At 44.6% G+C, this 1,153,433-nt stretch overlaps 1 protein-coding gene and 1 long non-coding RNA gene across 24 annotated transcripts; one reads left to right on the top strand and one right to left on the bottom strand.

Moving 5' to 3' along the window:
* The first annotated feature begins 116,301 nt into the window (after positions 1-116,301).
* Positions 116,302-780,709, top strand: LOC146806014 (uncharacterized). Of its 5 annotated transcripts, none has more exons than XR_014967970.1 (7): positions 116,302-116,398; positions 136,064-136,086; positions 178,413-178,492; positions 646,134-646,145; positions 703,015-703,046; positions 721,166-721,197; positions 779,869-780,709. It is a non-coding gene; the product is annotated as an uncharacterized LOC146806014 (long non-coding RNA). The 5 variants fall into 5 exon arrangements; XR_014967972.1 differs by lacking the exon at positions 646,134-646,145 and adding an exon at positions 633,182-633,252 and having other exon boundaries at positions 178,413-178,453; positions 703,004-703,046; XR_014967971.1 differs by having other exon boundaries at positions 178,413-178,453; positions 646,089-646,145.
* LOC146806015 (uncharacterized) lies at positions 661,266-802,317 on the bottom strand. Of its 19 annotated transcripts, XR_014967955.1 has the most exons (9): positions 802,200-802,243; positions 774,329-774,439; positions 773,734-773,799; positions 762,345-762,414; positions 754,602-754,645; positions 713,493-713,557; positions 690,068-690,132; positions 689,350-689,540; positions 661,266-661,720 (listed from the first exon to the last, which is right to left on the bottom strand). XR_014967955.1 is itself a non-coding variant. In XM_085623349.1 (7 exons), exons 1-6 carry the CDS (start codon positions 802,210-802,212, stop codon positions 690,104-690,106), a joined length of 333 nt encoding a protein of 110 aa, XP_085479475.1. In that variant the 5' UTR covers positions 802,213-802,243; the 3' UTR covers positions 661,266-661,720; positions 690,068-690,103. The 19 variants fall into 19 exon arrangements, 4 of the variants coding, with proteins under 4 accessions (XP_085479475.1, XP_085479476.1, XP_085479473.1 ...); XR_014967956.1 differs by lacking the exon at positions 713,493-713,557; XR_014967957.1 differs by lacking the exon at positions 689,350-689,540.
* Between the last annotated feature and the right edge of the window lie 351,116 nt (positions 802,318-1,153,433).

The raw sequence follows: 1,153,433 nt of genomic DNA on the forward strand, positions 1-1,153,433 counted from the left end.
TACTCCCCCATCGAGTTCCGGGGGACTCGGGTGTTGACCCATCGATCGGCCTCGGCGGCGAGCTTCCGCGGTTCGGTCAGCTTGCTGTCGAGGAGGTGTTGTCTTAGCTCCACGAAGCAGTTGTTGGAGAGGTGTTCCCAAATAATGAGGTCGACCAGCTGCCCGTAGGTGGTGACCTTGCTACCCTTGATCCATCCTTCTAGGGCCCTGCTGAAGAAGTCCACATATTCTACCCACGTGGTACCGGGGATTTTTTTGCAGTCTCTGAAACGCTGGCGGTCATTTCCGCGGTTAGTCCGTAGCGGGTGAGCAGGGCCTCCTTCATATGGTCGTAGGAGGTCACCACATCTTCTGGTAGCTGGAGCAGGGTGTCTCGGCCCTCGCTAAGGAACCGCCCCCACAGGCCAGCACCCCAATCCTTCCGGGGCACCCGATGGGAGGTCATGGCCACCTCGTACGCCTTGAACCACTGCTGGATGTCGTCGTTTTTATAGTATTCTTTGACGACATTTTGGGGATATGCACCTTGGCTTCGGTGGGGGGTGGAGTGTCTCTATTACTGGGGGTGCCGGTCTCCCCCTTCTGGGCCTTGAGTTTGAGTTCTTTGAGGCCCCGCTCGTGTTCAAGGGTCAACCTTTTTTCTTCCAATTCTCGATGCCGCTTTTTCTCCTCTATCTCTTCCTGCAACCGTAGCTGTTCTATGGCCATTTTCTTTTCGGCCAGCCGGAGTTCGCCGTCCAGCCGAAGTCGTGCAAGCTCTAGTTCGTGGGTCCGGACCTTCTCCCGCTCTTGTATTTCCTCCACGGAGAGGCCGGTTCCCAGGCTGTTTCTCCCTCCGTTCGCCGGGGTCGGTGCGGGTGGTGTGGCTGCATTTAGTGGCAGGGGCCCTTCGTTCTGGGAGGGGTCCGCCTCGGACTCTATCCAGGTTCTCAGGGCTTTCTGCATCTCTTCCTTGGTACCTAGGCCGGTGGTTGCAATGCCCTTGTATTGGCAGAACTGTTTTAACTCTTTGTGAGTATACTCTTCCAACCGTTCTGGTTGGAAAACCATGGTCGCGGTGGTTTCCTGGTTGCTCATGGTCTCTGTTCGTCTGGATGGATAGCGAGTGGGTTACTTGCTTGTACGAAGTGCGTTCGGCTCGGATCCCGTCGCTGGCCACCAAATGTTGGAAGGCGGGCCTCGGGGGGTCGGAAAGACCACCCAGAGGGGCCCCCACACTGCACGAAGTAGCCGAGCGCTGCTGAGAAGCCTCCGGGGAGAGGTCCTTCTCCTATAACGTACTAGGACAGTAACACCATCACACAGGACTCGAGGAGATTCAGCAAAACGAGCAGTTCTTTATCGGCACTTATGAAGTTACGGTTATCAATATTTACAAGGGGGAATCGAGGGATCCACAAGAGTCTCAAAGTCTTTGGTAGGGACGGGGTAGCGGGACAGTCTTTAGCAGCAGCTTGGTACGAGGGTACCTGGGGCCCAGTTCTTCTCCCCACGCTGGAGGGCCTCCGGATCTTGGAGGGGTCGAGCCACGACGGCGTCAGCAGGGCTCTGGTGTTCAGTCCTGGGAGTTCGAGCCGCGACCAGGTCAGCAGGGCTCTTACGGTGTGTTGGTTCAGCTCGAGCCGCGACGACGTCAGCAGGGCTCCGAGGGAGGTTTCAGCGAGGTTGGGCCGCGACAGCGTCAGCAGGGCTCCGATGTTCCGTGAGGCTTCGTGACCTCAATAAGGTGGAGCCGCGACGCAGTCGGCAGGGCTCGTGGTAGAGTCTCCAGCAAGAGTTCTTCTCCGTTGGGTCAGCCGCGATTCAATCAGCAGGGCTCTCGACTCCGGGATACAACTGCTGTCCTGTTGCAGGGTCGCGCCAGATATAGGTCTGGAGCCCTTTGATGTCCGGACCCTTGCGCCCAGGGGGGGCGGAGAGGCCGCGCTGGGAGAGACCAGACGCCCAGCGGGAGAGGCGCCAGGCCCAGGAGAGCTGTGGGGCGATCGCACCTAGGTGTGGGAGGACGGTTGGGGGTCCCATCGATACTGCCCTCCGCCGTGAGTGGGGAAGTGTTCACGTGGTACCCCCTGGCCAGTTGTTGGTGCCTTGATGTCGGGGCTTGCTGGGGCCGAGGCCGGGTTGAGCGGGGTCACGTAGGCTGGTGCGCAGAGTTACGTACAATCCAAAATGGAGGGGCCCCGAGGTGCAGGGGACCTCGTGCGGCTTGGCGAGGGGGAACAGGACCACGCCACGAGGCCGGCTCCAACAGTACCCATGCCTGTGGGACGTGGGTAAGGCCCGTACCAAGCGTACCCCTACATCGCCACTGCAATGGTGGTACGGGCCGTACCCATGCCTGTGTGACGTGGGTACGGGCCGTACCACCATTGTGGCGGTGACGTAGGGGTATGCCTGGTATGGGCCGTACCCATGCTCTGGGGGCGTGGGTACGGGCCGTACCACCATTGTTGGGGTGCCGTAGGGGTGCACACCGTACCCATGCCTTTAGGACGTGGGTACGGCTCGTACTAAGCGTACCCCTACATCACCACTGCAATGGTGGTACGGGCCATACCCATGCCTGTGGGACGTGGGTACGAGCTGTGCCACCATTGTGGCGGTGACGTAGGTGTACGCGTGGTATGGGCCGTACCCACGCTCTGGGGACGTGGGTATGGGCCGTACCACCATTGTTGGGGTGCCGTAGGGGTACGCACCGTACCCACGCCTTAAGAGCGTGGGTACGGGTCGTACCACGCCCACCCCTACGTCACCCCAAGAATGGCGGTACGGCTCATACCCATGCCTTTGGGACGTGGGTAGGGGCCGTACCACCATTGTTTGGGTGACGTACGGGTGGGCGTGGTAGGACCCGTACCCACGCTCTTACGGCGTGGGTACGGTGCGTACCACAATTGTTGTGTTGCCGGTTCGCGTCCATGTTGACTTCCGTTGTGGCGGATGCAGGCCTTGGTGGAGACACCCCCACCCCCGAAGTGACCAGGCCCTGGGGGTCAGGTATGTACAGGGCATGTTTGATTTAGGACTTGGGTGGGGGTTATGTTTCCTGCCCCTGCCCCCCTCCCCCTTTGCCCCTGGGTGTTGTTCTGACCTTCTGCGGCGTCTGCGTCGGTTCCTGTACACCAGGTGGACTGCAATGAGGGCCGGGATAACACGTAGGTTTGGGTCCATGGCTGTCCGTCGTGTACAGGTGCTCCTTGTGCGCGTCGTCCTGATTTCCCGACTGTTTTTGGCTCCCGTAAAATATTGTCCGTGCGGAGTGATGTCGGTACGAATCGTACTTGCTGGTTCATGAAACGCTGCCGGACTCCGTCCGGACGTCATGTCTGCGGTGTCCCGGATCGGAATTGTTGGTATTTTTTGTTCGGTCGGTGTTTTTTACGATTCGTACGCAAATGGTGTTTGCGTACGAATCGTACTTGCATGTTTGTAAGGTATTTTGACCGGGTACGAGTCGGACGGAGAAAACGCTCCGTCCGAGGGTTCGTACCCGGTTTATCCAGGATCGGAATCGACCCTTTAATTTTTGCAAATAATATTTAGCACTTCGATATTTTTAAAATCGATATCACTTACCTTAAGTCGATATTTTTGACCACGATATTGATGATGTCGATATTTCTGAACCATAACATTTATGACTCAATATTTGTGCAACTCAATTTTTTTTTACTCTATATTCTGCTCACCCTCCACACTTGGAAATCATTGCTTGTAATAAGAACGTCTATCTAATCAGGCTGCAGCCAAAGTAAGATAGCAGCAACAATCTAGCCATGTATAACTATCTCAAACAACAGATTGCATCTCTAAAAAATGTTCACCAACCTACTCGGATGAGAAAAGTAACAAATAGACCACTTTTGCAAAACAAAGTCAACTCCATGTAAAAAAAACAGACCAAGCTTCACACACAGAAACATACAAAACGTTTACAAAAATATTAATTCCAGTCAAGCTACAATACCTATACTGCAGGTTAAATCTACACTACTAAGTGGGCAACTTGTTGTATTACTTCAATAACTGCAAAAGATCCTAACATTTACTGCTGCGGGTTCGACCTAACATCCACATCAAAACTTTAGCCTAGAGTCAGTACTGTTGCACTATCCAAAAATAACAATGGGATACTATTCACAAATATTTTTTGTAAGTGTAACACACCAATTCTAAATTGCCTAAAAATGTTTTGTAAAAAGTCTTCTCGATGTAGGGTCAGAATTACAGGTGAGTGCGAGTGAGTTTTGGCGTCAACTAGTGCAATCTTCTAACATGGACCGCTGCGAGCAGTCATGGTCAGAGGGTTGCATCTCAAGTAGACTTGCTGCCGCTTGAGTAGATTTTCAAAGCATTCTTTTGAAACGCATGGTGCCATTCATGCTAATTTTACAGTGCTGCTTGCACTACCAGAGCTAAATTGCTGTGCGAACAGAACAAGCTGCGTGATGCATATCTAGGTTCAGGTAAAGATGATGGGCTCAACAGCTGGGATGGCCTCTGTGGTTTCAATGCAGACTCCAGACAGCAACGCAGTTCTTCCAGGTACAGCAGCGGTCTTGCAGAGTGCACAGCAGGTAACAGCTGCAGACAGTGCTCTGAGAGTCCTTCTGCAGGTCCAGTATTGAACTGAAGAGCGGGTTTGAAGGCCCCATTCCTTTGGAAGGTGGGAGAAGGTTCTAGACAGTGCCTTTGAAGTGCATGGAAGTTTTGTGACTCTCCTGCTCTGGCTCCAAGCTGGCTGCATTGAAAATCTGGAGGTTGAAAGTGAGGCTTTGCTCAGCTCACTCATTCATGTGACCCAAGACAGGCTGCAGGTACAGAGGGCTATGGGCAGGAAAATGACGACTTTCTTAAAGTGGCATTTTCAAAATTGTAATGAGAATAAATACCAAACATGAGATAGCTACCTGCTCCCAATTAGAAATTACAGCTTATTAAATATAATGAGGATCTTCAATGTTAGCCTACGGGAGGTGTAGGCCTCAGAGAAGTGGGAAACTAATTGTGAAGTTTTTGTGATTACCGGGACATGCAAAACACAAAGGTACACGTCCAGCTTTTTAATTTAAACAGCAACCTGCCCTAATGCCAACCTAGGGCCTGCCTTAGGGGTAACTTACATCTAATAATAGGGGGCATTTAAGGCTTGGAAATCAGGTTTAAGTGTCAAGTTGACATGACAGTTTAAAACTGCACTCAGGCTGCAGGGGCTGGCCTGGGAAATGTTTTAAAGTGCTGATTAAGTGAGGGGCACAATAAGTGCTGCAGACCCACTAGTAGCATTTAACTTCCAAGCCCTGGGTATATGGTATGCCACTTTACAAGGGACGTATAAGTATATTAAGGTGCCGATTCCAATCATGTAAAACACGGGTATGAATGGTCGTACGGAGCGTATTCTCCATACGACATGTACACGGGTAATCCACCTTACAAACCAGCAAGTACGATTCGTACAGAAATACAATTTCTGTACGAATCGTACAAAACTACGTACGGCTAAAAAATACCAACAATTCTGATCCGGGACATCGCGTACGTGACGTCCGTACGGAGTCAGGCAGCGTTTTACGGACCAGCAAGTACGATCCGTGCCTACGTCACTCCGCACGGCTCATTTTTTACGGCAGCCAAAAAATCCCAGGAAATTGAGTAGGACGCGAATAAGGAGCACCAGTACGCGACGGACAGCCATGGACCCCATCCTACGTGTCATCCCGGCCCTCCTAGCCTATGACCTGGTGCACCGAACCCGATGCACACGCCGCAGAAGGTAAGAATCAATCAATCAATCACTGCATTTGTAAAGCGCGCTACACACCAGAGAGGGTCTCAAGGCGCTGGGGAGGGGGGGTGCTACTGGTCAAAGAGCCAGGTCTTGAGGAGTCTTCTGAAGGCCAGCAGGTCCTGGGTCTGTCGTAGGATTGTGGGGAGAGTGTTCCAGGTCTTGGCGGCGAGGTAGGTGAAGGATCTGCCACCGGCGGTGGTTTTTCGGATGCGGGGGACTGTGGCGAGGGCGAGGTTGGCTGAGCGGAGGCTTCGGGTGGGGGGGTGGAAGCTGAGTCGGTTGTTGAGGTAGGTGGGTCTGGTGTTGTGCAGTGCTTTGTGTGCGTGAATCAGGAGCTTGAAGGTGATCCTTTTGTTGACGGGGAGCCAGTGCAGGCCTCTCAGGTGGAGTGTGATGTGGCTGCGGCGGGGGACGTCGAGGATGAGTCTGGCCGAGGCGTTCTGGATGCGTTGGAGTCGTCTCAGGAGCTTGTTTGTAGTTCCTGAGTAGAGGGCGTTCCCGTAGTCGAGTCTGTTGGTGATGAGGGCCTGGGTAACGGTTTTTCTCGTGTCGAGGGGGATCCATTTGAAGATTCTGCGGAGCATACGGAGGGTGTTGAAGCAAGACGCGGAAACGGCATTGACGTGCCTGGTCATGGAGAGAGTGGAGTCGAGGATGACCCCCAGGTTGCGTGCGTGGTCCGCGGGTTCCGGGTCTGTGCCTAGTGATGTGGGCCACCAAGAGTCATCCCAGGCTGATGGGGTGGGTCCGAGAATGAGGACCTCCGTCTTGTCTGAGTTCAGCTTCTGTCTGCTGTCCTTCATCCAGTCGGCTATGGCCTTCATTCCTCTGTGGAGGTTAGCTTTGGCGGTGTGGGGATCTTTGGTGAGGGATATGATCAGCTGGGTGTCATCGGCGTAGGAGATGATGTTGAGGTTGTGTTGTCGTGCGACGTGGGCGAGGGGGGCCATGTAGATATTGAACAGCGTCGGGCTGAGGGAGGATCCCTGTGGGATGCCGCAGATGATCTCGATGGTTTTAGAGTGGAAGGGTGGGAGGCAGAGGCTCTGGGTTCTGCCGGAGAGGAAGGATGTGGTCCACGCCAAGGCCTTCTCTTGGATACTGGCGTCATGGAGGCGTGCTGATAGGGCGCGGTGGCAGACCGTGTCAAAGGCTGCTGATAGGTCCAGGAGGATCTCCTTTGTCCATCAGGGTCCGGATGTCGTCAGTGGCGGCGATGAGGGCGGTCTCGGTGCTGTGGTTGCTGCGAAAACCGGATTGGGAAGGGTCCAGGATATTGTTAACTTCGAGGTAGCGGGTTAGCTGTTTGTTGACAATCTTCTCGGTCACTTTTGCCGGGAAAGGGAGCAGGGAGATGGGCCGGAAGTTCTTGAGGTCCTTGGGGTCCGCCTTGGGCTTCTTCAGAAGGGCGTTGATCTCGATGTGCTTCCAGTTTTCTGGGAAGGTTGCTGTCTCGAAGGAACAGTTGATTGTTTTCTGGAGGTGGGGTGCGAGGGTTGCGCTGGCTTTGTTGAAGATGTGGTCAGGGCAGGGGTCCGATGGGGAACCGGAGTGGATGGAGTTCATGGTTTTGATGGTGTCTTCGTCGCTGACGCTGGACCAGACAGTCAGGCGACTGGTGCGAGTGGTAGTCGCAGGGGTGGTGCACTCGGTGGTGGGTGCGGGGGGGTCGGAGTTGAAGCTGTCGTGGATGTCGGTGATCTTGCGGTGGAAGAAGGTGGACAGGGAGTCGCAGAGGTCTTGAGATGGCGGGATGTCATTGGTGTTGGAGCTGGGGTTGGAGAGTTCTTTCACGATGCTCTTTGGTGTTGTGTGCGTTGTTGTCTAGGCGGTCCTTGAAGGCGGTCTTCTTGGCGGTCCTGATGAGTTGGTGGTGTCTGCGGGTAGTGCTCTTGAGGGCTGTGTAGTTGTCTGGTGTTCGGTCATGGAGCCATTTCTTCTCCAGCTTCCGACAGGTGTGCTTGGAGATCCGGAGGTCCTCTGTGAACCAGGCGGCTTTCTTGTTGGTGTAGTTGGTTGTAGAGGTCTTGAGAGGGGCGAGGGTGTTGGCGCAGTCGTTGATCCACTGTGTGAGTTTGGTTGTGGCAGTGTCTGGGTCGGTGGGGTCGGTGGGTGGTCTCAGGGTGAGGGCGGTAGTCAGTTGGTCCTCGGTGACCGTGCCCCAGCAGCGGCGTGGTAGCTGTTGGGTGCGGTGGTGTGTGGTGGGTTTTCTGAATGGTAAAGTGGACGCATCTGTGGTCGGTCCAGTGTGGAGTTGGCGTCGTTGTTGTTCTCGAGGTGGAAGTTCAGGTCCACGAGGAGGATGTAGTCCGTGGAAGCGAGGGCGTGGGTGCTGATGAGGTCGGCGATGGTGTCACTAAACTGTGGGCGGGGTCTGGGAGGTCTGTAGATGAGAGTTCCTCTGAGGGTGGTGTTGGGGTCGGTGTGGATCTGGAAGTGCATGTGCTCGGCGGTGGTGAGGGTGTCATCGGTGTTCGTTGAGATTTTGATGGAGTCTTTGTGGATGATGGCGATTCCTCCTCCCACTCTGTTGGTGCGGTCTCTGCGGGAGATCTTGTAGCCCTATGGGATGGCTATGGCGATGTCTGGTGCTGAGGTGGCGTTCAGCCAGGTCTCCGTCAGGAAGGCGCCGTCGGGGGCGGTGGAGTCTAGGAGGTCCCAGAGTTCGATGGCGTGCTTGCGAGCGGAGCGGGTGTTGAGGAGGATGCAGCGGAGGTGGTTGGGTTCTCTGGATGGTGGTGTGGAGGGTTGGATGTTGGTGACTCTGCAGTTCCGGCAGGTGAAAGGCCCCTGGGTGCGTTTCTGGGTGGCCCGGTAGCAGGGGTGGTCTCGTCTGGTGTTGAGTGTGTGGAGGGTGCTTGCGTCATAGTGCAGTCTGGCATTGCGGGGGGTGCGGGGTCCAGGGGTTCTGCCACTGGGTGCGGTCCAGGCGCGGACGGGCGTGGACGTGCTCGCCTTAGGCGCGCCTCCGGCGCGCCAGCGGCGCGCCTGCTTCGCGGCCTCCATATGAGAGCAAAAGGTGGGAGGAGCAGCTGGGAGGTGGGAGCGAGGCGGCCAATGGGAGTAAAGGGGGCGGGGCCACAGGGCTCAGCTGCGGGGGAAAACCCGGGGAAAAAAACGGCGGGAAAAGACGGCAGGAGAGGGACAACAGAGCACAGGGGTACAGAAAGCAAAACACAGGGGCACAGAATGAAAAAAAACAAAGTGGCACAGAAAGCCAAGCGCAGGGGTACTGAATAAAAAAGGGAGTGAGCAGTCAGGCGGCAAAAGCGGCAACGGAGGTTCAACCCACAGGGGGCTGCGTGGCAGATGGGGGAGCGACCTGCCTGGTGACAGGTTCAAAGGTCACTCTCTACCACCGCTTCGCGGCCTCCATATGAGGGCAGAGGGAGGGAGGAGCAGCTGGGTGGTGGGAGCGGGGCAGCCAATGAGAGTGAAGGGGGCGGGGCTGCAGGGGCTCAGTGGCGGGGGAAAACCCTGGGAAAAAAACTGTTAGAAATGGGATTTCTGGTTGGCTAGGGCTTGCGCCAAAGCCAGGCAGAAACCACCACTCTAGTCAGGGCAAGGAAGGTACACGCCTGTTGTAAATTAAGGCAGAATGTGATTAAGCATTTACTGAAGACATTAATGCTTTCCCTTTAGATCATGTTTTCTTCGTTATGTTGACCGAAGTCCGGACTCCATTTTGTATTGTCATGCTGCCATGTGTTCACCACGAGGAGAGTCCGACCTCTGTGTTAGTTGCTCTTGTAATCTGCCTAGTAACAGGTTATAAATAGCTCTCTCCTGTCCATCTGGCGCATGCCCAGACTTGACCACATCTGTTATAATTAGCCTTGTTTGACCATGTGTTTCGCGGGCTGAAGGAGTGTGTTGACTCCGCCCATGTATTGATTCAGTATTGAGAATGACCATAAATGGTAATGTTCTTCGGCCTCATGTTGTACCCACCCACTTATGAGCCCCTCTGTTGTGTATAAAAGGGGACTGTGTACGAATGTTCTTTGTGCTACTCCATGCAATACTGAAGAGTGTTGTGTGGATTGTAGGACCACCCTTGAGGGTTAATAAACCTTGTTTTTGTACTTTGCAGTTTCCGTGCCAACTTCCTTATAGATTCCGTTACAGGAGAGCGAACCCTTGTGCTTTGCGGGCCTAGCTGGGGCCTGTATTCATCAATTGGCGCCCGTCACGTGGGGCTCATCGGCGACTCGGATGCTCGAAGGACTGGTCGCAACGAAGGTGAGGAGTTTGGCCGGGGATGTGATCACTGCCAGCGGCGTCTTAGCCCTGGCATCCCGAGGTTTTTCTTCCTTCCCTTCCGAGCTGACCGTCTGGGTGGCGCCGGTCATCGACTGAGACCTCTTCTGTCGGTCCTGCCGTGAGAGCCGTTTGGGCGATTGTGGAGCTTGGCAGTTGGAATCTGGACTCTTGATTGGTAAGAACCGTTGTACGGTACTTGCTCCGAGTTTTTGAAGCCCGGGTTGGCTATTTGAGTTTGATTGATGATGACTAGTCATATTTTGCATTTGTCTTTGTGAAAATATATGCGTTGCAACACATATAGGCAGGTAATGTGGAGAGATTTCTCCAGAGTTGTGTAACTTTGAACGGCGCGACGATTAAGCGCCATTTTTATAATATTGCATATTTTGCATTATTTCTGAACATGCCTGCTTTCAGCGCACTCCGTAAGTGGTGCTGCTGTTTTGGAAACCGGTTGAACCTCGAGGAATCTGCTCCAGCTCCCCCAGAGGGGACTCCTAATAGGGATATGTATGTGAAGCATGGTCTTTCTTCCATAATGTACAGCACACTATGGAGGAAATACACGAAGAAGGATCCTGAGTTGCGATGGCCTTTGTATGGATCGTTTGATATACGTAAGATTGAGTATGTGGAACAGTGTATGTGTAAGCGACGTGCTCGTCAGGATATGTTTGAATGTGTGCGGTTGTGGGTGAAGGAGGTGCGTGAGCGAGAGAAACGTGAGAAAGCGCTGTTTGATAAAGAGCAACGGAAGAATGATCATGTGCGAGCGCAGGAAGCGAAGCGTCGGGAGGACAAAGAGCAAACGGACAGACAAGAGAAAGAGCGTAGGCTACAGGTCTCGGGTCAATATGTTGTTCGTCAGCCACTTTATCCTGTCCTTAATAATCCTGATGATGATTTTTATTTACTAGATCGCTCTCCGCCCCCTTATGTTGGCGCATTTGCTCCGCGGCCGCAAGATTCTGGCCCGGCTTCGGGTAAGGTAGACACACGGTCCATGTTACCGGCCGAGCATATGGCTGAGCTTCGGAAACTTTCCCTCCGTGCACTTAAGGGCAAGATGTCTAAGGAGGAGTTGTTCCATACTTGGGGGTCGTGGCAAGATAGAGAGAGGGTGTATTTTCTGTCTCATTTCGCGGATGAAGTAATTGCTGCTTTCCGAAAATATTCTAGTGTCCTTGAGCCTGACGAAGTGTCTTCGGATGCCGGAGCATTACGTAATGGTGTTTTTTCTCCCCCTAAGGCTCCTGAGGCGGCTCGGCGGCTGTTCGCTTTACGGGACGAGGTGCTGGCCCTTAGAGAGAAAGCACGCCAACAAACGGAGGAGGAGAAGCAGTCGGATTCGTCTGCAGCAGGGGGCCACCCATCCGCCTCCCAGTCAGATAAGGACGACATAGTGCATGCTAAACCAATGCGAGAGGCGGCGCCTTTGTATGTTCCTCCTAAGGGAGCAGGGACTAGTTCGGATATTAACTCCGCCGATGCAAGGGGATATTTTGTATATAATTGGGTTTACACTCCATGGCATAGGGCCGATGTTATGGCATTAAAGAATGCGCTGCCTGACCCCCGCAAGAATCCAGCGGCCTTCTATGAAGAAGTCGAGGGGGCCTTGAATTCTTGTATTATGACCTTAGCGGATATAGACCTATTCTTTGGCCTTATCCTACCGCCGGATACGTGGCGCTCTGTCCGAAAGGTAGATGATGCGGTTGCCTTCAAGGCCCGGTGGTCTGACCTTGAGGATGAGGAGAGGGAACGGAAGCCCGCACAGAAACCACCCCAGAATATTTTAGATCTCCCTGCGGCTATTGTGGCTAAGTTGAAGACGATTATCCCCCCTAAAAAGATTGACTGGAATATGTTAGCTTCATGTAAACAGAAAGTTGACGAGTCAGTCGCGGACTTCTTTACGCGCTTTGAGGAGACGTTTCATGATTTTAGTGGCCAGTCGCTTACTGATGACACGGGCCGCCACCTTTTCGCGGACAAATATGTGGCTAATCTGCTACCGGCAGTTGCGGCCCGGTTAAAAGCGAGTGAGAGTTCCTGGTCCTCCGCGACGCCGACGGCCCTTCTGACTATCGCTCAGTATTATGAGCGTCAGGAGCATGAGGCGAAGGGCCAGGAGGAAAAGAAATCGAAAGATCTTAAGACTAAGGTAATGTTGGCACAAGTATATGGCCCGCCCCGACGGGGTAATAATAATAGAGGAAGGGGCGGATCTTATGGTCCCCCTTCGGGCCGATCTGATTTGAATAGGAACCAGTGTGCGTACTGCAAGCAATTGGGCCATTGGGCCAGGGATTGCCCAGTGTTGCGTGCTTCGCGTGAGGGGCACACTCCGGGTGGCCCGAGAGGTAGATGGGGTTCCTCGAACTTTAGAGGGAATTCTAATGACAATGCCCGTCTTGATACTTCTGGGCAGCACCGAGATAGCTCAAATGTTTTCGATCGCCAGCATCAGTATCATGTATCGGACATCGATCGATCGGGATATCACGATTCGCAGCATGCATAGGAATGCGTTGGATGGGGGTCTGAATCAGTTGAGGTGCCGGTCGATCAGACGGGTCCTTATGTATCGGCTGAGGTTTTAGGTTCTACTGATCAGTTCCTAGTAGATACAGGAGCGACACGTAGTGCATTGTCTAGGTACTTGGTTCCGGGGGCTCCCCCATCCGGCTCAGTGGTTACATCGGTAGGGTTTGACGGTACACTCTCCCGAAGCCCTCTTTCACAGCCCCTTACATTTAAGGTTGATTCTTTTTCTGCGCCCTGTCCGTTTCTGCTTGCTCCGTATACACCGGATAACATTATGGGCCTTGATATGTTAAAGTATTTTAGGGCTACAATCCGCTGCTCCCCTGAGGGTGTGAGGGTGATATTAAATGACAACTACCCCCGGTCTGAGCGGATGTGTACGATATCAGAGGATGCGTTGTTGGCTACCCTCCCCCGAGCTTTATGGGCGACTTCGGACACAGATGTGGGACAAATGGTGATTCCTCCGGTCCGCATTAGCGTCCAGGAGGGGGCGGTGTTACCACGCCTCCCGCAGTATCGTATTTCCCAGGAGGGCGAGGAAGCTCTCATACAGATTGTGCAAGATTTGATCGCGGTAGGAGTAGTGGAAGAAGTTCCCTATAATATCTGTAACAGTCCGATTCTCCCTATCCTGAAAAAGGACACGGATGCAAAGGTCTATCGGTTCATAATTGATTTGAGGGAGGTAAACAAGATCGTGATACCTCAGTACCCGGTGGTTTCCGATATCACGACGTTGCTTACCTTGGTCCCGCCTACGGCGACCATGTTCTCAGTGATTGATTTGAAGAATGCCTTCTTTTCCATTCCCATTCACCCTGATAGCCGATTTCTTTTTGGGTTCACATTAAATAATAGATCTTATCGTTTTTGTAGAATTCCCCAAGGCTATACAGAAAGCCCTAGTATTTACAGTCAGGCTTTGAAACGACAATTGGATTCCTTTGTTTTACTCGAGGGGGTCGCCCTCATTCAATATGTCGATGACATCTTGTTGGCGGCTGACACCCTGGAGTTGTGTGAAAAGAGCACGTTATCCCTCCTTTCCTTTTTAGCATCCCACAATCATAAAGTGTCTAGGAAGAAATTGCAATTCTGTAGACCAAAGGTGACTTATTTAGGTCACCTTTTGTCTAAGGAGGGGCGTGCACTCACACCAGATCGTATCCAAGTAATTTTGGACACACCGAGACCATCCACGCAGAAGGATGTGCGTGCATTTTTGGGTCTTGTTTCTTTTTGTAGACAGTGGATATTGGGGTTTTCACACATAGCTAAGCCATTACTAGCTCTCTTGACAAAAGACACGCCCATCCCGATCCCCTGGTCAGATGAGTGTGATGCTGCTTTTCAGCAACTGCGACAGGCCCTTTGTTCAGCACCAGTGTTAGGGACCCCTGATTATGCAAAACCCTTTTCGTTGTATGTGCATGAGAAAGATGGATGTGCATTGTCAGTTTTAGTGCAGATGCACGGCGATAAGCAGCGCCCTTGTGCATATTTTTTGGCTGTGCTTGATCCTGTCGCCCGAGCATTACCAGGGTGTTTTCGCTCGGTAGCGGCGACAGCTGTGTCAATACGCCAAAGTGAAGGAATTGTGTTGTCCCATAAATTGTTGGTGTTAGTTCCCCATGCTGTGGATGCCCTGCTTAATCAAACAAAGACGCAGCATTTGACCAGTGCCCGTTTAACGGGATATGAGCTGACGCTTTTGGCTCCTCATATTACGATAAAGAGGTGCGTGACATTAAACCCGGCCACATTGTTGCCATACCCCGAGACCCAGCCTGAGGCGCAGAAAGCGCATGATTGTATTCTTGTGACTGAGGAACAAACAAAGGGTCGTATTGATCTCCAGGATACGCCCTTTTCAGACGTAGATGGAGAGTTGTGGGTAGACGGATCATGCCTGAAGTTACCAGATGGTACAACTTCAGCAGCGTATGCAATTACCACATTACACACGATAGTGGAGACAGCACGCATACCACAGAAATCAGCTCAAGCAGCGGAACTGATAGCCTTAACACGAGCATGTGAGCTCAGTACAGGATTGTGTGTGAATGTTTACACAGATAGCCGCTATGCCTTCGGAGTAGCGCACGATTTCGGCCTACTCTGGAAGGAGAGAGGGTTTTTAACGTCACATGGAGTACAGATAATGCATGGAGAGTTAGTTCATAATCTTTTAACTGCATTGACATACCCAAAGAAAATTGCTATCGTTAAGTGTAGCGCCCATAGGAAAGTGGTTGATAAAGTTGGAGAAGGGAATGCGTTAGCGGATCGAGTAGCACGGGAGACTGCGATGCAGCCCGGCGCTACTGCCATGTATGTAGTAAAATCACAGGTGGAGAGATGGCGTGATGCGAAGGAGGAAGTGCGAGAAATGCAAAGGACCGCTTCTGATAAAGAGCGGGAGAAATGGGCTAGCGAGGGAGAGTTGGATGATGAGGGTTGTTGGAGAAATAAACAGATGGATAGATGGAAGTTACCCACGGCTTTCGTACAACCTATGGTTCAGATGGCACATGGGCTAGCACATGTTGGAGCTTCCGCAATTGTGAAATTGCTTACCCAAGTCTGGGAGCATCCAGAGATTGCTAGCACGGCAAAGAGGGTGGTGCAGACCTGTATGATCTGTCTGAAGTATAACCCAGGGAAAGGCACTCGAGCTCCCGCAGGAGGATTTGCGACACCTACTGCACCCTTTGAGGTTCTGCAGATGGATTACATCCAGCTTGAGCGCTGTAACAATTTGAAGTATGTTCTAGTAGTGGTTTGCGCTTTCAGCAAATGGGTTGAGGCGTACCCTACGAAAGACAATACTGCAATGACCACGGCGAAGCTACTGCTAAAAGAGTTTTTCCCTCGATACGGCGTCTGTAGACTTCTGTGGAGTGATAATGGCCCTCACTTTGTAGCGGATGTTATAAAGTATGTCTTGAAGGGCCTAGGCATCACTCAGAAGTTTCATGCCGTGTTTCACCCCCAGTCTGCCGGACTAGTCGAGAAGTATAATGGTACACTGAAGCTTAAGATAGCCAAAATCCAAGCTTCAACGTCTTTGACTTGGCCAGACGCCCTGCCACTGGCGTTATTGTCAATTAGGTCAGTGCCACACTCTCGAACCGGCCTTACGCCGTACGAAATAGTATTCGGACGCCCAATGAATATTTGGGGTCCACCAAGGCCTAAGGCTGTGTATGATGTACCTTGTGTAATGATGAGCGATTATCTGGCACAGTTAACGGATAACTTGGTTTCTATTCATCAACAGGTCCGAGAGGCGCTCCCTGATCGGTCTACCGGCGAAGGACATGGTCTCCGGCCTGGGGATCATGTCATGGTGAAGGTCTTTGACAGAACGAACAGTTTGGAGCCGAGATGGGTCGGACCTGAGCAAGTCCTCCTTGCAACAAGGACGGCAGTGCGAGTCTCGAACAGGAAGAATTGGATCCATTCCTTACACTGTCGAAAGGTACCGCCCGGATTGGTGGAGTCTGCCGTGCTGACCGATCAACGAGAAATCCTAGCAGCAGAGACAGGCCGTGCTGCTGAGCCACGAGACACTGAGGAGCTCTTTCCGGACCACACGACTTCTGGAGGAAGGCGATATCATCTTCGACCAAGGAAGTAAGGTTTCCAGTGCCGGGACATACTGTCAGAACGGCCCTTGGGTTAGTGAAACGGAGAGCCGATGAGGCAAGGGGGGGGGATCAGCCCTGCATTAGTGTAGCGACACCCGTCTTGGCCCGCTGGTGAAGAAACCAACCGCTGCCCAAGGGGAAGAGTTCTGACAGACCTTTTTAGTTTCAGGAAGATATCAGGGTATTGTTTCTTTTGACATGGAGAAGAAGAAAATCCTTTGTGCGTTGGGGTTCATGCTAACAGTAGCTATTGTTGGGATAACCACATGGTTTGTGGAGGAGGTAACTCCTGCTCGGAAAATACTTGTGTTGACAACTCCGGTGCCTGAGGAGCACTACTTTTATACATTACCGTATCAAGAGTTGAAGCATCGACAATCTTACTTGAACAACACTTTCATCCAGATGCTGCATCATACCCACGTTGCTACGAACGCTACGAACTGTTGGATATGTGGGATGATGCCAGCCCATCAGAAGAAAGGAGGTACGCCATTCATACCACTTCCTTTCTCTCATAATGGCTCTTGTAGAGCATGGTACACTTTGCTGTTTGCCACTCGGAAACCGACAGTGGGACGATTGCTTTTCAGACTCAATAAAGAATGTCATCAGGACAAAAATGGATATCCACAAGCGAATGGGACAATTTGGGAATGGGAAGAGTACCGACCGGACAATGAATCCATTCCCTATATCTTCACGAACACCAGAGACACTGTGGGGAAGGACAAATTCGTAATCCAAGTAGCACAAGCTCAAGCGGACTTGTGTGTCCAGAGTGTGGGTTTTATCCCTGTTGGTGTCAGTGATTGCATAACCGTATTAAACATTGACGGGTTGAATAACAGTACCTTCCTAGCGTCCCATAATACCTACTTTGTGTGTGGAAATAAAGGTTATTACCGTTTGCCGGCTGGGTGGTCTGGGGTATGCTATGTATCATTCCTATTACCTCCTGTATTCTTAGCACCTGCGTCATATCATAAGGATTTGAAATTGTTGAATAATGTGACTGTAAATAGGTATAAACGTACTCTATCAATTGATGATGTGGATCAAACCGATACCAGTTTGCAACAGTATATTGATTTTAACTTAGGACTGTTTTTCTTTGTTGGAGCCGCTTTGAATAGTAGGAAGATCCGAAGATTAACAAGAGTGGTAGAAGCTGTGACAAATCAGACTGCCGCTGCTCTTGGGAATCTTACGGAAGAGTTACAAATAACTAGGATTGTTGCATTACAGAATCGTATGGTATTAGATGTAATGCTAGCTGATCGAGGTGGAGCCTGTAAAATTATTGGAAGTAGCTGCTGTGTGTTCATCCCTGATCATACGCCATCCGTTTATAACGCCATTAACAAGCTGCATAAAATAGCAGCTGAAATCCACACAGAAAACGGCACTTGGTCCTTTTCTGGATGGTTTTGGGCGTTGGTTACTGCCTGGGGATGGAAGGTCTTAACTGGTCTCTGCATTATTATAGCAGTTCTGTTCCTTTCCTGTATGTGTATTCAATGTGGACCATTGTGCTGTTCCGTATGCATTTCATTCTGCATTCCAGATAAGAAAGCTATTGCCGATGTTGCTCGCCAGAAGAGTCTAGCAAAAGAGGTTAAGGGAATGATGATAATTGACATATATGATGATTATTCTTGGAAGCCGGATGTCTTCAGTAAATGCTGAAAGGGTCGTCTGTTGTAAATTAAGGCAGAATGTGATTAAGCATTTACTGAAGACATTAATGCTTTCCCTTTAGATCATGTTTTCTTCGTTATGTTGACCGAAGTCCGGACTCCATTTTGTATTGTCATGCTGCCATGTGTTCACCACGAGGAGAGTCCGACCTCTGTCTTAGTTGCTCTTGTAATCTGCCTAGTAACAGGTTATAAATAGCTCTCTCCTGTCCATCTGGCGCATGCCCAGACTTGACCACATCTGTTATAATTAGCCTTGTTTGACCATGTGTTTCGCGGGCTGAAGGAGTGTGTTGACTCCGCCAATGTATTGATTCAGTATTGAGAATGACCATAAATGGTAATGTTCTTCGGCCTCATGTTGTACCCACCCACTTATGAGCCCCTCTGTTGTGTATAAAAGGGGACTGTGTACGAATGTTCTTTGTGCTACTCCATGCAATACTGAAGAGTGTTGTGTGGATTGTAGGACCACCCTTGAGGGTTAATAAACCTTGTTTTTGTACTTTGCAGTTTCCGTGCCAACTTCCTTATAGATTCCGTTACAGGAGAGCGAACCCTTGTGCTTTGCGGGCCTAGCTGGGGCCTGTATTCATCACGCCAAAGATAACCCCTGCTCACCCCCTTGGTAGCTTGGCACGAGCAGTCAGGCTTATCTCTGAGGCGATGTGTAAAGCGTTTGCGCGCGCACCCAGCAACAACACCCAAGGCCCACCACAAAGGAAACTCCACACAAGGTATTCTATAAAAATAGCCTTTGTATTATACACAACACATTAGATAAAAACACACACTCTACAATGTGCCAACAGGCACGGGCAGAATTTACAAGGGATTATATGTACAGGGGACAGGGCCACATGGACCACTGTCAGGAATTAGCACTTTTGGAACATAGGAATAATACTGTAGTACAAAATAGCAAATGTAGCACACAACCAGTAACTACTGGTATCAGGTAAGTACCACTTACGCAACCCTAACCACCTTAGGAAAATACTGCGCAGGGAATCAGGACCTCACTAGTACCACCTGTACTAGGAGAAAAGCAACCACCTAAGTATCACAATACCTGTAGGGGTAAACGCACATTACACATAATGCATCACATTCAGAGGTGTAGAACAAGGGAAACACATGATGCATAAAATACATTCAGCGGTGTAAAGCAAAGCACATGACGCATAAACACATTCAGAGGTGCAGGAAGGGAGACAATAACGCCAAACTCACATTAGCCACCACTGTGGCAGTCCCTAGGCCAACTGGCCTTGTCGGGGCAAGGACGCCCTGTGTCCAGAAAAGTCAGGGCAAGACTGCGCACGCAGTCAGGGCAAAGCGTAAACCAAAACGCAGAGGCCACAACCTAAACGTTGCAGCTGCCCACTAAGTGCTGGGCAGCTGGCGGACAATGATGGGGCCAACGCTGGAGCCTGGCAGGCTCTGTCCACGGACTGTCCCCTGAGCCCCTCTGGGCTCTGAACGATAAAGAAATGCCCCCGGTAGAGACTCACAGGCTCAATAAACAAATGTGCCCCTAAAACGTGGTGGGAGCCTCGTGGGCTCTAAGCAACCAATGCGCCCTCGTTGGAGTCCCTCTGGACTCGGAAATACTGCCCCCAACCGTTGGAGTCCCACGCGGGGGACTCGTGAGCCTCGCAGGCTCTATAAACAAAGGTGCCCACATGTGGGAGCCTCACAGGCTCTATCGAAATGCCTCCGGTCGTGGGAGCGGTCCGCTGCCTTCCGGGGCCGCTCTGGGTGCAAAAGAAATGCCCCCGACGTTGGAGCCTTCTCGGGGCTCTACGCCACTTATCAGCGCTGCGCGGGGCCGGGGAGAAGCCTGAGTGGACGCCCCCCCTCTTACCGGCTCTCTCCGCGTTGTCTTGGCACTCGTGATCTCCCGGGCTGACGCTGCTCCACTCCTCGGAAGCTCCCCAGGGTCAAGGTGCAGGGTTGCTGGCCAGCCAATGGCAGCACGGCCCTTCGTGGTGAGCCCCCAGGCTCAGGAACGCCTCCTCCAATGGCAGCGCGGCCCCGGCGACGAGCCTCCAGGCTCAGGAGCACATCAACCAATGGCAGCGCGGCCCTTTACAAGGAAGCTCCCGGGCCTGCGGCGGTGATTATTTCGGGACCCAGACTTTCGCCAGCATAACACGGGGTAGGCTCCCGTTATCCCTGCATAAAAGTCCCTGGCGGGGTGGGCACCCGCTGGGGTATAAAAATGTCACAAAGTCCCTGGCGGGGTGGGCACCCGCTAGGTATATGACAACAGCACACAATGCGGGGTAGGCTCCCGGGTCGCTCTCCCTGCTTGGGGTAATCCAATGCGCGGCTCGGGCCGCGGTGGTGATTTTAACTTCACAAGAGGGGTGGGCTCCCTTGCAATAAGCAATCTACGGCGGGGTGGGCACCCGCCGTAGGAAAATAATTAAATAAGCGGGGTAGGCACCCGCAAGCGCCACAATGCGGGTGGGCACCCGCTTTAGAACACGGCCGAAAAGCGGGGAATCCCACGCCGGGGTTCCCTCGCTAAATATTGCAGCTCGGCGCTGCTGGGGCCACAGAGAGAGCGCTCCTAGCGCTATAAGGCAGAGAAAAGTGCTCCCAGGCACTTAGGGGTGAAATAACCACCAAATCCAGCAAAGTCCTTAGTAAGGTGGGCAGGGGGCAAGGCTGGGCCAGGGGCCAGCTCACTGGGCCCTCCAGGCAGGAAGGCAGTCCAAAGTGGCAGTTCCTCCTGGCCTCCAGCAAAGCAGCCCCCCTCAGGATCCTGTAAGAGAACCACCTCTGTGGGGACACAGCCCCATTTTTATACATCTTTTCCCTTTGTTCTGGGTTCAGGGTGAGGGGGAAAACCAGTCGCAGCTGGTTGGGGAGCACCCTTGATGTGCTCAGCCCCTCACTCTATTCACTGGCAGGGCTAGGGTCATCAGTCGCACCACAGGGGGCGGAGCCAGCATTGTGTGGGGAAAACCCTGCCCTATTCAGGACCCAGGTGTACTCCTCCCCCCCATCTAGCTGCTGATCTCCCCATTCACCACTGGGTGACTCATCCTGACTCTGGGGAATCCCTAGCCCGTCACATGACCTCAGCCAGCCAATCACGCGACAAGGCACACTTTTTACACTGCACACCGAAGTGCCCACTTCTAGAAGTGGCACTTCCACACTAGGTACATTCACGCCGCACACATCATCGCGCAGCATTCAATCACACGAGTCCGCACATACCAAACTCGGGCCTGCACACCCCACGCATCAGGAACTACTAGGGACACATACATTCCCCATGCATTCCTATGGGAGGGCAGGCATATCTCACCACATGCACTCAGAATGAGCACGCACTTTCCTCTGGGACACAGGGAAAGTGCGCAGAAACCAAAAATCACCACACCAAGTCACCAATAAAAAGCAAAAAAGTTCAGGGGTGAACCGGCCAGAAGGGCCAAGTCCAACACAACCCCCTTCCAGCCAAAACGCAGGGCAGACCAATCACCACCGTGATGGACTTCCCTGCTTGGGGCGATAGAACACGGACGCGGGCCCGCAACTGCAGGGACACCCTCCGGTTCTACGCCACGGTGAACCCATGGAATTCTTTCTAACACCACTGTCTGGACCAACTGGGCTACCCCACTGGTACTCCCAAGCTGTCCGCGGCCAAGACCAGGCCCTAGGCCACCCAGGTGCCACTGGTCTTTGCCTAACCATAGAGTGGGGGGTAGGAACCCCTGGCACATAGCGTCCATTCTCCACTCTTCCTGTCTGCAAGACAGGACTAGACTGCCACTGGTTCTCCAGCCTAGGGTCTACACCCTCAGGCGGACCAGGAGTCTCAGGGAAGGCTCTCCTCCCCCTACCTCTTCTCCTAGGGTTCCTCCTCCTCCAGCGAGGGGTACACCTAGAACGCCATTCCAACCCAGGGTTTAACCCCTCAGGTTGTACCAGGGCCAGAGGTGGGCTCTCCCACCCTCTGCACCCCCTTCCAGAGCCCTGCTCCCTACCAACTGGGGCGGTACCTCTGGAAGAAGAACCGGTCGGGATGCTGGTTACAGACGTCCCACCCTTCAGGTCAGGCTGATCCTGAACCTGGCCTTCCAACCTCCGGCCTAGGACCTTTGGTGGAATAATCGCCTGGCACTCCAGGACTTTGGGGGATTTACACTCCATCCCCCTGAGGCTATCAAATGACACATATGTCGAGCGAATGTCTGTCTGGCGCTGATCTCCCGTCCCCTGTCCACCTGACAGTGCGCGGAGATCCCCCAGAACAGAAGTGGTGTCACCCTGGTCACTACACAGGATCCTAGCCCAACTGGGTAGTCCCTGACTGTTGGACCCGGCCTCGTAGAATGGCCCTCCGTGCCCCCGCACCACCGAAACCTGGTACCTGCAGCCCAAGCACACGGCCCCGCCGAACCTCCCCACCAAGACACACGCACCGACCCGGACGTCCCCATCCATGGCCTCTCTCCTTTCGGCCACCCCGGGCCCGCGTGCCCACTTCATGCACCAAAATGGCCGCCCGGCCCCGGCGCGACCCGGGCCCAGAGGCGCCACTCCGGCTGGAGGACATCACGCTTCCAGGGGATGAGAGAGAGAGGAGCAGTTTCTATCGCACCTCTGAACCCCCCTGGGACGATGGGTTTCGATCGGCCCTCCGGCCTCCCTGAGGGCTGGCTCCGTGCCTGCTGGGTGTCTGGGACTCCTCCCGACCCGGCCCTGAAAGGATCAAAAGACTATAGCAGGAAATCCCGACAAGCGACCCCCAGGTGACAAGACCCCTGCCTGCACAGACTCCGGACATCAAAGAGGGGTCGACCTATAACAAGGGGTGCTCTGGGTCTGTCCGGCAGATTCGACGCTGGAACAACGAGAGCCTGCTGACGTGGTCGCGGCTCCTGGAACTGAACCGACCGAAGCCTGCTGAGTGACTCGCGGCTCCTTGAAGATCGTAAAACCTCCGAACCTGTGCCTGAGCCTGCTGAGTGACTCGCGGCTCCTTGAAGATCGTAAGACCTCCGAACCTGTGCCTGAGCCTGCTGAGTGACTCGCGGCTCCTTGAAGATCGTAAGACCTCCGAACCTGTGCCTGAGCCTGCTGAGTGACTCGCGGCTCCTTGAAGATCGTAAGACCTCCGAACCTGTGCCGGAGCCTGCTGAGTGACTCGCGGCTCCCCCAGACTCTCACGGTCCCGCCGGACCCCGACTACGACCGCGCATTTCCCCAGCTCGAGGATTGTGAGCTGTGCGCCGGATACCTCCCTGCTTTGAACCTTGCAAAGACTGTCCCGCTACCCCCTACCTTTCCGAGACTCTCGAGCCCGTGCTCACCTTGCACATATTTGCCGTGATAACCTACTCGATAAAGCTTACTTTCTGAGAAAACCCAGTGTGGTCACTCTGTGTTGTGTGGTACTACCAGTACGATCCTAGTTGTGAGATTCCTCCTCCTGGGGAGTCTCCCGCCAGTGCCCGGCTACGATACTACGAGGGTGGGTCTCAGGGTAGTCAGGACTCCCTCCCGGGCTCCTCTGAGGTCGCCGTCTAACATTGGTGGCAAGCGACGGGATTCGGGCCCATCACCTAGAGATCGTACAGTGAACAACGGACGCACGACCGACAAAGATGGCAGAAGGAAGCGCCATGAGCCCCGCAGAAACCAACGCCAACAGAGTGTTCCAGGTGGAGCATCTAGAAGAATATACACACAAAGAGCTAAAGCAATTTTGCAAAGAGCTTAAAATCGCTACCACTGGTCTCAACACTAAGGAAGATTTGCAGAAAGCACTGAAAACTTGGGTGGAAACCGAGGCCTCCCGCTCGGAAGGCACGGGGGAACACCCCGACGAAGCCGAACCCCCCTCAGGTGAAAGCAGCAGCAATCGGGTGCGAGGCATCGTACCAGACGGGGGCCTATCCCCGGAAGAACTCGCGGACAGAGAGAGAAGCCGCAATCATGAACTCGAGTTAGCCAAACTCAAAATCGAGGGCGAATTGAAGTTAGAGGAGAAAAAACTAGCGGTAGAGCAAATGCGCGTACAAGGCGAACTGGAAGAAAAGAAGCTCCAACGGGAGCACGAAGGAAGGAAGCTCCAGCTGGAGCTCGAACGCAGCTTAAAGGAACTCGAGCTCAAGGCCCGAAACGAGGAAGGGAGGCCCACGGGAAACCCAGCGACGGCCTCCCCAGCGGAACAGAAAGTCCACATCCCCAAGGATGTGGTCAAGGAATATTATAAAAACGATGACATTCAGCAATGGTTTCGGGCCTACGAGGTCGCCATGACCTCCCATCGGATACCGCAGAAGGACTGGGGGGCGGGGTTGTGGGGGCGGTTTTTGAGCGAAGGAAGGGACACCCTGCTCGACCTACCCCTCGCCCTGCAGACCTCCTACAGCCACATGAAAGAGGCTCTCCTCACAAGATATGGCCTCACCCCAGAAATGTACCGCCAACGGTTCCGGGACTGCAGGAAGATCCCGGGCACCACCTGGGTGGAGTATGTAAACTTTTTCAGTCGGGCCTTCGATGGGTGGATCAAGGGCAGCCAAGTCACCACCCTTGCCGAACTCACTGATCTCATGTTGTGGGAACATCTGGCTGCGAACTGCTTCATATAGCTACGTCAGCATCTGCTGGATAGCAAGCTCACAGATCCCCGGAAGCTGGCTGTAGAGGCCGACCGCTGGACCAACACCCGGGTCTCCCGGGGCATGGTAGGAGAGTACCCCCGAAACAGTCAGGGACCACCCCGCCAGAGGGGGGGAGGGAACCAGGGAGGGCCGAGAGAGTCCCAGCCTAGCCCCCCGAAGACACAACCTCCACCGTTCCCGGCGCCCCCCCCTCCGGTGACCGGGCCCCCTGGGAGACGGGGACACCGGGTGACCGTCACCTGTTTCCGTTGCCAGAAACCCGGGCACTACGCCAATGACCCCGAGTGCCCCATGACCACAATCCCCCCCGCCAGACAGATAGCCAACGTGGCCCTGGGGGAGGAGGTTGAGGAAGCCGAGGAGTGGGAACCCGCAGCAATGGCCCTAGTATCCCTGGGAGATAGGGAGATGATCCCTGGTAGCCTCCTACCCTCCAACACACAGAAATATGGGCAGCTCGTCAAGATCAATGGCCACCAGGTAGAGGCCCTGCGGGACACCGGGGCCAGTATCACCGGTGTCCTCCGGCACCTAGTCCCCGAGGAGCAGATCCTCCCTAACGTCTTTTGCCCCGTGATATCCGCCGACAATAGGGAAAGTATGTGTCAGGTAGCCCTGGTGCCATTTGAATGGGGAGGGGTGATAGGTAAACTCAGGGTGGCCGTAAGAACCTCCCAGCCGGTCGACTGCCTCCTAGGGAACGACCTGTAGAGTTCTCCCTGGAAGCACGTAGAGCGCAAGGCCCACCTAGGCATGATGGGACTCCCCGAGTGGGTGTGCGCCACCACCCGATCTATGTCAGCCCGACTCACTCCCCGGAGAGAAGCCGAGAGCACCCCGGACGAAGAAACCAGTACAGTCCCCGCCGAGGGTCCTCCCGTCCCCCCAGCCGAAGGGTCCGTCGCCCGCGACGAACCCGCCCTATCCGACCCCGCCCCGGTCCCCGGGTTGGGGGATCTACCTGAGTTAGCCCAGTGGCGCCACAAGGATGGGCCCACCCGGGAAGAATTTTGCCGGGAGCAAGCCACTTGTCCTTCCCTGGTCGGGCTGCGGCGCCAGGCCGAGGGCCAAGCCGCAGGTGACCAGACCGGGACACACCGAATCTATTGGGTGAATAACATCCTGTATAGTGAGCAGAAGACGGTGGAGCTGGGATCCGGACGGGTGCTGGTGGTACCCCTCCGCTTCCGAGATCTCCTCCTGGGCTTAGCCCACGACGTTCCCCTCGCCGGCCACCTGGGTCAGGACAAGACCTACAGCCGTCTCGTAACCCATTTTTATTGGCCCAAGATGAGAGCAGCAGTAGAGGCCCACTGCAAGTCCTGCCCCACGTGCCAGGCCAGTGGGAAGAGTGGGGGGAAGCGCAAGGCTCCCCTCCAGCCCTTCCCGGTCGTCAGTACCCCCTTCGAAAGAGTCGGAATCGACATCGTGGGACCACTGGACCCCCCCACCGCCCAAGGTCACCGTTTCATATTGGTCCTAGTAGACCACGCCACCCGCTATCCGGAGGCTATTCCCCTACGCACCATTACGGCCCCCGTGGTGGGCCGGGCCCTGATGGGGATCTTTTCCAGGGTGGGTTTCCCCCACGAGGTCGTGAGCGATCGCGGCACTAATTTTATATCAAAGTATATGACGTCCCTGTGGCAACAATGTGGAGTGTCCTATAAGTTCACCACCCCGTACCATCCCCAAGGGAACGGCCTAGTAGAAAGGTTTAATAGGACTTTGAAAGGGATGATCGCGGGCCTAGAAGAGCCCCTCCGGCGTAAGTGGGACATCCTACTCCCCTGCCTCTTGTTCGCTTACCGGGAGGTCCCCCAGAAGTCCCTAGGGTTCAGCCCGTTTGAATTGCTCTATGGGCACCCCGTCCGAGGTCCCCTCAGTTTGGTTAAGGAAAAGTGGGAGGCAGCGCCCCACACCACCCCCCGAGATGTGTTCCAATACATCCTGGCCCTCCGGAACCAGACCAGGAAGTTCAGCGAAATGGCCGAGGCCTACCTGGAGGCAAGTCAAGAAGAAATGAAGCGCTGGTACGACCAGAATGCCACTCTGGTCGAGTTCCAGCCGGGCCAGCAGGTGTGGGTCATGGCCCCCGTGAAACCTGGCGCCCTCCAGGACCGATGGACTGGGCCTTACAAAGTGGTTGAGCGAAAGAGTCAAGTCACATACTTGGTGGACGTCCAGTCGCCTCGGGACCCCCTCCGGGTCCTGCACGTGAACCGCCTCAAGCCTCACTTTGTGCGGACAGAACTGAGCCTCCTGCTGGCCACCGATGACGGGGCCGAAGATGAGTCGGATCCCCTCCCGGACCTCCTGTGTGTCAAGGAGCAGGATGGCTCCGTGGAGGGGGTGAACCTCTCCCCAGCCCTCACTGACCAGCAACAAGCGGACTGCCGCCAGCTCCTAAGACAATTTGCCGATCTCTTCTCTCTGACCCCCCGGGTCACCAACTGGTGCGTTCATGACGTGGACACCGGGGACAGCCCACCGGTGAGACACCGGGCCTACCGGGTTCCTGACCGGGTCCGGTCCTGCATTCAAGATGAAGTCTCGAAGATGTTGGCCCTGGGGGTGATCGAGCCCTCTGACAGTCCCTGGGCCAGCCCCGTGGTCCTGGTCCCGAAGGCAGCGGCCCCCGGTGTCGCCCCCGAGCTCCGATTCTGCGTGGATTACCGGGGGCTCAATGACATTACCCGAGCCGATGCCCCCCCATTCCCCGAGCCGACGAACTCATTGACCGACTAGGGGCAGCCCGGTTCCTCAGCACTTTCGACCTCACCTGCGGATACTGGCAGATTGCGCTCACCGAAGGGGCCAAGGAGCGGTCCGCTTTCTCCACCCCCGATGGGCACTACCGCTTCCCGTGATGCCCTTCGGGATGAAAAATGCCCCGGCCACTTTCCAGCGACTGGTGAATAGGGTCCTGGCCGGGCTAGAACAGTTCAGCGCGGCATATCTGGACGACATCGCTGTCTTCAGTTCAGAGTGGAGTGGGCACCTCCAGCACCTCCGGAGAGTGCTAACCGCCCTGCGCCAGGCAGGCCTCACAGTAAAAGCCAGCAAGTGCCAGATAGGGCAAGGATCCGTAGTCTACCTGGGGCACCAGGTCGGGAGTGGCCAGGTCGCCCCTCTACAACCAAAGATCGACGCCATCCTGGCCTGGGAACCCCCCATCACCCAAACGGAGGTCCGAGCCTTTCTGGGACTCACGGGCTACTACCGCAGATTCATTCGGGGGTATGGCAGCCTTGTCGGCCCCCTCACTGAACTCACGTCTAAAAAACAGCCAAAGAAGGTGCAGTGGACGGCCGCCTGCCAGGAAGCTTTCAATGCTCTAAAAAAGGCCATGTGCACTGCCCCCGTCCTCCAGGCCCCCGACTACGCCAAGGAGTTCGTAGTCCAGACCGATGCCTCCGAGCATGGCATTGGGGCCGTCCTGTCCCAAGTGAATGACCAAGGCCTAGACCAGCCCGTCGCCTTCCTCAGTCGGCGGCTGCTGCCCCGAGAACAGAGGTGGAGCACCATAGAGCGCGAAGCCTTTGCCGTGGTCTGGGCACTCAAAAAACTACGACCCTACCTGTTCGGCACCCATTTCAGAGTCCAAACTGACCATCGGCCCTTGCGATGGCTCATGCAGATGCGAGGAGAAAACCCCAAGCTACTGCGGTGGTCAATCTCCCTCCAAGGAATGGATTTCACCGTCGAACACCGCCCAGGTACGGACCACGCCAACGCTGACGGCCTCTCCAGGTTCTTCCGCTTCAGCGAAGAGAACACCCCAAGATGACGGGCAGTTCTCTCCGGCTTTCAGCTGGGGGGGACGCGTGTTGGACCCGGCCTCGTAGAATGGCCCTCCGTGCCCCCGCACCACCGAAACCTGGTACCTGCAGCCCAAGCACACGGCCCCGCCGAACCTCCCCACCAAGACACACGCACCGACCCGGACGTCCCCGTCCATGGCCTCTCTCCTTTCGGCCACCCCGGGCCCGCGTGCCCACTTCATGCACCAAAATGGCCGCCCGGCCCCGGCGCGACCCGGGCCCAGAGGCGCCACTCCGGCTGGAGGACATCACGCTTCCAGGGGATGAGAGAGGGAGGAGCAGTTTCTATCGCACCTCTGAACCCCCCTGGGACGATGGGTTTCGATCGGCCCTCCGGCCTCCCTGAGGGCTGGCTCCGTGCCTGCTGGGTGTCTGGGACTCCTCCCGACCCGGCCCTGAAAGGATCAAAAGACTATAGCAGGAAATCCCGACAAGCGACCCCCAGGTGACAAGACCCCTGCCTGCACAGACTCCGGACATCAAAGAGGGGTCGACCTATAACAAGGGGTGCTCTGGGTCTGTCCGGCAGATTCGACGCTGGAACAACGAGAGCCTGCTGACGTGGTCGCGGCTCCTGGAACTGAACCGACCGAAGCCTGCTGAGTGACTCGCGGCTCCTTGAAGATCGTAAAACCTCCGAACCTGTGCCTGAGCCTGCTGAGTGACTCGCGGCTCCTTGAAGATCGTAAGACCTCCGAACCTGTGCCTGAGCCTGCTGAGTGACTCGCGGCTCCTTGAAGATCGTAAGACCTCCGAACCTGTGCCTGAGCCTGCTGAGTGACTCGCGGCTCCTTGAAGATCGTAAGACCTCCGAACCTGTGCCGGAGCCTGCTGAGTGACTCGCGGCTCCCCCAGACTCTCACGGTCCCGCCGGACCCCGACTACGACCGCGCATTTCCCCAGCTCGAGGATTGTGAGCTGTGCGCCGGATACCTCCCTGCTTTGAACCTTGCAAAGACTGTCCCGCTACCCCCTACCTTTCCGAGACTCTCGAGCCCGTGCTCACCTTGTACATATTTGCCGTGATAACCTACTCGATAAAGCTTACTTTCTGAGAAAACCCAGTGTGGTCACTCTGTGTTGTGTGGTACTACCAGTACGATCCTAGTTGTGAGATTCCTCCTCCTGGGGAGTCTCCCGCCAGTGCCCGGCTACGATACTACGAGGGTGGGTCTCAGGGTAGTCAGGACTCCCTCCCGGGCTCCTCTGAGGTCGCCGTCTAACACTGACCCACCGGCTCTTCCACTGGGGAACTCATCCCCCAATCACTCCTCGCGCTGGACTGCTGTACCCTCCCTACCGGAGCGGTACTGCCAGACTCTAGAGCCACAGGAGCCCTGTGTACAGGCGCTCCAGGTCCTCTACTCACTAAGAGATCTTCCTCAAGTGGACTAACAGGACAGCCTAGGTCCCCAACTTGGTGTTCCCTCATGAAACCATCCAAGTCCTGAGGCAGGGTTTCGTGCGTCTGGGGACCCCCGGTCACCCACTTACTCCAGCTCCACTGAGCCAGGCCGTAAGCCCCTACACCCTCCTCGCTATCCTGGGACCTAGCTGGGCTACACTGAGCCTCTTCCACCACGCTGGGCTGGAAGATACCTGAACCACTACTTTTGGAGTCACTCCCTAATGACTCTAGAGAACCTCTGGCCTTTTCCCAGCGGTCTGCTTCCTCTGCAAGTTCCCATGGACAAACAGAGCCATACCTCAACAGGTGTTGGCGCAACCCTGGCGAACAACTACGGAGCATCTGCTCTTTCATAACCAGAGTATACAGTTTACCAAAATCATCTTCTGCGGTAACTCTTACCCAATCAAACAGTGCATCATCGCATTCCCCCAAAAACTCCTCCCAAGAATGGTGAGACAGTTTCCTACTGCCCCTGAATTTTAACCTTAACTCCTCCTCCTGGGGAACAGGTACCAGACTGGGGGAACTGGGACTGGGATCTCCTACACTGAAATGTACATCGCTACTACCACTGGACTTAACCCTCCCTGGGGAGCCCAGAAAATTAAAACTGCGCGCAGGGGATAGTCTACCCTCCAGAGCTACTTTGCCTCTGGTGGAGGCCCTCTCAGCCTCCTCTACCCTCTCCCGCGCCAAGACCCACTCAGTCTCTCGCTGTTGCTTCCTGGCCTTCAGCTGCGCCATAGCCTGAGCATGCTCTAACCTGAGCTTCTCTAACGCCAGCTGGTGCTCCCTTTCTTTCCTCCTATCTTCCCACTCCTCTGGGGACAGGGAAAGGGATGAGGCGCTGCCTCCTACGCTGGACCCAGCAAGGGACGCCCTACCTATGGGGTCCTCACTCTCTACTGGCGTCCAGGCACTGTCATCTTCTTCCTCCTCTTCTGAATCTTCAGGGCTCCCCACAGACCCACCACCCTCCAGGTGTGAGGCCCGGGCCCTTTCCATACTGTGCTCAAGATCCCATGGACCCTTTTGCCATAGGACCAGGTGGTCCTGAAGTTTGTACAGAGTGTCGGACTCTCTCTCTGTACAGGACCTTTCTAACTCCTGCCTCTGGCGCCAAGCTAGCTCATAGGGATCACAAGCAGGCTCCATTCTGGCGGACGTTCTAGAGAAAAGATCACACAGGGAACCTAGGGGTCTGCGTTTAACACAGGAGTACACAATTCTCAAAGGATTCAGCAAGCTCTCTATCACAGAGAACTCACACTCACTTGCCTAGTGCCACACACCATTCATCCACACACAACCCTCCCCTCGGACTGGTAAGGCAGTTTCTACCACCCCTGATTCCTCAACCACAAGTGACACTGGTACCAACTCTGGGCGCAGGGCGGAGGACAAATGTACTGGACACTTTTACGCTGCCACCACTGGATCCCACCCTCTGGTGAATCCAGAAAACACAATGCACTAAGGGGGATGATCTACCCTCCCGAGATAGGGACACCTAACTCACAGTGCACAAGAAACACATTTCCAAAGAAATGACATTTAAAAACAAACTTAAAACAATAATCCCTATACCATGTGATTTATCTAAATGCAGAGTTTTGTAGTGCGGCCAGTTGCCGCTGCGGTACAGCGCAAACGCAAGTCCAAATCCCAACGCTGATCACCAATGTTAGAAATGGGATTTCTGGTTGGCTAGGGCTTGCGCCAAAGCCAGGCAGAAACCACCACTCTAGTCAGGGCAAGGAAGGTACACGCCAAAGATAACCCCTGCTCACCCCCTTGGTAGCTTGGCACGAGCAGTCAGGCTTATCTCTGAGGCGATGTGTAAAGCGTTTGCGCGCGCACCCAGCAACAACACCCAAGGCACACCACAAAGGAAACTCTACACAAGGTATTCTATAAAAATAGCCTTTGTATTATACACAACACATTAGATAAAAACACACACTCTACAATGTGCCAACAGGCACGGGCAGAATTTACAAGGGATTATATGTACAGGGGACAGGGCCACATGGACCACTGTCAGGAATTAGCACTTTTGGAACATAGGAATAATACTGCAGTACAAAATAGCAAATGTAGCACACAACCAGTAACTACTGGTATCAGGTAAGTACCACTTACGCAACCCTAACCACCTTAGGAAAATACTGCGCAGGGAATCAGGACCTCACTAGTACCACCTGTACTAGGAGAAAAGCAACCACCTAAGTATCACAATACCTGTAGGGGTAAACGCACATTACACATGATGCATCACATTCAGAGGTGTAGAACAAGGGAAACACATGATGCATAAAATACATTCAGCGGTGTAAAGCAAAGCACATGACGCATAAACACATTCAGAGGTGCAGGAAGGGAGACAATAACGCCAAACTCACATTAGCCACCACTGTAGCAGTCCCTAGGCCAACTGGCCTTGTCGGGGCAAGGACGCCCTGTGTCCAGAAAAGTCAGGGCAAGACTGCGCACGCAGTCAGGGCAAAGCGTAAACCAAAACGCAGAGGCCACAACCTAAACGTTGCAGCTGCCCACTAAGTGCTGGGCAGCTGGCGGACAATGATGGGGCCAACGCTGGAGCCTGGCAGGCTCTGTCCACGGACTGTCCCCTGAGCCCCTCTGGGCTCTGAACGATAAAGAAATGCCCCCGGTAGAGACTCAGAGGCTCAATAAACAAATGTGCCCCTAAAACGTGGTGGGAGCCTCGTGGGCTCTAAGCAACCAATGCGCCCTCGTTGGAGTCCCTCTGGACTCGGAAATACTGCCCCCAACCGTTGGAGTCCCACGCGGGGGACTCGTGAGCCTCGCAGGCTCTATAAACAAAGGTGCCCACGTGTGGGAGCCTCACAGGCCTCCGGTCGTGGGAGCGGCCCGCTGCCTTCCGGGGCCGCTCTGGGTGCAAAAGAAATGCCCCCGACATTGGAGCCTTCTCGGGGCTCTGCGCCACTTATCAGCGCTGCGCGGGGCCGGAGAGAAGCCTGCGAGGACGCCCCCCCTCTTACCGGCTCTCTCCGCGTTGTCTTGGCACTCGTGATCTCCCGGGCTGACGCTGCTCCGCTCCTCGGAAGCTCCCCAGGGTCAAGGTGCAGGGTTGCTGGCCAGCCAATGGCAGCACGGCCCTTCGTGGTGAGCCCCCAGGCTCAGGAACGCCTCCTCCAATGGCAGCGCGGCCCCGGCGACGAGCCTCCAGGCTCAGGAGCACATCAACCAATGGCAGCGCGGCCCTTTACACGGAAGCTCCCGGGCCGGCGGCGGTGATTATTTCGGGACCCAGACTTTCGCCAGCATAACACGGGGTAGGCTCCCATTATCCCTGCATAAAAGTCCCTGGCGGGGTGGGCACCCGCTGGGGTATAAAAATGTCACAAAGTCCCTGGCGGGGTGGGCACCCGCTAGGTATATGACAACAGCACACAATGCGGGGTAGGCTCCCGGGTCGCTCTCCCTGCTCGGGGGAATCCAATGCGCGGCTCGGGCCGCGGTGGTGATTTTAACTTCACAAGAGGGGTGGGCTCCCTCGCAATAAGCAATCTACGGCGGGGTGGCCACCCGCCGTAGGAAAATAATTAAATAAGCGGGGTAGGCACCCGCAAGCGCCACAATGCGGGGTGGGCACCCGCTTTAGAACACGGCCGAAAAGCGGGGAATCCCACGCCGGGGTTCCCTCGCTAAATATTGCAGCTCGGCGCTGCTGGGGCCACAGAGAGAGCGCTCCTAGCGCTATAAGGCAGAGAAAAGCGCTCCCAGGCGCTTAGGGGTGAAATAACCACCAAATCCAGCAAAGTCCTTAGTAAGGTGGGCAGGGGGCAAGGCTGGGCCAGGGGCCAGCTCACTGGGCCCTCCAGGCAGGAAGGCAGTCCAAAGTGGCGGTTCCTCCTGGCCTCCAGCAAAGCAGCCCCCCTCAGGATCCTGTAAGAGAACCACCTCTGTGGGGACGCAGCCCCATTTTTATACATCTTTTCCCTTTGTTATGGGTTCAGGGTGAGGGGGAAAACCAGTCGCAGCTGGTTGGGGAGCACCCTTGATGTGCTCAGCCCCTCACTCTATTCACTGGCAGGGCTAGGGTCATCAGTCGCACCACAGGGGGCGGAGCCAGCATTGTGTGGGGAAAACCCTGCCCTATTCAGGACCCAGGTGTACTCCTCCCCCCATCTAGCTGCTGATCTCCCCATTCACCACTGGGTGACTCATCCTGACTCTGGGGAATCCCTAGCCCGTCACATGACCTCAGCCAGCCAATCACGCGACAAGGCACACTTTTTACATTGCACACCGAAGTGCCCACTTCTAGAAGTGGCACTTCCACACTAGGTACATGCACGCCACACACATCATCGTGCAGCATTCAATCACACGAGTCCGCACATACCAAACTCGGGCCTGCACACCCGACGCATCAGGATCTACTAGGGACACATACATTCCCCATGCATTCCTATGGGAGGGCAGGCCTATCTCACCACATGCACTCAGAATGCGCACGCACTTTCCTCTGGGACACAGGGAAAGTGCGCAGAAACCAAAAAATCACCACACCAAGTCACCAATAAAAAGCAAAAAAGTTCAGGGGTGAACCGGCCAGAAGGGCCAAGTCCAACAAAAACGTCGGGAAAAGACGGCGGGAGAGGGACAACAGAGCACAGGGGTACAGAAAGCAAAACACAGGGGCACAGAATGAAAAAAACAAAGTGGCACAGAAAGCCAAGCGCAGGGGTACAGAATAAAAAAGGGAGCGAGCAGTCAGGCGGCAAAAGCGGCAACGGAGGTTCAACCCACAGGGGGCTGCGTGGCGGATGGGGGAGCGACCTGCCTAGTGACAGGAGAAAAACACCCATGGGTCAAGGGGGGGGTGAGGGACATGAAACATACCCCCTACACAAATTAAAACATACAATATGGAGGACATACATTACCTCCAGGGTCTGGGCACTTCGGGGGGCATGTCCACCAATCCCTGCGTACCCCAACAACGGAAGTGGACGTGTACACGTACCTGTCACCACTACAATGGTGGTATGGACCGTACCACGCCCTCAGAGCATGGGTACGGTCCGTACCACCATTGTAGTTGTGGCGTAGGGGTATGCGTGGTTCGGACCATACCCATGCCCTCAGAGCGTGGGTACGGTCCGTACCATCATTGTAGTGGTGATGTAGGGGTACGTGTTGTACAGACCGTATCCACGCTCTGAGGATGTGGGTACGGTCCGTACCACCATTGTAGTGGTGACGTAGGGGTATGCGTGGTACGGACTGTACCCACGCCCTCAGAGCGTGGGTACGGTCCGAACCACCATTGTAGTTGTGACGTAGGGGTACGCGTGGTACGGACCGTACCCACATCCTCAGAGCGTGGGTACAGTCCGTACCACCATTTTAGTGGTGACGTAGGGGTACGCGTGGAAAGGACCATACCCACACTCTGAAGGCATGGGTACGGTCCATACCACCAGTGTAGTGGTGACATAGGGGTACGCGTGGTACAGACCGTAACCACGCCCTCAGAGCATGGGTGTGGTCCGTACCACCATTGTAGTGGTGACATAGGGGTATGCGTGGTACGGACCGTACCCACGCCCTCAGATCGTGGATACGGTCCGTACCACCATTGTAGTGGTGACGTAGGTGTACGCGTGGTACGGTCCGTACCCACGCCCTCAGAGCGCGGGTACGGTCTGTACCACAATTGTAGTGGTGACGTAGGGGTACACGTGGTAAGCACCATACCCACGCTCTGAGGGCGTGGGTATGGTCCGTACCACCATTGTAGTGGTGACGTAGGGATATGCGTGGTACGGACCGTACCCACGCCCTCAGATCATGGGTACAGTCCGTAACACCATTGTAGTGGTGACATAGGGGTACGCGTGGTACAGACCATACCCACGCCCTCAGAGCGTGGGTACAGTCCGTACCACCATTGTAGTGGAGAATTAGGGGTACGCGTGGTACGCATCGTACCCACGCCCTCAGAGCGCAGGTACGGTCCATACCAGCATTGTAGTGGTGACTTAGGGTTACGCGTGGTACGGACCGTACCCAAGCACTGAGGGCGTGGGTACGGTCCGTACCATAATTGTAGTGGTGACGTAGGGGTACGCGTGGTACGGACCGTACCCACCCTATGAATCAGCATCACCCGTACTCCTAGGGCACCAGTACATTTGTGATACAAGGCGTACACATGCCACGAATGTTGGCTTAGGGCCTGGTGCAGCATATAACCAGTATATTGGGGTGTCTGTATGTGCAGGACAGCAGTGTACTGCACCAAGGGTGCGGGTGGGTGGGTGGGTGGCTGCCTAGGATTCCCAGCAGTGGACAAAGACATGTGAGGTGTGGGTGCCTATCACTCCCAGCAGTGGACAGAGACATGTGAGGGGTGGCTGCCTAGGATTCCCAGCAGTGGACAAAGACATGTGAGAGGTGGGTGTCTCCCATCACTCCCATCACTCCCATCAGTGGACAGAGACATGTGAGGGGTGGGTGCAGAGGAATACCAGCAGTGGACAGAGACATGTGAGGTGTGGGTGCCTATCACACCCAGCAGTGGACAGAGACATGGGGTTGGGTGCCCATCACTCCCAGCAGTGGACAGAGACATGTGAGGGGTGGGTGCAGAGGAATACCAGCAGTGGACAGAGACATGTGAGGGGTGGGTGCCTATCACTCCCAGCAGTGGACAGAGACATGTGAGGGGTGGGTGCCTATCACTCCCACCAGTGGACAGAGACATGGGGGTGGGTGCCAATCACTCCCAGCAGTGGACAGAGACATGTGAGGAGTGGGTGCAGAGGAATACCATCAGTGGACAGGGACATGTGAGGGGTGGGTGCCTATCACTCCCAGCAGTGGACAGAGACATGTGAGGGGTGGGTGCCTATCACTCCCATCAGTGGACATAGACATGGGGTGGGTGCCTATCGCTCCCAGCAGTGGACAGAGACGTGTGAGGGGTGGGTGCCTATCACTCCCATCAGTGGACAGAGATATGGGGTGGGTGCCCATCACTCCCAGCAGTGGACAGAGACATGTGAGGGGTGGATGCCTATCACTCCCAGCAGTGGACAGAGAATTGTGAGGGGTGGGTGCCTATCACTCCCAGCAGTGGACAGAGACATGTGAGGGGTGGGTGCCTATCACTCCCAGCAGTGGACAGAGACATGTGAGGGGTGGGTGCCTATCACTCCCAGAAGTGGACAGAGACATGTGAGGGGTGGGTGCCTATCACTCCCAGCAGTGGACAGAGACATTTGAGGGAGGGGTGCAGAGGAATACCAGCAGTGGACAGAGACATGGGGGTGTGTACATCATTATCAGATGACCACAACTCCATGGGTGTATGTACGCATCCCTAATTTTAGACTATGTTGATAGTGCCATAACAACACATCACTGACAGCAGTGTCCCACTCCCATGAGGATGGATGTCTTTCCCCCACTGCATGACACACCACATGTGGGTGTGAGGACAAATGACACATGCATACCCACCCCTGGCGGATGCAGCACAATACACACACAGAGATCACGCCACAAGACTGCATAGTCATGTCAATGCCTACTAAACTGAGAGAGCCAAAGGGAACACACACTGTCACGCACATCCCAGGACTAATAGGAATGTACAGGTGCTGGGACAGCCACCAAGATGTTGTCTCTCATGGAAGGAATAGGGTGCCCACTATTGTGAGTCAGGTGCCCAAATACCCTTCAGAACAAGTACCATATGTGTGCTAGGCTGGGATTACACACATGCATAGTGCGGAAAAGGGAGAATTTCTCCATGAAGGCATGTCAACATACTCAATACACAAGTACAGTGACCAGCAAGGATGGCACAGATGATGCAGCCGGAGACATTGCTGAGCCGGCATGGCCATAGTTGAAGGGATCCGTCACCATTAAAGGGAATGTATTCACAGGTCAGCACAACAATTGTGCAACTCATTGCAGGGAAGATGTCAGGTGCCACAGAGGAAGGGACACTCCTTGGTACAATGTCTCATAAAACAAATAGCACACACGACCAAAGATCCTTTGCAGAGCCCTTGTGATGGCACGCAGATCCCATGATCCACCTCATGACCATCAGACTCGAACCTTTGCCAGAAACATAACTCGTTACCACAACCCCAACTCCTGCATCAGCACCAACATCAATACCTGAAATGCAATAGTGTTCAAAGTAAAAAGAAAATGCTTTAATCAGCATACATTTTTTTTGGGCAAGAACACTATATACAAAGGCCAATCGCCAGTCCAGAATAGAAGTCCTTGGACATGGGCACGCGTCTCCCCTAGCTTGCCTGCACAGTGGAACCCTCAGGTTTGTCGACTGGGGGGGGCATCATGTGGGGAAGGACCAGGCACCGCAGAGACAGGAGGTGTAAGGGTAGGTGTGGAGGGTGCAGGGCCGGACGCCTCCACCACAGGGGGTGGGGTAGGGCCAAAGGTGGAGGTGAGCTCGGTGCTGCACACTTCTGCCAGGGCGTCCAGAGTATCCCCTGCACCAGAAGAAACCACAGGCACAAAGGGGGGGGGGGTCAGAGGGATGGGGTGCAGCGCTTCTGGGGGAGGGGGTAGACATGGGGGGACTCAACTCCCCTACCCGGGGAGTGCCTTGCCCGCTTGCGGGCTGGTGACACAGTGGGGCTGAGGCCCAGCACAGACATGTAGCTCTCCTTGTCTGACTGTGTGGCAGGGGAGCCAAGGGGAGTGCTTTTGGAGGGACTGGGTGGTGAGGCATTGTTGGACCCGGCCTCGTGGCATGGTCTTAACCCTCTTGGATTGTGCTCATCCCCCACACCGGCCTACATGGGCCGCCCTTTCAGGCCGCCAGGGACCCCTCCTCCCTTCGAGGCCCCCTTTGGATTGTACCCGTTTTCCTACACCCGCCTCAGAGGCCCCCTTTTCCAGGCCACACAGGGACCCCTCATCCCTTCGGGGTCCCCCCCATGCTTGCTCCACGCACCAGCCCACGCAGCCCGGCTCCCTCCGGCCTCGGCCCCAGCGAAGCCCCGACATCGATGCACCAAGATCTGGCCAGGGGGCACCGCATGGCCACTTCACCACTCCCGGAGGAGGAGAGTTTCGATGGGAACCCCACCGTCCCTCAACACCTAGGTGCGATCGTCCTCTGGCCTCCCCGGGCCTGGCGCCTCTCCCGCTGGGCGTCTGGCCTCTCCCAGCCCGGCCTCTCCGCCCCCCCAGGCGCAAGGGTCCGGACATCAAAGGGCTCCAGACCTATATCTGGGGCAACCCCGCAATGGGACAGTAGTTGTATCCCGGAGTCTAGAGCCCTGCTGATGGAATCGCGGCTGACCCTACGGAGAAGAACTCTGGCTTGACACTATACCACGAGCCCTGCTGACTGCGTCGCGGCTCCACCTTATTGAGACAAGGAACCTCACGGAACATCGGGGCCCTGCTGACGCTGTCGCGGCCCAACCTCGCTGAAACCTCCCCCAGAGCCCTGCTGACGTCGTCGCGGCTCGAGCTGAACTGAAACATCTTAAGAGCCCTGCTGACCTAGTCGCGGCTCAAGCTCCACGAACTGATCGCCAGAGCCCTGCTGACGCCGTCGCGGCTCGACCCCTCCGAGACCCGGAGTCCCCCCAGCTTGAGGATCAAGAACTGGGCCTAAGGTACCCTCGTACCCAGCGGCTACTAAAGACTGTCCCGCTACCGCGTCCCTACCAAAGACTTTGAGACTCTTGCGGATCCCTCGATCCCCCCTTGTATATATCGATAACCGTAACTTCCTAAATGCTGATAAAGAATTGCTCGTCTTGATAAACATCCTCGAGTCCTGTGTGGTGGTGTTACTGTGCTAGTACGGTATAGGAGAAGGACCTCTCCTAGGAGGCTTCTCAGCAGCGCTCAGCTACTTCGTACAGTGTGGGGGCCACCCTGGGTGGTCTCTCCGACTCCCCCGAGGTCCGCCTTCCAACAGGCATGCAGACTTAGACTGTGGCTGCGTGTATGTCTGTGTGCCCCAGACCCAGTGGGTGTGCCTTTATCCCCCTGAGTGTGCGTGCCAGAAGGTGTGTGCTTGCCCTTACATGGTGGTGTGCTGCCTGTGTCTGGTGGGGTGCGTGCTTGGGAATGTCTGGGTGTGCATGGGACAGGCATTGGAGTGGGAAGTGTGGATGGGGCTGGGGTAGGGGGGGACGAAGCGCTGCAGGAGACTCACTGCTGCCGTCAGTGAAGAGTCCATGGACCTCAGCAACATCCGTTGGTCAGACATCGATGCTGACATACCCTCCATGAACGACACCATCTGTGTCAGCAGTGTGGTGTGGCCATGGAGGACATTCAGCATCGATTTCTGGCCAACCTGCAACTGCAGCTGAATGTCCACAGACTCTGCAGTGAGGGCAGGCAGGTGTGACAGGGGCAGGGGGTGCGGTGCCTGCCACAAAGGAGACACACAAAGGCGCCACGACGGGGGTCCCACCCGAGAGCAGTTCCAGCAGGAACAGAAGACCTGCCCCTCCCTCGAAGGGGTCCGACAGCAGGCGTCCTCGCAGGCCAACGGTGACCAGACCGGAACGCACTGGGTCTATTGGGCAGAGGGCGTACTGTACAGCGAACAGAAGATTGCGGAACTGGGGGCCAGTCGAGTGCTGGTGGTCCCCCTCCGATTCCGGGAGTTCCTCCTTAACCTAGCGCATGATGTGCCCCTCGCCGGGCACCTGGGGCAGGACAAAACCTACAGCCGCCTGGTGACCCACTTCTACTGGCCCCGGATACGGAGAGACGTGGACAACCACTGCCGGTCCTGCCAGACCTGCCAAGCCAGCGGGAAGGCGGGGGGGCGGGTCAAAGCCCCCCTCCAGCCCTTCCCAACAGTCAACACCCCGTTTGAACGGGTCAGGATAGACATTGTAGGGCCCCTGGACCCCCGGACCGCCCTGGGTCACCGCTTCATCCTGGTCCTTGTGGACCACGCAACCAGGTACCCTGAGGCTATCCCGCTTCGGACTGTGACGGCCCCTGTGGTGGGCCGGGCCCTAATGGGGATCTTCTCGAGAGTGGGATTCCCCCGAGAAGTGGTGAGCGACCGGGGTACGAACTTCATCTCTAAATACATGCCGTCCCTGTGGCAGCAGTGCGGGGTCACGTACAAATTCACCACCCCATACCACCCTCAGGGGAACGGACTGGTGGAGCGGTTCAACAGAACCTTAAAGGGAATGATCCAGGGCCGGGAAGAGCCCCTAAGGCAGAAATGGGATGTCCTGCTGCCGTGCCTCCTGTTTGCCTATCGGGAGGTCCTGCAGAAGTCCCTGGGGTTCAGCCCTTTCGAACTGTTGTATGGGCATCCAGTCCACGGACCCCTCAGCCTGGTCAAGGAGGACTGGGAGACGAAGCCCCAAGATGCCCCTCCCGACGTCTACCGATACCTCCTGACCCTACGAAACCAGACCCGCAGGTTTCGAGCCCTGGCCGAAGCCAACCTCGAGGCCAGCCAGGAGGACATGAAGCAATGGTATGATCGGAACGCCTCTTGAGTTTGAGCCAGGCCAGCAAGTCTGGGTCATGGCACCGGTTGACCCTTGCGCCCTCCAGGACAAATGGACTGGGCCCTTCAAGGTGGTGGAGAAGAAGAGCCCCGTCACCTACCTAATCGACCTAGAGTCCCCCCAGAACCCCCTCCGGGTCCTACATGCTAACCGGCTCAAACCCCACTTTGCCCGGACCGAACTGAGCCTGCTACTGGCAACCGACGATGGGGGCGAAGACGAATCCGAGCCCCTACCCGAACTCCTGCGGATCAGCAACCACTGGGCTGAGCACCTGGGGCACCTCAAGGCAGTCCTGGCCGCCCTCCAAAGGGCCGGGCTCACGATCAAGGCCAGCAAGTGACAGATAGGTCAAGGATCGGTGACCTATCTGGGCCATCAGGTGGGGAGCGGTCAGGTGGCTCCCCTCCAACCAAAAGTTGATGCCATCCAGGCCTGGGAACCCCCCACCACCCAGACAGCTGTCCGGGCCTTCCTGGGCCTCACCGGGTACTACAGGCGATTCATCAAAGACTATGGGAGCATTGTTGGCCCCCTCATGGAGCTCACGTCCAAAAAGCAGCCCAAGAAGGTGCACTGGACACCCCGCTGCCAGTCGGCCTTCTAGACTCTCAAGACGGCGATGTGCACTGCCCGGATGTATGTCGTTACAACGCACACTTTTACAACGCATGCACTTACAACGCATTTTTTACAACGCAAAATCCATTACAACGCATTACATTACAACGCATGACACTACAACGCATTTTTAAAAACTACCTTTACAACGCATTCCATTACAACGCATACTACCTTTACAACGCATACCATTACAACGCATAATATTAAATTGCATTTAAGGTAAGTATTAGATAGTATACGGGTAAAAATTACTTTTCTATCTCCAGGGGGTGCAACAGTAGGGTAAGTGTTGGATAGTATAGGGGTAAAAATTACTATTCTAACTCCAGGGGGTGCAACAGTAGGGTAAGTGTTGGATAGTATAGGGGTAAAAATTACTATTCTAACTCCAGGGGGTGCAACAGTAGGGAAAGTGTTGGATAGTATAGGGGTAAAAATTACTATTCTAACTCCAGGGGGTGCAACAGTAGGGTAAGTGTTGGATAGTATAGGGGTAAAAATTACTATTCTAACTCCAGGGGGTGCAACAGTAGGGTAAGTGTTGGATAGTATAGGGGTTAAAATTACTATTCTAACTCCAGGGGGTGCAACAGTAGGGTAAGTGTTGGATAGTATAGGGGTAAAAATTACTATTCTAACTCCAGGGGGTGCAACAGTAGGGAAAGTGTTGGATAGTATAGGGGTAAAAATTACTATTCTAACTCCAGGGGGTGCAACAGTAGGGTAAGTGTTGGATAGTATAGGGGTAACAATTACTATTCTAACTCCAGGGTGTGCAACAGTAGGGTAAGTGTTGGATAGTATAGGGGTAAAAATTACTATTCTAACTCCAGGGGGTGCAACAGTAGGGTAAGTGTTGGATAGTGTAGGGGTAAAAATTACTGTTCTAACTCCAGGGGGTGCAACAGTAGGGTAAGTGTTGGATAGTATAGGGGTAAAAATTACTATTCTAACTCCAGGGGGTGCAACAGTAGGGTAAGTGTTGGATAGTATAGGGGTAAAAATTACTATTCTAACTCCAGGGGGTGCAACAGTAGGGAAAGTGTTGGATAGTATAGGGGTAAAAATTACTATTCTAACTCCAGGGGGTGCAACAGTAGGGTAAGTATTGGATAGTATGGGGGTAAAAATTACTATTCTAACTCCAGGGGGTGCAACAGTAGGGTAAGTGTTGGATAGTGTAGTGTAATATTATGCGTTGTAATGGTATGCGTTGTAAAGGTAGTATGCGTTGTAATGGAATGCGTTGTAAAGGTAGTTTTTAAAAATGCGTTGTAGTGTCATGCGTTGTAATGTAGTGCGTTGTAATGGATTTTGCGTTGTAAAAAATGGGTTGTAAGTGTAGTGCGTTGTAAAAGTTGCGTTGTAAAGGTTGTTCCCCGCACTGCCCCCATGCTACAGGCCCCTGACTACAGCAAGGAGTTCGTTGTGCAGACGGACGCCTCCGAATATGGAATTGGGGCCGTCCTGTCCCAGGCAGATGCAGAGGGACTCGACAGACCCGTGGCCTTCATCAGCCGATGGCTATTGCCCCGGGAACAGCGGTGGAGCACCATCGAGCGAGAGGCCTTCTCTGTCGTGTGGGCCCTCAAGAAGCTTCGGCCCTATCTCTTCGGCACCCACTTCCGGGATCAAACCGTCCACCGGCCCTTGCGGTGGTTAATGCAGATGAGAGGCGAGAACCCCAAGCTGCTGCGGTGGTCCATCTCGCTGCAAGGGATGGACTTTTCCGTCGAACACCGGCCCGGCAATGACCACGCCAACGCCGACGGCCTATCCCGCTTCTTCCGCCTCGACGAGGAGAATCCCCAAGGAGATGGGTGACTCTCCCTGCCTTCAGCTGGGGGGGACGCTTGTTGGAGCCGGCCTCGTGGCGTGGTCCTGTTCCCCCTCGCCAAGCCGCACAAGGTCCCCTGCACCTCGGGGCTCCTCCATTTTGGATTGTACGTAACTCTGCGCGCCAGCCTACGTGACCCCGCTCAACCCGGCCTCGGCCCCAGCAAGCCCCGACATCAAGGCACCAACAACTGGCCAGGGGGGTACCACGTGAACACTTCCCCACTCCCGGCAGAGGGCAGTATCGTTGGGACCCCCAACCGTCCTCCTACACCTAGGTGCGATCGCCCCACAGCTCTCCTGGGCCTGGCGCCTCTCCTGCTGAGTGTCTGGCCGCTCCCGACCCGGCCTCTCCGCCCCCCCCCGGGCGCAAGGGTCCGGACATCAAAGGGCTCCAGACCTATATCTGGGGCAACCCTGCAACAGGACAGCAGTTGTATCCCGGGATCGAGAGCCCTGCTGATTGAATCGCGGCCGACCCAACGGAGAAGAACTCTTGCTTGAGACTCTACCACGAGCCCTGCTGACTGTGTCGCGGCTCCACCCTATTGAGGTCACGAAGCCTCACGGAACATCGGAGCCCTGCTGACGCTGTTGCGGCCCAACCTCGCTGAAACCTCCCTCGGAGACCTGCTGACGTCGTCGCGGCTTGAGCTGAACCAAGACACCGGAAGAGCCCTGCTGACCTGGTCGCGGCTCGAACTCCACGGACTGAACACCAGAGCCCTGCTGACGCCGTCGCGGCTCGACCCCTCCGAGGTCCGGAGGCCCGCCAGCGTGGGGATAAGAACTGGGCCCCAGGTACCCTCGTACCAAGCTGCTGCTAAAGACTGTCCCGCTACCCCGTCCCTACCGAAGACTTTGAGACTCTTGTGGATCCCTCGATCTCCCCTTGTAAATATTGATAACCGTAACTTCATAAGTGCTGATAAAGAACTGCTCGTCTTGCTGAATCTCCTCGTGTCCTGTGTGGTGGTGTTACTGTGCTAGTACGTTATAGGAGAAGGACCTCTCCCCGGAGGCTTCTCAGCAGCGCTCGGCTACTTCGTGCAGTGTGGGGGGCCCTCTGGGTGGTCTCTCCGACCCCCCCGAGGCCCGCCTTCCAACAGCATCGATTTCTGGCCAACCTGCAACTGCCGCTGAATGTCCACAGACTCTGCAGTGAGGGCAGCAGGTGTGACAGGGGCAGGGGGTGCGGTGCCTGGCACGAAGGAGACATGGTGGTGCCCTGCACGGACAGAAGGGACCGGAGCAACTGGGAGGGTGGTGATGGGAATGGAGGAGGCGGGGACAGATGTTGTGCTGCTGCCAGGTGTTGTAGCAGCCTCCACCCCCTCGATGAGTTCAGCTTCGGACCTGTCAGCGTCGTAGTCAGTCTCGCAACCAGACAGGTCCTCCGCCCTGACTCCCCTCGCCCTCCGTACCACTTGCTCCTACAGACTCGGCAGCACTGGTGGCACCGGTGCTGGATCCCTCCTCCAGGTCCGTGCAGGTGTCTCCCTCGGTTTCCTCCGATGATGCTGTGGGCAAGGTGAAGATACAGAAAATAATCAGTCACCTGTATACATCTGACACATGAGTCCAAACAAAATAGGTCACAGCGCATATCAGGCAATGCATCATGAGTAACATCTAGATTACTCCACACATATGTAAGCCCTGTACTCCCCAGTTGGTTGACCCACCATGCCACTTGGAAACACTGAAAAATAGGACACAACAGCCAAAAACGTGAATTAGCAATTGTTGGACAGGCCACACGAAGGGCTTGCTCCCTCCCCGCCTGACAGGGCCCAAGCCCCGGCCCGCCAGGCGTGACCCACGAAAAGCACCCGCACCCCATCTCCCGACGGAACTCCTGCCCTCGGACCTCCATGTATCACGGGCCCCAGCCCCCACCGGCTCCCCCGGCCGGGTCAAGCCGCCATCTTGGGCCCTGCACCACGAGGCCGCGTGGCCTCCACCCGACCCTAACCCTGGGCCTGGCCGGCCCCGACATCCCGGCACCACCATCCACCCAGGAGGTGAGCGGACCACTTGGCAGGTCGATGGGAGAACGAAGCGTCAAGAGCTCTTCCCCCGCCAGGTGCCGATCGCCTCCAGCTCTCCCAGGCGCTGGCTCCACCCCCTGCTGGGTGTCTGGACACCTTCATCCCGGGCCCTCCGACCTCCAAGTGCGAGGGTCCGGACATCAAAGGGCGCCTGCCCTATAACTGGGGCAGCTCCGGAGCAGGAAGGCAGTTGTATCCTGGAGTCGAGAGACACCGAGAGAACTCAGCCTTGACGGACTACCGGCGCTGCCGTAGCCCTATCTTGCGAACTATCGTCCTGCCTGCTGGCGCTGCCGCGGCCTTCTGCAACATCCATCCTCGTCGGGACCTGCTGGCGCTGCCGCGGCCCGTTGTAACGACCATCCTCACCGGGACCTGCTGGCGCTGCCGCGGACCGTACATCGACCATCTTCACCGGGTCCTGCTGGCGCTGCCGCGGACCGTGTACCGACCACCTCTACCGGGACCTGCTGGCGCTGCCGCGGCCCGTACCAGCTAAACCACCAAGCTCGAGGATTGTGAGCTAATCATCATATCATCCGCACTACCAGACTGGTAAACAGACTGTCCCGCTACCCCTTTCCCTATCCTGAGAGACTCAAATCGAGGGGACCCCTGAGTCCAGACCTCCTTGTACCATTTCATCGTACCTTAAGAAGTGCATATAAAGAACGCTAAATCTTATCCTTGTGTGGCATCTGTCTGTGGGGGGGAAGTTATTTGTCTGTACGATCGCTGGAGGCTCTCCCCGGAGACCTCTCCCCCTGACCTCGGCCGACCCTCCCGGTCCGTCTAACATTGGTGGCCAGCGGCGCGATCCGAATCAACGCGTAATCGTACAGAGAGTAGCTCACCCCACGACAAAACCACGATGTCAGCCAAAGATAGCGGTTCCACTGAGAAATTCCAAATGGATAAGTTGGAAGAATATAGCCACCGCAAACTTAAACAATTCTGCATGGAACTAGGCATTGCTACCACCGGCCTGAGTACCAAAGAGGATTTGAAGCACGCCCTTGAGTCGTGGACAGAAACTGGGATCGCCGGACCCTCCGACCGAAACAGTGTCGCACCAGAGGGGAACGCCACGGCTCCCGAGGAGCGGGGAACGGGCCTCTCGCAGGAGGAGATCCAAGAAAGAGAAAGAACCAGATTACACGAGTTGGAAATGGCACGACTCAAAATGGACGGTGAACTCAAGTTAGCCGAGCAGAAACTAAATTTAGAGCATATGCGGCTCCGAGAAGAACGAGAAGAAAAGCAGAGACAGAGAGAGCTTGAGGAAAAAAGAATAACACTCGAACACGAGCGCAAATTGGCGGAAATAGAACTTCGGAGACAGAATAAAGAGCCGGGGGTGCCTGAGCGACCGCACACCCCGGGGCCAACCGAGAAAAAAGTCCACATCCTCAAGGATGTTGTCCGAGAGTATGTCCGAGAAGACGACATACAACAGTGGTTCAAAGCCTACGAGATCGCCATGACCTCCCACCGGATTGACCGGAGTGATTGGGGAGCCGGACTATGGGGGAGGTTCGTCAACGAAGGTCGCGATGCCCTACTACAGCTCCCAGATCACCAAATGTCGTCCTACGACCACATGAAGGCTGCCCTCCTCACCCGCTACGGCCTCACACCCGAGATGTACCGCCAGAGGTTCAGAGATTGCACCCGGATCCCGGGTACAACTTGGGTGGAGTACGTTAACTATTTCAGCCGAGCCTTCGAGGGGTGGATCAAGGGGAGCCATGTCACGACCTACGAACAACTCTTTAACCTTATGGTATGGGAACACCTGTCGAACAACTGTTTCGTCGAGCTCAGGCAGCACCTCCTCGACAGTAAATTGACTGACCCCCGGCAGCTCGCCGCCGAAGCTGACCGATGGGAAAGCACCAGGGTGGGCCGGAGAGGGCCACACGAACAAAACCGAAGCAACCAAGGCCAGCACCGTCCTCGGGGAGGAGGAGGAGGCCAGGGGCGAGGGAGAGATGCCCTCCCGGCAACACCCGTGGCCAGCACCCCGCCTCCGGCCGGCTGGGGCAACCCCCCGATGCGTCCTGGGTTCCGAGCCAACGTCACGTGCCACCGATGCCAGCGAGTCGGCCACTACGCCAATGACCCGAGCTGCCCGCAGAACCAAACACCCAAGCCCCGCCAGGTAGCTGCCGCCGCCCTGGGGGAAGAGCGATTATCAGAGGAACAGGAAGAGTATGAGCCGGCCCAGCAAGAGTGGGAGCCGGCCGCCATGGTCCTGGCGTGCCTAGGGGGAAAAGACATGGTCCCGCGGGCTCCCCTACCCGCTAACACCAGGAAATACGGTCAGTGGGTGACCATTAATGGACAGCGGGCCGAGGCCTTACGTGACACAGGCGCCAGTGTGACGGCCGTCCGCTGTCACCTGGTGAAGCCCGAGCAGATCCTGCCGAACATTTGCTGCCCCGTCCGCTCAGCCGACAATTCTGAAAGTCTGTGTCAAATGGCCTGCGTCCCATTCGAATGGGGAGGGGTCTCCGGCCTGTTGAAGGTGACGGTCCGGGATGATGCCCCCGTGGACTGCCTCCTGGGGAATGACCTCGAGAGTTCCCCGTGGGCCACTGTCGAGAGAAGAGAGCACCTGGGGATGCTGGGCCTCCCGGACTGGGCCTGCATAACCACCCGGTCCATGGCCGCCCGTGCCGTCCCCCGATCAGAAGAACCGGAATGGCCAGCACCCCCACCCCCGGTCGCCCCAGTAGAGGACAACGACGAGGCCAACCCCCCAGAACCAACGGCCGAAGGGATCGTGCAACCCCAGGACCTTCCCGGCCTGGCTCAGTGGCGTCAAGACGGGGGGCCCACCCAAGAACAGTTCCGCCAGGAGCAAAAGACCTGCCCCTCCCTCGAGGGACTCCGACAGCAAGCCAGCGCCCAGAGCGCAGGGGACTCCACCGGAACTCATTGGGTCTATTGGGATAACGACCTGCTATACAGCGAACAGAGAATCGCGGAGCTGGGGGCCGGTCGGGTGCTGGTGGTACCTCTCCGCTTCAGAGACTTCCTACTCAACCTAGCCCACGATGTCCCCCTGGCTGGACACCTGGGCCAGGACAAAACTTACAGTTGCCTGGTGACCCACTTTTTCTGGCCTAAAATGAGGAACGACGTCCTGAACCACTGCCGGTCCTGCCCCACGTGCCAAGCCAGCGGGAAGAGTGGCCGTAAGCTGAAAGCCCCTCTGCAACCCTTCCCTGTGGTCACCACCCCGTTCGAGAGGGTAGGAATAGACATTGTGGGGCCCCTGGACCCCCGCACGGCACAAGGACACAGGTTCATCCTGGTACTGGTGGACCACGCCACCCGCTACCCCGAGGCAGTGCCCCTACGAACCGTGACAGCTCCGGTGGTTGGCTGGGCCCTAATGGGGATCTTCTCCCGGGTGGGCTTCCCCCGAGAAGTCGTCAGCGACCGAGGCACGAACTTCATCTCCAAATACATGAAGTCCCTCTGGCAACAATGCGGGGTCACCTACAGATTCACGACCCCCTATCACCCCCAAGGGAACGGACTAGTGGAGCGTTTCAACCGCACTCTCAAGGGGATGATTGGGGGATTGGAAGAGCCCCTCCGTCGCCAGTGGGATGTACTGCTCCCGTGCCTCCTCTTCGCCTACCGAGAAGTTCCCCAGAAGTCCCTCGGCTTTAGCCCTTTCGAACTCCTGTACGGGCACCCTGTGCGAGGGCCCCTCAGCCTAGTCAAAGAAGGTTGGGAGATGGCCCCCCTAAAGACCCCTCCAGACGTCTTCAAGTACCTCCTGGCACTACGCAATCAGACCCGGCGATTCAGGGAAATGGCAAAAGCGAATCTTGAGGCCAGTCAGGAGGACATGAAAAAATGGTACGATCAGAATGCCTCCTCCGTCGAATTCGAACCTGGGCAACAAGTGTGGGTGATGTCCCCCACCGAACCATGTGCCTTGCAAGATAAGTGGACGGGGCCCTTCAAAGTGGTCGAGCGCAAAAGCCCCGTCACTTACCTCATCGACATGGGGACCTCCCGGAACCCCCTTCGGGTCCTCCACACCAACAGACTCAAACCACACTTTGTGCGCTCAGAACTCAGCCTCCTGATGGCTACGGACAGTGGGGCAGAGGAAGACTCCGAACCCCTCCCGGATCTCCTGAAGACTCAGGAGAATGACGGTTCCGTGGACGGGGTCCGGCTCTCTGATGCCCTCACCCCGGAGCAACGCCAGGGCTGCCGGAACCTCCTGCTGCGGTTCGCTACACTGTTCTCCCTCACCCCCGGGGTCACCCCTTGGTGTTTGCACGACGTGGACACCGGGGACAGTCCCCCTATCCGACACCGGGCCTACCGCGTACCAGATCGGGTACGGGCCTGCATACAAGAGGAAGTGGCCAAAATGCTCACGATCGGGGTCATCGAGCCCTCGGACAGTCCCTGGGCCAGCCCGGTTGTATTAGTCCCCAAGGCCGCTGCCCCCGGCACCACACCTGAACTGAGATTCTGCGTCGACTACCGGGGCTTGAAAGCTGTCACCCGGACCGACGCTCATCCTATCCCCCGAGCGGACGAATTGATTGACCGGCTGGGGGCCGCCCGCTACCTCAGTATCTTCGACCTAACAGCGGGCTACTGGCAGATCGGTCTCACACCCCGGGCTCAGGAACGGTCAGCCTTCTCTACCCCCGATGGCCACTACCAATTCAGGGTCATGCCCTTCGGCATGAAGAACGCCCCCGCCACGTTTCAACGCCTTGTGAACCAGGTCTTGGCGGGGCTCGAAGAGTTCAGCGCTGCCTACCTGGACGATATCGCTGTATACAGCCGCCACTGGTCCGACCACCTCCTCCACCTCCAAGAAGTCCTACAGGCCCTCCAGCGGGCCGGCCTCACAATTAAGGCCGGCAAATGCCAAATTGGCCAAGGGTCCGTGACCTACCTTGGGCACCAAGTGGGAAGCGGGCTGGTGGCCCCGCTGCAACTTAAGATTGCTGCCATCCAGTCCTGGCAGCCCCCCGTCACCCAGACCGAGGTCCGAGCCTTCTTAGGGCTCACCGGCTACTACCGGCGGTTCGTGAAGGACTACGGCAGCATCGTGGGGCCCCTCACGGGTCTCACGTCCAAAAACCAACCAAAGCGGATTAACTGGACCCCCGATTGTCAAGCGGCCTTCGAGAGGCTGAAGGCCGCCCTGTGCACCGCCCCTGTGCTCCAGGCCCCCGATTACGGTCGGGAATTCGTGGTACAGACAGACGCCTCCGACCACGGCATCGGAGCGGTTCTTTCCCAATTGAACCCCGAAGGTCATGACCAGCCGGTGGCCTTCATCAGTCGACGTCTCCTGGCCCGAGAACAGCGCTGGAGCACCATCGAGAGGGAGGCCTTCGCAGTGGTGTGGGCCCTCAAAAAGCTCCGGCCCTATCTCTTCGGTACCCACTTCCGGGTACAAACCGACCATCGACCCCTGCAGTGGCTGATGCAGATGCGGGGGGAGAACCCAAAACTATTGCGCTGGTCCATTTCCCTGCAGGGAATGGACTTCACCGTGGAGCACCGACCGGGCCAAGACCACGCCAACGCAGATGGCCTGTCACGCTTTTTCCGCCTCGACGAGGAAAGTCCCCAAGAAGATGGGTGACTCTCCCCGCCTTCAGCTGGGGGGGACGCATGTTGGACAGGCCACACGAAGGGCTTGCTCCCTCCCCGCCTGACAGGGCCCAAGCCCCGGCCCGCCAGGCGTGACCCACGAAAAGCACCCGCACCCCATCTCCCGACGGAACTCCTGCCCTTGGACCTCCATGTATCACGGGCCCCAGCCCCCACCGGCTCCCCCGGCCGGGTCAAGCCGCCATCTTGGGCCCTGCACCAGGAGGCCGCGTGGCCTCCACCCGACCCTAACCCTGGGCCTGGCCGGCCCCGACATCCCGGCACCACCATCCACCCAGGAGGTGAGCGGACCACTTGGCAGGTCGATGGGAGAACGAAGCGTCAAGAGCTCTTCCCCCGCCAGGTGCCGATCGCCTCCAGCTCCCCCAGGCGCTGGCTCCACCCCCTGCTGGGTGTCTGGACACCTTCATCCCGGGCCCTCCGACCTCCAAGTGCGAGGGTCCGGACATCAAAGGGCGCCTGCCCTATAACTGGGGCAGCTCCGGAGCAGGAAGGCAGTTGTATCCTGGAGTCGAGAGACACCGAGAGAACTCAGCCTTGACGGACTACCGGCGCTGCCGTAGCCCTATCTTGCGAACTATCGTCCTGCCTGCTGGCGCTGCCGCGGCCTTCTGCAACATCCATCCTCGTCGGGACCTGCTGGCGCTGCCGCGGCCCGTTGTAACAACCATCCTCACCGGGACCTGCTGGCGCTGCCGCGGACCGTACATCGACCATCTTCACCGGGTCCTGCTGGCGCTGCCGCGGACCGTGTACCGACCACCTCTACCGGGACCTGCTGGCGCTGCCGCGGCCCGTACCAGCTAAACCACCAAGCTCGAGGATTGTGAGCTAATCCTCATATCATCCGCACTACCAGACTGGTAAACAGACTGTCCCGCTACCCCTTTCCCTATCCTGAGAGACTCAAATCGAGGGGACCCCTGAGTCCAGACCTCCTTGTACCATTTCATCGTACCTTAAGAAGTGCATATAAAGAACGCTAAATCTTATCCTTGTGTGGCATCTGTCTGTGGGGGGGAAGTTATTTGTCTGTACGATCGCTGGAGACGGCTCTCCCCGGAGACCTCTCCCCCTGACCTCGGCCGACCCTCCCGGTCCGTCTAACAGCAATATACTGAGAAGCTAGTGCCTGGGAACAGTTGAGCACAGCAATACTATGAAGGCATGCCACCTCTTGTTTACTGTGAAAGAAACAGTATTTGTGCACCCAAGGCTAAATAACAGACCTCAATGCTGAAGGTGTCCCCACACTCAGAGACCTGTAAGTACTTTGGAAACCCAAACGAAATACATTTTGATCCCTTGGGAATCACACCACTTTACACAATCTACATGTTTAGAATGTGTGAATGTGCCACTTTGTGAACAGAACACACATGTGCCTGTATAAAAGAAGTCACACAAGGAGGTGCACACAAAACTACATTTACACAGTCATTGTATGAGCTGCCAGCCTTATTCAAAGAAGCCACTGTTAGAAAGAAATGGGGCTTCAGAAAGTACATATACATGAGACCACGGCTGTCTGGGTGACTTGACACTCGTAAGTTGGTATCAGCAACAACCAAGGACTAACCCAAATGCTACCACACTGTGGGAACATGGATATGTATAATCTGAAAAACAGTCTTATTCAAACTGTGCCTTTCTTTAAAATGTGCCAGCGTGTTCCCTGAAAGTGTAAAGGGTGTTTCTTGTGCACTTCCTTGGGAGACATATGTTGAAAATTGAAACAGCGATATGATTAAGCATTCACTGAAGACATGAATTCCCCTTAGTTGGACCAAGTTTCTCCTGTTATGTTGACTAATGTCTGGACTCCATTTTGTATTGTCATGTCTCCACATGCTCTGCACGAGAAGAGTCCTATCTTCGTGTTAGTTGCTCTTGTAATCTGCCCAGTAACAGTCTATAAATAGCTCCTTTGTCCGTCTGGCGCATGCCCAGACTTGACCACATCTGTTATCAGTTAGTCCTTGCTTGACCATGTTTTCGCGGGTTCAGGATATTTTTAACTCCGCCCACATATTGGTTCTGTATCGAAAATGTCCATAAAAGGTAATGTTCTTTGCTTCATGATTGTATCCACCCACTTATGAGCCCCTCTGTTGTGTATAAAAGGGGACTGTGTATGCAAGTTCTTTGTGCTACTCTATGCAATACTGAAGAGTGTTGTATGGGTTTTAGGACCACCCTTAAGGGTTAATAAACTTTGTCTTTGTATTTAGCAGCTTCCGTGCCAACTTCCTTCTAGCTTTTGTTACAGGAGAGCGAACCCTTGTATTCTGCGGTCCTAGCTGGGGCCTGTATTCATCAATTGGCGCCCGTCACGTGGGGCTCATCGGCGACTCGGATGCTCGAAGGATTGGTCGTGACGAAGGTGAGGAATTTGGCCGGGGATGTGATCACTGCCAGCGGCGGTTTTAGTCCTGGCATCCCAAGGTTTTCTTCCTTCCCTTCAGAACTGACCTTCTGGGTGGCGCCGGTCCTCGACTGAGACCTCTTCTGTCGGTTTGCCGCGACAGCCGTTTGGGCGAATTTTTGAACTTGGCAGTTGGAATCTGGACACTCTTGATTGGTAAGAACCGTTGTACGGTACTTGCTCCGAGTTTTGAAGCCTGGGTTGGCTATTTGAGTTTGATTTGTGATGACCGGTCATATTTTGTATTGATCACTGTGAGAATACATGCGTTGCAACACATATAGGCAGGTAATGTGGAGATATTTCTCCGGAGTTGTGTAAATTTGAACGGCGCAAAGTTTAAGTGCCATTTTTATAATACTGCATATTTTGCATTATTTTTGAGCATGCCTGCTTTTAGCGCACTCCGTAAGTGGTGCTGCTGTTTTGGAAACCGGTTAAACCTCGAGGAATCTGCTCCAGCCCCGCCAGAGGGGACTCCTAATAGGGATATGTATGTGAAGCATGGTCTTTCTTCTATAATGTACAGCACAGTGTGGAGGAAATACACCAAAAAGGATCCTGAGTTACGATGGCCTTTGTATGGATCGTTTGATATGCAAAAGATTGAGTATGTGGAACAGTGTATGTGTAAACGGCGTGCTCGACAAGACATGTTTGAAAGTGTACGGTTATGGGTGAAGGAAGTGCGTGAGCGAGAGAAACGTGAGAAAGCGCTGTTGGATAAAGAGCAACGGAAAAATGATCATGTGAGAGCGCAGGAAACGAAGCGTCGGGAAGAAAGAGAACTGGCAGAGAGACAAGAGAAAGAGCGTAGGTTGCAAGTCTCGGGTCAATATGCTGTCCGCCAGCCACTTTATCCTGTCCTTACTAATCTTGACGATGATTTTTATTTATTAGATCGCTCTCCGCCCCCTTATGTTGGCGCGTCTGCCCCGAGATCACAGGATTCTGGATTGGGTTCGCATAAGGTAGACACGCGGTCCATGTTATCAGTTGAGCGTATGGGTGAGCTTCGGAAAATTTCTCTTCGTGCACTTAAGGGCAAGTTATCCCTTGCTGAATTGTTGGACTCTTTGGAAAAGTGGCGGGATAGAGAGAAGTTGTAATTTCTTGAAACCTTTTCTGATGAAGTGATTACTGCCTTTCGAAAATATTCAGAAGTTTTTGAGCCTGATGATGTAGTATTAGATGCTAAAGCATTGCGTAACGGTGTTTTTTCTCCCTCTAAGGCACCTGATGCGGTCCGGCGGCTGTTTGCATTGCGGGACGCGGCGAGTGACCTTAAAGAGAGAGCGCGCCTAAAGACAGGGGAGGAGGAGCAATCGGATTCACGTACCGGCGGCGACCAATCATCCACCTCCGACTCAGATAAGACCGAACTAGTGCATGCTAAACCGATGCGAGAGGCGGCACCTTTGTATGTTCCTACTAAAGGGGCGGGAAATAGTTCAGATATTTCTTCCCCCGATGCTAAGGGATATTTTGTGTATAATTGGGTTTATACTCCCTGGCATAGGGCTGATGTTATGGCATTAAAGAATGCATTGCCTGACCCCCGCAAGGATCCAGCGGCCTTTTACGAAGAAGTTGAAGGGGCCTTGAATTCTTGTACTATGACTTTAGCGGATATAGATTTGTTCTTTGGGCTCATTTTACCACCGGATATGTGGCGATCTGTGCGGAAGGTGGATGATCGAGCTGTTTTCAAGGCCAAGTGGTCTGAGATTGAGGATGAGGATAGGGAGAGAAAACCCGCGCAAAAGCCGCCCCAGCTTATTCTAGATCTTCCTGCTGCTATCTTGACTAAGTTGAAAACAATTATTCCCCCTAAAAAGATTGACTGGACTATGTTAGCCTCATGTAAACAGAAGGTCGATGAATCAGTTTCAGATTTCTTTACGTGCTTTGAGGAGACATTCCATGATTTCAGCGGTCAGTCGCTTACGGATGATACGGGTCGACACCTTTTTGTTGATAAATATGTGGCGAATTTATTACCGGGAATAGCAGCTCGATTGAAAGCGAGTGAAAGTTCTTGGTCCACCTCGTCTCTGGCATCCCTCCTGACTATGGCTCAGTATTATGAGCGTCAGGAACAAGAAGCGAAGGGAAATGAGGAGATGAAATCGAAAGAATTGAAAACTAAGGTGATGTTAGCACAAGTATATGGTCCGCCTCGTCGGGGTGTAGACAGAGGTAGAGGAGGATTCTATGGTCCCCCTTCCGGTCGGTGAGATGTTAATAGAAATCAATGCGCGTATTGTAAACAGTCGGGTCATTGGGCTAGAGATTGTCCGGTATTATATGCATCTCGTCAGGGGCGTGGTCAGGGACCACCGAGAGGGAGAGGGTTTTTTTCGAATTTCAGAGGGAATCCTAATGATCGTGCTCGCTTTGAACCTACCGTGCAGCAACGAGATAGACCTAATGCATTTGATCGGCAAAATCAGTACCAGATGTCTGGGAATGACCGTTCTGGGTACCATGACTCGCAGCATGCATAGGATTGCGTTGGATGGGGGTTGGAATCAGTTGAAGTACCGGTTGATCAGAAGGGTCCTTATGTTTCAGCAAATGTTTTGGGTTCTACTTGATACAGGAGCCACTCGCAGTGCATTGTCCAAACAACTGGTTCCGAGGGCTCCCCCATCTGGCTTAATGGTTACATCGGTAGGGTTTGATGGTACACTCTCTCGAAGCCCTCTCTCCCGACCCCTTGCATTCAATGTTGACCACTTTTCTGCACCCTGTCCGTTTTTGCTTGCTCAGAACACGCCCGACAACATTATGGGTCTTGATATGCTCAAGTACTTCAGAGCAACGATCCGCTGCTCCCCTACTGGAGTGCGTGTGATCTTGAACGATAATCACCCTATGACAGAACGCATGTGTGTGGTGGCAGAGGATACTGTCTTGGCTTCCCTCCCTCGTACTTTGTGGGCTACTTCGGATACTGATGTGGTACAGATGGTGATTCCGCCTGTCCACATTAGTGTCCAGGAGGGTGCGGTGTTACCACGCCTCCCTCAGTATCGTATTTCCCAGGAGGGGGGGGGGCATGCATACAGATTGTGCAGGATTTGATTGAGGTGGGAGTAGTGGAAGAAGTTCCCTATAATGTCTGCAATAGTCCTATTTTACCCATTTTGAAGAAAGATACTGATTCCAGAGTTTATCGTTTTATCATTGACTTAAGGGAAGTGAACAAGATTGTGATACCCCAGTATCCAGTGGTTTCTGATATCACGACGTTACTTACTCTGGTCCCGCCTACGGCGACCACGTTTTCAGTTATTGATTTGAAAAATGCCTTCTTTTCGATTCCTATTCACCCTGATAGCCAATACCTTTTCGGTTTCACTTTGAATAATAGGTCTTATAGATTCTGTAGAGTCCCTCAGGGTTATACAGAGAGCCCTAGTATTTACAGTCAAGCCTTGAAGAGACAATTGGATTCCTTTGTTCTGCCCGAGGGTGTCGCCCTTATACAATATGTCGATGACATCTTGTTGGCGGCCGACACTCCTGAGCTGTGTGAGAAGTGTACGTTATCCTTGCTTTCCTTTTTGGCATCTCACAATCACAAAGTGTCGAGGAAGAAATTGCAATTCTGTAGACCAAAGGTGACTTATTTGGGTCACCTTTTGTCTAAGGAGGGGTGTGCACTCACTCCAGATCGTATTCAAGCAATTTTGGACACGCCGGTACCTTCTACACAGAAGGATGTGCGTGCATTTTTGGGTCTTGCTTCTTTCTGTAGGCAATGGATATTGGGGTTTTCACACATAGCTAAGCCATTGTTAGCACTCTTGACAAAAGACACTCCGATTCCTCTTCCCTGGTCCAATGAGTGTGACATTGCCTTTCAGCAATTGTGACAAGCCCTTTGTTCAGCACCAGTGTTAGGGACCCCTGATTATACGAAGCCCTTTTCACTGTATGTGCATGAGAAAGATGGATGTGCATTATCAGTGTTAGTGCAGATGCACGGCGACAAGCAGCGCCCTTGTGCATATTTTTCGGCTGTACTTGATCCTGTTGCCCGAGCATTACCAGGGTGTTTTCGCTCGGTTGCGGCGACAGCTGTGTCAATACGCCAAAGCGAGGGAATTGTGTTATCTCACAAACTGTTGGTATTAGTCCCCCATGCTGTTGATGCCCTGCTTAATCAGACAAAGACGCAACATTTGACCAGTGCCCGTTTAACGGGATATGAGTTGACGCTTTTGGCTCCTCATATTACGTTAAAGAGGTGTGCAACGTTAAATCCAGCCACATTGTTGCCGTTCCCGGAAACTCAGTCTGAAGCACGAAAAGCACATGACTGTATTCTTGTGACTGAGGAACAGACAAAGGGTCGTATTGATCTCCAGGATACGCCCTTTACAGATGTAGATGGAGAACTGTGGGTGGACGGATCATGCCTGAAGCTACCAGATGGTACGACTTCAGCAGCGTATGCAATTACCACATTACAAACAATAGTGGAGACAGCACGCATACCGCAGAAATCAGCTCAAGCAGCGGAACTGATAGCATTAACACGAGCATGTGAGCTCAGTGCAGGATTGTGTGTGAATGTTTATACAGATAGCCGCTATGCCTTCGGAGTAGCGCACGACTTCGGCCTACTCTGGAAGGAGAGAGGGTTTCTAACGTCACATGGAGCACAGATAATGTATGGAGAGTTAGTTCACAACCTTTTGACTGCATTAACATATCCAAAGAAGATTGCTATAGTCAAATGTAGTGCCCATAAGAAGGTGGTTGATAAAATTGGAGAAGGGAATGCTTTGGCAGACCGAGTGGCACGAGAGACTGCGATGCAGCCTGGGGCTACTGCAATGTATCTTGTAAAATCGCAGGCAGAAAGATGGCATGATGTAAGGAGAGAAGTGCTGGAAATACAGAGGACCGCTTCCGATAAGGAACGGGAGCAATGGTCCAATGATTGAGAATTAGATGATGAAGGGTGTTGGAGAAGTAAGCAGATGGATAAATGGAAGTTACCCACAGCCTTCGTACAACCTATGGTTCAGATGGCACATGGACTAGCGCATGTCGGAGCTTCAGCAATTGTTAAATTACTCACACGAGTTTGGGAGCATCCGGAGATCGCTAGTACGGCAAAGAGGGTAGTGCAGACCTGCATGATTTGCCTGAGGTATAACCCGGGAAAGGGTACCCGAACTCCAGCAGGAGGATTTGCGACACCTACTGCTCCCTTTGAGGTTTTGCAGATGGATTACATCCAGCTTGAGCGCTGTAACAATCTGAAGTATGTTTTAGTAGTGGTTTGTGCCTTCAGCAAATGGGTTGAGGCATACCCTACGAAAGACAATACTGCAATGACTACAGCCAAGATGCTATTGAAGGAGTTCTTCCCTCGATATGGTGTTTGCAGATTGTTGTGGAGTGATAACGGACCTCATTTTATAGCAGACGTTATTAAGTATGCCCTGAAAAGCCTAGGCATTACTCAGAAGTTCCATGCAGTATTCCACCCTCAGTCTGCGGGATTGGTTGAGAAATATAACGGCACTCTGAAGCTTAAGATCGCGAAGATCCAAGCTTCGACTTCTTTGACTTGGCCAGACGCTTTACCGCTGGCATTATTGTCAATTAGATCGATACCGCATTCTCGGACCGGTCTCACACCTTACGAGATCGTCTTTGGACGCCCAATGAATATTTGGGGTCCACCAAAACCTAAGTCACTGTATGATGTACCTTGTGTAATGATGAATGATTATCTGGCACAGTTAACGGATAATTTGGTTTCTATTCATCAACAGGTCCGAGAGGCGCTCCCTGATCGGTCCACAGGTGAAGGTCATAATCTCCGACCTGGAGACTATGTTATGCTGAAAATCTTCGAAAGGACGAACAGTCTGGAGCCGAGATGGGTTGGTCCTGAGCAAGTCCTACTCGCAACGAGGACGGCTGTGCAGGTTTCCAATCGAAAGAACTGGATCCATTCCTTGCACTGTCGCAAAGTGCCGCCCGGATTGGTGGAGCCTGCTGTACTGACCGACCATCGAGAAATTCTGACTGCGGAGAAAGGCCGTGCTGTGGAACCAAACGACACTGAGGAGCTCTTCCCGGACCAAGTGATTCCTGGAGGAGGAAGATATCATCTTAGACCGAGGAAGTGATTTTTTCTGTATCCAGAGACGTTGTCAGGACGGCCCTTAGGTTAGTGAAACGGAGAGCCAATGAGGCAAGGGGGGGGATCAGCCCTGCATTAGTGTAGTGACACCCGTCTTGGCCCGCTGGTGAAGAAATCAACGGCTGCCTAAGGGGAAGAGTTCTGACAACCTTTTAGTTTCAGGAAGATATTGACTTTTTACTACAAGATGGAGAAGAAGAAGATTCTTTGTGCGACAAGCTTTATTATCATTGTAGCTATTGTTGGTATAACCACATGGTTTGTTGAGTATGTGACTCCTGCCCGTGAGTTGTTTGTTTTGACCACTCCAGTGCCTGAGGAGCACTACTTTCATACCCTTCCGTATCAAGAATTGAAGCATCGTCAGTCTTATTTGAATAACACTTTCATCCAGATGTTGCATCATACCCATGTTGCTACAAATGCAACTGTTGGATATGTGGTATGATGCCAGCTCACCAGAAGAAAGGAGGAACGCCGTTCATACCTCTTCCGTTCTCTCATAATGGCTCTTGTAGAGCATGGTACACTTTGCTTTTTGCCACACGGAAACCTACAGTGGGACGATTACTCTTCAGACTTAATAGGGAATGTCATCAAGATAAAGATGGCTATCCACAAGCGAATGGGACAATTTGGGAATGGGAAGAATATCGACCAGACAATGAATCGATCCCCTACATTTTCACGAACACTAGAGACACTGCGGGGAAGGAACACTTCGTGATCCAAGTGGCACAAGCTCAAGCGGACCTGTGTGTTCAGAGTGTGGGTTATATTCCTGTTGGTGTTAGTGACTGTATTATTGTTCTAAACATTGATGGGTTAAACAATAGTACTTTCTTAGCCTCCCATAATACATACTTTGTATGTGGGAATAAGGGTTATTATCGCTTACCAGCCGGCTGGTCCGGAGTATGCTATCTGGCATTCCTATTACCTCCTGTATTTTTGGCACCTGCATCTTATCATAAAGATTTGAAATTGTTGAATAATGTAACTGTAAATAGATATAAACGCACTCTATCTATTGATGATGTTGATCAAACTGATACTAGCTTACAGCAGTATGTTGATTTTAACTTAGGATTGTTTTTTCTTTGCTGGAGCTGCCCTAAATAGTAGAAAGGTTCGAAGATTAACAAGAGTTGTAGAGGCTGTGACAAATCAAACCGCTGCTGCTCTTGGGAATCTTACGGAAGAATTACAAATTACTAGAATTGTTGCATTACAGAATCGTATGGTATTAGATGTTATGTTAGCTGACCGAGGTGGAGCATGTAAGATTATCGGAAGTAGTTGTTGTGTGTTTATTCCTGACCATACGCCATCAGTTTATAATGCTATTAATAAATTGCATAAAATCGCAGCTGAGATTCATACAGAAAATGGCACTTGGACCTTTTCTGGATGGTTTTGGGCATTGATCACTGCGTGGGGATGGAAGATTTTAACTGGTCTCTGCATTATTGTGGCAGTTCTGTTTTCCTGTTGCATCTGTGTCCAATGTGGTCCTTTACTCTGTTCCCTATGTGTGTCATTCTGTATTCCTGATAAGAAAGCTATTGCCAATGTCACCTATCAGAAACATTTAACTAAAGAGGTAGAAGAGATGATGAAAATTGACATATATGATGATTATCCTAATCAGCCGAATGTCTTCAGTAAATGCTGAAAGGGTCGTCTGTTGAAAATTGAAACAGCGATATGAGTAAGCATTCACTGAAGACATGAATTCCCCTTAGTTGGACCAAGTTTCTCCTGTTATGTTGACTAATGTCTGGACTCCAATTTGTATTGTCATGTCTCCACGTGCTCTGCACGAGAAGAGTCCTATCTTCGTGTTAGTTGCTCTTGTAATCTGCCCAGTAACAGTCTATAAATAGCTCCTTTGTCCGTCTGGCGCATGCCCAGACTTGACCACATCTGTTATCAGTTAGTCCTTGCTTGACCATGTTTTCGCGGGTTCAGGATATTATTAACTCCGCCCACATATTGGTTCTGTATCGAAAATGTCCATAAAAGGTAATGTTCTTTGCTTCATGATTGTATCCACCCACTTATGAGCCCCTCTGTTGTGTATAAAAGGGGACTGTGTATGCAAGATCTTTGTGCTACTCTATGCAATACTGAAGAGTGTTGTATGGGTTGTAGGACCACCCTTAAGGGTTAATAAACTTTGTCTTTGTATTTTGCAGCTTCCGTGCCAACTTCCTTCTAGCTTTTGTTACAGGAGAGCGAACCCTTGTATTCTGCGGGCCTAGCTGGGGCCTGTATTCATCACATATGTCATGCAGGCACATTATTGTCCTTCACAACAAAACATCAAAGTCAAGCATAGGAAACATGAAGACATGTTGACAAGTGTAGTGAGTTCCAAGGTAAAAAAAAAATTTGACTAACAACTTGAATCATGCCACCTGTCACATGGCCATCCGTACCATGATGACACAGTTGCCAACACATCTGACCCACTGCCAGTCATGTGGAGTGGCACACATGTCCAAACAAAGGACAATGCATAAGCTAATGGGCCTGCAATTGTTTCGGAATGAGGCACACCTGCACTGAGGAGAAACCCTCATGGCAAGCCAGAATGTCCACACAGATGTCAGCACACAAAGACAAAACTACGTAGCATCTGGACCACACACTGGTGCCAACAATGGATGAGCAGGAATCATGTATTTAAACTTTTGACACATGCTGCAAAGCATAAACATTAAACCCTACACAACATCACTGGGTCACTGCATGTTGAGTGTCTGTCCAGACAATTATCACACACAGGTCAGACCTGGCAAGGAGACATAAGGTTTGGACATGTAGGCCTTGCCCGCACAAACCCCCCATACCTGAGACAATGTGACAATGAGACAGATCAAGAAGTGACACCTTTTAATCAGGGTTTACAAAAATGTGCATCAAGAATTCCCAAATGTGCTCTACATCACCTCGTGAGGCTGCCAACACATATTTGTAACAAACAACCATCAACAGATAGTTGTGATTAGACACACAGGCACTGCCAAATGTGAGTATGCACAAGCCAAATGGGGTCACCCTGTCCAGTGGACACATGTAGCACACTTTAGATAAATACAAATGAGGCCAGGGAACAATGCCAGAGAGGCCAACCTATGCTGAACACACAGAGAATGGGCACAGTGTTGGATGACACACAGGATTACGAGGCAAGGGTGTCTCAGGGGACTGTAGTGGGCACACTGCTCCATGGTCCTGGAATGATCTGACTGTAACATGAGCAACCGTCCCGGCACTATGCATATCTCCCAGTCATGCACATCATGTCTGAGGCCACAACATCGGTCATGCATGCTGCAAGTCTGTTCATTTGAAACCTCACACTCCTATGTTGAGACTCAGCATCAGTGCCAACAAATGTGGACCCCCAAATAACTGAACAGGACAGGGCACAGGCAAGGTACCAACACATGTCACAGACCACCCCCACACATGATGCAGAAAGCAATGTGCACTTGGATTAACTAGCAGCCTAGATGACCATGTGCAATAGTGATTACACACATACCAGGGAACACATGTCAAGGAGGGGAAGGGAGGAAGAACAGCACTGGTTGACTTGGGGGAACAGGATATGCACTGCACATATAAACCCTGGCAGTGTATCCAGGCGACTGAGCACTTCCAAAAGCTGGTGACACACAACAAACACACATGTACCTACCCCCTCCTTGCTGCTGTCTCTCCTGCAACTGCCTATCCATGTCAGGGAAGACCACCGCCAGGACACGCCTCATCTGGTTGGTCAGGCATCGTCGCCCGCCGTGGGGGTGTGGAGGTGAGTCCCCCAGCTGGACCAGGGTGATCCTCCGGGTCCAGCACCGGATGTCCTGCCACCGTTTTCGGACTTGGGCTAGGCGCCGACTGCGACCCTCCACCGATCTCACGGCCCTGACGCCCCGCTTCCAGATCTCCCCCTTCTCGTAGGCAGTTAGCTGTGAGGATGACAAAGTGAGACAACATCTCTACACCTGCTCCATGTCAGAGAGACACACATTTGAACATCTTTGATATGTTGAACAGGGCATAGGATGCTGCCAAGGAATAGCATCTTTGTCATATGAACATTGGCCTCTGTGGAAGCTCCAATGCACTACATGGCATTGAAAGTAAACAGGTGGCATGAGGGATGCAACACACTCCATGATCATGGCACACACTGTGCATCACAAGCAAAACCAGGCTGATGGACAGCACCTCCAAGCAGTTACATGCCCCAGGCCACTGACGCAACCTCAGCAGAGTACACAGACACACTCAGGCACAGATCAATCACATGCCATTGGCAACAGCGGATACAAACCTCACTCTGCACATGTGCCACTTGCCTGTGGGGTGTCACAGGTGTGGGGCTAGCTCAGCAAGTCAGACACACAGCACGGCTTACTTCTCACATCAGATGGGTAGAGCTGTTGCCTCCTCCATGCAGCTGTGGCGCAACACTTCACATAGACACTCACCCACATGACAAGGAACATTCACACACATCAATGTCCAGGGGGCATACACATCACTTGGACACTCTCACCACAGCTCCACTCAACTCACACACATCTGTAGGTACAGTCACCTGTCACACCGGGGGGACCACTGAATCACCTCAGGACAAAGGATTAGCCAGGCTGAATGTGTCATGCACTATGCAGTGAATGTCACAGTAAGCACAATGCAAGTGAGGAGTGCACACATGAACTACATCATGCTCTGCATGGGAGACATAAGTCATTTCCCCCCTGTGCCTAATACTTGTCCCTTATGTGTCCCCTATGTAATTTTCAAATCCACACACAGGTACGGTGCGTTTCACACGTACCCCTACGGCACCAGTTGCACAGTGCGTTTGACACGTACGTGTAGGCACTGGTAGTACACATACCCGTACGTGTACTACCAGTGCCTACATGTACGTGTACTACCAGTGCCTACACGTACGTGTACTATCAGTGCCTACCCGTACGAGTAGGCACTGGTAGCACACGTACGGGTACGTGTCCTACCAGTGCGTACACGTACATGTGCTACCAGTGCATACCCGTACGTGTACTACCAGTGCCTACACGTATGGGTAGGCACTGGTAGTACACGTACATGTACACACTGGTAGTACACGTACCCGTATGTGTACTACCAGTGCCTACATGTACGTGTACGCACTGGTACTACACGGACCGGTACTACACGTACCCGTACGTGTACTACCAGTGCCTACACGTACGGGTAGGCACTGGTAGTACACGTATGTGTAGGCACTGGTAGTACACGTACGTGTACGCACTGGTAGTACAGGTACGTGTATTACCAGTGCGTACACATATGTGTACTACCAGTGCCTACACGTGCGTGTAGGCACTGATAGTACACATACAGGTACGTGTACTACCAGTGCGTACCCATATGTGTAGGCACTGGTAGTACACGTACCTGTACGTGTACTACCAGTGCCTACACGTACATGAACTACCAGTGCCTACTCGTACGTGTAGGCACTGGTAGTACACGTACAGGTACATGTACTACCAGTGCGTACACGTACGTGTACTACCAGTGCCTACTCGTACGTGTAGGCACTGGTAGTACACGTACGGGTACGCACTGGTAGTACATGTACGGGTAAGTGTACTACCAGTGCCTACACGTATGTGTAGGCACTGGTAGTACACGTACGGGTACGGGTACTACCACTGCCTACACGTACGTCTACGCACTGGTAGTACATGTACCTGTACGTGTACTACCAGTGCCTACACGTACGTATACTACCATTGCCTACACGTACGGGTAGGCACTGGTAGTACATGTACGTGTAGGCACTGGTAGTACACGTACGTGTATGCACTGGTAGTACACGTACGGGTACGTGTACTACCAGTGCGTACACGTACGTGTACTACCAGTGCCTACACTTACGTGTAGGTACTAGTAGTACACATACGGGTACGTGTACTACCAGTGCGTACCCGTACGTGTAGGCACTGGTAGTACACGTACGAGTATGTGTACTACCAGTGCGTACAGGTATGTGTAGGCACTGGTAGTACACGTATGGGTACGTGTACTACCAGTGCGTACACGTACGTGTACTACCAGTGCCTACCCGTACATGTAGGCACTGGTAGTACACGTACGGGTATGCACTAGTAGTACACATACGGGTACGTGTACTACCAGTGCCTACATGTACCGATACGCACTGGTAGTACACGTATGGGTACATGTACTACCAGTGCCTACACGTACATGTACGCACTGGTAGTACATGTACGTGTAGGCACTGGTAGTACATGTACGTGTGTACGGTCTGTACCATGCGTGCTCCTACGGCACCACTACTATAGCGATACGGACCGTACACACGCCCACAGAGCGTGTGTACGGTGCGTTTCACACGCTTACATTGTTGATAGGATGCGCACACGAAAAGAATGGAGGTCTCAGACTCGCACAAGGATGTACATCAAGTCATTGTCATTGCTGTCCTACATGTGCAGGGCCTAGGTGTGTCAGGCAGTGATATTGCACATGTCTCCTCATGTATTTGCACAATTGATGTGTAATGACCTGTGTACACATGTAATGTGTGATGGGGCACTATGTGGCACACTTCCCCTTCACACTTTGCACATGTGTGCATGTAGTACAAATGTGTCAAGCACAGCATCACTGGTATGGCACAGTCACCACCACCCGCAACTGTCCCCTGATGCCAGGGACAGGGACACTAACAACTGACATTTAACGACCAGCGTGCACGGATGTGACTATGTAATGTGTGTGTCATGTGTTCCCATGAGCTTGCTGTTGGTGTTCCGTCAACTGCATCTGCTGTTGCTGCATCCAACATGTGTCTGTGTGTAGATGGGCATGGCACACATCTACGCACACCATGCCACATGTGGATTTCCACGTAACGTGTGTCTGTATGCATCGAACATGATATTTTCACATGAGGATATATCTGCGTTGTCTCAATGTCTGTGTTTTCTGTTTTCACGTGTACCCCTTCATCACAATGTGTGTGATCTGTACATTTGACATTCCATGTGATCTGTGCATCTAGCTTGCCGTCAGCTGTCTGTATGAGATGACATCCTTCAAATGCTGATATGTGGATGTATGTCACTCTTGTGATGTCTCTGGCTGTTCACTGACACTGGCCCACAGCTCGTTTCAGGGCAGATCATGTGGACTTGACAATCAACGGGTGTAGCTGGCTTTTCGTAGGAGTATCACCTGGCTGGAATACGTGTCCTGGATGAATTGCACAGACCAGACTCTGTATTTAGCAGATGTGTATTAGCAGTTGAGCATGTGCTCAGTTCATTGACATTGATGTTGTTATGTTCTCACTCTTCGTTATTCATTCCAATTTACTGCAGGGCACCGCCTGTCCCCAGACCAATGCCAGACTTGGGTGCCATGAGGGAACGTGACTGCATACGCCATTACAGATTCACCCAACTGTTGATTGAGGACTTGACCGCCAAGCTGGCAACACACCTCCAACCACGACACAGGTATCCTACTGCGCTGACCCCCAAGATGAAGGTGATGGCAGCCCTACATTTTTTTGCCACAGGTACGTTTCAATTCACCATAGCTGATGTTGGTGGCATGTCACAGACGATGTTCAGCTGTATCCTGCATGATGATTTGGCAGCCATGTTGAAGCATCTGGATGAATTCATCCATTTTCCGACTCCTGAGGAGTTGACAGGTGTCAAGGGTGATTTCTATGCCCTGGGAGGGATGCCCCATGTCATTGGGTCCATTGATAGGACACATGTGGCTTTGGTACCACCACAGGTATTAAGTATTATTAGTATTAAGTTCTTATTGAGCGCTACTGCCACCCCAAGGGTATCCTGGCGCTTGACCTTGAGTAAGTCATCAGATCTAATACACAACATTACTTTGGAAAGAGATAGGTTTTCAACTCTTTTTTAAAGGAGAAAATTTCCTGCTTACTCCTTAGCAACAAAGGGAGGGTATTCCACAGCTTAGCTGCTGTAAAACCAAAAGCACGACCACCCATCCTCACTCTAACAAATTTAGGGACTGTGATCAAGAAAGCCGAGGAGGATCTTAAGGGCCTGACAGCCTGGTACCACGAGAAAAGATGTTGGAGTGGCAGCGGTCCCAGCCCATGCAGCGCTCTAAACACAATACAAGCAGCTTTAAAGAGAATGCGCTGCTGAACAGGCAGCCAATGGAGGTCAGATAATGCTTCTGAAGATGACGCGGAGCGAGGTCGGGCTAGAGCCAGTTTGGCCGCCATATTTTGAACTCTCTGCAGCCTCCCTACTAAGGACTTAGGTGCCCCCAGAAGTAGTGCGTTGCAGTAGTCTAACCTACTGAGTATAGTACTGCGCACCACCTCTGCTCGGGCCTCTGGGTGGAGCAACGGCAAGATTTTACGTAGTGCTCGAAGCAGGCCCATGCATGTGGCTATAGTCTTATTCACCGAGGCATCCAGTTGCAGACCAGGCTCAAACAGTATCCCCAAATTACGGGCCGACTCTGCCGCTGTCACCGTACCCAAAATGGATGCTGGCCAAAAACCTTCTGGCAACGTGCGAGAGGGCTGATCCAATGAGCAGTGGAGCACTTCGGTCTTTGCCCCATTAAATTGGAGTGAGTTGAGGTGAAGCCACTCTGCTGTTTCCGACATGCACTGATGGAAAGTTTTCCTCGAAACCGCCTCCTTACCCTCAAAGGAAAAAATCAGTTGTGTATCGTCGGCATAATTGATGACCGAGATGCCGAAAGATTTTATCAAACTGATTAAGGGTCGGAGGTATAGGTTGAAGAGGATCGGACTAATCGCCGACCCCTGTGGCACACCCTGCTTCACCTGACGTGTATCTGACCGGAAAGGTGGTAATGCAACTGCTTGTTGCCTATTTTCCAGGTAAGATTCAAGCCAACCCAGCGCCAGACCACCCACGCCCGCCCTCTGGAGACGATCCAGCAGGACGGTGTGATCCACCGTGTCAAACGCGGCCGACATGTCCAGCAGCACTAAGAATGCTGCCTTACCCGTATCGACACGCGTTCGCAGATCGTCCAACACGGTGATCAGGGCGGTCTCAGTCCCATGCGCTGGCCTGAATCCAAACTGGACAGCATCCAGACAAGCGTTAGATTCCAGAAAGTTGGATAAAGTTCTTGTAACCAACTTCTCTAGAATTTTTATAGGAAATGGAAGCAGCGAGATAGACCTATAGCTGGCAGGTACAGGAGGTCGCCTATCGCAACCGTAAACATTACCACTCTATAAACGCCCTTGTGGTGTCTCTTGCTAACATGCTGATTTCCCATGTCTGTGCACGTTTTCCAGGGTCAGCACATGATGCCTACATCATGAGGCGTAGCAGGGTGCCACAAATGATGCTGCGGCTGCACAACGAACGAGCATGTCTTGTTGGTGGGTATACTCTGTTTGTCCTGTGTTTTGCGGTATCTTTGTATCTTACGGCATCTCCTGACCCACTTCTTTACATGATGTTTCCATGTAGGGGACTCTGGCTATCCCAACATGCCATGGCTGATGACGCCTCTCCGCAACCCAAGATCAGCTGCAGATCACCGTTACAACAATGCACACGGGCAGACCAGGCGAGTGATTGAGAGGACGTTTGGCCTCCTGAAGAGCCGATTCCGGTGCTTCACAAGAAAGGCGCGTCCCTCCTATATGCACCGGCAAAGGTCTGCAAAATCTTCCTCGTGTGCTGCATGCTGCACAACATGGCATTAGAGAAGGCAGTGCCACTCATCCTGGAGCAGCATGAGCAGGAACATCCACCCGTGGAGGATGAAGGGCTTGGTCACGAGGCAAGTGAGGAGGAGGAGGAGGAGGAGGATATCCGGAGTCAGCTCATACACAACTTCTTCTCATAATGATGAGTCACTGGGTCTGAGTGTGCACGCTTGGAGCCTTGTGTGGCATGTGTTGCATTGTATGCTAAGTGACTTAGATGTGTGTTCTGATGTATCACTCTAGTGATGATGTCATTCCACTCATTTTAGCTGAGACACTAAATTTTCAATTCGCATGGTGGTGACAACATTATTCCTGTAGAGAACATGACCATGTATGCGGATAACAATCTTTTAGCTGACTTCTTGTGTGTCTGTCATCCACAGGTTCTTGCGCATGTTGTCTGGTCATGTCATTGTTGGCCTCCTGCTATTCCTCATGAGTATTGCAACGTGTGCTGAATCAGCGTTCCATGCATGGACATGGGGAAAAGTCATTTTGGGTGAGGATTGCAGCAAGGCATTTTGGGGGTGTTACGTGTTTGGAATGTGTGGGGACTGCTCCTGTGTATGTTGGGTTACCATGCATACATGTCGACTCACCATGGGCACATGACATGTAGCATGACTCCCATGAATTGATAGTCAACCTTCGTGACAGTCACCTGTAATGGTTTGTGGATTCTGATGAAGGCATCAATGTGTGTAAATCTTCCCTCAGAAACATACGGGATGCTATGGGTGGACATAGCGGGGGACATCCCCATAAGAAGCTCAATGGGGAATTGCAGCCTCTCCGTGTGCATCAGGGGGTGATTGGCTCATCCCCTTAGCTTGTGTGCCAGGCCATTTGGATTTACTACATCTGTGTTGTAAAGGGGGTGTCCAGTGTAGGTTCCACATGTTCAGCCAAATGACCTGTGAGTCTGTTCATATTGATGCATTTCCCTTAGTGTGAGCCTGAGTAATAAAGAGGTTCCTCACCCTCCAAGGTGCCTCATCTCTGTCAATGCAGGTCTCTTGCCACTTTGCATGCGGCATCTCTGGCATAGTTGTCAAAGATTGTGCATATGAGTCTATGTGTAGTTTGGCTACATGCATGCAGTTCTTCATGGGTTAGAATCTCTATTGTGCATGAAGTCCATGGTTGTGTATGTATTTGGGCATGTTGGTCCCCATGACGGGCTGTCAACGCCTGCTGAGGGTGTGTCTCCTGTGCGCGGCTCAGCCTTCTGTTTCCTGATCCTGGTGATTGTGCATCCATTTTCTTTGGGTGTGCCATGGGTAACCGGACACTCCTTCCTTTACATACGCCTGTTGCAGTTGTCCTTTTTGACATACTTGTCTTTGTGTGCTACTTTTGGCATACTTTCCAGGACATGCCGCCTGCTGCTGCGGCCCTGCAGCAAGGGCCCACAAAGTAGCGGGATTCGGCAACACACACGCCTCAAAGATGCTTCTCCCTGCCTCCCTCCACCCATTCATTTGGCTGTCATCATCTTGTCTGTGCCACTGTGGCAGCCACACGGTGCCAAAGGCAGGACCGTCAGCACATGCAACGTGCACATTGCACGACCCTCATGTCCTTGTATGACCCAGATCACACTACAGTCTGATGTTGCAGCCACCCTCCAAGCAATGTCCATCCGAAAATCAACCGCCTGCTGTCAGGCATACCCTAAGCGCACACACGACACCTTTGCATGCTGAGTGTGCAACTCCAACTGCCTACTCAGTGCTGCCCTGCCTTCCAGGCCCTGTCACACCAACCAGATCATGTCCCTCCTGCTCCACACCGGCTCCGTCCACCAGCAAGGCCATGGGAGTGGGACTCAAGCCTTCAGCATGTAGTATAGTGGCGTGATCTGGCACATGGCCCAGGGATCAGCTCTCAGCGTGTCAATCTTCAATGTGTCCAGGACCCCCCTCTCCACCATCACATGCACACACAACCTCATCATCATGTCATATGCCATTGACACCCAGGTGCTCCTCACCCTCACTAAAGACGCAGCCATTGCCAGTTCCAACATTCAAGAAGGCATGAGGTCCATGGATGAATGGCTGAACATCAGCCACCTGAGGCTGGACTTGTACGGGACTGAGGTAATCATCTGAGGATTGTCCCCTTACAGCTGGCTCAACTCCTTGTGTCCCACCCGCAGGGGCCCTACACAAGCACCCAGTGGCCACGCACACAAGATGGTGTGCATCATGGATTTGTCACTCACATTTGCCATGCAAATCACCAGCATCTGTACCTCATGCTGCAACACCCTCTGCATGATGCACATGATCCACAGATAGATCCACTCCAAGGAAAGACAAACCATCCCCCAGGTCAACGACACCAGCCGTGTCAACTACTGCCCTGCCCTCTACGGAGCAAATACATCCAAACTCAGGGAAACTTGTCCACATCCAGGGTGCATCTGCACAACTCAGCTTCAACATCCCGCACCCCATCCACATCACCGTCCACCTGAGATAGCTGCAAGGGATTAGTGTGTGCTGCAGGATGACCTTCACACTCCTCACACACACTCAGGAGGCAGTCAACAACCCCAGACCCCCAAATCAACCTTGTACGTCTGTCATCCAAGACCCCGTTGGCCCAACTCTATGCATCCAAACTTGGCCTGGCCACCATTCTTCACATCCACAGCACTCCAGCATGAAGGAGATGGTTCTCCCACCTGGACAAAAATACCTGGGACTCCCTCCCCGGGAACCTCCACATGAGCCATGACCTCTAGGCCTTCACCGTCCTCTTCCTGATTGGTGTGTCCGCACAGTATTGCAAGCCCCCCCTCAGCAGCTTGAGGCCATCACGGATGAGTATTGGGCTCCCAGGCTGTATCGGAGGATACATTGTGACCCATGTGTGTCCTGTACCGGACTCAGATCCCAGGGTATGGATGGCTGGAGTTAGTTCAACACTCAGGCATAGTTTGACATTTACCCACATGTATGTTGTGGACTAATGCAAAATGACTGCAACATCTGAAAATAAATAAATAGTTTTATTCTCGGTGGGGTGCGTGTCTTGTTAGAAAAAAATAAGGTGCTCTACCGGGTGCATAGAATCCAAAGTTAACCGGGGAGATGGGCTTCTTGGCATTTGAAGTCATCAGAGTCCAGACCACAGTGTTGGTCATCATTGGTCAGACTGTGACCAGCAAGTCCATGTGGCAGAGAATGTCAGTGAATGAGGTGCTGCTGTTGCACATGAAGGCCTGGTGCCAGGCCAGGTGACCTGGGAGATGTGGATGGTCCGCTACCTCTCACGGTCTTTTCCGTGGATGACCCATCTTCCTCCGGGGACCCTCAGATGCAGGCATTGACGATGTTTGGGACGCTCCATCGGACGAATCCTCCTCCTCCTCCTCCTTCCTCCCTGTGGTTGGTGCTGGTCTGCGCCTGGTGTCACAGGGAGGGTTGTCCATGTTGTCAACGATCCGACGGAGTGAATGGCTTATGTCCCTTTGCACCGCCAGGAGCTCAGCCAGTCTTGCCTCCATCCGTCCTTGGTGTTGTTGTTGACTGGCGTGTTGCTCGGACTGTGGATTCTTAATGTCTGTGAGGGTCGCCACTACCTGACTGATGGTCCTGGTGTCACGCCGGTATGCCTCCATGAGGTTGCGTAAGTGTGACATACCGGTCCCTTCAGCTGTCTGGTCAGGTTCTCGCCTCCGCCTGCCTCCACTCCCACCACCCCTGCTCACACGAGTCTGGCCTGACCCTGAGGGATGGGAGTTGCGTTGTTGTCTGCCTCCTCCTGGGTGCCCGGCGAACCTTGTCCCTCCAGGTCAGACTGGCTCAGTTGTTCAGTGTGGGCAGGGCTACTGGGTGTCTCCTGGGATATGGCAGTAATGGGGTGATGGTTGGCACAGATGTACCTGAAGCAAGTGCTGCAGGGGCTTGGACACCGGAGGGGCCAGGTGGGTTGGGGTCATCCGCGGAGTGTTATGAGGTATCGCTGCCGGTGGGATCATGTTCCTCCCTAGCCTGGGACTGTGGTACTTCCCCCCATTGTTGGGGGGAGATCCATGACGTTGCCCTGCGTGTGAGAGAGGGACAATGTTAATGTTGTTTAATGCGACATCCATGTTTCATACATATTCTAGTTGCCACAGTTCCTCCAGGTAGTTGTATGTGCCTAGCATTTACATCAATGTTCACTTGTGGATGGGTATGTTGCAGGGGACTGATTGAAATGTTCTCCAGGGTGTTTGACATGTCGAATTTGGGCTTGGATGCTTCTTTGGCTGTGGCTTGATCTTGTTGTGTCACATGTCCATTGTGAGAGTGGGTAACTCCATTGGCTGTGCTTGTGTGAGGGGTGAGTGATCATCCCTCAGCCCGACGCTGTTCAGCATCCACATGGCCCCCCTCACACAAGTGGCCCGCCACCACAACCTCAACATCATCTCCTATGCCGACGACACCCAGCTCATCCTCTCCCTCACCAAGGACCCTCACATGGGCAAAACAAACATCCACGAGGGTCTCCTCCCAGGGATGGTAATGTACCGGTCTGCAGGGCAGCCCACCTCCAGTGATGATGCTCTGGGTGTAGTCCTCGTTCATTTTGAGCTTGACTGCCCTCCGCAGATAGTACCACCTGGCTTGGCATTCATTCCTGGTCCTTCTGATGGGCACAACAGCATTCACCCGATCGACGATCCTCTGCCACAGGCGTGATTTTTCGGCTATGCTGGTCTGTCTGACCAATGTTCCAAAGAGCTGTGGCTCGACTCTGATGACTTCGTTGACAAGGATGTTCATCTCCTCCCTTGTGAACTTTGGATTCTTGTCTGTGGACATGGTGTGGGGTGTGGGTGTGGATGGTTGTGGGTGTGAATGTGTAGGTGTGTGTGTGAATATGTAGAGGGGTATGTGTGAAGGAGGTTGTGTGAATGTGTGTTAGTTAAGGTGTATGGGTGCAGTTGTTTGTGTGTGGTGTCTGTCAGCAGTGGGTCTGTTGCAAAGGCTCATGGTTTGTGAGTGTGGGCCCTTTTTATCGGTCCATTTGTGAGTGTGGCTGGGTTTGAAATTTTGGTGGGTGTGTTATAAGAGGTGGTTGTGGGTTTGGGCCTCTGTTTGCCTGTTTGGATGTGCCAGGTCAGTCTTTTAGATGTTTTTTCTACTGTAGACGTGTTTTGTGGTATTGTGTGACTCGAATTGACCCTCCTTTTGCTGTTTTACAGTGTCCTGGTTCTGTACGAGTTGTTTTAGCGTATGTAAGGTGCGTATATACGCGATGTTGTTGTACAGTGCTCACATATGCAATGTTGTTGTACGGTTCGTACATACGCGATGCTGGGGCACGGTGGTGGGGTACGGTGTGTCCAAGTACGGGGCTGGGGTACGGTCTTGGGGTATGGTGCGTACAAGTACGGGGCTGGGGTACGGTGGTGGGGTACGGTGCGTACAAGTACGGGGCTGGGGTACGGTGATGGGGTACGGTGCGTACATGTACGGGGCTGGGGTACGGCATTGGGGTATGGTGCGTACATGTACGGGGCTGGGGTATGGTGTTGGGGGACGGTGCGTACGTGTACGGGGCTGGGGTACGGTGGTGGGGTATGGTGCGTTCAAGTACGGGGCTGGGGTACGGTGGTGGGGTACGGTGCGTACATGTACGGGGCTGGGGTATGGCGTTGGTGTACGGTGCGTACATGTATGGGGCTGGGATACGGTGTTGGGGTACGGTGTGTATGTGTATGGGGCTTGGGTACGGCACTGGGGTATGGGGCTGGGGTACGTCGCTGGGGTACGGTGCGTCCAAGTACGGGGCTGGAGTATGGTGCTGGGGTACGGTGCGTCCAAGTACGGGGCTGGGGTACGGTGGTGGGGTTCGGTGCGTACAAGTACGGGGCTGGGGTACGGTGGTGGGGTACGGTTCATACATGTATGGGGCTGGGGTACGGTGGTGGGGTACGGTGCGTACAAGTAAGGGCCTGGGGTACGGTGGTGGGGTACGGTGCATACATGTACAGGGCTGGGGTACGGTGGTGGGGTACATTGCGTACATGTACGGGGCTGGGCTATGCTGGTGGGGTACGGCGCATACACATACGGGGCTGGGGTAGAGTGCGGACATGGGGGGGTACGGTGGTGACATATGGGTGGGTGGGAGGGCTGTACAACTCATATCCAGGGCACAAGTTTACCCAGATATGAGTGGCACGGCGTTCGCTCGGTACGGGGCCTTTTCCATGCGCTTGTGTTTTCGGAAGGGCGGTACGGATCGTACTTGTGCGCTCGGACTTCAGTTTTACGATTTGTATGTAAAACTGTCCGGGGGCGTCTCGTAGACTTTTCCCGATGCGATTCGTATGTGTTTTTCACATACGAATCGTACTTCCCCAGTTGTACTGGACTTGTACGATTCGTACTTAAAAAAATACAGATACGATTCGTACGGTAATTTTTTTTAACGGATCAGAATCGGCACCTAAATATGCCAATCAGGTGTCCAATCAAACCATGTTTCAGGGAGTAACCACAAGCACTTTAGCAGTGATTAGCAGTGTTAAAGTCCTAAGGACAACAAAAACAAATTCAGAAAAAAGTGGAGTGAAAAATGATAAAATGTTTGGAGGTGACCCTGCAGGGAGGGCCAGGTCCAAAAAAAGGACATTGGTCAGAGTCATGAAGGAAGACTGTGCTTTCTGAGGCCTGGGCATTAGACTGTCTTTGTAAGGGTAGAATTGATTGAGGCCCAGTAAGCTTTCAAAGCAGGGGATTCCTATGGTAGGAAGACAATGTCCCCTGTTAGCGAGCCTCACCTCCAACATATTGCTTCTGAGTGTAACAGGCACCTGCGGAATCTGGTTCACCTTCAATAGTGTGTTTGCCTTCTGCCACGTGTAAAATGAGGCATCCAGCCCCGGATGTGCTTTAATCAAATTATCAGGATAGCTAGAGTAGAGAATTTTGACACCCCCATAGTCTCCAAGGAGGGACGTTTCTATGTGCACCCACCACAAAGCATCTACAGAATTTTGGAGGACTTACCAGCGGTGCACAAGTTGTGATGCAAACCAGGGTATTCAGACAAAACATCAAAACCAAAATATCGTCATACCAAAATAACATGTCTAAAATATCATGATATATAAATATTAACTGTAAGAATATCCCTGTCAGGAATATTGGTTTTAAGGTAAGTAATATTGATTTTGAAAATATCAAAATCATGAATATCGCTTACAAAAATATAGTTGTTTATATCATTATTAAATTATTGGTATGTATTTTAGTTTATATTTTAAAAGTATATGAAATAAATGTTTTGTATAATTATTGTTTATGTTTTTTAATATAGTTGTCAAATTTTTAGAGCCCAATTCCGATCTTGCTAAGAAAGCCCTCCGCACTACTTGCATCAGGAGGGCTTTCCAAGCGAAACGGGCTTCGGGAGTTTGACTGAGCGAGCACAATGCAACCGTATGCAAACTGAATATGGGGCATATCATCAAGCTGGCGATGAAAAATTATCGCCGCTTTAGTGTTCGTTTTCGGACGAAAAGCAGCGATAATTTTATGGCTTAATCATTTTATTTATTTAATTTTTTATTTAAGAAGTTTTATATAGTGCTGGCCTGACCCTCGGGTATCGGAGCGCTTTACAGCAGGAAACATTGCATAGATTCAACAACACAAAACAGTAGAGTGATACAATAACAGTGCAAGACAGACTGAGTCTTTGTAGTCCTTCGGAGCCTTGGCGTTGGAGCAGAGCGCGGTGTCAGCTAGCTGCTCCGATTGATCCTATCCACTCCCTAGGGAACAGTTGAGGAACAAGATTTTGAGTTGGCTTCTGAATTTTACAAAGGAGGGAATGGTTCTGATGTCGCTAAGCGACATTTCTCCAATTATCAAGGAAATCGCTAACAGGCATAGCGATAAGAAAATTAGCACTAACCACAGTTAACGCTACTTTCCTTACGCCCGCTTTCACCCTGACTTATATCCAATGTAAGGTGGATATAATGGCTAAGTATGCCCTTCCTTATCAGGAAGCTAACGCCAAAATCTGTGAGATTATCGCTGGATTTCCAGTGATAATCTCACTTTTGGCTGTTAGCGCGAGGAATTTTATCGCTTTCGAGATAAGCGTTGCTGATAGCACGCTATCTCAGCGATAAAATTCCACGCTAGTCGGCGATAATTATCCTAGCGCTAAGTGCGCTTAGCGATAATTATCGTCGGCCCTTGCTGATATGCCTCTATGTTTGCTCGGACTCCCATTGAACTCTACAGGAGCCTGTGTACCGAAGCGTACACAGGCTCCCATAGCAAAAAGGGGTGGGTGTGGAAAATTGTACACCCTGTGGCCCACACCCCATGGCGCCCGCCACACCGTGTGTGCTTGAATCGGGGGGACTCATGTGCAATCCCCTGTGACAGATTCGGAGAGCCCCGGGTGAAGGCGGGCCTCCTACGGCCCCCTGAAGTATGATTCCGACAGCTGTTCTGTCTCGCTGAGACCGAGTCGATGCGGCTGTCGGAATTGTGCATTGTACTCGCTCGGTGGGAATCCGGCTCCATTGAGAGACATCATTTGGCTATGAATGAGTCGAATGGACAGGATCAGGTTCGGAAAGGATTCGCTCAGTGCGTACGCGATATTTGCATCGTACTTCGTCATTTGGACCTGTGTACGATTCTGTCAGAAACAAGGGCTAAGGTGGGAAGTACATTAATTAAAATTACTTAATACCTTTTAACTAATATTAATCATCTAATTGATAATTGATTATGTTAATTGTACAATACAAGTTTTGGGAGTTAACTATTAGGTGTGGGTTGTGGGTTTTGCTGAGGTGTAAGGTGGAAAGTAAATTACTTATAATTAATTAATGATTAATATTTATTTAATGATAATTATTTAATTGATAATTAACTATGTTAATTGTGTAATTATTTTTTTTAATGTTACATTTTAGGTGCGGGTGTGGGTTTTGTAGAGATGTAGGGTGGGAAGTTAATTAATTGTAAATAATTAATAATACATTTTTCATTATTATTAGTTAATTTAAAAACATTTATTTAAAATGTGTAATATTTTTTTTAAAAGTTTAGTTTCAGTTGCAAGCAGTGTGTTTTGTGGGGGTATAGGGAGGGAAGTAAATTAATTAATTATTATGTATTTATAAATGAATATTAATTTAGTAGTTGATCATTAATTATGCTAATTGTATTCTTATTTTTTTTATGTTAAGTTGTAGGTGCAGGTTGGACATTTTGTAGGGGTATAGGGGTTGCACTGACTGGAGTGGAATAGTAAATGTTACCCCTCACAATCCAACACTTTCCCTACAGTTGAACAGGCTGTAGTGGGAACTGTAAATTGCACCTCTCCCCCCATGGTCCCATAGCAAATTGGGTGCCTTAGGTGGGCTCCAGGGCTTTGAGAGAGACATGGCCAGGGTCCAGAAAATGGGGTCCCGCTGTCCGTAATCTGCCAGGAGAGGGGGCCACATGGCTCTCCCTTTCCTGTTGAATCTTGGCTGAGGTTAGGGTCTGAGGGGCTGAAATTGGCACAGGGCCCACTCCACCATGGAATTTTGGCCAGGCCCCAAGTGGTTTTAAAGGTCACCATCAGGCTCGGCAAAGTCCTCTTTTGGACTTGTTGATAACAGCAGGCCTCCTGTGCAAAATTTCAAATGCTGCAAGCACCCAAACTGAATCTGTAATGGACTAACTACTCACACTTGGGTTTTAAGCTTCCAACATGTACTGAAAAGAGAACCATGAAGCAAGTGCTAGAACTTGAATGGCAGAGCTCATGAGTCTTATTGCCTTATTACAGGAATTCTTTATAGTGCACTATAGGAAGATCGATGAAGCACTGAGATCTACTGGTTTGGAGTATAAAGCGCTGGAACTTGAAGAGATGTTTCTTCTTCCTGTTTATAAGCCTTTATGCATCCTAAAGCCTCTGACCTTTCTACTAAAGCCTGCCCTGACTTATGCATGAAAGTAGGAGAGGTCTTTGCTTGAAAAAACGACAAAAATTCAGATTATTCATCAAACTCTGCCAGTAATTGTGGGGGCACTGGACCCTGTAAAAGGATGGGTTTTGTTGCCAACTTGTGAATTATACCAGTTCAAGCTCATTAATCTTGAAGATTCAAAGAAGAAAGGCCATTTTGTGCTGTAGATCAGGGTCAGCATTAGATCCTTGCCCTCCATATGTTTCAGCTGAGACAGTGGATATCATCAATCCAATATATGTTAAACTCTTCAATACCTCACATCGGACAGGGCAGGTTTCCTCTTTTTGGCCACAGACAAAAGGGATTCCACTTTAAAAAAATCTGTCAACTGATAGCTCTTTGTTTTCAAACTTGAGACCTATTTTACTGCTGCTTGCATCGAGAAAAATACTTGAAAAAATGTGACCAACCATATTTCTGAGTATTTGGAGCAACAGACACTTGTACATCCCTCCCGCTCAGGTTTCCACCCCGGCAGAGTCCTTAAACTGCTCTTTTGGAAATCTTGGATTCTAATAGGTTTACTCTGGACCAGGGTAACAACGCTGCTTTGATGTCATTGGATCTCTCAGAAGTATTCAATAGTATCGCACACCATTCCCCTACAACGTTCATTGGAAATTGGGGAGAGAAGTCTGGTATTGGACTGGATCCACTCTTGCCCTGATCACAGAGCACAAGCAAGTTGGATGGCCGTATTCATCTGATACTAAAATCATCAATCAGGGTGTACCTCAGGGCTCATCGATGATCCCCCAGTTGCTTAATATCTATATGTCCCCATTGGTAGCATTAGTTGAATGTTTTGGCATTAATATCATCTCCTATGCTGGCAACACTCACCTTCTTCTCTCATATGACAACAGCTCCTCAAGGGGTCAAGAAGCTTTTTCAGCATGTGTGGGTATAGTAATGAATTGGATGAGGTCCAATAATTTGCAATGCAGTCTGGATAAAACAGAATTTCTATTGTTTAGCTCAACTCCCACTGGTTGGTGGGATGGCTGGTGGCCTGGTGAGCTGCCTCTGCCTATACCTGCAGTGGCCAGGAATTTGGGTATTTGATTTGCCCATCACCACTCTCATCAATCTTTGGTATCCATGGTGGTTGGATCCTGTTTTAAAATTATCAGGAAGCTAAAAATGTTTTTACAATTGTTAACATCTGTGGGCCCCATGTCAATGTACATCACAACATTTATTTGTCATTATGGTTATAAAGTTAAAAAATTATGTTTATGTACGCCATGATACATGTACGCATTACAAGAATATTGATAATTACAACGTCAATGAACACCATGTTAAATGTACATGTAAAGATGAAAATATTGGTCAAAGCAATATCATTGACCGCAATGTTATTGGCACATGTAAAATTTAAATGTGAACTCATATCACTGCTGTCAAATCCACCCGATCTGACACCACATCAACTTTCAATCAGAGATACATGGTCAGACAGGCCCAAACTCAAGGCTACCAATTGACAGAACACACAAGGGGTCACACTTAACTTGTACACAAACACAAAACCAGGGAAAACCCTGATCAAGTTCACAGATAGTCAGCTGCACCACAAAGGATGCAGGGAGATTGTCACCAATAAAATTTGTTTTGGCCGAAGGGGTGCACGTTTCCAAAATACCACAGAGTGAGATGTCACATGTAGCTAGGAACTCTCAGCCAATCAGAGCACACCATGCACACTTCTCATAGTGATCACGCGCTCACCCTGCCGGACATCTGGGCTCATACAGCCTGGCCCAAACCATGTCCATGCAAAAGTCGAGAACCATCTGTGTTATCTGATAGCAGAATGTATGATTACATGACCAAACCCAGATGAATGTGCTTTACAAGAATGTTTTAAACAATTTATTGTACCTTGAAAACTGTATAAAATGATGGCCAACGCTTCTGTGCATAGAGAAAGTCTTCAAACACGACTCTGTTGCTGCCTCATGGGCACTCCTTTTAATTAAACCAACTTGCTCCTGTTTTGCCAAAAGCTTTTTGTCTTTTCATTTTTTTAAGTTAAATTCACTTACGAGCAGCATGACGATTACCTTTTGAGTCCCAGAGAACAGAGGTTAATGCCTCAGTTATGTTGGATTATGCCAATGCACTTTATCTTGGCCTCCAAGACTAGCTTTGGAAAAGCTTACCTTTGGTTCAGAATACAGCTGCATGCCTATGATTTAAGCCACCTCGCTGTGTCTCTATAGCTCCTGATTTAGAAGAGCTGCATTGGCTGCTGGAAGGGAAGAGTATTTTGTTTAAAGCTGTGCTACTATTCCATCTGTCTTTTTATGAGTCTGGCCCCGGTACCTAGCAGAGAGCTTCCAACCTTACTGCCCGGCAAGATATCTCTGCTCCACCAAGGCTCTTCTTGTGGCAGTTCTATGCTTTAAACACTTAAGGTGAGGTGTTTCCCCTTTTCTTTTCTAGCCTCTAAAGTTTGGACCTGACTTCCTATCAAGGTCCGTGGCATCCAGAATGATGCAAAGTTGTAGAAAGCCTTGAAAATATTTTTGCTTACCCTACATTATTTTGACTGTCGGTACTACCCTTTCTGGTTCGTGCCAGGATACACATTCAGTAGCTGTGCGCTACGTCAGCTCATTTATTTATTTATTCATTCATAAGTCTCAAAAGACATTTGAAAGATTCAGACATGCTGTTAACTCTTTATATCAAATCACGCCTAGTAGATGGAACCATACCCAAGAGCTGAGCCAGAGGAAGTCTCACAAGAATTCTATATTCAGTGCATTTTTCAAACTGACCTACACCTGATGCACACATGGACAACGGTATGACAATCAGTGTTCCTATGATACAGTGTGATGGGAGATTGTATCCATGGTACAGAGAAGAGTTCCCTAGATACAGTGCAATGTAGACTCCAAAGAAAAGAAAACAATTTGATTCAATTTGAACATTTACAATAATTTGATAGTTCATCAATGATGCTTCTCGTGGCCTCTTTCTTCATGTGCTGACATTATAACAAATTAAACAAGGAACAAGAGCAACCCATATGTCCCTGTAAATTGGGTATAGCTAGTCAGCCAAAATACAATGTTCACAAGGAACTAATTTGATCAATAATGTAATGAATAAGGTAAAGTGTGTTCCTTCCTTTTTATTTTATAAATGAATATCATAGTTTGGAATGGAGAGTTATGTTATTCTCACTCTGCTACTATATTAAATCAATAGAAATCAAAACAAGTTTTAAAATTGACGCCCACATACAAATGAATTTATCTTAGATAAATAAATTCATTTTTATACGATATTTATTTATAAAAAAAGGAAGTAACACACATGACCTTAGTAATTACATTTATTGATCAAATGAGTTCCTTGTGAACATTTACTTTTGGCTGACATTGCAATAAGACACCTTCATTTATGTAAATATGTAGAGAAAGCTTACGTGTTTTAGGCAATGTTAGCTTAGCCTAAAAAGATATCAGTGTCTTGAAACCTGTTTTATTTTGAAAATTTTTGATCAAAATAGGTGATAAAAACCTTGGGATGTGACCACTAATTGGGAGATGACTTTGTTCGCCCAGAAGGTTATCTGGGAAAAAAATGCATATCGTTAAATACTTTTGGGAGATTTTGTTGCCAGAGATTATGGCCAGTGACCATTCCAGATTGCCGATCCAGGTTCGCTCTTAAGGAGAGAACTAACTGCAGAAGCCGGAAGCTGTACTGGGACCCCAGTCTTTCTACGAAGCGCAAGTATTTTCTCCCTTGGCAGAACTCTGATAACAAGCAGCCAGTCATTTTGTTTAAAAGGTATGCAGTGTGATCCATCTCAGAAACTCGGCAGGCAGGGATGCTTTTTAATGTTTTAACTAACATAGGGGTATATCAGCAACAACCAGCGATAATTATTGCTAAGCGCACTTAGCGCTAGGATAATTATCGGGGATTTTTATCGCTGAGATAGCGTGCTATTAGCAACGCTTATCTCAAGAGCGATAAAAATCCTCACGCTAACTGCCTAACGTGAGATTATCGCTGGAAACCCAGCGATAATCTCACGCAATGTGGCGTTAGTTTGCTGATAGGGACTCACAAACTTAGCCATGATATCTTCCTTTCATAGGATATCATGGCTAAGTCAGTCCTGAAGCAGGCGTAAAGAAAGTCGTGATAACAGGGGTTATCGCTACTTTTCTTGCCACTATGCTTCATAGCGTGGGGCTTGATGATAGGAGAAATGTCGCTTAGCGACATTTCTCGTGTCATGTCAGGTCACGAACGCCCACTTTGCATCTCCTTAGAGATGCAAAGCTGGGCGTTAGGAATTCTTACGCTAACGCAAGCTTTCACACGTTAGCGTGAGCTTGCTAATTAGGCGATAAAATTATCGCCGCTTTTCAGCTGAAAACCGCCGCAAAAGCGGCGATAATTCTATCGCCTCGCCTTGCTGATATGCCCTTAAATTAGTGTAGCACCTAGAAATAGCAGTAAGTGATGGGTTATAGCCTATTCAATAAATAATCATACTGTTCTCACTGAGAGTTGCAATCTGAACTGCTGTTGTATTTTCTCTGTGTATGGTTTCTGTTCATAATTTATGTACAAGATAAAGAATAATAATTTTTTTTTTTTTTAAACTATGGTGCCTATTTACAAGCACCTAGCATCACCGGAACATCGCATTTTTTGACGCTACAGTGACACTCTATGCTAACCCATTTTTATAAGGACATGCTGAGCCACTTAGCAAGGCTTTTTGACACTGTTTCAATCTGAGGCAGCACCAAAAACAAACATCTTTCAAAAGGAGACATTAGAGTGATGCAACAAGGAGAAATACTTTTATTTCTCCATGTTTTTTGCTCTTTCTATATGTGCTTATTATTATTATTATCGTATTATTAATTAAATATGGGAGCCGTTACCATTTACCATCTGCCCCAGAGTGACAAATTAAGTGAAGACCTCCTAAAACAGTCACTGTTCGACTTTGTTATCAAAGGCTGCAGTTTGTCCTCTACCATGTGCTACTGACCTCTATTCATGAGTATTCCCAAGTATTTCAAATTTGAATTATTCCACATGAAATTTCAAATGTTGGTCATATGTCTGGATCAATATTTCATTATGAGGAGAGCTTCACTCTTGTCCCGATTTATCTTGTATCCAGAAATGTTATGTATGTAGATTTTTATGGTGCAGCTTATCATACGTAAGGTTATTGAAGCCCCGAGGCAGGAGCGGAGGGCTGGGGGTGCTCCTAGTTGAACATCCAGGTCTTCAGCTTCTAGTGGAATTCGAGGAGTAGAGTGGTTGTCCTAATATGTAGAGGGAGTTATTTCCAACTTTGGTCTGCGATGAAGGGGAAAGCGCAACCACCTGTCTTTCTTTTGTGGAAGCGGGGATTCATGCAATGCAGAGAGAAGAGGAGCATATGTGTCTGGATGGTTGGTAGAGTTGTAGTCAGTCTTTGAGGTAGGCTGGTCTGTCATTGTGCAGGGCTTTGTTGATGTGGATGAGAAGCTTGAATTTTCAGAATTTCTGGATGGGTATTCAATACAGTTCAGCAAGATAGGGCATGATGTGTGTGCTTCTGGGGATGTCTAGAATGAGTCCAGCTGCGGTGTTCTGGATTGTTTGGAGTCTGTGAGTGAGTTGGCTGGAGATGCCAACATATTGTGCACTGCCATAGTCAATGCTGCTGGCGATGAGGGCCTGGGTGAATGTGCGTCTAGTGTGCTTGAGGAGCCATTTGAAGATTTTGTGAAGCATTCTGAGGGTGTGGCAGCAGGATGAGTTGAGGATGTTGACTTTTTGATCATTGAGAGCATTTGGTTAAGGATGATGCTAAAGTTTCTCTCATGGTCTGTTGGGGTGGGTGTAGGACACATGTCAGCCACCAGAAGGAGTCCCAGGGGGAGTTCCTACTTTTGACTTTAAGGCAGTTCTCTTGCATTCAGTTTGCTATATCAGACATGCAAGGGGTGAATTTGTTTCTGGTGGTTTTGTTCATGTCGATGAGGGAGAGGAGGAGCTGAGTGTCATTGGCACAGGTGACAATGTTTATGTCATGGGTTATTATGATACAGGCGAGAGATGCCATGTAAACTTTGAACTGGGTCCGGCTGAGAGGGGAGACCTGGGGGACTCCACAGATAAGCTTATTTAGTTTGGAGGTGAGAGTGCAGAGTCTGAGCCGCTGTTTCCTGTTGGTGAGGTGACGGAAATCCAACTTAGGGCAAGTCCTTCGACTCTTGATTCCTGAAGTCTGGAAATGAGGGTGCTGTGGGAGACAGTGGCGAATGCTGCTGAGTGGTTGAGCAGGATGACTGCAATGAGTTCTCTTACGTTCATGATTAAGCAAATACCTGTTGCTGCTAGGAGGGTGGTATCCTTGCTGTGGAATTCTGATTGGGTAAAGTCCAAGAGGTGGTGCTCTTCAAAGTGGGCGTAGAGCTGCTTGTTGATCTCTTGACACAGGAATTTGGATGGTAAGGGTAAGTTTGAGATAGGTCTGTAGTTGCTTATGTCTTTAGGATTTTCCATGGATTTCTTCAACAGAGGGATGATGTCCGCAAGTTTCCATCTGTCTGGGAAGTGTCTGCTGAGCTTGGAGGAGTTGAGGATGGTGGTGAGGTTAGTGCTGAAAATTGTGCTTCCCAGGTTGTACACATAGTGAAGGCAGATGTTTGAGGGGGACTCTGAGTGGATGGTCTGCATGATTCTAGTGATGTCCTCTGAGATGAGTGAGCTCCAGTTTGTCAGAAGGTGGGTGCTTCAGGTGGCGGTGGGAGGTTGAGTGGTGATATCCTCAATAGTGGGTTTGGGTGTGAAGTTGGAGTAGATCTTGAGGAATTTGTTGTGAAAGAAGTCCAAAAGGTTGTCACCGAAGATCTGCGAGGGGTTGATGGTGTTAGTGGCAGGTGTCGGGTTGGTGAATTCCTTGACTATGTTGAAGATTTATTTGTCTGTGTTGGTGCAGAATTTGAGTTTTGTCACAAGAGCCACTGTCCTGGCTTCTTTGATCTGTGCATGGTATCTTGTGAAGGCAGATTTGTAGGAGTCTCTGGAAGTGTTGTCTCAACTTGTCTTCCATCTTCTTTCTAGCTGCTTCCAGTGTCGCTTGGTATCTCTGAGATCCTCGGTGTATCAGCATGCTTGAGCGCAAGTTCTTGTGTGTCTGATTTGTTTAGCGGGGCCAGGTTGTTGCGCAGTCTGAGATCCAGTTGTCAAAGGTGGGTAGGTCTTTCTTTAGGTCGTCTGTGAGGGTTGGTTGGTTGAATCTGAGGGCATGGGTCGAGTGTCATTCTACTATGTTATTTCAGTTGTGGCTGAGTTTGATAGTTGATTTGGGTATGTTGGGATGGGCATGCTTATGTAGAAGTGTTTGATTGAGTGTTATGTCCATGTGCGCGGGGAGATGTAGCCAAAGGTGATATTGTTGCTGGACATGAAGATCGGGTCAAGTGTGTGTCCAGCAGAGTGAGGCAGGACTTGAACAAACTGCCTGAGACCAATGTTGCTTAGGATTTCTAGTAGGTCAGTGGCGTTCTGGTCTTTGAGCTCATTGAGATGAATGTTGAGGTCACCGAGTAGGAGGAAGTTGTTGGATCTGATGGCGATGGGAGTGATGAAGTTTGTGGGAGTTTGCTGAAGAGGTGTGGTATCCTGGCAGTCAGTAGGTGAGGGTGCATGTGATGGTCATGGAGTGTCTGATCTACATTTGGAAGTGGTTCAGGTGATGGTATCCTTGTGGATGATTGTGAGGCATTGCCCCAGTTTGTGGGGTCTGTCACGTTGGATGATCTTTAATCCAGGGTGGATGGATATGGCGATGACAGGGTGGAAGACGGGCTAAGCCAGGTCTCGGTGAGGAAGACAATGTCCGGGGAGTGGGTGTCTATGAGGTCCCATATCTCAGTGGAGTGCTTGCAGAGGGATTTGGGGTTAGCATGGGGGATGCTGCAGGAGAAGCAGCAGTGAGAGAAAGGACCTACCATGTGATGCGGAGCAGGGTCAGTGGTGTTGGTGATGTTCGGTTTTGAATGTTAGCAGCCTGGCGGAGCTTTAGCAGTGGTGGTCAGACAGACCACAATGCATGGAGCTGGGTGTGGCCCATAGGCTGACAGATGCTGATGGGCTTGACTTTGGCACATCAGTGGTGCGGTCATGCAAAGGTCGCCTTTAAGTAGGTCCTACCATTAGTGAAGCACAGTGGATGGGGCTAGGGAGGGGCGGGAGAGCAATGGGAGAAGGCATCAGGAAAAGGCATGTGGGAGAAGCCATGTAGGGAACCAGGTAAGGAGAGGGGGACGAGGGAGGTGAGAAGAGCCCAGAAGGGGAAGGAAGGGGAAACACAAAGACTGGGTAGAGCAAAATTGTCAAAACGAGCAAAAAAGAAAGAGAACAAACGAGAACAAAAGACAAAAGGCAAAACAGGCACAGAGGCAGAACAAGTAAAAAGCCAGATGCAAAATGAGTACAAAAGACAAAACAAGCACAGAGGCATAATGAGGCAAAATCAGATAGTAAAGAGGGCACTCATGACAATGGCCACAGAAGGTCAAGCACAAGGACACAGACAGGTACAATGGAAGAGCACAGAGAGGCGGGGACTCAGGCAAGATTACTGGATCCAGAAGGGCCTTAGCTTGGTAGGAAGACCAGCCCAAGATAAGTGGGAGCTTGGACCTAAGCACCTGCTCAGTGGGTCCTCGGTGGGGAGAATAGCGGGGCAAGCTAGGTAGGGATAGGAAATAATATTTTGTTTAGGGAGATGAGAATAGGTAGTGAGATATTGGGGTCACTGATTGTTAGTAAAAAGTTTTTTTCATAGAGCATAATTTTGGTATGCCACATTGCTGTCTCTATGTCCTGGATTTGGATGTTTTCCCTGAAGGTGGCCATAACAGCTCCAGAGTCAGGAGGAACAGAAATGGGAACAGAGGACAGCCCTGCATCATTCCACTGTAGACGGTAAAGGACTGCAAGGTATGGTCACTGCAGGTTATTAGCAATGTGTGATTTTGGTAGTGCATGTTCCAAGGTGAGTAATATGTATCCCCTTTCAACCCCATCAAATGCCTTTTCAGCACCTAGTGCAATATTTTGTCATCAAGATCTGTTTCCACCTGCCACAACATGCTGGTGAGTGTTCTTGAATGGTTTCTTGATTATCTTCCTGATACAAAACCCACCTGTGGTTAATGGTCAAGACATAAGATGACCCTCTTCAGTCGGGTAGCTATCACCTTGGCCAGTGTCTTCATGTCCATGTTTATAAGTGAAATTGGATGATAACTGTCACATTATGTAGGCCCTTGTTTGCTTTTAAGAGTAGGCTTATTATTGTCTAATCATATTCGGTGCATATCCATCCAATCTGTTCAGCTTACTTGAAGATACTGTAGAGATCATCAGTTGCTTACCAAGACCTGGAACACCCTCCCCACCAACCTACGGCAGACCCAAGACTTACTGGCCTTCAGAAGACTCCTCAAGACCTGGCTCTTCGATCAGTAACAGCGCCCCCCAGCGCCTTGAGACCCTCACGGGTATGTAGTGTGCTTTACAAGTGTATTGATTGATTGATTGATTATTCTATTTGTAGAATGTGGTGATGTAATAGTCACCCTCTGGTACTTTATTATAAGGCATTTTAGAGATGCGTCCAAAGTCTCTTCCTTCATTATCAGTCACTCTAGTAACTGTCTACCTCCTCAGAGAGAGTGGGGAGTCGAACTGCCACTAAAAATGTTAATTAACCCTGGGTATGCTTGGGTGCACAATTTCCACAGAGTGAGTCATCAATTGAAAATTGGTCTCTCTGATCCTTTACATTCAGATTAGGGGAGAGTACATCTCATTGGCTAAATTGTTCAGACGGTATTCTTCCCACCTTCTCCCATTGTTTGTAGTGCCACTGTTTGAGGGAAATGTGAATTTAACTTTTAGAGTTGTCAAAATGTCAGTGAAGTCAGGTGAATATTTCATTGTTTGGACAGTTAAGCAATGTCTGTTTCAAACTGTCTTTGTTGTTAAGGAGTTCTTCTTATTTTTCAGACAGTGGGATGTCCCATTATTTATCCTCTTATGGCCACCTTTCCCAAGGCGCTTAGTAACTGGGGAGATAAGACATTATCCATCAAGTATTGAGATCTGTGAGGATCTGTTTGTCTGCTGATTGTTTGTAATGTGCCATGATCAGTCTCCACCAATTTATGGCCTAACATTTTTTGGCTGTGGGGCTGTGGCCAAGCTCCAGCTCCAGGAGTACTAAGTCATGGTCATATATTTCCTCCTCTGCTATTTTGCAATTACTCATCATCTCCAACATCTGGTGATACAATATAAAGAAGTGGATTCTGTAATATGTCCCATGCACGCATGAAAGGAAAGATGATTTCCTCTCTTTCAGGTGCAACGAGCACCTGGGTCTGGCAGACCATTATCAGTAAGGACATTGTTAATAATTGTGCGGTCTTTGGCATTATGTTTCTCATATGGTCTGGACCAGTTCATGTTTGGGTAAAGGGCCAAGTTCCAGTCCCTTTTCACCAATACCTTTCAATGCCACTATTCCATCTAGAGTCTGAAGAGGGTGGAAAAGCCCTGTCCTCATTGAGTGAGCAGACAGTTCCCACCACTTTTGTGGTGTCCATTATTTTGACCTTGCAAAAAAAGTAGGTCTTTCATGTCAACCAAAGTTTTCTGAACTGTATACTGTAGGGTCTTTATTAATAGAATTGTTACTCAGCATTTTATGATGGAGGGTCATCACAAGATATGTGTAACTGACTGTCCTGATGGCTCTAACAGCTGCTACTGATAACTCTCACTAGTCAATCTTTTTTTAGCTTTTCTGATTCTGTTTTGAAAGATGCATTTCTTGCAGTAGCACAATATCTGGGGGTTTTGTTGATATGTATGTTAGTACCTTTTTCCATTTGATGTAATCATTCATGCTATTTACATTTAGCAATATTTATGGAGGTTCTATAGATGATAGTGTGTCGCCAGGTCTACAAACTGCTGGTCCTTGGGATTAAGTTTCCAGCATGTGTGGAAGATACTTAGTGGAAGGCTGATCTCTCTATTTGAAGTCAACCGTCTTTTTAGCGGCAAGTTCCACCCTCTTCCAGTAGTCTTTTAATAACACACTCAAAAACAATCATTACAAATACACAGAGATGTCCGTTGTTAATATTGGTTATGTATTTCAGCAAAAATAGGGATCCCCAGTTTACTTTAGGTTTCATCAAGCTTCATATTAAATTTTTTTATTTTTTCCATTATTTTTTTAATAAAAAAAGTTGGCTGCTGTTGCTATAGAATTAAACTACAAAGATGCAGTTAGACTTCATCTCAGAAATCATGGAGTCGCTGATAGCGGGGTAGTGTCACATTTGTAAAATACGCACATGTTGGATATGCCTTTGAGACTTTTTATTCATGAGTGGAGTTTGATCCTACTGATGGTGCAACAGAGCACTTTAATACTTATAAAGCTGCAAACGTATCTCCAAAATAAAGCTTATTATCATTACCTTGAAGTTCCTTTGACCTATATTGAACATCAAAATTGATTTGGTGGGTTTTTAGCACACATACCAAAATGTCAGACTGGGTTCCCTCAGTAAACAAGGGGCCAGCTGGCAGGTATTGGCTGGGCATACGTCTTATTCAGATACTGAAAATGAAGTACTTAATGATGTAGAAAGAGTGCCAAATTATACATTAATGTATATGAGTGAATTATACAGTATGTGTTACAGTTAACACAATGCACAGAAGCTCCCATAGGATCTGCAGGCCAGCGGTAGTTGCCATCAAAGACAATCAGTCCACAGAAACAAACACTATCATGGGCAAAGTGCCTGTAAAACATGACAAACTTGGCTGTTGGATTACTTGCAATGCCAACCAGTTGGGGCGGTCTCTTCTCATACCATACCCCAAAACAAGCACAGGATTCCGACCTTGTGTCTTCCCCATGGGATGGGGCCACCCATAGATGAGAGCAACACTTATGGAGGTATATTTGTGAGTATTTACACCACTAAGTAAGTAAGTAGGGGCTTTATATAGCGCTGGATTGCTGTGGTGTCTTGGCGCTGGAGAAAAACACAGAGGAGAGGAGGAACCCAAAGAGGTAAAGTGCACTGCTAAACTGGAAAATCCTCATTTTTGGTAGGCCAAGGAATTTAGACCAAACCGTTTGTGATCTAATCTCCAAAGGCAGCTTATTCCAGAGTGTGGGATTCAGGTAGGAGAGGCATCTAGCCTTCCTCCATTTCGGAACTTTAACCTGAGCATAGTACACCCTCGTTAGCGGTTCTTTGAGATGTATTAAGACAATTACAAAATGAGCACGGAGCTGCACCAGCTCCGGACCTAGGTGTGAAATTAATGGGGAATTTTTAAACAAATTTCCTCTATAGTTTTGAGCAACATCCACTGAAACCTATACGCTTTACTGGTGTCATATAATTCACCTTGCCCTATCGGGGAGGCCAATAGGGCAGGGTCCAGCCATAATTTAATCAAAATGTGGTCAGACACACTAGCCAGGATGAATGAGGTCAAAATAAGCCTCTGATTTGAGGGGTAGAGATTAGGAAATTATCATTATATATATCCCACGGACATAAGAAGTAAAAGTGTAGTCATCTCCGTTGGATTCAACAGTTGTCAGGGATCAATCATTGCATGGTTCGTTAAAACATCACCCATTATATATATTTCTTTCAGGTGTCTTACATTGTTAACTTCCAATCCCCACTCAAACATACCATTGTGTTCTCCAAAGGATGTAAGATACATCTTTTGGGGAAAACACTCAAGAATAAGTCTGTTATATCCCTGACCGGTGATAGTTGAAATTTGTAACTAAAGTTTCACAAAAACAAAACTCTCTGTTGTAATTGAGTTCTTCCATTCGGTATACCAGGATTTTTTGCTTTTTGGATTGTCCAGTTGTGGACTTTTTATTTTATTATTTTTATTTATTTTAGTAGTTTTACATAGTGCTTGCAAGATCCGAGGAGTATAAGAGCACTTTACAGCAGTGTTATGACAAATGTCAGTCAATCACAGTACAATAAGAATACAGTTTTGGGAGTCCTAGACTAGTCATTCTCATTCAGTAGTAATCTATAATGATTGTGGAGTTGAGCGTCAAGTCATTGTGTAGACCTTACCAAAGAGGTACATGTAACTAGGTGGAGATTCCATGGTGTGATTGGTTTGTTACTTCTCGGAGGGATGGAGATGCCGGTTTAGAAGAAATTCTTTTAGTTGTCTCTCGGAGGTTGTGAAGCAGGGGTTAGTTCTGATATGTACTGGGAGAGAGTTCAATATTTTGGGGCGTTACCTGAAAAAGAGTGATAGAGGGTTTTTTGTTTATGCCTTTTGGGGCGGATGAGAGGAAGCGAGTTGCAGCTTCATAGGTTTCTCCATTGGCCTGCTTATGTGATTTTGGCTGCAAGGTTTCTGGCTTACCAGTGTGTAGGGCTTTGTAGGTGAGACAGGTAGTTTTGAAGCAGCAGAGTGCTTCGACTGGTATCTACTTTATATTTTGCAGTGGCAGGGAGATTTGACAATGTTTCTTTGCTCCGGTGACTATTGTTGCTGCAGCATTTAGGGTGCCACTAATGAAGGCTATGTGTGCTTTAGCTGCTCCTGTCAGTGTAAAAAGAACAATTGATGGACAGAATGTACAACAATGTATTACATTCACCCCAGTACAGAGATCTGGGTCCAAATCTATCGTTTTTTTTGCACCCCATGTCATTCCAGTTTGAACCCAGCCATATGCAAACAGTCTTGACCCTGTGCCCAATGGGAACTGCATTCTATCCATCATCTGTGTGTCTTTTGCTTTCGTGCCTTAAGTGCGCCGTGTATGCCAAGATGTCGGTCCCTGGCTCACTGTTTCACTGGATTCAAGCTAGCCTGGTTGATGAGGGATGATACCCTGAAACTGGTTCCAGGATGCTTGTTTCGAGTCCAGTGAGGACCTGGCTTGGCAGTTTAGTCTGGCCTGTTCCCATGAGGCACAGGGTCAAGACTGATTTGCATAAGTCTGAGTCTAAACTGGGGTGGCATTGTGAGCAAAAGAGCAATGGATTTGACTCAGATGTATTGACTGGGTTTGAATGTTTGATTTGCTCTGCGTTCTGTCCATCATCTGTGTGTATTTTGCTCCTGTCAGGGTGGCATTTCCATAGTCTGGTCTGGACAGGACCAGTGCTTGCATTGCAGTTTTTAAGTCATTTGGATGGAGAAAGGGCTTGATTTACTTAAGGAGTAGGAAGCTATAAAACGCATCCTTTGTAAACCAACTGCATGTGTTTACTGCCAGTGTCTGCCTTTTAAGCTACAGCCACTATGATGCAGCAAAGGTAGGGGACACTAGGCTGGTTACAAGTGAATACGTGTGCACATGGATGTGCACACATGTACCCACTGAGGATGGTAGACTACTGTTGTGTGCAGGTGGTAATTGCGCACAGGTAGCCTGGTGCGGTGGGCTCTGCAGGATTAGATTTTGACTTGGGGTAGGCTTATTAATGTGATTTACTGTTTTGTCTGTAGTGCCACTTTATTATACACATAGGGTCAAAACTGCCTTTGAGCAAAGTTTCAATTCAATTCAAAAGCTTTATTTCGACAGTTTGTCATAAAAGCACACAAATACAACACATATCACACAACTTAATAAATAAATACCACATAATACATTACAATTACTAGATAAAAAATAATTAAATTCCATATACTGTCATATATCTAAAAACCTTAAGAACAGTTAAAAGAGAAGGGACAGCACGATGAAACAGATCATATTTTAAAAAATACGTCTTAGGATAAAATTGCAGCAATGTTTTTATTTAAAGTGCGAGTGCGTATAATCCAGGATCAGCCCAGGAATTTAGCAACTGCTATAGCTATACTAGGACTACAGTCAGACCCTAAAATTCTCAACGCAACGGCACATCTCCGGACACCCAATAGACTACAGGTCGGCCTCAGCCATCTCCGCCGTGGGGCCGCATATAGCGGCCAAACAAAGAAAACGTGGGGAATGGTCTCAGCCATTGTCATACAGTAATGGCATTTATCATCAGTTCTAGTAGCCCATTTACGGGTAAAGGTTTTGATGGGTAAACTACCTATCCTGAACTGAAAATAAAGTTTCCGATCGAAGGGCCTCTCGATCAAATCCCAATAGGCCTCACACACTGGCCACGATTTAAGATCCATAAAGCGACCTGTTAGGCTAGTTGAAGTGCTGAGGTGAACTACAGATGCATAGACCATTTCCCAGTATTTCTGTTTCAGTTGCTCCTTTGATGGAAAGACTGCCGTCTCGGGATTGTCCCAAAGTGATTCTAGATCCAGTTTAATAAGTAGGGACCTGATCTCTTTTAGCCAACCTACTCTGTGGAAGCAATCCCGTAAGATCACATCCTTAAACCCCAGAGCATATTGCGCAAGTTCCGGAGTGACCCAGAGACGCCTCCAATAGAGGAGTGGCCGTAGCTTTGCTAGGTCCGCTATATTTTTCCTCCCTAGATCTAGATGAAGCGGGATCGTAGGAGTACTTTGTGGCACACTAGCAAGGTTACGTAAAAATTTGTTTTCTAATCTTGCTAGCTGTTTTATATCGTTAAATCCCCAGAGCTCAGCTCCGTAAAGAGCCGAGCTCACCGCCTTCGCGTTGTAAATTTCTAGTGCCGGAGAGACTGGTTTTGTAAGGGAGGATTTATATTTTTTGATCAAGCACCCTATATGCTGATGTAATTTTAGAGCTGTAAGATCCAGGTGGTAATTCCAACTCAGGTCTTTCTGGAGGGAAATACCAAGGTACGTAAACGCACTCACCTGTTCTAAGGGCACATTATTTAGTAAGATGCTGCCTCTAAAAGATTTATGCTGATTAAAAGTCATAAACTTGGTTTTTGAGGTGTTTACCTCTAGCCCTCTTAATGAACAAAATTCTCCAAATGCATTAATGGCCTTCTGGAGGCCGCTTGGTGTCCTGGAGATGAGCAGAGTATCGTCCGCGAACATGAGGACAGGAACATGATTGCCAGCCAGCAGGGGAGCATCGGTGGGGGTCGCCGAAAGGTACTCAACTACCCCGTTGATGTACAAAGAAAACAGGGTAGGAGCCAACACACACCCCTGTCGGACACCCCGCCCAACAGGGAAGGAGTTGGTAACCTCCCCCTGCGCCCCCCATCTAACTTTTGCAAAATTGTCCTCATGTAGGCGAGCGAGTAATGTTATCAGTTCTGGAGCCATTCCCAGGTCACCAATCACACCCCATAGTTTCCTTCGAGGGACCAGATCAAATGCTGATTTAAGATCAACGAAAACAGCGTAGAGTGATCCCTCATTCAAGACCACATTCCTCCAGTAGATAGTTAAAAACCGAAAAATTTGATCTGTGGTGCTGGTACAGGAACGAAATCCCGCTTGAAATGGGGACAAAATGTTAGCATCCTCTACCCAGGTCTGAACTTTTCCTATCATTAAACGACCCACAACCTTTTGTATTGAGTCAATAAGACTTATGGGCCTATAATTACTGGGGAGGGATTTGTCTCCTTTCTTAAAAACAGGAATAATCTCAGCACCTTTCCAAGATGGGGGGACTGGAGCTCCATTAGCCACTGCATTAGCAGGAAGGGCTATATACTGACACCAGGTCGGCTTATCACTTAAAAATATATCGTCCGGAATTCCATCCATACCTGGAGCTCTTCCCCTTGCTACACAATCAAGTGCTATCTCCACATCCTTACTAAAAAAAAATGTGCCAGAATAAAATTTTTCAAAATGTGGTGGTGGAACCTCTTCACTAGTTGATCTACTAGCATACTGGGGGCTAAAAAATTCAACCCATCGTGCCTGGGGGACATTATTCTGGGGGGGCTCCGGCCGCCTACCCCTATCCCAGGTGACAATGCTCCAAAAAGTTCTCGAGTCCTTTGCTGCACAGGCACTTCTTAGGTCCTGCCAACATGATTGATCCCAGTCTTTTTTTGCTTTTTTTGCACCTCCCTATAATGATCCCTTGCACCCCTAACCCCCGAGTGGTCTCTTGTTCTTAGGGCTTCACTCAGCTTCTGGCGGGCCACTCTACATGTAGTATTAAACCAACTGGCTTCGTTAATTTTCACAACCTGTCTCCCTGGCTTCACATCCTTTAAAAAATAGGTTTTCAATTTATCAAATAGACTAGAATGGGCTTCAATCACAGTTCGTGGGAAATCCTCACTAGTGTCTCTTGACATAAGGTAGTTGGTGCTCTTAACTACTTCGGCTTTAATGGCTTCCAGCTTTTCAGGATGTTCAACTATTTTATTCCATTTTACATGGCGTTTATCATTTGCGATCACTAAATCCGAGGAAGCAGTTCCCTCAACTTGGGTCCCCTCTCCCTCCCTGATCGTGGCCCAGAGGTCAATACATAGGGGATTGTGATCACTTTCGAGCCGCCATGTTACCTTCATGTCATCAAGTCTATGCCATATCCTGAGATCAATCAATATATAATCGATACGGCTGGTAAAGCGCCCATTATCAAAAGTGATTTCTCCTTTCAAATCAGATCTGGTGCGCCCATTTGCAGCCCTGAGGCCTCTTTCAAGACACAACGCCTTAAGTTGGATTGCAACATTTGACCATCTTTTGACAGGGGGTAAATCAAGCCTTGGGATTCCCCATCTAAGGTCCTGGTCAATTGATATCTCCTGTACCTCGTTACCCAATGGTTCAAATGTAGTATTAAAATCCCCTGCTACAATAGGAATAATGTGAACGGGAAGATTTTCTAGTTGTAAGTCCAAAGATGTTATAGTCTCTGAGCTTTGACCTCCCCTCTGACCCCTAGCATACACATTAAAAATAGCAAGGGTACTCTCATTAGCCCTGGTAAATTTCAATACTAAAATATCTTTGTCAGAGGATTTTAATAATACTACGCACCAGCCTAAGTTTTGCTGGACCCAGGCCACAAGGCCACCTACAGGACGCCCTTTAGGGTTTTTTTTTGGCAGGAATATAAAAGTTAAGGTATCCAGCCCTAAAAACAGGATCAACAGCCCAAGACTCCTGAAATAGACAAATATCATATTTGTCGATAAAAATGCCCCAGTCAGGAGACAACATTTTCTGAGCAATACCTGCAATATTCCATGATATCAGGGATATTTTGCTACCATTATTGAAAGTGTTTTGTATGGACCTTCGCCTTTCTCTTGCCAAAGGATTATTTATTATGTTACCAGAAGGGATCACTTGTACAGTTGGGCTATTACAAGCATATTCCACTAATTGATGGTTACTCGTGGAGGTGTACGTAAAAACTCAGGTACTAGTACAGGCAATTGTTTCATCTAGGGTTTTATCACCAGTCTGCATGTTTTCTTGGCGATGTGTTCGAACAAGGTGGTTATCACTCCCCCTATGTCAATCGCATTCCTCCAGGTCAGACAAGGCATTACATCTATTTCCTAGCCTGAAATCACTAGAGAAACTTAAAAGTGCACTCCTACCAGTACCTATATTTAAGCCATTAGATAATGTTTGCATCACATTTCGTCTTAGTGATTTGGGGTTACCACAAAAAAATTCCAATGTAAGTGGGATTATACCAGAATCCCTTTTCTGAGGTGGCAATAGGTTGGCAAGAACATTGGGTAATACATACATATTGGCAAAATTAATGGCAACACAATCTCCCCCAAATTTTTTCTAGTTGTTTCCTAGCCATGGAACACGTCTGGCCATTATAATTTCTCTTGCCAGTTGTTGTTGGCCCCCCACACCTCCAAAATTCATATTCCTACTAATCCAATGTAATGCTTTGTCCATCAGTGCAGTTGTTGTCTCTGCTTGGCCTGGTCTTAGATGGGGGACATTGGCAAGGACAAGAAACAAAGGAATGGCCTCTCTGACAAACGGGAGCCCTTTCCCTGGGTAGGTTTTTTTACATTCGTAGTAGGAGTAGGCTCGATATAGGGAAGATCGTTATTATGAGCATTAACAATTTGAGAATTTTGGGTAGGCATGGTTGATGTTGAAATCACAGTCTGAGTGGAAGAGCCTGCCACCACTGGGAGGGGCAAATGATCAACAGTCAAAGGAGCTTCCTTCATTAACATAGGCACAGAGCACTGAGGTTGGTCGTGAATTCTTGTTTCCGACAACACCAGGGTAGAGGGTTGCACAATTGTTGACATGGCACTAAGCTTCGTTTCCAGTGTGGAGAATCTATCTTCGATAGATGTCAGTCTGTCAGTAATGGGGGCCAATATAACATCCAATTTTTTCTTAATTGCTGCCCAGAGTTTGTTAGGTAAAACCTCCGCCTGAGGCTGTGGGCCCGAGCCTGTTTTGATAATTCGTCCCGAAGTCTGTTTCTTAGAACGTCCAACGGGAGCCGGGCCCCCTGCTCTTGTGCGTCTTGTCTGGATTGAGACCGGTGGGGAGGGAGAGACCTCTACAACCGGAGGTTCTTGAATATGAATTGGGGGGGTGGACACACAGAGCTCAATAGTAATTGGAGGGGACGTCACGGGTTCTAGCGGGTCTATTAGATCTCTCGGAATGCCTGGTGATTGTTGCTGTGTGTATAAGACTGGAGTGTCAAGAGGCTCGTGGATGAGGGCAGTTGTCTTATTCCCTACCCCCATCGACAAGCGCCATTCCGTTCTTTCTATTTCTTCAGTCAGGACACTAGCAGCTCTGACTAAAAAGGAGTCCAGGGTAGCCCCCACCACCCCATTTGGTTTAGCTCCAGTGGTCTTCTTTTTCACCATGGTAATATCTGACACACACCACCAAGCACAATACCTTATCTAAACGTAGATCGCAGAGAGCAGGCCCAGCCCAGCCTCTTCTGGCCCCTGACGGCCACAGACGGCCCGCCCTCTGCCCGGGCTCAGCCCGGCGCCACCCGCGCGTGTCCGCGAGGCAGAGGGGGCTGCTTTCTTTTAAATGCCTCCAGGCGCGGGAACCAGGCAGTGGGCGGTGTCGCTGGGCAGGCTGGAAAGTGTGGTCTGCCCCACTCCGCGGCCGCGCGATGTCAGCAGCACGGCGGCGGGGGCGACCACAGCTACAGGGCTCCTGAACTGCTCCAAGTCGGTGATAGCAGGAAGGCAGGTGGGTAATGGCAGCGTAACCTCCTCCAGTGTTGTCTCCAGCTAGAAAATGCTCCCCGCTCCCCAGTGGGAGCTGCCTTCTTTTAAACGCCTCCAGGCGCGGGAACCAGGCAGTGGGCGGTGTCGCTGGGCAGGCTGGGAAGTGTGGTCCGCCCCACTCCGCGGCCGCGCGATGTCAGCAGCACGGCGGCGGGGGCGACCACAGCTACAGGGCTCCTGAACTGCTCCAAGTCGGTGTTAGCAGGAAGGCAGGTGGGTAATGGCAGCGTAACCTCCTCCAGTGTTGTCTCCAGCTAGAAAATGCTGTTTCACTTTTCTTTACCTACAGAGATGAGTGACATATCAAACTGGGGTATAACCTGTGTGAGAAAATCAATTCTGCACGTTTCTAGAAGATATCTGTACAATTTATGGATAATCTAGACTTGTTATATTTCTCTGGTGCAGCTCAGGATCAGATTCCAGGCCTGTTGCCAACCTGCTGCACCAGGTTAATTAGATTTCTCTCCAGCAGCCTCCTCACACTGAGGGAGCAATTAACCTTAAACTGGGTGAAGCAATTAGCTCTTCTGGAGGGAGGGGGTGTGGCTGAATATTCTTCATCAATCAATTAGCCGTCATACTGTAACAGAGGGAGCCCAGTCCTCTGGAGCCAACACAGAAATAGGCTCCCCTTTGAAGAATTTGTGAGAGAGGCCCTGGCAGTGATGTCAGTGAGGGTACAGCTAAAGCATCCAGAGGATATGTGACTACTGACTCCTGGGTAATGATATTTTGAACCGTCCCAGTATGCTGTGTAGGAGGGTTGGGATGGGGTGTACAGGTAACTTGGCACCTTAGGATTGGTCAGAGGTGCTTGGCATCTAGAACTTTCCTCTCCCTTTAAAAACCCTTGCATAAGTGGTAAACTCTCTCTTGATTTGTGATTTCTCTGCAGTTTGCTGCTGGACGATTGGGCTGCCTGGACAACTGGAATGAACAACCCCCTAATGCCCACAAAGATCTAATTCCCATTTGATCCCAGGACCAGTGGGTCTCATTTCCTTACACTCTTGAGGACCATTTGGGTGAAGCCCTGGACGACTGCACCCAGAAAAAGACCATGAGGCAGGCTGGCACAGTGAGCCAGGAGAACCAGGTCTCTGATGATTACACTGCTCTGGAGGTCAGGAGGTCTGTAGCTTCCCCAGTTGGCTAGAGTTTGCCACCAGGAATAAAATGAGCCTAAGATTGTCAAAATCAGCCCGACAGGGACAACGTTTTGGCATTTTAAAGTTTGTTGACTTTTGACCTTTTCTTTGACCAAGCATGTGGGGCTTTGCCACTGTCCCTTACCTTAACCTGGGGTGGGCCAGGTCACGAGGGTTGACAGAAAATTTAGTTTTTTTTATTACTCAGGGAAGGGGAGTCCACAGGACCCCCTCCCTTCTCTCTCTAATAGCCTGGGAATGCCATTTCCTGGGCCATTTTATATTAAAACCCAGAGCCAGGACCCAATCCCCAGCCCTCAAAACAGAGGAGAATTCACGAGTGCCATCATGCCCCCTCTCCCTGTGCCTGTCTCCAGGGTGAGAGAGGCAGTCAACTCAGAAGGTTGTACCCTAACCACTTACACTGTAGGTTCCTGAGCTGTACTGAGAGGTTCAGGCCATGCAGGAGCCGGTGGGGAACTAAGTGGTGGGGTCTCTTAGCTGACCAAAAGAAGAGGAGGCATGGGGTGCCAGGGTGGGACTGGGCACCCCAAAAAAAAGCCAAAAAAGCCGAAAGGAAGTGTACGCTGCATGGGGAAAGTGAACCACTGGCTCTCCCCAGCATAGTGGGAGAGTGGTCAATTAAGTATTCACTGCTCCCAGAGGAGCGCCCTATGATTCCCTGTGGGGCTCTAGACATTTACATGTGTTTCTCCCCTCGTGGTGGCCCCAGGTTGGCAGGGGCACCACCAACGCCACAAAGGAAGCATGGGAGGATGCAGGAGCACGGCTGTTCCCCCCTTCAGAATTTTTACAAAGTACTGACTACATGTTTATGGGGTCCAGAAATCCATGACTGTTAGGGATTCAAGTGAAGACACCATTGTTGCACCCAGGGAATCATGCTGGCATGTCATTCACAACAAACATGAAACAGAGGGCTGAATACTGGTGAGATCCATCGACAACAAAAGTGAGTCATCCTCAGCTGCCCAGTCATGCACAACAAAAGTGAGTCATCTTGAGCTGCTGAGTCATCCACAACAACAACATTCGCAGAATCGTCCCATTTGCGAACGCAAAAAAGACTTTTCACATGTATTAAACCCTATTTTGCAATTTGATAACCTGTTACCGAATCGCAAAATGGATTTGCAATTTGGTATTTGAAAGGGACCTGTCTGCACTTAAAAAATGAAAAGAAAACTTTTCATCTTTTTTTTAAACGCAAGCTGTTTTCCTTTAAGGAATACGAGCTGCTTTTAAAAAAGATCGCTTTATTCAAAAGCAGTCATGGACATGGTGGTCTGCTGACCCCAGCATGCCACCACTCACATAATTTCAGCCATTCGTAGGGGTTCGCAAATTGCGATCTACGTTATTAATATTAATGAGGTAGGCTGATTTGCGAACTACTAGGAATCGGTTTATGAAACTCATGGAGTTTCATGCAGTGGAAATAGCGATTACCTAATTGTGATTTTTGGAAAATCGCAATTAGGTAATTACAATTTCCTAATTTGATACACATGGCCCTCAGGGACATATTTATGAGATTTGTCACGCAGTGCAGCGCTGCATTGTGTGACGGGGAAAGAGCAGGAATGTGATGTGTTTTAAAAATATGGTACATTCCTGACTTTTCTCCTGCGTTGTTGCCTTTTTAGCTGCCTAGTGCCAACGCCGGCACCTTTGCACCATGGTGCAAGGGTGCCTGTGTTGCATGCAGGATTGTTTTTGTGCAGGAAGGGGCACTTTTCTGCACAAAAAACAATCCTGAGAGGTCAATTCCTCTATCTATGTCTATCACACATAGGAAAAGAAAGAGTAGGTAACAAGGAGAAATAATCTCTCCTGGAAAGGCATATCTCTTTCGCACATTCCTAGGTTTATCAATTTCTGGTAAACAGGGAAATGCATCAAAAACCATGGTGGGGCATGGTAACACCCAGGCAATGCCCATGGGATGCGTCTCTTGCACAGAGTAAGGCAACGCAGTGATTTGAGCTGTGTTGCTTCAGTCAAGATTTAGGATGCAACTCAGGGCCACGCAAGGTGACCTTATAAATCTGATAAATATTCCCCTAAGTCTCTGGTTTTATGTAATGTAGTAAAAACATGATGCTTTCGAGAGACTGTTTTTTGATTGCATTTTCATGGTTGGAAAGTTTATAAAACTATACACAGACACATGTTCTACTCATTTTAAATGCTTTATTGAGATAATAATGTTGACAATGATCATTCACCACAGTGAACAAGTTTTATTAATAGTGATAAGGGAATTTACACATGATTATTGTTATTGATCATTACAAATGATGTCTTAAACATGGTTTGTTGATCTTGACCACGCCGATAGACTTTCCATTTGCTTATGTACATATTTGTAAATTACCTCCAAAGACAGGGTCTAAACTGCGACGGTAGTCAGTCTCCACGCTCAAGACAGTTTGCTGCAATTTTACTTTATTTCATCCTCACTGCACATTTCGGCTTCTCAAAACCCTTGTTCCCATAGCAGTAGCCGCCATTGCTAATCGTTTATATAGAAAGCATGGTAGTTGTGATTACTTGTCATCACTAACCAAGAAAACATACTTTTTGAAATTATTTGCTCATTTCTTAATTTTTGTATTGACTTGTACACACGTTGCTTCTTTGCTTTTGAATAGTGCCATCTTAGTAATGCCAATACAACCATTTATTTATATTTGCTACTTGCAAAACTTTGAAAATATCACTTGTATAACAAGGTTGTATTCGGGATGCCTGTGTCCTTGTGCACTTATACAAATGAACAACATTTTTGCCCAGGTGGGCTGATAAAAGTTTTGCATCAACAATATCTGCAGTGCTTTAAAATATCAATACATTTTTCAATAGCGCAAATAATATTTCTGAAATGAGGACAAATGAATGAAATTATTAATCTAGCGATTCGGCTGTCTCGACAAACTGGCAAACAGCAGAGTAGAGATGAAAAGTAAATGAATATAATCTTTTTTGAAATATTATAATTTATATACTAGGCATTTGTAAATTACTACACAGTATTTTTTAGTGTGTGTGTAATAAATGTACTTTTCCTTTTTCTAATGAAAAAGCACTACTTGGACATTCATTTATTGGGTGTTATTATTGTGTGCCAGCAAACAGTGATTACTAACCCACACTACCTCTCCTGAGTAGGCCATGGACGGCTCTGCTTCTATACCTTGAGAAAGTCCACTGCTACAATGGGGTGCTTGTTTCCCAATAAGAGGAAATTGTGGACCTATTACTTGTGCAGGCCATACAACTGATACCTCAATTCCCTACACTCTCCAATATGTTATAACAGGTATATAGATCTCTCATAGATAGGCATTTACAGTGCAATATCACAACACCTCTTTTCCAATGGTTAAATGAAGCTACTGGTTGTGACTGCTGTAATATGACCTACACACAAAAATCATGTTATCCACCAAATTCCATCTCAATTTTTCCGATACTTCCAGGGATAAATGCATTCATGTATTAAGGCTATTTTTGGAACCTTGGAAAGGGAGGGACGTCTTTCTCATTATATAGTTTGAAAGGCCTTTAAGGAAAGAACGTATAATCTTTTTAGACTGCAGTTGGGTGAAGGCGAATTATCCCACAATCCATACACTGCCCTACCACTAATCTGTATTTTCAGATGTAGTGATGCATTCAACACCGAAATAGCCGCTCTCTGCAGCATTTTGCAGCTCGAATCTTCAATGTTTAAGTTATTCCAAATTAGTCCAGTTAGACATGACCACGGATGTATACAAGTGTTGCTGGTCTCTGTTACATGTTCAGCTGTTCCACTTATATTTGGGGGCTGACACTCATTTTTCTGTATTAGACATTTACTGAAAACAAAAGATAGGAAAACATACAAAGCGGAATGAGGGAAAAATAGAAAGCTGGAAAAACCATCATAGAGACACCGACCAGAAACGTGCATGAGTGAGATAAATGGGAGGGGAATGTCAGACAGTGGATTAAATATGCACAGGTTCGATTTAATACTATACGGCCTTGGAATTTGGCAAACCAACATTTAATTGCACCAGCCAAAGGCTTTTGAGAAGATGTTTGGGCATCTCCACTTATGCTTTCATAAATTTGGCACTGATTGATGATTACGATTTGCAAGGGGTACCCTTTCATGAGGGCATCAAATCAGAATATTTTTTTGATTGGTGCTTATGGGCTTAGTCCCCTACTGCCCATAAAGTAAATACTCAATGAAAAATTTCTATGACTTCAACCACTCATTCATAGGCTGTGTGTACAGGTTTGTTTCTAGGCTCCAATCCTATAATGCAGTGTTTTTCCAATGTGCTTGCAGATTGATTGTGTGATTTACTGTCTGTGAAATAAGGCAGCATCAGAGCATCAGATTCTGAAATGTTAAATATTTGCATCACATAGCTATAGTAGTAAGAAAAACTGGATACATGCTCCTCCACTATAACATATGAAGGATTGATGATAAGACAAAATATTGAGTTGCAAATATCGACTTCCACAAATATCGAGTCAAAAATATTGTGACAAGGAAATATCGTCATCAAGAATAACATTGTCAAGAATATCTATTTTAAGGTAACTAATATCGATTTTAAAAATATCGAGGTTATTAATAACTATTGCAATAATATTGGTTGTGTATAATATTTTTAATTATTGGTATTGATGTTTGTATATATTTAAAATGTATATGATGTCATTTTTTTTGTTTAATTATTGTTTATGTTTTTAATGTATTTGTAAAATTGTTAGTGGTTATTAAAGTAATTTGAAGTATTTATTTTTTATTTTTAGTACCATAGCAGGTTGTGGGTTTATAGAGAGGGATGCAAATTAATTATGATAAATAAATGAGTATTTTTAATTAATATGAATTATTTAATGTATAATTCATTATGTAAATAGTGTGGGTTGTGGAGTTTATAGGGGCATAGCGTGGGAAGTTAATTACATTTTAATTAATGAACAATTATTTGTTAAATAATAATTATTTAATTGATAATTAATTATGTTGATAGTGTTAATCATTTTATTCTATTTAAATTGTTTATGTGGGTTGTGGGGTTTATAGGGGTACAGGTTGGGAAGTAATTTAATTTTAATTAATTGATAAATAATTGATAATAGTTATTTAATTAATAATTATTTATTTTATTATGTAAGTATTTGTATTAATAGTGTAAATAATTAACTTTTTAACCCCTTCTCTGCTAGGCGTTTCCCCCCCTGTGCTAAGCCTTTTTTTGGCTATTTGGTGTAGTGCGCGCTTAGGCCTCTGTAACTTTTTGACCACATAAGGTATCCACACCAAATTAGCGTCCTTTTCTTCCAACATCATGGGGATTCTAAAGGTACCCAAGGTTTGTAGATTTCCCTGGAGGGGTCCCACAAATTAGCCAAAATACAGCAACATTTTGTTTTTTTGGGGAAAAATGGGAAAAACCAGCTGCAAATGAAAGCGTCTGGGTTTTTCCCTGCAAATGTTATCAAAAAAGGGTTTGTGGGGCTGAAATCACCATTTTCTTAGCTTTTAGGGAATGACAGACTTTTGTCAGAAAACCAAAAATGTTCACAGAGTTTTGGCATGGTTCTGGGACATAGCCTATTTTCGTTATTTTTTGTGCATTCAACCTCCTTCCAGTTAATGGTATAAATGGGTGTGAAAGTCTTAATGGATCCTGGAAAGCTATACATTTAAACAAAGTAGACAAAATTCTGAATTCATTTGTGTAGATCCATCAAGGTTTCCTTATAGAAACTCACAGTTAAATAAATCAAAAATTGAAAATTAGTTGGAAAAAAAGCCTTTTGTGCCAACGTTTTCACCTGTAACTTCTTCTAATTATGACAGCTTTTTGAAAGCAATATACCGTTACATCCGCTGAACCTTCCTGATTGTGGGGATATATAGGACTTGTAGGTTCACCAAGAACCCGACGAATCTAGAGTAAAAAACTGAGCAGCAATTTGCAAAGTTTTTTTATTATGTTCCGGGTATATAGCAATTATTGTGGGAAAATGTATACATGGAAAAATCGGTATGAAAGACACCTATGTATTTCTGAAACTATAGAGTTTAGAAACAGTACATATTTGCACATTTTCGAAACTGGGAATACTCATACTAGCATGAGAATTATCGGTCAATTTCAAAATGACTTCTTTTTTACACAATGTCTTCCATTTGGAAGGCAGAAATGCATCAAAAATCAATAGGTAATAACAGTTGCTTTACAAATCTGAATTACCCTAAGTCTCCTGATAAAAATGTTACCTCACTTGTGTGGGTAGGCAAAGTGCCCACAACAGGAAATGGTTTAAAACCCAACGTGAACACACCACATTTTCACAATGAAAATTTACCCTTTTTTTGCAAAGTGTCTAGCTGTAGTTATTTAACACTAGCTCTGCCGGCACCTAGGGAAACCTAGGAAACCTATATATTTTTGAAAACTAGACACGGAGGGGAATCCAGGATGGGGTGACTTGACTGCCTTCCACCAGGTTCTGTTACCCAGAATCCCTTGCAAACCTAAAAAATGTAAAAAAAAAAGCATTTTCCCCACATTTCTTTGGTGGAAAGTTCTGGAATCTACGGGGATCCACAAATTTCCACCCACCCCCCGTTGCCCAACTCTTCAGAGGAAAATGGTACCTCACTTGTGTGGTTCGGCCTGGTGCCCGCAACAGGAAACAGCGCAAAACGCAATGTGGTCACACCTCAATTTCGCAGTGAAAATGTACCCTTTTTTGGCAAAGTGCCTAGCTGTAGTTTTTGAACCCTAGCTCTGCCGGCACCTAGGGAAACCTAGCAAACCTATACATTTTTGAAAACTAGACAGGCAGGGGAATCCCGGATGGGGTGACTTGACTGCCTCCCACCAGGTTCTGTTACCCAGAATCGCTTGCAAACCTAAAAAATTGTCAAAAAAACCACATTTCTCCCACATTTCTGTGGTGGAAAGTTCTGGAATCTGCGTGGATCCACAAATTTCCACCCACCCCGCATTCCACAAAGTCTTACGAGAAAAATGGTACCTCACTTGTGATGGTCACCCTAGTGCCTGCGACAGGAAACGGCGCAAAACGCAACATGGTCACAATTCAATTTTGCAAAGAAAAATGAAAATTTTTTAGCAAAGTGCCTAGCTGTAGTTTTTGAACTCTAGCTCTGGTGGCACCTAGGGGACCTAGCAAACCTATACATTTTATTTGTAGTACCGTAGCAGGTTGTGGGTTTATAGAGAGGGATGCAATTTAATTATGATAAATAAATGAGTATTTTTAATTAATATGAATTATTTCATGTATAATTCATTATGTGAATAGTGTATTTTTTTTTTTTAAATGTCATGTGTGGGTTGTGGTGTTTATAGGGGCATAGCGTGGGAAGTAATTACATTTTAATTAATTAACAATTATTTGTGAAATAATAATTATTTAATTGATAATTAATTATGTTAATAGAGTTAATCATTTTATTCTATTTAAATTGTTTATGTGGGTTGTGGGGTTTATAGGGGTACAGGCTGGGAAGTAATTTAATTGTAATTAATTGATAAATAATTGATCATAGTTATTTAATTGATAATTATTTATTTTATTATGTAAGTATTTGTATTAATAGTGTAATAATTAACTTTTTAACCCCTTCTCTGCTAGGCGTTTCCCCCCCTGTGCTAAGCCTTTTTTTGGCTATTTGGGGAAGTGCGCGCTTTGGCCCCTGTAACTTTTTGACCACATAAGGTATCCACGCCAAATTAGCGTCCTTTTCTTCCAAAATCATGGGGATTCTAAAGGTACCCAGGGTTTGTAGATTTCCCTGGAGGGGTCACAGAAATTAGCCAAAATACAGCAACATGTTGTTTTTTGGGGGTAAAATGGTAAAAATGGGCTGCAAATGAAAGCCTCTGGGATTTTCCCTGCAAATGTTATAAAAAAGGGTTTGTGTTGCTGAAATCACCATTTTCTTAGCTTTTAGGGAATGACAGACTTTTTTCAGAAAACCAAAAATGTTCACAGAGTTTTGGCATGTTTCTGGGACATAGCCTATTTTCATTATTTTTTGTGCATTCAACCTCCTTCCAGTTAATGGTAGAAATGGGTGTGAAAGTCTTAATGGATCCTGGAAAGCTATACATTTTTAAACAGTAGACAAAATTCTGAATTCAGCAAGGGGTCATTCGTGTAGATCCATCAAGGTTTCCTTATAGAAACTAACAGTTAAATAAATCAAAGATAGAAAATTAGTTGGAAAGAAAAGCCTTTTGTGCTAACGTTTTCACCTGTAACTTCTTCTAATTATGACAGCTTTTTTAAAGCAATATACCGTTACATCCGCTGGCCTTCCTGACTGTGGGGATATATAGGACTTGTAGGTTCACCAAGAACCCGACGAATCCAGAGTCAAAAACTGAGCAGCAATTTGCAATGTTTTTTTATTATGTTCCGGAATATTGCAATTATTGTGGGAAATGTATACATGGAAAAATCGGTATGAAAGACACCTATGTAATTCTGAAATTATAGAGTTTAGAAACAGTACATATTTGCACATTTTCGAAACTGGGAATACTCATACTAGCATGAGAATTATCGGTCAATTTCAAAATGACTTCTTTTTGACACAATGTCTTCCATTTGGAAGGCGGAAATTCATCAAACACCAATAGGTAATAACAGTTGCTTTTCAAATCTGAATTACCCTAAGTCTCCTGATAAAAATGATTCCTCACTTGTGTGGGTAGGCAAAGTGCCAACGACAGGAAATGGCTTAAAACTTAACGTGAACACACCACATTTTCAGAATGAAAATTTACCCTTTTTTTGCAAAGTGTCTAGCTGTAGTTTTTTAACACTAGCTCTGCCGGCACCTAGGGAAACCTATACATTTTTGAAAACTAGACACAGAGGGGAATCCAGGATGGGGTGACTTGACTGCCTTCCACCAGGTTCTGTTACCCAGAATCCCTTGCAAACCTAAAAAATGTAAAAAAAAAAAAGCATTTTCCCCACATTTCAGTGGTGGAAAGTTCTGGAATCTGCGGGGATCCACAAATTTCCACCCACCCCTCGTTGCCCAAACTATTTAGAGGAAAATGGTACCTCACTTGTGTTGGACGGCCTAGTGCCTGCGACAGGAAACAGTGCAAAACGCAATGTGGTCACACCTCAATTTCGCAGTGAAAAATTACCCTTTTTTGGCAAAGTGCCTAGCTGCAGTTTTTTAACCCTAGCTCTGCCGGCACCTAGGGAAACCTAGCAAACCTATACATTTTTTTAAACTAGACAACCAGGGGAATTCAGGTTGGGGAGACTTGACTGCCTTCCACCAGGTTCTGTTACCCAGAATCCCTTGCAAACCTAAAAAATTGTCAAAAAAACACATTTCCCCCACATTTCTGTGGTGCAAAGTTCTGGAATCTGTGTGGATCCACAAATTTCCACCACCCCGCGTTCCCGAAAGTCTTACGAGAAAAATGGTACCTCAATTGTGAGGGTCACCCTAGTGCCTGTGACCGGAAACGGCGCAAAACGCAACATGGTCACACCTCAATTTTGCAGTGAAAAATGACCCTTTTTTGGCAAAGTGCCTAGCTGTAGTTTTTGAACCTTAGCTCTGGTGGCACCTAGGCAAACCTAGCAAACCTATACATTTTTTAAAACTAGACACCCAGGGGAATCCAGGATGGGGTGACTTGACTGCCTCCCACCAGGGTCTGTTACCCAGAATCCCTTGCAAACCTAACATTTTGTTAAAAAAACACATTTTCCTCACATTTCTGTTGTGAAAAGTTCTGGAATCTGCATGGACCCATACATTTCTACTCACCCTGCGTTCCCCAAAGTCTTCCGAGAAAAATGGTACCTCACTTGTGTGGGTCAGCCTAGTGCCTGCAACAGGAAACTTGTGAGGGTCAGCCTAGTGCCTGTGACCGGAAACGGCGCAAAACGCAACATGGTAACACCTCAATTTCGCAGTGAAAAATGATCCTTTTTTGGCAAAGTGCCTAGCTGTAGTTTTTTAACCCTAGCTCTGCCAGCACCTAGGGAATCCTACCAAACCTATACATTTTTAAAAACTAGATATCCAGCGGAATCCAGGTTGGGGTGACTTTACTGCCTCCCACCAGCTTTTGTTACCCAGAATCCATTGCAAAACTAAAAAATTGTCACAAAAAAAAACATTTTCCCCACATTTCTGTGGTGGAAAGTTCTGGAATCTGAGTGGCTCAACAAATTTCCACCCACCCCGCGTTCCCCAAAGTCTTACGAGAAAAATGGTACCTCACTTGTGTGGATCGGCCTAGTGCCCGCGACAGGAAACGGTGTAAATCGCAACATGGTCACACCTCAATTTCGCAGTTAAAAATGACCCTTTTTTAGCAAAGTACCAAGCTGTAGTTTTTGAACCCTAGCTCTGGTGACACATAGGGAAACATAACAAACCTATATATTTTTGAAAACTAGATACAAAGGGGAATCCAGCTTGGGGTGACTTGACTGCCTTCCACGAGGTTCTGTACCCAAAATCCCTTGCAAACCTAAAAAGTTGTAAAAAAAAAAACACATTTTCCTCACATTTCTGTGGTGGAAAGTTCTGGAATCAGCATGGACCCACAAGTTTCCACCCACCCCATGTTCCCCAAAGTCTTCCGAGAAAAATGGTACCTCACTTGTGTGGGTCGGCATATTGCCTGCGACAGGAAACGTCGCAAAACGCAACGTGGTAACACCTCAATTTCGCAGTGAAAAATGACCCTTTTTTGGAAAAGTGCCTAGCTGTATTTTGTTAACCCTAGCTCTGCCGGCACCTAGGGAAACCTATAAAACCTATATATTTTTGAAAACTAGATATCCAGCGGAATCCAGGTTAGGGTGACTTGACTGCCTCCCACCAGGTTCTGTTACCCAGAATCCCTTGCAAACCTAATCATTTTGAAAAAAAAAACATTTTCCCACATTTAATTGGTGGAAAGTTCTGGAATCCGCGTGGATCCATAAATTTCCACCCTCCCCACGTTCCCCAAAGTCTTCTGAGAAAAATGGTACCCCACTTGTGTGGGTCGGCCTAGTGCCCGCGACAGGAAGCGGCGCAAAATGCAACGTGGTAACACCTCAATTTCACAGTGAAAAATGACCCTTTTTTGGCAAAGTGCCTTGCTGTAGTTTTTTAACCCTAGCTCTGCCGGCACCTAGGGAAACCTACCAAACCTATACATTTTTGAAAACTAGACACCAAAGGGAATCCAGGATAGGGTGACGTGACTGCCTCCCACCAGGTTCGTTACCCAGAATCCCTTGCAAACCTAAAAAATTGTCAAAAAAACAAATTTTTCCCACATTTCTGTAGTGGAAAGTTCTGGAATCTGCGTGGATCCACAAATTTCCACACACCCCGCGTTCCCCAAAGTCTTCAGAGAAAAATGGTACCTCACTTGTGTGGGTCGGCTTAGTGCCCGTGACAGGAAACGCAAAACGCAACGTGGTCACACCTCAATTTCGCAGTGACAAATGACCCTTTTTTGGCAAAGTGCCTAGCTGTAGTATTTGAACCCTAGCTCTGCCGGGACATAGGGAAACCAAGCAAACCTATACATTTTTGAAAACTAGGCACCCAAGGGCTTCCAGGGAGGTACGGCTTGTGTGAATCCCCAACGTTTCCTTACCCAGAATTCCCTGCAAACCTCAATTTTAGCTGAAAAAACCAATTTTTTCACACATTTTTGTGTGGGAAATTGTGGCATCACCGGGCTCATACAAATTTACTACCACCCTGCATTCCCCCAGGTCTCACAATGAAAATGGTACCTCACTTGTGTTGGAGGCTCAAGTACCCGCGACAGGCAAGGGCCCAAAACGTCGTGAGGCGACATCAAAATTGCCTATCTCAAAACCACCTGGTTTTGCAAGGGGGGTCACCTGGGTTTTTAGCCCCATGCTCAGCGGGCATCTAGGGAAACCTACCAAACCCACACATTTCTGAAAACTAGACACCCGGGGGCTTCCAGGGAGGTATGGCTTGCCTGGATCCCCCAACTTTTCCTTACCTAGAATTCCCTGCAAACCTCAGTTTTAGCTGGAAAAAACCACTTGTTTCACACATTTTTGTGTGGGAAAGTGTTGTATCACCGGGCTCACACAAATTTCCTACCACTCAGCGTTCTCCCAGTTCTCCCAAAAAAAATGATGGGTCAAGTGCCCGAGACAGGCAAGGGCCCAAAACCTATTGAGGCGACATCAAAATTACCTATCACAAAACAACCTGGTTTTGCAAGGGGGGGTCCCATGCGTTTTTGGCCCCGGGCTAGGCGACCATCTAGGGAAACCTACCAAACCCACACATTTCTGAAAACTAGACACTCGGGGGAGTCCATCGAGGTATGGGTTGCGTGGGTCCCCTAAAGTTTCCTACTCAGAATCCCCTGCAAACCTCAAATTTAGCTGAAAAAAACACTTTTTCTCTAATTTCTGCATGGGAAAGTTCTAAAATCTACATGGATCCACAAATTTCCTCCCACCCAGCTTTCCCCCAGGTCTCCCAATAAAAATGATACCTCACTCGTGTGGGTGGGTCAAGTACCCGCGACAGGCAAGGGCCCAAAACCTATTGAGGCAACACCAAAATTACCTATCACAAAACAACCTGGTTTTGCAAGGGAGGTCACCTGGGTTTTTGTCCCCGGACTCGGCGGCCATCTTGGGAAATTACCAAACCCAAAAATTTCTAAAAACTAGACACCCAGGGGAGTCCAGCGAGGCTCCCCCAACGTTTTCCTACCCAGAATCCCCTGCAAGCCTCAAATTTAGCTGAAAAAATCACCTTTTCCAAACATGTTTTCGTGGGATCACAGTGCCGGCACAATTGTCCTACCACCCAGCATTCCCTTTGTTCTCCCGAGTAAAATGATACCTCACTTCTGTGGTTGGGCCAAAGTCCTGTGACTAGGAAGAGCCCAAAACATAGAGATTTAGAGTATAACACTGAGAATTCTAAGAGCTATATTTTATTTAAAATAAGTTTTTAGCCAGTTGTGCTTTGGACACCCACAAAAGTGAAGTATAATTTTACTCGGGAGAACAAGGGTAATGCTGGGTGGTAGGACATTTGTGCCAGCATGGTGATTACACGCAAAAATATGTGGAAAATATGTTTCTTTCAGCTAAATTTGAGGTTTTCAGGGGATTCTGGGTAGGAAAATGTTGGGGGAACCACGCAAGCCACACCTCATTGGACTCCCCTGGGTGCCTACTTTTCAGAAATGTGTAGGTTTGGAAGTTTCCCAAGATGGCCGCCGAGCCCGGGGCCACAAACCAAGGTGACTCCCTGTGCAAAACCAGGTTGTTTTTGTGATAGGTCATTTTGATGTCCCCTCAATAGGTTTTGGGTCCTTGCCTGTCACGGGCAGTACGCGCTACCCACACAAGTGAGGTACAATTTTTCTCGGAAGGCTTTGGGGAACGTGGTTTGGCTGGAATTTTGTAGATCCACACAGATTCCCAAACTTTTCACCACAGAAATGTGGGGAAAATGTGTTTTGTTTTGACAAATGTATAGGTTTGCAAGGGATTTAGGGTAACAGAACCTGGTGAGAGCCAGTCAAGTCACCCCATCCTGGATTCCCCTGGGTGTTTAGTTTCCAAAAATGTATAGGTTTGCTAGGTTTCCCTATGTGCCGGCTGCTCTAGGGCCCAAAATCCACAGGTAGGCATATTGCTAAAAACAAATCCATGCCTAGCAGGCTTTCTGCCACCCTGGGGGGGGAATATCGGGGGGTGGGGTTGCCCTGATAGGCCTCCAAGGGGGGCATAAACACTGTGGCTATTGTTTTGGTGAATGGGGGCATTGGTATGCCCATTCTGGGCAGCCCACACCCCATGCATAAAAGAAGCCAGCGTAATCGTTGGCATCTAGTGGGCTTTTTTCCCTCCCCGGGGGGTAGATTGAGGGCTACTGCACCCATCTTCCCCCCAGGGGGGCAGAAAGTCTGTAATTTTTGCGGGTGGGGGATGGGGGCATTGGCATGCCCTATTGCAATTAAAATTTTCCCCAAAAAATCCCCGGAGTCTACTGGGCTTTTTGGCCCCCAGGGGGCAAAAAGGCTGTCATTTTTGCTGGGGGTGGGTTGAGATAGCCCCCTGAGCACGTAGAAAGATGGGAGAGGTATCATTGGAAAGGAGAGAATCTGCTTGGGGATCGCCCCAGGAGGGCAAATATCAAATATATTTCATTTTTATTAAATTCATATTGGTATTTAATATATTTTATTTTTAATATGTTCATTTGTATATATTGAAAAATCGATATTTAATATAGCTATATTATTGTAAACAATATTTCTTTCAATATTTTTGTACTTACTTTTTTAAGTGTAGGTAGTCAATATTTTTGTAGCCAATATTTTTGTGTCAATATTTTTGTAGGGCAATGTTTTTTTAGTCGATATTTTGTCAGTGGACCATGAAGGATTGTCTCAAAATATCACTGGAAGGACGTCATCCACATTGAAACATGATCCACACTAACAGACATGCTGCACTGTGAATAATCAACAGATTCCTCAGAGAAGATTTAAATCAGAATGATAATGTTTGTAATTTATGAATGGGGGAGTAGGGTTTGTGTGTAGGAGCATGGCCATTTATTAGAATTTGAAGAGAAAATATTACTTTCCATCACTCAGGACTTTGAAGCATGTCTGGCACAGTAATCCATTATCCATATAAAAGTAGTCTGAAGGAGGAGGTGTTGTTAGCATTTCTGGTGTGCTTCCAAACAAACAATACAAAGCACTGTTGATGGAGCACACTGATCTGTCATGTGACTGCTAGGAGTGTGAGAAGCCAATTTCTGTATAATTATATAAGCTCTGCTAGTAAACAATCACTTTGAGATTGAGCTGAGTATTGCAGCAACAAGATCAACCATCTCTCTCATCATGAAACTATTTGTTGTCCTTGTTTTTATGGCGCTTACCTGCAGCCTTGGTGAGTTGTGTTACCTTCTATACATGGGGTTGATCATGAGAGACCTTTTCATAGACTTTGAAAGCAAGTTTATATTCATTTTTAGGTCTGGAAAATGGAGATCTGCAGGCTCAGTGTACATAAATATACAAAAGCAATATCAAATTTGTTCTGGGTTCTGACTGTGTACCTTTACCTAAAAATGCATCTACAGCAAACATCCTTGGTATAGTAAGCTATAAAATTAAGCTGAACAATGACAGCCCTTTACCTCCACATTAAAGCACATTCTTCTGAATTGTGCCAATCCACTAAGCTATATCTTAAGTTAAAAAAAAAAACAATCAATAAAAAATCATATTTTAATCTTTTGGGGAAAGCTACTTAAAAAGGTAAATAGCAGCTGGAAAATGAATTCTTTGAGCAAGTAAATATTTACTAATATCCAGGGTTTTACCTTGTAGGAAGGGTGACATCTATCTATATAAATCTTTGAATTCCACTTTTGCTTACTAGTCCAACAAATTGTCAGGTCTGACCCTTTCTCTAGTGCTATAGATAATGGCAGGTACATGTTCTATCACTTTGACATATGGTGTGGCAGATTTTCATGGGAAATTTGGAGGTTGGATTGAATTTGCACAGTGTGGAGACACAGATTGTTGTTACTACTGCTAGACTGCACACCACAGGCGCAGGTGAGTCTGGATTTTATTTTGTGGAGGCAACTTTACATTTTGCAGGCAGCATGTGTGACATATTGTGCATCCTTAACATTAATGTTGCAGGGAATATTAAGGAAAATGTTGGTGAAGGTAAAGAACTCATGGAGTATATATCTGGATAATGTTGTAAAAACATTACAGTTTGAGGAGATCTGGGAAAATTTTGCCTGTACTCCAAATAAAATATTGAGCAATGAAGCAGGACTAGCTGATATCGCATCATGAAGATCAGGTAAATTGCGAAGAAAAAATCATTCATGGATGGTTTTAAATTTATACAAATATGACAGAAAGCATCCATTTCTCAATCCTCCCTATACCTTAACACAAAAGGGAATAATAACAAATTTAGATTCCCTTCACGTATTTATTATATTGAACATTTGAAGGAAGGCTCTGACCACCTTTTCCCATATGTTTCTAGGCTGCTGAGTTTCTATTGTCGATAATTTATCTATGTGAATTGCTGGGAACAGAAATAAGACTCTTGTCAAGAGCAAGGCTTCTGCAGCTGAATACTCTGAGATGCATAGACACGGGGGTGAATGAGTTACTGGATCCGACCCCCAACTTACTGACAGATTTCTAATATTCTTAACAATTGCTTGTGCCAAATTCAGACAGCCTCTATCAGCATCCCTCTAATAACGAAGAGTAGGACACGCGTGGTTAAACTATGATTTGATTTTAAGAGGCACACAAACAAAATCATTTCTCCCAATTATTATCTTATGGTGTTCATTTGCAATGTTTCTAAGCAATTGTAATGATTTTAATTGATTGTATAATAAACTCTTACTTTAATTGATCCATATATTATTGAGTGTAAGAAAACAGGCCTTTTTTCAGTGTCCCCCCACTTTTTGCCCCCAGTTGGACTACTAGATGCTTGTTTTTTACTTTGACACTGCACTAGAGCCTGTTAACCAGGCCCCGGTGCCAGTGTTCTTTTCCCAGAACTGATATATGTGAATTGGCATTCTGAATTGACAAGGACTTTAACCCCCTCATAAGCCCCTAGTCTATGATAGTAGTGATACCCAGGGCAAGGGTAGTAAAGGGGTCCCCAGTGCTTGCAGTACAGTTTGAGCCAACCCAAGCGACCCAGATAAACTACTGAGAGCAGGCCTGCCATTGCTGACTGCAGTACCAGTGTAAACTGCTCCATTTCGACTTTGTGATCACCATGTGTTGCAAAGTAAATGCACTGCTTTTAATAAATGTCAGTAGCCCCTAAAGAAGTCCTCCTGAGCCCAGGAGGCAGTATACTAAGGGTATTGGCTTGTAAGTGCAAGTTTATATGTCTCTCTAATGGAATTTACCATTTAAGTACACTATAAGTAAAAGGAGGTTCATAGTAAGCCTGGGCAAAGCACTACGCTACGCTCGCATAGTTTGCGAAGTTTGCGCTACTTCGCACTACGCAAACTGCACGTAGTACAGTGCGAACACACGTAGCGTAGTGTTGCGTAGTGCTGTGGTCATTTTTTGCTTGATCGCGGTCCTCAACGTCAAGTTGGCGACCGCGAGCAAGCAAAATGACATCCCGGCGAGACTTTTTCCTTGTTCGCGATCAGCAACATCAAGTTGGCGATCGCGAGCATGGAAAATAAACCTCCCGGCGAGATTCCCAACGCGAGGAGGTCAGGTTTCTCATTGCGAGGGGTCGCGTATGCTCGCGACCGCTCGCGATGAGAAACTACCAGTTCGCGTTGAGAAAGCTGCTGCTCGAGTAAAAATCTACTCGAGCAGCAGAAAACTACAGCTCGCACTGTGCAAGATGCCATTTTCAATGATTGCACAGTGCCGGTTGCTTGTCCGCACTGTGCAATCATTGAAAACAACATCTTGCACAGTGCGAACATGTTACTACGCAGTTCGCGAAGTGCTACGCATAGCTCGCGTAGTGCGAACTTCACTTTGCGTAGCTTCGCGAAGTGCTACTTCGCGAACTACGCCCACCCTTAGTTCATAGGTGAACATGGGCTTACGCGGCATCCCTGGGGCGATTAGCTCCATATGGTACCACCTAAATATGTTGAGTTTGGTATCTAACACTGTGCCTTCTCACTCCTGACACAAATCTCATGCCAGGAGCAATGTGGCATGTAGGCAGGTGGCTACTTTAGATGTGGTCCACCTGTTAGCCTCAGCTTTCCAACACTCTGGCTGCAGCCCGCGCTTACTCCCACCAAGACAGGATTGTGACCTCCTGCCAAGCAGTGTGAACACCTCCAGGAGTCAGGAAGAAAAGCATGGGCAGTAAGGAGGTCACACCTCCCCCCTCCCAGTCAGGCTAGTGAAGTGGGTGGCACATCAAGGCAGTGATCTCCAAATGCTGCACTGCCTCTGATATACATCTAGGCTGTCCCCCAGAGAAGTAAACAGCCCACCATTGCCTCAGGCATACCTTCTCCAGGAGATGTGGGACATCAACTATGCAGGAGGTCTACACTCCCAGAAGGTTAGCTACACCTCCAGGGTGGGTTTCCTAGTCTGTAGAGCACAGAAAGACTGCCATTTTTAAAAGTGGTAGAAATAGTGGCCTGTGGGTAAAAAAAGTGATATAGAACCCCAGATGGCGTCACCTCAAGGGCATATTAGCTGCAGGGACTAGCAGCCCATGGGTTACTTGCTCCCACTCCCATAACTCTCCTAAATCTAAGATTTAAGGGACACAACTGAGACCAGACCCTCAGTTCTTATCCAACTTGAATCAAAGAGGAGACCTGAGAAGACCACAACAGGATTATGCACACACCAACAGAGGGAGACTCTGTACCTATTACAACACTCTTGGAACTTCTCTAACGAGGCTCGTCCTAGCCTAAAGGTTGGCTCCTGAAGATAAAGGGACCCCTGTTAGTGCCAGAAGCAACAAAAGACTCCCTAGGATTAGTGGGACTAGTCCCCTGCACACTGCAGGCAAATCAATGTTCAGAATCCAAAGGATCGTTGGCCATCGGGCCCTCCAAAGGATCACTCCAAACCAGATGGTCTAATGCATTCTGGTAACTGTAGTCTTGCCTTCCATAAAATTTCAGGCTTCTATCGTGTTCCCCCAGACCTCTGGATATCGAAAAAGCTCCTTGCTGAACTTACCACTCCCAAGGCTTATTGGTCGCAAGTCTGACAACTGACACCTTCCCTCGATGTTACAGCTAGAGGACACTCTGTAAGACTTTCATCTGACATCAGCAGCGATGTACTTGTTGACATTTTTCACCCAGTTCTCCCACAGAACCGTGTAAGTGGTAAAAGGAGCTCCCCCGTGGCTCCCATTCATAACCAGGGACAGCTAGGACATCTCTTCACCCGGGCTCCATTGGCCAGGTAAAAGTGTACTGACTGTGTCCTGGTCCTGGGATCTGCATCACCTTTACCCTGCAAGGGTTCCACGCAACCAGACCTGCAAGTGACCGTATGTCACTAGTGGTTTTTACCTGTGAGGGCATTTGAATATTTTTACTGTATTATTTTGCACTGATTGTAAACTGCTTCTAAAAGTCCTAACTACAGTTATATATAGCTGATCAAATTTGCTTTTGTGTCTAAATTAAGAAAAAATATGCTTTATTTTTTTAAATTGGTGTCATATTTCTTTTTAGTCATGTCAATTACTTATCGTCTATGTTGGTATCCTGCAGTGCTTAAACATCCTCCTCTTGTAAAGCCTGCCTGCTCTTTACCACACCAACAGACTGAGCTAAAGATGTATTACTGTGAATACGGGGACCATCTTTGGGGTTTGTGATAGTATTGCAGGGTGAAACCTAACCAGCATCACCCCATAATATTCCAACTTCCTACATTGGTGTTACTGCAGTGGGATCCTGAACTTGCATTTTGCAGTTCCACTTGTTCATAAGTGAGTTTTGCACGAGAAATCCACAAAACTGACTCTAGACTCTAAAATTCATTTTTCAGAATGTTTTCTGATTTTTTAACATTGGAATTCTAAGGCCCTGTGCCGACCCCAATTCCAATAAGTAAATTTAAAAAGCTTAGGTGTGTTAGGCAAAGGTTTCAAAGTGTTTCAAAATGTTTTAAAGGTCCCAACTTCCAAGTAAAAAGTTAGTCACAAAGGGAGCTGGTCAGGATCTTGACTTTTCAGTCATCCCAGCCCTGAGGATCAGTGATCTGAGGGCTCTGTGCAAAACATGGAGCATTAGCCATAGGGTTACAGCAAAAAATGAGCAACTTGAAAACCCCCTAAGCTCCTATCAGCAATAAAGATTAGAGAGGGAGGGCCGTCCTCAGACCCAGAAGAGGATGATAAGGATGCCCTAGACTATATTAAGGATGATAGAGAAGAAGGTGAGGAACAGAGCTCTCCACCCTTTCCCAGACCTCTTTCACCAGTGAAAAGTGACAGGAGTCTCTCTAGGAGGCCCCCCACATTGGTATAGTGGCAGGAACCCTTGAAGACCCAAGTATTGTTTTTAAATGACACGGTGCACCAAACCACTCGTTTTGGCCTGGCTACATCCAAAAATTTAAATATTCCATCCATTCCTTCATTGGCTGAGTATGATAATTGGCATGAACACACCAATCATACGATCGATGTCCTGCAAGCCCTGTTTTGAAATGGCACATTAAATATCTCTGATGTTGACTCCTCAGGATGGTTGTTGTGGCAAACCAGCTCTAATGCTTGTCAACTGCTTTTTCAAAATGCAACAAAAGGTTTCACTCAAACTAGACTTGATCCACGTTTCCCACATTCTCATTTGGTCACCACATATTCAGTGGGGAAATTGTGTCAGCAATGGTAGGAACACTCCACACTGTTGTCAGTGAAATAACCCCTGTCTCTCTTGTCAAGCGATATCAATTTGGCTGGTTTTATCTTGGGTCCTGAATCCCCACGATCAAAAGGGTTTATCAATGCGGCTTATAATGAACTATGGAAACATTCGCAGATAGAGGCAGCGTTCCGTCTGCGCCAAATTGACTAAGCAAATTTTGAAAAATTTCTTGCAGTTGTCGACAATAGCATAAATACATTCTCTTCCCGCATTTACACATTAGATAACATTGTTTCATCTGTTATTGATATTGCTCAAAGTGATGTATCTGTGTGCTATACCATGGTCAGAATCAATTGTGATCTGTTTTGCAATTTGCATGGACTTTGCAAATTTTCAAAATGGAAAAAGTACCATGGGATTATTTGAACGCTTCAGCACTATTTATGCCATTCAACTTAACCCCTTCGACGCGCATGACGGAACGATTCCGTCATGCACGTCGGTTGCGCTGTGCGCATGACGGAACCGTTCCGTCATGGCCCCGCCCGCGCACGGAATCTTCAGCGTGGCGCGGAAATCCGCGCCGCGCTGAAGAGGTTAACTGATAAGCAAAGGTTCATGTCAATGAAAGACGCTACGTACACGCTATTACACATTGAACAAGTAGAACATTTACCATTTTCTGCGGTAGAGACTGATTCTGCTGTATGGTTAATTCAAGGCGTTATTTGTCTGCCATTCTTGCTATTTCAGTTTAAATCTTGCATGAAACATTTCCCTATAGGCCACTTTGAACGCCTAGGGAGTCCAATTGTTCATGAATTGTGGTCCTTGCCTTTTGCCTACAGATGTCAACGGAAGGATAAGGACGTATTCCTCAAAGGAAGTCCGCTTCTAATCTGGCTTGTTTTTTTAAAGGTATACCTGTCCCAGCAATAATTCCCTCACTCACATTGCTTTCGAATGGCATTTACCTTATTTTAAATAACCTCGACTGCTGTGGCTTACGGGCAGGCATCCCGTATGTAGTAACAGTTTCACAGTGTGTTTCTTTCTGTAGCAATGTGCTTTTTCCACCCCAGCATGGAATTGTAGATAGGTCTCTTTGGCCTTCCATTCCGACTTTGAAAACAGATTTCAATAAACTTAGAATACTCAAAGCACTATTGTTTCAACAGGAAGTGGCTCTCACTTCAGCTCGAGAGACCTTCGAAATGCAGGTGGCGAGAATGTCTAGTGAGATTCAGTCACTCCAGAATACGAATCTCCCACTCCATTTTGGCAAACTGATACATCAAATATTTAATGCGTCTGACACAGAAGGCCTTGCTAATTTTTTTTAACTTGTGGGATCCGGCTGTGTAACCCCTTTTCAGACAGTTTTTGGAGTAATACTAGCCTTTATCCATTCTATTTTTTCCAGCGCATTCGGAGGGTTACCCCTAATACTAGCGCTGGCAGCTGATGTGCTGATACTTCTGCTCCTATGACGCAATGGCTGCCCATCTTGTGGTACTGCACATACCCAGCCAATTGCAACTGTACCGTGACCAGGTGCAACAACGTTTTGGATGATTGCCATTAGCGACGCTTGGCATAAGTTGTGGACTAACTTTTTGCTTTGCCTACTTCACTTGCGTGCAACCTGTGTTCTACTGCCAGCAGTGCCCTTTCTATTGTGCCTTGGATTTATGCCTCTCCAATACATTATACGCTGACCTGGATTTTGATCTATTGGTGGGTCCATTATTGGCCCATGACCAGGGACTTTATCGACATCGCTAAGTTAGCATGAGCTCTGCTGCCATGAAGCTGTTTTTGCGCATGTTACTACATGACATTATTTTGCAAGACTCTGTTTATGCCTTTCACATAAGAACCAACTGCTTTATGCATTCACTGCCTTTTCCTGGAGTTTAGTCCGAACACTGTGAGCAAGGTCGATAAACACTGCCCCTTAATATTCTGTTCTGGTTAGTCCCTAGCACCTAGACAAAACATGCTAACACAGCTGTGGCTGCTGGGAACTTGTGCTTTGATATTATGGGCATGCATGTTTGGTTAACACACACTTGGAGATGGACCTTTCCAGGGAGAAGAGCCATGCATTTCCCATGATATAGATATACCATCTAGGCACTAAGGTGTGGGGTCTGCTGACAAAGCTTCAGAGATCTTCTATTATATAACAATACTGCTTCTTTCCACGGTGGGGGTGGTTAGGTCTTATAGTCCCTTATCCACTGTCTTTATAAGATGACATCTCCCTTTATATTGCAACAATGCTAACTGTTTTTGGTTTATGCGTTCTGCTGCTGGTAGTGGCTTGTATACTGCGAGGATTCTGTGGTTGACTGTGTCAAACGCCGCTGACAAGTCTAACAGTATCAAGACTGCTGACTTTACCTCGTCAGTTCACTGCCTTAACTCTTCTGTTGCTATATTTAGCGCAGACTCCATGCCATGGGATGGTCGAAAACCTTCTGTTGTGGTTCAAGTAGGTGATTTGATTCTAAAACAATTGCCAGTATTTTCTTATTGTGCCTTTCTACAATCTTAACCAGGTAAGAGAGCTGCGAGAAAGGTAAAAGGTTACTAGGATCTTGTGTGTTAGCTTGGGGTTTCCTCATTACATTGGGCAATATTAAATCTTCTACTCACATGAATACCTCTTGAGAAATATTTCTGTAAAATGCTTCCTCGACCATGCTAATGAGCAGTTCCTGAGACAAATTAATCTATATTCGCTCAAATATACTGAACATATCCTTCATAGATTTTAAGTACGAAAACTTTTTTACTAATGGTCTGCAGAACCAATCTCAACATTTTGAAATAGGTTCTAAGGCAAACTCAATGCCTGAAATATTTGTGTCCCTTTCTGTACTTTGAGGAGTATATAGAAATATGGTATACTATACATGGTTGTTTTTTAGCAGAAAGCGATAGCAACTCCTCCAAACTAGACTGGAGCGGGAAAGACCACCCGAGACCCAGAACAAAAGGGAGGGTTTATAAGAGAGGAACTCATCAGTATCGGCCAACTATTCACAAATCGGAATTACAAGTTCATGTGGTATTGTGCAAGCTTTAGGCTTGGAATGTTATGAGGTCACTGGAGCTACGTGTTCTATCTGTCAGTTGCTCCAGTACCCCTTTCATTGATGGATGTACTCTCACTTTATTAAACCACCACCGACTCCATTAAACCTGAATGGTGTCATATTTACATAACTTGCGACGATTTGGAATTTGACTGTCCGGGAGATCTTCATTGGATTTTCATCTATCCATCACGCAGACAATTAATCAGAATAAGGGTCTGAAGGGGCCAGAGAGCAGTCCACAACATTCAGAAGTGCCAACTGTCGTTTTCACTTGTAAGTGAACACACAAGGAGAGGTCTCTTTTCTTGCTATTTTCTGTCTGAGTTATTCAACTGAAAACGGTTTTGCACGATCTTTTGTCGCACTGGTTGCCTAGAAACCATTCAAACCTGCTGTTTTTCTTGAATTACAAAACTTTACACAGATTGTCCATCGAGGATTTCTTGAAGAAAATGGAAAAGCTTACAATAACTTTAATTACTACATGATTTGATCGTCGCAACTGTTGCTCGGCTACCACTTCTTTGAAAAATGAATTACTTTGCGCTGTCTGTTCGCTAGCTGTTTTTGGCTCTACAATGCACAGTGGTTCCTAGCTCGAGTGTAGTTAAGCTCTCGCCACAACAAAGGACACAGCTTCCAGCTTGAGCGCAGTGAAGCTTAAGGCTCAAAAAAGGCTGATATATCTTCCGTGAACTCACGATGCATCAAACTTTAAGTTCAAGCGTACCATACATTGCGAGCAATATCTGCATCCTGCTGAGTACCCCGGAGTTTCTGTTCCTCATCCGCTTCCACTCTTTCTTTATTTCATGATAGAGTACCATTTCACTACACTGCTTTATTGTTGAATTATACCTGTGCAAATCTATACGTCAGCGATTTGCACGCTTGCTTTCAAGATACATCCTGGTTACCTGAATACATTGTGCAGGTTTATCAGCAATTTGCTCACTTTGAACAAATCCATATATATCTTGCTATTCTAGATACTTTGTGCAAGTTATCAGCGATTTGCACGCTTTGAGCAGATCCATATTTCAGTGGTTTGCACGCTTTACAACACTCTATGAACAATGGAGATTAACCAAGGATTATCGTTCAGCGACGACCTTGTCTCAGAAATACTGAGAATGCCCTCTCTGCTAAACACAGATGGGGGAGCCTCTTCCAGCAACTAAGGTGGCGACTGGAATACCATAACAACAATGAAGAGACAACTTATGAAAATTATAATGCATGGAGCTATTAGTACCTTCGGGCTACTATACCTCCCAACGGCCTCATTGTCTCCAATACACCGAGAATATTTCTGGAGGATAAACAATGTAAAGAGGAATGGTCCCAGGTTGCTTGAAAGTGCACCAGGGACCTCTGGGTGCTAATCATAAAAACAGCGAAACGCTTAGCAGACAACCTCATAATGAAAATCAAAATAGCAGAAGGAGCATTAAAAGATAGTACCACCATCGCAGCCGTCAAATCCAAACTGGCCAAAATCAACATCGAAATTGCAGACAACAAAGATTTCCCGATGAGACGAAAGTTCGCAAAACTACAAAAGGATATTTCATGATTCAGCAAGAAGAAGATCTACCCCTACCTGAAGGATGACTACACTCCAGGAACGGAAGACAACTCCTCAGATGACGATGATGCCCAACGTAGAAGGAACTTCTCCTCTAGCAGTAACTCCAGTACTGACAGCCGAGGTAGCCAATGATCCCATCCGCATACCCAAACTAATATGGCATATTGATACGGCCCTCCACCCTACCAAGGCCCCCAATGTGGCAATATGCCAACTTCAAACCAGGCCAACAATTTCCATTTGCCCCCTTTCATCCACCTTTTTTATTCACAGGCTAGGGCAGAGGGAGAAGCAGAAAAAGAAGAGGCGCCAACAACCAGCAGAAACAGGTACATTGGCAGGACCATGCACACCACCCACGCATGGAATTGAGGAGCCACCAACAGAAGAAAAACTGATAGTTAATTTATCAAAAAGACAGCTCACTGATTTAGAAAAATCAGTCCTGAAACATGGACTTGGCTTTGTGCCCACCCTTTCCATTGACAATTTTCGCACTAACTGTGAACTCCAGAACTTCTTCAGGAAGGTCCGTCTCAAAGCCTATATCGCCAATAAAACTGAGTCACAGCCTACTGACTCAGGTTTGCAAAAACCCTCTACGTTCACCCCAAACTCAAGCATGGTACCCCCTGAAGTGCTTACATTTGAAAAGGCAGTCTTAAAAGAGGTTGCAGGAACATGCACCGTAAGAGGATTTCACAGCATTTCCAGTTTAGAAAACTGAGGCCATAAAAACCTGGCTGACAACACCACCTTAACCATTAAGGAGGCCTATAAAGGTAGGGCCATTGTCATAATGTCAACCGACGACTACAGGACAGAATACCTACTCCAACTACATGACAACAGACATTACACGCCTCTTTTGGAGGATCCCACTGCACTCTACCTGTTATGAATCAAATTCTTGATGTTATCTGCCCTTAACCAATGATGGATCTCCAAAAATGAGTCTGAATTTCTTATCAACGATAACCCACGACTACCCTACTTTTACACACTGCCTACATTTCACAAGTGGATTATTCCTCGACCTGGAAGACCTATTGTGTCAGGGATAGGGCCTGTCTTGGAGCCACTCTCCAAATGTTGTGACCATTTCACCAACCGTTGGTAAAAACCACACCTGCCTTTCTACAGGATACCAGGGATGTCCTGAGACTGATTGAGACTAACAACTTAGAGGGCCCTCCACCAGACGTACTAATCACCCTCGATGTTGAGGCCCTTTATACCACTATCCCCAAAGTGGCCACCCTTGAGGCTGTGGAGGAAATTCCGAGAAACTCCACCTGGACTTCCAATACTCCCATCAGTTTCATCATGGAATGTGCCCACATTGCCCTGACTGAGAAATTTTTCCAGTATGAGGATTGCATCTACCACCAAATACAGGAGACCTTAATGGGTAGTACCTTTGCCCCTAGTCTGGCATGCCTATACATGTCAGACTTTGAGGAAAAACATGTACTCACCAATACCAATCCCTTTACCAACAATATCACACAATGGTGCAGTTACATCGACGACATATTGGTATTCTGGATGGGTGAGTCCAACCTGATCCCTGATTTCCTTACTTGGGTTAACAGTCTCAATACCTTCCTCAGGTTCATGGCCAATACATCTGACACTGAAATCCCTTTCTAGGACTTAATGATCATACAGAGGGACAGCAAACTAGATACTGTCACCTCCAAAAAACCAACCGACAGCCATTGCCCTCTACTATATAGTATCTTTCACCCGAAAGCTCTAAGGGAGAACCTGCCATATGGACAGTTCTCGCGCATACGATGTAACTGCAGCAATTTGGAGGATTTTAAATTGCAGTCATCTAAACTAACCTCCCATCTGGCCAACTGCCAATATCTATTGAACAAGATAAAACAAGCTCAAAAGCAAGCTTGTAACACTAACAGAGATACACTACTGGAGAGACAACCCAAAGAGACAACTTGCGTCACAACCTTCACCCCTGAATTCAACAGGATTAGACGAGCAGTTATTAAACACTGGAATATCTTCCAAGGAGGTGGTAACACTCTCAGCAAACCAAGATTTGCTTTCAAATGTACTGCTAATTTAAAAGATCTGTTGGTCAATGCCAGACCAAAGAAGAAAAGCACTTCACCACCCCAGAATACCCTGTGGAACCTTCCACCTGTCAAAGGCTATTTCCCTTGCAGTCAGTTTGTAGTATGCAACCTGACTAAGGCACACAAGACCATTACACTCACCAACACCTGGCAATGGCATCAAACCAACACACAAACTACAATACCCGCAATTGCATCTACCTCATCCCCTGCCCCTGTCAACTGCAATACATAGGCATGACCACGCGCCCTGTGAAAACCAGAATGACAGAGCATAGAAGTAACATCAGGTGCAAAAAAAACAATACCAAAATGTGCACCCACGTCTTGGAAAATAACCACACTCAGAATGACTTCCAATTGACTATCCTGGAAGCTTTTCCAACCAACCTCTAAAGATGCCCTCTTCAGAAAAGAACAGAGCTGGGTCTTCAGACTCTCATCCCATGGTGCTTAAATGACAACATCCCCTGGGCAGAACTCAACCACCCTTAAAACATCTTTTTGATTTCGGGCAATCACCTTATCCACTCCAGGAAAGCCCTTAGTTCAGTCAGCTACAGAGGCCCCAGGGCATCTCCACTGTCACTTCATTACATCAGACAGTAACTCCATACCCTCACCACCTGGTTTCGGTCCGGGGCGAGACTCCTGGGGCATGACAACATCCTTTTTCAAGACCCATTTGCACAGAGATTGATCATTACCCAATAGTACACACCACACCGGTAATTTTTTCTGCCAACTGAATCTGAGCGGTGTTACCTATGAGTCACCTTGGTCACCTCCAATGATCCTTTAATTTGTGACAGCTCCAAAACATATTCTCATATCTCCCGCAATGCTTCACATTCCAAAAAACTGTCACTCAACTAATCAATAAATATCATCCCCAAGATGGCCGCCGCAGTCAGTGTTCTAGAGGTTTATGCTGCAACGTGCCGCGAGGACGTTACTTAGTCTCCGGATCTACCAGCATTCAGTATGGGGCCCGGAGTAAGGGTACGATCAAAGCTATTTGATCTGCAGTCCTCCCGTAAGTTTGGATCCATGCCACACTGCTGCATTTCCCAGAGAAACCTCCTTCAAAAAATCCGGTAAGATAAATGCAGCTTAAATAACTATGGGCTAACCTGTATTGCAGATCAGAGCGTCGCTCTGCCACCCCCGTCGGCCATCAACCACAATCGGTTGGGGTGAATTTGCCTCAGTCATGACGGTGTTTCAACATCACTGGCGCACACCCACACTGGTCCCGATACTGCTAATCTTCACACCATTTTAAGCACTTACCTCGATTCCAGATGGCGCATAACCTTTTTAACTCATTCATGTAGCCCTGATGGTTATTGCCACTGCCATTATGTCAGTACGTATGAATGTTGGTCCATGTACATGCTAATTAGCCGCAGCATACCTAGCTTACCAAGTAACCGTGAACATCGCTCTTATGCAGCACCTGAGTCTCGATCATGCACACGAGCCTCAACTCCTTGTCCAGAGGCACCTTTAAGCACGAATAAAGAACCTTATCTTCTGGCAACCTGGTCTTTACTAACTACCGGTAGGCATTGTGAGGAACCACATTAACCTGCTACCTCAAGCCTTTCTTTATGCTTGCACATGAATGATACTAACCTGCCAGCCTTATGTACCTAGGCACCATGTCTTTTAACAATAGAGCCTTCATGTTAATTGACACTGCTCAAGTACACTCAAACTCAGGTTAAATCCCCCCGTACTTGTAGTCAGTATCACTGGTCATACTGCACCTACTGCTGATTATAGCCGTACGCAAGTGCTTTGTTTAATTAGTCTATGTTTCTTTTCTTGTTGTTTTTATCCCCTCCCCTTGTTTCCCCCTTCCTTTAGGTCTTCCACCTCGGGACTCGGTTACCATTGACATTACCCGCATCTGGTTAGCAATAGGCCAAATGACAAACCAGTAATGCTATAGTGTGAAGAGTACGCTTTTCTATTCACTTTGGTCCTGATGAAGTGCCAATTGACCCGTTAGGGGCTGCAAGGCACAAAACATGTTGACCTTAGACACCATACTGGCCCTTTAGGAACATAATTTTCCAGCCAGGGCTGACATTTTTTAGTTAGGCTAGGGCCCTGTGACAATAAACTCATTAAGGGCCCCATTGGGATGGCGGTCGGACTTCAGTCTGCCCGCCACCCTAGTGGTGTTGGGACCGGCTGCCAGGGGTGCGGCGGCCCCACACCAGCAATTAGGATGCCACCCTTCCGGTCGCAATCCACATCTTTAACATTGAGGGGGGTGCTGCTGTAAGCAGCAGCCACCGCAATGCCAAAGAGGCACTTTGTGTATTGCCATACACAGTGTGGCAGGTACTGCGCAGTGCCTGCCACTTTGAGCATGGCAATGTAGGGGGTACTATAGGTACCCCCCAAGTGCAGCCCCCCACCCTCCACTCCCTGTGGGCCCACAATGGGCCCCCAAAGCAATTCCAGCCAGCTGCACAGCCACCATATTAGTGCCCCATTCTGCCCGGCCTTCAATTGTAACGATCGCCAACCGGCGGAAAAGCAGCGGACGCACTTTGCATCCGCTAAAAAAACCCCTGCCATTGTCATATGGCGGGGGTTTCACTCGTTACGATGTTGTGATGGTTGCCACCGCTGGCTCGGCGATGGCGAAAGTCAGGACATCGTAATGAGACGCTCAGTTAGGGTTTACTAGACCTATTTTACCCTTCACTCCCACTGCACTATCCGGGCCACACACCCACACTCATCCACCAGCTTCGTCAACCAAAAGAATCCGCTAAAGAGCCGCTTCGCTGGTGCCTGTCGGCCATTGCAGTGCCAGCCCAAAGAGGAGCTAGCCCGATGATGATTCATGACATCCTTCGTGGTGTGTGAGGGCACCATTGGAAAAGACCTCCCCGTCCTTAGGAACTGCACGCCTCTGTGAATAACCTAATTGGAGGATGCCATCCTCTTTTTGTATCTGATTAGTTTGGAAAACAATAATTTGTTCACTATCCTGTTGTGGACTGTGACATATTTGTCAGAACTAAATGCATTTTTTGAGACTCCTTCATAGGAAAAACACCGGAGGCCTATCTGCCTCAGTATTCCTAATGCCCTGACTCCACATTGATTAACAGTTCTGAAAGGTCTGGTGTTTGTTGTTTATTGTTCATATCATTCTCACTTCATTTAAATCATTTCAACCTAAAATGCAGTATGCACTTTGATGAGTAAATGCTTGAATGTTGCTATTTGACTGTTAATCAAAGATTTATATTCTCTGAACTGTATCTCCAAATACAAGCTACTGCTAAAATTTTACGTGCATTTAATTTGCTTCACAATGAATTTTTTCTAGGTTATTAGGTCTCAACCTATATGCAGCTTTTACACACAGATGTTGCTGTTGGTTGCAAAGACCCCCCATAAAATATACACAGTGTGCTTTGAGTTAGTCCCTTGCTCACGAGCGGATGGCCTTCTTTTCTAAGGATTTTTTTGCTCCTTATTCGCTGGATTTTCTCCCTATTTTTGTACTTGTACTATTCTTGGGCTACTTCTTCCTTACAGTGTGATTGGATGTCTTGTATCCCCCCACTATTGACCTCCAAGGAATTCCTTTCTTTCTTTGCTTGTAGAACTTCACATGAGTTTATCACTTTTCTACCTCTTTTCCAAACTCCCACAGTCTTCATTTACTAACTGATTTTTTTATTTGAGCAAGAACCCATCAGATGCACACTGCTAATGGACTGCTCACTTTTATGCCCCCTCTCTCTGCATCATTATCCACTGAAAGAAAATCACTTCCATGATGGCCACTGTGAATGAGAATGCATATGTGTTAGCCAACTGTGATTATTTTCTTTTATTCATTTCATTTACCATTGCAAGATGGCATCTATCCATCTCATAATGGTAAAAGAACAAGCCTTGAGAAAGCTAATAAGTTTCAGCGGGGAGACCTATTGGCTTTACTGATGCATGTGTCATTTTCCCATTTCTTCACTCCATCTCTAGCCTACCTCCCTACCCTTGTTCCACTAGAGCATACAAATCAGTGCAGGTAGGGGGCTAATGTGTGGACTTCCTTTTGATGGAGGTCTCAACACCACCTGTCCTTTCCCTTTCAACCCATCTTCTAGGGCAATAAGGTAAAGATTGAATTATTAATGTTGTCTTCTTATGGCATCGTCCCTGTTTGGGGCTGTTAGGGCCTGAAAGGGGCGTTGGACCAGACCCTCTGTCTTCCACCCTCATTAAATCCTTCATGATCTCTCCCCATTTGATTCCTGGCAAACACCATCATTGACTACTTTGGTAGTTTGCCAGTGCATATGATAGTTACTGTTCTGTTGCTCCTCTGTCACTTCTGGCTAGAATCCACATAACACTAGTAGGTGGTTTAACAACGCTTTAAATTATTAGGTCTCGCTGAGTCAGTGCGCATGCGCTGCTCGGAGAGACTTTAGTAAGTGCTTTAAAAAATGCTACCGCCGGCTACAGCTTGCAGTGCATGTGCTTGGGCGCACGCTTCAGCAGAGGTGCCATATGGCGTAATTACTGCTGAGCGCGCACCACTCGCGCACATGCACTGCAAGCTGTGGCCAGCGATAGCAATTTTAGCTTGCTAATTGCGGCACCGGTGCTTTACTTTTAACATTAAAAGTAAAGCGCCGGTGCCGCAATTATAGCAAAAGTAAGGAAATAGAAACAAACATCTATTTCTTTACTTTTGCTATAATCGCAGCACCCGTACTTTACTTTTAATGTTAAAAGTAAAGCGCCGGTGCCGCGATTATAGCAAAAGTAAAGAAATAGAAACAAACATCTATTTCTTTACTTTTGCTATAATCGCGGCACCCGCGCTTTACTTTTAATGTTAAAAGTAAAGCACCAGTGCCGCGATTAGAAAGAAAACAATCATTGGCATAGTCAATAGGTCTCGCCTTTGGGACCTTATAAGTGTTTAGCCATGCAACAGTTGGATAACTAAATACTTATAAGGTCCCAAAAGCGAGACCTATTGGCTATGCCAATGCTTGTTTTTTTGTGTGTTGTTGCTCCATTGCTCCAGGGCCGATTTTATATAATGCTCTTTGTAGGATTAACTATACTTCCACTCGGTTGCACTTCTGTTTAATTTCCGCCAGTCCTAGACAGACTTCCATATAATATTATTCCTTGATGGTGTAAAAGTGACTTTAATTAGTTGCTTTTCTGTTGCTCCTGGAGAGACTCCAGATAAAACTCCCTAATGTTTAACAGTACCTCCAATGTGTTGCTCTTCTCTAGCTCCTGAGTAGCTGTGGGTAGTACTCTATATAATGATAATCCATGCTGGTTTAAAAGTGCCTTCAAAGGTTTAACTCTTCTATGCTGCTTGGTGACCCCATAAACCTCGATGTAACCAACCTCTCCCAAAAGAAGTTAAATACCTGCATATATGGCTGCATTTATTATCACTGTTTGTGCTTAAGGGGAGCAAAACATTTTTCACATAAGTCACACCACAAAGAACCAGGGCACCCATGACCCTGATAAATATTAGATAACATTTTAATTTTGTGAGGGGTCTGAAGCGTTATATAAAGAAGACAAAAAAACTGAAAAATCAGAAAAGCACTTTAGACGTTACTATAGGTATGGAAATTACTATACAAATGTCAGTATCATACAATACAATACAACACAGAAAGGTATGTAACACAAAGTTTTACGTGATTGACAAGACAGAAAGTGACATTAGTCAAATGATAAGAGCAAAAAAATTTAAATGAATAAAATATTTCAATCAAGCTAAAATAGATTCTTGTCTTGCAACACCGAATGGATACTACATGGAGGTGCCTAGACTAAACACTAGACTTATATTAGCCCACTGAACTGGAGAAGCAATGAGATATATTCTAAGTAGCTTGTCTCTTTAAAGGGCTGCACTTGTAATGAGTTGCAACATCATCAGCTCCCGGAAGCTGAACAACAGGAAAACTTTAAACGGCTGCTTGCTTGGTGTTGGGTTTTCTTAAACATCTCTTGGTGAGGAAGGGTTTGCCGACACTACACTGGCTCCCAGTGAGGAAGTGGCTGATTTTTAAGCCCTGTGTTAGGTTTTTAAGGCCCTCAATAGCAGGCTCTTGCTATGCGAGAATTGCTTTCAACTGATACCTTTCAAACAGACAGTTGAGATCAGCTGCTCAGAGGAAAGTGACTGTTCCCAGGTTCTGGAAGGCAAGATGGGGTGAGCGTGCCTAATCTGTGGCAGAGGCCAGGCTCTGGAACACTCTCCCTCTGCATATTTTGAGCCTTAATTCTTATTCCGTGATCCACAGGCAAGTAAGTACTTGGCCCTTTTTGCAACCATAATTGCTGCTGCTGGTCTTCCCTGTTTGCCCTTGCTGGTTATATCGCTTTGATGCCTTTTTGGTTTTATGCCCTTTAAAAATTAAAATGCGAAATTCTTTTTCAAACCATTCTCCCAATGAGTTTCACTAGTAATGAGTGGGACGTCACATCTCAAGACATACCTTCATTTTCTGAATACACTTCCAGGAAGACAAATTGGTTATCGACCTACACATTATTTGTTGTATCAGTGGTCAATGATGGAGTATGGCGCAAGTGGTAAGTTTTTTAGTGCAGGATAGTCTTTTATGAAATATTTTCAATTATCTGCTAAAATCCTAGCATAAGAAAAACTACGGAAACAGCGTCTACATGGCATTCGCTACAATGCATGAGATTACAACGAGGTCGTTACAACGACCGCATTGTTACAACGCAAGACATTACATCGCGCAAGTAATTTCTATGACTTGCTGTAGCGGGCACGCTAAACTAAGGAATAGTATAATTTACTATTCCAACACCTTCCCTACTGTTGCACACCCTGGAGTTGGAATAGTAAATTATACTGTTCCTAAGTCCAGCGCACCCCCTACAGCAAGTTGTAGAAACAACTTGCGTTGTAATGGTTTGCGTTGTAACTACATGGTCATTGTAACGACCACGTTGTAATCACATGCGTTGTAGCGCATGCGATGTAACATCGCATATTCAAAAAAACTAAAGCTGAACTTTGCACTCCCCCTTTAAATATTGTCGCTCCTTTTGTAAGTTGTTTGGACATTTGGCAGTCTGTAGAGCCTTTAATACACAAATCCTTTGTTTCGCTAATCATTACCAAACTCTCTTCTGTAAACTCTATTCATGGGTTTTTCAATAAAAGTACAACAGTGGGTAGTTTTACATTAACTTCTGACGTTTTGTATAAAGAAGCTATCAGTTAGACAGGATATGCAAGAGATGTGATTACTATTGCTGATCAATTTATCAATATTGAGCAAATATATTAACTGCAATATTTATTACCTTCTTTGTGTCTATTTCTATTTTATTTTTTTGTAGACTTTGTTGACTCCCGTCCACAGGTAAAAAGAAGTGACAAATGTACTGCTCATATATGCTGTTACTTTATGAAGTGTTCTCTGACTTGTTTTTTGCATGTGGATTCCAATACCAGTGCTTTGGATGAACTATATGTTATTTTAGAAGAGACAGACTCAGAAATGGCTGCACCAAAGCACCTGTCTCTAACATTAGGGCAAATTTATTTAACAGATCTAAAATGTTATATTGATATTTCAGTGAACAGGAAGGAAGGCACATGAAGCAGAGGAACTAAATGGAGAGGGACGTTAAATTACAAAAAATCAACAAATCATTTGTATAATCAAACTCAGGGCCTCATTTACAATAACTGACACAGCACTGCCTCGCAATCCATTTTGCTGCACCGAGCTGCGCATTTTAAATTACAGGGATGCATCGTATTAACAACAATGTCTGTGTGGTTTTCCCTGTGCTAGTGCACAAATGGCTGTCATTCGTCAGAGCAGGCACCCTTGCGTCATGTTGCAAGGGTGCTGCATTGTGGTGATGACTGCTTTTGTGCAGAAAGGGACACCTTACTGCACAAAAACAATACTTGGTTACATTTTCCTCTTTCACAGCATGGAAAGAAAGAAGAAAAAATGAGGAAAGATCAACAATTTAAAATGAATACAAAATTGATACATTATTATAAATATACCAAACTATATACATAAATTATTTTTACAATAGTGAAAAAATATTTTAAAAATATATACAAATTATAACAAACAAATTCATTTGGAGGTGATCTAATTAAGGTGATCATGTTGTTGATAGTAAATAGGTTATATCTAAAACTTATCGATTTTAAAAAATTGATGCCAAGCTTTTACCAGGACTTTGTTGGGGCAGATATATAATACATGGGCTATATCTTGAACTCCGCCTCTACAGAGCTCGCATAATCCTGTCTTGTCAATTGTATCGCTACAATATTTTGTGTAGACATTTATTGGTAAGATCCCTAAATAAAGCATAATGATACAGTCTTGGATGATGTGTTCTAGGGTGTATCTCAAATATTTTAGGTAAGTCTTATACTCTAGAGTAACTGTGAAAGATCTTTAGTGTGATAACTGGGAACATTGTGCAATGGCTAGGCCTAAACTTAGTCGCGGAGTCATGTTTTGAAAAAATAACTGCAAATGTGCAGGTGACAAAAACTGCAAGAGTGTTATAGAGCATTGAAAAAGCTCTAAACCTGTTGTGAGATTTTCTTGTTTTACCTTGAAAGATTTGTGCTTTAAGAGGGCTCTCTAAGAGCTTTCTTCTGCATGCAATAGGTTATATGCCCATCTAAATATGTTGGTCAAGTGTCTTGAGTAGGCGCTAGTTATCGAGAGTTCTAGACATAGTGCTTGAACTGGAGTAGCTTGGCTCATTGCGTTTATTTCCCTTCATTCATGTTCAAGATATGCCATTTGTTTATGGAAACATATTCTAGTGCATATGACATGGTGCGGGGAATTTTAGCATGATTATTTTGGGATGGAAGTTATTTATTTTTAAAAAGCCTGTGTGGTAGATTGCTTTGGAATAAGGAAATCAAGCGAGGCAAGTAAACATCCCTGCTTCAGGCTTTTCAGAGTGGGTATCTTATGGGTCAGTCCCTAGACCCCTCATCTGAACTCTACTCCAAGTTGATGAAAATAGGATGACAATTAGCCATCAGAGAGCTTCCGGAATCCCCATTTTCATTCATTTCTACCACACAACCACATACATACACTCAGTCATGCAGATGCACAAATGGACACAGACATACATAACCTCACACACATGCAATTACACTCCCACACACTATCACACTTGTCATATCCCGAAAATACAAACACTCTTTCAGACACACATACACAGGCATGGACATGGTTGCATGTCTATAAACATTTATTTGCATTCATACACACACACACACACACACAAACAAATATTCACTAACACAAACAACATACTTAATTATTTTCTTTTACCAAAATATTGTGGTTCTAAAAAGAACCTCTGTTTTTTAAACCTTCTTTGATTTTTTGGTATTGTTTAACTGGATGATCAAAAGGAAAGCTTTGTGTGGTGCAAACGTGACACAAGTCTCTGGTAAATTTGCCCACTGGGGATGTGCCTCCTCAGGGGGGGCACAATGAGGATAACTATCACTATGTCTCCTTCTTTTCCCCTCTGTCTTTCCTTTTTCTACCTGTGCTGCATTCTGTACTAGGCCTGGGCGGTAAATTCCATTCCACTTAAGGAATTTACAGAATTTGGATAATTTTGCGTTCCGCGGAGAACGGGGAATTGCCCCAAATTCTGCGATCCGAGGCTTCGTGGAAATTTTTTGCTTGTTTGCACTTTTAAAATGCGTATTCGCGAGATATTTCTCCCTGAGCATGCAAACAGCATTCGCGAACAAGAAAAAAGCATTGCAAATGGGCGGAACAAGCAATTTCGCATGTTCGCGGAACGTTGGCGTGCTCGTGGAGATTTTTTACTGTTTCGCGGAGCTTTGCGTAGCGCGACTACGCAAATTCCGCCCACCCCTATCATGTAGCACACAATAAAACAGAAAAAAGCCTCTTAGGATTCTTTTTGTGCAGGAAGATGCCCCTTCCTGCACAAAAACAATACTGACAACAACACAAGCATCCTTGCCCCATGGCACAAGGTTGTCTGTGATGGTGCAAGGCTGCCTAAATAAAGCTAGTCAATGGAAAGACAGGGATGTGTTGTTTGGCCATAAATATGACACATCCCTGCTGTTTCCCTTTGGCATGGGGCAGCAAGGTGACTTTCTGCACTGCATTAGAATTTTGTAAATATGCCCCTAAGTACTTATTGTAAAATAAATTAAGTTAAAAAAGTTCAAGAATACATTTAAGCAAATTGAATTCTAGAAAGTGAATGCAAAACCTACCACATGCATGACAGAGAGTTTGTAACATACAGGGGACTGCACAGAGAGTTTTTACTGCACACAGGGACTGGCCATCGGGCAGACTCTATGGCCAAACCCAGGTTGCACATAGTGAAGGTTGTGTGCAGCATGGGATTGGCATTACATACAGAAATAAAAGTAATGTAAAAAAAGCCTACAAAATCTTAGAAAATAGCAATGATTTAAGTGACGTTATAGTTAAGTTTGGTAATAATATTTAACTTTGCATTAAAAAAACAGAGAAATTCAGTGAAAAAACCAAAATGTTAAAGGGGCGTTATAGTTAGGAGTACATGTAAATTAACTTTATATTTTAAGCTTATTTTAGAAACCAATGAAAGGTTAAAGGAACGTTATAGTTATGTGCACATGAAAAGTATAGTTAAACATTAAGGGGTCGATTCTGATGTTGTTTGTAAGGGCTACGAATCTGATTCATGTTTGCCAAATCCAATCTGGAGCACTTGTTTCGGACCGATTTATACGCACTTCCCAACGACCGAGTACAATGCCTGGAAAACCATTTGGGCTGTCCAAATCGGTTCTGAGAGGCATTTGTACAGGTCAAGCCTTTCAGATCTGATTCATATAGCTCAATGGGTTTGTTTCCGAGCGAGCGAGTATGGTGACCGAATCGTTTTCTCCAGAACTAATCGTCTCCCCTTTTCTCAGGAGCCTCCAAATCAGGCCCATGGGGGTACCCAAGGGACCCCCCTTTCAAGCCATGCACAGTGTGGCAGGAACCATGGGGTGACTGTCACAGGGTGCAAGGTTTTCCCCAACCACCCCATTCTACAATGGGAGCCTGTGTTCTCGTTCTGAACAGAGGCTCCCATTGAGTTCCAAGGGAATCTGACAGAACCGAGGCTGTCACTATACTGACTTATCGAAATCGGTCGCTCGGACTAATGGATCACGCTTTGTTTGGAAATCTCTCCAGATCTGAGTCATTTGGAGGGCTTTCCTAACAACATCGGAATCGGGCCCTTAATGTTGAAAAACCCAAAAAAAATTGTTGAAAAAACCTAAAGTTAAAGAGACAATTAAGTGTCACATTTTTCCGAAATAATTATGTTGTAAACATGAAAAAAATCTGAAAGTTACCATTTATAGTTCTCTGTGATAACTATAAATTGTTCTCCCACCATGCACTGCCATAAAAAATAGTGTTCAGTAAAAAGACCAAAAAAAAGAAAATCAGGGTGAGAGAAATGAAAAGGGCAGAAAAAGGGCACATTTCCAGTGCTTGAGTGGGGTGTCCATCTAGAGTACAGGAAATGAGGAGCCTCTCACTTTTAGGAGCCCTCAAGGTTCAAGATGAGGAGATCATTGGAGGGATTAGTAGGTACTGGGAGAGGAGAGACAACCCTGTGTTTGTATGGAGCATCCAGAATGCTTATTTGAGAAACCACTGGATAAAGTACACCCCATTGTGTGGAGGGATCTTTTAAACAGAATGTTCATATGGAGTACTCAATCCTGGATGTCGAAGAACACTTCACTCTGGACATGAGTAGACCACAGGATGAAGTGATAAGCCAAAACCCAGTTGATATATATGTATATGTTAGGAGAAGGGCGTTTTTGTGGTTTAGTAGTTGGTGTGCATATTGGGTGACTAGGGTATGTTTAGGGTTAAGGATAGGTGACTTGTTGGGTGACAAGGGTTTACTTTAGGGTTTAGGGTAGGTAAGAGTATTTGGGTGGCAAGGATAGTCTTAGGGTTTAGGGAGGGTAGGTGGATTTAGGTTGCAAGGTATTTTTAAGGGTTAGGGTGAGTAAAGGTATTTGAGTGACAAGGGGATTTCTAGCGTTTAGAGTGGGTAACATGTTTGGGTAGTTAGGGTATTTTTAGGGTTTAGGGTGGGTAAGGATATTTGCATGGCAAAAACATTTAAAGTATTTATGGTGGGTAAGGGTGTTTGAGTGCCAAGGTTATTTTTTGGGTTTAGGGAGGGTGTGGGTATTTGGGTGGCAAGAGTTTGTTTGGGGTTTAGGGTGCGTGAGAGTATTTGGTATTTGGGTAGCAAGGGTTTCTGTAGGGCTCTATGGTGAGGGTTTAGGGTGAGTATGGTTAAGGGTTGGAGACGATAAGGTAAGATATATATATATATATATATATTCACTAAAAAAACATAGGTTTCAGGGGTGTTATAGTTAGCTGGACATTTCCCTCGTACAAAACCTTAAAAATTCCCCTGTTATAGGTAGTTCAGCTAACTATAACTTGCGCCCCCGCAATGCACTGCTGATGACGTCACATATTACATCACTCATGACATGGTCAATGACATCACTGATGACATCACTGATGACATCTCAAATGACATCACTGATGACATCACTGATGACGTCATCCAGTGACTGTGTGTTTCTGTAAATTTTAAATATGTTTTATCTATTTATAGTGAAAGGCCTGTGAAAGAATGAGTGGCTGTACAAGTGTGTGAATGGATGATTTTCTAGGTGCATAACTGACTCTATAAGTGAGTAATTAAATGTATCTTACTGCAGACGAGTGACTAAACTGTGTGAATGTCTGTATGTGTCTGTCTGTTGGTGTATAAGTGGCTGCATGGTTTTGTGAATAGCTATATGAGTGTCTATATGGGTTATTGATTGGTTGTCAGAGTATCTGTATGGGTGCCTGAGTGTTTGTGTGGGTAGGGTGTGTGCATAGATGTGTGAGTGGGTGATTCTATGGGTGCATGGTTTTAAGAGTGCATCTGTGATTAACTGTATGGTTGAGTGAATGTATGTATGGGTGTGTTAGGGATTGAAAGTATATCTCAGTGGTACATGTGTGACTAACTACATATGTGAAAGGCAGTATATATGCATCTAAGAGTATATAAGTAGGTATATGTGAGAGTGTGTGATTGTGAGAGTGGCTGTATGGATGAGTGAGTGCTTGTATCAATGAATGTGGTACTATATTTATAAGTAAGTGAACTTGAGTGTGTATAACTGCATAGGTGAGTAAATGGGAGTGTGATTAATTATTTGCATGACTGACTAGGTGTGAGAGTACCTCTATGGATGATTGGTGGTGTGTGAGTGTCTATGTAGGTGTATAAATGCATATGATAGTCTTGTACGGAGTGACTGTAAGTATGAGTGACTGTACAGGTGAGTGAGTGGAGGTGTATGCAGAGTTAATGAGTGGGTATGTAGTTATTGGTATTGGAGTATCTATGGTTTTGAGAATGGACATCTGAAATTTTGAGTTGGTGTATCAACGGTTAAATTAGGGTGTGAGAAGATACAGTAATTTATCACATGGATGATGTCATCAGTGATGTCATCAGTGATGTAATTTGAGATGTCATCAGTGATGTCATCAGTGATTTCACTGACCATGTCATGAGTGATGTAATATATGACGTCATCAGCAGTGCATTGCGGGGGCGCGAGTTATAGTTAGCTGAACTAACTATAACAGGGGAATTTCTTGGGTTTTGTGCCAGGGAAATGTCCAGCTAACTATAACACCCCTGAAACCTATGGGTTTTTTTGTGAATTTATAAGGTTTTTTAAATGCCAAATCATAACTATAACGCCCCTGAAACCTTTGGTTTTTTCAATGAATTTCAAAGTTTTTTTAAATGCCAATTCCTAACTATAACGTGCATGAAACCTATGGTTTTTTCAGTGAATTTCAAAGGTTTTTTTAATGCTAATTCCTATCTTTAACTTATCTGTGAAGATATCATCTTTTTATCACAATTTTTTAGACTTATTTTTTCAATTAATTCTTTTAAAAATTAAAAAATATTATTTGAATTTAATGGGTTTTTCAAACATATTTTTTTATATTTTTCAAAATATTTTTTAAACTATATGTTCAAAACTTTATCTTATATATTTTTTTACAATGTTTTTGGATCCGCGCACCCTAAGCGCACCGTTCTCGATCCCTACGTGTTAGCATCCGTGCATGGTATGCGCTGGGTACGTGTTTAGTGTGCCATCGCAATGCGACTGGTACGCAACTCCCAGGCTATACGCGACACGTTTGATGTACGTAACACGACGTTTACGCGCTTCCGCGATGCCTCATCTGCGTCTATGACACGGTAGGTGCGCGGATCCCGCAAAATATTTAACATTTAAAAAAACATATATATGTATTTCATGTGAATATTAATTGAAGACAAACTCTAAACTAGTCTTAAAACTAATATATTTTTACAGCTAATCCTATTAATTTTTTTAATTCAATTTCGCGGATGCGCGCTGGGTGCGTGCTGCGTATGCGCAGGGTGCGCGGATCCCATGTGACCTGCAAAAAAAGAGATTTGATTGGTTCATTACACATCCTGTTCTAAGTACTGAAAGACCCCACTCAATTCAATCATTCTTCTTTCACCTTCTTTGGAGGAGCATCTCTTTGCAGAGAAGATTTTTTAGACTATGTTTACACTTAGCTCTAACTTTTTTCAAATAAAAATGGCTTCAGGGCAGCAGGCATCACCTGCATCTCCTCACTCATCAGAGGATGAATTTTTGGTGGAGGCACCATCCAAAGAACGTTTTTCTTCAGTGGTGTGGACATTTTTTACTTTTCCCGAGGGGCAGAATAAGACCAATGCCACCTTGGTCACGTGCAAGATTTGCAAAAGAGTGCTGTCGCGAGGGGATCCTAACAAGAAATACTCGTGCGGCACGGCAAGTATGATGAAGCACCTGAGGACCCTTCATCCAAACAATCTTGCACAACAAGAGTGCAAACGGATGAGAAACACTCCTGCTCCTGCGCCTTCCACCTCATCGCAGCCGAGCACATCAATAGTGCATCCATAAGCCCAAACCTTGGACATCCGTCCTCAATTTAAATATTTAAAAGTGCTCTGCACTAAGTGCAAAGCGACTTTGTGCTACGGTGAGCAGACGATCGATCTGATCTGCCGCCGGCAAGAAAGTCACATTTGCTAGTTTATTTTTTTATTTTTTTCATGTTCAGTGAAGTTCATTGTTTGGTTTCTCCTGTTTTGTTTTTTGTTTGTTTTTTTTGCAGAAAAAACAAAAAAAGTTAAAAATTGTTCAGAAAACCCGAAAAAAATATAAAAGAAGAAAAAAAAAACTTCTTCTAAGAACTAACTTTCCTGGTTTAAAAAAGAGCTAAATTTCTTTGTTAGTGTGTGAAAGTTTAGATGAATGTATGTGTAGTACGTAATTGACTGAATGAATGCATTAGTAGCGTATGGTGAATGTATAAGTGCAGAACTATGAGGAAGCGCTGCAGCATCACACAGTAACCTCTTTAACTGCAGTGTGCTGTAGTACTTCCGAAGCACAGGGATGCAATATATGTACATAAATATGTTGCAAATCTATGCTTCTGTCTGCACGGCTGCTTAAACTGCAGCCATGTGGTGACACAGGCACCCTTGCACCATAGTGCAAGGATATCTGTGTCATGTGCTGTTTGTTTTTCTACAGGAAGACACACCTTCCTGCACAAAAACAATGAGAAAATGCATTTCAGCATGCATTGAAGATATAAAAATGTGGAGAAATTAAAACAATTCTCCTTGTTGTGCTTTCCTACACCAATTTTAGAATGGTGCACCATTCACACACATATCGAGATTTATGATTTCTGATAAATCTAGACATGTGTCTTGTTCTATGAGTATTAAGTACAATCATGCACAACAACACTTATAGAACACCCTTTCAACACAAAGTGGTCTGCATGATGTGGTTGTATTTACATGGAGTATAAAAAGTGCACAGAGTGCCTTTTCCTCTCTTTGTAAATATGAAAGAGTGTCTTGCGCAATAACTATGTTACAAAAAGTGACATATTTCCAGTTTTAAAATTCCTTGCGAATGATAGAAGGTAACCACAGAGTTTTGTCTGCAAAGATGTTCAAAGAAGAATGATTGAAATAATTGCGGTCCTTCAATAGCTAAAATGGGAAATATTATGAACCCCTCAAATCTCTTTTTTTGCAGGGCAAATGATATCTGATTATGGTCAGATTTCAAAACTACATGGGTATAAACAGAGTGTTTTTAGAAACATGTTTCAGCTTTGTAGCTTCTTGCAGACCTCCTCATTCTGCATATTGAGACTTAGTTAACTTACCTTCACAGTAATAGGAATAAAAAATGGTACACATTTTTTTCACATTTTCTTTCCAATCTTAATTCATAAAAATTGCTTATTTTAAAATTTGGATATGTGAAAGAAAAATATATATATATATATGTATATATATATATATATATATAACATGTAATAATACATTTTTTACAACACAGCATCATTTCCACAAAGTTATTTTTTTGCCTTTTTTGCTGTTCTCAGAATATATTAAATTTCACTAAAAATAGTGATTTCAATCGTACTCATCACTTAACAGCGGGCAAAAAAAAAACAATCTCAAAGATTGTTAAAAAAAAACCAACATGCTATTCTCAAAAAAAAAACAAGATACAAATCACAGATATATAAAATGCATACAGCTAACAAAATTTTATAATTTTAACTTACAAAAACTGTAAATGTTGTCGCTTTAAAATATTCACCGGATCTAAGGATGAATTTTTGGAGGATGCACCACGCCCACAACGTTTTCCTTCAGTGGTGTGGAAATGTTCTACTTTTCTCGAGGGGCAAATAAAGACCAATGCCACCTTCATCACGCGCAAGATTTGCAAAAGAGTTCTGTTACGAGGGGATCCTAACAAAAAATACTCGTGCGGCGCGGCAAGTATGATGAAACACCTAATGACCCTTCATCCAAACAATCTTGCACGAGAAGATTGCAAACAGATGAGAAACACTCCTGTTCTGTATCTGTAAAAAAGAATCACAAAAAATGTATATTAATAACTTTCAAATTTATACTATTCCATTACTGTACAAACACATTTTATATAAAAACTGACTAAGAAACTATAGCCCTGAACCACAAGTGTGACGATCGTTAAAACACTACATTCATAGTGCATACTACTTTGAAGCAGTTCATGCCCTAAAGCCTACCTCACTAAAAGACTACATGCTAACTGACTAAATGATTACAGTACTATAAGGAGACACACTGGGTGAGTGACAGGTTGTTTGCTAGAAGTGTATGAATACTAACTAGGGAAATGAAGGTGTGAAAGACAACTGTGTAGGTGATTAGAGGACTGCATCCATACTGGATAGGCATTTAAAGCAGTCCATGTGCTAAGGCCTGGCTCACTGCATGAGTACTTGGGTACTGACTGAATGATTAGAGTACAGCAAGGAGAGTGCCTAGGTGAATTTATAAGTGGTAGGCTTTTCGCACAGGGAATGGATTAGTACTTGGTACTGAATGGGTCACTAGAGGAGTGCAAAGGGAGTGACGATGTTTGCTGGACTGTATGGATACGGACTAGAGAATTAAAAGTGTGAAAGACAAGTGTCTAGGTGGTTAGAAGACTGCATACATAGTGGATAGGGGTTTGAAGCAGTCCATGTGCCAAGGCCTTGCTCAGTGCATGAATACTAGGCCTGGGCGAAAATTTCGTTCCGTTCGCGGAAGTTGCGATAATTTGACATTTTCGCGTTCCGCGGAGAGCACAAAGATGTCAAAATTTCCACTCTCCGCAGCTTGGCGATAATTTGTTTCTTGCTCGCGCTGTAAAATAATACATTCTCGCGCGCGCGCAATTGCCTTACCTGAATCCCTGAGTTCGCCGACAAGTTTTCTTGATCCGGTCGCGTTCTCCATGAGATGTTGGATTGTTTTTAGCCATTTGCGCTGTCTCGCGACAGTTCGCGCCCGCAGTGACGTCATGCGTCGCGCGATCACGTCTTTCTTCTCGCGATCATGCACCATGAGACAACTCAAAACAAGATGGCCGCGCCCGCGAGCAACCACATGGGTAAGTTGGCGACCCGCAACCATGCAGAAAATCTCGCGAACATGCGGGAATAAAAATTCCGCATCTTCGCGATATTTCCGCTTGTTTGCGATAATTTTAAACATTTTCGCAATAATTTGCGAAAGTGGATTTCGCAAATTCCGCCCACCCCTAATGAATACTTAGGCACTGACTAAATGATTAGAGAACTGCAAATATAGTATCTTGGTGAATGTATAAGTGTTTGGGTTTTGGCACAGTGAATGGATTAGTACATGATGCTGAATGGATCACTAGAGGACTACAAAGGGAGTTACAGGGTGTTTCCAGGAAGTGTATGGATACTGACTAGTGAATTGAAAATGTGAAAGACAAGTGTATAGTATGTTAGAAGACTGCATGAATACTACATAGACATTTGAAGCAATCTATGTGGTAATGTATGGTTCACAACATGAGTACTTGGAAACTGACTAAATCATCAGACTACTGCTAGGTTAGTGCCTGGGTAAAACTTTTAAATTTTCAGTTCTGGTACAGTGAAGAGAATAGTACATGGTACTGCACTTTAGTGTCAAACCCTGACTCATTTTATCAATGCATAAGTAAAGAATAGCTTCTAAAGCTACTAAAACTTGACAACATGACCGATTTGAAAACAGTTATCTGTCATCAAATACACTATGTTACCAAATGCTTCTCTCACAATCCTTACCCAAATGTACACAGACTCACGGTGTGATTTTAGACAAGCAACTCTATCCCTAGCAGTTTACCAAAACGTATTCACTAGTCTAGAAGAGGTAATGGTACTGCACACAATCTACATATTTAAGTACAGCACATTAGTGTCAAAGCATGACTCATTTAATCAACGCATGAGCAAAGACTGGCTTCTAATGCTACTAAAACTTGACAATATGACAGGTTTTAAAAGAGTTATCTGCTAAAAAATACACGATGTTACCAAATGCTTCTCTCACAGTGGTTCCCAAATGCACACAGACTCACAGTGTGATTCTAGACAACAACCACTATACCTAGGAGTTTACCAAAAATCATTCACTACTGTGGAACTGATAAGGGAACTGCACACAATCTACATATTTCAGGACTGCACTTTTGTGTCAAAGCCTAACTCATTTAATCAACGCATAAGCAAAAACTGGCTTCTAATTCTACTAAAACTTGACAACATGACAGGTTTTAAAACAATTATCTGTCAGCAAAAACACAACGTTACCAAATGCTTCTCTCACAGTGGTTCCCAAATGCACACAGACTCACAGTGTGATTCTAGACAAGCAACACTATCCCTAGCAGCTTACCAAAACTCATTCGCTACTGTGGAAGGGGTAAGGGGACTGCACACAAACTACATATTTCAGTCCTGCACTTTAGTGTCAAAGCATGAATCATTTTATCAATGCATAACCAAAGACTGGCTTCTAATGCTACTAAAACTTGACAACATGACAGGTTTTAAAAGAGTTATCTGTCAGCAAATACATGATGTTACCAAATACTTCTCTCACAGTGGTTCCCAAAAACACACAGACTCACAGTGTGATTCTAGACAACAACCACTATACCTAGGAGTTTACCAAAAATCATGCACTACTGTGGAAGTGGTAAGGGAACTGCACACAATCTACATATTTCAGGACTGCACTTTTGTGTCAAAGCCTAACTCATTTAATCAACGCATAAGCAAAGACTGGCTTCTAATGCTACTAAAACTTGACAACATGACAGGTTTTAAAAAAGTTATCTGTCAGAAAATACACGATGTTACCAAATGCTTCTCTCACAGTGGTTCCCAAATACACAATAACTCACAGTGTGATTCTAGACAAGCACCACTATCCCTAGGAGTTTACCAAAACTCATTCACTACAGTGCAAGTGGTAAGAGAACTGCACACAATCTACATATTTCAGGACTGCACTTTTGTATCAAAGCCTGACTCATTTAATAAAAGCATAAGCAAAAACTGCCTTCTAATGCTACTAAAACTTGACAACAAGACAGGTTTTAAAACAGTTATTGTCAGCAAATACATGATATTACCACATACTTCTCTCACAGTGGTTCCCAAAAGCACACAGACTCACAGTGTGATTCTAGACAAGCAACACTATCCCTAGCAGCTTACCAAAACTCATTCACTACTGTGCAAGGGGTAAGGAGACTACACACAATCTACATATTAAAGTACAGCACATTAGTGTCAAAGCATGACTTATTTTATCAATGCATAAGCAAAGACTGGCTTCAAATGCTACTAAAACTTGACAACATGACAGGTTTTAAAACAGTTATATGTCAGCAAATACACAATGTTACCAAATGCTTCTCTCACAGTGGTTCCCAAATGCACACATACTCACTGTGTGATTCTAGACAAACAACACTATCCATTGCACTATACCAAAACACATTTCTTCATCTAGAAGAAGTACTACATTTTAGTATAGAAACATAACATAACTAATTTCACAAATTCATAAACAATGACTGGTTTCTAATTCTACCAAAATATAAAAACAGCACAATTATCTGTCTGCAAACAAATGAAAAACACAAATGCTTATCACAGAATGGTTTCTACATGCACACACACTGTCAATAAGATTGTAGAGAAAAAAAGTACTCCCTACACTTTAGCAGGAGAAATACATTAGTCTGATTAAAATCAAAATACTCTACATACATCCCCTCACAATTAAATAACTTACCTTTCAAGTTGTTTTGTAGATTAAGAAGTATATCAGTCACACACCAGATTTTCTTTTACAGAATCTATGCACTGTGCACCTCTCAGCAAAAACAAAGAATGAAAAAGTTTCCCTTTCATTTTCCTCACATATACATGTAAACATCAAATCACAATCCTTCACACATACATTCAAAAGCAAACACACATTTCGATTGGTTAAACATTTCAACCCTTTCCAACTGAAATACATTTCAACCCTCCCCCCAATATGCCTTCTGCCTCTTACCATAGAAACAGGTCATGAAACACTGCACTGAGCACATAGGTCACAAGTTCAGCACACAATGTTGCTAAACAAGACAGGAAGTGTGCTTGACTTTTCAACATATCAGCTTATCATATATAATGTTCCTTACAATCTGTTTTTGTTAACCAATAAGAATCATACCTTTAAAAAACAGAAATATACACCCTACCTTTCAGTGTAGAAAGTAGTCATACAACCAATGATATCTTGTCTTTTTTTAAAAAAAAAATCCGTGGATCCGCGCACCACGCAAGAGAATCCGTACACCCAACGCGATAGGATGCGCGCACAGTGCATGCGTTCACCGTTTTTTTTTTTTAAAAAGGGGGCACCAGGAGGTCCTTCTCGGACCCCCTAAGCACCTCTTGAGGGTCAGAGAATTTCCACTCTGCCCCCTTTATATGTTTTACAAACTTATTACCCTTGCTTCTTCAGCCTCGCTTCTACCGAGGCAGAAAATGGCCACCAACAGTTCCTGGTTTCGAATGTAGACAGACACTCGACAGCCAATTAACATTCAGCATGCGATCGGGAGGGTGTGTGCTCGGTTCGGGGACGGTGCGCATACGGTGCGGGTAGGGTCCGCGGATCCTCCCCGGCCAAAGATATTTATGTACTTTTGACTCTAATTTTCTCAAGAACTACTGAACAGATTCACACCATTTATGCAAAAGGCACGAGTCTGAACTGAGGACTACCTGTTTGCCAAATTTGGAGTCATTCCATTCAGCGGTTCGGGCTGTAGCTGCGACAACAGATCCTAAGGGAAATTGCATGGGGAAAACGCTTTTTGGGGCCCCCCTTTTTTCTCGGCCCTTGCTTGATGAATCATCACGAAACTTTCAGGGTAGGAGCGGAGCTGGCCAAAAGTTTGGAAAATTTTGCAAGGATTCATCAACTGCCGCCAGACTTATTGGGAATAGAATATTGCGGATTTCCTATGGCAAATAGGTCCTAACTATCACAACCTACTGGCGACCACCAGTAGGTAATATATATATATATATATATATATATATATATATATTCACTGAAAAAACCATGGGTTTCACACACGTTATAGTTAGGAATTAGCATTTAAAAAACCTTAGAAATTCACTGAAAAAACCATAGGTTTCACACACGTTATAGTTAGGAATTAGCATTTAAAAAACCTTAGAAATTCAGTGAAAAAACCATAGGTTTCACACATGTTATAGTTAGCTGGACATTTTACTCGTAAAAAACCAATGAAATTGCCCCGTTATAGTTAGTTCAGCTAACTATAACTCGCGCGCCCGCAATGCACTGCTGATGACGTCACATATTACATCACTCATGACATGGTCAGTGACATCACTCATGACATCACTGATGACATCTCAAATGACATCACTGATGACATCACTGATGACATCATCCAGTGAATGTGTGTTTTTCTGAAAATTAAATATGTTTTATATATGTATATCTCAAGGTCGATGGAAGAATAAATGGGTATATAAGTGTCTAAATGGATGATTTGTTTTTGAAAAATTGATTGTGTAACTGACTGATTAAGTGTATCTCTCACTTTGTGTATAAGTGGCTGCATGGGTTGGTGAGTAGCTACATGGGTGTCTATATAGGTTATTAGTTGTTTTTTTGAGTATCAGTCTGAGTGTCTGTATGGTACGGTGGGGGGTATTACGTAGTGCATAGATGCATGAATGAGTGACTCACTGTTTGTATGTGTTGAAGACAGCATGTGTGCAGGACTGTATGGGTGGATGAGTGTGTGTATGGGTGTGTTAGTGAGTGAATGACTGTCTCAATAGTGTCTTCAGGAGTAACTACATATGTTTTAAACTAGTATATGTGACTATTGGTGTATATATGTGAGTATATGTGAGAGGGAGAGATTGAAAGAGTTCCTGTATGAATAAGTATGTGTTTCTATAAGTGATTGTTTAAAAGACTAAGTATGTGTAAGTTTCCGTAGAAGTAAGTATGGTGGTGTGTGTATTACTGTATATGCAAGTAAATGTATGTTTTATTCTTTATTAGCATGAGTGACTATGTGTGTGAGTAACTCTATGGATGAGTGGCATTGTGTAACAGGATGTATAGATGTATGAGTACATATGATGAGTGAGTACATGTATGAGTGACTGTATAGGACTGTTGGTGAATGAGTGGATGTGTATGTGGATCTTAGAATTACTGAAGAGGTTGTTGTAACTGGTATTGGTATGTCCATTGTTTTGAAATTTTTAGTCTCTATTTTTGAATGTGTGTATCAAAGCTTATATTAAGGTGAGAGGAGGTCTGCCACTCTATCACAAGGATGATGTCATCAGTGATGTCATCAGTGATGTCATTTGAGATGTCATCAGTGATGTCATGAGTGATGTCACTGACCATGTCATGAGTGATGTAATATGTGACGTCATCAGCAGTGCATTGCGGGCGCGCGAGTTATAGTTAGCTGAACTAACTATAACGGGGCAATTTCATTGGTTTTTTACGAGTAAAATGTCCAGCTAACTATAACATGTGTGAAACCTATGGTTTTTTCACTGAATTTCTAAGGTTTTTTAAATGCTAATTCCTAACTATAACGTGTGTGAAACCTATGGTTTTTTCAGTGAATTTCTAAGGTTTTTTAAATGCTAATTCCTAACTATAACGTGTGTGAAACCCATGGTTTTTTCAGTGAATTTCCAAGGTTTTTTAAATGCTAATTCCTAACTATAACGTGTGTGAAACCCATGGTTTTTTCATTGAATTTGCAAGGTTTTTTAAATGCTATTTTTTTTTTTTATTCTTCATTTTTTTCAAACATATTTTTAATTTAATTTTCTTATCTTTTATAAAGACTATGCTTTAATTTTTTAAATCCTTAAATATTTTTTTTATATATATTTTTTAAAATAAACATGTAAAATTTATTTCCAGATTTTTTTTTTTTTTTTTTTTTTTTTTTTTTATAGTACGCGTACCGTAAGCTCACGGTAAGCGTACGGTTTACGCAACGTCCGTAATCTATCTACGCTGCTTGCGTATAGTTACGTACTTTGCGTAGCCGCGCGTACTGCGCGTGGGACGCGTGCGCGCTTACGCAACACGCGCACGTTACGCGGAAGTGCCGGGGAGTGACTGTTATGCGCATGCGCGCAAGCGCGTGTCTTTTTTACGCGCATGCGCACTTTTGCCGTAAGCGTACCGTAAGCGTACCGTAAGCGTACGGTAGGTCATGTGATCATGAAACACAACTTTTGATTGGTTGAAACTACTTTCAGTTCTAGAACTCTCCTACACCACACCCATTCCCCTCATTTCTGCTTGTGATCCCTTGGGAGAAGGAGCTGGTTTGTCTTTGGGATACGATGGCAGAACAGCAGAGCTCTTCTGAGAGTGAGGCTAGCACCAGCAGCACTGTCTTGAGGCAGAGAGCGAGGAAAGTAAAGCCTTCTTATGTTTGGGATTATTTTACTTTTCCAGAAGGCCAGCAAAAGGTGAATGCACCCTTAGTTACTTGCAAGCTGTGTAAGCGTGTACTTTCTAGAGGTAATCCTAACAGGAAGTATTCCTTTGGGAATCACACCATGAAGAGACACCTCCAGGATGTACACAGAAGGACACATGGTCATCTTTTTGGAGGTAACTCTTCAGAAAGACGAGCCAGTACATCCACAGCAGCTCAGCCTGGACCATCACCTGCAGGGCAGACTCCTTCTTCTGCAGGTCAGGTGAGCCCTTCATCTGTGGGGGGAGAATCTCCTTTTGCTGGCCCTCTGGAAATTAACCCTCGGTTTGCGAGGGTTGAAGTACGGTGCGCCACTTGTCACGATCTAATTACTTATAGGGAGACCAGTGTTTCCCTGGTGAACAGTAAAATAGATCAGCACACTTGTCGTACCGTCTAATATTCCCAATCTTTCTTTCCTCTGTCCCTGCATGAACACAACGGTTCTTTTAAGAGCCAACCTTATCTTTCATCTTTTTTTTACATATGTTTTTAAAAACTTTTTTTTATTTTTTTTTACCGTACGCGTACGGTAAGCGTACCTTTTTTTTTATTTTTTAAAAAAAACACTAAAAATCATTTATCACATTAGAAGGTCCTTGAGAGACTACAATTATTATTATTGACTTACCATACTCACTCAAAAAAATATTTATTCATTTGTTTTTTTAAAAAATAGTTTTTAAAATGAAAATCTCTTTTTACAATTTGAAATCACTTTTACAGACTGACACATTCTGAAACCTTTTTTTTAAATTTATTTAAATGCACATGTCCAAGCTGTTTTTTTTTCAGACCACCACCGTGTGTATTCTCTGTGACTGCCTACACTCCAGCAGGGGCAACCAGCCTTAGTGATGCTGAATGTATTTGCATTACAGACTTAAACCTGAAAACCCCACTCGCTTCTAATTACTGTGCATGACTATACATGGCAAGCACATGGGTGTGTGCTAAGCCTCTGCTTCTTCCCCCAAAAATTCGCTCCTCTTTTCCATCTACTGCAACTGTGAAATCACCAGAGCAAGACGCAATAAATCTCTGCCTATAATTCTTCTATGCACACAGAGTCATGTTTTCACATTAGTGCCAAAACGAAATTTCTTTGCCAATTTGAAAGCACACTTACTGCTCTTTTTTTTTCGGGCCAAGTGAAAATCTCTTTTTACAATTTGAAATCACTTTTACAGACTGACACATTCTGAAACCTTTTTTTAAAATTTATTTAAATGCACATGTCCAAGCTGTTTTTTTTTCAGACCACCACCGTGTGTATTCTCTGTGACTGCCTACACTCCAGCAGGGGCAACCAGCCTTAGTGATGCTGAATGTATTTGCATTACAGACTTAAACCTGAAAACCCCACTGGCTTGTAAATACTGTGCATGACTATACACGGCAAGGACATGGGTGTGTGCTAAGCCTCTGCTTCTTCCCCCAAAAATTCGCTCCCCCTTTCCATCTACTGCAACTGTGAAATCACCAGAGCAAGACGCAATAAATCTCTGCCTATAATTCTTCTATGCACACAGAGTCATGTTTTCACATTAGTGCCAAAACGAAATTTCTTTGCCAATTTGAAAGCACACTTACTGCTCTTTTTTTTTCGGGCCAAGTGAAAATCTCTTTTTACAATTTGAAATCACTTTTACAGACTGACACATTCTGAAACCTTTTTTTTAAATTTATTTAAATGCACATGTCCAAGCTGTTTTTTTTTCAGACCACCACCGTGTGTATTCTCTGTGACTGCCTACACTCCAGCAGGGGCAACCAGCCTTAGTGATGCTGAATGTATTTGCATTACAGACTTAAACCTGAAAACCCCACTCGCTTCTAATTACTGTGCATGACTATACATGGCAAGCACATGGGTGTGTGCTAAGCCTCTGCTTCTTCCCTCAAAAATTCGCTCCTCTTTTCCATCTACTGCAACTGTGAAATCACCAGAGCAAGACGCAATAAATCTCTGCCTATAATTCTTCTATGCACACAGAGTCATGTTTTCACATTAGTGCCAAAACGAAATTTCTTTGCCAATTTGAAAGCACACTTACTGCTCTTTTTTTTCGGGCCAAGTGAAAATCTCTTTTTACAATTTGAAATCACTTTTACAGACTGACACATTCTGAAACCTTTTTTTTAAATTTATTTAAATGCACATGTCCAAGCTGTTTTTTTTTCAGACCACCACCGTGTGTATTCTCTGTGACTGCCTACACTCCAGCAGGGGCAACCAGCCTTAGTGATGCTGAATGTATTTGCATTACAGACTTAAACCTGAAAACCCCACTCGCTTCTAATTACTGTGCATGACTATACATGGCAAGCACATGGGTGTGTGCTAAGCCTCTGCTTCTTCCCCCAAAAATTCGCTCCCCCTTTCCATCTACTGCAACTGTGAAATCACCAGAGCAAGACGCAATAAATCTCTGCCTATAATTCTTCCATGCACACAGAGTCATGTTTTCACATTAGTGCCAAAACGAAATTTCTTTGCCAATTTGAAAGCACACTTACTGCTCTTTTTTTTTCGGGCCAAGTGAAAATCTCTTTTTACAATTTGAAATCACTTTTACAGACTGACACATTCTGAAACCTTTTTTTTAATTTTATTTAAATGCACATGTCCAAGCTATTTTTTTTTCAGACCACCACCGTGTGTATTCTCTGTGACTGCCTACACTCCAGCAGGGGCAACCAGCCTTAGTGATGCTGAATGTATTTGCATTACAGACTTAAACCTGAAAACCCCACTCGCTTCTAATTACTGTGCATGACTATACATGGCAAGCACATGGGTGTGTGCTAAGCCTCTGCTTCTTCCCCCAAAAATTCGCTCCCCCTTTCCATCTACTGCAACTGTGAAATCACCAGAGCAAGACGCAATAAATCTCTGCCTATAATTCTTCTATGCACACAGAGTCATGTTTTCACATTAGTGCCAAAACGAAATTTCTTTGCCAATTTGAAAGCACACTTACTGCTCTTTTTTTTTCGGGCCAAGTGAAAATCTCTTTTTACAATTTGAAATCACTTTTACAGACTGACACATTCTGAAACCTTTTTTTTAAATTTATTTAAATGCACATGTCCAAGCTGTTTTTTTTTCAGACCACCACCGTGTGTATTCTCTGTGACTGCCTACACTCCAGCAGGGGCAACCAGCCTTAGTGATGCTGAATGTATTTGCATTACAGACTTAAACCTGAAAACCCCACTCGCTTCTAATTACTGTGCATGACTATACATGGCAAGCACATGGGTGTGTGCTAAGCCTCTGCTTCTTCCCCCAAAAATTCGCTCCTCTTTTCCATCTACTGCAACTGTGAAATCACCAGAGCAAGACGCAATAAATCTCTGCCTATAATTCTTCTATGCACACAGAGTCATGTTTTCACATTAGTGCCAAAACGAAATTTCTTTGCCAATTTGAAAGCACACTTACTGCTCTTTTTTTTTCGGGCCAAGTGAAAATCACTTTTACAGACTGACACATTATGAAACCACCATGTGTAACTACAACAAAAACAATTCCCATTTCTATTATTCATTTCTTAAGTTACCACATACATCCCCTCTCAAACTGTAAACTCACCTTTAAAATTAGTTAGTTGTGAAAGAAATGTGACACTCAAACAGCAGATTATCAGAGCCAGGATCTCTGTTGTGTTCACCTCTCTCCTCTCAGCAGAACCAGATAATGGCAAACTTTCCCTCTATTTTTCCACACATATACATGTAAGTTTCAAATCTCAGTGCTTCCCCCTTTTTTTCAAATGTAATGACACATTTCTATTGGTTGAAAACCAACCCTTTTCCAAAAGTACCCTGCCCCCAACTTGACTTCTGCCTAGTACCCTTCCCCCAACTTGACTTCTGCCTGCTACCATAGCAACAGCTCATGGAACACTGCTGTGTGCAGTTAGGTCAGAAGTTCGACACACAATGTTTCAATTCCACAGAGCAAGAGTGCTTGACTTTTCAAACCTAACAGCAAATCCATAGTACTGTTCTTTGGTTACACATTTTTTTGTACCAATACAAAACATGCTTCTATTAATTTTCACATACAGCCTAGTTTTTTTTCTAGAATGGTATGAAACAGCCAATCAGTTCTTTTTGTTTTGTAAAAAATATGTATGCCTCCATTTCCAAACTGTCTTTCTTTTCATATTGCCATTCTACTGAAAGACACCTCCTGAGTGCATCCAGTTCTCCTTTGAAGATGTTCACAGTGTGGATTGTAGGGCACAGCTATGTCTTCTGGAGTGAAAAGTTTGCAGAGAAAACAGATATGGTGAGAGACCTTGCTTTGCCAAATGTAGACATTAAATGGATTGGTCAGAGAGGGTTAAAGTGGCACCAATTGATGCCATTGGTGAAATCCTTCATTCAAATCCAACACCCTGACCTCATAATAGTGCACTGTGGTGGCAATGACCTAGGCACTTTGACTGGGGTAGGTCTGGAAATGCTTATGAAGGACACCTTTGCACAACTGTTTACACTTTTCCCTAAAACTGCCTTTGTGTTTTCCAACATATGCCAAAGGCAAAAATGGAACTGGTCCAATCATTTCTGTCCACAGATTGACAAAGCAAGAAAGCACGTCAACAAATCTGTTTCTGCTTTCCTCCGTGACTATGGTACGGGTGCCATTTACCACAACAACTTGCGTTACGACATGCAAGACATTTATAGAGGAGATGGTGTGCACTTCAATGATGAAGGGAACAGAGTCTTCCTCTTGAACCTTAGACTCTGCATCGGTACTTACTTGTAGGTACCACTAAAAAAATGACTCCATAAACACAACAGCTCTTTTTAGAGCTCCCTAATTTCTAAACTCTTAAATCTGCTTTTCATTTATTTATTTTTATTTTTTTTACCGTACGCTTACCGTAAGCATACCGTACGCGTACCCCGTGATTTTTTTTAAAATCAATAAATGTTTTTTTTGTACTTTTCTGTCCTTCTTTGACCCCCTTACAATTGTTAGGGGGTCTGTAACTCTCCTCATTGCCCCCTTTCCTTGTTTTCACTCTTTTTTTTCAGAGTGAAATACACAAAATGGCGGCCGCCGCTTCCTGGTTTCGGCCGATTCGAATGTTTACTAAGATCTAAGAGCCAATCAGAATCGCGCTCGCGCACGCCACCGTACGCTTACCGTAAGCGTACGGTAAGCGTACCGTAAGCTGGCTCAGATATATATATTGATTTAAAGGCTATTTTCTCAGAATCTACTGAACAGATTTACACCAAACCTACAAAAGGCACTTCCTTGACCTAGGGACTACCTCTCTGCCAAATTTTGAGTAATTCTGTTCAGCCGTTCGGGCTGTAGCTCGTTCTAAAGGTCCTATGAAAAAATGCATGGGAAAAACGCGTTTTGGGACCCCCCTTTTATCTCAGCCCCCGCTTGACGGATCCCCCCGAGACTTTCAGGGTAGGAGCGGAGCGTAGCGCCCCACCTATTTTGAGAAATTCGCGAGGATTCGTCGACCGGCGCCAAAGTTATTCAAAATAGAATGTTGCGGATTTCCTATGGAAACGTGGTCCTAACTATAACTACCTACTGGCGACCGCCAGTAGGTAATATATATATATATATATATATATATATATAATCTACTGACGGTCGCCAGTAGATAGTTATAGTTAGGACCTATTTTCCATAGGAAATCCGCAACATTCTATTGGGAATATCTTTGGCGCCGGTTGACGAATCTTCGCAACATTTTCCAAACTTTTGGCCAGCTCCGCTCCGCTCCTGAAAATTTCACGGTGATTTGTCAAGTGGGGGCCGAGAAAAAAGGGGGGTCCCAAAACTCATTTTCCCCATGCATTTTCCCATAGGACCTGTTGATGCAGCTACAGCCCGAACTGCTGAACGGAATTACACCAAATTTGGCAAAAAGATAGTCCTCAGTTCAGACTTGTGCCTTTTGCTTAAATGGTGTAAATCCGTTCAGTAGTTCCTGAGAAAATTAGGGTAAAAAAGTTAGTGAATACTGGGCGGAGCCTATCCACACATCTCATCGTGAGATCTGATTGGCTGTCAGTACATCATCCAAGAAGTGTTGGCAGCCATCTTGGGACCAATATACATGATAGCACCTCATTAAAAAGCATTGCAGTTAATAGAAGGTTTTAAGTAAGCCTGTGCAAAGCACTACGCTACGCTTGCATAGTTTGCGAAGTTCGTGCTACTTCGCACTACGCGAACTGCACGTAGCACAGTGTGAACACGCGTAGTGTAGTGTTGCTTAGTGCTGCGGTCATTTTTTGCTTGCTCGCGGTCCTCAACGTCAAGTTGGCGACCGCGAGCAAGCAAAATGACATACCGGCGAGACTTTTTCCTTGTTCGCGATCAGCAACTTCAAGTTGGCGATCGCGAGCATGGAAAATAAACCTCCCGGCGAGATTCCCAACGCGAGGAGGTCAGGTTTCTCATTGCGAGTGGTCGCGTATGCTCGCGACCGCTCGCGATGAGAAACTACCAGTGCGCGTTGAGAAAGCTGAAGCTCGAGTAAAAATCTACTCGAGCAGCAGAAAACTACAGCTCGCACTGTGCAAGATGCCATTTTCAATGATTGCACAGTGCCGGTTGCTTGTCCGCACTGTGCAATCATTGAAAACGACATCTGGCACAGTGCGAACAAGGTACTACGCAGTTCGCGAAGTGCTACGCGTAGCTCGCGTAGTGCGAACTTCACTTTGCGTAGCTTCGCGAAGTGCTACTTCGCGAACTACGCCCAGGCCTAGTTTTAAGACTTTAGTTACATTATAAATCATTTGTTGATGGTACCATACTCATTTTAGGAATTGTGGTGTGTTCTAAGGTGATTTTACCATGTGAAAAAGACTTCTGCTGGGATATCATGAATCATGTTTGAGAGAAAACTATTTTCTCATGCTTTTCCCACAGAGGTTTGGAAGGTAATCTATAAGCTAAACTGAGAGCATATTTTCTGTAAATTCACATTATCTTTCTCAATCATGTGAGACTGAAGTCTGACATTCTCAGTAAAACATGTACATCCAACAAGGGCAGAGACTGTCAGTTGATTCCTTTGTGTTCTACTGCAGCTTCCCAGAGTGTTCTAAAAAACAACTAGAGCGCTAACAGTCCTACTTATGACAAACGTATGGCACACCTGAAGCCATCTTGATTGGAATAAAGTGGTAACTCTTAAAACATTTAATTTAAAAAGGAACAAAATGAGGGGGTTCATTTTGCCATAGAAAGTATGATTAGTGCTGCAGAAAGAAAAATTAGGGCACATGTTGAGTGACTTCTCAAATCCTCTTCTATTTCTTTAAAAAATTCTGACATGCAGACTGAAACATGCACTTACAATACCAGCAGCAGACTTCCCTGGTGAGCAGTATCTTTACTACAATTATCTAATAAGCAACTAGAGTGCTAACATTCTGAATTTATGGCAAATATGTGACACATCTGAATGCCTTCTTGATGGAATCACAGTAAAAAACTGAAAGTATTTCCTACTGAGGAGACTGTAGCAAATCAGGAAATTAGGAAACTTCATAACAAATAAGTCTCCCAAAATGTCCACCAGAGACAAAAGAGCCCAAATGTAGCACAAATATCACCCAGATGTAGCCCGAGTATAGCCCAATTACAGAATTTCCCAGAGTGTTCTAACGAACAACTAGAGCGCTAACAGTCTTACTTATGACAAAAGTATGGCACACCTGAAGCCATCTTGATTGGAATAAAGTGGTAACACTTAAAACATTTAATTTACAAAGGATCAAAATGAGGGGGTTCATTTTGCCATAGAAAGTATGATTAGTGCTGCAGAAAGAAAAATTAGGGCACATTTTGACTTCTCAAATCCTCTTCTATTTCATAAAAAAATTCTGACATGCAGACTGAAACATGCACTTTGAATACCAGCAGCAGACTTCCCTGGTGAGCAGTAGCTTTACTACAGTGATCTAATGAGCAGCTAGAGTGCTAACATTCAGAATTTATGGCAAATGTGTGACACTTCTGAATGTCTTCTTGATGGAACCAAAGTAAAAAACTGAAAGTATTTCCTACTGAGGAGACTGCAGTAAATGAGGAAATTAGGAAACTTTATAACAAATAAATCTCCCAAGATGGCCACCAGAGACGAAAGAGCCCAAATGTAGCCCAATTATCACCCAGATGTAGCCCAAGTATAGCCCAATGACAGAATGTCCCAGAGTGTTTTAACAAACAACTAGAGCGCTTACTGTCTTACTTATGACAAAAGTATGGCACACCTGAATCCATCTTGATTGGAATAAACTGGTAACACTTAAAACATTTAATTTAAAAAGGAACAAAATGAGGGGGTTCATTTTGCCATAAAAATATGATTAGTGCTGCAGAAAGAAAAATTAGGGCACATTTTGACTTCTCAAATCCTCTTCTATTTCATTAAAAAATTCTGATATGCAGACTGAAACATGCACTTTTAATACCAGCAGCAGACTTCTGAGGTGAGCAGTAGCTTTACTACAGTGATCTAATGATCAACTAGAGTGCTAACATTCAGAATTTATGGCAAATGTGTGACATATCTGAATACCTTCTTGATGGAATCAAAGTCAAAAATTGAAAGCATTTCCCACTGAGGAGACTGCAGTAAATGAGGAAATTAGGAAACTTCATAACAAATAAATCTCCCAAGATGGCCACCAGAGACAAAAGAGCCTAAATGCAGCACAAATATCACCCAGATGTAGCCCACATGTAGCCCAATGTCAGAAGTGTGCAAAACACTTATTTTTTGTGTATTTGCAGTTATAGTGCAGACTTGTCAGGTATTGGAGTGCTTTACATGAGCATTGGTTACATCACACAAGATCAAATTCATTTTGGTTGTAGACATGGGGAGTTTAAGTGATTTGACCAGAATCACAGAATGTTGAGCTGAAGCAGAAACTCCAACCTAGTTCCCCAGTTGCAAAGTCTGCAGCTCTGGAAGTAACACCACATCCTCTCCCCTAAGTGCAACATTTAATCAAGTGGTCAACTGGATAAAAAAACATAAAGATTACAAATAATTTAAAAGTTCTTTGTCGCTATTTGAAAACTCAGAAAATATGTCCTCATTTTAGTTTTTTAGAACACTAACCATAATTTTGATGCAAATAAGACCCTCTCATATATGTAATTTCTAAAGGAAATGCTCTAGGTATTACAGTTTTGATTACATCAAGATGACGTCAGGTGTTCCACACTTTTGTAATAAATATAGAATGTTATCAATCTAGTTGTTCATTGGGATACTGTTGAGAGGCAGAGGCCAGGGGCATGGACAATGAAAATTAAAGGCAGGTAGGAGAGTGCAGAGGCAACAATTTGACCACACTGGGCCGGCAGGAAGGGCAGTGGCAGCACAACAGACTGTGGAGGGCAGTGGAAAGGGGGGCAGGGGCAAAAAACCAACAATACAGGACTGGCAAGAGAGGCTGTGGCAATATAATTGACCATTGTGGGCAGAAGGAAGAGGCAGTGGTAGTACAACCATACATGCCAACAGACCAGTTTCAGCCAGGAAACAACCAATGTTTTAAAGCTCAAATGGGCTTTATTTGATCTGTCTCCTGTCTACAATCTCGTCTTTTTCAATGTAACTCAAAGGGGAAAATCAATACCCCAGTTTTTTTTTCAAAATCTCCCTCTTACCAAGTTCAAAATGTTCGCATTGGATCATGGTAGGCAGGAGGAATTGGGGTAGGGACATGGACTCGGATAACAGAGGACAGGAGGGACATGGAGAGGTGCACCAAACTGACCCTACAGGGCAGGCATCAGGGTTTGCAGCAGCACAATACACGACACATGGCATGTGGGACGGGAGTGCAGCACAACAATCCATAGAAAGCAATAGGGAGGGGACAGGACCATGCACATGGACAACAGAGAACAGAGGGGAAAGAGGCAATGGTAGCTAGCTGACCATAATGGACAGACAGGAAAGAAAGCTGCAGCATAACAGACCATAAAGGGCAGGAGGGACAGATCAGGGGCATTACAATGGAACAGACAAGTCAGTAGGGAGGGAATAGGGGTCTGCACATGGAAACAGAGGGCTGGGGGCAAGGGGGCATGGCAGGAGCAGCAAGATGACCATGCAGGTCAGGCAGGATGGGCACTGGAAACAAGACACACCATGGAGAGCAACAGTGAGACAATGATGGCATACACACAGACCATGGAGGGAAGGTGGAAGGGGGTCAGTGGCAGCTAGCTGACCACACAGGGAAGGTGGGAGGGGCCTTGGCAGCACAGAAGACCATGCATGGCAAGCAGGCGGGTTAGTGGCAGCACAATGGCTATGATGGGCAAGAAGGAGGGTGCAGGGGCATGCACAAAGGACCATGGAGGATAGAAGGGAGGGTCAGGACCTGGGCACAGACAAGAGAGTTCAGGGGAATGGGCCTCAGAACAGACCGCGCGGGGAAGGCAGGAGGAGCAGTTGCAGCACAACAGACCAGGGAGGGTAGAAGGGTGTGGCAGTAAAATGGACCTTGGAGGACAGGAGGAAGGGGATAGGGGCATGGCATGTGGACAGGCAGGGTAGAGGTGGCAGGGACAGGTTACAGTCATCTGAAAATGCTAGGCAGGTGGGAGGGGAGTGGCAGCTCAACAGAACACTCAGAGTAGATAGGAGTGGCCGGTCCATGGAACATGGTGGGCAAAAAGGCTGGAGCAGGGGCATGCACAAAGACATCGGAGAGCAGGGGGAAGGAGAATAGGGGCAGCAAGCTAAGCACAGAGGCTAAGCAGGAGGTCAATGATGGGCCATATAATTGGGCAATGGAGGGCAGGAGGAGTGGAATGGTACATCATGCTAAATGGAGGGCAGTGGCAGCACATCAGAACATGCATGGCAGGAGGGAGGAGGCTAGTCCATGGATTCAGACAACAGAGTATAGGGAGGAGGTGGATGGGGCAGCAAGCTAACTGTTCAGAGAAGGTGAGTATTAGGAACTTTATTGTTTTTAAAATGTGTGTCTGTGCGAACTACTTAAAATATGAACAAGTATGCAGCATAATCTCACTTTTATTCAGGAAGAAGAGGACGTTTGTGACTATGACTCCGGGCTCACTTGGCAGAAACACCCCCTGACCCTCCACCCCCATCGCAAAATGTAATGCCCGTGAAAAGGGTAGGTGGACGCAGTGTTATATAGAACATAGTCCTGAGAGCACGATTGAAAATGAAAACTAGGTATAGTATATGGTATAAACTATGCACCAAAAAGTGTCATATAAGATGAACCGGGGCGTGAAATATAATATGCAATACATTGTGCGCAATGACAGATTCATTGGAGAGCGTGAGATAGCACAGGCACTAGCGCGTGCTATGCGATATGCGCCTTGGAATGCAATATGCACAGTGCAGTGTTGTGTAACCTAACTAGTCTCTAAAGTTGTAATATAAAATATGTGCTGGGGAGTGTAACGTTGCATATGCACTGTGACAAAGATATGGATCCCAGATTGTAATATCTATGGCATAGCGCTGTGCGTTATAACATAGGCATCTAGGAAGGCACATTAGATGGGGCAATATAACCCGGTTGAAGGCAAGTGTGGCATTACATATTCACGGGGTGGTGTTACAGTGCACATGGGCTAGAGAGTGTCATAGCATACGCACTAGCTGGTGGAATACAACACAGAGGTGTGTGGCACTCGGTGGGCACTGGTGGGTGTAACACAGCATTGGGCTCAGCCAGGAGCACGCTGTGACTCTCAAGTGAGGTTCGTCTCCTTTCCAGAGAGTAAGATAAAAAGAATTACACATCCGGCGGTGGATGTGTGTTTTATTAACTGTGAGGGGGGTTTCTTGCATAGTTTGGTCGAATTTTTGTTGAATCCCCTTTGAATGGCTTAGTGTGCGTGTGTATTAAATGTGCCCGTCAATAGCTACCCATGTTTGTATAAATAAACGACAAGGGTGTCTACTTGGAGAGTACCCACCGGCAGGGGCGCCGGGATTACGTCAGAGCTTCACTAGTGGTGTAAATACATTCCACGTGGATTCATTGTATGCATAGTCACCTTTTAATGAATATCACGCAAATCGTCATGGTGATAGGTGCATACGGTTTTTCCAGCATGTCCTAGGTGTTTCTATAAATATATATTTTTTTAAAATATTAAAAAACAAAGGCCGGCCCAGGGGAATGGGGTCCCTGGGGCAATAAGTGGCCCGAGGAGGGGGGCAACGCAGCCTCCTCCTAACGAATAAAAAAAAAGGCCATGACCCAGGGGTTAGGGTCCCCGGGGCCGATAATTTAATTACCGGGACTTAATTTGATACAGAACATAATAAAAAATAGCTCAATAAATAAGAGGCAGAATCCGTGGTATTAGAGGTTAGGAACGGGCTTTATTCCAATGGACGATTTCGAAATCGTGGACTCCAGGTTCCATCACCACGGAGGCTCAGGAAGTGAAGTACATACATTATTGATAATTAATTACTTTTATACAATAGACATTACAGTGAAGCAAATGCGAGAGGCGTAACAATTGATAAGGAAGATAACATTATTCATGCGTAATGAAAATGGGCGTGATTGGGCGTAACAAAGGAACGTCATCAGGCATGATGTCATACTGGGGTGGTTCCATGAAAGAATTTCGCAATGTCAGCAGAAATACTTGGCAGAGATGCGCGCGCAGCAGCATGACGTGTGATTGACGTGCAGCTAGGGGGTGAAGGGGACTTGACATTTAGCTCTACATGTGGCGACAGATGTCTAGAGGGTCAAGTCAACCTAATCCCAAATCATATCTAACATCCTATGTTTAAAGAACTATGTTATCCAAAAGAGAGGCCGTCTTGGAGTAGAATCTTATTCTATACTGACTATACTGACTGTTAGTGCGTGTACAAGCGTCTAAGTGTCTACACTAGATGCAAGGGCAGAAGTCTTCCATGGTAATAGGGCTATGAATTACTTGTATAAAGGCAGAGAAGCCGGGCCTCTGCTCGGTAGCTGGCAGAATGTTTACTTAAACTACTAGACAGGAATGCATTGGGCAGGGAACGGAGCAGATAATTTCGAAGGTGAAATACAGTTCTTGGCAGGCAGCAAGCAGATGTCAGGCATCGTGAGCCGCGCAGAGGATGAGACAAAGTTCATGGTCACAGATGCAGGCTCGGACTGGAGCTTCAGAGACAGAAAGCAAGAAAAGCTTGATGACAGAATCAGGGCCTACTCGTCTGAACTGTAAAATGGCATAAGTGAACCATATAAAGGCGGTGGCCTTTCGTACTTAGGAATGGAATATCCGGCCCATTCATGGCGGATCTGAAAGAGGACATGTTAACGGTGGAAGCACATGTATTTGCGTCTTCATAACTGGAACTGGAGGGAACATACATGTACTTGTAACATGCACATAGAACCGTTGGGGTCCAAGCTAGGGGACATAACTGACCAGAAAAATCCATATTTCCACATTCCCTCCTTGTCCCCTACTTGCCCGTCAAGAGATATCAATCTTCATCAATCCATAGATCTGTTCATATAGCATCATTTGTTCTTCTTTCTTCTTCCGGGATCTTGAACGAAAATTTTGATGTGGAATACACGATGTGGCACACAGACCACAAATCGCTGGTCCACATTGCAGGCATAAGCAGCAACTGAATAGTATGAGAAGGCCAATACCTAGGAAGGATAGAACTCTCCATCCCCAGGCTGATAACACGCTCCAAAACCAACCGGACCAAGTCCAGGTGCCTGGATTCTGGTGTATCTGGCTCACAATCTTATGAAGGCGGGTTATAGCTTTATATACAGATGGCGAATTTTCTGGTATGAAAATGCAACAGCTTGATCCGATGACCCTACAAGCTCCGCCCCTATCAGCCAGGATGACGTCAAGGACAAGACGATTTTGAAGCACAACAATCCGCATAGCAGACTGCTCTTCTGTTAAATTGCCTAAGGCGGAAATAGTTTCGTTCACTACTGCTTCAAGGGTTCTAGTTAATCTACGTATCAGCTTACTATTAGTAACGGTACCTATATAGGGAAAGAGACCTTTATTGAAGTCTGTGTATTTTTCCCATGCTGTTTCAGTGTAGTCGACTATTGGGAGATCTCTCCTTTCTCTATTGTGTACTAAATGAGTATTTCTGTGATAATCAGGAGGAGCTAGAAAAACAGGTGGCAAAAGGAATCCAATGTAGCAGGTACCATCCCAATCTAGAGGCAAACGTACATATGCCGTCTGACCACATATAAAATAGGAATGGCGGGAAGCTCTAAATGTCGACTTGCCTTGATCACTGAATTCTATTACAGTGGTGTATCTACTATGGCCCATATGTATGGAACCATTCTTTCTCACACATAATTCACCTTTTACTGGAAATACTGACATGGCGGGCAAACTTGGATTAGCTTCGGATTCGACATTCAAGATCAGGAGATTAAGCGTAAAATTACCTAATCCATATACTTCATTTTCTAGATCAGTTCCTGTTCTTTTGGGAAGTCCCTCCTTGTTGGGGTGGCAGACTTTAAGTAAAACTAAGTTCAGATTTCCCCATACCCAGTTGTCTTGATAAACTGCAGAATTTGAATCTAAGGAATTAATTAAGCTAAACCATGCTCCACAGGAGCCGTTGTGTGTGAACGGGTATGGAAAAAGAGGTAGAATTCCTTTATAGTTCTGATAGGGAGGGAGTCGGCCACATATCCAACAATTTGTAGCATTGCTAACCTGATGGGAATGATGTAACATACTAATAAAAGTGTTATTGCGCAGCGCAAATCTGTATGATAATTCATGCGGAGGTAATTCACTAAAAGAATGTTCAGCAGTAACATTATAAACATGTCTAGAAATAGGATAATATATGTGCAACAATATACTTGCAATGATTATTAAAAGACTTAAGAAAAACAAAATTAATAACGTCACTGTGCAATGACTACGCAGTGATCTACAGTATGCATGTCGTTTCAACATTTTTCGGGTTTTTCCTCTATTCAGATCTAAGGGATACATGTCAGAGACAAATTCAACCGCTTCACCTTGGAGAGGACTTAAACAATCAAACTGCCCGACTGGTTAGATCTAAGTTTTAGCTTATATTGTTCGTGACTGTTTGAGTCAACCAAAGGAAGTTTTGAGTCAATGGGTGAAGACACGCGAGGTGTGGTTTTCACATCTGATGGTAGTCCATAAAATTTCTTGATATGACTTGAATGTACCCAGCCTTTTCTGCCTTCGATCTTCAGGGCTGTCCTTGTGGTGAGCAAGACCAATTGCGGCGACCTCCACCTAGGATCCAGCTGAGTCTTTCGATCAAAGTTCCTCACTAAAACGAGATCCCCCGGAATTACGTCATGGGGTTTCACCTCAGTGTTGTCAGGAAAAGCTGCAGCTACCTGTGAACGACAAGATTGTAGTGCAGACATCAAGGAAGCCAAATAATCTGTCAGCATATTACAGTCAATATCAGTTATTTTACGTGGTATAGGCGTCCCCCACATATTTGGTGGTCTGCCAAAGATCACCTCATACGGGGATAGCCCTGTTCGAGAGTGTGCTACCATTCTCATGTAAAAGAGTGCAACTGGTAATGCTACTACCCAGTCGACACCTTTCTCCCTGCATATTTTGGACAATCTAATTTTCAGGGTCTGATTATGTCTTTCCACGAGACCTGCTGCCTCGGGGTGTCGGACACAGTGGAATTTCCACTGATAGCCTAACAAAAGTGAAACGTGTTTCATTAGTTCGGATGAGAACGGCTGGCCGTTATCTGAGTAGACAGCACGTGGTAAACCGTATCGTGGGAAGAATTCTCGAACTAACTGTTTGGCAGTAGTCGGGGCAGTGTAATCTGAAACCGGGTATGCCTCTGTCCAACGGGAAAGAGCACAAACAACTACGAGAACATATTTGAATCCTCGACATCGTTCCATCTGGATATAATCCATCTGGAGAATTTCAAAAGGGTGATCAGGAGGCTGAAATCCACCCTGCTCTACGGGAATGCTTTTTCCTGGGTTGAACTGACAACAGATCATACAGGTACGAACTTTTTGTTTCGCTGCTGCTCGTAAATGCTTGTTGAACCAAATGTGTTGAATGCTGTCTAGCATAGCTTTCTCTCCTAGATGAGCTGGACTATGGACAGTGTTAATAATGACTTGGACCATTGAATCAGGAAGGAACCACACAGATTTTTCCTTCGTCATCCATCCTTGATCCGTTTGGATCCCTCCTAATTCAGTCCATTTCCCTATTTCGTCTGGAGTAGCATGTGTCTGTATGTCAATTACATCAAGAGTGGGATCCTTAACCATCATGCAATGTGTTGGCGTCTGGACTATTGTCTTTGTCATATCGGATGTTTGAGTTTGAGCAGTCTGTTTAGCTGTTCTGTCAGCTAGATCATTGCCTTGAGAAATGATATCAGTAACTTTCGTATGAGCTTTGCATTTCATAATCGATATTGCAGTGGGTAAATGTATTGCATCTAATAAGGCATGAATGAGGGGTCCGTGCTGAATGTGGGCACCGTGAGAAGTTAAATAACCTCTCTCTCGCCACAGCACGCCGAAGTCATGTACAACTCCGAATGCATAACGTGAATCAGTGTATATGTTGACTCTTTTATTTGTGGCTTGAATACAGGCTTGTGTCAGAGCGACGAGCTCTGCTGCTTGAGCGGACAAGGTATTTATACACTTGGTTTCAATAATTTCAGTATCTGTTGTGACTGCATAAGCGGCCACTAACTCTCCTGTACTTGTTCTCATACATGAACCATCTACATACAACGTCAGGTCTGGATCTGACAATGGGACATCTGTCAAGTCTTGTCTGGGTTTCGTCGTTATTGTAATAACTTCAATACAATCATGAGCTAGTGGGTCTGTTCAATTTACAGGTAAAAGTGTGGCAGGATTCAATGTGTTACAACGTCTGATTTCTATATGTGGCTGAAACAATGTTAATTCGTAACCTGTAAGTCGCGCTATAGTCAAGTGTTGTGTTTGCGTTCGATTCACAAGAACCTCTACTGCATGTGGTACTTGTACTGTCAATGGATGTCCTAACACTATGGCATCGCTTTGTCTGATTGCTAAAGCTGTCGCTGCCACTGATTTCAGGCACGCAGGCAGAGCCTGAGCTACGGGATCTAATGTACTAGAAAAATAAGCACACGGTTTGTGTGATCCTGCTTGTTCCTGTGTGAGTACTGACAAGGCAGTACCTTCTCGTTCTGTAACAAAGAGTGTAAAATGTTTTCTGTAACATGGTGTTGCTAAAACAGGTGCTTAGCATAGAGCTTTCTTTAAGCTTTCAAAAGCTAGTGTGTGTTCCTGAGTCCAAGGGAGAACAGTCGATGTGGCTGCCTCCTGTGTTGTTAATTGAATGAGTGGTTTTGCTAGAAATGCATACTGAGGGATCCACTGCCTACAATATGAAGTGAGGCCTATGAAAGCCCGCACCTCCTTTTGTGTCTTGGGTATTGGCATGTTAGCTATTAACTGAATACGATCTGGTGTAAGCTGCCTTCCCTCCTTGGACAGCGAGTGACCAAGGTAAATAACTCGCTGGACACAGAATTGCAGCTTAGAAGGGGACACCTTGTGCCCCTTTTTGGCTAGAAATTGTAAAACCGTCAGTGATGCTTTTTCACATTCAGGTTCGCTTCGGGCGGTGATCAGCAGATCATCGACATATTGAAGCAGAGCAGTGTTGACTGGCATGTGTATACTGTCAAGTTCTCATTTCAGTGCCTGGCTATAGATGCTGGGGCTTTCTGTAAATCCTTGAGGTGCGCGTGTGAATTTAAAGCTACGTCCATTTAAACTAAATCGAACAAGTATTGGCTTTCCGGATCTATTGGGACGCTAAAAAAGGCATTCTTGAGATCAATTACAGTAAAGAACGTTGCTTCGGGATCAATAGCTGGCAGTAATGAAGAGATGTCTGGAACTACGGGGTATTGTGGTACAATACATTTATTTAAATCGCGCAGATCAATAACCAATCGATATACTGGGGGAGCCTTTGGATCAGTTCGTTTAAGAATCGGAATTATCGGTGAATTACATACATTGGAGTCGGTCTCCACAACCACTCCTTGGCCAATAAGCTCGTCAATGATTTGCAGTAAAGCCATTACAGCATCTGGGGGTAACTTGTATTGTCGCATTCGTGGTAGTACCACTCCTGCCTTTAGTGTGACTCGATAGGGTGTAATGTTCATGCAACCAACATCTGTAGGGCCTTGTGCCCATAAATGTGTCGGTAAAGTCTGCAGTCGGGAATCCATATCTCGAGACACATAGTGACCTTTGAAATCACGTAAAAACAATCTTACTCCTTCCGGAGAACAACATATTATAGCTCCTAGAGCTTTCAGTGTTTTTATACCTAACAAGTTTTCTGGACATGATTTAGTAAGCAATAAATCTATAGTTCTAGTCAAGGGTCCTATCGTAAGTGGAAGAGGCTGTGATACTTCATTAACAATAGGTTTTCCTGAAAAACCAAGGGAAATATTCTGTGAGCCTGAGAGGGGTGCCCCTGGAACTTCACTATGTTTTATAGTTGTTCGACTTGCCCCTGTATCAAGTAAAATTTTTCTATCTTGGCCTAATAATTCACTATGTACATAAGGTCCTTCTTGGTCTACTGGGACCTCGATAAGGGGTAAGTCAACTTCCCTCTCTAGGCTGGTTCATGCATATCGTTGATAATCAGGATAGTCATACTGTGCGGTCTGGTACAGCTGTCGTGTCGTGGTTTGTGTGGCAGCAGCAGGCAACGCTGGTGCGGCTGGCACAAACTGTATAGACTGTTGTGGAGCCGGCATGGCCTGTGCATGCTGCGGTGCTCCTTGTTCATTCTGATCCTGTCTAGGTGGCCGTGGTCTTTCTTTTGTAATACCTGTGGCGATATTACGCTTCAGGACTGGGCAGTCATGTATGTAATGTCCTGGCTGTTTACAATAGTTGCATGTCCCTTTTACAGGTCCTGCTGAATCACCAGAATGTGTCGTACCCTTTTTATGTCCTTCAGCTGGAACTGTCTGGGAGACTAGCATTTTCATTTTCGTGTCTTTCATGCGGAAACACCAGGGAAGGCAAGTCTTTTGGTATCCCCGGAGTAGCCTTAGGTAATCCCTCGGCCAGAAGGGGATACATACCCTTCATAAGGGCATTTCTTTGTCTGTCTACTTGTTCTGATTTTACTCGTGTACCTTCTTCAATTAATAGATTTTCTCGAACTTTATTTGAATTCTCTTTACTCTTCTCTTCCTGTCTACGTGCTTTTTCTGTGCGTCTATACGATTCTTTACGCCATAATTCAATGGCGTCTTTCTGTGACTGTCTGGCTTTCCTTTTCCATAATTCTTCCTCTACTTTCACGATGCAATCTGCATCCCAGGTCCCAGCTGCGGGCCACCTCTGACTTTCTGGTAATTCCTTAGTGTAGTCTACCCATAGGTCAAGAAATAATATAGCATCTAAACCGTGTTTATGATACATGAAATACCCTGGAGTGTCCCTAGGAGGGATGGGAACAGCTTCTTCGAGTACCCCTTTTCTAGTTGTGATCTGTCTTAGTTTCGAAAAGAGCAGCATATTGAGAACTGGTCTGATACTTGGTTTTGAACAAACTTAATACAATAAAACACAATAATGAACAGTCATTCATACCACAATATGCAGGACGTATTAACACATTTAACATTTAACGTTTTTAAATGAGCAACAATGATAATGACGATCTAAGAAAACTTAATCATAAGACATATTTTTCGACATTAACGGAAATTATTCTGAACTTATATACTTGATATACTAGATATACTGCTAAACAGTACAGATACACTGCTGAAACAGTGCAGACCGGATTTGTGTACCCAAACCCGTCTGGACCGGCACAACTTATGTGCACGCCAGAACGCCTCCCCAGTAATGGTACTCACCGGGTAGCTCGGAACGGAAGGCCTCGGAACGGAACTGAACTGAACTGGACCGGACTGGACTCGACTCGACAACTTCGGACACTTCAGGACATCGGAAACCTGGTGGGCCTCTGTGTACCTCGGATCTTGCTCACTCAGCTAGGCTCTGGTCGGGATACTTCGCACTTCTCACCGCCTCGTCTGGGTGTTGATCGCAGCCTCAGTCGCCCCCGCTTGACCGGAGGGAGATACAGGAAATCCTGCTGGTACGCGTTGTTGTCCGTCCAGCTGTGGCAGGAGACCGGGCCTGCAACGCACCGCCGGCGCGTGAGATGAGAAAGTGTCCCTGTTCGGGCGCCATTTATGTGGTAAATAATTTAATTACCGGGACTTAATTTGATACAGAACATAATAAAAAATAGCTCAATAAATAAGAGGCAGAATCCGTGGTATTAGAGGTTAGGAACGGGCTTTATTCCAATGGACGATTTCGAAATCGTGGACTCCAGGTTCCATCACCACGGAGGCTCAGGAAGTGAAGTACATACATTATTGATAATTAATTACTTTTATACAATAGACATTACAGTGAAGCAAATGCGAGAGGCGTAACAATTGATAAGGAAGATAACATTATTCATGCGTAATGAAAATGGGCGTGATTGGGCGTAACAAAGGAACGTCATCAGGCATGATGTCATACTGGGGTGGTTCCATGAAAGAATTTCGCAATGTCAGCAGAAATACTTGGCAGAGATGCGCGCGCAGCAGCATGACGTGTGATTGACGTGCAGCTAGGGGGTGAAGGGGACTTGACATTTAGCTCTACATGTGGCGACAGATGTCTAGAGGGTCAAGTCAACCTAATCCCAAATCATATCTAACATCCTATGTTTAAAGAACTATGTTATCCAAAAGAGAGGCCTTCTTGGAGTAGAATCTTATTCTATACTGACTATACTGACTGTTAGTGCGTGTACAAGCGTCTAAGTGTCTACACTAGATGCAAGGGCAGAAGTCTTCCATGGTAATAGGGCTATGAATTACTTGTATAAAGGCAGAGAAGCCGGGCCTCTGCTCGGTAGCTGGCAGAATGTTTACTTAAACTACTAGACAGGAATGCATTGGGCAGGGAACGGAGCAGATAATTTCGAAGGTGAAATACAGTTCTTGGCAGGCAGCAAGCTGATGTCAGGCATCGTGAGCCGCGCAGAGGATGAGACAAAGTTCATGGTCACAGATGCAGGCTCGGACTGGAGCTTCAGAGACAGAAAGCAAGAAAAGCTTGATGACAGAATCAGGGCCTACTCGTCTGAACTGTAAAATGGCATAAGTGAACCATATAAAGGCGGTGGCCTTTCGTACTTAGGAATGGAATATCCGGCCCATTCATGGCGGATCTGAAAGAGGACATGTTAACGGTGGAAGCACATGTATTTGCGTCTTCATAACTGGAACTGGAGGGAACATACATGTACTTGTAACATGCACATAGAACCGTTGGGGTCCAAGCTAGGGGACATAACTGACCAGAAAAATCCATATTTCCACAGGGGGGTCACATGGCCCCCTTCCAAATTTATTTTTTTCATCAAAATAAATGAGGGTGCAGGCCCTGGGGGATGGGGTCCCCAGGGCCAATAAATTGGAAAAAGAAGGGGGGCCACACAGCCCTCCTTCTTAAAAAAATAAAATAAATAAAAGATCTACATCACGCCGGAGGCCATACCCCCTCCTTGCAGCACTCTGCAAACACGCCCCCTGGCCAATTGTAAGTAGGGGAATTAATTCCCCTTCAATACTGAGGGTCCCTGAGGGCCAACTAGCTGAACAGGTATCTCCAGTATGCACCAGGGAGCTGCGTTGCAGACAGGTGTTCTGAGGCCACGCCCCTTTTTACACCTCTATGCCACACAGCTCTGTGGCGCTTACTGGAGGTACCTAGTGGGCTAGTTTGAACTTAGGGACCGTTAGGATTCAAGGGGACTTCATCTCTCAACTCAAAACGGCCACAGGGCGCATTTACACAGTGGTGAAGGGAGGGGACGGGGCCTGAGGTGACGTGTGCAAACATGCCCTGTGGTGAGTTTTAAGTTGGCAAAATAATTCCCTTTCAATCCTGAGGGACCCTGGGGGCCAACTAGCCCACCAGGTGCTTCCAGTAAGTGCCACTGCTCTGCGTTGCAGAGAGGTGGTGCAGGCCGTGCCCCTTTTTACACCTCTCTGCAATGGCGCTTACTGGACGTACCTAGTGGGCTTTTTTGCCCCTAGGGACCCTCAGGATTCAAGGGGACTTAATCTCCCAACTTAAAACGGCCAAAGGGCATGTTTACACAGTGGGGAAGGGAGGGGATGGGGCCTGAGGTGACGTGTGCAAACACGCCCTATGGCGTGTTTTAAGTTGGGGAAATAATTCCCCTTCAATCCTGAGGGCCCCTGGGGGATAACTAGCCCACCAGGTGCTTCCAGTAAGCGCCACTGAGCTGCGTTGCAGAGAGGTGGTCCAGGCTGTGCCACTTTTTACACCTCTCTGCAACGCAGCTCTGTGGAGCTTAATGGAGGTACCTATTATCTAGTTGGACCCTAGGGACCCTCAGGATTCAAATGAACTTAATCTCCCAACTTAAAATGGCCACAGGGCATGTTTAAGCAGTGGCGAAGGGAGGGGACGGGGCCTGAGGTGACGTGTCCAAATACACCCTGTGGCGCGTTTTAAGAGGTAGTTTTAATCCCCTGCCCTATTATATACTAGGGGCTTACAGAGGAGGGCATGCTAATCACAGGGGGACCCAAACGCATAGTGTTCCCTAGTGTATGTAGGTGTTTTCACTGTATTCTGAGTGTCTTTTAACATAGCACTGGCTCTAGGACTGGTTAGTCAGACTCAGTTACCACCAGTATCCGTCTGAAAAAGTTGAGGGTACAGGATGATTTTGCAACAAGGCTTCTTTCTGCTCTTCTGTTTGTTCTTTCTGCACGTTATCCTTCTTCCTGCACTTTTCTTCGTCTTTGAGGACTTCTGTTGCTTCTTTCTGCATTTCTTTTTTTTCTTTCTGTGCGTTTTTTCTTCTTTCTTCACATGTCCTATCTCTGTAGGCATAGTTAGTAATTAGCATTTAAAAAACCTTTTAAATTCACTGAAAAAAACATAGGTTTCAGGCACGTTATAGTTAGGAATTAGCATTTATAAAACCTTAAAAGTTCACTGAAACAACCATAGGTTTCAAGGACGTTATACTTAGCTGGACTTTTCACTCGTACAAAACCATTGAAATTCCCGCGTTATAGTTAGTTCAGCTAACTATAACTTGCGCGCCCTCAATGCACTGCTGATGACGACACATATTACATCACTCATGACATGGTCAGTGACATCACTCATGACATCACTGATGACATCTCAAATGACATCACTGATGACATCACTGATGACATCATCCTTGTGATAGAGTGGCAGATCTCCTCTCCCCCTAATAAAACCTTTAATTCACACATTCAAAAATAGAAACTAACATTTTCAAAACAATGGACATACCAATACCAGTTACAACAACCTATTCAGTAATTCTAAGATCCACATACACATCCACTCATTCACCAACAGTCCTATACAGTCACTCATACATGTATTCACTCATCATATGTACTCATTCATAGAGTTACTCACACACAGAGTCACTCATGCTAATAAAGAATCAAACACCCATTTGCTTGCATATACAGTTATACACACACCACCACACTTACTTCTACAGAAACTTACACATACTTAGTCTTTTAAACAATCACTTATAGAAACACATACTTATTCATACAGAAACTCTTCCAATCTCTCACTCTCACATATACTCACTTATATACACCAATAGTCCCATATACTAGTTTAAAACATATGTTGTTACTCATAAAGACACTATTGAGACAGGCATTCACTCACTAACACACCCATGCACACACTCATCCACCCATACAGTCCTACACACATGCTGTCTTCAACACAGACAAACAGTGAGTCACTCATTCATGCACCTATGCACTACGTAATACCCCCCACCGAACCATACAGACACTCAGACACTCATACTGATACTCAAAAAACCAACTAATAACCTATATAGACACTCATGTAGCTACTCACCAACCCATACAGCCACTTATACACAAAGTGAGAGACTGATACAGATATTTACATATTTAAACATTACTCACTAAGTCATATATTCACTAAGATACACTTAGTCAATTATACAATCAATTTTTCAAAAACAAATCATCCATTTAGACACTTAGATACCCATTTATTCTCCCATCGACCTTGAGATATACATATATAAAAAATATGTAATTTTCAAAAAAACACACATTCACTGGATGATGTCATTAGTGATTTCATCAGTGATGTCATTTGAGATGTCATCAGTGATGTCATGAGTGATGTCACTGACCATGTCATGAGTGATGTAATATGTGATGTCATCAGCAGTGCACTGAGGGCGCGCGAGTTATAGTTAGCTGAACTAACTATAACGCGGGAATTTCAATGGTTTTGTACGAGTAAAAAGTCCAGCTAACTATAACGCCCCTGAAACCTATGTTTTTTTCAGTGAATATATATATATATATATTTACTCAGTGCTGAAAATATGAGACTGTGAAAGAACTATAATGAGTCTCTTTGAAGTTACATGAAAATCAGTAAAGTGTGGTACATCTGTAGAGCACACAAAATTGTCCTGCCATAAGGGCATGCTGGAAAGAACAGATCTGTATTATGTGGATAGCTAAGTGGATTAGTAAAGCCACACAGTAGAAACACTTTGAAACAGATGAAATGTATGTGAGAGAGGAGCTATGGAAAGATGAGTGGCACGTTTGCAAGGATGGTAGTGAGGGAATCAAAGGAGGTCATAGTGTGCAATTGTAAAGCACACGATCACCCGTAGGTATCTTGGCGCCAAAATGATGGTCACACTGGCTTCCACCAGCGCTAAAAGGCTGCGATGATCGGTATGTGGCAAGGTAAAGTGATACTGTGTCTTTTTTCTCTCTTTCATAGTTGTTTAAGAGAGTATTCGGATTTCACTTCAACAAGGTAAGGTGACTTCGTCATTGTTGACTGTTAAATACTTCACTCATGCACACACCCACCTACACTTTAAAACCAACAACATATCTGCCTTCTACATAGGTTAGTGTTTTAAAAGGATTGTTTTAGGCACTTGCAAAGATAGCATATCGTTGAATGAATGCTGCCCAGGCCCTAAGTCTGGTTCTAGAGTTCAGCTCTGAGATAGGATCAGAGACTGAGACAGCAGATACTGAGACAGCATCTGAGGGAGTCGACAATGGAGCTGAATCTATGATAATTTTTCAGTCTGCGCAGTTCCATCTGGCGACTCATCTTTCAGCGATTCTGAAGGAGACGATGTCAGTTGTGCTGTCCCTTTGCCAGCACAGTCTGTGCAGCAGGACACCTGTAACAGGTTAGAGCAACCCAGAGTGCAGGCATGTGCAGCCGCAAGCACAGACAGAGTGCTGTCTTGGCAGCCTCCCAATTTAGTACAGCCCAAAATTCCGCCTTTCACTGGTGACACTGGATGTAAAGTCGATACGACAAATTTTTTGCCAATTGACTATGTCCATCTTTTTTTGGATGTTAACTTCCTTGCCGAAATTGTGCAGCAAACAAATTTACGTGCCAAACTATTTCTGAGGGAGCAAGGAGGCACTCTTGGTCCTCATTCTAGGGCCTCATGCTTAAAATGGGGGTAGTGCATTAACCAACCTTGCTAACCTATCGGTCTACTCGCACGGTTTGGTTATCCCCCATCTTTGCACCATACATGAGCAGAGATCGTTTTTTGCTATTTCAGCGCATGCTGCATTTCAATGACAATTCTGCTGCATTGCCCCGGTACCACCCAGACCATGACATGTTGTTCAAAATTCGGCCTGTCGTGGAACATTTGTCTGCCAGGTTTCCAGAGGTTTATACTCCTGGAGAGAATATAGCCATTGATGAGTCCTTGATTTTGTATAAAGAGTGGCTGCTGTTTAGGCAGTACATTCTGAGTAAGTGTGCTCGCTATGGCATCAAGCTGTACATGCTGTGTGAGAGCTCGACTGGCTATGTGTACAGCTTGAGAGTGTAGACATGGAAGGACACAACTTTTAGCCCTGTAGGTTGCCCTCCCATGCTAGGAGTCATATGAAAGATCGTATGGGAGCTTATCCAGCCACTTCTTCACAAAGATTATAACCTTTATGTGGACAATTTTTATACAGGAGTAGAGCTGTTCGGTGAACTCTACAAAGCTGGCCCCGTGGCTTGTGGTACAATTTGTTGTCACCGCAAAGGATTCCCACAGGAGTTTGTTTGCAAGAAGCTCCAGAAATCCCAGAGCACTACGTTTCATTCCAATGAACTGCTCGAAGTCAAGTTCTCAGATAGGCGTGACGTGTTTGTGCTCACTACAATTCATGCTGAGAGCATTTCCCCTGTCACGGTTTGGGGTCAGCTGGCCGAAGTTCACAAGCCCACCTGTATACTTGATTACAACAAGTACATGGGCGTAGTGGACATGAATGACCAGATTCTTTACCCATACAATGCGAGTCATAAAACTCACACTTGGTATACGAAACTGTTTACGCACCTGATCCAGATGCCACATACAATGCGTATGTTGTTTATCGTGAGACCACCACAGGAAGATTGTTGTCTTTCCTTGACTTTCTGTTGTCTATGATTGAAAGTCTCACTGCTACAGAAGCAGCAGCCTCCACTTCATGTGTTCTGGAGGACGTGACAAGGCTGCAGGAGCAACACTTTGCTGATAAAATTCCTGCAACACCCAAAAAGGAGCGATCATTTTGTCGTTATAAAATGTGCTTGATGCAGGGAAAGAGGCAGGAGAATCGTGTTTATTGTCCCCAGTGCCCAAGTAAGCCTACTTTCTGTTTTCCTACTTGCTTTATGTTGTATCACATTAAAGTAAAATACTGGGAAATTGACTGAGGTGGAGCTGCCAATAGGTAAACCTTTCAATTGGTGTGAATGGATACCTACTGTCTGTGGGCCACTCCTTCACTGCACAAGCAGCTGCAGAATATTTCTTCCTCTACTTCACGAAATCATGGACTTCTGAACAACTTTATCTGCTTTGAGAATGTGGCGGTTGTGCTGTTCTCCAATTGAAAAGTGCATTATAATCCCCACGCTGCACATACTGGTGGAAAGAACATATGCCACGTTGTCACAAAGTACCCGTGTTTCACATTCCACCGTTCTTCATAGTTTATGGTGTTCGCTTTAGAGGGCTTTTGAAAAATTCCAGCATTTTTGCCTTAGTTTCAAAGGTAGATATGCTCGCTCAGTTTGAGATATGGCCTACAAGGATACTCGGACACCCCCCAACTTGCATCCACAAACTGGAAGGAGTTGGATTTAGCATAGTGAGTGTGCTAAAGGCGCATGAAATACATGTCTTCATGAGCCTCATGTGGCTGTCATGGAAGTCATTAGTAAAGGCATGCGTTCGGTAACGTTCAGGAAGAAGGAGGGGGAGACTTGACAGGTAGTAAAATGTAGTCAAACTCAGTATGTCTTGTGGCATATGAATGTGATGAGCCCTTGCATGGCCACGGTATGTTTGTGTGAGTGCACGTTATTTGGTTGTTAGGGCCCGTGGCTGGTGATATGGAAGTCTTGTGTGTGGTGTGTGAATGGCGTGTAAATGGACCATCAAGTGGTTGGTGCCGTGAAGTGGCTTTATGGCTTACCTTCAGAAGGCTTGGCTTCAATACTTATATACTTTGATAAGTATATGTGCTTTGAAGCCAGCGTTTCTGGAGGTGCTAAAACCAACCAGTGTAAGTGGTGGATTAGCTTTATCAAATTAGTGTTAGATTTATATTTGTGGCAGTGTAATGGCCTTTTTAAGATTTTTTTTCTCAATATGAGTAGCATGGAACTTTGTGCCCTAGCTCAGCCATCACCTAGGCAAACCTTCACATTTTTGAGTAGTAGACAAAGGGGCAAGTACAAGGGTGAATGACTTGCATGGCTCTCCCTGTTTTTTTACCCAACATGCCCTGAAAAGCTCAAAATCAGTTGAAAAATCTTTTTTGCCACACATGTTTGCGTGTGAAAGTTGTGGCATCACTAGGCTGACACAAATTTCCTACCATCCAGCATTGCCCTAGGTCTCCCGATAAAAATGGTGCCTCACTCGTGTGGGAGGCCCAAGTACCAATTACAGGCAAGGGCCCAAAACGTATTGAGGGAACCAGGAACCTGGTTTTGCAAGGGGGTCACCTGGGTTTTTGGCCCTGTGCTCGGCGGCCAGCCAAGGAAACCTACCAAACCCACACATTTCTGAAAACTAGACACACTCGGGGGATTCCAGGGAGGTATGGCTTGTGTGGATCCCCCAAAGTTTTCTTACCCAGAATCCCCTGCAAACCTCAAATTTAGCTGAAAAGTTTCCTTTTTCACACATTTTTGTGTGGGAAAGTTGTGGCATCACGGGCCCTTGCCTGTCCCAGGTACTTCAGCCTCCCACATGAGTGAGGCACCCTTTTTATTGGAAGACCTGGGGGAACGCTGGGTGATAGGAAATTTGTGTCAGCTCGGTGATGCCACAACTTTCCCACACAAATGTGTGTGAAAAAGTTATCTTTTTCAGTTAAATTTGAGGTTCACAGGGGATTCTGGGTCAGAAAACGTTGAGGGATCCACTCAATTATTACCTCCCTAGCATCCCCCGGGTGTCTAGTTTTCACAAATGTATAGGTTTGATAGGTTTCCCTATGTGCCTGCAGAGCTAGGGTTAAAAAACTACAGCTAGGCACTTTGCCAAAAAACTGTGATTTTTCCACTGTGAAAATGTGGTGTATTCACCTTGCGTTTTGGGCCGTTTCCTGTTGCGGGCACAAGGCCTACCCACACAAGTGAGGTACCATTTTTCTTGGAAGACTTTGTGAAACGCGGGGTGGTTGGAATTTTGTGGATCCACACAGATTCCAGAACCTTCCACCACAGAAAAGTGAGGAAAATGTGGTTTTTTTGACAATTTTCTAGGTGTGCAAGGGATTCTGGGTAACAGAACCAGGTGAGAGCCAGTCGAGTCACCCAATCCTGGATTACCCTGGGTGTCTAGTTTTAAAAAATGAATAGGTTTGCAAGGTTTCCCTAGGTTTCGTCAGATCTAGGGTTCAAAAACTACATCTAGGCACTTTGCAAAAAAAGGGTCATTTTCAACTGTGAAAATGTGGTTTGTCCACCTTGTGTTTTGGGCCGTGTCCACTCATGGGCACTAGGCCTACCCACACAAGTGACCTAACATGTTTCTCAGAAGACTTTGGGGAACGCGGGGTGGGTGGAATTTTGTGGATCCACACAGATTCCAGAACTTTCCACCACAGAAAAGTGAGGAAAATGTGGGTTTTTGGACAATTTTCTAGGTCTGCAAGGGATTCTGGGTAACAGAACTTGGTGAGAGCCAGTTAAGTTACCCCATCCTGGATTACCCTAGATGTTTAGTGTTAAAAAATGTATAGGTTTGCTAGGTTTCCCTAGGTGCCGGCAAAGCTAGGGTTAAAAAACTACAGCTAGGCACTTTGCAAAAAAAGGGTCATTTCTCACTGTGAAAATGTGGTGTGTCCACGTTGCATTTTGAGCCGTTTTCTGTTGTGGGCACAAGGTCTGCCCACACAAGTGAGGTACCATTTTTATCGGGAGACCTAGGGTAACACAGGATTGTAGAGCAACTGTTATTACCTATTGACTTTCAATGGAATTCTGCCTTCCAAATGAAAGACAATGTGTAAAAAAGAAGTAATTTTGAAAAATGACCTATAGTTCTCAATCTAGTATGGGTACTCCCAATTTTGGAAATGTGCAAATATTTACGGTTTCTAAACTCTAAATTTTGTTCCCATTTCAGAAATAAATAGGTGTCTTTCACACCGATTTTTCCATGTATACATTTTACCAAAAGAATTGCTATATACCCGGTACATAATGAAAAACCATTGCAAGACGCTGCTCAGGTATTGGCTTTGGGTTTGTCGGGTTCTTGGTGAACCTACAAGTCCTATATATCACCACACCCAGAAAGGTCCAGCAAGTGTAACGGTATATTGCTTTCAAACAGCTGTCATAATTAGAAGAAGTTACAGGTGAAAAAGTTGACACAAATGGCTGTTTTTTTCAACTAATTTTCAATTTTTCCTATATTTAACTGTTAGATACTATGAAGAAACCTTGAAGGATCTACACAAATGACCCCTTGCTGAATTCAGAATGTTGTCTACATTTCTAAAATGTATAGCTGTCCAGGATCCATTATTGCTTTCATACCCATTTCTACCATTAACTGGAAGGAGGTTGAAAGCACACAAAATAGCAGAATTAGGCCATGTCCCAGAAAAATGCCAAAACTGTGTAAAACATTTTGGTTTTCTGACAAGAGTCTGCTTGTAAGATGGTGATTTCAGCACCAAAATCCCTTTTTTGATACCATTTTCAGGGAAAAAACCAGACGCTTTCATATGTAGCCCTTTATTCCCATTTCTCCCCCCCAAAAAACAAATGTAGCTGTATTTTGGCTAATTTCTGGGTCCCCTCCAGGGGAAGCCACAAACCCTGGGGACCTTTAGAATTCCCATAATGTTGGAAGAAAAGGGCGCAAATTTGGGATGGATACCTTATGTGGTCAAAAAGTTACAGAGGCCGAATCGCGAACTACCCCAAATAGCCAAAAAAGGGCTCAGCACTGGGGGGGAAAAGGCCCAGCAGTTACGGGGTTAACTATGTAATTCGCAATCCTGTAATTAACCTAACACATTCGGGCAGAATGTGAAAGCAGCTGAATGGGCGTCTTTCTTTAAATTGCAACACATTTGGGCAACAAAATAGTGAGTTGAGAGCAAAACAGACTCGTGCCTGCAAGAGATCTTGCATAGGCAAAACCTATGTGCTTAGAAATGTTTGTTGTCAGTGGTTGGTGCTATTCCCAATGTCAGTTTTCACGATTCTGTTGTTGCATTTTTCCAGGGGATTTACTACTTTATTCACTACTTTACTTCTTTATTGAATTGATCCATTGTGTGCATTTTGGTACCTCACATTATCCCATGCAGACACATCAGCTTTACTAACTTGTATTTACCGTGGTAGTAAAGGATAAAAGTGAAACTGATGACATTTCTAGGACAAATTAGTTGGACACTCTGCTGTCCTTTTTTGATCGACATGCACAGGGAATAGTGTTTTAGTAGATATATACTGTCATTAAATATGTATAAAATATGTATGCATGTAAATGTCCCACAGTAGAACTGGGCAGAATGCCACACCTTGTTTAACACGTTGCACCAATGCTATAGAGTAGGTTAGCGGTATGATGTTTACATTTCACTTGTGGTGTGTGATGCACAATGCAATTACTGAGAATTCTCTGTAAGATTCATTACAAAAGAGAGGTCAAACCACACTTTAACCTCACAAACAAAATGTGTGAAAACACACTGAAGCATCTGTGTCAACACCAGCTGAAGGTTTTGAGGATAAAAAATGAGGTATTGATTCCAATACTGTGCCTTTTGTCATTTCAAGATTGTAATCGTCCCCTAGCTGCTTTAAGTATAGAGTCAATGTTTAAATGGATTTTTGTTAAACATTGATTTTACAGGATACTTCAGTGGGGAGCTACAACTTGTGAGGTTTGTTCATTTCATGTGGGTCTAGTTCATCGAGTCAGTGAACCCGTTTATTACAGAAGTCTCCAGATGAGCAGCCTCTTATTTGACATTAGGACCAGAAGACGGAGGATCGAAGCGAGGTACTCAAAGCAAGATGTTTCCAAACAAAAGGACAGCTTCAATCCGCAGTAGTCCACATGCATTTTCGGGTCCAAGTGATCTGGCAATCTATACACAGAGATGACAGTAAGGGCCACTGATGAAAGATTTTCGGCAGGGAGGAAGACCTACGACCATTAGAAAGATATCAGATGACTGCACCATGACTGTAGCAACAGCTGTGATCTCAGCTCGAATTAAGCTATGGTGGAAAAATATCCCCTGGTTTTTAATAATGTCACCACCACACTTAGTCCTAAATGGCTCCCAGTTGACAAGATGAAGACTTCGGTGGTTATGTGCAGCCAAATCATTTCCATTACACTATCATCAAGGTACCTGAAACATACATCAAAATGTATGAGGCATTAGCACATATATACATAGTAATTTTTTGTTTCTATATGATATGTTTTTTTTTAATACAGCATTAGCTAATGTATGGTATATTACTATAACCCTACTCAATAGTTCTTAATTTATTGACTTTGTAAGCATGAAATGCTGAGTCAGCCCGGCTGGGATTTGAATCTATAACTTGCAGAGTATGCACAGGCCTCAACAGTAGTACTGGTCTTTGAGGAACTCCAAAAGTGGTTTTACTCTTGAGGGTCTATTATGTAGGCCTTTATTGTAGAAATGGCATGGTCTACCTTAGGTCGATTGGTATTGACCAAACTAAGCTGCAAACTTTGTAGAGTAAGAACTTATGTTACGCTATGTCATGTTAAAAAGGTTTATGAAGCGCATATATACCCAGAAATAGGCGTCTTGGAGCTAGTGGCAAGAACTCTCAGCATTGTCCATAATGAAATACAAAAGCAAACCCATCTTTTAAGGGGTACCAACCCCCTGGCTCAAGGAAGAAAAACCAAGTGTGTAGATCCTTCTTAGATTTCAAAAGGTTTGGTTAAGCTCATAGATGTTATGCTTATTAATATATACCATCGCTGTGAGAAGCAACATAACAAAATTTGACATCTGGCCAATGTGTCAGTATGCATTCTGAAGATCCAACAGAAGTAATGTGTGCTTACATATTTCTGCGAACCCAATGTTGATATGTTAGCTAGAAGTAGACCCAGGAAGAGGTACAAGGATATAAGACACACTGGATATCGTCACTGTGCTTTTGATGCACAATAATATGAATACACTACATGGGTTCCAAGTGAGGGAATGTTAAAACAATGATTTTCAAAGTATCACTCAAAGAGCAAAAGCAATTTATCAAATCAAGATCAAGAGATGAACAAAACAAGGTACCCACTAATTAGGTTTTAAAGAAACATATAATATTGACATTACTCAATGCTAAAAAATAAACACATTATAGAATTGTAGTGATAAAGTGCTCAGTGCTCAAGTGACCACATAGTGAGTACAAATAAAATGGTACACAGTGTGTAAAAGAAAAGAACGTCAATGGAATGGATTTTAGACTTTTTTAGCAAATGCAATAATTTGTTTTCCAAAGGTATCAATCCGTTCCTAATGTATGAATCCTCAACTGCGTTTTGACCCAAAAGAATGAAACGGTCATCATCACGACAAGGGAAATTAAATGAGCAAAGGAGAAAAGTCTGCAAACATAAAAGGGGTGGGCACCAGAGTTAGTTAATCAAGGAGAAAGGTTTCAAAAGAAAACCTAAGAAAAAATTACTTGCATCTCTCAATGGAATCAAAATAATCTGTAAAGAAAGGAGAAGATGTATGCAGTTTAGCTAAAACTAAAACTAAAATAATAAGTGTAATAAGTGAGGTCCCAACTGAGAAAACAGGATTGTACACTGACTGACATACTGAGCCAAACCCTGTGTAAATTAGGCCTTTAGAAAACTAGATCTAGTATTAATCTCCTGTAAAATACCATTAGAAATAATTAGGAAACATGTGACTGAGGTAGCGGCCAAGAACCCGACAAAGCGAACAGATAACTGATAACTTTCTGACTCAGCTATTCCGGAGTGTCCGTGTCAGCGGGAGACTGCTAGAGACTGATGAAAACAGAACACACAAGCGGAGCTTACCAAAAAATGGCCGCCGGGGTGTCAGAACCAACATATACTTAACCAAATTGAATGACTTTGATGGAGAATTGAACCATAAAAATATATGGGTGTGTGTAGTCAAAATATTGAATACTGAAAAAATAATTAACCATTTAGAAAATATATTGAAAAAATATATGGAGGGGTAAGGGGTAAAAACTATCTGAAGGGGATGTCCTAAAGAGATAAACAATGAAAATGTGCATTTATAGTTGTCAAACAAGAAAACGTGCAGAGGAACCAAGGTAACCCAGCAAGAAGGGGCAGGTGGAGGATGATGAAATCAAGTAGTTGCAACACTACACCATTACATCAGTTCCAGATGTGATATTTGGAAAATAACACATTTTACCAAATTTACAATTCTACATCAAGACATATAGAATGCACCGACAATCAGCATATCATGAAAAGGGTCTCTGTACAAATGAAAAAGAGGGAATGGGAAGCGGTATTCAAGAAGAGAACATCAGATTATTATCACAGAATTGCATTCCTTTGTTGTATTGAGTCAATGTGTTATACTGTCACTCCCGAGGATCCAACAACACTCAGCTCTGTTGAGGATAGCCTGGGTATCTAGTCCACATGCTGTTTTTTGTGTCAGTTTAATGATTTGCCATCTGATGTCATTGTCAGTATGATTTTCTTTCAACAAAATGTACCACCAATGGGGCTGACATCACCTTGCAACATATCCTACTTTTCTGTTGTGATAGCCGTGCTTTGATTGTCTGCACAGTTTGTCCAACATAAAACTGATTTATTTTAGTTATATTTTAGGTATGGGTTGCTAGGTTTGTAAGGTTATAATGTGGGAAGTTAATTAGGCAATAATTAATTACCAATAATTTTTTATTTAGAAATAATTTTTTAATTAACAACTAATTATGTAAATGATGTAACACATATATTTTAGTTATATTTTAGGTGTGGGTTGCTAGATTTGTTAGAGCTTAGGGTGGGGGAGTAAATTAATAATTAATTGACACATACATATTATTGGTTAATACATTTTTGATAGATTATTAATTACGTAAATTGGGAAATACTTACACATTTTAGTTACATATCCAGTGTGGGCTGCTGGGTCTTTAGGGGTATAGTATGGGAAGTGATTTCAGTAATAAATAGTTGACAATTAATTATGATTTTTTAATTAATTATTTAATTGATTATCAACTAGACAAATTGCGCTGTACTTATTTATTTTAGTTTTATTTTAGGTATGGGCTGCTAGATTTGCTAGAGATTTAGGGTGGGAAGTATAATAATAATTACACAATTATTTTAATAATGCTTTTCAAATAGGAAATAGTTATCAAAATTATTTCTAAATATTAAATATTTATAAAAATAGTAAATAATAATCTTTAGTTGAGAAGTAATTATTTAATTGATCATTAATTAGGTACATTTTAAAATGTTTATATGTTGTTTATACATATATGTGTGTGTATATATATATATATATTCACTGAAAAAAACATAGGTTTCAGAGGCGTTATAGTTAGCTGGACATTTCCCTCGTACAAAACCCTAGAAATTCCCCTGTTATAGTTAGTTCAGCTAACTATAACTCGCGCCCCCGCAATGCACTGCTGATGACGTCACATATTACATCATTCATGACATGGTCAGTGACATCACCGATGACATCACTGATGACATCTGAAATGACATCACTGTTGACATCACTGATGACGTCATCCAGTGAGTGTGTGTTTCTGTAAATTTTAAATATGTTTAACCCCTTCCCCACTCATGACGGAACCGCTCCGTCATGAGCCACGGTCGCCGTGTGCTCATGACGGAGCGGTTCCGTCATGCTGCGGCCGTTGGCGGCCGCGCCGCCTACGCGGCGCTAATTCCCCGCCTGTGCGGGCGATTAGCGCAGTGGGCGGAGTCATGACGGAACCGCTCCGTCATGAGCACAGCTCAACCGCGGCTCATGACGGAGCGGTTCCGTCATGAGTACCGCGCCACCGCGCTGCCCCCAAATCCCCCCCAGCGCTGCGGCGGAAATCCCGCCGCAGCGAAAGGGTTAATATATATATAGGGAAAAACAAGTGCACAGACTCCAGTAACGAAGCTATAAGTGGGTTCTTTATTCAAACATCAAGGTCCAAATGATGCGTTTCAGCTGCCAGACTGCGGCCTTGATCACATGGCACGCTGATAACAAGTGGGTGACAAATATATAGGTGCAGTAGCATTTTCACTATGTTCATACACTGAATGGGTATTTTGCATCATTTTGCCAACATTACATTATGCGCTGCTTTACTGCTTTACTGCTTTACTGCGCGCAGTAAGTCAAATGAAGATGACTCAACTTACTCGACAGACTCAATAACATCCATATCAGCCAATATTGCAAGAAGAAGGATAATAAAATAAACTAGATAGGGACTTATCAACCTCCTAAAAAGTGACAGATACAAATATGCAAATCGGTATAGTAATGGCAATATCCAGTAAAAAGAAAGACCACAGTGGCGAATAAAGAAAAACCATACTAAATACATCGGGCCCCAATAGACCATAGAGGGTAGAAAGACTGCAGTCCAAACCCCGTGGGATGCTGAGATGGAAGACACTAATGGCTATTGTGACTGTGACTCTCTGGTCCATTAAGTGTGCAGAACCATAAAAAGTGAATACCGTATTAAGAACTACCAAACCAGTTTGGCTAAATGGGCTAGAGGAAAGATTGAGAAAACCAACAAGAGTAGCACTTAGTCACACCTCCCGCCGGAAGGTGGAGAGTGCTTACGTGGGATTGAACTGCAGTGGTCACATGAAGTGTATCAGAAGCCAAGTGGTGCCACTGGGCCTATACATACGCATAGAGAACAGCTTAGTTATGAGATAACCCAATGCATAAAGAATCAAAAGTGGTGTGATAGATACCACATGACGTACTCTGACCCTAGTGCGGGCACTAGGCCTACTCAGAGAATATACGGACTTAGTTGCACAAATGCAGTATCTGAACATATTGGGTCAAGGCCGGACAATCTACTGACATAAACTACAATGTGACATAATTAAATGTAGTAGGAACAACGCAATTAGATGTACTGAGGTTACTAATGTTAAAATGAGACAGAAAATTGTGTAAATCGTCACTCGTATTGAGGTCAGCAAGTGCCTTGGTGTTGAATTCTAGGATATATCTGGTTTCAATTTGGCAGTGTAGTTTCTCACGGTTCCCACCCCGTCTTAAGGTGAGTATGCAATCAATAACACAGTATTGGAGGTGGTCAAGGTTGCTATTGTGCACCTCCTTTAAAGGCCTAGCTAGTGGGTAGGCAGGATCATTGTTAACAACAGCCCTTGGATGTTGAAGGATGCAGAAATTGACTTCCAACTTAGTTCTGCCAATGTAACGTAAGCAACATTTGCATTCGAGTACGTAGACTGCATATTCGGTTCTCCTTGTGAGTCTGTGTTTGATAGTCAGTGGTTCTCTTCTGAAGGTGGAATCTAACTGAGTAATGCTTATTCCAAATATGCACGCCCTGTAGCTGTTGCATTTGAAGAAACCCTTTACATCAGACAGCCAATTGGATTTTGTGATAACTTCAGGGCTATTCCTCACCAAGGCGTCATGAGTGGAGAAAGCACACCTATAAGTGATGTCAGGATGTTGAGCAACCAGAGGGCCCAGCGTTGGGTCACATTTAATAATCCTCCAGTGCTTGTTAATCATGGGTTGAATGGCACGTTCCTCTGTGTTGTATGTGATTATGAGCCTAGTACTGACTGTGCCTGGACTGCCTGTCTCATCGCTTGTATCGGTTTTAATATCAAGTGTGTTCCTCCCTGTGAGGAATTCTTCACTGGGTATGGAGTTAGCCCTGTTGGTGGCTGTCATGATGGTATGTTTGGAGTACCCACGTGCCCTGAATCTGTGATAAGCCTCATTCTGACAGACTGCTAAATCCTCAGCAGAGCTGCATATTCTGTGTAGATGAAGCATTTCACCATAGGGAATGCCCGCAATCAGATGTCGAGGATGAAAGCTGGATACATGCAAGGTTGAGTTGCCTGCAGTGGGTTTCCTGTGTAGCTTAGAGTGTAGTGTGCCATTAGAGATTTATTGCATAATGTCAAGGAACAAAACAGAGATGTTACTTATGTTGGCATTGAACTCTAGATTAAGATTGTTGGCATTAATCTCAGTGATGAAGGCCCTGGCACTATCCGCCTCCCTCTCCAGATTATCCATAAATCAGAGTGACCATCCATGAGAGCCCGCTCCTCCAACCAACCCACTTGAAGACATGCGTAGTGGGTGAAAAGCAGGCCCATATATATATATATATGTCGCCAGTAGGTAGATATAGTTAGGACCTATTTTCCATAGGAAATCCGCAACATTCTATTTGGAATACCTTTGGCGCCGATTGACGAATCTTCGCAACATTTTCAAAATTTTATAGCCAGCTCCGGTCCACTCCTATCCTGAAAGTTTCATGGTGATTCGTCAAGCGGGGGCCGAGAAAAAAGGGGGGTCCAAAAACACGTTTTCCCCATGCAATATCCCATAGGACCTTTAGCCGCAGCTACAGCCCGAACTGCTGAACGGAATTACACCAAATTTGGCAAAGAGGTAGTCCTTAGTTCAGACTCATGCCTTTTGCTTAAATGGTGTAAATCCGTTCAGTTGTTCATGAGAAAAAGACATTTAAATGTACATATATATCTATGGCCTCGGAGGATCCGCGCACCATCTGCGCACCCAGCGTGCACCCTGCCGTGCACGAGCTGGATTCTAAATGGCTGTCAACACTCCAAATCAGGAAGTGTTGGCAGCCATCTTGTGCCTCGGTAGAACCGAGGCACAAGAAACCTGAGAAACAAATGCGCATAACGCGAAAAGGGGGCAGGGTAAAAACACCCTGACCCCCTAGGCCTGCTCAGGGGGTCCCACTGGGAACTCCAGGGCCAAAAAAAGCATTTTTAAAAAAAATAAATCGGCGAGATTCGTGCACCCAGTGCGAATTTCGGCCCAAAAAAAAAAATGAAGCGCGGGCTCCCATGCTTCTTTGGTAATTGGCCCCCGGGGGGGCAAATCCCAGGGGCATTTTTTTTTTAAAAAAAGTGTGGGGGGTCCCAATCCCCCCACACTGCCCCGGGGACTGCCTCCCCCGGGGCTTCTTAATATTGGGTGGGGGGGCTCTCAGGCCCCCCCAGCCCCGGGGACTGCCACCCACTGGGGCTACAAAAAATTGGGTGTGGGGGGCTCTGAGGCCCTCCCAGCCCCAGGGACCGCCACCCCTGGGCTGTTAACAGATGTGGGAGGAGGGCCACGTGGCCCCCCTCCTGGAGCCTTGTTGTGGCCCTGGGGACCGCCACCCCCCAGGGTCGGCTCCTGCCCACCCCGGGACACTGCTGTTTGCAATGGCAGGGCGGGAGCCTTGCGGCTTCCACCCTGTCATTGCAAACTGCTTTGCTTCATTGAAGCAAGAGCAGGGAAACCTGCTCTAGCTTCAATCAAGCAAAGCAGATTGCTTTTCCACATGGGGAGCAGCATGTTAGCTGCTCCCCATGTGGAAAAGCAATGCCGGCTCCCGCAGGACAAGGGGAGCCGGCTGGGACCGTGGGGGAATTGGGGACCACCCCACGGCCCGCAACGAAGAGGGCCAGCCCTGGGGGATGGGGTCCCCGGGGCTAGTAGTAGCCCGGGAGGGGGGCCACGAGGCTCCCCTCCTAAAAACAGTAAAAAAAAGGCCAAAAAAAACCACGGCCCCAGGAGTGGGGCAAGGCAGCCCCCCTCCAAAATAAAAAATGTAAAATAAAAAGGCCATGCCCCGGGGGATGGGGTCCCCGGGGCAAAATATGGCCTCGGGAGGGGGGCCACGCGGCCCCCTTCCACATTTAAAAAAAAAAAATAATTTAACAAATTGGGGGCAGGCCCTGGGGACCCCATCCCCCAGGGCCTGCCCCCAATTTTTTAATTAGAAATAGAAGGAGGGCTACACAGCCCCCCTTCTAAAAAAAATGTTTTTTAAAAAGATGCGATCGGTCCGGAGGCCATGCCGCTCCTTACACCACTCTGCAAACGCGCCCCCTGGCACATTTGCAGAGGGGGAACTAATTCCCCTTGAATACTTGGGGTCCCTGGGGGCCGACAAGCCCACCAGGAACCTCCAGTATGCACCAGGGCGCTGTGTTGCAGAGAGGTGTAATGAGGCCATGCCCCTTTTTACACCTCTCTGCAACGCAGCTCCGTGGCGCTTACTGGAGGTACCTGGCGGGCTAGTTGGCCACCAGGGGACCTCAGGATTCAAGGGGACTTAATCCCCCAACTTAAAACGCACCACGGGGCGCTTTTGCACAGTGGTGAAGGTAGGGGGCGGGGCCTGAGGTGATATGTGTGCAAACACGCCCTTTGGCGCATTTTAAGTTGAGGAATTCATTCCTCTTCAATTAGGAATTAGCATTTAAAAAACCTTAGAAATTCACTGAAAAAACCATAGGTTTTAGGGGTGTTATAGTTAGCTGGACATTTCACTTGAACAAAACTATTGAAATTCCTCCAATATAGTTAGTTGCACTAACTACATCTCGCGCGCCCGCAATCCACTGCTGATGATGTCACATATTACATCATTCATGACATGGTTAGTGACATCACTGATGACATCTCAAATGACATCACTAATGACATCATCCAGTGATAATTTGATGCATCTTCTCACACCCTAATGTAACATTTGATACACCCACTTAAATTACAGACTGCCATTCTCAAAACCATAGGCACTCCAACACCAATAACTACATACCTACTCACTGATTCTTAGGTCTACACACACATCCACTCACTCACCCGTTCAGTCACTCATACTTACGGTGACTCAGTACAGGACTATCATATGCACTCGTACACCTATATAGATACTCACACACCGCCACTCATCCATAGAGGTACTCACACACCTAGTCAGTCATGCAAATAATTAATCACACTGCCATTTACTCACCTATACAGTTATACACACACCAGCTCACTTACTCATAAAAATACTAGCACATTCTTATGCTCTTATACAATCACTGATACAGGCACACCGTCATCCATAGAGCCACTCTCACAATCACACACTCTCACTTATAGCCATTTATATACTCCAACACACATATATACTGCCTTTCATATATGAAGTTGCTCACACATGTACCACTGAGATATACATTCACTCACTAACACACCCATACACACACTCACCCACCCATACAGTCCATCACGGATGCAGCCTTGAAACCATGCACCCAGTGAATCACCCACTCACACATCTATGGACAGAGTCACAGACACCCCACCCACACAAACATTCAGACACCCATACAGATACCCAGACAACCAATCAAAAACCCATATAGACACTCATGTAGCTATTCACAAACCCATGTAGCCACTCACACACCAACAGACAGACAGATTCAGACATTCACACAGTTTAGTCACTAACCCATGCATTCAGTAAGATACGTTTAATCACTCACATATAGAGTCAGTCACGCACCTACTAAATCATCCATTCAGACACTTATACACCCACTCGTTCTTCAATACGCCTTTCCCTATATATATTAAACATATTTAAACTTTACAGAAACACACAGTCACTGGATGATGTCATCAGTGATGTCATCAGTGATGTCATTTGAGATGTCATCAGTGATGTCATCAGTGATGTCACTGACCATGTCATGAGTGATGTAATATGTGATGTCATCAGCAGTGCATTGCGGGGGTGCGAGTTATAGTTAGCTGAACTAACTATAACGGGGGAATTTCTATGGTTTTGTATGAGTGAAATGTCCAACTAACTATAACGCCCTTGAAACCTATGGTCTTTTCAGTGAATTTATAAGGTTTTTGAAATGCTAATTCCTAACTATAACGGGCCTGAAACCTATGGTTTTTTCAGTGAATTTCAAAGGTTTTTTTAAATGCTAATTCCTAACTATAACGGGCCTGAAACCTATGTTTTTTCAGTGAATTTCAACGTTTTTTTCATTGCTAATTCCTAACTATAACGGGCCTGAAAACTATATTTATTTCAGTGAATATATATATATTTAAAAAATTGTGATTAATTTTTAATTTGGAAAACTATATTCTTTCTTTTATATTACACAATTGTCGCTCACCCTTCGCGCATCCTGCATGATGGCTACGCGCATTACGGTAGCCATTTTAAAAATTTGCGCTGGGGTTGCGACTTTGCCGGAATTTGTTAATTATAAATAAAACTTTGTGTTTGTGTGTTTGTCTAAAATGAATTATAAATTATTTTTAAAGTATAATTTGTAATATAATTTTGATGAAAGTAAAAATACGAAAATCATGGTGTAGGCGCGTACTGTGCGCAAACTCTTCACGCACGTGTTTCCGGGGTCACGCCGCGATCGTGCCAACATTGCACCGAAGTCACGAATTCGGCGTAATTTTAAAGTTGAAAAAATGACTATAGAATGTTAGAATATGATATTATACTGAACAGTTTTGCAAATATACTTATTAAAGGTTTTTAGAAATTTCTGCACGCACTGTACATGACATCATGTCAGCAAGAGAAGAAAGGAATATGATTGGTTTAAATCAATTCAATTATGACAGAGGGAGAATCTATCCTTCTGATATTTCCCTTTTTCTTTGAATTACATAGAGAGAAGACTTGTTTGTTTATTCTCTGTATAATAATAGTTTTTCTGTGTGTTTCTTTATTCTGAATGCACTATGGCTTCAAATTTTGTAGAAGTGGACGCACTTGCAGTGCTGGAGGAGGAACAGAGAATGCAGCAGAAGAGGAAGAGAAGAGAGAGTATTGTTTGGGCGTTTTTTAGTGGTCCGGAGGTACAGAAGAAAGTAAATGCTACTAAAGTAACATGCATAATTTGCCAAGGAGTGCTGTCCAGAGGGTCTGATAAAAAGTACTCTTGTGGAACAAGTAGCATGAAGAAACACATGGAAACCATCCATCCAGTGCACCTCGCAAGAGAGAAAATGAGGAGAAAGTTGGATGCTAATAGTCAACAGGACCCCAGTACACCCTCAACTTCTACGACTCCACCTGCAGCAAGGCCTCAGGACCCCAGTACACCTTTACCTTCTACAACTCCACCTGCAGCAAGGCCTCATATTATGCCAGAGTTTTTAAATGCATCTGTCAGCTGCGTTAAGTGCGCCACTGCATTCTGCTTTGGTGAACAATGTATAGACGTGATCTCTGCTGCTCTGAAAGCGCACAAATGTTAAAAAAAATGTATAACACTTTTTTTCTTCTAGAAATCATTTTTTGTTGTTCGTTTTTCATAGTTATTTTTAAAATAAAAAACACACAAAAAAAGTTAAAAAGGTTCGAAAAATACAAAACAAAATGTAAATTGTTTGAAAAAAAACAAAAAACGGTTCTTGCGGAACCACATCTACTGGTTAAAAAGAGAAAAATTATCAGAGTGATTGCATGAGAGTATGGACTGCATGGATAGTGCACATGTTAGATTAGAATACTGGCGGAGTGATTGGATAGGGTACTGGCTGGGTGACTGAAGGTGTACATGGGGAGTGAAAGTGTGTTTGCTGGCCTGCATGGGTATTACCTGTGTAAATGAAGGTGTTAATGAGTAGTGTGTAGATGGTTAGAGGACTGCATGGATAGTACACATGTTATTGTATCAGTGCATGTGTTAGGGCGTGAGGTATTGCATGAGTACATGGATAATGACTGGATGATTAGAGTACTGCAAGGAGAGCGTACAGTGAATTTGCAAGTGCTTGGGGTTTGGCAGAGTGAATGGATAAGTATAGGGTACTGGCTGGTGGACTGGAGGTGTGCATGGGGAGTGACAGTGTATTTTCTGGACTGCTTGGGTAGTACCTGGTTAAATGAAGGTGTAAATGAGTAGCGTGTAGATGGTTAGAGGACTGCATGGATAGTGCACATGTTATTGTAGCAGTACATGTGTTAGGGCGTGAGGCATTGCATGAGTACATGGATAATGACTGGCTGATTAGAGTACTGCAAGGAGAGTGTACGGTGAATTTGCAAGTGCTTGGTATTTTGCGGAGTGATTGGATAGGTATAGAGTACTGGCTGGGTGACTGGAGGCTTGCATGGGGAGTGACAGTGTATTTACTGGACTGCATGGGTAGTACCTGGGTAAATGAAGGTGTGAATGAGTAGCATGTAGATGGTTAGAGGTCTGCATGGATAGTGCACATGTTATTGTAGCAGTGCATTGTTAGGGCGTGAGGCATTGCATGAGTACATGGGTAGTGACTGGATTATTAGAGTACTGCAAGGAGTGTGTACGGTGAATTTGCAAGTGCTTGGGTGTTGGCGGAGTGATTGGATAAGTATAGGGTACTGGCTTTGTGACTGGAGTGTGCATGGGGAGTGACAGTGTGTTTGCTGGACTGCATGGGGAGTACCTTTGTAAATGAAGGTGTAAATGAGTAGTGTGTAGATGGTTAGAGGACTGCATGGATAGTGCACCTGTTATTGTAGCAGTGTATGTTTTAGGGCATGAGGCATTGCATGAGTACATGGGTAATGATTGGATGATTAGAGTACTGCAAGGAGAGTATACGGTGAATTTACAAGTGCTTGGGTTTTAGCGGAGTGATTGGATAAGTATAGGGTACTGGCTGGGTGACTGGACGTGTGCATGGGGAGTGACAGTGTGTTTGCTGAACTGTATGGGTAGTACCTGGGTAAATGAAGGTGTGAATGAGTAGCGTGTAGATAGTTAGAGGACTGCATGGATAGTGCACATGTTGTTGTAGTAGTGCTTGTGTTAGGGTGTGAGGCATTGCATGAGTGTATGGGTAGTGACTGGATGAATAGAGTACTGCAAGGAGAGTATATGGTGAATTTACAAGTGCTTGGGATTTAACGGAGTGATTGCATAAGTATAGGGTACTGGCTGGGTGACTAGACGTGTGCATGGGGAGTGACAGTGTGTTTGCTGAACTGTATGGGTAGTACCTGGGTAAATGAAGGTGTGAATGAGTAGCGTGTAGATTGTTGCACATGTTGTTGTAGTAGTGCTTGTGTTAGGGCGTGAGGCATTGCATGAGTGTATGGGTAGTGACTGGATGAATAGAGTACTGCAAGGAGAATGTACAGTGAATTTGCAAGTTCAAGGGTTTCGGCGGAGTGATTGGATAAGTATAGGGTACTGCCTGGGTGACTGGAGGTGTTTCGTGGCGAGTAACAGTGTGTTTGCTGGACTGCATGGGAAGTACCTGTGTAAATGAAGGTGTGAATGAGTAGCGTGTAGATGGTTAGAGGACTGCATGGATAGGGTGCATGTTATTGTAGCAGTGTATGTATTAGGGTGTGAGGCATTACAAGAGTACATGGGTAGTGACTGGATGATTAGAGTACTGCAAGGAGAGTGTAGCATGTCATAATGCCTGAGTAGTTGAGAGCAGGGAGAGTTTATAAGTGCTTATGTTTTGACACAGAGATCAGATAAGGAAATGGTTCTTTCAGGATGATTGCAGGAGTGGACAGAGAGTGACAGTCTGATTGGGGCACTGCATGAATACTACCTGGGTTATTGGTAGAGTGAATCAGTAGTCTGCAGGGGGTTACGGGCCTTCATAGATTGTGCACATTTGACTGTAGCACTGCGTGTCTTAATGACTAAGTTATTGTACAAGTGCATGGATAGTGACTGGATGGTTACAGTGCTGGTAGTTGACAGCAGGTAGAGTTTATAAGTGCTTGTGTTTTGGCACAGAGATTAGATAAGAACATGGATCTTTCAGGATGATTGTAGGAGTGGACAGAGAGTGACAGTCTGATTGGGGCACTGCATGAATGCTACCTGGGTTATTGCTAGAATGAATCAGTAGTCTGCAGGGGGTTAGGGGCCTGCATAGATTTTGCACATTTGACTGGAGCACTCCATGTCTTAATACCTGAGTTATTGTGCAAATGCATGGACAGTGACTGGATAGTTAGAGGTGCTGGTAGTTGACAGCAGGGAGAGTTTATAAGTGCTTGTGTTTTGGTGTAGTGATTAGATAAGGACATAGTTCTGCTGAATGATTACAGTATTGCAAGGAGATCACCTGAGGAAATGCATGACTGCTTGGGTATTAACAGAGGTATTGAATTAGTACATGCCAGTAGAAAATGACTTAAAAACTGCATTACCTATAACATAGTGATTGATGGACTGAATGGTTAATACCTGAAGTATTTTAAACATGAATAAGCAGTGAGTAGGTGTTTAAAGGTGTGTATGAATAGTGCCTGGATGAATGTAGTATTGGATGGATAGTATTTGGATTACTTAACCTTACCTTTACTGTAGTAGGTATCAAAATATTGTAAAAAATTTTTGCAGTTGTTTGTTATTTTGTAAAGTTAAAAAACTTTTGAACTTTAGAATTAGGATCTCTAAAAGAGAAAAAAAAACAGTTATAAAATATCATATTATAATTTTTACAACACAACATAATTGTACAATGATATAAATAATGTAATTTGCCTTTTTTGCTGTTCTCAGAATATATTACATTTCACTATTAATAGTGATTTCAATGTTACTCATCACATAACAGCAGGCAAAAAAAAAAAACAATCAATAAGACTGTTTAAAAAAAAAATCTGTGTCAAAAATATTTTCAGCATAGTCAACTATCTCTGCATATTGCATAATAATAACATCCTCAATAACATAGCAAATAATACAAGTCTCGCATATATAAAATGCTTTTTTCTAACAGAATTTTGTCAGTATAATATCAAAGAAGATCAACAATAATTCAATCAACAATTCTTTATAATTTCCATATACTCTAAATGATGTTCTTTAAAATATTTGCTGTCAGAATATCTCAGAAAAACTGCTCAATTTATATTAAAAAATTGTCCAAAGTATTGGTATTAATACATATTAACATATTTCCAATAGGCCGAATTATGTTCTTAGAACTTTGGCTTTAAAAATATTAAGTATGAATTTGGTAATTACTTAGGCAAATGATATTTAAAAACCAAATAAGCATCATTACAATATGTCCATCCTTGATTACATGTTAAATAGACTGTGCAATGTCCATATGTTGTAGAAGGTCCATCCTGGAAAATAATTGCTACTGCTAAAAAAGTTCTTCCTGATATTGATAGTTGTCTTGCTACAAAAATTGTAATTAAAGTTTCCAATTTTCTTCCATCAGCTGTACAACGTTGTATCATTAAAATGATATATTCTCCAAATCTTTCTATAAATAATGTTGATAACATTTCTGATGTGCATTGGCTACACTCCATGGTTTGATTTGCTGCTTTAACTAATTTGTTGAAAGACAATGTTTTACAGTCTGGTATTGTAAAATATATGAATCACTCAGTGTCTATGTTATTGGTAGAAGTACATCTGCAATTTTCAGATTCATGTTCCTATTTATAACGAATTTCAAATTTCAATACTGCAAGCATATACATTAGAATTTCCTGAGCATCTTGTTGCACATTCTGTGTAAATTGCGTAGAACCACTACATATATCCAGAAGATTCCGAATATCAGAAACACTTTGCATTTTACTTTTATCAGTTTTCAGTTTTACGAAAATAGAATGCAACAAAAAACAAAACCTTTTTTCTCGATGCTCCATAATTTGCTATTGCAGATATTCTAGAAAAAATACAACATTTACCACTACATTAGCATAGCAGTTGATACCTGAAATATTTTCTAACTGATATCCAACAATCTCTTCAATACTCTCCTTGTTCTATTTGCCTACATTTCACTGTAGCACTGCGTGTCTTAATGCATGAGTCATTGTACAAGTGTATGGATACTGAGTGAATAATTAGAGTGGTGGTAGTTGACAACAGGGAGAGATTACACGTGCTTGTGTGTTGGCACAGAGATTAGATAAGGACTTGCTTTTGTCAGGATGATTGCAGGAGTGAAAAGAGAGTGACAGTCTGATTGGGATACTGGGTTAGGGGCCTGCATACATTGTGCACATTTGACTGTAGCACTGTGTGTCTTAGTGCCTCAATTATTGTACAAGTGAATGGATAGTAACTGGATTGCTAGAGTGCTGGTAGTTGACAGGAGAGAGAGTTTATAAGTGGCTATGTTTTTTCACATAGATTACATAAGAACATGGTTCTGTTAGTATGATTGCAGGAGTGGACAGAGAGTGACAATCTGATTGGGACACTGCATGAATATTACCTGGCTTACTATAAGAGTGAATCATAAGTTGGCAGGGGTTTAGGGGCCTGCATAGATTGTGCACATTTGATTGTAGCACTGCATGTCTTAATGCCTGAGTCATTGTACAACTACATGGATAGTGACAGGCTTTTTAGAGTGCTGGTGATTGACAGCGGGGAGAGTTTATAAGTGCTTGTTTGTTGACACAGAGACTAGATAAGGACATGCATCTGTGAGGATGATTGCAGGAGTGAACAGAGAGTCACAGTCTGATTGGGGCACCAAATGAATAATCCTTGACTTATTGCAAGGGTGAATCAGTACTCTGCTGGGGGCTAGGGGCCTCCATACATTGCACACATTTACTGTAGCACTGCATGTCTTAATGCCTGAGTCATTGTACAAGTGCCTGGATACTGAGTGGATAGTTAGAGTGCTGGTAGTTGACAGCAGGGATAGTTTATAAGTGCTTGTGTGCTGCAACAGAGATTAGATAAGGACATGCTTTTGTCAGGATGATTGCAGGAGTGAACAGAGAGACGCAGTCTGATTGGGGCACTACATGAATACTACCTGGCTTATTGCAATGGTGAATCAGTACTCTGCTGGCGGTTAGGGGCCTGCATACATTGTGCAGATTTGACTGTAGCCCTGCGTGTCTTAATACCTGAGTCATTCTACAAGTGCACGGATACTGAGTGGATAGTTAGAGTGGTGGTAGTTGACTGCAGGGAGAGTTTAAAAGTGCTTGTGTGTTGCCACAGAGACTAGATAAGGACATGCTTCTGTGAGGATGATTCCTGGAGTGAACAGAGTCACAGTCTGATTGGATCACCAAATGAATACTACTTGGCTTATTGCAAGGGTGAACCAGTACTCTGCTGGGGGCTAGGGGCCTGCATACATTGCACACATTTCACTGAAGCACTGCGTGTCTTAATGCCTGAGTCATTGTACAAGTGCATGGATGCTGAGTGGATAGTTAGAGTGGTGGTAGTTGACAGCAGGGAGAGTTTATATGTGCTTGTGTGTTGGCACAGAGATTAGATACGGACTTGCTTTTGTCAGGATGATTGCAGGAGTGAACAGACAGTGATAGTCTGATTGGGACACTGCATGATTACTTCCTGCGTTACTACAAGAGTGAATCAGTAGCTTGCAGGGGTTTAGGGGCCTGCATTGATTGTGCACATTTGATTGTAGCACTGCGTGTCTTAATGCCTGAGTCATTCTACAAGTGCATGGATACTGAGTGGATAGTTAGAGTGCTGGTTGTTGACAGCAGGGAGAGTTTATAAGTGCTTGTGTGTTGGCACAGAGATTAGATAAGGACATGCTTTTGTCAGGTTGATTGCAGGAGTGAACAGAGTGACTCAGTCTGAATGCGCACTACATGAATACTACCGGGCTTATTGCATGTGTGATTAAGTACTCTGGTGGGTGTTAGGGGCCTGCATAGATTGTGCACATTTGATTGAAGGACTGCGTGTCTTAATGCCTGAGTCATTCTACAAGTGCATGGATACTGAGTGGATAGTTAGAGTGCTGGTTGTTGACAGCAGGGAGAGTTTATAAGTGCTTGTGTGTTGGCACAGAGATTAGATAAGGACATGGTTCTGTCAGGATAATTGCAGGAGTGGACAGAGACTGATAGTCTGATTGGGGCACTACATGAATACTACCTGGAATATTGCAAGGGTGAATCATTACTGTGCTGGGGGTTATGGGACTGCATACATTGTGCACATTTGACTGTAGCACTGCCTGTCTTAATGCCTGAGTCATTCTATAAGTACATGGATACTGAATGGATATTTAGAGTGGTGGTATTGTAGTAGGGAGAGTTTATAAGTGCTTGTTTTTTGGCACAAAGATTAGGTAAGGACATGCTTCTATCAGTATGATTTCAAGAGTGGACAGAGCGTGACAGTCTGATTGGGACACTACATGAGTACTACCTGGCTTATTGCAAGGGTGAATCAGTAGTCTTCTAGGGATTCGATGCCTGCATAGATTGTGCACATTTGAGTGTAGCTCTGCGTGTCTTAATGCCTAAGGCTTTGTACAGCTGTACAAACAGTGACTGAATAGTGAGAGTTCTGGTAGTTGACAGGAGGGTGAGTTTTTAAGTGCTTGCGTTTTGGCACAGAGTGCAGATACGGACATGGTTCTGTCAGGAAGATAGGAGGAGTGGACAGGGAGTGACGGTGTGAATGCTGATCTGCATGGTTACTGCATGAATTTTTGCTGGAGTGAATCAGTAGTGTGCAGGGGTTTAGGGGACCGCATAGATTGTGCACATTTACTTATATACTAACTACGAAATTAAACATTCTAGAACCACAAAATCACGTCTCGTGCACTTATAAATCACATTTTCACTACCTTTGCAGTCCTCTAATGTATCAGGTACCTCTCATTAATTCAATAAATATACATACAAGTATATACATACAATTTAAACAAATACATGACTCATGACATCTACTTAAGGAGGTAACTACTACATACCAGAAAGAATGAAATGTACTGACTTTCTTTTGAGCAACATATTGTTCATTAAATCTAGAAATATGCAACATCATCAAACTGTACCTCTCAACAGACTTAATGAAGAAGAGTAATAAAGAACACTTTTTTATAAGAATTTTAAAAACTGCACAATCTGTACAAACTAATAACAGAATCATAATTATTAACACCTTATATGATCATCTTGCAAACAGCACAATTGTACCCCCTTTTTCCAAACTATCTATAATAATACAGTATTTTTAAACTATACCTTTTTACAAAGAAGAAATAATCATGCGTAATAAACTACACCTTATATGAATATTTTAGAAAATACACCTTCTTAGTACATATTTCACCAATTAATAGTAAATAAGAGCCTTCATTCAACTATACCTTTCAACACACTTAAAAATATATATATTACTGTACATACTATTTTTTAAACAAACTTCAAAGTACAATAAAAATAATCCAAGGTTGTACCAGTATTGTCAAACTTTCCCTCTATTTTCCATACATATAGACATATACGCAACAAATGGCACTGCTTCCCAGTCTTTTTCAAACTGAAAAAAGAATTTCCATTGGTCATATAGAATAATACTTTTCAACTGACATCTTCACCCCTTGTCCTTAATGTCAGTGTCCATAGCAACAGGTCATGCAACATTCAACTTAGCTGCCAGGTCACAAGTTCACCACACAATGTTGCAAATGACAACAGCAGGTGTGGTTGGCTTTGCAATGCTTGCCCTTATCCTTTCTGCTGTACCTTTCCAACATATGTTAATAACCAATAAGAAACATGCTTTGTAAACAAAGTAAAATGCACCCTATATGTCAATGTAGAGTGTTCTTAAGCAGCCAATCACATCTTTACTTTCTTAAAAACAGCATCTTGTCCACCATTTTAGATTTTATTCTTCCACCTGCCTACCTCAGCTGCAGACATCTTCTGATTGCCAACAGAAATCCTTTCAGGATTCTTTCTGTGTGGATTATTGGACACAACTATATTTTCTGGTGCAACAGGTATGCTGAAAGCAGAGGTATTGACAAAGACCTAGCTTTGCAAAATGTAGACATTAAATGGATTGGATAGAGAGGATTAAAGTGGCACCAATTGATGCCATTGGTTAAATCCTTTTTGCATCTCCAACCACCTGTCCTCATGATTTTGCACAGTGGTGGCAATGACCTAGACACATTGACTGGGGTTGGTTTTGAAATGCTAATGAAGGACACCTTTGCAGAATTGATGTTGCTTTTCCCCAAAACTGCCTTTGTGTACTCTAACATATGCCAAAGACAGAAATGGAAGAGGTCCTATCAATTTTGTCCACAGATTGAGAAAGCTAGAAAAAAAATTAATAAAGCTGTTTCTGCTTATCTCAGAGACCATAGTATTGGGTCCATATACAACAACAATCTACGTTTTAATATGGATGACATCTACAGGACTGATGGTGTACATTTCACAGAAAAGGGAAACTAAGTCCTTCTCAACAACTTAAGACTCTGCATCGGCACTTATATGTAGCTACAAAAATCTCTTAATAAACACAAGGGCTCTTTTTAGAGCCACCCAATATCCTAATATATAACCTAGGTTTATATTCATTTTTTTCAAAATGTTTTTGCTTGGAGTCGCGCACCCAGCGCGAATTGGAGTCACGTGCCCCTTGCGTGCACACTAGGGGGCCACGCTGAGCGCCACACTAGGTACACGCCGACTTCTAATTTTTCCATTAAAAAAAACAGCTCCTACCATTAATTTCTATTCGCCCCGGGGACCCCATCCCCCGGGGCCTATGTGGTACGTTGGGAACTGTGGGTGGAGCCCCAATGCCCCCACTGTCCTGCCGGCTCCCCGCGACCTTTTGGAGCCGGCATAGCTTTTAGCGCTAGAAGTCACGTACCCCTCGTGTGCACACTAGGGGGCTCCGCTGAGCACCACTCTAGGTACATGACTCCTAATTTTCCATTAAAAAACCCAGCTCCTACCATTAATTTCTATTCGTCCTGGGGACCCCATCCCCTGGGGCCTATGTAATACATTGGGGACCGTGGGGGGATCCCCAATGCCACCACAGTCCTGCCGGCTCCCCGCGACCTTCGGGAGCCGGCATTGCTTTTCCACATGGGGAATTGCTGACATGCAGCTCTGCGTGTGGAAAAGCAATGCTGCTTTGGACTTTGAAAGCGAGAGCAGGTTTCCCTGCTCTCGCTTCCAAAATCCAAAGCAGAGTTTGCTATGGTAGGGCTGGAGCCGCATGACTCCCGCCCTACCATAGCAAACAGCAATGTCCCGGGGGTGGGCACCATGGGACACTACAGAGCCGACCTTGGGGGGTGGCGGTCGCAGGGCCATCAACTGCTCCAGGAGGGGGGCTGCACGCCCCCCTCCCAACAATTGCAAAGCCCCGAGGAGGTGGTGTTCCCCGGGGCTCAGGGGTCCATCATGGACTCCCAGATTTAAACACTTAGTGTCCAGGGGAAGTGGCAGTCCCTGGGGTGTGTGGGGGGCTCAATTCCCCCCTCACAGGTATTTTTTTTTCAAAATCAGAGCCCCAGGGGGTGGTGGCTCCCTGGGCAGCAGGGGGGCTGTATGCCCCCTGCAAAATTATTAATCAAAGCCCCGGGAGATGGCGAGCCCCTGGGCTGCGGGCGGGGCTGTATGCCCCCCTGCAAATATTTATAGAAAACCTTGGGGTGTGGTGGTCCCCGGGGCTGTGGGGGTCTCCCTGGGCCCCTGCAAATATTTTTTGACATGCCCCCGGGACTTGGCCCACCCGGGGGCTATTTAATAACGAAGCGTGGGAGCCCGCGCTTCGTTTTTTTCATTTTCACGGCCGGATTTGCGCTAGGCCCGGGCTAAAATTCCATCCCGGTCGCGGAAATTGCGATATTTTGACATTTTCGCATTTCGCGGAAAGCGGAAAAATGTCAATATTTCCGCATTCCGCAGCTTAGCGATAATTTGTTTCTTGCTCGTGCTGTAAAATAATACATTCTCGCGTGCGCGCGATCGCCTTACCTGAATCCCCGCGTTCGCCGACAAGTTTTCCCGATCCGGTCGCGTTCTCCATGAGATGTTGGATTGTTGGTAGCCATTTGCGCTGTCTCGCGACAGTTCGCGCCTGCAGTGACGTCATTTGTCGCGCGATCACGTCTTTCTTCTCGCAATCATGCACCGCGAGACAACTGAAAACAAGATGGCCGCGCCCGCGAGCAACCACATGGGTAAGTTGGCAAGCCGCGACCATGCAGAAAATACCGCGAACGGGCGGGAAAAAAACTTTCGCATCTTCACGATATTTCCGCGTGTTTGCGGAGATTTTTAACATTTTCGCGATAATTTGCGAAAGTGAATTTCACAAATTCCGCCCAACCCTAATTTGCGCACCCAGCGTGAGTTCCACTAAGTTTTTTTTAATGCTTTTTTGGGCCCTGGGCGTTCTTGTGGGACCCCGTGAGCAGCGCTAGGGGGTCAGGGTGTTTCTACCCTGTGCCCTTTAATTGTTTTTTGCCTTTCTTTTTCTGTTTTCTAGGGCCTCGATTCTACCATGTCACAAGATGGCTGCCAACAATTCCTGGTTTGCAGTGTTGACAGCCAATTACAATGTAGCTCGTGATCGGAAAGGTGCGCGGAACCACCGCTGCCATAGATATCCCTATCTTTATTTTTTGAATTTCTCAAAAACTACTGACCGTATTTACACCAAGTTTGCATTCTGAGCCAAGCAGTACCTTTTTGCCAAATTTGGTGTCATTCCGTTCATCAGTTTTGGCTGTAGCCGTGTCTGAACTTTCCTATGGGAAATTGTTTTTTTGACCACTATTTTTTTAATTTCTCAGGAACTACTGAACAGATTTACACCATTTAAAAAAAGGGCGCTTTCTGAACCAAGGGCTACCTTTTTGCCAAATTTGGTGTAATTCCATTCAGCAGTTTGGGCTGTAACCGTGTCTAAAGTTTTCTATGGGAAATAACATGGGGAAAACGTGTTTTGGGACCCTCTTTTATCTTGGCCCCCACTTGTCGAATCACCGCCAAACATTCAGTATAGAAGCTGACCAGAGCGCCCCACTAGTTTTGAAAATTTCACAAAGATTCGTTATCCGGCGCCAATGTTATTGGGAAAACAAAAAACGCTTTTCCTATGGATAATAGGTCCTAACTATAACTAGCTGCTGGCGACCGCCAGTAGGTTATTTATATATATACATATTCATATTCACTGAAAAAGGTTTCAGGGATGTTATAGTTAGAAATTAGCATAAAAACCCTTAGAAATTCAGTGATAAAAACACAGGTTTCAGGTACGTTATAGTTAGGCTGACATTTCACCAATGCAAAACCAGAGGAATTGAGCCATTAAAGTTAGCTGATCAAACTATAGCTTGTGCCCCCGCAATGCACCGCTTATGACCTCACTATTACATCACTTATGAAATGGTCAGTGACGTCACTGATGACATCACTGATGACATCTCAAATGACATCAGTGATGACATCATTCAGTGACTGTGTGTGTTTTTAAAATGTTTATGAGTGTTATATATACCAAAGTGTATTGATGATTCAGTGGGTGTATGCGCACCTGTATCAATGCTTCAGTAGGTGTGTGATTGACTGTATAGGTGAGGATTAGGTAACAGTGAATGTATGGCTCACTGACTAGATTGTCTGTCAGTTGGTGAAGTGTCTGTATGGGTTGGTGAGTGGGTACATGAGTGGGTGTTTGGGTGATTGATCGGTTGTCTGAGTATCTGTATGGTGTATGAGTATCTGAGAGGGTTTGTGATTCCCTGTATGGATGAGTGAGTGCATGAATCAGTTGGTACATGGGTTAGTGAGTGTGAGAGAAGGGTTGCATAAGTGATTGAGTGTGTCTCTGGGTGTGACAGTGAGTGAATGGATGTGTCAGTGGTATATGGGGGAGTAAGTGGATATGTGAATGGTAGTATATGTATAAGTGTTGGAAAATATTAGTGACTGCATTTGTGAGTGATGGATTGTGATAGTGACTGTATGGGTTAGTGAGTGCATGGGTGAGGGTGTGTATAGGTCAGTGATTATATAGTGCATCTGCATGTGTAAGTGACTGGGTGTGTGTACAACTTTGTAGGTGAGTAAATAGCTCTCTGATTGACTATATAGGTGAGTATTTATGTGTGTGAGTAGCTCTATGAGTGACTGACAGTGTGTGAGTAGCTGTATGGTTGTTTGAGAGGATATATCAGTGTCTGTATAAGTGAGTGAGTTGGTGAATGAGTGGCTGTATGAGTCAGTGAGTGGATGTGTGTGTGTAGACCTAAGAATGAGTGAGTGGGTGTTTAAGTACTGGAATAGGCATGTCAATGGTTTCAAGAATGCTAGTGTTAAAGTTGCAGTGGGTGTATGAAAGGTTACATGGTGGGGTGAGTGGGTGCGTCATTAATTCTGTGGATGATGTCATAAGTGATGTCATGAGTGGTGTCATTTGAGATGTCATGAGTGATGTTGTCAGTATGTCACTAACCATGTCATGAGTAATGTAATAAGTGAGGTCATAAGCAGTGCATTGCGGGGGCTCAAGTTATAGTTAACTCAGTTATGTATAACAGCTGAATTTCTCTGGTTTTGCACAGGTTAAATGTCAGGCTAACTCTAACGTCCCTGAAACCTGTAGTTTTTTCACTGAATTTCTAAGGTTTCTTGAAAGCTAATTTCTAACTATAATGTCCCTGAAACCTGTGTTTTTTTCAGTGAATTTTCTAAGGTTTTGTAACTTGTGCTTGAATTTTTAGAGTGGAACAGAAATGGTGCTGCATGTTCAATCATTTCTGAAGAATTGCATTGTGTACAAGTTACAGTATGTGTTAAAATATTTTCACATTCATAAAGGTAAAGTCATTTCTAACCATTTTTTATATAAATGTACTTTTTTTTTAAGAAACTGTGAGAATCGCATACTAATAGCGCACCGGTTGCGGTGGGTGCACGAGTCCAAACATCGTGTCATCCATATTTGTATGTTCACGTAGAGTGTGCATAGGGTGTGCGATGGGTGCGCAGTTCCCAAATTTTTCAATTGTTTAAAATGTAATACATGATAATGCTATATAATTTGGAAATCAATCATATGTGTTTTATAGAAAGAGTTATAAAAGTGGCATTAATATAAATATTTTGAATATTTGACTTCTTCTGAAGAAGTTACGGAAGCCGCAATGCTCTCATGTACCCTCCTGCACGTTTTTCCGAGTGCTTGATAGGTTCGCGACTCCAGCGCAAATTATGTAGATCTAAAAGCATATATATATATATATATATATATATATATATATATATATATATATATATGTACTCCAATGGCCCAAAGCTTTTGAGGAAGCACTCGACAGCAAATGAAAAACCGAAGGGTTTATTTTCACCAAGAAACCAGCATTTGCATTCCAGTTAGCATTCATAGCGCCTGACGCGTTTCAAGGCTCCTGCCTTTTCTTCAGAGGCGACTTACAAGATGTGAATGTTTCCAGAGAGATTTTTATTCACAGCTGCATGTTGTTTGTTAATTGCTTTGCTCAGTGCGTTTTTCTTTTCAGTGCATGCTGGAATGAGTAGTTCAGTACAGTGTCAATCACGTCCTTTGTAGGTTCTGTTTAACCATTCACGCTTTTAAAATTCATTATTTCCTTTAGTGGGACCCAGAGTACAGAGCTGGTTAAAATTAACTCACTTGCTGTGCTGCAACAGGTATGGAAATAGTTTCCACCAACAGCCTCTCTCATTTCGTGATGGTGCATTCCTCCACGACAGGGCTGCCGTGTTGATTTATGTACTCCAATGGCCCAAAGCTTTTGAGGAAGCACTCGACAGCAAATGAAAAACCGAAGGGTTTATTTTCACCAAGAAACCAGCATTTGCATTCCAGTTAGCATTCATAGCGCCTGACGGTTTCTTGGTGAAAATAAACCCTTCGGTTTTTCATTTGCTGTCGAGTGCTTCCTCAAAAGCTTTGGGCCATTGGAGTACATATATATATATATATATATATATATATATATAATTTTATAGTATACATTTTACCAACAGATTTACTTTCAAATTTGTAAATCTACTATATTTGTGACTGGAATAAATATATAATATTGTTTACAATATTTTACAGATTCACGTCCAGTGTGCGGTAAATACACTTCCGTCACCCAAATCCCATCTGACTTCAAAAGAAATGATATCATTGGTTAAGAATCTTTCTGTTCTAGTACTTGGAGAGCCCCACCCAATTTGTTCTTTTTCTTCTGGAGCATCTTTAGAATAAACACCTCTTTTGTTCTCTTTTACTCTGAATTTATTTTTTGGGTGTTTTTACTCAACACTGGAAATAGCTTCTGGGAATCCACCCACAGATGTTGTTGAAAGTGGGAAGGAGCTGGAGGAGTCTGTGAAAAAAAGAAAGGAAAGCATTGTCTGGACCGTTTTCTCTATTCCGCTGAGGGGAGAAAAAAGTAAATGCGCGGAAAGTGACTTGCACAATGCGTGAAAAGGTATTATCTCGGGATGAAGCAACTGCAGACTATGCAACCAAACCAACTCGCAAGAGAATAGCACCACTGCAGCTGCAATCACAGGATGCTGAAGTTCCAGGACCCAGTACATCTGCCGCTTCTACATTAACAGCTGATACAACATTGCTCGTACCTGAGTTTGCTGGTTTAGAGCAACACTGCTTAAAGTGCAAAAAACTACTTTGTGCTGGGAGCAGTCTATTGAAGCAATTATAATAGCTGCAAGAAATCATAAATGATAGTTATTTTGATGTTTCTGCAACAACGATCCAATTGTAAAGTGTTTTCACTACTTTATTGCAGTTTGTTGCCTTGTTTTTTGAATCCGATTTGTTTTTAAAAACACTAAAAAATAAAAAGAAAAGAGTTTGTAAAACACACGATTTCTTTTTTTTAAAAACGTTCTTTTTAGAACCAACTATTTGGTTAGAGATAGACAAACTTGTATGTGTTGTATGAATGAGTGCAAGGGTAATACCTGGGTTATTGGATAAGTGCATATAGATAGTTCCCTGGTGATTGGGTGAGAGCATGGATAGTGTCCGGGTGATTGGTTGAGTGCACGGGTACTGCCTGGATCATTTGATAAGGGCCTGGGCAGTGTCTGAGTGATTGCATGACTGCATGGCTTGTGCCTCATTGAATGCATAAGTAGAAAGGTAGAATCTCGGTGATTGGATGAGTGCATGGGTAGTGTCTGAGTTCATGAATGGCTGCAAGTGTGGTGACTGAGAAACTGGATGAGTGCATGGGTAGTGCGTAACGGAATTCTTGAGTAAGTTCATCAGTGTATGGGTACTGTGTGAGTTAATGGTTGTCTTGACAGATAGTACCTGACTGATTGTAAGAGTACATATGTAGTGCTTGAGTGAATGGATAAGTGCATTGGTAGTGTCTGAGTGAATGGATAACTGCAAGAATAGTGCCTGAGTGAATGCATGAGTGTATAGGTACTGCCTGAGTCAATGGGTTAGTGTAAGGGTAGTACCTGGCTCATTGGGTGAGTGCTTGGGTAGTGTCCGAGTGATTTGTTGAAAGCATGAGTAGTGTCTGGAAGATTGTATGACTGCATGGATAGTGCCTAAGTAAATGGATGAGTGCATGGGTAATGGCTGGATGAATGGGTGGGTGCAAGAGCAGTGCTGTGGTGATTCCATGAGTACATGGATAGTAGCTGGGTTAAGGAATGAGTGCATGGGTACTCCCTGGGTGATTCCATTAGTGCATAGGTAGTGCCTGGGTGATTGCATAAGTGCATGGGTAGTACCTGATTAAATGGATTTGTATAAGGGTAGTGCCTGGTTCATTTGGTGAGTGAATGATTAGTGTCTATGTGATTGCATGGATGCAAGGGGACTGCCTCAATCACTGCATGACTACATGGGCAGTGCCTAAGTGGATCGATGAGTGCATGGGTAGTTGCTGGATGGATGGGTGAGTGCAAGAGCAGTGTCTGGTTGATTCCATGTGTGCATGATTGTAGCTGAGTTAAGGAATGAGTGTATGGGTAGTCCCTGGGTGATTGGATATGTGCTTTCATAGTGCCTGTTTGGTTACATGAGTGCATGGGTAGTCCCTGGGTAATTCCATGAGTGTATAGGTAGTGCCCGGGTGAATACAGGAATGCATGGGTAGTGCCTGTAAGATTGGATGAGTGCATGGATAGTATCTGTGTGATTGGATGAATGCATGGGGACTGCCGTGATCACTGCATGTGCAAAAAGAACAATTGATGGACAGAATGCAGAACAATGTCATACATTCACCCCAGTACAGAGATCTGGGCCTAAATCCATTGTTTTTTTGCTCACCATGCCATACCAGTTTGGACCCAGCCATATGCAAATCAGTCTTGACCCTGTGCCCAATGGGAACAGTCCAGCCCGAACTGCCAGGCCAGGTCCTCCCTGGACTGGAAACAAGCATCCCAGGACCGGTTTTGGACTTTCAGCCCTCATCAGCCATGATAGCTTGACTCTAGTGGCATGGAGAGCACTGGACCCACTTCTGGGCACACCCGTCCCACTCGGGTGACAAATGCAAAAAGAACAATTGATGGACAGAAAGCAGAACAATCTCATACATTCAACCCAGTACAGAGATCTGGGCGTAAATCTATTTTTTTTTGCTCACCTTGCCATACCGGTTTGGATCCAGCCATATGCAAATCAGTCTTGACCCTGTGCCAAATGGGAACAGTCCAACCCGAACTGCCAGGCCAGGTCCTTCCTGGACTGGAAACAAGCATCCTAGGACCAGTTTCAGGCTTTCAGCCCTCATCAGCCAGAATAGCCTGACTCCAGTGGCATGGAGAGCACGGGACCCACGTCTGAGCATACCCGTCCCACTCGGGGTGACAAATGCAAAAAGAACAATTGATGGACAGAATGCAGAACAATGTCATACATTCACCCCAATTCAGAGATCTGGGCCTAAATTCATCTTTTTTTGCTCTCCATGCCATACCAGTTTGGACCAAGCCATATGCAAATCAGTCTTGACCCGGTGCCCAATGGGAACACTCCAGCCCGAACTGCCAGGCCAGGTCCTCCCTGGACAGGAAACAAGCATCCTAGGACCGGTTTTGGACTTTCAGCCCTCATCAGTCAGGATAGCTTGACTCCAGTGGCATGGAGAGTACGCAACCCACGTCTGGGCATACCCGTTCCACTCGGGTTGACAAATGCAAAAAGAACAATTGATGGACAGAATGCAGAACAATGTCATACATTCACCCCAGTGCAGAGATCTGGGCCTAAATCCATTGTTTTTTGCTCACCATGCCATACCAGTTTGGACCCAGCCATATGTAAATCAGTCTTGACCCTGTGCCCTATGGGACTTTGATTTACGCTACCCTAAAACAAATACAAGGTGAGGCAAAAGTAGAACATAAACGTGCTCATCATGCCACCAAAAAATTACAGGGTGCAATACGTAAAGTTAACAAATCCTGTACTGAGATTGCAGAGAGAACAACTGTTTTGGAGGAACGTGTGGTGGCTCTAGAAACTGGCGCGGAGATATCGACTCTGCAAATCCACTTAAGCGAATCACGAATAACTGACGTTATGTGGAAACTTGAAGATTTTGAAAACTGCCAGCGTCGCAACAATTTAAGACTTCTTGGCATTCTGGAATTTGCTGAGGGGAACGATATGAGAAGCTTTGTCCTACGTTTGATGAAAGAGGGCTTCCCTGAACTTGGACAGTGGGATTGGGAGAAGGAAATTCAGCGGGTCCACCGCTACCCTTTTCTGCTTAAAAAGAAATATGACTCTAACAATTCTAATGATAAACCAAGAGCCATTTTAATCTTTTTTGGTAACTTTTTACTGCGCCAGGCAGTGTTTGATAAAGCTAGGCCTGAATCACGACGCTCGGAAGAAAGCTTCTCTTTTTTTGTAAGGCCGGACGTCTGCCATAGCACTGTAGAGAGAAGGTGGAAACTCTGCCAGCTAATCTCTCCCTTCCAAAAAAAAGGTGCAGATGCCTTCCTTCTCAGCCCAGCAAGACTCAAAATTATTTATAAAGGCACCACAAGAATATTCACCTCTGAAATTCAAGCCCAAGATTATTTGAATGACATTTCCAAGATAAAAGCCTCTACAGGCCCTGAGGGGTAGAGGGGTAGAGGAATAAGGAATGATTAGTGGATGTTTTTTTTGGTTTGATAAAAATCTCCTTTTCTTTTCTCCTTCTCTTCTTTTTTCAAGCAAGGGGTCTCTTTATAGGATTATAGGATTATACAGGATTCAAGGGCTTTTGGTACTTGGTGTACTTAGCGCTGATAAGGGGGTTTATGGAAGGGGTAGGGGGAGATTTTTTCTTTTTTGTTTTTGTCCCTCTTGAAGGGACAATCTGGACGGGTGGCGGGGGCGCAATTTCATGCAGGAGGCATCGCGTGGGTCCTTGAACCTTTTTGCCCTGGGGTAGAAGGGTTGGGGGGGGCACCTTTGTGTGTGATGTTTAAGGTGTCAGAACTAGCAGTTTTTGTGATGATTAAGATGGAAAATGGAAAGGAAAGCAGAATGGATAAATTATATATTTGCTTTTTTTTTTTTTAAAGAAATGGTGTTAAATAAATTAAGGATTGCCTCAATTAATATTTGTGGCTTCAATAATCCCTTGAAAAAATGCATGATTAATATAGAAATACAATACTTGAAAGCCGATATAATTTGTCTTCAGAGACCCACATCGAGGCTAGTAGATCTAAGATTAGCGAATTAGAAGGGTATCATTTAGTTTCGGCCACCACTCAAGGTTCTCGTACTAGAGGGGTAGCAATTATGGCAAAAAAGAACTTAGGCCTAAGGTTTTTACGCTCTAAATCCGATCCATATGGCAGATGGGTTATTACTCAATGTTGTATTGAGGGCTATGTTCTAACATTATGTTCTATATATGGGTAGGTATTAGACGATCCAACTTTATTTGATTGGTTAAGTATTGAATTAGTAGGCTGGCCTCTACCCGTTATTATCTTTGGGGATGCCAATATTAATCTAAGTGATCAAATTGGGGTAATTGGGGGAAATTATTACACGGGACGTAAACCTAAAGTTTTTAAAGCAATCTCGAACCTATGTAAGATCCACGGCCTTTCAGATGTATGGTCTAAGCTGAATACTCAGGACGTGGGATATACTTTTTTCTCTGCCCCTCATCAGACTCATGCCAGACTTGATTACTTTTTTGCATAACAAGAGATATTAATAAAATCATATATTCAGAAATACCCATGGGTAATGTCAGACCACAACCCATTAGTCTTAGAGTGTGCGGTTCAGACAAGAAGACCTCCCATTTCCCGTTGGATGTTTAATAGAGCATTGATATACGAAGATGAATAACTACAACATATGAGGGAGTGGATTCCTCGATTTTTAGAAGAGAATAGGGGAAGTGCCATGGTCGAGATAATTTGGGACACATTGAAAGCTGGGATTAGAGGGGAAACAACTAGTTTTGGATGGACTGCTCAATCAAAAGAGAAAAAAAGTTTACGAGATCAATATCAAAGATTGAGTATAGCTGAAACACAATTAGCTCAAGCTATCTCTAGTAACCAAGGAATAGAACAAGCACGCAATAGAGTTGCTACCACTAAATCTGCCATTACAGAAGCATCAGCAATTAAAGCAGCAGGGAAATACACTGCTTGGTGCTCAAGATTATATGAATGCGGTGAAAAAGCGGGCCATGTACTGGCGATGTGTGCGCGACAACGCACTACGCAGGGAAAAATTTTAGTAATAGAAAACCCAGAGAAAGGGAAGGTTGCTGAACCCAGCGAGATCCGTGCTGCCTTTCATGGATACTAGCAGAAACTCTACCATGAAGACAATGATAGCTGCGAAGAAGTTATTGTCAAATATTTGGACGGAATTGTAAGGGAAAAACTTACTCTAGAAGAACGAGCAGCCCTAGAATTTCCTATAACAACTGAAGAAATTATGGATGCCATTAGCTCACTGGCCAGCTGCAAGGCTGCTGGGCCAGATGCTATACCTGGAGAGTTCTATAAAATATTTACCTCATCGGTATTAGAAACGATGAAGCAAGTTTTCTTGAATGCCCAGAATTGTTTGGGGGTTCCAAAATCTTGGGAAACTACCAATATAGTTATATTCCCCAAAAAGGGAAAACCTCCTAGTGAAATGGGGTCTTATCGGCCTATTACTCTGATAAATTGCAATATCAAAATATATGCTAAGATATTGGCAGTTTGCTTGGCGACTATAATTAAGCGATTGGTATCACCAACACAACATGGGTTTGTACCCGGACAAAGTACAATCGAACACATTCAATGGGTCATTACTTTGTTGGACGTTTCAGGTATCACAGGAGACCCTATCGGACTTATTCTGCTGGATGCGGAAAAAGCGTTCTAGGGTCTCCTGGCCTTTTTTATGGGCAACATTAAAAGATAGAGGAATAGGGGAGAAATATATTATAGCTTTAAGATAAATGTATCATAGCCCCGCTGCCCGTATTTCCATCATGGGGGAGATGACAGAACCAATTCTTATTGGCAGAGGGACTCGGCAGGGTTGCCCCTGCTCACCCTTATTGTTCGCGGTTTATAGATTAGAATAATAGAAGCCAATAATCTGATAGACGGAATTCAGAGTATTGGGGGAAATACCAAAATATTGTCTTACGCTGACGATCTTGCCATCATTTCCTCCAATCCTGTGATGGCTGTAAAGGAAATTGAGAAAGAAGCCGACTTCTTTGGGAAACTCTCCGGCTATCGACTAAATCAAAATAAAACACAGATCTTTATTGGTAATGATGTTCAACTAAATGATATACGTGTGGCTCAAAAAGCGGTTTATTTGGGGATAGAAATTACGGCAGGTGTCTCAAAAATTGTAGATAATAAGCTAAACCCCTTAACTGTCAAATTTAAAACCGAATTTTCCCGCCTAGAGAATTTGAAGCTCACTATGGTAGGCAGATGTAATATTATTAAAATGATTTTCTTTCCTAAGATTTTATATTTTTTAAGGGCCATACCTTTGTCTATCAACAATATATGGTTTAACACAATGAATCAACTATTCTCTAGATTTATTTGGGCAAATTGTCGCCCCCGCAGAGCCTTTAGATTAATAACTCTACTTAGGGATAGAGGTGGATGGGTCGTACCTAATCTCCAATTATATCATTGGGCTGCGATATTTCAAAATATGGAGACACTGCTTAATGAAGCTAAGGGGTATCTTTTGCGACACATTTATTTTAACTATTACAAACGGGTGAAGTTTAAAACTCTAATATGTGCATAAAAGGTGTGAACCTCAGTCCGTAAGAAACTGGGACTTGGACGTTTCAATGCATATACCCCTTTATATAAGAATAATCTCCTTCCTTATGTTTTTAATGATGGGTATATGATGCAATGGTATGACAAAGGAATACAAACAATTGGAGATCTTACAAATGGGTTGGATTTATTATTGTTTGATACCATAAGGGATAAATTTGGGCTAGACAATCGGCAATTTTTTTAATATCTCCAATTAAGAGATTTTTTGATTAAAAAACTTGGAGGAACCTCTGATTTCCTTAAAGTACAGGTAATGGAGATACTATTTAAAAATTCAAGTACGCTGGGGGGAATATACAAACTGCTAATTGATTTAATGCCCGATGATATGACTAAACATGTGGACCGATGGCAAAACTCGTTAGAGATTGAATCTGGGGATGCCGAGGATTTACTATGGCTCAGACATCATTTATGGCTACAAACTTACAACTTCAATGCTTCAAAACATGGTTTAATCTGTATATAACACCTTCTAAGATTGCCAAATGGGGTAGAGTAGCTGGGTATGGATGTCCACGCTGTCAATACCCAGCAGCAGATCTTGTTCATATGTTTGCAACATGCCCTGAACTGGATATCTTGAAATGTAGTGTCAGAAGTTTGCTAGCAAGTATACTTGGCGAGGAAATAGATCTTAGTCCTCAATTGATTGTATTAGGGATAGGAGACCCCCTTTCTCGGAATTCAAATCGTACTTTCCTAGCTGTTGCCTTTACAGTCCTTAGGCTATGTTTAGCCACTCACTGGCTTGACCCTATCCCTCCAACCGGCCAACAGTGGCTAGGAAGGCTTTTATCAATATATAGATTTGAAAAAGCTGTATATGACAGAAAAGGGTGTAAATTGAAAACGATGGACTAGCCATCTGGGCTCCCTTGATGAATTGGATTTCTCTGAATGAATAATAATGAAATGTTTCTTTCTGTTCAATATTCTGCTCATACCTTTCTTTTGCTCTTTTTTTTCTTTATCTTTTTTGTACAAATGGATGTAAATATTTGGCATCTATATTATATATATTGTGGGGCGCTAGAGGGCGCCAAACCAAGATGGCCGCACGCGAGTGAGGCTCCCGCCGGACCGGGTGAATCCGCTATCCTCTCCAGCATCCTGACAGCGTAATCCTCTGCCTCACCCCTACTGCTGAGTCCTCGGTGCCCTGGGGGACAATCTGGTGCCTGGCACGTCTGCGGGGGTGGCCGGAGCGCCCCGATATCCTCCATTGTTGTGCCGAGCGGAGTGGAGCTTACATCCGTGGCCTGCGCCTGACGGGGGACTCTGCACGCGAGCCCGGTGCTGCGGGGCCTGTGCAGCGTGGACGGATCCCGGTCCCCGGGGCTGGTGGCTGAACCGGGCGAGCATCGGCTGTTCCTGCCATCACTTGGAGGTCTCGGAGGAGGTAGGCGGGGAACCCCCCTGTGACCTGGACGCCCTGTGGGTCCTTCCCGCTCGCTGCCCCCTGCATCTGCCGGAGCCCGCTCCCGAGCCCCGGATTGGCGGGCTGCTAGTGTCGCTAAGTGGCTGTGCATGCCTGGGACTGCCGCGGCTGACTGGGGGGCAGGGATAGGCATCATAGCTCCCCCGCCGGTGTGAACGCTTGCCCGGGCCTGGCTGCGGGGGACGCACTTGGAGGGGCCGGTGAACGTCGACCAGCACGGAGAATCATACACCGCTTAGCCGGCTGGGTGGTCGAGAGGCCGGAGCGGTTGCTGTTGCCCCCCCCCCGCCGCTTGGGTGAGAGGCGGGGGCTGTGATCCTTCGATTGACTGGCCGCGGACCTGGGACCGGGGCCGCTTGCGGTGGACCACGCTGTGGGGCCGCGTGGAGCGGGAGGATTGCGATCTGGACATCCCCCCTCCCCCCACCGCTGCCATAGGGATGCTTGCTGCTGTCTACTGCGGGCCTGGGAGCGCTGCCTCGTGTGGTCCGGCCGGGGTGAGCCTGCTGGCCAGAGGGCCCCCCCCTCCCTGATTGCTTGACCTGCCGCGGGCGCCCTGAGGGGGCTGGGGGGTCGCGCCCCGAGTGGCCGTGCTCCTCGAGGAGGACCTGGGAGTTGCGTCAGCCCGATTTGCACAGGCGGGTTGGCTGGTCCCGAGCGGGGCCCCCCTGTGTCCCGGTGGTGCGTGCTCTCTCCTCGACTGCGCTGGCTGCGGGGTGGGCGTGGAGGGTCGGATGCCTGGCACCATGGGGCGCAAAGACGCTAAACAGTCCAAATTGCCGTTTGAAACCCAAAAAGCCCCCGCGTCGTCGCCCGAGCCTGGCCCCTCCGCCACCGGCCCTCCGGACGAGGACTGGAAATCCCTCCTGCTGGGATTGAAGCAAAGCCTATCGACCATAGACTCCAAGATTGACAACATTACTACCAGGTTGGATGGTGTGGGTGCCAAACTGGACCAGCATGACGCCCGCATAAAGGAGACTGAGGACAGGATCTCCACGCTGGAAGACGGCGCAGCATCTGCGGACCGACATATGACACAAATGGACCGTCTTCTCAAAATAATCGCCGACAAGAACGAGGACCTAGAAGCGAGGTCCCGTCGCAACAAGGTTCGCATCCTCGGCCTGGCGGAGACCACCAACACTGGGAAACTGGAGGTCTTCGTCGAGAACATGGTGGCCGAACTGTTTGGTAGAGACTCCTTCTCCCCGCACCTCATCGTGGAGAGAGCCCACAGATCCCTTGCGGCCCGTCCCCCTCCTGGCGCCCAGCCACGGCCCATCATCGCACGTTTCCTCAATTATAGGGACCGGGACGTGGTGCTCAGACGCTCGAGAGAGATGGGAACAGTGAATTACTGCAATACTACGCTGTCCTTCTTCCCCGATTTCACCGCATCTGTGCAGGAAGCTCGTCGGAAATTCACTGGGGTTAAGAAAAAATTGCAGTCCCGTGAGATTCCGTACGCGATGCTGTACCCCGCGAGGCTGAAAATCTCGCACCGTGGCAAACAACTGTTCTTCCAGCAGCCGCAGCAGGTGGAGGACTTCCTCAAACAACACAGCAGGGACTCGGCCAAAGAGGGCGCGGAGCCGCGGCGCTCTCGGTCGTCCTCGCCGACGGAGCGGCTGGACTGAGTGAGTTGGGGGGATGCTCCCCTTGGCTTGGTATGTCGCCGTGGCCGGACTTGCCTGAATGGGCCACCGTCACTCCTGGTGAGGTACTTCTATGTTTTTTCAAAAACATGTCACTTGAACTATCGCTGTCATACTATGTGCCCGGTCGCCCACCTCCGTCCCATACTGGGGCCCTGGAGTATGTCTGGGTCCTCGTGGGTGTAAGTAGGGAGGTGGATGGCAGGTCTGGCGCCCCTAGAGTTCGATCCCCCAATGGGCGCTCCCCATTACGCCCCTTTCCTCATCAAGGCAGGGGTGGTTACTGCCATTGTTCTGGTTGTTACGATGGGTTTGGTTGGGGGGGTGGGGGATGGGAGGGCAAAGTGTACCCGGCCAGTTGGGGTTGCCGGCGTGGGTGGTTTGCTGTTCCGACTTTCTCCTAGGTTTATCGATGACTCCGGACAGGGTATGAACAGTCGAGTGGGTGGGTTAAATAATTTGGACCTAGGTTTGAAATGTTATGCTGAGTGCTATGTGCAATACCGTGCTATGAATACATGCCACACACACCTTCACCCGGGTGAATGGGGGACCTAACTGACACGCGCCCTGCGCCTAACTTTCGGCTGCTCTCCTGGAACGTACGCGGATTAAATGACACAAGGAAGATGAGGCAGGTCTTGAGTTACCTGACCAGGCAGGGAGTGTCCGTAGCCATGCTCCAGGAGACACACTTGAAACCGGGAGGGACTCCCCCCTTTGCATCACGATGGGCGGATAGTAGGGTGTTCTCGTCTTACTCGAGTTATGCGAGGGGTGTGACCATCCTGGTGAGACGCGGGGTAGGGTTTACACTTGCGGGGGCCGAAGTGGATCCTGGCGGGAGGTACTGCATGGCGTGGGGGACACTGCACTCACATACAATGCTGTTTGCGTGCTACTACGGCCCTAATACGGATGACCCGTCCGCGCTCCTCACTATGTGGGGCAGGATTCAGACCCTAGGAATATCGCACATCCTACTGGGGGGGGGACTTTAACACTGCACTCAACCCTGCAATGGACAGATCACGCCCGCAGGCATCGCACTACACAAACACACAGCGCGCGTTAGTAAACATAGTGAATGAGCACCACTTAGTAGATGCTTGGAGGCATTGCCACCCCTCGCTCCGGCAGGGCACGCACTACTCCGCAGTGCATTCCACTTGGGCACTTCTTGATTACATATTCCTGTCGCCCGGCCTCTCTCCCTGGTTGGGCGAGGCGCTTCATCTCTCCCGCACATTCTCGGACCATTCCCCTGTCCTGCTGTCCATACGTATTCCCCTTGCGGTATCTCCGTACCTGAGCTGGCGCTTAAATCCCGCGCACCTCACGGACCCCGTGTTTCAGGCGGAACTAGAGCACGACATAAAAGATTTTTTTGAACGTAATATTGATTCCGTATCTAGCCTCACTACTGTTTGGGAGGCGTTCAAAGTCACCGTAAGAGGTTGGTGCATAGCTAAGGGGGGAGGTGTCCTTAAGTCTCTGCGTGGAGATCTGCGCAGGCTGGAGAGCTAACTGCGTGTGCTAGAGCGCGAAATGGAACGGAACAAACGGGGGCCTGACACTGCAGCGCGGCTCCGAGAGAAACTCAATGACTACACGGAAGCTGCTGCCAAAGAAAGCAAATTTCTGGGGCGACCCTTTGTCGCTAGGGTGTACGGAGAGGGTGACAGGCCGGGCAGGGCACTGGCCTCCGCGGTTCACCCCCCCAGGTACCATAACTACGTTACCTCCCTGCTTGATGAACAAGGCACCCCGCAGCGGGATCTTGCTGCCCAACTCAAAGTCCTCACAGACCACTACACTAAACTTTACACATCCCACAGGACTACACCGCTCGTACTGCATGAGTACCTTGACGACACTGCGCTTGCGTGGCTGGGCCCCTCCCAGCAGAAGTTCCTTCATCACGAACTAGAACTAGATGAAATAACAGATGCCATAATGGCCATGAAGTCGGGCAAGGCGCCGGGATCGGACGGGCTGCCGGTTGACTTTTACAAGGCCTTCAAGCATGTGCTGGCCCCCATTCTAAAGCAGGTGTACTACTCTGCGCTGGAGGGGGGCGCCCTGCCGGCCACGATGCGGGAGGCACTCATAACGTCACTGTTGAAACCTGGTAAGTCACCGGAACACTGCGACTCGTACAGGCCCCTTTCGCTATTAAACACGGACGTTAAGATTTTGGCGAAGGTCCTAGCAACGCGTCTTAACCTCCTGATGGAGCGCCTCGTCCTCCCGGACCAGGCCGGGTTCGTTCCCAACCGTGCGACTTCCCACAACCTGCGCACGCTACAGGCTGTGATGCAGTATATTGACCCTACGAGTGAGGCTGCTGCGGTTTTTCTTGACGCCACCAAGGCGTTCGACTCCTTAGAGTGGGATTACCTTCTTGCCTTGTTGGAACGGATGGGCATGCCATTCAATTTCCTAGATTGGATACGGCTGTTGTACTGCCAACCTCGAGCAACGGTCCTGCTCAACAGCGCCCCCTCCCCCCCCCTTCGCGATCCATAGGGGTACCCGACAGGGGTGCCCTCTCTCCCCGGTTCTGTTCGCAATCGCCATAGAGCCCCTAGCGGCCAAGCTTCGGCAACATCACAAACACCGAGCTCTCATTTATCCAGAGCGCCAACTACTCATTGCCCTATATGCAGATGACATGACTCTATATGTGCATAAGCCGCGGGAACACCTGAACCCTCTGCTGCGTGAAGTCACCAAATTCGGAGCCATCTCGGAGATACAAATCAACTGGGCAAAGTCGGCTCTGTTCCCCTTGACTGAGAACACCACGCAGTTTCCTCTAGATTACCCCCTGGTGTGGGAATCGGCCAAGATAAAATACCTGGGCATTCAGGTGGCTAGAAATCGGGAGGCCCTGATTAGAGGCAACTACGGGACTGTCATTGACAAACTCACGGACAACATTACTCGGTGGATGCGCCTCCCGCTGTCAATGGCAGGTCGGATCTCGCTGATAAAGATGGTGGTTCTTCCCAAACTGTTGTACCTCTTCACCAACATACCGTACAGCCCTGGCGCATGTTTCTTTTGTGCTCTCGACTCCCAGTTGTCGAGACTTATCTGGGGTGGGAAGCAGGCCAGACTTAGCCTGCGGACCCTCATGTTGCCTTATCACCAAGGGGGGTTTGATGTACCCAACTTTCGACGATATTATGACTGCGCACAGAGCCACTTCGCGGCCTACTGGTTCCACCCCCCTCCCTTTATGGCGCACCTGGCAGTTGAGGATGGGTATATGAGGCCAGAGCAACCCTCCGGGTATTTATACACGACAGCACGCACAGAGCGTAGAGACCCCACCACGGTCGACTGCACGGTCAATGCCTGGAAACGATTGGCAGGATATATGGACGTGAAATTCCTATACTCACCCCGCATGGCTCTGGCGAACGATCCCAGATTGAGCGTCACCCGTGAGGAGATTGGCCGTAGGCTGCTCACAAAACTCGCGATTCACACTTGGGGGGATTTATACCACCAGGGGAGTTTTCGTACGGCGACGCACTTTTTTGGGGACAATTCTCCCTCGGTTATGGATACCTTCATATACGTTCGGGTTCGGCAAAATATCAGGGCTGTCACGCCTGACTTTCCGGATGAGCCAGACACCGTGGCGCCGTTACATGCTCTGTTGCAGAAGGGAACGCCGTCACACGTGGTCTCCATGTTGTATGGACACGCGCAGGTGGCCCCGTCTCCCCCCCCTCTTCGTGCACGCGCCAGCTGGGACACAGATCTGGGGGAGCCACTGTCGGATGATCAGTGGGAAGAAAGTTGCTCTCATACCAATGCGGTGACAGGCAATGCTCGCCTTAGGCTAGTTCACTTTAAATTTCTACATCGCCTCTACTTTACCCCCGCCAAACTGCACCGTCTCGGACTCCGTGACAATGATCGCTGCCTACGGTGCAGAAGGCCAGGAGCAGGCTTCATGCACTTAGCATGGGCGTGCCAGGCCGTGGCCGCCTATTGGGTAGCGGTGTTTGCTGCCCTATCTGACATGATCGGGGTAAACATTGCGCCCTGCCCTCGGATAGCCCTGCTGGGTCACTCCGACCCCGCTGTTAAAACACACCGGAAATTTTTCGCTTTGGGATTCCTGCTGGCTAAGCGACACGTCACGTGCCGGTGGGGACGGGGGCGAGCGCCTAAATTCAAAACCTGGCTGGACACGATGACAACTTGGCAGGAGCAGCAGCATAGTTATGCAGACCTTTTACCACGCAAGTCGCGCCCTAGGGACCTCTGGGGCCCCCTGACTGCGTACCTCCTTCGTTCACAGGTTCCAGACGCATCCTCTGCTGACGCGACAAGTGACGGGGTGACGTGCGGCCGGCCTTCCACGCTGGCTCCAGCGCCCCCTCCACTGACAACTGACATTGTCTGATCCCCTCCCCTTCCTCACACCTCTTGCTTCCCATGCACAAGGGCTTGCGTTCCTAGTACGAATGTCAGGGCAACATATGTCCCGTGGAGCGTCCGCTGACACAGGTTAGTGGAGTGGCGGACCTTCCGCCCCCCCCTGGGACTGGAACGAAGCGGAGTCCACCCCGGGATGGCATCACATACACGGCACTACAGGCAGTTTATTCATGACGCGTTTCTCACTTGGGTCATTACCACTTCCTCCCAGAGCATTAGATGGGTCTGTGGGGCGCAGAGCGTCGCGATGCTGCTTATCGACTGCATTCCATGATGGACGGCAATGCCCTCACAGCACCACGCTTCACTACCTTTGTATACCTCATACTGCGTATGGAGGGCAGCTTCTGGGAGGGAACAGTTCACATTGCACTTGTTTTGGGTTTGTTATTAAAGTTGAATGAAACCTCAGGTACTTTACGCTTGAATACTGCTTGCGGATACGCCTCCTTACTACTGCATTCTTCAACAGCTCAACTTTCACTACTACGCGGCCGGCCCGACTGGGTTGTAGGCGACATGCTGTGTACTGTAGTTGTTGCTTTTCAACCTGTGCTTCTTGATTCTTGCACTGCATGTTGTCGCTGCCGGCCTGCTAATTCAGGATGTAGGCGTGGAGCTGTGTATTACTCTTTCAGGATCAATAAAGGTTTTGGAAAAAAAAAAAAAAAAAATCTATATTATATATATTTTGGTTGTGGGTGGAGGAGGGGAGTACAAATTAATCAGGAATTCTTTGTTGTTTTATTGGATTTGGATACAATTGTGAAAATACTAATAAAGAACATTTAAAAAAAAAATGCAGCAAAATTACTCGACAGTTTTTACATACATTTAAAGTATTTTCTAATCCTGCAGTTTCAGATACAGACTTTTCCAAAGAATCCAATTTAGCCTTTTGTTTCTCTGTAAGAAGAATTGTCACTCCCTGGTGTTCGATTTTGTCAACAGCTTTAATTTCCACAATTTCTTGTTTTTCCCTTTTGAGAAGTTGTTGATTACATGTAGAACACTCTTGCAGTTTAGGCATTAGACAAACTACAGACTAGTTTTCTGCAAGCATTTTGTACGTTACTTCAGCTGCTGGTTCTCCAGTTGTAAGTTCCTTAGTAGTGGACTTTCTAAAGCTTGTTTTCCATGATCTGTCAAGGCACCAATTCTTACGTCTTTAATAGTATTTCCATAACGTTCATCACTTGCTTGTTGCATATTCTTAAAAAGTTCTTTATATTCGAAGTGTAACCAAATATTTACATTCCCAATACTTCCCAAAGATTTTCTTGTGTCATCATGGAAAAGAGTTTTAGAATGGGTTATCCTTTTATGGGAGTGAGTCTCCAAATACAAATCAATTTTTTCTTCCAAACAGAACATCATAATCTTTTTTAAAATCTGTTGCATTCTCAAGTGTACAAAGGCAAGCATTAAGTTTGAGACCATGCTCACCTCATCAATAATTACAAGTTTAATTTTCTTTAGTACTCTTGAGGCTTCACAACAAGCTTCTCCAGATAGCTTCTGATATTCAAATTTATTATCATGTTCAACACGCAGCATAAACAACTGATGCAAAGTAATACATTTAATGCTATGTGCTGCTAATCCAGTTGAAGCTGTTATGACACAAGATACATGATATTCTGTAGTTTTATGTAGATAACTGGTCAAACTTTAATTAAGAAACTTTTTCCTGTTGCAGCTTGACCACTGATGTACAACAGAATAATTTTAAATGATGAACATTTGCATTCTTTTTTTTCCGTACAGGAAACCATGTTGTAACTGCTATTTGACTTGTACATTTATTTATTTCTGTTCAATATTTAGATGTTCTTCTAACTTTTCCTACTGAATAATATCCTGTTGTGCTTGTTGCATTGCACTTTCTACCTCATTCATTGCTATTGCTGCTTCATTTTCAATAATTGGTTGTCCCAGTGCATCTTGACTCATTAGACCAGAACTTTGACTGCTTTGTGAACTTTCTCTAGCTATTTCAAATGCAATAGTCATTTCTTCTTGAATCTCATCATTTAACATTTATAGATAGGTTGGGAAAAATGTGCACTGAATGCTGTCTTTAGTTGCATTAAAAGAATCTTCATAGCAGTCAAAATCTTCAAGTAATTCTATTTCTATTCTATTTAGTGCTAAATTGAAGAATTATCTCTTATCTGGAATTTCACAACTGGGTTTTCTATGATTAATAAGACTTCCCTTGGCATGTTTGACTAAACATCCATCATATCCAATTACTGCATATTTATCTTCTTTTATATTTTCTCTGACATTCTTTTTAAACCTATAATGTTGAAGTATTTCATACAGACATAGGTTTTCAAGATATGGACTCCTTTTGGGATAGTATGTATCTAACATTTTAATTTGAGCATTATCAGTACTTTCTGGTTCATACTTTGCAAAGTTTTTAATTTCTTGTAAATATTTCTATACTCTATTTTGTGTGGAGGTAAGACCTCAACTTACCCAAATGATTCCTCTTGACTTTGAATATAAACTGGCTGAGCTCAAAAGATCCGAACATTCATAGGATCCAATCTCTCTGTGGGAAACATTTTCAAGCTGAAACTGTACAATTTTTCGCTAAGACTCTTCTCTGCTGAAATTTCTTCCTACATTTCTTTCATCTCTGTCGTTTCAGATTTGGTAATAAATGACGTAACATAGCGAGCAACAGCAATTGAATAATCTGCAACGTACTGAATATCCATGTTTGCATTTCACATTTTCAAAATAACTGGATTGTAGTCATTAATGTACTTTGAAACTTCTGTTCTTTTAAAGTTGTATGTATTTTTGGGAGATTTTCAAGTTATTGTATGTCTTACTGCTGACAAACACTATTTACTCCCAGTGTAGAAATTATAGCACATCAATGACTTTGACCTTGTTGTCTCAGGCTCTTTTCTCCTCCATCTCTTGGAATGGCACATGTAGCATACTGTTCGATGAAAGACAAAACAGTTTCATCACTATCTGTTCCAATTTTGGTGCATTCCTTATCCATAATAGCATGTGTATATGAGGAGCTCCTCTGGCTTGATACTCTTTCAGCCAAAAGAAATCTGTTACCTCTCCAAGAGGTGCAGATAAACAATATCATAGCTTGAAACCTATAGTTAACCCCTTCAGTGCTAATGACGGCCGGGAGCCATCATGAGAAACGGTGGGCATGTGCTCATGATGGCTCCCGGCCACCATGACACATGGACCTGGAAATCCCTCTGGTGCGGGCACCAGAGGGATTCCCTTTACACCCTAAGAGCCTCTGGAGCTGGGGAAGAGCTCCCAAGGCCCCGCCTGGTTTCCCTGAAATGACAATCAGCACGCACGTCTGGCTGACGTCATTTCAGTGAAACCAAGAGGCTCATTTCAGTTTCCCTTTCTAAGTGCTCAGGGGGCTGTCTCAGCCCCCTGAGCCCCTAGAAGGACGGGAGAGGTATCGTTGGAAAGGGGAGAGTGGATCCCTGCTTGGGGATTGCCCCAGGAGGGCTATCCCCAAGCAGGGATCCACCCACTAGACACCAGGGAGCGGGGGAGCGGACCCTTGGGCAAGGGCCTTTGCTCCCCCAATTAAATTTGGCCATTAGACACCAGGGATTTTTTTAGCATATAAAAATAAGGGTGGGGGTTGCCCAAAATGTGTATGGCCATGCCCCCCCACAATCATTACAGCCTTTCTGACCCCCTGGGGGGCAGATGGGGGATAGTAACCCCCACACTGCCTCCTGGGGGGGGCAAAAAGCCCACTAGACACCAGGGATTTTCTTTTGGCATATCTAAATTATGGTGGAGGCTGCCCAAAATGGGCATACCAATGCCCCCACCCCTTCCACAAAAATTACAGTCTTTCTGCCCCCCCGGGGGGCAGATCGCGGCAGTAGCCCCCAATCTGCCCCAGGGGGAAAAAGCTCACTAGATGCCAGGAATTTCTTTTAGCTCATACGAATTAGGGTGGGGGCTGCCCATGCCCCCACCCCCGCAAACATTACAGCCTTTATGCCCCCCATGGGGGCATAAAGCCCACTAAATGCCAGGGATTTTTTATTTGTACAATTTGTTTTAGAGTGGGGGCTGGCCAAAATGCGCGTGACAATACCCCACCCCCAAAGAAATTGCAGACTTTCTGCCCCCCAGGAGGGCAGATGGGGGCAGTGGCCCCTGATCTGCCCCCTGGGGGGGCAGAAAGCCCACTAGGCACCAGTGATTATGTAGGCTTTTTTTATGCATGGGGTGGGGGCTGCACAAAATGGTCATACCAATGCCCTCACCCCCACAAAAAATAGCTATAGTCTTTCTGCCCCACTTAGGGGCATAGTGGGGCGAACCCCCTTCCTCCGATTCCCCCCAGGGAGGCAGAAAGCCCACTAGGCTCTGACTTTTTTTTAGCAATGTGCCTACCTGTGGATTTTGGGCCCTAGGGCAGCTCACAAGTAGGGAAACCTAGCAAACCTGTACATTTTTTAGAACTAGACACCAAGGGGAATCCAGGATGGGGTGACTTCTCTGGCTCTCACCAGGTTCTGCTTCCCAGAATCCCATGCAAACCTCAAACTTGATTTTAAAAAAAGTCATTTTCCTCACAATTCTGTTGTGGGAAAGTTCTGGAATCATCGTGGATCCACAAATTTCCTTCTACACAGCATTCCCCCAGGTCTCCCGATAAAAATGGTACCTCATTCGTGTGGGTGGGGCAAGTTGGATGGGTCAAGTACCCGCGACAGGCAAGGGCCCAAAACCGAGTGAGGCGACAATAAAATTACCTATCACAAACCAACCTGGTTTTCAAGGGGGGTCCCATAAGTTTTTGGACCCGGGCTCGGCGGCCATCTAGGGAAACCTACCAAACTCACACATTTCTGAAAACTAGACACCCGGGGGATTCCAGGGAGTTATGGCTTGCACGGATCCCCCAAAATGTTCTTACCCAGAATCCCCTGCACACCTCAAATTTAGCTGAAAGAATCACTTTTTCCACACATTTTTGTGTGCGAAAGTTGTGGTATCACTGGGCTGGCACAAATTTCCTACCACCCAGCATTTCCCCAGGTCTCCTGATAAAAATGGTGTATCTCTCGTGTGGGAGGCCCAAGTACCCGCGACAGGCAAGGGCTCAAAATGTATTGAGGCAACATCAAAATTGCCTAACACAAAACGACCTGGTTTTGCAATCGGGGTCACTGGGGTTTTTGGCCCCATCCTCATCGGCCAGCTGGGGAAACCTACCAAACCCACACATTTCTGAAAACTAGAAACCCGGGGAATTTAAGGGAGGTATGGCTTGCGCGGATCCCCCAACATTTCCTTACCCAGAATCTCCTGCAAACCTCAAATTTAACTGAAAAAACACTTTTTCCGCACATTTTTGTGTGGGAAAGTTGTGGCATCACCGGGCTGACACAAATTTCCTACCACCCAGCATTCCCTCAGGTTTCCCGATAAAAATTGTGCCTCACTCGTGTGGGTCCCAAGTACCCGCGACAGGCAAGTGCCCAAAACATATTGCGGCGACATCAAAATTGCCCATCTCAAAACGACCTGGTTTCGCAAGGGGGGTCAACTGGGGTTTTGGTCCCGTGCTCGGCGGCCATCTTGGGAAACCTACAAAACCCACACATTTCTGAAAACTAGACACCCAGGGGATTCCAGGGAGGTATGGCTTGAGTGGATCCCCCAAAGTTTCCTTACCCAGAATCCCCTACAAACCTCAAATGTAGCTAACAAAATCACTTTTTCTGCACATTTTTGTGTGGGAAGGTTGTAGCGTCACCGGGCTGACACAAATTTCCTACCACCCAGCATTCCCCGGGTCTTTCGATAAAAATGGTGCCTCACTCGTGTGGGATGCCCAAATACACATGACAGGCAAGGGCCCAAAACATATTGAGGCATAATTAAAATTGCCTATCTCAAACCTACCAAACCCACACTTTTCTGGAAACTAGACACCGGGGAATTCCAGGGAGGTATGGGAGGCATGAATCTCCCAAAGTTTCCTTACCCAGAATCCCCTGGAAACCTCAATTTTAGCTGAAAAAACAACTTTTTTCACACATGTTTTTGTGGGAAAGTGTGGCATCACTGGGCTGAAATTTACTACCACCCAGTGTTCCCCCAGGTCTCCCGATAAAAATGGTGCCTCAGTTGTTTGGGAGGCCCAAGTACCCACGACAGGCAAGGGCCCAAAATGTGTTGAGGCAACATCAAAATTGCCTATCACAAATTGATTTTTTCAGCTAAATTTGAGGTTTGCAGGGGATTCTGGGTAAGGAAACGTTGGGGGATCCATGCAAGCCATACCTCCCTAGAATTCCCTGGGTGTCAAGTTTTCAAAAATGTATAGGTTTGCTTGGTTTCCCTAGATGCCAGCAGAGCTAGGGTTCAAAAACAACAGCTAGTGACTTTGACAAAAAAAGTGTCATTTTTCACTGTGAAATTGTGGTGTGTCCATGTTGCGTTTTGCGCCGTTTCCAGGGACTAGGCCTGCTCACACAAGTGAGGTACCATTTTTCTCGGAAGACTTTGGGGAACGCAAGGTGGGTGGAAATTTGTAGATCCATGCAGTGTGAGGAAAATGTGTTTTTTTGGACAATTTTATAGGTTTGCAAGGGATTCTGGGTAAAAGAACCTTGTGAGAAGCAGTCAGGTCACCCCATCCTGGAGTCCCCTGGGTATCTAGTTTTCAAAAATGTATAGGTTTTCTAGGTTTCCCTAGATGCCGGCAGAGCTAGGGTTAAAAAACTACAGCTAGGCAGTTTGCTAAAAAAGGGTCATTTTTCACTGTGAAATTGTGGTGTGTCCATGTTGCGTTTTGCACCGTTTTCTGTCGCAGGAACTAGGCCTACCCACTCCAGTGAGGTACCATTTTTCTCAGAAGACTTTTGGGAACACGGGGTGGGTGGACATTTTTGGATCCAAGCAGATTCCAGAACTTTCCACCACAGAAATATGAGGAAAATATGTTTTTTTGACAATTTTATTGGTTTGCAAGGGATTCTGGGTAACAGAACCTGGCAGGCAGTCAGGTCATCCTGGATTCCCCTGGGTATCTACTTGTTTTAAATGTACAGGTTTGCTAGGTTTCCCAGGTACCAGCAGAGCTAGGGTTCAAAAACTACAGCTAGGCACTGTGCCAAAAAAGGGTCATTTTTCACTGTGAAATTGTGGTGTGTCCGTTTTGCGCCATTTCATGTCACGAGCACTAGGCCTACCCATGCAAGTGAGCTATCATTTTTCTTGGAAGACTTTTGGAAATGTGGGGTAGGTGGAAATTTGTGGATCCATGCAGATTCCAGAGCTTTCCACCACAAAAATGTGAGGAAAATGTGGTTTTTCGACAATTTTTTAGGTTTGCAAGGGATTCTGGGTAACAGAACCTGATGGGAGTCAGTCAAGTCACCCCATCCTAGATTGCCCTGCGTCTCTAATTTTCAAAAATGCATAGGTTTGCTAGGTTTCTCTAGGTGCCGGCAGAGCTAAGGTTAAAAAACGACAGCTATACACTTTGCCAAAAAAGGGTAAATTTTCACTGTGAAATTGCTGTGTGTCCACGTTGCGTTTTGCGCCGTTTCCTGTCGTGGGCACTAGGTCTACCCATGCAAGTGAGGTACTATTTTTCTCGGAAGACTTTAGGAAACACGTAGTGAGTGGAAATTTGTGGATCCACGTAGATTCCAGAACTTTCCACCACAGAAATGAGAGGAAAATGTTTTTTTTACATTTGTTTAGTTTTGCAAGGTCATTCTAGGTAACAAAACCTGGTGAGAGCCAGTCAAGTCACCCCATCCTGAATTCCCCTGGGTGTCTAGTTTTCAAAAATGTATAGGTTTGCTAGGTTTCCCTAGGTGCCGGCAGAGCTAGGGTTAAAAAACTACAGCTAGGCACTTTGCAAAAAAAGGGTAATTTTTCATTGTGGAAATGTGGTTTGTTCACATTGCATTTTGAGCCGTTTCCTGTTGTGGGCACTATGCCTACCCACAGAAGTGAGGGACCATTTTTATTGGGAGACTTAGGGTAATTCAGAGTTGTAAAGCAACTGTTATTACCTATTGACATTTGATGCAATTCTGCCTTCCAAATGAAAGACAATCTGTAAAAAACAAAGTAATTTTGAAAAATGATCAATAATTCTCATGCTAGTATGAGTATTCCCATTTTCGAAAATGTGCAAATATCTGCTGTTTCTAAACTCTATATTTTGTTCCCATTTCAGAAATACATAGGTGTCTTTCATTCCGATTTTTCCATGTATACATTTTCCCAGAAAAATTTCTATATACCCGGTACATATTAAAAAACCATTGCAAGTCGCTGCTCAGTTTTTGGCTCTGGGTTCTTCGGGTTCTTGGTGAACCTACAAGTCCTATATATCCCCACAACCAGTAACATCCAGTGGATGTAACGGTATATTGCTTTCAAAGAGCTGTCATAATTAGAAGAAGTTACATGTGAAAAAGTTTGACACAAACGGCTGTTTTTTTCAACTAATTTTAAATTTTTCCTATATTTATCTGTTAGTTTCTATAAAGAAACCTTGAAGGATCTACACAAAGGACCCCTTGCTAAATTCAGATTTTTTTCTACTTTTTAAAAATGTATAATTTTCCAAGATCCATTGTTGCTTTCATACCCATGTCTGCCATTAACTGGAAGGAGATTAAAAGCACAAAAAATTGCAAAAAAAGGCTATGTCTCAGGAAAATGCCAAAACTGTGTAAAAATGTTTGGTTTTCTGACAAAAATCTGTAATTCCCTAAAAGATGGGAACATGGTGATTTCAGCCCCACAAACCCTTTTTTGATACCATTTGTAGGAAAAAACCCAGACGCTTTCATTTGAAGCACTTTTTTCCCCCAAAACAAAATGAAGCTGTATTTTGGCTTATTTCTGGGTCCCCTCAAGGGGAATCTACAAACCCTGGGTACCTTTAGAATCCCCAGGATGTTGGAAGAAAAGGATGCAAATTTGGCATGGATACCTTATGTGGTCAAAAAGTTACAGGGGCCTAAGCGCTAACTACCCCAAATAGCAAAAAAAAGGCTTAGCTGGGGGGGGAGGCCAAGCAGCGAAGGGATTAAAATACCTGCACACATTTACACAATCCAAGGAACAGATTTCTCCAGCTGTACTCAATTCAATGTTTTTAACATTTGAGTTTGCTTCATAGAAATTCAAGTAAAACTTCCCACGCAATTCAGCACAGCTAAGTGTTAAAACCATGTAAGTGTATCTAACTGGCACATGCATCAAAGCTTTTTGCGATTGCAAATGGTGCGATTCGCACAAATCAGCCATTTGCGATTGCAAAATTAGCTTTTGCGATGCATCAAGGGTCATGGCCCTCGCAATTTGAGATTCGCAATAAATTACGAGTTCTCAAATTGCGATTGCATTTAAGGAATCACATTTTGCGATTCCTTAAATGCAATGCAAGAACCACTTTGAAGTAGTGATTTTGCTACTAGGGGGCGCAAATTACCATGAAGTTGAACTTCATGTTAATTTGCGAAAACTTTGAATAATGCACTAAAGTGCATTTTTCAAAGTTGTAGGTTACACACACACATGTCCTTGGGGCATGTGTTTGTGCAACATTTGTACACAGATCAATTTCAGGGGTGCAACAGGGTGTCCTTTTGACACCCTTGCACCCTTGAAATTGCATGAGCAATTTGCGAGTACTAATTGGTACTCGCAAATTGCGCTTGCAATTTCCCATTCATTCCTATGGGCCTACAGGCCCATAGCAATAAATAGGAAGCTATTCCTTATTTGCTACTCACTATTTGCGAGTCGCAAATAAGAAATGTGTAGGAATCGCTATTATTATAGCGATTCCTACATGCATAGGATTTTGCAAATCCTTAATTGCGAATCCTTAATATTCGCAATTAAGGACTTGCAAAATCCTAGCATGATGCATGTGCCCGCAAGTTTTTTACCATGCATTAAAGTCAAACCATGATGACGATGCCAATACTCATTGGTACCACAATGGCAAGCCATCAAATTAATTAACTGCGATTCTAAATTTTCATGTTTAACTTTTTCCATAAACTCTTTTGCAGAAACGTGGTGAAGATGAACTCCTGTTTTTAATATGTGGTTTACTGCATTCAAAAGTGCAGACAAATCGCTTTCAAATAGAACATGAAATATATATGAATGCACTGCCGAAATCTTGAATCTTCACAATAAATTCTTGTTGATCAGTATTCTGAAGCTGGAATCCGTACAGCTTGATCATCAAATTGTCCACCATCTCCAGTGGGGAATAGGCGTGGAAAGCAATGAGCTTCTAAACTTTTTTGCCATATGCTCATGGGAGTTCGATTTGCTTCTTTCATGTGAAATAATTCAATACCGTTTCCTAATATTTCTTTTTATTGCAGAGGATTTATTGTATAATGTTCATAATTCTCTTCAGTCATGCACTTATCCACTTTTTTTTTATTTGGCCACTTGAAATTACTGTTTTATCTTGTAAGCATATCACCTCTTCATCAACATTTACATTCATATAATAAACATTATTATGTACCAGGTATAATGTAGCCTTTTAAATTTTATTAACATCTACAATTTCTTGCCAGATTTTTGGACTCTTTGTTGGTACACCATTTAGTAGAGTAACTAATGGCTCATTTTCCTCTCTGTCTACACCACCAGTTGCAATGTTTTTCTTAAAATCAAAAGTTAAGTACACAACTCTTCCTTTGAGACATTTTTGTAAATCTGTTCGGGGCACCTTACCTGTTTTAGGTTCCATACGCACGATGGCCTGAAATGGGTGCACAGATTGAATAAGAATAGACTCGTATGTATTTAAATCTGCCAGTTCCTGAGGAATAGGTACCGATTCTACATTGGTTTGTACTGCTCTAGTTGGCATTTTGTTTTCTTCTAATTTGTTGTAACAGTATTTACAAATAACTTGATCAATACCTAATTCAAACTGACCTTATACCAACAAATAAACACCAAATTGCTGCCACTTATCATTATTTTCTTTTTCACTTTTTAAATATAAATCAACAATCCTAGTTTGAGTTCTATTGAGTTTACATGGATCTATTCCCTGTAACATCTTAATCTTCTGTTTAACACTTTTTTTGGTCTATCCTCGTAAAAACAATCATAATATGTCAATAGATTCCTGTTGAATACCGCAAATACTGCTACAATCCCACTTATACGCATGAGCTTGTGTACACCTCCCTTGGACTTCTTCAGCTATTGCTTCTTCCACATTCCTAGCACCATTTTTTCATTCGGAAAGGGAGAACCATCTTTCACCTCATTGCATCAACCACTAGTATCAGCTACATATAGTAATGTTTTCTGTTGAAAATAGCTTTCTTCATTAAAGAAAGGCTCAGTACTGGAAGTGTGCTTCCATTCATCAGTAAAAGTTTTTAAAAAAGTACTTCTATTAACGAGACTTTTTCTTCTGATTTTGACCTTCATAAAGACTATTGTTTTATCCAATGTTCTCATTCTTTTCTGTATAAATATGAATATTTTTTGCTTCATTTCAAAAGCTTTATCTACTACAATTTCAATCTCTTGCCTTTTCTTTTGAGCTACTGATCTTTCAAAATATTTTTTACAATCTTTTAATTTTGTACTACTCTACTTCTAAACATTCTTTTTCTTATGTCCTTATGTTTCTTTAGCCTTCTTGTTACATGCATTGGTTTCCCATGAAATGATTTTGTTTTAAAATTTTCATTTGCGTTTTGCTTCTCAGTTTTTCTAAAACTTTTGTTTTTCTTTTTAACATTTTTGACTTTTTTCAAAGTCTGCTTAACTGTTTTAAGAAACTGCTTAGTTCGCTTACCAGAAGTCTTTTGTCCTGTGTAACGTTTTTTGCTTCATTGAATTTCCTCTTTTCACTTTTCTTGAAGTTGTACTGTTTTCTTTCTTGTCTTTTCTTGATCTTTTCTTGCCACCCTGAATTTTTTTCCTAATAAAACTAAATATCTAACAAACAAATATATGTTTTAATAGTTTGTTAAATAATTGTATACTTTAGAAATAATTATATATTAATATTCATAAAAATGAATAAGCAGTTGCTTTCCATTACATTGGAAATCTCTCCAAACAGCTAAATATGTAGGATATCGTACTTTAAACATTAGTAAACCTGTCACGAGAGCAGTTAAACCTTTAAAGAGTAAAATGGGAAGGATTGCTGTTTTAAATGTGGCTAGGTCCAGCATTCTGAGCAGTTGGTGAAAAGTGAAGCTGCAAGAGAAAAGTGAGCTTGAAGGTATGTTGGCAGAGGGATTAGTGATTAGGGTACTTTGTATGAGTCTGTGGAAAGGTACGGCCAGATAAATATTCCCTTACAGCTTCTCTTGCTGTTGTAACTCTCACCATATTTCTAAATTATACGAAGCAGAGTTTGCTATGGCATGGTGGGAGCAGTGCTACCGCCATGCCATAGCAAACTGCAATCTTCCAGGGGTGGGCACCATGGGACATTGCTAGAGCCGGCTTTGGGGGTGGTGGTACCCAGGGCCTTGACGGCTCCCTCCCATCTTTCTAATAGCCCTGAGGAGGTAGTGGTCCAACGGACTTCTGCATTTAATTGATGGGATGTGGTGGTCCCCGGGGCAGTGTGGAGGGTCTTGAGCCCCCTACACTTTTTTCTTAATTTTAGCCCGGGTAGGTGGCAGTCCCCGGGGCCACAGTGGGACCGCATGGCCCCTCATTTAATAAAATATGCCCCAGGGAGGTGGTGATCACCGGGGCTGCGGTGGGGCACATGCCCACCAGCATTAAAAAGAGTATCGCCCCAGGGGGTGGCAATCCTCAAGGAAGCAGGGAACCCCGTGGGCCCCCACACAATATTTTCAATTGCTCCTCGGACCTGGCCCACATGGGGTTTAAAAGAAACAAAGCATGGGAGACCAAGCTTCGTTTTTTGTTTTCGTTTTTGTTGGGATTTGTGCACCCAGCGTGAATCCTGCTGAAAATGAAAAAAAATGTTTTTGGGGGCCTCAGGGTCTAGGCCTAGAGGGTCAGTGTATTTTTACTCTGACCCCTTTCTTTGTTGTTTTTTACCTTTTTTCATGTGACTCTGTTCAACATAGTCACAAGATGGCTGCCAACCGTTCCTGGTTTGAAGTGTTGGTAGTAAATCAAATCTAAGGCTCGAGATTCGGGGGATTTGCAGATCCTTCACGTCCCTAGATTTGAAATTTCTTTATATTCATCAAAAAAGAACTGAACATATTCGCACCATTTAACAAAAAGAATGCTTTCTGAACCAAGAGCTACCTTTTTGCCAAATATGATTTAATTCCATTTGGTAGAGTCCAAAGTTTCCTATGGAGAAAATAGGTTGTGGGACACTCTTTTGTCTCAGCCCCCACTTGAAGAATCACCCCAAAACCTTCAGCACAGCACCTGAATGGAATGGGCCATTAGTTTTGAAAATTTTGCGAAGTTTCGTGAAACAGCGCCAGAAATATTGGCAAAAGAAAAAATGCATTTTCTATGGAAACTAGGTCCTAACTATAACTATCTACTGGTGACCACCAGTAGGTAATATATATATATATATATTATCTACTGGCGGTCGCCAGTAGATAGTTATAGTTAGGACCGTGTTTCCATAGGAAATCCGCAACATTCTATTTTGAATAACTTTGGCGCCGATTGACAAATCCTCGCAAAATTTTCAAAATAGGTGGGGCGCTCCGCTCCGCTCCTTCCCTGAAAGTCTCGGGGGGATTCGTCAAGCGGGGGCTGAGAAAAAAGGGGGTCCTAAAACGCGTTTTCCCCATGCATTTTTCCATAGGACCTTTAGTCCAAGCTGCAGCCCGAACGGCTGAACAGAATTACTTGAAATTTGGCAGAGAGGTAGTCCTCAGGTCAGGGATGTGCCTTTTGCAGGTCTGGTGTAAATCTGTTCAGTATTTCCTGAGAAAATAGCATTTAAATCAATATATATATCTATAGGCGCGCTCCGAGCGCGTACCGTAAGCTTACCGTACGCGCATGCTGCCGTGCGCGAGCGCGATTATGATTGGTTGTTAGATCTTAGTAAACATTCGAATCGGTCGAAACCAGGAAGTGTCGGCCGCCATTTTGTCTCTCGCAGTCCGAGGGGGTAAAAAACAAAGGTGGATAACGTGAAAAGGGGGCAGGCTGGACTGTTCCTGACCTCCTAGCCTTGGTCAGGGGGTCCCAGAAGGACCAGAAGTTGCACACACCCCATCCAACCACACACAAACTCAGTGTCCAATACAAATACTCACCCAACTAATAAATGACTAATATACACACTCATGTAGTTAGTGACCAACTAATGCAGCATGTTATACAACAACAGAGACAGTGATGCACACATTCACACAGTTTAGTTACTAATCCATGTATTAAGTGAGACACTTTTAATTATACACTTAAACAGACAGTCAGACAGCTACTGAATTCTCCATCCAGACAGTTATATATCCACTCAATCTTCAACACAGATTGGTATATATATATAATACATATTTAAATTTCAAACTAAACCACATTCACTGTATGATGTCATCAGTGATGTCATCAGTGGTGTCATTTGAGATGTCATCAGTGATGTCATCAGTGATGTCACTGACCATGTCATGAATTATGCAATATGTGACATCATCAGCAGTGCATTGCGGGTGCGCGAGTTATAGTTAGCAGAAATAACTATAAGGAAGGAATTTCTATGGTTTTGTACGAGCGAAATGGCCAGCTAACTATAACAACTCTGAAACCTATGTTTTTTTCTGTGAAATTCTAAGTTTTTTTAAATGCTACTTTCTAATTATAACGTCTCTGAAACCTATGGTTTTTTCAGTGAACTTCAAAGTTTTTTTAAGTGCAAATTTCTAACTATAACGTCTCTGAAACATATGTTTTTTTTTCAGTGAATTTCAAAGCTTTTTTGAAATGGTAATTTTTAAGTGTGATAGTAGTTATACCTATTTTTTTGTACTGATTTTCTAGTTTTTCAACTGTTTATTTATAAATATTTTATTCATTAAATAACATTATATATTTTTGTGAAAATTGCAAACAAAAATTTAAAAAAAACAATCAAATTGAAATATTGATTATTTTTTTATTTTTTTTATTTTAATATATTTATTTTATTTTCTTGAAAAAAATGTTTTTTCAATTTTTTTTCGGAGTCGCACACTCAAAGCGTACACATCACGGTGGGTGCGTGGATTCTAGCCACCATTTTAGAAAAGTCGTGAAGAATCCGCGCACAGTGTGCGACGGCTGTGTGTTTTTCAGTTACATCATATACATTTATTATTACGTGATGTGCGCGATTGGTATGCGACCAGTCCGCGACTCCTGCTCCCGCACATTCGCGACACATGCGCATTACGGTATGAGATGCTTACGTGGTGACGGGTCCTGTGTGACATCATTTAAGTGCTGGGGCGCGCTGGGTTCACGACTCCCGTAAAAAAATTGTATGTTCCAAAATGATATGTATGTGTCTTTATTATACATATCAGGACAAGAGATTATCTAAGATATTCATAAAAATAATATATTTGTACTTATAATAAACTTATATTATTTTTAAATATATATTTGCGAAGTCGGGTGCGTGCATCGTGAGCGCAGAGAACCAGGTCAGCAGAGCTGCTGTAGAGCCAGAGAAAGCCGTTGTAGAGCCAGAGAACCAGGTCAGCAGAGGTGCTCTAGAGCCTAAGAAGCAGGTCAGCAGAGCTGCTCTAGAACCAGAGACCCAGGTCAGCAGAGCTGCTCTAGAGTCAGAGACCCAGATCAGCAGAGCTGCTTTAGAGGGAGAGAACCAGGTCAGCAGAGCTGCTTTATAGCCAGAGAACCAGGTCAGCAGAGCTACTCTAGAGACAGAGAAACCAGGTCAGCAGAGCTGCTTTAGAGGGAGAGAACCAGGTCAGCAGAACTGCTTTAGAGCCAGAGAACCAGGTCAGCAGAGCTGCTCTAGAGCCAGAGAACCAGGTCAGCAGAGCTGCTTTAGAGCCATAGAACCAGGTCAGCAGAGCTGCTTTAGAGGGAGAGAACCAGGTCAGCAGAGCTGACCTAGAGGCAGAGAACAAGGTCAGCAGAGCTGCTTTAGAGCCAGAGAACCAGGTCAGCAGAGCTGCTCTAGAGGCAGAGATCCAGGTCAGCAGAACAGCTTTAGAGCCAGAGAAGCAGGACAGCAGAGCTCTTTAGAGGGAGAGAACCAGGTCAGCAGAGCTGCTTTATAGCCAGAGAACCAGGTCAGCAGAGCTGCTCTAGAGCCAGAGAACCAGGTCATCAGAGCTGCCTTAGAGCCAGAGAACCAGGTCAGCAGAGCTGCTCAAGAGAGACAGAACCAGGTCAGCAGAGCTGCTCTAGAGGCAGAGAACCAGGTCAGCAGAGCTGCTTTAGAGGGAGAGAACCAGGTCAGCAGAGCTGCTTTAGAGCCAGAGAACCTTGTCAGCAGAGCTGCTCTAGAGCCATAGAACCAGGTCAGCAGAGCTGCTCTAGAGGCAGAGAACCAGGTCAGCAGAGCTGATTTAGAGGGAGAGAACCAGGTCAACAGAGCTGCTCTAGAGCCAGAGAACCAGGTCAGCAGAGCTGCTTTAGAGCCATAGAACCAGGTCAGCAGAGCTGCTCTTGAGGCAGCGAACCAGGTCAGCAGAAATGCTTTAGAGGGAGAGAACCAGGTCAGCAGAACTGCTTTAGAGCCAGAGAACCAGGTCAGCAGAGCTGCTCTAGAACCAGAGAACCAGGTCAGCAGATCTTCTTTAGAGCCATAGAACCAGGTCAGCAGAGCTGCTCTAGAGGCAGAGAACCAGGTCAGCAGAACTGATTTAGAGCCAGAGAACCAGGTCAGCAGAGCTCTTTAGAGGGAGAGAACCAGGTCAGCAGAGCAGCTTTAGAGCCAGAGAACCAGGTCAGCAGAGCTGCTCTAGAGCCAGAGAACAAGGTCAGCAGAGCTGCTTTAGAGCCATAGAACCAGGTCAGCAGAGCTGCTTTAGAGGGAGAGAACCAGGTCAGCAGAGCTGACCTAGAGGCAGAGAACAAGGTCAGCAGAGCTGCTTTAGAGGGAGAGAACCAGGTCAGCAGAGTTGCTTTAGATCCAGAGTCCCAGGTCAGCAGAGCTGCTCTAGAGCCAGAGAAAACAGGTCAGCAGAGCTGCTTTAGAGGGAGAAAACCAAGTCAACAGAGCTGCTTTAGAGCCAGAGAACCATGTCAGTAGAGCTGCTCTAGAGCCATAGAGCCAAGTCAGCAGAGCTGCTCTAAAGGCAGAGAACCAGGTCAGCAGAGCTGATTTAGAGGGAGAGAACCATGTCAGCGGAGCTGCTCTAGAGGCAGAGAACCTGGTCAGCAGAACTGCTTTAGAGCCAGAGAACCAGGTGAGCAGAGCTCTTTAGAGGGAGAGAACCAGGTCAGCAGAGCTGCTCTAGAGGCAGAGAACCAGGTCAGCAGAACTGCTTTAGAGCCAGAGAACCAGGTGAGCAGAGCTCTTTAGAGCCGGCGAACCAGGTCAGCAGAGCTGCTTTAGAGCCAGAGAACCAGGTCAGCAGAGCTGCTTTAGAGGGAGAGAACCAGGTCAGCAGAGCTGCTCTAGAGTCAGAGAAACCAGGTCAGCAGAGCTGTTTAGAGGGAGAGAACCAGGTCAGCAGAGCTGCTTTAGAGCCAGAGATCCATGTCAGCAGAGCTGCTCTAGAGCCATAGAACCAGGTCAGCAGAGCTGCTCTAGAGGCAGAGAACCAGGTCAGCAGAGCTGATTTAGAGGGAGAGAACCAGGTCAGCAGAGCTGCTCTAGAGGGAGAAAACCAGGTCAGCAGAGCTGATTTAGAGCCATAGAACCAGGTCAGCAGACCTGCTCTAGAGGCAGAGAACCAGGTGAGCAGAGATGCTTTAGAGGGAGAGAACCAGGTCAGCAGAGCTGCTTTTTAGCCAGAGAACCAGGTCAGCAGAGATGCTCTAGAGCCAGAGAAACCAGGTCAGCAGAGCTGCTCTGGAGCCAGAGAACCAGGTCAGCAGAGCTGTTTTAGAGCCATAGAACCAGGTCAGCATAGCTGATTTAGAGGGAGAGAACCAGGTCAGCAGAGCTGCTCTAGAGCCAGAGAACCAGGTCAGCAGAGCTGCTCTAGAGCCTAAGAAGAAGGTCAGCAGAGCAGATCTAGACCCAGAGACCCAGGTCAGCAGAGCTGCTCTAGAGAGAGAGAACCAGGTCAGCAGAGCTGCTTTAGAGCCAGAGAACCAGGTCAGCAGAGCTGCTCTAGACTAGAGGGAGAGAACCAGGTCAGCAGAGCTGCTCTAGAGGCAGAGAACCAGGTCAGCAGAGCTGCTTTAGAGGGAGAGAACCAGGTGAGCAGAGCTGCTTTAGAGCCAGAGAACCAGGTGAGCAGAGATGCTCTAGTGCCAGAGAAACCAGGTCAGCAGAGCAGCTTTGGAGCCAGAGAACCAGGTCAGCAAAGCTGCTTTAGAGCCATAGAACCAGGTCAGCAGAGCTGATTTAGATGGAGAGAACCAGGTCATCATAGCTGCTCTAGAGCCAGAGAACCAGGTCAGCAGAGCTGCTTTAGAGGGAGAGAACCGGGTCAGCAGAGCTGCTTTAGAGCCAGAGATCCATGTCAGCAGAGCTGCTCTAGAGCCATAGAACCAGGTCAGCAGAGCTGCTCTAGAGGCAGAGAACCATGTCAGCAGAGCTGCTTTAGAGGGAGAGAACCAGGTCAGCAAAGCTGCTTTAGAGGCAGAGAACCAGGTTAGCAGAGATGCTCTAGAGCCAGATAAACGAGGTCAGCAAAGCTGCTTTTGAGCCATTGAACCAGGTCAGCAGAGCTGATTTAGAGGGAGACAACCAGGTCAGCAGAGCTGCTCTAGAGCCAGAGATCCAGGTCAGCAGAGCTGCTTTAGAGCCAGAGAACCAGGTCAGCAGAGCTGCTTTAGAGCCAGAGAACCAGGTCAGCAAAGCTGCTCTAGAGCCAGAGAACCAGGTCAGCAGAACTGCTCTAGAGAGTGAGAACCAGGTCAGCAGAGCTGCTCTAGAGGCAGAGAACCAGGTCAGCAGAGCTGCTTTAGAGGCAGAGAACCAGGTCAGCAGAGCTGCTCTGGAGCCAGAGGCCCAGGTCAGCAGAGCTGCTTTAGAGAGAGAGAACCAGGTCAGCAGAGCTGCTTTAGAGCCAGAGAACCAGTTCAGCAGAGCTGCTCTAGACTAGAGGGAGAGAACCAGGTCAGCAGAGCTGCTCTAGAGGCAGTGAACCAGGTCAGCAGAGCTGCTTTAGAGGGAGAGAACCAGGTCAGCAGAGCTGCTTTAGAGCCAGAGAACCAGGTGAGCAGAGATGCTCTAGAGCCAGAGAAACCAGGTCAGCAGAGCTGCTCTAGAGGCAGAGAACCATGTCAGCAGAGCTGCTTTAGAGGGAGAGAACCAGGTCAGCAGAGCTGCTTTAGAGCCAGAGAACCAGGTGAGCAGAGATGCTCTAGAGCCAGATAAACCAGGTCAGCAAAGCTGCTTTAGAGCCATTGAACCAGGTCAGCAGAGCTGATTTAGAGGGAGAGAACCAGGTCAGCAGAGCTGCTCTAGAGCCAGAGATCCAGGTCAGCAGAGCTGATTTAGAGCCAGAGAACCAGGTCAGCAGAGCTGCTCTAGAGCCAGAGAACCAGGTCAGCAGAGCTGCTTTAGAGACAGAGAACCAGGTCAGCAGAGCGGCTTTAGAGACAGAGAACCAGGTCAGCAGAGCTGCTCTAGAGACAGAGAACCAGGTCAGCAGAGCTGCTCTAGAGTCAGAGAAACCAGGTCAGCAGAGCTGCTTTAGAGGGAGAGAACCAGGTCAGCAGAGCTGCTCTAGAGCCATAGAACCAGGTCAGCAGAGCTGCTCTAGAACCAGAGAACCAGGTCAGCAGAGCTGCTCTAGAGAGAGAGAACCAGGTCAGAAGAGCTGCTCTAGAGGCAGAGAACCAGGTCAGCAGAGCTGCTTTAGAGGGAGAGAACCAGGTCAGCAGAGCTGCTTTAGAGGGAGAGATCCAGGTCAGCAGAGCTGCTTTAGAGCCAGAGATCCATGTCAGCAGAGCTGCTCAAGAGCCATAGAACCAGGTCAGCAGAGCTGCTCTAGAGGCAGAGAACCAGGTCAACAGAGCTGATTTAGAGGGAGAGAACCAGGTCAGCAGAACTGCTTTAGAGCCAGAGAACCAGGTCAGCAGAGCTCTTTAGAGGGAGAGAAACAGGTCAGCAGAGCTGTTTTAGAGCCAGAGAACCAGGTCAGCAGAGCTGCTCTAGAGCCAGAGAACCAGGTCAGCAGACCTACTTTAAAGCCATAGAACCAGGTCAGCAGAGCTGCTTTAGTGCCAGAGAACCAGGTCGGCAGAGCTGCTCTAGACTAGAGGGAGAGAACCAGGTCAGCAGAGCTGCTCTAGAGGCAGAGAACCAGGTCAGCAGAGCTGCTTTAGAGGGAGAGAACCAGGTCAGCAGAGCTGCTTTAGAGCCAGAGAACCAGGTCAGCAGAGCTGCTTTAGAGGGCGAGAACCAGGTCAGCAGAGCTGCTTTAGAGCCAGAGAACCAGGTGAGCAGAGATGCTCTAGAGCCAGAGAATCCAGGTCAGCAGAGCTGCTCTGGAGCCAGAGAACCAGGTCAGCAAAGCTGCTTTAGAGCCAGAGAACCAGGTCAGCAGAGCTTCTCTAGGTCCACAGAACCAGGTCCGCAGAGCTGCTGTAGAGCCAGAGAAACCAGGTCAGTTGAGCTGCTTTAGAGCGAGAGAACCAGGTCAGCAGAGCTGCTTTAGAGCCAAGGGACCAGGTAAGCAGAGCTGCTCTAGAGCCAGAGAACCAGGTCAGCAGAACTGCTTTAGAGCGATAGAACCAGGTCAGCAGAGCTGTTGTAGAGCCAGAGAAAGCTGTTGTAGAGCCAGAGAACCAGGTCAGCAGAGCTGCTCTAGAGCCTAAGAAGCAGGTCAGCAGAGCAGATCTAGACCCAGAGACCCAGGTCAGCAGAGCTGCTCTAGAGCCAGAGAAACCAGGTGAGCAGAGCTGCTTTAGAGGGAGAGAACCAGGTCAGCAGAACTGCTTTAGAAACAGAGAACCAGGTCAGCAGAGCTGCTCTAGAGCCAGAGAAATAGGCCAGCAGAGCTGCTTTAGAGCCATAGAACCAGGTCAGCAGAACTGCTCTAGAGGCAGAGAACCAGGTCAGCAGAACTGCTTTAGAGCCAGAGAACCAGGTCAGGAGAGCTCTTTAGAGGGAGAGTACCAGGTCAGCAGAGCTGCTTTAGAGCCAGAGAACCAGGTCAGCAGAGCTGCTCTAGAGGCAGAGAACCAGGTCAGCAGAGCTGCTTTAGAGGGAAAGAACCAGGTCAGCAGAGCTGCTGTAGAGCCAGAGAACCAGGTCAGCAGAGCTGCTCTAGAGTCAGAGAAACCAGGTCAGCAGAGCTGCTTTAGAGGGAGAGAACCAGGTCATCAGAGCTGCTTTAGAGACAGAGATCCATGTTAGCAGAGCTCCTCTAGAGCCATAGAACCAGGTCAGTAGAGCTGCTCTTGAGGCAGAGAACCAGGTCAGCAGAGCTGATTTAGAGGGGGAGAACCAGGTCAGCAGAGCTGCTCTAGAGGCAGAGAACCAGGTCAGCAGAGCTGCTTTAGAGCCAGAGATCCAGGTCAGCAGAGCTGCTCTAGAGCCAGAGAAACCAGGTGAGCAGAGCTGCTTTAGAGGGAGAGAACCAGGTCAGCAGAACTGCTTTAGAAACAGAGAACCAGGTCAGCAGAGCTGCTCTAGAGCCAGAGAAACAGGTCAGCAGAGCTGCTTTAGAGCCATAGAACCAGGTCAGCAGAGCTGCTCTAGAGGCAGAGAACCAGGTCAGCAGAACTGCTTTAGAGCCAGAGAACCAGGTCAGCAGAGCTCTTTAGAGGGAGATAACCAGGTCAGCAGAGCTGTTTTAGAGCCAGAGAACCAGGTCAGCAGAGCTGCTTTAGAGCCAGAGAACCAGGTCAGCAGAGCTGCTCTAGACTAGAGGGAGAGAACCAGATCAGCAGAGCTGCTCTAGAGGCAGAGAACCATGTCAGCAGAGCTGCTTTAGAGGGAGAGAACCAGGTGAGCAGAGCTGCTTTAGAGCCAGAGAACCAGGTGAGCAGAGATGCTCTAGAGCCAGAGAAACCAGGTCAGCAGAGTTGCTCTGGAGCCAGAGAACCAGGTCAGCAAAGCTGCTTTAGAGCCATAGAACCAGGTCAGCAGACCTGCTCTAGAGGCAGAGAACCAGGTCAGCAGAGCTGATCTAGAGGCAGAGAACAAGGTCAGCAGAGCTGATTTAGAGGGAGAGAACCAGGTCAGCAGAGCTGCTCTAGAGGGAGAGAACCAGGTCAGCAGAGCTGCTTTAGAGCAATAGAACCAGGTCAGCAGACCTGCTCTAGAGGCAGAGAACCAGGTGAGCAGAGATGCTTTAGAGGGAGAGAACCAGGTCAGCAGAGCTGCTTTAGAGCCAGAGAACCTTGTCAGCAGAGCTGCTCTAGAGCCATAAAACCAGGTCAGCAGAGCTGCTCTAGAGGCAGAGAACCAGGTCAGCAGAGGTGATTTAGAGGGAGAGTACCAGGTCAACAGAGCTGCTCTAGAGCCAGAGAACCAGGTCAGCAGAGCTGCTTTAGAGCCATAGAACCAGGTCAGCAGAGCTGCTCTTGAGGCAGCGAACCAGGTCAGCAGAAATGCTTTAGAGGGAGAGAACCAGGTCAGCAGAACTGCTTTAGAGCCAGAGAACCAGGTCAGCAGAGCTGCTCTAGAGCCAGAGAACCAGGTCAGCAGGTCTTCTTTAGAGCCATAGAACCAGGTCAGCAGAGCTGCTCTAGAGGCAGAGAACCAGGTCAGCAGAACTGATTTAGAGCCAGAGAACCAGGTCAGCAGAGCTCTTTAGAGGGAGAGAACCAGGTCAGCAGAGCAGCTTTAGAGCCAGAGAACCAGGTCAGCAGGGCTGCTCTAGAGCCAGAGAACCAGGTCAGCAGAGCTGCTTTAGAGGCATAGAACCAGGTCAGCAGAGCTGCTTTAGAGGGAGAGAACCAGGTCAGCAGAGCTGATCTAGAGGCAGAGAACAAGGTCAGCAGAGCTGCTTTAGAGGGAGAGAACCAGGTCAGCAGAGCTGCTTTAGAGCCAGAGTCCCAGGTCAGCAGAGCTGCTCTAGAGCCAGAGAAAACAGGTCAACAGAGCTGCTTTAGAGGGAGAGAACCAAGTCAACAGAGCTGCTTGAGAGCCAGAATTATGTCAGTAGAGCTGCTCTAGAGCCATAGAGCCAAGTCAGCAGAGCTGCTCTAAAGGCAGAGAACCAGGTCAGCAGAGCTGATTTAGAGGGAGAGAACCATGTCAGCGGAGCTGCTCTAGAGCCAGAGAACCAGGTCAGCAGAGCTGCTCTAGAGGCAGAGAACCTGGTCAGCAGAACTGCTTTAGAGCCAGAGAACCAGGTGAGCAGAGCTATTTAGAGGGAGAGAACCAGGTCAGCAGAGCTGCTCTAGAGGCAGAGAACCAGGTCAGCAGCACTGCTTTAGAGCCAGAGAACCAGGTGAGCAGAGCTCTTTAGAGCCGGAGAACCAGGTCAGCAGAGCTGCTTTAGGGCCAGAGAACCAGGTCAGCAGAGCTGCTTTAGAGGGAGAGAACCAGGTCAGCAGAGCTGCTCTAGAGTCAGAGAAACCAGGTCAGCAGAGCTGTTTAGATGGAGAGAACCAGGTCAGCAGAGCTGCTTTAGAGCCAGAGATCCATGTCAGCAGAGCTGCTCTAGAGCCATAGAACCAGGTCAGCAGAGCTGCTCTAGAGGCAGAGAACCAGGTCAGCAGAGCTGATTTAGAGGGAGAGAACCAGGTCAGCGGAGCTGCTTTATAGCCAGAGAACCATGTCAGTAGAGCTGCTCTGGAGCCATAGAACCAGGTCAGCAGAGCTGCTGTAGAGGCAGAGAACGAGGTCAGCAGAGCTGATTTAGAGGGAGAGAACCAGGTCAGCAGAGCTGCTCTAGAGGCAGACAACCAGGTGAGCAGACATGCTTTAGAGGGAGAGAACCAGGTCAGCAGAGCTGCTTGAGAGCCATAGAACCAGGTCAGCAGACCTGCTCTAGAGGCAGAGAACCAGGTGAGCAGAGATGCTTTAGAGGGAGAGAACCAGGTCAGCAGAGCTGCTTTAGAGCCAGAGAACCAGGTCAGCAGAGATGCTCTAGAGCCAGAGAAACCAGGTCAGCAGAGCTGCTCTGGAGCCAGAGAACCAGGTCAGCAGAGCTGTTTTAGAGCCATAGAACAAGGTCAGCAGAGCTGATTTAGAGGGAGAGAACCAGGTCAGCAGAGCTGCTCTAGAGCCAGAGAACCAGGTCAGCAGAGCTGCTCTAGAGCCTAAGAAGAAGGTCAGCAGAGCAGATCTAGACCCAGAGACCCAGGTCAGCAGAGCTGCTCTAGAGCCAGAGGCCCAGGTCAGCAGAGCTGCTTTAGAGAGAGAGAACCAGGTTAGCAGAGCTGCTTTAGAGCCAGAGAACCAGGTCAGCAGAGCTGCTCTAGACTAGAGGGAGAGAACCAGGTCAGCAGAGCTGCTCTAGAGGCAGAGAACCAGGTCAGCAGAGCTGCTTTAGAGGGAGAGAACCAGGGCAGCAGAGCTGCTTTAGAGTCAGAGTACCAGGTGAGCAGAGATGCTCTAGAGCCAGAGAAACCAGGTCAGTAGAGCTGCTCTGGAGCCAGAGAACCAGGTCAGCAAAGCTGCTTTAGAGCCATAGAACCAGGTCAGCAGAGCTGTTTTAGAGGGAGAGAACCAGGTGAGCAGAGCTGCTCTAGAGCAAGAGAAACCAGGTCAGTAGAGCTGCTCTGGAGCCAGAGAACCAGGTCAGCAAAGCTGCTTTAGAGCCATAGAACCAGGTCAGCAGAGCTGTTTTAGAGGGAGAGAACCAGGTGAGCAGAGCTGCTTTAGAGACAGAGAACCAGGTCAGCAGAGCTGCTCTAGAGTCAGAGAAACCAGGTCAGCAGAGCTGCTTTAGAGGGAGAGAACCAGGTCAGTAGAGCTGATTTAGAGCCAGAGATCCATGTCAGCAGAGCTGCTCTAGAGCCATAGAACCAGGTCAGCAGAGCTGCTCTAGAGGCAGAGAACCAGGTCAGCAGAGCTGCTTTAGAGGGAGAGAACCAGGTCAGCAGAGCTGATTTAGAGCCAGAGATCCATGTCAGCAGAGCTGCTCTAAAGCCATAGAACCAGGTCAGCAGAGCTGCTCTAGAGGCAGAGAACCAGGTCAGCAGAGCTGCTTTAGAGCCAGAGAACCAGGTCAGCAGAGATGCTTTAGAGGGAGAGAACCAGGTCAGCAGAGCTGCTTTAGAGCCAGAGAACCAGGTGAGCAGAGCTGCTCTAGAGGCAGAGAACCAGGTCAGCAGAGCTGCTTTAGAGGGAGAGAACCAGGTCAGCAGAGCTGCTTTAGAGACAGAGAACCAGGTCAGCAGAGCTGCTCTAGAGTCAGAGAAACCAGGTCAGCAGAGCTGCTTTAGAGGGAGAGAACCAGGTCAGCAGAGCTGCTTTCGAGCCAGAGATCCATGTCAGCAGAGCTGCTCTAGAGCCATAGAACAAGGTCAGCAGAGCTGCTCTAGAGGCAGAGAACCAGGTCAACAGAGCTGATTTAGAGGGAGAGAACCAGGTCAGCAGAACTGCTTTAGAGCCAGAGAACCAGGTCAACAGAGCTCTTTAGAGGGAGAGAACCAGGTCAGCAGAGCTGTTATAGAGCCAGAGAACCAGGTCAGCAGAGCTGCTCTAGAGGCAGAGAACCAGGTCAGCAGAGCTGCTTTAGAGGGAGAGAACCAGGTCAGCAGAGCTGCTTTAGAGTCAGAGTACCAGGTGAGCAGAGATGCTCTAGAGCCAGAGAAACCAGGTCAGTAGAGCTGCTCTGGAGCCAGAGAACCAGGTCAGCAAAGCTTCTTTAGAGCCATAGAACCAGGTCAGCAGAGCTGTTTTAGAGGGAGAGAACCAGGTGAGCAGAGCTGCTCTAGAGCCAGAGAAACCAGGTCAGTAGAGCTGCTCTGGAGCCAGAGAACCAGGTCAGCAAAGCTGCTTTAGAGCCATAGAACCAGGTCAGCAGAGCTGTTTTAGAGGGAGAGAACCAGGTGAGCAGAGCTGCTCTAGAGCTCGAGAACCAGGTCAGCAGAGCTGCTTTAGAGCCAGAGAACCAGGTCAGCAGAGCTGCTCTAGAGCCACAGAACCAGGTCCGCAGAGCTGCTGTAGAGCCAGAGAAACCAGGTCAGCAGAATTGCTCTAGAGGCAGAGAACCAGGTCAGCGGAGCTGCTTTAGAGGGAGAGAACCAGGTCAGCAGAGCTGCTTTAGAGCCAGAGAACCAGGTGAGCAGAGATGCTCTAGAGCCAGAGAAACCAGGTCAGCAGAGCTGCTCTGGAGCCAGAGAACCAGGTCAGCAAAGCTGCTTTACAGCCATAGAACCAGGTCAGCAGAGCTGATTTAGAGGGAGAGAACCAGGTCATCAGAGCTGCTCTAGAGCCAGAGAACCAGGTCAGCAGAGCTGCTTAAGAGCCAGAGAACCAGGTCAGCAGAGCTTCTCTAGAACCAGAGAACCAGGTCAGCAGAGCTGCTCTAGAGAGAGAGAACCAGGTCAGCAGAGCTGCTCTAGAGGCAGAGAACCAGGTCGGCAGAGCTGCTTTAGAGGGTGAGAACCAGGTTAGCAGAGCTGCTTTAGAGACAAAGAACCAGGTCAGCAGAGCTGCTCTAGAGTCAGAGAAACCAGGTCAGCAGAGCTGCTTCAGAGGGAGAGAACCAGGTCAGCAGAGCTGCTTTAGAGCCAGAGATCCATGTCAGCAGAGCTGCTCTAGAGCCATAGAACCAGGTCAGCAGAGCTGCTCTAGAGGCAGAGAACCACGTCAGCAGAGATGCTTTAGAGCCAGCGAACCAGGTGAGCAGAGATGCTCTAGAGCCAGAGAAACCAGGTCAGCAGAGCTGTTTTAGAGCCATAGAACCAGGTCAGCAGAGCTGCTCTAGAGGCAGAGAACCAGGTCAGCAGAAATGTTTTAGAGGGAGAGAAACAGGTCAGCAGAGCTGCTTTAGACCCAGAGAACCAGGTCAGCAGAGCTGCTCTAGAGCCAGAGAACCAGGTCAGCAGAGCTGCTTTAGAGCCAGAGAACCAGGTCAGCAGAGCTGTTCTAGAGCCAGAGAACCAGGTCAGCAGAGCTGCTCTAGAGAGATAGAACCAGGTCAGCGGAGCTGCTCTAGAGGCAGAGGACCAGGTCAGCAGAGCTGCTTTAGAGGGAGAGAACCAGGTCAGCAGAGCTTCTTTAGAGTCAGAGAACCAGGTCAGCATAGCTGCTCTAGTCAGAGAAACAGGTCAACAGAGCTCTTTAGAGGGAGAGAACCAGGTCAGCAGAGCTGTTATAGAGCTAGAGAACCAGGTCAGCAGAGCTGCTCTATAGGCAGAGAACCAGGTCAGCAGAGCTGCTCTAGAGGCAGAGAACCAGGTCAGCAGAGCTGCTTTAGAGGGAGAGAACCATGTCAGCAGAGCTGCTTTAGAGTCAGAGTACCAGGTGAGCAGAGATGCTCTAGAGCCAGAGAAACCAGGTCAGTAGAGCTGCTCTGGAGCCAGAGAACCAGGTCAGCAAAGCTGCTTTAGAGCCATAGAACCAGGTCAGCAGAGCTGTTTTAGAGGGAGAGAACCAGGTGAGCAGAGCTGCTCTAGAGCTCGAGAACCAGGACAGCAGAGCTGCTTTAGAGCCAGAGAACCAGGTCAGCAGAGCTGCTCTAGAGCCACAGAACCAGGTCCGCAGAGCTGCTGTAGAGCCAGAGAAACCAGGTCAGTTGAGCTGCTTTAGAGCGAGAGAACCAGGTCAGCAGAGCTGCTCTAGAGCCAGAGAACCAGGTCAGCAGAAATGCTCTAGAGAGAGAGAACCAGGTCAGCAGAGCTGCTCTAGAGGCAGAGAACCAGGTCAGCAGAGTTGCTTTAGAGGGTGAGAACCAGGTCAGCAGAGCTGCTTTAGAGACAGAGAACCAGGTCAGCAGAGCTGCTCTGGAGTCAGAGAAACCAGGTCAGCAGAGCTGCTTTAGAGGGAGAGAACCAGGTCAGTAGAGCTGATTTAGAGCCAGAGATCCATGTCAGCAGAGCTGCTCTAGAGCCATAGAACCAGGTCAGCAGAGCTGCTCTAGAGGCAGAGAACCAGGTCAGCAGAGCTGCTTTAGAGGGAGAGAACCAGGTCAGCAGAGCTGCTTTAGAGCCAGAGAACCAGGTCAGCAGAGATGCTCTAGAGCCAGAGAAACCAGGTCAGCAAAGCTGCTTTAGAGCCATAGAACCAGGTGAGCAGAGCTGCTTTAGAGGGAGAGAACCAGGTCAGCAGAGCTGCTTTAGAGCCAGAGAACCAGGTGAGCAGAGCTGCTCTAGAGGCAGAGAACCAGGTCAGCAGAGCTGCTTTAGAGGGAGAGAACCAGGTCAGCAGAGCTGCTTTAGAGACAGAGAACCAGGTCAACAGAGCTGCTCTAGAGTCAGAGAAACCAGGTCAGCAGAGCTGCTTTAGAGGGAGAGAACCAGGTCAGCAGAGCTGCTTTAGAGCCAGAGATCCATGTCAGCAGAGCTGCTCTAGAGCCATAGAACCAGGTCAGCAGAGCTGCTCTAGAGGCAGAGAACCAGGTCAACAGAGCTGATTTAGAGGGAGAGAACCAGGTCAGCAGAACTGCTTTAGAGCCAGAGAACCAGGTCAACAGAGCTCTTTAGAGGGAGAGAACCAGGTCAGCAGAGCTGCTCTAGAGTCAGAGAAACCAGGTCAGCAGAGCTGCTTTAGAGGGAGAGAACCAGGTCAGCAGAGCTGCTTTAGAGCCAGAGATCCATGTCAGCAGAGCTGCTCTAGAGCCATAGAACCAGGTCAGCAGAGCTGCTCTAGAGGCAGAGAACCAGGTCAACAGAGCTGATTTAGAGGGAGAGAACCAGGTCAGCAGAACTGCTTTAGAGCCAGAGAACCAGGTCAACAGAGCTCTTTAGAGGGAGAGAACCAGGTCAGCAGAGCTGTTATAGAGCCAGAGAAACCAGGTCAGCAGAGCTGCTCTGGAGCCAGAGAACCAGGTCAGCAAAGCGGCTTTAGAGGCATAGAACCAGGTCAGCAGAGCTGATTTAGAGGGAGAGAACCAGGTCAGCAGAGCTGCTCTAGAGCCAGAGAACCAGGTCAGCGGAGCTGCTTTAGAGCCAGAGAACCAGGTCAGCAAAGCTGCTCTAGAGCCAGAGAACCAGGTCAGCAGAAATGCTCTAGAGAGAGAGAACCAGGTCAGCAGAGCTGCTCTAGAGGCAGAGAACCAGGTCAGCAGAGCTGCTTTAGAGGGTGAGAACCAGGTCAGCAGAGCTGCTTTAGAGACAGAGAACCAGGTCAGCATAGCTGCTCTAGTCAGAGAAACAGGTCAACAGAGCTCTTTAGAGGGAGAGAACCAGGTCAGCAGAGCTGTTATAGAGCTAGAGAACCAGGTCAGCAGAGCTGCTCTATAGGCAGAGAACCAGGTCAGCAGAGCTGCTCTAGAGGCAGAGAACCAGGTCAGCAGAGCTGCTTTAGAGGGAGAGAACCATGTCAGCAGAGCTGCTTTAGAGTCAGAGTACCAGGTCAGCATAGCTGCTCTAGTCAGAGAAACAGGTCAACAGAGCTCTTTAGAGGGAGAGAACCAGGTCAGCAGAGCTGTTATAGAGCTAGAGAACCAGGTCAGCAGAGCTGCTCTATAGGCAGAGAACCAGGTCAGCAGAGCTGCTCTAGAGGCAGAGAACCAGGTCAGCAGAGCTGCTTTAGAGGGAGAGAACCATGTCAGCAGAGCTGCTTTAGAGTCAGAGTACCAGGTGAGCAGAGATGCTCTAGAGCCAGAGAAACCAGGTCAGTAGAGCTGCTCTGGAGCCAGAGAACCAGGTCAGCAAAGCTGCTTTAGAGCCATAGAACCAGGTCAGCAGAGCTGTTTTAGAGGGAGAGAACCAGGTGAGCAGAGCTGCTCTAGAGCTCGAGAACCAGGACAGCAGAGCTGCTTTAGAGCCAGAGAACCAGGTCAGCAGAGCTGCTCTAGAGCGAGAGAACCAGGTCCGCAGAGCTGCTGTAGAGCCAGAGAAACCAGGTCAGTTGAGCTGCTTTAGAGCGAGAGAACCAGGTCAGCAGAGCTGCTCTAGAGCCAGAGAACCAGGTCAGCAGAAATGCTCTAGAGAGAGAGAACCAGGTCAGCAGAGCTGCTCTAGAGGCAGAGAACCAGGTCAGCAGAGTTGCTTTAGAGGGTGAGAACCAGGTCAGCAGAGCTGCTTTAGAGACAGAGAACCAGGTCAGCAGAGCTGCTCTGGAGACAGAGAAACCAGGTCAGCAGAGCTGCTTTAGAGGGAGAGAACCAGGTCAGTAGAGCTGATTTAGAGCCAGAGATCCATGTCAGCAGAGCTGCTCTAGAGCCATAGAACCAGGTCAGCAGAGCTGCTCTAGAGGCAGAGAACCAGGTCAGCAGAGCTGCTTTAGAGGGAGAGAACCAGGTCAGCAGAGCTGCTTTAGAGCCAGAGAACCAGGTCAGCAGAGATGCTCTAGAGCCAGAGAAACCAGGTCAGCAAAGCTGCTTTAGAGCCATAGAACCAGGTGAGCAGAGCTGCTTTAGAGGGAGAGAACCAGGTCAGCAGAGCTGCTTTAGAGCCAGAGAACCAGGTGAGCAGAGCTGCTCTAGAGGCAGAGAACCAGGTCAGCAGAGCTGCTTTAGAGGGAGAGAACCAGGTCAGCAGAGCTGCTTTAGAGACAGAGAACCAGGTCAACAGAGCTGCTCTAGAGTCAGAGAAACCAGGTCAGCAGAGCTGCTTTAGAGGGAGAGAACCAGGTCAGCAGAGCTGCTTTAGAGCCAGAGATCCATGTCAGCAGAGCTGCTCTAGAGCCATAGAACCAGGTCAGCAGAGCTGCTCTAGAGGCAGAGAACCAGGTCAACAGAGCTGATTTAGAGGGAGAGAACCAGGTCAGCAGAACTGCTTTAGAGCCAGAGAACCAGGTCAACAGAGCTCTTTAGAGGGAGAGAACCAGGTCAGCAGAGCTGCTCTAGAGTCAGAGAAACCAGGTCAGCAGAGCTGCTTTAGAGGGAGAGAACCAGGTCAGCAGAGCTGCTTTAGAGCCAGAGATCCATGTCAGCAGAGCTGCTCTAGAGCCATAGAACCAGGTCAGCAGAGCTGCTCTAGAGGCAGAGAACCAGGTCAACAGAGCTGATTTAGAGGGAGAGAACCAGGTCAGCAGAACTGCTTTAGAGCCAGAGAACCAGGTCAACAGAGCTCTTTAGAGGGAGAGAACCAGGTCAGCAGAGCTGTTATAGAGCCAGAGAAACCAGGTCAGCAGAGCTGCTCTGGAGCCAGAGAACCAGGTCAGCAAAGCGGCTTTAGAGCCATAGAACCAGGTCAGCAGAGCTGATTTAGAGGGAGAGAACCAGGTCAGCAGAGCTGCTCTAGAGCCAGAGAACCAGGTCAGCGGAGCTGCTTTAGAGCCAGAGAACCAGGTCAGCAAAGCTGCTCTAGAGCCAGAGAACCAGGTCAGCAGAAATGCTCTAGAGAGAGAGAACCAGGTCAGCAGAGCTGCTCTAGAGGCAGAGAACCAGGTCAGCAGAGCTGCTTTAGAGGGTGAGAACCAGGTCAGCAGAGCTGCTCTAGAGCCATAGAACCAGGTCAGCAGAGCTGCTCTAGAGGCAGAGAACCAGGTCAGCAGAGCTGCTTTAGAGGGAGAGAACCAGGTCTGCAGAGCTGCTTTAGAGCCAGAGAACCAGGTCAGCAGAGATGCTCTAGAGCCAGAGAAACCAGGTCAGCAAAGCTGCTTTAGAGCCATAGAACCAGGTGAGCAGAGCTGCTTTAGAGGGAGAGAACCAGGTCAGCAGAGCTGCTTTAGAGCCAGAGAACCAGGTGAGCAGAGCTGCTCTAGAGGCAGAGAACCAGGTCAGCAGAGCTGCTTTAGAGGGAGAGAACCAGGTCAGCAGAGCTGCTTTAGAGACAGAGAACCAGGTCAGCAGAGCTGCTCTAGAGTCAGAGAAACCAGGTCAGCAGAGCTGCTTTAGACGGAGAGAACCAGGTCAGCAGAGCTGCTTTAGAGCCAGAGATCCATGTCAGCAGAGCTGCTCTAGAGCCATAGAACCAGGTCAGCAGAGCTGCTCTAGAGGCAGAGAACCAGGTCAACAGAGCTGATTTAGAGGGAGAGAACCAGGTCAGCAGAACTGCTTTAGAGCCAGAGAACCAGGTCAACAGAGCTCTTTAGAGGGAGAGAAACAGGTCAGCAGAGCTGTTATAGAGCCAGAGAACCAGGTCAGCAGAGCTGCTCTAGAGGCAGAGAACCAGGTCAGCAGAGCTGCTTTAGAGGGAGAGAACCAGGTCAGCAGAGCTGCTTTAGAGTCAGAGTACCAGGTGAGCAGAGATGCTCTAGAGCCAGAGAAACCAGGTCAGTAGAGCTGCTCTGGAGCCAGAGAACCAGGTCAGCAAAGCTACTTTAGAGCCATAGAACCAGGTCAGCAGAGCTGTTTTAGAGGGAGAGAACCAGGTGAGCAGAGCTGCTCTAGAGCCAGAGAAACCAGGTCAGTAGAGCTGCTCTGGAGCCAGAGAACCAGGTCAGCAAAGCTGCTTTAGAGCCATAGAACCAGGTCAGCAGAGCTGTTTTAGAGGGAGAGAACCAGGTGAGCAGAGCTGCTCTAGAGCTCGAGAACCAGGTCAGCAGAGCTGCTTTAGAGCCAGAGAACCAGGTCAGCAGAGCTGCTCTAGAGCCACAGAACCAGGTCCGCAGAGCTGCTGTAGAGCCAGAGAAACCAGGTCAGTTGAGCTGCTTTAGAGCGAGAGAACCAGGTCAGCAGTTCTGCTTTAGAGGGAGAGAACCAGGTCTGCAGAGCTGCTTTAGAGCCAAGGGACCAGGTAAGCAGAGCTGCTCTAGAGCCAGAGAACCAGGTCAGCAGAACTGCTTTAGAGCCATAGAACCGGGTCAGCAGAGCTGTTGTAGAGCCAGAGAAAGCCGTTGTAGAGCCAGAGAACCAGGTCAGCAGAGCTGCTCTAGAGAATAAGAAGCAGGTCAGCAGAGCAGATATAGACCCAGAGACCCAGGTCAGCAGAGCTGCTCTAGAGCCAGAGGCCCAGGTCAGCAGAGCTGCTTTAGAGAGAGAGAACCAGGTCAGCAGAGCTGCTTTAGAGCCAGAGAACCAGGTCAGCAGAGCTGCTCTAGACTAGAGGGAGAGAACCAGGTCAGCAGATTTGCTCTAGAGGAAGAGAACCAGGTCAGCGGACCTGCTTTAGAGGGAGAGAACCAGGTCAGCAGAGCTGCTTTAGAGCCAGAGAACCAGGTGAGCCGAGCTGCTCTAGATCCAGAGAACCAGGTCAGCAGACCTTCTTTAGAGCCATAGAACCAGGTCAGGCAAGCTGCTTTAGAGCCAGAGAACCAGGTCAGCAGAGCTGCTCTAGAGGAGGAGAACCAGGTCAGCAGAGCTGCTTTAGAGGGAGAGAACCAGGTCAGCAGAGCTGATTTAGAGCCAGAGTCCCAGGTCACCAGAGCTGCTCTAGAGCCAGAGAAACCAGGTCAGCAGAGCTGCTTTAGAGGGAGAGAATTAGGTTAGCAGAGCTGCTCTAGAGGCCGAGAACCAGGTCAGCAGAGCTGCTTTAGAGGTAGAGAACCAGGTCAGCAGAGCAGCTTTAGAGCCAGAGAACCAGGTCAGCAGAGCAGCTCTAGAGCCAGATAAACCAGGTCAGCAGAGCTGCTTTAGAGGGAGAGAACCAGATCAGCAGAGCTGCTTTAGAGCCATAGAACCAGGTCAGCAGAGCTGCTTTAGAGCCATAGAACAAGGTCAGTAGAGCTGCTCTAGAGGCAGAGTTCCAGGTCAGCAGAGCTGCTCTTGAGGCAGAGAACCAGGTCAGCAGAACTGCTTTAGAGCCAGAGAACCAGGTCAGCAGAGCTCTTTAGAGGGAGAGAACCAGATCAGCAGAGCTGCTTTAGAGCCAGAGAATCAGGTCAGCAGAGCTGCTCTAGAACCTAAGAACCAGGTCAGCAGAGCTGCTCTAGAGCCCGAGAACCAAGTCAGCAGAGCTGCTGTAGAGCCAAAGAAACCAGGTCAGTAGAGCTCCTTTAGAGGGAGAGAACTAACCCTGGGCGTAGTTTGCGAAGTCGCACTATGCGAAGCAAGGCAAAGTGCACTTCGCACTACGCGAGCTACGCGTAGCACGTCGCGAACTGCGTAGTACCCTGTTTGCACTGTGTAAGATGTTGTTTTCAATGATTGCACAGTGCGGACAAGCAACCGGCACTGTGCAATCATTGAAAACGGCATCTTGCACAGTGCGAGCTGTTGTTTTCTGCCGCTCAAGTAGATTTTTACTCGAGCGGCAGCTTTCTCAACTCGGACTGGTAGTTTCTCATCGCGAGAAATCTGACCTCCTCGCGTTGAGAATCTCGCCGGGAGGTTTATTTACCACGCTCGTGATAGCCAACTTGATGTTGCTGATTGCGAACGAGGAAAAAGTCTCGCCGGGATGTCATTTTGCTTGCTCGCGGTCGCCAACTTGACGTTGAGGACCGCGAGCAAGCAAAAAATGACCGCTGCACTACGCAACACTACTCTATGAATGTTTGCACTGTGCTACGTGCAATTCGCGTAGTGCGAAGTAGCGCAAACTTCGCAAACTACGCGAGCGTTGCGTAGTGCTTTGCCCAGGCTTAGAGAGAACCAGGTCAGCAGAGTTGCTCTTGAGGGAGAGAACCAGGTCAGCAGAGCTGCTCAAGAGACATAGATCCATGTCAGAAGAACTGCTTTAGAGCCATAGAACCGGGTCAACAGAGCTGCTTTAGAGCCAGATAACCAGGTCAGCAGAGCTGTTGTAGAGCCAGAGAACCAAATCAGCAGAGCTGCTATGTAGCCTAAGAACTAGGTCAGCAGAGCTGCTCTAGAGCCAGAGAACCAGGTCAGCAGACCTGCTGTAGAGCCAGAGAAACCTGGTCAGCAGAGCTGCTTTGCAGGGAGAGAACCAGGTCAGCAGATCTGCTTTAGAGCCAGAGAACCAGGTCAGCAGAGCTCCTTTAGAGCCAGAGAACCAGGTCAGCATAGCTGCTCTAGCTGACACTGACTAACTGACACTGACTGACACTGACTGATTGACACTGACTGACACTGATTGACTGACCCTGACACTGATTGACTGACACTGACACTCACTGACACTGACCCTGATTGACTGACACTGACTGACTGACACTAATTGACTGACACTGAGTGACTAACACTGACTGACTGACACTGACTGACACTGATTGACTGACACTGACTGACACTGATTGACTGACACTGACTGACTGACACTGACTGACTGACTGACTGACACTGACACTGACTGACTAACACTGACTGACACTGACAGACTGACACTGACTGACACTGACTGACACTGATTGACTACTCTCTATTACTCTACTACTCACTCTCAACTACTCTCTACTACTCTCTCTCTACTACTCACTCTCTACTACTATCTACTAACTCTCTACTACTCTACTACTCTCTACTACTCACTCTTTACTACTCACTCTCTACTACTCTCTACTACTCACTCTCTACTACTCTCTCTCTACTACTCTCTACTACTCATTATCTACTACTCTCTCTCTCTACTACTCACTCTCTACAACTCACTCTCTACTACTCACTCTCTACTACTCTCTCTACTACTCATTCTCTACTACTCCCTCGCTACTTCTCTCTACTACTCACTCTCTACTACTCACTCTCTACTACTCTCTACTACACTCTACTACTACTCTCTACCACTCACTCTCTACTACTCACTTTCTACTACTCTCTACTACTCACTGTACTACTCTCTAACACTCACTCTCTACTACTCTACTACTCACTCTCTACTACTCTCTACTACTCTCTCTCTACTACTCACTCTCTACTACTGATTCTACTGCTAAGCAGGTAAGCAGAGCTGCTTTAGAGCCAGAGACCCAGTTCAGCAGAGCTGCTCTAGAGCAAGAGAAACCAGGTCAACAGAGCTGTTTTAGAGCCAGAGAACCATGTCAGTAGAGCTGCTCTAGAGTAGGGGTGGGCGGAATTTGCGGAATTAACCTCCGCAAATTATCGCGAGAATGCAGAAAATCTCCGCAAACACGCCGGAAATATCGCGAAGATGCGGAAGTTTTTTTGCCGCCTGTTCGCGGTATTTTTTGCGTGTTCGCGGGTCGCCAACTTACCCATGCGGTCACTCACGGGCGCGGCCATCTTGTTTTCACTTGTCCCGCCCTCTGGTGTTGTTTACTTCCTGTTCCGGGTCGCGCAATGCATGTTCGCGGTCGATATTTCCTGTTCGCGATCGCTTTTACTTGATCGCGTTGCTTTTTGCTTGCTCAGGGAGAAAATATCGCGCGAACTTGCGCACGTGGTCGCAACGGGCGCGGCCATCTTGTTTTCCACTCTATTGCATGGTTCTGGGGCCTGATTTTCAATCCTCCCTAAATCTTTTCAATCCTTTGTTTATAGCCACTTTTTTTGGATCTTTATTACTTATTATTTCTCTAACTATTTTCCTGCCTCTATATTTTTGGTTTTTGTGTACTTTTTTTTTGTTTTTTAGCTACTTTTTCTCTTTGTATTGCCTGCTATTTATTTCCTTTACTCCTTTATTTATTTTACCTTTTCTTTCCCGCCCCGTCCCCAGAACCATGTCCAAGGGCAGGGCTGTTCGCCGGCGCAGCCAGAGCCGCGACCGCCTTCCTTGCGGAAGGCGGCGCCCACAAGGGGTGCATGCACGGGCCTTATTTGGGGAGGCGGAGTTGGCTGCACTAATTTTCTTTGTGCAGCGCCACCTCCCCTCAACCCTGGCAGCAGGTGGCAGGCCTGGGTCCGGGTACGGCCTCCGGGAGCGTCGGCAGCGGTGGGGGAAGGTGCGCCGGGCAGTGTCGCGCATCTCTGGGGTCCGGCGCACCCAGGCACAGCTGACGCACCGGTGGTCCGACATCCTGGACCGTGAGCAGGACCTGCTGGACCTGCTAGGAGTGGAGGTCCCGGGGCTTGGTGAGTACCTATTTAATTATTACAACTTTGTGTCTGTTCTTCTGCTCTATGTTATATATTGCGAATATCTTTTTTTCCTTCCAACCAGATAGAATGTTGCTGCTTGCAATACATTCCAGGTTAATAACGTTTAAAAGTCTTCTGTGATTATGACACAGGTGCTCTTCTGCGCTACTACTAATCTTACTTGTTTGCAGCTTTGCGTTTGCGCTTGCTTAGCGTGATTCTTTACGAGTTTATTTTAGAGAAATTAAGTTACGTAATGCTACAGTGACTCACGTCCACTCCTTACTTTGTCCTGTCACTAATAGATAGGGGCGGATTGATACATAGGTTTAGGTACTTTGTATGAGCTTCTAATTGGTTAGTGGTATGCGTGATGCCCCCCTCACTCAGTTACGTGACGTGCTGCTAGTACGCCAGTCTTTAGAACCTTTCTAGTTTGTTCAATGAGTGGAGGTAGGCTTTGCAGTTACTTAGCAGTAGCAGATCAGCATCAATCAAACCAAAATTGTGTATATACAAAAAATGTAGTCATGTTCATGTGTCCTCCATGATTGGATCATACACATTGTTGAGGAATACAGTCGAAATGCATACTTAATGTACAATTGGCATGCCTGGAATAGGTGGGCTAGGTTGGGTGGTACGTTGTACTAATACTTAGGCTTACTTGTAACTTAGTTTTCTGGAATCAGAATGGAAGAATGGATTACTGTTGATAAATAGTAACTTAAGTAGTCGAACTGCGAATCCCCCGATATTACATGTTGACCAGATGAGATCGGTCAATGTAGTTATTGCAATTGTTTACATAAGTGTTTTTTGACCGTTGTTGAAAAATATTGTATTTGCTTAAGTTGACACCATCCATCAATGTTTGTCTCTTTCTTATATCTTTCCTGTTCATCAGCACCCAGGGGCAGACGGGCAGGGACTGGGCAGTCGGCGGGACAGGAACACCACGAGGAGGACACCGCTGAGGGCTCCTATGCTGGCCCCAGTAAGTCTTCTTGTTTTTAATAATATTTCTTATTCCATAACTTTTACTGCCCCATTTCTCCCGAACTATAGTGTGTTTCCAAATGCTATTTTTTTACCACCAATTATCCTTCGATCTGTACGGTTTCAAAAAGCTTATCCCTGCCTCCGCTATGATGACTGAGTACTACTACATACTATCAGTCTGTCTGTCTGTACTGTAGTAGCTAGTCTTGCCCAGTGCCACTCTTTGTGAAAGGTTGTAATATAAAACTCATATTCACCAGTAGCTCGTAAAATCCGTTGGGTCGTTGTCTTGTACTACTTTTTACTCTTGTTGATGTTTAGGCTTTGAAAATTCACAGCAACAGCCCTACCAGATTTCTTAATATTTTGATATGATACCCTATAGGACATACAACTGTTGTAGGGATCTTGCACATACATTTGCACCAGAAAATAGGATGTTGGTGATGGTAGGTTGGACCTTCCTTGCACACCTCAATCAGAAATTCCGCACCCACCACAATTCCACTGCTTGACTATAGTACTGTCTTGTCATACCTATTAGGTCTCGGAACCCTCCCCCCAAGATAACCAACAAGTAGACAACCCAGAACATTAACACACCCAACCTCTGTCGTGGAAGCAATTCACATGCACACCCTTACTTTAATTTGCTCAATCGTGTAAGTTAGTCCACTCCACAACAAATACCACAAAGTCTATGTAAGTTTAAAATTTTTATTTCAATTTGAGAAGGTCTGTACACTGTTTTCTTAGCAGCACCAACCGGCAAATCAATAACATTAAAACAATATACATTGTTACACTTATACAGTTGGGAATTAAATCATGATAACTGAAGTGGTGGAGGGCAGCACCACCATCCCATAGCAATTTAGTTTATATACATTTATAAATGAAGATGTGAGTGAAGGGACCCCTCACCTCAGAAGAACCTAGTACTGGTAGTTGGTGCATCGTTCAGAAGCTCTGGTTCGTAGAAGCGAATCTTGCATCTGTAATGCGAAAAAAGGAAATGGTGTGCGTTAGTATATTGCAACTTGCAAGCATTTCTCAGCCGTGCCAAAAAGTGTAGCATCTATGGATAAGCAATATGGACTAACAGTAACAGTAGTACACCAGTTCTTCCTAAAAAAGTGGCTTGTTAATATTTGTTGACCGCCTGTACGCAGCGCGTAGACTAGACAGTAGCAGTGTGAGGCAGGTCATGTGGGCTCAAAGGTGTCTTAAGAAGCTGCAAGGTAAAGGTAACGTCACATGTGCATGGCTAGGGCTAATCAAGCAAATGCTACAATGATCATATAACTTAGTGTCTACTCTACTACTACCTGATTTGTACTAGTGATTTATGTTAGTATTAACTCATTTTTCAACCTTGCTACTGATCAATAGGGGGGAGGTGTATATGTTGCCTAATAAATGTGTAATGTTTTCTAGGCGCACTACCGACCACCATTGCTGGGGCCAGCGAAGGCGACGCAGAGGGCGAGGATGCGGCAGTTGCAGATAGCAACGGAGGGGGAGTGGCAGCACCAGTGGCAGGCGGTGGTAAGTTAGATTCATAATCTTTAACTATTGTTGAACTTGACAGCACACTCACTGCAAAGGTGTACTGTATGTATATGTATACTGTAAAGTTGTGAATTAGGGCCCCATTAGGATGGTGGGCGTATTGCCCCCGCCGGGCTGGCTGGAATTCACTGCCGTCACAGCAGGGGCAAACCTCCCGCCATCCCTGTAGAAAATATTCAGACATGTCTAGGCGGAAAAGGGTTCAATATGGCGGTGGTATCTCTCTCACCACACCGGCAGCCATATAATCTGCATTTTGGAATGCCTTTGCGTGGCGGCATTACCGTCCGCCACGGAAAGGCATGCACACATTGCAGAGTATGCTTGGGGGCCCCCATGGAGGGTACCTACCGATGCTATGGTACCCCCCCGACTTTCAAAGCAAAACGTGACAGGCTCCGTGCGAGGCCCGTCATGTTGTGCTTGGAAAAGCAGCACAACATTTTAGCATTGCTTTCAGCAAAGCCAACCAGAATTTAAATTTAAAATAACAGGGTGCGCCCGCCACTGTGCCGGGCGCATCATCCTAATTAATTGTCCCCACGGGACCCCCACCCTTTTTAGCAGTCGGATGGCGGGCGGACAAAGTCCGCCCGCTATCCGATGTCGTAAGTAAGTATGAGTTCTTGGGGACGTTTGAAGAGTGAACTAGAAGACTAGAATTCCCTTTAATTGGTATAGGACTAGGAGCCAGAGTATTGAGTAACCAATGGCCTCATCTATCTGATTTCAACTCCGCTTTGAAAGTTTTATGGAGAAGAGCACCTGGTGCACTGTTCAACTAAAAAGTGTAAGACAGGTGGAAGGAAGAAGGACGGGCGACATTTAAAATGTTATGTACTACTGTGCTTTATTTTATAGTGCTACTCTACCATGCCACTATGTGTATAAATAATTACCTTGTCCTACTGTTTTATTAAGACTATATTTTACAATTGTCTTGTTTTTTTCTTTTTGATACACAGCTACTCCGAAAATCAACCGGAAGGAGTTGGCCGCCAAGGCACGGCGCCGGAAGCTGGAGGCAATCCAGCAGGAATACCGGCGGCTGGTGGTCCTAGCCGAGGAGGAGGAGGAGAGTGCAGCAGCAATTCAAGCCTCCTCCAGTGCCCCGGGCCCCAGCCACCGCCCTCCAGCGGTACGGCGCCACCGTCTGGCGGCTGCCCGCCGCCACCGTGCCATCTCCGGTGCCCCCCCACTGTGGCTGCAACTGCCGCGGCCTTAGACGCCGCGTCGCCCATTTAGAGGACCAGATTCGTGTCCTCCTCCAGTCCCGCCCCACCAGTTAGTCCCTGTCACTGCCCCTTTTTTAATTCCTGTTCGTTCTTCACTCGTTTGGGCGTTCTCTATTTCTATGGACAGTCGTTGGGGTTAGGGAGGTGGGTGGGTTAGCTTTTGTGGGTTTAGTTTATTTGTTAGGGTCAATTAAATATATTTTTCTATGTTACATGCAATGTTGTTAATGTTTTGTAGGTGGGGTAACTGTTTTACATCACACTGTTTCTTTGCTGGTGCATGGCCGCCCATAGCGTGTGTTTGATTTCAATAATTTGCTGACTGTATAAGACACAAACAGATAGAGGCGACACACCTCACTCATTGACTGGTCCTACTATGCATTCTTTGGAGTGGTGTTTGAAACTGACATCATTGACAACATGTCCATTATTGATTCTGCCTCCCCCAAACTTCTCTCTTACCGGTGCTTGATGTTTATGTCCAACTGTGGCACAGCACTGGCTGCATGGTGAAGATGGTTTCCTTTTTCATACATGCCATGATTGGGGTGGTGGTGGTAGTATAGTAGTAGTAGTATACACTGGCAGGGTGGCAGCATTTCCAAAAAAAGAAAAGGAGATAGTCAATCGCCTTTGAGAGACTGTTAGAGGAGTAGTTGAATGAAGTACATCACAGAATTTACCGAGCAACAATTATATGCTCAAATATTTGACAAAAAAACTGAATGCTGGTTATTATGAGGATAGCCTACTAGACAGAGTTACAAACTATAGTTTTGTCGACTTGGCTATGCCTACAGTCTAACAGTTAGTGCTGTATATGAGGAATGACAACAAACAAATCCAATCAATGCCGGCAATTCATGCTGAGGTATATGTTCCTTTGTTAAATAAAATAACCTGTGAAATATCCTACTCATGGGTGGGCAAGCAGAAGAAGATCATCGCTCTGCATTGAAATTGAAGTAGTGTTGCTTTCACCACATCCGCCCCAGCAAGTGTGTGATTAAGTATTGGTGTACATTTAATTTAGTTACACCTCGACAATAAGTCACACAGCCCGGGGGAAGAGGGTTAGGGTCCGTTGATTGGATGGGAAGGGGGATTTTGGGAAAGGTTTGACATAGAAAAACAGTATGCATACATAGACAAACAAACGACAATCATTGAAGACTACCATACCATATCCATTCCATATGTTAAGGTATAAAAAAGGAAATGCATGCATGATGAGACCCGGATTACATACACTTCTATTTCTTGTTCTGTTCCGGCCTTAATACTTTAACAGATAGCAAATAGAAATTTTAAATATTTGTAGTGAAGAATCGTAAACACAGAGCAAACGTAATGATGATTGATAATAACAACTCCAAGAACACACTGTTGTAAAGAATGTATACAAGATATTAATCAAATTATTTAAAAGAAGTGAAAAGTGGATACTGTTACTGTCTTATCCTGGTCAAAAATGTGGACTGGTTTTTTGCATCTCGGCATTCCTCTTGCTCCTCTCGTCCATCAATCTTGGGTGTGTCGCCTCACCACTCGCCACTGCCCGGCTGGAATAAAAAGGTGATTGATTGGTAAGGTAATTAATATGCATTGTAATGTTTTACAAAGTTTTGGACAAGGCCCGGCCTGTAATTTTAGATTGAAAACCAAAGGGGATATTCAGAAAGAAAGTGAAAACAAATGCACAAGTGATGGTGTAGTGCAACAAGAACACTTTCCGAGGTGGCATGTATGCATATGCATCATCTCTACTGTAGTCTGTTTCCAGCATAGACCTTCAACAGTAACAGGAGAGATCAGGCCCACAGTGCTTACCATTAGCACATCCTACGTTAACACTTTAGAGTCCTTTTTTTTTTTCTCTCAAAGAGTTGGACAAACGCAAAGCACATTATCCATTCCAGACATAGCATTTTACAGTTAAAGTTAGTAAAATCAATGCACTGCAGTCATCCCACCGCTACACTCTATTCAACTTCTACACAGACATTTGGGTGTGCTGTGGTTGTGGTTCACGTGTTTACCTTTAGGCTTTTCCGTTTTATGCCACTCATGAAACATCCTCCTGACTTCATCATCAGCTCTGATACTTCTACTGACTGAAGATCGGCCTGCAGTACAAGTGTAATTTTTATAACACAACAAGAGTAGAAATATAAATATTACTGACTTGAGTCATTCTTTATTTTGTACAGAAAGATAGATTAACACTAGTACACTTTGACATCACTTTGTGCACAACAAACAACGCAAACACAAAGACCAATAGCTCAGAGTCAGGTGTCCAATGCATGCCATTAATTATCATCATTTATTACCTGTTACTTCTCATCTTAAGTTAACGGGCCGTCTCTTTCGCCATCATCATGACGGACGGTGCTGTTAAGTCACAGTCATTTGCATTGCGCAGATTGAGTGAGTCCCCTTCCTGTATTGAATTAAAAGCAATGTATCACCAAGATGCAGGAGAAGTACACATTTCTTGTTTGCCAGAAGAGGAAAATTAGTAATTACTAGTGTGTTCTGTAGAAAGTTGATTAGTGGCAGTGCACAATTACATCAATTCATGCGCAACACACCACAAAATCTACATCATTCAGTCTGCTATTCTGCGGCCAATGCATGGCATCAATCATTACCTGTTGCATCTCATCTCGTTAACGCTGCAGGCCGTCTCTTTCGCCATCATCATGATGGACGGTGCTGTTAAGTCACAGTCATTTGCATTGCGCAGATTGAGTGAGTCCCCTTCCTGTATTGAATTAAAAGCAATGTATCACCAAGATGCAGGAGAAGTACACATTTCTTGTTTGCCAGAAGAGGAACATTAGTGTGTTCTGTAGAATGTTGATTAGTGGCAGTGCACAATTACATCAATTCATTCATGCGCAACACACACAACAAAATCTACATCACTCAGTCTGCTTTTCTGCGGACAATGCATGGCATCAATCATTACCTGTTGCATCTTATTTTCAGTTAATGGCCAGTCTCTCTCGGCTCTGAAGGAGGATAGCTATAGAAGTCATCAGATTCATGGTCCACTTGTTTTGGAAGGACGAGGAAAGTTTGAATTTGTTGTTACCATCATCCAATCATCATTCATGAGGGAAATGGAATTGACCAGGAGATGCAGTATGATCGAGCGGAGGAGCTGGATTCTGAGGACTGTAGTGTCAAATGGCAGACACCTGAAACTTGTATCTTAAATTAGAAGATTAGAAGACGGTGATAATGCATTGGTTGCGATTCACAAGTTTATAACCGGAACAACAGACACAAACAAAGGGGGAAAAAAGGGAGGAAGACAGTAAGTGCGAGCCTAATTGTCAGGGAAGTATAGCTCGTCCTCAAACTCTGGGGGATCTTCCAGTAGTAGGTAATCATCTGACACAATACTTCCGTCACCTGAGCCGCTGTCCTCATCTTCCTCTGTTGATTCATGCATTGTGTAATTCGGTGGTATGAAGTGCTGATTCATTTTGATCATTGTTAACCTCTCCACGTTTTTGGGAGATAGACTGGTCCTTCTCAAGGTTACAATGGAACCTGCAGCACTGAAAACACGTTCGGAAGAGACACTTGCGACAGGGTAAGCCAGATAGCTTATCGCCAGCCTGCTGAGCTGTGGCCATTCAGACCTTTTCCTATGCCAATACTGCACTGGGTTTTGATCAACGTACACCTCTGTTGGGTCGTCCAGATAGGCCTGGACCATCCGCTCAATGTTCAGGGTTGCTGCTGGTAAGCTTTTGTGCTGTTTTTTCTGTGCATCAGCACTGTGCTTAAGGCCCATCTTTACATACCAATCTGATAATGATTGTACTCGGCCGAATGATCCAGTTATTGTTTTTGTAGTCGATGGTGATGGTGAGTGTTGCGATTGTGAGCCAACCGCACTGCCCTCAGCCGACGAAGTTGCACTTGATTCTGCATGGCCTGCTTCAGTATCAGTACTTGTTGTGGGTTGATGTGGCGGGCTTTTAATTAGCAGCCCTTCGTTTTCAAACTTGATGGCTGCTTCAGCTATACAACTTTTGTAGCGGGCAACATCAGTGTCGGAAAAAGAACGGAATAGTCCTAATTTTGCACGTGGATCCAGAATTGTGGCACAAATGTAATGTTCTTGTGACAAAATTTTATTTTGTATCCTTACATTTTCTGATAAGCGCCTGGATAAGCTCTCCACCAAGTCATGGGCTTGCCTTCTGTCCTCTACACCTTTGTAGGATTCAGAAACATTATTCAGCTCATGCTCTAGCATTTGCAACAATGGGATAGCTTGGCCCATTGTACAGTCCTCCTTGCCGACTTCACGTGTGAAGACCTCAAAAGGAGACAGCATCTCAGTGAGGCATTGAATTAGGGTCCATTGCTCCCTCTGAAGGGTCATGCCTTTAACACTAGCATCACTGCTTCTGTACCAGACATAATCATTGAGTGACCTGTGCTGTTCGTACAGACGATCAAGCATGTAATACGTTGAGTTCCAACGTGTTGCCACCTCCTGGATGAGTGCCTTGACTGGCATCCTACGGTCACGTTGGATGATCCTCAGCTGCTTCCGAGCTTTAAAAGAATGGCTGAAATGAGTGCATATTCTTCGGCAGATGGACAGTAAATTGCTTACTATGGGTTCTTTTTTCAGAAAGTCTTGCACTATAATGTTTATGCAGTGTGCCAAACACGGAACCCTGAAATAGGAACCAAGTTCCATGGCCTTAAGTACATTACTGCCATTGTCTGTGGCAACAAAACCAATACCAAGCCCTCTGGGCTGCAGCCATTCCAAAACCTTGGTGCGAAACTCTTCTAAAATGTTTTCAGCCGTATGAGATTTCTCCATGGCGAACATGGCTACAGTTGCATGTTTCCGAGTACCTTCAAAAATCGCAGCTGTGTCAACAACACCTCGTGCAGATAGTTGATCTTTAACCCCCACAAAAGAGATCCAGTGTGCAGTGATACACATGTAATCTGTGGCTTGGCAACTGGTCCACATGTCTGTTGTCAGGTGGATATTGTGCACAGCACTCTTCTGCAAAGCTTGTCCAACCAATTCCAGCACATCATGATGTAGTGCCGGAACAGCAATTCTTGCGAAATAGGACCGGCTTGGAACTTTCCATTTCGGGCAGATGGCAGACACAAATTCAAGGAAACCCACCCCTTCCACAAATGAAAAAGGAAGAAGGTCCAGCGCTAACATTTTAGCCAGCTTCGCATTGTACAATCGTGCCGTTGGGTGGTTGCGTTGGAACTGCCCCTCCAACCTAAACATGCTGTCAATGGTAGGCTGGCTTACTTTCCTTAGTGGTGCCATTAACCCACTAAGGCTCAACGACACAGATTGTCTCATTGAGGTACTCGCCGGTCGCCTTGGTGTCTCACCCACACTCTGAGTATGGCTCTTACTGCGGTGCCACTCTGATGTTACTGAGGAGGATGTGGGCGTTACCACTGCAGTGACTGCACTACTGGAGACAAGGCTAGAAATGCCTCCCTGTTCTTCACCTGCCACCACAATAATATCGCTCCCTGATTCCTGACCAACTTCAAAGGGTTTAGTGTTTCTACTTTCTTTTAACTTAAGTAGGTGATCCTCCCACACAATAGTGTGGTGTATTCTGAGATGACTTGCTTGTCCTCCGGTACCATAGTTTGTACCAAGCTTACCACGCCGAACACCTTGCCGACAAATTGCGCATTTAGCAACGTTCTCCTCCTTGGCGCTAACAGAAAAGAAGTCCCAAACTGGGGAGGAGAACTTTCTGGCACTGCTGGATGTGCCACTTTCAACACCAGATGAACTTGAGGGGGTGCTTGAAAATATGTGACCCTGTCCACCTACACTGTGACTTTTACTACCACTTCCTACTGAGGTGGTTGATCTGGATGTAGGTCCCTGGCGGGCCTTGGAAAATATGGCAGCTGGAGGTAGTGGTGGTGTAACCTGTGTTGGTGAGATCCGTGCTACATCCCGCTCAGTAGCAGCCTTTCTGGATAGGGTTAGAATGTCGGTCTCCAATCCCTTTGGGGCGGGAGTAATGTGCGTGATGACTGGCTCGTCTTCATCAACATCATCACCCCCCTCTTCTACATCTACCTCCATAACTCTAAGTATTTCTGGGACCTTCCTTTTCAGAAGCAATGTCTTGTGGCGTACTTCACTCTCAGACCGAGCTGGTGGGACCCAAGTGTCATCACGATCATCAGAAGCGGGGCTTGAAGAAGAAGATGATGGACTAAGCCTCCTTTTCCTTGCTGGTGGTCTGGAAGACAATAGATGTTCTGAAACAGTGGTTTGACTTCGCTCCGCTTTGTCTGCAGGAAGCTCGATTTCCTGAAATGCCCCTACGTCAGGAGCAACAACTACTATGGTGGGCTGTTGTGGCGGCTGCTGCTGTTCTGGTTGCGGCGGCTGCTGCTGCTGTTCTGGTTGCGGCGGCTGCTGCTGCTGTTCTGGTTGCGGCGGCTGCTGCTGCTGTTCTGGTTGCGGCGGCTGCTGCTGCTGTTCTGGTTGCGCCGGCTGCTGCTGCTGTTCTGGTTGCGCCGGCTGCTGCTGCTGTTCTGGTTGCGCCGGCTGCTGCTGCTGTTCTGGTTGCGGCGGCTGCTGCTGCTGTTCTTGTTGCGGCGGCTGCTGCTGCTGTTCTTGTTGCGGCGGCTGCTGCTGCTGTTCTTGTTGCGGCGGCTGCTGCTGCTGTTCTTGTTGCGGCGGCTGCTGCTGCTGTTCTTGTTGCGGCGGCTGCTGCTGCTGTTCTTGTTGCGGCGGCTGCACACTGATCTGCTGAGTTTGCGCCTGCGTTGAACTTGATTGTGTACTACTTTGCGGTAATGACATTTCTTCAACATCGCTGCCCGTTAGTAGACTGGCTACCTCTGCGACAGTAAAGCCCTTGGGCCTAGGTTGGTGGGGTTGCTGGACCGCTGTGCTGCTCCCAGCTTGGTTCCCGGACAACGCTTTGGTGCCAAAAAAAACCTTGGCCGGCACACCACCAGTCGTGGTTAATGGCACTTCCTTTTTCTGTTCCTTCTTCTCACCAGCAACTTTCTTGGTACTGGACCTGGTACCTTTCTTTGGGGCCATCTTATTCCGACGTCAGGCAGGAGGCAGATGCACAACAAGTTCTGGTCACACGTGGGCGTGATGCGCAGCAGGACTTCTGTCTGGCTGGCAGTACAACGGGTAGCCAGGTGATGCCGATGACACCTCCTACTCTGTCTTTTGTGCACCTAAAAGCAAAGAAGACAGGAGAAGAACATCAGTGAAATGTTGCATTTGTTTTTGTGGTTCAGTTACTTAGTACTGTACTAGTGCAAACAAAAGATAGTCTAGCCATTTATGAATTTTTTTTAACTAGAGCTATGTTATACTACTAGTACTGTGTACAGCCACACTACACTCTCAGGAAGGTGATGTCTAAAAATTCAACAGATCACATAGAAAACACTTGATCAATAAAGCTGTGGCTACCTGCTCTGGTAGCAGTGGATGAAAGCAGGCCTGCTGGCAGACAAGGCCAGGCAAGCTTGCAGGCCTAGGCCTCAAAATGGCCACCAGCCACATGGCGAGCCCCAAAAACATCAGCAAGGCCACCCCAAAAAACACACTTCCCCAACTCAATCCAATGCCATCCATGCCCTAAATGATGTCTAAATTCAACAGAGCACACAGAAAACAGTAGATTACTAAAGCTGTGGCTACCTGCTCTGGTAGCAGTGGATGAAAGCAGGCCTGCTGGCAGACAAGGCCAGGCAAGCTTGCAGGCCTAGGCCTCAAAATGGCCACCAGCCACATGGCGAGCCCCAACAACATCAGCAAGGCCACCCCAAAAAACACACTTCCCCAACTCAATCCAATGCCATCCATGCCCTAAATGATGTCTAAATTCAACAGAGCACACAGAAAACAGTAGATTACTAAAGCTGTGGCTACCTGCTCTGGTAGCAGTGGATGAAAGCAGGCCTGCTGGCAGACAAGGCCAGGCAAGCTTGCAGGCCTAGGCCTCAAAATGGCCACCAGCCACATGGCGAGCCCCAACAACATCAGCAAGGCCACCCCAAAAAACACACTTCCCCAACTCAATCCAATGCCATCCATGCCCTAAATGATGTCTAAATTCAACAGAGCACACAGAAAACAGTAGATTACTAAAGCTGTGGCTACCTGCTCTGGTAGCAGTGGATGAAAGCAGGCCTGCTGGCAGACAAGGCCAGGCAAGCTTGCAGGCCTAGGCCTCAAAATGGCCACCAGCCACATGGCGAGCCCCAACAACATCAGCAAGGCCACCCCAAAAAACACACTTCCCCAACTCAATCCAATGCCATCCATGCCCTAAATGATGTCTAAATTCAACAGAGCACACAGAAAACAGTAGATTACTAAAGCTGTGGCTACCTGCTCTGGTAGCAGTGGATGAAAGCAGGCCTGTTGGCAGACAAGGCCAGGCAAGCTTGCAGGCCTAGGCCTCAAAATGGCCACCAGCCACATGGCGAGCCCCAACAACATCAGCAAGGCCACCCCAAAAAACACACTTCCCCAACTCAATCCAATGCCATCCATGCCCTAAATGATGTCTAAATTCAACAGAGCACACAGAAAACAGTAGATTACTAAAGCTGTGGCTACCTGCTCTGGTAGCAGTGGATGAAAGCAGGCCTGCTGGCAGACAAGGCCAGGCAAGCTTGCAGGCCTAGGCCTCAAAATGGCCACCAGCCACATGGCGAGCCCCAACAACATCAGCAAGGCCAGCCCAAAAAACACACTTCCCCAACTCAATCCAATGCCATCCATGCCCTAAATGATGTCTAAATTCAACAGAGCACACAGAAAACAGTAGATTACTAAAGCTGTGGCTACCTGCTCTGGTAGCAGTGGATGAAAGCAGGCCTGTTGGCAGACAAGGCCAGGCAAGCTTGCAGGCCTAGGCCTCAAAATGGCCACCAGCCACATGGCGAGCCCCAACAACATCAGCAAGGCCACCCCAAAAAACACACTTCCCCAACTCAATCCAATGCCATCCATGCCCTAAATGATGTCTAAATTCAACAGAGCACACAGAAAACAGTAGATTACTAAAGCTGTGGCTACCTGCTCTGGTAGCAGTGGATGAAAGCAGGCCTGCTGGCAGACAAGGCCAGGCAAGCTTGCAGGCCTAGGCCTCAAAATGGCCACCAGCCACATGTCCAGGCCCAACAACATCAGCAAGGCCACCCCAAAAAACACACTTCCCCAACTCAATCCAATGCCATCCATGCCCTAAATGTGATTGAAAATGAAATATATTCAAAAAACAAAAGGAACAGTTGCTTCATCATGCACACACACACCCATGAGGCCATGCCCATGGCTAGCTCGGGCCTACTACTACAACCCACAAAATTAAAATAAATTAAAAAAAAAAAAAAAAAATGAATGATGATAATTAATTATCAAAAATAAATTGTAGTTACACAACAACTGCAATGCCCACAATCAAACACAACAACCACTTACTTGTAAAATATCCTATTCCAAAAATCCTGAAATCCAATTGCAATGATGCAGCAGACAAAAAGAGTGATCTTTCCAGCTCCAAATCCAAAGGCAGAATGAGCAGGAGATGGACAAAGCACTGGGAGGAGCCTGCTGGACAGGAACAGGAAGTTGGAGAATCTGTGTCACTTCCTCCCTCTCTCCACCTTGTAAAAAAAAATGACTCCTTGCACAAAAAAGGAAAGCCAAATGTGAATGTAAGGAGTTCTTTTCATCCAAAATCAGTATTTACAGATGGTTTCATGCTGCTAGAGCCGATATTCCTCTCCAAATTGTAAATTTTACGTTGTTGAGTTCTCCAGCTTCACATTACTTCCGCCGGCGTGTCGAAAACGATATGATCGCGTTCTCTTCTTTGTCCCTGTCGCGTTGGATATGACGTGTTCGCGGTCTCTTTCTCCTGTTCGCGTTCGATTTCATGTGCCCGCGTCCTCATTCTCTGGCTCGCGATGTAGAATGACATGTTCGAGATCTCAATCTTCTCATACTCGCGCGGTGCATGATCGCGAGAAGAAAGACGTGATCGCGCGACAAATGACGTGATCGCATGAAAAATGACTTGAATGCGGCCGCGAACTCTCGCGAGACAGCGCAAAATGGCTACCAAAATCCAACATCTCGTGGAGAACGCGACCGGGTCAAGAAAACTTGTGGGAGAACGCAGGGATTCAGGTAAGGCGATCGCGCGCGCGCGAGAATGTATTGTTTTACAGCGCGAGCAAGAAAAAAATTATCGCTAAGCTGCGGAATGCGGAAATTTTGACATTTTCGCGCTTTCCGCGGAACGCGAGAATGCCAAAATATCGCAATTTCCGCGAACGGAACGGAATTTTGGCCCAGGCCTACTCTAGAGCCATAGAGCCAAGTCAGCAGAGCTGATCTACAGGCAGAGAACCAGGTCAGCAGAGCTGCTCTAGAAACAGAGAACCAGGTCAGCAGAGCTGCTCTAGAGGCAGAGAACCAGGTCAGCAGAACTGCTTTAGAGCCAGAGAACCAGGTGAGCAGAGCTCTTTAGAGGGAGTGAACCAGGTCATCAGAGCTGCTTTAGAGCCATAGAACCAGGTCAGCAGAGCTGCTCTAGAGAGAGAGAACCAGGTCAGCAGAGCTGCTCTAGAGACAGAGAACCAGGTCAGCAGAGCTGCTTTAGAGGGAGAGAACCAGGTCAGCAGAGCTGCTTTAGAGCCAGAGAATGAGGTCAGCAGATCTGCACTAGAGTCAGAGAAACCAGGTGAGCAGAGCTGCTTTAGAGAGAGACAACCATGTCAGCAGAGCTGCTTTAGAGCCATAGATCAATGTCAGCAGAGCTGCTCTAGAGCCATAGAACCAGGTCAGCAGAGCTGCTCTAGAGGCAGAGAACCTGGTCAGCAGAGCTGATTTAGAGGGAGAGAACCAGGTCAGCAGAGCTGCTCTAGAGCCAGAGAACCAGGTCAGCAGACATGCTTTGGAGCCATAGAACCAGGTCAGCAGAGCTGCTCTATAGGCAGAGACCCAGGTCAGCAGAGCTGCTTTAGAGGGAGAGAAACAGGTCAGCAGAGCTGCTTTAGACCCAGAGAAACAGGTCAGCAGAGTTTTTCCAAAGCCAGAGAAACCAGGTCAGCAGAGCTGCTTTAGAAGGAGAGAACCTGGTCAGCAGAGCTGCTTTAGAGCCAGAGAACCAGGTCAGCAGAGCTGCTCTAGTGCTATAGAACCAGGTCAGCAGAGCTGCTTTAGAGTCATAGAACCAGGTCAGCAGAGCTGCTCTAGAGGCAGAGAACCAGGTCAGCAGAGATGCTTTAGAGGGAGAGAAACAGGTCAGCAGAGCTGCTTTAGACCCAGAGAACCAGGTCAGCAGAGCTGCTCTAGAGCCAGAGAAACCAGGTCAGCAGATCTGCTTTAGAAGGAGAGAACCGGGTCAGCAGAGCTGCTTTAGAGCCATAGAACAAGTTCAGCAGAGCTGCTCTGGAGCCAGAAAACCAGGTCAGCAGAGGTGCTTTAGAGCCATAGAACCAGGTCAGCAGAGCTGATTTAGAGGGAGAGAACCAGGTCAGCAGAACTGCTCTAGAGCCAGAGAACCAGGTCAGCAGAGCTGCTCTAGAGACAGAAAACCAGGTCAGCAGAACTGCTCTAGAGCCATAGAACCGGGTCATCAGAGCTGCTTTGGAGCCAGAGAACCAGGTCAGCAGAGCTGTTGTAGAGCCAGAGAAAGCCGTAGTAGAGCCAGAGAACAAGGTCAGCAGAGCTGCTCTAGAGCCTAAGAAGCAGGTCAGTAGAGCTGATCTAGACCCAGAGAACCAGGTCAGCAGAGCTGCGCTACAGCCTAAGAACCAGGTCAGCAGAGCTGCTCTGGAGCCACAGAACCAGGTCCGCGGAGCTCCTGTAGAGCCAGAGAAACCAGGTCAGTAGAGCTGCTTTAGAGCGAGAGAACCAGGTCAGCAGAGCTGCTTTAGAGGGAGAGAACCAGGTCTGCAGAGCCAAGGGACCAGGTAAGCAGAGCTGCTCTAGAGACAGAAAACCAGGTCAGCAGAACTGCTCTAGAGCCAGAGAACCAGGTCAGCAGAGCTGTTGTAGAGCCAGAGAAAGCCGTAGTAGAGCCAGAGAACAAGGTCAGCAGAGCTGCTCTAGAGCCTAAGAAGCAGGTCAGTAGAGCTGATCTAGACCCAGAGGCCCAGGTCAGCAGAGCTGCTTTAGAGGGAGAGAATAAGGTCAGCAGAGCTGCTTTAGAGCCAGAGAACCAGGTCAGCAGAGCTGCTCTACAGACAGAGAAACTAGGTCAGCAGAGCTGCTTTATAGGGAGAGAACCAGGTCAGCAGAACTGCTTTAGAGACAGAGAACGAGGTCAGCAGAGCTGCTCTAGAGCCAGAGAAACAGGTCAACAGAGATGCTTTAGAGCCATTGAACCAGGTCAGCAGAGCTGCTCTAGAGGCAGAGAACTAGATCAGCAGAACTGCTTTAGAGCCAGAGAACTAGGTCAGTAGAGCTCTTTAGAGGGAGAGAATCAGGTCAGCAGAGCTGCTTTAGAGCCAGAGAACCAGGTCAGCAGAGCTGCTCTAGATCCAGAGAACCATGCCAGCAGACCTACTTTAGAGTCATAGAACCAGGTCAGGCGAGCTGCTCTGGAGTCACAGAACCAGGTCCGCAGAGCTGCTGTAGAGCCAGAGAAACCAGTTCCGTAGAGCTGCTTTAGAGCGAGAGAACCAGGTCAGCAGAGCTGCTTTAGAGGGAGAGAACCAGGTCTGCAGAGCTGCTTTAGAGCCAAGGGACCAGGTAAGCAGAGCTGCTCTAGAGACAGAGAACCAGGTCAGCAGAACTTCTTTAGAGCCATAGAACTGGGTCAGCAGAGCTCCTTTAGAGCCAGAGAACCAGGTCAGCAGAGCTGTTGTAGAGCCAGAGAAAGCCGTAGTTGAGCCAGAGAACAAGGTCAGCAGAGCTGCTCTAGAGCTAAGAAGCAGGTCAGCAGAGCTGATCTAGACCCAGAGGCCCAGGTCAGCAGAGCTGCTTTAGAGGGAGAGAAGAAGGTCAGCAGAGCTGCTTTAGAGCCAGAGAACCAGGTCAGCAGAGCTGCTCTACAGACCGAGAAACCAGGTCAGCAGAGCTGCTTTAGAGGGAGAGAACCAGGTCAGCAAACCTGCTTTAGAGACAGAGAACGAGGTCAGCAGAGCTGCTCTAGAGCCAAAGAAACAGGTCAATCAGAGATGCTGTAGAGCCATTGAACCAGGTCAGCAGAGCTGCTCTAGAGGCAGAGAACCAGGTCAGCAGAACTGCTTTAGAGCCAGAGAACCAGGTCAGTAGAGCTCTTTAGAGGGAGAGAATCAGGTCAGCAGAACTGCTTTAGAGCCAGAGAACCAGGTCAGCAGAGCTGCTCTAGATCCAGAGAACCAGGTCAGCAGACCTACTTTAGAGCCATAGAACCAGGTCAGGCGAGCTGCTTTAGAGCCAGAGAACCAGGTCAGCAGAGCTGCTCTAGAGGCAGAGAACCAGGTCAGCAGAGCTGCTTTAGAGGGAGAGAACCCGGTCAGCAGAGCTGATTTAGAGCCAGAGTCCCAGGTCACCAGAGCTGCTCTAGAGCCAGAGAAACCAGGTCAGCAGAACTGCTTTAGAGCCAGAGAACCAGGTCAGCAGAGCTGCTTTAGAGCCAGAGAACCAGGTCAGCAGAGCTGCTCTACAACCTAAGAACCAGGTCAGCAGAGCTGCTCTAGAGCCCGAGAACCAAGTCAGCAGAGCTGCTGTAGAGCCAAAGAAACCAGGTCAGTAGACCTCCTTTAGAGGGAGAGAACTAACCCTGGGCGTAGTTTGCGAAGTCGCACTATGCGAAGCAAGGCAAAGTGCACTTCGCACTACGCGAGCTACGCATAGCTCGTCGCGAACTGCGTAGTACCCTGTTCGCACTGTGTAAGATGTTGTTTTCAATGATTGCACAGTGCGGACAAGCAACCAGCACTGTGCAATCATTGAAAACGGCATCTTGCACAGTGCGAGCTGTTGTTTTCTGCCGCTCGAGTAGATTTTTACTCGAACGGCAGCTTTCTCAACTCGGACTGGTAGTTGCTCATCGCGAGAAATCTGACCTCCTCGCTTTGAGAATCTCGCCGGGAGGTTTATGTACCACGCTTGTGATAGCCAACTTGATGTTGCAGATTGCGAACGAGGAAAAAGTCTCGCCGGGATGTCATTTTGCTTGCTCGCGGTCGCCAACTTGACGTTGAGGACCGCGAGCAAGCAAAAAATGACCGCTGCACTACGCAACACTACGCTATGCATGTTTGCACTGTGCTACGTGCAATTCACGTAGTGCGAAGTAGCGCAAACTTCGCAAACTACGCGAGCGTAGCGTAGTGCTTTGCCCAGGCTTAGAGAGAACCAGGTCAGCAGAGTTGCTCTTGAGGGAGAGAACCAGGTCAGCAGAGCTGCTCAAGAGACATAGATCCATGTCAGAAGAACTGCTTTAGAGCCATAGAACCGGGTCAACAGAGCTGCTTTAGAGCCAGATAACCAGGTCAGCAGAGCTGTTGTAGAGCCAGAGAACCAAATCAGCAGAGCTGCTATGTAGCCTAAGAACTAGGTCAGCAGAGCTCCTCTAGAGCCAGAGAACCAGGTCAGCAGACCTGCTGTAGAGCCAGAGAAACCTGGTCAGCAGAGCTGCTTTGCAGGGAGAGAACCAGGTCAGCAGATCTGCTTTAGAGCCAGAGAACCAGGTCAGCAGAGCTCCTTTAGAGCCAGAGAACCAGGTTAGCAGAGCTGCTCTAGCTGACACTGACTAACTGACACTGACTGACACTGACTGATTGACACTGACTGATTGACACTGACTTACACTGATTGACTGACCCTGACACTGATTGACTGACACTGACACTCACTGACACTGACCCTGATTGACTGACACTGACGGACTGACACTAATTGACTGACACTGAGTGACTGACACTGACTGACTGACACTGACTGACACTGATTGACTGACATTGACTGACTGACACTGACTGACTGACTGACTGACACTGACACTGACTGACTGACACTGACTGACACTGACAGACTGACTGTTAGAAATGAGGGGGCTCTGGTTGACGCAGGTGTGTACACACAACAAGCAGGGACCCTTTACTTCTTGTCAGGGCGAAGGATGACTCCCCAGAATAACTGAGGTTCTGGACTTTTTAAGAGTCCAGAGGTGTCAGGGAAACAACACCCAAAGACCCCTGAGTTCCTTCCTGTCTTGGTGCACAAATAAACAGAGACACGGGCTTCTCGATGGTGGCGTCAAAGACCAAGATTTATTTACTGCAGGGACACAGAAGTCATAGGAACCACACAGAGGCAGAATCTACGAGACTGTTCGAATTGCACGAAGTGGGTTGCGCCTTAAATACACGAAATATGTCTTTAGGCAACATTACACGAATATTTCTCATGCCCAACCCGGTATCCCAAACAGACAATAAACATACATCAAACAATAATTAGTCGTAGGTTTTCGGTATTCGATCAAGTCTCCCTGTCAGTTCTCCATTCTTTGCCCGATCCTCCCCATCATAAAAATCGTAACCTCCCCATTGTAAAAGCCCAGAAGGAGAGGAGCAGAGCCAGGTGCAAGGGATAGAAAAGTTGGATAAGAGGTGTTTATGGATCGTAAACGGGCATGGCTACCGTATTCGGCCTCTCAATCAGGACAATGGACACGAGAACCAGTGTAGCAGGATTGGCCTCAGGTCGGGGAGGCAGCCTGATTCTGCCTAGTCACGCGGCGTCAGCTTTCTCGGGGTTTGAGCTTACGTGTCCTTAACAAGGTGATTCTGCCGGGGTCATCGTTCGTCCATTGACTATGTGAGGGCGAGAAACAAAATGGATGCCGTATCTAAAATGGATGCCATGATTTAGCGACAGAATGCCCTATTTCTCAGTGAATTCATGCTCGTTGCGCAGCGAAAACACTGTCATGCATATAATGGATCATTTACGGTTCATTGGTACCAAAATCGTGTCAGTACTACGATACCGAATACACGGGTTCGGATCGCTACAGAACCTCAGACCGTCCTTTTGCCCTTACATAGGCAATAACTCACTCTATATCAGAGTCCATCTCTATGTTCATCAGGTCACTGACATGTTGCTGGAGCATTATTCTATCTCGTGGCGTATCTCCAAAAGCGGGTGGTCTTCTTACGCATGTTGAAACACAAAGGCCACACAAGGCAGGACCACACTGAACAATGAGACAGCATGAGAATAAAAATACCAATGCAACACCAGTGACTATCAGAACCTTCCATCCCCATGCAGATAACAGGCTCCAGAACCATCCCATTAGTGACCAGTTACCTTCCTCTACATGAATAGAGTCAGAGATTTTGTGTAACTTAGAAATAGCCTTATATACCGTTGGCGCATTATCTGGGATAAAAACACAGCAACTCGATTGGATCATCTTACATACCCCACCTCGATCTGCAAGTAATACATCAAGGACCATACGGTTCTGTAACGTCATGAGGCGATCCGCTTGAAGCTCAGCTGTCAGGTTACTAAGGGCACCCGCAGTTTCGGTAATAGTGGATTCAACTACCCGTGTTAGTTGACGTAAGTTTTTACTGTTGGCCATAGGCCCCCAGAACGGAAGGACACCTTTAAAGAAGTCTCCTGCCTCTTGGCCAGCAGTATCTTCCTTATTGAAAACACCTCTCACAACTCTAGTTTTGTGATAATCCGGTGCAGTAGTGTATGTCGGAGGCAACAGTTGAGCGATATAACATGAGCCTGAAAAATCAGCAGGCAGCCATGTATATGCTCTGTCTTCGCAGACAAAATAGGTGCCCTTAGCAGCTAAAAATGCAGGGGAAGACTGTGACGGGAAAACGTATGTTTCGATACAGTCACTCTTCCCTAGTCGAGCTTTCGGATTCCTCCCATTTCCTTGCAAGCAGACCTGACCTTGGTGGGGTACGACCCAGATCGGAGTCGAGCTTTTACGTTTGTTCTCACCCAAAGTAATGCCATATTCCGTAACGTTCCAACCCATGTAAACTTGCAATTCATCCTTGGGAATAAACGGAGTGTTATTGACATCTCTAACCATGTCAGTAATTCCCTTTACCAAGGCTCTATTAGCGGAGTTATACCTAGTGGAACGCGGAGGTCGAGGGGGATAGGTCTCTAGGGCATAGGCGAACATGGTCTGAAATGCCCAGAATGATCCATTATAACTAAAGGGCAGAACCAGATAAGGGATACCCTTGTCCATGGTATGTGGTATCAAGCCACATTCCCAGCAGTTTGTGGTGTTAACCACTAGTTGATGTTGGTGCAAGAGCTGAATGAAAGTGTTATTTATAAACTCGGAGCGTCGGGCTTGCTCATGTGCAGGAAAAGGATGGAAAGAATGAATAGAAACAACAGTCGGAGAAACAGAAACATGGGGAGATACTGTAGACGTAACAGGTGCAAAGATCAATTGAATACCAAAAATAATTCCGCTTGCCAGAGTTATTAAAACAATCAGAAGTGTCAGAGCACATTGCATCAGAAAACATTTGCTATACAATATTTCATATAATTTTGTCTTGCGAGCATTTATGACGTAAGCCCGTCGCAGTTCAGGAAGCTCCATCTTCTACAACCGTTCGCAACGGATGGTTCGTACCTGTTAAAAATTGCCTCTGTCTACCCTGGGAGTTCCCAAAATAAACAGAAGAAACCGACCTTGTGTCTGGTTCCCTGCAAGTTAAAACAAGGCACACGTTACGACCCTACGGTAACCCAGATGGCAAGGTGAGAAAACGACAAAAACAAAAAAATAAAAATTATAGAGCAAACTTCCTGGCTGGATGGAATGCGATAAGATCAAAAAAAATTCAAATAGAAAGGTAATTATGCAATGTCATTGGTTCATAGAATGAGAACGTAGGTTATATCTGTATTTCCCGGGTCTTGTCTGATCTTGAAACAATTGTTCTACAGGTACAGTAATGTTCGAGTCCACAGGTGACAAATGTTCGCCTTGTTTGACACTCTGTTCAGGGTTCGAAAGCACAGTTCCTGGTGGGGTATCAGAGTTCTGTGTTTCAGTTCGTTTGTCCGTTATGTACTCTGCATCACTGAAGGGAATGAGCCTAGGAACAGGTTCTGTATCGGATGCACCAAATCCCTGTCTAACCCAGTTGTCGTAGGGGAGTGGGAGAGGGACACGCTTCGTATGGCTAGCGTGCACCCAATTCTTTCTTCCAGCTAGGCGTACAGCAGTTCTTGTTGCCAGGAGCACCTGGAACGGGCCCACGAATCTTGGCTGGAGGTTCCGGGTTCGTTCAAAATTCCGCACCACAACTTGATCACCGGGTTTCAATGTGTGGCCTGGACTCTCTGGCAGCTTAGGCAAGGATTCGAATACCTGTTGATGAATAAGGCTTAATTTAGCAGTCAGATCAAAAAGGTAAACAATCAACATAGGATATTCGATCTGTTTGAATTCCTTTGGCCTAGGGACTCCCCAAACATTAGCAGGACGACCGAACACAATCTCATATGGGCTAAGCCCTACTCGAGAGTGTACAGTCGCTCTGGTGGACAGTAAAGCTAAAGGCAGTGCGTCTGGCCAAGATAGACCAGTGGAAGCTTGAATTTTAGCAAGTTTCAGCTTCAAGGTACCATTGTAACCTTCAACCAAACCTGCTGACTGTGGGTGATTCGCACTGTGGAATTTCTGGACAATTCCCAGACCCGCACACACACTCTTCATAACTTTCCCTACAAACTCGCTTCCATTGTCCGACCAAACAATCCGTGGCATACCATATCTGGGGAAGTACTCTTTGAGGAGGATTTTGGCAGTGGACATAGCAGTGTTATCCTTTAATGGATATGCCTCAATCCATCTTGAAAAGGCACAGACTACCACTAGGACATATTTAAGATTGTTACACCTGTCCATGTGGATATAATCCAACTGAATCACTTCAAAGGGACAAGAAGGGGGAGCAAAGTGACCAACTGGGGTTGGGGTTCCCTTGCCAGGATTATGCATCAGGCATATCATGCAATTTTTCACCACTCTTTCCGCACATTTAGTAATTCCATCATTCTTCCATACTGGAGCTAACAATTTACAGATCCCTTTCGAACTAATGTGCGCCGCTCCATGCGCCATCGTGACTACCGCAAGCACATACGCATCAGGTAACATCCAACGTTGATGTTCAGACAGATCAACCCAGCATCCACTCGAATCCAATTTACCCGTTTTCTCCCTCCACGCATTCTTCTCATTTTCAGTTGCTTCATTCTGGATTGCCTTCAAACTTTCAATCGTATTCTCACACATTCCTGATTCAGCAATCCATCTTGCAGACGTTGCAACGTACATTCGGCTCATCATGTTCTTGGCCGTCTCTTTGGCGACCTCATCAGCAAACGCATTCCCACGGCCAACATCATCCGTAATCTTTCGATGTGCACTGCACTTCACAATCGCAACTTCATTCGGTAGGGTCAGGGATTCCAATAGATCACTGACTAACTGTCCATGTTGGATCTTAGTCCCATGGGACGTGAGAAAACCTCTTTCTTTCCATAGACGTCCAAAACTATATGCTACGCCGAAGGCATACTGGCTGTCAGTAAACACATTCACTCTCTTTCCCTCAGCTAAAACACACGCTCTTGTTAATGCAATTAATTCTGCAGCTTGGGCAGAATTCTGACTTACTCTTGCGGTCTCAACAATCGTACTCAAAGTCGTAACTGCATACGCAGCCGTCACATCACCATTCTGTAGTTTAAAACATGACCCATCGACGTACAAAGTGCCATCTGGATCTGGTAACGGAGTATCTTTTAAATCAATCCTACCTTTTGTCTCTTCCTCAGTTCTAAAACAGCAATCATGAGGCTCTGAATCACTCGACTCTTGAGTAGTCGGCAACAGCGTTGCTGGATTCAATATGTTGCATCGTTTGATCTGAATGTGACTTGCCAAGAGCGTCAGCTCATAGCCTGATAGTTTAGCACTGGTGAGGTGCTGAGTTTTCGTTCGATTCATGAGTGTATCCACAGCATGTGGAACCATGACTACTAACATGTTGTTCATGACTAGTCCAGCAGACTGTCGAATAGACACTGCAGCTGCTGCTGTAGCTCTCAAACAACTTGGCAATGCTCTGGCTACCGGGTCTAATGTGGATGAGAAATACGCACAAGGTCGCTGTTTGTCACCAAATTGTTGCGTTAATACACTCAACGCACAACCCTCTCTTTCATGGACATATAGTGTAAACGGCTTACTGTAGTCAGGAGTACCCAACACAGGAGCTGAACACAGCGCATCACGTAAGTCGGAGAAGCTCTGTTGACATTCATCAGACCATGGCAAAGGGCTCGGAACACTTTTTCCAGTCAGAGCTACCAATGGTTTTGCCATGAGAGAAAAATTTGGGATCCATTGCCTGCAGTATGACGTAATACCCAATAACGCACGCACTTCTCTCTGTGTGCTTGGTACAGTCATCTGTGAAATTGCTTTGATTCTCTCTGGGGTCAACCTTCTTCCCTCCTTTGACAAAAGATGACCTAAGTAGGTCACTTCTTGGCAACAATATTGCAGTTTAGAAGGGGAGACCTTGTGATTTAAGTCTGACAAATGACGTAATAAAGAAATTGTAGCTGTTTTGCAAGTTTCCTTGTCATCGGCGGCCAGTAAAAGATCATCTACGTATTGGATCAGAGCAACACCAGGAGGAAGTACAAGAGCATCTAATTGACTTTTCAATGCTTGGCTGTAAATTGAAGGGCTCTCACAATAACCTTGTGGAGCGCGCTTGATCCTGAAACTGCAACCTCCTAAGGAGAAACCAAAAATGTCTCTACTTTCCTCGGCTATCGGAATGCTGAAAAAGGCATTCTTCAAGTCGATCACCGTAAACCATGAGGCTGAGGCAGGAATCAACGTCAATAATGCAGTGATATCTGGTACCACAGGAAACTGTGGAATCACTATTTTGTTAACCTCTCTGAGGTCAATCACAAATCTGTAGATTGGAGGTTTGGAAGGGTCCGTGCGTTTCAAAATCGGCAGAACGGGACTATTGCAAACATTTCCTCTAGTTTCCTCTATCACATCTTTCTGTATTAAGTCTTTCACGATCAGTAAAAGTGTACTGTTAGACGGCGACCTCAGAGGAGCCCGGAGGGGGGGCCCTGACTTCCCTGAGTCCCACCCGTGTAGTATTGTAGCCGGGCACTGGCGAGAGATTCCCCAGGGGGAGGAATCTCGCAACTAGGATCGTACTTCTGGCACCACACGACACAGAGAGACCACACTGGGTATTCTCAGAAAACAAGCTTTATCAAATAGGTATCACTGCAAATATGTACACGGTGAGCACGGGCTCATGAGTCTCGGAGGGGTAGGGGGTAGCGGGACTGTCTCTGGTAACGGTTCAAAGCAGGGACGTATCCGGCGCACAGCTCACAATCCTCGAGCTGGGGGATACGTGGTCGGAGTCGGGGTCCGGCGGGACCGTGAGAGTCTGGGGGAGCCGCGAGTCACTCAGCGGGCTCAGGTACAGGTTCGGAGGTCTTACGATCTTCAAGGAGCCGCGAGTCACTCAGCAGGGCTCAGGTACAAGTTCGGAGGTCTTACGATCTTCAGGGAGCCGCGAGTCACTCAGCTGGGCTCAAGTACAGGTTCGGAGGTCTTACGATCTTCAGGGAGCCGCGAGTCACTCAGCAGGGCTCAGGTACGAGTTCGGAGGTCTTACGATCTTCAGGGAGCCGCGAGTCACTCAGCAGGGCTCAGGTGGGTTCAAGTTCCAGGAGCCGCGACCACGTCAGCAGGCTTTCGTTGTTCCAGCGTCGAATCTGCCGGACAGTTTCAGAGCACCCCTTGTTATAGGTCGACCCCGCTTTGATGTCCGGAGTCTGTGCAGGCAGGGGTCTTGTCACCTGGGGGCCGCTTGTCGGGGTTTCCTGTTATTGTCTTTTGATCCTTTCAGGGCCGGGTCGGGAGGAGCCCCAGACACCCAGCAGGCACGGAGCCAGCCCGCAGGGAGGCCGGAGGGCCGATCGAAACCCATCGTCCCAGGGGAGTTAGAGGTGCGATAGAAACTGCTCCTCCCTCTCTCATCCCCTGGAAGCGTGATGTCCTCCAGCCGGAGTGGCGCCTCGAGGCCCGGGTCGCGCTGGAGCCGGGCGGCCATCTTGTTGCATGGAGTGGGCACGCGGGCCCGGGGTGGCCGAAAGGAGAGAGGCCATGGACGGGGATGTCCAGGGTTGGTGCAGGTGTCCTGGTGGGAGGGGTCGGCTGGGCCGCGTGCTTGGGCTGCAGGCACCAGGTTTCGGTGGTGCGGGGGCACGGAGGGCCATTCTACAAGGCCGGGTCTAACACGCGTCCCCCCCAGCTGAAAGCCGGAGAGAACTGCCCATCACCTTGGGTGGTTCTCTTCGCTGAGGCGGAAGAACCGGGAGAGGCCGTCAGCGTTGGCGTGGTCCGTACCAGGGCGGTGTTCTACGGTGAAGTCCATTCCCTGGAGGGAGATTGACCACCGCAGTAGCTTGGGGTTTTCTCCTCGCATCTGCATGAGCCATCGCAAGGGCCGATGGTCAGTTTGGACTCTGAAATGAGTGCCGAACAGGTAGGGTCGTAGTTTTTTGAGTGCCCAGACCACGGCAAAGGCTTCGCGCTCTATGGTGCTCCATCTCTGTTCTCGGGGTAGCAGCCGCCGACTGAGGAAGGCGACGGGCTGGTCTAGGCCTTGATCATTCACTTGGGACAGGACGGCCCCAATGCCATGCTCGGAGGCATCGGTCTGGACTATGAACTCCTTGGTGTAGTCGGGAGCCTGGAGGACGGGGGCAGTGCACATGGCCTTTTTTAGAGCATCGAAAGCTTCCTGGCAGGCAGCCGTCCACTGCACCTTCTTTGGCTGTTTTTTAGACGTGAGTTCAGTGAGAGGGCCGACCAGGCTGCCATACCCCCGAATGAATCGGCGGTAGTAGCCCGTGAGTCCCAGAAAGGCTCGGACTTCCCTTTGGGTGATGGGTGGGTCCCAGGCCAGGATGGCGTCGATCTTTGGCTGTAGAGGGGCGACCTGGCCACTCCCGACTTGGTGCCCCAGGTAGACTACGGATCCTTGCCCGATCTGGCACTTGCTGGCTTTTACGGTGAGGACTGCCTGGCGCAGGGCGGTTAGCACTCTCCGGAGGTGCTGGAGGTGCTCACTCCACTCTGAACTGAAGACAGCGATGTCGTCCAGATAGGCCGCGCTGAACTGTTCTAGCCCGGCCAGGACCCTATTTACCAGTCTCTGGAAAGTGGCCGGGGCATTTTTCATCCCGAAGGGCATCACGCGGAAGCGGTAGTGCCCATCGGGGGTGGAGAAAGCAGACCGCTCCTTGGCCCCTTCGGTGAGCGCAATCTGCCAGTAGCCGCAGGTGAGGTCGAAAGTGCTGAGGAACCGGGCGGCCCCTAGTCGGTCAATGAGCTCGTCGGCTCGTGGAATGGGGTGGGCATCGGCTCGGGTAACGTCATTGAGCCCCCGGTAATCCACGCAGAACCGGAGCTCGGGGGCGACACCGGGGGCTGCTGCCTTCAGAACCAGGACCACGGGGCTGGCCCAGGGACTGTCAGAGGGCTCGATCACCCCCAGGGTCAACATCTTCGAGACTTCAGCCTGAATGCAGGACCGGACCCGGTCAGGAACCCGGTAGGCTCGGTGTCTCACCGGCGGGCTGTCTCCGGTGTCCACATCGTGAACACACCAGTTGGTGACCCGGGGGGTCAGGGAGAAGAGGTCGGAAAATTGTCTGAGGAGCTGGCGGCAGTCCGCTTGTTGCTGGGCAGTGAGGGCTGGGGAGAGGTTCACTCCCTCCACGGAGCCATCCTGCTCCTTGACACACAGGAGGTCCGGGAGGGGGTCCGACTCATCTTCGGCCCCGTCATCGGTGGCCAGCAGGAGGCTCAGTTCTGTCCGCACGAAGTGAGGCTTGAGGCGGTTCACGTGCAGGACCCGGAGGGGATCCCGAGGCGACTGGACGTCCACCAAGTAGGTGACTTGACTCTTCCTCTCAACCACTTTGTAGGGCCCAGTCCATCGGTCCTGGAGGGCGCCAGGCTTCACGGGGGCCGTAATGGTGCGACGGGGAATAGCCTCTGGATAGCGGGTGGCGTGGTCTACTAGGACCAAGATGAAACGGTGACCTTGGGAGGTGGGGGGGTCCAGTGGCCCCACGATGTCGATTCCGACTCGTTCGAAGGGGGTACTGACGACCGGGAAGGGTTGGAGGGGAGCCTTGCGCTTCCCCCCACTCTTCCCACTGGCTTGGCACGTGGGGCAGGACTTGCAGTGGGCCTCTACCGCTGCTTTCATCTTAGGCCAATAAAAATGGGTCACGAGACGGCTGTAGGTCTTGTCCTGACCCAGGTGACCGGCGAGGGGGACATCGTGGGCTAAGCCCAGGAGGAAATCTCGGAAGCGGAGGGGTACCACCAGTACCCGTCCGGATCCCAGCTCCACCGATTTCTGCTCACTATACAGGATGTTATTCTCCCAATAGATTCGGTGCGTTCCGGTCTGGTCACCTGCGGCTTGGCCCTCGGCCTGGCGCCGCAGCCCGATCAGGGAAGGACAGGTGGCTTGCTCCCGGCAAAATTCTTCCCGGGTGGGCCCGCCCTCGTGGCGCCAAGGGGCCAACTCGGGTAGATCCTCCAACTTGGGGACCGGGGCGGGGTCGGATGGTGCGGGTTCGTCGCTGGCGACGGACCCTTCCGATGGGGGAACGGGAGGACCCTCGGCGGGGACGGTACGGGCTTCTTCGACCGGGGTGCCCTCGACTTCTCTCCGGGGAGTGTGTCGGGCTGTCATAGATCGGGTGGTGGCACACACCCACTCGGGGAGTCCCATCATTCCTAGGTGGGCTTTGCGCTCTACGTGCTTCCAGGGAGAACTCTCCAGGTCGTTCCCTAAGAGGCAGTCGACCGGCTGGGAGGTTCTTACGGCCACCTTGAGTTTACCTATCACCCCTCCCCACTCAAATGGTACCAGGGCTACCTGACACATACTTTCCCTATTGTCTGCGGATATTACGGGGCAAAAGACATTGGGGAGGATCTGCTCCTCGGGAACTAGGTGCCTGAGGACACCGGTGATACTGGCCCCGGTGTCCCGCAGGGCCTCTACCTGGTGGCCATTGATCTTGACGAGCTGCCCATATTTCTGTGTGTTGGACGGTAGGAGGCTACCAGGGATCATTTCCCTATCTCCCAGGGATACTAGGGCCATAGCGGCGGGTTCCCACTCCTCGGCTTCCTCAACCTCCTCCCCCAGGGCTACGTTTGCTATCTGTCTCGCAGGGGTGACTTGGGTGGCCATGGGGCACTCTGGGTCATTGGCGTAGTGCCCGGGCTTCTGGCAACGAAAACATGTGACGGTCACCCGGTGTCCTCGTCTCCCAGGGGGCCCTGTTACTGGTGGGGGGGGCGCTGGGAAAGGTGGAGGTGGTGTTTTCGGGGGGCTAGGCTGGGACTCTCTCGGCCCTCCCTGGTTCCCTCCCCCTCTCTGGCGGGGTGGTCCCTGACTGGTTCGGGGGTACTCTCCTACCATGCCCCGGGAGACCCGGGTATTGGTCCAGCGGTCGGCCTCCACAGCCAGCTTCCGGGGATCTGTGAGCTTGCTATCCAGCAGATGTTGACGTAGCTCTATGAAGCAGTTCGCAGCCAGATGTTCCCATAACATGAGATCAGTGAGTTCGGCAAGGGTGGTGACCTTGCTGCCCTTGACCCACCCATCGAAGGCCCGACTAAAAAGTTTACATACTCCACCCAGGTGGTGCCCGGGATCTTCCTGCAGTCCCGGAACCGTTGGCGGTACATTTCTGGGGTGAGGCCATATCTTGTGAGGAGAGCCTCTTTCATGTGGCTGTAGGAGGTCTGCAGGGAGAGGGGTAGGTCGAGCAGGGTGTCCCTTCCTTCGCTCAGAAACCGCCCCCACAACCCCGCCCCCCAGTCCTTCTGTGGAATCCGATGGGAGGTCATGGCGACCTCGTAGGCCCGAAACCATTGCTGAATGTCATCGTTTTTATAATATTCCTTGACCACATCCTTGGGGATGTGGACCTTCTGTTCCGCTGGGGGGGCCGTCTCTCGCTTCCCCGAGGGCCTCCCGTCCTCATTTCGGGCCTTGAGCTCGAGTTCTTTTAAGCTGCGTTCGTGCTCCAGTTGGAGCTTCCTTCCTTCGTGCTCCCGTTGGAGCTTCTTTTCTTCCAGTTCGCCTTGTACGCGCATTTGCTCTACCGCTAGCTTTTTCTCCGCTAACTTCAATTCGCCCTCGATCTTGAGTTTGGCTAACTCGAGTTCATGACTGCGGCTTCTCTCTCTGTCCGCGAGTTCTTCCGGGGATAGGCCCCCGTCTGGTACAATGCCTCGCACCTGATTGTCGCTGCTTTCACTTGGAGGGGGTTTGGCTTCGTCGGGGCGCTCCCCCGGGCCTTCCGGGCGGGAGGCCCCGGTCTCCACCCAAGTTTTCAGTGCTTTCTGCAAGTCTTCCTTAGTGTTGAGGCCAGTGGTAGCGATTTTAAGTTCTTTGCAAAATTGCTTTAGCTCTTTGTGTGTGTATTCTTCTAGATGCTCCACCTGGAACACTCTGTTGGCGTTGGTTTCTGCGGAGCTCATGGCGCTTCCTTCTGCCATCTTTGTTGGTCGTGCGTCCGTTGTTCACTGTACGATCTCTAGGTGATGGGCCCGAATCCCGTCGCTTGCCACCAATGTTAGACGGCGACCTCAGAGGAGCCCGGAGGGGGGGCCCTGACTTCCCTGAGTCCCACCCGTGTAGTATTGTAGCCGGGCACTGGCGAGAGATTCCCCAGGGGGAGGAATCTCGCAACTAGGATCGTACTTCTGGCACCACACGACACAGAGAGACCACACTGGGTATTCTCAGAAAACAAGCTTTATCAAATAGGTATCACTGCAAATATGTACACGGTGAGCACGGGCTCATGAGTCTCGGAGGGGTAGGGGGTAGCGGGACTGTCTCTGGTAACGGTTCAAAGCAGGGACGTATCCGGCGCACAGCTCACAATCCTCGAGCTGGGGGATACGTGGTCGGAGTCGGGGTCCGGCGGGACAGTGAGAGTCTGGGGGAGCTGCGAGTCACTCAGCGGGCTCAGGTACAGGTTCGGAGGTCTTACGATCTTCAAGGAGCCGCGAGTCACTCAGCAGGGCTCAGGTACAAGTTCGGAGGTCTTACGATCTTCAGGGAGCCGCGAGTCACTCAGCTGGGCTCAAGTATAGGTTCGGAGGTCTTACGATCTTCAGGGAGCCGCGAGTCACTCAGCAGGGCTCAGGTACGAGTTCGGAGGTCTTACGATCTTCAGGGAGCCGCGAGTCACTCAGCAGGGCTCAGGTGGGTTCAAGTTCCAGGAGCCGCGACCACGTCAGCAGGCTCTCGTTGTTCCAGCGTCGAATCTGCCGGACAGTTTCAGAGCACCCCTTGTTATAGGTCGACCCCGCTTTGATGTCCGGAGTCTGTGCAGGCAGGGGTCTTGTCACCTGGGGGCCGCTTGTCGGGGTTTCCTGTTATTGTCTTTTGATCCTTTCAGGGCCGGGTCGGGAGGAGCCCCAGACACCCAGCAGGCACGGAGCCAGCCCGCAGGGAGGCCGGAGGGCCGATCGAAACCCATCGTCCCAGGGGAGTTAGCGGTGCGATAGAAACTGCTCCTCCCTCTCTCATCCCCTGGAAGCGTGATGTCCTCCAGCCGGAGTGGCGCCTCGAGGCCCGGGTCGTGCTGGAGCCGGGCGGCCATCTTGTTGCATGGAGTGGGCACGCGGGCCCGGGGTGGCCGAAAGGAGAGAGGCCATGGACGGGGATGTCCGGGGTTGGTGCAGGTGTCCTGGTGGGAGGGGTCGGCTGGGCCGCGTGCTTGGGCTGCAGGCACCAGGTTTCGGTGGTGCGGGGGCACGGAGGGCCATTCTACGAGGCCGGGTCTAACATGTACGTTCACCTTCATTTGAAATCCGATACTGTGGGATTCGTGGGAATTTAACATTCGCTTTCAGACTTACCACATAAGGGGGAATTTCCAAAAGGCCTACATCATTAGGACCAGTCGCCCAAAGAGTATCAGGGAGAGAACGCAGCTCCGGTGGGAGCTTATCCATCGACATGTACATTGGAGAAATGACTCTCTTGCCTAATGTGAGCTGCACTCCCGAAGGAGAACAGTACAGTGTCGCATGCAGGCGTTTCAACAGATCTAAACCAAGCAGATTCTCATTACAACCGGTTGTTAGAATAAGGGGTGCTTCTAGTTCGCATGGCCCAACAGAGATTGACAAAGGACTAGAAACAGGATTGTGAACAGGGGCGCCTGAGAAACCTACTGAAGTGTTCGTTAAGCCAGACAAAGGTGCGCCAGGGAGTTTCGCATACATAATTGAACTTTTTGCCGCACCAGTATCCAACAGAAACAGTTCGACCACGCCTGATGTAACTACTGCGACATAAGGTCCACTCTGATCAACTGGAACTGATACTACTCCCTCTCTTTGCCTGTGGCTGTCCTAGTAATCACTTCTCTGAATCTCTTCATTATTTTCACAGTAATCCTCAACATGATACTGTGAAGATCTACCTAGTTGCGTAGGTTGTACATTTCGCTGATCAAAATAATTTGATGGGCGATCAGCCTGTGGAGTCATTGTACCACGTCCTCTACCTCTAGGAGCTTGCATAAACCCACCATTTCCTCTTTGAGCTGGGACACCACTGGTTTGTGCGTGCAGTACCGGACACTCGTTCTTATAATGGCCTTCCTTATTACAATAGGCACACTGATTCCATGCTAACTGTTGTCGAGGAAATCCAAAATTAAATCTTTGGGACGTCCCTTGTTGCAATTGTGGCTGGTGCTGAAACTGGGGTCGCTGCTGTGAATCTGACTGATTCGAGCGAGGCGGATATGCTTGTTGCAATAGTACTTTAGTCTTTAAACCTTTTGTCTTCTTTTCTGACTTTTCCTTCTCTTCTTTCTCTCTATTCTCGTAATACTGAGCAGTTGCAAGTATCTGTGCTGTCGTCGATACTGCCCATGCACTCTCAGAATCTTTTAACTTGTTACTAAGCTCAGGCAGTAAATTAAACACGAACTTGTCGACAAACAACCTCTGACCTCCCTCAGTACTCATATCTTGCCCACTGTGGTCGACAAAGGTCTCTTCAAATCTTGTGAAGAAGTCAGAGACGCTTTCGTCCTTCTTCTGCTTGCATGCCGATAGTTTATCCCAATTTACCCGTAACGCTGGCATCAGCGTTTTCATTAGGTTAATTATTCTGCCAGGTAAAGCAGCAATCAGAGGCTCAGGTTTAGCACCACCAACTTGTTGCGCGTCTGCCGCTATAATAGCTGGCCAATCCCCTCCTAGGGCGACTGGGTGGTTCTCTTGCCGAATCTTGGCCCATAAAGGCTGTGGCACTACATTGCCAAATAGCATTTCGATGTCTGCCAAATTCATGACACACGCTTGAACTGTCTGCGTTAACTCTTTATAATAACCAGCAGGATTTTTACGCGGATCCGGCAACGCCTGTTTTACTGCTAATACTTCGGCCCGCTTCCAAGGGATGTGTATCCACACTCTATGGAAATGTGCCGGAGCAGCTACAATATTATTAGCTGCATCAGCTTGAACTGCTTCGCGCCATATGGGTGGAACTTCCCTCATCGGATATTGACCTCGTCTTTTCCTAGTAATCGGTGAACCATCAGAGGTCCTTGGTGCTCGAAGAGGAGAATCATCCCTATAAGCTAAAATCAGTTCTATCGCTTCCCTTACTTCTGAACCTATCACCATTCCTGCGGCAAACTTTTGCTGAACATTTATCAAATCAGAGGGGACGGAATCTAAGTCATCATCATCCCATTCCTCACGCACAAGAGAACACATCACGTCAAAGACATAACGTTGAGTTGGTTCATTCCATTGCATAAAGGTATTTAACACTCTTCGTGCATCATACTTCGCCGCTTTCGACATCCACCTAAGAGCTGTCGAATGTAACATCTCTCGTTCCTGGGGACCAGGAAGCTGGCTAAGTCTCTGCGTAGAGTCAGAAAAGGGGGTCCCAATTAAAGACCTCTAGAGAGGAGTTAAGATATTAGTTACAGAGTCGGTTATTTTCCGACGAACAGAAAGCGGAGTCAGAATGTTTACAGGGTTCGGGAACAGGGCAGCTGGAGCAGATGAAATGGTAAGGGTGGGAGTAGCAGGTAAAGCAGTTTGCGAAACGACAGGCAAAGGCGGAATAGGCGACCCAGGAAGAGGGGGTGCCGAGGGAACATTAACCACAGGAAGGACAGGAGCTGGAATCAAAGGAAGTGGAGCAACTATTCCAGGCTGACCAGCAGCTGGCTGTACAACAGGTAATAACTGTGGTGCTGTAATACCCTGTGCATACGGTGGAGGTGATCTTAACAGATAAGACAACATAGGATCCTTTTCAGGGTCCTCTATCGGTTTAGCAGGACAAGATGGCAATACAGGGTAGCATTTATCAATCGCCAAATTATGTTTTCTATTCGCCATCTCCATTGCTTTCTCAGTCTCGTTGACATGCAACTGCCTAGCAGACTCCATTAAAGTCAACCCTTTCTCTTTCTGTTCCTTCTTCGTTTTCCTAATTTCTCTCTGTTTGGCTTCTTTACGCCATACGCGAAAAGAATCAAACATTGCCGGCCGGGCTTTCTTTTTAAACAACTTTATTTCTAGATTGTCTAGAATTTCAATTTCAAAGCTACCATGCGGTGGCCAACTAAGGGCACCGTCTTTCCTGGTGTAGCGGACACATACTTCATTATAAGCGATAGGACCTACACCGTGTTTACAATAGAGCTCATATGTAGGAGTTCCAATCGGAGGAACCGTACACGAATCCTCCAACCGGGAATCCCCGTTGCAACTTAACCAGGACAGGAAACAATTACTACTATTAGTCATTATAAACTAAGGACAAATTCCAACCAAAATGCGCAAAGAACTTAGGCCTACCAAATGAACCAATACCAAAACAAAGATTATCTTACAAGAGCAACCAATGATAATCTACGAATTCAAAAACAAACGTATCCAGAGAGCAAAACAAGAGCAAAAAGGAACAACCAAACTGAGCGCAACCCACTTAATACTTAACTGAAATGTGGAAGACGTCACCAAGGAGAACCCGTCTACGTCTCGCCATACTAAGGTCTGCACCTTGGGTCCAAGACAGGGCGACAGTCAGGGCAGCGGTCCTCTGTAGCCGTCTGGGAACGGGAACCCTCGTGGAAGAGATCGTCGGGCCACTTTTATGACATACAGGGATCGATGAAGCGGGGTACCTCCCTCCGGAATCTTCACACGGAGCTCCTCGAACTTTTCAGGCTTTGGACCGGTACCGGATGACGTCACCCACGTTGGGCGCCAATTTGAGGTTCTGGACTTTTTAAGAGTCCAGAGGTGTCAGGGAAACAACACCCAAAGACCCCTGAGTTCCTTCCTGTCTTGGTGCACAAATAAACAGAGACACGGGCTTCTCGATGGTGGCGTCAAAGACCAAGATTTATTTACTGCAGGGACACAGAAGTCATAGGAACCACACAGAGGCAGAATCTACGAGACTGTTCTAATTGCACGAAGTGGGTTGCGCCTTAAATACACGAAATATGTCTTTAGGCAACATTACACGAATATTTCTCATGCCCAACCCGGTATCCCAAACAGACAATAAACATACATCAAACAATAATTAGTCGTAGGTTTTCGGTATTCGATCAAGTCTCCCTGTCAGTTCTCCATTCTTTGCCCGATCCTCCCCATCATAAAAATCGTAACCTCCCCATTGTAAAAGCCCAGAAGGAGAGGAGCAGAGCCAGGTGCAAGGGATAGAAAAGTTGGATAAGAGGTGTTTATGGATCGTAAACGGGCATGGCTACCGTATTCGGCCTCTCAATCAGGACAATGGACACGAGAACCAGTGTAGCAGGATTGGCCTCAGGTCGGGGAGGCAGCCTGATTCTGCCTAGTCACGCGGCGTCAGCTTTCTCGGGGTTTGAGCTTACGTGTCCTTAACAAGGTGATTCTGCCGGGGTCATCGTTCGTCCATTGACTATGTGAGAGCAAGAAACAAAATGGATGCCGTATCTAAAATGGATGCCATGATTTAGCAACAGAATGCCCTATTTCTCAGTGAATTCATGCTTGTTGCGCAGCGAAAACACTGTCATGCATATAATGGATCATTTACGGTTCATTGGTACCAAAATCGTGTCAGTACTACGATACCGAATACACGGGTTCGGATCGCTACAGAACCTCATAACCCCTGCTCACCCTCTAGGTGCGTGGCGCAAGCAGTCTAGGCTAAGTCTCAGGCGTACACGGTTAAGCAAATGCAATTACACATACAGTAAACCCCTTGCATTCACCACAAACGGACACCAATCAGGAAGTATATAAAAATAAGCTTTTATGTAGGTTCAGCAGATTCAAATACAAGGCCCAGTAACGTTGAACTGATGGGGCCACAACTCTTGGAAATACGGTAAAATCTCTTTGTTACGGAAAGTTCTTTAGGCGGGCACAAGATAACTGAGGGCCTCAGCGCACTTCGTGCTGAGGCGGCGTCCGGGAAGCACACGGCAGATGACAGGGAAATCAGAACGTTGTGGACCCTGAATCCGATTCGAGCTCGCGGTCGAGTTCGTAAGTACAGTACCTTGTTTCTTGACGCGAAGGCGGGTGCGGGATTTCAGCGGCTCTTCAACAGAAGGGCGAGGCGGCGTCCGGGGCTCCCACACTTCACGATGGGGGTCTGATCTTCAGGCTCACGACAAGAGCGGGGTGTTGCAGGTGGCGGGTGAACAAAGCGGGGCAGCCGGGCATGCAGATTACGTCCAGGCCGTCCGAGGCTTGGAGATGCTCACAACGCCGATTCCGGCGGGAGGGTGAAGGTGCACAGCGAGCCTCCAGCGAGCGAGGTGACAGGGGCAGCCCAGCACAGCGTAGGGGGAGTGGCTCCGATCGAGCGAGGCTCTTCCCAAGGCGGGAGCGGCTAAGCAGTCCTGGTCACGGCTCAGGGAGGGACTGGGGCACGAGGGTCACAGCTCCGGTGAGGGAAAGGACACCACAGTCCAGCGGAAGGCGAGTGAAGATCAGGTAGAGCCCAATGGTCCTGGGGCTCAGTTCAGGGGGCAAGCTCAGTTCCAAGCCCTTGGAGATCGTTTTGGAAAGCACAAGTCTTGAAAGTAAAAATAAAGCAAAGTCTTCAGCAACAGTTTCTCTTCTCCCCTTTGGCAGCAAGGTCACCACTGCAGGCCAATCCCCCAGGATAGGGACAGTCTTCCTCCTGCAGCTTTCCCGGTGCCTCCTCCTCAGACAGAGATTCTTCTTGGTCAAAAGCGGATCTAGTTTCTTAGGAGCAGGGCTCCTACATTTAGACAGCAAATCTTTTGTTCTCCCAGGCCAGGGGGGCCCTTGCCTAGTCCAGTCCGGTTTCTGAGCACTTTGTTTACGCGATGCAGGCTTCTTCTTTCAGAGTGCAGGGCAGAGTCATCAGACGCTCCACAGGGGGCGGAGCCGGCATTGAGGTGGCAGAGCACTGTCCTATTCAGAGCCTAGGAGTACTCCTCCTCCCCATCTACCTGTCGATCGTCCTATTCACCACCAGGCTACCTAGCCCTGCCCATCTGGGTTCCCCCAGCCCTGTCACTCACACCAGCCAGACATCAGATACACATCACGCAGAGGCGGGCTGAAATGTTTAGGCAAGCAAAGGCCAGCTTTCTAAAAGCGGCATTTGCAAACGCGGAATAATAAAATAAACCTTGGAAAAAGATGTACCTTATTATTCCGAGTTCAGGCATACTAAACTCGATCTTCTACCATGTTCCCTGGGTCGGTTAGGATCATAGGATGTAACAATCCAAGCCGCCCATACTGGCCTATGAGAACAGGGTAGCTTTGCAGTAGTGAACAACAAGATGGCGGTAATTCACTACTAGGACAGGCCACGCATCTAGGCTTGTCCTACCTTATGCTTACAACGCACCCTGCCCGTGGGCCTACCAGAGGGGTGACTAACATGCAGTTAAGGGAAGGTTTAGGGACCGGCAAGTGTGGGCACTTGCCAGTCAGCATGTCAGTGCCAGACTGCACGCAGGTTCTGCAATGGCAGACCTTAGACATATTTTACCGGCCGCTTCTGTGGGTGGCACAACCAGTGCTGCAAGCCCACCAGCGGTGTTTGCATTTACATGCCCTGGCACTCCTGGCGCACTTTACTGGGGTCTGACAGTAAACCAAACGATCCAATCATGGAATCCAACCAACATATATAATTTACAAGTGAGCACTCGCACCGCGACACTGGTTGGCAGTGGCACAGCGCGCTGAGCGGCCAACACCATAAAAGCACATGAGGCACAGTGACAAAAAGAGGAAGGGAGACTCACGCCAAGGTGCCAGGTCTAACACGTGTCCCCTCCAGCTGAAAAGTGGGGAGAACTACCCTACCCCAGGGAGTTCCTCATCACTAAGGCGGAAAAATCTGGACAGACCGTCAGCATTGGCGTGATCTGTACCAGAGCGATGTTCCACCGTGAAATCCATACCCTGTAGGGAAATGGACCACCTCAACAGCTTCGGATTCTCACCCCTCATATGCATCAACCATCTGAGGGGCTTGTGGTCCGTCTGAACCCGGAAGTGAGACCCAAACAGGTAGGGTCTTAGCTTCTTCAGCGCCCAGAGCACAGCAAATGCCTCACGCTCAATAGCACTCCACCTCTGTTCCCGTGGAAGTAACCTCCTGCTAAGAAAGGCTACGGGTTGATCTAGGCCCTCCTCATTAATCTGTGAAAGAACAGCCCCCACACCATGCTCTGAAGCGTCTGTCTGAACGATAAACTCTTTGGAGAAGTTGGGAGCCAAGAGCATGGGCGCCGTGCACATAGCAGTTTTCAAGGCCTCAAAAGCTTTCTGACAGGTGTCAGTCCAAATCACTTTCCTAGGCTGCTTCCTCGAAGTCAGCGCTGTCATGGGGGCAACCATGTTGCCATACCCCTTGACAAACCTCCTGTAGTACCCGGTGAGACCTAGGAAGGCTCTCACCTCTGTCTGGGTTTTGGGCGACTCCCAATTCAGGATGGTTTCTATCTTGGGCTGAAGGGGTGCCACCTGGCCACTCCCAACTTGGTGTCCCAAGTACACCACGGAACCCTGCCCTATCTGGCACTTACTTGCCTTGATCGTGAGGCCTGCCTTGCGCAGCGCCATCAACACTTCCCAGAGGTGGCGCAGGTGTTCTTCCCAAGTGGAGTTGAACACTGCGATGTCATCCAGGTAGGCTGCACTGAACGAATCCAGCCCAGCCAACACCTGGTTGACCAATCTCTGAAAGGTGGCAGGGGCATTCTTCATCCCCAAGGGCATAACCCGGAACTGGTAGTGCCCATCTGGGGTGGAAAATGCTGACCTCTCTTTGGCACCCTATGTCAAGGCGATCTGCCAATACCCAGACGTTAAATCAAACGTGCTGAGGTAGTGGGCAGCCCCTAGCCGATCTATGAGCTCATCAGCTCTGGGGATGGGGTGTGCGTCAGTCCTAGTGACTGAATTGAGTTCTCTGTAGTCCACACAGAACCGGAGTTCGGGTGTGGCTCCCGGCGCTGCAGCCTTTGGGACCAAGACCACTGGGCTGGCCCAAGGACTGCTGGAAGACTCAATTACCCCGAGTGCAAACATCTTGGAGACCTCCTCCTTGATGCATGTCCTCACCCTGTCAGTCACCCTGTAGGCCTTGTGCCGCACAGGTGTACTATCCCCAGTGTCCACATCATGGACGCACCAATCAGTGACACCGGGAACCAGGGAAAACAGATCAGAAAATTGTCCCAGCAACTGGCGACAATCATTCTGTTGCTCAGGGGTCAGGGTGGAAGAGAGGATGACACCATCCACTGACCCATCTTGCTCCTTGGCTGACAGGAGGTCAGGAAGAGGTTCTGTCTCCTCTTCCATCCCAGCATCTGTTGCCAAGAGCATGCCCACTTGGGACCTCTCCAAGTGGGGCTTGAGGCGGTTGACATGTAGGACCCTTAAGGGGTTCCTAGGAGACTTCAGGTCCACCACATAGGTAACAGGACTCTTGCGCTCCACCACCTCAAAGGGACCGGTCCACTTATCCTGGAGCGCACACGGCTCCACGGGGGCCAAGACCCATACCTTCTGTCCAGGCTGAAGCTCTACCAGATTGGCATTCTGGTCGTACCACCGCTTCATCTCCTCCTGGCTGGCTTCCAAATTTGCCTCAGCAAGTTGCCTGAATCGCCTAGTCTGATTCCTGAAGGCCAGCATGTAACTATATACATTCTGGGGAGGTTTCCTGGGAGATTGCTCCCAGCCTTCCTTGACCAGACTTAGAGGTCCTCTGACTGGGTGACCATACAGAAGCTCAAAGGGACTGAACCCCAGAGACTTCTGTGGCACCTCACAGTAAGCGAAGATAAGGCATGGTAAGAGGACGTCCCACTTACGCCTCATGGGTCCTTCTAGGCCCATTATCATGCCTTTGAGGGTTCGGTTGAATCTCTCAACCAACCCGTTTCCTTGGGGGTGGTAAGGTGTGGTGAACTTGTAGGTTACACCACACTCTTGCCAGAGGGATTTCATGTACTTGGACATGAAATTGGTACCTCGGTCAGACACCACCTCTAGAGGGAAGCCCACTAGGGAGAAAATTCCCATCAGTGCACGTCCCACCACGGGGGCCGTCACTGTCCTCAGAGGAATGGCTTCCAAGTACCGGGTGGCATGGTCCACCAGGACCAGGATGAACCTATTGCCCATCGCTGTCCTGGGGTCCAGTGGCCCTACGATGTCAATCCCCACTCGCTGGAATGGGGTACTGACCACAGGGAATGGCTGGAGTGGAGCCTTCTGCTTCCTTCCACTCCTTCCACTTGCCTGGCAAGTCTGGCTTGTCCTGCAGTGAGTATCTGAACTCCTGCGCATTTGAGGCCAATAAAAGTGGGTGACAAGCCTTTCAAAGGTCTTGTCCTGCCCCAAATGCCCTGCCAATGGCACATCGAGAGCCAGCCCCAGTAGGAAGGCTCTGAAGTCCTGGGGTACCACCAGCGCACGGGCTGACCCAGGCTCAGCAACCTTAGGCTCTGTATATAGGAGGTCGTTCTCCCAGTAAACGAAATGTGATCCTGACTGATCACCTGCGGCCTGGTCTGCAGCCTGCTGCCGCATACCCACGAGAGAAGGGCACTCCTTTTGCGCCTTACAAAAGTCCTCCCTGGTGGGACCCCCTTCCTGCTGCCAATGGGTCAGATCCGGCAGGTCTCCCAGTTCAGCTATCTGCTCCCCTGTAGGCTCCAGGGCATCCCCCTCAAGGTCTGCTTCCTCCTGGACCGTGGGAACTTCAGGGGCCGGCTTCCCGCGCCCCTTGCTCCTTCTCTCTGAGGCTGGTTCCTGGGCCTCCCTCTCAGGCTCCAGGACCTCTTGAGTCCCTCTACTGGCTGCCATGGACCGTGTGGTGACACACGCCCAATCCGGCATACCCAACATCTCCAGGTGAGCACTCCGCTCCACCTTAGCCCAAGGTGAGCTCTCCAAATCGTTCCCTAACAAACAGTCTACAGGCATGGCGGGCCTCACAGCTACCTGAAGAGTACCAGAGACCCCCCCCACTCAAAGGGAACCTGAGCCACCTTGCAGTGCCTCTCTGTGTTGTCAGCGGCAACAACGGGATAGAATGCATTGGGGACCACCTGCTCCTGAGACACCAGGTGACACCTGACAGCTGTCACACTGGCTCCTGTATCTCTAAGAGCTTCCACTCTATGGCCATTTATGGTCACCCACTGTCTGTACTTCTTAGTGTTCTCAGGCAGCTGGGTTGGAGGGACCACTTCACGGTCTCCTAGCGAGACAAGGGACATCTCTGTGGGACCCCACCCACCTTGGATATCCCTCTCCTCCCCCAAAGCTACACTAGTCACCTGCCGGGGTGGAGCACCAGTGGCTGCTTGTTTACCAAACAATGGACACTTTACATCACAGGCAAAATGCCCCAAATTGTTATACCTGTAACATCTGACGGGCCCCTTCTGAACAGGAGGACCTGTCGGGGCCCCGGTCGGTTTCTGGGGTGGGGGAGGCTGAGAACCCTTCCCTTGGTTCCCTGGGGGACTACTTTGGGGCCCTTTTGGGAACTGCTTCTGTTTACCCCTGTCCCTCCCACTCTTCTGCTGGGGACCCTGCCCACCTTTGGCGGAATCTCCCACGGGACCCTTGTGGACCCTGGTACTGACCCAGCGGTCCGCCTCCACAGCAAGCTTCCTAGGGTTAGTTAGCCTACTATCTATCAGGTGCTGGCATAGCTCAGGAAAACAATTACTGGACAAGTGCTCCCATGCCATTAAATCAAGAAGCCCTTGATAATCATTTACCTTACTACCCTTTACCCAACCATCCAGCGCTCTGCAAAAGAAAGTCACATACTCCACATACATACTATTGGGAATCTTAGTGCAACCCCTGAACCTCTGTCTATATAACTCAGGGGTCAACCCATACCTAGTCATCAAGGCTTCCTTCATATGGGCGTAAGAATTATGAACATCAGCAGGTAAATCTAACAGTGTGTCCCGCCCTTCACTCAGGAACCGTCCCCACAACCCCGCTCCCCAATCTCTCTCAGGGACCCGGTGGGAAGACATGGCTACCTCGTAGGCTCTGAACCACTGCCCGATGTTGTCATTCTTCAAGAACTCCTTCACTACATCCTTGGGAATATAAACTCTTGGTTCCGCCGGGACTGACGGTGTGCTGCCACCAGAGGGATTAAGCTCCAAACTTTTTGCTTTCAGCTCCAGCTCCCTCAGCTTCATTTCATGCTCTAATTGTAGTTTATTTTCTTCCATGGCTAATCTTTGTTTTTCCATATCCATCTGCCCATTAAGTCTTGCCATCTCCACTTCGTGTGCCCGGGTTGCTGCCCTGTCTGCCAACTCTTCTGGCGACAGGCCTCTGCCAAACTCATGGACACTTTCTGGTGGAACCATTTCCACCTGATTCTCTGGTGCCTTTGACTCATACCAGGCCCTCAGCGCCTTCACGAGTTGGGCCTTCTTTTTCAATCCAGTTTGGGCAATTCTGAACTTGGAGCAAAAACCTTTCAATTCTTCATTGGTATGATTCTGAAGTGCGCTTTCTTCCCAATCTATGTCCTCAAATCCAGAGATTATAGAAGCTGCCCTTCCGGCGGGAAGTGAACCAGGCATGGCTCTAACAACGGAGATTCTTGGCAAAACAAAAACAATTGCTAGTCTTGTGGCTGTGTTACTGGTCTGCTCTCACTACGTGGTGATCAGTGGTTCACTATACGCAAACCACAAATGCAAATCCGTAAATCCTCACCGCTGCCACCAATGTTAGAAATGAGGGGGCTCTGGTTGACGCAGGTGTGTACCCACAACAAGCAGGGACCCTTTACTTCTTGTCAGGGCGAAGGATGACTCCCCAGAATAACCCCTGCTCACCCTCTAGGTGCGTGGCGCGAGCAGTCTAGGCTAAGTCTCAGGCGTACACGGTTAAGCAAATGCATTTACACATACAGTAAACCCCTTGCATGCACCACAAACGGACACCAATCAGGAAGTATATAAAAATAAGCTTTTATGTAGGTTCAGCAGATTCAAATACAAGGCCCAGTAACATTGAACTGATGGGGCCACAACTCTTGGAAATACGGTAAAGTCTCTTTGTTACGGAAAGTTCTTTAGGCGGGCACAAGCTAACTGTGGGCCTCAGCGCACTTCGTGCTGAGGCGGCGTCCGGGAAGCACACGGCAGATGACAGGGAAATCAGAACGTTGCGGACCCTGGATCCGATGCGAGCTCGCAGTCGAGTTCGTAAGTACAGTACCTTGTTTCTTGACGCGAAGGCGGGTGCGGGATTTCAGCGGCTCTTCAACAGAAGGGCGAGGAGGCGTCCGGGGCTCCCACACTTCACGATGGGGGTCTGATCTTCAGGCTCACGACAAGAGCGGGGTGTTGCAGGTGGCGGGTGAACAAAGCGGGGCAGCCGGCACACAGATTACGTCCGGGCCATCCGAGGCTTGGAGATGCTCACAACGCCGATTCCGGCGGGAGGGTGAAGGTGCACAGCGAGCCTCCAGCGAGCGAGGTGACAGGGGCAGCCCAGCACAGCGTAGGGGGAGCGGCTCCGATCGAGCGAGGCTCTTCCCAAGGCGGGGGCGGCTAAGCAGTCCTGGTCACGGCTCAGGGAGGGACTGGGGCACGAGGGTGACAGCTCCGGCGAGGGAAAGGACACCACAGTCCAGCGGCAGGCGAGTGAAGATCAGGTAGAGCCCAATGGTCCTGGGGCTCAGTTCAGGGGGCAAGCTCAGTTCCAAGCCCTTGGAGATCGTTTTGGAAAGCACAAGTCTTGAAAGTAAAAATAAAGCAAAGTCTTCAGCAACAGTTTCTCTTCTCCCCTTTGGCAGCAAGGTCACCACTGCAGGCCAATCCCCCAGGATAGGGACAGTCTTCCTCCTACAGCTTTCCCGGTGCCTCCTCCTCAGGCAGAGATTCTTCTTGGTCAAAAGCGGATCTAGTTTCTTAGGAGCAGGGCTCCTACATTTATACAGCAAATCTTTTGTTCTCCCAGGCCAGGGGGGCCCTTGCCTAGTCCAGTCCGGTTTCTGAGCACTTTGTTTACGCGATGCAGGCTTCTTCTTTCAGAGTGCAGGGCAGAGTCATCAGACGCTCCACAGGGGGCGGAGCCGGCATTGAGGTGGCAGAGCACTGTCCTATTCAGAGCCTAGGAGTACTCCTCCCCCCATCTACCTGTCGATCGTCCTATTCACCACCAGGCTACCTAGCCCTGCCCATCTGGGTTCCCCCAGCCCTGTCACTCACACCAGCCAGACATCAGATACAAATCACGCAGAGGCGGGCTGAAATGTTTAGGCAAGCAAAGGCCAGCTTTCTAAAAGTGGCATTTGCAAACGCGGAATATTAAAATAAACCTTGGAAAAAGATGTACCTTATTATTCCGAGTTCAGGCATACTAAACTCGATCTTCTACCATGTTCCCTGGGTCGGTTAGGATCATAGGATGTAACAATCCAAGCCGCCCATACTGGCCTATGAGAACAGGGTAGCCTTGCAGTAGTGAACAACAAGATGGCGGTAATTCACTACTAGGACAGGCCACGCATCTAGGCTTGTCCTACCTTATGCTTACAACGCACCCTGCCCGTGGGCCTACCAGAGGGGTGACTAACATGCAGTTAAGGGAAGGTTTAGGGACCGGCAAGTGTGGGCACTTGCCAGTCAGCATGTCAGTGCCAGACTGCACGCAGGTTCTGCAATGGCAGACCATAGACATATTTTACCGGCCGCTTCTGTGGGTGGCACAACCAGTGCTGCAAGCCCACCAGCGGTGTTTGCATTTACATGCCCTGGCGCTCCTGGCGCACTTTACTGGGGTCTGACAGTAAACCAAACGATCCAATCATGGAATCCAACCAACATATATAATTTACAAGGGAGCACTCGCACCGCGACACTGGTTGGCAGTGGCACAGCGCGCTGAGCGGCCAACACCATAAAAGCACATGAGGAACAGCGACAAAAAGAGGAAGGGAGACTCACGCCAAGGTGCCAGGTCTAACACTGACACTGACTGACACTGATTGATTACTCTCTATTACTCTACTACTCACTCTCAACTACTCTCTACTACTCTCTCTCTACTACTCACTCTCTACTACTATCTACTAACTCTCTACTAGTCTACTACTCTCTAGTACTCATTCTTTACTACTCACTCTCCACTACTCTATACTACTCACTCTCTACTACTCACTCTCTACTACTCTCTACTACTCATTATCTACTACTCTCTCTCTCTACTACTCACTCTCTACAACTCACTCTCTACTACTCACTCTCTACTACTCTCTCTACTACTCATTCTCTACTACTCCCTCGCTACTTCTCTCTACTACTCACTCTCTACTACTCACTCTCTACTACTCTCTACTACACTCTACTACTACTCTCTACCTCTCACTCTCTACTACTCACTTTCTACTACTCTCTACTACTCACTGTACTACTCTCTAACACTCACTCTCTACTAGTCTACTACTCACTCTCTACTACTCCCAACTACTCTCTCTCTACTACTCACTCTCTACTACTGATTCTACTGCTCTCTACTACTCACTGTCTACTACTCTCTCTCTACTACTCTCTCTCTACTATTCACTCTCTACTACTCGCTCTCTACTACTTTCTGCTACTCACTCTCCACTACTCACTTTCTACTACTTGCTCTCTACTACTCTCTACTACTCACTCTACTACTCATTCTCTATTGCTCCACTACTTTCTACTACTCTCTCTCTACTACTCACTCTCTACTACTCTCTCTCTACTACTCTCTACTACTCACTCTCTACTACTCTTTACTACTCTCTACTACTCACTCTCTACTACTCAATCTACTACTCACTCTACTACTCACTCTCTACTACTCACTCTCCACTTCTCTCTACTACTCACTCTCTACTACTCTCTACTACTCTCTACTACTCACTCTACTACTCACTCTTTACTACTCTCTACTACTCTCTCTCTGCTACTCACTTTCTACTACTCTCTACTACTCACTCTCTACTACTCGCTCTCTACTACTCACTCTCTACTACTCACTCTACTACTCTCTATTACTCACTCACTGCTACTCTCTCTACTACTCTCTACTTCTCTCTACTACTCTCTACAACTCACTCATTACTCTCTATTACTCACTCTCTACTCTCTACCTCTCCACCTCTCTCTATCTCTCTCTCTACTACTCTCTACCTCTCTACCTCTACCTCTACCTCTACCTCTCTACCTCTACACCTCTACCTCTACACCTTCACCTCTCTACCTCTCTCTACACGCACACATATGCTCATATATATATATGCATATATATGCATATGCATTTATATATATGTATGTATCCCTGCCATGTGGGGTCTTGGATTTGGTGGCTGGACCTGTTTGGGGACTAGAGGAGGCTCCGAGATTCAATCTCAGCAGGATATTGGCATTGTCAACATCGTGGACACTTCTGCACCTCACCAGCCCACACGGGCAGTAACTAACACATCTCCACGCAGCACCTACCTGGTACAGGTGAACTCTGGGATCCGTAGTTCCGATGGACTACGGGTGGTGAGCGGACAATGGTTTGGGGTGGAGTGAGTTCCCGCCAATGGGAAAGTGGCAGGACTGTGTTAATTACCATTGTGACAAGCCGCCTGAATATTAAAGCATCCGACGAAGGACGATTGGGCCGAAATGCATCATGCCGCTTATTCAATAAAGGAGTTTCCTTCAATCCCCGCTGAGGCCTCTGCTCTTTCTTTGGAGGAGTTTGTTGTGTCATATTATACAAGTCAGCCGGAGGCGCGTCTCAGAGGACCCCGTTCCGTAAGTTGGCCCGGATATCACTGGCTTCTGTTTTTGCGGATTTTTTTTCTCGACCAGCGTACTGGAATGGTCCGGGCCCGACCCTTCAACCTAAGGCGAAGAAAGGGCGGCTGCATTGCGGTACGTGACTTCACGGAGGCACAGGGTGCACTGTCACTCCTGTCCCTGCCCTGTGTGGTCTTGGATTTGGTAGCTGGAACGGTTTGGGGACTAGAGGAGGCTCTGAGATTCAATCTCAGAAGGATATTGGCATTATCAACATCGTGGACAATCCTGCACCTCGCAGCCCACACGGGCAGTAACTAACACATCCCCACGCAGCACCTACCTGGTACAGGTGAACTCTGTGATCCGTAGTTCCGATGGACTACGGGTGGTGAGCGGACACTGGTTTGGGGTGGAGCAAGTTACCGCCAATGGGAAAGTGGCAGGACTGTGTTAAATACCATTGTGACAAGCCGCCTGAACATTAAGGCATCCGACGAAGGCCGATTGGGCTGAAATGCATCACGCCGCTTATTCAATAAAGAATTTTCCTTCAATCCCCGCTGATTCCTCTGCTCTTTCTTTGGAGGAGTTTGTTGTCTCATATTATACGTGTCAGCCGGAGACACGTCTCAGTGGGCCCCCGTTCCGTAAGTTGGCCTGGATATCACTGGCTTCTGCTTTTGCAGATTCTTTTTCTCATCCAGGGTACTGGAATGGTCTGGGCCCACCCCCTCAACCTAAGGTTAAACAAGGGCGGCTGCATTGCGGTACGTGACTTCACGTAGGCACAGGGTGCACTGTCACTCCTGTCCCTGCCCTGTGGGGTCTTGGATTTTGTGGCTGGAACGGTTTGGGGACTAGAGGAGGCTCAAAGATTCAATCTCAGCAGGATACTGGCATTGTCAACATCGTGGACAATCCTGCACCTCGCCAGCCCACACGGGCAGTAACTAACACATCCCCACGAAGCACCTATCTGGTACAGGTGAACTCTGGGATGCGTAGTTCCAATGGACTATGGGTGGTGAGAAGACACTGCTTTGGGGTGGAGCGAGTTCCCGCCAATGGGAAAGTGATAGGACTGTGTTAAATACCATTGTGACAAGCCGCCTGTACATTAAGGCATCCGGCGAAGTCCGATTGGGCCGAAATGCATCATGCCGCTTATTCAATAAAGGAGTTTCCTTTACTCTCCGCTGAGGCCTCTGCTCTTTCTTTGGAGGAGTTTGTTGTGTCATATATATATATATAAATATACATACATATATAAACATATATAAAATCTGCATATCTATATAAATACAAATATAAATGCATGCATACATATACATATACATATATGCATACATTGCATGTTATGTACATGAAAGTTTGAAAAACACTAATACAAGCAAAGCTAAAAAGCCACCTAATTGCAAACAGAATTGCTTTAACTTAAATGAGAGCGAGACCTATTGCATTTTCAATGCTTGTTTACTTTGGTTCCATCAAGAAGGCATTCAGATGTGTCACACATTTGCCATAAATTCTGAATGTTAGCACTCTAGTTGCTCATTAGATCACTGTAGTAAAGCTACTGCTCACCAGGGAAGTCTGCTGCTGGTATTCAAAGTGATGTGGAGTCTGCATGTCAGAATTTTTAAATGAAATAGAAGAGGATTTGAGAAGTCAAAATGTGCCCTAATTTTTCTTTCTGCAGCACTAATCATAATTTCTATGGCAAAATGAACCTCCTCATTTTGTTCCTTTGCAAATTAAATGTTTTAAGTATTACCTAAATTAAACTACTCACTCTCTACTACTCACTCGCTACTACTCTCTACTACTTACTCTCTACTACTCACTCTCTACTACTCTTTACTACTCTGTACTACTACTCTCTACTACTCACTCTCTACTACTCTATACTACTCACTCTACTACTCTCTACTACTCTCTACCACTCACTCTCTACTACTCTACTACTCACTCTCTACTACTCTCTCTCTCTACTACTCTCTCTCTACTACTCACTCTACTACTCTCTACTGCTCACTCTCTACTACTCTCTTTCTACTACTCACTCTCTACTACTCACTCTCTACTATTCACTCTCAACTACTCTCTACAACTCACTCTCCACTACTCACTCTCTACTACTCTACTACTCTCTACTACTTTATCTAATACACACTCTCTACCACTTACTCTCTACTACTCACTCTCTACTACTCTACTACTCTTTACTACTCTCTCTACTACTCACTCTCTACTACTCTCTACTACTCACTCTACTACTGTCTATCACTCACTCTCTACTACTCTAGTACTCACTCTCTGCTACTCTCTTTCTACTACTCACTCTCTACTACTCACTCTACTACTCTCAACTACTCACTCTCTTCTACTCTATCTCTACTACTCACTCTCTACTACTCACTCTCTACTACTCACACTCTACTACTCTCTACTACTCACTCTCCACTACTCTCTACTACTTGCTCTCTACTACTCTCTACTACTCACTCTCTACCACTCTACTTCTCTCTACTACTCTCTCTACTACTCACTCTCTACCACTCACTCTCTACTACTCTAGTACTCACTCTCTACTACTCTCTTTCTACTACTCACTCTCTACTACTCACTCTACTACTATCTACTACTCACTCTCTACTACTCTCTCTCTAGTTCCCACTCTCTACTACTCTGGGTCTGGGCCCATGCCCTCAACCTAAGGTGAAGCAAGGGCGGCTGCATTGCGGTACGTGACTTCACGTAGGCACAGGGTGCACTGTCACTCCTATCCCTGCCCTGTGGAGTCTTGGATTTTGTGGCTGGAACGGTTTGGGGACTAGAGGAGGCTCAAAGATTCAATCTCAGCAGGATACTGGCATTGTCAACATCGTGGGCAATCCTGCACCTCGCCAGCCCACACGGGCAGTAACTAATACATCCCCATGTTGAAAATTGAAACAGCGATGTGATTAAGCATTCACTAAAGACATGAAGTCCCCTTAGGACCGAGTTTTTTCCCTTATGTTGAATAATGTTTGGACTCCATTTTGCATTGTCGTGTCTCCACTTGCTTAGCACGAGAAGAGTCCTATCTCCGTATCAGTTGCTCTTTATATCTGCCCAGTAACACTCTATAAATAGCTCCTTTGTCCGTCTGGCGCATGCCCAGACTTGACCACATATGTTATCAGTTAGTCCTTGCTTGACCATGTTTTCGCGGGCTCAAGGAGTGTGTTAACTCCGCCCACATATTGATTCTGTATCAAAAATGTCCATAAAAGGCAACATTCCTTGCTTCATGTTGTATCCACCCACTTATGAGCCCCTCTGTTGTGTATAAAAGGGGACTGTGTACGCAAGTTCTTTGTACTACTCTATGCAATACTAAAGAGTGTTGTTTAGGTTGTAGGACCACCCTTAAGGGTTAATAAACTCTGTTTTTGTACTTTGCAGTTTCCGTGCCAATTTCCTTCTAGTTTCCGTTACAGGAGAGCGAACCCTTGTACTCTGCGGGCCTAGCTGGGGTCTATATTCATCAATTGGCGCCCGTCACGTGGGGCTCATCGGCGACTCGGATGCTCGAAGGACTGGTCGTGACGAAGGCGAGGAATTTGGCCGGGGATGTGATTACTGCCAGAGGCATGTTAGTCCTGGCATCCCGAGGTTTTCTTCCTTCCCTTCCGAACTGACCTTCTGGGTGGCGCCGGTCCTCGACTGAGACCTCTTCTGTCGGTTTTGCCGTGACAGCCGTTTGGGCGAATTTTGGAGCTTGGCAGTTGGAATCTGGACACTCTTGATTGGTAAGAACCGTTGTACGGTACTTGCTCCGAGTTTTGACGCCTGGGTTGGCCATTTGAGTTTGATTTGTGATGACCGGTCATGCCTTGTATTGATTACTGTGAGAATATATGCGTTGCAACACATATAGGCAGGTAATGTGGAGATATTTCTCCGGAGCTGTGTAAATTTGAACGGCGCAAAGTTTAAGTGCCATTTTTTTTTGATAATACTGCATATTTTGCATTATTTTTGAGCATGCCTGCTTTTAGCGCACTCCGTAAGTGGTGTTGCTGCTTTGGAAACCGGTTAAACCTCGAGGAATCTGCTCCAGCTCCCCCAGAGGGGACTCCTAATAGGGATATGTATGTGAAGCATGGTCTTTCTTCTATAATGTACAGCACAGTATGGAGGAAATACACCAAAAAGGATCCTGAGTTGCGCTGGCCTTTGTATGGATCATTTGATATGCGTAAGATTGAGTATGTGGAACAGTGTATGTGTAAACGGCGTGCTCGGCAAGACATGTTTGAATGTGTACGGTTATGGGTGAAAGAAGTGCGTGAGCGAGAGAAACGTGAGAAAGCGCTGTTTGATAAAGAGCAACGGAAGAATGATCATGTGCGAGCGCAGGAAGCGAAGCATCGGGAGGAAAGAGAACTGGCGGAGAGACAAGAGAAAGAGCGTAGGTTGCAAGTCTCGGGTCAATATGCTGTCCGCCAGCCACTTTATCCTGTCCTTACTAATCTTGAAGATGATTTTTATTTATTAGATCGTTCTCCGCCTCCTTATGCTGGCGCGTCTTCCCCGAGATCGCAGGATTCTGGATTGGTTTCGGATAAGGTAGACACGCGGTCCATGTTATCAGTTGACCGAATGGGTGAGCTTCGGAAAGTTTCTTTTCGTGCACTTAAGGGCAAGTTATCCCTCACTGAATTGTTGGACTCTTTGGCAAAGTGGCAGGATAGAGAGAAGTTGTACTTTTTGGAACACTTTTCTGAGGAAGTGATTACTGCCTTTTGGAAATATTCAGAAGTGTTTGAGCCTGATGATGTAGTATTAGATGCTAAAGCATTACGTAATGGTGTTTTTTCTCTCTCTAAGGCGCCTGATGCGGTTCGACGGCTGTTTGCCTTGCGGGACGCGGCGAGTGTCCTTAAGGAGAGGGCACGCCTAAAAGCAGGGGAGGAGGAGCAGTCGGATCAACGTATCGACGATGACCAATCATCTACCTCCCACTCAGATAAGAACGAACTAGTGCATGCTAAACCAATGCGAGAGGCGGCACCTTTGTATGTTCCTCCTAAAGGAGCGGGAACTAGTTCGGATATTACTTCCGCCGATGCTAAGGGATATTTTGTGTATAATTGGGTCTATACTCCCTGGCATAGGGCTGATGTTATGGCATTAAAGAATGCATTGCCTGACCCCCGCAAGAATCCAGTGGCCTTTTATGAAGAGGTCGAAAGGGCCTTGAATTCTTGTACTATGACTTTAGCAGATATAGATTTGTTCTTTGGGCTCATATTACCACCGGATATGTGGAGATCTGTGCGGAAGGTGGATGATGTTCCCGCTTTTAGGGCTAGGTGGTCCGAGATTGAGGATGAGGATAGGGAGAGAAAACCTGAGCAAAAACCACCGCGGATTATTTTAGATCTTCCTGCCGCTATCTTGACTAAGTTGAAAACGATTATTCCCCCTAAAAAGATTGATTGGAATATGTTAGCATTGTGTAAACAGAAGGTTGATGAATCAGTCTCAGATTTCTTTACGCGCTTTGAGGAGACATTTCATGATTTCAGTGGTCAGTCACTTACGGATGATACGGGTCGCCATCTTTTTGTGGATAAATATGTGGCGAACTTATTACCGGGAATAGCAGCTCGTTTAAAAGCGAGTGAAAGTTCTTGGTCCACTTCGTCTCCGGCATCCCTCCTGACTATGGCTCAGTATTATGAGCGTCAGGAACAAGAAGCGAAGGGGCAAGAGGAGAAGAAATCGAAAGATTTGAAAACAAAGGTGATGTTAGCGCAAGTCTATGGTCCGCCTCGTCGGGGTGTCGATAGAGGTAGGGGAGGATTCTATGGTCCCCCTCCGGGTCGGTCGGATGTAAATAGGAATCAATGTGCGTATTGTAAACAGTCGGGTCATTGGGCCAGAGATTGTCCGGCGTTGTATGCATCTCGTCAGGGACGTGGTCAGGGACCACCGAGAGGTAAAGGGGGCTTTTCGAATTTCAGAGGGAATTCTAATGATCGTGCTCGCTTTGAACCTACCGCGCAGCAGCGAGATAGACCCAATGTATTTGATCGGCAGCACCAGTATCAAATGTCAGGGACTGACCGCTCTGGGTACCATGATTCGCAGCATGCATAGGAATGCGTTGGATGGGGGTTAGAATCAGTTGAAGTGCCGGTTGATCAGAAGGGTCCTTATGTTTCAGCAAAGGTTTTGGGTTCTACTGATCGGTTCCTAGTTGATACAGGAGCCACTCGCAGTGCGCTGTCCAAACAATTGGTTCCGAGGGCTCCCCCATCTGGCTTAATGGTTACATCGGTAGGGTTTGATGGTACACTCTCTCGAAGCCCTCTTTCCCGACCCCTTGCATTCCATGTTGATCCCTTTTCTGCACCCTGTCCGTTTCTGCTTGCCCCAAACACGCCTGACAACATTATGGGTCTTGATATGCTCAAGCACTTCCGAGCTACGATCCGCTGCTCCCCCGCTGGAGTACGTGTGATATTAAATGATAATCACCCGATGGCGGACCGGATGTGTGTGGTCGTGGAGGATACTGTGTTAGCTTCCCTCCCTCCTTCTTTGTGGGCTACTTCAGATACCGATGTGGGACAGATGGTGATTCCACCTGTCCATATTAGTGTCCAGGAGGGTGCGGTGTTACCGCGCCTCCCTCAGTATCGCATTTCCCAGGAGGGGGAGGAGGCACTGATTCAGATTGTGCAGGATTTGATTAAGGTGGAGGTAGTGGAAGAAGTTCCCTATAATGTTTGCAACAGTCCTATTTTACCCATCTTGAAGAAAGATACGGATGCCAAAGTTTATCGGTTTATCATTGATTTAAGGGAAGTGAACAAGATTGTGATACCTCAGTATCCAGTGGTTTCTGATATCACGACGTTGCTCACTTTGGTCCCGCCAACGGCGACCATGTTTTCAGTTATTGATTTGAAGAATGCCTTCTTTTCGATCCCTATTCATCCTGATTAGGCCTGGGCAAAAATTTCGTTCCGTTCGCGGAAATTGCGATAATTTGACATTTTTGCGTTCCGCGGAGAGCGCGAAAATGTCAAAAATTCCGGTTTCCGCAGCTTGGCGATAATTTGTTTCTTGCTCGCGCTGTAAAATGATACATTCTCGCGAGCGCGCGATCGCCTTACCTGAATCCCTGCGTTCGCCGACAAGTTTTCTTGATCCGGTCGCGTTCTCCATGAGATGTTGTATTGTTTTTAGCCATTTGCGCTGTCTCGCGACAGTTCGCGCCCGCAGTGACGTCATGCGTCGCGCGATCACGTCTTTCTTCTCGCGATCATGCACCGCGAGAACAACTCAAAACAAGATGGCCGCGCCCGCAAGCAACCACATGGGTAAGTTGGCGACCCGCAACCATGCAGAAAATCTCGCGAACATGCCGGAAAAAAACTTCCGCATCTTCGCGATATTTCTGCTTGTTTGCGATAATTTTAAACATTCTCGCGATAATTTGCGAAGGTTAATTCCGCAAATTCTGCCCACCCCTAATCCTGATAGCCGATACCTCTTTGGTTTTACTTTGAATAATAGGTCTTATCGATTTTGTAGAGTCCCTCAGGGCTACACAGAAAGCCCTAGCATTTACAGTCAAGCATTGAAAAGGCAATTGGATTCCTTTGTTCTGCCCGAGGGTGTCGCCCTTATACAATATGTCGATGACATCTTGTTGGCGGCTGACACTCCTGAGCTGTGTGAGAAGAGTACGTTATCCTTGCTTTCCTTTTTGGCATCTCACAATCACAAAGTGTCGAAGAAGAAATTGCAATTATGTAGACCTAAGGTGACTTATTTGGGTCACCTTTTGTCTAAGGAGGGGCGTGCACTCACACCAGATTGTATTCAAGTAATTTTGGACACGCCAGTGCCTTCCACACAGAAGGACGTGCGTGCATTTTTGGGTCTTGTTTCTTTTTGTAGGCAATGGATATTGGTATTTTCGCACATAGCTAAACCATTGTTAGCCCTTTTGACAAAGGACACACCGATTTCTCTTCCCTGGTCAAATGAGTGTGAAATTGCTTTTCAGCAATTGCGACAGGCCCTTTGTTCAGCACCAGTGTTAGGGACCCCTGATTATACGAAGCCCTTTTCACTGTATGTGCATGAGAAAGATGGATGTGCATTATCAGTTTTAGTGCAGATGCACGGCGACAAGCAGCGCCCTTGTGCATATTTTTTGGCTGTACTTGATCCTGTTGCCCGAGCATTGCCTGGTTGTTTTCGCTCGGTTGCGGCGACAGCTGTGTCAATACGTCAAAGTGAGGGGATTGTGTTGTCTCACAAACTGATGGTATTAGTTCCCCATGCTGTTGATGCCCTGCTTAATCAGACAAAGACGCAGCATTTGACCAGTGCCCGTTTAACGGGATATGAGTTGACGCTTTTGGCTCCTCATATTACGTTAAAGAGGTGTGTAACGTTAAACCCGGCCACATTGTTGCCGTTCCCGGAAACTCAGTCTGAAGCACGGAAGGCACACGACTGTATTCTTGTGACTGAGGAACAGACAAAGGGTCGTATTGATCTCCAGGATACGCCCTTTACAGATGTAAATGGAGAACTGTGGGTGGACGGATCATGCCTGAAGCTACCAGATGGTACGACTTCAGCAGCGCATGCAATTACCACACTGCAAACAATAGTGGAGACAGCACGCATACCACAGAAATCAGCTCAAGCAGCGGAACTGATAGCATTAACACGAGCATGTGAGCTCAGTGCAGGATTGTGTGTGAATGTTTATACAGATAGCCGCTATGCCTTCGGAGTAGCGCACGATTTCGGCCTACTCTGGAAGGAGAGAGGGTTTCTAACGTCACATGGAGCGCAGATAATGTACGGGGAGTTAGTGCACAACCTTTTGACTGCATTAACATATCCAAAGAAGATCGCTATAATTAAATGTAGTGCCCATAAGAAAGTGGTTGATAAAGTTGGAGAAGGGAATGCTTTGGCAGACCGGGTGGCACGAGAGACTGCGATGCAGCCTGGTGCTACTGCAATGTATGTTGTGAAGTCACAGGTAGAAAGATGGCACGATGCTAGGAGAGTGGTGCTGGAAATACAGAGGACCGCTTCCGATAAGGAACGGGAGCAATGGTCCAACGATGGAGAATTAGATGACGAAGGGTGTTGGAGAAATAAGCAGATGGATAAATGGAAGTTACCCACAGCCTTCGTACAACCTATGGTTCAGATGGCACATGGACTAGCGCATGTCGGAGCTTCCGCAATTGTTAAATTGCTCACACGAGTTTGGGAACATCCGGAGATCGCTAGTACGGCAAAGAGGGTAGTGCAGACCTGCATGATTTGCCTGAGGTATAACCCAGGAAAGGGTACACGAACTCCAGCAGGAGGATTTGCGACACCTACTGCACCCTTTGAGGTTTTGCAGATGGATTACATCCAGCTTGAGCGCTGTAACAATCTGAAGTATGTTCTAGTAGTGGTTTGTGCCTTCAGTAAATGGGTTGAGGCCTACCCTACGAAAGACAATAGTACAATGACTACATCCAAGATGCTATTGAAGGAGTTCTTCCCTCGATACGGTGTTTGCAGATTGTTGTGGAGTGATAACGGACCTCATTTTATAGCAGACGTTATCAAGTATGTCCTGAAGGGTCTAGGCATTACCCAGAAGTTCCATGGAGTATTTCACCCTGAGTCTGCGGGATTGGTGGAGAAGTATAACGGTACTCTGAAGCTTAAGATCGCTAAGATCCAAGCTTCGACTTCTTTGACTTGGCCAGACGCTTTGCCGCTGGCATTATTGTCAATTAGATCGATACCGCATTCTCGGACCGGTCTCACACCTTACGAGATCGTCTTTGGACGCCCAATGAATATTTGGGGTCCACCAAAACCTAAGTCACTGTATGATGTACCTTGTGTAATGATGAATGATTATCTGGCACAGTTAACGGATAATTTGGTTTCTATTCATCAACAGGTCCGAGAGGCGCTCCCTGATCGGTCCACAGGTGAAGGTCATAATCTCCGACCTGGAGACTATGTTATGCTGAAAATCTTCGAAAGGACGAACAGTCTGGAGCCGAGATGGGTTGGTCCTGAGCAAGTCCTACTCGCAACGAGGACGGCTCTGTGGGTTTCCAATCGAAAGAACTGGATCCATTCCTTGCACTGTCGCAAAGTGCCGCCCGGATTGGTGGAGCCTGCTGTACTGACCGACCATCGAGAAATTCTGACTGCGGAGAAAGGCCGTGCTGTGGAACCGAACGACACTGAGGAGCTCTTCCCGGACCAAGCGATTCCTGGAGGAAGAAGATATCACCTCAGACCGAGGAAGTGACTGCTGTATCCAAAGTTGTCAGAACGGCCCTTAGGTTAGTGAAACGGAGAGCCAATGTGGCAAGGGGGGGATCAGCCCTGCATTAGTGTAGCGACACCCGTCTTGGCCCGCTGGTGAAGAAATCAACGGCTGCCTAAGGGGAAGAGTTCCGACAACCTTTTAGTTTCAGGAAGATATTGACTTCTTACTACAAGATGGAGAAGAAGAAGATTCTTTGTGCGACAAGCTTTATTATCATTGTGGCTATTGTTGGTATAACCACATGGTTTGTTGAGGATGTGACTCCTGCCCGTGAGTTGCTTGTTTTGACCACTCCAGTGCCTGAGGAGCACTACTTTTATACCCTTCCGTATCAAGAATTGAAGCATCGTCAGTCTTATTTGAATAACACTTTCATCCAGATGTTGCATCATACCCATGTTGCTACAAATGCTACGAACTGTTGGATATGTGGTTTGATGCCAGCTCATCAGAAGAAAGGAGGAACGCCATTCATACCTCTTCCTTTTTCTCATAATGGCTCTTGTAGAGCATGGTACACTTTGCTTTTTGCCACACGGAAACCTACAGTGGGACGATTACTCTTTAGACTTAATAGGGAATGTCACCAAGATAAAGATGGTTATCCACAAGCGAATGGGACAATATGGGAATGGGAAGAGTATCGACCAGACAATGAATCGATCCCCTACATTTTCACGAACACTAGAGACACTGTGGGGAAGGACCGATTCGTGATTCAAGTGGCACAAGCTCAAGCGGACCTGTGCGTCTAGAGTGTGGGTTATATTCCTGTTGGTGTTAGTGATTCTATTATTATCCTGAACATTGACGGGTTGAATAATAGTACTTTCTTGGCTTCCCATAACACATACTTCGTATGTGGGAATAAGGGTTATTATCGTTTGCCAGCTGGTTGGTCCGGAGTATGTTATGTAGCATTCCTATTACCTCCTGTATTCTTGGCACCTGCATCTTATAATAAAGATTTGAAGTTGTTGAATAATGTGACTGTAAATAGGTATAAACGTACTCTATCTATTGATGATGTTGATCAAACTGATACTAGCTTGCAGCAGTATATTGATTTTAATTTAGGATTGTTTTTCTTTGTTGGAGCTGCTCTGAATAGTAGGAAAGTTCGAAGATTAACAAGAGTTGTGGAGGCTGTGACAAATCAAACCGCCGCTGCTCTTGGGAATCTCACGGAAGAATTACAAATTACTAGAATTGTTGCATTACAGAATCGTATGGTGTTAGATGTTATGTTAGCTGACCGAGGTGGAGCATGTAAAATTATCGGAAGTAGTTGTTGTGTGTTTATCCCTGACCACACGCCATCAGTTTATAATGCTATCAATAAATTGCATAAAATTGCAGCTGAAATCCATACAGAAAATGGCACTTGGACCTTTTCTGGATGGTTTTGGGCATTGATCACTACATGGGGGTGGAAGGTTTTGACTGGTCTCTGCATTATTGTAGCAATTCTGTTTTCTTGTTGCATTTGTGTCCAATGTGGTCCTTTACTCTGTTCCCTATGTGTGTCATTCTGTATTCCTGATAAGAAAGCTATTGCCAATGTCACCTATCAGAAACATTTAACTAAAGAAGTAGAAGAAATGATGAAAATTGACATATATCATGATTATTCTAATAAACCGGATGTCTTCAGTAAATGCTGAAAGGGTCGTCTGTTGAAAATTGAAACAGCGATGTGATTAAGCATTCACTAAAGACATGAATTCCCCTTAGGACCGAGTTTTGTCCCTTATGTTGACTAATGTTTGGACTCCATTTTGCATTGTCGTGTCTCCACGTGCTTAGCACGAGAAGAGTCCTATCTCCGTATCAGTTGCTCTTTATATCTGCCCAGTAACAGTCTATAAATAGCTCCTTTGTCCGTCTGGCGCATGCCCAGACTTGACCACATATGTTATCAGTTAGTCCTTGCTTGACCATGTTTTCGCGGGCTCAAGGAGTGTGTTAACTCCGCCCACATATTGATTCTGTATCGAAAATGTCCATAAAAGGCAACATTCCTTGCTTCATGTTGTATCCACCCACTTATGAGCCCCTCTGTTGTGTATAAAAGGGGACTGTGTACGCAAGTTCTTTGTACTACTCTATGCAATACTGAAGAGTGTTGTATAGGTTGTAGGACCACCCTTAAGGGTTAATAAACTCTGTTTTTGTACTTTGCAGTTTCCGTGCCAATTTCCTTCTAGTTTCCGTTACAGGAGAGCGAACCCTTGTACTCTGCGGGCATAGCTGGGGTCTATATTCATCACCCACGCAGCACCTATCTGGTACAGGTGAACTCTGGGATCCATAGTTCCGATGAACTACGGGTGGTGAGAAGACACTGGTTTGGGGTGGAGCGAGTTCCCGCCAATGGGAAAGTGATAGGACTGTGTTAAATACCATTGTGACAAGCCACCTGAACATTAAGGCATCCGGCAAAGTCCGATTGGGCCAAAATGCATCATGCCGCTTATTCAATAAAGGAGTTTCCTTCAATCTCCGCTGAGGCCTCTGCTCTTTCTTTGGAGGAGTTTGTTGTGTCATATATATATATATATATATATATATATATATATATATATATATAAATATACATACATATATAAACATATATAAAATCTGCATATCTATATAAATACAAATATAAATGCATGCATACATATACATATACATATATGCATACATTGCATGTTATGTACATGAAAGTTTGAAAAACACTAATACAAGCAAAGCTAAAAAGCCACCTAATTGCAAACAGAATTGCTTTAACTTAAATGAGAGCGAGACCTATTGCATTTTCAATGCTTGTTTACTTTGGTTCCATCAAGAAGGCATTCAGATGTGTCACACATTTGCCATAAATTCTGAATGTTAGCACTCTAGTTGCTCATTAGATCACTGTAGTAAAGCTACTGCTCACCAGGGAAGTCTGCTGCTGGTATTCAAAGTGCATGTTTCAGTCTGCATGTCAGAATTTTTAAATGAAATAGAAGAGGATTTGAGAAGTCAAAATGTGCCCTAATTTTTCTTTCTGCAGCACTAATCATAATTTCTATGGCAAAATGAACCTCTTCATTTTGTTCCTTTGCAAATTAAATGTTTTAAGTGTTACCATTTTATTCCAATCAAGATGGCTTCAGGTGTGCCATACTTTTGTCATAAGTAAGACTGTGGGCACTCTAGTTGTTATTTAGAACACTCTGGGACATTCTGTCATTGGGTTATACGTGGGTTACATGTGGGTGATATTTGTGCTACATTTGGGCTCTTTTGTCTTTGGTGGCCATCTTGGGAGACTTATTTGTTATGAAATTTCCTAATTTCCTCATTACTACAGTCTCCTCAGTAGGAAATACTTTCAGTTTTTTACTTTGATTCCATCAAGAAGGCATTCAGATGTGTAACACATTTGCCATAAATTCTGAATGTTAGCACTCTAGTTGCTCATTAGATCACTATAGTAAAGCTACTGCTCACCAGGGAAGTCTGCTGCTGGTATTCAAAGTGCATGTTTCAGTCTGCATGTCAGAATTTTTTAATGAAATAGAAGAGCATTTGAGAAGTCAAAATGTGCTCTAATTTTTCTTTCTGCAGCACTAATCATAATTTCAATGGCAAAATGAACCTCCTCATTTTGTTCCTTTGCAAATTAAATGTTTTACGTGTTACCACTTTATTCCAATCAAGATGGCTTCAGGTATGTCATACTTTTGTCATAAGTAAGACTGTTAGCGCTCTAGCTGCTCTTTATTATACTCTGGGACATTCTGTCATTGGGCTATATTTGGGCTACATGTGGGTGCTATTTGTGCTACATTTGGGCTCTTTTGTCTCTGGTGGCCATCTTGGGAGACTTATTTGTTATGAAGTTTCCTAATTTCCTCATTTACTACAGTCTCCTCAGTAGGAAATACTTTCAGTTTTTTACTTTGATTCAATCAAGAAGGCATTCAGATGTGTCACACATTTGCCATAAATTTGGAATGTTAGCACACTAGTTGCTTATTAGATCACTGTAGTAAAGCTACTGCTCACCAGGGAAGTATGATGCTGGTATTGAAAGTGCATGTTTCAGTCTGCATGTCAGAATTTTTTTATGAAATAGAAGAGGATTTGAGAAGTCACTCAAAATGTGCCCTAACTTTTCTTTTTTCAGCACTAATCATAATTTCTACAACAAAATGAACCCCCTCATTGAGTTCCTTTTAAATTAAACTACTCACTCTCTACTACTCACTCGCTACCACTCTCTACAACTTACTCTCTACTACTCACTCTCTACTACTCTCTACCACTCTGTACTACTACTCTCTACTACTCACTCTCTACTACTCACTCTCTACTACTCTATACTACTCACTCTACTACTCTCTACTACTCTCTACCATTCACTCTCTACTACTCTACTACTCTACTACTCACTCTCTACTACTCTCTACTACTCTCTCTCTCTACTACTTTCTCTCTCTACTACTCACTCTACTACTCTCTACTGCTCACTCTCTACTACTCTCTTTCTACTACTCACTCTCTACTACTCACTCTCTACTATTCACTCTCAACTACTCTCTAAAACTCACTCTCCACTACTCACTCTCTACTACTCGCTCTCTTCTACTCTCTTCTTCTCACTCTCTACTACTCACTCTCTACTACTCTACTACTCTCTACTACTTCATCTAATACACACTCTCTACTACTTACTCTCTACTACTCACTCTCTACTACTCTACTACTCTTTACTACTCTCTATACTACTCACTCTCTACTTCTCTCTACTACTCACTGTACTACTCTCTACTACTGTCTATCACTCACTCTCTACTACTCTAGTACTCACTCTCTACTACTCTCTACTACTCTCTTTCTACTACTCACTCTCTACTACTCACTCTACTACTCTCAACTACTCACTCTCTACTACTCTATCTCTACTACTCACTCTCTACTACTCACTCTCTACTACTCACACTCTACTACTCTCTACTACTCACTCTCCACTACTCTCTCCTACTCGCTCTCTACTACTCTCTACTACTCACTCTCTACCACTCTACATCTCTCTACTACTCTCTCTACTACTCACTCTCTACTACTCTATCTCTACTACTCACTCTCTACTACTCACTCTCCACTACTCACACTCTACTACTCTCTACCACTCACTCTCCACTACTCTCTCCTACTCGCTCTCTACTACTCTCTACTACTCACTCTCTACCACTCTACATCTCTCTACTACTCTCTCTACTACTCACTCTCTACTACTCTCTCTACTACTCACTCGCTACCACTCACTCTCTACTACTCTAGTACTCACTCTCTACTACTCTCTTTCTACTACTCAATCTCTACTACTCACTCTACTACTATCTACTACTCACTCTCTACTACTCTCTCTCTAGCTCTCACACTCTACTACTCACACTCTACTACTCACTCTCTACTACTGTCTACTACTCACTCTCCACTGCTCACTCTCTACTACTCGCTCTCTACTACTCTCGACTACTCACACTACTACTCACTCTCTACCACTCTACTTCTCTTTAATACTCTCTCTACTACTCACTCTCTACTACTCTCTCTACTACTCACTCTCTACTACTCACTCTCTAATACACACTCTCTAGTACTTGTTCTCTACTACTCACTCGCTACTACTCTCTACTACTTACTCTCTACTACTCTCTACTACTCTGTACTACTACTCTCTACTACTCACTCTCTACTACTCACTATCTACTACTCTCTACTACTCACTCTACTACTCTCTACTACTCTCTACCACTCACTCTCTACTACTCTACTACTCTACTACTCACTCTCTACTACTCTCTCTCTACTACTCTCTCTCTACTACTCAATCTACTACTCTCTACTGCTCACTCTCTACTACTCTCTTTCTACTACTCGCTCTCTACTACTCACTCTCTACTATTCACTCTCTACTACTCTCTACAACTCACTCTCCACTACTCACTCTCTACTACTCGCTCTTTACTACTCTCTGCTACTCACTCTCTACTACTCACTCTCTACTACTCTACTACTCTCTACTACTCTATCTAATACACACTCTCTACTACTTACTCTCTACTACTCACTCTCTACTACTCTACTACTCTCTACTACTCGTTCTACTACTCACTCTCTATCACTCTACTTCTCTTTACTACTCTCTCTACTACTCATTCTCTACTACTCACTCTCTACTACACACTCTCTAGTACTTGCTCTCTACTACTCACTATCTACTATTCTCTACTACTCACTCTACTACTCACTCTCTTCTACTCCCTACTACTCACTCTACTACTCACTCTCTACTACTCACTCTCTACTACTCCACTACTCACTACTACTCACTCTGTACTACTCGTTCTCTACTACTCTACTACTCCCTACTTCTCTCTCTCTACTACTCACTCTCTACTACTCACTCTCTACTACTCTCTACTACTCACTCTCTACTACTCTCTCTACTACTCTCTACTACTCACTCTCTAATACTCTCTACTACTCTCTCTCTGCTATTCACTCTCTACTACTCTCTACTCTTCACTCTCTACTACTCCACTACTCTTTACTACTCACTCTCTGCTTCCTACTCTCTACTACTCTACTACTCCCTACCACTCTCTCTCTACTACTCACTCTCTACTACTCACTCTCTACTACTCTCTACTACTCACTCTCTACTACTCACTCTCAACTACTCACTCTCTACTACCCTCATTTTGTTCCTTTTTAAATTAAATGTTTTAAGAGTTACCACTTTATTCTAATCAAGATGGCTTCAGGTGTGCCATACATTTGTCATAATTAGGACTGTTAGCGCTCTAGTTGTTCTTTAGAACACTCTGGGAAGCTGCAGTAGAACATAAAGGAATCAACTGACAGTCTCTGCCCTTGTTGGATGTACATGTTTTACTGAGAATGTCAGACTTCATTCTTACATGACTGAGAAAGATAATGTGAATTTACAGAGAATATGCTCTCAGTTTAGCTTATAGATCACTTTCCAAACCTCTGTGGGAAAAGCATGAGAAAATAGTTTTCTCTCAAACATGATTCATGATATCCCAGCAGAAGGTTTTTTCCCATGGTAAATTCACCTTAGAACACACCACAATTCTTAAAATGAGTATGGTACCATCAACACATGATTTATAATGTAACTAAAATCTTAAAACCTTCTCTTAACTGCAATGCTTTTTAATGAGGTGCTATCATGTATATTGGTCCCAAGATGGCTGCCAACACTTCTTGGATGAAAAGCTGACAGCCAATCAGATCTCACGATGAGATGTGTGGTTAGGCCCAGATATATCTATGATTTTAATTTTGATTTTCTCAGCAACTACTGAACGGATTTACACCATTTAACCAAAAGGCATGAGTGTTAACGAAGTGCTACCTCCTTGCCAAATTTTGAGTAATTCCGTTCAGCAGTTCGGGCTGCAGCTGCGATTAACTGTTCCTATGGAAAATTGCATGGGAAAAATTAGACCTGGACGGTAAATTCTGTTTCGCTCGCGGAATCTGTGGAATTTGGGTAATTTTGCGTTCCGCCGAGAACGCGGAATTGGCAAAAATTTGCTTGTTCGCGTTCTCAATATGCGTGTTTGCAAGATATTTCCCCGCAAGCACGCAAACTGTATTCGCAAACAGGAAAAAAGCATCGCGAACAAGCAATTCCGCGTGCTCGCTGAATTTCTGCGTGTTCGCGGAGATTTTTTACCGTTTCGCGGAGCTTTGCTTGACGCAACTACACAAATTACGCCCACCACTAGGGAAAACAAATTTTGGGACCCCCCTTTTTTCTCGTCCCCTGCTTGACGGCACACCCCGAGACTTTCAGGATAGGAGCGGATAGGAGCGGACCGGAGCGCCCCACCAGTTTTGAAAATTTCATGAAGATTCGTCAACCGGCGCCAGAGTTATTCCAAACATATATATATATTCACTGAAAAAACCATAGGTTTCAGGCACATTATAGTTAGAAATTAGCATTTAAAAAACCATTGAAATTCACAGAAAAAAACATAGGTTTCAGGCACGTTATAGTTAGAAATTAACATTTGAAAAACCATTGAAATTCACTGAAAAAACGATTGGTTTTCAGGCACGTTATAGTTAGAAATTAGCATTTAATAAATCTTAGAAATTCACTGAAAAAATCATAGGTCTCAGGGACATTATAGTTAGTTGAACACTTCACTCATACAAAACCATAGAAATTCCACCTTTATAGTTAGTTCAGCTAACTATAACTCGCGCCCCCGCAATGCACTACTGATGGTTTTTTCAGTGAATTTCTAAATGCCTTCTGTGAATACCAAAATTCTTAAAGTTAGGATTTTTCTCAGTTTAGGAGTAGCAAAGTTAGGACTCCTGACTTTAGGACTCCTAAACTGAGAAAAATCCTAACTTCAAGACTTTCGCTATTCACAGAAGGCATTTAGGAATCCTAAAGTTAGGAGTCCTGACTTTACTACTCCTAAACTGAGAAAAATCCTAACTTTAAGACTTTTTGTACTCACAGAAGGCATTTAGGAGTCCTAAAGTTAGGACTCCTAACTTCTGTGAATACCAAAATGGTAGTAAGTTTAGGATTTTGTCTTAAGTTTGTTCTGTGAATCGGGCCCTTGGTGCTGGCTGGGTGATTGGAGGAGTGCATGGGTAGTGACAAGGAGATGGCTGGTCTGCATCAGTAGTGCTTAGGTCATTGTAGCAGTGCATGTGTTAGCGCCTGGGTCATTGCAAGAGTACATGGGTAGTGACGGGATGATTAGAGTGCTGCAAGGACAGTGCATGGTGAATTTATAAGTGCTTGGGTTTTGGCGGAGTGATTGGATAAGTACATGATGCTGGATGGGTGATTTGAGGAGTGCATTGGTAGTGACAGGGATTTCTGGAGTGCATGGGTACAACCTGGATAATTGGAGGAGTGAATCAGTACTGTGTAGGTGGTTAGAGATCTGCATGGGTAGTGGACAGGGGATTATAGCAGTGCATGGGTTAGTGCCTGGGTCATTCCATGAGTACATGTGTACTGACTGGAAGATTAGAGTACTGCAAGTAGAGTGCATGGTGAATTTATAAGTGCCTGGGTTTTGGCGGAGTGATTGGATAAGTACATGGTGCATGCTGGGTGATTGGAGGAGTGCATGGGTAGTGACAGGGCATTGGCTGGACTGCATGGATACTGCTCAGTGTATTGTAGCAGTGCATGAGTTAGTGCATGGGTCATTGCATGAGTGAATGGGTAGTGACTGGATGATTAGAGTGCTGCAAGGAGAGTTCATGGTGAATTTATAAGTGATTGGGTTTTAGTGGAGTGATTGCATAAGTACACACGTGTCACATTAGGCCCCGCCCCCCTCTTCACCACTGTGCAAACGTGCCCCCTTGTGGGTTTTAAGTTTGTGGGATTCATTCCCCTTGAATCCTGAGGGTCCCTGGGGGCCAACTAGCCCACCATGTACCTTTAGTAAGCGCCAGAGCTGCGTTGCAGAGAGGTGGTTCGAGGACACACCCTTTTTACACCTCTCTGCAACGCAACTCTGTGGTGCTTACTGGACGTACCTGGTGGGCTAGTTGGCCCCCAGGGCCGCTCAGGATTTAAGAGGACTTATTTCCCGAACTCAAAATGCGCCACAGGGCGCGTTTGCACACTTGTCACATCAGGCCACGCCCCCTCCCTGCACCAGTGTGCAAACGCACTCCCTGTTGTGTTGTAAATTGGGGTAATAAGTCCCCTTGAGTCCTGAGGGTCCCTGGGGGCCGACTAGCCCACCAGCTACCTCCAGTAAGCACCACAGAGCTGTGTTGCAGAGTGGTGTAAAAATGGGGGCGTGACCTTGGACCAACTTTCTGCAACGCAGCTCCCTGGCACTTACTGGATGTACCTGGTGGGCTAGTTGGCCCCCAGGGACCCTCAGGATTCAAGGGTACTTAATCCTCCAACTTAAAATGCACCACAGGCTGTGTTTGCACACTTGTCACATAAGGCTACGCCCCCTCCATGCACCACTGTGCAAACGCGCCCCCTGGAGCGTTGTAAATTGGGGGATTAAATCCCCTTGAGGCCTAAGGGTCCCTGGGGGCCAACTAGCCCACCAGCTACCTCCACTAAGCGCCACAGAGCTGCATTTCAGAGAGGTGTAAAAAGGGGCGTGGCTTCTGAACACTGCTCTGCAACGCAGCTCCGTGGCGCATACTGGAGGTACCTGGTGGGCTAGTTGCCCCCAGTGACCCTCAGTATTCAAGGGGAATTAATTCCCCAACTTAGAATGTGCCAGGGGGCGCGTTTGCTGAGTGCTGCAGGGAGGGGGCGGGGCCTAACTGCGATGCCAGCTTTCTAAAAAAAATAATTAAGTAGGGGGCTCTGTGGCCCCCCTTCTCTTTCCTTTTTTTTCCCCTGGGGACCCCAGCCCCCAGAGCCTGACCCCTTTTTTTTAATTAAATGTAAACGGGAAGGGGGCACGTGGCCCCATCCTCAGGACAATTATGGACCCGGGGACCCAATTCCCTGGGGCCTGGCCTCTCCTTTTTTTTAATTAATATTCACAGGTGAGGGTGTCTGCGTGGTCCCCTCCCAGGCCACTTCAGGCCCGGGCACCCCATCCCCAGGGCCTGGCCACTTCAGGGGGGACCATGGGGGAGACCCAATAATGCCCCCATGGTCCCGCTGGCTTCCCACTTCCTGCGGGAGCCAGCATTGCTTTTCCACACGGGGAGCTGCTGACATGCAGCTCCCCTTGTGGAAAAGCAATCTGGTTTGGATTTTGTAAGCGGCTTACAAAATTTAAACCAGTGTTTTCTATGACAGGTTGGGAGCCGCACGGCTCCCGCCCTGCCATAGCAAACAGCAGTGTCCCGGGGTGGGCACCCCGGGACACGGCAGGAGTCGGCCCTGGGTGGTAGTGGTCCCCAGGGCCATGGAGGGCTCCAGGAGGGGGGCCGCACGGACCCCCTACCTATGTGATTAAAGCCCCGGGGCTCGGGGGTCCGTAACGGACCCCCAAATACCAATATTAAGTGCCCGGGGAGGTGGTGGTCCCTGGGGCAGTGTGTGGGGCATGAGCCTCCCACACTAATTATGTATTTCAGCCCTGGGGAGGTAGTGGTCCCCGCAGCTCAGTGGTCGATAATGGACCCCACATCTCAATATTAAGTGCCCCGGGGAGGTGGTGGTCCCCGGGGAAGTGTGGGGGGACTTGAGCCCCCCTCACACTAATTATGTATTTTAGCCCCGGGGAGGTGGCGGTCCCCGGGGCTCGGGGGTCCGTAACAGACCTCCAAATCTTAATATTAAGTGCCTCGGGAGGTGGTGGTCCCCGGGGCAGTGTGGGGGGGCTTGTGCCCCCCTCACACTAATTATGTATTTTAGACCCAGGGAGATGGCGGTCCCTGGGGATCGGGGGACCACGAGGCCCACCGCCAATTAGCATAAATGCTCTGGGGAGGTGGGGGTCCCCGGGGCAGTACGGGGGGCTTGAGCCCCCTCACACTAATTATGTATTTTAGCCCTAGAGAGGTGGTTGTACCCGGGGCTTGGGGGGGCCATGAGGCCCCCGCCAATTAGCATAAATGCTCCAGGGAGGTGGTGGTCCCCCGAGCAGTGTGGGGGGTTGGGACCCGCATGCATTTCTTTAGGTAGCCTTGGGGAGGTGGCTGTCCCTGGGGCTATGGGGGCTGTGACCCCCGCATTTATTTTAATAAGCTCCAGGGAGGTGGTGGTCCCCGGGGCTGAGGGGCTCCCGCGGCCCCCGCAACATTATTTATAAGTGCCCCCGGGACCTGGCCCACCCGGGGGCTTTTTGAATACGAAGCACGGGCGCCCGTGCTTCGTTTCTTTTTAAAGATTTTGTCCGGATTCGCGCAACCAGCACAAATTCAGCCGATTTAAAACAAAAATGCTTTTTTTGGCCCTGGGGTTCCTTGTGGGACCCCCTGAGCAGGCCTAGGGGGTCAGGGTGTTTCTACCCTGCCCCCTTTTCTTTTTTTTCCCACCTTTGTTTTTCTGTTTTCTTGGAGTGTTGGCAGCCAATCTCGGTGAAGCTCGTGTTCGGGAGGGTTAGTGAATCCACTGCTGCCCTAGATCAACACCCAGACAGTCCCAACAGATACCGACACACCAGACTCACCGCACACCATCGACCACGATCCCCTGACAGCATGGACCAACGTGAACATCGATGACACCATCAAAACCATGAGCACAATCTACTCCTGCTCCCGGTCAGACCCTTTCCCGCACCACATCTCCAACAAAGCCAGCAGCTCCATTGCACCCCACCTGCGCAATATCATCAATCTCTCCTTCGAGACCGCGACCTTCCCAGAGAGCTGGTAGCACGCCGAGATCAACGCCCTACTCAAAAAACCCAAGGCGGACCCGAGGGACCTCAAGAACTTCCGACCCATCTCCCTGCTCCCGTTCCCAGCCAAGGTCATCGAGAAGATCGTCAACAGACTGCTAACCCGATACCTCGAAGAAAACAACATCCTGGACCCTTCCCAGTAAGGGTTCCGCAGCAACCACAGCACAGAGACCACCCTCATCGCGGCCACCAACGACATCAGGACCCTGCTGGACAACGGCGAGACCGCAGCCCTCATCCTGCTGGACCTCTCCGCCGCCTTCAACACTGTCTGCCACCGCACTCTACGCACACGCCTCCATGATGCAGGGATTTGAGACAAGGCCCTGGAATGGACCACCTTCTTCCTCTCTGGCAAAACACAGGGAGTACTCCTCCCCCTTTCCGATCTAAGCCTCCGAAATCATCTGTGGCGTACCCCAGGGCTCATCCCTCAGCCCGACACTGTTCAACATTTACATGGCCCCGCTTGCACGCACACATCGCCCCACAGCACGACCTCAACATAATCTCCTGCGCCAACGACACTCAACTGATCCTCTCACTCACCAAGGACCTCCTCACCGCCAAACCCAACCTCCATAAAGGCATGAAGGCCGTCGCCGTTTGGATGAAGAGCAGCCGACTAAAGCTGAACACGGACAGAGGTCCTCATCCTCGGCTCCAACCCATCAGCCTGGGACAACTCCTGGTGGCCGATGGCACTGGGTGTGGCCCCAACACCCACTGACCACGCACGCAACCTGGGAGTCATCCTCGACTCAACACTCTCCATGACCAAGCAAGTCAATGCTGTCACTTCCTCCTGCTTCAACATCCTCCGCATGCTCCCCAGGATCTACAGGTGGATCCCGACAGATACAAGAAGAACAGTCACTCAGGCCCTCGTCAGCAGCAGACTCGACTACGGAAACGCCCTCAATGCAGGAGCACCAGGCCAAGCTCATCAAACGACTACAACGCATTCAAAACGCCTCTGCATGCCTCATCCTCGACGTACCACACCACAGTCACATCACCCCCCACCTGAGAAGCCTGCACTGGCTCCCAGTCAACAGGAGAATCTCCTTCAAACTCCTCATCCACGCACACAAGGCACTCCACAAGACCGGCCCAACCTACCTCAACAGACAACTCCTCTTCTACGTCCCCAACCGCCAGCTCCGCTCTGCCGACCTCTCCCTTGCCACCGTCCCGCTCATCTGAAGAACAACCACCGGCAGAAGATCCTTCTCCCACCTTGCCGCCAAGACCTGGAACACACTTCCACTCAGCCTACGACAGACCCAAGACCTGCTGACCTTCAGGAGGCTACTCAAGACCTGGCTGTTTGACCAGTAGCGGCACCCCCCCTTCCCCCCCAGCGCCTTGAGACCCTCGCGGGGAAGTAGTGCGCTCTACAAATTCTGTGATTGATTGATTGATTGATTGATTGATTGATTCGGGCTGTAGCCACTGTAGTCACTAACCCATGCATTCAGTAAGATACGTTTAATCACTTACTTATAGAGTCAGTATTGCACCAACAAAATCATCCATTCACACACTTATACACCCACTCATTCTTCAATATGCCTTTCCCTATATATAATAAACATACTTAAACTTTACAGAATCACACAGACACTGGATGATGTCATTAGTGATGTCATTTGAGATGTCATCAGTGATGTCACTGACCATGTCATGAATGATGTAATATGTGACATCATCAGCAGTGCATTGCGGCGGCACGAGTTATAGTTAGCTGAACTAACTATAAGGGGGGAATTTCTATGGTTTTGTACGAGTGAAATGTCCAGCTAACTATAACACCCCTGAAACCTATTTTTTTTTCAGTGAATTTCTAAGGTTTTTTAAATGCTAATTCCTAACTATAACGTGCCTGAAACCTATTGTTTTTTAAGTGAATTTCAAAGGTTTTTTAAATGCTAATTTCTAACTATGCCTACAGAGACAGGACATGTGAAGCAAGAAGAAAAACACAGAAAGAAGAAAAAGAAATGCAGAAAGAAGCTACAGAAGTCCTCAAAGACAAAGAAAAGTGCTGGAAGAAGGAAGACGTGCAGAAAGAACAAAAAGAGGAGGGGAAAGAGTCTTTTTTGCAAAATCATCCTGTACCCTCAACTCTTTCAGATGGGTACTGGTGGTAACTGACTCTGACTAATCAGTCCTAGAGCCAGCGCTATGCTAAAAGACACTTATAATACAGTTAAAACACCTACATACACTAGGGAACACTATGCGTTGGGGTACACCTGTTATTAGCATGACCTTCTCTGTAAGCCCCTAGTATATAATAGGGCAGGGGTATTAAAACTACCTCTTAAAATGCGCCACCAGGCGCTTTTGCACACTGGTGAAGGGAGGAGGGGGCTGAGCTGACACGTGCAAACACACTCTATGGCCCTTTTAATTATGGGGATAAAGTCCCCTTGAATCCTGAGTGACCCTTGGGTACAGCTAGCCCATCAGGTATCTCTAGGTAGCACCACAGAGCTGCCTTGCAGAGAAAATGGGCACGGCCTGGACCACCTCTCTGCAACGCAGCACAGTGGTGCTTACTGGAAGCACCTGGTGGACTAGTTGGCCCCCATGGGCCCTCAGGATTGAAGGGGAATTATTTCCCCAAATTAAAATGTGCCACAGGGCGTGTTTGCACACGTCACCTCAGGCCCCGTTCCCTCCCTTCACCACTGTGTAAACCTGCCCTGTGGCCGTTCTAAGTTGAGAGATTAAGTCCCCTTGAATCCTAAGGGTCCCTAGGGTCAAACTAACCCACTAGGTACCTCCAGTAAGTGCAACAGAGCTGGGTTCCAGAGAGTTGTAAAAAGGGGCGTGGCCTCTGAACACCTGCCTGCAACGCAGCTCCCTGGCGCATACTGGAGATACCTGTTGGGCTCGTTGGCCCTCAGTATTAAAAAAGAGTTAATCCCCCAACTTAACACGCTCCACGGGGCGCGTTTGCACAGTGGTGAAGGAAGGAGACATGGCCTGAAGTAACATGTCTGCAAACACACCCTGTGGCGCGGTTTAAATTGGTGAATTAATTCCTCCTCAAACCTTGAGGATCCCTAGGGCCAACTAGCTCACCAGGTACCTCCAGTATGTGCCAGAGAGCTGCCTTGCAGAGAGGTGTTCAGAGGCCACACCCCTTTTTACAACACTCTGCAAAGCAGCTCCGTGGCACTTACTGGAGGTACCTGATGGGCTAGTTGGCCCCCAGGGACCGTCCGGATTGAAGAGGAATTAATTCCTGAACTTAAAACTCGCCACAGGGCGTGTTTGCACACATATTACCTCAGGCCCCGCCCACTCCCATCACCACTGTGCAGACACGCCCCGTGGTGCGTTTTAAGTTAGGGGATTAACTCTTTTTTAATACTGCAACTACCCCACCATCTACTTCCATTAAGCGCCACAAAGCTGCGTTGCAGAGAGGTGTAAAAAGGGGCATGGCATCAGAACACCTCTCTGCAACGCAGCCCCCTGGCGCAAACTGGAGGTTCCTAGTGGGCTAGTTGGCTGCCAGGGACCCCCATTATTCAAGGGGAATTCGTTCCCCATCCGCAAACGCGCCAGGGGATGCGTTTGCAGAGTGCTGAAACTAGGGCCCGATGCCGGTATTTCTTTTTTTCTTTTTTTAAAGTGTAGCCCCCCTTCTTTTTCTTCCCCTCTTGAGGCCTTAATCAGCCTCCAGGACCCCATCCCCCAGGGCATGGCATTTTTGTTCTTATTATTTTTTTTTGGAGGGGGGCTGCGTTGGCCACTTATGGCTTGGGGCCCCCTTTGTTTTTTATTATTTTTAAAAAATATATATTTATAGAAACACCTAGGACATGCTGGACAAGCTGTATGTACCTATCACCATGACGATTTGCGTGATATTCATTAAAAGGCGACTATGCATACAATGAATCCTCGTGGAATTTATTTACACCGCTAGTGCAGCTCTGATGTGTCTGATGCCCTACCGTGCCTAATCCCAGCGCCCCCGCCAGTGGGTACTCTCCAAGATGTGTAATACTTTTTATTTTACTCTCTGGAAAGGAGACGAACCTCACTTGAGAGTCACAGCGTGCTCCTGGCTGAGCCCAATGCTGTGTTACAACCACCGCTGCCCACCGAGTGCCACACACCTCTGTGTTGTATTCCAACAGCTAATGCGTATGCTATGACACTCTCTAGCCCTTGTGCAATGTAACACCACCCGTGAATATGTCATGCCACACTTGCCTTCGCACGGGTTATATTGCCCCATCTAACGTGCCTTCCTCGATGCCTATTTTATAACGCACAGCGCTATGCCATACATATTACAATCTGGGATCCGTATCTTTGTCACAGTGCATATGCAACATTACACTCCCCAGCACATATTTAATATTACAACTTTAGAGACTAGTTAGGTTACACAACACTGCCCTGTGCATATTGCACTCCAAGGCGCATATCGCATAGCCCGCGCTAGTGCCTGTGCTATCTCGCGCTCTCCAATGAATCTGTCTTTGCGCACAATGTATTGCATATTATATTTCACGCCCGGTTCATCTTGTATCACACTTTTTGGTGCATAGTTTATGCCATATACTATATCTAGTTTTCATTTTCAATCGTGCTCTCAGGACTTTGTTTTATATAACACTGCATCCACCTACCCTTTTCACGGGCATTACATTTTGCGATGGGGGGTGGAGGGTCGGTGGGTGTTTCTGGCAAGTGAGCCTGGAGTCACAGTCACAAATGTCCTCTTCTTCCTAAATAAAAGTGAGATTGTGCTGCATACTTGTTCATATTTTATTAGTTTGCACAGACACACATTTTAAAAGCAATAACGTTCCTAAAACCCACCTTCTCTGAACAGTTAGCTTGCTGCCCCACCCACCTCCTTCCTATCCTCTGTTGTCGGAATCCATTGATTAGCCTCCTCCCTCCTGCCATGCATGGTCTAATGTGCTGCCACTGCCCTCCATTTAGCATGATGTACAAGTCCACTCCTCCTGCCCTCCATTCCCCAATTCTATGGCCCATCATTGACCTCCTGCTTAGCCTCTGTGCTTAGCTTACTGCCCCTTTTCTCCTTCCCCCTGCCCTACTATGTCTTTGTGCATGCCCCTGCTCCATCCTTTTTGCCCACCATGTTCCATGGACCTGCCACTCCTATCTACTCTGAATGTTCTGTTGAGCTGCCACTCCCCTCCCACCTGCCTAGCATTGTCAGATGACTGTAACCTGTCCCTGCCACCTCCACCCTGCCTGTCCACATGCCATGCCCCTATCCCCTTCCTCCTGTTCTCCATGGTCCATTTTACTGCCAGACCCTTCTGCCCTCCCTGGTCTGTTGTGCTGCAACTGCTCCTCCTGCCTGCCCCATGCGGTCTGTTGTGAGGCCCCTTCCCCTGAACTCTCTTGTCTGTGCCCAGGTCCTGACCCTCCCTTCTATCCTCCATGGTCCTTTGTGCATGCCCCTGCACCCTTCTTCTTGCCCATCATAGCCATTGTGCTGCCACTAACCCTCCAGCTTGCCATGCATGGTCTTCTGTGCTGCCGTGGCCCCTCACACCTTCCCTGTGTGGTCAGCCAGCTGCCCCTGACCCCCTCCCCCTTCCCTCCATGGTCTGTGTGTATGCCATCATAGTCTCATTGTTGCTCTCCATGGTTTGTCTTGTTTCTAGTGCCCATCCTGCCTGACCTCCATGGTCATCTTGCTGCTCCTGCCCTGCCCCCTTGCCTCCAGCCATCTGTTTCCATGGGCAGACACCTATTCCCTCCCTCCTGGCTTGTCTGTTCCATTGTAATGTCCCTGATCCGTCCCTCCTGCCCTTTATAGTCTGTTATGCTGCAGCTTTCTCTCCTGTCTGTCCATTATGGTCAGCTAGCTACCATTGCCTCTTTCCCCTCTGTTCTCTGTTGTCCATGTGCATGGTCCTGTCCCCTCCCTATTGCTTTCTATGGATTGTTGTGCTGAACTCCCGTCCCGCATGCCCTGTGTGGTGTATTGTGCTGCTGTAAACCCTGATGGCTGCCCTGTAGGGTCAGCTTGGTGCACCTCTCCATGTCCCTCCTTTCCTCTGTTATCCAAGTCCATGTCCCTACCCCAATTCCTCCTGCCTACCATGATCCAATGTACCATACTTGCGAACATTTTGAACTTGGTAAGAGGGAGATTTAAAAAAAAAAACTGGGGTATTGATTTTCCCCTTTGAGTTACATTGAAAAAGAGGAGATTGTAGACAGGAGACAGATCAAATAAAGCCCATTTGAGCTTAAAAACATTGGATGTTTCCTGGCTGAAATGGGTCTGTTGGCATGTATGGTTGTACTACCACTGCCTCTTCCTTTTGCCCACAATGGTCTATTATATTGCCACAGCCTCTCTTGCCAGTCCTGTATTGTTGGTTTGTTGCCCCTGCCCCCCTTTCCACTGCCCTCCATAGTCTGTTGTGCTGCCACTGCCCTTCCTGCCTGCCCAGTGTGGTCAAATTGTTGCCTCTGCACTCTCCTACCTGCCTTCAATTTTCAGAGTCCGTGCACCTGGCCTCTGCCTCTCAACAGTATCCCAGTGAACAACTAGATTGCTAACATTCTATATTTATTACAAAAGTGTGGAACGCCTGACGTCATCTTGATGTAATTAAAACTGTAATACCTAGAGCATTTCCTTTAGAAATTACAAATATGAGAGGGTCTTACTTGCATCAAAATTATGGTTAGTGCTCTAAAAAACTAAAATGAGGACATATTTTCTGAATTTTCAAATAGCGACAAAGAACTTTTACATTATTTGTAATCTTTATGTTTTTCATCCAGTTGATCACTTGATTAAATGTTGCACCTAGGGGAGAGGATGTAGTGTTACTTCCAGAGCTGCAGACTTTGCAACTGCGGAACCAGGTTGGAGTTTCTGCTTCAGCTCAACATTCTGTGATTCTGGTCAAATCACTTAATCTCCCCATGTCTACAACCAAAATGAATTTGATCTTGTGTGATGTAACCAATGCTCATGTAAAGCATTCCAATACCTGACAAGTCTGCACTATATAAAACTGCAAATACAAAAAAAATAAGTGTTTTGCACACTTCTGTCATTGGGCTACATGTGGGCTACATGTGGGTGATATTTGTGCTGCATTTGTCTCTGGTGGCCATCTTGGGAGATTTATTTGTTATGAAGTTTCCTAATTTCCATATTTACTGCAGTCTCCTCAGTAGGAAATACTTTCAGTTTTTTATTTTGGTTCCATCAAGAAGGCATTCAGATGTGTCACACATTTGCCATAAATTCTGAATGTTAGCACTCTAGTTGCTCATTAGATTACTGTAGTAAAGCTACTGCTCACCAGGGAAGTCTGCTGTTGGTATTCACAGAGCATGATTCAGTCTGCATGTCAGAATTTTTTTATGAAATAGAAGAGGATTTGAGAAGTCAAAATGTGCCCTAAGTTTTCTTTCTGCAGCACTAATCATAATTTCTATGGCAAAATGAACCCCCTCATTTTGTTCCTTTGTAAATTAAATGTTTTAAGTGTTACCACTTTATTCCAATCAAGATGGCTTCAGGTGTGCCATAATTTTGTCATAAGTAAGACTGTTAGCGCTCTAGTTGTTCGTTAGACCACTCTGGGCCATTCTGTCATTGGGCTATACTTGGGCTACATCTGGGTGATATTTGGGCTACATTTGGGCTCTTTTGTAGGCCTGGGCAAAAATTTCGTTCCGTTCGCGGAAATTGCGATAATTTGACATTTTTGCGTTCCGCGGAGAGCGCGAAAATGTCAAAAATTCCGGTTTCCGTAGCTTGGCGATAATTTGTTTCTTGCTCGCGCTGTAAAATGATACATTCTCGCGCGCGCGCGATCGCCTTACCTGAATCCCTGCGTTCGCCGACAAGTTTTCTTGATCCGGTCGCGTTCTCCATGAGATGTTGTATTGTTTTTAGCCATTTGCGCTGTCTCGCGACAGTTCGCGCCCGCAGTGACGTCATGCGTCGCGCGATCACGTCTTTCTTCTCGCGATCATGCACCGCGAGAACAACTCAAAACAAGATGGCCGCGCCCGCAAGCAACCACATGGGTAAGTTGGCGACCCGCAACCATGCAGAAAATCTCGCGAACATGCCGGAAAAAAACTTCCGCATCTTCGCGATATTTCTGCTTGTTTGCGATAATTTTAAACATTCTCGCGATAATTTGCGAAGGTTAATTCCGCAAATTCCGCCCACCCCTACTCTTTTGTCTCTGGTGGCCATCTTGGGAGATTTATGTGTTATGAAGTTTCCTAATTTCCTCATTTACTACAGTCTCCTCAGTAGGAAATACTTTCAATTTTTTACTTTGGTTTCATCAAGAAGGCATTCAGATGTGTCACACATTTGCCATGAATTCTGAATGTTAGCACTCTAGTTGCTTATTAGATCACTGTAGTAAAGCTACTGCTCACCAGGGAAGTCTGCTGCTGGTATTGAAAGTGCATGTTTCAGTCTGCATGTCAGAATGTTTTAATGAAATAGAAGAGGATTTGAGAAGTCACTCAAAATGTGCCCTAATTTTTCTTTCTGCAGCACTAATCATACTTTCTATGGCAAAATGAACCCCCTCATTTTGTTCCTTTTTAAATTAAATGTTTTAAGAGTTACCACTTTATTCCAATCAAGATGGCTTCAGGTGTGCCATACGTTTATCATAAGTAGGACTGTTAGTGCTCTAGTTGTTCTTTGGAACACTCTGGGAAGCTGCAGTAGAACACAAAGGAATCAACTGACAGTCTCTGCCCTTGAGGGATGTACATGTTTTACTGAGAATGTCAGACTTCATTCTCACATGACTGAGAAAGATAATGTGAATTTACAGAAAATATTCTCTCAGTTTAGCTTACAGATCACCTTCCAAACCTCTGTGGGAAAAGCATGAGAAAATAGTTTTTTCTCAAACATGATTCATGATATCACAGCAGAAGGCTTTTTCACATAGTAAAATCACCACAATTCCTAAAATGAGTATGGTACCATCAACAAATGATTTATAATGTAACTAAAGTCTTAAAACCTTCTATTAACTGCAATACTTTTTAATGAGGTGCTATCATGTATATTGTTCCCAAGATGGCTGCCAACACTTCTTGGATGAAGTACTGACAGCCAATCAGATCTCACGATGAGATGTGTGGTTAGGCTCCGCCCAGATATATCTATCTTTTTAACTCTAATTTTCTCAGGAACTACTGAACGGATTTACACCATTTAAGTAAAAGGCATGAGTCTGAACTGAGGACTACCTCTTTGCCAAATTTGGTGTAATTCCGTTCAGCAGTTCGGACTGTAGCTGCGTCAACAGGTCCTATGGGAAAATGCATGGGGAAAACATGTTTTGGGACTACCCTTTTTTCTCGCCCCCGCTTGACGAATCACCATGAAATTTTCAGAATAGGAGCGGACCGGAGCTGGCCAAAAGTTTGGAAAATTTTGCAAAGATTCGTCAATCGGCGCCAATGTTATTCCAAATAGAATGTTGCGGATTTCCTATGGACAAAAGGTCCTAACTATAACTACCTACTGGCGACTGCCAGTAGGTTATATATATATATATATATTAGACACAAATTCTTCTGAGATCAATGTAAGTCTAACATTCAAAAAAAGAACAGATGATAAGTCTTCTTATTCATTCGTTTTTATTCTTGTTCCGTCAGAAGTCAAAGTTCACAAAAAGTAACACACAATGTGCCAACACGTGTTTCGCGCCAACTGCGCTTCTTCAGGGCTGTCACATAAACAGAAAATTGTATATTTTAGAGCTCATATAGACATACTTTTTTATTTACAAATTAAACTCATTTTGATTAAAATTAAATATTCAAATAAAAGAAGAACTCCATCATTATACTATTTCATATAAGCCTACTTGTTTGTTCACAAAATACACACACATTGAAAAAATTTGTATATTCAAATTGAAGAAGAACTCCATCATTATACTTATCAACAGTACCCCGTGGCTAAATACAGAAAGGAGTTGGAAAAAGGAGTGAAAAGAGAAAAAGAAAGAGAAATAAAAAAAAAGGGCGAAAAAGGGGAATACATGGAGGACTGGCCTATTATTAATCTCTCCTGAGCTCAAAATTTATCAATGTGAATATTTAATAACTATACGATTTAATAGTCAGTTGGACGTGCAACAAAATTGTACCTTTTTAATCCTTGTGTGATCTCTGTTAGAATGGCTCCAATATTGTTCCAAATTAATTCAAGCTCCCTATTTTAGAAACGGTTCCTAAAGTATAAATTTATTATTTTAATAAAATGTTCAATGACTTGTCTAATTAGACCCAAGTTTCTTTGTACCAAACTAAAATAATCTCACCTTATTTATGTTCAAATTCCGCTATTCAGTATTTATCAATTAGAATCCGGTCAATTTGAAGATTTATGTTTTTAGCGTTCCGTGATAAGATCTAAAAAACAATAAATTTGAGCAGACTTTTAGATCCCCCTATGCTTCCAAAATATAGTTCCTGCGTTTCAAAGGTAATAACAAGCTGTAAATTAGGTCCCACTTGACTACCCATATTCACTATGAACCATCTCTGCAAAATTTATACAGCGTTATAATCAACACAGTGTATATATATATATATATTCACTGAAAAAAACATAGGTTTCAGGGACGTTATAGTTAGAAATTAGTATTTAAAAAACCATTGAAATTCACTGAAACATTTTAGTTAATTAAACATTTCACTCGTACAAAACCAGTGAAAATCGGCTGTTATAGTTAGTTCAGCTAACGACAACTCACACTCCCGCAATGCACTGCTGATGACGTCACATATTAAATCATTCATGACATGGTGAGTGACATCACTGATGACATCTCAAATGGCAAATTTCTGTGAATTTCAAAGGTTTTTTAAATGCTAATTTCTAACTATGCCTGCAGAGGTAGCACAAGTGAAGAAAGAGGATCAAAGGCACAGAATGAAGCAAGACAAATGCAGAAAGAGGCCACAGAAAGACTAAGAAAAGTGCAGGAAGAAACAAGAGATGTGTAGAAAGGATCAACAGAGGAACAAAATGTCCTCCTGTGCACCCAACTTTTTGCTGACGGGTACTGGTGCTTACTGACTCTGACTAACCAGGCCTAGAGACAGTGCTATGCTAAAAGAAACCTAGAATACAGTGAAAAACCTACATACACTAGGAAACACTATGCGTTGGGGTACCCCTGTGATTAGCATGGCCTCCTCTGTAAGGCCCTAGTACATAATAGGGCAAGGGGATTACAATTACCTCTAAGTCAGAGGTATAAAAAGATGCTTCTTTAAGTAGTAGTCACGTTTGCAGAGTGGTGGAGAAAGGGTGCTGGTCCTCTGATCAGAGCTCAGGAATTCTGCTGCTTAGGACTGGAGGGAGAAAATAAACGAGAGGGAACTCAAAGCTCCAGCATGCCTTTCCCTTAGCACCAGAGCTACGCACCTGAGCAAGCCCACCAGGGGGCGGGAAAATGCAAGTGAAAACAGCTGACTATTCCTGCTCGAGAATTCTGCCTCACTTCTGTGCCAGCCCGTGAACAAGAAGCAATGTGGCTTCGAAACGCGTCGGGCGTTTGAGAGGGATTAATGAAATGCTGACCTGCTGCTAATAAAGGACGCTGTCACAATACACAGAAGTCCGGCCTGTCATTGAGTGCATTCCAAACAAGTGGCAACTCTTTTTTTCAAGTATTACGGCCAGCCCATGGTCGTGGAATTGCACCGTCATGAAGAGATCGTGAGCTGCCTTGAGATACTGGAACCTCATAAAACGGCAGAATGACAAGCATGAAACAGCTCAACAAGGTCCGATTTCTTCCCTAATTGCAATGGTTTGAAAGTGAGTCAGAACCCACTGGAGGGAGAAAATAAACGAGTGGGAACTCAAAGCTCCAGCATGCCTTTCCCTTAGCACCAGAGCTACGCACTTGAGCAAGCCCACCAGGGGGCTGGAAAATGCAAGTGAAAACAGCTGACTGTTCCTGCTCGAGAATTCTGCCTCACTTCTGTGCCAGCCTGTGAACAAGAAGCAATGTGGCTTCGAAACGCATTGGGCGTTTGAGAGGGATTAATGAAATGCTGACCTGCTGCTAATAAAGGACTCTGTCACAATACACAGAAGTCCGGCCTGTCATTGAGTGCATTCCAAACAAGTGGCAACTCTTTTTTTCATATATATATATATATCTATATAAATATATATATATATATATATATATATATGTATTTATATGGCGAGGGGCCACGTGGCCCCCCTCCTCACACCAATTATGGCCCCTGGGAGCCCATCCCCCAGGGCCGGATTTTTATTTATTAGAAGGGAGGGTGCCGCATGGCCCCCCTCCCAGGCCACTTTTGACCCTGGGAATAGGCCTGGTCTCTGTGATAGGAACCATGGGGGAAACCACACGGCTCCCACCCTGCCATAGTAAATAGCAATGTCCCGGACGTATGCACCCTGGGACATTGCAGAAGCCGGCCCTGGTAGGTAGCGGTCCCCAGGGCCATCAAGGGATCCAGGAGGAGGGCCACGCAGCCCCCCTCCCAATGTTTGCAAAGCACCAGGGAGGTGGTGGTCCCCTGGGCCAGGGGTCCGTAACATACACCCAAATTTGAATATTTGGCGCCCCGGGGAGGTGGTGGTCCCCGGGGCAAGCCCCCCACATTTATTTATTTTTAAAAAGCAGAGCCCCGGGGAGGTGGAGGTCCCTGGGGCTTGGGGTGCCCATGAGACCCCCACCCTAATTATACAAAAAGCCCCGGGGAGGCGGTGGTCCTTGGGGCTTGGGGGGCTGCGAGGCCCCCCTACACTTTTTGCACCCATGCCCCGGGGAAGTGGTGGTCCCCAGAGCTGCGGGAGCCCCAGCAGGCCCCACCACATAATTAAGCATGCCCCTGGGACCTGGCCCACCCATGGGCTTAAATACTTCGAAGAGTGGGAGCCCCCACTTTGTTTTTTTAAAATTTTCTCGGCCGTATTTGCGACGCCAGTGCGAATTCAGCTGATTTTTTTAATGAGTTTTTGTTTGGCCCTGGGGGTCCTTGTGGGACCCCCTGAGCAAGTCTAGGGGGTCAGGGTGTTTGTAACCTATCCCCTTTGTCATGTTTTTCATCTGTAGACTCTCTGCATCTATTTAACTAGGTCCAGCCCATATGGGCGTGTTCTTTGCCCCAGTGCACGTATGCCGATAGGCAACCTGGTACTCGCAATCTCTACACCCTTATTTCTTCACAGTGGATGTTGCCCCGTGCCACCTTAGTAAAAGCAAATACAATCCTCTGTGGTTTAAGTGGAAAATTCAGTCTACTGCATCAATTCACTCACTTTTATGTTTATTTCTGTCCTGTTCAATCGCGCCAGGTTCCTCCTGACATTGCAGGTCCGCACATATGTGGCGGTTAGTCCTCGCGGCGATGCAAAATCCATCAAAAACAGTTGCCCATTGTCAGGACTCTCTCCCGGAGCCTCTTAAGGTGAGTACTGCAGCCCTTTTGAAGATCCCACTCTCAAAATGCTGGCTTAATGCATTTCGAAAAACTTCTTGCTCACAAGCCAGTGCAAATTATGCCCCAAAAAAAGCAGAAAACACTGGGTATTTCTCAAGTTTAGGTGGAAAGCCGCTCCTGTATAGAGCACTTGCAACAACAGCGACACTCTAGATTTGCTCACCTCAAATGTCTGCTTTTCTATCAAAGTCTTTAAGCATAGGATTAGCAGAGTGCCATCCATGCCAAGATAGAAAAGGACAAAATCTTTTGCCATTTCTACAGCAAAGTCTTTAGGCACAGGACTAGCACAGTGCTGTCCTTGCCGAGCTGCAAAATGACAAAAGCCATTTACCACTCCAGGCACAGCATTACAGCTTTGAATTGGTAAAACACCAACCAAGTCAACCTGAAATTAGTAAAAGCAACCCCTGACACAGTGTTTCACTCTAATTAGAGCTCTTCAGAGAGGTATAGCTTTGTCCAGACACAAGAGAGCACCCAGTACAAGTAAAAAAAATACCCTTTCAGGCATAGAGTGATGAATAAATTATGCAAAAAAAAAAAACAGACATCTCTCAAGTTTAGGTGGAAAGCAGCTCCTGTATAGAGCACTCTCAATACCAGCGAGACGCTAGATCTGCTCACCTCAAATGTTTGCTTTTCTATCAATCTTTAAGCATAGGATTAGCACAGTGCCATCCACACCGAGACAGAAAAGGACAAAGTCTTTTGCCATTTCTACAGCAAAGTCTTTAAGCATAGGACTAGCACAGTGCTGTTCTTGCCGAGCTGTAAAATGAATATGTTAGGATATTGGGTGGCTCTAAAAAGAGCCCTTGTGTTTATTGGGAGATTTCTTTAGCTACATGTAAGTGCCAATGCAGAGTCTTAACTTGTTGAGAAGGACTCGGTTTCCCTTATCTGTGAAATGTACACCAACAGTCCTGTAGATGCCATCCATATTAACCCCTTCAGCGTGGCGCGGATTACCGCGCTGTGCTGAGGGTTCGTGCGTGGGTGGGGCCATGACGGAGCGGTTCCGTCATCCACACAGCGCAACCGATGCGCATGACGGAACCGCTCCATCATGCGCATCGAAGGGGTTAAAACGCAGATTGTTATTGTATATGGACCCCATACTATGGTCGCTGAGATAAGCAGAAACAGCTTTATTGACATTTTTTCTAGCTTTCTCAATCTGTGGACAAAATTGATTGGACCTGTTCCATTTCTCTCTTTGGCATCTGTTAGAGTACACAAAGGCAGTTTGGGGAAAATGCAACATCAGTTCTGCAAAGGTGTGCTTCATTAGCATTTCCAGAGCTAACCCAGTCAATGTGCCAAGGTCATTGCCACCACAGTGCACAATCATGAGGATAGGTGGTTGGAGATGGAAAAAGGATTTAACCAATGGCATCAATTGGTGCCACTTTAATCCTCTCTGTCCAATCCATTTAATGTCTACATTTTGCAAAGCTAGGTCTTTGTCAATACCTCAGCTTTCAGCATACCTTTTGCACCAGAAAATATAGCTGTGTCCAATAATCCACACAGAAAGCATCTTGAAGGGATTTCTGTAGGTAACCAGAAAATGGAGTAAACAGACCATTAAAAATGGGGTCCAAGGGATATATATTTTAAAGACCCACACCTGATTTTATCCCCAGCACCAACTAAATGTATAACACACGAAATACAGGGGGTCTAACAGCCAGATTAGAGAGGCTACACTATCGATACTGAGTCAACAAGATCTCAAAATATCTTTAACGCACATACATAACGTATTAATAAAGATGAAGAAAGAAAAGGCTAACACTACATGCATAAAAAAGACCGGTACATCATTGATTATTCACAAAATGGCTGATTAATCCACAACAGATTGTAAAGGGTTTCCATCAAATTAGACTCAATGATCAGTCATATCATTTGGCCAAACCCATGTGCAAATGAAGCTGGTCCCCTGATCAGTGGGACACTCAGCTCCGCACCTTATTGTTGTATCAGGATTTGATCCACCAAATACACAAACTGTCCATAATGACTGATCTTTTAATGGTAAAGATAGAAAAAATAGTGCAACGAACAAAGAAGTGATTTAAAATAGGATGGAATGTCCTCCTTTTAAATACTTTATTCTGCGGACTGGACACACCTCCTAATTAAAAAATAGAACAGTGCAAAAGAAGACAGTGACAATTATCTGTCTACATAAGGGCCAACATGTTTCTGCCTAACGGGTATTGAATCCCTTGGCATTCGTCAGGGCCTCTGTTCGTATAATAGTTGCACTCCTAATAGTGAAATATAGAATTCACCACCATCGCCAAGAACAAATTAAAGTAAAAATGGTTCGGAACGGTACAACCTGTAACAACCATGAACATTAGCCCTCCGATTCACAATGGTTACTGTGAATTCTGTGAAGGAAAACGTTATATCATTAGTACGGTGTATCGGTCTCATATGCATGATGTGTCACCAAACCAACCAATGTATGTCAAAAACATTTTTTTTAATTTTTATGCTTACCCTTTGTGGTAGGGCAATCGACCTCACCTCACCTGGACACTGCTCAGGTACTAGGAGGCCCCGCACTACAAAGATATAGGGGAAACTTGGTGGAACATTGTGGAACCTTCCACCAGCTGTTGGGCATCATCCTTGCGGCATCTGTTCAGTCTGCTCTCAGACAAAACACACGAAGGAGATAGATATAGGCACCACGAGACCTTGGTTGCAGAGTAACTACAGTAATTGCAACAGCTCCAATCTGATTTACATGCTGACATGTCCTTGTTCCACACGATATGTGGGTATGACGACCCGCAAAGTCCGCACCAGGATGTTAGAACACAAGAGTTCTTTTCGTTGTAAGAAAAACAACACTAAACTCACGAGACATTTCCTGGAGTGTGCACATTTAGAAACGGACTTTCAATGGACTGTCCTTGAGAAGCCATATATACCCAGTCACATAAGTGATGTGTCGAGTTACCTTTTCAGAAAAGAGCAAAAATGGATTTACAAACTTAGGACAGATACAGGAGGATTAAATGATGATATTCCTTGGACCTCCCTGTAGCCTTGGCACTAGTGAGCAATAACTGGGATATACTGACTGTAATAGGGTGTTTCTACACAAACATGTTGTACATATTGACTCATTACTTTGCTCACTTTCTTCTCATAATGTCATAAATAGGTTTGATTATGGGAGTTTTCTGATACACACTGGAGGGTGACATATAGCTATGCACAGCCACTAGGACGATTCCCACTTTTTAAGATTTTGGAGCTTCTGCATAGTTATGCCCATTGAATACAACATTGGAATTGTGTTAGGAACTACAAAGATGGCCGATATGACATCATATGGTAGTTCTGAGTACTTCCTCTCGCGAGATCTCGCGAGATTTCGAGCGTAAAATAGTGCCTTTAGTTTTCTTATGAAAATAAAGACCAATAAGGTTTATTTTACAATAAATGTTTGACAATAGTGTCCTTGCTACCAGCACATACCTACTGAAGGGACATATGATAAGATCATCTCTGTTTTACATTGGAATTGTGTTAGGAACTACAAAGATGGCCGATATGACATCATTTGGTAGTTCTGAGTACTTCCTCTCGCGAGATCTCGCGAGATTTCGAGAGTAAAATAGTGCCTTTAGTTTTCTTATGAAAATAAAGACCAATAAGGTTTATTTTACAATAAATGTTTGACAATAGTGTCCTTGCTACCAGCACATACCTACTGAAGGGACATATGATAAGATCGCCTCTATCTAGTATACTTCTTAAAGGTGGAGGGATACTTCACTAACAAACGACTACTTATACTAGCATCTCCTACAGATCAGTGCCTCCCCCAAGTCTCAGATGGGAGCTTGAGGTACCGACGGAAAGGTGAGCAGCTATCACAGAACATTTTTAGAATATTTTTAGCAACACTATGTTGCAAATTTCAGCTAATTACAGGTTTTTGTAGTTTAGTAAGCAGAAAAAACTCCTGAATGAGCATAAAAAGGATTTTTAATCTCCCTTTAAGTTTGGTGTCTTAGTCGAGTTCCTGGGTCATTTTGAGGCTGAGTACACTGAGTTTGGGGTGTTTACCTACCTCACATGCTTTGCCTCTAGATATAGGGTATTTGGTTACAGGAATGATTATAGGCAGGGTATAAAGCGGCAAAAAAATTTGTTTACAGTACTGTGCCACATTCTTTTGTTTTCCCTATATCTTTGTAGTGCGGGGCCTCCTAGTACCTGAGCAGTGTCCAGGTGAGGTGAGGTCGATTGCCCTACCACAAAGGGTAAGCATAAAAATTAAATAAAATGTTTTTGACATACATTGGTTGGTTTGGTGACACATCATGCATATGAGACCGATACACCGTACTAATGATACACTGAATTCACAGTAACCATTGTGAATCGGAGGGCTAATGTTCATGGTTGTTACAGGTTGTACCGTTCCGAACCATTTTTACTTTAATTTGTTCTTGGTGATGGTGGTGAATTCTATATTTCACTATTAGGAGTGCAACTATTATACGAACAGAGGCCCTGACGAATGCCAAGGGATTCAATACCCGTTAGGCAGAAACATGTTGGCCCTTATGTAGACAGATAATTGTCACTGTCTTCTTTTGCACTGTTCTATTTTTTAATTAGGAGGTGTGTCCAGTCCGCAGAATAAAGTATTTAAAAGGAGGACATTCCATCCTATTTTAAATCACTTCTTTGTTCGTTGCACTATTTTTTCTATCTTTACCATTAAAAGATCAGTCATTATGGACAGTTTGTGTATTTGGTGGATCAAATCCTGATACAACAATAAGGTGCGGAGCTGAGTGTCCCACTGATCAGGGGACCAGCTTCATTTGCACATGGGTTTGGCCAAATGATATGACTGATCATTGAGTCTAATTTGATGGAAACCCTTTACAATCTGTTGTGGATTAATCAGCCATTTTGTGAATAATCAATGATGTACCGGTCTTTTTTATGCATGTAGTGTTAGCCTTTTCTTTCTTCATCTTTATTAATACGTTATGTATGTGCGTTAAAGATATTTTGAGATCTTGTTGACTCAGTATCGATAGTGTAGCCTCTCTAATCTGGCTGTTAGACCCCCTGTATTTCGTGTGTTATACATTTAGTTGGTAACCAGAAAATGTCTGCAGCTGAGGTAGGCAGGTGGAAGAATAAAATCTATCTAAAATGTTGGAGAAGATGCTGTTTTTAAGAAAGTAGAGATTTGATTGGCTGTTTAAGAACACTCTACATTCAAAAATAGGGTGCATTTCACTTGGTTTAGAAAGCATGTTTCTTATTGGTTATTAACAAATGTTGGAAAAGTACATCAGAGAGGATAAGGGCAAGCATTGCAAAGCCAACCACACCTGCTGTTGTCATTTGTATCATTGTGTGGTGAACTTATGACCTGGCAGCTAAGCTGAATGGTGCATGACCTGTTGCTATGGAAACTGACCTTAAGGACAAGGGGTGAAGATGTCAGTTGAAAAGTATTATTCTCTGTGACCAATGGAAAATCGTTTTTCAATTTGAAAAACACTGGGAAGCAATGCCATTTGTTGTTTATGTCTATATGTATGGAAAAATAGAGGGAAAATTTGCCAATACTGGTTCACCCTTGCAGAGTCTGTTGATCTAAATTATCTGTGTGAAATAGAATATCCTGAGTAAGTGTGTGAGATTTTTCAGTCAACAGATTTATTTAAAGGTGAGTTACATATTGTTGAGGTTAATTTAAAAAAGATTTGACATTTTTATGAAACTGTGTTGTTTGAAATATATTATAAAATCCACAGATGTATATTGGGATTATTTTTTATTGTATTTGTAGTTTGCTTATAAAGCAGTATATACAGTAATATATTTATTTGTGTTAGAAGATATAGTTAAATGAAGGCTTTAATTTACTATTAATTGGTTAAAAATGTACTAAGAAGGTGTATATTCTAAAAAATTCATATAAGGTGTTTAATAGGCATGATTATTTCTTCTGTGTAAAAAGGTACAGTTTAAAAATATTGCATTATTATAGTAAGTGTGGTAAAATGAGGTACAATTGTGCTGTTTGCAAGATGATCATATAAGGTATTAATAATTATGAATCTGTTATTAGTTGGTTCCGTTTCTGCAGTTTTAAAAATCCTTATTAAAAAAAGTGTTCTTTACTTATGTTCTTCATTAAGTCTGTTGAGAGATATAGTTTGATGAAGTTGCATATTTGTAGATTTAAAGGACGATATGTAGCTGCAAAGAAAGTCAGTACATTTTATTGTTTCGGGTATGTAGTAGTTAGTATGTCATGAGTCAGGTTTTTGTTTCCATTATATTTATATTTGTATGAATTCATGATAGGTATCTAATATATTAGAGGACTGCAAAGGTGGTGAAAATGTGATTTTATGAGTGTATGAGAAGTGATTTTGTGGTTCTATAATGTGTAATCTCGTAGATAGTATATAAGTAAATGTGCACAATCTATGCGGTGCTTTAACCCCCTGCAGACTACTGATTTTCTTCTGCAAAAATCCATACAGTAGCCATGCAGATAAGCAACCACACTGTCATTCTCTGTCGAATCCTCCTATCGTCCTGACAGCACCATGTATGTATCTACTCTAGTTACTGTGCATACACCTATAGAATGCTTCAGGCATTATGACACATAGTGAACAGTGAAATATGCACAATGTATGCAGGCTCCTAACCTGCTTCAGACTACTGGTTCACCCTTGCAATAAGCCAGGTAGTATTCATGCTGTGCCCCAATAAGACTGTCACTGTCTGCCTACTACTGCAATCATATTGACAGAAGCATGTCCTTATCTAATTCCTGTACCAACACACAAGCACTTAAAAACTCACCCTCCTATCAACTACCAGCACTCTCACTATCTAGTCACTGGGCATAACCCTATAGAATGCCTCAGGCATTAAGACACATAGTGCTATTGTGAAATGTGTGCAATGTATGCAGGCCTGTAACCCCCAGCAGACTACTGATTCACTCTTGCAATAAGCCTGGTAGTATTCATGTAGTGCCCCAATCAGCCTATCAGTATCTGTCCACTACTGCAATTATCCTGACAGAAGCATGTCGTTATTTAATCACTGTGCCAACACACAAGCACTTATAAACTCTCCCTGCTGTCAACTACTACCACTTTAACTATCCTCTCCATATTCATGCACTTGTAGAATGACTCAGACATTATGACAAGCAGTGGTACATTGAAATGTGCACAAGCTATGCAGGCCTCTAACCCCCAGCAGACAACTGATTCACCCTTGGAATAAGCCAGGAAGTATTCATGCTGTGCCCCAATCAGACTGTCACTCTCTGCCCACTCCTGCAATCATCTTGACAGAAGCATGTCCTTATCTAATTTCTGTGCCAATACACAAGCACTTAGAAACTCACCCTCCTGTCAACTACCAGCACTCTTACTATCTAGTCACTGTGCATAAACCTATAGAATGCCTCAGGCATTAAAACACACAGTGCTACTGTGAATTATGCGCAATGTATGCAGGCCTGTAACCCCCAGCAGACTACTGTTTCACCCTTGCAATAAGCCAGGTAGTATTCATGTAGTGCCCCAATCAGCCTAATCAGTCTCTGTCCACTCCTGCAATTATCCTGACAGAAGCCTGTCCTTATCTAATCACTGTGCCAACACACAAGCATTTAAAAACTCACCCTCCTGACAACTATCAGCACTCTCACTATCTAGTCACTGTCCATATACCTGTAGAATGCCTCAGGCATTAAGACACATAGTGCTACAGAGAAATGTGTGAAAAGTATGCAGGCTCTTAAACCCCTGCAGTCTACAGATTCACCCTTGCAATAAGCCAGTTAGTATTTATATAGCACCCCAATTAGGCTGTCACTCTGTATCCACTCCTGCAATCATGCTTACAGACTCATATCCTTATCTAATGCCTGTACCAACATACAAACACTTATAAACAACTACCTGCAGTCAATGACAAGTAGTGTACATTTTCAGTCACTATCCATGCACTGGTAGAGCGACTCAGGCATTAAGACAAGCAGTGCTACAGTCAAATGTACACAATCTATGCAGGCCTCTAACCACCAGCAGAGTACTGATTCGCCCTTGGAATAAGCCAGGTAGTATTCATGTAGTGCCCCAATCAGACTGTCACTCTCTGTCCACTCCTGTAATCATCTTGACACAAGCATGTCCTTATCTAATTTCTGTGCCAACACACAAGCACTTAAAAACTCGTCCTTCTGTCAACTACCAGCACTCTCACTATCTAATCACTGTGCATACACCTCTAGAATGCCTCAGGCATTAATATACATAGTGCTACAGTGAAATGTGTGTAATGTATGCAGGCCTGTTACCTCCAGCAGACTACTGATTCACCCTTGTAATAAACCAGGTAGTATTCTCGATGATAACAAGGACCCACTGGTAGTTCCTAGGACAGGGTATTAAATATTTGAAAATAAACAACCTAGGCAATTCAAATGAATACAAACTAATTCTATATCCACTAGTCAGAACAACTCAATACAATGAAACAAGTATGGAGATTATTGTTGTTTTTTAATTATAATTAATTTTATTATGCATAAACAGGTATTAAAATCATTACAGTGATTAAAAATAAATAAGTTGTGATCTACACAGAAGTGAGAAGTAAACAAAGTTGTGGCACAATTGTATACTTTGACAATTCACTATAGAGATATAACCATATATTCTGCATTGTTAGGTATTCGCTTATCCGAAACAACTTTTAACTTCCTGGAACTCCAGCATCTATCATTTTGGAGCACAGGTAGACATATAACTGAAAAATATACCTAAGGCTGATATCGAGCTTTAAAGAAAGACCTAGAACCTATCGCTTCTCTTTCTATTCCTTATCTATTCCCTTCCCACAACTCTAAAAAACTAAAAGAATAAGTAAACGACTCCTTATTAAATGGATATACACACTTATGCATGAGTTACGTACTTTCTCTTCTATATCCTCTGTTCCCACTTTATCTATTTAGCAATATGCTGATTTGAATTATTAGAGTAATATAATGAAGGCATACCTTATATTAACTTAAAAATAAGTCCTAGTCAGACCCTCGATATGTCAATGTTAGAAAATACCAAATATGTGAAACATATACAAAAAAGTAGTCATGAAATGTTGTTTAGAAATTTTTTTCTCTTTTTTAAATTACAGGAATTGTGTTTTTTTTTCCCGACGAAGGCGTTAATTACGCCGAAACGCGCGTCAAAGTATACAATTGTGCCACAACTTTGTTTACTTCTCACTTCTGTGTAGATCACAACTTATTTATTTTTAATCACTGTAATGATTTTAATAACTGTTTATGCATAATAAAATGTTTTTATTGATAAATGTACAAATTAATTATAATTAAAAAACAACAATAATCTCCATACTTGTTTCATTGTATTGAGTTGTTCTGACTAGTGGATATAGAATTAGTTTGTATTCATTTGAATTGCCTAGGTTGTTTATTTTCAAATATAAACCAGGTAGTATTCATGCAGTGCCCCAAACAGCCTATTAGTCTCTGTCCTCACCTGCAATTATCCTGACAGAAGCATGTCCTTATATAATCTCTATCCCAACACACAAGCACTTAGAAAGTCTCTCTGCTGTCAACTACCAGCAGTGTAACTATCCCATCACTATCCATGTACTTGTAGAATGACTCTGTCATTAAGACAAGCAGTGATACAGTCAAATGTGTACAATGTATGCAGGCCTCTCACCCAGCAGACTACTGATTCACCCTTACAATAAGCCAGGTAGTATTTATTTTAGTGCGGCAATCAGACTCTCACTTTGTGTCCGCTCCTGCAATCATCCACACAGATTCATGTCCCTAACTAATCACTGTGCAGAGACACAAAGCTTTAAAAATTCACCATTCTCTTTCATTGCAGAACTCAAATGATCCAGTCAGTACCTATGTACTCATATAATAACCCAGAAACTAATACATGTAGTATTACAATCATCTATACAGTATTGATCCCCTCCTCTAAACACGTAAATACTAGTTATTCAGTTCTGCAATTACCCAGTTAGTACCTGTGTCTTGCAATAAATGGATAGTGATTTTAAAAGAAAACAATTAAATGATTTTTAGACACAATGTCTTTGTTTAGCAATACAATAGTATATTTTATTAATGCTGTTTTAATAAAATGATATGATTTTTTTAAAACAGATATTGCTCATCTTCAATAAAAAAAACATGACTATGACTAGAATAACACAAAAGAAGAAACAACAAAGAAAGGTATATTATTTGAAGGAAACACAACAGAAAAAATTAGAGGAACTACAACATGTGGGGAAAAAGTAAAAGTCTGCTGGTAAGAGAACCAAAGAGTGTATTTAAAAACTTTCAAAGGCTAGAAACAGTGTGCATTGTGTGAAAAGTAGAAACAATGCCTCAAGAAGAAAGTACAATAACAGGAAAAAATGAGAAATTAATGGTAAATTAAGTTTTCAAGAAAAATATATGGGAAAAGGAAAACGAATCAATTTACTGAAATAAGGAAAAGAATGTTTTATAATAGCGTTGTCTTTAATTTGTTGAAAGATGTTAAGAAATATAAAAGAAAATCTGCATTTTATAAAAAGAAAAAACAGATTGAAACTATTGTTGAAAAGGCTTTTGAATTAAAAAGGAAATTATTCATTTTAGTATTAAACAGAATTTGATCATTAGATAAGCCAATACGTTTTATGAAGGCCAAATGTAAAAGGAAGAGAGTAATTAACAGAACAAGCTTTTGTGATTTTGTTGGGGTGAATGGAAACACAGTTCAAGTCTAGAGCCTTTTTTTAATGAAGAGAGCTATTTTCAAACCAATAGTTTATTGCATGCAGTTGATACCATTGGTCGTGCTTATGAGGTTAAAAACGGTTGTCCAATTGAAAACGAATAAATGGTTCCTAGAAATGTAGAAGAAGTAGTAGCTGATAAAGTTCTAGGGAGACATACTAAAGCCCTAGTTTATACTTGGGATTGTAGTAGTATATGCAGTATACGTCAGGAATCTATTGATATTTTTCAGAATTTCTTACGAGAGTATATTAAAAAAAGTCTTAAACAAAAGATTACGATGTTGCAAGGACTAGATCCTTGCAGAGTGAGAAAAAATACTGGTTTGCAAGGTCACTCTCTGGTTTGTCTTTCTAGAAAAGTATGCGAAAGTGTTTTTCATCATTTTAGAATGTTAGCAGTACATCATTCTCAAATGCGGAAGTTAGTCAGAAGATTGTATTACGCACAATGTCCAGCAATATTTTTTAATGAATTAAACAGTTCACTTGTGCATTGGTCAGTATCAGATGTAAAAAAAGTTTGTGATGAAATAGAGTTTCGTTGCTTTGGTCCTGAAGAAGAGAGTAGACAAAGAGAGACATTGATAGAAGTAGGCATTGAAGAACACGTGGAAAAGATTAGTACAGAGAAATTCGAAGAAGAAATTACAAAGTTTAAGGTAAATTCGTGTGAAAGGCCAAAATATACTTATATTTGTTGTCGACGAACTCACTATAAGAATCAGACTAGGACTGTTGATCTGTATTTAAAAAGTGAAAAAGAAAATAATGATAAGTGGAAGGAATTTGCAACTTATTTGTTGGTAGAGGATTGCTATGAAATGGGTACTAATCAACGTATTTGTAAATATTGATATAATAAATTAGAGGATAATAAAATGCCAGGAAGAGCTGTCCATAATGATCTGTAGTTGGTACCTGATCCTCAAGAACTGATGGATTTAAACACGTATGAGTGTATTCTAATTCAATCTGTGCTCCCGTTTCAGGCTATTGTTCGTATGGAGCCTAAAACAGGTAAATTGCCTCCCACAGATTTACAGAGAGGATTAAAAGGAAGAGTTGTATATTTACCTCTAGATTTAAAGAAAAATATTGAAACTATTGGTGTAGATAAAGAAAAAAGTGAACCCTTAATTATTCTTGTGAATGGTGTTCCTAATACCCTTCCGACCGATTTGGATCATGTCAGCCGGATTCCTTTCCGACAGCCATTCCGAGTCGGAAACTGTCTTTGGGGGCCCCCCAGGAGGGCCCCCATGGGTGCGAGGCTGCCAAATGGCAGCCTGGTGGAACCTATGCTGCCCCTCTGTGGATCCCTGCACCCGGTGGCAGGTACCTTGGGATGCCGCCCACAGGGTGCAGGGATGAACTGCACCCCTGCTTTCAAGGATGCAGGCATGCATTCCGCTTGACTTGTATATGAGTGCAACCGAACCCTGTTCGGTCGCATCGTACTAGCAGGGCCGTAACCGACGACAGCAGGTCGGTCGGTTACGTCTCCTGACCGATGTCGGACGGACCTGAGTCTGTCCGACATCGGAATAGGCCCCAAAGAGTAAGACAGTCTGGCAGGAATTAGTGGATGTCAGGAAAGTGCAAAAGGCAACATTGTATCTTATAAAGAATAATGAATACTACAAAAATGTGTATGTGGAAGAAGAAGAAATACTTTTAGGGGATGATAGTGAAATGTCAACTGGTCAAATTGAGAAAGTGGACATATCCAAAAGTGAAGAATTTTATGAACATTAGAGTGTACATCTTTTACATTCTAAAGAAGTGTTGGGGAACACTATTGAATTATTCCAAATGAAGAAAGCAAAAGGGAATCACTTGAGTGTTTTGGAAAAGAGTTTGAAAGCTTGTTGTTTTCCCCAGCTTTTCCCAACTGGATAAGGTGGACGATATGACGAATGATCAGTACACATTCCGGCATCAGAATATCGGACAACAAGATTGTATGCAGAAGATCCTAGATTTTGACAATGTATCCGATATATATTTCATCTTTTGTTTGAGAGTGACTTGTCTGGACTTGCAGTCAACCATTTACTAAAAACAGGAGTACATTTTCGAAATGTTTCTGCAAAGGAATTTATGGAAAAAATACATCAGAGAGATGATCATTTGGAATCTCAACTAATTAATTTGATGCCATGTCAGCGCGGTACTAATGAGTATTGGTATCGTCGTCATGGAGAACTTAAATGCATGCTAAGGAATTTAGGAACTCCAACGTGGTGTGTTACACTAAGCTGGGATGATTTACTTTAATTTCTTCGAGAAGCAAATTCAAACATTAAAACATTGAATTCAAGACTCCTGGAGAATTGTGCTCTTTGGATCCTGTAAATGTATGCAGATATTTGAATCATAGGTTTGAAGCTATGATGTCTTTTATCTGCAACAAAAAGAATCCTCCTCTTGGAGAAGTTATTGATTTCTTTTGGAGAAAGGAGTATCAAGCCAGAGGTGCTCCTCATATACATATGCTTCTATGGATCAATGGTGCACCCAAATTTGGAACTCATTCGGATGACACTGTTTTAGCTTTTATTGAAGATTATGTTACATGTGCTATACCTAAAAGAACAGAAGAAAATACCTTAAGGCAACAAGTGTTACGATTACAAAGTCATCGATGTCGGAAATACTGTCGACAGAAATACAAGCTGAAGGAAAAGTTTTATACCAAATGTCATTTTGGATTTCCACGTCTAGTAATATCCAAAGGAAGAGTGAACAGTTTCATGTCAGCGTGGAAACATACCATCACTAGAAAATCTCCCCAAAATACGTACAATTTGAGAAGAAGTGAAGAATCGAAGTATATAAATGATTGAAATCCAGTTGTTCTGTCAATGTGGAATGCTAATATGGATATCCAGTATGTTGTGGATAATTCCATTGCTGTGGCTCGGTATATAATATCATACATAAGAGAATCAGAAAAGACGGAGTTGAAAGAAATGTGGGAAGAAATTTCCCATGAGAAGACTCTCAGTAAGAAATTGTACAGCTTTAGTTTGAAGATGCTGTCACATCGAGAAATTGGATCGTACGAATGTTCGGATCGGTTACCATCTGCGAGTTTATATTCAAAGTCAAGAGGTATTATTTGGGTTAGTCTAGGTCTTGCTACAACATGAAATCGAGTACTTAAATCTATACAGGAAATTGAATATTTAGCATTAAATGAACCGGAAATCACAGATATAGTCAAAACAAACATGTTGGATACATACTATCCAAATAGAAGTCCTCATCTTGAGAACATATGTCTCTACGAAGTACTTCAATATTACAGTTTTAAGAGAAATACTACCAAGAATATAAATGAAGGAAAATATGCAGTGATTGGTTCAGAAGGATGTTTGGTGAAACATACTAAAGGAAATCTCATTAATCATAGAAAACTGAGCTGTGATACTCCTGATAAAGATAATTTTACTATTTAGCACTTTTGCATCTCTTCAAACCTTGGCATACGAAACTGGAAGTACTTGGAGATTTTGAGTGCTATGAAGATTCTTTCAATGCATGTAAAGATAGCATTAAATGCACAGTTTTTACAAATTTTCTCAAAATGTTGAATGAAGAAATCGATCAAGAAGCTACTAATGCAGCTGAGATTGCAAGAGACAGTTCTCAAGATAGTCAAAGTTCTGCTCCACTGAGTCAGGATCCTCTAGGAGAACCAATTCTTGAAAATGAAGCAGCCATCACCATGAGTGAAGTGGAAACAGCAAAGCATCAAGCTCAAGAATATATGATGGATTTGGGAATCTTGGAAGAACAACTAAATATTGAACAGAAAGAAATATACCAGCAAGTGAAACAACAGATTGACCAATGGTTTTCTTCATGAAAAGAAAGAATGCACATGCACATAATTTCAACCTATCCGAATTTATTTCAGTGGTCAAGCTGGTACAGGAAATAGTTTCTTAATTAAAGTTTTGACTGGTTATCTACAGAAAACAACGGACTCAGATTTTTCTTGTGTTGTAACTGCTCCAGCTGGGTTGGCAGCACACAACATTAAAGGAATTACATTGCATTATTTACTAATGGTACCTGTAGAGCAGGATTATAAATTGGAATATCACAAGCTATATGGAGAAGCTTGTTATGAAGTTTTAAGAGTGCTTAAGAAAATGAAACTTCTAATTATTGATGAGGTGAGCATGGTCTCAAACTTAATGCTTGCCTTTGTGCATTTAAGAATGCAGCAACTTTTAAAAACAGAATACAATGTGTTATTTGGAGGAAAACATGTCATAGTTTTTGGTCATCTACTTCAACTTACTCCTGTAAAAGGACAACCAGTATTTTAGTCATTTCTGCATGAAGACACCAGAACATCTTTGGGAAGCATTGGGAATGTTACCATTTGGTCATATTTTGAATACAAAGAACTTATTAAAAATATGCGAAAGGCAAATGATATAGATTATGGAACTATTCTTCAAGATATAAGAATTGGAGTATTGACAGAACATGGCAAATAAGCTTTGGAAAGTCGGCTACTTACTGCCTTGTTTGCAAATGAAAATATAGTTCTTGAAAAAATATACAAGAAAATTGCGCTGAAAAAAAATCAGTAATCTGCCTAATGCCAACACTGCGAGAGTGTTCTACATTCAATGAAGGACTTTTAAAGCTTGAAAATGTACCAATAAATAAAATTGAAAGCGATTGATAAAATAGAGCATGAAGGAGTTACTATTATTTGAATAGAAAAATTACAAACAAAATTGGATAATTTGGAAAAATCGATATCTAAAACTGCTAGTTTTGAAAAAATTATATGTATGTGTAAACTGTCGGGTAATTTTACAGAATAATTTGAATGTGGTAAATGGAGCAATGGGAAAAGTGGTTGAATTTGTCAATTATGCAAACAATCCTTAGCACACGTCCTCGTATCACGTAGTAGAAATTATGTCGTGTTTTCACATTACAGTTCAAATCAATTTGCAGAAGAAATAATTTAGTCTTCTCCTCTAGATGATTCTTTATTCATTAGTTGTCTTCTCTGTGGTACATAACAGCCAGCCAACACGTGTTTCGTCGCAACAAGGGAATGTAGTCCCGCGACTTTTTCAAGGCTATTCTTGGCTTAGTGGACACACTCCAACCGGGAAACCAGAGACGGGCGTCACTTCGGTTCCACTCTTAGTCATATAAGTACTGAGAAGTAACTGAATCTGGCCAAGGAACATTGATTCATGAGAAAAGTGATGCCATTACTGCAGAAACCATAGGTGGTTTGGAATTATCACCACCTAATAAAAAATTTCTACTAAGCCAAGAATAGCCTTGAAAAAGTCGCGGGACTACATTCCCTTGTTGTGACGAAACACGTGTTGGCTGGCTGTTATGTACCACAGAGAAGACAACTAATGAATAAAGAATCATCTAGAGGAGAAGACTAAATTATTTCTTCTGCAAATTGATTTGAACTGTAATGTGAAAACACGAAATAATTTCTACTATGTGATACGAGGACGTGTGCTAAGGATTGTTTGCATAATTGTATTGAGCAGAGGCTCTTAATTCTGGGAAGTCAGGCGGTACTTCCCACCTTATAGCACCGTTAAACTATTTAGTAAGAAACCTGATAACACATGTGAAGTTTCCTTGTGGCGCCTTTACCTAAACCCAAAATCCCAGTGACAGCATTTCAGAATTTGTCAATTATCAAAAAAGAGATGGGATTGAATCTTTGAAAATCAAATTTGATCAGATTGAAGAAGTAAAGCAAATTAGTTGTTGTTCTGCTCGTTTTTTGCCAGTTAAAGATTTGTATGTTCGTAGGAAACAGTTTTTCTTTCTTTGGCATATGCGGTGACTATCCATAAATCTCAAGGTTTAAGTGTAGGCAGTGCTTTGGTAAACATTTGGAGTACCGTATTTAAAGAGGGTATGGCATATGTTGCTTTGTCCCGAGTCAGAACTTTAATTGGATTGTATTTGATTGATTTTGATGAGAGAAAGATTTAGTGCAGATTCAAATTGTGTAAGAGAGTATAATCGGTTAAGAAGACTATATGCTCCCAATTTAGGTGAATATCCTGTATATGAAAAGCATGTATTTGGTTGAAAATGGAGATATGAGAATATCTATAGTGAAGTTAAAGAGAAGAAAAAAATTCAAGATAATGTTGAGATTCCAAGCAAAAAGCACAGGGAGACTATTGAAGAGATTGTTGGATATCAATTAGAAAATAGTTCAGGTATCAACTGCTATGCCAGTGTTGTAGTACATGTTGTATTTTCTTTAGAATATCTGCAACAGCAAATTATGGAGCATCGAGAAAAATGGTGTTGTTCTTTGCTGTATTCTATATTTGAAAAATTGAAAACTGATAAAAGTAAAATCCAAAGTGTTTCTCATATTCGGAATCTTGTGGATATATGTAGTGGTTCTACACAATTTTCATACGATGTCCAACAAGATGCTCAGGAATTTCTAATGTATATGCTTGCAGTATTGGAAGATGAAGGAATAAAAATTGAAAATCTATTTGGACTTCGTTATCAATGGCAACATGAATGTGAAAATTGTAGATTTACTTCTACCAGTAACATAGACACTGAGAGATTCATATATTTGACAATACCAGACTGTAAAACACTGTCTTTCAACAAATTAGTTAAAGCAGTGTATCAAAACATGGAGTGTAGCCAATGCAAATCAGAAATGTTATCAACATTATTTTTGTAGCAAGTGAACTATCAATAGCAGGAAGAATATTTGTAGCAGTAGCAATTATTTTCCACTATGGACCATCTGCAACATCTGGACATTAGATAATCTATTTAAAATGCAATAAAGGATGGACATATTGTAATGATGCTCATTTGGTTTTTAAATATCGTTTGCCTAACGAATTACCAAATTCATACCTAATATTTTTAAAGCCAAAGTTTTAAGAACATAATTCGGCCTATTGGGAATATGTTAATATGTATTAATACTAATACTTTGGACAATTTCAGTATGAAGGATTTCAGGAATATCATTTGGGCTACAGGAAAGATATTACTATAAATTAAGCAGTTTTTCAGAGATAATCTGTCAGCAAGTATTTTAAATGACATCATTTAGAGTATACGGATTTTATAAATAATTGTTGATTGAATTATTGTTTATCTTCTTTAATATTATATTGACAAAATTATCTTAGAAAGAAGCATTTTATATATACGAGAGTTGCATAATATACTATATTATTGAGGATGGTATTTATATGCAATGTTCAGAGATAGTTGACTATGTTTAAAATATTTTTGAAACTGATTTGTTTTTTTTTAAACAATATTATTGATTGTTGGTTTTTTTGCCTGCTGTTATGTGATGAGTAACATTGAAATCACTATTAATAGTGAAATTCAATATATTCTGACAACAGCAATAAAGGCAAACTAAATAATTTATATTATGGTTAAAATTATATTGTGTTGTAAAAATTATAACATTATTTTATAACTGTATTTTTTCTTCTCTTTTACAGATCCTAATTCTAAAGGTACACAATGACTCAGTTATTATGACACAAAGTGCTTCAGCCAAATGTGTGCAATGTATGCTGATCCCTAACTCCCAGCACAGTAGTGATTCACCCTTGCTATAAGGCAGGTAGTGTTCATGTGGTGCCCTAATCAGACTGTCACTCTCTGTTCACTGCTGCAATCATCCTGACAGAAGCATATCCTTATCGAATCTCTGTGCCAACATAGATGCAGTTATAAACTCTCCCTGCAGTCAACTACCAGCAGTGTAAGTATTCAGTCACTATCCATGCACTTGTACAGCGACTCAGACATTTAGACAAGCAGTGCTACTTTCAAATGTGTGCAATCTATGCAGGCTCGTAACCTCCAACAGACTACTGAATCACTCATTCAATAAGCCAGATAGTCATCATGTAGTGCCCCAATCAACCTGTCATTCTCTGTCCACTCCTCCAATCATCCTGATTGAAGCATGTTCTTATCTAATTTCTGTGGTAACACACAAGCACTTATAAAGTATCTCTGCTGTCAACTACCACCACTCTAACTATTCCCTCAGGATTCATGCACTTGTAGAATGACTCAGGCATTAAGACAAGTGGTGCTACAGTCAACTGTGCACAATCTATGAAGGCCCGTAACTCCCAGCAGAGTACTGATTCACCCTTGCAATAAGCCACGTAGTATTTGTGCAGTGCCCCAATCAGTCTCTTTCAAATCCTGAAATTATCCTGACAGAAGCATGTCCTTATCTAATCGATGTGCCAACACACAAGCACTTACCGTCCTCCTGCCAACTACCAGCACTCTCACTATCTAGTCACTGTCCATATACCTATAGAATACCTCAGGCATTAACACACATAATGTACAGTGAAATGTGCGCAATGCATGCAGGCTCCTAACCCCCTGCAGACTACTGATTGACTGATTCATGCTTACAATAACCAGGTAGTATTTATGTAGTGCCCCAATCAGATGGTCAGTCCCTATCCACTCCTGCAATCATACTGACAGAACCCTGTCCTTATATAATCTCTGTGCCAACACACGAGCACTTATAAACTTTCTCTGCAGTCAACTACCAGCAGTGTAAGTATGCAGTCACTATACATGCACTTGTAAAATGCCTCTAACCCCTAGCAGAGTACTGATTCACCCTTGCTATAAGGCAGGTAGAATTCATTTGGTGCCCCAATCAGACTGTCAGTCTCTGTCCACTCCTGCAATCATACTGTCAGAAGGATGTCCTTATCTATTCTCTGTGCCAACACACAAGCACTTATAAAGTCTCTCTGCAGTGAAGTACCAGCAGTGTAAGTATCCAGTCACTATCAATGCACTTGCACAGTGATTCAAGCATTAAGACAAGCAGTGATACAGTTTAATGTGCACAATGTATAGAGGCCCTTAACCTCTAGCACAGTACTAATTCATCCTTGCAATAAGCCAGGTAGTATTCATGCAGTGCCACATCACTCTCTGTCCACTCCTGCAATCATCCTAACAGAATCTTATCTTTCTCTAATCTCTGTGCCAACACACAAGCACTTATAAACTTACCCTACTGTTAACTAACAGCACTCTAACTATACAGTCTAGGTATCCTCATGTCGATTCCATATACTTCTCCATCACTTATCAACCACTATACATATCCTTTTACTCTGCCAATACCAGCAGTATCTTCTTATCCTATCACTCCGCCAATACCTCAGTACTCATAAATTGACCATGTATTCTACTTGCAGCACTGTAATCATTCCAATTGCTAGTAATGTATTTATAGAGTGGCTTAGCTACTAATACAAGTACGCCTCATTTTTTCGTCTTTCAATGCATGCTGCATTCCACAGCACACATTGAAGGACCTAATGCCTTTAGTGATTATTTTTGTGCAGGAAGGTGTCCCTTCCTGCTCAAAAACAATCTCCCCCACGACACAGACATCCTTGCACCTTATCTAATCTTTGTGCCAAAACACAAGCACTTATACCCTCACCCTCCGGTCAACTACCTGCACTCTCACTATCCAGTCACAGTCCATACACCTGTACAATGCCTAGGGCATTAAGACACTCAGCGCTACAGTTAAATGTACAAAATATATGCAGTCCCCTAACCCCATGCAGACTAGTTATTCACTCTTGCAAAAATCCAGGTAGTACCCATGCAGATCAGCAATCACAGTGTCACTGTCTGTTCACTCCTGCAATCATCCTGACAAAACCATGATCTTATCTAATCTCTGTGCCATAACACAAACACTTATAGCTTTTCCTCCGCTTGTAAATACGGCCCCTTCACACGCAGCACTTTGTGTTGAAGGGGTATTCCATGGGTGTTGCTGTGTATGTTCCCACACAACACCCATGGAACAAGACACATCTCAAGATTTACAAGAAATCGTAAAGCTGGAGATGTGTGTGAATGCTGCACCACCCTAGACATGGCATAGCAAGGTGCAACAAGGAGAAATGTTTTCATTTCTCATCATTATATCCTCCTTCAATGCTTGCTGCATTCCACAGCACGCATTGAAGGAGGAAAATGCCTTTAGTGATTGTTTTTGTACAGGAAGGTGTCCCTTCCTGCACAAAAACAATCTCCCCATGAGGCAGGCATCCATGGTGCAAGCGTGCCTGCACCAGCACATGGCTACAGTTTGTGCGCTAATGCAGAGGGAAGCACAGAGATGCAACATATTCATATAAATATGTTGCATCCTTGTGCTTCGGAAGTGCCACAGCGCGGTACAGCCAAAGGGCTTGCGGTGCCACGCTGCAGCACTTCCTCATAGATCTGCCCCTATAAATTAACCATACACTACTAATGCATTATTTCAGTCAATCATGCTCTACACATATATTCACTCAAACTTTCATACATTACCATGCAATAATAGTTATTTTATTAACCAGATAAGGTAGTTCTGATAAGGTTTTTTCTTCTATTTTTTTGTTTTATATTTTACTGTATTTTTTTCAATGATTTTGTTTTTTTTTGGTGTTCTTCTCAAAACTGAATAAAACAAAAAAAATAAACAAAGACAAAAAAAACCACAAAAAAATTAACATTGGTGGTTGCGTTGAGCGGCACAAATAGCATCCACCGACTGTTCGCCATAGCAAACTATTTTTTTGCACTTGATGCAGCGCTGTTCTAAAAAGGCAAATTCAGACCTTATATCCATTAGAGCTTGAGATGTTGATGCTCCTGAAGTACTTGCTCCAGCTGCTGATGGATTTAATGCAGCACTCCTCATCTCTTCCCGAGCAAGATTCAGAGGATGGATTGTCCAGGGGTGCCGGTACATGCTGGCAGTGCTGTATGAGTACTTTATTTCACTGCCTCTTGACAGCACTCTTTCGCAAATTTTACATGTCACCTTTGTGGCATTTACTTTTTTCTGTCCAGGTGGAAAGGTGAAGAACTTCCACACTACAGATTCTGGTCTCTGTTTTCTGGGTTCCTCCTACAAGAATTCTTCATCCGAATATTCTTCCACTTCCTGGGGTTCTCCAGAAGCCATTTTTCTTCACAGTTGAAAGAAAAACATCAAAAAAACAAAGAGGTTGAAGTTGGTGAAGAGATGCTTCTCTGAAGATGGTCCAAGAAGAATGATGAAAAAGGGTGTGGTCCTTCAATAGTTACAGTGGGAGATTTTATAAACCAATCAAATCTTTTTTTGGGAGGTCACATGGGATCCGCGCACCCTGTGCTTATGAAGCACGCACCCGATGCAACTTCTCGAAAATATATTTAAAATTGATATAACTTTATTATAAGTAGAAGTATATTATTTTTATGAATGCCTTAGATAATCTCTAGCCCTAATATGTATATTAAAGACACATACATATCATTTTATAACATAAAAAATTTGACGGGAGTCGCGCACCCAGTGTGCCCCACATATGACGTCACGCGGGGCTCGCCACCGCGCAAGCTTCGCATACCGTAATGCGCATGTGTCGCGAATTAGCGGGAGCAGGAGTCGCGCATCAGTCGCATACCCATTGCGCACAACATCTAATATTATACGTATATCACGTCACTGGAAAACTCGCACCCATCACACACTATAGGTGGATCCATCACAATTTTTCCAATATGGCGGCTGTAATATGCACACCCGTTGCGTTAGGTGTGCTTAGGGTGCGCGACTCCAAAATTTCTTTTTTTTTTTAAGAAAATATAAATATATTGAAATAAAAAAATAAAAAAACAATAATTACCGTATAAAAATATCTTCAAATTATGTACAAAAACATAGGTAAAACTACTTTTATAATTAAAAATTAGCATTTAAAAAACCTTTGAAATTCACTGAAACAACCATAGGTTTCAGACACGTTATAGTTAGGAATTAAGATTTAAAATACCTCAGAAATTCACTGATAAAAACGATAGGTTTCAGACACGTTATAGTTAGGAATTAGCATATAAAACACCTTAGAAATTCACTGAAAAAACCTTAGGTTTCAGTAACGTTATATTTAGCTGGAGATTTCACTCGTACAAAACCACAGAAATTCCTCCATTATAGTTAGTTCTTCTAACTATTACTTGCACGCCCGCAATGCACTGCTGATGATGTCACATATTACATCATTCATGGCCAACTACCCCTCTTGTTAGCTCCAGTAAGTCCCTCACAGTGGGATTGCTAAGACGTCTTCGGAGGCCATGCCCCGCTTTCTCCACCATTCTGCAAACGTACCTCCTGGCAGACTTCGGGATGGGGGATGAAGTCCAATATACTCCTGAGGGACTTTGGGGGCTAAAAAGCCCTACTAGTTCCTCCAGTAAGCCCTATGCATGGAATTCCTGTGCGCTGGTCGGAGGCCCAGCACTCTTTCTCCACCACTCTGAAAACACGACTACTAGTTAAAGAAGTGTTTGCAATGTAATAGATTTCGCATCTGCAAGCATTAGAGCTATTGGCGTTGTAAATGCAAAAGTTTTTTACTAATGTTTTTTGGAGTGGAGTGGATGTACGTTATGTGTAGTGGAATAATGTGGTATGTTGTGCAGTGAAATTATGTGGATAGAAAGTATGTGGTATTTAGTGTATAGGAATTATGTAGAGTGGTATTATGTGTTACGGAGAGTAATTGTGTGGTATGGTAGTCTGTGTTGTGGAGTGGTAACCTCAGGTTTAGTCTTCCTCTTTTCCATAGAAGCTCAACTATGAACTCAGTGAGACAAAAAAAGATGGAATCACTGAGGAGCACTTGTGGACCTAGTCGGAGGTATGGAATTATGTGACTGTTTGGTTGCACCGGCTTTCGCACAATTATACATTTTCTGCATTAGCCACATAATTCATCATCTGTACCCTAATCTTCAGATTTGAACAAAAAAGCCTTATTTCTAGCTGAAACGGGTCAAACGTTACCAAAAATGTAGCAACAAGTGTTACAGCGTGGTGGAAGGCCCTTTGCAAACCGAGAATTGTCACATGTTACTTATTGCTAAATGTGGGTGTTAAATTGGTACTAATGGTGTGCAAGCTACTCTTGCTTCCCTCTGCACCTCTCTTGCCTCTTTCTGCATTTCTGTTGGTTCTTTCTGCACGTGTCTTTCTTTTTCTCCACTTCTCTTGACCTCATTCTGCAAATCTCATGTACTTTCTGCACCTCTCTTCCCTCTTTCTGCACATCTGTTGCCTCTTTTGGCACCTCATTTGCTTCTGTCTACACCCCTGTTGTATCTTTCTGCATTCTTTTTCCCTCTTTCTGTACCTTATCCTGCCTGTTTTTGCATCTCACTTGCTTCTTTCTGCCCTTTTCTTGCTTCTTTCTACACCTCTATTGCTTCTTTCGGCAATTCTCTTGCCGCTTTGTGCACTTCGCTTGCCTATTTCTGCACTTCGCTGGCCTCTTTCTACACCCCTGTTGCTTCATTCTGCACTTTCCATGCTTTTTTCTGCACCTGTCTTGCTTCTTTCTGCACACCTGTTGTCTCTTTATGAAGCTCTTTTGCATCTTTCTGCACTTTTCTTGCAATTTTCTGCACCTCTCTTCCCTCTGCCTGCACGTCTGTTGCCTCTTTCTGCATCTCATTTGCTTCTTTCTGCACCCCTGTTGCCTCTCTCTATGCACATGTATTCCCTTTCTGTACCCTTCCTGCCTATTTTTGCATCTCACTTAGCTCTTTCTGTACTTTTCTTGCTACTTTCTACACCTCTGTTGCTTCTTTCAGCAATTTGCCTGCCTCGTTGTGCGCTTCCCTTGTCTGTTTCTGCACTCCTCTTGCCTCTTTCTGCACCCCTCTTGTCTCTTTATGAAGCTCTTTTGCATCTTTCTGCACTTTATTTGCCTTTTTCTGCACCTCTCTTCCCTCTTTCTGCACGTCTGTTGCTTCTTTCTGCACCTCATTTGCTTCTTTCTGCACCCCTGTTGTCTCTTTATGCATGTGTTCCCTCTTTCTGTACCTTTCCTGCCTGTTTTTGCATCTCACTTGCCTCTTTCTGCACTTTTCTTGCTTCTTTATACACCTCTGTTGGTTCTTTCAGCAATTCTCTTGTCTCTTTGTGCACTTCTTTTGCCTGTTTTTACACTTATCTTGCCTCTTTCGGCACCCCTGTTGCTTCATTCTCTTTCCATGCTTCTTTCTGCAACCCTGTTGTCTCCTTATGTACCTCTTTTGCCTCTTTCTGTACTTTTCTTGGCATTTTCTGCACCTCTCTTCCCTCTTTCTGCATGTCTGATGCCTCTTTCTGCACCTCATTTGTCTCTTTCTGCCCTTGTCTTCCATCTTTCTTTACCTTTCCTGCCTGTTTTTGCATATCACTTGCCTCTTTCTGCACTTTTCTTGCCTCTTTGTACACCTCTGTTGCTTCTTTCATCAATTCTCTGTTGGCTCTTTCTGCACCTCACTTGCTCCTGTCTGCACCTGTCTTGCATCTTTCTGCACCCCTGTTGTCTCTTTATGTACCTCGTTCCGCACTTTTCTTGGCTTTTTCTGCACTTCTCTTCCTTCTTTCTGCACCCCTGCTGCCTTTTTCTGTCACTCTCTTGCCTCTTTGTGTACCCATCCTACCTTTTTCTGTACCCTCGTGCCTCTCTCTCTGCCCCTCTTCCCTCTTTCTGTACCTCTGTTGCTTCTATCTGCACCTTACCTGCCTCTTTCTGTACTTCTCTTGCTACTGTCTACACCTCTGTTGCTTCTTTCAGCAATTTGCCTGCCTCGTTGTGCGCTTCCCTTGTCTGTTTCTGCACTCCTCTTGCCTCTTTCTGCACCCCTCTTGTCTCTTTATGAAGCTCTTTTGCATCTTTCTGCACTTTATTTGCCTTTTTCTGCACCTCTCTTCCCTCTTTCTGCACGTCTGTTGCTTCTTTCTGCACCTCATTTGCTTCTTTCTGCACCCCTGTTGTCTCTTTATGCATGTGTTCCCTCTTTCTGTACCTTTCCTGCCTGTTTTTGCATCTCACTTGCCTCTTTCTGCACTTTTCTTGCTTCTTTATACACCTCTGTTGGTTCTTTCAGCAATTCTCTTGTCTCTTTGTGCACTTCTTTTGCCTGTTTTTACACTTATCTTGCCTCTTTCGGCACCCCTGTTGCTTCATTCTCTTTCCATGCTTCTTTCTGCAACCCTGTTGTCTCCTTATGTACCTCTTTTGCCTCTTTCTGTACTTTTCTTGGCATTTTCTGCACCTCTCTTCCCTCTTTCTGCATGTCTGATGCCTCTTTCTGCACCTCATTTGTCTCTTTCTGCCCTTGTCTTCCATCTTTCTTTACCTTTCCTGCCTGTTTTTGCATATCACTTGCCTCTTTCTGCACTTTTCTTGCCTCTTTGTACACCTCTGTTGCTTCTTTCATCAATTCTCTGTTGGCTCTTTCTGCACCTCACTTGCTCCTGTCTGCACCTGTCTTGAATCTTTCTGCACCCCTGTTGTCTCTTTATGTACCTCGTTCCGCACTTTTCTTGGCTTTTTCTGCACTTCTCTTCCTTCTTTCTGCACCCCTGCTGCCTTTTTCTGTCACTCTCTTGCCTCTTTGTGTACCCATCCTACCTTTTTCTGTACCCCTCGTGCCTCTCTCTCTGCCCCTCTTCCCTCTTTCTGTACCTCTGTTGCTTCTATCTGCACTTTACCTGCCTCTTTCTGTACTTCTCTTGCTACTGTCTACACCTCTGTTGCTTCTTTCAGCAATTCTCTTGCCACTTTCTGCACTTCTCTGCCTTATTTTTGCACCCTCCTACCTCTTTCTTTACCTCTCTTGCCTCTTTGTGCACCTCTCATACCCCTTTCTGCACCCCTGTTGCCTCTTCTTACACCTCTGTTGGTTCTTTCTGCACTGCTCTTGCTTCTTTCTGCACCTCACTTGCTTCTTTCTGTACTTCACTTGCTTTTTTCTGCACCTCTCTTGCCTCTTTTGGCATCCATGTTGCTTCTTTCTGTACTTCTCTTGCCTCCTTCTGCACTACTTAGTTAGAGGTAGTTGTAACCCCCTGCCCTATTATGTACTAGGGCCATACAGGGGAGGTCATGCTAATCACAGGGGTACCCCAGCCCATAGTGTACCCTAGTGTATGTAGGTGTTTTCACTGTATTCTTAGTGTCTTTCACCATAGTACTGGCTCCGGGCCTGGTTAGTCAGAGTCAGTTACCACCAGTACCCGTCAGTAAAATGTTGGGGCACAGGATGACTTTGCAACCGACTTTTTATGCTCGTCCATTGGTTCTTTGTGCACATCTCTTGCTTCTTTCTGCACCTTTCCTGGGCTTTCTGGACTTCTGTTGCCTCTTTCTGCATTTCTCTTGCTTCTTTTTGCGCCATTATTCCTCTTCCTAAACATGTCCTTCCTTTGTAAGCATAGTTAGAAATTAGCATTTAAAAAACCTTTGAAATTCACTGAAAAATCCACAGGTTTCAGGGACGTTATAGTGAGAAATTAGCATTTAAAAAACCTTTGAAATTCACTGAAAAAACCATAGGTTTCAGGGACGTTATAGTTAGAAATTAGCATTTAAACAACCTTAGAAATTCACTGAAAAAAACGCAGGTTTCAAGGACGTTATACTTAGCTGGACATTTCACTTATACAAAAACAGAGTAATTTGTCCGTTATAGTTACTTCAGCTACCTATAAATCGCGCCCCAGCAATGCACTGCTGATAACGTCACATATTACATAATTCACGACATGGTCAGTGACATCACTGATGACATCTCAAATGACATCACTGATGACATCACTGATGACATCATCCACGTGATAATGCGATTCACCTCCTCATACCCTAATATATCCTTTGATACACCCAATCTAATATACAGACTACCATTTTCGAAACCATAGACACACCAATACCAGTTACTACATACCCACTAACTAATTCCTAAGTCTACACACACATCCACTCATTCACACATACAGTCACTCACACAGGCAGTCAACCATCAATACGGCATTAATATATGCACTCACATATCTATACAGACACTCACACACCGCCACTCATCCATAGAGTTACTCACACACCTAGTCAGTCATGCAAATAATCAATCACACTCCCATTTACTCACCTATACAGTTATACACACACCACCTCACATATTCAAACATATACTAACACATACTTACACTGTTATACAATAACTAATAGAAGCACACACTCATCCATCCAGCAAGTCTCACAATCACTCACTCTCACATATAGTCATTTATATACTCCAGCACTTACATATACTGCCTTTCACATATGCAGTTACTCACACATGTATCACTGAGGCCTCCATTCACGCACCAACACACCCATACACACACTCACCCACCCATACAGCCCTTCACAGATGCAATCTTGAACCCATACACCCAGTGAATCACCCACTCACACATCTATGCACAGTCACACACCCCCATCCACCCACACAGACACTCAGGCATCCATACAGATACTCAGCCAACCAAGCAATAACCCATATAGACCCTAATTTAGCTACTCACCAACCCATGGAACTGCTTATACACCAACTGACAAACTAAACTGTGCGAAAGTCTGTATCAGTCACTAACCCATGCATTCAGTAAGACACATTTAGTCACTCACTTATACAGTCAGTCGCACACCTACTAAATCATCCATTCAGACAATTATACACCCACTCATTCTTCAATAAACCTTGGCCTACATATATATATCAATCAGTCATTTGTAAAGCACACTACATACCCGCGAGGGTCTCAAGGCACTAAGGGGGGGCACTACTGATCGAACAGCCAGGTCTTGAGTGTTCTTCTGAAGGTCAACAGGTCTTGGGTCTGTCGTAGGCTCAGTGGGAGGGTCTTCCATGTTTTGGCAGCGAGGTGGGAGAAGGATCTCCCGCCCGTGGTAGCTCTTCGGATGCACGGGACGGTGGCCAGTGAGAGGTCGGCGGAGCATAGCTGGCGGTTGGGAATGTAGAAGGAGAGACGTCTGTTGAAGTAGGCAGGGCCGGTTTTGTGGAGTGCCTTGTGTGCGTGGATGAGGAGCTTGAAGGATATCCTCTTGTTGATGGTGAGCCAGTGCAGGTTTCCCAGGAGGGGGGTGATGTGGCTGTGGCATGGTACGTCGAGGATCAGTCTCGCCAAGGTGTTTTGGATGCATTGTAGTTGTTTGATGAGCTTGGTCGGTGCTCCCGCATAGAGGGTGTTTCCGTAGTCGAGTCTGCTGCTGACGAGGGCCTGGGTGACTGGCTTTCTTGTATCTGTTGGGATCCATTTGTAGATCTTGCGGAGCATGCTGAGGGTGTTGTAGCAGGAGGAGGAGACGGCATTGACTTGCTTGGTCTGAGTCTAGGATGATTCCCAGGTTGCGTGCGTGGTCTGTGGGTATGAGGGCTGTCCCCAGTGCCGTCGGCCACCAGGAGTCATCCCAGGCTGAAGGGTTGGAGCCGAGGATGAGGACCTCCGTATTGTCTGAGTTCAGCTTCAGGCGTCTGATCTTCATCCAGTCGGCGACGGCCTTCATTCCTTCGTGGAGGTTGGCTTTGGTGGTGATGGGGTCCTTGGTGAGGGAGAGGATCAGTTGAGTGTCGTTGGCGTAGGAGATTATGCTGAGGTCGTGCTGTCAGGCGATGTGTGCAAGTGGGGTCATGTAGATGTAGATGAACAGAGTCAGGCTGAGGGAGGAGCCCCGGGGTACCCCGCAGATGATCTCGGATCAGAAAGGGGGAGGCGGACACTCTGGGTTCTGCCTGAGAGTAAGGATGTGATCCATTCCAGGGCCTTGTCTTGGATCCCTGCGGCATGGAGGTGTGCACGTAGTGTGCGGTGGCAGTCAGTGTCGAAGGCGGTGGAGAGGTCTAGGAGGATGAGTGCCGCGGTCTCACCGTTGTCCAGCAGGGTCCTGATGAAGTCGGTGGCGGCGATGAGGATGGTCTCTGTGCTGTGGTTGCTGCGGAACCCTGACTGGGAAGGGTCCAGGATTCTGTTTTCTTCGAGGTATCGGGTCAGCTGTCTGTTGACGATCTTCTCGATGACCTTGGATGGGAACGGGAGCAGAGAGATGGGCCGGAAGTTCTTGAGGTCTCTTGGGTCTGCCTTGGGTTCTTTGAGTAGAGCGTTAATCTCGGTGTGTTTCCAGCTCTCTGGGAAGGTCGCGGTCTCGAGGGAGAAGTTGATGACTTTGCGCAGGTTGGGTGCGATGGAGCTACTTGCCTAGTTGAAGACGTGGTGCGGGAATGGGTCTGACGGAGAGCCGGAGTGGATTGTGCTCATGGTGTTGATGGTGTCATCGAAGCTCACGTTGGCCCTGGCTAGCAGGGGGTCATAGTCGATGATGCGAGGAGAGTCTGTTGTGTTGCTGTCTGTTGGGGCTGTCTGGGTGTTGAAGCTGTCGTGGATGTCTGCTATCTTGCGGTGGAAGAAAGTGGCAATGAAGTCGCACAGGGCCTGCGACGGCAGGATGTCGTTGGTGTTGGAGCTGGGGTGGGAGAGTTCCTTCAATGTTGAATGATGAAGAGCTCCTTGCTGTCGTGTGCGTTGTTGTCGAGGCGGTCTTTGAAGGAGGTCCTCTTGGCAGCCTTGATGAAGTGGTGGTGGTTGCGGATGGCGTCCTTGTGTGCTGTGAGGCTGTCCAGGGTCTGTTCACTGTGCCATTTCTTCTCTAGCTTTTGGCAAGCTTGCTTGGAGGCTAGGAGTTCTGGGGTGAACCAGCTGGCCCTCTTGCTGGTATCTCTGTAGTGGGGTTTCTTCAGCGGGGCAAAGGTGTTTGCACAATACTCGATCCAGCGTCTGAGGCTGTGGGCAGCATCGTTGCTGTTGGAGGGTACGGTGGGTGGGCTGAGAGCGAGGTTAGCATGGAGTTGGTCTTCGTTGATTTTGCTCTAGCAGTGGCGGGGGGTTTTTGGGTGCGGTGGTGTGTGGTGGGTTTCTGGAAGCTGAAGTGGATGCAGCGGTGGTCGGTCAGAGGAGTTCGGTGGTGTGGTTGAAGGAGACGTGTGGGCTTGAGGAGAAGTATTACCTACTGGCGGTCGCCAGTAGGTAGTTATAGTTAGGACCTATTATCCATAGGAAATCCGTAAACTTCTATTTAAAAAAACTTTGGCACCGGTTGACAAATCTTCACGAAATTGGTGGGGAGCTCCGGTCCACTCCTATCCTGAAAGTCTCGGGGTGATTCGTCAAGCGGGGGCCGAGAAAAAAGGGAAGTCCCAAAACGCGTTTTCCCCATGCAATTTCCAATAGGAACCTTTATTCGCAGCTACAGCCCGAACTGCTTAACGGAATTACACCAAATTTGGCAAAAAGGTAGCTCTTGGCTCACACTCATGCCTCTTGGTTAAATGGTGTAAATCCGTTAAGAAGTTCCTGAGAAATTCAAAAGAAAAAACATAGATATATCTAGGGCTGCGGATCCTCCCGAGCACGAGCTTTATGCTAATTAGCTCTCAACACTTCAAACCAGGAAGTGTTGGCAGCCATCTTGTGCCTTGGTAACCGAGGCACAAGAAAGCAGTGAAGAAAACGCAAAAAACGCAAAAAGGACCCCCAAGACCTAAAAAATAATTTTTATTTTTTTTTAAATCGTGGGATGCGCTTAGGATCCACGTAATCCTCTGCAAAAAAAAAAACGAAGCAAGGACTCCCGCTCTTTGTTTTTAATTAGCCCCCGGTGGGCCAAGTCCCGGGGGCAATATGCATAGTGTAATGGGGGCCCAGAGGGGCCCCCCAGCCCCGGGGACCGCCACCCCCAGGGAAATTCTGATTTATGGGGGCTCTAAACCCCCCCAGCCCCGGGGACCACCACCCCCCGGGGCTTTGATATGTATGGGTGGGGGGGCTCAAAGGCCCCCCCCAAGTCCTGGGGACCGCCACCCCCGGGGCTTTGTGTGAATATATGGGGGGCTCACTGCCCCCCGCAGCCCCGGGGACCACCACCCCAGGGCTTTTTTTTGTAATATAAAGCTGCGTGGGGGGGCTTGAGCCCCCCCATATGCCCCGGGTACTGCCACCTCCTTGAGGCACTAAATATTTAACATAGGGGGTCTGCCATTACGGACCCCCAAGCCCTGGGGACCACAACCCCCTGGGGCTTTAGATTAAGTGGGAGGGGGCCGTGCGGCCTCCCTGAAGCCAATGATGACCCTGGGGACCGCCACCCCCAGGGCCGGCTCCTGCAGTGTCCCAGGGTGCCCACCCCCAGGAAACTGTAGTTTGCAATGGCAGTGTCATTGCAAACTGCTTTGCTTCATTGAAGCGAGAGAAGGGAAACCTGCTCTCGCTTCAATGAAGCAAAACAGATTGCTTTTCCACATGGAGAGCAGCATGTTAGCTGCTCCCCATGTAGAAAAGCAATGCCGGTTCCCGCAGGAGGCAGGGAGCCGGCTGGGACCGTGGTGGATTGGGGACCCCCCACGGTCCTCAATGAGGTGGCCAGGCCCCGGGGGAGGGGGTCCCCGGGGGCAGAAGTGGCCTGGGAGGGGGGCCATGCAGCCCCCCCTCCCCCAAAAAGTAAAAAAAAAATACGAGGCAGAGCCTCGGGGGATGGGGTCCCCGGGGCTAAAAGAAGCCTTGAAGGGGGGCCACGCAGCACCCCTCCTTGGTAAAAATTAAAAACTTAAAGTGGCCATGCCCCGGGGAATGGGGTCCCCGCGGCCGAAAATGGCCTTGGGAGGGGGGCCCCCGCCACCCCCTTCCTGATTTAAAAAAAATAATAATTAGGAGGCAGGCCCCCGTGGATAGGGTCCCCGGGGCCATAAATGGCCAGAGGAGGGGGGCCACGCAGCCCCCTCCAAAAATGTACATAAAAAGAGGCCATGCACTGGGGTATGGGGTCCCCGGGGCAATTATGGCCTAAGGAGGGCACCACAGAGCTGCGTTGCAGAGAGGTGTAAAAAGGGGCACGGTCTGGGCCACCTCTTTGAAACACAGCGCAGTGGCGCTTACTGGAAGCTCCTGGTGGGCTAGTTGGCCCACAGGGAACCTCAGGATTGAAGGGGAATAATTTTCCCAACTTAAAACCCGCCGCAGGGCGTGTTTTCACACGTCACCTCGGGCCCCATCCCTCCCTTCACCACTGTGTAAACGCGCCCTGTGGCCATTTTAAGTTGGGATATAAAGTCCACTTGAATCCTGAGTGTCCCTTGGGTCCAACAAGCAAACTAGCCAAATAGGTACCTCCAGTAAGCGCCACAGAGCTCCGTTGCAGAGAGGTGTAAAAAGGGGCCCTGCCTGGGCCACCTTTCTGAAACACAGCGCAGTGGCACTTACTGAGAGCACCTGGTGGGCTAGTTGGCCCCCTGGGGCTCTCAGGATTGAAGGGGAATTATTTCCCCAACTTAAAACGCGCCACAGGGCGTTTTTTCACACGTCACCTCAGGTCCCATCCCCACCCTTCACCACTGTGTAAACGCGCCCTGTGTCCGTTTTAATTTGGGAGATTAAGTCCCCTTGAATCCTGAGTGTCCCTAGGGTCCAAGTAGCCCACCAGGTACCTCCAGTAAGCACCACAGAGCTGCGTTGCAGAGAGGTGTAAAAAGGGGCGTGGTCTCTGAACACCTGTCTGCAACGCAGCTCCGTGGTGCATACTGGAGGTACCTGTTGGGCTAGTTGGCCCTCGGGGACCCTCAGTATTGAAAGAGAATTAATTCCCCAACTTACAACTCGTCACAGGGCGTGTTTGCACAATGGTGAAGGAAGGGGACGTGGCCTGAGGTAACATGTTTGCAAATATGCCCTGTGGCGCATTTTAAGTTGGAAAATTATTTGCTCCTTAATTCTGAGGGTCCCTGGGGGCCAACTAACCCACCAGGTACCTCCAGCATGCGCCAGAGAACTGAGTTGCAGAGAGGTGTTCAGAGGCCACACCCCTTTGTACAATACTCCGCAACGCAGCTCCGTAGCGCTTACTGAAGGTACCTGGTGGGCTAGTTGGCCCCCAGGGCCCCACAGGATTGAAGAGGTATTAATTCCTCAACTTAAAACGTGCCACAGGGCGTGTTTGCACAAATGTCACCTCAGGTCCCGCCCCTTCTCTTTACCACTGTGGCGAAGTGCCCCGTGGCACGTTTTAAGATGGGAGATTAACTCCCCTTGAATCCTGAGGGTCTCTGGGGCCCAACTAGCCCACCAGCTACCTCCATTAAGCGCCACAGAGCTGCGTTGCAGAGAGGTGTAAAAAGGGGCATGGCTTCAGAACACCTCTCTGCAAAGCAGCCCCCTGGCGCATACTGGAGGTTTCTGGTGGGCTAGTTGGCCCCCAGGGACCCCAGTATTCAAGGGGAATTCGTTCCCCATCTGCAAACGCATCAGGGGGCGCGTTTGCAGGGTGGTGCAAGGAGGGGGCATGGCCTCCGGCGCGATGCCGGTCTTTTTTTTTTAAATTATTTTTTAAGAAGGGGGCTGTGTGGCCCCCTTCCTTTCCTTTTTTACAGGCCCTGGGGACCCCATCCCCCAGGGCCTGACACCCTTTTTTGTATAATATCAAATTTGGGAAGGGGGCTGAGTGTCCCCCCTCCTTAGGCCAAAATTGGCCCGGGGACCCCATACCCCAGGTCATGGCCTCTTTTTATGTACATTTTTGAAGGGGGCTGCGTGGCCCCCCTCCTCTGGCCATTTATGGCCCCAGGGACCCTATCCACGGGGCCTGCCTCCTAATTAATTTTTTTTTTAAATCAGGAAGGGGGTGGCGTGGACCCCCCTCCCAAGGCCATTTTCGGCCCCGGGGACCCCATCCCCGGGGCATGGCCACTTTAAGCTTTTAATTTTTACCAAGGAGGGGTGCTGCATGGCCCCCCTCCTGAGGCTTCTTTTAGCCCCGGGGACCCCATCCCCCGAGGCTCTGCCTCGTATTTTTTTTTTTACTTTTTGGGGGAGGGGGGGCTGCATGGCCCCCCTCCCAGGCCACTTCTGCCCCCGGGGACCCCATCTCCCGGGGCCTGGCCACCTCGTTGAGGACCGTGGGGGGTCCCCAATCCACCACGGTCCCAGCCGGCTCCCTGCCTCCTGCGGGAGCCGGCATTGCTTTTCCACATGGGGAGCAGCTAACATGCTGCTCTCCATGTGGAAAAGCAATCTGTTTTGCTTCATTGAAGCGAGAGCAGGTTTCCCTGCTCTCGCTTCAATGAAGCAAAGCAGTTTGCAATGACACTGCCATTGCAAACTACAGTTTCCCGGGGGTGGGCACCCTGGGACACTGCAGGAGCCGGCCCTGGGGGTAGTGGTCCCCAGGGCCATCATTGGCTCCAGGGAGGCCGCGCGGCCCCTCTCCCACTTAATCTAAAGCCCCAGGCGGTTGTGGTCCCCAGGGCTTGGGGGTCCGTAATGGCGGACCCCCTATGTTAAAAATGTAGTGCCTCAAGGAGGTGGCGTTCCCCGGGGCGTATGCCCCCCCATGCAGGTTTATATTACAAAAAAAAAGCCCTGGGGTGGTGGTCCACGGGGCTGCGGGGGGGGCAGTGAGCACCCCCATATATTCACAAAAAGCCCCGGGGGGTGGCGGTCCCTAGGACTTGGGGGGGCCTTAGAGCCCCCCCACCCATACATATCAAAGCCCCGGGGGTGGTGGTCCCCGGGGCTGGGGGGGTTTAGAGCCCCCCATAAATCAGAATTTCCCTGGGGGTGGCATATATATATCAAACAAAACTAGTCCAGCACCGCCACAAATAAACAAGGGCGGGAAAGACTCTGGCAGAGACCTCTTCGGTGTGCTCAGGATTATAGGAATCAACAGGAGTCTGGAGTAAGTGCAGACATCAGTTTATTAGGCAAGAAGTATAAATCCATTGCATTTCATCGGACATGGTGTCCGCCATGACGCGTTTCGCTCGCGTCTGCTAGCTTGATCACATGACGCGCTCAGGTAAAGCCATAGTTAAATCTAAGCACATGCACAAATTACTATAGAAACAAAACTTAATGTGTGCATAAAGCTAAACAACAGACTTCGAAACGTATGGTATCAAGCCTTGAAACTACCGACAGCATAGAATAGATATTCAAATCACAGATTAGTAATGATTGCTGTTTGAAACCAATTAGAATCAAACACTTTTTTGCTGCTAACACATAAAAAAAAATATATATATATATATTGGATATCGCAATGTGAATACCATTCATATAATAGAGAGTCTCATCATAATACGAGCAGTGATGTTATTGTAATAAATGCAAAAATGTAAGTGTAAAGTGACATATATATATATATTGAAGCAATCAGTCTGTAGCTGGTGCACTCGTATATAGCGGGTCCCGGTGTCGAGGTCAGACAATACCTCGTAAGTAATTCTCCAAGCAAAAGATGCACCGCAATCCAGAAAACGATCATAGAAGCTTAATTTATTTAAAGCACAATTCCCGCCACCATTCACCACCCACCTACGTTTCGAACAAGAGATGTTCTTTTTCATGGTGTAGTGAGTCCGTTTTTAGTTATTGGTGCCAAATATTTTGATATAGGGCTTGGCAACTTGACACTATTGGTCTGCCTGGTTGATTGATAAGTGTTTTGTGGACTTTTGGAAGAAAGTATATCGTGGGCATTACAGGACTTTCATTGAATAAGAATCGAGCTTCATCGTCATTTAGAAGTCCATTCGTTTTCCATATTTGGATTCTTCTTTCTAGATCTAATGTTAGATCATTGATAGGATTTGATGACAGTTGAGTATAGTTTTGTTCTTCTCCCAGTTGTCTCATTGCTTCTTCAATGTAATCTGATGTATTTAAACCTTCCTTCTTTATCCGCTGGTTTAATTGTTATTTTTTCATTTTTCATCAAATCTTCTAATGCCAGGCATTCTTTTTTAGTTAATGATGTGGTGTTTTCCATTTTCTCCAACTCATTTATGGCCAAATCATGGAATTGAACGTGGGTGGTGAATGGTGGCGGGAATTGTGCTTTAAATAAATTAAGCTTCTACGATCGTTTTCTGGAGTGCGGTGCATCTTTTGCATGGAGGATATATATTATCGCAGCACTCAGTCACTCCTTAGCTTGCAGCATGAACGGAAACGGACCACCAAATAGTGCCAAAAAGTGAATTCTATTGCCTGCTCGGTCCTGATGCGTTTCGGTTCAACAAGAACCTTGATCACATGACACAGGTACAGAGAGATTCTTCATTTTTAAAGTGACAGTGCAAAAATTGAATGCGTTCACGTGACCCCAGTCGAAATAGACATAGTAGGCAGACTTTGAAACTATACTAATTGTTGAAATCACCACAAGATAAATAGATATAAACAATCATGTTTGTAACATAATTTTTACGATCTGATAAAGTGCTTACTTATGATGAAAGTAGAATAACTTATAATATACATAGTAGAATATTAATTCATAGTTATTGCATAACAACGTAATTTTGAAATATGAAGCACTAGAGATAGTAACACATTGTTTCCATGATTTCAACAAAAAACAGTTATCATTGTTGTGACGTCATTATGTACTTTTGTCATTGCCTGGCATCCGTTTACACATACAATTATAGTTATAAAAATTAGTGAAGTGTCCCTAAATGAAAGTACAAGTGCTATTCGTGTTAAGTAAGACTGTCTCAGCAAAGCCCTTTAAGCATCAATCTAAAAAGTCCAAGAATGGTATTGGTATAATACAATTAGTGCAATGTGTATTAGGATATGCCCACGCGATTGTTTGTCTGGTAAATTATGTCTAGATCAATATCCATGTCAATTGTACCATTACTATCTAGTTGTATTGACATTCCTAAATTATGGTCAAATACCCATTTAGAGACAACAGTTTATTCCCTATTCAATAGGTATCGCTTGAAATCTTATCCTTTACATACCTATTACTCCCTGATTGTGTAGATATTATTGCTACCATGTGCCCTAAGTAACGCAATAGGACATATATCGCAGACTATTGGTACATAATGTGCAAAATCGCAGCTATTTGTTATAACCTATGCTATACAAAGTGCAAATAATTTTTCCATGCTTTCAATTTAAACAATTGTTAAATAAATATTATAATAAATATAATAAATTAATTCATTAAATATCTAAAATTATGATCATATAAAAGTATATTCAATTGTTACCTTGAATGGGCTTAATTGTACAAACGTTTGCTTATATAGTAGTACATTAATTAGAAGACATGTTACAATAATATACCTTATTATAAAATTAGTTTGTCCAAAAGGGAAAAATTGTGTAAAAGGTGAATAAAAAGATTTTTTTTAAATATATATATTAAACATTTCATATAATTAAAACTCCAGGTGTCATATTATAATTCTGATAGAAAAGGTTGTAAAGCGCGTGTACATTCAATTTATCATTCTTAGGCTATCTGTAATTTAGCTATGAATTTGATAAAAGATTTCTTACTAACATAATATTGTGTACAGATCACTCTGTTACATAATATGTCAGTATCGATTTAGCCAAAAAGAGGATTATCATGCTTGAAAGTTGTTTATAAGCAAGTGTATAGGTCTTCCAATATATTCAAGCCATTGGGCTGCTTGGTGTCAAGGTCGATGATATACCGTGTTTAACGTCTCAGGGCACTCTCCCTATTGCCACCTCGTCTACTCGGTGGCACAGTGTCAATAACAAAATATTTAAATTCTTTGTTGTTGGAGAGGTGACTATCTTTAAAGTGGCGAGCCACTGGATATGTATTGTCCTGGTTGCTGCTTGCCCTGAGATGCTGTAGTATACGTTTGTGGGCTGCAAGCTTTGTGCTGCCCACGTATAACAGGTTACAAGGACAAGTAAGTACATATACTGCCTGGTCAGTTTTACATGTTAGTAACTTGTTGATGGCATGCTTTCTGTCACTGAATGGGGGTTTGTACTCCGTCATATTTATTCCGTGTTGACATGCCTTGCACAGACCTAGCACCTCACCCAGGATGTTCATTGTTGCAGTCTTAGGAGAGCAGGGGGCTCCCACCCAGGGGTCCAGCAACATGTCTGCTGTGTGGCAGCCTAGGCAGCCTCTCAGACAAGATGTGGATTGTAGGTTAGGTTTCAGGGAGCATCTCTAAAATGCCCTCTGTAGTGCATTTTACATTAAATTCCACACTGGCATCAGTGTGGATTTAATGTGCTAAGAAGTTTGATATCAAACTTGTCAGTCTTCAGTGTAGCCATTATGGTGCTGTGGAGTTTGTAATGACAACCTCCCAGCACCATATACTCTTAATGGCATCACTGCACTTACTGTGACCAGGAATGGCCCTGGGTACTGTAGGGGCACAGGGCTCATGCACCTGTGCCCACACCACTGGCATAGGGCACCCAGCTAGAGGGGTGATTGATGTATTCCAGGGCAGTGGGTTTGTGGGCATGGCACCCAGGGATGTGCGCCATGTCGACTCTTTATTTAGTTCTGCACCACGACACTCAGTCTGCAAAGGCAGTGTGTGGGTGTCAGGGTGCAGGGCCCCTAAGGGTGGCATAATAAGTGCTGCAGCCCTTAGGGGTCTTCTCTGGTCACAATGCCCTGGGTACCTAGGGTACCATTTACCAGGGGCTGACATGTGTCCAGAGATGCCAATTGGGTTTCAGCTTCAATACAGTTTTAGGGAAGGAACACAGGCACTGGGCACCTGATTGGTAGGAGCCCAGGGCACACTCAGTCAAAGCACATCAGCAATTCAACAAAAAGTGGTTGCATACCTTGCAAGAAAGATGGCACTTTCTCACAGATGGGGTCTAAGGTGACGTGTGCAAACATGCCCTGTGCCAGTTTTTAAGATGGGGAAATAATTACCCTTCAATCCTGAGGGACCCTGGGGGCCAACTAGTCCACCAGGTGCTTCCAGTAAGTGCCACTGCACTGTATTTCAGAGAGGTGGCCCAGGCCGTGCCCCTTTTTACACCTCTCTGCAACACAGCTCTGTGGTGCTTACTGGAGGTACCTAGTGGACTACTTGGACCCTAGGGACACTCAGGATTCAAGGGGACGTAATCTTCCAAATTAAAATGGACACAGGGCGCGTTTACAGTGGTGAAGGGAGGGGATGAGGCCTGAGGTGACGTGTACAAACACGCCCTGTGGCGGGTTTTAAGAATGGGAAATAATTCCCCTTCAATTCCGAGGGACCCTGGGGGCCAACTAGTCCGCCAGGTCCTTCCAGTAAGCGCCACTGTGCGGCATTGCACAGAGGTGGTCCAGGCCATGCCTGTTTTTACACGTCTCTGCAATGCAGCTCTGTGGCACTTACGGGAGGAACCTAGTTGGCTACTTGGACCCTAGGGAACCTCAAGATTCAAGGGGACTTAATCATCCAAATTAAAATGGCCACAGGGTGCGTTTACACAGTGGTGAAGGGAGGTGATGGGGCCAGAGGTGATGTGTACAAACATGCCCTGGGGCGCATTTTAAGATGCAAAAATAATTTGCCTTTGATCCTGAGGGCCCCTGGCGGCCAACTAGTCCACCAGGTGCTTCCAGGAGTTACAGAGAGGTGGTCCAGGCCGTGCCACTTTTTACACCTCTCTGCAACGCAGCTCTGTGGTGCTAACTGGAGATACCTGGTGAGGTAGTTGGACCCAAGGGACACTCAGGATTCAAGGGGACTTTATCCCCCAAATTAAAACGACCAAAGGGCGTGTTTGCACACGTCAGCTCAGCCCCCCCCTCCCTTCACCAGTGTGCAAACGCGCCCAGTGGCATGTTTTAAAAGGTAGTTTTAATCCCCCTGCCCTATTATGTACAAGGGGCTTACAGAGGAGGTCATTCTAATCACAGGGGTACCCCAACGCATAGTGTCCCCTAGTGTATGTAGGTGTTTTAACTGTATTCTAAGTGTCTTTTAGCATAGGACTGGCCCTAGGACTGGTTAGTCAGAGTCAGTTACCACCAGTACCCATCTGAAACAATTGTAAAAACTGCTCCAAAACCCAAACTAATTCCATTAGTTTTCCATATTTGGATTCTTCTTTCTAGATCTAATGTTAGATCATTGATAGGATTTGATGACAGTTGAGTATAGTTTTGTTCTTCTCCCAGTTGTCTCATTGCTTCTTCAAGGTAATCTGATGTATTTAAACCACTATATTTCCTCCTTTATCCGCTGGTTTAATTGTTATTTTTTCATTTTTCATCAAATTTTCTAATGCCAGGCATTCTTTTTTTGTTAGGTTTTCTTTTTTAGTTAATGATGTGGTGTTTTCCATTTTCTCCAACTCATTTATGACCAAATCATGGAATTGAAGGTGTGTGGTGAATGGTGGCGGGAATTGTGCTTTAAATAAATTAAGCTTCTACGATCGTTTTCTGGAGTGCGGTGCATCTTTTGCTTGGAGAATATATATATATATATATATATATATAAATATATATATATTACCTACTGGCGGTCGCCAGTAGGTAGTTATAGTTAGGACCCCTTTTCCATAGGAAAACCTCAACATTCTATTTTGAATAACTTTGGCGCCGGTCGATGAATCCTCGCGAATTTCTCAAAATAGGTGGGGCGCTACGCTCCGCTCCTACCCTGAAAGTCTCGGGGGGATTCGTCAAGCGGGGGCTGAGATAAAAGGGGGGTCCCAAAACGCGTTTTTCCCATGCATTTTTCCATAGGACCTTTAGAACGAGCTACAGCCCGAACGGCTGAACAGAATTACTAGAAATTTGGCAGAGAGGTAGTCCCTAGGTCAAGGAAGTGCCTTTTGTAGGTTTGGTGTAAATCTGTTCAGTAGATTCTGAGAAAATAGCCTTTAAATCAATATATATATCTGAGCCCGCTTACGGTACGCTTACCGTACGCTTACCGTAAGCGTACGGTGGCGTGCGCGAGCGCGATTCTGATTGGCTCTTAGATCTTAGTAAACATTCGAATCGGCCGAAACCAGGAAGCGGCGTCCGCCATTTTGTCTCTCGCACTGAGTGTTGTTTATCAAACCTGATGGCCAAAAACATGTTACGGGGCTGTTTTGACAACTCCCTCCCACATAGTCATGTTGAGGGAGTCCCCAAACATCCCCCAAGAGCAAAAACGGTTTTATTTTTTTTTCGGCAATTTCGCCGAGTACGCTTACCGTACGCTTACCGTAAGCGTACGGTAAAAAAAAAAAAAAAAAAAAACACTATCCACACTTACCCCACCCCCTGTGCTTTTGGTGGCCGTAGGCCACCAAATGTACAGGGCTTATGAACAGGTAAAAAAAACTAAATTTTGGCAACATGAAATTATAAAATCGAAATAAAAAATACACTATCCACATTGACCCCACCCCCTGTGCTTTTGGTGGCCGAAGGCCACCAAATGTACAGGGCTTATTAAAGTTGATAAAAACCGTGCACGGAACGAACTGCGTTAAGTGGGCGCGCACGCCTCGAATGGCGTAAAGTAACTTAGCATTTAAAAAACCGTACAAATTCACTGAAAAAACCATAGGTTTCACACACGTTATAGTTAGGAATTAGCATTTAAAAAACCTTGCAAATTCACTGAAAAAACCATAGGTTTCACACATGTTATAGTTAGCGGAAATTTTACTGATAAAAAACCAGTGAAATTGCCCCGTTATAGTTAGTGCTGGCAACTATAACTCACGCGACCGCAATCTTCTGCTGATGACATATGTGTCTTCATGAAAAAAAAATATTTGTAATATATGTATAGCTAAAAATGTATGGAAGAAGACATGGGCAAATAAGTGTCTAAATACAGTATTAGCATCAGCAGAGGATTGCGGTCGCGTGAGTTATAGTTGCCAGCACTAACTATAACGGGGCAATTTCACTGGTTTTTTATCAGTAAAATTTCCGCTAACTATAACATGTGTGAAACCTATGGTTTTTTCAGTGAATATATATATATATATATATATACATATATATATATATATTCACTGAAAAAACCATAGGTTTCAGGGGTGTTATAGTTAGCTGGACTTTTCACTTGTACAAAACCATTGAAATTCCCCCGTTATAGTTAGTTCAGCTAACTATAACTCGCGCGCCCGCAATGCACTGCTGATGACGTCACATATTACATCACTCATGACATGGTCAGTGACATCACTCATGACATCACTGATGACATCTCAAATGACATCACTGATGACATCACTGATGACATCATCCAGTGAATGTGTGTTATTCTGAAAATTAAATATGTTTTATATATGTATATCTCAAGGTCGATGGAAGAATAAATGGGTATATAAGTGTCTAAATGGATGATTTGTTTTTGAAAAATTGATTGTGTAACTGACTGATTAAGTGTATCAAAGTGAATACATGGCTTAGTGAGTAATGTTTAAATATGTAAATATCTGTATCAGTCTCTCATTTTGTGTATAAGTGGCTGCATGGGTTGGTGAGTAGCTACATGGGTGTCTATATAGGTTATTAGTTGGTTTTTTGAGTATCAGTCTGAGTGTCTGCATGGTTCGGTGGGGGTATTACGTAGTGCATAGGTGCATGAATGAGTGACTCACTGTTTGTATGTGTTGAACACAGTATGTGTGCAGGACTGTATGGGTGGATGAGTGTGTGTATGGGTGTGTTAGTGAGTGAATGACTGTCTCAATAGTGTCTTTATGAGTAACTACATATGTTTTAAACTAGTATATGTGACTATTGGTGTATATATGTGAGTATATGTGAGAGTGAGAGATTGAAAGAGTTCCTGTATGAATAAGTATGTGTTTCTATAAGTGATTGTTTAAAAGACTAAGTATGTGTAAGTTTCCGTAGAAGTAAGTGTGGTGGTGTGTGTATAACTGTATATGCAAGTAAATGTATGTTTGATTCTTTATTAGCATGAGTGACTATGTGTGTGAGTAACTCTATGGATGAGTGGCATTGTGTAACAGGATGTATAGGTGTATGAGTACATATGATGAGTGAGTACATGTATGAGTGACTGTATTGGACTGTTGGTGAATGAGTGGATGTGTATGTGGATCTTAGAGTTACTGAAGAGGTTGTTGTAACTGGTATTGGTATGTCCATTGTTTTGAACATTTTAGTCTCTATTTTTGAATGTGTGTATCAAAGGTTATATTAGGGTGAGAGGAGGTCTGCCACTCTATCACAAGGATGATGTCATCAGTGATGTCATCAGTGATGTCATTTGAGATGTCATCAGTGATGTCATGAGTGATGTCACTGACCATGTCATGAGTGATGTAATATGTGACGTCATCAGCAGTGCATTGCGGGCGCGCGAGTTATAGTTAGCTGAACTAACTATAACGGGGGAATTTCAATGGTTTTGTACAAGTGAAAAGTCCAGCTAACTATAACACCCCTGAAACCTATGGTTTTTTCAGTGAATTTCTGAGGTTTTTTAAATGCTAATTCCTAACTATAACGTGCCTGAAACCTATGGTTTTTTCTGTTAATTTCAAAGGTTTTTTAAATGCTAATTTCTAACTATGCCTACAGAGATAGGACATGTGAAGAAAGAAGAAAAAATGCACAGAAAGAAACAAAAGAAGTGCAGAAAGAAGCAACAGAAGTCCTCAAATACGAAGATAAGTGCAGGAAGAAGGATAACGTGCAGAAAGAACAAAAAGAAGAGCAGAAAGAAGCCTTGTTGCAAAATCATCCTGTACCCTCAACTTTTTCAGACGGATACTGGTGGTAACTGAGTCTGACTAACCAGTCCTAGAGCCAGTGCTATGTTAAAAGACACTTATAATACAGTGAAAACACCTACATACACTAGGGAACATTATGCGTTGGGGTCCCCCTTTGATTAGCCTTACCTCCTCTATAAGCCCCTAGTATATAATAGGGCATGGGGATTAAAACTACCTCTTAAAACAGGCCACAGGGCGTTTTTGCACACGTTAACTCAGGCCCCGTCCCCTCCTTTCACCATTGTGTAAACACACCCTGTGTCCGTTTTTAGTTGGGAGATTAAGTTCATTTGAGTCCTGAGGGTCCCTAGGGTCCAACTAGCCCACTAGGTACCTCCAGTAAGTGCCACAGAGCTGCGTTGCAGAGAGGTGTAAAAAGTGGCACGGCCTGGACCACCTCTCTGCAATGCAGCTCAGTAGCGCTTACTGGAAGCACTTGGTGGGCTAGTTAGCCCCCAGGGGCCCTCAGTATTGAAGGGAAATTATATCCCCAATTTAAAACGTGCCATGGTGCGTGTTTGCACACGTCACCTCAGGCCCCGTCCCCTCCCTTCACCACTGTGTAAACGCGCCCTGTGGCTGTTCTAAGTTGAGAGATTAAGTCCCCTTGAATCCTAAGGGTCCCTAGGGTCACACTAGACCACTAGGTACCTCCAGTAAGCGCCACAGAGCTGTGTTGCAGAGAGGTGTAAAAAGGGGCTTGGCCTCAGAACACCTGTCTGCAGCGCAGCTCCCTGGCGCATACTGGAGATGCCTGTTGGGGGCGCGTTTGCAGAGTGCTGCATGGAGGGGGCATGGCCTCCGGCACGATGCCAGTCTTTTATTTATTTTATTTTTTTAAGAAGGGGGGCTGTGTGGTTCCCCTTCTTATTCTAATTTATTGGCCCTGATGACCCCATCCCCCAGGGCCTGTCTCCTAATTATATTTTTTTGACCCCAATCCCCAGGGCCGGCCACTGTTTTTTATTATTTTTAAAAAATATATATTTATAGACACACCTAGGACATGCTGGACAAACCGTACGTACCTATCACCATGACGATTTGCGTGATATTCATTAAAAGGCGACTATGCATGCAATTAATCCACGTGGAATGTATTTACACCACTAGTGAAGCTCTGACATGTCTGATGCTCTACCGTGCCTAATGCCGGTAGACACCCTTGTCGTTTATTTATACAAACATGGGTAGCTATTGACGGGCACATTTAATACACATGCACACCAAGCCATTCAAAGGGGATTCGACAAAAATTCGACCAAAACTATGCAAGAAACCCCCCTCACAGTTAATAAAACACACATCCACTGCCGGATGTGTAATACTTTTTATTTTACTCTCTGGAAAGGGGACGAACATCACTTGCGAGTCACAGCGCGCTCCTGACAGAGCCCAATGCTGTGTTACACCCACCATTGCCTGCCGAGTGCCACACACCTCTGTATTGTATTCCACTAGCTAGTGCATATGCTATGACACTCTCTAGCCCATGTGCACTGTAACACCACCCCGTGAAAATGTCATGCCACACTTGTCTTCGCACGGGTTATATTGCCCCATCTAACGTGCCTTCCTCGATGCCTATGTTATAACGCACAGTGCTATGCCATACATATTACAATTTGGGATCCATATCTTTGTCACAGTGCATATGCAACGTTACACTCCCCAGCACATATTTTATATTACAACTTTAGAGACTAGTTAGGTTACACAACACTGCCCTGTGCATATTACACTCCAAGGCGCATATCGCATAGCACGCGCTAGTGCCTGTGCTATCTCGCGCTCTCCAATGAATCTGTCATTGCGCACAATGTATTGCATATTATATTTCACGCCTGGTTCATCTTATATCACACTTTTTGGTGCATAGTTTATACCATACACTATATCTAGTTTTCATTTTCAATCGTGCTCTCAGGACTATGTTCTATATAACACTGTGTTCACCTACCCTTTTCACGGGCATTACATTTTGCGATAGGGGGTGGAGGGTCAGGGGGTGTTTTTGCCAAGTGAGCCCGGAGTCACAGTCACTAACGTCTTCTTCTTCCTGAATAAAAGTGAGATTATGCTGCATACTTGTTCATATTTTAAGTAGTTTGCACAGACAAAATGTTTTAAAAACAATAAAGTTTCTAATACACGCCTTCTCTGAACAGTTAGCTTGCTGCCCCATCCCCCTCCTCCCTATCCTCTGTTGTGTGAATCCATGGACTAGCCTCCTCCCTCCTGCCATGCATGGTCTGATGTGCTGCCACTGCCCTCAATTTAGTATGATGTACCAGTCCACTCCTCCTGCCCTCCATTGCCCAATTCTATGCCCCATCATTGACCTCCTGCTTAAACTCTGTGCTTAGCTTGCTGCCCCTATTCTCCTTCCCCCTGCCCTCCGATGTCTTTGTGCATGCCCCTGCTCCATCCTTTTTGCCCACCATGTCCCATGGACCTGCCACTCCTATCTACTCTGAGTGTTCTGTTGAGCTGCCACTCCCCTTCCACCTGCCTAGCATTGTCAGATGACTGTAACCTGTCCCTGCCACCTCCACCCTGCCTGTCCACATGCCATGCCTCTATCCTCTTCCTCCTGTCCTACATGGTCCATTGTACTGCCACACCCTTCTGCCCTCCCTGGTCTGTTGTGCTGCAACTGCTCCTCCTGCCTGCCCCGTGTGGTCTGTTGTGAGGCCCCTTCCCCTGAACTTTCTTGTCTGTGCACAGGTCCTGACCCTCCCTTCTATCCTCCATCGTCCTTTGTGCATGCCCCTGCACCCTCCTTCTTGCCCATCATAGCCATTGTGCTGCCACTGAACCCTCCCACTTGCCATGCATGGTCTTCTGTGCTGCCATGGCCCCTCCCACCTTCCCTGTGTGGTCAGTTAGCTGCCCCTGACCCCCTCCCACCTTCCCTCCATGGTCTGTGTGTATGCCATCACAGTCTCACTGTTGCTCTTCATGTTGTGTCTTGCTTCTAGTGCCCATCCTGCCTGACCTCCATGGCTATCTTGCTGCTCCTGCCCTGCCCCCTTTCCCCCAGCCCTCTGTTTACATGTGCAGACCCCTACTCCCTCCCTCCTGGCTTGTCTGTTCCATTGTAATGCCCCTGATCCGTCCCTCCTGCCCTTTATGGTCTGTTATGCTGCAGCCTTCTCTCCTGTCTGTCCATTATGGTCAGCTAGCTACCATTGCCTCTTGCCCCTCTGTTCTCTGTTGTCCATGTGCATGGTTCTGTCCCCTCCCTCTTGCTTTCTATGGATTGTTGTGCTGCACTCCCGTCCTGCATGCCCTGTGTGGTGTATTGTGCTGCTGCAAACCCTGATGCCTGCCCTGCAGGGTCAGTTTGGTGCACCTCTCCATGTCTCTCCTGTCCTCTGTTATCCAAGTCCATGTCCCTATCCCATTTCCTTCCATGATCCAAAGTACCATACTTGCGAACATTTTGAACTTGGTAAGAGGGAGATTTTGAAAAAAAACTGGGGTATTGATTTTCCCCTTTGAGTTACATTGAAAAAGAGGATATTGTAGACAGGAGACAGATCAAATAAAGCCCATTTGAGCTTAAAAACATTGGACGTTTCCTGGCTGAATCGGGTCTGTTGGCATGTATGGTTGTACTACCATTGCCTCTTCCTTCTGCCCACAATGGTCTATTACATTGCCACAGCCTTGAAGGAGGGTAGATTTTGTATCACAGGGGGCCCCTGGCCCGTTCTGTCCACACCTGAAGTATGAGACCCTTGTCCTTGCCTTGCCAGCCGCATTTGTAGGCCGTATTAAATTGACCAGCGGGTCCTGTGTTGCTATATAGTTATCCTGAGACATCCTTACCACTCAGCCAGCATAAAACCCCTGTGTAGGCCCTTCTGTTCAATATGTAGGCCTCTTTGTTAAATTGACCATAGCTCTGCAATTTTAGTGTATAGCAGTCTGAAGGCAGGTCTGCGAGGCCTTCTGCTCCAAACTAGTAGCCCCCACCCTACCCGAGTGCTCCGTGCTCGGTATCAAAGTTCAACATCCCCCTGAAGCTGTCGACAGACAGTAGGCTGCATCCTGGACTGGTACTTGCTTCCTGGGCAGGTTTCCCGCTTTTAAGGAAGTGGCAACCGCAGAGCGTCAAGTTAGGAGAACTGAGGAGATTTTATACATGAATATATTGAATTCCTGTACAATACCCATTATTTTCTGCTTGCTCTATGGAACTTACGATAAGCGATTGGCCTGAGAGACTGACCTTTTCACCCAGTCCATTGTCAGCATTAAGTGGGTAAATGACGAAATGTCTGGTAAAATCTGCAGACGAAGCTTTTGGGTAGCATACGTAGGTAGATGTAGCGTGCAAAGGAGCCCACAAAATGATATAAAAAGGGAGCACCCACAGATATCGACGGACAACCTCGCCGTCTGTATGTAGGTTAACAGGCTGTGCAGGTTTTCCCCAAGAACTGGGAGCTCTTGTCTTCCTTTGCTTAAAATGTCTTGCTCTGCTTTGCTTGAAGTATCTTATTCTATTTTACCTATATGAAATGTCATGTTATGTTTAACCATTGTTCTCTTTACTTTTGCATTTAAAAGATGTTGTATTGTAATTGCAGGAATGCTTGCTCTAAGAGTAAATGTGAGTGTCCCTAGGTAACATTTTCCTTGGTGTAACTTGTTTCTCATGATGCATTTATAGATGTGTTTTCTCTCTCTCTCTGTCAGTCCATTAATTGAGATACAGAGAATATCATGACAGCTGTATGATTATCTGGATTCTGTATTTTGTACTTTATGTCTCTATTCTGCGGTTTCTTTGAAGTTGCATCTTCTCATTAAACTGCCATCGTATTCTGCCTCCAATTCCATGTCTCATATGTCTGTTTTCTTCATTTTTGGAGCAAGCGTTCCTAGGCACCCCGGCTCAAATTAAGGTGCCCCTTTTGTCCCTGACTCACTCTCCTGCTCAGTTCTGTGGTGGCTCCCGGGGCTCTGGGGACCGCCCCTAGCTTCCTTGACCCGTAATAGATCTTCCCTCCAACAGCCTCTCTTGCAAGTCCTGTATTGTTGGTTTGTTGCCCCTGCCCCCCTTTCCACTGCCCTCCATAGTCTGTTGTGCTTCCACGGCCCTTCCTGCCTGCTCAGTGTGGTTAAATTGTTGCCTTTGCACCCTCCTACCTGCCTTCAATTTTCAGAGTCCGTGCCCCTGGCCTCTGCCTCTCAACAGTATCCTAATGAACAACTAGATTGCTAACATTCTATATTTATTACAAAAGTGTGGAACGCCTGACATCATCTTGATGTAATCAAAACTGTAATACCTAGAGCATTCCTTTAGAAATTACATATATGAGAGGGTCTTATTGGCATCAAAATTATGGTTAGTGCTCTAAAAGACTAAAATAAGGACATATTTTCCGAGTTTTCAAATAGCGACAAAGCACTTTTAAATTATTTGTTATCTTTATGTTTTTTTATCTAGTTGACAACTTGATTAAATGTTGCACTTAGGGGAGAGGATGTGGTGTTACTTCCAGAACTGCAGACTTTGCAACTGGGGAACCAGGTTGAAGTTTCTGCTTCAGCTCGACATTCTGTGATTCTGGTCAAATCACTTAGTCTCCCCATGTCTACAACCAAAATGAATTTGTTCTTGTGTGATGTAACCAATGCTCATGTAAAGCACTCCAATACCTGACAAGTCTGCACTATATAACACTGCAAAAACACAAAATAATAAGTGTTTTGCACACTTCTGTCATTGGGCTATATTTGGGCTATATCTGGGTGATTTTGGGCTACATTTGGGCTCTTTTGTCTCCGGTGGCCATCTTGGGAGATTTATTTGTTATGAAGTTTCCTAATTTCCTCATGTACTGCAGCCTCCTCAGTCGGAAATGCTTTCAGTTTTTTACTTTGATTCCATCATGAAGGTATTCAGATATGTCACACATTTGCCATGAATTCTGAATGTTAGCACTCTAGTTGCTCATTAGATCACTGTAGTAAAACTACTGTTCACCATGGAAGTCTGCTCCTGGTATTAAAAGTGCATGTTTCAGTCTGCATGTCAGAATTTTTTAATGAAATAGAAGAGGATTTGAGAAGTCACTCAAAATGTGCCCTCATTTTCTTTCTTCAGCATTAATCATAATTTCTATGGCATAATGAACCCCCTCATTGTGTTCCTTTTTAAATTAAATGTTTTAAGTATTACCAGTTTATTCCAATCAAGATGGCTTCAGGTGTGCCATACTTTTGTCATAATGAAGACAGTAAGTGCTCTAGTTGTTTTTAAGAACATTCTTGGACATTCTGTCATTGGGCTATACTTGGGCTACATCTGGGTGATATTTGGGCTACATTTGGGCTCTTTTGTCTCTGGTGGCCATCTTGGGAGACTTATTTGTTATGAAGTTTCCTAATTTCCTCATTTACTGCAGTCTCCTCAGTAGGAAATACTTTCAGTTTTTTACTTTGATTCCATCAAGAAGGCATTCAAATGTGTCACACATTTGCCATAACATCAGAATGTTAGCACTCTTTTTGCTCATTAGATCACTGTAGTAAAGCTACTGCTCACCAGGGAAAACTGCTGCTGGTATTGAAAGTGCATGTTTCAGTCTGCATGTCAGGATTTGAGAAGTCACTCAAAATGTGCCCTAATTTTTCTTTCTGCAGCACTAATCATAATTTTTATGGAAAAATGAACCCCCTCATTTTGTTCCTTTTTAAATTAAATCTTTTAAGAGTTACCACTTTAATCCAAGCAAGATGGCTTCAGGTGTGCCATACATTTATCATAAGTAGGACGGTTAGCGCTCTAGTAGTTCTTTGGAACACTCTGGAAAGCTGCAGTAGAACACAAAGGAATCAACTGACAGTCTCTGCCCTTGTTGGATGTACATGTTTTACTGAGAATGTCAGACTTCATTCTCACATGACTGAGAAAGATAATGTGAATTTACAGAAAATAAGCTCTCAGTTTAGCTTATAGATCACCTTCCAAACCTCTGTGGTAAAAGCATGAGAAAATATTTTTCTCTCAATCATGATATCCCAGCAGAAGGCTTTTTCACATGGTGAAATCACCTTAGAACATACCACAATTCCTAAAATGAGTATGGTACCATCAACAAATGATTTATAATGTAACTAAAGTCTTAAAATCTTCTATTAACTGCAATGCTTTTTAATGAGGTGCTATCATGTATATTGGTCCCAAGATGGCTGCCAACACTTCTTGGATGAAGTGCTGACAGCCAATCAGATCTCAGGATGAGATGTGTGGTTAGGCTCCGCCCACATATATATATTGATTTAAATGCTATTTTCTCAGGAACTACTGAACAGATTTACACCAGACCTACAAAAGGCACTTCCTTGACCTGAGGACTACCTCTCTGCCAAATTTCAAGTAACTCTGTTCAGCCGTTCGGGCTGTAGCTGTGTCTAAAGGTCCTATGGAAAAATGCATGGGAAAAACGCGTTTTGGGACCCCCCTTTTTTCTCAGCCCCCGCTTGACGAATCCCCCCGAGACTTTCAGGGTAGGAGCGGAGCGTAGCGCCCCACCTATTTTGAAAATTTCGCGAGGATTCATCGACCGGCGCCAAAGTTATTCCAAATAGAATGTTGCGGATTTCCTATGGAAACAGGGTCCTAACTATAACTATCTACTGGCGACCGCCAGTAGATAATATATATATATTTATATATCGCAGCACTGCTCGGTCCTGACGCGTTTCGGTTCAACAATAACCTTGATCACATAACACAAGTACAGGGAGTTTCTTCATTTTTAAAGTGACAGTGCAAAAATTAAATGCATTCACGAGACCCCAGTCGAAATAGACATAGTAGGCAGACTTTGAAACTATACTAATTGTTGAAATCACCACAAGATAAATAGATATAAACAATCATGTTTGTAACATAATTTTTACGATCTGATAAAGTGCTTAGTTATGATGAAAGTAGAATATCTTATAATATACATAGTAGAATATTAATTCATAGTTATTGCATAACAACATAATTTCGAAATATGAAGCACTAGAGATAGTAACACATTGTTTCCATGATTTAAACAAAAACATTTGTCATTGTTGTGACGTCATTATGTACTTTTGTCATTGCCTGGCATCCGTTTACACATACAATTATAGCTATAAAAATTAGTGAAGTGCTAAATGAAAGTGCAAGTGCTATTCGTGTTAAGTCAGACTGTCTCAGCAAAGCCCTTTAAGCATCAATCTAAAAAGTCCCAGAACGGTATTGGTATAATACAATTAGTGCAATGTGTATTAGCATATGCCCACGCGATTGTTTGTCTGGTAAATTATGTCTAGATCAATATCCATGTCAATTGTACCATTACTATCTAATTGTATTGGCATTCCTAAATTATGGTGAAATACCCATTTAGAGACAACTTTTGTAGTAATAGTTTATTCCCTATTCAATAGGTATAGCTTGAAATCTTATCCTTTACATACCTATTACTCCCTGATTGTGTAGATATTCTTGCTACCATGTGCCCTAAGTAACGCAATAGGACATATATCGCAGACTATTGGTACATAATGTGCAAAATCGCAGCTATTTGTTATAACCTATGCTATACAAAGTGCAAATAATTTTTCCATTCTTTCAATTTAAACAATTGTTAAATAAATATTATAATAAATATAATAAATTAATTCATTAAATATCTAAAATTATGATCATATAAAAGTATATTCAATTTTTACCTTGAATGGGCTTAATTGTGCAAACGTATGCTTATATAGTAGTACATTAATTTGAAGACATGTTACAATAATATACCTTATTATAAAATTATTTTGTCCAAAAGGGAAAAATTGTGTAAAAGGTGAATAAAAAGAATTTTTTAAAATATATATATTAAACATTTCATATAATTAAAACTCCAGGTGTCATATTATAATTCTGATAGAAAAGGTTGTAAAGCGCGTGTACATTCAATTTATCATTCTTAGGCTATCTGTAAATTAGCTATGAATTTGATAAAAGATTTCTTACTAACATAATATTGTGTACAGATCTCTCTGTTACATAATATGTTAGTATCGATTTAGCCAAAAAGAGGACAATCAATATATTTGTATAGCGCGCTACTCACCCAGAGGGTCTCAAGGCGCTTGGGGAAGGGGGGTCTGCTACTGCTCGAACAGCCAGGTCTTGAGTTGCTTCCTGAAGGAGAGGTGATCCTGGGTCAGACGGGGGTGGACAGGGAGGGAGTTCCAAGTCTTGGCTGCCAGGTAGGAGAAGGATCTACCCCCCATGGTGGCTCTTCAGATGCATGGAACGGCGGCGAGGGCATGGCTGGTCGATTGTAGCTGGCAGGTGGGAGTGTAGAAGGTCAGGCGGTTGTTGAGGTACCTGGGGCCCAGGTTGTGGAGAGCCTTGTGTGCGTGGGTGAGGAGTCGGAACGTGATTCTCTTGCTGACGGGGAGCCAGTGCAGGTCTCTCAGGTGTCCGGAGATGTGGCTGTGTTGGGGGATGTCCAGGATGAGTCGTGCGGAGGCGTTCTGGATGCGTTGGAGTCTTTTCTGCAGTTTGGCTGTGGTTCCGGTGTAGAGGGTGTTACCGTAGTCCAGTCGGCTGGTGACGAGTGCCTGGGTAACCGTCTTCCTGTCTCGGTGGGGATCCATCAGAAGGTCTTTTGGAGCATGCGTAGGATGTTGAAACATGAGGATGAGACGGCGTTGACTTGTCTGGTCATCGAGAGGGAGGAGTCCAGGATGAAGCCCAGGTTGCGTGCGTGGTCCGTTGGTTTGGGTGCGTTGCCCAGGGCAGGGGGCCACCAGGAGTCGTCCCAGGCAGAGGGTGATGATCCAAGGATGAGGACTTCCGTCTTGTCTGAGTTCAGTTTCAGGCGGCTGTTCCTCATCCACTCGGCTACGTCTTTCATCCCTTCGTGTAGGTTGGTTCTGGCGGTGGCTGGGTCGTTGGTGAGGGAGAGGATCAGCTGGGTGTCATCGGCGTAGGAGATGATGTTGAGGTTGTGTTGGCGTGCGATGGCTGCGAGGGGGCTCATGTAGATGTTGAAGAGGGTGGGGCTGAGTGATGATCCTTGTGGTATGCCGCAGATGACTTCAATGGCCTCGGATCTGAACGGGGGAAGGCGGACTCTCTGGGTTCTTCCGGCGAGGAACAAGATGATCCACTCTAGTGCCTTCTCTTGGATTCCGATGTTGCTGAGGTGCTGCACTAGGGTGCGGTGGCAGACAGTATCGAACGCTGCGGAGAGGTCCAGGAGGATGAGGGCTGCTGTTTCACCGTTGTCGAGCAGGGCTCGGATGTCGTCAGTGGCAGCGATGAGGGCGGTCTCGGTGCTGTGGTTGGCTCGGAAGCCGGACTGCGAGTGGTTGAGGGATCCGTTCGTCTGGAGGAAGGCGGCCGGCTGTCTGTTGACGGTCTTCTCGATGACTTTGGCAGGAAAAGGGAGGAGCGAGATGGGGCGGTAGTTCTTGAGGACGGTGGGGTCTGCCGATGGTTTCTTCAGGAGGGCGCTGAGTTCGGCATGCTTCCAGCTCTCTGGGAAGGTGGCGGTGTCGAAGGAGCAGTTGATGATGTCCCAGAGTTGGGGTGCGATGACAGAGTCGGCCTTGTTGAAGACATGGGTCGGTTGGTGAACCGGAGTGAATGGTGTTCATCGTGTGGACGGTGTCTTCGGTGCTGACCTGGGTCCAGGCGCGGAGGGTGGTGGTGGGGGGTGTCGGTTCGGTGGTTGGGTGCGTGGTCTGTGTACCGAAGCTGTTGTGTATGTCGGCGATCTTGCTGTGGAAGAACGAGACGAGAGAGTTGCAGAGGTCTTGCGAGGGAGTGATGTCGTTATTTCCGGCGTTGCGGTTGGAGAGCTCTTTGACGATGCTGAAGAGTTCCTTGCTGTTGTGTGCGTTATTGTCTAGTCGTTCCTTGAATGCTGTCTTCTTGGTGGTGTGGATCAGCTGGTGGTGTTTGCGGGAGGCGTGCTTGAGGGCGGTCATGTTGTCTGTAGTCAGGTCTATGCGCCAGGCTTTCTCGAGGGTACGGCAGTTCTTCTTGGATTTCTTGAGGTCGTTGTTGAACCAGGAGGCTTTCTTGCTGCCGGACCTGCTGGGGTGGTTTTTCAGAGGTGCGAGGTCGTCAGCGCAGTTGGTGATCCACTGTGCGAGGTTGTTGGCTGCTTGGTTGGGGTCCGTTGAGCTGGCGGGAGGGTTCTGGCTTAGTGATGTGGTGAGCTGGTCGGTGGTGATCTTGTTCCAGTTCCTGCGGGGAACCTGTTGCGGGTTGTGGTGAGTCGTGGTTCTTCTGAAGCTGAAGTGGACGCAGCTGTGGTCTGTCCAGTGGAGTCCGGTGGAGTGGCTGAAGGAGATGTACTTGCTGGAGGGGAAGACTGGGTCAAGCGTGTGTCCGGCGTAGTGGGTGGGGGTGTTCACCAGTTGCTTGAGTCCGAGGTTGGCGAGGTTGTTCAGCAGGGTGGTGGTGGTGTTGTTGTCCTTGTTGTTCTCCAGGTGGAAGTTGAGGTCCCCTAGGAGGATGTAGTCGGAGGAGGCGAGGGCGTGTGGGCTGATGAAGTCTGCGATGTCTTCGCTGAATTGTGTGCGAGGTCCTGGGGGTCTGTAGATGAGGGTGCCTCTGAGTGTGGTCTTGGGGTCGGTGTGTATTTGGAAGTGAAGATGTTCGGCACCTCCGGGTGATCTTGTATCCGTCCGGGATGGCGATGGCGATGTCGGGCGCTGAGGAGGCGTTCATCCATGTTTCCGTGCGGAAGGCGACGTCTGGACATGTGGTGTTGAGCAGGTTCCAGAGTTCCACGGCGTGTCTGTGGACGGAGCGGGCGTTGAGCAGGATTCACTTCAGGTGGTTGCTTCTGGTGCTCAGCTTGGCGTGTGCGGTACAGGTCCGGATGCAGGAGAGTTTGCAGGATTGGCAGGTGAAGGGTCTGTGGGTGCGTCTTGGGGTGGCTCGGTAGCAACCAGGGACCCGGCCGGTGTTGAGTGCGTTGAGTGTGGTGGCGTCGTAGGTCCGGCGGGTGGGCTGGCATCGGCTGGGGCCAGGGGTTCAGGTGCTGGGCGCGGTCCAGGCGCGGATGGGCGCAGACGGGCGCAGACGGGCTTGCCTTTGGCGCGCCTTCAGCGCACAATCGGCGCGCCCGCTACGCGTGGGCATCATAAGTAATGAGCCGGGAGGGAGGATCAGCAGTGTGGCGGGAGCGGGGGGAGAATGGGCTGGCGGGGGGGCGGCCCGCAGGGAGGCAGCGGCGGGAAGAGACTGGGGCGGGCGGGCGGCTCAGCGGCGGCTGGGTCGCCCGAGGCAGGAAAAACACAGAAGCGGCAACCAGGAAGCGTGTGGGCTACCTGGAAGGTAGCAGGCAGCAGAGGAGCGTGGGGGCGACCTAGCCTGGTCAAAGGCTCAGTGAAAGATGTTTATAAGCAAGTGTATAGGTCTTCCAATATATTCAAGCCATTGGGCTGCTTGGTGTCAAGGTCGATGATATCCGTGTTAAACGTCTCAGGGCACTCTCCCTATTGCCACCTCGTCTACTCTGTGGCACAGTGTCAATAACGAAATATTTAAATTCTTTGTTGTTGGAGAGGTGACTATCTTTAAAGTGGCGAGCCACTAGATATGTATTGTCCTGGTTGCTAATTGCCCTGAGATGTTGTAGTATACGTTTGTGGGCTGCAAGCTTTGTGCTACCCACATATAACAGGTTACAAGGACAAGTAAGTACATATACTGCGTGGTCAGTTTTACATGTTAGTAACTTGTTGATGGCATGCTTTCTGTCACTGAATGGGGTTTTGTACTCCGTCATATTTATTCCGTGTTGACATGCCTTGCATGTTTTGCAACGGAAAAAACCTTTGCGTTTTTGGAGCCAGTTAGTCGAGTCAATCATTTCTGGATTGGTTGTTACTAATTGGTCTCTCATAGATGGTCCCTGACTATATGTCACAGACACCCTGGTTGGTAAATCAGGCCCAATGATAGGATGGCTCAAAACTAATGGCCAATTTTTATGTAAAATTGATTTGATTTGGTTGTGTTGGTTACTACACTGTAATATAAGCCTCAAATTCATTTGTTTTGTTTCCTCATTGTTAGGGCCTTGTACAATGTTTCTTACTGTCATGTCTTCCTTCTTGTCCTGTAATAGCTCAACTCTAGTTTTGACCATAGATTTGCTAATGGCAGATTCAATAATCTTTGGTGAGTGGCCTCTAGCTAAACATTTTAGTTTACACTCATGTTGGGCAAGTTTGAGATCATTGTCATTGCTGTGTAATCGCCTCATCCGTAGCATTTCGCCATAGGGAATACGTTTGACGAGATGCTGCGGATGTGCACTGCCCGCATGTAAAGTTGAATTGCCTGCTGTTGGTTTTCTAAACAATTTAGTTTAATTCTGTCATCAACAATATATACCTCTGTGTCAAGGAATGTAACAGAGTTATCACTTATGGTTGCAGTGAAATGTAAATTAAATTAAGCCTTCAGGACCTGGCCCACCCAAGTGCTGTGTTTTAAAAAAGCGCGTGAAACTGTGCTTCCTTTTTTTTAATGTTTGCTGTGAATTTACAATTTATTTTTAGTAAATGGCAAAAAAAAAATTGGAAATGCTCTTTTGCTCTGGCAAGATCCTTACAGGACTCCAGCAGGTCCCTACGGGACTTCAGCACCACGGCTAGGCAGTCAGGAGATTTCTACCCTGGCCCCTTTTCCTTTTCCTTTTTTTGGGGGACTGTACATTGCGCAGGGTTTGATACTTATAGGAGGTTGGTTGCAGGGCCTGGCTGCAGGTCAGTTCCTGAGACCAAAGGCATGGTCGAAGGTCATGCATGGCAGCAGTTGTATTAATGTAAAGTAATATAAATTACTTACTGTTAGGAAAAACATAGAAATTCACTGAAAAAAACAAAGGTTACAGGGATGTTATAGTTAGGAAATAGAATTAAAAAACAGAAGTTTACTTAAAAAGACAAAGGTTACAGGGTTGTTAAGGTTTGGTTCTGAATTTACTCACAAAAGCATAGAAATTGAGCAGCTATAGTTATGGTTAGCTGAAGTAACTATAACTTGTGCCCTAAAGTAACTATAATTTGCACCCTCACCATGCACTGCTAATCATACCATGTATTATATCAATGACGACATCTTCTAAGACATCCTGGATAAAATCACATGAACATTTGCTGTAAAACTATTATTGATAAGAACACTGTGCATAGCTGGGGGTGTGTTATAGTCATCAGGGAGGTCACTGATCATGTCATGCATGATGTAATTTGTGAGCACAAGGCTTAAGCTATAGTTAGCTCAGGTAACTATAAATGCAGAATTTCTATTGTTTTGTATGAGTGAAATCTAATCCAAACTATGTTTTTTCTGTGAAATTCTATGTTTTTTTAAATGTATTTCCTAACTATAACGTCCCTGTAACCTTTTGTTTTTTCAGTGAATTTTTAAGGTTTTGCAAATTCCATTTCTAGAGTGTTAGGTCCCGCAAATGTTTAGTTTTTTTAAATTTTGATAGTTAATTGTAATGTATTTAGATTTTTTATTTATTATTTTTTTTAGCTGCATGTTTTTGTTTATAAATGTACTTTATATACATTCAAATACATTAAAATCACATGTGTACTTAATGTGAAAAATGTGAAGTGTTTTTTTAATGTAATTAAACAAATGTTATTTTTTTTTTTTTTGGGTACCGCGGTACCTTTGCAAGTCTGTAAAGCAAGATAGAACTACTATTCCATGCTTCTGAATCACAATCATGTGATCAGAATGAATCCACGAGTCCGAATCCACGGATTCATTGAAAATTGGATAGATTATTTTAAATATTAACACCCTTCCACGTGAGTTTACCCCTTCATTTTCTTATAATGACATCAGTGTGAACTCACTACAGGTATATATAAACCTCCTCATATCTGGTTTTTAACACAGTTTCCCATTTTACACATTTGTTATCTGCATCAACTTCTTGACACAGACCACTCTGCTGTTTGGCGCTATACAAGGCAGATCACTCACTCACTGGACATCAAGATGTTTGAAGTTTGCCAGATTTATTTATTTTTCTTACACACTACATCTGTCACCCTGGTGAGTTTTGGTGCTTTTTGTACTATGTGTGTGTCTGTCACGTTTTGCCACACACTGGTGTTTGCATGGTGTATAAAGGTCTCCCATGGTGGCAGGGCTGTTACCATCCTGGCCATTTTGCTGTAATGCTGGTGTCCCAAAACAGTAGAGCAAGGAGAGCACGTGGATATTGACTAAATCTCAGCTGAGGAATAGGACATCATGAACCTCACTGTGTGATCCTGGACAACTCACATTACCTCCGCCAACTTGATTCCTTCATTCACCAAAACTAGAGTTTACAAACAGGTGTTGCTCAAGTGAGGAGGGCTAAAAAATCCATATAAACATTTTAAAGAGGAGCACGCCCCTCTCCATTCCTTGAATCCAGCAGAACATACATCCAGGTCTGAGAGTTTATTGTGGGGTGAGCTAATGCTGCTACAATTGCCTAATGCAGTGTTTCCCAAACTGGGGTCCGTGGACCCCCAGGGGTCCGTGAAACATTCCCAGGGGTTCCGCAGCCAGCAATTATAAAAGCACTGCAAAGTTCCTTGTAGAATTAGCCGTTTTCGATCAACAATAAAAGTGTCAAGAAAACACCAGTGAGTAATGTACCTGCTGAAGAGAGATGAGAGTTTTGTCCAGTGGCAGGTTTGACTTATCTAATGTAGCACAGAGGGTTAAAATGTCTGCTGCTAAGAACGCGTACCATACATTTTAAAAACTATATTTTATGTGCATAGGTCAGTGGGTTACTGATTTTGTCACAGAGATTTGTTTGTTACTCTGCAGCTCATAAGAGACAATCCTTATCTAGCACAGTGCCCTATAAACTGTCATCAATGAACTGCTTACACACTGCATGGTACAAGTTAGTAACTTATGTTTTTTCCCAGTCTTTCATTACCCTGATGTTGCTAAAGGGGTTTATTTGGGTGGAAATAGAGATTTATTGTTAACGTCAATGCTAACCACTGTGTTATGTTCTGGATCCCGAGTTTGTGCTTTTCCAGACCAAGCACTCTTTAAAAATGCCTACCAGTATGAATTACATGTGAATCCTACACATTGTAGTCCCCTTTGCCTTATGTAACATTTTCTCTGCACTGGTTTACACGTATGATTCATTGTCTCTATATGTGTGTGATCTAAAGTGCTCTGACATCCTACAATGGTATGAGAGATGCTATAAAACAAATGAAATGCATGTGACAGATGTGCTATGGAAAAAATGAGAGGCACTGTTGAAGGGTGATAATAAGAGAATCATTGAAGAACCCCAACAAAGATTGTTGTATCCTGGTGCATAGTAAGGTAATCGTTTACTATTCTTTAAAAGCTAATACAATTCAATATATAATGACAAATGTGTTGTAGAATGCACCATTGTAACCTAAATTTTCTTGGGGGAGAGCCTCCCAAACCCCCTTTGTAGAGGTCAGGCTCACTCACAGCACTTGGTGTGCACTGTATGGGGACTGGTCTGAAATCATTTGCCAGGGCTGCTTTGGGTTTCCACTCTGGCCCTGGCAGGAGAGTTAATCACGGACATGCAGCACCAACCTTCCCATTATATTTTTCAGTTTTTTTCTAACTCTTTCAATATCAAATACTAAAATCCTTACTAATTAGAGTATTTGTTTTGTGTGCCTGTGTGTTTATTTTTTTCGAATTACTCTTTTAATGTATGAAATTTAAATCATACAAATTGCTGGGGGTCCCCGGCTTCCAGTGGTGAGTCAATGGGGGTCCTCAGGAGTCAAGAGGTTGGGCCTAATGAATTGTTCACTGATAGAATCCAGCCTTTCATCCTTCTTGTGATGACAATAGCCTAAAGTATCCACAGTGTGTGATGTGCACTATACAAACTGTTGCTTACATTAATTTGGTCTATCTTTAAAGCACCCCTTCTTCCCACTTCAAAATATTCCTAAAACAGAAAAGAAACATCACGAGGCAACATCTGTATCGCTGTTCGAGTAGTTGGTCAAATAGGCAGAACTCTACGTTCTAATCCCCACTTCCCTATTTCCAATGTGTGATCGTGGGTAAATCACATTCTCTTATTTGCCTCAGGCTCCTTATCCTCATGAAAATGACTAAAAACAAGCCAACATGTGCAGAGGAACAGATGGCTCATGGGTGCAAAGTAGTGTGGTGTTCTGGAACACTGAGATCTCTCAGTGGGTAAATACACAAGCAGCAGAGGTCTGAGTGCAGCATGCATGGCACTGGCCTAAATGATTGCAAATACACTCTTTTAGGTTCATTGATCCTAGTTAATGGGATGAGTTAACCTCTAATTGAATTGATGCACCTGCTGCAGGAGTTTTAAGCTAAACTGCAGTTCAAGGGTTTCCAGTTCTTCCGCAATCTCCCTCCACAACAAACGGGAAAGCCCGTGGTGGAACGGGGAGGGGGCGGACCTGGCATACCCGGGGGATGACATTAAACAAGCGGGGTAGACCACAATTTTTGTGTTTTGCTGCAAATTTGCATATCTACCCATGATTTCACAGTAAAATTGAAAAAAAAACAATGGGGCACTTTTACGAGGCCCTTAGTGGCACATTTGCACTGCCAGAGAGTCACATTTTTGATGCTCCTGTGGCGCAATGTGCCATAGCATATTAAGGCTTTTCATGGCCTAGTAAATATGTGCCCCTTTCAAGCAGAACACTGCGTGAAAGGGGCATTCCATGGGTGTTGCTGTGGGTGTTCACACACAACACCAATAGAATCTGAAGCATTCCCAGATTTCTGAAGGGAATTGTAAACCTGGAAATGGATCATATTTTAACACCACCCCAGTGGTGGCTTTGGGAAGGTGAAACAAGGCAAAATATCCTTATTTCCCCTTGATTCTACCTCTTTCTATGTGTGCTGCGTTATGCAGCACACATAGAAAGAGGAAAACACCTCTCATGATTGTTTTTGTGTAGTAAGGTCTCCCTTGCTGCACAAACCAATCACCCCTAAAATGCAGACACTCTTACACCATGGTGCAAGGGTACCTGCGTTGGCACTTGGCAGCCATTTGTGCGTCCGCACAGGGAAAAAGGCCAGGAATGTGAGCTATCTAATATATATGACACAACCCTACCCTTTTCTTTTGACGCAGGGCAGAATAGCAAATGTAAATGTAAATGTTGTAGACTTGTAAAGCGCACAGCTGCCCCAGCAACGGGGCGTCCCGCTTTGTTTGCGTTAAGTTTTAGATAGTTGTTATTCATCCAAACAGCAATTTGGCCTAGGCCCGACTGGAGAACAGAGACAGAAAAAGAGGGATCAGATTTGGAAAGTGAGAAAATAATTTGGGAATTATCAGCGTAAAATGTAAATTGTAAATTAGATACTTGTATAGCGCACTACTCACCCGCAAGGGTCTCAAGGCACTTGTACAAATACCGCTGTGGAACCCATCCTGGCTTTCCACTCCGGGGCACCCCCAAGGTGGAGGCCAGGCATCCTTAGCGTTGTGGGGGCCGGTGTGGAGATTAAGCAAGCTATTGCCCAGAGTTGCAGAGTGGGACTCCATGATTGGAATAGGCACCGAGGCGAGAATTATCAAGTCCGTGGAATATTTTTGAGCCCAAGACCCACCGAGGCGGGGAATTGAACCCTGGTCCCGGCCTAGACCACTGCATCAGGGACTGCCGCTCTAATCATTGAGCCACACTTCTCCACGTAGGTGAAAAGAGATAGTCCTGCGTTAACAGCAATGTCAGCAAGAGGCCTGACTTACAAATTAAAAAGCAGAGGGCTCAAAATGGAGCCCTGAGGGACTCCAAAAGGTGAAGGAGAAATGTTGGAACTGTCCGACGCAGAAAAAACTTGAAAAGTGCGGTTGGTAAGAAAAGAAGATAACCAGCTCAAGGCTGAACCACAGATGCCAAAGGATTCAAGAGTGTTAATCAGGATGGGGTGAGATATGGTATCAAAGGCCGCGCTCAGATCTAATAGTATGAGCGCAACTGTATCACCGGAATCCAATAGGTGGCGCAGTCTTTCAGTAACGCCTAAAAGTGTGGTTTCAGTCGAAAAGCCGGCACGAAAGCCAGACTGAGAAGAGTGGAGGATGTTATTTGTATCCACAAATTTGGCGAGGTGGGTGTGGATATGTTTTTCTAAAAGCTTAGAAAAGATGGAAATGAGAGAGATGGCTCGGAAATTAGACAGAACTTTAGGATCAGCAGCAGGCTTTTTTAACAAAGGGACGACCATAGAATGTTTCCTGATTGGAGAAACAATAGAAGATTCTAAGGAGGAATTTAGAACTTCCATAATAACCTGGAGGTGGACAGGATCAAGCTGTTTCATAATGGAAACAGGTAAAGGGTCATTGGGAGAACCAGATTTAATGGTACCAAGAGTAGAAATAAAAGATTCCAGTTTCAAAAGGGGCCAGAAAGACAATTTAGGAGGGGCACAAGAATGTACTTGAAAGGTGTCAGCCGAAAATAAGGGGGACCTCATGTAATTTAGGGGGGAGTTTGCTATTTCTGAATGGCTAAGTTCTATTTTGTCTGAAAAAAAATTTGCAAGATCATCGCAGGATTGCTTGTTAAGAGGCAAAGGTTTTGCTATGGTCTGAGCGCCAGCTAGATTTTTCACTAAGCTAAACAGTGTCTTTGGACGATTAGTAGCAGTGTTAATAGTGTCACAGGTATATGCAGCACGTGAGGATTTGCAAAGGGCATGATAAGTTTTTAAAGAATTTTTGTATGCTAATTTCAAATCTGGAGCATAGTTTCGCCGCCATTTTCTTTCTAATGCTTTGCATTTGGATTTCTCGACCCTAAGACTGTCAGTAAACCAAGGCGCAGGGGGGTGGTGATAAGTTGATTTTTTCTTGACAAGGGGAAGGCATACTTCAACAGCATGGGACAGCCAATTTCGGATGCTTTCAGCAGAGACAGGTACCTGCATAGTAATGGAGGGTGTATTTTCCCTTATCAGGTTGTTCTGAACATTAGTATTGACTTTTTTCCAGTCCCTAGTAAAGAACATGGACTGTGGGAAAGCTGGGAGTGAACTAGCCGGGGCCTGAATTTGAAATTTCAGTAAGAAATGATCCGACTAAAAAATAGGTAACGCTGGTTCACACACAATAGAGGTAACATTAGAAAAGATGGGATCTAAGAAATGGCCGGCTTTATGAGTGGGGCCGGAATTGCAGAGAAACAGATTCATGGCTAGGAGATCGGAAATGAGATTGGAGCATGTAACATTGGAGGTGTCTTCCAAATGGAGATTCAGATCTCCAAGTAGGGAGAAATTTGAGGAAGTCATAAGCAAAGAAGAAACCAAACCAGGCAAAGTGGCCGACCACAATGATGAGGAACCTGGAGGTTGATAGAGCAAAAGCCCTGAGAAAGAAAAATTAGGACTGAGTATAAGTTTAAATAGTGCAGCTTCGGAGTTAGGTGTAAGAGTGTCTGCATTTTAGGGGTGATTGGTTTGTGCAGCAAGGGACACCTTACTACACAAAAACAATCATGAGAGGTGTTTTCCTCTTTCTATGTGTGCTGCATAACGCAGCACACATAGAAAGAGGTAGAATCAAGGGGAAATAAGGATATTTTGCCTTGTTTCACCTTCCCAAAGCCACCACTGGGGTGGTGTTAAAATATGATGCATTTCCAGGTTTACAATTCCCTTCAGAAATCTGGGAATGCTTCAGATTCTATTGGTGTTGTGTGTGAACACCCACAGCAACACCCATGGAATGCCCCTTTCACGCAGTGTTCTGCTTGAAAGGGGCACATATTTACTAGGCCATGAAAAGCCTTAATATGCTATGGCACATTGCGCCACAGGAGCATCAAAAATGTGACTCTCTGGCAGTGCAAATGTGCCACTAAGGGCCTCGTAAAAGTGCCCCATTGTTTTTTTTTCAATTTTACTGTGAAATCATGGGTAGATATGCAAATTTGCAGCAAAACACAAAAATTGTGGTCTACCCCGCTTGTTTAATGTCATCCCCCGGGTATGCCAGGTCCGCCCCCTCCCCGTTCCACCACGGGCTTTCCCGTTTGTTGTGGAGGGAGATTGCGGAAGAACTTTGATTGGTCTGTTGGTGGGGAGGTGGGGTATCATTGTCCCTGCGGACACGTGATCCTTCAACCGGCTTTATTAGTCAAAGGCAAGCCCGTATGCGCCCGTTCGCGGCAGACCGGGGCTAGGGGCCAGAACCCCTGCCCCTCTGTCTTCTCTAGGATCCTTACGATTAGTTTACTCCTCGTCTCAACTCCTTGCCTTACGACCAGTCTGCCATACTGATTGTGCTCTCTTAGCTGTTGACAATGTTCGAATTCTCACCTGTTCGGGGGCGCACTGCTCCTTCTTTCTGATCCATCCTTTGGAGTACGATGGCCGTACGACCACGATATCTGAAAACACTGTTCCTAAGTTTCGCTTCCTAAGCTTAAACTGCCGTTCCCTTCCTAAGCACAAAAGTTTCATCTTTGATCTCCTTTTGGAAGATTCACCAGACGCCTTTTTTTTGACCGAGACTTGGCTTCACAACAGTTCTGGGCCAGATATTGCTGCTGCTCTTCCCTCTAATTACGCCATCGCCAGATTGGATAGAACCACTGGATTGGGCGGGGGAATTGCTGTTATTTATAAACATTCCTTCCAATGCAACTTAGAATCTGTCAACCTTCCTAACTCCGAAGCTGCACTATTTAAACTTATACTCAGTCCTAATTTTTCTTTCTCAGGGCTTTTGCTCTATCGACCTCCAGGTTCCTCCTCATTGTGGTCGGCCACTTTGCCTGGTTTGGTTTCTTCTTTGCTTATGACTTCCTCAAATTTCTCCCTACTTGGAGATCTGAATCTCCATTTGGAAGACACCTCCAATGTTACATGCTCCAATCTCATTTCCGATCTCCTAGCCATGAATCTGTTTCTCTGCAATTCCGGCCCCACTCATAAAGCCGGCCATTTCTTAGATCCCATCTTTTCTAATGTTACCTCTATTGTGTGTGAACCAGCGTTACCTATTTTTTGGTCGGATCATTTCTTACTGAAATTTCAAATTCAGGCCCCGGCTAGTTCACTCCCAGCTTTCCCACAGTCCATGTTCTTTACTAGGGACTGGAAAAAAGTCGATACTAATGTTCTGAACAACCTGATAAGGGAAAATACACCCTCCATTACTATGCAGGTACCTGTCTCTGCTGAAAGCATCCGAAATTGGCTGTCCCATGCTGTTGAAGTATGCCTTCCCCTTGTCAAGAAAAAATCAACTTATCACCACCCCCCTGCGCCTTGGTTTACTGACAGTCTTAGGGTCGAGAAATCCAAATGCAAAGCATTAGAAAGAAAATGGCGGCGAAACTATGCTCCAGATTTGAAATTAGCATACAAAAATTCTTTAAAAACTTATCATGCCCTTTGCAAATCCTCACGTGCTGCATATACCTGTGACACTATTAACACTGCTACTAATCGTCCAAAGACACTGTTTAGCTTAGTGAAAAATCTAGCTGGCGCTCAGACCATAGCAAAACCTTTGCCTCTTAACAAGCAATCCTGCGATGATCTTGCAAATTTTTTTTCAGACAAAATAGAAATTATCCATTCAGAAATAGCAAACTCCCCCCTAAATTACATGAGGTCCCCCTTATTTTCGGCTGACACCTTTCAAGTACATTCTTGTGCCCCTCCTAAATTGTCTTTCTGGCCCCTTTTGAAACTGGAATCTTTTATTTCTACTCTTGGTACCATTAAATCTGGTTCTCCCAATGACCCTTTACCTGTTTCCATTATGAAACAGCTTGATCCTGTCCACCTCCAGGTTATTATGGAAGTTCTAAATTCCTCCTTAGAATCTTCTATTGTTCCTCCAATCAGGAAACATTCTATGGTCGTCCCTTTGTTAAAAAAGCCTGCTGCTGATCCTAAAGTTCTGTCTAATTTCCGAGCCATCTCTCTCATTTCCATCTTTTCTAAGCTTTTAGAAAAACATATCCACACCCACCTCGCCAAATTTGTGGATACAAATAACATCCTCCACTCTTCTCAGTCTGGCTTTCGTGCCGGCTTTTCGACTGAAACCACACTTTTAGGCGTTACTGAAAGACTGCGCCACCTATTGGATTCCGGTGATACAGTTGCGCTCATACTATTAGATCTGAGCGCGGCCTTTGATACCATCTCTCACCCCATCCTGATTAACACTCTTGAATCCTTTGGCATCTGTGGTTCAGCCTTGAGCTGTTTATCTTCTTTTCTTACCAACCGCACTTTTCAAGTTTTTTCTGCGTCGGACAGTTCCAACATTTCTCCTTCACCTTTTGGAGTCCCTCAGGGCTCCATTTTGAACCCTCTGCTTTTTAATTTGTAAGTCAGGCCTCTTGCTGACATTGCTGTTAACGCAGGACTATCTCTTTTCACCTACGTGGAGAAGTGTGGCTCAATGATTAGAGCGGCAGTCCCTGATGCAGTGGTCTAGGCCAGGACCAGGGTTCAATTCCCCGCCTCGGCGGGTCTTGGGCTCAAAAATATTCCACGGACTTGATAATTCTCGCCTCGGTGCCTATTCCAATCATGAAGTCCCACTCTGCAACTCTGGGCAATAGCTTGCTTAATCTCCACAACGGCCCCCACAACGCTAAGGATGCCTGGCCTCCACCTTGGGGGTGCCCAGGAGTGGAAAGCCAGGATGGGTATAAGTTTAAATAGTGCAGCTTCGGAGTTAGGAAGGTTGACAGATTCTAAGTTGCATTGGAAGGAATGTTTATAAATAACAGCAATTCCCCCGCCCAATCCAGTGGTTCTATCCAATCTGGCGATGGCGTAATTAGAGGGAAGAGCAGCAGCAATATCTGGCCCAGAACTGTTGTGAAGCCAAGTCTCGGTCAAAAAAAATGCGTCTGGTGAATCTTCCAAAAGGAGATCAAATATGAAACTTTTGTGCTTAGGAAGGGAACGGCAGTTTAAGCTTAGGAAGCGAAACTTAGGAACAGTGTTTTCAGATATCGTGGTCGTACGGCCATCATACTCCAAAGAATGGATCAGGAAGAAGGAGCAGTGCGCCCCCGAACAGGTGAGAATTCGAACATTGTCAACAGCTAAGAGAGCACAATCAGTATGGCAGACTGGTCGTAAGGCAAGGAGTTGAGACGAGGAGTAAACTAATCGTAAGGATCCTAGAGAAGACAGAGGGGCAGGGGTTCTGGCCCCTAGCCCCGGTCTGACGCGAACGGGCGCATACGGGCTTGCCTTTGACTAATAAAGCCGGTTGAAGGATCACGTGTCCGCAGGGACAATGATACCCCACCAACAGACCAATCAAAGTTCTTCCGCAATCTCCCTCCACAACAAACGGGAAAGCCCGTGGTGGAACGGGGAGGGGGCGGACCTGGCATACCCGGGGGATGACATTAAACAAGCGGGGTAGACCACAATTTTTGTGTTTTGCTGCAAATTTGCATATCTACCCATGATTTCACAGTAAAATTGAAAAAAAAACAATGGGGCACTTTTACGAGGCCCTTAGTGGCACATTTGCACTGCCAGAGAGTCACATGTTTGATGATCCTGTGGCACAATGTGTCATAGCATATTAAGGCTTTTCATGGCCTAGTAAATATGTGCCCCTTTCAAGCAGAACACTGCGTGAAAGGGGCATTCCATGGGTGTTGCTGTGGGTGTTCACACACAACACCAATAGAATCTGAAGCATTCCCAGATTTCTGAAGGGAATTGTAAACCTGGAAATGCATCATATTTTAACACCACCCCAGTGGTGGCTTTGGGAAGGTGAAACAAGGCAAAATATCCTTATTTCCCCTTGATTCTACCTCTTTCTATGTGTGCTGCGTTATGCAGCACACATAGAAAGAGGAAAACACCTCTCATGATTGTTTTTGTGTAGTAAGGTGTCACTTGCTGCACAAACCAATGACCCCTAAAATGCAGACACTCTTACACCATGGTGCAAGGGTACCTGCGTTGGCACTTGGCAGCCATTTGTGCGTCCGCACAGGGAAAAAGGCCAGGAATGTGAGCTATCTAATATATATGACACAACCCTACCCTTTTCTTTTGACGCAGGGCAGAATAGCAAATGTAAATGTAAATGTTGTAGACTTGTAAAGCGCACAGCTGCCCCAGCAACGGGGCATCCCGGCGCTGTAGACCGCTGGGGAACCCGTCCTGGCTATCCCTGTGAGATGGTCCCTTTCTGGGTATCTCCAAGGTGAAACCAGGCATCCCTGGCGTCTGTGGGGGGCCGTTGTAGAGATGAGGCAAGCTTAATGCCCAGAGTTGCCGAGTGTGTTCCTGGTTAGAGTAGGTACCGAGGTGAGAATTATCAAGTCCGTTTTGACCCTGGTCAACGACCCTGCCGCGTCGGGAATTGAACCCTGGTCCCTGGCCGATTCTCTGCTTACGGGTCTGCCGCCTCTAACCAGTGAGCCACACCTCTCCAAGATTCCTTGTTGCGCTGTCTTGCATCAAAACCCACATGTTTGTTAAGAAAAAGTATGCAGCATCTTTCCTTTTCTGCTGCAAGGTGTATCATAATATTCACCACTTGCTATCCTAGGCAGAAAAAGATGATTACACAGAAACACCACACACATATTCTGTGGCCATTTGTGTATGCATGTATGTATTTTCATTCTCTAATACTATAAAGCAAGACCTTTCAGTTTTGCTGATGCTTGTTTAATAACGGAAATAGATCATAACGTTGTACAATTGCATCAGTATATGTTCAAGGAATGTCTGAGTGAAGATGTTAGATGTGATTCATCTGCAGCTTGTTCATTCATTTAACATTGTCCTCATCACTTTCTGCATTTGGTGTATTCAAAGTCCACCACAGACTCAGTTGTAAAGCAAGTTTCCCACCCTATATGTGATGCTTTCCATCAGCCCGTGAGAATGCACTAGTATTTTCCGGCATCTTAGATGTCCATAGATACTATGGAGTTATGTTTGTTAAAATAATATTTCCACATTGGTCCATATTAGCAACAGTACCTATTTTTTGTGCTTTGACCTCTAATGCATTTTACAATATAATGTTCATTATTTGCATTCATTTTCCATAATGCTAAAATCATTACCATTGCAACCTTTTCCTGTACTTCACCAAATTTTCAGCCCTGTATTCTGATTGTGCTTTTCTTAATGTACCATGATTTGGATACATATTTTGGTCATTTTTGTCAATATTACTTCAGCTCACCCTGTCAGTGAATTAGTATTGTTTTTTCAAGAATCACACTGATTGCTTACATCTATTTAGGGTGAAGTTGAATCCTTTTTAAGAAAGTGTGCTTTATATGGGAATTGCTTTTGAGAATATTCCAAGGGCCCAGGACTGGATTGGCACCACTTGGCAGGGCAAAAAGTGCAGCAAGCAAAGTCCAGGTGCTGTAGCAGGATGAGTTGAAGTCTTTGAAGTCCACGAGACTTTGAACAAGAGGCAAGCCAGCAAGCCCTTGGAGTCACTCTGGGTTCAAGTGATGCAGGTTCAGTCCTTCTACCCCAGCCAGGAGAACAGCAGGCAGCAAGACAGCTTAGCAAGGCAGACACACAGCAAGGCAAGGGTACAGTAAAGAAGCAGTCCAGCTGATTGGCTGTCCCCTTCCAGTAGCACAACAGTTCTTCTTCTTGGCATAGTGATCACAGGTCCAGAAGTGTATTGATATCATGGTGTCAGAGGTCCAGTACTTATACCTGTTTGTGTTTTTGAAGTGGGGAAGAATTTAAAGAAAACTTTGAAGTTCACAAGGGTCCTACCTTCCTGCTCTAGCTCGGGACTCACTACAGAGGTGTATGCAGCCCTTTGTGGGGGGACAGGACACATACTATTTAGGTGTGTCAGCCCCTCCCTCCCATCCTGCCAGGGAAGGCCCATCAGGATGTTGATGGCCCATTGGTCACACCAAAACTCTTCTTGTGTGTGGCTTTCTGAAGGAACTGTACAAAGCTCAGCTGTCACCCTCTCCAGATGTGCATTTAGAGACAGGCAGCAGGCACCAAATGGCAAGTGTAATTAAATGCAAACTTTTTAACAGTGGCATTTGCTAAACTGTAACATAAAATCAAACTTCACCATAAGTTGTGATTTTAAATTGTTCAGTGTTCAGTTGTACTAATCTTGAAAAGACTATCTGTTCACAATTGGGAATACACTTAAAAGATGTAATAAGAAGTCCCCAATGTTATCCTGTGGGATATGTAGACCTCACAGTAGTCAAAAATTAATTTAGGAGTTTTTTAATACCAAGACATGTAAAACTTAAAAGTATGTCATTGATTTTAAATACATTGCACTATGCCTTGTGGTACATACAGGGCCTAACTTAGGAGTGACTTAAATGTATAAAAAGGGAAGGTTTATGCCTGGCAAGAGGTTTACCCTGTGTGGCTGGTCCAAGTACCCATTACAGAAATGGATCAAACCAGGAAAATGACAGCCATTCACAGAAATAAAGCAAAAACTATTGTTTGAAAGCAAAACAAAATTTCAAATTCACCAGTCATAGTTTACTGTGCTAACTATAACTTGCTCTCCCACTATGTACTGCGTATGACCTCCCATACTACATCACTCATAACATGTCAAATTACATCATTGATTACATCACTGATGAGATCTCAAATGTCACCTTTTATGTGATGTGCATCAAAATTAAAAAAGTGTTTCAGTCTCATCTCTAGTTTCACCTACCTGATGGGAATCAATTGTTCTGTTGTTTTAAAATTATTTGAAAAGGTTATTGCCTTAAATGTAACATTTTGCTGCAAAATGTATGCATGCTTTCTTTTTATTTCTGTGGCACATGAAATAATATTACAAAAAAACATAGCAGCTTGCCTAGGCCAGACCCTATTGGCTTTGACATTGTACCAATTTAAAAACACACAGAACATTCTATGTAAAATTTTCAAAATGTCAGGACAGGAGGTATGTCACTTTAAATCCCACCAAATGAATGAGATAGATATTTTATGCTCTCCTATATATTATTCCTTCAGGCCGGTGAAGGTCACCATCATACATAGCATAACAGATAATGAATTGTAACTGTAGCAGTTTTCCTCCCTCTAACTAACCCCCTCCTCCCTATTCCCAGCTGTGCTAGTATTATGAATTAAAAGGTAGAGATACTCTGTGCAGATGTATGCATATTTGTGGTGTTGAAGTGATGTGTGAAGGCACTCAGGGAGTCGCGAGGTGGTTTCTGATAGCAATTCAGGGCACATGTTTAAGAATAGGAGCTTCGGGAGGAGCCAAGATGGCGACCGGAGCAGTCGCTTGAGCGCCCGGCTCCGTCGGCCCTTGGCCTCGGACTATCATCCTGATTCCTATCCTTGCCGATTTTCGAGGTGCAACGCGTGCGACGACGCGCTGACTGCGCCGCCGCTTTCCCGAAGTCTTAGCCCGCCCGGATGCCGGAGTTTTTGGTGCCTTTGTTCCCCGCCCTGGACCCTTGCTCTACTGTGGCCTCGGCCGGCCCCCTGGAATCGTTGCAGTCACCGGACCCGCTGGTGCAAATCTGAGCCCGAGGTCCCGATCCCGCCTCACGCCACGCACGGTCGCCAGAAGAGCCGGGAGAGAGACGCCCGGACACCTCCTGTACCCTGCATCTGATGGGCTGGAGCCAGAGGGTAAGCCCCGGTGTGGCGGGTCTCCTACCCCGCTCTGTGGACCACGCTGTAGAAGGCTGCAGACCCCCTTCTTCTATGGTCTAGTCGGCTGCAAAGAGAGCCTGAGGGAGGGGAAGAGACTGCTGGCTTTCACCTGTTGCGGCGCAGACCTGTTGGGAATTGCCTCCTTGTCACGATCCCCCCCCTGGCCACGGTACCGTTCAACGGTAAAACATGGCGCTGATTGCCTGCTCGCTGCTGGGGGGTGATGCTCCGGTCTCGCCCGCTGCCCGCTTCGCCCTCCCTCTACCAGACTCCAGCTCCCCAGTGCCGTCCCGGATTGCTGCCGTTGGGGGGACGCAGCTTCCGCTGACATACGGCTCCGTTCTGGCTGCCCTGCGGGACTTTCGTCTGCAATTGTGTGTCGGCTTGCAAACGCTGAGTGAGCGGTTCGACTCTACACTGTCTGCTGCGGGCCGTGAGCGCCCCGTTTGTGATCAGCAAGACGTGAGTCTGCCAGTGCTGTGGTCCTCCTGCGGGGAAGCAACAACTGGGTATAACGGTGCTACACTGGTGTCTGCATTTGGCTTTCCCGGCGCTCAGGATCAATCGCTCTCCTGCTCAATGGCAGATACTTTGTTTCCCCGGTCATTGCTGCCTGCTTTGTTGTTGCCTGCCTCACCGTGCCCGCAGGAGTTTCCAGCTGAACTACACCTGGCGACCTCGAGGAACTGTTCACGGTGGCCTACGACTCCTTTTATGTGGAACTCATGTACTTTACAAGCCAGGTCTGGATTTTATATGGTGTGCAAGGGGACCTCAATAGATGATCGGCGGCCATTTTGTGACTCTACTTCTCCATCTTCTCCCAAGTGGCCATATTGTCTTTGTCTGTTCGGGATGCGGGGCATTCACGAGGGGGCGGGTCTAATCGTACGCCCGCGATCGGGCCAGGGCTAGATTACTTTCTATCATCATGGCTTCACGGCCGGGCTGGACTGGGACTGGAATTGTCTACTTATGTTGTGCGCACTCGTCGCGATCTGTCTGCCTTCATTTCCGTGGTGTTACATGCTATCTTCCCACGACCGCCTTTGGGTGTAGTGGGGTTTCAGTGTGTGGAGGCTTGGTTGGCCGGTGGTGTCGGGCGCTCCTGAGGATACGTGGGCTCCTCCCCGCCTCCTTTCTTCTTTCTTCTCTTAGTTTCTTTACTCTATTCCTACTTTCTCTCTCGTCTATATTTCGGGTTCATTGGGCGACAGGCACTATGCTGGGGGGGGGGTAGGCCATAGCCTCCGCATTGGTGTAGGGTGGGGGGGTAATTTACTGTTTCTTTTTTAGTTCTATGGGCCTCTTTCTTTCATGTCTCTGCGCTATACTTGTTTCGATTCGGGGTCCGGGTGTGGGGTGGATTGAGTGGGGGCGGCTTTTAGGGGGTGCGTATTTACTACTGTGATGATCCTGTTATCTAATTGCATCGCCTTACTGTATGAGATTTTCTATGGCTGTTTTAATGATGCTGCTGCTCTCCAGTGTATGAAGCCGACTTGCGGACTCGAATCTCCTTGTTTCTATCCTTTACTGACTTTTTTCCCGATAAAAATTTTTTTGAAAACCTTAAAATTAACCTTCACTTCTCCTTCCCCCGGTGTCAAGGATCCCTCCAGTGTATGAATCCTGAATCGTTGCTAATCTTGACCTTGACGCACAGGGGATGTATTGTTTGTCTCTGTGCTCAACCGTATTGTGGCCGGCCTGATGGTTGTAGGCCCGTATTTGTTCTTTTACTATGCACAAATAAAGGTTTTTAAAAAAAAAAAAAAAAAAAAAAAAAGAATAGGAGCTTGATAGTTCACCTGAATCCACCAAAGAAAACAATGCTAAACAAGGCCCCATACCCTTCTTTTGAAGATGTGTTGTCATGTATGTCCAATTCAATCTGTCAAATGCCTTCACACTGTCAAGCAATAAAATTTGGGTATTTTTCCTCATTCTTTGTACCTTCTATATGATGTGAATATTGGGACAAAACATCCTTGTTAATGGACCTGCATCCCTGCCCTGAGAGCCCAACTGTATTGCTGTTAGGATCCCTTATTCTAATTTTTGCTATGATAGGCAAACACTGATTATGTATGTGCGAAATGAAATAGACCTTTCTAATGGATTGTGGGCGTGTTAGATCTGGAGGGGCTCCCAAAGCGCAACCCTTATTGTGGTGAAAGGCTACTGCCTTCACCATGAGGAAAGCAGCATGAGCGCTGTGGTGGTAGCCTACAGTGTACTGATAAGTAAGAATGAGCAGGTCCTTTTTAGGTCTCGCCTACACAGCGTGCGTGCGTTGCATAGGAGGAGACCTTTAGGAATCGATTCACTTTTTGGGCCAAAAACGTGCACGCTTTGCATTGCTGTCAATGCGGGAGCGAGCTTTGAAACCATCTGTTTGTAATTAACTTGCAAACAGATGGTGCTCCTTGCTCGCTCCTGCAAGGGAAACAGGCGCAGGCCCCCTCCTCTCTCCCCTCCAACTGCTGCATCCTACTTTCCTTGTCAAACTTGTTTCTCAGGTAGTGTACACAAAATACGACAAAAACCGTGTTCCGGAAAATAAGTAAACTTTTTTTCCTATTTATATACTTCAGGGTATTGTTACACAAACATTATGCAATTTTGGTATGAACATCAGCCGCCGTCATTCATTGCAGGCCTGCGGGCTTCATAATTAGGTAAGAGGCAGGCAAGCCAATGAAATACAAGTACCCATGGAAACACCCTCTCGTTAACCAGGCGCAGGCCCCCTCCTCTCTCCCCTCCCCCTGCTGCCTACTCCTCTCCTCGTCCAACTTGTTTCTAAGGTAGTGTACACAAAACACGACACAAACTGTGTTCCGGAAAAGAAGGAAACTTTTTTTTTTCCTGTTTATATAATGCAGGGTATTGTTACACAAACATTATGCAATTTTGGCACGAACATCAGCCGCCGTCATTCATCAGGCCTGCGGGCTTCCTAATTACTAGGCCTGGGCAAAATTTCTGTTCCGTTCGCGGAATTTGCGATAATTTGGCATTTCCGCGTTCCGCGGAGAGCGCGTAAATGTCAAAATTTCCGCATTCCGCAGCTTTGCGATAATTTGGTTCTTGCTCGCGCTGTAAAATAATACATTCTCGCGCGTGCGCGATCGCCTTACCTGAATCCCCGCGTTCGCCGACAAGTTTTCCCGATCCGGTCGCGTTCTCCATGAGATGTTGTATTGTTTTAGCCATTTGCGCTATCTCGCGACAGTTCGCGTCCGCAGTGACGTCATGCGTCGCGCGATCACGTCTTTTTTCTCACGATCATGCACCGCGAGACAACTGAAAACAAGATGGCCGCGCCCGCAAGCAACCACATGGGTAAGTTGGCGACCCACAACCATGCAGAAAATCTCGCGAACATGCCGGAAAAAAACTTCCGCATCTTCGCGATATTTCCGCTTGTTTGCGGAGATTTTTAACATTTTCGCGATAATTTGCGAAAGTCGCTTTCGCAAATTCCGCCCACCCCTACTAATTACGTAAGAGGCAGGCAAGCCGTCGAAATACAATTGCCCATGGAAACACCCCCTCGTTAACCAGGCGCAGGCCCCTCCTCTCTCCCCTCCCCCTACTGCCTCCTCCTCTCCTCGTCAAACGTGTTTCTAAGGTAGTGTACCCAAAACACGACAAAAAACGTGTTCCGGAAAAGAAGGAAACTTTTTTTTCCTGTTTATGTACTTCAGGGTATTGGTACAGAAACATTATGCAGTTTTGGCACAAACATCATCCTCCGTCATTCATCGCAGGCCTGCGGGCTTCCTAATTACATAAGACACAGGCAAGCCATTGAAATACAAGTATCCATGGAAACATCCTCTCGTTAACATTTACTCACGCAGACATTCTACAAATATTGTTTACTTTCTTTCACCTTTACCTGTCCCACGAGACTGGGCTGGGCGGGTTACAGCTGCCACTCTTATTCCTGCAGAAGTATTAACACGTTGTCAAACCCCTCACTCCTAGGAAGATCAAACAGGAAACATTACTGGTTGAAAAATAGGGGCCTTTTCCATCATCCTCACACCGAGAACCCCCAACAGGACAAAAATCTGTCAGTGATAATTGGACATGTTTGAGAGAAGTCTGACTTTGGCAGGCATTAATTAGCATGAGGTTAGTTGGGAATCGCATATTTGCATACTCGGAGCATCAGCTGGTACCTTGAGAGATTGTGTGTAGAGAAAAAATTATTCTCTTTACCCAGTCCAGCTTTTCTAATACTCCCCAACGATTGGCGTTCTAGAATGTTGCTTTGCTGATGGCTGCCTGGTGTTTGAGACTCATGGTCAACTGATGGCCTATTTGAGGCTGCTGGGAACAGCACGGTGCACGGATTGCCTTGACAAATGTGCCTCTTTTGCTGCACGATACAGTGGGATTTTTCCGTTTGTCAACATTCCGTATTTATTTATTTCAATGTTTTATAGAAGTACCTAAAAGGCCAAATCGGGCACCTGAGCGCTTTACACAGGTCTGTGCCTGAAAAAGCTTACCTGCTTCCTCGCTGAGTCACCTGGTGTCTTCGCACACTCTGTGATTTGCATTAGATGGGCCCTTATTATATACTGTTTCGGGCGCCACCTACCCTTGTCCTGAGGCATTAACACCGGAGTAATGCCATCAAAGCCACGAGAGATGACAATTCCCCTTCCTGTGCATGTAACAGCACCCACAAAGCTGCCAGGGTCAACACTTTCACCACATTCCCTTAAATGGGTCATTCAGTGAATGATGTCACAATAGATCTAAAAACCCTAACAGACCACATCAAACAAAACAAGCATTGGCATAGCCAATAGATCTCGCCTTTGGGACCTTATATGTGTTTAGCCATGCAACAGTTGATGTTGTTGCGCCAAGGATATTGTGCTGCATAACTAAATACCTATAAGGTCCCAAGAGCAAGACCTATTGGCTATGCCAATGCTTGTTAACCTGTGTTATGGGAGTGAGGCATACAGGCTCACTCATTTTAAAATTCTGCTGCTGTGCGGTTGACTCACCCGTTGGCCTTCATCGGTTTGGTGTGTAGTGCTACACAGTGCATGAGTTGTGTTTCTGCACTGGGTGTAAGTATGCTTGGGAATTGCACAATACAAGGACAACTCATTTCCGTTCAGTGTGTGTAGGAAGAGTGCATGTGCTGTATGTATATGTGGCTGCAAGTGGCACAGTACATGAAAGATGTAGTGCTGTGCAGTGTGGGTATGCATATACTGGATGTATGTGTGCCTATGAGTAGTACAGAATGTGAAGGATAATGGAGTACTGTGTAGTACATGCATGTTGAATGCATGTGCTGGGTGTATGTGTACCTGTAAGTGGACCATGAGCAAAGGATACATTGCTAGGCAGGTCTTGTATGGTAATTGTGTACTTATGAGGGGCAAAATACATAAAGGAAACAGTACTGAGCAGTGCATGCACATTAAATGTATGTGTGGTTCAGTACAGGAAGGATAGAGTGCTGTGCAGTGTATATATGATGTATAGTATACCTACACTCAGAATGTGTGTATGTGCATGGTACAACACACCTAAGGCCCTTGAGTTCCATTTTAAAAGAGTTAATCCTGCATGGTGAAACATAAGAGCAATGCCCCCAGACAGATTTGTTTATTGCTGCTTTCTAGTAAGATGGGCATTTCATACAATGAAGAGGGGGTAGCTCCATTTTCCTAACCTGGAGTGGGATCGTTTTGTGTTGTGTTTTCACTGTGTTACTGTTTAAAGTGTTGCACAAATACTTTGCACATTGCTTTTAAGTTAAGCCTGACTGCTCTGTGTCAAGCTACCAGGGAGTTTAGCGCAGGTTAATTTGGGGTTTGCTTAAGCCTTACCCTGGCTAGGATTGTGGCTGCTGCTTGGCCAGGGCTCACACTGCATTCACCCAGTAACCCAATTTGGCACAACCTCATGGTGATGAAAGGATACTGCCTTCATCAGGAGTTAGGCAGCATGAGTGCAGTGGGGACAGCTTACCATGTAGTATTCAATAAGAGTGACAGGTCATTTTAAACCTATGTCACAGGAATGGGGGCTACAGGCTCACTCACTTTAAAGTCCAGCTGCTGTGTGCTTGACTCACCCCCTTGCCTACACTGGTTTGATGTGCAGTGCTGTGCAGCACATGATTGGTGTCTCTGTGCTGGGTGTATGTATGCCTTGGAAGGATACAATACAAGGACAATGATGTGCTGTGTGCAGTGTATGCAGGTTGAGTGCATATGCTGGGTGTATGGGCTCGAGATGAGTGTGTGGTGATTAAAACTGCCAATTCTATTTTTACTTGCTTCTACATTGCTTTGAATCAATTTGACTGCCTGTTTAGCACTGACCTTTTTTAAACTGATCTTTTAAACGCTTTTATCATTGTTACCAATTACTGCTGCTGCTGCACTTTGTCACTTTTTGGGGGCCACAGCTTGGGGCTGTTAGTATCTGGGCGGGTCGCAGCCCTCGTTCCGTCACGGCATACCAGTGCCGATTGTTGCGGAGGGACTGACGCGACTCCGCCCACTTCCCACAGTACTTCCGGTACAGGGGGCATATGATGGGCGAGACTCGGCGGCCGCGCAGCGGACGCACGCAGCGGGCGTGCCGCTGGCGCGCCGAAGGCGCGCCTAAGGCAAGCCCGTCTGCGCCCGTCCGCGTCCAAAGCGCGGCCAGCGCCAGCCACGCTGCCGGGATGGTTGGAATGAGCCACCTACGGTGGTCACGAGAGTTACTTTTAAGCCTCCAGGGCGCTGTTTGCAGGAGGGCACATCAGCTCGATCTGGCTCGCTCCCGATTGCCACACTATTGCATAGAATGCGGTCAGACGCTGTTTCAAAGTAAGGTGGACAGGGTGGGGCAGGCTTCCCAAAGCTCTCTTTCCAATCAGAGGTCCTCACTCAGTTTGGGTTTAGTTAACTGTAGGTCGTTACCTAAGCATGCTGAGGAGATCTGGTCAATTTTAATTGAAGAGAAGTGGGATGCCCTGTTCCTTACAGAAAATTTGAGTGCTGACGCAATAACATCGATCTCACTAGCTACCCCACCAGGGTTCAAAATATGTTTTGCTAATCGTGAAGGGGGAAAAAGAGGTGGGGGGGTGGCGATTATCTTCAGAGACTCCTGGGAACTTGTGTCTTCTGCCTCGCTGCTCTTGCATGGTATTGAAGGCTTACATTTTTGCTTACAGATTACCCCTGCATTTGCCCTAGCTGGCATTCTTATTTATAGACCGCCTGCATGTGCAGCAACTGCCGTGCAGTCTCTATGCAATCTGATTGCCCAAAAATCAGTGGTCTACTCGAATTTTTTGGTTTTGGGTGACTTTAATTTACATGTAGACGACCCTGATTGCGTACAAGCGGTGCAACTTGTGTCATCTCTAGAGGGGGCAAACCTCCTACAAGGGGTGCTTTTGCCGACACACATGGCAGGTCACACTTTAGACCTTATTTTCTCGAATATAAAAAATACCGAAATAGGGTCCCCACTACCACTGACCTGGTCGGACCATTCCCTCATCCCCTTTTCAATTACTCTCCCGACCGTTAAGTTAGTAAAAAATATCCAGATGGTGCAAAAAAGGGACTGGAAGAAACTGTCGGCGGAATCCTTAAGCCCCATACTGAGGGAGAGTTATCCTCAGCTGTCCTACGACCCCAACCTAGATGCAGCTACTCTGCACAAATGGATTGGGGTCGCAATGGAAGCTGTTGCACCAATCAGAATGGGGAAACCCGATAGATGCTCACCCTCGGCGCCCTGGTTTTCCGCGTCCCTGAAAGAACAAAAAAGTCATTGCAAAAAACTGGAATGCCAATGGAGAGTAGCCTACTGTGATTTAGCCAAAGTGGTTTATAAAAAAGCGATAAAAGAACTTCATAAGGCTTTAAAAGTTGCTAGACGAGATTACCTTGTAGCACGCATTCAGAATGCGAACCATTCTGGCACAGAAGTTTTTAAAGTAGTTCAATCCTTTTTTAAACCTAAGGCTAGTGAACTCGAGGTTACAGCCTCTGTAGAACGTTGCGAAAAAATCGCTAACTATTTCGACGACAAAATCTCTAAAGTCTATGACTCTTTTACTCCCTCCGAGGCCACTGTAAAACTGGAAACATCTGTAGATGGTGGCGGGAGGGCAACACTCTTAAACTTTACCCAGCTATCGCACCAGGAGGCATTAGCAGAAATATTGAAATGTAGGTCGGGCGCACCAGATGACCCCTGCCCTCCAAAGTTTTGGAAAATGTTAGCTCCATCTTTGATCGAGGGACTTCGCCATATTTGGAATACCTCCTTAGAGACAGGTATCTTTCCCGACTCTTGGAAACACGCATCTCTCCTCCCTCTGAGGAAGAAAGTTAATGGCGACCCGGGTGACCTTAGCAATCTGAGGCCCATTTCCCTGCTTCCTGCCCCGGGTAAGATGTTAGAGAAAATGGTTCAACGCCAACTGACCCCTTTCTTAGAGCAGAACCGAGCTCTTCATGATACTCAATCGGGTTTTCGGGCAGGTTTCAGCACCGAGACCGCTCTTCTTGAGGTGGCAGTGTCGGTAAAATGGACATTGGATTCAGGAGCATCGGCATTGCTGGTGCTCCTGGACCTGTCCGCGGCCTTTGATACGGTAGACCATGGCATCCTGGTCCAGAGACTACAAGATGCGGGTCTTGGTGGGACGGTGCTAGCTTGGGTACAATCTTACCTAAGGGGGCGCTCCCAGAAAGTTGCTCAACAATCATTTGCTTCTAGACATAAGCCAATTAAACGTGGCATCCCCCAGGGCTCAGCCCTAAGCCCCCTGTTGTTTAATGTCTACCTAGCTCCGCTTTTTACTCTTATTGCCAACTGGGGTGTCAAGGCGATTTCGTACGCTGATGACACCCAGTTGGTGTTTCCATTTAAGGAGCGGTCGGCAGATACTTTCAAGAATTTTAAGGGCTGCCTTCAAGATATAGCATGCTGGATGAATGCTAATAAATTAAAGCTCAATGCCGGAAAAACTGAAGTCCTGTTTTTTGGCAAGGGCTCAGCTCCAGATCCAGCACTGTGGTGGCCATCAGAGATGGGGACACCACCAATACCTGGTTCATGCACTAGGAATTTGGGTGTGAAATGGGAGGCAAATCTTTCCTTCTCTGCTCAAATTAAGCAGGTGTCTGCTAGATGTTTTAGCACCTTGAAAAATTTACGGAAAATTCTGCACTTTGTACCGGAGGATTGCCGAAAAACTATAGTACACGCTACAGTCACGTCCAGGTTAGACTATGCCAATAGTCTTTATCTAGGTCTACCCAAATATGCCATAGGACGTCTCCAGATGATTCAGAATGCGGCTGCGAGACTGGTGTTACGAATACCTTTTAAACATCATGTCTCTCCGTATTTACAGAAGCTCCACTCGTTGAAAGTGGAGAAACGAATCCAATTTAAGGCCATGATTCTGGCCTATCGGGCCCTAAAGGGAAACTGTCCTAAATATCTGAAGCAAAGACTAAGCATATATAAACAAAATCGGGTGTTACGTTCAAACTCTCAGACGCTGTTGCAAGCCCCTCGCTTTGCGAAGGCTCGTTTGGGAGGAAGGACTTTCACAGTGGGTGCTGCATCACTGTGGAACAACCTTGCAGAGCCCCTGCGGAAGGTAAATACTGAATCTAGCTTCAGAAAAAATATTGAAAACATGGCTCTTTTAGGTCCTTTGGGCTTTTTCTGGTCGCCACTCAGCTATCTCTAGCGCCGGGACACCCCTATTTGGGGTAGCCGCGCGCTTTATAAATCGCACTAATAATATGTGTGCTTGCAAGTGGTACACAACATGAAGGATGTAGCATTGTCTAGTGCACGATGTTAGATATATGTACTGGATGAATGTGTGCCTATGAGTGGTACCATACACAAAGGATAAAGCGCTAGGCAGTGTGTGCATGATACATTTAGGCACTGGGTGTAAATGTGCCTATGAAGGGTACAATACATAAAGGAAAACAGTGCAAAGCAGTGCATGCATGTTAAATGGATGTGTGCCTATGAGCGCTACAGTGCAGGGAAGATACTGTGCTGTGCAGTGTATGTATGCTGAATATGTGAACTAGGCATATGTGTGCCTGTGAATGGTACAATACATGAAGGGCCCTGGGTTCCATTCTGGGAGACTCATGTCTGCATGGAAATATGAGAAGAGGCAGTAGAGTAGAGCAGTAGAGCAATTGCCCCAGACAGATTTGTGTATTGCTGCACTCCTGTAAGATTGTTGTGACAAACACTGTACACTTCATAGAGTGCTTTTTGATTCTGTGAGTGATCATAAGGAAGGAGCCAGGACACATCTCAGGAAGTAGATGAGGTTAACAAGAGAGTCATAAAGAGATCTGCTGGGGCCCAGGGCTAACGTTCTGAATCACATATCACTGTGGCCGACATCCAGGTATAAACTCTAATCACTCCTATGGCCTGTGTTGTGGGGTATTAGCTTTGTTGTTGCTCCTCCTGTGACAGACTGTTTTTCAGAGGAAGAAAGAGCGGAGGTGCGGGCACCGCAAAAAGAAGCAGACCCGATCGGGTCAATGCTGGGGATGGGCGGAACTCACAGAGTTTCACTCTGCAGAATTCAGCAGAGTTACCTAAAACTCTGTAGTATTCCGCAGAGATCCGTGAGTGGCGGACTTCGGCATGCCACACTGCTTTCACTGTTTTTTTTCACTGGGAGCTTGTCCTGTACCGTAAAATCATTGTGAGTAGGACCACATAGCGTGTCAGAGGGCGCAGCTTCTTTCTGCCGCTCAAGTAGATTTTCTATTCAAGCTGCAGCTTTCTCGAAGTGAGCATCAGCTTTCTCAACATAAGTGGGTGTGACCTGATGTGATCACCTGCATGGAGAAATCTCACCAGGAGGTGGTCTAGCTCTCAATTTTCATGCTTGCACTTTCCAACTTACCGTAAGTAAGCCATGTTTGAGAAAAAATTCCACCACGCTCCAAGCGGAGCGTGAAGTGGGCGAAAATCCATGGACTCCGCTGGACAATTGGAGATTACCCCTCCACCCCTAGTCATTGCCTGTGTGCAGGATGAATTTTGTGACTCTCGTGTACCAGAGGAGAGCTGCTGTGAATTAAGCCATGCGTAGCACTGTGATGATCGGCCGGGAACCTGTCAACTGTGAGGATACAGTAACCCCATATGCCAGAGGGGGTATGCAGGAACATCAACAAGTATGACCTGATCTGCAACCTTCCACAAGAAAAGTGAGAATGCAGTAGGGTCACCTGTGCACAATTACAAAGGCCAAAGACCTGCAACAGGATCATCAGAGCAAACCCTCACTGGGAGATGAATCAGTTTGTTACCCTACAGTAGGGCTCACAAAGAACGTCTGGTTATTTCGGGACCTCGACTGTGTGTGTGAGGAACTCTGTACCCTGTGAGTGCAGCCCACCTGGTATGCATGCAGCGAACTCACCTGAACTCACCTGCTGCCTTTCAAATCGACCTTGGATTGAATGCGCTCAAGAACTCCAGATGCTTCACACTTGCTGGTGCAGGTAAGCTTGATTTTAGCCTCTCAATCCCAGAGAACTTGCTGCTAGCTATCGGTTCACTGCTGGAACATTGTTGACTTTAAATTAGAGTAAAAGTGGATTCTTGAGACTGGAACTACTAGTTGGGCTTGCCTTAGATGTTGCTTATAGTGAATGGGAAATTTCTATCACAATGGGACCTGGGGAAACCACCTAAAGAGAGTCTAGAGCCCTGACTTCAAGAAACTGTATGTTGGTGTGTGCATGTTGTATGTCTCCTTTGTGTTAGAGGCAGAAATATAATACTCATCTTTTTCTACAAAAGAGATTATTTCGATGGACAATGGTTTATTGCTGCTATTATGCACATTTTGAGTTGTGAGCCTGTGTCTACCCCTCTTGAGGGAGCATTTGACTGCTTGATCATGCTGCCACTGAGCGTCTAGTGCAGACGTGGTACTTGGCCTAGTTGTTGAGAATCTAGGACATCAGGAGTAAAAGGTCTCAACCCCCACAGTTTGGCCCAGTAATACATGCATGCCGAAAGGGGTTCTGAGTCTGACAGGGTCTAAGTTTATGTGTGCTGCCGCCACACTATCTACCTGTTATAAATCATGATTGAGCGGATTCAATGAGATTTGGTAAATAGGGTTCCATCTATGTGCTAGGATTCCTGATAAAAGCATAAAGTCTAGATTGAGTAGAGAAATTCATTTGCAGGACTGCATAGAGTTGAGTCCTTACTCAATTTTAGAGATGACTATTGTTGAACCTGGCCCGATCTGCAGTGTCGCACCCAAACATTTTGCCTTTATCCACCACTTTTTTTTCTCAATTCAATTTTGTTTGTGTCTGGACTCTCAGCACTTTGCCACTACTAAACAGTGCTAAAGTGCTTGTGCTCTTTCCTTGACAGGGCTCGACAAATCAACTCGACCGCTCGCATTTGCGAGGTAAATTTATTGAGGTCGAGCTATTTTTAGGTCCTACTCGCCCTTTCTGGCGAGTAGGAAAACATACTAACTTTTGTCCTCTGTCTTTGAAAACAGAGAAAATGTGACAAGATAACAAGATTGAAATGCCTTTTTATTGCTCACAAAGCAAATGAGGAATAAAGATGCCTTTAAATCTTGTTATCTTGTCACATTTGCTCCACTTTCAGAGACGGAGGTCAAGTAGGTTACTGTTAGGTCGAAGAGATTTTTCAAGGTACTAGACCAGCAGGACTAGTACCATTTTTCAGATTTTTCGAGCCCTGCTTGAAAAATGTCTACATTATCTTGTGCCTGGTTGGCATATTTAATGCACTTGCAAGTCCCTTATAGAGTAGTATAACATGTAGCCAAGGCCTGTAAATTAAATGTTACTGGCAGACCTGCAGCTCCTCTTATACCCACTTAAGTAGCACTTTAAAACATGTCCCAGGCCTGCCAGTATAACCCGAATACATTTTTAAACTGTCATGTCCACTTGGCATTAAAACCCTCTTGCCAAGACTTAAACCCCCCTTTCATTACACCCCTAAGATACACCTTAGGTAACCCATAGGGCATTGTGCTGTTTAATTAAAAGGTGAGATATGTACTTTTAAGTTTTGCTTGTCCCAAATTCAAAAACTCTTAAATTCGTTTTTTACTACTGTGAGACCTACCCATCCCACAGGATAATATTGAGGCTTCTTTATTACATTTAATATTGTAATTTCCAATAGGGAACAGGTACTTATGTCATGTTCAATGTCTTTGGAACTATGGTGAAAAGCACTATTTAACGTTAAACTCGGGTTTTTGACCACAATTTTAAAAATACAACTTATAGAAAGTTGGCATTTTTCTGGTTTTAGCCCTTTTGTGCCTATAGCCTAGTCTGGGTCACATGAATGAGCGTAACTGACAGTTATACCTTGTAAATTCCTCCCAGCCAGTCACACAATAGAGGGATTAGATATGCCTCAATGGGTCATCTGCTGGCAGGACAGGGGTGAAGCTGTGCACAGCCTCACTTGCAAAGGAATAGCCTGTCCTCTACCTTCACGCGAAGGACCTAAAGATCCCACATTGTCACTACATTCGGCTTGAAGTCAAGGAAGGGGAGGCAGGAAATTCCATGCACTTCAAATCAACTCTCAACAATCTTCACCAGCCTTCCAAAACCAGGGCACCAAGGTATCAAAAGGGTACCTCAGATACCAACTCTTGGTACACTTCTGGACCTGTGCATACTCTTCCAGGAAGAAGGACTGCTGTGCTACTAAACGACTGCTACTCTGCTGGACTGCTGCTCTGAAAGACTGCTACACTGCTGGATTGCTGCCATGTTGTCCTGTTGCCTAGCTGCCTGGGTTTAAGGACTGGCTATTCATCTGTCCCAGGACCTCCAAAGTGACTCACAAGGGCTGGGAGCTTGTCCTGTACTGTAAAATCATTGTGAGTAGGATCACATAGCGTGTCAGAGGGCGCTGCTTCTTTCTGCCGCTAAAGTAGATTTTCTATTCAAGCTGCAGCTTTCTCATCGTGAGCATCAGCTTTCTCAACATAAGTGGGTGTGACCTGATGTGATCACCTGCATGGAGAAATCTCACCAGGAGGTGGTCTAGCTCTCAATTTTCACGCTTGCACTTGCCAACTTACCGTAAGTGAGCCATGTTTGAGAAAAAACTCCACCACGCTCCAAGCGGAGCGTGAAGTGGGCGAAATTCCATGGACTCCGCTGGACAATTGGAGATTACCCCTCCACCCCTAGTCATTGCCTGTGTGCAGGATGAATTTGGTGACTCTCGTGTACCAGAGGAAAGCTGCTGTGAATTAAGCCATGCGTAGCAGTGTGATGATCGGCCGGGAACCTGTCAACTGTGATGATACAGTAACCCCATATGCCAGAGGGGGTATGCAGGAACATCAACAAGTATGACCTGATCTGCAACCTTCCACAAGAAAAGTGAGAATGCAGTAGGGACACCTGTGCACAATTACAAAGGCCAAAGACCTGCAACAGGATCATCAGAGCAAACCCTCACTGGGAGATGAATCAGTTTGTTACCCTAGAGTAGGACTCACAAAGAACCTCTGGTTATTTCGGGAGCTCGACTGTGTGTGTGAGGAACTCTGTACCCTGTGAGTGCAGCCCACCTGGTATGCATGCAGCGAACTCACCTGAACTCACCTGCTTCCTTTCAAATCGACCTTGGATTGAATGCGCTCAAGAACTCCAGATGCTTCACACTTGCTGGTGCAGGTAAGCTTGATTTTAGCCTCTCAATCCCAGAGAACTTGCTGCTAGCTATCGGTTCACTGCTGGAACATTGTTGACTTTAAATTAGAGTAAAAGTGGACTCTTGAGACTGGAACTACTAGTTGAGCTTGCCTTAGATGTTGCTTATAGTGAATGGGAAATAACTATCACAATGGGACCTGGGGAAACCACCTAAAGAGAGTCTAGAGCCCTGACTTCAAGAAACTGTATGTTGGTGTGTGCATGTTGTATTTCTCCTTTGTGTTAGAGGCAGAAATATAATACTCATTTTTTTCTACAAAAGAGATTATTTCGATGGACAATGGTTTATTGCTGCTATTATGCACATTTTGAGTTGTGAGCCTGTGTCTACCCCTCTTGAGGGATCATTTGACTGCTTGATCATGCTGCCACTGAGCGTCTAGTGCAGACGTGGTACTTGGCCTAGTTGTTGAGAATCTAGGACATCAGGAGTAAAAGGTCTCAACCCCCACAGTTTGGCCCAGTAATACATGCATGCTCCGAAAGGGGTTCTGACAGGGTCTAAGTTTATGTGTGCTGCCGCCACACTATCTACCTGTTATGACTCATGATTGAGCGGATTCAATGAGATTTGGTAAATAGGGTTCCATCTATGTGCTAGGATTCCTGTTAAAAGCATAAAGTCTAGATTGAGTAGAGAAATTAATTTGCAGGACTGCTTAGAGTTGAGTCCTTACTCAATTTAAGAGATGACTATTGTTGAACCTGGCCCGATCTGCAGTGTCACACCCAAACATTTTGCCTTTATCCACCACTTTTTTTTCTGAATTCAATTTTGTTTGTGTCTACTTTGCCACTACTAAACAGTGCTAAAGTGCTTGTGCTCTTTCCTTGACAGGGCTCGACAAATCAACTCGACCGCTCGCATTTGCGAGGTAAATTTATTGAGGTCGAGCTATTTTTAGGTCCTACTCGCCCTTTCTGGCGAGTAGGAAATCATACTAACTTTTGTCCTCTGTCTTTGAAAACAGAGAAAATGTGACAAGATAACAAGATTTAAATGCCTTTTTATTGCTCACAAAGCAAATGAGGAATAAAGATGCCTTTAAATCTTGTGATCTTGTCACATTTGCTCCACTTTCAGAGACGGAGGTCAAGTAGGTTACTGTTAGGACGAAGAGATTTTTCAAGGTACTAGACCAGCAGGACTAGTACCATTTTTCAGATTTTTCGAGCCCTGCTTGAAAAATGTCTACATTATCTTGTGCCTGGTTGGCATATTTAATGCACTTGCATGTCCCTTATAGAGTAGTATAACATGTAGCCAAGGCCTGTAAATTAAATGCTACTGGCAGACCTGCAGCTCCTCTTATACCCACTTAAGTAGCACTTTAAAACATGTCCCAGGCCTGCCAGTATAACCCGAATACATTTTTAAACTGTCATGTCCACTTGGCATTAAAACCCTCTTGCCAAAACTTAAACCCCCCTTTCATTACACCCCTAAGATACACCTTAGGTAGCCCATAGGGCATTGTGCTGTTTAATTAAAAGGTGAGATATGTACTTTTAAGTTTTGCTTGTCCTAAATTCAAAAACTCTTAAATTCGTTTTTTACTACTGTGAGACCTACCCATCCCACAGGATAATATTGAGGCTTCTTTATTACATTTAATATTGTAATTTCCAATAGGGAACAGGTACTTATGTCATGTTCAATGTCTTTGGAACTATGGTGAAAAGCACTATTTAACGTTAAACTCGGGTTTTTGACCACAATTTTAAAAATACAACTTATAGAAAGTTGGCATTTTTCTGGTCTTAGCCCTTTTGTGCCTATAGCCTAGTCTGGGTCACATGAATGAGCGTAACTGACAGCTATACCTTGTGAATTCCTCCCAGCCAGTCACACAATAGAGGGATTAGGTATGCCTCAATGGGTCATCTGCTGGCAGGACAGGGGTGAAGCTGTGCACAGCCTCACTTGCAAAGGAATAGCCTGTCCTCTGCCTTCACGCGAAGGACCTAAAGATCCCACATTGTCACTACATTCGGCTTGAAGTGAAGGAAGGGGAGGCAGGAAATTCCATGCACTTCAAATCAACTCTCAACAATCTTCACCAGACTTCCAAAACCAGGGCACCAAGGTATCAAAAGGGTACCTCAGATACCAACTCTTGGTACACTTCTGGACCTGTGCATACTCTGCCAGGAAGAAGGACTGCTGTGCTACTAAACGACTGCTACTCTGCTGGACTGCTGCTCTGAAAGACTGCTACACTGCTGGATTGCTGCCCTGTTGTCTTGTTGCCTAGCTGCCTGGGTTTAAGGACTGGCTATTCATCTGTCCCAGGACCTCCAAAGTGACTCACAAGGGCTAGTTTGCTAGCCTCCTCTTCAGAGCCACATGGACACAAAAGGCTTTCTGGACCCAATCCTGACCCTCTAAGTGGTGCCCTCCAGTCCTGAGGTGATAAAGTTGCCCAAATAACAAAAATCTAAAAGTGGCAAAAAAGTGTCCTGAGAACCAGGAGGAGACCAGGACCAACCGGCTTGTCTGTCTGCCTGAGGTGCATCGCTGGATGGATTGACTTGGTGGCTTCTCCCTCTACGATCTTCTCTGCAGCAGCAAATTCTTTTCATTGGTGCGTCACCTAAGGCATATCTGACACCGTGGAACTACAGCCCCTTGCCTTGTCCAGCTGGAGAATTTCAACTTCCATTTCAAAGACTACGGGCCTGATTTAGATATCGACAGAAGGGTTACTCTGTCAAAACGGTGATGGATATTGTGTCCACAGAAATATAAATCACATAGTATGTAATGGGATTTATATTTCAGCAGACGGGATATTCATCACCATTGGGATGGAGTAAGCCATCTGCAGAGATCTAAATCAGGCCCTATGTCTGAACATTGATATCTTCTCCGCGGCTTCAAACCAAGGTCATCCCTCTTCCGACATTTCCTGCAGCCTTGCCCTGCTGAACTTTACCATCTCAAACACTTTTTCCAAGAATTACTTCAAAGTCCGAAGGTAAGAGCTGACTGGGCCCAATCCACTGTGGTATCCAAACCGTGCTCCATCGTGGTCAGCCATATTGTTAGACTTTGACCCGGTCTTGCACGACTAGATGTTTGTGGTTGGCGCATTGATATTTTAGGTGCTAGCAAAAACTTGTAAAGTGGATTACTACAGTTCTACTGATTGGAATTTGGTAATAATATGATGTTAAATAATTAATTGAAATGTACGCTATTTTTTCCAATTGAAAAACACATTACAATATTGCCTCTAACTTAAACTTGGCTGTTTTTTGTGCCAAGCTATCCTGGGTTAGGCGCAGGTTAATTTGGGGTTGCTTGTGACTTAACCCTGAAAAGAATTGTGGTTGCTACCTGAGAAAGGTCTCACCACACTCAACTAGTAGAACAGCTGTTATTTCTTCTTTTCTCCTGGTGTCAGCAAGAAAGCCACTATCCTCAATTTTGTAAAATAGTCTTGTTATTTGAGGACCTGGTACACCACAATATCATTTGTAGAAAGTTGCAGTGTATCCATCTTGGCCCAGAGCCTTGCTCTTCTTAAGTTTGGAGATGGCTGTTAGAACTTCCTCTATTCATATATTATTGTCTAAGGAGTCACGCATGAAGAATGGAGTTGCACCATGTACCAAGAAGGTGGCTGCTGCTTGCTAAGGGGAGGAATTGCACAATGGACCAAAATGGTTCCCACTCACTAAGGTTCCAGATGACCAGGAGAAAGCGTGGTCCATACTTCTGCAACCAGTCGGTCCGGGCTGAGACCCTCGGGTAGCTCCATGCCCGCAGCATCTATGCACAACTTTAGCCATTTGTGGGTCTCTGAGGGCTCTCCAACCACTGCTGGGTCAAAGGCCTTGAAGCGCTGATGTAGACTACAGCTTATTCCCAATACCTGGTCCTGCTTTCTGACATCAGGATGGGGTTGGCTGCCTCCTTATGATATCTGTCCGCAATCAGTCCCCATCAAATTTAAAATAAATGTCCTTTAATCAATACTTCACTGTTGCAGCTATCAGTCTCTTAAATGCCTTACTGATGCTCAACAAAGCCTTGTTTCATCCACAAATATTTTAAACAATACACCCATTCCATAATTGTTCAAGCCTTTTCATGACCATTGAACACCTCCCTTTATCTCTGAACTGAGCATTCTTCCCATCAATCAGACATTAATAGAGTGCAACAAATCACCTTTGAGGGTCTCAGGTCTCAAAGCCAATGGCTTACAAAACTGTCCCTACCCCGCCACTAACTAAATTGTAAGTCTATCTCACAATGATTAGATGTGTTTGTTGATTGTAAAATGCACTACTCCCTACAAGCAGAGCAGCATTATAAAAAATTGTCAATGAACATTCGTACACCAAACTTTTTGTGTAGAAAAAAGTATGCAGCATCTTTCCTTTCATGCTGTGAGATGTATCATAATCTCCCACTCCTGATATGCCAGACAAAAAAGGCTGATTAGTCAGAGACATCACACACATACTCTGTGGGCATCTGTGTGTGCCTTTATTTTCATGGGGGGGGCACTTTAAAGCCAGATGTTTTGGTTTTGTCATTGCTTGTTAAATAGTGTAACCAAAACATAGAATTGTACAATGCCATCGTAATATGATGAAGGTATTCCTGAGTAAAGAAGTTAGATGCCTCAGAGCGGGTCACACCCTAGACCCCATCTTCGCGGGAGGAGCAAACATCCACTTCAGCCACACCACCCAGCCCCTCTGGACGGACCACCACTGTGTCCATCTCATCTTCAACACCACCACCGCACACAAGTGCGCCCTGCCCTGCCACATTGGAACTGGAGAAAGGTCACTGAGGACGTCCTCAACACTACCCTCCTTTATAACCCACCCAGCGCCACGGCCGACACCAACTCCGCAGCCACGTAATTTTACCACTGGGTCTCCTGCTGCGCCGACAAGCTTCCACCCCTCAGCCACCCCGCCAAACAATGACCTCGGAACGCCGCCTGATCACCACAGAACTTCAAGAAGCCAGACGCACCGGCTGACGCCTAGAGAAAACCTGGCGAAACTAGAAAACCACAGAACAAGTACAGGAGCTCCCTGAAGGAATACCACCAGTGCATACGAGACACCAAACGGACCTTCATAAGAGACAAAGTCCAGAACAACGAGACCAATGCCAAAGAACTGTTCAACATCATACAGCAATTTGCGAGACCCTCCTGCAAAGCCGCAGATGTCACACCTTCCCAGGAACTCTGCGACAAGCTTAGCTCCTACTTCCATCAGAAGATCAAGGTCCTCTACGACAACTTCAGCGAACCAGCGTCAGACACCACCAGCCCGCCCGCCGCCGCGCCAAGCCTACCATCACCTCCTTGGGATCCCGCTACCGTCGATCTCATCACCGCAACCATGATTAAAAGACACTCAGGAGCCCCAATGGACCTCTGCCCACCACACAAATTCCACAGGGCCACCGCCGTCATCACCCCCAACCTAGGACATACCATCAACGCCTCCCTCAGATCTGGGATCTGCCCAGATGACTGGAAACGGGCAGAGGTGAAACCCTTCCCCAAGAAACCAGCGGCTGACCCAATGGACCTGAAAACTCCTGGCCCATCTCTCTCCTCCCCTTTGCAGCCAAGGTCACCGAGAGACTCATAAACACCCAGCTGACCGCCTTCATTGAAGAGAACTCCAACCTAGATGCCTCCCAGTCTGGATTCCGCAGCAACCACAGCACTGAGACCGCCCTCCTTGCCACCACGGACGACATCCACATGCTACTAGACCAGGGAATCACGGCGGCCCTCATCCTTTTAGACATCTCCGCAGCCTTCAACACCGTCTCACATCGCACGCTCACAGCCAGACTGCATGACGCAGGGATACAAAGAGTCGCCCTCAACTGGATCCAATCCTTCCTCTCTGGCCGAACCTAGAGGATTCTATTCCCCCCTTCCTCTCCGAACCCACGGAAATCAACTGCAGAGTACCCCAGGGATCATCACTCAGCCCCACGCTCTTCAACATCTACATGGCCCCCCTCACCACCATCGTCAGACAGCACAGGCTCAGCATCATTTCCTACGCTGACGACACCCAGCTCATCCTCTCGCTCAAGAAGAATCCCGAAGACACCAGACTCTGCTTCCAGGAAGGAAAGGAATGAAGAATGTGGCAGCCTGGATGAAAGACAGCTGCCTGAAGCTCAGCTCAGAGAAGACCGAGATCGTCACCCTCGGACCCTGCACCTCTGCATGGAACAACACCTGGTGGCTCTCCGCCCTCGGAAGCCCACCCACCCCTACAGACCACGCTTGGAACCTCAGCATCATCCTTGACTCCTCCCTCTCCATGAACCGCCAGATCAACACCGTCACCTCCACAAGGTTCAACTGCCTACGCATCCTCCGGAAGACATTCAAATGGATCCACCCGACTGCAGAAGAACCTTCACCCACGCACTCATAACCAACAAACTGGACTACGGCAACTCCCTCTACGCCGGAATCAACAGAACTCTTCTGCACAAACTCCAAACCATCCAGAATGCCATAGCCAGACTCGTCCTCGGAACACCGCGTCACAAGCACATGACACAACACCTACGAGGCCTCCACTGTGCCCCGTCAAGAAGAGGGTCACAAACTCCTCACCTACGCCTACAAATCCCTCAACAACTCAGACCCAAATACCTCAACGAGAGAGTATCCTTCCATGTACCCAAGAGGATCCTCCACGCCGCCGACCTCGCCCTGGCAGAGGTCCCCCGCATCCGCAGAAACAGAACCGGCGGGAGAGCTTTCTCCTACATCTCAGCCAAGACCTGAAACAAGCTCCCTGTGAACATCAGACGCTCCCCGACCCTGCACACATTCAGGAAGGACCTCAAGACCTGGCTCTTCGGCTGACCCGGTGCCGTTTCCCCCCCCCCGTGCCTTGAGACCCTCACGGGTGAGTAGCGAGCTATATATACCCCTGATTGATTCATTGATTGAGATGTGATTTACCTGCTGCTCATTCATTCACTTAAATTGTGTCTAGCACTTTCTGCATTTAGTGTATTCACAGTCCACCTCGAAATCAGTAGTAAATCAGGTTTCACACACTATGTACAAAGGAATGACACAGGGCAGCGCTGCATGCAAATTGGCAGCGCAGTGCTGCATTATTTAAAAAATGCAGAGATGCGCTGTATTCAAAATAATACGATGCACCCCTGTATTTTCCATTGTAACGGCACTAAAAACCAATGCATACATTATACCATGGTGCCTGTGTTGCAGGGGTGATTGTTTATGACACCTTCCTGCACATAATGATTCATTAAAGGCGATTTGCTCCTTTTATATGTGCTGTGAAAAGCAGCATACATAGAAAAAGCAAAATAAGTGGAAAAATAAAAGTATTTCTTCTTGTTGTGCCACTCTGACGCCTGCTTTTCAATGGCTTTAGTTTTTGGCACTTTCCCAGATTTACACTTACTTGTAAATCTGGAACAATGTCAAAAAGCAATGGCTTTTGAGGTCGAATGAACAGAGCAACACTTATTGCACGCCCCTTTCACGCAAAGGGAAGTGTGAAAAGGGGCCATATTTACAAGGCCAATAACAGTCGCTCGGGATGGCTTTGCTTGGCCTTGTAAATATGGGCCAGCACACAGCGCCACCAGAGCATCAAAAAAAGTGACAGTCCAGTAGATATAGGGGCTCATATATGTTCCATATGGCACATCCTTGCATTTTGTAAATGATACAGCATGGCATTGCTAAATTGCTTGCAGCACTGAGTCATTTTTACATATAAAAATATACATTTAATTATTTGCATTCAGTTTCCAAATTCTAAAACCATTCACCCTTGAATTACCATTGCAGCCCTTGTTGGTACTTCACCACATCTGTTTTTGTTTTTATATTATCAGGATTAAAGACCAGTATTCCGATGGTGGTTTTTAAAGTGTAGAATTATTTGGAAATATATTTCAATCATGATTGTCTATATCTCTTCAGTATACCCTGTTACTGAATTACCATTTTTTTTAAGGATCACACTGCTTGTTCATATCTATTTAAGTTAATTCTCACAATTGCACATTTTATGATTGTAAGTTGAAGTGGAATCCGTTTCAATAAAATGTGTTTTGTATGGCAATTCCTTATGAAAATATGGTTTACTCAATAACTCCATGTTCTTATATCTGTTTCAGGGCACAAGTGAGGTAAGAGAAACTGTTATTATCTTACCTTGCTGATGTATATGCCAATTTCACATGTGCATTATCTTTCTCCCATTAAGTAGAGTACTGTATTTTGGACTCAATCTAAGAACCTTATAAGTGTTTCTGTGTTCAGCTGACATAAATCTGACTCAATGACTTCCAAAATGAGGTGCTGGTATTTATGTTGTAGAGGCCAAAATGCTAGGATTCTCTCACTCATCGAACATTTCACCCAAAAGCTGGAAAAGGAGTTTCTAGATAGAAAAACAGGACCTCAGATTCAGGAGTAAGGGAAGATTTTCACCCTATGTGTGATGGCTACCACCATCTCAGTGAGAGTTCCCTTGTATTTTACTTCATCACAGGTGTCCACAGAGACCATGGAGTTCTGTTTGTTTAAATAATATTTCCAGATCCAGGTCAATAATAGCAAATCTATCTCCAATGCATGTATTTATAAAATATGAAGTTAATTATTTGCATTCATTTTCCATAATGCTCAATCCATTCACCCTTTACTCACCATTATACCCCTTTTTTGAACTTCACCACATTTTTTAATATATGACCAGAATTCAGCCATGTATTCTGATTGTGCTTTTTTAAATGTGCTATAATTTGGAAATATATTTCGGTCATTATTGTCTATACCTCTGCAGCTCACCCTGTCAGTGAATTAACATTTTTTGTCTGAAGGATCCTACTAATTCTTCACAAATATTTAATTTGAAGCTGAATCCTTTTAAATAAAGTGTGCTTCCTATGGCAATTGTTTTTGAGAATTTTGTTTAATTATTCATTAAGACTCCATTCTTATCTCTCCTTAAGGAGCCCACTGAGGTAAAAGGAGATGCAAATTATCTTAACTTGCTGATTTATATGCCAAATTCACATGCACATTAATTTTTGCCCAACATTTTTTTGAACTGTATCTAAGATTCTATGTAAGATTTGAGTTTGTGTTTGAGGGTTATGCTGACAGAAATCTGACTCAATGCCTTACAAAATGATGTACTGGTAATTATGATCTGGAACAGTAGTTAGCAAGCCCTAATTAGGGGATCTGTGATTTTATTACAAAAGTATATTAAAATGAATCCATTTAAATTCATAAAGTGTATAAAAATAATTAAGCAACATTGAAAATTTGAAATCCATTTCTATATTTGACGGTGAATTAAAAAAAATCTCAATTTGAACGTTTGTTGCATGTATACATGTTTATTTTTATTTTTTTATGCTATGATTTGAGGTTCAAAAACTGTTATTAATTAGGCAGGTGATTTCAGGCTTTCAATAATGACTCAGTTGGGTCCCCGGATTCCAGTAATTATTCAGCTGGTGTCCACACAAGTCAAAAGTTAAGAACAGCTGCCCTAGAGGCCAGATTTATCAAACTTTCACACAGTTCAATGCAGCAAGACACCTTGTGTGAAAGGGAAAGGGCAGGAATGCGCCTTATTTGCCATTATAAGGTGCATTCATGTCATTTTGTTGCACTGACACACCTTTTTATGGCTAGTACCAACGCAGGCACCGTTACATCATATTGTAAGGGTGCCTGTTTTCCAAACAGGATAGGTTTTGTGCAGGAAGGTACACTTTCCTGCCCTATACAGTCCTCAGAGACATTTTAATTTTTCAAAGTTTGATCAGAATGTAGCACACTTAGAAACAGGAAACAACAAGGAGAAATAAAAATATTGCTCCCTTCTTGCGTCTCTGGTAGGGAGGCATACAATTGTGACACATTCCCTATGCTACCAATGTTGAACATCTGAGAATATGTCATAATCCAGGGGTGGATGCATGGAAACATAAACAGTCCACCCATGGAACACCTCCATGCAGTAGAGCAAGGCAGTGATTTTCGCTGTCTTTTATAATTCTAGATTAATTAAGCCACTCAGGGTCAATCAATGTGGCCTTGCGTGGCTTGATAAATTTCATTGAGGTTGAGCATTACCCTTGTGTCCCGTTGCATGGCACAAGGAAGACTCAAAACCTTGATAAATTTGCCCCTAAGATTATCTCATGGTGAGACCATTTCACTCAAAATGTGGAAAAGGAGTTTCAAATGACTCCCCCTACTTTCTAGCAAAACATACAGGGCTAACACTAAGGTTTACCCACCACATTAAATTAGACCATAGTTTGACAACATTGGAGACTCCTACTTTGTCTCTACTGTGGTCAAACCTCTCTGATGGATTTGGCGTACTGTTTCTTCCTATTCCAGGTGAGTGCTGTGCATTTGTTGGACAACAGAAACTTTGGGATGCTGCCAGACTGATTCTGTGCATGCCCTCAGGCTATGTCTTTCCGAGGTTGTTCCTAGCTCACAGTGCCACATCCAGTTCCCCTAGACTATGAAGGGTAACCAGCGATCTGGGCCACCTTAGAACATGACAACCGTGACTTACCAAGGAAATCATGGCAACAGATCTAAAATCTTTTTGCTCAGTCACTTATGCGTTCTCAGACAGATGTACCAAAACTACACAAAAGGGGCGTTTTAAATATTTATTGAACCTTTGCTATTCTTGTATAGAATGTATGTGCTGAAATATTTATTAGAAGGAAGCAAACCTATGAAATTAACAAGATACAAACACTGAACAGTATGAACTGTTCTGGCATTGTGCTGAAACAGTGCAGATGTCCACTTGTCATGATCCCGATGAGAATTATGATTATCAAGAAAGGAAAAACGTCCTTCTTTTGTAATGCTCTAGGCAACGCAAAAAACAGGCCCAAGGCACTCTTCAATCTCATTAGGCAACAAACTTCCAAGCCCCCTTCATCATCAGTTCAGGCCTCCAAAGACCTGTGTGATAACTTTGCCAATTTCTTTAACGATAAAATCACCAAGATCGAACTCTCCCTGCATGATCACCGCAGTCTCCCCTACAGTAACGCGCCCCCAAGGACAGAAGATATCGCACCCTAACACCCCCAAACTACTGGAAATCTTTCAATCCCATCTCTGAAGCAGAGGTCATCAAAATGATTTCCAGCTCTAAAACCTCATCAAACATCTTGCATCCCATACCTACCCAACTGGCCATAATGCTCAAACTCACCCTAGCCCTGGTCTGGACCAAGATTATAAACAGCTCCTTGAGAACCAAAGTCTCAAAATCGGCCAAGTCACGCCTTTACTAAAAATAACGGACTCTGACACAAATGATCTGAATAACTTCAGACCCGTCTCCAACCTCCCTCTCCTAGCTAAAATCCTGGAAAGATGTGTTCTCCTCTAACTTACTCAACATTTGGACAGCACCAACCTTCTAGACCCTCACCAGTCGGGTTTCAGAAAAGGCTGCAGCACAGAGACAGCGATCCTAAATGTCATAGACGATATACACAAGTCACTCGATATGGACAAATGCAACCTACTCATACTCCTGTACTTATTAGCAGCCTTCAACGTGGTTGACTTCAAACTACTCATTAAGGTACTTCAAGAAAGAGTAGGAGCGGAAGAGGTGGTCTTACAAATGTTCACCTCTTTTCTACAGAACGGCACCCAAAGAATAAAAATCAAACACTTCTCGTCTGACATACTCCCCGTTAACAGGGGTGTCCCTCAAGGATCAGTTCTCTCTCCGCAACTTTTCAACATCTATATGGAAGCCCTCACCACCATACTTAAAAAATCCAACATTCCTTTCCACCTCTATGCGGACGATACCCAGATCTATCTCAAAACCTCCTCCATTGATGACATCCAGAGACTGAACGACACTCTAAGAGAAGTTTAACACTGGCTATCACTCAACCACCTGAAACTTAACCAGGACAAGACGGAAATCCTCCTAATTTCCAACAAGGTAGAAAACCCATGAATCACACAATGGCTAAAAGCTATAGATGCTCTCAACTGCAATCTCACCCTGGACGAGTCCATAAAATCGCTGGGAATCATGCTGGACCCAAAATTAGACATGGTCAAACACATCAAGAACACCGCAAAGAGCACCTTCCTCAACCTTGAACTACTCAACAAAATAAAACCCTTCATCCCTACTAACGACCTCAAACAAGCCACTCAATCCTTGGTGTTGTCCAGACTGGACTACGGGAATGCTACCCTCACAGGATCAGCAAAATCTCACCTAGCTCCCCTCAGATTAACTCTGAACGCAGCAGCTAGAATGGTCACCGCAGTAAAGAAATATGAACACATCTGGCCTGCACTCAAAGAGCTAAAATGGCTCCCAATCGAAATGCGTGCCAACTTCAGAACTGCCTACCTCACTCACAAAGCTCTGCACACAGGGAAACCCGCCTACCTGGCCTCCAAACTTAAGAATGCCGATCAGACAAGGAGCCTCAGGCGTACCAATACTCTTCTCCTCATCCCTCCAAAAACTTGCAAACAAAAATCCGCATCTCGATCCTTCTCAGGAAACGCGCCTAAAATCTGCAACTCCATCTCAGTATACATCAGGACTAACCCCTCATTTTTAAAATTCAAAAGGCAGCTCAAAGACCTTTTCCTCAACCATTCTCCCCAAATGGATAGCTACAGCCCAACCGCAGAAATTTGCCCACAGCAGCTCACAGACACGCTGACTTTAAAACTTCTACCTCACCCTCCTCCTGACTCCCTCCACTATTTCCCCTTCCTTGAACTAGTCTCGCCATAAGGCTATGTGCTCATTACTGTGATATTATGTGATGTGCCATGAATCATTGGGTATACCACTGTTATAATGTGTGATTTACTCGATACTTATGCTGTAAAGCGCTCCGATATCTTCGGGTCTGGCCAGCGCTATATAAAACTCTTAAATAAAGGAATAAAAAAGATGAGGGTTGTAGCCCTGCTGCGTGGATGTACTTTGGATGGCAGTAGAGGGTGCCTGGAATGGACTGTGGGAGTGTGTTTCTGTATTTGGTGTACTCAGAGTCCACATCAGAATCAGTGGTAAAGCATGTTTCCAACCCCATGTATGATGCTGGATAGATTGATCCGGTACTTATTTCCGTATTAACTGAGCTGTGTCTCTTTTGAAATCGTATTTTACCTAACTTTGTTTTAACTGCTATTTGCACATGTTTTGCCAATTTGCACCTACCTGGAGCGTTAATAAGCTTGTCCCCTCTCGTTCCCCGTTCCACCACAGTTTTCCTTTTGAGTGGAGGCAGTATAGGCGGGCCGGAGGTGGAGCCCAGAACGAGCTTCCGGGTCTCCCACCTCATAAGCCACATGGCAGAGCGGATGCGCAGCGGACATGCTCAGCGGGTGCACCACTGGCGCGCTGAAGGCACACCTAAGGCAAGCCCGTCTGCGTGCGTCTGCACCCGGCTGGTACCAGGGGCCAGAACCCATGCCCCTTCATGCATTGGTAGAACTGCCTACTCACGCCAACAATTTTTAAGGCTACAGAAACCTAATAAGGAGATCTGTCGCCATACGATGTCCCCACTTAGTGAGGAGCCTGGGTGCACTCAGGTCCAACACCACCACACATCTAAAATGTTCCTCCTCAACTGCAGATCCCTACCAAAACACTCCCTGGAGATTAAAATGCTCCTGGAAGATGAGGATCCTGATGCAGTATTTTGGACGGAAACTTGGTGACATAATGCATCTGAACCAATCTGGTACAAACTCTGCCCAAGGGCTTCACTATTAAGCGGAATGACGACGATAAGAAGAAAGGCGGAGGCATTGACATAATACATAAAGACTTGATGCAGGGTTGAATCTAATATCATTAAGGACTGCGAAAGTCTTGTTTTTAACATCTCACTATCTACCAATCACTCCTTTGCTGGAGTTCTCATCTACCGCAGCCCAGGAGGGTGCGGTTAATTTCTTAAATCCCTTCCTGAAGTGGCAGCTACGTTAGTGGGCAGGTCCCCCAATATCACCCTCATGGGCGACTTCAACCTACATTTTGATGATTTCAACAAGGCGGATGCATCGAAGCTCACGCAGGACATTCTAGCTATTCAATTTACCAAAAAAGTCATAGGTCCCACACACAAGAAAGGCCGTACACTAGACCCTATCTTTAGTAACAACACCGAACTCTTGGTGGGCGATCCTGTTTGCATTCCCTGGTCGAATCATTTCCTTATCCCCTTCTACATAAGCCCTTTATTGCCACCACCGGGGCATCAAAGCCACTAACAGGAAAGTACGCCCTTGGGCTAAACTTCCAGTAGACTCCTTGATTGTAGCTCTTGGCAACCTCAATCCTAAAGCCAACTCAAATCTCACCCCTGCTTCAGAGAATTGTACTCGCTGGATTGAGGCCTCACTTGATACGGTCGCCCCAGTTAAATTAAGGCATAAACTAGAGAGAAAAAGACACCATGGTACTCCCCCAAGCTGCGAGCACGTAAACAGACTTGCAAAAGACTAGAGAGGGAATGGAATAAGACAATCTTGACCTGAGCAAACTAAAATAAAGATTGTTTTGGATTAGAGTGGAGCAGAATGGAGTGGGACAGACTGGAGTAGGGCAGATTGTTCTGAATTTGAGAAGGGGTGGATTGGAGTGGTGCAAATTTGAGTGGGGCAGATTAGATTGGGACAGATTGTTTTGGATTGAAGGGGGGTAGATTAAAGTGAGGCAAATTGTTTTGGATTAGAGAGGGACAGATTGGAGTGGGGCAGCTTGTTTTGGAATGAGTGGGAAAGATTATTTTGGATTGGAGTTGGGAGGTTTAGAGTGGGATAGATTGGAGTGGGGAAGAATGGTGTGGTGCAGATTTTGTTGGTTTGGAGTGGTTCCCATTGGAGTGGGGCAGCTTGTTTTAGGTTGGAGTGGGGAAGATTGTTTTAGACTGGAGTAGGACAGATTTGAGTGGGATGGATTGGATGGATTGGAATGTGGTTGATTTGAGTGGATTGGATTGGGGTTAGTGGTTTGGATTGAAATGGGCTGGATTGGAGTGGTCTGTGGTGGATTGGATTAGTGTGGTGGATTGGTGTGATATGGCTTGGGGTTTACTGCACAATTATGTGTTAAAGCATCATTTCAGAAACCATGCATAAGAAAGAAACAATGTCGCTTTGCACGAACATAATTCTCATCTTTTGATAACAGAGCCCATGAGCAAAAAGAAAAGAAAACATGAAGGTAAAGTGAAAGAAAAAAGACTTTGTAACATAGAAGAAAGGTAACTATAGAAAAAAAAACGTTGCAGTTTTGTTTGTCCTGCAGGGCACATTTATGCCAGTCACATGCCTTCTGTTTGCAGGGCACTAGTAGTAAGAACAAAAAAGTACCTCAATGACATCTGGAGCAGTGGACGGGCACTGATTAAGTTAATTTAAGCAGTGCTTGACTCCTGCTCCATAGAGAAAAGCAGAAATTATGTTAGGCCTGCCTTGCCGAATTACAAGGCTGTAAAGGAGAGTGCCACTTTTTGTTCACAACAGTGTCTCGCAGGTGACATGCACGCGTTAGTCTTTGAGGCCCAACCCTAAAATCAGGTCTAGAATGTTGGTGCAGTCACTGAAAAGGAAAATTGCCGATATTTTTTCTGCAAATGCCTTTTGCCAATTGCCTGCCAACGCATGCTTCAAGGCACATGTTCTTCAATTGTGGGTGGCTGTTTTAGAATGAAAGATTAAAATGTTAATAAAGAGAAAAAGAAATGCCCTCAAAGTGCAAAAATGTGAGAAAACAGTGCAGCAGTATTTTCTAGCTTCAGGGCCTGTAAAAAATAAAATGAAATATCAGGACTTGGGTTTTGGAAAGTGCCCATTAGTAGTGATAAGTAGTGACTTGCCAAGATTAATAATAACAACAGTGGTCCTTAAACGCAACAGTTGAGTAAATAGGATAATTATAGACTTGAATCAGTACTATAATGCTAGTGTCCAGCTGGACAATCAAGTTAATGTCAAAGAACAAAAACACAAACGTAGCAATTACGTGGGACATAATCCTGCATCCTACATGAACACATGACAAATACATTTAGAACAAAAGCATATCTGGCAAGACGGGGTAGCTTGTGGAATATTGAGCACAATTTCTAACAAGCTTAGAGAAACAGTAACTGCACTTTTTTTTATCATGTGCGATTAACGTGCAAACTGTTTACATTAGTCAACAACGTTTCGATCCTTTAAAAACAATAATAGGATCATCATCAGGACAGTTAAGGTGCAAGCCTGAATCAATGAAAAAAGCCTGTGGAAAATGAGGAAAAGGGAAGGAGATTAGTGAACGTCTAATACAAAGCCGTAAAACATTGTGCCAGCCGTGGGGCAGTCAAGGTTTGAAGCAGACGCAACATGCGCGTCTTTGAGTGCACTCCGACCATGAAATGGCGAAAGGTTAGACTCAGGAAGGTGATGCACGGTGACAATTAATGAGGTGCCTATATAAAGGATAAAGGATAGAATCACCGGAATGCTTGCAGCAAAAGATATACAACCAGCATGTGGTACGTCTGCCAAGAAGGTACGAGTAGCTGATGGACAGAGGGCTTGGTTGTGAGCGAGTGAACACTGCCAAGCGGGAAACGGAGGACTACAGGCAGTGTGGGCTGCGCAAGGGTACGACGGGTGATATCATGCATGTGGTACTTCTTCCCAGAAGGTACGAGTGGCTGATTGCCTGAGGGCTTGGTTATGAGTGTGAGAGTTACGCCAAGCACGGCAAGGAGAACTTCGGGCAGTGTCGGATGCGCTAGAGTACAAGAGAGCGATTAATGGAGTGAAGGCTGCGCAAATACTGGTATGCCGGGTGGGCTGAAGATGAGTCCAAGGCAGAAGGTGTAGAACATAGCGCGTTAGTGATAGGGGCGAACAATAGTGGATTAAGGGTAAGGTTCACCTGGATAGTGCTTGTGGGAAAAGGATAGCCGTATGCGGACTCAGGAGGGGCCGGAGCCGCAGTAATTATGGTTTTAAAGGAATGGAGAACCATGCGTTAGGTACCGTGATGGCTGGTCCAATATTGTGTTAAAAGGTGATTAGCTATGCGAAAGTTCACACCTGTGGATAAGGTGGTGAAGATATTCTGGCGTTTTTCAGCAATACGTGATAGTATAATCAATAAATTAGCATGTGGCGATGCACTGCAAGGTAAGGAAGGAAAAAAAGGTTTAGGACCATATCATAAGGAGTAGCAGGGGGTCGGGTGACTGAACGGGACAGCACACTTACCAGAATGATGTGAGATCCGATGCTCAATAGCTGGGAACCAGCAGACCAATAAGGTTGCATGTATTTATAGTGAACAGTGACTCAGCGTATTGGTGGCCATGTTGGGTGAGGGTTTATGCAGAAAATAGAGGACAGACTATCCACGGCAGAGATAAGAATAGAGAGACAATTGGTTGCATGGTTTGATAGAGGGATGGTTAACCCAACTCAATGGTACTAATAAAATACTACTGATAATCATAATAAAGGGAGCAGAATCTGCGTGGAGTGAATCGAGCCCTTGCTGCATTTGGGACGCTCAGGGTTGAGCCAAAATAACGCGTGGGGTGTTAGTTGGAATTGTCTTAGGGCAGATTCAATTGGAAATACAAATTATTGAGCAGAGAACAGGGAAAGCCATAGATTTAAAGTGTTTAAAAAACAATTTAAGCCACTATAAAAACCGCATTTGACAAGTAAATTTGCAGTAATGGCATGCAAGTGACATAGTGAGTGAACAATTAAAATCATAAACATGTTAATGAGATTGTATTAACGTGGCACGCTGGCAGCCAACCATTTTCAGAGTTAGAACCACACTATGGGTCCAAGGAGAGGTCTAGAGCAGGGTGGTCCAATCCTCATTCCGGTTCAGTCCATTCCTGATGCTGTTCATGCGGCTGATCAGTCTAATCTCCTCTTTATTCAGGAGTTGCGCAATGTCTCCACATCTTGGAGGTTGTTTCACAACGTTAATGACTGTCCATTTGATATCATCCTCATTATGGCCGGCCTCAGTGAAGTGATCCACTAAAGTCGCGTTGGGAGTACTGCCTTTAAAATGACAGGAGGGAACACAGTAGTGCACACAACAGTGCAGGAATTTTACTGGCCCGTTAAACATCCTTGCCCCATTATATACTAGGGAATTATAGGTAGTTTCAATCCCCCTTGTCTTATTATATGCTAGGAACTTAGAGGCGTCTGTCAGTACCAATTGTAATTATACCTAATTACCATGTACCTTTTACACAAAGCACAGTACCTGAGTCTGCTTAACAGGGCACAATCAGAGCCAGAAAACCTGCGCCTAGTAGTCAAAATGGGGGCAAAAAGAGGGGGGACACTGCAAACAGGTCCTGATTTCTTACAGAAACCCTTCCCAGCTAACAGCCCAGGCGACTCAGCCCAATCCTGGAGTTTCATTGCCATGCTGTGCTTGTGCCCACCTTCCGAACATGAACTTCTGCTTCCGGTAACTCAATTAAAATACGACACCTTAAATAAGTCAAGAACTGATTAAGAGCTTTCCCTGACATTGGATTTATTTGAACTCCAAAATAGCTCTCAGTTTGAAGCCTACTTTCTAAGTATTTTTTGCCCGCTCTTCCAAACAAATCTCCTTCCTCAGGTAAACAAGACAGCTTCTACCAGACTACGGAATACTATACAGAGCGATTGTCCCAAGTGGAGAGAACACTGTTTAAAATGGACAAGCATCAATAATGAAACTGGATACATTTGATGTCCAAATTTCAGTACTGCAATCTTTGGCCACCGATATTACAGCAATATACTTGAATTTTGAAACATTACATAATATAATTAATAAAGCCCAATCGGCAACTACACTATTTGAATTGATGTGCTATTGCATGCACTTAATGAACAAACTATCTAGTCTGCCAGAAACTATGTCAAGCTTAATCCAAGATTTGCAGAGACATTTGGCATCACAAAAGGTGGTAAATCCTGCAAGTAATAGCTTAGAGGTAGAGACTCCAATGGTAAAAAATGTACTTGAACCAGATTCAGAGCACCAAAGAAGTAACTATAAAACAGGCAGCTCTTAGCTCATTAAATACCGGACCCCAGCAGAAAGAAGAAGGGTTAACAGAGGACTCGAAACCCCCTTGGGTGCTCTCTTGAAAAAAATTAAAATGGCTGGAAAAACTTCATAAATAGGGGAAAGCCCTCCCCCCACCCAGCTTAGAAAGCAGCTTTTTTCCACAGTTTAAACAGCCAAACCCTCGTAGGGCTTCATCTGATGCATTGGAACAGGACTGATTTGCTAAAGAATAAAGAGGGATGTACTATCAGTAGAATTTACAGCGAGTTGATTGTCATGCAGCCAGAGAAACAGGCTGATAAATGGGATCAAAGGCTTGGAATAAAAGGATCTAAGTGCCTCAATTCCCTAGACGAGGGGCATAATTGACTCTGCTCATCAAAACTGCAGGTGCAGCACTTTAAAACAATTGTAGATATGTACTACACACCAGACAAAATAGCAAAGTGGGGGGGGTCAGTGTGTATCAGCTGCCCCCACTGTCAAGCCTCCAGGGCAAATGTGGTACACATGTTTTCGTCTTGATGGCGGCTCAATACCCTTAAGAAAGACATAGAACAGTTTCTAGAGGCAACCCTGAAGGAGAATGTGGCCTTAACCCCAGAATTAATGCTATTGAGGGTAAGTAACTCAGGAGCAGATGGTACCCAATCTTATGTTATGTTGCTGCCGATGGCAGTGGTTAGAATCTGTATTGCTACAGCTGGGTTAGACCCGGCGGCCCAAACATTCTCGCAATGGGTGGCCTGGCTCCTTTCCAATTTTAATCTTGAGAAAGAAATCTATGAAAGAAAAGGACGAAAAGCCTAAAAACTGGAGAATACAATATGGTCCCCAATTTATCGGTGGAAGGCGGAGGTAGGGGCTCCTTGAAGAAATATTAATAGTAATAATGTACTGAAACTTTGCACACAAACAATAATGCTCCTATAAATGTCTAGGTTTTCTTTTATCCCAATGCCTATCTTCAAGAAATCTTTCTGAATAATTGTCTGTAACAACATATCGATTTGAAAGCACTGTGTATGGAAGCAAAGCCACCACTAAATGTATGCATGTTTTTATTTTTCTCACCTCAATGTCTATTTTATCTCTATGAAATCTCTCTGAATATTTGTTTGTATAAGAATCTATTTATGTGCCCCCCTAAAAGAAATGTCTCAATAAAAATGTTTAAATAAAAATAAAGGCTACTATAGAGAATTGAAGTACACCCAAGTGTCCCATGAACAGACCAGGTAAGCTCTGAATGGAGATAACTTTGACAACTCCTGAGCGTCCTACCAAAGTGACCAAGCTTCACATAGAAGAAAATCTGACACAGACAGAGCACTCAAAGGAAAGCACAAAGAAAATATGATGCAGACAGAGCACTCTTAGGAAAGCACAAAGGAAATAGAAGGCATGCAGCATAGCAATTCGGTACTAGCTCAGACTGAAATATTTACATGAATTAACAAAGGAAATACTCTTAACAATAATGAAGAGATTGCGGGTCATCCTCTAATATATAAATCTTCTCTTTGGAAGTCAACAACTTGTGTGACTGGAGAGCAACCTCCCATTGAGAGTCCCACTAGTGAGGAGGCAGAGAATGTAGTAAATCTGTGAATGTCCTAAGAGAAACAGGAAACACTACAGGGAGGAAAATGGGACCTAATAAAACCTCCACAAGCAAAGTGATATCTCAAGGAGGGCCAGGCCAGGTGCAGCAATCTGATTATTAACAAACAGCAAATCAATCAATCAATAATTATTTGTAGAGCGCAGGTTTGTCACCCCAGAGGGGTGAACAACCTTTAAAACGAAACTATTACAACGCACTACACTTACAACGAAATTTTTACAACGCAACATCCACTACAACGCATTCCATTACATAGCATGACACTACAACGCATGTTTAAAAACTACCTTTACAACGCATTCCATTATATCGCATACTACCTTTACAACGCATACCATTACAACGCAATCCAACACTTACCCTACTGTTGCACCCCCTGGAGTTAGAATAGTAATTTTTACCCCTATACTATGCGTTGTAATGGTATGCGTTGTAAAGGTAGTATGCGATGTAATGGAATGCGTTGTAAAGGTAGTTTTTAAACATGCGTTGTAGTGTCATGCTATGTAATGGAATGCGTTGTAGTGGATGTTGCGTTGTAAAAAATGCGTTGTAAGTGCATGCGTTGTAAAAGTGTGCATTGTAACGACATACATCCCCCAGAGGGTATCCAGGCGCTTGCAGTAGGTCTCATTCGAAGGCCTCATTCAAAGAGCCAGGTCTTGAGCCCCTTTGTGAAATTGGTCAGCGGGGGCGAGGTGCGCAGATGGAGAGGGAGGGTGTTCCAGTCTTTGGTAACAAGAAAAGGAGATGGAGCGTCCTCCAGTACTGCAGCAGTGTATACAAAGGATCTGCATGAGGATCGGGTGTGCGGAGCAGAGGTTCCTGGGGAGACGGTGGAAGTGCAGACAAGGCATGAGAAATGCACACATCTCTCCAGTCTTAAAATCCCTAAACTGGCTCCATAAGAAGCAAGAATACAGCTAAAGATTGCCTGCCTATCTCACAAAGCCCTCCACTTCAAAAGCCCCAACTATCTAGCTCAAAAACTAGAACTATCTGGAGGGGTAGACCATCTAGGAGTGCTAACTCCCTCCTCCTGAAACCTCAGATCTTTTGCAAAAAGAGAACATGCCAATGAGCTTTCTCCGGCTTTGCACCGAAAATCGGGAACTCTTTTCCACCAGAAATTTGTATAATCTCCTCCAAGGTTGCTTTCAAATTGGAAGTAAAAAGTAGGGTGTGCAATCATCTGCTCTAATGCATTGGACTTACTCCTTTAAGCCCAGAGCTTAATGCTAATCATGTATTTTTTTTTCTTTACTCTTCTTCTTCTCTTGTTGAATCATTTGCTCCCCTCCTATGTCGCTATGTATCAGTTACTAGCCCACTCTTTGCTGACCCCAAGGATTTGTAACTGGCCTTGTTATGTGAGCCCTATTTGATTCACTGTCTGTTTTATATTCCCATTTGACTCATGTACTGAACTGTTACCTTCCTTTCCCTCAAATTGTAAAGCGCTCTGATATCCCTCGGGATCAAGTTTGCGCAATATAAAACTTTATTAATAATTAAATAAATAAATGAGTCAGGAGCTTGAAATGGCATCGCTTCTGGACTGGGAGCCAGTGGAGTTCTTTCAGGTTCTGGCTGCTGTGGGTTTTCTTGGGTAGATTGAGGATCAGTCTGATGGCTGCGTTCTGCATTGTCTAGAGTCTTTGCATGAGTCTGATGGTGGTACCTGCATGGACTGCGTTGCTGTAGTCCAGTCGGCTGGTGATGAAGGCATCCATATCTGTCTTCCTGGTGGTGATGGGGAGACACTAGAAGATTTTTTCGAGCGTGTGGAAGCATGCTGAGGAGACACCACTGATCTGACGTTTCACGGAGTGTTCGCTGTCTAGGATGATGCCGAGGTTTCAGGCATGGACTTTCGGTGTGGGGGTGTGTCCGAGTTCCAATGGCCACAAGAGTTGTTCCAAAGGGTGATGTGTTTGCCGAAAATGAGAACTTCTGTTTTGTCCGTGTTCAGTTTTAGCCAGCTGTCCTTCATCAATGCTGATATGTTCTTCATGCATTTGTGGAAGTTAGACTTTGTAGAGGCGGGGTCGGCAGAGAGTGATAAGACGAGCTGTGTGTTGTTGATACAGTAAATTATGTTGTTGTTGTGCGGTCTGTGAGTGATGTCATGTAGACATTGCAGAGTGTTGGGCTGAGGGATGAACCTTTGGGAATGCCGTAGAAGCTGAGCTTGGCTTCTGATGTGAAGGGGGGACACTGACTTTCTGGGTGTGACCTGTGAGAAAGGATGCCATCCATCTGAGCTTGTCGTCTGTTATACCAATCTGGTTTAGGCGTTAAATAAGTGTGTGGTAGGAGATCATGTTGAAGGTGAACACAGAGGTCAAGCAGGATCAGGGCGGCTGATTTTCCTCTGTCATGTAAAGTGCACATGTTGTCTGTTGCAGCAATCAGAGCTGACTCAGTACTGTGGTTGATTCTGAATACTGATTGGGAGGGGTCTAGAAGGCTGCTTCTCTCCAGGTGTTTGGGGAGCTGGAGGTTGATGGCCTACTCTAGGACTTTGGTGGGAAATGGGAGCAAGGAGATGGAATAGTAGTTTTCGAGATCATTGGGGCTGCTGAGGTTTTCTTGAGGAGGGGTCTGACCTCAGTGTGTTTCGATGGTTAGAGAGGCATTGATGATGGTGGTGAGTTGACAGCTGATTTAATCTTTTTTGAGGTTGAAGAGTAGGTGGGGGTAGGGGTCGGTGGGTGCTCCAGAGTAAATGGAATTCATAAGGGTGCTTGTGATTGGTGCATTGTGTTTCCTTGCAGTGAGTAGGTGGTCAGCGATGTGTGTTGATTGGAGGCAGAAGGGGTTGGAAGGTTGGGGGTCGAAGTTTTTGAAGATGGTTGCTATTTTGTTGTGGAATTGGTGGGTGACGGAGTTGCAGAGTTCCTGTAATGAGGAGATCAAGTTTTCCATGTGTTGATGATGACGTTTGCCAACTTGTTTTGTACCCCGAGTATCGATCTCAAGGAAAGCATGGTATATTAAATAGACGCAACTTATTACAACTATTTTCTGCATTGCCTGACCAGGAGAAAATCACTACCCCAGATATTCTCACAGAGTTATTTATCAGGGGGGAGACAGAAGATACCAATGAAAGCTAGAGTCTGGTTTTGTCTACTGAGATCAAGGCAAAAATGTTATCTCACAAAGCTGCCCTTGAAGCATGGGGCATCCTGATCAGGACACCTCCGGCTATCCGATACCCAGAAGTGTTCTCTCGTTGGTCAAGAAAGAGAGTACGTCTGGGAAAATGGACTACAGAAACAGCCCAGATCACTAAAAAAATTAGAGCTTTCCTTCAGGATACAAAATGCCCAGAATTACTTGGTAATCCCTTTTGAGGAATAACGATTTTGAGATGTGTGGCTAATCCAAAGTATGCCTCTAACAATAATCCTATGTAATGTCCCTAACACAGAAAGCTGTGCTGGACTGTTCCCATGAACAATTTTCCCTCTAATTTGTTTCCTCTGTGTGCAGCAGTTTAGGGTCTCTGTGCGCTGCAACCGTGGCTATGTGCGCTAGGAACCACACCGCGGGTGTGTGCAGCGCCAAATATCACTACAAAAGTTTGCTTAAAACCCTAGCAGCCCAGCTCTATTAAGAAGAGACATTTTATTCCTCTGTCTGATGTAACATTTCCTATACATTGATTTACACACTATGATTCATTGTCTCTATGTAATGTGTATGCGATGTAAAGTGCTTAACACCTTACACTGGTATGAGTGGCGCTATTAAACAAAATAAATGTGAAATAGAGAGGGGTTTTGGAGACTTGAAGGTCACTGTTAAAGGTTCGTAATGAGAGTATCCGTGGCTGAAGTGGTAATTGGGGCGCCAACAAACATTGTCACAGCAGGCGCCACCAGCACTAAAGCCGGCTCTGTTCAAATGGCACTAATAATTACAGTGAAATTATGAAAACATCCAACATTTCAATTTGAAACCTTGGCAGCTATGTTGCTGCATTTCTTTTCTTAATAGGGTTGGGCTGTGGGGTGATTGTGTGCATTTGTTAAGGTTTTCGTGTTAATTGCAGCTCATGATGGGTACTGCGATTAACATGAAACCTTTAACAAATGCACAGGGACATCTTAAGGATTTTGAGTGCCAGGGCCAAACTTATTTCCGGGGCCCCTGATTAGAACAGCTTTGGATTTATGATCCAATCTCAGCTTTTCGTGTCCTTTTGGGCCAGGTCACCGACACTGCAGAGGCACACTGGTCCAAATTCTAAATGTGCTTCCATGTAATATTCAGGGATAGGGGTATGTGTTTTCAAAATTGTAATATAGCCTGAAGGAAAAGGAGAGGAGACTAGTGAGAAATAGGATTTAGTGGCTGTACGAGAGTAGGATCTGCTTCACATGAGTACCCCCACGTTTTGCTGATGTCTCACTGTTTTTCAACCTTATTCTGGCTGTGGCCCTGCTAATCAGGACCTCAGCCTAGCTGCTTCCTCTCTAAAATGGTTTCCATGTATATTAGGTGCATCTCTAATTGGATTCTGCTGTGCCCTTATAAGTCCCTAGTATATGGTATACTATGTACCCAATGCATAGGTACCCCAGAGGCCTACCAGGGGCTGTAGTATGTATTATGCCACCCCTGGGAAGCCCTCCAAAATAATACCACAGGTCTGCTACTGCAGCCTGGGTAAGGTGGTGCATGCACCCCTTACTGTGGTATAGGCTACCTATATCACTACAAATGCACACACATATAAACCTATAACTCACTCCTATGGCAGGCCTTATCAATCCTGAAGGCAGAGTGCATGGTTCTTATGTGAGAAGGTGCCCCTGCATGAGCAGAGCCCATCTGCAGCATTCTGAGTCAATCCTCTAATGCTGTTTGTGGTGCAGCCTGACCATATCCACTTAAGTGCATTATAACCTTGCGGTAAATGCTAACTTTGGACTGGCTGCATGGAAATATGTTGTGTTTGGTGTCAAACACTTTGGAATACTACACCCCCACCAGTTCTGGCACGGGGGTAGCATTCCACCCTTCTAGAGGGAGAGACATGTACACACTGGTCTAACTAGTAAAAACTTTCTAAAGCCATGGCATCACAAAACGGATGCCGCTGCCACTGACACGGGTCTGGCCTCCTGCTGCTGACAGAAAATTCAGCAGGGGAGGCCTGGACAATAGGTTTCCTGTCAAAGAGAGGTGTAACTACCTCCCCAGACAGGCAAATGTGTATTGGGTCTGGGCGGGAGCACTCTCTGGTGCTTTGAAGTCCTGCACTGGGGGCGCATTTGGTGTCCCTGTGCATAGACCAGTTCAAACCGGTTGCAGGGGCTACCTGCCCCTGCTCTGGCATGAAACTGGGCAAAGGAAATGGGTGTAGCCACCCCTCTTTCCAAACACTCCCATAGGTGGGTCCCTAGAGTATGTCCAACCCCCAAACTTAGTATAAGTATGGGAACCCAGCACTTGAGACTTTAGATTACCCTTCATGAAACTCTGCAACATATATCCTGGACCTTCGATGTTCTATCCTGACTAGAAGACTGAAGAAATCTTCCTTGGGGTCAAGGAGTGACTCCCCTGCTTGGCAGGCACCAAAGAAGCAACTGTCCGGTCTGCATCGCTGAAGCTCCCGCTGGACGCTGCAAACTTTTGCAGGCACATCATCTTCCTGGTCCCAATTGAAGTTGTGCTTTGGGCTCTGAGTAGCCCTCACCACGAGCACCGACAGCACCAAAGATCATTGGCCTCCACTCGACGAGTGACCCATGGGCCAGCTCCAAGTGCGTCTGCTCAAAGCTCCTTCGCGATTTCTAGTCCTTTAGCTAGTGGGTCTCCACGAAGGCAACTTCTTTTCAGCTTGGGCTTTCATGGTTGCTCCAGACGTGCCCTGACTTACTCTCGCTGACTGAGTCCCCCAAACCTTGCTTGTCTGCACTGACATCTTCATTCTATTTCCATTTGACTTGCCGTTGACAAGGCTTGTTGGGCCCAATCTGGTCACCGACACCGCATCACTCGACAGACATTGTGGAACAGCTCGAATCCAGCTCCTGGTCATCATCGACACCTCCTGGACCTTGTGGCTGAAGAGTCAAGACACCCGTCAACTCACCTGAAGCACCCGACATCTGTGGGCATTCAACTATTGTGCCCCTGGTCACTGGCTAGTGACCCAGGCTCTGTCCCCTCTGCTTTCAGGTTCTTTCCATCTCCGATCCAGGCTTGGATATCTCCGGACACTTCTACACTTCACGCAGCAGCACTTCTTTGTCAGCTCCCATTGAAAACGACGCCGCGACCCGACACCATTTACACCTATGCACCCGGCTTCCCTGTGTGAGGTAACACAAGTACTCCGTCTTTTTGTCCCGCCTTTATGTCCTCATGTTCACGCCCTCGGCCTAATGCCTGCGGTTATGCGCAGCAGCAGCATATGTTTCCAATTATCGTGCCCAGACGTGGGCACGATAATTGGAAACATATGCTGCTTCCAGAAACCGTGCGCTCACACCAGCAACTCCCGCATCTCATTTAGTTCCTCTGAAGAATGTCTCTGGGAAAGGCAATGACCCCCTCTTCTTCCGCCATTCAGATTAGCCGGCAAGGTCTCCTCTGTACTTCTGTTCTTTCCACTGTCTCCACACACGGGGTACAGGACAGACTTATCAAACGGGCCACGGGCTACTCTCCACATCTGATGGCATTCAGTGGTCTGGATCATCCTCCGCCATATTGGAATGGCGTTTTTTAATGTAAGGCAGTCGGGTGTTCTAGTTAAAAGAGTATGTGTAGTAAAAATGTGTAAGTAGATGTTTTTATATGTATGCATATGTTTATAAGTTAGTAGTAAAATCTGTTTCGACAAATAATTACTTAAAAGTAAAAAGTAGGCTTTACTATTCACTAGCGCAAGTAAGCAATAACCCCGACTGTCTCATACTTCTGTGTATTAAAATTATAAAGAAAGATGCTGTTTTTCCCACAGAATTTCTGCCAGTCTCGTAAAATGGCTATGGTCGCTGTGCTCTCAAAACGGTGACCGGTCCTCCGTGGGTTCTTTCTATTTCTGCTTTAGGTAATGTTTGACATGTTGCAGATTGTAGAACTCTGCTTTGCGGATTTGAGTCATTGTCTTGGTGCAGGCACCGTTCAAAAAATAAATGGCCCCAGAGTGCGTCAGAATTGATAAACCTGGCTGTGCCATTTTTTTTACACATGTCCCAAAAGGGGAACGTGTGACTTGGCGTCCGAGAGGAAATGGCGCTGCTCATAGTGAACACATCACCTGCAGCAAAAGTCACTGTTTGTAAGAGGGAGGGGTATAATTGAGCATGATATGAATGGCACTTCCTATGATACTTCTCCCTCCCAGCTCGCACGCCATGCTTCTGGTACCCTCTGCCTGCCTGGCACTATGCCATAGCACCCTGCTTGCTCCCTATCTCTACTCTTTTCCCCTCTCTCATCCCATGCTTCCAGTGCCCTCTAACTGTCCGGCTCTATGCCACAGGACCCTGCTTGCTCCCTGTCTCTACTCTCTGTCCTCCACCCCTGCTCTCACCCCGTGCTTATGGTGCCCTCTGCCTGTCGCCTGTATGGCTCTATGCCACAGTACCCTGCTCCCTATCGCTATACTCTGCTCCCCTACCCCCCGCTCTCACCAACTGTTTCCAGTACCCTCTACCACAACCAGGTTAATACCAAGTTAAGTCTTAGCCCACCCTCCTTTACTACCTAAAGGCTTCCTTTTTTAGACCTACCCACAACCTTTTCTATGCAAACACTTCCGGTTTCTAAGCTCTACGTTAGAACCCAGCATTCTGATTGGCCAAAGTCCCAGAATTATGATATATCCCCTTGGTAATGCACGTTCAGTGATCACAGTGTATTTTTGAAATTAGGGGGCTCAGAAGTTAGCTATAAAGCAGGCAGAGACTCTTAAAAAGAGGCCCGAGGGGCGGCCTGCCTTCATCCCCCAGTAACTAACATAAATGCGGCCGTCCTCCCAGCTGAGCGCGTCTTCTGATCTTGTGCAAATCATACTGTCTGCAAGCAGAGCAATGTCTGCACAGGGCTTTGTGAGTTGGGTCTGGGAACCTCTAGGGAATTACTAACAAGAATTGGCATAGCCAATATGTCTCGCCTTTGGGACCTTAAAAGTATTTAGTTATGCCGCATAATATCCTTGGTGCAACCACATCAACTGTTGCATGGCTAAACACTTATACGGTCCCAAAGGCGAGACCTATTGGCTATGCCAATGCTTGTTAGCTTATGTTTCTTAAGCCAGGGCCTTAATTACACTGGCCACACCCCTTTGCGAGACCCCCCAGTTTTTTCACCCCACTTAAAGCCCAGGGTATGATATTACTTGTTGTATCATATGTCTGGATGCAGGAACAGGAAAATACAAGTAGGATGGCACACTATGCCAAGCATAGAAAAGTGTAAATCACCCCACAGCTGCGCGCTATTAAGTAGAGAAATTCAGCAAGTCTACAAACACGACGTGTGCTTTTCACGCCGTGTTTGTAGAATTGATGCATTTCTTTTATTTTTTTCTTTAAAAAATTTGTATAGCGCGAACAAGACCCCGAAGGGTATCAGAGAGCTTCACATAAAGTAAGGGAAGAACAAAGTTGCAGAGTTGTTGTGAAGAGCATCTAATTTTTTTAAATGAGTGTAGACAGGTTAGGGACATTTTTAACTGATTATTCTACGCTTTCACGCAGTGTTAATCTCTCCATCAATGCTGGCTAGTTTCTTGTCTATAAACAGAAGCACGCTGCTATTATAAAACATTTCTTTCATTTTAGCTTCTCCTTAATCCCCGATGCATCCCAGCAGCTCATCTATAATCACATTGTAATGTGTCTCAACACCAGTTTGCTTCTTGATCCTCTCCAGTCTGGCTTCCTTCCCCTTCATCTCATAGGAACAGTTCTAACATAGCCATGTAGCATTGCTGAGAAATCTGAAGGCATTCACACTTTATTAGACCTTTCAAAAATGTTCACAGCCCCCCAGACCTATTCCCCACTACCCCTCATCATCTCCTCCCGATTCTTTAGCCCAACATTTCTGTCCAAGAACAAGAAGTGCATATGAGGTTGCATAAAAAGATGTTCAGTAATTTCTTAACAGAGCTAGGCTGCGGGGTGATTGTGGGGCTTTGTTAAAGATTTCAGGTTAATCACAGTGCCCGTCGGGAGCTGTAATTAGCCTGAAAATGTTTAACAAAGTCACACAATCACCCTGCAGCCCAGCTTTGTTAAGAAGTGAAATTCAGCAAGTCTACAAACACGACATGTGCTTTTCACGCCCTGTTTGTAGACTTGCTGAATTTCTTTTCATAATAGAGTGCAGATGCAGGGTGATGGGCAGATTGTATGCTTTTGTTAAAGTATTCATGTTAATTGCAGCTCCTGACTGTGCTGCAATTAACATGAATACTTTAACAAAAGCACACAGTATGCACTGTAGCTGGGCTCTACATCAAAGAAACACCCGTTTTTTGCGCCGCTCGCTTTTTAAGCGAATGTTCTTGTTTGATGTGCTGTGTGTGTGCGCGCTCCACACACAGCACTGCGCGCTTCATGTAACAGAGGTGTGCGCGCACCCAGGCGTGCACGTTATTGGGAACAGTGCCCATGTGTCACAAGGTCAAGACTGATTTGCATATGTCTTGGTCTAAACTTTGGTGGCATGATGAGCAAAAGAATGATGGATGAAACCCAGATTTTTGTGACTGGGGAGAATGTTTGCATTGTTCAGCAATCCGCCCTTCATTTGTTCCTTTCACTTTTGTCACCCTAAGTGGGAAGGGTATGCCCTGACGTGGGTCATGGCCCACTGCATCACTGGACTCAAGCTAGACTGGCTGATGAGGGGTGATGCCCCAAAACTGTTTTTTTTTTCGGTCCAGGGAGGATCTGACTTAGCAGTTCCGGCCAGACTATTCCCATAAGGCACAGGGTTAAAACTGATTTGCATATGGCTGGGTCAAACTGGCAAGGCATGGTGAGCAAAAGAACGATGGATGAAACCCAGATTTTTGTGACTGGGGAGAATATTTGCATTGTTCAGCATTCTGTTCAACATTTGTTACTTTTGCTTTTGTTGCCCGAAGTGGGAAGGGTATGCCCAGGTGTGGGTCCCCTGCTCACTGCGCAACTGGATTCAAGCTAGCCTGGCTGATGAGGGATGAGGCACCAAAACTGGTCCCATGATGCTTGTTTTCAATCCAGGGAGGACCTGGCTTGGAAGTTTGGGCTGGTCTGCTCCCATGAGGCACAGGGTGAAGACTTATATGCATATGGCTAGGTCCAAACTGGCTTAGCTTGGTGAGTAAAAGAACAATGGATTAAACCCAGATCTTTGTGACTGGGGGAGAATGTTTGCATTGTTCAGCATTCCTTCCATCAGTTATTCCTTTTGCTGGATTATGAGAGGCTTGAATAATTATCTTAAAACATCTGACCTTTTAAAGGAACTGCAACAAAACAAAATTGTATGTTTTCAAAAGACCTGGCAGTGATATTCATGCCCATGGCACAATCATAATGAATATTACACTCCAGAAGTGCCTTCAGAAAAAAGAGGGCCCCCTTACGGAGAAGCGGCGATATATATACACAAGAACTTGGGAGCAGGAGCAACAGTATTACACAGAGGAGAGGATGATCTTGTTATCATCAAACTACATTTGCAGACACTGATCTCCAATTGCCAGTAATAACAATCATTGGAAATATTTATATAAACACCGCTCTAGCAAAGAATAAAGCACATCAAAAATCTCTTGTTAAAGTTTTACTAAGGATGTATCTGCTCTGTTCTGATGTGCAATGGCTCCCAACAGAGGATTTCAACTCAATCATCAATGTGGCAACAAGTTCAGGATTCTGAGAGAGGGATTCCTCCCATAGTCAAGAACAAAACCAGAGAAGTTAGGCCAGCACACTGAACAGCTTAGGCCTCTGAGCTCTGAATGGCAGATTTCCAACTGACCATCCTGCTTCATTCACCTGTATCTCGAGTACAAAAAGATCAACATTGGATTACATTTGGGTTATAGTGGCTTACTTTAAGAGAATAAAAAAATTCCACGTTGGTTATGTTGCTCTGAGTTTAATTAAACAACAGATAGTATTTGAGGAAAGTCTCTAGGTTTACAAAGTTTTGGCAGGTTTTCTACAGCTGTTTATATTGGGGTCTACCAAATCATATGGCAGACACCTTTCTTTTACTTTCCCTTCTGTCAGTGGAGGGGCGGCACCCTTCTGTTTGACTGCAACCTAATGGCTCAGGACTTCTTTGTGGTGAGGTGAAGCCTCACCAGTGCCAACTTTGGGTTTCTCCCTTACTGCGACAGAAGACCCGTGGCTCACTAGACCTCTCTTTAAGAGAGGCTTACATTTCCTCTTCCTTTACCCTTTCTTTTGGGACCGCTGTCTCCTAACTGGAGGGACTGGTTCCCCAGGAACTTTGGGTTGGGGGTGCGCCCTGGGCGTTCCAACCCACTTGGGTTCAAACCAACCTCTGGGAGGTCAGTGCTCAGGAGAAAATCTAAGGGGAGGTCTGCAATGACTACCACCTTATACCAGCTAAGGGTACCTTCCCATTCTAGGGGCACTATGGCTACAGGTTTGGTGGTGACCTCACCTGGGGCTACCCTTAGTCTCTCCTTCCACATACATGTCTTAGGACACCAACCTGTCACTCACTATAGTGTGTCTGGCACATGTGTCTCACAGGCCAATGGCACGGATCCAATTAATCTGAATGGAGTCAAAGTGCCTACTCCCAAGCTCAGGGGTCACACGTTTCTCATCTGTAACTGTTTCCTAGCACAATGCTGCGAGGACTTCCTCACCTGAGAAGTCCTGTTCTATGGCTACAAAGGACAGCTCAGTGCTAACCTACTCTTTTGAACAGGGGGATGACCACTGAAGTTACCTGACTGCTGACAGTCAAAAGACACCCTGCTGTCCAAGTATTTCCTCAGCCCTGGGATTCCCTGCCTCTGTGTCTCAGAGTTGGGGTGGGATGTGCTTACCTCCGTTCTAGGATTCTGGGGAAATTAGGGATTCTCTGTGGTGGGCTTACCACCTCCCTTCTTGTTTATTTGGGCCTAACCCCCCCTCCTTCTTGGAGTCTCCCCCCAGGTACTGCTTGGTTACACTGTTTCTCACACACTCATCATATGTCTACCCTAGTTCCCTGGGACTAGACAGCTTTGAGTCCACTAGATACTGGTGTAACTTTTCTTGTTCACAATGAGTCAGGATGTGCTCCTTATGAATTAAGTTATAGAGCCTCTCATACATACTCACTTTGTTACCTTTCGTCCAGCACTCTAGTGCCTTCATTAAAATGTCCACAAAGTCCACCCATGACTGTGCATTTACCTTCTGGGTGTCCCTGAACTTTACAGTGTACTGTTCTGGGGTCAGACCAAACATATTGGCTAAGCATTCCCTTATGTGGGTATGTTGTTTTCAGGTGTAAAATATTAGTTATTGACTGACACACAAATGGTTTGTTAATATAATGGTTCCTGCAGGGGGTACCTCAACTATCATCCATGTCAAGTCATTGTCTAGCTGTTTAAACTGCAAAAAGTGCTCTATCAAGGGGGCCTTTTGTATTCAACAGATGATTTTTCCCTCATGTTGACTAATTCTCAGCTTCGCCTTCTGTGCAGTTTGCCTAACTATGAGTAATTCAACTCAGTCAATCGATGGCACACATTACATTGAAGCAGATACAATTTGTGAGTGGTTTATAAAGTTTGTGTACTACCAAAACATCTTAGTTTTACTTGTTTGCACACATACCACCTAGTTGCCACATATGAAATCTCTTACAATGTCCAATGCTAAGGTCAAACGTGGTTTTATGGGCTTAGACCACTTGATCTTCAACATTCTGATTTCTTTTAAAGCAATGAAGTTTTTTTCAAATTGTACATTAATTAGTACTAGTTACAAAAAGTATTCTTTAGATGAAATCTTTCAAAGGACTGAAAGCAGTGTCATGAATATTATGGGTTAATAATTTCTCTCTTAGACAAAACCAGACATGTGCATGTGCTCACCTACCAGCCAGGAAGGATAACCTCTCATGTTCAATCTTTGGCAGAGGGTTCTGATTCCAAAAATGGTGACATTTTGTATTCACAATAATCATTTACGAGCAAGAATTGCCTAAAAAGAGGTCATTGCAAAGAAAGATGTTGTTTTTTTGTAGGTTTTTAAAACAGAGTAGAATGAGTGTTATCCACATCATGTTTAATTTCCTGGTCATGTTAGACTTGGTGACTTTCCGAGGCTTGGATCAAGACATTCTATGCAGTAGTCCATGGGTTTTGGCCTCTGCAAAGGTTCAACATAGCAGTAATGTTGTTTGACTGTATTAGAGAGTGTAAGATTAAAGAAGCAAGATTTATGCATTGTTCATTCTTATTGTTTAGCCATTGTGCTAAGGTGTGCAGCACTTCATCAGTGCCTTCCAAACACTAATATGTACCTTTGCTAGAGTTTAATACACACATTACAATGTTTTGAGATTTTAAACAAGTTAATCAAAGTACTCCAAGCACCTTGTATGTGAAACCCAGGCCATACCACTGAGCACATAACATCAGGTCGTCATTATTACATTATTGATTTGTCAGAAGCAACAGCCCTCCAGGTGGTCTTAAGTGATGCTGAGTTAGAGTGAGCATGCATTGTTGTTTGGAATTTGAATAGACTTAAAGTGAAAGAATGCCTCTGCAGCGACCCTTGTTAGGGAGGTCTGGTATTTGCTTGAGGTGTCGGCTGCATGATGGAGTGCAGGGGATACGGGCCATTTCTCAATCTTGAACACCCAGGAACAGGATTGTGTTTGCACAACTTGTTTGTCGTTTGTTGTGAGACTGGTTACTGCTACAAGCATTTGCATATACGATTTAGTTAGACAATCACAAAATATATAGATTTTTCAGCAGTACCCCTCTGCAGATTTTTAAAGTCTGTCTTCCCTACCTGGCAATAGTTTTTACTGACCACGCATTCTACAGCAATGAATAACCCTACTACATATCAATTAATATTCTATTCATAGCTTTAAGAAGCATATCAAAGGAAGACAACATCATATTTGCATCATGCATTTATGGAAGTCAATCAATTTCTTTTAAACTCTATATACTTCCAGGTTGAGGTTTTGTGAATTAAAAGACTTTCAGAACAAAATAAGTTAAGATAACTGTAAGGTGTGTTCAAGCAAAAACAACATGCTTTTCTATTTACTTTTGAGCACATTAAGAGCAGATAAAGATCGAGGAAACAGAGTAGCAAATCAAGCTAGCCATCAGACAGTTATAATCATGGCTATGTGTAAAGTAAAGCACCAGGGTTCTGAGTTACACAGTACTGAGCGAGTGCAAGCATAGTGCCCCTTCATTACCATGCAATTAAGAGGTAAACCCCAGGGAATGGTTCCAAATTTACCAGGTAGACACCTGAATCAAATTCCCAATTGCATAGGTTTTGATGCTCATGTTTAGCAAGTTGCATAAGACAAAACTGTGTTGGGTTTATATGCTGACAATGTATTAGTAAATGTTATTAACTAACCTTAGACCTCACTTTCTTCTCTTTAATTAAGAACTCCATTGAGGTAAGAACAGATTTCATTACTTACTCTCTTTACTACAAATTATATCTTTGGTTGTTGACTTTAGCAGCCCATTGCGGGTTTGCCAGTGCCACAGAAAACCAGTCAGTCCCCTGCTATATAATTATAAGATGATTACTATTGGGATACCAATGGTCCTCTTAAAAATGAAGAATTCTATATTTCCATGTGTGTTTGTAAAGAAGCAGCTGGGTTTGCATTAAATCCATGGACCTTGTCATTTCTATGGCACCAGTAAGAGGAATTTCTAGTTACATCAGCACTAAAGGGAAACTCGCAACGAGGCTCCTAAAATGTCCATTTGAAAATGCAGTTTAGAATGATAGGTTTCAATTGGCATTTGTTTTTCAATTAGTCTCAGCGCTCTGATAAAGTTCCATGCGGTTCTGCTTATGACCCTATAGGACCAGAAGGTCAATACCATTATTTCTGACAGATGTCGGCCCATCATAACCTAGTTGTTGAGGGTAGACAAAAAGCTGATAAACCAGGTCAGAACAGTGTCTCTGAGATCCAAACCATCCAGGTGCTCTAGAAGCACCTGGGGTAGATTTACTAACATTTGACACAGTGTAACACAACAAGACAACTTATAGCGCTGCATCAAATGGAGAGGGCAGGAATGTATCATTATCTAAGATAGGTTGCATTCCACTTCATCTCTGCGCTGTTGCACAAGTGTCTCTCAAGTGACAATGCAGGCACACTTGCTTCAGAAAAACAATCTTCTGAGGCATTTCCTCTTTCTATGTGTGCTGCACAATATATCACACATAGGGCCTTATGTAGGTGGCCTGGCATTTACCACTTCATAAATACCGAATCATACCGATTCGGTATTTATGAAGTGGTAAATGCAATGTAGGTAATGAGTCGGTAAATATTACCGAATCGGAAAAATTCGGTAATTACCGAATCGGTATTTACCGATTCGGTAATGAGGCATACCTTCCCATTGATGGGAAGGTATGCCTCATTACCGAATCGGTAATGGGGGAGCACATGCAAGGATGGCAGGGTGTCACATTGACACCCTGTTGCACCCCTGATTCGGCCATGTGTGCACATGTGGCGCACATACATGTCCTAAGGGCAGGTATGTCTGCCACATAGCACACTTAAACGTGCACAAAAATGCTTTTTTTCACCTATTCGTCATTTACCACCAACCTTTAGTTGGTGGTAAATAACGAATCCCCACACCCACCACACACTCCCCCTACATCTCATTTCATGATTCGGTATTTACCGAATCTGTAAAATTACCGAATCGGTAATATTACCGATTCGGTAAATTTACCGATTCGGTAAATACCGAATCATGAAATTCTCCCCCTACATCTCAAAAGCCAAAATACCGGTCGGTAACGGTATAATTACCGAAAATCGGCCGTTACCGACTGGTATTTGGCTTCCTACATGAGGCCCATAGAGAGGAGAAAAAGTTAAGAGAAGTTAGCATTCCTCCCCATTACACCTTCCCTGTGAAGGCATAGCATTTGGATGCATTCCCAGGTTTACTATTGTTAGTAAATCTGGGAATGCATCAAAAACCATAGTTGGATGTGTTAGAAACACCCACAGCCCACAGTAACTCAAGGCAGCACCCTCCAGATATAATATGCCACACAGAGCCCTGAAAGGTGCCTCTCCACAGCATAGTAAAACACACAATTAACAGCTTTCGTTGCCCTTGGTAAATCTGGGCCCAGGTGTTTCACGAAATTTAAAACAGCTGACAGATCTAACAAGATGAGTGTCCCACGGACATCCTGGTCTCTATAATGGCATAGATCAACTAATGCCACCGATACCACACTTCGGGGCATATTTACAACAAAATGGTGCTGCGGAGTTCGGCAAGCAATTCTGTTGCGCCGAACTGTCTTTTGAAAAAAACAGGGATGCGCCGTATTGACAAGAATATGGTGCATCCCTCTGTTTTCCCTTGCGCTGGTGCTAAAAAAACTTCTAGTGCCATTGCAGGCACCCTTGCACCATGGTGCAAGGGGAGCTGCGTTGCAGGAATGATTGTGTTTGTGCAGGAATTAATGATGTTTTGCTCCTTCTATGTGTGCTGAATAATGCAGCATACATAGAAAGAGAAAAACATGAGGATAAAAAGTATTTTTCCTCATTGCACAACTCTAACGCCTCCTTTTCAAAGCTGTTAGGTTTTGGCACTGCCTCAGATTTACAGATCCTTGTAAATCTGGGTGTTGCCTGGGAATGGCCTCAGCAACACCCATTGCATAAAATTGCAGCGTGGAGGGCAGTGTTAAGGCATGCAAAGTTTATATTATGATCCAGTGCTGCTGCTTGTGCGTAGCAAGATTGGAAGACTTCTTGTTTTCTGGAACCAAATGAAGCTGGTAAAATATGAGACACTGGTCTTGTCTAAGAGCTTACCCCTAGTGGGGCAAGTCATCAAGCCTGGTTTTGCTACTGAGCTCAATTGGTTTTTAGTGGCTGTAACATGGTGCATTATTATCATCCACAAATACTGTTTTCATTAAACTAGCAAACAAAGGAACTATAAAACATGGTGTTAGACTTGTCAGCCTTAGGGTGGGCCTCCCACAAACGTATTGGCTACTAGCCTCCCATTTTGCTGGATTTTTGCTTCTGCTGGCCTTAAGAATCTATGGGGCACATGCATCAAGGGATTTTGCGACAGTGGATGATGTCATCAGTGATGTCATGAGTGATGTCATTTGAGATGTCATCAGTGAAGTCACTGACCATGTCATGAGTGATGTAATATGTGACATCATCAGCAGTGCATTGCGGGTGCGCAAGTTATAGTTAGCTCAACTAACTATAACAGGTGAATTTCTCTGATTTTATATGAGTCAAATGTCCAACTAACTATAATGTCCCTGAAACCTATGTTTTTTTAAGTGAATTTCAAAGGTTTTTTAAATTTTAATTCCTAACTATAATGTCTGTAAAACCTATGTTTTTTTCAGTGAAATGCAAAGGTTTTTAAATGTTAATTTCATATTCTAATGTTTATAAAACCTATACTTTTTCTATTTTTATTGTAATATTTTGGAACTTAAAAATTAAGTAATGTTTTATATCTTCCCCCAAAAATATGTTTTTTTTTTTTTTTTTTTAGAAAACTGCACTCCCATACCGCTAGTGTACCAAGCTCCATCACCACGCAAATCCTATCTGCCATATTGCTAAACTCGTAAAGGATGTGCTTTTCGTATCCGACAGATTTGTGGCACAGCATCCCGCGTAACATCATATACGTATGAGTTGGCACCAGCTGCTACATAGGTATCCGATGGGTACGCAGTACCAAGCCACACGTTACGTCATGTACGTATGGGGTCGCGCCCGCTGTGCGTTGCTTATGCGATGAGTGCACGCTGCCAGGCCCTGTGTTACGTCACAGACGTATGGTGTCGTGCCGGGTACGCCATTCCCTCGGGTTTTTTTAATGTCTCAAAACTATATCTAAATAACTTTAAACTGTATATGAGAGCAAGCAATAATCTAAAATATTTTAAACATTTATATATTTCTAACTGTAATAAACTTATATTATGATAAATATATTTTCTCAAAATCTTGTCGGGTGCGGCCTCCTTGCGCCCTCGATGCGCGATTGCCATGTGACCTTAAAAAAACGGTACAAGGTTTTCCCACTCTCGCTTCAACGAGGCATACAAGAATTTCCTATCATAGGGTGCAAGCAATGCTCCCGCCGTGTAATAGCAAACATAAATGTCCTGCGCTTGCACACCCCGGGACATTGTATGACCTGCGTCTGGGAGGTAGCGCTCCATGGGACCATGATGCTTTGTTTAATGCATAACTACAGAATTAGTATAAACGCATACTAACTCTACTTGCACACGTGTGGTACAGCAGCCAGAGTGTAGTAAAGAGGGAGAGGAAGCCCAAAATCAAAAAAAATAAATCCTACCAGAGGTAGGATCACATAGTTCGATCAGCCGATGACCCTGGGATGAATAGAAACAGATTCACCAAGAAAACGGGTCTTCAGCACAACGCAAGCAAGCGCAAAATCTTGGTGAGTGCTGCTTTCTTTTCACCTTCTCCCGCTCGTCGCCAAATTTATTTAGTGAACAGGAAGACAGCAGTGGATCCAATAAGTAGATTTATTGCAGGAAAAGTAGACAGCTTAAACAGCCACCACCAGCACCAGACACCAAGGCATCCGTCTTCTCCAGCACCGTGTACAAACTCCCCAAGATTCCCCTCATGACAGCCCTACATTCTAACATTACATACTTACATTATATTATCATTACATACTAACATTGTACTATGACTTACATTGAAATAGTACACAAAGCACATCACTTTACAGCAATGAGCTCACAGTTTAATCCCCGAGTCTTCAGACTAGTAAGGGTGAGTAGTTTGCTTCCCACTCCCTGTATAGTATAAATGCATACTAACACAACTTACAGTTATACTACAGTGGCCAGTATGCTACAGTGCCCACAGCCCATCACTTTACAACAATCAGCTCGGTTTGATCCCCGAGTCTTCACACCGGTAGGCGTAGTACTTCTCTTCCCACTTCTGGTATAGTATAAACGCTCAGTAGTTAGCTTCCCACTCCCTGTATGGTATAAACACCTACTAACACTACTTCCACAGGTATCCTACAAACACCACAGCACATCACTTTACAGCAATGACCTCCTGGTTTAGGCTCTGGGTTTCATACCCAAATGTAGCAGCGTCTCATCTCAGCACCATGTCACTCTGAGCAATACCGCACTTTCAGACCGGTTTGAGATTTGTTCGCCAAAAGTTGGCAGGGTATGCTCAGACGTGAGTCCCTTGCTCACTTTGCCTCTGGATTCAAGCAAGCCTGGCTGAAGACGGCTGAAAGGCCAGACACCGGTCCGAGAAAGCTTGTTTCCGGTCCAGGGAAGACATGGCTTGGCAGTTTGGGCTAGACTGTTCCCATGAGGCACAGGGTCAGACTGATTTGCATATTGCCATGTCTGAACTGGGGTGGCAGAGTGGGCTAAAGAACGGTGGTGGATTAAACCCAGATCAGTTGACTGGGGGTGAGTGCTTACAATGTTCAACACTCCGTCCATCATTTCCTTTGGTTTTGCTATATATACATACATACATATATAAACATATATATAATCTGCATATCTATATAAATACAAATATAAATGCATGCATACATATACATATATGCATACATATGCATGTTATGTACATGAAAGTTTGAAAAACACTAATACAAGAAAAGCTAAAAAGCCACCAAATTACAAACATAATTGCTTTAACTTAATTGAGGGTGAGACCTATTGCATTATCAATGCTTGTTTACCTTGGTTCCATCAAGAAGGCATTCAGATGTGTCACACATTTGCCATAAATTCTGAATGGTAGCACTCTAGTTGCTCATTAGATCAATGTAGTAAAGGTACAGCTCACCAGGGAAGTCTGCTGCTGGTATTCAAAGTGCATGTTTCAGTCTGCATGTCAGAATTTTTTAATGAAATAGAAGAGGATTTGAAAAGTCAAAATGTGCCCTAATTTTTCTTTCTGAAGCACTAATCATAATTTCTATGGAAAAAGGAACCGCCTCATTTTGTTCCTTTGCAAATTAAATGTTTTAAGTGTTACCACTTTATTCCAATCAAGATGTCTTCAGGTGTGCCATACTTTTGTCATAAGTAAGACTGTTAGCGCTCTAGTTGTTCTTTAGAACACTCTGCGACATTCTGTCATTGGGCTATACTTGGGCTACATCTGGGTGATATTTGTGCTACATTTGGGCTCTTATGTCTGTGGTGGCCATCTTGGGAGACTTATTTGTTATGAAGTTTCCTAATTTCCTCATTTACCTTAGTAGGAAATACTTTCAATTTTTTACTTTGATTCCATCAAGAAGGCATTCAGATGTGTCACACATTTGCCATAAAATCAGAATGTTAGCACTCTAGTTGATTATTAGATCACTGTAGTAAAGATACTGCTCACCAGGGAAGTCTGCTGCTGGTATTGAAAGTGCATGTTTCAGTCTGCATGTCAGAATGTTTTAATGAAATAGAAGAGGATTTGAGAAGTCACTTCAAATGTGCCCTAATTTTTTTTTTCTATGGCAAAATGAACCCCCTCATTGTGTTCCTTTTAAATTAAACTGCTAACTCTCTACTACTCACTCGCTACAACTCTCTACCACTCACTCTCTACTACTCTCTACTACTCACTCTCTACTACTCACTCTCTACTACTCTCTATTACTCACTCTACTACTCTCTAGCACTCACTCTCTACTACTCTACTACTCACTCTCTACTACTCTCTACTACTCTCTCTCTACTACTCCCTCTCTACTAGTCACTCTCTACCACTCACTCTACCACTCTCTACTACTCACTCTCTACTACTCTCTCACTGTCTACTACTAACTCTCTACTACTCTCTCTCTACTACTCACTCTCCACTACTCTCTACTACTCACTCTCCACTACTCACTCTCTACTTCTCGCTCTCTACTACTCGCTCTCTACTACTCTCTACTACTCACTCTCTACTACTCACTCTCTACTACTCTACCACTCTCTACAAATCTCTATACTACTAACTCTCAACTGCTCACTCTCTACTACTCTCTACTACTCTCTTTACTACTCACTCTTTACTACACTCTACTACTCACTCTACTACTCTCTACTACTCTCTACCACTAACTCTCTACTACTCTACTACTCACTCTCTACTACTCACTCTACTACTCTCTAGTACTCACTCTCTACTACTCTCTCTACTACTCACTCTCTACTACTCACTCTCTACTAATCTCTACTACTCACTCTCCTCTACTCACTCTCTAGTACTCACTCTCTACTACTCTCTACTACTCTCTCTACTACTCACTCTCTACTACCCCCTCTCTACTACTTGCTCTCTACCATTCACTCTCTACTGCTCCCTACTACTCACTCTACTACTCACTCTCTACTACTCCCTACTACTCACTCTACTACTCACTCTCTACTACTCTCTAATACTCACTCTCTACTACTCCACAACTCTCTACTACTCACTCTCTGCTACTCTACTACTGCCTACTATTCTTTCTCTCTACTACTCACTCTCTACTACTCTCTACTACTCACTCTCTACTATTCTCTCTCTACTACTCACTATCTACTACTCTCTACTACTCACTCTACTACTCTCTACTACTCCCTCTCTACTACTTGCTCTCTACCATTCACTCTCTACTACTCTCTACTACTCACTCTACTACTCACTCTCTACTACTCCCTACTACTCACTCTCTACTACTCACTAATACTCACTCTCTACTACTCCACTACTCTCTACTACTCACACTCTGCTACTCTACTACTGCCTACTATTCTCTCTCTCTACTACTCACTCTCCACTACTCTCTACTGCTCGCTCTCTACTATTATCTCTCTACTACTCACTCTACTACTCACTCTCTGCTACTCACTCTCTACTACTCTATACTACTCACTCTCTACTACTCTCTCTCAACTACTCTCTACTACTCACTCTACTACTCACTTGTTACTACTCTCTACTACTCTCTCTCTGCTACTCTATACTACTCACTCTCTACTACTCTCTCTCAACTACTCTCTACTACTCACTCTACTACTCACTTGTTACTACTCTCTACTACTAACTCTACTACTCACTCTCTACTACTCTCTACTACTCGCTCAACTACTCACTCTCTACTACTCTCTACTACTAACTCTCTACTACTCACTCTCTACTACTCCCTACTACTCGCTCAACTACTCACTCTCTACTACTCTCTACTACTCTCTACTACTCACTCTCTACTACCCTCTTTCTACTACTCTCTACTACTCACTCTCTACTACTCACTCTCTACTACTCACTCTAGTACTCTCTGCTACTCACTCTCTGCTACTCTCTCTACTACTCTCTACTACTCACTCTCTACTCTCTTCTCTCTATTACTCATCCTCTACTCTCTACCTCTCTCTACCTCTCTCTCTACTACTCTCTACCTCTCTACGTCTACGTCTCTATCTCTACACCTCTACCTCTCTACCTCTCTCTACGTCTCTCTACATGCACACATATGCACATATATATATGCATATATATGCATATACATTTATATATATATATGTGTATATATATATATACACATACATATACAAACATATATATAATCTGCATATCTATATAAATTCAAATATAAATGCATGCATACATATACATATACATATATGCATATATATGCATGGTTTGTACATGAAAGTTTGAAAAACACTAATAAAAGCAAAGCTAAAAAGCCACCTAATTACAAACAGAATTGCTTTAACTTAAACGAGGGCGAGACCTATTGCATTTTTAATGCTTGTTTACTTTGGTTCCATCCAGATGTGTCACATATTTGCCATAAATTCTGAATGTTAGCACTCTAGTTGCTCATTAGATCACTGTAGTAAAGCTACTGCTCACCATGGAAGTCTGCTCCTGGTATTAAAAGTGCATGTTTCAGTCTGCATGTCAGAACTTTTTAATGAAATAGAAGAGGATTTGAGAAGTCAAAATGTGCCCATATTTTTCTTTCTGCAGCACTAATTATAATTTATATGGCAATATAAACCCCCTCATGTTGTTTCTTTGCAAATTAAATGTTTTAAGTGTTACCACTTTATTCCAATCAAGATGGCTTCTGGTGTGCCATACTTTTGTCATAAGTAAAACTGTTAGCGCTCTAGTTGTTCTTATAACACTCTGGGACATTCTGTCATTGGGCTATACTTGGGCTACATCTGGGTGATATTTGTGCTACATTTGGGCTCTTTTGTCTCTGGTGGCCACCTTGGGAGACTTATTTGTTATTAAGTTTCCTAATTTCCTCATTTACTACAGTCTCCTCAGTAGGAATACTTTCAGTTTTTTACTTTGATTCCATCAAGAAGGCATTCAGATGTCACACATTTGCCATAAATTCAGAATGTTAGCACTCTAGTTGCTCATTAGATCTCCTTAGTAAAGCTACTGCTCACCAGGGAAGTTTGCTGCTGGCATTGAAAGTGCATGACAGAATTTTTTGATGAAATAGAAGAGGATTTGAGAAGTCACTCAAAATGTGCCCTAATTTTTTTCTGTGCAGCACTAATCATACTTTCCATGGCAAAATGAACCCCCTCATTTTTTTCTTGTTTAAATTAAATGTTGTAAGAGTTACTACTTTGTTCCAATCAAGATGGCTTCAGGTGTGCCATACGTTTGTCATAATTAGGACTGTTAGCCATCTAGTTGTTCTTTAGAACACTCTGGGAAGCTACAGTAGAACACAAAGGAATCAACTGACAGTCTCTGCCCTTGTTGGATGTGCATGTTTTACTGAGAATGTCAGACTTCATTCTCACATGACTGAGAAAGATAATATACATTTACAGAAAATATGCTCTCAGTTTAGCTTATAGATCACCATCCAAACCTCTGTGGGAAAAGCATGAGAAAATAGTTTTCTCTCAAACATGATTCATGATATCCCAGCAGAAGGCTTTTTCACATGGTAAAATCACCTTAAAACAGACCAAAATTCCTAAAATGAGTATGGTATCATCAACAAATGATTTATATTGTATCTAAAGTCGTAATACCTTCTATGAACTGCAATGCTTTTTAATGAGGTGCTATCATGTATATTGGTCCCAAGATGGCTGCCAACACTTCTTGGATGAAGTGCTGATAGCCAATCAGATCTCACTATGAGATGTGTGGTTAGACTCCACCAAAATATATATGTGATTTTGATTTTCTCAGGAACTACTGAACGGAGTTACACCATTTAAGCAAAAGGCACGACTCTGAACCAAGGTCTACCTTTCTGCCTAATTTGGTGTAATTCCGTTCAGCAGTTCGGGCTGTAGCTGTGACTAAAGGTCCCTATGGTAAAATGCATGGAGAAAACACGTTTTGGGACCCTCTTTTCTCCCGGCCCCCACTTGGCGAATCACCCCGAAACTTTCAGGATCGGAGCGGACCGGAGCGGGACACGAGTTTTAAAAATTTCGCAAAGATTCGTCAACCGGCGCCAAAGTTATTCCAAATAGAATGTTGTGGATTTCCTATGGATATTAGGTCCTAACTATAACTACCTACTGGCGACCGCTAACTATAACTCTGCGCCCGCAATACACTGCTGATGATATCAAATATTACATCATTCATGACATGGTCAGTGACATCACTGATGACATCACTGATGACATCTCAAATGACATCACTGATGACATCATTCAGTGAATGTGGTTTTGTTTGTAATTTAAATATGTATTATATATATACCAATCTGTATTGAAGATTGGGTGTATATATAACTGTCTGGATGGAGGATTTAGTAGCTGTCTGACTGTCTGTTTAAGTGAGTAATTAAAAGTGTTTCTCTTAATACATGGGTTAGTAACTAAAGTATGTGAATATGTGCATCACTGTCTCTGTTGTTGTATAACCTGCTGTATCAGTTGATCACTAACTACATGAGTGTCCATATTCGTTATTGATTAGTTGGCTGATTATTTGTATGGGAAACTGAGTGTGTATGTGGTTGGGTGGGTGGTGTGTAACTGTATGCCTAGATGTGTGAGTGGTTGAGTAACTAGGCGTATGGGTTTAAGAGTGCATGTGTAAACAGTTGTTTGGGTGACTGAGTGTGTTTATTTGTGTGTTGGTGCCAGAATATATGTCTCAGTGGTACCTCTACAACAAAGTACAACAATAAAGGCATTCTATGTGAGAGTTGGTGTATATAAATACATAAACGTAAGAGTCAGTGATTGTGAGAGTAACTTTATGGATGAGGGTATAACAGCAATAGTGATTTTTTAACATAGTAACTATGAGTTAGTATGTGTATGAATAAATGAGGTGTTGTGTGTATAACTGTGTAGGTGAGTAAATGTAGGCATGATTGATTTTTTTCATGAGTGAGTAGGATGACTGCATAACTGACTAGGATGACTGCTGATGTGTCAATGTCTATATAGGGGTATAAGTGCCTTTGATAGTGTTCTATTGATAAGTGATTGCATATATAAGTGATTTTGTGGTTGAATGGGTAGTTGTGTGTGTAGACTTAGGAATCATTGAGTGGGTATTTAGTAAGTGGTATTGGTGTTTCAATGTTTTCAATAGGGTACTCTGTATTTTACAGTGAGTGATGAAAGGTTATAGTAGTGTGTGATGAGGTGTTTCAGATTGTCATGTAGATGAAGTCATCAGTGATGTCATTTGAGATGTCATCAGTGATGTCATCAGTGATGTAATGAATGATGTAATATGATGTAATATGTGACATCATCAGCAGTGCATTGCAGGCACGCTAGTTCTAGTTAGCAGAACTAACTATAACGGAGGAATTTCTATGGTTTTGTACGAGTGAAATGTCCAGCTAACTATAACGTTCCTGAAACCTATGTTTTTTTTCAGTGAATTTCTAAAGTTTTTTAAATGCTAATTCCTAACTATAACGTGACTGAAACCTATGTTTTTTTTCAGAGAATTTCAAAGGTTTTTTAAATGCTCATTTTTAATTATAAAAGTAGTTTTACCTATGTTTTTTGTACAGAATTTGAAGATTTTTTTAAACTGTTAATTTGGAAATATATTATTTATTAAACAATACTATATACTTTTCTGAAAATTGTTTTAAAAAATAATTTTTTTAAAAATTAAAACTGAAATATACTGTAATTATTATTTTTGTATTTAAATATATATATATTATTTTCTTTTTTTTATAAAAATGATACCTAACGCGATGGGTGTGCATATTACAGCCGCGATATTGGAAAAGTTGTGAAGGATCCGCATATGATGAGTGACGGGTGCGTGTTTTCCAGTGACGTGATGTACATATAATATTACGTGTTGTGCGCGATAGGTATGCGACTGATGCGTGACTCCTGCTCACGCTAATTCGTGACACATGCACATTACGGTACGTGATGCTTGCGTGGTGGCGGACATCATAAGTGGTGCGCGCTGAGTGCGCGGCTCCCGTGAAATTCGTTATGTTCTAAAATGATATGTATGTGTCTTTGATATACATATTAGGGCTAGAGATTATCTAAGATATTCATAAAAATAATATATTTCTACTTATAATAAAGTTATATCACTTTTAAATATATTTTCGCGAACTCTCGACGGGGGATGCTTCGTAAGCACAGGGTGCGCGGATCCCATGTGACCTCCAAAAAAAAGATTTGATTTGTTTATAAAATTTCCCACTGTAACTATTGAAGGACCCCACCCATTTTCATCATTCTTCTTAGACCATCTTCAGAGAAGCATCTCTTCACCAACTTCAACCGCTTTGTTTTTTTGGGGTGTTTTTCTTTCAACTATGAAGTAAAATGGCATCTGGAGAACACCAGGAAGTGGAAGAAACTTCAGATGAAGAATTCTTGCAGGAGGCACCCAGAAAACAGAGACCAGAATCTGTAGTGTGGAAGTTCTTCACCTTTCCACCTGGATAGAAAAAAGTAAATGCCACAAAGGTGACATGTAAAATTTGCGAAAGAGTGCTGTCAAGAGGCAGTGAAAAAATGTACTCATGTGGCACTACCAGCTTCTACAAGCACCTCCGGACAATCCATCCTCTGAATCTTGCTCGGAAGGAGATGAGGAGAGCTGCATTAAATCCACCAGCAGCTGGAGCAAGTACTTCAGGAGCATCAACATTTCAAGCTCCAATGGATATAAGGTCTGAATTTGCCTTTTTAGAACAGCGCTGCATCAAGTGCAAAAAACTAGTTTGCTACGGAGAGCAGTCGGTGGATGCTATTTGTGCCGCTCAACGCAACCACCAATATTGATTTTTTTTGTTTTTTTGCTTTTGGAATAATATTTATTTCCAAAAGTTGCCTGTTTATTTTTTTTTGTTTTATTGTTCAGTTTTGAGAAGAACACCAAAAAAATACAAAATCGTTGAAAAAAACACACAAAAAATATAAAACAAAAAATGAAGAAAAAAAATGTTCTTATCAGAACTACCTTATCTGGTTAAAAAAAATAACTATTATTGCATGGTAATGTATGAAAGTTTGATTGAATATATGTGTAGAGCATGATTGACTGAAAGAATGCAATATTAGTGTATGGTTAATTTATTGGGGCAGATCTATGCGGAAGGGCTACAGCGTGGCACCGTAAACCCATTGGCTGCACCATGCTGCGGCACTTCCAAAGAACATGGATGCAACAAATTTATATGAATATGTTGCATCTCTGTGCTTCCCTCTGCATTAGCACACAACCTGTAGCCATGTGCTGGTGCAGGCACCCTTGCACCATGGTGCAAAGATGCCTGCGTAGTGGGGAGGTTGTTTTTGTGCAGGAAGTGACACCTTCCTGTACAAAAACAATCACTAAAGGCATTTTCCTCCTTCAATGCGTGCTGTGGAATGCAGCAATCATTGAAGAAGGATAAAATGAGGAGAAATGAAAACATTTCTCCTCGTTGCGCCTTGCTACGCCACGTCTAGGGTGGTGCAGCATTCACACGCATCTCCAGATTTACGATTTCTTCTAAATCTTGAGATGTGTCTTGTTCCATGGGTGTTGTGTGGGAACATACACAGCAACACCAATGGAACGCCCCTTCAACACAAAGTGCTGCGTGTGAAGGGGCTGTATTTATAAGTGTTTGTGTTATGGCACAGAGATTAGATAAGATCATGGTTTGGTCAGGTTGATTGCAGGAGTGGACAGACAGTAACACTGTGATTGCTGATCTGCATGGGTACTACCTGGATTTTTGCAAGAGTGAATAAGTAGTCTGCATTGGGGTAGGGGACTGCATATATTTTGTACATTTAACTGTAGCGCTGCGTGTCTTAATGCCTGAGGCATTATACAGGTGTATGGACTGAGACTGGATAATGAGAGTGCTGGTTGTTGACAGGAGTGTGAGTTTATAAGTGCTTGTGTTTTGGCACAAAGATTAGATAAGGTGCAACGATGTCTGTGTCGTGGGGAGATTGTTTTTGTGCAGGAAGGGACACCTTCCTGCACAAAAATAATCACTAAAGGCATTTTTATCCTTCAACGAGTGCTGTGGAATGCAGCATGCATTGAAAGATGAAAAAAACGAGGTGTACATGTATTATTAGCTAAGCCACTCTATAAATACATTACTAGTAATTGGAATGATCACAGTGCTGCAAGTAGAATACATGGTCAATTTATGAGTACTGAGATATTGGTGGAGTGATAGGATAAGAAGATACTGCTGGTATTGGCAGAGTAAAAGGATATGTTTAGTGGTTGATAAGTGATGGAGAAGTATATGGAATAGACATGAGGATACCTTGACTCTAGAGTTAGAGTGCTGTTAGTTAACAGTAGGGTAAGTTTATACGTGTTTGTGTGTTGGCAAAGAGATTAGTGAAATATATGATTCTGTTAGGATGATTGCAGGAGTGGACAGAGAGTGATAGGCTGATTGTGGCACTGCATGAATACTACCTGGCTTATTGCAAGGATGAATTAGTGCTGTGCTGGAGGTTAAGGGCCTCTATACATTGTGCACATTAGACTGTAGCAATGCTTGTCTTAATGCTTAAATCGCTGTACAAGTGCATGGATAGTGACTGGATACTTACACTGTTGGTACTTCACTGCAGAGAGACTTTATAGGTGCTTGTGTGTTGGCACAGAGATTAGATAAGGACATCCTTCTGACAGTATGATTGCAGAAGTGGACAGAGACTGACAGTCTGATTGGGACACCAAATGAATACAACCTGCCTTATAGCAAGGATGAATCAGTACTCTGCAAGGGATTAGAGGCCTGCATAGATTGCGCACATTTGATTGTACACTCCGTGTCTTAATACCTGAGTCATTCTACAAGTGCATGTATACAGACTGCATACTTACACTGCTGGTAGTTGACTGCCGAGAAAGTTTATAAGTGCTCGTGTGTTGGCACAGAGATTAGATAAGAACAGGGTTCTGTCAGTATGATTGCAGGAGTAGATAGAGACTGACAGTCTGAATGGAGTACTACTTGAATACAACCTGGCTTATTCCAAGGGTGAATCAGTACTCTGATGGGGGTTAGGGGCCTGCATACATTGCGCACATTTCACTGTTGCACTATGTATCTTAATGTGTGATGCATTCTACAGGTGTATGGACACTGACTAGATAGTGAGAGTGCTGGTAGTTGGCAGGAGGGTGAGTTTTTAAGTGCTTGTGTGTTGGCACAGCGATTAGATAAGGACATGCTTCTATCAGGATAAATGCAGGAGTGGAGAGAGACTGACAGGCTGATTGGGGCACTACATAAGTACTACCTGGTTATTGTAGGTGTGAATCAGTAGTCTGCAGGGGGTTAGGAGCCTGCATACATTGCGCACATTGCACTGTACACTATGTGTCTTAATGCCTGAGGCTTTCTACAGGTGTATGGACAGTGACTAGATAGTGAGGGTGCTGGTAGTTGGCAGGAGGATGAGTTTTTAAGTGCTTGTGTGTTTGTACAACGATTAGATAAGGACATGCTTCTGTCAGGATAATTTAAGGATTTGAAAGAGACTGAGAGGCTGATTGGGGCACTGCATGGCTTATTGCAAGGGTGAATCAGTACTCTTCTGGGAGTTACGGGCCTACATAGATTGTGCACATTTGACTGAAGCACCATTTGTCTTAATGCCTGAGTCATTCTACAAGTCCATGAATACTGAGGGAATAGTTAGAGTGGTGGTAGTTGACAGCAGGGAGACTTTATAAGTGATTGTGTGTTGCCACAGAAATTAGATAAGAACATGCTTGTATCAGGATGATTGGAGGAGTGGACAGAGAATGACAGGTTGATTGGGGCACTACATGAATACTATCTGGCTCATTGAAAGAGTGATCCAGTAGTCTGCTGGAGGTTACGAGCCTGCATAGATTGCGCACATTTGACTGTAGCACTGCTTGTCTTAATACCTGAGTCACTGTACAAGTGTATGGATAGTGACTGAATACTTACACTGCTGGTAGTTGACTGCAGGGAGAGTTTATAATTGCATCTGTGTTGGCACAGAGATTCAATAAGGATATGCTTCTGTCAGGATGATGGCAGCAGTGAACAGAGAGTGACAGTCTGATTAGGGCACCAAATGAATACTACCTGCCTTATAGCAAGGGTTAATTACTACTGTGCTGGGTGTTAGGGATCTGCATACATTGCGCACATTTGACTGAAGCACTTCGTATCATTGTGTGAATTTAGAATTAGGATCTGCAAAAGAGAAGAAAAAATACAGTTATAAAATATAATGTTATATTTTTTACAGGACAATATAATTTTACCATTATATCAATTATTAAGTGTGCCTTTTTTGCTGTTGTCAGAATATATTGAATTTCACTATTAATAGTGATTTCAATGTTACTCATTACATAACAGCGGCTAAAAAAACAACAATCAATAAGATTGTTTAATAAAAAAAATCTGTGTCAAAAATATTTTAAACATAGTCAACTATCTCTGCACATTGAATATAAATTACATCCTCAATAATATAGTATATAATGCAACTCCTGTATATATAAAATGCTTCTTTCTAAGAGAATGTTATCAATACAATCTCAAAGAAGATAAACAATAATTCATTCAACAATTCTTTATAATTTCCATATACTCTAAATTATGTCATTTAAAATATTTGCTGACAGATTATCTCTGAAAAACTGCTTAATTTATAGTAATATCTTTCCTGTAGCCCAAATGATATTCCTGAAATCCTTCATACTGAAATTGTCCAAAGTATTGGTATTAATACATATTAACATATTCCCAATAGGCCAAATTATGTTCTTAGAACTTTGGCTTTAGAAATAGTAGGTATGAATTTGGTAATTCCTTAGGCAAACGATATTTAAAAACCAAATGAACATAATTACAATATGTCCATCCTTTATTGCATTTTAAATAGACTATGTAATGTCCAGATGTTGTAGAAGGTCCATTGTGGAAAATAATTACTACTGCTACAAAAGTTCTTCCTGATATTGATAGTTGACTTGCTACAAACTTTTTAATTAAAGTTTCCAATTTTCTTCCATCAGCTGTACAACGTTGTATCATTAAAATGATATATATTCTCCAAATCTTTCTATAAATAATGTTGATAACATTTCTGATTTGCATTCGCTACACTCCATGTTTTGATTTGCTGCTTTAACTAATTTGTTGAAAGACACTGTTTTACAGTCTGGCATTGTCAAATATATGAATCTCTCGGGGCCCGATTCACAGAACAAACTTAAGACTAAATCCTAAACTTACTACCATCCTGGTATTCACAGAATGCACCTACTACTTCTGGTATTCACAGAGTGAACTTAGTACTTTTGCTATTCACAGAATGAACTTAGAACTTTTGCTATTCACAGAATGCATTTACGACCACTAAACTTACGTCCGCACTCGGGCCAGAATTTCCGCCCCCGGAGCGGAATTTCCGCACCCGGAGCGGAAAGTCCGCTCACGGGCCGGAGAGTCCGCCTACGTGCCGGAAAGTCCGCCTACGGGCCGGAAAGTCCGCATATGGGCCGGAAATTCCGTTCTCGGGCCGGAATGTCAGATTTGGGGCCAGACTACAATAACTGTGGCCATTGATCATTTGAGCCAAGGGTAAACACCTGTCCAAGTCCCTACCATCCCCCACCATGCATCAGCTGACACACTCCAGCCAATCCTAGCTCTTCAGCACGTATAACTGCAGAGCAGACACACACACAAACCCTTACAACATGTCACTGAATGTGTTTGTTGCACTGCCCCTTGCCATGCGGCAAAACTACTTGAGGAGGAGGAGGAGGAGAGCAGAGAGGATCTTCAGACAGAGGATCAACCCATTTGGAATTTCCAGTCAAGATGTAAGGGCCAGGTACCGTTTCCCTCCAGAAGTCATCTTGGATATGGTATGTGAGTGGGAGCAGGAACTTGACTCTGTGACCTGCTGCTCTCATGCAATCCCAGCATATCTCAAGATCCTCTCTGCACTCCATTTCTTTTCCACTGGCTCTTTCCAAAGGGTCTCCAGTGACCATGTGGGCATATCCCAGGCGAGCCAGTCGCGGTGCCTGCATCAGGTACTGAGATGCATCACTGCAAGATCCCACAACCACATACAAATGCCACGTACACTGGCCCTGAGACAAAGGGCAGCACGAGATTTCTATCTCATTGCACAATTCCCACGTGTGCTGGGTGCAATTGATTGTACCCATGTAGCCCTTCAGCCACCCCGCCACATTGCACACATCTTCTGCAACAGACACCGATGGCATTCCATCAACGTGCAAGCTGTCTGTGATGCCAGGGGGAGGTTCATTAATGTGCATGCGGTGTTCCCAGGCAGTACCCATGACAGCTTCATATTCCGCATGTCACCTCTTGCCCGCCGGATGGCTGCGGTCGAATTTGACAACATGTGGCTACTGGGTAAGTACCAAGCGTTAGAAATGAGGGAAATGTGTTTTGCAAATGTCTGAATGCCCCCCAACATTAACCATTGTACAATAAGAATCATAAAGCTACATACATGGCCCAACAGATACTGCATGTAATACAGTATAGATCATGTCCTGTGCAAGTCAAAGAGGGAAATGTAACCAACTGCCCTTTCCCCTCTCCTCAGGTGATGCTGGGTATGCACTCACCCCACATCTCCTCACCCCTTACAGGCATGCAAACACAGTACCACAGCGTAGGTACAATAGGGCACACATACGGACTCGAGCCATCATAGAGCGCACTTTTGGTCTGTTGAAGTCGCGATTCATATGTCTCGACCGTTCAGGGGGGGTGCTGCAGTACTCCCCAGAAGTCGTGTGCAAGATAAATATTAGCCTGTTGTGTCTTGCACAACATTGCCTTAACGCATGGCTTACACATACCGCTGGAACCTCGGCTAGATCTGAATCTAGAAACCGGGCCATGGCACATAATCGAGGTCAGGGCATGCAAGTCCGTGAGCAGCTCGTTGCCACATTTTTCACATGAGCAACCTGTAGTGGAATGGACTAAATGTGGATTGCTGTCTGTTGCCAATGATGAAACTTGGATATACACGACTGTGTAAAGAAATTCCTTCCTGAGACAACTTTGCAAGCCACACTAACTGCATGTTCATCACAGCTGGTGACAGTAGTCAAAAGGTTGAGCGTGCTTCAGCTCATGTGCCCATGTCAGCGATCAGTGTAGTGGATGTCCCGAAAGAATCTATTGACGCTGATGGAAAATGATACATGTACTGAGAGACCCAGCTGGACCTCATGAGGATGGGTCACTTAATCAGAAAAGGCCATAACCATACCATTGTTGGGCCTGTGCCATCAACAGATGTGACTCACCCACAAAAGATGCGCCTACAATGTGAGTGATGTCATGGGTGAACCAGACACCATGGGGCAGATGAATACGCCCCGTGCACCACTTTTGCGCCCCCGTTGCGTCACTTTAGTGAGGCAGCGGCGGCGCAAATCCAGCGCCATGCTGCGGGCTATTTACAATGTGACGCATCTAGGGAGATGCGTCACGTTGTCAAGCTTGTGACACATGTGGGCGTACCTGCACAGGGGGGGGCCTTCTGGCGCAGGAACGCCTCCGAAAAGTAGCTGAGTGAAATCCACAAGATTTCACTCAGTCACTTTTCCGGCCATGCTGCGTCAAAGCCCTGCGCCTGCTTGAAGCAGGCTTAAGGATTGATGCAGCATGTCAGGGACAGGGGCACCCCGAGCCTTGCTGGAGCTGCGTGGCGGTTGCGACGCAACTCCAGCAATGCGCCAACCTTACGTCGGCAGATGCGTCACGCATCTGCTTGTCCTTGCGCCACGATGCACGGCATTGTGAATGTGGCACATCTGCGGTGTTGCAAGGGCAAACTTGCGTGACGCATCTCCCATGGCGCATCCCTGCTGATTTGCAGGGATGTGCCAGGGAACATAAATCTGCCCCCATGTGTCTGTGATATATCCACACTTCTCCACCCCAATGTTACGTAACCCATCACACAACTCTGCTACTGAGCACCCAATATGGACTACATGTACCATGATGCAAAGCATGAGAAAGTGAAACAGGGCTTTTATGTTGTGTCAGCTCCCCCGCCCATAAGTGCAGAAATGTCTTTAAATGGTCTCTTCCCCCTCTTGTTACATTTTAATAATTCTCACATGCAATGTCTTTTCTTTTTTATCCACAACAGAACAGCAGGATGGCAGTAGATTAGATTCATGATTGTGGATGGATCTGGTTGAATACAAAATGGCTGCCAACTATTTCCTGTGATATATTTCCTGCCTCCCACTCCCTGTCAAACATATCCTGTATAAAATAATCTGTTCCGGGTCATTTTCGGAGTTTACAGCACAAAAGCGGAAGTCCCGATTACGGAGCGTACGGCGCGTGTGCGGACCCTCCGCTCCGGACCTGGAAACTGCGCTCGCGGGCCGTAAACTCCGAAAATGACCCAGAACACATTATTTCATTCAGTAAATGTTCTACAGGAAGTTGGAGGCAGGAAATACATCACAGGAAATAGTTGGCAGCCATTTTGTGTTCATTCTGAGTCATCCTCACTCACAGATCAGATCCTCTGACAGCCTGCTGCTCTCATCATTTTTATTATCCCCATAATGGCTGGGGGTTATGAAGAGAAGGCACCCCCTTTCACTGAAAGTGAGTTAGACATCTTGGCTGAGGGGGTGCTGGCCAAATATTCTCAGCTATATGGGGACCCTGAATACCAGCTGAGCAATGCAGCCCGGGCCAGGCTGTGGGCCAACATCGGGGAGCGCTGCAGTGCAGTGGGAGTCCACACCAGGAGTGCGAGGGCATGCCACAAGCGCTGGGAGGACCTGAAATGGTGGTCCCGGCACAAGGCTGAGGAGCTGGTGGGCCAGTCTTCCCAGCACCATGTGCATCGTCCTCGCCTATCCCCACTGTACAGGAGGGTCCTGCGAGCAGCTTGGCCGACCCTCCATACTCAGCTGGAGGAGCGTGAGCTGCAGGGACATGGTAAGTGCATCATATGCTAAATGTGTCTGGGAGTATGATGTGAGTGAAACAGTGCTGTACCATTGTGTGTCCAATGCCTCCATTCACAGATTCTGTGTCCATGCAGCAGTCACCAAGCATAAAAAGGCACACTGTGGCATATGGACTGTACAGGGCAGAGTGCATTTTGGGAGTTGTAGTTTCGTCATGACAACTGGCTAAATGATTCTGATAGCTAGGGGTATACCCAACTATTACACCATCCATTACCTGGGTAAAGTGAACACAATATATGAAGAAACGTGGTATGGAGGAAAAGATATAACAATATTTGTGAACAAGGACACTTTTAATGATCCTTTCACATGTGATTAAATTCACTTCTCATTTTCTTTGTATTTGTGCTGAGCATATACAAAAACATATATTTACAAAACATAACCTCTGCACATATAACACAAGTACGCTACTGTCCTAAACATTAATTTTCAATTGTGGGTCCACCCTTCAATAGTGTGGACAAACCCAGAGGGCATATACATTGCATGAGAAGTATCAATGTCCCCATAAATTCTAAGGCACTGCAATGCTAAGGCTACGCGAGTTTGTTCAGGAGAGCACTATCTGCAGCATATGCTGCAGATAGTGCTCTCCTGAACAAACTTGCGTAGCGAGAGTTAGCACCGATAGATGCGGAAGAGTTATCAAGGAGAGGCTAGAGAAGCAAGTGTGTAATCACGATGGAAGAAATCTTGACTTTAGAACACGAACAGGGGGCCCAGCTGACTTTTCAATAAAGAGATGGAATAGGGCGTGGATCCCCTGAGTCCCACTCCTGGCTATTGTACAGTACTTACGCTTGGTATGCTGAGTAGAGGGACCAGCCTAAGATTGCTGCGGTTTTCTTTGTCCTGAAGAGGCCAAAAAGAATTGATTGGCTGAAACGCGACCACGTCGACATTTTGGTTTTACAGAGGGACCCAAAAGATTTTGATTGTGTTGGGATTCAACAACCTTGCATTGCCTTAGAATTTATGGGGACATTGATACTTCTCATGCAATGTATATTCCCTCTGGGGTTGTCCACACTATTGAAGGGTGGACCCACAATTGAAAATTTATGTTTAGGACAGTAGCGTAGTTTTGTTATATGTACAGAGGTTTTGTTTTGTAAATATATGTTTTTGTATATGCTCTGCACAAATACAAAGAAAATGAGAAGTGAATTCAATCACATGTGAATGGATAATCAAAAGTGTCCTTGTTGGAAAATTTTTGTATTTCCTTTCCTCCATCACTTATCTTTATAAACTGGCATAATGAGACATAATAGTGCATTTATACTGAAATCTGCTCCTCCCACACCACTACAATTGGCACTAGGAAATCATGTGTGCATTTGATGAGCAATGGTACAGACACTGTCCAGTGTGAGCATGGCAGGCCAAATGGGATTGGATGCTAGGACTTGCATTGCATTTGTAGAGTTTGGGTTCCAATTGTGACAAATCATCATGTGCCATGGAGTCAAGACAGACTTTGACATCCTTGCATCACTCTTAAGCGCTTCTAAATTCGCAAGGGGTGTCCACTGACAGACGTCTCACCCTCAGTGGGCTGTTTGACATTTCACATGTACCGGTAGCTGTCACAGCAATCCCCCACTGTTCAACAGTGTACTGCATTACCATATCAGTCACCAAAGCCAATATGTGCCACTGGATTGTCAGATCATGTGTGGGGACAGCCCAAGGCTAGACTCACAATGTAGCTACACAAATAGCCCAGAGCCTCAGTGGATGTGTGACCCCCATTCGCCACTTGTCTTGTCCCATACAATGACACAAAGCAGATAACACTTGTCCAGACCTTAAATAGCTGCGACTCCCTATGAATGGCCAAAATCTGAAAAATCAGGACTCTTCATGTTCTCCATTGGTGGACGGCTTTTGGAACCTACACATGTAGCAGTGGCAGGACACACAGATCACCAGAATGCCAGGTTAAGGGTTGGCCAATACAGTTGTGTAAGCCACAAACAGCCACGTGAGATGGCCATGTCAGACTCAATCCAGTAAATGACAGTGAACATACACGTAATGTCAGCTCATAGACACTGACAACTATAGAGTGTGATCAGAGGAAAATAAAGTCTGACCTTGGCTCATCTATGTATGTGTCTCGTCCTGCATGACACAACCATAACATTAGGATTTTGCTTACATTTCTGCAGGCACAGCTGGCGAAACGGAAGGGCAGCAGGACCAGGTCCGGAGCGCAAGGCCACCAGTGTGGCGGCGGCTACACCCTCTTTCCACCAGCGAGGAAGAGGAGGATGAGGAGGGACCCTCAACATCAAGAGGCAAGGGGATTGCACCCACCCGGACTGACAAGGGACACACTGATGCTGGTGCTACATCTCGGGTGGAGGCTGCAGACATTGAAGGGGGGTGGTGAACCAGACACCATGATGTGTTGGAGAGCTACTCTCCCCATGACTCTTCACCTGTGTGCCCTGAAGAGGTGTCCTCGGGGCAGGCCAACACACAACCTGGGCCTGCCATCAGCCCCTCCCTACCTCTAGAGTCCCCCATGCCATCGGGGGCTCCAGCTGAATCCCATGGAACAAGTCCCCCTCATCGTCGCTGCCAGCTCCACAACATTATTTGCTCTGGACCTCAGGCACCACATCCCTCATGTCCCCCCCAGGCCCCTCCCGTTGTTGTTCCTCCTGTGGCTGTGCCAGTGGACTTGATGTGGATGTGTGAGGGTCAGCCAGACATGTCCGCTTGCATCATGCTACAAGTGTGTATGGAGGTACGCATGATGCGAGAGGACATGCTCCGATCTATGGCCACCCTCGCCACCAGCATCAATTCACTGACCACAGCCATGTCGTCTGTTGTCTCCCCAATCCCTTCCCATACCACCGTCAATGTCTCCCCCTGTTCGTTGCCCCACACTGTTTCCCCCGTACTCCTCGTGTGTCACGAACACATGTGGTGCCTGTTACTGCAGCTGCCAGACATGTGCCTGCATAGGACTCAGAGGATCTGGACATTGTGGTCCTAGAGGATGATCAGAAGGACACTTGACTTTTGACGGAGACATTGACCTGAACAATTATTTCAGTTTCCCCTTGTAAATAGACTGTTTTCCCTGACGCTCCCTGACGTGTTATATTTTTGTTGGCCCACCCCAATCCAGGTTCCCTTCTCCCTCTGCCTCAAGACCATCATTTGTTTTCCTTCCTCCCTTCCAAATGGACAGTTGTTCTGTTCATACCTAAATATATTTGAGGAATTCTAATTACTTCTACTTGTTTGACTTCATTTAGAATGTCGGGTTCTGAATAAGGACACATATTTGGTGAGTCATCTGCTATGCACATAATGGCTTGTTGCAATGATGGGTTACACTTGTAACTGTGTCACACACACACATACCTTCTCACATCTCGAGGCCACCTACATCGTTACACAGGACATGAGACACAACTGGTTTTTTTTTTTTTTAGGTCTTTATTTGGTGAACACACAATCACGTGGTTACATTGTCCTGGGTTCCTGTCACTGGCGATCGTGCTTGCGACATCGCGATTTGGGGTGGGGGGACCGCTCGGAGTGCTCAGGTCTGGGTCGCCGCCTACGTGGAGGTGGGTACTGTCCAAGGGACTGTCCAGGGTCATCTACATGTGCTGGGGCAGATGGTGTATGCACACTTGATGGTTGTGCCTGGACAAGGGCCGGTTGTGCCCGTGGTGGGAGTGCCTGTATAGGGGTTGGTGGTGGTTGTGCAGGTGGTGGGAGTGCCTGTACAGGGGTTGGTGGTGGTTGTGCAGGTGGTGGGAGTGCCTGTACAGGGGTTGGTGGTGGTTGTGCAGGTGGTGGCAGTGCCTGTACAGGGGTTGGTGGTGGTTGTGCAGGTGGCGGGAGTGCCTGTACAGGTGTTGGTTGTGGTTGTGCAGGTGGCGGGAGTGCCTGTACAGGGGTTGGTGGTGGTTGTGCAGGTGGCGGGAGTGCCTGTACAGGGGTTGGTGGTGGTTGTGCAGGTGGTGGGAGTGCCTGTACAGGGGTTGGTGGTGGTTGTGCAGGTGGCGGGAGTGCCTGTACAGGGGTTGGTGGCGGGAGTGCCAGTTCAGCCCGCTGGTGTGGATGTCTCCCTTTGCTCTGTTGCTGTGCAGTTTGTACAGGTGTGTGGAACTTTGGCTCACTTTCAATATGCCCTCCATCATCTTCATGGCCAAGGCATGGTGTCTTGCACCCTCTTCCCTTTGGATGGATAGCATGTCTCACATATTTCTGGACATGTCCTGCCAGGTCCTATCCATCCTATCCAACACTTGGCTCAGCCTCTCCACCACCTGAGGGAAGTGGACCATGTCCTGCAGGGAGTCCAACATGTTGGACAGGGTAGCCCCTATGGCACAAATGTCCTGCCTCACATCGCTCTGCCGTTGGTAGAAGTCCTGCTCCCACTGGCCATCACAGCCAGGTGCAGGCCCTCTCTGCAGCTATCTGCCATGGATGGGACGAGCAGGTCCTACAGCAGGGGGGGGGTGGCACGTGGGAACCTGTGGGCAGGTGAATGGTGCCCAGGGGATTCCGGCAGCACAACAGGGCTGGTACTACCCCCAGATGGTGGAGAGGATGTCAGGGATACACTGTCTAGGGAAGAGCGGGTAGGGGAACCACCATGTTGGTCCTGGACGTGAGGACTGTGAGGGAGTGATGTCTGTGTTGTGATGCGTGGGTGCTGTGGCTGGTTTGCTCGAGGCTGGGGACAGGCCATGCTATGCTTGGGAGGAGGCTGACAAACATTGCTTGGCAGAGGATGTGATGCCCTGACCGATTTAGCCAATCTGGCACGATAGCGCACATTGGCATCTTCATCGTCATCAGACATGTAGTCCTCATCATCCACCAAGTAGAGGTCCTCAGGAAATTCATCCTCCTCCTCTTGAGCAGTGCTTGCAGCTGACATCACAGCTTGGAGGATCTGGGGATTCTACCCTCTGATTCCCCGTCGGCCCGCACTGGTCATGGGCCTGTCATCCTCGTCCTCAGCATCCCCTGGAACAGAGGTTGCAACCGTATTAGGGATTGACCTGGTATAACATGTGGTGCAACACAAGGGTTTGTATTAACTGTACTTTGCATCAACAGATGAGGATCATGTGACCTGTGTAGGGTACCACCACAAATGACAGCTCACACCATAGCACTGAGGTGTTACACAGATACAGGCAAACTCACCAGCTCCAGGCACAACTCTCTGTCCCTTGGTGTTCCCCCCTGGTGTCACCTGCTGGACCTGTCTCCTCACGGCTTTTGTAGGCCTAGCTGTCCCTGAACCAGCAGCTGTAGAGGGAAGTGAAAACATTCTCAATTATCTGCATCACCAATTGACAGACAGGCACATGACACTCCTGATTTGTATTTCACTTTGTACACAACAACTGCTGATTACATGCAGAGTGGAATCAGGATCTCTGTCACGGCTTTGGAGTCGAAGCCAGTGACACACCTCATGCCAGAATTACCTGAAGGACAGGTGCGCGAGGGTTGAACTGCTGCAGCCAGGATGTCATGCAGTCCCCGGGATGGTGCATGCTGCTGTGGCTTCATCCTGTCAGCAGCTGTGATAAGACATACAGGTCTATATTTTTCAACCACAGATGGTAGCTCCGAGCCAACATGTCATTCTCAATGACCATTAGTGGGTAAACCTGAACAATGTGCAGCATGTTTAGCTCCTGAACTTTACATTTGGGCACCTGCTCACATGCAGCAGTTGCCAGCCGTTTCCTCCACACAGCAGTGACATCAATAAGATGGCACATCAACAGACACACCTCATGCTAGAATTACCTGAAGGACGGGTGCACGAGGGTTGAACTGCTGCAGCCAGGATGTCATGCAGTCCCCGGGACGGTGTCCGCTGCTGTGGTGTCATCCTGTCAGCAGCTGTGATGAGACATACAGGTCTAGATTTTTCAACCACAGATGGTAGCTCTGAGCCAACATGTCATTCTCAATGACCATTTGTGGGTAATCCAGAACAATGTGCAGCATGTTTAGCTCCTGAACTTTACATTTGGGCACCTGCTCACATGCAGCAGTTGCCAGCCGTTTCCTCCACACAGCAGTGACATCAATAAGATGACACATCAATAGACACACCTCATACTAGAATTACCTGAAGGACGGGTGTGCGAGGGTTGAACTGCTGCAGCCAGGATGTCATGCAGTCCCCGGGACGGTGTCCGCTGCTGTGGTGTCATCCTGTCAGCAGCTGTGATGAGACATACAGGTCTAGATTTTTCAACCACAGATGGTAGCTCTGAGCCAACATGTCATTCTCAATGACCATTTGTGGGTAATCCAGAACAATGTGCAGCATGTTTAGCTCCTGAACTTTACATTTGGGCACCTGCTCACATGCAGCAGTTGCCAGCCGTTTCCTCCACACAGCAGTGAGATCAATAAGATGACACATCAACAGCCACACCTCATGCTAGAATTACCTGAAGGACAGGTGCGCGAGGGTTGAACTGCTGCAGCCAGGATGTCATGCAGTCCCCGGGACGGTGTCCGCTGCTGTGGTGTCATCCTGTCAGCAGCTGTGATGAGACATACAGGTCTAGTTTTTTCAACCACAGATGGTAGCTCTGAGCCAACATGTCATTCGCAATGACCATTTGTGGATAATCCAGAACAATGTGCAGCATGTTTAGCTCCTGAACTTTACATTTGGGCACCTGCTCACATGCAGCAGTTGCCAGCTGTTACCTCCACACAGCAGTGACATCAATAAGATGACACATCAACAGACACACCTCATGCTAGAATTACCTGAAGGACGGGTGTGCGAGGGTTGAACTGCTGCAGCCAGGATGTCATGCAGTCCCCGGGACGGTGTCCGCTGCTGTAGTGTCATCCTGTCAGCAGCTGTGATGAGACATACAGGTCTAGATTTTTCTACCACAGATGGTAGCTCTGAGCCAACATGTCATTCTCAATGTCCATTTGTGGGTAATCACGTACAATGTGCATCATTTTTAGCTCCTGAACTTTACATTTGGGCACCTGCTCACATACAGCAGTTGCCAGCCGTTTCCTCCACACAGCACTGACATCAATAAGATGACACATCAACAGACACACATGTATGAGAAGGTTACTGATAAATGACCGGGAATCCTCCCCATTACACTGCTTTCACCTTTGCCATTCGAACTTACATATTTCCAGAGTCTCATGTTGTTTGTTATCAAGTCAGAAAGGGTTTCATGTGTGAGGTTTGCAATAGTCATAGACATGATGTTGCTAATTTGTGCTTCCCCACGCATGAAGTCACACATATTTGTATGAGAGAACACAGATGTCTTATGGCCATCCTGTGACTGTCCTCTCTTTGCATACTCTATTTCAAAGATCATGGTACTACTTAGCTGACGACGATTGGTGTCTTGTACAGCAGACATCCAAACCTCATAAGTCAAACACTCACCTATACATGTGAATACGGTAGGAGAGGAGGCAAGCAGAATGTAACATTTGGTTTATACTCACACATTGCGGATAGGCTGAGAAACTTCGATGCCTTCCGCCTGCACTGGATTAGCATGTTGCTCTTCAGCCTAGTCATTTTGCAGGTGTAACTGCATGAAGATTCACCTTAGCAGCCCCTACATTCATCTCAAAGGTACACTACTGGCATCAGTGTTGGCCTCAGCCATGCTATTTTCATCATGGTGTTTCCGATAATTGAATTGCAAGCCGGTTGTGTTTTGGTCACTTCATATGACTCATGGTACTATTGAATGTCCATTCTGCACTCACTTGGAATACATTTTGTGTCATCCTTTCATTAGCCACCAGGGTCTGATCTTGCATGGGTTCAAATGCCATATGTGAGCATATTGTGATGCAGGACAACAGTGTTGTACAACACATACAACATACGGCGGACGTGAAAGGCACATTTAATGAGCAGTCAGCCTGATATATTATTGGGTTCACTTCCCTTGGCCCAGCACCGGAACAGTGTGTGGGCCCTGAACAGATGTCACAGCCAACCTTGTAGCAGAAGTCAGTGTGTGTCTTTGATTCTGGGAGGACCTTGTTGTAGCTACAATGATAAGTGTGTTTTGCTGGACTACTTCCTTATTCACACTGACAGTGCAACACAGACAATCTTTTCATGCACTTTTTCTTTTCATCCCACTTACCTGGTACCACGTAGCGGACGTCACTGACAGGCAGCCCATGGACCAAGTGGGGGTTTATCGTTGTCAGGATATCCTCCTCCAGTGGGGTGAGGCGGATGCGTGGTCCAGAGTATGCGGCTGGAAGGATCCATTGTAATTCAATCCGGGAGTATTTCTCCTTTACCCTCAGCCGCTCATCCTGCCATTTTTTTTTAGGTCCTGGACTGTGCGCCTCTCCTCCCCCAATGCTGTGACAGCAGTGGATAATTGCTGCCACAGGGCTGCCTTCTGTGTCCCACTGATACAGTAGGGTGGGAGTCCATAGAGGCATTTGTGGTGCCTGACAATGAACTCCACAAGCATGGTGGTCTCCTCTGCTGTGAAATTCCTCTTTCTTTTCAGGAGGTCCATTTTTCTCAGCCGGTGTCAGCTTGCAAAGACAAACTCTGTGTGGCCAAACCTGTTCCTTCACCGTGTGCTGCTTTTAAATGTTTTTTGCTGCTGGTCAATGAGTGTTAATTGGCTTCAGCTGGATCATGGTGGGGGATGGTAGGCACTAGCAACATGATGGCTAACTGGAGCTGTTGGCTGGGATTGGCTGGAGTGTGTCAGCTGATGCATGGTGGGGGATGGTAGGGACTTGGACAGGAGTTTACACTTGGCTCAAATGATCAATGGCCACAGTTAATGTAGTCTGGTCCCAAATCTGACTTTCCGGCCCGAGAGCGGAATTTCCGGCCCGAGAGCGGAATTTCCAGCCTGTATGCTGACTTTCCGGCCCGTAGGAGCATTCTCCGGCCTGTGAACGGACTTTCTGCTCCGGGTGCAGAAATTCCGCTCCGGGGGCGGAAACTCCACTCCGGAGGCGGAAATTCCGGCCCGGGTGCGGGTGTAAGTTTAGTGGTCGTAAATGCATTTTGTGAATAGCAAAAGTTCTAAGTTCATTCTGTGAATAGCAAAAGTAGTAAGTTCCCTCTGTGAATACCAGAAGTAGTAGGTGCATTCTGTGAATACCAGAATGGTAATAAGTTTAGGATTTAGTCTTAAGTTTGTTCTGTGAATCGGGCCCATGGTGTCTATGTTACTGGTAGAAGTAAATCAACAATTTTCACATTCACGTTGCCATTGATAACAAAGTCCAAATAGATTTTCAATTTCTATTCCTTCATCTTCCAATACTGCAAGCATATACATTATAAATTCCTGAGCATCTTATTGGACATTCTGTGAAAATTGTGTAGAACCACTACATATAGCCAGAAGATTCCGAATATCAGAAATACTTTGGATTTTACTTTTATCAGTTTTCAATTTTTCAAATATAGAACGCAACAAAGAACAAAACCGTTTTTCTTGATGCTCCATAATTTGCTGTTGCAGATATTCTAAAGAAAATACAAAATGTACCACTACATTTGCATAGCAGTTGATACCTGAACTATTTTCTAATTGATATCCAACAATCTCTTCAATAGTCTCCTTGTGCTTTTTGCTTGAAATCTCAACATTATCTTGATGTTTTTTCTTCTCTTTAACTTCACTACAGATTCTCATATCTCCGTTTTCGACCAACTACACGCTTTTCATATACAGGATATTCCCCTAAATTGGGAGCATATAGTCTTCTTAACCGATTATACTCTCTTACACAATTGGAATCTGCACTAATCTTTCTCTCATCAAAATCAATCAAATACAATCCAGATAAAGTTCTGACTCGGGACAAAGCAATATATGCCATACCCTCTTTAAATACGGTACTCCCAATGTTTACCAAAGCACTGTCTACACTTAAACCTTGAGATTTATGAATAGTTGCCTAATTTGCCAAAGAAAGAGGAAAGTGTTTCCTACGAACATACAAATCTTTAACTAGCAAAAAACGAGCAGAACAACAACTAATTTGCTTTACTTCTTCAATCTGATCAAAGTTGATTTTCAAAGATTCAATCCCATCTCTTTTTTGATAATTGACAAATTCAACCACTTTTCCCATTGCTTCATTTACTAAACCTTTTTCCACATTCAAATTACGCCGTAAAATGACCCGACAGTTTACACATACATATACATTTTTTTCTAAACCAGCAGTTTTAGATATCGATTTTTCCAAATTATCCAATTTTGTTTGTAATTTTTCTGTTAAAATAATAGTAACTCCTTCATGCTCTATTTTATCAATCGCTTCCATTTTTATTCTTGGTCCATTTTCAAGCTCTAAAAGTTCTCCATTGAATGTAGAACACTCTTTCAGTGTTGGCATTAGGCAGATTACTGATTTTTTTTCTGCAATTTCTGGAACTATGGGGCAGATTTACAAGGACTGGCGCATCCCTGCAAATTAGCAGGGATGTTCCAGGTGAGATGCGTCACGCAAGTTTACCTTTGCGCCACCAGAGATGCACCGCATTTACAATGTGGCGCATCGCGGTGCAAGGATAAACAGATGCGTGACGTATCTGATGGCGTAAGGGCGGCGCATTGCTGGAGTCGTGTCGCAAGAGCGATGCAACTTCAGCAATGCTCAGGGGCTGCCCATATCTAACATGCTGCGTCATGCCTTACGCCTGCTTCAAGCAGGTGCAGGGTTTTGACGCAGCGGCGTCAGAAACGTGACTCAGTGAAATCTTGTAGATTTCACTGCGTCACTTTTCCGAGGCTTTATCCGAAGGAACGCCCACCCTGCATACATTAAACCTGACGCAGGTATAATGTGGCGCAGGGCTTTACAGCGTGACGCATCACCCTTGCTCCAATGGATATAAGGTCTGAATTTGCCTTTTTAGAACAGCGCTGCATCAAGTGCAAAAAACTAGTTTGCTACAGAGAGCAGTCGGTGGATGCTATTTGTGCCGCTCAACGCAACCACCAATATTGATTTTTTTTGTTTTTTGGTTTTTGGAATAATATTTATTTCCAAAAGTTACCTGTTTATTTATTTTTTGTTTTATTGTTCAGTTTTGAGAAGAACACCAAAAAAATACAAAATCGTTGAAAAAAACTCACAAAAAATATAAAACAAAAAATGAAGAAAAAAAAAGTTCTTATCAGAACTACCTTATCTGGTTAAAAAAAATAACTATTATTGCATGGTAATGTATGAAAGTTTGATTGAATATATGTGTAGAGCATGATTGACTGAAAGAATGCAATATTAGTGTATGGTTAATTTATAGGGGCAAATCTATGCGGAAGTGCTGAAGCGTGGCACCGCAAGCCCTTTGGCTGCACCATGCTGCGGCACTTCCAAAGAACATGGATGCAACATATTTATATGAATATGTTGCATCTCTGTGCTTCCCTCTGCATTAGCACACAACCTGTAGCCATATGCTGGCGCAGGCACCCTTGCACCATGGTGCAAAGATGCCTGCGTAGTGGGGAGGTTGTTTTTGTGCAGGAAGGGACAGCTTCCTGTACAAAAACAATCACTACAGGCATTTTCCTCCTTCAATGCGTGCTGTGGAATGCAGCAATCATTGAAGAAGGATAAAATGAGGAGAAATGAAAACATTTCTCCTCGTTGCGCCTTGCTACGCCACGTCTAGGGTGGTGCAGCATTCACACGCATCTCCAAATTTACGATTTCTTCTAAATCTTGAGATGTGTCTTGTTCCATGGGTGTTGTGTGGGAACATACACAGCAACACCAATGGAACGCCCCTTCAACACAAAGTGCTGCGTGTGAAGGGGCTGTATTTATAAGTGTTTGTGTTATGGCACAGAGATTAGATAAGATCATGGTTTGGTCAGGTTGATTGCAGGAGTGGACAGACAGTGACACTGTGATTGCTGATCTGCATGGGTATTACCTGGATTTTTGCAAGAGTGAATAAGTAGTCTTTATTGGGGTAGGGGACTGCATATATTTTGTACATTTAACTGTAGCGCTGCGTGTCTTAATGCCTGAGGCATTGTACAGGTGTATGGACTGAGACTGGATAGTGAGAGTGCTGGTAGTTGACAGGAGGGTGAGTTTATAAATGCTTGTGTTTTGGCACAAAGATTAGATAAGGTGCAACGATGTCTGTGTCGTGGGGAGATTGTTGTTGTGCAGGAAGGGACACCTTCCTGCACAAAAATAATCACTAAAGGCATTTTTATCCTTCAACGTGTGCTGTGGAATGCAGCATGCATTGAAAGATGAAAAAAACGAGGTGTACATGCATTATTAGCTAAGCCACTCTATAAATACATTACTAGTAATTGGAATGATCACAGTGCTGCAAGTAGAATACATGGTCAATTTATGAGTACTGAGGTATTGGTGGAGTGATAGGATAAGAAGATACTGCTGGTATTGGCAGAGTAAAAGGATATGTTTAGTGGTTGATAAGTGATGGAGAAGTATATGGAATAGACATGAGGATACCTAGACTCTAGAGTTAGAGTGCTGTTAGTTAACAGTAGGGTAAGTTTATAAGTGTTTGTGTGTTGGCACAGAGATTAGAGAAATATATGATTCTGTTAGGATGATTGCAGGAGTGGACAGAGAGTGATAGGCTGATTGTGGCACTGCATGAATATAACCTGGCTTATTGCAAGGATGAATTCGTGCTGTGCTGGAGGTTAAGGGCCTCTATACATTGTGCACATTAGACTGTAGCAATGCTTGTCTTAATGCTTAAATCGCTGTACAAGTGCATGGATAGTGACTGGATACTTACACTGTTGGTACTTCACTGCAGAGAGACTTTATAAGCGCTTGTGTGTTGGCATAGAGATTAGATAAGGACATCCTTCTGACAGTATGATTGCAGAAGTGGACAGAGACTGACAGTCTGATTGGGACACCAAATGAATACTACCTGCCTTATAGCAAGGATGAATCAGTACTCTGCAAGGGATTAGAGGCCTGCATAGATTGCGCACATTTGATTGTCCACTGCGTGTCTTAATACCTGAGTCATTCTACAAGTGCATGTATACTGACTGCATACTTACACTGCTGGTAGTTGACTGCAGAGAAAGTTTATAAGTGCTCGTGTGTTGGCACAGAGATTAGATAAGGTCAGGGTTCTGTCAGTATGATTGCAGGAGTAGATAGAGACTGACAGTCTGATTGGAGTACTACTTGAATACAACCTGGCTTATTCCAAGGGTGAATCAGTACTCTGCTGGGGGTTAGGGGCCTGCATACATTGCGCACATTTCACTGTTGCACTATGCATCTTAATGTGTGACGCATTCAACAGGTGTATGGACACTGACTAGATAGTGAGAGTGCTGGTAGTTGGCAGGAGGGTGAGTTTTTAAGTGCTTGTGTGTTGGCACAGCGATTAGATAAGGACATGCTTCTGTCAGGATAAATGCAAGAGTGGAGAGAGACTGACAGGCTGATTGGGGCACTACACAAGTACTACCTGGTTATTGTAGGTGTTAATCAGTAGTCTGCAGGGGGTTAGGAACCTGCATACATTGCGCACATTGCACTGTACACCATATGTCTTAATGCCTGAGGCATTCTGCAGGTGTATGGACAGTGACTAGATAGTGAGGGTGCTGGTAGTTGGCAGGAGGATGAGTTTTTAAGTGCTTGTGTGTTTGTACAACGATTAGATAAGGACATGCTTCTGTCAGGATAATTTAAGGATTTGCAAGAGACTGATAGGCTGATTGGGGCACTGCATGAATACTACATGGCTTATTGCAAGGGTGAATCAGTACTCTTCTGGGAGTTACGGGCCTACATAGATTGTGCACATTTGACTGAAGCACCACTTGTCTTAATGCCTGAGTCATTCTACAAGTCCATGAATACTGAGGGAATAGTTAGAGTGGTGGTAGTTGACAGCAGGGAGACTTTATAAGTGATTGTGTGTTGCCACAGAAATTAGATAAGAACATGCTTGTATCAGGATGATTGGAGGAGTGGACAGAGAATGACAAGTTGATTGGGGCACTACATGAATACTATCTGGCTTATTGAAAGAGTGATCCAGTAGTCTGCTGGAGGTTACGAGCCTGCATAGATTGCGCACATTTGACTGTAGCACTGCTTGTCTTAATACCTGAGTCACTGTACAAGTGTATGGATAGTGACTGAATACTTACACTGCTGGTAGTTGACTGCAGGGAGAGTTTATAATTGCATCTGTGTTGGCACATAGATTCAATATGGATATGCTTCTGTCAGGATGATGGCAGCAGTGAACAGAAGTGACAGTATGATTAGGGCACCAGATGAATAATACCTGCCTTATAGCAAGGGTGAACCACTACTGTGCTGGGTGTTAGGGATCTGCATACATTGCGTACATTTGACTGAAGCACTTTGTGTCACTGTGTGAATTTAGAATTAGGATCTGTAAAAGAGAAGACAAAATACAGTTATAAAATATAATGTTATAATTTTTACAGGACAATATAATTTTACCATTATATAAATTATTAAGTTTGCCTTTTTTGCTGTTGTCAGAATATATTGAATTTCACTATTAATAGTGATTTCAATGTTACTCATCACATAACAGCGGCTAAAAAAACAACAATCAATAAGATTGTTTAAAAAAAAAAATCTGTGTCAAAAATATTTTAAACATAGTCAACTATCTCTGCACATTGAATATAAATTACATCCTCAATAATATACTATATAATGCAACTCCTGTATATATAAAATGCTTCTTTCTAAGAGAATGTTATCAATATAATCTCAAAGAAGATAAATAATAATTCATTCAACAATTCTTTATAATTTCCATATACTCTAAATGATGTCATTTAAAATATTTGCTGACAGATTATCTCTGAAAAACTGCTTAATTTATAGTAATATCTTTCCTGTAGCCCAAATGATATTCCTGAAATCCTTCATACTGAAATTGTCCAAAGTATTGGTATTAATACATATTAACATATTCCCAATAGGCCAAATTATGTTCTTAGAACTTTGGCTTTAGAAATATTAGGTATGAATTTGGTAATTCCTTAGGCAAACGATATTTAAAAACCAAATGAACATAATTACAATATGTCCATCCTTTATTGCATTTTAAATAGACTATGTAATGTCCATATGTTGTAGAAGTTCAATTGTGGAAAATAATTACTACTGCTACAAAAGTTCTTCCTGATATTGATAGTTGACTTGCTACAAACTTTTTAATTAAAGTTTCCAATTTTCTTCCATCAGCTGTACAACGTTGTATCATTAAAATGATATATATTCTCCAAATCTTTCTATAAATAATGTTGATAACATTTCTGATTTGCATTGGCTACACTCCATGTTTTGATTTGCTGCTTTAACTAATTTGTTGAAAGACACTGTTTTACAGTCTGGTATTGTCAAATATATGAATCTCTCAGTGTCTATGTTACTGGTAGAAGTAAATCAACAATTTTCACATTCCTGTTGCCATTGATAACAAAGTCCAAATAGATTTTCAATTTCTATTCCTTCATCTTCCAATACTGCAAGCATATACATTATAAATTCCTGAGCATCTTATGGACATTCTGTGAAAATTGTGTAGAACCACTACATATATCCAGAAGATTCCGAATATCAGAAACACTTTGGATTTTACTTTTATCAGTTTTCAATTTTTCAAATATAGAACGTAACAAAGAACAAAACTGTTTTTCTCGATGCTCAATAATTTACTGTTGCAGATATTCTAAAGAAAATACAAAATGTACCACTACATTTGTATAGCAGTTGATACCTGAACTATTTTCTAATTGATATCCAACAATATCTTCAATAGTCTCCTTGTGCTTTTTGCTTGAAATCTCAACATTATCTTGATTTTTTTTCTTCTCTTTAACTTCACTACAGATTCTCATATCTCCGTTTTCGACCAACTACACGCTTTTCATATACAGGATATTCCCCTAAATTGGGAGCATATAGTCTTCTTAACCGATTATACTCTCTTACACAATTTGAATCTGCACTAATCTTTCTCTCATCAAAATCAATCAAATACAATCCAGATAAAGTTCTGACTCGGGACAAAGCAATATATGCCATACTCTCTTTAAATACGGTACTCCCAATGTTTACCAAAGCACTGTCTACACTTAAACCTTGAGATTTATGAATAGTTGCCGCATATGCCAAAGAAAGAGGAAAGTGTTTCCTACGAACATACAAATCTTTAACTAGCAAAAAACGAGCAGAACACCAACTAATTTGCTTTACTTCTTCAATCTCATCAAATTTGATTTTCAAAGATTCAATCCCATCTCTTTTTTGATAATTGACAAATTCAACCACTTTTCCCATTGCTTCATTTACTAAATCTTTTTCCACATTCAAATTACGCCGTAAAATGACCCAACAGTTTACACATACATATAATTTTTTTTCTAAACCAGCAGTTTTAGATATCGATTTTTCCAAATTATCCAATTTTGTTTGTACTTTTTCTGTTAAAATAATAGTAACTCCTTCATGCTCTATTTTATCAATCGCTTCCATTTTTATTATTGGTTCATATTCAAGCTCTAAAAGTTCTCCATTGAATGTAGAACACTCTTTCAGTGTTGGCATTAGGCAGATTACTGATTTTTTTTCTGCAATTTTCTTGTATATTTTTTCTGGAACTATGGGGCAGATTTACAAGGACTGGCGCATCCCTGCATATCAGCAGGGATGTGCCAGGTTAGATGCGTCATGCAAGTTTACCTTTGCACCACCAGAGATGCACCGCATTTACAATGTGGCGCATCATGGTGCAAGGATAAACAGATGCGTGACGTATCTGATGGCGTAAGGGCGGCGCATTGCTGGAGTCGTGTCACAAGAGTGATGCAACTCCAGCAATGCTCAGGGGCTGCCCATATCTAACATGCTGCGTCATGCCTTACGCCTGCTTCAAGCAGGTGCAGGGTTTTGACGCAGCAGCGTCAGAAACGTGACTCAGTGAAATCTTGCAGATTTCACTGCGTCACTTTTCCAAGGCTTTATCCGAAGGAACGCCCACCCTGCATACATTAAACCTGACGCAGGTATAATGTGGCGCAGGGCTTTACAGCGTGACGCATCTCCCTAGATGCGTCAAGTTGTAAATAAGGTACAACATAGGTCGTGGTTTACGCTGCCGCTGCTTCACAGAAGTGACGCAACGGCGGCGTAAATGAGTCGCAAAGGGCTTGTAAATCTGCCCCTATATCTTCATTTGCAAACAAGGTAGTAAGTAGCCTACCTTCCAAAGCTTGTTTGCCATGTTCTGTCAATACTCCAATTCTTATATCTTGAAGAATAGTTCCATGATCTATATCATTTGCCTGTCGCACATTTTTAATAAGTTCTTTGTATTCAAAATATGACCAAATGGTAATGTTCCCAATGCTTCCCAAAGACTTTCTGGTGTCTTTATGCAGAAGTGGCTAAAATACTGGTTGTCCTTTTACAGGAGTAAGTTGAAGTAGATCACCAAAAACTATGACATGTTTTCCTCCAAATAACACATTGTATTCTGTTTTTAATATTTGCTGAATTCTTAAATGCACAAAGGCAAGAATTAAGTTTGAGACTATGCTCATCTTATCAATAATTAGAAGTTTCATTTTCTTAGGCACTCTTGAAACTTCATAACAAGCTTCTCCAGATAGCTTGTGATATTCCAATTTATTTTCATGCACTACAGGTAGCATTAGTAAACGATGCAATTTAATTCCTTTAATGTTATGTGCTGCCCACCCAGTTGGAGCAGTTACAACACAAGACAAATCTAAGTCCTTTGTTTTCTGTAGATAACCGGTCAAAACTTTAATTAAGAAACTATTTCCTGTACCTGCTTGACCACTGAAATAAATTCGGATAGGTTGAAATTATGTGCATGTGCATTCTTTCTTTTCATGAAGAAAACCTTGGTCAATCTGCTGTTTCACTTGCTGGTATATTTCTTTCTGTTCAATATTTAGTTGTTCTTCTAAGATTCCCACGTCCATCATATCTTCTTGAGCTTGATGCATTGCTGTTTCCACTTCACTCATGGTGATGGCTGCTTCATTTTCAAGAATTGGTTCTCCTAGAGGATCCTTTCTCAGTGGAGCAGAACTTTGACTATCTTGAGAACTGTCTCTTGCAATCTCAGCTGCAATAGTAGTTTCTTGATCGTTTTCTTCATTCAACATTTTGAGATAATTTGTAAAAACTGTGCATTCAATGCTATTTTTAAATGCATTGAAAGAATCTTCATAGCACTCAAAATCTCCAAGTAGTTCTAGTTCCGTACGCCAAGGTTTGAAGAGTTGTAAAAGTGCTAAATAGTAAAATTCTCTTTTATCAGGTGTATCACAGTTCAGTTTTCTATGATTAATGAGATTTCCTTTAGTCTGTTTCACAAACCATTCTTCTGAACCAATCACTGCATATTTTCCTTCACTTATATTCTCTGTAGTATTTCTCTTAAAACTGTAATATTGCAGTACTTCGTAGAGACATATGCTCTCAAGATGAGGACTTCTGTTTGGATAGTATGTATCCAACATGTTTGTTTTGACTATATCTGTGTTTTCCGGTTCATTTAATGCTAATTATTCAATTTCCTGTATAGCTTTAAGTACTCGATTTTGCGTTGCAGCAAGACCTAGACTAACCCAAATACTTCCTTTTGACTTTGAATATAAACTTGCAGTCGATAACCGATCCGAACATTCGTATGATCCAATTTCTCGATGTGACAGCATCTTCAAACTAAAGCTGTACTATTTCTTACTGAGAGTCTTCGCGTGGGAAATTTCTTCCCACATTTCTTTTAACTCCGTCTTTTCTGATTTTGTTATGCATGATGTTACATACCGAGTCACAGCAATGGAATTATCCACAACATACTGGATATCCATATTAGCATTCCACATTGACAGAATAACTGGAGTATAATCATTTATATACTTTGACTCTTCACTTCTTCTCAAATTGTACTTATTTTTTAGAGATTTTCTAGTGATGGTATGTCTCACCACTGACATGAAACTGTTCACTCTTCCTTTGGATATTACTGTACGTGGAAATCCCAAATTACATTTGGTATAAAACTTTTCCTTGTATTTCTGTCGACAGTATTTCCCAAATCGATGACTTTGGAATCGTAACACTTGTTTCCTTTAGGTATTTTCTTCTGTTCTTTTAGGTATAGCACATGTAATATAATCTTCTATAAAAGATAAAACAGTGTCATCCGAATCAGTTCCTAATTTGGGTGCATCCTTGATCCATAGAAGCATATGTATATGAGGAGCACCTCTAGCTTGATACTCCTTTCTCCAAAAGAAATCAATAACTTCTCCAAGAAGAGGATTCTTTTTGTTGTAGATAAAAGACATCATAGCTTCAAACCTATGATTGAAATATCTGCATACATTAACAGGATCCAAAGAACACAATTCTCCAAGAGTCTTGAATTCAATGTTTTTGTTTGAATTTGCTTCTCGAAGAAATTGAAGTAAATCATCCCATGAGTATTCAGCACAGCTTAGTGTAACAAACCACGTTGGAGTTCCTAAATTCCTTAACATGCATTTAAGTTCTCAATGATGACAATACCAATACTCATTAGTATCGTGCTGACATGCCATCAAATTAATCAGTTGAGATTCCAAATGATCATCTCTCTGATGTACTTTTTCCATAAATTCCTTTGCAGAAACATTTCGAAGATGTACTCCTGTTTTTAATATATGGTTGACTGCAAATGAAAGTCCACACAAGTCACTCTCAAACAAAAGATGGCATATATATGGGAAACATTGTCGAAATCTAGGATCTTCTGCATGCAATCTTGTTGTCCGATATTCTGATGAGGAATCTGTATTGATCGTTCGTCATATCGTCCACCTTTTCCAGTGGGAACAGCTGGGGAAAACAATGACCTTCCAATCTCTTTTCCCAAACACTCAAGGGATTCCCCGTCGCTTTCTTCATTTGGAATAATTCAATAGTATTCACCAACGCTTCTTTAGAATGTAAAGGATGTACACTATAATGTTCATAAATTTCTTCAGTTTTGGATATGTCCACTTTCTCAATTTGACCACTTGATATTTCACTATCATCCCCTAAAAGTATTTCTTCTTCTTCCACAGATACATTTTTGTAGTATTCATTTTTCTTTATAAGATACAATGTTGCCTTTTGCACTTTCCTGCCATCCACTAATTCCTGCCAGATTTTCTTACTCTTAGTAGGATCACCATTCACAAGAATAATTAAGGATTCACTTTCTTCTTTATCTACACCAATAGTGTCAATATTTTTCTTTAAATCTAGAGGTAAACATACAACTCTTCCTTTTAATCCTCTCTGTAAATCTGTGGGAGACAATTTACCTGTTTTAGGCTCCATACGAACAATAGCCTGAAACGGGTGCACAGATTGAATTAGAATACACTCATACGTGTTTAAATCCATCAGTTCTTGAGGAATAGGTACCAACTCCAGATCATTATGAAGAGCTCTTCCTGGCATTTTATTATCCTCTAATTTATTTTAACAATATTTACAAATACGTTGATTAGTTCCCAAATCAAAGCAATCCTCTACTAACAAATAAGTTGGAAATTCCTTCCACTTATCATTATTTTCTTTTGCAGATCATCATTCCTAGTCTGTTTCTTATAGTGAGTTCGTAGACAAGAAATACAAGTATAATTTGGCCTTTCACATGAATGTACATTAAACTTTGTCATTTCTTCTTCAGATTTCTCTGTACTAATCTTTTCCACGTTTTCTTCAATGCCTACTTCTATCAATGTCTCACTTTGTCTACTCTCTTCTTCAGGACCAAAGTAACAAAACTCTATTTCATCACAAACATTTTTTCCATCACATCCTGACCCATGCACAAGCGCATTGTTTAATTCATTTAAAAATATTGCTGGACTTTTTGCGTAAAACAATCTTCTGACTAACTTCCGCATTTGAGAATGATGTACTGCTAACATTCTAAAATGATGAAAAACACTTTGACATACTTTTCTAGAAAGACAAGCTAGAGAATGACCTTGCATACCAGTATTTTTTCTCACTCTGCAAGGATCTAGTCCTTGCAACATCTTAATCTTTTGTTTAAGACTTTTTTAAGTATACTCTCGTAAGAAATTCCCAAAAATATAAATAGATTCCTGACATATACTGCATATACTACTACAATTCAAGTATACACTGGGGTTTTAGTACGTCTTCCTAGAACTTCATCAGCTACCACTTCTTCTACATTTCTAGGAATCATTTTTCTTTTTCAATTGGACAACCGTTTTTAACCTCATAAGTACGACCAGTGGTATCAACTGCATGCAAATAAACTATTGGTTTGAAAATTGCTCTCTTCATTAAAAATAGGCTTTGAACTTGAACTGTGTTTCCATTCACCCCAAAAAACATCACAAAAGTTAGTTCTGTTAATTACTCTCTTCCTTTTACTTTTGGCCTTCATAAAACGTATTGGCTTATCTAATGGTCAAATTATGTTTAATACTAAAATGAATAATTTCCTTTTTAATTCAAAAGCCTTTTCAACAATAGTTTCAATCTGTTTTTCCTTATTATAAAATGTGTATTTTCTTTTATATTTCTTCACATCTTTCAACAAATTAAAGACAACTCTATTATAAAACATTCTTTTCCTTATTTCAGTAAATTTATTCTTTCTCCTTTTACCATATATTTTTTCTTGAAAACTTAATTTACCATTAATTTCTCCTTTTCTAATGCTATTGTTCTTTCTTCTTGAGGCATTGTTTCTACACATTATGCACACTATTTCCAGCCTTGAAAGTTTTTTAAATACATTCTTTGGTTCCCTTACCAGAAGACTTTTTCTTTTTTTCCGCATGTTGTAGTTCCTCTAATTTATTCTGTTGTGTTCCCTTCAAATAATATTCCTTTCTTTGTTGTTTCTTCTTTTGTGTTATTCTAGTCATAGTCATTTTTTTTTTATTGAAGATGAGCAATATCTGTTTTAAAAAAATCATATAATTTTATTAAAACAAATTAATAAAATATACTATTGTATTACTAAACAAAGACATTGTATCTAAAAATCATTTAATTGTTTTCTTTTAAAATCACTATCCATTTATTGCAAGACACAGGTACTAACTGGGTAATTGCAGAACTGAATAACTAGTATTTACGTGTTTAGAGGAGGGGATCAATACTGTATAGATGATTGTAATACTACATGTATTAGTTTCTGGGTTATTATATGAGTACATAGGTACTGACTGGATCATTGGAGTTCAGCAATGAAAGAGAATGGTGAATTTTTAAAGCTTTGTGTCTCTGCACAGTTAGTTAGGGACATGAATCTGTGTGGATGATTGCAGGAGTGGACACAAAGTGAGAGTCTGATTGCCGCACTAAAATAAATACTACTTGGCTTATTGTAAGGGTGAATCAGTAGTCTGCTGGTGGTTAGAGGCCTGCATAGGTTGCGCACATTTGACTGTAGCACTAATTGTCTTAATGCCTGAGTCACTCTACAAGTGCATGGATAGTGACTGAAATGTTACACTGCTTGTCATTGACTGCAGGGAGAGTTTATAAGTGCTTGTAAGTTGGTAAGATAAGGATATGGTTCTGTCAGCATGATTGCAGGAGTGGACAAAGAGTGACAGCCTGATTGGGGCACTATATAATACTACCTGGCTTATTGCAAGGTTGAATCTGTAGTCTACAGGGGGTAAAGAGCCTGCATACATTGCACACATTTCACTGTAGCACTATGTGTCTTAATGCCTGAGGCATTCTATATCAGCACAGAGAGTAGATACAGACATGGTGCTGTCAGGATGATAGGAGGATTGGACTGGGAATGACAGTGTGATTGCTTATCTTCATGGCTACTGTATGGATTTTTGCAGGAGTAAATCAGTAGTCTGCAGGGGGTTAAAGCACCGCATAGATTGTGCACATTTACTTATATAATAACTATGAAATTACACATTATAGAACCACAAAATCACTTCTCATACACTTATAAAATTACATTTTCACCACCTTTGCAGTCCTCTAATATATTAAATACCTATCATTAATTCATACAAATATAAATATAATGTAAACAAAAACCTGACTCATGATATACTAACTACTACATACCAGAAAGAATAAAATGTACTGAGTTTCTTTGCAGTTACATTTTGTCATTTAAATCTACAAATATGCAACTTCATCAAACTATACCTCTCAGCAGACTTACTGAAGAACAGTAGTAAAGAACACTTTTTTATAAGGATTTTTAAAACTGATGAAACTGTACCAATTAATAACAGATTCATAATTATTAATACCTTATATGATCATCTTGCAAACAGCACAATTGTACCTCATTTTACCACACTATCTATAATAATGCAATATTTTTAAACTATAACTTTTTACACAGAAGAAATAATCATGCCTAATAAACTACACCTTATATGAATTGTTTAGAAAATACTCCTTGTTAGTACATATTTAAACAATTAATAGTAAATAAAAGCCTTCATTCAGCTATATCTTCTAACACACTTAAATAAATATATTACTGTACATACTGCTTTTCAAGCAAACTTCAAAAACAATAAAAATAAACCCAATATACATCTGTGGATTTTATAATATATTTCAAAGAACACAGTTTCATAAAAATGTCAAATCTTTTTTAAATTAACCTCAAAAATATGTAACTCACCTTTAAATAAATCTGTTGAATGAAAAATCTAACACACTCACTCAGGATGTTCTTTTTCACACAGAGAATGTAGGTGAACACACTCTGCAAGGGTGAATCAGTGTTGGCAAATTGTCCCTCTATTTTCCATACATATAGGCATATACAACAAATGGCAATGCTTCCCAGTGTTTTTCAAATTGAAAAACGATTTTCCATTGGTCACAGAGAATAATACTTTGCAACTGACATCTTCACCCCTTGTCCTTTAGGTCAGTTTCCATAGCAACAGGTCAGGCAACATTCAACTTAGCTGCCAGGTCACAAGTTCACCACACAATGTTACAAATGACAACAGCAGGTGTGGTTGGCTTTGCAATGCTTGCCCTTATCCTCTCTGCTGTACTTTTCCAACATTTGTTAATAACCAATAGGAAACATGCTTTCTAAACCAAGTGAAATGCACCCTATTTTTGAATGTAGAGGGTTTTTAAACAGCCAATCTAATCTCTACTTTCTTAAAAACAGCATCTTCTCCTCCATTTTAGATAGATTTTATTCTTCCACCTTCCTACCTCAGCTGCAGACATTTTCTGATTACCTACAGAAATCCTTTCAAGATGCTTTCTGTGTGGATTATTGGACACAGCTATATATTCTGGTGCAAAAGGTATGCTGAAAGCAGAGGTATTGACAAAGACCTAGCTTTGCAAAATGTAGACAATAAATGGATTGGACAGAGAGGATTAAAGTGGCACAAATTGATGCCATTGGTTAAATCCTATTTGCATCTCCAACCACCTGACCTCATGATTGTGCACTGTGGTGGCAATGACCTAGGCACATTGACTGGTTTAGCTCTGGAAATGCTAATGAATTATACCTTTGCAGAATTGATGTTGCATTTTCCCCACACTGCCTTTGTGTACTCTAACATATGCCAAAAACAGAAATGGAACATGTCCAATCAATTTTGACCACAGATTGAGAAAGCTAGAAAAAATGTCAATAAAGCTGTTTCTGCTTATCTCAGCGACCATAGTATGGGGTCCATATACAACAACAATCTGCGAAGTTAATATGGATAGCATCTACAGGACTGATGGTGTACATTTCACAGATAAGGGAAACAGAGTCCTTCTCAACAACTTAAGACTCTGCATTGGCACTTACATGTAGCTACAAAAAACTCCCAATAAACACAAGGGCTCTTTTTAGTACCACCCAATATCCTAACATATAAACTAGGTTTTAAAAAAAAAGTTACATATTTTTGCTTGGAGTCGTGCACCCAGCGCGGATTGGAGTCGCGTACCCCTTGTGAGCACACTAGGGGGCCGTGCTGAGCACCGCTCTAGATTTTCTGTAAAAAAAAACCCGGCTCCTACTATTTAGTTCTATTCGCCCTGGGGACCCCATCCCTCGGGGCCTATCTCATACTTTGTGGACCATGGGGGGAGCCCCAATGCCCCCACAGTCTCACTAGCTGCCCGCGACCTTCGGGAGCCAGCATAGCTTTTCGCGCTAGGAGTCGCGTACCCCTCACATGCACACTAGGGGCTGCACTGAGCGCCGCGCTAGGTACGCGACTCCTTATTTTTCAATAATAAAAAAAAAACTCCTACCATTAATTACTATTCTCCCCGGGGACCCCATCTCATATGTTGGGGACCGTGGGGGGAGCCCCAATGTCTCCACGGTCCTGCTGGCTCCCTACGACCTTCATGACCCGGCATAGCTTTTCGCGCTAGGAGTCGCGTACCCCTGCCTGCACACTAGGTACGCGACTCCTTATTTTTCCGTAAAATGAAACCTGGCTCCTACCATTAATCACTATTCGCCCCAGGGACCCCATCTCCCGGGGCCTAACACATACGTTGGGGACCGTGGGGGGAGCCCCAATGCACCCACAGTCCCGCCGGCTCTCCGCAACCTTCGGAAGTCGGCATAGCTTTTCGTGGTTGGAGTCACGTGCACACTATGGGCCATGCTGAGAGTTGCACTAGGTACGCGACTCCTTATTTTTCCATAAAAAAAGAAATGGCTCCTACCACTAATTACTATTCGCACCAGAGACCCAATCCCCCAGCACCTATCTCATACGTTGGGGACCGTGGGGGGAGCCTCAATGCCTTCATGGTCCCGCTGGCTCCCCGCGACCTTCGGGAGCCAGCACAGCTTTTCGCGCTAGGAGTCGTGTACCACTCGCGTGCACACTAGGGGCCATGCTGAGCGCTGCACTAGGTATGCGGCTCCTTTTTTTTCCGTAAAAAAAAAACGGCTCCTAACATTAATTACTATTCGCACCGGGGACCCCATCCCCCGGGGCCCATATGATACGTTGGGGACCGTGGAGGGGGAGCCCCAATGCCCCCACGATCCCACCGGCTCCTCGCATCCTGCGGGAGCCGGCATTGCCTTTCCACCTGAGGAGCTGCTAACATGCAGCTCCCCATGAGGAAAAACAATCTGCTTTGCTTCTTTGAAGCCAGAACAGGTTTCCCTGCCCTCGCTTCAATGAAGCAAAGCAGTTTGCAATGACAGGGCGGGAGCACCCCCGTGGCCCCCAGGTTCTCGGGGTGGTTCTCTTCCAACGGCATGGCGGCCGCTAATAGATCAGGCTCACCCTTGTACCAACAGGCAGGAGGAACTCAAGCATGGTCACGGGCCTCAAGGTGTAGCCCAATCTTCGATCTAGAAGCTGGGAGAGAACCACCCCGAGAACCTGGGAATCACGGGGGTGCATCCAGCACGCCACAGCATGTGGGTTTATGGACACTGAATACAGAACCTACCTGTTTTCCAGCGCCCATGGGGGGCCTAATTTGCCAGCAGAATATTTTACACGCATAATGGAAAAGGGGATATCTATAGCCCTTCGGACTGCAGGTACCACAAAGCAATGCGCATATGAGCAGCTCATATACGGCGCGCTATTAATAAAGTGTAAATACCGCAGGTCTGGAGTATGCGTGTTTTTCTCCTTTGCCCAAGCCTCTGATGAAGATGATTTGAAACGCGTTTGGCAGTGGTGACTGGGACTGCTTAAGGATTTGGCAAGCAGGCAGCTTCTAGATCGAAGATTGGGCTGCAGCTTGAGGCCCGTGACCATGCTCGAGTTACTCCTGCCTGTTGGTACAAGCGTGAGCCTGATATATATATATATATTCACTGAAAAAACCATAGGTTTCAGGCACGTTATAGTTAGGAATTAGCATTTAAAAAACCTTAGAAATTCATTAAAAAAACCATAGGTTTCAGGGGCGTGCCTGAAACCTATGGTTTTTTCAGTGAATTTCAAAGGTTTTTTAAATGCTAATTTCTAACTATGCCTACAGAGATAGGACATGTGAAGAAAGAAGAAAAAACGCACAGAAAGAAAAAAAAGATATGCAGAAAGAAGCAACAGAAGTCCTCAAAGACGAAGAAAAGTGCAGGAAGAAGGATAACGTGCAGAAAAAACAAACAGAAGAGCAGAAAGAAGCCTTGTTGCAAAATCATCCTCTACCCTCAACTTTTTCAGGCGGATACTGGTGGTAACTGAGTCTGACTAACCAGTCCTAGAGCCAGTGCTATGTTAAAAGGCACTCAGAATACAGTGAAAACACCTACATACACTAGGGAACACTATGCATTGGGGTCCCCCTGTGATCAGCATGACCTCCTCTGTAAGCCCCTAGTATATATTAGGGAAGGGGATTAAAACTAGGCCTGGGCCAAAATTCCGTTCCGTTCACGGAAATTGCGATAATTTGGCATTTTCGCGTTCCGCAGAAAGCGCGAAAATGTCAAAATTTCCGCATTCCGCAGCTTAGCGATAATTTGTTTCTTGCTCGTGCTGTAAAATAATACATTCTCGCGTGCGCGCGATCGCCTTACCTGAATCCCTGCGTTCGCCGACAAGTTTTCCCGATCCGGTCGCGTTCTCCACGAGATGTTGGATTGTTGGTAGCCATTTGCGCTGTCTTGCGACAGTTCGCTCCCGCAGTAATGTCATGCATCGCGCGATCATGTCTTTCATCTCGCGGTGCATGCACCGAGAGACAAGTGAAAACAAGATGGCCGCACCCGCAAGCAACCGCATGGGTAAGTTGGCGAGCCGCGACCACACAGAAAATAACGCGAACGGGTGGGAAAAAAACTTCTGCATCTTCGCGATATTTCCGCGTGTTTGCAGAGATTTTTAACATTTTCGCGATAATTTGCAAAAGTGATTTTCGCAAATTCCGCCCACCCCTAATTAAAACTACCTCTTAAAATGCGCCACAGGGCGTGTTTGCACATGTCACCTCAGGCCCCGTCCCCTCACTTCCCCACTGTGTAAACACGCCCTGTGGCCGTTTTAAGTTGGGAGATTAAGTCCCCTTGTATCCTCAGGGTCCCTAGGGTCCAACTAGCCCACTAGGTACCTCCAGTAAGCGCCACAGAGCTACGTTGCAGAGAGGTGTAAAAAGTGGCACGGCCTGGATCACCTCTCTGCAACGCAGCTCAGTGGCACTTACTGGAAACACCTGGTGGGCTAGTTAGCCCCCAGGGGCCCTCAGGATTGAAGGGGAATAATTTCCCCAACTTAAAACGTGCCATAGGGGGTGTTTGCACACGTCACCTCAGGCCCCGTCACCTCCCTTCCCCACTGTGTAAACACGCCCTGTGGCCTTTTTTAATTTGGGAGATTAAGGTGTAAAAAGTGGCACGGCCTGGATCACCTCTCTGCAACGCAGAGCAGTGGCGCTTACTGGAAGCACCTGGTGGGCTAGTTGTCCCCCAGGGTCACTCAGGATTGAAAGGGAATAATTTCCCCAACTTAAAACGCGCCACAGGGTGTGTTTGCACACGCCACCTCAGGCCCCGTCCCCTCCCTTCACCACTGTGTAAATGCGCCCTATGGCCGTTCTAAGTTGAGAGATTAAGTCCCCTTGAATCCTAAGGGTCCCTAGGGTCAAACTAGCCCACTAGGTACCTCCAGTAAGCGCCACATAGCTGCGTTGCATAGAGGTGTAAAAAGGGGCGTGGCCTCAGAACACCTGTCTGCAACGCAGCTCCCTGGCACATACTGGAGATACCTGTTGGGCTAGTTGGCCCTCATGGACCCTCAGTATTGAAGGGGAATTAATTCCCCAACTTACAACTGGCCAGGGAGCGCATTTGCAGAGTGCTGCAAGGAGGGGGCGTGGCCTCCGGCGCGATGCCGGTCTTTTATTTATTTTATTTTTTTAAGAAGGAGGGCTGTGTGGCCCCCCTTCTTTTTCAAATTTACTGGCCCTTGGGAACCCATCCCCCAGGGCCTGCACCCTAATTTCTTTTGTTGAAAAAAATACATTTGGCCATCCCAAGGCCTTAATCGGCCCCGGGGACCCCAACCCCCGGGTCATGGCCTTTTTTTTTTTGTAATTCTTTAGGAGGGGGCTGCGTTGCCCCCCTCCTCAGGCCACTTATGGCCCCGGGGGCCCCATCCCCTGGGGCCGGCCTTTGTCTTTTATTATTTTTAAAAAAATATATATTTATAGAAACACCTAGGACATGCTGGACAAACCGTGCGTACCTATCACCATGACGATTTGCGTGATATTCATTAAAAGGCGACTATGCATAGAATGAATCCACATGGAATGTATTTACACCGCTAGTGAAGCTCTGACGTGTCTGACGCCCTACTGTGCCTAATCCCGGCGCCCCTGCTGGTGGGTACTCTCCAAGTAGACACCCTTGTCGTTTGTTTATACAAACATGGGTAGCTATTGACGGGCACATTTAATATACACGCACACCAAGCCATTCAAAGGGGATTAGACAAAAATTCGACCAAACTATGCAAGAAACCCCCCTCCCGGTTAATAAAATACACATCCACCGCCGGATGTGTAATACTTTTTATTTTACTCTCTGGAAAGGAAACAAACCTCACTTGAGAGTCACAGCGTGCTCCTGGCTGAGCCCAATGCTGTGTTACAGCCACCAGTGCCCGCCGAGTGCCTCACACCTCTGTGTTGTATTCCACCAGCTAGTGCGTATGCTATGACACTCTCTAGCCCATGTGCACTGTAACACCACCCCGTGAATATGTCATGCCACATTTGCCTTCACACGGGTTATATTGCTCAATCTAACGTGCCTTCCTCGATGCCTATGTTATAACGCACAGCGCTATGCCATACATATTACAATCTGGGATCCATATCTTTGTCACAGTGCATATGCAACGTTACACTCCCCAGCACATATTTTATATTACAACTTTAGAGACTAGTTAGGTTACACAACACTGCCCTGTGCATATTACACTCCAAGGCGCATATCGCATAGCACGCGCTAGTGCCGGTGCTATCTCGCTCTCTCCAATGAATCTGTCATTGCGCACAATGTATTGCATATCATATTTCACGCCCCGGTTCATCTTATATCACACTTTGTGGTGCATAGTTTATACCGTATACTATATCTAGTTTTCATTTTCAATCGTGCTCTCAGGAATATGTTCTATATAACACTGCATCTACCTACTCTTTTCACGGGCATTACATTTTGTGATGGGGGGTGGAGTATCAGGGGGTGTTTCTGCCAAGTGAGCCCGGAGTCACAGTCACAAACGTCCTCTTCTTCCTGAATAAAAGTGAGATTATGCTGCATACTTGTTCATATTTTAAGTAGTTCGCACAGACACACATTTTAAAAACAATAAAGTTCCTAATACCCACCTTCTCTGAACAGTTAGCTTGCTGCCCCATCCACCTCCTCCCTATCCTCTGTTGTCTGAATCCATGGACTAGCCTCCTCCCTCCTGCCATGCATGGTCTGATGTGCTGCCACTACCCTCCATTTAGCATGATGTACCAGTCCACTCCTCCTGCCCTCCATTGCCCAATTCTATGGCCCATCATTGACCTCCTGCTTAGCCTCTGTGCTTAGCTTGCTGCCCCTATTCTCCTTCCCCCTGCCCTCCGATGTCTTTGTGCATGCCCCTGCTCCATCCATTTTGCCCACCATGTTCCATGGACCTGCCACTCCTATCTACTCTGAGTGTTCTGTTGAGCTGCCACTCCCCTCCCACCTGCCTAGCATTGTCAGATGACTGTAACCTGTCCCTGCCACCTCCACCCTGCTTGTCCACATGCCATGCCCCTATCCCCTTCCTCCTGTCCTCCATGGTCCATTTTACTGCCACACCCTTCTGCCCTCCCTGGTCTGTTGTTCTGCAACTGCTCCTCCTGCCTGCCTCACGCGGTCTGTTGTGAGGCCCCTTCCCCTGAACTCTCTTGTCTGTGCCCAGGTCCTGACCCTCCCTCCTATCCTCCATGGTCCTTTGTGCATGCCCCTGCACCCTCCTTCTTGCCCATCATAGCCATTGTGCTGCCACTAACCCTCCCGCTTGCCATGCATGGTCTTCTGTGCTGCCATGGCCCCTCCCACCTTCCCTGTGTGGTCAGCTAGCTGCCCCTGACCCCCTTCCACCTTCCCTCCATGGTCTGTGTGTATGCCATCATAGTCTCATTGTTGCTCTCCATGGTGTCTTGTTTCTAGTGCCCATACTGCCTGACCTCCATGGTCATCTTGCTGCACCTGCCCTGCCCCCTTGCCCCCAGCCCTCTGTGTCCATGTGCAGACCCCCTATTCCCTCCCTCTGGCTTGTCTGTTCGATTGTAATGCCCCTGATCCTTCCCTCCTGCCCTTTATGGTCTGTTATGCTGCAGCTTTCTCTCCTGTCTGTCCATTATGGTCAGCTAGCTACCATTGCCTCTTTCCCCTCTGTTCTCTGTTGTCCATGTGCATGGTCCTGTCCCCTCCCTATTGCCTTCTATGGATTGTTGGGCTGCACTCCCGTCCCGCATGCGCTGTGTGGTGTATTGTGCTGCTGCAAACCCTGATGCCTGCCCTGTAGGGTCAGTTTGGTGCACCTCTCCATGTCCCTCCTGTCCTCTGTTATCCAAGTCCATGTCCCTACCACAATTCCTCCTACCTACCATGATCCAATGTACCATACTTGCGAACATTTTGAACTTGGTAAGAGGGAGATTTTGAAAAAAACTGGGGTATTGATTTTCCCCTTTGAGTTACATTGAAAAAGAAGAGATTGTAGACAGGAGACAGATCGAATAAAGCCCATTTGAGCTTAAAAACATTGGACGTTTCCTGGCTGAAACGGGTCTGTTGGCATGTATGGTTGTACTACCACTGCCTCTTCCTTCTGCCCACAATGGTCTATTATATTGCCACAGCCTCTCTTGCCAGTCCTGTATTGTTGGTTTGTTGCCCCTGCCCCCTTTTCAACTGCCCTCCATAGTCTGTTGTGCTGCCACTGCCCTTCCTGCCTTCCCAGTGTTGTCAAATTGTTGCCTCTGCACTCTCCTACCTGCCTTCAATATTCAGAGTCCGTGCCCCTGGCCTCTGGCTCTCAACAGTATCCCAATGAACAACTAGGTTGCTAACATTCTATATTTATTACAAAAGTGCGGAACGCCTGACATCATCTTGATGTAATCAAAACTGTAATACCTAGAGTATTTCCTTTAGAAATTACATATAGGACAGGGTCTTATTTGCATCAAAATTATGGTTAGTGCTCTAAAAAACTAAAATGAGGACATATTTTCTGAGTTTTCAAATAGCGACAAAGAACTTTTAAATTATTTGTAATATTTATTTTTTTTATCCAGTTGACCACTTGATTAAATGTTGCACCTAGGGGAGAGGATGTGGTGTTACTTCCAGAGCTGCAGACTTTGCAACTGGGGAACCAGGTTGGAGTTTCTGCTTCAGCTCAACATTCTGTGATTCTGTTCAAATCACTTAATCTCCCCATGTCTACAACCAAAATGAATTTGATCTTGTGTGATGTAACCAATGCTCATGTAAAGCACTCCAATACCTGACAAGTCTGCACTATATAAAATTGCAAATACACAGAAAATAAGTGTTTTGCACACTTCTGTCATTGGGCTACATGTGGGCTACATCTGGGTGATATTTGTGCTGCATTTGAGCTCTTTTGTCTCTGGTGGCCATCTTGGGAGATTTATTTGTTATGAAGATTCCTAATTTTCTCATTTACTGCAGTCTCCTCAGTAGGAAATGCTTTCAGTTTTTTACTTTGATTCCATAAAGAAGGTATTCAGATATGTCACACATTTGCCATAAATTCTGAATGTTAGCACTCTAGTTGCTCATTAGATCACTGTAGTAAAGCTACTGCTCACCACGGAAGTCTGCTGCTGGTATTAAAAGTGCATGTTTCAGTCTGCATATCAGAATTTTTTAATGAAATAGAAGAGGATTTGAGAAGTTACTCAAAATGTGCCCTAATTTTTCTTTCTACAGCACGAATCATAATTTCTATGGCAAAATGAACATCCTCATTGTGTTCCTTTTTAAATTAAATGTTTTAAGTGTTACCAGTTTATTCCAATCAAGATGGCTTCATGTGTGCCATACTTTTGTCATAAGTAAGACAGTAAGCACTCTAGTTGTTCTTAAGAACACTCTGGGATCTTCTGTCATTGGGCTATACTTGGGCTACATCTGGGTGATATGTGGGCTCTTTTGTCTCTGGTGGCCATCTTGGGAGATTTATTTGTTATGAAGTTTCCTAATTTCCTCATTTACTGCAGTCTCCTCAGTGGGAATACTTTCAGTTTTTTTATTTTGGTTCCATCAAGAAGGCATTCAGATGTGTCACACATTTGCCATAAATTCTGAATGTTAGCACTCTAGTTGCTCATTAGGTCACTGTAGTAAAACTACTGCTCACCAGGGAAGTCTGCTGCTGGTATTCAAAGTGCATGTTTCAGTCTGCATGTCAGAATTTGTTTATGAAATAGAGGGTTTGAGAAGTCAAAATGTGCCCTAATTTTTTTTTCTGCAGAACTAATCATAATTTCTATAGCAAAATGAACCCCCTCATTTTGTTCCTTTGTAAATTAAATGTTTTAAGTGTTACCACTTTATTCCAATCAAGATGGCTTAAGGTGTGCCATACTTTTGTCATAAGTAAGACTGTTAGCGCTCTAGTTGTTCGTTAGAACACTCTGGGACATTCTGTTATTGGGCTTTACTTGGGCTACATCTGGGTGATATGTGGGCTACATTTGGGCTCTTTTGTCTCTGGTGGCCATCTTGGGAGATTTAATTGTAATGACGTTTCTAAATTTCCTCATTTACTGCAGTCTCCTCAGTAGGAAATACTTTCAGTTTTTTACTTTGGTTCCATCAAGAAGGCATTCAGATGTTTCACACATTTGCCATAAATTCTGAATGTTAGCACTCTAGTTGCTCATTAGATCACTGTAGTAAAGCTACTGCTCACCAGGGAAGTCTGCTGCCGGTATTCAAAGTGCATGTTTCAGTCTGCATGTCAGAATTTTTTTATGAAATAGAAGAGGATTTGAGAAGTCAAAATGTGCCCTAATTTTTCTTTCTGCAGCTCTAATCATAATTTCTATGGCAAAATGAACCCCCTCATTGTGTTCCTTTTTAAATTAAATGTTTTAAGTGTTACCAGTTTATTCCAATCAAGATGGCTTCATGTGTGCCATACTTTTGTCATAAGTAAGACAGTAAGCACTCTAGTTGTTCTTAAGAACACTCTGGGATCTTCTGTCATTGGGCTATACTTGGGCTACATCTGGGTGATATTTGGGCTCTTTTGTCTCTGGTGGCCATCTTGGGAGATTTATTTGTTATGAAGTTTCCTAATTTCCTCATTTACTGCAGTCTCCTCAGTGGGAATACTTTCAGTTTTTTATGTTGGTTCCATCAAGAAGGCATTCAGATGTGTCACACATTTGCCATAAATTCTGAATGTTAGCACTCTAGTTGCTCATTAGATCACTGTAGTAAAGCTACTGCTCACCAGGGAAGTCTGCTGCCGGTATTCAAAGTGCATGTTTCAGTCTGCATGTCAGAATTTTTTTATGAAATAGAAGAGGATTTGAGAAGTCAAAATGTGCCCTAATTTTTCTTTCTGCAGCACTAATCATAATTTCTATGGCAAAATGAACCCCATCATTTTGTTCCTTTGTAAATTAAATGTTTTAAGTGTTACCACTTTATTCCAATCAAGATGGCTTAAGGTGTGCCATACTTTTGTCATAAGTAAGACTGTTAGCGCTCTAGTTGTTCGTTAGAACACTCTGGGACATTCTGTCATTGGGCTATACTTGGGCTACATCTGGGTGATATTTGGGCTACATTTGGGCTCTTTTGTCTCTGGTGGCCATTTTGGGAGACTTATTTGTTATGATGTTTCCTAATTTCCTCATTTACTACAGTCTCCTCAGTAGGAAATACTTTTAGTTTTTTACTTTGATTCCATCAAGAAAGCATTCAGATGTGTCACACATTTCCCATAAATTCTGAATGTTAGCACTCTAGTTGCTTATTAGATCACTGTAGTAAAGCTATTGCTCACCAGGGAAGTCTGCTGCTGGTATTGAAAGTGCATGTTTCAGTCTGCATGTCAGAATTTTTTAATGAAATGGAAGAGGATTTGAGAAGTCACTGAAAATGTGCCCTAATTTTTATTTCTGCCGCACTAATCCTACTTTCTATGGCAAAATGAACCCCCTCATTTTGTTCCTTTTTAAATGAAATGTTTTAAGATTTACCACTTTATTCCAACCAAGATGGCTTCAGGTGTGCCATACATTTGGCATAAGTAGGACTGTTAGCGCTCTAGTTGTTCTTTAGAACACTCTGGGAAGCTGCTTTAGAACACAAAGGAATCAACTGACAGTCTCTGCCCTTGTTGGATGTACATGTTTTACTGAGAATGTCAGACTTCATTCTTACATGACTGAGAAAGATAATGGGAATTTACAGAAAATATGCTCTCAGTTTAGCTTATAGATCACCTTCCAAACCTCTGTGGGAAAAGCATGAGAAAATAGTCTTCTCTCAAACATGATTCATGATATCACAGCATAAGGCTTTTTCACATGGTAAAATCACCTTAGAACACACCGCAATTCCTAAAATGAGTATGGTACCATCAACAAATGATTTATAATGTAACTAAAGTCTTAAAACCTTCTATTAACTTCAATGCTTTTTAATGAGGTGCTATCATGTATATTGGTCCCAAGATGGCTGCCAACACTTCTTGGATGAAGTGCTGACAGCCAATCAGATCTCACGATGAGATGTGCGGTTAGGCTCCGCCCAGATATATATGTGATTTTACTTTTGATTTTCTCAGGAACAACTGAACAGATTTACACCATTTAAGCAAAAGGCACATGCCTGACCTGAGGACTACCTCTTTGCCAAATTTCAAGTAATTCTGTTCAGCCGTTCGGGCTGTACCTTCGACTAAAGGTCCTGTGGGAAAATGCATGGGGAAAATGCGTTTTGGGACCCCCTTTTTTCTCAGCCCCCTCTTGACGAATCACCCCGAGACTTTCAGGGTAGGAGCTGAGCGGAGCGCCCCATTAGTTTTGAAAATGTCACGAAGATAAGTCAACCGACGCCAAAGTTATTCAAAATAGAATTTTCAGATTTCCTATGGGAACTCGGTCCTAACTATAACTATCTACTGGCGACCGCCAGTAGATAATATATATTTATTATTTTTTTTTTTATTCTGAACTATGAAATGTATATAGGCAAGTGCACTGGAATGTGATAAATAATATTAATTGCCTCTTGGCATCCTTACACCTACCAGCGAAAAAGGAACATGAACTACAAATTGAGTTCAGTAACATTACAATAGATGGAATCCACGTTATTAATACAATTTTATCAAATGAGATTAACAAGATACATAATTAGGATTCATCCTGTATAGCATAATACTGAAAAATGTATTGTTTACATGTCCCTGATCTATGACCAACGTTGTTATTTGAGCCATAATATGTGTGTGTCATATAGTTGGGTATTTAGACCATGCACAAATAATAGTACCTTGCATGAGAGGCAGTAGCATGTATTGAGGACTAAGTATCCGAGATAGTTTGTTATAAACTCATATAATTTTATGTATTTATACAGATATATGATATATGCTATTTTGCACACTATGGAAACCTTGGATTTATAATTCACAGTCTTCAGTGGACACATTAATGAGAGCATTATTGTGTGTTATTTGGTATTTATGTGTAATGATTCCATATCCAAATGTTAAGTCTGTTTTCATTGTTTATGGTCATGTGACACAGAGCCTTGGAGGTGGGTGTGCACTTAGCAAACATTTAAAACTATCACGGCAACGTTGCTCCGCATGTGAACAAGGGCTTCTGGAGCCCAAAACACGTCATCGTTTGTGAGGAAAAGGTTTAAATAAAACATTTTGCCTGACATTACGGGGTCTGTTTCTCCTTCAGCTCCGCCTGGAGGTTGCGGGAGTTCGAGTCCTTTGGATTTTTATATATATACATATATATATATATATATATATATATATATATATATATATATATATATATGTATGTATATCACAGAGAAAAGCACCAGACTTGGGAGGCCACGTGCCTTGTTGAATACTTTATTCCTGCCAGGCAGCATTGCACATCAAATGCAGACGTACGCAGTTCATTTTTCCAGTAAGTATTTCCTTACGCGTTTCGGGCGTCACGGCGCCCTTGTTCACAGGACTCTGGCAAATGTAGGAGGCAGAATACCGTTGCTCTAAATAACAGTTTGTAAGTCTCGCCCACTGGGCGTGGTTGCACATTGCATTCTGGTAATTGGAGTTCGTCATATCAGGAAAGTCCTTCTATCACAACAGCTGCTCTTCCACATACAAATAGTTCAAATACCTTGGTAGGTCTTTGTAGGTTCCGCAGTTGTGGCAAGACAATCATAATCCCTTTTGGCAGAAACCAGCAAGGCTCCATACTGCGCTGTTGGGTAACACGCTGGACACCGCTTTATGCGCAGGCGGGCTTCCCGCGACCCTGGGGGGCCGCAATTAAACATCACAGAGAAAAGCACCAGACTTGGGAGGTCACGCGCCTTGTTGAATACTTTATTCCTGCCAGGCAGCATTGCACATTAAATGCAGACGTATGTATATATACATATATATGTATATATATATATATTCACAGAAAAAGCAATGGGTTTCAGGGGTGTTATAGTTAGTTGAACATTTCACTCGTACAAAACCATAGAAATTCCCCTGTTATAGTTAGTTCAGCTGACTATAGCTCGTGCGCCCGCAATGCACTGCTGATGACGTCACATATTACATCACTCATGACATGGTCAGTGACATCACTCATGACGTCACTGATGACATCTCAAATGATATCACTGACGACATCACTGATGACATCATCCTTGTGATAGAGTGGCAGACCTCCTCTCACCCTAATATAACCTTTGATACACACACTCAAATATACAAACTAACATTTTCAAAACAATGGACATACCAATACCAGTTACAACACACCTATTCAGTGATTCCAAGATCTACACACACATCCACTCATTCACCAACAGTCCCTATACAGTCACTCATACATGTACTCCCTCATCATATGTACTCATACACCTATACATCCTGTTACACACTGCCACTCATCCATAGAGTTACTCACACACATAGTCACACATGCAAACAAAGTATCAAACATCCATTTACTTGCATATACAGTTATATACACACTACCACACTTACTTCTACAGAAACTTACACATACTTACTCTCTTAAACAATCACTTATAGAAACACCTACTTATTTGTAGGGGAACACTTCCAATCTCTCACTCTCACATATACTCACTTATATACAACAATGCTCACATATACTAGTTTAAAACATATGTAGTTACTCATAAAGACACTATTGAGACATCCATTCACTTACTAACACACCCATACATACACTCATCCACCTATACAGTCCTGCACACATGCTGTCTTCAACACATACAACGGTGAGTCACTCATTCATGCATCTATGCACTAAGTAATAACCCCACCGAACCATACAGACACTCAGACACTCATACTGATACTCAAAAAATCAACTAATAACCCATCTAGACACTCATGTAGCTACTCACCAACCCATGCAGCCACTTATACACAAAAAGAGAGACTGATAAAGATATTTACATTTTTAAACATTACTCACTAACCCATGTATTCACTAAGATACACTTAATCAGTCAGTTATACAATCAATTTTACAAAAAAAAATCATCCAGTTAGACACCTATATACCCATTTATTCTTCCATCGACCTTCAGATATACATATATAAAACATATTTAATTTTCAGAAAAACCCACATTGACTGGATGATGTCATCAGTGATGTCATTTGAGATGTCATCAGTGATGTCATGAGTGATGTCACTGACCATGTCATGAGTGATGTAATATGTGACGTCATCAGCAGTGCATTGCGGGTACGTGAGTTATAGTTAGCTGAACTAACTATAAAAGGGGAATTTCTATGGTTTTGTACGAGTGAAATGTCCAACTAACTATAATGCTCCTGAAACCTATGGTTTTTTGAGTGACTATCTAAGGTTTTTTAAATGCTAATTTCTAACTATAACGTGCCTGAAACCTATGGTTTTTTCAGTGGCTATATATATATTTATTATACTATGTATACATGTGAAAATGTCTCGGTCCGCCTGTTTGCCTCGGTGGCACAGAAAAAAATGGGTGAAACTGACGTCAGCATGCCGACGAGGTCCTCTCATGGCTCCGATGACGTCATACGGTGTCGCGAGCGGAGCCGTGCTATTATGACGTCCTCGTCGACGTGGGAGAGCTAGGAAAGTATTTCCGTGGAATGCTGGTGCATGGGAAATTCACCTAAGTGTTCAGGCTAGTCCTTTGGGAGCAACTGTTTATGTTGCCACTCCAAAAACCGAAACCAGTGATCCGAGTGCAGAGACCCTGCATATGGCACACGAGTTGGGGTGCCCAGTCGTGTGCACCGGCGGGGCAGCGAAGTGACAAGCACCACAACCCACAAAGAAAGGTAAAGAGGGCACTGAATAACACAGTATCTTCTCTTTGTATCTGGCAGGAACAACAAAGTTAAAATGCCCTAATACCAAAATGTAGAATTAGTGCTACAATGGTCTTCAAGAGGACCTGAGATGCCGCTTCTGCCTCCCGTACCCTGGAGGCAGCACATGGGTCACGCGGGACGGTCAAACTGCTGGGGGACGCACACTCGTTGACCTCTCATGGCACTGCTCCACACTTCAGGGAGGATGCTTTCCATTAGCTATGTTTTCTGATGACGTGTCGCACCAGCCCCGTTCACAAACAGAACTCCTTTAGATCCAAACAGACTCTTTCACTTTCTCACCGGGAGAGAAACCAGGCCATGCAGACACTTTCACAATACAACAGCTGGGAATGCACTTTTTGGAGAAAAAAAAACACATTCCTTCCTCCTAATTAATCAAATAAACATCTCACTGAAGAACAGGGGCCAGCTTCGATCGGTAAACAGCAGTTACAACAACTTTTTTACTTTGCGATACCACTACAATGCATACATTACCACGCATGCGTTGCACATCACTAACTCATTACTACACATTTTTTAGAACGCATGGTAATTTACCACACATGCCTTTACAACGAATTTTGTTGTAAATGTATGTATGGTAAATGACCATGCATTCTAAAAAACATGTAGACGATCCACATTGTTGTAAGGAAACAGAGTCTGTTTCGTTTCCTCACAACGATGTGCACCGCCCCTCAGAGACGACGTGAAGCAGGAACCACAAGGAGAGAGGAACCACGAGGAGTGAAAGGTAAGGGGGATTGGGCATGGGGAGTTTTTTTCCTAGGGTTTAGGGTAGTGCAGTGGTGTTTGGGTAGTGTAGGGGGTCGTGCTGGGGGTAGTGTTTTAGGGTTTAGGGTAGTGCAGTGGTGCTTGGGTAGTGTAGGGGGTCATGCTGGGGTAGTGTTTTAAGGTTTAGGGTAGTGCAGTAGTGTAGGGGGTAATGCTGGGGGTAATGTTTTAGGGTTTAGGGTAGTGCAGTGGTGTATGGGTAGTGTAGGGGGTCGTGCTGGGGTAGTGTTTTAGGGTTTAGGGTAGTGCAGTGGTGTTTGAGTATTGTAGGGGGTCGTGCTGGGGTAGTGTTTTAGGATTTATGGTAGTGCAGTGGTGTTTGGGTCGTGTAGGGGGTAGTGCTGGAGTAGTGTTTTAGGGTTTAGGGTAGTGCAGTGGTGTTTGTGTAGTGTAGGGGGTAGTGCTGGGGGTAGTGTTTTAGGGCTTAGGGTAGTGCAGTGGTGTTTAAGTAGTGTAGGGTGTTGTGCTGGGAGTAGTGTTTTAGGGTTTATAGTAGTGCAGTGGTGTTTGGGTAGTGTAGGGGGTAGTGCTGGAGTAGTGTTTTAGGGTTTAGTTTAGTGCAGTGGTGTTTGTGTAGTGTAGGGGGTAGTGCTAGGGGTAGTGTTTTAGGGTTTAAGACAGTGCAGTGGTGTTTGTGTAGTGAAGGGGGTCATGCTGGGGGTAGTGTTTTAGGGTTCACGGTAGTGCAGTGGTGTTTGGGTAGTATAGGGAGTCGTACTGGTGGTAGTGTTTTAGGGTTTAGGGTAGTGCAGTTATGTTTGGGTGGTGTAGGGTGTCGTGCTGGGAGTAGTGTTTTAGGGTTTAGGGTAGTGCAGTGGTGTTTGGGTTGTGGAGGGGGTAGAGTTTTAGGATTTAGGGTAGTGCGCCCAACCAGCCACAATATCCGTGGACAAAGGGGATCCTGACTCTTTTGGACACTCCTCCAATTGAATAATTTCGGTCAAGGGCCCTACCACGTCCAAGGCCTATCAATTCCTTTCTTGGTATCGCTCATATACTTGGAGAAAAAGGTACATAGTTTCTCATCAATTTCAGGCGTGTGTGCCACCTTACCCTTCAGTGTGGGCCTGAGGCATTCTCCCCTTATCCTATTCCTGACCTCATTTTCGAGGGGTTGATGGATTTTCCCCACCACATACTCTGCCACTTTAGTGTCAGTGGTCCATTCCGCCGACCCGGGACTGAGAGGAGTGGGACTCTGGATGCCAGGGACGCCCAGAGTCCTTATCCTCGTCAGAGAAGAAATTGTCCTCCAATACACCCTATCCCTTTAAGGGAAACCCACCGTTGGGGTCTACAATAGTGGTGACAGCATCGCAATTTTCTCCAAACTTCTCCTCCTCCCGGCAGGGTGCATGTTTTAGCATCCGCGCATTCTTGAGGAAGGTCTCCGTGAGTTTATCAAATCCTTCCAAGTGCACCGCATTATGCTTAACGGACCTTTTATTCCCCATTTGGGAGATACTGGGACCCGCCACCACCATATCTGGGTCACTGAACACCCCAGGGATGCTTCACGCCAGCTTATCAATCTGATCCCTAAGAGGAGCCAGCGCCCTAGAAATAGCCAGAGAAAGGGATTGGTCCACTGCTGGAGGGAGAAGTTGGGGGGCCATTCCTCCTCCATTTCCTGGTAGGAGGAGTAAAAATGGTCTTCTGGAGAAGACATGATAGCAGAGGGTGTGAGCACAGAACAAATGCCCTTAAATTCCTTAAGGCAGCCCCCTCGCCGGTGCTCCAACAGCTGGGCTTTCCCCGAAGCTGTTATAAGAATAGACTGAGGTGCAATACCAATTACCAACTAACGTGGCTGTGTGGGGAAATCCCTGCGTAGCGGTGTCAAAATTAGGCGAGGGTTGGTCGGGAATAAAGCAGACACTAAAGGAGTGAGCGGATTCCCAAACACGCGTAAAGACTGGCAGGAGTGGTCGACGGACGTGCCTCGCTCGGACCAGAAGCGCCTGACAGGATATCACCGCGTGCAGAGTGCACAGCGGGAGAAACTGCGAGGAGGAGAACACTCTCTGGCAAGAGCCTGCTGCGCAGGCAATATGAAACAATACCAAGGCAATAATGCTAATAAAGTGCGCAAGAAACCACTATACAAACAGCAACAATTTCAGATTAAGCCAAGAATGTAAGGAATGCACTTAACTGATGAGCAGTGAAGAAAAAGGAAGCGGAAGGGACGTCACAAAATTATATACGATGGACTGTGATATGATTGGACTATGTTTGCCTTGGAAACTACCACCCTAATGGTTCATGGGTTGTGTAGTCTTTTGTTTAATGATTGTTGTGTTACGTTTTCTTTGAACTTCTATGCAAATAAAGTGAGCAAAGATATGCACAATCCTCGCCTCCGCCCTGCCATAGAATTCCTTAAACTTTATTTGATCTGATATAGAAACATAGATCATAAAAGTGTACATAAAAACAGTAAATCATCTTTCCTAATACAATATAGTGAGAATAACTTAAAACCAGTAGGTAAAAACGGGTGTTACAAAGCCCGGTTCAGAGCAATGTAAGGTTAACAGAATCATATGGTTCAATGTTTCGCAAGATCAATCTCATGTACTTCGTGCAAAGTACGCAATAAGGGGTCCAAGTAAGATTTAACGCTCCAATACCTGACCAGTCTGCACTATATAAAACTGCAGAAAAACTAAAAATAAAAAGCGTTTTGCACACTTCTGTCATTGGACTATATGTTGGCTACATCTGGGTGATATGTGTGCCACATTTGGGCTCTTTTCTCTCTGGTGGCCATCTTGGAAGACTTATTTTTTATGAAATTTCTAATTTCCTCATTTACTGCAGTCTCCTCAGTAGGAAATGCTTTCAGTTTTTTACTTTGATTCCATCAAGAAAGCATTCAGATGTGTCACACGTTTGCCATAAATTCAGAATGTTAGCACTCTAGCTGTTCATTAGATCACTGTAGTAAAGCTACTGCTCACCAGGGAGTTAACTGGAAGTCTACTGCTGGTATTGAAAGTGATTGTTTCAGTCTGCATGTCAGAATTTTCTAATGAAATAGAAGAGGATTTGAGATCTCACTTAAAACATGCCCTACATTTTCTTTCTGCAGCACTAACCATAATGTCTATGGCAAAATGAACACCCTCATTTTGTTCCTTTTTAAATTAAAGGTTTTAAGTGTTACCAATCTATTCCAATCAAGATGGCTTCAGGTGTGCCATAAGTTTGTCATAAGTAAGACTGTTAACTCTCTAGTTGTTCTTTAGAACACGCTGGGAAGCTGCAGTAGAACACAAAGGCATCAACTGACAGGCTGCTCCTGTTGAAATATAACAGGCAGATATTTGAGATCTCACTTAAAACATGTCCTAATTTTTCTTTCTACAGCACTAACCATAATTTCTATGACAAAATGAACCCCCTCATTGTGTTCCTTTTTAAATTAAATTTTTTAAGTGTTACCAGTTTATTCCAATCAAGATGGCTTCAGTTGTGCCATAATTTTGTCATGAGTAAGACTGTTAGTGCTCTAGTTGTTCTTTAGAACACCCTGGGAAGCTGCAGTAGAACACAAAGGCATCAACTGACAGGCTGCTCCTGTTGAAATATAACAGGCAGATATTTGAGATCTCACTTAAAACATGTCCTAATTTTTCTTTCTACAGCACTAACCATAATTTCTATGACAAAATGAACCCCCTCATTGTGTTCCTTTTTAAATTAAATTTTTTAAGTGTTACCAGTTTATTCCAATCAAGATGGCTTCAGTTGTGCCATAATTTTGTCATGAGTAAGACTGTTAGCGCTCTAGTTGTTCTTTAGAACACCCTGGGAAGCTGCAGTAGAACACAAAGGCATCAACTGACAGGCTGCACCTGTTGAAATATAACAGGAAGATATTTGAGATCACACTTGAAACATGTCCTAATTTTTCTTTCTACAGCACTAACCATAATTTCTATGACAAAACAAACCACCTCATTTTGTTCCTTTTTAAATTAAATGTTTTAAGAGTTACCAGTTTATTCCAATCAAGATGGCTTCAGGTGTGCCATCATTTTGTCATAAGTAAAACTGTTAGCGCTCTAGTTGTTCTTTAGAACACTCTGGGAAACTGCAGTAGAACACAAAGGCATCAACTGACAGGCTGCTCCTGTTGAAATATAACAGGCAGATATTTGAGATCTCACTTAAAAAATGTCCTAATTTTTCTTTCTACAGCACTAACCATAATTTCTATGACAAAATGAACCCCATCATTGTGTTCCTTTTTAAATTAAATGTTTTAAAAGTTACCAGTTTATTCCAATCAAGATTGCTTCAGGTGTACCATACTTTTGTCATAAGTAAGGCTGTTAGTGCTCTAGTTGTTCTTTAGAACAGTCTGGGAAGCTGCAGTAGAACACAAAGAAAGCAACTGACAGTCTCTGCCCTTGTTGGATGTACATGATTTACTGAGAATGACAGACTTCATTCTCACATGACTGAGAAAGATAATGTGAATTTACAGAAAATATGCTCTCATTTTAACTTCAGTTTTCTCTCAAACATGATTCATGATATGCCAGCAGAAGGTTTTTCACAGGGTAAAATCACCTTAGAACACACCACAATTCCTGAAATTAGTATGGTACCATCAACAAATGAATTCTAATGTAACTAAAGTCTGTTATCACCCTTTATAGTTCTCCTTTTGGTAACCCTCAAAATCTTCGATTCACTGCAATGCATTTCAATGGGGTACTATCATGTATATTGGTCTCAAGATCACTGCCAGCAATTCCAGGATGAAGTGCTGACAGCCAATCAGATCTCACTATGAGATGTGTTGTTAAGCTCCGCCCAGATATTGAAACTTTTTCTTTTTCTAATTTCTCATGAAGTTCTGAACAGATTTACACCATTTAACAAAAGGGGATCTTTCTGAACCAATGGCTACTTTTTTGCCAAATTTGGTGTAATTCCGTTCAGCAGTTCGGGCTGTAGCCGTGTCTAAAGTTTCCTATGGGAATTAACATGGAGAAAACACGTTTTGAGAGCGCCCCTTTTTTCTCAGCCCCCGCATGCTGAATCACCCCAAAACTTTTAAGATAGGAGCTGACCGGAGCACCCCATGAGTTTTGAAAATTTTGCGAAGATTTGTCAACCGATGGCAAAGTTATAGGAAAAAGAATGTTACTATTGTCCTATGGATAATAGGTCCTAACTATAACTACCTACTGGCGACCGCCAGCAGGTAATATATATATATATATATATTACCTACTGGCGGTCGCCAGTAGGTAGTTATAGTTAGGACCCCTTTTCCATAGGAAAACCGCAACATTCTATTTGGAATAACTTTGGCGCCGGTCGACGAATCCTCGCGAAATGTTCAAAACTAATGGGGCGCTACGCTCCGCTCCTACCCTGAAAGTCTCGGGGGGATTCGTCAAGCGGGGGCTGAGAAAAAAGGGGGGTCCCAAAACGCGTTTTTCCCATGCATTTTTCCATAGGACCTTTAGACACAGCTACAGCCCGAACGGCTGAACAGAGTTACTTGAAATTTGGCAGACAGGTAGTCTACAGGTCAAGGAAGTCCCTTTTGTTGGTTTGGTGTAAATCTTTTCAGTAGATCCTGAGAAAATTGCATTTAAATCAATATATATATCTGAGCCAGCTTACGGTGCGCTTACGGTAAGCTTACCGTACGCGTACGGTGACGTGCGCGAGCGCGATTCTCATTGGCTGTTAGATCTTAGTAAACATTCGAATCGGTCGAAAACAGGAAGCTGCGTCTGCCATTTTCTCTCTCGCACTTTGAGGGGTAGAGGAATAACAAATGCAAAAAACATGTAAAGGGGCTGTTTAGACAGCTCCTAACCACATAGCCTTGAAGACGGTGTCCCCAAAGAACCCCCAAGGCTAAAAAATCTATTTTAATTTATTTTGAAAAATCGCCAATTACGCTTACCGTACGCGTACGGTAAAAATTATATTTAAAAAAAAAATTAGCCACACTCTCCCCACCCTGTGAGCAAATGGTGCCCGAAAGGCACCATTTGTGCATGGCATATAATTTAAAGTGAAAAATTAAAAGATTTCCTTTCACAACGAAGCGCATAATATGTCCTCCATGTGTGCACGGTGCGTGAAGCGCATCGTGCGTACATGGCCCATCCAGCGTAACTTGGGCACGCGGTGCGCGTAGCGCACCGCGTGCCCACCGTGCATGCACGGCACTAACTGCGTAAAGTGGGCGCGCGGTGCGCGACGCGCACCGCGTGCTCACTGTGCGCGCACGGTGCGCGAAGCGCACCGTGCGTGCACGGAACGAACTGCGTTAAGTGGGCGCGCATGCCACGAATGGCGTAAAGTAACTTAGCATTTAAAAAAACGTAAAAATTCACTGAAAAAAACATAGGTTTCACACACGTTATAGTTAGGAATTAGCATTTAAAAAACCTTGCAAATTCACTGAAAAAAACATAGGTTTCACACATGTTATAGTTAGCTGGACATTTTACTGATAAAAAACCAATGAAATTCCCCCGTTATAGTTAGTGCAGGCAACTATAACTCACGCGACCGCAATCCTCTGCTGATGACATATGTGTCTTTATGAAAAAAAAATATTTGTAATATATGTATAGCTAAAATTTAATGGAAGAAGACATGGGCAAATAAGTGTCTAAATACAGTATTAGCATAAGCAGAGGATTGCGGTCGCGTGAGTTATAGTTGCCTGCACTAACTATAACGGGGGAATTTCATTGGTTTTTTATCAGTAAAATGTCCAGCTAACTATAACATGTGTGAAACCTATGGTTTTTTCAGTGAATATATATATATTTATTTTTAGATATATTCCACACAAACATGCTCCTGCTAGGATCTTTGGCCCGAGGCAGGTGGCGCGGGATGGCAGCGGAGCAAGCCGTCAATCAATCGCACACAAAAGTAAGAATTTCCACGCTCTTAGATAGTGCCACAGTTGGGGTTTAATTACATATGGTAATATGTTTCGACAGCCGAGGATGTGTGATCAAGACATCCTCGGCTGTCGAAACGCATTACCATACGTAATTAAACCCCCACTGCGGCACTATCTGAGAGTGTGGACATTCTTTCTTTTGTGTTATATATTTATATATATTCATATATAGTTTAAATGAAGCGATCACTCAGAGTTGCACTCTCATCAGCAAGCTTGATCACAAATACACAAATATATATATATTTTTTATTTTTTTATTCTGAACTATGAAATGTCCATATGCAAGTGCCCTGGAAGGTGATAAATAATATTAATTGCTTCTTGGCATCCTTCCAACCACCAGCGAAAAAGGAACATGAACTACAAATCCCAGCATGCAAAGAAGGAGAAATAAAACACCCATTGATGGGAACCCACTGAGGGAAAAAGTATTATGAACTATCTATCCCAGCATACATGGATACTAATGAGCATTCCACTAGATGTAATAATGAGCAATTTTGAAAATGAATTGTTGGTTAGTGCTAATTGTGTGGATGCTATGAGAGGAGCCTGTGAACAAGGGCTTCGGCAGCCCAAAAAGCGTAAGGCAGAAAAAATATTGTTGTTGGAACTGCAGGTTGCATAAAAGAATGGAACGACATGATGTCGAGTGCAGCTTTGTCTAAGGAAATGTTTTGTGTTTCATATTAACGAACTTATGTCCAGCTGTGAAGGTCTCACCACTGCGCTGAAAAGAAAAGCGGGTCCGTGGTTTGGACCGTCCATGCCATAGACGGACCAGCAAGTCTCTTTTTTACTGAACTATGCAATGTACATCGGCAAGCCCACTGGAGGGTGGTAAAGAATATTAAATGTCTCTTGGCATCCTTATACCCACCAGGGAAAAAGGAACATGAACTACAAATGCCAGCATGCAAAGAAGGAGAAATAAAACGCCCATTGATGGTAACCCACTGAGGGAAAAAGTATTATGAACTATCTATCCCAGCATGCATGGATACTAATGAGCTTTCCACTAGAGGCAATGAAGAGCAATTTTGAAAAGCAATTGTTGGTTTGTGCTAATTGTGTGGATGCCATGAGAGGAGCCTGTGAACATGGGTTTTGGCAGCCAGAAACGAGTAAAGCAGACAAAATATTATTGTTGGAAATGCAGTTTGCCTGGAAGAATGGAACAACATGCTGTCTAGTGCAGCTGCATCTAAGGACATTTTGGGTTTCATTTATATGTATACATATATATATTCACTGAAAAAAACATAGGCTTCAGGGGCGTTATAGTTAGCTGGACATTTCCCTCATACAAAACCCTAGAAATTACCCTGTTATAGTTAGTTCAGCTAACTATAACTCGCGCCCCCGCAATGCACTGCTGATGACGTCACATATTACATCACTCATGACATGGTCAGTGACATCACTGATGACATCTCAAATGACATCACTGATGACATCACTGAAGACATCATCCAGTGAGTATGTGTTTCTGTACAGTTTTAATATGTTTAATATATATAGGGAAAGGTCTGTTGAAGAATGAGTGGATGTACAAGTGTGTGAATGGATGATTTTCTAGGTGCGTAACTGACTCTATAAGTGAGTCATTAAATGTATCTTACTGCAGACTAGTGACTAAACTGTGTGAATGTCTGTATGTGTCGATGTGTATGTGTATAAGTGACTGCATGGTTTTGTGAATAGCTATATGAGTGTCTATATGGGTTATTGATTGGTTGTCTGAGTATCTGTATGGGTGCCTAAGTGTTTGTGTGGGTAGGGTGTGTCTGACTCTATGCATAGATGTGTGAGTGGGTGATTCTATGGGTGCATGGTTTTAAGAGTGCATCTGTGATGGACTGTATGGTTGGGTGAGTGTATGTATGGGTGTGTTAGTGATTGAATGTATATCTCAGTGGTACATGTGTGACTAACTACATATGTGAAAGGCAGTATATATGTGTATAAGAGTATATAAGTGGGTATATGTGAGAGTGTGTGATTGTGAGAGTGGCTGTATGGATGAGTGTGTGCTTGTATCAATGATTGTATAAGAGCGTAAGAATGTGGTACTATTTTTATGAGTAAGTGAACTTGAGTGTGTTTAACTGTATAGGTGAGTAAATTGGACTGTGTTTAATTACTTGCACGACTGACTAGGTGTGTCTGTACCTCAATGGATGATTCGTGGTGTGTGAGTGTCTATATAGGTATATAAATGCATATGATAGTCTTGTACGGAGTGACTGTAAGTATGAGTGACTGTACAGGTGAGTGAGTGGAGGTGTATGTAGACCTAAGAGTTAATGAGTGGGTATGTAGTTATTGGTATTGGAGTATCTATGGTTTTCAAAATGGCCGCCTGAAATTTTGAGTCGGTGTATCAAAGGTTATATTAGGGTGTGAGAAGATGCACTAATTTATCACATGGATAATGTCATCAGTGATGTCATCAGTGATGTCATTTGAGATGTCATCAGTGATGTCATCAGTGATGTCACTGACCATATCATGAGTGATGTAATATGTGACGTCATCAGCAGTGCATTGCGGGGGCGCGAGTTATAGTTAGCTGAACTAACTATAACAGGGGAATTTCTAGGGTTTTGTACGAAGGAAATGTCCAGCTAACTATAACGCCCCTGAAACCTATGGTTTTTTCAGTGAATTTCTAAGATTTTTTAAATGCCAATTCCTAACTATAACGTGCATGAAACCTATGGTTTTTTCAGTGAATTTCAAAGGTTTTTTAAATGCTAATTCCTATCTATAATTTATCTCTAAAGATATCATGTTTAATGATTTTGATTGGATTTCTATATTTTTCAAATTCAGTGTCAATTTCATTAATTATGTTTTTGTAAAATACTTTTTTATCACCATTTTTATACTTATTTTTTCAATTAATTCTTTAAAAAATTAAAAAATATTATTTGAATTTAATGGGTTTTTCAAACATATTTCTTTCTATTTTTTAAAATATTTTTTTAAATATATGTTCAAAACTTTATTTTATATATTTTTTTTACATGTTTTTGGATCTGCGCACCCTATGCGCACCGTTCTCGATCCCGACGCGATAGCATCCGTGCATGGTACGAGTTGGGTACGTGTTTAGTGCGCGATCGCAATGCGACTGGAACACGACTCCCAGCCAATTCGTGACACGTTCGATGTATGTAACGCAACGTTTACGCGCTTCCGCGATGCATCATGTGCGTCTGTGACGCGGTAGGTGCGCGGATCCCGCGAAATATTTAACATTGAAAAAACATATATGTATGAATTTCATGGGAATAATAATTGAAGACAAACTCTAAACTAGTCTTAAAAGTAATATATTTTTACATCTAATCCTATATTTCTTTTGAATTCAATTTCGCGGATGCGCGCTGGGTGCGTGATGTGTAAGCGCAGGGTGCGCGGATCCCATGTGACCTGCAAAAAATGAGATTTGATTGATTCATTACGCTTCCTGTTCCAACTATTAAAAGACTCCACCCAATTCAATCATTCTTCTTTGACCTTCTTTGGAGGAGCATCTCTTTGCAGAGAAGAAGATTTTTTAGACTAAGTTTACACTTAGCTCTAACTTTTTTCAACTAAAAATGGCTTCAGGGCAGCAGGCATCACCTGCATCTCCTCATACATCTGAGGATGAAGTTTTGGAGGAGCCACCACACAAAGAATGTTTTTCTTCAGTGGTGTGGAAATGTTTTACTTTTCCAGAGGGGCAGAATAAGACCAATGCCACCTTGGTCATGTGCAAGATTTGCAAAAGAGTGCTGTCGCGAGGGGATCCTAACAAGAAATACTCGTGCGGCACGGCAAGTATGATAAAGCACCTGAGGACCCTTCATCCGAACAATCTTGCACGAGAAGAGTGCCGACGGATGAGAAATACTACTGCTCCTGCACCTCATCACAGCCGAGCACTTCAAGAGTGCATCCATCACCCCAAAACTTGGACATCCGTCCTCAATTTCAATATTTAAAAGTGCTCTGCACTAAGTGCAATGCGACTTTGTGCTACGGTGAGCTGTCAATCGATCTGATCTGCCACCGGCAAGAAAGTCACATTTGCTAGTTTTTTGTTTTTTTTTCGTTCCCTGAAGTTCATTGTTTGGTTCCTCCTGTTTTGTTTTGTGTTTTTTTTTTTCCACAAAAACCAAAAAAATCACAAAATTGTTAGAAAAACCAAAAAAAAATATAAAGGAAGAAAGAAGAGAAAAAAAAGTTGTTGTTAGAACTAACTGTCCTGGTTTAAAAAAAGAGATACATTTCTTTGTTAGTGTGTGAAAGTTTAGATGAATGTATGTGTAGTACGTAATTGAGTGAATGAATGCATTAGTAGCGTATGGTGAATGTATAAGTGCAGAACTATGAGGAAGTGCTGCAGCATCACACAGTAACCTCTTTAACTACAGTGTGCTGTAGTACTTCCGAAGCACAGGGATGCAACATATGTACATAAATATGTTGCAAATCTATGCTTCTCTCTGCATGGCTGCTTAAACTGCAGCCATGTGGTGACACAGGCACCCTTGCACCATAGTGCAAGGATATCTGTCTCATGAGCTGTTTGTTTTTCTGCAGGAAGACACAACTTCCTGCACAAAAACAGTGAGAAAATGCATTTTTCTCCTTCAATGTATGCTGAACATTTTAGCATGTATTGAAGATATAAAAATGTGGAGAAATAAAAATAATTTTCCTTATTGTGCTTTCCTACACCAATTTTAGAATAGTGCAACATTCACATACATATCGAGATTTATGATTTCTGATAAATCTAGAGATGTATCTTGTTCTATGAGTATTCAGTGCAATCATGCACAACAACACTTATAGAACACCCTTTCAAGGCAAAGTGGTGTGTATGATGAGGTTGTATTTACATGGAGTAGAAAAAGTACACAGAGTGCCTTTTCCTCTCTTTGTAAACATAAAAGAGTGTCTTGCGCAATAACTATGTTACAAAAAGTGACATATTTCCGCTTTTAAAATTCCTTGCGAATGATAGAAGGTAAGCACAGAGTTTTGTCTGCAAAGATGCTCAAATAAGAATAATTGAAATGATTGCGGTCCTTCAATAGGTACAATGTGAAATATTATGAACCCCTCAAATCTCTTTTTTTGCAGGTCACATGATATCTGATTATGGTCAGATTTCAAAACTACATAGGTATAAACAGAGTGTTTTTAGAAACGTGTTTCAACTTTGTAGCTTCTTGCAGACCTCCTCATTCTGCATATTGAGACTTAGTTAAACTTACCTTCACAATAATAGGAATAAAAAATGGTATTCATTTTTTTCAGATTTTCATTGCATTCTAAATTCATATAAATTGCTTATTTTAAAATTTGGATCTGTGAAAGAAAAGAAAAAAAAATTATAACATGTAATAATACATTTTTTACAACACAGCATAACTTCCACAAAGTAATTTGTTTGCCTTTTTTGCTGTTCTCAGAATATATTGAATTTCACTAGAAATAGTGATTTCAATCGTGCTCATCACTTAACAGCGGGCAAAAAAAAAACAATCAGAAAGATTGTTAAAAAAAATCAACCTACTATTCTCAGTAAAATACCAGAAAATACAAATCACACATATATGAAATGCTTACAGCTTACAAAATTGTATAACTTTAACTTATAAAAACTATAAATATTGCTGCATTAAAATAATCACCGAATCAATGACCACCAAAAAGTCCATAATTCAAAAATATACCTTTCCTTGAGGCCAAATGGTATTTTTGCACTCCTTTATTAAATTATAATAATAAAATCCTCAGAGAGTGAATTATCTTCCTAAAACTGTGGCTTTAAAATATTAGGTAGGAATTTGGTAATTCACTAGGCAAACGTTGTTTGAAAACCAACTGGGCATCATTACAAAGTGTCCAGCCTTTGTCACATTTTAGATAGGCAGTGTAATGTCCAGATATTGTGGAAGGACCATCATGGAACATTATTGCAATTGCTACAAAAGTCCTTCCTGATATTGATAGTTGTGCTGCTACAAATTGCTTTATTAAAGTATCCAATTTTCTTCCGTCAGCTGTACAACGTTGCATCATTAAAATTATGTATTTTCCGTATTTTGTTAAGAATAATGTGGATAACATTTCTGATTTACATTGGCTACACTCCATGTTTTGAATTGCACCTTTAACTAATTTATTGAAAGACACTGATTTACAGTCTGGTAATGTTAAATACAGAAATCTCTTAGTGTCTACATTGGTGCTACATGTATACATGCAATTTTCACAATAATGTTCCCATTTGTAAGAAAGGCCAAAAACATTTTCTATTTCTACACCTTCATTTTCAAAAATGGTAAGCATATACATTAAAATTCCTGAGCATCTTGTTGCATATTTTGTGTAAATTGTGTAGAACCAGAACACACATCCAAAAGACTACGAACATCTGAAACAGATTGTATTTTACTTCTATCTGTTGTCAATTTTTCATAAACAGAATGCAACAGAGAAAAAAATATTTTTTGCCGATTCTGCATAATTTGTTCTTGCAAACCTTCAAGATAAAAAATAACATTGACCACTATATTAGCATAGCAGTTAACACCAGAACTATTTTCAAACTGATAACCAACAATCTCTCCAACAGTGTCCAATTTCTTTTTACCTGCAATCACAACATTATCTTGTTCTTTTCCCTTCTTGACACCTTCAGAACAGATATTCTCTAACCTTCTTTTTCGATCAACCACACGCTTTTTAAATACAGGATATTGACCTAAATTTGGAGCATACACCCTTCTTAACCTATTATACTCTTTTACACAGTTTGCATCTGCAGTAACCTTTGTCTCATCAAAATCAATCAAAAACAAACCAGATAATATTCTGACTCGCGACAAAGCAACATATGCCATACCCTCTTTAAATACGGTAGATCCAATGTTCACCAATGCACTGTCTACACTTAATCCTTGAGATTTATGAATAGTCACTGCATATGCCAGAGAAATTGGAAATTGTTTCCTATGGACATATAAATCTTAAACAAACAAAAAATGAACTGAACATCGACCAATTTCTTTAACTTCATCAATCTGATCAAATTTAATCTTTAAAAATTCAATTCCTTCTTTTTTCTGATAATTCACAAAATCCACCACTTTGTCCATTGCACCATAAACTAAACATTTCGCTACATCCAAATTATGCCTTAAAATTACCCAACAGTTTACACACGCATATAGTGTCTTTTCTAAACCAGCAGTTTTAGATATTTTTTTTTCTAACCAATCCAGTTTTGAAATCAACTTTCCCGTCAAAATAATAGTGATTCCTTCATGCAGTATTTTATCGATGGCTTCCATTTTTACAATTTCTTCATTTTCCAGTTTTAATAATTCTTCGTAGAATATTGAACACTCACACAGTGTTGGCATTAAGCAAATCACTTACTTATTTTTAGCAATTTCCACGTACACTTTTGCAGGAACTGCATTTTCATTTGGAAAGACATTGCAAAGTAATCGACTCTCCAAAGCTTCTTTACCTTGTTTTGAAAGAATTCCAATTCTTATAACGTGAAGAATACTTCCATATTCAGCATCATTTGCCTGTTGCATATTTGTTGTCAGTTCTTTCTATTCAAAATTACTCCAAATGTTCACATTACCAACACTGCCAAGAGACTTTCTGGTATCTTCATGGGCAAGTGTTTTAAATACCAGTTGTCCTTTTACCGGAGTCAGTTGCAGTAGATCTCCAAAAACGATGACGTGTTTTCCTCCAAATAACACGTCATACTCTGTTTTAAGAATTTGCTGCATTCTTAAATGCACAAAGGCAAGCATCAAGTTTGAGACCATGCTCACCTCATTAATAATAAGAAGTTTCATTTTCTTCAGGATTCTTGAAACTTCACAACAAGCTTCTCCAGATAGCTTGTGGTATTCCAATTTGTTCTCATGCTCTACTGGCAGCATTAGCAAACGATGTAAAGTAATTCCTTTAATGTTATGAGCTGCCAACCCAGTTGGAGCAGTGACAACACAAGACAAATGCGAATCAGTTGTTTTCTGCAGATAACTTGTAATTACTTCAATTAAAAAACTTTTTCCTGTTCCAGCTTGACCACTCACATACATTCGGATAGGTTGAAATGATGTACATGAGCACCCTCTCTTTTCATGAAGTAATCCATGGTCAATCTGCTCTTTCACTTGCTGATATATTTGTTTCTGTTCAACATTTAGTTGCTCTTCCAAGTTTCCTAACTGTATTGCATCTTCTTGTGCTTGATACATTGCTGTCTCCACCTCATTCATTGTAATCGCTGCTTCATTTTCAACAATTGGTTGTCCTAGTGGATCTTGACTCAGTGCAGCAGAACTTTGACTGTCTTGAGAACTGTCTCTAGCAATCTCAGCTGCAATTATAGCTTCTTGATCAATTTCATCATTCAACATTTTGACATAATTTGCGAAAGCACTGCATTGTATGCTATCTTCACAAGCATCAAATGAATCTTCATAGCTGGGAAAATCTCCAAGTAATTCCAGTTCTGAACGCCATGGTTTGAACATTTGCAAAAGGGCTAAATAGTAAAATTTCCTTTTGTCAGCAGTGTCGCAACTCAGTTTCCTGTGATTAATTAAATTTCCTTTCCTTTGTTTCACCAGACACCCTTCGGAACAAATCACTCCATATTTTCCATCGTTGATGTTCTCTGTAGTATTCCGTTTAAAAGTGTAGTTTTGCAGCACTTCCTAGAGACACATGTTCTCAAGATGATGACTTCTATTTGGATAGTATGTGTCCAACATATTCGTTTTCAAAATATCTGTACTTTCTGGGTCATTTTCTGCTAAATATTCAATTTCTTGAACAGCTTTCAGTACTCGATTTCGCATTCCTGCAAGACCTAGACTCACCCAAATGATTCTTCTACTTTTGGAATATAGACTTGCAGATGATAACCGATCTGAACATTCATATGCTCCAATTTCACGATGCAATAACATCTTCAAACTGAAACTGTATAATTTCTTACTTAGAGTATTCTCGTGAGAAATCTCTTCCCACATTTCTTTCAATTCAGTCTTTTCTGATTTAGTAATGTAAGACGCTACATATCGAGCAACAGCAATGGAATTGTCCGCAACATACTGAATATCCATGTTAGCGTTCCACATGGATAAAATAACTGGATTGTAGTCATTTATGTATTTTGATTCTTCGCTTCTTCTTAAGTTGTAGGTGTTTTTCTGAGACTTTATTGTGATGGTATGTCGTATAGCTGACATAAAACTGTTCACTCTTCCTTTGGATAATACAGGACTTGGAAATCCAAAACGACATTTGGTATAGAACTTATCCTTTGACTTGTACTTTCGTCGAAGGTATTTTCCACACCTGTGGCTTTGACATCGTAAGACTTGTTGTTTTAAGTTTTTATCTTCTCTGCTATTGGGTACAGCACATGTAGCATAATCTTCAATGAAAGACAAAACAGTTTCATCTGAATCTGTTCCAAATTTGGGGGCGTCCTTGACCCATAACAACATATGTATGTGATGAGCACCTCTTGCTTGATACTCCTTTCTCCAAAAGAAATCCACAACTTCTCCAAGAGGAGGATTCTTTTTATTGCATAGTTTCAAATCTATGATTGAAATATATGCATACATTGACAGGATCCAAAGAGCACAATTCTCCAGGTGTCTTGTATTCAATATTTTTTATATTGGAATTTGCCTCTCGAAGAAATTCAAGTAAATCATCCCAAGCATACTAGGCACAGCTTAGTGTAACGAACCATGTAGGAGTTCCCAAGTTCCGTAGCATACATTTCAGTTCTCCATGTCGACGGTACCAATATTCATTAGTCCCATGCTGACATGCCATCAGATTAATCAACTGAGATTATAAATGATCATCTCTCTGATGCACTTTATCCATAAAATCCTTTGCAGTTGCAGTTACATTTTGAAGATGCATTCCAGTTTTTAAAATGTGATTTACTGCATATGAAAGTCCAGACAAGTCACTTTCAAACAGAAGACGAAACATATAAGGGATACATTGTCGAAATCCTGGATCTTCTGCATATAATCTTGTTGTCCGATATTCAGATGCAGGAATCTGCACAGGACGTTCATCATATCGTCCACCTTTTCCTGTTGGAAACAATTGCGGGAAACAATGAGCTTCCAAGCTCTCTTCCCATACACTCATGGGACTTCCTGTTGCTTTTTCCATTTGAAACAACTCAATTGTATTCCCCATCACCTCTTTGGAATGAAGTGGATGTACACTATAATGTTCATAGATTTCTTCACATCTGGACATGTCCACTTCTTCTATTTGTCCACTTAATGTTTCAGTATCTTCTGCTAAATCTATTTCTTCTTCTCCTACAAACACATTTCTATAGTACTCATTATTTTTTAACAGATACAATGATGCTTTTTCCACTTTTCTAACATCCACTAACTCTTGCCAAATGTTCTTATTCTTAGTACGAACACCATTAACTAGAATGACTAGTGGCTCATTTTCTGCATGGTCTACACCAACAGTTTCAATATTTTTTCTTAAATCTAACGGTAAATACACAACTCTTCCTTTCAATCCTCTTTGCAACTCTGATGGAGGTAATTTACCTGTTTTGGGCTCCATATGAACAATAGCCTGAAACGGGTGAACACATTGTATGAGAATAGACTCATACTTATTTAAATCTATCAGCTCTGGAGGAATAGCAACCAACTCTAGATTATTATGAACAGCTCTAGCAGGCATTTTATTCTCATCTAATTTGTTATAACAATATTTGCAAATACGCTGCTCACATCCCAAATCAAAACAATCCTCTACCAGTAAATAAGTTGCAAATTCCATCCACTTATCATTATCTGCAATTTCACTTTTTAAATACAGATTGACACCCCTAGTCTGATTTTTATAGTGACTTTGCTGACAACAAATACAAGAAACATTTGGTCTTTCACCTGAAATTACCTTAAACTTTGTGATTTCATCCTCAAATTTTTCTGTAATTACGGGTTGTACATTGTCTTCAACATTTTGTTCTACTAATGTGTCAGTTTCTTCACTCTCTTGCTGAGGACCAAAGTAACAAAACTCAATATCATCACAGACCTGCTTCACATCTGATACTGACCCACGCAAAAGAGCACTGTTCAACTCACTTAACTTTAGTGCTGGACATTTTGCATAATACAACCTTCTCACTAACTTCCGCATTTGAGTATGATGTACTGCCAGCATTATGAAATGGTGAAAAACACTTTGACAAACTTTCCTAGAAAGACAAGCCAGAGAATGACCTTGCAAACCAGTATGTTTTCTCACTCTGCAAGGGTCTAGTCCTTGCAACAGCTTAATCTTTTGTTTTATACTTTTTTTAGTATAGACTCATAAAAAACGACATAATTTTTCAATAGATTCCTGTCGTACACTGCAAACACTACTGCAATCCCAAGTGTACACAGGGTTTTTAGCACGTCTCTCTAAAACTTCATCAGCTATCACTTCTTCTGCATTTCTTTCAACCATTTTCTCTTTCTTAATTGGACAACCATCGCTAACCTCATAACCTCTACCACTGGTGTCAACTGCATACAATAATTTTTCGCTCAGTGAATAACTCTCTTCATTAAAAAAAGGCTCTGAACTGGAACTGTATTTCCATTCTCCCAAAAAAACATCACAATTTTTTTTTTATTAATAACTCTTTTCCTCCTACTTTTGGCCTTCATTACATGTATTGGTTTATCTAGTGATCGAATTCTGTTTAACACTAAAATAAACAGTTTCCTTTTTACTTCAAAAGCCTTTTTGCACAATGTTTTCAATATGCTTCTTCTTTTTATAAAATAAAGCTCTCTTTTTTTTATTTCTTCACATCTTTCAGCAAATTATGCACTACTCTCTTGTAAAATATTTTTTTGCGTAATTTCTTATACTGATTTCGCCTTCTTTTACCATACTTTATCTCCTTTGACTGACCATTTGCTTTTTTAATTTTCCTCTTATTTTGAATTTTTTTCTTACTTGAAGAATTCTCAGTAGTTCCAGCATTATCTACAATATGTTTGCTCCTACAAACATTTTTAATACATTGCTTTGTGATCTTACCAGAAGATTTTTTCCTTTTAGCCACATTATCTTGTACATTCAATACTTGTGGTTGATGTTTCTTCAAATAATCCTCCTGTCTCTCTTCTTTTCTTTTTCTTTCTGGCATGATTTCTCAATTTTAACGTTGAAAAACAGTATTTGTAACAAAGAATCACAAATAAATGTATATTAATAACTTTTAAATTTATACTATTCCATTACTGTACAAACACATTTTATATAAAAACTGACTAAGAAACTATAGCCCTGAACCACAAGTGTGACGATGGTTAAAACACTACATGCATAGTGCATACTACTTTGAAGCAGTTCATGCCCTAAAGCCTACCTCACTAAAAGACTACATGCTAACTGACTGAGTGATTACAGTACTATAAGGAGACACACTGGGTGAGTAACAGGGTGTTTGCTAGAAGTGTATGAATACTAAATGGGGAATTGAAGGTGTGAAAGACAACTGTGTAGGTGATTAGAGGACTGCATGCATACTGGATAGGCATTTGAAGCAGTCCATGTGCTAAGGCCTGGCTCACTGCATGAGTACTTGGGTACTGACTGAATGGTTAGAGTACAGCAAGGAGAGTGCCTGGGTGAATTTATAAGTGGTAGGCTTTTGGCACAGGGAATGGATTAGTACTTGGTACTGAATGCGTCACTAAAGGAGTGCAAAGGGAGTGACAGGATGTTTACTGGACTGTATGAATACTAACTGGGGAATTGAAGGTGTGAAAGACAACTTTGTAGGTGATTAGAGGACTGCATGCATACTGGATAGGCATTTGAAGCAGTCCATGTGCTAAGGCCTGACTCAGTGCATGAATACTTAGGCACTGACTGAATGATTAGAGTACTGCAAGGAGAGTGAATTGGTTAATTTATAAGTGTTTGGGTTTTGGCACAGTGAATGGATTAGTACATGGTGCTGAATGGGCACTAGAGGACTGCAAAATGAGTGACAGCGTGTTTCCTGGATGTGTATGGATACTGACTAGGGAATTGAAGGTGTGAAAAACAACTGTGTAGGTGGTTAGAGGACTGCATGCATAGTGAATAGGCGTTTGAAGCAGTCTATGTGATAAGGCCTGGCTCACTGCATGAGTACTTGGGTACTGACTGAATGATTAGAGTACAGCAAGGAGAGTACCTGGGTGAATTTATAAGTGGTTGGCTTTTGGCACAGTGAATGGATTAGTACTTGGTACTGAATGGGTCACTAGAGGAGTGCAAAGAGAGTGACAGGGTGTTTCCTGGAAGTGTTTGGATACTGACTAGGAAATTGAAGGTGTGAAAGACAAGTATATAGTATGTTAGAAGACTGCATGCATACTGTATAGACATTTGAAGCAGTCTATGTGGTAATGTATGGTTCACAACATAAGTACTTAGAAACTGACTAAATCATCAGACTACTGCTAGGACAGTGTCTGGGTAAAACTTTTAAATTTTCAGTTCTGACACAGTGAAGAGAATAGTACATGGTATTGCACCTTAGTGTCAAACCCTGACTCATGTTATCAATGCATAAGCAAAGACTAGCTTCTAATGCTACTAAAACTTGACAACATGACAGGTTTTAAAAGAGTTATCTGTCAGAAAATACATGATGTTACCAAATGCTTCTCTTACAGTGGTTCCCAAAAGCACAAACACTCACAGTGTAATTCTAGACAAGCACCACTATCCCTAGGAGTTTACCAAAACAGATTCACTACAGTGGAAGAGGTAAGGGGAATGCACACAAACTACATATTTCAGAACTGCACTTTAGAGTCAAAGCCTGACTAATTTTATCAAAGCATAATCAAAAACTGCCTTCTAATGCTACTAAAACTTGACAACAAGACAGGTTTTAAAACAGGTATCTGTCAGCAAATGCACAATGTTACCAAATGCTTCTCTCACAGTGGTTCCCAAATGCACACAGACTCACTGTGTGATTCTAGACAAGCAACACTATCCCTTGCACTATACCAAAACACATTTCTTCATCTAGAAGGAGTACTACATTTTAGTGTAGAAACATAACTCATTTCACAAATTCATAAACAATGACTGGTTTCTAATTCTACCAAAATATAAAAACAGCACAGTTATCTGTCTAAAAACACATAAAAAACACAAATGCTTATCACAGAATGGTTTCTACATGCACACACATTGTCAATAGTATTGTAGAGAAAACAAGTACTCCCTACACTTTAACAGGAGAAATACATTAGTCTGATTAAAATCAAAATAGTCTACATACATCCACTCACAATTAAATAACTCACTTTCCAAGTTGTTTTGTAGAATAAGAAGTATATCAGTCATACACCAGATATCAGTCACACGCCAGATTTTCTTATACAGAACCAAAGAATGGCAAAGTTTCCCTCTCATTTTCCACACATATACATGTAAACATCAAATCACATTCCTTCCCACATAAATTCAAAAGCAAACACACATTTCTATTGGTTAAACATTTCAACCCTTTCCAAATGACATAAATTTGAACCCTTCCCCCAATCTGCCTTCTGCCCGTTACCATAGAAACAGGTCAGGGAACACTGTACTGAGCACACAGGTTACAAGTTCAGCACACAATGTTGCTAATCAAGACAGCAAGTGTGCTTGACTTTTCAACATATCAGCTTATCATATATATTGTTCCTTATAATCAGTTTTTGTTAACCAATAAGAATCATGCGTTTAAAAAACAGAAATATACACCCTACCTTTCAGTGTAGAAGGTTGTCAAATAACCAATGATTTCTTGTCTTTTTTTCAAAACTGCATCTTAGCCACCGTTTTAGAAACATCTTACTTTCCAAGCTGCCATTTCATTTACAGAGACCATCTGAGTACATCCAGACCTCCTTTCAAGATGCTTAGAGTGTGGATTGTGGGACACAGCTATATTATCTGGAGCCAAAGGTATGCAGAAAACAAAGGCATTCACAAAGACCTAGGTTTGCCAAATGTAGACATTAAATGGATTGGACAGAGAGGGTTAACGTGGCACCAATTGATGCCATTGATGGAATCCTTCATGCATATCCAACACCCTGACCTCATAATAGTGCACTGTGGTGGCAATGACCTAGGCACTTTGACTGGGGTAGGTCTGGAAATCCTCATGAAGGACACCTTTGCAGAACTGATTTCACTTTTCCCCAAAACTGCCTTTGTGCATTCTAACATATGCCAAAGGCAGAAATGGAACTGGTCCAATCATTTTTGTCCACAAATTGAGAAAGCTAGGAAACATGTGAATAAATCTGTTTCTGCTTTTCTTCGAGACTATAGAATGGGGTCCATTTACAATAACAATCTGCGCTTTCATATGCAAGAGATGTATAGGAGAGATGGAGTACACTTTCTGATGAAGGAAACAGAGACTTCCTCAACAACTTTAGACTCTGTATAGGTACTTACTTATACGTACCAAAAACTCTCAATGAACACAACGGCTCTTTTTAGAGACATCAAAGAACAAAACACTTAAGCTTGATCTTTATCTCCCAACAATTTCAATTTTTTTTCCCTTGGATCCGCGCACCCAACGCGAGAGAATCCGTGCACCCAATTCGATAGGATGAGTGTACCCTGCGCGCATTTCGCCGTTTTTTTTTTCTAAAAAAGGGGGCCCCTGGGGGTCCTTCTGGGACCCCCTAAGCACCTCTGGAGGGTCAGAGTATTTCCACTCTGCCCCCTTTATATTTTTTACACACTTATTCCCCTTGCTTCTTCAGCCTCGCTTCTACCGAGACAGAAAATGGCCGCCAACAGTTCCTGGTTTCGAATGTAGACAGACACTCGACAGTCAATTAGCATTCAGCGCGCGATCGGGAGGGTGCGCGCTCGGTTCAGGGAGGGTGCGCTTACGGTGCGGGTAGGGTCTGCGGATCCTCCCGTCCATAGATATATATGTACTTTTAACTCTAATTTTCTCAGGAACTACTGAACGGATTCACACCATTTATGCTAAAGGCACGAGTCTGAACTGAGGACTACCTCTTTGCCAAATTTGTTGTAATTCCGTTCAGCGGTTCGGGCTGTAGCTGCGACAACAGATCCTAAGGGAAATTGTATGGGGAAAGCGTGTTTTGGGACCCCCCTTTTTTCTCGGCCCCCGCTTTGCGAATCACCACAAAACTTTCAGGGTAAGAGCGAAGCAGAGCTGGCCAAAAGTTTGGAAAATTTTGCGAAGATTCGTCAACCGGCGATAGACTTATTGGAAATAGAATGTTGCGGATTTCCTATGGAAAATAGGTCCTAACTATAACTATCTACTGGCGACCGCCAGTAGATAATATACATATATATATATATATATATATATATATATAAATATATATATATATATAGATATATATATCCAAAAACGCCCAATCCGTGAAGAACAGATAGAGGCCACTCGGGGGAAATAGTTGGAAGATCTTTAATTAAAACAGCTGGTGCATAATGCATTTTGGCCATACGGCCTTCCTCAGATGCCGCTGTATGCAAAGGGTAACTCCACCCCCACCTTTGAAAGTTCAAAGTTTCTCCCATTGGCGGAAATCCGCTGAACTAAGGTCACTTGATTACAACTCCACTGCAGTTCTGCCACAACTACAGCTCCCAGAAAGCTCTATAACCGGGTGAGTGTTGCTTGGGAGGCGCGGAGTGTCAAAATACAGAGTCTTTGCTGGAAAATTATTATCGATCTCCCTCCAGTCCCCTTTAACGTTCCAGCCTCGTTGTGCGTGTGCCTGCCAGACCGTGAGCCAGGATTGCAGTGAACCTGCCTCCTCGTCAATGACAAGCTGCACCACGCAGCAGTCCATGGTTAGGCATGCACTTCGAGGCGGGCGGGAGTCTATTCAATACCTTGAAATGTGGACAAGCTGCAAACAGCGGGTGCCAGCCAAACTCCTGCCTCTTGTCAGAACGGGGCCTCCAACGCACCTCTGGCTGGTGCGACATATCCAAAAACGCCCAATCCGTGAAGAACAGGTAGAGGCCACTCGGGGGAAATAGTTGGAAGATCTTTAATTAAAACAGCTGGTGCATAATGCATTTTGGCTATACGGCCTTCCTCAGATGCCGCTGTATGCAAAGGGTAACTCCACCCCCACCTTTGAAAGTTCAAAGTTTCTCCCATTGGCGGAAATCCGCTGAACAAAGGTCACTTGATTACAACTCTACTGCAGTTCTGCCACAACTGCAGCTCCCAGAATGCTGTATAACCGGGTGAGTGTTGCTTGGGAGGTGCAGAGTGTCAAAATACAGAGTCTTTGCTGGAAAATTATTATCGATCTCCCTCCAGTCCCCTTTAACGTTCCAGCCTCGTTGTGCGTGTGCCTGCCGGACCGTGAGCCAGGATTGCAGTGAACCTGCCTCCTCATCAATGACAAGCTGCACCACGCAGCAGTCCATGGTTAGGCATGCACTTCGAGGCGGGCGGGAGTCTATTCAATACCTTGAAATGTGGAAAAGCTGCAAACAGCGGGTGCCAGCCAAACTCCTGCCTCTTGTCAGAACGGGGCCTCCAATGCACCTCTGGCTGGTGCGACATATCCAAAAACGCCCAATCTGTGAAGAACAGGTAGAGGCCACTCGGGGGAAATAGTTGGAAGATCTTTAATTAAAACAGCTGGTGCATAATGCATTTCGGCCATACGGCCTTCCTCAGATGCCGCTGTATGCAAAGGGTAACTCCACCCCCACCTTTGAAAGTTCAAAGTTTCTCCCATTGGCGGAAATCCGCTGACCTAAGGTCACTTGATTACAACTTCACTGCAGTTCTGCCACAACTACAGCTCCCAGAATTCTGTATAACCGGGTGAGTGTTGCTTGGGAGGTGCGGAGTGTCAAAATACAGAGTCTTTGCTGGAAAATTATTATCGATCTCCCTCCAGTCCCCTTTAACGTTTCAGCCTCGTTGTGCGTGTGCCTGCCGCACCGTGAGCCAGGATTGCAGTGAACCTGCCTCCTCGTCAATGACAAGCTGCACCACGCAGCAGTCCATGGTTAGGCATGCACTTCGAGGCGGGCGGGAGTCTATTCAATACCTTGAAATGTGGACAAGCTGCAAACAGCGGGTGCCAGCCAAACTCCTGCCTCTTGTCAGAACAGGGCCTCCAACGCACGTCTGGCTGGTGCGACATATCCAAAAACGCACAATCCATGAAGAACAGGTAGAGGCCACTCGGGGGAAATAGTTGGAAGATCTTTAATGAAAACAGCTGGTGCATAATGCATTTCGGCCATACGGCCTTCCTCAGATGCCGCTGTATGCAAAGGGTAACTCCACCCCCACCTTTGAAAGTTCAAAGTTTCTCCCATTGGTGGAAATCCGCTGACCTAAGGTCACCTGATTACAACTCCACTGCAGTTCTGCCACAACTACAGCTCCCAGAATGCTGTATAACCGGGTGAGTGTTGCTTGGGAGGTATGGAGTGTCAAAATACAGAGTCTTTGCTGGAAAATTATTATCGATCTCCCTCCAGTCCCCTTTAACGTTTCAGCCTCGTTGTGCGTGTGCCTGCCGGACCGTGAGCCAGGATTGCAGTGAACCTGCCTCCTTGTCAATGACAAGCTGCACCACGCAGCAGTCCATGGTTAGGCATGCACTTCGAGGCGGGCGGGAGTCTATTCAATACCTTGAAATGTGGAAAAGCTGCAAACTGCGGCTGCCAGCCAAACTCCTGCCTCTTGTCAGAACGGGGCCTCCAACGCACCTCTGGCTGGTGCGACATATCCAAAAACGCCCAATTCGTGAAGAACAGGTAGAGGCCTCTCGGGGGAAATAGTTGGAAGATCTTTAATTAAAACAGCTGGTGCATAATGCATTTCGGCCATACGGCCTTCCTCAGATGCCGCTGTATGCAAAGGGTAACTCCACCCCCACCTTTGAAAGTTCAAAGTTTCTCCCATTGGCGGAAATCCGCTGACCTAAGGTCACTTGATTACAACTCCACTGCAGTTCTGCCACAACTACAGCTCCCAGAATGCTGTATAACCAGGTGAGTGTTGCTTGGAAGGTGCGGAGTATCAAAATACAGAGTCTTTGCTGGAAAATTATTATCGATCTCCCTCCAGTCCCCTTTAACGTTCCAGCCTCGTTGTGCGTGTGCCTGCCAGACTGTGAGCCAGGATTGCAGTGAACCTGCCTCCTCGTCAATGACAATCTGCACCAAGCAGCAGTCCATGGTTAGGCATGCACTTCGAGGGGGGCGGGAGTTTATTCAATACCTTGAAATGTGGAAAAGCTGCAAACAGCGGGTGCCAGCCAAACTCCTGCCTCTTGACAGAACGGGGCCTCCATATATATATTTTCATTGAGAAAAACATAGGTTTCATGGACGTTATAGTTAGAAATTAGCATTTAATAAACCTTTGAAATACACTGAAAAAACCATAGGTTTCAGGGATGTTATAGTTAGTTGGTCATTTCACTCATACAAAAATTCAAATGTTATAGTTAGTTGAGCTAACTATAACTCGTGCCCCCGCAATGCACTGCTGATGACGTCACATATTACATCACTCATGACATGGTCAGTAACATGATGACATTTCAAATGACATCATTGATGACTTCACTGATGACATCATCCAGTGAATGTGTGTTTCTGTAAAGTTTAAATATATTTTATATATGTTAATGCCAAGGTGTATTGAAGAATAAGTTGGTGCATAAGTGTGTGGGTGGATCATTTAATAGGTGTGTGACTGACTGTATAAGTTAGTGATCAAATGTGTCTTACTGAATGCATCGGTTAGTTTGTAAACTGTGTGAATGTCTGTATCAGTCTCTCAGTTGTTGTGTAAGCTGCTGCATGGGTTGATGATTAGGTACATGACTGTCTATATGGGTTACTTATTAGTTGCATGAGTATCTATATGGGTGCCTCAGTGTTTGTGTGTGTGGGTGCGTGGGTGGTTTGTGCCTTTCTGCCTACATGTGTGTGTGGATAATTTATTGGGTGTATGGGTTCAATAGTGCATGTGGAAATAGCTGTATAGGTGAGTGAGTGTGTGTATCAGTGTGTTGGTGAGTGAATGTATGTCTCATTGGTATAAGTGTGAGTAACTACATATGTGAAAGGCAGTATATGTGAGTGTTGGAGTATATAAATGACTATTTGTGATAGTGAGTAATTGTGAGAGTGGCTGTATAAATGAGTGTGTGCTTGTGTCAGTCATTGTATAAGAGAGTAAGTATATGTTAGTAACTGTACGAATAGGTTAGATGGTGAATGTATAACTGTATAGGTGAGTAAATGGCAGTGTTATTGATTCTTTACATAACTAGCTAGGTGTGCCAATAACTCTATGTATGAGTGACGGCGTATGAGTGTTTGTATAGGTGTATGAGTACATACAATTGTGCTGTATTGATGAGTGACTGCATATATGAGTAACTGTATGGGTGAATTAATGAATGTGTGAGTATAGCTGGGAATTAGTCAGTGGGTATATAGTAACTGCTATTGATTTGTCTATGGTTTCGAAAATGGTCGTCTGTATTTTAGACTGGGTGTATCAAAGGTTATATTAGGTGTGAGGAGGTGCATCAGATCATCACGTGGATGATGTCATCAGTGATGTCATTTGAGATGTCATCAGTGATGTCACTGACCATGTCATGAGTGATGTAATATATGACATCATCAGCAGTGCATTGCAGGGGCGCGAGTTATAGTTAGGTCTACTAACTCTAACATTCGAATTTCTATGTTTTTGTACGAGTAAAATGACCAACTAAGTATAACGTCCCCGACCTATGGTTTTTTCAGTGAATTTCAAAGCTTTTTTAAATGCTAATTTATAATTATAACATCCCTGAAACCTATGGTTTTTTCAGTGAATTCCAAAGGTTTTGGAAATGCTAATTTCTAACTATAACTTCTGTAAAACCTATGGTTTTTTCAGTGAATTTCAAAGGTTTTTTAAATGTTAATTTCTAATTAAAATGTTCATTAAACCAATAGTTTTTTCAGGTATTTTAAATTATCATTCCGTTCTCAACCTGGTTAAAACAGCCGATATCGCCAGTTTTCCAGCAATAGCTCCCAACAAAATAAATTGCCACAAATGAGAGCAACAACTAACGTAAATAATATGCAGAGTAGGAGTTCCTGTACAAAAATAACATGAAAACACCACTTCCCGATATTTTCAATGAGCAGCCAAATCTGTGGTGCGTTCCAAAAACAGGCAATAAGCTGTGTTAGCAGTAGGAATGTAACATCTGCCTTTTACAGGTGTAAAGTAGGAAGAATACCTACAGTATGAAAGGGAGCCCAGCCCTGAATCACATCTGAAGACCAACACATGTCATAGAGCTACTGTTCATGCACCTCCGACACCCAAGAATGTCACATAACCCACTGCCACCTCCCTCAGGACCTCCCCCGGACCACCCCATACTACCACTGAGGCAGCACACAACAGGACAGTGGACCTTCCAAAAACGTCATGTCCCCTCATCCACACTATAGATGAATGTAGCGAGATGTGGCAACCAAACAAGTGTGAAGAACGCAAGTCACCCACCAATAATAATGCACACAATACCAAGAGTAAAGGGTGACACATTGGTGCTTGCGACCCGGATGGTGGCACAACTACAACAGGGACACCCGCATCAATTGATTCCTCATACACCCCAGGACGGAACCATGCCCACAGCTCCGGAATCATTCTTCACAGCCTCACGCAGGACTGGCATATGCCAGGCCAGCCCAATCCATTTACACATACAGAGAGGGACAACAGCAATATATTGGCCCAGCTTTTCATTGTAGTGATCTACTGCTCTCAGGTCTAGTTCTCAGTAAGCCACAGCCACTCCTTGACGGCTGGTTTACACCCACACCACACCCATCAAGCACACTCGTCACAGGACATGTGACCCTGCCAAAAAAAATGACCGGATGCACGTGCTCCATGCCATTTCCATTTCAGACTTGGTGCACCGTATGCACTACGGCTGGCACAGGCACACCGCCACGGGACGGTGGATTTTGGTCCGATGAGGTAGGGGCATTGTAAGTGCTGAGCAGGTATGCAGCCTGTGAGGATTCCCCGTCCCGGTGGTCTGTTTTGTGTGCCGTGCTGGACCGCAGTGTAGGCATGTGCCATTGAACAGCAAGGGCCTCACTGGTCACTGAGTTATTGGCACCATAGGGGCTGAGCGGGTTTGCAACCTGCAATGATGGTGGGTGCACTGGTATGTCCTCTGCCATGGTAAAATTAAGACGCAGCACCAAATGTGAGACCTGGTGGCCTGCAGAGCGGGGCTGCATGATGTGGAGGGTGCCCTGTCTGCGAAAAGGTGAGCAGTGAGGCCTGGGTGCACAGGGGCAGGCAGACACCTGTGGGCGGCGGAAGTGGACGGGGTGCAGCAGCCTGGGTGCACAGCAGCAGGCAGACACCTCTGGGCAGTGGAAGTGGATGATGTGCAGCAGCCTGGATGCACAAAGGAGGGACAGCGATTTAGGTGTGCGCTGTCGTATATACTCTGCCATTCCTGATTCTGTACTATGTTTCAGATGTGCAAGCTTGAGGGCTCCACTATGTCCCGGCACGTGGTTGGAGACACAGCAGTGGCGTAAAGGTGAGCTGTGAGGGTTTTGTCCACAGTGTGGGCACTCACTGTCCCTCCTCATTTCTTCCTTTTTCTCCCGCACACTCTTTGTCTCTCTCTTCCTCTGTTTCTCTCTTCCTCACACTCTTTCTCTCTCTCGCTCTCTCTCCTTTGATGGACACATGACGCATAATCTTATCTTGCGTTTTGTTTAGCAGGCCTGCGATGATGAGTGGCCATCCTGCAATCAACACTTACCCTGAATTGTGAGCTCGGCTTGACCGCATGTACACAATGGGTGAGAAGGATGCTTCAGCACGTGGTGGACCCTTATGGACACACACTGGTGGCGGAAGGTGAGCAGAGAGGCTTGTTTGCGCAGTGGTGGGCAGTCACCTCTGGGCAGTGGGAGTGGATCGGGTACAGCAGCCTGGGTACGCAGCAGAGGGCAGACACCTCTGGGCAGTGGGTGTGGATGGGGTACAGCAGCCTGGGTGCACAGAGGCAGGCAGACACCTCTGGGCATCAGGAGTCGATGGTGTGCAACAGCCTGAGTGTGCAGGCCGGACAGACACCTCTGGGCGACGGGAGTCGATTGGGTGCAGCAGCCTGAGTGTGCAGGGGCAAAACAGAGAATTACGCAAGTGCAGTAGTATGTACTCTGCCATCACTGTTTCTATACTATGTTTCAGATGACTAAACTTGAGGGCTGCATTATATCGGAGCATGTGGCTGGAGACACACCGGTAGCAGAAAGGTGAGCTGTGAAGATTTTCTCCACAGTGTCAACAGTTACTCTCCCTCTCCATCTCTTCCTTTCTGTCACTCACACTCTTTCTCTCTCTTATTCTCTATCTCTTCTTTTCCCTCTCTCACACTTTCTCTCTTTCTCTATCTCTTCCTGTCTTTGTCATTCTTTCTTTCTCTCGCTTCCTCACTCTCACTCTTTCTCTCTCTCTCTTTCTCTCTCTCACACTGTTTCTCTCTTTCTCTCTTCCTTGTATCTCACTGTTTCTCCTTCTCTCTCTCACTCTTTCTCTCTTTCTCTCTCTCTTCCTCTCTCTCACTCTTTCTCTCTCTCTCTCCTTTGCTAGACGGATGACGCACCATCTTATCTTTCTTTTTGTCTTGCAGGCTGTGATTCACAAATTGTCGAGGGATGACATGCCATACCTGTACCTACTTTTATTTTGTTCTTTTGTTTAAATAAAATGTTTTATATGTAAATACATACATGACTAAGATTCTTATTTGTCCAACCTCACAAACATCTTCTTATTAATATTTGTACGACATTAGCCAATTTTTTACATTCCAGATTCTTTGTGGGGGGTGAGGGGTGATGGGGGACAAGGAGCTGCTGCTGGGGGGTGTCAGAGCAGTGTTGGGTGTCCAACCTGCATGATCATTGGTTCCATTGCATCTGTTCTCAGAGACTTGCGAGCCGGCGGGCTGGCTTGTAGATGAAGAGCTGCAAGCCGACTGGCTGGCTTGTAGTTGGAGAGCCGTGGCCCGTCAGTTCGCAGAGGAAGAGCAACGGGCCAGCTTTCAGAGGAACATCTGCAGGTCCACAGGTATAGGGAAAGGTGTAGGCCGTCGGCTTCCAAAGGGATAGCTGAAGAACAGTGATGTGGGAGAGGGAGCGTGAAAGGGGTATCTCGCAGAGAGAGACCTGCAATATATTTCCAGTCTTGGCTTCACAGATACAACTCCGTGCCTGACAAGTCACACCCGAAGAGCTGCGAGCTGACCGGTGGTTCGCAGAGGGAGACTTGTGGGCCCAAGAAGGTTGTTGGGGGTATGCTGGTGATGTGGGAAGAGGGTGCGTTACCTGCTGATGTGGGGAGAGGCAGCATGAAAGGAGTATCTTGCACAGACAGATGCGAGCTGATGGACTGAATCACAAAATGTCTTTTCAATTCTCATATAGTGTGACTTATCAACAGTTTGCACCCAGGCTCGCAGAGGGACAGCTGCGGCCCATGGGTTCGACTCGCAGATGGAGAACTTCGGGCCGCCCATTCGCAAAGGAACAGCAGCGTACTAGCTCGCAGAGGAAGAGGCACAGCAGCGTCCTAGCTCGCAAAGGTAGAGAGCTGCGAGCCGACGGACTGGCTTCAAAGGCATAGCTGCGAAGTGGTGATGTGGGGAGAGGGAGCGTGAAACGTGAATCTCCCAGAGACAGAGCTCCGTTATATTTTCAGTATTGCCTCGCAGAGGTAGAACTACGGAGAGATACCAGCTGACGGACTGAATCGCAAAATGCCTGCCAACACTTCCTAGTCTCAACAGTTTGCTGCCAATGAGCCACAAGCTCATGCTCGTAACGCCTCAACCAATCAGATGTCAGAATTCTCAAATATCGATATCTGTACAATATGGTATTTCTCAAAAACTACTGAACGGATTTACCCCATTTAAACAAAAGCGTGCTTTCTGCACCACAACCTTTCTCCTATTAAAATGTGGAACGCCCGCTCGCAAAGAGACATAGCAGCATACTAGCTCGCAAAGGTAGAGAGCTGCGAGCTGACGGACTGCCTTCTAAAGGCATAGCTGCAAGCTGGTGATGTGGGCGGAGGGAGCATGAAAGGGGTATGTCGCACAGACAGAGCTCCGGTATATTAAATTGCCCCCGGCACCTTTTTTTATATTTTCACTCGATGCGAGGCACAAGATGGCTGCTAACAGTTCCTGGTTTGAAGTGTTAGCAGCCAATCAGAGGACACTTACTGGTTTGAAGAGTTAGCAGCCAATCAGAGGCAAGCTTGTGCTCGGGAGTTAGGCTCCACCCAGATATATTTTTTCCTTTAATATCTCAAAAACTACTGAACGGATTTACAACATTTCAACAAAAGCGTACCTTCTGGACCAAGACCTTTCTTCCTCCCAAATTTGGCGTAATTCCATTCAGCAGTTTGACCTGTAGCCTTGTCTAAAGTTTCCTATTGAAAATGCATTGAGAAAACACATTTTAGAACCCCCCTTTCTTCTCAGCCCCAAACTTTTAAGATAGTAGCTGATCAAAAAAGAGAAACTTTTTGGAAAATTTGTCAAAATGCTTTTCCTATGGAAACGTGGTCCTAACTATAACTCTACTGATAATATATATATATATATCTGCACTGAAAGTTAATACTACACTTGCTTTGTAAGCAAAAACATATTTGCGCATTGAGGTCTTCAACTCCCTTACGGTCGGGCCTCTTCAACTTCCAAAGGATTCCTCAAGAATGAACTGCTGAGGGAACATACTCCATTCTATTTCTGTCAGAATTGCCAATTGATGTTTCCTCACACCAACTAGCATTCCGATTGCAATTTATGCCTATCACCGGGTTATCAAGAGGAAAACTGTAGGCCTGCAGATCTTTTTGGTCCAAAAGAACACCCAGAGACCGCCGTGCCCAATGCCAAGAAATGCTGCGTAGACAGGCAGACGATTCACTGGACATCTTCAGTTGACAAGAGGAAGAAGAGGAAGCCTCAGCAGCTCAAGAGGATACATTGTCCATCAATGATTCCGATTCCGTTATTGAACAGGACTCAGCCATCCTCGATTCAACTAAAAAACATCAGACCATGAGTACAACTGTCCCTGATCCTGAAACTAAAAGAACTGTTCCATTCGAAAAACCTGCTTCTGGTCCGCCACTGATTTGGATGCCTTGCCTTTGGGTTCAACATTGAAATTTCAGCCTACAGAAGGTCCTCCAATTCCTCCAAGTTGATTTAACAACTCACAGAACATCCACCTCAGTTCTGAGAGACAAGGGTCATGGCTGTTCGGTTCCGACTATGCCAAACCTTCTTTGGCTCAAAAGTGCTCACATTTGGACTGAAAACTCCACCAAAACCAATCCTTGATGTTATGCAGTAAAGACTTGATCCAAAACCAACAACACTTCAGATTGAGCCCAGAACCAAAAAGATACTTCTTCAACCACTAAAGCCTCAATCCTCTAAAAGACTATTTAGTTTTGAAGATGCTATACACATCCCTTCAAAAACTTCTAAGAAGAAGAAAAAGGACATTGCTACTATCCCTTTGAATGTTCCCATTCTTACCTGACCAAACCCACCAACACCACCACCCACCAGCCACTCCACCACCTGATTCACTACAACATTCTGAGGGTGGCCACATGTCACCTCATTCACCTATAATTAATGAGGATGATATCATACGAGAGGACACACATCACGGGATGCTTAGGACATATAAACACAAGGGGATACAATCAGAGACCTTTATCCCACACGTCCATCACGACCTGATGATGCCTCTGCTGATAAGTATTGAAGAGCTAGAGCTGTAGCTCATTTTAATGTGCCTTTACATAAAAACCCCATGGAAGATGACTTCATTTTTTAAGCATTATCCACTGTTCAAAGGGGGTCACAATATTTACCATTCCTTAAAGGAATTTTACATCATATAGACAACATTTTTAAAGACTCTCTCAAGACATGAATGATTACACCAAGAGTGGACAAAAAGTACAAGGCTGCACCATCGTACCCTATATACATCAGGTGACAATTACCACCAGACTCACTAGCAGTGGCTAATGCATGCAAAAGAGCAAACTCTCCCAGAGAAAGAATTAAACCTCATTGATGCCTCTGCGAAAAGAATAGCAGCACAATCTGCTAATCAACGGTGTATCGCCAACAGCCAAGCTCTTTAAGCTAAATATGACAGGGCCCATTGGGATGAGATGGAGAGGCTTCCCCAATATCTCCCAGAACAATATAAAAAGAGGGGTTTGGAAATTGTTTATGAGGTAAAACTCATCACTAACAATTTAAATAAATGAGCATTAGACTCTGTGGATAATGCAGACAGAGGTATAAATACTAGTGTTCTGTTACGTAGACATGCTTGGCTGATTGTCTCAGGTTTCAAACCTGAAGTGCAAGAAACCATTCTCAATATCCCCTTTGAAAAGAGCACCTCTTTGGTCTTTAGTTGGATTCAGTGCCTGAGAAAATGAAAAAGGACACCGAGGATGCCAAATCAGTGGGGGCTTTACAAACTTCCAGATATCGGGGATCCTTTCACATGCTCAATTACAAACCGGGTGAAAAATCTGTCTCCTCTGACACCTCAGGCTGGATGTATGTCGTTACATCGCAAACCATTACAACGCGGTATTTTACATTGCGTTCGTTACAATGCAAATCTTTACAATGACTTCCGCTGGAGGGTGCTGGACTTAGGAAAAGTATGATTTCCTATTCCAACTCCAGTCTACGTACAGTAGAGAAGGTGTTGGAATAGTAAATCATACTATTCCTTAGGTTAGAGCGCCATACAGCGCAAGTCGTTGTAACAACTTGCGTTGCAATGACCGTGATATAAAGGCATTGCGATGCAATGCCTGCATTGTAATTGGATGTTTCCCCCTCAGGCTCTGCCTATAAAACTCAAGCTCAATCCTCCAACAGTAAAACCTTTTATAGAGGATCTTACAGGGGAAATATCTTTAAAGGTTGTGGTCTCAGAAATAATACCCAAACCGCAAATGCAAACACCAAGCACTGACTTTCTGACCATTCCCCCTGACTGTTTCACACCTGTGAGGGTAGGTCTTCAAAACTTTTTACCAACATGGACAAATATTAGCTCAGATCAATGGGTGTTGAAAATGATCAAATATGTATGCACAATCGGGTGATGATTTCCCGGGTCCCTTGCTTTGCACTCTATTCACGAGTGTGTTTGCATTATCTACTATCTATACCAGTAGTGCTCCAAAGGAAGGAAGAATCACCCAACCTCCTTAGTTGAGACCAATTTGATCTTTTAAATTAGTACAATTCGAGTCCCGAGCACACACTTCATTCAAATATATACAAAAGTTCTAAACAACATATGTGGAATTCTTTGTCTTTTGTTCTTTATTTTCTTTCTTTAATGCCCAGGGAACACATATTTCCTTGCATAGGGTGTTCCCCATGACTTCTTCAGGGCTAGAATACTATAAGATTTGCTTTGGGTTGTAGTGTGCGACAAACACATCACATACCATACATTTGTGATAATAGTGGAAACCAGAAAAGGTTATCCCAAGTGTAAGAGTGTATTACCAAGTTAGACCATCATTAATTATTCTATAACACACTAACAGTTCTATTTAAGTGCTAGTCATCACCATTGATATTGCCTATACCCCTATTCAAGACTGTGCAGGAGGAGGTCTTACATTGTCTAGAGGTGTTTACCAAGTATGGCAAGAACTAGGTTTCGGTCAGCTTGGGGATTTTTATAACCAAAAGACATTAATTACTTGAGAAACGATGAGATTGCAATCTTGCACATTGACTACCGCCCTCTCTTTGAGTTTTCTTCAGCTAGTTAATTTTCTCAAAAACAATTATACTATGATGGGTGAGGCTGCACGTCAAATCACTATGCAGATGGCAAATAAAATGGTGGGGATAGGGCTGTGTTATCGGCTATCACACCAAAAGGCCCATACAGAAGAGATTTTGACAAAAGAGCTCCAGAAAATTTGTGTGGAGACGGGTTGCAAGTTTAATGTGAAAAAATGGCAGCAGCTCAGTGAGTTATCGAATAAAGCACTCCGAGGCGCTAATTTTAAGAGAATTAACTTCTTATCTAGATGGTTAGCATATTATACCCCCCCTGAGATTGCATAAGATGTATTCAACAAATCCAAACCAATGTTTTAGATGCAATAAACAGGGTGATGGAGGATGGGTGCACATATTTTACCGATGTAACAACTTACAGCAATTTTGGGAAGATGTTTTTACCAAGATTTCTCTATTTATGTCTTTGACAATTGATCCATCATGTATGTTGGTTTTATTTGGTTCATCTGGGGAGGTGAAATGGTTAACAAAATAGTAGTAGTATTTTAAACTAATTTACATAGCGGTCTCTAGGTCACTTGTCCTGCAAAATTGGAGAACCGATAAGAAACCTATTATTGATCACTGGATTAATAAAATGGTCAGGACTTTCAGATTTGAGGAGGCCTATGCAAAACTTGTAGGGGCTACTGTAAGATTCAGAGCTATCTGGCAGAACTTCTGTACCTATTGTGTAATGGAGGAAAGGAGATTATAAAAGTTGGTGCTTTATAGGAGCCAAACTCTGCATTTTATTTAATAGCTGCTGTTAGCCATATTTGCAATCTCAATAGTTCTTGATATTGATTTGCAAAATTTGATGTAGGTATTGTTCAGATAATTTTAAAATAGCCACTGCTACAGCACAATGCACTTTGAATAGTTTATGATTTTTATGCCAGGTTGTTGTAGCCATCTGATAGCTGTTAGCTTATTATAGTATTCAATTAAAATGTTTTGCTGCTAGTCTTATATGCACTTTAAATAGATTGTACGACAGTTTGATGTATCTATTGTAGAACGTAGTTGTTGATTATACAGTAACAATCAGTAGCAGACATATGTATTCGTGGGGAATTACTGGGAGTAAGTTAGAGCATCAACCATAGTTTAATACAGGTTACTGAGAAATATGTTATATATTCTCCACATTATTTTTTATTGAGTGCTTTTATAGTTGCTAATAATCGAGATCTATTAATGTATCTCCATGTAATCTAGTGCTGCTAACTATTGGATAGCTGCTATTTCCGCCTCTTCTTATTTATTCTGTGATGCCATGTATTATGTCTGCTTGTTTTCGTTTTTTTTCCTGTTCTAATAAAAGAAAACTTGATATTGAGCATATATAAGTTTATGTCAATTCACTTCCAGTGTTGGTAATACACAAACATGGTCAAGCGGGACGTGGTGCAATTCATTGTCTACATTACTGATATTAGTTGTCACATAAAAGACACCTACTAGTGGGCCGTCATGCCATGACCCCAAAATTGTCCTCTGGTCAAAAAGTATGCTTCCCAATTATAACCCAATATGTGGCATGGCACATACCTGTCTTCCTCTTTAATGTCACGTTATAAATTTGTATGGTAATCAATGATTTAAAAACCAGTATCTCATCACCAATAGATTCAAATGTATATATTATATGTATCAATATAGATGTCCTAACTTAATACCGGTTATACTTCCATCCCGGCATTGCTGTATATAAATCTCATTCACACGTTAATTTCGATATTCCGACTTTGTAACTCCCAATATCTTTCCTCAATTAATGTTCACCATCATTATTTCCAAAGTAATTAGTTTCTTCATTCGGCTGTATTGTATGCTCCCATAATCTAGAATCACATATGCTAAAACATCAGAACTTGTTTTCCATTTCGTATTCTAATCTTTACCAATAAAGTGCATTATCTATCCTTTGACCTCCAAACTTATCGTACCTGTTGATCGGAACCCCAGTCCGTGTCCTCCCAGTGTTTGTATCTCCCGCTGCACTTGCGTGGTTATGCCGGAAGTGATACTTAACCACGGGATAAATGGTGGCTACTGCATTGTGATGCACACCAACTGGACCATGCATGGGCGCCATCTTGGGTGTGTTTATACATGTACGGATTCCGCATCTTATCTAATAAGTCTCTACCCCAGCCAGTGTATGCACCATATCTAAGAATGCCCACAGTCGACCCAGTTTGGGCAACAATCACATGTGACTCCATTGAATTCCAAGAGTGCAACACTGGCCACCTGTTGCTCTTAGCATAACGTGTAATACAGACCAATAAACCATCTTGCAGTTTTTGTATTTGTCTATTAATCCACCATTTACATCGATCCTAAGAATAATTTTGTCCCTATATTTTATGTTATGTAAAAAACAGGTAGCTATCGTATATTAAAATTCATATACCGTAGCATTTAAAGTGTAATATGAATCGTATATGAATCACATACTTTACCCCACTAGGATCCTCATGACCATACCATTCCTCTAGAATTGCATTACGTCCCACTCTAAAAAATTGTCCATAATCTATTGCATACCAATATGATATAATTCGTAATTCCAGCATATGGTCACTTAAGACAGAATTTTTTTGATTACAAATTGTATCCCTATTTGGTCAATATACATTTAAATGTTTACAAACGGGGCCAGAGCAAATTCCTCATTGTCAATGTTTTCTTATGTAATCTCCAAGAAAATATTGTAATTCATGGTCCGTATTTAGACCATGTTCAACTGTTCCGAGACGCATTATCCAAGTTTCTTCTTTCCGTCTTAGAGTCAGTTCTCTCTTTCCCCCTCCGGGGTCTAGCTCAGTATGATCCATGCCAAAAAATACAAACTTTTTATGTGGGCCCTGTGCCTGCACTCTATCATATGTGTCACCATTGAGTATCTCAAATCCTGATATTTTACTGCCCTGATGTGTTTCTGTATGCACTCTTTGAGTTTCCTTATGGTGGTGCCCACATAGATTTGTTTGCACATACATTCCAAAATGTAAACTACATAGTTCGTATATGTATATACTTCAATATCACTGCAATATTTCAAATAAAATTATTGATTAGAAAACTCCAACTATAATTGCTGAATTTCTATGGGTTTGTGTGTGTAAAACCTAACTATAATGTCTCTGTAACATTTGTGTTTCTCAGTGAAAAAAAGAAATATATATATATATACGTATATATAATTTAGTGTTGCATATACATTTAATACAAAATATTTGTTCATAGACATGTATAGACAGAAACATATAGGCATATATATGAAAATGCGTTCTCAGCAAATATCGCAGTCGAGTAGCCAACAACTATGACCTAGACAGACAACACCCTCGTCACTTTACGTATACCCATCCTGCACCATCACAGACCTACCACCACTGGAACTGTCCACCAGAGCCAGCTGGTACTCGAAAGAACTGGTGAAAAACAACATCACGGAACTGGAGTCCACATGGAGATCAAGCCAAGACACCACAGATAGATACATCTTCCAATCTGCCCTAAGCCGCTACCACTAGCTGATACAGAACACTATGTTGGATCTGCGTGTTTAGACAACATAAACTAAGGAAATGGTGTCCAGACTGATTCCAGACACCCCTGGAAGACATGTTAGTCTGTAGACCAGCTAGCTCACAGTGCCACTATAAGACCCCAACCTTACCAAGGAGCGAATAGTTTCTGACAACTAAAGAACATGACAACCCTGACCCCTCAGGGATCGTGGAAACAGTACAGAAGGTTTTGCTCAATCATTTGTGTGTACTTTTGTCTCAGAGAGATGCACAGAATAAACGATGGAGACATTTTCAATAAGGATTTATTGAACCTGCGTCATTCTAGTATAGAATACGCGTGCTACAACAACCATTAGACAAAAAAAGATATATACAATTATGACCACCAGCAGAGTAAAGAAAAGCTAAAATTCTACCATGGTGCTAAAACAATGAATATATGCAGGCATATAGATACATGAACGTAATAATGCGTACTCCTATGATGCAAACCCTAGTTATATGTACCAAAGTGTACCTAGCATGTATGCGGGTGTAAAGCCAAGAATCCCCTTAGGATAAAGCCATCCCCATTACCTGATGTGGTAGAGCGAAGGACCCCGTCTTTTTCTCAAGAAGGACACCCCACAGGGATGTCAGGCCACTGAGTGCTGGAGTGTCTGCGTGCAGGAACCTCAGAGTCTCGCATCAGCATAGATGTCTTTTTTGCCTCTGGTTTGCCCAGAGAAGATGTAGTGCTTATATACCCAAAAGGTTCCCTCAGGGGTTCTCCCTAGAAGTGTACCAAGGGCATATTGGGCAAGGATGATGATAAAGGTGACCCTTATACAGAGTTATTATGCAGAAAATGGTAATCCTGCTGTGATACTGAGAATCCTCATGCATAATATATGAGGCTTTTTTTCGAGAAAACCACAACAAAGTCATGTACCACCTAACTAGGTAAAAGGTCAGCGTCAAGCCCGTATGTAGAACAATAGTGGGGCAGATACAGGTAAAAGGTTGTGTAGGGTACATTGGGGTTCATAACAACTAAGCACACAGCTTTTGCAGATTGCATTGCTGACAGAACTTACAGAAGCAGGGACATCTTCACCATCATCAAAGATGTTACCATGCCTCCTGCCACCTCCAGCAACATCACCTCGTCACAAGAGATTGGCATCAAGCTCTTGGAATTCTTCTGTATCAAACTCATCTCCATATACAGCAACTTTGTCCCTCAAAAAGCCCTCCTAACAACCAGTGAAGCACTAACACCAAACCTCAATGCCTCCATTGATTCAACAACATTCCCAGACATTAGAAACATGTCACTATCATGCCCTTGCTCAAGAAAACCACCCATTGACACTGCCTGCTTTGCAACTATAGCTCCTCGATGCCATGCAGTCTGGATTCAGGCCCAACCACAGTACAGAAACAGCACTCATTGCTGCCACAGGCAACATCCACATGATCTTTGACAGAGGAGACATGGCAGCCCTCATTCTTCTGGACCTACCTGCAGCATGTGACACAGTCGCACATCACATACTCATCAGGTGCCTGAACAAGGATGGTATCCTAGGATTGGCTCTCTGTTGGATAAGCTCCTTCTTAATGAATAGAACAAAAGCTGTCACACAAACACCTTACTCATCGGAAGCCTTCAAACTCACAGTACATTGCTCAGCTCCAAACTCTTCAACACAAACATGGTCCATCTGGGCAATGTCATCCACACACAAAACATTAACATCCTTTCCTAAGCAGATGACACACAATTCATACTCTCCCTCTCTCCAAAAACCCCAACACAAGAAACAAGTTCACTACCTACATGAGTAAAGTTGCTAACTGGATGAATACCAACTGTCTTAAGCTTAGCCCTGACTAGACAGAAGTATTGACCTTCAGCAAGAACACCTTACCATGGGACTACAACTGGTGGCTGGCCAAACTGGGACCCCCACCCAAACCCAGAACTCATTCCAGGAACCGCAAAATAATAATTGAAATCAGACTGGACATGACTGCACAAGCCAATGCCATCACTGCATCCTCCTTCCACACCCTGAAGATGCTGATAAAGATCTTCACATGGCTCTCAAGCAACACTAGAAAAACTGTGAATCACACCCTAGTCACCAGCAAGTTGGACTATGAAAACACCTTCTACGATTAGATCACCAAGCAACTGACTAGAAGAGTACAGACATTCCAGAACACGGCAGCCAGACCCTTCCTCAACCTCCCATACAGAACTCACATTGCACCACACCTCGGGGAACTACACTGGCTTTGAAACACAAATACACTCAATTCAAACTCCTCACTCACACATACAAGGCACTCCACAACTCAGGCCCCAACTATCGGAACAGTCATATCTTCCCCCAACCATCAAACCATTGCTGCTCCACAGGAGTCCTACTCACCAATATCCCACTCATACACAGACCCAGATCAGGAGGATGCGTATTCTCCTACATCACTCATAAAGCATAGAATAACCTCCCACACCACATTAGAGCTTCTTCCTCTCTTCTTGTACTCCACAAGAAGCTGAAGCACCACACCTGCTCAGAATCAGTATATCCTCACAGGTGGTAGTGCACGTTTATAAATATAGATAACATAACAATATATTAAAAATAGTGCAATCATAAAACAATGTATAGACAATATATTTCCAAATATGTGCATATCCATTATAATGTTTGAATGCCTAGACATATGTGCGAGTGTGTGTGTGTATAGAGTTGTAAGTATATATATGCATAGAATATTTACATACACAGAAGGTATGAAATTTACAAATAGTGCATTTTCCACACAAACTGAAATCTGCATACTCATGTTGAATAAATGTATATAAACGTTATAAGCTTTTTGAAAGAGTGATTGAGCAATATCGTATACAGTCTTCTCACTAATTCCTAATGTGGATGAGCAACCTTCAGCTTTATACTGGAGTCCTTCCCAGCATACTCTCAGGCTGCATGTATAACCAGCGGAAATCCTGCACAACATGTACAGCTTGATGCCAGAGAGGTCTTTTGCTTGGTATGTACTACTTAAACAGTAGCCAACAAATGTATAGGGTCAGCAATGTGTGAAACACTATGGGGCATATTTACAAAAATTGCTGCTAAGCAGTTTTCACGCTGTTTAGGGGCAATTTTTGTACTGCTGCTGATCGCCAAATGCTAACACTATGTTTGTGACATATTTACAATACGTCACTACATAGCGTTAGGTTCAGCTTGTGGGCCCGAAAAATGACACTAACTCTAGCATCAAGGTGATAAAAATGTTTTATGTTAGCAGGTAAAAATTTTGGGCCAGCCAAATAGCGGTAAAAATGCTAATCAGCCCAGCATCACTTTTCCGCGTCAAGCAGCAAAAAGAGCTTACAAATACGCCACTAAGGAAAAAATAAAACATAATTCCTGAATGCAGAATGGAGCAGCCAGGACCAAGTTCAGCACAGGACAACAACCAACCTCAACCCCCCCAAAAGCAAGGATGACCAGCCAGAGTCCCAGGGAAAGAGAAGCACAGATTCAGTCAAGAGGAGAATGAGATCCTGATTGCGGAGGTGACGGAGCATCAACACCAGCCCTTCCTCACCTCCTAGGTGGCATTGGGAACCAAAAACGCTATATGGCAATCCATTGTCAACAAATTGAACTCCATCGCAGAAGTCAAGAGGAAAGTGATGAACTGCAAGAAGTATTGGCATTATGCCAAGTGCAAAACTAAGCAGAAACTGAGGAGCAATCGACAACCAGCATTGCAGACCGGAGGTGGCAGTCCAGTGCAGTTTGTTTCAATTTGTGTGCCGCAAACGGTTAAGAGTTGAATTTCCATTGACAACCTATGTACTTTGTGAGTTTTTTTATTTCGATTTGTATTCGTGACATTTTTTTTTAGCTGTTGCATGCCTGGCAACAATCTATGGCTATGGCATATGATATATGTTGTGTATATGGCTTTCATTGGTCAGATGTTTTCCATATGTTGTATGTGTGACTACATATGTGGCCCATTCCAGTAAGGTGTCTACCACTGTCATGGGGTGGCGACACACACATATGTGTCACCAAGCATGTTATACTTGTGTCAAGGCACAAATGCCATTGGGACATCACTTTTGTGTATGTTCTTGTGGAGTTACCTTTATTTATGCCACCTTGTTCATAATTTCCTTACTACAGCAGTCCGCTACAGCAAAGGGCTGGGCAATGGGTGTTGGGTTGGACTTTCCACCACAAAATCCATAGCTTTTGATGACATATCACAGATTCACATATCTGGGGCTGTGTCAAATCTTACAGCTCTGAAAAGCCCACATTAGACATGCAACACTAGGAAACGTTCTTAGTTCTTGTGCATGCTGCAGCACACATGGATGAGGCAAATCTCCTTTCTAGATCATTTTTGTGCTGTAAGGTGTCCCTTCATGAGTGCAGTCACTCTTGCTACAAGGCACAAGTGTGCTGACACTGACCAGATGTGTTAGAACCATCCCAAGGCCACGCACAGGCATTCACCATAAATATGATACATATGCCTCATCTCTGTGGGTTGAGACAAGTCAAAATGCCATGCTACTAATGTTTGCACAACACAAGCCTCAGATATTTCATCATAGATTACCCCTAGCATTTCTGATTGGAAATGTGGTGTTTCAATATGTGAGTCATGGATATGAAAGTGGATGTGTGTGACCCTGTGAGATGTTTTACAACACACGGTGGTGCACGGTGTCCACTGTAGGGACACTATACAGAAGTTAGTAAATTTGTGAGGTACACAGAACCACTGAACAAGACTCCTGCATGCACTGCAATGCACAACAACTTGATATCCATTCATTGTGTTTCTGCATTGGCAATAGCAGAGCAGAATTCCTCTATGGCATTCACAATATGCCCTTGGAGACGCCGTTGTTAACTGTCGGGCTTATGTTGCCACCCAGGACACTGGGGATGAACCTGGAAAAGGATGCCTGTGATGCTCCTGCCACTCTGACTGTGGTTGGTTGAAAAATTGCTGATGCCAGCATGTGGAGGACAGCGAGTAGCTTGGTCTGTGGAGGGATGTTGCTGCAGCTCTGGGATGTGGGCTACAGCCCAGGCGCTATCTGGTTCAGGAGGCAGACAATGGATGCCTTCTTAAGCATGTAATGGGCTATGACCTCCTCTTGCCAGAAGTGAAGGAGGGTGATCCTCTAGCAGTAAATCTGCTCCCTTCGACAACACTGCTGTGGCTGTGGTGGTGGTTGTCATGACCCTGCTTTACCCTGTTCTTGCACAGTGTGCACACTCACATTTGTCTAACCTAAAGTGTAAATAGTGCTAGTATTATGGAACTGTTGGTAGTTTAATTGTCCCAATGTATCATGTGGGCTATGATTTGAGTAATCCCTGGTGGCAGTGGTTGTTCCATCATTTACATGTTTGTGCACTCTGGATATGTCCAACAATGATTGTATACACAACGAACATTAGTTATGCAAAAAGACATTAAGCATGTTGCATTCACAACCATGATACGTGTCCACACAATCATAGACATGAACAGATGACCTATTTGATTGTGACACATTGTCAGCACACCTCCACGTTCAGCAGCTCGACAGCTAGGCTATAAAAGATGCTCAAATTATCTGCATGCACTTTCCCTTGTCAACACCACCTTACCTGAGTGCCTCCTTTCTTCAGTGATGAATATCCGGGCTGGGCGTCTCTGCTCCCCCAACGGTTTCTGTTTGTGCAACCCTCCTTCTTCCATGGTTCCCAATGGCTCCGGGGAGTTTATGGCTTTCCACGGTTCCCTGTCTCCAGCTTCCTGTTGCTGATGGTCCAGTGGCGCAATGTGCCATGGCATAATTACAAGGCCACGTAAAGCCAATTTATGTGGCTTTTAATGGCCTTGTAACTATGTGCCTCTTTCACGCAGAACACTGCATGAAAGGGGCATTCCATGGGTGTTCCCATGTAACACCCTTGGAATCTGTAGCATTTCCAGATTTACGAGATCTCGCAAACCTGAGAATGCGTCAGAATCTAATGCCCCCGCCCCAGGGGAGGCGTTAGGGAAGTGCATTCCTGCCCTTTTCTTTTGATGTAGTGTAGAGCAGCAAGATTCCTTGCAGTGCCGCCCGGCACCATTAGCTCATGAATGAGGCTCCTATTATACAAGTGTGTTAGCATCATTTTTAAGATGAGGTAATTCCTAGCAGTAGGAAACTGACACTAATGTGACTTAGTGGCAGTTTTTATGTTTTAACGATGTACAAGGAAATTCTTGTCAATATAGCGTTGTGTGGTTTGTGGAGTCTTCACATGGGAACGCCAAGCCGACATTCTCGTTTTTGATAAGTCATGCAAAACCGAATTGGTGCTGTGACAAGTTGCCGCTAAATCTGTAAAACTGTCGCTAACAGGACTTTGCTGCAACTTGTAAATATGGCGATAACAAAAAAGCCACCGTAGCATAAAAAAATTGAATTAAATCCTTGTAAATATGACCCTATATTCTTTCCTGGGATATAAATCTCAGGGACTTTGGCAGACTATTTTTGCATGGCAGTCTAAATTTAGAACAACCAGTCATAGTCTGTATGGCCCAAGGTAATTTTGAAGAGTTTTTAAACTCTGCTCTTAACAGATGGAAATCTGGGTGTTGTCCAAAGTGTATGAGTAGACCAATTAGACTGTGATGTTGATGTGTGCAATTTAAATATGAGCAGTGTAAAGCCCAAATATGTTTCAACTCCCCAAGTGAAATGTGAGTTCACAGATGATTCCTGGAATGAGGCCCCGAGTACGTCCATTCTCCATCAGAAATGTTTAGGCATGCAAATTTGTTCGGGGCACAATTTCCTCAAAGATCACATCATACACAAAAACCTGGAATCATTCAATGGGGAACACGTGGTGCCAAAAGCACATATTGCCACAGTAGTTCCAGGCACTGAAGGGAACTACTTTATGTGAATATGTGTCCATTGTGAGAAGCCAGAATGCCATCATCCACAGTAAAGTTAGCCTATGGCTGAATGGGCTGGCCCGTTGCTCCATGCTGTGTGCTGTAGTGGGCCACAAACAGTAGACCAATAGATGAAGAGGGCTGGCTGAAAGGCTCTGTAATTCCTACAGAATGGCATCACTTACAGTGAATGAAATGGTTGTGGTAGGCTGATTGAATTACTCCTCAGCGATCAGCAGGAATCCGTGGCAGAGTGGCATCATTAGAAAGTAGAGGCTCCCTCCTTTCAAATGATGCCCTTCATATAACTCCTGCTACCTCGGAGGTAATAGAAAACTCCCGGGCAGGAGCGATCATAGACAAAATGACCACCTCAATTTTCCCTTTGTTGAAGGGCATTGAAGCCTTCAGGGAGACAACAACCCACCTGCTCCAACACCTGTACAGGGAAAAAGTCATTTTTGAATATATGCCCATGTGGGCTTGACCCTTTGCCTGGGGGCTGACCCTGCTATAACAAAAAAACTTCCCTAGTGTTTAATGGGGATTCTTGTTCAGGGACTATAGTTTGGCCACATTTGCTAGCATGAATCCATTTAGGAGAGGCACCACTCAAAGGAGGAGACACTCATCTTTCCAGAAGTGCCTCTCCCATGTATGTGGGTGCTGTAGTGGTTAGAGAAATATGTCTGGATGTTCGCCGCACTGCTAACCTCCTGCTTGATTGCCAGGTTGTCCGGTGGGTGAAGTCAGAACAGTGTATGGCATGCTCTGCGTCAGCCACTCATATTTAATCAGATATGGGAAGCATTCAAGGCAAACATCACACATTCCACCAAACAACCCATGGAGTTCAAGATGTTCACCTCCTCCATATTATAAACTTAATGCTGATGATCTAAACATCTCATCCTCCACTCCAGAGGAGTTAACATTCCTAAGGCGCACTTTATCAACGATGCACAATGGCCTTCATAACATAAAATAAAATGTTGTTTGTTAATGAAGAAAATGTTTTTAGAAAAGGCGAAAGAAGGCTGCAAAAATAGCACATTTGGTTTGTAAAAGGTTACTTTTATAAAAGAAAAGGAATTTGTTTTTAATATTGGCTCCTTCAATATGAGATTCACAGTAATAAGTAAGGAGCATATTGTTTTATTACATTTACATTGTGACATACACTGGTTAACAGTCACTAAACGTGGTACATACTAGAGTCGGGTTGCTAAAGCCATTGCGGAAAACCTAGGTCCAAACAGAAATTGAAAAGAGTAATTGAGTGGACTCAAGGAACACCACTATGAAATTAGGTTAAGAAAATGTTACTTAAAGAAGTTCTTGAGAAAATATTTTCACTACATCTCTAGTATATCAAGAATAAAATCAGTCCCAAAAATACTCTGGAGGTACCAAAAATGCTACAGTACCTCTTGCAGGGGTAAGACATCCCCAGATATCATCCATGGCAAGTTATTGTCTAGCTGTTTAAACTGCAAAAAGTGTTGTGTCAAGGGGGCCTTTTGTATTCCGCAGCCATGTTTGCCCTCATGTTGATTTATTCTCAACTTTGCCTTCTCTGTAGTGTGCCCAACAGAGAGTAACTCAACTCAGTCAATCAATTGCACAAATTACATTGATGCTGTTACAATTAGTGCAGGTTTATAAGGTGCTGTGTAATATTGAAACATCTTAGTGCTACTAGTGTGTGCACATACAACCCATTTGGCACATGTGAAATCACTTGCAACTCCTGGAAGGTCCAATGCTGCTGTCAAATAACTAGTCATGGTTGTATGGGCTTAGACTATTTGATTTTCAATATGCTGATTTCTTTTAAAAGGAATTAGTTTATTTTTTTGAAATTGCATATTAAATTGTTACAATTACATAAAAGTATTCTTTTGATGACATTTTTCAAGGAGTTAAAAGTAATGTCATGAATCTTATGGTTTAATAATTTCTCTCTTAGATAAAACCAAGCATGTTTCTTTGCTCACTTAACCAGCCGGCAAGAATAGCCTCTCTTGGTCAATCTTTGGCAGAGAGCCTCTGATTCCAAAAATGGTGAACTTTAATATTCACAATTATCTTGTAAGAGCAAGATTTGCCTTAAAAGGAGTCTATTGCAAATGATATGAAGATGGTGGGTTCCGTGCTGTAGAAGGAAATTGCTTTTTGCAGATTTTCAAAATACGTAGAATGAGTATTATCCACATCATGTTTAATTTCCTGGTAAAGTTAGACTTGGTAACTTTTTAGGGCTTAGATCAAGACATTCTAAGCAGCAGTCCATTGTTAATATTGACCTCTGCAAAGGTTCAACATAGAAGTAATGTACTTAGACTGTATTAGAGAATGTAAGATTAAAGATGCAAGATTTATGGATTGTACATTTTTATTGTTAAGCTATTGTGCTTAGATGTGCAGCACTTCATCAGTGCCTTCCCAAATACTAATATGTACATTTGCTATAGTTTTATACTCGTATTGCAAGGTTTAGTGGTTTTACACAAGTTACTCAAAATGCTCTGAGCGCCTTGTATGGGAAAACCCAGTAGTGCCATTCAGCACGTGGCATCATGTCATCAATATTTCATTACATATTTCTCTGAAGCAACAGCCGTCTCAGGTGGTTTTAACTGATGCCGAGCTAGAGCGAGCATGCATTGGTATTTGGAATTTGAATAGGCTTAAAGTGAAAAAGAGCTTCTGCAAAGACGCTTTTTAAGGAGACCTGATATTTGCCTGAGGTATGGGCTGCCTGAAGTAGTGCATTAGATATTTAGTTACTTTTTAGCAGTAGAGACATAATGTAATTTTGAAATAAGTAGTGTTTCTGCCGATCAATTGCAGTATGGGATAAGGGCCATTTCTCAATCTTGTACACCCAGAGACAGTGCTCTGTTTGCACAACTTGCTCTCTGTCGCTTGTTGTGACACTAGGTACTGCTACAAGGATTTGCAATATTCTATTTAATTAGACAATCACAAAACATATTAATATTTCAGAAGTGCACCTCCGACACTTAGGTCAAGTTTTTAAAAGTCCACTCTTTTCCGTACCTGGGCATAGTTTCTACTGACCACATGTTGTACAGCAATGAATCACTCTACGACTTATCAATCAATATTATATCCATAGTTTTAAGGAACATATTAAAAGAGGACTGCATAAGGTCTGCATCAGGCATTTGTGGAAGTCAATCCATTTCTTTTAAATTCTATGTACTTCCATGTTTTAGTTTTGTTAACTAAAAGACTTCTAGAACAAAAGAACTATAAGGTAAGGTGTACTTCAAGAAAAAATAACTTGCTTTTTGTTACACCTGTCAGCCTTAGGGTGGTCTTCCCCGACTTTTTTGCCACTCATCGTCACCCTTTTTGCTGCACTTATTTTTGTTTGCTTTAGGACTATGTGCACTTTACCACTGCTCCCCAGTGATAAACAGCTTGTGCTCACTCTCCTAAACCATGCTTACATTGGCTCATACCCAATTCCATATTTAATTTACTTAGACGTTTTTTGTAAAATGGTATACCATATTCCCAGGGCCTGTAAATTAAATTCTACCAGTGGGATTGCAGAATGTCTTGTGTCACCCACTTAAATAGCACCTTACAACATATGCTAGGTCTGCTGCCTGAATGCAGTTTCAACCTGCAATGTCAACTTGGTATTAAGGCCCCTTTATTTATATATCAATCACCCCAACGGGCATGGTGCTGTGTAATTGAAAGGTTTGACATGTACTTTCAAATTTTACGTGTCTTGGTAGTGAAAAAATCCCAAATTCGTTTTTCACTACTGTGAGGCCTACCCCTCCCATAGGTTAACATTGGAGATTCATTATTGCAATTCATAAGCAGTAATTTCCAAATGGGAGCAGGTAGCTATGCCATGTTTGGCGCCTTTGGAATTGTGGTGAAAAGCCAGCTGATGTGACCTGCTGTGCACTCTGCAAAACCTGTGCCTGAAGGGAATGCTTTGCTGCCTGGTGCCTGCCTTGAACCCTCAGAGACCAGCCCTGCTGTTGAGCACTTCACCTTCACCTGAACCCAGGACTACCAGAGTAACTCCAAGGGATAGTTTGCTGGTCTCCTGTTCAGAGCCACAGGAACTCAAAAGGCACCCACCATCTTGACTCCGCACCTGGACCCAGCCTGAGTGAGCTCTGAACCTCCAAGAGGTGTCCCAGTGGACCTGGACCCTTGGTAGTGGTGTTAAAGGTGCCTAGATGACCAAATCCCAAAACTGACGACAGATACATTTTGGTCGGAAACCCTGAGAGCCAGGAGCAGACCATTTCTCCTGCTACATTATTATTAGAAGCAAATCCTTTTTGGCGGTCCTTCGACAAAGGGTATCCAGCCTCGTGGAACTGTCTTTGCTATAGCCCACTGCCTCTTTCAACTGGAGATTTTTGACTTCCATTTTAGAGTTTAGGACCAAAAGCAGAAATCTTCACAGTGGGTTTGACCCAAGGTTATCTGACGATGACGCTCCCTCCTCGGAAATCTCCTGTAGCCTTGCCATGCTCAACGCTCCCTTCTCAGGCACTTTTTCTCAGAATTTCTTCTACGTCCGAAGGTAAGCACTGACTGGGCCCAATCCATTGTGTGTATCTGAACCACGCTCCATCGCAGTCTGTCATATTTTTTTACTTTGACCTGATTTCGCACTACTAGATATTCAAGGTTGGTGCTTTGACATTTTACGTGGTAGTTTTTACAAAAACAAATAAAAATTCATAAAACCATTTAAACCTATTGAATTTTTGTTTGTTTTGGTGTCAAATAATTGATTAACATTTACTTTGTGTTTCTAAATTTGTTTGGGATTTTTCTTGTATTAGGTTTTTGCTTTAAAACTATTTATGTGCTGCATGAATACCTTACACATAGCCTCTAAGTTAAGCTTGACTGTTTTTTGTGCCTAGTTACTTCGGGTTAAGCACTGGTCAATTTAGTGACTCTTTGTGGTCCATCCTGCAAGTGATTGTGGCTGTTGCTTGACCAGAGCTCACACCCCAGTCAACCAACAACCCGATTTCTCATACCTTCTTATTTAAATCTGGGGGCTTTAAAATCTGGGAAAGATCAAGGGAATAAATAATCAAATCAAAGCTAGCCATCAGACAGTTATAAACATGCCTATGTCTTAAGTGAAGCACCAGTGTCATGAGTTACACAATACTGTGGGAATGTAAGTACAGCGCCATGCAGTATCACCACTTCATTAATATGCAATTAAAATTTAAACTCCAGGAAATGGGGATCAACTGGTTGGAGATGGTTTTACCACACTTTAATGCTCATATTTAACACGTATGAGACAAAACTGTGGTGGGTTTATATGCTGACAATGTATTACTAAATGTTATTAAGTAACCTTAGACCTCATTTTCTTCTCTTTATTTAAGATTGCTGGACTGGTAAGAAACGATTTTTTTTATGTACTGTCTTTGCTTTACATTATAGCATTGGTGGCTGACATTGGCGGCCCATTGGCAGTTTGCCAGTGCCATGGAAAATCATCTGGTAGCATTGTCTGCCATAGAGCTGTATTGTGAATACTATTAAGACTCCAAGGGTCCTCTTAGAAATGAGTAATTCCATATTTCCATGTGTTTACACTAATCGAGATTGTGCCTGCTTTGAGCAAATAAAATCTCCATAAAGAAACAAGTGGGTTCTCATTAAATCCATGGACCTTGCCATTTCTATGGCACCAGTAACAGGAATTACTAGCTACATCATGCATTTTAAACCACAATCTTTTCAAATAATTGCTAAAAAGCAAAAGGCTCTGAAAGGGCACGTATTACATTTTTAATCCTCTCCTGATGTGCCAAGATATCTAAACCTAACACTCTGCAGGAGTTGACCGCATTTTTCCAAAGTGCACTATGGATGTCACTACATTTGAAAAACTAGCATCATTGTGCCAGGGCTAGCATTTTCCTATAGAAGCCCCCAATATTCCAGTGCCAGAATGTTTCAATTTATGCCAATCATATACCACAAACGATCATTCCACAGCCTGCCATGGGCTTGGCCTGTCTCATTACATGGCCAAAAAGAACAGCCTCCTTGTATATGGGCCCTCTGTTGTGCAGGAGAGCTGTATAGCAGCAAGCAAGTAGTCACAGGTCTCCTTTTGACGGATTGTTGCCTGACGAGGCTGGCATCATATTGCTTGTGAATCATCAAAGGGGTCATGTCTGTAGCTGGATGACTGTGATTATTTACAAGCAATTTTATAGACATATGTTGTCTGCTACACGTGACACTGGCAAGGCCCATCCTGACCAGAGCAACTATGTAATTCCAAGATCTCCTGTCGTAGTTCCCTGGTCAAGTCTAGACAAGGTAAGCTAAGCTCTCTAAGTGCAGCGCTGTAGTCTCTGTCCTCAATAAGCAGAGGCTGCCACTATTAAACTTGGCCTCATGTAAGATTAAAAAAATAGTGTTCACTTTTGCTGATGCTGATTCAAACACTGCCTACGCCAAAATGAATATATATGCTGAGTATGGAACATTGAGAGTTGATGTTCAATGTGCATACAGAGCATACATTTTAATTTAGATTCAGTCGGATCAGTGTTGACTAGACACAAGTCAAGATTGTCACTTCCAGGAGGAAGAGTGGCTTGGAATGGGTAAACGTGATATGTATCCTGTGACAGTGGCACTTCAGTGACCAAGTGTTAGCAGGAGGGGTCTGATGAAGCAAAGCAAAGTGTGTTTATGGCAAAATGCAGCAATGTGCATGAGACACCCAAAGTGCTGTTTGGTGATGCACTTGGAAGGCTAGCCATATGATATACAGTCTGGCATATTTGACAGCTCCATGCAGCACTTAAGTGTAGTTAATTGACAGCCACTTGAAGCACTGCTTAGTAGAATGTGTTTTGTTGGTTTATCCTTGGTGTATCCTTAAACATTGTACAGTTGATATACAGTTTTAGCTCTTAGATCTCCTTGCAACATGAGCCATAAAGAGTACAATACAATTTGTTGGCAATCATGAAATGTCACATATAAACAAACTGGCAGCCAGGCACGGGCTCTGCACAGCTGCTGATTGAGAAGACCTTTACTTGTGAGGATCATCATCACAATGGACTTCATAAACATAATGCACCTGAGAGGACTGGTGATAATAAGCAACTTCAATCCCACCCCCTATAAGTTTACATTCTGTGTAAATGAGAGGTTGGCATGGTACCTGGCAGGGATTGCAGGGAGTGGGGTAGGGAGGCTCAGAGCAATATATTAGTATCCACCTAGAGTTTAATATGCCTGAAGTGATCCCAGCTCTGTAACTATTTGAGTCTGAGCTCTAAAAACTGAAATTGAAGAAATAGTATGTTTCCAATAAGTGTGTAGGTAAATAGGAGTATGGGCCAGTGGGTGGCAGGGGTTGGAGAAAGTGATGTGGGGAGGTTGTCCGAGGACAGCGCTGAACAATATATTTGTGCCCTACTCTGTACAGGGTAGAGCTGGAACATAAACTATATGTACGCTTTGACTCTCTCAATCATATTTTTGGACAAGTGTTGTTTTTTTAAAACCAAAAAATTATTCAAGTAGGAGTAAAACCACCAGGCCTACCACCCAAGCTTTGGTTAGTTTATTACTAACAAAGCTAGAACTTGAGAAAGTGTATATTCGGTGTCTGAAATGGCAAGGTAATTTCTATTGGATCTAAAACAGAACTAACCTGTTTGATATTCAGCAAATTCCATTATAATAATCTAAGAATTTTTTATTTTAGCAAGTAATTTTGCTGCACCGCCGAACGCCAATTCAAAAGGGCAGGAATGTACTGCATTTACAAGATACAGTGCATTATTGTCCTTTCTACCGGTCCACAATTTGCTGCCAAGCACCAAAACAAGCACCCTTGTACAATGGTGCAGGGTGTCTGTGTTGTTGGCTTTTGCCACTTTTCGTGGCTTCATGAATATGATGGTCTAATTTGTGCCTTCAAGCGTCACAAAAGTGAAGATTCAGAGGTGCAAATTTGGTGCAAGGGAATTGCAAATAATACCCCTATATTTTTTTTCTCTTAGGACTGGAAGGAGTTTTGTTTTGTAGGCAGCCAATCAGAATCAATGTGGGTAGCCCACACATCTCTGGACTGCTGTTTTACAATCCAAGGAAGGGGAGGGGCAGCCCAAATCAGCTGCATTCGTTATATGGATAAGAAATCTCTTCATGTCCCTAGATCATCTGCGCAACACAGATCAAAAGAGCTCTGTCTGCTATCATTTGCTGGCAGATGTGCAATGTGTTTCTCTCTGCTTTTATGACCCATTGTATGACAGCCGATGCATTGGTTTCCCAAAGTACCTCTGCCCGTTTACCTCCCATGCACCCACTCTTTTTGCCTTTTTAGGTTGTGCGTAAGCGTACAACCTCATGTATACTTTATCATACTTCTTTGTGGGCTCAAAGCCAGGCCCCTGCTATTCATTTGTGTGTTTGAGTTTCCTTTAGAAATCCTTGCTTGCTAGTGGTTAGTTTTGCCTCTTTGTCCCTCCTTTTTCTCCTTGTTCCTCCCAGGCAGCAGGGACTGTATCAGTATGCTTGGTTATGTTCATCTTTGAGTGGGGGGACTATTTTATAACTTTTTTTCCTGGCCTGCCCGTGTTAAACTGTGGGTGGTTCAGGCCCGTGACTGCTTGCATTTTAGCGCAGCATTCATCCCTCCCACCTCCTCCCAAGCTGGAAATGACCAGCTGTTATGCTCCAATCCGAGTTGCGACAAGGATGTTCTGCTAATTGTTTAGGCTGTGCTGTCGCTGAGGAATATGGTTAGTGAGAGTCCGAGGCAGGAATCTTCTAAAGGTGTAGGCAGCCTGCAACTGTTTACATTAATATTCTCCAAGCACTCCTGGACATTTTTGGGACATGTTTGCTCCTCTATTAGCACCAGCCCCTAGAGGCAAGCATTTCAGGCTTGCAGTTAAATCCCAGCAGCCTGCGCTTCCACCTCCCCAATTTTGCGTCCCGCCCAGCTCCCATCCTCTTCCTTGGAGAGGCTCTGCTTGGCTCAGAACTGAGCTCCCACTCATCCTAAACATATACATAGTTCTGAGAAGCACTCCCAGCCCTGGTATGGGGAGTCACTAAAACAATTGAGACAGGAATGTCGCAAACAGGAGCGAAAAGGGCAAAAGAATAATGAGGGTAACGTAATGAAGGAGTATAAAATTAAATTAGCAGAAAACAAACAGCTTATTCTGACTACCAAATCAGGTTACTACTGTGAACAAATTAGAGTAGCCTGTGATGCAAACAAAATGCTTTTTGAGGTTATAAAAAACCTCACAGCACCCGTTAGCATCAATGTAGCGACTAAAAATCAGGAATTTTGTGACTCAGTTGCTCACTTCTCTCAGGAGAAGGTCATTATTATTCATAATCAGTTAGCTACCTTTTCTAATGTCCCCATAGATACAATGCAATGCCCCAATCTGGAGCTGGAAAACAATGTTTAATAGCTTTAATCCACCTGCTGCAGTACAGATAAGGAAATTGATTCCCATTATTAAATCAGGTTCCCCTAATGATCCATGCCCACCCAAGATATTTCTTATGACACCAGAACCCCTCGCACATCGACTGGCCGATATTATGACAGCCATGTGCAAGCAGGGAATTTTCCTTAATGGCTGGAAATTAGCGTCAGTGCTTCTGCTTTTAAAGAAACCTAATCTCGACATGAAAGAGTTGGGTAACGATAGAACCATTTCTAGGCTACCCTTCCAGGCTAAACTGGCAGACAAAGTCCCCAATCAACAATTAATGGACTACATTGATAGTAACCGCGTAGTGGATGATACCCAGTTTGGTTTTTCAGAGAAAACATAGTACTGAATCTGCATTGGTAAAGGCAACGGAAGAAATAAGAGCTACTCTTGATCTTGGAGGAAATGCAGCTCTGGTATTATTGGACCACTCAGCATCGTTTGACACAGTAAAACACCGGGTGCTGGTTGGTTGACCATCTGCTGAGCATGGGAATAGGGGGTACAGCACTGAGCTTTTTAAAGTCGGTTTTGACGAACAGGCAGCAAAATATCTAGGTGGGGAATTTTACTTCTCAATTTAACTATCTGCCCTGTGGGGTACCGCAAGGCTAATCCCTAAGCCCCACGTTGTTTAATTTGTATGTCACTCCACTAGATAAGCTTATTAAGTTCTTTTCTTTTTCCATGGAATCCTATGCAGATCACACGCAGATTATAGCATCTCTTGCTAAAAACACAATTGACTCTGGGGACCCTTTTAGGGTCAGTATGCAGGAAGTAAATAAATGGATGAATAATAACTCATTGATGTTGAATTCCTCCAACACTGAGCTTATTCTATTTGGAAATAACCCTTCTTTTTGGTCACAGTCTTGGTGGCCATTAGAACTAGGAGCACATTCTATCCCGGTCCCAAAGGTTAAAAACCTGGGGATCCAAATAGATAAAAATCTGAAGTTTCAGCAGCAAATTTCTAAAGTCATCACGGCCTCCTACTACTCGCTGAGACTTATAAAACAAATTGAGAAATATCTGCCCTTTGAACTCCTAAAAACGGTGGTAATTTAATTAGTTGTGATGAGTATAGACTATTCTAATAGCCTTTACCTTAACATCTCAGTCAGACTCCAAAAGAGGGGGGCAGGGGAGTTTCTTTAGATCAACTGCTTTGCTATGGACTTTAAGCGTAAGTCGAAGCAAAGTGTTTGTGAATCGGGCCATATGTATTGTAGTTTCTTTCTGTAACAACAGAAGTATAAACAGATTACAGCGACCATTAATGCAAACAGCATTTGCCCTTTAATCCTGCTGGGTGGAAGGCTTAGTGTAAGGCATATTTTTTGTGACCTTTGGTCAAATGGTAAAACTACCACCCATGTTATAAATCTATGTCTTATTTCCCTGTACTTTCTCAGCTTCATCAGATTCTTTGTTGCCACAACCAAACTATAACCCTGTACTCTAAATGCAGTCTCTCTAATTGAGTATAAAGTGGATTTTTTTTACCTGCGTATCTCTACTTGCTTCTTCCGAATTTGCATTTCTGATTTTTTTGCTGCTGAATCACATAGGCTGCTCATTTGTATGGGAAAAATGTTGTTTTGTTGTGTGGTGGTGTTATATGGTGACAATGTATAATTAAGTGTTACTAACTAATCCTATACATCACTTTCTGCTCTTTAAGTGGCAACCTCCGGTAAGAACATATTTTTATTACATACTCTCTTCGCTTATACATTGTTGCATTGGTGGTTGACTTTAGTGGCCCATTGCCTTTGTCCTGTGAAATCATCCGGCAACTCTGTCTGCCACAAAGTCATAAGCTGATTACGATGGGGACCCTAAGGGTCCTCTTAGAAAACAGGAATTACATGAGCCAGGGATTCCTACGATCCACTCATTTTCTCTACTCTTGACCTTGTCTGCTTGGAGCACATCAAACGTCCAGAAGAAGCAACTAGGTCCGCAATAAATCTATGGACCTTGTCATTTTTATGGCACATATAGCACGCTTTTCTAATTTCATAGGGCAAATCGTAATGAGTCTCTTAACATGGCCATTTCAAAATGCATTTTTCATATGTTTGCTTTGAATTAAAATTTTATTTTTTCTTGAAATATTGCTTCCAAGCAGGCCTCTTTGGTGGTCATTTTCATTGTCAGTATAATTAGTGAAACATTAACACATATAGCGTTTGTACTTAGTGTGTGTGGTCTTTGCACCCGGGGTTTCACAGGTTTTTAGCCTAATTTTATTTAATTTGCCCCGTCAGTAAACAATGTGCTGTAATGGAAATACCTATGAAACATGTGGCCAGGGATGTTCAGCACTGACTGTGTAAATACCTGATGGAGAACCACTTTACATGTCAATACCATCACCACAGTGAACTCCAAAACCCAATGCACTTGGGAGGACAGGTGATAATGTGCCAGCTGTGCTTCCACCTCTGTAAATGTTGGAGTCTGGGCTCTGAAAACTGAGGGTGAAGAGACAGTATGTTTCCAATATAGAGTGCAGGTAAATGGGAGCAGTGGGCCTGTGCGTGACAGGGTTTGGAGCAAGTGGGTGGGGTAGAAAGGTTGTCTGAGGGCAGATCAGAGAAATATATTTGTATTCAATATGGGTACTGCTCCACGCAACAATTAAATACAGTGCTTAATTTGTAAAACAATAAGTGCCAGGTCCCTAATCAGTGGGCAACTGCAGCTTGCTACACTTATTGCCCCTGCCTGCACTTGAATGGATTGGGCAGCAGGTATTAGTCATTTTTACTGTATATTGAGCGAATAAACAACTGTTGTTGTCCTCATCTCTAAATTTTGCTATAGAGCTCCACCAGATGGCAGACTGCCAAAAGTCCCAGTTTGGACAATTAGGTAGCAGTGCCGAGCACTGGAATCCACCGGCTCAAATTTAGCACAGATTAAACGGGGTGAAGACGGAATACAATCTATACAGTTTTTGACTATAGCAGTCATATTTTTAGATAAGTGTTTGATTTTTTGGGCCATCAAAATATTCAAGCAGCAGTTAAAACACTGAGCATACCAGTCAATCTGTGGATAGTTTATTCCTAATAAAACTAGAACTTAATCAATTTATGAAATGGAAACGTTATTTCCATTGGAGCTAAAACAGTGTTGGCACGTTTGATATCCTGCAATCTGGAATTGCTATTTTTATTTTAGGCCTGGGTGCAGTTTATGATCGTGGGAAGCCAATTAGAGTCAATGTGGGTAGCTGCATCTCTGTGGAATGGTGTTTTGAAGTACAGGGAAGTGATGGGCAGGCCAAACCGGCGGTTTTCTTTATATGGATAAGAAATATCTCCATGCCCCTGGATCACCTGCAAAGCACATTTTTTTGAAGCAATTAAGATCTGCAAGCAAAAAAAAATGAGTAGCTTTTACTAATTAATCTGATGAAATATGGAACCCAGAAGTGCATGTATTTTTAAAGGTTAATGTTAGAATCCTACTTTGATATTCTGGGAACACTTACATTAAATGTCATGTTGTAAATTAACTTTAGTGGGTAGCCATTTTAAACTGAATGTTTTATTGTCTATCCAGCGCATATTTTGTAACTTGTCATTTCATCTTGCAAATGTTTCACACTTTAGTGATGAAAGATGCTGTGAGACAACCTGTATTTAAAGAATTGTGAGGATGTCACTGGTTACAAAATAATAAACACAATACACATTTTTCACGTTGGCAGGTTGCAACTTGTTGCAAGTCTAATTGCTGTTTTGCCTGAATCTCCACTCACAGATTTTTTGTAAAATACATTTTTATTGTATTTATTGGTCATCCAGAATCACAATACAATTATGGCAGTAGTATACTTCACAGGAGAATATGGCAAAAATGCCAATACATTCCGTTTAAAGGTGGAAAACATTCACAGCATAAACTTTGTATTTATGATACATATTACCATGTCCGGACAAAACATCAGCTACTCATGGATATAAATCACAACACAATACTCTTAAAAAGCCCCACTCCTCCCCCCCAGGGTCGTCTAGAGGAAAATCCCCCCCACACCATGTGCCGTATGTTGGGCTACATCTTCCTGTTGTTGCAGGTCTCCTACATTCTTGGACTGTATATTCCCAAGCGATACCAGCACCTCAGACTCAGTATTGTCAGCCTGCGTCCCCTCCACCTCCTGTGAGGTGAGGACCCCTCTAGTGGGGACTTATGTAATCATGGCATACCAGGACCTCGCATCATCTTCCAATTTGTCATCCTTCCTAACTCATTTCATGTGGCTTAGCTCCGCCGTCGCCGATTCCCCATAAGTCTTTGGCCTGACTCTCCACCATGGGGGGCGTCAAGCTCATCCACCTAATTGCTATTCTCCGTTTAACCAGTACCAGCCTCAGCTGGAGAAATTTCCTTGTAAATTTTTTCCCTTTAGGGCTAGGAAGGAGCCCCAGCAGTATCTCCTTGATCAAGTGGGGCAGCGTCCATCCAGTAACCCTGTGTAGGTGTTCTAACAACGAACCCCAGAAGGACACTAATTCTGGACAGTCCCAAGTCATATGCAGGAAGTGGGCATCTGTGTAACCACATTTGGGGCACCGGGCAGGGTATATTTTGTGCAGTACTCGGGGAGTCAGGTAGGTTTGATGAACAATGTTAAATTGAGTGAGCTTAAATCTGATGTTGGAGCTATTTTTCTTAACCCCCTCATGTACCCTCTTCCACTCAGAGTCTGTTATCGCATCCCATTTAGCTTGTACTAGGAGGGGTTCAACAGCGATGTCCTCTCTGAGTGCCCTGTAAACATGGGAAACTAGTCTGCGTCTCAAAACCAAGGTCGAGATAGCCTGTAGGGTAGCTGATATGGGTGGCTCCTGTCACAAGCGACCGCCAACATTTTTGTTTGCTGAAGGTACTGTCCCCTGCCCAACTCAAACGTTGACTCCGCCTCTTCCCTGGTAAGGAACTGCTGGGCAGAGTACAGGTCCCCCATCACGCGGCAGCCCCCCTCCGTCCACTTAGTGATGGACATGTTATAATGTATACGTTTGAATGGGATCACTGCCCATAGCTGGACATCCAAGGCATAAGGTGCCCATTTCACCACAGTTTTAATTGCAGCTTTCCAGGTTGCGGCCACATGCCGAACAATGTACAGGAGATGTTGTGGCACCCTGGACCCCAGCATGAGGAGGTTCTAGAGAGGAGTCCCCCGGTGATTACCTTCCAGTAACTGCTTCTCCCAATTGTTGTGATCATCCAGCCAGTGCACTGCATGCTGGAGTTGTGTCACCATATAGTAAAGGCGCACCCGAGGGACCTTGAACCCCCTTGTTCCCTTGTCCACTGTAATCTATCTCATTTTACCCTTTTCCTTTTGGAACCCCATAACAGTTCCAGCCGGAGACGGTCCAGCTGCCAGAAATACACCTGTGGTATACGGTAGAGGGAGTTCTGCATGACATACAGACAGCGCAGAAGGATCACCATTTTTATCAAGGCGACCCGACCCTTGAAAGATAATGGTAGATCTAGCCAGAATGCAATCGATTTGTGGATGCCCTCCACACACCTCCCCATATTTTGCTCCAAATAGGCTGCCTGTGTATACACCAACCTGATCCCTAGATATCGTGTTTCATCTCTGACCCAACGCATTCCCACTGGGGGTAACATGCCTTCCTCCCTGTCCACCAGGGTTCCCATGGGAAAGAGCTTAGACTTTCCCAGATTAAGGCACAGTCCTGATATTTCCCCAAATTCAGCCAGCTCCCTAAGGAGCTCAGGTATTGCCTCTTCAGTATGCTGAAGATACACCGACGTGTTATCTGCATACATCAATCAATCAATCAGTACATTTGTAGAGCACACAACTCACCCGTGAAGGTCTCAAGGCGCTGGGGGGGGTGCTGCTACTGCTCGAACAGCCAGGTCTTGAGGAGTCTCCTGAAGGCCAGCAGGTCCTGAGTCTGTCGTAGGCGGATGTGGAGGGTGTTCCAGTTCTGTGCGACGAGGTGAGAGAATGATCTGCCACCAGTGATCGCTTGACGGATGCGGGGGACGGTGGCGAGGGTGAGGTCAGCAGAGTGAAGCTGACGTTTCGGGGTGTAGAAGGTGAGTCATTGAGTCGCTGGTCCGGTTTTGTGAAGAGCTTTGTGAGCATGGATGAGGAGCTTCAAGGTGATCCTCTTGTTGACGGGGAGCCAGTGTAGGTCTTTCAAGTGGGCTGTCATGTGGCTATGGTGGGGGATGTCGAGGATGAGGCGTGCTGAGGCGTTCTGTATGCGTTGTAGTCGTTACTGGAGTTTGGCTGATGTTCCTGCGTAGAGAGCATTGCTGTAGTGCAGTCTGCTGCTGACGAGGGCCTGGGTGACCATCCTTCTGGTACCGTGGGGATTCATCTGTAGATCTTGTGGAGCATGCGGAGGGTGTTGAAGGAGGAGGAGGAGATAGCGTTCACTTGCTGGGTCATTGACAGTGCGCAGTCCAGGATGACTCTCAGGTTGCGTGTATGGTTAGTGGGTGTCAGTGCAGTTCCCACTGCGGTCGGTCACCATGAGTCATCCCAGGCAGAGGGAGTGGAACCGATGTTGAGGACCTCCGTCTTGTCCGAGTTCAGTTTCAGGTGGCTGGTTGTCATTCATTCAGTGATGGCCTTCATTCCTTTGTGGAGGTTGGATTTGGTGGTGGTGGGGGCCTTTGTGAGGGAGAGGATCAGCTGGGTGTCGTCGGCATATGAGACGATGTTGAGGTGGTACGATCTAGTGATGTCGGCGAGCGGTGGCATGTAGATGTTGAAGAGAGTCGGGCTGAGGGACGATCCTTGGGGTACGCCGCAGATGATCTTTGTTTCTTTAGAGAAGAAAGGGGGGAGGCAGACACTCTGGGATCTGCCGGTGAGGAAGGAGGTGGTCCAGTCCAATGCTCTGTCAAGGATCCCTGCATTGTGGATGCGTGTGTGGAGGATGTGGTGGCAGACAGTTTTGAAGGCAGCCGAGAGATCCAGGAGGAAGAGGGCCGCGGTTTCTCCGTTGTCCATCATTGCCCTGATGATGTCGGCTGCGGCGATGAGGGCTGTTTCGGTGCTGTGGTTGCTGCAGAATCTGGATTGGGATGGGTGCAGGATGTTGTTGTCTTCGAGGAAGGAGGTCAGTTGCTTGTTGACGATCTTCTCGATGACTTTCGCCAGGAACGGTAGGAGGGAGATGGGCCGGAAGTTCATGAGGTCCTTGGGGTCAGCTTTGGGTTTCTTGAGTAGGGCGTTGATTTCGGCATTCTTCCAGCTCTCTGGGAAGGTGGTGGTCTGGAAAGAAGGAGCTTTTGATGATCTTGCAGAGATGGGGTGTGATGGTGGAGCTTGCTTTGTTGAAGATGTGGTGCGGGCAGGGGTCGGATGGTGAACCGGAGTGGATGGTGTTCATGATTGTTATGGTGTCTTCATCATTGACATGGGTCCAGGACAGCAGGGGGTCGATGTTGATGAGGCTGGGGGGCAGTGAATCTGAGGTGTCTGTGTCTGTTGGGGCCTGGTTGCTGAAGCTGTCGTGGATGTCTGCAATCTTGTGGTGGAAAAAGGTTGCTAGGGAGTCGCAGAGATCTTGTGATGGCGGGATGTCATTGGAGTTGGAGCTGGGGTTGGGGTTGGAGAGCTCCTTCACGATGTTGAAGAGATCTTTGCTGTTGCATGCGTTGTTGTCAAGGTGCTCTTTGAAGGAGGTCCTTTTGGCGGTTCGGATGAGTTGGTGGTGTCTGCAGATGGCACTCTTGTAGGGTGTGTTGCTGTCTGGTGTTAGTTCATGGTGCCACTTCTTCTCGAGCCTACGGCAGGCCTGCTTGGATGCCTGGAGGTCGGCGGTGAACCAGATGCTTTTCTGTCAGTGCGTCTGTTCGAGGGTTTCTTGATAGGGGTGAGAGTGTTGGCGCAGTCCTCGGTCCATTGCCTGAGGTTGAGGGTGGTGGAGTCAGTGTCGGTAGGGTCCGTTGGTGGGTTTCAGGCTAGGGTGGTGACTAGCTGGTCTTCGGTGACTTTGCTCCAGCTGCGGTAGGGGGCTCGTTGTCTGTGGAGGTGCATGGTGGGTTTCTTGAAGGTGAAGTGGATGCAGCGGTGGTCGGTCCAGTGGAGTTCGGTGGTGTGGCTGAAGGTGACGTGGTTGCTGGCTGAGAAGATGGGGCCGAGCGTCTGTCCGGCGGAGTGGGTGGGAGTCATGACTAGCTGTTTGAGCCTGAGGTTGGCAAGGTTGTCAAGCAGGGTGGTGGAGTTGCTGTCATTAGTGTTCTCGACGTGGAAGTTCAGGTCTCCGAGGAGGATGTAGTCCGTGGACGTAAGGGCGAGCGTGCTGACGAGGTCGGAGATGGAGTCGCTGAACTCCAGCCAGGGGCCGGGTGGTCTGTAGATGAGGGTTCCTCTGAGGGTGGTGTTGGGGTCGATGTGGATCTGGAAGTGCAGATGTTTGGCAGTGATAAGCGTGTCGTCAGTGCTAGTCGAGATTCCGAGGGTGTTTCTGTGGACGATGGTGATTCCTCCTCCGGTGCCGTTGGTGCAGTCCCTGCGGGTGATCTTGTAGCCATCACTGATGGCTATGGCGATGTTGGGTGCCGAGGAGGGGTTCATCCAGGTCTCTGTCAGGAAGGCGACGTCAGGGGAGGTGGAGTCGAGTAAGTCCCATAGTTAGATGGCATGTTTGCGGGCAGAGCGGGTGTTGAGAAGAAGGCATTGGAGGCTGTTGCGACCTACCCTGGTGGGCGTGGTGGTGGGTTTGGAGGCAGGTGTAGTGGCTGTTCCGGCAGGAGAAGGGTCCATGGGCCCTCTTCGTGTAGGACCGGACGCAGGTGTGGGATCAGCTGGCGTTGAGTGGGTGGAGTGTGCTAGTGTCGTGGCAGCATCGGGTGTCGTGGCAAATGTGGGTGGCAGGGGGTCTGGCGCTGGGTGTGGTCCAGGCGCAGACAGGCACAGACGGGCTTTCCTTAGGTGCTCCTGGTGCGTGTGGCTGTGCAGCGGCTGCACAGCGGCCACTATAAGAAGTAAAGGTGGGAGGGAGGAGCAGCTGGGAAGGCAGGACCTGGACGAATGGGTGAGCGGGGGAGCAGGGCTGCAGGGGACGCAGCGGCAGAAATCAGGAGATCAGAGAGGGTGGGGGTAAACAAGGCACGACAATCAAGGAAATACAGGGAAAGAAAATAAAAACAGAATACAAGCAAAATCTAACTGAAGAGAAAGGGACAGAGTGCAGAGTTAATGATTGCAAACAGGAAACAGGGGCAGCGTGAATAACCTGATGCCTACAGCCCACCACTGGGCCACCAGGGATGAGGCGCAGGTGGTAGCCTGCAGGTGGAGGAGGGCCTCGAACTCAAGGGCACACAGGTGGTGCTGTGCGGCATGGGGAGCGACCTGCTTGAAAACAGGGTCAAGGGTCGCCACATGGGTAACGGTTCCCAACGGTATTCCCCATCGTGCCATCTTGTTTCTCAGATTGATCGCCAGGGGCTACATTGCAAGGGCAAACAATATTGGAAATAAGGGGCAGACCTATCGGGTACCCCTCTGGAGCTTGAAACTATCTGACACCTGATTACGAAGGCGCACCTGTGCCATCGGCCCAGTGGAGAGCAGTGTTAACCACCTTAAACATTTATCCCCTAACCCCATTCCAATAAGCACCCTCCACATGTAGCCCCATTCAACAGAATCAAAGGTATGCTGGATATTTAGGAGACAGAGAACCCAACTCTCTTCCCATAGGCATGGGGCGTGCCAAATATGTGCGAGTCTGCGCAGATTATGTGTGGTGTTGCATCCGGGAATAAACCCTGCTTGGTCCGAATGGACCAATCGGGTCACGCATGGCAGAAGACGTGCCACCAGCATGCCACTTAGTAATTTCTTGTCAATGTTCAGGACGGAAATGGGCCTATAAGAGCCCGAATAAAGGGGAGTCCTATCCGGTTTTAGGATCATGGACAACAGTGCTTCCATAATGGTATTAGGAAGTGCCCCCGGGCCAAGGCATCATTAAACACCTCCAAGTGGTGATCGACCAGCTGCAGAGCAAATGTTTTATAAAACTCTGCTGGGAGTCCGTCGTTCCCAGGGCACTTCTCTGATTTCAGCGCCTTGATCGATGCCAGTACCTCCTCCCTGGTGAGTGGCGCCCCAAGTGCCCTGGCTTTGTCCTCTCCCAGAGTGGGAAGCTTTATCCCAACAAGGAAGCTCTGCAGTGCGAGCGGCCTAACCTGGGCGGTAATCAAACATGTTTGTCGCAAGTGAGTCACCAATTCTTTCAGAATTGGGTCTTGTGTGGGCACCACATTCCCCCCACTGTTGCGAAGTTGTAGAATAGGTATGTGGTCTATCTCCATCCTGGTTAGTCTAGCTAAGAGCGCTCCTAATCTGTCCCCCTCACTATTCAACCTCTGTCTATAAGTGGTATACCTATGTTTCTCCAATCGGACCAAGCCTCTATCAACTCCCCTCGGACCCCTGTCCTTTTGGCATTGTTGGCCGGTGACCTATGAAGAGTGTCATACAGGTCCTTTTGCCGTTTTTCTAAAGTGTCTATGTCGGCACTGAGCTGGTGTTGGACCCTATACTTGGTTCTGATGCAAACCACCCTAATGACAACCATCATGGTCTCCCACTCTGTGTACCTATTGGCTGTTGACACCAGTTCTCCCCAAAGTAATGACTTAAAGCCTCCCGTACTGTCTGTGCATATGAGGGACCCGTGAGGGCCTCCGCCCGAAGACGCTATAGTGGAATGTCCGGTCATCCCAGCCCACTGGTCAGGGTCAGTAACAGAGGTGCAAGGTCAGATTAATAACGGGGTAAGTAGGAAATGCCCTCTGTTGCGGCAGAGAGGCCTGCTGAAAGGCAGCAGTGGTCAATTCGGGAAAACGTATTGGCAGCAGGAGTGAAACAGGAAAGCTCTCTTTTTGAGGGATTATGTGCCCTCCACTAGTCCCGGAGCTGCATGCCCTGCAGGATGGCAGAAAGGGATCTAGACATATGGGGTTTGGTATGCTCTCAAGGGGGTTCTCTATTTAGTTCTGCATCAAAGATACAGTTAACATTTCCGAAGAGGAGAAGCTCTACGTCCATATACTGTGTCGCTGCCTTCAGGACTGCTGGGAAACATTTGGGGCTGTCAGAGTTAGGAGCATAGACATTCAGAATACATATTTCCTTAGCTTCCCACCTCCCCAATAATATGATGTATCATCCCTCGGGGTCCAGGACGTGGTGGAGGTGTTGAAATGTGACCCCTGGTACTACCAACACCTGCACCCCCACGCAAAACCAGAATACAAGCTGGCATATATCTGTCCCCACCATCTTTTGCTTAAGCTCGATATTGTGTTCCCCATATGTGCGTTTCTTGGAACCCCGCAATAGGTATTCTGTACCTTTTTAGGAAGGCGTGTATTCTGAGACGTTTATCAAGGCCAGCAATACCACGAACATTTCAATTAAGAACCTTCAACATTTGTACTGTCATGGCGGTGTGGTATTAAGTGTCCAGAAACGTATCCCATCTCCCCCAATTAGTTTGATCTGTCGACCTGGTAGACGGCGTTGGTTAGTGTAATCCTATGCAACCCCCAAATTTCCCCAACAAACCGACAAACACTCAAAAGGTAAAAAATGTCAACTCCCTCCCCCCATTGGGCAGCAGTCTGAATTCCAAAGTACATCTTGTGAGCCATATAAAAAACAGTATACTCCGCCGCATACCTCTCCTCCTCTACCTGAGATCTCTTAAACCACTGCACAAGTGTCCCAGGGCCGCGGCCCGGTCGGGTTATACCGAAAGCCCAAATGGCACAGTCTAATGGGCACTGTGCAAGAGAACTGGCTACGCCAGGGCGCAAGATCTCTCCCAAGCTTCCCTGGTGGGCCTGGACTCTGGTGGGGGCGTCACCACTCCAGCAGCTGCCCATGCCCGTAATATGGGTAACAAACTGCATGGCCCTGACCCATACATGCTGAGTGAGTATAAGGACCAAAAAAAGAAACCAAGGGTCATACATATATCCTCAAATTACATGTCTCCTAGGAACCCAGCATTAAATCTATGAAACAGTCTCTCATGAACCCCCTTATGGGACATACACATAACAGACTTATCTGTACAGAGCTTATTCTTGGCCGCTGCCAGGGTCTCCAGCTCCAGCTTCAATGTCGGTGTTGGTTCCATCGAGTCCGGCACGATCTCAGAGTCTGAAGCCTGCAGCATGCCATCCTGTAGGACAGTGATGCGGCTTGAGCTCATCATCCACTTGTGTTGTGCCTGTCACATAGATTCAGGGATGATGTAGCTGAAGCTGTCCCGATGGAGGCCGTAGAAGGCACCAGACGTCTCTCCACCAGGGCCCTGGTGTTTAGCCAGTCCCCTGCCTCCTCCGCTGAGAAAAAGAACAAAGCATGGCCTTCACTCTCCACCCCTGTTTTAGCAGGGAACATAAGGCTGTATTTTAGGTTTAGGTCTCACAGCCTCCGTTTGACTGCAACAATGGTCTGAGTGTAGTCGGGATACACAGATATAGAGTGCCCCTCAAAGAAGAAATGCCATCTGCTTTGAGAGAGCTGAAGGAGATGGTCCCGGTCCCTCAAGTTGAATACGTTTTCAATGGTAGCTCAGGGAGGTGCTTCGGTCTGGGGGGGCCACCAGGGCTCTATGTGCTCGTTCGATACTGAAAAATGTTGACAACTGTTTGGGAGCCATTTCTCACACGATCCAGTCTTCGAGGAACAGATCCACTGAGGGGCCCTCCGCTTTCTCAGGGAAACCAACAACCCTCAGGTTCCCTCTCCTAGACCTCCCTTCAGAGTCCTCTGCCCGGTCATCCAGCTTTATCACTTGTTGCTTCAGTTCCACCACTGTGGCCCTAAGGTTGTTTACCTCCTCCTTTAAGACATCTGTGTCTTTCTCTGTGACAGCGTTACAACAAACAAATGATGGACGGAATGCTGACAATGCAGACATTCTCCCCCAGTCAAGAGATCTGGGTTAAATCCATCGTTCTTTTGCCCACTACGCCACCCCAGTTCAGACATGGCCATATGCAAATCAGTCTTGACCCTGTGCCTCATGGGAAAAGTCCAGCCCGAACTGCCAAGCCATGTCTTCCCTGGACCAGAATCAAGCATCCTAGGACCGGTTTCTGGCTATCAGCCGTCATCAGCCAGGATAGCTTGACTCCAGTGGCGTAGTGAGCATGGGTCCCACGTCTGGGAATACCCATCCCACTTAGGGCGAAAAGCGTTACAACAAACAAATGATGGACGGAATGCTGACAATGCAGACATTCTCCCCCAGTCAAGAGATCTGGGTTAAATCCATCGTTCTTTTGCCCACTACGCCACCCCAGTTCAGACATGGCCATATGCAAATCAGTCTTGACCCTGTGCCTCATGGGAACAGTCCAGCCCGAACTGCCAAGCCATGTCTTCCCTGGACCAGAATCAAGCATCCTGTCCATCAATTGTTATTTTTGCATTTGTCACCCCGAGTGGGAAGGGTATGCTCAGACGTGAGTCCCTTGCTCTCCATGCCACTGGAATCAAGCTATCCTGGCTGATGAGGGCTGAAAGCCCGAAACCGGTCCTAGGATGCTTGTTTCCAGTCCAGGGAGGACCTGGCTTGGCAGTTCGGGCTGGACTGTTCCCATGGGGCACAGGGTCAAGACTGATTTGCATATGGCTGGGTTCAAACTGGAATGGCATGGTGAGCAAAAAAACGATGGATTTAGGCCCAGATCTCTGTACTGGGGTGAATGTATGACATTGTTCTGCATTCTGTCCATCAATTGTTATTTTTGCATTTGTCACCCCGAGTGGGAAGGGTATGGTCAGACGTGAGTCCCTTGCTCTCCATGCCACTGGAATCAAGCTATCCTGGCTGATGAGGGCTGAAAGCCCGAAACCGGTCCTAGGATGCTTGTTTCCAGTCCAGGGAGGACCTGGCTTGGCAGTTCAGGCTGGACTGTTCCCATGGGGCACAGGGTCAAGACTGATTTGCATATGGCTGGGTTCAAACTGGAATGGCATGGTGAGCAAAAAAACGATGGATTTAGGCCCAGATCTCTGTACTGGGGTGAATGTATGACATTGTTCTGCATTCTGTCCAAAAATTGTTATTTTTGCATTTGTCACCCCGAGTGGGAAGTGTATGCTCAGACGTGAGTCCCTTGCTCTCCATGCCACTGGAATCAAGCTATCCTGGCTGATGAGGGCTGAAAGCCCGAAACCGGTCCTAGGATGCTTGTTTCCAGTCCAGGGAGGACCTGGCTTGGCAGTTCGGGCTGGACTGTTCCCATGGGGCACAGGGTCAAGACTGATTTGCATATGGCTGGGTTCAAACTGGAATGGCATGGTGAGCAAAAAAACGATGGATTTAGGCCCAGATCTCTGTACTGGGGTGAATGTATGACATTGTTCTGCATTCTGTCCATCAATTGTTATTTTTGCATTTGTCACCCCGAGTGGGAAGGGTATGCTCAGACGTGAGTCCCTTGCTCTCCATGCCACTGGAATCAAGCTATCCTGGCTGATGAGGGCTGAAAGCCCGAAACCGGTCCTAGGATGCTTGTTTCCAGTCCAGGGAGGACCTGGCTTGGCAGTTCGGGCTGGACTGTTCCCATGGGGCACAGGGTCAAGACTGATTTGCATATGGCTGGGTTCAAACTGGAATGGCATGGTGAGCAAAAAAACGATGGATTTAGGCCCAGATCTCTGTACTGGGGTGAATGTATGACATTGTTCTGCATTCTGTCCATCAATTGTTATTTTTGCATTTGTCACCCCGAGTGGGAAGGGTATGCTCAGACGTGAGTCCCTTGCTCTCCATGCCACTGGAATCAAGCTATCCTGGCTGATGAGGGCTGAAAGCCCGAAACCGGTCCTAGGATGCTTGTTTCCAGTCCAGGGAGGACCTGGCTTGGCAGTTCGGGCTGGACTGTTCCCATGGGGCACAGGGTCAAGACTGATTTGCATATGGCTGGGTTCAAACTGGAATGGCATGGTGAGCAAAAAAACGATGGATTTAGGCCCAGATCTCTGTACTGGGGTGAATGTATGACATTGTTCTGCATTCTGTCCATCAATTGTTATTTTTGCATTTGTCACCCCGAGTGGGAAGGGTATGCTCAGACGTGAGTCCCTTGCTCTCCATGCCACTGGAATCAAGCTATCCTGGCTGATGAGGGCTGAAAGCCCGAAGCCGGTCCTAGGATGCTTGTTTCCAGTCCAGGGAGGACCTGGCTTGGCAGTTCGGGCTGGACTGTTCCCATGGGGCACAGGGTCAAGACTGATTTGCATATGGCTGGGTTCAAACTGGAATGGCATGGTGAGCAAAAAAACGATGGATTTAGGCCCAGATCTCTGTACTGGGGTGAATGTATGACATTGTTCTGCATTCTGTCCATCAATTGTTATTTTTGCATTTGTCACCCCGAGTGGGAAGGGTATGCTCAGACGTGAGTCCCTTGCTCTCCATGCCACTGGAATCAAGCTATCCTGGCTGATGAGGGCTGAAAGCCCGAAACCGGTCCTAGGATGCTTGTTTCCAGTCCAGGGAGGACCTGGCTTGGCAGTTCGGGCTGGACTGTTCCCATGGGGCACAGGGTCAAGACTGATTTGCATATGGCTGGGTTCAAACTGGAATGGCATGGTGAGCAAAAAAACGATGGATTTAGGCCTCTGTACTGGGGTGAATGTATGAAATTGTTCTGCATTCTGTCCATCAATTGTTATTTTTGCATTTCTCTGTGACAGTCACTCTGTTGGAAACTTTGTGGAGATCACACCTCAGTAAATTAACATCTATGGCCTTGGCATCTATCTTCCAGACCATGTCGTCTCTGGTCGTTTGAATGGCTTGGATAACATCCAACAATGTGGGTGGGTCCTCAGCAGCTCCCTCTGTTGTCCCCTTTCCCTGCATGGGGTCCTCTTCTCTAGTATCTGGGCTGTGAAATATAGGCTGTGCATAGTTTGAAATTGTATTGGATTGTGCCTTTGTCACTTTGTCTTTCCCCATGATGACCAATGTGCGGTGTCAGTCGGTGTCCTGTGGGCCCTTCTCCTTCTGAGGAACCCCCCGTGGTCCCTTATCTGGTACCTTCAACCCAGCCGATGCTCACCGCTGCCGTGCGCCAACCATGCCATCTTCCCCTCAGGTTGTCAGGGGCATCCTGCCTACAGGATGTCTGAAAGGGCACCGGTTCCCCAGGACCCCCCAGCAAAGCGCACCCAGGCACCTCCTCTCAGCGGCCCACCACAGCACCAGCTCCACTCCCCTCCACTGGTGTCCCACTTGCTGGCTCCCATGCATGGAAATCCCCTATTGTGGTTCCTATCTTTGGCCACCATCCACTCACCCCTCCCTCAACCCCCTGGATGTAGGTGCTTCTCACACCAGGGTCCTCCCTTTCCTCCGTTCAGGCAGGTCAGGCTGATATTTTTTTATCCTCCCGGGCCAGGCGTCCGGGGGGGGGGGATCTCCTTCCAAATCCCCAGCTCTCCGAACATCCACAGATCTCTGGCCCTAGTTCACCCCCCGGTCCTCAATGACTCACAGTTCCTCTGGCCGGGCGGGGGTTAGTTTCACCTCAGCAGGTCTGCAGCAGGCTGCTCCCGGAGGTCGTCAGTTCCCCTGCTTTTTCGGTCATTTTTTTTTTTAGTAGAGCCCCGGTGTTGCCCTGTGCAAAAGGCACTCCCTGATGGTTGGGGGAGGGGGCCTCCAGTTCCGAACATCCCCACAACACCTAAGGGCACCTCCGGTTCTGGGGTTCACTTCCTCGCGTGGACAGGCCTGTCTGCTCCCACCCTGACAGTTGCTCTCACCTTTGAGGGCCGCTCCGCGCCACAGGACAAACGCTTTGCTGCTTCTCACATGACGGTCCCCACCCACCCTCCAACCACTGTTCAGCTCAGTTCAGATCTCCGCTGGGACCGCAGAGTGTGTGCACCATCCCAGCAGGGTCCAGCGGGTCCAGTGCCCAGTAACGTAGCTCAGCTGTAGCTTCGATCCCAAAATGGCGTCGGCCGCTCATCAAGGTCGGAGTTCCGTGTCCACGCTCTCGGGGGTCCCAGGCCAACAGAGTTGCTCGAGCGGCCTCAGGAAGTCTCACGATGCCCAGTAGACCAGTCTTCACTTCATCATGGGCCAGGAAAATGCAGGATGATTATTTATTCAGGTCGCAGCAAGGAGGTCTTTCAGAGCACATCTACGCAGACATGTTTACAAGCCACACCCCCATCTCCACTCACAGCTTAACGCATACTTAAGATGTTGCATGGGACAAAACCCTTATTAGCTCTGCCTGCTCTCATTTGCTGGCAGATGTGCCATGTGTTTCTCATTGCTTTTAAGACTCATCTTATGATAACTCTTACTACCTTTCCCCAACAAGTGCCTGCTAACTGTCCTCCCAGGCATCTTCTCTTCGAACCTTTTTTACTTAGGAAATCTCCTGCCGGTCCGGTTTGCAAGGTCCATGTGACTGGGATAACACAACTGCTATCTCTGAATATATTTTGGCTGGTGATGCATACACAGCTCACACTTTGTGGTGGGATGTGTTAAATACAGCACTGTACTATTAGCTTTAACAAAGGGTACATTTTAGGTAATGTTGAGTGGCAATGTTTCTTCGATCTGAATGTATAAATCATTTACATGCTTGCCAAATTAATTCATGATATCTCACTTAAAACAGGTCAGTTTTAATGACCCTTATGAAAGCTGATTTAAGTTTCATTCAAAGACTATTCCTGACTTACTACTGACATTTTGGAATACTCCAAACGTACCTCACAACAAAATGTTTGTAAATTGGATCTTATGTGTAATAACTTCCGAAGGAAACATTGCAGAAACAGATTCCAAAGACAATTAATGTACCCAGTCTTGAAACTTTAATACAGCTTTGTTAGAAATGGGGTCTCCAGTTCGCAGAGTTATGCACCATGTCCAAGTAGAGACCACAACTCTAGTCAGGGAAGTCAGGGTAAGTCAGATACACACTCTAAATTAGCCTGTGCTCATCCTCTGGTAGCTTGGCACTTAGCAGGCAGGCTTAACCTAGGAGGCAATGTATAAAGTATTTGTGCAACACTTATTGCAGTAAAACAGTGACAAAACTACAATAAAATATTCCACACCTAGTTAGAAAAACAGAACTTAATTTACTGAACAAAACAAGACCAAGATCTAATAAATAGAACCGGATTCATGAATTTCTCTTGAAAACCAGTGCTGTAAAGTCAATAGAGCTAAGGTGGTTACTTGAGGTCATGGTTGACCAGGTCGAATCTGAATAGTCAAGCCGACTGCATTGGAGCGAGGGTTGGATACAGAAGTCACACAGGCCCCACTGAAACAGTACCTTCTCAGAGAAGAATCTTCGATGTCGAGGAGAGGCTGCGTGGTACGAAGGAGGCGATGCGTCTGCACTGAACCGCGCAATTGGGTCCCTGTGTGGACATCGAGCTTCAGCGATGAAGGTAATGCATTGGCGTCGAGCCGTGCTAGAGGTCCCATGTCATTGTCGAGCCTCAGCGATGTAGGCGCTGTGTCGACATCTATGACAAATATGTTGGTTCCGATCTCTGCAAAGCCGGGATTGTGTGGATTTTCAGCAGAGCAGCACAGAAACCCACTTCTGAGGCACTGGACAAGAGGGGACACCACAGGCAAAAGTAGGGCACACAGATGACAGCGTCCAGGGACTGGATGGAGTGTTGCAGGCAGTCTTTGATATCCCTTAGCCTCCAGAGCAGGATGCAATCAGTTGAGCCCTTGAGTCACTTTGGTTTCAAGTGGTGAAAGTCTAGTCATTGTCATCCCGGCAAATAGAGCAGCGGACAGGGCAGCACAGCAGAAAAGCAGTTCCTTCAGGGCAGCAGTCCCACAAAGTAGCAGTCCTTCAGCAGCAGAGCAGTTCTTTATCCTGGTCCCAAAGTGAACTAAAACGGTGGTGTCTGAGGTGCAGTATTTATAATTTGGTGCCCTGGTTCTAGAAGGTGGGCGAGGCCTCTGGAAGGCTCCTTTAGAGTACACACAGGTTCTCCCTTACCAGCCCAGGCTCCTGACACACTAAAGTGGGGTATGCAGCTCTTTGTGTGGGGAAAGGCACAGCCCTATTCAGGTTGAAGTGTCAGCTCCTCCTACCCATCTATCTCAGGAAGACTCATCAGCCTGGTCTACAAGAGGTGATTGGACCTAAACCGATTATCACCCATGAGAGAGGCAGAACACTCAGACAACACTTGTGTCCCAGCTTCATACCACAAACAGTAAGCACTACATGGTTGCAGTCTCCGCCAAATGTTTTTTTTTAAATGTGGATTATGCAATGTCTGTAGTTTTGCAATGAACAAAACCACAACTTTCAAATACAACACAGAGAAACTGTTTGCGGCGCGCAGCTTTATAAACTGCAACACGAAGTTTGCAATTTATTGTATCAAATGCATCTGTGGTGAAATCTACATAGGCAGCACAGTAAGACCATTAAAAGAGAGAATCTAAGAGCTTATGGGGGCCATCCGCAATAACAATGAACAATATCCCTTGGGCATACATTTCAATACAACACACAAATCAAACGAGCTGTTGAAGTTGGGTTTCCATGGTATTGATGTAATGCACCCTGGGATGAGGGGTGGGAACAGACTAAATAAACTTCGAAAAACAGAAAGCAAACGGATAATTAAACTTAGAGCTGTAGAAAATGGGATCAACATTGACAAAGAGATGTTTGAGTTTCTATGACCAAATGTCCATAACAGCCTTGAAATAACTGTATCATGTAATGTTAAACATTCCCTATACTTTCTGAACACATCAAATTGAAAACTAATGATCACCTATTTGACAATTTCTGTACAAATTAACTCTCATACTAATCAATGCTCATGATATAATCAACTAAACCTTCCCTATACATCATATTTGATGCATTGATAAAGCGTGGCAAATACAAAATCTTTTATATATGTCTGTCCCGTCTTGTATATTAACAGTTCAATGACATCGATAATTTCACCACTGCTCTGTTAACATTGACTTCAAATGAGGGACATAAATGGATGTGAACAGTGAAATATGGCCATCATAGCAATACTGGCTATGCCCTACTTTTTATCTTTGGGTTGGTATCTGTAAACAACTCCAATTTTGGTTGAATTTGTGACCTATTATTTATAACTGAGTAAAAGAGTTGATTCCATGCACAAGTATTATCGCACATTGATTGCGAGAAATACTAGAATTTTTTGTATCTTATATATCTACATTGGTTGTTTGCCTTGTTACTCTTAGGCGCCTAAGAGTATTAACTATTCTGGCACAATAATCAAAGCAATTTAAATATATAAAAGAACCACGAGACTACCACGATTTTGGGAAATCTGCAGTAAATCATTTTATATAAAAGAAAAGTGTATACCTAGAAACCAGAACAACATGGTCGCTACACTAAGCTATATGCAGCAGTGCATTTTTTGAGAGTCCGTTTTTGACCTTGTTGAAAGCTGAAAAACCTGTTCATATTGGAGTGGCGGTGAACGCAAACACACATGAGGTGAATGGAAGCTCCTGGCTAGAATGAGAATGTGTCCATAACTACGGTGAGTTTTACTCTGAATCTATAGTTCACCTATATTTGCCTCTCTTGTCTCGCTGTAAATGAAGTTTTATCGGATTTTAATTTTTAAAACTTTTTTTTTTTTTAAATCTGTTTATTAGTTTAAAGCATGGTACATCTCGCCGTCGTCTGTGAGCGGCGTACAGACAAACAAAAAAACATTGTAACAACATTACAGTTCCGGGCAAATCACAGAACACAAAGTGCACTTCTGAAATACAGCAAATGTCCTGCGGTAGGCACGCAGTACCGACCAACTGGTAGCCACCACCTCGTTAATTTACCTGGGCACAGAGGGAGATCAAACAATATTCACTCAGCCTCGTTCAGCGCCGTCTCAGCAAGAAAGCGTCTGAGCGGCTCCCAGATATCCTTGGGCTTGGAGGAGGCGGGCAGCTCCCCTGCATACAGTTCTAAGTTTTCCCGACAGTATACCATGTCCGACAACCATCCACACACCTTTGGTTTAGCTGCACTGTCCCATGTAAACAGGGTGCGCCGCTTGGCCAGCAGGAGGGCAACCCTCACAAACCTGCCCACCAAACCTCTTAATTGAGGCACGGAGGTCAGCAGACACACCGCGGGCTCGCACGGAAGCTCAGTACCAGTCATTTTGTGAATGTGATGTAGCACCTCTCTCCAGTACTCAGCCACTGGCCCACAGCCCCACGCAAGATGCAGAAAGTCCGCAGACCCCTGCCCGCACCGTCTGCAACGATCCGACTCCCTCAACCCCATTTTGTGCAGTCTGGACGGGGTATGGTATATTTGATGTAAGTACTTGAAGTGGATTATACGCAAGTTACCATTAGGGGTGAGGCGGCCCGTTAGCTGACAAATCCACTCCCAGTCCTCAGTCGATATCTGGGGGACCAGCACAGCATTCCATTTTGCTAAACTACCATCGGGGCCATGAACCGTCTCTTCCTGTACTGCCCTGTATAATTTTGTGATTAGTTTCTTCCTAGACGGGGTCACTAGCATCAGCTGCAGGGCCTTAAGTGTGGGGGGTTCAGCGGGGAAACAGGGGTAGTGATCCCTCATGGCCCGCCTGAGACGGTGGCAAGTGTACACAAACAGGGGTGTGGGGTTCTGTATGTATGCCAAATCCCTCTGCTCTAGATAGCGGCCTTGTGTGTATAGGTCCTGCATATGTGTTATACCAGCTTCTTTAAGCGATGTGAGAGGGCCAGCTTCCTGTGCAACCGATAAGGCCGCGTGATGCACCAATGGCAACGCCGGCGCATATAACGGTAGTCTCTGCGTTCTACGCCCAATCGCCTGCCAGGCCCCAATAGTCATGTCCAGTGTGTTAATCTCAGTGCGCGGCGTGTGTCGGACAGTGTGCGTTAGTATACCTCTAAGTGGGGTGGGATGGGCGTCCCCGTCTTCCACCGCCACATGTGGGACAAAGCTATGCGGTCTGTACCAAAAATACGCATATTGCGCCTGTGCACACAGGTAGTACACATAGAAGTCCGGCGCCGCAAAGCCTCCCCTTTCATACGATAAGGTCAACGTTTTCCAGCTAATCCTAGGGTGTCTTCCACCCCAAATTAACCGCAGTAGTTGGGCACGCAGCGTTTTAAAAAATTGTTGGGTCAGCCTAATCGGAATGTTACAATACAAATATAGGAAGCGCGGGAGAACAACCATTTTTATCACAGCGATACGATCCGCCAGAGACAGGGGGAGGCGCAACCATCCGTCCACCTGTTGCACTAATGCGTCATATGCCCTACCATAATTTTCCCGGATCACCACCGCAGGATCACGGTGGACCCACACCCCGAGATATTTCACTGGTTCCGTCGTCCAAATCAAAGGGTACTCCATGTGGGGCTGCGACGTGATCGTCGTAAGCGGTATGACAGCCGATTTGTCCCAATTGATCGCAAGTCCGGAGTACAAACCGAATTTAATGTATTCCCGGAGTACCGGAGATAGGTGTGTCTGGGGATCTCTAATGAACAACACCATATCGTCGGCATACATCGATATGCCCACCGGCCGGAGATTGAAATTTAGGGCGGCCGCCCTGTGACATTGCCGAATCTTGCAAGCCAGTGGCTCAAGGGCCAAGGCGAACAGGAGAGGGGACAGAGGGCACCCTTGCCTAGTACCTCGACCAATCCTAAATGGCCCTGATGTGTGGTTACCTACTCGCACCACCGCCGATATATCAGTGTATAAGAGCTGAATCCACCGTAATGTGACCTCCGGGAAACCAATCCTACGTAATACGCAAAACATATACTGCCATTCCACTGAATCGAAGGCTTTGGCCGCATCCAGCATCACAGCGGCTGCCGGTAATTCAGGATTGAGGATGTGAAACATGGACAAAATAGTCCGCAAGTTATGGGAGGTGGACCTTTCCGGTATAAACCCGGACTGATCTGGGAGCACCAGACAGTTCATCAGGGGTTGCATCTTTGTGGCTAGGATCTTAGCTAGTATTTTTGCGTCCAGATTGATCAGCGACAGAGGGCGATAGGAGTCGCAACTGGATGATGGTTTATCCTTTTTGAGGAGAGTGATAATCATGGCTTGTCGCAAAGATGGGGGCAGGATGCCAGCCTCATGCGCCTCGGCATACATTTCCAAAGTGTGCGGGGCAAGTAGATCAATGTACGCCTTGTAGAATTCGGCCGATAGGCCATCAGGCCCTGGGGCCTTATTGTTGGGAAGAGACATGATGGCGTCGCGGACATCGTTCACGTCTATAGGCAGGGATAAGTATTCCCTATGGGAATTGGAGAGCCACGCACATGCTATGTCCGATAAGTATTCTGTCAAGTCCGCCCCGTTCACCTCACCCTGTGTGGTATAGAGTGTCTTGTAACAATCCCTAAATTGATCCACTATAGCCTGTGGCCTGAAGTGCTTAGTACCGGCGGCATCCACTATTTTGTCAATCTGCTGATGATTTGCCCGAAAGTGCAGCTTAGCGGCCAAGTTCCTGCCGGGTCGTCCTCCCTCCCCATACGCCCTAGCTGCGTGCCGTTTCCCCCTGTATTTTATTTCTGTGTCGGCCTGTTTTTCATATTCCGTAAGCAGTGTTTGAATGCGCGCAAGCACCGCCGTGGACGGAGCTGCGTAGTAGTCCCGCTCCAACTCTTCAAGAGCTTTCTCAGTTTTAGCGAGCTGCCCCCTAAGATCTTTCAGAATACCGGCGGTGGTGCTAATGCAGACCCCCCGAATCGTTACTTTGAACGCCTCCCACAGTGACGCCTGACTAGACACCGAGCCTGTGTTTTCAGTGAAGTAGTTCACGATGGCCTCCCTAATGGTGTCGGTGTATATAGGATCCCGCAGTGCTTCCGCTCGAAAGCGCCATGTGAAGGGGCGGTGTGGGTTAGTAGGGATTCGCAGATGTAGGAATACCGGGCTATGATCCGATAGTGTGCGCGGCAGATTGTTGACGCCGATCACCCATCTATTTGTCTCCTCACTCAGTAGCCAGTAGTCCAGCCGGGACCAGCTGTTATGGGCCGGTGTGATGTGCGTGCCCATGCAAGCCTGGTCATTCCTCAACCTCCAGACATCCACCAGCCCCATCTCTGCCATCGCTTCACGGACACACTGAGCCACTTTAAGCGTGCGAGCTCCCGCCGGGTTAGACTTGTCAACTTGTGGATTGAGATGTGTGTTGAGTTAATTTTTAAAACTTACCGATAAACTATGTTCCAATATCTCTGTTTCCTTCCTGATACTTAGTGTACTTATCATGGTGCAACCGTTTTTCCCTGACGGGAAGACACGCAAACAGGATATGACGTGATCTATAGGAATTTTATATCGACTACTATTGTTCTGGAAACTAATGGCGTGTGGTCTCCAGAGACCAAAAGAGCCGCTTGCTAACGGTAAGCTATGCTTGTGTAAATATGGGAAGCTGTGGTAATTCACGCTTTCTCTAGCGAAACATGAGAGCAGAGCTGTGGTCTTCACAAATAAAGAGGCACACTTTTCTTTCTTTTCTCCCACTTATGTTGCGGTACCTTGTATAGAAACAACAAAGGCAGACAGGATCACTCCTCGTCAGAATCTTAACTATCAACGAGTCGAAATAAACGTTATGCAAAGAACTGTCCTTTAAAAACTTAAATGAAGGTGAGACACTTTCTTGAGTGTCAGACACCTTCATGACAACACTATTTCTTTTTAATGGATGGGTAAAATGCCATAGTTTGGTTACACAACATTTCCCTTCTCACGATTCATATGTCTTATTGCATGGAGGACATACATGACTCCCATGTTTCATTTTATATATGGGTTGTCACATGCATCGATGTTTTATAGGGCATTATACACAATTAGAGGTGTTCTTTCTACAGCACTTTTCTCTTCTTTTAACTATATAAAAATCTAGTTGATTCTGTGCACCGGTTCCTCTTTTTCATGAGTGAGGCACAGTTTTTAATGATAAAGAAACAAGAAGTATTGGTGTTTTTCTCTGTATTAAAATTGTGTGTTTACTACAAATTGTTTGTGTATATATAATTTTTCAGCCTTGAGAAAGTCCAGGAGGACGAAACGCACGTTGGCTGCTGTCTTCTGTTTTTCTGAATGGAATAAAACGGAGTGACTAGATATATCAACCATTGTTGACTATTGTTTGGAAACCTGTTAATGCTGTCTCCAGATTCAATGCTTTGTCCTGCAAGCACTATTTATTGAGGATAAGAGTAACATTGGCTTGGTGTGCTCTGGTGCATTTGTTAGATATTAAGCTCTGAGGACCTTGTATGTGAAAACCCGTTAGTGTCACTGAGCACATGGCATCAGGTCCTCTTTATTCCCTTACTGATTTGTCAGAAGCAACAGCCCTCTCATATGGTCTTAACTGATGCACAGCTAGAGCGAGCATGCACTGTTATTTGGAATTTGAATAGACTTACAGTGAAAGAGAGCTTCTGCAGGGACCCTTGCCAAGGAGACCTGATATTTGCCTGAGATGTGGGTTGCCTGAAGTAGTGCATTATATATTTAATCAATTTTTAGCCTTTGAGACATGATGTCATTTTGAAATACTTAGTGTTCGAGTCGATCAGTTGCCGCATTTTTCAACAGTGAGGTGCCGATTCCAATCCTGTAAAACCCGCGTACGAATCGTCGTACGGAGCGTATACTCCATACGACTCGTACCCGGGAAATCCACTGTACAATCCAGCAAGTACGATTCGTACAGAAATACCATTTCCGTACGAAACGTACAAAACTCCGTACGGCTAAAAAATACTTGCGAGTCGGATCCTGGACAGCGCGTACGCGACATCCGTACGGAGTCAGGCAGCGTTTTACGGACCAGCAAGTACGAATCGTCCCTACGTCACTCCGCACAGCTTTTTTTTACGGCAGACAAAAACTCCCGGAAAACTGAGTCCGACGCAAAAACGGAGCCCCGGAACGCGACAGACAGCCATGGACCCCATCCTACGTGTCATCCTGGCCCACTTAGCCTACGACCTGGTGCACGGAACCCGACGCACACGCCGCAGAAGGTGAGAACAACACCCAGGGGCCAAGGGGGGGTGAGGGGCAGGAAACATAACCCCTGCCCAAATTAAAACCTACAATATTCAGGAAATACATTACCTCCATGGTCTGGTCACTTCGGGGGGCTTGTCCACCAATCCCTGCAGCCCGCAATAACGGAAGTGGACGTGTACGCATACCCCTACGGCAACACTACAATAGTGATACGCACCGTATCCACACATTCATAGCGTGTGTATGGCCCGTATCACTATAGTAGTGGTGCCGTAGGGGTACGTGTGGTACGGCCCGTACACACGCTCTCAGAGCATGTGTACAGTCCGTATCACTATTGTAGTGGTGCCCTAGGGGTATGCGTGGTACGGACCGTACACACGCTCTCAGAGCGTGTGTACGGGCCGTACCACACGTACTCCTACGACACCACTACTATAGTGATATGGAGCGTACCCACACATTCATAGCGTGGGTACGGGCCGTATCACTATTGGATTAGGGCCATAGGGGTACGCGTGGTACGGACCGTACACACCCTATGAATGCGGGGGTACAGTCCGTATCACACATACCCCTACGGCACCAGTAGATTTGGGATACAAGGCGTACACACGCCACGAATGTTGGCTTACGGCCTGGTGCAGCATATTACCTTTATATTGGTGTGTGTGTAGGCCCAGGACAGCAGTGTACTGCACCAAGGGGGTGGGTGGGTGTGTGTCTGCATAGGATTCCCAGCAGTGGACAGACATATGTGGGTGGGTGCAGAGGACTCCCAGCAGTGGACAGATATATGTGGGTGGGTGCAGAGGACTCCCAGCAGTGGACAGACATGTGAGGGGTGGGTTTAAATGACTACCAGCAGTGGCCTGCAATATGAGGGGTGAGTGCAGAGGACTACCAGCAGTGGACAGACATGTGAGGGGTGGGTGCAGAGGACTCCCAGCAGTGGACAGACATATATGGGTGGGTGCATATCACTACCAGCAGTGGACAGACATGTGAGGGGTGGGTGCAGAGGACTCCCAGCAGTTGACAGACATATATGGGTGGGTGCATATCGCTACCAGCAGTGGACAGAGACATGGGGGTGGGTGCACATCACTCCCAGCAGTGGACAGACATATGCGGGTGGGTGCAGAGGACTCCCAGCAGTGGACAGACATGTGAGGGGTGGGTGTAAATGACTACCAGCAGTGGCCTGCAATATGAGGGGTGGGTGCAGAGGACTCCCAGCAGTGGACAGACATGTGAGGGGTGGGTGCAGAGGACTCCCAGTAGTGGATAGACATATATGGGTGGGTGCATATCACTACCAGCAGTGGACAGACATGTGAGGGGTGGGTGCAGAGGACTCCCAGCAGTTGACAGACATATATGGGTGGGTGCATATCGCTACCAGCAGTGGACAGAGACATGGGGGTGGGTGCATATCACTCCCAGCAGTGGACAGACATATGCGGGTGGGTGCAGAGGACTCCCAGCAGTGGACAGACATGTGAGGGGTGGGTGTAAATGACTACCCGCAGTGGCCTGCAATATGAGGGGTGGGTGCAGAGGACTCCCAGCAGTGGACAGACATGTGAGGGGTGGGTGCAGAGGACTCGCAGCAGTGGACAGACATGTGAGGGGTGGGTGCAGAGGACTCGCAGCAGTGGACAGACATATATGGGTGGGTGCATATCACTACCAGCAGTGGACAGACATGTGAGGGGTGGGTGTAAATGACTACCAGCAGTGGCCTGCAATATGAGGGGTGGGTGCAGAGGACTCCCAGCAGTGGACAGACATATGTGGGTGGGTGCAGAGGACTCCCAGCAGTGGACAGACATGTGAGGGGTGGGTGTATATGACTACCAGCAGTGGCCTGCAATTTGAGGGGTGGGTGCAGAGGACTCCCAGCAGTGGACAGAGACATGGGGGTGGGTGCATATCACTCCTAGCAGTGGCCAGAGACATGGGGGTGGGTGCATATCACTTCCACCAGTGGACAGACATGTGAGGGGTGGGTGCAGAGGACTCCCAGCAGTGGACAGACATATATGGGTGGTGTCATATCACTACCAGCAGTGGACAGACATGTGAGGGGTGGGTGTATATGACTACCAGCAGTGGAGAGAGACCATGGTGGTGGGTGCATATCACTACCAGCAGTGGACAGACATGTGAGGGGTGGGTGTAAATGACTACCAGCAGTGGCCTGCAATATGAGGGGTGGGTGCAGAGGACTCCCAGCAGTGGACAGACATGTGAGGGGTGGGTGCAGAGGACTCCCAGCAGTGGACAGAGACATGGGGGGTGTACATCATTATCAGATGCTCACAACTCCATGGGTGTATGTACGCATCCCTATCTTTGGACTATGATGATAGTGCCATAACAACACATTACTGACAGCAGTGTCCCACTCCCAGGAGGATGGATGTCTTTCCCCCACTGCATGACACACCACATGTGAGGACAAATAACACATGCATACCCACCCCTGGCGGATGCAGCACAATACACACACTGAGATCATGCCACAAGACTGTATAGTCATGTCACTGCCTACTAAACTAAGAGAGCCAAAGGGAACACACACTGCACGAACATCCCAGGACTGATAGGAATGTACAGGTGCTGGGCCAGCCACCAAGATGTTGTCTCTCATGGAAGGAATAGGGTGGAGTTCCCACAGATACAATGCCCACAATTGTGAGTCATGTGCCCAAATACCCTGCAGAACAAGTACCATATGTGTGCTAGGCCGGGATTACACACATGCATAGTGTTGAAAAGGGAGAATTTCTCCATGAAGGCATTTCAACATACTCAAGTACAGTGACTAGCAAGGATGGCACAGACGATGCAGCCGGAGACATTGCTGAGCAGGCATGGCCATAGTTGAAGGGATCCGTCACCAACAAAGGAAATGTAGACATAGGTCAGCACAACAATTGTGCAACTCTTTGCAGGGAAGATGTCAGGTGCCACAGAGGAAGGAATACTCCTTGGGACAATGTCTCAAAATCAAAATAACACACACTACCAATGATTCTTTGCAGAGACCTTGTGATGGCACGCAGATACTGAAGAACCGGGTTTTTAGAACCCAGCGGCGCCAGGGGCACGCCCAAAGTCTTCGGATTCACCTGTCTTAGAATACAGAGACGCAGGATACTTCTTGGTGGCGTCAGAGATCGAATTTATTGGCTGCAGCCAGTAACAGAAGTCCTAGAAGTCATCACGGTATGAGTTCTCAGGAGACTGCTCAAATTTACAAAGCAAGTCATCCCTTTTTATGCCAGAAACATCACATTCCAGACAAACACCCATTATTTTACAAATTGTCCAATCGCATGTAACCACACTAAAAGTATCTCATGACGGTAAAACCCACTTTTCAGTTGTCCGGCCCATGATCAATCATCGAACAGTCCCAACATTCTTCTTTAAACAAGCCGGACAGACCCATAATAAAGAGACCACAACCCATATCGTAAATGGACCATAAAAGAAGAAACAGAAACAGATAGAAGTAGGATGGGGCATGTTTGTGTGCAATAAAACTTTACGAGATCCCGTGCTCTGACCCTTAATCAAGATCAGCTAGCGGGCGGGAACGGGTTTGGCAGGGTCGGCCTCAGGCAACTAGGGGGGTCGCTTCACGCTCTCTTTGGCGTCGGTCTGTGACCTGTGCTGACTCTGCCTCCTAGGTCTTCACCGGGTCCTAGGAGGCAGAGTCAGCACAGGTCACAGACCGACGCCAAAGAGAGCGTGAAGCGACCCCCCTAGAGTACCCGTTGTGGCCTGTAACAAAGGAGACCAGATTGAATGTGCAACCAAGAATGAAATAATTTTCCTGCACATCCACAAGGGTGCCTGTAGTTAAGGCCACTCTGTTTTTCACCAGGTCCTGAAGAAAGCCCACTTGACCCCTAGGGGCTGACGAGGGCTGAAACATGTCGACCTTTTTTGGACACAATTTTTTTAAAAAGTGCACTTGACCATAATAAGTCGGATACGTGCACAACTAGAAAACTCTTTTTAACCTATCCCGAATCCAGTACTAATAAAGAAATCTACTGGCTTTACGAGATTTTTAAACAATTTTTTTCTTCACCACAATCACTTCACCTTTTTTATTCACGATCACTACTGTGATTACCAGTGGTAAAAGCCTCCGGGTGGAGGAAGCATTGGATTAACCCAATGATTATGCGATCACGTTAATACCAAATCCAGCGGAGAATCAAGATATACCGCTAATCTCGAACCTTTACCAAACGTGAATGAGGGTTTCTTAAACAGTACAAAGTACTAACCATGTAATACCCTGGTTTCCCAGGACCAGTGATCCACTCTACTACTGATTTTTTGATATATTGAGACAAGGAAGCTGAGTGGACCTAAGCCCTTCTTTCTCCCTCCTATCTGATTTTTTAATATGTCATGTGTGTGTCATGTGTTCCCATGAGCTTGCTGTCAGTGTTCCGTCAACGACATCTGCTGGTGCTGCATCCAACATGTGTCTGTGTGGAGATGGGCATGGCACACATCTACGCACACCATGCCACATGTGGATTCCCACGTAAGCAGGGTCTGTATGCATCAGACATCATATTTTCACATGAGGACATATCTGCGTCGTCTCAATGTCTGTGTTTTCTGTTTTCACGTGTACCCCTTCATCGCAATGTGTTTGATCTGTACATTTGACATTCCATGTGACCTGTGCGTCTAGCTTGCCGTCAGCTGTCTGTATGAGATGACATCCTTTAAATGCAGCTATGTGGATGTATGTCACTCCTGTGATGTCTCTGGCTGTTCACTCAGACTGGCACCCAGCTTGTTTCAGGGCATGTCATGTAGACTTGCCAATCAACGGGTGTATCTGGCTTTTCGTAGGAGTATCACCAAGCTGGCATACGTGTACTGGATGTATTGCACAGACCAGACTCTGTATTTAGCTGATGTGTAGTAGCAGTTTAGCATGTGCTCTGTTAATTGACATTGATGTTGGTAGGCTCTCAATCTTCGTTATTCAATACAACTTTCTGCAGGGCACCGCCTGTCCAACAACCAATGCCAGACTTGGCTGTCATGAGGGCACGTGCCTGCATCCGACGTTACAGATTCACTCAACAGTTGATTGAGGACTTGACCGACAAGCTGGCACCACACCTCCAACCGCGACACAGGTATCCTACTGCGCTGACCCCCAAGATGAAGGTGATTTCAGCCCTACATTTTTTTGCCACAGGTACGTTTCAATTCATCATAGCTGATGTTGGTGGCATGTCACAGACAATGTTCAGCCGTGTCCTACATGATGTTTTGGCAGCCATGTTGGAGCACCTTGATGAATTCATACATTTTCCTACTCCTGAGGAGTTGACAGGTGTCAAGGGTGATTTCTATGCCCTGGGAGGGATGCCCCATGTCATTGGGCCCAGTGATGGGACACATGTGGCTTTGGTACCACCACAGGCACAGGAGGTAGCCTATCGCAACAATAAACATTACCACTCTATAAATGCCCTTGTGGTGTGTCTTGCTAACATACTGATTTCCCATGTCTGTGCACGTTTTCCGGGGTCAGCACATGATGCCTACATCATGAGGCGTAGCAGGGTGCCACAAATGATGCTGCGGCTGCACAACGAACGAGCATGTCTTGTTGGTGGGTATACTCTGTTTGTCCTGTGTTTGCGGTATCTTTGGCTGTTACGGCATCTCCTGACCCACTTATTTACATGATGTTTCCTTGTAGGGGACTCTGGATATCCCAACATGCCATGGCTGATGACACCTCTCCGCAGCCCAAGATCAGCTGCAGATCACCGGTACAACAATGCACACAAGCAGACCAGGCAAGTGATTGAGAGGACATTTGGCCTCATGAAGAGCCGATTCCGGTGCCTTCAAAAGACAGGTGGGTCCCTCCCATATGCATCGGAGAAGGTCTGCAAAATATTCCTCGTGTGCTGCATGCTGCACAACATGGCAGTGGAGAAGGCAGTGCCACTCATCCTGGAGCAGGATGAGCAGGAACATCCACCCGTGGAGGATGAAGGGCTTGGTCACGAGGCAAGTGAGGAGGAGGAGGAGGAGGAGGATATCCGGAGTCAGCTCATATGCAACTTCTTCTCATAATGGTGAGTCACTGGGTCTGAGTATGCACGCATGTAGCCTTGGGTGGCATGTGTTGCAATGTGTGTGTCCAGCTGACTGTATGCAAAGTGACTTAGATGTGTGTTCTGATATGTCACTCGAGTGATGATGTCATTCCACACATTTTTGCAGAGACACTTTCTTTTAAATTTGCATGGGGACAACATTGTTCATGTTTAGTAAATGACCATGTATGCGGAGAAAAATCTTTTTGCTGACTTCTTGTGTGTCTGTCATTCCCAGGTTCTTGTGTATGTTGTCTGCTCGTGTCATCGTTGCCCTCCTGCTATTCCTCATGAGTATTGCAACATGTGCTGAATCAGCGTTCGATGCACGGACATGGGGAAATGTCATTTTGGGTAAGGATTGCAGAAATGCATTTTGGGGGTGGTACGTGTTTGGAATGTGTGGGGACTGCTTCTGTGCATGTTGTGTTACCATGCATTGATGATAGTCACCCTTCGTGACAGTCATCTGTAATGGATTTTGTATTCTGATGAAGGCATCAATGTGTGTAAAAATTCCCTCTGAAACATATGGGTTGCTACGGGTGGACATAGTGTGGGACATCCCCATAACAGGCTCAATGGGGAATTGCAGCCTCTCCGTGTGCAGCAGGAGGTGTTTGGTTCATCCCCTTAACTTGTGTGCCAGTTCATTTGGATTTACAACATCTGTGTTGTGAAGGGGGTGTCCAGCGTAGGTCCCACATGTTCAGTCAAATGACCTGTGAGTCTGTTCATATTGATGCATTTCACTTAGTGCGAGTTTGAGTAATAAAAGTGTTCCTCACCCTCCAAAGTTCCTCATCTCTGCCAATGCAGGTCTCTTGCCACTTTGCATGCGTCATCTCTGGCATAGTTGTCAAAGATTGTGCATATGAGTGTATGTGTAGTTCGGCAACATGCATGCAGTTCTTCATGGCTAGTAATCTCTATTGTGCATGACGTCCATGGTTGTGTATGTATTTGGGCAGGTTGCTCCCCCCAACGGGCCGTCAACGCCTGCTGAGGGTGTGTCTCCTGTGCACAGCTCGGCCTTCTGTTTCCTCATCCTGTGTCAGTCATCTTTGGTGATTGTTCATCCATTTTCTCTGGATGAGCCATGAGTAACCTGACACTCTTTCCTTTACACACACCTGTTGCAGTTGTCCTTTCTGACCTTCTTGTCTTTGTGTGCTACTTTCGGTCTAGTTTCCAGTACATGCCGCCTGCTGCTGTGGCCCCTGCGGCAAGGGCCCACCAAGTTCCCGTATTCTGCAATGCACACGCCTCCAAGATGCTCCTCCCTTCCTCCCTCCAGCACTTCATTAGGCTGTCATCAGCTTGTCTGTGCCACTGTAGCGGCCACGCCGTGCCAAAGGCAGGACCGTCAACGCATGCAACGTACACATTGCATGACCCTCATGTCCTTGCATGACCCACATCACACAACAGTCTCATGTTGCAGCCACCCTCCAAGCAATGACCAACCGAAAATCAACTGCCTGCTCTCAGGCATACCCTAAGCGCACACACGACACCTTCGCATGCTGAGTGTGCAACTCCAACTGCCTACACAGCGCTGCCCCGCCTTCCAGGGCCTGTCACACCAACCAGGTCATGTCCCACCTACTCCACACCGGCTCCGTCCAACAGCACGCCATTGGACTCTGTTACCTCCTCAACACAACAGGCCCACACATCACCTTCATGACAGTGACCTGGATTAAAGCATCCTCAGCACACAACTTCTTCATTGCCATCTCAGACGGATACAAGAGCACCCGTAGGGACGGCACTAACAATCCCGGAGGATAATTGATATCTATTCACAAGTACGCACTCAGGGTCACAAATCCAGTTTGGCACAAACCCCCTGCAAACCCTCAGAGTAACACTCATCTACAGATCTCCAGACCTACATCCACAATTCCGCAAAGCCATCAACACGTCCATCTTCACGCACGCCCTCACATCCACAGGATACATGTGGCTGTGGGCCAGGAACTTCTGGCTGGATGAGAACCACACCAGCATCCTTCATTGGTCCATCCACATTAGCATCCACGTCTCCGACAAGCAACACACTGCCACACACCCAGCTACCAATCCCCCAAAGATGCTTGATGTAAGACAACATAGACATGCTGTGTGGGACACTGGAACCAACACCACCACCACACCCTGCAACCTCACACACTGGATCAGCAACTGATACAACAATCTAGCAACATTGACGGACTTTCCTGTGATGCACAACAACAATTAAGCCACCTGGGACAAGGCAGACCTACTGGACTCATACACGTCTAGCAGGACTCTTGTGCATAGCTTGCAACACAAATAACCATCAGTGGCCTTACAACCCTGGAAAACGGCACACACAGCCATCACCATATCATCAGCAAGGACAATTGGAGATCCTTCAGATGGGGCCGGGGCAAAAAAACACACAACATCAAGGAGCTCATCAGCAATGTGAGTGCACTGACATCAGCTCTCCATCCAAAAGACACCCCACCCTTACAAGGCTGAGCCAATCCCTTGCATTTTTCTACCACTGCAAGCTCATGGACATACACGCCAGCCTTGGCACACAGAGGCAGACAGCACTATTATACGCGGGACCAACCCCCCTCAGGTTTTGGACTTCCATCATCAGGAAATACAACACCCGGCTCATGTGCAACATCCCCTAGGGATCTCCATCAGGCCCCGAGCAACTGACAAACTTCCTCCACGCAAAGAACTCCAGGCAACCTGCACAAGACCATCTTCCACAGTAATCACCCCACTGCAACCGTCATCTTTGCCACCAACACCGACAACTTTGCCCTGCTCAACAATGGTGAGCCCACCCCCCTTGACCTCTCCACAGCATTATACATGGTGTGCTCACACACTGTCAGCTCACACATCTCCAAAACTGGTATCCAGAGGATGGACCAGGATGAAATCACCAAGTAGCTCACCAGCAAGGCCATGGGAGTGGGACTCAAGCCTTAAGCATGTAGTACAGTGGCTTCATCTGGCACATGGCCCAGGGCTCATCTCTCAGCATGTCAATCTTCAATGTGTCCATGAGCCCCCTCTCCACCATCACATGCGCACACAACCTCATCATCATCTCGTATGCCATTGACAGCCAGCTGCTCCTCACCCTCACCAAAGACCCAGCCATTGCCAGTTCCAACCTTAAAGAAGGCATGAGGTCCGTTGATGAATGGCTGTACATCAGCCACCTGAGGCTGGACTTGGCCAGGACTGAGGTAATCATCTGAGGATTTTCCCCTTACAGCTGGGTCAACTCCTTGCATCCCACCCGCCAGGGAACTGGACCAGCACTCAGTGGCCATACACACAAGATGGTGTGCATCATGGACTCGTCGCTCACAATTGCCGTGCAACTCACCAGCATCTGTACCTCATGCTGCAACACCCTCCGCATGATGCACATGATCCACAGATAGATCCACTCCAAGGCACGACAGACCGTCCCCCAGGTCCATGACACCAGCCGTGTCAACTACAGCCCCGCCGTCTACAGAGCAAGAACAGCCAAAGTCCCGGAGAACATGTCCACATCCAGGGTGCATCTGCACACCTCATCTTCAACATCCCGCGCCCCAGCCACATCACCGTCCACCTGAGATAGCTGCAATGGATCACTGTCTGCTACAGGATGACCTTCAGACTCCTCACCCACACTCAGGAGACAGTCCACAACCCCAGACCCCAAACCAACCTTGGATGTCTGTCATCCAAGACCCCGTTGGGCCAACTACATGCATCCAACCTTGCCCTGGCCACCATTCTTCACATCCACCAAACTCCAGCATGCAGGAGATAGTTCTCCCACCTGGCCAAACATACCTGGGACTCCCTACCCGGGAACCTCCACATGAGCCATGACCTCTACGCCTTAATGATACTCTTCCAAATAGGTCTGTCTGCACAGTATTGCAAGCCCCCCCTCAGCAGCTTGAGGCCATCACGGGTGAGTATTGGGCTCCATGTCTTTATTGGATGATATATTGTGACCCATGTGTGTCCTGTACCGGACTCAGATCCCAGGGTATGGATGGCTGGAGTTAGTTCAACACTCAGGCATAGTTTGACATTTCCCCACACGTATGTTGTGGACTCATGCAAAATGACTGCAACATCTAATTAAAGAAATTTAGTTTTATTCTCGGTGGGAGGCGTGTTTTGTGGGAAAAAAAGATGCTATACAGTGTGCCTAGAATCCAAAGTTCACAGGGGTAGATGGGATCCTTGGCATTTGAAGTCATCAGAGTCCAGAACACAGTGTTTGTCATCATTGGTCAGACTGTGACCAGCAAGTCCATGTGGCAGAGAAAGTCAGTGAATGAGGTGATGCTGTTGCGCATGAAGGCCAGGTGCCAGGCCAGGTGACCTGGGAGATGTGTATGGGCTGCTGCCTCTCACTGTCTTTTCCGTGGATGACCCACCTTCCTCGCGGGACCTCAGATGCAGGCCTTGATGATGCTTGGGACGCTCCGTCGGAAGAATCCTCCTCCTCCTCCCTCCCTGTGGCTGGTGGTGGTCTTCGCCTGGTGGCACAGGGAGGGTTGCCCATGTTGTCGGCGATCCGATGGAGTGAACGGCTTATGTCCGTTTGCACTGCCAGGAGCTCAGTCAGTCTTGCCTCCATCCGTCCTTGGTGTTCTTGTGGACTGGCGTGTTGCTCGGCCTGCTGGTTCTTAATCTCTGTTAGGGTCTCCACTACCTGGCTGATGGCCCTGGTGTCACGCCGGTATGCGTCCATGATGTTGCGTATGTGTGACATACCGGTCCCTTCAGCTGGCTGGTCAGGTTCTCGCTTCCGCCTGCCTCCACTCCCACCACCCCTGCCCACACGAGCCTGGCCTGCCGTTGTGGGCACATTGGGTCTACGGGACCCCTGAGTGATGGCAGTTGCGGTGTTGTCTGCCTCCTCCTGGGTGCCCGGCGAACCTTGTCCCTCCAGGTCAGACTGGCTCAGTTGTTCAGTGTGGGCAGGGCTCCTGGGTGTCTCCTGGGATGTGGTAGGAATGGGGGTGGTGGTTGGCACAGATGTTCCTGAAGCAGGTGCTGCAGGGGCTTGGACACCAGAGGGTCCAGGTGGGTTGGGGTCATCCGCAGAGTGTTGAGAGGCGTCGCTGCCAGGTGGGCTCCGGTTCCTCCCGAGCCTGGGACTGTGATTCTTCACCCCCATTGTTGGGGGGAGATCCATGTAATGTAATGTAATGTAAAAAGGATTTGTAGAGCGCTGCGTACACCGGACGGTTTCTTGGCGCTGATCACTAACCCAGGAGGAGGCAGAGAGGGGAGAAAGAGAAACTTTATGTATAGACACCGCGGAAAAGGTGAGTTTTTAGGAGAGACCTAAAGTGAGGGTAGGAAGAGGAGAGTCTGAGGTCCAAAGGTAGAGAGTTCCAGAGTGAGGGGGCCAGAAAGGAGAATCTAAGGCCTCCGTGCTTTTTACGCCTGAACCTAGGTGTCTGGAGGAGGGCGTGACGGGAGGAACGGAGGTGTCTGGGGGGGGGCGTACGGATGGAGAAGAGAGGAGATGAAAGAGGGGCCGATGCCGGCCAGGGATTTATGGGTTAGGCAGCCAAGTTTGAACTTGCAGCGTTCCGACACAGGAAGCCAATGAAGGGCTTTGAGGAGGGGACGGACGTGGTGATGTTTTGGCTGACGTTAGATTAGACGGGCGGCCTGATTCTGGATTAACTGAAGTCTCTTTATTTGGTATTGCGGAATGCCTGCGTATAGGGCGTTGGCGTAGTCAATCCGGGAGATGACTAGCGCCAACAACGCCAGGGTGAGAGCTTCAGTGGTCAGGAAGTGAGCTATTTTTCGGATTTTTCTGAGCTGATGGAAGCAGGAGGAAACTGTGGCGCTGATCTGATGATTCATGGAAAGATCCTGTGAGATGTAGACCCCTAGGCTTTTTACTTTATCAGCGGGACTAGGGGGGGGCCAAGGGAAAGGGGCCAGAAGGTGGAGTTCCAGGGATTGGCTGGGCCTCCGACAAGAACGAGCTCCGTCGTGTCGGGGTTAAGCTTGAGGTGGTGAGCGCCCATCCAGTCGCTGATATGACAAAGGGTGGACTGGAAGTCCTGGGCCGCTTCCTGCGAGTCAAGGTTGAAGATGAGCTGAATGTCATCTGCATAGTTAAATGCAGTGACATTCCTTCCCCGGAGGGAGCGGATCAGGGGGGTAAGGTATAAATTAAAAAGGAGCGGAGACAGAGACGAGCCCTGCGGGACTCCGCAGGTGAGTTTCATCCTATCCGCCGAGAATTGGGAGATTCAAACAGATTGGTGGCGGTTCGTCAGGAAGGAGCGAACCCAGTCAAGGGCCGTCCCTCCAATACCAGCCTCCTTGACACGGTCGACCAAGATGGAGTGGTCGACCGTGTCAAAGGCTGCCGACAAGTCCAAAAGGATTAAGGCTTGGCTGGTGTTGGAGTCAGCGCCTCTGCGGAGTTCCTCCATTACAGAGAGAATGACCGCCTCGGTTGAATGGGCTGGTCTAAACCCAGCCTGTTGAGGGTCCAGGAAGTTGGAGTCCTCAATAAAGGAACTGAGGATGCTGGTGACATATGACTCAAGTACTTTGCTAAGGTAGGGAAGGAGGGAAATAGGACGGAAGTTGGCCATGATCGTAGGGTCGGCACTGGGTTTCTTCAAGATAGGTACTACTTCCGCGTTCTTAAACTGACTGGGAACCTCACCGAGCAGAAGGGAGTTGTTCAGGAGGGCCAGTGGAGGGATGGGGCAGGCTGAGAAGGCAGCCCGGAGAATCGCGGGGGGCAGCAATCTGTGGGGGAACCAGAGGAGACTTTATTAAGCAGACTGATGAAGACTTCTTCTGATATCGGGGGGAACTGAGTCAGAAGATGAGGGTTGACAGAAGGTGCAGCCTCAGTGAAGGGTGTAGCCGGGGGAGTGGAGGAGATGCTATTTTTGATTTTGATAATTTTTTCTATAAAAAAACAGTTGAGGGAGTCGCAGAGTGCTTGAGACGGAAGAGGTTTGAGAGTTACCCTGTCCGGGTGTGAGAGCTCGTCTACGATTGCAAAGATATCTTTAGATTTCTGCGCAGAGTTGAGGATTTTGATGGAAAAGTAGGCGGTTTTAGCAGCTGATATAGCTAGTTTGTACTCTCCCAATAATTTTAGAAAGAGTGGTTTCTTTGCAGGAACGTAGCTTCTGCGCCAGCGGCGCTCGGCCTGGCGAGACCTAGTTTTAAGGTTTTGAGACTATCGGAAAACCATCGATGTGCGTCGTGGGGGCGCTTGGATCTTATTAATTTAAGGGGGGCAACCTTGTCGCTGGCATGTTCTACCCAGTCGACTAGTGCAGCTTCTTGGGAGTCGATGGGGCCAAGAGTGGCCGAGACCGAAGATGTTAAAGAAGTGATGAATAAATCAAGGTCAGCTTTGTTCCAGTTGCGAGCATGGAGGCTGGGGCCTCGGCTGCGAGGGGGCGGGGGAGGGAGCAGAAGGAGAAAATAAATTAAATGGTGGTCGGACCAGTGGCAGGGTGAGATCGTGAGCGACTTGATTTCGAGGTTGTAGGTCCACACCTGGTCAAGCATATGGCCCTTGGGGTGAGTGGGTAGATGAATGTGTTGGATACCATTAAGCCCAGTTAGAAGATCAGTGAAAGCCAGGGATTGGGGGCTTTCATGGGTATCTGACGGCCAGTAATTGAAGTCTCCCAGGACTAGGAGTTTAGAATTGTTGATGGTAAGCTGAGAGAGTAGGTCACCAAAATTCGAATAGAAATTAGGCATAGATTGTGGGGGACGGTATACCAGAACACAGGTAAGAGGGGAGACAGAAGATTCGAGTCTAATTCCCAAACAGTCCACCTGAGGGATGGTGAGGAGGGAGAGGGAAGTGAACCTGAGGGAGAGATTAATAATAGCGGCTACGCCGCCTCCTAGTTTGCCGGCGGGCCTATTGGCGTGGAGTATATAATACCCCGGAGGGATGGCTGCTAGAATGTCGGGGGAGGAATCCTCATTCAGCCAAGTCTCGGTTAGGAGAAGAACGTCGGGTCGGTCGGAGTCTAGGAGGTGGAAGATGTCAAGTTGGTGTCTGACAAGTGAACGAGTATTAAGGTAGATAACCGCTAATTCCATATTAGCGGGTACCTCAGCGAGTGGGGGTTTAGGAGGAGGAGGAAGAACTGAGGGTTCAGAAGTGAGAAGGGACGGGAGGGACTGTAACTCAGAAAAGGTACTCCGAGGTTGATAAATACCTAGTTGTTGCAGGCATGTGGAGCTGGTGGTGTCCAGTAACCTCAGTGAGTGTAGAGCAATCAGGTCCCTGGGAGTGAAGGTAGTAGTTTGGGCAGAGTGACATGGCCCGGGCCCCGTCCGGCCGCGGACGGGCGCAGACGGGCTTGCCTTAGGTGCGCCTTCGGCGCACAAACGGCACGCCCGCTGCGCACGACCGCTGCGCTTCCGGTATAGACACATCCTATATACAGGTGAAAGGGAGGTTGGAAAGGGGTGTGGCCTAAATAGGTGGGCGTGGCCTGCTCAGGCGAGAGAGGCGGCAATTACAATCAAGGCTGGTCTCGCCCGCCCGCTGCAGCGCTGAATCGGCTGTTTAGGGGGTCTGGGAGTGGCCAAGATGAATCCTTCGTTACACACAGGTAGGTAAACAGTGTATTAAAATCACACAAATAAGCAGTTTAAAATCGAACAGAGTAGCGTGGCTCCCGGCTTTGCCTCAGGAGAGAAAGTGATCCATCACGTTGCCCTGTGTGTGAGAGAGAGACAATGTTAATGCTGTTTCATGCGACATCCATGTTTCATATATATTCAAGTTGGCACAGTTCCTCCAGGTAGTTGTATGTGCCTGGCATTCTCCTCAATGTTTACTTGTGGATGGGTGTGTTGCGGGAGACAGATTGATATGTTCTCCTGAGTGTTTTACATGTAGATTTTTGGCTTGGATGCTTCTTTGGCTATGGATTGATCTTGTTGTGTCACATGTCCATTGTGAGAGTGAGTAAATCCATTGCCTGCCCCGGGGGTGTGTGCTTGTGTTAGGGGTGTGTGTGACAGGGCCTGTTGGTGGGTGTAGTGTGATTTGGCAGTGGGTCTCCCAGGTGATGTATCTGTCCCCCCATGGAGTATGCTGCCATGACAGTGAGTGTGAGTTCCTGTCCTAGATATCTGAGCTTGTTGTCTTGGTGTTTGAGTTTGCAGTGGTCACAGGAGGGCCTTGTGCTGCCTACAGCAGGGCCAAGTGTCAGCTACCTTATCAGTACTTTGCCAGTCCCTGTGCATTGAGCATGGTGCATGGGTATGTACCTGGGCCATATGGGCTGAGGGCAATGGTGTCTGATTCAGAGTTGAACAATGCGTTTTGTGAGCCCCCCCCAGCATCCCGGACATCCAGTCTTGGGTTAGTGCTTCGTGTAGTCTGGGACATGGCATGGCCTTGCTTTGTGAATGGGGCATACACATGTTAGTGGCATGCGTGTTGTTTTTGAGTGTGGTTGTGTCCTGTGAGGGCTTGGGGGTAGTTGCATGCATTTTGTGTAGTTGGGGTGTGGATGCCATTTCCCCATGTTACATGAGTTGTTTGTGTACTCACCAGGCTCTGGAAGTCCTTGAAGTCTGTGTACTCCCACCGGCGAAAGCCGGGCCATCACCTTCTCCTCCCTGGGATGGTAATGTACCGGTCAGCGGGGCAGCCCACCTCCTGTGATGTTGCTCTGGGCGTAGTCCTCGTTCATTTTCCGCATGACTGCCCTCCGCAGATCGTACCACCTGGCTTGGCATTCATTCCTGGTCCTTCTGATGGGTGCAACAGCATTCAACCTATCGACGATCCTCTGCCACAGGCGTGATTTTTCTGTCTGACCAATGTTCCAAAGAGCTGTGGCTCGACTCGGATGACTTCGTTGACAAGGATGTCCAGCTCCTCCCTTGTGAACTCTGGATTCTTGTCTGTGGGCGTGGTGTGGGGTGAGGGTGTGGATGGTTGTGGGTGTGTGGGTGTGAATGTGAAGGTGTGTGTGGGAATGTGAAGAGGGGGTATGTGTGAAGGAGTTTGTGTGAAGGTGTATATGTTAAGGTGTATGGGTGTAGTTGTTAGGGTGTGCTCTGTAGCTGCAGTGAGTCTGTTGCAAAGGCTCATGGTTTGTGTGTGTGGGCCCTTTTAATTGGTCCATTTGTGTGTGTGCCTGAGTTTGAAATTTTGGTGGGTGTGCTATATGAGGTGGTTGTGAGTTTGGGCCTCTGTTTGCCTGTTTGGATGTGTCAGGTCAGTCATTTTGATGTTTTCTCTACTGTAGACGTGTTTTGTGCGAGTCCTGGTTCAGTACGAGTCATTTTCGCGTATGTAAGGTGCGTACATATGCGATGTTGTTGTACCATGCTCGCATACGCAATGTTGTTGTAAGGTCTGTACATACGTGATGCTGGGGGACGGGGCTGGGATACGGTGCGTACAAGTACGGGGCTGGGGTACGGTGCTGGGGTACGGTGCGTACAAGTACGGGGTGGGGGTACGGTGCGTACAAGTACGGGGCTGGGGTATGGTGCTGGGGTATGGTGCGTACAAGTATGGGGCTGGGGTACGGTGCGTACAAGTATGGGGCTGGGGTACGGTGCTGGGGTACGGGGCGTACAAGTACGGGCCTGGGGTATGGTACGTACAAGTACAGGGCTGGGGTACGGTGCTGGGGTACGGTGCGTACAAGTACGGGGCTGGGATACGGTGCATACAAGTATGGGGCTGGGGTACGGTGCTGGGGTACGGTGCGTTCAAGTACGGGGCTGGGGTACAGTGCGTATAAGTATGGGGCTGGGGTACAGTGCGTACAATTATGGGGCTGGGGTACGGTGCGTACAAGTACGGGGCTGGGGTACGGTGTGGACATGGGGGGTATGGTGCTGACATACGGGGGGTACGGTGCTGACATACGGGGGTACATGCGGACATACGCGGGGATGCGAGTGGTACAGAGTTCGCTACGTACGGGAGGGTTTTACATAAGCTTGTATATTCGGAAGGCCGGTACGGATCGTACTTGTGCGCTCGGACTTCAGTTTTACGATTTGTACGTAAAACTGTCCTGGTACATCTTGTAGACCTTTTCCCGATACGATTCGTATGTATTTTTCACGTACAAATCATACTTCACCGGTGGGACGGGACTTGTAAGATTCGTACATAAAAATATACGTATACGAGTCATACAGGAATTTTTTTTACCCGATCGGAATTGGCACCTGAGTGTGGGATAAGAACCATTTCTGAATCTTGTACACCCAGAGACAGTGCTGTTTTTGCACTACTTGCTGTCTGTCATTTGTTGTGACACTAGGTATTGCTACAAGCATTTTCAAAATTCTCTTTAGTTAGACAATCATGAAATATATAGATATTTCAGCAGTACACCTCCGACATATAGGTCATGATTTTTAAAGTCTGCTCTTCCCATACCAGGGCATAGTTTCTACCGACCACAGGTTTTACAGCAATAAATCACTCTACTTCTTCTCAATCAATATTCTATCCATAGCTTCAAGGAACATATTAAAAGAAGACCGCATAAGATTTGCATCATGCATTTGTGGAAGTCAATCCATTTCTTTTAAATTTCACATACTTCCATGTTTTAGTTTTGTTCACTAAAAGACTTCCAGAACAAAAGAAGTAAAAAGTAAATTGATTTTCAGGAAAAGATAACTTGCTTTCTGTTAGACCTGTCAGCCTTAGGTTATTCTTCTCCCATCATTTTTGCCTCACTTTCGCCCTTTAGACTGCTCTTATTTTTGTTGTCCTTAGGACTCTGTGAACTTTACAACTGCTATCAAGTGGTAAAGAGCTTGCGCTCACCCGCCTAAGCCGTAGTTACCTTGGCCTATACCCAATTGCATATTTACTTAAACTCAGACATCCCTTGTTAAGTGGTATACCATATACCCAGGGCCTGCAAATTAAATTCTACCAGTGGGTTTGGAGAACTTATTGTGTCACCTACTTAAGCAGCACCTTACAACATGTCCCAGGTCTGCCATTGCAGCCTGAATGCAGTTCTAAACTGCCATGTCGACTCAGCATTAAATCCCCTAGCCAAGTCTTAAACTCCCCTAAGGTAGGCCCTAGGTAGCCCATATAGCAGGGTGCTGTGTATTTGAAATGTTTGATGTGCACTTTTAACTTTTACATGTGCTAATAGTGAAAAACTCCCAAATTTGTTTTTCAGTAGTGCGAGGCCTACCCCTTCCATATGATACCTTTGGAGATTCCTTTTTTTAATTTAATTTTTTTATTTTTAGTCCTCATTGTGCAATAAACAAGGTTAGGATATATCATGGGTCCCGATTCTAGCTATACCGTCTTGGATTTGCCCTTTGAGGTCGCAGAGGGGGAGGGGGGATCCAAACCATCTATGGGACCCCTATCTTCTTATCCCACTCGTTCCAAGGTGAGAGCTGCCTTCTGGAAATCATCAGCGCAGGTCCCATGCTTACGGATTATTGCTGTATTGCTTAGTTATTGGACATCAGGTTACCTTCTGTGGTTCAGGTCTGTGGATTATAGTTCTGTTACCAAGTATCCCAAAGTTCTGTTCTCTTACTATGCCTCCCACTCTGATCCAGTTTATTCATCCTTTGGATCAATGTTAACCATTTCCACTGTGTTGGCAGGCTATGGAGTATCCATTTGATACAGATTTCTCTTCTAGCCAATAAAATTAATACAAAGAACAGGTTTTTCTGTTTATTACTTAATTTAGAAATCTCTGGATTGTAGGTTCCTTCCCCGAACATGACTAGATCTGTTCTTACCTCTATGTGTTGGCTCATCACCTTCATGAGTATCTTACCCACATCATTCCCAAAATTCTGGATCTGGGGGCACTGCCGAAACATATGTAGGTCATACGCCATCTCTTCTTCGCATTGGGACAGCATTTCACCTTTTGTTTATTCTGCTTTGTCAATTACTTTGGCATCCAATATGCTCTGAGCATTGTGAATAAATGTTTTTTTTTTACTGAGAGGTGCAGATTTAATGGTATACCAAAATATAGAGATTGATACTTGCCATAATTCTTGTGTATCCAGCATCGGCAGATCCTTCCCCCAGATCTCTGCAGGTAAGGTAAAGTCTTCCTCCCCTGCTAAGATGAATGACCAATACCATCTCAACACTTCCTTCTTCTATGCCACGTTTCCTTGTATTTTCCTTTCGAAGTCGCTGTTTCCTGACCCATCCTTTGCTAGGGAATTAGCCCAGCTTGCTAGATGTCAATACATGAATTTAGATAATGTACCATTAGTCATTGTTAACAGTTGATTACATCCTATTAAGACATTCTCTTATAACAGTTGACCCCATTTTGCTGTACCCTAATCCTCCAAGTGAATTGAAAGTTTATCCTTGAAGGACTCTGGAGTTCATGAGGAGGACCAGATTGGGGCAAAGTCACTGTAATATGGTATTTTTAATGTTCTCCTAATTTGGTACCACAGTTTGGAGGCTGACCATAGCACCTTCCATTTCACCTTTTTGAAAAACTTTGGATGCCCAAATGTATATAAAAAAAGTTACCATCTGATTATGTTGTTGCTTGTAAGTAAGTAGGGTAAGTCTGTTGCTCTTTTAATAATGCTCTTAAATTCTTAAATTGGAATGCTCTACAATATTCATATAGATCAGTACTAGCAACCCCTCTGTGCTCCTTTTCCCTTTTAAGCTTTTTCCAAGCTATTCTGATCCCCTCCAAGGCCCTCAAGAAACTACTCTGTTCCCCTTGCAGCTTATTAAACCACTTTCTCCTGAATTCCAGTGGTATATTACTAAACATATACGTGAATTTTGGGAGGATTGCCATTTTTAGAATGGTGGAACACCCTATAAATGATAAAGGGAGCCCCCCCCTCGACTGTTCACTGTGGCAAAATGCTCGCCTGGAACATTAGAATGGAACAAAACCAAAATAAGATCCCAGCTATCCAAGTAGACAATCAGACAGATCCTAGCACAGATGACTCTGAAATCGAAAAGGATTTTACTACGTTCTTTAAAGAGCTATATTCAGATGATGCAGTGGCCTCAAGAGATGAAATAGGCTGCTACCTCAAGAAGATAGTAGTCCCAACCCTGTCATAAGAATAGAGTGATGACCTCAACACCAGGATAACAACTGAAGAGGTGGCAAGTATGATAGCGAAGCTAAAAAAAGGGAAAGCATCTGGCCCAGATGCATTACCTAACAAAATCTATGGTGTATTAAAAGAGGTTCTGGTCCCGCCCCTGACAGAGTTATTAAATGCTGTTTTTCTAAAAGGGCAAGATCTACCGAACTCATGGGAAGAAGCAACCTTATGTATAATATTGAAACCAGGGACAGACCCATAACGATGTGAGTCATACAGGCCTATGTAGCTATTGAACGGTGTTTATAAAATCTACAAACAAATTTTGGCTAGGAGGTTGGGCCAGGTAGCCGATCAGATGATACACCGAGACCAGAAGGGATTTATTAATGGAAGACAAATTCAGAAACTGACACATGAGTTGGTGGGTGCAATTGATGCGGCTATACAGGAGAAGATCCCCTTATCACTAGTTACCGTTCAAGGAGCAAAGGCATTCAATATGGTCAGCTGGCCTTTTCTGTACAAGGTCATCGGAATCTATAGACTAGGGAGTATAATCTCGGGGGCAATAAAATCTTTATACAAAAATCCAACAGCTAGGGTCTTTGTCAATGGTAATCTCACAGAGAAATTAGCTATTGAAAGAGGCACCCAGTAAGGATGCCCATTGTCGCCGTTTCTTTTCCATTTTTACATCAAACCATTAGCTAATGTTCTCAGATCCAATCATAAAATAATTTCCTTTAAGTATCAAGGCTAGGAGAAGAAAGTTGCTCTCTATGCAGGTGATTTTTTACCACTAACTAGCCAGCCTCATTCCAGATAATAGTAGAGATCCTGAATCAATTTGGGAAAGTATCAGGCTAACAAGACAATAAGCAAAAAACAGATCAATGAGTGGTATTCCCAAAGTAATAATCTGCTGGTAAAGGAAAGGATACAATACTTGGGTATACAGATACTGAAGGATATAGATAGAATAGCATATGTGAATTTTAACAAATTGTTGTCAGAAACTAAAGAGATTGTTTTATTGCATTTCATAGGCAGTATTTTCCAATTGGGAGCAGGTTACTATGTTATGTTATGTTATTAAGATTTCTAGAGCGCTCTGCTACCCTGAGGTGTCCTGGCGCTATGCACAACCTGCCAAAGGGGAAACTGAAGCAATTGTCTAGAAGATCGTCTGGGAAAATAACCAAGTTTTTAATCCCTTCCTAAAGAGGCGAAGTTCTGTAGAGTTCCTAAGATGGAAAGGAAGACTGTTCCATGCCTTAGTGGCACAATAGCGAAAACTCCTACCACCTCAGCTAGTTTTATTATGTCATGTTTGTGTCTTTGTGATTGTGGTGAAAAGCCAGCTGCTGTGACCTGCTGTGCACTCTGCAAGACTGCTTTTCTGTTCCTGAAGGGAATGCTTTGCTGCTTGGAGCCAGCCTTGAATCCTCAAAGGCCATCCGTGCTGTTGAGATCTTCACCTGAAAACAGGACTACTACAGTGGCTCCAAGTGCTAGTTTGTTGGCCTCCTGCACAGAGCCAGAGGGACACAAAATGCACTCACCATCTTGAACCCTCACCAGGACTCAGCGTGAGTGAGTTCTGAACCTCCAAGAGCTGTCCCACCAGCCCTGGACCCTTGGTTGTGGTGCTAAAGGTGCCAGATGGAACTTTCTTCGCTACCGCCCACTATCTCTTCCCACTGGAGATTTTTGACTTCCATTTCAGAGACTACGATCAAAGATAGAAATCTTCACCGTGGGTTTGACCCAAGGCTATCCGACGGCGATGCTCCCTCCTCGGAAATCTCCTGCAGCCTTTCCCAACTGAACTTTACCTTCTCAGCCACTTTTCTGAGAATTTCTTTTAAGTCCAAAGGTAGGCGCTGACCGGGCCCAATCCACTTTGTGTATCCAAACCGCCCTCCATCTTGGTCAGTCATATTTTTTGACGTGTACCCGGTCTCATGTTACTAGATGTCCACGGTTGGTGCTTTGAAACTTTCAATGGTAGTTTTCAATGGAAACTTTAAAAATTGGGGCAAGATGGCGACCGAGTAACCAGTCGTAGGTGGCTCCCCAAGGTGACAGCAGTACTCATGCCCACAGCTGTGGATAACTGAACATGGAGGTCACCCCAGCGACAGTGACAATCAGAGACACCAATTGCGCTATTAAAGCTCGAGCCTCACCAACATTCGTACTGGTGTTAGAGAGCGACTCACTTCGAGGCTGGGTTACGGCGTTGGTACCACTGGCAGAGCAGTTGATTCATGGCTGCCGAGGATTTGAGAGGGAGTTGGTCTGTGTCTCGGCGTCCGGATCGGTCGATATGCGTCCCAACATCGGCACAAAAGGCAGAGGTGGTGCCCAGCCCCCCAAGAAATCTCCACAACCGATAGCGCTGGAATCAGAGACAGTCCCTAGCACAATTCAGAGCAGGATACAGAGGAATCGGCCGGAGGCTTCCACGGATGGGAAGGGGAGGGGCGCGGGTGCACAACTCCAGCCCCAGCAACCTCGCATCGCCGTCTCTGTGATTGACATGCTGAGGGGAGCTGGAAGCAGCTCCAGTGAGCAACGAAAGGAATCAACGCAGACTGGGTCAGAGACTGAAAGGGAAGGTGGTCAGCAACAGAACCAGAATCAGTCCAGTAAGATAATAGCGGGGCATGAATAGCTGAGGGGGCATCATACAGGAAAAATGTGCAGTTGGATTAGATGGACTAGCAGCAAACGGGGGAGAAGGTCAAAAGCAGGCTGAGGAACTGGCAGCAACTAATACTGAAATAATGGGAGAGGCAGACAGGGAAGGGAGAAAGACGGTGATACCTGAGGATAATGAGTGGGATGAAGTTAGCCTTTCTGCATGCCACCAAGGGGGGGCAAATGAATCCAAGGAGCAGGGAAAAAGAGATGTAAAAAAAGATACTATAGATAAGAAAGTAGTGAACACAGGGGGAAAGAAAGGCCCACCCAACGGTCATGGTTTGAACCCCCTGTCCCAGAAGTAGCAGGAACATTGAAACCTGGAAACCCCTTGAGACTATTTAGAACCCCACAGGATCCAAGGGAACGGGAAAGGGAAATAGTCTCTGAGGCAAATGACTATTTCTCACTGTCCGATATTACATGGTCAGAGGAGGAGTCAGATATCTGATCTAAAAGTGGCTCCAGCGAGGCGGAAAGTGTAGCTGGAAGTGGTACCGGTAGTGGATTGGTTGGTAAGGGCACTGATAACTTCTCTACAACACAAAAAGCACACCATAAAGCAGCCAGAACCGGTAACCAGAAACAGAAGGATCTGAGGTGGGATTACTCGGCGGGTGATCTACTGGTTGGGGTTAATAATATAACTCCTACAGAGATGACACTGGTTGTGATACCCCCTACACCCCCACACTGGACTCTATTCTGCAGTGTGTAGTGGCCCACCGGGAAGAATCACGTCGTGAGAGCAAGTGGGCACAGAATGCCAATCATAAACTTCAAGGGGCAGTGAGGAAAGTTGCCAAAACTTGCAACATCATATGTGATCGAATGACCAAGCTTGAATTAAGAACAGCCTCATTGGAGATGGATGTTGCTGGTTCAAAGGGACAAGTGGAAGCTCATGAATCACAACTAGTGGATATCCAATGGAAACTGGAAGAGAGTGAAAATCGACAGAGGCGCAACAACCTTTGTTTTCTGGGTATTCCCGAGGGGAAGGAGGGATCGGATGCACGAGAATATATGGTACAACTATTGCAGAACTCTTTCCCGGATCTGGAAGGCTGGAACTGGTCACAGGAAGTCCAGAGGGTGCACTGAGTTCCGTTCACCCTCAGGCAGCCAATCTGCCCAGACGCTAAACCACGAGCGCTCCTGGTCTACTTTGGGAACTATTTGCTGAGACAAAGCGTGTTTGAAGAAGTTAGACCAGAGGCGCAGCGATCGACTGATTTTTTTGCAGGCCAGACTTTTGCCATGTCACCGTGGAGCGCCACTGGTGTCTGCGCCAGTTGATTCACCCCTTTCAGGAAAAAGGGGCGCAGGCATTTCTGCTAAATCCAGCCCATCTGAAAATAATATGGAGAGACCAGATGACATTTTTTACGTCAGAGATCAAGGAAAAGGAGTATCTCAACGCAGGGGGGAAATAAATTTGAAACTTTAAAAGTAACCACAAACTGGCTATATTATCAAAATAGGGTGGGAAGGTCAGAGGACTAAAGGCTTAGTGGATAGGATTAAGGGAAAAAGCTGGGTTTCACCAGGGTGTTTATTTAATTGCTTCAATCTCCCCACGACAATAGTATAGTAGACTCAAGAATCTGAGGTTATCTGAGTCAGGAGATGTTTTTGTCTCCTTGTCTGCTTTTCAGTCTCTTTTTTCTGTCTGGTGTATGTTTTTCTGCTTTTTTCTTCTTAAAAAAAAAGGGGGGGAAATGAAGGAAAAACTAAAATAAAATAGGAGATTTCTATAGCGACACTAATATTTATATTTGTCACCTTGGGAGGAAGTCACCATTCATCAACCACAGACCGACACAGGTCTGTCGCTTCTCAGAGATGGGAGGGGGGAAATGGGGGTGGGGGTAGGGAGTGAAGGGGTGAAGGGGGAGGGGAGGGAGGAATTGGGGGAGAGGAAAAAAGAAAAAACTCAGGGAAGCATATTTGTGTTGGAACATTAAGTGGTTAATGGATGTTAATCTGAACATCGGGTGCAAAGATCATTGTAGGCCTAGGAAAAAAGTACAGAGATGGGCAGGCTGAGTATTTGCTCTGTGAATATTGGAGGCCTCAATGACAGGGGTAAGAGAGGCCTGGTCGGGGAGGTATTATGTTCTCTGGGCACAGACATTTTATGTCAACAGGACACTCACCTCCCGTGGCAAAGTAGAAATCTTAACGCTATTCCAGGATACACTCAAGCTATCTGCTCATTCCAAACTACTAGGACCAGAGGTGTGGCAATCCATACATCTATTAGAATGCCACCACTAAAGCGTTTGTTATCAGACAAATGGGGTAGGTGGGCAATCGCTTTAATATCCAAGGTCACACTGTGTACTATCTATGGATCTGATTTGGATGACCCAGACTTACTGTTAGAGTTAGAACTTGAACTTGTATCCTGGCCGGCTCCTCTTGTCATTTGCAGGGATTTTAATATCCATTTGGAAGTTAATGGTATTGGTTCCTGTAGGGGGAATTATACGGGTAGGAAACCGCAAGTCTTCAAGGCACTAAAGGCTTTGGTGGAGAGCCATGGGCTAGTTGATCTGTGGTCCTATAAAAAATCAGCGGACCCAGGGTATACATATTTTTCATGCCCACGTAGAAAATATGTAAGGCTTGACTATGTTTTTGTCTCTGCAGCATTGGCTAATACAGGAAATATTAGGAAATTACCCAGGGTCCTATCAGATTATAATCCGCTCATACTGGATGTGGAGATTCAAGGCCATGAACGGTCATTTACAAGATGGTCCTTTGAGTTTTTCGACATGAATAGGTTCAGCACATCTAGGGAAATGGTCTGGGATACATTCAAAGCAGAGCTTAGGGGTGAGATTATTAGTTATGTGGGGCGACATAAGAAAAGACAGAAAGAAGAAATAAAGAAATTAATAGAAGAACTATCAAATTACGAGGTAGAACATATGCTTGCAATCGCTCAAAAACAGGAGGAGAAACAAGCACAAGTGGAATTGGCAGTTATAAGAATAAAGGCAAAAATCTATGGTATTTTTAATAAAACGAATGCAGAAATATATCAGACTCGTGTTCGGGACAACTATAAGTATAATGAGACATCAGGAAAACACCTGGCACTCCGCTTAAAACAAAGAGAAACTGCAAACCATATCTCAAGGTTGAAGGGAAAGGATAGTAAGATAGTGACTGAATCCCAGGAAATAATTAAGATATTCGCAGAGTTCTATATAGACTTATATAGCTCTAGGGATAGAGGTGTAAGAGATATGGAGGCAGTGGCAGTACCTCCTATTATACAGGAGCTAGAAGCGGATCTAACAATAAATGAAGTAATAGAGGCACTTCAGGCAATGGCTTTCGGTAAAGCGGCTGGTCCGGACGGAATCCCCATGGAGATTTATAAAGCTTTACAAATAGAAATAGCTCTTTTGTTTCTTGATCTGATTTTCGCAGTGCAACAAAAGGGGGCCCCACCACCATCTTGGCAGGAGACTAATATAGTCGTCTTTCTGAAAAAGGGAAAGGATATTTGCACAATTTATATGGGGGTACAAGAAGATTAGGAGGTCGATGAAATTCATGACTCTACCCCAGGACAGAGGCGGGTTGGCAGTCCCTAATTTGTTACATTATTATTGGGCGATGATGCTGCAGAAGATGTCTCTTTTGTTTAAATCTAGAATAGGGGCAGAATCTACCGTGGGAGATCAGTATAGGACCAACCCTCCTTCCATATATGAACTAGCTTTAGGCAAGGCAGCGCCGGGAAATTACTAAGGCACCTGAAAGGGAGCTATTACAAGAAAACACAATTCAAGTATATAAGAGCAGCTTGGAACGTTTGGCGTAAGGTCAGTAAGTTTTAAAAAAATTCCAAAGATCCAGAGACATCTACTTCTTTGGCAGTCTTCGATATTTCCTGGTCCGCTATATGATACTATAGGGCAAAGCTGGGAGAGGGCCGGAATTAACAACATAGGAGATATTACAAATTTAAATGGTATTATACCATTTGATGAACTCCGGTTTCGATATGGGATAGACTCTAGGTCAATCTTTAAATATATTCAAATCAGTGAAATGATTAAGCCCATGGTATCACAGATTACAGGTACTGCTCGAATGCCGATATTGAATTGTTTAGTATATGAGCAGCCACCCATAAAAGAATTATATTCAATTCTACAGAGGGCTATCAGTGACAACTTAGTTAGATTAGAAAGTGTTTGGGCAGACAAACTTTTAAACCAGGTTGTCGATTTATGCAGATCCCTAGAACTCTCAAAAAAACATATTTCTATCAGACAATCTTAAATGGTATTTAGATTGTATTTTACACCAGCAAAATTGTTTGCTTGGGGGAAAAGAGAAAACCACCTTTGTCCCAGGTGCGGTAAAGGTGACACAGTTCATATGTTTTTTGGCTGTGATAAATTGGATGTAATGAAACAAGGGATTAAAACCTTTATGTATCAAAACAAGGGACAGTTGATCCAATTAACTGCTACATTGATGTTATTTGGCTGTGACGAGACTCTACAGCTGGGACAAACCCAAGTATACTTCTGCTTCATAATAACAGTGGTAACTCGCATAATGATCGCCTCACAATGGAAGGATGTGAATCCTCCCACCTACCAGGCTTGGTACGCTAGATTATTTCATGTATATAACTTAGAGGTGGCATTATACAAATGTAAAGGCCGAAGAGCGAGGACAACGGGAACCCCTTATGGAGCAATAGGGGAAAAGAGGAATTATGTTGTATTGTGCCTGTCTGTTTTTGCTCTTATGTTCAGAGTAGGACCTATTTGTTCTTTGTTTACATCCTTAAGTAAGTGCTATGTAAAATTTTGTTCTTTGTTTTGTACTAAATGAATTAATGCATGCCTGAGAAAATAAATAAACAAAAAAAAGTAAACTTTAAAAATGTATAACTCAGATTAGACTTATGGAATTGTGTTTGTTTTGGTTTCAACTACATTATTAACATTCACTCTGTTTTTCTATATTGGTTTGGGATTGTTCTTGTGTTGTGCTTTTGCTTTAAAACTGTTTATGTGCTACATAGATACCTTACACATTGCCTCTAATTTAAGCCTGACTGCTTTTTGTGCCAGGTTACCCAGAGTTAAGCACTGGGTAATTTAGTGCCTCTTTGTGGATCATTCTGCAAGTGATTGTGACACCAACCAACAATGCAATTTCTCACACCTTCCTGTTTTAATCTGGGCACATTAGGATCAGAGAAGGATCGAGGGAACAGATAAGCAAATCAAAGCTAGCCATCATACAGTTATAAACATGCCTATGTCTGAAGTGAAGCACCAGGGTCTTGAGTTACACAGTACTGTATGAGTGCAAGTCCAATGCCCTGCAGTTTTACCCCTTCATTAATATGCAATTAAAATGGGGATCAACTCGGTGGATCCGGTTTTTTATGGTTTTAATGCTCATATTTAACACGTTGTGTGAGACAAAACTGTCCTGGGTTTATATGCTGACAATGTATTACTAAGTGTTATTAACTGACCTTAGACCTCACTTTCTTCTCTTTAATTAAGGACATCAAACTGGTAAGAACAGTTTTTTTACTTACTCTATTTAATTTACAATATAGCATTGGTGGTTGATGTTAGCAGCCCATTACCAGTTTGCCGGTGCCATAGAAAATCATCTGGTAACCTTGTCTGCCACAGAGGTATAGGATGATTACTATTGGGACACCAAGGGTCCTCTTAGAAAGGAGTAATTCCATATTGCCATTTGTTTTCACTATTAGAGATGTTGCTTGCTTTGAGCAAATAAAATATCCATAAAGAATCCACTGGGTTCACTTGAAATCCATGGACCTTGCCATTTCTGTGACGCCAGTAACAGGAATTTCTAGCTAAATCAGTATTCAAGGGCAACTCACAATGAGGCTCCTAAAATGTCCATTTCAAAATGCATTTTAACATGTTTGGTTTGAGTTGGCATTTGTGTTCGAATAAGTGCCAGTTACATGTGCTGAACACAATGAGAAAAATAGGCGCTAGTGTAAAAGTTACAAATAACCTGTGTGTCATATCTGAAATTGCGCAGGAGTGTAAATAACCCTCATCGTGTTTTGTTCCTTGTGGCTGATGAATTATGGGATCTGCCTCCAGCTTGAGGTGGCCCTTGACATTAGAAACCAAATGCAGCATGTTAAACACCCTCAGACCTTTTGCACTGGTCTCTGGAGATTAATGGGAATGGCCATGAAGCATGACCCCAGTGATGTCCAGCACTGGTTCGGCTAATACTTGATGGAGAACAACATGTGAGTTCCATCACCACAATGAACTGCAAAACCCAATGTACTTGGTTAATAGTTGTTATTGGGAATTTGAGTAAACTTACAGGCAAAGAGCACTTCTGCAGTGACCCTTGTTAAAGAGCCCTGATATATTCCTTATAAGTGGGCTGCCTGACGGAGTGTAGTAGATATTTAACCACGTTTTAGCCTTCATGATATATAATATAATGTCATTTTGAACTTAGTGTCAGTTGATCAGTTGCTTCATTTTTCTACTGTGAGCACGGTAAAAGGGCCATTTCTCAATCTTGCACACCCTAAGGCAGTGATGTGTTTGCACAATGTCATTTGTTGTGACACCAGGTACTACTGCAAGCATAAGCAATATGCAATTTAGTTAGAAAATCATAAAGTATATAAATATTTCAGCAGATCACCTCTGACATTTGGGTCAAGATTTTTAAAGTCCGCTCTTCCCCTACCTGGGCATAGTTTCTACCAATCACACGTTCTACAGCAATCAATCTCGCTTCTACTTGTCAATCAATATTCTATCCATAGTTTCAAGGAACATATTAAAAGAAGACTGCATAAAATTGGGATCATGAATTTGTGGAAATCATACCATTTCTTCTAGATTCTACATACTTCCATGTTTTAGTTTTGTGAACTTAAATACTTCCAGAACAAAGGAAGTAAATGTAAGGTGTGTTTCAGGAAAAATAACTTGCTCTGTTTTAGACCTGTGAGCCTTAGGGTAGTCTTAACCCAACCTTTTTGCCTCACCTTCACCCTTTATGCTGCTCTTATTTTCATTGTCCTTGGGACTCTGTGCACTTTGCCACTACTTCCAAGTGGTAAAGAGCTTATGCTCACTCTCCAAAACCTTAGGTACATTGGCCTATACCCAACTGCATACTTACTTTACTTAGACGTCCCTTGTAAAGTGGTATACCATATACCCATATACCCAGGGCCTTGAAACTAAATTCTACCAGTGAGTTTACAGAACTTATTGTGTCACCCACTTAAGTAGCACCTTAAATGTCCCAGGTCTGCCGTTGCAGCCTGAAGGCAGTTCTAAACTGCCATGTTGACTTAGCATTAAATCCCATTGCCAAGTCTTATTCCCCCTTTTATTATATAAAAGTCAGCACTAAGGTAGGACCTAGGTAGCCCATAGAGCAGGGGGCTGTGGATTTGAAAGGTTTGAAATGTACTTTTAAATTGTACATGTCCTGGTAGTGAAAAACTCCCAAATTTGTTTTTCACTACTGTGAGGCCTATCCCTTCCATAGGATAGGATTGGATATCCCTTATTGCATTTCATAAGTGGTAATTTCCAATTGGGAGCAGGACGCTATGCAATGTTTGGTGTCTTTGGAATTGTGGTGAAAAGCTAGCTGCTGTGACCTGTTGTGACCTATTGTGCAGTCTGCAATTCTGCTTTTCTGTACCTGAAGGGAATGCGTTGCTGCTTGGAGCCTGCCTCAAATCTTCAGAGGCAGAACTGATGTTGAGCTCTACACCTTCACCTGAACCAAGGACTACCAGAGTGACTCTAAGGGCTAGTTTTTTTGCCTCCTGTTCAGAGCCAGAGGGACACAATAGGATCTTGAACTCTCACCTGGATTCACCCTGAGTGAGTTTTGAACCTCCAAGAGCTGTCTCAACAGCCCTGGACCCTTGGTTGGGGTGCTAAAGGTGCCAGATGTCTAAATCCCAAAACTGAGGAAAGACATTTTGGCAAACACTGCTCTGAGAACAAGGTGAAGACCAGCTTCTCCTGCTACATTCTTCTCCGCAGCAGTAAATCCTTTTCAACGGTCCTCCAACAAAGGGTATCTGGCCTCAAGGAACTTTCGTCGCTAAAGTCCACTGCCTCTTCCCACTGGAGATTTTTTGACTTCCATTTCAGACACTAGGACCAAATGTAGAAATCTTCCCCGTGGGTTTGAACCAAGGCTATTCAATGGTAATGCTCCCTCCTTGGAAATCCCCTGCAGCCTTTCCCCACTGAACTTTACCTTCTCAGACACTTTTTCTCAGAATGACTTCTAAGTCCGAATGTAAGCACTGACCGGGCCTAATCCACTTTGTATAGCCAAACAGCGCTCCTTTGCGGTAGCTCATATTTTTCAACTTTGACCCAGTCTCATGCTACTAGATGTCCACAGTTGGCTCTTTGAACTTTTAGGTGGCAGTTTTCACTAAAAACTTTAAAAATGTATAACTCAGATTAGACTTTTTGGATTTTAGTTGTTTTAGTGTCAAATAATTTAATAACATTTGCTTTGTTTTTTTCAAATCGGTTTGGGATTTTTCTTGTGTTATGTTTTCACTTTCAAACTATTTATGTGCTGCATAAATTCTTTACACAATGCCTCGTAAGTTATGCATGGCTGCATTTTGTGCCAAGTTACCAAAGGTTAAGCACTTGTTAATTTAGTGCCTTTGTTCTTCATCCTGCAAGTGATTGTGGCTGTTGCTTGACCAGATCTCACACCACAGTCAGCCAACACCCAATTTCTCACATCTTCTTATTTAAATTGGGGCACATTAAGAGCTGGGAAAGATCAAGGGAATAGATATGCAAATTGAAGCTATCCAGCAGACAGTTGTAACCATACCTATGTCTAAAGTGAAGCACCAGGGTCACGAGTTACACAGTACTGTGGGAGTGCACGCACAATGCCATGTAGTATCACCTTAATTAATATGAAATTATAATATAAATCCCGGGGAATGGATATTAACAGGGTGGATCCGGTTTTACCAGGCTTTAATGCTCATTTTTAACACGTTGTGTGAGACAAAACTGTCCCGGGTTTATATGCTGCTAATGTATTACTGAGTGTTATTAACTGACCTTGGACCTCACTTTCTTCTCTTTAATTAAGGTCTTCAATGTGGTAAGAATAGATATTTTTACAGACTATATTTACTTTACAATAAAGCATTGATGGTTGACTTTTGCGGCCCATTTCCATTTTGCTGCTGCCATGAAAAATCATCTGGTAATGTCGTCTGCCATAGAGGTATAAGATTTGTCCTCTTTGAATGGAGTTATTCCATATTTCCATGTGTTTTCACTATTCGAGATTTTGCTTGCTTTGAGCAAATAAAATATCCATAAAGAAACAACTGGGTTACATGAAATCGATGAACTTTGCCATTTCTGTGGCGCCAGTAACAGAAATTTCTAGCTACATCAGCACTGAAGAGCAACCCACAATGAGGTTCCTAAAATGTCCATTTCAAAATGCATTTTAACATGTTTGGTTTGAGTTGGCATTTATGTTTGAATTAGTGCCAGTCACATGTGCTGAACACAATGAGAAATATAGGCGTTAGTGTAAAAAGTACAAATAAACTGTGTGCCAGAGTGTAAATGACCCTGATAGTGTCTTGTTTCTTGTGGCTGATGAGGTATGGGATCCACCTGCAGCTGGAGGTGAAATGAGGAACTAAATACAGCCTGTTAAGCACAGTCAAACCTAATGCACTGCTCTCTGGGGAAGACTGGGAATGGCCACGAAGCATAAGCCCAGTGATGTCCAGCACTGGTTCTGCTAATACTTGATGGAGAACAACTTTATATGTGAGTACCATCACCACAGTGAACTGCAAAACCCAATGCACTTGGGAGGACAGATAATAATGAATCAGCAGTGATTCCACCCCAGTAAATTGTTTGAGAGGTCCACACTGAAGACATACTTAGCCATTAATGATTTTCTTTTCCCGCTGAAACAGGGCCACCATGGAAGCGAAAGCTGTGTCAGATAATGAAAAGGCTAACCTGGTGACAAAACGTAGATATAGCAAGCCTGTATCTTCAGAGCTGGCTAAAGCAGTGCCCCTTCTGTCTCCGCCAGATAGTAGCCAGCTGACTTTCTCCAAATTACTTTATAAAAATACTAAACTTAATTCAAGATTCATTTTAAAAGAGTGTGTGTGTGTGTGTGTGTTTAAATATATATATATATTCACTTAAAAAACCATAGGTTTCACACATGTTATAGTTAGGTGGATATTTCACTCGTAAAAAAACAATGAAATTCCCCCGTTATAGTTAGTTCAGATAACTATAACTCGCGCGCCCGCAATGCACTGCTGATGACGTCACATATTACATCACTCATGACATGGTCAGTGACATCACTCATGACATCACTGATGACATCATCCTTGTGATAGAGTGGCGGTCGCGCGAGTTATAATTATCTGAACTAACTATAACGGGGGAATTTCATTGTTTTTTTACGAGTGAAATATCCACCTAACTATAACATGTGTGAAACCTATGTTTTTTTAAGTGAATTTGCAAGGTTTTTTAAATGCTAATTCCTAACTATAACGTGTATGAAACCTATGGTTTTTTCAGTGAATTTGTACGTTTTTTTAAATGCTAAGTTATGTATGTATTATTATTTTTTTATATATTTATTTTACAATAAACTACTACGCACCCCCGCGATTTAAATTTTTTTTTTTTTTTTTTTCTGCCTTCAGGGTCCTTCAGGGACCCCCTGACAAAGGCTAGGGGGTCAGGAACTCCCTACCCTGCCCCCTTTTCACGTACGCCACCTTCCTTTTTTAATCTCGCACTGAAAACAAACAAAATGGCGGCCGACACTTCCTGATTTCGACCGATTCAACGTTGACTAACATGTAACCACCAATCAGAATTACGCTCGCGCACGTTAGGGTGCTCGCACGGTGCTCGCACGGTGCGCGCACGGTACGCGCTTATAGATATTTATATGCTTTTAAATGCTATTTTCTCAGGAACTACTGAACAGATTGACACCAGACCTGCAAAAGGCACATCCCTGACCTGAGGACTACCTCTCTGCCAAATTTCAAGTAATTCTGTTCAGCCGTTCGGGCTGTAGCTTGGACTAAAGGTCCTATGGAAAAATGCATGGGGAAAACGTGTTTTGGGACCCCCCCTTTTTCTCAGCCCCCGCTTGACGAATGCCCCCGAGACTTTCAGGGAAGGAGCGTAGCGGAGCGCCCCACCTATTTTAGAAATTTCGCGAGGATTCGTCAATCGGCGCCAAACTTATTCCAAATAGAATGTTGCGGATTTCCTATGGAAACACGGTCCTAACTATAACTAACTACTGGTGACCGCCAGTATATAATATATATATATATATATATATATATATATAAGCTTTATTCTGTACTCCTCCGTGTTCTTTACTTTCCTTTTTGAAGAACTTCATGGTATTTTTTTTTTTACAAAGACAGATTTGTAATTATGGTTAATTATCTTCGATTAATGAAACTTGAAGGCAGAATTGTTCTCAAAAGATAGTATGTGAAGTTAAGAGTATGTCCGCCAGGGAGCCCTTGCCATAACGCAGAATTGCAAACTAGTACCTCAAACACATTATGTAGTGATCAGGAACCTGTGTGTCATAATAAAAAACAAAAAAATACAAAAATACCTCAAGGAGTGTAAGATACAAATCGCGTCAGGGAGATTAAATACTCTTAAAAGCAAAACTCTAGCATCTTCCAGAGTATATTCCAAATCAGTAACTAACAGGGAAGTCTCAAGAGGTAAAAAAACACCAAGGCTCATGCGCTATAGTAAAGTCGAATAATAGGAGAAAAATTATTAGTGATAAACCCTGGAAAAATAATAAAAGGTTAAAAATATGGCGTAAAGGAAGACTGCATGTGCATGCTTAGGGAAGCTTTTAACATGGTAGTGGCTATTTACTCCGCATCCAGGTAAATAGCGTTTTTGTTACCTATGTACTCGGCCGCTAGTTAAATAGTAAAAATCATTTACAATTTAGCCGGCAGCCTTAAAAATAGTGGAGAAACTACAATCTTTACCCGCCCGCTGGCTAAATGGATTCTGCACTGTTTGGCCAACAGGAAAGCAAGTAGCAGAAAAACTTCACTATTTACCCGACCACTGGCTAAGTAGTAGGGATTCTGGATTTTTGGGCTGGTGGCTGTGTAAAAAGCAGAAACACTTCACTATTTACCCAGCTACTGGCTAATTAGTAGAGATTCTACACTGTCCAGTTGGCGGCAGAACAAATAGCAGGAAAACTTAAATATTTACCCAGCCGCTGGTTAAATAGTGAAGATTCTGCACTATTCATCCAGCAGTTATGGAAATAGCAGAAAACCTTAGGGGCCTCATTTGCAAGAAATGACTCATCGCTGGCGCAGCGCAGAGCAGAGATGCGATAAAATCAATTCTGAAACACTGCATCAATTTTTTGCGACATGGATACGCCATATTTACGGTATGGTGCACCTTATTGTAAGTTGCGAGCTACGTCACTAAAGATTATGCTGGCTTTATGGCGCTGCAAAAATGAATGCATTTGCTATAAAAGTGGCGTAAGCAGAATAGTGTCACATAAAGTGAGCCAAACAACCTTAGAACCACTGTTTACTGCGTGAAATCATGACAAAATGGATAACAAAATGACACAAATTCAAAAGATTAAACCAGATTGGACTGAAGGGAGCAATGGAGCAGGGAGAAGAAACTTGCAGTCAATACAACAAGCCCAGAACCAGCCAGGATGTCCAGACAGACTTCCTGTGGAAGAGGGAGTCCAACCTCTTTGAGGAAAATGAGATCTTGCTCAATGAGGTGACAGACCACCAACACCAGCTGTTTGTTACCTCAAAATTGCCATTATCAAAGTAAGAAGCCATTTGGCAGTTCATACTGGGCAAGGTCAATAGTGTGGGACAAGCGAAGAGGACAGTGACCGACTTGAAGAAACGCTTACATGACATAAAGCGCAGGACGAAGGAGAAAATGGCAAAGAACCTGAAGGCAGTAATGCAAACCGGAGGAGGAAGCTCAGCAAACCAGGAGGAGCTGGATGTCCAGAAGGAGATGTGGCAGCTGTCATTCCAGAGGAGTTAGTGGCAGGACATTCCGGGTAAAACAGTCCAAGAGGGCCAAAAAGACCTACAGGGTAAGTCGCAAAAAGGGTGAATGTGGGGAAAAAGGTCATGTCATGAATCCAGCTAGCTCCACTGTGCCGTGTGCAGGGCAAAGGGCAGGTATGTGGATAATGTACTGTTAAGCATCATATATATATATATATATATATAGTCAGTCACACTGGCCAGTTACATGTTGCACAGCTGACTCCAGCTCCATCGTGTTATACACTTCCATGTGTGAAGTGCAGCACCAGTCCTCGGTCACCTCTGTTAACCATCACTTGTAGTCATATGTAAAAGACGAGTCACCAGAACTACAAGTCCCACAATACCAAATAAAAATACATAGGACCTCAGTCACTAGAGGCCTGTGCTGCAGTGAACCTCACTTTTCATGACACTCTGGTGGTGCTGGTCTCTCAATCATATTTGTATTGTGACGCTAAGCCACCCTGCATGGCTTTGAATGGCCCCATAGGTATGGATTAAGGCAAAGCAATGCAATTGGCTGCCTTGCCTTACTCTACGCCCATGTGGCTCAGACTGGCCTCCAGGTGATGGGTCTGCAATGATAGCCTTTTGGGCATCAAGAAAAGTGACGTTATGGGGGCACACTGGATTTGTAATAAGCACCTGGGTTTGGGCGTTAATGCAAGTAATAGATAGCAGAGGACCATGTGTGTTGAAATAAAACCTGGTGGGTCTTATTGTCAAGGCCATTGCGCAACTGGTGCGTCACTATTTTGGGCCTGACCATATTTACAAGGCCGTGTAAAGCCACCCTGCGTAGCTTTTCATGGCATGATAAAAATGGCCCCCTATCACGCATTACCTGCGTGGAAGGGTCTCTCCATGAGTGTTGCTGTGGGTGTTCCCAAGCAATATCCTTGGAATCTGATGCACTCCCATATTTACAAGGTCTCCTTAATCTGGGAATGCGTCAGATTCCTTTTCCTCCCCAAGGGACGTGTGAGGGAGGGGCAGTAAGGAGAAATATATATATTTCGCCTTGTTATACAACACCAAACTCACCAGCAAACACCAAACACCTCCACCACTAAGCACAGATTAAAAGACAGAAAGTAAAAGATCCTTCACACTTCCTAGTTTGTAGAATGGCTGAGCCATTACATCATTTACTGTGTGGGTGCGACACATTTTAGTCGTGTACATCACTTTTCCGACCAAAGGGTGTTTTATTTTTTCACCCTTCGCTAAAGAAATGTCCAAGTGTAGGAAGGTGGATATCTGACTATGGTTACCCCCAATTTTTTTGCCTAGTGTCTAGCTGGTTTTTCGACTTAGTTGGCCTGAGATCCTGCCATTCAGGATCTCAGCCCATCTGCTCTCTCTTTAAAAGGGACTCCATGTACCCTAGGTGCATACCCAATTGGAATTGGATCACCCTGTGAGCCCATGTACCAGTGTACACTAGGTACCCAGGGCATTGGTGTATCTAAGGCCTACCAGGGGCTGAAGCATGTATTGTGCCACCCCTGGCCTGGCCTAACAATTTGACACAACTGGCTGATCACTCAGCTGGGGTAAGTTGGTGTAACCACCTCTTACTTAGGTGTAGTATACCTATACCTAACCTTAAATGGGACACATGTTAACATATAAGTGACTCCTATGGCAGGCCTTAACAATCCTGAAGGCAGAGTGCTTGGTTCCATGTGAGATGGTGCTCTGGCATGAGCTGAGCCTGTCTGCAGTGGTCGGAACAACTTCCTTCTACCGTTTCCAGATATCGTCATACCATATACTCTTAAGTGCATTATGAACCTCGCGGTTAAATGCTATCTTTGGTTTGGCTTTATCAAAACATGTCGAGTAAGGTGTCATACGAATTGGAATACTAACCCCTCGCCAATTCTGGCGACGGGGTTAGCATTCCTCCCTTCTAGAGGGACACGATATGTACAGTACCTGAAACCCGGGTAAAATCAGACATAGCCTCAGCTCCACAAAATGGATGCTGCCACCACAGACACAAGTCTGCCCTCCTGCTGCTGGGAGTCCTTCCAGCTTGGGAGACGTGGACAAAGGGTTTCCTGCCAGGGGAGGTGCGTGCACCACCCCAGACAGGATTTTGTGTATTGGTCAGGTAGGGCTTGAATGGAATCAGACATGCCTGAGGCTCACAAGGAGCCTCGGTGCATATGCCAGTTCAAACCGGTCCTGGGGCACACCAGCCCCGGACCTGGGGCGAGCTGGACAAAGGATTGGGGGTGTAACCACCCCCCTTCCTGGTCCCACCCTTAGGGAGGGACCTAGCAGGTAGTCCGGCCCCTAGAATCCGCTTAAAGGTAGGAGCTGTGTCCTAAGACTTCAGACATCCTGGAATCACCTTAACTACAAGAAGAAGACGGGAACTTCGACGCTCTGCTGCACAGAGGACAGAAGAAAATCTCCCCTATGGTCAGGGAGTGACCATCTTGCTAACGCAAGCACCAACCAGCTACTCGACGTCTGCTTTGCCGCTGCCTCCCGCCGGAGCCCGAGCCCAGAGCCCGACAAGACCTGGACCTCCAGACCTCTCACCGCCCGATCCACAGTCCCTGAAAAGAAGGAACCAGTGGAGGCACCGAGACACGTGGAGCCAGCCATCTTAAAAGACCCACGACAAGCTGCAAGCGCGACAACAGAGGCTCCCTCCAAGTTGTGCTTTGGGTCCTGAGAATCCCAGCATCCGAGCAGCATCTGCACGAAAGGTGAGCCCTCCAGCATCTCCACGATCTGCGTGGGGCCCCTCTGCACTTTGCATCTTGACGCGCCTGCCCGGTCCCTGGCCCGTCGGCTAGTGGCCATTTTGGCGACGAACCTTGAAATCTACGATGCTGGTCTGGTTGCTCCAGACTGGCCCCTGCTGCTCTCCAAAGGAGCAGCCCCTCTGACCTTGCTGGTCAGAACAATCAGCTTTCTTCACTTTCCACGACTCCTGCCTTTTCCAAAACTTGTTTGCTTCCTTCGAGTCGCCGACACCGCCGACAGCGAGAGCCTGCGTGGGACAGCTCGTGAACCGACTCCTGGACGTCGTTGACCTTCAGGGACCACGTGGCTGCGGAGACAAGCTACACCTCATCACCTGTTTGCACCCGACATCGCCTGGTACCTACCTGGTGCCACGCCGGTCACTGGCTAGTGACTGTGAACACTGTCCCCTCTGCTTTCAGGTCTTCTACAACTCCAATCCACTCTTGGATCCACCGCATCTCTTCTGGACCGGCCGCCTGCAGCATCTTTGTCATCAGGCTCCATTGAACAGATAGACGAAACCCGACGCACTTCGAGACCTATGCACCCGCTTCCTGTGGGTGAGGTAAAGCTGGCACTCCGGTGCCCAAGTGTAGAGAAACATCTCTAGTGTCTGTGTTTTAAGTCTTGAGTTCGTAGCCCATCCAGAAGACCCTTCTAGCAGTAACTTTTGAACTTTTAAGCACCCATTGAAAACCTATGGGAGCCCGCGTGTAACTTTCCTCACTGCACACGCGACCCGTGGACCTCCTGGTCACTAACTAACGTTATCTCCTTGTAGGCCCAGCGATTCTAGAGGCCCTAGGCCTTTTCCCTTTCCTAGTCGTGGTACTTATACCACTATTTTAGTATATGGTTTGATCGGCCACCAGGGCCTATCCATATAAAGTGCAACTTCTGTATATTGTAATACTTTCTTGTTTAACGATTTGTGCTCCTGTGCTCATAAAGAGTCTAGGGGATACTTTGAGTAATAAATACATATATATTTTGAATATATATCTGTGTGGTGTCCTTTCATTGGTATAAAGGGGGGTTACATATGGTAAAACAGCTTGCTTAACACGCTTTAACCAGTTTAGCCTCAAAGATTGCTTAGCCTACGCTACCACTAGGACAGCTAGTCCGAAAAGGTTGACTTACAACCACACCATAAGGGTTGCTTGGCATGGTACAAGGTGGTCACTTTAACTAGTGAACATCATATACTAGGCCAACTTCTCACATCGGTGAGCAGCGGTTGGATTTGAGCTTGCTGTGTTTTACCGTTGTAACCTCTTTGTTACCAATTGAAAGATCATACAAGTACCTTTTAGGTACATATAAAACAAGATTAGATATACTTAAGTTCTACTGAACATAGTTGTTGTAGAGCAAAGGGAGTAGCACACCCTGACTACAACTACTAGATAGGTTTAGTAGGAAAACCCAAGTGTAGGTAGTTGCAACACATCCACCCACACTTAAGAGCAATGGCTGGGGCAGAGGGGTCCAATGTACCCATCTCTGTCGAGAGTGACCCCCAGAGGGCACCAACCATCTTTGCTACCCTAAACCAAAATGAGCTCAGTCAGTTGGCAAATATCAGGGGCCTTAAACAGCCCAGGAACCCTACCCCTGCTGAACTCAGAGAACTCTTACAAGCTGATGAAGATCAGAGAGCTCTCAAGAAAGCCTCCCAGTTAGACCCCTTAGGGACAGGAACAGGAGGCCCTCCTTCTGAAGATGCCACTGAAGTACCCCTTCCCACAGTCGCCCCTTAGTTGAGAATCTGACTACAGATGATGAGAATCAGCATAGGGACAGGGATGACAAAGGGGGGGAATCTGACAGTAGTAGTAGTTCAGATGGGAGAGATAGCCCAGTGCCAGGTGCCAGACCTGGCTCAGCTAACTTAAGGCTACTTGGGACTGACAATGGGTTCACCCCATTGGATCTCCCTAGTGGACTTAACCAGGGGCTTGGGAGGCAGAGGAATCACTCAGGTGACTCTAATGCTTCTCATGCCTCTAGAGGCTCTCAAGGTCGCTCCAGAAGGGGGATGACCAGCCCTCAGAGGAGGGAGCATGAGGCCAGAATGAAGGAAGCTCAGCTGAGGATCAGGAGACAGGAGCTAGAAGTAGCCCTGATGGAAGAGAAACTGAACAAGGCTAGGCAACCTAGAGAGAGTGGGTCTATACCCACTGGTGGCAGCATTGTCCCTAAGGACAAAGATAGGGTCTTTGACAATAGGAACCTGTCCAAGGTTGTGCCCCCCTACAAAAGTGGGGATGATATCCACAAGTGGATGACTGCTCTTGAGAGAGCCTGCAAAGTGCAGCAGGTTCCTGAAGACCAGTGGGCAGCAATCTTATGGCTCTCCTTTGAAGGAAGAGGCAGAGATAGACTCCTCACTGTTAGGGAGGAGGATGTCAGAAACTACAGAGCCCTGAAGAGTGTCCTAGTTGATGGGTTAGGCTTAACCACTGAACAGTATAGGTTAATGTTCAGAGATACCCAGAAGGCACAGACTCAGGACTGGTCTGAATATGTGGAATGTGCCACTAAGGCTTTGGAGGGTTGGTTGCTGGGAAGTAAGGTGTCTGATTTTACAGGATTGTATAATTTGATGATGAGAGAGCAGATTTTAAGTAATTGTCAAAACCAGCTTCTCCATCAACACCTGGTAGACTCAGATTTGACCTCTCCCCAAGAATTGGGAAAGAGGGCAGATAAATGGGTCAGGACCAGGATCAGGCCTAAAAACCAGGGTGGTGACCAAAAGAAAGATACCACCAAGCCTCAAGAGAAGGGTGGGGATAAAGCAAAAGAGAAATCTTCCTCAGGGCCCCAAAACTCCACACAGGGTGGTGGGTCCCAAGCTCCCTCCTCTACCACAGCTAAAAGGCCTTACTACCATGAATGTAAAATTCCTGGGCATTGGAAAACTGACAGCAGTTGCCCAAAGGTTAAAAACAAAACTGTTCCTCCAATTACTCCTGTCACACCACCTATTACTGTCAGCAGTAATCCCCCAGGTGGTGGGAGTGCCGCCAGAAATTTGGGTGGGTTTACTTGGGGAACACAGGGGGACCCTGGCTTAGCCAATTCCCCTACAGCAACTACTCTTGTCTGTGATGGTGGCATGGGGTTTGCCAACTTCACTGCCTGTCCCAACACTTTGGGTAGGTACAGACAGGAGCCCTACATCAATGGTACAAAAGCTGAGGCCTACAGAGACACTGGAGCTAGCATCACTATGGTGGCCCATTGGCTAGTTCCCTCTGAGCAGCTTTTGCCTGGTTGCTCCTACCAGGTGACTAACATTGATGGCAAACAGAACAGTCATCCCATGGCAGAGGTGTGCCTCAGCTGGGGAGGTGTCACTGGTCCTAAAAGGGTGGCAGTGTACCCAACCTTGCCTGTAGACTGCTTACTGGGGAATGACTTAGAACTCTCAGCTTGGGCTGGAGTTGAACAAGACACCCATTCTAAAATGGTAGGCCTTTCAAAAAAGGGTAGTGGGGTTGTGCCAGCCACAACCCCTGTCCAAGTAGACTTCCTCCCTGAAAAGGTTGGAAGGGCAGTGGTAGCCACAGCCCAGGCAAAGACAGACTTCCCTGTAGAGACTGGCAGAGCTGTGACAGTCACAGCTCAAACACAAACTGAGTGCCCCCCATAAAAGGTTGGCAGGACTGTAATGGTCTCAGTCCATACTCAGACTGACATAGGTGTAGTGAAGCCTGAAACTATGGATCACTCCACACAAACAGAGAGTAGTGGGGAGGAAGAAAAGTCTCCCTCTCCCCAGACATTAGGAAAAGGTCAGCCTCCCCAGGGATCTGACCCCACCCCTTGTGAAGGAACTGCCCCAGAGGTAGCCAGGCCTAGCCTGACAGAGCCTCTGATGTCAGTGGACCTTTCCAAGGTGGGACCCAGTCTGGTGCAGGTAGCCTGCCTCTCTCTACCCTGCCTCTGTCAGCCCAGGGCTGCAGAGGTCAGGGAGGCCAGTGGACCCCAAGAGGGCCCCTGTCCACAAGAACCCCCCCATCAAAAGAAGGAGGATTGCCTGGCTAGTAGCCCTAGCCAGGTGATGGTTAAACACATTCCTGAGGGATCCCCTTTACAGGTAGTTAGGGACCTCCCCCAGAGGGATTCTGTTGGGCACAGGCAAACATGGGACCTTAGGGCCCCAAACCTGACCTGTCCCTCCAGTAAGCCCACAAAAGGGACCCAGCCTCCAGCTTTAGGTAGCCAGAGGCTGACCCTGAGAGCACACTGCAACTCAGTGAAAGAAAGAAAGGCATCCTTGGTGGAGGATGATTGGAGGAAGCTGAGGCCTCACTTTGAGGACCCTCACTTCAGTACTCCATCTCAACACCAGCCTTTTACTTTGCCAAGACACACCAAAGGTAGAGATTCCCTATGGTGGAGACCCTCTGATACCCTTAGGGTGAGGGATTGCTTGGTGGACCATGAGACAGGGGGTAACCATGCCAGTGCTGGTTCTTCCTTATATGGCCACTTAGGCAATATAGGCTTACCTGGTCAAGGTCAGCCTTATCTCCCTTCGTTTGGGGGGGGGGTTGTGTAGGAAGGTGGATATCTGACTATGGTTACCCCCAATTTTTTTGCCTAGTGTCTAGCTGGTTTTTCGACTTAGTTGGCCTGAGATCCTGCCATTCAGGATCTCAGCCCATCTGCTCTCTCTTTAAAAGGGACTCCATGTACCCTAGGTGCATACCCAATTGGAATTGGATCACCCTGTGAGCCCCTGTACAAGTGTACACTAGGTACCCAGGGCATTGGTGTATCTAAGGCCTACCAGGGGCTGAAGCATGTATTGTGCCACCCCTGGCCTGGCCTAACAATTTGACACAACTGGCTGATCACTCAGCTGGGGTAAGTTGGTGTAACCACCTCTTACTTAGGTGTAGTATACCTATACCTAACCTTAAATGGGACACATGTTAACCTATAAGTCACTCCTATGGCAGGCCTTAACTATCCTGAAGGCAGAGTGCTTGGTTCCATGTGAGATGGTGCTCTGGCATGAGCTGAGCCTGTCTGCAGTGGTCGGAACAACTTCCTTCTACCGTTTCCAGATATCGTCATACCATATACTCTTAAGTGCATTATGAACCTCGCGGTTAAATGCTATCTTTGGTTTGGCTTTATCAAAACATGTCGAGTAAGGTGTCATACGAATTGGAATACTAACCCCTCGCCAATTCTGGCGACGGGGTTAGCATTCCACCCTTCTAGAGGGACACGACATGTACAGTACCTGAAACCCGGGTAAAATCAGACATAGCCTCAGCTCCACAACATGGATGCTGCCACCACAGACATAAGTCTGCCCTCCTGCTGCTGGGAGTCCTTCCAGCTTGGGAGACGTGGACAAAGGGTTTCCTGCCAGGGGAGGTGCGTGCACCACCCCAGACAGGATTTTGTGTATTGGTCAGGTAGGGTTTGAATGGAATCAGACATGCCTGAGGCTCACAAGGAGCCTCGGTGCATATGCCAGTTCAAACCGGTCCTGGGGCACACCAGCCCCGGACCTGGGGCGAGCTGGACAAAGGATTGGGGGTGTAACCACCCCCCTTCCTGGTCCCACCCTTAGGGAGGGACCTAGCAGGTAGTCCGGCCCCTAGAATCCGCTTAAAGGTAGTAGCTGTGTCCTAAGACTTCAGACATCCTGGAATCAACTTAACTACAAGAAGAAGACGGGAACTTCGACGCTCTGCTGCACAGAGGACAGAAGGAAATCTCCCCTATGGTCAGGGAGTGACCATCTTGCTAACGCAAGCACCAACCAGCTACTCGACGTCTGCTTTGCCGCCGCCTCCCACCGGAGCCCGAGCCCAGAGCCCGACAAGACCTGGACCTCCAGACCTCTCACCGCCCGATCCACAGTCCCTGAAAAGAAGGAACCCTTGGAGGCACCGAGACACGTGGAGCCAGCCATCGTGAAAGACCCATGGCAAGCTGCAAGCGCGACAACAGAGGCTCTCTCCAAGTTGTGCTTTGGGTCCTGAGAAGCCCAGCATCCGAGCAGCATCTGCACGAAAGGTGAGCCCTCCAGCATCTCCACGATCTGCGTGCGGCCCCTCTGCACTTTGCATCTCGACGTGCCTGCCCGGTCCCTGGCCCGTTGGCTAGTGGCCATTTTGGCAACGAACCTTGAAATCTACGATGCTGGTCTGGTTGCTCCAGACTGGCCCCTGCTGCTCTCCAAAGGACCAGCCCCTCTGACCTTGCTGGTCAGAACAATCAGCTTTCTTCACTTTCCATGACTTCTGCCTTTGCCAAGGCTTGTTGGCTTCCTTCAAGTCGCCGACACCGCCGACAGCGAGAGCCTGCATGGGTCAGCTCGTGAACCGACTCCTGGACATCGTCAACCTTCATGGACCACGTGGCTGCTGAGACGAGCTACACCTCATCACCTGTTTGCACCCGACATCGCCTGGTACCTACCTGGTGCCACGCCGGTCACTGGCTAGTGACTGTGAACACTGTTCCCTCTGCTTTCAGGTCTTCTACAACTCCGATCCACTCTTGGATCCACCGCATCTCTTCTGGACCGGCCGCCTGCAGCATCTTTGTCATCAGGCTCCATTGAACAGATAGACGAAACCCGACGCACTTCGAGACCTATGCACCCGCTTCCTGTGGGTGAGGTAAAGCTGGCACTCCGGTGCCCAAGTATAGAGAAACATCTCTAGTGTCTGTGTTTTAAGTCTTGAGTTCGTAGCCCATCCAGAAGACCCTTCTAGCAGTAACTTTTGAACTTTTACGCACCCATTGAAAACCTATGGGAGCCCGCGTGTAACTTTCCTCACTGCACACGCGACCCGTGGACCTCCTGGTCACTAACTAACGTTAGCTCCTTGTAGGCCCAGCGATTCTAGAGGCCCTAGGCCTTTTCCCTTTCCTAGTCGTGGTACTTATACCACTATTTTAGTATATGGTTTGATCGGCCATCAGGGCCTATCCATATAAAGTGCAACTTCTGTATATTGTAATACTTTCTTGTTTAACAATTTGTGCTCCTGTGCTCAAAAAGAGTCTAGGGGATACTTTGAGTAATAAATACATATATATTTTGAATATATATCTGTGTGGTGTCCTTTCATTGGTATAATGGGGGGTTACATATGGTAAAACAGCTTGCTTAACACGCTTTAACCAGTTTAGCCTCAAAGATTGCTTAACCTACGCTACCACTAGGGCAGCTAGTCCGAAAAGGTTGACTTACAACCACACCATAAGGGTTGCTTGGCATGGTACAAGGTGGTCACTTTAACTAGTGAACATCATATACCAGGCCAACTTCTCACACCAAGTCAGTAGTTACACAATGGGCAAAGCATTGTTTTTGACACTGTGCCCTTCTTATGTGGCTTTTGGTAGATGCTCTTTCCACTCATGCATCACGTTTAGTAGTAAAGCAGTTGTTCACCTAAAAAAAGCAATATATTCTATACATTAAAGTTACCTTTCATGACATAGTGTCATTCTTCTCATTCCAAGATCACTTTTAATGGTCATGCATGACTTTACATGCCAAAAAGTGATGTTTCCTACAATAAAGTCACCTTTACATCCATTGAGCCATTTTTCTTAGTTCAATGTCCCTTTTAATGGTCAAGCATGACTTTGTATGCCAAAATGTGACTTTTCCTACAGGAAAGTCACCTTTCGCTCCATTGAGTCATTTTTCTTAATCCAACGTCTCTCTTAATTGCCATGTATGACTTTGGATGCCAAGAAGTGACTTTTTCCTACAGTACAATCACCTTTCACTCCATAGAGTGATTTTCCTTAGTCCAATGTCAATGCATTACTTTGTATGCCAAAAAGTTACACTTCTAAAGTAAACCTTGAACTCCATTGAGTCGTTTCTCTTAGTCCAATGTCACTTTTATTGGTACCAAATGAATTTGCATGCCAAAAACTGAAGTTTCCTACAGTAAAGTCACCTTTGATTCCATTGAGTAATTTTTCTTAGTCCAATGTCACTGTTAATGGTCATGCATGACTTTGCATGCCAAATAGTCACATTTACTACAGAAAACTAACCTTTCATACCATAGTCTCACCTTTTGTAGCATAGTGTAACTTTTTCTACTAGAGTGTCACCTTCCCAACTGAAACATGTTTGTTTACTGACACAGTGCTATGGAATTGGTCATGGTGCAAGTGACACACAACACTTGACAGTGCACAGTGTATTGTTTTTGGGAGTTTTACGTTGATGCCTGGCATCCAACCTGATTGTACATTTGCTACTCCTAGTAGTTGCAATGTGTGGACGTTTATATTTCTAGGCAATGTGACATAAATACAAAGACAAGTAAAATTTTCAAACATTTATTATCAGGTTGAAACTTTCATATTGTTTCATGGTCAGTTCACAAACATGTGTTTCATGTAAAAATCATTTGCACATTGTGTGCATGTCTGTGATTGCATGCAGCTGTATTCTCGAGCCTCGGCATCCTCCTCATCATCATTATCGTCCGCGTGTCCAGAAGTTGTAGGTCACCGTCCTAGGAGACATTAGACTGCACACAAATGTTGTGCAGTATTGCACAAAGCAAGAAGATCATGCAGACCATGGGGGGAGGGAGTACAGCAATCTACGCCCCCGAAATGTCAGGGCAGCAAAGCCTGACCTTCAGCAGTCTAAAGCTTCATTCAACGATGTTCCGGGTCCTGCTGAGAGCCTGGTTATAAGCCTTCTCCATCGCAGTCTGGCAGTGTGCATGGGGTCCCAAGACCCATGGCTGGATGTCATATCCCCGGCCAGCTGAAAGTGAAACAAAAGGACAACTGTCAATACTTTAGAGAACTGTTATTGATACACGGCAGACCATGTAAGTTATGTACTTACATTGTCATACATATCTCTAACATTGTTTTCACAATATGTGTTAGTCATTCAGTTGTTGATAGGTTGACAATTTTCTTTTCCATCACTCTGTGTTATAGCAATCAGTGAGCATGGGCCGATAGATCATACAATTCTACATCATGACTGTGATGTAGAACCTGTTATTTTCTGGGATATCAATTTGGAGTTGCTCTTGACCACTCAATGTTATGTGCTCACAGAACTTGAGTGTGATTGCTGATATTCAGGGCCACCTTTAGGGCTGGGGGCGCCTGGTGGGACAAACATTTATGGTGCCCCCCATGGCATCCTCCTCAGATTCCCTCACTATCACCCAGCAAAAGAGCCCCTCATCTTTCCATGGCCCCTCTCTCGCATACATTAAATTTCTTTTAAAGCACTGGTAAAGGCTTGCTTTACTAATCCACGTAGCTATCCACACAAAATACAAATTTGCTCTTTGCAGCAGGCATATCAACCCTCTGCGCTACTTTATGTCAAGTCAAAACTATCACTAGACAAAACTCCAAACTCTCTCTGTAGCATGAACATTGATCACAAGAGCTAACTCAACATTTTTATTGCTGCCTGAAAGCTGGACGCACAAGCAACTCTGCAGTATGTGCTTTCAGCGTGAGTTATTGATAAAGACAGCAAAACCCCTGAGGTCAGTGCCCCCCTCCAGGTCAGCACCCAGTGAAGCCGCAGCATTCGCACCACCATTCTAAAGCAGGCGCTGCCGATAGTGGTACATATTGGGGTACTTGGTCCTGTGTAGGTAGATGTTGACATAGGACACATGCATTCCACTGACACATGCATATGCTCATGGTTAAACACGGATGTGGATGTTGCCTGATGAACCATGGACGGTGCCTGTAGACTCCCTCACATCCCCCACGGAAAACCTCTCTTACCCACATGGATGCTACACTGCATTTGGGCCAGTAATGCATTGCTCTGTACCCTTCCACCATTAAACGGAAGCCATAGTGGCTCTGTGTGTGAAAAGGCCGGGCCCATTAGTTCTAATTCCTTTCTAGATACATACTCTGATAGTTCTTTTTCGCAGCATGAAAGTGTAAAGGGGAGGGACATAGTTAATTCACAACCAATTGGCCATTAACTCTCTAGATACATAATAACTCACATACAACTAAATGAAGATAGTTAATTTGTTACAAAGCTAAGAAGAACTGAATGTAAAGAAACCTCTGCACGAGGGTGTAGAAATGCAAAGGAATTAGTATGAAGTTAAATCTACACATCTAATTCAGACACTGCAGCATGAACAAAACTATCAATTCAAGAAGTAGTATACAGAGTATCAGGAAACATAAGTCAAAGTTGCCCTGAATCAAGAGTTGATGAGTATGAAGCATTAATCTATTCCTACTCTATCGCTAAAATGACATTCCCACTTAGCATTTTTGAGTGGAAAGATAATAAGGTGTCAGTGCGTGGTGTCTTCCTAAGAAGTCGCTGTAACATCAGATGGATCAAGTAGCATAAAGCCACTATCTCAAAAGAAAGGGCTTGTTCTGAGATGCTCTCTCTCTGAAGGCAAAGAAGAAGTGGGCTACTTTCCCGAATTCATAACAACAATTATTTACAGGTAGTTCTCCCATAATGCACAGTGCACATCTTGGTTCACAATAGACACAGTCATAGGAAACCATCCATGATGTTCTTCTCCTTCGATCTTTGCAACATTTTTCCTTGGTTCTCAGGCCTTCGCCCATGTGAAACCGTCTCCGCCTCTATAACCTTCGAGCCATGAAACTGTAACTTCTTCTCTCTTTTCCCAGCTCCTAAACAAAGACATTGCTTTTCCCTAATGAAATAACTTTAAAACCTGTAATGCAAATGTGTGAAAGAACAGATTCCTCCATGCACATAAAATTCAGACTGTTAATTCTAATGCGAGAGTTTTCAGGGACTTGCATACCAAGCCTATGATTTCTTTAGACAACATAAGAACATACTACTTTAAACATTACAGGTTGAAATAGCTCTTTTGCATAGAAATGAATACATCTACCAAATTTAGAATATGAATGGTGTCAGTTGCACAATACAAGTTCCTCATGTTAATAAGATGTGCCAATTACATTCATTCCCCTATGTTGATTTTCCATGTTACTTGGCAATGGCCAAAAATACACTCACGTTTCTACATTAGTACATTTTACAAGTGTAACACTTCACGTTTTCTAACATAGGATTATATGTGGGCACTCTACAAGTGATTATAATGCATCCCTACAATTTAAATGAGATTCCCGCTGCAACATGTGTCTTGACATTGTTAGCTGGTGTGTTTGCCTGACATATGTACCATGATATATTGTGCATGTATGAGCCACACCCCTCTTACCTCAGTTGCTATGTGCGTCAACAGCCACTCTCATGGGTATTACGTTATCCATTTCTACCTGTTACTGGGTGTGTTAGGTATTAGTGTTTAGATTACCTACAAGTAGACCATTCCCAAATTGTCCATTCTGGAATCAGTCATTGATGATACAGTGCCTGAATATGTAAGCATCATGCAACTGTCAGAGTATTTGGCTAGTGTGTTGGTGAAGAGACCCACATGGTCCACAATGGCCTGGACATTAATGAGGTGTATATGCTTTCGGTTCCTGTAGAGATGTGGTGGCAATAGGAAGTAACAGTTGCACATATGTGCAGTCCATGGCACCCAGTGATGGAATGAAATACTGCTTGGTCTCTACCTGAAATTCCTGGGTGTTGGGGGAAGAGAAGGTAGCAGGGTGTCAGCTAGATGATGGCATCCAGGATGGAGGGAAGGAGTAGAAAGATGGCTGGGAGACTCCAGCCCCTCTGACAGCTATTATGGAGAAAACACCCAACGCCAGCATATGTAGTACGGCCATGAACTTCACCTGTGGAGGGGTGTTGGTAGCCCTGTCAACCGTTAGCTGTAGCCTTGGGGCAATCAGGTGTAGGAAATCTATAATGGACTGCTTCCGCAGCCAGTAAAGAGTGATTACCTCACCTCCCTGAGTCCTATCAGAGTGGTCCTCTAGGGGATAAATGCACTCCCTTCTACTTCGGTGCCCTCGTGGTCGTGGGGTGGGGTGGGTTGGGGTGAGGTAGATGGTGGTGGTCCTCTCTGTGTGACTCCCAGCTGCAAAAAAACTGCCTCCATGGAGTAGTTCTGCCTGCAAAACTGTCCTATTAAGCTTCTCTTTAAATAGCAACGTTGACATGTAATATCCATTCGCCACGTTTACGCTGGAACTTACCACAAAATGCCTAGCTTGCATACATTAATACATGTGTGACACAGGCAATTCCGACACAGGCTCATTTTTTTGCACAAGTCCATAAATTGATGCATCCTTATAGATGCGTCACCTTGTAAATACGGAGCAGTGATTCCGCTGCCAATGCTTCTAAAATTTTGAAGCATTGGTGCTGCAAGCTCCTAGTAAATAAGCCCCACAATATTTACTCAGCTGCTGGCTGAATAGTTGAGATTCTGCACTGTTTAGCTGGCAGCCAAGCAAATAGCAGAAAAACATCACTATTTACCTGGCCGGTAGCTAAACATTAGAAATGCTGCGCCGTTTGGGCTGGCAGCAGTACAAATATCAGATAAAAATCACTATTTAAGCAGCCACTGTCTAAATAGCAGAGATCCTGCACTGTTTGGCCAGCAGTTTTTGGAAACCTTCTCCCCACTGAGGCTGCAAACAACCTCTCCCAAGAGGACCCCTTCCCCTACACAAGTTAGTTACTAGCTCAAATCGGGGGTCGTTGGCTCATCAATGGTTTGCGATGGCATTTGCAGTCACAAACTATCAATACATTTCTTTCTGAATTGGAAAGTTTAGGGAGGAGTCCCCTTTCATGAACCCTCCTATTTGCAATTCAGAAACCGTAACAAAAGTGCTTTTACTAGTCTAAATACATTTCCTACTCATAAAAAGGGTTTTGTACTTTTGTGGTCACACACCTTGTGATTTTGTGACATGAGGCTCTTAGTGCTAAAACTGGCTTATATGCAGGCTCCAATTTATAAGTCTAAAGATCCCAAATGATTGCAATATATTTTATCAGACATGGCACAGAATACCACTCCATTACACCACTGCAAGACTTAGCAACATGGTAGGCCGTTTATGTAGCTGTCTTGTGTTCCACAAATGCTCTTACTCTTTTATATTTACATGCAGATGTGAATAACGATAAAGATGATTAGAACTTTTGCAAGACTAGTTAAAGCTCTTTATTCTTCTAAAGCTATATACTCAATCTTACTCACAAATCCATGGGAATGTACAAGGGCCAGATATAAGATTACAAAAAGGCTCCATGTTATGGGTACACCTCTTTTTCTGCATCAAATCAGAGCATTCTGAAATTATTAATTCTGGCTCAGTTCAATTGAACAAATCAAATTAAAACACCTGAAAATAATGATTTGCAATAGCAAAAAACAGAAATGCTAATACTGTACCCCAATAACATAGAGTCACCTGATATTTAGGATGACTGCCAACATGGAAACAAATGCATAGGGGCCCTTATGAAGTGACCAACACAGTATAATTGAGAGTTTTCTTTCCAATTTCATAACAGAAGTAAGAAAAATCATGGCCTGATTTAGAATTTCAAGGAAGGAGTTAACTACACCAGGATGGTAGAGAACAATACATCCAACATCCTGAGGGACATCCGCACACCAAATTTAGAGTTGTCTGCTGGCCCTGCGGTCATTGCACTACATTGTCAAGAACTGCTGTCATCACGGTTCCTATATATGCATGAAAAATTTGAAGGACAGTACAGTCAGAGATGATGGCCAACTAGCATACTTTTAAAGAAATATTTATTTTTCAAAAACAAAGTTCCAAAGCAGGAATTTGTTTTAGAAAACAAAAAACATCCAGGTTTTACTCTAAATAGGGTGGATGGCATAATGTCCTACTTTGACGCCCCATACATTATTAGGCCATCAGAGGATGTATTCTGTGGAGAAGCCATTAGCAAAGGAATGGGACTATAATTTATTGAATGGAATGTCATTGACATATGAAAGAATTGTCCTAGTAAATCAGGGAAAGACATATGCATCAATGACACAGAAGAAAATAAACTCAGAGATTTTTATTCATTGATGTTATTACAAATATTGTAGTAAATAAGACACTGAATAAACAGACATTTTGTTACCTCCATGCTAGTGAACTACTGAACGATGATTTCACAGTTCCAGTTTAATACTTCCAGAAAAGGAATGTGGATCCACTATGGATGCTTCTGTACTGATATGAGGTGATCTCTTTCAAATACAATTTTCTGGCTGTCGCTCAGACACAGCCTTTGTGCTAGTTGATGGCTCTCACAAAAGTAGCATTAGTGTTGGCTCCAAGAAGAAGTATCCAAAACAAGGACACAATGACGCATGAGATTTCAGCACCTGGCTGTCATCATCCTTTCTGATTGGTCAGCAGGCACAGACAAAAAGGCAGCTTTGCTTAGAAATGTTGACAACTTTAACAAGAGAAACCCATGACCTACCCCTTACTTCTACCATCTACCCTATGTCCTCACTCAGAAAGAACAAATAGCAGCCCATTGCTAAAAGGGACCTCACAGAATTTATTTAGGGTAGCCTTTTCTCCATTCGCTCTCATTGAGTTATGGGTCTTCACAGGAATGCAGTCAATACACTCCCACAGTATAGGGAAGCTGTACTCTACATCACTTATTTATTTACTTAAAGCTTTTCTATAGCACCGGCTAGACCCAGGGGCATCAGAGTGCTCTACAGGAATGTGAGGAGGTACAGTATTAAAAAAACATTTGAGCAAAACAGGAGCCAATATAACGAAGAAAGCAGATAAAATACGAAGGTTATTTACAGAACACTATATTAGCTAACGTGGGTAGTGAGAACTTAGGTTAGGGAGGGTGGGTGGGGGGTGAGAGAGAGGAGAAAAAGGGAGGGGAAGAAGAGAAAAAGGAGGGGAAGATGTGAGTAGGAGTTAGGGGAGTAGCAGGAGTAGTAAATCAGTGGGAGGTTGTGTTTAGGGCTAGGAGTCATAAGTAGATAAAGAGAGCAGGAGGGGAGGGTAGGGTAGGGGAAAAAGTAGTGTAAGGGAGGGGGGATTGGTAGGAGAAGGTGGAGGGGAAAGAATTGGAGGGCACTAAAGGGGGACATGATGTGGTCGCAGCGCCTGAGATCAGTGTCAGAGGTAGGAATTAAGGACCCCAGTATTTGTTGAGGACGGAACAATATGAGTTCTTTTTTGAAGTTGAAGTAGGAGGGGCTACAGCGTAGGTCTTTAGGCAGGGAGTTCCAGATGGAGGGAGCGTTACCGGAGAAGGAGCGAACTTGAGTGCCTTTCTTCTTAAACAGGGGGGGATAAGAGTAAGAGCATTTGTGTTCCTCGTCAGTCGTGCGCAGCCTGCTTTGTGGAGTTTATCTGGGAGGTAACTTGGGGTGTTTTGGTGAAGGGCTTTGTGTGTGATACATGCAATCTTATAGGTAGATCTGCCTTCGATGGGTAACCATTTGAGGGTTTTCAGGGTGGGGGAGATGTGATTGAAGCATTTGTAGTCAGAGATAAGTCTAGCTGCTAGGTTGAGCACAGATTTGAGTGGTGCGGGGTGGACTTAAGGTGTTCCAGCGAGGATAGCATTGCCATACTCTATTCTCGACAGGACCAGCAATTGAACAACAGTTTTAAAGTCATCAGCCGGGATGAAGGGCTTAATTTTCTTGAGATGACGGAGAGTGAAGAGTGCTCCTTTGGCTGCATTTTTTTATGTGGGGGTGAGTGTAAGGGTATTGTCAATGGTGATGCCTAGAGACTTAACTGAATTAGAAGTGGTGAGAGAGCAGTTGAGCGCATTCAGGTCAGAGATCCATTCTTGTACGGGAAGTGGGTTGTTTTTAGGCATGAAGAGAATGATTCATGCAAAATGAATCCCACTGGTCCATGCACTAAAATTTTCATCACACAAGGAGTCTTACTACTGTGCAAATAGGGACAGATTTAGTAAGGGCCTGTAATGCCCTTGTATCATCAACTTGACTGAAGCTAATAGAAGCCTTAAATGGGATTTACTAAGACATGCAATACCACCTTATGTAGCTCTGCATGACTTAGTTACTCCAGAGTAACACAAGGCAGCAAAAATCACTGCCTTGTGTTACCCTATGTTGAGAAAGCACATGGGTGCAGCATGGGTGTACCCATACATCCACAGATGGTTTCTGAAGCAGTCAGAGATGTACTAAGGTGAGTAAACTTGGAATTACATTAAAATGGTGAATCTTCCCAAGAGAAATATCAGTATGGCTTCTGGTTAATTCCTCTTTCTATGCATGCTGCATCCTACAATACACATGGAAAGAGCGAAATGCCTCAAAGGATTGTTCTTGAGCAGGAAGGTGCCCTTCCTGACACAACAAAAATCCTGCTCATAATGCAGGCACCCTTGCACCATGACGCACAGGTGTCTAGGCAGTGCACAGTGTGACTGCACAGGGAGAGAGCATAAATGTGTCAATGAATCAATCAATTCAACTTTATTCGGTTAAAAACACAACCATAAAAGCAATCTAACAAATTACATGCCGAGCAAATACAACAGTTTGTGAAGTCATTGGAAAGAGACAATCGAACCCAAATTCAATAAAATACAGGAAATAAATAAATAGAAGGGGATGAGAAATAATAATACTTATAGTAGCAACATGTAGTATTTGTAAGTTAACCCAAGAATAGACAAAAGTGCAGCAAAATGAAAATCATCATGTAAGTATGTACCATATTTTAGCTTTATCTAATAAAAGCATGCGATAATATTTATCTTCCATGTTTTATCATTTGATTATACAGAAGGAAGCACAGCATAATTATGTCTCAATTCCCAGATCTCATAATATTACAAGCAACTTTTAGACGAATATAGTACTCTACCACGGACTAGACAATAAAGTGCATAAAGAATAACAGCTTAATGGTAATATAGTTTCTATACTAGAGTAAACGATAAGGTGCATATGAAATAGCAGTATGTGGTAAAATCGATCCTCAAATGGTAATTCAGTATTACGATCGTCCATTATATGTGTATGACCTATGTAATTTCATATTGTAGGGCCTCAAGGTACAAATTTTCTTTCTTTCTTTGGATTGATAATTGTGCGTTTAAGGCCACAGCACAGCATACACCCTCATTCACTATAAAAGAGGGGACTTAAAACACTTTTTATTATATCCTTATAAAAGTAGCAAAAGAGAATAAAATGTAGAGTTGACTGTTTTGACTTTCCATCACATGGGCAGAGTGGTAGTTTTGGTTTCCATTTGCCCCTGTCAGGGAAAGCTAATAAAAAGTGGAGAGTGCCCAGTCTTAGGGCTTCATGTAGGTAGCCTAATACCGGTCGGTAACGGCCGATTTTCGGTAATTTTACCGTTACCGACCGGTATTTAGGCTTTTGAGATGTAGGGGGATCATTTCTGCATTCGGTAATTTACCGAATCGGTAAAATTACCGAATCGGTAATTTTACCGATTCGGTAAATACCGAATACAGAAATGAGATGTAGGGGGAGTGTGTGGGTGTTGTCTGGAGTCGGTATTTACCACCAACTAATAGTTGGTGGTAAATGAAGAATGGATGTGTAAATGCAGTTTAAAGCGCTTAGAAGTGTGCAATGTGGCAGACATACATGCCCTTAGGGCATGTATGTGTGCCACATGTGCACACATGCAGGAATCAGGGGTGCAACAGGGTGTCAATGTGACACCCTGCCACCCTTGATTGTGCTCCCCCATTACCGAATCGGTAATTACCGATTCGGTAATGGTAACTGGCTCCCCATTGATTCCTATGGGCCTCCTGGCCCATAGGAATCAATGGGGAGCCAGTTACCATTACCGAATCGGTAATTACCGATTCTTAAATACCGACCCATTCCGATTCGGTACATATTACCGACGGATTACCTACATAGCATTTACCACTTCATAAATACCGAATCGGTATGATTCGGTATTTATGAAGTGGTAAATGTTAGCCTACCTACATGAGGCCCTTAGTCTTGTAAGACAGAATCTGTGACGCACGTTTGGTACCCAGTACAGGTATTGTTGTATACCTATCTCTTGTTATCCCTCGCTGTATTCCTTGATTGTCAATTTTAGGTTCTCCCTAGATTTCGTCATAAGTTCCCTAGCCCCGACAAGCCCCATTTTCAGTTCCTTTATGCTATAATATAAGATTTGTACAGGGTCATTGATATCAAGTTCCTTGTCAACCTCTTTTATAAGTTTGTTAATATATGCCAGCCACAGGATTTTGTGACTATATTCAAGACCCAGGAAATCAATTATGATATCCTGGGTAAATCTGGTTCCGGTTTTGCTCCATATCCCATGCCAGGCACTTAATGGGGATATGCTGATGTGATCATCGATCTAGGGAACTGCAAGCTCCTTTTGTGCTATATAGGAGGGAGTGGAATTAGGGACTGCCAGTATTCTCCTTAAAAATATATTTTTCTGGGCTTGGAGTGGGACACAATTATCCATTCCCCATAGGGGAGCACCAGAGCAAGCCCCCGTAATACATTTACTCTTATAAAGGGTCAATATCTCTCTTACTGGTTTGTTCCCTATCGTAGAGGAGAATCTAAAAATGGCCTCTGTTGATCATAACAATTTCAATTGACGTAATTCAATCTGTGGCCCCCAGTGGACATTAGATGTAAATAGCATACCGAGATACAGGAAGGTGTGAGTTTCGACTATTGGTACCCCTTTTACATGATATGTTCTGGATTTAAACTTCTCTTTCCAACATACCATTGTGAACGACTTTTTAAGGTTGAGTTGTAGGTCCTTTTTTCCCATGTATTTGGCATAATTCTCAATCAGACATTGCAGCCCGTTTGCAGTTCTAGATAGCAAGACTGCGTCATCCGCGTACATTAAAGTGGGGGTTATACGTTCGCCTACTTTAGGGGCGTCAACATTCAGTTTTTGTAAGAATTGGTCGATGCCATTAATTTAAAGAGAGAATAATAAATGGGCAAGGACACAGCCTTGTCTAATCCCGCATGTTACCTTAAAGCGAGAAATACACACGGCATTAGATCCACATCGTACTCTGGCGGATAAATAATTATACAATTGAGATAAGTAAATATTAATTTCCTTAGGGGCACCCATTTTAGCCAATGTCTGCCACAATTTCCTATGATTAACAAGGTCAAATGCACTTGTTAAGTCTACAAAATATAAATGCAGATGGCCTTTTTCAGAAAGTGTGTATTTGCTAATATTAAGTGGAGGTTAACACATTGCTCTATTGTCCCTATCTCTCTTCTAAACCCAAATTGTGATTCTGTAACAGCTGAGTTGTCATAAGCCCAGCTTTCAAGTCTTTTAAAAAGTACCCTGCCCATTAATTTTGAGGTTGAATCAAAAAGAGATACAAAGGCTTGCTCATGCCCCATCACCACCACAGGGACACTGATACAACTACAGTGAGGGGCACTGACCTTTTACCGGTATCTTTGGTAGACAACTCTACAGCCATCTCAATGTAAACACCACTCAATCCCCACAATTGGATTCCTTCACTTGCCCATGCATGTATGGGATGAGTTGGGACATATGTAATACTTACAAGGTCGGACTGGCTGTATTGGTCATTTCCCCCTGGGAGGGGTTTTGTAATGGTGGCGGCCGGTTTTGTTAGTTGGGGTAGGTTTTGTAGCAGTGCATCAGTTTTAAAAACACTGTAAAGTTCCTTGTACATTCATCAGTTTCTGGGAAACAATAAAAGTGTCTAGTTAACTCTGGTGATTAATGTACCTGCTGGAGAGATAGGAAAAACTCCTGCAGCACCAGTTTTGACTCATCTAGGGTAGCGCACAGGGTTAAAATGTCTGCTGCAAAGAACGTGTACTATGCATATCAAAGAACAATATTTTATGTGCATAGCTCAGTGGGTTGCTGCTTATGTCACTCTGACTCTTTTGTCATTTTGCAGTTCATAAGTTACAGTCATAATCTAGCACAGTGAGCTATAAACTATCATCAAAGAGCTGCATTCAAGCTGTATAGTACAGGTTAGAAAGTTGTTTTTTAACAGTCATTCATTTTACTGATGTTGTTAAAAAGGGTTTGTTTGGGTAGAAATACATTCTTATTATTAAAGTCAATCCTAACCACTGTGTTATGTTCTGAATCTTGAGTTTGTGCTTCTCCGGACCAAGCACTCTTAAAAAGTGCCCACCTGTATGGATGACATGTGAATCCTACACCTTGCAGTACCCTTTGCGTCATGTGAAAAATTGTATACACTGATTTACACATGAATGATTCATTGTCTCTGTATGTGTGTGTGATGTAAAGTGCTCCAATACCCTACACTGGAATGAGATGTGCTATAAAACAAATAAAATACATGTGAGAGAGGGACTAAGGAACGATGAGAGGCAATGTTGGAGGGTGATGGTAAGGGAATCATTGAAGGGCCCCAACGCAGTTGTTGAATCCTGATGCACTCTATAGTCCTCATATATGATGACAAATGTGTTGTAGAATGCACCATTTCCCCCCACATTTTCTTGGAGGGAGAACACCCTCACAACCTGTTTTGAAGTGGTCACGGCTTGTTGGCTGCACTCGCTATGCACAGTAGAAGGGGCTGGCCCTGCATACTTACAGCACACAAACAGCTTTCATTTGCTCTGTGGATTGTGCCCATCCACAGAAAATGTAGTTCAAGATGAAGGTTCCCTTTCATGTTTCCTGTGGACATAATATTCTCATTGCTGCCTTTTAGCGGGGTTTGTGCTATAGAAATACCACGTACATACATACATTCCCCATGTAGGTCCCCTTGCAAAACTCATTAGCTCATATGAAAAGGCTGTGAGAATCCAATGTCACTCTTACCAGGTTAAATATAGAGAAATAAGGAGAGACCAAAACCAGTTTGACTGCTTTTGGCAGCTCTCCCTGCAGACCTGCCAGGCATCAGTCTGACCCACGATAGCTTTGGGCCCATCTCTTCTCCAATTCACCTCCTCTGGCCTGTCGCAGCCTTTCTCTGTTGACATGGATTATGAGAGGTGTGTAAATCACAGACACCACTCTGAGTATGCCTTCAGTTCTCCCTTGGAATATACATTCAGGTCATCTGTGGAATAACTTATTAAATAAATAAATATGTATTTGTCCTAACAGAATAAACCCCAAATTGAGTGCAATTTTGGCTTTACTCTACATGGTAGAATTTGTTCACCAAACTCCACACCATGTCATGTTTCGCCCATCTTAACCGCGCCCTCAAATCACACACTCGTCCACCCAACCAGACACGGTCATCTGTGCAGCCCCTGGTGATACCCTAGACTGTGAATTTCGGCCCCGGAAGAAATGTTTGTGAGTACCCCTGCTCTAGAGCAACTGTGATGTCTTTCAATGATATTGATGTCAAATCAGTACAGGCTGTTTTTAAGACACTATTTTCAAAATTTGTTGGACTATCATCACTTGAATCAAAAATCTGATCAAAGTGGCTTATCCAATCATAAGGTTTTACCAAGGTCTCAGTCTTTGCTGATATCTTGTCTTTAAAAAAGGGTTGATTAATTGTCTTCCAGAATAATATTATGCCCCGGGTATCTGCTGCCTGTATTAATTTTCCACATGCTTATTCCTGAATTACTGCTTTTCTGTTATTTAAAACCTTTTGATATGACTTCCTTAATTTTTTTTATCAGGTTAGTGTTTTGAGTTCTTTCTTTCAAGGCAGGTTTGAGATCCTGATTAGCTTTTGAGCATGAATGATCAAACCATCCGATACATGGCTTGATATTCTTCTTACGTTTAGTTTTCAGATCTCTTCCTATCGCAGATGTTATATTACAAAAGACCAAGATAATCTGTGGATCAGGGTGTTTTCCTTTTATACAAATTTTCATATCATGATTATTGTCGTGCATACGTTTTTCAAGGAAGGAGGACGATTTAAAACCTGACCATATAATACTTCTACCATTTCCTCCTTGGGATTTGATGTCTGTTACTAAATGAGCCCTTTTCTTCTGTATGGAAGGCACACCCAAGGTGAGAAAAAGCAGATGGTGGCCGCTAAATATACTTTCAGTAACCTCACATTTTTTAAACAGACCCATGCCATTTATAATTGAGAAGTGGTTATGATTTTCGTATGTTGGTACCTCGGTGTTCCCTTCTGTGACCAGTTGTTCTAAAAGCTCCAGATTATACTTGTGCATTACTCTGTTAATTGACTCTCCATAAGAGTTATGAGGAAAATGAGGATAAACTTCACCATGTTCATCCTTGAACCCGCAATTTTTTCCAGCTAAAACATCACATTTTCGTCAATTCAAATCACCTGCCCAGATACAAAAGGTCATTTTAAAAACATTTTGTACAATTATCTAGTTCCTCTTCAAGGGTCAAAACAACTTGATTTCTAGTATTATCAAAGATGTTATTATCAAAGTTGATTAGCACAATGCACTGATCTATGTTAGACTGGAGCATGGAGCCATAATAATAAAAATAAAAAAAATTGTGAGTTGGTAAAGGATTTTTTCAAAGTTAATGAAGACGTAACTGCAATTAAAGCAGCTAGGCCTACTTTGCCCTGCCAGTGCGAGAGGAAGTTACTGGTGTGATTACCGGAGAGCATCCTTCTATATGAAAGGCTGTAGTATCCCATGTTTCCTGCAAAAGATTAATTGGCAGCTTTTGATATTTCTATCCGAGCTTCATCCTCTTGTTTATTTCTAATCCCAGTGATGTTCCAAGTTATGAAGGCCAGGCTTATATGTGATTGTGGCTCTCTTGATACCATCTCAGCAATAGGTTTACTTATTAGGGATTTGTAGGGTTTACCAGTTTTATCCAGTTCTTGCATTGAGTACTTAAGTAGTCAGTCGAGATCGCTACATCTTCTTAGTGGGGCAAATCTATTTGTTACTAGCAACGGCGTAAACCTATCTGTAGGTATAGGGCTGCTAGTAATAAATGGGAATCGTTCTCCTTCTGGTTTGTAGAGAAACCCAAGAGGTACTGCTATGGCACCGCCTGGCTATTTCTCCATCTTTTGACTGTCTCTAAGAGGTTGTCTGGCCAAGTCTGATGAGCAAAGGTTTACAACGACACAATCCCCTTGACCAACTTTCCTTAAGGGACCAACCCAGTTCACTCTTTGTGACATGATAATTCCTTGTGAAAGAAAATTTGCACTGCAATTACTACTTTTGGTGAACCAATGAACAACCTTATTCCTTAACTCCATCATGTTTCCCGGAACAAGATCAGGTCAAACAAATAAAGCACCAAGAAGATTGATTGAAGATATTTGAGTGTACATAATTTTATATATAATCATTTTGTAAAAATTTTCATTTTTAATTTAACAGAGGGGGAGATGTATTGTCTTGTGAATTAGAAATGATAGAAACCTTTTGGCTCCAAATGGAATCTGTAGAACTGTGAAGTAAGTGTTAGAGTGGAATGCATTGAAGGCTGTTTTAGAATGTTGGCTTTGCAGTTACACACAGACAAATAGAGATGTGTAATACTAAGCCCAGTGTGTGGCTTAGTCCTTTGTAGGTACCCAGGCTGGGGAGGATGCTACACATGCCATCTCTACTGTTGTGTGAGGCACATTTTATGACAGCAATTTCTTCTTGGGAATTGTAGCATCTCAAATAGATACTGAATTTGTGGCCCACTTTTAATAGGGGTACCAGTGGATTGCAAGAAACCCCTTTGTGACTACAATTGTTATAAATCATGGACCACTTAAAAACCGTAATGGCTGTATGTATCGATTGTAACACTCAACTATGCAGCATGCACTTGTACTTTTGAATACGTGCGCTAATGTTACATTACAAAAGTATAATGTTTCCACAATATATGCTATTGTAAAAAATGCATGTTAGAACTGTCAGCCTCAGGAAGGTCTTTCCCTAAACCTTTTGCCTACTTACCTCCAATTTAATTTGTTTTCGTTGGCCTTGGACTCCATTTACTTTTCCACGGCTGACCAGTGCTAAAGCGCTGGTGCTCATCCTCTAAACATGGCTTGATTGACAAATATTGGGCTGATGTATTTATTTTACTTTAAGTCCCTTGTACAGTGATATACCATATACCCAGGGCCTGTAAATTAAATGCTACCCGTGGTCCTTCAGCACTTATTGTGCCACCCACTTAAGTAGCACTTAAACATATCCCAGGCCTGCCATTGCTGCCATAATGATGTGTTACACTGCCATGTTTATTTGGCATTTAAACACACTTGCCAAGCCTTCTATTCCCCTTTTATTACATATACATCTCCCTTAAAGTTGGTGCTTGATTGCCCATAGGGCAGGGTGCTGTGTAATTGAAAGTTGGACATGAACTTTTAAGTTTTACATGTCCTGGTTGTGAAAATCTCCTCAATTAGTTTTTCACTACTGTGAAGACTACTGTCTAGTGTCCTTTAGGATAACAATGGGGATATCTTATTGCATTTAAGTGAATGGCTTTACCAGGACTCGCCTCAACAGGTTTTCAGCCCTATGGAACCCCTCTCGGCCACAGCCTGCTGCCTTGCCCCATTGAGGATTTTTCACTTCGACTGGGTTGAACCAGGTCTCTGTATCAGACTCACGCTCTATCACGGTAACATTTGACATTGACCTGGTCTAGCGTGACCAGTTACCCGTGCTTGGCAGGTTGTGATTAATTACACTATTAATATCTATAAAATTTTAAAAATCATGTCTTGAGTTACCATTATTGTATTTTTGTGATTTTCATTTCATTTTGTTCATTAAAATATTCTCTATTCTAATGAATATGAGTTGTATTTTTATTGTATTTTATTTTTGACTCTTTAACTCTTTTACTACTTCTAAATGCTTTCCACATTTTCTTGACTTAAGCCTGTCTGCTCAGTGACATAGCTGCCAGGGGTTGAGCTCAGATTTAAATTACTGAAATCTTTACCATACCTAAGAATAGTGACATTATTACTTGTGGTGGACTACCAACCAGCCTGACTAATAAACCACTTTCTCACACACTTTGTAGAGCCGTTATTGGTTTGGTGCTCAACTCTGTCACATCAATTACATTATGGTCATCTATCTCATTGTCTAACTCTTTCTTGGTAATAGTAGAAGTGTTGCAGGATTCAGAGTTTCCTTGGCAATGGCAGAAGTGTTGCAGGATTGCACCATTTAATTGAAATATTCTCTGCTGCCAAAATAATTTGCTGATGTTTAGTTAAGTGACTGTAAGATACCAAGTACATGTATGTGTCGGGAAACAGCCTTTACCATGAAGGCTGAACAAAGAACAACCTTTACAACAAAGGCTGAACTACACAAGCACTACCGCGCATATGCATTAACCACGCATGTGTGTGGTTAAGGCATATGCACGGTAGTGCTTGCAGACGGATGGAAGCAGGAAGATATCACGGTGAGGTAAGTGGGGCTGGGGTATGGGTCGGGGTACTTTGGTGTGCTGGGGTCAGGGGTTGTTTTGTGGGCTGGGGTGAATCAGGTTATTTTAATTTGGGCTGGGGGTGTTGTGGTTGTTTTGTGGGCTGAGGGTGGGTCAGGGTTATTTTAAGGGGGGCTGGGGGGTGGGTTGGGGTATTTAAAGTGGGGCTGGGCTGAGGTGTTGTGGGCTGGGGGTCGAGCTGTTTTGTGGACTTGGGGTGGGTCGGTAATGTTTTGTGGGCTGGGGTGAGTTGGGCTGAGGGTGGGTCAAGGTTGTTTTCTTTTGGGGTAGTTTTTAGGGCTGGTGGTAGGTCAGTAGTTTTCAGGGCTTTAGGAGAGTTTGGGGTAGTTTACAGGGCTGGGAGTTTGAGGTAGTTTTCAGGGCTGTGGGGGTTCAGGTAGTTTTCAGGGCTGGGGGTTCAGGGTAGTTTTCAGGGCTTGGGTGCCATTTCAAGGCTCAGGCTGGGGGCAGGGATGGTAATACTTCTTAGGACTTAGGGGGCATGGTAGTGTTTAGGGTTTAGGGGTAGATTTTAGGGATATAGCGTGGACAGGACAAAAAGGTTTCTAGGGCTGGGGGAGTGGAGTAGTTTAGGAACTCAGGTCAAAGGGCAGTGGTCGGAAGTTATGAATTACCTGGGAAGTCTTAACCACAGATATGTCTTTACCATATATGCCTTGACAACCCATGATTTATTGTAAAGGCATTTGTGGTAAAGGCATATTTGTGGTTAAGAATTTTGCTGTTCAGCCTGCGTGTAACCGGCATGCATGGTAAACGCATTTGTGTGGTTCCATCATACAGCCATATGTGTCAGCTATGCCTCAAATGAACATAAAACCAGTACAATAAGTGTCTGTCCCATCACAATTATTTCACTTTGATCAACTGGCAAAAAAGTAGCTGCACTGCTCTTCATACACCCCATAAATGCAGTGGCAAGTGCATCTACAGCAGTGAAAAAATATGGAATGGGTCACTTTGACTCTCAGTGCTACTGTGTGAGGTCTCAAAGTGTGCATCCTTTTCTTTCGTAACAAAGCAAATACAAATTGTTCTCATAATTTGACATTTCTAAAATAAGGGTGCTACTCAAGCTGTGTCTGTGCTACAGTAAGGTTTGCATACATTATTTGTCCCAAGGCACTGGCTCCCTCACTTTACTGTGAACCAGCCTCTGTAATCTTTTGGAATCCACTGACAACAGTAGTCAACCATCCCTAAAAACATCCTCACTCCTATCTGTGTATTGGTGCTTCAATTTTCTCCTCTCTGTTTTGGTGCATTCATTTTAAGAATCACTGAAATGTGTTTTGGACACCTTCCTTACTCATTTCTAAATGTGGTGTTCCTCTAACACTACTGCAATTTTTCAAGAAATTATTTATGCCCATTTTTGTCCATGTGGTTCCCATAGGCAAATGTATCAAATTTACAGCTCTTTCTCATTTGTGGCTGCAATTAACAGGTTCTCAGTGTGTTGGACTAACCCTAATTTATAGGGCAAATTTTGACTTTGCAGATCTTTCTTCAGGATGTGGGAAAAGGTTGAAGGAATTTCCGTATAGCCTTGTAGGATCTTGCACCACACTAAAATACTATTTCAGATTCTGAACGCCAAAATATATTGACTATCCTTATGATGAAGGATTGAGAATAATTCTTGACACAAATCTGTCCACCATGAACCACTTGGTATCTGTGTGAATGTGAAACAATATTACTGTGTGATTTAGTACTAAGGGACAACAAGGAATTACTGTATCATTAATTTTGCACAGGTACGTTACTAGCATCCATTTTCCACTATGATTCTTAATTTTCATGATCGGAGACTTACATGGGCTCCCTATCATTACTTTTAGAATGCCCTGCTCTGGTATTTTATCAATACCAGTTTAATTTCCCTCCCTTGCTTCATGGATAAGCTTGTATTGAGAAGTATGGGATACATCACATTTGGTTTTCATGTGATCTGCACTGGCTTTTTTGAATAAATAATGTATTTTCGTGTAAATTCCTGAACCTCCTTTTTCAAAGTATGTAATGACCTGGAGGTAGGATTTTGTCTGTGAAATCTGGGAATATTTTAATTCTTGACTCTTATGATTTTATTTTTAATTCAGAGTCCACATCCTTTGAATGAATACTAACACCATTCTGTTTGCAGTAAATTTTGCAATTGAATTTATACAGGAGATCTTGGCCACAGAAAATCTGGTTCCAATAAATTAGCTGTGCCCTCTTCTTATGAATTCATGATCCTGAACAACTTAGACAATTTTTACTGGCAATATATTAGTCACTTATTTATTTGAAATGCCTACAACTTGGCCTTTTTTTCCTAAGAAGTATAGTTTGGGAGCCTCCATAATTTTAGCCTTGGAGTAGTGGCACTTGTATTGATTGGAAGTGATCCAGGATGGACATTCACTTTTCATTTCCACAAAAGGGCCATTCTGGTCTACCTCTATGAATGCACCAAGAATGCAATCACCTTCTCCCCTCGGGCAACATCAGTGCCAAACCTGTTCCTGTAGGAACTCGAAGTGTACCTTCAAACTGTGGAAACATGTAATTAATCATGGAAGATATTTTTCTGAAATCTGAAGCTCTGTTGGAAACCTTGCATATTATTTGGATAGGCTGTTCAATGGAGCTGAAGTCAAATTTTTATCAAACTTTGTTAGATTTTGTAGTTTATGTACACCAGCATGTAGTACTGGGGCAATTGACTGTAGCATCCCATTCTGTGACACTTGATTCATGTCATGCTGCATTTAGGGAATCATTTGTGATTTAAATATATTTGGAATAAACCTACAATAACATTTCAAGTGACAAATCTTCCCATAGATATGGCATGGGCCATTTCTCATCTGCACATTATTCATATTTTGGTTAGGCATGTTGTTAGCAAAGCCACTACATCCACTAAGGGGCCACCATTTCCACCTTGAACAAATTATGCACCATTGCTTTGTGTATTAACACATTATGCGCCATCACCAGTAGCAAAACCAAAGCCGGATGCCTGAAACTAACTTGGCCTGCCAGTCCATTTTACTTTGCTGAATATTCATACAAATTCTCTGGATGCAGTCCCAATGCAAAAATCAAAGCAAATTCCAAAATGCTTACTTTTGTGAGATCTGCAACTCCTATACTATTTATAAATCTGCATCAATCTGAGAATAAGAATTCCTAGCTTTTATGACTTATGAATTCTCCTTTGTCTTAAACCCACTTTTAATTTTACAGCCAAATCCAAATGCTTGATGAGCACATCTGTATGCTTCTTCAATCAAAAGGGTCAATTCATCAATATTATACATTGACATTGTGTATTTCTAAATTTCAATTTCTGCCATCATTTCTAGATCGCCTTTGAAATTAAAAGCATCAGCCTTTACCACTGTTATGTTAGGTGATGAAGAACTAGACACCATTTGATCTCTCCTGACATCAGCGTGTCTATGCTTGTGCACAAAGAATTAAAAAGCACTACCAAGATTAATTCATACACATATAGATGATTATTAAGGGCATCATATGACTTTCACCTACAGGAACTTAACCTATATCCTATAGCCTTTTCAGGAAACAACCTTCATATATTTAATTGAGATCTTAGATTTCCAGAAATTCATAAACTGTATCCATATATCCAAACCCCATCCACATATTTCATATAAAATCACAATATCTGCTAATCAAGGGAAAGATTTACAGCAACTTCAACAATCTGTGCAAAACTTTACAATGCAATGCAGTTTTTCATGCACAAACAAAAACAAAAAAACACCATTGACGTAACACAGTAACATAACAGCACTGCCATAAACCTCTCTAACATAAGAACATTGATATCACATTGTGTGCAGTTCGCATGTGCTGAAAAAACAATTAACTCACTCTAAATCACATGTCACAAGACAAAGCACTCACAATTGCATAAAACAACTTATTATGCAAGATTTTGTTTTTTTTAAATGTTCTATTTATACATCCATAATGACTTTGAACAGGCTCAACTGATCAGGTGGCACTGGTGCACCTGCAATATTCCATGCAGTTTTAGAATTCCCTAATGCCTAATCATTTTTGGAGTGCAAATTTTAAGTCAAGCCTTGCACCAACATTTGTACTCACTACGTTGCAGAAAAATATGCATCATATGTCTACATCCTCTAACAAAACTATATTGGTGCTTTGTACCAATTAATTAAAATGGCCAATACGCAATGTGAGTCTCAAAGGACAGGTGTCCTAGTACCAATAAAGGAAATCTTTGCAGCACAGTAATCAAAATTAATACTATGAAAGTTTATTTAAAATGAAGAATCATTACAGGAGGCAAAAAAGTAGTTATTTAGTCAGATTCAAATCAACATCAACAATGCACTAAATCTAAGCCAATTGCAAGAGGTCATACAAAGGGAAATAGCCCTAACCCAAGTGTAGTTCAGTAATAAACACTCAAATCTACTCAGTTCACAAATCACACGAAAGGGATAAATCAGCAAATAGTCTAATGTGGAGACCATCTGTTCAAAAGCGAACTTCTAATTATAAAGTCAGATAAGTCCAGCAGACGATCGGCTTGATACGAAAGCATGCAAAGCTTGTCTGAGCATAATTCAAATAACAGATTTTCATAGAAGCTTTCTAAGTAGAAACAAGTCAAGGACATACCACTTTAGCACATCTGTGGGAAATCTAAAGACATTCTGAAGAAAGTCTGGTGCACATTCCAGACAAGACACATTGTATAGTTCTAGAGACGTGAAAAAGAACACTCTTGATATAATGGTTGTGGTATCATGGGGCTGGACTAATTAAGTTACATGACATAAACTCATCAAAATCACAGCAATTGTGTTACATAAAACTGACTAGTTTATGTACTGCCTAAATTGTTAATAAAAAATGAACCCCTTTTGCCGTACAAACAAGGGATAAGTCACTGCAGTATTGAAGCGAACTAAACTATTAGCCACTAGAATGAATAGGAAATGGAGGTGCGGTTACAGGCAGCAATAGCCTTGATTAATGCAACATTATGAGGAAATACTAAACATGGCTTTCCCCAAAGCTCACAGTTAGATACCGCACAAGTAAAACATCACCATTAAATGAATCCCATTTTGACTATTGAATGAAAACGAAAAACACAGAAGTGAAAAACATGCACATAGGAAACGTTTAAAAGCCATATCTTCTTCAGCAACAGAGGCCCAGTAATGTCAACTTGAGGCCCATTAACACCAACTAAACACACATAAATAAACATGATTTTAATGATAAAAATGAACTCCTATGGTTCTTAGTGGTAAATCTGTACTTGATCAGCAGAGAATTAACTGACAGGCTACTCCTGCTGTTGAAAGTAAGTTTCAGTCAGCTTGTCAGAATAGTTTACTGAAATGGATAAGGAATATATTTGAGAACTAAATTGATCTCATGGACCTCATTTTAGCTTTCTAGAGCATGAACCATAAATTCCATTACAAAACAAACCCCCTCATTTTATTTATGTCTAAAAGAAATGTTTTAGATTTTACGACTTTATTTCCATCTTGATGGCTTCAATTGTTTCATAAATACAGAATTTTAGAGCTCTACTTTTTTGTGTGTGAGAACACTGCGGGAAGCTGCAGCAGAACACTGAGGAATCAACTGATATCCTACTGCTGATGCTGTTGGAAGTACCGGTTTTACTCAGATTGTCAGACTATATTCTGACTTGGCTAAGGGAGATTGTGTGAATTTATAAAATATATGCTCTCATTGTAGCTTTTGGAGCACCTTCTATGACCTCCTATGAGGAAATGATGAGTGAATATGTTCTCTCAAACATGGTTAATCAAGCCCCATCAAAGGATCAAAATTTTTCACAGGGTGTTGCAACTTTGAATACACCGATATTCATTATGATAACACCAACAAATGATTAATTTTGTGACTAAAATATGTTATCACCCTTTATATGCGCTCTTTTTTGTGGCCCTCATAAACATACTTTCATTACAATTCATTGAAATAGGGACAATGTCACAGTCTACTAAAATCCTTCCATAACGTTGTTCATATTGTGGCCAGTTAATCAAGAGGGTGATCCCTTTGGGACCCCCCACATACCCTTTGGTATCTGGGTATACTCACCCTGACCCCTGATATATATTTTTTTAATTAATTTACAGGACATAAAGACCACGTCCCTGAATACTGTAATGGCCGCCACAAGATATTGCTCAGGTTTTGACCAGCCAATAAGGAGTTACTAGTCCCCTTTAAAGGGGCCCAATCATAGCATATCTGGAAACCAACAGTCCTTCTATCACTATAATTTGAATGTTAAAATCTCAAAAATAGCTGAATGGATTTACACCAACTCACAAGAAGCACACTTTATGAGTAAAGATCTAGCTTTCTGCTAACTTTTGTGCATTTCTGATCAGCCATTTTCACAAATTCCTATGGAATGTACATGTAAAATATGTTTTGGGACTCCCCCCTCTTTTTCTCTCCCCACTTGATAGATCAAATATTTCCTAGAAGGAGCTGAGGTGGATGAACTTTTTGTTCAGAAAGTTTAGTGATGATTCAGCAAACAGTATCATAGTTATTAGCAAAACAAAATCACTCTTCGCAGGGAAACTCTGACCTAATTGTAATCACACAGTAGTGACATCCACTTGGTATATGCACATTGTTGTCATCAGTGATTTAATTTCAGATGTCATAAAAAAATGTTATCAATGATGTTATTGAACAGGTTATGAGTGATGTAATGTGAGGTCATAAGCAATGCATTGCAAAGGCATGAGTTTTAGTTTCTTCAGTTAACCATAACTGGTGAAGTTCAGTTTTTTTTAGAGTTTAATGTAAAGAGAGATATTAATACCAAACCTAACTTTAAAATCTCTTAACCTTTTTTTTCTATGATAACAACAAATTAATATTTATTCGGGTGCAATCGCAACCATAAAATATACAATAATACAATAAGAAAATCATCATTTCAAATCCAGTTCAAAGTTAAGATAAAACACAACTTCTGGTCATTAGTTTTTTTAACAGAAGATAAAAAAGAGATGGTGCAAAGACACACAAATTCAAAAACAACAATTGATGGACAGAATGTAGAACAATGCCATACATTCACCCCAGTACAGAGATCTGGGCCTAAATCCATCGGTTTTTTTGCTCACCATGCCATTCCAGTTTGAACCCAGCCATATGCAAATCAGTCTTGACCCTGACCCTGACCCTTGACCTTGCCATACATTAATAATGTGGAAAGAGATTCAACAGAATGAAAAATTGTCTTTCTACAAATATCTGCAAAATGCTGTCAATTGTTGAGATCTGGGAAATGTCCTTAACTGCACAAAGTTTTAAGAAAATAATTAAAACATCAGTAAAACACGTATCCCTTTTGAAAAACAAAGAACTGTTTATTTAGCGATCTTGATCCAGTGCAAAACGGGGTAAGGGGAGCAACCTGTATCAATATCCTACCTGCATCACAGACCCGTCGTCATGCACACTCATTCATACACACATTCATTGGTGGGGCCCATAACACCAACTTACATACATCACCATTCTCGAGTCTACTCACACAGGAGGGATGAATAATTCAAGCGCTAGACATGTGGGGGGAACACCTTATAACTGACAGGGAGAAAATCTTTTTACAAAATATACATTGATCTTTGTTGCCTATAGAACCCTATTCTTAAACATCAAGGCACTCCTCCCACTTGGTTGATGGACAAATTAGTAACCCCTGGCGTAGCACTCCGCTTCACCCACGGAGTGTATGTAGCGCTGCCTGCTTCGCAGTTTTCGAAGTAGGCATAGCAGGCAGTGCTACGCACACGCCAGGTCGAAGTAGAGCTGCCTGCCGCCCGCCACCCGCCTCCCGCCCGCCCTCCTATTAAAATAATATAAAGTATGATAAATACATTAAATAGAATGACTTACCTGTAGCGCGGCGTCTCCGGGGCTCCCTCTTTCTCGTTCACAACTTCTTTTCACAAATGCGCATGCGCGGACGCCCGCGCATGCGCATTTCTTGTGAGAAATGCGCATGCGCGGGCGTCCGCGAATGCTCATTTGTGAAAAGAAGTTGTGAACGAGGAAGAGGGAGCCCCAGAGACGCTGCGCTGAAGGTAAGTCATTCTATTTAATGTTTTTATCATACTTTATATCACTTTAAAAGGGTGGCCGGCGGGAGGCGGGCGGCGCCTAGTGGGGCTACGCGGAGCGCGCGAGTGTGCGTAGACTTGGGCACACTACGCGCTGCTCCACGTAGCCCCACTACGCCCACTATGCCCAGGCCTGCAAATTAGTTGGATTGGTTGATGGTGATCTAGAACCAGCTAAAACACATTAGAATCTTTCTCTAAATGAAACACCACAAACTCATGTTTTCTCGTTAATCAATAATTGTTTATCTAAATTTTTTATAATGATTAATATTTGCATTTGTCTCGTCAAAGTTTAGAAGTTTTAAATCAATTTAAGTAAATCACAGAACATTATATTTACCTAATCTGGCTATCTGGGGCTTCTCTATTTCATTGGCTCTGCATAACCGAGTTCTGTCATCAATCGCCCAAATATAGCAGACCAAAGCTCAGAGTCGAAAGTTCTCTGCTCGGCACGTTACAGTCCCAAAGTTCGGCAAAGGACCAGAGACGTGCAAGCATCTATCATTGCCTGTGGAGTTGGTAGTAATCTGCAGTCATCAGATGATCAGGCAGCATCCGGACCCTCAAAGGTTTAGGAGCGATGAATCATCATGAAGAAGAACGACGACCCTCTCTCTCTATTCTCCTCTTTTATAATAGAATGAGGTAAAAGAAGATACATTTTAAGTTTTAAAACCGTCGTGATTGGCTGGTTGAGATCGTCCGACTTATTATACCAAATTCTCAGTACAGTTTGAGGGGTGAGGTCATTGGTTAGCGAAGAGTCGGCTTGTTCCGGTTCACTGTAAGGTTGATTGTTCTTTGTAGTAATCAGGTCCACACTGGTAGGTATGATTCAAGATGATTTATTCAGGTTAGTTACAGGATCAGTAGTACAGCCAGTGTAGAACCAGAGTTAAGCCAGTGAAGAGCCCTTAAAGAGCCCTTAAAGAGCCCCACCAGGAGCAGCCAGCCAGGCGCTCAGCCCATCTCAAACTGTGTGTTTCACAGATCAACATTCCACATGACATCATCACCCAGTGTTCCACTGATGGAGAAGTAAATAGGAAGAAACACACTGTACCAAGATATACCATATTCTCCTTCCTTCCAAACGAATAACCAAACAAAGAAATAAAGAATCAGATAAAGAGCTCAGAAGAACCAAACTAAATAGAAGGATACAAGGGCGAACAGAGCGAAGGTAGAACAAGAGAAAACAAGCAAAGTTCTTAAGGAAACAGAAAACAAGCAAAGGTCTTAAAGAAACAAATAACCTAACTTGTTTCCCATCCTCCTTTCTACAAATGAGAAAAGAAAAAAAACGTCAATGAGTAGTCCCTCTGCACTCCAACTGGCCAGGTGGGTGTGCGAGAGAGCAATCACATCAGTAAGAACAACATGACAGAGAAGACGAGGAATGCGTAAGATTAATCATGCTTCCCTGTGATAGAATTCAAGATAACAAAACATTTTTTTAACAGCACTGGGTAAAACAACAAAGAAAGATCTTAGCACCCAGTGAACATGAAGTTAAAGCGCAAGGCGACTTACATTAACAGTAACGTGATGCGCAGGGCGGCTTACACACAAAAGAGAAAAAAAACATGAAGCGCAGGGCAACTTATACATACATAACATGAAGCGCAGGGCAGCTTATACTAACATGAAGCGCAGGGCGACTTATACACAACTATAACGTGAGGTGCAGGGCGGCTTACACACAAAACGCAAAAAAACATGAAGCGCAGGGCGGCTTATACATAGACATAACGTGATGCGCAGGGCGGCTTATACACAGAAGAACAAATGCAGCGCAGGGCGACTTATACATAACAAAAGACATGAGACGCTGGGCAGATTACACATAGTCCAAACATGAGACGCAGGGCGATTTACACACCGGACAAAAAATAACATGCACAGGATAGTGGGGAAAAAACCCCCACAACACACCTCCGGAGAGGTCAAGAAACTGTGCCTAGAAAGACGGGACACACGTCCGTGCGGCGCACCTCGACTAGAGGTCAACTAATGTGCACACAAAAGTGGGACAAACCCCAAAACACACCTCACGGAGAGGTACATAGATTGTGCACGATTGTGTACTGTGTGGTAATTTAAAAACCTACTGGCACACCAAATTTGCACTGTAAGATATGGGCGAAGAACCCATAAAACACATCCTAGACACCCTATGAAGGGTAAAATGTCAATGTAACATGTAGACCATTGTGCACTGTAGCTAATGAGCGAAAAACTCATAAAACACACCCTAAGTAGTGTAAACAAACAAGAACCAACCACCTTGTGAACAGGCTTGTTGACATGCACATGTAGCGATGTGAAAATACTTTACATTGCTAAACGTCTAACGACTGTGCAACAAAGTACATTAACGGTACGATGTCAAAATGCGTAAGAAATACGCCAAACAACAAAGCCAAAGGTGTGCCTGTCACCGTGATCCAAAAGGCAGGCATTAAAAGAAGGTAAACAGTACATGGTGATAATAAAATCAACATCTCCAGGAGACTTCCCATCTTAAATTACTTTGGAGGAGATACAGTACCCGCTGAAAACAGAAGAACACCAATAGTTGCCAGAGTGTAGAACCAGAGTTAAGCCAGTGAAGAGCCCTTAAAGAGCCCTTAAAGAGCCCTTCAAGAGCCCCACCAGGAGCAGCCAGCCAGGCGCTCAGCCCATCTCCAACTGTGTGTTTCACAGATCAACATTCCACATGACATCATCACCCAGTGTTCCACTGATGGAGAAGTAAATAGGAAGAAACACACTGTACCAAGATATAACATTCTTCTGTATTGGCAAACGTCCTGTTTCATAGCCTTGTTCGGGGACACGCTGTGCAAAGGTCGCTGCGAGGTTTAGGAGATTTATCGCACATGCGTAGCTCATTCCGCACCTCATGAGACAGTGGCCACTTCGACGTGTGGTGACAGTGGCCATATTTGATTTAGACCCAAATGCCAACTTAAGCAAAACAAACACAAAAGAGTAATTAATACATAGAAACAGTGAATCTAATGTTAACCCCTTGCTAATCCCTCTATGTGCTTGTATTTATCTAGCATTTAGCAACATTTAAAGGAATTATATTCACCTTTTTCGATCCTCCTAGATGGTGCAACATCACAAAGCAACATATATCATGCAGTATTCTATGACCACATATACTATTGTTAATATGTATACAGATTTTAGTTATAAAGGTTATTTAGCCATGCAAAATGCAAATACCACGTGTAGTTCCAAATAATAATATTGATTAATACACATGCAACATTCATTTAATAATATTATAGTTAATAGATTATATAATTAGTATTTTCATGCAAGAATAGAGGAGGTATACACAATTTTGTGCTACCTGCTCCATCAATCTCATGCATGGATGTTGGTGCAGGAATATACAATACTTACGGTACAACCGTATTTAGAAATACCATGGTCAGTACAAACCAAGAATATATTTATGAAGGCAAGATTCATCAACTTACCATGCTTAAAACATGCAATGCCTTGGCTGAGACCAGCTATGCCGACTCCCTGCAGACTATGCAAGCTATGGGATGAAAGTATTATTCATTTGGTTTGTATATGTGCAGTCATGATGGCGGGAAGAAAACGATATCTGAAAAACTGCTTCATTGACAGAGGTGTTTGTACATGTAGAAACGCTATGGTAGTTTGTTTTAGACTAACGGATGTTAAAATGAATGCCAATTTTTGAAAATGTATGATACTTGCAAAAAAGAAACTGGATGCTTGTGAGCTGACCCCAGTAAATCTGGAAGTTCAGAATAATTAGGGATACAATTTTGTACCATATTAATGAATTTGCACATAAGCAATGAAATCCATATTAAGCCTTGGAAAAATGATGGACTGATGTAATGTTTCTAATTTATATTCCGGGACCTTGTGAGAAAATTACTTTGAGACTATTAGGAATTTGAGAATTATTTGTTTGTTAAATCGTAACTGGTGTGTTTTTTTAAAGATTGTTCCAATTGTAAGATTTTTATCAATCATGCAATAAAATGTATCATTATCAATAGGCAAGAACTGCAAGTATATAAGCGCCACTCTGGCTTTCCTAAACTTCATGAACTTTAAAAGGGGACGAAGAAACTGCCTTCTTAGGTAGCTAAAATATTTAAATAAAAGGACAAAATGTAATATGTCCTATTGAGACCTAGACTCGAGCCACTGGGCCCTCTAACACTTGGGGGATCAAAACCAGATGGGGATGCCAAGAGGTGGTGAAGCAGAATGAACCTAAAATGGGTGACTAAAAATCGGTTGCGCTTGTAAGGGTGGGGAGATAGCTTTCCCTACCCTGAACTGACTTTAACAAGGCGTGCATCCTCACTGTTGGTTTCAGAAGCTCAGTGTTTTCACGGTGGGCAGAGGTATGTTTAAAGAACAATTCTTTTACCGTATTAAGATCCTGAGGCTTTACTGAATCTCATTAAAGAAAAATATCAGGCTACCTAGAGCAAAAAGAGACTCATTGACGTGCCGTAACCAGAGGCTTTTAAAAGCATGCTCTAGTGACAGACAGTCTGATATGATCAGGCGATTTAAATCCTTATCCTCCCTGGACCATAACTTTACCCACTACAGCAGAGGCTTAACTACCGCCTGTCAGCTAAGAGGTTGACACCAAGCTCTTTGTGTACTGCAAAAGAGGGAGTGCTTTGAGGAACCGTCAGAATCCATCACAAAACTATTTTTGGCCACCTGTAGCTTATGTGTTGACAAATACCCACAAACTTCATTACCATATTTAACCTTTAACTTTTGTTTTTTTTTATACATTTCTGACGTTTTGGCACAGCTACTGGTGAGCTACTGGCTATGGCAAAGGGTCAAAGTCTTAGAAAAGCAAAATATACAGGACAGGTGTATTGGCTTTATCAGTGGGTCAGCACAACAACATACATAAAGCAGACGTATTGCCTTTGTCAAAAAAAACACTTTAGTTCATCAATACCATAATCCAATGTGTTCTTTATAAATATACACATGGTAGTGCTTAATAACAACTGTAACAAAAATATTTTAAATAAAGCATTTTCAACCAAACAAATCATTAACATGTGTTTGGGTGTTTCTTTAACACTTTCAAGTGCATAAAATGAGGCATTAAGGCCAACCATAAAGGGTCCCGCTCTCCAGCTGAAAAGCATACATTTCCAGATCAGAGTGCTTTAATAAAATATGGAAGCTCTCCTGGGATCATGGATTCAATGACCCAAAAGACCTACTGTTAATTTTTTAATGATAGTAGGGGGGCTGCTGCATTCTATGCATATATATGTATATATATATATTCACTGAAAAAAACATAGGTTTCAGGCACGTTATAGTTAGGAATTAGCATTTAAAAAACCTTAAACATTCACTGAAAAAACCATAGGTTTCAGGGGCGTTATAGTTAGCTGGACTTTTCACTCGTACAAAACCATTGAAATTCCCGCGTTATAGTTAGGTCAGCTAACTATAACTCGCGCGCCCTCAATGCACTGCTGATGATGTCACATATTACATCACTCATGACGTGGTCAGTGACATCACTCATGACATCACTGATGACATCTCAAATGACATCACTGATGACATCACTGATGACATCATCCTTGTGATAGAGTGGCAGATCTCCTCTCCCCCTAATAAAACCTTTGATACACACATTCAAAAATAGAAACAAAAATTGACAAAACAATGGACATACCAATACCAGTTACAACAACCTATTCAGTAATTCTAAGATCCACATACACATCCACTCATTCACCAACAGTCCTATACAGTCACTCATACATGTACTCACTCATCATATGTACTCATACACCTAAGCATCCTGTTACACAATGCCACTCATCCATAGAGTTACTCACACACATAGTCACATGAAAATATCTGCCCTTCACATATATATTTTTTGTCCCCACAGCTTTCTGAAATCTTCAGTATGAATATATCACACGTCATCACTTCTTGTGCACCATTTTTTCACTCTCTCCTGAACATACTTCATTTCACTTCCTCTACTTCAACACCTCACACACACACCTCACACACACATCACACACCCACTCACCTGCTGCAAGTGCTGCATTTTGCTTCTCTTTGGTGAGGTCTTAGTTGGAAAGTTGTGTATCTCTTGCACCCATTTTTTTACGGTTAGGAATACCATGTATGTTATCTTAATACATTTCTTAAAGCACACGTATACCCAGGGGTGTCTTGGCACTGACTCAGCATAACAAACACGGAGAAGGATACTCAATACTAGTTGTTAAACAGCCAGGTTTACAGCACTTTTCTGAAGGTTACTAAGGAGGGAGCAACTCTGAAGTTAAAAGGTAATGCATTCCAGCAGTTAGGGGCTTATAGGGCAAAGTAACTACCACCCCAATTAAGTCTTATGAATCTGGTGCTGGTGACCTTCAGAGAGTGTTTGGATCACAGGTCCCCACTGGGTTCATACCACGCTAGGGATTATTTAAGATGATCAGGGCTGTAGTTGTGGAGAGCTTTGCAGGTAAGACAGAATGCTTTAAATGTAATTTGATTGCTTAAATATAACCAGTGGAGTCCTTTAATGGCTTGGGAGACTGACTGGAATTTCAGAAGGCCAATGAGGAGTCTAACATCTGTATTCTGTACAGTTAATTCAGATGTTGCTTTTGGAGATTTAGGCACAGTCCATTGGAGTAATCCAGTTTTGTAAGAATTATCAAGGTGATTACTGTTTTCTGAGTTGGAGGGAATAAGGGGACTGATTTTCCTGGTGATTCTGAGGGTGTTGAAGCTTGAGGAAATGACTGAATTGATGTGTTCACTAAAATGTAACTTATTAAGATTCTAAGGTTTTATGCTTTTTGGGCTGGGGATGGGGGTGTTCCTAGTTCTGTGGGCCAGCAAGTGGGTGTCGCGTCGCGTCGGTCACAGTAATCACAGCGACACCAAGTAGGTTGTTGATTCTTTATTGTATGTGATGTGCAGCCAGCATGCTGCACGTCCTGCCTCGTCCCCTGCTTCCTGTGTGTCCTCTTTCCCCCCTGACCGGAACTGGTGTCCGGTGACCTGTCCGGCACTCTGACCTCCTCCGAGGTCCTAGTGCCCTCGTGCCCCATCTCTCAGGACACTACATCTCCCCCTTTTGTCACAAAAAGTTACAACAGTAGCATTCGTTGGTAATCAGAAATGGGACACTTTCTTTCGCATAGTCTGTTGCAAATGTGAAATGTCGATAGATGTTATTCGCGAGATGCTGCCTCGGGTGGCAGCTCACATTTCTTCTATTAGTCTCTTTGGTCTCACAATGTCTCTCCTCGGCCTCGTCACAAGTCCTTGGCCCTCCTTTGGCCTGGCGGCTTCTTCTGTACCTGCTTCTTGGCTCTCCCTTTTTGTTGTCTCTTCGATGCCTGTCACTTGCTCTTCGTCCTTTTCTTCTTTTAGGCCTTTGAAATGGGAGCTGTTCCTTGTTATTCGTCGGCTGTCTGACTCTGCTGTTACCATTGTTCCTTTTACCTTTGTTATCGTCAGCGGGTCTTGGGCGAATGTACTGTCCGACTTCCGTTGTTGTCTCTGTCGTACCACAACAGTATCTCCTTCATGGAGGTGTGATTTGATGGCATGTCGCCTTCCGTCAGCATATTCCTTCATTTTTTTCTTGGCCGCCTCATCTTTTGCTGCCACGCTGTCGTGCCATGGTGCTGTCAGTCCTTCTACCTGCGGCAGCCTCGTTCTGCTTGTCCTCCCTAGTACTAGCTCCGCCGGGCATTTCCCTGTAGACCCATGAGGCGTGTTTCTGTAGTCTCTCAGTATTTGGCATAGTGCTTGACCCAGGGAAATCTGTGACAACTTCGCCCTCTGAACTGCCTTCTTGATATTTCCCATGAACCTTTCGACCATGCCATTTGCTTGCGGCCATAGTGGTGTTATCTTTCTGTGCTGTATTCCAAGGTAGGCCATGAACCTTCGAAATTCCTCTCCTGAGAACGGAGGACCATTATCCGTTTTCAGTGTCTCTGGCGAGCCCCATGCTGCAAATATGTCGTCCAGAACCGGTAATGTTGCGGCTGCTGACGTTGAGGAGACCGATCTCACAATGGGGAATCTGGAGTATTCGTCTATGATGACCAGTAGGTACGTTCCCGCGTCTAGAGGTCCATAGAAATCGGCCGCCATTGTTGTCCATACAGCCCTTGGCAGTTCCGACATCTGTAGTGGTTCTTGTCTTGCAGGTGGACCTGTCGTTTGACAGAGGTGACAGGCCGCAATAGTATCTTCTACTAGACGATCTAATCCAGGGAACCACACTTTTTCTCTCAGCAACTTCTTTGTCGCTACTATGCCTCTGTGTGACTCGTGTGCAATGTTGACCACTTGTCGTCGTAGTGAGTTTGGAATGACTATCCTGGTGCCCCGCATTACAATTCCACTGTTGGTCTCCGACAGTTCCCCACTTATTTTCTGTAGAGCCAGCATCTCCTCCTTCTTTACTCCTGCCTTCCAAGTGCAGTTGTTATTTACGTGCCTCCACCTTTGCTGTCTCATCGTTTCTCTGGCCGCTCGAAGAGTGTCATCTTTTGCCGTTTCTCTCTCTATTTCAGTTAGAGTTACCGGTGCCGGCGTGCTTTGCTTTAACACGAAGTTCAAGTATTCCTCTGCCATTGAGGCCTTGTTTTCAGCGTGCGGCAGGGGATGTCGCGACATGTAGTCTGCTGGATTATGTTCTTTCCCTGGTTTGTGGACAATTTTGAAATCGTAATCCATTAATCGGATGCCCCAGCGCTCGATGCGGGGCGGCATCTTTGCTGCTGGGTTGCCGTAGATTGTTACTAGTGCTTGGTGGTCTGTGATGATGGTGAACGGCTTCCCGTACACAAACATGTGGTAATGCTCGCATGCCCATACCACCGCCAAGCTTTCTTTTTCCGGCTGAGAGTACGCCTTCTCAATGTCTGTCAGGCTTTTGCTGGCGTATGAGACAATCTTCCTTGGTGACTCCTTTCCCGGCAGGTGTTGTGCTAATATTGCACCTAAACCCACTGGGCTGGCATCGACCGTCAGCTCGGTGCAAAGCAGCGGGTCGAAGTATGCGAGGTGCTCCACAGTCATCACGGCCTTCCTGATCTCTTTGAACGATTCATTGCATTGTTGAGACCAGACAAATTTCTGGCCTTGTTTCGTTAGTTCTCTCAGCGGCGTGCTCACCGTGGCAAAGTCTTGTATGTATCTGGCACAGTAGCTTGCCAGGCCTAGGAATGATCTTATTTCTGCCACATCTGACGGTGGCTTTGTATTCTTCAGCGTCTCCACTTTGCTGGGATCAGGCCTCATCCCTTTTTCCGAGAATATGTGTCCGAAGAAGATCAGTTCTCTCCTCCCTAGCTCGCACTTTTCTCCATTCAGTGTTAATCCAGCCTGCTTTAGTTGTTTGCACACTTGCCTTAGGGCACTATCATGTTCTCCGTCCGATTTCCCAAACACTAAGATGTCGTCGCTGTAGTTGAAACTGTTATGTACTGGTCGTATCACCTGTCTTATTGTCTCCTGAAATATTTCGGCCGCTGACGAGATACCAAAACTGAGCCGTTTGTACCTGAATAGTCCTAGGTGGGTGGAGAATGTCGTTATGTACCTTGATTGTTGGTCCAGCTCTAGTTGGTGATACCCTTTGCACAGATCTAGCTTTGAGAATCGGCACGCCCCTGTCAACCGGCTGATCATGTCGTTCAGATGAAGTCCTGGATGACGTTCCCTCGATATTGCAGTGTTCGGTATTCTCATGTCCACACAGATCCGTATTTTGGACGTATTTTTCTTCGGGACTGCCACAATCGGTGATACCCACGGTGTCGGCCCATCTGCAGGCTCAATTATGTCTTGCTGCAGTAAGTTGTTTATTTCTTCTTCCACTTGCGGTTGTAGGTGAATTGGCACTCTCCTGTGATGCTGTGCCACTGGTCTCACTGCTTCGTTTATGTGTAGGGTAACCTGTTTGTCTTTTAGCTTCCCCAGTCCTTGCAGTATTTCTGGGTATTCTTGCAGTATGTTCTCTTTTTCTGTCATGTGATATGTCATAGCCAACAGCCCCATGACTTGTGCCGTGACGTTGCTCAGCAGGCAGGGTGCAGGGATGTCCCCTTTCAGGACGTGTATTTCTTCTTGATATGTCATGTCCTGATATGTTAATGTTTCAGTGAACTTGCCCATATTTTCTACGGGTGTCTTTGAACCCCACGTGAACACATCTACTTTTGATGGCGATAACTTTGGCTTTGTTCTCATCTTCATGTATTCTGACATGCACATTATGTTGCATGTGGCACCACTGTCTAGCACAAATTTTGTTCTGTGGCGCCCGACGTCGATGTCTACTGTGGCCGTCTTTTTTATTTGCTGTTTCTCCACCAGCTGGATGTGTTCCTGCTGTCTTCCTTCCTTTGGTGTGTCGGACATGAGGTATAGCCGTGCTTCTCTCCCAGCCGTCGTCTGTCCGTCCGACTCATCCGACGATCCTCTCTCTTCTGTCTCCATGTGTCTGGCATGCCTGGTGCCTGTTGTCCTTGGTCTAGCTGTTCGTCCCCTCTCATTCCTAAATTGCCGGCTCATGCAGGTGCTTGCGAAGTGGTTGTTCCCGTTGCATTTTCTGCATTTCTGGCCCATTGCTGGGCAGGTGCCAACGTGTGGGAAGTCAAGGCCGCATCTGTAACATGTGACCGCTTGTTTCCTGGGATGTTGTTGCTCCCTGTTGTCGTTCCTTTTGAAATATTCCGTCATCCGATGCGCCATCGCTGTTCCTTTTTCTTTGCCAATTTGTATCTGTTTGGCATGGTCCGTGGCCCGTGCTTCTGTGCGGGCCATCGTCAGTATTTTTTCAAGTGTCGTTGGTTCTTTTAGGATGCATGCTCTGAACTCTACTGACAAACACCCTACGATGAGGCGCGTTCGTATTGCTTCTTCATTGTCAAACTTATCAAATTCGCAGTACGTCACCAACTTCCGCAACCTTGTCGCGAAGTCGTCCATGCTCTCTTCTGGTTGCTGGCATGCTGTGTGGAACGTGTATCTTTCGAAATCAATGTTGCGTTGGGGGTCGAATTTCTCCGTGAGGCACGCTTTCGCGCCTTTATAATCTGCCGTTTTTTCACTCGGTAGTGTCATCATTAGGTCTTCTATTTCGTCTCCCGCAAGGTTGACCAGCAAATCTAGTTGTTTGCTCTCTACGACGTCCGTTGCGCGCATGTATCGTTCAAATTGTCGTAGCCATCTCTCCCATCTGATGCCTGCTTGCGGTTCCGATATGTTGAATGGCAGTGGCCTGCGGAACACAGCTTGTGTGCTCCTTGTCTCTTCGTCACCCATATCCTTCCTTTCTGTTATTTTGCTAATTTATTTATTAGTTCCTTTTTACTTCCTTCTTGTCCCTCTGGTGCTATTTTCCTTCTTTGGCACCTTTTTCTTGTCGTTTCTCTTTTATTTAGACCTTTTTTTGTCAATTTTCCTTTTTGCCTGACCTTAAAATGGCCTCCCGGCCTTCCTGTGCTGCTATTGGCCCAAATTGCCTGACTTCAAAATGACCGCCGCACTCTCGCGCGATTTCGCGCTGTTCGGGACTTTGCCTGACCTTTCAAAATGGCCGCCGTCTATCTTGGACGCTGATTGGCTCAATTCGGCTGACTTCAAAATGGCTGCCACCCCTCGCGAGAGTTCGTTGAAACTCACGCGCGAGAGGGATTTTAATCTTTCCTTGAGTTGCTTGATCAGTTTCAGTCTCGCGCTGCTCTTACTTCTCTTAGCAGCGCCGGGGTGGGCTCCCGCAACGATGTTCTTTTCTTGCTGGGCACTTCGGACCAGGGTGGGCTCCTGGCTCCGATCTTCTTTCCGCGACCGGGTGGGCTCCGACAGTCGCCGCGACGCGTGGATTTCGATCCCGCCTCGTCGCCAGTTGTCGCGTCGCGTCGGTCACAGTAATCACAGCGACACCAAGTAGGTTGATTCTTTATTGTATGTGATGTGCAGCCAGCATGCTGCACGTCCTGCCTCGTCCCCTGCTTCCTGTGTGTCCTCTTTCCCCCCTGACCGGAACTGGTGTCCGGTGACCTGTCCGGCACTCTGACCTCCTCCGAGGTCCTAGTGCCCTCGTGCCCCATCTCTCAGGACACTACAGTGGGATTCCAGAATTGTGGATTATTACCAAATAGGATGACCTCAGTTTTGTCCGAGTTCAATTTAAGGCAATGTTTGCCCATCCAATTGGTGATAGCTCTCATGCAGTTGTGAAGTTGGAGGTTAGTGTGGTTAAGGTTGTTGGAGGCAGACAATACAATTTGTGTGTCATCAGTGTAAGACATGGGTGAGAAGCAAAAGAAGCTGATAAGGGATGTTAATTCAGTGACGTAGATGTTAAAAAGTAAAGGGCCGAGTGAGGACCTTTGAGAGACCCCACAAGGAAGAGAGAATAGTCTGGATGCGACGTTGTCCAACATCAATGAATATTCTCTGCCCGTCAGGAAGGACCATAGCAAGGCAAGAGCTTTGTTATTGATGCCAAGGTGTTTAAGGCGAAGGATCAAAGTGGAATGATCCACTGTATCGAAGGCCGCCGCTAAGTAAAGAAGAATGAGGGCTGCCTGCCTCCCTCATCCAAGATGGTTCTTAACTCATCTGTAGTTTTGATTAATGCGGTCTCTGTGCTGTACTTTTTGAAGAGGCAGGACACATAAGGAGATTGAAAGATGGTTTAATGAGATGACAGGAATGACCCCTGGAAACACTAGCCACCTTCCTCTGCAACTGCTCTCCCTCTCTGCCCTCTACATTCCAATAGCAGGCTCATAGACAACAGGTTGCTAGGGAGCAGCCAGTGTTCCAATGCATCTTATAAAATGTACAAGTATAAAACTTTAATTAGATTGGAGAATCAAACACATCTCCCCTTCCAAGAACATTTCAACAGAAAAAAAAACATATAATTAAGAACATACATAGTCATCATATTTTTTTGGCATTACGCGTATGCGTCCAGAACCAATTCTAACACTGGACGCAGGTACATCCTTTGTATCAGACATAGGCTTGCGTTTGCCAGCGTCATGCTGGGCATTGGATGATGCAGCAGCTTCAGTGTCAGAGCATGGCGACACTTTTCTCGTGTTCCACCAATTACCGTCTGATAACTTTAAACTGTTTCCCTTAACTAGTACTACCTTCTTGGGAAAGGACCATTTTGAACACCCCTTCCTAGATTTGTCACCCACATATACTCTTACAAACATTCCCTGCGTGAACAAGCGTTTGTGTTTTACAATATTCTTGTTATGTCTATGACAATAAGCTATTTGGTATTTGATTACCCTATGTTGTACTTTTTTTAAATCAGTTTCATGTTTACCAGCTTTATTCATCCAAGCTGGTACAGCTACAGAACATGGTACTCTACCCTTGAGTAAGGAAAAAGGTGTCTCTTTGTTTACAGAATGAGGGGTAGTGTGATACGACCACAACATGTCCTTTATGTGTTGCTTCCAAAAGCCACCACTCATACAGGCTAGATGAATGCACTCCACCAACACCCTGTTGAAGCGTTCCACAAGACCGTTGCCCCTAGGATGATAAACAGGTGTTGTTATATGTTTGATGCCCCACCTGACAAGAAATTTCTCGAAATCCTCTGAGATAAATTGAGGACCATTATCTGTAACTATCTCAGCAGGACAACCTTCCCTTCTGAATATGTCCTCACAAAATGAAATAATGCTATTAGACTTAACTTCTCTTACAAATGCTACCTCTGTCCACTTAGAACAATAATCAACCATCACTATGGCAAATCTTTCAGTCACATTTAAAACATCAAAAGGTCCACAGATGTCAATGGCCAACCTGTCCCAAGGACTTTTGGGTATAGATGACGGGACAATGGTGGTTTCCTGAGATGAATGGGTCTTGTCACCGCATGCACATGCTATGCAGTCACGAACATATCGTTCGATTTGTATATCCATCCCAGGCCACCAAAAATCCTCCCTAACTCTCCTTTTCATGGCGGACATTCCACCATGTCCTTCATGCATGGTGTTTAATAATTTTTCTCTTAATGTCACAGGTACCACCAACCTACTCCCTCTCCTAAGTAACTCATCTACAACATTTAATTCAGGCCAAGTTAACCTGAATGGCTCCAATTCTTTATGCAATCTCCATCCCTGTTCTCGATTTAAAACACTCTTGATTTTGGTCAACACATTATCTTTATCAAGAGCCTCCTTCCAATCCTCTTCACTGATGGCATTGCAAACATATTTTACCTCTGCTACCATCCATTCATCATCTTCTTCGTCTTGTATATTATCTAATGGTAACCAATCCGCATATATGTTTTTAGCACCAGGAATATATTTGATCTCAAATGTATATTCCTAAAGACGATATAACCACTTAGCAATTCTAGATGTAGCTTTGCCCGCCCCCGTGGAAAAAAGGTCCACTAAAGGTTTGTGGTCTGTGTGTAACTGAAATTTGGTTCCCCACACAAAAGTATGAAAGTATTGTATTCCCCACCAGCATGCCAAAGCTTCCTTTTCAATGGTGGAGTATGTATGTTCTGCACCCTTTAAAGTACGGGAAGCGTAGGCCACTACTCTTTCGTTTCCTTTGTGCACTTGAATATGAACAGCACCTAGACCATGATTGCTGGCATCAGTGGAAATTATGGTTTTATCATCTGGATCAAAAGGTTTTAAGGTGACAGCTTTGGAAATATCTGTTTTAATTTCTTCAAAATTTTGTTGACATGCTTCAGACCATTCGAATTTGGCATTTTTTTTCATCAATTTTCTTAATTCATGGACTTTTTCGTAGAAATGGTGTACGAATTTTGAGTAAAATTCAGCAAGACCTAAAAACGACCTGAGTTGGTCTTTGTCACTAGGAGCAGATGCTCTCTCTATAGCTTCAACTAAGCTCCGTTTAGGTTTAACTCCATTGCATGTCAATGTGTGGCCCAAATACTCAACCTCGCTTACACCAAACTTACATTTTTCTAAAGCAATGGTGAGCCCAGCCATCGAGAGTTTCTTGAGCACCTGTTCTAAAATGTTATCATGATTGATCTTATCGCACCGCCATACTAATACGTCATCTTAAAACACTAAAACATTCATTAGGCCTGCTAAAATAGATTGCATCACTCTTTGAAATACGGCCGAAGCCGATGCCAATCCAAATGGCATGCGAATGAATTGAAAAGCACCCTCTGGTGTGATGAACGAAGTGACATGTCTCGAATCTTCATGTAATAACACTTGATGGTATGCATTGGATAAATCTAACGTGCTGAAGTGTGTACCTCCTTTTACTCTTGTTAACATTTCATTAATACGAGGAAGAGGGTGACGATTTATCCAGATATTGTTATTCAAGTCTCTCAAATCAATGCACATTCTGATATTTCCGTTGGGTTTTCTGGCCAAAACTATGGGGCTTAACCATTCAGATGCCTCAATGGGCTCAATTACCCCCTCGTTAATAGATCCAATAGATGATTAGATTGGATAAATTGCATCAGTTGAGTATCTATAATGTGTTTATTAGCTTTGCTGGAAAGGGCAATCTGAAAATAGGACGGTAGTTGACTGGATTTTCTGGGTCCAGATTGGGCTTCTTAAGAAATGGAAAGGTAGAGGCCTTCTTCCACATGGTGGGAAAAATCCCTGTAGCAAACATCCCATTGAAGATGTTGGTCAGGTAGGGAGCTATAGGTACAGGGATCTGTTTGAGGATGGAGGGGGGGCACGGGTCGTAGGGGGATCCGGATTTCATAGATTGGATGATCTTGAAAACTTTTGGAGGCGTAGTGGGGTGAATTCACTAAGATTGACTAGAGTGCTGCTACCCAAGTCATAGTGAGCTGTCGAAGAGTTCAGACATGCTGGGCTATCTTTTAACACTCTGTGATTTGTACGTAGGCCAAAATTGGAGGTGAATGTAGTCTGAAAGGTTTTAGGACTCACTGACAGGTACTGTGAGAATCTGGCACAGCATTCTGCCTTAAGTGCAAAGCTCTCAATCATGTACCATCATAATCACACACCCATTGTTTTTACTTAATAAGACACAGGGCTGCGACTCAGTCCACATTATGTCATATAGTGCATAAGAAACTGCAAATACACATTTGTAAAACCTCATCCTCTCAGGTAATGCACAATGAAATGATGCATGAAGCATTCATGCATCTCAGCATAATTTGGGAAAAAAGGACTGGTAATGGAGTGACTGTTGATGTAGGAATGTGTGTGGTGTACATTTGCGAAACATGTGGATTTATTATTGTCTGTACTGTACAGTGATTATTATTACTTCTACATTTATAAAAGCAAACTCTGTTTGTAAATGAAACTAACGGAAAGCTTTATTTCAGGTTGAAAAGAAGACTGCCTGAACGAAGAAGAGGTAGGGAAATGTTTCACACCTGCTCAGACAGGGGTGCTGCAGTTACACATAATGTTATTGTTATCTGTGCGTGGTCCTGAGGAAATCCACGTTCCTTCCAGAGCTGCAGACTTTGCAACTGGGGAACTAGGTTGGAGTTTCTGCTTCAGCTCAACATTCTGTGATTCTGGTCAAATCACTTAATCTCCCCATGTCTACAACCAAAATGAATTTGATCTTGTGTGATGTAACCAATGCTCATGTAAAGCACTCCAATACCTGACAAGTCTGCACTATATAAAACTGCAAATACACTAAAAATAGGTGTTTTGCACACTTCTGTCATTGGGCTACAAGTGGGCTACATCTGGGTGATATTTGGCTTACATTTGGGCTCTTTTGTCTCTGGTGGCCATGTTGGGAGATTTATTTCTTATGAAGTTTCCTAATTTCCTCATTTACTGCAGTCTCCTCAGTAGGAAATACTTTCAGTTTTTTACTTTGGTTCCATCAAGAAGGCATTCAGATGTGTCACACATTTGCCATAAATATTGAATGTTAGCACTCTAGTTGCTCATTAGATCACTGTAGTAAAGCTACTGCTCACCAGGTAAGTCTGCTGCTGGTATTTAAAGTGTATGTTTCAGTCTGCATGTCAGAATTTTGTTTATGAAATAGAAGAGGATTTGAGAAGTCAAAATGTGCCCTTATTTTTCTTTCTGCAGCACTAATCATAATTTCTATGGCAAAATGAACCCCCTCATTTTGTTCCTTTGTAAATTAAATGTTTTAAGTGGTACCACTTTATTCCAATCAAGATGGCTTCAGGTGTGCCATACTTTTTTCATAAGTAAGACTGTTAGCGCTCTAGTTGTTCGTTAGAACACTCTGGGACATTCTGTCATTGGGCTATACTTGGGCTACATCTGGGTGATATTTGGGCTACATTTGGGCTCCTTTGTTTCTGGTTGCCATTTTAGGAGATTTATTTGTTATGAAGTTTCCTAATTTCCTCATTTACTGCAGTCTCCTCAGTAGGAAATAATCTCAGTTTTTTACTTTGGTTCCATCAAGAATACATTCAGATGTGTCACACATTTGCCATAAATTCTGAATGTTAGCACTCTAGTTGCTCATTAGATCACTGTAGTAAAGCTACTGCTCACCAGGGATGTCTGCTGCTGGTATTCAAAGTGCATGTTTCAGTCTGCATGTCAGAATTTTGTTTATTAAATAGAAGAGGATTTGAGAAGTAAAAATGTGCCCTTATTTTTCTTTCTGCAGCACTAATCATAATTTCTATGGCAAAATGAACCCCCTTATTTTGATCCTTTGTAAATTAAATGTTTTAAGTGTCACCACTGTATTCCAATCAAGATGGCTTCAGGTGTGCCATATTTTTGTCATAAGTAAGACTGTTAGCGCTCTAGTTGTTCGTTAGAACACTTTGGGAAATTCTGGTCATTGGGCTATACTTAGGCTACATCTGGGTGATATTTGTGCTACATTTGGGCTCTTTTGTCTCTGGTGGCCATTTTGGGAGACTTATTTGTTATGAAGTTTCCTAATTTCCTCATTTACTACAGTCTCCTCAGTAGGAAATACTTTCAGTTTTTTACTTTGATTCCATCAAGAAGGCATTCAGATGTGTCACACATTTGCCATGAATTCAGAATGTTAGCACTCTAGTTGCTTATTAGATCACTGTAGTAAAGATACTGCTCACCAGGGAATTCTGCTTCTGGTATTGAAAGTGCATGTTTCAGTCTGCATGTAAGAATGTTTTAATGAAATAGAAGGGGATTTGAGAAGTCACTCAAAATGTGCCCTAATTTTTCTTTCTGCAGCACTAATCTTACTTTCTATGGCAAAATGAACCCCCTCATTTTGTTCCTTTTTAAATTAAATATTTTAAGAGTTACCACTTTATTCCAATCAAGATGGCTTCAGGTGTGCCATACGTGTGTCATATGTAGGACTGTTAGCGCTCTAGTTGTTCTTTAGAACACTCTGGGAAGCTGCAGTAGAACACAAAGGAATCAACTGACAGTCTCTGCCCTTGTTGGATGAACATGTTTTACTGAGAATGTCAGACTTCATTCTCACATGACTGAGAAAGATAATGTGAATTTACAGAAAATATGCTCTCGGTTTAGCTTATAGATCACCTTCTAAACCTCTGTGGGAAAAGCATAAGAAAATAGTTTTCTCTCAAACATGATTCATGATATCCCAGCAGAAGGCTTTTTCACATGGTAAAATCACCTTAGAACACACCACAATTCATAAAATGAGTATGGTACCATCAACAAATGATTTATAATGTAACTAAAGTCTTAAAACCTTCTATTAACTGCAATACTTTTTAATGAGGTGCTATCATGTATATTGGTCCCACGATGGCTGCCAACACTTCTTGGATGAAGTACTGACAGCCAATCAGATCTCACGATGAGATGTGTGGTTAGGCTGCACCCAGATATCACTAACTTTTTTACCCTAATTTTCTCAGGAACTACTGAACGGATTTACACCATTTAAGCAAAAGGCACAAGTCTGAACTGAGGACTATCTCTTTGCCAAATTTGGTGTAATTCCGTTCAGCAGTTCGGGCTGTAGCTGCGTCAACAGGTCCTAGGGAAAATGCAGGGGGAAAATGCATTTTGGGACCCCCCTTTTTTCTCGGCCCCCGCTTGACGAATCACCGTGAAATTTTCAGAATAGGAGCGGAGCGGAGCTGGCCAAAAGTTCGGAAAAGTTCGCGAAGATTCGTCTACCGGCGCCAAAGATATTCCCAATAGAATGTTGTTGATTTCCTATGGATAATAGTTCCTAACTATAACTTTCTACTGGCGACCGCCAGTAGATAATATATATATATATATATATATATATATATATATATATATATATATATATATTCACTGAAAAAAACATAGGTTTCAGGGACATTATAGTTAGCTGGACATTTCACTCTTACAAAACCATAGAAATTCCACTGTTATAGTTAGCTCACCTAACTATAACTCGCGCACCCGCAATGCACTGCTCATGAAGTCGCATATTACATCATTCATGACATGGTCAATGACATCATTGATGACATCTCAAATGACATCACTGATGACATCACTGGTGACATCATCCATGTGATTATCTGAAGCACCTCCTCACACCCTAATATAACCTTTGATACACATACTCTAAAATACAGACTACCATTTCTTGAAACCATAGACACACCAATACCAGTTACTACATACCCACTCACTGATTCCTAGGTCTTCACACACATCCACTCATTCACCCATACAGTCACTCATACACGCAGTTACTCATTAAAACAGCAATATCATATGTACTCATACACCTATACAGACACTCACATACCACCACTCATCCATAGCGTTACTCACACACCTAGTCAGTCATGCAAAAGATAAATCACACATCCATTCACGCACCTATACAGTTATTAAAAAACAAGCTCACTTATTCATACAGACACAAACACATACTTACTCTCTCATACAATCACTGATACAACCACACACTCATCCATACAGCCACTCTCACAATCACTCACTCTCACATATAGTTCATTTATTATACTCCGTCACTCATATATACTGCTTTTCACATATGTAGTTACTCACACATGTACCACTGAGACATCCATTCACTCACTTAAACAACCATACATACACTCACCCATCCATACCGCCCTTCACAGATGCACTCTTCAACCCATACACCGACTGAATCACCCACTTATATATCCATGCATGGAGTCACACACCCCCACCCACCCACATAGACACTGTGACACCCATACAGATACTCAGACAACCAATCAATAACCCATATAGACACTCATTTAGCTACTCACCAACCCATGCAACTGCTTACACACCAACTGACAGACTGATACAGACATTTACATAGTTTAGTGACTAACTCATTAATTCACTAAGACTCTTTTAATTACTCACTTATACAGACAGTCATGCACTTACTAAACCATCCATTCAAACACTTATACACTCACTCATTCTCATTCTTCAATACACCTTGGCATATATACATAAATATAAAACATATTTTAAACTTTACATATTTAAACTTTACAGAAACACACAGTCACTGGATGATGTCATCAGCAATGTTACTTAAGATGTCATCAGTGATGTCACTGGCCATGTCATGAATGATGTAATATGTGACGTCATGAGCAGTGCATTGCGAGTGTGCGAGTTATAGTTAGCTGAACTAACTATAATGGTGGAATTTCTATGGTTTTGTAAGAGTGAAATGGTGAAATGTCCACTTAACTATAACGTCCCTGAAACCTATGGTTTTTTCAGTGAATATGTATATATATATATATATATATATATTACCTACTGGCGGTCGCCAGTAGGTAGTTATAGTTAGGACCACGTTTCCATAGGAAATCCGCAACATTCTATTTTGAATAACTTTGGCGCCGGTTGACGAATCCTCGCGAATTTTTCAAAATAGGTGGGGCGCTACGCTCCGCTCCTACCCTGAAAGTCTCGGGGGGATTCGTCAAGCGGGGGCCGAGATAAAAGGGGGGTCCCAAAACGCGTTTTTCCCATGCATTTTTCCATAGGAACTTTAGACACAGCTACAGCCCGGACGGCTGAACAGAATTACTTGAAATTTGGCAGAGAGGTAGTCCTCAGGTCAAGGAAGTGCCTTTTGTAGGTTTGGTGTAAATCTGTTCAGTAGATTCTGAGAAAATAGCCTTTAAATCAATATATATATCTGAGCCAGCTTACGGTGCGCTTACGGTGCGCTTACCGTACGCGTACGGTGGCGTGCGCGAGCGCGATTATGATTGGCTGTTAGATCTTAGTAAACATTCGAATCGGTCGAAACCAGGAAGCGGCGGCCGCCATTTTCTCTCTCGCACTCTGACAGGGGGTTGAAAAACAAAGCCCCAAAACATGTAAAGGGGCTGTTTAGACAGCTCCCAAGCACATAGCCATTTCCAGGGAGTCCCCAATGATCCCCCAAGGGAAAAAAGGCAATTTTAATTTTTTCGAAAAATTCGCCGATTACGCTTACCGTACGCGTACGGGAAAAAATATAAAAAATAAAAATAAAAATATCCACATTTTTCCCAACCCCGTGTGCAAAAGGTGCCCGAAGGGCACCTTTTGTGCATGGCTTATTAGTGCTAAAACTAACATATATTTTACCTAACACAGCGATGCTCAACATATTTCCTCCATGTGTGCACGGTGCGCGAAGCGCATCGTGCGTTCATGGCCCATGTAGCGTAACGTGGGCACACGGTGCGCGAAGCGCACCGCTTGCTCACTGTGCGCAGACGGTGCGCGAAGCGCACTGTGCGCGCACGGAACGAACTGCGGTAAGTGGGCGCGCACGCCACAAATGGCGTAAAGTAACTTAGCATTTAAAAAACCGTACAAATTCACTGAAAAAACCACAGGTTTCACACACGTTATAGTTAGGAATTAGCATTTAAAAAACCTTGCAAATTCACTGAAAAAACCATAGGTTTCACACATGTTATAGTTAGCTGGACATTTTACTGATAAAAAAACAATGAAATTCCCCCGTTATAGTTACTGTAGGCAACTATAACTCACGCGACCGTAATCCTCTGCTGATGACATATGTGTCTTTATGAAAAAAAAATATTTGTAATATATGTATAGCTAAAATTTAATGGAAGAAGACATGGGCAAATAAGTGTCTAAATGCAGTATTAGCATCAGCAGAGGATTGCGGTCGCGTGAGTTATAGTTGCCTACAGTAACTATAACGGGGGAATTTCATTGGTTTTTTATCAGTAATATCTCCAGCTAACTATAACATGTGTGAAACCTATGGTTTTTTCAGTGAATATATATATATATATACATACATACATACATACATATATACATATATATATTCATTGAAATACGTGCTCCGTGTGCGCATGCGTACGTCGTGCGTGCTCCGTGCGCGCGTGCTCCGTGCGCGCGTGCTCCGTACGCATGCGCGCGTGCTCGATGCGCGCATGCGCGTGTGCTCCGTACGAGCATGCGCGCGTACTCCGTGCGCGCACGGCAAGTCATGTGATTACGAAACAACACTTTTCATTGGTTCATAGTAGTTTCAGTTCCAGAATCTTCCAACACCACACCCACTCCCCTCATTATTTCTTCTGATTTCCTGGGAGAAGGAGCTGAGCAGCTTTTCCAGTACTCCAGTACTTGAAAATGGCAGAGCAGCACTCATCTTCTGGGAGTGAGGAGGAGACCTTTGTGCCACCAAGGCAGAGGAAACAGAAGGACTCATTTATTTGGAAATGTTTTACTTATCCAGAGGGCCAGAAGAAAGTGAATGCTCCTAAAGTCACCTGCACTGTTTGTGGAGTGGTCTTATCAAGAGGAGATCCTAAAAAAAAATACTCTTAGTATTTTCTCTACGATAAGGCACGTTAAAGGAGTACATCCTGTGGCTTTTGCTCAGGAGTCTGCTCGAGCTGCTAGAGACAACCCTCCAGCAGCTCAGCCGAGCACATCCGCAGCAGCTCAGCCGAGCACATCATCGGCAGCTCAGCCGAGCACTTCATCTGTGGGCGCAGCTTCACCTGCTTCTCTTCCTCTGGATATGCACCCTCTGTTCAAGAGGGTTCATATACGGTGCAATCTGCGCAATGCTCTTCTCTCTTATGGTGACACCAGCATTAACCTAATAGAGACGAAGATACAGCAGCACACATGCTCCACCCCTTAATTTTTTTCATTTTTTTGTTTTTTGTTCCTCTGTTCCTCAATAAACACAACAGCTCTTTTTAGAGCCACCTAACATCTAAACACTTAGACTTGATTTTTATTTCTATTTTTTTTATGATATTTTTCTGCCGTGCGCGCACCGTGCGCGCACCCCGTGAGTTTTTGAAAAAAAAAAAAAATGATTTTTTCACCCTTCGGGGTCCTTCAGGGACCCCCTGACAAAGGCTAGGGGGTCAGGAACTCTCTACCCTGCCCCCTTTTCCCGTTCTCCACCTTTCTTTTTCACTGTCACACACAAAACACACAAAATGGCGGCTGACACTTCCTGATTTCGATTGATTCGAATGTTGACTGACATGAATCCGACGATCAGGCAGCATCCAGACCCTCAAAGGTTTAGGAGTGATGAATCATCATGAAGAAGAACAACCGACCCTGTCTCTCTATTCTACTCTTTTATAATACAATGAGGTAAAAGAAGATACATTTTAAGTTTTAAAACAGTTGTGATTGGCTGGTTGAGATCGTCCGACTTATTATACCAAATTTTCAGTACAATTTGAGGGGTGAGGTCATTGGTTAACGAAGAGTCGGCTTGTTCCGGTTTACTTCCGGTTCCAGTTGATTGTTCTTCTGTATTGGCAAACGTCCCGTTTCGTAGCCTTGTTCGGGGACACACTGTGCAAAGGTCGTTACGAGGTTTAGGAGATTTGTGGCACATGCGTAGCTCATTCCGCACCTCATGAGACAGTGGCCACTTCGACGTGTGGTGACAGTGGCCATATTTGATTTAGACCCAAATGCCAACTTAAGCAAAACAAACACAAAAGAGTAATTAATACATAGAAACAGTGAATCTAATGTTAACCCCTTGCTTATCCCTCTATGTGCTTGTATTTATCTAGCATTTAGCGACATTTAAAGGAATTATATTCACCTTTTTCGATCCTCCTAGATGGTGCAACATCACAAAGTGCGGTAAGTGGGCGCGCACGCCACAAATGGCGTAAAGTAACTTAGCATTTAAAAAACCGTACAAATTCACTGAAAAAACCACAGGTTTCACACACGTTATAGTTAGGAATTAGCATTTAAAAAACCTTGCAAATTCACTGAAAAAACCATAGGTTTCACACATGTTATAGTTAGCTGGACATTTTACTGATAAAAAAACAATGAAATTCCCCCGTTATAGTTACTGTAGGCAACTATAACTCACGCGACCGTAATCCTCTGCTGATGACATATGTGTCTTTATGAAAAAAAAATATTTGTAATATATGTATAGCTAAAATTTAATGGAAGAAGACATGGGCAAATAAGTGTCTAAATGCAGTATTAGCATCAGCAGAGGATTGCGGTCGCGTGAGTTATAGTTGCCTACAGTAACTATAACGGGGGAATTTCATTGGTTTTTTATCAGTAATATCTCCAGCTAACTATAACATGTGTGAAACCTATGGTTTTTTCAGTGAATATATATATATATATACATACATACATACATACATATATACATATATATATTCATTGAAATACGTGCTCCGTGTGCGCATGCGTACGTCGTGCGTGCTCCGTGCGCGCGTGCTCCGTGCGCGCGTGCTCCGTACGCATGCGCGCGTGCTCGATGCGCGCATGCGCGTGTGCTCCGTACGAGCATGCGCGCGTACTCCGTGCGCGCACGGCAAGTCATGTGATTACGAAACAACACTTTTCATTGGTTCATAGTAGTTTCAGTTCCAGAATCTTCCAACACCACACCCACTCCCCTCATTATTTCTTCTGATTTCCTGGGAGAAGGAGCTGAGCAGCTTTTCCAGTACTCCAGTACTTGAAAATGGCAGAGCAGCACTCATCTTCTGGGAGTGAGGAGGAGACCTTTGTGCCACCAAGGCAGAGGTAACAGAAGGACTCATTTATTTGGAAATGTTTTACTTATCCAGAGGGCCAGAAGAAAGTGAATGCTCCTAAAGTCACCTGCACTGTTTGTGGAGTGGTCTTATCAAGAGGAGATCCTAAAAAAAAATACTCTTAGTATTTTCTCTACGATAAGGCACGTTAAAGGAGTACATCCTGTGGCTTTTGCTCAGGAGTCTGCTCGAGCTGCTAGAGACAACCCTCCAGCAGCTCAGCCGAGCACATCCGCAGCAGCTCAGCCGAGCACATCATCGGCAGCTCAGCCGAGCACTTCATCTGTGGGCGCAGCTTCACCTGCTTCTCTTCCTCTGGATATGCACCCTCTGTTCAAGAGGGTTCATATACGGTGCAATCTGCGCAATGCTCTTCTCTCTTATGGTGACACCAGCATTAACCTAATAGAGACGAAGATACAGCAGCACACATGCTCCACCCCTTAATTTTTTTCATTTTTTTGTTTTTTGTTCCTCTGTTCCTCAATAAACACAACAGCTCTTTTTAGAGCCACCTAACATCTAAACACTTAGACTTGATTTTTATTTCTATTTTTTTTATGATATTTTTCTGCCGTGCGCGCACCGTGCGCGCACCCCGTGAGTTTTTGAAAAAAAAAAAAAATGATTTTTTCACCCTTCGGGGTCCTTCAGGGACCCCCTGACAAAGGCTAGGGGGTCAGGAACTCTCTACCCTGCCCCCTTTTCCCGTTCTCCACCTTTCTTTTTCACTGTCACACACAAAACACACAAAATGGCGGCTGACACTTCCTGATTTCGATTGATTCGAATGTTGACTGACATGAATCCGACGATCAGGCAGCATCCAGACCCTCAAAGGTTTAGGAGTGATGAATCATCATGAAGAAGAACGACCGACCCTGTCTCTCTATTCTACTCTTTTATAATACAATGAGGTAAAAGAAGATACATTTTAAGTTTTAAAACAGTTGTGATTGGCTGGTTGAGATCGTCCGACTTATTATACCAAATTTTCAGTACAATTTGAGGGGTGAGGTCATTGGTTAACGAAGAGTCGGCTTGTTCCGGTTTACTTCCGGTTCCAGTTGATTGTTCTTCTGTATTGGCAAACGTCCCGTTTCGTAGCCTTGTTCGGGGACACACTGTGCAAAGGTCGTTACGAGGTTTAGGAGATTTGTGGCACATGCGTAGCTCATTCCGCACCTCATGAGACAGTGGCCACTTCGACGTGTGGTGACAGTGGCCATATTTGATTTAGACCCAAATGCCAACTTAAGCAAAACAAACACAAAAGAGTAATTAATACATAGAAACAGTGAATCTAATGTTAACCCCTTGCTTATCCCTCTATGTGCTTGTATTTATCTAGCATTTAGCGACATTTAAAGGAATTATATTCACCTTTTTCGATCCTCCTAGATGGTGCAACATCACAAAGCAACATATATCATGCAGTATTCTATGACCACTTATACTATTGTTAATATGTATACAGATTTTAGTTATAAAGGTTATTGAGCCATGCAAAATGCAAATCCCACGTGTAGTTCCAAATTAATAATATTGATTAATACACATGCAACATTCATTTAATAATATTATAGTTAATAGATTATATAATTAGTATTTTCATGCAAGAATAGAGGAGGTATACACAATTTTGTGCTACCTGCTCCATCAATCTCATGCATGGATGTTGGTGCAGGAATATACAATACTTACGGTACAACCGTATTTAGAAATACCATGGTCAGTACAAACCAAGAATATATTTATGAAGGCAAGATTCATCAACTTACCATGCTTAAAACGTGCAATGCCTTGGCTGAGACCAGCTATGCCGACTCCCTGCAGACTATGCAAGCTATGGGATGAAAGTATTATTCATTTGGTTTGTTTATGTGCAGTCATGATGGCGGGAAGAAAACGATATCTGAAAAACTGCTTCATTGACAGAGGTGTTTGTACATGTAGAAACGCTATGGTAGTTTGTTTTAGACTAACGGATGTTAAAATGAAAGCCAATTTTTGAAAATGTTTGATACTTGCAAAAAAGAAACTGGATGCTTGTGAGCTGACCCCAGTAAATCTGGAAGTTCAGAATAATTAGGGATACAATTTTGTACCATATTAATGAATTTGCACATAAGCAATGAAATCCATATTAAGCCTTGGAAAAATGATGGACTGATGTAATGTTTCTAAATTATATTCCGGGACCTTGTGAGAAAATTACTTTGAGACTATTAGGAATTTGAGAATCATTTGTTTGTTAAATCGTAACTGGTGTGTTTTTTTAAAGATTGTTCCAATTGTAAGATTTTTATCAATCATGCAATAAAATGTATCATTATCAATAGGCAAGAACTGCAAGTATATAAGCGCCACTCTGGCTTTCCTAAACTTCATGAACTTTAAAAGGGGACGAAGAAACTGCCTTCTTAGGTAGCTAAAATATTTAAATAAAAGGACAAAAGGTAATATGTCCTATTGAGACCTAGACTCGAGCCACTGGGTCCTCTAACACTTGGGGGATCAAAACCAGATGGGGATGCCAAGAGGTGGTGAAGCAGAATGAACCTAAAATGGGTGACTAAAAATCGGTTGCGCTTGTAAGGGTGGGGAGATAGCTTTCCCTACCCTGAACTGACTTTAACAAGGCGTGCATCCTCACTGTTGGTTTCAGAAGCTCAGTGTTTTCACGGTGGGCAGAGGTATGTTTAAAGAACAATTCTTTTACCGTATTAAGATCCTGAGGCTTTACTGAATCTCATTAAAGAAAAATATCAGGCTACCTAGAGCAAAAAGAGACTCATTGACGTGCCGTAACCAGAGGCTTTTAAAAGCATGCTCTAGTGACAGACAGTCTGATATGATCAGGCGATTTAAATCCTTATCCTCCCTGGACCATAACTTTACCCACTACAGCAGAGGCTTAACTACCGCCTGTCAGCTAAGAGGTTGACACCAAGCTCTTTGTGTACTGCAAAAGAGGGAGTGCTTTGAGGAACCGTCAGAATCCATCACAAAACTATTTTTGGCCACCTGTAGCTTATGTGTTGACGAATACCCACAAACTTCATTACCATATACAACCTTTAACTTTTGTTTTTTTTTATAAATTTCTGACGTTTTGGCACAGCTACTGGTGAGCTACTGGCTATGGCAAAGGGTCAAAGTCTTAGAAAAGCAAAATATACAGGACAGGTGTATTGGCTTTATCAGTGGGTCAGCACAACAACATACATAAAGCAGACGTATTGCCTTTGTAAAAAAAAACACTTTAGTTCATCAATACCATAATCCAATGTGTTCTTTATAAATATACACATGGTAGTGCTTAATAACAACTGTAACAAAAATATTTTAAATAAAGCATTTTCAACCAAACAAATCATTAACATGTGTTTGGGTGTTTCTTTAATACTTTCAAGTGCATAAAATGAGGCATTAAGGCCAACCATAAAGGGTCCCGCTCTCCAGCTGAAAAGCATACATTTCCAGACCAGAGTGCTTTAATAAAATATGGAAGCTCTCCTGGGATCATGGATTCAATGACCCAAAAGACCTACTGTTAATTTTTTAATGATAGTAGGGGGGCTGCTGCATTCTATGCATATATATGTATATATATATATTCACTGAAAAAACATAGGTTTCAGGCACGTTATAGTTAGGAATTAGCATTTAAAAAACCTTAAACATTCACTGAAAAAACCATAGGTTTCAGGGGCGTTATAGTTAGCTGGACTTTTCACTCGTACAAAACCATTGAAATTCCCGCGTTATAGTTAGGTCAGCTAACTATAACTCGCGCGCCCTCAATGCACTGCTGATGATGTCACATATTACATCACTCATGACGTGGTCAGTGACATCACTCATGACATCACTGATGACATCTCAAATGACATCACTGATGACATCACTGATGACATCATCCTTGTGATAGAGTGGCAGATCTCCTCTCCCCCTAATAAAACCTTTGATACACACATTCAAAAATAGAAACAAAAATTGTCAAAACAATGGACATTCCAATACCAGTTACAACAACCTATTCAGTAATTCTAAGATCCACATACACATCCACTCATTCACCAACAGTCCTATACAGTCACTCATACATGTACTCACTCATCATATGTGCTCATACACCTATGCATCCTGTTACACAATGCCACTCATCCATAGAGTTACTCACACACATAGTCACATGAAAATATCTGCCCTTCACATATATATTTTTTGTCCCCACAGCTTTCTGAAATCTTCAGTATGAATATATCACACGTCATCACTTCTTGTGCACCATTTTTTCACTCTCTCCTGAACATACTTCATTTCACTTCCTCTACTTCAACACCTCACACACACACCTCACACACACATCACACACCCACTCACCTGCTGCAAGTGCTGCATTTTGCTTCTCTTTGGTGAGGTCTTAGTTGGAAAGTTGTGTATCTCTTGCACCCATTTTTTTATGGTTAGGAATACCATGTATGTTATCTTAATACATTTCTTAAAGCACACGTATACCCAGGGGTGTCTTGGCACTGACTCAGCATAACAAACACGGAGAAGGATACTCAATACTAGTTGTTAAACAGCCAGGTTTACAGCACTTTTCTGAAGGTTACTAAGGAGGGAGCAACTCTGAAGTTAAAAGGTAATGCATTCCAGCGGTTAGGGGCTTATAGGGCAAAGTAACTACCACCCCGATTAAGTCTTATGAATCTGGTGCTGGTGACCTTCAGAGAGTGTTTGGATCACAGGTCCCCACTGGGTTCATACCACGCTAGGGATTATTTAAGATGATCAGGGCTGTAGTTGTGGAGAGCTTTGCAGGTAAGACAGAATGCTTTAAATGTAATTTGATTGCTTAAATATAACCAGTGGAGTCCTTTAATGGCTTGGGAGACTGACTGGAATTTCAGAAGGCCAATGAGGAGTCTAACAGCTGTATTCTGTACAGTTAATTCAGATGTTGCTTTTGGAGATTTAGGCACAGTCCATTGGAGTAATCCAGTTTTGTAAGAATTATCAAGGTGATTACTGTTTTCTGAGTTGGAGGGAATAAGGGGACTGATTTTCCTGGTGATTCTGAGGGTGTTGAAGCTTGAGGAAATGACTGAATTGATGTGTTCACTAAAATGTAACTTATTAAGATTCTAAGGTTTTATGCTTTTTGTGCTGGGGATGGGGGTGTTCCTAGTTCTGTGGGCCAGCAAGTGGGATTCCAGAATTGTGGATTATTACCAAAGAGGATGACCTCAGTTTTGTCCGAGTTCAATTTAAGGCAATGTTTGCCCATCCAATTGGTGATAGCTCTCATGCAGTTGTGAAGTTGGAGGTTAGTGTGGTTAAGGTTGTTGGAGGCAGACAATACAATTTGTGTGTCATCAGTGTAAGACATGGGTGAGAAGCAAAAGAAGCTGATAAGGGATGTTAATTCAGTGACGTAGATGTTAAAAAGTAAAGGGCCGAGTGAGGACCTTTGAGAGACCCCACAAGGAAGAGAGAATAGTCTGGATGCGACGTTGTCCAACATCAATGAATATTCTCTGCCCGTCAGGAAGGACCATAGCAAGGCAAGAGCTTTGTTATTGATGCCAAGGTGTTTAAGGCGAAGGATCAAAGTGGAATGATCCACTGTATCGAAGGCCGCCGCTAAGTAAAGAAGAATGAGGGCTGCCTGCCTCCCTCATCCAAGATGGTTCTTAACTCATCTGTAGTTTTGATTAATGCGGTCTCTGTGCTGTACTTTTTGAAGAGGCAGGACACATAAGGAGATTGAAAGATGGTTTAATGAGATGACAGGAATGACCCCTGGAAACACTAGCCACCTTCCTCTGCAACTGCTCTCCCTCTCTGCCCTCTACATTCCAATAGCAGGCTCATAGACAACAGGTTGCTAGGGAGCAGCCAGTGTTCCAATGCATCTTATAAAATGTACAAGTACAAAACTTTAATTAGATTGGAGAATCAAACACATCTCCCCTTCCAAGAACATTTTAACAGAAAAAAAACATATAATTAAGAACATACATAGTCATCATATTTTTTTGGCATTACGCGTATGCGTCCAGAACCAATTCTAACACTGGACGCAGGTACATCCTTTGTATCAGACATAGGCTTGCGTTTGCCAGCGTCATGCTGGGCATTGGATGATGCAGCAGCTTCAGTGTCAGAGCATGGCGACACTTTTCTCGTGTTCCACCAATTACCGTCTGATAACTTTAAACTGTTTCCCTTAACTAGTACTACCTTCTTGGGAAAGGACCATTTTGAACACCCCTTCCTAGATTTGTCACCCACATATACTCTTACAAACATTCCCTGCGTGAACAAGCGTTTGTGTTTTACAATATTCTTGTTATGTCTATGACAATAAGCTATTTGGTATTTGATTACCCTATGTTGTACTTTTTTTAAATCAGTTTCATGTTTACCAGCTTTATTCATCCAAGCTGGTACAGCTACAGAACATGGTACTCTACCCTTGAGTAAGGAAAAAGGTGTCTCTTTGTTTACAGAATGAGGGGTAGTGTGATACGACCACAACATGTCCTTTATGTGTTGCTTCCAACAGCCACCACTCATACAGGCTAGATGAATGCACTCCACCAACACCCTGTTGAAGCGTTCCACAAGACCGTTGCCCCTAGGATGATAAACAGGTGTTGTTATATGTTTGGTGCCCCACCTGACAAGAAATTTCTCGAAATCCTGTGAGGTAAATTGAGGACCATTATCTGTAACTATCTCAGCAGGACAACCTTCCCTTCTGAATATGTCCTCACAAAATGAAATAATGCTATTAGACTTAACTTCTCTTACAAATGCTACCTCTGTCCACTTAGAACAATAATCAACCATCACTATGGCAAATCTTTCAGTCACATTTAAAACATCAAAAGGTCCACAGATGTCAATGGCCAACCTGTCCCAAGGACTTTTGGGTATAGATGACGGGACAATGGTGGTTTCCTGAGATGAATGGGTCTTGTCACTGCATGCACATGCTATGCAGTCACAAACATATCGTTCGATTTGTATGTCCATCCCAGGCCACCAAAAATCCTCCCTAACTCTCCTTTTCATGGCGGACATTCCACCATGTCCTTCATGCATGGTGTTTAATAATTTTTCTCTTAATGTCACAGGTACCACCAACCTACTCCCTCTCCTAAGTAACTCATCTACAACATTTAATTCAGGCCAAGTTAACCTGAATGGCTCCAATTCTTCATGCAATCTCCATCCCTGTTCTCGATTTAAAACACTCTTGATTTTGGTCTACACATTATCTTTATCAAGAGCCTCCTTCCAATCCTCTTCACTGATGGCACTGCAAACATATTTTACCTCTGCTACCATCCATTCATCATCTTCTTCGTCTTGTATATTATCTAATGGTAACCAATCCGCATATATGTTTTTAGCACCAGGAATATATTTGATCTCAAATGTATATTCCTAAAGACGATATAACCACTTAGCAATTCTAGATGTAGCTTTGCCCGCCCCCGTGGAAAAAAGGTCCACTAAAGGTTTGTGGTCTGTGTGTAACTGAAATTTGGTTCCCCACACAAAAGTATGAAAGTATTGTATTCCCCACCAGCACGCCAAAGCTTCCTTTTCAATGGTGGAGTATGTATGTTCTGCACCCTTTAAAGTACGGGAAGCGTAGGCCACTACTCTTTCGTTTCCTTTGTGCACTTGAATATGTACAGCACCTAGACCATGATTGCTGGCATCAGTGGAAATTATGGTTTTATCATCTGGATCAAAAGGTTTTAAGGTGACAGCTTTGGAAATATCTGTTTTAATTTCTTCAAAATTTTGTTGACATGCTTCAGACCATTCGAATTTGGCATTTTTTTTCATCAATTTTCTTAATTCATGGACTTTTTCGTAGAAATGGTGTACGAATTTTGAGTAAAATTCAGCAAGACCTAAAAACGACCTGAGTTGGTCTTTGTCACTAGGAGCAGATGCTCTCTCTATAGCTTCAACTAAGCTCCGTTTAGGTTTAACTCCATTGCATGTCAATGTGTGGCCCAAATACTCAACCTCGCTTACACCAAACTTACATTTTTCTAAAGCAATGGTGAGCCCAGCCATCGAGAGTTTCTTGAGTACCTGTTCTAAAATGTTATCATGATTGATCTTATCGCACCGCCATACTAATACGTCATCTTAAAACACTAAAACATTCTTTAGGCCTGCTAAAATAGATTGCATCACTCTTTGAAATACGGCCGAAGCCGATGCCAATCCAAATGGCATGCGAATCAATTGAAAAGCACCCTCTGGTGTGATGAACGAAGTGACATGTCTCGAATCTTCATGTAATAACACTTGATGGTATGCATTGGATAAATCTAACGTGCTGAAGTGTGTACCTCCTTTTACTCTTGTTAACATTTCATTAATACGAGGAAGAGGGTGACGATCTATCCAGATATTGTTATTCAAGTCTCTCAAATCAATGCACATTCTGATATTTCCGTTGGGTTTTCTGGCCAAAACTATGGGGCTTACCCATTCAGATGCCTCAATGGGCTCAATTACCCCCTCGTTAATAGATCCAATAGATGATTAGATTGGATAAATTGCATCAGTTGAGTATCTATAATGTGTTTATTAGCTTTGCTGGAAAGGGCAATCTGAAAATAGGACGGTAGTTGACTGGATTTTCTGGGTCCAGATTGGGCTTCTTAAGAAGTGGAAAGGTAGAGGCCTTCTTCCACATGGTGGGAAAAATCCCTGTAGCAAACATCCCATTGAAGATGTTGGTCAGGTAGGGAGCTATAGGTACAGGGATCTGTTTGAGGATGGAGGGGGGGCACGGGTCGTAGGGGGATCCGGATTTCATAGATTGGATGATCTTGAAAACTTTTGGAGGCGTAGTGGGGTGAATTCACTAAGATTGACTAGAGTGCTGCTACCCAAGTCATAGTGAGCTGTCGAAGAGTTCAGACATGCTGGGCTATCTTTTAACACTCTGTGATTTGTACGTAGGCCAAAATTGGAGGTGAATGTAGTCTGAAAGGTTTTAGGACTCACTGACAGGTACTGTGAGAATCTGGCACTGCATTCTGCCTTAAGTGCAAAGCTCTCAATCACACACCCATTGTTTTTACTTAATAAGACACAGGGCTGCGACTCAGTCCACATTATGTCATATAGTGCATAAGAAACTGCAAATACATATTTGTAAAACCTCATCCTCTCAGGTAATGCACAATGAAATGATGCATGAAGCATTCATGCATCTCAGCATAATTTGGGAAAAAAGGACTGGTAATGGAGTGACTGTTGATGTAGGAATGTGTGTGGTGTACATTTGCGAAACATGTGGATTTATTATTGTCTGTACTGTACAGTGATTATTATTACTTCTACATTTATAAAAGCAAACTCTGTTTGTAAATGAAACTAACGGAAAGCTGTATTTCAGGTTGAAAAGAAGACTGCCTGAACCAAGAAGAGGTAGGGAAATGTTTCACACCTGCTCAGACAGGGGTGCTGCAGTTACACATAATGTTATTGTTATCTGTGCGTGGTCCTGAGGAAATCCACGTTCCTTCCAGAGCTGCAGACTTTGCAACTGGGGAACTAGGTTGGAGTTTCTGCTTCAGCTCAACATTCTGTGATTCTGGTCAAATCACTTAATCTCCCCATGTCTACAACCAAAATGAATTTGATCTTGTGTGATGTAACCAATGCTCATGTAAAGCACTCCAATACCTGACAAGTCTGCACTATATAAAACTGCAAATACACTAAAAATAAGTGTTTTGCACACTTCTGTCATTGGGCTACAAGTGGGCTACATCTGTGTGATATTTGTGCTGCATTTGGGCTCTTTTGTCTCTGGTGGCCATCTTGGGAGATTTATTTGTTATGAAGTTTCCTAATTTCCTCATTTACTGCAGTCTCCTCGGTAGGAAATGCTTTCAGTTTTTTACTTTGATTCCATCAAGAAGGTATTCAGATGTGTCACACATTTGCCATAAATTCTGAATGTTAGCACTCTAGTTGCTCATTAGATCACTGTAGTAAAGCTACTGCTCACCACAGAAGTCTGCTGCTGTTATTAAAAGTGCATGTTTCAGTCTGCATATCAGATTTTTTTTAATGAAATAGAAGAGGATTTGAGAAGTCACTCAAAATGTGCCCTAATTTTTCATTCTTCAGCACTAATCATAATTTCTATGGAAACATTAACCCCCTGATTGTGTTCCTTTTTAAATTAAATGTTTTAAGTGTTACCAGTTTATTCCAATCAAGATGGATTCAGGTGTGCCATACTTTTGTCATAAGTAAGACAGTAAGCGCTCTAGTTGTTCTTAAGAACACTCTGGGACATTCTGTCATTGGGCTATAATTGGGCTACATCTGGGTGATATTTGGCTTACATTTGGGCTCTTTTGTCTCTGGTGGCCATGTTGGGAGATTTATTTGTCATGAAGTTTCCTAATTTCCTCATTTACTGCAGTCTCCTCAGTAGGAAATACTTTCAGTTTTTTACTTTGGTTCCATCAAGAAGGCATTAAGATGTGTCACACATTTGCCATAAATTCTGAATGTTAGCACTCTAGTTGCTCATTAGATCACTGTAGTAAAGCTACTGCTCACCAGGTAAGTCTGCTGCTGGTATTTAAAGTGTATGTTTCAGTCTGCATGTCCGAATTTTGTTTATGAAATAGAAGAGGATTTGAGAAGTCAAAATGTGCCCTTATTTTTCTTTCTGCAGCACTAATCATAATTTCTATGGCAAAATGAACCCCCTCATTTTGTTCCTTTGTAAATTAAATGTTTTAAGTGGTACCACTTTATTCCAATCAAGATGGCTTCAGGTGTGCCATACTTTTTTCATAAGTAAGACTGTTAGCGCTCTAGTTGTTCGTTAGAACACTCTGGGACATTCTGTCATTGGGCTATACTTGGGCTACATCTGGGTGATATTTGGGCTACATTTGGGCTCCTTTGTCTCTGGTGGCCATCTTGGGAGATTTATTTGTTATGAAGTTTCCTAATTTCCTCATTTACTGCAGTCTCCTCAGTAGGAAATACTCTCAGTTTTTTACTTTGGTTCCATCAAGAAGACATTCAGATGTGTCACACATTTGCCATAAATTCTGAATGTTAGCACTCTAGTTGCTCATTAGATCACTGTAGTAAAGCTACTGCTCACCAGGGATGTCTGCTGCTGGTATTCAAAGTGCATGTTTCAGTCTGCATGTCAGAATTTTGTTTATGAAATAGAAGAGGATTTGAGAAGTAAAAATGTGCCCTTATTTTTCTTTCTGCAGCACTAATCATAATTTCTATGGCAAAATGAACCCCCTTATTTTGATCCTTTGTAAATTAAATGTTTTAAGTGTCACCACTGTATTCCAATCAAGATGGCTTCAGGTGTGCCATATTTTTGTCATAAGTAAGACTGTTAGCGCTCTAGTTGTTCGTTAGAACACTCTGGGAAATTCTGTCATTGGGCTATACTTGGGCTACATCTGGGTGATATTTGTGCTACATTTGGGCTCTTTTGTCTCTGGTGGCCATTTTGGGAGACTTATTTGTTATGAAGTTTCCTAATTTCCTCATTTACTACAGTCTCCTCAGTAGGAAATACTTTCAGTTTTTTACTTTGATTCCATCAAGAAGGCATTCAGATTTGTCACACATTTGCCATAAATTCAGAATGTTAGCACTCTAGTTGCTTATTAGATCACTGTAGTAAAGATACTGCTCACCAGGGAATTCTGCTTCTGGTATTGAAAGTGCATGTTTCAGTCTGCATGTAAGAATGTTTTAATGAAATAGAAGGGGATTTGAGAAGTCACTCAAAATGTGCCCTAATTTTTCTTTCTGCAGCACTAATCCTACTTTCTATGGCAAAATGAACCCCCTCATTTTGTTCCTTTTTAAATTAAATATTTTAAGAGTTACCACTTTATTCCAATCAAGATGGCTTCAGGTGTGCCATACGTGTGTCATATGTAGGACTGTTAGCGCTCTAGTTGTTCTTTAGAACACTCTGGGAAGCTGCAGTAGAACCTAAAGGAATCAACTGACAGTCTCTGCCCTTGTTGGATGAACATGTTTTACTGAGAATGTCAGACTTCATTCTCACATGACTGAGAAAGATAATGTGAATTTACAGAAAATATGCTCTCGGTTTAGCTTATAGATCACCTTCTAAACCTCTGTGGGAAAAGCATGAGAAAATAGTTTTCTCTCAAACATGATTCATGATATCCCAGCAGAAGGCTTTTTCACATGGTAAAATCACCTTAGAACACACCACAATTCATAAAATGAGTATGGTACCATCAACAAATGATTTATAATGTAACTAAAGTCTTAAAACCTTCTATTAACTGCAATACTTTTTAATGAGGTGCTATCATGTATATTGGTCCCACGATGGCTGCCAACACTTCTTGGATGAAGTACTGACAGCCAATCAGATCTCACGATGAGATGTGTGGTTAGGCTCCACCCAGATATCACTAACTTTTTTACCCTAATTTTCTCAGGAACTACTGAACGGATTTACACCATTTAAGCAAAAGGCACAAGTCTGAACTGAGGACTATCTCTTTGCCAAATTTGGTGTAATTCCGTTCAGCAGTTCGGGCTGTAGCTGCGTCAACAGGTCCTAGGGAAAATGCATGGGGAAAATGCATTTTGGGACCCCTCTTTTATCTCGGCCCCCGCTTGACGAATCACCGTGAAATTTTCAGAATAGGAGCGGAGCGGAGCTGGCCAAAAGTTCGGAAAAGTTCGCGAAGATTTGTCTACCGGCGCCAAAGATATTCCCAATAGAATGTTGTTGATTTCCTATGGAAAATAGGTCCCAACTATAACTTTCTACTGGCGACCGCCAGTAGATAATATATATATATATATATATATATTTTCACTGAAAAAAACATAGGTTTCAGGGACATTATAGTTAGCTGGACATTTCACTCTTACAAAACCATAGAAATTCCACCGTTATAGTTAGCTCACCTAACTATAACTCGCGCACCCGCAATGCACTGCTCATGAAGTCGCATATTACATCATTCATGACATGGTCAATGACATCATTGATGACATCTCAAATGACATCACTGTTGACATCACTGGTGACATCATCCATGTGATTATCTGAAGCACCTCCTCACACCCTAATATAACCTTTGATACACATACTCTAAAATACAGACTACCATTTCTTGAAACCATAGACACACCAATACCAGTTACTACATACCCACTCACTGATTCCTAGGTCTTCACACACATCCACTCATTCACCCATACAGTCACTCATACACGCAGTTACTCATTAAAACAGCAATATCATATGTACTCATACACCTATACAGACACTCACATACCACCACTCATCCATAGCGTTACTCACACACCTAGTCAGTCATGCAAAAGATAAATCACACATCCATTCACGCACCTATACAGTTATTAAAAAACAAGCTCACTTATTCATACAGACACAAACACATACTTACTCTCTCATACAATCACTGATACAACCACACACTCATCCATACAGCCACTCTCACAATCACTCACTCTCACATATAGTTCATTTATTATACTCCGTCACTCATATATACTGCTTTTCACATATGTAGTTACTCACACATGTACCACTGAGACATCCATTCACTCACTTAAACAACCATACATACACTCACCCATCCATACCGCCCTTCACAGATGCACTCTTCAACCCATACACCGACTGAATCACCCACTTATATATCCATGCATGGAGTCACACACCCCCACCCACCCACATAGACACTGTGGCACCCATACAGATACTCAGACAACCAATCAATAACCCATATAGACACTCATTTAGCTACTCACCAACCCATGCAACTGCTTACACACCAACTGACAGACTGATACAGACATTTACATAGTTTAGTGACTAACTCATTAATTCACTAAGACTCTTTTAATTACTCACTTATACAGACAGTCATGCACTTACTAAACCATCCATTCAAACACTTATACACTCACTCATTCTCATTCTTCAATACACCTTGGCATATATACATAAATATAAAACATATTTTAAACTTTACATATTTAAACTTTACAGAAACACACAGTCACTGGATGATGTCATCAGCAATGTTACTTGAGATGTCATCAGTGATGTCACTGGCCATGTCATGAATGATGTAATATGTGACGTCATGAGCAGTGCATTGCGAGTGTGCGAGTTATAGTTAGCTGAACTAACTATAATGGTGGAATTTCTATGGTTTTGTAAGAGTGAAATGGTGAAATGTCCACTTAACTATAACGTCCCTGAAACCTATGGTTTTTTCAGTGAATATGTATATATATATATATATATATATATATATATATATATATATATATATATATATATACATACATACATACAAACATATATACATATATATATTCACTGAAATACGTGCTCCGTGTGCGCATGCGTACGTCGTGCGTGCTCCGTGCGCGCGTACTTCGTGCGCGCGTGCTCCGTACGCATGCACGCGTGCTCGATGCGCGCATGCGCGTGTGCTCCGTACGCGCATGCGCGCGTACTCCGTGCACGCACCGTGCGCGCACGGCAAGTCATGTGATTACGAAACAACACTTTTCATTGGTTCATAGTAGTTTCAGTTCCAGAATCTTCCAACACCACACCCACTCCCCTCATTATTTCTTCTGATTTCCTGGGAGAAGGAGCTGAGCAGCTTTTCCAGTACTCCAGTACTTGAAAATGGCAGAGCAGCACTCATCTTCTGGGAGTGAGGAGGAGACCTTTGTGCCACCAAGGCAGAGGAAACAGAAGGACTCATTTATTTGGAAATGTTTTACTTATCCAGAGGGCCAGAAGAAAGTGAATGCTCCTAAAGTCACCTGCACTGTTTGTGGAGTCTTATCAAGAGGAGATCCTAAAAAAAAATACTCTTAGTTAAAGGAGTACATCCTGTGGCTTTTGCTCGGGAGTCTGCTCGAGCTGCTAGAGACAACCCTCCAGCAGCTCAGCCGAGCACATCCGCAGCAGCTCAGCCGAGCACATCATCGGCAGCTCAGCCGAGCACTTCATCTTTGGGCGCAGCTTCACCTGCTTCTCTTCCTCTGGATATGCACCATCTGTTCAAGAGGGTTCATATACGGTGCAATCTGCGCAATGCTCTTCTCTCTTATGGTGACACCAGCATTAACCTAATAGAGACGAAGATACAGCAGCACACATGCTCCACCCCTTAATTTTTTTCATTTTTTTGTTTTTTGTTCCTCTGTTCCTCAATTAACACAACAGCTCTTTTTAGAGCCACCTAAAATCTAAACACTTAGACTTGATTTTTATTTCTATTTTTTTTATGATATTTTTCTGCCGTGCGCGCACCATGCGCGCACCCCGCGAGTTTTTGAAAAAAAAATAAAATGTTTTTTTCACCCTTCGGGGTCCTTCAGGGACCCCCTGACAAAGGCTAGGGTGTCAGGACATCTCTACCCTGCCCCCTTTTCCCGTTCTCCACCTTTCTTTTTCACTGTCACACACAAAACACACAAAATGGTGGCTGACACTTCCTGATTTCGATTGCTTCGAATGTTGACTGACATGAATCCACCAATCAGAATTACGCTTGTGCGCGCACGGTGCGCGCCTATAGATATTTATGTGCCATTAGTTTTTTACGAGTGAAATGTCCACCTAACTATAACATGTGTGAAACCTTTGGTTTTTTAAGTGAATTTGCAAGGTTTTTTAAATGCTAATTCCTAACTATAACGTGTGTGAAACCTATGGTTTTTTAAGTGAATTTGTACGTTTTTTTAAATGCTATTAAACGCATTTTGGGGCCCCCCTTTTTTCTCGGCCCCCGCTTGATGAATCACGCCGAGACTTTCAGGGTAGGAGCTGAGCGGAGCGCCCCATTAGTTTTGAAAATTTCACGAGGATTCGTCTACCGGCGCCAAAGTTATTCAAAATAGAATTTTCAAATTTCCTATGGAAACACGGTCCTAACTATAACTATCTACTGGCGACCGCCAGTAGATAATATATACAGGAACTTTGTCACACCATCAAAACTTTCAGAAAGGACGAAGCGGACCTAGTAAATTCAGTGCAAACGTATTTTAATCCAAGAGTGTGTCGTGCACCGCCATGACGCGTTTCGGCCTCAGAAAGGCCTTGATCACATGATGCTGGTACAGGAAGCCAATGAGTTTAAAGTGCAATAGTGAGGACCAGGTGATCAGCAGGCCAATAGACATAAAAGACATGTTCCAAATAACAACATAAAATACTAAAACTACAATACAGGGGTCTTGTTCAAGACTGGCAAAATACATTTAAAATGAATTTTAACTGTAAGATGGACTGAGCTCATTAATGCCAAACAAAAGCAATAGTGCAAAATCTGAATTAGTGAAAAATTTAGCAAAAACGTGATGTTCGCCGTAAATGGGTCAATCAGCATTAATGGTATGACAGGCATAAGACATATAATGGAAATACATACAGGGTATTACTTGATTGGCTACCCCCGTAATAGCGCAAAATTCATAGATGTGCAAATTGTGCAAGTGCAAAATAAGCAAGGCCATTTTAAAAGTACATCTGTCTGAACTATCAGACATAACGGAACCATATGGTTGAGTTGTCAATCTGATAGCAGTTTATAAAACATAATAGTTAAAAACTGTTTGGACTGAAATGTCTGTCTACTTGATTGGTTAAGTAAGGGTACAATAAGGCATCAATAGCAAATTTCCAAATTGTTTGATCAAACTCATGTGAGCCACATCTACATACAATCTGTCTAACCAATCTGCCAAACAAAATGTTAAATTGCAACCGCCTGCTTTAACTAAATGCCAAGTCTGTCCACTGAGAACCCAATGAATTGAACCGGTACCATGGAACCCCACATGTGGTTGCAGGACACAATAACCACCACATACAAGTATCACTGTTTAGGAAAGCGGAATAAGCACTACCTTAAAATGAATCCGATAATGAATAAATAGAAATACTCATTACATCATAAATATTTTGGACAGAATCCTATTTTTATGTTGTGGGAACTCATAGTATTAACTTCATGTATGTGCATAAATGCACTCCTAAAGAAAAATACTGCCCCTGCTAAAATAACCACATGTAGTTTTTACTGTATAATTGTCTAATCTACCCTAACTGGTCACCGACATAAAGTGCAATAAGGGAGGAGTGTGGTGAAAAATAAAAAAATTTGAACCTACAAAGGTATTAAGACCACAGTGAGAGCTCAAATTCTCATATATGGTCTAATTATTATGTACAGGGATATAATCTTTAAACCTGATACTACATAACCTGCCAATATTGAACACTGTTGTGCTACTACTTAAAGACATGTAAAGAGATCTTCACTCGAGTTCAATCCGTTTGGGGCTTTGGTATCTAGCTCAAGAATATACCTAGTTTCAAGCTGTCTAAGTTGAGCCTCGCGGTCACCCCCACGGTGCAATTGTGGGACCATGTCCACCACCAAATAGCTTAAAAACTCTAGACAACTACCATGTGTCTCTTTAAAGTGCCTAGCGACTAGATAGGCAGCATCGTTGTTATTGATGGCCCGCATGTGCTGGAGTATACGTTTGTGAACCTGCAACTTGGTACTACCAACGTATTGGAGGCCACACGTACACTCCAGCAAAGTCAGATTTGCATGTCAGTTTCTTAGATATGGGCACAGGAACATCACTGAAAGGGATTTTGTAGGATGTTTTATTTCTACCTAATTTACAGGCTTTGCATGAAGCACATTTAGTAAAGCCTTTGGTGGTTTGCAACTAGGTACTGTTGGTACAGATTTCAGGACTGCTTTTAACAAGCATATCATTCATAGACCATGCCCTACGAAACGTTATCTCGGGATTTTTCGTTAAGAGATGACCAATGATAGACTCATTCTGAACAACCGGACAGTTTTTATTAAAGATCATGCGCAGTTGTTTGTGTTGGCGACTATAGGTGGTTATCAATCTGGGCGGTTCTGTGGTTACTGTAGGCATCACCTAAGAGCTAGCTTGATCATTAGCATAACCTAGTGTTACCAAGCGAGGAACCTTTCCTTACTTGACAACTGTGCCTCTGTACATTCCGACTCTATGCTGCAAATGCGTCTGATGCGCAGCATCTCCCCATAGGGGATACTGCGTATCAGATAGTCAGGATGGTAACTGGTATCATGTAGACCCATATTACCCGCTGTTGTTTTGCGATGTAACCGGGACTCCAGACTGTTGTTGCTGATATACACTTGTACGCCTAGAAAATTTACAGATGTTCTGCTCACATGACCTGTAAATTCGAGGTTGAGATTGTTTTCATTGATGTCCTTGATAAACAAATTGGCTGATGACTCTGACCCATGCCAAATGAAAAATAAATCGTCAATGTAGCGATGCCATGCTACAGTGTGGTTTCTGAGGATGTGACCAAACTGGACTTTGAGGACTTGCTCCTCCCATAAACCCATATGCAAGCAAGCATATCTAGGGGAGAAGCAAGCCCCCATAGCCACACCTCGCATCTGCTGAAACACCTGACTCTGAAACAGAAAGTAGTTATGATGTAGCCAGGTTTGAATCATATCTACTAACATTCTGTTATGTTGCAGCATGTTTACAGGTCTAGTTCGTAAGAAGTATTCCACTGCTCTGACAATGTCTAGATGATGTGTGCTGGTGTACAGAGCAGTGACATCCAAGGTAACAAGAAAATAGTCATCCTACCAAGATACTGATTCAATCTTCCTTAAGAAATCACCCGTGTCCTGTAAATAGGATGGTAACTTTTTGACATGCTCCTGGAGAAAAAAATCGATGTAACGCGAAGTATTCTCCATGATACTGTTCTTTGCAGAAATAATTGGTCTTCCTGGAGGTTTTTGGATTTTTATGCACCTTTGGGATCAAGTAGAAAACAGAAATAACTGGATGATTGGTTTTTAAGAACTTAAATTCATCACTGCTTAATAATCCTGCACTCTTCCAGGACAATAGTTTGATGTTAAAATTATTCCAGGCTGATTTAACAGTTTGCCAGTCACTGCGTCTGTAGCATTGTCGATCATTTAGATGTTGCAACACTTCTTCCATATACATGGACCTGGGTGACAGGACGATGTTACCACCTTTGTCCGATTATCGTATTATCACATTATTGTTGCTCTGTAACTTCTTCATCAGGCTCCCATGACAGTTGTTTTGTTTACGACATTTGTATTGGGCCTGCAGGGTTACAGTGTGTTATCTCATAAGTTGAGTGGTATATATATATATATATATATATATATATATATATATATATATATATATATATATATATATATTTTACCTACTGGCGGTTAGGACCTAGTTACTGTCGGAAAATCGTAACATTCTTTTCCCAATAACTTTCGCGCCGGATGACGAATTTTTAAAACTCGTGGGGCGCTCTGGTCAGCTCCTATCCTGAAAGTGTCGGTGTGATTCGTCAAGTGGGGCCGAGAAAAAAGGGGGGGTCCCAAAACTCATTTTCTCCATGTTATTTCCCATAGGAAATTTTGGAACAGGCTACAGCCCGAACTGCTGAACGGAATTACACCAAATTTTGCTAAAAGGTAGCCCTTGGTTCAGAAAGAGACCTTTTCTTTTAAATGGTGTAAATCCATTCAGTAGTTCCTGAGAAATTAAAAAAAGAGAGGTCAAAAATTCAATTTCCCATAGGAAACTTTAGACACGGTTATAGCAAAAACTGCTGAACGGAATTACACCAAATTTGGCAAAAAGGTACAGCTTGGCTCAAAAAGCGACCTTTTAAAACACGGGGTAAATCCGTTCAGTAGTTTTTGGGAAATTAAGAAATAAAGATAGTGATATCTATGGCCGCGGAGGATCCGTGCACCCCCCGATCATGAGCTTCATGCAAATTGGCTGTCAACACTCCAAACCAGGAAGTGTTGGCAGCCATCTTATGCCTCGGTAGAACCGAGTCACAAGAAAACAAAAAAAGAAACGCGAAAAACAAGAAAAGGGGGCTGGGTAGAAACACCCTGAACCCTTGGCCTGCTCAGGGGGTCCCACATGGACCCCCAGGGACCAAAAAGGTATTTTCTTTTTTTTTTTTTTTAATCGGTGCGATTCGCGCAGCGAGCGCGAATTTCAGCCAACATTTTATTTAAATGAAGCGCGGGCTTCCGCGCTTCGTTAAGATTTAGCCCCCGGGTGGGCCAGGTCCCAGGGGCAGAGAAAGAAAAGTGTGGGGGGCCCCAATCCCCTCACACTTCCTCAGGGACCGCCACCTCCCCGGGGCTTGGTTAATGATTTGCGGTGAGGCACGTAGCCCCCCGCAGCCCCGGGGACCACCACCCCCGAGGCAAATCCTGAGGGTGCCTGGCGGCCAACTAACCCACCAGGTACGTCCAGTAAGTGCCACAGAGTTGCATTGCAGAGAGGTGTAAAATGGGGCATGGCTTTGGACCACCTCTCTGCAATGCAGCTCTGTGGTACTTACTGGAGGTACCTGGTGGGCTAGTTGGACCCAGGGACTCTCAGTATTCAAGGGAACTTAATCCCCCAACTTAAAACGTGCCACAGGGCAGGTTTGTAGACTTGTGACATCAGGCCACGCCCCCTCCCTGCACCACTGTGCAAACGCACCCCCTGGTGCGTTGTAAATTGGGAGATTAAGTCCCCTTGAGTCCTGAGGGTCCCTGGTGGCCAACTAGCCCACCACTTACCTTCAGTAAGCGCCATAGAGCTGTGTTGCAGAGTGGTGCAAAAAGGGGCATGGCCTGGGCCACCTCTCTGCAACGCAGCTCTGTGGTGCTTGCTGGAGGTACATGGTGGGCTAGTTGGACCCAGGCACTCTCAGGATTCAATGGGACTTAATCCCCCAACTTAAAATGTGCCACAGGGCGCCTCTGCACATTGGTAAAGGGAGGGGGCGGGGCCAGAGGTGACGTGTGCAAACACGCCCTGTGGCACGTTTAAAGTTGGGGAATTAAGTCCCCTTCAATCCTGAGGGCCCCTGGAGGCCAGCTGGGCCACCAGGTACCTGCAGTAAGCACCACAGGCCTGCGTTGCAGAGAGGTGGTCCAGGCCATGCCCCTTTTTACACCTCTGTGCAATGCAGCTCTGTAGCACTTACGGGAGGTACCTAGTGGGCTAGTTGGACCCCAGGGACCCGCAGGAATCAAGGGGACTTAATTTCTCAACTTTAAACGCGCCACAGGGCGTGTTTGCACACATGTTACCTCAGGATACCCCCTTCACCACTGTGCAAAAGCCCCCCTGGTGTGTTTTAAGAGGTAGTTTTAATCCCCCTGCCCTTTTATGTCCTAGGGACTTACAGAGGAGGTCATGCTAATCACAGGGGTAATCCAACGCTTAGTGTTCCCTAGTGTATGTAAGTGTTTTCACTGTATTCTAAGTGTCTTTTAGCATAGCACTGGCTCTAGGCCTGGTTAGTCAGTCAGTTACCACCAGTATCCGTCTGAAAAAGCTGTGGGTACAGGATGATTTTGCAACAAGGCCTCTTTCTGCTCCTCTGTTGGTTCTTTCTGGACATGTTTAGCTTCTCCTGCAATTTTCTTTGTCTTTGTGGACTTCTGTTGCCTCTATCTGCATTTCTTTTGCTTCTTTCTGTGCTTTTTTTCTTCTTTCTTCAGATGTCCAACCTCTATAGGCATAGTTAAAAAAACTTAGAAAGTTATAGATAAAAATTAGCATTTAAAAAACCTTAGAAAGTCGCTGAAAAAACCATAGGTTTTAGGGAAAGTTATAGTTAGTTGGACATTTCACTCATACAAAACCATAGAAATTCCCCCGTTATAGTTAGTTCAGCTAACTATAACTTGCGCCCCCGCAATGCACTGCTGATGACGTCACATATTACATCACTCATGACGTGGTCAGTAACATCACCTTGGCATCTCAAATGACATCAACGATGACATCACTGATGACATCATCCAGTGACTGTGTGTGTTTCTGTAAAGTTTAAATATGTTTAATATATATAGGGAAAGGCATATTGAAGAAGGGGTGGGTGTATAAGTGTCTGAATGTATGATTTAGTAGGTTTGTGACTGAGTCTATAAATGAGTGATTAAACGTATCTTTCTGAATGCATGGGTTAGTGAGTAAACTGTGTGAATGTCTGTATCCATCTGTCTGTTGGTGTGTAAGCGGCTGCATGGGATTGTGATTAGTGATTAGCTACATTAGTGTCTATATGAGTTATTGATTGGTTGTCTGAGTATCTGTATGGGTGCCTGAGTGTTTGTGTGGGTGGGGTGTGTGTGACTCTGTGCATAGATGTGTAAGTGAGTGATTCACTGGGTGCATGGTTCCAAGAGAGCATCTGGGATGGACTGCATGGGTGGGTGAGTGTGTGTATGGGTGTGTTAGTGAGTGAATGTATATCTCAGTGGTACATGTGCGAGGAACTAAAGGCAGAATATATGTGTGTTAGAGTATTTAAATGGCTATAAGTGAGAGTGTGTGATTGTGAGAGTGGCTGTATGGATGAGTGTGTGCTCGTAGCAGTGATTGTATAAGAGCGTAAGAATGTGCTAGTATTTGTATGTGTAAGTGAGCTGGTGTGCATAACTGTAGGTGAGAAAATGGGTGTGTGATTATTTATTTGCATCACTGACTAGATGTGTGAGTACCTCTATGGATGAGTGGCGATGTGTGAGTGTCTATATAGGTGTATGAGTGCATGTGATAGTCCTGTACTAAATAAATATAAGTATGAGTGACTGTACGGATGAGTGAGTGGATGTGTGTGTAGACGAGTGGGTATGTAGTTATTAGTGTTGGAGTGTCAATGGTTTTGAGAATGGTCGTCTGCAATTTTGAGTGGGTGTAGCAAAGGTTATATTAGGTTGAGAGAAGATGCATCAATTGATCACATTGATGATGTCATCAGTGATGTCACTGACCATTTCATGAGTGATATAATATGTGACATCGTCAGCAGTGCATTGCGGGGGCGAGAGTTTATAATTAGCTGAACTAACTATAAAGGGGGAATTTCTATGGTTTTGTACGAGTGAAATGTCCAACTAACAATAACTTTCCCTAAAACCTATGTTTTTTTCAGTGAATATATATATATATATATATATATCAAAAACTTTGCAACTCCTGCAACTTCCAGCCTCCAGGCGGTGAAGAAGGAGACCAGACCCCGCAGTATTTCAGGCAAGATGTTTCTTTATTTTAAAATCTCCAACCCACGCACGAAGCGTTTCGGGCTACAAGAGCCCTTGTTCACATATATATATATATAACCTACTGGCGGTCGCCAGTAGGTAGTTATAGTTAGGACCTATTTTCCATAGTAAATCCGCAACATTCTATTCCTTTGGCGCTGATTGACGAATCTCTGCGAAATTTTCTAAACTTTTGGCCAGCTCCGGTCCGCTCCTATCCTAAAAGTCTTGGGATGATTTGTGTAGTGGGGGCCGAGAAAAAAGGGGGGTCCCAAAACATGTTTTCCCCATGCAATTTCCCATAGGACCTTTAGTCACAGCTACAGCCCGAACTGTTGAACGGAACTACACCAAATTTGGCAAAGCGGTAGTCTTCAGTTCAGACTCCTGCCTTTTGCTTAAATGGTGTCAATCTGTTCCGTAGTTCCTGAGAAAATAAAAATAAAAATCACATATATATCTGGGCGGAGCCTAACCACACATCTCATCGTGAGATCTGATTGGTATATATATAATACATATTTAAATTACAAACAAAACCACATTCACTGAATGATGTCATCATCATGTCATTTGAGATGTCATCAGTGATGTCATCAGTGATGTCACTGACCATGTCATGAAGGATGTAATATGTGACATCATCAGCAGTGTATTGCGGGCGCAGAGTTATAGTTAGCTGTCGCCAGTAGGTAGTTATAGTAAGGACCTATTATCCATAGGAAATCCGCAACATTCTATTTGGAATATCTTTGGCGCTGGTTGACGAATGTTTGCGAAATTTTCAAAACTCGTGGCCCGCTCCGGTCCGCTCCGATCCTGAACAGTTTTGGGGTGATTCGTCAAGTGGGAGCCGAGAAAAAAGAGGGTCCCAAAACGTGTTTTCCCCATAGGGACCTTTAGTCACAGCTACAGCCCGAACTGCTGAAAGGAATTACACCAAATTAGACAGAAAGGTAGACCTTGGTTCAGAGTCGTGCCTTTTGCTTAAATGGTGTAACTCCATTCAGTAGTTCCTGAGAAAATAAAACTCACATATATATTTGGGCAGAGTCTAACCACACATCTCATCGTGAGATCTGATTGGCTGTCAGCACTTCATCCAAGAAGTGTTGGCAGCCATCTTGGGACCAATATACATGATAGCACCTCATTAAAAAGCATTGCAGTTAATAGAAGGTTTTAAGACTTTAGTTACATTATAAATCATTTGTTGATGGTACCATATTCATTTTAGGAATTGTGGTGTGTTCTAAGGTGATTTTACCATGTGAAAAAGCCTTCTGCTGGGATATCATGAATCATGTTTGAGAGAAAAATATTTTTTCATGCTTTTCCCACAGAGGTTTGGAAGGTGATCTATAAGCTAACCTGAGAGCATTTTTTCTGTAAATTCACATTATCTTTCTCGGTCATGTGAGAATGAAGTCTGACATTCTCAGTCAAACATGCACATCCAACAAGGGCAGAGACTGTCAGTTGATTCCTTTGTGTTCTACTGCAGCTTCCCAGAGTGTTCCAAAGAACAACTAGAGCACTCTCTCCTACTTATGACAAACGTATGGCACAACTGAAGCCATCTTGATTGGAATAAAGTGGTTACTCTTAAAACATTTAATTTAAAAAGGAACAAAATGAGGGGGTTCATTTTGCCATAGAAAGTATGATTAGTGCTGCAGAAAGAAAAATTAGGGCACATTTTGAGTGACTTCTCAAATCCTCTTCTATTTCATTAAAACATTCTCACATGCAGACTGAAACATGCACTTTGAATACCAGCAGGAGACTTCCCTGGTGACCAATAGCTTTACTACAGTGATCTAATGAGCAACTAGAGTGCTATCATTCTGAATTTGTGACACATCTGAATGCCTTCTTGATGGAATCAAAGTAAAAAACTGAAAGTATTTCCTACTGAGGAGACTGTAGTAAATGAGGAAATTAGGAAACTTCATAACAAATAAGTTTCCCAAGATGGCCACCAGAGACAAAAGAGCACAAATGTAGCACAAATATCACCCAGATGTAGCCCAAGTATATCCCAATGACAAAATGTCCCAGAGTGTTCTAAATAACAACTAGAGCGCTAACAGTCTTACTTATGACAAAAGTATGGCACACCTGAAGCTATCTTGATTGGAATAAAGTGGTAACATTTAAAACATTTAATTTGCAAAGGAACAAAATGAGGGGATTCATTTTGCCATAGAATTTGTGATTAATGCTGCAGAAAGAAAACTTAGGGCACCTTTTGACTTCTCAAATCCTCTTCTATTTCATTAAAAAATTCTGACATGTAGACTGGTCCCTTGCCTCTAAAGCAGACCTGCTGACCTGGTTCTCTCCCTCTAAAGCAGCTCTGCTGACCTGGTTCTCTTGCTCTAAAGCAGATCTACTGACCTGGTTCTCTGCCTCTAGAGCAGCTCTGCTGACCTGGTTCTCTGGCTCTAAAGCAGCTCAGCTGACCTGGTTCTATGGCTCTAAAGCAGCTCTGCTTCCTGGTCCTCTCCCTCTAAATAGCTCTGCTGACCTGGTTCTCTGGCTCTAAAGCAGCTCTGCAGGCCTGATTCTAAAGCTCTAAAGCAGCTCTGCTTCCTGGTTCTCTTGCTCTAGAGCTGCTCTGCTGACCTGTTTCTCTGGCTCTAAAGCAGATCTGTTGACCTGGTTCTCTGGCTCTAAAGCAGTTCTGCTGACCTTGTTCTCTGGCTCTACAACGGCTCTGCTGACCTGGTTCTCTGGCTCTAAAGCAGCTCTGCTGACCTGGTTCTCTCCCTCTAAAGAGCTCTGCTGACCTGGTTCTCTGGCTCTAAAGCAGTTCTGCTGACCTAGTTCTCTGCCTCTAGAGCAGCTCTGCTGACCTGGTTCTATGGCACTAAAGCATCACTGCTGACCTGGTTTCTCTGGCTCTACAGCAGCTCTGCTGACCTGGTTCTCGGCCTCTTGAGCAGCTCTGCTGACCTGGGTCTCTAGTTCTAGAGCAGCTCTGCTGACCTGCTTCTTAGAATCTAGAGCAGCTCTGCTGACCTGGTTTCTCTGGCTCTACAGCACCTCTGCTGACCTGGTTCTCTGCACTCACGATGCACGCACCCGACTTATTATATATTTAAAAATATTATACATTTATTATAAGTACAAATATGCTATTTTTATAAACTATCTTAGATAATCTCTTGCCCTAATATATATATTTAAACACATACATATCATTTTGGAAAATAACAGTTTTTTTGCGGGAGTTGCGCACCCAGCGCACCCCAGCAAGTATATGACATAACGCGGGACCCGCCACCACGCAAGCATCTTGTACCATAATGCGCATGTGTCATGAATGCGCGGGAGCAGGAGTCGCGGACTGGTCGCATACCAATCACGCACATCACTTAATATTAAATGTATATGATGTAACTGAAAACGGCCAGAATCGGCGCACCCACCGCTTTGAGTGTGCGACTTTTTTTTTTTTAAGAAAATATTATAAATATATTAAAATCATTTTTTTTCCTTTTTTGCAATTTTCAGAAAAACATATAATGTTATTTAATGAATAAAATATTTATAAATGAACAGTTAAAAAACTGTAGAAAATCAGTACAAAAAAATAGGCATAACTACTATCACACTTAAATATTATCATTTGAAAAACCTTTGAAATTCACTGAAAAAAACCATAGGTTTCAGAGACGGTATACATAGAAATGAGCATTTAAGAAAGCTTTGAAATTCACTAAAAAAACCATAGGTTTTCAGAGACGTTATAGTTAGAAATTATAATTTAAAAAACTTTAGCAATTCACAGAAAAAAACATATGTTTCAGGGGTGTTATAGTTAGCTGGCCATTTCACTCGTACAAAACCATAGAAATTCCTCTGTTATGCTTAGTTCTGCTAACTATAACTCGCGAGCCCGCAATGCACTGCTGATAATGCCACATATTGCATCATTCATGACACGGTCAGTGACATCACTGATGTCATCACTGATGACATCTCAAATGACATCACTGATGACATAATCCATGTGATAAATTAGAACACCTTCTAACACCCTAATATAACCTTTGATACACCAACTCAAAATTTCAGACGGCCATTTTGAAAACCATAGTGTTAGAAAAGGTAGATGGACCGGGAGGGTCGGCCGGGGTCAGGAGGAGAGGTCTCCGGGGAGAGCCGTCTCCAGCGATCGTACAGACAAGTAACTTCCCCCCCACAGACAGATATCACACACGGATAAGGTTCAGTGATCTTTATAGGCACTTATTTAAGGTACGGTAAAATGGTACAAGGAGGTCTGGACTCAGGGGTCCCCTCGATTAGAGTCTCGTAAGGTAGGGAAGGGGGTAGCGGGACAGTCTATTTACCAATCAGGTAATTCGGATGGGATGGTGATGAGCTCACAATCCTCGAGCTTGGTGGTTAAGTGGTATGGGCCGCGGCAGCGCCAGCAGGTCCCGGTGTGGATGGTCGATACAACGGGCCGCGGCAGCGCCAGCAGGTCCCTGGAAGATGAACGGTCCGCGGCAGCGCCAGCAGGTCCCGGTGAGGATGGTCGTTACAACGGGCCGCGGCAGCGCCAGCAGGTCCCAGGAAGATGAAGGTTGCAGAGGGCCGCGGCAGCGCCAGCAGGTCCCGGTGAGGATGGTCGGTACAACGGGCCGCGGCAGCGCCAGCAGGTCCCAGGAAGATGAAGGTTGCAGAAGGCCGCGGCAGCGCCAGCAGGCAGGACGATGGTTCACAAGAGCGGGCTACGGCAGCGCCAGTAGACCGTCAGGGTTGAGTTCACTCGGTGTCTCTCGACTCCAGGATACAACTGCCTTCCTGCTCCGGAGCTGCCTCAGTTATAGGGCTGGTGCCCTTTGATGTCCGGACCCTCGCACTTGGAGGTCGGAGGGTCCGGGATGAAGGTGTCCAGACACCCAGCAGGGGGTGGAGCCAGCGCCCGGGGGAGCTGGGAGCGATCGGCACCTGGCGGGGGAGAGCCCTTGACGCTTCGGTCTCCCATTGACCTGCCAAGTGGTCCGCTCACCTCCTGGGTGGATAGTGGTGCCGGGATGTCGGGGCCGGCCAGGCCCGGGGTTAGGGTCGAGGGGAGGCCAGGCGGCCGCGTGGTACAGGGTCCAAGATGGCGGCTTGACCCGGCCGGGAAAGCTGGTGGGGCTGGACCCCGTGATGAGTAGGGGTCCGAGGGCAGAGGGTCCGTCGGGGGACAGGGTACAGGTGCTGGTCGCGGGGTTATGCCAGGTGGCCCGGAGTCCTGGCCTTGTCGAGCGGGGAGGGCGCGAGCCGTCTGTGAGGCCTGTCCAACATGCGTCCCCCCCAGCTGAAGGCGGGGAGAGTCACCCATCCCCTTGGGGACTCTCTTCGTCGAGGCGGAAAAAGCGGGACAGGCCATCCGCGTTGGCGTGGTCTCGGCCCGGTCGGTGCTCCACAGTGAAGTCCATTCCCTGCAGGGAAATGGACCAGCGCAAGAGTTTTGGGTTCTCCCCCCGCATCTGCATCAGCCATTGCAGGGGTCGATGGTCGGTCTGTACCCGGAAGTGGGTACCGAAGAGATAGGGCCGGAGCTTTTTGAGGGCCCACACCACTGCGAAGGCTTCCCTCTCGATGGTGCTCCAACGCTGTTCTCGGGCCAGGAGACGTCGACTGATGAAGGCCACCGGCTGGTCCTGACCTTCGAGGTTCAACTGAGAGAGGACGGCTCCGATGCCGTGGTCGGAGGCGTCGGTCTGCACCACAAACTCCCGACTGTAATCGGGGGCCTGGAGTACCGGGGCGGTGCACAGGGCGGCCTTCAGCTCCTCGAAGGCCGCTTGACAGTCAGGAGTCCAATTGACCCGCTTTGGCTGGTTCTTGGATGTGAGACCCGTGAGGGGCCCCACGATGCTGCCGTATTCCTTCACGAACCGCCGGTAGTAGCCGGTGAGCCCCAAGAAGGCTCGGACCTCGGTCTGGGTGACGGGGGGCTGCCAGGACTGGATGGCAGCAATCTTAAGTTGTAGGGGGGCCACCAGCCCGCTCCCTACTTGGTGCCCAAGGTAGGTCACAGACCCTTGGCCAATCTGGCACTTGCCGGCCTTAATGGTGAGGCCGGCCCGCTGGAGGGCTTGTAGGACCTCTTGGAGGTGACGGAGGTGGTCGGACCAGTGGCGGCTGTACACAGCGATATCGTCCAGGTAGGCAGCGCTGAATTCTTCAAGCCCCGCCAAGACCTGGTTCACAAGGCGTTGGAACGTGGCGGGGGCATTCTTCATGCCAAAGGGCATGACCTTAAATTGATAGTGGCCATCGGGGGTGGAGAAGGCCGACCGTTCCTGAGCCCTGGGTGTGAGGCCGATTTGCCAGTAGCCCGCCGTTAGGTCGAAGATACTAAGGTAGCGGGCGGCCCCCAGCCGGTCGATCAGCTCGTCGGCTCGGGGGATGGGATGGGCGTCGGTCCGGGTGACAGCGTTCAAGCCCCGGTAGTCGACGCAGAATCTCAGTTCAGGTGCGGTGCCGGGGGCAGCGGCTTTGGGGACTAGTACGACCGGGCTGGCCCAGGGACTGTCCGAGGGCTCGATGACCCCGATCGTGAGCATCTTGGCCACTTCCTCCTGTATGCAGGCCCGTACCCGATCTGGTACGCGGTAGGCCCGGTGCCGGACAGGGGGACTGTCCCCGGTGTCTACGTCGTGCAAACACCAGGGGGTGACCCCGGGGGTGAGGGAGAACAGGGCAGCGTACTGCAGCAGGAGGTCCCGGCAGTCCTGTCGTTGCTCCGTAGTGAGGGCGTCAGAGAGCCGGACCCCATCCACGGACCCGTCCTTCTCTTGAGTCTTCAGGAGATCCGGGAGGGGCTCGGAGTCTTCTTCGGTGCCACTGTCCGTAGCCATCAAGAGGCTTAGTTCGGAGCGCACAAAGTGCGGTTTGAGCCGGTTGGTGTGGAGGACCCGAAGGGGGTTCCGGGAGGTCCCCAGGTCGATGAGATAAGTGACGGGGCTTTTGCGCTCGACTACTTTGAAGGGCCCCGTCCACTTATCTTGCAGGGCACACGGTTCGGTGGGGGACATTACCCATACTTGCTGCCCCGGCTCGAATTCCACGGAGGAGGCATTGTGGTCATACCACCTCTTCATGTCTTCCTGGCTGGCCTCGAGGTTCGCCTTGGCAATCTCCCTGAAGCGCCGGGTCTGGTTTCGTAAGGCCAGGAGGTATTTGAAGACGTCTGGAGGGGTCGTTAGGGGGGCCAACTCCCAGCCCTCCTTCACGAGGCTGAGGGGCCCTCGCACAGGGTGTCCGTATAGGAGTTCAAAGGGGCTAAAGCCGAGGGACTTCTGGGGTACTTCTCGGTAGGCGAAGAGGAGGCACGGGAGCAGTACATCCCACTGGCGACGGAGAGGCTCTTCCAATCCCCCAATCATCCCTTTGAGAGTGCGGTTGAACCGCTCCACTAGTCCGTTTCCTTGGGGGTGATAGGGGGTCGTGAATCTGTAAGTGACCCCGCATTGTTGCCAGAGGGACTTCATGTACTTCGATATGAAGTTCGTCCCTCGGTCGCTGACGACTTCTCGGGGGAAGCCTACCCGGGAGAAGATCCCCATCAGGGCCCGGCCAACCACTGGAGCGGTCACGGTCCGTAGGGGCACCGCCTCGGGATAGCGGGTGGCATGGTCCACTAGTACCAAGATGAACCTGTGTCCTTGTGCCGTGCGAGGGTCCAGCGGCCCCACAATGTCTATCCCCACCCTCTCGAACGGGGTGGTGACCACCGGGAAGGGTTGTAGAGGAGCCTTAAGCTTCCGGCCACTCTTCCCGCTTGCTTGGCATGTGGGGCACGATCGGCAGTGGTTCAGGACGTCATTCCTCATTTTTGGCCAGAAAAAGTGGGTCACCAGTCGACTGTACGTTTTATCTTGGCCCAGGTGCCCAGCCAGGGGGACATCGTGGGCTAGGTTGAGTAGAAAGTCTCGGAAGCGGAGCGGTACCACCAGAACTCGACTGGCCCCCAGCTCGGCGATTCTTTGCTCGCTGTAGAGCAGGTCGTTATCCCAGTAGACCCAGTGGGTTCCGGTGGTGTCCCCGGCGGCTTGGGTGCTGGCTTGTTGGCGAAGTCCCTCGAGGGAGGGACAGGTCTTTTGCTCCTGGCGGAACTGTTCTTGGGTGGGCCCCCCTTCTTGCCGCCACTGAGCCAGATCCGGAAGGTCCTGGGGTTGCGCGTTTTCTTCGGGGGCCGGGTCTGGGAGGTCGGCCTCGCCGTTGTCCTCTACGGGGGCAACCGGGGGCGGAGGTGCCGGCCATTCGGTTTCTTCTGCTCGGGGGGCGGCCCGGCCGGCCATGGATCGGGTGGTTATGCAGGCCCAGTCCGGGAGGCCCAGCATCCCCAAGTGCTCTCTTCTCTCGACGGTGGCCCACGGGGAACTCTCGAGGTCATTCCCCAGGAGGCAGTCCACGGGGGCATCGTCCCGGACCGTCACTTTCAGTAGGCCGGAGACCCCTCCCCATTCAAACGGGACGCAGGCCATCTTGCACATGCTTTCAGAGTTATCTGCCGAGCGGACGGGGCAGAGAATGTTCGGCAAGATCTGCTCGGGCTTCACCAGGTGACAGCGGACGGCCGTCACGCTGGCGCCGGTGTCGCGCAAGGCCTCAGCTCTCTGTCCATTAATGGTCACCCACTGACCGTATTTCCTGGTGTTGGCGGGTAGGGGAGCCCGCGGAACCATGTCTCTTCCCCCTAAGCATGCCAGGACCATGGCGGCCGGTTCCCACCCTTGCTGGTCCGGCTCATACTCCTCGGGACCCTCCAACGACTGCTCCTCCCCCAGGGCAGCGGCAGCTACCTGGCGGGGTTTGGGCGTTTGGTTCAGCGGGCAGTTCGGATCGTTGGCGTAGTGGCCTAGTCGCTGGCATCTGTGGCACGTGACGTTGGCTCGGTACCCAGGCCGCAACGGGGGGTTGCCCCGGCCGGCCGGCGGCGGGGTGCTGGCCACGGTTGTTGCTGGCAAGGCGTCTCTCCCCCGCCCCTGGCCTCCTCCTCCTCCCCGAGGACGGTGCTGGCCTTGGTTGCTTCTGTTCTGGTCGTGTGGCCCTTTCCGGCCCACTCGGGTGCTCTCCCACCGGTCAGCTTCGGCGGCGAGCTGCCGGGGGTCAGTCAGCTTACTGTCGAGTAGATGCTGCCGGAGCTCGACGAAGCAGTTGTTTGACAGGTGTTCCCATACCATGAGGTTGAAGAGCTGTTCGTAGGTGGTGACCTGACTTCCCTTGATCCAACCCTCGAAGGCCCGGCTGAAATAGTTCACGTATTCCACCCAAGTGGTACCTGGGATCCGGGTGCAATCCCTGAACCTCTGGCGGTACATCTCGGGCGTGAGGCCGTAGCGGGTGAGGAGGGCAGCCTTCATGTGGTCGTAGGACGACATTTGGTGATCGGGGAGCTGCAGCAGGGCATCGCGACCCTCGTTGATAAATCTCCCCCAAAGTCCGGCTCCCCAATCACTCCGGTCGATCCGGTGGGAGGTCATTGCGATCTCATAGGCCTTAAACCATTGTTGTATGTCGTCTTCTCGGACATACTCGCGGACCACATCCTTGGGGATGTGAACTTTTTTCTCAGTTGGTCCCGGGGTGTGTGGTCTTTCAGGCACCCCCAAGTCCTTATGCTGTTTGCGCAGTTCTATCTCTGCCAATTGGCGCTCGTGCTCGAGCGTTATCTTTTTCTCTTCCAGCTCTCTCTGTCTCTGTTTTTCTTCTCGCTCCTCTCGAATCCGCATCTGCTCGAGGTTGAGTTTCTGTTCAGCTAACTTGAGCTCCCCATCCATCTTGAGTCGTGCCATCTCTAATTCGTGCAGTCTGACTCTGTCTCTTTCTCGTATCTCCTCCGGTGAGAGGCCCGTTCCCCGTTCCTCGGGAGTCGTGGCGTTCCCCTCTGGTGTAACGCTGTTTTGGTCTGAGGGTCTTGCGACCCCCGTTTCTGTCCACGACTCAAGGGCGTGCTTTAGGTCATCCTTGGTACTCAGGCCAGTGGTAGCAATGCCAAGTTCTATGCAAAATTGTCTCAGTTCGCGGTGGTTGTACTCCTCTAGTTTCTCCATTTGGAACTTCTCGGTGGAGCTGCTATCTTTGGTCGACATCGTGCTTTGTCGTGGGGTGAGCTACTCTCTGTACGATTACGCGTTGATTCGGATCGCGCCGCTGGCCACCAATGTTAGAAAAGGTAGATGGACCGGGAGGGTCGGCCGGGGTCAGGAGGAGAGGTCTCCGGGGAGAGCCGTCTCCAGCGATCGTACAGACAAGTAACTTCCCCCCCACAGACAGATATCACACACGGATAAGGTTCAGTGATCTTTATAGGCACTTATTTAAGGTACGGTAAAATGGTACAAGGAGGTCTGGACTCAGGGGTCCCCTCGATTAGAGTCTCGTAAGGTAGGGAAGGGGGTAGCGGGACAGTCTATTTACCAATCAGGTAATTCGGATGGGATGGTGATGAGCTCACAATCCTCGAGCTTGGTGGTTAAGTGGTATGGGCCGCGGCAGCGCCAGCAGGTCCCGGTGTGGATGGTCGATACAACGGGCCGCGGCAGCGCCAGCAGGTCCCTGGAAGATGAACGGTCCGCGGCAGCGCCAGCAGGTCCCGGTGAGGATGGTCGTTACAACGGGCCGCGGCAGCGCCAGCAGGTCCCAGGAAGATGAAGGTTGCAGAGGGCCGCGGCAGCGCCAGCAGGTCCCGGTGAGGATGGTCGGTACAACGGGCCGCGGCAGCGCCAGCAGGTCCCAGGAAGATGAAGGTTGCAGAAGGCCGCGGCAGCGCCAGCAGGCAGGACGATGGTTCACAAGAGCGGGCTACGGCAGCGCCAGTAGACCGTCAGGGTTGAGTTCACTCGGTGTCTCTCGACTCCAGGATACAACTGCCTTCCTGCTCCGGAGCTGCCTCAGTTATAGGGCTGGTGCCCTTTGATGTCCGGACCCTCGCACTTGGAGGTCGGAGGGTCCGGGATGAAGGTGTCCAGACACCCAGCAGGGGGTGGAGCCAGCGCCCGGGGGAGCTGGGAGCGATCGGCACCTGGCGGGGGAGAGCCCTTGACGCTTCGGTCTCCCATTGACCTGCCAAGTGGTCCGCTCACCTCCTGGGTGGATAGTGGTGCCGGGATGTCGGGGCCGGCCAGGCCCGGGGTTAGGGTCGAGGGGAGGCCAGGCGGCCGCGTGGTACAGGGTCCAAGATGGCGGCTTGACCCGGCCGGGAAAGCTGGTGGGGCTGGACCCCGTGATGAGTAGGGGTCCGAGGGCAGAGGGTCCGTCGGGGGACAGGGTACAGGTGCTGGTCGCGGGGTTATGCCAGGTGGCCCGGAGTCCTGGCCTTGTCGAGCGGGGAGGGCGCGAGCCGTCTGTGAGGCCTGTCCAACACATAGATACTCCAATACCAATAACTAAATACCCACTCATTGACTCATTTGAGATGTCATCAGTGATGTCATCAGTGATGTCACTGACCATGTCATGAGTGATGTAATATGTGACGTCATCAGCAGTGCATTGCAGGGGCGCGAGTTATAGTTAGCTGAACTAACTATAACAGCGGAATTTCTAGGGTATTGTACGAGGGAAATGTCCAGCTAACTATAACGCCCCTGAAACCTATGTTTTTTTCAGTGAATTTCTAAGGTTTTTTAAATGCCAATTCCTAACTATAACATGCATGAAACCTATGGTTTTTTCAGTGAATTTCTAAGGTTTTCTAAATGCCAATTCCTAACTATAACGCCCCTGAAAACTTTGTTTTTTTCTGTGAATTTCAAAGGTTTTTTAAATGCCAATTCCTAACTATAACGTGCATGAAACCTATGGTTTTTTCAGTGAATTTCAAAGGTTTTTTTTAAATGCTAATTCCTATCTATAACTTATCTCTAAAGATATCATGTTTAATGATTTTGATTGGATTTCTATATTTTTCAAATTCATTGTGTCAATTTCATTAATTATGTTTTTTTTAAATATTTTTTATCACCATTGTTTCAAACATATTTTTTTATATTTTTCAAAATATTTTTTGAACTATATGTGCAAAACTTTATTTGAGATATATTTTTTTTCAATGTTTTTTGGATCTGCGCACCGTTCCCGATCTGTACGCGATAGCATCCACGCATGGTATGCGTTGGGTACGTGTTCAGTGCGCGATCGCTATGCGACTGGTACGCGACTCCCAGCTTATACGCGATATGTTCGATGTACGTAACGCGATGTTTACGCGCTTCCACGATGCGTCATATGCGTCCATGACGCGGTAGGTGCGCGAATCCCGTGAAATATTTAACATTTAAAAATACATATATATATGTATTTCATGTGCATATTAATTCAAGACAAACTGTAAACTAGTCTTAAAACTAATACATTTTTACATCTAATGCTATATTTTTTTAAATTAAATTTCGCGGATGCGCGCTGGGTGCGTGATGCGTATGCGCACGGTGCGCGGATCCCATGTGACCTGCAAAAAAAGAGATTTGATTGGTTCATTACACTTCCTGTTCTAACTACTGAAAGACCCCACCCATTTCAATCATTCTTCTTTGAGCTTCTTTGGAGAACCATCTCTTTGGAGAGAAGAAGATATTTTAAGACTAAGTATACACTTAGCATCACCTGCATCACCTCAAACCTCTGAGGATGAATTTTTGCCGGAGGAACCACACAAAAAACGTTTATCTTCAGTGGTGTGGACATTTTTTACTTTTCCTGAAGGACAGAATAAGACCAATGCCACCTTGGTCACATGTAAGATTTGCAAAAGAGTCTTATAGAGAGGGGATCCTAACAAGAAATACTCTTGCGGCACGGCAAGTATGATGAAGCACATGAAGACCCTTCATCCAAACAATCTTGCAAAAGAAAAGTGCCGACGGATGAAAGACACTCCTGCTCCTGCGTCATCCACCTCATCGCAGCCGAGCACGTCAAGAGTGCATCCATCAGACCAAACCTTGGACATCCGTCCTCAATTTAAATTTTTAAAAGTGCTCTGCACTAACTTCAATAAGACTTTGTGCTATGGTGAGCAGTCAATCGATCTGATCTGCTGCCGGCAAGAAAGCCATATTTGCTAGTTATTTTTTTTTGGTTTTTTTTTACTGTTCCCTGAAGTTCATTGTTTGGTTTCTCCTGTTTTTTTTTTTTTTTTGATTTTTTTTTTCAGAAAAACCAAAAAAAATCAGAAAATTGTTCAGAAAATCACAAAAAAATTTGAAAGAACAAAGAAGAAAAAAAAAGTTCTTGTAAGAACTAACTTTCCTGGTTTAAAAAAAGAGCTACATTTCTTTGTTACTGTGTGAAAGTTTAGATGAATGTATATGTAAATGAGAAACACTCTTATTCTGTATCTATAAAAAAGAATCACAAATAAATGTATATTAATAACTTTTAAAATTATACTATTCCATTACTGTACAAACACATTTTATATAAATACTGACTAAGAAACTATGTATCTGAACCACAAGTGTGACAATGTTTAAAACACTACATGCATAGTGCATGCTACTTTGAAGCAGTTTATGCCCTAAAGCCTACCTCACTAAAACACTACATGCTAACTGACTGGATGATTACAGTACTATAAGGAGACACACTGGGTGAGTGGCAGGGTGTTTGCTAGAAGAGTATGAATACTAACTAGGAAATTGAAGGTGTGAAACACAACTGTGTAGGTGATTAGAGGGCTGCCTTCATACTGCATAGGCATTTAAAGCAGTCCATGTGCTAAGACCTGGCTCACTGCATGACTACTTAGGCACTGACTGAATGATTAGAGTACTGCAAAGAGAGTGCCTAGGTGAATTTATAAGTGCTAGGCTTTTCGCACAGGGAATGGATTACTACTTGGTACTAAATGGGTCACTAGAGGAGTGCAAAGGCAGTGACAAGATTCTTGCAGGACTGTATGGATACTGACTAGGAAATTGAAAGTGTGAAAGACAAGTGTCTAGGTGGTTAGAAGACTGCATGCATAGTGGATAGGGGTTTGAAGCAGTCCATGTGCTAAGGCCTAGCTCAGTGCATGAATACTTAAGCACTGACTGAATGATTAGAGTACTGCAAATAGAGTGTCTTGGTGAATTTATGAGTGTTTGGGTTTTGGCACAGTGAATGGATTAGTACATGATGCTGAATAGGTCACTAGAAGACTGCAAAGGGATTGACAGGGTGTTTCCTGGAAGTGTATGGATACTGACTAAGGAATTGAAGGTGTGAAAGACAATTGTGTAGGTGGTTAGAGGACTGCATGCATAGTGGATAGGGGTTTGAAGCAGTCTATATAATAAGGCCTGGGTCACTCGATGAGTACTTGGGTACTGACTGAATGATTAGACTACTGCAAGGAGAGTGCCTAGGTGAATTTATTAGGGTTTGGCGCAGTGAATGGATTAGTACATGATGCTGAATGGATCACTAGAAGAGTGCAACAGGAGTGACACGGTGTTTGCTGGAAGTGAATGGATACTGACTGGGGAATTGAAGGTGTGAAAGACAAATGTGTAGGTGGTTAGAGGACTGCATGCATAGTGGATAGGGGTTTGAAGAAGTCCATGTGCTAAGACCTGCCTCAGTGCATGAATACTTAGGCAGTGACTGAATCATTAGAGTACTGGAAAGAGAGTGTCTTGGTGAATTTATAAGTGTTTGGGTTTTGGCACAGTGAATGGATTAGTACATGCTGTTGAATGGGTCTCTAGAGGACTGCAAAGGAAGTGACAGTGTGTTTCCTGGAAGTGTATGGATACTGACTAGGGAATTGAAGGTGTAAAAGACTACTGTATAGTATGTTAGAACGCTACATGCATACTGCATAGACATTTGAAGCAATCTATTTGGTACTTAAAAACTAACTAAAGAATCAGACTACTTCTAGGACAGTGCTTAGGTAAAACTTTTACATTTTCAGTTCTGCAACAGTGAACAGAATAGTACATGGTACTACACCTTAGTGTCAAACCCTGACTCATTTTATCAATGCATAAGCAAAGACTAGCTTCTAATGTTAATAAAACTTGACAACATGACAGGTTTTAAAAGAGTTATCTGCTAAAAAATACACAATGTTACCAAACGCTTCTCTCACAGTGGTTCCCAAATGCACACAGACTCACAGTGTGATTCTAGACAAGCACCACTATCCCTTGGATTTTACCAAAACTCATTCACTACACTGGAAGTGATACATATTTCACGACTACACTTTACTGTCAATACTTAACTCATTTAATGAAAGCATAAGCCATAACTGTCTTCCAATGCTACTAAAACTTCACAGCATGACATGTTTTAAAACAGTTATCTGTCAGCAAATGCACGATGTTACCAAACGCTTCTCTCACAGTGGTTCCCAAATGTACACAGACTCACAGTGTGATTCTAGACAAGCACCAGTATCCCTAGGAGTTTACCAAAACTCATTCACTACAGTGGAAGAGATAAGGGAACTGCACACAATCTACATATTTCACGACTCCACTTTAGTGTCAATGCCTGACTCATTTAATCAACACATAAGCAAAGACTGGCTTCTAATGCTACTAAAACTTGACAACATGACAGGTTTTAAAACAGTTTTCTCTCAGCAAATGCACGATGTTACCAAACGCTTCTCTCACAGTGGTTCCCAAATGCAAACAGACTCACTGTGTGATTCCAGACAAACAACACTATCCCTTGCACTATACCAAAACACATTTCTTCATCTACATGGAGTACTACATTTTAGTGCAGAAACATAACTCATTTCACAAATTCATAAACAATGACTGGTTTCTAATTCTACCAAAATATAAAATCAGCACAGTTATCTGTCTGCAAACACATGAACACAAATGCTTATCACAGAATGGTTTCTACATGCACACACACTGTCAATGAGATTGTAGAGAAAAAAAGTACTCCCTACACTTTAGCAGGAGAAATACATTACTCTGATTAAAATCAAAATAGTCTACATACATCTCCTCACAATTAAATAACTCATCTTTCAAGTTATTTTGTAGATTAAGAAGTATATCAGTCACTCACCATATTTTCTTTTACAGAATCTCTGCACTGTGCACCTCTCAGCAAAAACAAAGAATGGAAAAGTCTCCCTTTCATTTTCCACCCATATACATGTAAATATCACAATCCTTCACACATAAAAGCAAACACACATTTCTATTGGTTAAACATTTCAACCCTTTCTAACTAAAATACATTTCAACCCTTCCCCCAATCTGCCTTCTGCCTATTACCATAGAAACAGGTCATGGAACACTGCACTGAGCACCCAGGTCCGAAGTTCAGCACACAATGTTGCTAAACAAGACAGGAAGTGTGCTTTTCATATATAATGTTCCTTACAATCTGTTTTTGTCAACCAATAAGAATCATACCTTTAAAAAACAGAAATATACACCCTAGCTTTCAGTGTAGAAAGTAGTCATACAACCAATGATTTCTTGTCGTTTCTCCCCCAAAAATTTCCATGGATCCGCGAACCCACCGCGAGAGAATCCGTGCATCCAACGCGTTAGGATGCGCACACCGTGCGCCCATTTCGCCGCGTTTTAAAAAAAAAAACGGGGGCCCCAGGGGGTCCTTCTGGGACCCCCCTAAGCACCTCTAGAGGGTCAGAGTATTTCCACTCTGCCCCCTTTATATGTTTTACACACTTATTCCCCTTGCTTCTTCAGCCTCGCTTCTACCGAGGCAGAAAATGGCCGCCAACAGTTCTTGGTTTTGAATGTACAGAGACGCTCGACAGCCATTTAGCATTCAGCGCGTGATCGGGATGGGTGCGCGCTCGTTTCGAGGAGGGTGCGCTTACGGTGCGGGTAGGGTCCGCAAATCCTCCCCGGCCATAGATATCACTAACTTTTTTACCCTAATTTTCTCAGAAACTACTGAACAGATTCACACCATATATGCAAAAGGCACGAGTCCAAACTGAGGACTACCTCTTTGCCAAATTTGGTGTCATTCCGTTCAGCGGTTCGGGCTGTAGCTGCGACAACAGATCCTATGGGAAACTGCATGGGGAAAACGTGTTTTAGGACCCCCCTTTTTTCTCAGCCCCCGCTTGACGAATCACCACGAAACTTTCAGTGTAGGAGCGGAGCGAAGCTGGCCAAAAGTTTGGAAAATTTCGATTCATTAACCGGCGCCAAAGATATTCCCAATAGAATGTTGCGGATTTCCTATGGAAAATAGGTCCTAACTATAACTATCTACTGGCGACTGCCAGTAGATAATATATATTTACATTTCAAACTAAACTACCTTCAATGGATGATGTCATCAGCGATGTCATCAGTGATGTCTTTTGAGATGTCATCAGTGATGTCACTGACCATGTCATGAATGATGCAATATGTGACATCATCAGCAGTGCATTGTGGGCGCGCGAGTTATAATTATCAGAACTAACTATAACGGAGGAATTTCTATGGTTTTGTTCGAGTGAAATGGCCAGCTAACTATAACACCCCTGAAACCTATGTTTTTTCTGTGAATATATATATACACACACACACACTTATATATATTCCAACTGTAATGCTCCCAAATAGTGAAGATGCCGCACGTGGCGTGTTTTCACTTATTTATTGACAAGGCAGCACTCCAAAATAAGCAACGGCATCCACTAGAGGATTTATAAATTTATGAAAGACTCGAACAACCATAATGCACTGGAAAGCCACGCCCATTAGGTGGGATTAAAAAGAACATGAAGCTGTGATTACCTTTGGCAGCTGCAACTCCTCATGAGCCATTTCCTGAGATCAAGGGAGAGAGGACACCCAAAACGCTTATGGATATGATGACAGATTGAACTGTGCCGGCGAAGCTATTTTGGAATACTGCCTTGACAATAAATAAGTGAAAACATGCAGCGTGTGGCATCTTCAATATTTAGGAGCTTTACGATTGGAATGAGTAGCGGCCCTCCTTGGTCCCGAAGATGCCCCCTTGCGGAATAGCGGGTCGGGTGCTATCACTAGTATGGAGCACAAGCAACGGCGTGTATATTGGCAAGGTAAAAATACAGCAGGACAATTAACCTTGCCAGTAATGCATTAACCCAATGTTGACATTTGATTTATTAGAAGGAGATTAAGCAACGGCACCCACTAGAGAATTTATAAATTTATGAAAGACTCGAACAACCATAATGCACTGGAAAGCCATGCCCATTAGGCAGGATTAAAAAGAACATAAAGCTGTGATTACCTATGGCTGCTGCAACTCCTCGTGAGCCATTTCCTGAGATCAAGGGCGAGAGGACGCCCGAAACACGTATGGGTATGATGGCAGATTGAACTGTGCCGGCGAAGCTATTTTAGAATGCTGCCTTTCCAAAAAATAAGTGAAAACACGCCGCGTGTGTGTCAGGAATCACAGGAGGTTTCCTCCTTCTACTTCCTCCGTTGCTACTATTCTCTCATTACAAACTCAAAGAGTAGCTAATCCCTTTAGTTGGAGTGCTAGTTGGCACCGTAGAAACTCCAACATGGCCGCCAACATCCTGACATTGCAACAGCATATCGCTGTTTAGCAGTCTAGTCTTTCAGTGAATGACAGTTGGTGAGGTGTGCTCCAACATTCTACTGTGCACTTCACTGAAGATTCTTCTGGAGCAGCACCTGTTTCTCTTGCGTCGTGAAAGATAGTCAGGGTAGTAGCGGAATAAGCGGGTTTAGCTTCGTCGGTTACTACTAATATCAAGGACTAATGTTAGTGGCAAAATCTAAGAAATTACTTCTGTTTTCACCTAGAGCCTAGGGTAAAAATCTGTTTGAAAATACATAAAAATAAATCAGGCTTAGGTTATGCTCAAGCTAGCAATAGCAGTATAATTGGTGAGGAAGATCAAGATAAACATAATTTCAAGAGTAACTCTTAACCTTTTATTTCTGTGAGGAAGACTGTGTGAGGTGAACGCTGGCGAGTCCTCCCAACTCGCAGAGTCTTGGGAAATGTTTCTTTGAAGGTGATTATCTCAATTTTCATTGAAAGGATAAACGCGAGCACTGTCCTTCCGTGCTGCATTCCTGAAGGAGATATCACGCATTTCGATTTAAAGGACAACGCGGGCACCGTTTTTCCAGTGCCGCGTAGTCCTGAAAGATTGAAAGAAAGAAATTTGCGCGCACGTTTCTCTTTGTGCGCGCGATAGTCTTGAGAGCAGAAAAGACTTACCGGCAATATTCTAACGCCACTCTTTCATTGAGTCGCGTTAGTTCTAAAACCGGGCGAGTGCGAACACGAGATCATTACTGTTCGTCTCGCATAACATTATACTGGAAGAGTAAATAAATTAATTGCATACGTCTCTGGTTAGCAGCCTTAAAAATTCTAGCAGTATCTAGTCAGAGGCAAAAACTATTCTGAAGCACCTTCTTCAATTGGCTGGGATACATACATAGCTAATCATCTTTTCCACAAAGATGATTAGCTATTACAAGGCTGGTGCATGCAAGCAATAGACGTCGCAATTTTAGATGCAGTTAAACAACTTCAGACACCATTTATAAAACATATCTATCACTTGCCAGTGAGTATTCAGTTGGGAAAAAAGAGAGAATAAACATTAAGCACATACAGAAAAGAATATTTACTTACCTGGTTTTCTTCTTTTAAGACAGAGCAGCTTAGAGTAGAACGACCTGTGAAGAAAAGAGCAAGTGATTAGAGTGAAGGCTTCTCTGGGTAAACGCACACTACACTCGAGAGAAGTAAGAAGAGCGGCAAGCCCAAAACTACCCACTGGTGAGATCAGTTATTTTATATAAAGGAAAGCAGTCCGTTTAAGGTAAATCAATTATATCTGACTATGTAATGTTTTTAGCTTGAACAACCAGAAGAAGAAGACCAAGCAGGACCAGCTGAGTTTTGGAGCTGTCTCTTCTCTGTCCCAACCCTCAGTACTTACCTGCGATGGATTAATACAAACCTAGCAGGGCGGGTTCTGAGAAGGGCATTGGGATTTAGCATCATTCTGCTCCTGTGTGATTAAACTAGTTCTAGCACGACCCTGACAGAGTGAAGTGCCCACGTTGGTACAAGCACCTGAGCAGAATGACGTAAGCTCTGGATTTAAAAAATGTAGACGAGATTTTAAGTAATATACAAAGGGACTTAGAGGCAGTGAGGGAGGAAAATAAGATATTAAGACAAGAGATTAGAACCTTTAAAACGGGAACACCAGTTCAGGGTGCCAGTCAAACCTTCACATCTTTTACAACACAGAACCCAAACACTAGCACTCCATCTTTTGCCCCCACTCAAGTCATCCACTCATTATCCCCAGTAATTTCTCTTGCTCCACCAGAGAGGTTCAATGGAGATCCGCAAAAGGCACAATTTTTTTTGACCCAGTGTTCATTGCACTTTATGTGCCGTCCAACAATTTTCCCTGATGCCCAATCCCGTGTGGCGTTCATCCTGTCCTACCTTAGTGGGGATGCCGCTTCTTGGTCCATGCCACTAGTGTCCAAAGATGACCCAATTTTATACAGTCTAGAAGATTTCAAGAAAGAATTCCTCCGCATTTTTGATCGCAGAACAGCAGCACAGGCTTCTGACAATGAACTGTTAGAATTGAAACAGGGTAACCGAGAACTCGTGACCTACCTAGCCCAATTTAATAAATTAATAGTAGAGACCAATTGGCCTGAGAATAAAAGAGCGGCAGTATTTTACAGGGGATTGCATGAAGAATTGAAAGATGCCCTTTCCCAAATTCCGAATTGACCTACTGACATCTCTGCCCTAGTGGATTTAACTCTAGAGATTGATTATCGACAAAATGAGCGAAGAGGAGAACGTAGACGGGAGTTTCGACCTAGTGTTCCACGTTTTGACCGAGTTAAAACAGAGCCAACACGAACGGTGGAAAGTTCGACAGGAGCAGAACCCATGCAAATTGGAGTGATCAGAGGTCCGCTCTCTAAGGAGGAAAAAGAAAAACGAAGATTAAACAAGTTGTGTTTGTATTGTGGAGGAAGTGGACATTTCGTCAAGAATTGTTTAAAAAGACCAAAATTACCAGCAAAGGAGAAGTAAAACTAGAGGCACCACGGTTGAGCGGAGTTGGACCCGTGGTTGCAAAAGGAGCAACAACTCCAATAGGTCATCAAGTAGCGAACACACTACAAGTCTCTTCACCCCATTTGGAAATGACAGTAACATTAAGATTTAGAGGTACAAATTTGACCGGAGTCATTGTCATGGTTGATTCTGGAGCAACGGGTAATTTTTGCGACCATAAATTTGCTGCTCAGATTGGATTACAAGCTATTAAAAAGGAGAAAAGCGAGTATGTCCGAGCAGCGGATGGTACAGAATTAACTTCAGGACCAATAACCAGTCACACGGAATTGGTACACATGATCACCATCGAGGGACACCAAGAGACCTTACAGTTTAATTTAATTGACGCCCCCCAATTTCAATTAATCCTAGGTCTACCATGGCTGACTGAACACAATCCATTGATAGATTGGGGAGCCCGGACTATTCAATTAAATTCGGAATATTGTACAAGACATTGTTTTGAAAGGTTGACTAATCCTACCGTAACCAGTGCGGTCACTCAGTTATGCACAAATGGAGGTTCAATATGTGTCATTCAAACACCTGAAATACCAGGACCTTACCAGGAATTTTCAGATGTCTTTGATGAAATCAAAGCCGAAACATTACCTCCACTCAGGTCTTATGACTGCAAGATCGACCTGGAACCTGGAGCCAACCTACCTTGCAGTAGATTTTATGCCCTAACGGAAAAGGAAAATCTCCACTTGAAAGAATATTTAACCAAGAACTTGGCAAATGGTTTTATTTGACCGTTCCAGCCCCCTGTCTCTTCCCCCTTTTTTTTGTGCCGAAGAAGGGAGGGGATCTCAGGACTTGCATAGACTTTAGGGCAATCAATAGAATCACTATCAAGAACCGATACACGTTACCCCTCATCTCAGTATTGATTGATCAGGTGAAGGAAACAAGGATTTACACTCGCTTAGATTTACGAGGAGCATATCATCTAATCAGACTCCGAGAAGGCGACGAATGGAAGACCGTGTTTCGAACCAAATTCGGGCTCTATGAGTACCAAGTAATGCAGTTTGGTCTGTGTAACGCGCCTGCGGCCTTCCAATACTTTATCAATGATGTTTTAAGTGATTTCATTGATCGATGCGTTATAGTTTACATCAATGGCATCCTGATTTATTCAAACACGACTGAAGAACATTATGACCAGGTTAGAGCGGTTCTACAATGCCTACGGGAAAACTCTCTATATGTAAAGTTGGAGAAATGCCTCTTCAACACCGACACAGTGGAGTTCCTAGGCTTTGTACTGTCGCCTAATGGAGTTCAAATGGATGAACAGAAGGTGAAAGTAATAACGGACTGGAAATCTCCTACTAGTATCAAAGAACTTCAAAGCTTTATTGGATTCTCCAATTTTTACAGACGATTCATTCATGGATTCTCTTCTAAGATACTCGCTTTGACTCGTCTTCTGAAGAAAGGCGTCTCGTTCCACTGGTCTGATGAAGCTGAAGAGGCCTTCCGATTGATGAAAACCAGCTTCACTACAGCATCAGTTCTACTTCATGCATTCATACAGATCCCTCTGAACCCTTCTATCTAGAGAGGGATGCTTCAGACCTAGCCATCGGAGGAAGTCTTTCTCAGAGACACAAGGACACCGGGCAGCTGCATCCGGTAGCGTAACGTTCACGCAAACTCAACCCTGCGGAATGTAATTATACTATCACAGAAAAAGAACTTCTGGCCATTAAGGATGCCTTCAAGGACTGGAGGCATTACTTAATGGGGGCTAAACACACTGTAACGGTGTTTACAGACCACCGTAACCTAAAATTTTTGCGCTCTGCTCGTACACTCACACCACGTCAATTGCGGTGGTCTCTGTACTTCGCGGACTTTGATTTTGTTATCACCTTCCATCCCGGATCTAAGAACGGAAAGGCTGATGTCCTTTCAAGATTAGATACAGAAAATCAAACTCCAGTAATTGTAAATCAACCAATCATACCTGATGATAAATTTATTGGAGTAATTTCCTTGCAACCCTTTGAACATCATGTCCGCAATTTGATGTCGGATCTAGATATGCAGACATGGGCCACTGAAGACCCGCTACGTTCCATTCACAACGGCCTTCCCTATCATGATTCTGCTCTGTATCTACCCACCAAGGAACTCCAGTTACAAGCAATGCAGGAAAGTCATGACAATCCACTGGCGGGTCATAAGGGCATCCTGAAAACCGAAGATTTACTTAGATGAAACTTTTGGTGGCCATATATGTGTTGTAATGTTCGTCAATATGTTTTGAGTTGTGAATTATGTGCACGGGGGAAATCGGATAGGCAGGCCCCAAAGGGCCTCTTACAACCCATGCCCACCCCCCATACCTTGGCACACGGTCTCTCTAGACTTGATTGTTGATCTACCTTCTTCCCATGGTTATGACACTATCCTTGTCGTTGTTGACACCTTTAGTAAAATGGCTCACTTTGTACCCTTCAAGGGTGCACCCACTTCCAAACAACTAGCACAACTTTTCAATCAACACATAATTCGCCTTCATGGGATACCTAAGGTACTCATTTCAGACAGGGGCTCCCAGTTCCTATCACGATTTTGGAAGGCTTTCATCAAAGGCCTTAACATTGACCATCGTTATTCTACTAGCTTTCACCCTGAAACTGATGGTCAGACCGAACACATTAATCAAGATCTAGAACAACACCTTAGACTATATTTGTTAGATGAGGAGGGTGACTGGCCTGACCACTTATTGACTGCTTAGTATTCCTATAATAACGCCCTTAATGTCTCCACAGGTTGCTCACCTTTCTTCATAAACTCAGGCAGACATCCTAATTCCCATGCTAATTTTGACACTGCTAATATTCCTGCTGTTCAAGATATTGCTCACCAGTTAACTAGGATCCATCACTCAGTAACCCAGAATTTGTCAACAGCAAAGGCTCGTTACAAACATTTCGCAGATCGAAATCGTAAAAAGGCACCTGAACTTCATGTAGGTGATTTAGTCTGGTTGTGTACAAAAAATCTTAGACTCAAGGGTCCCCGTAAATTCCAGCCTCTTTTTATGTGTCCTTATCCAATTGAGAAGGTCATTAATCCAGTTACTTATCGATAATCTCTCCCTGGTTCCACCAAAATTCATCCGGCCTTTCATGTTTCTCTCCTGAAACCAATTCACCCTGGGTTGCGTAGGTCTTACCCTCCTGATCCTTTAATCTTGCATAGGGAGGCTGAGTATGAAGTTAAATGGATTTTAGATTCAAGACTCATCCGTAATGACCTCTTTTACCTCATTGATTGGAAGGGTTATGGACCTGATGAACGTTCCTGGGAAAAAAGTACTGATGTCCATGCCCCTCGATTAATTAAAGCTTTCCATGCCAATTTCCCTACCAAACCCAGATTGGAGGAAACCCCGTTGGGAGGGGGTACTGTCAGGAATCACGGGAGGTTTCCTCCTTCTACTTCCTCCGTAGCTACTATTCTCTCATTACAAACTCAAAGAGTAGCTAATCCCTTTAGTTGGAGTGCTAGTTGGCACCGTAGAAACTCCAACATGGCCGCCAACATCCTGACATTGCAACAGCATATCGCTGTTTAGCAGTCTAGTCTTTCAGTGAATGACAGTTGGTGAGGTGTGCTCCAATATTCTACTGCGCACTTCACTGAAGGTTCTGCTGGAGCAGCACCTGTTTCTCTTGTGTCGTGAAAGATAGTCAGGGTAGTAGCGGAATAAGCGGGTTTAGCTTCGTCGGTTACTACTAATATCAAGTACACAATGGTGAGTGATCTATTAAAATTTAGATGCATGAACCACAAGAGTCCCAGACATGACAACGTAACTAATGAAGAGAAGCAGGAACTCAATGGTCTACTTCAGGATACTTCCATTATCATTAAGCCTTCAGATAAAGGTGGAAGCTAGGACGCAATACTGCGAAGAAGCTCTGCGGCAATTGTCTCACAGCATGTACTATTTGAAGACCACATGGGAAAACTAACAAGAAAGGTGTATGGTTACAAGACTCTGATCAGGAAATGGTACAGCAAATCAATGCTAGGAACGGAAGAACATTTATTCCAACGGAATACGAGTCCAGTTTTTGCAACATTTTACCATATTCCAAAGCTACACAAAGACAACCTACGTCCACCAGGTAGGCCAATTGTGTCATCACAGGGTAGTTTGACTGAACACTTGTCCATGTTCATTGACCATTTTTTATCTCATTTTGTGATGGAACTGAAATCGTATGAGAAGGACACCAAAGATTTTTTTAACAAAATTGCGAGTATAATCTGGGACCCCTCATATCAACTAGTAGTGTTGGACATTACTAGTTTGTATACTTGCATAAACCATGAGGATGGTTTGAAAGCTGTACAGTTTTATTTAAACAAAAGACAATTACGTTTTGCGGAACACAATTTGATGCTGATTGAATTTATAAGATTTTGCCTTCCCAACAATATCTTTGTTTTTGAAGACAAGTATTTTAAACAAATCTCTGGCACAGCGATGGGCACCTGCTTTGCTCCCAGCTATGTGAACTTGTTTGTTGGCTGGTGGGAGGAGCAGGTGCCCAGAACCCATGTAAGGGGCACTATCAAAGGCAGAGCCGTAGTCTGGCACCGATACATCAATGATCTTTTTATTGTGTGGGAGGGCACGTCTGAGTCCGCAGGAGGTTACATTGAAGATTTGAATGAGAACAATTTATATCTGCACTTTTCGGGCACGGTTAGTCCAGTGGCAGTGGACTACCTTGACTTGACGTATTTTGTATTGGATGGTGAATTACATACAGCTCTCTATCGCAAAACAACCGCGGGAAATTCAACTTTGTTTGCCACTAGTAATCATCCACCTAAAGTAAAACAAAGCATCCCCTATGGAGAGCTTTTAAGACTAAAAAGGAACAGCTCGAGAACATGTGACTTAGAAGCAGCTGCTAAGGAATGTGTAGCTAGATTTGAGGTGAGAGGTTATGAATTGGCCCTCTTAGAGGGTACACTCCATAAAGTGAGAGGGATCCCCAGAAAACACTTATTGAAAGACAGTAAAATACAGAAGAGAGGGTCCAATGACAGGCATGAAGGCAAGTTCAGAATGATTACCACCTATTCAGCGGAAGCTAATTTCCTGAAACTTATGCTTAAAAAGAATTGGCATATTTTAAAAACGGATAATGTTACAAGTAAAGATATTCCAACATATCCGTTAGTGACCTTTAAAAAGTCGAGATCACTAAGAGACAGGCTAGTACGTAAAGGTTTCTTTCTGTGCGGAAAGTGTAAAGCTTGACTGAACAGCAAAAGGGTTCTGACATGCACAGTTCCGGACATAAACTTGAAAAGATCTATAACTACATTTTTGACCTGCAGCACCTCATATGCTTTCTATTGTTTTGTATGTCCTTGTGGCTTATGCTACATCAGCAGCACCATCCACCCTTTGAAAATCAGCATACTAGAACATTTGAACATTTGAGAGCAATTGCAAAAAACGACACAGCATACCCAGTAGCAAGGCATTATCCTGATAAACACTCTGGCAACAGGAATGTGCTACAATATTATGGCCTGGACAATGTGGCAGATAATATAAGGGATGGTGACAGATTGCGTAGGTTAGAGTCACGCTACATAATTGATTTACAGACAAAATGTCCCAGAGGTCTGAACAGTAGTGAAGAATTAGCATCACATCTGGGTGTCTAAATCAATTAAGGACATACAGTTAATAATGGCCCGTTCCCTTCGCGCAGGCATATCGTCATGCTGGGGATTTGCCGATTCACGGCTAGATCCATATCAATAGGCTATCTAGTATAGTATACTATAATATTGGGTTATGCAATATGCATTGGAGAAGTGGAAAGCTTGACATTGTATTATACAAGCTATCAGTATTGTCCCCAGTTGATGGCTACCTGGAACATGTTTTGATAATTTGCGCAATGAGGGTATATTCGTTGCAATGGACATTTGCCGATCCACGGCTAGATTTTAATGAACAGGGTGTCACATCAATATTTGGCAGACACATGACAACAGTGTATGCAGATGGTATGAGGCATCTTTAAGCATTGGTATACATATGTAAATACAGCGATGGACCGACATTTATTATTTATATACAATGAATTGTGGTATTTACCAAGGCAAATTGATTATGAATTATATTGTGACATCGGTTTATTTGCACACATTAGCGTTTGTAAGATTGTAATGAAATGTATATACCATACATTACAAGATGGCGTCCATTCTTACGCTTTCTGTTTCGTCCATTGTTGATGTTTACCCTTGTGCATAGAAGGCAGACCGACAAAACGCGTTTGTTCTGAAAATAAAAGATCCGTGACAACGCCACCCGTGAGTGCTTACTTTTCCTGCAATACAAGGGAATTTTGAGCTCTACACACACACACACATATACATATACATATATGTTCACGGAAAAATCAATGGTTACAGCAACGTTATAGTTAGGTTACCATTTCACTTGCACAAAACCCAAAAAATCAGCTGTTCTAGTTAGCTGAGCTAACTATAGCTCACGCCCCAGCAATGCACTGCTTATGACATCACATATTATATATTCACTGAAAAAAACATAGGTTTCACACATGTTATAGTTAGCTGGACATTTTACTCGTAAAAAAACAATGAAATTCCCCCGTTATAGTTAGTTCAGCTAACTATAACTCGCGCGCCCGCAATACACTGCTGATGACGTCACATATTACATCACTCATGGCATGATCAGTGACATCACTAATGACATAACTGATGACATCTCAAATGACATCACTGATGACATCACTGTTGACATAATTCAGTGACTGATGGCCCGATTCTCAAAGGCAATCTGAGACAAAAGTCTAACTTTACGACTTTTGGTATTCACAAAGATCATTTACCAGTCGTATCTTTACGTCTGGTGTCGGCCGGATTCTCCGCACCCGGGCCATACTCTCCGCACCCGGGCAATACTCTCCAGACCCGGGCCATACTCTCCGCACTCGGGCCGTACTCTCCACACTTGGGCCATACTCTCCGGCTCAGGCCATACTCTGTAGCTTGGGCCGGATGAAGTGTAATCAATGGGCCAGATTGTAATTTTTACAAAAGGGAACATTAGGAACATGTGATAAATGGTAAAGGAGGTCATGAAAATCAGTTTGGGCAGGGAAAAGGGTGTGGTCAAATGTTAGACTTGGCATCTTTTGGTGTGTTTTCCCTGAGTTGCTTTATGACCTCCCAGTTTTTGCTCTGTTTTTGCTGGCGTAGCGTTTCTGCACACTTTCCGCACTGCTGATCAGTGGGAAACTGCAGGTGCTCCCATGGTAAATTATGGTATTGATTTGTGTTTCCATGTTTGGACATTTGGTTTACCTGTTAGCCCCTAGTGAAGTGCACTGCTTGTGCCAGGGCTGGTGAATCAAATGTTACTCAGGGGCCTGCAGCACTGGTTGTGCCTCCCCTGAGAGAAGCCCTAAAAAAACAGTAACTCAGAGCTGCCATTGCAGAGTCTGCGCGCAGTTGGTAACTGCCTTGTCGACCTGGCGAGTGCACACACTTGCCGGTCCCTATCCTTCTCTTTTCATACCCGTCAGTCACCCCTACGGTAGGCCCAAGGCACCCCTGTGGGCAGGGTGAAATGTACGCGAAAGGTGGGACATGCCTGGGTGTGTATGGCATGTCCCGGGAGTGAACAACAACCCAACTCGTCCTTCACTATCGGACAAGATGGGAATTTCGTTTATAACACCTTAAACACTTAACTCGCCCGGCGAATCAAGTTGAGAAATAAAGTTTAGTATGCCTGAACTCAGAATCTAAAGATGCATCTTTTAGTAAAGGTGATGTTTATATTCTGTGTTTGAAAATACCACTTTTTCAAAGTAGTTATTTTCTTGCTCAGTCATCCCGTGTGCCTCTCCTGGAATGTGGATTGCCTGTCTGGGTTTTGGACGACAGATGGCTAGGAAGCCGGGGTGGCTCTCGATAGTCTAGGTAGGTCAGGAAAGGGCTGAATAGACATGGGCTGTGATGGGGGAAGAGGGAGGAGATTTCCTTGCACCTCAAAGGGCCTGGTCGGCCTCTGATAATGTCGTCTCCACCTCCCATCAGGAAATCACACCAGAAGAGGCAGAACTGGTTTGGCTGGGCACAGACACCCTCTGCCTAGAGGATCAAAAGATTTTTGGAGAACAAATACTGGGACCAAAACCCCCGAACTTTAGAACTCATCTGAAACAAGAAGACTGCCAAGAAGAAGAGCCGGAGATGCTGCAAAAAGGAACAACTGCTTTGCTGGGTGCTTTGCTGGGCTGACCTGCAGTGGCTGCTTCTGTCTTGGGCAGTGAAAGGCATAAACTGGACTTTCTGCAACCTAATTTGTGAGTCTCTCCAAGGGCTTGAGGTAGAGCTTGCCCCCTGTTCATGAAGTCTAAGGAACCACAAAGACTCAAAACTCTTCTGCCCGCAGCACGGGGGACTGTATGTTTTGTGCTGTAACAGAGGAAGACCCAACCAATGAAGCCTACGATACAGCTGCCGACTCTGTGTCCTGAAGGCACCACCGAGGGCACCGCACCGCAAACTTGGTCTCACCAACGACACCTGTGGATGCCATCACCGAGCTGCTACTTGCACCGTGACCTGCGGGCATCACACTCCGCACCACCTTGCTTCACGCTGAACCTTTGGCACTGCAGAGAGCACTGCCGCACCGCGACTTGGTCTCACCAACGATGCCTGTTGATGCCGTCACCGAGCCATTGCTTGCCCCCCGTCCTGTGGGCACCGCACTCTGTATCGCCCTGCTTCACCAGGACGCCTTGGCCTCCCTGACGCAGCCGCTCCACACCAAAATCAACACCACTGCTTGCACCGTGGTTCGAGGGCACGGCTCGTAAGTCACACGAAGCACTGCCCCCATCCCGCAGCCTTGTCCTGCTGACGCCGGCACCATCGACTCCCGCTCGTCAACGGACGACAGTGCTTCAGCTACGATGATGCCGCTGCTTGCACCGTGACCTGCTAGCATCGTGACGGGCACCACCTTCATCTTGCACCGCGACCCTGGTCTCATCACGATGCCATCTGACGCCGCCACCGAGCCGCTGCTCGCACTGCGACCTAGGGGCACTGCACACCACACCGCTGCGCTTCGCACTGCAGCTCCCGATGCCTGCCAATGCCAGCGCTCCTGACTCCATCAGAGAAGAGCTCGACCTGCAACTCGAGTGACCTCAAGGGCCCCATCGCCCTACACTTCTCTCCAGTACTGTTTGTGGGTGTTTCCGACACCGTAGCTGGCCCACGACCAGCCAGAACTGTTGGGTTTGTTGTTCACAATGCTGTGATTTCCCCGGACGGAGCTATCGACATTGGGGAAGTTTGTGTGAAACCTATTTTGATAACTGCAGAATTTTAAATATAGTATTGTGGATTTTTGTTGGATTTGATCTTGTCTTAACGTATATAAAAATATTGGCTATTTTTCTAAACTGGTGTGGTGTCTTTTTGTAGTGCTTACACTGTATTACTGTTGGTTAAGTGCAAATGCTTTACACACTGCCTCTAAGATAAGCCTGACTGCTCATACCAAGCTACCAATGGGATGAGAAGGGGTAATTTTAGGAGTGTATCTCCCTTATCCTGACTAGGAAGAATGGTCCCTATCTGGACAAAGGTGCAAGCCCTAGCCAACTATATACCCCCATTTCTAACATTGGACACTACCTTATATCCCAGAAAAGTATGCTCCTTTGCATCATGGTACATGCAGTGCACAATTTGTGCTCCCCTTAGTGCTGACTGTAGTGTCAACACTACAGTCAATACTAAGGGGAGCTCTCTTAGTGTTGACTGTAGTGTGGACACTACAGTCAACACTTAGGGGAGCGCAAATTGTACCATGATGCAAAGGAGAAAACCTTTCTGGGCTATGATGTAGTATCTGGCCACACCCTTTTCCCTGCCCAAACTGTATTTCATCACCTCCTCTACCATTTATCACACATTCCTAATACACCTTTTTGTAAAAATTGCATTCCAGCCCATTGATTATACTTCATCTGGCCCGAGCCAGCGAGTACGGCTCTAGCCGGAGAGTAAGGCCCGAGCCGGAGAGTATGGCCTGGGTGCGGAGATTCCCGCCTGAGTGCGGACGTAAAGATACAACTCTTAAATGACTTCTGTGAATACAAAAAGTCGTTCATGAATTCTGTGAATACAAAATGTCGTAAAGTTAGACATGTGTCTCAGATTACCTTTGTGAATCGACCCCTGAGTGTTTCTAAAAAGTTTATTAGGGTTAAATATATATACGCCAAGGTGTATTGAAGAATGAGTGGGTGTATGCATGCCAGTATGGATAATTTAGTGGGTGCGTGACTGACTGTATATGTGAGTGATTTCATATCTCTCAGTGAATGTATGGTGAGTGACTAATCTGTGTGAATGTCTGTATCAGTTTGTCAGTTGGTGTATACGTGGCTGCATGGGTTGGTGAGTAAGTATACGAGTGTCTATATGGGTTATTGATTGGTTGTCTGAGTTCCTGTATGGGTGCATGACTCTGTGCGGGTGGGTGAGGGGTGTGTGACTCCCTGCATGGATGAGTGAGTGGGTAATTCACTGCCTGTATGGGTTCATGAGTGCATCTGAGAAGGGCTGTATGGTTGAGTGATTTTGTGTATAGCTATGTCAATGAGTGAACGGATGTCTCAGTGGTATATGGGTGACTGAATACATATGTGAAAAGCAGTATATGTGAGTATTCGAGATTATAAAGGACTGAATATGTGAGTGAGGTATTGTGAGAGTGGCTGTATTGGGGAGTGTATGCCTGTTTCAGGGACTGTATAGGTGAGTATGTGTGTGTTAGTCAATAAATCAATCAATCATAACATTTGTAAAGCACGCTACATACCCGTGAGGGTCTCAAGGCGGTGGGGGAAGGGTGGGGCTGCTACTGTTTGAAGAGCCAGGTCTTGAGAAGTCTTCTGAAGGCAATCAGGTCCTGCGTCTGTCGTAGGTCGGTGGGGAGAGTGTTGCAGGTCTTGGCGGCGAGGTGGGAGAAGGATCTGCTGCCAGTGGTGGATTTCTGCATGCGCGGGACTGTGGCGAGGGCGAGGTTGGCAGAGCGGAGGCTGCGGGTGGGAGTGTAGAAGCTGAGTCGGTCGTTGAGGTATTCTGGTCCGGTGTTGTGTAGGGCTTTGTGCGCGTGGATGAGGAGTTTCAAGGTGATCCTCTTATTGATGGGGAGCCAGTGCAGGTCTCTCAGGTGGGGTGTGATGTGGCTGCGTCGGGGGATGTCGAGGATCAGTCGTGCTGAGGCGTTCTGGATGCGTTGCAGCCGTCTCACGAGCTTGGTTGTTGTTCCTGCATAGAGAGCGTTCCCGTAGTCCAGTCTGCTGGTGACGAGGGCCTGGGTGACAGTTCTTCTCGTGTCCGAGGGGATCCATTTGTAGATCCTGCGGAGCATTCGGAGGGTGTTGAAGCAGGATGCGGAGACCGCGTTGACTTGCTTGGCCATGGAGAGGGAGGAGTCAAGGATGACCCCCAGATTGCATGCGTGGTCGCTGGGTTCTGGGGCTGTTCCCAGCGATGCTGGCCACCATGAGTCGTCCCAGGCTGAGGGGGTGTGGCCGAGGATGAAAACTTCCGTCTTGTCAGAGTTCAGCTTCAGTCTGCTGTGCTTCATCCATTCTGCGACGGCCTTCATTCCTTTGTGTAGGTTGGCTTTGGCGGTGTGGGGGTCTTCGGTGAGGGATATGATCAGCTGGGTGTCGTCGGCATACGAGATGATGTTGAGGCAGTGTTGTCGTGCGACGTGGGCGAGTGGTGCCATGTAGATATTTAACGTAGCTACACCAAAACTGGGTTTGGGCTTAAATCAATAAGGACAAGCCGCCAATCAGATAAAAAACAACAAAAATGCCAATACTGATACTTTTCTTTCTATACGCTTCTAATTGCGAGGTAACATATTGAATGAAAACAACATGAACCTTTAGACCACTGTTTCCGTCAATTTAATCAATCCATTTTTTTATTCTTTTTTATATATACACCATAAGTTTTGTGATTTTTCAAAACTTCAAACACATATACAAAAATATATGACTGCAAACATGTATAAATCGCATTCTAATTCTTACCATACTCCATCCATTCTTATCATTCGTTTCATATCTTCACTCATTCACTACTCATACCAAACTGAACAGTCTCAGACAAACATGCTCTCATCAATCAAAAACTGCATTTCACCAATTCTAAAAAATTCTTTTTTCATAACGACCATAGAATAGTATTGAACAAAGTCATCACTATGTATTTCTAATTCTTATGGCCAAAACCAAGGTCTACGCGTTTCGAACCCCTTCCAATACCGGGGCTCTCATGAGGAACCTGTAGACTGAAACACATACAAAAATCTTTTTCAGTATAACTAGATACCTAGATTCTCTTTTTGCAAAAAACAACCAATGGTCTGAATTTCTTTACCTCAGTCTAGTGATAGATAGATTAGCCGATCTTGAACCCAGTAGTTGCCTGAGTCTGAAAAGACACAACCAGACAGACAAAAAGAGAGAATCACCATCAAAAGCTAAATACTAATATGGTCTCACATTCGCTCAAATGCCATCCTTCTTTACTTACATTATGTGTGTCTTCTGAGGGATAGAACGTGTCTTTTTATAATTTTAGTTGTTTCGATCGCAGTTCCGATCGTTATCTTTATATATTCCGTTTTTTAGGTGGAAAGTGCTGTCTTGTTTCCAACTGGTGCCGTGAATATGGGAAAGAATACAAAATAGAATGCAAAAAAAGAGTTTGAACCCGTTTCTTTGTTGTACTAGGTTACACGGTATTTCATGGGACTACTAAAAGGGACGCGTACCTTAGTGCAGTGGATGTCGCTCTTCTCACTTTAGGCTGTAATCCAACTAGCGTCCACTGATTCAACACATTGTTACCAACTAGAAAGATATAAATACGGGCATCGTTTTAAATCAAATGCTCTCTGGTCGGAAGTAGGACTCAACCTAATTTGGAATAAAGATTTCAACGTACCTTGATACTCTCGACATTTCTTGTTATATTCGGAAGTGTCAGACGCCGCTGTGAGCGCGTCTCATTACGTGCGTTTTAAATGGTACGTGATGGCCCCATTTTTGTCCTCATGACATTTGTAGTTCTTTTCATCGCGTAGGAACGAGTAAACAAACAGTGCAATATTATAACTTCTCTGATTCATGTCTACAAGGGACTTCCCTCATTCTTGTAAATGGTCTATTTGATTATAAACGATTCAGTTTACAATCGTCCACGGACACCTCATGTAGCACTTCTTGAATGGATCTGAAAAAACTTTATTGTTCAATTTAGGTTGTTAACAAAACCGATTTTCCTATCGGAAATGACAATCTAATTACGAATAAGCAAATAATAATGAAAAATACAGATTACATTCTCATAGGATACCAGTAATTGCAGTCTGGCAGAAATTATCTCAAATTGTACAGTTCTGAGAGCTCATTTAATCCATTGATAGCTGTGTTAAATTTGACTATTAACATAGCCTCTCTTCTTGATAGCTTGGTCTCAAGATCTCCTCCTCTTACGTCCTGCTCTACTTTTGAAATTACAGTCCACTTTAGATCTTTTATTGAATGATTGTGAGCTCTCCAATGATTTACCAGTGGTGCAGTTTGGACATTTTTATTGATCCGAGATTTATGTTGTGAAATCCTTATTCTTATTTCTTGGCTCGTTTTTCCTATGTACAATTGGTCACAGGGACAACGAATACCATAAATCACATTTTTACTTTTACAGTTGGTGAAGGATTCGTGTTTCCAGAAGATGGAATTATGTGCAAATAATATTCCTTCTTCGGTGGACTTGCAGCAAATGCAAGTTCCACATTTGTGGTGACCCAGTATTGGTGGGAGACCTACATAGTCTCGTACGGTATTTTGTTTTATTGATGGCATCGCTGCTCTTACAACATGATTTGCAATGCTGCGGTCTTTTTTAAAAGCAAAAAGTGGATTCAGTTTTAAGGAGTGGGCCAGATTTTTTATCAAGTGCCAATTTTGGTTGATCACTTTCTTCAAGATGTTTGAATTCGGGCAAAATGTCGAGACACAAACTATCCTTTCCAGGGGAGATTTTTCATTTTTTTCGAGTAGAGCTTCTCGTGGAGTCCACCAAGCTCTTTTCATGGATCTTTTTAGCAAATTTTTGGGGTACCCTCTTTTCTTCAAATTGTCAAGCGGTTTTGTTGCATGCAACAGATATTCATCTTTGTAGAAGCAGTTACGTCTCACTCTTAGAAACTGCCCATAGGGCATTCTTCAAGGTAGCGGGTGAGCTGTTTGTTGACGATCTTCTCGATAACTTTCGCCGGGAAGGGGAGCAGGGAGATGGGTCGGAAGTTCTTGAGGTCCTTGGGGTCTGCCTTGGGTTTCTTCAGTAGGGCGTTGATCTCGGCGTGCTTCGAGCTCTCCGGGAAGGTTGCTGTCTCGAGGGAGATGTTGATGGTCTTCCGGAGGTGGGGTGCGATGGCTGTGCAGGCTTTGCTGACGACGTGGTGGGGGCATGGGTCAGATGGGGATCCGGAATGGATGGAGTTCATGGTCTTGATGGTGTCTTTGTCACTGACGTTGGACCAGGTGGTCAGCCGGCTGGTGCGGGTGGTGTTCTCAGCGGTGGCGGTCTCGACGACGGGTGCGGGGGTGGCGGTGTTGAAGCTGTCATGGATGTCGGTGATCTTGCGGTGAAAGAAGGTGGCCAGGGAGTCGCACAAGTCTTGTGAGGGTGGGATGTCGTTGGTGTTGGAGCTGGGGTTGGAGAGTTCTTTCACGATGTTGAAGAGCTCTTTGCTGTTGTGTGCGTTGCTGTCTAGGCGGTCCTTGAAGGCGGTCTTCTTGGCGGTTCTGATGAGTTGGTGGTGTCTGCGGATGGCATTCTTGTGGGCTGAGTGGCTGTCCGGTGTTTGGTCGTGGAGCCAGTTCTTCTCCAGTTTCCGGCAGTTGCGCTTCGAGGTCCGGAGGTCTTCGGTGAACCAAGCGGCCTTCTTGCTGGAGTGGTTAGTGGTGGAGGTCTTGAGTGGGGCGAGGGTGTTGGCGCAGTCGATGATCCATTGTCTGAGGTTGGTGGCGGCGGTGTCGGGGTCGGTGGGATCTGCGGGAGGTCCCAGGGTGAGGGTGGCGGTCAGTTGGTCCTCGGTGACCTTGCCCCAGCGGCGGCGTGGCATCTGTTGGGTGCGGTGGTGTGTGGTGGGTTTCCTGAAGGTGAAGTGGATGCAGCTGTGATCTGTCCAGTAGGGTTCGGTGGTGTGGTCGAAGGAGACGTGGGGGCTTGCGGTGAAGATGGGGTCCAGTGTGTGACCAGCGGCATGGGTGGGTGTTGTCACGAGCTGTTTGAGTCCAAGGTTGGCGAGGTTGTCGATCAGGGCGGCGGAGTTGACATCATTGTTGTTCTCGAGGTGGAACTTCAGGTCCCCGAGGAGGATGTATTCCGTGGAGGTGATGGCGTGGGTGCTGATGAAGTTGGCGATGGTGTCGCAGAACTGTGGTCAGGGTCCGGGTGGTCTGTAGACGAGTGTTCCTCTGAGGGTGGTGTTAGGGTCGGTGTGGATCTGGAAGTGCATGTGCTCGGCGGTGGTGAGGGTGTCGTCTGTGTTGGTTGATACACAGAGGGTGTCCTTGTGGATGATGGCGATTCCCCCTCCTACTCTGTTGATGCGGTCTCTGCGGGAGATTTTGTAGCCCTCTGGGATGGCAGTGGCGATGTCTGGTGCCGAGGTGGTGTCCAGCCAGGTCTCCGTCAGGAAGGCGACGTCGGGGGTGGTTGAGTCCAGGAGGTCCAAGAGTTCGACGGCGTGCCGGCGGGCGGAGCGGGTGTTGAGGAGGATGCATCGGAGGTGGTTGGGTTCTTTGGTTGGTGGTTTGTCGGGCCGGATGCTGCTGTAGTTGCAGTTCAGGCAGGTGAAGGGTCCTTGGGTGCGCTTCGGGGTGGCATGGTAGCAGGCGTGATGTCATCCAGGGTTGAGTGCGTGGAGGCTGATGGAGTCGTAGTGCAGTCTGGTGTTGTGGTGGCTTCGGGATCCAGGGGTTCTGGTGCTGGGCGCGGACCAGGCGCGGACGGGCACAGACGGGCTTGCCTTAGACGTGCCTTCGGCGCGGCCGCGCAACGACCGCCATAAGAAGGGGAGGTGGGAGGGAGTAGCTGTGTGAATACGTGAGATGGTGCATGTATAACAGTATAGGTGAGTAAGTGGCAGTGTGATTGCCTTTATGCATGAGTGAGCAGGTGTGTGAGTAGTTCTGAGTGTCTAACAGTGTGTGAGTGGCTGTTTGGGTGAATGAGTGGATATGTCAGTGGCTGTATTAGTGAGTGAGTGGGTGCATGAGTGTCTGTATGGTTGAGTGAATAGATGTGTGTGTAGACCTATACATAAGGGAGTGGGTATGTAAGTACTGGTATGGGTGTGTCAATGGTTTTGAGAAGGGTAGTGTGAAAGTTGGAGCGGGTGTATGAAAGATTGTATTGGGGTGTGAGTGGGTGCCTCAGAGATTCTGAGGATGATATCAACAATGATGTCATTTGAGATGTCATGAGTGATGTCACTGACCATGTCATGAGTGATGCAGTATGTGAAGTCTTCAGCAGTCCATTGCGGGTACGCGAGTTAAAGTTAGGTTGTATTTTAGTTACCCCAGAGGAAGGGAGCTAACCCGAAATGCAATGGGTACATGACACTGTGTTATTAGGAATATTGAACCCCCTTTGTGCTGCTTTGAAAAGCCTGGATGGGCATACGTAAAACATGGAGATAAAAACATTTAGTTCTGAAAGAAATAGCTCCTAGGCAACACAACACCTGGCGAAAATCAGGTGATAAACATCGGAACAAGGACTCGGTGTACTACCAGAATATGTTTAAAAAAAATGCATTTTATTCTTTATCATAACTTAAAAAAGATTTATTTTTTTATTTTTTTATAAACACTACATCAAAAAACAAATGACAAAACAATGACATGATTATTAATAAGGTCATGCGTATAATATATTACAAAATCTTTTGTTGTAAGAAATACCTATAAGCATTACATAAACAAACAATACATGGTGGCTAAATCTAAGTAGATGGAGATGTAAGTCTCACAAACAATACATGGTGGATAAATCTAAGTAGATGGAGAAGTACGTCTCTACGCGCGTTTCGGCGTAACAAAAAACGCCTTTTTCAGGAGAAGCCACTTGATTTTCTGCATGAGAAACATAGAAAACCATATAACATAACTGGACTACACACATAACATGACAAAACAGAGCCTGAATTGTATTCAAGTACACCGAGTCCAAAGATATAACAATACGCAAAGTACATCAAAATAATTGAAGATGCTAAACAGTTTCATTTGATCTAGAAAAATAGTCCACGGACCAAAGGGATAAAGAAAAGAAAGAGAAACGAAGAAAGATGATAAAGTGACTAAAACGAAATTGAAAATATATAACCCAAATGTGAAGTGAATAATTAAACCGAAAATATAGGTGACCCAAAGTGTTAAGATTTAGCCAAGACAAAAGTGAAGGGTATAAAAACTAGGAACTAGGCGCTTACCTAGAAACAACAAATAGTGCAGATCTTGATAAATCTGGTCCACAGCGATAGAAGTGAACCAAGACACTGGAGGGGAATATGAGAATAAAGAGAATCTCTAAATTATATGTTCAAGATATTGTCACAACCTAACGACATTTTCTGGTTGAGATATAAAGTAGTGATACCTTTCCTCAATTTTGTATGGCCCAAACAAGGATGTTTGTAAAGGTCCGACAAAGGGTATACAGCAGTGTCCCTTATATATATCTCTAGAAAGAATGATATATGATAAAATGTGATTAAGCTAGTTGGAGCGACAAATAAGAAGGCCAGGGGTAAGGAATTGGTTGGATGTAATTACTCATATACCTGGATAAAATCAATTCTACGAAATGGATATCATAATGCCAAACACGGAGACGCTTGAGCCCAAGACGTCTGCAAAATAAGAATCGTATGTGGAATGCTGAAGCCAACAGTAGATAAAATCAAAACAGTAGGTAGCCAGCAATAAATTCTAAACCTGAAAGAGACATGGACAATATGGCTATTAGAGTTAACTTCTCATGTGTACTAAAGAGATTATCAAAGTCATATGTAGATGTGAAAGTACCTGTTATTTTGGGGTGTATCATGTATAAAGATTGGTACATCAAGGACAATGGATGCTTAAAGATGGAGACATGCCCGTTGGAATTGTGTAAACTGCTGCTCCGCACGATACCTGTTGAATGTAGCCAAAAATTAGAACTAGAGGCTAGATAGACTCCTATGTAAATGACTAACTCTAGTATATATTCAATGAAGAAATGGCTATAGATTACAGCATGTCATTCGTGGAGGCAAATGAAGTGAAAGAAATGGGCCATTGATAAATGCAAAGCAAAAATAATCTAAACTTTAATCACTGCAAATGGGAATTCATGCTCAACGAGCAGCGTGATGCATGTCTAATGCGGGATCAAAAACCGCGTATTTCTTAAATAGCTAATATACACAACAAGCAGAAAAGCGACCAGACTAAGATAACGCGGATGGTACCATAGTGGTGCGCTAACTAGATTAGATCTGTGATGATTTCGGGTAGGTAGTAATCCAATACTCACACGTCGTGAGATGAAAGCGACTCCTGTGCTGCCTCCAAGAATGAGTGGAAAAGAGCAGGTGAATACAGCGTCTATATATTGGTGCTCCAAAGCGCGCCATGGCGGACTGGATGCGGATATCCTGGTCACCTGGTATGGCGTACCAGGAACGTAGACCAGAGCAAACAAAAAAGAAAAAAAAACTAGTCTGCTAACTGGTCATATTTCATGCAGGAAGAGACCCGGGCCCGGGCCATGATACTTCGAATACCGATAGCTACACTAACTGATGGAAAACACAAGGGAACCTGCCAGTTATAATAAGTCTAAACATATCTACGATGGAAGAGCACTGATCTAGAGGCTTAGAGTTCATGAAAACAAGATACCTATGGAGTGGGAAAGGGTATAGTAATCAGGGAAATGGATTAAATAGTACTGCTAGCTAAAATAAGTATGATCAGTAGTGACCACAGGGGGAACATGAGCCATAAATAAAGACAACGAAGCAAAGAGTGAGAAAATAATCGGCAATTCTATAGAAATACCAACGTGCCTCAGGCGCCATAATTATGAGAGATAATCGCAAATGCAACAATATTTAAGATCTAAGAGAACCTCATTTAGTGTTGTATTTTATGGTATTCTCCCAAGGGATATCGTTGTTTAGGCCTTTTTTATGGGATGCTAGTGTAAAATAAAAACATTTAGTAAACATGGAAATTTCTGGATCAAAGATGGAGAAAGTTTAGAACAAAAATATGATAAACAGATTGAATATTCAGAATTCTTTCTTATATATGGATGTGCATCTTGCGAGGGGAACTGATGAGGCTTCAATTTGGGATACACACAGTTAATGTGCACGGACGGAGCATGCACCAAGGTTGCACGCCTTCAACGCCCTTGAGCATTATAAATGTTGGTTCACCAACCTGGAGTGCATTCTGTCATTCTCAGTGTCCAGATCTAATAAGATTCCCAGATCCTTTTGGTGAGGCCGACTCAAGATGCTGTCCCTTTTGACAGGAACATACACATTGCTGCTAATTTTGCTGCTATGAAATTTGACTTCTGCTTAAAAAAAACCTACATTCTATGGTTTGTCTATCATAACCTCCAAGCACGACATCAGGATCTTTATGAGGTATCTATCACACAACTCATTGTCAAACACTTCATTAGATATCAAAGTGAGCGATGTTCCTGAGTCGACTAGAGCTTCTACAAACAAACCCTTAATTGGAATAAAGTATTTCAGGTGCTATATCTTCTCTCCTTCAGTAGACACAGATAAGAAACAATCCTCCATAACTTAATTTAGTTCTGAATATATACCATTAATTTTCCAAGACCCCCTTTGTGAATGTCAACATTTGGCAAAATGCCCTTTTTCAGAATATAGTTTACAGGCAATTTTTTGACCCGGACATTTTTTGAAAGAGGCAATATGTCCAGTATTACAGCATCTGTAACATGCACCCCTAACTTTCTTTATTGCAAGCTGGGTAGTTTTGCTCTTCACTTCCTCTTCTATCAACCCCACTTTGTAGACATCAATCTTCCGGTTTTTTGTATCCAAGCCAAAGAATGTTCCTCACAATATTCAATGGAAATAACCTTGTTCAATGTGGGATCATCCTTTAACCATAACTCTTGTCTTACTTTGTCAAGTCAAGTCGAATTTAGCTTTATTCGATTGGTAATCATAAAAGCATAGAAAGAATACAAAGTTAAATACATCTGCCAGGATTTTATTTTGTAGAGAATAAGAACCACTTTTAAAAAAACACATAAAAGCAAGAATGTTTACAAATATAAAATGTAAAGTGTTGGTGAAAAGAGGATAAAAACACAATATATAGCAGCGTAACTAATCATATTCATACATCAAATTATCATATAGAGTGAGTGTTCCGTACTCTTGTAGCACCACTAATATAAAGGGAGAAAGTATAGCAGGTATATTCAGACTGAAGGCTACATAAAAGCTTATGATCATCCTGGTGCATTGTGAAATTCTTTGACAGGGCAGAGAATACGTTTCCTAATTTCACTGTAAAAACCACAGACAAGTATAAAGTGCATTGAAGATTGTATTGACACTCCATCACTCTGGTATCTAGGGATTCGATTGGACCACATGTCTCTTTTTGGAATGGCTGCAATGCCTAATCGAAGTCTAGTAAGGTAGAATCTTTTCTGAACATCTATGACCATCACAAGGTAGCCCTGCAGTCCAGGTTGCAAGGGTTGTTCCAGGTAATTGATTACCAAGGTTTTCGGCTTTCTTTAAACTCCTGCTCTCCTCTTTGTTTGAGGTAAGCATAGCTTTTAGTTCTTTTTTGCTAAACTGTAGTATATTTGCTGGAATCTAAATTTGGAAATCTAGATCAATTTCAATTATTAACCTATTGACATGTGTCAGCCAGGGAATTATATTACAGTGCTCAAGTCATTGATCACTTCCCTTGAGAATTTCATAGCTGGTTTACTCCAGATGTTGTGCCAGCCGGTAATCCCACTCAAATCAATGATATCTTCCACATAAGTAACACTTTGTTCTCTGTGAGTAATTAAAGTGGATGTAGCACGTGGTACATAAAATAACCTGGCCAAAAATAGATTTTCCTGAGTTTGCATGATATTTTGCCACCTGGCCCCCCAGAGGACTGCACCGTAGGTAGCTGAAGGTAGAAATGTACACCTATAGAGTTGCAACATTTCACAAATAGGTTTGTTGCCAACTTTTCTAGCAAACCTGAACAAAGCCTCAGTTGATCTAGCAAGTTGTAACTTTGCTAGTTCCAGGTGAGGGTTCCAAGAACCGGAGTTTGAGAAAAGTACACCCAAAGTACCCCAAATAGGAAAATTACTTTACTTGTATTACATTTTGTTCCCTGACATGGAATGATTTCTTTTTGGGTCTACCTCTTCCGTATAACATGATAACAGTTTTTGCCAAATTTACTTTTGAGATCTTTGTACTCCATATATCCTACAAAACCAGCGATCAGTTTTTGCAGACTGTTAGCGGTTCTAGACATCAGGACCGGATCATCTGCATAAAGGAGCACCGGAGTGAAACGGGGTCTGATTTTTGGTGCATCAGCTTCTAGCTTCTGAAGCTCTTTATCAACCCTGTTCACATAGAGGGAGAAGAGATTGGGGGCTACAACAGATCCTAGTCTTACCCCTCTTCTGACACGAAATCTAAAAGATTTAGTAAAAAAGAACCAGTTAAATAGTAGCACATCCACTCAATAAATCTGGTGAAAAATACAAAAATATTTACTTCCTGTGTGTCTTGTAACCCAAGTAGTTGTTTCTCAGCAGTTTTAGTTGCAGTACTTGTGATTACCAGAGTTATACAAAGGGTTGTTCATGGTCTAGACTCTATTTTATGGAAGTCATATGTAGACTATTGCATCAAGACACTCTGCAGGTTCCAGAGACTGTATGCAATTAGTTGTTTGCAGACTAGTTTCAATTGGGGTAGTCCCGTGACCAGGAGGAGTTTTAAAACCAATGTGTGTATTTCAGATATTGTGACTGTTTCACACAAAGTCAAAAGTGAGAGGACGTGAGTTCTAATAAAGTTGGGTTAATTATTCTTTAATTCCTCCTTGCAATACTATGTGGAATCACAGTTTGGGCAGTCAAAGAAATTTCCTGTGCCACATGTGACCTGCAATGCAGGTACACTGTGCAAATAGAGCAGTTGACACGTGCACACACCCCAAACAGAATCTTGACTGCGAGGCTGCACCTAAGTGTGTCATGAGCTATTACCGCCCACACTGAAGATAAAAGTCTGTTCCTTAAAAAACACATGGTGCATGGAGCAGCTGGCATGTGCACACAGAATCATGACTATGAGTGAACACCAAGGAGTGTCATGAGCTGTTAACACTTGCTTTGAAGGAGAAAGTCAATTCTTTGAAAATACGCTGCACAGGTGGAAGTCTTTTCCCCGAAAATACACTGCAGAAATCAGCAGCAAATAGAGAAAGAAATCATGTAATAGAAGTACAGGCATGATGCCATGCAGAAATGTTGCCAAGAGTTAAACATGCCGGTTTCAGCTCGGTCCAGAAAACCAGTAATACAAGTCTGAGGTGGAAGTGATGTGGAGGTGCTTCTGCCCAGTTGTCGCCACAGTAAAGATTACGCCTTCCATGAACAGATAGATCAGGTTTTTAATTAGGAGCATCTCACATCCAACAGCCCAGCTACAAGGTCCATGTACAACTGCCTAGAATAGAACCTTCCAGTCTCCTCATCCACCTGCTTACAATGCAATCCAACATTCCACTACAATATTCCTGCATCGGAATACCACACAATGTCCATTAGTATTACAGATGTTATGGCAAATTGGGTCTATGTGTACCTTGCTGAATATCTTCCATTATAAAAAGCTAATATTAAACTGTCATCTGTTTAGTGAGATGTGTGAAACAAAGCAATATACTGTCTTCCAGTCCTAACTGTAGCTTGTATTGATACAATTGGATAATTGTGTTTACTTGCTATGTGTCACTTAATCAAACTTTTCCATATTTTAGAGGCATGACACTTTAAGTCCTAGATATATTACATCTGTGGCAATAAGCTTCTTGTTAGTTCAAACCACCATGTTTGCCTGATGTGTAGGCGGCATCATAATTTGGGTACATGCATGTTTTGTAAGATAACATTTTGCTGCAAATTAGATTTCAAAAACGATTTTGATTGTTATGGCAGAGATAATTGAGACCACTAGTGTGTAGGTCTTTATCATGTCTCTTCTAATCCACCTCTTTTATCGGAATTGAAAATTTATTCATTAAGATTCAATGCTTATTTATATTTGTTAAGTTAGCATAATCAGGCCTCCAGTTAATGTAAGTGTGCCTTAAACTCCTAATACTGGCACTTGTTTTGCAAACACAAAAAAATACTTTTTATTCTTCACATTTAAAAGGCCTGCTTAAATTATTTTTCAATAACAACTAATAGTCAAAAAAGGATTAATTTTGTGCTCTTGTGCTGAACTCAAATGTAATTTCTTTTGTTTCACTTATAGAACTTTGGAGGAAGATGAACCCTAACTATATTCACCCCGGCAACAAATCATGGATTTTCCTGTTCTTGTGAATGACTCTGTTTAATATGTGCAAAGACACAGTTTAGTTCACCTGTTTGAGGTTAAGGTTTAGCATAAGTGATGCATTCTGAAGACATTTCTAACAATGTGGCAATTAATGCATCATGAATTTTTAAAAATGTATTGGTTGTTGTCTTTATTATCTCATTTGACACCATGTTACAAGCGTGTCTTTCACTATTTCCAACCTATAAAGATGCCCTATTTCGGATGCATGACAGACCTTGAGCTTATTTTTTTCAAAAACAGTCTCCTTCACAGTCTAGATATTTAAATTAAACTTATTGAACATTGTGATTATTGTCCTTAAGCAGACTTCATTTCTGTCCTCTCGCATAACGTATACTTAGATAATTTCGCTTGACTTATGATATACATTGATGCTGATTTAAACTGCTTAACTTATCAATATTTTTGCTTTCTATAATGTCTATAAAATGTTGAATAAACCTTTATAGTTTTGACTTTGAATATTGTCTGGTGAAAGTTTTCTTTATTTACCATGGGACCCTGTCCTTTGGGATTCACATGGCCCCCAAACCTATGTATCGTCCCTTATATAATTTATTAGTGTGGTGTGCCAACAACAGAAATGTGTTTAACCCTGGAACAAATGCTATACTACCAGCCTGTGCTAAACTGTTTCTCTGTCTCCTGTACTTTCTCAAATAAAATGTATTTTTGTGATGAATAACTGAAAACTTGTTTTCTACATGCAGTCTTTTATAATACACAATAAAGTGTAATTGTTACACTTTTATCACTACTGACTTCATCATTTGATGCACAGGAAAACTGTATTTTCATTGTGTGCTGCTGAATCACATTGGTCGCGCATATGCAATAAAATATACCTTGCAAAATGGTTCTTTCTGTATATCTGTACCATTCCTGTAGTATGAAGGTGCACATTTTGAAGTAGGGTGTGTTTTACTTGTGGAAAGTTTTGCTAACTAGCCTTTCTTATCACAGCCTAGACGCTAGCATCGGAAATCACTATGGTAAAGACAGATTTATATTAATTACTCTTTTCTCACAACTGTGTATTATTGATTGACTCTGGATATGCCTGTTTTAAATTGAATTTTTAATATGTGAGTCTTGAATGTTGATTGGTTTTTCATGAACAACTGCTTTGTGGGGACAAATCTTAGTTGGTAATTGTCAGAAACATGCAGCCTAACTTATGGTTCCCTACTCTGCACAAAACGCTTGATGATTAGGAATAATAACTCCGATAGAGCAGAGGGGCCGCTTTGTGTTCAAAAAATAATAATGTAGGTATAAAGGGGAAAGGAGTCGTTTATAGGTCTCGCCTAACCGGCGCATATGCGCTGCTTAGGAAAAATACCTTTTGTAATCGATTCGCTTTTTGCCCTAAAAACGTGCATGTGTTGCATTGCTTTCAATGCCAACGCATGCACGTTTGGCGATTCCCTTGCAGGAGCGAGCATTGACACCATATGTTTGTAATTAACTTGCAAACATATGGTGCCCCTGCTCACTCCCGCAAGGGAAACAGGCGCAGGTGCTGGAGCGGGTAGTACAAAATGTTGTATACCCCCCCATTCTGCATGTTCATATGAAATGAAATGAAATACCAGTATTTGTAAAGCGCACAGCTTCCTCCGAAGTGGTGTCCTGGCGCTGGGGGCCCTCGGGAAGATTAAGCAAGCAATTGCCCAGAGTCACATGGTGCTGGGCTAACCTGCCGCCGGCACCGGGGATCGAACCGTGAACCCAGTAGTCCGGAGTCAGGCACCCTGGCCGCTGCGCCAAGAAATATACGTGGGAATTGCACTTTGCATGGCTATATTAATTGTGAATTAACTAGTGTAAGCATATTAATAGTAAACATTTAGAATATTACATGTTATATGTTGCTTAAGGGATGTATTGGTGATTTGTGCTTTACTTAGTAAGTATAAACCGCTCTGAGTGTTGCTTCCGCTAGATAAATACACACACATATGGGTATTAGTAAGGGGATAAAATTTTATTAGTCATTTCCATCTTTTACTTACGTTTTTGTGTTTCTTTTGCTTAAGTTGACCATTTCGGCCTATACAAGATGGCTGAACGAGACGGTAAACATGACAGCCTTGACAATACGAGGTTCTGGGTGAAGTGTGCATGCGTCACTGCCAGCAACAGTGGCCTGGACCTGACCCCGGGTGAACATGTACCCTCCAAGGTCATTCCGGGAACCCGTCCAAGACTAAGAGACAATGCCCAATTTAAAAGCAGGAACAAGAAAGTTTGATTACTTCATCTTCGACACCCTGAGAACTGCTCATCGCCAGTCGAAATTGACCAATTAGAACTCTCTAAACCCAATCTTGCTACAATTTTGTTAGTATTTTCATTAGAAAAGTAGGTAGGGAATTAGGGTAGGATGACACGCTTGATTGCTCGCTCTATCTCGAAGCTAAAACCGGCTCGCTCTTCTTTGAGGAACTTGATTTCCTGACGTTAAGCTGACGGAGAGGACGGTGACACTGCTGGACAGCTGTTATCTTGAATCTATGAGAGACTGAATTGCGGCCTAAAGTTTGCAGAAAATTTCTCTTTGACTGATTGACTTAGAAGACGACGTTAGCCAGAATAGGTAAATATGATGTTCTGAAATGCTGTTGATTATTTTAACATCTCTTTCAATTTTCTTAGATAAAGTATGATTGATTCATTTACAAATGTGTTGTATCGATTATTTGAAGAAGAAGATTAAGAGAAAAGTAATAAAAAAAAGGTAGACCAGTAAATCATCAAGCTCCAACTCAACTAAATGATCTATCTCCGTATGGGAGGGATATCTTAGGTTTTAATGTCAATGTGCTGAAGGTGAGGTAAAGGTATTCCTCTCATGTCAGCGTTGTGAAACATATTTTCCCTCAGAAAACAGGTCAACCGAGTGTAAGTATATTGGTGTTATGATCCCCACCAATGAATGTATGTGAGTAAATTGAATGACGAGGTAGTTGGTCTGTGCCGAAGGGGGAATTTGACGTTCTGCGCTGCATCAGTTTCTGGTAGCAAGACGATGGTTTTTATTGTTTTGGTTTGGTGATTATTGCTTGTAAATAGCTTATTGATTATTGGTTATTGATATTGGTTTATGTACTAACACTCTATGGTGAGTCGTGTTGAGTTTTATGTTGTTTGCACGGCTTCTGGGATGTAGGAAGTCGGAAGTTTGTAACGGTTCCGTAGTAGAGCAGAGGTAAGCGCTGTTCTCGGGAAAGACGGAATTGTTGTTATCCTGTAGGTACACAGGAGAAAATGTGTGATGATTGAAGTTGCACGACGCATTGTCTGGGTTCGATTCGGTGACATCGCCGTGTGTTGCCATTAGAGACATTTTCTATGTGAGAGAAGTGTGTATGTTAGCGAAGGTTACTTGTGAAATTCTGTTCTTAGGTACCAGGGATCCAACTGGCATTCCGATAACGCTTATCACTGGCAAGGTAATAGGTACTCTCTGAGCTTGTTAGAAGGACAAAGGAGAGGTAAGCTCTGCTTTGTTAACGTATGTCATAATTCTGTAGTAGGACAGACTGTTCGCTGTTCTCGGGAAAAACAGGATTCTGTGTGATTGTACTACATTTTCTAGTGTGAAAGTGCGTGAACGAAATAGCATTCAGGTTAATTGTGAAACTCTGTGTTTATTTCTCAGGAGCATTGGGTCTCCAACTATGTGTCTTAAATTCTGGAGAAACAGTTAGCTAATGCTTGTTAGAAGGGTAAGGTAGAGGGATGTGCTACTTTATCAACGGAAGAAACGATTCCGTAGTAGGACAGAGGTAAGCGCTGCTCTTGGAAAAGACTGAATTCTCGTGGGAAAGGTCTATTGCTATTCTTTGGTTAGCGAAGCAGACAATGGAGACGTTTCATGTTGTTACTAACAGAATTGTAGAAATTGAAACAAAAACTTACTGAGCAGATTTGTAAAGGAGAGATAGACAGGAGCAGGAGCTGCCGCAGCGGCTGCTGACGTCAGAACAACCGCGCTGGGATTGGACAGTCGGTCAGAAATGTAAAACGCTCTGGATTGGTGCGTTAGTGTGAGTCGCGCTGGGATTTGAGAATTGTGACAGTGACGTAGACGCTCCGGAATGGTGCGTTAGTGTGAGTCGCGTTGTGATTGGATAGAATAGAGGTACAGTTGTAAGGAGAAACTAGTGAGACACGAAAAGAAAGGAAAATGTATTACGATCCACCAGAAAAAGAGAAAAAGTCATGAAAATTAAGAGGTGGTTTAAGAAAGACAAACCGATCAAAACTAGGGAAGGACAGTTACTTCCTCCGCCGAAAACCCCTGCATCTTTAATGATTGCAAAATATGGATATCACACCTGTATTTGGTTAGACAACTGATTTAAGTATACAAAGGAGGACAGAGTGTTAGCTTTTCCAGAACATGGTTCATTTAATTTGGCTGTTTTGAGAAATTTGAGAGAGAAAATGATGAATTTAGAACCGAGACCTAGACCGACTCAATTTGAAGCTTTGACGGAATGGGAAGACAAAATGCATGACCGAGAAAGACAGATAAATGGTAGAGGATATAGGTACTTATTTGGCAGATCGTACGGGCATGAGACGCATGATGATCGAATGAGAAGGTGGCGGAATGCAAGTATGACTGAGAGTTTGTTTCCCGTAAGAACTGCAGGAGAGCATGAAGGACGAAAGTGTGTAGAAAAGAGGCATAATGTGGAGACAAAAGGGTATGGAGGGAATGAATCCGAGGATGATGTTCTTGATGATATGTTCTATAAGAATCCACCACCATACCGACCTGAAACAGAAATATTAACTCCAAGTGCCCCAATGAAAGAACCACGTGTTTGAATCATAAAATCGGAACTAGAGTTCCAAGATTTAGGAAGAAACAATCCTACTAGAGAGGTTGAAAAGAAGTCTGGAGGAAAATTGGATGGAGAAAATTCAGCAGAATTAGCCAAAACAACCCTAGAACTAACGGAGAAAATAAGAGAATTAACTAAGAATCTGGAAGCAGTAACTGTACCAGTAACAATATTTATTTATTTTTTATTTTATTGAACTTATATTGCGCGCAGCTACCCGCAGTGGGTTTCCCGGCGCCAGGGATAGACTGAAGGAGAAATCGGAAGACAAGTGATTGCAAGAGGGAGACATTAGACCGGAGGAATCTGGAACTAGAACAGAAGGGTCTTCAGTTTTTTGCGGAAAGCCAGAAGACTGGGTTCTGTTTTAAGCGCCAATGGGAGAGCATTCCACATCTTGGGGCCCAGATATGCGAATGAACGGCCTCCCATTTTTGCCAATCGGATTCTAGGAATCACAAGATTGCCACTGTTGGATGACCTCAAGAAGCGGCCAGGCTGATATGGCTGCGCAAGATTGTGCAAGTAGGCTGGAGCGGAGCCTTGGCGAATTTTAAAGAGGATGCACAAAGTTTTGAAGGCCACTCGATCCGAGATTTTTAGCCAATGGAGGTCACGTAGAGCCTGCATTGCGGACATTCTCCTTGGGACGTTACGCAGCAAGCGGGCGGCTGAGTTTTGAACGACCTGGAGTTTATTAATTGTAGCTTTATCTGCTCCTAGATAAAGCACATTGCCATAGTCGATATGGGACATCACAAGGGCCTGTACGACAGTTCTACGAGTGGACTCAGGCAGCATCCATATGATCTTTTGCAACCAGCGAAGGGTGTTAAAGCAGATCGCAGCGACCCTAGTTGCCTGCTGCCTCATCGAGAGTTTGTCGTCGATTAGGACACCGAGGTTACGAGCAACAGGCACGGGGGTAGGCAGAGGACCCATGTCACTGGGCCAATGTCGTGGACCCCAGAGATCTTTTTGTTTGCCTAGTATGACCACCTCGGTCTTATCTCCGTTGAGCTTTAACAGATGCATTTGCATCCAGGCTGCAACGCGAGAGAGGCCGATTTTGAGGGAAGAGGTGTCCTGGGCCCTGCTGCTAGACAAAGAGAACACAATCTGCGTGTCGTCTGCGTATGAGTATATAGACAGACCGGCGTCCTCTACGATGGAAGCAAGTGGTCGGATGTAAATATTGAACAACAAAGGGCTCAATATAGACCCTTGGGGGACGCCGTAGGCAGAGGAATGAATCGCAGATTCCGCTTTGTTTGAGAAAACCTGAAAGGTGCGCTCATTAAGAAATGAGGACACCCAAGCCAGCGCAGATCCAGCAACACCGAGGGAACCGAGAGACTCCAGTAGGATGGAGTGGGACACGGTATCGAAAGCAGCGCTTAAGTCAAGAAGAATCAGCGCAAAGGTCTCACCGCCATCGATACCGTGTCGGAGTCGCTCAGTTACCCCTAGGAGTGCGGATTCGGTGGAATAATTAGCGCGAAAGCCTGATTGGGACGGATGGAGATATCCCATGTTTTCAACAAACTCATTAAGCTGGGTGTTAACATGGCGTTCTAGGATTTTAGAACAGACTGGCAGCAGGGATATAGGCCTGAAGTTGGCAAGATTTGTGATGTCAGCACCAGATTTTTTAGGCAGGGGGACGACCATGGCATGTTTCCAGTCCTGTTCCACACGAGATTCGATGAGCGAGACATTTAAGAGCCTCATTAGGAACCTTCGTGGTTCGAGGTCAAGTTGTTTAAGTATCTTCACGGGGACTGGGTCCCGCGGAGATCCAGACCTGATGCTTTTTAAGCATGATAGGAAGGAAACGTCATCAAATGGTGTCCAGTTGTAGATAAACTCAGTGGGGGAGGTGGGGGTATTACAGTACGGACCGTGTAGAGAGGAATCAGTTGGAGAGGGAGGGGAAGCAAGAGATTGATGGATGCCCTCAACCTTAGATACAAAAAAGTCTGCTATGGCATTACACTGTATGGCATCTAAAGCCGGCAGTGCGGGGACAGTATCAGCTCCTGTGAGTTTTTTAACTGTGGCAAAAAGGGTTCGGGGACAGTTTTGCACTGAAGTGATTGTGGAAATAGTGTAGGAGGCCTTAGCACGTTTGCAGTTTGCATGATAAAGTTTTAGTTCTTCTTTGTAAGTCACTTTAGAGGAAGCTGAATAGGACACCCTCCATTTCCTCTCCAGGGCTTTGCATTTGGAGCGTTGGATTTTCAGCTCCTCTGAATACCAGGGTGCTGGTGGGTGCAAGGATCTATGTTTGCTCCTGGATTGGGGGACAAGAGTCGATACTGCATCTGTCAGCCAATCAGAGATGGAAACATTCAGATTCTGGACAGTGTTGATGAAGGATGGAATAGACTCAATTAGACGCAGGTTAAAATCGGCTATATTGAGCTTGTCCCAGCGATACGATGATTTAATTTCATCCGCATGGACCCTGGCAGAGTATAAAGCAGGAGGTAGTACAAAGTGAACCGCATAGTGATCAGACCAGACAAGCGGGCGGGCAGAGTGAGCACAGTCAAATGAGAGAGTAGAGATGATTGGGTCCAAAAGATGACCAGCATTATGAGTGGCTCCAGAGTTACAGAGTTTGAGGTTAAAAACCTCAAGGTCAGAAAGAAGGACTTTATTGATAGGGTTGTTGGCATCATCGAAGTGAATATTTAAATCACCAAGAATGGTGAAATTATTAGATTTTAATAGTGTTGCTGATAGACAATCAATAAGTGAGGGAATCCAAGGTGCGGCATTTCCGGGCGGCCGATAGATTAGCAGACCGGAGAGCGTCATTCGAGGATTAATCGTAAATTTGAAAAGTGCAGCCTCACTACCTGGGAGATGTAGGGGTTCCAGTTTACATTGATAGATGGATTTATAAATGATTGCAATTCCACCACCTATACCTACGGGTCTGTCCTGGTGCAGCACAACATAGTTAGGAGGGACGGCTGCAGCAATGTCCGGACCCGAGCTGGCCTGAATCCAAGTCTCGGTCAGGAATAGAGCGTCAGGTGATTCCTCAGTGATAAAATCGAAGATGTTTAATTTATTCCTAGGGAGCGATCTACAATTTAGGCTCCAGAAATGAAGAGGGGACGGTGAGGTGATAGGGCCCTTGGTGGGCTTTCTTTTTCCCCTATAGTGCTTGACGCTCTGCTGTGTCTTGGAGAGCTGCATTTTACCAGTAGTGAAGCCACAACTAGCACAGGTAAAATAATGGCAAGGCAGAATGCACAAGGAGCAAGATATGGGGGTACAAGGTCGTAAAGACAGTAATGTCGTGGAAGAGTAGGTGTACTTACGACCACCCTGAGTCTGATTGAAGGGCATAATAAATGAGGGACAGCCCGTCCTGCAGCCCGTCCTCAGCGCGGACGGGCGCAGACGGGCTTCTCTTTGGCTTGTCTTAGGCGTTCTTAGGCACAACCCTGCGCGCAACCGCTGCGCGCTTGGAGTGACGAGCACCCTTTATCGTCTTGCGAGGTCCAGTAATGCCTATTTTTGACAAGCAAAAAGACAGTGAGCATTGTTTGACAGTCCCTTCTAAAGTAATAAATCGGTTGAACAACCAAGAGTGAGAATCCATGGAGACAGACTATGAGTACGATTGAACCGAATTTTTCAAACAACCCGTTTGTAGGTCAGAACTGTGCAGAGAAACATATGACAATGATAGAGACCATGTCAGAAACACAAAAAGATTTTGGACAAGGAAATGTAGAGAAGCCAGTAGGACCATCTACAGAGGAGTTGAGTGAATGGTTGAGAAGCTTGCAAAAGAAAGACTAGGAATCTCAGTCAATAGATGTAGCTAAATTACGAATGGTACTGGAAGAATTAATAGTAGGAACAATCCCGACAGAGAAGTTCAAAATGTACCAAGATGAGGAATTGTTATTTTTGTGCAAAAGCGTAACATGGAGAGCGAAAAATCTTCATGAACGATTAGGAGAAGTGACAAATGAAATGGGTATTGATATTGAAAAGGTAAAAGCCTTACAGAAACCCTTTCGAGTAGATTTCACTGAAAAAGACATTGAAAACATGAATACTACAGGACGAATAGGTCAGATTAAGGATATAATTATTTTGTTGAGAAAATGGGGAGATGTGGACAAATGGAAGAGCAGATGGTATCGTAAGTGAGACGAAGTTTCAAACAAAACATTTTCAGCCTATCCGATGAGAGAAAAAGAGAAGGTTGTGACAGAATGCCCTAAGAGAGAGATTCCAGGAGGAGGATATGTTCATGTCCCGTGGACTAGACAGGATATTTTGTCATTTACGAATGACTTCCCTCGACTGCGTGAATAGCCCGTCGAGTGGTATAGACAGGTAGACAGATTTGTGAAATTATCCAAAGATTTGAATAGCCTGTGTGACATAATTGTACCAGCTGATTTATGGACAGAATGCAAAATAGTAATAGATTGGCCAACCCAGGAATACCCAAGGGACCCTAAGACAGGAGCTCCAGACCCTGAGGTAATGAAGAAATACGAACAGGTTATGGCATTTTTGAAGAACAAAGTACCCCCTAAGGAGACAGATTGGGTGAAAATTGACATAACACATCAAGAAAGCAAAGAATCAGTACATGCCTATTATGAGAGGTTAATCTTAGCCTTTAAACAATTCAGTGGAGATGAGAATTTGAGTGACAAGGATTTGAGTCATTTTGTATACAGGTTTGTATATGGTCTTCGTCCAGAAATTAGTGAAATGATAAAACAGCATACGGTAGATTGGCAAAACAAGAAAATAGACGAAGTATTGAGACATGATAAATGTTTCAATGATGAAATTGAAGCGAAACAGCGAAATCTAAAAGACAAGGCAATGTGGGCACAGGTAAAAGTAGCAGAGAGACAAGAAGCACAATTAGTGGAACAAGCAGGGTCAAAACCGAGATTTAATCCTGGGAAAAATAAAGAGAATATTGAGGAAGCTAAAAAGAAATTTCCGTGTCATAATTGCGGTAGGATAGGGCATTGGAAATCCGAGTGTATAAATCCACCAAGTACTAATGATGAAAATTCATCCTTGAATCCACTGGTGCAGAATGAGGTGAGTGGTCAACAGCAACGACAGCAGCAGGGGGTAACACAACAGAATCAGGTGCCAAAACCACCTTTTCCACAGAACAAAAATTGCCAGAAGTATAGTAAGGAGAATGGATTTTACAACGAAGAGCAGGTAAATAAGCCGCAACGCGCTAGCGCTGCTTCGCAGTATTGGCTGCAACGCGATGAAAGCGATTCAGAAGAGGGTTACTGACGGTGCTGAAGGGAGGAAGAAGAGTGCATACTTGGCGCAACTCTAGAAGTAGACCAGACAGGCCCATTTGTAGATGGAAAAGTTCATAATGAAAATATTACTTTCCTAGTTGATACTGGTGCTACTCGATCAACTGTTAGATCAGCTGATATTAAGAATCTTCCTCTTTTGGATGAAACGATCCAAGTAGTTGGGGTCTCCAACAGACAGATTAAAACTTACCTTACAGAACCAGTTAAAGTTAGTATAGGGACATTTTCTGAAATGCACAGATGTGTAGTGTGTGACACTAGTCCTGTGAACTTGTTAGGTAGGGATTTATTGTGCAAGATGAATTGCACTATATTTTGTACACCAGATGGAATAGCCTTTGAAACACCTGATGATGATGTGCTATATAAGATGACATTGGCAAATAAAGAAAAAGAGATTACAGGAGCCTATGCTGTATTCAACCCTGACGAACTACCAAAAGAATTGAAACAATCAGTAAAAGCAGAAGTTTGGGACTTTACAGGAGAAGATGTAGGATTGATGAGGAATATAGATCCAGTAAAGATAACCGTAAAAGGAGGAGTATGTTATCCAAATGTCCCACAATATAAATTGACCCCTGAAATAATTGAAGGCGTTACTCCTGTGATTGAGAAAATGATAAAACAAGGAATATTGAGAGAAATAATGAGTAGCCCATGTAATTCACCGATAATGGGACTGAAAAAGCCTAGTTGAAAGTTCAGAATAGTGCAAGATCTGAGAAAGATAAACAACATTGTTGTACCATGTTGTCCCATCAAATTCCTCATGACGCAGAATGGTACACAGTGATTGATTTTTGCCATGCATTCTTTTCCATCCCATTACACCATGACAGCCAGCAAATTTTTGCATTTCGTTTCAGCGAGCCTATTTTGGTGTGGTGCCGAATTCCACAGGGGTATACAGAGAGCCCCTCAATATTTAATCAGCTATTGAAGAAGTCTTTGGAGAGTCTGGAAATGCCTGAGAATTCAGTACTAGTCCAGTATATCGATGGCCTACTGGTGACATTGAAAACTCGTGAAGCTTGTGAGGTAGACACGGTAGGTTTGTTAAATCATTTGGCAGATGGAGGGCTAAACGTGTCACCATCTAAACTACAATTTTGTAAAAGAGGAGTCCAATATTTGGGACATAGCATTGAGAAAGGCCAAAGGAAAATAACCATAGACAGAATCAGGATTATAAAAAGAATGAGTACACCAATGACCCAAAGAGAAGTGAGAATGTTCCTGGGAATGGTTGGATATTGTCATCAGTGGATAGGAAATTTTTCCTTGATTGCAAAACCTCTGGTACGACTGACAAGAAGTGATGAGAGAGATCCAATTGATTTGAACAAAGAAGAGTTGGCAGCATTCAAGAAATTGAGAGAAGGATTGTGTGAAGCGCCTGCATTGGGTATGCCTGATTATGATAAGGAGTTTGAGTTGTATTGCAGTGAGAGAAATGGATGTGCACACTCTGTTCTAGTACAGAAGCATGGAAAACTGAGGAAACTAATTGCATATTTTTCATCCATGTTGGACCCAGTAGCTGTAGCCCTTCCTGGGTGTCTGAAAGCAGTAGCTGCTACATGTCGAAGTTAGGAACAGAGTGAAGGAATTGTGATGGGGTATCATGTGAAAGTGTTTGTGCCTCATGATGGGGCGATTCTTTTAACAAGGAGTCATACTCAGTTTATGACGCACAGCCGACTGACTAAGTATGAAAAGGTCATTTTGGGCGCAACAAATGTGAGTCTTGTGAGATGCGTGAATGTGAATCCTTCAACATTGTTGCCCGATGTGGAACATGTGGAGGTAAGAGATGAAGCAGATTATGATTGTTTGGATGTACTTGATTTTTTTACAAAACCAAGGCCTGACATAAAAGATGACCCTTTACCAGAAAGTGATTATGTCATGTTCGTTGATGGATCCTGTTTGCGAACAGATGATGGAGTGCTTAGCGCAGCATATGCAGTATGTACAGTTGCAGCAGTGATGGAAGCATCACATTTGAAGGAGTAAGGTCGGCCCAAGTAGCTGAACTTATCGCCCTGACCAGAGCATGTAAGATTGGGAAAAGTGTGAGAGTGACTGTGATAACTGATAGCCAGTACGGCTACGGGGTGGTCCATGATTTCGGCCGAATTTGGCTGCAAAGAGGTTTCTTGACCTCAATTGGGACTCCCATTAAGAATGCTGAAGTGGTTGGAAGGTTGCTTGAGGCAATACAGCTGCCCAGGCAATTGGCTGTGGTAAAATGTGCTGCTCATAGCCGCAGTGGTGATTACATTGCCACTGGAAACAAGTTTGCCAATGACATGGCACAGAATTGTGCACGAAATCAGAATTCAATCAATGGGGCAAAGGAAAAAGAATTGGTTTTGTGTTTCCCAATGTTTACTAACACTGTGGGAACCTGGGATGAGGTAAGACAATTGCAGGAAGAAGCAGGAGAGGAAGAGGTAAAACAGTGGGTAAAAGCAGGATGTGCACCAAGAGAGAAAGATCATGTGTGGGTCTATCGGGATGGAAGACCAGTAATGCCTGATAGCATGATGTCTGCCATGGCACGGATGTATCATGGACAGGGACATATAGGGAGAGATGCCATGATTCGGTCCTTTAAACAAACTTGGTATAATGCCAAGTTCAGGCTTGTGGCGGAAAGTATCTGTCAAAGATGTCTAATTTGTCAGCAATACAATCCAGGAAGAAAGACAGTGGTGAGTCTAGGAACAATAGGTCGAGAGAGAGGGCCTTTTACCGGAATGCAAGTAGAGTCATTGAGATGCCCCCTTGTAACAGATTGAGGTATGTTTCGGTAATGGTATGCCTATTCGCTAGGTGGGTAGAGGCGTTCCCAACAAGAAGAAATGATGGAATGACAGTGGCAAAATTATTGTTGAGGGAATTTATACCTAGGTTTGGGTTCCCAATAACAATTGAATCAGACAGAGGAGGACATTTTCACAATGAGATCATACAACTGATTTGTGAAGCATTGAATGTATGACAAAAACTGCATTGTGCCTACCGACCAGAGGCTTCTGGTGTAGTAGAACAAATGAATGGTACTATCAAAAACAGAATAGGGAAAATGTGTTTAGCCACAGGTATGAAATGGCCCGATGTCTTGCCTCTAGTACTCATGACAATTAGATAGATACCAGACAAAACTACTGGTTTGAGTCGTCAAGAAATCATCATGGGACGCGTAATGAGACATGTATTTATACCAGTCAACAAGCTGATGACAATAACTGATGACATGGTATTGGAATACTGTAAAAGCCTGGCTGACGCAGTTCATTCTGTGTTTCATCAGGTTGGAGCGGATGCCACCACTCTTGAAAAGAAGCCAGCCTATGATCTAAGCCCAGGGGACTGGGTAAGGATAAAAGTACACAGAAGAAGAAACTGTTTGGTACCCAGGTGGGGAAAACCAAGGCAAGTCATCTTGACTACAACAACAGCTGTGAAGTGCGCAGGATTGAAGAACTGGATCCAGGCAAGTCATACTTTGAGAATTCCAAATCCAGTTGACTGTAAAGAAAAGGAGTATTTCGATGAATCAGAATCCAGTACTGAGTCAGATGACGGAGAGCCAAAGGATAAAGAAGGAGAAAATTCTGAAAGGGGAGAGACAGATCCAAGGTTAACTTTGGTCCCCAGAAGTAACTCCCTAAGGAAAAGATTGCAGATTTCTGAAACCAGTTCAGACTCAGTGATAGAACAAAGAGCCCATTCATCCAAGAAAGAACATTGGAAGAACAAAGACAAAGACAATGGAGAAACAATAAAAGAAATCTGTGAGAAGGAAGTACCAGATGAAAGATTGAGAGAAATTCCACATGAAACAACACCTTTAGATGGACAGGTGGCAGATACCGAGAGAGAGGGAAAGATTATTGCGGAAGACCCCCGAGGAGGTGTAGGGAACTCCAACATCCAGTTAGAAGTAGGGACAAGCAGTCAGCAGGAAGATAGCGTGACGGAGATTCGAGGAGGGACAGAAGTAGGGAAAACAAAAGGGGTGGAGAAAGAACTCGTTGAAGGTAAAAAGCAAGTCGAAACAGAGTCTGAGGAAAGTGAGGATGAAATACCAGAAGGCTGAGTTCTGAGAAAGAGAGCTTGGAGAAGTGAAAAGAATGATAAAGGGAGTAAACTGAAAAGTGCGGCCAAAGATGAAGTGTGGCCAAACAAAATAAAGATATCGGCTGACATGTGTAAATTCGCCAAGTGCTGAACAGGTGAATGAAGTAACGAGTCAGGAAAGATCAAAAGAAGAAGAACAGACAGTAGTCAAAGAAAACAAACGAACAAGAAAGCCTAACCAGAAGTATATATCACCGGAATGGACTTATGTGGCCCTGCCTGAAGTGAAGGAAGAGGCGGATAGCCAAGAAAATCCAGAGGTGGTTGTACCGGAAGTGGTTGAGGAAGACGAAGAATCGGAAATCCTGAGAGTTATCTTGTCCGATATTAGAGAAGAAGCGGATGTTTAGGACAACCTGTATGTTGGAAACGAAGGAAAGGTGAAAGATGATGAGATGCCAAACTGAATAAGATAAGGAAGTTACTGATGGAAAAACAATAAGACACTGAAAAAGAATAAAAACTGGTAGAACCACGTAGGTGCTTAGAAGCGTAGGGGTAGAAACTAGTTGTGAAGTAGAAGAGGCTAAGTCAAAAGACACTGCTCATTTTAGAAAGATGGAAAACATAGAAAGTAGCAAAAGTAGATGTACCTTCCTTAGAAGATTGTGCAAAATGTGTTGTTGTTGTACAGGATTATTAATGCTTCTTTGGAGTATTCTTGCTCTAATAATTTCATGTAAAGTTACTGTTGATACATTAGAAGGACATAGTGATAACATAACTAAAATAGGGAAGGTTCAAAAGGTAGTTCCAACTAGAATAGATAAAAACTATTTACATAAAGACAGATCAATAACAGATTTCTCTAACAATGTGTTTTCAAAATTGTTGTATGAATATAAAAAAACAATGGAAGTAAGGGATTGCTACGTATGTATGCAATTACCTGCATCTGTATCTGAAGGAGTGACTTAACATCACCTTCCTGTAACATATGGAATAACATGTAGTGTAATAGCTAGTTGGCTTTATCAAACAGGTAAATTAGAGTATTATTTCTCAGATGTAGATACTACATTTTCACAAGTACCAGCAATTAACAAGCTAAACAAAGTAAAACCTGCAAAAGTATTAGGTGAATTTTTCTTAGAGACAAATGAAGTAATGTTAGAATATATATTTAGAAATAACTTGACTTGCAGTTTAAAGAAAGAGGAAAATACATTGTTGGATATAGTTGAAGAAAGGAGATTGAAAATGCAAAGGAAGGTTTCAGAAGGGAAAGTGGAGAAAACGGTTTGGGATGTAGAAACAGAGAAACATTTAAGAGGAGAATCGAGTCCAACTATGGCTTTAGATTGGCCTCAGAAAGGGAAACTGTGTATAAAAAGGAATCAAACGGCATATGACAATTATTTTCTAGGGAATAGTGAGTGCCATGATACATACCGGATCATGGGAGGATGGGGATTTAAAGGTGGAAGAGATCCAGTCTTTCCAGGACTGTATTTCATTTGTGGGAAACGGGCATATTATCGTTTGCCAGACCATTGGTATGGCACATGTTATGTTGGCCTGGTTTTTCCAAAGATTTTTCACATGGATAGAGGAGAAGATGGAGTACATAGTTTAGGTAGTTATTTAGCACGTAGTAAGAGAGAATCTTGGGCTGAAATTGTAGGTGACATTTTTGGAGCACTGATACCCGCAGTGGGAATATCTCTGAATGCGAACAAAATTAGAAAACTTTCAACAGTAGTGGATCGCTTGTCAACAAGCACCGCTGGAGGATTCTTATTGGTAAATACTGAAATGGTTGCCATGCGTGCTATGGTAATGCAAAATCGACTTGCCCTTGATATTTTATTGGCAAAAGAGGGTGGAGTCTGTGGAATGCTGAAAGTTCAACATTGTTGTACTTACATTCCTGACGAAAGTAAAGATTTGATAATTTATATTAAGAATATTACAGAATTGCATGACGAAATTGTACCACTGGAGGTTGAAGGTGTTTGGGAGAAGATTGATAAGAAAATAACAGCTATCAAAGACTTTGTAGTACATTTATAGGTAAGTTATTATTTCCATTAACTTGTGTGATTTCCTTAGTATTAATAATCAGACTAGGTTGCATTTGTTGTAGAAAGAATAAAAAACAGAAAAGAATAAAAAGAAATATGAATGAAACAAGAAATCAATTAGAAATTTCCATAAAAGAATACAACATTTTATGTTAGTGTGGTGATATAATCACCAAAGTGGGGATTGCTGGAGCGGGTAGTACAACATTTTGTATACCTCCCCCATTCTAAATGTTTATATTAATCCGAATAATTAATTAATTGTAATATTATTAATCTGTTTGAAGTGTTAACTCACCAACTATATTAACAAGAGAAATATACGTGGGAATTGCACTTTGCATGGCTATATTAATTGTGAATTAACTAGTGTAAGCATATTAACAGTAAAAATTTAGAATATTATGGTGCCAATTCTGATCCTGTAAAACCCGGGTACGAATGGTCGTACGGAGCGTATTCTCCGTCCGACTCGTACCCGGGTAAAGCACCTTACAAACCCGCAAGTACGATTCGTACAGAAATACAATTTCTGTACGAGTCGTACAAAACACCGACCGGCTAAAAAATACCCACAATTCCAATCCGGGACATCGCGTACATGACGTCCGGACGGAGTCAGGCAGCGTTTTACAGACCAGCAAGTACGATCTGTGCCTACGTCACTCCGCACGGCTCATATTTTACGGCAGCCAAAAACTCCCGGGAAATTGAGGACGATGCGAACAAGGAGCACCGGTACGCGACGGACAGCCATGGACCCCATCCTACGTCTCATCCCGGCCCTCATAGCCTATGACCTTGTGTACAGAGACCGACGCAGATGCCGCAGAAGGTCAGAACAACCCCCAGGGGCACAGGGGAGGGGGCGAGGGGCAGGAAACATACCCCCACCCAACAAAAAACATATATATCCTGCACATAAATTACCTCCTTGGTGTGGTCACTTCAGGGGGCGTGTCCACCAATCCCATGTACCGCCACAACGGAAGTGGACGTGGACGTGTACCCGTCACCACTACAATGCTGGTACGTCCCGTACCCATGCCTCCAAGAGCGTGGGTACGGTCCGTACCACCATTGTAGTGGTGATGTAGGCGTACATGTGTACGGACCGTACCCACGCCCCCAGAGCGTGGGTACGGTCCGTACCACCATTGTAGTGGTGATGTAGGGGTACGCGTGTACAGACCGTACCCACGCCCCCCAGAGCGTGGGTACGGTCCGTACCACCATTGTAGTGGTGATGTAGGGGTATGCGTGTATGGACCATACCCACACCCCCAGAGCGTGGGTATGGTCCGTACACGCGCATGTGGGGGTCGTATCCCTAGAGTGGTGTTGGCGTAGGTGTACGCCATAGTGGTACGGCCCATACACGTGCGTGTAGGGGTTGAATCCCTATAGTGGTGTTGGCGTAGGTGTACGCCATAGTGGTACGGCCCGTACACGCGCGTGTAGGGGTCATATCCCTAGAGTGGTGTTGGCGTAGGTGTACGCCATAGTGGTACGGCCCGTACACGCGTGTGTAGGGGTCGTATCCCTATAGTGGTGTTGGCGTAGGTGTACGCCATAGTGGTACGGCCCGTACACGTGCGTGTAGGGGTCGTATCCCTATAGTGGTGTTGGCGTAGGTGTACGCCATAGTGGTACGGCGCGTACAGGTGCGGGCCTGGGGCGGTGGGGGTACGGCGCGTACAGGTGCGGGCCTGGGTTACCCGCATACATGGGGGATACGGCACGTACATGCGGGGGTACGGCGCGTACAGGTGTGGGCCTGGAGTACCCGCGTAAATGGGGGGGTACGGCGCATACATGCGGGGGTACGGCGCGTACAGGTGCAGGCCTGGAGTACCCGCGTACATGGGGGTATGGCACGTACATGCGGGGGTACGGCGCGTACAGGTGCGGGCCTGGGGTACCCACCTACATGGGGGGTACGGTGCATACATGCGGGGGTACGGCACGTACAGGTGCGGGCCAGGAGTACCCGCGTACATGGGGGGTACGGCACGTACATGCGAGGGTACGGCGCGTACTCGGGGGGGGGTACGGCGCGTACAGGTGCGGGCCTGGGGTACAGTGCGGACAGCGGGGTGTACGGTGCTGACATATTGGGGGTGGGGAGGCTGTACGGCTTGTACACGGGCACAAGTTTACCCGTGTACATGTGTGCTACTGCGTTGGCTCCGTACGGGGCCTTTTACATGCGGTTGTGTATTCGGACGGGCGGTACGAATCGTACTTGCGCGCTCAGACTTGTGTTTTACGATTTGCACATAAAAATGTCCGGCTCCCTCTCGTACACTTTTCCCGACGCTATTCGGACGTAAAAATTTCCGACTCACTCTCGTAGACATTTCCCGACGCTATTCGTAGGTATTTTTCACGTAGGAATCGTACTTGGCCGTTTGTACGGTACTTGTACGATTCGTACGTAAAAAAATACGGATACGGGTCGTATGCAAAAATTTTTACAGGATCGAAATTGGCACCTATATGTTATATGTTGCTTAAGTGATGTATTGGTGATTTGTGCTTTATTTAGTAAGTACAAACCGCTCAGAGTGTTGCTTCCGCTAGATAAATACACACACATATGGGTATTAGTAAGGGGATAACATTTTATTAGTCATTTCCATCTTTTAATTACGTTTTTGTGTTTCTTTTGCTTAAGTTGACCATTTCGGCCTATACAAGATGGCTGAATGAGACGGTAAACGTGACTGCCTTGACAACACGAGTTTCTGGGTGAAGTGCGCATGCGTCACCGCCAGCAACAGTGGCCTGGACCTGACCTGTCAGATGAAGCGGCCCCTTTTGCAAAAAACAGCCACCGCAGGAAAGCGAGATTGTAGTGATGTTTACAGGAGGTCTGGAGCAAAACTTCACGTGAAAGCAACAAAATCTGGCCTGGGTTTGTGTGAACCACGTAAAAAGAACAAAGTGTCCCCTGTCGTAATAGAATATTTTCCAAGTCACATTTGTACACCAGTGCAATATATTAAATACCACACGCACTTGGGAGGCAGATCCACTAGAAGGAAGTGAGACGTTAGCCGGATATATATTGTGAGGCACGGAACTTCAAACGTGCAAATTCTGTTTGTGTTTACTTTGTGCCAAACAAGCAACAATGCAACATGGCGCTGTAATGTCTTCAGTATGGCGAGGGCCTGGAGGGGGCTTCTCTGCACATTTTATGCATACCTTCTCAGGCATAGCAAGTTGTAAAAGTGCCACCAAAGGGGACATATGCAAACACTTAAACACACACAGCTCCGGCCAGGATGAAATATATGGCTCTTTGTGGAGTGGGCCCTTGTGAACTTGGTCTTGCTAAAATGCGTCATTAATGTAAAGCACAAACTTCTAGAACATTCCTTGGTTTTTTAGAAAGATTAGAAATGTCTGGCGCTTTTCCCCGTCGCACATAGAAGGGCAATTACTTTGGACGGCGCGGAATGCCAATGCGAGTGTCCTGTGTTTTATCACCATGAAGAGGCCTGCCTGCTAACATTCCAGTCTGACGCCATGTCATTGAAACAGGAAGAAGGTGTTCTTACACACACGGAGCACCATAAGTGGAAACGTGGAAAAACACGGGAACTGTGTCTATCGCTGCCTTTTTCAAAGGTCGGTCCATCTCTCCACAGTGCTCAGTCTCTGCCTCTCTCTGTTTTCCAGGGCGTCTTTCTATCTTTACCTGTTTGTCTTTTCTGCTGTCTGTCTCTATCTTTTCCACTGACTCTGCATCTCTAGCTTTTCCACAATTTGCCTCGGCCTCTCTCTGTGCCCCAGTTTCTCTGACTTTCACACTGTGCCTGTCTCTGCCTCTTTTCTGCTTTTCCTCTCTCTCTCTTCCACTGACCGTCCCTGCCTCTCTCTCAAGCGCCAGTCTCTGCCTCTCCCTTTATCTTTCATACATGGCCATGCCGCAGCACGCCAGAACCAAAAACAAACTGCAGAAATATTTCCGAGCAGTTGAACAGCACTCCCATGCAACAACTTCAAGTCGCACAAACAAAAAGCATTAGCATAGTCAATAGGTCTCGCTTTTGGGACCTTATAAGTATTTAGTTTTGCAGCACAATATCCTTGGTGCAACAACATCAACTGTTGCATGGCTAAACACTTATAAGGTCCCAAAGGCGAGACCTATTGTCTATGCCAATGCTTGTTCATTTTTCTCATGCCCTTTTTTCATTAAATGTGATTTCAAATATAATAGCATCAGCAGTGACAGCTTCTGGTACTCACGAATGCTATGTTCCAATAGAGAAAAGTAACTCTCACAAAAGAACGCATTTCAAGATGAGATGCAAAATAAACAAGCATTGGCATAGCCAATAGGTCTCGCCTTTGGGACCTTATAAGTGTTTAGCCATGCAACAGTTGATGCTGTTGCACCAAGGATATTGTGCTGGATAACCAAACACTTATAGGGTCCCAAAGGCGAGACCTATTGGCTATGCCAATGCTTGTCCTTCATTACCACACATGAGAGGCCCTTGAAATACACGAGTCAGACCTTTTATCAGTTACCACTGCCCCCAGCACAACAACTTGTAGAGTGGCAGTTAACAACTCCCTCTGTGAGAGAAGAGGAGGTCATTCTAGCTATTGTAAGTGGGTGAAGACTGGCTTCTCCCACCCTCATGTGGAGCAGTTCCCTCTCACTTCGGAAGTCATTCTTTGCCAGTTCACACCTTTGAGACGATGCAGTCTGTGCGAGATTCTCTGCGTCACCTGTTGCTGCCTAAAGCCTGTAGTTGGTTACAAGTTAAGCACACAGCTTTGTATGTGGGAAGGTCAGGTGTGAACGTTAAAAGCAGGAGCACTGGACAAGTGCGCGTTCACTCACCATTAGTAGTGTTGTATGGTGGGGGGTGTATGGCCTCTTACCTCCTTCCCGAGACTCCAAAGAAGCCCCTAAACAGGTCATACACACTCCTGGTGAACGCTGGATCCCACGGGAATTGAAAAAGGTATGGTTTAAGGCCACCGAGGCACTGAAACCAACAGTGCGTCAGCTGAGCCTGCTAGGACTGTCACGCTGCCGGAAGATAGGCAGAGTCGGACGAATGTCATAAACTGCCACACTGCCGGAAAATGAGAGGTAAAGACTGTCGTAAAATCTCACCCGTGCACAATTTGAGAGGATTCGAGTGCATCGTAAGCTGAGGCCAGCGGGTCGACCACACCACGTCGCAAAAAACGTGCTGTTTGAGTGGGACCAGTTTATTAATAATTTCTCTTCTGCTGAAAATTTAGCCTCTAAGAAACATGTTTCTTGATGGTTTTTCAGTTACTTCCTTGTTCACTGCTCAAGACAAGGAGAAGTAGCACCTAATCTTAAGAAAATGCTACATTGAGTTACACAAAAGACACACAATTGAGTAACACGTCACAGATCCACAACAATACTAGGATATTGTATTAGTGATGCTGATGTAAGCAGCACCGCCAACCTTCCAAACTATTTTAATACGTAGGTGTCTGAGAGTTGGAAACTATATGCATATTCCATCCAGGTGGTGATGGAAGGAGTTCCTGCTGGGTATCGCAGCGGGGATGACACCGATTTACTAATCATACCAACATCGACAGGCAAGGGGATGTCACCCCAATCCCATGTATGGCGGAAAGACGCCTGTACCCACTGCAAGAATCAGCCACTGGGGCCTAAAAAGCAGATTGGTAGAGCACCGTCTTCTGGGGAAACACGCCTCGATAATAGTACAGAGATTGATACTTTTGGAACGGCTCAAGCCAGCAGGAGCACAATCGAGGGACACTAAATGGTGCATAGGCGCAAGTTAGAAAGCACAAACACGGGCCAAGGGATCCCTTCCAGTACTTACCGGCAGACGCCATATGTTCCTCTCCAAATGCTTGTCCTCCCAACGTCCACTCTGACTGCACACGGTCGCGCAAGCGCACACCTCACAAGACCCGGCGAGTCCACCTCATGCAGGGCAGAGGGGAATGCGGTAGTGGCAAACAAACCAGAGTCGCCAGCCTCGCTGTCCCCTCTACAGAATGCCCCTTCCCAGGGATACGCGCGCGTGGATATGCTCGGTTTGCAGACAGTGGTTTAGTCCAGCAATGTCAGCATAATGTGGAACATAAAGCACAATATTATTTCGCTATCTTTTCAAATCTAACACAATATTTTGTCTGGCAAAATTGTTTACCTCATTACTACAAATTAAATAGCATTCAGCAATTGGACATCATTCAGCAATTAAAAGGCAAAAACGTATCCTTTGCGAGGGCCTGCTACTGTGCAACAGTTGGTGTGGCTGTTTTTTTAGTAACCTTTGATCTCTATGCCCTAGAAGTTATTTTTTTTCTTGAAATTGGAAAATTATGCAGATGGTACATAGAAGGCGAGTGCGCTAACTCTATAGTTATGTGGAAAACACTGCAAAAACGCTTCATCCCAGTGACCTTGAGTACAATGTAAGCTATGCCTGATATCAAGTATCTCAAAGCTAGTGATGAAGAGGGATGCACAGCAGGATTAATACAGTGGGCACAACATAAAAATGTATCACCATAGAGATGTGAGATATTCACACAGTGGGGCAAATTAAACATAGTCAATGTTCTCTTGGCAGACCCCTAAAAGTGTGTAGTAGGAATACAACAAATGCGTACCATTAACACTTCAGTTTTCCGATTTCTATGCAAACTTCACTCACTAATTGTTTGAAAAATATACACAGGCATACATGAGTGCTCGCACACACGCATGCACGCACCCACATTCACACACAGACACACACACGCATTCTTTTAGATGTGCAAGGTTTTAATGAACCCCTCATTCACAGTTTAAAACCATTATTTTGCAGCCGTGGAGTTATTTCCGGTGTGTTCTATTTATCACAAACAATAGGGCCATTTCCTTGTAGTGAAGGTGAACTTTTATCCTTACAATGGCCTGCCATGCCGGGCCCGCAGGCACCATTTATTTCATTCACGTCTACCTTTATTTGGTCAGGCATCAATCAGCGGCGCCCGAGATATCACATATGTTTTGAATGTCTTTCAAAATAGAGACCTTTACACTGCGCGTTTTGTTTTACATTGGAGCTCTTCTATTACAAATTAATAATGCCTCCGTGCCTCATGTACCCGTCTCAACATTCAATTCCTTATACATTCCAAAAAGCAATGCCCCATAATCTGGACACGCCTGAATGTACCCATCTTCTGGCGGGTAAGTGGAGTGAGCCCTCTCAATAAGTCTCGCCAGACCAGCGCATGCGCTGGGTCAGGCGAGACCTAAAGAATAAACTGAATACTGCCAACAATCCAAGAGCAGAAATGGAAAAAAGAAGTGGTTTAAAAAAAGATGTGGTTTAGGAAGGTGAACTGTCTTCTCCTCAAAGAAGCAACTGCTAAACCTCAGGGGATATATATTTACAAAATGATGAAAGTAATGACTTGCTGAGCCTAAAGCAGGCGTGGCAAGCCTTGCTTGTTGTCTAGACTATTTTTGTTCTGCTCTCAAATGGCTTTAGTGAAAAAAACGGGTGTAAATACCACGTGTGCGCGTTTTGACGTAGAGTCTACGTGATCTCAGTGATGTTTGACCCTGGACTCAGTGCAGGGATGATTACAGGATTTAAGTTTGTCATGGTTGCTGGTTGTCTTTGGGCAGTCATCTGAAGAATAGGCTAAGAAAATGTGAGCAACATCTGTAAGCCCTTAAGCCATATGCTGAGTTTCTGAGTGCATAACTTCCTCAGCCAATTTTATACAGCCCTCTGTTTTGTTTGCATGGCATAGAATTTAGGTGATTAGGTGTGCGCAAAATTTGCTTAACATGTTATCGCGTAACTACTTGAAATGTTAGCAAAATTGTTTGAAATTATGCTTAACGATGTAGAATTCAAATCCATCATTCAGCCTTATATGTTAATTGAAAATGAGTCCTCACATCAATATTTGAAGTGAGGATGCACTTTGCTCTAAAGAATACTGCAAAAAAACAAAAACATTGCTAAGAACAACCCCTCCTGTTGGATTGTGTGCTTGCATTTGTAGTAAATATTTTTCGCAAATGGCGCATAATTAGGCTAAGTGGCATATTGGCATCATTTTGTGAACTTCAACTAACAAGTGTAATGTGAAATCCTGAAACTACTTGAATAATATAGCAATTGACATTTTAGCCAGACCTTCATAAAATGTCCCTGTGATTCCCCTTGTCTTGAACATTTTGAAGATGGGTATGTTGATTATGCATGGGCTCTAAATGTTAGGAGAACCCCCCTAGACTTAGAATTGACTCATGCTGACATTTGGACTCTAATGAACTCAGCAGTGACATTTTACTTACACCACCATTACACTTGACATGGAAAAGGGAGGGATCTCGCACCGAATATATTCTGACACTGCAGGGATCAGAGATTATCAGCTGCAATAAATAACACTAAACAACACCTTTTGCCGGTAAAATAAGGCATGACATGTCCCATTATTTACCAAACAATATATATTTTCCCCAGGTTTTTGCTTGGCAAACTTTCAAACAGTAATAAAGGGGTGCAGTGCTTAACACACAATCATGCCTGTGTTGCATAAATGTTGCACTACAACAATAATCTGCCTGTGTAAAATACTATGCTTGGACAACTTTTTCACGCATTCCATGTGTTCTATACAGGGCAGCGCACTTGCACATGCAGCTTGAAATACAATAATGTCTCCTATTTAGCAACTGCTTTAAGAAGGTATTGTTTTTTGGTGCAAAGCCTTAATTGCCAATTTTAGTATATAGGACTTTGAGTCAAAAATCCTGGGTGGTAACATGGGAATGGCCTTGTACCATCCATGGGACACAAAGTAGTGCATGCAAGCGCAAATCATTTTTTTTTGTTACCTTTAGGGGTACTTTTGGAAAGTAAATAGTGTGTCAAGACTTTGAAGCGTTGTGTTATGTTGTGTGGCTTTGCACCAGCAAAAGGTGTTGATAAATCAGCCCTTTGGTGTTTTCTCCACATTTTCTGAAACAATAGTTCTAATCACTGGCACATTTTGAAATAGACACACAGTCCATCTTCAATCTCAAAATGAGCAATTTTGGAGAGTAATAGTATCACAGTCTCTAGAAGTGCCACTAGCCTAGACTGCAAGGAACATTGAATCCAAAGATATTGAAACAAGCATTTGTGCTTGAGAGAATGGGTTAGTGAAGGAATGGTTTGGCTCACCTTTGTTTATCTATGTAAGCATCTGCTTAGGCACTTGCTAACCTATTCATCCATCGGTACATTCAGCTGTACACATACTTATTACTCAATCATAGGTCCATTCTATAACTGATTCATTCTCATAGTTACCCAAAGAAGCTTGAGCATCTCACGGAGAAGCACTTTCACTTAAAACAACAGAGATATTGGCTTTGCCATTGCTTGTTGGCTTGTGATGCCAAAGTGCACAATAATAATGATGATCTGCAGGTAGGTGTTGTTTAAAATATGCATGATTGCAATGAAGCAAAACTCACCCATTGTCTCAAAAAATAACTGTGCAATATTGTGCAGCTAATATACAATCGAATGAATGATGGACATAAGTGCCTTTAGTGGGTCTTTGACATGTAATGATTGAAGGAGTGAACATTTCCATATTTCCAACCATACATCATAGTTCTACTTTGATGTAGTGGAGGACATGTGACAGGTTTCGCCATCACTCATGACTGGTTCCTCTGAATCCTAGCACCCTTGCTTGGTCTGTGTATAATGCAGAGGGAGGGGTTAAAGTCAGCTTTCTGTTGTCCTTTCCTATGAATACAGCAAAGTCTCCTTCTGGGTTTAGGAAATCGACAAGGTTTGCTCCAAAATTCTCTATCTGTATGACATTGTTCCTTCCATGAAAACCCTAGGCCCCATTTCAATGTCCATCGGAGGGCAGAAGACCTTGTGTGCAGACTCAAAACGTTTTAACAGCAGTATTTCCTGCCTATACGTCACCAACTAAGTTCTGATATGTGGGAAGGAGGCTGGATGCACAGCTCGGGTGACATGACCATCCAGTGTGTGACCTCTCAGGTGCCAGCACAGTAGACTCATGTGAATCCTACGAGTGATCTGTGCTCCATCCCTTGGAGGTTCTGGTGATCCCTAAAGTGCATGCTTTGAGCATAAGAAGAGAAGCTGGCTTAGTCATTCAGCCTTAAAGTTAAAAATGTGACCTGCTGATCCTGCAGGTGTGGGTGGACTGAGAACCCAAAGCAGCCCTGGCAAAAAAACTGAAACCAGCCACTGCTCTTTTCCTGTCTATCTTTCCAATCTTGCTCTCTCTCCATTTCTCTCTTTTTTGCCAAATGTCATTAAGTTGGGGAGCTGAAGACACAGGCCGCAGCCCCCTGTTTTCAAAAACTGTCCTCCTCTAGCTCCAGCACCCAATGCCTGATGGAATAAATGGCCACTACTGACCTGACAGTAGAGCTGATTGCAGCAACATGGAAATAAATGGCGCAGAATGGCCGAAGAAGACTAAGCAAAATCTTGCAGTCATAACAAAGTTGGGGCCTTTATGCATCTCATAGTAGCAGGCACCTGAGTGGCAAGTCCTTCCATCTTGTGCAGCTCTTCCAATGTTACCATACCAGTCAAAAGGCTTGGGGAGCTTTTTCAATGGCAAATAGATAAAGCGTTAGTAACGTTTTTTTTTTTCAACTTTATTTGTGATTTTGGGTACATACAAAACTGTGACATACTGCCCCGAGGGGGGGACATCGAAGAAACACTGTAGGGACAAACCCCCCATCAACAACCGGCAATGACAGCAGCGGCAGACTGCAAACCCGGGAATTCAACCAAGGATTAGGAAGTCCATAAAAGTCCTTGTTCCTAGTTGCCTGGGGTGTCGCCCAGAGGGCAGCAGCCATCATTCAGCTAGAAAAGAGAAGGGGAGAAGATGAGAGGGGGAAGAGTGGGCACAGAGGGAGGGATGAAGAGTAGAATGACGAGGGAGATAAGGTGAGCACTCTGGTTGGACGCGGGGGAAAAGGTATTCCAATCTAATGGGCAAGCAGAATCATGAGCAATCACACCACAGGTGTCAGGGTCGGTGCACGAACACTGGGATGGAGCTATAGGAAGTCCTGCAGGGGCTTCCAGATATAGTGAGGGTGTGATTGTGTCGGCGTAAGCTCCCAGAATTTAGACAGTTGGGTATGGCAGAAAGCGGTGTCCCTAAGCCAGTCATCCTTGCGTGGTCTACGCTTACATCCCCAGCAGATAGCCACCCTCCTCTTAACCAGTAGCAGCATCATGGCCGCCAATCTACGTACATCTACCGGGAGATCATTTACATAACCAAGCAGGGCAAGCAGTGGGGATGGTTCCAACCTGTGCTCCAACATTTCACTCAGCGCATCAAACACAGTGATCCAGAAGTTGGCCACCTCCAAAGACTCCCAGGCCAAGTGCATAAAGGAAGCCTCAGGCATTCCCACCTCACACACCATGCATCCGCACCCAAACCCGCCCTGTGCAGCCAAACCGGGGTTCTATATACCTGATGCAGAAATTTAAAGTGAATTAACCGTAGTCGGTAATTGGGTGACAGAACCTTGGATTGTGCGCAGCAATAAGCCCACACCCCCTCCTTGAGCGGAGTGCCCAGGCACACTTCCTACTCGAGCCGAGCGGGGGCACACAGATTGGAGATTCGCGCTGCATCCCAGAATAGTTGCGCGAGGCGTTAGTAAAGTTAACAGAACTTGCACTATCAATACAAAATCATGTGTTTTTCTAGTTATGAACTGCTTTAAAATCACCTAGTGCAGATCACACACCCAGCTCTGTCCCAGCAAAGAAGGAATACTCTGTATGCCAGGACTGGCAATTCCAAAACCCAATAGAAATAATTTGGGTGGATTCAAATTATGAAGGGCATTTGCAGAAAGCAGCGACTTACGTACTGTATTGATTCTCTCTCTCTCTCAATGAAGTAATATGCATTTATTTCATAATATTAGCCACTGAAGTTGTCTCTACCACACCTAAGTAGGCAACCATGCTGCTGGTCAGTGTTTGATAGGGTTAAGATGAACTCACAGGATAATGTATCTCAATGTTTGTGGAAAGTTGGGTAGTTGGTTGACTGTGGTGTGAGCCCTGGACAAGCAACAGCCAGAAAGTCTAGCATGGTAAACCACAAAAAGTCACAAAATTAATCTGTGCTTAACCCTATGGAGCTTTGCACACAAGCAGCCAGGCTTAACTTAGAGGCAATGTCTAAAGTATTTATGCAGCACACAAATAGTTATAAAGTAAAACCACAACACAAGGAAAATCCCAAACCAATTTAGAAAAAAACTATTTTATTTTAATAAATTAGTTGACACCAAAATTACAAGAATCCAATGAGTATAACCGGACATATTGATTTTTAAAGTTTTAAGTGAAAATATTGCCAAAATGCACAAACTGCTAACAAGGGATATCTGGAAAAATTCAGGCAGACTGTGATGGACAGTGGGCCAGCTACATGGATCAGATTTGACCCAAGGGCCAAAAGTACATTAGTCTGGGTTGCATCAACTTTGAGGATTCTGTTGACGTCAAGGATGCGGAGTGCAGATAGGACAATGAGCCTGTGTCAATCCACATGATGATGCACTGCTCTGAGCCATGCAATATCAGCAAAGTGCCGGTACTGATCCACCCAACAGGGCAATGCATTGGTACAGATCCGCCCAGTGGAGGCAATGCATCGGTGCTGTCCCACACTGTGGTGGTGATGCATCGGTTCTGATTTCTGCAGCGGCGCGAAGCGTCAGTGCAGACCCATGCATCAATGATGGTGTGCCAGTTTTGATCTCTGCAGTGGCGGTGATGCGTTGGTTCTGCTGGAGTGAGCACCTTAGGCCCACTTCCAAGGGTCCTGGACTAGGGTGGCACCACTTGGCATGGCAGACTCACTGTTGGCAAAGTCCAGGTGCAGAAGCAAGATGGTTGAAAGACTTTTATGTCCTTGAGAATTCATATCAAGAGGCTAACCATACTGCTTTTGGAGTCACTCTGGGTTCTGGTTTCATGTTTTGTAAGTCCAGTCCTTCAATTCCAGACAAGGAGGGCAGCATGTAGCAGGTCATCACAGCAAGGCAGCAGTTCTTCAACAGTAGCAGTCCAGCAGAGTAGAAGTCCTTCAGTAGTCCTTTTCCCTGGCAGAGAATACACAGGTCTAGATGTGTACTGAGTTGGTGGTGTAACACATCCAGTACTTATATCCAGTGGTGCCTTTGAAGTGGGGGAGACGTTAAAGAAGGGCTTATGAAGTGCACAGAGGTCCTCTCTTCCTGCCCTGGCCACACACTCACTAAAGGGGGGTAAGCAGCCCCTTGTGTGGGTACAGGACACACCTATTCAGGTGTAACTGTTAGGCTGCGCTCAGCTGTTTCTTCCCATCCTGTCAGGATGGCCCATCAGGTCACACCTAAGCTCCCATTGTGTTTGGCTGTCTAGGGGAATACAAAAATCCCAAACTGTCACCCTCCCCAGATGTGTATCAGTTACAGGATGCAGGCATATAGGGCTAAGAGCAGAAAAAAGCCAACTTTCTAAAAGTGGCATTTTTAAAATTGTAATGGAAAATCTTGCTTTGCCATTAAGGATGATTTATCAGTGCAATTCCATAGGTACCAATCATGATAGATCCACCACCTCTCAATTAGTACAGCCTATTGAATTTAATAAGGAACCCCCAATGTTATCCAATAAAAGGGGTAGGCCTCTCATTAGTGAAAAACAAATTTGGCAGTTTTTCACTACCAGGACATGTAAAACGTATAAGTACAAGTCCAGCCTTTTACTTACACAGCATCCTGCCCTATGGGCTACCTAGGGCCTACCTTAGCGATAACTTATATGTAATAAAAGGAGACTATATGGTTTGGCAAGGGGTTTCACATGCCAAGTCAACATGCCCGTGAGACACTGCCTTCAGGCTGCAATGGCAGGCCTGGGACAAGTTTTAGTCTGCTAATTAGGTGGCTGGCACAATAAGAGTTGCAGGTCAAGTACCATTTCATTTCCAGGCCCTTGGTATATGGTATACAACTTTACATTGGACTTATAAGTAAATTAAATATGCCAATTAAGTATATGCCAATCAAACCATGTTTAGGGGAGTGAGCAAAAGCACTTTAGCACTGGTTTGCAGTGGTAAAGTTCACAGAGTCCTATGGCCAACAAAAACGACTTTAGCAAAATTGGAGGCAAGCAGGCAAAAGGTTTGGGGGAATACCACCCTCAGGCTGACAGGTTTAACACGTGTGTCCCTCTAGTTGAAAGTGGGGAATACATCCCCCTAAGGTGGAAAAGCCTGGCGAGACCATATGCATTCGCATAGTCTGATCCAGGTCTGTGTTCCATTACCTGTAGAGAGATGGACCACCTCAACAATTTTGGATTCTCAAGCCTCACTTGCATTAGCTAACTGAGGGGCCTGTGGTCTGCTCGAATCTGGATGTGAGTCCTAAACAAGTAAGGTCTCAGCTTTTTCAGTGCCCAGACCACAGCAAAGGCTTTCCTTTCAATACCACTCCACCTCTGTTCCCTGGGAAGTAACCTCCTAGAGATGAAAGCTACAGGTTGGTCTAGTCCTTCACCATTAAGCTGTGAAAGAACTGCCCCTGTTCCATGTTCTGAGTCATCTGTTTGTCCAATAAAGTTCCTGGAAACGTCACGGATCTTGAGCACAGGGGCTGTGCACATGGCCTGCCTCTGTCCATATCACCTTTCTGGACTTGTTCTTGGAAGTCAGCTCAGTCAAGGGAGCAACAATGGTGCCATGTCCCTTGACAAACCTCCTGTAGTAACCTGTGAGGTTCAGGAAGGCTCTCACCTCAGTTTGAGTTTTTATGGGCTCTCAGGCCTTGATGGTCTTTATCATGGCCTGGGGGGCTGCACCTTACCCCCACCTACCAGGTAAACTATGTACACCACAGAACCCTGCCCTATCTTGCACCTACTGGTCTTGATAGTCGGGCCTGCATTTTGCAGAGCCTGAAGCACTCCCTGCTGGTGAAAAATGTTGTCCTTCCAGCTGCTACTGAAGACAGCTATGGCATCCAGGTAAGAAGCACTGAAGGCCTCCATACCAGCCAAAAGCTGGTTTACCAGGCTATGGAAGGTGGCAGTGGCAGTATTTAATCCAAAGGGCATCACTATTAATTGATAGTGACCCTCTGGAGAGGCAAATGTTGACCTCTCCTTTGCTAATTCAATTAGGCCAATCTGCCAGTACCCTGGAGTCAGATCAAATGTGCTCAGGAACTGCACAACCCCTAACATATCAATGAGCTTATCAGCCAGGGGAAAGATGCGAGCATCAGTCTTGGTGACTGAGTTGAGCCCCCTAAATATGACACAGAATCAACGTTCTGGGTTGGTGCCCTGCACGGCAGCTTTTGGTACCAGAACCATAGGGCTAGACCTGGGGCTACTGGAGGGCTTAATCACCCCCAACTAGAACATCCTGGAGATTTTCTCCTTGATGTTTTCCCTCACTTTGTCAGACAGCTGGCATATTTTGTTTTGACTCCTCTGTCAACATCATAGGTGCACAAATGTATAATCCCAGTAGTGAGGGAAAACAGAAAGGAGAGCTGGACCACCAAGTGGTGACAGTCTTTCAGCTGCTCTGAAGTCAGCATAAGGGAGAGGTTTACACCTTCCACTGACCCATCCTTCTCTTTTAATGCTAGGAGGTCAGGGAGAGGTTCACTCTCTGTTTCCTCCCCACCATCTGCCACCAACAACATGGTGACCTGAGACCTCTCAAAGTTTGGTTTGAGACAGTTGATGTGGAAACCCTTAAGGGGTGTTTGAAGGTCTTGAGGTCCACCAAGTAGGTGACCTCGTGCTTCCTCCTAACAATTTCATAAGGTCTAGTCCAATGGTGTTGGAGGTCCCTGGGCTTCACCACCAACACGTTTTGTCCAGGATGGAATTCGACAGAGGTATCTGTCTGGTCATACGCGTGTTTGCAGAGTGGTATAAAAAGAGGCGTAGCCTCGGTCCACCTCTCTGCAACGCAGCACTGTTGCTCATATTGGAGGTACCTGGTGGGCTAGTTGGCCCCCAGGGACCCTCAGTATTCAAGGGGAATTAATTCTCCAACTAACAACACGGCAAGCGTTGCGTTTGCACAGTGGTGGAGAAAGGGGGTGTGGCATCTGGCGTGATGCCGGCTTTAAAAAAAAAACGTTTACAAGGAGAGCTGTGTAGCCCCCCCTTTTTTAACTTTTTTTGGGCCCTGATGACCCCATCCCCCAGGGCCAGACCCCTTTTTCTAAAACTGTTTTTTAAAACAAAATCTGGAAGGGGGCCACATGGCCCCCCTCCCAAGGCCAATTTTGGCCCCGGGGACCCCATCCCCCGGGGCAAGGCCAGCTTTTTAAAAATTATTTATATAATACTTTGGAGCGTGGCCCCCCTCCTCAAGCCAATTATGGCCCTCGGGACCCTATCCCCGTGGCCGGCCTTTCCTTTTTTTAAAGGTAATGCTATTGCAGGGTGAGGGGGGCCTCTGTCCCTGGGGACCCCATCCACAGGGCCTGGCCTCTGTGATGGGGACTGTGGGGGGAGCTCCCCACCTCCTGCTGGAGCCGGCATTGCTTTTGCACAAGGGGATATGCTGAAATGCAGTTTCCCTCGTGCAAAAGCACTCTGCTTTGTTTTTTGGAAGCGAGATCAGGCTTCCTGCTCTCGCTTCCAAACACCAAAGCAGTGTTTGCTATGGCAGGGCAGAAGGCGTGCTCCCACCCTGTCATAGCAAAGAACAATGAACTGGAGTTGGGCACCCTGGGACATTGCAGGAGCCGGCCCTGGGGGGTGGTGGTCCCTAGGGTCATCAAGGGCTCCAGGAGGGAGGCTGCGTGGCCCCCTTCCCTTCATTTACATAGCCATGGGGAGGTGGTGATCCCCGAGGCCAGGGGTCTGTAACGGACCCCCATATTATTATAAACAATGTCCTGTGGAGGTGGTGGTCCCCGGGGCAGTGTGGGGGGGCTCGTGCCCCCCACACTAATTGCTTTCAAAGGAGGTGGTGATCCCGGGGCTTGGGGGAGCCCGCTAGGCCCCCCTCCCTAATTTGAAGAAAGCCCCGTGGAGATGGCGGTCCCCAGGGCTTGAGGGCCTGTGAGGCCCCCCAACCTTATTGCTTTATACCCTGGGGATGTGGTGGTCCCCGGGGGCTGCAGGGGTGCCACATGCCCCCCTGCATTGCGAGGCTAATTACAGAACTGCTGTTCCCATAATGCTATTCTACCATACTTACGAGGCTCCACCTGTGGGCAATAAAAGGTACCGGTTTTATTTAGCAGCATTCTGTGCCTTTCATTTGAGGTTGCTCTGCCTGTGAAAAAGTACGATTTATGTTTGAAACGGGTAAGGCAATCTATCTATCCAGGGAGCTGCAGATGGTGTTGTTGCCTTATTTTGACCGATGGGGAGTGTGTCCTAAGGCTTTGGCAATGTGGAACTACTTATAATGCACGGCAGACATGCCGTGGGAATTGCACCACCACAGGAAAAGCGGGCCGGTGGCTCTAAATGTTTGGAGCCGGTCCGGTCCATTGTGTTGGCATATTATTGTTTGCAACGCTGTCTTTTGGATAGCCCACTAATAGCTGACTTTATAAAAAAATATATTTAGAGTGAATTTACTGTTTACTATTAACTATGAGGCTAATTACAGAGCTGCTGTTCCCATAATGCTATTTTACCATACTCACAAGGCTCCACCCGTGGGCAATAAAAGGTACCTGTTTTATTTAGCAGCATTCTGTGCCTTTCATTTGAGGTTGCTCTGCCTGTGAAAAAGGACAATTTATGTTTGAAACGTGTAAGGCAATCTATTTATCCAGGGAGCTGCAGATGGTGTTGTTGCCTTATTTTGACTGATGGAGAGTGTGTCCTAAAGCTTTGGCAATGTGGAACTACATATATATATATATATATGTATATATATATATATATATATATATATATATATATATATATTATCTACTGGCAGTCGCCAGTAGATAGTTATAGTTAGGACCGAGTTTCCATAGGAAATCTAAAAATTCTATTTTGAATAACTTTGGCGCCGATTGACGAATCCTCGCGAAATTTTCAAAACTAATGGGGCGCTCCGCTCCGCTCCTACCCTGAAAGTCTCGGGGTGATTCGTCAAGCGGGGGCCGAGAAAAAGGGGGGGTCCCAAAACGCGTTTTCCCCATGGATTTTTCCATAGGGACTTTAGTCGCAGCTACAGCCCGAACGGCTGAACAGAATTACGTGAAATTTGGCAGAGAGGTAGCCATAAGGTCCATGAAGTGCCTTTTGCAGGTTTGGTGTAAATCTGTTCAGTTTTCCAGAGAAAATAGCCTTTAAATCAATACATATATATGAACGCGCGCAGCGTGCGTGCTGGCTGCGCGCACCTTGCTGCGCGCGAGCTCAATTCTGATTGGTTGTTAGATCTTAGTAAACATTCGAATCGGTCGAAACCAGGAAGTGTCGGCCGCCATTTTGTCTCTCGCACTCTGAGGGGGTGAAAAACAAATGTGGAGAACGTGAAAAGGGGGCAGGGTGGACAGTTCCTGGCCCCCTAGCCATGGTCAGGGGGTCCCAGAAGGACCCCCAAGGGCCCCAAAAAAAATTATTTTTTTTTCGAAAAATCGCCGAGTGCGCGCACCCTGCGCAACCACCCAAACGGAAAAAATTCCGCGAAGTTCACGCAGCGTGCGCGCACTCCGCGATTTATCGAAAAAAAAAAAATGTATTTGGCCCTTGGTGCGCGAAGCGCTCCGTGCGTGCACGGCACGAACTGCGTAAAGTGGGCGCGCGGTGCGTGAAGCGCACCGCGTGCCCACCGCGCGCGCACGGTGCGCGAAGCGCACTGTGCGCGCGCCGTGAAAAAATGTATTTTGTTTAAAGAAATATATTAATAAATACATAACTTAGCATTTAAAAAAACGTACAAATTCACTGAAAAAACCATAGGTTTCACACACATTATAGTTAGGAATTAGCATTTAAAAAACCTTGCAAATTCACTGAAAAAACCATAGGTTTCACACATGTTATAGTTAGCTGGGCATTTCCCTCATAAAAAACCAATGAAATTCCCCCGTTATAGTTAGTGCAGGCAACTATAACTCATGCGACCGCAATCCTCTGCTGATGACGTCAGATATTACATCACTGATGACATATGTGTCTTTCTGAAAAAAAAAAAATGTAATATATGTATAGCTAAAGATGAATGGAAGAAGACATGGGTAAATAAGTGTCTAAATACAGTGATGTAATATCTGACGTCATCAGCAGAGGATTGCGGTTGCATGAGTTATAGTTGCCTGCACTAACTATAACGGGGGAATTTCATTGGTTTTTTACGAGGGAAATGCCCAGCTAACTATAACATGTGTGAAACCTATGGTTTTTTCAGTGAATATATATATCTATATATATATATATATATATTCACTGAAAAAACCATAGGTTTCACACACGTTATAGTTAGGAAATAGCATTTAAAAAACCTTACAAATTCACTGAAAAAACCATAGGTTTCACACATGTTATAGTTAGCTGGACATTTTACTCCTAAAAAACCAATGAAATTCCCCCGTTATAGTTAGTTCAGCTGACTATAACTCGCGCGCCCGCAATCCACTGCTGATGACGTCACATATTACATCACTCATGACATGGACAGTGACATCACTCATGACATCACTGATGACATCTCAAATGACATCACTGATGACATTACTGATGATGTCATCCATGTGAAAAATTAGCACATCTTCTCACACCCTAATATAACTTTTGATACACCAACTCAAAATTTAAGAGTTCAAATGTCAAAACTATACATACTGCAATACCAATAACTACATACCCACTTATTAACTCTTAGGTCTACATACACCTCCAATCATTCAGCTGTACAGTCACTCATACTTACAGTCACTCCATACAAAACTATCTTATGCATTTATACACCTATATAAACACTCACACACCACCAATCATCCATAGAGGTACTCTCACACCTAGTCAGTCACGCAAATAATCACACTCCCATTTACTCAGCTATGCGGTTATACATACTCAAGTTCACTTAGTCATAAAAAAGTACCACATTCTTACCCTCTTATAGAATCATTCATACAAGCACACACTCATCCATACAGTCACTTTCACAATCACACACTCTCATATCTACTCACTTATATACTCTTACACGCACATATACTGCCTTTCACATATGTAGTTAGTCACAAATGTACTACTGAGATATACATTCAATCCCTAACACACCCATACATACACTCAATCAACCATACAGTCCATCACAGATGCACTCTTAAAACCATGCACCCATAGAATCACCCACTCACACATTTATACATAGAGTCACACACCCTACCCACACAAACACTCAGGAACCCATACAGATACTGAGACAAGCAATTAATAACTCATATACACACTTATATAGGTATTCACAAAACCATACCGCCACTTATACACCAACAACAGACACATACAGACATTCACACAGTTTAGTCACTAGTCTGCAATAAGATACATTTAATGACTCAGTGATAGAGTCAGTCACACACCTAGAAAATCATCCATTCACACACGTATACACCCACTCATTCTTCAACAGGCCTTTCCCTATATATATTAAACATATTAAAATTGTTCAGAAACACATACTCAATGGATGACGTCATCAGTGATGTCATCAGTGATGTCATTTGAGATGTCATCAGTGATGTCATGAGTGATGTCACTGACCATGTCATGAGTGATGTAATATGTGACGTCATCAGCAGTGTATTGCGGGCGCGCGAATTATAGTTAGCTGAACTAACTATAACGGGGGAATTTCATTGGTTTTTTACGAGCAAAATGTCCAGCTAACTATAACATGTGTGAAACCTATGTTTTTTTCAGTGAATATATATATATATATATATATATATATATATATATATATATATTCACAGAAAAAACCATAGGTTTCAGGCACGTTATAGTTAGGAATAAGCATTTAAAAAACCTCAGAAATTCACTGAAAAAACCATAGGTTTCAGGGGTGTTATAGTTAGCTGGACTTTTCACTTGTACAAAACCATTGAAATTCCCCCGTTATAGTTAGTTCAGCTAACTATAACTCGCGCGCCCGCAATGCACTGCTGATGACGTCACATATTACATCACTCATGACATGGTCAGTGACATCACTCATGACATCACTGATGACATCTCAAATGACATCACTGATGACATCACTGATGACTTCATACAGTGAATGTGTGTTTTTTCTGAAAATTAAATATGTTTTATATATGTATATCTCAAGGTCGATGGAAGAATAAATGGGTATATAAGTGTCTAAATGGATGATTTGTTTTTGAAAAATCGATTGTGTAACTGACTGATTAAGTGTGTAACTGACTGATTAAGTGTATCATAGTGAATACATGGCTTAGTGAGTAATGTTTAAATATGTAAATATCTGTATCAGTCTCTCACTTTGTGTATAAGTGGCTGCATGGGTTGGTGAGTAGCTACATGGGTGTCTATATAGGTTATTAGTTGGTTTTTTGAGTATCAGTCTGAGTGTCTGCATGGTTCGGTGGGGGGTATTACGTAGTGCATAGGTGCATGAATGAGTGACTCATGTGTGCAGGACTGTATGGGTGGATGAGTATGTGTATGGGTGTGTTAGTGAGTGAATGACTGTCTCAATAGTGTCTTTATGAGTAACTACATATGTTTTACGTTAGTATATGTGACTATTGGTGTATATAAGTGAGTATATGTGAGAGTGAGAGATTGAAAGAGTTCCTGTATGAATAAGTATGTGTTTCTATAAGTGATTGTTTAAAAGACTAAGTATGTGTAAGTTTCCGTAGAAGTAAGTGTGGTGGTGTGTGTATAACTGTATATGCAAGTAAATGTATGTTTGATTCTTTATTAGCATGAGTGACTATGTGTGTGAGTAACTCTATGGATGAGTGGCATTGTGTAACAGGATGTATAGGTGTATGAGTACATATGATGAGTGAGTACATGTATGAGTGACTGAATAGGACTGTTGGTGAATGAGTGGATGTGTATGTGGATCTTAGAATTACTGAAGAGGTTGTTGTAACTGGTATTGGTATGTCCATTGTTTTGAAAATGTTAGTCTCTATTTTTGAATGTGTGTATCAAAGGTTATATTAGGGTGAGAGGAGGTCTGCCACTCTATCACAAGGATGATGTCATCAGTGATGTCATCAGTGATGTCATTTGAGATGTCATCAGTGATGTCATGAGTGATGTCACTGACCATGTCATGAGTGATGTAATATGTGACGTCATCAGCAGTGCATTGCGGGCGCGCGAGTTATAGTTAGCTGAACTAACTATAACGGGGGAATTTCAATGGTTTTGTACAAGTGAAAAGTCCAGCTAACTATAACACCCCTGAAACCTATGGTTTTTTCAGTGCATTTCTGAGGTTTTTTAAATGCTAATTCCTAACTATAACGTGCCTGAAACCTATGTTTTTTTCTGTGAATTTCAAAGGTTTTTTAAATGCTAATTTCTAACTATGCCTACAGAGATAGGACATGTGAAGAAAGAAGAAAAAATGCACAGAAAGAAAAAAAAGAAGTGCAGAAAGAAGCAACAGAAGTCCTCAAAGACGAAGAAAAGTGCAGGAAGAAGGATAACGTGCAGAAAGAACAAAAAGAAGAGCATAAAGAAGCCTTGTTGCAAAATCATCCTGTACCCTCAACTTTTTCAGATGGATACTGGTGGTAACTGAGTCTGACTAACCAGTCCTAGAGCCAGTGCTATGTTAAAAGACACTTAGAATACAGTGAAAACACCTACATACACTAGGGAACATTATGCGTTGGGGTCCCCCTGTGATTAGCATGACCTCCTCTGTAAACCCCTAGTATATAATAGGGCAGGGGGATTAAAACTACCTCTTAAAACAGGCCACAGGGCGTTTTTGCACACGTTAACTCAGGCCCCGTCCCCTCCCTTCACCACTGTGTAAACATGCCCTGTGTCCGTTTTTAGTTGGGAGATTAAGTTCATTTGAATCCTGAGGGTCCCACTAGCCCACTAGGTACCTCCAGTAAGTGCCACAGAGCTGCGTTGCAGAGAGGTGTAAAAAGTGGCACGGCCTGGACCACCTCTCTGCAATGCAGCTCAGTGGCGCTTACTGGAAGCACTTGGTGGGCTAGTTCAGTATTGAAGGGAAATGATATCCCCATTTAAAACGTGCCATAGTGCGTGTTTGCACACGTCACCTCAGGCCTGGTCCCCTCCCTTCACCACTGTGTAAACGCGCCCTGTGGCTGTTCTAAGTTGAGAGATTAAGTCCCCTTGAATCCTAAGGGTCCCTAGGGTCAAACTAGACCACTAGGTACCTCCAGTAAGCGCCACAGAGCTGCGTTGCAGAGAGGTGTAAAAAGGGGCTTGGCCTCAGAACACCTGTCTGCAGCGCAGCTCCCTGGCGCATACTGGAGATGCCTGTTGGGCTAGTTGGCCCTCAGGGACCCTCAGTATTGAAGAGGAATTAATTCCCCAACTTACAACTCGCCAGGGGGCGCGTTTGCAGAGTGCTGCAAGGAGGGGGCGTGGCCTCCGGCACGATGACAGTCTTTTATTTATTTTAATTTTTTAGGAAGGGGGGGCTGTGTGGTTCCCCTTCTTATTCTAATTTATTGGCCCTGATGACCCCATTCCCCAGGGCCTGTCTCCTAATTATATTTTTTTGACCCCAATCCCCAGGGCCGGCCACTGTTTTTTATTATTTTTAAAAAATATATATTTATAGACACACCTAGGACATGCTGGACAAACCGTACGTACCTATCACCATGACGATTTGCGTGATATTCATTAAAAGGCGACTATGCATACAATGAATCCACGTGGAATGTATTTACACCACTAGTGAAGCTCTGACATGTCTGATGCCCTACTGTGCCTAATCCCGGTAGACACCCTTGTCATTTATTTATACAAACATGGGTAGCTATTGACGGGCACATTTAATACACATGCACACCAAGCCATTCAAAGGGGATTCGACAAAAATTCGACCAAAACTATGCAAGAAACCTCCCTCACGGTTAATAAAACACACATCCACTGCAGGATGTGTAATACTTTTTATTTTACTCTCTGGAAAGGGGACGAACATCACTTGAGAGTCACAGAGCGCTCCTGGCAGAGCCCAATGCTGTGTCACACCCACCATTGCCTGCTGAGTGCCACACACCTCTGTGTTGTATTACACTAGCTAGTGCATATGCTATGACACTCTCTAGCCCATGTGCACTGTAACACCACCCCGTGAATATGTCATGCCACACTTGTCTTCGCACGGGTTATATTGCCCCATCTAACGTGCCTTCCTCGATGCCTATGTTATAACGCACAGTGCTATGCCATACATATTACAATCTGGGATCCATATCTTTGTCACAGTGCATATGCAACGTCACACTCCCCAGCACATATTTTATATTACAACTTTAGAGACTAGTTAGGTTACACAACACTGCCCTCTGCATATTTTACTCCAAGGCGCATATCGCATAGCATGCGCTAGTGCCTGTGCTATCTCGCGCTCTCCAATGAATCTGTCATTGCGCACAATGTATTGCATATTATATTTCACGCCCGGTTCATCTTATATCACACTTTTTGGTGCATAGTTTATACCATACACTATATCTAGTTTTCATTTTCAATCGTGCTCTCAGGACTATGTTCTATATAACACTGTGTTCACCTACACTTTTCACGGGCATTACATTTTGCGATAGGGGGTGGAGGGTCAGGGGGTGTTTCTGCCAAGTGAGCCCGGAGTCACAGTCACAAACGTCCTCTTCTTCCTGAATAAAAGTGAGATTATGCTGCATACTTGTTCATATTTTAAGTAGTTCGCACAGACACACGTTTTAAAAACAATAAAGTTCCTAATACCCGCCTTGTCTGAACAGTTAGCTTGCTGCCCCATCCCCCTCCTCCCTATCCTTTGTTGTGTGAATCCATGGACTAGCCTCCTCCCTCCTGCCATGCATGGTCTGATGTGCTGCCACTGCCCTCAATTTAGTATGATGTACCAGTCCACTCCTCCTGCCCTCCATTGCCCAATTCTATGCCCCATCATTGACCTCCTGCTTAAACTCTGTGCTTAGCTTGCTGCCCCTATTCTCCTTCCCCCTGCCCTCCGATGTCTTTGTGCATGCCCCTGCTCCATCCTTTTTGCCCACCATGTTCCATGGACCTGCCACTCCTTCCTACTCTGAGTTTTCTGTTGAACTGCTACTCCCCTCCCACCTGCCTAGCATTGTCAGATGACTGTAACCTGTCCCTGCCACCTCCACCCTGCCTGTCCACATGCCATGCCCCTATCCTCTTCCTCCTGTCCTACATGGTCCATTGTACTGCCACACCCTTCTGCCCTCCCTGGTCTGTTGTGCTGCAACTGCTCCTCCTGCCTGCCCCGTGCGGTCTGTTGTGAGGCCCCTTCCCCTGAACTTTCTTGTCTGTGCACAGGTCCTGACCCTCCTTTCTATCCTCCATCGTCCTTTGTGCATGCCCCTGCACCCTCCTTCTTGCCCATCATAGCCATTGTGCTGCCACTAACCCTCCCACTTGCCATGCATGGTCTTCTGTGCTGCCATGGCCCCTCCCACCTTCCCTGTGTGGTCAGTTAGCTGCCCCTGACCCCCTCCCACCTTCCCTCCGTTGTCTGTGTGTATGCCATCACAGTCTCACTGTTGCTCTTCATGGTGTGTCTTGCTTCTAGTGCCCATCCTGCCTGACCTCCATGGCTATCTTGCTGCTCCTGCTGCAGATCGGAGCATATAAATTCTCCCTACTCCCATGGACAGAGTAATTCCACAGTCATACGCACATACATTCATCATACGCTAGGGCCCATCACACTAACATTCATTCTATTACTCTATCCACACTGAATATACGAGAGAAATCCTAAACAATCTGCATCTAAATCGAGGTCAATGCGACCTAATAGATCTGTCTTGAGTCATGATTTTAAACATCGAGTACGCACCTTGTAATTCAATAATGACAAAGAAATAACCACCCGACACTGTGATTCAAACAATGGTTAATTTATCTAAATTAGTTCAAATGAAAGTCAATCAATAGCAAAATCATTATTCTCATAGTTACCTATTCTAGCTAAATGTCGTAAATGGGTCAGGACAGGTCTCTCAGTAAAGTCTCCCGAGTCGCCGTCCTCTCAATCAGCGTCGATCCTCTCGAGCATAGGTTCGGGAAGAAGTGGCCTTAGACCCTCTCTAGTCTAACAATATTTATAGGGAAACTAACATATTGAAAGTTACAAACAAACTCTAAACGTCCGTTAAGCCATTGAGCAGAGCTAGCAGGAAAGGATGTTGACTTGCAACATTTAGAAAACGTCCGCTCTCGAAAATCACAAAAATAAAAACACGGAAGAAGGAAGCACAAACTAAAAAATGTTACATCCATGAATGCTCTTCCTCGGAATCATAGCAAGCCACCGCAAGTTTATCAGAGTTCATTGTGGCTTTATTCTTCTCCAAGGGCAACTGGCAGCAAGCCCAGAGCTGCTGTCCTCACGGAAACTTTTAATTCAGTCAGAGGCCGAGGTCAGGTAGCTTTCAACCATATTCGCGAGGCCTCTCTTCGTATTTCATCTACTCAAATGCAGGCTGTAAATATCAGCCATCTTTGATTAGGCCAAAACGGACCATCTTAATTAAAAGAAACACAAAACAGCGTTACTACATCGTAATGATTATACAGTGTTCCTGGTAGCAGTATGATGGTTTTAGATTATTGTCTTGATCTGATAGATTGCTTGTACATAGGCTTTTGAATTCATTTGATTTATTGATTGATGTTGGTATATGTACTAATACTATATGTTGAAGTCGTCGTATTGAGTTATATGTAGTGTGTACAGCTTCTGGAACGTAGGGAGCTGGTGACGGTTCCGTAGTAGGGCAGAGGGAAGTAAGTGCTGCTCTCGGGAAAGACGGGATTGTTGGCCCTGTACGTATGCGGGGAAAAACGTGTGACAATTGAAGTTGCGCGTCACATTGTCTGGGTTCGGAATAAGTGACATCGTCGTGTGTTACTATTAGAGACATATTTTCAGTATAAACGGAGTGCGTATGATAGCGAAGGTTATCTGTGAAATTCTGGTTTTAAGTCCCAGGGATCCGTAAGGTTTGCCATTAAAGCTTACTGCTGGAGAAGTAATAGGTATTTTCTGAGCTTGTTTGAAGGACTGGGCAGAGGTAAGCGCTGCTTGGTCAACGTGTGTTATAATTCTGTAGTGGGACAGATTGTTCACTGTTCTCAGGAAAGGCAGGATTCTGTGTAAATGTACTACATTTTCTGGTGTGAAAGTGCGTGAATGTATGAGCATTTAGTTGATTGTGAGACTCTTTGGAGCATTCCTGGAGGAAACAGTTCATGGATGCATGTTAGAAGGGCAGAGTAGAGAGATGTGCTACTGTGTCAACGAAAGTAATAATTCCGTAGCGGAGCAGAGGTAAGCGCTGTTCTAGAGAGAAGCGGGATTGTGAGAAAGACTTTTCTTTACTATTCTGTGGTTAGCGAAGCAGACAATGGAGATGTTTATATGTTGTAACTAATAGATTTGTAGAATCAGAAACAAAGTCTTCTAAGAAGGATTTGTAAAGGAGGGGTAGACGAGTGACAGGAGACAAGAGTAGAAGCGACTGCAGCGACTACTGACGTCAGAGAAAGGACCGCGCTGTGATTGGGCAGTGGATTAGAACAGTGCTCGCGCTGTGATTGGTGCGTTGGTGTGAGCCGCGCAGGGATTGGAAGGAATACAGGGTGACGTAGACGCTCCAGGATTGGTGCGTTGGTGTGAGTCGCGCTGTTATTGGACAAAAGATCGTACAGTTGCGGAAGGAACTAGGGAGTTGTGGTAAACACGAAAATGTATTACCAAACGGAGGAAAAGAAAAAGAAATCCTTGTTCGGTAAAATTAAAAGGTGGTTCGACAAGGATAAAGACATAATAACTAGAGAAGGTGAATTGCTACCTCCGACAAGAACCCCTGCATCCTTCATGGTTGCGAAATATGGGTATCATACCTGTATTTGGTTGGACAATTGGGCTAAGTACACTAAGGAAGATGGTGTTTTAGCGTTCCCGGAACATGGTTCATTTAATCTGGCCATGTTAAGAAATTTACGGGAAAAGATGATGTGTCTAGAGCCTAGACCAAGGCTGACACAGTTTGAGGCGTTGGTGGAATGGGAAGATGAGGTGCATGAGCGAGAAAAGCAGAGGAGTGGAGGTAATTATAGGTATATTTTTGGGAGGAAATATGATCGTGAAACTCATCATGATCGAATGAGGAGATGGCGAGATGCTAGTATGTCAGAGGGACTATATCCTATGAGAACTGTTGAAGAGAAGGAAGGGAGGAAGGGTACGGAAAAGGTGTCTGATGCAGAAGTGAGAAGGTATGGGGCTAATGATTATGAGGATGAGGTCTTGGATTATATGATTTACAAGAGACCACCTCCATATAGACCAGAACCAGAAGAAAGAACGCCAGTTGCTACTCCGATAAGAGATTCTTTGCGAATTGTTAAAACAGAGATTGCGACACCTGATCTGAAAAGTGGTAGCTCTTTCACGGAAAGGGAGAGAGAGAGAGAGCGAGAGAGAGAGAATCAAATCGGGAATGACAAAACAAGAGAATTAGCCAGAACCACATCTGAGTTGACTGAGAAAATTAGAGAGCTAACAAAGAATCTAGAAGCAGTTACAGTGCCTGTAACCATAGGTCCGGTTATGCCTATTTTTGATAAACAAAGAATGGCTGAAAATGGTTTGACAGTTCCCTATGTAGGAAATGGTTTGGTTGGTTCTTGTTCTTTGGAGGAATCAGGAATGAGGACGGGAGAAAATAATTTGAGACAATTGAGATATGACACATGTAGTGGAGGATCAGATGTACAGCCTAATTCAGGATTGAATACTGGTTGTTTAGGAGGATCGATTTTGGAACCACAGAGGATGGCAGAACCAGTGGGTGCAGTGAAAAGGTCTACAGAAATAACAGCTGAGGATTTGAATGATTGGTTGAAAGTTCTCCAGAAGAAGGATAAAGATTCTCAGGCAATTGATGTAGCAAGGTTGCGCATAGAATTGGAGGAGCTTATTCAGGAACAATTCCTACAGAAATATTGAAAAATCATCATGATGGAGAGTTGTTATTCATGTGCAAGAGTATCACCTGGAGGGCAAGGAATACACATGACAGGTTAAAAGGAATAGCGAGTGAAATGGGGGTTGACATGGATAAGGTGAAAGCTTTGCAGAAGCCTTACCGAGTGGACTTTTCGGATAAAGATATTGAGAATTTAAATGATGTTGGCAGAACAGGGCAGATTAAGGAAATTATTTCCTTATTGCGAAAATGGGGTGATGTGGAAAAGTGGAAGGATAGATGGTATAAGAAGAGAGAAAATTTAGTGGACAGGACTTACTCAGCATTTCCCATGAGAGAAAAAGAAAGAACAGTGGATGCTTATCCTATGAGAGAGATTCCTGGAGGAGGATATGTACATGTCCCATGGACTAGACAGGATATTTTGTCATTTACGAATGATTTTCCTCGACTGAGAGAAAAGCCCGTCGAGTGGTATTGAGGTTCTGTAGCGATCCGAACCCGAGTATTCGGTATTGTAGTACTGACACGATTTTGGTACCAATGAACCGCAAATGATCCATTATATACATGACAGTATTTTCGCTGCGCAACGAGCTTGAATCCACTGAAGGATAGGACATTCTGTTGTCAAGTCATGGCATCCATTTTAGATGCAGCGTCCATTTTGTTTCTTGCCCTCACATAGTCAATGAACGGACGATGACCCCGGCAGGATCACCTTGTTAAGGACACGTAAGCTCGAGTCCCGAGAAAGGCTGACGCTACATGACTAGGCAGAATCAAGCTGCCTCCCTTGCCTGAGGCCTGTCCTGCTATACTGGTTCTCGTGTCCATTGTCCTGACCGAGAGGCCGAAGACGATAGCCATGCCCGTTTATGAGCCATAAACACCTCTTATCCTGTTTTTCAATCCTTTGCACCTGGCTCTACTCCTCTCCTTCTGGGCTTTTACAATGGGGAGGTTACGATTTTTATGATGGGGAGGATCGGGCAAAGAATGGAGAACTGACAAGGGGATTTTGATCGAATACCGAAAACCTACAACTAATTATTGTTTGATGTATATTTATTGTCTGTTTGGGATACCGGGTTGGGCATGAGAAATATTCGTGTAATGTTGCCTCAAGACATTTTTCGTGTATTTAAGAAACGACCCACTTAATGCAATTCGAACAGTCTCCTAGATTCTGCCTCTGTGTGGTTCCTATGACTTCTGTGTCCCTGCAGTAAATAAACCTTGGTCTTTGACGCCGCCATCGAGAAACCCGCGTCTCTGTTTATTTTGTGCACCGAGACAGGTGGAACTCAGGGGTCTTCGGGTTTTGTTTCCCTGACACCTCTGGACTCTTAAAAGTCCAGAACCTCAAATTGGCGCCCAACGTGGGGCGACGTCATCCGGTACCGGTCCAAAGCCTGAAAAGTTCGAGAAGTTTCGTGTGAAGATTCCGGAGGGAGGTACCCCGCTTCATCGATCCCTGCATGTCGTAAAAGTGGCCCGACGATCTCTTCCACGAGGGTTCCCGTTTCCAGACGGCTACAGACGACCGCTGCCTTGACTGTCGCCCTGTCTTGGACCCGAGGTGCAGACCTTAGTACGGCGAGACGTAGACGGGTTCTCCTTGGTGACGTCTTCCACATTTCAGTTAAGTATTAAGTGGGTCGTGCTCAGTTTGGTTATCTGGATACGTTTGTTTTGGATTCGTAGAATTATCATTGGTTGCTCTTGTTAGGATAATCTTTGTTTTTTGGTTCATTTTGGTAGGCCTAAGTTCTCTGCGCATTTTGGTTGGAATTTGTCTTCGTTTGTCATGACTAAAAGCAGTAATTGTTTCTTGTCCTTGTTACGTTGCAACGGGGATTCCCGGTTGGAGGATTCGTGTTCGGTTCCTCCGATTGGAACTCCCACATATGAGCTCTACTGTAAACATGGTGTGGGTCCTATTACGTATAATGAAGTATGGGTTCGTTATACCAGAAAAGATGGTGTCCTTAGTTGGCCACCGCATGGTAGTTTCGAAAATGAAATCCTAGACAATCTAGAAATGAAGTTGTTTAAGAGAAAAGCCCGGCCGGCAATGTTTGATTATTTTCGCGTATGGCGTAAAGAAGCCAAACAGAGAGAAATTAGGAAAACAAAGAAAGAACAGAAAGAGAAAGGGTTGACCTTAATGGAGTCTGCTAGGCAGCTGCATGTCAACGAGACTGAGAAAGCAATAGAGGTGGCGAATAGAAAATATAATTTAGCAATTGATAAATGTTACCCTGTATTGCCATCTTGTCCTGCTAAGCCGATAGAGGACCTTGAAAAGGATCCTCTGTTGTCTTACCTGTTGAGCTCACCTCCACCGTATGCACAGGGTATTACAGCGCCACAGTTACCACCTGCTGTACAGCCAGCTGCCGGTCAGCCTGGAATAGGTGCTCCACTTCCTTTGATTCCAGCTCCTGTCCTTCCCGTGGTTAATGATCCCACGGCACCCCCTCTTCCTGGATCGCTTATTCCGCCTTTGCCTGTCGTTTCGCAAACTGCTTTACCTACTACTCCCACCCTTACCATTTCATCTGCTCCAGCTGCCTTGTTCCCGAACCCTGTAAACATTCTGACTCCGCTTTCCGTTCGTCGGAAGATAACCGACTCTGTAACTAACATCTTAACTCCTCTCTACAGGTCTTTAATTGGGACCCCCGTTTCTGACTCTATACAGAGATGTAGCCAGATTCCTGGTCCCCAGGAACGAGAAATGTTAGATTCGACAGCTTTTAGGTGGATGTCGAAAGCTGCAAGGTATGATGCACGAAGAGTGTTAGATACCTTTATGCAATGGAATGAACCAACTCAACGTTATGTTTTTGACGTGATGTGTTCTCTTGTGCGTGAGGAATGGGATGATGATGACTTAGATTCTGTCCCCTCTGATCTGATAAATGTTCAGCAGAAATTTGCCGCAGGAATGGTGTTCAGAAGTAGGGAAAGCGATAGAATTGATTTTAGCGTATAGAGATGATTCCCCTCTTCGAATGCCAAGGGACACTGATGGTTCACCGATTACTAGGAAAAGACAAGGTCAATATCCGATGAGGGAAGTTCCGCCCATATGGCGCGAAGCAGTTGCCGCTGATGGGGCTAATGGTATTTTAGCTGCTCCAGCACAATTCCAGAGAGTGTGGATACACATCCCTTGGAAACGAGCTGAAGTATTAGCAGTAAAACAAGCGTTGCCAGACCCGCGTAAAAATCCTGCTGGTTATTATAAAGAGTTGACGCAAACAGTCCAAGCGTGTATCATGAATTTGGCAGATATTGAAATGCTATTTGGCAACGTAGTGCCACAACCTATATGGGCCAAGATTCGGCAAGAGAACCACCCAGTCGCCCTAGGAGGTGATTGGCCAGCTATTGTAGCGGCAGACGCACAACAAGTTGGCGGAGCTAAACCTGAACCTCTGATTGCTGACTTACCTGGTAGAATAATTAATTTGATGAAAACGCTGATGCCAGCGTTACGGGTAAATTGGGATAAACTATCAGCATGCAAACAGAAGAAGGACGAAAGCGTCTCTGATTTCTTCACTAGATTTGAAGAGACCTTCGTAGACCACAGTGGGCAAGATATGAGTACTGAGGGAGGTCAGAGGTTGTTTGTCGATAAGTTTGTGTTTAATTTACTACCTGAGCTTAGTAATAAGTTAAAGGATTCCGAAAGCGCATGGGCAGTATCGACTACAGCACAGATACTTGCAACTGCCCAGTATTACGAGAATAGAGAGAAAGAAGAGAAGGAAAAGTCAGAAAAGAAAACTAAAGATTTAAAGACTAAAGTACTATTGCAGCAGGCTTATCCGCCTCGCTCGAATCAGTCAGATTCACAACAGCGACCCCAGTTTCAGCAACAGCCACAATTCCAGCAAGGGACGTCCCAAAGATTTAATTATGGATTTCCTCGACAACAGTTAGCATGGAATCAGTGTGCCTATTGTAAAAAGGAGGGTCATTATAAGAATGAGTGTCCAGTACTACACGCACAGACCAGTGGTGTCCCAGCTCAGAGAGGTAGTGTTGGGTTTATGCAAGCTCCTAGAGGTAGAGGACGTGGTACAATGACTCCACAGGCCGATCGCCCATCGAATTATTTCGATCAGCGAAATGTACAACCTGCACAGCCAAGCAGATCTTCACAGTATCATGTTGAGGATTACTACGACCATAATGAACAGATTCAGAGAAGCGAGTACTAGGACAGCCACAGGCAAAGAGAGGGAGTAGTATCAGTTCCAGTTGATCAGAGTGGACCTTATGTCGCAGTAGTTACATCAGGCGTGGTAGAACCGTTTCTGTTGGATACTGGTGCGGCAAAAAGTTCAATCATGCATGCAAAACTCCCTGGCGCACCTTTGTCTGGCTTAACGAACACTTCAGTAGGTTTCTCAGGCGCCCCTGTTCACAACCCTGTTTCTAGTCCTTTATCAATCTCTATTGGGCCATGTGAACTAGAAGCACCCCTTATTCTAACAACCGGTTGTAATGAGAATCTGCTTGGTTTAGGCCTGAATGCGACATTGTACTGTTCTCCTTCGGGAGTACAGCTCACATTAGGCAAGAGAGTCATCTCTCCAATGTACATGTCGATGGATAAGCTCCCACCGGAGCTGCGTTCTCTCCCTGATACTCTTTGGGCGACTGGTCCTAACGATGTAGGCCTCTTGGAAATTCCCCCTTATGTGGTAAGTCTGAAAGCGAATGTTAAATTCCCACGAATCCCACAGTATCGGATTTCGAATGAAGGTGAACAAGCACTCTTACTGATCGTGAAAGACTTAATACAGAAAGATGTGATAGAGGAAACGAGAGGAAATGTCTGCAATAGTCCTGTACTGCCGATTTTGAAACGCACTGACCCTTCCAAACCTCCAATCTACAGATTTGTAATCGACCTCAGAGAGGTTAATAAAATTGTGATTCCGCAGTTTCCAGTGGTACCAGATATCACTGCATTATTGACGTTGATTCCTGCATCGGCCTCATGGTTTACGGTGATCGATTTGAAAAATGGATTTTTCAGTATTCCGATAGCAGAGGAAAGTAGAGATATTTTTGGTTTTTCCCTAGGAGGTCGCAGTTTCAGATTCAAGCGCGCTCCACAAGGCTATTGTGAGAGCCCTTCAATTTATAGCCAAGCATTAAAAAGTCAATTAGATGCTCTTGTACTTCCTCCTGGTGTTGCTCTGATCCAATATGTAGATGATCTTTTAGTGGCCGCTGACGACAAGGAAACTTGCAAAACAGCTACAATTTCTTTGCTGCGTCATTTGTCAGACTTACATCACAAGGTGTCACCTTCCAAACTGCAATATTGTTGCCAAGAAGTGACCTACTTAGGTCATCTTTTGTCAAAGGAGGGAAGAAGGTTGACCCCAGAGAGAATCAAAGCAATTTCGCAGATGACTGCACCAAGCACACAGAGAGAAGTGCGTGCGTTTTTGGGTATTACGTCATACTGCAGGCAATGGATCCCAAATTTTTCTCTCATGGCAAAACCATTGGTAGCCCTGACTGGAAAAGGTGTTCCGAGCCCTTTGCCATGGTCTGATGAATGTCAACAGAGCTTCTCCAACTTACGTGATGCGCTGTGTTCAGCTCCTGTGTTGGGTACTCCTGACTACAGTAAGCCGTTTACACTATATGTCCATGAAAGAGAAGGTTGTGCATTAAGTGTATTAACGCAACAATTTGGTGACAAACAGCGGCCTTGTGCGTATTTCTCATCCACATTAGATCCGGTAGCCAGAGCATTGCCAAGTTGTTTGAGAGCCACGGCAGCAGCCGCAGTGTCTATCCGACAGTCTGCTGGACTAGTTATGAATAACATGTTAGTAGTTATGGTTCCACATGCTGTGGATACACTCATGAATCGAACGAAAACTCAGCACCTCACCAGTGCTAGATTATCGGGCTATGAGCTGACACTTTTGGCAAGCCACATTCAGATCAGACGATGCAACACATTGAATCCAGCAACGCTGTTGCCGACTACTCAAGAGTCGAGTGATTCAGAGCCCCATGACTGTTGTTTCAGAACTGAGGAAGAGACAAAAAGTCGGATTGATTTAAAAGACACTCCGTTACTAGATCCAGACGGCACTTTATATGTCGATGGGTCTTGTTTTAAATTACAGAATGGTGATGTGACGGCCGCGTATGCAGTTACGACCTTGAGTACAATTGTGGAGACCGCAAGAGTGAGTCAGAATTCTGCCAAGGCTGCAGAATTAATTGCATTAACAAGAGCGTGTGTTTTAGCTGAGGGAAAGAGAGTGAATGTGTTTACAGATAGCCAATACGCCTTCGGCATTGCACATAGCTTTGGACGCCTGTGGAAAGAAAGAGGTTTTCTCACGTCCCATGGGACTAAGATCCAACATGGACAGTTAGTCAGCGATCTATTGGAATCCCTGACCCTACCGAATGAAGTTGCGATTGTGAAGTGCAGTGCACATCGAAAGATTACGGATGATGTTGGCCGTGGGAATGCGTTTGCTGATGAGGTCGCTAAAGAAACGGCCAAGAACGTGACGAGCCGAATGTACGTTGCAACGTCTGCAAGATGGATTGCTGAATCAGGAATGTGTGAGAATACGATTGAAAGTGTGAAGGCAATCCAGAATGAAGCAACTGAAGATGAGAAGAATGCGTGGAGGGAGAAAACGGGTAAAAAGGATTCGAGTGGATGTTGGGTTGATCTGTCTGAACATCAGCGTTGGATGTTACCTGATGCGTATGTGCTTGCGGTAGTCACGATGGCGCATGGAGCGGCGCACATCAGTTTGAAAGGGATCTGTAAAATGTTAGCTCCAGTATGGAAGAACGATGGAATCACTAAGTGTGCGGAAAGAGTGGTGAAAAATTGCATGGTATGCCTGATGCATAATCCTGGCAAGGGAACCCCAACCCCAACTGGTCATTTTGCTCCCCCTTCTTGTCCCTTTGAAGTGATTCAGTTGGATTTTATCCACATGGACAGGTGTAACAATCTTAAGTATGTCCTGGTGGTAGTCTGTGCCTTTTCAAGATGGGTAGAGGCATACCCATTGAAGGATAACACTGCTATGTCCACTGCCAAAATCCTCCTCAAAGAGTATTTCCCCAGGTATGGTATGCCACGGATTGTTTGGTCGGACAACGGAAGTGAGTTTGTAGGGAAAGTTATGAAGAGTGTGTGTGCGGGCCTGGGGATCGTCCAGAAGTTTCACAGTGCGAATCACCCACAGTCAGCGGGTTTGGTTGAAGGGTACAATGGCACCCTGAAACTTAAACTTGCTAAAATTCAAGCTTCCACTGGTCTATCTTGGCCAGATGCACTGCCTTTAGCTCTATTGTCCACCAGAGCGACTGTACACTCTCGAGTAGGGCTTAGCCCATATGAGATTGTGTTCGGTCGTCCTGCTAATGTTTGGGGAGTCCCTAGGCCAAAGGAATTCAAACAGATTGAATACCCAATGTTGATTGATTATCTTTATGATCTGACTACTAAATTAAGCCTTATTCGTCAACAGGTATTTGAATCCTTACCTAAACTACCAGAGAGTCCAGGTCACATGCTGAAACCAGGAGACCAGGTGGTGGTCCGAAATTTCGAACGAACTCGGAACCTCCAGCCAAGATTCGTGGGCCCGTACCAGGTGCTCCTGGCAACGAGAACTGCTGTACGACTAGCTGGAAAAAAGAACTGGGTACACGCTAGCCATAAGAAACGTGTCCCTCTCCCACTCCCCTACGACAACTGGGTTAGACAGGGATTTGGTGTATCCGAGACAGAACCTGTTCCTAGGCTCATCCCTTTCAGTGATGCAGAATACATAACGGACAAACAAACTGAAGCGCAAAACTCTGACACCTCAGCAGGAACTGCTCTTTCAAACCCTGAACAGAGTGTTATACAAAGTGAGCATTTATCGCCCATGAAGTCAAACATTTCTGCACCTGAAGACCAGCTATTTCAAGATCAGACAAGACCTGGAAAGTACAGATATAATCTACGTTCTCATGCTTTGAACTAATGACATTACATAATTACCTTTCTGCTTGAAAGCTGTGTTGATCTTGTTGCATTCCATTCAGTCAGGAAGTTTGCTTTTTTTTATCTTTTTTGTTTTTACTGTTCTCTCACCATGCCGTCTGGGTTACCGTAGGGTCGTAACGTGTGCCTTGTTTTAATTTGCAGGGAACCAGACACAAGGTCGGTTTCTTCTGTCTACTTTGGGAACTCCCAAGGTAAACAGAGGCAATTTTTAACAGGTACAAACCATCCGTTGCGAACGGTTGTAGAAGATGGAGCTTCCTGAACTGCGACGGGTTAACGTCATAAATGTGCACAAGACCAAACTGTATGATATACTACATAGCAAATGTTTCCTAATGCAATGTGCCCTGACACTTCTGATTGTTTCTATAACTTTGGTAAGCGGAATTATTTTTGGTATTCAATTGATCTTTGCACCTGTCATGTCTACAGTGTCTCCCCATGTCTCTGTTTCTCCGACTATTGTTTCTATTCATTCTTTCCATCCTTTTCCTGCACATGAGCAAGCTCGACGCTCCGAGTTTATAAATAACACTTTCATTCAGCTCTTGCACCAACATCAACTAGTGGTAAATACAACGAACTGTTGGGTATGTGGCTTGATACCACATACCATGGATAAGGGCATTCCCTATCTAGTTTTGCCTTTTAGTTATAATGGATCATTCTGGGCATTTCAGACCATGTTCGCCTATGCCCTAGAGACCTATCCTCCACGTCCTCCGCGTTCCACTAGGTATAACTCCGCTAACAGAGCCTTGGTAAAGGGAATTACTGACATGGTTAAAGACGTCAATAACACTCCGTTTATTCCCAAGGATGAGTTGCGAGTTTACATGGGGTGGAACGTTACAGAATATGGCATTACTTTGGGTGAGAACAAACGTAAAAGCTCAACTCCGATCTGGGTCGTACCTCACCAAGGTCAAGTCTGCTTGCAAGGAAATGGGAGGAATCCGAAAGCTCGACTTGGGAAGAGTGACTATATTGAAACATACGTTTTCCCGTCACAATCTTCCCTTGCATTTTTAGCTGCTAAGGGTACCTATTTCGTTTGTCAAGACAGAGCATACACATGGCTGCCCGCTGACTTCTCAGGCTCATGTTATATCGCTCAACTGTTACCTCCGACATACACTGCTGCACCGGACTATCACAAAACGAGAGTTGTGAGAGGTGTTTTCAGTAAAGAAGATACTGCTGGCCAAGAAGCAGGAGACTTTTTCAAAGGTTACCTCCCGTTCTGGGGGCCAATGGCCAACAGTAGAAACCTACGTCAACTCACACGGGTAGTTGAATCCACCATTACCGAAACTGCGGGTGCCCTTAGTAATCTAACGGCTGAGCTTCAAGCGGATCGCCTCATGACGTTACAGAACCGTATGGTCCTTGACGTGTTACTTGCAGATCGAGGTGGGGTATGTAAGATGATCCAATCAAGTTGCTGTGTCTTTATCCCAGATAATGCGCCAACGGTATACAAGGCCATCTCTAAGTTGCACAAAATCTCTGACTCCATTCATGCAGAGGAAGGTGACTGGTCACTAATGGGATGGTTCTGGAATCTGTTATCTGCGTGGGGATGGAAGGTTCTGATGGTCATTGGTGTTGCGTTGGTATTTTTACTTTCGTGCTGCCTCATCATTCAGTGTGGTCCTGCCTTATGTAGCGTTTGTGTTTCATCATGCGTAAGAAGACCACCTGTTTTTAGAGATGCGCCACGGGATAGAGTAATGCTACAACAACATATCAGTGACCTAATGAACATAGAAATGGACTCTGACATAGAGTAAGCTATTGCCTATGTAAGGGCAAAAGGACGGTCTGAGGTTCTGTAGCGATCCGAACCCGAGTATTCGGTATTGTAGTACTGACACGATTTTGGTACCAATGAACCGCAAATGATCCATTATATACATGACAGTATTTTCGCTGCGCAACGAGCTTGAATCCACTGAAGGATAGGACATTCTGTTGTCAAGTCATGGCATCCATTTTAGATGCAGCGTCCATTTTGTTTCTTGCCCTCACATAGTCAATGAACGGACGATGACCCCGGCAGGATCACCTTGTTAAGGACACGTAAGCTCGAGTCCCGAGAAAGGCTGACGCTACATGACTAGGCAGAATCAAGCTGCCTCCCTTGCCTGAGGCCTGTCCTGCTATACTGGTTCTCGTGTCCATTGTCCTGACCGAGAGGCCGAAGACGATAGCCATGCCCGTTTATGAGCCATAAACACCTCTTATCCTGTTTTTCAATCCTTTGCACCTGGCTCTACTCCTCTCCTTCTGGGCTTTTACAATGGGGAGGTTACGATTTTTATGATGGGGAGGATCGGGCAAAGAATGGAGAACTGACAAGGGGATTTTGATCGAATACCGAAAACCTACAACTAATTATTGTTTGATGTATATTTATTGTCTGTTTGGGATACCGGGTTGGGCATGAGAAATATTCGTGTAATGTTGCCTCAAGACATTTTTCGTGTATTTAAAAAACGACCCACTTAATGCAATTCGAACAGTCTCCTAGATTCTGCCTCTGTGTGGTTCCTATGACTTCTGTGTCCCTGCAGTAAATAAACCTTGGTCTTTGACGCCGCCATCGAGAAACCCGCGTCTCTGTTTATTTTGTGCACCGAGACAGGTGGAACTCAGGGGTCTTCGGGTGTTGTTTCCCTGATACCTCTGGACTCTTAAAAGTCCAGAACCTCAGTATAGGCAGGTAGATAGGTTTGTGAAATTGTCAAAAGTGCTGTGGATTGACCTGAATAGTCTGTTTGATATAAGTGTTCCAGCAGACTTGTGTGCAGAGTGTAAAATAGTTGTAGATTGGCCTGCTAAGGAGTACCCAAGAGATCCGAAAACGGGAGCTCCAGATCCGGAGGTCATGAAGAAGTATGATCAGGTTATTGTGTTCTTGAAAAATAAGGTACCCCCTAAAGAGACAGACTGGGTTAAGATAGATCGAACACATCAGGAAGCAAAAGAATCAGTTCATGCATTTTATGAAAGGCTGATACTGGCTTTTAAACAGTTTAGTGGAGATGAACACCTGGGTGATAAGGATTTGAGTCATTTTGTATAAAGGTTTGTATATGGCTTGAGACCTGAAATCAGTGAAAGGATTCGTGAGCACACAGTTGATTGGCAGAGTAAAAAGATTGATGAAATCTTGAGACATGCAAAGTACTTCAGTGATGAGATTGAGGCAAAACAGAGAAAGCTGAAAGAAAAAGCAATGTGGGCACAGGTGAAAGTTGCAGATAGACAAGAAGCACAGCTGGTGGAACATGCAAATAATCCTGGAAATAGGCCTAGATACGGTACAGGAAAAGGAAAAGAAAAGGGAAATCTAGAAGAAGCCAAGAAGAAGTTCCCATGTCACAACTGTGGACAATTGGGGCATTGGAGATCCGAGTGTACCAATCCGCCATTAGTAAGTAATGAGAATAAATCATTGAATCAACAGGTGCAGAACGAGGGGTGTAATCATCAGCAACAACAGCAGAAGGTTGTCAGACAGCAGAGTCAAGAGCCAAAACCGCCCTTGCCGCAGAATAGAGGGTCCCAGAAGTATAACCAGGACTCAGGATTCTACAATGATGAGCAGGTAAACAAACCGAGACGTACTAACCCGGTACAGCAATACTGGTTAAAGAATGAGGGGAGTGAGTCTGAAGGGGACTATTTACGGTGCCGAAGAGAGGAGGAAGAGTGCATACTTGGTGCAACTCTAGAAATAGACCAGGCAGGACCATTTGTGGATGGGAAAATAAATGGGGAAAGTGTTACTTTTTTGGTAGACACAGGAGCGACGAGATCAACTGTCAGGTCAGCAGATATAAGAAATCTTCCTCTCTCGGACGAAGCAATCCAAGTGGTTGGTGTAGCTAATACACAGATTAAGACTCGTCTTACCGAACCAGTAAGGGTGAGAATAGGGAAATTTTCAGACATGCACAGATTTGTAGTCTGTGACACCAGTCCAGTGAACTTGTTAGGTAGGGACTTATTGTGTAAAATTAATTGCACAATTTTCTGTACTCCGGATGGAATAGCTGTTGAGACACCAGATGAGGATGTCTTGTATAGAATGACTCTAGATAATAGAGAAAGTGAGATTGTTGGAACATATGCTGTGTTTAATCCAGATGATTTGCCTCAGGAGTTGAGACACACGGTAAAAGCAGCGGTTTGGGATTTTACTGGAGAAGATGTGGGATTGATGAATAATGTAGATCCAGTGAAGATTTCAGTGAAAGAAGGAATCGTTTATCCTAATATCCCACAGTACAGATTGACACCAGAGATAATTGAGGGAATAACCCCTATAATTGATAAGATGATTCAACAGGGTGTTTTGAGAGAGTTACTGAGTAGCCCGTGTAATTCACCGATAATGGGGCTAAAGAAACCCAATGGGAAGTTCAGGATTGTACAAGATTTGAGAAAAGTTAACAAAATTGTGGTGGCATGTTGTCCCATTGTGCCAAATCCGTCAGTGATTTTGTATCAGATTCCTCATGATGCTGAATGGTACACAGTAATTGATTTGTGTCATGCTTTCTTTTCAATTCCATTACATCATGACAGCCAGCCGATTTTTGCATTTCGGTTTGGACAGCGTATTTTGGCATGGTGCCGTATCCCACAGGGGTATACAGATATTCCTTTGATATTCAATCAGTTACTGAAGAAATCATTGGAGAGTTTGATCATGCCTGAAAGCTCAGTACTAGTGCAGTATATCGATGACCTACTTGTGGCATCAAAGACACGTGAAGCATGTGAAGTAGATACCATAGCTTTACTGAATCATCTGGCAGATGGAGGGTTAAAGGTATCTCTGGCCAAATTGCAATTTTGCAAGAGAGAAGTGCATTATCTTGGACACAATATTGAAAAAGGTCTGAGGAAGGTGAACGATGACAGGATCAAAATTATCAGAGGAATGAGAGCCCCAATGACCCAGAGAGAAGTGAGGATGTTTCTGGGGATGGTGGGTTATTGTCGTCAGTGGATAAGTAATTTTTCCCTGATAGCAAAGCCACTGATTAAATTGACTAAAAGTGAGGTGAGAGACCCATTGGAACTGAATGCAGAACAAATGGCAGCATTTGAGTAATTGAAGACCAGAATGTGTGAAGCTCCTGCTTTGGGAATGCCAGACTATGAGAAAGAGTTTGAGTTGTACTGTAGTGAGAGAAATGGATGTGCACTTTCAGTGTTAATCCAGAAGCATGGACGACTGAGGAGGCCAGTTGCGTACTTCTCATCAACACTTGACCCAGTAGCTGTGGGTTTGCCAGGTTGTCTAAAAGAAGTAGCTGCTACATGCAGAAGCTTGGAACAGAGTGAGGGTATAATAATGGGATATCCTGTAAGGGTATTCGTACCTCATGATGTGGCAATTCTTTTGACAAGAAGCAGAACTCAATATATGTCACATAGTCGGCTGACTAAATATGAAAAAATCATTCTGGGAGCATCAAATGTGACTCTTGAGAGATGTGTAAATGTGAATCCAGCAACTCTGTTGCCAGATGCTGAAAATGTGAATGTGGGAGATGATGTTGATCATGATTGTTTGGATGTGCTTGACTACTGCACAAAACCCAGACCAGACATAAGAGATCTGCCACTACCTGAGAGTGATCATGTGCTGTTTGTGGATGGATCATGTCTGAGAACTGATGATGGTGTGCTGAGTGCAGCATATGCGGTGTGTAAGGTTTCAGAAGTTATGGAAGCTTCGCCTTTGAAGGGAGTTAGATCTGCTCAAGTAGCTGAATTGGTGGCATTGACGAAAGCTTGCAAGATTGGAAAGAATTTGAGAGTGACTGTGATGACTGATAGTCAGTATGGATTTGGAGTGATTCATGATTTTGGCCAACTTTGGCTACAGAGAGGTTTCTTGACGTCGAGTGGAACTCCCATAAAGAATGCTGAAGTGATTGGAAAGTTGCTTGAGGCGATACAGCTGCCTAAAGAACTAGCGGTTGTAAAATGTGCTGCTCATGGACAAGGAGATGATTTTGTTACTCTTGGTAATCGCTTTGCAAATGATATAGCAAAGTATTGTGCAAAGAACAATCATTTGATTAACCGGGGAAGAGAAAGGGAAATGTCTTTTTGTTCTGTGATGTTTACTAATGTCCTGAAAACATGGGATGAGGTGAAACAGTTGCAGGATGAAGCAGGAGATGAGGAAATGAGAGATTGGATCAAGGCAGGTTGTGCCCCAAGAGAGACAGATCATGTTTGGATCTATAGAGATGGAAGACCAGTCATGCCTAACTCGATGCTATCAACAATGGCAAGAATGTATCATGGCCAGGGACATCTGGGGAGGGACGCTATGATTAGGTCCTTTAAACAAACCTGGTACAATGCAAAGTTTAGGCTGATTGCAGAGAGCATCTGTCAAAGATGTTTGATTTGTCAGCAGTTCAATACTGGAAAGAAGACAGTGGTGAGCCTAGGAACAATAGGCAGAGAAGGAGGTCCTTTTACCAGAATGCAAATTGATTTCATTGAAATGCCCCAAGTGAATAGATTGAGGTATGTTTTAGTGGTAGTCTGTTTGTTTTCAAGGTGGGTGGAAGCCTATCCGACTAGGAGAAATGATGGAATAACAGTGGCAAAGTTACTGTTAAGAGAATTGATTCCTAGGTACGGGTTCCCAGTGACAATTCAGTCAGACAGAGGGGGACACTTCTACAATGAGCTCATGGGTTTAATTTGTGAAGCATTGAGCATACAGCAGAAGCTACATTGTGCATACAGACCAGAGGCTTCTGGTGTTGTTGAACAGATGAATGGCACAATAAAAAACAGAATTGGTAAGATGTGTTTAGCCACTGGAATGAAATGGCCTGATGTCTTGCCTCTAGTGCTAATGACTATTAGGTCTACTCCAGATAGAACCACAGGGTTAAGTCCACATGAAATATTGATGGGACGAGCGATGAGACATGCTTTCGTGCCTGTCAACAAGTTGATGACAATAACTGATGACATGATTTTGGATTACTGTAAAGGCCTGGCTGACGCAGTTCATTCGGTGTTTCACCAGGTCGGAGGAGACGCCACCACACTTGAAAAGAAGCAGGCCCATGATCTGAGTCCAGGGGACTGGGTGAGGATAAAAGTGCACAGAAGAAGAAATTGTTTGGTTCCAAGGTGGGGAAGGCCGAGACAAGTCATTCTGACTACGACGACTGCTGTAAAGTGTGCTGGTGTGAAAAACTGGGTTCATGCAAGTCATACTCTGAGAGTTCCGAATCCAAAGGATGGGACTGGTAAAGAGTATTTTGAAGAGTCAGATTCCAGTGATGATGCAGAAACTGAACCAGTGAGAAGAAAAAAGAATCCTGAAAGGGGGGAAGGAGAAAGAGAGTCAGGTGATTCTTTTTTCTTCCCGAGAGAGACTTCAAGAGAAACATTGAGAGCCTCAGAGGAAAGATCGGATTCTGTAGGAGTGCCTGAAGGTCCAACAAGCAGTGGAGAAGAAAGAGGGGAAAAGAGTAAGGGCAATTCCACAGAGACTACACCTGAGTGAGATGAAGAGATTGAACATCCGCTTGAGATTACTCCTGAAGAAGTAGGGTCAGAAGAAGATAGAGAGGGACAGATTGCGGAAGACCCCCGAGGAGATGTAGGGAACATTCCTGATAAGCTAGGTGAAGGGACAAGTAGACAGCAAGAAGATTGCGTGTCGGAGACCCGAGGAGGGACAGAAATAGGGAAATCTCAATTGGTGGAGAAAAAGTCTGTGGAGCAAAAGAAAATTGTTCATGGACCAGAGGTAAATGAAACAGAATCAGATGAGAGTGAGAATGAGAAATCAGAGGGTCGAGTTCTGAGAAAGAGAACTTGTATCGGAGAAAGAAATAATAAAGAAGTGAGGTCCTTTAAACAAACCTGGTACAATGCAAAGTTTAGGCTGATTGCAGAGAGCATCTGTCAAAGATGTTTGATTTGTCAGCAGTTCAATACTGGAAAGAAGACAGTGGTGAGCCTAGGAACAATAGGCAGAGAAGGAGGTCCTTTTACCAGAATGCAACCTTGCCCCCAGCCCTCTGTTTACATGTGCAGACCTCCACTCCCTCCCTCCTGGCTTGTCTGTTCCATTGTAATGCCCCTGAGCCGTCCCTCCTGCCCTTTATGGTCTGTTATGCTGCAGCTTTCTCTCCTGTCTGTCCATTATGGTCAGCTAGCTACCATTGCCTCTTGCCCCTCTGTTCTCTGTTGTCAATGTGCATGGTCCTGTCCCCTCCCTCTTGCTTTCTATGGATTGTTGTGCTGCACTCTTGTTGCCTTTGCACCCTCCTACCTGCCTTCAATTTTCAGAGTCCGTGCCCCTGGCCTCTGCCTCTCAACAGTATCCTAATGAACAACTAGATTGCTAACATTCTATATTTATTACAAAAGTGTGGAACGCCTGACGTCATCTTGATGTAATCAAAACTGTAATACCTAGAGCATTTCCTTTAGAAATTACATATATGAGAGGGTCTTATTGGCATCAAAATTATGGTTAGTGCTCTAAAAGACTAAAATAAGGACATATTTTCTGAGTTTTCAAATAGCGACAAAGCACTTTTAAATTATTTGTTATCTTCATGTTTTTTTATCCAATTGACCACTTGATTAAATGTTGCATATAGGGGAGAGGATGTGGTGTTACTTCCAGAACTGCAGACTTTGCAACTGGGGAACCAGGTTGGAGTTTCTGCTTCAGCTCGACATTCTGTGATTCTGGTCAAATCACTTAGTCTCCCCATGTCTACAACCAAAATGAATTTGTTCTTGTGTGATGTAACCAATGCTCATTTAAAGCACTCCAATACCTGACAAGTCTGCACTATATAACACTGCAAAAACACAAAATAATAAGTGTTTTGCACACTTCTGTCATTGGGCTATATTTGGGCTACATCTGGGTGATTTTGGGCTACATTTGTTATGTTATGTTATGTTATAAGTTTTGTAAAGCGCATCTGTTACCCGTGGGTGTCCTGGCGCTGTTTGGAAGTCCTCCTTCAGGTGAGTGAGATAGCCTAATTGCCTGTTAGTGCACAAAAAGACAGGTTTTTAATGCCTTCCTAAAGCTGAGGTGATCCAGAATGCCTCTTAAGTGTGGTGGTAAGGTATTCCAAGCCGTAGTGGCTCCAACCAAGAAACTCCGACCACCCCAGTTGGCTTTTTTAGCTGGTGCAATTTTGGCCAGTTTGGCCTCTGAAGAGCGTAATGTTCTCTTGGGTTTATACCAGTGAATGTGCTTGGTGAGGTATGAGGGCCCTTTGCCCTGGAGTGACCTATGCACAATGCACATGGCTTTAAACAAAATGCGTTTTTTTACTGGAAGCCAGTGTAATTTTTTGATTTCGGGTGAAATGGGAGCATACTTGGGAATCCCTGTAATAAGTCGGGCTGCTGCGTTTTGAAGCAGTTGAAGTTTATTCAAAAGCCCTTCCCGCATATTTAAATACAGGCTATTGCAGTAGTCTAGTTTTGAAAGCACAAGTGCTGATATCACAGTTCTTAGACTCTCTTTGGGAAGAAGGGGCAAGATCTTTTTGCAGGATTTTAGAGTGAATGAGGTGGCCGAGGCCACCGCATTTATTTGATCTTTGTGGGATAATTGATTGTCTATCATTATCCCTAGATTTTTAACTTTCCTGCTGGCTGTCGGAAGTGGCCCCATTGAGTCTGGCCACCATTCTGGAGTCCAAAAATGTAGGTCATTCCCAAAGAGGACCACCTCCGTTTTATTAGAGTTCAGCTTGAGGCAGTTTTGAGCCATCCATTTGCCAATCTCTGTCATGCAGTCCCTGAACCCAGAAGTAGTGTTCTGCTGTCCACCCGGTTGCAGGGACACCACAATCTGGGTATCGTCGGCGTATGAGGTGAGAGAGAATCCGAAGGATTCCACCAGAGGGGCTAGCTGTTTTACATATATATTAAAGAGAGTTGGGCTAATGGACGAGCCCTGTGGGACTCCACAGGGGAAGGAGAAAGGTTTGGCTGAGAAATCTCCCAGAGTGACTGTTTGCACTCTGTTTTCCAGAAAGGATTTAATCAACTTCCAAGCCAAACCGCGAACACCGATCTCCTCTAGTCGGTCCATCAGCAGCCCGTGATGAACCGTATCAAAGGCTGCTGATAGATCCAACATGATCAGTGCCGCTTTTCCTCCTTTATCTAGGGTGGCCCTGATCTCTTCCGTCGATTTGAGGAGTGCCGTTTCTGTGCTGTGACCCGCACGAAAGCCATATTGAGTGGGATCCAGCAGCTGGCCTGTCTCCAAAAAGTCACTAAGTTGAATATTCATATTTTTTTTCCACAGTTTTAGCCGGAAACGGAAGCCTGGATATGGGCCTATAGTTGTTGGGGTCATTATTATCCAGTTGAGGTTTTTTCAGGAGCGGTAGGATAGATGCTGTTTTCCAGGCTAAAGGGAAGTAACCTTTTGTAAACATCACATTAATTATGGATGTTAGAAATTTTGTCACTGGCTCGGGGGCGAGTTTGAGTACAGATACCGGACATGGGTCCAGTGGAGATCCTGATTTTATTTTAGTCATTAGTTTCCCTAGTTCTGGTACTGAAATAGGGGCAAACTACCAGTAGCTGGTTTGGTGGGGGATTAGGGTTATTCTGATTAGACGTACTTGGTTGGGGTTTTTGAGGTAGTTGAGAAAAGGTTGAAAATATTGCATTTACCTTATCAAACAAGTGATTAGCTATCCTGTCGCAGAGTTCTTGGGAGGAGATTAGAGGAGGGGGAACAGGGTGAGCCAACATCATAACTGTTTTAAATAGTTCTTTAGATGAGTTTATATTCTCATTAATTTTGAGGGCAAAAAATTCTTGTTTCGTTGTGAGCACCAGGTTTTTGTATTCCTTAATGGACTCTTTGTATGATGATTTTTCTGCTTCATCATAATTCCTCCTCCAGTTTCTTTCAAGTAATTTGCATCTAAGTTTTTTTTCTCTAAGTTCTGGTGTGTACCATGGGGACGTTGGTCGTTTCCTCGTGTTCTTGCAAATTTTTTGTGGGGCTAGCTTATTACTGGCGGCTTCCACCCAACTATGGTAGCATCTAGCGGCGTCTTCTAGATTAGAGGGGAGGTTGGGAGTGGTGGCACCTAATAAGTTGTTTAATTCCTGTCCATTTACCTTCCCCCAGGCGCGATATCGCCGAAGTGAGGTTTTACCTAGAGCTGGGTCAGGAGAGGGGGAGGTGACAGAGAATACTACTGCATTATGATCAGACCAGATCACTGGGAAAGTGTCCAAGAACGTGAGTTGTTCATTGTTAGAAAAGATTCCGTCTAGGGTGTGCCCTGCTTTGTGTGTGGGCCCCTGGACCATCTGTTTCAAATCAATTGAATTCATTAGGTCGATTAACATATTAGTATCTAGGTCTCCTTCTTTCTCTAAATGAAAGTTGAAATCCCCTAGTATCGTATAGGACTTTGAGCCAAGTTCGTTTTCGATCCAACTGGAGGCATGCGAGAGAAATTGAGATTTAGGGCCAGGGGGCCTGTATACCAGAGTCCCTTTGAACGTGTCGCGTTGAGAGAGATGGAAACAGAAGTCCATCGCTTCACAATCTGGTGTTATTGAGCCCTTAAACATGGCCTTCAATGACTCATGAAAAATTACCGCAAGCCCCCCTCCTTTCTTGTTCGCTCTGTTAAGGGAATGACAACTATATCCGGGTGGAGTGGCTTTGACCAGATCTGGCCCTGAGGCCTCATTCATCCAGGTCTCTGTAAAAAAAGCTTTTTTAATTTTTTCATTTTCTATAAACTCCGCACACTCCAGGCTGTGTTTGACTAGTGATCTAGTGTTTAGTAGCAGGCATTTAAATGTTTTGTTTTCGTATGCTCCCTTAATTATTTTATGGCTGATTTGTGTCTTCATTGACACGCCTATGTGGTATAGTAGAATCCTTGGGCTCTTTTGTCTCCGGTGGCCATCTTGGGAGATTTATTTGTTATGAAGTTTCCTAATTTCCTCATGTACTGCAGTCTCCTCAGTAGGAAATGCTTTCAGTTTTTTACTTTGATTCCATCATGAAGGTATTCAGATATGTCACACATTTGCCATAAATTCTGAATGTTAGCACTCTAGTTACTCATTAGATCACTGTAGTAAAACTGCTGTTCACCATGGAAGTCTGCTCCTGGTACTAAAAGTGCATGTTTCAGTCTGCATGTCAGAATTTTTTAATGAAATAGAAGAGGATTTGAGAAGTCACTCAAAATGTGCCCTCATTATCTTTCTTCAGCATTAATCATAATTTCTATGGCAAAATGAACCCCCTCATTCTGTTCCTTTTTAAATTAAAAGTTTTAAGTGTTACCAGTTTATTCCAATCAAGATGGCTTCAGGTGTGCCATACATTTGTCATAATGAAGACATTAAGCGCTCTAGTTTTTTTTAAGAACACTCTGGGACATTCTGTCATTGGGCTATACTTGGGCTACATCTGGGTGACATTTGGGTTACATTTGGGCTCTTTTGTCTCTGGTGGCCATCTTGGGAGACTTATTTGTTATGAAGTTTCCTAATTTCCTCATTTACTGCAGTCTCCTCAGTAGGAAATACTTTTAGTTTTTTACTTTGATTCCATCAAGAAGGCATTCAGATGTGTCACACATTTGCCATAAATTCAGAATGTTAGCACTCTTTTTGCTCATTAGATCACTGTAGTAAAGCTACTGCTCACCAGGGAAAACTGCTGCTGGTATTGAAGTGCATGTTTCAGTCTGCATGTCAGAATTTTTTAATGAAATAGAAGAGGATTTGAGAAGTCAATCAAAATGTGCCCTAATTTTTCTTTCTGCAGCACTAATCATACTTTTTATGGAAAAATGAACCCCCTCATTTTGTTCCTTTTTAAATTAAATGTTTTAAGAGTTACCACTTTAATCCAAGCAAGATGGCTTCAGGTGTGCCATACGTTTATCATAAGTAGGACTGTTAGCGCTCTAGTTGTTCTTTGGAACACTCTGGGAGGCTGCAGTAGAACACAAAGGAATCACTTGACAGTCTCTGCCCTTGTTGGATGTACATGTTTTACTGAGAATGTCAGACTTCATTCTCGCATGACTGAGAAAGATAATGTGAATTTACAGAAAATAAGCTCTCAGTTTAGCTTATAGATCACCTTCCAAACCTCTGTGGGAAAAGCATGAGAAAATATTTTTCTCTCAATCATGATATCCCAGCAGAAGGCTTTTTCACATGGTGAAATCACCTTAGAACATACCACAATTCCTAAAATGAGTATGGTACCATCAACAAATGATTTATAATGTAACTAAAGTCTTAAAACCTTCTATTAACTGAAATGCTTTTTAATGAGGTGCTATTATGTATATTGGTCCCAAGATGGCTGCCAACACTTCTTGGATGAAATGCTGACATCCAATCAGATCTCAGGATGAGATGTGTGATTAGGCTCCGCCCATATATATATATGATTTTACTTTTGATTTTCTCAGGAACTACTGAACAGATTGACTCCATATATGCAAAAGGCACATCCCTGAGCTGAGGACTACCTCTCTGCCAAATTTCAAGTAATTCTGTTCAGCCGTTCGGGCTGTACCTTGGACTAAAGGTCCCGATGGAAAATTGCATGGGGAAAATGCGTTTTGGGACCCCCCTTTTTTCTCAGTCCAGGCTTGACGAATCGCCCCGAGACTTTCAGGGTAGGAGCGGAGCGGAGCGCCCCACCTATTTTGAAAATTTCGCAAGGATTCGTCAACCGGCGCCAAAGTTATTCCAAATAGAATGTTGCGGATTTCCTATGGAAACACGGTTCTAACTATAACTATCTACTGGTGACCGCCAGTAGATAAGATATATATATATATATATATATATATATATATATATATGATCCACAAATGAATGGGAACACCCGTTGCCTCCAGAACGAAGGGCGCGTCGAAGAAGAGACCTCCCAAACGCGGTCACAAAATATTGTCCAAAACTTCTCCAAGTTTAAAGAAAAGCAATCGACGCCGTGTCTGTGCTGAAAGTTATTTATTGCCAGCCGAAAAAGCTAGACGCGTTTCGCCTGTCCTGCAGGCTTGTTCACTAGCGAACAAGCCTGCAGGACAGGCGAAACGCGTCTAGCTTTTTCGGCTGGCAATAAATAACTTTCAGCACAGACACGGCGTCGATTGCTTTTCTTTAAACTTGGAGAAGTTTTGGACAATATATATATATATATATATATATATTACCTACTGGCGGTCGCCAGTAGGTAGTTATAGTTAGGACCGTGTATCCATAGGAAATCTCAAAATTCTATTTTGAATAACTTTGGCGCCGGTTGACGAATCCTCGCGAAATTTTCAAAACTAATGGGGCGCTCCGCTCAGCTCCTACCCTGAAAGTCTCGGGGTGATTTGTCAAGCGGGGGCCAAGAAAAAGGGGGGGTCCCAAAACGCGTTTTCCCCATGGATTTTTCCATAGGGTCTTTAGTCGCAGCTACAGCCCGAACGGCTGAACAGAATTATGTGAAATTTGGCAGAGAGGTAGCCATAAGGTCCATGAAGTGCCTTTTGCAGGTTTGGTGTAAATCTGTTCAGTATTTCCTGAGAAATTAGCATTTAAATCAATATATATATCTGTAAGCGCGCAGCGTGCGCGCACTGAGCAAGTCCTGTGCGCGCACCCTGCCGTGCGCGAGCGCACTTCTGATTGGTTGTTAGATGTCAGTAAACATTCGAATCGGTGGAAATCAGGAAGCGGCGGCCGCCATTTTGTCTCTCGCATAAAGAGGGGGTGATAAACAAAGGGGGAGAATGTGAAAAGGGGGCAGAGTGGGGAGATATTGACCCACTAGGCATTGTAAGGGGGTCACAGCAGGACCTTGTAGGGCAAAAAAAAAGATTTATATTTTGAAAAAAAATATCGCCGAGTGCGCGCACCCGAATTTTTTTTTTATAAAAAAAAAGAATAAAAAATCGCATTTAAGTGATTAGATATAAGGTGGCTCTAAAAAGAGCCCTTGTGTTTATTGTGTGTTTTTTGGTACCTACAAGTAAGTACCGATGCAGAGTCTAAAGTTCAAGAGGAAGATTCTGTTGCCTTCATCAGTGAAGTGTACACCATCTCCTCTATAAATGTCTTGCATGTTGTAACGCAAGTTGTTGTGGTATATAGAACCCATACCATAGTCTCTGAGGAAAGCAGAAATAGATTTGTTGACGTGCTTCCTTGCTTTGTCAATCTGTGGACAAAATTGGTTGGACCAGTTCCACTTTTGCCTTTGGCATATATTAGAATATACAAAGGCAGTTTGTGGGAAAAGCGACATCAATTGCACAAAGGTGTCCTTAATAAGCATTTCCAGACCTACCCCAGTTAAAGTGCCTAGGTCATTACCACCACAGTGCACAATAAAAAGGTTAGGCTGTGGGAGATGTAGAAAGGTTTTCACCAAAGGCATTAATTGGTGCCACTTTAACCCTCTCTGACCAATCCATTTAATGTCTACATTTGGCAAAGCAAGGTCTCTCACCATACCTCTTTTTTCTGCAAACTTTTCACTCCAGAAGACATAGCTGTGACCTACAATCCACACTGTGAACATCTTCAAAGGAGATCTGGATGTACTCAGGAGGTGTCTTTCAGTAGAATGGCAATATGAAATGAAAGACAGTTGAAAAATGGAGGCATACATACTTTTTTTTAATAAAAAGAACTCATTGGCTGTTTCAAACCATTCTACACTAAAAACTAGGCTGTATGTTTACATTTTTAAAAGCATGTTTTGGATTGGTTCAGAAAAATGTGTTCCTACTGAACAGTACTTTGGATTCGCTGTTAGGTTTGAAAAGTCAAGCAGTCTTGCTCTTTGGATTTGAAACAATGTCTGCTGAACTTCTGACCTCTCTGCTCACACCTGTGTTCCATGACCTGTTGCTATGGTAGCAGGCATAGGTCAAGATGGGGGAAGGGATGATTTGCAAAGGGGTTGAAACAAATTCTTAAGAGAGACTATGACGTGTTATTTGGAGGGAAACACGTCATAGTTTTTGGAGATCTTTTACAGCTCACTCCAGTTAAAGGACAACCCGTGTTTAATACTGTCACACATGAAGATACGAAGAAGTCATTAGGAAGCATTGGTAATGCGAATATTTGGTCGTTCTTTGAGTACAAAGAACTCACTACCAATTTGAGACAAGCAAACGATGAAGATTATGCAAGTATTCTGAAAGATATCAGAATTGGACTACTCACAGAAGTTGGCAAAAAAGCATTACAGAGTAGGATGGTACATAATTTATTTCCAAATGAAGAAATAGTTGCAGAGAAAATATACAAGAACATTGCTGAAAAAAATACTGTAATCTGCTTAATGCCAACACTACGTGAGTGCTCAATATTCAATGAGGAACTTTTGAAATTGGAAAAGGAAGAGATTAAGAAAATGGAAGCAGAGGACAAAATTCAGCATGAAAGAATTACTATTACATTAACAGGCAAACTGAAAAATAAATTGGATTCACTAGAGAAGAACATTTCCAAAACAGCTGGATTAGAAAAAAATCTTTATGTTTGCATGAATTGTCGAGTGATTTTAAGGAGAAATTTGGATGTAGAAAAAGGTTTAGTGAATGGAGCTATGGGAAGAGTTGTGGGTTTTATTAATTACCAGAAAAAAGATGGAATTGAATGTTTAAAAATAAAATGTGATCAGATAGAAGAAGTTAAAGACATTTGTCGTTGTTCAGTTCGTTTCATGCTTGTGAAAGACTTATATGTGCGTAGAAAGCAGTTTCCATTTTCTCTAGCATATGCTGTAACTATTCACAAGTCTCAAGGATTGACTGTAGATAGTGCTTTTGTAAACATTGGTTCTACTGTGTTCAAAGAAGGTATGGCATATGTTGCTCTGTCACGAGTAAAAACATTATCTGGTTTATTTATGATAGACTTTGATGACTCAAAAGTTAGTGCTGATACAAACTGTGTAAAGGAGTATAATAGATTAAGAAGAACCTATGCTCCTCATTTAGGTCAGTATCCTGTGATTGAAAAACATGTTGTTTCTCGGAAAAGGAGATTTGAAAATATCTGTAATGTGGATGAACAGAACAAAAAAAAAAAGTACAGTGATGTGATAGCAAGGAAAAAGAAAAAGGACAGTGTTGAAGAGGTTGTTGGTTGCCATTTTGAAAATAGCTCTGGTGTCAACTGCTATGCAAATGTAGTGCTGAATGTTGTATTTTATCTTGAAAAGTTGCAAGAACAGATAATAGTAAATCATGGAAAAAGATTGTGTTCTCTGCTGAGTCTCTTTTATGAGAAGCTGAGTAATGATAAAACTAAAATAGAAAGTGCTTCTGATGTTAGAAATCTTTTAGATGTATGTTCTGGATCTACACAGTTTAAAGAAAATGTCCAGCAAGATGCACAGAAATTCTTAATATATATATACTGAGCGTACTTGAAGATGAAGGAGTAGAAGTAGAAAACTTATTTGGTGTCTCTTACAAATGGGAACATTGCTGTGAAAACTGTATGAACACATGCAGTAGTAATGTTGATTCAGAAAGGTTCATATTTTTACCATTACCGCAAAGTAAATCAGTGACTTTTAGTAAATTAGTTAAAGATGCCAATCACAACATGGAATGTTCTGAATGTAAATCTGACATATTTTCCACGTTATTTTTACAGAAATATGGTCAGTATGTAATTTTAATGATGCAACGTTGTAGAGCTGATGGTTCAAAATTGGATACTTTAATAAAGAAGTTTATAGGACAACAATTATCAATTTCTGGAAAAACTTTTGTTACAGTTGCAATAATTTTTCATGAAGGACCTACTGTAACTTCTGGACATTACACAGTTTATCTTAAATGTGAAAAAGGCTGGACACTGTGTAATGATTCCCAATTGATTTTCAAGCAACGTTTGCCTTATGATTTACCCAATTCTTACTTAATTTTTCTGAAACCTAAATTTTGAAAACTAAAAACTGCATCTGAAGAAAGCATTTTTTGTAATTTTAAAGGATTATAATTGAAGATATCACTTAAAAAGGATTTTGAAATTACTATTTGGCCTAAAGGAAAAGTAATAAAAACAATTGTGGACTCCTTTGACAGAAATTATTTTGGCATGTGTGCTTTTGCGACGAGGTTTAAAGACGGTTTATCTAGAAAATTTTTATTCATCTAGAAAAGTATTTGTAATATATATGTAATATTTCTAACAAGGTATATTTTAGTGAGGATAGTTTTGGGGCTTTTTTTAAACAATCTTTCAGATTGTTTTTTTTTTGCCCGCTGTTAAATGATGAATACAATTGTTTTCACTATTTTAAGTGAAAATTAAAAAATTCTGAAAACAGCAAAAAAAGGGCAAAAAATTGCTTTGTAACATATGTAAAAACATGTAATGCTTTTTGAAATGTATGATTGAATATTAATACTTTTTTTCTTTTTTTGCAGAACTAGAAAGAAAAATTAAAAAACGAAATTCTGTTCCCTTGCAAAATACTAAAAATGTATTTTTTCAAAATAAGTTATTTTTTTTAAAAAATTAGTGAAAAATATTTGTATTTCTCAATCCTCCCTTTTCATGCTTCCATTTCTTCACCTCTCTTTGTACATTAAATTAAAAAAAAAATTTTTTTAAAAACATCCTAGGGTGCGCACAGGGTGCGCCCACCCCCCCAAAAAAAATAAAATAAATAAATCCCCCAAAAATGTTTGGGGGTTTAGTTTATAAGTGGCTCTTATAAGAGCCCTTGAGTTAATGTAGGGAAACAGGAAGAGAAAAACGAAAAAAATGAAAAAACATCTATGGCCTACTGCACTCATGCGCATCAAATTTTCTCTGAATGAGATCAAGACTGGTCTCACCCACAGAAATAAGTCGACCGCAATCAGTGCAGCGTGTGGACAACCTCGCCAAACAAGGTGGTCCAATAAGAGGTGTGGAAGAAGGCAAAGGCACCACTGCAGAAGAAGTGCTCGCCTGAGCTGCCGAAGATGTGCTCGGCTGAGCTGCTGCAGATGTCGTCGGCTGAGCAGGTGGAGGGTTTGCTCCAGAAGCTCGACAAAAAGATACTGGATGCATTGCCCCAACATGCCTCGTCATTGTGTGTATGCTAAAAGAATACTTCTTGTTAGCATTCCCACGTGATAAGACTTTTTGACACAATGTACAAGTAACTTTCGGTGCATTTACCTTTTTTTGTCCCTCTGGGAAAGTAAAAAACTGCCATAGAAAGCTGTCTTTCTGCTTCCTGTTCCTCTGCCTCTCAAGAGTGTCCTGGTCAGTGTCTGAAGATGGTTGCTGTTCAGCCATTGTCTCTCAACAACAGAATAGCTCCTTCTCCAAAGGAATCAGAACTAATAATGAGGGGAGTAGGTGTGGTTTGGGAAGAATCTGGAACTGAAAGTACTTCAAACCAATCAAAAGTGATGATTCTTGATCACATGACTTGCCATGAGGGGATTGGGTGTGGTGTTGAAACAATCAGAAACTGAAAGTAATGTTAACCAATTAGAAGTGTTGTTTTATTAAGCATATAACCCGAGGTGCGCGCACTGCGCAAGCTCCGAGCGCACACCTTGTGATTACGCATGCGCGAACGCGTAGGAGCGCATGTGCATACGTCCTATGCGCGTACGTAACGCGCATACGTTGCACACGCGTATACGCGAACGTAAACGCGCGTAATTTAAGCGTATGCGGAAGTGATCCGCGTGGAGCGCGTACGACGCACGCATGCATGCGTACGTACGCATACGTACCTACGCATGCGTACTGAGTGCGCGCTCCCAGCCCGCACTAAAGCGTATGTATGCGTACGTAAATAACGTACGACGGTATTCATAAAAAACTTACGAAAACGTACTAGGTGCGCGCTCTGAGCGCGCACCCCAAGAATTTATATAAAAAAAAAAAAAGTGGAGAAAAATTAATTGCAAAAATTAAATAAACTGTTCAACTTTATTCTAATTGAAAGTTAAAAAAAAAGAGCAAAAACAAATAAAAGGATACAGATAATATATAAATGAATACATAGGAATTTTTTTTTTATAAAAAAAAATATATATAATTTAATCATTCAAAAATTAGCATTTAAAAAACCATACAAATTCACTGAAAAAACCATAGGTTTCACACACGTTATAGTTAGGAATTAGCATTTAAAAACCTTGCAAATTCACTGAAAAAACCATAGGTTTCACACACGTTTTAGTTAGCTGGACATTTCTCTCGTAAAAAACCAATGAAATTCCCCCGTTATAGTTAGTACAGCTAACTATAACTTGCGCGACCGCAATCCACTGCTGATGACGTCACATATTACATCACTCATGACATGGTCAGTGACATCACTCATGACATCACTGATGACATCTCAAATGACATCACTGATGATGTCACTGTTGAAGACATCAATGTGATAAATTACCACATCTTCTCACACCCTTATAAAACTATTGATATACCAACTGAAAAGTACACAGTTCCATTCTCAAATCCATAAATAATGCAATACTAATAACTGCATACCCAAAAAATAACTTTTAGATTTTCATTCACCTCCACACACTCACCTGTACAGTCACTCATAGTTACATTCAGTCCATAAAAAAGTATCATATGAATTTATACATATATCTATAAAGACACTCACACACTAACAATCATCCATAGAGGTACTCTCACACCTAGTCATTCATACAAATAATCACACTGCCATTTACTCATTAATGCAGTTATACACACTCAAGTTCACTCACTCACAAAAAAAGTATCATATTCTTATGCTCAATTAGAATCATTGACACAAGCACACATTCATCCATACAGTCAATGTCACAATCACACACTCTCACATCTAACCACTTATATACTCTTACACACATATATAATGCCTTTTACATATTTAGTTAGTCACAAATGTACCACTGAGATATACATTCAAACCATAACACAGCCATACATACAGTCACTCAACCATACAGTCCATCAGAGATGCACTTTTAATAACATCCAGTCATAGAATCACACACTCACTCATCTATGCACACTTACACACACTTTACCCACACAAACACGCAGGAACTCATACAGATACTGAGACAAGCAATCAATAACCCATATAGACACTTATATAGCTATTCACAAAACCATGCCATGACTTATACACCAACACACAGACACATACAAAACATTTATACAGTTTATGCACTAGTCTGAAGTAAGATGTAGTTAAAGGACTCACTTGTCGAGTCAGTTACACAACACAGAAAATCATCCCTTTACACACTTGTACACCCACTCATTTTTTAACAGGCCTTTCTCTATATTTATAAAATGTTTTGCAAATTAAACGTTCACTGGATGATATCATCAGTGACATCATCAGTGATGTCATTTGAGATGTCATCAGTGATGTCATGAGTGATGTCACTGACCATGTCATGAGTGATGTAATATGTGACGTCATCAGCAGTGGATTGCGGTCGCGCAAGTTATAGTTAGCTGTACTAACTATAACGGGGGAATTTCATTGTTTTTTTACGAGAGAAATGTCCAGCTAACTATAACGTGTGTGAAACCTATGGTTTTTTCAGTGAATATACATATATGTACATACATACATACATATATATTACACATCGGTATTACCCACTAGTGTTGCATTTCCATAGAAAGAATATTTTTTATTTTTTGGTTTGAATCTTCACAAAACGTTCCAAAACAAAGTTTAGCAACATCAGCTTCTTCCTGGAAAGTTTTGACGTGATCTGGTGGGGGCCAAAAACAAAAAGCGGAGTCTCAAATCCAAATTCCTTGTGCATTTGCCATAGACTTTTTGGGATTGCGATACCAAAAAAACTGCCCAACCAAATTACATAACACTTCGCAGAAAGCTAGATCTTGGTCCAGGAAAGGGGCCTTTTGTGATCTGATGTAAATCCCTTCAGTAGTTTTTGAGAAATTAAGGGTAAACATATATGTATATCTGGACGTTTGGGTTCAAGGAACTCTCCTGAGAGTCCCACAAGCTCAACTTAAAAAATTAGAGTGCTCTGATTGGCCAAGGGAGCGAATTTTTCCTTGTGGCATCTCTCCCCCCCACCCATGGAAGTGAGAGTCCCACTTGAGCGAGCGCACTGACTGGCTGGCCGTTACATGAACAAAATGTTTGTCGCAGCCATTACAGGACTCGGGGACTTACTCCCCTGTCCTGAAAATGTTTAGGAAAAATAATAGAAGGGGTCAGGGTAGTGATAACCTTTCCCCCGGCCCTTGTATAGTCTGGGGGTCCCAGAGGGACCCCTAGGGCTAAAATGTAAATATAAATCAATGTTTTTGCTGTGATTCTGTGGTAATCCCAATTATTATGACACCCAAGGTGGTTCAAAGACTGGGGTCAAGATAAATTGTAATTTGGGGCCCCACCCTAAGCTAATTTTCACCCCCCATTCCTTGGGCCCCACAATTTCATACAAAGGGGTGGGGGAATGTGCCCCTCCCCGAGCCAGATCATGCCTGGCCGCTATTGCACTGAGCAGACAGACTTATCTTGAGAAAATGTGTAATGCATTTAGAGGCAGAAACACAGTTAAACATTCAAAAACACAACACAATAAAAATCTGTTCCAGTTTATAAAAAAAAAAGAATAATGTAATGAACAAAATGACACAAAAGCAACAGCATTCTAGTAAGGGAAACCAAAGTTATGATTTTTCAAACTATAAAATAAAAAAAGAACCAAAAACTACTAAGTGCCAAAGATGGTCAACTGGTCGCAGTTGATCAGGCACTAGTAGTAGTTTAAAGCTGACTGCAATTAAGCATAGGCCAGTCACTTCACCGGATCAGAAATGTTACTGTTGGACAAAGTCAAGATCCGACAGAGGGGCAAAGCAGCAGGCTGTATCCAAAAAAGACCTATACGACCCTGATTAGGTATTGGATGAGGTCGCGATGAAGGTTTTGGTTTAGGCAGGAAAAGCCCAGAAAGGGAAAATTTTACTTTCACACCACAGAAAGTCCTCTTACTAGTCAAATGTGTTTGGTGCCTTCGCCCATTCAGATTTTCTAAATTCAGCTCCTTGTTCAGAGCTCAGAATCCTTCACTGGGGAAAGACAGCAGGCTCTTTCCAAAGAGGGCTCCAAGAGGCCAGATACCTCCTCAATGAGTTCCTGCTAAACTAGATTTTCTCAGAGCGTGGGTATGTTATTTCGTCAGCCCAGTTGCAATGTACCGGCTTGGCAGGTTTTTTGTGGTTCTCTGGAGGTGTAAAAAGTTTCCAAGTCCCAGGTTTTTCAAGGATGATAGGAGTTCTATAACATCAGGAATAGCATTCACGGATCAAGACTCACTCCGGCAGAGGCCACGAGCAGGGTCCAGGGCAGGTTCAATTGGAACTGGTCAACTGGGCTCTTCAGGGAAAAGGCCTCTTGAAGTTCGTAGCCCTGTAGCTTACACATAAGATCAGCCAAATGACCCTTGGAGTCCACTTCTTTGTCCTAGGTACAAGAGGAAGTCCAGACTCACAGGTCACAAACAGGAAGTGCAGTCCTTCTTCTGTTCTTCTATTTATAGGGCTAAACATATAATGTTTTTGTGACTTTTGGGTCAAATGTTAAACTACCAGCATTAAACTAAATAGTTTTCTCTCTCCTGTAATTTGTCAAATGTATCAGCTTTTTGTGATGACAAAATGTCTCCCACTCTCTGAAATATTCCCTTTCTAATGGACCATGAAAAGAAATAACTATATTTTTGTCATTACAGTCTTCTTTTCTTGATGCATATACACACTGCATTTACAATTCTTACTGCTAAATTGCATTGGTTGCTCATATGTAATGAGCTAGATCTCACTAATAGTGCTTTCTGTATGGAAATCCCACACCTGCAATAATAAAGGTGCATGAAAGTGAAGCAGGTTGGGTTTTATATGTTGATACTTCATTAAATGTTGCTAGCTAGACATTCTTGTTACTTTTTCCTCTCTATTCTATATTCTCATCTCAGATAGAAGCGGGATTGTATTTTTTACTCTTTTTGCTCAACGGTGTATTATAGGTTGCCTCTGAATATGTCTATTTTAAATTACATTTTTAACTCATGAGCTTTGATTTGAAATGTGTTTTTTTCATGAAACATTGCTTTCCAGGGAATAATCTTAGTGAATCAATGTCACCCACATAATATAATTATACAGAAACACCAGGGCATAATAACATTTCAAGTTGGTGATCGTCGTGTAGCTCAATTCAGCGAATGCAACTAGCTGGGAGGGCAAGCGCTACATTCCTAGCTTACAATAGGTTTATACATATTTTGGAGTCCTAGGGCCTAATGAGGCGTGTGGCCTCCTCACCTTTTAAAAAAATATGTCCCTGTGGGATGGAGTCCTCAGGGCCCAATGAGTCTCAGTGAAGAAGTTCCAACACAGCATTTATTTAATTTTTTTACAAAGCACTCAATACCAGTAGTAGAGAGAGTATGCAATGTGCCATTATCCATGAGTCACCAATTTAGGATTGTACTGGAAAAATTGTGCACTTTAGGTATCATTGCGGCCATCAAGAGTCCCCAACTCCATTCAAGGCAATTAAAAAGGAATAAACCAATCTCATTGTTCTCTTTGCGCATAGAAACAACAAGGATACATTTCATGTGTATATTTTCAATAAATGCAATCCAATGTTCAGAAACTCTCGATACATTCATCACAATTCAACCATATTAATGTAGAATAACAACAGTGTTGAAAATTAATATGAACACAATTTTAAAAGATACTAGAATAAAACATTAAAGCTATAAATAAAGAAAAATGTTTTCCAATGCATATAATCACATTGAGAGGCAAAATGTGGTGGCCTTGATCATTGATGGATCTTCATGGAATCGTGTTTACGCACGTTTCAGCGACCCAAGCGCCTTCATCAGGAAAGCCACAAATACAACATGCCAAATCCTAAACTACAAGAGAAGTAAGAAATTATGCATGGAAAGGAGTCCAGAATGATGACGGATTCTATGAATGTCAATGATCTTAATAACTTCTGAGAAGATTGGAAAACCAAACCAAATGAGGTTGGTGCTGGTACCCGATGTAAGGAAATGCAAGAAATTACATGCAGGGACTTGTGAGGTCGAAAATAAAGGGGAGAAGAAGGTCTCTAGCCCAGGTAAAATGCAAAACTGCGGGCTAGAATTGTGTCTTGATTTATAACGCTTGCCCAGCATGTGGAGGAATTAATGAAGAACTCATGGGAAAGAAAAAACACTTTGTTGAAATATGCATACAATGATAGACTTCTGTCAAAAATGCTCTGTGCTTATCGTCTTCCACTCGCAAATTGCGAGAAAAAGTGAGAATACATTTACTCTTGTTAATCTTCTGAAAGAGGTCTTCATCAGAGACAAATATACAAATGAGATTTCTACTAATAGACATCGCAAAAGCAATTGTCTAGTCAAAACTTTCAAACAAGTAGTTAAGGATCAACTTCAGCAGGTCTTCATAAAAGGCATGCACATGAGATCTTCAAACGATCCCTGGTAGTGAGTCCACTTCTCAGTCCCAAGATGCACTAGAATGTGACCTGTACATTCACCAATTTATAAAAAGAAGTTTTAAAATGATATGCCAACAGATTAGCTGCTTTTCATTTTTCTTTTAATGATAATTGCATATCATGCCCCTCTATTGACATTGGAATGTCATCTCATATCTCCACAAGATAACCATTTACAACTGTCGAATTCAGTTGTATCATCCAATGGTATCAAAGACCAAATGTATTTCGGGTCAAAAGACCCTTCTTCAGGGGTAAATACAACAAAGAAAAAAATGTATGGCACTGTGTCAATCACATATCATCCAAACACAAAAGAAATATACAGTGAGCCATGTGCCGCTTTCACTCACGACAAGCATAAACCATGTGTCATGTGACTGATATTTATCAGATAGATGGTGCCAATGATGCCCCTATAACCTTATGATGCAAAATACTCAAAATAACACCTCAGCTGTAATCTAATGAAACACAAAACAACCTTTAAAAAATCAATGTGTTCATGCAGAAACCTGATGTTTCATTTTGCACACCAAACAAAAATGCATGCAATAACCTTTCAAACTTTAGTGTGCACTTATCCGAGACTCAGTCATGCTCCGGCAATGCTTGTATGCACCACAACCAATAAAAAATATGACTACAAGAGTTAAACGTGGGTGAAAAAAAATAAACGGGTTCCAGGAAACAGTGTGCCCAAACGTAAGTGACAGCCTCTTCATAAATCTAAAACTAAGCAAATTACAATTAAGGATGCCAGTGAGAGGTGTGTTCTTTCATTCATGGGTTAGGAGTTTGGGTTAAAATGCATGCATCTGCAAATACAAACATGGCAGTCAACAATATAGCGGTGTTGGTTACAAAACATGTCTTTGACTGCACAAGTGAAAATGCCTGAAAACTCTGATAAATTCTGATACTCACAAGCGAAACGTGAATGTAAGCAGTTATCAAACTAGTTCTTTCTTGATTGTACGATAAGGTTGTATGCAGTGCAATCTGTGTCCTCTCTTGCCGCGTATGTTCATCCGGATGTCAAAACCAGTTCCCCGGATTGGCCACCAATTTAAAGGACAAGTCCCTCCCTGAACCATGTAAAAAGACTAACCCTCAGCCGAAAAAACACATGAATAATAAGAATAGCATTTTAAAAAAAAAAGTGAAACACGAAAATACAAAATAATAAATAAAAATGACAAATCTAATACTAAATGGTAAAACGGAAAACAAATAATGATCACTGAAATCAGCATTTAAATTAGTAAATTCATAGGAACACTTCATGATCAGCGTCCATGTCACAATGGTTGCGAAGCAAATATTAGAGGATAATGTGCCATAATGTTTCACACTTAGCAAGTACACTAGCCTACCTTTAGTATAACATAAATAACTTCATGCCTCACAACATCAATTAAAACCTGAAACTGAGAAAACCTGCAAAACAAGTGTAACAACATTCAAGAAATCAAAAAATAATGGTTGACTTCAAAAGCGCCTTCGCACAACGCATTCAATCCTTCATGACTGTGTGTGAAGTGTACTTTTCATAAGAAACAGGAGTATTCCAACCTATCATTCTTGCCATTTGGTTGCTAGTGGTGGGCGGAGTTACATAAAAACTCCACGAGATTCCACGAAGTTCCGTGAGTGGGCGGAATTCGGCATGTCACGCTGCTTGCACTGATTTTTAGTGCATGGAGCTTGTTCCACGTTGTAAAATCAGCATGAACAGCACCCGGTGGTTTGCCAGAGGGCACTACTTGTATTTGTATTTGAAGAGTGTAGCATTCATCCCAGAGGACATCACTGCACTAGGATAGCATGCAATGCGGCATAAAAGACAGGTTGTTTTTAGCTAATGACTGATCGGCTCAGTATCTGTATCAGTATCCTGACTCTGGTGGTGCGTTTGACTTCTGCCAGTGCCTGATGGAGCAATCTCAGGTTACATGACGGGAAGTGGAATGCTATTTTGCCTCGCAGGATATACGGGCCTATATTATGCAAGGCTCTCTTTCTTCTACTCGAGTAGATTTTCTAGCGGCAGCTTTCTCAAAGCAAACAGTCACAAATTCTAGTCCATGAAAAGTTTTCTTGGGAACGCAGTTCTCATCACCAAATTAATGCTGTAGAGCCGTGCGAAAGCAAAAACTCGCCACACAGTGGTTGGCGGGGTTTTGCCAGATTCCCTGCTCTGAGGCAAAACTCCATGGTCTCCGCCGGCAGAGTGGAATATTTTGAATACCCTAGCGGTTGCAAGATATCCAATCTTTTAATCACTAAAAAATTAGTTGGTAAAAATGATTGAGATCGTCAACCCCAATCTTAGGTGTTACTGCTTCCAATATCTGAAACAGCAAATGTGATATATTGTGTCCTGCATCAACTCAATGCATGGCTGTTGGAAAGTGGTTTATTAGTAGTGATAAGTGGTGACTTTCAACTAGTAATAAGGCCACAAACACAATAAAAGGTTCTGTTAGGGTCTCAATAAATTATTCCCTTGCTCAACCCTTGGTTGCTGGCAATGTGCAGGCAGGTTTATCTTAGTAGACAGGCGCATAAAGCATTTAAAAGCACAAATACAGTAAATACATAAGACATAACACACAATAAAAATCCAAAACCAATTTATAAACATGGGTTATATTTGTATGAACAAATAGACACCAAAGCAACAAAAATCCAATGTAGGGAACCAGAGATATTGATTTTCAAAGATTAAATGTAAAACTAGCACTTAGAAGCAAATAGCACTCAAAGGGTTAAAAACAGGTCATGCTGTACCAGGACAAGTGAAGAGTTATTTACACTTACTTTCAGAAGTGTTTCTTAATGCAGGAAAGTGGGCCACAGCACCAGCCAAGGGTTCAAATGCTCTGGTTTCCCTCTTCGGTTCTGTGATTACAACTCCCACAATGCACCTGCTCCGCTTATGGAGCTTTTTTCCAAAGTTGCTCCTAACTTCTACAAACTTCGGGATCTTCTTCCTGAAGGTCTCCTTGAGGGTTCAAAGAGTCCACAAAACCAATCCAAAGGTATAGAATCTCTGCGATGGTGTTTGGGATGTTGAGACTGCAATGTCCACAGTGCACCTGGCCAAATCCTTAACAATCCACTGGAGGCATTCCAGGATGGGGATTTCAAGGGGCAGATGATGCCAGTGGGCTCTGTTATATGTAGCATACAGGGAGTCCACTCCTTAATACTTGTGAAGCCAGACAAATTTCTCAGGGCTGTAGTACCAGATTGTGCAGCAGTAGAAGTCCTTCAGAGTGTAGTCCTTTGGGTGCAGATCAGGGTTCCACCAGGTCAGTCCTTCTTCGCCTTGTTGTTTCAGGCAGTAGATCTTATGAGATATGCAGCTCTTCCATATTCATTCAGTGCTCCTGGGCATCAAGCAAGGGGGGGGCACCCCTGACCGATGGATGCAGGATGCCACTCAGGGATTTGTCCATTTCTGCCAAAGTTTGGCATTTTTCTATCCCAGAAAGCACTATTCTCTCAAAGATTTAACTACACTCCCCTTTCAACCCCATCTAATTACAGAGGCTCCTGTGTGGTGGGGGTGCAGGACATGGGGGTCAGCCTCTGCTTTTCCCAAACAGTCATTCTCTCTTTGAAGGCCAGTTTGGTGACCCCCGCCCACTTCCTGCCTATTGCTCTTGCAGCTTTAGCCCTCCACCCACAGGAAATTCATTTCTACTCTGAAAGGACATGTCACATCTCATTCAGAACAGCTCTGGCTCAGCCTGGGAGGTCTGGCCAATCAGGAGAGGGCAGCTGGAAATCTGGAATTTCGCTCACAGAAAACAAAGTGTCTATAACAGGTATTATCAATCTAACAGTGTCAAGTTGGTGGATGTATCATAACTATTAAGTTGATACCCTGAAGTATATTTTACATGGCTCCTGTCGATATTTACACTGAAATAAAATATCTCCATTTTAGTCTAGGAGCTATTCACAACAATGGGGGGAAATTAAATTGGCAGCTCTTTCCTCACCAGGGCTTATAAAAAATACTTTTTTATAATGTCCCTGCTTACAGGTGTCTGTCAGTACCAATTCTAATTATACCTAATTACCATGTAGCTTTTACACAGAGCACAGGCCGTGGGTCTGGTTTGCAGAGCCCAGGACACATTCAGAGTCAGAAAACCAGCACCAAGTAGTCAAAATGGGGGAATAAAGTGGGGAGACACTGCAAACAGGTCCTGATTTTCCACACTTGTGTGGCCACACTTCAATTCTTATTCTTATTGCAGATGTTGCTTTTATGCTCTGTGATCCAAGTCCTATTTTTTCTTTCTGTCTTTCCGACTTATACCATGCCAGATAGGCACTTCAATGCACACACAACAATCTTTTGTGTTGCAGACAGCAGAATGTTTTAATTTGATGATATTTTAATTCCTAGGATGTACAACACTGTTCCTCAAACTTACATAGTTACAGTGGACACAAATGAAACATTTTTGTGTGCCACGATGAGATCTGCCATTGGAGAAGTTTTATGGGAATACTTACCACACTGCACATCTGGCTAGTGGTTTTGCTTTTTATGTTGTTGAAGGACAGAGTAATAGGTTTGGATATTAGAATAGACTGAAGGACCAAAAGCAGGTAGAGGCAAATTTTGCATGTGAAGAGGGATGTTCAGGAAGGTATCAGCTAGTCTGGATGCCTTCAAATTAAATTGATTGGGTAAGGTGGTGGTTGGGTGTGAGTTAAGAAGCCTGTTCATGTGTGAAAGTGCTGTTTACCTTTTTCTACCCCAGGGAAGGTGAAGGAAGTGTGAGTGTAGTTGTGCTGGCATACTGCAGGGTGTGGAACAAGGATAATATTCCAAATATACAACTGAATAACTCTGCATTTGTGCCTGAAAAGTAGGTGTGAGAATGCTGGTGGTGTGGGGAAGTTGGAGTGCACTGTAGCTTTATATGTGGAGTTATGTAAATGGCGAAGGAAGAATGCACAAGACCAGGAATCAGATTAGTTTACTTGTCAAGCCGGTTGAAAGACTATGGGCCTGATTTTAAGTTCGATGGACATTACTCCATCCATCAGGATGAGGGAGGACACCCGACTATCCTGACGGACTCGGACTATCTTCCAACAGATTTAGAAATGTCCGCTGGCTGAGCATTCATCTCTGTACCATGTAAAGAACCACAGTCACAGAGCACAAAATGTTTGGTGGATGGCAGCCATGTGTTTTGTTGGCCCTTAACCAAACTTGTAACATTTGCTTTTCATAAACAAACTCCCAAAGTAATTAAACCCAGACGTTGGGAGTTTCTTCAAGGGCGTGGAGGTCATTATTGTTTATTTGTCCCTCTCAGCCAGTTTGTCCTGGAGGGGACAGATAGAAAAAAGCATATTACACTGTCGTCTCTAAATACGGTGGGCAATGCATTCTTCAGACAGCATATACTCCATGAGGACATCAGAGAAAGATTGCTCTTATTGAGGAAGGCAGACCAAGAGATTAGCAGGGAGGATACTCGGTCACATTTGTCACGGAATACCCTGCCCTCCAAGCTCTAAATCTAGCTCTATGTAAAAAAATGATGTGTCTTCTGGATTGCTGTTTGTTGCCATGCTCCTCTCAAGCTCCTGTTCAGCTGTTTAATATTCTGTTATATTCTATTCTATTCTTTCAGATTATTATTTTGTAAATTTTAATGTTATAATTTAATTTGCCTTTCATATTTTTACATATACTTTTTTTTATTACGTTCTCATTTTGTTGTTTTTTTGTTTTATGTCAAGAAAGGGGTGTGTGTCACGTTTTTTACCTCATCTCATGGAGGGCATTCTAAATCTGCAATGTAGCTCTGGTTATGTTATGAATGCAGCATTCCATGTAGGGCAGTTGTTGCTTGGAGTGATGGTTGTATTGGACTCAATAAATCTACTCAAAAGATTTACACTTCATTATGATCCATGCACACTCTCACCAAACACCGGTTTGTTTAGGTACAAGTATATTTTAAGAAAAGTGCTAAGGGGCTTAGTGAAGTAGTAGGGGCTACACAAATACCTTCACTCTCTCAGACCAAGATATGAGCATTCGGAATTAAGATAAAACAGTGAAGTGGAATTATTTTCTCTATCAATCAGACAATATGAAATTCAGTTTTCAGTGATAGAGAGAATGTACCTGGGGAATAGTGTGGTGATTACTTAGTTAAAAATACAACTAGAAGACACTGATGCACCTTGTATGAAAAACAGGCTTTACATAATTATAAACTATAGAAGAATGATTATATTTAGACATCATGGTGTAATGAAATAATTAATGTCTAATGCATTATAGACTGAATCAATGAACATTTGGCAAATATTTTTTTTGTGTATTTGGGAAAACTGAACATGTTCACCCAAAGGAACAATCTAGGAAAGGGGATTAAAGGAAGGAAAGACTGTTTATTATAGAACAATGTACAATGTCAATGTTAAAATATATAAACACCTATGGGGGATATAGATTAGTTTTTTTGCTGGCTACATCCACTAAAAGCAAGAATATAATTAATTAAGAGAGGGAAAACCTACCCATGGTTTTCTTCAAACCGCTGGATAATTGGTGTGCCACTGATAATGTGTAATTATTGAGCTCCTAATTATCCCTACCTCAGAAATGGCATTAAGAGGTCGATCTAGAGTTTGGAGGGCAAGATTTATTATGTCAGTGCAATGGAGAAAAGTGCTCCATCGCACTGAAGGAGTACCCCGTCAAATTTAGAGATGTCCGCAAGCCCAGAATTTCCTGTCAATGCATTAAAGGTTTGATGGACTGCTCTATCAATATGACAGAGCATTACAGCAAACTTTAATTTGTTTTTACATTCAAAATCAAAATACCAAAGCAGGCAGACAGATGGCAAAACCTCAGATGGCCATTACTCTGTGGGGATGTTGAAGGTCTGTCAGCAGTGAATATGGAAGAGTCTCTGCCTTCAACACCCTGAAGGTCTGATGAACTCTAAATAAAGCGGGATGACCTTCAGTCTGTGGCGGAGAGGTTACTTCATCACCTTTGCGACTGAGCAGCCTCCCCACCAAACTCTAAATCAGGACCTAAGTCTCATCAAAGGATTCTCCCCTATAATAACTCTTTGGCACGCTTCATCGTCTTGAATGTAGGTACATCCTGATTGGCTCAACCTCTGCTGTGGATGGAGCTCTTTGGATATTGCTCTTGGCAGGGAATTTATAAGCCTAGTTGAGTAACATTGCTTAAAGGAATACCCATTGTCTGAAATTTTCTTCAGGTAAGAAGAAAACAAGAATTGCATTTCAGTGGAGTATATTAGTTCTCTCGCATCTATATCTATGGCATTGATGTTTCAACCGGTTACTTATATACATATTGGCGTCACCCTGCTTTCATCAGGATGAGAGTTTGATCCCTGTTGTGTTCATTTTGATATAAAACTCACTGTTTGTTAAATTAATAGTACTGTGGCATGCATTCATACTCATGCAACTTATTCAAACCATGCTGGGATTGCCAGGTATGTATATGTGGATACAGAAAACTCAGTAAACATGATTTTGCTTCATCGGTTTGAACATTAGGTACTGGATTTCCTGTGTTCACACTGTGATTCACTGCACACATCTGTTTCAGTGCATTTTGGGTCACAAACTAAAACACCATACGTAGAACAGGTATAACCACTCATCTCCATTCTCATGGCTCAATTGGCTGGAGAACAAAATTCATTAGCTTGTTGTGGTTTTGTTTGACTGGTTGCTACTCAAACTCATGCATTGTGTTTTCTGTGAAAAGGCAGTGTAAAGTGTACACGTAGGTTTTGAACTTCTTTCTCTATGGAAAATTATAGCCACATAGAGGTCTAGAGATGGGCCGATCTATTAATCAAACACTGCGGGGTGAAAATTGTAATGCTGAATATACCATGCTATTATTGGTAGAAATTCTACATTGAGAGTTTATTAGTGCAGGCTGTACTTAATTCAACAAAGGTCAGTATTGGCTGTTCACCTATTTGTGTCGCTAGCATAATAGGGGAAAGGGGTTGCTCGCTTCGTCATGTGATGTGACATCAATAATAGGATGACATCAGATGCTGAGTATGTGAACAGTCCATAGCACTCCATATTTTTTTATCAAGTGTTCTTATTTTGTATCTATCCTTCCAAATCCTTTCTTGCTATATTTGTAAATAGCATCAGGTGTTCAGGCACCACAGCATTCCCTTACTACTATGAGAAATGTCATGGTTGCATGTAATGAAAAACATTTCATCATAGTGATGGGTATGATTATTTTCATTTCTACTATGTTATTGGCAACCCATATTTACATGTTTCTATTTGAATGTGATTAAACTTCAACTGAATGGTGGCTACTATTCTGTGTATTGCTAAGTTGTGTTGATACAGTAATTAAATGTTGATTGCTAATAACAGGATTCGACCAAATCATGGTCATTTGGTGATTTCAGCCATACCCATCAATGATCATTCAAAGCCTTGTGTCATATTGTCAGCAGAAGTAAAAGCTAGAGGGAGATGGGTCTTTACGTTGTCTGTTCTATCATAGATAGTGATATTAAGTTGATTGGAGAGGGAGGTTGGGTCATTTTCCTAGATATATCTCATTAATACTGTGTTCAAACTGATCCAAGATATATCATTATTCAGGCCTGTCTTATGAGTAGACAGTCTGTAAATCCATTGTTGCTGTTTTCAAACAGGGTTCTGCATAGTTATATTACAGAACCTTGATTATCCACTTGTTCCATTTGCACCCATTTTAGATCCTGATCAATGTGGCCTAATGTAATGAAATGGTTGGACATGTTTGTGATGTTCCGCTTGCATCTAATTTAGTTTCGATGTTCACAAATGGGCTTCTTAAGCTTCCTACGCGTCATCCCTATATATACAGCATTTGTATATGCCTTAAATTACAATTACATGTTTTCTTGTATACAACATATAAAATAAAAGTGCATTTCTAAAATCAACCTCATTATAGGGGTCCACAATAATTACCAAAAAGTATGCAAATCTTCGTGACTCATCACGTTTCTTCAAACCGATTCCGCTTCGGGTGGGGATTGAGTGTTGAGGGCTTGTGGGGTCTGTGCAATGGGTGACCAAGGGGACTGGAAGTTAAATAGATTTGCCTATTATCACTTGGAAATCTTTGTGGGGAATCATTATTCCTGGCATAGATGTGGGTTTGCCTAACAACCTGGTTTGGGTCAAGAGTTCCTTTTTACGTGAAAAATTATTCGGCAAGAGCGTCACGTTTTTTTTCTATTCTCCTAAGGGTCGTGCTTAGTAGGTAAGGGGGGATTGTAGTGCCACAAGAGGTGGTACTTTTTATAGCAGTTTTGGAGAGATTGTTAGGATATGTAATGTTCCAGGAGTTAAGGCCATATCTCTCAAGGTCAGTACTGCGAGGGTTTGATTTGGGTCATGGCATTGTGGCTTTCCTTGCAGTGGATCTACTTGCACAGATGGAGCAGAGTGCTGTGTAATTTTAGAGAAAGGACCTGGCTTAATGTGCATGTCCCAAGATAACTGGACATGGATATGTCGCTTAAGAAGCAACCTGCGGCTGATTATCCAGGTGATAGGCTGTCTCCAGGAAATCCTATGTGTTTCCTATATCCTGTTCTCAGTTTTTTTCTGTTTTGTTTGGGGGATTAGGATTCTGTTGTATGGTTAGAGATGATTGCCAGGTCAGGTGTATTCCTTTGTGACATTGGGGGCTGATCGCTAAGTATGATGGATCTAAGTCTGTCTGGATGGAGCCGTATGAGATGACTCCCCCTTGATTAGTCCTCTTTTGATTTCACTCCTCATCTCTTTAAAGTTGGAGCCTTCACACAGTCCTCTTTTTGCTTTCACTAAAGGTAAAGTCCTCTTTTGTTATCTATTACATGGATTGGTGTGGGGTGGAAGCATTCCTCTCCATCACACCATCATGTCCTCCCAGCCCCACGATCCTGCCTTTGAGTCATAAGTATTTACAAACATTCTACATCATCTAGCCTTCACCCTCCCTCTCCCTGGACAAATACGACTGTGAGTGTGGAGACCGGAACACTGCTGAGGTGGCACTTGAACTCACTCTCCTTGGGCCACGGACAGGGCTCCTACCTTCTGGACCTCATGTCTTGCACAGCGCCTTCAACATGCTGGTTGTCACTGGTAGTGACTCGACTCCTCGCCCAGCGAACGGCCCAAACCAGTGACAGATCAGCAGACGGAGGCGGCAGCTGTCAGACAGCCACCCAAACCACACTGTGGTCTTTTCCTACAGTCTGGCAGCTATCAGCAACAGCCAGGCAGTCGCTTGAGCCGACCCTCTTTGTTATGCGCGAGCGTGGCTCCATACCTTCCAATCTACCACCAAATCAACACAATATACCCATCTGGCGTCTAACATCGCAGGCAGCTCGTCCCTTCTCTTCCCCATGCAGGATGTCCCCAGAGCACTCGATAGTGACACTGGAAGTTTTTCTCCAGTATTCTTGCTGGTACCCATCCAGTTGCAAGCAGACTCATCTGGTTTTTCCTAGTCATTCCAGAAGTTTCTGGGATGGTGATGGATGGCAGGACTAAATAGGGGATTTGCAATTGATATTGATCCCTAGCCCGGAGCTTCCTAAGAGAGCTCCTCATCGTCGGCTGTCTTGTCAGCCATGATAACAATAGCATGTGTTATCTTTGTAAAAGGCTGTACAACTGTACGATGAATGCTAGTGGAGCCGTGAAGACAATGAAGAGGGTGGGGCTGAAGAAGAAACCCTGTGAAACTCTTCAAATCAGTTTTGTGGCATCCAACTGGAAAGGGACGAGGCTGACCATTTGTTGAAGGAGCTGATGGAGGGGAGGGGAGAGGAGTGAAGGGGAGGGAACAGAAGGGAAGGGGACAAGAGGAGAGGAGAGGAGGGGAGGGGAAGGGAGGGGAGAGATGGGCCTTTAGTTAAATATTGTAAAGTCATCTGGTCAGCCAAAGGTTTCTTAAGGAGGGGTAGAATGGAGGTATGTTGCCTGGTGTCCAGGAAGGTGGCAATTACAAGCAAGAGGTTGACTATTGATGAGAGCATAGAGCAGATGAGGTTCGCACTTTTTTTAAATGGGTAGGATACTCAGAATTTCATTAATCTCATACAGGTGGCTGTTGCCACAGTGAATATTTCTGCCCAGAACAATAGCTGGAACCTTTGCATAGTTTGGTGGTGGACGTGAGGAGGTTGGTGGTTGTGTAATATGGATGGGGGAGAAATTGTTATAGATGGACCTGTTTCTCTTGCTGCAAAATGGATGGTGAGTTTCTTTGTAGGTCCTGGGAGGGGGTGATTGCTGTGGAGCTGGCGTGCGGTCATGTTAATTTTTTGACAATGGCAAAGATATTTTTATTCAAGTCCGTGCTCATCTGTATGCGGGATGAGAGGGCTGCAGGTTTGGTGGCTTTGAGTCATTAATAATAGATCCTGAGGGCTGGCTTGAAAGAGTGTCTGTCCGTGACATCATGGGTGAGGCTCTATTGTTGTTCCAGGCGCTTGCAATTTAATTTTGTAAGCTGGAGGTCTCCAGTGTACCAGCTTGTGTGGGATGTGCTCTGAGGTGTGAGTTGGTTTGGATGTGGTCAGGGAGTTCACACAGTTGGGTATCCTGTTGTTGAAGTTAGAGGTGGTGTGAGTGAGGCTGGTGGGCTAGGAGATTCAGCGAGCTTGGAGTCCAGAATTTCAATAGATTTCTGTGATTTTCTTTTATTACTGTCAGCTGGTCTGGAATTTGGTGCTTTTAGCATGCTTGAGTAGTTGGATATTGAATGTAAAGAGGTAAAGGTTGGTCCAGGTCAGAAGGGTCAGGGTGTCTACCAAGATATTGGGAAAGTTGATCAAGATAGGGTTGAGGAGGTATCTCACTTTGTTTTGGTGGGGCCCTTAACTCATTGGGTGAGGCTCAGGATCCAAAGGTAGTTTATAAAGATGGCAGAGTCTGACTGGTCCTCTATGTGGAAATTTAGGTTGTTGAACAGGATAAAGAAATTCGATTATAGCATATAGGGGTTGATGAAGTCGGAGAGGACTGGGCTGAAATTAGTTCTGGGTCCAGGTTGTTGGAAGAGGGGACTGCCTATGGTGGTGGCATTGGGAATGTTGATCTTGGAGGTCAGATGTTCCAGCCAGTTGTTGGTTCCAGCTGAGGGTGAAGTGCAGTTGATATTTTATCAGTGAATGATGGCTATGCCCACTCTGTTTTTTTCGGCTCTGTCATGTTGTATTGCAGCCGGGTGGATGATGGATTTGTCCAAGGAGGTAGTAGGCTTTCTTTAGTAACAGCATGTTCGGTGAGAGATTATCCAGGAGGTCCCAAACTTCAAACTTGACCCACGAGCAGGTGCTGAGCAGGGTTGTTTTGGGTTAATGATGTGCTTTGGGGTTAGTGGTTCCTGAGTCTGACCTTTGTTTGGTTTGCCTGTGATGTGTGTTGATGGAGGAGATGATGAAGGAGGGGCAGGAGAAGTGGTAGGTGGAGCATATATCTAGGCGGGGAAGGCCATGGTACAACGATGTGAGGGGCGACCAGGATTAAGGGAGAAGAGCTTTTGGGCCAAGTAGCGACAAGTGGGACCAGGGTGGATCAGCTGGAAACCAGGATTTCTGGCATTGGGTGAGGATGCGGTGTCGGCGGGGCATAGATCGGCATAGACAGGCTTGCTTTTGACAGCCACCATTAGGAATGTCCTGAGGAGGCAGAGGATATCCAGCGGCGGTCGGCAAGTTTTAGAGATGGGGAACGGGCAAAGAAGGAACAGATGCTTAAAAATGAGCAAAACTGGTGAAAAGGAGGCAAAACAAGGACAAGGCAAACAAAGCAAACATGGGAGTAAAGAGACAGAAAAGGTAAAAGGGAAAAAGAGGCAACAGAAGCATTAGGCAAGCAAAGCTAGTGTGAGAGTAAAAGGGGCAACAAGATGCAATAGTGAAACAAGATGCAAAAGTGAGCGAGAAAAGAGAAAATGGGCAAAAACAGGAAGAAATGGAAGAAACTGTGTTAGAGCAACAAAAGAAGCAGAGCCAATAGGAGCAAGAGTGAAAAACAGAGATAGAAAAGAACTGTGAGAGAGAGAGAGTGAGAGAGTAGAGGCATGGCAAGAGAAAACTATCAGAGAAAACAAAGAAAATTGTGCAATAAAGGAGTTATATGGTGCAAACAGGGGCCAAGAGGCAAATTAGGATGGGAGGCTGGGGGGGCTCAGTTGATTGCAAAGCAGTGATCTGAATAGGCCGGGCTTGATCGGTGGACTGGGAATTCCCAGAAGCTGTCACCATTAAGAAGGTCCGGAGGAGGGGGAAGAGACCTGTGTGGCGATGGGAGAGCCTAGCACTCGAGGAGCATGGTTTGGGAAAAGGCAGGCAAGAGCAAGTATAAGAGGTAGGAAACAGATGGAGAAGGAAAACGTGAGTTGAAAAAATAGCATCAATGGTGAAAAAGGGACAAAACATGCACATGGAAAGTGTAGCAATAGTGGGAGAGAAAGGTATAAATCAAATATAACACAGTGCAATAATAACTTCCTAGGCAATTAGTGTATTTAGTCAAATGATACCTAAAGCGTGTCCAGTTAGTGTAGCCAACACAATATTTAAAAATGTCACAATAATTGTTATTATTAATATGATTCTCACGGAATCAGAGACAAATATACAATTTAAAAAAGCAATTCGACAATACATTTGTACATAATATAAATATTCACAAAGAAAAAGGAAAAAAATCACCTATGTAACATTATCTTAAGTATTTGTTTTTAATTTACAGGAATTGTGGCTTTTCCTGAAGAAGGCGTACTTTTCGCCAAAACGCGCGTAGAAGATAATTATATGGCCACTGACATATTTTTTATTTGTAATTTGAAAAACAGTATTACATTGAATGTTTATATTATGTACAAATGTATTGTCGAATTGCTTTTTTAAATTGTATATTTTTCTCTGATTCCCTGAGAATCATATTAATAATAAAAATTATTGTGACATTTTTAAATATTGTGTTGGCTACACTAACTGGACACGCTTTAGGTATCATTTTACTAAATACACTAATTGCCTAGGAAGTTATTATTGCACTGTGTTTTATCCTGTCCTAGGAATTGTGTTTTATTTTCTTATATCCAGGGGGTCCTTGTTATTTTGCGCATAAATCAAATATAAGACAAGCAAAGCAAAATTATGAGCAAACGAGGCAACCATGAGACAAAAAGAAGCAAAAGTGAAACAAGAGGCAAAGGTGGGAGAGAAACGAGAGAGAACAGGCAGCAAAAAACAGAGGCAGAAATATAGAAAAAGTGGGAGAATGACAACAAAGGCAGAATGAATGGCAGAAGAGTCAGAGACAGAAAACGAGTTTGAGCGAAAGTAAAAGAAAAGTGTCAAAGCAAGGAAAAGCAAGCAGAGAAAACAAAGCAAAGGGTGCAAGAGTGCAATAAAGGAGTCAAACAGAGAAAAAAGGGGTCAAGAAGGAAAAGAGGGATGGAGGATGGGGAGCCTCAGAAGAGCAAAGCAGTAATCCGAAAGGGGTGTGCCTGGCCAGAGGGACAGGCACTTCCAGATGCCATTCAGACAGGCAGGGCCAGGCAGCAACTTCTAGATAGTGGCCCATGACTCTAGGTAATCCCCACATGGTCATGTTTGGAGTAACATTTGTTCTTTGAACTTCTCATGCATATACTAGTGGGTCATAAAGACTTCACCCCCCGTGTGAAAATATATATATTATTTTTAAAGAGAGGTTGCCAGTGTTCAGCAGGCTCCAGTTCTAATGAATTATTTTCTTCTCTTGATTAGATATGGTGCTATATGCAGTTAGAGATAAGAGCAGGTTGTTTGGTGGTTTTCTGTTATTGAGTTCTAGGAGTGCTTCACTGCTATTGTTTCTAGCTCACTTGCTCATTTTCAGTATGATGGCTTTCAGGGTAGTCACATTCACTCAGCTTATTACAAAGAACACAGGCTTGCTTCTTGAAATCATATTACAACACCTTAGCAACATTAGGAATTTTCCTTATGACAAATTCTCCTGTATTTGGCAGGGATGAGAACTATTGAATTTCAAATTATTGTCAAATGTCGGTAGGTGCGTGATGGGTTTCAGATTTAACCTGCCACTGTCAGGAAAGTTTCTCACATCCAGGAAAGTTAACTCCTTGTTACGTATGAGTGTGTGTGGGTGGATTTCTAGTATTGGTTTAAAGAGTGTATCCAAAGGACAAAATGTGAGGCAAATTTTTGTTTTCCCTGCCATATAAGTAGAACATCATCAATGTATTATTTTCACAGTTGTATCTGCATTTGTGTATGGATTGTTATATGACATAACCTTACCATTACACAAAATAGCTGGCACCATAAACTTGAGAATCAACCACATTCAACTAGAAACAAATAAAAACAGATTATCAATAACATAGTAGAACTGCAAATAGTCATGCCCATATTTATGCTTTAATGTTTTTCACATGTCAGTTGCCTCCTCTCTGACTTGAAATCAGGATTCAGGCCTATAAGAACCATGGAAACTGCTCTTTTAAACATCGGAGAGAAACTACTCTCAGACGGCAACCAAGGCATTCCTTGTGAATTGCTACATGATATATCTGACACCTTGGACATCATTGACCACAAGTTGCTAATTGAAAGACTGGCAACCTCAGTTGGTGTAGGAGGTACAACTTCTGTCTGGTTCTCCTGCTTCCTATATAACAACATGCATACCACTAAGCATCAATTGGGTCCTTTCCTATCAAGAATATTCAAAATCCACTGTGGTGTTCCTGAAGAATCTGCCTTGTCTACCATCTTATGTAGTCCCATTAGCAGCTATTACTGATTCATTAAGATTCCCATTGTCTGTCTCATATTCATAGGTGGATGAAGAATAACATATTATGATATAATGAGGAAAAAAATAGCACTTTGGTTAAGTCAGCCTTTTGATCTCCATATCTTGGCTTGATGATTTGTGCCTCTTCCCCACACAGCCACAACAAATCAAGCATTCAACCTAGGATTGACACTCTAGAGTCATCTCCCATTTTCCCTGCAAATAAATGAGGTATGCAAAAATGCATTCTTCCATCTTCATCACATGAATGGCATCTAGGCGTTGCTACCTTGCTCACAGAAAATGTTGCTTGATCTCACGGTGACCATGTCTTGCCGACATGAACGCTACACTGGACTCCCTATTACTTCCCTCAATAAACTTTAAAACTATGCTGCACAACTGGTATACAGTTTCAAATGCATGACCATAACACCCCTGCTCCTCATAACTCTCCTTCGACTCCCTCTGAAGGAAAAGGCAATATTTAAATCCCTCTGCATTGTCCACAAGGCAATATAAACCAAACTTCAAAATTCTTCACTAGTTTTTTGATCAAGCATACCAGAGCCTAAGGTCTGCTAATAAAAGGTTGTGTCACCCATCAATTCAAATATAAAACATAAACGGCAGCATCCTTCTTCATGGCGTAGCCCTCTGGAGAGCTTGTTCCCTAATGACCTCAGACTGGATAAATGTATTCGGATAATACCATTTTCCTAGTGTCAACATATCAAACTCTGCTCTGTGTTGATGGCTGGATTTTATCACCTTAATAACAAGGTGGTTAGGTACAATTGCAATACTTTGAAATGGGGCCTGTGAAAGTGATCATCAGAGTGTTCCACATGTCACAATAAATGACACCCTTCTCTTCTGCTATGGTTGCAACCAGCCCTGGCCACCAATCAGGGCCTGTGTCATTCTTCACATCATTAGTGTTTTCATGGACTTCAACGTTTACAAATGAGAAGCCTTTAGAACCCTAGCATTCATTGACAAGGGTTTGGCTAGGCCTGGGCAAAATCTGAATTACGCTGGAGCAATCAGGGTAGTTACGATAATACTGCATTACTCTTGTGATGTGGAATTACTGAAAATTACACAGTTGCACCTGCTCACATAATTCGGTTTCATTTGGGTAAAAAAACTACTGCAAGAGCACAGGAACAACAAACTGAGCAGGCGGATGCTAGCTCCTGCATTTTGCATTGCATTTAGTACTATTTTCTTAGCAAAAAAATGCATCCTTGGGTACATTCTGGGCGTGAGGGTGCATTTTGAGCTAAGAAATAGCACTCAACCCTGGGTTATGCTCCTCTTGTACTTCACGTACTTCAGTGTAATCTCACTAATTTAGCTGTAATTCCACATAATAATGCTAGGTCAAATTGCACAGTTGCACTCGCCCCTAGGTTGGAATCCTCTGTTTCATGTCAGGAGGTCAATGTTAGTGTCAATATCAAGGAACTCAAAGGGTCTACTTGGCATCTTCAAAGGTAAGAGCTCATAGACCACCTTTGGTTATGAAGGTCTGCCTTGGAGGGTAATCATTTATGCATCTCCTTCATTTGAGGGACATAAATAATATCCCTCTACAACATGAAACCCTCTGCAGAAGTGTCCTCAATTTTGCCAACACCAGGCAATAACCCTCAGAAACCCATAGACCAAAGATGTCCACTCCAATCGGAATCAGCATTGCCTCTCTTAATGCCCAGTTTTCCAAAATAAATGTCAGCTTGTGTGCCCATACTCCCAGTGTCCTTGCCAGTGTCTGCAATACAAATTTATATTGCTGCTCTGGTGCCAAACCTGACTCCTGCTCCGCATGAACTTGAGAAAGGCAAGAAAGACTAACTGTCACCACAACAAGAAGAAAAGCTTAACATGGAAAAAAGAAGCATCACCCGTGCCTTTTAAGAGATAGAGGGATGGCGAGATCCCCTACACCTAGGTCTAATGAAGCCCACACTCCTCACAATAGTCCTCCTAGGAGGAATACTTCTTATTTTTCAGACATATACCAGAGCATCAGCCTTGTCAGCCCTCCAGCCCAGTTAGGAGATTAGCAAACCTGCTAAATGTTTTCTGGAGGGAGGAAGAAACAGAAAAACAAATACAACATATGGTATTTGGTGTGCTAAACACATAGTTCGCATGTTATGTCTCATAAACACACGAAAAACGTGAAATAGGATGTATTTACTGCACATCGTATTCACCTTTCTCCAGATAATGGCATTTACCCGGTGTAGTACAAACCTCAACTTTTTCTGACTTATTCCGAATCGGAGCTGTAGAGGGTCTCTGACAGGTGACATGGTCACTTTTCTTGAGGTGAAACAGGGCAGACAGGAAGCTTAATATTAAAGCTTTGGCTCATGTATAGGAAAAAATCATTATATTTGAGACTTTGTGGTTATTCATAAATTGCATTTGGTAGCATGTTTTGTACTTCTAAAACATTTAACATAAACATATTTGTAATAATTTCTTCTAGTTAAATCGTCTTTTTTTCTTTTTCATACATTTTATCATAATGACACTCTATAAGTGTAGGGAAGAATATTAATGTAAATTATTTTTATATATTAATATTGAATGTAGAACAAAATAAAACAATTCTACCTTACTACTACATTTATTTTGAACTCATTCTTTTATTACTTTAATTACATCAAACTTATTTTTCTGAAATTTAAATGAAATAAGAAATTTATACCTAAAGAAAAAAAATTCCTCAGATTTAATAATTCTTAAAATAGTTGTATTAAGAGTGTGCTAAAATATTTTATAATTAAATAACAAATATGTTCTATTTTCAGATATTTGTAACATTAAATTAAATATGTTTATATTTTTATATTTTTAACTAGGTAGAAGGCTTAATATAACGTTAGTTCCTATGGGGCTTTATTTAAAAGCCCAACCTCCATTATTTTCTATGGGAGGGTATTCCAGTACCAATGATTGGCCATGTGTGGTGCTGGACTACCTACTGTTTTTTTTATTTTTGGAAGCAGTACTTAGAAGTGAAATTTATGAATGACATTTTCTAATACTTTCTGTAGTACTATTGTACTTTAGTACCAGTGTGGTTGGAATCCACAATGCGCACTTTGGGGCATATTTACAAGCCCCTAGCTCCACCGGAGTGTCACTTGTTTTGATGCCCGGTATCCCACAGTGCTTCACCATATTTACAAGGTCACTCAAAGCAACCCTGATGCATTTCCAGATTTCGTGAACCTGGGATTGCACCAGATTCCCACACTTCCCCAAAGCTAGCATTTTCCTGAAGAACACCTGTAGGTAGATTTTGTAGTGTCTTGATATTATGCACACTAGGACCTTTGCGGTTCTATGCGGACTCTAAATAGGAAATTACGTAATCTGCTGGGAAGTGTTCAGGTGTAGTTATAATGGTTATGATGCAATGTGTGCAGTGTGTGTTTGTATGCTGAAAAATAAAGACATCTGTTACAGAGCTCCATGTGTGACGTGTTCTTTCGCATGCTCTAGGGCTGGGGAAGACTCTACAACTGGCGATGAGTAGGGGCTACATGCCCTGAAAGAAAAGGCTGCTCTCCCTGAGAGTTTGCAATGGTAGACCAAACTTCTCATGCGTGCCATGGGTGCACTATGTTCATTTGAAGACGTTTGCATTTGACGCATGTGGAGTCAAAGCTCCGCTCCAGCCCATACATGGCCATCGAAGAAGTTGAAGGTGCTGCAGAGGAGCACATTCGAAAAGCCCACCAGAACACTCTGGTAAGGCTGAGAGAACCGAAACTGTGCTGTATCCAAACACAGGGGAATTATTCACATGATGAGAAAAGTTAAAGGCAGCGACCACCAGGTACAAGAAACAGAAAACTCACTCACCATGAAGGACGAAAACCTTGCTTTATAACCTTTGCTCAGGTGTGACAGCCCAATCTAAAGCACAAGGCTAATGCCAGCTGAAGTTGCAGAGTCAGGTGCAAAGCAGCATTCGTCTAAACTGCACGTGTTCTCAATAGCTACAGAAGACAGTGCAAAGTACGATGTTGCATTGTTTTTTGAAACCACCACCACCATTCAGCGCAGCAAAGAAACAGAACATCTGCACCAGGTAGATTGCATGAATCAAGATGTTTGATGATTTCATAGTTGTACTAGAAGAAAAAGACAGCAAGAAAATCATGAAATATTTGAAAAATCTTGCTGGTGATTGAGTGAAAGAAGTGATATGTACTAGAAGAAAAAGACGGAAAGAAAATCATGACATATTTGAAAAATCTTGCTGGTGATTGAGTGAAAGAAGTGATATGTACTAGAAGAAAAAGACGGAAAGAAAATCATGAAATATTTTAAAAATCTTGCCGGTGATTGAGTGAAAGAAGTGATAAAGAAAGTCTCACAAACTGCTGCAATATCATGCCAACAGCTAAAGGAAGCATTGGAAACCAAATTCAATCGGATACGGAATGTCGACTTTGAAATGTACATCTTCAACCAAATACGACAACAGCTTGTTGAAGTGATGCATGAGTTTGTTGAATGACTTGATACTCTTATCAAACAGTGTAAGTTCTGTGACTTTATTGATGAAGAAGCCATGCACCTCACAATAATTGATGTCTGTCTTTCAGATTCCTTCAGGAAGCGCATGTTGAGCAAGACACTCAGGGTCATAGTTACGAGGGCATTGCACCAGTGGAGCATCGCTTTTTCTGACGCTCTGGTGGCGCAATGCCCTGCTCTATATTTGCAAGGCGGCGCTAAGCCAATTTGTGTGGCTTAACGCCGCCTTGTAAATATGGCCCTTCTCGATGCAGTTTTCTTTGGCAAAGGGGCATGCATGGGTTGTTGCTGTTGGCATTCCCACACAACATCCATTGCTTTTTTACACTGTCCCAGATATACAAGGATCTGTAAATCTGAGGCAGTTCCAAAAATGAATGCCTTTAAAAAGGGGGTGTTAATGTGGCACAACAACAAGATATACTTTTAATTCTCCTCCTTCTTGGCTCTTTCTATGTGTGTTACATTCTATAGCACACATAGAAGGAGCGAAATGCCATTAAAGATTGTTTTTATGCAGGAAGGTGTGAAGAACCAGAAACTTATGGGCCTGGCGGCGCAGGGTACGCCTTAATCTCCTGGGTTCTCCTGCTTCAGCTAACAGAGACACGGGGACACTCTGTCGGCGTAAAAGATCAGATTTTATTAGCTGCAGCGAGTACAGTTGTCCTAGAAGTACACACGGTATGTTCTCAGGAGACGGCCACTTCACTCCGTGGCGCACATTCTTTTATAGTACATAAGTGACATATACATTAATGAAGGACACACCTAAAACATACATGAAGAACCAATAAGAATAGTCTGAAGATAAGTCAGAGCCAATAGGAAAAGTTGAAAAACAAAATATTGAGTAACCCGAAGAAGCCTCTCCTCCAACTGTGTTTGCCACCCCTTCCCACAGGTTAAGGTATTAAAGTGTCTGTAACTGACTTGCAGGTGGCGAGATACGTTTGTGTGATTTGGAGGACAGTTGTGAAACGAGAGAATACGAGCAGAGGACAGCGAAGGCCAGAAGATAAGATAAAGTCAGAAGAGAATAGTGTGAACCAACAGATAGCTGAGACAGGGATTAGAAAAACCAGACAGGGATTAGTGTACTCGGCCAGTCTCTAACACCAGCTTTGTAAACAGAGGCAGAAGGCTATTTTGACACGATATTGCAGGAAAAGCAGAAAAGACTTCGTTCGTCGTGCTGTCTGAGTGTGGGCAACACAAAATGGCAGCGGAGCACAAAATGGAGGCTCAATACGATCGTGATCGAAAATCGAATTTCCTCAGACCCTCCCTTTGCCAGAACTCAGGCAAGATACACAGACTCATGTTAATCTGAGTCGATGTCGATGGCCATGAGGTCATCAAGCTGTTGTTGTAACATCATTCTAATATTCTCTGTTCTTTGTGTCTTAGGTTTGGGGATGCACACAGTAGCACAAAGGTCGCAGATGGCAGGACCACAGTGCATACAAAGACAACAAGAGAAAACGATAGCTAAAACCATACCAAGGAATGTTAGCACTTTCCAACCCCATTTGGACAGTAGTCCCCAAAACCATCCCAATAACGACCAATCTCCTTCGTCCTGATGAATCGACTCGGAGATTATATGTAATTTAGAGATGGCCTGGTATACTGTCGGAGCATCATCAGGTATATAAATACAGCAACTTGATTTGATCAATTTACAGACTCCACCACGATCTGCAAGAATAACATCTAAGGCAACTCGGTTCTGTAATGTCATAAGACGATCCGCCTGTAGTTCCGCTGTAATATTACTCAAAGCTCCTACAGTGATGTCTATGGTAGTCTCTACAACACGAACCAGTTGTCTCATATTTCTGCTGTTTGCCATAGGACCCCGAAAAGGAAGAAATCCTTTTAGGAAGTCTCCTCCCTCTTGTCCTGCTGTGTCTTTGGAATCAATAATTCCTCTGCCATATGTGTTTTTATGAAAATTTGAAGAAGCAGTGTATGTAGGGGGAAGAAGAAAAGCTATATAGCAAGTTCCAGAAAAATCAGTCGGCAACCACGTATAGGCTCTATCGTGACAGATGAAATACGTGCCCTGAGATGGCACTAACGGCGGCGAATTCTGAGATGAGTAGATGTACGTATGGGAACAAAAACTTTTTCTCTGTTCGGTGTCAGTAGTCTGGCCATTTATTTGCAAACAGAAATTGCCTTGATGAGGTACAGTCCAAATTGGTGAAGATTTTCCTTGTTTAACCTTATCGCTAAGGCTAGTGATATAATGAGTGACGTTCCAATTAGTGTATGCTTTTCTCTCATCAACAGAAATGTTACTATTTTCCATGATTTTAGCCATAGCTACCATGCCCTTTATCAATGAACTATGACTGAAATCTGGTCCACCAATATAAGAACTGACAGGTCGTTTAAATCGGCTTTGATAGGCGTTAGAGAAAATTACAAAATAAGCCCAAGCAGAACCTTTGTAAGAGAACGGAAGGACTAAATATGGCAACCCTTTTTCTGTGGTGTGAGGCATTAGTCCACACACCCAAAAATCCGTTGTATTAATTACTAACTGGTGTTGGTGTAATAACTGGATAAATGAATTATTGTAATATTCAGTTCTTCTAACGAGTTCATGTTGAGGAAGTGTATGAAATAGATGCGGAGAGATAGTAGAATAAGAAGGCATAGTAATAGAAGAAGGGACAACTTTTTGCTGCATAGCATGAGCAATCCGACCTATACACGCCAATAAAATACATAATAATATAAAAACACAAAGTTATACCACAACGACTGTACATTATTTTACAATGATTGTCTTTCATTTTGTTCTTTCTCTCTCTCTCGCCTAATGTAGTCTCCATCTTCTAAATGGATGCTCACGGCAATCTTCCTCAATCACTTGGTCACGATTGTCTGCCGTCCTATGACACTGCAAGTCCTGCAGGCTTATTGCCACTACTCAGGTCACAACCAAGACTCCTACCGTGACCCTGCAACCGGGATAGAAACTACATAGAAGAGAGAATCTCAAGTTTTCTTCTTCAATCTAGGTCTTAAATCGTAATGGACCTTATCAGGTACAGTATGATCCTGAAACAATGTTCGTGGATTTGTGGTATTCAAGCGACGATGTGGTGGTACAGCTCCTTGGAGAATGTCGCCTTTTTCTGACAGTGTTCCATTCAAGCGTGCATCACTAAAAGGTATAAATCGAGGAACCTTCTTGCAGTGCACGCCGTGAATCCAGTTCTTCTTTCCTTCAACCTTCACCGCTGTACGAGTGGTCAAGAGAACCTGACGGGGTTCTCTCCAGCGAGGCTCCAAATTCTTCGTCCTTTGGAAATTCTTCACACAAACCCAGTCACCTGGTTGGATGGAATGACCTGAGTCTGTGGAGGCCTCTGGCAAAGCGCTCTGAACCTGTTGATGGAGAACACGCAATTTAGTTGTGAGGTCGTGCAAATAATCAATCAACATCGTGTATGGCAAGTCTGAATACTTCTTAGGGCGAGGGACTCCCCATATATTAGCTGGGCGTCCGAAAAACTATCTCATAAGGGCTAAGTCCCAAACGAGAATGTACAGCCGTTCTGGTGGATAGAAGAGCCAAAGGTAGGGCATCGGGCCAACTAAGGCCTGTACTAGCCTGCACTTTAGCAAGTTTGAGCTTTAAAGTACCATTGTAACATTCCACTAGACCCGCTGACTGTGGATGGTTTGCCGCATGGAACTTCTGTTTTATACCAAGACCTGCACAAACTTTTTGCATGACTTGGCCCACAAATTCACTCCCATTGTCACTCCAGACAATGCGCGGCAAACCAAATCTAGGGAAAAACTCTTTTAGAAGTACTTTGGCTGTAGATAAAGCAGTATTGTCTTTCAGGGGGTAAGCCTCTATCCATCTGGAAAAGGCACATACCACCACTAGAACATATTTGAGATTGTTGCATCGTTCCATGTGAATGTAATCGATTTGCAACACCTCAAATGGATAGGTCGGAGGAGCAAATTGACCTGCTGGAGTTGGGGTTCCCTTTCCTGGATTGTACATTAAGCAAATAATGCAATGTTTCACTACATTATCTGCACACTTTGGGATTCCTTCGTTTTGCCACACTGGAGCCAGAAGCTCGCATATTCCCTTCGCACTTAGGTGGGCTGGACCATGCACCATAGTAACTACAGGTAGTACATAGGCATCTGGTAACAGCCAACGTTGGTGCTCGGACAATTCTACCCAACATCCCATCTCATCTAACATTCCTGTACTTTCTTTCCACCTACTCAATTCTTTCTCTGTAGCCTCTTCTTGAATTGATTTCACACTTTCTACTGTGTCCTCATACATTCCTCTTTCTCTGACCCAATTTGCAGGGCCCGCAACATACATGTGAATTGTAGCATCTCTGGCTGTCTTTTTCGCTACCTCATCCGCAAAAGCATTCCCGCGACCAACATCGTCAGTAATCTTCTTATGTGCGCTACACTTCACAATTGCTATCTCGGTAGGCAAAGCAAGTGACTCAAGATGGTCAGTCACCAACTGACCATGTTGTATCTTAGTGCCGTGGGAAGTAAGGAATCCCCTTTCTTTCCACAAACGTCCAAAATTGAACGCCACACCGAACGCGTACTGGCTATCGGTATACACGTTCACTCTTTTTCCTTTGGATAACACACACGCTCTAGTTAAGGCTATCAGTTCAGCTGCCTGAGCTGAATTATGTCTGATGCGTGCTGTTTCCACGACTGTATGCAAGGTAGTAACAGCATAGGCTGAAGTTGTCTCTCCATTAAGAAGCTTAAAACAAGAACCATCTACCCATAGCGTTCCATCCGGATTCACTTATGGCGTATCTGTTAAGTCAATTCTACCTTTTGTTCTTCCTCAGTATGGAAGAAACAATCATGTTGTTCTTGAACACCTTTCTCTTCTGAAAGAGGCAACAAAGTAGCTGGATTTAAAGTATTACATCGTTTGATATGCACGTGACTAGCCAAGAGCGGCAGCTCATATCCAGACAAACGAGCACTCGTAAGATGCTGTGTTTTTGTTCTGTTTAGCAAAGTATCCACTGCATGTGGCACCATAACAATAAGAGTATTATCTAGCACCACTCCATCAGACTGTCGAATGGAAATTGCGGCTGCTGCTGTCGCTTTAAGACAACTAGGCAATGCTTTAGCTACTGGATCTAACGTAGCCGAAAAATAGGCACATGGCCGCTGTTTATCTCCAAATCGCTGTGTTAAGACTGACAACACACAACCTTCTCTTTCATGAACATAGAGCGTAAAAGGCTTACTGTAATCAGGAGTACCTAGTACTGGAGCGGAACACAGAGCAGCACGTAAGTCAGTAAATCTCCTCTGACATTCGTCAGTCCATGGAAGGGGCTGAGGCGTATCTTTCAAAGTGAGTGCCAACAAAGGTTTGGCCAACAAAGAGAAGTTAGGGATCCACTGCCTACAATAGGAAGTAATGCCCAGAAAGGCACATACCTCTCTTTGGGCCATATGTAGGTAGCATACAAGTTACCACTTCTTAAATACCAAACTTTACCGATTCGGTATTTAAGAAGTGGTAACTCGTATGTAGGTAATCATTCAGTAAATATTACCGAATCGGAGAAATTCGGTAATTAACGAATCGGTATTTACCGATTCGGTAATGAGGCATTCCTTCCCATTGATTGCTATGAGGCCCATAGGAATCAATGGGAAGGTATGCCTCATTACCGATTCGGTAAATACCGATTCGGTAATGGGGGGAGCACATTCAAGGGTGGCAGGGTGTCACATTGACACCCTGTTGCACCCCTGATTCCTGCATGTGTGCACATGTGGTGCATATACATGCCCTAAGAGCATGTATGTCTGCCACATGGCACTGTTAGTCCAGCAAAATATTGCTTTTTTCAATGAATTCGGTATTTAGCACCAACATATATTTGGTGCTAAATACCAAATTATTTTCCCTACACATCACTCATTTGAGTGTCACCTACATCTCATTTCAGGATTCGGTATTTACCGAATCGGTAAAATTACCGATTCGGTAATTTTACCGATTCGGTAAATTACCGAATCCTGAAATGTTCCCCCTACATAGCAAAAGCCTAAATACCGGTCGGTAACGGGATATTTACCGAAAATCGGCCGTTACCGACCGGTATTAGGCTACCTACATATGGCCCTTTGTGTGGATGGCACAGACACTTGCGCAATAACTTGGATACGTTCTGGGGTTAATCGTCTTCCCTCCTTTGATAAGAGATGACCCAAGTAGGTAACCTCTTGGCGAACATATTGTAGCTTAGAAGATGAAACCTTATGATTAAGATTGGATAAGTGTTGCAACAATGCAACCGTCACATTCTTGCATATATCCTCTGAATCAGCAGCGATTAACAAGTCGTCCATGTACTGAATGAGAGCAGCACCAGACGGCAAAGAAAAAGCATCAAGATGACATTTCAAAGCTTGACTATAAATAGAGGGACTTTCACAATAGCCTTGAGGTGCACGCTTGAACCGGAAGCTTCGGCCTCCAAGAGAGAAGCCAAAAATATCCCTACTCTGTTTGGCAATGGGAATACTAAAGAAAGCATTTTTCAGATCGATAACAGAAAACCAAACCGCTGTACAAGGTATCATCGTCAACAGTGCAGTGATATCTGGGACAACAGGAAACTGTGGTACAACAATTTTGTTTACCTCCCGAAGATCAATTACAAAGCGATAAACAGGAGGCTGAGAAGAATCAGTGCGTTTAAGAACAGGAAGAATAGGGCTATTACATATGTTACCTCTCGTTTCCTCAACCCCATCCTTCTGAATCAAATCATGAATGATTTCCAAAAGCGCTCTTTCACCTTCAGTGGAAATTCTATATTGAGGAACGCGTGGCAATTCAGCATTGGGCTTGAGAGTAACAACATAAGGTGGAATTTCAAGACAACCAACATCATTTGGACCCGTAGTCCAAAGCGTTGTAGGAAAAGAGAGCAATTCAGGTGGGAATTGATCTTTAGACAAATACATTGGAGAAGTCAGTTTCTGTCCTAAAGTAAGATATACACCAGAAGGAGAACAAGATATTGTGGCATATATTCTTTTCAATATATCCAAGCCCAATAGATTCTCGCCGCAACCATTCGTTAAGAGAAGCGGAACTTCTAAATCATAAGGGCCAATTGAAATAGGCAAAGGGCAAGAAACCGGATTACGAACTGGGGCACCAGAAAAACCTACAGATACATTCGTTAAGCCAGACAAAGGTGCCCCAGGGAGTTTTGAATGAATGATAGAACTTCTCATTGCACCAGTATCTAAAAGAAATGACTTTGAAACACCTATTGTAGTGACATTAACATAAAGTCCATTCTGATTTACTGGAATTGACACAACTCCCTTACTTTGTCCATGGCTGTGCTAGTTAACATGAAGACTTTCATTCTCGCCTTCAACATAACAATCCTCATTGTAATACCGAGCGTTTTGCTGATCAAAGTAGTTCACGGAATTAGAAGGAGGAAGGGAACGCTGTTCTTGGGTCAACATACCTCGACCTCTACCTCTGTTTGCTGACTGGAGGCCACCACGACCTCGTGGAGCAGATAGTGTTCCATTACGCTGCAATAAAACCGGACAACTATTCTTAAAATGGCCTTCCTCCCTACAATAGGCACATTGATTAGGACCTAACAAAGGTCGCGGAATATATGGCTCAGGCTTTTGATACACCCTCTAAAACTGTGGAGGCTGTTGAAACTGGGGCTGAGCATAACGAGGTGGATACGCCTGTTGCAAGAGAACCTTAGTTTTCAATTCTTTAGTCTTTTTCTCTTGCTTATCTTTTTCTTCTTTATCTCTATTTTCATAATATTGAGCAGTAGCCAATATCTGGGCTGAAGAGGAAACAGCCCATGAACTCTCGGAGTCATTCATTTCATTTCATAAGGCTTTATTCGAACATAAAACAAGTTCATAAAAGCACACATTAAACAACATAAAATATGGCATATACACAAAGTTGAATACAGAGACAGAAAAATTGATCAGCAACTAAGTGGTTAAAAAAGCATACTTTTCCTGACATTAATAGATTTAAGTAGGAAAGTAGCAGTATAAAAACATACATCCGGATAATGCAAGTTAAAAAGTAAACTCATACAGTCTTTTAGCGATCTAACCCCATACTTAACAAACAAGGGTTTTAGATAAGCTATTCGGATGAATTTATACAATTTACAGAGTAAAAGAAAATGCATGGTACTTTGTGGGGTACAGTTATCACAGGGACATGGGCCGCCTGGATGTTTGCTCAAAGAGGGGAAGGCAACAAGGTTGTGGACTACTCCCATTCTGAGTCTAATTAACACAAACCGATGTGCCTTCCAGGTTACTTGAGACAAATAGGGTTGAAAACCCGTAACTTTATTTAGATCCTGGTAAAGAACATAGGATGAGAGATTAGAACTGCTATAATGTCTCTTAATGGCAATCTGATTTAAATTACATTGTTTAAGATGGGATTTGGATACCGCATCTACCCCATGGTGATCCAGAATAATATCGATGTTAAAATTCTCTCTAAAATTATCGATAACATACTTCAACCATGGGATCCTTCTGTAATAATCCAAGGCAAGACAATCCGAAATAATGGCTCTACACAAAGATGTCTCGTCTTTGATCCATATTGAACGCCATAAAAGCAGTGGTCTTAAAGAAATCAAGTCGGAGAGAAAATGCATACCCAATTCATTATGCACTAAGGCATTGGACACAGAGCTTGGTAGGCACAAAAGTTTCTTTAAAAATATATTCTCCTCAACCTGGAGAGATCCTGCCGGGGCGTAGCCCCATATACCAGCTCCGTATAGGGCAATAGAAACACACCGTGATTGAAATATTTTAAGCATGTCCTTTACCCGTCTATCTCCTAATTTACTTGCCATAGTAAAAATTCCATAAGCACTCCTGGCCATTTTAGACCGTACATTCTTATGTTCATTAACCCAGGAATTATTATTTGAGAATGTAACCCCCAGGTAAGAAAAATTGTCAACTGCCTGGACCTTATGGCCCTCTATAAAGAAGGCGGGCTGTTTCTTTCCTGGTCTACGCCCATATTCCATAGTAAAAGTTTTAGTTTTATTTAAAACTAACTTTCTACCTTTGATAAACTGCATAAAACCATCCAATAGCTTTTGGAGACCATATGGTGTGCGAGAAATTAAAACCGCATCATCCGCATAAAGTAATACTGGGATATATTCATTATTGATTTTGGGGGCGTCCACAGTCAGGGATTTAAGGAAAGAATCCATTTCGTTAATAAAAAGTATAAAAAGCAATGGGGCTAGAACACAACCCTGACGTATTCCACGACCAATCTTGAACATGGGTGTACATTCACCTTGTGGCCCATATCGGACACAAGCTCTCAGTTTGGTGTATAGACGTGCTAAAAAGAAAATGATACCCTCTGGGGCCCCCATTTCCAACAACTTTGCCCAGAGAATACCATGATCCACCAGATCAAATGCACTGCTTAAATCCGCAAAGCAGAGATAAATAGTGCCCGTCTTGGCCAAGGTATATTTGCCGATGAGCAGTTCTAAGTTTAAACACTGCTCAATCGTGCCACGGCCCTTCCTGAAACCAAACTGGCTCTCGGCCAAAATACCGTGTTCTTCCACCCATTCCTCCAGTCTTACCAAGAGAACTCGGCTCATAATTTTTACTGAGGAATCTAACAGGGAGATTGGTCGATAGTTTTTGGCTTCCCCTCGATTACCCTTCTTAAAAATTGGGACTAGAATAGATTCTTCCCAAGTTGGGGGCACTTCACTGTTAACTGCTGCATTAAAAGTATTAGTAAGCAGAGGCCCCCATATTTCCGGGACCAATTTGTACACATCAATTGGTACCCCATCCGGGCCTTGTGCTTTACCTCCTTTACTTTCCCGTATACTGACTAAAACCTCTTGAACCGTAAAATCTAAAGGTAAATGCGGCCAACTGTTCTCTGAAACAATGGGAACAACATCTGATTGAAAGATTTTAGAGAAATGCGAAACCCATTCTGTCTGTAAAACATTGGAGGTAAGTTTCGGAGTATTATCATTTTTAAGAAAAGGAGAATTAACAGTTTTCCAGAACAAGGAACAATTCTTCAATTCGGCTGCCATAGTCAAATTGTCCCATACCTCCTGACGAAGTTCTATTTTCCTCTGGTTAAGGGTTTCTTTATATTTACCTCTTAAATCTACAACCAGACCCTTATCTCTAGGTTTGACAGCTAAGGCAGATTTCAACTGCTTCAGTGCCTGGGTACAGGTAGAATTAAACCATCCCCGTAATCTGTCCTCCTTGTGTTTGTGTGTGGAAGTAAATTTAGAGTTGATGACCGCATTAATACTGATAAAATGCTCAATGGAGCAAAAAGTACCAATTTTACCTTCTAGGATCATAGTAATATCTGCCAGACAGCTGGATATAATAGAATCCGACATAATGTCGGCCTTAACTCCCTTCCATCTGAGTCTTGTTCCATTGGGGCGCTCGGCCTCAATACAATTAATAATGCGGGCCGGGGTATGAGCATCAGCATTTTCCCACAACATGGCCTTTACTACCAGGCAATTATGGTCGCTAAGTTGGATATCTATTATTGTAGGGGCCATAATCCAGGCCTCTAGGCCCGGGGAAATACAAATAAAATCTATAACTGAGTTCGAACCCCGACCTATAAAGGTAGGGCAAATCTCCCCCTTAGCGTTTTTTTTGTTTTCCATAATATACATGTTATATGATGCAAGGAACTTATTTAAGGCATCTCCATAATAATTATGTGGGAAATGTAGAAACCCGTCCTCTTGACCATCCACCAGCCCACATACGTTGGTCTCTGAGAAGGGGCATGTAGTAATGTTAAAATCCCCAGCCATAAGCAAATCAAAAACTTCATTTGTGTCCCTAAGGAGATCCTCCAATGCATTGGTAAGATCCTTAACAGGCTGGTCCCTAAAATCTCTAAAGAAATTATTATAAAAATTGATTAAAAGGATATTTCTGCCTCCATTTATATGCAACCATAAAATTTGTGAGTTATTCCCAACGGGGATATATTTAATAACTGACAAGGGGGCTTTAACTGAAATCAAGACAAGTAAGCCCCCCTTTGCTCTTCCTGATACCGACCCCAGCGCAGGTAACTGGTAAGAGTTAAAACCACAAAGTCCTTTAAAATCGGTGCACCATGTTTCCTGCAAACAAATTATATCGAAGAGATTTAAAAATTCGAGCCACCCTAGACTCTCAGTTTTAGATCTAATTCCGGCGATGTTCCAGCTTACAATATAGCAACCGGATAGACCATATACGTCCATCCCTGGATCAGTAATATTATTGGCCTGTACGGGGGTGGCAATATTACAGAACTCTCCGTCTAATGCCGGATAACCTATTATACCACTTTCCTGAGGGGTTACCTCCTCCTCCGTACGAAATTCCGTGTTTATGATGGGAACGGCCGTTTTATCCATAGTGGGAGAATTTTTATTTAACTCTAGTGCTTCATCCGTCTCCTGTCAATCATTTTGGTCCAGCCCACTCAGACATTGAAATCGATTGGCAGTAAGAATCTGGGGACTGTTTATCCAACTAGACATCTCTTCTCTCCTCAATCTTGCACCCCCCTGATGCACTGGGAGGTGTTCCATATGATGGCTATAGAAATACCCCAGAGGGCGGAGTGAGATACCCTGACCGGTGTTGGGGCGGGACGAAGCATGGATCAGGGCTGTCGTGGCAAGATGGGGATTACCAAAATTAATAATAATACAATCACCAGAGATAACTTTAGGGGACATTCCAATCCAATTGGTTCTGGTGGTAGACAAAATTTGATCCGCCAGAGCCACAGGAAAGCCACATTCACGATTGAGCCATGCCACAGTTTTATTTTTGAGAGAGTCGTGAGATTCAGTGTGGCAATAGAGGCCGTCCTCTCTAATAGGTGGCACATTGGTTAATACTGCCACATATGGTGCACAATCGGGTGGCAAATTGGGTTGGGGTAAACCTGGGTTATTAAAATTAAAATTCCCCCTACCAGCGGACCTTGCCGCAGTCCCCTTAACTTGGATAGCTACATTATCGGGAATGTTATTAGGACAGGGAGGCTTAGATGAAATCACAGTGGATATATCCCGAGAAGTAGGTTGTATTATATTACCAACATGCCCCTGCCTCTCGTTAACTAAATTAGTCCCGTTTACAGATTGTAGGGGACTGATGGTATCAGCGCGAGTCTGCCCAATATCGGATACTTCCTTGGAGTGTAGTACCCTATTACCGACTAGCCCCACTGTAGCACCAGCCGTAGTGTGCGGATGGGAACTATTTAAGGGGATCAGTCGTGATTGCACCAATTCACTTAATCTGTTCATTTCCCTCGACACAGCCTCAAGTTTGTCTAAAAGAGGTGTGATAATTTTGCCAAACCTACTATCAATAATACCAATTAACAACTCAAGCTGATCTGGGGCCAATATCATTTGGCTGGTATTAACGGTATTATTAGAACAGGTATGATCAGATGTGCCTTTCTTAGGATCAGAGACCACAATCTTCTTACTTTTACGAACTGGCTTTTTTGGCGGTGCAGTTCTATTAAAGTGCGTCCCTGATCTTAACACTCTATGCATTTTAGGGGCCACAGGGGTCGAACCTGCGGCAACCTTAGGAGACCTACTAATCTCAAAAACCTCGGGAGGATCAGTGTCGAGTGGAGAAACCTGAGTTGGTTCAATAACACATGTATCAGTCCTCACTAGAGAGTCTGTATGAGTCTGTGCCTGACAGTCCTCGGGGGAATGAATGTCAACAGAAACTAGATGGCTCAGGCATTCAGGACCTTCATTACTAATCAAACCCAGGGATAATCTGCGTTCCTTGTTGATCTTATCTACGACCTTGACTAAATAGTTATCAAGCGTAGAAATAGAAGGCCTGGATGTCCCTGTGGACCTGGACATGTTACCGAATATTACAATATATACAGCAAGAAAACACGGCCAATTACAAAGCACTTATAATGAAATGAGTCCAGCTATGTAGACACACAACAATATCTATATAGCAGAATTACAATTAACCCTGTAATAATACATACAATAATAAGGAAAAAAAAAAAAAAAAAAAAAGTCCTATAGAAGAAAACAGGTTAGGAGTTAACCATAAAATCAGGGGCCGTCGTGAACGTCTTACACGGGCAACTGCACACCCTGCACAGGCAACCTTGAGCAGAAAATTTCGGTCCGCCTCATGTGTAGGGCATAAGTAGCATGGGATAGTTCGCGACCTCTGGGAATAGTCACAGTACCTTTATAACTAACGCCAACAAACGCTAGAAGTCAGGGGGGTGGCCCAGCCCGGCCTCCTTCGGCCCCGGACGGCCACAGACGGTCCCGCCCTTGTCCCGGGCTTCTCCCGGCGCCGCCCGCGCGCGGTCCCGCGATGCGGAGGGCGGAGTTGTTTTTAAAGCGCCATCGGGCGCGAAATGCCGCTTCCGGGATCACAGGCAGAGGGCAAAGGAGCCTTGGGGATGTAGTCTTGGCCACACACAGCACCACAGCGGCGAGAGGGGAAAAGGTCACACAGCCGCCAGCCCTCGTAACACAGCCAGCAGGTAAGGACTGCGCTTCCAACAAGTGCCTGCAAATAATTCAAGGAGCCCGCTCTGCCGAGGGCGGAGTTGTTTTTAAAGCGCCTTCGGGCGCGAAATGCCGCTTCCGGGATCACAGGCAGAGGGCAAAGGAGCCTGGGGGATGTAGTCTCGGCCACACACAGCACCACAGCGGCGAGAGGGGAAAAGGTCACACAGCCGCCAGCCCTCGTAACACAGCCAGCAGGTAAGGACTGCGCTTCCAACAAGTGCCTGCAAATAATTCAAGGAGCCCGCTCTGCCGAGGGCGGAGTTGTTTTTAAAGCGCCTTCGGGCGCGAAATGCCGCTTCCGGGATCACAGGCAGAGGGCAAAGGAGCCTGGGGGATGTAGTCTCAGCCACACACAGCACCACAGCGGCGAGAGGGGAAAAGGTCACACAGCCGCCAGCCCTCGTAACACAGCCAGCAGGTAAGGACTGCGCTTCCAACAAGTGCCTGCAAATAATTCAAGGAGCCCGCTCTGCCGAGGGCGGAGTTGTTTTTAAAGCGCCTTCGGGCGCGAAATGCCGCTTCCGGGATCACAGGCAGAGGGCAAAGGAGCCTGGGGGATGTAGTCTCGGCCACACACAGCACCACAGCGGCGAGAGGGGAAAAGGTCACACAGCCGCCAGCCCTCGTGACACAGCCAGCAGGTAAGGACTGCGCTTCCAACAAGTGCCTGCAAATAATTCAAGGAGCCCGCTCTGCCGAGGGCGGAGTTGTTTTTAAAGCGCCTTCGGGCGCGAAATGCCGCTTCCGGGATCACAGGCAGAGGGCAAAGGAGCCTGGGGGATGTAGTCTCGGCCACACACAGCACCACAGCGGCGAGAGGGGAAAAGGTCACACAGCCGCCAGCCCTCGTAACACAGCCAGCAGGTAAGGACTGCGCTTCCAACAAGTGCCTGCAAATAATTCAAGGAGCCCGCTCTCAGAGTCTTTCAGCTTATGCGACAGCTCGGGAAGCAAATTAAATACGAATTTATCTACAAATAATCGCTGTCCACCCTCCGTAGTCATGTCCTGACCACTGTGATCAATGAATGTCTCCTCGAAACGAGTGAAGAAATCGGAGACACTCTCATCTTTCTTCTGTTTACACGTGGCTAGTTTATCCCAGTTAACTCTCAAGGCAGGCATCATCGTTTTCATTAATGTAATAATCCTACCTGGGAGTTCTGAAATCAAAGCATCAGGCTTCGCACCACCCACTTGGGCTCTATCTGCGGCAATTATAGCATCCCAGTCTCCACCTAATTCTTGGGCATGATTCTCTTTACGAATCTTAGCCCATAACGCTTGTGGGACTACATTCCCCATCAGCATATCAATATCTGCTAAGTTCATGATGCAGGCATCAACAGTCTGTGACAATTCTTTATAATAACCTGCAGGGTTCTTAACAGGATCCGGTAGAGACTGTTTAAGAGCCAAAACTTCAGATCTTTTCCAGGGGACATGTACCCATATTCGCTGGAAGTGAGCAGGAATAGCTTGATTAGCACCTGCTCCTGGAACCGCTTCTCTCCATACTGGAGGAACCTCTCTCATTGGGTAATTTTTCAGTGTCAACCTAACTGAGGGATCGGAGTCAAAAAAAGTCTGGTAGGTAAATAAGGTTCTAAAGGTAACAAGTGTCTTTACAGCGTCCTCAACCTTAGAACCCACAATGAGTCCATTATCAAAATTAGCCTGAATATCTAACAGACCCTGAGGAACCGAACCCAAGTCCATATCCTCCCATCCTTTAACGAGAGTATCACACATAACATTGAAAACATATCTCTGCGTAGGCGCATTCCACTGTGAGAAGGTAGGCATAATGTCAGGTACACTATACTTGGGACCCTTCTCAATCCATTTGCGAGCAAGAGAGTCCAACCTTTCTCATTCTTCGGAAGCTGGGAACTGACTACGAGACTGTCTTCGAGAAAAAGCAGGAGACACATTTAACGCCTCAAAGAAAGGAGATAAAAGACCAGAGACCGTATATGTGAGTCGTTTACGCATAGACGGAGAATTAGACATAAGGATAGGGGACAAGGTATTAGGCGAACTAACTGAAGAGGAATCAGTAATTACCGGGGGAGCAGAGGGCAAAGAAGATGAAGGTAAAGGAGTCGAAGGCAAAGCTGGCAGAGGCGGCAATACTTGAGGGGGCAAATGTGGAAGAGCCGGAGCAAGCGGAGGCGCAACTAGCGGCTGAACAGGCTGTAACAACGGGGGTGCATCAGCACCTTGTATATAGGGCGGAGGCAATCTCAATAGGTGAGACATCAAGGGATCTTCCTCTAAATCTTTTCTTTCATCAGAAGGGGACGCTGGCAACATCGGATAGCATTTATCTATCGCCATACAATGCTGTCTCTCTGAAATTTCCATTGCATTGTTAACTTCATCATCTTTAAATTTCTGAGCAGCCTGTATAATTGTCATACCCTGTGCTTTCCTATCTCGTTTTTCTTGCTTAAGTTTTCTCTGTTTGGCTTCCTTACGCCAAAGGCGGAAAGAGTCAAACATTGCCGGCCGGGCTTTTCTTTTAAATAGAATAGTTTCCAAATTATCTAGTATGTCAGGCTCAAAACTACCATTTTCTGGCCATTTTAAAACACCATCATTCTTCGTGTATCGGATCCATGTCTCGTTAAAGGCAATGGGGCCAACACCATGTTTAGAACAGAACTCATAAGTGGAAGTTCCAACTGAAGGAATCGGACAAGAGTCCTCCAGCCGGGAATCCCTATTACAACCAAAGCAACAAAGTTTCCTAAACTTAGTCAGACCAGGCATCGTTATTTCACTGGACTGTTCACAAACATCAAGGGGTTTAAATCAATTAACACAGAACAAATGTACTTACCCCTCGGCTTCGGTTATTGCAATACCCGAATCAAAGACCCAAAGAACCTAAGAACCAAAGAACCAAAGAACCTAAGAACCAAAGAACCAAAGAACCAAATGTGGGAGCGACCCACCAATACTCAACTAAGATGTCTTCTTACACCAACAGAGGCCCGTTTATCGTCTCGCTTTACAATACATCACCAAAAAGAGGGCCAAGGCAGGGCGGTAGTCAGGGCAGCAGTCGTCAGTAGCCGTCAGGAAGGAGTAACCACGCTGCAAAAGACCTTCGGACCACTTTCGACATACAGGGGTCGCTTGACGTGGTTCGCGATTCCTCCAGAATTTTCTTGCGGGGTTCCTCACGACCTTCACGCAGAACCACTACCTCTGAAACCGCCCCACGTTGGGCGCCAGTTGAAGAACCAGAACCTTATGGGCCTGGCGGGGCAGGGTACGCCTTAATCTCCTGGGTTCTCCTGCTTCAGCTAACAGAGACACGGGGACACTCTGTTGGCGTAAAAGATCAGATTTTATTAGCTGCAGCTAGTACAGTTGTCCTAGAAGTACACATGGTATGTTCTCAGGAGACTGCCACTTCACTCCGTGGCGCACAATCTTTTATAGTACATAAGTGACATATACATTAACGAAGGACACACCTAAAACATACATGAAGAACCAATAAGAATAGTCTGAAGATAAGTCAGAGCCAATAGGAAAAGTTGAAAAACAAAATATCGAGTAACCCGAAGAAGCATCTGTTTTGGAGGACAGTTGTGAAACGAGAGAATATGAGCAGAGGACAGCGAAGGCCAGAAGATAAGATAAAGTCAGAAGAGAATAGTGTGAACCAACAGATAGTTGAGACAGGGATTAGAAAAACCAGACAGGGATTAGTGTACTCGGCCAGTCTCTAACACCAGCTTTGTAAACAGAGGCAGAAGGCTATTTTGACACGATATTGCAGGAAAAGCAGAAAAGATTTTGTTCGTCGTGCTGCCTGAGTGAGGGCAACACAAAATGGCGGCGGAGCACAAAATGGAGGCTCAATACGATCGTGATCGAAAATCGAATTTCCTCAGGTGTTCCTTCCTGGACAACACTCATCCTTGCATCGCAGGCACTATTGCATCATGGTGTAAGGGTACCTGCGATAAAGCTAGGCAGCTTTTTTAGCACAGGGAAGAGCACAGGAGTGTGCTGTATTATTGTAAATATGGCGCATTCCTGCATTGTGAAAATGATGCCATTCAGCGCAGCACAATTGCTTGCAGCACAGCACTGAGACATTTTCATTGTAAATATGCCCTTCAGTTTAGAGAAAATACTAATGGCTGCAAAAGCAGAAGAATGAGCAGATCGAGAAGCTGCTGAGATGGAAGCAGGGACACTGCATAACAAATCAATTTTGATCATTAAAAAACCACAAGCACAATGTGGAAATACATGTCTTTGAAGAAGAAAAAGGTATGCTTCTGATATGGGTTTTCAATTCTCCATGAAGGTAAATGTCCAACCATAGGACAGATATGCAAAGGCTGTGGGAACAAAAACTCCTTCTCAGCAGTCTCAGAGCAAAACAAAAAAGTAAATGCGTCGCAGCAAGAAGAGAAAATTAACATCAGAAGGTTCGAGAAGCATTCTCACCATGCCCAAAAGGCCAAAAAGCAACATCAGGTACAACAAGTATAAACCAAGCAAAGTTGATTGTCGTTGAGTTCATCATACAAAGGTTTTTCTGCACCATTATCAAGCACTAGTGAAGAAAATGGATGCGAGTTGATGATATCAACTAAGGGATGACATGCCCATGTAGGACAAGCTACTTGTAAAGAAGATCAAAACCAAATGAAGTGACAGGATGAATTTGTACACTGTCCCAATATTACTTTTAAGGTGAACAGTTTCCACATACCGTTCGTTATAGACAGTGGTGTGTCAATTAATATCATGTCAGAAGAAACGTTTAACAGCTTATAACCTGTGCCATGCCTCACCCCATCAAGCACAAAGGTATACATGTGGGTTGCCTCTAAACTGTTACTGAGTCAAGGGTCGTTTATAGCCACCATGCAAGCACCAATTAATGTCCTTGACAGAACTTCGTTGAGTGCATGCCTGCTGAACTTTGCCACTGCTGCTAACATAGGACTGATATCTCTCAACTCTCTGTGCTCAGTCTGAAATTGTGATTCAGTTTCCGTCATTATTTCATGGCCTAGAAAGACTTAAGATGAGAAAGCAAAAGGCACACAGATGAAGGACGGAATGCAGAGCAAATCAAACATTCACCCCCAGTCAAAAGATCTGGGATAAATACATCATTCTTTTGCACACCATGCCACGAGTTTAGACCCAGCCAAGTGCAAATCAGTCTTGACTCTGTTCTTCATGGGAACAGTCCAGATAGAACTGCCAAGCCAGATCCTCCCGGGACCGGAAACAAGATTCCTGGGACCGGTTCTGGGGCATCACCCTTCTTCAGCCAGGCGAGCTTGAATCCAGTGGCACAGTGAGCCCGGGACCCATGTCTGGGCATACCCAGCTCACTTAGGATGAGGAAGCAAAAGACACATAGATGATGGATGGAATGCAGAGTAAATAAAACATTCCCCCCAGTCAAAAGATGTCGGTTAAATCCATTGTACTTTTGCTCACTATGCCACCCCTGTTTAGACCTAGCCACATGAAAATTAGTCTTGACCATGTTCCTCACGAGAACAGTCAAGCCAGAACTGCCATGCCAGGCTAGCTTGAATCCAGTGGCACAGTGAGCCCAGGACCCACGTCTGGGCATACCCGGCGCATTTAGGACAATAAAGCAAAAAACACACAGATGATAGACGGAATGCAGAGCAAATCAAACATTCACCCCCAGTCACCCCCAGTCGAAATATCTGGGTTAAATCCATTGTTGTTTTTTGCTCACCATGCAACCCCAGTTTAGACCCAGACATATGCAAATCAGCCATGACCCTCTCATGGGAATAGTTCAGCCCGAATTGTGAAGGCAGATTCTCCCTGGACTTGAAACAAGCCTCCTGAGACCAGTTTTGGGGCATCACCCCTCATCAGCCAGACTAGCTTGAATCCAGTGGCACAGTGAGCCGGGGACCAACGTCTGGGCATACCCGTTGTACTTAGGATGAGAAAGCAAAAGACACACAGATGATGGACGGAATGCAGATCAAATCAATCATTCAACCCCAGTCAGTTAGGAGGCTTAATATAACGTTAGTGCCTATGGGGCTTTATTTTCTATGGGAGGGTATTCCAGTACCAATTATTGGCCATGTGTGGTGCTGGACTTACTACTGTTTTTTGGGGGGGAAGCAGTACTTAGAAGTGCAATTGGTGAATCCCATTATCTAGTCCATTTTGTAGTACTACAAAACGTTTTTACAAAATACAGGTTCTGAATAGCTCCCATTGTTTCAAAAGTAGCTCCTCTAGTACCAGTGTGGTTGGAGACCAAAATGCATATTTTGGGGTATATTTAAAAGCCCCTAGTGCCACCGGAGTGTCACTTGTTTTGACGCCCGGTGTCGCACAATGCTTCACCATATTTACAATACCTCGCATAACTTTTCTTTGCCTTGTGAGGATGTTCCCCTTTCACGCATTACTCTGAGTGAAAGGGGCTTTCCATGGGTGTTGCTGTGGGTGTTCCAATGCAACACCCATGGATTCAGGCGCATTCCCAGATTTCATAAACCTGGGATTGCATCAGATTCCTATGCCTCCCCAGGAGAGGTGAAAATGTGGTGCAACGAGGAGAAATACCATTACTTCTCCTCCTTTTTTGCTCTTTCTATGGGTGCTGCAGCACAGATAGAAGGAGAAAAACACCACCAGTGATTGTTTTTGTGCAGGAAAGTGTTCTAGGCAGCCAATTGTGCGTCGGTGCTAAGGAAAGGACAGGGATGCATTGCTGTAAATACAACCCATCCCTGCACTTTCCTAATGATGCAGCTCGGCGCAGTAAGATGGCTTGCAGTGCAGCTCTGTCATTTTCTTGTAAATATGTTCCTATGTTGTTACCTGCCTCTGTGAAGCAAGTTGAGCACCACCAAGAGAAGAAGAAGAGGACTCCACAATCTGAACCCTTCTTCTTGATTAATACACTGTCCCATGATTATCAGAACATCGGTACCAAGTGGGCTGCATGGATCAAGATGTTTGATGATATTATAAATGCACTAGAAGAAAAAGACGACAAGAAAATCATGAAATATTTGAAAAATCTTGCTTGTGATAAAGAAAGTCTCGCAAACTGATGCAATATTGTGCCAAAAGCTAAAGGAAGCATTGGAAACCAAGTTTAGTCTACTGCGGAATCTTGACCCTGAAAGTCGCAGCTTCAACCAAGCATGACAACAGGCTTGTGAAATGATGGATAAGTTTGTTGAAAGACTTGATGCACTTATCAAACACTGTAAGTTCTTTGTCGATATCATTACTCGAAAGCGCAGTGCCAACTCCAACAATTAGTAGCCAACAATCTCCTTGTGGATGTTTGGCGACATCAACATCCGACACAATCTGAAGGCACATTCCACTCGGTGGTACATAACACTTCGTTTAGGTTGGACATGTGGTTAGTATCACGTGAAATTTTGATGCGGGCCCTCTCCTCTGGCCATCTGGGGGAAACTTACTCAGCTCACTCCCAGGTATTTATCTCGGTGACTCCCCCGGGGATATCTTCCCAGGCTGAGCAGTGGCACCTGCAGCCCACGGCGTTACTAGATATTGTGTTTGTGTCAGAATTGGGGAAAACCCTAGAAGAATACCTACGGCTCAAAGTGGACTCCGTCCCTTCCCTTGCTACGGAGTGGGAGGCACGAAAAGTCACTATGCGGGGACATTGCATGGCTAAGACAGGGGGTATCCTTAAAGACATACGAAAGACGGTAACGAGACTGGAACACCAGATAAAATAACTAGAGTCGGCCATGCGGGGGACAGATGAGGGCCCCACGATGGCCAAGATACGGGAGACCGTAACCGAATATCAAGCGGAAGCAGAACGAGAATGTCTGTTCCGTGGCAAATATCACAGGGTGTGGCAGTATGGTGAGGGGGAACACCCTGGCAAAGCACTTGCACAGACGATCCGACCACCCAGAACAGCGAATCATGTTTTGGCCATCCGAGAAAGAGATGGCACAATGGAGCACGACACAGTAACCAAGTATTCACTGCACATTACCAAGTGCTTATGTATCCAAGTGAAGCTTAGGCAACGGACTTTAGCAAAAAAGCACCTCACAACTGTGCTGCAATCTTATTAGGTGAATAGTTTGTGCACTCTTCTCAGCACCTGTTGCCTTTTGGGTCCACTGTTCACAGATTCCAAAAATGCTTTACATATAGAGCGGTGCACTTGAATAAAAAGAACTTGTTCAGTCTTTTAAATATTTCTTTCAGTCCTTCATTTTCAATTTCAAACGAAGTTTCATAAAAAAGCAGCCAAAGCAGAGAAAAGCAGCCAACGCATTTCGTTCAATTCGGCACATAGGCGAGAGAACTTCTTCAGGGCTGCGGACGAAGTAACAAGAAATATATAAGACAAACAAATAATGTGACATAACTGACGGACACAATCACAAATTACCAAATATATTCATAACAAACTCAAAAACAACTGATCATATAATTATAACGGACAATACTATAACAATATGACACTTAACAACATTAAAAAAACATTCATTCTTGATATACAAGAATCCGTATCTTTAAAAAAGTTTAGTGTGACACAACAGTTTCAGCAATTTGTATCAATTCTTTTAATACATACACCATAGGTATTACCTACACTACGGTAATTCTCTGTATCAATTCCAAAAATATAAATGAGTTCTGAGAAGCTAAACCAAAAAAAGAATGAGCAGGAAAAGAAAACAGAAACAGAGGGAATAAACTAGAAAAAATTGAATGAGATGCTAATTAAAATGGAGATGGAGGAGAAAAACAACACAAACCATAAACTAATGATCAACCTCACCTTTTCGAATTTTACACACCGACTTAATAGTCCTCTGTGTTAGTTCAAATACCGTGCCCAATAATCAAATGCCCAAATCTGTCATCCAATCTGTGTCTAAAACGAATTAATGTATAATGCCATTAGTAGAGTCTTAATGTGTGTGAGGGTAACGTAACGTAGTTTTCGACATAGAATCAATGTTCCGCAATAACTCAAGGAACATGTATTTAAAATTAACCCTGAGCATCATAGCCAATGTTTAACCTATCACACTTTCAGACTTACCAGTCAAATCAATAAGTAACAGTAGTTTATAAAAGGTCAAAAGAATAAATGCCTTCAGTCCCCAGTTGGGTGATCTTCACCTAACAAATAGGGATAAATATAGAAACCATTACTAAAAGTTGCCTTTAGGTTTATTGAAAAATTAAAATTCAGGATACACAGAACAAAACTTGCAGCAAACTCATTATAATTGGAAGATTGCAAGGTCAAGAATTTCTAGATATTAGGAATCATGAAAAGCATAATCTTAATACAAACAGCACGTGAATCTTGCCCAATGTAGTAGCGTTATATCAGATAAAACTTCACTAACTAACTGCAACCCAAAACTAAAGATTTAAAAATAAGTTTAGCATTTATTTTAGGAATCTGTAACTCGAGTTGCGACTTCAACTTGTCACAACTTGAGATGAACAGGGTTGACCATACAATGCGCTATATGAATAACTAAGCATACATCTGTATCGGTTCCAAAAATCAAGCGCCCAGAATTGTAACTCGTATGTCAACATCAAGTTATCACAAAATTAGATGAACAATGTTGACCATACATATGCGCTATATCAATGACTTGAAAAACATCGAAGGGAGTTTTTCAGACTCCAAACTTGCAAGCAGCTTCACCTTACAAAAAAAACGTCTAAGCCTTCCTGCCCGCACCTTATCCAGAGCCCAAGACCAACTCGAGTTGCGACTTCAACTTGTCACAACTTGAGATGAACAGGGTTGACCATACAATGCGCTATATGAATAACTAAGCATACATCTGTATCGGTTCCAAAAATCAAGCGCCCAGAATTGTAACTCGTATGTCAACATCAAGTTATCACAAAATTAGATGAACAATGTTGACCATACATATGCGCTATATCAATGACTTGAAAAACATCGAAGGGAGTTTTTCAGACTCCAAACTTGCAAGCAGCTTCACCTTACAAAAAAAACGTCTAAGCCTTCCTGCCCGCACCTTATCCAGAGCCCAAGACCAGCCGAGAGGTATTTATAAAAATAAAAAAAAAAGCCCTCCAAAGAGCCTCATCTTAATAAGCGGTCAAATAAGCTGTCCTGCCGACATCATCCACGGATAGAGTAACTCAGCACCATACTAAAAAACGCTTTATATACTGTGACAAACCGCGGAGAATAAGCTGCACCTGGACCTTATGTCAGCTAGAGGGCTTAATGCTCGACAATCGACGGAGAAAAAGGGAACGCCATTTTGGAAAAGGCAAAAAGAACCTCAGGCGTTAGAGGCGGGCAATCGTTTAATCGTGTATTCAACTTTGAAAAACTAGCACCATATTGAAATGGCCAAAGGAACCTAAAGAGGTGAAGACATGCTTTAACTGAATAAATGCCATTTGAAATTAGTAAAAAGAAAAACGGCAAATAAAATATAATAAGGCCCGATATTAACAAATACATTTATTAAAGTATCCAATTTATTGAAACTGTATGTCAGTGATAATATCGACGACTTAAAAAGGACCCGGGTCACATTCATGCGACAAAAATTAATGTAATAACGCCAAACAACTCCGCCATAATAACTTCAAACAACTCCCCTATAATAAAACGGTGTCAAAATTATAACTGAGACCACCCAAAAGTGCCGTTACCTTAACGGATGCCATATTGAAGTGGTTAAATAAACCTAAGAACAATATTGAAAGTTCTGTAATCTCTTCGGTGCTCATGACGTCTCCCGGCCGTCATACGGTCACGATGGGCGTGTGCGGACGACGGCCGGGAGACGTCATGCCACGCCAGAGATCGGAATGTCCAGCACCGCGGGAGCGCTGCGGCGGAAATTCCGCCGCAGCGAAGAGGTTAAATGCCAAAACCTTGTATTCACCTGTCTGGGCATACTTACAAATATATTAATATACCCTGGAATTGCACAAACGTCATTATAAAAGAGTGCCTAATCCAAAAATAAAAAACACCGAAAATTAATAAAAATACTGAACAATTAAGATCAGCATTACGTCACAAATCTCAAGTAATGTTGAAAAGACACAAGAATTACTTGTGTAAATATCCTCAACAATCAAAAACAAACTATTAGTGTTATATCTCCATCGCATCCAACATTCCAATTAAAATTAAGTGTAGTGTCATAAAGAACTGAAGGTACAGTAAATATAAATCAAAATTAATAATATCGAGAAAGGTAAAGGGGGATAGAAAAAATTATAATAATTTGTCTGTAATATATTTTACAGATTTTCAATACCTACAAAGTACACAAGAAAATCCTATAAAGAAGTTGTGTCATATATAAAGAGAGGATGGATACAGATGCAACAGTGCACCTCCAACAAGATTCTTATAAAGTTGACATCAGGTTTGATTGAAAACCGCAAAACAAGAGAGTATACTAGACTTGCACGATTAATAAATACAGATTTAATTTAAAAAATAAGGAAATTCATTATCTGTATTATGACCGTGTTTAATAGCACACAGTCTACAAATCCATTTTGCCTCTTTCTGTCTCAATATTAACTCTCTGCTCCCACCTCTGATTGGCACATGTTCGGTGCCATGGAACCAAAAATTCGCTGTACACATCGTGTGTGGCACGGCAGGAGGAGACCCCACAGTACTTACAGAAAAATAGAACTAGCCTGGCTTAGTAATGGTCAAAGGGAATTCTTGCGGGCCGATTTGGAGCTGGACGAGATAAGAGAAGCCATAATGCAGATTAATAGCGGCAAAGCGCCGGGGCTGAATGGCTTGAGCATTGAATTCTATAAAACATACATAGACACACTAGCCCCCTTCCTGAAGGCAGTTTATGAGGATGCGTTTGAAACGTGATCACTCCCGCCTACTATGCGAGAAGCAATGCTGGTCTCATTACTGAAACCTGGGAAACCCCCGAAATCTACCGATTCATATAGACGATTATCGCTGATAAACTGTGACGTCAAAATATTTGCCAAAGTTCTTGCTAATAGGCTAACCCTGCTAATGGACAGGCTCATCCACCCCGACCAGGCAGGTTTCATACCAGGCCACTCAACTTCGCACAATTTGTGGACTCTTTTCTCTATTCTGCACGACATCTACCAGGACGAGCAGGCGGTGGCAGTCTTTTTGGATGCCACCAAAGCGTTCGATTCCCTGGAATGGGGATACCTCCTGGCGGTGTTGACGCACATGGGATTTCCACCTAGATTTCTCCTGTGGATCAAACTGCTGTATAATGAGCCCTGCGCCTCAGTTCTTCTCAAAAGGGAACGATTCCCAGCCTTCGACGTTACCAGGGGAACGCGACAGGGTTGCCCCTTGTCGCCTTTATTATTTGGTATCGCCATGGAGCCAGTAGCATCCATGCTCCGCCAACATCATAAACCCTATGCCCTGGACTCTCCCACACGACCCATTTTAATATCATCATACGCGGACGACATCACATTGTATGTTCGTAACCTGGCAGACAGGCTTCATGCCATGATAAGAGAAATAATAAAATTCGGGGCTTATTCGAGAATAAACATTAACTGGGGCAAATACCAAGTAATGCTGCTAACTGACGCCACTGCCTCATTCCAACTGGAAAATCCACTGCTGTGGAGCAATGATGAGGTACGCTATCTGGGGATAAACGTCACCAGAGAAAAGGAGGAATTAATGCGCGCCAATTATGGGGTAGCCCTTGCCAAAGTGGAGGACCTGGTCAGTAGGTGGATTGCCCTCCCCCTTTACATCTTGGGTCGAATAGCTCTAATGAAAATGGTCATAATGCCCACATTTTTATATCTATTTATGAACATTCCCTTCCCCCCTGGACGCCCATTTTTCACTAGACTCAAAGGTCAACTCATACGTCTTGCATGGGGGTGTAAACAACCCAGGATCAAATAGAGTACCCTCATGCTGCCTTTCGTACAGGGCAAGTTCGAAGCACCGGATCCTGAACTATACTATCTCAGTGCACAGGCGCATTTCGCAGCATACTGGTTTGCCCCCCCACCTTTATGACACACCTCGCAGTGCAACAGGGGACCATGGCGCCGACACCGCTGAGGGGATTCCTAGGTGCAGATGACAAGACAGCCAGGGGAAGAAACTCCACTATAATGTGTACAAATAATGCATGGTGGGCCATAGCCAAAGGATCTCTCACTCCTATGCTGTACTCCCCTCTACTTCCCCTATTAGACCAGTATAACCTACCAGTCACACAGGAAGGAATCTGTAAACGTATGCTACTCCGACTGGGCCTCAACACATGGGGAGATATGTACCATAAGGGATCATTCAAGGACGTCACTGCATTTATGAGCAACACATCTCCACCACAATGGATAGATTCCTATACATCTGATTGCGACAGGCTGTCAAAGCGGCCACCCCCGCGCTTCTAGAGGAACCCCCACATTGATCCCATTACATGAGCTCATACGGGGAGGGGCAACACATGCCATGTCCTGCATATACAAAACCTCCATCAGGGCAGGGACACACAATACCATGAAAGCTAAACAAGGATGGGAGGCAGAACTGGGTCATCCTATCATTGAAGAGGCCTGGGAGTACAGTTGCCAACAAACCAAGCGCATCACTGCCAGTAGTAGATTTAGAATCATTCTTTTAAAATTTCTACACCGAATGTATTATACTCTGGCGCGGTTACATAAACTCCAGTTACGGGACAGCGACAGATGTGGACGTGAAGGCGCAGGCTTTCTGCACTTAGCGTGGGAATGCAAAAATATAGCGACTTACTGGGAAGAGATAGGCAATGCATTGGGCGACATGTTGGAGGTACACTTGGAGTTGACGCCTGAAATGGGTCTCCTAGGATACCTTCCAGGTCACAAAGGCCATGCTAAAAGATTCCTGGAGATAAGCTTACTGATTGCTAAGCGCAAAATAGCTTGCAGGTGGAGGCCAGGGCAGAGCACCCAAGGAATGGCTGACAGACATTACATATTACAAATAATCAATGGGGAGGGAAAAAGAAGCTGTGGTCCATTCGGCTTCCTTATTTTCAATACAAAGAATCAAGAGAGAGTGGACCACTTGTCCTGTGTAGCCAGGGTCTTTTCATTAGTTGGTTCCTTCATAAAAGAACCCTCATAACTATACACAGGTACGATGGCGGCATGAACTGGGTTACCGATCATATGTAAAAGTGCAGCATCATCATTGGGTCTTTTTTTGGATGTATGCTGACCTCCACCCGGAGGAAGACCTTCTGGTTAGACAGTAGCGTCCAGACATAAAAGATGAGGAAGGTGTGAGAAGGTTCATATCAGGTGAGTTAAAAACCTCTTAATCAATGTTTCATTTGTGACTTTATTCTGAGAATCTTGATCAGAGAGTAATAAAAAAGTTCAAGTGCGGGGTGAGACCGAGTTACTCGTCTACCGTACTTTTCAAAATGTAAGGGTCAACATGTTTCAGCCTTGTGTAATAGTCTAAAGGCTTTCATCAGGACCGTTTCTTGAAAGGAGGCGCATTATAGCTCCTTAATGTGAAGAATTTCTCCACTATTTCTGTTAATGGGGTCAGATCAAAAGTATCTGTACCTAATTGGATAGAAAAAACAGTGATATTCAAAAAATGTTATTGTGATGTGTGATCATGAAATACTGTCTCATGGATTTGTCAAAGGAGCTACTTACGTTAAATAGGAGAAGTGAAGTTAAAAGTGAACAAATTGAAAAAATGGCGAAAAAACAGGGCGACTAGGTGAGGGGAGGGAATACGTATTGTAGCGTATTAGTTGTGAGTATGACTATCAATAGGTTCTCACTGATTCCGTCTGGAATGTGATTACTATCTTGGTGGTTAGTCGATAGTTGATCAGTTTCAGGTAATTGTCAGTTTTCAGACGTGATGTATGTTTGCTATGCAATCTTTGTGACAAATATATTCGTAAGTGACCTTTTTCATGAGTCTATAGATGGTACTGTTAGCAAGTGCTTAACTAACAAATATAGTGATAAAAATCGCCTCTGTCGGTGCTTACGCTGCAAGCTAGCGCGGTGGGTCAAAACACAGGTTAATTTATCGTACAATTTTTACCTCGAAAGGAGATACGTTGCATTTCCGGGGGTGCCCGGGGGCGCGTGAGGAACTCTGTTTCTAGAGTTGAAAGAAGCATGGTTAGAAAGGATTGGAGATATCTTACTTCAATGTAGCTGGCGGTTCCGCTCGCAGCGGCCATCGGGGCTTACCAGTTCTTTCACGTTGGTTGATTTCTCCTGCCTCTGTCCGCGGTACCTCCAATGGGAAGGGCTCTTACTGTGTTGTCGTTTTTAAAGCGGAGCGGTTATGGAAACAGAAAAAAGACTCAGTGTGTGTCTTCAAATCACGATGATGGTTGGCATTTTGATCGTGGTTGGCAAAGAGTGGATGTACCTCGGGATTGTAATGAGAAAATATATATGTGTAATAGACATATACAGATGTGTCTATGATGATGTATTTTAACTCTTAAAATATAATGTACAATCAGTAAGTAATGGTAAATAGTTTACTGGGTGTGATGGTCGATCATAAATGTTCAAGTCTATATGGTTAATGCTGTGACCTCGATGTTGTTCCTAGTCTGAAAAATTATTGTTAGGCTAGTGTGTGCCAAGGAATATTATCATTCAAGCCTTGCTTGTCTGTACCCAGACAATAAATCCAACGTTGTTCTTTTTCGAACAAAATGCGTTCTGCATTGTTATTGACGGATTTCAGACTTTCCAGAACAACCCATTTCAGATCGCTGGTATCATGATTGTTCTCTACGTAGTGCCTGCTCATTTTGGTGGTCAGTCTTTTACAGTTCACGTTACTTTTGTGTTCAGTAATTCTTTGCTTGATCTTACGGCAGGTCATCCCGATGTACCTGAGGTTGCAGGGGCAGGTGATCATATAAATTACATGGGTAGTATTGCAATTCGTGTGTTGGCGAAGTGTCCAGGTCAAATTGGGAAGAAGTTGTATAGTTTTTGTCACCTTAGTCAAATTGCATACCGAGCATGTGCCACAAGGGTAGTGTCCTGTAATTGGTTCCAGATTCCATGCTGCCGTGATTGTCTCTCTGGTGGTGTGTGGAGTTGGTCTTGTGTGTACTAGGAAATCTTTGATATTCTTTGTTCTCTTATTGGCAAACCTGGGTTTCGGCCATTGTAGTGTGTCAGAAGTTAGGATTCTCCAATTCCTGTTAACAATTTTTTTCACTGTGTTTGATATTGTGTTAAAGGTAGTGACACAGGTCAAGAGGTTTTCTGGTTCATCCTGTGTGGACACTTGTAGTAGATTTTCTCTCGGTTGATTGCGCGCTCTTTTTTGGCACTTGTTGATTATTTTTATTGGGTAATCTCTCTTAATTAGTTTTTCTCCTAGTTCTTTGGCTTGTGTTTTGTAAATTCGGAGATCGCTGCAGTTTCTCTTCAATCTGAGAAATTGACTAAATGGTAGATTGTCTCTGAGAGGACGTGGGTGGAAACTGTGGTAAGATAGTAAGCTGTTCTTCGCTGTGGGTTTGTAGTAGGTCTTTGTATGGAGGACATTGTTCTCCGAGTAGACAGTGACGTCGAGGAAATCAAGTTGTCGTCTGTCAGATGTACAGGTGAATTTCAGGCATTCGTCTCTGGAATTAATTCATCCTAGAAATTCTAGTAGGGTTTCTGCAGTGTCTTCCCAGATCATGATGATGTCATCTATGTAACGTTTCCAGAATCTTACTTGTGTAAGATACGGGTTGGTGGGATTCTGTATGTATTGGTCTTCAAAATCACTAACATATAGACCCGCTACACTAGGAGCAAAGGTGCTCCGCATGGAAGTACCGTGCCGTTGTCTGTAGAGAGTGCCGTTATACTCAAAATAATTTTCAGTCAGGGTTAATTTGCAGCATTGTAACACGAAGTGTCTAGGTGTTGAGTAGGTCCAGGGTTCTGAAAATAGGATATTCTCCAAAGTGTTCAATGTTTTCTGTTGTGGGAGACTGGTGTATAGACTTTCCACATCCAGTCCCACTAGGTACATGGTGTTCTCATTGTAGACCTGGTTGTCCAGTTGGTTCAGGAGGTCTCGTGTATCCTTGAGATACGTTGGTGTCCGTTGTACCAAAGGTTTAAGGAATTGGTCAGCGAACTGTGATAGGGGTTCTAATACTGAACCAATCCCCGAGACGATAGGTCGTCCTGGTGGTGGGACTCTGTTTTTGTGTGTTTTTGGTAATGAATAGAAATATGGTATTCTTGGAGATTTGGTTCTGAGAAAGTCTGCCTCATGTTTAGATATCCACTGGTTGGTCTGAGCTTCCTCTATCATGGAGTTGATGGTGCCTTGTAGTCTTTTCGTGGGGTCATTGGTAATTTTCTCATAGAATTTGTGGTCCGACAGGAGGTCTAGACATTGAGTATCGTATCCTTGTTTGTCCAGGAGGACAATGCCACCTCCTTTGTCGGCTGGTTTGACAATTACGTTTTCGTTCTTGCTTAGTTCTTCCATTGGTTGTTTTTCACGTCTCGTAATATTGATGAATGGTCTATTAGACGAGGGTTTAATGTTGTCCAATTCTTTGAGAATGGCTTGTTCTAAGGCTAACATTTCTACTGGGACCAAATGGTTGGGTGGACAGAAGGTCGATTTTGGTCTCAAGTTGGTATCACTTGTAGGGATCTCATTCTCTTTGTTCCTGAAGAAAGCCTTCAATTTGATTTTTCTGCAGAATTCTGATAGCTCGCATTTTACTTTGAAGATGTCTAGAGGAGGTGTAGGGACAAAGCCTAGTCCCTTGTTTAGTATTTCTTCTTGATCATCCGTGAGTGTGGTATCGGTCAAGTTTATCACCAGAGATTCGTGTTGCTGGGGCCTGGTTGGTCTTTGGACATGCTCCGGGTGTGTATTTGTCTCTCCTCTTCGCTCCAGGTTACTGCTTTTCTTCTCCCTCGTGGGGTGAAGCGGCCTCTCCCTAAAAAAGGTGGTCGTTGGGTATTCATCATAGGACCCATCATGTGAGGTCCTGGTAGATATGGGTTCATCCATCCCTGGAAATTGGGTACATATGGTTGGAATAGTTGTTGTGGTTGGTCATAGAAGTGCGGTGTGGACCAATTGTTGCCTCGTCGTCGTTGATTCCGCCTATATCTGCCTCATCCTCGTCTGGGATAGATGCCATCATCACTGCTCCAGTCAGAGTTGTTGCTGGATGTTTCCCCTGTGGAGTCATCATCATTTTGATTTGGTATTACGTAATCTTCTCTGGAGTAGGGGTGCATCTTCTCGATCGAGAATTTCTTGAGGTCCTTGCTTAGTTTTTGTATTTTGTTCTGAGTAATGTACTCTTTTGTTTCGTTCATTTCTCTGTTGATCTCCTCCAGTCTTTTTTTATATACTGAGATCTGAACTGTTGTTTTGAGTTTAGTTTCACTTGTTTGGATTTTGATTGTGAGAGCTTCTACCAATCTGGTGGCTGTTTTTATTATCAGTACCAGGTAGTCTCTGGTGCATTTCCATGAGATGGAAGACCAATCTTTCCTGAAGATCATGTCTTTCAGGAAAATACGTGGGGCATTGTGTATCCATAATCCTTTGGGAGCCGCATTTGCACGTAGATATTCTTTCATTATGATGCCGTGTATGGCAGTACGTACCTGGTCATTCTTCATCTCGGTGAGATCATCCCATTTGTTGGTTTGCGTCAATGTTTGTGCTAAGTCTTTATCTTGCAATAAAGATGACTCACTGAGAATTGCATTTACCTCGTCCTCAGAATAGCTTAGGCCCCGGTTCTCTGCCATACTTTCAAAGTTCAAGAATAAGATTCGTAATGAAGGGGGGGAAAAAATTATACACTCCTCTGTATCGGAACCACTATTCGTGGTTAAAAGGGGGGGGAATTACCAAGGACTCAACCGTACTGCCGGCGGTCACCTCGGTTGTCAGGTTTCCCACAGCTGCACGCTGCTTAATTACAAATAATCAATGGGGAGGGAAAAAGAAGCTGTGGTCCATTCGGCTTCCTTATTTTCAATACAAAGAATCAAGAGAGAGTGGACCACTTGTCCTGTGTAACCAGGGTCTTTTCATTAGTTGGTTCCTTCATAAAAGAACCCTCATAACTATACACAGGTACGATGGCGGCATGAACTGGGTTACCGCTCATATGTAATAGTGCAGCATCATCATTGGCTCTTTTTTTGGATGTATGCTGACCTCCACCCGGAGGAAGACCTTCTGGTTAGACAGTAGCGTCCAGACATAAAAGATGAGGAAGGTGTGAGAAGGTTCATATCAGGTGAGTTAAAAACCTCTTAATCAATGTTTCATTTGTGACTTTATTCTGAGAATCTTGATCAGAGAGTAATAAAAAAGTTCAAGTGCGGGGTGAGACCGAGTTACTGGTCTACCGTACTTTTCAAAATGTAAGGGTCAACATGTTTCAGCCTTGTGTAATAGTCTAAAGGCTTTCATCAGGACCGTTTCTTGAAAGGAGGCGCATTATACCTCCTTAATGTGAAGAATTTTTCCACTATTTCTGTTAATGGGGTCAGATCAAAAGTATCTGTACCTAATTGGATAGAAAAAACAGTGATATTCAAAAAATGTTATTGTGATGTGTGATCATGAAATACTGTCTCTTGGATTTGTCAAAGGAGCTACTTACGTTAAATAGGAGAAGTGAAGTTAAAAGTGAACAAATTGAAAAAATGGTGAAAAAACAGGGCGACTAGGTGAGGGGAAGGAATACGTATTGTAGCGTATTAGTTGTGAGTATGACTATCAATAGGTTCTCACTGATTCCGTCTGGAATGTGATTACTATCTTGGTGGTTAGTCGATAGTTGATCAGTTTCAGGTAATTGTCAGTTTTCAGACGTGATGTATGTTTGCTATGCAATCTTTGCGACAAATATATTCGTAAGTGACCTTTTTCATGAGTCTATAGATGGTACTGTTAGCAAGTGCTTAACTAACAAATATAGTGATAAAAATCGCCTCTAACGGTGCTTACGCCGCAAGCTAGTGCGAGGGGTCAAAACACAGGTTAATTTATCGTACAATTTTTACCTCGAAAGGAGATACGTTGTATTTCCGGGGGTGCGCGGGGGCGCGTGAGGAACTCTGTTTCTAGAGTTGAAAGAAGCATGGTTAGAAAGGATTGGAGATATCTTACTTCAATGTAGCTGGCGGTTCCGCTCGCAGCGGCCATCGGGGCTTACCAGTTCTTTCACGTTGGTTGATTTCTCCTGCCTCTGTCCGCGGTACCTCCAATGGGAAGGGCTCTTACTGTGTTGTCGTTTTTAAAGCGGAGCGGTTATGGAAGCAGAAAAAAGACTCAGTGTGTGTCTTCAAATCACGATGTGGTTGGCATTTTGATCGTGGTTGGCAAAGAGTGGATGTACCTCGGGATTGTAATGAGAAAATATATATGTGTAATAGACATATACAGATGTGTCTATGATGATGTATTTTAACTCTTATAATATAATGTACAATCAGTAAGTAATGGTAAATAGTTTACTGGGTGTGATGGTCGATCATAAATGTTCAAGTCTATATGGTTAATGCTGTGACCTCGATGTTGTTCCTAGTCTGAAAAATTATTGTTAGGCTAGTGTGTGCCAAGGAATATTATCATTCAAGTCTTGCTTGTCTGTACCCAGACGATAAATCCAACGTTGTTCTTTTTCGAACAAAATGCGTTCTGCATTGTTATTGACGGATTTCAGACTTTCCAGAACAACCCATTTCAGATCGCTGGTATCATGATTGTTCTCTACGTAGTGCCTGCTCATTTTGGTGGTCAGTCTTTTACAGTTCACGTTACTTTTGTGTTCAGTAATTCTTTGCTTGATCTTACGGCAGGTCATCCCGATGTACCTGAGGTCGCAGGGGCAGGTGATCATATAAATTACATGGGTAGAATTGCAATTCGTGTGTTGGCGAAGTGTCCAGGTCAAATTGGGAAGAAGTGGTATAGTTTTTGTCACCTTAGTCAAATTGCATACCGAGCATGTGCCACAAGGGTAGTGTCCTGTAATTGGTTCCAGATTCCATGCTGCCGTGATTGTCTCTCTGGTGGTGTGTGGAGTTGGTCTTGTGTGTACTAGGAAATCTTTGATATTCTTTGTTCTCTTATTGGCAAACCTGGGTTTCGGCCATTGTAGTGTGTCAGAAGTTAGGATTCTCCAATTCCTGTTAACAATTTTTTTCACTGTGTTTCGAATATATTTGTCACAAAGATTGCATAGCAAACATACATCACGTCTGAAAACTGACAATTACCTGAAACTGATCAACTATCGACTAACCACCAAGATAGTAATCACATTCCAGACGGAATCAGTGAGAACCTATTGATAGTCATACTCACAACTAATACGCTACAATACGTATTCCCTCCCCTCACCTAGTCGCCCTGTTTTTTCGCCATTTTTTCAATTTGTTCACTTTTAACTTCACTTCTCCTATTTAACGTAAATAGCTCCTTTGACAAATCCATGAGACAGTATTTCATGATCACACATCACAATAACATTTTTTGAATATCACTGTTTTTTCTATCCAATTAGGTACAGATACTTTTGATCTGACCCCATTAACAGAAATAGTGGAGAAATTCTTCACATTAAGGAGCTATAATGCGCCTCCTTTCAAGAAACGGTCCTGATGAAAGCCTTTAGACTATTACACAAGGCTGAAACATGTTGACCCTTACATTTTGAAAAGTACGGTAGACCAGTAACTCGGTCTCACCCCGCACTTGAACTTTGTTATTACTCTCTGATCAAGATTCTCAGAATAAAGTCACAAATGAAACATTGATTAAGAGGTTTTTAACTCACCTGATATGAACCTTCTCACACCTTCCTCATCTTTTATGTCTGGACGCTACTGTCTAACCAGAAGGTCTTCCTCCGGGTGGAGGTCAGCATACATCCAAAAAAAGACCCAATGATGATGCTGCACTATTACATATGAGCGGTAACCCAGTTCATGCCGCCATCGTACCTGTGTATAGTTATGAGGGTTCTTTTATGAAGGAACCAACTAATGAAAAGACCCTGGCTACACAGGACAGGTGGTCCACTCTCTCTTGATTCTTTGTAGACATTACATATTGCCAGGAGCAAAATAACATTTATGCAGAACTACTTCCCACCCGCTCAAGACCACGTGACATCTGGAAGCCACTCCCTCTATATATGCTCAAAATGGCTGCCACAGACACAGATGATGAGGGTACACCACTACAGATCGATACATCCACTGAGGCTCAGGGGACATATGGACCTGAGACAAACACCTGAGGGACCCTATGTAATATGACAGCTGACACATACGAGTTTGCAAAAAACTGAGCGACGCATTTGAGGGACATACGCTATGGAGACACCTCAGAGAGTTACCAGAACATTTGGCAGTGCTGAGGAACACCACCCGGGGGACTGAAGGGTGATAGAATCACACCTAATGAGACACCACCATCAATAGATCGGCCCATACTGTAAAAACCGGGACATATCCCCTATCTCTTGTAATCCTGGGGAATATTAAGCCCCGATCATTAGCCGTATTGTTGCGCACAATGTAATAAACAACCCCACTGCAGCTATCAGGAAATTGCTGTATTGAAAATGATCGGCTTGTATGGGAAAGTGTTTACCCAGCTAAACGCTTGTTGTGATACTCATTTTTCTAGTCAAGCTACTGATGATTGTAATGCACCGAGCCTTTTGTATCTTTTTTTTTTTAACAGCAGATATCCACTGAAATGATATATTCATTGAAGAATGATGTAGTGTGTACCACACTCTGAAATTGCTGTATTGTTAAAATGACAAAATACCAATAACCAAAGTTTTTGAAAAAAAAGTTCTTTGTTAATGAATAAGCCATGCACCTCTGAGTCACTGTCTGTCTTTCGCATTCCTTCAGGAAACGCATGTTGAGAAAGAAACTCAGGGGCATATTTACAAGGGCATTGCACCACAGAAGAGTCACTGTTTCCAACACTCCCATGCCGCAATGCCCAGCTCCAAATTTACAAGGCGGCGCCAAGCCAATTTGCATGGCTTAATGCCCCCTTGTAAATATGGCCCTCCTCGCTGCAGTTTTCTGTGGCAAAGGGGAGTGCAATGGGCGTTGCTGTATGTTCCCACGCAACACCCATTACTTTTTCACATTGTCCCAGATATACAAGGGTCTGGAAATCTAAAACAGCACCAAAAACTAACGCCTTTCAATAGGGGGTGTTAATGTGGCGCAACAACGAAAAATACTTAGGGGCATATTATCAAGCACGGCTTTAACATTATCGCCGCTTTAGCGGCAGAAAACTGCCGCTATAGCGACGATAATGGGCTTGATAATATGCCGCAGAGAATTCCAATAGAAGCCCATGTTGGCACCAGAACATGGGTTTCTATGGGAATTCTCAAGCGCATATTATCAAGCCCATTATCACCCCTTTTATCAGCAGTTTTCTGCTGCTAAAGCGGCAAAAATTTTAACGCCGTTTCTTGATAATATGCCCCTTAGTTTCTCTCCTTTTTTGCTCTTTCTATGTCTGATGCATTTTACAGCACACATAGAAGGAGAAAATGCCATTGGTGATTGTTTTTATGCAGGAGGGTGCACCTTCCTGCACAACAATAATCTCTGCAACACAGGCACCTTTGCACCATGGTGCAAGGGTGCATGTGCTGGAACTAGGAAACTTTTTTAGCACAGGGGAGAGCACAGGGGCCATATTGAATGAATGCATGAATGAAAGCATTTATAGAGCACACAGTACTCATAAAGAGTGTCCTGGAGCTGAAAGGACTCTATATGACACATTGCTGCACCCAAGGGGCAGGAGGCCGGGAGTTAGTTACGGAACAGCCAGGCTTTGAGCATTTTCCTGAAAATGGAAACATCAGACACTTTCCTGAGAGAGAAAGGAAGAAGGTTCCCGGTGTGGGCTCCAAGTAAGCGAAAGGAGCGGCCGCCAGAATGGGCACGTGTATCCTGGGGACGGATGCCAGGTTCACAATTGAGGACCTCAGAGTTCTTGGTGGCATAGAGTGCGTCACTCTCCATCTGAGATACTCCACCCTCTTCCCTGGAGGGCCTTGAATAAAAGTACCAGGGCCTTAAAACTTATTATTTTTTGTTTACAGGAAGCCAGTAAAAGGACTTAAGGAGAGGGGAAATATGCGTCCTAGGCTTGAGCGCAATGACCGCTCCAGCGGCTGCATTCTGGACCGCCTGTAAGCAGTAGAGCAAATATTAAGGGAGACCTAGGTACAGGACGTTGACGTAGTCCAGTTTTGAGATGATGCCTGGACCATGGTCTTCCTATGTTCAAGAGGCAAAAAGGGGAGACATTTTCTAAGCATTCTTAGAAGCCTAAAACTTGGGCCTACTAATGACTGGACCTGAGATCTCATCGAGAGGGTACTGTCCAACTTGATGGCCAGATTTTTGACAGAGCGGCTGGAGGAGGTGTCATATCCGAAGAAACCAGAGTTTCCACTCCTCCATGGGCGGGGAGCCAAAGAAGATGACCACAGATTTTTCAGGGTAACATTTTAACTGGTTCTTCCTCAGCCATGAGAATACTTTCGAGTTGATTTTATCACCTTAATAGTAAGCTCCCTTATCACAGGTTAATAGGAGCTGTGTGTCGTACGCGTAAGAAATAATTTTAGCGCTGCATGCTTCTACCAGTTGAGGCAAGGTTGAACATAGTGGGACTCAGTATCGAGCCCTGGGGAACTCCACTTTCAGGCTGGGGATGGGGGCCATGAAGGGGGGGGTCCAGACTTTCTGGCGTCTATCCTCTAGGAAGGAGGATAACCAATACAGAACAGTGCCACCTATTCCATAATCCTGTTGCCTGTTTAGAAGTCTTGAGTGCAGCACGGTATCAAGGGCCGCAGAGAGGTCTAATAAAATCAAAATGGCTTTTCCCCCCGATCTAGAATCTCCTTGATAAGCTCAGAGACTTTTGAGTAGGGCAGTCTTTGTACTATGGTTGGTTCTGAAACCCGACTGGCTCTGGTGTAGGAGTTGATTTTAATCAGCGTAATCAGAGATCACTGATTGACATATTGCTCTAAGGCCTTAGAGAAAAATGGTAATAGTGAGATAGGTCTGTAATTTGCTGACACTGAGGGGTCAGCAGAGGGCTTCTTCAGGGAGAATTTTAGCACATTCCCAAATGCCAGGCACATGGCCGGCTGTCAGGGAGGTATTAAGTACCTTATTTGCCACAGTTTATAGACATGGCCACCGATGACAACAATTTTGCAGGGCATGGGTTGGAGGGGGACCCTGACTTCAGACTCTTGATGATATCCAAGGATACCTCAGGTTGAAGCAGAGGGAACTGTACAAGAGTCGGGCCATAAATAGAGGCGGGTTGCGCTGCCTGGGCTGATTGTCGGCTCGGTCATCATCCCAAGGCCCCCCCTTGTGAAGGAGTACTGAATGGTCATGATTTTGTCATGAAATAAAGATGCAAGTTGGTTGTTGTATTCGAGAGAGGGGGTAAAGCCCTGGCAACAGATGATGGGGCAGAGAAGACTTTCGCAATATTAAAGACCTTCTTGCCTTTGCTGCCGGACATCTCAATTTTATCTTTCGGATAGCATTTTTTAGCCTCCCGGATTTTAGTATAATGTGCCTTCAAGGACTGTTTGTAATCCAATTTGTTGTCAGAATTAAAGTTTTTACATCACTTTCTTTCAAGGCGTTTGAAGGTTCTTTTTCTCTGTCTCAGTGCCTCATTGAACCTTAGGAGCTGAACGTCTGGTTTTCTTGGGGGCACGAGTGGGCATAGGGGCAAGCGCATAGGCGCAGTGCTGCACCCAGGTCTCGATAGAGAGGGCATCTCTCCCAGGTTCGCCAGACAGCAGAGGAGTGGAAGTACTCAGCGCCTCACTCAAAGCAGGAGGAATGACCCGGCAGAAAGGTCTATGAGTGTTGACTCATTTTGTTGCAGGGGTCTGATGGCGCCTTACAGGTCTAGGGACTCTAAAACTAATAATGTAGTGATCTGACCACACTAAAGGAAGTGGCAGATCCACCTTGAGCTCTGAGTTGGGGAATATTCGGTCGAGGGTGTGGCCTTTATTGTGCATTAGGTGGGAAACATAAGGGAGAAAGTTGAAAACAGCGAGGGAGTCAGTCAGGGAGATGACTTCTGGATCATTGGGTTTGTCCATATGGATATTGAGGTCGCCCAACACCAGAAAGTGGCTATATCTGAGAGCCAGGGTGGAGATTGCCTTGTTAACGGATTTCAGGAAGGGGCCAGCAGGTCATGGAACGCTGATGGGTGCAGGTAGGCTTCCTTAGGCACACCTTTGGCACACCAGCGGCGCGCCCGATGCACACGTCCACTGAGCATCCACGCAGCTCCTCTGCTTACATGCATTAGTAGAACTAGAAAGAGACCTGAGCAAGATCGCACCGCTCAGTGTCCTCCCCCGAGGTGAAACTCGGTCTGAGCCCAGGAAGGAGAAAAGGTTCCCGCCACCCCACCAACATCAGATGCAACAACCCCAACAGTAGGTGCTGCAATACATTTAATAAAAAAGGTTTAACGTGCAATGCGTGTCCAATAAACAATATGTTTTTTTTAAAACTGCAATATTTTAAGAATGCCAAATAAGCAATTAAAAAAAAATAAAAGCATGATATTATGCGAAATGCGGACAAAAAAGCAACCAGTGGCAAGGGGAGAGCAAGAAACAGGCTAAATAGAGGAAATGTATTTTTGTAAATACAGCGCATCCCTGCATTAGGAAAATGACTCAGCACATCAAAATTTCTTGCAGCACAGCGCTGCGCAATTTTGATTGTAATTATGCCCTTTAGTTTAGAAAAATGGCTAATGGTTGCAAGAGCAGAAAAACAAGCAGATCAACAAGCTGCTGAGATGGAAGCAGGAACACTGCATAACAAACCAGTGTTGATCATGAAAAGCAAGCTAAAAGTGGATGCACACAGGCTGACGTCTTTGAAGAAGAAAAAGTTATGTTTCTGATGTGGGTTTACATTTCCCCATGAAAGTAAATGTCCAGCCATAGCACAGATTGCAAAGCCTGTGGAAAGAAAAACACTTCATAGCGGTCTGCAGAGCAAAACAGAAAATAAATGTGTCACAGCAAGAAGAGAAAATGGACGCCAGAAAATTCCAGAAGCATTCTAACCATACCCTCAAGGCCAAAAGGCAACATCAGGTACGACAAGTAGAAACAAAGCAAAGTCAATCATTGTTGAGTTCATTCTACAAAGGATCTTCAGCACTCTTATCAAGCACTAGTGAAGAAGATGGATTTGTGTTGATGTTATCAACTAAGGGACGACATGTCCATGTAAGACAAGCTGCTTGTAAAGAAGATCTAAAGTCATAGAATAATCACTAAATGAAGTGACAGGATTCATTTGGACACTGTCCCAAAATTACTCTTAAGGTGAACAGTTTCCCCATAACCTTCATTATAGACAGTGATTTGTCAATTAATATCATGCCAGAAAGAAAGTTTAAATGCGTATCTCCTGTGATATGCCTCACCCCATCAAGCATGAAAGTGTACATGTGGGCTGCCTCTAAACCGTTACTGAGTCAAGGGTCGTTTATAGGCACCATGCAACACAAAACAACATCAGTGCAAGTGCCTATTCATGCCCTTGAAGGAACTTGGTCGAGTGCATGCCTGCTGAGCTTTGCCCACTGCCGCTGACATAGGACTGATATCTCTCAACTACAACCTCCGTGCTCAGTCTGAAATTCTGAATCAGTTTCAGTCATTGTTTCATGGCCGAGGAAGACTTAATAATAATAATCAAAAGGGAATGGATCACTTGTTGCTGGCACCAGGGTTCGGAACGTTGTTACCGATATTGGTAAAAAACCCTCAATCACGTAGATTAGTTCGTGGGCGGTATATCTTGGTTGTCCGCCTTGATGTTTAGATACGTGACAGCATCACCATCGGGTTTTTCCCATGCTTCCTCCAACCCGGAGGTGAACCACTGGTCGTTCCAGTAGTGATCAGGGAAAAAAGGATTAAAAAAATGTGAGAAGTGCTCAGGTGTTTGTGAAAAGTTAAAAAATTCCTCTGGCTACCTGTATTCAATTTTATTCCAAGGTGCAGGGAAAATTATTTAAAAAACAGTTAGTTGCAGAAGGATAGGTGATGTATCCACTGCAGTTAAAAGTCTGAGTGATCGGTCGACATGTTTCAGCCCCTAGAGTGCCCAAAAGGGATCGGGGGGCTTTCTTCAGGACCTCAGGTGAAGTGAAAATGGATGATATCCAATAGCTGTTGGCAGTTCCTAAGTTAATCGCTAGGACTTCAGAAGGGTTAATACCTCGGGGGTTCCAATTTAGAACTGTTTAAACAGGAAATCAGTGTCAGCACAAGTCGTGACTGCACCAGAGCCGCGCAATATCGCTGCCTTTTCCGCCCCACGGATTTCTAAAAATACATCACCTATCCTTCTGCAACTAACTGTTCGGCTGAGATACAGGCTCTGTTAAGGACAAATTGCAATGCACATTTCACATAAATGTTGGGACGAATCTTAAATATGTCTGATACGAGCGGTATTGTGCATGTATTTAAGACCATATGTTCGGGACTGTTAACACCTTTTCAAGCAGTTCTCAGAATTATTCCAAACTTCATGCACTCGGTGTTTGGTGGTCTGCCGCTAATTCTAGCAATCGTCGCAGGAATCCTGTTTTTATTCCTTCTGCTAAGCTATGGCAAGCCAATCCACCAGCGTCACTCCGGGCACCTTGGAGAATGCTCTCCTGGAAAGGAAGTGTTGTGAACGCATAGTGCAACTATTGGGTTTACCTCGTCTACGAAAATTAAATACCATATAGTTTCTGTAGTTCAGACCAATCTGGCAAGATTGCATCTTACCTGTTCTACGCTGCCTGTTTTGCGGTGAAGAATGCGTGCTAGACATCTGTCTAACAATCTAATCAGTCATGCCAACGAATATCGATAATCTGCTGGACCCAATAACGGCCCATGCTCTGTGTTGTCCCCAGAGGCTATCGATCCTGATGATGGCATTCATTGAGATCTCACAGACGCAACATGCTACTGTTGAGGTACGAGATAGATCAACAGGCACACAGGTAACGTCGGCACGAACACTGCTACTGACGATGCATCACATCTATGTGCAGTTAGTCTTCTAAACGAGGTAATCGACCTATCACCGACAACGGTAGACACATTTTTGTCTTCTCCAGCATTTTCAAATAACTTTTGATTTGGCTTACAGTGTACCATGTAATCTGTGAATTCGGCCTTCATTTTTTCAAAACAAAAGTCAAGATTTGGAACTTTCCTACGATCACTTTTGTGAATATTGACTTTTTCTTTTATGGCTAAAAACTCTTACAGTAGAACTATTCATAGAGAACAGACTTCTTTGAAACACTTCCAGGGACACATTGTCACCTTTCTTCACATTTATGTAATCATGACATGAAATGGCTCTGAACTATTTGTTTTTCCTTTCTGTAAAACTAGACCATTTCATTACATATATGTATATATTTCTGTTCATTCACTTAGCATTCACTGTAAATGTATGCTTAGTATGAAACATTGTTTTAATATGTACAGCACCATTGCATTTGATGTCTAGCTAAGTTTTTTAACAAAGGCTTATTTTAGTATGCTTTTACAAATGTTTTTAGTGAACATGTGATACTCAATTTTATGTGTTTAGCATGTTTAGCATTTAGCAATATCGATCATTCGTCAATGGAGTGGTGGGTGTTGTGTTTCGATTTAGATGCCGTACATAGGTTCCCCTGAATCATGTCCTTATATATGCACAATTCGCATTGCCCTTATTTAAGCATAGAATCCCAGTCCCTATTTAGGCTTGAGCCATGTTATGCAAATAGAGGCATGGTCACCTATATCTGTCCATCCCACGTCACAACGAGTTCTTAGAAACCAGACCCGTAAGCCATTGGGACTTTCCCTAGCTAGGATTATTGATTTCTCAAAGAACTCATCTATTATGCATGAACTACTATTCCTTAGGGGTTCATCCATGATGTCTTCCTCTGCCCGACTTTACATCAATGCTAGCATTCCTAAGCACCTTCCAAGTATAAATATACCTTCCCTTACCATGGCAAACCATGGCACGGCTCGGCTCAACTTGACTGCACGGTTCGCCACGGCAAGTTCGGAAGAGACCATATCTCGGCCCGACGCACTGACTAGAAGCTGTCATCCCTGCTCGCAGAGAATCCAGCTTCCAGTGTTCTGACTCCCTTAGCGGGGTGTTAGAGTTTGAGACCCGGAAAGAGATTCCCACCTCTCTCATTCTAAATGTATGGAGCGGACTAGTACCTAGAGAGACTCTTGGCATACAAACTTAGTATATACCATACTATAGAAAAGAGCACCTACTCTTACCTCGTACTACACATAGGTTAGGTACACAGGGGTAGAACTATTTAGAAGCATCAGATGAGTATTCACTTTTTAGCCTGTGTTCTTTATGTATGTATATATGAATATATGTCATAGCTACAAGACAATGCTATTGCAGTATTATTTCTTCTTACTGCTTACGCTGTGCGCTGTGCGTTTTACATCTTGCTTATTGTCTAATGATTGTAACGGCTCATATCTCTTACACGAGAAACAAGACTGTTCAATATATCCCTTTTATTGAAACGCCCGTCTATCTATTTCTGTGTAACTCTGAAGAAACTAAGCATGCACGATTGACTGAGTGAAACTGTTATCTATTGTTTCCACGATTCTGAGAGGCGTTCCGATTCTAAGGGAAACAAAGTAGTCATGTTTATGCAGTTTTCAGGATCTAATCCCTTCTTGTTTATTCAAGAAGTTTCTAGTGACCTCTGGGTTAGCTGGCACACACAAGTAATTACGTTTAATGTACTCGATAGGAGCATACTGACCTTAGTCCTATGCAAAAACTATAGTGTATATTATTCCAATGCGCAGAGCCTATAAGGGAAATAGGAACTACACTACAATCACTCCACAATTGGTGAGAGTCCTGACACCTCTCTCTATGGGAGAACCATCAGAACCAAACTCCCTCAATGGACATCGGACAGATCGATGACTGCCAATAAGGTTTGTATCACAGACAATCTAGAAAAAGGTGAGTGGGAGCTGGTCAAAAATAAACAGAAGCGAAAACAGACACTTCATTTGTTTTCAACCCTTTGAGGGTTGTAGCATGCAAAGGACCGATAATGGCAGCGCATTGTTCCAGAAGTCCGTCACACTGGACTAATCACAGTTCAAACACCTACCTTGATTTTCATCAGCTCATGAGATCAGGAGTGAGACAATCCCACCTGAATGTCCAGATCAAGAATCTGAATCTATGTCATCTGAGCATGATCAAGATGTGCCTCAACTACCTCAAACCGCCCGATCTAGCAGACCAGTGATGTTGATGCTGTCTGTACTTTTTATTTAACAAAGCGGGAGATGTAATGTCTTGATATTATGCATGACAGGACCCTTGCGTTTCTAAGTGGACTCTAAATAAGAAATTACGTTATCTCTTGGAGGATATTAAGATGTCGTTGTAACTGGTATGACTCAATGTGTGCAGTGTGTGGTTGTATGCTGAAGAATAAAGACGTCTGTTACAGAGCTCCGTGTGTGGTGTGTTCATTCGTATGCTCCAGGGCTGTGGAAGACGCTACAGATTCCTTCCCTACATCCTACATGCTGACAGTCTGTGATTTACATCACAAAAAACTCTGATCTTGATGTCTCCCAATGTGAATGGCAATTGATGCTTACTAAAGTGCAAGAAGGACCTACGATAAGTAGCAACAAAATGACCCGATATTGCACTCATTGCGGAGACCTATCTTTTATCAACTGAATCTGCCAAATCAAAGAGGGACTGGGTGGGAAGGGTAATTAGTAGCAGTGTGTATCAGAAAGCACCCAATTATCAGTGGTAGACCCTCCCTCCTCCCCCTCCATAAGGTATTGTGTAGTCATCCTCTTGCATACATCCCTACAACACATAATGCTAAAGACCTAGATCAACCTGATAGGAAAGTGTATCTTTGCTTGCAAATATCAAGGATCTAGGATACATTATGACCATGAGCTTGATCTATGTCTCTAATGATTCTAGGGGTGCCTTCATATCTTCTATTTCAACACTTCTACAAAGTTTGGGCCCTCAAATGTAATAGTTAGAAATGACTGGAATCTGTTGATAGACCTGGTCATAGACAAGATTGGTCCTTAGGTGACCTTTGCCTGGTTGACCTCACACATACCAAAGATAAAGAATTTACTTTCAGATCATGCACATATTGTACCTGTTACAAGATAAACTATTTTCCTAAATCTGCCCTGATCCTAATTAATGTTTCAGATTTATGATCTTGGAGGGCAATCAACCTTAGAGCTCAGCAGTATATGCCAATATCCAAAATGAAAAAAAAAATTATTGAGATACAAACTGTCTACGAACAAGACTTCTCTAAGAGAGAAACGTAAATACTTTTTAGCCCAGAGCAAGGACTCGGTGTCCTTGCCACAGTCTCTATGGGAGAAGGAAAGAGCTGTCTTGAGGGACAACATGTAGCAGGACTCAGAACTCAACAGACTCAAAAAGAAAGAAACTCAAATAGTAAGTGAATGGTACATCAATCCTCACGGTTTCTTATAATAATAACCTTGTAGAGGATTTGAGACAGAAAGTAAGAAAATGTTATCCTAGTTTGAACAAGCCCTCACCAATTACAGTGGCATCATTATGAAAAGGGGGAAAAGCATGAACGCTTCTTGTGGCCCACCACAGGTAAAGTGGACACTAGACCACCACAAATGCCTCTGGCTTCTTCAATATGCATCCTATCAAAATCAATTCTGCTTTTTCCATTTCTTCAGTGCCTATATACTGCTAAATACACAAACACATCTCAGGCTTTCTCTGAAATTGTGGACAAAGTACAATTCCCTATCTTCTTCTTCGAGAGGGAAATATTAGCTGGAAGCAGAAATTACCATTGAAGAAATTGAGGAAGGAATTTGTGTGTCCTAGGGAAAGGAACGGGGAGATGCTGGCCCGCCAGGTAAACTCTACAGAAATACCAAGTCACTGAGTTTTCACCCTCTATGAAGTGTTTAAGGAAGCACAAACCACCATGTGCCTCCCTAGATTGTTTAATAAGAAAATCATCAACCTCCTTCCAAAACTAGAATCAGGATTGTCTTGAACTTCATTGCTAAGCTGTAATGGTTTTATGATCAATAAATCAATCAGTCTTGTAGAGTGCTGCTGCGCTCGATACAAGGCTATGAGGTATGGCTGGTCTCATTCGAAAAGCCGGGTCTTTAGTTCTCTTCTGAATTCTGCCAGGGAGAGAGATGTCGTAAGTGGAAGGGCATATCGTTCTAGGCTTTTATGGTGAGGTAGGAGAAGGGGCAGCCTCTGCTGAGGCTGTGGTGGATGCGGGGGTGAGCATCAGGGCCCAGGAGGTGGAGCGCTGGTGTCTGGCGGGTTGGTGGTAGTTCGTGAGGTGGTTGATGTAGGCTCGCCCATGGTCATGTAGAGCTCAGTAGTCCCGTGTTAGGGGATTGAACTGGTGTCTGTTATGGACGGTGGGTGATGTTGATATGTTTGGGGAGGTTGAGGATGAGTCTCGCTGCTGCATTCTGTATGGTCTGGAGTCTCTTGAGGAGTTGGGTGGTGATTCTCGTGTAGACAGCATTCCCATATTCGAGATGGCTGGTGACGAGATCTTGGGTGACAGTTTTCCTAGTGATGACGGGGATCTATTTGAAGATTTACCACATCATGCGAAGGGTGTGGAAGCACAAAGAGGCAACTACTTTGATTTGGTGCTTAATGGTGAGTGCGGTGTCAAGAATTATGTCGAGGTTGGGGTTTTGTCTGTGAGTGTGTGGGTGGGTCCGAGCTCAGTGAGCCAACATTTGCTGTCCCACTGGGAGATGTTCTTCCCCACGATCAGCAATTCCTTTTTGTCAATGTTGAGTTTTAGGCTGTTGGTCCTCATCTAGCCGGTGACGCTGGTCATGGTGTCACAGAAGTTTGTTCTGGTGGTGGAGGGGTCATCGGTAAAAGAGAGGATGAGTTGTGGGTTGTTTTTGTAGGATACCATGTTGAGCCTGTGGGATATGATGATGTCTGCGAGGGGTGTCATGTAGGATGGGGTTGAGGGATGATCCTTGAAGGACTCCGCAGGTGATTGTCTTGAGTTCAGAGATGAAGAGGGGCAGGTGGATTCTATGAGTTCATCCATGAGAAACGATGAGACCCATTTGAGGGTGTTTCCTTGGATACCTGTGTGGTTGAGTCTGTTGAGGACTCGTTAGCGTAAAAGACTGTAAAGGCTTCAGTATAGCCACATTTCCAGTGCATCAGGGGATGAGGCTGTGCTTTGCCACTGTTCTTCCTGGTTGTACAAGGGATGTTGATGGTGAACCAGGTAAACAGACTTCATCAAGGTGGTTGACGTTGTACGAGTCCATCCAAAATACTGCTGTACATGAACAATATTCTACTAGCAGTCAAAAACATTGAAACATCCTTGTTTAACCTGACTGCTCATAGTGGCTCCTTGTCCTCTTCAACTGGATAAAACACAAAGTACTGCCTGTTCCCAGAGAACCCAATGGACCCATTGCAGGGGTGTATGATTTTCAGTAGAATTTAGTGAACCTGAAAATCTTGGGGTCCTGGAGTAGGAAATGATCATCTTTTGTATGGTATAATTTTGCTGAATGTAGAGCTCTGTGCACTTTACCCTCCCTAATCTGTTGTTAAGTATCTGTGCCCCCCTTCAAACATTGTTGGATTGGTATACTCCTAATTTTTATATTTAGCTTATCTACACGTAACACTGGGAAGCAGTATTACATATGAAATCAGCTATATCTGGGGCAGGGACAAGCTAGAAGCATGATTAAACCTTTTTTTAAAAAAAATATTTACTAAAAGCCAACCTAAATGGTGAAGTCAGATTTGACATAAATATTAAGGAAACGTTGTTTTAAGGAAAGTTACATTTTCCCTGTCTAAAGCTGTTGGCGGTTCATTTGCATTTGCTTCCAGCTTCAGTACTCTGAGTACTTAGCCCTGATGAGGTATAAAAATAGCTCCTAAAGCAGGGACAAAGGACTGGGTATAGGGAGGTGTTGTTTTTCCTCTGGCAGGATGACCAGTTGAACTGGGACAAGGAACCTGATTAACATCAAAGTGGCTACCCCTGTGAATAAACAGATATTTGGTAGCACCTGCTTAGGTCTCTTCTTATGTTACCCACACACAAGGCAGTGTGCATGGTATTCAAAAGCAGGACATAATGAAATTTAACAATAACATGTTTTCCAGTCACTAACACCAAAAAGCTTTTTGTCCTGTAGGAAGGATGACTGGCACATGGAGAATATCAATATCAAATATAAATGTTGCTATCTCAGGGTAATGACCAGCTCAACCTATGATTAAAACTACGTAAACAACTCTTTTTAGTATTTATATCAAAAAAGAGAAATTGGAGTTTTGATAATTGTTAAAGAAAAGTAACTTTTAGGAAGTTATCTTTTCCCTGCCTCAAGCCTCTGAAGGGTCATTTGCATGAGCCTCCATTTTCACCTCTCTGAGCACTCAAGCCCTCAATGACGTGTGAAAACAGCTCACAGAGCAGAGGGAAAGACCTGGGAGTAGGCAGGTGTCCTTGATCATTTAGCAGGATAACCATCTGGGTTGTGCCTAGGAAATTAATTTACTTCAAAAGCACCTTCCTGTCGCAGGCATATTCCAGATGACACCTGAACAGACCACGTCCTTTGTTCCCTCAGTCAGCAAGGCACCAAACCAATGGTAGATTGGTTTGGAGAACTGGTTTAGAGTGACCGCAGGGGTGGGGTTGCTCATTTCCTTGATGACACTTCTGGGGTGGGCACACAGGCTCTACACAAAGTGGGAAGGGCTTCACCATATTGGATTTAGGTAGAGAAGGGCACTGTAGGATGGTTTGCCGTAGGGCAGACAGGAACAGTTACAAACATTAGTAGAGTTACCTCTGAGACTTTTTACCCCATTGGTTAGGAAGAGCCAGGACTCACCCCACTCACAAGCTAGAGCCGGGCATAAATGTGACAAACCCTGGCACCATCTACAGAACGCTTCCTGGACCTGAGGAGGAACAGAGGATGACTGAACCTGCTGTCTGTGACCTGAGAGGAGCCATGAATGACTGGGCCTGCTCTCTCTTGTACCCAAGACAGTGTACTCCAATGGGCCTTAAGGCTGTCCTCCTCTTCAAGCTACAGGGATACAACAACTGGCCAGAAACTTCCCATCTAACCAGTTCCAATGGGACCTGGCCCTTGACTTTCCTGTTGGTCTTTGCTAGAAGGCTTTTTTACCCCCATTTGATGCTATAGAGGTTCTAAATCCTTGGCGCTGTCTGAGTGGAGTTCCTTACCTGCCTTTAAAATAGAAACATTTTTAAATTCAAGACTGGAGGACCAGGACAAACCAGCCAACCCGATCCGACCTGGGTGTGTTGCTTCTGGGCTAAAGATTCAGGTTTCTCCAACTCAGAGTTTCGCCGCAGCAGCAAATGTGATTCAGCTGGACCTTAAAGAGGAGATTTCCAGCTCTGTGGAGCTCTTTTCCGCTAGAGCCTATAGCTTTTCCCCACTGAAGGATTCCAAGCTCCGAAAAAGGAAAAAGTAACTAAGAACAAATATAGAAATCTTGACCGAGCGAGGATGCCAAAAGCATCTAGCTGGTAAGGACCTTTCCTTGGGCACAAAATTTGAATTTCTTCTGCCCTGAGCTTTCCTGCCAAAATTCAATAGCTTCACAAGGACTGTGACCAACTGCAATACTGCTCCCTTGCCCAGCTGACGATTTTGGACTTCTATTTTTGAGACTAAGTCCTGTGGTAAGACTCCTGACCGGCATGAAACAGGTTTGTAAATCTGACCCATACTCCATCGCTTGCAGGCTCATGTCATATGTAGGTGCCAGTCTACTGCAACCCGTTGACAGCAATTGCCTGTCGAAGGTTTTTGGGCTATTGTTATTTAAAACTTTAAAACATCCTATCAGTAGTTCTCCTTATTAGAATTTCTCATTTTGGTGTAATTTTATTCATTAAAATGTACTCTCTATTTCTAATTCAGTTTAGGATTTTTATTGTGTTGTATTTTGATTTGGTACTGCATGAATGCTTTAAATATTGCTATAAGTTAAGATTGTCTGATCTGTGCCATAGCTACCAGGGGGTGAGCTCAGGTTAATTTAATGATTTTAAGGGTTCACTCTGGAAATGATTTTGATTATTACTTGAGCTGGCAAGTCATCACACCCAACTAACACCCACATTTCTTAGTGAAATATGTACTTCTTGCTTGGAACAACTGTTTAATCCGTGTGGATTTGTCCCATTGTATCACCTGCATGTGAAAAACAGGCATTGGCATAGCCAATATGTCTCACCTTTGGGACCTTATAAGTGTTTAGCCACAGCTATTGGATTTGCCAAAGTCTTTAAGCAATGTTGTACAGCAGTGTGGCTGCCGTGAAGCAGTTTGAAAAGTTATAATAAATAAGTGTTATAAGCATTTTTGTGATCTTATATATAACCAAGAAGACATTATGTACAACCAAACGACCCGATTAAAAAAAAGATTTAACATAAAAAAATTCAAAACAGACCCTGACTTCCCTCTATTATTGAACTACCATTGCATTATACATCAATGGTCAATATGTGCCATGGTGATGGGGTTTGATCTTGCGAGGACTCCTGGAAGGAAGCTGCAGGATTTTCCCTCTGTGCACCAAATGTTTTCAGAAAACAAAGCTGAATTAGTTCCTGGACGTTCAGATATACAGTAGCCTCCTGATGCGACTTAATCAAGTGTTCAATTACCAATTTCGTGATTTTGAGCAACTGTGGGATGTTAACTTCAAATCTCTTTATGCAAGTGGATATTAGTCATATATACGAACAAATTAGTGTGCTACTTAACCTTGACTCGGCCACTATGGATATAGTTAATCTTCAAAATGACATTGAATTAAAAGGAAGGTAATCTGACATACATTTGGAGAATCTTGTTGATGCGGATGAGTACAAGAACATTTGCACAGCTGTGATTAAACTTGTTTACCTGTGTGGCTCCACTTGTCTTCTTTGATATGAAAATCCCAGTTTTGAACACATCTGACCAATGAACATTTGAATGACTGAGTCACAGTTGCCGCCTCAGTATATACCCCAGATTACAGGGCATTGGCAAATGCCAGGTAGTGCCAAGTTTCTCACTGATATGGTAGACATGTATGTTTTACACATCTTTCAAAGTTTTCTTTTTATTGGATGAACTAACAAGAACAAGGCAGTGTTTACTGAAATACAGACAAAAGTAGCTGTAGAGAAGAATCTTCCCTATCTTGCAATGTTTTGTATTAGTTGAAAAAGAACAAGGTAATGCTTACTGACACCAAGACAAAAGTAAAGGTAGTATGGGAGAATACAATTTCCAATATAACTAGTGTCATAAAAACCTAAAGGTAAAAAAGTAATGCAACCTTTTCAAAGAAAGCAAAGTAGACACAGACACAGTATTTTCTTTCATACTCCAAGTAGCTGCAATTGACCTCATCTGGATATTGAAAAACACAGGAATCTTGTCAGAGCTGCAATAGAAGAGTATTACTAGTCGAAATCCATGTGCTTGTGATTCAGCAAAGATTTGCACTGGTCTAACTGCCTCACACTAATACTAATTACTTCTTGAGACCTGCCCTCTAAAACTACCGGATTACACAGTATTAGAGGAAATCATTCAGTACCACACTGAAAACAAGATTGGTTTTCTTATTTTCTTTTTATTTGAGCTGAAATATAATTATTATTTCAGTGACAGTTAATTGAAAGGTCTTCAAGCACAGTGCCAACAAGTCTGGAATAGGTTGTATTGTTTCTAGCTAGGGAACTGTAAGTATTTGGCACTAACATAGTATCTGGCTCCATGGAATTTAGGGTTAAAGTCAATGAAGCTGGGCGTTGGGATCTCTGAGAATAAGGCACACGTTCCTTGGCATTTAGTAGCTCATGATGATTTCACTGCACAGAAGTAGCTCTCACAACAGAAAAGGTTGGCGACCCTTGGTCAAGACATTAACCTGATTGATAAATGTGTTTTGGGAATCACCAGAACCCACATATACCATGTGATAACTCATCTAGAGCACATATTAAGGGCACATTAGGATTATGGTGGAGCTGATGATAAAGACTGATGCCAATTTGCTATGGTTTTTCATTTTTATAGGTTAACCATGGCAAATCTTTGATGTGTGTGTAAATAGAGATTGGAGCACAACATTTGGCAGATTCTATTGAACTGAAAGGTTTTCATTTCAAACTCCAATAAATTTGTGATGTTGTAGAACGCTATATGGGTGATCTAAAAAGTAGTCAACTACAGCATATCTCGGTGACTTGCATTAAAACCAACCTGACAGTAACAGAATTTGCCCAGATTACGACTGTTTTTTTTTTTAGATCGCCACAGATTTGTTCAGGAGGTTGAACTAAATAGACCAGGCTAGCTGTGAACAGTATATTGTTTTTATATTTGCATCTGCATTTCACAAATTATTGTTATATACCTCCACAATGATGAAATATTAAAAAAACTGAATCTGCATCAAGGGCAATTTTGCCTTGTGTCACTTTGGTACTCAGAGATATGAAAAAATATCTAAGCGATCGGATTGTCTGGCAGTAACTGGAACATGTAGTTGGCATTGTTCATCACAGGGGATTCAGTAAAGCAGAACAAATGGGGCTGGGGGACATAGTCCCACACTAGGGAGAGAATAACTCAACCTAGGGTAGAAAAAAAACCCTCTTAATACATCATGAAATCCACTATTCCGCAAAGAAGTCTTGTCATGGCTGCCAATTTACAAAGCGATGGATCTGAAAATGGACATGAATTGTGTGTTTCAGGAAGAAGAAAAATGAAGCAAGGAATCACATAAGCAAATAATCATATATTTGCATAAAACAGCTAAACATAATAAGATAGCACTTAAATTAACCTTGCTTTGAAAATGGCTTAAATGTTCACATACGTTGTGTGCACATAGTCCATTTGCGCAAATAGACTCAATGCATGTCTAGGAGCTATGAATATGCCATTTATACATGCATATGTGACCTCTGGACTTTCTTAGGGGTTGTATGCATGTTCAGTTCCTAAGCTCAGATAGTGTGCAAAAGCTGTGCAGACAAGTGGTTCAACATGACTAAGATAAATGTGCAGAATAAGTGAGGTGTCAAGTGAAGTATGCCATTCTACATGCATGCATGTTCATTTCAGTCCATATGGGTATTGCAATGTAGCTAAGCACACATGACTAACTTGTATACATTTATATAGTTGCGGTGTTTTGAACATCCAAATCATATGTGGTGGAACCAAGTATTCAATAAATGCAATTGTAGTGTGCACAGATTCCAAAACCTGTGTGGTGAAAGTGAGTAGTCAATACATGCACTGATAGTGTGCACAGAAGTACACCTCTTCACACACTATATTTTTTATATAGCACTAGTAAGAGGAGCGCTTTACATGAGCACCAGTTACATCACACAAGGACACATTCATTTTTTCTTAGGTATTTGAGAGATGTGCACTGGCTGTGTACCACCACACAGCACATGCATATACCTTCATATGCACAACTAAATCTGGGCGCTCAATGCAAGTGCAAAAATGCAGTTGTGTGGAAGAACACATACAAGCAGATAAGAGCCCGTGTGCAGGCATGGCATGTAGCAGTGGTCTTGTCAGAGTGTGTGGCTGTGCCTTTGAAGCGATGCACATGTATGACTTAAACATGCACATGTATGAGTTGTGCTTCAAAGCGCGTGTCTATAGAGGCCATACAGGGGCTCTATGGAGGGACGCCCCTGCTGCCACCAGATCCATGCAGGATGGGATACATTGGGCCACCCGCTGGGCTAGCCTGCTCATGCAGTAGCACGACTGAACTGGGTTGCGGCAGAGCCAAGATGTAGATGCAGGCAGCCAGGCTAAAGCTGGCGGTCAGCAATAGTGGAGTGAGAGGGCAGTGATCTGGGCTCGTTAGCTGCTTTGCAGGGGTCCACAGTTGCATGCCCTTTCGCATCTCGCTGCGCTACCGCTGGCTGTCCTCCATCAATCTGTAACCCTTTTTCTAGCAAAGGGGGCACTCCCCGATTGGAAATGGGGTCAGCTAGTGTTGGTGGAAGGTGATGGCAGCAGATTGCGGGCAAGTGTAGCAGCCTCTGTTTGGCACTTTCTTGTATTTTTAAAACGTTTGTTTGATCCCGCTCACTGGTCAAATTTAATCTGCGGGGACCATTCTGCTGAAACAGAAGGCACGCATATAGATCCAACAAAAGCAGTGTGGGAAATGAGAACATTTTAACAAGCAGAATACACGAACCAAAGGAAACAGAAAAAATAAGTGCAAAGAAACTTAATAAAATAGATAGAAAAGCAATAATTCATGTAACAGGTCAAGTCACCAGGGAGAGGAACCAGCCACCCAAAGGGGGGACAAATGTGAAAAAAGGGACAGAAAGGAAGGGGATTTTGAAAAGCACACAAAGGAACAACTGGGAAGCCAGGTCATGATCAAAGCCCACAAAGCAGATACAGCATGTCTTTAAGAAAAAGTGCATGTGCTGCCTATGCCAGACCTAAAAACATTTGGATTTGGACCCTATATTCCCAGACTCTTCCTAGAAAATGACCATTTACCCCCTGGCAATTACACTGTTCCCTTGTTGCCACTCAGCACTGCAGTGTTACCAAATGCATGAGAATTCCAAGGTACTCATTATTTCTTTAAACCCTGTACCAAACGTTTCACCCCTTTTGACCTGTTTACTGGCTTGCTGTCCCTACGGCGTAGCAGATTCCATATCCCCAAATACGAAATATACCTTCTTTGTACTAACATTGGCCACTTAGCCCTCTTTTTCTCATTTCCCTCTAGCGTAACTCTGCCTTCTGGCATCAATACCGGCCTTATTAGGATTAGCAGCCATGAGTTAATTGATTTCAATTCATGAGCAATCTTCTTTAGTATGTCTGTCCGGGTTTTTAGATAGTCATTTGTCAAAGCAATAGATTCCAGGTTGCCATACAAGGTTTTGGTATTAGGAGAAGAACATCCAAAATTGGCAAAGACCCAGTGATTGGAGATGTAGAATCAGGAGCCAAAAGTGTTGTTTCATGTTGAATCATTTTTGTTAATTTGCCCTCTCTGAATTTATCAAATATTCACCTGCCTACTGAAGTTACCAATTAGTTTAAGGAGCAAATCACTTCTAGATGCCCCCCCCTCAACCTGACCACATAAACTGATATATTCTTGCCCTACAATTCAGCTGGGATTATTTGAGGCATCTAAGGAGACATGGCAAGGAGATTAAACGTGGCTATGTAATCATAATGCCATTTGAAAATTCCAGGATCAACAGCTCCTGTTTAAATGCTCCTTGCCATAGGTAATTTAATGAGGAGGCAATGTGCCTGAAGCATCATCTGAACTAACAACTCATGTAACCTTTTGTTTTTAAAATGTTTCCTCACAAAATCCTTTATTAAGGAATCTAAGGACCTTGCTAGATTGTGCTCCTGGAAGGATTGAGTATGAAGGACGTCATCTAATTGAGAAATTGCACTGGTCTTACTTTTGAAGCTTTGCATGCTCTTATCCCCATTAGCTTCTCAACAACTGCCCCTTTGAGACTGGCTCCTGATCTCCCTTTTCTCAGAGCTACTTACAGCTTACCAAGCCTTTTCCTTTGCATTGGCATCTGTTGCTCAAGTTACCCCTACTAACAGGGGACAGCTTTTTCCTTAAGCCTTCTAACCCTATTTAGCTTTTAGCTCAGGCCTGTAAATGAAAAAAGAGGACCAACAAACTTCACGTAACCTTTTAACTCAAGCCAGTTAATGTCAGAAAAGTGCCTGTACCCTCAATGAAGGGGTAGCATTTTCGGCAATTGGGGAAATCACTCTCACATAACTACACTTATGCACACTGAAGCACTTACCTCCTCCTGGACCGCTGATATTGCCACTAGTGGTACTGCCACCACCACCCTTTGAGCCTTTCACCTTTTCCACTTGACCAAGGCAACCACAGCAACGTTAAAATTAAAACAGATGTCGGGTCAGGTCAAATTACATAGAAGTATCTTATACTGTTAGGCCACATGTCTTTAAAGTTTTCTATCACCACGGTTTTCGCGGACAATATGAAAGGGGCCACTTCCACCTAGCTCTTTGCTCCCCTACCCTTCACCTTTGAACACTAATCTTTTGGGATTCTGCTCTGACAGTAGACACGGAGGATATCCGAGAGACGCCGGATAATAGAAGAACAGCAGCTCTGATCTTGCTGGATATCTCTGCTTCATTTGATACGGTCAACCATGAAATTCTGGTTAACCGTATACGGAGCCTGGGGATTGAGGCTACGGTATTATAGCTTCTTCAATCGTTTCTGGTCAAAAGACAACAAGAGGTGTTATTGGGTAATTTTACATCAAGGCCGTTCTCCCTGCCCTGTGGAACCCCTCAGGGTTTGGACCTAAGCCCAACACTTTTAATCTTTGCTAAACCATTAGCGACTCTAATCAAAAATTCTGGCTTCTCCCTGGCATCATATGCCAACAACACTCAAATCAAGATGTTACTAACAAAAGCCGAAGTGAAGACAAGCACTGCTTTTAGGACCTGCTTGAGCAACGTGAGCAAGTGGATGGACAGTAACTGTCTTAAGCTGAATGCCACAAAGACTGAGGTCATCATTTCCGGTGATGATCCCTCATTTTGGACAACAGCCTGGTAGCCACCCGAGCTGGGCCCACTTCCCGAACCCACAAACAAAGTGAAGAATCTCGGTTTCCTCCTAGATAATGAGTTTAAACTTAAAGATCAGGTGAACAGAATCACTTCCACCTCATTCTGCTCCCTGAGAATGGTAAGAAAGATTGAAACATTATTACCTCCTGACCTCCTAAAAACTGTGATCATCGCCCTGGTACTCTCTAGGATTGATTACTGGAATAGTCTCTATCTGAACCTTGCAGAAGGTCCCATGAAGAGGCTTCAGACTTTGCAGAATGCAGCTGCACGTTTCCTTTTCAAAATACCAAAATATCATTCTGCTAAAGAAGCCATCAGGAAACTTCATTGGCCACAAGTCAGAAAATGGTGTAAGTTCAAGGCCCTCTGCTTGGCTTACAAATCACTATATGGATCGATACCAGGTTGCTTTAAGGACAAGCTCACATGATATGTCCCAGGGATAACTCTCCGTTCAGGTTTTTCTAAGAACCTAACTTTATCCCTTTTTAGGAAGGCCACCTGGGGTACAAAGAGCCTTTTCAGGACCACCGTGGTGCTCTGAAATAGTCTTCCACTGACACTAAAAACTGCCTCTTCCTTACTGGTTTTTAGAATGTCTCTGAAGACCTGGCTTTTCTTGCAAGACTAAGAGGGACCCGATTCCCTGCAAGAAAGCTCTTCATTCCAACAGATCTGCTGTTATACCCTGTTCTTATAGTGTCAAGATGCCATCAGGCATGAGTTTTGCGCTTTATAAATTACTTTCAAATTCAAAATTCAAATTCTATTTGTTACTGGGTTAGTATGGATGCCATGCCATCTTCTTCTGTCATGTCACTGGAGGTCCAAGACAAATATCCAGTAGCCATCATCTAAACTAATCACTATGCAACTTACTGCTAATATTAGTGTGGTAGTACTTGATCTTCATGGTGCTCTAGTCTAAGCTGTACATATATGCTCTTATTCACTGGCATATGTTCTTTGATATGCCTTTCTGGAAGACTCTTTGCTTTTTCCCCAGAAAAGAAACTGCACAAGAGGATACATAATATGTGCCAGGATCAGTATTTTATATTTGATTAAGGTAGGTAAATGTACTAGCACCAAAGGGCAACACCTTTGAGTGCCAGTACTGCTCACCATCCTTAGAACTTCTAAGAAGCGGTTTCTGAATGACATTGAGCAACAGGTACACCCAATTCCACTCCTAAGCTTTCATTTAACAGCCTTAGATGTCTGTGAGTCTGGGACATAATAGCGTGATTTTCACTCTCACTCAAAGTTCAAAGTTTCAAAGTTTATTGATAGATCTAAAATTCAATTTCATCATCAAAAATGTGCAAAACAGGAAAATAAATATATCATAAAACAACTTACAAAAATGCAAATGCACAATTAAGAATGACTGTAAAACCATTGCATAGTCACTTAAAATCTGGAGATTACATAAAAAACAGCAAATCTTTCCCTTGTAGGGGCATTTATATGATTTGTCAGAGATAAGCGCCTGCAGAGACTAACAATCCACCTAGGTCTGGGGATGGCATATTTGGGGTAAAAAAAAAAACAGATGTTGCTCTGTTTCCTCAAGAGAAGTGCAAAAACTGCAATTTATCTGCCCGGGATTAGAGGAATCCCATAGTGCAGTGTAGGCAACAATTAGCAAAGTGCCACATCTAAACTGTAGAAATAGAGTACATACACACACTGGATGAATGTAATCAAGGAATTCCTCTGCTTTGAGCACAGATTTGCACAGTAAAATGCACATTGTAAGTCTCCTATGGCTAGACAATTTGTGATGGGCAGCAATCTTCCCCCAATATCTTGCTTAGACCATTTGGGCCGCATTGAATGGGATGGACAAAGGGTCTTCCCAAAAAGTAACTAGACCCAACTCCATCCTTGCTCATTTTACATAATTTACATATTAACTTGATCTTGTTGGAAGATTGTAGTGTGATTATATCCGATCAGTAAGAACACTCAATTATCTTGTAAATATCTGGTGGCCCAAATTCGAGCCCAATATAACAGTGGTCTAATAGCCACCAAATCGGTAACAGTATCAGTGCCAAGATCCAATGATAATGGTACCAAGAGGGTTCTTCTTCCTAGCCCCTTAAAGGCTCTAATGAAATATTTTTCTTCAATACTCAGATTGCCAATTTTGCAGTTGCCCCATAACTCAGCCCCATACAATGCTGCCCCTCGTGCCTGCATCTTATACACATGTATATTCCAAGTTTGTGTACACCATTCAAATCATCTGGGTCATCAGGTAGCTTTGTACTTTACAGATGAGCATTGAGTTATGCTGCCTATAGCCTATCTCAAAGAGCATCAAAAAGAGTGAGGGGCACATGTACAAAAAGAACATTTTCAGAAACAATTGAAAGCACCAAGTGCATTGGTCATTTTGATTGAACAGCCAATTACAGAACCTGATATTAGTGTTGAGCATTCTAATAGACCATCCCTTGACAGAAGAGAGTATGGTACCTTTGGTCAGGCTGCTTTAGGAGCAGATGGGAAACTGACAAGTATGACATTGAAATAGACCTGGTCTTGTAAGAAGAGAGATGTCTGAACTAGGACCCTACAAGAGTATTTACTCTCCAGGCACCTACTTTGGCTTCAGACACATCCAAGCCTCAATGTACAGTGTCATTTTGAATCATAGTCAATGTTCCTAGATGGTAGAGGCACCCTATCAGGAACTGCCACCTGCCCTGAGATTCCCAGGTATCCTCGGTTTTAGGAGAAGGTAAGGGTGCTCTGCCTTTAAATGTCAGCTCACACTCACTTGCATACAAAGTAACACATCTGCAAATAGGCCAACACCAACCTCTACACAGAACAGATCCATCATCAAATAGATTAAAAAAAAGTAAGACCATACAAATTACAAAATGTACCTACACAAATGTTAACAACATATCAGCAAAGACAGGCCAGACCATCCCTTAAATCTACCATACCTAGTTTCCAGCTTTACTGTTGATTTACTGTTGATTTCACAGCATAAATCAATCAATCAGGGTGTATAGAGTGAGGCTAATCACCCAATAGGGTATCCAGGCACTTGAAGGTCCTTGAGGCTTATTCGATCAGCCAGTCTTGAGGGCCATTCAAATTCCAGAAGTGAGGTGATGGTCTGGAGGTGCTTGGGGAGGCTGTTACAGGTTTTTACTGTGATGTGTGAGAACGAGCTTCCTTCACTTCTGCTTCGGTAGATGCAGGGAGTATGGGCAATTGAAAGGGAGGCAAAGCATAGTCTTCTCAATGGTTGGTCGAAGTTCAGGTGGTAGTTAATGTATGTGGGTCCTTGGATGTGTAGAGCTTTGTATGTGTGGGTCAGCAGCTTGAATTGGCATCTCTTTTGTACAGGGAGCCAGAAGAGCATCCTGAGGTGGCGTGTGATGTGGGTTCGACGGGGAAGGGTGAGGATGAACCTGACTGCAGTATTCTGTATGGTTTGAAGTCTCTGTATAAGATGTATGGCAATTCATATGTAGAGGCCATTGTCATAGTTCATGCTGGTGATGAGGGCTTGTGTCACAGTGCGTCTTGTGTGTAAGGGTAGCCACTTGAAGATCTTATGAAGGATGCACAGGGTGAGGTAGCAGGCAGAAGAGACAATGTTGATCTGTTATTTCATGATGAGCTTCTGGTCAATGATGATTCAGAGGTTTCTGGCATGGTTACAGCTACAGAGTCAAGGTCACCGTCAACTCTCCTGCAATTCCTGATATCAGTGGGCTTTTGTCTTCCAGGTCTCCGGGTCACTCCTGAGTGACATAGACCCTGTCCCCTCTGCTTGCAGGTCCTCTTCAACTTTAATCCACCTTCGTATTCCAGCGGACACTTTCACCTTCTCCAGCAGCTGCATTTTCCTGAAGTCCTCCACTGCGTTTCACTGCGGTTTCCGACACCACTTCACACCTATTCACTCGGCTTCCCTGGTATAGGTAATGTGTGTAATAGGATATCCACAGGTGGGGTGGGTCTTCAACCTTCTGTCCTCCACAGGGTTTCTTCAGAGTCCACTGGGAAGGGTCCTTTTTCTTTAAAATTGCAACCATGACTTACACGTTGATTTGTATGGAGAATGCAGTCGTGTTCCCACACTGCACAGATCTCCGTGGGGTTCCTAGTCACTCACCTTGCGTGGTTCATTCAGTCCCCAGTACTTCTACGTCCTCTAGGCATTGTCTTGACACAAGTCCTGGTTTGCATAGCACTTTCCTAATATATGGTTTGGTCCCCACTAATGTCCTGTCCTGGAGGAGCTCAGGAGTGTGAGGAGCCGACTCCTACCCCTGAAGTCCCACGTACTACCCAGCAAGCAGACTTGACCTGCTGCGGATTGACACAAGGCAGCGATTCTCGGACTGTCGTGACAGGGGTGAGGTGACCCTGTGGCCGCATTATTACAGGGTGCTCCCGGAGCCGGAAATGAGGCGGTGTGCATAGACTGAGCGCGACAACGTGAGTGGCAGTCACTGAGGACCACGGAGTCAGGAGACCACGGGAGGCCCTAGCGCTCTGCCTGGTGGAGCTGATGGTGAACCAGGGTCTGGAACTGATGCAGATGGAGGCTCCCTACCTGGGTGGGGATGCAGAGACACTACACGCTGGCAGGTGTCTCCTGGGGCGTGCAGCAGTGGAGCGAGAGTGGCGCAGTCACCCTGGGTACAGTGAGTATGACGGAGATCTTGCAGTCACAGCGAGGGCGCTACTGGAGCGACCAGCCATTTTGCTGCCTGCGCGAGCTGGGGACTGCCTGAGGAATAGCACAGTCCCGGTGGCGTCACAGAAACCTAATTGTCTGGGGGCACTTTTGGCCCGAGAGAGTGGAGAAGTACAGTATGCATCCCTACTCCTGCTGGCGCCAGTGATGAGTGACGGAGAGCGGCACCCGGAGGGGAACGGCTGACTGGACAAAGCTTGGGTGAGAGTCTTAGGGACAGCAGTGCCATCTTGGGCAATGTGCGGTGACACCGGGGCTGCGCAGGAAGCCACCTGGTGCTACCGGCACAGAAAAAGCCCATCATTGTTCGTCCTGGAAGGGGCCAGTTTCATATTCCCATAGTGTGTTCCCTGCTGCATGGGACTGTGAGGAACTTACCTGGAGAGGCAAATCCCCCTGGTTTAGGCACAGGGAGGTGCCGCTTACAACGGAGGCTAGCTGACAGACCACGCTAGAACTGGAGTTCAATCCCCAGTGCGTTTAAACTGGATGGGTTGTGTAAGGGGTCGAGGAGGTTGTGAGGCTTGATCGACGCCTTTAATAAGGTGCCCTGTGGCTGGCCCACTGAGAGGAGGTGCGTCAGCGGGGCAGCTGCGCCACTGGCTCGTTCTGGTTGGTGCATTTGACAGTGATTGTGGCTGGAGGCACAGGCCATATCTTGCAGAGTAGCGCTCGCTGATGGGTGCTTGCCTGAGTGCTTGGTGGATAAAGGTCCTGAGTATCGCTGCGTACTGGCCACAATGGGAAGAGTTGATAAGACTCAGCCTAAAATCACAGGTCACAGAGGTGGAGAAAGCACAGACAGCAATGGACACCGAGCACAAGCAGATGGGAAGGGTGCTGCAAGGTTTGCAGGACAAGGCTGAGGACCTTGAAGCGCGTTACCGTCGCAATACCTTTAGGATTACCGGCCTTCCGGAATCGACCCAGACCGCAAACATGGAAAAATTAGTTGAGAAACTTCTGGTAACACTCCTTGGAAGTGAAACGTTCTCTCCCATATTTGTGGTAGAGAGAGCACACCGCTCCCTGGACCCTCGCCCTGCTCTTGGTACTCCCCCAAGACCAATAATTGCGAAGCTGATAAATTATCGGGACAGAGACTCTGCGCTGAAAGTAGCCAGGAAAAAAACAGATATTACAGTTTGAGAGTTCTAACATCTCCTTATACCCTGATTTCAAGATAAAGAGTGCAGGAGGCTCGCAGACTGTTTGCGCCATTGCAGTACCAACTAAGGGACCAGAACTAAGATTACTCCAGGCTGTACCCGGCTCGATTATGCATCAATCAGCAGGGCCAATCACGAATCTTTACTGATCCAAAAGTTCTACAGAAAACGCTGAAGTAATGGTCCAAAGAAAAGTGTAGCAGCCCAAAGCGGAGTTCCTTGGAGGGAGTGGTTGGCGGTCAATTGGACGAACAGGACTGACCTCTGGCCCACACGAGTCACAGATAAGAAAGCTACCTCTGGGGAAGGTCTGGGTGGGATATGCATCAGACTGCATGAGTCCCCAGGGACTGGGCTTGACTGATTGTGCAACAAAAAACTGAATGTGGGACCACAGGATTTGATTAGTGATATTTGTAGGGTGGTCAGCTCTTAGTGGGAGTTCTGTGAACATGCTTTCTGAGTGAACAGATATACGATGTGGGGGCGGGTACGTTCTTTATAGCGGATGCACTATAGTCGGTTGATGGCAGGCGAGGGAGGAACCAGGTCCAGTTGGGACACATTGCCCTGCTAGGCGCGCAACATCCACCCACTAATAAATTACACACCTTGGGTACTATACTGAGAGGGGGATCTTGGTTCAATGTTATGTTGTTTTGAGTTGCTAAACATTCAGAGGGCGAAAGGGGAGTTTTCTGTGGTATTTCGTCAAGGCACAGTTGGGGCAAGCCTGACGTGGGTGGGGGTAGGGATAGAAATGAGACGAGGAAAGTATGGCATTTTTCATGTTGTATTCATGAGTATCCATGGTGAACGCACAACCTATCTGTTCCAAAGGCTGGTTCGGCGAGGCAGACAATGTACACCCCATGACAATCCCCAGCAGGGCTCACTGTGACGTAGCTATGGACAAGCTTTGAGCACTCACCTAGAACATGAGAGTCCTAAACGACTACAGGAAGCTCAAAAAGGTCCTGGCTTACTAGGCGAGACATGAAATTGATATTGCACTACTGCAAGAGACACACCTCCCCCTCAATAGTCCAATGCTGCGCGGTAGGCAGTTAAATGAGAGAGCTTGAGAATGTGAGGTGCTTCCCTGTACACTTACGGTCCACTCCCCGATACTGTTAGTACTAGAAGCCCCAAGGAATACTATTCCACCCTTTACTTGGAGGTTTCCCCGTTACTCTTTGCTAGATGCATTTTTTAAAGAAGAATTGGCCGAAACAAAAGAAAGGTTCTTTGCCACAAACGGGGGGTCAGCGAATAGCTTTTAGTTGGTTTGGGAAGCATTCAAAGTATATATCCATAGCGTCACTATGACAAAGCACTGAGTAGTCCTTAGGGCAATACGCAATAGACTCACAGACTTGGAAAGGACATTAGCGAGTTTAGAAGAAAGACTCCAGGTTAGGGCGGACAACGACATCGTGCAGGAATTCAAGGCACAGTTAGGGGAATATCATGAGGCTGCTGATGCTGAAATAAAGCATAGGGGTATTGTACAGAATCAAAATAAGTAATCTAGTGACAGACACTATACACATTACTAGAGGCACATGGCAGGGTTGCCCCCTGTCTCCAAAATTGTACCTGCTGGTGGCCAAACCTTTATCCTGTGCACTCGGAGAATATCACAGGTACAAGGGTATAAGATTCCTGGGTTACAAGTTGATAGTATCTACCTACGCGGACGATACACTCCTATATGTAAGGGACCCTGAAAGAAACCTCTACCATGTTTTACGAGAAGTGGTGCACTTTGGAGCTGTTTCCGGGCTACGAATTAACTGGCCAAAGTCTATTATCTTTCCTCTTACTCAGGCAAGACCCCGTTTAAACCTGACTACCCGTTGCAGTGGTCAGCGGAATCTGTGAGATACCTAGGTATAAAAGTTCACACGGACTCCGAGGTAGTCTTCAGGGACCACTACGGGGTGGTGAATAGCAAACTAGAGGATGAGGTGAACTGCTGGATCAGATTACCACTATCCCTGATGGGCAGAGTTTCTATTATGAAAATGGTGAAAATGGTGATACTGCTCTGCTTTTTATTCTTTTTTACCAAGATCCCTTTGGTTCTCCCTTGCTCCTTTTTGCATCAGCTCACAACACTGATGGTTAAGTTGGCTTGGGCTGGCAAGCAGGCGCGAGTCACATGGCAAGTTCTTACACTCCTGTATCATATGGGGGGATTGGGCGCCGATTTTGACTTATATTACAGGCCAGCACAAAGTGCGCATGCTTACCACTGGATGCATGGTTCACCGGACACCCCCCACTTACTTATAGAAAAAGTAGTGGCTGCCCCTCTCCCATTACCTGCCCTGATGTTTATGCCTGCGGACCGTAGGACGGGGATATTAGACTCAGTTAATGCAACAACTCATGATTAGCACCACCTACTACAGTTACAGGTGGATGCCATTCTGTATTCCCCGCACACACTGCTGGACTAGTGTTGCTGGTTGCCCCGTGCAGGGATAGGGGGTAATGCAAATGCTCAATTTGTTAGGAGTGCGGGCCATAGGAGACTTGTTTGACGGAGGCACAGCAAAGAGGTGGGGGGACCTGGAAACCAGGGATGCTGCGTCCACTCTCCTTACCAAATTTAAATTCAACATAACGCAACAAGCATTGTTGCATATATTAGGGGGTGGCCTGCTGGAACCACTGGAGCTGTCCTCCTTGTCTTATGTCATAAAAATGGAATCACCAACCCAATAGTGTCCAAAATCTATAAACTGTCCATGCCCTGTAGGGAAAACCACTACACTAAAGCCCGCTTGGCTTGTCAGAGAGATCTGGGCCGGGACAAAGATGACAGTATGTAGACGTACTGCTGTAACAACACAAAACACATCTCGTTAAATGGTAGACACAGACTGATTCACTTTAAATATCTCAATTGGGTCAATTGCACGCCAGAGAGATTGAGCAGATACGGCTTAAGTGTCCGGGAATAACCAATTTTGGGGATTTGCTGTTTAAGGAATTGGGGCACATGGCTGAACTGGCACTCTCCCCGGAGGCCCTGTTAGGCTACTCTAAAACGGTACCTAAGGGTGCGTTTAGGTTGGTTGACAAGGGCCTGCTACTAGCCAAATGCAGGGGGGCGATTTGTTGGTCACAAGGACTGCTCCCTGCGATTGTTCAGTGGCCAGAGACATGCTGTACTATAGCACCCAAACAGAGAATTTCAATGACCTTCTCCCACCGTGGAGCAGATCTAAAAACTTTTGGGAGCTGTACAAAACATATTTAGCAACCAAAGAAAGGGTACCACCTCTACTGAAGATGTCCCACAAGAGTTGAGTGGGAATAATTCTGAGGAATAGCTACTTGAGGTTGGGCCTAGTCTTTATACACTGACATTGGTATTGTAGATGGATGCAGAGAGGGGTGCACCTCTTTGGGGTTTTCATAATTCCATTGCATAAGGGTCCAAGGCTGTGGGGTGAGTAATGCGGCGGGTGGTGATGCGAATAGAAAATGTGACGTCACTAGAAATAATCTATCTGCTGCCCTTTGGAATTATGTTGTAAGTTATTTGATCACCATGTGTCATTGGAATTGCCATACCGTAAGTATTGAGTCTCATGTTTGTTTGAAACAAAAACCCAATAAAGTCTTTAAAAAACAACAACATTTGTATAAATACCTTGTGTGGTTCTTTGTCATTTAATCTATATGTATATGATTGCATTCAGGTAAAACAAGCTGCTTTACACTCCTTCTGGACTAAGCCTGAAGGCTGCTCTTCACAGCTACCACTTAGAGAGCTTTCTAAGGTTGTCTAAGACCACCTAAATCACCATAAGGGTTGTCTGGACTGGTACTGGGTGTCCACGTACATAAGTGTACATCATATACCAGGCCAGACTCTCACAGTGCTGTTTCAGTGGTGATGGCAAATGTGTTGGTTTTGATTGGGGCAAAGTCAGGACAGCATGGGTTTTTCAGCAGAACAGCACAGAAACCCACTTCTGAGACCCCGGATGGGAGGGTAGACCTCAGGTGAGGGTAGGCTTCACAGATGTTGAGTCAAGGGACTGAATAGAGATTTGAAGGCAGTCTTTGATGTCCCTTAGACTCCAGAGCAGTAGGCGATCAGTCGAGCTCTTTGAGTCACTCTGGCTTCAAGTGGTAAAAGTCTAGTCCTTGTCACCCAAGCAGAGAGAGTGGCAGGTAGCAGGCAGGGCAGCCGAGCAGTAAAGCAGTTCCTTCAGGACAGCAGTCTCACAGAGTAGCAGTCCTTCAATAACACAGCTCATATACAGGCCTCCTGGCCCTGATGCAGCCTTTCGCAACAGCCTCCCGGAGATAGCCTCCTCCCTTGCGCTGAAGACAGCCAACTTCTCTATAATTGGAGACCTTAACCTGCACATGGAGTCATTGAGTTCTAACGCTGTCAGCAGCCTCCTGGCTGATCTTGAAGCTCTTCAACTAGCCCAGCTGATTGAACTACAGACTCACATTGGCGGTCATTTACTAGACCCCTTTTTTACAAATATTACTAATATTTCAGTGCTCCAGCCTAAACCCATGGCATGGACCGATCATTATTTGATTGAGACCCATATTATTACATCCACTCCCTCTTCTGGAAATCACACCCCCAATATCTTCAAACGACCATGGAAAAATTTAAATCTAGCGGATTTCCATCAGCTTTTGATGAAATACCATCTTCACCTCCCCACTGAAGTCACCCGTGGTTATGATAGCTTTTGTGAATGGCTAACTTTAGCTTTGGATTCGCTTATACCTGCTAGATGGTGTAGAACCCGATCGGGTCCCTCTAATCCATGGTATAATGACTCTCTTAAGCAACTTAAATCTTCCTGTAAAAAGGCGGAGCGAGCCTGGCGTAAAGTGTATGACCCTAACCTCAAGTTAGCCTATAGAACTTGTACCAGGCTTTACCATCGGGCCATATGCAAAGCCAGAGCTACGTACTATTCATTGGAAATTAAAAACAGCACGAATCCGATGAAGGTAATTTTTAAGGTGTGTAAAGAACTAGCTAGTAACAGGACGGCAACTCCAGTTAAAGCCACCTTAGCCCATTGTGAAGATCTCGCCTCCTTTTTTGTTGAAAAGGTTGAGGCTATATATAGGTCGTTCCCTCTGTCTACCGCTTTAAATAAAATATCAGTTCATAAGCCAGCTGCTTCAAAAGTATTGTTATCTATTCCGGGCCCTACCTTTGAGGAGTTCAGTTCTTTGGTCACTAAAGTCAAGTCTGGTTCCCCTACGGACCCTTTAAGACCTGTTCAATTTCAGGACCTTGCAGAGTGTTGTTATCCTCTACTTTGCAATCTTATTGAACTTTCTTTTGTCTCAGGTACTCTGCCCACTAAGTGGAAGCAAGCCACCATCATTCCTATACTAAAGAAACCCTCTCTTGATCCCGCCAAACCTGAACACTACCGGCCCATTTCCCTTCTTCCTTGGATATCAAAACTAGCAGAAGCACATGCCAATAACATCCTCTCTTTACATCTACAGGAAGCTAGCATTCTTGATCCTTCTCAGAATGGGTTTCGTGCAGAACACAGCACTGAAACCGCCCTGTTAGCAATTGTGGAGCAGATAAGGAAGATGCTAGACAGTGATCAAACGGTGGCACTGATCCTTTTGGATCTAAGTGCCGCTTTTGACACTGTCTCTCATCCGATCCTTCTCCAACGGCTCGCTGAGGCGGGTGTCGGGGAAATTGTGTTGGATTGGTTCCGCTCCTTCCTTGCGGAGCGTACCTTTAAAGTCTCCATACCGCCTTACGAGTCTTCTCCTCGCCCTATTTGTCATGGTGTTCCGCAGGGTTTGGCTCTCAGCCCTACCCTGTTTAATCTTTATGTTCAGCCGTTGGCGGAGGTAGCCCGTAGTTGTGGACTTACCATGGTGTCATACGCGGATGACACTCAGCTTGCGGTGGCACTTAATGGTGACACCACTATGGATGCTTCCGCCTTCCAGGCTGCCCTTAAGGAAGTGGCTGGGTGGATGTTGGAGAACTGTCTTCAACTCAATGCGTCTAAGACCGAGGTCCTTGTCCTCGGTAAGGACTCTAAGCTCTGGGGAGATCAATGGTGGCCAGTAGAATTGGGCCCTGTTCCTACTCCCGTTACAGAGGTTAGAAATCTCGGGGTGTGGCTAGATGACAAACTCTCTTTTACCCCCCATACTAAGAGAGTGGCCGGTGTCTGTTTTGGCACTTTGCAGTGCCTTCGGCCGGTCTTCAAATTTTTTGACGCGGCCACCAGACAAATAATCGTCCAAGCTATGGTTCTTACAAAATTGGACTATGCTAGCTCATTCCTGCTGGGAGTGAACCAGGCAGAGTTAGTTCGCCTCCAGCGTGTCCAAAATGCGGCTGCCAGGATGCTGGTTGGCCTCCCTAAATTTTGTTCAGCTCGACGTACTATCTATGATCTTCACTGGCTGCCTGTAGGGCAAAGGATCAAGTTTAAGGCCTTATGTTTGACTTTTAAAATTCTTAAATTGGCCTCTCCTCCTATCCTTGCCCAGACTATTTCCTATTATACTCCTTCCAGAGCTCTCCGGTCATCAGGGCAAAATCTTGCCATTGTCCCACGCTACAGAAGAACTAGAATAGGCGGACGTTCTTTTGCTGTGATGGCGGCTTCCCTTTGGAACACTTTGCCTACCTCACTCCGTGCTATACCAGATTTGTTTCTGTTTAGGAAGGCTCTAAAAACCTTCCTATTTTCCACAGTCTAACTTTCCCCTGTCGGAGCCTTTTCAATGTGTGTTGTGTTGTATCACCATCTCCTCAGCGCCGGGACGCCTCTTGGCTGCGGCATCTGTGCGCTTTATAAAACCATATAACATAACATAACATAACAGCAGTCCTTTTTCCTGGAAGAGTATCACAGAGTTCCAGAAGTGTACTAAAATTGTGGTGTCTTATGTCTCATATTTATACTTTGGGGGCCTGGTTCCGGAAGGTGGTAGAAGTTTCTGGAAGGCTCCTTTGAATGTAAATGTAAATGTCCAGTATTTGTAGAGCGAGAACAATTACCTGAAGATGTCAAGGCACTGGGGGCCATAGGGTGCTGGGCTGATCTCTTGCCGGTGCCGGAGATCGAACAAGGAGTCCCTGGGTTCTGGAGTCAGTTGCCCTGGCCGCTGCGCCTCACCTCTTCCGCCTCTGCATACAGGTTCTCCTTTTCGTGCCCAGGCTCCAGACTCACTGCAGGGGAGTGTGCAGCTCTTTGTGTGGGGACAGGCAAAGCCTTATTCAGGTGCAAGTGTCAGTTCCATTTACCCATCAGCCTCAGGGAGGTTCATCAGCCGGTGATGGGCCATCAGGTGGTGAATGACACACTCAGATCCCTTTGTGTGTGACTGTCTAGAAGGAATGCACAAAGCCCAGCTGTCACCCAACTCAGACATGTATTGGGGGCAGATAGAGGCACATGAGGCTTAAAAAGGCAGAAAAATTCCAACTTTCTAAAAGTGGCATTTTTAAAGGTGAAATCATAAATCCAACCTTACCATTAAAAAGGATTTATCATTACAAGTTCATAGGAACCAATCATGAATGCGCTACTCCTTCTCAATCAGTAATTCTTCTTAATAGATGCACTAGGTAATCCCAAATGCTAGCCTGTGAGAGAGGTAGGCCTCACAATAGTGAAAAACTAATTTGGCACTTTTTCACTACCAGTACAGATAAAACTAAAAAGTATTTGTCCTGACTTTTACTTACACAGCACCCTGTCCTATGGGTTACCTAAGTCTGGGGGGTTTCTTATATGTAATATTAGGTGAGCTTAAGGCTTGCCAATGAGTTTTAAATGGCAAGTGGACATGGCAGTGAAACCGCACATAGAAGTTTTTCCTATGCAGTCATTGGTAACTCCAACATGTTTCACCGGTGTTCAGTATTTCCTAAGACAGGCAGTTGCATAAATGGCAGACTAATAATTGCCATTTAACTCTCACATTGAGATTTGGAAACCAGACTCAATCTCGGAAAGCTCTTTTGGTGGCACCAATTCCAAGATGTCCTTCATGGGCCACTTCAGTTATCTCTAGTCGCAGACTCTCCAGAGTAACAATTCTCAAACCTCTCACTTGTTTTCTCTACTCAAGATCTTGCCTGCTTGGAGCTTCAGTTCATGTGCAGCGTTTCTTCTTTGACCTTTTCTTCTATTGTTCGTCAAATCTAATGTTTAAGTCTTGGGGTGCCACCTAAATACTGAATTTAGGGACCTTACAAGGGAAGATAGGTAGTAGCTAATAGGGTACCTACCTTTAAGGTGTCTATACCCTCTAGTGACCAATTCCTGTGAGAAGGGTCACTACCCTAGCCATGATAGGTTGTGCTCCACCTTCCCAATATGATAGAATTTACGTCCTAGGGGTGGTGTAGACTAAGTGGAACCCTCCTTCTAATCGAACTCATTTTCCCCACCTTTCCTTCCACCAGAAGGAACCAGTTCTGCAGCCGCAAAGGACTTTCTCCAGTACCCATGTCCTAGGTACCAGGGGTACCACTTACTATGGACTTAAAGGGGTATCTAAGGTTATGCAAATCATGGTATAGTGTTTGAGGAATATATCTGGCACTGGGAACCTGGTTAGCAGGGACCCATTGCAATTACAGTTCGAAACCACAGTAGGCAAAAAAGTGGAGGCTAACAATGCAAAATGAGCCACTTTACTACACTGTCCATGTAAGATATTGTCTGTAATTTTTTATATCTCCTTGCAACACTTAAGTTAATCAACAGCCCTTTGAAGCACTGCTTAGCACAATGCATTTTCTTTGTGTATCCTTGATATATCATTGAACATTGTTCAGGTGACGCACAGGTGCAGTTTTTCAATTTTTCCTTGCAACACTGGCCATAAAGATTAAATTAGAATTTGTGAGCCCTCACTCATGATAAAGAGTCACTTAAAGTGTCACATATTTGGTAATGGAATGTCACTTTTACACACACTGAAACAATGAAATGTCACACAAACTTAAAAGCTGGCAGCTCTGCACAGGCACTGTGATGATATCATCAGAGTGGAATGCAAAGACCTAATGCACTTGAGTAGACTGGTGATAAAATGAATCAAGGATCCCACTTTGTTAATGTCTCAGTCTGGTAATGGGAGTATGTGGTAGGGATTGCAAGTATAATGTGACAGCAGTGATCCCAACCCTGTAATTATTTTAGTCTGCCCGCGACAGGGAACGGCCCTAAACGCAACATGGACACACAACATTTTCACAGTGAAATTGGACTCATTTTTTGCAAAGTGCCTAGCTGTAGATTTTGAACCCTAGCTCTGCCGGCACCTAGGGAATCCTAGCAAACCTATACATTTTTGATAAACTATACACCCAGGGGGATCCAGGATACACTTTGTTTCTCAAATTTCTGTGTGGGAAAGATCTGGAATCTGCGTGGATCCACAAATGTCCTTCTACAAAGCATTCTCCCACATCTCCCAATAAAAATGGTACCTCACTTGTGTGGGTGGGTCAAGGACCCGTGACAGGCAAGGGCCCAAAACGTATTGAGGAGATATCAAAATGGCCTATCACAAAACAACCTGGTTTTGCAAGGGGGGTCATCTGGGTTTTTGGCCCAAGGCTCAGCGGCCATCAAAGGAAACCTACAAACCCACACATTTCTGAAAACTAGACACCCTGGGGAGTCCAGCAAGGTATGGCTTGCATGGGTCCCCCAACATTTCCCTACCCAGAACCCCCTGCGAACCTCAAATGTTGTTGAAAAAATAATTTTCCCCCACATACCTGTGTGGGAAAGTTGTAGTATCACTGGGCTAACACAAATGTCCTACCACCCAGCGTTTCCCCAGGTCTCCCAATAAAAATGGTACCTCACAAGTGAGACACCATTTTTATCGGGAGGCTTAGGGTAACACAGAATTGTAGAACAATTGTTACCTATTGACTTTCGATGCATTTCTGCCTTCCAAATGAGTGACAATGTGTAAAAAAGAAGTCCTTTTGAAAATTGACCTATAAATCTCATGCTATTATGGCTACTCACAATTTCGGAAATGTGCAAATATCTACTGTTTCTAAACTCTATATTTTGTCCCAATTTCAGAAATATATAGGTGTCTCTCATACCAATTTTTCCATGTATATATTTTCCCAAATTAATGGCTATATACCCGGTACATAATAAAAAACCATTGCAAGACGCTGCTCAGTTATTGGCTCTGGGTTCGTCGGGTTCCTGGTGAACCTACAAGTCTTATACATCCCCACAACCAGACAGGTCCAGCGGATGTAACGGTATATTGCTTTCAAACAGCTGTCATAATTAGAAGAAGTTACAGGTGAAAACGTTGACACGAATGGCTGTTTTTTTAACACATTTTTTATTTTTCCTATATTCAACTATTAGTTTCTATAAAGAAATCTTGAAGGATCAACACAAATGACCCCTCGCTGAATTCAAAATTTTGTCTACTTTTCTAAAATGTAAAGCTTTCCAGGATCCATTATTGCTTTCATACCCATTTCTACCATTAACTGGAAGGAGGTTGAAAGCACAAAAAATAGCAAAAATACGCTATGTCCCAGAAAAATGCCAAAACTGTGTAAAATATTTTGGTTTTCTGCCAAAAGTCAGCTTGTCCCTGAAAGCTGGGAAGATTATGATTTATGCACCACAACCCCTTTTTTGATACCATTTGCAGGGAAAAAAACAGCCACTTTCATCAGTAGCCCTTTTTATAAAAATATATATATATTTAGCTGTATTTTGGCTAATTTCTGGGTCCCCTCCAAGGGAATCCACAAACCCTGGGAACTTTTAGAATTCCCATGATGTTGGAAGAAAAGGACGTAAATTTGACTTGGATACCTTATGTGGTCAAAGGGTTACAGTGGCCTAAGCGTGAACTACCCCAAATAGCCCAAAAAATGCTTAGCATGGGGGGAAGACCTAGCAGCGAAGGGGTTGATAGAATCAATGCACCACACCAGTGGAAATTCACTTTAAATGCTGCTCAGCACTGCTATCAGGAAAATCTCTTGGACCTGTCCCAATTTATGTGAAACCCAGATAGGGACCCATATCGGATTATTTCCCTTAGTATTGGCACCATATTGTCCGTAGGTACCTTACATAGAGGATGATGTTGTCTGCATAGAGTGTAATCAGGAGAGGGCCATTTTTAAACTGAAGCCCTCTGTGGAGGTTCCACTCCTGCAGGTGCTGTATCAGGGGGTCTAATGCTATGATAAATAATAAAGGTGAAAGTGGGCAACCCTGCCTCATTCCCCGTGTCAAGGGGAAGGAGGGTGACAGCATCCCATTCAGGCAAATGTGCGCCGAGTGTACAACAGCGTGATGAGTGCCATGAATCCCAGAGGGAGAACCACTTTGCACAATGATGCTTGTAGGAACGGCCACTCCAGCGTGTCAAACGCTTTCTCAACGTCCCACTGCACAGCTACCGCAGGGATGGTGGGGGATATTCTATGTAGAACTGCGCAAAGTGGGCATAGTTTCAAAGCTGCTGATCTGTACAGAACAATCCCTGATTAGGCGGAGGATGTTATTTGGTCCAGCACGAGGGATAGTCAGGTTGCTTTCATTTTAGACAGCATCTTACTGTCAAAGTTTAATGAGGAAAGCAACTTAAATGAGCTGCAGTGCTGCGGGTCATTCCCGGGATTGGGTAGCAGTATGATCTCTCTATAAAGCCTCCTGGTACAGTTAAAAAAAATGTGGGGCTACTGAGTTTTTATATGTTTTATAGAAAATGCCTGAGAACCCATCGAGACCTGGTACCATCGTACCTCCCATCTCCTCTATTGCTTGGATTATCTCCTCTACTGTGAAGGGTTCTGTAAGAAACTGCTGGTGTGCAGAGCCAAGCCACACCATGGCTATCTCATCTAGGGTAATGAGTTCTGTCGGCAGCCTTGTCTGAGACCCGGAAGCTATATAGGTCGGTATAGTAGGTAAGTACTTTGTCCTGAATACCCAGCATGTCTGCAATATAAGTTCCATCTGTCCACAGGAGACCGGTTATATAAGATTGGCCATTAGAGGGTTGCAGCAGTCATGCGACCTGGTCTTTCTCCCTCCCAATACTTCCTGGCCGCTGCATGTTTTCCTAGCAGGATAATGTTACTTACCCAGTAAGCATCTGTTCTTGGCATGTAGAGCTGTAGATCCACATGTTGTGCATACTCCTGCCATCTAGTGTTGGGTCAGGATGTTTGCAAGTTGTTTTTCTTCGAATAAGTCTTTTCAGTCACAAGATTGATGAGTCCTCCTTTCGGTGATAGTGTGCATGGGCATTGACTCCATTGTTGGATTGTTTTCCCACAGAGGGTGAGAATGGAGTTAGTAAGTAAAGAATATAGATGTCCATGCATATGTATATAGAGTAAGAGAACTGCAACAGGTACAGGTACCCAGGGAGGCAGGTGGGCGCATGTGAATCTACAGCTCTACATGCCAAGAACAGATGCTTACTGGGTAAGTAACATTATCCGTCGAGGCATGTGAGCTGTAGATCACATTCTTTGCATAGATTATACAGCAGTGCTGTCCCAAAGCGGTGGCTAAGCTGTAGCTGTTGCAGTTGTCTGAACTAGTGTTCTAAATACTGCCTGTCCCACATTAGCACGATGTCTGGCTAACACATCTACACAAAAGTGCATGGTGAATGTGTGTGGTGTGGACCATGTTGCAGCTTTACAAATGTCAACTATGGGGATGTTTACTAAGAAGGCCATAGTAGCCCCTATTCTGTGAGTGGTATGCACTCTAGGGGGTATTGTAAAAGTTCTCTTTGCTTTTGCATTTAACAATCCATCTGGCAATACCTGACTAGGATATGGGATTGCCCTTGTGAGGTGGAGCAAAAGCAACAAAAACTAGTTTGATTTGACAGAATGACTTTGTTCTTTCTTTTTAATATAAAAGGGCTCTTCGAACATCTAAGGTATGTAGAGCTTGTTCTGCCACTGAATCAGGTTGAGGAAAGAACACAGGGGTTAGTACGAAGAAACACTTTGTCTCTGTGAAGTTGGAAAACAATTTCAGCTATGGTTAGTGACTGTAGTTTACCCACTCTCCTCAGTGAAGTGATTGCAATGAGGAAAGCGGTTTTCCAGAAAAGAATTTGTAGGTTGCATTTATGCATGGGTTCAAAAAGTGGGCCCATTATTGTGTAGGACTATGTGAAGATTCAACACTGGGGCAGGTGGAAGTCTTGGTGGGATACCTCTTTTAAGTCCTCCCATGAAAGCTTAGATGACTAGCACTCTAAAAAGAGATAAGTGTTGCCTATTTTGTAGATATGCAGCTATTGCAGTGAGATGTAGTGGGGTGGAAGTGTAAGCTAACTCGGACTTCTGCAAGTGTAACAGATAACAAATGATATTTTGCATTGAAGCATCAAGAGGATTGATGTTGTTATTATTGCAATAGATAACAAAACATTTCCATTTAGCTGCATAACAGGCTCTTATATTAGGCCTTCTGGCCTCTCCAATGATGTTAATGCAGTTTGGTGGGAGATTTAGATAACCAAATTCTATGATTTCAGGAGCTAGATCGCGAGGTTCAGTTGTTTGGGTACCGGGTGTCTGATACCTCCGTAGCTCTGTGTGAGGAGACTGGATGTGAGGTACAGTTTTTGATGCTGAACTAATGACAGCTCCAACAGGTTTGTGAACCAAGGAAGACTTGCCCATGTTAGAGCTACTAGGATCAGTGTGAGGGATGATTGCCTGAGTTTCTGAACCACTTATGGAATGAGTGGGAAAAAGCAGAAAAGAGTAGGCAAATATCCCTCACCAGTTTATCCATAGTGCATTGCCTTTGGAGAGTGTGTGTGGGTACCTGAAGGCAAAGTTTGGACATTTTGCATTTTGGTGTATGGCAAAAAGATCTATTTGAAGGTCTCCCCAACTTTGAAAATATGGGAGGAGAACTTCAGGGTGAAGTTCCCATTCGTTGATTTGCTGTCTCTGTCTGCTGAGAACACTGACAATCTGATTGTTCACTCCTGGAAGGTGTTCTGCTAGGAAATATATTTTGTGGTGAACTGCCCCTTTCCAAATGTCTTGCGCCAAGTGTGACAGTGGGAGAGAGTGTGTCCCCCTGTTTTTCTATATAATACATAGCTGTCATGTTGCCGGTACAAACTAGTACAGCTTTACCAACCAGGTGAGTTTGAAATGCTTTAAGTGCTAGAAACACTGCCAGCAGCTCTAGATGACTTATGTGGAGAGTTGTTTGCTGTTGACTCCACAGGTCTTGCACTGTGTGATGTTGAAGATGAGCCTCCCAACCAGTGAGGGATGCATCCGTCGTTAGCATTGTCTGTGGAAATGGGTCTATGAACGCCTGTCCTTTTGATAAGTTTTGTGGGTTCCACCACTGCAGACAGCGATGAGTATGGCTGCTTACCAACACTAGATCTGTTAAAAGACCCTGTGATTGGTTCCACTGACTTGCTAGGCATTCTTGGAGGGGGTGCATATGAAGCCTGGCATTGGGAACAATCATGATACAAGAGGCCATCATGCCCAGCAATTGCATACACACTCGAGCTGGTAGTGAGTGAGTGGGTTGAAACTGGAGAATTAGAGCCTGAATATTTTGAATTCTGGCTGCATTGGGGAAGGCTAGAGTCCTTTGAGTATCTAAAGTGGATCCTAGATAGTTTTGAGCGTTGGAAGGTTGAAGATGCGATTTCAACACATTGACTGTAAACTTGTAAACTCTAGTTGGTGCAGTAACAAAAGTGTCCTGTGAGTGTGTTGGAGACACTTTGTGTACGTACTGGCTTTGATGAGCCAGTCGTCCAAGTAGGGGAAAACATGAATGTGCTGTCTTCGTAGGTAAGCAGCGACTACTGCCAGACACTTTGTTAAGACTCTGGGAGCACTAGTGACTCCGAATGGGAGTAGTTTGAACTGGTAGTGATGGCCCACTGCCACAAATCTGAGAAATTTGCAATGAGCGGGATGTATTGGAATAGGCATCCTTTAAGTCTAGGGTAGACAGAAAGTCGCCCTGTTGTAGGAGTGGGAGCACGTGTTGAAGTATTACCATGTGAAAATGGTCTGACTGTATGAAAAGATTTAATTCTCTGAGGTCTAAGATAGGTCTGAGAGAACTGTCCATTTTGGGTATGAGAAAGTAAAGGGAGCATACGTCCGACCCGTGATATTGTAGTGGTATGGTCTCTATAGCTCCTTTCAAAAGGAGAGACTGAAACTCATGTTTGAGGAGGTATAAGTGGTCTGGTGACAGTTTGTCTGAGCGTGGAGGAATGTTTGGAGGACTGTTAGTAAACTCCAGGCAATAACCAGAATGGATAATTCACAGTATCCATTTGTCTGTAGTTATTGACTGCCAGGCGGGTAGGAATTGGGAAAGACGCACCCCGAAAGGTGCTGAATGGTCGGGGGAAGTGTAAGGAAGTCATTGTTTGGTATTGGAGGGGCAGGTGCGTGTGTTAGAGAATCTACCTCTAACTTTGCCATTGTTACCTCTGTAATCCTCTTTGTCAAAACCCTTAGAGGCAGAGGGTTGATTTTTACCCGTATAGGTTGTTGAGGCAGTGTCTGAAGAGGTGTTATTGGACCCTCCATAATATAGGAAGCACCAAAAGGAACCACATGGTGAGAGTGACTGAAGGGCTCCAATAGATTTCGCTACCTCTGTGTCCGTTATTTATTCTAATGATGATTCTACTACAGAGCCAAAGAGGTGTTGTTTGTCAAATGGTGTGTTTAGAATGGAAGTTTGAACCTCTGGTTTGAACCCAGAAATGCGTAGCCAGGCATGCCTTCTTAAGAGAACGCTGGAGTTAACTGCTATTGCTGCAGTCAAAGCAGCATCTAACATACACCTGATAGAATTGTTCGAGATGAGCTGTCCCTCCCGCACCAGGTCTTGAGCTTTGGACTTCTGCTCATCAGGCAGAGATTGGAGCAACTGCTCAATTTCATCCAAATGCGCCCTATCATACCTAGCTAAAAGTGCTTGGGTACTGGAAATGCGCTAAAATGTTGCAGCTTGGGAGGCTATTGTTTTCCCAGAGGTGTCTATCAACTTAGACTCTTTGTCTGGGGCTGGAGCATCCCTGACATTTGGGAATTGGCCCTTTTACGTGCATTAGACACGACCAGAGAATCTAATGGTAACTGCCCCTTGATATAAGATGGGTCTGATGGTGTAGATTTATATTTTTAGTCTTACCTGGGGGTGAGGATACGTGCCGGCACAGGATCATTAAAAATGTCATCGACGTGTCTAAGCATACCCTTGAGCATGTGAAGTTTGTGCGAGGATGTTTATGAACTGTTAAGAGTTTCGAAAAGGAAATCTTCTTCTAGGGATTCCTAATCTAACTGGACACCATGGTAATTTGCAGCTCGGCTTAATAATTCTATGTATTCTACACTGTCAAGTGGTGGAGAAGACTTAGTAGGGTGCAGATCAAGATACTTTCCTGTGGGAGAATTAGTGTCAAAATCTCTCCAGGAGTCTGTAGGTGTTGGATCATTGTCCCCAACCCCATCGCCATCCCCATCATCCTGATCATCAGATGTATATGGTGGTGGTGAGTCAGCAGGTGAAATTAGTATTGTTTGATACTCAAGAGAAGGAGGAGAGGGAGGAGGAGGAGGAGGAGGAGGAGGAGAAGGCTTAGTACCCACATTCTTCCTTTTTAAAGGGATGTGGTAAAATTCTCTCATCTCTGGTTTACGTTTTAGTGTCACTTTGGTTGTAATATGTCCAGTTGTTGGAGGAATGTAGAGCTCTCTCTATTTCGGATCCGGTTTCAAGGGTGGAACATCGGAACGGAACTCCTTTTCTGGAATCAGCGTCTCCGTCTGTTTCAGCGCCAAATGTTTTGGTTCTGTTGTTTTTGATGCTGAGGGTTTTGGATCCGAAGATGTTTTCGGCATCGGAGGGGCTCAGGCTGAGCCTGACTTCGACTTCGATCCCAAACATTTCGGCTCGGTGACAGATTTCGAGTGACTCAGGTCAGAGTCGGAAGGCTTTGGGGTGTGTTTCCGTGCAAAGCCGGAGGGCGGGGCTTTGAAAACATGTTCTTGGTGCCGACCGTGGCCCTCAGGCAAGGTTGGACTGGAGACTTCTTCTTAGACCTAGGTGGAATTTGGGGCAAGGGAGGATCAGTATTCATGGTTTGCTGCCTTTGTGGGATGTCTTCGTCCCTATCAGAGCCGGATTCCGAAATAGAGATCAGATCCTGTTCTTCTTTGGCTCCTATGGCTTCTCCGGTTTCCTGTTCCAAATCTTCTCTGAAGATGAATGGATTGGAACCTGTGTGTTGGCTCACACGTCGCGATTTCGGGCTCGATAATCGCAAAACGTCTTCTTCGATCAGAAAGCCTGACAAGCGTCCCAGTCCTGTTCTTTGGACTCTGGTGAGAAGCACAAGTTGCACACTTCATGTGAATCAGTTCATGGGAATTTCGCATGGCACTGAGGGCAGAATTTTAATGGAGTCCGTTCCACCTACTGCGAGGCGGCCTGACTTGGGTAGGCCCAAAGGCCTTCCACTAGCTACCCAATAGAATAAGAGATTTTCAGTAAATACGATACGGAGGGGAACCCAGAAATGGTGTCAAACCGATGGCGGAAAAAACAATCTAACAATGGAGTTGATGCCCATGCGCACTATCACCAAAAGTAGGAGTCACCTACCTCATGATTGGAAAGACTTCTTTGAAGAAAAACAACTTGCAAATATCCGGAACCAACACTAGATGGCATGAGTATGCAAAGCATGTGATCTACAGCTCACTTGCCTCAAACAGTGTGTTTCTTTCTTTGCCACCTCAAGGAATTCTGCTAGCAGGGAGGCAGGGTGATGTAGTAGCGTCTGCAGCCCGTGCACCACCTGGACTTGATCTGTTGTGGATAACTGTTTCTTGATTTGAAAAAGAGTGCATTGAAAATCTTTCAAGATCCCTGCACAGTTAGAGATGCATATCTTCCTCATATACGCTTTTAAGACTTCCGATAGGGTGGCCCAGGAGTCCACAGACTGTTTGTTTATTTTAAAGTATTCCACTATAGCTGTGCATAGGTCTGTCCAGAATACATCATCTTGGAGTGCCAACACGGGCAACCTCCACTGTTTTTCCACCCCACCCACTCTTGGTATGTGGAGCTTCAGCAGCACCTGGGAGTGAGTGATCTGACAAGGTTTGCATGAGATGCTGTAAGAGTCAATCCATGGGGTCATAGTCGGCTTAAGGAGCCAGTAGTTAAAGCGGGTCCAGGTGCTATGTTGTGCTGAGTAGTATCAGGCTGAGAGGGGCACTGTTGGCACCAGATGTCAACCAGATTATGTGTTCTGCTTAAGTCCCACAAAGCCCACCGGGATCGTGGTGTAGCGCCGGGGGTGTCTGCAGCAGTGTCACATTTGGGGTCGAGTAGTAGATTAAAATCTCCCTGCATACAAATGGGGTATTACCCCCTCCAAATCTATCTGAGCCTGCAGACTGTGATAGAATTCCAGCATAGTTGTGTTCTGCGCAGATATGTGAATTAGAAGTATGGTATACCCCAGCAGTCAGCCTATAACCATCAAGACGCAGCCCTCTGTTTCTGTGCTGACTGCGGATAATTGGAATGGCACTCACTTGCGCAGAAGTATAGAGACTCCCCTGGCATATATACTATAGCCTGCAAAGTATCAGGAGGTTCTCCATGTGGAAGCAAAAGTGAACAATGGTGTGGGGGGGCAGGTTTGTTTCTTGTAAAAATGCAATGTCAACCTACTGTCTCTGCAAGTAGTGCAACACCTGCTTACCCTTGCATGCGTTCTTTAAGCCCTGTATATTCCAGGTCACTAGAGAAATACCCGCAAAGGGGTGCATCTTAACATGTGTGGTCATTAAGAATCCATGTAAAGAAAGACGTTGTTGTTAAAAAAGAAGGTGTGGTATCAGCAGTAACCTTAACAGCAAGCTTTTCGCATAACTACCCATACCTCAACATGCATTCCCCTCCCACCCCCCCATCCCCTTTTCCATTTTGACAGGGATATTCTAACCCCAACAACATTGCTGCAATCATCAACACTGTGCTGAGTCGGAAAAAATATGGCCTGATATTAGTGCATCGTCACCATTGCTAAGAACCAGAGAACAACCTTAACCATAGCACAAGACCCACTAACCTGAATCCCACTCAAATAGAATCATCGTTTTGCATAGGAGACTCCAGGCAGAACCATGTTCGAGAGTTAAAGCAAGACAAAAGAAAAGACTGCACACAAATGCCTCAAGGAGGTTTTTGTGCAAACAAGTAACTTGTATGTCAATTAGAAGAAATAATAACAAAATCAGGAAATGTAAGATAAAATGGGGCAAGTGAAAGAAACATAGCAAACCATTCAAACACAGGTCTCTACAATTCTTCACAGTTAAATCAAACCAATAACTGTAAAATACAAAGAAGGTACAACAACCCCAATGACTTGTGTGTTATGGTAACATTAAATTGTGGGAACAAATAAACCACAGAAAACGTACCAAAAGAGTACAAATACCTTCTAAAGGAATACTTCATATGAAAGTATGCAGCACCATTCACTATTACTTACAAATCATCATTGAAAACAGAAAATACTCATGTTCGAAAACACGTCCTCATGAAAATCAACACACATGCAGACAGTACATTATTCAAACATATGCATAGGTTGAGCCTGGTAAAGATCCTCTACAGCCTCATTTGCATACATAACGACAGGCACACAACTGCAGGGGTATGTTGTTTTCAGGTGTAAATGTTGGTGAGTGACAGGCACTCAAAATGTTTGTTAATACGATGGCATCAATGTCAAGAAATTGTCTAGCTGCTTAACTTGCAAAGAGGGCTCTCATGTTGATTGATTCTCAGCTTTGCCTCCTGTGCAGTGTGCCCTACAAAGAGTAACTCAACTCAGTCAATCAATGGCACAAATTACATTGATGCTTTTACAATCAGATGAGGGTTTATAAAGTTTGTGTAATACTGAAACATCTTAGTGTTACTAGTCTGTGCTCAGACAAACCAGTAGCCACCTGTGAAATCACTTACAACTCCTGGTGTCAAGTAACTAGACTTGGTTGTATGGGCTTAGACAACTTGATCTTCAATATGCTTTTAAAAGCAATGAGGTCTTTTTCATACTGCACATTCATTTGTGCCGATTGCATAAAATCATAATTTTTATGAAATGTTTCAAAGTAGGGTCATGAATCTTATGGGTTAATAGGTTCTCTCTTACACAAAACCAGGCCTGTGCATGTGCTCACTTAACCAGCAAGCAAGGATAGCCTCTCTTTTCAATCTTTGTCAAAGGGCTTCTGATTTCAAAAACAGTGAATTTTTACATTCACAATTATTTTGAAAGAGAAAGAATTGCCAAAAAGGAGGCTATTGCAAACGATAATGAATGTGGTTGTCCTGTTGTAGAAGAGAATTGCTTTTGAAGGTTTCCAAAACAGAGTAGAATATGTATTTTCCACATCATTTTTAATTTACTGGTCAAGTTAGACTTGGTGACTTTGGGACTTGGATCCGGACATTCTAAGCAGCAGTCCATTGTTATTATCAGCATCTGCAAAGGTTCAACATAGCAGGAATGTAGTTAGATGTATTAGAATATGAAGATTAAAGATGCTAGATTTCGGGATTGTACATTTTTTATTGTTTAGCCGTTGTGCTACGGTAGACAGCACTTCATCAGTGACTTAACCTCTTCAGTGCCCATGACGAGATAGTCTCGTCATGGAGCACGGTTGCGCTGTGCCCATGACGATACTATCTCATCGTGAACCCCACCCACTAGTGCAACACCCGGCACAGGAGGGGGAAAGGGCGTGGCACTGAAGGGGTTAAAAAATACTAATATTTACCTTTGCTAGAGTTTTATACTTGCATTACAAAGTTTTGTGGTTTTACACGTTACTCAAAATGCTCAGAGTGCCTTGTATGTAAAAACCTGTAGTGTCAGTCAGCACATGGCATCAGGTTGGTATTATTTCATTATTGATTAGCCCTCTCAGGTGTTTTTACCTGATGTCGAACCAGAGCGAGCATGCATTGCTGTTTGGAATTTGAAGAAAGCTATTTTTTCTGTACATTTGAATGCCCAAGAGAATGTCTCAGCAGTAACTATTGTTAAGGAGGCCTGATATTTGCCTGAAAGAGTGCATTAGACATTTAACCACTTCTAAGCTTTCTGGACATAATGTCATTTTGAAATAAGCAGTGTTTCAGGCAATCATTTGCTGCATTTTTCAACTGTGAGCGCAGGATAAGGGACATTTCTCAATCATGTACACCCAGATACAGTGCTGTTTTTGTACAACTTGTTGTCTGTCATTTGTTGTGACACTAGGTACTGCTAAAACCATTTTTGATATACAATTTAAACAATTACAAAACATACAGATATTTCAGCAGTACACCTCAGACACTTCGGTCAAGATTTTTAAAGTCCACTCTTCCCCTTCCTGTTCATAGTTTCTTCCGCCCGCACATTCTATAGCAATGAATCATGCTACTACTTGTCAATCAATATTCTATTCATAGCTTCAAGGAACATATTAAAAGAGGACTGCATGAGATATGAATCATGCAATTGTGGAAGTCAATCCATTTCTTTTAAACTCTATATACTTTCATATTTTCGTTTTGTGAATTACAAGACCTCCAGAACTAAAGAAGTAAAAGGTAACTGCAATGTGTGTTACAGGAAAAAATAGATTTCTTTCTGTTAGAAATCTCAGTTTTAGGGTGATCTTCACCCAACCTTTTTGCCTCACTTTCACTCTTTTTCTGCTCTTTCTTATGCCCGTCTTAGGACTCTGTCCACATTACCACTGCTACCAAGTGGGAAAGAGCTTGTGCTCACTCTCCTAAACCATAGTTAGATTGGACTATAGCCAATTGCATATTCAATTTACTTAGATGTCCCTTGTAAAGTGATATACCATGTATCCAGGGCTTGTAAATTAAATTCTACCAGTGGGCTTGCAGAACTTAATGTGCAACCCACTTAAGTTGAACCATCATGTCCCAGGTCTGCAGTTGCAGCCTGAATGCAGTTTTAAACTGCCATGTCAACTTGGCATTAAAGCCCCTTTCCAAGCCATAAACTCCCCTATAACTATATATAGGTCATCACTAAGGTATGTTCTAGGTAACCTATAGGGCAGGGTGCTTTGTAATTGTAAAGTTTGACATATACCTTTATGTTTTACATGTCCTGGTAGTAAAAAACTCCCAAATTCATTTTTCACTACTGTGAGGCCTACCCCTCCCATAGGATTATATAGGAGATTCCATATTGCATTTCATAAGCAGTATTTTCCAATTGCGAGTATGTAGCTATGTCATGTTTAGTGCCTTTGGAAATATGGTGATAAGACTTTGCAAGACCGCTTTTCTGTACCTGAAGGGAATGCGTTGCTGCCTGGAGCCTGCATGGAACCCTTAGAGGCCAGCCCTGCTGTTGAGCCCTTCACTTTCACCTGAACCTAGGACTGCTATTGTGACTCCAAGGGCTAGTTTTCTGACCTCCTGTTTGGAGCCACAGGGACACAATAGGCACCCACCATCTAGAACGCGTAACTGGAGACAGCCTGAGTTCGAAACCTCCAAGAGGTGAACCGCCAGTCTAGGATCCTTGGTTGTGGTACTAAAGGTGCCCAGATGGCCACATCCTAAAATGAAGACAGGGAAATTTTGGCCAAAAAATGGTCTGAGAACTAGGCGGAGACCAGCTTCTCCTGCTACATTCTTCTCCGCAGCAGCAAATCCTTTTCAATGGTCCTTTGACAAAGGCTATCTGGCCTCATAGAACTTTCTTCGCTGCAGCCCACTGCCTCTTCCCAATGGAGATTTTTAACCTCCATTTCAGAGACTAAGACCAAAAGTAGAAATCTTTACAGTGAGTTCGACCCATGGCTATCCGACAATGGCACTCCCTCCTTGGAAGTCTCCTGCAGCCTTGCCCTGCTTTACTTTTCCTTCTCAGACATTTTTTCTCAGTATTTCATCTAAGTCTGAAGGAAAGCGCTGACCGGGCCGTATCCATTTTGTGTATCTGAACCATGTTCCATTGCAGACGGTCTTATATTTTTTTATTTGACCTGGTCTCGTACTGCTAGATTTCCGAGGTTGGCGCTTTAAACTTTTAGGTGGTAGTTCTTACAAAAAAATTAAAAAAATCATAAGTCTGATTAGACTTATTAGATTTTTGGGGTTTCAAATAATATATGAATACTCTGCTTTTCTAAATTGGTTTGGGATTTTTCGTGTGCTGTGTTGTACCTTTAAAACTGTTTTTATGCTGCATGAATACCTTACACATTACCTCGAAGTTGAGCCTGACTGACTTTTATGCCCAGATTCCCAGAGTTAATCACTGGTTAATTTAGTGGCTCGTTTTGCTTCATCCTGAAAATGATTGTGGCTGTTGATTGACCAGAGCTCACACCCCAATCAACCAACAACCAAATTGTTCATACTTTCTTATTTAAATCTGGGTGCATTAAGAACAGGGAAGCATCAAGTGAACAAAAAAGCAAATCAAAGCTAGCCATCAGTCAGTTACAAACATGCCTATGTCTGAAGTGAAGCACCCAGGTTATGAGTTACACAGTACTGTGGGAGTGGAAGCACAGTACAATGTAGAATCACCCCTTTATTTCCATGCAATTATAATGTAAATCACAGGGAATGGGTATTAACTGTGTGGATCGAGTGGTACCAGGCTTTGATGCTCATTTATAGCATGTTCTATAAGACAAAACTGTGGTGGGTTTACATGCTGACAATGTATTACTAAATGTCATTAACTAACCCTATACTTTACTTTCTTCTCTTCAATTAAGGAAAGCATATTGGTAAGAACAGACTGTATTACTTACTCTCTTTACTTCACAATATAGTAATGGTGGTTGACTGTAGCGGGCAATTGCCAGTTTGCCGGTGCCATGGAAAATCATCTGGTAACATCACCTGCTACAGAATTATAGGAGGATTACTATTTGGACGCCAAGGGTCCTCTTAGAAATGAGTAATTTCACATTTCCATGTGTTTTCACTATTCACGATTTTGCCTGCTTTGAGCAAATAAACTGGGTTTGCATTAGTTCCATAGACCTTCACATTTATCTGGCACCAGTAACAGAAATTTCAAGCTACATCAAAATTAAAGGACAACTCATAATGAAGCTCTGGTTTGAGTTGGCATTTGTGTTTGAATTAGTGCCAGTGTGCAAATCGCTCTGATAATGCTTCATTCATTGTGGCTGAAAAGATGTAAGATGCACCTGCAACTTAAAAGGGTAACTACCTAAAGAACTGAATGCAATTTTTGAAACACAATCAAACCCGATGCACTGCTCTCTGGAAATGAATTGGAAAATCCATGAAAGATAAGAACAGGGATATCCAGCACTGGCAGCTCCCCCCCCCCCCCAAGTGCCATTCATTACTGGTTGGACTAACCTCATTCAGTGCCTGTTCCCTACATCACCACATTGAAATTTATTGTGAAGAAAAGAGTTCCTCGTCTCTCTGCAACTCCATTCATCCCTCATGGGGTTTGAGACATCTGAAGCAGATTCCATTGCCTCAGGCTGTGAAAAGCCAGGATCAGAGAGAGGGTTTTTTCCAGGAAGCCATGTGACAGGTCCTTCATCATGATTACAATAATTGACATTGATGAAGTTCCATTATAACGGTATGATTGTTATAACAACAAAACATAGACAAAGGTATATTTGAGATACCACCTAAATAATGGTACTGACTTTGAAAGTTCTGAAATGTAATACTTGCCACAATTGTAGTGAGTGGGCAAAGCAAGAAAGCAGGCCTCTCCTATGGGGTTATCTCGCCCTGAGAAAATGTTTTCAAGTATTTGGTCAAATAGTGCATTTTAAACCACACTCTTCACATACATTTTCTGAAAGGCCATACATGCTGCAACCGCACTTATTACATTTTCAAATCCTCTCCTAGTGTGCCAAGCCAACAAAACCTGACACTCCACAGTTTTCACTGTGGATGTCACCACATTTCAAAAAATAGCACCATTGTGACATGGTTAGCATTTTGTTAAAGAAGCCCCCAATATGCCAGTGCCAGAATGTTTCAATTTGTTTCATCATTTATACCACAAGTACCTTGGTATGTCAGGGCTAGCTCCCTTACACTCATTCCTATTCATTTTCAATCACTGGCAGTCACTAATTTTCACCCATACTAACTGACACATAATTTCACACTCACTACCTGTCACAGACTCTCACTTATACACAATTACATTCACACTTGGTCACACATACGCATGCTCACTCTCACATAAACACACTCAAACCCACAAACATGCATATAACATATTTAAAATATTTTCTACTGACCTTTGTTGCCAGCAAATTTCCTATTGCAGCTAATTGGGATTTATATTTTATTACACTAATAGTGAATAATACAATATTATTAACTATTATTATAACAAAAACAATTGACAGAAAATACCAGGGGTCATAAATGCAGTGCCAGGGATTTCATGGGCCAAGCCAAGGGTAACAGTAGTGCCCCATGGCAATCCCTAAATGATGCCCATGAGAAACTCCACACATTCCCCATGGCATAATGCCTGGCAGTACATGAAAACAGGTACAAACTTCTGACAGCATCCCTGGGGGCTCCTTCTCAATGCTTCCCAATCCAACCATAGCCTGCAGGTGAAGTATGTTCCTGCCTGTTGGAGATTTGGGCATGAGAGACCTTGAAGGGTGAGGTGCTAGGAAACACTTTACGCAAACCTTTATCTGATGGGAAAATTTGAAGCAGTCGTAAGTTCAGTGGTCCCAAGGACAATATAAGAGATTGCAGGGGGCAAACCAGTGGCCACAATTGCAACTCTTGACATCCTCAAAATGACGTTCACAATTAAGAGTTTCCATGGAAACAGCGATCTTTCCACAGCCTCCTTTGGGCTTGGCTTGTCTCATCACATGGCTGAAAAGGACAGCTCCTTGTAAATAGGGCCTCTGTGCTGCGATAGGGCTGCAAAGCAAAGTAGTCACTGGTTTCCTTTTAACAGATTGTTGTCTGAACAGGCTGGCATCATGTTGCCCATGGATCATCAGAGCAGTCATGTCTCTACCTGGGTGGCTGTGACTGTTTACGAGCAGCCTTATAGCCACATATTGCCTGCTACCCATGATACTGACAAGGCCCGTCCGGACCACGGCAACCATGACATTTCAAGTTCTCCTGTTCGATCTTCCTGGTCAGGACTATCCAAGGTGAGCAAAGTTCTCTAAGTGCAGCATTGTAGTCTCTGGCTTCAATATGCAGAGCCTGCTACTATTAATCCTGGCCTCTTTTTAAGACAAAATAAATAGCGGTTTCTTTAAAGGGCTTGTGGGAGCCCCAACACTGTGCCTGCTCACCTCCTTGTTGTTTTGGCCGTTCGAGGCCAAGGTAAGCCACAGTCAGCGCTGGGGTGGGACTCAGTCCCTCAGCAGGCACCCCCGTCATCGTGGCCTGGGAGGTGACGTCACCCTCCTGATGCCTCTAAAGGGGCCCTGCACTCCGCAGCACGTGACATGCCTGGACGTGTGCCCAGGTGAAGAACAGGCCAAGGGCGGGCCGGTCTGTGCCCGTCCGGGGGCAGCCAAGTCCAGGCTGGGCCACTTCCCTTGGTTCTTGTATGCAGGCTATATTTATTGCATGAGACCATGGGACCCTGTTACCTATTGGGGGGACCGCTGCTAGAAACAAGGTCCGACCATTTAATATCAACCTGTCATGTGGTATAACTTTTCACTGGTCTGATGATATGCCTGCTGACTGCTGTTTAAATATTGTGGAATCATCGGCGCAATAAGTAGAGATAAGAAAAATCCAGGCAATCTATCTCTCCTTTCCATTGTCTGAGCCGTTAGACAAGCTTCCATACACACTCCAAACCTCTAACAATTGGTCAGAACTCAGTCCTTGTCGGAATGAAATAGCATAAAATCCGGCTCGCCGACCTACCCTTGCCCTGCCATATTTTTTAAGCTACTGCCCTCCTGCTTTAACCCTATACTTAACCCCATCTGGAACTCCTCCTTGAGATCAGGCTGCTTACCTACACCCTGGAAAACAGCTTATGCAAGGCCTATCCTCAAGAAGGAGGATGCCGATCCGGCAGAACTCAGAAACTTTAGGCCAATCTCTCTTCTACCAGCACCATCGAACATTCTGGAAAAAGAGCTCCAGAAACAATTGTCAGCCTTCCTGGAGTCAAATAATCTTTTGCATGACTCCCAGTCAGGCTTCAGGACAGGCTACAGTACGGAGACTGCTCTGCTCGAGGTAGCAGAAACCATGCGTGCTACAGTTGACCAGGGAATCTGTGCAATGCTTGTGCTATTGGATCTCTCCGCGGCCTTTGATATGGTATCTCACCGGATCCTGTTAAAAGGGCTTGAATTGATGGGAGTTTCTGGAACCGTACTTCCCTGGTTTAAATCATTTCTTGAGGACCGTTCACAACAAGTGTCCCTCTATCCTCATATTTCATCTCCCAGACCGCTGACATGCGGTGTCCCCCAGGGATCGGCCTTGAGCCCTGCCCTTTTTAATGTTTACCATGCCCCTCTTGCTCTGCTGGCTGAACAATGGAGTGTGAAAGTTGTCTCCTATGCTGACGTCACCCAGCTGGTGTTCTCCTTTACTGAACACATGGAGGCGCCTTCACCAACTTTAAGCAGTGTCTTCTTAACATCTCATCTTGGATGACAGACACCTGTTTAAAATTGAACACCGAAAAAACTGAGGTGCTGTTTTTTAAAAAGGCGTATCCCCCAAAGGCAGGACTCTGGTGGCCTGTAGAGCTTAACCCCCCCTTCACCTGTGAAGTCCGCGAGAAACCTGGGTTTTAAATTTGACCCCACACTTACAGGTAAGGCTCAGATCATTCATGTCTCCTCCCAGTGCTTCTGGAAACTAAAAGCTCTGCGAAGGTTCCTCCACTTTCTCCCTATGGATTGTAGGAAAACAGTGGTATATGCACTGGTCACATCACAATTAGATTATGCTAACAGTCTGTACTTAGGCCTCCCTGAATACCTGACCAGGAAACTGCAAATTATCCACAATGCGGCTGCAAGGCTGATTAGAAATGTGCCACTTCATCATCACATCTCCCCCCATCTACGAAGCCTGCATTGGCTACCAGTAAGGAAAATAATAGAATATATGGCTCTGACCTTACCCTACAGAGCATTGGGGGACAATGGTCCAAAGTACATGAAAAAGAGAATACAGAAGTATTCCCAGATCAGGGTCCTAAGATACAATTATCAGGGACTGCTGGTAACCCCACGATTAAAAAAATCCAGAATTGGCGGGCGCTCGGTTTCAGTAAAAACGGCTGCCTTATGGAACGTTATGCCTGTACACATCAGGAAGGCCAAGACAGAAAGACTATTTAGGAAAACACTGAAAATGTGGCTGTTTAGCCCACCTTGAATCCCTTCATCTCGCCCTAATCCTCGCTACTGTTGCCGTTACCAGCGCCGGGACACCCCCGTCGGAGGTAGCTGGTAGCTCAATAAATATTAATAATAAACAAACCAAGCATCCTCAGTTGGGTAGAATTGTCAACCCTGGCTGTTTCAAGACATTTCAAGCACCACCATATGAGAGCAAGTTATTGGGATGATACCTCTAAGGACATCCTTATTTTTATATCCTTGCATTAACCTGGATTTTTTTAACATTACAGTTCTTTTATAGAAATTACGCACTTGCACTTAATTTCCCATCCTTGTATCTACCTGTAAGATCCTAAAATGGTAAAGAGGAAGGCATCGGCTAAATATACTGCAACTAATACCCCTTGTGCTACTATTGACTCATTCCTTGCATGTGCAGTTAGTGAAATATCAGATGAAATTGATAGGACTGAGCACCACCTATCTATTGGATTAGGTATGGTGGCACGAGGGCAATCAGGAGATGGCCGTGGGGTAATATTAGAAGGAGGTGTCTCATTTGAGGAACCAACCCATACTGTGAGTCAGGGAGCTCTTGAGGCCCCGGAAAGAGTATGAGAGCCAGAGTTACAAATACAACTCGACCCCCTGGTATTTGTATGCCGAATAGTTTGCCAACCCCAAAGTGAAAGAGAGGGGGCAAAAAAGTAATGGAGGGTGTTAACAAAAGTATGAAAGGTCCCACCCTGAGAATGGGGCTGAGGTGTGCTGTCTTCACAGTCAGTAAAAGTACAATTGATCAAGATACGTTTTCAAATATACAAATGACACAAATCACAGCAACCATTATAACTAAAATAGAGGAGTTGCTAATCCTGATTAGTGATATACTGACCATATTATCCAACAAAGTGTCTAAGATCAGCAGTTCACTCGGTAATATAAGTATTAATACCGAGAATGAGAAGGGTATAACAAGGGGGGGAATTGAATTGATGTCACAAACAACTGTTTCCTTAGGAAAGGCAACCAGTAAAGAGACGGAAAGGGAACTACCAAGAAGCCTAAAAGAATAAACAGGCCTAGGGAATAAAAACAGGAGATGGACCCTAGAAAAAATCCCACCCCAAGACAGCAGACATTAGCTACCTATGTCGAAGAAGCCAGTCTCCTCAGGCCCAACCCGGAACAGCTACCTACTCTAAATATGGAGAGGGAAGGTTTTAGGGCTAATGAGGGTAGGGCGGATGTACCCATAAGCCTACCACCGTAACGCTACCCTTATGTGGCAGTCATGGTTAATGTTCCCCCGCTGCACCCAGTAGAGAAGGAGACTGATGATAGTTTAAAGAATATAGTGGTGCACTGGCTAGATAGGAACTGTGGATATCCAGTGGCAGGAGCTGACCAATACTCATAATGTGAAGAGTGAGTTGGATAGGTCCCCTATGGAAGAACCACAACGGAGATTGTTTTATCATCAATTTTAAAAACCCTAGATGGACAAGAAATACTGTAGATAGAGTAGCCTCACCCAGTCAATACGATCAGAATATATCCCTTTTACCCCTTGTTTTTTTCTATAGGCACCTAAGGTTGACTCAACATAGTGTAGAGTAGACCAGCCAACAAAGGATCCCCCTTGATATGATAACTCACTGCCAATATGCACCGGTCTCGAACAGATATCAGGCTTTGAGTACTCTGCAAGATATCGATTCACAAAAGAGTGACTGTCCCCCCAGTATTGACACCTACCCAACTGGATCTGTGATATCAGCCTGTCGTGTGGTTCCGCAAGTTGAAATTGTTTTCTCGGACAAGGCCCCCATGGGTACCTTAATTGCCAAAAGTATTCCTATTGATATAAATAACATACCCAGGGATACCAGAAGTAACTGCAAGAACTTTACTGATATTTTGGGGATTAGAATGGAAAATGGTTACAAAATAGCAACTTGGAACGTTGCCAGATTTATGAACAAATAGAGATTTGCTATGATGGCAAGCTTTCATTAACGAGCTTGACTTGATCTGCCTGCTGGAAACCTCGTGTTCCGACCCAATATATATAGAAGGGTTTTCCTCATATTGGCTACAGGCTGTACAATCTCCTGCCGGAAGAGCAAAAGGGGGGCTTCTGATTCTTATCTCAAACAAACTACCAGCATGTGTTAAGAGAGTCATCAAAATTGGTGCACACTCTCAGATTTTATGGTTGTAATGTAGAGAAGGGAGGGATGTGATTGTAGTCAATTATTATAAAAATGTGTTTGATGCTACCAGGAGTAATATTGTAACCGAGTTGAATAAAGGGCTTGATACATTTTTAGGCCTAATTACTAATAATAATATGGTACTCATTTGGGTTGGAGATTTTAACACCCAAATATGCCCCCTGTCCGTTACACAAGTTTGTGGGATTAAGAATGATAAAGGGCATGATTGTGCACGCTTTCCACATAATGGATACGGGGAAGCTTTAAATTCACTGATTGCCAAATATGATTTAGAAATACTGCAGTGTGCTTGGATACTGATGGAGATTTGATACCAACTTTTACTGGTAGGAATGCTGCATCGATGATTGACCATGTTCTAGTATCAACTATATGTATGCCACCCCGCGGGTCACCCAACTATCATTGAGTGATCACAATTGTATTATTTTGACATTTCAATTCTGGGGTACCAAAAGTCCAACGCTCCAAAGTACTATACCTAATATTGCTCCATTTAGATCTAATAGGACCTGTATTAAAAGGGAGTGGAACCCCAAAAGGTTTTGCATGATATTGTCTTGAAATGTAATAAAGAGATTACTTACTGTTTTAATGAGGAGGTAGACCTCAGTATGATGATCGATAACTTTGTCAAAATCAATACTATTATTGATAGTATTTTGACAGCCCCCTTTAAGGAAGGAAGAAGGCAAAAGAAGGGGTGGTTTGATCACACTTGCACCAAGGCACTTAAGCAACTGAAACAAGCCTTACATTGTATGAAACTAGACAAAGAATTAACTAAAAACCTACTACTTATTTATAAATCTGTCCTTGAGATGAGAAAAAGGGAGTTACGCTATTTTGAGAAACAGTGAATATGCTGTTTTTAAAGAATGAGTCACTCCCGGAATTGTTATCCGATGTTACATGCTAAGCCTGGATGTCACACTTTTAGAGTATTTTTAACCCACTGGGACGTGAGGCATGTTATGTGCAATACAAAACCCAATTCAGAGCAATTGGCATGCCATACCCCTAAATATTACAGTGGACGAAGTGCAGGATGGATGAAAGGTAGTAGGGGAGGCAAAGCCCCTGGCCCAGATCGTGTCCCTCTAGATGTAAACAAAGCTGCTGTTGATTTATGGGGGCCAATCCTTAGGAGAGTCTTTAATTGAGCAGTAACTGAGTATATACCCCCTCTGTGGGGCCAAACAGTCATTATCCCTATTTTAAAAAAAGGGGACAAGTCGGAAGCCAAAAACTACCGGCCAATATCCCTGTTAAAGTCATCGTTAAAAGTGATTAGCATGGAGGAATGGGCAAATGAAAATGATATACTTTCCCCAGTGCAATATGGTTTTAGGATAGGATTAAGGACTACAGATCAATGCATAAATATAGAACAGTTAATAGGTAAATATACGGTTGCTAAAGAAGGGAGACTATTCCTATGCTTTGCAGATCTTAGTAGTGCCTTTGATCTAGTTGACCATACAATCCTGTGGCCTACTTTACTCAGTCTTGGCACACCCAAACAAATTATTTATTTTCTCGCAAGGCTATTTGAGAGGTTATCATGTAAAGTGAGATATGGACAACGGGGTGAGTGTAACCCAAATTTTGATGTAAAACGAGGCATCCACCAAGGATGCGTTCTTGCCCCACTCCTTTTTTCTTTGTTTATAAATGAGGTTGATAAAGTATTGCAGAAGGAGAAGGTAGATGCCCTGCAAATATTGGGTAATCCAATACGGGGAACAACCTTTACAACGCAACTTTTACAACGCACTGCCATTACAACGAAACTGTTACAACGCAAATGCATTGACAACGCATGCCATTACAACGCAAGTCTTTACATCGACTTGCACTAGATGACGTGCTAACATTAAAAATAGTGTAGTTTACTATCCAAACACCTTCCCTACTGTTACGTGGACTGGAGTTAGAATAGTAAATTACACTTTTTTAATGTTAGCACGCCATCTAGTGCAAGTCGATGTAAAGACTTGCGTTGTAAAGACTTGCGTTGTCACTGCATTTGCGTTGTAAAAATTTCGTTGTAACAGCATGCGTTGTAAAAGCATGCGTTGTAACATCATACATCCATCCAATACCTGTTTTACTATACGCAGATGATGTGGTACAACTTTCTAGGACCCCGGTTGGCCTACAACTACTAATGGATAAATTGAACAAGTTCATAGCTGCACATAAATTGTTAATTAACAAAACAAAAACGTTTACCATGATATGTGGACCCAAACCAAAGAAGTGTAAAACTTTTGATAGTGCTAGCGCCCCAGTACAAACTGTCAGTTTGTTATGTTACCTAAGGGTAATCTATTTGGGCAATGGGAAAAGGAATCTGGAACTATCTAATGTCCATTCTAAGATGACCAAGAGTGTACATGAGGTTTTTAGATATTCATCCAAATTAGGTAACTATCCTATAAAGGATATGCTGACAATATACAAGGCGCTATGTGTTGCTATTGCCCTATATGGTGCAGTGGTCTGGGGTCATAGTTACTGCTCGATCCTGAAACAAGAAGAAAACGCCTTTTTAAAATGTCTCTTAAGCCTGCTGCCTTCAACATCGACATAACTAATACATTGGGAGGTGGATCTGACATACCTAGCAGATTTAACTGCAATGCGGCCACTGCTGGAATGGAGATGCATTTGAGCTAAAGACAAGACTGTTTTTACCAAATCTATTGTTAAAGATTGTTAACTTCTTGAGAAAAAAATCACATATCCCATGGTTAAAATATATTAATGGCATATATAGTAAATTATTTAATATACAGATTTTTGTTACCCCGAGGCAGGTGGCCTCTTTAAGCAAACGGGAGATTAAGGATTAATTTCTGGCATTCAATCCTGTAGAGAAACAATCGAGTTTCATATTTTATCCAACAATTGAATCTAGTAGGGGAATCCAAGATTATTTAATCACTGTTATTGAATCCTCACACCGTTATGTATTGACCAGACTGAGGCTAGGTATAGTGTACCATCTAGTCGCTTTCCCTGTTATGAAAATGTGCCCCCTAGATTCTACACCCTGTCTATGTGATGAGCTCTCTAAACAAAGCACAGTGCACTTTATGCTTTTTTGTAAGTTTTACCTGTATTTTAGGCGTTTTTATCTGAAACTGCTTTTTATAAAACATAATGTGAGATCGCATCATGCCGCTATAAATGTGCTTATTGCCCTGAACGATCCTGGAATATGTTTTTATGTTGTGCAATACGTTTTAAAAGCAATTCATATAATGAAAGGTATAGTCCCTGTAAATTGATCATGAAAAAGACATAATATGAGATCTTAACATGCTGTTATGAATTTGTTTCTTTTTGCTCTTAATGATTCCAGAGTATGTCACTATGTCATGTTATTTGAAAAGAATGTTATTTATTCTGTAATCGCTTTTATAGTTGATACACAACCCGAATAAAGTATATTAAACTGAACCGAAATAGTGATTACTTTTGCTAATGCTGATTCCAACACTAGCTAGGCCGAAATGGAAATATATGCTGAGTGCGGCACACTGAGAGTTGATTTTCAATGTGAGTGTGCAGTATACATATTAATTAAGATTCCGTCAGATCAGTCTTGACTAGACTCAAGTCAAGATCAACACTTGCAGGATGAAGAGTGGCTTGGAATGAGAAGGTAAACATGATATGTATTCTGAGACAAAGCACTTCAGTGACCAGATGTTAGCAGCAGGGGCCTGATCGAGCAAAGCAAAGTTTGTCTGTGGCTAAATGCAGCAATGGCCATGAGACACTCAAAGTGCTGTTTGGTGATGCACTTGCAAGACTGTCCGTGTGAGATATAGTCTACAATTCTTTTTTGATAGTTCTTTGCAGCACTTAAATGTAGTTAATTGACAGCCCCTTGAAGCACTGCTTAGTAGAATGTGTTTTATTGGTTTATCCTTGATTTGTCCTTGAACATTGTTCAGGTGATGTACAGGTGCAGCTTTTAGATTTCTCCTTGCAACATGAAGAGTACATAACAATTTGTGGGCAACCATGAGATGTCACACATAAACAAACGGAAAAACTGGCAGCCATGCACTGGCTCTGCACAGCTGCTGATGGAGAAGACCTTTACACGCGAGTATCATCATCACAATGGACTGCATAAACTTAATGCACTTGAGAGGACTAGTGATAATAGTGATTCAATCCCACCCTCTAAATGTTTAAAGTCTTGGTAACCGCGAGCAGGCAAACAGTATGTGGCAGGGATTGCAGGAAGTGGGGTGGGGAGGATGTCCAAGGTCTCCTCAGAGCAATATATTTGTACCCACCCTGCGTGTAATATGCCAGCAGTGATTCCACCCCTGTAACTATTTTAGTCTGGGCTCTAATAACTGAAAGTGAAGAGACAGTATGTTTCCAATATAGTGTGCAGGTAAATGGGAGCAGGGGGCCTGTGGGTGGCAGGGGTTGGAGGAAGTGAGGTGTGGTCAGGAGTTTGTCCGAGGGGAACTCAGAGCAATATATTTGTCCGCAGTCTGGGTACTGCACCACCAAACTCTATACAGGGTGCAAACAAAACATACTCTATGTACATTTTGACTGTCTCCATCATATTTTTGGACAAGTGCTTTCTTAACCAAAAAAATATTCAAACAGGAGTTAAACCACTGGGCCTACCACCCAAGCTTTGGTTAGTTTATTCCTAACAAAGCTAGAACTTGAGCAATTTTAAATTCAGTGTATGAAATAGAAAGGTAAATTCTATTGGCTCTAAAAATTAACCAGTTTGATATCCAGCAAAATTCCAATTTAAAACTCTAGGGGCTTATTTACAAGCAATTGGCGTTGGGCAGTGCATCACGCCATTTTGCTTTTCTGTCCCACACCACTTCCAAAGGGTAGGAATGCACCATATTTACAAGGTATAGTGCATTCCTGTCCTTTCTCCCGGCGCACAATTTAGAGCCAATCACCAATGGTGCAGGGTGTCTGTGTAGTTAGAAGGATTGTTTTTGCGAAAAAGGGGCAGCTTCCCACACAAAAACAATCAGAAGAGGTGGTTTCCTCTTTCTGTGCGTATCACATGTGGAAAAAGGAAATAACTGAGGAGAAAATGTAAATGTAAACATTTCTCCTTATAATGCCTGCTCTAGGGAGCTGCAAGGTTGTGGCGCTGACCCAGGTTTACGAGATATTGTAAATCTGGGGCAATTCCAACGTATTCGCTTGGGAACGCCTCTTTGCTGCAGAATTGGGCAAAGCAGCGACTTGTGCTGCCTTGCTTTACTCCACACATACGAGGCCATGAAACGCCATGCAAAGTGGCTTTTCATGGTTACGTAATATGATGGTCTAGTTTGTGACTCTGGAGCCGGTGGCGCAAACTTGCCAAACAGGGCTTGTAAATAAGCCCCCTGGTATGCTTCAAATTGTGTACCTGACCCGTTGTACTTTCCTAGGGTCAAATATACTGTGCTGCCACTGAAGCTTCAGTAGGAACCGTAGGGCTGATTCACAAAGATGGGTGTATGACCAGGTGTTACTTTCTCATATAGTGCTCCTAGATTACACATGATATACTGAGATTCAGAAGTACAACAAGCATAAGTCAAAGCAAAGTGTTTTTGAATCGAGCCATTTGTGGTGTAGTTTCTGGCTGAGAAAACAGCAGCATAAACATATTCCAATGGCAATTAATGCACACAGCCTTTGCCCAATATTCCCGCTGGGTGAAGGCTTCATATAAGGCACATTTTTGGGACTTTTGGTCAAATGTTAAAACTACCTCCCCTCTCATAAATGTATGTCTTATTTACATATACTTTCTCAGCTTCATCAGATTCTTTGTTGACATAACCAAACTTTAAACCCGTATTCTAAATGCAGCCTTTAAAATGGACTACAGAGTGGATTTTTTTACATGCCTATCTCTACCTGCTGCATCCTAACTTACATTCCTGTTTTTTTGCTGCTGGATCACATTTGTTGCTCAAATGTATGGAATTAAATTTTGCATAATGTTTATTTTGTGTGGTGGGTTTATATGGTGGCAATGTATAATTGTTATTAAATAATCCTATACATCACTTTGTGCTCTTTAAGGAACACATTCCGGTAGTAACTTTCTTTACTTATTCCCTTTGCTTATACATTATTGCATTGTTGGTTAACTTTAGTGGCCATTTGCCTTTGCTCCGTGATACCATCCCGCAAATCTGTCAGCCAGAGTCCTGTTGATTATTATGGGGAAGCTAAGGGTCCTCTTAGAAAACAGGATCTACAAGAGTCAGTGATTCCTAAGATCCACTCGTTTTTGCTACTCAAGATCTTGCCTTCTTGGAGCTTCAGTTCTCATACAGCGGGCCTTCTTTTTCCTGGTCTTATCTTGTCCATCGAATCTGATGTTGAGGTATTGGGATGCCACCAAAATTCTGAATTCAGGGGTGTTACAAGGGCACGCAGCCAGTAGCCAATGGGCTACCTACCTTTAGGGCATCTCTACCCTATAGTGACCATTTCCTGTGGGGAAGGACACTACCCTAGTGCTGATAGGTTGTTTCTCCACCATCCAAAGATGGTGGAATGTAATAGAGGGGTTCACATGCCTGCCCTGCCCTAGGGCTAAATTGAGACCCTCCTCCTAATATAACTAATTTTCCAACATTTGCTTTTGCCAGAAGTGGAGCAGGAAAGGAGGCTTGACTTCCCCCACTATCTGGAGGTTCCAGAGTTGGATTTCAAAGATGGCTTCACCGTTGAAGCTTCCTGCCCAGGAAGGCTATCCTGTCTTAAAGGAGGTGTGAAGCACTTCTGCCCAGAGGAGATTTTGTCTCTGTCCTCCGAGAGTGCTGGCCAGAAACATGCCTGGTGGTGGCAGACTGGCGGTATCAAGTCAGAGTGTTTGGTAGGTTGTCAGGGGAACCTCCAAAACTGTCTCCTGTGTGAATTTATTAATAATTCCAACACTGGCTTCAGTGAGGATATATTAAGGCAAGATGTTTGGTACCAAACATCTTAGAAATCACTGAATCCATCATGGAGATAGGAAAAACATTTTGACAGTATACCCTGTGCACTTACAATATCTCAGAATAGACTAGACATTGCAGGGGCATATCTGCTCATGCTGATATGCCCGTACATAGAATATAGCGTACCCTGTCTTAGGGCTAAAGGCCTGCAGTAGGGGTCACTTATCTATACCTTATGCAGTGCATAGGTGGCATGGCGCACAAGTCTATGTGCCATGTCGACTATTCTGATTTGTCTGCACCAAGACACGCAGCCTGCAATGGCAGAGTGCATAGATTTGGTGAGGGGTTCCTGGGGTGGCACAGCCAGTACTGCAGTCCCAGAGGAATGTCTACATTACCCATGCCCTAAGTGCCAGGGGTAACATTTACTAAGGACTTACGGGGTAGCTGGAGTTGTGCCAATCATGGTACAGTGTTTGGAAAAGAGATCTGTCACTGGGAACCTGGTTAATAGGAACTCAGTGCACCTACAGGTCGAAATCACATCAGGCATTAGGCAAAAAGTGGGGCTAACCATGCAAAAAGAGGGACTTTCTCCATTTATAGCCACTATCATTCCCTCACACTCATCCTTACAGTCCCTCATTCACTCTATCATTCAACATTACAGCCACATACACACCCACTCACTCACCCATACAGGTACTAATTCACCCCCTTATTCACCATTACAGTCAATGGCACATTCACTTGCTCGCCCACACAAAGACTCACACACCCACTCACTCATGCATACAATCTCTCACAAACAAGACTACAGGTAGAGATATGGAGGGTCAAGTTTGATACTGACTCAGGCATCACCTGGGAGACACTATTTGCCCATTTATTATTGGAACAGTTGAATATGTTTTTGGCGGATTTGGTTCAGGAATATAGAGATCATCAATTTAGAGTATTCACTTGATTTGAGCCATGAATTTGAAGGGCTGTTTTCATTAATCTCCGCACCAGGAGTATAAAGGATATAAAGATATTTGAGCCATGCCAAGGTTTAAATGCTTTTTTGAACAAAACCCATTGACTGGATGTCCTTTTAAATGAGAGTTTTATGAATATGAAATGAAGGAAGAATAAAAAATATTTGGAAACACAACTGAGTATTTGTGGATTGCTGTATATTTCTGGGTGCACCATTTCACTTCTTTGTAAATTCAATTTCTGCTTCGCAGTGGTATCCAACGCAGGCAGGTACCGGAATAAAAGTGGACTTGATCATAATTTGTTGGAACTTTATCTGAGGTGCCGTTATCAAGTCCGGGGTTAGTGTATGGATTGGTTAGTCTCTCTCATACTCATTCACTCTTCTATAGACCACTTAAACACCCACTCATGCATACACACACTCCCTCAGCCACTTACCTTAGCATATACATTTAACACTCAGTGACTTTTAGAAAACACTCACAATCACTGTATGATGTGATCAGGGATGTCATTTGAGATGTCATCAGTGATGTAATTAGTGATGTTGCTGACCATTTTATGAGTGATGTAATATGTGAGGTCATAAGCAGTGCATTGCAGGGATGTAAGTTATGGTCAGCTCAGCTAACTATAGCTGCTGAATTTTTCTGGTTTTATTCGAGGCAAATGTGAGCCTAACTATAATTTCCCTGTGTTTTTTGAGTGAATTTCTAAGGTTTTTTTCATTCAATTTCCTAACTATAACGTCCTTGTAACCTTTGTTTTTTTCAGTGTATATATATGTATGTATGTATGCACATATGTGAATTTTCAAAGCTTTTTAATTCTATTTCTTACCTATAACGCCCGTAACATTTGTCTTTTTTCAGTGAATTGTATATATATATTTACATACATATATAGATATATCACCAAGACTTCAGATCACTCAGCAGTGTCTGCATTTCATTTTACTAAATTACAGGCAGGTGCTTTCAGCTATAAAGCCTTTCTCAGTGCCAGTCATGTTCAAATTTTCTCAAACCACAATTTAAACTCGTCCGTCCTCCTTTGCTATTGGACAGCCAGAGTCCAGTGAGAGAAGACAGACTCACTACTTTTGCAACATTGTGTCCGCCATCACAAAGTATGTCTTTTTTCAATGCACTCTTCTAAGTGAGGGTGGCTGCACACGTGCAAAATTCAACTCCAGTCACAAAGATCTAGCTTTAATCCATTTTTCTTTTGCTCACCGCGTCAGCCCAGTTTAGACCCAGCAGTATGTAAATCAGTCTCTTGACTCTGTTCCTCATGGGAACAGTTCAGCCCGAACTGCCAAGCCAGGTCCTACCTGGACCAGAAACAAGCATTCTCGGACCGGTTTTGGTGTATCACCCCTCATTAGCCAGGCTAGCATAAATCCAGTGACACAGTGAGCACAGGACCCACGTTTGGGCATACCCTTCCCATATAGGGCAACAAAGGCAAAAGGAACAAATGATGGATGGAATGCTGAACAATGCAATCATTCACCCCCAGTCACAAAGATCTGGGTTTAATCCATCATTCTTTTGCTCAGCACACCACCCCAGTTGAGACCCAGCCATATGCATAACAGTCTTGACCTGGCTCGTTATAGGAACAGTCCAGCCTGAACTGCCAAGCCAGGTCCTCCCATGACCAGAAACAAGCTTCCTGGGACCGGTTTTGGGGTGTCACCCCTCATCAGCCAGGCTAGCTTGAATCCAGTGGCGCAGTAAGCAGGGGACCCACATCTGGGCATACCTTTCCCACTTAGGGTGACAAAAGCAAAAGGGACAAAGATGTCACAACAGACATTTGGAATTCTTATTGTTGGCCCACAAACCTTGCTACCCTTTCTAACTCAATAAAAAAAAGCCCTAATTCCATGCAGACCGGCAAATATAATTAATGAACTCAGGACTCCCTTTGAAGGTATAGTACCCCTAAATGTATTGAGATATAATGGTATTCATTGTATAAGATATATTAGAAAAGCAAGGGGAGTAAAATTACACAATAAACCCTAATAATATGTGAAGTAAAGCTAGCAGTAGCCCTCCTACTTAAAACTAGTCTCACCTAATGGAAAACGTTTCTATAAAATTGTAATACAATTATCCAGTACCGATTAACTGTCGGCATGTAGCTATTCACCAAGTATTCATGCTCTTAACCAGTTTCCTGTACAATAGTAAACATATTGTTACTATGCTCTATATTGCAGAGTGTAGGGTTATGAAGCTACATCAATTATCTACTGGCGGTCGCCAGTAGATAGTTATAGTTAGGACCGAGTTCCCATAGGAAATCTGAAAATTCTATTTTGAATAACTTTGGCGTCGGTTGACTTATCTTCGTGAAATTTTCAAAACTAATGGGGCGCTCCGCTCAGCTCCTACCCTGAAAGTCTCGGGGTGATTCGTCAAGCGGGGGCCGAGAAAAAAGGGGGGTCCCAAAACACATTTTCCCCATGCATTTTCCCATAGGACCTTTAGTCGAAGGTACAGCCCGAACGGCTGAACAGAATTACTTGAAATTTGGCAAAGAGGTAGTCCTCAGGTCAGGCATGTGCCTTTTGCATATATGGTGTAAATCCGTTCAGTAGTTCCTGAGAAAATCAAAAGTAAAATCACATATATATCTGGGCGGAGCCTAACCACACATCTCATCGTGAGATCTGATTGGCTGTCAGCACTTCATCCAAGAAGTGTTGGCAGCCATCTTGGGACCAATATACATGATAGCACCTCATTAAAAAGCATTGCAGTTAATAAGGTTTGAAGACTTTAGTTACATTATAAATCATTTGTTGATGGTACCATACTCATTTTAGGAATTGAGGTGTATTCTAAGGTGATTTTACCATGCGAAAAAGCCTTCTGCTGTGATATTATGAATCATGTTTGAGATAAAACTATTTTCTCATGCTTTTCCCACAGAGGTTTGGAAGGTGATCTATAAGCTAAACTGAGAGCATATTTCTGTAAATTCACATTATCTTTCTCAGTCATGTGAGAATGAAGTCTGACATTCTCAGTAAAACATGTACATCCAACAAGGGCAGAGACTGTCAGTTGATTCCTTTGTGTTCTACTGCAGCTTCCCAGAGTGTTCTAAAGAACAACTAGAGCGCTAGCAGTCCTAATTATGACAAACGTATAGCACACCTGAAGCCATCTTGGTTGGCGTAAAGTGGTAACTCTTAAAACATTTAATTTAAAAAGGAACAAAATGAGGGGGTTCATTTTGCCATAGAAAGTATGATTAGTTCTGCAGAAAGAAAAATTAGGGCACATTTTGAGTGACTTCTCAAATCCTCTTCTATTTCATTAAAACATTCTGACATGCAGAGTTGCAGACTGAAACATGCACTTTCAATACCAGCAGCAGACTTCCCTGGTGAGCAGTAGCTTTACTACAGTGATCTAATGAGCAACTAGAGTGCTAACATTCTGCATTTATGGCAAATGTGTGACACATCTGAATGCCTTCTTGATGGAATCAAAGTAAAAAACTGAAAGTATTTCCTACTGAGGAGACTGTAGTAAATGAGGAAATTAGGAAACATCATAACAAATAAGTTTCCCAAAATGGCCACCAGAGACAAAAGAGCCCAAATGTAGCCCAAATATCACCCAGATGTAGCCCAAGTATAGCCCAATGACAGAATGTCCCAGAGTGTTCTAACGAACAACTAGAGCGCTAACAGTCTTACTTATGACAAAAGTATGGCACACTTGAAGCCATCTTGATTGGAATGAAGTGGTAACACTTAAAACATTTAATTTACAAAGGAACAAAATGAGGGGGTTCATTTTGCCATAGAAATTATGATTAGTGCTGTAGAAAGTAAAATTAGGGCACATTTTGACTTCTCAAATCCTCTTCTATTTCATAAAACAATTCTGACATGCAGACTGAAACATGCACTTTGAATACCAGCAGCAGACTTCCCTGGTGAGCAGTAGCTTTACTACAGTGATCTAATGAGCAACTAGAGTGCTAACATTCAGAATTTATAGCAAATGTGTGACACATCTGAATGCCTTCTTGATGGAACCAAAGTAAAACACTGAAAGTATTTCCAACTGAGGAGACTGCAGGAAATTAGGAAACTTCATAACAAATAAATCTCCCAAGATGGCCACCAGAGACAAAAGAGCCCAAATGTAGCCCAAATATGACCCAGATGTAGCCCAAGTATACCCCAATGACAGAATGTCCCAGAGTGTTCTAACGAACAACTAGAACGCTAACAGTCTTACTTATGACAAAAGTATGGCACACCTGAAGCCATCTTGATTGGAATAAAGTGGTAACACTTAGAACATTTAATTTACAAAGGAACAAAATGAGGGGGTTCATTTTGCCATAGAAATTATGATTAGTTCTGCAGAAAGAAAAATGAGGGCACATTTTTACTTCTCAAATCTTCTTCTATTTCATAAAAAAATTCTGACATGCAGACTGACACATGCACTTTGAATACCAGCAGCAGACTTTCCTGGTGAGCAGTAGTTTTACTACAGTGATCTAATGAGCAACTAGAGTGCTAACATTCAGAATTTATGGCAAATGTGTGACACATCTGAATGCCTTCTTGATTGAACCAAAATAAAAAACTGAAAGTATTCCCACTGAGGAGACTGCAGTAAATGAGGAAATTAGGAAACTTCATAACAAATAAATCTTCAAAGATGGCCACCAGAGACAAAAGAGCCCAAATGTAGCCCAAATATCACCCAGATGTAGCCCAAGTATAGCCCAATGACATAATGTCCCAGAGTGTTCTTAAGAACAACTAGAGCGCTTACTGTCTTACTTATGACAAAAGTATGGCACACCAGAAGCCATCTTGATTGGAAAAAACTGTTAACACTTAAAACATTTAATTTAAAAAGGAACACAATGAGGGGGTTCATTTTGCCGTAGAAATTATGATTAGTGCTGAAGAAAGAAAAATTAGGGCACATTTTGAGTGATTTCTCAAATTCTCTTCTATTTCATTAAAAACTTCTGATATGCAGACTGAAACATGCACTTTTAATACCAGCAGCAGACTTCCGTGGTGAGCAGTAGCGTTACTACAGTGATCTAATGAGCAACTAGAGTGCTAACATTCAGAATTTATGGCAAATGTGTGACATATCTGAATACCTTCTTGATGGAATCAAAGTAAAAAACTGAAAGCATTTCCTACTGAGGAGCCTGCAGTAAATGAGGAATTTATGAAACTTCATAACGAATAAATCTCCCAAGATGGCCGCCAGAGACAAAAGAGCCCAAATAAAGCACAAATATCACCCGGATGTAGCCCACATGTAGCCCAATGACAGAAGTGTGCAAAACACTTATTTTTTGAGTATTTGCAGTTTTATATAGTGCAGACTTATCAGGTATTGGAGTGCTTTACATGAGCATTGGTCACACTAGACCAAATTCATTTTGGTTGTAGACATGGGAAGATTAAGTGATTTGACCAGAATCACAGAATGTTGAGCTGAAGCAGAAACTCCAACCTGGTTCCCCAGTTGCAAAGTCTGCAGCTCTGGAAGTAACACCACATCCTGTCCCCTAGGTGCAACATTTAATCAAGTGGTCAACTGGATAAAAAAAACATAAAGAATACAAATAATGTAAAAGTTCTTTGTCGCTATTTGAAAACTCCAAAAATATGTCCTCATTTTAGTTTTGTAGAGCACTAACCATAATTCTGATGCAAATAAGACCCTCTCATATATGTAATTTCTAAAGGAAATACTCTAGGTATTACAGTTTTGATTACATCAAGATGACGTCAGGCATTCCACACTTTTGTAATAAATATAGAATGTTAGCAATCTAGTTGTTCATTGGGATACTGTTGAGAGGCAGAGGCCAGGGGCACGGACTCTGAAAATTGAAGGCAGGTAGGAGAGTGCAGATGCAACAATATGACCACACTGGGCAGGCAGGAAGGGCAGTGGCAGCACAACAGACTATGGAGGGCAGTGGAAAGGGGGGCAGGGGAAACAAACCAACAATACAGGACTGGCAAGAGAGGCTGTGGCAATATAATACACCATAGTGGGCAGAAGGAAGAGGCAGTGGTAGTACAACCATACATGCCAACAGACCCGTTTCAGCCAGGAAACGTCCAATTTTTTTAAGCTCAAATGGGCTTTATTTGATCTCTCTCCTGTCTACAATCTCCTCTTTTTCAATCTAACTCAAAGGGGAAATTCAATACCCCAGTTTTTTTTCAAAATCTCCCTCTTACCAAGTTCAAAATGTTCGCAAGTATGGTACATTGGATCATGGTAGGCATGAGGAATTGGGGTAGGGTCATGGAGTCGGATAACAGAGGACAGGAGGGACATGGAGAGGTGCACCAAACTGACCCTACAGGGCAGGCATCAGGGTTTGCAGCAGCACAATATACCACACAGCGCATGCGGGACAGGAGTGCAGCACAACAATCCATAGAAAGCAATAGGGAGGGGACAGGACCATGCACATGGACAACAGAGAACAGAGGGGAAAGAGGCAATGGTAGCTAGCTGACCAAAATGGGCAGACAGGAGAGAAAGCTGCAGCATAACAGACCATAAAGGGCTGGAGGGACGGATCAGGGGCATTACAAAGGAACAGACAAGCCAGGAGGGAGGGAATAGGGGTCTGCACATGGAAACAGAGGGCTGGGGGCAAGGGGGCAAGGCAGGAGCAGCAAGATGACCATGGAGGTCAGGCATGTTGGGCACTAGAAACAAAACACACCATGGAGAGCAACAATGAGACTATGATGGCATACACACAGAGCATGGAGGGAAGGTGGGAGTGGATCAGGTGCAGCTAGCTGACCACACAGGGAAGGTGGGAGGGGCCATGGCAGCACAGAAGACCATGCATGGCAAGCGGGAGGGTTAGTGGCAGCACAATGGCTATGATGGGCAAGAAGGAGGGTGCAGGGGCATGCACAAAGGACCATGGAGTATAGAAGGGAGGGTCAGGACCTGGGAACAGACAAGAGAGTTCAGGGGAAGGGGCCTCACAACAGACCGCGTGGGCAGGCAGGAGGAGCAGTTGCAGCACAACAGACCAGGGAGGGCAGAAGGGTGTGGCAGTAAAATGGACCATGGCGGACAGGAGGAAGGGGATAGGGGCATGGCATGTGGACAGGCAGGGTGGAGGTCGCAGGGACAGGTTACAGTCATCTGACAATGCTAGGCAGGTGGAGGGGAGTGGCAGCTCAACAGAACACTCAGAGTAGATAGGAGTGGCAAGTCCATGGAACATGGTGGGCAAAAAGGATGGAGCAGGGGCATGCACAAAGACATCGGAAGGCAGGGGGAAGGAGAATAGTGGCAGCAAGCTAAGCACAGAGGCTAATCAGGAGGTCAATGATGGGCCATGGAATTGGGCAATGGAGGGCAGGATTAGTGGACTGGTACATCATGCTAAATGTAGGGCAGTGGCAGTGCTCCAGCGCGGAGTGCAAAATCCCTCCCTACCGTTGCGTACCAAAAGATCTCACACACGCACACTATCCATAAATTCGCTGGTTGGGCACATTACACCAACACACACTCACCATCAGTCCGTACGAGAGGCGATTATCCTTCCAAGTGCTGGATAATGAGGGAGGAAGATACCACTTTACCCTAATGAGCAACAAACCTACAAACCCTTCTTATACTCATTAGGCCCAAGATTCTACATTTGGTATTCCCCTCATGACCGGGATGGATCTGTTAGTTGTTGATTTAAGTGAATTTCTAATACTCTAATTAACATTTTCATTAACACATTTCAATGAATAAACAACCCAACTCATTTCTGTAGGTGTTCAAATCCAAATTTATATTAATATTGCAGATTAAATCATTCATTTGATCAAGTTGCCATTCATATTTACCTATTCTTGCTAAAGTCGTCCTCTATGTCAAATCTGGCAATCTCGCAAATCTATGCCCATCATCCTTAGCAGGTTAAGTTCATCAGGATTTTGGGCATTAATTCAGTCCGTCAAAGATTCAGGCTAACAGCTGTCCTGCAGTGTCACCATCCTCTTCATCAGCATATCATCAAGAAATCGAAGGAGCGACCCTCCAACCTCTCTATTCTATGGGTTTTATAATAATTTCAATAGCAAAATGTAACAATATTGAGTTTTAAACTGTTCTGATTGGCTGATCAGGGGTCAACCTCTCCGTTCCCATAAGGTTTAGTCCATGTTGTCAGAATACTTGCTTGTTCTGGTTCTTTAATAAAGCCTTTTGTCTGTAGCGCTGGCACCTTTCCCAGTGGCCTTGATAAGTACAGCTTGCCTGGGGTCAAGACAGGGCCATTGTTGCTCATCTTTTAGCGCAGGCGCACTTCACCCAAGCCTGGTTCAGCTTCGGCAGTTGGGTTAGGCACCAAAAGCAGCCATCATTTGATAGGCCAAAATAGTCAACTTAAGCAAAGAAACACAAAACCGTAATTAATAGATAGAAATGACTAATTAAATGTTATTCCCTCGCTAATACCCATATGTGTGTGTATTTATCTAGCCAAAAGCAACACTCAATGCGGTTTATACTTACTAAATAAAGCACGAATCACAATTTCATCACCAAAGCGACATATATCATGCAATTTTCTAATTATCTATCATTAATATGCGTACGAAATTTAGTTCATGTCATTAATTAGGCCATGCAGATGCCAATCCCACGTGTATTTCGGTCATTAATAAGGTTGATTAGTTATTTCCACATCACTCCAAACCATTAGTACGATTATGATTAATTAATTAATCTAATTAATAAAACGACATGCAAAATGGGATGGGTATACAAAAATTTTGCATTACCCGCTCCAGCAGCAGCACATCAGACCATGCATGGCAGGAGGGAGGAGGCTAGTCCATGGATTCAGACAACAGAGGATAGGGAGGAGGTGGATGGGGCCGCAAGCTAACTGTTCAGAGAAGGTGGGTATTACAAACTTTATTGTTTTTAAAATGTGTGTCTGTGCAAACTACTTAATCCCTTCAGCGCGGCGCGGATTACCGCGCCATGCTGAAGGTTCCATTGAGCGGGCAGGGCCATGACGGAGTGGTTCCGTCATGCGCACAGCGCAACCGACGCGCATGACAGAACCACTCCGTCATAAGCAGCGATGAGGTTAAAATATGAACAAGTATGCAGCATAATCTCACTTTTATTCAGGAAGAAGAGGACGTTTGTGACTGTGACTCCGGGCTCACTTGGCAGAAACACCCTCTGACCCTCCACCCCCCATCGCAAAATGTAATGCCCGTGAAAAGGGTAGGTGGACGCAGTGTTATATAGAACATAGTCCTGAGAGCACGATTGAAAATGAAAACTAGATATAGTATATAGTATAAACTATGCACCAAAAAGTGTGATATAAGTGTTGATGGTGACCTCAGCTAGGCCTACCAGTGCAAGGGGTTCGCCCTTCTCTGCACAGAGTCCTCAGACCAATAGGAAGAAGTTGGCACAGAAACTGGAATAGAAAATACAAAGTTTAATAAACCTCACGAGGTGGAACCACATTCATACAGCACCCTGTGGTGTTGAATGAATGTAGCACACAGAGTAGAAGAACCATGGGTCTTTTATACCCACACAGGGGCTCAGAAAGAGGGCGGTACAAGCACACATAGGAGAATTACATACATAGATGGTCATACAGAAATGCACAGTCAACAGTAAAGGAGGAGCTAGCAGTTGCTGACTCTGGTAGAAACAACCTGACAGCTACAGACTAAAAACAGATGCATGAACAGTTAGACTCTTCTGCGCATGTGCAGGGTAGCAGAGTCTAAGTATAGCCAGTCCTTTAAACAGAGCACAAGGGTAAACAACAGTGAAGAAGGAAACAGCTCTTGGTGAGCACATGGCAGACAAAATGGCTGCCAGAAATACAAAATGGATTCCACAAAATTGAGAAGATAGCCTCTAAATACCAGATGGATTCCGCTAATGCTAATCCAATCGCAGCCAATTTACAACAGATGACCCTTTTAGCATTAGCTGAAGACATCTCCCATAATCCAGTAGGAAAACAAAAAATATGCACATTAATTTTTTAAAAATGTATTTTTTCTTTTTCCATAAATGTATCAATATCCTAATTCATTGCTAGGTGGGCATTTCTCATTCTAAATATTGTTAAGCTGGTATGTTTAAGGTATAAGCAGGAGTACAAAGGGAACAGAGCATTGGGTCATACAAATAGCAAGAGAGAGTAATTACTTTTATCAGAAACAGAACTATTAGCTTTCTAGTCCTAAGCAAATCCTAGAACCATCCAGTAAAAACATTTTCAAGGCTCCTATGCATTTCAGTGACCATCAATTTCAATATCAAAATAGCCAACAGTACATATATCTAATAAAAACATTTTCACTAGACTTTTCAAGTGTTTCCTTTATGAGGGCTAGAGTATTAATTAAGGAAAGGGTAAAGTATACAATTATGAAAGCAGTCAGACATATTATTACAAAAATTATCCTGGATCCAGGGGACCAGGAGGACCACACAGGACCATGAGAATTAGGACAAAGAGCTGCAAAGGGCTGCTCCTCCTCAAAAATGGGACGACCAATTGGGTACATTTTCAACAAAAAAGAAAAAGAAGTCCTTGGGAAATTAAAGCAGCTGTACAACCAACCAGAGGGGAGTCTTCTCCCTGTGTCCGTTTGAGCCTCACAGGCAGGCTCTTGTTGTTCCCACGGCGGAGCTGCACGACTCGCAACTCAGGAATCATGGCCTAGTTTCAAGTGAAAAGTTTCTTTTTTCAGGATAGGGCAATCACCCACCAGGGCAAAGGCTCTCAGCGATCCTGTCCAGTGTCTCAGGCAGTGCACCAGTTTTCTTTATTTCAATCTAACAGGCACCAGAGACACAGCACCTGTACCCTGAACTCAAGTCCTTCCCTAACTCCTGTATTGCTCTGCTGGCACACTGCTCTTTCGTTGGGGCCATAGATTGCATTCAGTGTGCCCAGGTATCTCTTTACCAACAAAGGTGAAAACTTTACAGCCACTTTGGGACCAGGTTTCAGAGGCCTGATGCTAGGATCTCTGAAGCAACCCTTGTTTCAAAGGGGGTTAGCTCAAGCAAAAACTTTCTTGCTGATCTGGTCGGTTTGTGACTCTCAGCTGGGCATCAAAAACTTGATCCATGATTTCTCCTTTCTGATTTGTGACCCCGTCTTTCGCCCAAGACAGTGGCAGGGGTACACACTTCACATCCCAGTGCTTCCGGCCTTCTACCTTCACTGAGGTCCTGGTTGCCAGCAATGCCTGTGCTGGTTACCTTCACTTTGACTTCAAGCTGGACTGGTGCTGACTCCCCAAGCTGGATCTGATGTCCTCGCCCCTCTGGCAATGGTTGTAAGGCAGCAAATATCTATTGGTGGACAGAACAAAAGGTCTTTAGACAAGGCACAGAAATATTCTATCAACAGAGAGGATAGTCTCAGAATACTTCCTAGTCTAGGGACACCCCATATATTAGCAAGGCACCCAAGAACCACTTTCATCTATGTGAGAGTAAAAGAAACAACAGCCTGGACCTATTGGCAAGTATAAAAGAAACTCTTTGGTGAACTGACAAGAGTAATACGTCACCCAATCCCAAGCAGCCAAGGAAGTCTGTGTTCATTTACTAAATTCTGAGGAAAAGATAAAAACAATACAGACATACTCCAAATCCTTACATCTGTATTTACTATCTTAATCATCTAAAGACCCTCAAGAAAAAAGGAAATGTTCTACACTTTTACTCATAGACTTTGCATTACTTGTACAGGACTGCAGACACTTCTAAAATGATTTCTCCTAATAAAAGCACCTACATTGTATGCTTAGGACCATGCTCTCATGTTATAGGAGCAACAGGAAAATCTAAAACTGCTACTTTAACCGGGATTCCTATTACATAAAGAACTAAAAAAACTTCAACATAATGGGTACATTTTCTCCAGCAGAACATCTTGTGACACACAGACTCCTATAAAACAATATTTTCCTCAAAAATGTTTGCTAAGGATCACATATGCATCTTCCCTGCATTCTACTTTTCACAATCCAAACTATGCAACATCAGCTCTAGTTAGGACTGTCAGTTTATTTACACAGACTAGCTAATAAAAACTAGCAATGCCCTTGCAAAACTGTATGTAGCATGAGAATAACAAACAATAGTAGTGTTATCACCTGAGAATTTTAGAACAAAAACTACCCACAGCTAGTTCCCCTTAAAGATCAAATAAGGAAACCACAATCTAGACTACTCATCCTTTCATAATTTCATCAGACAGGATGGACAGTAACATAGCAAATGTATTTATTCATTTTATTAATGCTAATAATGTTTAAAACAGTATTACTGAATAGCCAATTAAATGTCTCATGGCTATTTCACAGACAGTTTAGACAGGCTCAAAAGAAATTAGGAAAAAGAGAGAGAAAACATAAATTTGCCTACCCTTAATTTGTAGAGGAGCTAGCCCCCCCCCCCTTTTGACAGTAGGAAACCTGTAACAGGTTTCATTCTGTCAACACTATCAACCCCAATTTGTAGCAACTGGGCATAAACAAACTCTGAGGAGCTAAATAGCACATTGAGCTAGCTAAAGAACATATTCCTTTAGCAAATGTACAAGTGTAACACGAGGGCACATGATTGCAAACTAAATCCCATTGCTTCCTTAATTCTGCCCTAAAAGCATTAGTGCTATATATATGGCAGAGACACTGTCTTAATAAGAGCTCACATATACCATTATTATTATGCAATCTATTCATGTGAGTGAACAAAAACTTGCTTTTGCCGAAAAAGTACGCAAAACCTCTTTCTGTCCCTGCCCTGCCATTTCGTCTTTCAAATGTCGAAATGTCAAAGCAAACGTTGCGCTGAGCCCTGCAGGCTTCTAAATGTAGGACTTCGGCCTTTAACCTATGCAGCTGTCTCATCCTGCGTGCAAGGTTTTCATGGGGGTGTCCCAATTCAAAGTGACCCTGGAAACGGAAAGAGCAACAGCAAAACCCACTTCATTCCTGTCTACCAGCAATTCAGAGGTAAGCTTAATAACTTCTGCCAGTTTTTTTTGTACATATTTATATTTGTAAGCAGTGTGCCGAGTGCTTGTCTAGCAGTATAGATGTCAGCTATTCATTCTATGCTTACATATGTGCATTTAATGTAGCCTAAGGCAGTTTAAAAGCTGCTCTGACTGGAGAAACCTCATTTAAATAGTGAATTTTACTCAATTTCGACTTTGATGTTTAGGGCACTTAAAAATGAATATCCTACAATGTTTTTGCATAATAGTCATCCCCAGAATGTCCTCTACATATCCCAGAGATGTGGCATCAGAAATGTATAATGTATACCCTTATAAAAATAAGTTTTGTACGCCTGGGTAAAGTGACATTTCACATGTAAGTGACCCCCTATTGCTGTATAGCAAGGCTTTAATTCAATTTGGATGCTAGGAGGTCACAGCATCATGATTAGGTATTATAAATATTAAAAAACGAATTTAATGCACCTATGTTAAATAATCAAAATATATATATATATATTTTTTTAATAAATCTAATCATTTTGATGAGCCCACATATGAAAAGCAAGCTGCATCCCTTTGCCTATCATATTTAAACACATTCATTCACAGCCCTAAGAACAGAAGCTTATCTTGAAATATCTTAAGTCTGTGCCACTTTTTAACAGACAGTCATTATTATTTAACATCAAAAACCACTCTTATCCTTATTTAAAAAGGCATTAAGAAAAGAAATCCCTACTGTCAATCTGTCCTCTGTTTATCAAAAATAATGAAACTACATTTCTAACTTTTGAAACAGCAGTCTGAAATGCAGGATTTTACTCCGTGTTTGAACTGACTTAAGGGGTAGTAATTTTAGCTGTTTTCTGTGGCCGGAGTCAGAAATAGTCTTGTTTACACAGCTGCTTGACACAAAAAGGCGTCGAATTCACACGCCCTTCAAGTAAACCTTTCAAGCCAACACAAATCTGTTGTTCTGTAATTTGTACTTTAGTGATGGAACAACCAACTCACTCAGATAATGTGAATGCCTTTTAATACCTAATACAGAAGGATAAATGCTGTGACATTTTGTATCTTTAATTTTATCTATTGCAAAACACACAATTTCGTTTTTTGAAGCTTTTTTATTCCTATTAAATGTGGATTCTCATTGTATCTTTAACATTGTGGCAATTTGCACACATGTATAGTGTCTTACTCTGTCAATTTAATGATAGAGTGCAGCTATTTAGCATATATTATATAATTCATTGCTGGATTCTTTTAAAATGTATTTTATTTTAATGATATTTGGCATAACAGAATGATGACAAAAAAAAAACATCGAGCTCATTCCAGACATTTTCAAAACGGTGTCATACACATAATACAGGGCACTTAAGGCTAGCCATTCTTGCACCAAGAGCGCAATCGTTACTTACAAGTACCACTAATGACAAACCACAGACATTTAAACACACATTTAACCCACAGATCAACACTTAGAATAAAAACAAAAGACAGCCCACAGACTGTACTTAAACCAAACCATTTGTAAATACTAGTTGTAAGTCATATTCAATAGATTTGGCTGTCAGAACACCAAGAAACAAACGCTCTGCATATCACCACTTATGAATGTTACTAAGTGCACAGACGAGGATCCTTCCTATATACATATTTAGTTCCTCGGGGTACTAGTCACCAAAGAATAAATACTTTTTTATACCTAAACCTAGTTAAGTATCCCCTCTAGGGGAGCCGGCTAATTATATACAAGTTTAAAAATGGTACATCCAAGAAAGCAACACATTCATAAACTCACCTGGGGGAAAACAAAAAGACCATCACGCATTTGCTTACAATTAACTGCTTTGTTCTTCAGCTCTAATGCTTTCACATAAATGTTCTTTCACTGTTCTTTTTCAATCAAGGCTTGCTCACGCTGCATTCGTTCACGCACTTCTTTCTCCCACATTCGTACACAATCAAACATCTCTTGCCTAGTCTTTCACTTAAACATACATTGTTCCACATACTCAGTCTTTCGTAAATCAAATGACCCATACATAGGCCAACGCAACTCAGGATCCTTACAAGTGTATTTATTCCATAATGCGCTGTACTTTATAGAAGAAAGACCATACTTAATATACATATCCCTATTAGGCGGGGGGGGTTGTGCTTCATCTAGTTTCGAATTCAAATTGGTACCACTACAAAAGCTACACATCCTATGAAGTGTGCTAAAAACCGGCATGCCAAAAATAGTGCAGAATATGCAGTATTATAATCAAAGTAGCACTTAAGGTACCTTTAGTATGATGTGCCGTTCAAATCAATTCAAATAGAGAAAATTCTCCTCATTACCTGCCTATATAGATTGCAATCCATATATAAATCTCATGACAAACCAAGTTGGCCAACACAAATCTCCAAATCCAAAAGCCACAGTAAGCGTTACTAAACTACCTTACCAATCCCAGGCATCAAAACCAACAGCAAGCGCCACAGAAGGACACTTACCAATCACTTGGTGTCCAGGTTCCAACTGCCAAGTTCTAAAATCGACCAAATGGTCACTGCACGGTGAATCAACAGAAGAGATCTCAGTCGAGGACCGGCACCACCTGGATAGTCAGATCAGAAGGAAAGGAAAAACGCCGTGGTTGCCAAGATTCGGGTCTCATCGGGCAGCGATCGCGTCCAGAGCGAGATTCCAATCCTTCGTCGCGACCAATCCTTTGGGCATCCGAGTCACCGATGAGCCCCAGTAGTTGGGCGCCAATTTGTTGATGGTGACCTCAGCTAGGCCTACCAGTGCAAGGGGTTTGCCCTTCTCTGCACAGAGTCCTCAGACCAATAAGAAGAAGTTGGCACAGAAACTGGAATAGAAAATACAAAGTTTAATAAACCTCACGAGGTGGAACCACATTCATACAGCACCCTGTGGTGCTGAATGAATGTAGCACACAGAGTAGAAGAACCATGGGTCTTTTATACCCTCACAGGGGCTCAGAAAGAGGGCGGTACAAACACACATAGGAGAATTACATACAGAGATGGTCATACAGAAATGCACAGTAAAGGAGGAGCTAGCAGTTGCTGACTCTGGTAGAAACAACCTGACAGCTACAGACTAAAAACAGATGCATGAACAGTTAGACTCTTCTGCGCATGTGCAGAGTAGCAGAGTCTAAGTATAGCCAGTCCTTTAAACAGAGCACAAGGGTAAACAACAGTGAAGAAGGAAACAGCTCTTGGTGAGCACATGGCAGACAAAATGGCTGCCAGAAATACAAAATGGATTCCACAAAATTGACAAGATAGCCTCTAAATACCAGATGGATTCCGTTAATGCTAATCCAATCGCAGCCAATTTACAACATAAGATGAACCGGGGCGTGAAATATAATATGCAATACATTGTGCGCAATGACAGATTCATTGGAGAGCGCGAGATAGCACAGGCACTAGCACGTGATATGCGATATGCGCCTTGGAGTGTAATATGCACAGGGCAGTGTTGTGTAACCTAACTAGTCTCTAAAGTTGTAATATAAAATATGTGCTGGGGAGTGTAACGTTGCATATGCACTGTGACAAAGATATGGATCTCAGATTGTAATATGTATGGCATAGCGCTGTGCGTTATAACATAGGCATCGAGGAAGGCACGTTAGATGGGGCAATATAACCCGTGCGAAGGCAAGTGTGGCATGACATTCACGGGGTGGTGTTACAGTACACATGGGCTAGAGAGTGTCATAGCATACGCACTAGCTGGTGGAATACAACACAGAGGTGTGAGGCACTCGGCGGGCACAGGTGGGTGTAACATAGCATTGGGCTCAGCCAGGAGCACGCTGTGACTCTCAAGTGAGGTTCGTCTCCTTTCCAGAGTGTAAAATAAAAAGTATTACACATCCGGCGGTGGATGTGTGTTTTATTAACCGAGAGGGGGATTTCTTCCATAGTTTGGTCGAATTTTTGTCGATTCCCCTTTGAATGGCTTGGTGTTTGTGTATATTAAATGTGCCTGTCAATAGCTACCCATGTTTGTATAAATAAACGACAAGGGTGTCTACTTGGAGAGTACCCACCGGCGGGGGTGCCGAGATTAGGCACAGTAGGGCGTCAAACACGTCAGAGCTTCACTAGCGGTGTAAATACATTCCATGTGGATTCATTCTATGCATAGTCACCTTTTAATGAATATCACGCAAATCGTCATGGTGATAGGTACATACGGTTTGTCCAGCATGTCCTAGGTGTTTCTATAAATATATTTTTTTTTTAAATAATAAAAAACAAAGGCCGGCCCCGGGGGATGGGGTCTCCGGGGCCATAAGTGGCCTGAGGAGGGGGGCAACGCAGCCCCCTCCTAAACAATTTTTTTAAAAAAAGGTCATGACCAGGGGGTTGGGGTCCCCGGGGCCGATTAAGGCCTTGAGAGGGCCAAATTTATGTTTTTCAACAAAAAAAGTCAGGGTGCAGGCCCTGGGGGACGGGGTCCCCAGGGCCAGTAAATTAGAAAAAGAAGGGGGGCCATTGCGCCGGAGGCCACGCCCCCTCCTTGCAGCACTCTGCAAACGCGCCCCCTGGCCAGTTGTAAGTTGGGGAATTAATTCCCCTTCAATACTGAGGGTCCCTGAGGGCCCATTAGCCCAACAGGTATCTCCAGTATGCGCCAGGGAGCTGCGTTGCAGACAGGTGTTCTGAGGCCACGCCCCTTTTTACACCTCTATGCAACGCAGCTCTGTGGCGCTTACTGGAGGTACCTAGTGGGCTAGTTTGACCCTAGGGACCCTTAGGATTCAAGGGGACTTAATCTCTCAACTTAGAACGGCCACAGGGCACATTTACACAGTGGTAAAGGGTGGGGATGGGGCCTGAGGTGATGTGTGCAAACACGCCCTGTGGCGCGTTTTAAGTTGGGGAAAAAATTCCCTTTCAATCCTGAGGGACCCTGGGGGCCAACTAGCCCACCAGTTGCTTCCAGTAAGTGCCACTGCTCTGCGTTGCAGAGAGGTGGTGCAGGCCGTGCCCCTTTTTACACCTCTCTGCAATGGCGCTTACTGGACGTACCTAGTGGGCTATTTTGCCCCTAGGGATCCTCAGGATTCAAGGGGACTTAATCTCCCAACTTAAAAAACCACCACAGGGCGTGTTTACACAGTGGGGAAGGGAGGGGACGGGGCCTGAGGTGACGTGTGCAAACACACCCTATGGCGCGTTTTAAGTTGGGGAAATAATTCCCCTTCAATCCTGAGGGCCCCTGGGGGCTAACTAGACCACCAGGTGCTTCCAGTAAGCGCCACTGAGCTGCGTTGCAGAGAGGTGGTCCAGGCCGTGCCACTTTTTACACCTCTCTGCAACGCAGCTCTGTGGCGCTTACTGGAGGTACCTAGTGGGCTAGTTGGACCCTAGGGACCCTCAGGATTCAAATGAACTTAATCTTCCAACTAAAAACAGCCACAGGGCGTGTTTACACAGTGGTGAAGGGAGGGGACGGGGCCTGAGTTACGTGTGCAAACACGCCCTGTGGCGTGTTTTAAGAGGTAGTTTTAATCCACTGCCCTATTCTATACTAGGGGCTTACAGAGGAGGTCATGCTGATCACAGGGGAACCCCAACGCATAGTGTTCCCTAGTGTATGTAGGTGTTTTCACTGTATTCTGAGTGTCTTTTAACATAGCACTGGCTCTAGGACTGGTTAGTCAGACTCAGTTACCACCAGTATCCATCTGAAAAAGTTGAGGGTACAGGATGATTTTGCAATAAGGCTTCTTTCTGCTCTTCTTCTTCTTCTTTCTGCACGTTATCCTTCTTCCTGCACTTTTCTTCGTCTTTGAGGACTTCTGTTGCTTCTTTCTGCATTTCTTTTTTTTCTTTCTGTGCGTTTTTTCTTCTTTCTTCACATGTCCTATCTCTGTAGGCATAGTTAGAAATTAGCATTTAAAAAACCTTTGAAATTCACTGAAAAAACCATAGGTTTCAGGCATGTTATAGTTAGGAATTAGCATTTAAAAAACCTTAGAAATTCACTGAAAAAACCATAGGTTTCAGGGGCGTTATAGTTAGCTGGACTTTTCACTCGTACAAAACCATTGAAATTCCACCATTATAGTTAGTTCAGCTAACTATAACTCGCGCGCCCGCAATGCACTGCTGATGACGTCACATATTACATCACTCATGACATGATCAGTGACATCACTCATGACATAACTCATAAGCGAGTAAAGTACTGAAAAACCTATGTTTTTTTTAGTGAATTTCTAAGGTTTTTTAAATGCCAATTCCTAACTATAATGCCCCTGAAACCTTTGGTTTTTTCAGTGAATATATCTATATATATATATCACTGAAAAAACCATTGGTTTCAGGGGTGTTATAGTTAGCTGGACATTTCCCTCATACAAAACCCTAGAAATTCCCCTGTTATAGTTAGTTCAGCTAACTATAACTCGCGCCCCCGCAATGCACTGCTGATGACGTCACATATTACATCACTCATGACATGGTCAGTGACGTCACTGGTGACATCACTGATGACATCTCAAATGACATCACTGATGTCATCACTGATGACGTCATCCATTGAGTATGTGTTTCTGAACAGTTTTATTATGTTTAATATATATAGGGAAAGGCCTGTTGAAGAATAAGTGGGTGTACAAGTGTGTGAATGGATGATTTTCTAGGTGCGTAACTGACTCTATAAGTGAGTCATTAAATGTATCTAACTGCAGACTAGTGACTAAACTGTGTGAATGTCTGTATGTGTCTGTGTGTTGGTGTATAAGTGGCGCATGGTTTTGTAGATAGCTATATGAGTGTCTATATGGGTTATTGATTAATTGTCTGAGTATCTGTATGGGTGCCTGAGTGTTTGTGTGGGTAGGGTGTGTGTGACTCTGTGACTAGATGTGTGAGTGGGTAATTCACTGGGTGCATGGTTTTAAGAGTGCATCTGTGATGGACTGTATGGTTGGGTGAGTGTATGTATGGGTGTGTTAGTGATTGAATGTATATCTCAGTTGTACATGTGTCAGTAACTACATATGTGAAACGCAATGTATATGTGTGTAAGAGTATATAACTATCTATATCTGAGTGTGTGAGATTTTGGGAGTGGCTGTATACGCCATAGTGCAAGGATATCTGTGTCATGTGCTGTTAGGTTTTTCTGCAGGAAGACACAGAATTTGTTAGTATTTTTATGAGTAAGTGAACTTGAGTGTGTTTAACTGTATAGTTGAGTAAATTGGACTGTGTTTAATTATTTGCATGACTGACTACTAGATGTGTCTGTACCTCAATGGATGATTGGCGGTGTGTGAGTGTCTATATAGGTGTATAAATGCACAGAGTGACTGTAAGTATGAGTGACTGTAGAGGTGAGTGAGTGGTATTTTTCATGATATTTTTATCTAATAACAGGGAGTGAAATTATGCTGTTTTTTTTATTACTTGCTTGTAGATCGAATAAGACAGATTATCGTTTCATAGCTACCATAGCAAGTAGTTTTTAGAGCTTTTTGAAGGTATTGATTATTTGGTGATTTTTTGGCATTTTCAAGTTCTGTCCAGATGACCTTATTGAGTATGGAGCTGGCTGTATTTTGTTTCAGTCAAATCCAAAGATTTATTTCGGTGTACATTCAACCTATTGTTTCATTTATAAGTCCAAATTCAAGTCACACCTGGGCTAGTGAAGCTGACTGATGTATCTGAAAATCCTTTTTATAGGTTGAGACTAATAGTTTTTTCAGAAGTTCAGAGTCTTTGCCATGTAGAGCAAAACTGGCAAACGTTATTGTTCGAAGCATTTTGGCCGATATCACTGCAAGCAACGATTTACATGATGGGCCATTCAATTTTTTTTATCAGGGTCCTAAAGGAAAACGTTATTGTTGCACTAGTTCTCTGTGACATATGTTTTCTGCTCCTGATGGTTTAGTCTACTATCTTTTTAAAACCCCAAGTATTTATAACTAGTTACTTCCTCTAACGGATTATCATCGAGCCAGTCGCCAATTTTCAGTTGTCTCAGAGCCGTGGATCAATGGATGACTTGGAGCCATCTCAAACTGAATGCTTCCAAAACAGAAATACTCACTCGTGGTAATTGGAAACATTATGACCCACTTGCCGCCTGGCCTGATGAACTGGGAGGTAAACAAAATCGGTATGACCATGGGCCCCAAGCTATCAATGAATGCCTAAGTGGACAAAGTAGCAGAATCAAGCTTTGTTACAATAAAAACTCTGTGACAAATCTCCCGCCATTTGGGATTTCCACTCAAGGTCCAAGGTACCATCACCCGTGTTCTGTACAAATCCGATTACGCCAATAGCATCTACCACAGATCACCTTTAATGACAATGAAAAGACTACAAATGATTCAGAACTCAACTGCCAGAATACTCTTGCATATCAAACCGCAATACCACATCTCCCTTCCATGGATGGCATGCTTGAAATAGTCTCAGCCACTGGCAATGGCTCAGGCCATTCCCCAGTGCAGCGATTTTCCGCAACATCAGTTTGGACCGAGCCATATGCACATCAGTCTTGACCCTACTTCAGTGGGAACAGCCGTCTAGTCCAAACTGCCATGGCCAAGTTCTCTCTGAACCAGAACACAAGCAACCCAGGATCAGTGTTGTACTCAATAGGGCCCATCAGCCAGGCATAACTTGATTCCAGTGGCACAGTGAGTAAGGGATCCATTTCCGGGCATACCCAACGCACTAGGAAGTCATCTCCAACAACAACAAGGTGATGGATGGAATGCATAAATTAATCTCAGCCACTGCAATTGCTCAGGCCCAATTCCAGTCCATTGTTTTTCACCCACCATGCAACCTCAGTTTGGACTCAGTCTTATGCAAATCACTTCAATTGGAACAGTCCAGCCCAAAACTATCCGGCCAGGCCAGGTCCACCATCTGCTCTTCCAAATTGTGGTTGCCCAGCCACCTAATTTAGAGTTGCTTACTTAGTGCAGTGTTTGGTCGAGTTACGCTTGTGAACGTCCCCCAGGAAAAGAGTGGCAGTCACAAAAAGATAAGTATAGTGTCAGTAATATGCTCAGGAACACCCCAATCATATGATATGTGGATACTGACAATAGACACCCACACTGGGGGTATATTTTCAGTGCTCACATTTGTTGATTGAAATTCCACCATCTGGTCCAGTTTCTGGCAGATTTGTTCTAAAGATTTCTCCTTCAAATTCTCCCATATTGTGCTGGATGAATCAAAAGGAGTAAATTCTGCAATTGTGGCTGAGAAATCTAAATACAACAGATTTACCATCATCGCTTTGAGGCCTGCTACAATGGAATATAAAACTGTTGACTCTCAGGCCCAAATGTACAAAGGTTTTGTGTCTGGTTTGCGTTACTTTTTTAATGCATACCAGATGCAAAATCCTTTTTACAATTTATAAACCAATGCAACTTGGTATTTGTGTTGGTTAGTAAGAACAAGTAGCACAAACCAGCAGAAAAGTTCTGCTTTGCATTACTCTGCGCCAAGGGGCTTTCCATGGTTGGTATTCCACTAGCATTATTAGACAAGGTTTTGCACCAAAAATTAATGCCACTTGAAAACAGGCGTCTAAAAAGAGAAATGTTTTTATATCTCCTAAACTGTCTACCCACACAAACACTCAGGCACCCATACAGATACTCAGACAACCAATCGATAACCCATATAGACACTCATATAGCTATTCACAAAACCATGCAGCTACTAAGGTTTTTTAAATGCCAATTCCTAACTATAACGCCCCTGAAACCTTTGGTTTTTTCAGTGAATATATATATATATATATATATATGTAAAACTTTTAATTTTTGATTTAACAGAGGAGGAGATGTATTTTCTTGCAAATTAGAAATTATAATATCCTTCTGGCTCCAGATGGACTCCAATGAACTGTGATGTTAGTGTTAGAGCGGAATGCACTGAAAGGTTTTTTAGAATGTTGGATTTGCAGTTACACGCAGACAAATAAAGATGCGTAATACTAAGCTCAGTGTGTTGCTTAGTCATTAGGTGTTACCCAGCCTGGGGAGGATGCTGCACATGCCATTGCCACTGTTGTGTGAGGCACATTTTACGAAAGTAATTTTTATTGGAAATTGTAGCATCTCTAATAATTCCTGAATTTGATGCCCATTTTTAATAGGGGTGCCAGTGGACGTCAAGAAACCCCTTTGTGTCACTGTAAGTGAATCCTCAGGCAACCACTCTTTTGACGGACATTTACACTATTTCATGATTAACATAGCTCATGAACACATCAAGATTAGAAAAGCAAACAAATTATTTTATTATCAATATTCAAGATTGTACACACACTACATATACATAAATATATATAAAATAAGCTTTAAAACAGACCAGTGCAATCATCCACAACTGTCATTAATACACAAATATTGCAGTTCCAAAATGTTTATAAATCACTTTTCTATTGATATGCAAGCCCTAATCTGAAAGATAACCATTCAAACATATACTTTCTTGTATAGATCCAGATATGGCACATGACACAAATTCCAACAGACAAACATTATCGACAATTGATGAATGTAATGTAGCTGGAGGAAATGATACAGTCAGAAGACCTCTCTATGCATGTTTTGCCTCCCAGGCCTTCATCAGGAGAGCCATATTTCAAAGGTTTGAATAATAATACCTAAAGATGTACAATGAAAGATATAAATCCTCTGGAAATCAAACAAAATAAATGACACAATGTGTGTAACCATTAACCGCACATCTGGATATTGCCCATAAGTCGCTATAGTAAATAAACTAAGAACATTTCCCATATAATCTCCCAAGTGTATCACATATACAGATGCAAGCAATCTCCCAGTATCTCTGATGATGTGTGCACATACACACTGCAAAGAAAAAAGAAAAAAATCTATTTATATTCCCAAAAGATAACATAAAAACAAATTTTCTTAAAAAGCAGATAACGAATAGTTCCTTGTGCATCTATTTTCACAGATCAAGTGTCGTAAAGGGAGAGGAAAGCAAGGAAGAGTGATGTCATGCACATTACTCTATTGCCCTCTTGACTTGTCAAGAATGATAAAGATCTCACTATACTACTTCCTGCTGTAAAAGTTTATACATCACGCAGTCGATGCAGCAAGATTGACATGTAACAAGTGACTCTTTCCTGAAATACAAATATACACATATGATATGCCTATTGTATGGTAACCTCCATATGTGTGTTATTACCTGACAGGCTCCTATATATACCTCAATTTGTTATGTTTGGATGTTCCTGTGATGAATCAGTAGGTGTAGCGCCAGACACAGAAATTGGATAGCAAGCAAGGCTTGGAACAAATTGCAAATCAAACAAACTGTTCTTGATGCCACTGCGCTGTGATGAGACAGCGTCCCATTCTCGCCACAGTATTTTCAGTTTCATTTTCACCCTTAAAAGAGGCTTAAGTACTGGATGAATAGGATAACTGACACATAAACAATAAAATTAGCACACGCGTATATGCCAAAATGCTCTGTGTGCCAAAGCACCAACAGATGAGACCTGAAGTCATTAAAGATAAGCCTAAATCCCTCGGAATAGTGCCTAACGCAAAGGTTACATGCCGCGAAAAGCCAAAAACAAATTGTTAACCCAAACGAAAAATTCCTCATCCATTGTACTTTAAGGAACCGTGTCCCTGTCTCTTTACGATAATTTTGTATGTAAAAAGATTTCACCTTTAACAAAATTGTAGATGTTAAATGGATAGAAAAGATAAATAACCACCGTCCTGATTTTAAACAACCTGTTGTGTGAGCTTAATTACCCTATAAGAACATCTAGATTAAAAAATGTATCCCTTCCACGTGCAGTTCAGAGCTTAAGAATCATGAATTCTAAAAACCAAAAAGTAGAAATGAGCATGACATCCGTGCTGGTTTCCAAATCCGAGAATATTGTGTATCGAAGATTGAAAGCTGCCACTCGGTACACACCCTGCACTCCTAACAATTTAGGAGTAGTGGAAATGAAAGCCCTTACAGACTTGAGCATGAATAAAACAGTCATGATTACAAATTGTGAGACTGGAGGAGGAATAGTCATTTTAGACACTAACCAATATGTTAGTAAAATGATCAAACATTTAGACAATTAAGTTCACTGTTCCCCAGTCCATTTACATCCTACTCCTAGAGTAAAATGTAAACTCAAACAGTTAACTATGAGGGCTTGTTTAGACAACGACATATGTGAAAAGCAACATGATTACTTAGATGTAGACCAGCCTAAAATGGCATGCATACATGGAATCCCTAAGATGCATAAGAATAAAAACGACCGGCCATTCCGTCCCATAGTCACTACAATAGGATCAGCAACAGATCCACTATCATAAAATGTCGATGCTATTCTACGTCCTTATGTACCACAAATAACGTCATACATTCAAGACTCTAGGAATATGATTAAGTCAGTTGAGGGCCTCTCTTACAATAGTAGCCAACAAATTCTGGTCACCTTAATGATCCTTCTATTTCATTGTCGGCTCAATATGAGTCGTGAAGCACACACCGAATATACTGTTGATGACTTGACTCTAATGATGCAGAATGCTTCTTCTAACTCATCCAGAGGGCTGGGTATTGTGGCCTACAAACACCGAGGCTTGTCACTTACATTTTTTTTAATGTTACTGAGGGTTTTACCCAAATTAGTCCTGATCCTCGTTACCCAAATGTGCATACAGTTACCACTTATTCTGTTGGAAAATTTTGTCAACAGTGGTTGGAACATTCCACATTAGCTTCTGTGAAACACCATCTTTCTCTTTTGTCAGGTGACATTGATATTTTTGATTTTCTTTTAGGCCCAAAATCACCTGCACTAACATTTTGTGTATGACGCTTATAATGAATTTTGGAAAATTTCACAAATGGAGGTGGCACTACGCTTACACCACATTGATCAGGATAATTTGGAAAAAGTTCTTGCTGTTGTTGATAACAGCATAAACACACTGTCTTCCCATATTTATACCTTAGACAATATTGTGTCTGTTATTGGTAGTGTTCAGAATGAAGCATCTACCTAGTGTCATGGCCACTACAGACTCTAAAAAATGAGAGAGTACCATGGAATTACCTTAATGCTTGTGCACTGTTATTACCATTCAATTTGTCAGATAACCTGAAAATGATGTCTATAATGATGTTTTTAAAAGATGCAACTTGCACTATGTTACACATTGAGAAAGTAGAACAGTTACCATTTACTGTGACAGAAATAGACTCAGAAGTGTGGTTAACACATGGGTTATTTAATTGTCCATCTTGCTTTTTTCAGTTTACAGCTTGCGTGAAACGTTAGCCTGTCGGTAGATATGAACCATTTGGGAACAGTTTCACACATGAATTGTGGTGCTTGCCTTTTGCTTTTCATTGTCAGCGTGCAGAAAATGAGGTTTTCCCTACAGAGTAGGTTTGTGACTCTACTCTTGGACACTCCCTTGTCTGTAACCAAGTAAAACTCCATGTTTCAGCACCTAATTTAGCTTGTTTTTTAAAAGGAACATCAGTTCCTGCTATTATTCAAACTCTCACTTTGCTTTCGAATGGCAAATATCTAATTCTCAACAATCAGATCTGCTGCAGTTTACGGGCAGGCATCCCGTACATAGTAACAGTTTCACAATGTGTTACTTGTTACAGCAATGTCCTGTTTCCCCCCCACATGGGAGTGTAGATAATTCGCTGTGGCTTCCCATTCCGACTTTGAAAACAGATTTCAATAAACTAAGCAGACGCAAAGCGTTATTGTTTCAACAAGAAGTTACTCTCACGTCAGTTCATGTGACCTTCGAATTGCTTCAGGGAATTAATTCAAAACATTTTTAATGAGTCTAAAACAGCAAGCCTCGCACACTTTTAAAGTTGTGGGATCTGGCCTTATTACATCGTTTCAGACTATATTTGGTGAAATACTTGCTTTTATTCATTCTATTTTTTCCAGCTTATTCACAAGGTTTCCCCTGCTGCTCCTCCTGTTTTGCGGCGTGCTAGTACTTCTTTTGCTTTTCCACAGTCGAGCCTGATCTCTGGTACTACCCAATCAGATGGGGCAGCTTTTTGGTTTAATGCTGTTGGCAGCTCTTGACAGAGGCTATTAGCTGACCTTTCGTTATGCATACTTCACCTGTGTGCAACCTGTGTTCTATTGCATCCGGTGACCTTTTCAATGGGCCCTGGACATCTGCCTCTCCACAAAGTCACCCGCTGCCCTGGATTATGATCTGTTGATGGGTCCGTTGAGGTCCCATAGACAGGACTGTTCTGTGGGTATGTGGCTTTTGTAAAATGTTTTACTGGGGCCAGTGGCCAAAGTGAGTACCTGTGCCCATGGACAGCGCCTCTTGGATCTGAGTTTCATTGAGATCGACACAGGTTGCCCTGGAATGCTCCTTGCGGTTTCAGGCTATGAGGAGCACATCTGTTTCTATGAATGAATTAATTGGATGGCATCACCTATTGATATCGATGGTTCTGAGGCCTTACTGGAGCTCATGGCATTCCACTTGTCAGGCAACGTTTTTGGCCCAGAGGATATGCTGTAATTGTCTTCCTTTTTGCATACTAAATTTCCTGTTTTCAATTCGAGTTTCAATCATGGTCCTCCTTTGGCTTCTTGGATCCTACATATCCCCTGCCGGAGACGCTTTGGTTCTGTTTACCGGTGACTTCTGTTTTAGTCCAGGGCTGAGGCCTTGACCAAGGGGAGGGTGTCCCTTGGCCCATGGGGACATTGTCGTCTTTTTATTTTTTAATTTTTTATTAGTCTTCATTTATCCAAGTTATGCTTTAGATTCAAAGAAAAAGTGCGTAAACCGAACCATTAGGCAAGTGTTTGTTTGTCCTCGGTCACTCCACAAGGGAGGGAAAGATGAGATTTATCTACCGGTCGATAATTTAGCCTCTTGGTTTAGGAATGACACTAAATCCTAAGTCTTTCTTTAGACAAGTGCTTTTTTCGGTAACAGTGTCCTGACCACCGAAGCAACCTCTTTAGCATATTGATAATCATTGGACCGTAGAAACAAAAACTAAAAACAAAATATAAAGAAAGAAAAATAATGGGTGACAAAAAAATGGAAACCCTTAAGACCAAAAACCAAAAAAGAAAAGAGAAAGTAGAGTGAAGAAAACCAGGTGTGCAATTTGTATATGTGGTGCTTACTGGAGTGTATTTACAGTGAAGTTCTTGACCCAGTCATCCCAAATTTCCCAATATTTTGTTTTCTTAACGATCTAATAGGGATAATAGGGATACCCTTTTAATGGAATAGATCCATTCCTCTACCGTAGGGGAGCAGAGAAGGATCCATTTAACACATTTTTCCCTCCGGGCAAGGAGAACCAGTGCAAAAAAAAGGGCTTTATGATTTTTTGTTAAGATTTGGTTATCAGAATCCTCTGGTAACACCCCAAAGATTATAGAGGGTATCATTAGCTTTATCTCTTGACCCATAATGTCTGATATGGTCTTACCCACTTTCTGCCAGAAAGCTTGTAATGAGGGACACCTTCAAAACATATGGATCTCATTAGCGTTATCTTCTCCACATTTTGGGCATTTCTTGATCACACGACTTCCCATTTTGGAAATTTTCTGTGGTGTCCAATATGTGTTATGTACTGTGAAAAGATGGTTCTTTTTTAAAGGTGCAGTCTTCACACATGACCATGAAAGAGACGTAGATACTTGCCCTAATTTTCCGAGGTCTAAATCTGGCAAGTCCCTCTTCCAAATATCTGTGAAGGCGTTATTTGTGACTTCTCCGCTTTAGACTAACAGCCAATACCACTCTGCAACTTCTTTCTGCGTTGTGTGACGTGAACAGATCTTTGACACCATGTCCACCTCCCCTTCTAGCTCTTTTCCTAAAGATTTTACCCAGCTTGACAATTGAAAATACTTAAATTTCGAGACCGAATGATCACATATCATGGAGAAATGATGCCATGAGATTAGTTCAGAGTCCACGATCAGTTGCCCCATGTGCAAATACCACATGATCGAATTGGTATGGCAAGGGCATCCTCCAGAGAAGCCGGAGTGCCTGGAGATTCCCAAATAGGTGCTGCATTGATATAATATGGGATTTTTGAAAGTCTTCTAACCTGAACCCAAAGTTTAATTGCGGCCCCCAAAATCTTCAGTCTCACCTTCTTAAAGAATCTCGGGTGGCCAAACTTTAAGAGGAAAAATCCTGCCTGGTGAGCAAAGCTGATCGCAAGGACCTTAAAAAGTGGAGAGAAAATTGAGCTGTCCTTCAATAATTGTTGAAAGTTCTTTAAGTGGAAGGCACAGTAATACAAATATAAATCTGGGGTGCCAATACCTCCATGGACTTTCTTCCTTCTGAATTTCTTTAGCGCTATTCTTGGACTTTTATTCCCACCAGGCAGGTCGCTCCCCTCACCGCCACGCAGCCCCCTGTGTGACCTGTGATCCGCTGCCACTGCCGCACGTGTTAGCCCGCCTGCATCACTGCTGAGTACTATTCTGTTATTGTTTTTGCATCTGTGTCCATTTTGCCTTCTGTAAACCTGTGCCCATTTTTTACCCTTGTGCCCCCCTTCTTTTTTGTTCCCTCGCCTTCCGTGTCCCCTGCCGTTTTCCCGCCACTGCGTCCCTGCAGCCCCGCCCCCTTGTCTCCCATTGGCCGCCCCGCTCCCACCTCCCAGCTGCTCCTCCCTCCCTCTGCCCCTCATATGGAGGCCGCGCAGCGGAAGCGTGCAGCGGGCGTGCCAAAGGCAAGCCCTTCTGCGCCCGTCCGTGCTTGGACCGCGTCTAGCGCCAGAACCCCTGGTCCCAGCCGATGCCAGGAACCCCGACTGAGATACAACACCGCCGCCCTCAACGCACTCAACACCGGACGACCACCCGCCTGCTATCAAGCCACCCCGAAGCGCACCCACGGACTCTTCACCTATCTAGCCTGCAAATTCACCTGCCTCCGAACATGCACACCGCCCGCCGGACCTTACATCAACAACAACCACCTCAAGTGCATCCTCCTCAACACCCGCTCAGTCCACAAGCACGCCGTCAAACTCTGGGATCTCCTCGACACAACAGCACCGGACGTCGCCATCCTCACGGAAACCTGGATGAACACCTCCTCGGCCCCCGACATCGCCATAGCCATCCCGGACGGCTACAAGATCACCCGGAAGGACCGCATCAACCAAACCGGAGGAGGAATCGCCATCATCTACAGGAACACCATCAGCAACACGACCAACGCCGAAGGCACACTCTCTGCCGCCGAACACCTACACTTCCAGATCCACACGGGCCCAATACCACACTCAGAGGAACCCTCATCTACAGACCCCCGGGCCCGCGCACACAATTCAGCGAATCCATCGCCGACTTCGTCGGCCCGCACGCACTAACCTCACCAGAATACATCCTCCTAGGGGACCTGAACTTCCATCTGGAGAACAACAACGACAACAACACCACCACCCTGCTCGACAACCTCGCCAACCTCGGACTCAAGCAACTGGTGAACACCCCCACCCACTACGCCGGCCACACGCTGGACCCCATCTTCTCCGCTAGCAACCACGTCTCCTTCAGCCACTCCACAGGACTGCACTGGACCGACCACAGCTGCATCCACTTCACCTTCACGAAGACTACAGCCAACCACCGCACACCACAGATCCCCCGCAGATGCTGGAGCAAAGTCACCACAGACCAGCTAACCGCATCACTGAGCCAGAACCCACCAGCCGACACCTCTGACACCAACGACGCAGCCCACAATCTCGCACAGTGGATCACCAACTGCGCCGACAACTTTGCTACACTGAAGAACCCCCCAGGCAAGACCAGCAACAGGAAAACCACATGGTTCACCGACGCCCTCAAAGCCTGCCGTACTCTCGAAAAAACCTGGCGCCACGAACGGACGACAGAAAACATGACAGCCCTCAAGAACGCCACTCGCGAACACTACCAGCTGATCCGCACCACCAAAAAGACATCGTTACAAGAGCGGCTGGATAACAACACCCACCCCAGCGCCAGCAACAACAACATCACAAGACCTCTGCAACTCCCTCGCCACGTTCTTCTAACGCAAGATTGCAGATATACACGACAGCTTTGATGCCCAGACTCTGCCTCCAGTCACCAAACCAACGACCCCCACCACCACCCTCAGCGCCTGGACCCCCATCAGCACAGAAGACACCACCCACGTCATGAACACCATCCACTCTGGCTCTCCCTCTGACCCATGCCCCCATCACATCTACAACAAAGCCGACACCATCATCGCACCCCACCTCCGGAACGTCTAAACAACTCCTTCGCGTCAGCCACCTTCCCAGAGACCTGGAAGCACGCAGAGATCAACGCCCTTCTGAAAAAACCCACAGTAGACCCTAAAGACCTCAAGAACTACCGCCACATCTCTCTTCTTCCCTTCCCGGCAAAAGTGATCGAGAAGACCGTCAATAAACAGCTGACTGCATTCCTCGAGGCAAACAACTCGCTCGACCCATCCGAGTCCAGATTTTGAGCCAACCACAGCACCGAGACCGCCCTCATCGCAGCCACCGACGACATCAGAACCCTGATGGACAATGGGGAGACAACCGCCCTCATCTTCCTAGACCTCTCAATCGCCCTTGATACCATCTGCCAACGCACCCTAACAACCCGCCTCTACAACACTGGGATCCAAGGAAAAGCCCTGGACTGGATCACCTTGTTCCTCTCCAACAGAACCCAGAGAGTCCGCCTCCCGCCATTCCGCTCCGCGGCCACCAAGATCATCTGCGGCGTACCCCAAGGCTCCTCGCTCAGCCCAACCCTCTTCAATATCTACATGAGCCCCCTCGCCGCCATCGCACGCAAACACAACCTCAACATCATCTCCTACGCCGACGACACCCAGCTGATACTCTCTCTCACCAAAGACCCAGACACCGCCAAAACCAACCTCCAGGAAGGAATGAAAGACGTCACAGAAAGGATGAAGCTCAGTCGGCTGAATCTGAACTCAGACAAGACGGAGGTTCTCATCCTCGGACAAACCCCATCCACCTGGGACGACTCCTGGTGGCCCACAGCGCTGGGCACCGCACCAACACCCACGGAACACGCACACAACCTGGGATTCATCCTGGTCTCCTCCCTCACGATGACCAAACAAGTCAACGCCATCTCATCCTCATGCTTCAACACCCTGCGTCTGCTCCGAAAGATCTTCCGGTGGATCCCCACCGAAACCAGAAAGACGGTCACCCAGGCCCTCGTCACCAGCCGTCTGGACTACGGGAACGCCTTTTACGCAGGAACCACAGCCAAACTTCAGAAACGTCTTCAGCACATACAGAATGCCTCCGCACGACTCATCCTCGGCATCCCTCGCCACAGCCACATATCTGCCCACCTGAGAAACCTGCACTGGCTCCCCATCAGCAAGAGGATCACGTTCAGGCTCCTCACCCACGCACACAAAGCACTCCACGACATGGGCCCCGAATACCTCAACAACCGCCTCTCGTTCTACACTCCTACCCGCCAACTCAGCTCCACCAGCCTCACCCTCGCCACCGTCCCACGGATTCGCAGAACCACCACGGGAGGAAGATCATTCTCCTACCTGGCCGCCAAGACATGGAACTCCCTCCCCGTACACCTACAACTGACCCAGGACCATCTCACCTTCAGGAAACACCTCAAGACGTGGCTATTCGAGCAGTAGCGCCCCCCCTCCCTTCAGCGCCTTGAGGCCCTCGCGGGTGAGTAGCGTGCTTTATAAATGTCTTGATTGATTGATTGATTGAATGAAGCTAGAGAAAGCCCCCTGCACACTCTTAAATCACATCTTCGGGAATTCTAACGGAATCATATTCATCAAAAATTTAATTTAGGAAGAATTCACATTTTTAAGAGATTGGATTTACCCAGAAAGGAATGTGAATGGACATTCCATGATTGAAACTGTAATTTGACCGTCTTCATTACTTTTCCAAAGTTAACCTGGGCTATTTTGTCAATATTGTGAACTATTTGGATACCTAAATATCTGATTTCCTTTTTATGAGGTCACTCCTATATTGAATATTCCATTTCATCAGCTCTGTTTTTTGTTGATTAATCATGTATCTGTTCACCTTCCCGAAACTCTCCAGTTGATCCCATATTTCCAGCAATTATTGCTCTAAATTCTCTCTTAGTATCATAAGGTCGTCGGCATATAGTCCGATTTTCTTTTACCATCCGTTACACCTAAAGGGGATGCTATTCCGGCAAGCTCTTAGTTTTCATGCAAGCAGTTCAATATATATTGAAAATAGAGGGGATAGGGGACAGCCCTGTCTAGTACCCCTGCCGATTTTTATTGCCCTATTAAGATTACCATTGACAAGGATTTTTGCAGATGGATTTTTATAAATGGCTTTAACAGCTGTTAAAAAGGTTTCCCCTAGATTAAGACACTGAAGCATTTGGAATAGGAATGGACAACTGACTCGATTGAATGCTTTTGCAGCATCAAAAGTCATTACCGCTTATTGAATTTTATATGTTTGAGCCATGTCTATTGTCCCAATTAGTTTGTGCATTAATTCGAAGAGCTGCCTCCCTTTCATAAAACCTTTCTGGTCTGGGTGTATTAGTGGTCCTATTACCTTATCCAGGTATTTAGTTATTATCTGAGTGTATAATTTATGGTCACTATTTAAGAGAGAGATAGTCCTGGAAGATTCACAGGATCTCGGGTTCTTGTTTGGTGTCAGTAAAACGATAATGGTTGCTTCATCCCATGAAGAAGGGAGATCTTGACCGTCTATGAAAGCTGAGTTGAACAGCTGAAGATGACATAAATCTCGTTTGGAATGGAGTCAGGGCCGGCAGCCTTTAAATTTTTTAGAGTACTGATAGTTTGGACAACCTCCTCTAAAGTTATACGGCGATTTAAATAGATTTTTTCACTGCTCTGGAGAGATGGTAAATCAAAGTCTAAAAGATAGTCATCTATATTTGATTTATTTAATGTCAACTCTTCTGTATATTAATTTTGAAAACATTCGACAAAGGCGTCTTCAATCACTGAATCCTCCAAAATAGTACTACCGGTGTTTGAGCATCTAAGGTCCTTTATCCTATTCCTAGACTGGTCAGCTATAATTTTCCATGCAAGGAGCTTGCCGCACCCCTCCCCGTATTCGTGGTGTGACAACCTACTGTTGTCCCACTTTTTTTAATTATAGCTTTTAGGTTGTCCGCAAGCGTATGTTTCGCTGCTGTTAAATTCCGCGAGCTATTCAGGTTACCAGGAGTTTTTTATAGCTCCTCTTGGTAAATATGTAGTTCAGCTTCTAAGGTTTTAATTTCATCCCTCGTTCTCTTTGTTTAGTTAATAGAAAAAGTTGTTAAAATACCTCTTAGGAATGCCTTTAAAGAATCCCATATCGTGTGAAAGGTGAATTGAGGTTAAATTCGAAAAACTCCTTGCTGCTATTTTTAGTTTGTCGATGACTGTGTTTTCCAACAGTAATAATCAGTTTAAGGTCCACCTACGGGGATGACTGTCTCTTAGCAATGGCGATTTCCAGGACCACCGCTGAGTGATCAGACAGATGTTCTGCGACATGGCTGACCTTAATGGTATTTTTGCCTGCAACAGCATCGACCAGAAAAAAAATTAATCCTGGAGCGGTGTCCGCACCTCTTGTTGTGAAAAGTAAAGTTCCCCCAGCTGTTCCTGTCATGGGTCCCATCTCTCTCCAAATATCTAAACGCCCCATATCTAACATCAACAGTTTTAAGGATGCTCTCATATTTTGTGTTGATGCCACTGATCTACTAGAAGTTGAGTCCTGACTAGGGTCCAAAACCAGATTAAAGTCACCGCCAATTATAATAGGATCATTCATGTTAATTAGTTGAAGGAGTAAGGTATATAGTGGGGCCGGGTCATCTAAGTTAGGTCCATAGTGGAGAGGTGTGGCTCACTGGTTAGAGGCGGCAGACCCGTAAGCAGAGAATCAGCCAGGGACCAGGGTTCAATTCCCGACGCGGCAGGGTCGTGGACCAGGGTCAAAACGGACTCGATAATTCTCGCCTCGGTACCTACTCTAACCAGGAACACACTCGGCAACTCTGGGCATTAAGCTTGCCTCATCTCTACAACGGCCCCCCACAGACGCCGGGGATGCCTGGTTTCACCTTGGAGATACCCAGAAAGGGACCATCTCACAGGGATAGCCAGGACGGGTTCCCCAGCGGTCTACAGCGCCGGGACGCCCCGTTGCTGGGGCAGCTGTGCGCTTTACAAGTCTACAACATTTCAACATTTATATAGTATCCCACAAAAGTCAACCAGGAGCCGTTCATTTTGGCTTTGGCAATTATCCTCCTCCCTAAATGATCGACAAAATAATCCCCCAATATAGCTTGGGTGTTTTTTTTTAACACAAGAGCAACCCCTTTTATTGTGCACGTTTGAGTAGTACTAATATAATATTCTATCCATCTTTCATTTTTTAATATTAGTTTCCATTCCTCCTTGAGCAAATGGGATTCTTGAATGAAGAACACATCACTGTCTGATACATTTAATTATTCTAAGATTTTATTTCTTCTAGATGGGACCCTAAGACCGTTTACATTCCATGACATAATTTTCAAGCTCTTTGTTTTTTCTGTCCTATCTACATCTGTCATTGGAAAAGTAGATGAATTAAAGAAACAAGTTATGTATATTCCCGCCAATTGATAAGGTAAGACTCTTATCCAAATGTATCTGAGGTATTTGGGATAATTTATTGCTATTTATAAATGAGGACATTTTTTTATCTTCCTTTTTCCAACCTGTGAAAAAACATGAATTTTGAGTTTTGATTTAATTTGTGACCTAAGCCCTCCCTTTCATCCCATCCTTCTACTCTGGGGAACCGTCCCTCAATACTAGAGGTATACCTGGGCTACCTCTGTGTTCGGGTTCTGTCTCTATCTAGGCAGAGTTTTACAGTTCTCATTTGGATGTGCCTTTGATCTGGGAAATTAGGGATTTAACTTCAGAAGGGTCTTTGAAATTGAACATTTCATTGTTCCACCTCACCCTTAAAGTAGATGGGAATCATACATTTGCTGTGGCTCCCAGACCTCTTAGTTCTTGTATGGATTTCCCTAATTCCCACAGTTTATTTTGTGTTGTGCGAGAGATATCGGATCTGACACGGAACGACCTATCCCCTCTATCATACACTCCCACTTTTAAGCCCCCAGCAAGGATTTTATCATTTATCAGATATGTGTTAAAGTTGACTAAAATCCTTCCTGGGTTTCCTTTCCCTGGTCTCTTGGAATATGGATCACGATGAACTCTCTGTATATCGTCCTCCAGAGTCTGTCTTTCGATATCTGTATGCAGTTCTTTGAGAAGGTTAATAATAAAGGACTTTATATCTGTTCCTTCAACTTCTTCTGGGACGTTCAAAATCCTGATATTATTCCTTCTTGCATTGTTTTCCATACTTTCTAGTTTGTCCCGCAGTTCTTTATTGCTGTCTTTTAACCTCATGAATTCAGAAGAGTTATTTTCTGCTTTTTCCGTGAGATCAACCAAGGCTGCTTCCATGGCACCAACTCTCTCTGTTATATCATTCATTTTAGTCTCTAGTGTTTCACAAACGGCTTGAATTTTTGATTGGTTACTTTCTGATACTGCAAATATTTCTCTGATTTCAACTAGTAAGGTAGCTAGTAGACCCCCTGTGGAGGACTGAATTTCTAGGTTGGGATCAGTGACTGAAGACCTTAACTCTTCCCTCAGCTCATTTCTCTGTTGGCTGGACCGCCCACCCTGAGTCTCCGGGTTGAAGTGTTGGCATATGTTTTCAGTGTTGTCTTGACTGATGATGCCAAAGGAGAGAATCTATTTTCGAGAAGTACCAGATCCATATCTGTTCCTAATCCCCCAGTATTTAATGTTTTATGCGACTCGGTGGGGGTCAGATGTGTATGGACAGCACTCTTAGAGTCACCGTATGTGTACATTTAGAGCTTAACTGTTTATACTGGGAAGCTTGAACTGCTTGGACAGATTGAGAAGGGCAGGAAGTTTGAGCTTGTTCTTTAAAATATGAGCAGAGTGACGGAGTAACTCGGATACTAACTGGTTTAGGTTTAAAAAAAAAAATCCCTTTAGTTTGGGGGGTCTTCTCAGTCTGCGTTTTTTTCTTTTGCTGAGCCCTGAAGGTTTTTTAAGGGTTAATTTGCGTTGTAAATGAAACATTCTCTTTGTTGGAAACCTCGGGTGGGCCCAAATAACTCTACTTCTAAGAGTATATCTGTTTAATCTATTTGCTCCTGTATATATCTAATCAGGGTCCCCACTAGTTTGCTGTAAGCCCCTCTCCACGTTTAATTCAGGCCCCCAGTCCCACCTTCTCCTCCTTACCGGGGTAATTTGCAAGTGCCATAAACGATATTCAATTTTCTCCAAGTACACCGCCTTGTTTTGAAACTAGCCGGTTTCTGCAAAATCCTCGTTGTTGTGACCCGTTTTCACCTTAACCCCAGTTTCTGGAGGAGTCTGTTTCAGGACACCAGGGGCCGTCGGGGCTTGCACTTGAGAAATCGTAGAGTCGGCCACTCGACACCCGCTGACCCAGAAGCTGACCCTAGCCGCGGTGCATCTGCCACACGAAATCTGCACTGCCGCTACCGTCCATCAGCTCCTCAACAGCTTTTCCTCTTCTCCAGCTGCCACCGTCACTCTGCCGCAAGACACATGCTGAAAAACACACCAGAAAAGGCACCAAAGATAACAGAACAAGAAAGCCATCCCGATACTGCCACAAATTCACATCCAGGTACCGCGTATTCCGCTTATTCAGCCTGGATTGAGCAACAATACAAAAAACAATGGTCCTAACTCAATTATTACCAAAACACAATAATCACATCCAGTTATATCTTTTCAAAATTTAGAGCTAAATTGCAAAAGAAATCATTCAGGATAGCTCAAAATATTCAATATAACATTCTAACATGAAGCGATGCAACATCCAATACTTGATTCATCATATATTTATTTACAAAAAAAACCATAGATTATATAATGTTCGACACATGGTTGCTCCAGAGGGAACGTGCATAGAACAAAAGTGATAAGAAGTGAGTGTGTAGAAAAGGTAGATTTGAAGGACAATAGAACAATTATTAAAATCCTTTACAAAGTACACGGTTATGATTCACCGTTTGAGATGTCCTGGTCACGTTCAGAGATATCACCAATGAGTTTAAGTATTTCATGCACAGAATTTAATTCACATTGTAGCACGTTTGGGGGATTGCGTGTACCAGGCTTGACAACAAGAGGGATGTCGACGTTTCGACCCGTCTAGGGGTACAGAGGTATTTTGAGACCTTGACCGTGCGGGTCTTCTTCAGGACAACAGGGGGGATAAGGGCAACCTGGCGTGGTCCTTGACTTGACTCTGTATCTAATGTGTATCCAGGTGATAATTTACCATAGATAACGTATCACGGTCAATCAATTACCATGTATGCAGTCCTGTCAGGTATAATTACACAGGCTGTCGCGCTGCAGTCGTCGAATCAGTCAATTCTGCAGTGTCTCGGGCCTCCTATTTAAAAGGAAGGAAACGGAATTCATTTGTGTATCTCGTTTCCAGCCGAAGGGCGCACTGCGTCCATCTAGGTCCGTGCTTCCCGTGGCGTCTCACGACTGCAGCGCGACAGCCGGTGTAATTATACCTGACAGGACTGCATACATGGTAATTGATTTTCCGTGATACGTTATCTATGGTAAATTATCACCTGGATACACATTAGATACAGAGTCAAGTCAAGGACCACGCCAGGTTGCCCTTATCCCCCCTGTTGTCCTGAAGAAGACCCGCACGGTCAAGGTCTCAAAATACCTCTGTACCCCTAGACGGGTCGAAACGTCGACATCCCTCTTGTTGTCAAGCCTGGTACACGCAATCCCCCAAACGTGCTACAATGTGGATTAAATTCTGTGCATGAAATACTTAAACTCATTGGTGATATCTCTGAACGTGACCAGGACATCTCAAACGGTGAATCATAACCGTGTACTTTGTAAAGGATTTTAATAATTGTTCTATTGTACTTCAAATCTACCTTTTCTACACACTCACTTCTTATCACTTCTGTTCTATGCACGTTCCCTCTGGAGCAACCATGTGTCGAACATTATCCAATTAAGTATTGGATGTTGCATCGCTTCATGTTAGAATGTTATATTGAATATTTTGAGCTATCCTGAATGATTTCTTTTGCAATTTAGCTCTAAATTTTGAAAAGATATAACTGGATGTGATTATTGTGTTTTGGTAATAATTGAGTTAGGACCATTGTTTTTTGTATTGATTCTACTCCCAGGTCCCTGACTTTAAGGGTAACCCCATTTTTGTGATGGCCTGGATTGAGCAACAGCCAGCGACCGCTCTAACTAGCGGCTGCCACTTTCCCCCGACCGCTCACCCTTCGGGACATTGTCGTCTTCCCTGAGTTATCATGAGTACGCTGCAGACTGTCCTCTGCTTTGCACACGTTACTACATGCGTTTATTTTGCAAATGCCTTTTTTGCTATTTTCACATGAGAACCTAATGCTGTGTTCACGCTTTGCATGTTCCTTGGATTTTTTCTGAACATTGTGAACAAGGTCGAACAACAATGCCCCTTTTCTGGTCAGGCCTAGCACCTAGACAAACATACAGATGCAGGTGTTGTGTGGGAATACGTACTTTGGTCTTATCAGAATACATGGATAGGTAGGACACACTTGGAGAGGGATCATCTTTCCAGAGAGAAGAGAATGACAGCATCTAATTTGTAGAACTACCAATTAAAGACTGAGGTACTGTGTCTGCAGATAACACTTAGTGATCTCATATATAATCATTCTGAATCTGTGCCAGGGGAGGGAGGTTAGGCTACTCTGTCTCTCACTATGACAGCTCCTTTTATGAACTAATTGCTATGTTGACTGTATTTGTGTTGTGCATTTTTCTGCTTATTGTGGCACGTATACTGCGTATTAGAGCACGTTAGTTAAAATAAATATTTTAACTTGTTTGTGTCTCGGTCAGATCTTATTGTGGACAAGTACAAGAGTATGAGGGAAATGGTGTCTTGTAACTGCAATTCCTGAGAGAGTCGGGAGTGTTATGTTCTGGGGTGTCCAATAACTTGTTCCTCTGTGAGTGAGTAGGAGGGCAAGTGAGACACAATAGCTAGTCTGTCCTGAGCTCATGGGTACTAAGGTGGTAGGATGACTCAGTTGGGATGAATCTTTCTTTGATGCAACACAAAGCACAAAATGATAAATATTTGCTTTTTAGTTACAGTGCATAATGAAACAGTGCACCAGAATGGACTATAAAGTCAAAAACATTCTTTAATAACTCTGAAGACTGTAAATATGCTTTCAGCATACCCTATTGTAAGCGGCAAATATCTCTTACAGGGAAGCACTTCAGCTCAGGTACCAATGTTGGCAGGTCATCACACAACTTTGTCATATACATAGCTGAATTACTGCAAATACAAAAAAAGTCTCAAATCTTTGTTGAATTTGGTAAGAACTTTTTGCAGCCGCATTCCATGTTACACTGTATTCCATGTTTTCCAAAAGTCTGGTGCCTTGTTTTTCACCACTATCCGAGTTGCTTGGTGACAGCACTCTTTTCACATATACCTTTCGCTGTACCTTGCTGAATGTTTAAAGCCTAGGGTGTTTTGTCAATTCACCTACTATCAATACTGACCCTCTAGAAAAGAGAGCTGACGTATCAAAGGGTTTCACCCATTCTCTGTCTGTGGGTAAATGTGATGGTGCATATTCTTATGAAAACAGCCATTTTACCTATCATTGAAAGAATCAAATGTAGCCCAAATATCAAATGTGGTTTGTATATTTCCTGATTCTCTACAGTTTATACAATAATCATATATGACCTAAAATATGCTTCTAAAACCTGTAACTTTAGAGTAAAGGCCACAAAACTGAAAAAGCAAAAGTGACCTAACCAAAAATCAAAACTTAACCAGAACAAATGTGAGCCTGGCCTTTCCTGCTACAACCTAGTATAAAAATGTGACATTGTATTGGCCCTTTCAGGAAGAAATAACAAGTATTTTCAATGCACTAGGTCTCGCAATTGCAAGATTTTGAGCTATTGGCATTGTAAATGACAATGCTTTTAACTTATGTGTTTAGAAAACCTGCAATAATGAAAGGCATTGTCATTTACAATACCAATAGGCCAAAGTTTCGGAAATGTGAGACCTATTATATTAAAAATGCTTGTTGTTTACAAGCACCCCATGCTGCACTTTCACGTTAATAGAGGCCACACCCCTTTCTTTAGGCAAGCCGTGTCTATAGAAAGGTCCGCAGCTGCTGCTAAAGTGAAAGCTCGGTATGGGGCGCTTAAAATAGCATTTGTTTGACAAACAAATGCTATTTTTGTAAAAGCGCCCTGTGAAAGCACGCATGGTGCTCTGAATGCACTGAATGTTGCAGGAAAGCATGTTGTGCCTGAAGTAGGAGAAACTCATTAAGCAAAATAGGACTTACGTGTAACAACCGAAGTAAAAGGGCCAGTCCTCATGGGATGTTACAAACGAAGACAAGGCAGCACTAAAAGGGACTAACAAGCCTTCTAATGAATCAGAAGCCAGCATTTACGAAGGACAATGACACAAGCCAATGACAAATATGGGCGGATAGTGGACGGAGCTTCAAGTCCATACTCCAATACAGCATTCCTCGCAGAGGAGCGAATGCACTGCCCAAGCTCAAACTGAAAATAACTCATTCACTCTCCTTTTCTGTCTTTGAATGGCATTCAATTTGTGATTCTGCAGGTGTTTTTCAATGTTTATATGTATACACTGGTGAGAGCTATTTCCCTTTTGGTGGTGTTTTATAAGTTAATAAAGGTTAAAACCTAAAACAGGATAGCCTAAATGTAATCTATGAACTCAATTCACTGGTATGTGTATACGTTTTTTAGAAATAGAAATGTATATGGGAGTTTGATAAAATAAAGAGTATCACAGTGATGTAAAACAAATATCGGATCAACTGTACCTGCAGAGGGTATGTGTTTAAGATGTTAGTACTGTTGAAAGTTACCATGAGCAATGCCTTGAAAAATGACAATGTTTTATATTTCCAAGCATCATGTGCAGAGCAGACAGATCTATGAAGCTGTATATCTATTATGAAATTACATATATGTTTACATGGTGATCTATGTTCTTTAAGCCTGTTGAAAATGTCATGCATATGTTGAGGTGTATTTCTTTAAACATGCTATGTTTGAAATTGAGGATGGTTAATATTGCAGAATTTCTCTAGATTCTTGTTGTGCTAGCTTCAGTTGGCATGTAACTTTTCTTTGAGGAATTCTGAATATGTTTTAAAGTCACGAGAAATATTTGCTTAATGATGTAGGTATGCCATTAAGAAAAGGTTTTGTGCTTTGAAAAAGTGAGAATTGTTGTTTTCTGTTTCAGAAGCTTACTGATGAATGTGCATGCTGAGTATCAGAGCAATGTATGCTCTTAGAGAGCCATGTATGCAATTATATATCAAGTTTGATATCTAGACATATTTAATTACCCAGGCACTACACATGCACTCTTCCAATCACGCAGGCATTTTCAGCCATATTTGATATGGTGAATCATGACATCCTTATCGCCAGGCTGGAGGAGCCATGGATAGGAGGCGGCTCTGGTCTCCCGTAAATTGGTGCTATTTTTTGTTTTCGGATAGGGTCCCTCTATACAGAGAGGAAGAATTCTTAGCATGGGGACACTATGTTGGAGTAACCAAGCGGTTTATAAGCCTTTAATCTAATCTAATCATCTAATCTCTGTGTTTGCTCTGCTGAAATAATTTTTGTCTAAGAGAGAACAAGCGATTGAAATTGGTGGCTATAAATCCACAACATTCTCTCTGCAATGTGGTGTCCTGCAGGGGTCCTCCCTATCCCTGACACTCTTCAACATATATATTTCTCATCTGTTACAATTGATCTAATCATTTGACTTGACTGCTGTTAACTACACCGATGATACACAGATGATTGTACCTGGTTGCAAGCTAAGTGTTTAAAGATAAATGTAGATATTTTCTATGAGAGGTTTTAAGATGATATAAGATGGAAGTCGTCCCACATGAATATTTTTTGTTCATCCCTCTAGAGAGGGTCTTGTTACAGATTGTGAATTGCAGCAATTTTTGATTCCCCATGAGTTTGGGTAACAATTGGTAGCTTAATGGGTATTTGGTAGTTATGTTTTATTCTTGAGTTCAGATGTTGAAAGCTATTTTTTGAAACTGTTGTTTTTTACAAATAAAGTTAAACTAATATGTTACTAAACAGCTAGACTCAAACTTTGTGTAAAATATGTCTACACATCTGTTTTACACTTTGTAATTTGTATTCGTGACTAATTATGTCATTGCATCCTCCGGTTTTGCTGTGAAGAAGGAAAATGCATTTTTATATATTTATTTCAACAAATGAATACAAAGGGAAATTTAAAATAGCATCTTACTAAATAGTTACACTGAAACTTTATAAAAATATGTCTATATATATTTGTCAAAAACACCCAGTATTCACAGTGTGTCCTTGCCATTTGCAATCGTAGAATCACACAAATTCTACCTATGCAATCATCCAATCACTCAGGCACTATGCGTGCACTTACATAATTAAGCAGACATTACACACAGATCCATACAGCCACTCACACACCCAGTCACCAACCTATGCAGCAACTCACACACCCACTCTCAAAGTTTACAGTTCACAGTTAGGAACTAAAATTAAAAATCCCACTAAAAATTCACTGAAAAAAACCAAAAGTTACAGGGGCGTTATAGTTAGGAATTAGCATTTAAAAAACCTTAGAAATTCACTGTAAAAAACAAAGGCTACAGAGATGTTATAGTTAGGAAATATAATTTAAAAAACCTTGGAAATCCACTGAAAAAACCAAAGGAGGTTATAGGGACAATATAGTTAGGCTGACATGTCACTCGTACAAAACCAGTGACATTCAGCAGTTACTGTTAATCAATCAATCAGGGAATTGTAAGCACGCTACTCACCCGTGAGGGTCTCAAGGCACTGAGGGGATTCCACAGATCTGTTTAGCCGAAGAGCCAGGTGTTGAGGGTCTTCCTGCAGGTGTTCAGGGAGGGGGCGCGTCTGATGTCTGCCGGTAGCTCGTTCCAGGTCTTGGCTGCAATGTGAGAGAAGGATCTTCCACCTGCTCTGGCTCTGTGGATGCACAGGGTTTTAGCCAGCGCGAGTTTGAAAGATCGGAGGTTTCTTTTGGGTCCGTGGAAGTTATTCTATCATTGAGGTATTTGGGTCCGTTGTTGTGTAGGCATCTGTAGGCGTGAGCGAGGATTTTGAAAGTGACTCTTTTCTCCACGGGGAGCTAGTGGAGACTTCGTAGGTGTTATCTAATGTGTTTGTGTTAGGGGATGCGGCGGACGAGTCTGGTGATGGTGTTCTATATTGTCTGGAGTTTGCGGGGTAGGGACTTGTTGATGCCGGCCTAGAGTGCATTTCCATAGTCCAGTCTGCTGGTGATGAGTGCGTGGGTGACTGGCTTACTTGACTCAGGGGGGATTCACTTGAAGATCTTGTGGAGGATGCAGAGGTTGTTGAGGCAGTTGGAGGTGACGGCATTGACCTGTCGGTTCATGGTGAGTGATGAGTCGAGTACGATGCCGAGGTTCTTGGCGTGGTCTGAGAGGGTAGGTGGGCTTCCAAGGGTGGTCAGCCACCAGGTGCTGTCCATGCAGAGGGGGGTACCGAGGATGAAGACTTCTGTCTTCTCAGCATTGGGCTTCAGGCAGCTGTTGGTCGTCCATACTGCATTCCTTTTTGGAAGTTAAGTTTGGCATTGGTGGGATCTTTGGTGAGGGAGAGGATGAGCTGGGTGTCGTCAGCATAGGATATGATGTTGAGGCCGTGTTGTCGGATGATGGCCTCAAGGGGGGCCATGTAGATGTTAAAGAGGGTAGGGCTCAGGGAAGAACCATTGTGGGACTCCGCAGGTGATTTTTGTGGGGTCAGAGAGGAAGTGTGGGATTCTGATCCTTTGGCTTCTTCCAGTGAGGAATGATCGGATCCAGTCCAGGGCTGTTACTTGTATGCCTGTGTCATGTAGTCTGGCGACTAGTGTGCGGTGGGAGACGGTGTCGAGGGCCGCTGATAGGTCTAGTAGGATGAGGGCTGAGGAGTGGCCTTGGTCCAGGAGGGTGTGGATGTCATCTGTGACGGCGAGTAGGGCTGTCTCTGTGCTGTGGATGCTTCGGAATCCGGATTGGGATGGGTCGAGTATAGTGTTCTCTTCAATTAATCGTGTCAGCTTTCTGTTGACTGTTTTCTCTGCAACTTTGGCTGAGAAGGGGAGGAGCGAGATGGGCCGATAGTTCTTGAGGTCGGTGGAGTCAGCTGTGGGCTTCCTGAGCGGAGGTCTGACTTTTTTTGCATGCTTCCAGTCGTCTGGGAAGGTGCCTGTTTTGAAGGTGGTGTTGATGGTGCATTGCAATTCGGGTGTGATGGCAGCCGCGGCTCTGTCATAGAAGTGAGGGGGCAGGGGTCGGTGGGGGCCCCTGAGTGCATGCTTTTCATGGTCGAGACAATGTCTCTGGCTGTGATCGGTGTCCAGTTGGAGATGGTGGGCTGGCTGGTGTTTCGGGGGGGGCTGAGCTAACTATAATTCAAGCCCCCGCAATGCACTGTTTATGACCTCACATATGATATCACTCATGACATGGTCAATGATATCACTGATGACATCGCTGATGACATCTCAAATGACATCAATGATGACATCATCCACAGAATATTTGATGCACCCACTCACACCCCAATATAACATTCATACACCCACTCCAACTTCTACACTACTATTCTCAAAACCATTGACACACCCATACAGTACTTATACACCCACTCACTGATTCATAGGTTTACATACACATCCACTCATACATAAATACAGTTACTCATAGACCAACTCACTCACTAAAGCCACTGATATATCCACTCATACATCCATATAGCCACTCCTATAATACCAGTCTCCAATAGAGCTACTCACACACCTAATCAGTTACCCATAGAGTCAATCACACAACCACTTACTCACCTATACAGTTATATACACACTCACTCATTTATTCATACAGATACTAATACATACTCACTCACCCATACCATCAGCGACACAAGCACACACTCATCCTTATAGCCACTTTCACAATCACACACTTACACATACAGTCACTCACCTATGATGCCTTTCATATATGCAGTTACTCACCCATATACCTCATAATCGGCAAGGGGAGGGGGACCACATGGCCTGCTCCCCTTCTGTAAAGTGATGAGTGGATTTGTTCTTGTCCTCTCCTGGTGAGAACAGAGTCCATGGTTCTCCCTTCAAAATACTATGAGTATCCAAATGTGCAAAATCACCTGGATGCCTTACCCATTTGGTCCCACCTTAGTAGTATGCAAAAGTCTTCTCACCTTTTGCCAGTAAAACGGACAGCTTACCAATTGGCCCCTCAGCTCGTTTTCCACCTACTTTGGTGATATGAGGACATCTCTATCTCTTTATAGTCTTGTCATCTTCTCTATAGGAGAGTGCATGACTACTCCAAGGAGTGTCCTATTGCTAGCAGGAGAGCCCAGGTGCCCAGCCCATACCGGAAGAACTACTTCTACCCTGAGAAAAATCAAGTTTTACGTTTTTTGCTATCAGAGATTTCTGGAAGAAAAAGCATGAGGACCAATCACATTGCTGAAATGAAACCCACAGAAGGTCACTGGGGACATGCCCTCCTGGTCCATTACATAGCTATAGTGTAGAATAAGCAATGGACATTTACCCAACAAGTTAGCACTTACTAACTAGTAGAAAATACTCCAGATGGGCAGATATTTTGTGCAAAACTATAGACTCTTGTTGGATAAAGGCACAGATGATGTTCCATTCTGGTCCAGTCACTCACATAGCTAATGACACACCAACAGAGATATTCAGGTACCCATTCAGCCACTCTCACATCCACTCACAGACCCACACACCCATTCACACACTCCCTCATGCACCCATATATTCACTGATATACCCACAAAACCACTTACATACCCACTCACAGACCCACACACTCACTCACATACCCACTCATATTCCCACATACCCACTACTCACACACCTACTCATGTACCTACTTATATACCCACTCACACACCCATACAGCCACTCATAAACTCACTCACACACCCATACACCTATTCATATATCCACTCATACACCGATACAGCCACTCACACATTCACTTATAGCCATATTCAGTCTCTCATGCACCCACTCATAGCACCATACAGCCACTCACATACCCAGTCACTGACTCAAACAGCTTCTCACACACCCACTCACAGACCCATACAACTACTCACACATCCATTCAGACCCTTATAACCGCTCACACACCCATACAACCACTCACACACCCACTCATCAACCCATGCAGCCTTTCACATACCCATAAAATCACTCCCACTCCCTCTCACAGACCCATATAACCACTCACACACCCACTCACTGACCCATACATCCACTAACACACCCACTCTCAAAGGTTACAGGTCACAATTAGGAAATACAAATGTATAAAATTCTATGAAAATCACAAAAAAGACCAAAGGGACATTATAGATAGGAAATAACATTAAACAAACAGTAGAAATTCACTTAAAAAAACAAAGGTTACAGGGACGACATAGTTAGGAAATAGAGTTAAAAAATCCATGGAAATTCAGTGAAAAAAACAAAAGTGTAAAGGGACATCATAGTTAGGCTCATCATTCACATGCACAATACCATTACCTGAGATAATTATTTCTAGGCTATCTGATGTTAGGTTTAAGCCTATAATAACTGAGAAAACCCCACTGAAAGGCAAATAGCCATCACCAGTGTAAACATATAAACACTGAAAAAACATCTTCACAACCACAAACTAAGTGTCATTCAAAGAAAGAAAAAGATGAGTGAAAGAGTCATTCTTATTTCTTCCAGAAGGGGCCAATAAAATGTAACTTTGTTATACAAGGCAGCAGCAAGAGAGACCGGGCGAACTGTATTCTGCTTGAGTTTTGTTGTTTAGGGATGTCACAAAAAAAATGATTGTTCTTCCTTCTGCTTTTTACAGTTTTGTGATCTTTGGTCTAAAGATGCATTGTTTAGAAGCATGTCTTAGATCTTATTTAGTTATTTTGTAAAATGTAGAGATTCAGGAAATAAAGAAATCATATTTGATATTTTGGCTACATTTGATTTCACTGATAGGTAAAATGGCCGGTTTCATTAGAATCTTTCCCAATATGCACCATCACATTTACCCACAGAGACTAGGCAAAGTCCTTTGATACATCAGCCCCCTTTTCTAGCGAGTTACTGTTGATTGTAGATGAATTGCCAAACACCCCAGGCTTTAAACATTCAATGCAAGGTGTAGTGACAGGTATATGTGAAAAGAGTGTTGTCAGCAAGCTTCTGAGATAGTGGTGAAAACATGATACCAGACGTTTGGTAAACATAGAACACTGTGTTACTTGGAATGCTGCTGCAAAAAGTTCCTACTAAGTACAATAAAGATTGGAGTGATATTGTTTGTATTTGCTGTTATTCAGCTACGTATGTGAAAATGGTTGTATGATGCCCTGTCAAAATCGATACCTGAGCTGAAGTGCTTCCCAGTAAGAGATCCTTGTCACTTGCTAGATGGTATGCAGAAATCATGTTTGCAAACTTCAGAGTTCATGAATAATAGTATTGACTGTAGTCCATTCTGGTGCACTGTTTCAGTATGCCCAGGAACAAAAATGCAAATATTTCTCATTTTGTGCTTTGTGTGGCATCAAAGAACAAGTCATCGTAACTGTGTCATTTAGCCAGTGATTCTCAGTCCTAGAGGCTGTTAATGTTATATTATCGATGTGGTGACCGTTTACAGAATTCTTGCTTAGTGATGATGCCAAAGGCAAGAAATGTGATGATTTTTGGTCACATATTGATGTGAAAAAAGTACAGTCTACTGCATGCTTAGGTTTTTACAGGAAAACATGACTGCAATATTGGACATAATCAAAATACCGGAGTCTGAAAACACCCTTGTCTACCAAGTGTTCTGCGTAATTGGTGTAAATGTGAAACGTCTCCTTGAAAGTAGCCTGGACAGCACTTTTAGTGACTTTGGCACTGCAACATGCACCATGTTCGAATTCCTGCCACTTGGTAAGCAAAGAAACGTTGAGGAGCAATTCAGGAAATTTAATTTTACAGTCTATGGGAAATGGCTTGCAATGATGCATAGAAATGTCTCTTCACCAGCCATGGCATTTGAAGTTAATAAAGCCTCACTGAGGTACCCTGCACAAGTTCTAGATCCCTTCAATAACTGAGGGCATATGTGCCCAATTCTATTGCATATGTTGCAGAACATGTCCTATAGAATCACAATCTTCAGATGCACCAATATTGGCATGGAAAGCTATGTCATTGGCCAGAGTTAGCCAATTGTGTACTGTCTATATTGGCATTGCCCGTCTCAAGTGCCAATGTTGAGAGGGCCTTTACACAGATAAGCATTTACATAGAAAGGAAAGAGCGAGCACGCATGACAAAAGACTCACTAAAGAAGAATTGTATGGTGTACTACAATAGGTTTAATTTGTAAAAATGAATTTGGACCTTATATACCATCTACACACACTGTCTACACACATGTACTATCAGTACAGAAAGAAAGTAATTATTAAAAGCAAAACATTTGATAAATACTAGAAAAAAACGGTTTCTGTTGTTTTCAATTGTGCAAAAATATAAACCACTGATAACCACTAATTTTTCAAGGTATTGAAAATACTGAAAAAGCCCACCAGAATTTACCAAAAATAGAAACTGAAATCAGGAAAACCTAATTATTACGTACACCCACACAATGCTCTGCTTATGACCTCACATATTAAATCACACATGACATGGTCAGTGGCATCACTGGTGACATCACTGATGACTTCATCCAGTGATTGGGAGTGTTTACTAAATGTTTATGATAGTTAAACATATATACTTTGGTACTATAGAAGCTAAATTAGTATACTTTGTGCACTACTATTGAGTGATGTTATTTCTAACATATATTATGTTAATAGCAGGGTGACTATGTTTATCCCTGTGTGAGTAACATTTCTGAAAACTCTTTGAAGAACTTAGAATAAGTTTCGGTCTGCAGAATATCAAGTCTATGTATGGTCATGTTTGGAACTTCACTAATGTAATCTTCGCTGAGTCTAATTGGTGGAGAGGAATTGGGATATAATAAGATTCCCAGATCCTTTTGATGAGGCCAACTCAAGATGCTGTCCCTTTGACAGGAACATACACCTTCTTGCTAATTTTGCTGCTCTTAAATTAATTTTACTTTTGCTTAAAAAAACAACTACATTTTATGGATTGTCCACCATAACCTCCAGGTGCGACATCAGGATCTTTAAGAGATATCTTATCACCCAACTCATTGTCAAACACTTCATTAGACATCAAAGTGAGTGATGCTCCTGAGTCTAATAGAAATGCAACATACAAACTATTAATTGGAATAACTTCTTTCAGGTGTTTTTTCTTCTCTCCTTCACTAGACACAGATAAGATACAATCCTCCATAACTTCATTTTGTTCTGAGAATATACCATTAATTTTCCCAGACCCATTTGTGAATGGCAACATTTGGCAAAATGCCCCTTTTTAGATTTTAGTTTATGGACAGCATTTAGACGCGGACAATTTTTTCAAACATGGAACCTGCCCAGGATTTCTGCATTTGTAATATGCACCCCTAACATTCGTTACTGCGAGCTGAGGTAGTCTTACTCTTCTCTTCCTCTTCTAACAACCCCACTTTGTAGATGTCAAACACCTTGTTTTTCTCCACCCAAGCCAAAGATAGTTTCACACATTTTGCAAGTTAAACAATTACAACACCAACCTGAATTTGTACCCTACAATTTACCCCTCACCGAAAAATTGGCTATCAGCAGTTTGAGCGATAACCAAAACATCATCATCAAACCCGCCGACAAAGGTGGTGGCATATTGGTGATGGACCACAAAAAATATGACTTTGAGATCCTTCGCCAGCTTAGCAATGCCTCACACAACCGTAACCTCAAATCTGACCCACTTACTACTATTCAAAACAAAATTTCCACCATCACATCTCAGGCACTTCACCAGGGTATCATCAATAAGAAGGAACATGCTTTCCTCAACATCCCACATCCTAGAACACCGGTGATCTACACCTTAACAAAAATTCATAAAAACGCCTCTGTACCCCCAGGCCAACCAATAGTATCTGGCTGTGGCTCGGCCCTCGAACCATTGGGGAAATACATCGACTCCATCCTCAAGGTTTTTGTCCCTCTTACCAATACCTTCGTCAAAGATAGCACCCATCTGATCAATATCGTTGAAGATCTCCCGTTCCACTCAGAGACAGATCTCATGGCAAGCCTAGACATCGAATCGTTGTATACCAACATTCCCCAGACTGACAGACTCAAAGTAATGGAAGACTTACTTTATACATGACCGAGACCCACAGGCATCCCCACTGATTTCATAATTCAACTCCTAGACATAGCCTTGACCAACAATTATTTCCTGTACAAAAACACTTACTATCTCCAGACTGAAGGAGTTTCCATGGGCGCTTGTTTCGCTCCTAATTTTGCAGTTCTTTACGTCCCATCACCTGGAAAAGACAATCCTTTTATCTATCCAAAACCCTTTCATCAGTAACATCACTCTATGGCGACGGTACATAGACGATATCCTCCTACTTTGGCAAGCCCCCGAGCTGTCTTACTCTCCTTTGTCTCTTGGCTGAACAATGCCCAACCTCACCTGAACTTTACCTCTGGTTTTCAGGTTTTTTAATGTCTTTATTTCGATGATAAAATCATAAAAGACAATTTAAACAAGTGTTTAAAAATAGTATCAAAATCTCCACATTATACAAATTCATGCTAGATGGATAAAAATCAATTTGTTTAAAAAAAAAAAAAAAAAAAAAAAAATACAATTGAAAAAAATTATTAACCCATTTTTGGGACAAGATATTGGATATAACTGATCATAAAGGTTAATTTAAACATATACAGATAAACACTATACACATTGTGCTTTATAATCCAGAGACAATTAAGTTCCTCCTAGCTCTGATTGCCCATGCCCAGCCTAGGTACTTAGCCAAGCATATCACAATAAAATCAGAGGTGTTTGTTTTTAGAGCCCAAATAGCATCCGAGGATTTTTTACATGTCATACGTTTAAAGATGGGTTTTAACCATTTTAAGCGGGGTTCTCTGTATTGAGGACAGGCGAACAAAAAGTGACCCTCGGTTTCCTTACATCCGGGGCAGCGACTACAAGAGTTGGTGGAACTATTGCCCCAAGATGAGGTAAAGGAGTTTAGGGGTAATGAGCCCACTCGGAATTGGTGGTATAGTTTTTTATCCATTGGCCTGGGGATAAGGTCCCAGTATGCCTCCCGGGCTGGATCCATTTTAAAACTTAAAAAACGCCCCGTCAAGTTGTCAGAACTGGAGGCATGTGCCAAGGGAAGGCGAGTTGAGGCCCAAAATAAACCCTTAAATTCCTTTTTCGGTGGAAAGTTGTTCGTACCTGGCGAGACCCACAAATGGCTCAAGCCCATATCATGCAGGCTCCTTTTCACCGAGCGGAGCCATGGGATTCGCTCCGATCCCCACATGGCCTTTACCTCGGTTAGCTCTTTTGCAAAAAGGGCCAAATCCTCCGAAGTCCATATGCGCCTCCAAGTGGACACTACTCTGTATCTTGCCATGTCCGATATTGGGAGGCAGCCCATGTCATGGCAAAGTGGAATCTGTGGGGTTGATTGGGGCAGCCCTACCAGATTACGAAGAAACCTACACTGTATCCTATACAAACTCGAGAGGTCCATAAAACCCCATAACTCTGCCCCATAAAGTGTCGCAGCATTAATTTTAACATCATAGATTTGGAGGGCGGGGACGACCCTTTTAGTAATTGATTTCTTTTGCTCACGCAAAAGACAACCAGTCAGTTGGGCAAGTTTTAGCTGTTGGGTCTCTATTTGTGGTTTCCAAGACAGTCGGCAATCCAGAGTGACCCCCAGATACGTCATCGTATCAACTTGTTCCAGGTTAACCCTGTTAAGTTGTACACTACTACGTATTGGTTTTTTCCTGGAGAAAACCATAAACTTGGTTTTCCCCACATTTATCTGAAGGTCGTTCTGTTTACAATATTCCTCAAAGTGATTTAAAGCCGACTGCAAACCTCCCCTAGTCTTAGAAAGGAGAAGGGTGTCGTCCGCGAAGATCAACATTGGGAATTTAGTCCCTGCCAAGGACGGTGCGTCAGTATTAATAGGACCGAAGAATTTCACTACCTGATCTATAAAGAGTAAGAAGAGGGTGGGGGCGAGAACGCACCCCTGGCGGACTCCCCGTGAAACCGGAAATGAGTCAGTATATTGTCCTTGTAACCCCCATCTTACCCTGGCAAAGTTATCTTCGTGTAGTCTGATAATCATCTCCACCAGTTCTCCCGGCATTCCTAGGTCCCTTAGTACCTGCCATAATTTTCCCCTCGGCACCAAATCAAATGCTGATTTCAAATCTATGAAAGCAGCAAAGATGGTGCCGCCCCCCAGTATAACGACCTTCCAGAAAATCATACAGAACCTCAGAACCTGGTCAATGGTACTTATACCAGATCTAAAGCCCGCCTGTAGCGGGGACAGTATTCCTTCTAGTTCAATCCACCCTTGGACCCTCGCCAGAATCATACGGGCAAAAACTTTCTGAAAGCAGTCGATCAGGCTGATAGGGCGATAGTTCCCTGGGTTCGATCTATCACCCTTTTTGTGTATAGGGAGGATCTCCGCCCCCTTCCAAGTCCTGGGTATATGGGCACCTCTCGCTATAGTGTTAGATATGCTGGTTAAATAGGGAACCCAAAGGCCTAGGTTTTGCTTAAATAGGTCTGCTGGGATTTGATCTAACCCAGGAGCTTTCCCTCTCTTGGTTAGGCCTATTGCATGCTCCGTTTCCGCTTCTGTAAAGGACATAGTCACGTTGCCAGGGGGTATTGCCGGTAGCAGATTAGATGCAGACGTTGGGTCAACAACTACTGTACAAAATTGGGAGGAGTAATGATTTATCCAGACTTCCGGAGATACGTTGTTAGACGGGATACGGGATTCACCGTCTTTTCCGCATTTAACGATATCCCAGAATTTGGTCTGGTTGTTAGATTTACTAGCGTCCAAAAGGTCAGCCCAAAAGTTGTCTTCCCATTCCCTCATTACCTCCCATTGGACTCTTTTGTACCTTTGTCTGGCCTCTTTTATTGCACTTGAGTCTCTGGATTTAACTTTCTCTATTAGGTGACTATGCGCCTCTCTGCACTCTCTATTATACCATTTTGCTCTTGGAGCATTCTGGTGCCCGTTGCTAGGCTTGCAAGGTTTTGAGAGAATAGTTTTAAGCTCAGAGAAGCATTTGTCATGTATACCCATGATCTTGTCTAAATCACCCTGACCCCTCTCAACAACAGCAGACCTCACTTTATTTAAAGAATTAGTCACCACATTTTCAATGTTGGCCTGTATCATTGCATCATTTGATATGATTGACCATTTCAGTCTCCTGCGGTCATTTGATACGGTTACAACCCCTTGCCCCCTTGGGTCTGGTTCCGCTAGTCTTTTCATGCCATGCGTTTTAACTTTCAGGGACAATGGGTTATGGTCGCTTTCCGGACGCGATACAATTTCCATATCGACAATTAGACTCCAATATTCCATTTTTAAGAGGATGTAGTCAATACGACTTTTCCTCGTACCATTGTCAAAGGTTGGGTTGGCTCCAATGTCCGATTTGGTGCGTCCGTTTGCGGCCCTTAGTCCCCAAGTAAGGCAGAAAGCAGTCCAATTCAGGGCAGCCTCCGTTGCTTTGACTGGCTGTTTGTTGGAAAGTTCGGGGATTTTCCAGGTCGCATCTTCTTCAAACCCCCAGTTGTCTTCCGGCAGGTACAGTGGTTCAATTGTGCAATTAATGTCACCCGCTATTATAATAAATGAGCCTTTATTCCAACCCATTAGTAATGTGTCTAGGGCACCTATCAGCTTGGGGCCACGGCCTCCAGGGAGGCCTCTAGAGTATATGTTAATAATAAGCATTTCCTGCCCCCCAACTTCCCTCAGCCTTATAGCCAATATGTCGGGATTATCCACATACAGTTCAGAAACTGAAAAACACCAGGCCTGCTTTACCCAGGTGATCAGACCCCCTGACGCCCGCCCTTTAGTACCTTTTATGGCTGGTTTAAAAAAATTTATGTATCCAGCCATATAAGACGGAGATGTGGCCCATGTTTCTTGCAGGAGGACAACCTCATGTTTACCTATAAAGGCCAACCAGTCCTCAGAAATCATACGGGTCTTAACTCCAGCAACATTCCAAGATACCATATGTGAAATTAAAGAGTTTACCTCTACAAGGTTATTGCTAACATTGGGGGGGGAATGGGAGCTCGGTAAGCTGTCATTTGTTAGACTAGTCACAACTATATTGGAGGTGGAAGCCTCTTCGTCACTTTGCCCCCTCAGCATACTAGTGTTGTTATGGATAGGGGACTGTTGCTCCTTTACTAATTCCGAGGTGGGGTTAAATGGGATATGCGCTCCCTCCCCCTTCCCTATAGCTGTGTTCGGTAACTGGGTCGGTGCGCATAGTCAGTCCACCCATTCTAGATCTGACAGTGCCTCGAAATGATTGAAAAGGGGAGGGTAGTATTGTGGGTGATGAATTATGGGCTCCCGGGGCATTCCCCCTTTAAGTTTCCAATGATTGGGGCCCATTTGGTTAATTGGGTACATATGTGGGTAGAAGTAACCAAGGTGTAAGGTCTGTACATCACCCATATGGGCAAATCTAGCTTTCCTTTGGATTCTTTCCACCACCCATGGGTCTCTAAATGAAACTAAAATACAGTCCCCTTCCAGATCTTTTTCGCCCTTGCCTACCCATTCTACTCTCCTTACAAAGAGGATTTCGGTGGGAGATGACGGGGGCAAAGGGCGATGTTTGTTTAGCCAGAAGATGACCTTATTCCGCAGGTCCCCTTGTGATTCTTTAATACCTTCTCTTAGGGGGGCCACTCCGGTTAGAACGATGGTGTATTGTGACGTTTCGGGAGGTAGATTTACTCTGGGTGGCTGTCGTGAGTTTCTGTTGTCTGTCCTCGGATTCCTATCTTGGAGGGTGGGTTTCCTCTCCCTACCCATTATGGAAGTCTGTGCTGGGGTGTTATTAGGTAGATTTGCTGCGCCATTTGCTGGAGGTTTTTTCCCCTGCGTGTTGTTAGTTACCACTGGGCATTTAGCTTTTGATGTTTCTTTAGTAAGGGCTCTGCAAACAATAGTCGATGTAGTAGCTGTGGTTTTTGCTCCTGTTAGTGGTTTTTTAATAATACTAGTAGAAGGTGTCCCTACGGGGATAGTTCTAGTTGACCCCCCTTCTTGGTTAGCACCCCCTTTAGGGCCCCTTGCCTTAAAACTGATGGTCGTTAAGTTTTGCAAGAGGTCCATATTAATATTAACCGCTGCTTCCAGGACATCTATTTTAGCGGACAATATCCTGGTATTTTCTAAGATCGGATGCAATAAGGTTTTAATCATTGCTTCTATTTTTACCAACAGGACATCGTCACTGCTAAAACATGTTGGGCATGGGTTAGAAGACCCTGAATGGACCAATGAAGGACAATACACTATTGGGGGTTCTTGTATGGTCTGGGAATGAGAGGAGCTATTAACATGATCTATTTTAGATTGTTTTTGTACAATTTCTCCCGTTGAGCTTGGGGCGTGCTTTCTTTCCCGTGGAACCTGATTGGTAAGTACTGGAGGCAAAGCAGGCACGCTGGATAAGGTTAGAGGGTAAAGTTGGGGGGTTCTGGACAGGCTACTCTCGTCGTCCTCCGTATTTTGGCTGTCCTCTTCTAAACAGGTCGGGTTATTATCAGATTTTGGTTCAAAGTTATCATTAGACATGGATGTTGGAACTCCGTCCCCATCTACATGAGCTATCACTTCAGTCTCTGAAGTAGAAATACAATTAAATGCAGCATTAGTTACAGGACTTTTAACACGGGCCAGGGCACCAATAGATGAGCGTTTCCCAGTAACTAAGTCCAGGGACAATCTATGCTCGGCTAGTTCAATTTCTTTTTCTAGTATCCCTGTGGCTCGAGTGAAAAAAGCGTCAAGGGGGCCTGAGACAACACCCTTAGAGGTTTGAATTTGCACAAGGCGCTGTTTACCCGATCTTAGGGCCATAGTTGAAAATTAATAAAGGTGCCACAATGTAACGCAAAATGTAGAATGCGATGTAGCGGGACGGTGAATGTACAAAGAACCAAGACTCTAGGCCCAACCCAACCTCGTCCGACCCCGGACGGCCACAGACGGTCCCGCCCTAGTCCCGGGCTTCTCCCGGCGCCCTCCCGCGCGCTCCCGCGCAGCGGGAATGTTACCTTTCCTTTATGGGAGATCTAAGGACCCCAAGGGGGCGGGGCCGGCAGGGAGAGGAGCCCAGCTGGTAACGGGCGCGCGGGGACTCCTGGTCCGTGGAGTCCTCCGCTCTACCCTCGCAGCCCTGCCGGTTGAAGAAGCCCTTTGGAGTATTGCAGCCGCTGTGTTACCGCGAAGCGGGACCCGCGAAGCGGGTCCGGCGAGAAGGGGCGGTACACAGCGGTCGAAGTCAGCGGTAGGTGGTTGTGGTAGCAGTTGCGGGTTGCCCAGTAGTGATAGGAGAAATCCACCTGATGTAAGGCTCGACTGCCTTTTACCTTTACCGATGATTGGGGGCGGGGCCGGCAGGGAGAGGAGCCCAGCTGGTAACGGGCGCGCGGGGACTCCTGGTCCGTGGAGTCCTCCGCTCTACCCTCGCAGCCCTGCCGGTTGAAGAAGCCCTTTGGAGTATTGCAGCCGCTGTGTTACCGCGAAGCGGGACCCGCGAAGCGGGTCCGGCGAGAAGGGGCGGTACACAGCGGTCGAAGTCAGCGGTAGGTGGTTGTGGTAGCAGTTGCGGGTTGCCCAGTAGTGATAGGAGAAATCCACCTGATGTAAGGCTCGACTGCCTTTTACCTTTACCGATGATTGGGGGCGGGGCCGGCAGGGAGAGGAGCCCAGCTGGTAACGGGCGCGCGGGGACTCCTGGTCCGTGGAGTCCTCCGCTCTACCCTCGCAGCCCTGCCGGTTGAAGAAGCCCTTTGGAGTATTGCAGCCGCTGTGTTACCGCGAAGCGGGACCCGCGAAGCGGGTCCGGCGAGAAGGGGCGGTACACAGCGGTCGAAGTCAGCGGTAGGTGGTTGTGGTAGCAGTTGCGGGTTGCCCAGTAGTGATAGGAGAAATCCACCTGATGTAAGGCTCGACTGCCTTTTACCTTTACCGATGATTGGGGGCGGGGCCGGCAGGGAGAGGAGCCCAGCTGGTAACGGGCGCGCGGGGACTCCTGGTCCGTGGAGTCCTCCGCTCTACCCTCGCAGCCCTGCCGGTTGAAGAAGCCCTTTGGAGTATTGCAGCCGCTGTGTTACCGCGAAGCGGGACCCGCGAAGCGGGTCCGGCGAGAAGGGGCGGTACACAGCGGTCGAAGTCAGCGGTAGGTGGTTGTGGTAGCAGTTGCGGGTTGCCCAGTAGTGATAGGAGAAATCCCTATCTGACATCTGCCAAAACGATCTCCCATTTTTAGACCGCACTCTACACGTAGAGGATGATACCATTGGCACTACCCTATACCGCAAACCCACAGAACGGAATACCCTCCTTCTGTACTCTAGTTACCATCCACGCGGCCTACGGGATGGACTACCATATAAACAATTCCTCCGGATCCGCCGCAATTGCATATGGCGCAAGGATTATTTCCGGGAGGCTGCTATCCTTTCCGGAAAGTTGACCAGTAGGGGGTACCCAAAACATTTGGTGAAAAGAGCTCTCAAACATGCTTGATACAGTCACAGAGAGGTTATCCTGGCACCTACTATCAGACACAATAACACATGCATACCCTTTGTCTCTACCTATAGTCCATCCAGTAACAAAGTTGGGAAGATAATCCACAGAAATTGGACTTTGCTCCGTACCTCTCCACACTTCTCAGATCCCCCTCTACTATCATACAAAAGGGGTGACAACCTTTCGGATAAATTGGTTCACACCATCACATGGCCCTCTAAGGAAAAGACATGACCAATCAGTAACTGCCCTTTGGGGCCTTCCACCTGTAATAGGCCACTTCAAATGCCAAAACTGCAATGTTTGTGACCTCACATGTAACACCAATGTTTTTGTCACCCCACATCACACCTATCCGCTCAAACAATTCTCCAATTGTCACACCAGCAACGTCATTTATGCGATCCGCTGCCCTTGTGACTTACTCTATATAGGCCAGACTACACAAATGATCAAGCAACGCATCTCACAACATAGGAGCCGCAATAGGTGTAATGTCACTACCGCACCCTTGGTATCACACTATAGGGAATGTAATCACTCGGAGAACGACATGACATGGCAAGTCATAGACCGCCCACTACTACCACTCCGTGGTGGAAATCTTCAACTTCTACTTAACAAGTGTGAATGCAGATGGATTACCCGTTGTAACTCTGTGTTCCAGGGTCTGTATTCCCTTGATGAGTGGAATACAGTTATTTCCTATTCCTAGACAGTAATTTCCCTTCAACCAGTCCACCTTCCCCTTCTGGTTACCACTTCTTTTAGTATATTATTACCCTTATCAGCTTACGCTTTACATTTCTGGAACTTTGCCCCCTTGTTTAACATTTATGCCTTTTTAAACCCATGCGATTGCGCATCGCATATGTTTCCTTTTTGTTCTTTTCTGTCTCCAAATAATGACCATTACCTCCATGTTAATACCGTGTTGTACATTTCTTGGTTATATTGCTTAGTTCAATTGTGTTTCCTATTGTTATTATTTTTTCGATGATCTCTATGTATATATTGTGTTGTACATTTCCCAAATGTATTTTTTACTCCTTTCTATCCACTTTCCTTGATCTTTGCTTCAATTGTACAACCCACAACTTTATCGAGTAATTACACTGCCCGGGTTATAACTCTACTATCGGCCATCTTTCTTGGTCCGTTCTTCCATTATCCTTCCCCCCTGGGCACCATCTCCGTCTTTTCACTCTCCAGACATGCCTCCACCTTTTGTTACAAACCCGCCCATTCCACACGTGACTCCACCTACTCTTAGTTCAGCAGCTTGCCTTTTACCACACGCCAGAGTCGCTTCATTCGTTTCCTCGGCCCTCCGACACCGACTAATCCTGGCTTTTGCTTGAACCCGGAACTTAATCACCGGACTCCTATCTTCACACGATGCACCACACTACCCCGGTAAGCCCATTCTCTATCTGTAGTGGTCGTTCCTAATTGCCCGACGCTGAACCTTTCCTGCCCCCGCTCCCGCCCCTCTCCCCAGTTCCTGCCTCGATCACTTACGGAGGCCGCTCTTGTCTTTTCAGAGCGTCGTCGACAACGCTCCTTCTGGTGGCCAATAATTCTTCATTTTGGTAAGCCACTCAGCACATTAACTGCGCACCTCGAGTGCAGGTTTTTGCCCCTTGACCTGTATCTATTGATTACCCTTGCCTCTCCCCTCTACAGATTTTCCATTACCTCTCCTACTGTCGCATTGATGCCTCAGATCCTACTGATTGAGTATTCGTGAAACTTCCCCCCTTCACGTTACGAGGTAACTTCCATCCCACGTTCCTTCACATTACTTGCACTCCTCAGGGTTCTACTATTTACTCTCCTTCCTTCTCTTCTCATTTCTATAGCAGTACCTTTTGAATCGATTGTAACCTAAGTCCTGATGATGACCTCAAGTTAAAGAGGTCGAAACGCCGTCGACACCACAACGCCAATCGCGGCATTTGACAAGGGTCATTTTCTAATAATGAAATGATGTCTGTAATTGTTAATAGTTTGTAAATATTTTGTTTGACCAACATTGTGTAATTATCCTGCGCCGCCTCACGTTGCTCCTGCACACTTGTGTCACTGCACCGTTTTCACTCAACACTACATCTCCAGTGCTCACATGTTGGTTATGGTTACTGTAATTTAGTTGTGCTATGTACTTCTATCTACAAATAACAACCATTTACCCTCTCTTTGGTCTCCCTTGTTCCTTTGCCTGCTCGCTACGATTAATTCCAAAACCTAACAGTCCCCCTACATGATTGACCGGTTGAGACATTGTCCTTTTTGCTATTAAACTTACCCGGTCTCAACTGGGATAACGGGTTAACTCCTGTTTTTGTTTTTCTACTGTAAAGATTAAGCCATCCACAAATAGATAGATCAGGTTCTTTATTAAAAGCACCTCACATCCCGTGGCTCAGCTACCAGGTCCATGCTCAGCTGCTTAGAATAGAACCCTACAGCCACCCCATCAATTGGCTTAGAATGCAAGCCAACATTCCATACAATAGTCCAACCTATTAACACCACACAATGCCCATTAGTATAACAGATGTTATGGCAAATTGGGTCTATGTGTGTATGTATGAAAAGCTATTATCAAACTATCATATCTGTTTAGCAGAATGCATGAAAAAAGTAATATTCCAGTCCTAACTGTAACTTAACCTATTGATACATTTGGATAATTGTGCTTGCTTGCTAAGTGTCACTGAAACAAATTGTTCAATCCTTTAGAGGCATGCCACATTAGCTATATTACATCTGTGGCAATGAACTTCTTTTTAGTTCAACCAAACATGTTTGCTTGACATGTGTAGGAGCCATCATAATTTGGGTACATGCATGTTTAGTAAGATAACATTTTGCTGAAAATTAGATTTCAAAAACTATTTTGAATGTTATGGCAGAGATAATTGTATTTATTGACCACTAGTGTGTAGATCTTTTCCATGTCTCTTCAAATCCACCTCTTTTAGGACAAAATACTGGTAGAGCAGCTTTATTAATTAAGATTAAATGCTTATTTACATGTGTCTAAGTTAGCATAATTAGACCTCCAATTGACATAAGTGTGCCTTAAACTCCCTATATTGACACATGTTTTTGCAAACACGAAAGAAATGCTTTTTAGTCTCCACATTTAAAAGGCCTGCTTAAATTCTTTCCCAGTAACAACAAGCATTTGCAATGCAATAGGTCTCGCATTTACGCGAGTTGGAGCTATTGGCATTGTAAATGACAATGCGTTTTATTTAGGTTTCAAAAACCAAAACATAAATAAAAGGCATTGTCATTTACGTCAATAGCTCAAACTCACGTATTTGCGAGACCTGTTGCATTGCAAATGCTTGTTTTTTTTGCATCTTTTATATAGCGCGAACTCGACCCGAAGGTATTGGAGCGCTGTACATGAGCACCGTAGTTACATACATATTCAGGCACGGGGAGATTAAGTGATTTGCCCCGAATCACAGGATGTGGACGCGACCTCGAGGCTCGAACCCTGGTTTCCTGCAACAAAGTCGGCAGCGCAGCCGACGGATCACATCCCCTCTCTGGCACATATGTCCTTTGCTGGATTTTGGAGAAGGTGGGGGCAGGGCAGAACCATTCATTGGGGACAAAGTAATTCATTTCAGGGGCAAATAAGGTACAGTTATACTCAGGGTCGAACTATCAATAGTACAGCGCAGGGATGTATTTTTTATTGGTGCAAATGCACCAGGCCCAGCGGTCTAAGTACTCCACTGAGGCCTGATAAATGCTGTATTTCACGGTTCACAGAGTGACTATGGGGCCCTTTCCTTCTTTTCATTAGGGCACATGACACAGTTGCTACCGACTGGCATAGCCGTGTTAAAATCACATAGATCCAGTGGTGTGAAGGGCCCGCTTCACCCAAATTATATATGTTTTAAACTGGGGGATGGTGGACTTTGTTAATTTCCTGCGTTAGGACATATTGCACCTCTAGGCCAGAAGCTGGCTTTACCCATTCCATTAGTATCAAACCAGTGCACAGCTGTCAAGCGTATTTCTCCTATCATGTTTGACATCATTAGTAAGTCATTCATCAACACATTGCTTTCTGGGACGTGTAGTTCCACTTAGTTCGAAATGGTGACTGAAAAATCATAGCATGTTAAGTACTGCCGGCTAAAACAATTTAAAAAAAAAAAAGAATGGCTGATGATGTCCATTTTACATTGCTGCGTGGCCCTAAATACCGCCATACAACTTACTGCTGCGGCAGCAGTGCTGCCACTGTAAGAAAGCGCGTCCTGTGTGCTCAGGGGTAAAATAAAGCGCGACCGGACGGAGCCCAGCCTGGCCCTTTAGTGCAGCAAACACAGGATCAATTCGCCTCGAGAGAGGCAGCCCGAGCTCTCCAATCAGGCATGTGATGACAAGCGCAGCCCAGTGCAGAGATTGGGGAATGCAAGGGTCACATGTTTTCAATATCCCCTTCATCTTTTATTTATTTTTTTTTCTCCACCCCTCCGTCACTTGTCAGTGCTGCCCGACCGCAATCAATCAGTTATTGGTCAACCCCTGTCAATCCGCCCTTGATTCATGTCAGCTTTTGTTGCTGATTACAAGCCTGGTGTGACTCGAAGGAAGAGAGAGCGGTGGAGGGGAGAGTGCCGAGAAGTCTCCTTTCAAAAGAGCCTTTCAATTTAAGGAAATAAATCGTTCTCAGAGTAAACATCAATTTGTATGCACACAAAAGGCGGACCTACTTCATTTAGCTCCGGCGACCCGGACAACCCCGCGCTGCACTCCCTCCCGGTGCCCAATTTTAATTAAGAGGGGGCACTCCTTTTATTTAGGAGGATAAAAAGTCCATATTTGTTAGGTGTTTACAATATTTCTCGCGGTCTTGATGAAACACTCCCTTTGGACTCTCTTGTTCGCGCGTGTGCGTTGTTTCTCCTTCATCTCGCGGCCGTCAGTCAGCGTTGGCTCGGGAGGACTGTTTAACAAGCAAAAGAGAAAGCAGCTCTATGTCCGGGCCGGGGAGGAGACCTGCGAGGGAAGGGGCTGCCCGCGCATGCGCGGTACCTGTAACTTTTGCGTGTTCTGCGGCTCGGGGCTCCTGTGAGCAAAACGGAGCCCCGCGTGTTGCTGCAGTGACCGGCAGGAACAGCAGAGGAGCAGCGCAGAGTCACAACAAGAGCCGGTAAGTGCTTGGAGCGCGTGTGCGCATTTTAAAAAAAAAACGAAATTGCATGAGGCTGCTCAGGATGGAAGAGGACAGGAGATGTGCACACCGCGTGGCTGTACGTGCGCGTACACCAACTCAAATCCGCCAAAGCCTGCGCCTGCCCATCTCCTGTCCCACTTCCAGCGCGAGTCAGCAACAATAGATCTCGCTGGCACAGCAGCGCTTTGCGCTGCGTTCGCCAGGCGAGACCTAAAAAATATGAAAAATAGGATTCATTTTGTGCTGTTGTGCTGAACTCAAATGTCATTTCTTTTGTTTCAATCATGTAACTTTGGAGGAAGCTGAACCCTAACTGTATTCACTCTTGCAAGAAATAAGGGATTTTCCTGTTCTAATGAATGGCTATGAAGAGTCCATCATGTTTAATATGTGGAAAGATCAGTTTAGTTCACCTGTTTTAGGGTAAGGTTTAGCATAAATTATGTATTCTGAAGAAGTGGCAATTAATGTATCATCAATTTGGAAAATGTATTGGCTGTTGTCATTATTGTCTCATTTGACACCATGTTGCAAGCGTGTCTTTCACTGTTTGAAACCTATAAACATGGCTTATTTGAGATGCATGCCAGACCTTGTGCTTTTTCTCCAAAAACAGACTCCTTGACAGTCTGTATATCTGAATTAAACTTACTGAGCTTTTTGCTTATTCTCCTTAAACAGGCTTCATTTCAGTCCTCTAGCAGAACATATACTTAGACAATTTCTCTTGACTTATGATATATATTGATGCTGATTTAAATTGAATAACTAACCAATCTTTTTGCTTTCTGTAATGACTCTTTACGGTTTTGACTTTGAATATTGTCTGGTGAAAGTTTTCTTCATTTGCCTTGAGCTGCCGTCCTTTGCAACTCACATGGCCCCAAACCTGTGCATCAGCCCTTATATGATTTATTAGTGTGGTGCACCAACAGAGATTTTGTTTTACCCTGGGATAAATACTATACTACCAGCCTGTGCTTCTCTGTCTACTGTAATTACTCAAACGTATTAGTCTTTTTATGATGAAAAACTAGAAACTTGTTTTCTACACACCTTTTTTATAATAGACAATAAAGTGTAATTGTTATATTTTTGTCACTATTGACCTCATCATTTGATACACAGGAACATTGTATTCCCATTGTGTGCTGCTGAATCACATTGGTCTCTTATATGTAATAAAGTAAACCTTGCTAAGTGGTCCTTTCTGCATGTCTGTACCATTCCTGTTGTATGAAGGTGCACATTTTGAAGTAGGGTGGGTTTTACTTGTTGAAAATGTTGCCAACTAGACTTCCTTATCACAGTCCAGAGTCTAGCTCCGGGAATCACTGAAGTAAAGACAGATTTATTTTAATTACTCTTTTCGCACAACTGTGTATTATTGGTTGACTCTGAATACGACGGTTTTAAATTGAATTTTTAATAAGTGAGGTTTGAATGTTGATTGGTTTTTCATGAACTGCTTTCTTGGGATTAATTTTAGTGGGTCCTTGTCAAAAACATGCAGCCTCATTTATACTCCCTACTTTGCACAAAACACACAATGATTATGATTATGAGGAATAACTCCCATAGAGTTGAGGCCGCTTTTTGTTCAAAAAAGGAAAGTGTAGGCCTTAAGGAGAAATGAGTAGCATTTTCATTTGTCTCATTGCCTTTTCTCATTAAATGTAATTCCAAATATAATAGCATCAGCAGTGACTGCTTCTGGTACTCACAAATGCTAGGTTCCAATAGAGGAAAGTAAATGGCATAAAAGAACGTATTTCAAGATGTGATGCAAAATAAAAAAATGAACTGAATACAGCCAGCAATCCAAGAGCAGAAATGGAAAAAATAAAGTGCTTTAAAAAAGATGTGGTAACTGCCTTCTTCTCAAAGCAGCAACTGCTAAACCTCAGGGTATATATATTGAAAACATGATTACATTAATGATTTGCTGAGCTCAAAGCAGACGTGGCCAAACTTGCTTGCTGTCTAGACTCTTTTGATTCTGCTCCTACATGGCTTTAGTGAAAGAAACTGGTGCAAATACCATGTGTATTTTGAAGTAGTGCCAGAGTCTCAATGACCTCAGTGATGTTTAATCCTGGCCCCCTCAAAAACTAACCAGACAGCATGTGTCAAGCAGAGCTTACCTGCACATTTGCTTCTGCAGTCCAAGCAGTATGGGCTCTATTACAGGGCAGATATTTCTCTCAAACCTTGCATGAGGATGTGTTATTGACTTCTCCCTCCCCAGTACTGATAAATATTGACACAACACTCTCTGCAACCATCTGAAGGCCCCCAGTATTTTAAAGAGTTCAGTTACTTTCATTGAACTGACCTGTAAGTTGCAGTATGAGCCTGCCGGTCAGTGCCATCGCTAACAAAGAAGGAGATTTTATAATAGCGATTTTGTAACCACTCATTCCAATGATGATTAAAGGCTCTGTGTTTGTCATAGTTGCTGGATTGTCTTTGGGCAGCCATCTGAAAAATAGGCTAAGAAATTTCGAGCAAAATCTGTAGGACCATAAACCATATGCTGTGTTTCTGAGTGCATAACTTCCTCAACACATGTTATACTTCTCTGTGTTTTGCTTGCATGGCATAGAGATCGGTCCTGAAGGCCCAGTAAGTAAGAAAGTAAGAAAGTAAGAAAGTAAGGACTTATAAAGTGCACAAATGCTGAGGCGTCTTGGTGCTGGAGAAAGCAAGAACGGTACAGAATTCAGGAGGGGCTTGATCGCTATTGGGTAGGGAAAAGCCAGGTTCTAACCTGGCTCCTAAACTGGGATCTGGATGATAACAACCTAATATTGAGTTTACGTTCATTCCAGAGCTTGGATACCAAGAAAGAGAGACACCTCCCTCCCTATTTGGTATTCCTAACTCTAGGGACGTGGACCAGGGCTTTATTTGCAGATCTAAGCATCCTACGGGGGAATGCCAATTGGAATGATTTATGGTAATCGTTGCCCTCCCATAAAGGGCTTTATGAACCAGGCACTGTGCCTTAAATTCAGTTCGCTGCTTTACTGGAAGCCAGTGCAGATATCTGATGGTGCCGGAAATGTGACTATATTTTTGGAATGTTTAGCAGGGTACCTGCAGCCGCATTCTTTAGGGATTGAAGTTTCGATAGCTGGTGTTTGTCAACTCCTAGGGACAAGGCCTTACAATAGTCTAAACGGGAGAGAACAAGAGCCACCATAACTGTTTTCCTCAGCTCCATCTGTAAAAAAGGTAGGATTTTATGAAGCATTTTTAAAAGAAAATACCAGGCTGATGTGAACTGATTGATCTACCCTAAGAAATTGAGCTGAACATCACATATAAAACCAAGGTTTCTCACTTTGGTAGCAGGGACAGGGCAGACTCCTGCTACTGTTGGCCACTATAATGCGGTCCAGATAGGAGGACCATTTCCAAATTCCAGGACTTCGGTCTTGTCCGTGTTTAATTTTAAGTTGTTCTTATGCATCCATTTCATGATGTGGCCAAGACAGCTATGGAATCTGTCCACCACCAAGTCTGCCATTGATGAAATGGAGACAATAATTTGAGTATCGTCAGCATACGATACTAGCGAGAAGTCGTGCTCCCTGATTAATTTTGCAAACAGTGTTGGAGAGAGTGCTGACCCTTATAGCACTCCACCAGTAGATTCTAGGGTGTCCCAGCACTCCCTCTGTTCTCTGGCAGAGGGGAAGGAGGAGAAGTGTCAGGGCTGTGCCTCCAACTCCTACTGCCTCCAGCAATCGTGTAAGTACAGTGTGATTAACCGTATCAAAAGAGACTGATAGGTCAAGTAGGATCAGGATGGCCCTGCCACCCTTGTCAATTTGCCATCGTATTTCCTCAGCAGCCGTGATTAATGCAGACTCCGTCGAGTGGATCAATCAAAAGCCATGCTGTGTAAAGTCTAGAAGGTTGTTGGAATTTAGATCTGTGAGCTCTGAGTTAATGGCTTTTTCCAAGACTTTGGCTGCTAGAGGCAGACAGGAGATCGGGCGGTAGTTTGTTACCTCAAGAGCATCCAGGGATGGTTTACTCAAGATGGGTCAGATGCATGCTTTTTTTCAGGAGGTTAGGAAGACACCATTGTTAATAAGATTGATCAAGAGGGGGGCAAGCAGGATACTGACTTTGTCGAGACACCATGAATGATGTCCGGTGGGCATGGGGCGGGAATGGGTCAGTTGGAGATCCAGACTTGATAGCCAGTAGTAGGTAATTTATGCTGTTGTTGTCAAGTGGGGGAAGCTAGTGAGGTGACAGGTGATAGATATCACGTCTTCTGTGAGTGTGGCCTGAGGGGAGGGGGAGTCAGAGCTCTGGCTCTATAATTCCTGATATATGACTTGAACCTTTAACTGAAAGAATGTGGCCATTTTATCACAGAGCACTTGATCCAGAGCAAAAGCATTGCCCTGTTGGAGCTTAGATAGTGCATTGATGGTTTTAAAGATTTCTCTGGTGGACTTTTAGGCCCCCCTCTATTTTGCTAGTGTAGAAGTTCTTTTTAGAGCTCATAATAGCTGTTTTATAATCAGTTAGTGCTTGGTTATAAATATTTTGGCCGTCGTAGTGTAGTCCACCCTTCATGTTCTAGGCATCTGGAGGTGGATTTAAATGTGTTCAGCTTGGGGTTGTACCATGGGGTGGTGTTGTTTTCCTATGATGTTTGACGATTCTCTCTGGAGCAAATTGATTAATGGCTGACCTAATCCAATTCTTATAGGTTTTGGCTGCCATGTTGGAATCTGCAGCTAAGGTGGGCATACTGTTATCCAGCAGGTCTGTTAGCACCTCAGGCCTGATGTTCTGCCAGGACCTTACTTTGGTCAGAGGTGGATGGTAACGGCAGGGCTGGTTGAAGAAAATTGCCATATGGCCAGTCCAGGTCAGTGGCAGAATTCTATTAATTCTAATAAAGGAGTTGTTTGTAAAAATCCTATCCAGCGTATGAAGTGCCTTGTGAGTTGGTTCTAAGACTATCTGAGTAAGGCCAAAGGCTTCAAGAGTGTCTATCAACACAGAGGTATAAACATCATCCCCATAGTCCTGGGTGAAAATTGAAATCCCCTAGTATGGTAAACTTGGGGGAGTCTAGGCACAATTCCAACAAGGACAGTAAGGCTTGAGAAAATTGGGATTTGGGTCTGGGCTGTCTGTAGAGGAGCAGAACAGGAAAGCCTAACACATTCTCTATTTTGATGTTGAACATCATGGCTTCTGCTCCTGGCAACAGAACAGGCTCAGAAGCATTTTTAAACTCGGACCTATAGATAAAAGCAATCCCATTAACCATTTGCCCTGATCTGGGCAGGCTGGCAAGTGAGTAGCCCGTTGGTAGCGCTATCGCCCAATCCAGTTCAGACGACGCAGTAGCCCAAGTTTCAGTAAGAAACACTATATCAGGATTCAAGCTTTGCAACAAACATTCAAACTAATTTTTGTGTTTGATGCCAGATCTAGCATTAAGTAATATAGCGCTAAGTGAGCCACCCTTGAATTGTGGAGCATTAGCACCCTCTAATGAATCCGAAGATGGATAGGTACACTGGGAGTTCTGATTCTTGGTTCCCTGAACTGCATGCATTTTCCAAACTATCGCTTCAAGAAAGCCAAAGGGGAGGTAGGAAGGAGGTTGCTAGCTAAGAGTGTGTACCTGCAGTGAGGGCATAGCCGGGCGTTGTTGTTCCTTTCACTAAGTAGAAATGCGACATTGCCACACCTACCAGTGTTTAAGGACAGTAGCCGTCCCCTGGTTTAAGTTAGATTAGGAAAACAGGCAAGGGTCCTGGTGCATTGCCCATTCCGGGCGCCGATGGGTACAGATGGGCTTGCCTTCGGTGCACTCAGTGCATAGTCGCGTCGGCATTCCAACTTTATCCCCTTGAAAGCCAACCACTAGTATGCTGACCTGTGTGGAGGCACCGCGGTCAGGTACCTGGCTGAACAATCGCCTAAGCTGTCCTGAAACTGGCGTTCTGTGCAAGCAACGAAAGTACACAGTGCAGGTACAATAACAGCAACAGTAGTGTGATTTTAAAACTTTGCCTAAAAGAAATGCTTAAAAGGAGCATACGCGAAGTGTTCGCGATAAAACACAGGCTAGTGTGGCGTTTAGCTAAATGACAGTTCAAGCGGTTCCTGTATTCAACTACTATTCTATGCTGCGCGGTCACGTCAGCATTTTAACTTTATCCCCCTTGTAAGCCAAACACTAATAGGCTGACCTGTGTGGAGGCGGGCCCGCTCTTAACTATGGGCACCACAGTCAGGTGCTGGGCTGAACAATCCTCCAAGCTGTCCTGAGACTGGCGTTCTCTGCAAGCGACAAAAGTGCAAAGTGCAGGTACAATAACAGCAACAGTAGAGTTATTTTAAAACTTTGCCTAAAAGAAATGCTTAAAAGGAGCTCACGCGAAGCGTTAGCAATAAAACACAGACTACCACAGCGTTTAGCTAAATTACTATTCAAGCAGTTCAGGCCCACTGGTAGCATTTAATTTACAGGCCTTGCATATAAGGTATACCCATCTACAAGGAACTTACAAGTAAGTCTGGGCGGTGAACTCCGTTCCACTGGCAGAGCTTGCCAAGATTTCCACACTTGCGCTACGCGGAGCTCGCGAAGTTCTGAAAAACTCTGCTCCGCATAGCAGAGCGGTGTTTTTTTCCTTGCTCACGTTTGTCAACGCCAAGTTCGCAAGTGAGGAGAATCCACCTCCCAATGAGATTTTCCCTCATTCGCGATCATCAGCATCAATTTGGCGAGCGCAAGCATGGAAAAAAAAAACTCCCAGCGAGATTTCTCAACGCAGGCGGTCAGATTCCTCATTGCGAGTGGTCGCATATGCTCACAACCGCCGGCGTTGAAAAACGTTACGTTCTCTCTGAGAAAGCTGCTGCTCAAGTAAAAATTTACTCTAGCGGCAGAAAGGAACCAGCCCCCACTTGCGCTGTGCATGGTGCTGTTCGCAATGATTGCACAGTGCAGACAAGCCACTGGCATTGAAAATCACAGCGAACAGCATTTATCTATAATACTCTGTCGCTTGCGGAGCTCCTCAAAGCGAGGCAGAGTTTGTTTTGCACTTCGCGGAGTTCCGCGAAGCACAACGCCACAAACTCCACCCAGGCTTACTTACAAGTAAATTAAAAATGTCACTTAGGCATATGCCAAGCAAACCGTGTTTGGGGGTGAGCAAAAGCACTTTAGCACGGTTTAGCAATGGTTTGGTGCACAGAGTCCTAAGGCTAACAGAACCAATTTCAGCAAAAAGTGGAAGGAGAAAGGCAAAATGTTTGGGGTTGACCCTGCAGAGAGGGACATTTCCAACAATAGTTATAATGATCAGATTCAAATACATCTCAGAGATTGAGAAGCAATTGGGAGACAATAGAGCTTATATGAGTTTATCAACAAAACCAAATTTAGTTCTAACTAGTACAATTACAGGACATTTGAAGAATATTGTGATGAATGTTTGATCAGTGATTTGGAGTATAGATGTTTGAATCCACCGTTTTTCCACTTTCCCATGTATTTCCATACGCCTTAATGTACATAAAGCAGAACCAATTCACCCGGCCAACCAATCATTTCTTGTATAGGCTCACCTCTGAAAAAATCTCAGTATATTTTGATAATTTTTTACTGCCCTATGTAGTAAACCTTTCCTCATAGTTACAAAATACCAGAGAGTTGCTTAAAAAGCTTGCTAATATGGATTACTCGGACAAAATTACATTTGTGACTCTGAATGTCTGCTCACTGTGAGAAACATCTTTTACAATGCTGTTTATTTCCATGCAATAATTTTTCCCACAAATTCCTTTAGCATGCCAAGCATTTACAATGCATTGTTATTTTTAAAATTAATATGATCCCCAGGTTTGACCAGGGCCCGGGAGTTAATATATACTGTAATTTGAGGAGGTGATGTGTGTAGGGCCCTCTGACCCAAGCTGATTTTGGTCCTGGGGACCCCAGCAGAGCACCTACCAGCAAGTTTTCTCAATGCGGGTGGTCGCGGAGAGACCATCCCCTCACGTTGAGAAAGCTGCCGCTCGAGTCTGTAGAAAATCTACTCGAGCGGCAGAAAGAAGAAGTGCCCTCTTCTTCTGCACATGGTGCTGTTTGCGCTGATTTTTCAGTGCAGGATAAACGCCAGCCATCTAAAAATCTGTGCGAACAGCGCAACCTATCACGCAGCAGAGTTTTTTTAATACTTTGTAGAGTTCAGTAGAGGAACTCCGCAAACGCAGCCCAGGCCTAATATATATATAACACAAAGCTTGGCAGAAAGCTGGATCTTGGTCCAGGAAGTGTGCTTTTTGTGATTCCGTTCAGTAGTTTTCGAGAAATTAAGATTCAAAATATTTGTATATCTGGACGTTTAGGTTCAAGACTCTTATGAGAGTCCCATGAGCTCAACTTCAAAAATGTTAGTGCTCTGATTGGCCAGAGGAACTATTTTTGCCTTGGGGCATCTTAACCCCCCCAAGTGAGAGTCCCACATGAGCTAGTGCTCTGACTGGCTAGCCGTTACCTGAACTAAAGGTTTGTGGCAGCCATTACAGGACTTGGGGACTACCCTGAAATTGTTTATGAAAAATAATAGAAGGATACAGGGTAGTGATACCCTTCCCCCATAGCCCTTGTAGAGGTATCCCAGAGGGACCAACCCAGAGCAAACATATAAAGCAAAATTGATGTTTTTGCAGTGATCCTGTGGTACCCCCAATCAATATGACCCCCAGGTTGGTTCAAAACCTGGAGGTCAATATATATTGCAATTTGGGGCCGGGTGTGCTTGTCCCCCCCTTATCTGATTTTAGCACTTGGAACCCAATTCCTTGGGGCCCACAATTTCTTACACAGAGGAAGGGGAAACACGCCCTTTTTCCCCGAGCTAGATCATCCCTGACAGCTATTGCACTGAGCAGACAGGCTTTTCTTAAGGAAATGTGTACTGCATTTAGAGGTACCAAAACAGTTAAAAATTCAAAAACACACAACAAGAAAAATCTGTTACAGTTTATAAAAACAAAGAATAGTGTTATGAACAAAATCACACAAAAGCATAAAAAATTGAATAAGGGAAACCCAAGTTAATAATTTTTCAAACTTTAAAGTAAAAAAGCAGCAAAAACTACTAAGTGCCAAAGATGGTCAACTGGTCATGGCAGACTAGGACCCAGAAGTTGTTTAAGGCCGACTGCAATGAAGAATAGGTCAGTCTTCACCGGATAAGAAATTTTACTTTCAGACAAAGTCAAGGTCTGCCAGTGGGGCAAAGCAGCAGGCTGTATTCAAGTAGATCCATACAATGCTGAATAGGTATTAGAAGAGGTTGGGATGAAGTTGTTGGTTTAGGCAGGAAAATGTCAGAGAGGGAAAATTAGACTTTCTTATCACTGGAAGTCCTCTTACTGGTCAGATGCGTTTAGTGCCTTTGCACAGTCACATTCTCTACATTCAGAGCTCAGAGTCCTTCAGAATTGTTCAGAGCTCAGGATCCTTCAATGGGGAAAGACAGCAGACTCTATCCGAAGAGGGCTCCAACAGGCCAGATACCTCCTTGGTGAGGTCCCGCTAAACTAGATTTGCTCAGAGTGGAATCTTATTTCTTCAGCCCAGCTGCAATGTATGGAGTGTATAAAGGTTTCTAAGTCCCTGTTTTTTCAGGGATGGTAGGAGTAGTGACACCGCCAAGGGTTCTAGGACATCAGGAAGAGCATTTAGGGATCAAGACTCACTCCAGCAGAGGCCACGAGAAGGGTCCTGGGTAGGTCCAAGCCCTGTAGCTTACACATAGGATCAGTCAAATGACCCTTGTATTCTACTTCTGTGTCCTAGGTACAAGAGCAAGTCTAGCCTCACAGGTCTCAAACAGCAACTGCAGTCCTTCTGTTCTTCTACAGGTCCAGATGTTTCTAATGAAGGAGCAAAGCAGTACTAGATGTATCTCTGGCATTAGCTTGAGGGTGGGGGTAATTCATGGCCCTTCCTTGACCAATATGTAAAATGTTATCCGGGGTAACCCTAATGACTTTTGCAGCAGTTCCTGCGAGCCCTAATGCAAACAATCGAACAGTACCCCTAACTCACTAAGTGCAAAATGGAGAAACTCTTCTTCTCTTATTCAGAACCTCCACCCAGAGGAGTGGTCAAGGTAAAGATCACCATTCTCCTTGTTGATCACTTCAAACCAGTTCTTGGGGCAGTGCTCCCTCACTGAGATTGATGACTGCCTAACTAGGAGTACAATGGAGGTGGATTGTGCAAGTGTGAACAACATCTGCATGAGACAGGAGAGGCCTCTTTGATGTAAATTAAAATCCAGCAGACAACCCAATTGCTCAACCTGCCGGAGGAGAAATCACCTCCTTACACTCGTGCCATTGTCCCTGCTCCCGGAGCAGTTTTCACATCTCAGCAGGGCTTTGCCCAGCTTGGTGACAGTTGGAGGTTAATGCAAATTAGCCTCCAAGAGCTTCAGGAAGTGAAAGGGTAACTTTAAAAAAGTACATGTTCCTTAATATGTATTCAAAATCTGACTTAACTCGTGATTTCGACTTTTAATACATATTAAAAACAGAATTTGAAATAAAATATGTTTCTATTGATATCCTAGCATGAGATAACAGAATTAATATTTAATATCACATCCCAGTGAAAATAGCTTTTAGGGGCTATTTAGTGGAAGGACATGATAACTTAAAAGAGCTCCATGATTTGCTTTTAAACATCATCTGCCCTGCCTTATGGGTAACAAGGTCTAGATAGGATTGACATATAAATATTGAAAAGGGACATTTTATCTGCGAGGTTTAGCAGCACGGTGGTGTAGTGGAGAGGTACTGGTGGGGGGTTTGTGCGGAGCCTGAGGTGGTTTTGGGGTTGCGGGTCAACTCACCGGCTCGCCGTGTGCAACGGCAGTATAGCTGTGAAGCAATGTGTGGGTGAAGGCTTCATCGCGACTTGGCAGGGGGCGGCTAGACGCTGCCAGGATCAGCTTCTGGGGCAGCCGGAGCTGTAGATCAGCAGCCTGTGTCAGGGACTGCATTGGCCTCTCCGTACAACAAGCTACTTCATATGGCGGCGAGTTGGCGGTACAGGATGCCACCCAAGTAATGACTCTGATGAGGAGAGGGAAAGGGTAATGAGAGTCTGCTAGATCAGGTGGGGTCCCTAAGCACTCTTAAGTCCCCTCTTTACATAGTAAGGCAGTAGATAAGGATACTGCCTGCCCACCAAATAGGTATACCCTGAGAAGCAGAAACATTTGGGAAAGCGGAGAAACCCCCCTAGGAGCCTCTGTTATAAAAGAAAAAAAACCACAGGTCATACAGAGGAAAATAAATAATAGAGGCAAGCCGTACCTTTCTCCCCTCTCCCTCACTGGCTAAAAAAACCATTGGCTGATAAATCTTTATTGAACGTAGTATGAGGTAGGCACTCAAAATGACTGATCGAGTAAAGATTACCCCTTCACTATGATCTTATTTTAAAGTTCAATCCCAAGGAGCTCAAGTTGCCCTTCCTACCCCACTTGCGTGCCCTACCTATTTGTATATTTTTAAAGCTAGCAGTTTCCCTCAATCATTGGCCAGTAAAGGCGGGTAGGACACACTGTGCTTAGATAATAGGTTCAGCCCCCTAGCAGTAGAGGACTACTTGGAGACTGATCAGAGAAATCCAATTCTATGATCATCCTGAATCAGCCCCAAGACCAAAGAGAGGTTGCTTACTGCAGATAAAATCAGGTCGAGCAAACCAGCATGGAGAGGCTTCTATCCACCCTGCTAATAGAAGTCAGGGAAAAGTGTGCAGTCTCTGAACTAAATCAACAAAAGATTCAGGGTGTATGTGAAGTTCTGGAAGATAAGATTACCAACTTGATGGAAAAATTTGGGTAATGGATGCGTCTCTGGAGGATCCTTCCAAAAAAGATGATACTAACAAAGATGAGATTCAGAGGTTGAAGAGCAGGAATAAAGAGATTCAAGACAAGATAGAAGCCCTTGAAAGTAGTGCTAGGGAAAATAACATCAGGATTCTGAATGTCCCAGAAGGTCTTAAGGGAGAGAACATTAGAGGTTTTACGATCAGCCTTCTAAAAGAATTTAATATGGACATGGATGCATGCTTCTTAGAGGACGATATCCAAAGAGTACATCGCCACCCGTTCTCAAGAAGACCAGGAAAAAAAAAACTAGAAGGATCTTGCTAAACTTCAATTCATACTCTCTTAAAGTGAAAATTATCACAGGGGCTCTTAAATCAGGAACTGTGTAGGAACTGTGTGGCTGACTCTTTTGGTAGATGGGGAATAGCTAAGGGTAAAATGTAGCTCTCCTGGCTAACGTTTGTAGAGTATTATGGTCCGAATCTAGATGACCCTGCTCATCTCCAGGCTTTACTCCTTCAACTTGTTGATATTAACGATACTATCCTATTAGGAGGAGACTAACGTCATTATTGACCTGGCCCAAGATACATCGTCTAGGAGGGCAGTTGCCATAACTCCTTATATGATAACTGCCCTGATACAGTTGATGGTGGACATGGGCCTCATGGATATCTGGGGACTAATGGGCTGTAGAGAAGTCATGGCAGAGGGAAAGTTTACTTTTCACAATACAAAATGTGGCCATTGATCTAGGCTAGACTTTTTTCTTGTAGACTCAGCTACTAAAATTGGGAAGTACTGAACTTCTGGACTGTCAAACCGTCAAACCTACCAATAAGCTGGAAAATTGGTCGCCCCTCAATATAACCTCTTGCAGACGGCTTTTAGATAGTCTAAAATCTGGCTCTCCTAGAGATCCACTTCCCATCGCCGCACTGCAGAAGCTTGAGCTGTCTTCACTAAAGTTAATTATGGAGTTGCTCAATGCCTCCTTACAGGAAGCAATTGTTCCATCTGATTGGAAGCACGCCATGGTTCTTCCACTTTTTAAAAAATCCAATGCTGACCCGGCGGAACCATCTAATTTCCGTCCGATTTCTTCACTCTGGGATTTTTCCAAAATCTTACAAAAACACATTAACCTGCAATTGACTCACTTTGTTGATTCCCAAAAATGTCTGCACCCCTCACAGTCCGGCTTCAGAGCAGATTTCTAAACAGAAACTACTCTCCTTGGAGTCACAGAAACACTGCGTCCCCGTCTTGATACTGGTGATAGTAGCACTCATATTGCTTGATTTGAGTCCTGCTTTTGACACGGTATCTCACACCATGCTACTGAAAGCTTTACAATCAATGGGTGTTGTCGGCTCTGCACTCAACTGGCCTACTGATTTTCTTACCGACCATACATTACAGGTGTTCTCTTCGTCAGCCAGTTCTAAGACACATGCATCACCTCACGGAGTACCGCAGGGCTCCATTCTCAGCCCTCTATTGTTTAATGTTTACGTCAGGCCTTTGGCGATGCACGCTGAAGATGCTGGGTTGTCTATTTTCTCCTACGCCAATGACACCCAGATAATAACCCAGATAATCTTCTCCCTCCCCACTGAAGGGGTTTCTAAGCCATCATCTCTCCAGTCAAGGCTGAGAATATTGCATGTTGGATGCAAGCCAACTTGCTTAAACGCAATGGCGAAAAGACGGAAGTGCTAATTTTGGGTAAGAATAAAGATCTCTGGGGCCCACAACACTGGCCTTCTGTTATGGGTGCGTTACCCCAATCTTCGCACCAGGTATCCAATTAAGGTGTTATCATTGATGACCAGCTATCAATGAAGCAACAAGCAGTCAAGGTCACCTCAACCTGCTTCACCATCCTTAAATGGCTCAAATAATGGAATTATCTCCCCGTGTCACTTCGTAACAAAACCAGCTAATGCGAATAAAACGTTGTTATTTAATCAATAGTTCCCTTTCTTCTCTGTTCATGTCAGGCGGTGCCGGGAAACCTCTGGGGAGCTATGCGCCTTAGAAAATTAAATAACAATAACAACAATACCAGCAGGAGCACTATCAGAGTAACCTATGTTCCGGAGCATCTATCTGACCACTCTGCAGTTAGTCTAGAGATCACTCTAATGCAACAGCCCTCCCTCTTGCACTCTACTTTTAGGCTCACAGGTAGTGGAGAAATTCAAGTTGCGACAAATGTTTTTTTAATTTTAAAATAGATTCATCCTCTTTGCATATTGTATGGGACACCTATAAGGCCTTCTTAAGAGGCATCCTAACCAGTTTAACAGTTGCGCAAAATAGGAAGCTTAGGGAAGCAATTGGTAAACTTGAAGTCTCAGCACATACCCTCCACTTAGACATTGAACAGGTTTCTACTGGTCCAATTGCGAAGCAAATTGAGCAAAGTTACTTTTAGCAAGTTCTAAGCTTTCCGACTACTTGGAGGTGATAGTTAGGAGGAAATGGGAAGCCAGTAAGTTGTCCCATCACAAATATGGGGAGGGCTGTGGCAAAATGCTAGCCTGGAAGACAAAAGCTAACCAAACACAGACTATGATTAAAGAAGTCAGATGTCAACAGCCAGGTAAAATTATTTCCGATAAAAATGCTTTTCAACAGTTTTTCAAGATCTTTATACAGAAGACTTGATAGTGGGGAGAGACCAAATGAAGAGCTGCCTTCAAGATCTAAAACTTCCATCTATACAGGGGGGCTTGAGAGATGATTTGCATAGCCCCATCTGTCTTGAGGAAATTCTCAAAATTATTACTAACTTAAAAAAAGGGAAATCTGCAGGCCCTGATTCCCTTCCTAACGAGATGTATATGATAATAAAAGACCAGCTTGCACCTATTCTGTCACAGATTTTTAACTCTGCTTTCATACACAGTCAGGACTTTCTGTCCTACTGGGATGTCACCACTATTAGCATAATACTTAAACAAAATAAGTACGCCAGGGCCTGCAAGTCTTATAGACCCATCTCGCTTCTTAACAGTGATTATAGAATACACACTAAGGGCCCGATTCACATAACTAACTTAAGACAAAATCCTAAACTTACTACCATTTTGGTGTTCGCAGAAGACACTTACTCATTTTGGTATTCACAGAAGGCACTTACTCATTTTGGTATTCACAGAAGGCACTAATTCATTGATGAGTAAGTGCCTTCTGTGAATGCCAAAATGAGTAAATGCCCCAGAAGGCACTTACTCATTGATGAGTAAGTGCCTTCCGTGAATACCAAAATGAGTGAGTGCCTTCTGTGAATACGAAAATGAGAAAATGAGTAAGTGCCTTCTGTGAATATCAAAATGGTAAGTTAGTTCTGTGAATTGGGCCCTCAGATTTTAACAAAGCGAGTGGATAAGGTGGTGGAAACTTTTATTCATACTGACCAGAGAGGTTTTATTAAAGGAAGACAACTTCATGAGTTAACTCACGATATAATAAGAGCAATTGACCTGGCTGGGGAATAAGGGAGCCCTTTAACAGTATAGACCTTTGATGCTGCCTTCGATAGGGTCACTTGGCCCTTTCTGTACAGGATGATCCAGAAGTTCAACCTAGGATAGGTCTTTCTAGCAGCAGTTAGTCCCCTATATAAAAACCCCTCGGCCAGGATTTAGGTTAACAAAATTAATAAATATCGATAGGGGGACCAGACAGGGATGCCACGTCTCCCTTTTAACCTTTACATCGAGCCACTGGCGTGCAAACTAAGGGCATGTAGGAACATTTTTCCCCTTTACCTGTAACGTTGGGAGAAAAAAGTTGGTTTGTATGCTGCTGACTTGATGATTTATACAGGGGATTTGCCTAAGTCCCTCCTGGCAATTTTTGGAAACTCTCAACGGATTGGAAGGTGTTCGGATACTCTATTAATCAGCAAAAGACAGAGCTAATGCAGTGGAATACCCACTACACGAGCGATCTAGTAAGGCAAGAAATAAGGTAACTGGGAGTTCAAGCAGTGCATAACCTGGAGAAACCAGCCCAAGTACCTTTTGACAAGGTAGCTTCCTGTACCAGGAAACTACTCCAGGTGTTGGGTGCCCTTCCACTGTCTTTTTTAGGTAGATCTAGCCTGCTGAAAATGTCTATTCTTCCTACATTTACCTTCCTGTTTAATGCAATCTCCTTAGAATTTAAGAAAAAGTGGTTTAAGAAGGTTCAGGGGGATCTCAGCAGTTTTATGGGGGGGGGGGGGGCAAAAGGGCTAGAATTTCCTGGATGAAGCTTTGTTGAAAGAAGGAACATGGCAGTATCACCAGCACAGATCTTTACCAGTATTATTGTGCTTTTCACGTAAAGAACTTCCAACAGCTACTGATGTGCAGCTCTTTTTTGTCCCCCCTTTTTAGAGCTCTCACTGCAGGTTTCTCGGAGCAAGCAGTTTCTTTCCTCCTCAAATTCGATCACCCAAAATTAAAACAAAAGTCAGGCTAAAGATATTAGCGGGTGCACGGAAGTTATAGTACCAGGTAAGACTCTCCCTACAAATACCTTACTACAGTGACTCAGCTCCAGCATGGGACCCTCATGGCACACCAGACGGTCTTTTTGATTTACTCGCAACTCCTTTCCACAGCTGTGGCATTCATAGCTGGGGAAAATTAATAAAGGACAACCAATTAATTTCTTGGCAGGGTTTGCTGGATAATTCTGAGGGATCTGTTTCCAAATGTAAATATTAGCAAATAGCAAGTTAGGAATAAACATTGGGAGTGGATGGCAAGGGGAACAAGTTTTAGGAGGATAGGATACGGTTACTGCTGCTTTTGTGGAAAGCAGTTACAGAATGGTACTGGATGAAGATCCAGGCCATGAAAGAAGTGCAAGCTTCGCCGACGGAGATCTGGAAGAGGTAACTGCCAGACCAAGACCTTGAAATACTTTGGCAAGTATCTATGTCTTACATGTGGCCATCTCTGAAGTCTGCACCACTCAGAAAGAAACATCTATTTACTGTCCACAAGGCCTATTGGACGCCAAGGAAACTCTCGATATTGGGAAGTCGGGAGGCAAAGAAGTGTCCTAAGTGTGGAAAAGAAAATGCTAATGATGCCCACATGTTCTGGCAGTGCCCATCAATCCAGAACTTTTGGTATAAAGTTGGTAAGATGCTTTCAGGAATTATGGGCCAAGAGATTAAGGTGAGCCTGGATGTGGTAATCTTTGGGGTGGCTCCTGGAGGGGAGGGTAAAAGACGCCTCATTAAGTCACAAAAAGCTGTCATTTTTGTCTTAATTCTTCTTGCATTTAGAGAGCTGTGTATCAAGTGGATTTTCACTTGCACCCCTATAGAGGTACAATGGATATGATCAGTACAAAGAACATCTAAACTTGATTGAGCTACCTTTCACGCCAAGAGAACAAGGTTCTGGGAACTCTGGGACAATTGGTTTAAGCTGCACATAACTGGTATTATCCCGTAAATATTCCTAATTCTTTTTCTTTTGTTTCTCTTCCTTTCTTGGTGTAAAATCTACTGGTCCAATGATTAGCGACATGCTATACAGGTTGCATGGACCGGGGATCTTTGTTACCAGCCATTACTCTTTTCGATTTCTGTTGCACCTGTACAGAGGAGTCAGATCTTTAGATTGGGAAGGAGGCTCTTCTTGGCCCGGGATGTTCTTACATCCCTCCCTGGTGGAGAGACTGGGCACCTCTAGCCACAGTCTGTTAGATCCTTTGGACACTCTAGCATAAGTTGATAAATGAGGACAAAAAAAAGTAGTATTCTATTATTTATCTGTAGCTTATCTTCATGCTTTGATACATATTGCATAATTTTGTTCAGAGGCATTGTAGGTTTTACTTAAACTTCTCAATCCGATCTCAGCAGGAGGTAATGAGTGTGTTTTGCCTGTTTGTTCAAACAAATATGTGTTTGGCTGACATGCACAGGGGGCAACATACTGTGAGCACAATCTCATGTTTGAGTGCCTCTTTTAGAGTATCCCTTATTATAAGACAGCATTTTGTTTCAAAGGTTATATCATAAACTATAAGGACCTTCTTGCAGAGGTAACTGTATTATACACAAATATCAGGGACCACAACTGAGTGGAGCTTTATCATTCAATGCCTCTATGTAAAGGGTTAAACATATGACTTGTTTGTGACTTTTGGGTCAAATGTTAAACTACCAGCTATACACTACTTTGTTTTCTCTCTCCTGTAGTTTGTCAAATGTATCAGATTTTTGTGACGCCAAAATGTCTCCCACTTTTTAAAATATTTCTTTTGTATTGGACCATGAAAAGGAATTACTATACTTTTGTCAATGCAGACTTCTTTTCTTGATGCATATATACACTGCATTTACATTTCTTGCTACTAAATTGAATTAGTTGCTCATATGTAATGAGCTAGAGCCCACTAATATTGCTTTCTGTCTTGAAATCACACACCCGCAATAATCAAGCTGCATGATATTGAAGCAGGTTGGGCATTATATGTTGATACTTCATTAAATGTTGCTAGCTAGATATTCTTCTCACTTTCTCCTCTCTATTCTATATTCTCCTCTCAGTCAGAAGCAGGTATGTATTTTTTGTACTCTTTTTGCTAAACAGTGTATAATAGGTTGGCTCTGAATTTGTCTGTTTTAAATTTCATTTGGAACTCATGAGCTTTGATTTGAAATGTGTTTTTTTCATGAAACATTCCTTTCCAGGAAATAATCTTAGTCAATCAATGTTACCCACATAATACTATTGGTATAGAAACAGCAGGGCACAAACACATTTCTGGTTTGTGATTGTAAAGTAGCTCAAGTCAGCGAATGCGACTAGCTGAGAAGGAAGCACTACATTCCCACAGTTCAATGAGTCTGAGGGAAGGAGATCTAACACAGCATATGTTTTAAGAAAAGGGATGTAATACCAGTTGTGGAGAAAGTATGCAAAGTTTTGTTACCCATGAGCCATGAATTTAGGATAGTACTTGAAAAATTGGCCACTTTAGGTATCATTGAGGCCATGGAATGTTCCACACCTGAGAAACCTGCACTGGCTTCCCGTCAACAAGAAGATATCCTTCAAGCTCCTCATCCACGCACACAAGGCACTCCACAAGACCGGCCCAGCCTACCTCAACAGATGACTTTCCTTCTATATCCCCAACCGCCAGCTCCGCTCCGCCGACCTCGCACTCTCCACCATCCCTCGCATCCGGAGAACAACCACCGGCGGAAGATCCTTCTCCGACCTCGCCGCCAAGACCTGGAACACCCTCCCACTGAGCCTGTGACAGACCAATACCTGCTGACCTTCAGGAGGCTACTCAATACCTGGCTGTTTGACCAGTAGCGGCCCCCTGCCCCCACCTCCCAGCGCCTTGAGACACTCGCGGGAATGTAGAGCGCTCTACAAATGATTGATTGATTGATTGATGAAAGGTGGATAAATCTGTAGGATTTTGCGTTCACCTGTGAGATATTAACCCCAGCATATTGGTCGACCGTCAACTCTTAACCAACATCAATAAGATGTTGTGCATCTTCAAAGATGCTGCTGTGCTCAACTCTCTTGATAAATCAGCAGCAATTCTTCAAATTGAGCTACATAGGAATCTAAGCATCTAATTTCCTACATGACTCCAGAGAGCCTTTTAGCCGATAGTGTGTCTCATCCGTAAGAAGATGAGGACTGTGGCGTTCATGGGATTCGAGGGGTTAGACTGCTTCAAAGATGACATCTTAATATATGAAAAGACCAAAGTGGGACATGATGAGTTATTTTGATCTGTCCTGGGGGTTTTCAAGGCTGATCATGAAAAAAGACATATACAAATACATATAGGGATGACCATGGTTCAGCCAGGGGAGTTCAGCGAAGGTTGAACATTTTGAGTGCAATTAAATGTGACTGCTCCCAAAGATTAACACAAGCTATGATGTTTTTTAGGACTTATTGAATATTATACCCTATTTGTTTTGAAGTTTGCCAGCAAGAACTATCTATGGAATGATAAGTGTGACACTGTTTTTTTTTAATTAGGTGAAACGTAGGTAATGCTCAGTATTCCAATAAAGATTTGAGCATGTTGCAGGTGCAATAAACTTTGGTAGTGACTGCCTATCTAGATTGCCACTAAGTAATAGTTGAATGAAAACGTCAATGAAGATGAAAATGTGAAAATGGTATGTATAGAAAGGCAAGTGGAGTCAGTGTTGAGTGGAGCATTGAGTGAGAGGAGTGTAGAGAATGTCTGAAGTGTGATGTTTTAATACAACATTTGAAAGAATATGTCATCAGATGATGCACTTGAATGAAACAATTACCAGACGAACTGATGCTATTTAGAAGTGTGGCCCGTGAATTAATGAGTGATTAAGGTTTTTATGAGGTGATGAATTGCTGGTGATTCCATTGAAGCTATGTGACAAGGTGCTATGAGCTGTAAATAGAGGTCATGGCAGTATCTGGACCATGAAATGTCTGATAAGAGTAGATTATAGGAGGTTCGGTATCGAGAAGGCAATTGAATATTATGTGAGGGAGCGTGATGTGTACATATTTAGTAAAACAACTGTGTTTGTTGCCTGCTTTTCCCATAACAGCTGCAGAAAGGCAGTGAACAAACTGGCTTGGGACATTTCTGCATCCTTTGGTGTGCTGTGAAGTGCACCCAATTTTGCTTCCAGTCCCAATAGATTAGATGTTATAAAGGGTCAGAAATCAAATTCATGGAGAATGAGAATACATGGATTCTTGTTACTCTTCTCAGAGAGGTCTTTGTCAGGGACCAATATACAAATGAGATTGGTACCGATTGACATCGCAAAGGCAATGGTCTAGTCAAAAGGGTCCAACAAGTAGTTAAGGATTAAACTGTCCATGGTAGTGAGTCCAATTCCCAGTCCAAAGATACACTAGAATGTGACCTGTAGTTTACTAAAAGAAGCTTTAGAATGATATGCCAACAGATTAGCTGCTGTTGATTATTCTTTTAATGATGATTGCCTATCATGCTCCTCTATTAACTTTGGAATGTCATCTCATATCTCCACAAGATAACCATTTACAACTATCGGATTCAATTGTATCATTCAACGGTATCAAAGACTCAATGCATTTCGAGCCAAAAGACCCTTCATCAGAAGTAACTACAACAAAACAAAAACATTGTATGGCACTGTGAGAACCACATGTCATCCAATCACTAAAGAAACACAGTGAGTCAGATCCCTCTTTAACCCATGACAAGCATAAACCATGTGTCACATGACTGATATTTATCAGCTATATGTTGCCAATGACGGCTATATGACCTTATGACCAAAATACTCAAAATAAAATAATATAACATCTCAGCTGTAATCTAATGAAACATAAAACCTCTAAAAAATCAACATGTGTTCATGCATAACCCCGATGTTTCATTTCGCCCACCAAACAATAATGCATGCGATAACTTCTGTGGTGTGATAGAGTCCAAACTAATTAAGGACTCCACAAACTTTAGTGTGGACTTATCGGAGACCCAATCATGCTCCTACCATGTTCGTATGCACCAAAACCAAACAAAGCATGACTAAAAGAGTTGAACATGGGTGAAAAATAATAAACGGGTACCAATGAACAGTGTATATGACAGCCTCTTCATGAATCTAACACTAAGCATTCTACAAATTAGCAGATGCCAGTGAGAACTCTGCTCTTACTTTCATGGGTTATAAGTTTAGGTTAAAATGCATGCCTCTGCAAATACAAACATGGCAGTCAACAATATAGCAGTGTTGGTTACAAAACAGTGAGTGTACAAGTGAAAATGCCCGTAAACTCTCTGATACTCACAAGTGAAACGTGAATACACACTTAACAAGGTAAATATTTCTTGATTGCATGATAAAGTTGCATACAGCATGTTCTATGTCCTCTCTTGCTGTGTATGATTATCTGGATGTCAGGACCAGTTGCCCATATGGGCCAACTATTTAAAGGGTCCGTCCCACTCTGAACCATGTAAAAAGGCCAACCCCCAACCATAATAACACAGGAAAGTACTCCATCGCCCTGAAGGAGTACCCCCATCAAATTTAGAGATGTCCACCAGCCCAGCAGTTCCTGTCAATGCATTAAAGGTTTGATGGACTGCTTCATCAACATGACAGAGCCTTACAGCAAACTTATTTTTTTTACAATCAAAACCAACATACCAAAGCATGATTTTTTTTAAATAAAGAAAGAAATGACTCCCCTCGCCATGAGCGATGTCTTCCATGGGGTCAGGTCATTTTGCAGTATCACCTTCCGCACGTACAGTGAAAACATGCCATTTGTTCTTCTACTTTAAATAATTTAGGCAGACAAATGGAAAAACCTCAGATGACTATTACTTTATAAGATTCTCACCTACAATAATTCTGTGGCACTCTTCATGTTCTTGAATGTAGATACATCTAGATGGGCTCAACCTCTGAAGTGGAGTGAGCGCTTTGGATATTTATGAGCCTACTTGAGTAACATCGCTTAAAGGAATACCCAATATCTGACATTTTCTTCAGGCAAGAAGAAAACAAGAATTACATTATATTGGAGTATATTGGTTCTCTTGCATCTATATCCATGGCATGGATATTTCAGCCGGTTTCTTATATAGCAATTGGGGTCACCTGGCTTTCGCCAGAATGAGAGTATGATCCCTGATGTGTTCGGTTTGATACACAACTCACTGTTTGTTAAATTATTAGTACTGTGCAATGCATTTATTCACTCATGCAACTTTTACAAACCATACTGGGATTACCTTACAAGCTAGGTATATGTGGATACAGAAAACTCAATAAACATGATTTTATATTATCGGTTAGAACATTAGGTATAGCATTCCCAGTGATCACACTGTGGTTCACTGCACACATCCGTTTCAGTGCATTTTGGGTCACAGACTAATACACCATATGTAGAACAAGTATAATCACTCATTCTCATAGCTCCGTTGGCTAGAGATCCACATACATTATGTTGTTGTGTTATGTTAATTGGGATTTGTAAAGCACCTAATACCGAGAGGTCTCTAAGCGCTGTGAGAGAGTAGCCATACCCCACCCCGATGAGTGAGGGTTAGCCCCAGGTCAGTGACTATGTTATGTCCAGGCCTCTGTGAAGAGGAAGGTCTTGAGTTTTCTCCTGAAGGGAAGGAGGGCTTGTTCTGACCAGAGGTCTCCTAGTAGCTTGTTCCATAGATGCTGCATCAGGACCGAAAAGGCTTCCCTCCCTTTAGTCGCGTTGTTGAACAGTGGACAGACCAACTATCCTCCCTCGGATGACCGAGGTGTTCGACCCAGGGCGTATCTGCCTAGGCGCTCCTTGAGGTATTCTGTGGCCTGCCCTTGAAGGGCCTTGTGGGCAATGCAGAGGTCATTGAAACTGGCTTGCTGTTTGACGGGAAGCCAATGTAGCTGTTGCAGCAAAGGTGTGGCCCGGGCCCGTCTGGGGAGCTTAAAGATCAGCCTGGCAGCATCATTCATCCCTACTTGCAACTTGCTTGTCTATTTGAATGTGATCAAGCTTTATTCTCAGGGTGGCTACTATTTAGTGTAATGGTAAGGTGTGTTGATACAGTAATTAAACTATTGATTGTGAATAACAGGATTAGCCCTAATCAGTTGTCATATGATGATTTAGATATATCCATCAATGATCATTCATTCATGGCCTTCCATCATAATGTCAGCGGAAGGAAAAGGTAGGGGAAATGGGTCTTTTTGCATTGTCTGTTCTACCACAGATAGTAATATTAAGTTTATTGTAAGAGGGGGATTGGGTCATTTTCCTAGCTCTATCTTAATAATACTGTGTTCAAACTGAATCAAGGTATATCATTATTTAGACCTGTCTTATGAATAGACAGTTTGCAAATCCATTGTTTCTGTTTTTAAAACACAAATCTGGATAGTTTTATCACAGAATCTTGATTATTCACTTGTTCCATGTGCCTCCATTTTAGATCTTGATCAGTTGACCTAATGTAATGAAATGGTTGGACATATTTCCGAGGTTCCGCTTGCATCAAAAATTATTTTGATGTTTGCCAATAGGGATCTTAAGCTTCCTACACACGTCATTCATAGATATACAGCATTTGTATATACCTTATATTATAAGGACATGTTATCTTGTATACAACGTATACAAATAAAGGTGCATTTCTAAAACGAAACTCATTACAGGAGTCCTCAAAAATTAGCAAAAAGTATTTGAATCTTTGTGACTCATCTTGTTTCATCAAAGCAATTCCACTTCTAATAGGGATAGATTGTTGAGGGCTTGTGGGGTCAGTGAGATGGGTGACCAAGGGCAATAGAGGTCAAGTAGATTTACCTACTGCCACTTGGAAATACTTTGTGGGTAATCATTTTTCCTGTCATAGATGTGTGCTTGCCAAACAACCTGGTTTGGGTCAAGAGTTCCTTTTTTACGTGATATTTTTTACGGCAAGGGATTTAAGTTATATTTCTATTTTGCTAAGGGTCATGGTTAGTAGGTAAGGGGGCATGTAGTGCCACAAGAAGGGGCACAGGTGGTGATTCGGTTGTCTGTAACAGACAATGAACCATAATCGAGGGGTGGTCAGGGACATCATGGTTGGAAGAGTAGTGTGTTTATTTTGGCTGGGTGGGTTCCACGTTGGTGGTCATGGTTGTGTTCCAGGAGACTAGAGTGAATGCTTTGGTGATCGGTGTTAGATTGGAACCTGCACTGTCATGACTAAGACGTACATCAGAGGTATGGGTTGTGTGTAGCTGTTAGAACTCGTTTGGAGGATGTCGTTAGTGGGTGATGTAGCAGTGGGGTCATGCTGGAGAATTTGTGCTAGGTTTTCAGTCTGGAGTGGAGTAGAGGGGTCAATTACAAACAGGAGTGTGTTCTGGGATGAGGGAGAACAGTGTCAGGAAACACCAGTCAAAGATGATAAGGTGTTGGTCCACCGCTTGGATAAATATGTTCCATGCTTTTAAGATGGATATGATGACCTCCCCTCAGAAACTTTTGGAGGGATCAATGGTGAGTTTGATTCCATAAGGAATATTGGCTGAATTTATAACTTGTAAGTGGAGAAGAATAAGGTTTCTCCATTATGCTGGACGTTTAGAATGGAAAATTAAATCAGTTCTATGATTGCCTTTGTCTGCACTGATATGGAGTCTACTCTTAGTTGTTCTGGAAATTGTTGTATGTTTTGTTTGAACCTTTTCATAGCAGTTTTGAGGAGATTGTTAGGATATTTAATTCTTCAGGAGTTAGGGCCGTATTTCTCAAGGTCAGTATTGTGAGGTTTAGATTTGGGTCATGGCTTTGTGGCTGCTCCTTGCAGTGGATCTACTTTTAAATATGGAGCAGAGTGCCGTGTAGTTTTAGAAAAAGGACCAGGCTTTAGGTGTGTATCCCAGGATAACTGGACATGGATATGTGGCTTAAAAAACAACCAGAGGCTGATTATTAGGGTAACAGGCTGTCTCTGGGAAATCTTATGTGTTTTCTCTTTCCTGTTCCCAGGGTTTTTTTGTTTTTTTGTGTGGGGTTATTAGGATTCCGTTGTATGGTTAGAAATGATTGCCAGGTCAGGTGTATTCCTTTGTGACATTGGGTTCGATTACCAAGTATGGTGGGTCTAAGTCTATCTGGAGGGAACCATATGAGATGACTGCCACTTGATTAGTCCTCTTTTGTTTTCACTCCACATCTCTGTAGAGTGGGAGCATTCACACAATTCTCTTTTTGTTTTCACTGAAGGTAAAGTCCTCTTTTGTTATCTATTAAATGGAGTGGGAAGGTGGAAGCATTCCTCTCCATATCAATATCATGTCCTTCCATGCCCGGGGTTCTACCTTTGAGTCATAAGTATGCACAAGCATTCTACATTGTCTACCCTGAACCCTTCCTCTCCCTAAGCAAATATGACTCTAAGTGCGAGGACCCAAATACTGCTGAGGTCGCACTTGAAGTAACTCTCCCTTGACCACTGACAGGGGTCCTACATTCTGCCCCTCATGTCTTGCACAGCACCTTTGACATGCTGGGCTGCCACTGGTAGTGATCCAACTCCTCGCTCAGCCAACGGCTCAAGCCAGTTACAGATCAGCGGCAGAACAGAGGGAGGTGGCAGCTGTCAGACAGCCACACAAACCATGCCGTGGTCTCTTCCTACAGTCTGGCAGTCACCTGAGCCCACACTCTTTGGTGCGCCGGAGCATGGCTCCTCACCTTCCAATCTCACACCACATCAAACCAGTTTGCCTATTTGGCATGCAGCATCATTAGTCAGCTCATCTCGTTTCTGCCCCATGCGGGATGTCCCCAGAGCACTTAATAGCGGCACTGGTAGGTTTGCACCGATATTCTTGCCGGTTCCCATCCAGTGAGCAAACTCGTCTGGCTATTCCTAGTAATTCCAGAGGTTTCTGGGATGGTGATGGATGGCAGGACTAAACAGGGGGATTTGCAATTGATATTGATCCCTAGCCCGGAGCTTCCTAAGAAAGCTACTCATCGTCGGCCGTCTTGTCTGCCATGATAACAATAGCATGTGTTATCTTTGTAAAAGACATGGCTAAGGCTGTGCGACTCTACGATGGATGCAAGCTGCATCACACATAGAAGGAGAAAAACACCACCAGTGATTGTTTTTGTCCTAGGCAGCCACTTGTGCACCAGTGCTAAGGAAAGGAGAGGGATGCATTTCTGTAAATACGACCCATCCCTGCACTTTCCTAGTGACGCAGCTCAGCGCAGAAAGATGGTTTCGAGTGTAGCGCTTTGTCATTTTCTTGTAAATATGCTCCTATGTTGTTAAGTGCCTTTGTGAAACAAGTTGAGCACCACCAAGAGAAGAAGTAGAGGACTCCACAAAATGACTCCTTCTTCTTGCTTAATACCACCTTTTGTGGCATCCAACAGAAAAGGGACGAGGCTGACCATTTGATGAAGGAGCCGATTCAGAGGAGAGGAGAGAGATGCGCCTTTAGTTAAATATTGCAAAGTCATCTGATCAGGCAAAGGTTTCTTGAGGAGGGGTAGAATGGTGGCATGTTTCCAGTCATCTGGGAAGGTGACAGGTGACAGTGAGAGGATGAGTATTGAGGTGGATCAAATACAGGTGGATGTTGCCACAGTGAAGATTTCTGCCCAGCACAATAGCTTGGACCTTGGCATAGTTTTGGTGGTGGAGTTGAGGAGGTTGATGGTTGCCCTAATACGGATAGGGGAGAAAATTGTTATAGATGGACCTGTTTTTCTTGCTGCAAAATGGATGGTGAGATTCTTTGTATAGGTCCAGGAGTGGGTGATCACTGTGGAGCTAGTGTGCAGCCATGTCAAGTTCATGCTCATCTGTATCGGGGATGAGAGGGCTGCAGGTTTGGTGGTTTTGAGGCATTGATAATAGATCCTGAGGGCTGACTTGAAAGAGTTTTTGTCAGTGGCATCATGTGTGAGGCTCAGATGTCGTTCCAGGTGATTGCAATTTCATTTCATAAGCTGGAGACCTCCAGTATACCAGCTGTTGTGGGGTATGCCCTGGTATTTGAGTTGGTTTGAATGTGGTCAGGGAGTTCACACAGTTAGTTATCAAGTTGTTGAAGCTGGAGGTGGCATAAGTGAGAATGGTGGGCTAGAAGGGTCAGTGAGCGAGGAGTTCAGATTTCCAATTGTCTTCTGTGATTTTCTTTTATTTCTGTCAGGTGATCTGGAATTGGGCGCTTTTAGACTGCTTGAGTAGTTGGATTTTGAATGTAAAGAAGTTGATCCAGGTCAGAAGGGTCAGGGTATCTACCGAGATATTGTAGAAGTTGGTGAAGAGAGGATTGAAGAAGTGTCCCACTATACAGGTGGGGCCCTTGACTCACTGGATGAGATCCAGGATCCAAAGGTAGTTAAGGAAGCAAAGTTGGGTCTGACAGGTCCTCTGTGTCGGAATTTAAGTTGTTGAGCGGCAAGAAGAAATTGGATCATAGCATCCAGGGTTTGAGGTAGTAAAAGAGGGCTGGGCTGAAGTTAGTTCTGGGTCCAAGTGGTTGGTAGAGGGCATGTCCTGTGGTGGTGGCATTGGGAATGTTGATCTTCAAGGTCAGATGTTCCAGCCACTTTTTGAATTCAGCTGAGGTTGTAGTACAGTTGATGTTTTTTTAAGTGAATGATGGCTATTTTGTTGGCTCTGTCATGTTATATTGTGGCTGGGTAGATGATGGATATGTCCGGGAGGTACTAGGCTTTCAGTAACAACATGTTGGGGGAGATATCATCCAGGAGGGCCAAAACTTTAATGAGGTGCTTGATCCGTGAGCGGGTGCTGAGCAGGGTTTTTTTGAGTGAATGATGTGCTTTAGGGTTAATGGTTCCCAAGTCTGACCTTGGTTTGAGTGGACTATGATGCGAGGTGATGGAGGAGATGATGGGGAAGTTAGAAGAAAAGTGGTAGGTGGAGCAAATATCCAGGCAGTGGAAAGCTGTGGGCAGGTGTTAGATATGGGGAATGGACAAAGAAGGAAAAGGTGGTTATAAAAAGAGCAAAACTGGTGAAAAAGAGGCAAAACAAGCACAAGGCAAACAAACCAAACATGAGAGTGAAAGAGGCAAAGAAGGTAAAAGTGAAAAAGATGCAACAGAAGCATGAGGCAAGCAAAGCAAGATCGAGAGTGAAAGTGGCAATAAGAGCCAAAAGTGAAACAAGATGAAAAAATGAGCGAGGAAATGGGCAAAAGCAGGAAGGAACGGAAGTAAAAGTGTGAGAGTAATAAAAGAAGCAGAGCGAATAGATTGAGAAACAGAGACAGAAAAAAACTGTGAGAGAGAGAGAGTAGAGGCACAGCAAAATAAAACTAGCAGAGAAACCAAGGAAAATAGTTAAATGGCAAATGAAGGGGTCAAGAGGCAAATGAGAATGGGAGGCTGGGGGGCCTCAAATGAGCAAAGCTGTGGTCTGCATAGGGCAGGCCTGATCGCAGTACTGGGATCTCTCAGAAGCTGTCATCATTAAGTATGTCCAAGGAGGGGGAAGAGATCTGTGTGGCTGTGGGAGAGTAAAGCACTTGAGAAGCATGGGGTGGGAAAAGGCAGGCAGGAGCAACTATAAGAGGTTGGAAATAAATGAAGAAGGAAAACATGAGTGGGAAAAAAGATCATCAATGGTGAAAAAGGGGCAAAACAAGCACAATACAAGTGTAGGAATAGTGAGAGTGAAAGAGGCAAAAAAAGGCAAAAGCGGAAAAGAGAAAATGATGCAAAACAAATATAAGGCAAGCAAAGTAAGAATATGAGTAAATGAGGCAACCAAGAGGCAACACGAGGCAAAAGTTAAACAAGAGGTAAAGGTGAGAGAGAACAAGAGAGAAAAGGCCGCAAAAAACACAGACAGAAAAATAGAAAATGTGGCAGAGTGACAAAAAAGGAAGAATGGATGGGATAAGAGTGAGAGACAGAAAATGAATTTGAGAGAGAGTAAAAGAAAAGGGGCAAAACAAGATAAAGCAAGCTGCGAAAACAAAGAAAAGGGTTCAAGGTTGCAATAAAAGAGTCAAACAGAGCAAAAAGGGGTCAAGAAGGAAAAGACCGATGGAGGCTGAGGGGCCTCAGCAGAGCAAAGCAGTAATCTGAAAGGGTTGGGCCTGACCAGAGGAACAGGCACTCCCAGAAGCCATTCAGTCAGGCAGTTACCGGCAATACTTTCTAGATAGTGGCCCAAGACTGTAGGCAATCCCAGAAGGTCATGCATAGAGTAACATTTGTTCTTTGAACTTATCATGCATATACTTGTGGGTCATTAAAACGTTTGCCCCCATGTGAATATATGTATTTTTATAAAGAGAGGTTGCAAGTGTTCAGTAGGCTCCAGTTCTTATGAATTATTTTATTCATTAGATTAGATATGATGTTATATACAGTGATACATATGAGCTGGTTATTGGGTGGTTTCCTGTTATCGGGTTCTAGGAGTGCTTCACTGCTATTAATTCTAGATCATTTCCTCATTTTCAGTATGATGGCTTTCGAAGTAGTCATGTTCACTCAACTTATTATAAGGAACTCCAGCTTGCCTCTTGAAATCATATTACAATACCTGTGCAACCTCAGGAATTTTTCTATATGGCAACTTATCCTGACTTTGACGGAGATGAGAACTATTGAATTTCAAATGATTGTTAGTATCGGTAGGTGTTTCAGTTTTTAACCTGCCACTGTCAGGAAAGTTTCTCACATCCATAAAAGTCAACTCTTTGTTACTTATGGTGTGTGTGGATTTTAAGTATTGGTTTCAAGAGTTAATCCAAAGGACAAAATGTGAGGCAGATTCTGGGTTTTACTCACATATAAGTAGAACATCATCAATGTATTGTTTTCACAGTTTTATCAGCATTTTTGTATGGATTGTTATATGACATGCACTTCCCATTACACAAAATAGAAGGCAACATCACTTGAGATTCAACCACATTCAAATAGAAACAAATGAACACAGATTATCAAGACCATAGTAGAACTGCAAATATTCATGCCCATATTTATGATGAAATGTTTTTCACACGTCAAATGCGTCCTCTATGACTTGAAATCAAGATTCAGGCCTAACAGAAGCATGAACACAACTCTATTAAATATCAGAGAGGAACTACTTTCAGACAGTAACCAAGGCCTTCCTTGTCCACTGATACTCGATCTGACACCTTTGACCACAAGTTGCTAATTGAAAGACTGGCAACCTCAGTTGGTGTAGGTAGTAGAGCTTCTGTATGGTTCTCCTGCTTCCTATATAACAATATGCATAATACTAAGCATCAATTAAAACTGGGTCCTTTCCTATAAAGAATATTCAAAATCCACTGGGGTGTTCCAGAAGGATCGTATGTAATGCCTATCTAGTCCCATTAGCGGCTATTACTTACTCATTTAGGATCGCATAGTCGCACTCATATTCATAGGTGGATGAAGAATAACTGATTATGCTTTATGGGGAAAAAAATAGCACTTTGGTTCAGTCAGCCCTTTGAACGAGATATCTTTGCCTGATGATTTGCGCTTCTTTCCCCACAACCCAATAAATCAAGCATTCATCCTAGGATTGATCTTCTAGAGAGATCTCTAATTTTCCCTGCAAATAAATGTGGTATGCAAAAATGCTTTCTTCCATCTTCTTCACATGAATGGCATCCTTCTCTTCCTACCTGACTCACAGAAAATGTTACTGGATCTCACTGTGATCATGTCTTGCTTACATGAACTCTAAATTATTTACTTATTTATTTTTTGAGGTTTATATAGCGCTGGCTAGACCCGAAGGTATCAGAGCGCTTTACCAGAGTATCTACAGAGGTACAATAAATTACACAAAGTTACACAGTAAAAACAGGGGTTAAGGACATGAGAATACTCAAGGAAGGCAAACAAAGACTCTAGGGTAGGCAATGAAAAGCAGTGGGATACCAGTAAAAGCTGAAGAATAGGAGACAAGAACAATTAAAGGGGCAGGGGAAGGAAGAGGGGGGGACAGAAAGAAAAGGAAAGGAAGGCATATAAGGACAGGAAAGTGAGAGTGAAACAAAACAAGAGAGGGAACCAGAGATAATAACAAGATCGACAACGAGGAGTAGATGAGAGGCACAGGAGAGATGATAGAAAGGTCGCCTGGCTGGGGACTGGCTGGGACAGAGGAAGAGGTCAGAGATCACTAAGATGGCAGATCAGGTACAAGGGAGTAAAAGAAGCAAGTCAAAAAATGGCGGGGAGCACAAGGGTCCAAGTCAGAAAGTCAAGTGGAAATAAATTCCCCAAAACACCAAGAGCAAATTTAGCAGAGGGCAACCAGAGGGGCAAACGAGCCAGAGAGTCAGGAGGGTGTAAGGCAGTCGGCCCCAAAATCACAGCCGCACCATCCATGTGCAAAGGCTCGGGGCAGCGGGGGCAGCAGTGTCCAATTCGGTGTCCATGGGTCAGAGAAGAAGGACCACAGCTGCCAAGGCAGCAGTCCGTAGAACGGGAGCCAGCAGAGTCCAAAACAAAGTCTAAGGAAAACCGGAGAGGGTGATTCTCCAGCATGGTCACAGAAAGATGGGCTCAGATAGCCACGGAGAGCGGTGCAGAGATTTCAAACCTCCGCTATGTGTGCAAATCGGCCCGATTTCTAGCGAGGAGGTGAAGCAGGAAGCAAACCTAGGAAAACCGGAGGGGGTGCCTCTACGACGCGGTTGAGGAATGATGGGCTCAGACAGTCATGGAGAGCAGCGCCGGGACCTCTCATCTCTGCCATGCCACCAAATTTGTCTAGGTGTCCTATGAGGAGGCAAAGCAGGCAGGCCGGCTGTACAGAAGGGCAGTGGCAATCGGACCCGGAGACAGAAGGGGGAGCCTCCACCCGGTTCTTCAGTAGCCTTCCGGAGAGATCAAAGAGGCATCGCAACGTAGCTAAGGGTTCCGTCGAACGTTGTTAACCAGGAAAAAAAGAGGACAAGGTGGGGGAAGACGAACACGAGCAAAGGCGTTAAGAGGGGAGCCATGCCCTATGCCAGGCTGGGTAGGTGTCGGCTGCAGCGAGATACCTGGGCGAGACTCCCCTTTAGCTGAACAGAGCGGCTCCACTGGACATCGGCCATGCTGGCTCTGGAACACCACGGTAGAAAGCCTCAAGCGCATATTCTGACGAGAACCTCATGCTCACAAGTGCAGAAATGGAGTTTGGAGGACTGCAGTTGAGGACAGAAACCCAAGTGAGTAGGTTTATCCCCGGAGGAGGTGGGAATCCAGGGATTTTAGAACTCTACACTGGACTCCTTATTACTTCTCTCAATAAACTTTCAAACTATGCTGCACAACTAATGTAAAGTTTCAATTGCATGACCGTGTCACCCCTGTTCCTCATACCTCTCCTTTGGCTCCTTCTGAGCGAAAGGACAATATTTAAAGCCCTCTGCAGTGTTCACAAGAAAATAAAAAACAAAGTTCAAAATTCATCACTAGTCTTTTGATCAACTGCACCGGAGTGCCAGGTCTGCCGATAAAAGGTTATGTCACCCATCAATTCAGATAAAAAAGATATGCAGCAGCACCCTTCTTCATGGTGTATGGAGCTTAGACTGAATAAATGACTACTTCAAATTTAGTGAATCCATTTGCCATTATATTTGAATAATCCCATTGTTCTACTGTCTACCTATCAAACTCAGCACTGTATTTATGACTGCATTATATCATCTTGATAACAAGATGGTTAGGTCCAATTTCAACGCTTTCATATGCGCCCTGTGAAAGTGATCAACAGAGTGTTCCACACGTCATAATATATGACACCCTTGTCTTCTGTTATAGTTGTGGCCAGTCCTGGCCACTAATTAGTGCCCCATGTCATTCTTCTCATTATTAGTGTTTGCATGGAACCAACGTTTTCAAATGAGAAGCACTTTGAGTCCTAACATTCACTGAGAAGGGTTTGGGAAGGGCTGGACAAAATTTGAAATTACACATTAGTAATCAGGGTAATTGCAATAATTCTACGTTACTCTTGTGATGTGGAATTACTGAAAATTACACAATTGCACCTGCTCACATAATTAAGATTAATTTGGGTAAAAAAAACTACTGCATCTTAATATTGAAGCTTTGGCTCATATATAGGAAACAATCATCATTTTTGAGACTTTGGTATTATTCAAATACTGTATTTTGTACTATGTTTTGTACTTCTAAAACACTTCACATAAAACATATTTGTAATCATTTTTTCTAGTTAAATGGGCTTTTTTCTTTTCTCTATATTTTACCATAAGGACACTCTTGGGTTCATTAAGATGTTGGGTGGACTGACACCGTCTCGGTGTGATAAACGACTGACCAAAGGTCAGTGATTCCCCACACCGTATTATGGTGCTGTCGAAAACTCCCATTTGCCTAAAGGAGGTTGTGTGACGGACGGAAACCACCCGCAGCACAAGATCCATAGAAAAATGGGAGTTTTTGTGTAAATCCCTGCACCCTGTGGCAGTACCTCGTGGTTCCTGCCACATGGTGCAGGGATTTTCAGGGGGCACCAGAGAAGAGGGGGCCTGCTAGGGACCCCCAAAGTCGCTCTGCGACAGGCTTCCCATGTCGTAAACCCCGACATGGAAAGCCTGTCGGAAACCAACATCATAATCCCGACAGTGGAAATGCCATCCGTTAGGGATTATATGCGGCATCCGACAGGCTGACAGGCTCCTTGAGTTTTTTTGATCAGAGGGGTTAGACTCTGTCCACCAACATTATAATTTGTTTGTTGGAATGTAAACCACAGATGTTGGTTGGTAAGCCTCCAATGAGCTGTCAGAGGCTTACAGTGATATTACAATTATTTTGAACTCATTTTTGAATTACTTTAATTATAATAAATTAAATCAAAATTATTTTTCTGAAATTTAAATGAAATAAGAAATTTATAACTAAAGAAAAAAAAGTTTTTTTCAGATTTAATAATGATTTAAAGTGATGTAAATAGTTAATTAAATGAAAAATAGTTATATTAAAATGCATGTTAGAATATTTTACAATTAAATTATATATATGTTCTATTTTCAGATTTTTTTAACATTAAATGAAATGTGTTCATATTTTTAACTAATTAGAAAACTTAATAGAATGTTAGTTCCTATGGGGCTTTATTTGAAGCCCCAACCTCCATTATTTTCTAAGGGCGGGTATTCCAGTACCAGTGATTGGTCATGATGTGTGGTGCTGGACTTACTACTGTATTTCATTTTTTTTTAAGCAGTACTTAGAAGTGCAATTTGTGAATCACATTTTCTAGTACTTTTTGAAGCACTACGAAATGTTCTACAAAATGCAGTTTCTGAATAGCTCTCATTGTTTCAAAAGTAGCTTTTCTAGTACCAGTGTGGTTGGAGACCAAAATGCACATTATGGGGCATATTTACCAGTCCCTAGTGCCACCAGATCATCACTTGTTTTGATGCCGGATGTCACACAATGCTTCACCATATTTACAAAGCCATGCAAAGCCACCCTGTGTAGCTTTTCATTGCCTTGTGAATATTTTCCCTTTTATGCATTACTCTGCATGAAAGGGGCTTTCCTTGGGTGTTGCTGTGGGTGTTCCCACGCAACACCCATGGATTGAGATGCATTCCCAGATTTCGTAAACCTGGGATTGCATCAGATTCCTAAGCCTCCCCAGGGGAGGTGTAAAAGTGGTGCAACGAGGAGAAATACCTTTACATCTCCTCCTTTTTTGCTCTTTCTATGTGTGCTGCAGCACACATAGGAGGAGAAAAACACCACCAGTGATTGTTTTTTGTCCTTGGCAGCCAATTGTGCGCCAGTGCTAAGGAAAGAACAGGGAAGCATTGCAGTAAATATGACCCTTCCCTGCACTTTCCTAATGATGCAGCTCGGCACAGCAAGGTGGTTTGCTGTGCAGCTCTGTGTTATTTTCTTGTAAATATGCTCCTATGTTGGTACCTGCCTCTGTGAAACAAGTTGAGCACCACCAATAGAAGTAAAGGACTCTACAATATGACCCCTTCTTCTTGCTTAATACACTGTACCATGATTATCAGAACATCAGTACCAGGTGGGCTGCATGGATCAAGATGATTGATTTCATAGATGCACTAAAGAAAATCATGAAATATTTGAAAATCTTGCTGGTGACAGAGTGAAAGAAGTGATAAAGAAAGTCTCACAAACTAATGCAGTATTGTGCCAAAAGCTAAAGGACGCATTGGAAACCAAGTTCAGTCTGATGCTGAATGTCGACTATGAAAGGTACATCTTCAGCCCAGCATGACAACTGGCTTGTGAAATGATGGATGAGTTTCTTGAAAGACTTGATGCACTTATCAAACACTGTAAGTTATTTTTTGATGAATAAGCCATGCACCTCAGAGTCATTGATATCTGTCTTTCAAATTCCTTCAGGAAATGCATGTTGAGAGAGGCACTCAAGGGCATATTTACAAGTGCATTGCAGCACAGAAGAGTCACTGTTTCTGAGGCTCCCGTGCCCCATTGCCCTGCTTCATATTTACAAGGCGGCACTTAGCCAATCTGCGTGACTTAATGCTGCCTTGTAAATATGGCCCTCCTCGCTGCAGATTTCTGTGACAAAGTGGCATGCAATGGGTGTTTCTGTGCTTGGAGCTTGAACTGGCGTCTTTTCTGGACGGCGAGCCAGTAGAGGTTCCTGAGATGGGGGCTGATGTTGATGTGTTTAGGGAGGTTGAGGATGAGTCTCGCTGCTGCGTTCTGTATGATCTGGAGCCTCTTGAGGAGTTGGGTGGTGATTCTGGTTTAGACTGCATTCCCATATTTGAGATGGCTTGTGACGAGGACTTGGGTGACAGTTTTCCTAGTGCTGACGGGGATTCATTTGAAGATTTTCCAGAGCATGCTAAGGGTGTGGAAGCAAAAGGAGGAAACTGCTTTGAATTGGTGCTTCATGGTGAGTGTGGTTCAAGGATTATGTCAAGGTTGCGGTGTGGTCTGGGAGTGTGGAGGTGGGTCCGAGCTCAGTGGGTTACCAGCTGCTGTTTCATGGGGAGATGTTCTTCTCCAAGATCAGCAATTCCTGTTGTCCATGTTAAGCTTGAGGCGGTTGGTCCTCATCTAGTCGATGACGCTGATCATGGTCATGGTGTTGCAGAGGCTTGTGCTGATGGTGGTGGGGTCATCAGTAAAACAGAGGATGAGTTGTGTGTTTGTGTAGGATACAATGTTGAGCCCATAGGATCTGGCGATGTCTGCGAGGGGTGTCATGTAGGTGCTAGATAGGGTGGGGTTGCGGGATGATCCTTGAGGGTCTCCACGGGTGATTGTCTTGGGTTCAGTGAAGTCCGATTTTCCATAAATATTAAGGAAATGGTGCTTTAAGGAAAGTTACATTTCCCTGTCTAAAGCTTTTGGAGGTTCATTTGCATGTGCTTCCAGCTTCAGTACTCTGAGTGGTTAGCCATGATGAGGTGTTACAATTGCTCCTAAAGCAGGGACAAAGTACTGGGTATAGGGAGGTGTTGTTTTTCCTCTGGCAGGTTGACCAGTTGGACTGGACCAAGGAACCTGATTAACGTCAAAGTGGCTACCCTTGTCAAAACAGATGTTTGGTAGCACCTGATTAGGCCTCTTCTTTTGTTACCCCCGCAAGGGATGGTATATAAATTAAAACCAGGACATGAAGAAATTTAACAATAACATGTTTTCCAGTCACCAACACCCAAAAGCAGTTTGTCCTGTAGAGAAAATCAATATCAATATGAAATATTAATTTTAGTATCTAAGGGTAAGGACCAGCTAAACCTATTATTAAAAAAACGTCAATAACTATTTTTAGTATCTATTAAAAAAGCTCAATTTAAAAGTGAAGTTGGATTTTTGATAAATACTAAAGAAAGGTAAGTTTTAGGAAGTAATCATTTCCCTGCCTAAAGCCTGTAAAGGCTCATTTGCATTAGACTCCATTTGCAGCTCTCTGAGCACTCAAGCCCTCAATAAGGTGTGAAAACAGCTCACAGAGAATAAAGAAAGACCTGGGAGTGGGCATGTGTCTTTCATCAGTTAGCAGGAACACCATCTTGGTTGTTCCTAGGAACTTAATTTACTTCAAAAGTACCTTCCTGTCACAGGCATATTCCAGATGACACCTGAACAGACCACATCCTTTGTTCCCTCAGACAGCAAGGCACCAACCCTATGATAGATTGGTTTGGAGAACTGGTTAGGAGTTATCTTTGGTGTGTAACTTCCTTGCCCTGACTAGAGTGGTGGTTTCTGCCTGGCTTTGGCGCACGCCTCAGCCAACCAGAAATCCAATTTCTAACATTAGTGATCAGCGGTGGGATTAGGACTTGCATTTGCGCAGTACCACAGCGACGACTGGCTGCACTACAAAACCCTGCATTTTAGATAGTCACATGGAAAGGGATTATTGTTCTAAGTTTGTTTTAACTGTCATTTCTTTAGAAATGTGTTTCTTGTTGCACTATGAGTTGGGTGTCCTGCCAAGGACAGAAACCAGAGAATCTGAAGGAGTATTGTACTGCCCCTGTGCTATCTGCTATTTCTAGGGCTGGCCTACAGTGGTAACTTAATTGGCATGGAGTAACTAGCTTGGGAGGGTAGATTACCCCCATAGTGCATTTTTTTTTTTATTAAGTTTTCTGGTATCCCCAGTAGGGTGGGATCCAGTGGTGGCAGCAATTTGTAGTCCAGGGCAAGAAGTCCCATTCTCAGTTCCCAGAGTATGGTACCTGGTAGCCAGTTGAGTGAGGAACAGGTTGTGTTTCAGGGGCAGTAAGATGCTGTCTCACCAGTATTGGGGGGAGTGTGGATGAATGTTGTGTTGCACTGGACGATTGGGTGTTAAAGAGATCTTCAGTCTGTTGTGTCAGAGAGAATCTCCCAGTAATTTTTTTTCGAAGTCTCACCAACACCTGGAGTGTGTAAATTCTTTTGAGTCTTTGGAGCTTGTTTTGGGGAGTGTCTGTAGTCAGGCCTCCATCAGTTTTGGTGTCTAGCAGTGCCACTCCTAGGTGGAGGGTGCAGAGGTTCGGTTTTGAGGGGTGAGAGGGTCCCCAGTTGGAACCAGTGGGTCAGGGGCCGGTCAGAAGGACTGAGCCACCAATGAGTGACCATGGTGACGCCACTTCTGTCCTAGGGCATCTTCACCCACTGTCAGAGGGACAGGAGGTCGTGAGCTCTGCGCCAGGCAGACTGTCACACGACACGCTAGGTATGTGTCACCCTCAGGAGGGTATATGTGCTCCCAGGAAGTCCTGGTTCGCTGGGCAATTGTGAGGTGTTACCCCCCTGAAAGCAGGTGGGGTCCGGTTTTGAGTGGTGAGAGGGGGAGAGGGTCTCCAGTGGGAACCAGTGGGTCAGGCGCCGGCCAGAAGGGCTGAGCCACCAATGAGTGACCATGGTGATGCCACTTCTGACCTGGGGCATCTTCACGCACTGTCAGAGGGACGGGAGGTCGTGAGCTCTGCACCAGGCAGACTGTCACACGACACGCTAGGGATGTGTCACCCTCAGGAAGTCCTGGTTCGCCAGGCATCTGACCAGAGGGTACGTCCCTGGGTTGGGGAGCCAGTAGCCGATGTTTCCAGATCTGGATGTAAGGGCAACTGTAGTCAGTGTCCTGGACATTAGTTATGTGTCAAACTCGTGAAGTCCTGGTTCACCAGGCATCTGAGAAACCTAAACTTGGGGAGCCAGTAGCCGGTGTTTCTGGATCTGGACGTGAGGGCAACTGTAATCAGTGTCCTGGCCGGTTTGCCTTCTACGGGTAGCCCTGTGAACACAGGTGGGGCTCGTCTTAAAGTGAAGAGACCCTGTGTTTCCCAGAAGGGGTGGAGCAGGCCTAGCCGGGATCTTTAGGGTCCCTGGCTGAGTGTGGTAGTACTACCCTGAGAGCAGGTGGGGCCCATCTTAAGTGAAGAGACCCTGTTCTACAGTGGTAGGGTGCAGAACTCTGGAAGGGGATGCAGAGGGAGGGAGTCCTCGCCTCTGACCCCGGTGCATCCAGTGAATGTGGATCCCAGGTGGTAGACCAGTTGATGGAGAGAGGTCCTGGACTGGTGGGAGAGTTGTGTTCTGGTGGGTGCTTCCCTGGGAGGGTGCAGAACCCCAGATGTAGAGGTAGGGTGGGGCATTCTTGCCCGTAACCTCTGGTCAGCCTGATGGTGCGGACCCTAAGTTGAAGGATCAGTGGTAGTTTGGAACTACACTGAGAGGGAGAGTGGAGAATGGTTATTGTATGCCAGTGGTTACTGCCCCCACTCTGTGGTTTGGCAAGGACTAGTGGTATCTGGGTGGCCTAGGGTCTGGTCCTGGCCATGGCCAACTAGGGAGTACCAGTGGGGTAGCCAAGTTGGGCATGAATCTTTATTTTTTTTATTTTTTATAATGTATTATTTAGAGGAAACAACGTGAGTTCAGAGTGGCATAGAACCGGAGGGTGTCCCTGCAGTGTGGGACCGCGTCCATGTTTTCTCGCCTGAAGCAGGGAAGTCCATCAAGGGAATGATTGGTCTACCCTGCGTTTTGGCTGGAAGGGGGTCGTGTTGGACCTGGCCCTTTTTGCAGGTTCACCCCTAAACGTTTTGCATTTATCCTTGCCTTTTTCCCTATGCAGTGTTAGTGGTTGTTGGCCACTAGGCACTTTAGCACTGTGTCCCAGTGTAAAGTGCATGCGCTCTGTGTTACATTTAGTGAGACTGGCCTGCCCTCCCATGGGAATGCATGGGGGATATGTGTGTCCATGGTGTGAGAGGAGTGCAGGGGCGAGTTTGGTATGTGCGAACCCATGAGAAAAAATGCTGCGCAGATTTATTGTGACTGGTGGAGAAGTGCCACTTCTAGAAGTTGGCATTTCTGTGTGCTGTGCGAAGTGAATTGCATGTCTGGCTTGTGATTGACAGGAGCTGAGAGGGCTGGGAAATTCCAGGAGCCAGGGTGAGTCTGCCCGGTGGTGAATGGAGAGATCTGCATGTAGATGGGAGGGAGGGGTTGCACCTGGGACCTGAATGGGGCTGGGCCTTCCCTTCACAATGCTGGTTCCACCTCCTGTGGTGCGTCTGATATCCCTGGCCTGTCCTGTGAATAGAGAGAGCTGAGAAAAACAAAGTGCTCCAGAACCAGTTGTATCTGGTTCTCCCCTCGCCCTACAGTTTTAGACAAAGGATTTAGCTGTATAAATGAGGGGCTGTGACCCCAAGTAAATGTTCTTGTTTGTGGACTTGAATCTACCAAGGGCGTGCTGCTGCTGGCGCTCAGGGGAAGGCTTGCCTCCATGGGCCCTGCCCTGCCCCTGGATGCCTGGAGGACTTTTCCTTGCTGGGAGCCGTTTTGCTCCATCTTTGATGCCCAGGACTTCTTGGACCTTTTACTTTACTTTTCCTTTGCCAAGGCTTGATGGAGCCTTCCAGCATCTGAGGAGCGCTTGATGTTTGCCTATAATTTGCCCAGCTGAGGAGGAGCACAAGGGCTCCGCAGCACGGCGCTGCACACTTTCCTGGGGGAATCCCGACTTAGGGATTCCCCCCTGCTGGAGGGGGGAGAGGCAGGAGCCCACCCCCCATGTTGCCGATTATTTCATTATTTTTATGCGCAGGTGCCCACCCCGCGACTTTGACCGTGATCGAGGCGGGTGATCACCCCACTTTATACTTTAGATACCGAGGGAGCCTACCCCTCATATTGCCTGCACGAAGAGTCACCGCCGTGGCCCGGGACAAAACCTCTGCCTGGCAGCGGGCGGGACTTCCGGTTTCACGGAGGAAGTCCCGGGCACGCCCCGGCAGCCGGAAAGAGTCTTCGGCAGCCTCGCGGACTCCCCGGAGAAGGGGTGCCGGTCCCGCAGAGTCCCTGCCGTATGGAGAGGAGTCCAGGTGAGAGGAGCTTGGGCGGAGCGGGGCGCGAGGCACAATGTCAGTGTCTGCCCCGCCGTGCTGATAACATGAAGTCCTCCCCGAAGCCCGGTGAGTGGGGCCGAGGGGGAGGCCGCCTTGATGGGAGTCCCCGTGATGGGGAGGGGGAAGCTCCCTGCACACATCGTGGTGCCTTGTAAGGCACAGTGCTAGATTCCTTGTTCCAGATCGGGCCCGCCGTAGCGGGCCGCTCCAACGTGGGTGTGCCATTGTTTTCAGAGCCTACGTGGCTCCACCAAGGGCACGAGTTTATTCAGAAGTCCTGTGGGGGCCCCCTGAGCAGGGGTTATCTTTGGCGTGTAACTTCCTTGCCCTGACTAGAGTGGTGGTTTCTGCCTGGCTTTGGCGTACTCCTCAGCCAACCAGAAATCCCATTTCTAACACCCAGCAAGTGGGGGCTGAGAAAAAAAGAAGGACCCAAAACACATTTCCCCCATACATATTTTTATATAGGGATTTTGAATATGTCACCAGACTGAACCGCTGAAAGGAATTACACCAAATTTGACAGAAAGCTAGATGTTGGGCCAGAAAGCATGCAATTTGGGATATGGTGTGAATCTGTTCACTAGTTTTAGAGATATTTAAGTTTTAAAAAATCGAGATATCTGGGGACACAAGTCCTTGCAGTGAACTCATGGATCCTACTGAAATTCGATTGGCTACCAACACTTCAACCAGGAAGTGTTGGAAGCCATTTTGGGACTTGGCTTGAAGCCAAACCCTACAGAAAAAGTCAAAAATAAAGAAAAGGGGGCAGGGTAGGATTACCCTGATACCCCAGATATGGTGGGGTTGTCCCCACATTGAACCCACCGAGAATTAAAAAGAGATTTTTTTTTATTTGGTCACAAATTTGCTTAAAGATCTGTGGATTCTCTGCAAAATGAAAATACAGCGTACGGTCCTGCGCTTCTTTTAAAGGATGTCCTCGGGTGAGGCATATATCAGGGGGAATATGAAAAATAAAGGCGGGGGCGCATAAACCACCTCCCTGGGTTTATCTCTTAAACTATACAGAGGTGCCCGCATGGCAACCCCAAGCCCCAGGGACCACCACCTCCCAGGGCTAAACAAGAAAAAATGTTGGGGCCACAAAGACCCCGGCAGCCCCGGGCTGCTACCTACCTGGGACTTTAGCTTTATTTAATGAGGGAGCACATAAACCTCCTTGGGGCTTTTGTGACATTGAATGTGGTGGCTGTGTGCAGCCACGGAGACCACCACCTCCCTTGGGCAAATAAAAAAAAATGATGGGGGCTGTGTTACTCTCCTCCTGGAGCCGAAGATGGCCCGGGGGACTGCCACCCCCATGTCTGGCTCCTGCTAGGTCCTTGGTGCCCATCCCCAGGACATAGTTATTAGCTATGGCTTGGCAGGAGCTTTACAGCTTCCGACAAGTCATCGGAAACTGGGCTCCGCTTTGAGCAAGCAAGAGCATTTTGCTCTCGCTTGCTCAAATCAGAGCACAATTGCTTTGACAGAGAGGGACATGCATGTTCAGCTGCTCCCTCTCTGTCACAGCAATGTGGGCTCCCGAAGGAGGTGGGGAGCTGGCAGGGACCGCAGTGACCTTGAGGCTTTACCCACAGTCCCCAACATTTCTAAGTGGGTGCCCTGGATGTGACCAGGGTACGCACACTAGAGGCTGAACCTCGTTGGATGGGGTCCCCTTAGTTGCATTGGCCCAGGCATTGGGGACAATGAGGCCCCTTCCGCCAAAAAAGTAAACAAACAAAAAAAGCAGCCAGCAAGTCACCAGAGGTCCCACCCCCTTTCTCCATCACTCTGCAAATGCTCCTCCTGGCACACTGCTGGTTGGGGGATAAAGTTTCCTTTGGCTGCAGAGGGTCTTTGGGGGCCAACAAGCCCTCCTATTAACACCAGTAAATCCCACATCGTGGGATTGCTGAGAGGTCTTCAGAGGCCACGGTCACTTTCTCTACTACTCTGCAAACACGCATCCTGGTGCACTGCTGGAGGGGGTCTGAAGTCCCCTCAGCTGGTGAGGTTGGCTCCAGGGCGTCCTTGGCAGGCAACTACCCCTCCTGTTATCTCCAGTAAGTTCCACAGAGTAATATTGCTGTGAGGAATTCAGAGGCCACACCCCCTTTCTCCACCGCTTTGCAAACATGCCTCCTGGCGCAGTACTGGTTGGGGCAAGAAGTCCTCTTGAATGCTGAGGGACATTGGGGACTAAGAAACCCTCCGGTTACATCCAGTAAGTCCCTTACAGTGGAATTCCTGAGTGCTGGTTGGAGGCCCGCCCGCTTTCACCACCACTTTCCAAACACGACTACCAGTTAAACAAGCATTTGCAATGCAAATTGATCTTGCATATGTGAGACTTAGATTGGCTATGTAAAGGACAATGTCTTTTATCCATGTGCTTTGGATTAGACTGGAGTGGAGGTATGTGATGTGGAGTGGAATTAGGTGGCATAGTGTGCAGTGAAAGTATGTGGATAGTAATTAGGTGGTGTTGAGTGTACTGGAATTATGTGGAGTTGAATTGTGTGCTAGTGTGCAATTATGTGGTATGACATTTTGTGTTGTGGAGTTTAATTATGTGGTATGCTGTTAAATTTTGCAACATTATGAGGAATTCTGTGGTGTAGCTTGGTTGCATGTGGTAAGTTGGGTAATTGTGTTGTTGAGTTGAAATATGTGGTTTGTTGTTGAATTATATGGTGTGGAATGGAAATATATAGAGTTGAATTGGGTAGCATTGAGTGAAACTATGCTGATTGGGATTATGTGGCATGGTGTGGAGTGTATTTGTGTGGATTGTGTTACTAAGTTTAAAAATTATTAAACATATTCATAAAGAAAGGCAATCTTTCATTGCACACAACTTTCAAAACCTTATAAATATATGTGCAGAGTCAACATCCAGTTACATTTGTTTTAATAAATTGTGCAGTGGGCTTGAACAATATGGGGTGCTGCTTTGGTTGCTAATGGTCCTAGGGCTCTGCACATCTCTGCTTCTAAATGCATTTTGCAATCGGAATCCCATAAACCACAGCGTATGTGCAGTACCTACTGAGCTCCCTCTAGGCATTGGCAAAGCCAATAGGTCTTGGCAAAGTGAGATGTATTAGCTTTGTCAATGTTAATGTGTTTCAACATTGTATCGCTAGATGGTAAGTGTTCCCCAGGCAGATGCAGTACCCACAGCTGATGCACTGTTACTCCTTTGTGTAAACACTGATATTGATACCACCTCATGGGGCAGTTCCCCTATGAGTGGAAGTGGGAGACGGTGCCCATGAATCTCAGATGGAGGTGGACGATGGGTGGCACTGCAGGGAAGAACAAGTGCAGGACTGCTATGGATAAGAGAGCAATGGTGCAAACTGTCAAAGAGAAGAAATGACACAGGAAGAGAATTGCCACGGAGGAGAGTCAAAGGAGCAGCAGCGAGAAAAATGTTAGACTGATGTTATATTTGTTGTTCTGGCAATCAAAGTTCTATGAATAATCTTACTTCATTCCATCTGAGATTACCATCAAGTGATCATGAAATCTAAGCATGACTGGGAAAAGCAGTGTAAGTTTTTTATGAATGGTGTTAGTCAAGACATACAGCATACAGCATGGGGCAATGTATCTGCCCATTTCAGTTGTAGCCAAGGCCTTTTAGATGTTACTGAAATGTTGGGTATAATGTACTTTGTCTAATGCTTTCAGACAGAGCTCTTCATTTAAAATTTTGCGCTACCAAAACCTAGTTCCCTTCCATGCCATGGACTAGGCAATAGATACTTTTTAAGACCCAAATATATTTTTTCTTTCAGCCTCGATTTCACATTAGAGTATTGAAGAAAAAAATCAAGCATTGACAAATCCAAAAGGTTAGTGGCCAGCGCCAGAGCTACTGTCTTTGCATATGGTTATTTGATTAGCCTTATGCCATTTCTTCACTGGGGAGGATTCATCTTTTTTACCCTGCTATAAGTAATCTGAGCTATGAAATGGTCATCATTCTGCAACTTTACCTATGCATACACACACATATAAATAGATGTGCATGATGTTGACAGACAAAACCAATAGTTTATGATATATCACGGAAAGTGCAACAGTGGGTGCTTGAAGATGGTGATCATGCATGCTCTTATAATAACAAAATGAAACTCCGGCCAAGGGGAACAGTCCAGCCCAGACTGCCAGGCCAGGTCCTCCCTGGACTGGAAATAAGCATCCTAGGACTGGTTTCGGGCTTTCAGCCCTCATTAGCCAGGATAGCTTGACTCCAGTCGCATGGAGAACACAGTACCCATGTCTGGGCATACCCTTCCCACTCGGGATGACAAATGCAAAAAGAACTATTGATGGACAGAATGCAGAACAATGTCTGAGGATATCCGGCTACTCAACACAACTCTCTAAAAAAACCCAAACTGGCTAACCAGAAACCACCTTAAACTCAACTCGCTCAAAACCGAATTCCTCCTAATTGCCCCACCAAAACGTTCCCTCGACATCGACATCGAAGATTGGATGAAACAACTAACTGTTTTCAACTGCATTCCACACATTATAGATTCCACAAGATCACTAGGAATTACACTTGACAAAAATCTCAACATGCAAGAGCACATCAGCTCAGCCACCAGAGGAGCAAACTCTCAAATGAGTATTCTAAGAAAAATAAAACCCTTCCTCCCCTGCGACGACCTTAAATCAGCGGTGCAAGCGCTAGTTATCCCCAGATTAGAATATGGGAGTGCTACCCTATGTGGTCTGCCAAGATTCAGGTTGGCTCCACTAAGAGCAGATCTGAAGGCACTAAACTGGCTCCCTTATGAGGCAAGGATTCAGCTGAAAATTGCATGCATGACCCACAAAGCCCTACATTTCAATACACCGAAGTAACTAGCTGACAAACTGGAACAGTCCAGCGGTGGCAGATCATCTAGAAGCACCAGCACTTTACTGTTGAAACCTCAAAAATATCAAAAAAAGAAAACCTACAACCGAGCCTTCTCCGGATTGGCCCCTAGAATCTGGAACTCCCTGCCCCCTCAAATCAGACTGATCCCTTCAATTACTTCATTCAAAAGAGAAGTCAAACTGCTTTTCATGAACAAATCTCTACCATGAAGCCACAAACTTATTCTCTGGATACTGATCTAACCAGCTGTTCTCCAACCAGGGCTTGCACGCTGTCTAAATCCTGGTTTATAACTCATTGTCTCACTTCTGATTGCAACGGACATCGTCATCGTTTATGTTCCTTGGTTATCTATTTTGTACTTATTTAACTAATCTGTAAAGCGCTCTGATACCCTCTAGGGTCAAGATCGCGCTATATAAAACTTTATAAATAAATAAATAAAAAAATTAAAAATGTTACTTGCTCACTTGCCACTGAATTCAAACTAGCCAGGCTGATGAGGGCTGTTAGTCCGAAACCAGTCCCAGGATGCTTGTTTCCGTTCCAGGGAAGACATGGCTTGGCAGTTCGGGCTGGACTGTCCCCATGTGGCACAGGGTCAAGACTGATTTACATATAGCTGTGTCTGACCTGGGGTAGAGAAGTGAGCTAAAGAACGATGATGGATTCAACCCAGCTCTGTGACTGGGGGTGAGTGTCTGAAAAGTTTCAGCACTCCATCAATCATCTCCTTGTGTTTGCTTTGTTTGCCCTAAGTTGGCAGGGTATGCCCAGATGTGGGTCCCTTGCTCACTTTGCCACTGGTTTCAAGCTAGCCTGGCTGATAAGGGCTGTTAGCCCGAAACCGGTCCCAGGGTGCTTGTGTCTGGTCCAGGAAAGACATGGCTTGGCAGTTCAGGCTGGACTGTTCCAATGAGGCACCGGGTCAAGACTGGTTTGCACTGTCTGTCCTGGGGTGGTAAAGTGAGCTAAAGACTGTTGATGGATTCACCCCAGATCTGTGACTAGGGGTGAGTGTAGAAGAGTAGGATCTGCACTTATGTTGCCCCCACTTTTTTTCTGATGTTAACACTGGTTTCAGGCTATAGTCTGGCTGGGACCCTGCTAATCAGGACCCCAGCCTCTCTGTTCCCTCTAAACAACTTGGAGTGCATATTAGATGCACTAGTGATTGGATACTGTGGTACTTTATGAGCCCCTAGTATATGGTACCTTAGGTACCAAGGGCATAGGTACTTCACAGGCCTACCAGGGGCTGAAGCATGTATTATACCACCCCTGGGAAGCAGACTAAATCTGACACCAAAGGCCTGCTACTGCACCCTGGGTGAGGTAGTGTTAGCACTCCTCACTGAGAAATAGGTTCCCTATATCTGACCTTACACACACATATAAACCTATCAGTCCTCCCTAAGGCAGACTCTATCAATCCTGAGGGCAGGGTGCTTGGTTTCCATGTGAGGGGGTGCCTCTGCCTGAGCAGGGCCCCTCTGCAGCCCTCAGAGTCTATTCTCTGTGGCTGTTTGTGGATGCGGTTAAACCATATACTCTTAAGTGCATTATAACCTCGCGGTAAATGTTAACTCTGGGATGACTGCATCAAAACATGTCGTTTTTGGTGTCAAACGCTTTAGAATCATACCCCCACACCAGTAACTGGTGTGGAAGCATGATCCCACCCTTCTAGAGGGGTAGACATGTACCCACTGTGGAAACACGGTAGATTCCTGAAAGAGCCCTGGCATCACAAAATGGATGCCACCAGCACAGACACTGGGCTGCCCTCCTGCTGCTGACCGAGATTCGCAGTGGAGGAGGCCCAACAATAGGCATCCTGTCACAGGGAGGTGTCACCACCTTCCAGACAGGATTTAGGGGCTGGGTGGTTTGAAGTCCTGCACTGGGGGAGCAGTAGTCTCCTCTGTGCATATGCCAGCTCAAACTGGTTCAGGGGCTACCTGCTCCTGCTCTGGCACAAAACTGGACAAAGGGAAGTGGGTGTAACCACCCACTGACCATCCCATAGGAGTGGTCATAGAGCTAGTCCCTCCCTTTCTTTTAGTGTAAGTTAAGGAACCCTTGCCATTGCAAACTAGATATCCCTGGATGATGCTCTGAAGAAGAATCCTGGACCTTCGACGTTCCACTACCTTGGAGTCAAGGAGTGACTCTCCTGCTTGGCAGGCACCAAAACTTTGAGCCAGAGTCGGAAGTCCCTGCAGCCCCGGAAGTAGATTTCCTGACTTCTCGACGGCCATCATGAGTCCCCAGCAGAGCCAAGGCAAGTGGACCCCACGAGTGATGAGGAACAGCAATACCCGGGTACCCTGCACTATTTTCAAGTGCAATCCCTTCTCAACATTCTACAAACTTGTGCATTGGACCACGTGTGGTCCAAGCCTCCAGCAGGATTTCCACTGAAGATCAGAGGCCTACCTCATCCCGAGTGACCGTGGGCTCCTGTGAAGTGAATGCTCCCAAGGTGTCTTTGCGATCCCTTGCCTGTTGGCTGGATGGTTCTCTGAAGACTTTTCTATCAAACCAAGGGGCTCCCCTGGTTGTTCCAGGCCTGCCCTGACTTACCCTTGCTGGGTAAGTCCCTCAGACCTTGCTGGTCTGCACCGCTGACTTTCTTCACTTTCTACAAGACTTGCTGTTGCCAAGGCTTGTTGGCTCTAATCCGGTTGCCGATACCTCAGTAAGCGGCAGACTTTGTAAGACACTCGGAATACAGCTCCTGGTCATCATCGACACCTCCTGGACCTTGTGGCTGAAGAGTCAAGACACCCGTGATCACCTGAAATCACCCAACGACTATGGGCATCCATCTTCCTGGGCCCGGGTCACTGGCAAGTGACTTTGAACACTGTGTTCTCTGCTTTCAGGTCTTCTTTCTTCAGAATCCAGCCTTGGATTCCACCGGACACATTTCCTGTCTTCACAAGCAGCAAGTCTTCTTTGGCTCCCATTGAAAACGACGCCGCGACCCGACACCAAAATACACCTATGCACCTGGCTTCCCTGGGTGAGGTAGCTTGTGCACTCCGGTGCTCCTGTGTGTGTCGGCTCTAGAACTACTTACCCTGTAAGTGACTTGCTTGTAGACTCTCCCGAAGTATCCTAAAACTTTAATAATCCAACCGCGACTTGCTCCTTTGAAGTCTATTGGGATCCGCGGCTGTGTTTTCACACTGCATGTGTCTCCCGTGGGTCCTTTACTTACCTGCCTTTGGTGGATTAGTGAGGCCCCAGCGCTTTTGAAGACCTTAGGCCTTCTCCCTTCTCAAGTCGTTCTTCTTATACCTCTTTTTTAGGATATGGTCTGGTATGCCCCTAGGGCCCCAGCCATATAAGTGCTTAATTTGTAGTGAAACATTGATTTGTGCATATGTTCCTGACTTCTAATCTCATAAAGAGATTAGTAGAGGGTGTCTAGAAATAAATACATATATATTGTATATATATACTGGTGTGTTGTCTTTTCATTTGGTAATTCAAGAGAGGTAAAACAAGCTGCTTTACATTCCTCTGATACTTAGCCTGAAGGCTGCTCTCCATAGCTACCACTAGGATAGCTTTCTTTAAAAGGTTGTCTTAAACCTATCTACCATAAAAGTCGAATTGGACTGGTGCAAGGTGGCCACTTTAACTAGTGACCAGCATATGCCAGGCCAACTTCTTACAGTGAGTGTCTGAAAAGTTTCAGCGCTCCGTCCATCATCTTCTTGTGTTTCCAATAATTAATTGCTCACATTCAAAGCCAAGCCTCGTAGCTGTCTTTGGGAAAATTTTTAAAAAAAATCATACACAGGGAAGGAACTGGGAGGGATGAATAATGTAATAAAATGTAGCAGCTACAGGCCTGTGCACCCACAGTGTAACACGAGGTGTAAAAACGAATAAAGTAGTCCCCCCACAAACAGGTAAACACAATAAAGCGCAATGATATTGTACTTAGTTTCTGCTCCTCGGAGGAAAAAGGAGGGTCAAAGAGGCAAGACTGGCCACTAGCAAGCAAGGATATTTAAAGGACATTGAAACAAACAAATGAAAATCAGGGGAATGGCTTTAGGTCCACAGAGATGTATTCTAAAGTATATAAGAGGTCATACGATAACACTAGACCTAAAAACTATAGAAGTTTACTTAAAATGCAAAGGTTACAAGGACGCTAGAAGTAGGAAATAGATTTTGAAAAATCCTAGAAAGTCACTGAAAAAAACAAAGGTTAGAGAGACATTATAGTTAGGAAGTAAAATTAAAGAACTTGAAAATTCACTGAAAAAAACAAACTCTACAGGGACATTATAGTTAGGCTCAGATTCACCTTGTACAGAACCAGTGATATTCAGCAGTTATGGTTACTTAAGCTAACTATAACTTATGCCCCCGCAATACACTGCTGATGACCTTACATATTACATCACGCATGACATGGTCAGTGACATCACTGATGACATCGCTGATGGCATCTCAAACTAACTATAATGTCCCTATACCCTTTGGTTTTTGCAGTGGGTGTGTGAGTGGCTGTATGGGTAAGGGGTGGGTGTGTGAGTGGCTGTATGGGTGAGTAGGTGAGTGTGAGATAGGCTCTATGGGAGACTATGTAGTTGTCTCGGTGACTGTTTAGTTGACTGAGTACATGTGTTAGTATTTGTAGAAGTAAGTTAGTTTGTATGGATTTGTGAATGGGAATGTGAGTGGCTGTGTGGTTGTGTGGGTGATCCATGCTAAAGCATTCAATGGAGATAAAGTTTATGTTAAAAACAAACAGCTGGGATATCCAGTCCATTACTGATACATGGGTCCCACAGGATTCAGAAGTGGGCCAGTGGAATACTTGCCCCATGGGTTTCAAAACACCCCACCAACCCAGAGTAGGAAAAAGAGGGGGAGGAGGGGAAGTTATTTTCAAAGAAACATGGAAACTGATGCTTTTACATAAAGAGACATTAAAAGGAGCAGAGATAATGAGTTTTAACATTAAGAGAAGAAATGGAACAGTTGCCATGGGTCTGTCATGTTATAAGCCACCAGGACCTTTGAATACCTTTCTATCAGTCTTTTCCGAATTAATCACAAATCTGGCTATTTCGCACTCCAATCTCTTTGTATTTGGAGATTGTAGTATCTGGGCAGACAATGCCTCTCACATGCAAGATAGAGTGTTGATATCATCAACAACACACTTTCAGGAGGACATACATTAGATCTGATATTTGCCCCAACAAACATAATTAAGATAGAAGAGTTAACTCCTCTCACTTGGTCGGATCATTATCTAATCTCTTTTGATCTGATATGGACCTCAACAGAGGAAGAAGAGTGAACTGCAAAAAAATTGGTGCGAAGTAGACAATGGCACAAGCTAAATAAAAAGAAGGGGAGGAAGATATTTGGGAAGCTACATTGTTTCAGTGAAGAGGCAATGGTAGACGTGAATTTTTCACTTATGTAAGACTTCGAAAAGAAAAACCTAGAAGAGATAATACCAGAAAAAAATATGATACAAAAAAGGAGGCCTTCTGAACCATGGTTCGCACAGACCCTAATAGAGTTAAAAAATCACTGTCAGAAATTAGCAAAAACATTGCGTAGAGCATATTCGTAACAAGACAATGTACATCTAAACATGGCTCTGAACAACTAAAAAACTGAAAATAGGAAAGCAAAACAAGTTTCCTACACAAAAATCATAGCAGCAACAAATGAAACGAACATGATATTTTATGTAGAGAACAACTTAGTGAAGCCATATTGCACAAAAAGATCCATTAAGCCTTTACAATGCATTTGTGACAATTACATGAGCAATTCAGTTACAAAAGACCAAGAAGAGATTTGCATTCAGCAATTGCAAATCTGATATGTATCCCAAAGTTTAGGAATAGCAGGGTGGGGGAGAGTTTTCAATTTAGAGCTGCTCAAACATGGAACAAACTTTCAGCAGATCTAAGAGCCAAAAAAAACCATATCAACTTCAGGAACAATCTGAAAACTTGGTTATTTCCAATCAGAGGGTAAACTAGATAGATAACGAGTGATAAATGGGAAACAGAATTATTTCTTAGGTGCAGTTGGTAACCAGACACAGATGAACAAATGCCAACATACCTGTAACGGTGAACACAGTGCTCTATAAACATGTAGTATTATTATTATTATTAGTCTTAACCCCTTCGCTGCTGGGGACATTCCGCTGCAGCGCTGGGGGGGCAGGGGGGCAGCGCGGTGGGCCTGTGCTCATGACGGAGCCGCTCCGTCATGAGCCACAGTTGAGCTGTGCTCATGACGGAACGGTTCCGTCATGACTCCGCCCAGTTGCGTTGTCCCCCCGCACAGGCGGGGAAACAGCGCCGCGCAGGCGGAGCGGCCGCCAACAGGATTGTCATGATGGAACCGTTCCGTCATGAGCACAGCGCAACCGTGGCTCATGACGGAACGGTTCCGTCATGAGCAGGGAAGGGGTTAATATTGAATGGAGGTGTGAGTGGGTGTGTGATGTAGATGATGTCATCAGTGATGTTATTTGAGATGTCATCAGTGATGTCAATGACCATGACTTGAGTGATGTAATATGTGAGGTCATAAGAAGGCCTGGGCTAAAATTCCATTCCGCTCGCGGAAATTGCGATAATTTGACATTGTCGCGTTCCGCGGAGAGCGTGAAAAAATGTCAAAATTTCCGCAATCAGCATTTTACCGCAAATTTTTTGCTTGCTCGCGCTGTAAAATAATACATTCTCGCGTGCGCCCGATCGCCTTACCTCAATCCCCGCGTTCGCAGACAAGTTTTCCCGATCCGGTCGCGTTCTCCACGACATGTTGGATTGTTGGTAGCCATTTGCGCTGTCTCGCGACAGTTCGCGCCCGCAGTAATTTCATTCGTCGCGCGATTACGTCTTTCTTCTCGCGATCATGCACCGCGAGACAAGTAAAAACAAGATGGCCGCGCCCGTGAGCAACCGCATGGGTAAGTTGGTGAGCCGCGACCACGCAGAAAATACAGCGAACGGGCGGGAAAAAAACATCTGCATCTTCGCGATATTTCCACGTGTTTGCGGAGATTTTTAACATTTTTGCGATAATTTGCGAAAGTGAATTTCGCAAATTCCGCCCACCCCTAGTCATAAGCAGTGCATTGCTGGGACGTAAGTTATAGTTAGCTCAGGTAACTACAACTGCTGACTTTCTCTGGTTTTGTACGAGTAAAATGTCAGCCTAACTATAATGTCCCTGTAACCTTTGTTTTTTCAGTGAATTTCTAAAGTTTTTTAAAATTCTGTTTCCTAACTATAACAACCCTGTAACCTTTGTTTTTTAAGTGAATTTCTAATGTTTTTACATTGTATTTCCTAAATGTAACCTGCACTCTTTGAGAGGGAGTGTGTGAGTGAGTGTATGAGTACCTCAGTGGGTGTGGGTGTGAGATTGAGCGTGTGACTGTTCAAAGGGTGTGTGAGGGGATGGGAGTGGCTGCATAAGTGACTCACTGGTTTTGTGAGTGGGTGCATTAGTGTCAGAGTGGGTCTGTGAGTGGATGTCTGAATGGGTGGGTAAGTATATACGTGAGTATTTGAGTAGTCATGTGAGTGGGTGTGAGTGTTTGAGTGGGTGTGCATGTGCCTCATAAATGTGTGAGCCAGTCTGTGACTGAGTACATCAGTGCCTGAGTGGGTCTGTGAGTGGGTGTGTAAGTCTTTCAGTGGATCTGTGAGTGGGTACATGAGTGTCTAAGTAGCAGTGTGAGTGGGTAAGTGAGTGTCTAACTTTGGTTTGTGAGTGAATGTATGTGTCTGAGTTTGTGAGTAGGTGTATGATTGCCCGAATGAGCCTGTGAGTGGCTGTAAGTGTATGAGGTATTCTGTGAGTGGGCACATGAGAGCCTTAGTGGGTTATGCTTGTTTCTGGTCATTTCTGACTATTATCTTGTCTCTTTCTGCTCACTGCTGACCATTATTTTTCATCTTTCTGCTCATTTCTGACTTCTATTTTGTCTCCTTCTGCTCATTTCTGACCTCTATTTTGCCTCTTTATGCTCATTTCTTACCTCTATTGTGCCTCTGTCTGCTTGCTTCAGACCTTTTTGCTGCCTCTTTCTGCTCATTTCTGATCTCTATTATGCCTCTTTCTGCTCATTTGTGTCCTTTGTTTTGCCTCTTTTTTGCTATTTCATGCTCATTTCTGATCGCTATTTTGCCTCTTTCTGCTTGTTTCAAACCTTCATTTTACCTCTTTTTGCACTTTTCTGACCTCAATATTGTGTCTTTCTGCTTGTTTCTGTCCTTTGTTTTGCCTCTTTTTTCTAGTTTATGAGCTTTATTTTGCTCCTTCCGTCTGGTTTCTGACCTCTATTTTGCCTCCTTCTGCTCATTTCTGACCTCTATTTTGCCTCTTTATGCTAATTTTTGACCTCTATTGTGCCTCTGTCTGCTTGCTTCAGACCTTTTTGCTGCCTCTTTCTGCTCATTTCTGATCTCTATTATGCCTCTTTCTGCTTGTTTCTAACCTTAATTTTGCCTTTATCTGCTCATTTCTGACCTCCATTTTGCCTCTTTCTGCTTGTTTCTGACCACTATTTTCCATCTTTCTGCTCGGTACTAGCCATTATTTTGCCTATTTCTCATAGTTTCTGACCTGAGGTTTGCCTCTTTCTGCTATTTCTGACCTTTATTTTGCCTCTTTCTGCTTGTTTTTGATCCTTTCTTTTGCCTCATTCTACTCACTTCTGTCCTTTATTTTATCTCCTTCTGCGTGTTGCTTATTTCTATTTTGCCTCTTTTTGCCAATTTATGACCATTATTCTGCCTCTTTCTGCTTATTTATGACCTTTTTTCCTCTTTGTTCTTGCTTCTGTCCTTTAACTTTGCCTCTTTCTGCTAGCTTCTGACCTTTATTTTCCCTCTTTCTGCTCCTTTGGATGCCCAGGAGCCCACCCATGGCACCCAGGGAGAAGTGTTAGGGACTGCAGAGGAAGCCTCAATTTTTTAAATGAAAGCCCAGGGGAGGTGATGGTCCCCGGGGCTCTGTATAAGCCCAGGGTGGGGGTCTGCACGGCCCCCCTCCTTTATGAAAATAAAGCCCCAGGGAGATGGTGGTCCCCGGGGCTCTAAGAGCCTTAGAAGGGGGGCCAAGTGTGCTCCCTTCCTTTTTAAAAAAAAAAGAAATTCCTTCATGGGGTCCTTTTGAAAACAAACATGTGAGCCTGTGCTTTTTTTCCTGTATATTTTGCTGAACATTTGCATATGTCAAGGCATTTAAAAAAATGCTTTTTTGTCCTGAAACCAAGTCCTCCTCCCAGCGCCGGAAGGATTTTACCAGAAGTGGCCAAGTTCAAAGCAAGCATCCCCATGGCAGTAAGAAGCACTCACGTTCCCCCCTCCATTCTCACATCTTCCAGCCTCTATCTTGACGACGCTCCCACAAGGCATTCCAGTGCACATTAAACAAAAGCAATCGCAAGAAAAACAGAAAGACCTTGAATGTAGTAATGTTAATAAGCCAGGTATTTCCCCAGTGGGTTCCGTTGATTCTGTGATCATTAAAATTCATATACACCCCAGTGGGCCTCTGGGCCGGGAACAGTGGTCATTTGCATTTCACATCCTGCTTTGCCTTTCATCGACCTAAAATTAGTTTCCGTCGTAGACCCAATAGTACAAATACCATGGTGGCAAGTTCTCTATGGCCGGGCTGCCGCACACAAATCCATCAACAGTTTTGCATGCATGAATTAATAAAACCAATAGGGCCCAGTCCAAAGTTAAAGCATTCTTTTCCTTATGCGTTTCAAAGCTCTATGACTTCTTTGTCAGATGAAAATCACAGACAAACTGGAAATGCTGCTTCAAGAACTTTATAATGCATGCGGACATAAAATTGCCCCAGGTGGGCGTAGTACAAGGCACGCTGGTTCTTGTAGTAATGTTAATAAGCCAGGTATTTCCCCAGTGGGTTCCGTTGATTCAGTAATCATTAAAATTCATATACACACCCCAGTGGGCCTCCGGGCTGGGAACAGTGGTCATTTGCATTTCACATCCTGCTTTGCCTTTCATCGACCTGAAATGATTTTCCGTCGTAGGCCCCATAATACAAATACCATGGTGGAAAGTATTCTGCGGCCGTGCTGCCGCACACAAATCCATCAACAGAGTTGCCCTGAGGTGAGAACGAGCCAAGTAGCAGGCATGAATTAATAAAACCAAAAGTGCCCAGTCCAAAGTTAAAGCGTTCTTTTCCTTATGCGTTTCAAAGCTCTCTGGCTTCTTCGTCAGAGGAAAATCACAGACAAACTGGAAATGCTGCTTCAAGAACTTTATAATGCATGCGCACATAAAATTGCCCCAGGTGGGCGTAGTACAAGGCACGCTGGTTCTTGTAGTAATGGTAATAAACCAGGTATTTCCCCAGATATAAATCGTTCTGATTTCTTGCAGGACGTCCAGTGTATCTTATCTTCTGCTTGTTTATTAATCAGTATTATTCATGCATTTAGAATATAGTTTGCTACATATATTGGAATCTTGTGCATTTGGCTTCTGAGACAGCCTTTGTTTAGAGAGCATTGTGTAATAAACCCCAAGCCTTATTATAAAAGAGAGAGAGTCCCTGCATTTTATTTTACTTGTTCATTTAAAAGTGCTTGATACCTAATGAATCTGCATTTACTGATATATTTAGCCTACCGTTCATTAATAAACTTGTGTGTGTTATTTCAAAGCACCTGAATTTGTCTTTTGCCTGCAAAGTGTGTGTGTTTTAAGGTGCAGTGGCAAATTAGCCTCCAAAGTGGGAGTTCAGGGGTTCGAGTGTGTCCTTTTTGTGAAAAGCAGATTCATTACACATGGTCCGTGACATTACCTATGACATCCGAAATGACATCGCTGATGACATCTCAAATTACATCACTGATGACATCATCCATTGATTTTGAGTTTTTTCCAAAAGTTACTGAGAGTTGAACATGAATGCTAAGGTAAGTGGCTGTGTGGGTGAGTGAGTGGGTGTGTAAGTTATGCATAGAAGAGTGAGTGGGTATGTGAGAGAACTGATATATCCCACACTTATGCCTGTAGAAAAGTCCTTACCTATGCATGGGTATATATGAAATGAAATTAAATGAAAATTATATTTATATAGCGCGTAACTACCCGGAGGCCTCGCAGCGCTTCCGCTGATTCCTGTAGCGAGCTCCAAGGTGAATCAATACGCCTTCGCAAACAAATGGGTCTTTAAAGCTTTCCTGAATGCCAACCAATTATTATTCTCTCTGATGACTAAAGGAAGAGAATTCCAAAGTCTGGCGGCGGTGTGAGAAAAGGAACGGCCGCCCCATCGGACTTTGTTGACCCTTGTTGTGGTTGCCAGATGCAGAGAGCCGGAGCGGAGGGGTCTGGGAGGGACATAAGGCACAACAAAGGGGAACAAGATGGCAGGGCCTGTTCGATGGAGAGATTTGTGCACGATGCACATAGCCTTAAATTGTGTTCTGGCAGCCATTGGAAGCCAATGCAGTTCCTTTAGGGCTTTCTTGGCTGACTGCCAATGGGGAATGTTAAACAATAACCGGGCGGCACAGTTTTGAGTAACTTGGAGCCTGTTTGTCACTGCTGCCGGGGCGCCTAGATATAAGGCATTACCGTAATCCAGGCGGGAGAGAATCAGGGCCTGAACCATGACTCTCCTCGCCTGGAAAGGGAGCAGAGGGAGGATTTTGCGGAGCATTTTCATTAGCCCAACACATGTGGAGGCAGTTTTGGTAGCTTGGACCGAGAAATCTAGCACACTATCAAGCCAGATTCCAAGGCTCTTTATCTGGGGCTTAGGGAGGGGAGGGATACCAAGACATGTAGGCCAGATGGAGGCCAGAGTGGTTGGAGGAGAGTTACCCAATAATATAATCTCCGTCTTCTCCCCGTTAAGTTTAAGACAAGAAGCTTGCATCCACTTAGCGACGGCCTCTAGAAATAAGCCCAGGGTGTTAGACGGCCCCTCAGTGTGGTCCAAAGAGACCACCGATTGTGTGTCGTCCGCGTAGGTGACAATACGGACATCGAAGGGCTGGACTATGTTTGCTAGAGGACGCATATAGACGTTAAAAAGGGTGGGGCTCAGGGACGAGCCCTGAGGGACCCCACAGCTAAGTGGTTGCTTAGAGGAGATTGTCTCACCCTCGAATACCTGGAAAAAACGCTCCTCCAGGAAGGAAGTTAGCCATTCCAAGGCCGCGCCCGACACCCCCATGCCTTTCAGACGCTGTAATAGAGTGGCATGGTTAACAGTGTCGAACGCGGCACTAAGGTCGAGTAATATTATGGCTGCTTTTCCTCCCTGGTCCAACACAGCTCTGGTTTCTTCCGTCACTGCTAGAAGAGCAGTTTCAGTTCCGTGCTGAGGACGGAATCCCGTCTGAGAGGCGCATAGCAGGTTATTAGATTCTAAATAGTCTACTAAGATGTTGTTAATGTGCCTCTCAAGCAGTTTGCTCATCCAAGGAAGTAGGGATATAGGGCGAAAGTTGGCCAAGTTGTTCTGATCTAAGGTGGACTTTTTCAGAAGGGCCCTAACCATCGCACACTTCCATGGAGCTGGGACGGAGTTAGAGGCGATGGAGGCATTAAGGACATCCAGGATGACCGGGCGGATGACATCAATGACCTTAATAAGGGTCTGTGGAGGTGCTGGATCATTAGGGGATCCCGAGATGACTTTAGGGATCATTCCATCCAAAGTGGTGGAATCTAGGAAGGGGAATTTGTCCAGCGAACAAGGGATCGCGGGGTCAGAATCCATTATGGAGGCAAGCTCCGAGACACCACCATCAGTGGAGAATGAGGAGTAAATGGTCTGGATCTTCTGGAAGAAAAAGGTGGCTAAGTTATTACAGCGAGTTTTTGCGCCGGCAGGTGACTGGCGCTCAGGAGGGGGGGGAGAGATTAAAGATTTAGCTATCTTAAAGATTTCCTTTGGGGAATTTGCAGCTAAATTAATTTTTGATTCGTAGAATTGGACTTGTGCGGATTTCATTTCATTTTTATAGAGATTTATTGCGGCTCTATACTCAGCTTTTTTTGATTGTGAGTTTTGTTGTCTCCAGGCTCTCTCTAGTTTGCGACAAAATTGTTTCTTAGTCCTGAGGGGCAGACGAATACCAGGGAGCGACTTTGGATCTGTTTGTTGAGTGCAAATAATCCTTCGGAAGGACTAAATCCAGGGTGCTGGAGATCCAATTGTCAAAATTGACAGTGGCTGTATCGGGGTTAGTCACCTTCAGAGGTGGCTGTTCAGCGAGAGCAGCTTTCCATTTAGCGAGTGGGAGCAAGGCCCACTTTCTTCCCCAATACTTATTATGAGTTTGTGGAATAGGAAGGTTGCGTGTAGTCCATGTAAAGGGTACTAAGAAATGGTCAGTCCAGGGTAATGGTATAGGTACTTCGACGGTTAGGCTCTCTAGGTTACTGTAAATGTGATCTAAAAGACGTCCCTTGATGTGCGTCGGTTGAAAATATACAGCCTGATTTGGAAGTTGGGATAAAAGGTATTAAATTACAAACATGATGCCTAAGGAAAGCCCGTCTTCTCCTCGAGCTCCCACGTCTCCTTCAGCCACACCTCCGAACTCACCTGGAATGACCACCACTGCATCCACTTCACCTTCCGGAAACCCGCCGTACACCACCGCACCCTACAGATCCCCTGTAGATGTTGGAGCAAAGTCACCGTAGACCAACTCCAGACAAACCTCGCACTCAGCCCACCCACTGACCCCTCCAACCCCGACAACGCCTCCCGCAATCTCAGACGATGGATGGACGACTGCGCCAACACCTTAGCCCCGCTGAAAAAAACAACCTACAAAAACACCAGCAAGAGAGCCAGCTGGTTCACCCCAGAAATCCTAGCATCCAAGCGCACCTGCTGGAAACTAGAGAACAAGTGGCATAGCGAGAAGACGCCGGACAGCCGCACAGCCCACAAAAACGCCATCCGCAACCACCATCACCTCATCAGGTCCGCCAAGAGGACCTCCTTCAAAGACAGCCTCGACAACAACACATACAACAGCAAGGAGCTCTTCAGCATTGTGATTGAACTCTCGACCCCAGCTCCAACGCCAACGACATCCCGCAGACGCAAGCCCTATGTGATTCCCTCACCACCTTCTTCCACCACAAGATCACCAACATCCACGACAGCTTCGACTCCTGGACGAACCCAACAGGCCCCGACACATCAGACCACGACCCCCTGACAGCCTGGGTCAACGTGAACACCAAGGACACAATGAAGACCATGGGCACAATCCACTCCGTCTCCCCATCAGACCCTTTTCCACACCACATCGTCAAAAAAGCCGGCAGCTCCATCGCACTCCACCTGCGCAATGTCATCAACCTCTCACCGCGACCTTCCCAGAGAGCTGGAAACACGCCGAGATCAACGCCCTACTCAAAAAACCCAAGGTGGACCCGAGCGACCTCAAGAACTTCCGGCCCATCTCCCTGCTTCGATTCCCAGCTAAGGTCATTGAGAAGATCGTCAACAGACAGCTCACCCGCTACCTCGAAGATAACAGCATCCTGGACCCCTCCCAGTCAGGATTCTGCAGCAACCACAGCACCGAGACCACCCTCATCGCAGCCACAGACGACATCAGGATCCTGCTGGACAACGGCGAGACGGCGGCCCTCATCCTCCTGGACCTCTGCGCCGCCTTCGACACTGTCTGCCACTGCACACTACCGCACACTACACACACGCCTCCATAACGCAGGGATCTGAGACAAGGCCCTGGATTGGACCTCCTCCCTCTATGGCAGAACCCAGAGCGTCCACCCCCCCATTCCGATCCGAAGCCTCCAAGATCATCTGCGGCGTACCCCAGGGATCTTCCCTCAGCCCGACACTGTTCAACATCTACATGGCTCCACTCGCACGCATCGCCCAACAACACGACCTCAAACATAATCTCCTATGCCGACGACACTCAACTGATCCTCTCCCTCACCAAGGACCCCCTCACCACCACATCCAACCTCGACAAAGGAATGAAAGCCATCGCCGACTGGATAAAGTGCAGCCGTCTTAAGCTGAACACAGACAAGATGGAGATCCTCATCCTCGGCTTCAGCCCATCAGCCTGGGACGACTCCTGGTGGCCCTCGTCACTAGGGGCACCCCCGACACCAACCGACCATACACGCAACCTGGGAGTCATCCTCGACTCAACGCTCACCATGACCAATCAAGTCAACGCAGTCTCCTCCTCCTGCTTCAACACCCTCCGCATGCTCTGCAAAATCTACAGGTGGATCCCGACAGACACAAGAAGAACTGTCACCCAGGCCCTCGTCAGCAGCAGACTCGACTACGGAAACGCCCTCTATGCAGGAGCCCCGACCAAGATCATCAAATGACTGCATAGAATCCAAAACGCCTCTGCACGCCTGATCCTCGACATTCCACACCACAGCCACATCACCCCCCACCTGAAAAACCTGCACTGGCTCCCGGTCGACAAGAGAATCTCCTTCAAACTCCTGATCCATGCACACAAGGCACTCCACAAGACCTGCCCAGCCTACCTCAACAGTCGACTCTCCTTCTACGTTCCCAACCGTCACCTCCGCTCCACTGACCTCTCCCTATCCACCGTCCCGCACATCCGGTGAACCACCACCAGAGGCAGATCCTTCTCCCACCGCGCCGCCAAGATCTGGAACACCCTTCCCCTCAACCTACGACAGACCCAAGACCTGCTGACCTTCAGGAGACGACTCAAGATCTGGCTATTCGACCAGTAGCGGCAAACCCCCCACTCTCCCTCAGCACCTTGAGATCCTCACGGGTAAGTAGTGCGCTTTATAATTCTTGTGATTGATTAATTGATTGATTGATTACCCTGTCCATCAAACTTTATGGTACGCACATTTTATTTAGAATCTCGTGGACTGTGATCTTCCCAGACACAGTGTCCATTCTTGTTCAGTTTTCGGAAAGCTTACTATCAAAGCTACTCAGATAGTGCCATGGGCAAAATCAGTTATGTTACTACTACCCTATTAATTAAAACAACATGGCAAGCTTTGTGAGACCATGAGTGTACCTCTACATGTTGGTGCCATGGGCAAATGCCCAGCTTGCCTTTGCAAAATCTAGGTAGTGACCACAGCCTGACAGTTATTCTTTTTATGTTTATCCTCACAAGGAATACTGCTTTGATAGGTTGGGGTCAGGGCCTACCTCTGCATGGCCAAGACAAGAGTTTGCTCGGGACTCTGTCACTTGGAAAGTTCACCATTCATCCAACTCTAAAGAAAGTCACAAAACTGTTATTTTCTTAAATACAGGTACCTCACAGCATTTGTAATGAAGCACCCTGTATGCCACAATCAAAATCATGAGCAGAAGGCGCATGGCTCATTTTCTACAGCAGACGTCGCATCCATCACATTGCGGTCAGGCTATCATGTCAAAAAATATTTAAATTATAGTTGGTCAAGATTTCCAACAGCTCAGATGTGAAGGAGGGGCCTAGTCACCTGTTTCTTTAGCCATGGTGAGCACTAGCAGAAGATACTGAGCAGAAACAGAAAATGCGTTCTCAGTTTAGGAGGCAAATTACCTCATTGTTTAAAATTCATGTATATCAATGTGACAGTGGACACTGATATTAACTCCATAAATTAAGTACCCATTTCACCAATGAGGGACTGCAACATCTAGAAAACGTAGGTACAACACTGTTTTATTAGTCTGTCAATCATGATAGATAAGTCAGGTGTCTGCCATGTTTGATCCACCTTCAAAAACTGTTATTGTCAGCATAGGGTATGCATGACAATCTGGCAGACCAGTAGTATGTTATTCAAACGTAGTTTGATGCCCAATCCTGCCATGTATAACAATATTTTCATGAATAACAACTATTTTACCCTATCACAATCAATGAAGCTACACTGTTTCATTTACTTTCTGTCAAGTTTGATGGAAATTAAAAAAATGTAATCAAGTTTTTTTAATTCTTCAGGAAATGTTACACATAGTTTATTTAAGTAAATTAATATACTTATTTTACATCGAAATTTTAAAAAGTGTTTAAGTTATGTTTTACATTTTATAAAAATTAGGACATGCTACCATGTGTCTACAATATACTTTTAGCATTGCACTTCTAATAATAAGATATACCCATTAAGTATCCCAGACCAGAAAGAGAAAGACACTTTAACATCCTTAATGTGTTTGCAGACCACATCTTGATGTACAGACTATGCAGGAAAGACACATCATTAAATATTACAGGCTTGACCACACTGACATTGGAGCTGCAATGTCAATGTGAATTGTTTTTGTACATGAGAATTCGGACTGGCATCCAACCTACTGTGAAGATCATGACAGTTTGCGTATATGCAAAACAGGTGTATTTGATTAATAAAGTGACTGCTTAGATGAAGTGTCACAGTCAATATTTTCTGCTGTTCTCAACCATGTCCTGGATGTTTGGTCAGATGCATACATGATTATATTTCCTATGCATATTGCAATACTGTACAGTATCAAGGTTGAGCTTTTTGGATTGGGAGGTGCACTGCCTGTAGTAGGCATCACAAATTGTACCCATGTTGCATGGGTACAATTTAATCTTGGGAGCAGGTGGACCGCATCTGTAAGCATTTCCACTCCATCAATGTGCAGGTGATTTGCAAGGCAGACTTCAACATCATAGGTGTCTGTGCAAGGTTTCCTGGTTCTACCCATGACTCACTCATGCTATGCAACGGCAGTGTACCACAACAAATGGAAGGCATGTAACAAGGAAGCCTTTGTAGAACTCCCACACACTATCATAGTCCGTAGGATTTATCAGCGATGATCGCTCAATCGTCAAAGCATAGCGGGCCAGAATTGAATAGACGCACATGCGCAAAACAAGGAATTGACTACAACGCATTAAAACAAGTTAGGATCCACATATAAGATGCTGACTGCATTAGAGAGGTCCACATGCACGGATCAGGAACATTAGTCTTCACACATGGCGAGCCACGATATGAGGTCAAGACTTATGATCTCTCTATGCAGGAGCGCATGCGCTCCCGGGAATCACTAGCTAATATGCTAATGGCCACTCCCTCACTCAATGCGAGCGCACGCACAAAGTCAGGCCCTACACCAGGCGACCAGGCGCGATACGAGTGGTACACAGGATGTACGCCATGCGCTCCCAATTAGGGCGTAACAATCACCAATTAAGTCACTTAACTGCAGTACTTAAACCCTCCGGTTTTCATCATTTTCTACCAACGGGGAGACCGAGAGGATGCCTGTGGATTGAACAGCTGGAAGCGCTGAATTCAGACAGTTAGAGTGTGATTGCCACAGTTGGTTGTAAGGGTGAGACTGTGTTTCACCCTTTGCTGAAAGGATGTGTGAGTGTTGCCTACACTGGGCATACAAGCAAAAAATGTTTTTAACCTTTTTAAATTGCACTATTTGTTGTGGTGTCTTTGTGTGTCACAAACTTGTGGTTACACAATTAAGCTCTGACGCACTGTACTTCTCCATTGCAGAAAGTCACAGTAGGCCCTTCCACTCTCGCCCTCCCATGGAGCAAATAGGATAGTATTTTAGGGTAAGAAACTGTATCTTTTCTTTGGTTTTATGATGACACATTTACTTGCCACGTGTCTCATAAAAACCAAACCACGCACGCAATAGGATTGACGCTGCATGGAAGACAAAGTGTGCCAATTGTATACATACTTACACGTCTGGTTTGTGTGTCTCTTTTTGTTTTCTTCTTTCCTACAGAATCACTAATAGTGGTACAACACCGAGCGGGGAGCGCAAAGTTTACAGCCCCCGTCCCCTAGCGGCATCCTCTTTTTGCACTAGATGCGAGGAGACAGCACCCCTAGTTAAACCCCCCCTCCCCTTTTTGGTCCTGACGAATGTTACGTACCCTTCGGGGACACGAAAGCAGAAACATGTTGACCACACAATATACGGTGAAGGGAGAATAGCGTCCCAAATCACCGCTCACCTATTTTAATACCATACATTTGTTCTTTGAATAAATACTGTCTTTTGACAAATGTAATGGTTTTTAGATTACTTTTCACCCATTCACAGCCATCACTTAACTTTAGAAGTGCATCCCTGTCTCCAGGTGTATGCCCGCCCTCTATCAAACAAAGTTTTTAGAGGGCGAGGACAGCCGATGATGAAGCATGACACCGGGCGGTGTGTGAGGCCAGTCCGTAATTTTTGATGAGATGCCCCCACTGATGCTGCATCTCAAGGCTATTTTGTAGGAAACTGTAGGAACCCATGTTAGGGGCAGCCCATTTTTTTGGATTCATAGTAGAGTGGAGGCTGGCTTGCCCCTAAGCCCCGTGCCTCTAGTTCCCTCCCTCAGCAAGGACTGGTGTTAGTGTGTGTGGATGTAACAAGGACAACCTTACTTGTTGGTAAGTGTCATCTCTTAGCCAAATTAACTATTAATTGTTCAGACATTCATCAGATGTTTAGAGTTAATTTTGTGTTTATATCTTTCATGTGACTCACAGTATGCTCTACATACCTGGGTATCGATGCATCTGAGAGACCTCACAATGCCAGTAAAAGCCTATTTCAATGACATCCATGTGTTAATGAGGGGTCCTGTGTAAGACATTCGATCTCTAAAAGCGCAGTTGTTCACCTACTGAGGATTCTTTTGAAAAATATGTATACATTTAAAACCTTTCAAAGCAATGTTTGCCTAATACTCATGATTTTATTTTCCCATTTCTTCCTTGGTCATGCCATCCTGTAATTAATCTTCTGGGACATGAGCAAGTCAATGGTGAAAACTTTGATTTATCTTACAGTTACTGGTGTTGGAGAGATCAGGAGTGCAAGTTGCCAAGCCATTAGTGCAATGGTGATGCTTCTGTGTGCAGTCCACTTATTCTCAAACATGGAGTGATGTAATTTATTTTAATCTCAAAGGGACCTGACACATATGGTGTGTGTCTCATTGTCCAAAATTCGGACTTGATATTTCTGCCTCACACTATCTGTGGGGGTTTGGTGAAAATGATGTAACACCTAAGAAGCATGTCTAAGGAGAACATGTGAGCATCCAAATCTGTTGGTGAAGACTCCCATTTGTCTTCCAAGTAAATTTGAGAATCAGTCATCACAGATACACAAAACTGACTTAAGATATTGCCAATATGTGGATTAAAACCAATAAATTCATCATAGAATTAATCTTTCACTTTAAAATTGAAAAGGACTGAAAACGTTTAGAAATTCTGATTTGTACTTTCCAAGCTTGTTTTTTCTTCTGCATGGTCTATAATTATGAGTGTTTGTTGATGTGTCCTTCTACATTGCATGTTTGTTGGTGTTTCCTTCTCCATTGCAGAGTTTGTGGATGTTTATTAAAGAACTTTGTATTCACACAATTTACTGTTTTCCTAGATACATATATTAGTGTGACTATTACTGTTTGTTATCCTAAACTGCATATGGCGTGTCTGGGTATATAAAGGGTATATTAATTGTCAGTGGAATTAAGAGATATGTGATGTGTGTTTGGGCTGTGATAAAAACAGTTTTATTAAACTAGATCCAAAGAAGGAGTAACATATGAACAACATTTCAAATTGATAATTTGATTTAGAACATTTTATCATACATTCCGCAAATTATATCTCATGTAAGATTGGCAGTAAATAAGGTGACGTGAATGTTAGATGCAAAAGTTCACATTGGCCAATAGTTGTTTCAAGTACTTTTCCATACAACAGTTCATGAGCAGATGAGACATGTGTAGATATGGAGATATCAGGTATCAGGTAGATATGGAGAACAGTCCAGATGCTCATACTAAGATATCACTTTTTGCGTAACTTAGTGATAGGTTCTTTGGTATTGTTCTCAACTGTGCCTGCTGTATGATCCTTTCTAGGGACCACTGGAGTGGTGTGAGTGGAAAAGGGGGGTGACAGGTATCTTCATGGTCAGCATTGTCCCACTTTGCATGGGCCTGCCAGCTGAAGATCTCTCACTGGCAGAGCTGTCAGCAGATAGCGCTTGACCACAGAAATCAGTGCCTAAATTGGACACTGATGCAGGTAGTGTTTGGAGGGCATCCTGGGTGACATCAGATTGAAGAGTTTGAACACTGAGTGGATGTTACAGGATACTGTTCTAGACTCCCTAGAAGCTGAACATTGTAGCTCAGCTGATCATTCTGCTGTGTAACTGCACCCATGTTGCAGCTTCACAACACTTATGGTGGTCATGTAGCTGAACACACAAAAGGTGATGGGGATGCATGCAATCCATCTAACCATTGGCAATAAGTCAGGATTGCATTTCAACCCATCTTTCTTTTGCCCACCATGCCACTTAAGATTAGAACCAGCTGTATGCAAATCAGTCTTGGCCCATCCCCAGTAGGAGTAGTCCAGCCCAAAATGCTAAGCCAGGTCCTTTCCGAACTGGAACACAAGCAAGCCAAAACTGGTTTTAATCATATTGGGGCTCTTCAGTCTGGTGTAGCTTGGTTAGTGTGGCACAGTGTGCAAGGGACCCACATCTGGGAATACCTCTGGCCACTTAGGATGTTACATCAAACCCACAAAAAATGAAGGGATGATGCTTTCAGTACACCTAACCATTGGCAATCGCTTGGTTAGCATTCCAAGCCATCATTCTTTTGTCCACCATGCCACGTCTGATTAGAAATAGCCATATGCAAATCAGTTTTCACCCTTCTCCACTAGGAACCATCCACAGTAACATGCTAAGCCAAGTCCCCTCCAAATGGGAACACTAGCAACTGAAAACCAGCTTCACAATCCTTTGGGTGTAGCTTGGTTACAGTGGCACAATGAGCAAGGGGCACACATCTGGACATACCCTTGGCCACTTAGGATGTTACATCAGACACATAAAAGGTGATGGGAGAATGCTCAATGGGATAATAATAGCAGAACCAAATTTATATCTCTCTACCTGCTGGATCTGGAGATAATTTGGAAAACAATAACTACAAGGACTCTGGTTCAGCAGCTGAACTCAAAGGGGGATCTCTAAATGGCAAATTCTCGTAGTTGGAGCTGGTGAATTCACAATGCTGAACTAGTATAATTGTATTCCTGATTTAACTTTTATTTTAGTTTAAGTTGTAGGCTAACATGGTGCTAAATGCATTATTTATTTGCGGAACAATGTTTATTAAAGTACTGTGCTGAAATATACCATACCATACCTTACCATAGAAACTTATTTCGAACTCTGTGAATCATAAAAGTACGGACATGCAAGACAGCCAAAATACACACATACATAAAAGTGCAAATATAAATATCAATGGATAAAATATATCAATAAAAACACAGAATAGAAACCACAGAAATTCATGGTACAAACCACTATCTAAAGCAGTGGTGGCTCGCTGAGGGAGTGCTGCGGGGCGTTAGGGCGGGGCAAGGGAGGGGCAGGGTGGGGGGGTAGTGGACCCCGACGGCAGAGTGGAGTTAAGTAAGTAAATAAATAAATAAAGCAATTTACATTGCGTGCGCTGCATTGCCGATTTCGTGATGCAGTGCATGCAATGTAAATTGTTTTATTTATTTATTTTCTTACTTAACTCAGTTCTGCCATAAGAGTGGAGTCCACTAACCCCCATCCAGCCCCTCCCTCACCCTGCAGCACTGCCTCAGCGAGCTGCTGCTGATCTAACGGTATAAAAGGCCAAAAATCATAGATAAAATCCACAGCGTAAATATGTCCCACCATGAAATCTCAGAAATATCAAACAATTCTTATCAAAGGTCAGTAGCAGACTGAAGGAATTTAGCGTGCTTAATCCAAAATGCCTTTCAAAACATAGTCAGACAAAAAACTATAATCTGACTAGTATCACACTGCAATATTCTGAACGTTTCCTAAAGCTCCCCACAACCCAGATTTTTGTACAGGGGAACAATCCATATTGCATGTATGTGTTTATAAAAGGGGCAAAAAAACAGAACATGGATAAGCGATTCAGAACATTCTTCACAGCCTGCACACAGATCATCACATGGACCATTTTCCTGTTGCCACCTACTAGTAAATGTTTTTAATAGGTAAAGTGCCATATCTAAATTGAAGATAGAGTTTCCTTGCTCATGGAGGTACAATATCATCAATAGTACTTTTGTAAATGGCCATTGGTTGTCAATCAGTGAAAGACACAGACAAGGAGCCCTTGCACCGTCAAATTCCATCAATTGCCACACCTTCCCAAAATAGTCCCTTCATACTGTCCTTTCCAATTAAACACATGTTCTCTGGTGGGGTCGAATATTTGTCCAATTTCAGTCTGTGAAGTAGTGCCTTAATGGCACAGAGCCACTGTATTTTCTGTGCGTACTGTGGGACCAAAACATCCTTGAATCCTTCCTGAAAAGAATCAAGGGTAGGAATTGTCTATAACCTATACCAATAAGTCAACATTCTGCTTTCAATCTTGTGGGCAATTTTCTTTTGGGACATGTCTATATAAAGGGGGATCAACAGTGTACTTACAAGAAGATTTAGTAGGGTTTTTAAAAACCTTTGCTCCACTATGGAAAGGCACTGTGTATGTGAATAGCCCCACAGCTCTTCACCATATAGAACCACCCCTGGGGTCTTCACATTATATATTTCCAATGCCGGAGCCACCCTTCTTGATCATGTTTTTCTGTGGATTTTCCCAATATACGCAGTATGCTGGATCAAAGATAAATGAGCTTTTTCCACCTGTGGTGACCAGCATAAATCCTTAGTCAATTTAATACCCAAATACTCAAAGCTGGGCAATACATCTAGAGTTGTATCACCCACTAGCATTCTCCTCTTACAGAAAGTGTATGTTTGTCTGGTGAAAAACATATATTTGGTCCTGGAGCTGTTTAGCTGAAGCCCCGCTCCACACAAAATAGTTCAAAGGAATTCGGGAGTTGTTGTAGACCCTGCGCTAACTTTGAAATTAACAAAAGGCCCGATTATGATGGCGGTCGGACTTACGTCTGCCCGCCACCCTATCAGGGATTAGGAATGCCCGACAGGCTGTCGGCAGTCCCGACGTTGGTATTTTGATGCGTTTGCCGCCACGGCAGTCGCAATACCTATTTTTTCCATTGTGGCGGGTGCTGCTGGCTGAAGCACGAGCCGCAATGCCAAAAGGGACAATTTACATGTTCTTGCACTACGTGGCAGGCACCATGCTATGTCTGCCACGTGGTGCAGGGATTTGTAGGGGGGCATCTTAGGTGCCCCCAAGGTCCCCCATCTGGGTGCCAGGAGGGAACAGAAAGGGACATTGCAATCCCTAAGTCAGTGCCTGGCTGGCACCACCAACCTGGTAGGGACTACAAGCCCCTCCACCGCACAGGCGGGCTCAATGAGCCTGTCATATGCATGGCTGTCAGACTTTCTGACAGCCATCAGCCCACCTGCCATTGTAATATGGCGGTCAGAAAACATGTCTCCAATGGCGGGGAGACTGCTACCAACAGCCTGTCAGTGGCAGTCTCCCCGCCATCATAATCGGCCCCATAGTGTCATCTGCAAAAAGAAGTGCGTGAACCCGCTGCCTTCCTACCTTGGGTGCATCACACCTATCTCTATCCAAAAAGCCAATTACACCATTTATATATAATGTAAAGAGAGTGGGCTTCAGAAGACACCCCAACAGGACCCCGGATCATTATGGATGGGGTCGGTCAAGGCCCCGTCCTGCCCCCACCTCACCTGAGCAAGTGTATCAGCATGAAGCCTCACAAGGATGTCCAAGAGTGGAGTTGGTAGCCGCATCTCCTCAAGGACCCTCTGTTAGACCTGGCACCTTGGCGTGAGTTTCCCTTCCACTTTTTGATGGTGTGCCTCGACTGTTTTGCTGGTGTTGTCCGCTCAGGGCACTGCGCCACGGCTAATCCGTGCCGCAGTGCAAGTGCTCCCTATGTAAAGTGTACCTGTAATTGATGTCCATGATTGGTTTATTGGATTCACTGTCAGTCCCCAGTAAAATGCACCAGGGGTGCCAGGGCTCGTGAATGCCAATGCTGCTGGTGGGCTTGCAGCGCTGGTTGCGCCACCCACAGAAGCGGCCTTGTAAAATGTGTCTAGGGTCTGCCACCGCAGACCCTGTGCGCGGTCTGGGACCGTCGCGCTGACGGCGCAAGTGCCCCCACTTGCCAGTCCCTAAACCTTCCCTTACCTACATATTAGCCACCCCTCTGGTAGGCCCAAGGGCAGGGTGCATTGTAGGCATAAGGTAAGACATGCCCTGGTGTGTGTGGCATGTCTTAGTAGTGAATTACAGCCCTTGTCGTTTTTCACTATTGAAGGCTACCTGCTCTCCATAGGCCAGAATGGGCTGCTGGGATCCCGCCAACGCCGTGACCCCAGTGGACTCAGAGAGCATGGTAGAGTGTCAAGTTTAGTATGCCTGAACTCAGAATAATAAAATACTTCTTGTAGTCAAGTTTATTTTAGTATCCTGGGTTTGTAAATACTACTTTTAGAAAGTTAGTATTTACTGACCTGACCATCTCAGTCCGCCTCTGCTGTGTGTATGTGTTCTGCCTGGCAACAGTAAGGAGCAGGGTGGGGGGATCCCCAGAGACAGGTTGGCTGCCAGGTGGTGGGTAGAGAGATTACCCCTGGATGGGTGGGAGGAGTACACCTTGACTCTTGAATAGACCTGTGCTCTGCCACCACAAAGCCGGCGCCACCCCCTGTGGGGCGGCTGATGTCTCTGCCCTGCTGCTGAAAGGAAAGAGCAGAGTCACCATAACAAAGTGCTCCAGAACTGGACTGAGCCAGGCCTAGGCCCCCTGGCGCTAAAGAACAAAAGAATTGGTGTATAAAAGTAGGAGCCTGGCTCCTAAGAAATCAGAATCCTGTTTACCACAAAGGACCTCTGCCCGACTAGAAGGAGAAGAAGACGCCGGAGGAGCTGGCCTGCTGCTTGCCTTGCTGAGAGAGGAGAGGAAGAGACTTACTGAAAAGACTTTGCTACTTTGTGCTTGAACATTCTCCAAGGGCTTGATCTGAGCTTGCCCCCTGAACTGAACCCCAGGAACAGTGGGTTCTCAGTGCTTCTTGCTCGTCCTCCAATTCGAGCCGTGTGTGCATCCCGCCGGAAAAGAGACTGCGCCCCTCATCGCCCCTCCTAGGGCCGTGACACCCAGAAGCTCGCCTGCCTCAAACCCGTGAGAGCCCCGCTCCATCCCGAGCCGCTCTCTGTCCCCGGGCCAGGCCGCCTGCATCCCTGTCACCGCCTGCTACTGGAGCGCGCTGACCGCGCTATCACCCCTCCTGCCGGAAGCCGTCCGACGACTGTGATCTACGCCGGGTCACCCAGCTGCACTGACTGTGCCCTGTGGCCCCGCTTCGCTATCCCCGGACATCTCAGGCCGCGCCGCCCCCGCTGTGGAGACCCTCCTGCACCGCCGTGCTAAAGGGTCGCGGGCCGCGCCTGCCTACTTGCCCACACCTGCTGATTGAGGACCCAAGAACACTTCCCAAGCTGAGAGTCGCCCCGACCTGTGCCGACTCTCCACATCACGAAAGAAGTTCCAGTATCGGGCTCGGGGCCCGCAACGCCTTATTTCCCCGTTCCCAGGAGTCGATCCCTGTGAGTACTGGAACTGCAAGTAAAGAGACTACAAAGTATCCATTTGAAACAACGAACCAAGAACATTGGCCTGCTGTATAACCTGGTGGCCTAGCGAAAACGTTATTGGTCTTGTGATAAGTCTGTTGAGATATATATACCGTATTTTTACATAAAGAAGCGTATTTTTATATATATCCAAGCCTGGTGTCCGTTTCTGGGGGGATTGATGTATTTACTGTGTGTATGATTGTAAGTGCTTAACCAACAACGCCTGAGGAATCGCCTTGGCTGCTCACGCCACGCACCTAGAGGGTGAGCAAGGGTCATTCGCGAGGGGTTATCCTGCGCCCTGACGTGGAGGAGAGGGTTCCTGCTTGACACAAGGGCAACCTTGCGCCAACCAGAGATCCCCGACTCTAACATTGTTGGCAGCGGTTGGGATTTCGGATTTGCACTTGTAATTTGCATACAGTGAATTATTAATCACCAGATAGTGAGAGCAGACCAAATAACGCAGCCACAGGTTTGTAGTTGTTGAACTTTGTTGAGACATCTGCCATTACTGCAACCATGCCTGGCTCACACTCCGCTGGGAGAGCACGCTCTGTGATTTCTGGAATCGATGAGGTGGATTGGGAGAGACTGGAAGGCTACTCGATGGAGCAATTGAAAGGCTACAGTGTAAAATTCTGAGTCCCCCATGCTGGATTCAAGAGGAGAACCCAGTACGCCAAGGCGCTGAGAGCCTGGAAGGAGTCACGAGACCCACGGAATGCGGGGGACATCGTTCCACCCGACAACCTTGAGGAGCCCAGCAGAGTCCGGTCGCCAGAGGAGCTGGCAGACAGGGCAGCCGACAGGGCGCATGCAATGGAGATGGCAAAGTTGGCAGGACAAATGGAAATGGAAAAGCAGAAGTTGGCCCTGGAGGCACAACAACGCCAAATGGATCATGATATCCGATTGAAGGAGTTGGAGCTGAAGGCGAAAAGTTTGGACACCGCTCCTTCTGGTGGCAGCACTCCACCAGCGCAGGTAGAGTCCAAGGTGTACATCCCCAAAGATGTAGTAAAGGAGTATTTTAGAAAGGATGACATAGGGCAGTGGTTTAGAGCCTACGAGGTGGCCATGTCCTCACACCGGGTCCCTGAGAAAGACTGGGGAGCGGGGTTGTGGGGAAGGTTCCTTGCGGAAGGGCGGGACACACTGTTAGATTTGCCCTTAGAAGTCCAGACCTCATACCCCCATATGAAGGAAGCTTTAATGAGCAGGTATGGGTTAACTCCTGAGCTATATCGACAGAGGTTCAGGGAGACCAAGAAAATCCCTGAGAGTACGTATGTGGAATATGTGACCTTTTTCTGCAGAGCGCTGGATGGTTGGGTGAAGGGTAGCAAAGTGAATGATTATCAAGGGCTGCTTGACTTAATTGCATGGGAGCACTTGTCCAGTCAATGTTTTCCTGAGCTACGCCAGCACCTGATTGATAGCAAGCTGTCCAACCCGAGGAAGCTTGCTGAGGAGGCGGACCGCTGGCTCAGCACCAGGGTCCACAAGGGTCAAGTGGGAGACTCCGCCAAAGGTGGGCAGGGTCCCCAGCAGAAGAGTGGGGGGGACAAGGGTAAACAGAAGGGGTTCCAAAAAGGCCCCCAAAGTAATTCCCAAGGGAACCAGCAGAAGGGTTCTCAGCCTCCCCCAACCTCCCCCAAGCAGAACGGGGCCCCAACAGGTAGACCTGTTCCAAAGGGGCCCTTCAATTGTTATAAGTGTGGCGATCCGGGTCACATTGCCTCTGATCCTAAGTGTCGCCTGTTTGGTAAGACCGCACCCACTGGTGCTCCACCCCGGCAAGTAGCTAGTGTTAACTTTGGGGAGGGAGTAGCAGCCCAGGAGGGTGGGGGTCCCGGGCAGATGACCCTAGTCTCGCTAGGAGACAGTGAGATGGTCCCTGTAACCTACCTACCCTCTAACACTAAGAAATATGGGCAGGTGGTGACCATCAATGGAAAGAAGGTTGAGGCTCTTAGAGATACAGGAGCCAGCGTGACCTCGGTGAGGCAACACCTGGTGTCTCAAGAGCAGATTGTACCCAATGCCTACTGTAGGGTTGTCAATGCTGACAACGTAGAGAGTCGTTGTCCAATGGCTCAAGTTCCCTTTGAGTGGGGGGAGGTCTCTGGTACTCTACAAGTCGCTGTGAGAACTGACATGCCTGTAGATTGTCTGCTAGGGAACGACCTGGAGAGTTCCCCTTGGGAGAAGGTGGAGAAGACCACGCATCTGAGGATGGTGGGTCTACCCGACTGGGCGTGCGTGACCACCCGGTCCATGGCAGCCAGTAGGGGTGTTGAGAGGGTCCTGGAGCCTGAGGGAAAGGTCCAGGAACCGGCCTTAGGGAGAAGGCGCAGGAGGCGCGGGAAACCGGCCCCCGAAGTTCCCACGGCCCAGGAGGAAGTAGACCCTGAGGGGGATACTCTGGAGCCTACCGGGGAACAGATTGCCGAACTGGGAGATCTGCCTGAGCTGACCCATTGGCAGCAAGAAGGAGGTCCCTCCAGGGAGGAATTCTGCAGGGAGCAGAAAGAATGCCCTTCTCTCGTGGGTATGCGGCAACAGGCTGCAGACCAGGCCAATGGTGTTCAGGCCAAAACACACTACGTGTACTGGGAGAGTGACCTCCTGTATTCCGAGCCTAAGGCTGCTGAACCTGGGTCAGCCCGTGTGCTGGTGGTACCCCAGAAGTTCAGAACCTTCCTACTGGGGCTGGCTCATGATGTGCCGTTAGCAGGACATTTGGGGATGGACAAGACCTATGACAGGCTTGTCACCCACTTTTACTGGCCCCAAATGCATAAGAATTCAGATTCCTACTGCAGAACCTGTCAGACTTGCCAGGCAAGTGGTAAGAGCGGAGGGAAGCACAAGGCTCCTCTGCAACCTTTCCCTGTGGTCGGTACGCCATTCCAACGAGTGGGTATTGATATTGTGGGGCCTCTGGATCCCAAGACAGCCCTGGGCAACAGGTTCATCCTGGTCTTGGTGGACCATGCCACCCGGTACCCTGAAGCCATCCCTCTGAGGACAGTGACGGCCCCCGTGGTGGGACGGGCACTGATGGGAATTTTCTCCCGAGTGGGATTCCCTCTAGAGGTGGTGAGCGACAGGGGGACCAATTTCATATCCACATATATGAAATCCCTGTGGAAGGAGTGTGGGGTAACTTACAAGTTCACCACTCCTTACCACCCCCAAGGAAATGGGTTGGTTGAGAGATTCAACCGAACCCTCAAAGGCATGATCATGGGCCTGGACGGTCCAATGAGGCGTAAGTGGGACGTCCTCTTGCCATGCCTGCTCTTCGCTTACCGAGAGGTGCCGCAGAAGTCTCTAGGGTTCAGCCCCTTTGAGCTTCTGTATGGTCACCCGGTAAGAGGACCTCTGAGTTTGGTAAAGGAAGGCTGGGAGCAATCTCCCAGGAAACCTCCCCAGAATGTATATAGTTACATGCTGGCCTTCCGAAACCAGACTCGGCGTTTCAGGCAACTTGCTGAGGCAAATCTGGAAGCCAGCCAGGAGGAGATGAAGCGGTGGTACGACCGGAATGCCACTCTGGTCGAGCTTCAACCTGGACAAAAGGTGTGGGTCTTGGCCCCAGTGGAGCCGTGTGCACTTCAGGATAAGTGGACCGGTCCATTTGAGGTTGTGGAGCGCAAAAGTCCTATCACCTACTTGGTGGACATGCAGACTCCCAGGAACCCTTTGAGGGTCCTACATGTTAACCGCCTTAAGCCCCACTTAGAGAGGACCGAAGTGGGCATGCTGCTGGCCACTGATGATGGAATGGAAGAGGAGACCGAGCCTCTTCCTGACCTCTTAGTGGCCTCTGAGAAAGATGGGTCAGTGGATGGAGTTAACCTCTCACCCACCCTGACGCCCGAACAACAGGAAGATTGCCGCCACTTGCTGGGACAATTTTCCGACCGATTCTCCCTGGTTCCTGGTGTCACAGATTGGTGCGTCCATGATGTGGACACAGGAGACAGCTTACCTGTAAAGCACAAGGCTTACAGGGTAACTGACAGGGTCAGAGCCTGCATTAAGGAGGAGGTCTCCAAAATGCTTGCGCTAGGGGTGGTTGAGTCCTCCAGCAGTCCTTGGTCCAGCCCCGTGGTCTTGGTCCCAAAGGCTGCTGCGCCGGGAGCCACACCTGAACTCCGGTTCTGTGTGGACTACAGAGGACTCAATTCAGTCACGAAGACTGACGCGCACCCCATCCCCAGAGCTGATGAGCTCATTGATCGGCTGGGGGCTGCCCGGTTCCTCAGTACGTTTGATTTAACGTCTGGGTACTGGCAGATCGCCTTGACCGATGGGGCCAAAGAGAGGTCCGCATTCTCTACACCAGATGGGCACTTCCAGTTCCGAGTCATGCCATTTGGGATGAAGAATGCCCCTGCCACCTTTCAGAGGTTGGTCAACCAGGTACTGGTTGGGCTGGATGCGTTCAGTGCCGCCTACCTGGATGACATCGCAGTGTTCAGTGCCACCTGGCCTGAACACCTGCGCCACCTCTGGGAAGTGTTGATGGCGCTGCGCCGAGCAGGCCTCACGATCAAGGCAAGCAAGTGCCAGATCGGGCAGGGTTCCGTGGTGTACTTGGGACACCAAGTGGGGAGTGGCAAGGTGGCACCCTTGCAACCCAAAATTGAGACCATCCTGGCTTGGGAACCCCCCAAGACGCAGACCGCAGTGAGGGCCTTCCTGGGGCTCACTGGGTACTACAGGAGGTTTGTCAAGGGCTATGGAACGATCGTTGCCCCCTTGACAGAGCTGACTTCGAAGAAGCAGCCCAGGAATGTGATTTGGACTGACACCTGTCAGAAAGCTTTCGACACCCTGAAGACTGCCATGTGCACGGCGCCCGTGCTCTTGGCCCCTGACTTCTCCAAGGAATTCCTAGTCCAGACAGACGCTTCAGAGCATGGTGTGGGGGCTGTTCTTTCACAGATGACTGAGGAGGGCTGGGACCAACCCGTAGCCTTCATCAGTAGGAGGTTACTTCCACGGGAAAGTAGGTGGAGTGCAATTGAGCGAGAAGCATTTGCTGTGGTCTGGGCGCTGAAGAAGCTAAGACCCTACTTGTTTGGGTCTCACTTCCGGGTTCAGACGGACCACAGGCCCCTCAGATGGTTGATGCAAATGAGGGGTGAAAACCCGAAGCTGTTGAGGTGGTCCATCTCCCTACAGGGTATGGACTTTACGGTGGAACACCGTCCTGGTACAGATCACGCCAACGCTGACGGTCTGTCCAGGTATTTCCGCCTTAGTGACGAGGAACCCCCTGGGCAAGGGTAGTTCTCCCCACATTTCAGCTGGAGGGGACACGTGTTAGACCTGGCACCTTGGCGTGAGTTTCCCTTCCACTTTTTGATGGTGTGCCTCGACTGTTTTGCTGGTGTTGTCCGCTCAGGGCACTGCGCCACGGCTAATCCGTGCCGCAGTGCAAGTGCTCCCTATGTAAAGTGTACCTGTAATTGATGTCCATGATTGGTTTATTGGATTCACTGTCAGTCCCCAGTAAAATACACCAGGGGTGCCAGGGCTCGTGAATGCCAATGCTGCTGGTGGGCTTGCAGCGCTGGTTGCGCCACCCACAGAAGCGGCCTTGTAAAATGTGTCTAGGGTCTGCCACCGCAGACCCTGTGCGCGGTCTGGGACCGTCGCGCTGACGGCGCAAGTGCCCCCACTTGCCAGTCCCTAAACCTTCCCTTACCTACATATTAGCCACCCCTCTGGTAGGCCCAAGGGCAGGGTGCATTGTAGGCATAAGGTAAGACATGCCCTGGTGTGTGTGGCATGTCTTAGTAGTGAATTACAGCCCTTGTCGTTTTTCACTATTGAAGGCTACCTGCTCTCCATAGGCCAGAATGGGCTGCTGGGATCCCGCCAACGCCGTGACCCCAGTGGACTCAGAGAGCATGGTAGAGTGTCAAGTTTAGTATGCCTGAACTCAGAATAATAAAATACTTCTTGTAGTCAAGTTTATTTTAGTATCCTGGGTTTGTAAATACTACTTTTAGAAAGTTAGTATTTACTGACCTGACCATCTCAGTCCGCCTCTGCTGTGTGTATGTGTTCTGCCTGGCAACAGTAAGGAGCAGGGTGGGGGGATCCCCAGAGACAGGTTGGCTGCCAGGTGGTGGGTAGAGAGATTACCCCTGGATGGGTGGGAGGAGTACACCTTGACTCTTGAATAGACCTGTGCTCTGCCACCACAAAGCCGGCGCCACCCCCTGTGGGGCGGCTGATGTCTCTGCCCTGCTGCTGAAAGGAAAGAGCAGAGTCACCATAACAAAGTGCTCCAGAACTGGACTGAGCCAGGCCTAGGCCCCCTGGCGCTAAAGAACAAAAGAATTGGTGTATAAAAGTAGGAGCCTGGCTCCTAAGAAATCAGAATCCTGTTTACCACAAAGGACCTCTGCCCGACTAGAAGGAGAAGAAGACGCCGGAGGAGCTGGCCTGCTGCTTGCCTTGCTGAGAGAGGAGAGGAAGAGACTTACTGAAAAGACTTTGCTACTTTGTGCTTGAACATTCTCCAAGGGCTTGATCTGAGCTTGCCCCCTGAACTGAACCCCAGGAACAGTGGGTTCTCAGTGCTTCTTGCTCGTCCTCCAATTCGAGCCGTGTGTGCATCCCGCCGGAAAAGAGACTGCGCCCCTCATCGCCCCTCCTAGGGCCGTGACACCCAGAAGCTCGCCTGCCTCAAACCCGTGAGAGCCCCGCTCCATCCCGAGCCGCTCTCTGTCCCCGGGCCAGGCCGCCTGCATCCCTGTCACCGCCTGCTACTGGAGCGCGCTGACCGCGCTATCACCCCTCCTGCCGGAAGCCGTCCGACGACTGTGATCTACGCCGGGTCACCCAGCTGCACTGACTGTGCCCTGTGGCCCCGCTTCGCTATCCCCGGACATCTCAGGCCGCGCCGCCCCCGCTGTGGAGACCCTCCTGCACCGCCGTGCTAAAGGGTCGCGGGCCGCGCCTGCCTACTTGCCCACACCTGCTGATTGAGGACCCAAGAACACTTCCCAAGCTGAGAGTCGCCCCGACCTGTGCCGACTCTCCACATCACGAAAGAAGTTCCAGTATCGGGCTCGGGGCCCGCAACGCCTTATTTCCCCGTTCCCAGGAGTCGATCCCTGTGAGTACTGGAACTGCAAGTAAAGAGACTACAAAGTATCCATTTGAAACAACGAACCAAGAACATTGGCCTGCTGTATAACCTGGTGGCCTAGCGAAAACGTTATTGGTCTTGTGATAAGTCTGTTGAGATATATATACCGTATTTTTACATAAAGAAGCGTATTTTTATATATATCCAAGCCTGGTGTCCGTTTCTGGGGGGATTGATGTATTTACTGTGTGTATGATTGTAAGTGCTTAACCAACAACGCCTGAGGAATCGCCTTGGCTGCTCACGCCACGCACCTAGAGGGTGAGCAAGGGTCATTCGCGAGGGGTTATCCTGCGCCCTGACGTGGAGGAGAGGGTTCCTGCTTGACACAAGGGCAACCTTGCGCCAACCAGAGATCCCCGACTCTAACACCCTCCATCGCTTGGCACGGAGAACTAAGTCAAATGATGCACAAAGATCAACGAAGGCAACCGATAGTTTGCCCTTGCCAATAATCACCTCTCTCCAGTCCATGCAGGTAAAATGAAAAATCTGAATCACAGAACTCACATTTGGCCTAAAACACGCCTGCCAATCCTAGAGTATATACTCGTTCCTAATCCACTTCTGTATACGAGATAAAACCTTTATACAAATGATTTTTTGTAGGGAGTCGATCAGGCTTGTAGGCCTATAATTGGCAGGGTTTGCCCGGTCCCCTTTTTTTATAAATAGTAATAATTTCCACTAATTTCCAGAAGGGCATAATCTCCATACCAACTAGGATTGTATTAGAAAGCAGATTGGTGTATTGCCCCACATTTCTGGGTAAAACCACTACAGTTTTTCTCAAATATATAGATCATTGGGCAGTCTGTCTGGCCCCATAGCTTGACTGGGAATACAGAAATTAATAGACGTTAGTGTTTTGATAAGTGAAAATGTCAGGTTGGTAGACTTAGGAGTGGGACTGATTCGTATAGACTCTGCATCGCTCTCAGTAGTGACACATTAATAAGAACAAAGCTGTTCAAAATGTGCTTTCCAGTCTCGATGCTGGATACAGAAATCAAGGGTTTGTTTAGGACGATTGAGGCAACCAGCAACTATTGACTATGACTTATTGTCTTTGTTGGAAAGTGCTATATGCAAATTAGTCCATAGGGAACTCTCCCATTCTCTTTTAGCATTGTTTATCACCTGCTGATACAACTTCCTTTTCTTCAATATATCTGGCTGTGTTTTTGTCTCAATAGTCACAATTAGCTTGTTCTTAGCTTTCCTGCATTCCCCATTGTACCAATTATCAGAGTTAGGCACAGTATTCCCCCTGCACCTTTGTTTCCCCAATACCTCTCTGATGTGGGTTGTTAATTTTTCATGAGTAATAGCAAACTTCTCAATTCTAGAAGTGAAAGGGAGCTACAATAGGGACTCGTAGTTGACAATTACACTATTGTTATTCACTTCCAGTGCTTCTGGGTTTTCATCACCCAGTCCCATCTAGTTGTTCTAAGATTAAAGGTGTACGAGAGGGAGCCGGTGTCTCTATTACATAAGATGCCTGGGCTGGTAGTACTCAATCCTGTAGCAGCATACAAAAGGGCATTATGACCACTACCTGAGCTCTCAACTATATCCAATTCCACAATTTCCAGCCAGAGCTTAAGTCAGAGGAAAAATTGTTGAGTCTGCGACTATATCCTACCCAATTAAATGTCAATTTGCCTTGGTGATCTGAGTGGCATCTACTGTTAGTGGCTCCGAGATCACACTTTACTGTCATGGCCAGCAATTGACTCGCATTTGTTGTCCACCTGACTATGGGTAGATCTAGCAAAGGAATACCCCATTGGTTATCCTGTTCTTGAATTAGATAGAGTGGAAAGGCTGCCATTGGTTCAGAGGTTAGTATTACAACAATGGTCCTTAAAAAGAGCAGTGTGGTCATAAAGATAAATATAGACTCCAATCAGTGCTACATTAAGAGTGTCTAGCCGGACAGTCAATTTAATCATTCAAAAATGTCAAAACCAAAAGTATAAACACATCAATACAGTGGGACACAATCCTGCATCCTACATAAACACATGACAAGTACACTTTAGGGCAGGAACATATCAGGCAAGGAAGGGTAGCTAATGGAATATTGAACACAATTTCTAACAAGCTTGAGGAAACAGTAAATACACTTTTTTTATCAGATTCGATTAATGTGGAAACTTTTTACAGTAGTCGATGACATTTCAATCCTATTTAAAAAATAGTAGGATCATCATCAGGACAGTAGGGGTATAAGCCTGAATAATTAGAGATTGCCTGTGGGAAATGAGGAGAAGGGAAGGAGATTTAGGGAGCGTCTAATACAAACCGTAAAACATTGTGCTGTCCAGGGGGTCAGGGACCAGCCCCGGTGTAAAGCAACCACACCATGCTTGTGATTGAACAATGGTTATGAAAAACACAAGAAGGCTCACAGTAAGGCAATAACTGTGAACGGAGATGGCTGGTGTGAGTGAAAGAGAGCACCAGGGCTACACTATAGATTAAGTAGTAAGTGGAACCAAGCTCGGAACCAAGGACGCTCGCAATCATTCATTATAGGATAGTGACAAGTGAATTAATCTGAGCGGTATAGGCGTGAGCAAGGTGAAAGGACCTACATATGTGTATGGGCCAAGTGCCCGCATCGCCTTTAAGGTGATGCTTGCTTGTTTAAGGTGGCGCTCGCTCGCAAGGGAAAATAGACTAACCTCAATTAGGCTTGAGGAAGGTTAAGCTGCATACGCATTTGTTGGCGGTAGATGAATTATTAGGATTATCTGTGAAAGTTCAAAAACTGAGCGTGAGATAACAGAATTACTGGATAACATCTGGTAAACAAGGAGATAACTGGAATTCTCACCTGAGGGTGAATAACCTGGCATTTAAACTGTGAAAATAACAAGTTCCAGGGCAGCAAGTGGCGATGCACTACAGGGAAATGGGGGGAGGAATGAGTGAGGAATCATACAGACGGACTAGCAAGGCGTCATGTAACTACGCAAGGCAGCGCGCTTACCGTTATGTTGTTTGAGCCAAGGCTCGATGGCAGGGATAACCATCGGCCAATGGAACACTCCTATTTATGTGTTGAGTGACAGGTGACTCAGCAAAAACCGGGGGGGGGGGTGAACATATTGGATGAGGGTTTTAAGGAGTATGGAAGACAGACTTGATGTGGTGGAAGAACCACTAGAGAGCCAATTGATGGCAGTGAGTAAAAATAGAGGATAAAAGGGAATTAATGCATTTCGAGCAAATTACATTTTTAAGAAAACAGGAAAAATTAGGAAAAATTACCAAGCAACTTGAATAACAGGGAGTACTTGGTAAAATAAGGTAAAAATGTTCAGGAACCATGTTAATTGCAAGCCACAGTACAGTTAGTGGTAAAAACATACAGATGACAAACTTGAAGCAGAGACAGTGAAGGCGGAGTGCTCTAGAGCAAGGTGAGCCAGTCCTCATTCCTGTTTAGTCCGTGCCTGATGCTGTTCATGCAGATAATAAGTTTGAGCTCCTCTTTATTCAGGAGTTGTGCAATGTCTCCACCTCTTGGGGGTTGTTTTACAGCGTTCATGAGTGTCCACTTAATGTCATCTTCATTGTGTCCTGCCTCGGTAAAAATATCCACTAAAGGTGCGCTGGGAGTTTTGCAGCGCACTCTGCTCCTGTGTTGTCCGATTTTTGTCCTCACTTTTTGTGTTGTTTGACCAATGTAAATAAGCAAGCAAGGACATTGAATCAAATTATTGACATTGCACGTATTACAGTTGGAAAATGATTTTAATTTGATTGGCACATAATTAAAGTAAAATCCTTGCTTTCTAGAGTAAAATCACAAACATTACAGTTGCTGCATTTGGCGTGCCCAATTAGAGGTTCAAGGCCCCAGTGTGTATCAAGAGTAGTGGAGGGTCTGGAGTTGGGTAGAGCAGGCCGTACCGGGTGGTCTTTGAGATTGTGGCTTTTGCGGAAAGCAAATAGAGGGCGCTCAATGTTCAAATTGCCTGCGTTCATAGTGGGCCAGTGTTTGATGATAGATTTGCGGATGGGGTAGGAGATAGGGGAGAATGTGGTCACACAAACTATACCATTGTTATCTGACTTGATTTTGGGGGAAAGCAGGATTTCTCTTGGGCAATATCAGGCTCACGTCTGTGCAGTCTGTACCAAGCATTTAGGGAAGCCACGTGCTTTCAACTTGGTAGATAAGAATGATGCTTCACAAAAATAGTTCTTTGGTGAAGCAATTCCGTCTTATCCGCAAAAATTGGGAGTAAGGTAAGGAGTCACGTTGTGCTCATGGGTGATTATTTCATACCGAAGCAAGGTGTTACGCTCAGTAGTTTTTCTGTATCTTCTGGTTAGTAGTTCCCCATTGGATCCACTCCAATGGTGAGATCGATGAAAGGAATCAAAGATTTGTCATGTGTGAGGGTGAAATTGAGACCAAGACAATTATTATTCAGCCAGTGTAGAAATTGGCCGAGGGTCTCGACGTTATTGTGCCAAATCATGAAAATGTCATCGATATACTGACACCATAATGTGACGCCGGTAAAGAAAGGGTTAGAGGGAGATAAGATGGCAGTCGTTTCAAGGTGGTCCATGAAAAGTATAGCTACGTTGGGGGCAAAAACAACCCCATTGATGTACCTTTGACTTGTTGGTAATTTTCCTTCTCAAAGGATAAGAAATTTCTGGTAAGGCAAAGTTCCAGTAGTTGCAGAATGAACAGAAGTAGGGACAGTATGGGGCACGGCCTGGAGTCAAGCACTCCCTGGATCACCCTCATCGCCAGAACTTGAGGGAAGTTAGTGTACAAGGATTCAATATCCATAGTACAGAGTATATCACTGGTGGGGTCAAAAGGGTGGTGTTCGACTAAGTTAATCATCGCCATACTGTCCATTACATAACATGCAGTCCCAGGTACAAAGTCTTTGATAAAGTAGTCAACATATTGACCCAAAGGTTCAAGTATAGAGCTGCACCCTGAAACTATCGGACGTCCAGTGGGGCATGTGAGGTTTTTATGTACTTTGGGAAGTGTGTAGATCACTGGCATGCACGGTGATTTCACATTTAAAATAAAGAAATTCCTTTTGACTTAGAAAACCTTCAGATTTTACGTCTGCGGTAATCTGTAAAATCAGGTTTTGCAGTTCCCTTGTTGGATTATTGGGCAGTCTGCAGTAGTGGTCAGTATTAGAGAGCTGACGCAAGACTTCAGACTTGTGTGTTTCCTTCTCCTGCAGGACAATCCCACTGCCTTTATCGGCAGATTTGATAATTTAAGATTTGTTTCTTTTAAGAGAATCAATGGCTTTCTTTTCACTAAGGGAAATATTGTATGGAATGAAACGTGTCTTGCTTTCAAGTGTGGCCAAATCATTCAATACCAATTTCTCGAATGTGGATATTTTGCTTGGGATCATGTTGCCTGAGGGGAAGAATGTAGATGGTGGTCAGAAGGGAGTGTTGGAAATGGCAGTGGGTGAGGGATTGAGCAGAAAAAATGCATGTAAATGCAGACGTCTAAAAAATCTCAATAGTTCAGTGTGTAGCTCCAGGAAGTTAGGATGGGTGGTAGGGACAAAGGACAAGCCTTTACTTAAAAGAGACAGTTCAGAGTCAGCAAGGATGTGTTTAGATTAAAGATGGGTATGAGTTGTGAAGATGCAGAGTCACTGTTCTAAGAGTTTACCATTGGTAAAACTTCTGGTGTGTCTGTTGCTCGCCTGGAGGTTGTACCATCGTTGGGTTTGTTTCACGCGCCCACGTTTGGGTTGGTCGCCTTGGCCTCTCCCTAAAAAATTGGAATCAGGGTTGCTTGTAGAAGTGCTAGGGTTTTCTCCTGAGTCTGAGATTTCAGATGAGTCAGCAGAGGTATCAGAAAATCCCACCAGGTTGTTGCGTCTACTAAAACGACCTCACGGTCTAGTGTTCTGGGGATTGGAATAAGAGCGATTTGTGTAGAAATCAATGCTGTATGCTTTGATATCTTTCTTCACTTTAAGCGATTTCTTATTCTGCTCTAATCTGTAGAAGTCCTCAACTGTTTTCTGGACTTGTTTGAGCAAATATTTGCCGTCAGGGACCGAACAAGTGTCTTTGATCTGTTTTTCAATATCACTAATTTCTTCTGCCATTTTTTTTAAGAGTTTCTGTGGCTGTATCAATACCTAGTACTAACGCGTTTCTGGAGCAAGTGGTTCCTATATAACTGAAGTTGTTGATATATTTGGGATTGTCTGTGAAGATGCCGAGTATGTTCCTTACTTGCAACTCAACCGGAATTCTGTCAGCTTTCAGATATTCAGTAAGCATGTGAATCATCAGCTGAAGGCGGACTTGCTTCTTCTTACATTTCTCTAATTGGTCAGAGAGGGATATGTTTGTATGAGTCGGGGTATCTGCTGAATCAGTGAACAGGGAAGGTCCCTGGAGTATTTTCTTGATATATTCGTCAGAGTAAAGGGGTGCATGGTCTGACATAGCAGTTATGCTGAATGGTTGATTAAGACAAGAGTTGAAGAAAGTAAATAGAAACAAGGGAAGCAGGGGTAGCCCACTCAAAAGGATGGGAATTGGGAGTGTCTCCCTTGCAATCCAGCAATTGCGCTTACCATATTTTCAAAAACACAAGGGAACCCGAAAGGTAGATAAGGACCTTGGGTAACAGTTTAGTATTAGAACAATGGTCCTTAAAAAGAGCAGTATGGCCATAAAGATAAATGTAGACTTCAATCAGTGCTATATTAAGAGTGTCCAGCCGGACAGTCAATTTAATCATTCAAAAATTTCAAAAACAAAAGTATGAACACATCAATACAGTGGACACAATCCTGCATCCTACATAAATACATGAGAAGTACACTTTAGGACAGGAACATATCAGGCAAGAAAGGATAACTTGTGAAATATTGAACACAATTTCTAACAAGCTTAAGCAAACAGTAAATACACTTTTTTTATCAGATTCGATTAATGTGCAAACTGTTTACATTAGTCAATGACGTTTCGATCCTATTTAAATAATAGTAGGATCATCATCAGGACAGTAGTGGTACAAGCCTGAATAATTAGAGATTGCCTGTGGGAAAAGGTGGTATTTAAATCACCTGCCACCAAAATCCTATCTTTGTCTGGGCTCTCCAGAAGTGCTTGCTCTAAAATACTAATTACCTAAGTCTCCTTGTTGCTATTTTCCACTCTATTGTACACAATTCTAAATTCTTAGTTTCAACCCAGATGAAAGCACCAGTCTAATAGCTAATATATCACAAGAAGCTACAGCATTGTAGATATTCAACATTGGAGTGATGTTTTGATCCATGTGCACATCACCCCTGGGAGTCTACCCCGAGGAGATTGGATTTCATTGACACAAAACGATGTGTACCCACTCTTACGAGTGGTGGCTAGGCACTTGAAAGAGACAGATGTCAAATGTTTCAATAAAATAACCCTACTAACCCTCCTCCAATAGCTCGGCCAACCTTCCTACATTACATGACAATATTTTGATGGGGTTATCCTATGAAAAAAGAGGGGGCTGCCCCCATTACTCGCAGCCAGAGACATAATCTCTGAATACAAGGTCTGACCCACCAGTCCAACACCTGTGACTCCTACATTATCCCCCTACTCCAGGGTGGTGGATCAGCCAGCATTTGGGCTGATAAAGGATGGATCACCTCCTCCTCCACAGAAGCCCTAACCACTGCATTACTGCAGGGAGGAGCCTTAAGCACCAGTCAATGGGAGACAACAGTCAACCCGCTATTTGCTTCATCCCGCCCAGTCTTGACCCCTGTGTGTAATATCTCTCTAAGCATAGTTGGATCACGGAACTTTATTAGAATATGTGAATTGTCATTAGAGATAGTGCAAGCTTCAACTGCCATGAGAACTTCCATCAAATTATTGTAAACAAAGGAAATTCGCAGTTTATCATAGCAATGATCAGTGGTGCACAACCTTTCCACTCCTATAATGTCAGTCCTAATTAATGTGTAGGATTGTCTTGTCACTCTGAACCAATATATTACCTTGTTAATTAAGGAATCTGAGTCTTCTCTAATCCCAGAGGCTAACTTGGGGACCCTATCAAGGAATAAGGTAGCTGGCTGGTCCCATTCAGTACCTGGGGTATAAAAACCATCTTGGACTTTCCCTCTTGGCCGACAAGTCCCTACTTTGGCTGAACGCTGAGTGCTAACATACGGTGGGCACTGCTGCCTCCAAGCCATGTGAATGGTTCCCAATTCAAGTGGACACGGCCTTGGAAAAGAAGATTGTGGCCACCCTTTCCTGTCTGCTAAACACAACCTATTTTCCACTATAGACCGGCCTGAAGTTGGCTGGGTAGCAATATTATTAGTTGATACCTGAAGGGCTGCTGTGCCGGGGTGTGGAGCGATGGGCTCCCTATTACTTGAAATGAACCCCCAGGTTCTACAGGAATTAAATCTGGGCTGTTCGCTTTTTCCCCTCAAGACTCTCAACCGTGTTCTGGAGCATTTAATCTGGTCTCTTAAATCCCCTATAATCCCCATCATGTTTTGCAGCAATGGAATGATCCCTGGGTTTATACAGCACTGGCCATCTGTTTGTAGTTACTCGTTTATAATGGCATTTTCCTCTATAGGGAGGGCCAAAAAGCAATTGCTACATTCAATAGTTGGTTGGGTAGATATTAAATGCAGCTGAACAGGGCTTGTGTTGGATTGGGACACATGCAAGTCTATGAAAGGTCAGAAGGGGGCATGATAGGGGTATGGATTGAGCTTTTTGAACTACTTTATGTACCTGTTTGATAGCATCATTTGTTTTTTAACTAAGCTTCAATAGATGGGAGTTGGAATTGGCCAGGTCTGTGCATTCCAAAACAGGTTATCAATGCTGTCCATTTCCTCATTGCCCCAACTGATGGTTGCAGATATTACCCTTTGGGAGCCCTCTGACCACCCTCCATTTCCAAAAAAGGGGATAAACGAGGGGAAAGAAGCACAGGAAAGAAGGGTAATATGGGTAAACAACTTTTTCCAAATCTCACCACTTAGTAAAGAATAATAATAACAATACAACAAAAGCCTAAGAAATTAGCTGTAATTAGCTAATAGGTGAGTTTTTGGAAAAGTTATTTCCTTATCCAAAGTGCATGCACAGAAGATGGAACACTTTTGCAACAGCTTTCAGCCAGAAGCACTTTTCTACACTGGCTCAGGAGGGTCTCACGGTGTCTGTACATGTCTAACATAATTAAACATCATTCATTTGCCCATATTTACTTGCATCCGATGGAATGTGTGGGCAGCTTCCAGGCAGTTGAAGTGTATTACCTACATTTCAGGAACTGAAGGGCAGGGGATGCAAACACTGGTGTGAGTTGGGGAATGGTGAAAAGGCTCCCTTTACAAGTTTGATGACTCTTTTTTGAGCAAACATCTGTTGATTAAACCTCCTAAAGCTCGGTTATGGGGGAGTGAGAGTGGACCTGCCGGTAGAAGGGGGCCCTTTAGGTGAGGCCAAGCATTTGTTTACCTTAATCACACTTCGGAACAGATCCCTCGCACCTCTATATGCTTCTGTTGTGGATTGCTCCAGGCTGGAGACATCCCTATTGTGAAGGGCATCAATGCACAAAAGGCTGTGTCTGGAGCTCAGCATGGAAGACATTTAAAATGTAAACATATTGAAATGTACCTTTCCATAGCAGGAAAAGTATCTGCCACCATCCTTTTGTTTTTTCAGATAGTGTGGAAGTTAACTAAAATCGTGGCAACAAAACTCAAACCACACTTGCCCCAAAAATATTCACATGCCAAACAAAGCTTCTTTGCCCATACAGCTGCAGAAGAATGTTGGGTGTATTGAAGGGAGGTAGAAGTTTTCAAAGTAAATTATTTCTACATATATAATTACTCCCCAAGCTAGACCTATACTTGACAGGCAGGGTCCACCGTCTCGCTGCCGGAATGAAGCTTTGACAATTAACATATTAAGAAATCACTAGCAAAATTGGTAAGATGCAGCTCTTTGAATGGATAGGTTCTGTCACATACTGAGTGCTTGCACGTCTCCAGTTTAAAAGGAGAGTGCCTGCACTTCTTAGCAGGGATGCATTATCTTTAATGCGAGAGTGCTTAGAAGCAGAGAGGCACTTACTGAGTGATAGAGCCCTGACAATACCTCATGGCACATGTGAATTCAGGGCGCTTTACCTAGCTCACCTTGGAATCTACCCCACACAGTTACCCAGGGCACTCCAAGTAGCGCCAGAGCTCGCACACACACATATGTTACAGTCGGCATCCGGGCAGTTGCAGGGCTCTGGAGCTCCTGGGAATTAACTAGTTCCAGATTTGGTCCAAAGCTCCCCAATACTGTTGGGGTATTCCAGACTGCCAGAAAACTCAAAACAAATTCAACATTGACAGTTATTTCTTTTAATTTTCTGGAAGTGCCAGCAATTCCAGAACACTGGTCCCCTCTTGTCCGATAGGGGATCCAGGGCAATAACTGCACACATATGCTACAATTTTGACAGTGCTCTCTCCGGGTTTCATTCTTGTAAGGTTCATGTTAGCAGTTCGGGGAAATAAACACAGAGTACCACTTTCTTATCCTTCTGAAAAGCAGCAACAAAAATCACAGTGCAAAAGGGCACCTAAGTCCTCTGTGAAACTTAGTCGATGCTCATTCAAAGTAAATGGGCACACAGGGCAAGGCCAGGCCTCACCACCCTTCACAGTGGGCTCAGGCAGAGTATATTTACTTACTTTATGATGGTGAGTGGCTCAAACTGTTTATATAGTGCCCACTGTAAGCCAAGCAAAAAGTGTTTCCTGGAAACCTTTTAAGAATTTATCATCCATGGTTTTTATCTTATGATTCCATTTATCATACAAACATAGCATTAGCTTGTGTGCTTGGTGCTTCCTACTAATACTGCGCATCTTCAGGGTGCTATAAATTAATTAGCTCTCCCGTAATCTGCTGCAATATTTCTCATGCCATCAGCCTCGAAAGGATGAAAAGTGGAATCGGTTGGCAGATCCCTGGCATGCAGTTCTGCACTGTTATATTAGTTGAACCCACAGAGCTATCTTGCAGGCATGTGTGTTGCAAGCTGTTCCTTTGCAGAGAGAGGAAGTGTTGAAAATTGAAACAACGATGTGATTAAGCATTTACTAAAGACATGAATTCCCCTTTAGGGCCGAGTTTCTTTCGTTACTTGACTAAAGTCTGGACTCCATTTTGTATTGTCATGCCTCCGCGTGCTTAGCACGAGAAGAGTCCTATCTTCGTGTTAGTTGCTCTTGTAATCTGCCTAGTAACAGTCTATAAATAGCTCCTTCGTCCGTCTGGCGCATGCCCAGACTTGACCACATCTGTTATCAGTTAATCCTTGCTTGACCATGTTTTCGCGGGCTCAGGAAATCGTCAACTCCGCCCATATATTGATTCTGTATCGAAAATGTCCATAAAAGGTAACGAATTATGCCTCATGTTGTATCCACCCACTTATGAGCCCCTCTGTTGTGTATAAAAGGGGACTGTGTACACAAGTTCTTTGTGCTACTCTATGCAATACTGAAGGGTGTTGTATGGATTGTAGGACCACCCTTAAGGGTTAATAAACTTTGTCTTTGTACTTTGCAGTTTCCGTGCCAACTTCCTTGTAGATTCCATTACAGGAGAGCGAACCCTTGTGTCCTGCGGGCCTAGCTGGGGCCTGTATTTATCAATTGGCGCCCGTCACGTGGGGCTCATCGGCAACTCGGATGCTCGAAGGACTGGTCGTGACGAAGGTGAGGAATTTGGCCGGGAATGTGATCACTGCCAGAGGCATTTTAGTCCTGGCATCCCGAGGTTTTCTTCCTTCCCTTCCGAACTGACCATCTGGGTGGCGCCGGTCCTCGACTGAGACCTCTTCTGTCGGTTTGCCGCGACAGCCGTTTGGGCGAATTTTGGAACTTGGCAGTTGGAATCTGGACACTCTTGATTGGTAAGAACCGTTGTACGGTACTTGCTCCGAGTTTTTGAAGCCTGGGTTGGCTACTTGAGTTTGATTTGTGATGACCGGTCATATCTTGTATTGATTACTGTGAGAATATATGCGTTGCAACACATATAGGCAGGTAATGTGGAGATATTTCTCCGGAGCTGTGTAAATTTGAACGGCGCAAAGTTTAAGTGCCATTTTTTGATAATACTGCACATTTTGCATTATTCTTGAGCATGCCTGCTTTTAGCGCACTCCGTAAGTGGTGTTGCTGCTTTGGAAACCGGTTAAACCTCGAGGAATCTGCTCCAGCCCCCCCAGAGAGGACTCCTAATAGGGATATGTATGTGAAGCATGGTCTTTCCTCTATAATGTACAGCACAGTATGGAGGAAATACACCAAAAAGGATCCTGAGTTGCGCTGGCCTTTGTATGGATCGTTTGATATGCGTAAGATTGAGTATGTGGAACAGTGTATGTGTAAACGGCGGGCTCGTCAAGATATGTTTGAGTGTGTGCGGTTATGGGTGAAGGAAGTGCGTGAGCGAGAGAAACGTGAGAAAGCGCTGTTTGATAAAGAGCAACGGAAGAATGATCATGTGCGAGCGCAGGAAGCGAAGCGTCGGGAGGAAAAAGAACAGACGGAGAGACAAGAGAAAGAGCGTAGGCTGCAAGTGTCGGGTCAATATGCTGTTCGGCAGCCTCTTTATCCTGTCCTTACTAATCTTGATGATGATTTTTTCCTATTAGATCGTTCCCCGCCACCTTATGTAGGTGCGTCTGCTCCGACAGTTCGGGATTCTGGATCGGGTAAAGATAAGAAAGACACGCGATCCATGATATCTCTTGAGCGCTCGGGTGAGCTTCGGAAACTTTCTTATCGTGCAGTTTCAAATAAACTGTCTTCTGCAGAGTTATTACCGGTTCTGGAAGGATGGCAGGATAGGGAGAAATTGTATTTTGCTGCCATTTTCTCTGATGAAGTGGTTGCTGCCTTTCGAAAATATTCTGCTGTTTTTGAGCCACAGGAGATAGTGTCGGATTCTAGAGCACTACGTAATGGTACTTTCTCTCCCTCTCAGGTGCCTGATGCGGTCCGACGTCTGTTTGCGCTACGGGATGAAATGCTTTGACTGCGGGACAAAGCGCGCCGGAACAAGGAGGAGGAGAGCTTGACTTTGCAGGCGGACGACCAGCAGCCGTCTTCCTCCCAGTCAGATAAGAGCGAGCTAGTGCATGCTAAACCCATGCGAGAGGCGGCACCTTTGTATGTTCCTCCTAAAGGAGCGGGAACGAGTGCGGATATTACTTCTGCCGATGCTAAGGGGTATTTTGTGTACAATTGGGTTTATACTCCCTGGCATAGGGCTGATGTTATGGCATTAAAGAATGCATTGCCTGATCCCCGCAAGAACCCAGCGGCCTTTTACGAAGAAGTCGAAGGGGCCTTGAATTCTTGTACTATGACCTTAGCAGATATAGATCTGTTCTTTGGGCTTATCTTACCACCGGATATGTGGCGATCTGTACGGAAGGTGGATGATCAAGCCGCTTTTAAGGCTCGGTGGTCTGAGCTTGAGGATGAGGATAGGGAGAGAAAGCCCGCGCAGAAACCGCCTCAGATTATCTTAGATCTCCCCGCTGCTATTTTGACCAAGTTAAAAACAATTATTCCCCCTAAAAAGATTGACTGGAACATGTTAGCCTCGTGTAAACAGAAAGTTGATGAATCAGTTGCAGATTTCTTTACGCGCTTTGAGGAGACATTTCATGATTTTAGTGGTCAGTCACTTACGGATGATACGGGTCGACACCTTTTTGCTGATAAATATGTAGCGAATTTATTACCGGAAATAGTAGCTCGTTTAAAAGCGAGTGAAAGTTCTTGGTCCACTGCGTCTCCGACAGCCCTCCTGACTATAGCTCAGTATTATGAGCGTCAAGAACAAGAAGCGAAGGGGCAGGAGGAGAAGAAATCGAAAGATTTAAAAACGAAGGTGATGTTAGCGCAAGTGTATGGTCCGCCCCGTCGGGGTGTCAATAGAGGTAGGGGAGGATTCTATGGTCCCCCTTCGGGTCGATCAGATTTAAATAGGAATCAATGTGCGTATTGTAAACAATCGGGTCATTGGGCCAGAGATTGCCCGGCGTTGTATGCATCGCGTCAGGGGCCTAATCAGGGTGCACCGAGAGGTAGAGGGGGTTCCTCGAATTTTAGAGGGAATTCTAATGATCGTGCTCGTTTTGAACCTACCGTGCAGCAGCGAGATAGACCTAATGTCTTTGATCGACAGCACCAGTATCAAGTGTCAGGGACTGACCGCTCTGGGTACCATGATTCACAGCATGCATAGGAATGCGTTGGATGGGGGTTGGAATCAGTTGAAGTGCCGGTTGATCAGAAGGGTCCTTATGTGTCAGCGAAGGTTTTGGGTTCTACTGATCGGTTCCTAGTAGACACAGGAGCGACTCGTAGCGCGCTGTCTAAACAATTGGTTCCGAGGGCTCCCCCATCTGGCTTAATGGTTACATCGGTAGGGTTTGATGGTACACTCTCTCGAAGCCCTCTTTCTCGACCCCTTACATTCCAGGTTGAACCCTTTTCTGCACCCTGTCCGTTTTTGCTTGCCCCGAACACGCCTGACAACATTATGGGTCTTGATATGCTCAAGCACTTCAGAGCTACGATCCGCTGCTCCCCCGCTGGAGTACGTGTGATATTAAACGATAATCACCCTCTGACTGAACGGATGTGTGTGGTTGCAGAGGATACTGTGTTAGCTTCTCTCCCTCGTACTTTGTGGGCCATTTCGGATACCGATGTGGGACAGATGGTGATTCCGCCTGTCCATATTAGTGTCCAGGAGGGGGCGGTGTTACCACGCCTCCCGCAGTATCGTATTTCCCAGGAGGGGGAGGAGGCTCTTATACAGATTGTGCAGGATTTGATTAAGGTGGGAGTAGTGGAGGAAGTTCCCTACAACGTCTGCAACAGTCCGATTTTACCCATCTTGAAAAAGGATACGGATGCCAAAGTTTATCGGTTTATCATTGATTTGAGGGAGGTGAACAAGATCGTGATCCCTCAGTATCCAGTGGTTTCTGATATCACGACGTTGCTCACTTTGGTCCCGCCAACGGCAACCACGTTTTCGGTTATTGATTTGAAAAATGCCTTCTTTTCGATCCCTATTCATCCTGATAGCCGATACCTTTTTGGTTTCACTCTAAATAATAGGTCTTATCGATTTTGTAGAGTCCCTCAGGGCTACACAGAAAGCCCTAGCATTTACAGTCAAGCATTGAAAAGGCAATTGGATTCCTTTGTTCTGCCCGAGGGTGTCGCCCTTATACAATATGTCGATGACATCTTGTTGGCGGCTGACACTCCTGAGCTGTGTGAGAAGAGTACGTTATCCTTGCTTTCCTTTTTGGCATCTCACAATCACAAAGTGTCGAGGAAGAAATTGCAATTCTGTAGACCAAAGGTGACTTATTTGGGTCACCTTTTGTCTAAGGAGGGGCGTGCACTCACACCAGATCGTATTCAAGCAATTTTGGACACGCCAGTGCCTTCCACACAGAAGGACGTGCGTGCATTTTTGGGTCTTGTTTCTTTTTGTAGGCAATGGATATTAGGGTTTTCACACATAGCCAAGCCATTATTAGCCCTTTTGACAAAGGACACACCTATTCCTCTTCCCTGGTCAAATGAGTGTGACATTGCCTTCCAGCAATTGCGACAGGCCCTTTGTTCAGCACCAGTGTTAGGGACCCCTGATTATACAAAACCCTTTTCGCTGTATGTGCATGAGAAAGATGGATGTGCATTCTTTTCGGCTGTACTTGACCCCGTTGCCCGAGCATTACCTGGTTGTTTTCGCTCGGTTGCAGCGACAGCTGTGTCAATACGTCAAAGTGAGGGAATTGTGTTATCTCACAAGCTGTTGGTATTAGTCCCCCATGCTGTTGATGCCCTGCTTAATCAGACAAAGACGCAGCATTTGACCAGTGCCCGGTTAACGGGATATGAGTTGACGCTTTTGGCTCCTCATATTACGTTAAAGAGGTGTGTAACGTTAAATCCGGCCACATTGTTGCCGTTCCCGGAAACTCAGTCTGAAGCACAAAAAGCGCATGATTGTATTCTTGTGACTGAGGAACAGACAAAGGGTCGTATTGATCTCCAGGATACGCCCTTTCCAGATGTAGATGGAGAATTGTGGGTGGACGGATCATGCCTGAAGCTACCAGATGGTACGACTTCAGCAGCGTATGCAATTACCACACTGCAAACAATAGTGGAGACAGCACGCATACCACAGAAATCAGCTCAAGCAGCGGAACTTATAGCATTAACATGAGCATGTGAGCTCAGTACAGGATTGTGTGTGAATGTTTATACAGATAGTCGCTATGCCTTCGGAGTAGCGCACGATTTCGGCCTACTCTGGAGGGAGAGAGGGTTTCTAACGTCGCATGGAGTACAGATAATGCATGGGGAGTTAGTTCACAACCTTTTGACTGCATTGACATATCCGAAGAAGATTGCTATAATTAAATGTAGTGCCCACAAGAAAGTGGCCGATAAAGTTGGAGAAGGGAATGCTCTGGCAGACCGGGTGGCACGGGAGACTGCAATGCAGCCTGGTGCTACTGCCATGTATGTAGTGAAGTCGCAGGTAGAAAGATGGCATGATGCGAAGAGAGAAGTGCTGGAAATACAGAGGACCGCTTCTGACAAAGAACGGGAGCAATGGTCCAATGATGGAGAATTGGATGATGAGGGTTGTTGGAGAAATAAGCAGATGGATAGGTGGAAGTTACCCACAGCTTCTGTACAACCTATGGTTCAGATGGCACATGGGCTAGCACATGTTGGAGCTTCCGCAATTGTAAAATTGCTTACTCAAGTCTGGGAGCATCCAGAGATTGCTAGCACGGCAAAGAGGGTAGTGCAGACCTGCATGATTTGTCTGAGGTATAACCCAGGAAAGGGTACTCGAACTCCAGCAGGAGGATTTGTGACACCTACTGCACCCTTTGAGGTTTTGCAGATGGATTACATCCAGCTTGAGCGCTGTAACAATTTGAAGTATGTTCTAGTAGTGGTTTGTGCCTTTAGTAAATGGGTTGAGGCATACCCTACGAAAGATAATACTGCAATGACTACAGCCAAGATGCTATTGAAGGAGTTCTTCCCTCGATATGGCATTTGTAGACTGCTGGGGAGTGATAACGGACCTCACTTTATAGCGGATGTTATAAAGTATGTCCTGAAGGGTCTGGGCATCACCCAGAAATTTCATGCAGTGTTTCACCCTCAGTCTGCAGGACTGGTCGAGAAGTATAATGGGACGCTGAAGCTCAAGATCGCTAAGATCCAAGCTTCGACTTCTTTGACTTGGCCAGATGCTTTACCGCTGGCATTATTGTCAATTAGATCGATACCACATTCTCGAACCGGTCTCACGCCTTATGAGGTTGTTTTTGGACGCCCAATGAATATTTGGGGTCCACCATGACCTAAGGCTGTGTATGATGTACCTTGTGTAATGATGAATGATTATCTAGCACAGTTAACGGATAACTTGGTTTCTATTCATCAACAGGTCCGAGAGGCGCTCCCTGATCGGTCCACAGGCGAAGGTCATAGTCTCCGACCTGGAGACTATGTTATGCTGAAGATTTTTGAGAGGACGAACAGCTTGGAGCCGAGATGGGTTGGTCCTGAGCAAGTCCTACTTGCAACGAGGACGGCTGTGCGGGTTTCCAACCGAAAGAATTGGATCCATTCTTTGCACTGTCGCAAAGTGCCGTCTGGGTTGGTGGAGCCTGCTGTACTGACCGACCATCGAGAAGTTCTGACTGCAGAGAAAGGCCGTGCTGTGGAACCGAACGACACTGAGGAGCTCTTTCCGGACCACGCGACTCCTGGGGGAAGACGATATCATCTTAGACCAAGGAAGTGAATTCTTCAGTATTAGGACAAGTTGTCAGAACGGCCCTCAGGTTAGTGAAACGGAGAGCCGATGTGGCAAGGGGGGGGATCAGCCCTGCATTAGTGTAGCGACACCCGTCTTGGCCCGCTGGTGAAGAAATCAACCACTGCCTAAGGGGAAGAGTTCTGACAACCTTTTAGTTTCAGGAAGATATTGATTTTTCATTCTAAAATGGAGGAAAAGAAAATCCTTTGTGCAACAGGTTTTATGCTTACAGTAGCTATTGTTGGGATAACCACATGGTTTGTGGAGGATGTGACTCCTGCTCGAGAGTTGCTTGTTCTGACTACTCCAGTGCCTGAGGAGCACTACTTTTATACCCTTCCGTATCAAGAGCTGAAGCATCGCCAGTCTTATTTGAATAACACTTTCATTCAGATGTTGCATCATACCCATGTTGCCACCAATGCTACGAACTGTTGGATATGTGGCATGATGCCAGCTCATCAGAAGAAAGGAGGAACTCTGTTCATACCTCTTCCTTTTTCTCATAATGGCTCTTGTAGAGCATGGTACACTTTGCTTTTTGCCACACGGAAACCTACAGTGGGACGGTTACTCTTCAGACTTAATAGGGAATGTCATCAAGATAAAGATGGTTATCCACAAGCGAACGGGACAATCTGGGAATGGGAAGAGTATCGACCGGACAATGAATCGATTCCCTATATTTTCACGAACACCAGAGACACTGTGGGGAAAGACCGATTCGTGATTCAAGTGGCACAAGCTCAAGCAGACCTGTGTGTCCAGAGTGTGGGTTATATTCCTGTTGGTGTTAGTGATTGCATCACTATCTTAAACATCGACGGGTTGAATAACAGTACCTTCTTAGCATCTCATAATACATACTTTGTGTGTGGAAATAAAGGTTATTACCGTTTGCCAGCCGGTTGGTCTGGAGTATGTTATGTGGCATTCCTATTACCTCCTGTATTCTTGGCACCTGCATCTTATCATAAAGATTTGAAGTTGTTGAATAATGTGACTGTAAATAGGTATAAACGTACTCTATCCATGTATGACGTGGACCAGACTGATACTAGCCTGCAGCAGTATATTGATTTTAATTTAGGATTGTTCTTCTTTGTTGGAGCTGCCCTAAATAGTAGGAAAGTTCGAAGATTAACAAGAGTTGTAGAGGCTGTGACAAATCAAACCGCTGCTGCTCTTGGGAATCTTACGGAAGAATTGCAAATTACTAGAATTGTTGCATTGCAGAATCGTATGGTGTTAGATGTTATGTTAGCTGACCGAGGTGGAGCATGTAAAATTATCGGAAGTAGTTGTTGTGTGTTTATTCCTGACCACACGCCATCAGTCTATAATGCTATTAATAAATTACATAAAATTGCAGCTGAAATCCATACAGAAAATGGCACTTGGACCTTTTCTGGATGGTTTTGGGCATTGATCACCACATGGGGATGGAAGGTTTTAACTGGTCTCTGTATTATCGTAGCGATTTTGTTTTCTTGTTGCATTTGTATCCAATGTGGTCCTTTACTTTGTTCCCTATGTGTGTCACTCTGTATTCCTGATAAGAAAGCTATTGCCAATGCCACTTACCAGAAACATTTGACTAAAGAAATAGAAGAAATGATGAAAATTTACATATACGATGATTATTCTAATAAACCGGATGTCTTCAGTAAATGCTGAAAGGGTCGTCTGTTGAAAATTGAAACAACGATGTGATTAAGCATTTACTAAAGACATGAATTCCCCTTTAGGGCCGAGTTTCTTTCGTTACTTGACTAAAGTCTGGACTCCATTTTGTATTGTCATGCCTCCGCGTGCTTAGCACGAGAAGAGTCCTATCTTCGTGTTAGTTGCTCTTGTAATCTGCCTAGTAACAGTCTATAAATAGCTCCTTTGTCCGTCTGGCGCATGCCCAGACTTGACCACATCTGTTATCAGTTAATCCTTGCTTGACCATGTTTTCGCGGGCTCAGGAAATCGTCAACTCCGCCCATATATTGATTCTGTATCGAAAATGTCCATAAAAGGTAACGAATTATGCCTCATGTTGTATCCACCCACTTATGAGCCCCTCTGTTGTGTATAAAAGGGGACTGTGTACACAAGTTCTTTGTGCTACTCTATGCAATACTGAAGGGTGTTGTATGGATTGTAGGACCACCCTTAAGGGTTAATAAACTTTGTCTTTGTACTTTGCAGTTTCCGTGCCAACTTCCTTGTAGATTCCATTACAGGAGAGCGAACCCTTGTGTCCTGCGGGCCTAGCTGGGGCCTGTATTTATCAGAAGTACCTCCCTACCTCCTGCCCTCGCACTTCCAGTTTTTCTAGCACCTTCACTCCCACAAACTTTGACTCAGGCTAAACCTCCTTCTCCCTCACATCTGCCTAGGAGGTGAGTTGGACAAATATACTTTAGGTCCTGATATAGAGCCTAAACTACTTACAAGGGAATGAATGCCTGACCCTCTCCTTCCCCAAACACACTTTCCATAAGCCAGATATCACGTAAGATGCTTCACTAGTGGATGGACTACAGGATTATGAACACACAGCACCCCATTTTAACTCCACATAATATCATTCACTCTCTAGGCGTCCCATTACCAAATCTGTTTTAAAAAGACATGACGCCTCAGCCGGCACTGTATACTCTAGCCTCTGCCCACTGTACATCATCACCCCAGACAGTTTCCGCATCCTGCCCCACTGCCCCTATATCTCTCAGTGCTCCTCACCTTGGGGAGTCTCTCTTAGGGGTGCCCTGAGCAGGCTGGAGGTAGTCTGAGGCTGCTTATCAATCCCACGACTGTCTCTCTATGACCCTCTGCACCAACAAGTGCCTCCACTTTAATTTAATCAGTCAGGAGGGCAGACCAAACCAATCAGCTGGTGGTCTAAACATTCCCTCTTTTATTGCTTCTATAAGCAGAAAGGTAAATAAATGATACTGTTAAATTCTACTTCAGTGCATTCAGGAGACCCAGTGAACGTCCTTAATCTATATTCCAATATGGCATGTTGTAGGTGCTCTACAAACCATTAAATGCCTCTTTCATATCGCTAATCTAGTTAAAGATTTCTATTAGGGGTCAGTTTTGACAGCTGGGAAAATTACTGTTTTTAAAGTTTTGCTGCATATTTGTGACTATCTGCAATGTCACAGCCAAAGTTTAAAAAAATGCTTTTTTGCCGTAGTGGCGATCCAAAGGGACCCCAAGACCAAGGCTTGAGGGTCGATGTATCCGTACTCCCTTTTCCTTTCCGTGTTTTTTTTTGTGGGACTTAGCTGAAGCGAGTCGCTGAATGGCCGCCAGCACTTCCTAATTAAATTGTTGGCAGCCAAACAAACCTCTGCAAATTCCTACAGGAGCTCATCATTTTTTGTGAAGTCTTCGCGACTACTGATATCAATAACTTTATTTTCTTACATTTCTCAACAACTATTAAATAACAAAAAGCTCAGTCAGTGGAACAAAACCTAGTTTTCTGTCATATTTGGTATAATTCCGTCCAGCGGTTCAGACTGTAGTCGTGTTCAAAACATCTTTGGGAATTAAAATGGGAAAAGCATTTTTTTCTCCCCCTTTTCTGGGCCCCTGCTTCACAGATCACCACAAAGCAGAATCACTTAAGCCACCTGAAGGAAGGGCTTCAGGCCCTGCAGCAGACCGGCCTGAATATCAAGGCCAGTTAATGTCAACTAGGGCACAGTTCAGTTGGTTTCATGGGCCACCTTGTAGGTGGAGGCCATGTACAATCTCTCCAGGTGAAATCCCAAGCCATTTTGGGTTGGACAGCTTCTACATCCCAGATGCAAGTCAATGCCGTCCTTGGTCTGGCTGGGTATTATAGAAGATTTGTTCAAAACTATGGGACCATTGTGGCTCCCCTGACAGAACTCACTTCTAAAAGTGGCTAAAGAAAGTTATGTGGACCCAAGAATCAGAAGGTTTTTGACACAGAACAAGTTTATGTGTTCAGCACCATTGTTAGTGGCCCCTGACTACACAAAATAATTTGTGGTTCAGACAGATGATTCAGGACAAGGGATTGGGGCGGTGTTGGCACAAGTAAATGTGGAGGGCTTTGATCAGCCAGTTGCCATCATTAGCAGGCGACTTGTCCCCAGAAAACAAAAGTAGAGTGCTATTGAGAGAGAAGCCTTTGCCGTGGTTTGAGCCCTGAACAAGCTTAGACAATACCTGTTCGGTACTCACCTCCAGGTTCAAACTGATCACAGACCTCTCAGATGACTCATGCAAATGAGGGGGGAGAATTAAAAGCTATTGAGGAGGCCCATTTCTCTCTACAGGGAATGGACTTCACAGTGGAACACAGACCAGGAATTGGCCATGCCAATGCAGATGGTTTCCTCGGTTTTTCCACTTAGCTGATAAGGACTGACAGGGTGTAGGTTAGTTACCTATCAACTTTCATTTGAGAAAGTCATCCTTTTTGCCCTGTTCACTGCCATTGTTTTGGACAGGTACTGTTGGTAACTGACTCTGACTGTGCCCTGGGCTCTGCTAACCAGGCCAAGGACCAGTGCTCTGATTAAAAAGGTGTATGGTAACCAGGGAAAATTACCATTGCCCATGACAGACTAGTATGTGGTAGGGCATTAAGGTTTAGAAGCCTAGCAGAGTTTAAGCACGTATATGTGCACTGCTGGGGTGCCTGTTGTCATTTTGAAAGATACACTTTCTTTACAAACTGCTTTTAAACTGACATAAGCAAATTTGACTTTTGTGGTACATGTACTTACAAAGTGCTAATCTACCTTATTCTTATATATAAGTCACCCCTAATGTCTCCTCTAGGTGCTCCAGGGTTGGGGTGCCATATTACTATAAGCAGGGACATTATAAAATATGGTTGATATGCCCTGGTGAAGGTAAAGCTGCCATTTCCAATTTTGCCCATTGTAGATATTTACCTCTATAGGCTAAGATTGAAACCTTTTTATTTAATTATAAATACGGCTAGGAAGGGTCTCAAAATATCATTCAAAGACTTAAAAGATGGGCAATGATATAACAGGCTTTGTCAGGCTGCTTTGATGAGGTGATAAATGGCAGCATAAAGCAGAGGCTATCTAAATAGAAGAGGTCTGCAGCTGCGGAGGAGGGATCAGAAAGAAGGCAGGGTAAATCAAACTTGGCATCAACGAGACAACAGTACGGTAAGGAATGCCAAGTCTGACACCCCCCTCTTCCTGTAAGCCAATCCAGATTGCAAGGCCAGGAATGGAATTTACAAAGGGTCTGGAGTGGGAGTGTTATTAGAAATGAGCCACACTAGTAGGTTGGTTTAGCCAGCTCTTTCTCCAGTGCTTTGTGGCACAAAATATGTCTCATTTTGCAGGAAGCTGACTTGATTTGGGGTCTCACCCTGCACCCTATTGGAAAGGGGTGCCCCCCTGCTTCTTGCCCCAGATCATTGACAAAATATGTAAAAGCTGCATAGCAACTCAGATTTGCTACCTGAGACTACAAGAATAATGACATTCCCTGCTAGAACCCTAGCCTGCACCACACAGGATTGCACGCTGAAGGACTACGCATGTTGGAAACTTACAACTACAGCCCTGAGGGCATTGCCCTGCTTCAAAAAGGATTAAGGAGTGGATTCCCAGAGAGCAGCAGGTACAAAAGAGCTACAAGAGTCCCCTGACGGAAACTAAAAAGAGAATGATTGGCTGTTGTAGCCTGATCTGCACCCAAAAGAATTACACTCTGAACAAGTGCACTGCACAGTCTGGACCGACTCAGAGCTTTTAGACCCTTGGATTGGTGTTATGGACTCTTTCTTGCATCAAGAAGCACTTTTGAATGTAAGCGTAAACATGTTACATTGTGGACAGCCTAAACTTGTGACCTTGTTCCAGTCCAGACCAACCTTTTTTTAACCCTTTGAGTGCTATTTGCTTCTAAGCGCTAGATTTACATTTAATCTTTAAAAAAATCATGTTTCTGGTTTCCTACATTTGATTTTTGTTGTTTTTGTGTCTATTTGTTCATTAAATATTTCCTATTTATAAATTAGTGGGAGATTTTTATTGTCTGTTGTGTCTTACTTATTAAATGTATTGGTGTTTTTAAATGCTTTACATATCTTTCTCCTGAGTTAAGCCTGCCTGCTCGCGGCCAGCTACCAAGGGTTGAGCTAGAGGCTAAAGTATTGAGACCTTGTGTGGACCTTATATTGTGCAGGTGGCCTTATTGCTAGTAGTAGGTGCATACTTATCGCCACTATTAATCCACTTTCCAACAATATTGTTAAGTGCTGGGGTAAGAATCTAAACTATAAGATCATGTTCAGATCTGTTTTTGCACCTTTCCTGATTTTTCCATAACCATTGATGATGACATTCTTCCCCACATAGATCTGTCCTCCAATGTCCATTAACAAAGGGGGCATTTTAGAGCCCGAATGCCAGCCACAAATGTAAGGGAGTTGACAATTGAAAGCCACAATGTTGGCAATGGTGCTATATAACCAGATCATTTCAATGAGGGCTTCTCCTGCGGCATGCCATTTACTTTGGCAAGCTCCTGACAATCTGTTACTATTTTTTGTATTCATTTGTATTAATATGTTCTAGGGCAGCACAAAATAATTTAAAAATGGGTTGCGGACATCTTGTGTAGGAAAACTGTCATGCAGTAATACATCTGTTGGGCAGTATTATCTATCACAATGTTCATAGGTGTACCTTCTTCCATAAAGGTCTCTCTTAAGTAATTGGTCAACCTAGTGGTGATGTTGTTCATTACCCTCACACATTAGATGTGGTAATCCACTTTATCTAGAAGGAAGCTTCCTTCCAGTCCTCACACATTCACTGCACCAATATCATCTAATTTAGCTTTTTCCATGGTTTGTTTAGTAACTAAACTGCTGACAAAGGAGATTGTTGCACCACTTTAACGTTGCCTCTGCTACACAGCTAATGCAGTTCCTCATTGTGTATTCAACCTTATCTTCAATACTTGGCCACTAGTAGAGTAATCTGACCCTACACTTGATTAGGCTTCTTCCTAAGTTGAATTTCGGTGAAATTCACAATTTTCTCTTAGAGGACAAGCGTTTGCCCTCTGAATAACATCCATTGAATCAGGTGTAACCATTTGCATCAATTTTTACCAATTGTTATGCTTTGAAATTTTCAGTTTCTTCTTTCTTCCCTGGACAGCCATTCAGTACCATTTCTTTGGATGATCCTCCAAATAAATCTTCAGTATCATCATCTGATGACATGCAAGAAACACAATGTGCCAAAATGTATCTTAGGCTCAAATAGCCACTTTCCATGTATGGCTGCATTTAACTCTGGGCGTTTACATATGTTGGTTGTGGTCCCTTCATTTCACAAAAGATAACCCAAGAATTATGGCCCAGTAGCAGACGAGGACCACTTGATCAGCACCAGTAGATATTTGGGGGCCGTTCATGGCTATGCAGGTGAAAGGTATAATTTTCTCTTTTCCACCCATTGCCTATCCTGTGTTAGGTTGTCACTGAGTCCTTTCATATACCAGTCATCAGAATAGTGTATCTAGCCACATCAAACATAATGCCTTATAAGTTTCATAATTGACGTTATTCAATATCAATGGACACCTGTTTATTTAATTTTAATGAACTCCTTTTCCATGCTATATATGAGACAATCAGTAACAGTAGCAAAGTTCTTTTTCACACCACCTTTGCGCTGTGTACCCCAAATACCAAAAAAATCCACCCCAATCAACACTTTCTACTTTTTACCATAGACCCATACTCTTTCAACCTCCCTTAAAATGCCATTAAAATATTATGTCTTAGAATGCTATCACATTCCTGAGGCTCACCGCAGTCTAGTACATGAAGCTATGGAAGACAGTGTCAAAGGAGGGCAACCCAAAAGGCATCCTACAGAAAATACATGCATCTAGAGGTGTCCCCAAGGAAGTAAGGAGGTTGAACTATAGATGAAGCCCAACCTGATTATGCGGAAAAAGGAAATCTATGATCAGCAGCTAGTATGGTCCACCAGCCTGTGCATCCTAATAATATTGGGGAATCAAAAGCAACTCACCTAAATGCTGGAGAGGAGATCTCCCAAATAGTGCACCTGCAGAGAATCCCTGCTTGAGGTTTAGTGACCAAAACATGGGGGGTGAAAGCACCATGATAGCAGCAGCCATGACAGAAAATGTTGAAATATATACAATCAGTGGGTAAAATAATAACCTAAAGTAATGAAGAAAACATGCTGTGCTTCTATGCTATGGAATGGCCTACATTCTCTCAGTTTTTCAGAAACAAGAATGCAGTTCTTTGGTTATTTTTAAAAAAGGACATTCAGATGGTGGAGCAGTAGTAAGATCTTGATGACAGCTGAAAGTAGAGATCCATAACGACATTGGAAACCTTAACCTTACAGCCCGCTGCTGAGGGCCGCACTGGTAGCCAAAGTCACAGAACCCAATTCATAGGCCTGAGCTGTAAGTAAGGTCTATAAT

Source organism: Triturus cristatus, chromosome 8 (genome assembly GCF_964204655.1).
Source record: "Triturus cristatus chromosome 8, aTriCri1.1, whole genome shotgun sequence".
In the NCBI taxonomy this organism is placed as follows: Eukaryota; Metazoa; Chordata; class Amphibia; order Caudata; family Salamandridae; genus Triturus; species Triturus cristatus.

Bases quoted from the DNA above. Each gene is read 5' to 3' on its own strand.
- LOC146806015 (XM_085623347.1), bottom strand. The intron at 762,415-773,733 runs GTAAGCGCCTAG...TTTTATTTTCAG, and splicing joins GCACTATTTGTTGTTTCTAG to AACAAACGCGTTTTGTCGGT. The intron at 661,721-754,601 runs GTAAGTAAATAT...TTTCACTTTCAG, and splicing joins TCTTAAAAGAAGAAAACCAG to CTGGCCGGGGATATGACATC.